The 1080676-nt window shown below is 51.4% G+C and overlaps 365 protein-coding genes across 365 annotated transcripts; 192 read left to right on the plus strand and 173 right to left on the minus strand.

Moving 5' to 3' along the window:
• Positions 1-122411: 122411 nt before the first annotated feature.
• Positions 122412-123446, plus strand: CLAFUR5_09437 (uncharacterized protein; the record flags this gene model as incomplete). The annotated part of the gene is made up of 1 exon (XM_047908585.1): positions 122412-123446. The coding sequence occupies one exon, from the start codon at positions 122412-122414 to the stop codon at positions 123444-123446; it is 1035 nt and encodes a 344-aa protein (XP_047765860.1).
• A 107-nt stretch (positions 123447-123553) lies between these two features.
• CLAFUR5_09438 (uncharacterized protein) lies at positions 123554-125305 on the plus strand (the record flags this gene model as incomplete). Its single annotated transcript, XM_047908586.1, has 1 exon — positions 123554-125305. The coding sequence occupies one exon, from the start codon at positions 123554-123556 to the stop codon at positions 125303-125305; it is 1752 nt and encodes a 583-aa protein (XP_047766512.1).
• Positions 125306-126879: 1574 nt separating this feature from the next.
• CLAFUR5_09439 (Ecp19-2) lies at positions 126880-127414 on the plus strand (the record flags this gene model as incomplete). Its single annotated transcript, XM_047908587.1, has 4 exons — positions 126880-126981; positions 127031-127104; positions 127198-127304; positions 127356-127414. 4 exons carry the CDS (start codon positions 126880-126882, stop codon positions 127412-127414), a joined length of 342 nt encoding a protein of 113 aa, XP_047766513.1.
• A 729-nt stretch (positions 127415-128143) lies between these two features.
• Positions 128144-129366, minus strand: CLAFUR5_09440 (2,3-dihydroxybenzoate decarboxylase; the record flags this gene model as incomplete). The annotated part of the gene is made up of 3 exons (XM_047908588.1): positions 128144-128700; positions 128847-129013; positions 129065-129366. 3 exons carry the CDS (start codon positions 129364-129366, stop codon positions 128144-128146), a joined length of 1026 nt encoding a protein of 341 aa, XP_047766697.1.
• An 888-nt stretch (positions 129367-130254) lies between these two features.
• CLAFUR5_09441 (Short-chain dehydrogenase cctT) lies at positions 130255-131140 on the plus strand (the record flags this gene model as incomplete). The annotated part of the gene is made up of 3 exons (XM_047908589.1): positions 130255-130372; positions 130417-130666; positions 130714-131140. 3 exons carry the CDS (start codon positions 130255-130257, stop codon positions 131138-131140), a joined length of 795 nt encoding a protein of 264 aa, XP_047766548.1.
• Positions 131141-131170: 30 nt separating this feature from the next.
• Positions 131171-132325, minus strand: CLAFUR5_09442 (Catechol 1,2-dioxygenase; the record flags this gene model as incomplete). Its single annotated transcript, XM_047908590.1, has 5 exons — positions 131171-131354; positions 131408-131648; positions 131701-131939; positions 131988-132079; positions 132137-132325. 5 exons carry the CDS (start codon positions 132323-132325, stop codon positions 131171-131173), a joined length of 945 nt encoding a protein of 314 aa, XP_047766709.1.
• Positions 132326-132795: 470 nt separating this feature from the next.
• Positions 132796-134103, plus strand: CLAFUR5_09443 (FAD-dependent monooxygenase ntnJ; the record flags this gene model as incomplete). The annotated part of the gene is made up of 1 exon (XM_047908591.1): positions 132796-134103. The coding sequence occupies one exon, from the start codon at positions 132796-132798 to the stop codon at positions 134101-134103; it is 1308 nt and encodes a 435-aa protein (XP_047766706.1).
• Positions 134104-134618: 515 nt separating this feature from the next.
• On the minus strand, positions 134619-136899 carry CLAFUR5_09444 (uncharacterized protein; the record flags this gene model as incomplete). The annotated part of the gene is made up of 3 exons (XM_047908592.1): positions 134619-136148; positions 136199-136401; positions 136467-136899. The coding sequence occupies 3 exons, from the start codon at positions 136897-136899 to the stop codon at positions 134619-134621; spliced, it is 2166 nt and encodes a 721-aa protein (XP_047766713.1).
• A 753-nt stretch (positions 136900-137652) lies between these two features.
• CLAFUR5_09445 (Salicylaldehyde dehydrogenase) lies at positions 137653-139153 on the plus strand (the record flags this gene model as incomplete). The annotated part of the gene is given in 2 exon segments (XM_047908593.1): positions 137653-137969; positions 137986-139153. The coding sequence occupies 2 exon segments, from the start codon at positions 137653-137655 to the stop codon at positions 139151-139153; spliced, it is 1485 nt and encodes a 494-aa protein (XP_047766499.1).
• A 165-nt stretch (positions 139154-139318) lies between these two features.
• CLAFUR5_09446 (uncharacterized protein) lies at positions 139319-140011 on the plus strand (the record flags this gene model as incomplete). Its single annotated transcript, XM_047908594.1, has 1 exon — positions 139319-140011. The coding sequence occupies one exon, from the start codon at positions 139319-139321 to the stop codon at positions 140009-140011; it is 693 nt and encodes a 230-aa protein (XP_047766333.1).
• A 178-nt stretch (positions 140012-140189) lies between these two features.
• Positions 140190-140768, minus strand: CLAFUR5_09447 (uncharacterized protein; the record flags this gene model as incomplete). The annotated part of the gene is made up of 1 exon (XM_047908595.1): positions 140190-140768. The coding sequence occupies one exon, from the start codon at positions 140766-140768 to the stop codon at positions 140190-140192; it is 579 nt and encodes a 192-aa protein (XP_047766321.1).
• A 4491-nt stretch (positions 140769-145259) lies between these two features.
• CLAFUR5_09448 (Acyl-protein thioesterase 1) lies at positions 145260-145961 on the minus strand (the record flags this gene model as incomplete). Its single annotated transcript, XM_047908596.1, has 1 exon — positions 145260-145961. One exon carries the CDS (start codon positions 145959-145961, stop codon positions 145260-145262), a length of 702 nt encoding a protein of 233 aa, XP_047766609.1.
• A 2751-nt stretch (positions 145962-148712) lies between these two features.
• CLAFUR5_09449 (Transmembrane 9 superfamily member 1) lies at positions 148713-150696 on the plus strand (the record flags this gene model as incomplete). Its single annotated transcript, XM_047908597.1, has 2 exons — positions 148713-150576; positions 150629-150696. The coding sequence occupies 2 exons, from the start codon at positions 148713-148715 to the stop codon at positions 150694-150696; spliced, it is 1932 nt and encodes a 643-aa protein (XP_047766608.1).
• A 1415-nt stretch (positions 150697-152111) lies between these two features.
• On the plus strand, positions 152112-152776 carry CLAFUR5_09450 (uncharacterized protein; the record flags this gene model as incomplete). The annotated part of the gene is made up of 2 exons (XM_047908598.1): positions 152112-152706; positions 152760-152776. The coding sequence occupies 2 exons, from the start codon at positions 152112-152114 to the stop codon at positions 152774-152776; spliced, it is 612 nt and encodes a 203-aa protein (XP_047766610.1).
• A 333-nt stretch (positions 152777-153109) lies between these two features.
• Positions 153110-153805, minus strand: CLAFUR5_09451 (uncharacterized protein; the record flags this gene model as incomplete). The annotated part of the gene is made up of 1 exon (XM_047908599.1): positions 153110-153805. The coding sequence occupies one exon, from the start codon at positions 153803-153805 to the stop codon at positions 153110-153112; it is 696 nt and encodes a 231-aa protein (XP_047766737.1).
• A 1659-nt stretch (positions 153806-155464) lies between these two features.
• CLAFUR5_09452 (Vacuolar transporter chaperone 4) lies at positions 155465-158050 on the plus strand (the record flags this gene model as incomplete). The annotated part of the gene is made up of 3 exons (XM_047908600.1): positions 155465-155469; positions 155567-157688; positions 157742-158050. 3 exons carry the CDS (start codon positions 155465-155467, stop codon positions 158048-158050), a joined length of 2436 nt encoding a protein of 811 aa, XP_047766204.1.
• A 448-nt stretch (positions 158051-158498) lies between these two features.
• CLAFUR5_09453 (uncharacterized protein) lies at positions 158499-159932 on the minus strand (the record flags this gene model as incomplete). The annotated part of the gene is made up of 1 exon (XM_047908601.1): positions 158499-159932. The coding sequence occupies one exon, from the start codon at positions 159930-159932 to the stop codon at positions 158499-158501; it is 1434 nt and encodes a 477-aa protein (XP_047766736.1).
• Positions 159933-162363: 2431 nt separating this feature from the next.
• Positions 162364-167243, plus strand: CLAFUR5_09454 (Glutamyl-tRNA(Gln) amidotransferase subunit B, mitochondrial; the record flags this gene model as incomplete). The annotated part of the gene is made up of 2 exons (XM_047908602.1): positions 162364-165177; positions 165348-167243. 2 exons carry the CDS (start codon positions 162364-162366, stop codon positions 167241-167243), a joined length of 4710 nt encoding a protein of 1569 aa, XP_047766740.1.
• Positions 167244-167404: 161 nt separating this feature from the next.
• On the plus strand, positions 167405-168564 carry CLAFUR5_09455 (uncharacterized protein; the record flags this gene model as incomplete). Its single annotated transcript, XM_047908603.1, has 2 exons — positions 167405-167680; positions 167734-168564. The coding sequence occupies 2 exons, from the start codon at positions 167405-167407 to the stop codon at positions 168562-168564; spliced, it is 1107 nt and encodes a 368-aa protein (XP_047766741.1).
• A 599-nt stretch (positions 168565-169163) lies between these two features.
• CLAFUR5_09456 (Cytochrome P450 monooxygenase gloP) lies at positions 169164-170523 on the plus strand (the record flags this gene model as incomplete). The annotated part of the gene is made up of 2 exons (XM_047908604.1): positions 169164-169386; positions 169451-170523. The coding sequence occupies 2 exons, from the start codon at positions 169164-169166 to the stop codon at positions 170521-170523; spliced, it is 1296 nt and encodes a 431-aa protein (XP_047766738.1).
• Positions 170524-171987: 1464 nt separating this feature from the next.
• Positions 171988-172815, plus strand: CLAFUR5_09457 (Cytochrome P450 monooxygenase gloP; the record flags this gene model as incomplete). Its single annotated transcript, XM_047908605.1, has 3 exons — positions 171988-172020; positions 172415-172599; positions 172659-172815. 3 exons carry the CDS (start codon positions 171988-171990, stop codon positions 172813-172815), a joined length of 375 nt encoding a protein of 124 aa, XP_047766777.1.
• An 89-nt stretch (positions 172816-172904) lies between these two features.
• Positions 172905-173562, minus strand: CLAFUR5_09458 (uncharacterized protein; the record flags this gene model as incomplete). Its single annotated transcript, XM_047908606.1, is given in 2 exon segments — positions 172905-173260; positions 173280-173562. The coding sequence occupies 2 exon segments, from the start codon at positions 173560-173562 to the stop codon at positions 172905-172907; spliced, it is 639 nt and encodes a 212-aa protein (XP_047766742.1).
• Positions 173563-173916: 354 nt separating this feature from the next.
• Positions 173917-174549, plus strand: CLAFUR5_20276 (uncharacterized protein; the record flags this gene model as incomplete). Its single annotated transcript, XM_059463112.1, has 1 exon — positions 173917-174549. The coding sequence occupies one exon, from the start codon at positions 173917-173919 to the stop codon at positions 174547-174549; it is 633 nt and encodes a 210-aa protein (XP_059319114.1).
• Positions 174550-174596: 47 nt separating this feature from the next.
• On the plus strand, positions 174597-175178 carry CLAFUR5_09459 (uncharacterized protein; the record flags this gene model as incomplete). Its single annotated transcript, XM_047908607.1, has 1 exon — positions 174597-175178. One exon carries the CDS (start codon positions 174597-174599, stop codon positions 175176-175178), a length of 582 nt encoding a protein of 193 aa, XP_047766743.1.
• Positions 175179-175322: 144 nt separating this feature from the next.
• Positions 175323-176888, minus strand: CLAFUR5_09460 (uncharacterized protein; the record flags this gene model as incomplete). Its single annotated transcript, XM_047908608.1, has 3 exons — positions 175323-176061; positions 176113-176525; positions 176568-176888. 3 exons carry the CDS (start codon positions 176886-176888, stop codon positions 175323-175325), a joined length of 1473 nt encoding a protein of 490 aa, XP_047766206.1.
• Positions 176889-177319: 431 nt separating this feature from the next.
• On the plus strand, positions 177320-177695 carry CLAFUR5_09461 (uncharacterized protein; the record flags this gene model as incomplete). The annotated part of the gene is made up of 2 exons (XM_047908609.1): positions 177320-177397; positions 177450-177695. 2 exons carry the CDS (start codon positions 177320-177322, stop codon positions 177693-177695), a joined length of 324 nt encoding a protein of 107 aa, XP_047766203.1.
• Positions 177696-178881: 1186 nt separating this feature from the next.
• CLAFUR5_09462 (uncharacterized protein) lies at positions 178882-179349 on the minus strand (the record flags this gene model as incomplete). The annotated part of the gene is made up of 1 exon (XM_047908610.1): positions 178882-179349. One exon carries the CDS (start codon positions 179347-179349, stop codon positions 178882-178884), a length of 468 nt encoding a protein of 155 aa, XP_047766640.1.
• Positions 179350-180024: 675 nt separating this feature from the next.
• On the minus strand, positions 180025-180639 carry CLAFUR5_09463 (U3 small nucleolar ribonucleoprotein; the record flags this gene model as incomplete). The annotated part of the gene is made up of 2 exons (XM_047908611.1): positions 180025-180176; positions 180231-180639. The coding sequence occupies 2 exons, from the start codon at positions 180637-180639 to the stop codon at positions 180025-180027; spliced, it is 561 nt and encodes a 186-aa protein (XP_047766648.1).
• Positions 180640-180875: 236 nt separating this feature from the next.
• CLAFUR5_09464 (Imidazole glycerol phosphate synthase hisHF) lies at positions 180876-182582 on the plus strand (the record flags this gene model as incomplete). Its single annotated transcript, XM_047908612.1, has 2 exons — positions 180876-180998; positions 181068-182582. 2 exons carry the CDS (start codon positions 180876-180878, stop codon positions 182580-182582), a joined length of 1638 nt encoding a protein of 545 aa, XP_047766639.1.
• A 157-nt stretch (positions 182583-182739) lies between these two features.
• CLAFUR5_09465 (putative glutamate carboxypeptidase) lies at positions 182740-185095 on the minus strand (the record flags this gene model as incomplete). The annotated part of the gene is made up of 4 exons (XM_047908613.1): positions 182740-183342; positions 183398-184318; positions 184373-184867; positions 184976-185095. 4 exons carry the CDS (start codon positions 185093-185095, stop codon positions 182740-182742), a joined length of 2139 nt encoding a protein of 712 aa, XP_047766638.1.
• Positions 185096-187115: 2020 nt separating this feature from the next.
• On the minus strand, positions 187116-188234 carry CLAFUR5_09466 (uncharacterized protein; the record flags this gene model as incomplete). The annotated part of the gene is made up of 1 exon (XM_047908614.1): positions 187116-188234. The coding sequence occupies one exon, from the start codon at positions 188232-188234 to the stop codon at positions 187116-187118; it is 1119 nt and encodes a 372-aa protein (XP_047766637.1).
• Positions 188235-188867: 633 nt separating this feature from the next.
• Positions 188868-189473, minus strand: CLAFUR5_09467 (uncharacterized protein; the record flags this gene model as incomplete). The annotated part of the gene is made up of 1 exon (XM_047908615.1): positions 188868-189473. One exon carries the CDS (start codon positions 189471-189473, stop codon positions 188868-188870), a length of 606 nt encoding a protein of 201 aa, XP_047766636.1.
• Positions 189474-189656: 183 nt separating this feature from the next.
• Positions 189657-191558, minus strand: CLAFUR5_09468 (U4/U5/U6 small nuclear ribonucleoprotein prp3; the record flags this gene model as incomplete). The annotated part of the gene is made up of 1 exon (XM_047908616.1): positions 189657-191558. One exon carries the CDS (start codon positions 191556-191558, stop codon positions 189657-189659), a length of 1902 nt encoding a protein of 633 aa, XP_047765820.1.
• A 228-nt stretch (positions 191559-191786) lies between these two features.
• CLAFUR5_09469 (DNA-directed RNA polymerase I subunit rpa1) lies at positions 191787-196934 on the plus strand (the record flags this gene model as incomplete). The annotated part of the gene is made up of 1 exon (XM_047908617.1): positions 191787-196934. One exon carries the CDS (start codon positions 191787-191789, stop codon positions 196932-196934), a length of 5148 nt encoding a protein of 1715 aa, XP_047765819.1.
• Positions 196935-199064: 2130 nt separating this feature from the next.
• Positions 199065-202020, plus strand: CLAFUR5_09470 (uncharacterized protein; the record flags this gene model as incomplete). The annotated part of the gene is made up of 3 exons (XM_047908618.1): positions 199065-199498; positions 199548-200674; positions 200726-202020. The coding sequence occupies 3 exons, from the start codon at positions 199065-199067 to the stop codon at positions 202018-202020; spliced, it is 2856 nt and encodes a 951-aa protein (XP_047766552.1).
• A 407-nt stretch (positions 202021-202427) lies between these two features.
• On the plus strand, positions 202428-202936 carry CLAFUR5_09471 (uncharacterized protein; the record flags this gene model as incomplete). Its single annotated transcript, XM_047908619.1, has 2 exons — positions 202428-202832; positions 202886-202936. The coding sequence occupies 2 exons, from the start codon at positions 202428-202430 to the stop codon at positions 202934-202936; spliced, it is 456 nt and encodes a 151-aa protein (XP_047766156.1).
• Positions 202937-204069: 1133 nt separating this feature from the next.
• On the plus strand, positions 204070-205641 carry CLAFUR5_09472 (Serine/threonine-protein kinase US3; the record flags this gene model as incomplete). The annotated part of the gene is made up of 1 exon (XM_047908620.1): positions 204070-205641. The coding sequence occupies one exon, from the start codon at positions 204070-204072 to the stop codon at positions 205639-205641; it is 1572 nt and encodes a 523-aa protein (XP_047766565.1).
• A 76-nt stretch (positions 205642-205717) lies between these two features.
• Positions 205718-207043, minus strand: CLAFUR5_09473 (Cytochrome P450 monooxygenase mpaDE; the record flags this gene model as incomplete). Its single annotated transcript, XM_047908621.1, has 2 exons — positions 205718-206589; positions 206647-207043. The coding sequence occupies 2 exons, from the start codon at positions 207041-207043 to the stop codon at positions 205718-205720; spliced, it is 1269 nt and encodes a 422-aa protein (XP_047766157.1).
• Positions 207044-207647: 604 nt separating this feature from the next.
• Positions 207648-210726, minus strand: CLAFUR5_09474 (Non-canonical non-ribosomal peptide synthetase FUB8; the record flags this gene model as incomplete). Its single annotated transcript, XM_047908622.1, is given in 3 exon segments — positions 207648-208361; positions 208379-209656; positions 209677-210726. Coding segments are annotated over 3 exon segments (3042 nt in total), but the record flags the coding sequence as incomplete, so codon positions are not given.
• Positions 210727-214056: 3330 nt separating this feature from the next.
• On the minus strand, positions 214057-215746 carry CLAFUR5_09475 (uncharacterized protein; the record flags this gene model as incomplete). Its single annotated transcript, XM_047908623.1, has 2 exons — positions 214057-214226; positions 214300-215746. 2 exons carry the CDS (start codon positions 215744-215746, stop codon positions 214057-214059), a joined length of 1617 nt encoding a protein of 538 aa, XP_047766161.1.
• Positions 215747-216293: 547 nt separating this feature from the next.
• CLAFUR5_09476 (Polyamine oxidase FMS1) lies at positions 216294-218038 on the plus strand (the record flags this gene model as incomplete). The annotated part of the gene is made up of 2 exons (XM_047908624.1): positions 216294-216636; positions 216768-218038. The coding sequence occupies 2 exons, from the start codon at positions 216294-216296 to the stop codon at positions 218036-218038; spliced, it is 1614 nt and encodes a 537-aa protein (XP_047766162.1).
• Positions 218039-218520: 482 nt separating this feature from the next.
• Positions 218521-219227, minus strand: CLAFUR5_09477 (uncharacterized protein; the record flags this gene model as incomplete). Its single annotated transcript, XM_047908625.1, has 2 exons — positions 218521-218778; positions 218832-219227. 2 exons carry the CDS (start codon positions 219225-219227, stop codon positions 218521-218523), a joined length of 654 nt encoding a protein of 217 aa, XP_047766590.1.
• A 403-nt stretch (positions 219228-219630) lies between these two features.
• CLAFUR5_09478 (RNA polymerase I termination factor) lies at positions 219631-223182 on the plus strand (the record flags this gene model as incomplete). The annotated part of the gene is made up of 1 exon (XM_047908626.1): positions 219631-223182. The coding sequence occupies one exon, from the start codon at positions 219631-219633 to the stop codon at positions 223180-223182; it is 3552 nt and encodes a 1183-aa protein (XP_047765924.1).
• A 256-nt stretch (positions 223183-223438) lies between these two features.
• On the plus strand, positions 223439-224446 carry CLAFUR5_09479 (uncharacterized protein; the record flags this gene model as incomplete). The annotated part of the gene is made up of 1 exon (XM_047908627.1): positions 223439-224446. One exon carries the CDS (start codon positions 223439-223441, stop codon positions 224444-224446), a length of 1008 nt encoding a protein of 335 aa, XP_047765925.1.
• Positions 224447-225344: 898 nt separating this feature from the next.
• On the minus strand, positions 225345-226355 carry CLAFUR5_09480 (uncharacterized protein; the record flags this gene model as incomplete). The annotated part of the gene is made up of 2 exons (XM_047908628.1): positions 225345-226152; positions 226201-226355. The coding sequence occupies 2 exons, from the start codon at positions 226353-226355 to the stop codon at positions 225345-225347; spliced, it is 963 nt and encodes a 320-aa protein (XP_047766316.1).
• Positions 226356-227781: 1426 nt separating this feature from the next.
• On the plus strand, positions 227782-231061 carry CLAFUR5_09481 (NAD-specific glutamate dehydrogenase; the record flags this gene model as incomplete). Its single annotated transcript, XM_047908629.1, has 2 exons — positions 227782-230850; positions 230906-231061. The coding sequence occupies 2 exons, from the start codon at positions 227782-227784 to the stop codon at positions 231059-231061; spliced, it is 3225 nt and encodes a 1074-aa protein (XP_047766315.1).
• A 390-nt stretch (positions 231062-231451) lies between these two features.
• Positions 231452-232326, plus strand: CLAFUR5_09482 (uncharacterized protein; the record flags this gene model as incomplete). Its single annotated transcript, XM_047908630.1, has 2 exons — positions 231452-232180; positions 232252-232326. 2 exons carry the CDS (start codon positions 231452-231454, stop codon positions 232324-232326), a joined length of 804 nt encoding a protein of 267 aa, XP_047766318.1.
• Positions 232327-232535: 209 nt separating this feature from the next.
• Positions 232536-233105, minus strand: CLAFUR5_09483 (uncharacterized protein; the record flags this gene model as incomplete). The annotated part of the gene is made up of 1 exon (XM_047908631.1): positions 232536-233105. The coding sequence occupies one exon, from the start codon at positions 233103-233105 to the stop codon at positions 232536-232538; it is 570 nt and encodes a 189-aa protein (XP_047766317.1).
• A 116-nt stretch (positions 233106-233221) lies between these two features.
• On the minus strand, positions 233222-233671 carry CLAFUR5_09484 (uncharacterized protein; the record flags this gene model as incomplete). Its single annotated transcript, XM_047908632.1, has 1 exon — positions 233222-233671. One exon carries the CDS (start codon positions 233669-233671, stop codon positions 233222-233224), a length of 450 nt encoding a protein of 149 aa, XP_047766312.1.
• Positions 233672-234165: 494 nt separating this feature from the next.
• On the minus strand, positions 234166-235094 carry CLAFUR5_09485 (uncharacterized protein; the record flags this gene model as incomplete). The annotated part of the gene is made up of 2 exons (XM_047908633.1): positions 234166-234847; positions 234907-235094. 2 exons carry the CDS (start codon positions 235092-235094, stop codon positions 234166-234168), a joined length of 870 nt encoding a protein of 289 aa, XP_047766311.1.
• Positions 235095-235487: 393 nt separating this feature from the next.
• CLAFUR5_09486 (Aspartate aminotransferase, cytoplasmic) lies at positions 235488-236937 on the plus strand (the record flags this gene model as incomplete). The annotated part of the gene is made up of 2 exons (XM_047908634.1): positions 235488-235805; positions 235861-236937. The coding sequence occupies 2 exons, from the start codon at positions 235488-235490 to the stop codon at positions 236935-236937; spliced, it is 1395 nt and encodes a 464-aa protein (XP_047766314.1).
• A 327-nt stretch (positions 236938-237264) lies between these two features.
• Positions 237265-238569, minus strand: CLAFUR5_09487 (L-saccharopine oxidase; the record flags this gene model as incomplete). Its single annotated transcript, XM_047908635.1, has 1 exon — positions 237265-238569. The coding sequence occupies one exon, from the start codon at positions 238567-238569 to the stop codon at positions 237265-237267; it is 1305 nt and encodes a 434-aa protein (XP_047766313.1).
• Positions 238570-238991: 422 nt separating this feature from the next.
• Positions 238992-240995, plus strand: CLAFUR5_09488 (Delta-1-pyrroline-5-carboxylate dehydrogenase, mitochondrial; the record flags this gene model as incomplete). The annotated part of the gene is made up of 4 exons (XM_047908636.1): positions 238992-239062; positions 239114-239291; positions 239347-240920; positions 240971-240995. 4 exons carry the CDS (start codon positions 238992-238994, stop codon positions 240993-240995), a joined length of 1848 nt encoding a protein of 615 aa, XP_047766320.1.
• Positions 240996-242627: 1632 nt separating this feature from the next.
• CLAFUR5_09489 (Proline utilization trans-activator) lies at positions 242628-245163 on the plus strand (the record flags this gene model as incomplete). Its single annotated transcript, XM_047908637.1, has 9 exons — positions 242628-242677; positions 242735-242857; positions 242909-243024; positions 243074-243265; positions 243314-243855; positions 243903-244176; positions 244225-244356; positions 244443-244553; positions 244673-245163. 9 exons carry the CDS (start codon positions 242628-242630, stop codon positions 245161-245163), a joined length of 2031 nt encoding a protein of 676 aa, XP_047766319.1.
• A 511-nt stretch (positions 245164-245674) lies between these two features.
• On the plus strand, positions 245675-247171 carry CLAFUR5_09490 (putative proline dehydrogenase, mitochondrial; the record flags this gene model as incomplete). Its single annotated transcript, XM_047908638.1, has 1 exon — positions 245675-247171. The coding sequence occupies one exon, from the start codon at positions 245675-245677 to the stop codon at positions 247169-247171; it is 1497 nt and encodes a 498-aa protein (XP_047765839.1).
• An 875-nt stretch (positions 247172-248046) lies between these two features.
• Positions 248047-249143, plus strand: CLAFUR5_09491 (Putative 4-hydroxy-2-oxoglutarate aldolase, mitochondrial; the record flags this gene model as incomplete). Its single annotated transcript, XM_047908639.1, has 2 exons — positions 248047-248535; positions 248589-249143. 2 exons carry the CDS (start codon positions 248047-248049, stop codon positions 249141-249143), a joined length of 1044 nt encoding a protein of 347 aa, XP_047765840.1.
• Positions 249144-249623: 480 nt separating this feature from the next.
• On the plus strand, positions 249624-250548 carry CLAFUR5_09492 (Pyrroline-5-carboxylate reductase; the record flags this gene model as incomplete). Its single annotated transcript, XM_047908640.1, has 2 exons — positions 249624-249669; positions 249725-250548. The coding sequence occupies 2 exons, from the start codon at positions 249624-249626 to the stop codon at positions 250546-250548; spliced, it is 870 nt and encodes a 289-aa protein (XP_047766181.1).
• A 180-nt stretch (positions 250549-250728) lies between these two features.
• Positions 250729-252360, minus strand: CLAFUR5_09493 (Delta(24)-sterol reductase; the record flags this gene model as incomplete). Its single annotated transcript, XM_047908641.1, has 1 exon — positions 250729-252360. The coding sequence occupies one exon, from the start codon at positions 252358-252360 to the stop codon at positions 250729-250731; it is 1632 nt and encodes a 543-aa protein (XP_047765838.1).
• Positions 252361-253400: 1040 nt separating this feature from the next.
• CLAFUR5_09494 (7-dehydrocholesterol reductase) lies at positions 253401-254933 on the plus strand (the record flags this gene model as incomplete). The annotated part of the gene is made up of 3 exons (XM_047908642.1): positions 253401-253409; positions 253460-254093; positions 254143-254933. The coding sequence occupies 3 exons, from the start codon at positions 253401-253403 to the stop codon at positions 254931-254933; spliced, it is 1434 nt and encodes a 477-aa protein (XP_047765835.1).
• An 81-nt stretch (positions 254934-255014) lies between these two features.
• CLAFUR5_09495 (uncharacterized protein) lies at positions 255015-256875 on the minus strand (the record flags this gene model as incomplete). The annotated part of the gene is given in 3 exon segments (XM_047908643.1): positions 255015-255778; positions 255793-256043; positions 256088-256875. 3 exon segments carry the CDS (start codon positions 256873-256875, stop codon positions 255015-255017), a joined length of 1803 nt encoding a protein of 600 aa, XP_047765836.1.
• Positions 256876-257762: 887 nt separating this feature from the next.
• On the plus strand, positions 257763-258900 carry CLAFUR5_09496 (Heterokaryon incompatibility protein 6, OR allele; the record flags this gene model as incomplete). The annotated part of the gene is made up of 2 exons (XM_047908644.1): positions 257763-258779; positions 258829-258900. 2 exons carry the CDS (start codon positions 257763-257765, stop codon positions 258898-258900), a joined length of 1089 nt encoding a protein of 362 aa, XP_047765833.1.
• A 277-nt stretch (positions 258901-259177) lies between these two features.
• Positions 259178-259967, minus strand: CLAFUR5_09497 (uncharacterized protein; the record flags this gene model as incomplete). The annotated part of the gene is made up of 2 exons (XM_047908645.1): positions 259178-259570; positions 259623-259967. The coding sequence occupies 2 exons, from the start codon at positions 259965-259967 to the stop codon at positions 259178-259180; spliced, it is 738 nt and encodes a 245-aa protein (XP_047765834.1).
• A 662-nt stretch (positions 259968-260629) lies between these two features.
• Positions 260630-261905, minus strand: CLAFUR5_09498 (uncharacterized protein; the record flags this gene model as incomplete). The annotated part of the gene is made up of 3 exons (XM_047908646.1): positions 260630-261148; positions 261205-261626; positions 261659-261905. The coding sequence occupies 3 exons, from the start codon at positions 261903-261905 to the stop codon at positions 260630-260632; spliced, it is 1188 nt and encodes a 395-aa protein (XP_047765841.1).
• A 636-nt stretch (positions 261906-262541) lies between these two features.
• On the minus strand, positions 262542-263594 carry CLAFUR5_09499 (uncharacterized protein; the record flags this gene model as incomplete). Its single annotated transcript, XM_047908647.1, has 3 exons — positions 262542-263081; positions 263135-263315; positions 263347-263594. The coding sequence occupies 3 exons, from the start codon at positions 263592-263594 to the stop codon at positions 262542-262544; spliced, it is 969 nt and encodes a 322-aa protein (XP_047765842.1).
• A 247-nt stretch (positions 263595-263841) lies between these two features.
• Positions 263842-266594, minus strand: CLAFUR5_09500 (Calpain-type cysteine protease ADL1; the record flags this gene model as incomplete). The annotated part of the gene is made up of 3 exons (XM_047908648.1): positions 263842-265226; positions 265276-265597; positions 265647-266594. 3 exons carry the CDS (start codon positions 266592-266594, stop codon positions 263842-263844), a joined length of 2655 nt encoding a protein of 884 aa, XP_047765832.1.
• An 803-nt stretch (positions 266595-267397) lies between these two features.
• Positions 267398-268450, minus strand: CLAFUR5_20277 (uncharacterized protein; the record flags this gene model as incomplete). Its single annotated transcript, XM_059463113.1, has 2 exons — positions 267398-268223; positions 268278-268450. 2 exons carry the CDS (start codon positions 268448-268450, stop codon positions 267398-267400), a joined length of 999 nt encoding a protein of 332 aa, XP_059319115.1.
• Positions 268451-268737: 287 nt separating this feature from the next.
• On the minus strand, positions 268738-271287 carry CLAFUR5_09501 (Pseudouridine-metabolizing bifunctional protein; the record flags this gene model as incomplete). The annotated part of the gene is made up of 2 exons (XM_047908649.1): positions 268738-270136; positions 270185-271287. 2 exons carry the CDS (start codon positions 271285-271287, stop codon positions 268738-268740), a joined length of 2502 nt encoding a protein of 833 aa, XP_047766729.1.
• A 294-nt stretch (positions 271288-271581) lies between these two features.
• CLAFUR5_09502 (Dolichyl-diphosphooligosaccharide--protein glycosyltransferase subunit 1) lies at positions 271582-273165 on the plus strand (the record flags this gene model as incomplete). Its single annotated transcript, XM_047908650.1, has 3 exons — positions 271582-271919; positions 271974-272837; positions 272889-273165. The coding sequence occupies 3 exons, from the start codon at positions 271582-271584 to the stop codon at positions 273163-273165; spliced, it is 1479 nt and encodes a 492-aa protein (XP_047766730.1).
• Positions 273166-274104: 939 nt separating this feature from the next.
• Positions 274105-275180, plus strand: CLAFUR5_09503 (60S ribosomal protein L19-2; the record flags this gene model as incomplete). The annotated part of the gene is made up of 4 exons (XM_047908651.1): positions 274105-274253; positions 274405-274674; positions 274813-274963; positions 275022-275180. Coding segments are annotated over 4 exons (729 nt in total), but the record flags the coding sequence as incomplete, so codon positions are not given.
• A 767-nt stretch (positions 275181-275947) lies between these two features.
• On the plus strand, positions 275948-276856 carry CLAFUR5_09504 (uncharacterized protein; the record flags this gene model as incomplete). Its single annotated transcript, XM_047908652.1, has 1 exon — positions 275948-276856. The coding sequence occupies one exon, from the start codon at positions 275948-275950 to the stop codon at positions 276854-276856; it is 909 nt and encodes a 302-aa protein (XP_047765818.1).
• Positions 276857-277351: 495 nt separating this feature from the next.
• CLAFUR5_09505 (uncharacterized protein) lies at positions 277352-278205 on the plus strand (the record flags this gene model as incomplete). The annotated part of the gene is made up of 3 exons (XM_047908653.1): positions 277352-277472; positions 277541-277575; positions 277633-278205. The coding sequence occupies 3 exons, from the start codon at positions 277352-277354 to the stop codon at positions 278203-278205; spliced, it is 729 nt and encodes a 242-aa protein (XP_047765821.1).
• A 360-nt stretch (positions 278206-278565) lies between these two features.
• CLAFUR5_09506 (uncharacterized protein) lies at positions 278566-279159 on the minus strand (the record flags this gene model as incomplete). The annotated part of the gene is made up of 1 exon (XM_047908654.1): positions 278566-279159. One exon carries the CDS (start codon positions 279157-279159, stop codon positions 278566-278568), a length of 594 nt encoding a protein of 197 aa, XP_047765822.1.
• Positions 279160-279529: 370 nt separating this feature from the next.
• Positions 279530-280435, minus strand: CLAFUR5_09507 (uncharacterized protein; the record flags this gene model as incomplete). The annotated part of the gene is made up of 1 exon (XM_047908655.1): positions 279530-280435. The coding sequence occupies one exon, from the start codon at positions 280433-280435 to the stop codon at positions 279530-279532; it is 906 nt and encodes a 301-aa protein (XP_047765826.1).
• A 1524-nt stretch (positions 280436-281959) lies between these two features.
• On the plus strand, positions 281960-283367 carry CLAFUR5_09508 (Aspartic protease; the record flags this gene model as incomplete). Its single annotated transcript, XM_047908656.1, has 2 exons — positions 281960-282290; positions 282355-283367. The coding sequence occupies 2 exons, from the start codon at positions 281960-281962 to the stop codon at positions 283365-283367; spliced, it is 1344 nt and encodes a 447-aa protein (XP_047766734.1).
• A 211-nt stretch (positions 283368-283578) lies between these two features.
• On the minus strand, positions 283579-285531 carry CLAFUR5_09509 (Citrate exporter 1; the record flags this gene model as incomplete). Its single annotated transcript, XM_047908657.1, has 1 exon — positions 283579-285531. One exon carries the CDS (start codon positions 285529-285531, stop codon positions 283579-283581), a length of 1953 nt encoding a protein of 650 aa, XP_047766568.1.
• Positions 285532-286229: 698 nt separating this feature from the next.
• Positions 286230-286512, plus strand: CLAFUR5_20278 (uncharacterized protein; the record flags this gene model as incomplete). The annotated part of the gene is made up of 3 exons (XM_059463114.1): positions 286230-286249; positions 286303-286329; positions 286392-286512. The coding sequence occupies 3 exons, from the start codon at positions 286230-286232 to the stop codon at positions 286510-286512; spliced, it is 168 nt and encodes a 55-aa protein (XP_059319116.1).
• A 67-nt stretch (positions 286513-286579) lies between these two features.
• Positions 286580-287181, minus strand: CLAFUR5_09510 (uncharacterized protein; the record flags this gene model as incomplete). Its single annotated transcript, XM_047908658.1, has 2 exons — positions 286580-286726; positions 286912-287181. 2 exons carry the CDS (start codon positions 287179-287181, stop codon positions 286580-286582), a joined length of 417 nt encoding a protein of 138 aa, XP_047766485.1.
• Positions 287182-287275: 94 nt separating this feature from the next.
• Positions 287276-288550, minus strand: CLAFUR5_09511 (uncharacterized protein; the record flags this gene model as incomplete). Its single annotated transcript, XM_047908659.1, has 1 exon — positions 287276-288550. The coding sequence occupies one exon, from the start codon at positions 288548-288550 to the stop codon at positions 287276-287278; it is 1275 nt and encodes a 424-aa protein (XP_047766484.1).
• A 1354-nt stretch (positions 288551-289904) lies between these two features.
• On the plus strand, positions 289905-291749 carry CLAFUR5_09512 (Putative vacuolar protein sorting-associated protein TDA6; the record flags this gene model as incomplete). Its single annotated transcript, XM_047908660.1, has 1 exon — positions 289905-291749. One exon carries the CDS (start codon positions 289905-289907, stop codon positions 291747-291749), a length of 1845 nt encoding a protein of 614 aa, XP_047766436.1.
• An 808-nt stretch (positions 291750-292557) lies between these two features.
• On the plus strand, positions 292558-294249 carry CLAFUR5_09513 (Cytochrome P450 monooxygenase virE; the record flags this gene model as incomplete). Its single annotated transcript, XM_047908661.1, has 3 exons — positions 292558-292933; positions 292989-293513; positions 293567-294249. 3 exons carry the CDS (start codon positions 292558-292560, stop codon positions 294247-294249), a joined length of 1584 nt encoding a protein of 527 aa, XP_047766267.1.
• A 56752-nt stretch (positions 294250-351001) lies between these two features.
• Positions 351002-352567, minus strand: CLAFUR5_09514 (uncharacterized protein; the record flags this gene model as incomplete). Its single annotated transcript, XM_047908662.1, has 4 exons — positions 351002-351720; positions 351772-351922; positions 351992-352103; positions 352167-352567. 4 exons carry the CDS (start codon positions 352565-352567, stop codon positions 351002-351004), a joined length of 1383 nt encoding a protein of 460 aa, XP_047766511.1.
• Positions 352568-354975: 2408 nt separating this feature from the next.
• On the plus strand, positions 354976-355955 carry CLAFUR5_09515 (uncharacterized protein; the record flags this gene model as incomplete). Its single annotated transcript, XM_047908663.1, has 2 exons — positions 354976-355720; positions 355786-355955. The coding sequence occupies 2 exons, from the start codon at positions 354976-354978 to the stop codon at positions 355953-355955; spliced, it is 915 nt and encodes a 304-aa protein (XP_047766268.1).
• Positions 355956-356472: 517 nt separating this feature from the next.
• On the minus strand, positions 356473-358866 carry CLAFUR5_09516 (Ubiquitin carboxyl-terminal hydrolase 14; the record flags this gene model as incomplete). The annotated part of the gene is made up of 1 exon (XM_047908664.1): positions 356473-358866. The coding sequence occupies one exon, from the start codon at positions 358864-358866 to the stop codon at positions 356473-356475; it is 2394 nt and encodes a 797-aa protein (XP_047766487.1).
• A 1085-nt stretch (positions 358867-359951) lies between these two features.
• On the minus strand, positions 359952-360647 carry CLAFUR5_09517 (uncharacterized protein; the record flags this gene model as incomplete). The annotated part of the gene is made up of 1 exon (XM_047908665.1): positions 359952-360647. One exon carries the CDS (start codon positions 360645-360647, stop codon positions 359952-359954), a length of 696 nt encoding a protein of 231 aa, XP_047766486.1.
• A 514-nt stretch (positions 360648-361161) lies between these two features.
• On the minus strand, positions 361162-361812 carry CLAFUR5_09518 (uncharacterized protein; the record flags this gene model as incomplete). The annotated part of the gene is made up of 1 exon (XM_047908666.1): positions 361162-361812. One exon carries the CDS (start codon positions 361810-361812, stop codon positions 361162-361164), a length of 651 nt encoding a protein of 216 aa, XP_047766394.1.
• Positions 361813-362745: 933 nt separating this feature from the next.
• CLAFUR5_09519 (putative 1-alkyl-2-acetylglycerophosphocholine esterase) lies at positions 362746-364127 on the plus strand (the record flags this gene model as incomplete). Its single annotated transcript, XM_047908667.1, has 3 exons — positions 362746-363225; positions 363275-363884; positions 363973-364127. 3 exons carry the CDS (start codon positions 362746-362748, stop codon positions 364125-364127), a joined length of 1245 nt encoding a protein of 414 aa, XP_047766246.1.
• A 1188-nt stretch (positions 364128-365315) lies between these two features.
• CLAFUR5_09520 (uncharacterized protein) lies at positions 365316-366092 on the plus strand (the record flags this gene model as incomplete). The annotated part of the gene is made up of 1 exon (XM_047908668.1): positions 365316-366092. The coding sequence occupies one exon, from the start codon at positions 365316-365318 to the stop codon at positions 366090-366092; it is 777 nt and encodes a 258-aa protein (XP_047766781.1).
• Positions 366093-366243: 151 nt separating this feature from the next.
• On the minus strand, positions 366244-368324 carry CLAFUR5_09521 (uncharacterized protein; the record flags this gene model as incomplete). The annotated part of the gene is made up of 5 exons (XM_047908669.1): positions 366244-367152; positions 367203-367331; positions 367379-367488; positions 367541-367616; positions 367671-368324. 5 exons carry the CDS (start codon positions 368322-368324, stop codon positions 366244-366246), a joined length of 1878 nt encoding a protein of 625 aa, XP_047766021.1.
• Positions 368325-369399: 1075 nt separating this feature from the next.
• CLAFUR5_09522 (uncharacterized protein) lies at positions 369400-371513 on the minus strand (the record flags this gene model as incomplete). The annotated part of the gene is made up of 2 exons (XM_047908670.1): positions 369400-371375; positions 371432-371513. The coding sequence occupies 2 exons, from the start codon at positions 371511-371513 to the stop codon at positions 369400-369402; spliced, it is 2058 nt and encodes a 685-aa protein (XP_047766779.1).
• Positions 371514-372373: 860 nt separating this feature from the next.
• CLAFUR5_09523 (uncharacterized protein) lies at positions 372374-374129 on the plus strand (the record flags this gene model as incomplete). The annotated part of the gene is made up of 5 exons (XM_047908671.1): positions 372374-372531; positions 372597-372733; positions 372788-372934; positions 372986-373477; positions 373531-374129. 5 exons carry the CDS (start codon positions 372374-372376, stop codon positions 374127-374129), a joined length of 1533 nt encoding a protein of 510 aa, XP_047766295.1.
• A 69-nt stretch (positions 374130-374198) lies between these two features.
• On the minus strand, positions 374199-375488 carry CLAFUR5_09524 (Heptaketide hydrolyase ayg1; the record flags this gene model as incomplete). The annotated part of the gene is made up of 1 exon (XM_047908672.1): positions 374199-375488. The coding sequence occupies one exon, from the start codon at positions 375486-375488 to the stop codon at positions 374199-374201; it is 1290 nt and encodes a 429-aa protein (XP_047766018.1).
• A 436-nt stretch (positions 375489-375924) lies between these two features.
• Positions 375925-376491, plus strand: CLAFUR5_09525 (uncharacterized protein; the record flags this gene model as incomplete). Its single annotated transcript, XM_047908673.1, has 1 exon — positions 375925-376491. One exon carries the CDS (start codon positions 375925-375927, stop codon positions 376489-376491), a length of 567 nt encoding a protein of 188 aa, XP_047766778.1.
• Positions 376492-377207: 716 nt separating this feature from the next.
• Positions 377208-378737, plus strand: CLAFUR5_09526 (uncharacterized protein; the record flags this gene model as incomplete). The annotated part of the gene is made up of 1 exon (XM_047908674.1): positions 377208-378737. One exon carries the CDS (start codon positions 377208-377210, stop codon positions 378735-378737), a length of 1530 nt encoding a protein of 509 aa, XP_047766775.1.
• Positions 378738-378830: 93 nt separating this feature from the next.
• On the minus strand, positions 378831-380409 carry CLAFUR5_09527 (Hexokinase; the record flags this gene model as incomplete). Its single annotated transcript, XM_047908675.1, has 2 exons — positions 378831-379076; positions 379129-380409. 2 exons carry the CDS (start codon positions 380407-380409, stop codon positions 378831-378833), a joined length of 1527 nt encoding a protein of 508 aa, XP_047766776.1.
• An 815-nt stretch (positions 380410-381224) lies between these two features.
• On the plus strand, positions 381225-381491 carry CLAFUR5_09528 (uncharacterized protein; the record flags this gene model as incomplete). Its single annotated transcript, XM_047908676.1, has 1 exon — positions 381225-381491. One exon carries the CDS (start codon positions 381225-381227, stop codon positions 381489-381491), a length of 267 nt encoding a protein of 88 aa, XP_047766172.1.
• Positions 381492-381932: 441 nt separating this feature from the next.
• CLAFUR5_09529 (uncharacterized protein) lies at positions 381933-382553 on the plus strand (the record flags this gene model as incomplete). The annotated part of the gene is made up of 1 exon (XM_047908677.1): positions 381933-382553. The coding sequence occupies one exon, from the start codon at positions 381933-381935 to the stop codon at positions 382551-382553; it is 621 nt and encodes a 206-aa protein (XP_047765985.1).
• Positions 382554-383843: 1290 nt separating this feature from the next.
• CLAFUR5_09530 (External alternative NAD(P)H-ubiquinone oxidoreductase B1, mitochondrial) lies at positions 383844-384726 on the plus strand (the record flags this gene model as incomplete). Its single annotated transcript, XM_047908678.1, has 2 exons — positions 383844-384164; positions 384238-384726. 2 exons carry the CDS (start codon positions 383844-383846, stop codon positions 384724-384726), a joined length of 810 nt encoding a protein of 269 aa, XP_047766567.1.
• A 2386-nt stretch (positions 384727-387112) lies between these two features.
• Positions 387113-389612, plus strand: CLAFUR5_09531 (GTPase-activating protein; the record flags this gene model as incomplete). Its single annotated transcript, XM_047908679.1, has 4 exons — positions 387113-387317; positions 387372-387505; positions 387560-387808; positions 387861-389612. The coding sequence occupies 4 exons, from the start codon at positions 387113-387115 to the stop codon at positions 389610-389612; spliced, it is 2340 nt and encodes a 779-aa protein (XP_047766293.1).
• A 715-nt stretch (positions 389613-390327) lies between these two features.
• CLAFUR5_09532 (uncharacterized protein) lies at positions 390328-390982 on the plus strand (the record flags this gene model as incomplete). Its single annotated transcript, XM_047908680.1, has 4 exons — positions 390328-390522; positions 390628-390696; positions 390763-390805; positions 390867-390982. 4 exons carry the CDS (start codon positions 390328-390330, stop codon positions 390980-390982), a joined length of 423 nt encoding a protein of 140 aa, XP_047766294.1.
• A 548-nt stretch (positions 390983-391530) lies between these two features.
• On the plus strand, positions 391531-392217 carry CLAFUR5_09533 (uncharacterized protein; the record flags this gene model as incomplete). Its single annotated transcript, XM_047908681.1, has 1 exon — positions 391531-392217. One exon carries the CDS (start codon positions 391531-391533, stop codon positions 392215-392217), a length of 687 nt encoding a protein of 228 aa, XP_047766569.1.
• A 326-nt stretch (positions 392218-392543) lies between these two features.
• CLAFUR5_09534 (uncharacterized protein) lies at positions 392544-393254 on the minus strand (the record flags this gene model as incomplete). Its single annotated transcript, XM_047908682.1, has 2 exons — positions 392544-392853; positions 392956-393254. 2 exons carry the CDS (start codon positions 393252-393254, stop codon positions 392544-392546), a joined length of 609 nt encoding a protein of 202 aa, XP_047766291.1.
• A 748-nt stretch (positions 393255-394002) lies between these two features.
• CLAFUR5_09535 (UDP-glucose:glycoprotein glucosyltransferase) lies at positions 394003-398696 on the minus strand (the record flags this gene model as incomplete). The annotated part of the gene is made up of 2 exons (XM_047908683.1): positions 394003-398527; positions 398578-398696. The coding sequence occupies 2 exons, from the start codon at positions 398694-398696 to the stop codon at positions 394003-394005; spliced, it is 4644 nt and encodes a 1547-aa protein (XP_047766290.1).
• A 398-nt stretch (positions 398697-399094) lies between these two features.
• On the minus strand, positions 399095-401605 carry CLAFUR5_09536 (ATP-dependent DNA helicase chl1; the record flags this gene model as incomplete). Its single annotated transcript, XM_047908684.1, has 1 exon — positions 399095-401605. The coding sequence occupies one exon, from the start codon at positions 401603-401605 to the stop codon at positions 399095-399097; it is 2511 nt and encodes an 836-aa protein (XP_047766560.1).
• A 215-nt stretch (positions 401606-401820) lies between these two features.
• On the minus strand, positions 401821-402663 carry CLAFUR5_09537 (uncharacterized protein; the record flags this gene model as incomplete). Its single annotated transcript, XM_047908685.1, has 2 exons — positions 401821-402333; positions 402385-402663. The coding sequence occupies 2 exons, from the start codon at positions 402661-402663 to the stop codon at positions 401821-401823; spliced, it is 792 nt and encodes a 263-aa protein (XP_047766292.1).
• A 533-nt stretch (positions 402664-403196) lies between these two features.
• CLAFUR5_09538 (putative hexaprenyl pyrophosphate synthase, mitochondrial) lies at positions 403197-405687 on the plus strand (the record flags this gene model as incomplete). The annotated part of the gene is made up of 3 exons (XM_047908686.1): positions 403197-404162; positions 404214-404344; positions 404817-405687. 3 exons carry the CDS (start codon positions 403197-403199, stop codon positions 405685-405687), a joined length of 1968 nt encoding a protein of 655 aa, XP_047766529.1.
• Positions 405688-405921: 234 nt separating this feature from the next.
• CLAFUR5_09539 (uncharacterized protein) lies at positions 405922-406803 on the plus strand (the record flags this gene model as incomplete). Its single annotated transcript, XM_047908687.1, has 1 exon — positions 405922-406803. One exon carries the CDS (start codon positions 405922-405924, stop codon positions 406801-406803), a length of 882 nt encoding a protein of 293 aa, XP_047766524.1.
• Positions 406804-407213: 410 nt separating this feature from the next.
• On the plus strand, positions 407214-408797 carry CLAFUR5_09540 (uncharacterized protein; the record flags this gene model as incomplete). The annotated part of the gene is made up of 1 exon (XM_047908688.1): positions 407214-408797. One exon carries the CDS (start codon positions 407214-407216, stop codon positions 408795-408797), a length of 1584 nt encoding a protein of 527 aa, XP_047766624.1.
• Positions 408798-410152: 1355 nt separating this feature from the next.
• CLAFUR5_09541 (uncharacterized protein) lies at positions 410153-411198 on the plus strand (the record flags this gene model as incomplete). Its single annotated transcript, XM_047908689.1, has 2 exons — positions 410153-410944; positions 411100-411198. The coding sequence occupies 2 exons, from the start codon at positions 410153-410155 to the stop codon at positions 411196-411198; spliced, it is 891 nt and encodes a 296-aa protein (XP_047766523.1).
• Positions 411199-411637: 439 nt separating this feature from the next.
• On the minus strand, positions 411638-412154 carry CLAFUR5_09542 (uncharacterized protein; the record flags this gene model as incomplete). Its single annotated transcript, XM_047908690.1, has 2 exons — positions 411638-411914; positions 411967-412154. 2 exons carry the CDS (start codon positions 412152-412154, stop codon positions 411638-411640), a joined length of 465 nt encoding a protein of 154 aa, XP_047766009.1.
• A 493-nt stretch (positions 412155-412647) lies between these two features.
• CLAFUR5_09543 (uncharacterized protein) lies at positions 412648-413378 on the minus strand (the record flags this gene model as incomplete). Its single annotated transcript, XM_047908691.1, has 3 exons — positions 412648-412814; positions 412844-413148; positions 413203-413378. The coding sequence occupies 3 exons, from the start codon at positions 413376-413378 to the stop codon at positions 412648-412650; spliced, it is 648 nt and encodes a 215-aa protein (XP_047766011.1).
• Positions 413379-413713: 335 nt separating this feature from the next.
• CLAFUR5_09544 (uncharacterized protein) lies at positions 413714-414594 on the minus strand (the record flags this gene model as incomplete). Its single annotated transcript, XM_047908692.1, has 2 exons — positions 413714-414386; positions 414437-414594. 2 exons carry the CDS (start codon positions 414592-414594, stop codon positions 413714-413716), a joined length of 831 nt encoding a protein of 276 aa, XP_047766013.1.
• A 520-nt stretch (positions 414595-415114) lies between these two features.
• CLAFUR5_09545 (uncharacterized protein) lies at positions 415115-416509 on the minus strand (the record flags this gene model as incomplete). Its single annotated transcript, XM_047908693.1, has 1 exon — positions 415115-416509. The coding sequence occupies one exon, from the start codon at positions 416507-416509 to the stop codon at positions 415115-415117; it is 1395 nt and encodes a 464-aa protein (XP_047766015.1).
• Positions 416510-417594: 1085 nt separating this feature from the next.
• CLAFUR5_09546 (Mediator of RNA polymerase II transcription subunit 4) lies at positions 417595-418476 on the minus strand (the record flags this gene model as incomplete). The annotated part of the gene is made up of 2 exons (XM_047908694.1): positions 417595-418274; positions 418329-418476. 2 exons carry the CDS (start codon positions 418474-418476, stop codon positions 417595-417597), a joined length of 828 nt encoding a protein of 275 aa, XP_047766016.1.
• A 389-nt stretch (positions 418477-418865) lies between these two features.
• On the plus strand, positions 418866-419352 carry CLAFUR5_09547 (uncharacterized protein; the record flags this gene model as incomplete). The annotated part of the gene is made up of 2 exons (XM_047908695.1): positions 418866-419024; positions 419071-419352. The coding sequence occupies 2 exons, from the start codon at positions 418866-418868 to the stop codon at positions 419350-419352; spliced, it is 441 nt and encodes a 146-aa protein (XP_047766017.1).
• Positions 419353-420393: 1041 nt separating this feature from the next.
• Positions 420394-421251, plus strand: CLAFUR5_09548 (uncharacterized protein; the record flags this gene model as incomplete). The annotated part of the gene is made up of 1 exon (XM_047908696.1): positions 420394-421251. One exon carries the CDS (start codon positions 420394-420396, stop codon positions 421249-421251), a length of 858 nt encoding a protein of 285 aa, XP_047766611.1.
• A 182-nt stretch (positions 421252-421433) lies between these two features.
• CLAFUR5_09549 (uncharacterized protein) lies at positions 421434-421836 on the plus strand (the record flags this gene model as incomplete). Its single annotated transcript, XM_047908697.1, has 2 exons — positions 421434-421587; positions 421646-421836. 2 exons carry the CDS (start codon positions 421434-421436, stop codon positions 421834-421836), a joined length of 345 nt encoding a protein of 114 aa, XP_047766612.1.
• Positions 421837-422083: 247 nt separating this feature from the next.
• On the minus strand, positions 422084-424072 carry CLAFUR5_09550 (Cytochrome P450 monooxygenase; the record flags this gene model as incomplete). Its single annotated transcript, XM_047908698.1, has 3 exons — positions 422084-422623; positions 422673-423795; positions 423852-424072. 3 exons carry the CDS (start codon positions 424070-424072, stop codon positions 422084-422086), a joined length of 1884 nt encoding a protein of 627 aa, XP_047765886.1.
• Positions 424073-425785: 1713 nt separating this feature from the next.
• CLAFUR5_09551 (uncharacterized protein) lies at positions 425786-426049 on the plus strand (the record flags this gene model as incomplete). Its single annotated transcript, XM_047908699.1, has 1 exon — positions 425786-426049. One exon carries the CDS (start codon positions 425786-425788, stop codon positions 426047-426049), a length of 264 nt encoding a protein of 87 aa, XP_047765884.1.
• Positions 426050-427059: 1010 nt separating this feature from the next.
• Positions 427060-431242, minus strand: CLAFUR5_09552 (uncharacterized protein; the record flags this gene model as incomplete). Its single annotated transcript, XM_047908700.1, has 2 exons — positions 427060-427247; positions 427528-431242. 2 exons carry the CDS (start codon positions 431240-431242, stop codon positions 427060-427062), a joined length of 3903 nt encoding a protein of 1300 aa, XP_047765881.1.
• Positions 431243-434531: 3289 nt separating this feature from the next.
• On the minus strand, positions 434532-440942 carry CLAFUR5_09553 (E3 ubiquitin-protein ligase ubr11; the record flags this gene model as incomplete). The annotated part of the gene is made up of 1 exon (XM_047908701.1): positions 434532-440942. The coding sequence occupies one exon, from the start codon at positions 440940-440942 to the stop codon at positions 434532-434534; it is 6411 nt and encodes a 2136-aa protein (XP_047765879.1).
• Positions 440943-441552: 610 nt separating this feature from the next.
• On the minus strand, positions 441553-441921 carry CLAFUR5_09554 (Cytochrome b-c1 complex subunit 9, mitochondrial; the record flags this gene model as incomplete). The annotated part of the gene is made up of 4 exons (XM_047908702.1): positions 441553-441612; positions 441668-441716; positions 441768-441833; positions 441893-441921. 4 exons carry the CDS (start codon positions 441919-441921, stop codon positions 441553-441555), a joined length of 204 nt encoding a protein of 67 aa, XP_047765878.1.
• A 309-nt stretch (positions 441922-442230) lies between these two features.
• Positions 442231-442875, plus strand: CLAFUR5_09555 (uncharacterized protein; the record flags this gene model as incomplete). The annotated part of the gene is made up of 1 exon (XM_047908703.1): positions 442231-442875. One exon carries the CDS (start codon positions 442231-442233, stop codon positions 442873-442875), a length of 645 nt encoding a protein of 214 aa, XP_047765877.1.
• Positions 442876-442949: 74 nt separating this feature from the next.
• On the minus strand, positions 442950-443633 carry CLAFUR5_09556 (uncharacterized protein; the record flags this gene model as incomplete). Its single annotated transcript, XM_047908704.1, has 2 exons — positions 442950-443353; positions 443405-443633. 2 exons carry the CDS (start codon positions 443631-443633, stop codon positions 442950-442952), a joined length of 633 nt encoding a protein of 210 aa, XP_047766190.1.
• Positions 443634-444575: 942 nt separating this feature from the next.
• Positions 444576-446295, plus strand: CLAFUR5_09557 (Flotillin-like protein 1; the record flags this gene model as incomplete). The annotated part of the gene is made up of 4 exons (XM_047908705.1): positions 444576-444700; positions 444757-445108; positions 445163-445871; positions 445922-446295. 4 exons carry the CDS (start codon positions 444576-444578, stop codon positions 446293-446295), a joined length of 1560 nt encoding a protein of 519 aa, XP_047766189.1.
• A 1237-nt stretch (positions 446296-447532) lies between these two features.
• On the minus strand, positions 447533-448560 carry CLAFUR5_09558 (uncharacterized protein; the record flags this gene model as incomplete). The annotated part of the gene is made up of 2 exons (XM_047908706.1): positions 447533-448212; positions 448320-448560. 2 exons carry the CDS (start codon positions 448558-448560, stop codon positions 447533-447535), a joined length of 921 nt encoding a protein of 306 aa, XP_047766188.1.
• A 1503-nt stretch (positions 448561-450063) lies between these two features.
• CLAFUR5_09559 (uncharacterized protein) lies at positions 450064-451464 on the minus strand (the record flags this gene model as incomplete). Its single annotated transcript, XM_047908707.1, has 1 exon — positions 450064-451464. One exon carries the CDS (start codon positions 451462-451464, stop codon positions 450064-450066), a length of 1401 nt encoding a protein of 466 aa, XP_047766187.1.
• Positions 451465-454224: 2760 nt separating this feature from the next.
• Positions 454225-455903, minus strand: CLAFUR5_09560 (Cytochrome P450 52A13; the record flags this gene model as incomplete). Its single annotated transcript, XM_047908708.1, has 2 exons — positions 454225-455369; positions 455426-455903. 2 exons carry the CDS (start codon positions 455901-455903, stop codon positions 454225-454227), a joined length of 1623 nt encoding a protein of 540 aa, XP_047765794.1.
• An 858-nt stretch (positions 455904-456761) lies between these two features.
• CLAFUR5_09561 (uncharacterized protein) lies at positions 456762-457841 on the minus strand (the record flags this gene model as incomplete). Its single annotated transcript, XM_047908709.1, has 1 exon — positions 456762-457841. One exon carries the CDS (start codon positions 457839-457841, stop codon positions 456762-456764), a length of 1080 nt encoding a protein of 359 aa, XP_047765797.1.
• Positions 457842-459106: 1265 nt separating this feature from the next.
• CLAFUR5_09562 (uncharacterized protein) lies at positions 459107-459394 on the plus strand (the record flags this gene model as incomplete). The annotated part of the gene is made up of 1 exon (XM_047908710.1): positions 459107-459394. The coding sequence occupies one exon, from the start codon at positions 459107-459109 to the stop codon at positions 459392-459394; it is 288 nt and encodes a 95-aa protein (XP_047765790.1).
• Positions 459395-459484: 90 nt separating this feature from the next.
• On the plus strand, positions 459485-459838 carry CLAFUR5_09563 (uncharacterized protein; the record flags this gene model as incomplete). The annotated part of the gene is made up of 1 exon (XM_047908711.1): positions 459485-459838. One exon carries the CDS (start codon positions 459485-459487, stop codon positions 459836-459838), a length of 354 nt encoding a protein of 117 aa, XP_047765792.1.
• Positions 459839-460574: 736 nt separating this feature from the next.
• Positions 460575-463847, minus strand: CLAFUR5_09564 (Calcium-transporting ATPase 1; the record flags this gene model as incomplete). Its single annotated transcript, XM_047908712.1, has 2 exons — positions 460575-461151; positions 461203-463847. 2 exons carry the CDS (start codon positions 463845-463847, stop codon positions 460575-460577), a joined length of 3222 nt encoding a protein of 1073 aa, XP_047766678.1.
• A 643-nt stretch (positions 463848-464490) lies between these two features.
• Positions 464491-466392, plus strand: CLAFUR5_09565 (Cohesin subunit rad21; the record flags this gene model as incomplete). The annotated part of the gene is made up of 2 exons (XM_047908713.1): positions 464491-464754; positions 464809-466392. The coding sequence occupies 2 exons, from the start codon at positions 464491-464493 to the stop codon at positions 466390-466392; spliced, it is 1848 nt and encodes a 615-aa protein (XP_047766679.1).
• Positions 466393-466845: 453 nt separating this feature from the next.
• On the plus strand, positions 466846-467460 carry CLAFUR5_09566 (uncharacterized protein; the record flags this gene model as incomplete). The annotated part of the gene is made up of 1 exon (XM_047908714.1): positions 466846-467460. One exon carries the CDS (start codon positions 466846-466848, stop codon positions 467458-467460), a length of 615 nt encoding a protein of 204 aa, XP_047765800.1.
• An 830-nt stretch (positions 467461-468290) lies between these two features.
• Positions 468291-468797, plus strand: CLAFUR5_09567 (uncharacterized protein; the record flags this gene model as incomplete). The annotated part of the gene is made up of 1 exon (XM_047908715.1): positions 468291-468797. The coding sequence occupies one exon, from the start codon at positions 468291-468293 to the stop codon at positions 468795-468797; it is 507 nt and encodes a 168-aa protein (XP_047765803.1).
• Positions 468798-469887: 1090 nt separating this feature from the next.
• On the plus strand, positions 469888-470424 carry CLAFUR5_09568 (uncharacterized protein; the record flags this gene model as incomplete). The annotated part of the gene is made up of 1 exon (XM_047908716.1): positions 469888-470424. The coding sequence occupies one exon, from the start codon at positions 469888-469890 to the stop codon at positions 470422-470424; it is 537 nt and encodes a 178-aa protein (XP_047765807.1).
• Positions 470425-470853: 429 nt separating this feature from the next.
• On the minus strand, positions 470854-472362 carry CLAFUR5_09569 (putative extracellular glycosidase; the record flags this gene model as incomplete). The annotated part of the gene is made up of 2 exons (XM_047908717.1): positions 470854-471279; positions 471340-472362. The coding sequence occupies 2 exons, from the start codon at positions 472360-472362 to the stop codon at positions 470854-470856; spliced, it is 1449 nt and encodes a 482-aa protein (XP_047765928.1).
• A 536-nt stretch (positions 472363-472898) lies between these two features.
• Positions 472899-476747, plus strand: CLAFUR5_09570 (Checkpoint serine/threonine-protein kinase bub1; the record flags this gene model as incomplete). Its single annotated transcript, XM_047908718.1, has 2 exons — positions 472899-473852; positions 473931-476747. 2 exons carry the CDS (start codon positions 472899-472901, stop codon positions 476745-476747), a joined length of 3771 nt encoding a protein of 1256 aa, XP_047766210.1.
• Positions 476748-477354: 607 nt separating this feature from the next.
• Positions 477355-478165, minus strand: CLAFUR5_09571 (uncharacterized protein; the record flags this gene model as incomplete). The annotated part of the gene is made up of 4 exons (XM_047908719.1): positions 477355-477401; positions 477628-477646; positions 477710-477970; positions 478028-478165. The coding sequence occupies 4 exons, from the start codon at positions 478163-478165 to the stop codon at positions 477355-477357; spliced, it is 465 nt and encodes a 154-aa protein (XP_047766695.1).
• Positions 478166-478479: 314 nt separating this feature from the next.
• On the minus strand, positions 478480-479712 carry CLAFUR5_09572 (uncharacterized protein; the record flags this gene model as incomplete). The annotated part of the gene is made up of 2 exons (XM_047908720.1): positions 478480-479588; positions 479640-479712. The coding sequence occupies 2 exons, from the start codon at positions 479710-479712 to the stop codon at positions 478480-478482; spliced, it is 1182 nt and encodes a 393-aa protein (XP_047766701.1).
• Positions 479713-480200: 488 nt separating this feature from the next.
• CLAFUR5_09573 (DNA primase small subunit) lies at positions 480201-481712 on the plus strand (the record flags this gene model as incomplete). Its single annotated transcript, XM_047908721.1, has 1 exon — positions 480201-481712. The coding sequence occupies one exon, from the start codon at positions 480201-480203 to the stop codon at positions 481710-481712; it is 1512 nt and encodes a 503-aa protein (XP_047766699.1).
• Positions 481713-481793: 81 nt separating this feature from the next.
• On the minus strand, positions 481794-486353 carry CLAFUR5_09574 (uncharacterized protein; the record flags this gene model as incomplete). Its single annotated transcript, XM_047908722.1, has 2 exons — positions 481794-485465; positions 485613-486353. The coding sequence occupies 2 exons, from the start codon at positions 486351-486353 to the stop codon at positions 481794-481796; spliced, it is 4413 nt and encodes a 1470-aa protein (XP_047766705.1).
• A 376-nt stretch (positions 486354-486729) lies between these two features.
• Positions 486730-494844, plus strand: CLAFUR5_09575 (eIF-2-alpha kinase activator GCN1; the record flags this gene model as incomplete). The annotated part of the gene is made up of 2 exons (XM_047908723.1): positions 486730-486877; positions 486935-494844. The coding sequence occupies 2 exons, from the start codon at positions 486730-486732 to the stop codon at positions 494842-494844; spliced, it is 8058 nt and encodes a 2685-aa protein (XP_047766703.1).
• A 385-nt stretch (positions 494845-495229) lies between these two features.
• CLAFUR5_09576 (uncharacterized protein) lies at positions 495230-495961 on the minus strand (the record flags this gene model as incomplete). The annotated part of the gene is made up of 3 exons (XM_047908724.1): positions 495230-495437; positions 495514-495736; positions 495808-495961. The coding sequence occupies 3 exons, from the start codon at positions 495959-495961 to the stop codon at positions 495230-495232; spliced, it is 585 nt and encodes a 194-aa protein (XP_047766707.1).
• A 415-nt stretch (positions 495962-496376) lies between these two features.
• CLAFUR5_09577 (uncharacterized protein) lies at positions 496377-496742 on the minus strand (the record flags this gene model as incomplete). The annotated part of the gene is made up of 1 exon (XM_047908725.1): positions 496377-496742. The coding sequence occupies one exon, from the start codon at positions 496740-496742 to the stop codon at positions 496377-496379; it is 366 nt and encodes a 121-aa protein (XP_047766219.1).
• Positions 496743-497919: 1177 nt separating this feature from the next.
• Positions 497920-499175, minus strand: CLAFUR5_09578 (Salicylate hydroxylase; the record flags this gene model as incomplete). Its single annotated transcript, XM_047908726.1, has 2 exons — positions 497920-498189; positions 498246-499175. The coding sequence occupies 2 exons, from the start codon at positions 499173-499175 to the stop codon at positions 497920-497922; spliced, it is 1200 nt and encodes a 399-aa protein (XP_047766226.1).
• A 531-nt stretch (positions 499176-499706) lies between these two features.
• Positions 499707-500236, plus strand: CLAFUR5_09579 (WSC domain-containing protein; the record flags this gene model as incomplete). The annotated part of the gene is made up of 2 exons (XM_047908727.1): positions 499707-499907; positions 499961-500236. The coding sequence occupies 2 exons, from the start codon at positions 499707-499709 to the stop codon at positions 500234-500236; spliced, it is 477 nt and encodes a 158-aa protein (XP_047766297.1).
• A 366-nt stretch (positions 500237-500602) lies between these two features.
• CLAFUR5_09580 (Serine/threonine-protein kinase cbk1) lies at positions 500603-502078 on the minus strand (the record flags this gene model as incomplete). The annotated part of the gene is made up of 1 exon (XM_047908728.1): positions 500603-502078. The coding sequence occupies one exon, from the start codon at positions 502076-502078 to the stop codon at positions 500603-500605; it is 1476 nt and encodes a 491-aa protein (XP_047766539.1).
• A 42-nt stretch (positions 502079-502120) lies between these two features.
• Positions 502121-503649, minus strand: CLAFUR5_09581 (Serine/threonine-protein kinase cbk1; the record flags this gene model as incomplete). Its single annotated transcript, XM_047908729.1, has 2 exons — positions 502121-503583; positions 503634-503649. The coding sequence occupies 2 exons, from the start codon at positions 503647-503649 to the stop codon at positions 502121-502123; spliced, it is 1479 nt and encodes a 492-aa protein (XP_047766540.1).
• Positions 503650-504961: 1312 nt separating this feature from the next.
• Positions 504962-505638, plus strand: CLAFUR5_09582 (uncharacterized protein; the record flags this gene model as incomplete). Its single annotated transcript, XM_047908730.1, has 2 exons — positions 504962-505347; positions 505410-505638. 2 exons carry the CDS (start codon positions 504962-504964, stop codon positions 505636-505638), a joined length of 615 nt encoding a protein of 204 aa, XP_047766541.1.
• A 1194-nt stretch (positions 505639-506832) lies between these two features.
• On the minus strand, positions 506833-508682 carry CLAFUR5_09583 (Cell pattern formation-associated protein stuA; the record flags this gene model as incomplete). The annotated part of the gene is made up of 3 exons (XM_047908731.1): positions 506833-507602; positions 507663-508084; positions 508135-508682. The coding sequence occupies 3 exons, from the start codon at positions 508680-508682 to the stop codon at positions 506833-506835; spliced, it is 1740 nt and encodes a 579-aa protein (XP_047766426.1).
• Positions 508683-517069: 8387 nt separating this feature from the next.
• On the minus strand, positions 517070-519237 carry CLAFUR5_09584 (Inner nuclear membrane protein SRC1; the record flags this gene model as incomplete). The annotated part of the gene is made up of 2 exons (XM_047908732.1): positions 517070-517691; positions 517778-519237. 2 exons carry the CDS (start codon positions 519235-519237, stop codon positions 517070-517072), a joined length of 2082 nt encoding a protein of 693 aa, XP_047766536.1.
• Positions 519238-519941: 704 nt separating this feature from the next.
• On the minus strand, positions 519942-521968 carry CLAFUR5_09585 (Zn(2)-C6 fungal-type transcription factor afumD; the record flags this gene model as incomplete). The annotated part of the gene is made up of 4 exons (XM_047908733.1): positions 519942-520171; positions 520665-521744; positions 521807-521837; positions 521891-521968. The coding sequence occupies 4 exons, from the start codon at positions 521966-521968 to the stop codon at positions 519942-519944; spliced, it is 1419 nt and encodes a 472-aa protein (XP_047766424.1).
• Positions 521969-522992: 1024 nt separating this feature from the next.
• Positions 522993-523799, plus strand: CLAFUR5_09586 (uncharacterized protein; the record flags this gene model as incomplete). Its single annotated transcript, XM_047908734.1, has 1 exon — positions 522993-523799. The coding sequence occupies one exon, from the start codon at positions 522993-522995 to the stop codon at positions 523797-523799; it is 807 nt and encodes a 268-aa protein (XP_047766537.1).
• A 720-nt stretch (positions 523800-524519) lies between these two features.
• Positions 524520-528113, minus strand: CLAFUR5_09587 (putative phospholipase, mitochondrial; the record flags this gene model as incomplete). The annotated part of the gene is made up of 5 exons (XM_047908735.1): positions 524520-525523; positions 525679-526005; positions 526159-526542; positions 526686-527699; positions 527858-528113. 5 exons carry the CDS (start codon positions 528111-528113, stop codon positions 524520-524522), a joined length of 2985 nt encoding a protein of 994 aa, XP_047766538.1.
• A 652-nt stretch (positions 528114-528765) lies between these two features.
• On the plus strand, positions 528766-529308 carry CLAFUR5_09588 (Acyl-coenzyme A thioesterase 13; the record flags this gene model as incomplete). Its single annotated transcript, XM_047908736.1, has 2 exons — positions 528766-528807; positions 528838-529308. The coding sequence occupies 2 exons, from the start codon at positions 528766-528768 to the stop codon at positions 529306-529308; spliced, it is 513 nt and encodes a 170-aa protein (XP_047766534.1).
• Positions 529309-529740: 432 nt separating this feature from the next.
• CLAFUR5_09589 (uncharacterized protein) lies at positions 529741-530413 on the plus strand (the record flags this gene model as incomplete). Its single annotated transcript, XM_047908737.1, has 2 exons — positions 529741-529821; positions 529874-530413. The coding sequence occupies 2 exons, from the start codon at positions 529741-529743 to the stop codon at positions 530411-530413; spliced, it is 621 nt and encodes a 206-aa protein (XP_047766535.1).
• A 281-nt stretch (positions 530414-530694) lies between these two features.
• CLAFUR5_09590 (uncharacterized protein) lies at positions 530695-531400 on the minus strand (the record flags this gene model as incomplete). The annotated part of the gene is given in 2 exon segments (XM_047908738.1): positions 530695-531091; positions 531111-531400. 2 exon segments carry the CDS (start codon positions 531398-531400, stop codon positions 530695-530697), a joined length of 687 nt encoding a protein of 228 aa, XP_047766033.1.
• A 274-nt stretch (positions 531401-531674) lies between these two features.
• Positions 531675-532424, plus strand: CLAFUR5_09591 (uncharacterized protein; the record flags this gene model as incomplete). Its single annotated transcript, XM_047908739.1, has 2 exons — positions 531675-531839; positions 531894-532424. The coding sequence occupies 2 exons, from the start codon at positions 531675-531677 to the stop codon at positions 532422-532424; spliced, it is 696 nt and encodes a 231-aa protein (XP_047766032.1).
• A 232-nt stretch (positions 532425-532656) lies between these two features.
• Positions 532657-533388, plus strand: CLAFUR5_09592 (uncharacterized protein; the record flags this gene model as incomplete). Its single annotated transcript, XM_047908740.1, has 3 exons — positions 532657-532716; positions 532778-533084; positions 533147-533388. 3 exons carry the CDS (start codon positions 532657-532659, stop codon positions 533386-533388), a joined length of 609 nt encoding a protein of 202 aa, XP_047766031.1.
• A 221-nt stretch (positions 533389-533609) lies between these two features.
• On the minus strand, positions 533610-534887 carry CLAFUR5_09593 (uncharacterized protein; the record flags this gene model as incomplete). Its single annotated transcript, XM_047908741.1, has 1 exon — positions 533610-534887. The coding sequence occupies one exon, from the start codon at positions 534885-534887 to the stop codon at positions 533610-533612; it is 1278 nt and encodes a 425-aa protein (XP_047766030.1).
• A 688-nt stretch (positions 534888-535575) lies between these two features.
• On the minus strand, positions 535576-538797 carry CLAFUR5_09594 (uncharacterized protein; the record flags this gene model as incomplete). The annotated part of the gene is made up of 1 exon (XM_047908742.1): positions 535576-538797. The coding sequence occupies one exon, from the start codon at positions 538795-538797 to the stop codon at positions 535576-535578; it is 3222 nt and encodes a 1073-aa protein (XP_047766037.1).
• Positions 538798-539183: 386 nt separating this feature from the next.
• Positions 539184-540470, plus strand: CLAFUR5_09595 (Tyrosine--tRNA ligase, cytoplasmic; the record flags this gene model as incomplete). Its single annotated transcript, XM_047908743.1, has 1 exon — positions 539184-540470. The coding sequence occupies one exon, from the start codon at positions 539184-539186 to the stop codon at positions 540468-540470; it is 1287 nt and encodes a 428-aa protein (XP_047766036.1).
• A 1224-nt stretch (positions 540471-541694) lies between these two features.
• Positions 541695-542303, minus strand: CLAFUR5_09596 (uncharacterized protein; the record flags this gene model as incomplete). Its single annotated transcript, XM_047908744.1, has 2 exons — positions 541695-542201; positions 542253-542303. 2 exons carry the CDS (start codon positions 542301-542303, stop codon positions 541695-541697), a joined length of 558 nt encoding a protein of 185 aa, XP_047766035.1.
• A 352-nt stretch (positions 542304-542655) lies between these two features.
• On the minus strand, positions 542656-543309 carry CLAFUR5_09597 (uncharacterized protein; the record flags this gene model as incomplete). Its single annotated transcript, XM_047908745.1, has 1 exon — positions 542656-543309. One exon carries the CDS (start codon positions 543307-543309, stop codon positions 542656-542658), a length of 654 nt encoding a protein of 217 aa, XP_047766034.1.
• Positions 543310-543671: 362 nt separating this feature from the next.
• Positions 543672-544181, plus strand: CLAFUR5_09598 (uncharacterized protein; the record flags this gene model as incomplete). The annotated part of the gene is made up of 2 exons (XM_047908746.1): positions 543672-543794; positions 543846-544181. The coding sequence occupies 2 exons, from the start codon at positions 543672-543674 to the stop codon at positions 544179-544181; spliced, it is 459 nt and encodes a 152-aa protein (XP_047766039.1).
• Positions 544182-544693: 512 nt separating this feature from the next.
• On the plus strand, positions 544694-545335 carry CLAFUR5_09599 (uncharacterized protein; the record flags this gene model as incomplete). The annotated part of the gene is made up of 2 exons (XM_047908747.1): positions 544694-544765; positions 544820-545335. 2 exons carry the CDS (start codon positions 544694-544696, stop codon positions 545333-545335), a joined length of 588 nt encoding a protein of 195 aa, XP_047766038.1.
• Positions 545336-546397: 1062 nt separating this feature from the next.
• CLAFUR5_09600 (uncharacterized protein) lies at positions 546398-547295 on the plus strand (the record flags this gene model as incomplete). The annotated part of the gene is made up of 2 exons (XM_047908748.1): positions 546398-546584; positions 546640-547295. The coding sequence occupies 2 exons, from the start codon at positions 546398-546400 to the stop codon at positions 547293-547295; spliced, it is 843 nt and encodes a 280-aa protein (XP_047765963.1).
• A 71-nt stretch (positions 547296-547366) lies between these two features.
• On the minus strand, positions 547367-548401 carry CLAFUR5_09601 (Peroxisomal targeting signal 2 receptor; the record flags this gene model as incomplete). Its single annotated transcript, XM_047908749.1, has 1 exon — positions 547367-548401. One exon carries the CDS (start codon positions 548399-548401, stop codon positions 547367-547369), a length of 1035 nt encoding a protein of 344 aa, XP_047765962.1.
• Positions 548402-548663: 262 nt separating this feature from the next.
• On the plus strand, positions 548664-550377 carry CLAFUR5_09602 (Oligosaccharide translocation protein RFT1; the record flags this gene model as incomplete). The annotated part of the gene is made up of 3 exons (XM_047908750.1): positions 548664-549304; positions 549358-550275; positions 550323-550377. 3 exons carry the CDS (start codon positions 548664-548666, stop codon positions 550375-550377), a joined length of 1614 nt encoding a protein of 537 aa, XP_047765961.1.
• Positions 550378-551476: 1099 nt separating this feature from the next.
• On the plus strand, positions 551477-552373 carry CLAFUR5_09603 (uncharacterized protein; the record flags this gene model as incomplete). Its single annotated transcript, XM_047908751.1, has 1 exon — positions 551477-552373. One exon carries the CDS (start codon positions 551477-551479, stop codon positions 552371-552373), a length of 897 nt encoding a protein of 298 aa, XP_047765960.1.
• Positions 552374-552712: 339 nt separating this feature from the next.
• On the plus strand, positions 552713-553227 carry CLAFUR5_09604 (uncharacterized protein; the record flags this gene model as incomplete). The annotated part of the gene is made up of 2 exons (XM_047908752.1): positions 552713-553133; positions 553184-553227. 2 exons carry the CDS (start codon positions 552713-552715, stop codon positions 553225-553227), a joined length of 465 nt encoding a protein of 154 aa, XP_047765959.1.
• A 438-nt stretch (positions 553228-553665) lies between these two features.
• CLAFUR5_09605 (uncharacterized protein) lies at positions 553666-554520 on the plus strand (the record flags this gene model as incomplete). The annotated part of the gene is made up of 1 exon (XM_047908753.1): positions 553666-554520. One exon carries the CDS (start codon positions 553666-553668, stop codon positions 554518-554520), a length of 855 nt encoding a protein of 284 aa, XP_047765958.1.
• A 216-nt stretch (positions 554521-554736) lies between these two features.
• On the minus strand, positions 554737-556137 carry CLAFUR5_09606 (uncharacterized protein; the record flags this gene model as incomplete). The annotated part of the gene is made up of 2 exons (XM_047908754.1): positions 554737-556080; positions 556135-556137. The coding sequence occupies 2 exons, from the start codon at positions 556135-556137 to the stop codon at positions 554737-554739; spliced, it is 1347 nt and encodes a 448-aa protein (XP_047765957.1).
• Positions 556138-556398: 261 nt separating this feature from the next.
• CLAFUR5_09607 (putative 26S proteasome regulatory subunit rpn6) lies at positions 556399-557724 on the plus strand (the record flags this gene model as incomplete). Its single annotated transcript, XM_047908755.1, has 2 exons — positions 556399-556663; positions 556718-557724. The coding sequence occupies 2 exons, from the start codon at positions 556399-556401 to the stop codon at positions 557722-557724; spliced, it is 1272 nt and encodes a 423-aa protein (XP_047765956.1).
• Positions 557725-558095: 371 nt separating this feature from the next.
• On the plus strand, positions 558096-558713 carry CLAFUR5_09608 (Iron sulfur cluster assembly protein 1, mitochondrial; the record flags this gene model as incomplete). Its single annotated transcript, XM_047908756.1, has 1 exon — positions 558096-558713. One exon carries the CDS (start codon positions 558096-558098, stop codon positions 558711-558713), a length of 618 nt encoding a protein of 205 aa, XP_047766646.1.
• Positions 558714-559703: 990 nt separating this feature from the next.
• Positions 559704-560744, plus strand: CLAFUR5_09609 (uncharacterized protein; the record flags this gene model as incomplete). The annotated part of the gene is made up of 1 exon (XM_047908757.1): positions 559704-560744. The coding sequence occupies one exon, from the start codon at positions 559704-559706 to the stop codon at positions 560742-560744; it is 1041 nt and encodes a 346-aa protein (XP_047766643.1).
• A 552-nt stretch (positions 560745-561296) lies between these two features.
• On the minus strand, positions 561297-561593 carry CLAFUR5_09610 (uncharacterized protein; the record flags this gene model as incomplete). The annotated part of the gene is made up of 1 exon (XM_047908758.1): positions 561297-561593. The coding sequence occupies one exon, from the start codon at positions 561591-561593 to the stop codon at positions 561297-561299; it is 297 nt and encodes a 98-aa protein (XP_047766070.1).
• A 577-nt stretch (positions 561594-562170) lies between these two features.
• Positions 562171-563751, minus strand: CLAFUR5_09611 (uncharacterized protein; the record flags this gene model as incomplete). Its single annotated transcript, XM_047908759.1, has 1 exon — positions 562171-563751. One exon carries the CDS (start codon positions 563749-563751, stop codon positions 562171-562173), a length of 1581 nt encoding a protein of 526 aa, XP_047766071.1.
• A 314-nt stretch (positions 563752-564065) lies between these two features.
• On the plus strand, positions 564066-564772 carry CLAFUR5_09612 (uncharacterized protein; the record flags this gene model as incomplete). Its single annotated transcript, XM_047908760.1, has 2 exons — positions 564066-564252; positions 564354-564772. The coding sequence occupies 2 exons, from the start codon at positions 564066-564068 to the stop codon at positions 564770-564772; spliced, it is 606 nt and encodes a 201-aa protein (XP_047766072.1).
• A 7-nt stretch (positions 564773-564779) lies between these two features.
• On the minus strand, positions 564780-565477 carry CLAFUR5_09613 (uncharacterized protein; the record flags this gene model as incomplete). The annotated part of the gene is made up of 2 exons (XM_047908761.1): positions 564780-565329; positions 565377-565477. The coding sequence occupies 2 exons, from the start codon at positions 565475-565477 to the stop codon at positions 564780-564782; spliced, it is 651 nt and encodes a 216-aa protein (XP_047766073.1).
• A 380-nt stretch (positions 565478-565857) lies between these two features.
• CLAFUR5_09614 (uncharacterized protein) lies at positions 565858-566337 on the plus strand (the record flags this gene model as incomplete). The annotated part of the gene is made up of 1 exon (XM_047908762.1): positions 565858-566337. One exon carries the CDS (start codon positions 565858-565860, stop codon positions 566335-566337), a length of 480 nt encoding a protein of 159 aa, XP_047766074.1.
• A 1901-nt stretch (positions 566338-568238) lies between these two features.
• Positions 568239-570007, plus strand: CLAFUR5_09615 (FAD-binding monooxygenase acrE; the record flags this gene model as incomplete). The annotated part of the gene is made up of 2 exons (XM_047908763.1): positions 568239-568476; positions 568533-570007. 2 exons carry the CDS (start codon positions 568239-568241, stop codon positions 570005-570007), a joined length of 1713 nt encoding a protein of 570 aa, XP_047766075.1.
• A 787-nt stretch (positions 570008-570794) lies between these two features.
• Positions 570795-572659, minus strand: CLAFUR5_09616 (Choline transport protein; the record flags this gene model as incomplete). Its single annotated transcript, XM_047908764.1, has 4 exons — positions 570795-570991; positions 571049-572148; positions 572200-572482; positions 572599-572659. 4 exons carry the CDS (start codon positions 572657-572659, stop codon positions 570795-570797), a joined length of 1641 nt encoding a protein of 546 aa, XP_047766185.1.
• An 843-nt stretch (positions 572660-573502) lies between these two features.
• CLAFUR5_09617 (Copper amine oxidase 1) lies at positions 573503-575599 on the plus strand (the record flags this gene model as incomplete). Its single annotated transcript, XM_047908765.1, has 1 exon — positions 573503-575599. One exon carries the CDS (start codon positions 573503-573505, stop codon positions 575597-575599), a length of 2097 nt encoding a protein of 698 aa, XP_047766186.1.
• A 447-nt stretch (positions 575600-576046) lies between these two features.
• On the minus strand, positions 576047-577714 carry CLAFUR5_09618 (Putative serine hydroxymethyltransferase, mitochondrial; the record flags this gene model as incomplete). Its single annotated transcript, XM_047908766.1, has 3 exons — positions 576047-577191; positions 577247-577384; positions 577435-577714. 3 exons carry the CDS (start codon positions 577712-577714, stop codon positions 576047-576049), a joined length of 1563 nt encoding a protein of 520 aa, XP_047766205.1.
• A 1177-nt stretch (positions 577715-578891) lies between these two features.
• Positions 578892-580419, plus strand: CLAFUR5_09619 (S-adenosylmethionine synthase; the record flags this gene model as incomplete). The annotated part of the gene is made up of 3 exons (XM_047908767.1): positions 578892-578929; positions 579170-579857; positions 579961-580419. 3 exons carry the CDS (start codon positions 578892-578894, stop codon positions 580417-580419), a joined length of 1185 nt encoding a protein of 394 aa, XP_047766069.1.
• Positions 580420-581082: 663 nt separating this feature from the next.
• Positions 581083-582034, minus strand: CLAFUR5_09620 (putative hydrolase R7; the record flags this gene model as incomplete). Its single annotated transcript, XM_047908768.1, has 2 exons — positions 581083-581448; positions 581519-582034. The coding sequence occupies 2 exons, from the start codon at positions 582032-582034 to the stop codon at positions 581083-581085; spliced, it is 882 nt and encodes a 293-aa protein (XP_047766715.1).
• A 1702-nt stretch (positions 582035-583736) lies between these two features.
• CLAFUR5_09621 (uncharacterized protein) lies at positions 583737-585545 on the plus strand (the record flags this gene model as incomplete). The annotated part of the gene is made up of 2 exons (XM_047908769.1): positions 583737-584897; positions 584946-585545. The coding sequence occupies 2 exons, from the start codon at positions 583737-583739 to the stop codon at positions 585543-585545; spliced, it is 1761 nt and encodes a 586-aa protein (XP_047766232.1).
• Positions 585546-585920: 375 nt separating this feature from the next.
• On the minus strand, positions 585921-587241 carry CLAFUR5_09622 (Oxidase FUB9; the record flags this gene model as incomplete). The annotated part of the gene is made up of 4 exons (XM_047908770.1): positions 585921-586258; positions 586321-586389; positions 586432-586719; positions 586776-587241. The coding sequence occupies 4 exons, from the start codon at positions 587239-587241 to the stop codon at positions 585921-585923; spliced, it is 1161 nt and encodes a 386-aa protein (XP_047766720.1).
• A 506-nt stretch (positions 587242-587747) lies between these two features.
• Positions 587748-588011, plus strand: CLAFUR5_09623 (uncharacterized protein; the record flags this gene model as incomplete). Its single annotated transcript, XM_047908771.1, has 1 exon — positions 587748-588011. The coding sequence occupies one exon, from the start codon at positions 587748-587750 to the stop codon at positions 588009-588011; it is 264 nt and encodes an 87-aa protein (XP_047766771.1).
• Positions 588012-588767: 756 nt separating this feature from the next.
• Positions 588768-589680, plus strand: CLAFUR5_09624 (Amine oxidase [flavin-containing] B; the record flags this gene model as incomplete). The annotated part of the gene is made up of 3 exons (XM_047908772.1): positions 588768-588789; positions 588848-589528; positions 589583-589680. The coding sequence occupies 3 exons, from the start codon at positions 588768-588770 to the stop codon at positions 589678-589680; spliced, it is 801 nt and encodes a 266-aa protein (XP_047766772.1).
• A 985-nt stretch (positions 589681-590665) lies between these two features.
• On the minus strand, positions 590666-592248 carry CLAFUR5_09625 (uncharacterized protein; the record flags this gene model as incomplete). The annotated part of the gene is made up of 2 exons (XM_047908773.1): positions 590666-592005; positions 592059-592248. 2 exons carry the CDS (start codon positions 592246-592248, stop codon positions 590666-590668), a joined length of 1530 nt encoding a protein of 509 aa, XP_047766266.1.
• Positions 592249-596121: 3873 nt separating this feature from the next.
• On the plus strand, positions 596122-598011 carry CLAFUR5_09626 (uncharacterized protein; the record flags this gene model as incomplete). Its single annotated transcript, XM_047908774.1, has 5 exons — positions 596122-596371; positions 596433-596608; positions 596656-596844; positions 596892-597099; positions 597146-598011. 5 exons carry the CDS (start codon positions 596122-596124, stop codon positions 598009-598011), a joined length of 1689 nt encoding a protein of 562 aa, XP_047766774.1.
• A 255-nt stretch (positions 598012-598266) lies between these two features.
• Positions 598267-598631, minus strand: CLAFUR5_09627 (uncharacterized protein; the record flags this gene model as incomplete). Its single annotated transcript, XM_047908775.1, has 2 exons — positions 598267-598486; positions 598591-598631. 2 exons carry the CDS (start codon positions 598629-598631, stop codon positions 598267-598269), a joined length of 261 nt encoding a protein of 86 aa, XP_047766773.1.
• A 2186-nt stretch (positions 598632-600817) lies between these two features.
• CLAFUR5_09628 (uncharacterized protein) lies at positions 600818-601192 on the plus strand (the record flags this gene model as incomplete). The annotated part of the gene is made up of 1 exon (XM_047908776.1): positions 600818-601192. One exon carries the CDS (start codon positions 600818-600820, stop codon positions 601190-601192), a length of 375 nt encoding a protein of 124 aa, XP_047766607.1.
• Positions 601193-602279: 1087 nt separating this feature from the next.
• On the plus strand, positions 602280-602597 carry CLAFUR5_09629 (uncharacterized protein; the record flags this gene model as incomplete). Its single annotated transcript, XM_047908777.1, has 1 exon — positions 602280-602597. One exon carries the CDS (start codon positions 602280-602282, stop codon positions 602595-602597), a length of 318 nt encoding a protein of 105 aa, XP_047766606.1.
• Positions 602598-604037: 1440 nt separating this feature from the next.
• Positions 604038-604220, minus strand: CLAFUR5_20279 (uncharacterized protein; the record flags this gene model as incomplete). The annotated part of the gene is made up of 2 exons (XM_059463115.1): positions 604038-604056; positions 604147-604220. 2 exons carry the CDS (start codon positions 604218-604220, stop codon positions 604038-604040), a joined length of 93 nt encoding a protein of 30 aa, XP_059319117.1.
• Positions 604221-605841: 1621 nt separating this feature from the next.
• Positions 605842-607922, minus strand: CLAFUR5_09630 (putative secreted lipase; the record flags this gene model as incomplete). The annotated part of the gene is made up of 5 exons (XM_047908778.1): positions 605842-606227; positions 606297-606730; positions 606801-607300; positions 607357-607636; positions 607708-607922. 5 exons carry the CDS (start codon positions 607920-607922, stop codon positions 605842-605844), a joined length of 1815 nt encoding a protein of 604 aa, XP_047766165.1.
• A 141-nt stretch (positions 607923-608063) lies between these two features.
• On the minus strand, positions 608064-608979 carry CLAFUR5_09631 (Diphthine methyl ester synthase; the record flags this gene model as incomplete). Its single annotated transcript, XM_047908779.1, has 2 exons — positions 608064-608792; positions 608845-608979. 2 exons carry the CDS (start codon positions 608977-608979, stop codon positions 608064-608066), a joined length of 864 nt encoding a protein of 287 aa, XP_047766207.1.
• A 283-nt stretch (positions 608980-609262) lies between these two features.
• Positions 609263-611964, plus strand: CLAFUR5_09632 (SAGA complex subunit spt3; the record flags this gene model as incomplete). The annotated part of the gene is made up of 2 exons (XM_047908780.1): positions 609263-609307; positions 611032-611964. The coding sequence occupies 2 exons, from the start codon at positions 609263-609265 to the stop codon at positions 611962-611964; spliced, it is 978 nt and encodes a 325-aa protein (XP_047766163.1).
• A 249-nt stretch (positions 611965-612213) lies between these two features.
• CLAFUR5_09633 (Pre-mRNA-splicing factor prp1) lies at positions 612214-615132 on the plus strand (the record flags this gene model as incomplete). Its single annotated transcript, XM_047908781.1, has 2 exons — positions 612214-612575; positions 612690-615132. The coding sequence occupies 2 exons, from the start codon at positions 612214-612216 to the stop codon at positions 615130-615132; spliced, it is 2805 nt and encodes a 934-aa protein (XP_047766164.1).
• A 1089-nt stretch (positions 615133-616221) lies between these two features.
• CLAFUR5_09634 (uncharacterized protein) lies at positions 616222-617442 on the minus strand (the record flags this gene model as incomplete). The annotated part of the gene is made up of 2 exons (XM_047908782.1): positions 616222-616718; positions 616773-617442. 2 exons carry the CDS (start codon positions 617440-617442, stop codon positions 616222-616224), a joined length of 1167 nt encoding a protein of 388 aa, XP_047766168.1.
• A 1097-nt stretch (positions 617443-618539) lies between these two features.
• On the plus strand, positions 618540-619430 carry CLAFUR5_09635 (GPN-loop GTPase 3; the record flags this gene model as incomplete). The annotated part of the gene is made up of 1 exon (XM_047908783.1): positions 618540-619430. The coding sequence occupies one exon, from the start codon at positions 618540-618542 to the stop codon at positions 619428-619430; it is 891 nt and encodes a 296-aa protein (XP_047766169.1).
• An 826-nt stretch (positions 619431-620256) lies between these two features.
• Positions 620257-621501, plus strand: CLAFUR5_09636 (Malic acid transport protein; the record flags this gene model as incomplete). Its single annotated transcript, XM_047908784.1, has 1 exon — positions 620257-621501. The coding sequence occupies one exon, from the start codon at positions 620257-620259 to the stop codon at positions 621499-621501; it is 1245 nt and encodes a 414-aa protein (XP_047766166.1).
• Positions 621502-623106: 1605 nt separating this feature from the next.
• CLAFUR5_09637 (uncharacterized protein) lies at positions 623107-623417 on the minus strand (the record flags this gene model as incomplete). The annotated part of the gene is made up of 2 exons (XM_047908785.1): positions 623107-623358; positions 623415-623417. 2 exons carry the CDS (start codon positions 623415-623417, stop codon positions 623107-623109), a joined length of 255 nt encoding a protein of 84 aa, XP_047766167.1.
• A 219-nt stretch (positions 623418-623636) lies between these two features.
• CLAFUR5_09638 (uncharacterized protein) lies at positions 623637-625006 on the minus strand (the record flags this gene model as incomplete). Its single annotated transcript, XM_047908786.1, has 2 exons — positions 623637-624311; positions 624425-625006. 2 exons carry the CDS (start codon positions 625004-625006, stop codon positions 623637-623639), a joined length of 1257 nt encoding a protein of 418 aa, XP_047766170.1.
• An 887-nt stretch (positions 625007-625893) lies between these two features.
• On the plus strand, positions 625894-627648 carry CLAFUR5_09639 (Alpha,alpha-trehalose-phosphate synthase [UDP-forming]; the record flags this gene model as incomplete). The annotated part of the gene is made up of 2 exons (XM_047908787.1): positions 625894-625993; positions 626018-627648. 2 exons carry the CDS (start codon positions 625894-625896, stop codon positions 627646-627648), a joined length of 1731 nt encoding a protein of 576 aa, XP_047766171.1.
• A 661-nt stretch (positions 627649-628309) lies between these two features.
• CLAFUR5_09640 (uncharacterized protein) lies at positions 628310-630196 on the plus strand (the record flags this gene model as incomplete). Its single annotated transcript, XM_047908788.1, has 1 exon — positions 628310-630196. One exon carries the CDS (start codon positions 628310-628312, stop codon positions 630194-630196), a length of 1887 nt encoding a protein of 628 aa, XP_047766564.1.
• Positions 630197-630520: 324 nt separating this feature from the next.
• Positions 630521-631864, plus strand: CLAFUR5_09641 (uncharacterized protein; the record flags this gene model as incomplete). The annotated part of the gene is made up of 2 exons (XM_047908789.1): positions 630521-630688; positions 630737-631864. 2 exons carry the CDS (start codon positions 630521-630523, stop codon positions 631862-631864), a joined length of 1296 nt encoding a protein of 431 aa, XP_047766563.1.
• Positions 631865-632907: 1043 nt separating this feature from the next.
• On the minus strand, positions 632908-633892 carry CLAFUR5_09642 ([Acyl-carrier-protein] phosphodiesterase PptH; the record flags this gene model as incomplete). The annotated part of the gene is made up of 2 exons (XM_047908790.1): positions 632908-633734; positions 633784-633892. 2 exons carry the CDS (start codon positions 633890-633892, stop codon positions 632908-632910), a joined length of 936 nt encoding a protein of 311 aa, XP_047766562.1.
• Positions 633893-635137: 1245 nt separating this feature from the next.
• Positions 635138-637403, plus strand: CLAFUR5_09643 (Flavin carrier protein 2; the record flags this gene model as incomplete). Its single annotated transcript, XM_047908791.1, has 2 exons — positions 635138-635459; positions 635515-637403. The coding sequence occupies 2 exons, from the start codon at positions 635138-635140 to the stop codon at positions 637401-637403; spliced, it is 2211 nt and encodes a 736-aa protein (XP_047766561.1).
• A 947-nt stretch (positions 637404-638350) lies between these two features.
• On the plus strand, positions 638351-638914 carry CLAFUR5_09644 (uncharacterized protein; the record flags this gene model as incomplete). Its single annotated transcript, XM_047908792.1, has 1 exon — positions 638351-638914. One exon carries the CDS (start codon positions 638351-638353, stop codon positions 638912-638914), a length of 564 nt encoding a protein of 187 aa, XP_047766425.1.
• A 467-nt stretch (positions 638915-639381) lies between these two features.
• Positions 639382-640036, minus strand: CLAFUR5_09645 (uncharacterized protein; the record flags this gene model as incomplete). The annotated part of the gene is made up of 2 exons (XM_047908793.1): positions 639382-639488; positions 639610-640036. The coding sequence occupies 2 exons, from the start codon at positions 640034-640036 to the stop codon at positions 639382-639384; spliced, it is 534 nt and encodes a 177-aa protein (XP_047766528.1).
• Positions 640037-640776: 740 nt separating this feature from the next.
• CLAFUR5_09646 (uncharacterized protein) lies at positions 640777-641151 on the plus strand (the record flags this gene model as incomplete). The annotated part of the gene is made up of 1 exon (XM_047908794.1): positions 640777-641151. One exon carries the CDS (start codon positions 640777-640779, stop codon positions 641149-641151), a length of 375 nt encoding a protein of 124 aa, XP_047766526.1.
• Positions 641152-641785: 634 nt separating this feature from the next.
• Positions 641786-643133, minus strand: CLAFUR5_09647 (uncharacterized protein; the record flags this gene model as incomplete). Its single annotated transcript, XM_047908795.1, has 2 exons — positions 641786-642807; positions 642857-643133. The coding sequence occupies 2 exons, from the start codon at positions 643131-643133 to the stop codon at positions 641786-641788; spliced, it is 1299 nt and encodes a 432-aa protein (XP_047766525.1).
• Positions 643134-643454: 321 nt separating this feature from the next.
• Positions 643455-645320, minus strand: CLAFUR5_09648 (Alpha-1,2-mannosyltransferase alg9; the record flags this gene model as incomplete). The annotated part of the gene is made up of 1 exon (XM_047908796.1): positions 643455-645320. The coding sequence occupies one exon, from the start codon at positions 645318-645320 to the stop codon at positions 643455-643457; it is 1866 nt and encodes a 621-aa protein (XP_047766759.1).
• Positions 645321-645507: 187 nt separating this feature from the next.
• Positions 645508-647829, plus strand: CLAFUR5_09649 (H/ACA ribonucleoprotein complex non-core subunit NAF1; the record flags this gene model as incomplete). Its single annotated transcript, XM_047908797.1, has 1 exon — positions 645508-647829. One exon carries the CDS (start codon positions 645508-645510, stop codon positions 647827-647829), a length of 2322 nt encoding a protein of 773 aa, XP_047766755.1.
• A 1500-nt stretch (positions 647830-649329) lies between these two features.
• On the plus strand, positions 649330-650385 carry CLAFUR5_09650 (uncharacterized protein; the record flags this gene model as incomplete). Its single annotated transcript, XM_047908798.1, has 1 exon — positions 649330-650385. The coding sequence occupies one exon, from the start codon at positions 649330-649332 to the stop codon at positions 650383-650385; it is 1056 nt and encodes a 351-aa protein (XP_047766238.1).
• A 1252-nt stretch (positions 650386-651637) lies between these two features.
• CLAFUR5_09651 (Exonuclease V) lies at positions 651638-653372 on the minus strand (the record flags this gene model as incomplete). The annotated part of the gene is made up of 2 exons (XM_047908799.1): positions 651638-652944; positions 653006-653372. 2 exons carry the CDS (start codon positions 653370-653372, stop codon positions 651638-651640), a joined length of 1674 nt encoding a protein of 557 aa, XP_047766239.1.
• A 1132-nt stretch (positions 653373-654504) lies between these two features.
• Positions 654505-655298, plus strand: CLAFUR5_09652 (uncharacterized protein; the record flags this gene model as incomplete). The annotated part of the gene is made up of 3 exons (XM_047908800.1): positions 654505-654756; positions 654812-655132; positions 655182-655298. 3 exons carry the CDS (start codon positions 654505-654507, stop codon positions 655296-655298), a joined length of 690 nt encoding a protein of 229 aa, XP_047766597.1.
• Positions 655299-655439: 141 nt separating this feature from the next.
• On the minus strand, positions 655440-656309 carry CLAFUR5_09653 (uncharacterized protein; the record flags this gene model as incomplete). Its single annotated transcript, XM_047908801.1, has 1 exon — positions 655440-656309. The coding sequence occupies one exon, from the start codon at positions 656307-656309 to the stop codon at positions 655440-655442; it is 870 nt and encodes a 289-aa protein (XP_047765814.1).
• A 732-nt stretch (positions 656310-657041) lies between these two features.
• CLAFUR5_09654 (Histone H3) lies at positions 657042-657670 on the minus strand (the record flags this gene model as incomplete). The annotated part of the gene is made up of 3 exons (XM_047908802.1): positions 657042-657319; positions 657378-657485; positions 657646-657670. The coding sequence occupies 3 exons, from the start codon at positions 657668-657670 to the stop codon at positions 657042-657044; spliced, it is 411 nt and encodes a 136-aa protein (XP_047766800.1).
• Positions 657671-658164: 494 nt separating this feature from the next.
• CLAFUR5_09655 (Histone H4) lies at positions 658165-658590 on the plus strand (the record flags this gene model as incomplete). The annotated part of the gene is made up of 3 exons (XM_047908803.1): positions 658165-658174; positions 658227-658364; positions 658427-658590. The coding sequence occupies 3 exons, from the start codon at positions 658165-658167 to the stop codon at positions 658588-658590; spliced, it is 312 nt and encodes a 103-aa protein (XP_047765785.1).
• A 956-nt stretch (positions 658591-659546) lies between these two features.
• On the plus strand, positions 659547-660473 carry CLAFUR5_09656 (uncharacterized protein; the record flags this gene model as incomplete). The annotated part of the gene is made up of 2 exons (XM_047908804.1): positions 659547-660048; positions 660103-660473. The coding sequence occupies 2 exons, from the start codon at positions 659547-659549 to the stop codon at positions 660471-660473; spliced, it is 873 nt and encodes a 290-aa protein (XP_047766235.1).
• Positions 660474-663740: 3267 nt separating this feature from the next.
• Positions 663741-664543, minus strand: CLAFUR5_09657 (uncharacterized protein; the record flags this gene model as incomplete). The annotated part of the gene is made up of 2 exons (XM_047908805.1): positions 663741-664406; positions 664463-664543. 2 exons carry the CDS (start codon positions 664541-664543, stop codon positions 663741-663743), a joined length of 747 nt encoding a protein of 248 aa, XP_047766236.1.
• A 3735-nt stretch (positions 664544-668278) lies between these two features.
• CLAFUR5_09658 (uncharacterized protein) lies at positions 668279-669043 on the plus strand (the record flags this gene model as incomplete). Its single annotated transcript, XM_047908806.1, has 2 exons — positions 668279-668813; positions 668865-669043. 2 exons carry the CDS (start codon positions 668279-668281, stop codon positions 669041-669043), a joined length of 714 nt encoding a protein of 237 aa, XP_047766119.1.
• Positions 669044-669089: 46 nt separating this feature from the next.
• CLAFUR5_09659 (Beta-glucuronidase) lies at positions 669090-670595 on the minus strand (the record flags this gene model as incomplete). Its single annotated transcript, XM_047908807.1, has 1 exon — positions 669090-670595. The coding sequence occupies one exon, from the start codon at positions 670593-670595 to the stop codon at positions 669090-669092; it is 1506 nt and encodes a 501-aa protein (XP_047766255.1).
• A 652-nt stretch (positions 670596-671247) lies between these two features.
• CLAFUR5_09660 (uncharacterized protein) lies at positions 671248-672426 on the plus strand (the record flags this gene model as incomplete). The annotated part of the gene is made up of 2 exons (XM_047908808.1): positions 671248-672232; positions 672293-672426. 2 exons carry the CDS (start codon positions 671248-671250, stop codon positions 672424-672426), a joined length of 1119 nt encoding a protein of 372 aa, XP_047766330.1.
• A 785-nt stretch (positions 672427-673211) lies between these two features.
• On the plus strand, positions 673212-673947 carry CLAFUR5_09661 (uncharacterized protein; the record flags this gene model as incomplete). The annotated part of the gene is made up of 2 exons (XM_047908809.1): positions 673212-673746; positions 673814-673947. 2 exons carry the CDS (start codon positions 673212-673214, stop codon positions 673945-673947), a joined length of 669 nt encoding a protein of 222 aa, XP_047766329.1.
• Positions 673948-673960: 13 nt separating this feature from the next.
• CLAFUR5_09662 (uncharacterized protein) lies at positions 673961-675397 on the minus strand (the record flags this gene model as incomplete). Its single annotated transcript, XM_047908810.1, has 1 exon — positions 673961-675397. One exon carries the CDS (start codon positions 675395-675397, stop codon positions 673961-673963), a length of 1437 nt encoding a protein of 478 aa, XP_047766331.1.
• Positions 675398-676467: 1070 nt separating this feature from the next.
• CLAFUR5_09663 (Mitochondrial carnitine carrier) lies at positions 676468-677592 on the plus strand (the record flags this gene model as incomplete). Its single annotated transcript, XM_047908811.1, has 2 exons — positions 676468-676975; positions 677030-677592. The coding sequence occupies 2 exons, from the start codon at positions 676468-676470 to the stop codon at positions 677590-677592; spliced, it is 1071 nt and encodes a 356-aa protein (XP_047765804.1).
• Positions 677593-678111: 519 nt separating this feature from the next.
• CLAFUR5_09664 (uncharacterized protein) lies at positions 678112-678505 on the plus strand (the record flags this gene model as incomplete). Its single annotated transcript, XM_047908812.1, is given in 2 exon segments — positions 678112-678203; positions 678220-678505. 2 exon segments carry the CDS (start codon positions 678112-678114, stop codon positions 678503-678505), a joined length of 378 nt encoding a protein of 125 aa, XP_047765776.1.
• A 4-nt stretch (positions 678506-678509) lies between these two features.
• CLAFUR5_09665 (uncharacterized protein) lies at positions 678510-678932 on the plus strand (the record flags this gene model as incomplete). The annotated part of the gene is made up of 1 exon (XM_047908813.1): positions 678510-678932. The coding sequence occupies one exon, from the start codon at positions 678510-678512 to the stop codon at positions 678930-678932; it is 423 nt and encodes a 140-aa protein (XP_047766158.1).
• A 330-nt stretch (positions 678933-679262) lies between these two features.
• CLAFUR5_09666 (uncharacterized protein) lies at positions 679263-680210 on the plus strand (the record flags this gene model as incomplete). The annotated part of the gene is made up of 1 exon (XM_047908814.1): positions 679263-680210. The coding sequence occupies one exon, from the start codon at positions 679263-679265 to the stop codon at positions 680208-680210; it is 948 nt and encodes a 315-aa protein (XP_047766328.1).
• Positions 680211-680320: 110 nt separating this feature from the next.
• CLAFUR5_09667 (uncharacterized protein) lies at positions 680321-680755 on the plus strand (the record flags this gene model as incomplete). Its single annotated transcript, XM_047908815.1, has 1 exon — positions 680321-680755. One exon carries the CDS (start codon positions 680321-680323, stop codon positions 680753-680755), a length of 435 nt encoding a protein of 144 aa, XP_047766027.1.
• A 43-nt stretch (positions 680756-680798) lies between these two features.
• CLAFUR5_09668 (Ankyrin repeat domain-containing protein 50) lies at positions 680799-682695 on the plus strand (the record flags this gene model as incomplete). Its single annotated transcript, XM_047908816.1, has 3 exons — positions 680799-681739; positions 681769-682514; positions 682550-682695. 3 exons carry the CDS (start codon positions 680799-680801, stop codon positions 682693-682695), a joined length of 1833 nt encoding a protein of 610 aa, XP_047766799.1.
• Positions 682696-683172: 477 nt separating this feature from the next.
• On the plus strand, positions 683173-684306 carry CLAFUR5_09669 (uncharacterized protein; the record flags this gene model as incomplete). Its single annotated transcript, XM_047908817.1, has 1 exon — positions 683173-684306. The coding sequence occupies one exon, from the start codon at positions 683173-683175 to the stop codon at positions 684304-684306; it is 1134 nt and encodes a 377-aa protein (XP_047766527.1).
• Positions 684307-685480: 1174 nt separating this feature from the next.
• CLAFUR5_09670 (uncharacterized protein) lies at positions 685481-686470 on the plus strand (the record flags this gene model as incomplete). Its single annotated transcript, XM_047908818.1, has 1 exon — positions 685481-686470. The coding sequence occupies one exon, from the start codon at positions 685481-685483 to the stop codon at positions 686468-686470; it is 990 nt and encodes a 329-aa protein (XP_047766448.1).
• Positions 686471-687509: 1039 nt separating this feature from the next.
• Positions 687510-689660, minus strand: CLAFUR5_09671 (NADP-dependent malic enzyme; the record flags this gene model as incomplete). Its single annotated transcript, XM_047908819.1, has 6 exons — positions 687510-687993; positions 688049-689042; positions 689093-689171; positions 689228-689340; positions 689392-689495; positions 689566-689660. The coding sequence occupies 6 exons, from the start codon at positions 689658-689660 to the stop codon at positions 687510-687512; spliced, it is 1869 nt and encodes a 622-aa protein (XP_047766449.1).
• Positions 689661-691340: 1680 nt separating this feature from the next.
• Positions 691341-693572, plus strand: CLAFUR5_09672 (uncharacterized protein; the record flags this gene model as incomplete). Its single annotated transcript, XM_047908820.1, has 1 exon — positions 691341-693572. The coding sequence occupies one exon, from the start codon at positions 691341-691343 to the stop codon at positions 693570-693572; it is 2232 nt and encodes a 743-aa protein (XP_047766446.1).
• Positions 693573-694529: 957 nt separating this feature from the next.
• On the plus strand, positions 694530-694799 carry CLAFUR5_09673 (uncharacterized protein; the record flags this gene model as incomplete). Its single annotated transcript, XM_047908821.1, has 1 exon — positions 694530-694799. The coding sequence occupies one exon, from the start codon at positions 694530-694532 to the stop codon at positions 694797-694799; it is 270 nt and encodes an 89-aa protein (XP_047766447.1).
• A 59-nt stretch (positions 694800-694858) lies between these two features.
• CLAFUR5_09674 (uncharacterized protein) lies at positions 694859-695812 on the plus strand (the record flags this gene model as incomplete). Its single annotated transcript, XM_047908822.1, has 1 exon — positions 694859-695812. One exon carries the CDS (start codon positions 694859-694861, stop codon positions 695810-695812), a length of 954 nt encoding a protein of 317 aa, XP_047766444.1.
• Positions 695813-697011: 1199 nt separating this feature from the next.
• On the minus strand, positions 697012-697743 carry CLAFUR5_20280 (uncharacterized protein; the record flags this gene model as incomplete). Its single annotated transcript, XM_059463116.1, has 1 exon — positions 697012-697743. One exon carries the CDS (start codon positions 697741-697743, stop codon positions 697012-697014), a length of 732 nt encoding a protein of 243 aa, XP_059319118.1.
• Positions 697744-698019: 276 nt separating this feature from the next.
• Positions 698020-699972, minus strand: CLAFUR5_09675 (uncharacterized protein; the record flags this gene model as incomplete). Its single annotated transcript, XM_047908823.1, has 2 exons — positions 698020-699516; positions 699565-699972. The coding sequence occupies 2 exons, from the start codon at positions 699970-699972 to the stop codon at positions 698020-698022; spliced, it is 1905 nt and encodes a 634-aa protein (XP_047766445.1).
• A 521-nt stretch (positions 699973-700493) lies between these two features.
• Positions 700494-701447, plus strand: CLAFUR5_09676 (uncharacterized protein; the record flags this gene model as incomplete). The annotated part of the gene is made up of 1 exon (XM_047908824.1): positions 700494-701447. The coding sequence occupies one exon, from the start codon at positions 700494-700496 to the stop codon at positions 701445-701447; it is 954 nt and encodes a 317-aa protein (XP_047766442.1).
• Positions 701448-702353: 906 nt separating this feature from the next.
• On the minus strand, positions 702354-703971 carry CLAFUR5_09677 (putative gamma-glutamyl phosphate reductase; the record flags this gene model as incomplete). The annotated part of the gene is made up of 2 exons (XM_047908825.1): positions 702354-703414; positions 703671-703971. The coding sequence occupies 2 exons, from the start codon at positions 703969-703971 to the stop codon at positions 702354-702356; spliced, it is 1362 nt and encodes a 453-aa protein (XP_047766443.1).
• A 1917-nt stretch (positions 703972-705888) lies between these two features.
• CLAFUR5_09678 (uncharacterized protein) lies at positions 705889-706711 on the plus strand (the record flags this gene model as incomplete). The annotated part of the gene is made up of 5 exons (XM_047908826.1): positions 705889-705997; positions 706055-706148; positions 706201-706316; positions 706373-706437; positions 706499-706711. The coding sequence occupies 5 exons, from the start codon at positions 705889-705891 to the stop codon at positions 706709-706711; spliced, it is 597 nt and encodes a 198-aa protein (XP_047766067.1).
• Positions 706712-707555: 844 nt separating this feature from the next.
• On the plus strand, positions 707556-709414 carry CLAFUR5_09679 (Trichothecene efflux pump TRI12; the record flags this gene model as incomplete). Its single annotated transcript, XM_047908827.1, has 3 exons — positions 707556-708438; positions 708481-708597; positions 708705-709414. The coding sequence occupies 3 exons, from the start codon at positions 707556-707558 to the stop codon at positions 709412-709414; spliced, it is 1710 nt and encodes a 569-aa protein (XP_047766068.1).
• A 240-nt stretch (positions 709415-709654) lies between these two features.
• Positions 709655-710782, minus strand: CLAFUR5_09680 (Putative sterigmatocystin biosynthesis monooxygenase stcW; the record flags this gene model as incomplete). The annotated part of the gene is made up of 4 exons (XM_047908828.1): positions 709655-710272; positions 710324-710457; positions 710515-710611; positions 710669-710782. The coding sequence occupies 4 exons, from the start codon at positions 710780-710782 to the stop codon at positions 709655-709657; spliced, it is 963 nt and encodes a 320-aa protein (XP_047765810.1).
• A 3805-nt stretch (positions 710783-714587) lies between these two features.
• On the plus strand, positions 714588-715698 carry CLAFUR5_09681 (FAD-binding monooxygenase aflW; the record flags this gene model as incomplete). Its single annotated transcript, XM_047908829.1, has 3 exons — positions 714588-714847; positions 714895-715303; positions 715354-715698. The coding sequence occupies 3 exons, from the start codon at positions 714588-714590 to the stop codon at positions 715696-715698; spliced, it is 1014 nt and encodes a 337-aa protein (XP_047765781.1).
• An 86-nt stretch (positions 715699-715784) lies between these two features.
• Positions 715785-716252, plus strand: CLAFUR5_09682 (Putative sterigmatocystin biosynthesis monooxygenase stcW; the record flags this gene model as incomplete). The annotated part of the gene is made up of 1 exon (XM_047908830.1): positions 715785-716252. One exon carries the CDS (start codon positions 715785-715787, stop codon positions 716250-716252), a length of 468 nt encoding a protein of 155 aa, XP_047765780.1.
• A 153-nt stretch (positions 716253-716405) lies between these two features.
• CLAFUR5_09683 (Short-chain dehydrogenase srdC) lies at positions 716406-717337 on the minus strand (the record flags this gene model as incomplete). The annotated part of the gene is made up of 3 exons (XM_047908831.1): positions 716406-716422; positions 716481-717224; positions 717289-717337. 3 exons carry the CDS (start codon positions 717335-717337, stop codon positions 716406-716408), a joined length of 810 nt encoding a protein of 269 aa, XP_047765779.1.
• Positions 717338-717702: 365 nt separating this feature from the next.
• On the plus strand, positions 717703-718873 carry CLAFUR5_09684 (FAD-binding monooxygenase moxY; the record flags this gene model as incomplete). The annotated part of the gene is made up of 3 exons (XM_047908832.1): positions 717703-717964; positions 718077-718202; positions 718254-718873. The coding sequence occupies 3 exons, from the start codon at positions 717703-717705 to the stop codon at positions 718871-718873; spliced, it is 1008 nt and encodes a 335-aa protein (XP_047765809.1).
• A 472-nt stretch (positions 718874-719345) lies between these two features.
• On the plus strand, positions 719346-721109 carry CLAFUR5_09685 (putative phosphoribomutase; the record flags this gene model as incomplete). The annotated part of the gene is made up of 1 exon (XM_047908833.1): positions 719346-721109. One exon carries the CDS (start codon positions 719346-719348, stop codon positions 721107-721109), a length of 1764 nt encoding a protein of 587 aa, XP_047765778.1.
• A 59-nt stretch (positions 721110-721168) lies between these two features.
• Positions 721169-721822, minus strand: CLAFUR5_09686 (uncharacterized protein; the record flags this gene model as incomplete). Its single annotated transcript, XM_047908834.1, has 1 exon — positions 721169-721822. The coding sequence occupies one exon, from the start codon at positions 721820-721822 to the stop codon at positions 721169-721171; it is 654 nt and encodes a 217-aa protein (XP_047765808.1).
• Positions 721823-722238: 416 nt separating this feature from the next.
• CLAFUR5_09687 (uncharacterized protein) lies at positions 722239-723321 on the plus strand (the record flags this gene model as incomplete). The annotated part of the gene is made up of 3 exons (XM_047908835.1): positions 722239-722589; positions 722648-723077; positions 723134-723321. 3 exons carry the CDS (start codon positions 722239-722241, stop codon positions 723319-723321), a joined length of 969 nt encoding a protein of 322 aa, XP_047765777.1.
• A 558-nt stretch (positions 723322-723879) lies between these two features.
• CLAFUR5_09688 (uncharacterized protein) lies at positions 723880-724692 on the plus strand (the record flags this gene model as incomplete). The annotated part of the gene is made up of 1 exon (XM_047908836.1): positions 723880-724692. One exon carries the CDS (start codon positions 723880-723882, stop codon positions 724690-724692), a length of 813 nt encoding a protein of 270 aa, XP_047766498.1.
• A 164-nt stretch (positions 724693-724856) lies between these two features.
• Positions 724857-726126, minus strand: CLAFUR5_09689 (DnaJ-related protein SCJ1; the record flags this gene model as incomplete). The annotated part of the gene is made up of 2 exons (XM_047908837.1): positions 724857-726002; positions 726055-726126. The coding sequence occupies 2 exons, from the start codon at positions 726124-726126 to the stop codon at positions 724857-724859; spliced, it is 1218 nt and encodes a 405-aa protein (XP_047765782.1).
• A 1050-nt stretch (positions 726127-727176) lies between these two features.
• On the plus strand, positions 727177-727608 carry CLAFUR5_09690 (uncharacterized protein; the record flags this gene model as incomplete). The annotated part of the gene is made up of 1 exon (XM_047908838.1): positions 727177-727608. One exon carries the CDS (start codon positions 727177-727179, stop codon positions 727606-727608), a length of 432 nt encoding a protein of 143 aa, XP_047766301.1.
• A 774-nt stretch (positions 727609-728382) lies between these two features.
• Positions 728383-729366, minus strand: CLAFUR5_09691 (uncharacterized protein; the record flags this gene model as incomplete). Its single annotated transcript, XM_047908839.1, has 2 exons — positions 728383-728953; positions 729011-729366. 2 exons carry the CDS (start codon positions 729364-729366, stop codon positions 728383-728385), a joined length of 927 nt encoding a protein of 308 aa, XP_047766302.1.
• An 833-nt stretch (positions 729367-730199) lies between these two features.
• CLAFUR5_09692 (uncharacterized protein) lies at positions 730200-730965 on the plus strand (the record flags this gene model as incomplete). The annotated part of the gene is made up of 2 exons (XM_047908840.1): positions 730200-730389; positions 730463-730965. 2 exons carry the CDS (start codon positions 730200-730202, stop codon positions 730963-730965), a joined length of 693 nt encoding a protein of 230 aa, XP_047766303.1.
• Positions 730966-731272: 307 nt separating this feature from the next.
• On the plus strand, positions 731273-732812 carry CLAFUR5_09693 (Diphthine methyltransferase; the record flags this gene model as incomplete). The annotated part of the gene is made up of 3 exons (XM_047908841.1): positions 731273-731535; positions 731611-732420; positions 732560-732812. 3 exons carry the CDS (start codon positions 731273-731275, stop codon positions 732810-732812), a joined length of 1326 nt encoding a protein of 441 aa, XP_047765965.1.
• A 510-nt stretch (positions 732813-733322) lies between these two features.
• On the minus strand, positions 733323-734319 carry CLAFUR5_09694 (uncharacterized protein; the record flags this gene model as incomplete). The annotated part of the gene is made up of 2 exons (XM_047908842.1): positions 733323-733433; positions 733486-734319. The coding sequence occupies 2 exons, from the start codon at positions 734317-734319 to the stop codon at positions 733323-733325; spliced, it is 945 nt and encodes a 314-aa protein (XP_047766304.1).
• A 1602-nt stretch (positions 734320-735921) lies between these two features.
• Positions 735922-736992, plus strand: CLAFUR5_09695 (Thiamine thiazole synthase; the record flags this gene model as incomplete). The annotated part of the gene is made up of 2 exons (XM_047908843.1): positions 735922-736648; positions 736700-736992. 2 exons carry the CDS (start codon positions 735922-735924, stop codon positions 736990-736992), a joined length of 1020 nt encoding a protein of 339 aa, XP_047766305.1.
• A 782-nt stretch (positions 736993-737774) lies between these two features.
• Positions 737775-738706, minus strand: CLAFUR5_09696 (uncharacterized protein; the record flags this gene model as incomplete). The annotated part of the gene is made up of 2 exons (XM_047908844.1): positions 737775-738160; positions 738277-738706. The coding sequence occupies 2 exons, from the start codon at positions 738704-738706 to the stop codon at positions 737775-737777; spliced, it is 816 nt and encodes a 271-aa protein (XP_047766306.1).
• Positions 738707-739828: 1122 nt separating this feature from the next.
• Positions 739829-742258, minus strand: CLAFUR5_09697 (Vacuolar import and degradation protein 27; the record flags this gene model as incomplete). Its single annotated transcript, XM_047908845.1, has 1 exon — positions 739829-742258. The coding sequence occupies one exon, from the start codon at positions 742256-742258 to the stop codon at positions 739829-739831; it is 2430 nt and encodes an 809-aa protein (XP_047766307.1).
• Positions 742259-743602: 1344 nt separating this feature from the next.
• On the plus strand, positions 743603-745183 carry CLAFUR5_09698 (uncharacterized protein; the record flags this gene model as incomplete). Its single annotated transcript, XM_047908846.1, has 2 exons — positions 743603-744571; positions 744623-745183. The coding sequence occupies 2 exons, from the start codon at positions 743603-743605 to the stop codon at positions 745181-745183; spliced, it is 1530 nt and encodes a 509-aa protein (XP_047766308.1).
• A 612-nt stretch (positions 745184-745795) lies between these two features.
• CLAFUR5_09699 (uncharacterized protein) lies at positions 745796-748363 on the plus strand (the record flags this gene model as incomplete). Its single annotated transcript, XM_047908847.1, has 1 exon — positions 745796-748363. The coding sequence occupies one exon, from the start codon at positions 745796-745798 to the stop codon at positions 748361-748363; it is 2568 nt and encodes an 855-aa protein (XP_047766309.1).
• Positions 748364-748393: 30 nt separating this feature from the next.
• On the minus strand, positions 748394-750433 carry CLAFUR5_09700 (Dehydrogenase citC; the record flags this gene model as incomplete). The annotated part of the gene is made up of 4 exons (XM_047908848.1): positions 748394-749250; positions 749306-750060; positions 750126-750190; positions 750257-750433. The coding sequence occupies 4 exons, from the start codon at positions 750431-750433 to the stop codon at positions 748394-748396; spliced, it is 1854 nt and encodes a 617-aa protein (XP_047766356.1).
• A 389-nt stretch (positions 750434-750822) lies between these two features.
• On the minus strand, positions 750823-752778 carry CLAFUR5_09701 (uncharacterized protein; the record flags this gene model as incomplete). Its single annotated transcript, XM_047908849.1, has 4 exons — positions 750823-752077; positions 752125-752350; positions 752397-752571; positions 752620-752778. 4 exons carry the CDS (start codon positions 752776-752778, stop codon positions 750823-750825), a joined length of 1815 nt encoding a protein of 604 aa, XP_047766357.1.
• A 3061-nt stretch (positions 752779-755839) lies between these two features.
• CLAFUR5_09702 (Metallothionein expression activator) lies at positions 755840-758131 on the minus strand (the record flags this gene model as incomplete). Its single annotated transcript, XM_047908850.1, has 1 exon — positions 755840-758131. One exon carries the CDS (start codon positions 758129-758131, stop codon positions 755840-755842), a length of 2292 nt encoding a protein of 763 aa, XP_047766354.1.
• An 886-nt stretch (positions 758132-759017) lies between these two features.
• On the plus strand, positions 759018-759652 carry CLAFUR5_09703 (Ubiquitin-40S ribosomal protein S27a; the record flags this gene model as incomplete). Its single annotated transcript, XM_047908851.1, has 4 exons — positions 759018-759039; positions 759093-759164; positions 759224-759507; positions 759563-759652. 4 exons carry the CDS (start codon positions 759018-759020, stop codon positions 759650-759652), a joined length of 468 nt encoding a protein of 155 aa, XP_047766355.1.
• Positions 759653-760441: 789 nt separating this feature from the next.
• Positions 760442-761224, plus strand: CLAFUR5_09704 (uncharacterized protein; the record flags this gene model as incomplete). The annotated part of the gene is made up of 1 exon (XM_047908852.1): positions 760442-761224. One exon carries the CDS (start codon positions 760442-760444, stop codon positions 761222-761224), a length of 783 nt encoding a protein of 260 aa, XP_047766351.1.
• Positions 761225-761586: 362 nt separating this feature from the next.
• CLAFUR5_09705 (uncharacterized protein) lies at positions 761587-763788 on the minus strand (the record flags this gene model as incomplete). The annotated part of the gene is made up of 1 exon (XM_047908853.1): positions 761587-763788. One exon carries the CDS (start codon positions 763786-763788, stop codon positions 761587-761589), a length of 2202 nt encoding a protein of 733 aa, XP_047766352.1.
• Positions 763789-764272: 484 nt separating this feature from the next.
• On the plus strand, positions 764273-765456 carry CLAFUR5_09706 (Solute carrier family 25 member 45; the record flags this gene model as incomplete). The annotated part of the gene is made up of 4 exons (XM_047908854.1): positions 764273-764507; positions 764607-764691; positions 764774-764974; positions 765054-765456. 4 exons carry the CDS (start codon positions 764273-764275, stop codon positions 765454-765456), a joined length of 924 nt encoding a protein of 307 aa, XP_047766347.1.
• A 473-nt stretch (positions 765457-765929) lies between these two features.
• Positions 765930-767668, minus strand: CLAFUR5_09707 (uncharacterized protein; the record flags this gene model as incomplete). The annotated part of the gene is made up of 6 exons (XM_047908855.1): positions 765930-766205; positions 766259-766789; positions 766839-767015; positions 767065-767158; positions 767216-767282; positions 767335-767668. 6 exons carry the CDS (start codon positions 767666-767668, stop codon positions 765930-765932), a joined length of 1479 nt encoding a protein of 492 aa, XP_047766349.1.
• A 2798-nt stretch (positions 767669-770466) lies between these two features.
• CLAFUR5_20084 (uncharacterized protein) lies at positions 770467-770769 on the plus strand (the record flags this gene model as incomplete). The annotated part of the gene is made up of 2 exons (XM_059462928.1): positions 770467-770679; positions 770740-770769. The coding sequence occupies 2 exons, from the start codon at positions 770467-770469 to the stop codon at positions 770767-770769; spliced, it is 243 nt and encodes an 80-aa protein (XP_059319119.1).
• A 4249-nt stretch (positions 770770-775018) lies between these two features.
• CLAFUR5_09708 (26S proteasome regulatory subunit rpn12) lies at positions 775019-775890 on the plus strand (the record flags this gene model as incomplete). Its single annotated transcript, XM_047908856.1, has 2 exons — positions 775019-775555; positions 775612-775890. 2 exons carry the CDS (start codon positions 775019-775021, stop codon positions 775888-775890), a joined length of 816 nt encoding a protein of 271 aa, XP_047765857.1.
• Positions 775891-776066: 176 nt separating this feature from the next.
• Positions 776067-777061, minus strand: CLAFUR5_09709 (uncharacterized protein; the record flags this gene model as incomplete). The annotated part of the gene is made up of 3 exons (XM_047908857.1): positions 776067-776273; positions 776353-776472; positions 776585-777061. The coding sequence occupies 3 exons, from the start codon at positions 777059-777061 to the stop codon at positions 776067-776069; spliced, it is 804 nt and encodes a 267-aa protein (XP_047765858.1).
• Positions 777062-777595: 534 nt separating this feature from the next.
• On the minus strand, positions 777596-778600 carry CLAFUR5_09710 (uncharacterized protein; the record flags this gene model as incomplete). Its single annotated transcript, XM_047908858.1, has 1 exon — positions 777596-778600. The coding sequence occupies one exon, from the start codon at positions 778598-778600 to the stop codon at positions 777596-777598; it is 1005 nt and encodes a 334-aa protein (XP_047766263.1).
• Positions 778601-782397: 3797 nt separating this feature from the next.
• CLAFUR5_09711 (uncharacterized protein) lies at positions 782398-783405 on the plus strand (the record flags this gene model as incomplete). The annotated part of the gene is made up of 2 exons (XM_047908859.1): positions 782398-783013; positions 783071-783405. The coding sequence occupies 2 exons, from the start codon at positions 782398-782400 to the stop codon at positions 783403-783405; spliced, it is 951 nt and encodes a 316-aa protein (XP_047766262.1).
• A 212-nt stretch (positions 783406-783617) lies between these two features.
• CLAFUR5_09712 (Fasciclin-like arabinogalactan protein) lies at positions 783618-785005 on the minus strand (the record flags this gene model as incomplete). The annotated part of the gene is made up of 4 exons (XM_047908860.1): positions 783618-783966; positions 784018-784211; positions 784245-784481; positions 784535-785005. The coding sequence occupies 4 exons, from the start codon at positions 785003-785005 to the stop codon at positions 783618-783620; spliced, it is 1251 nt and encodes a 416-aa protein (XP_047766265.1).
• A 1802-nt stretch (positions 785006-786807) lies between these two features.
• CLAFUR5_09713 (uncharacterized protein) lies at positions 786808-788112 on the plus strand (the record flags this gene model as incomplete). The annotated part of the gene is made up of 3 exons (XM_047908861.1): positions 786808-787107; positions 787165-787512; positions 787570-788112. The coding sequence occupies 3 exons, from the start codon at positions 786808-786810 to the stop codon at positions 788110-788112; spliced, it is 1191 nt and encodes a 396-aa protein (XP_047766264.1).
• A 273-nt stretch (positions 788113-788385) lies between these two features.
• CLAFUR5_09714 (uncharacterized protein) lies at positions 788386-789864 on the minus strand (the record flags this gene model as incomplete). Its single annotated transcript, XM_047908862.1, has 1 exon — positions 788386-789864. The coding sequence occupies one exon, from the start codon at positions 789862-789864 to the stop codon at positions 788386-788388; it is 1479 nt and encodes a 492-aa protein (XP_047766260.1).
• Positions 789865-792463: 2599 nt separating this feature from the next.
• On the plus strand, positions 792464-794995 carry CLAFUR5_09715 (uncharacterized protein; the record flags this gene model as incomplete). Its single annotated transcript, XM_047908863.1, has 2 exons — positions 792464-792807; positions 792868-794995. The coding sequence occupies 2 exons, from the start codon at positions 792464-792466 to the stop codon at positions 794993-794995; spliced, it is 2472 nt and encodes an 823-aa protein (XP_047766259.1).
• Positions 794996-795161: 166 nt separating this feature from the next.
• CLAFUR5_09716 (uncharacterized protein) lies at positions 795162-796802 on the minus strand (the record flags this gene model as incomplete). Its single annotated transcript, XM_047908864.1, has 3 exons — positions 795162-796156; positions 796210-796440; positions 796586-796802. The coding sequence occupies 3 exons, from the start codon at positions 796800-796802 to the stop codon at positions 795162-795164; spliced, it is 1443 nt and encodes a 480-aa protein (XP_047766261.1).
• A 567-nt stretch (positions 796803-797369) lies between these two features.
• On the minus strand, positions 797370-798251 carry CLAFUR5_09717 (uncharacterized protein; the record flags this gene model as incomplete). Its single annotated transcript, XM_047908865.1, has 1 exon — positions 797370-798251. The coding sequence occupies one exon, from the start codon at positions 798249-798251 to the stop codon at positions 797370-797372; it is 882 nt and encodes a 293-aa protein (XP_047766160.1).
• Positions 798252-798592: 341 nt separating this feature from the next.
• CLAFUR5_09718 (uncharacterized protein) lies at positions 798593-800450 on the minus strand (the record flags this gene model as incomplete). Its single annotated transcript, XM_047908866.1, has 4 exons — positions 798593-799367; positions 799414-799781; positions 799838-799921; positions 799980-800450. 4 exons carry the CDS (start codon positions 800448-800450, stop codon positions 798593-798595), a joined length of 1698 nt encoding a protein of 565 aa, XP_047766363.1.
• A 926-nt stretch (positions 800451-801376) lies between these two features.
• CLAFUR5_09719 (rRNA methyltransferase 2, mitochondrial) lies at positions 801377-802485 on the minus strand (the record flags this gene model as incomplete). Its single annotated transcript, XM_047908867.1, has 2 exons — positions 801377-801616; positions 801670-802485. The coding sequence occupies 2 exons, from the start codon at positions 802483-802485 to the stop codon at positions 801377-801379; spliced, it is 1056 nt and encodes a 351-aa protein (XP_047766362.1).
• Positions 802486-803110: 625 nt separating this feature from the next.
• Positions 803111-804532, minus strand: CLAFUR5_09720 (uncharacterized protein; the record flags this gene model as incomplete). Its single annotated transcript, XM_047908868.1, has 1 exon — positions 803111-804532. The coding sequence occupies one exon, from the start codon at positions 804530-804532 to the stop codon at positions 803111-803113; it is 1422 nt and encodes a 473-aa protein (XP_047765905.1).
• Positions 804533-808597: 4065 nt separating this feature from the next.
• On the minus strand, positions 808598-811108 carry CLAFUR5_09721 (TBC domain-containing protein; the record flags this gene model as incomplete). Its single annotated transcript, XM_047908869.1, has 1 exon — positions 808598-811108. One exon carries the CDS (start codon positions 811106-811108, stop codon positions 808598-808600), a length of 2511 nt encoding a protein of 836 aa, XP_047766531.1.
• A 1167-nt stretch (positions 811109-812275) lies between these two features.
• Positions 812276-814205, minus strand: CLAFUR5_09722 (Sugar transport protein MST3; the record flags this gene model as incomplete). Its single annotated transcript, XM_047908870.1, has 2 exons — positions 812276-812965; positions 813027-814205. The coding sequence occupies 2 exons, from the start codon at positions 814203-814205 to the stop codon at positions 812276-812278; spliced, it is 1869 nt and encodes a 622-aa protein (XP_047765906.1).
• Positions 814206-814394: 189 nt separating this feature from the next.
• Positions 814395-816074, minus strand: CLAFUR5_09723 (uncharacterized protein; the record flags this gene model as incomplete). The annotated part of the gene is made up of 3 exons (XM_047908871.1): positions 814395-815556; positions 815610-815821; positions 815874-816074. 3 exons carry the CDS (start codon positions 816072-816074, stop codon positions 814395-814397), a joined length of 1575 nt encoding a protein of 524 aa, XP_047765907.1.
• Positions 816075-816629: 555 nt separating this feature from the next.
• Positions 816630-818054, minus strand: CLAFUR5_09724 (uncharacterized protein; the record flags this gene model as incomplete). The annotated part of the gene is made up of 6 exons (XM_047908872.1): positions 816630-816687; positions 816737-817014; positions 817063-817080; positions 817138-817364; positions 817414-817677; positions 817727-818054. The coding sequence occupies 6 exons, from the start codon at positions 818052-818054 to the stop codon at positions 816630-816632; spliced, it is 1173 nt and encodes a 390-aa protein (XP_047765901.1).
• Positions 818055-818242: 188 nt separating this feature from the next.
• Positions 818243-818634, minus strand: CLAFUR5_09725 (uncharacterized protein; the record flags this gene model as incomplete). The annotated part of the gene is made up of 3 exons (XM_047908873.1): positions 818243-818449; positions 818500-818556; positions 818602-818634. The coding sequence occupies 3 exons, from the start codon at positions 818632-818634 to the stop codon at positions 818243-818245; spliced, it is 297 nt and encodes a 98-aa protein (XP_047765902.1).
• Positions 818635-819687: 1053 nt separating this feature from the next.
• CLAFUR5_09726 (Threonylcarbamoyl-AMP synthase) lies at positions 819688-821148 on the plus strand (the record flags this gene model as incomplete). Its single annotated transcript, XM_047908874.1, has 1 exon — positions 819688-821148. The coding sequence occupies one exon, from the start codon at positions 819688-819690 to the stop codon at positions 821146-821148; it is 1461 nt and encodes a 486-aa protein (XP_047765903.1).
• Positions 821149-821328: 180 nt separating this feature from the next.
• On the minus strand, positions 821329-821850 carry CLAFUR5_09727 (uncharacterized protein; the record flags this gene model as incomplete). Its single annotated transcript, XM_047908875.1, has 1 exon — positions 821329-821850. One exon carries the CDS (start codon positions 821848-821850, stop codon positions 821329-821331), a length of 522 nt encoding a protein of 173 aa, XP_047765904.1.
• Positions 821851-823687: 1837 nt separating this feature from the next.
• On the minus strand, positions 823688-825610 carry CLAFUR5_09728 (uncharacterized protein; the record flags this gene model as incomplete). Its single annotated transcript, XM_047908876.1, has 2 exons — positions 823688-825381; positions 825439-825610. The coding sequence occupies 2 exons, from the start codon at positions 825608-825610 to the stop codon at positions 823688-823690; spliced, it is 1866 nt and encodes a 621-aa protein (XP_047765899.1).
• Positions 825611-826878: 1268 nt separating this feature from the next.
• On the minus strand, positions 826879-828118 carry CLAFUR5_09729 (Glucose N-acetyltransferase 1; the record flags this gene model as incomplete). Its single annotated transcript, XM_047908877.1, has 2 exons — positions 826879-827833; positions 827886-828118. 2 exons carry the CDS (start codon positions 828116-828118, stop codon positions 826879-826881), a joined length of 1188 nt encoding a protein of 395 aa, XP_047765900.1.
• A 1548-nt stretch (positions 828119-829666) lies between these two features.
• CLAFUR5_09730 (Nitrile-specifier protein 5) lies at positions 829667-830698 on the plus strand (the record flags this gene model as incomplete). The annotated part of the gene is made up of 1 exon (XM_047908878.1): positions 829667-830698. One exon carries the CDS (start codon positions 829667-829669, stop codon positions 830696-830698), a length of 1032 nt encoding a protein of 343 aa, XP_047766377.1.
• Positions 830699-830723: 25 nt separating this feature from the next.
• CLAFUR5_09731 (Quinone oxidoreductase PIG3) lies at positions 830724-831860 on the minus strand (the record flags this gene model as incomplete). Its single annotated transcript, XM_047908879.1, has 2 exons — positions 830724-831715; positions 831767-831860. The coding sequence occupies 2 exons, from the start codon at positions 831858-831860 to the stop codon at positions 830724-830726; spliced, it is 1086 nt and encodes a 361-aa protein (XP_047766376.1).
• A 536-nt stretch (positions 831861-832396) lies between these two features.
• CLAFUR5_09732 (uncharacterized protein) lies at positions 832397-833503 on the minus strand (the record flags this gene model as incomplete). Its single annotated transcript, XM_047908880.1, has 2 exons — positions 832397-833369; positions 833424-833503. 2 exons carry the CDS (start codon positions 833501-833503, stop codon positions 832397-832399), a joined length of 1053 nt encoding a protein of 350 aa, XP_047766375.1.
• Positions 833504-834482: 979 nt separating this feature from the next.
• Positions 834483-834986, plus strand: CLAFUR5_09733 (uncharacterized protein; the record flags this gene model as incomplete). Its single annotated transcript, XM_047908881.1, has 1 exon — positions 834483-834986. The coding sequence occupies one exon, from the start codon at positions 834483-834485 to the stop codon at positions 834984-834986; it is 504 nt and encodes a 167-aa protein (XP_047766374.1).
• Positions 834987-835186: 200 nt separating this feature from the next.
• CLAFUR5_09734 (uncharacterized protein) lies at positions 835187-836153 on the plus strand (the record flags this gene model as incomplete). The annotated part of the gene is made up of 2 exons (XM_047908882.1): positions 835187-835335; positions 835394-836153. The coding sequence occupies 2 exons, from the start codon at positions 835187-835189 to the stop codon at positions 836151-836153; spliced, it is 909 nt and encodes a 302-aa protein (XP_047766381.1).
• An 808-nt stretch (positions 836154-836961) lies between these two features.
• Positions 836962-838009, plus strand: CLAFUR5_09735 (uncharacterized protein; the record flags this gene model as incomplete). The annotated part of the gene is made up of 3 exons (XM_047908883.1): positions 836962-837110; positions 837159-837270; positions 837293-838009. 3 exons carry the CDS (start codon positions 836962-836964, stop codon positions 838007-838009), a joined length of 978 nt encoding a protein of 325 aa, XP_047766380.1.
• Positions 838010-838291: 282 nt separating this feature from the next.
• CLAFUR5_09736 (uncharacterized protein) lies at positions 838292-838599 on the plus strand (the record flags this gene model as incomplete). Its single annotated transcript, XM_047908884.1, has 2 exons — positions 838292-838458; positions 838512-838599. The coding sequence occupies 2 exons, from the start codon at positions 838292-838294 to the stop codon at positions 838597-838599; spliced, it is 255 nt and encodes an 84-aa protein (XP_047766379.1).
• Positions 838600-839969: 1370 nt separating this feature from the next.
• On the plus strand, positions 839970-840329 carry CLAFUR5_09737 (uncharacterized protein; the record flags this gene model as incomplete). Its single annotated transcript, XM_047908885.1, has 2 exons — positions 839970-840154; positions 840206-840329. 2 exons carry the CDS (start codon positions 839970-839972, stop codon positions 840327-840329), a joined length of 309 nt encoding a protein of 102 aa, XP_047766378.1.
• Positions 840330-841506: 1177 nt separating this feature from the next.
• CLAFUR5_09738 (uncharacterized protein) lies at positions 841507-842508 on the minus strand (the record flags this gene model as incomplete). The annotated part of the gene is made up of 3 exons (XM_047908886.1): positions 841507-842156; positions 842211-842384; positions 842436-842508. The coding sequence occupies 3 exons, from the start codon at positions 842506-842508 to the stop codon at positions 841507-841509; spliced, it is 897 nt and encodes a 298-aa protein (XP_047766383.1).
• Positions 842509-843376: 868 nt separating this feature from the next.
• Positions 843377-844374, minus strand: CLAFUR5_09739 (NADH-ubiquinone oxidoreductase; the record flags this gene model as incomplete). Its single annotated transcript, XM_047908887.1, has 3 exons — positions 843377-843850; positions 843904-844194; positions 844252-844374. 3 exons carry the CDS (start codon positions 844372-844374, stop codon positions 843377-843379), a joined length of 888 nt encoding a protein of 295 aa, XP_047766382.1.
• A 324-nt stretch (positions 844375-844698) lies between these two features.
• Positions 844699-846099, minus strand: CLAFUR5_09740 (Cell cycle serine/threonine-protein kinase hsk1; the record flags this gene model as incomplete). Its single annotated transcript, XM_047908888.1, has 1 exon — positions 844699-846099. One exon carries the CDS (start codon positions 846097-846099, stop codon positions 844699-844701), a length of 1401 nt encoding a protein of 466 aa, XP_047765933.1.
• A 302-nt stretch (positions 846100-846401) lies between these two features.
• On the plus strand, positions 846402-850186 carry CLAFUR5_09741 (Condensin complex subunit 1; the record flags this gene model as incomplete). The annotated part of the gene is made up of 3 exons (XM_047908889.1): positions 846402-846628; positions 846716-849962; positions 850016-850186. The coding sequence occupies 3 exons, from the start codon at positions 846402-846404 to the stop codon at positions 850184-850186; spliced, it is 3645 nt and encodes a 1214-aa protein (XP_047765934.1).
• Positions 850187-850463: 277 nt separating this feature from the next.
• Positions 850464-850829, minus strand: CLAFUR5_09742 (Putative cytochrome b5; the record flags this gene model as incomplete). Its single annotated transcript, XM_047908890.1, has 2 exons — positions 850464-850541; positions 850653-850829. The coding sequence occupies 2 exons, from the start codon at positions 850827-850829 to the stop codon at positions 850464-850466; spliced, it is 255 nt and encodes an 84-aa protein (XP_047765931.1).
• Positions 850830-852030: 1201 nt separating this feature from the next.
• Positions 852031-853843, plus strand: CLAFUR5_09743 (uncharacterized protein; the record flags this gene model as incomplete). Its single annotated transcript, XM_047908891.1, has 3 exons — positions 852031-852504; positions 852554-852898; positions 852950-853843. Coding segments are annotated over 3 exons (1713 nt in total), but the record flags the coding sequence as incomplete, so codon positions are not given.
• Positions 853844-854393: 550 nt separating this feature from the next.
• CLAFUR5_09744 (uncharacterized protein) lies at positions 854394-854982 on the plus strand (the record flags this gene model as incomplete). Its single annotated transcript, XM_047908892.1, has 2 exons — positions 854394-854546; positions 854617-854982. The coding sequence occupies 2 exons, from the start codon at positions 854394-854396 to the stop codon at positions 854980-854982; spliced, it is 519 nt and encodes a 172-aa protein (XP_047765936.1).
• A 128-nt stretch (positions 854983-855110) lies between these two features.
• Positions 855111-855898, minus strand: CLAFUR5_09745 (Disulfide-bond oxidoreductase; the record flags this gene model as incomplete). The annotated part of the gene is made up of 2 exons (XM_047908893.1): positions 855111-855712; positions 855868-855898. The coding sequence occupies 2 exons, from the start codon at positions 855896-855898 to the stop codon at positions 855111-855113; spliced, it is 633 nt and encodes a 210-aa protein (XP_047765937.1).
• A 613-nt stretch (positions 855899-856511) lies between these two features.
• On the minus strand, positions 856512-858242 carry CLAFUR5_09746 (Nuclear polyadenylated RNA-binding protein NAB2; the record flags this gene model as incomplete). The annotated part of the gene is made up of 2 exons (XM_047908894.1): positions 856512-857688; positions 857866-858242. 2 exons carry the CDS (start codon positions 858240-858242, stop codon positions 856512-856514), a joined length of 1554 nt encoding a protein of 517 aa, XP_047765935.1.
• A 418-nt stretch (positions 858243-858660) lies between these two features.
• Positions 858661-860536, plus strand: CLAFUR5_09747 (putative U3 small nucleolar RNA-associated protein 18; the record flags this gene model as incomplete). The annotated part of the gene is made up of 2 exons (XM_047908895.1): positions 858661-858948; positions 859004-860536. The coding sequence occupies 2 exons, from the start codon at positions 858661-858663 to the stop codon at positions 860534-860536; spliced, it is 1821 nt and encodes a 606-aa protein (XP_047766782.1).
• Positions 860537-860612: 76 nt separating this feature from the next.
• On the minus strand, positions 860613-861518 carry CLAFUR5_09748 (uncharacterized protein; the record flags this gene model as incomplete). Its single annotated transcript, XM_047908896.1, has 1 exon — positions 860613-861518. The coding sequence occupies one exon, from the start codon at positions 861516-861518 to the stop codon at positions 860613-860615; it is 906 nt and encodes a 301-aa protein (XP_047765929.1).
• Positions 861519-862256: 738 nt separating this feature from the next.
• CLAFUR5_09749 (Vegetative incompatibility protein HET-E-1) lies at positions 862257-862719 on the minus strand (the record flags this gene model as incomplete). The annotated part of the gene is made up of 2 exons (XM_047908897.1): positions 862257-862486; positions 862518-862719. 2 exons carry the CDS (start codon positions 862717-862719, stop codon positions 862257-862259), a joined length of 432 nt encoding a protein of 143 aa, XP_047765930.1.
• Positions 862720-863497: 778 nt separating this feature from the next.
• CLAFUR5_09750 (Transcription initiation factor TFIID subunit 12) lies at positions 863498-865510 on the minus strand (the record flags this gene model as incomplete). The annotated part of the gene is made up of 1 exon (XM_047908898.1): positions 863498-865510. The coding sequence occupies one exon, from the start codon at positions 865508-865510 to the stop codon at positions 863498-863500; it is 2013 nt and encodes a 670-aa protein (XP_047766429.1).
• Positions 865511-865866: 356 nt separating this feature from the next.
• On the plus strand, positions 865867-866121 carry CLAFUR5_20085 (uncharacterized protein; the record flags this gene model as incomplete). Its single annotated transcript, XM_059462929.1, has 1 exon — positions 865867-866121. The coding sequence occupies one exon, from the start codon at positions 865867-865869 to the stop codon at positions 866119-866121; it is 255 nt and encodes an 84-aa protein (XP_059319120.1).
• Positions 866122-976430: 110309 nt separating this feature from the next.
• CLAFUR5_09751 (Ecp10-2) lies at positions 976431-976752 on the plus strand (the record flags this gene model as incomplete). Its single annotated transcript, XM_047908899.1, has 3 exons — positions 976431-976487; positions 976548-976616; positions 976675-976752. 3 exons carry the CDS (start codon positions 976431-976433, stop codon positions 976750-976752), a joined length of 204 nt encoding a protein of 67 aa, XP_047766647.1.
• A 1626-nt stretch (positions 976753-978378) lies between these two features.
• Positions 978379-980112, plus strand: CLAFUR5_09752 (uncharacterized protein; the record flags this gene model as incomplete). The annotated part of the gene is made up of 1 exon (XM_047908900.1): positions 978379-980112. One exon carries the CDS (start codon positions 978379-978381, stop codon positions 980110-980112), a length of 1734 nt encoding a protein of 577 aa, XP_047766431.1.
• A 903-nt stretch (positions 980113-981015) lies between these two features.
• CLAFUR5_09753 (uncharacterized protein) lies at positions 981016-982640 on the plus strand (the record flags this gene model as incomplete). The annotated part of the gene is made up of 3 exons (XM_047908901.1): positions 981016-981845; positions 981896-982351; positions 982406-982640. 3 exons carry the CDS (start codon positions 981016-981018, stop codon positions 982638-982640), a joined length of 1521 nt encoding a protein of 506 aa, XP_047766430.1.
• Positions 982641-983188: 548 nt separating this feature from the next.
• Positions 983189-984522, plus strand: CLAFUR5_09754 (Extracellular exo-alpha-(1->5)-L-arabinofuranosidase; the record flags this gene model as incomplete). Its single annotated transcript, XM_047908902.1, has 6 exons — positions 983189-983431; positions 983481-983604; positions 983722-983871; positions 983923-984138; positions 984169-984371; positions 984424-984522. The coding sequence occupies 6 exons, from the start codon at positions 983189-983191 to the stop codon at positions 984520-984522; spliced, it is 1035 nt and encodes a 344-aa protein (XP_047766433.1).
• Positions 984523-985629: 1107 nt separating this feature from the next.
• CLAFUR5_09755 (Beta-hexosaminidase) lies at positions 985630-987458 on the plus strand (the record flags this gene model as incomplete). The annotated part of the gene is made up of 2 exons (XM_047908903.1): positions 985630-987201; positions 987255-987458. 2 exons carry the CDS (start codon positions 985630-985632, stop codon positions 987456-987458), a joined length of 1776 nt encoding a protein of 591 aa, XP_047766432.1.
• Positions 987459-987678: 220 nt separating this feature from the next.
• Positions 987679-988489, minus strand: CLAFUR5_09756 (uncharacterized protein; the record flags this gene model as incomplete). The annotated part of the gene is made up of 2 exons (XM_047908904.1): positions 987679-988255; positions 988311-988489. The coding sequence occupies 2 exons, from the start codon at positions 988487-988489 to the stop codon at positions 987679-987681; spliced, it is 756 nt and encodes a 251-aa protein (XP_047766435.1).
• A 225-nt stretch (positions 988490-988714) lies between these two features.
• On the minus strand, positions 988715-991646 carry CLAFUR5_09757 (uncharacterized protein; the record flags this gene model as incomplete). Its single annotated transcript, XM_047908905.1, has 3 exons — positions 988715-989190; positions 989225-990291; positions 990340-991646. The coding sequence occupies 3 exons, from the start codon at positions 991644-991646 to the stop codon at positions 988715-988717; spliced, it is 2850 nt and encodes a 949-aa protein (XP_047766434.1).
• Positions 991647-992246: 600 nt separating this feature from the next.
• CLAFUR5_09758 (Oligopeptide transporter 2) lies at positions 992247-994689 on the plus strand (the record flags this gene model as incomplete). The annotated part of the gene is given in 7 exon segments (XM_047908906.1): positions 992247-992309; positions 992345-992478; positions 992530-992608; positions 992660-993374; positions 993426-993667; positions 993685-994296; positions 994333-994689. The coding sequence occupies 7 exon segments, from the start codon at positions 992247-992249 to the stop codon at positions 994687-994689; spliced, it is 2202 nt and encodes a 733-aa protein (XP_047766428.1).
• A 748-nt stretch (positions 994690-995437) lies between these two features.
• CLAFUR5_09759 (C2H2 finger domain transcription factor dvrA) lies at positions 995438-997613 on the minus strand (the record flags this gene model as incomplete). The annotated part of the gene is made up of 2 exons (XM_047908907.1): positions 995438-997085; positions 997135-997613. 2 exons carry the CDS (start codon positions 997611-997613, stop codon positions 995438-995440), a joined length of 2127 nt encoding a protein of 708 aa, XP_047766427.1.
• Positions 997614-1001026: 3413 nt separating this feature from the next.
• On the plus strand, positions 1001027-1002105 carry CLAFUR5_09760 (Arginase; the record flags this gene model as incomplete). Its single annotated transcript, XM_047908908.1, has 3 exons — positions 1001027-1001110; positions 1001165-1001294; positions 1001342-1002105. 3 exons carry the CDS (start codon positions 1001027-1001029, stop codon positions 1002103-1002105), a joined length of 978 nt encoding a protein of 325 aa, XP_047765975.1.
• A 1376-nt stretch (positions 1002106-1003481) lies between these two features.
• On the plus strand, positions 1003482-1005050 carry CLAFUR5_09761 (Allantoinase; the record flags this gene model as incomplete). The annotated part of the gene is made up of 1 exon (XM_047908909.1): positions 1003482-1005050. One exon carries the CDS (start codon positions 1003482-1003484, stop codon positions 1005048-1005050), a length of 1569 nt encoding a protein of 522 aa, XP_047765976.1.
• Positions 1005051-1005557: 507 nt separating this feature from the next.
• CLAFUR5_09762 (uncharacterized protein) lies at positions 1005558-1006511 on the plus strand (the record flags this gene model as incomplete). Its single annotated transcript, XM_047908910.1, has 1 exon — positions 1005558-1006511. One exon carries the CDS (start codon positions 1005558-1005560, stop codon positions 1006509-1006511), a length of 954 nt encoding a protein of 317 aa, XP_047765977.1.
• A 614-nt stretch (positions 1006512-1007125) lies between these two features.
• Positions 1007126-1007479, plus strand: CLAFUR5_09763 (uncharacterized protein; the record flags this gene model as incomplete). The annotated part of the gene is made up of 1 exon (XM_047908911.1): positions 1007126-1007479. One exon carries the CDS (start codon positions 1007126-1007128, stop codon positions 1007477-1007479), a length of 354 nt encoding a protein of 117 aa, XP_047765978.1.
• Positions 1007480-1009306: 1827 nt separating this feature from the next.
• Positions 1009307-1010348, plus strand: CLAFUR5_09764 (uncharacterized protein; the record flags this gene model as incomplete). The annotated part of the gene is made up of 3 exons (XM_047908912.1): positions 1009307-1009499; positions 1009553-1009612; positions 1009687-1010348. The coding sequence occupies 3 exons, from the start codon at positions 1009307-1009309 to the stop codon at positions 1010346-1010348; spliced, it is 915 nt and encodes a 304-aa protein (XP_047765979.1).
• Positions 1010349-1011046: 698 nt separating this feature from the next.
• CLAFUR5_09765 (uncharacterized protein) lies at positions 1011047-1011712 on the minus strand (the record flags this gene model as incomplete). The annotated part of the gene is made up of 1 exon (XM_047908913.1): positions 1011047-1011712. The coding sequence occupies one exon, from the start codon at positions 1011710-1011712 to the stop codon at positions 1011047-1011049; it is 666 nt and encodes a 221-aa protein (XP_047765980.1).
• A 368-nt stretch (positions 1011713-1012080) lies between these two features.
• CLAFUR5_09766 (uncharacterized protein) lies at positions 1012081-1012731 on the minus strand (the record flags this gene model as incomplete). The annotated part of the gene is made up of 1 exon (XM_047908914.1): positions 1012081-1012731. One exon carries the CDS (start codon positions 1012729-1012731, stop codon positions 1012081-1012083), a length of 651 nt encoding a protein of 216 aa, XP_047765981.1.
• A 979-nt stretch (positions 1012732-1013710) lies between these two features.
• CLAFUR5_09767 (putative dipeptidyl peptidase 4) lies at positions 1013711-1016194 on the plus strand (the record flags this gene model as incomplete). The annotated part of the gene is made up of 2 exons (XM_047908915.1): positions 1013711-1014263; positions 1014384-1016194. 2 exons carry the CDS (start codon positions 1013711-1013713, stop codon positions 1016192-1016194), a joined length of 2364 nt encoding a protein of 787 aa, XP_047765982.1.
• Positions 1016195-1017215: 1021 nt separating this feature from the next.
• On the plus strand, positions 1017216-1020095 carry CLAFUR5_09768 (uncharacterized protein; the record flags this gene model as incomplete). The annotated part of the gene is made up of 2 exons (XM_047908916.1): positions 1017216-1017249; positions 1018150-1020095. The coding sequence occupies 2 exons, from the start codon at positions 1017216-1017218 to the stop codon at positions 1020093-1020095; spliced, it is 1980 nt and encodes a 659-aa protein (XP_047765983.1).
• A 475-nt stretch (positions 1020096-1020570) lies between these two features.
• Positions 1020571-1022807, minus strand: CLAFUR5_09769 (Phosphoribosylaminoimidazole carboxylase; the record flags this gene model as incomplete). Its single annotated transcript, XM_047908917.1, has 2 exons — positions 1020571-1020818; positions 1021061-1022807. 2 exons carry the CDS (start codon positions 1022805-1022807, stop codon positions 1020571-1020573), a joined length of 1995 nt encoding a protein of 664 aa, XP_047765984.1.
• Positions 1022808-1023466: 659 nt separating this feature from the next.
• On the minus strand, positions 1023467-1024401 carry CLAFUR5_09770 (60S ribosomal protein L18-B; the record flags this gene model as incomplete). Its single annotated transcript, XM_047908918.1, has 5 exons — positions 1023467-1023544; positions 1023598-1023940; positions 1023999-1024099; positions 1024163-1024200; positions 1024392-1024401. The coding sequence occupies 5 exons, from the start codon at positions 1024399-1024401 to the stop codon at positions 1023467-1023469; spliced, it is 570 nt and encodes a 189-aa protein (XP_047766470.1).
• Positions 1024402-1025606: 1205 nt separating this feature from the next.
• On the plus strand, positions 1025607-1026752 carry CLAFUR5_09771 (Carboxypeptidase 2; the record flags this gene model as incomplete). The annotated part of the gene is made up of 1 exon (XM_047908919.1): positions 1025607-1026752. One exon carries the CDS (start codon positions 1025607-1025609, stop codon positions 1026750-1026752), a length of 1146 nt encoding a protein of 381 aa, XP_047766469.1.
• A 1206-nt stretch (positions 1026753-1027958) lies between these two features.
• Positions 1027959-1029883, minus strand: CLAFUR5_09772 (Laccase-like multicopper oxidase 1; the record flags this gene model as incomplete). Its single annotated transcript, XM_047908920.1, has 2 exons — positions 1027959-1028435; positions 1028525-1029883. The coding sequence occupies 2 exons, from the start codon at positions 1029881-1029883 to the stop codon at positions 1027959-1027961; spliced, it is 1836 nt and encodes a 611-aa protein (XP_047765854.1).
• Positions 1029884-1031805: 1922 nt separating this feature from the next.
• Positions 1031806-1032365, plus strand: CLAFUR5_09773 (uncharacterized protein; the record flags this gene model as incomplete). Its single annotated transcript, XM_047908921.1, has 3 exons — positions 1031806-1031896; positions 1031947-1032184; positions 1032239-1032365. The coding sequence occupies 3 exons, from the start codon at positions 1031806-1031808 to the stop codon at positions 1032363-1032365; spliced, it is 456 nt and encodes a 151-aa protein (XP_047766467.1).
• A 201-nt stretch (positions 1032366-1032566) lies between these two features.
• On the minus strand, positions 1032567-1033794 carry CLAFUR5_09774 (uncharacterized protein; the record flags this gene model as incomplete). Its single annotated transcript, XM_047908922.1, has 2 exons — positions 1032567-1033462; positions 1033515-1033794. 2 exons carry the CDS (start codon positions 1033792-1033794, stop codon positions 1032567-1032569), a joined length of 1176 nt encoding a protein of 391 aa, XP_047766466.1.
• Positions 1033795-1034494: 700 nt separating this feature from the next.
• Positions 1034495-1035252, minus strand: CLAFUR5_09775 (uncharacterized protein; the record flags this gene model as incomplete). The annotated part of the gene is made up of 2 exons (XM_047908923.1): positions 1034495-1034842; positions 1034905-1035252. 2 exons carry the CDS (start codon positions 1035250-1035252, stop codon positions 1034495-1034497), a joined length of 696 nt encoding a protein of 231 aa, XP_047766465.1.
• Positions 1035253-1035592: 340 nt separating this feature from the next.
• On the minus strand, positions 1035593-1036717 carry CLAFUR5_09776 (uncharacterized protein; the record flags this gene model as incomplete). The annotated part of the gene is made up of 1 exon (XM_047908924.1): positions 1035593-1036717. One exon carries the CDS (start codon positions 1036715-1036717, stop codon positions 1035593-1035595), a length of 1125 nt encoding a protein of 374 aa, XP_047766464.1.
• Positions 1036718-1037043: 326 nt separating this feature from the next.
• On the minus strand, positions 1037044-1038834 carry CLAFUR5_09777 (ATP-dependent RNA helicase DBP3; the record flags this gene model as incomplete). The annotated part of the gene is made up of 2 exons (XM_047908925.1): positions 1037044-1037269; positions 1037321-1038834. 2 exons carry the CDS (start codon positions 1038832-1038834, stop codon positions 1037044-1037046), a joined length of 1740 nt encoding a protein of 579 aa, XP_047766463.1.
• A 408-nt stretch (positions 1038835-1039242) lies between these two features.
• Positions 1039243-1041154, plus strand: CLAFUR5_09778 (Putative transcription factor ecdB; the record flags this gene model as incomplete). The annotated part of the gene is made up of 2 exons (XM_047908926.1): positions 1039243-1039752; positions 1039784-1041154. The coding sequence occupies 2 exons, from the start codon at positions 1039243-1039245 to the stop codon at positions 1041152-1041154; spliced, it is 1881 nt and encodes a 626-aa protein (XP_047766473.1).
• Positions 1041155-1041341: 187 nt separating this feature from the next.
• CLAFUR5_09779 (uncharacterized protein) lies at positions 1041342-1042343 on the plus strand (the record flags this gene model as incomplete). The annotated part of the gene is made up of 1 exon (XM_047908927.1): positions 1041342-1042343. The coding sequence occupies one exon, from the start codon at positions 1041342-1041344 to the stop codon at positions 1042341-1042343; it is 1002 nt and encodes a 333-aa protein (XP_047766472.1).
• Positions 1042344-1042577: 234 nt separating this feature from the next.
• CLAFUR5_09780 (uncharacterized protein) lies at positions 1042578-1043791 on the minus strand (the record flags this gene model as incomplete). The annotated part of the gene is made up of 2 exons (XM_047908928.1): positions 1042578-1043127; positions 1043532-1043791. The coding sequence occupies 2 exons, from the start codon at positions 1043789-1043791 to the stop codon at positions 1042578-1042580; spliced, it is 810 nt and encodes a 269-aa protein (XP_047766798.1).
• Positions 1043792-1044162: 371 nt separating this feature from the next.
• Positions 1044163-1045023, minus strand: CLAFUR5_09781 (uncharacterized protein; the record flags this gene model as incomplete). The annotated part of the gene is made up of 2 exons (XM_047908929.1): positions 1044163-1044541; positions 1044593-1045023. 2 exons carry the CDS (start codon positions 1045021-1045023, stop codon positions 1044163-1044165), a joined length of 810 nt encoding a protein of 269 aa, XP_047766508.1.
• Positions 1045024-1045699: 676 nt separating this feature from the next.
• Positions 1045700-1048436, minus strand: CLAFUR5_09782 (Putative metal ion transporter; the record flags this gene model as incomplete). The annotated part of the gene is made up of 2 exons (XM_047908930.1): positions 1045700-1045976; positions 1046035-1048436. 2 exons carry the CDS (start codon positions 1048434-1048436, stop codon positions 1045700-1045702), a joined length of 2679 nt encoding a protein of 892 aa, XP_047766506.1.
• Positions 1048437-1049567: 1131 nt separating this feature from the next.
• Positions 1049568-1051352, minus strand: CLAFUR5_09783 (uncharacterized protein; the record flags this gene model as incomplete). The annotated part of the gene is made up of 2 exons (XM_047908931.1): positions 1049568-1051030; positions 1051088-1051352. The coding sequence occupies 2 exons, from the start codon at positions 1051350-1051352 to the stop codon at positions 1049568-1049570; spliced, it is 1728 nt and encodes a 575-aa protein (XP_047766507.1).
• A 1614-nt stretch (positions 1051353-1052966) lies between these two features.
• Positions 1052967-1055805, plus strand: CLAFUR5_09784 (uncharacterized protein; the record flags this gene model as incomplete). Its single annotated transcript, XM_047908932.1, has 2 exons — positions 1052967-1053052; positions 1053525-1055805. The coding sequence occupies 2 exons, from the start codon at positions 1052967-1052969 to the stop codon at positions 1055803-1055805; spliced, it is 2367 nt and encodes a 788-aa protein (XP_047766504.1).
• A 3595-nt stretch (positions 1055806-1059400) lies between these two features.
• On the plus strand, positions 1059401-1060360 carry CLAFUR5_09785 (uncharacterized protein; the record flags this gene model as incomplete). Its single annotated transcript, XM_047908933.1, has 2 exons — positions 1059401-1060167; positions 1060225-1060360. 2 exons carry the CDS (start codon positions 1059401-1059403, stop codon positions 1060358-1060360), a joined length of 903 nt encoding a protein of 300 aa, XP_047766505.1.
• Positions 1060361-1061164: 804 nt separating this feature from the next.
• Positions 1061165-1061598, minus strand: CLAFUR5_20281 (uncharacterized protein; the record flags this gene model as incomplete). Its single annotated transcript, XM_059463117.1, has 3 exons — positions 1061165-1061245; positions 1061295-1061365; positions 1061418-1061598. The coding sequence occupies 3 exons, from the start codon at positions 1061596-1061598 to the stop codon at positions 1061165-1061167; spliced, it is 333 nt and encodes a 110-aa protein (XP_059319121.1).
• A 3676-nt stretch (positions 1061599-1065274) lies between these two features.
• On the plus strand, positions 1065275-1067329 carry CLAFUR5_09786 (uncharacterized protein; the record flags this gene model as incomplete). The annotated part of the gene is made up of 2 exons (XM_047908934.1): positions 1065275-1066916; positions 1066965-1067329. The coding sequence occupies 2 exons, from the start codon at positions 1065275-1065277 to the stop codon at positions 1067327-1067329; spliced, it is 2007 nt and encodes a 668-aa protein (XP_047766502.1).
• Positions 1067330-1067983: 654 nt separating this feature from the next.
• CLAFUR5_09787 (uncharacterized protein) lies at positions 1067984-1070122 on the minus strand (the record flags this gene model as incomplete). Its single annotated transcript, XM_047908935.1, has 1 exon — positions 1067984-1070122. The coding sequence occupies one exon, from the start codon at positions 1070120-1070122 to the stop codon at positions 1067984-1067986; it is 2139 nt and encodes a 712-aa protein (XP_047766503.1).
• A 447-nt stretch (positions 1070123-1070569) lies between these two features.
• Positions 1070570-1071784, plus strand: CLAFUR5_09788 (uncharacterized protein; the record flags this gene model as incomplete). The annotated part of the gene is made up of 3 exons (XM_047908936.1): positions 1070570-1070752; positions 1070802-1071368; positions 1071422-1071784. 3 exons carry the CDS (start codon positions 1070570-1070572, stop codon positions 1071782-1071784), a joined length of 1113 nt encoding a protein of 370 aa, XP_047766747.1.
• Positions 1071785-1071786: 2 nt separating this feature from the next.
• Positions 1071787-1073694, plus strand: CLAFUR5_09789 (Putative formamidase; the record flags this gene model as incomplete). Its single annotated transcript, XM_047908937.1, has 3 exons — positions 1071787-1072392; positions 1072459-1072766; positions 1072824-1073694. The coding sequence occupies 3 exons, from the start codon at positions 1071787-1071789 to the stop codon at positions 1073692-1073694; spliced, it is 1785 nt and encodes a 594-aa protein (XP_047766748.1).
• Positions 1073695-1073773: 79 nt separating this feature from the next.
• On the minus strand, positions 1073774-1074337 carry CLAFUR5_09790 (uncharacterized protein; the record flags this gene model as incomplete). Its single annotated transcript, XM_047908938.1, has 2 exons — positions 1073774-1074103; positions 1074248-1074337. The coding sequence occupies 2 exons, from the start codon at positions 1074335-1074337 to the stop codon at positions 1073774-1073776; spliced, it is 420 nt and encodes a 139-aa protein (XP_047766389.1).
• Positions 1074338-1074956: 619 nt separating this feature from the next.
• Positions 1074957-1075551, plus strand: CLAFUR5_09791 (uncharacterized protein; the record flags this gene model as incomplete). Its single annotated transcript, XM_047908939.1, has 3 exons — positions 1074957-1075029; positions 1075085-1075246; positions 1075304-1075551. 3 exons carry the CDS (start codon positions 1074957-1074959, stop codon positions 1075549-1075551), a joined length of 483 nt encoding a protein of 160 aa, XP_047766388.1.
• Positions 1075552-1075803: 252 nt separating this feature from the next.
• On the plus strand, positions 1075804-1076845 carry CLAFUR5_09792 (uncharacterized protein; the record flags this gene model as incomplete). Its single annotated transcript, XM_047908940.1, has 3 exons — positions 1075804-1076011; positions 1076086-1076334; positions 1076406-1076845. 3 exons carry the CDS (start codon positions 1075804-1075806, stop codon positions 1076843-1076845), a joined length of 897 nt encoding a protein of 298 aa, XP_047766391.1.
• Positions 1076846-1077608: 763 nt separating this feature from the next.
• On the plus strand, positions 1077609-1078810 carry CLAFUR5_09793 (uncharacterized protein; the record flags this gene model as incomplete). Its single annotated transcript, XM_047908941.1, has 2 exons — positions 1077609-1078173; positions 1078227-1078810. 2 exons carry the CDS (start codon positions 1077609-1077611, stop codon positions 1078808-1078810), a joined length of 1149 nt encoding a protein of 382 aa, XP_047766390.1.
• Positions 1078811-1080676: the final 1866 nt, after the last annotated feature.

A 1080676-nucleotide genomic window follows, 5' to 3' on the forward strand; every position in this document is an offset into this window, starting at 1 on the left:
GGATAGGTTCCCATGAGGTATCCCACTCAGGGCAACCTTGCCATTCGACTTCATACTTGATCGGCGGTAGTCCTTCAACGTCGTTAGGCTCTGCGCGGATTCCCCGGATCTTGCGGACGGCATAGTCGTCAGAAGGTAGGTTAATAGGCTCGTCGACTTCTACTTCATCGGGAGGACCTGGCATGTCTTGGTTTTGGTTCGGGAATGGGTCCTCAGCCGACGGCCGAAGGCGTACGGGATGGAAGACGTCGTGGATCTTCATGTTCGCAGGAAGAGCTAGACGGTAGGCGTGTGAACTGATACGCTCGGTGATCTCAAAAGGACCTAGGTTCTTCCAGTTCAGCTTCTTGGAGGGGCGGTCCGTCTTGATGTTCTTAGAGTTGAGGTAGACCATATCGCCTACTTGGTAGTCGGGAGCTGGCTGGCGACGACGATTGGCTTGATCCTCGTAGATTGCTTGTGCGTACACCATCTCGTCGTGAACTTCTTCATGGATCTGTGAGAGCATAGTAGCGAACGCGTCTGCTGCTTGCTCGTTTGCGTCTTCGGTAGGCGGGAGAGGTTCTTCTGGTTCCATGCCTGTACGAGGGTGGTAACCTCTCGTAGTATAGAAGGGAGAGTAGCCAGTAGTCTCCGAGTCCCAGTTACGAGTAGCGAACTCCACCGCAGGGATATGCTGAGGCCAATCCTTCTGGTGGTAGTCGACGAAGCAACGAAGGACCTGCTCGAGGATAGCGTTCGTAATTTCGGTCTGGCCGTCGGTCTGTGGCTGAAAACTGGTCGAGAGGTTATGCTTGATGCCCAGGATAGCACACAGACGCTTCCAGAAGTGCGAGATGAACTGGGTGCCTCTGTCAGAGGTGATGCTATCCGGGAGGCCTTGAAAGCGCCAGACGAATTCGTAGAACAAGCGAGCAGTCTCCTTTGCGGTCATGCTCCAGCACGGGATCATGTACCGGTCCTTGGAGTGACGGTCCACGATCACTAGAAGGGCCTTTGCTTTCACGCCGCTGAAGGTCTTGCCGTGAGGAAGATCGGTGATAAAGTCCATAGTGATGTGCTTCCACGGACGATCAGGAGCCGGGAGAGGGTGCAAGAGACCGTGGGGACGGTGGCGGTTAGCTTTGGCTCTTCGGCAAGTAGCGCAGTTCAGCACGTAGCGGCGGACGTCCTTCCAGGAATGCGGCCACCAGTAATACCTAGCGAGGAGCTTGTGGGTCTTGGCTACGCCTGGGTGACCCCCAGAGGCGGAGTCGTGGATGATTTGAAGAATCTCAGCTCGGATATTAGAGCCTTCGGGCTGCGGTACGTAAAGCTTCTTACGGAAGTAGACGACACCTTCCTGGAGCTCGCACTCGGACAGCGAGAAGCCCGGGAATGTCCTCGCGCCAGATCCAAGGGCCTGAACTAACTCTTGGGCGTCTATGTCGGCATCGTACGCTGTTCGTACTCGTGCCATAATGCCTTCGGGCTGCTCCTCATTATCAAACCCCTCAAAGTCTGATTCGGATGAGCCGTCGGTCGTTACTGAGCCCTCTTCATCGTCGTTCAAGTCCTCAGCGTCCGAGGCGTATTCTTCAGGCTCGGATTCATCGTCACTCTCGTCAAGGTAGGCAGGAGCGAGCACGAGAGTAGCAAAGGAAGCGGCGAGCGTAGGCTGGCCGTTCGATAGGTACTCTCGAAGCTCGGAAGAGAGGTTGTGCTCTTTGATGACTTGTTGCCCTGCGATTTGCCGGCCCCCTCTTCGATCAACTGGAGAGTCACCAGGGCGGCGGGTAAGGGCGTCGGCCATCGAGTTGGCCTTGCCGGGCGTGTACGAGATCACGAAGTTGAACCGGGAGAGGAACTCGCTCCAGCGGGCCTGGCGACGATTGAGCAGCTTGCTCTTCATAAAGTAGACGAGGTTCTTATGGTCGGAGCTTACTTGGACGGGCATAGCAGAGCCTTCGAGCTCGGGGCGCCACTCTTCGAAAGCTTTGACGATGGCGAGAAGCTCCTTGTCGTAGATCTCGTAGTTACACTCCGTAGCGGTCATCTTCTTGGAGAGGAAGGCGACAGGTAACCAGGGGGATTCAGGCGAGCGGCGTTGTAGCAGGACACCGCCCACCACGCCGTCGGATGCGTCGGTCTCTACACGGGTCTCCAGTTCGAAATCGAAGTGCCGTAGAAGCGGGTTCTCAACAAACTTCGCTTTGAGCAAGGCAAAAGCCTCCTGGCATTCGTCGGTCCAGGCGAACTTCTCACCCTTGCGCGTGAGCTTCGTCAAAGGGCGTACCACGCCCGAAAATGCGTGGATGAAGCGGCGGTAGAAGTTGGCAAAGCCTAGAAAACCCTGGACCTCTTTGACGTTCGTAGGAGCATCCCATTCGACGATAGCGTCGATCTTCTCTTGGTCCATCTTGATGCCGTCTGCGGTAATGATCAAACCAAGGAACTTGACTTCGGTCTTCTCAAACTCGCACTTGTCGATGTCGAGCTGCAAGCCGGCGTCTGCGAGCTTCTGAAGGACCTTACAGACGTGCTCGCGGTGCTCCTCCTTGGTCTCGCTGTAGACTAGGATGTCGTCGATGTAGGCAGTGCAGAACTGATCGAGGAACTCCTGAAGGATGTCGTTAATGAAGTTCTGGAAGGTACTAGGCCCGTTACAAACGCCGAAGGGCATAACGAGCGACTCGAACAGCCCGTAGCGAGTACGGAAGGCTGTGAGATACTCGTGTCCTTCTGCCATTCGTAACTTGTTGAACGCAGCGATGACATCGAGCTTGGTGAAGTACTTGGCCTTAGAGAGGCGCTCGAGCGTCTCCTGAATCAACGGTATTGGGTAGCGGTTCTTCTTTGTAACAGCGTTCAAGCCTCGGTAGTCTACGCAGAAGCGTAGACCACCGCCGGGCTTCTTGACGAACATGACGGGACTGCCAGCGCTGGAACGGCTCGCTCGAATGAACCCCTTCTTTAGGTTCTCTTCGAGGTATCTCTTGAGGACGATAAGCTCTTCTCGGGACATGGAATATAACGGTCCGAACGGTGTCTCTGCACCTTCTTCTAGCTCAATCTTGTGGTCGTGAGGGCGATGAGGAGGCAGCTCGTCTGCGGCTTTAGCATCGAATACGTGGAGGATGTGGTGTGCCCAAGGAGGGACCTTCGTAGTAGGGTCGGTAGGTGTACGCTTCTTGTCGAGCTTCTCGAGGGCGATGTCGATATCGCGGAGAGAGGCGGCGAAGACTTGAGCTTTGGGCTGCTTAGCAGCAGTGGTGAAGGCAGCGGCGTTCACCTGGAAGATCTTGGTATACTCAGGACCGCGCTGAGGCGGCGGAGAAGGCGGAGGTGCCGGAGGAACTTCTGGAGGGAAGCTGATAGTAAGGGAAGTCCAGTCGATGATAGGTCGGTGTCGTCTGAACCAGGGGAGGCCGAGGATAAACTTCTGATGCGGTAGGGACGTAAGGAAGCTGGTGATCGACATACGCTTGCCTCCGAGGGTGATTGACGTGTGTACAACATGAGTAATCTTACCAGTGGTAGTCTCCGTGCCGTCAAAGAGTTCAAGGGTGCGAGGGTACTTCAGTTCCTGGGGTTCGAGGTTGAGAGAGGTCGCGAGTTTATAGTCCATAAAAGACTCGCCTAGTGCGCCAGTGTCCATGAGAGTGAGATTGGAAGAAGAGAGTTTCTTTGAGCCGATATTTACATTCGTGACGAACGGTTTGCAAGCGTGGTCCTTGCCCGTCTCGTCGTACAGGTCTAGCTGTGCTGTATTGATCCTCAACTTCTTTCCTCTCTTCACTTTCGGTAAACGTTGTTCTTGGTCTTCATCGCGTCGATGAGGAAGACCTAGGCTTTTTCCTGCTCAGCGGGAGCAGCAGGAGCAGGCTCGATAGCGCCGACAGCGCCGCGAACCGGGTTGCGGGCGTTACGGGCAGCGAGCTGCGGACAGTTGGCTGCGATGTGGCCTGGACCGCCGCAGTAGGTGCAGAGTCCGGCCTGGCGACGGCGAAGCTTCTCTTCGGGAGTGAGCTTACCGTTGACGAGGCCCTGGACTCGAGGGACGGCGGCACCAGCGCTGAGATCCATAGCGTCACCTACAGAGACGGGGGGGAGAGCCGTAGGAGCGGCGGCGCCTAGTGGAGCAGCGAAGTGGCTTCCGGGACCACGAGGCTGACGACCTTGAGAACGGGAAGCGAGGAGAGAGGCGGTGTGTTTCATGTTGGAGTCGAGGCGCTGGCAGGTCTCGACGAGCTCACGGAAGCTCATAGCACCGACGTCCTTGTCCTCGAGGGCTCGAAGAAGCTCTGCTGACAAACCACGGCGGAGAGTGCTCTTCTTGGTCTCTTCGTTGTAGCCGGTGAACCCGATGTCGCGGTTGAAGGCCGCGAGGTACTCGGCGAAGCTCTTGTTCTTCTGGAGGAGGTTGTGGATGGCGTTCTGGGCGGTGGCTCTACGGTCTGGATCACCAAAGGCAGCACGGAGGTCCTGCATCAAGGTGAGGACGTCCGGGCAGCCGATAGTCTGCGTGGCGTTGTCGATGTAGTGTTGTACCTGAGCCGCGGCGTCTCCCCGAAGGAGGGAGAAGACGTACGTGACTTTGTCCTTCTCTTGCGGAAAGTGGTCGGCATTAGCCAACAGCTTGATGGTGAGCTGTGTCTCAAATGCCTCAAACTTGCTCTTGTTGCCGTCGAACTCGTCTGGGTCGTTGACCTTCTTGGAGAAGTGCTGGCGGCGGTTGTCGTCGGCGTGCGGGGCGAGGTTCTGGAAGGTGTTCACAATACCTTGAAGGTATGTTGCTTGGTTGTTTGCTTGCTCGACCTGCTGGGCGGTCTCGCGGAAAGAGGAGACGGTGCGGTTGATGAGAGCGTAGGCGGTGTCGGGGTTGGCGTTTGCCCAGGCACCGAAGGCAGCGGCGTTCGAGAAGGGGATGTCAGTCCACTCACTGAAGTGGAATGGAGTGTCTTGGTTGTCGAGGTTGACACCTCTATCGGTGGCGTGGTCACCCATGAGGATGACTCGAGTGGTTGACGGTTTGTTGGTCTTTTGTGATGTCAGGGCGAGAGCCTGGCCTGTGAGATGCAAGGGTGAAAGCGAGAATGCAGGTGCGAAGTGCAGGTGCAAAAGGGTATGGTATGATTGCTACACAAAACAAAAGACGAAGAAAGCAAGAGAGGCCTGGGGAAGGCCAGATATTTATACGCGACCCTCGCGAGTGCGTGTCCCCCGCATCAACAGGGCTAACCCGTGCGAAGCCGCGCTCAGCAGCTTTGCTCAAAACCTTATTCCAACCTGCCCTACGTTCCGAGTCTTCCACGTGCTTCAAGGTTTGGTAGAGGGGTGAATTTGGAGGGCTGGGTCCCGTAGTGAATGTTGCGGGGCATGTGATTCTTGGCGCTCACACACCAAGCTGGACTGTCACTTCTTGACGACTTCTGAGCGCTCTGAGGCTCTTCTGTCCCCACCTTCTGTACACTCTGTGGGGAGACCATGACATCGCCTTACTATAGGCAATAGTAGAAGATGCGCCGGAAGAAGAGGAACTAGTATAGCTAGACCCTAAAGCTAAAGAGTTCATATCTATAGAACGAGATGCGCCTACTAAATAACCGGCGACGCGTAAAAGTTAACGGGAAGCCGAACTCGAGTATCGAATGTCGACGGCGTACGTAACCGATAACGAGCTTAAGACCGCGATCAAGGACCTATAGAAAGACCGTACTCCTACACGACTATAGAGAGCAAAGATTCACCTAGTACACTATAAAGTAGATAGCGACCTACTATATGTTCGAAATCAATACGACGGCTAGAGCTTATAGATACTAAATGACTAAGCCTTATAGACTAGGATAATTAAGATAAACTATAACGCTCTAGTAGTAGGCTATCTAGGACGAGCTCGTACTTATAAACTCGTAGTACGTAAATTCTACTAGCCTAGATTAGCGACATCCGTACGTAGATATACCGCGAATTACCGTACCTACCGTATAATAAAATCTCTATACTCCTAGCTACTAGGATTATTATAGCCACTTCCTGTTCAAGATCGGCCTTAGAAACATATTGTAGTCGACTTCGTTATCGGACTCCTAGATAGTACTCTTAACGGTATAGTCTATAACAATATTATAACCGTTACTAATAGGCTTACTAAGGAAGTCGAGCTGATCCCTATTAGCGCAATAACAGTACAGAATACGGCAAGGCTTTTCCTTAAACATATGTTCTGTCGGCGCGGGTTTCCTAACACTATTATATTAGACCGTAGTAAGTAGTAGGTTACTACCTTCTAGAAGAAACACTATAAGATGCTCCGTACAAATCGTAAGCTAAGTTCTTCGTATCACCTAGAAACTAATAGATAGTCAGAACGTACTAACTAGGCGATAGAACAGTATCTTCGTATATTTACTAATAAGGCATAGGATGACTAGGTAGAATAGCTATGCCTTACTTAGTTCGCGATCAACAATTACCTGTCCGAGACTACTAGTATATCGCCGTTCTACGCCACCTTAGGCTATAACCCTAAGTTTATAGAGCGAGTTGACCTAAACGCTAGAAAGGAGGGAGGACTAACCACTCTCTAGCGACTAGATACGCGATTAGTAGAAACCTTTATACGTCGAATTTACGAGCTTTATAAGCACCTTTAAGAGAATATACGAATGTTATAAGCTCTCTAAGTAGAAGTAGCAAACCGCTACCGAAGCATTCCTCTAGACTATAAGGTAGGTGATTAGGTATATCTTAGTACTAAGAACATCCGCACGACTCGACTATCTAAGAAGCTAGATAGGAAATATGCCGGCCCTTACTAGATTACGGAAGTTATGCCGGCCAGACTCTCTTATCGACTGAAACTATTAGACGCTCTAGTAGGACTTAATAACTACTTCTATACCTTACTACTATAACGAGCCGACCACCCCGATTTCCTACTACTTAAAGGGTAGTATCTAGCGCCGCTACTACCGATAACTATCGAACCTAACACTACCGAGGCTGATATAGTAGCCGATATAGTAGTAGCACCTACGTATATATACGAGGTAGGAAAGATCCTTACTATATACACCCGTAAGCGGGTAGGCAAGGTAAAGAAGGGGCATAAGCGTAAGGTAGATATATAGTATAAGGTGAAATAGGCTAGATATTAGAACGAGGAGGATAGTAAGACCTAGTAACCTATAGAGGATATACTTAAACACGCGGCCGCCGCTATTATAGACTTTTACTATAACCGGCCGGAGTTGTCTACGCCTATAGGCTTCGTAGCTCTATCTAACTAGTCCCTACTAGCTACTAAGGTGCTCGGGCTTAATACGATTAGGGTCATTCCGAAAGACACCGTTATAAATAAGTCGCCTCGAGCCTTACCTCTAATAGAATCTGCTCCGTATATGTTCGATACTCGAGTAGAGCCTATAGAGCCTATAATAATACCTAACTTTGGTTATAAGGATTATACGCGAGTACTAGCCGAAGATAGACGTAGGTCTAGGGTAAGCTAGCTAACTAGGCAATATGTTTCTCGAAGGAAGCCGGTCGAGGATAGTCTTAATAGAGCGAATACGATGTTATCGGATGACGACAGGGCACTAGAGGATGATTAGGCGTTCGCGCGATTATAGAGCTCGATAGGCAAGTAGCCTTATAAGGGAGATAACGCTTAGAGGACTAAGGCGTGTTTTAGGAGGGGGGATACTATCACGGGTAGCCCGCGACCCCCTACTATAGCTACGTCGGCCCGGCTAAACCGCGGACCTTCTATATCGGGTTAGCGCGGCTTAGCTTTGCTTTATAACTTCGCCGCGCCTCGCGCTCCTCTTTTGTAGCTTCGTAGAACAATAACTATCTCGTTCGGACCCTATAATACGCGCGCCCTTATAAGGTATAAGCCGATAATAGGGTTATGTTCTATTTCTACTATCCTAAGAATATATAATAATAGCTTAAGCCCTTCGGGTGGCTTTACTAGTAGTATCTCTTCGTTATATCTTATATTCTCCTTTTTATATCTACTAGTTATTACGCTTAAGTAGTAGACTAGGCATTTTCCGCCGGTAGTATAACGGTAGTACCGCTAGCGTTAGTACCTAGACGTACTAGTATCTCGTACTCGAATAGCTCGTAAGTACGCTACTATAGGCGGTGACCGGGCTTACGACACCTCTTATAGAGGCTCTTACGTATATAGCGAGTGTTCTTAGCTTTGTCTATAGTCTTACTAAGGCTACTCTTAAATAGTTTAGGTCGGGTAGACTAAGCCTTACGGGTCGGCTTATTAGAGCCTAAACCTACTAGCTTGTCGTCCTTATTATCCTTATTGCCGTCCTTCTTATCGTCCTTCTTGTTATTCTTTAGCTTCTTGGAGCGTAGGTAGAGAGCGTCGAGGATCCTTAAGTCCTTATCTACCTAATAGAGATTGTCGATTATATCTTATAACAATTCGGGACGGAAGTTAAGATACTTATTAAGATAGTAGACAGTTAGCTTACGTTATAGGTTATCTATCGTATCTTTACCCTTAAGGCCTAGGATATTAGTATTCTAGCGCTACTTAGGGAAGAAGGTCTAGAAGCTGTCCTTATTATCTATCTTAAGGTTACTTAGGCAATTACGAGCCCTACTAATTAGGTTACGGTCTCCGTATCGCTTAGCGAGTTCCTTAATAAGGTCGTTAATACCCTTATACGTCTTCTTACTACTAGTTAGGCTACCCGAGATAGTAGGGATCTTTAGTCTAACTAGTTCCTAAGTATTACCTAGTAAGGCTAGTAAGTCGTATACGAACTTAAGTACTACTTTCTTATCGCGAAAGACCGTATAGTCGATAATAGTCTCTAACTCGGAGAAGAACTTCTCGAGGGAGGGTCTAGATAGCTTACTATCGATAGTACCGACGAACTTCTCTAGCTTATCTATACTACGCTAAGTCTTAAAGAGCTAGCTAAGGTCTAGAACGTACTTAACTAGAGACTCGAAGTCGTAGACTAGCTTCTTCTTCTTAGAAGAGCGGCGATAAGTACGAGTATCGCTATCCGACTCCGAGTCCTCCTCTAACTCCTTAGATAATAGATCGGAGTCGTTACTATTATCCTTACGTATAGACTTCTTAGCCTTCTTTCTAGTAGTACGGCGAGCTGCCTTATCCTCCTCGTCCTTATTACTAGCTCTATTATTATCCTTATTATTGTCCTTAGATAGGGTTCGGCCGTTCTATAGGGTACGACGCTATAATATAGCGCGAGATAGTAAGGATCGTACTCGAGAGCGGCCTCGGCGGTCTTCGAGTTACTTCTTAAGATTATCTACGTAAGTCTACTACGACTTATTAAGCTGCTTAATATCGTTCTAGTAGGTTTAAGCTTCTATCTTATACGTATCGAGATCGAATTTGAGGGTCTTAATCTTCGAGTTATTATTAGATAACTACTAAAGTGCCTTCTTAGCTTACTTCTTTAGGGTGTCGTTCTTCGCGGTAAGTATACTAATCTCTACGGACATTACTATATTTAATAATGCCTTAGGTCGGGCCTTTAGGTTATCGAGTTCCTTTACTAGGGTATCGTATTTATTACGTATCTATTAGTCGTAACTCTTCTATCTCCTAAGCTCTTACCCTACTTTGCCTAACTACTCGTAGAGGATAGTCGCTATCTATATTACGTTCCTATACTCTTACTCGGCGCGTCGTAAGATAAAGTAGATAGCCGCGGCGGTCTCGGGCTCTACTAGGAGCTTAACGAGCTAGTCGATATCGAGTTAAAGGAGGTCGTTTACGGGAATTCGGAGGGTTTTCGCGACTTATTATATATCCTCGCCCTTACCTTCCTCGGTCGCGCCGTCGTCGTCGTAGTCGACTACCGCTATAGTAACGCCGTTCTTATCTTAGATCTCGTCGTCGTTTAGAAGGTCGTATAAGTTAAACTTACTAGGTAGGTTAGTAACTAGGCGCTATAAGTTCTCGAGTTTCTACTATATAGCGTCGTTAGTAGTCTACTACTACTCTTACGTTTGTCCTTAAGTCTATATATTAAATATAGACTCGCGCTATACTACTAGTCGTATAGCTAGTAGCGAGCCTCGCTATCCTTAGGGTCGTACTATATTAGATACTACTTGGCCTATAGTAGTCTCTTATACCGAGTCGCGCGTTTTTTATCGTACGCCGTAATCTCTTATTACGGTTATTATTAATAATCTACGCTCTTATAGATCCCGTCGTAGCTCTTCTACGGATATAGAGACCTAGCTAAGTATAACGGTTTATAGTCGTGTTAATATAAAGTAGCTAGGTACGTAGGAAAGAGGAGCGCGAGGTACGCCGAGGCTATATATAAGCCGAGGTACTACGCTAGTACGCGCGATCACGTGACCTACGTGCTAGCTAGATATTTACTAGGCCTAGGGCCGTAATAGGTATTACTAGGAGGGCTACTTCTCCGACGTATCGAATTAGGTAAGGACTTATACTCCTTATAACTTTCGCGAAGGTAACTAGAGAGGAGGAGAAATGTACTTATCGAATTAGTAGGTTATAGGAGAGAGGTAGTACTACGATCCCGTCTACGTATATAGAAACGGGTACTTACTTGTCGCCCGAGAAGCTCTAAGTAGGTAGATTAAGGCGAAGGTCGTACGGAAGCCTCTAAATTCGCGGGCGATTACTAAGTTCTTATACGAGATAGTATTTAGCCGGTATAGATACTACTATAAGAATGTACTTAATAACGCTAGTATTAACAAAGGGGAGGTAGAGAGGATGCTTATTAGTATAGGTATTAAGTATATCCGGATCTTACCCTACTATCCGTAGTTAAATATAACTATAGAAGTAGGATATCGACCTGTTCTAGCTATATTAGCTAAGCTTACTAAGAATACCTATAAGTCCTAGGAACGATAGATTACTACGGTACTTTGAGCTAATAGAACTACGGTATCTAAAATTACGGGCATAACGCCGGCGGAGGTCCTATATAGCTATCGTACTATTCTCTTAATCGAGGTAGAATATCCGATATAGGCGAACTATAAATAGGGATCTATTAGATTAACAGAGGAGCTATTAGCTATTCGGGCGCGTTAGTTATAGGTACGGGATATAAGTCTTTAGGAGTTATAGTTACGAAGAGTAAGGCTTCGTACCCTAAGTAAGGGATACTTTAATACTAAACGTAGTATTAACTTCTAGGGGTTCTAGGTCAAAGATCTTATAGTCAAGTTCGACAAGCCGTATAAGAATGACCTATCTAGAAAGATTAGTTACCGCTAGCTTAGGCCGTATCGTATAGCTAAGGTATACTCGGGATTTAGTATATACGTCCTCGAAGAGCTTAATAGTACGAGGTTAAAGGGTATATAGGCCCGAGAGAACCTAAAGCTAATCCTATAGTTAAGACCGGACCCGGAGCTTAATCTTCCTAAAGCTAAAGATATTATAGCGCTAGAGGATAGGGTTAATGTCGCGAATGTCGAAAAAGGCGATCTTCCTAATAAGAACAGACCTACTACGTCCGAATCTAACGATAAAGAGGATAACGATATACTTCTAATAGGTATTAATAGAGCTACTACACTTCCGGAACTAGAATCTAAGCTAACGAGACTATAGGTACGGCCTTATAACCTTACTACGGAGGAGATAGCTAAAATTACTAGGATTTAGGTTAAAGGAGGGATAGGACTTTATTTGTTATAAGTAGGTATAAGTACGTAGTCGGGTAAGGTATAAGTCGGATAGATATTCTATCTAAGGGAGGCGCGGAGGGCGCGAGAGTTATATACGGGCGCTAAGCCGCTAGTCGGATTAGTTAGCGGGCGCGAGGTCTAGGTACGTACCCGCGGATTTAAGTAAATATACGCCGGTACGGTAATACTACCCCCCCCCTCTTAGAGTACGCTCCGGAGTACTCTCCTCTCCTCTTATATCTTTTATTACCTTCGTAAACACCTTATTATCTATTAGACTATACGGGTCGAACTGACAAGGAGCTTTTTTTATCGGTCTCTACGCTAAAACAAGACATATTCGAAAGCTCTTATTAAGGCTATTCTAACGATATATAAAGCAGGCCACTGCCCCTAGGACTAAGGGAGTTCTACCTTATTCAATCTAGATAGCTTAAAGCTCTCTTCACCCTATTTCTTTAGCTCTAAACGCCGCGGAGGTGCCTAGCTACATTAGGCAACTCCTAGGCAATAGTAGCCTAGGCTACGGTACTAACGGCGTCTACGGCCCTATAGGCGAAGCCCCCTTAAGACAACTAGTAGTAACTTATAGAGGACGCAAAAAGTATAGAAACTAACGATTAGCTCCCTTACCGGTCTCTATAGGTAATGATCACTTAGCTACGTACGGCGCTTATACTATCGTATTACCGAGGGCAATAAGAAATAAGGACGACGTCCTAGGCGATTAGTAAGGCCACCCGGAATCAACACCCCTATAGCTAGGCATCGGTCGCGGTATCGATACTAGGCCCCCGCCTAACGTACGATATAGTTACGATCCGTATTATAGTAAAGGAAGACTAGGCCGAAGTTACGAAGCTATCGAATAAGGAGCTCGCCTAACGAATTAACTAACTAGGGGTAGTCGTAGTGAACTAATAGTCTAACGGCACTCTATAGATCTATACTAGCTCTACTACTACTAGGAGGCACCTAGAGGCATAGCTATAGTAGGCATCTAAGGTTGCGGCATTAGCGAAGGTCTTAACGAAGTAATTTACGATCCTAGTCTACGACATGCCTAAGGAGTTTGACCTAACTAACTAGGGTCACCTACGCGCTCTCTAAGAGGACAACCCGGTCACTCTTAACTCTCTAATCTAGAAGGCGACTTGGCTCTATAGGAAATGGCCAGAAGGTAAGAAGGCCTCGGCGCTAATAGTATAGCTATAAGACGCGAAAGCGGCGGATCTAGCGATAGAACAAGGCCTAGTCTAGCAATATAGCCTTAAGATAGTAGAAAAGCACTCCTTATCCTTTCGTGTCCTCTAATACTTTAAATGCTAACAGTATAGACACTAAACCTACACGTGTATAAATAAGTAGGCCTACTCGAACTATATAGGAGACTATATATCTAGGGACTATATATCGACTACGAGACGGTACGCGAACTGTCCGGGGTACTACCTATCGTATAGTACGGAATGCCTATAGCGGAAACTAGCGAAAAACAAGGCAATCACAAATAGAACCGTCGCCCTAAGATTCTACGGCGACCGTAAGGCTAGTCTATACCGGAACTAACTAGCGGCGGTCGGGTATAAGCGCCCTAGGGCCGAGAACAATATAAAGGATACGTAACCTAGGGCGTACGGGAGGCTACGTACTCTACTAGCTACGGCGAGGGAATCTAACTAGGCCCGGCTCCCCTTTAGTATATAGCCGATAGGCGTAGACTAGGACGTATAGGGTAGTAAGATATAGGATAATATAGAGGAAATAATTGTCGATACCGATAACTAGCCTCGACACGCTTAGTATTATCTAGTATAACGTCAACTATAGTAAGGATATAGTCTAGATCCATTTCCTATACGAGGCGGACCCGCGCGTCTACTACATCCTTATAATCTAGGAGCTATAGATTAACCCGTACTATAAGAGACTAACGACCTATAAGTTACTAGGCTATACGATATGCTGTCATGGTCTCCCCACAGAGTGTACAGAAGGTGGGGACAGAAGAGCCTCAGAGCGCTCAGAAGTCGTCAAGAAGTGACAGTCCAGCTTGGTGTGTGAGCGCCAAGAATCACATGCCCCGCAACATTCACTACGGGACCCAGCCCTCCAAATTCACCCCTCTACCAAACCTTGAAGCACGTGGAAGACTCGGAACGTAGGGCAGGTTGGAATAAGGTTTTGAGCAAAGCTGCTGAGCGCGGCTTCGCACGGGTTAGCCCTGTTGATGCGGGGACACGCACTCGCGAGGGTCGCGTATAAATATCTGGCCTTCCCCAGGCCTCTCTTGCTTTCTTCGTCTTTTGTTTTGTGTAGCAATCATACCATACCCTTTTGCATCTGCACTTCGCACCTGCATTCTCGCTTTCACCCTTGCATCTCACAGGCCAGGCTCTCGCCCTGACATCACAAAAGACCAACAAACCGTCAACCACTCGAGTCATCCTCATGGGTGACCACGCCACCGATAGAGGTGTCAACCTCGACAACCAAGACACTCCATTCCACTTCAGTGAGTGGACTGACATCCCCTTCTCGAACGCCGCTGCCTTCGGTGCCTGGGCAAACGCCAACCCCGACACCGCCTACGCTCTCATCAACCGCACCGTCTCCTCTTTCCGCGAGACCGCCCAGCAGGTCGAGCAAGCAAACAACCAAGCAACATACCTTCAAGGTATTGTGAACACCTTCCAGAACCTCGCCCCGCACGCCGACGACAACCGCCGCCAGCACTTCTCCAAGAAGGTCAACGACCCAGACGAGTTCGACGGCAACAAGAGCAAGTTTGAGGCATTTGAGACACAGCTCACCATCAAGCTGTTGGCTAATGCCGACCACTTTCCGCAAGAGAAGGACAAAGTCACGTACGTCTTCTCCCTCCTTCGGGGAGACGCCGCGGCTCAGGTACAACACTACATCGACAACGCCACGCAGACTATCGGCTGCCCGGACGTCCTCACCTTGATGCAGGACCTCCGTGCTGCCTTTGGTGATCCAGACCGTAGAGCCACCGCCCAGAACGCCATCCACAACCTCCTCCAGAAGAACAAGAGCTTCGCCGAGTACCTCGCGGCCTTCAACCGCGACATCGGGTTCACCGGCTACAACGAAGAGACCAAGAAGAGCACTCTCCGCCGTGGTTTGTCAGCAGAGCTTCTTCGAGCCCTCGAGGACAAGGACGTCGGTGCTATGAGCTTCCGTGAGCTCGTCGAGACCTGCCAGCGCCTCGACTCCAACATGAAACACACCGCCTCTCTCCTCGCTTCCCGTTCTCAAGGTCGTCAGCCTCGTGGTCCCGGAAGCCACTTCGCTGCTCCACTAGGCGCCGCCGCTCCTACGGCTCTCCCCCCCGTCTCTGTAGGTGACGCTATGGATCTCAGCGCTGGTGCCGCCGTCCCTCGAGTCCAGGGCCTCGTCAACGGTAAGCTCACTCCCGAAGAGAAGCTTCGCCGTCGCCAGGCCGGACTCTGCACCTACTGCGGCGGTCCAGGCCACATCGCAGCCAACTGTCCGCAGCTCGCTGCCCGTAACGCCCGCAACCCGGTTCGCGGCGCTGTCGGCGCTATCGAGCCTGCTCCTGCTGCTCCCGCTGAGCAGGAAAAAGCCTAGGTCTTCCTCATCGACGCGATGAAGACCAAGAACAACGTTTACCGAAAGTGAAGAGAGGAAAGAAGTTGAGGATCAATACAGCACAGCTAGACCTGTACGACGAGACGGGCAAGGACCACGCTTGCAAACCGTTCGTCACGAATGTAAATATCGGCTCAAAGAAACTCTCTTCTTCCAATCTCACTCTCATGGACACTGGCGCACTAGGCGAGTCTTTTATGGACTATAAACTCGCGACCTCTCTCAACCTCGAACCCCAGGAACTGAAGTACCCTCGCACCCTTGAACTCTTTGACGGCACGGAGACTACCACTGGTAAGATTACTCATGTTGTACACACGTCAATCACCCTCGGAGGCAAGCGTATGTCGATCACTAGCTTCCTTACGTCCCTACCGCATCAGAAGTTTATCCTCGGCCTCCCCTGGTTCAGACGACACCGACCTATCATCGACTGGACTTCCCTTACTGTCAGCTTCCCTCCAGAAGTTCCTCCGGCACCTCCGCCTTCTCCGCCGCCTCAGCGCGGTCCTGAGTATACCAAGATCTTCCAGGTAAACGCCGCTGCCTTCACCACTGCTGCTAAGCAGCCCAAAGCTCAAGTCTTCGCCGCCTCTCTCCGCGATATCGACATCGCCCTCGAGAAGCTCGACAAGAAGCGTACACCTACCGACCCTGCTACGAAGGTCCCTCCTTGGGCACACCACATCCTCTACGTATTCGATGCTAAAGCCGCAGACGAGCTGCCTCCTCATCGCCCTCACGACCACAAGATTGAGCTAGAAGAAGGTGCAGAGACACCGTTCGGACCGTTATATTCCATGTCCCGAGAAGAGCTTATCGTCCTCAAGAGATACCTCGAAGAGAACCTAAAGAAGGGGTTCATTCGAGCGAGCCGTTCCAGCGCTGGCAGTCCCGTCATGTTCGTCAAGAAGCCCGGCGGTGGTCTACGCTTCTGCGTAGACTACCGAGGCTTGAACGCTGTTACAAAGAAGAACCGCTACCCAATACCGTTGATTCAGGAGACGCTCGAGCGCCTCTCTAAGGCCAAGTACTTCACCAAGCTCGATGTCATCGCTACGTTCAACAAGTTACGAATGGCAGAAGGACACGAGTATCTCACAGCCTTCCGTACTCGCTACGGGCTGTTCGAGTCGCTCGTTATGCCCTTCGGCGTTTGTAACGGGCCTAGTACCTTCCAGAACTTCATTAACGACATCCTTCAGGAGTTCCTCGATCAGTTCTGCACTGCCTACATCGACGACATCCTAGTCTATAGCGAGACCAAGGATGAGCACCGCGAGCACGTCTGTAAGGTCCTTCAGAAGCTCGCAGACGCCGGCTTGCAGCTCGACATCGACAAGTGCGAGTTTGAGAAGACCGAAGTCAAGTTCCTTGGTTTGATCATTACCGCAGACGGCATCAAGATGGACCAAGAGAAGATCGACGCTATCGTCGAATGGGATGCTCCTACGAACGTCAAAGAGGTCCAGGGTTTCCTAGGCTTTGCCAACTTCTACCGCCGCTTCATCCACGCATTTTCGGGCGTGGTACGCCCTTTGACGAAGCTCACGCGCAAGGGTGAGAAGTTCGCCTGGACCGACGAATGCCAGGAGGCTTTTGACTTGCTCAAAGCGAAGTTTGTTAAGAACCCGCTTCTACGGCACTTCGATTTCGAACTGGAGACCCGTGTAGAGACCGACGCATCCGACGGCGTGGTGGGCGGTGTCCTGCTACAACGCCGCTCGCCTGAATCCCCCTGGTTACCTGTCGCCTTCCTCTCCAAGAAGATGACCGCTACGGAGTGTAACTACGAGATCTACGACAAGGAGCTTCTCGCCATCGTCAAAGCTTTCGAAGAGTGGCGCCCCGAGCTCGAAGGCTCTGCTATGCCCGTCCAAGTAAGCTCCGACCATAAGAACCTCGTCTACTTTATGAAGAGCAAGCTGCTCAATCGTCGCCAGGCCCGCTGGAGCGAGTTCCTCTCCCGGTTCAACTTCGTGATCTCGTACACGCCCGGCAAGGCCAACTCGATGGCCGACGCCCTTACCCGCCGCCCTGGTGACTCTCCAGTTGATCGAAGAGGGGGCCGGCAAATCGCAGGGCAACAAGTCATCAAAGAGCACAACCTCTCTTCCGAGCTTCGAGAGTACCTATCGAACGGCCAGCCTACGCTCGCCGCTTCCTTTGCTACTCTCGTGCTCGCTCCTGCCTACCTTGACGAGAGTGACGATGAATCCGAGCCTGAAGAATACGCCTCGGACGCTGAGGACTTGAACGACGATAAAGAGGGCTCAGTAACGACCGACGGCTCATCCGAATCAGACTTTGAGGGGTTTGATAATGAGGAGCAGCCCGAAGGCATTATGGCACGAGTACGAACAGCGTACGATGCCGACATAGACGCCCAAGAGTTAGTTCAGGCCCTTGGATCTGGCGCGAGGACATTCCCGGGCTTCTCGCTATCCGAGTGCGAGCTCCAGGAAGGTGTCGTCTACTTCCGTAAGAAGCTTTACGTACCGCAGCCCGAAGGCTCTAATATCCGAGCTGAGATTCTTCAAATCATCCACGACTCCGCCTCTGGGGGTCACCCAGGCGTAGCCAAGACCCACAAGCTCCTCGCTAGGTGTTACTGGTGGCCGCATTCCTGGAAGGACGTCCGCCGCTACGTGCTGAACTGCGCTACTTGCCGAAGAGCCAAAGCTAACCGCCACCGTCCCCACGGTCTCTTGCACCCTCTCCCGGCTCCTGATCGTCCGTGGAAGCACATCACTATGGACTTTATCACCGATCTTCCTCACGGCAAGACCTTTAGCGGCGTGAAAGCAAAGGCCCTTCTAGTGATCGTGGACCGTCACTCCAAGGACCGGTACATGATCCCGTGCTGGAGCATGACCGCAAAGGAGACTGCTCGCTTGTTCTACGAATTCGTCTGGCGCTTTCAAGGCCTCCCGGATAGCATCACCTCTGACAGAGGCACCCAGTTCATCTCGCACTTCTGGAAGCGTCTGTGTGCTATCCTGGGCATCAAGCATAACCTCTCGACCAGTTTTCAGCCACAGACCGACGGCCAGACCGAAATTACGAACGCTATCCTCGAGCAGGTCCTTCGTTGCTTCGTCGACTACCACCAGAAGGATTGGCCTCAGCATATCCCTGCGGTGGAGTTCGCTACTCGTAACTGGGACTCGGAGACTACTGGCTACTCCCCCTTCTATACTACGAGAGGTTACCACCCTCGTACACGCATGGAACCAGAAGAACCTCTCCCGCCTACCGAAGACGCAAACGAGCAAGCAGCAGACGCGTTCGCTACTATGCTCTCACAGATCCATGAAGAAGTTCACGACGAGATGGTGTACGCACAAGCAATCTACGAGGATCAAGCCAATCGTCGTCGCCAGCCAGCTCCCGACTACCAAGTAGGCGATATGGTCTACCTCAACTCTAAGAACATCAAGACGGACCGCCCCTCCAAGAAGCTGAACTGGAAGAACCTAGGTCCTTTTGAGATCACCGAGCGTATCAGTTCACACGCCTACCGTCTAGCTCTTCCTGCGAACATGAAGATCCACGACGTCTTCCATCCCGTACGCCTTCGGCCGTCGGCTGAGGACCCATTCCCGAACCAAAACCAAGACATGCCAGGTCCTCCCGATGAAGTAGAAGTCGACGAGCCTATTAACCTACCTTCTGACGACTATGCCGTCCGCAAGATCCGGGGAATCCGCGCAGAGCCTAACGACGTTGAAGGACTACCGCCGATCAAGTATGAAGTCGAATGGCAAGGTTGCCCTGAGTGGGATACCTCATGGGAACCTATCCAACATATCATCTTCAATCGTCAAGCAATCGAAGAATACCACGCCCGCGCAGACGGCCCAGAAGTCAACATCGGCAGGCTCTTCGAATCTGAGCTCTTCGACGGGGCTTACCAATGGTGTATCGACCATGACATCAGGCCTAGGCCTGGTACTGAAGCTGAACATCCTCGATATGTGGAACTACTACGGCTTCGTAGGAACTCAGCTTTGTTCGGGGGGGCTACTGTCATGGTCTCCCCACAGAGTGTACAGAAGGTGGGGACAGAAGAGCCTCAGAGCGCTCAGAAGTCGTCAAGAAGTGACAGTCCAGCTTGGTGTGTGAGCGCCAAGAATCACATGCCCCGCAACATTCACTACGGGACCCAGCCCTCCAAATTCACCCCTCTACCAAACTTTGAAGCACGTGGAAGACTCGGAACGTAGGGCAGGTTGGAATAAGGTTTTGAGCAAAGCTGCTGAGCGCGGCTTCGCACGGGTTAGCCCTGTTGATGCGGGGACACGCACTCGCGAGGGTCGCGTATAAATATCTGGCCTTCCCCAGGCCTCTCTTGCTTTCTTCGTCTTTTGTTTTGTGTAGCAATCATACCATACCCTTTTGCATCTGCACTTCGCACCTGCATTCTCGCTTTCACCCTTGCATCTCACAGGCCAGGCTCCCGCCCTGACATATGCCTACGAGGCGACGGCAGACCCCGTACGTACTTCTATATTAGTAAGGACATACTAGAATCCGACTAGGAGGTAGTGTACTACGTAGACGAAGAAGGCGGGGTCGATATTACCTCCCTCTACGTAGGTAGCACCTAGATACACAACCTATATATATAACCGCTAGCCTCGAGGTCTAGCCGCGACCTAGGGGTCTATAGACACCTAGACAGTGCGCTTAAGAGACAAGGGTGCCACATCGTAGTAGGAGACTTTAACATATACTACCCTTCCTAGGAAAGCCTTATATAGCCGCACCCTATAGCCGACGAAGTACTCGACTTGATAGCGAGGAACGTAATCGCCCTTAATACCCCGAAGGACCTAGGCACCTAGAAGAGAGGGGGACTCTAAGGTACGATCGACCTCTCCTAGATCTTAGATAGCTACTACTATACGGTAACCTACTATAGGATCGAACATAAACTCGAGGCGTCGTTAGACTATATACTAGTCAGGACCTCTATTACGACATAGATATAACGTATACTAGCGAGAACCCCTAAGCTAAACTAGGGAAAGGCCTACTAGGCCAACATCTAGGCGTACCTCGATAACTCTAAGAGGCTAGTCCAGATCGCGTAGTAGCAATATAATAGTAAAGACGAGATAGACGAAGTAGTCTAGGGGTTGATAGACGAAATAAGAAAAGCGACCTCACTTCACGTTCCGCTTGCCTAACTAACGACATAGTCTAAACTATACTAGACGCCGGAGTGTACTACGGTAGTAAGAGAAGTAAGGAGAGCCCGCCGGGTGTAGACGAGCAGCTATAGCGAGGAGGCCTAGAACGTATATAGGGAGGCATACTAATAGAAGAAAGCTATAATACGAAGGGAGAAAGTAGTCGGCTAGAGGGCTATAGTAGAAGAAATCGCCGGCAAGCTAGAGAGGATGTAGAAGCTAGCGAAATGGGCCCGACAGGACCCTATATAGGGCCCCTCCTTCTCTATCCTAGCGCTACAATCGCCTAGTAGCCCGGTTAGCGACCCCGAGGCCAAGGCGCGTCTACTAGCTAGCAAGTTCTTCCCGCCCCTAGTCGAGGCTAATCTAAGCGATATAAACAGCTCTACTCCCCTAGCCCCTAGTATCGCGGTCTAATAGGAGGTGTCCGAGGGAGAAGTTACCGCTATACTAAGGAAGTTACCGGCGAAGAAAGCCCCGGGGCCGGATAGGATCCTAAACGAGCTACTAAAGAAGTGTAGAGATCAACTAGCCCTAGTAGTTATAGCGATCTTTAACGCCTACCTATAGACCGGACACTACCCGATAGCTTTTAAACAATCGACGACAGTGGTCCTACGTAAGCCGTAGAAGGAAGACTATACGTAGGTAAAGTCGTACCGCCTAAATACGCTCCTTAACACTCTTAGGAAGGCGCTTAAGAAGCTAGTTATAACGAGACTCTCCGAGGCGGTAGAGGAACACTCCCTACTCCCGGACACTTAGATAGGTACGCGCCTATAGCGATCGACGCTATCCGCGATAGAACTTATCACCTCTTAGGTAAAGGCTATCTAGTATAAGAATAGGGACAAGGTAGTATCCTTACTTAGCCTAGACATATCGGGAGTCTTCGACTACGTATTATACCCGCGGCTACTCTATATCCTAAGGTCGAAAGGACTCCCTAAGTAGCTTATTACCTTCGTACGGTCCTACCTCTAAAACCGTAGCACGTCGATCCTAGTCGGCTAGTATAGAAGCCTAGTTTAAGTAGTCTATACTAGAATCCCGTAAGGCTTAACGCTAGTACCTATTCTGTTCCTCTTCTTTATAGCGACGCTACTCCTAGCCCTAGAATCCTAGAACACCGCTACGAGCGGCTTCGTAGACGACATAAACATCCTAGCGTAGTCTTCCTCGACTAAGGAGAACTATAGGCTACTAGAAGAGAAGTACAAGATCTACGAGGACTAGGCTAGGAGGTACGGGGCTCGGTTTGCCCTAGAAAAGTACAATCTAATACACTTTACGCGCCGGCCACGGTTCTATAATATATAAGCTTCTATCTAGATATAGGGGTATACGACTAACCCGGTAAATCAGCTTAGCATCCTCGGACTATAGGTAGACCCGGCGCTACGGTAGAGGAAGTACGTATAGGTAATATTACGGAAAGCTAAATAGAATATAGCATTATGCCAGAGGCTCACTACGTCTATATAGGGGGCGGACTTCTAGTAGTCACGACTTCTATATACGGCTATTATACGGCCAGTCCTTACCTATAGTAGCTAAGTATAGTCCTTAGGCGAGAGGGCCTGCCTATCGAAGGGACTCGTCGCGCCGCTAGCGAAGATCTAAAACCAATGCCTAAGGAAGGTCACCGGGGCATATAAGTCGATACTAACGAGGATACTTAAGTACGAGACCGCTATACCGCCGATCGACCTATACATCTAGGGACTACGGACCTCCTACTTAGGCAAGTCGGCACAGTACCTAGTATAGAAGGTCATCGCCAGTATAGTCGTAAGGGCCCGCGAATCAGTACTAGCGTATAGGGGCATTCGACCCGGAAACGAGCCGAACTACCGGGCAAGGGACGAATAGCTAGCAATATAATAGGAAGGTAAGAAATCGTTTATAGAGCAACTATAGAAAGAGAGGTGGAACAACTAGGTTATAGGGTATAGTAGACGCCCTTAGCTAGCGGGACAACCTAAGGAATAGTTAGCTACAAAATCCGCGGTTAAGTACCCCCCGAAGCTTATCTACTACCGCCTTACGAGGGTATAGAGTAGTATAGTAACCTAACTACGAAGCGAACATATCGGCCTCTAGGGGTACCTATTATAGAGGAAGGTTCTAGGATATACGAATACTAGCTACCCCTACGGCTATCGCTCCTAGAACGTACGGTACGTACTCCTCGTCTATCCGAGGTAGTCGCTAGGAAGGGGGGAGTAGATAGTAAAGGCGAGGAACCGGACGATTAGGGTACTTCTTAATAACGCTAAGGACCTACGGCGTATTACGAACTAGATACTAGAGAAGGGCTAGCTAGAACAGTACCGCCTAGTAGGAGCAGTATAGGAAGAGAGGATACGACGTAGCGCGACGAGACCGGCTAGGAGCGGGGGCTAACGGGGTAGTGACATAGACTACGTACGTTTAGAGGGAAAGCTAAACTAGATAAGGAGTAGTCGGGGGCGGGAAGGGTTTTCACCTATTCGGGTTTCCCTTTGTATATAACAATAGATATATACCTATATAGGCCGGATAGGGTCCTAGAACAGGGGAATGACAAATCTATCTATCTATTAGACTATACGTATCGCTCTCTTTCTTATAAGCCCGGAGGCCTCGTTCTACTAGTATTAGAGTTATCGCTACTTTTACTAGTTAGTACGCTATACGTATGCCTATAGCATTCCTATTCGGTATCTAATCTATAGGTAGTTAAAAACTAGGTAGCTTAGTCGCTCTCGGGTAGTTATAGTAAAAGTCGGCTACGGAGGCGGCGGCGGTCTTAATAACCTAGTTCGTAGCTTTATAGGATAGCTTATTATATCTAATATATTTTACTAGGTATTCCTAATATAGCTATTTACCTCCTACCGGTATTAGTCCTCGCGGCCACCTCTTCTTATAGTCTAGAATTTGCTTAACTTCCTATTAGTCGGGTTCGGCGGGATTAGGATCGTATTATTCGTCGTCGATAATTCGGATCGGTAGTAGTACGGGTTATGTCTGTCCTATAACCGGCGGATAAACTAGTATAAGAAGGTATAAGTAGAAGCGATTATCGATATTTAAAGTAGGTAGGAGCTCTACTTTATAAGTATTACCCGGTAGTACCTCTATGATCGCGTACGGTCTAGACTACTTTACGTCTATATTACGAGAAGGTCTCTCTATCGTCTAGTTCTTAGTACTTACCTATACTTCGTCGCCTTCGGCGTACCGTAGTATAGATATACGCGTCTAGTTTACGTACTTAGCTTAGACTACTTATACTAAGGCTATCTACTATCGTAAGTATTAGTATATCTCTTATATCTTAGCCGTAAACTTGTCCGCGGACTCGGCGTCTAGTCGCTATTTATATAGCATTAGTAGTATAGGCAAGTCTAAGTCGAACTTAGAGAACCTTAGATTACGCCTAGTATTAGTATAGAACGGTAAGACGCCTATTATTACGGATACTATATTGTTTACTATAAACTTAGCTAATAGAGTCTAATCTAGCTAGTCGTCCTAGGTATAGTTAATAAAGATACGTAGGTATTGCTCTATTACTTTGTTCGTATTCTCTAACTGTCTATCTATTTCTAGGTAGAACGACAAAGATAGCTTTCGACTAATACTAAGTAGCGCGTATATCCTACGCTAGAATACGGAAACCTATTACGTACTACGATCCGAGATAATAGACTTCGGGAGCCTATGTCTACTAAATATATACTTAAGAAATACTAGTACGTAATACTCTACTACTATTGTCAGGGCGAGAGCCTGGCCTGTGAGATATAAGGGTAAAAGCGAGAATGTAGGTGCGAAGTGTAGATGCAAAAGGGTATAGTATGATTGCTACACAAAACAAAAGACGAAGGAAGTAAGAGAGGCCTGGGGAAGGCCAGATATTTATACGCGACCCTCGCGAGTGCGTGTCCCCGCATCAACAGGGCTAACCCGTGCGAAGCCGCGCTCAGCAGCTTTGCTCAAAACCTTATTCTAACCTGCCCTACGTTCCGAGTCTTCCACGTGCTTCTTCTAGGGTCCAGCGCAGTCGCGGGTGCTCGCGGGAGTGCCGTGAGTCACACAGTCACGAGCCGAAGTGAATCTGTCAAGGTTTAGTAGAGGGGTGAATTTGGAGGGCTAGGTCCCGTAGTGAATGTTGCGGGGCATGTGATTCTTGGCGCTCACACACCAAGCTGGACTGTCACTTCTTGACGACTTCTGAGCACTCTGAGGCTCTTCTGTCCCCACCTTCTGTACTCTCTGTGGGGAGACCATAACAGTAGCCCCCCCCGAACAAAGCTGAGTTCCTACGAAGCCGTAGTAGTTCTATATATCGAGGATGTTCAGCTTCAGTACTAGGCCTAGGCCTGATGTCATGGTCGATACACTATTAGTAAGCCCCGTCGAAGAGCTTAGATTCGAAGAGCCTGCCGATGTTGACTTCTGGGCCGTCTGCGCGGGCGTAGTATTCTTCGATTGCTTGACGATTGAAGATGATATGTTAGATAGGTTCCTATAAGGTATCCTACTCAGGGCAACCTTACTATTCGACTTCATACTTGATCGGCGGTAGTCCTTCAACGTCGTTAGGCTCTACGCGGATTCCCCGGATCTTGCGGACGGCATAGTCGTCAGAAGGTAGGTTAACAGGCTCGTCGACTTCTACTTTATCGGGAGGACCTAGCATGTCTTGGTTTTAGTTCGGGAATGGGTCCTTAGCCGACGGCCGAAGGCGTACGGGATGGAAGACGTCGTGGATCTTCATGTTCGCAGGAAGAGCTAGACGGTAGGCGTGTGAACTGATACGCTCGGTGATCTCAAAAGGACCTAGGTTCTTCCAGTTCAGCTTCTTGGAGGGGCGGTCCGTCTTGATGTTCTTAGAGTTGAGGTAGACCATATCGCCTACTTGGTAGTCGGGAGCTGGCTAGCGACGACGATTGGCTTGATCCTCGTAGATTGCTTATGCGTACACTATCTCGTCGTGAACTTCTTCATGGATCTGTAAGAGCATAGTAGCGAACTCGTCTGCTGCTTGCTCGTTTGCGTCTTCGGTAGGCGGGAGAGGTTCTTCTAGTTCTATGCCTATACGAGGGTGGTAACCTCTCGTAGTATAGAAGGGAGAGTAGCCAGTAGTCTCCGAGTCCTAGTTACGAGTAGCGAACTCCACCGTAGGGATATGCTGAGGCCAATCCTTCTGGTAGTAGTCGACGAAGTAACGAAGGACCTGCTCGAGGATAGCGTTCGTAATTTCGGTCTAGCCGTCGGTCTGTGGCTAAAAACTGGTCGAGAGGTTATACTTGATGCCTAGGATAGCACACAGACGCTTCTAGAAGTGCGAGATGAACTGGGTGCCTCTGTCAGAGGTGATGCTATCCGGGAGGCCTTGAAAGCGCCAGACGAATTCGTAGAACAAGCGAGCAGTCTCCTTTACGGTTATGCTCCAGCACGGGATCATGTACCGGTCCTTAGAGTGACGGTCTACGATCACTAGAAGGGCCTTTGCTTTTACGCCGCTGAAGGTCTTGCCGTAAGGAAGATCGGTGATAAAGTCTATAGTGATGTGCTTCCACGGACGATTAGGAGCCGGGAGAGGGTGTAAGAGACCGTAGGGACGGTGGCGGTTAGCTTTGGCTCTTCGGCAAGCAGCGCAGTTCAGCACGTAGCGGCGGACGTCCTTCCAGGAATGCGGCTACTAGTAATACCTAGCGAGGAGCTTGTGGGTCTTAGCTACGCCTAGGTGACCCCTAGAGGCGGAGTCGTGGATGATTTGAAGAATCTCAGCTCGGATATTAGAGCCTTCGGGCTGCGGTACGTAAAGCTTCTTACGGAAGTAGACGACACCTCCCTAGAGCTCGCACTCGGACAGCGAGAAGCCCGGGAATGTCCTCGCGCCAGATTCAAGGGCCTGAACTAACTCTTAGGCGTCTATGTCGGCATCGTACGCTGTTCGTACTCGTGCTATGATGCCTTCGGGCTGCTCCTTATTATCAAACCCCTTAAAGTCTAATTCGGATAAGCCGTCGGTCGTTACTAAGCCCTCTTTATCGTCGTTCAAGTCCTTAGCGTCCGAGGCGTATTCTTCAGGCTCGGATTCATCGTCACTCTCGTCAAGGTAGGTAGGAGCGAGCACGAGAGTAGCAAAGGAAGCGGCGAGCGTAGGCTAGCCGTTCGATAGGTACTCTCGAAGCTCGGAAGAGAGGTTGTGCTCTTTGATGACTTGTTGCCCTACGATTTACCGGCCCCCTCTTCGATCAACTAGAGAGTCACTAGGGCGGCGGGTAAGGGCGTCGGCCATCGAGTTGGCCTTGCCGGGCGTGTACGAGATCACGAAGTTGAACCGGGAGAGGAACTCGCTCCAGCGGGCCTGGCGACGATTGAGCAGCTTGCTCTTCATAAAGTAGACGAGGTTCTTATGGTCGGAGCTTACTTGGACGGGCATAGCAGAGCCTTCGAGCTCGGGGCGCCACTCTTCGAAAGCTTTGACGATGGCGAGAAGCTCCTTGTCGTAGATCTCGTAGTTACACTCCGTGGCGGTCATCTTCTTAGAGAGGAAGGCGACAGGTAACCAGGGGGATTCAGGCGAGCGGCGTTATAGTAGGACACCGCCCACCACGCCGTCGGATGCGTCGGTCTCTACACGGGTCTCCAGTTCGAAATCGAAGTGCCGTAGAAGCGGGTTCTTAACAAACTTCGCTTTGAGCAAGTCAAAAGCCTCCTAGCATTCGTCGGTCCAGGCGAACTTCTCACCCTTGCGCGTGAGCTTCGTCAAAGGGCGTACCACGCCCGAAAATGCGTAGATGAAGCGGCGGTAGAAGTTGGCAAAGCCTAGGAAACCCTAGACCTCTTTGACGTTCGTAGGAGTATCCCATTCGACGATAGCGTCGATCTTCTCTTGGTCCATCTTGATGCCGTCTGCGGTAATGATCAAACCAAGGAACTTGACTTCGGTCTTCTCAAACTCGTACTTGTCGATGTCGAGCTACAAGCCGGCGTCTACGAGCTTCTAAAGGACCTTATAGACGTGCTCGCGGTGCTCCTCCTTGGTCTCGCTATAGACTAGGATGTCGTCGATGTAGGCAGTACAGAACTGATCGAGGAACTCCTAAAGGATGTCGTTAATGAAGTTCTAGAAGGTACTAGGCCCGTTACAAACGCCGAAGGGCATAACGAGCGACTCGAACAGCCCGTAGCGAGTACGGAAGGCTGTGAGATACTCGTGTCCTTCTGCCATTCGTAACTTGTTGAACGCAGCGATGACATCGAGCTTGGTAAAGTACTTGGCCTTAGAGAGGCGCTCGAGCGTCTCCTAAATCAACGGTATTAGGTAGCGGTTCTTCTTTATAATAGCGTTTAAGCCTCGGTAGTCTACGTAGAAGCGTAGACTACCGCCGGGCTTCTTGACGAACATGACGGGACTGCTAGCGCTAGAACGGCTCGCTCGAATGAACCCCTTCTTTAGGTTCTCTTCGAGGTATCTCTTGAGGACGATAAGCTCTTCTCGGGATATAGAATATAACGGTCCGAACGGTGTCTCTACACCTTCTTCTAGCTCAATCTTGTGGTCGTGAGGGCGATGAGGAGGTAGCTCGTCTACGGCTTTAGCATCGAACACGTAGAGGATGTGGTGTGCCTAAGGAGGGACCTTCGTAGCAGGGTCGGTAGGTGTACGCTTCTTGTCGAGCTTCTCGAGGGCGATGTCGATATCGCGGAGAGAGGCGGCGAAGACTTGAGCTTTGGGCTGCTTAGTAGTAGTGGTGAAGGCAGCGGCGTTTACCTAGAAGATCTTGGTATACTTAGGACCGCGCTGAGGCGGCGGAGAAGGCGGAGGTGCCGGAGGAACTTCTAGAGGGAAGCTGACAGTAAGGGAAGTCCAGTCGATAATAGGTCGGTGTCGTCTAAACTAGGGGAGGCCGAGGATAAACTTCTGATGCGGTAGGGACGTAAGGAAGCTAGTGATCGACATACGCTTGCCTCCGAGGGTGATTGACGTGTGTACAACATGAGTAATCTTACTAGTAGTAGTCTCCGTGCCGTCAAAGAGTTCAAGGGTGCGAGGGTACTTCAGTTCCTAGGGTTCGAGGTTGAGAGAGGTCGCGAGTTTATAGTCTATAAAAGACTCGCCTAGTGCGCCAGTGTCCATGAGAGTGAGATTGGAAGAAGAGAGTTTCTTTGAGCCGATATTTATATTCGTGACGAACGGTTTGTAAGCGTGGTCCTTGCCCGTCTCGTCGTACAGGTCTAGCTGTACTGTATTGATCCTCAACTTCTTTCCTCTCTTCACTTTCGGTAAACGTTGTTCTTGGTCTTCATCGCGTCGATGAGGAAGACCTAGGCTTTTTCCTGCTTAGCGGGAGCAGCAGGAGCAGGCTCGATAGCGCCGATAGCGCCGCGAACCGGGTTGCGGGCGTTACGGGCAGCGAGCTACGGACAGTTGGCTACGATGTGGCCTGGACCGCCGCAGTAGGTGCAGAGTCCGGCCTGGCGACGGCGAAGCTTCTCTTCGGGAGTGAGCTTACCGTTGACGAGGCCCTAGACTCGAGGGACGGCGGCACTAGCGCTAAGATCTATAGCGTTACCTATAGAGACGGGAGGGAGAGCCGTAGGAGCGGCGGCGCCTAGTAGAGTAGCGAAGTGGCTTCCGGGACCACGAGGCTAACGACCTTGAGAACGGGAAGCGAGGAGAGAGGCGGTGTGTTTTATGTTAGAGTCGAGGCGCTAGCAGGTCTCGACGAGCTCACGGAAGCTTATAGCACCGACGTCCTTGTCCTCGAGGGCTCGAAGAAGCTCTGCTAATAAACCACGGCGGAGAGTGCTCTTCTTGGTCTCTTCGTTGTAGCCGGTGAACCCGATGTCGCGGTTAAAGGCCGCGAGGTACTCGGCGAAGCTCTTGTTCTTCTAGAGGAGGTTATAGATAGCGTTCTAGGCGGTGGCTCTACGGTCTGGATCACTAAAGGCAGTACGGAGGTCCTGTATCAAGGTAAGGACGTCCGGGCAGCCGATAGTCTACGTAGCGTTGTCGATGTAGTGTTATACCTGAGCCGCGGCGTCTCCCCGAAGGAGGGAGAAGACGTACGTGACTTTGTCCTTCTCTTACGGAAAGTGGTCGGCATTAGCCAACAGCTTGATAGTGAGCTGTGTCTCAAATGCCTCAAACTTGCTCTTGTTGCCGTCGAACTCGTCTGGGTCGTTGACCTTCTTAGAGAAGTACTAGCGGCGGTTGTCGTCGGCGTACGGGGCGAGGTTCTAGAAGGTGTTCACAATACCTTGAAGGTATGTTACTTGGTTGTTTGCTTGCTCGACCTGCTAGGCGGTCTCGCGGAAAGAGGAGACGGTGCGGTTAATAAGAGCGTAGGCGGTGTCGGGGTTAGCGTTTGCCTAGGCACCGAAGGTAGCGGCGTTCGAGAAGGGGATGTCAGTCCACTTACTAAAGTGGAATAGAGTGTCTTAGTTGTCGAGGTTGACACCTCTATCGGTGGCGTGGTCACCTATGAGGATGACTCGAGTGGTTGACGGTTTGTTGGTCTTTTGTGATGTCAGGGCGAGAGCCTGGCCTATGAGATATAAGGGTGAAAGCGAGAATGCAGGTGCGAAGTGTAGATGCAAAAGGGTATAGTATAATTGCTACACAAAACAAAAGACGAAGGAAGCAAGAGAGGCCTAGGGAAGGCCAGATATTTATACGCGACCCTCGCGAGTGCGTGTCCCCGTATTAACAGGGCTAACCCGTACGAAGCCGCGCTTAGTAGCTTTGCTCAAAACCTTATTCTAACCTGCCCTACGTTCCGAGTCTTCCACGTGCTTCTTCTAGGGTCCAGCGCAGTCGCGGGTACTCGCGGGAGTGCCGTGAGTCACACAGTCACGAGCCGAAGTGAATCTGTCAAGGTTTAGTAGAGGGGTGAATTTGGAGGGCTGGGTCCCGTAGTAAATGTTGCGGGGTATGTGATTCTTGGCGCTCACACACCAAGCTAGACTGTCACTTCTTAACGACTTCTGAGCACTCTGAGGCTCTTCTGTCCCCACCTTCTGTACTCTCTATAGGGAGACTATGACAACTATCGAGGTGATAGGAATAATATGTCGCTCCTTAGTTAAGCAGTATATAACGGTTATAATGTTCTCGTACGTTTGTCCGTCGACTACGCTTATTCCCTTCGGTAGTTTAACTACGAAGTTAATAGAGATATCCTCCTAAGCGCTAAATAGTACTAGTAGCGGTCTTAATAGCCCTAGGTACTAGATATTAGTGTTCTTATTCGTACGGTAAGCCCGGTAGGTACGTATATAGCTCTTAATAAATCGTACGATACCTAGTTAGGTATAGTTACGAGCTACTAATTTATACGTCTTCTCGTCCCCTAAGTAACTAGCTACTATATAGTCGTAGAAAGCCTATACGATACGAGTACGTACTAGGATTTCACCTTTATCTAGATTGTCTTCTAACTCCGGAGGAACGAGTAGTCTATAACTACTATATATATTCTTAATATATATTATACCTCCGACTAGGACTATATAATAGTTATCGATACGGTACTTCCTTAGTAAGGTATTGTCATGGTCTCCCCACAGAGAGTACAGAAGGTGGGGACAGAAGAGCCTCAGAGTGCTCAGAAGTCGTCAAGAAGTGACAGTCCAGCTTGGTGTGTGAGCGCCAAGAATCACATGCCCCGCAACATTCACTACGGGACCCAGCCCTCCAAATTCACCCCTCTACCAAGCCTTGACAGATTCACTTCGGCTCGTGACTGTGTGACTCACGGCACTCCCGCGAGCACCCGCGACTGCGCTGGACCCTGGAAGAAGCACGTGGAAGAGTCGGAACGTAGGGCAGGTTGGAATAAGGTTTTGAGCAAAGCTGCTGAGCGCGGCTTCGCACGGGTTAGCCCTGTTGATGCGGGGACACGCACTCGCGAGGGTCGCGTATAAATATCTGGCCTTCCCCAGGCCTCTCTTGCTTCCTTCGTCTTTTGTTTTGTGTAGCAATCATACCATACCCTTTTGCATCTGCACTTCGCACCTGCATTCTCGCTTTCACCCTTGCATCTCACAGGCCAGGCTCTCGCCCTGACATCACAAAAGACCAACAAACCGTCAACCACTCGAGTCATCCTCATGGGTGACCACGCCACCGATGGAGGTGTCAACCTCGACAACCAAGACACTCTATTCCACTTCAGTGAGTGGACTGACATCCCCTTCTCGAACGCCGCTGCCTTCGGTGCCTGGGCAAACGCCAACCCCGACACCGCCTACGCTCTCATCAACCGCACCGTCTCCTCTTTCCGCGAGACCGCCCAGCAGGTCGAGCAAGCAAACAACCAAGCAACATACCTTCAAGGTATTGTAAACACCTTCCAGAACCTCGCCCCGCACGCCGACGACAACCGCCGCCAGCACTTCTCCAAGAAGGTCAACGACCCAGACGAGTTCGACGGCAACAAGAGCAAGTTTGAGGCATTTGAGACACAGCTCACCATCAAGCTGTTGGCTAATGCCGACCACTTTCCGCAAGAGAAGGACAAAGTCACGTACGTCTTCTCCCTCCTTCGGGGAGACGCCGCGGCTCAGGTACAACACTACATCGACAACGCCACGCAGACTATCGGCTGCCCGGACGTCCTCACCTTGATGCAGGACCTCCGTGCTGCCTTTGGTGATCCAGACCGTAGAGCCACCGCCTAGAACGCCATCCACAACCTCCTCCAGAAGAACAAGAGCTTCGCCGAGTACCTCGCGGCCTTCAACCGCGACATCGGGTTCACCGGCTACAACGAAGAGACCAAGAAGAGCACTCTCCGCCGTGGTTTGTCAGCAGAGCTTCTTCGAGCCCTCGAGGACAAGGACGTCGGTGCTATGAGCTTCCGTGAGCTCGTCGAGACCTGCCAGCGCCTCGACTCCAACATAAAACACACCGCCTCTCTCCTCGCTTCCCGTTCTCAAGGTCGTCAGCCTCGTGGTCCCGGAAGCCACTTCGCTGCTCCACTAGGCGCCGCCGCTCCTACGGCTCTCCCTCCCGTCTCTGTAGGTGACGCTATGGATCTCAGCGCTGGTGCCGCCGTCCCTCGAGTCCAGGGCCTCGTCAACGGTAAGCTCACTCCCGAAGAGAAGCTTCGCCGTCGCCAGGCCGGACTCTGCACCTACTGCGGCGGTCCAGGCCACATCGCAGCCAACTGTCCGCAGCTCGCTGCCCGTAACGCCCGCAACCCGGTTCGCGGCGCTGTCGGCGCTATCGAGCCTGCTCCTGCTGCTCCCGCTGAGCAGGAAAAAGCCTAGGTCTTCCTCATCGACGCGATGAAGACCAAGAACAACGTTTACCGAAAGTGAAGAGAGGAAAGAAGTTGAGGATCAATACAGCACAGCTAGACCTGTACGACGAGACGGGCAAGGACCACGCTTGCAAACCGTTCGTCACGAATGTAAATATCGGCTCAAAGAAACTCTCTTCTTCCAATCTCACTCTCATGGACACTGGCGCACTAGGCGAGTCTTTTATAGACTATAAACTCGCGACCTCTCTCAACCTCGAACCCCAGGAACTGAAGTACCCTCGCACCCTTGAACTCTTTGACGGCACGGAGACTACCACTGGTAAGATTACTCATGTTGTACACACGTCAATCACCCTCGGAGGCAAGCGTATGTCGATCACCAGCTTCCTTACGTCCCTACCGCATCAGAAGTTTATCCTCGGCCTCCCCTGGTTCAGACGACACCGACCTATCATCGACTGGACTTCCCTTACTGTCAGCTTCCCTCCAGAAGTTCCTCCGGCACCTCCGCCTTCTCCGCCGCCTCAGCGCGGTCCTGAGTATACCAAGATCTTCCAGGTAAACGCCGCTGCCTTCACCACTGCTGCTAAGCAGCCCAAAGCTCAAGTCTTCGCCGCCTCTCTCCGCGATATCGACATCGCCCTCGAGAAGCTCGACAAGAAGCGTACACCTACCGACCCTGCTACGAAGGTCCCTCCTTGGGCACACCACATCCTCTACGTATTCGATGCTAAAGCCGCAGACGAGCTACCTCCTCATCGCCCTCACGACCACAAGATTGAGCTAGAAGAAGGTGCAGAGACACCGTTCGGACCGTTATATTCCATGTCCCGAGAAGAGCTTATCGTCCTCAAGAGATACCTCGAAGAGAACCTAAAGAAGGGGTTCATTCGAGCGAGCCGTTCCAGCGCTGGCAGTCCCGTCATGTTCGTCAAGAAGCCCGGCGGTGGTCTACGCTTCTGCGTAGACTACCGAGGCTTGAACGCTGTTACAAAGAAGAACCGCTACCCAATACCGTTGATTCAGGAGACGCTCGAGCGCCTCTCTAAGGCCAAGTACTTCACCAAGCTCGATGTCATCGCTGCGTTCAACAAGTTACGAATGGCAGAAGGACACGAGTATCTCACAGCCTTCCGTACTCGCTACGGGCTGTTCGAGTCGCTCGTTATGCCCTTCGGCGTTTGTAACGGGCCTAGTACCTTCCAGAACTTCATTAACGACATCCTTCAGGAGTTCCTCGATCAGTTCTGCACTGCCTACATCGACGACATCCTAGTCTACAGCGAGACCAAGGAGGAGCACCGCGAGCACGTCTGTAAGGTCCTTCAGAAGCTCGCAGACGCCGGCTTGCAGCTCGACATCGACAAGTGCGAGTTTGAGAAGACCGAAGTCAAGTTCCTTGGTTTGATCATTACCGCAGACGGCATCAAGATGGACCAAGAGAAGATCGACGCTATCGTCGAATGGGATGCTCCTACGAACGTCAAAGAGGTCCAGGGTTTCCTAGGCTTTGCCAACTTCTACCGCCGCTTCATCCACGCATTTTCGGGCGTGGTACGCCCTTTGACGAAGCTCACGCGCAAGGGTGAGAAGTTCGCCTGGACCGACGAATGCCAGGAGGCTTTTGACTTGCTCAAAGCGAAGTTTGTTGAGAACCCGCTTCTACGGCACTTCGATTTCGAACTGGAGACCCGTGTAGAGACCGACGCATCCGACGGCGTGGTGGGCGGTGTCCTGCTACAACGCCGCTCGCCTGAATCCCCCTGGTTACCTGTCGCCTTCCTCTCCAAGAAGATGACCGCCACGGAGTGTAACTACGAGATCTACGACAAGGAGCTTCTCGCCATCGTCAAAGCTTTCGAAGAGTGGCGCCCCGAGCTCGAAGGCTCTGCTATGCCCGTCCAAGTAAGCTCCGACCATAAGAACCTCGTCTACTTTATGAAGAGCAAGCTGCTCAATCGTCGCCAGGCCCGCTGGAGCGAGTTCCTCTCCCGGTTCAACTTCGTGATCTCGTACACGCCCGGCAAGGCCAACTCGATGGCCGACGCCCTTACCCGCCGCCCTGGTGACTCTCCAGTTGATCGAAGAGGGGGCCGGCAAATCGCAGGGCAACAAGTCATCAAAGAGCACAACCTCTCTTCCGAGCTTCGAGAGTACCTATCGAACGGCCAGCCTACGCTCGCCGCTTCCTTTGCTACTCTCGTGCTCGCTCCTGCCTACCTTGACGAGAGTGACGATGAATCCGAGCCTGAAGAATACGCCTCGGACGCTGAGGACTTGAACGACGATGAAGAGGGCTCAGTAACGACCGACGGCTCATCCGAATCAGACTTTGAGGGGTTTGATAATGAGGAGCAGCCCGAAGGCATTATGGCACGAGTACGAACAGCGTACGATGCCGACATAGACGCCCAAGAGTTAGTTCAGGCCCTTGGATCTGGCGCGAGGACATTCCCGGGCTTCTCGCTGTCCGAGTGCGAGCTCCAGGAAGGTGTCGTCTACTTCCGTAAGAAGCTTTACGTACCGCAGCCCGAAGGCTCTAATATCCGAGCTGAGATTCTTCAAATCATCCACGACTCCGCCTCTGGGGGTCACCCAGGCGTAGCCAAGACCCACAAGCTCCTCGCTAGGTGTTACTGGTGGCCGCATTCCTGGAAGGACGTCCGCCGCTACGTGCTGAACTGCGCTACTTGCCGAAGAGCCAAAGCTAACCGCCACCGTCCCCACGGTCTCTTGCACCCTCTCCCGGCTCCTGATCGTCCGTGGAAGCACATCACTATGGACTTTATCACCGATCTTCCTCACGGCAAGACCTTTAGCGGCGTGAAAGCAAAGGCCCTTCTAGTGATCGTGGACCGTCACTCCAAGGACCGGTACATGATCCCGTGCTGGAGCATGACCGCAAAGGAGACTGCTCGCTTGTTCTACGAATTCGTCTGGCGCTTTCAAGGCCTCCCGGATAGCATCACCTCTGACAGAGGCACCCAGTTCATCTCGCACTTCTGGAAGCGTCTGTGTGCTATCCTGGGCATCAAGCATAACCTCTCGACCAGTTTTCAGCCACAGACCGACGGCCAGACCGAAATTACGAACGCTATCCTCGAGCAGGTCCTTCGTTGCTTCGTCGACTACCACCAGAAGGATTGGCCTCAGCATATCCCTGCGGTGGAGTTCGCTACTCGTAACTGGGACTCGGAGACTACTGGCTACTCCCCCTTCTATACTACGAGAGGTTACCACCCTCGTACACGCATGGAACCAGAAGAACCTCTCCCGCCTACCGAAGACGCAAACGAGCAAGCAGCAGACGCGTTCGCTACTATGCTCTCACAGATCCATGAAGAAGTTCACGACGAGATGGTGTACGCACAAGCAATCTACGAGGATCAAGCCAATCGTCGTCGCCAGCCAGCTCCCGACTACCAAGTAGGCGATATGGTCTACCTCAACTCTAAGAACATCAAGACGGACCGCCCCTCCAAGAAGCTGAACTGGAAGAACCTAGGTCCTTTTGAGATCACCGAGCGTATCAGTTCACACGCCTACCGTCTAGCTCTTCCTGCGAACATGAAGATCCACGACGTCTTCCATCCCGTACGCCTTCGGCCGTCGGCTGAGGACCCATTCCCGAACCAAAACCAAGACATGCCAGGTCCTCCCGATGAAGTAGAAGTCGACGAGCCTATTAACCTACCTTCTGACGACTATGCCGTCCGCAAGATCCGGGGAATCCGCGCAGAGCCCAACGACGTTGAAGGACTACCGCCGATCAAGTATGAAGTCGAATGGCAAGGTTGCCCTGAGTGGGATACCTCATGGGAACCTATCCAACATATCATCTTCAATCGTCAAGCAATCGAAGAATACCACGCCCGCGCAGACGGCCCAGAAGTCAACATCGGCAGGCTCTTCGAATCTGAGCTCTTCGACGGGGCTTACCAATGGTGTATCGACCATGACATCAGGCCTAGGCCTGGTACTGAAGCTGAACATCCTCGATATGTGGAACTACTACGGCTTCGTAGGAACTCAGCTTTGTTCGGGGGGGCTACTGTCATGGTCTCCCCACAGAGAGTACAGAAGGTGGGGACAGAAGAGCCTCAGAGTGCTCAGAAGTCGTCAAGAAGTGACAGTCCAGCTTGGTGTGTGAGCGCCAAGAATCACATGCCCCGCAACATTCACTACGGGACCCAGCCCTCCAAATTCACCCCTCTACCAAGCCTTGACAGATTCACTTCGGCTCGTGACTGTGTGACTCACGGCACTCCCGCGAGCACCCGCGACTGCGCTGGACCCTGGAAGAAGCACGTGGAAGAGTCGGAACGTAGGGCAGGTTGGAATAAGGTTTTGAGCAAAGCTGCTGAGCGCGGCTTCGCACGGGTTAGCCCTGTTGATGCGGGGACACGCACTCGCGAGGGTCGCGTATAAATATCTGGCCTTCCCCAGGCCTCTCTTGCTTCCTTCGTCTTTTGTTTTGTGTAGCAATCATACCATACCCTTTTGCATCTGCACTTCGCACCTGCATTCTCGCTTTCACCCTTGCATCTCACAGGCCAGGCTCTCGCCCTGACAGGTATATAGATCATCTCGTTCTAGCTATTAAAGGGCTTCCTTAGCCTCTAGTTACGTATAGAGTCCTTAAATAGCGGTCGTAAGCGGGGTTATAACGTTATTATTACATACCGATAATACTCTAGTAGATAATAGGTTTAGGATAAGATCTAGGCCTAGTAATACCTAATACTACTATTAGTTATATAGGTCATCTAGGTCTCTAGGCTTCGGTAAGTCCTATAAACGTCGGGTTAAGCTATCTAGCTTAGTACCTTAAACTCCTAGCCTATAGACGATCTTAAAGAAGAACTACGAGAGAAACTCGGCCTAGCGAGCTTGTCTACGGTTTAATTACTTCGTCCTTATAAACTATTCGAGGTTCTTATAATCGGAGTATATAAGCGTCGGCTTGTCCTTAGATTCCGGGTCTAGTAGATTCTTATAGTCGTCGGTACCGTATCCGTTAATAGTTAGCTCCGGTCGCTATTCCTCGAAAGCTTATATAATAGCTAGGAGCTCCTTATCGTAGATATCGTAGTTATATTACTAGGGATCTATCTTCTTAGATATATAAGCGATAGGATATAACGCTCCTCGCTTGTTACGTTATAAGAGTACTACTACTATTACGTAATCTAAGGCATCTGTTTCTAGAATAGTCTCTCGCCCTAGGTAGAAGTGTTTTAAGGTAGGCGTATCGATAAATGCTTACTTTAATGCCTCGAACGCCTATTAATATACTAGAGACTAGTCCTATAGGACATTCTTCCTCGTAAGCTTCGTTATAGGTAAGTAGATCTTACTAAAATCCTTAATAAACCTATAGTAGAAGTTAGTAAACCCTATAAACGATAAGTCGGTGACATTCGCGGGTATAGGCCAATTCTTAACGTATTTAATCTTAGCTAGGTCTATCTTAATGCCCTTATTTGTAATGATAACACCTAGATAAGTAGTCTTGTGTCTAAAGAACTCGCATTTATTAATATCTAACTAGAGCCCGGCGTTATCTAGCTTTCGTAGGACCTTTAGGATATATTAGATATGCTCTTCTCTTATCTTATAGAAGACAAGTACGTTATTAAGGTAATATAACACGAAGTCACCTAGAAACTCTCTTAGTATGTCGTTTATAAATGACTAAAACGTTCCTAGTGTATTATATAGTCTAAAAGGCATAACTACGTACTCAAACTACCTATATCTAGTAGTAAAGGCCGTTTTCTACTCGTCTCCTACAATAATACGGATGCGATTAAACGTAGCGATAACATCTAGTTTAGTAAACTATTGCGCGCTAGTAATACGATCTAAGGTCTCTTAAAATAGTGGAATCGGGTAGCGACTCTTCGTCGTAAGCGCGTTTAGAGCTTTATAGTCTACGTATACTCGTAGCCCTCTACCCGGCTTTTTAACTATTAGAATAGGTACTACTACTAGTAATACGCTTCTCTAAATAAAACCTTTCTTAAGTTAGTCGTCGATCTACTTCTTAATCACCTCGTTCTCTTATATAGAGAAGGAGTATAGTCTTCGAAATGGCGGTGTCTAACTATTCTTTAGCTTGATCTTATAGTCTACGCTAGGCCGTCGCGGTAGGACCTTATCTACTTCCTTACGGCTAGATAGCCAAGCCATTTCCCTAAACCCTACTAGTAATAAAGGGATAGATAGATAGATAGATGATTCATTTACCCGTTGTGGTGCCCTCCGGCCCATGCGGGTTTATGTCTATATATGTTACTGCATAAGGTAGGAAACCTATTCCTAGGTAAAAACCTCCTCTCCTTCTCTAATAGCTTCCTTGCCATGAGTTCTCAGTTTTCCTTCCATTAGGGTGCACTAGTGTCATGGTGGTTAGCCTCTGACTACCTTGTCTGCAACCCTAGAGTTGTCCCCCTCTTCCTGCTCTCCTCCTCCTTCTTTCTCTCCTCAATCCATCTCTCTGTTTCCCTAGTAAGAGAGAACTGCTCCAAAACTCCTTGGTGGATGATCCACCTTGTAATTCTCTGGAGGTCTCCCTTATTGCTGATCATGGCTTGGAAGTTTCTGTTCCTTGCCCTTGCCCTCCATTCACCTCTCCCTGTACTCCATTCTTTGCAAACCAGAAGTCTATGTTCGACATTCTGGGACAGGTAGCCGCATGGGCAACTCTTGTCTTCGATACCTGGGACTTTTCTCTGATGCAGGTATGCCCTGACTCCGATGTGTTCAGAGCGGATTTGTATTGCTATGCTTGCTTCTGACCTAGTCAGGTCTGAGTACAGTAGGTAGTTGTGGCTACCAAACTGTTGGAGTGCCTTTGGGGTTCCTGGCCTCTGTGGGGTTCTTGTCCATTCAGTCTTCCAGAGGAGTCCTGCCATCCTTTCAGCTAGAGACTGTTGCTTCTTCCCTTGGCTGGCTGCTGATTCTCTCCCCTGAGCCCCTCTGTCCTGTTCCTGCTGGGCTAGGTGCAGCTGTTCTGTTAGTTCTTTGAACTTCTGCAGGTCCTGCTGCTTCTGTGGGGCTGGATTGGGTCTTGCTTGTCTGTGCCTTCTTGTGCACTGGCTCCTGATTTTGTTGACTGCCTTCTGGATTACTAGCTGGGCTGGGTATGTAGACGTCTTTCCTGCATACTGGTATCTCAACCCTTGAAGGTAGAGCTTGGCTGGTGGGGAGCTAGACTTCATTTCGACCACCCTTGTTGGAGTTGACTTGTATGCTCCAAGCACCTTTTTCAGACAGGAGGCTTGGGCTCTGCTGATAGGATCTGCAATTCTCTTTGGGATCTTGTCTTGGGCTGACCAGATCTGGGCTCCATATAGCATAGCTGGCTTCACAATGGCCTTGTACATAACCTTTGCTTTCGCAAATGTGGCTCCCCATGTGGAGGCTGTAAGCCTGTCAATTGATTGCCTGTTGTTGTCTGCTCTTGCCTGTGCTTTCTTGACCTGTGGTCCCCAGCTGAGCTTTGGATCCAGCCATATTCCTAGCACCCTTAATTCACTTGAGGGTTCTGTTGTGTGTCCCTGAATAGTGATTGGGGCTTGCATATTGTGTCTGTTTCTGGCTCTACTGAAGTGGATGAGTTGATACTTCTCTGGGGCAAATCTGGCTCCATGTTTCCTGGCCCATTCCTCACATTCCTCGTGTTTCTTCTGCAAGATTCTACAGTTCTCTTCTGTGCTGTCTGACCAGGCTAGGATGTTTGTGTCATCCACAAACCCTGAGGTTGATGTGTTTCTAGAGTTTAGCTTTGCTGGCAGGTCTGCTATAAAGAGGAGAAACAGGATTGGAGACATTGTTGATCCCTGTGGGATTCCTGTCTCTGTAGGCATGCTGTCAGATTTGTATCTGCCCAGTCTTAGTCTTGTGGTTCTGCCTCTGAGGAAGGACTGGATGAACTGGACTGTCCAGTTGGGGATAGCCTTCTGTTTCAGGATGTGGATCAGCCTCTGGTGTGAGACATTGTCAAAGGCTCCTGATATGTCCAGTGAGAGGAGTGTGGCTGCTTTGTTGTTCCCAAAGTGCCACAGGGTCTTGATCTGCTCTGTGATAAGTTCTACAGCTGTTAGTGTTGATCTTTGTTTCCTGCCTCCCATCTGTTCTTCAGGAAGGATTCCATGTTCTTCAGCTAGGTTTGTCAGCCTTTCTGCTATGATCTTTTCCAGGAGTTTGCCTAGTGTGTTGAGCAAGGCAACAGGTCTGTATGCCTTTAGCTTTGTGTAGTCCTCTTTCTGTGGTTTTCTCAAGACCACAGTCAGTGACTCCTTAAAGTGTTTAGGGCAGTGTCCTTGGGCCATGCACTGTGAAAAGATGTTTGACAGTGCAGGGGAGATCTGGTCCTTGCATGTCTTGATGAACAAGTTTGGAATCCCATCTGGTCCTGGGGCCTTGTTTCCTGAGAGTCTCTTAATGATGCTCTTGATCTCTCCCTCTCCCACTATGCAGGATTGCTCTAGTAATGTTGGATACACACTGCCCTCTAGATCCTGCAGGTCAGCTTCTACCTGTGTGCCAAAGAAATGTTTCCCCAATGCCTGTGCCTTTCCTAGGAGAGTGTGTTGGATTACTCCTTCCTGGTCTTCAATGTTTGGAAACTGGGGCAGTATGTTTCTGTCCTGTGTAGGTTGTCTTGCCCACTTTGCTAGTTTCCACATCTTCTCAGAATTCTGGGTAATGGATCCAACTGTTGACCTCCACTCCAGCATCTTGTCCCTCTTGATCTGGGCCTTCTTGTCTCTGGTTGCCTGGTTGTATCTGTCCCATGCTTCCTGGGAGTGACTCTGGGTAAGGGCTCTCCTGGCCTGCCTGGCTGCCTTGACCTTCTCTGAGCATTCCTTTGTCCAAAATGGCTTCTGGTACAGTGTCTGTTTCTTTTCTCTAGTGTGGGCTGCTGCAGTTTCCTGCATTGTTCTAACCAGTTCTGCCACTGCTTGGTCTATGTCTAAGGCTGTTTCCAGTCTCCTGGTCTCTAGTCCAGCTAGCTTCTGTTCCAGGTCTTGTCTGATCTGTTCCCAGTTGGCTGCCTTCCAGGCCAGCTGAGGTTCTAGGTCTCCTTCCTGCTGTGTCTGTGTTTTAAACTCCACCTGAATTGGGAGGTGATCTGATGAGGACTCCAAGTCCTGGTTAACCCAGCATCTGGTGACCTTCTGCTGCAGGTCATGTGATGCAAAGCACAGGTCAATGGTGCTTGAGCTTGCTCTCTGTGACCAGGTAGTTAGGCCCTTTGGGGTAACTAGGTGCATGTTGTTGCTTTGGGTAGTGGAGAGGAGTCTGTTAGCTAGGAAGTGATGGGCAGGTGCAAAGTCTGATCCCCATGTAGGATGGTGCAAGTTGAAGTCTCCCAGCACGATGTGTTGGGAGTCACTCTGCAAGATGTCTGGCAGCTGTTGTAGTGTGCCCAGCTGGGTGCTGCTTCTGGAGCTAGGGGGTGGGTTGTATACACTGTGGATGTGGATGCTGCCTTGGTTGGTGTTGAGTCTGACTGAGGTGATGTCTCCCCCTTCCTGTTGGATTTGTTCCCAGCTGTCTGTTGCCATCTCTTTGCTGATGTACATGCATGTTCTAGGGGTGCCTTGTTTGGCTAGGAGTGTGTGATACCTTGGGTCGTTAGCAGTAGATGGTCTGTTAGATTTGCTGTTAATCCAAGGTTCCTGGACTGCAATGACTAGGTGTTTCTTTGGGTCTAGTGCTTGGAGAAAGCTTCTCTGGACCTTGTGCTGGCTTTTGTTGACATTGTACTGGATAGTGGTAAGATTGGGTGTCTCAATAATGACTCATCCATGCTGGTCTCCTGCTGGTCTTCTCGTGCTTCCTGCTGCTGGCTGCTATTTGGGATTGTGGTAAGGTTGAGCCTGCTTTGTGACGGGTCTCTTCCTGCAACCACAATTGATTTTGGTCTACCCATAGCAGGGTGGCCTTGGGCCTGTGTGGTCTCTTCTGTTCTGCCTCTTTTCAGAGGGTTGTAGACAGTCCTTGGGGGTTCTTGGGTGATTGTCCCTGTCTGGAATCTGATAGGGGTGTTGATCCTGGCTTCTCTTGCCCTCCTCTTTGCCTCAATCCTAGCTGTGCAGTCTTGGGACCAGGAAGGGTGTTTCTTTCCACAGCATGCACATCTGGCTTCACTCTTTGGGGCTGTGCAATTCTGTACTTTGTGGCTACCAGCACAGTGGGAACAAGTGTCCTTTTGGCTTGGGCATCTAGTAGAGATATGACCATACTGTTGGCACTTGAAGCATTGCAGTAGTCTGTGGGTGCTTCTATGGATTTCTGTGTCCATTCTTTCACATTCCCAGAAGTTGCCCTTGTCAAGCACGGTGTTTGCCTGTTCTGCAGTGCCTATCCAGAGCACTAGAGAAGACTCTCTCTTTGTGTCCTTTGTCTTTCCGTTGACCCATGCTGCTTTTGTGATCTGTAGCCCTGGGCATACAGCCTGGTTCTGGTCCTGCAGCCTCTTAAGGTCTCCTTCAATGTCAAACTTTGTGGTCATCCTATGGGCAATAACCATATTTTGTTGGTGTGAGACCTTAGCCGTCTTGCCTAGTTTGACTGTCCAGTCCTTCTGTGTCTCTAGCCTCTTCCTGTCTTGCTCCTGTGCTGTGAACAGCTTAAGGACACCTCCCTTCTCTTTCCTGGCTCCAATGATGCCTTGTGTCCCAATCTTCTGTATGATCTCCTTGCCTGACAGGCCCTCAATCTCTTTCTGCTCTTGCTGGTCGGAAATGTAGATCTTGATAGCTGTTTTCTGGGGGGGAGGGTTTTGGGATGCAATTGCTGCCCAGGTTGGTTGGCTTGGTTTCTGGCCTTCCTGTGTCCTCTTCTTTGCTGCTGCTGCTACTGTCCTGTTAATGATTTGTCCTGTTTGGCTCCTTAGTGCCTTTAGCCCTCCAAGGAGCTCCAAAATCATCCCCTTAAGTGCTCTTTCTGGGTGCTCGCCATCTCCTGCCATTGCCATTGTTTCTGCCTTCCTACAGACCTCCTTCCACTCGTTACTCTCCTGCTCCTGGTCGTTTCCTACGATCGCTATCATCGTGTCGTAATAAAGGGATAGGATCCTAGTCTTTGTCCTTACCGTTTATAAAACGTTAATAGTCGTTAGCTAATATAGTAGAGGCGTTAAGTTGCCGCTAGGTATAGTTACCCCGGGGCTCCTCCTATCTATCTATGTTTTTTCGAGTATTAGTATCTACTAATATCGCCGCGCTGCCTCCTAGTATAGGCTTCGCTCTTATACCGAAAGCCTTTAGTATATACGCGGATAGCGGGTCTCGCGCGACTTACTTATTAGGATGTTCTTTCGGGTTAAACATCTATATTATATATACTTTATAGCCCTTCCTCCGGCTTATACGCCGAAGTACTTCTATATTAATAGGCTTGATATCGATCTCTAGCTTAGTCTCGACCTTTAGTTCTTTCTTCGTTCGACGTACTAGGCGCTTAAGTATTTCAACCCTATCGGCGGGTAGTAGCTAGCGGACGTAGTAAGACAGTTCCGGTTTATCGTAGGTGTCGACGGTATGTCGTATTACTACCTTCGTCGTGTACGTCTCCTATACTACTATAGGTTCGTCTTTATCCTCTACGTAGGGTTTAGCGTAATTAGATAGGGCTTGAGGTCGCGAACTCTCTAGTACTAGTATCTCGGTCTAACGAACGCCTCTTAGTATAATAGATAGATAGATAGATTTGTTATTCCCCTATTCTAGGACCCTATCCGGCCTATATAGGTATATATCTATTATTATATATAAAGGGAAACCCGAATAGGTGAAAACCCTTCCCGCCCCCGACTACTCCTTATCTAGTTTAGCTTTCCCTCTGAACGTACGTAGTCTATATTACTACCCCGTTAGCCCCCGCTCCTAGCCGGTCTCGTCGCGCTACGTCGTGTCCTCTCTTCCTATACTGCTCCTACTAGGCGGTACTATTCTAGCTAGCCCTTCTCTAGTATCTAGTTCGTAATGCGCCGTAGGTCCTTAGCGTTATTAAGAAGTGCCCTAATCGTCCGGTTCCTCGCCTTTACTATCTACTCCCCCCTTCCTAGCGACTACCCCGGATAGACGAGGAGTACGTACTATACATTCTAGGAGCGATAGCCGTAGGGGTAGCTAGTATTTATGTATCCTAGAACTTTCCTCTATAATAGGTACCCCTAGAGGCTGATGTGTTCGCTTCGTAGTTAGGTTACTATGCTACTCTATACCCTCGTAAGGCGGTAGTAGATAAGCTTCGGGGGGTACTTAACCGCGGATTTTGTAGCTAACTATTCCTTAGGTTGTCCCGCTAGCTAAGGGCGTCTACTATACCCTATAACCTAGTTGTTCTACCTCTCTTTCTATAGTTACTCTATAGACGATTTCTTACCTTCCTATTATATTACTAGCTATTCGTCCCTTACCCGGTAGTTCGGCTCGTTTCCGGGTCGAATGCCCCTATACGCTAGTACTAATTCGCGGACCCTTACGACTATACTAGCGATAACCTTCTATACTAGGTACTATGCCGACTTGCCTAAGTAGGAGGTCCGTAGTCCCTAGATATATAGGTCGATCGGCGGTATAGCGGTCTCGTACTTAAGTATCCTCGTTAGTGTCGACTTATATACCCCGGTGACCTTCCTTAGGCATTAGTTTTGGATCTTCGCTAGCGGCGTAACAAGTCCCTTCGATAGGTAGGCCCTCTCGCCTAAGGACTATACTTAGCTACTATAGGTAAGGACTGGCCGTATAATAGCCGTATATAGAAGTCGTAACTACCGGAAGTCCGCCCCCTATATAGACGTAGTGAGCCTCTAGCATAATGCTATATTCTGTTTAGCTTTCCGTAATATTGCCTATATATACTTCCTCTACTATAGCGCCGGGTCTACCTATAGTCCGAGGATCCTAAGCTAATTTGCCGGGTTAGTCGTATACCCCTATATCTAGATAGAAGCTTGTATATTATAGAACCGTAGCCGGCGCGTAAAGTGTATTAGATTGTACTTTTCTAGAGCAAACCGAGCCCCGTGCCTCCTAGCCTAGTCCTCGTAGATCTTATACTTCTCTTCTAGTAGCCTATAGTTCTCCTTAGTCGAGGAAGACTACGCTAGGATGTTTGTGTCGTCTACGAAGCCGCTCGTAGCGGTATTCTAGGATTCTAGGGCTGGGAGTAGCGTCGCTATAAAGAAGAGGAACAGAATAGGTACTAGCGTTAAGCCTTACGGGATTCTAGTATAGACTGCTTGAAATAGGCTTCTATACTAGCCGACTAGGATCGACGTACTACGGTTTTAGAGGTAGGACCGTACGAAGTTAATAAGCTACTTAGGGAGTCCTTTCGACCTTAGGATATAGAGTAGCCGCGGGTATAACACGTAGTCGAAGGCTCCCGATATATCTAGGCTAAGTAAGGAAGCCACCTTGTCCCTATTCTTATACTAGATAGCCTTTACCTAAGAGGTAATAAGTTCTATCGCGGATAGCGTCGATCGCTATAGGCGCGTACCTATCTAGGTGTCCGGGAGTAGGGAGTATTCCTCTACCGCCTCGGAGAGTCTCGTTATAACTAGCTTCTTAAGCGCCTTCCTAAGAGTGTTAAGGAGCGTAATTAGGCGGTACGACTTCACCTACGTATAGTCTTCCTTCTACGGCTTACGTAGGACCACTGTCGTCGATTGTTTAAAAGCTATCGGGTAGTATCCGGTCTATAGGTAGGCGTTAAAGATCGCTATAACTACTAGGGCTAGTTGATCTCTATACTTCTTTAGTAGCTCGTTTAGGGTCCTATCCGGCCCCGGGGCTTTCTTCGCCGGTAACTTCCTTAGTATAGCGGCAACTTCTCCCTCGGACACCTCCTATTAGACCGCGATACTAGGGGCTAGGGGAGTAGAGCTGTTTATATCGCTTAGATCAGCCTCGACTAGGGGCGGGAAGAACTTACTAGCTAGTAGACGCGCCTTGGCCTCGGGGTCGCTAACCGGGCTACTAGGCGATTGTAGCGCTAGGATAGAGAAGGAGGGGCCCTATATAGGGTCCTGTCGGGCCCATTTCGCTAGCTTCTACATCCTCTCTAGCTTGCCGGCGATTTCTTCTACTATAGCCCTCTAGCCGACTGCTTTCTCCCTTCGTATTATAGCTTTCTTCTATTAGTATGCCTCCCTATATACGTTCTAGGCCTCCTCGCTATAGCTACTCGTCTACACCCGGCGGGCTCTCCTTACTTCTCTTACTACCGTAGTACACTCCGGCGTCTAGTATAGTTTAGACTATGTCGTTAGTTAGGTAAGCGGAACGTAAAGTAAGGTCGCTTTTCTTATTTCGTCTATCAACCCCTAGACTACTTCGTCTATCTCGTCTTTACTATTGTATTACTACTACGCGATCTAGACTAGCCTCTTAGAGTTATCGAGGTACGCCTAGATGTTGGCCTAGTAGGCCTTTCCCTAGTTTAGCTTAGGGGTTCTCGCTAGTATACGTTATATCTATATCGTAATAGAGGTCCTAACTAGTATATATTCTAACGACGCCTCGAGTTCATGTTCGATCCTATAGTAGGTTACCGTATAGTAGTAGCTATCTGAGATCTAGGAGAGGTCGATCGTGCCTTAGAGTCCCCCTCTCTTCTAGGTGCCTAGGTCCTTCGGGGTATTAAGGGCAATTACGTTGCTCGCTATTAAGTCGAGTACTTCGTCGGCTATAGGGTACGGCTATATAAGGCTTTCCTAGGAAGGGTAGTATATATTAAAGTCTCCTACTACGATGTGGCACCCTTGTCTCTTAAGCGCACTGTCTAGGTGTCTACAGACCCCTAGGTCGCGGCTAGACCTCGAGGCTAGCGGTTGTATATATAGGTTGTGTATCTAGGTGCTACCTACGTAGAGGGAGGTAATATCGCCCCCGCCTTCTTCGTCTACGTAGTACACTACCTCCTAGTCGGATTCTAGTATGTCCTTACTAATATAGAAGCACGTACGGGGTCTGCCGTCGCCTCGTAGGCATGTCGTATAGCCTAGTGCCTTGTAGGTCGTTAGTCTCTTATAGTACGGGTTAATCTATAGCTCCTAGATTATAAGGACGTAGTAGACGCGCGGGTCCGCCTCGTATAGGAAATGGTTCTAGACTATATCCTTGCTATAGTTAACGTTATACTAGATGATGCTAAGCGTATCGAGGCTAGTTATCGGTATCAATAATCATTTCCTCTATATCGTCCTATGTCCTACTACCCTATACGTCCTAGTCTACGCCTATCGGCTATATACTAAAGGGGAGCCGGGCCTAGTTAGATTCCCTCGCCGTAGCTAGTAGAGCACGTGGCCTCCCGTACGCCCTAGGTTACGTATCCTTTATATCGTTCTCGGCCCTAGGGCACTTATACCCGACCGCCGCTAGTTAGTTCCGGTATAGGCTAGCCTTACGGTCGCCGTAGAATCTTAGGGCGACGGTTCTATTTATAATTGCCTTGTTTTTCGCTAGTTTCCGCTATAGGCATTCCGTACTATACGATAGGTAGTACCCCGGACAGTTCGCGTACCGTCTCGTAGTCGATATATAGTCCCTAGATATATAGTCTCCTATACAGTTCGAGTAGGCCTGCTTATTTATACACGTGTAGGTTTGGTGTCTATACTGTTAGCATTTGAAGTATTAGAGGACACGAAAGGATAAGGAGTGCTTTTCTACTATCTTGAGGCTATATTACTAGACTAGGCCTTGTTCTATCGCTAGATCCGCCGCTTTCGCGTCTTATAGCTATACTATTAGCGCCGAGGCCTTCTTACCTTCTAGCCATTTCCTATAGAGCTAAGTCGCCTTCTAGATTAGAGAGTTAAGAGTGACCGGGTTGTCCTCTTAGAGAGCGCGTAGGTGACCCTAGTTAGTTAGGTCAAACTCCTTAGGCATATCGTAGACTAGGATCGTAAATTGTTTCGTTAAGACCTTCGCTAATACCGTAGCCTTAGATACCTACTATGGCTATGCCTCTAGGTGCCTCCTAGTAGTAGTAGAGCTAGTATAGATCTATAGAGTACCGTTAGACTATTAGTTCACTACGACCACCCCTAGTTAGTTAATTCGTTAGGCGAGCTCCTTATTTGATAGCTTCGCAACTTCGGCCTAGTCTTCCTTTACTATAATACGGATCGTAACTATATCGTACGTTAGGCGGGGGCCTAGTATCGATGCCGCGACCGATGCCTAGCTATAGGGGTGTTAATTCCGGGTGGCCTTACTAATCGCCTAGGACGTCGTCCTCATTTCTTATTACCCTCGGTAATACGATAGTATAAGCGCCGTGCGTAGCTAAGTGATCATTACCTATAGAGACCGGTAAGGGAGCTAATCGTTAGTTTCTATACTTTTTACGTCCTCTATAAGTTGCTACTAGTTGTCTTAGGGGGGCTTCGCCTATAGGGCCGTAGGCGCCGTTAGTACCGTAGCCTAGGCTACTATTACCTAGGAGTTGCCTAATGTAGCTAGGCACCTCCGCGGCGTTTAGAGCTAAAGAAACAGGGTGAAGAGAGCTTTAAGCTGTCTAGATTAAATGAGGTAGAACTCCCTTAGTCCTAGGGGTAGTAGCCTGCTTTATATATCGTTAGAATAGCCTTGATAAGAGCTTTCAAATGTTTCTTGTTTTGGCGTAGAGATCGATGAAAAAAGCTCCTGCGGTAAGGTCTCCTCTTAGTATAATACCCTTATTATTAATAGACTATACGTATACTAGTTCAGTTCCGAGTATATAGTTCTTTCGACAATATAGTAAGAATAGGGTTATAGTTCCTAACGTATAGTAGAACGTAGGTTAATACTCGTCGTACTAGGGGCGGCCAAGGACTATATTATATTCTAGTAATATATAGATAGATAGATAGATTATTCATTCGCCTGTTTTAGTGCCCTATGGCCTATGCAGGTCTCTCGCTATTTAGGTCTATTTGTGTAGGTAGGAAACCCGATTAACGGATGAAAACCTCCTCGTCTTTGCCCTCCTCGTTCTTTCCTGTCTTGTCCTTTCGTTCTCCTTCCTTCAGGGTACGCTAGTGTCATGGTTGTTACCCTATGACTACCTTGCCCGTAACCCTGGTGATGTCCTCCTCTCGATTCCCTTTCTCCCTTCTGTTTCCCCGGCTCTTCTCTCTCTCTCCCTCCTCTCTATCCACCTTTCCGTTTCTACTGCTAGGGAGAATTGCTCTAGGTAGTCCTCGTTAAGGATCCATCTTGTCACTCTCCTTATATCTTGTCTGTCCTGGATGATGGCCTGGTATTGCCTGTCTCTTGCCTTCGCCCTCCACTGGCTTCTCCCTTTTACCCACTTAGTACAGTTCAGCACCATGTGCTCCGGGTTTTGGGATAGGTAGCCACAGGGGCAACGTTTGGAATCGTATCCTGGGACTCTTCTTTGGTGCAAGTATGCTCTCAGCCCAATGTGCTCAGAGCGAATCTGGATAGCTATGCTTGCTTCCGCCCTCTTCAGGTCTTTATAGATAAGGTAGTTATACCTCCCGAAGGTCCTGGCCGCTGGTGGGGCTCCTGGCCTCACCGGTTTTTGGTTCCAACGCGTTTCCCATAGGTGACCTGCGATCCTTTCTGCTTGGCTTTGCTTCTTTTTCCCTTTGTCCCCTGTGTTAGCTTGCTCCCTCAGAGCTTCTCTCTGTTCAAGGGCTGCTAGGATTTCCTGTGATGTTTTTAGGTCTGCTTCCTTCTGTGGGATCATGTGTGGCCGGTTGGGTCTTCTCCTCCTCTCCCACTGGGTTCTTATCCTTTGAGTAGCTGCTTGGATGGTTCCCTGGGCTGGGTATGCTGATGTCTTCTCTGCGTATTGACACCTCATGCCCTGGAGGTACTCCCTGATGGGGGCTGTACCTGATTCCATTTCCATTGTCCTGTGAGGGGTTGACTTGTATGCCCCTAGTACTCTCTTTAGGCAGGCTGCCTGCGCTCTGTTGAGGGGGTCCTCAATTCTCTTCGGGATGTGTTTTTCCGCTGCCCAAATTGCTGCTCCATATAGCATTGCGGGCTTGACAATGGCCTTGTACATAGTCTGGGCCTTTGTGAAGGTCGCCCCCTAGGTTGACGCAGTGAGTCTCTCGATTGATTGTCTGTTGGTGTCCGCTCTCGCTTGCGCCTTCTTCACTTGTGGTCCCCAGCTGAGTTTCGGGTCTAGCCATATCCCAAGGACTCTGAGTTCCCTTGTAGGATGGGTCTCGAACCCCTGGATTTTTACTGGTGCTGCCAAGTTGTGTTTTGTCTTTGCCTTGCTAAAATGGATAAGTTGGTACTTATCCGGTGCGAATTTTGCCCCATGCTCTCTTGCCCACTTTTCGCATTGTCTATGTCTCTCCTCTAGGAGTGCGCAGTTTTCCTCTGTGGACCCCGACCACGCTAGGATATTTGTGTCATCCACGAACCCCGATGCTGAGGTGTTTGCTGTTTCTAGGAGTGGGGTCAGGTCGGCCATAAAGAGGAGGAACTCTAGTAATATATAGTAGCTAGACCTAGTCTCTACGTAGTTGCTAATCTAAATCTATACCGTTGTTCTATAAGTAATAAGGTTACTAGTAGGTCGGCTATCTACTAATATTAGTACTAACGGTTTGGGTAGCTATATTATGTTAAGGTTATTCTTATACGTAAAGTCGATATTAAAGTACGTAGAGTTAGTACTATTATTATAAAGGGTTTAAGTAGGGATCTTTCTATTTACTATATATAGTATAACTAGATAAGAAGCTATTACCGGATTATATTTATCTATAGAGTAGTTTATAGCTAGTAGGGAGTATACCAATATACCTAAAACCTTACCTCCCTTAGGAGGCCTACATTTATATTTATACTTTTTCTCGTTTTCTCGTAACTCTAACTCGTACGGTCTACTACGTATTACGCTTACGGAGTAGACTAGGCGTTTCCCGCGCCGCCGGTATTATTAGCGTTACTACTATTACTACCGTTACGGCGGTCATTACTTAGGTTATAGCCTAGCGTAAATAGGCGGCGGGCGACATCTCGAAGGGGGTACTAATCGGTATCGACACGGCGGTAACCTTCTTGTTCGCATTTCAAGTACCGATTCTAATCGATATATTCCTAGGCGCGAGTAGTATCTAAAGGTTAGATATACTAAAATGCCTAAGGTCGATTAGCCTACTTAGTCTTAGCGTTCGGGTTAGTATTGTTACCGCTACTACTCGAAGCTATATCCTTCTTATCGTCGTTACCCTTAGTAGTCTTCTTATTACCTTAGGTCTTATTACTATTACCGGTCTTACCGTACTTAAGGTCGAACGCCTTAAACTTGTCCTCGTAGTTATATAGCGTAGACACGACTTACTTAAGGGTTATATTGACTATGTCCTCGTTTATAATACGGTTGTCGTAGCGCGAGTTTAACTTACGGAGTAGGAAGTCCTTCTCGAGTTTCTTTTCCTTCGCGCCGTTATTAAGGTTAACGATGTCGGCGTTCTTACGGAAGGATAGATAGAAGTTACTAAACTTCTCCTTATTACCCTACTATAGACTATTAAGCTTAGTTATAGTATTAGTATAGGCATTACGGGTACCGTAGCGCCGGGCTAGATCTTCTATTATCTTATCTATAGAAGCGTACTAAGTAGTCGTACCTTCCGTAGACTTAGTAAGACTAGGGATCTTTAAGTCGATATAGGTCTATATACCGTTCTTTAACTAGCTCTAGACGTTCTAAAGGGAGTCCTTTATAGTACGGTACTTCGAGGCTTAGAGCTTAGCTTTAGTAGTACGCTACTACTCTTAGAACTTAATATCGTTACTCTTTAGGTCGAACTTAGTAGAGGCCTTTAGCTCGTTAGAGGACTTAATACTAGTAGTAATGTCGGCGTCGTAAGTCGTATATACGGAGATAGGGTTACTATCTAAGTTAGTACTTGGGTATTATAGGTAGTGATCTATAAGACGATAGTATAGGGTTACCGTAAAATAAGCGTTATTCGGTAAGGCTACGAAAGAGAAGCGCGAAGCGCGCGAGATATATAAGGAAGCGCTAAGGCGCGCGACGTTACGGTAGTAGTAAACCGTAATAGTACTCCCCCTTTAGATCGCTATTTGTCCTCGGACGGCTCTATCTCTATAGTAGTATATCTACGAAAACTATATTATCTTCTAGTCTACCTTGTTTAGCTTAAGTATCCTCTAAACCCTTAATATCCTCCTTACTATCAATTCCTATATCCGTCGGGCGGCTAAGCTAGTACGGCTATATAGAGGCTTAGGGTATATAGTAACATCCTTATTCTAACGCTTATTATAGAGACTTCTATCCGTTATTATCTTTATAGAAGTAGGCATACGCGGTTCTATAGTAGCCCTAGCGTATTAAGTATCCGAGCCTATATCTATAGCGTTTGTTTCTATAGAGCTTTATAGGTTAACTATAGGCGTATCGACGGCGGCTATAGGATAAAACTCTATTCTACTCGTATTAAGTCTTGTCGAGCGGCGTAACGTCCTTACTTATAGCTTAGACGCCGTTACGGGCGTATTAGTTTACGGTATAACTACCGGTATAGACGTACTCGCGTTCTCCGTAGGTAACTACCTAGACTTAGTATAAGATCGTAGTATACTAGTAACTCGGTCCTTATTAGGTACCTAGTCGTACGGCGGCTTAAAGTCGGCGGGTATAGACTTCGTCAGAAAGTTATAGTAGAAGTCTATAATAGAGGCGGCTACTCCTATAAACACTTCTAGTAGCTCCTAGCTCGGCTCCCGGTATCCTTTCTACTTTACTAGGTACTTATACTCGTCTTACTTCGGTAGTAAGTCTTTTAGTAGTCTTCTCTTTAGCTTGAAATATTTCCTATCGAGTATGTCCTCTACGAAGTACTCTTCGGATATTTCGCCGTCGTCGTCGCGGGTAATCTCGATTAGAGGCGGCGGTACTAGGATCTGTCTAGGTTCGTAGTTATTAGTAGCTAGTTATAGGAGCGAGGCGTAGAAAGTGTTATAGAGATTACCTAACTAATCGGGTATTATAACGCGGTAAGTATTTTAATACGGGAGTACTACGGTAATCTCGTACGGCCCTACGTTCTTAATATCGAGCTTCTTAGACGGGCGTATTACTGACTAGTTAGTAGATTAATATAAACTTCGTCGCCGATATTATAATTCGGAGGTAGCTAGGAATATACGTTTATAAAATCTACTTATAACGCTTAGGCTAACACAATTTCTTGCCTTAGATATATATATATCTAGTTTATACGCTTGGCAAACGTATTCGTAGATTCTATATCGAGTCGTTACTTATAGGGCATAAGCTTTATAGGGGTGGTTAGACTAGTATCCGTAAATCCTAGGTTACGACCGGTATTAGCGTAGAAGGGTAATACTCTAGTAGTAGCTAATATATAATTGTTAGTAGCAAACTCGGTAAGTAGTTACTAATTAACCTAATCATCTTAGGCGTAGTTGATATAGGCCCTAAGGTAGCGTTCTATAACCTTATTCGTGTTTTAGACTATCTATCGGATTTTAGTTAAAAGGCCGTCGATAGTCGTTATTAAATACCGAGTAGGGAGTAAACTCGTCTCTAGAACGTAGACGTCTACTAGGAGCCCCGATCAGAGACGATGCTCTTAGGAATGCTATAACGTACGAAGATGTAGCGGATAAAGATATATACGATATATAGGGCGTCTATCTATAGTACTAGGATTAGGTATCTCTCCTTAGTAAGCCTATCCGTAACTATAAGGACGTTCTTATACGTTTGTCTATCGGTTAAGCTCTTACTTACGGGCAAATCTATAACGAAGTTAATAGCGATATCCTCCTATACTCCGAAGGGTACCGGCAATAGTATAAGGAGGCCCTAATACTACTAATTTACGGAACCGTTATTCTATATATAATATAATTACGGACGAATCTCTTAATCGTTTATACTATACGTAGCTAGCGCTAGTACCTACTAACTAACTCGAATGTCTTTTTACGGCCGGGATACCTAGCCGCGGGTATATCGTAGAAACGTTTCGTAATTAGAGTACGAAGTTCTACTACGCTAGTAACTTCTAGGACAAATAAGCTATATCCTCCGTAGGCGTTCTTTATATAGATTATACTATCTTCTACTTTAGACGTACGATCGTCAATCTTATATTTACGTAATAGGGGTACTTACTAGTTCTAGGATAGCTATTATATAGTAGCCTAAACGGTCTCTTCGTTATATAGAGCCTTGACTTATATAAGTAAATCCTACTATACTGCTTACTACGCTACCTCCCCCTCCCGTAGCTCGCTTGAATTGAGCTTAATATCGAGGCGAGCGGGCGGTAGGATGACCTAGCTCTAATACTATAGACGTAGATCGCTTAGATCTGACGGTAGATCTTACGATCGTCTAGTAAGACTATTAGGCTTTATACCCTATATACCTAGACGATAGGTAATTTTGAATACGAACTGTACTAGGAACTATACCTAGCGTACCTACCGTCTATTAAGTTATTTCGTACTTATAAAGTATTCTAGGTTCTTATAATCAGAGTAGATAATAACGGGATTATTGTCTATATCCTTCGTATTCTCGAAATCGGTATCTATACTATTGTCTTAGTTAACGGTAAGCTTAGTTCTCTATTCTTCGAAGGCGAGGACGATAGCTAATAGTTCCTTATCGTAAATCTCGTAGTTATACTCCTATAGTAACATCTTCTTAGACATATATACTACCGGTCTCTAGACGTCTCCGTATTTCTATAAAATTACTACCGTAGTAACGAAATCTAAGGCATCTGTTTCGACTATAGTTTCTAACTCTAGTACGAAGTATACGAGTACCGTTTCCGTTAAGAATACATCTTTTAATTCTTAGAAGGCTACTTCGTATTCTGTTATCTAAACGAATAGTTTCTTACTAGTCTTTATTAAATTCGTAAGGGGTATATAGATTTTAGAGAAGTTCTATATAAACCTTCGATAGAAGTTTCTGAACCTAACGAATGCTTATATATCCTTTAGGTATATTAGAGTAAGCTAGTTCTTAACTACGTCGACCTTTTCTAGGTCTATACGGATACCGTCGACTCCTATAATAATACTAAGGTACTTCGTCTCTATTTAGTAGAACTCGTATTTATCGATATCTAATTATAGGCCGGCTTTACGTATACGCTATAGTACTTTACGTACGTAATGTATATGTTCCTCGAATATGTCGCTAAAGATTAGGATATTATCTAGGTATACTAAACAGAAGTTATCGAGATACTCCCTAAGCGCATCGTTAATATATAATTAGAATGTTCGATATCGAGTTTAGTAAAGTACTTCTTCCTATTCAGGCGGTTTAGCGTTTCTTCGAATAGCGGTATTAGGTATCTACTTTTGACCGTAAGGGTATTAAGAGCTCTATAGTCGATACAGACTCGTAGACCGCCGCCTAGTTTATATATAATTAGTACTAGTATAGAAGCCGAGCTCGTACTTCGTTATATCGCTCTAGATTCTAGCTAATTATCGACCTACTTCTTAATTACCTTATTCTCGCGAGACGACATTACGTATAGCCGCTTAAAAGGAGGTGACTTGGTTTCGTCTTTAAGGTGTATTTTATAGTCTTTACTAGGGCGGTAAGGTAGGATCTTCGATATATCCTAACGGTTAAAATAGTCTTCGAAATCGTATAGTTCCTAGGGTAAGTAGACCTTAGTATCTTAGTTCTTGTCTTTACCTTTTATAAATCTGTCGAAGTCGCTATTTACTATCATTATATATACTATTAAGGGGTTTGCTAACTATACCTTCCGAAGGTTTAAAGCGTAGAGCCTAGTAGGATCGAAGTCTTACCTAGTTGCTACTATTACGTAGGCTCGTAATAGGTTAGCGTAGTACTTCCGACTAGGTAGTATAATCTATATTATATAGACTTCCGCTCCTTTCTTACGAGCTAGTTTTACTACGTAGGCCGCGGAGATATTTACGATATCGATCTCTCGTTCTAGTTCGACAACTCGTTACTTTTGTTTCGTATATCGATACGGTCGCTTTAACGTCGTAACGCCGTCTACCGGTAACGGTTATCGAGTATATATACGGAAGTCATTCTCTTATAGTTAGGGTATATACTTAGGTAACGATAGCGTAGGAGCGGTAACTTCGTCGGGGTTATCTTCTACTATCGGCGGTCGATAATTACCTAATAGTACTAGCGTAGCTAGATAGTTAATAGACTATACTATTAGGTACTTATTAGACCTCTAGTTTGCCTTATAGGTACGGTATTTCAAATGATTTATTATTATAATGCCCTTCTCCTATTATATCTCTAGTTTGTAGTCTACGAACTAACTAGAGCCGAGCACAATGTTATACTCTAGTAATTCTACTAAATAGTAGCTAAGGATTTCGACGTAGCCGCCGACATTAAAAGGAAAGTACGTAGACTCGGTAATAAGCTCGTTAGCGGAGCCGCTATTAGCTAGTCCTAATTAAAGAGGTTCTTCCTAGAGTCGAAGAAGATTATATATACGAGCGTATATAGAGTTTATATACTAAGGGGTAGTACTATAATCAAGGAAGGTAAGAGCTTAATTACTACCTATACTACTAGGCATTATAAGGTAAGGGGATACTCTCGACCTAAGTGCCCCTCGTATAATAGGCGGTGTTAGAGAGCTTACTAATATAGATAGATAGATTTGTTATTCCCCTGTTCTAGGACCCTATCCGGCCTATATAGGTATATATCTATTATTATATATAAAGGGAAACCCGAATAGGTGAGAACCCTTCCCGCCCCCGACTACTCCTTATCTAGTTTAGCTTTCCCTCTGAACGTACGTAGTCTATATTACTACCCCGTTAGCCCCCGCTCCTAGCCGGTCTCGTCGCGCTACGTCGTGTCCTCTCTTCCTATACTACTCCTACTAGGCGGTACTGTTCTAGCCAGCCCTTCTCTAGTATCTAGTTCGTAATACGCCGTAGGTCCTTAGCGTTATTAAGAAGTGCCCTAATCGTCCGGTTCCTCGCCTTTACTATCCACTCCCCCCTTCCTAGCGACTACCCCGGATAGACGAGGAGTACGTACCGTACGTCTAGGAGCGATAGCCGTAGGGGTAGCTAGTATTCGTTTATCCTAGAACCTTCCTCTATAATAGGTACCCCTAGAGGCCGATATGTTCGCTTCGTAGTTGGGTTGCTATGCTACTCTATGCCCTCGTAAGGCGGTAGTAGATGAGCTTCGGGGGGTGCTTGACCGCGGATTTTGTAGCTAACTATTCCTTAGGTTGTCCCGCTAGCTAAGGGCGTCTACTATGCCCTATAACCTAGTTGTTCCACCTCTCTTTCTATAGTTACTCTACAAACGATTTCTCACCTTCCTATTGTGTTGCTAGCTGTTCGTCCCTTGCCCGGTAGTTCGGCTCGTTTCCGGGTCGAATGCCCTTGTACGCTAGTACTAATTCGCGGACCCTTACGACTATACTAGCGATAACCTTCTATACTAGGTACTATGCCGACTTGCCTAAGTAGGAGGTCCGTAGTCCCTAGATATATAGGTCGATCGGCGGTATAGCGGTCTCGTGCTTAAGTATCCTCGTTAGTGTCGACTTATATACCCCGGTGACCTTCCTTAGGCATTAGTTTTGGATCTTCGCTAGCGGCGTAACAAGTCCCTTCGATAGGTAGGCCCTCTCGCCTAAGGACTATACTTAGCTACTATAGGTAAGGACTGGCCGTATAATAGCCGTATATAGAAGTCGTAACTACCGGAAGTCCGCCCCCTATATCGACGTAGTGAGCCTCTGGCATAATGCTATATTCTGTTTAGCTTTCCGTAATATTGCCTATATATACTTCCTCTACTATAGCGCCGGGTCTACCTATAGTCCGAGGATCCTAAGCTAATTTGCCGGGTTAGTCGTATACCCCTATATCTAGATAGAAGCTTATATATTATAGAACCGTAGCCGGCGCGTAAAGTGTATTAGATTGTACTTTTCTAGAGCAAACCGAGCCCCGTGCCTCCTAGCCTAGTCCTCGTAGATCTTATACTTCTCTTCTAGTAGCCTATAGTTCTCCTTAGTCGAGGAAGACTACGCTAGGATGTTTGTGTCGTCTACGAAGCCGCTCGTAGCGGTATTCTAGGATTCTGGGGCTGGGAGTAGCGTCGCTATAAAGAAGAGGAACAGAATAGGTACTAGCGTTAAGCCTTACGGGATTCTAGTATAGACTGCTTGAAATAGGCTTCTATACTAGCCGACTAGGATCGACGTACTACGGTTTTAGAGGTAGGACCGTACGAAGTTAATAAGCCACTTAGGGAGTCCTTTCGACCTTAGGATATAGAGTAGCCGCGGGTATAACACGTAGTCGAAGGCTCCCGATATATCTAGGCTAAGTAAGGAAGCTACCTTGTCCCTATTCTTATACTAGATGGCCTTTACCTAAGAGGTAATAAGTTCTATCGCGGATAGCGTCGATCGCTATAGGCGCGTACCTATCTAGGTGTCCGGGAGTAGGGAGTATTCCTCTACCGCCTCGGAGAGTCTCGTTATAACTAGCTTCTTAAGCGCCTTCCTAAGAGTGTTAAGGAGCGTATTTAGGCGGTACGACTTTACCTACGTATAGTCTTCCTTCTACGGCTTACGTAGGACTACTGTCGTCGATTGTTTAAAAGCTATCGGGTAGTGTCCGGTCTATAGGTAGGCGTTAAAGATCGCTATAACTACTAGGGCTAGTTGATCTCTACACTTCTTTAGTAGCTCGTTTAGGATCCTATCCGGCCCCGGGGCTTTCTTCGCCGGTAACTTCCTTAGTATAGCGGTAACTTCTCCCTCGGACACCTCCTATTAGACCGCGATACTAGGGGCTAGGGGAGTAGAGCTGTTTATATCGCTTAGATTAGCCTCGACTAGGGGCGGGAAGAACTTACTAGCTAGTAGACGCGCCTTAGCCTCGGGGTCGCTAACCGGGCTACTAGGCGATTGTAGCGCTAGGATAGAGAAGGAGGGGCCCTATATAGGGTCCTGTCGGGCCCATTTCGCTAGCTTCTATATCCTCTCTAGCTTGCCGGCGATTTCTTCTACTATAGCCCTCTAGCCGACTGCTTTCTCCCTTCGTATTATAGCTTTCTTCTATTAGTATGCCTCCCTATATACGTTCTAGGCCTCCTCGCTATAGCTGCTCGTCTACACCCGGCGGGCTCTCCTTACTTCTCTTACTACCGTAGTACACTCCGGCGTCTAGTATAGTTTAGACTATGTCGTTAGTTAGGTAAGCGGAACGTAAAGTAAGGTCGCTTTTCTTATTTCGTCTATCAACCCCTAGACTACTTCGTCTATCTCCTCTTTACTATTGTATTCCTACTACGCGATCTAGACTAGCCTCTTAGAGTTATCGAGGTACGCCTAGATGTTGGCCTAGTAGGCCTTTCCCTAGTTTAGCTTAGGGGTTCTCGCTAGTATACGTTATATCTATATCGTAATAGAGGTCCTGACTAGTATATAGTCTAACGACGCCTCGAGTTTATGTTCGATCCTATAGTAGGTTACCGTATAGTAGTAGCTATCTAAGATCTAGGAGAGGTCGATCGTGCCTTAGAGTCCCCCTCTCTTCTAGGTACCTAGGTCCTTCGGGATATTAAGGGCAATTGCGTTACTCGCTATTAAGTCGAGTACTTCGTCGGCTATAGGGTGCGGCTATATAAGGCTTTCCTAGGAAGGGTAGTATATATTAAAGTCTCCTACTACGATATAGCACCCTTGTCTCTTAAGCGCACTGTCTAGGTGTCTATAGACCCCTAGGTCGCGGCTAGACCTCGAGGCTAGCGGTTATATATATAGGTTGTGTATCTAGGTACTACCTACGTAGAGGGAGGTAATATCGACCCCGCCTTCTTCTTCTACGTAGTACACTACCTCCTAGTCGGATTCTAGTATGTCCTTACTAATATAGAAGTACGTACGGGGTCTACCGTCGCCTCGTAGGCATATCGTATAGCCTAGTAACTTATAGGTCGTTAGTCTCTTATAGTACGGGTTAATCTATAGCTCCTAGATTATAAGGACGTAGTAGACGCGCGGGTCCGCCTCGTATAGGAAATGGTTCTAGACTATATCCTTACTATAGTTAACGTTATACTAGATAATACTAAGCGTGTCGAGGCTAGTTATCGGTATCGACAATTATTTCCTCTATATTGTCCTATATCTTACTACCCTATACGTCCTAGTCTACGCCTATCGGCTATGTACTAAAGGGGAGCCGGGCCTAGTTAGATTCCCTCGCCGTAGCTAGTAGAGTACGTGGCCTCCCGTACGCCCTAGGTTACGTATCCTTTATATCGTTCTCGGCCCTAGGGCGCTTATACCCGACCGCCGCTAGTTAGTTCCGGTATAGGCTAGCCTTACGGTCGCCGTAGAATCTTAGGGCGACGGTTCTGTTTATAATTGCCTTGTTTTTCGCTAGTTTCCGCTATAGGCATTCCGTACTATACGATAGGTAGTGCCCCGGACAGTTCGCGTACCGTCTCGTAGTCGATATATAGTCCCTAGATATATAGTCTTCTATATAGTTCGAGTAGGCCTGCTTATTTATACACGTGTAGGTTTGGTGTCTATACTGTTAGCATTTGAAGTATTAGAGGACACGAAAGGATAAGGAGTGCTTTTCTACTATCTTAAGGCTATATTGCTAGACTAGGCCTTGTTCTATCGCTAGATCCGCCGCTTTCGCGTCTTATAGCTATACTATTAGCGCCGAGGCCTTCTTACCTTCTGGCCATTTCCTATAGAGCCAAGTCGCCTTCTAGATTAGAGAGTTAAGAGTGACCGGGTTGTCCTCTTAGAGAGCGCGTAGGTGACCCTAGTTAGTTAGGTCAAACTCCTTAGGTATGTCGTAGACTAGGATCGTAAATTGTTTTATTAAGACCTTCGCTAATGCCGTAACCTTAGATACCTACTATAGCTATACCTCTAGGTGCCTCCTAGTAGTAGTAGAGCTAGTATAGATCTATAGAGTACCGTTAGACTATTAGTTCACTACGACCACCCCTAGTTAGTTAATTCGTTAGGCGAGCTCCTTGTTCGATAGCTTCGTAACTTCGGCCTAGTCTTCCTTTACTACAATACGGATCGTAACTACATCGTACGTTAGGCGGGGGCCTAGTATCGATACCGCGACCGATGCCTAGCTATAGGGGTGTTGATTCCGGGTGGCCTTACTAATCGCCTAGGACGTCGTCCTTATTTCTTATTGCCCTCGGTAATACGACAGTATAAGCGCCGTACGTAGCTAAGTGATCATTACCTATAGAGACCGGTAAGGGAGCTAATTGTTAGTTTCTATACTTTTTACGTCCTCTATAAGTTGCTACTAGTTGTCTTAGGGGGGCTTCGCCTATAGGGCCGTAGGCGCCGTTAGTACCGTAGCCTAGGCTACTATTACCTAGGAGTTGCCTAATGTAGCTAGGCACCTCCGCGGCGTTTAGAGCTAAAGAAATAGGGTGAAGAGAGCTTTAAGCTATCTAGATTAAATAAGGTAGAACTCCCTTAGTCCTAGGGGCAGTGGCCTACTTTGTATATCGTTAGAATAGCCTTAATAAGAGCTTTCGAATGTGTCGTATTTTAGCGTAGAGATCGATAGTCTACTAGTTAAGCTACTCGTATACGGTAGGGTTTAGTATATACGTCCTCTATACCGATTAATAAGGAATTAGATTATCCTATCGATAGACTTAAAGGGGTTAACGTAATTGCGCTTAGTATACTTAGAGGGTACTCGCGGATTATATAGCTAGTACGGGTACCCGTCGAGTGTTACGGTATAGCCCTACGGCCTACGGCCTACGGGTCACGTGACTTCGTGAATATAACGTAACGCCTTAGCTCGGCGAACGTCGCGCTTATCTTCGATACGCGCCTTAGCTAGAACTTCTCTTCTCCGTAGAACTTATTCGATTACTTGACTACGATACTCTATTACCTACCGAGAGTAGCCTAGACCCGTATTATTAAGTTCTACTACTCTAAATCCCTCTATAGTAAGTACGCGTATTATCGGCGATATTACCGACCGGTTTGCGACACTTTAGTAGGAGTTAGCGAATAAGACCCCGAGTTTAAGGCGGATTATAGTACTATAATCGGGTGTCCTATATACGTAGGAAGTATATAGAAGAGGAGGATACGATATAGTTAGTCGTAGACACTTTCGTAGGAGTTCGTCGAGATATATAGGATTAATATTAATATCCGCCGAACCGTCGAGGATTCGAGATAGCCGCGACTATAGCTACCGATAATTACGAACCGTAACCGTAGTAGACCTAATAGAATAATAGAAGTTAGACTATAGTCGATAGCTAAGATCAGACCTACTAGATATAATAAGCGACGGCGGGTTAATAGTAGAAGACGGAAATTACGTATACGACTCTTAAGACTAAGTACGACCGGCGTGAGCGCATTTACTAATAAGATAGAGGATAGGGTACATCGTCGAGAGTAGATAGGTAGGGAGGCTAGTACGCGCCGCTCGACGTGTCGTATACTATACCCCTAGATCCTATAGAAGATAGTAAAGGCGCTTAGTTCCGATACGATCTATAAGTATTCAAGCTATATACCTACGAAGAGTTAGCGGCGTTAGTCAAAAAGAGACCTAAAGCTTAGCTTAATATCCTCGACTTTAGGATATAGATATATACTTATAGCAAGGCCTTACTTAAGAACTCTCGCGACCGAGTTGTTAACCTAATAGGTAAGAAAGTCAACCTCGAGGCAGCCCTTTAGCAAGAAAAGGAGGACTCGGAAGAAGCGGCGGGCATTATTAAAGGTCTGGCCGTTTAGAACGAGGAAAAGGATAGGCGAATTTAAGAACTAGAAGCTAAGGTATAGACTAAGGACGGCGATACGGAAGATGCTATAGTAGAAATCGAGAGCCTATAAGAGGATAATAATACTTAGCGTAGGTTAGTCGAGAGTCTAAAGTAGCGTATTAAGGAGCTCGAAGCAACTTAGAAGTAATAGTAATAGCCGGAGAGACTAACGACACTAGCTCGCTAGCCCTCTAAGCTACGCGCCCTCCTAGATTCACGAAAGAAGGACGTAGGAAACACTCTAGGTGTTCGCGTCAATACGTATATAGAGAAAGTCCTACTACGAGGGCTCGGAACTACGCTACTATAACGTATAGCTAGCGCGCTAGGCGGGCGTAGGTAAGAAGTCGAATTTATAGGTATTAATAACTTCGAGACCGCTTACGACGATAGTATCCGCAATATACGTACATCGACTCTATACTAGTTTATGTTAGGGGGTCTCGGTAGGTTCGGCGACGCTAATAATACGCCTAATCTATACGCGCGTCCTTTCACCCCTACCCTAACTCTAGGTACGTAGTCTATAAAGTCTATTAATATATCTTAGAAGAACCCTATTAAGGTCCTACCTGTCTTCTACGCCGACCTAAAGGAAGACAAGGTCAGCTATATTAAGTAGCGTAAGAAGGTTAGCGAGTACCTACTTATATAACCTAATCGATCGTATACCGAATTATATATTATGTTCTACGGCCTAGTAGGCACGAACGCTCTCGGCCGTATTCGACCTTATAAGCGTACTATTAAGCATTAGAATAAGGCTCTCGAGATCCTCGACTTATCGTATAGCGACTACTTCGAGAAGCGTCGTTACCGTAAGGCCTTTTACGAACTCGAATAGAAGTAGGGTAAGAAGTTTGACCTCTTCTATACTAAGTTTTCCGAGTATACGCACTACCTTAGGAAGTATACTACTAAGGACGGGCGCGAAGAACTAATAGAGAACCTTAAGGAGAAGATTCTTCTATATCTACGCGCGAAGATCGCGGGTATACGGTTTAGGAGCCTAACCGAGATAGAAGATACTCTCCGTAATATCGAGATCGACCTTAACGATATACCGCGCTAGTAGTAGCAACTACCCGGTAAGAAGCTAAGTAGAGGAGGCCAGACCGGTAGCTAAGGTAACGCGCGACTAGGTTCCTCCGGTAGTACTAGAGGCGGCGGCGGCGGCGGCGGTCGAGGACCTATAGGTAAGCCGCGTAGCGAGCGTATAGACGAGAAGGTATACTAATAGTACGATATAGTAGCCGCTAAGCGTACTAGCTTGACATATCGTAAGCTGACGAAGGATAAAGCGGCGTACTAGAAGGATAAGACGTTCTACTACGTATATAAGAGCCCGGACTATAACTAGTAGTACCGATCTTACGAATAGTTCTAGTTCCGTAAGGGTAATACTAGAGGTAACGTAGCTACTACGGTCGACTAGAACCTTATCTACTTCGAACCCTAATAATAGGGAAACGGGGTAACTCTAGACTAAGGCGTATAGTTCAGAGTGTAGCTGTTATTACTATAGCTAACATTACGCCTAGTAAGGATCCTCCTTAGAATATCTACGAGTACCTTACGTTAGAAGAACCGAGTATATATCCGTTAGGCAAAGGCCCGCTAAGGATATTAGAACCTACGCCGATGCCCTAGTAACGAAACAAAAAGGTCAACCTACTATAGCGGTAGACTTCGGAGGTAGATATACCTAAGGTTATAGATATCGAGACTATAAAGGTCGGAGTAATTAAAGTCGATATCCCGCTACGTAGTAATCGTCTTATTATATACGGTACCGTTAAAGGCATACCTACTAGATACCTAGTAGATCTAGGTGTATAGTCGATTTTTTGTAGTACGAAGTTTATAAAGGATTATGATCGGACAAAGCTACCTACTCTATTTAGAATCGGTATAGTAGACCCGTCTAAGAAGAACGAAGCTACGGAGTACGTAAAAGCGACTCTAGACCTAAACGGTCACGTCGAAGAATTAGACTACTTTATTACCGGCATTAAGTATAACTTTATTCTTAGTATACCGTAGGTATAGAAACACCTACTAGACTTCGGGAACTAGGCGAACACCGTTACGTTCACGTCTTACTACGGAGACTATTACGAAAGAATACTAACGACGGTACGCTATTAACTAGAAAAATAAGCATAAGCTCGGTAGTAATAGCGTGCCGATCGGATAGACGTAGCGGCAATCATAGGCATTGACATCTCGTCTATAAGTACTACGGAGGCCGTAGAATGTCTAGAAGATTAGCTTAAAGAGTGCTAATAACTATAAGAAGGCTACCTAATTTAGGAGTAGAATAACGACGCGCTACCTATAACTAAGGAGGAGGCTATAGAAGAAGTTAGTATATAGCTTAGCGCTATAGCAGCGTCCGACTTCTAATAATATATAAAAGGTAAAGACGAAGTAGACCTAGATATATCGCTTCCGCGTAAATTTAAGTCGCGACGTAAGGCCTTCGTTCTACGTATAGGAGACGATGCCTTACCTCCTTACCGTAAAGGAGACGACCTCGCTATCGACTTTGACCTAGGTACTAAGCTGCCTTTCGCTCGACTATATCTAATAAGCCTATAGGAGCTCGAAGTCGTAAAGAAGTATATCGACGACTTGAAGACAAAAGGCAAAATTAGAGAAAGTACCTCCCGTATCACATCGCTAGTCATTATTATTAGAAAGCTAGGTAGTAGACTACGCGTCTACGTAGACTATAGAGTAGTTAACGCTATTACGATCAAGAACCGATACCCTATCCCGTAGGTTCGAGAGACACTATAGCGAATAAGCGGGTACTAATACTTTACCGTACTTAATGTCGTTACTACCTTTAATAAACTACGTATCCGAGTAGGCGACGAATAGAAGACTACATTCACCTTACGGTATAGGACCTTTAAGTACCTAGTAGTACCCTTCGGATTATATAACGCTCCTAGCGTCTTCTAGGCCTATATTAACAAAGCCCTAAGGCCTTACCTTAACGACTTCGTTACCGTATACCTTAATAATACGATCGTCTTTAGTAGTATAGGAGAGGAGCATATAGAACATATACTCAAGGTACTAGACTACTTTATCGATACTAAACTACTATTAGACATCGCGAAGAGCAAGTTTTTCTAGAAGGAAGTCAAGTACCTTAGTCTAATTATTACTACCGAAGGTATTAAGATAGACCTAAAGAAGATCAAGACGATCCTCGAGTAGGAGACACCTAGAAGCGTAAAGGACGTCCTTTCCTTCCTCGGCCTCGCGAACTTCTATCGAAGGTTCGTAGAAGGCTTCTCGAACATCGTACTACCTATAACTACTCTTACGAAGGGGGTCGGTAGTAAGGACAAGTCAAAGCGACCTACGAAATATACTTAGAACTAGACACTAGAGTGCTAGTAAGCTTTTAATAGGCTTAAGGCGGAGTTCACAAAGTAACTAGTGCTATAGCACTTTGACCTAAGTAAGCCTTATGTTATCGAATACGACGCCTCTAATAGATATACCGGTAGCGTTCTTTTATAGATCGGAGAAGACGGACAGCTTTACCTAGTTATATACTATTCGTAGAAGATAGATCTAGCCGAGTATAACTATAAGATCTACGACAAGGAGCTTATAGCTATCGTTCGAGCTTTTAAGGAATAGCGGCTAGAGCTAATAGGTAGTAAGACTAGGGTATTATCTAATTACCGCGGTCTATAATACTTTATAACTACTAAGTAGCTAAATCGCCGATAAGTACGATAGAGTAAATTCTTGTCCGGGTTCGATTTCTAGATCGAATACCGACTAGGCAAGCTAGGCGGTAAGCCTAATGCCCTAACACGCCGTACTTAGGATATAGACGTAATAGACGATATTAAGAATAGATAATAAACGGTCTTAAAGGAACGTAACCTCGCCCCTAAAGTATAGGAGTCTCTTAGAGTATTAGTAATAATAACGTATACGAACGCTCGCGACTAATATTAGCTCGCGCTTACCGTGCTTAACGCGAACGAGGCGTCTATTAAGGAAGAGATCTAGAACGCCTACGATTAGGACGAGCTCGTAGTAGCAATTAAGAAAGGCCTATAAGCTAGCGATAGTCGGCTACCGTAGAAATTGAACACGTATATCAATCTTAGCGAGTACGAACTAGAGTACGACCTGATTTATATTTAAGGCCGCCTCTACGTACCTAATAGTAGTAACATCCGCGAAGAACTTATAGCCGCTTATTATAATGCCTCTATAGCCGGCTACCCGGGGCGCGAGAAGACATACGAGCTAATAACTCGTACGTACTATTAGCCTAGTATATAGGCTAATATCGTACGATATATAAAGAACTGTTATATATATACTAGAACCAAGGCTTTCTATAATACGTACTAGGGCAATCTTAAGTAAATCCTAATACCTAACGGTATATTCGAGGAAGTAGCCCTAGACTATATTATAGCACTTCTAGATAGCTATAGCCCGGAGGGCGTCAAGTATAACAACATCCTTACCTTAATATATCGTCTTATAAAGCGCAAGTACCTTATACTAGTCGCCGATATAGAGCCCGAGACAGCTATAGATATAATTATCCGCTACGTTATTAAGGATTAAGGCCTGTTCCGCTCTATCTACTCAGACCGCGGCTCGTAGTAGGTAAGTCGCTTCTAGAAGACGCTTTGCGAACGCCTAGGCATTAAGTATAAGATATCGACGGTATAGCACCCTTAGACCGATAGTTAGTCCGAACGCACGAACTAAGTTATAGAGTAGTACCTACGTATATACATTAATTACGCCTAAGACAACTAGTACGACTAGCTACTAATAGCGGAGTTTGCTTTAAACAATACAAAAAGCACTGCCGGCGTGTTACCGTTCTTCGTAACCTTAGGAAGAAACCTAAGAATAGAAGTTCTTAGTAGACCTATCCGTACGGACGTACTACTAGCTATATAGAAAATTAGCTAGTAAGATATAGACGCTTTCGCAACTTATATAAGCCGTATACACACACATTATATTAACTAGCTTAAGTATATATAAGCATAGCTTGAAGCCGACTATTAGAAACATAGCCGGAGACCTACGCGGTTATATAAGGTAGGAGATAAGGTTTGGCTCAATTTACGTAATATTCGTACTAAACGACTAGCGAAGAAGCTTAATCATAAGAACGTAGGCCCCTTTACGATTATAAAGAAAGTAGCGACCGATGTCTACGAACTCGACCTACCTACGAGTATAAGAATATACTACGTGTTCTATACCGACCTACTACGACTATCCGCCAAAGACCCGTTCCCTTTATAGACGTACGAACCTACGCTTACCGAAGTCGATAGTGAAGTTAAGGAATAGCACGATGCCGTAGTAGTAGTAGATAGTCGCTAGACTAGAAAAGTAAAGAAGAGTGTTAGCTATACTATTAAATAGGTAGATAGGTTATATACTAAAGAACCTTATATTAACTTAAAAGGCACTATAGACGAACTTGTAGCAGACTACTATTATAAGAACCCTCGCGCTCTAGGACCTCTACGCGGATAGTAAGTACTAGAGCCTAATATAACCGAGCTAATAGACTCGGCGGATAGTACTAGCGATACTAATAACGACGCGACCGTTACCGCCGACGCTAAGCACTAGTCACGATATAACCTAAGGCGTGCTAAGGTATAATAAACAGTCACTTCGTTTCTACGATCTACGCCTAGGACTCGCTACCGCTAGTAACGTCGCTTTGCTCGTAGCTTAGGCTCGTCTATAGTCGTATCTTTATATATACCGGAGTTTTAGATTATAGAGTTAGATAGATATACCCTATAGAGCGTTGCTTATTTTGAATTGATAGATACTACCTCGTAGGCGCTTAAGGCGATTTGAGAAGGGGGGTAGTATTACGGTATAGCCCTACGGCCTACGGCCTACGGGTCACGTGACTTCGTGAATAAAACGTAACGCCTCGCCTCGGCGAACGTCGCGCTTATCTTCGATACGCGCCTTAGCTAGAACTTCTCTTCTCCGTAGAACTTATTCGATTACTTAGCTACGACACCCTTTTACCTACCGAGAGTAGCCTAGACCCGTATTATCGAGGTAGTTTAGGATATAGCGTAGTCCGTCCTCGATAGTCTAGAACTATATTACGGACAGCTTGATCTCTAGCTAATCGAGCTAACGGTTAAAGTTTATATTCTTATTATCGAACTTGCTTTCTAGGTCCTTAACTGACTTATTAGTATATATAATATTAACGGAGGGTTCGATAGTAGTAAACTAGCTAACGGCGGTATTACTAGTTACCCTAGAAGTACTACTAGGTATACTCTAGCGTTCTCGTCGTACGGAGTTACGGCGTAGGTAACGGCGTAGTCGACTATTATCTCTACCCTTATCGTTATTAGAGTTGTCTCCGTCGTTATCGCTACTACCTCTACTACCTCCTCGTCGGGTGCCTCTACCTATACGGTCCTACTAAGTAGAAGGCGTAGGTAATCGTAAAATACCGTTACGACGAGGGGAGTAGACGCGGACCTAACGACTACGGTTATTATTATTATTACCGTTAGTACCGCTAGTATCGCTAGTACCGTTCGTATCCTTAGCTACTAGCTAAGCCTTTAGCTCTACTACCTCCTTATTTAGAGCCTAATTACGCTTAGACAGGGCTTTAATGTCCTTAGGTAATATACCTACCTACGACTCCTTAACCTATCCGAAGAGCGTATCGTTGTCCTATCGGAGGCGCTAATTAGCTTCCTTAAGGTCTTATATCTAACTCTTATACTTATAGTATTTATTAAAGTAGAATATAAAGAGGCCCTTAACATCCTTATCCTTTTCGAGTTAACTAAGACTCTCGGATACGATATTACGTTCCTTCTTTATATCGGCGTACTTACGCTATATAACCTTATTAGCCTTCTTTAGGGACTCGACCTAGTTAAAAAGTGTAATAAAGTCTAACTATATCTAGCGAACGAGGTGAAACATAATCTCCGGGTATACTATAGTACGAGTCGCGAACTCGGCTAGGCTCTTAATAGTAGTATACTCTAAGGCGATTGCCTACTCCTTAGGTTAGCGTATGTCATTAGTTTTACTATCTTATATAGATATATTATCTCTTGACTCTATAATCTTATACACCTTGATTCCTCCTTTATCTAAGATCTATTCTTTATCGAGGAATTGTACGAAGTTAATAGGGTCGGAGGTTAAGGTAAACTACTGTTCTTTAGGTAGTAGATCCTTCTCGATCTCTTATTATTCGGCGGCGAATACGTTCGAGTCGTCGTCGGAAGGGAAGGCACCTAGGGCGGTATCGAGTGTCTACGTTTTAGTAGATACGGTTAGGAAAAGCTTAGCGCGTACGAGCGACTAACGCTTATACTTACTAAGATCTAGATAAAGAGGTTACTTAGGCAAAAGCACCCCGTTAGTAGTACTACCGGGTATAGCTATATTATGCTGTTATATAGTAGATAAGACTACTCTCTTAGTAGGTATATAAGGGCCCTATAAGAGTAGGGAGGCGCGCGTTTTACGCGAAGGAGAGAGTTGATCTATTAACTTAACTAATACGCTTGTTTACGCGACTATATTTATCATTAGTACGATTTGATTATAACTACTAGCCTAACTAGATAGGCCGTTTATAGGACCGAACAAACTATTACGGGTAGTAATCTATAAGACGATAGTATAGGGTTACCGTAAAATAAGTATTATTCGGTAAGGCTACGAAAGAGAAGCGCGAAGCGCGCGCGATATATAAGGAAGCGCTAAGGCGCGCGACGTTACGGTAGTAGTAAACCGTAATATCGGGCGATTCTTCCTACCCTTACGACTATTCTTACGGCCCTTATTACCGTCGTCCTCGTCGTCTAATAAGTCCGATAAATCCGGGTCCGACTTCTTCTTATTAGGTTTACCTCTATTTTGTCGACGCTCTAGTAACTCTTTAGACTCGGTTCGCTAAGGTAGTAGGTCTTACTTTTCCTTAGACCGGCTACGGTCTATCTCTTGCTTCTTAAGCTTAGTAATACGCTTCTCGGCTACTACGAGCTTAGTCTCGGTCTCTACTAGCTTGCTCTCCGCTACCTTAGACTACGTACGATATACCTTCTTTGTATCTTTAGCCCTTATAAGCTCGTCTAGGTCGATAATAATAGTATTATCGCGCTTAGCGAGCTCCTCCTTTAGTCGCGTAACCTCCTCTTCTAGAGACTATCTAGTCGCCTATTCCGTATCGATTATATCCTCGAGTCGGTCTATCTAGTCCTTAGTATCTTACGCCTTACGGAGGTTAATACGGTTAGCTATATCGAGCGTAGTATTAAGTTTATACGTACGTCGGTAATCGGACTCGATATTATAGAGGATCTTATAGATCTACTAGGGATAATTATTGACCGTCTTCTTGAACTTGTCTATATTCAACCCGTTTAACGAGTCGAAGGCTTTCTAGAAGTTGTTAATAGTAACCCTCCTCTTCCTCGGTACCTTAGTACCCTTATCTTCTATCTTATCCTCGATAAACTCCGTCCTATATAGATTAGCTAAGTTTAGCTCTATCTCGACCTCCTCTTCCTTAATCGCCTTAAGTTAGTCGAACACCTTCTTATACTACTTATAGTACTAGTTATTCTCGTCGAAGAGCCTGTTTACGATATCCTCTTTACGTCCTTAAGTCTATATCGCCGGGTTCGCGCTATCGTTATTAGGTAGATCGGATAGTAGGGTAAAGAAGGATAATCTATTAAGGGACGCGCGATAAACGCGTCTATTAGTATTCTCTATACTTACGCCTAGTACGCCGGTGCCGGTCTGTCTCGCTATTATTACTATATTAGCTATAATCTACTTTAAGGTACGACTTAGCGAGTACGATACCTAATCTTAGTACTTCCTTGTTTACTATCGCGGTTTCTCTATAATCTCCCGAATATAGCTTCTCGTATCTCTCTATACGTTAGTAATAATCTATTCGAAGTGTTATAAGTAGGTATAAGTACGTAGTCGGGTAAGGTATAAGTCGAATAGATGTTCTATCTAAGGGAGGCGCGGAGGGCGCGAGAGTTATATACGGGCGCTAAGCCGCTAGTCGGATTAGTTAGCGGGCGCGAGGTCTAGGCACGTACCCGCGGGTTCAAGTTAATATACGCCGGTACGGTAATACTTAGGACCTATCTCTTATAATCCTTATTCTAAGGATCTTCGTAGGTTTACTAAGATCTTTAATCTTCAACCCTTTTCTAAGCTTAGCCTTAAACTACTCAATATCTAATAGCTTCGGAGCTATAATAGGTATATCATCTATATAGGTAAGGACTATAAGGTCTCTATCCGTATAGATAAGTAAATATAGATCTACCTAGGACTAGGTAAATCTAATCTTCTCTAGCTTTGTAATATAGAGCTTGTTCTAGTCTCTAGCTACTTGCTTAAGCCTATAAAGGCTTCGTAGGACCTTAATATTAGGTTTAGTATAACCTAATAATATTATAAGATTAGAAGACTAAGCTTAATCGGGTTTTGTCTCGTAGCTAATAGAAGGTAAGGGAAAGCAATAAAGTAGTAGCTGTCTTGTCTTATAAAGACTAAGTAGTAGTAAGGTAGAGATTAGGTTATAGTATATTCTAAATAGTAATATTAAATAGTAAGTCAAACGTCTCGAAGCTATAAGGGATTCTTAGCGTTCCTAAATATAAAGAAGACTCGCTCCTTAGTACCTCGAATCACTAAGTCACTAGTAAGCGAGTGACCTCGAATTACTAAGTCACTAGTAAGCGAGTGATCTCGTATAGCGTACGTAATCCTACCGGCTAACGGCCGTATATGTCGTCGTAGCTCTATCCGAACCGTAACACTATCCCCCTTCTAGCCTAGCTTCGTCCCGAAGCTTATATAAGATGATATAATATCCCCTTATCGTAGGTAGGTAACGATATAGTCTTCTTCTTCTAAGAATCGTCTCCGGCTCGCAAAAGAAATTAACGAACTCGGCTATCTAGTAGATCTCGCGTACGATTATCATTTCTTTAACGGATTCTCTTATATTGCTATAGAGGGCAGTATTCGTCTTCGTTACTCGGAGTACGTTCGTCGGGGTCGGAAATGCGTTAACCTTTCCTAGGAGTCTCTTAATAAGACTCGAGAAGAGTATCGAAAGAAGGTCGAGAAGGATAAGGGGGAGCTCGTAGAGGTTCTAGCGCGACTTATACGGGACAAGGCGATACTTCGCTAAGCTAAAGAGCGCGCGCGTAAGAAGGCGTAGTGTCTAGAGGCGGAGATAGAGGCTTCTAGCGAAATTAAGGATGTTGATTATCCTACGGCGGATATAACTATCGGCCTCTCTACTATAGTATAGTCCTCGATTAATTTTATTAATAACGCGATTGACTTCTCTAGTCTCTCCGGTAGGAACGCCGTGTCCGAAGGTAGTAGATAGGTAAGTATTAGTACTCGAATTCTTATATTTTTTGTTAGTAGTTTCGTAGGTTAGGTTTTAGTTCCTAGGTATTTTCCGAGTTATCGTATCCTTTCTACTTGACAAGGTATCTCTAACCCTTCTTGTCTAGGATCTTTTCGACTTCGAATTCGTTTTCTACTTACGGTTTAAAGTAGAAGCTCTCTTAGTAAGGTGTTATAGCGTCTACGGGTTCTAGCTTAGAGATATAGAAGACTAGGTAGATTTTAGCGTTAGGTAGTAGTTATAGTCGGTAGTTAACTAGTCCTATAATTTGTCGATAAAAGATGGTCCGACCTTAACGTGATCTAGTTTTTTGGTCTTTCTCCTTATCTTGAAGTTCCTTATAAGGAGATAGACCTTATCTCCCTTTTTTAGTAGAGGTGCCATTTTTCTTATGTCTTGCCGTTATTAAGACAATTTTTGTTATATATCTATAATCGCCTTCGTTGCCTCTTTATAGACTTCCTTAAGAGTCTCCGTCGTTACGATAGCTCTTTCGGCTTATAGGTAGGATCTAGGTGTTCTAAATAAGTTAGGATCTTTTCTAAAGTTCGCGAAGAACGGTATTATAGAAGTTGTCTCTAATTTATAGTTATTTAGTGTAATCTACGCGACTAGTAGTAGTAAAACCTAGTTGTCTTATACGTAGTTAATATAGTACCGTAGATATTGTTTAAGTGTCTAGTTCGTTCTTTCCGTTTACCTATCTATCTCTAGATAGTATACTATTAATAACTTGTACTTAATTCCGATCGTTCCTATAAGTATCTTCTAGTAATCTAATATAAAGAGCTTGTCTCTGTCCGTAATAAATGTCTCTAGGAATCCGTAGTATCGGATCAATCTATCTAGTACGAGGTATCCGAGCTACTCTATAGTATATATTTCCGATATAGAAATAAAGTATACGTATTTTATAAGTCTGTCGACTATAACTAGTATTATATTATATATTTGTTTAGTGACCTAATCTTCGGATAGTAGGAATTTTGTAATAAAGTCTATTATAACTTCGTCCTATAGTTTCGTCGGTAGTGTCCTAAACTATAGGTAACCGTATTTAGCGTGTCGTATAGCCTTATTTCGTTAGTAGTATACGTATTACTTAATATAGCGTAACACCTTTTGTCTTATCTATAGAAATAAGAAGCTACGTTATATTAGGTTAATTGTCTTCGAAGTTCTAGGATGTCCGTAGATTAGTTCGTCGTAATGTTATCGAATATATTCTTCTTCTCGGTCCTTTAGTACTTAGTACTTTCCTTACGATATAGGGAACTATTCTTCCTTATTGCTTAGGATTCGTACGATGTTATTAAACTCTCTTATATTAGTACTAAGACTTCCGTCGGGGTTCGGTTTAAGTATCTTATATTATACTAGTTCTTTTCCTTCTATATAGTCGCTTGTTCGGCTTAACGTATCTACGCGGCCATTCTCTATTCCTAGAGTATACTTGATCTCGAACTTATACTGTCCTAATAGCTCCGACTAGCGGGCTTGTCTTCGGGTAAGTTCTTTCGTCGTCGTAAAGTACGTAAGATTCTTATAGTCTAAAAGAATCGCTAACTTCGGTAGGCCCTCGACGTATACTCTCTAATGTTATATAGTAGTAACAATAGCTAGAAGCTCTTTGTTATAGATGTCGTAGTTCTGTTCCGCTATAGTCATTTTCCGGGAGTAATAGGCTACTAGGTGTCGTTTCCTATCGTATATCTATATAAGATATACGCCTATTACTATATCGGACGCGTCGGTCTCGATATAGACTTCCTTACTACTATCGAATAGTCGAAGCGTAGGGGCTAAAACGTATTATTCCTTAAGTTTCGTAAACGCTTTATATTGCTCCTTTCCCTATTTCTATATAACGTCCTTTCGTATAAGGGTCGTTATAGGTACTACTGTCTTTAAGTAGTCCTTAATAAATTTCCGGTTATAGTTAGCGAGTCTAAGGAACGATTATACTTCCTTAACTGTCTTTAGTTCTAGCTATTCCCTAATTGACTATGTCTTAGTAGGATCAATCGTAATTCCTATTGTACTAATAATAAAGCCTAAGAACTTGACTTCTTTCTTATAGAATTCGTATTTCTCCGGTACCGTCTTAAATCCTAACTTCGTAAGTCATTCGAAGACGTCTTAGACTTACTTAACGTGTTCCTAGAGGGATCCTTTAGTGTAGACTAGTATGTCGTCTATATAAGCGATGACGTATACGTCGAGTAGGTCTCTAAGTGTTTCGTTAATAAGGTCCTAGTAGGATACGGGTGCGTTAGTCAGTCCTATAGGTATAACTAAGAATTCGTAAAGTCCGTATCGTATTCTAAAAGCGGTCTTCTACTCCTCTCCTTCTACTATCCGTATAGCGTAGAAGGCATCTCGTAGGTCAATCTTTATATACTAGTCTAATCCGGTTAATCTGTCTTATACTTCTTCGATATTAGGTAGCGGGTATTAGTTCTTAATCGTAATCTCGTTTAACTTTCGGTAGTCTTATACGAGTCGTAGTTTCCCGTTTAGTTTTAGAACGAACATATATAGAGTTCCTACGCTTAAGGTAGATCGTCGTATCTATCCTTTAGCTAGCTTCTCCTTTAGCTATTCTCGTAAGGTTTCGAGCTCTTTATTAGACATTTAGTATAGGGGTCCCTATAGAGGCTCTTTTCCTAGCTAAATATATATCTTATAATCCTATAGTACGTACTTAGGTAAGGCATCCTTACCTTCCTCTTCTCTAAATAGTCGTGAATATCTACGATATACTAGAGGAATATCTAGTTCTAAAGTAGACATTTTCGATAGTACGTTACTTCTATCCGTTCTAGTAATCTCGTGACCTAACTACCCTAAGTCGGTGTCTATCCTAGTCGAAGGTAGTTCTTCTGTCCTTCTAGTCGGTATAAGCTATATTCTGTTTAGCTATCTTACCTTATCTACTAGCGAACGCTACCGCTACGTAGGTTTAATCGCGATAACGTAATCGTATTACTTAAATCTAAGTACTCCTCTTCTCTAGTCGATTACTAGGTTATACTTTCTTAACTAAGGTATCCTAAGTACGATGTTATAACTAGCTATATTAGTAATATCTAAGGTAATTTCCTCGTAGTACTATTAGATAGTAAGTGGTAGCGGTATCGTCTCGCGCTCTATACTAGGTAAGGATAATCCGTCTACCGCGATCAATTTATAACCCTCTTTCTTTCTACGGGTAGCTAGCCCGTGTCTTATAATAAATAATTCGGAGGTAAGATTCCCGCTCGCTCCGGAATCTACTATAGTATATATTCGATACCCGTTAACAATAATCTTCGTTCGAAACACTATAGTTAATACTTAAGCCTTTTCCGTATTATATAACTCCCTTCGGTCGCTTATTCCTAGGGAGTTAATCCTTTTCCCTATTTGTATATAGAACGTCGTACTTCGTGTCTTAAGGCCTCCGCTTAAACCTTACGCGAGCCTTTCTATATCTATATCTATATTCGGTAACGTTCCTAGATCTTCTACGTTTCTAAGTAGAGAGATCGTACGTATTATACGGCGTGTCGTAATTCGTCCGATACAAATGTTCCTAACGGTATAAGGTATCCTAGTCCTATTATTCGGCTTCCTATCGGTAGTCTCTCGGTAACGACTATAGCGAGGTTTTCTTAGGAGTTAATAGTTAGGTAGTCCTAGACTATACTTCGTAATATATCGAGTGTCTTATTAAACTCGTAGGGGTTAAGTAGTCGTCGTTTACCTATTCGTAGTAGAAATTCCTCGCGCCTTCTTTATAAATAGATGATTATGTCGTAGAGCTTCCTTAGCGCGTCTACGGTAAAGGTAAGTTATTTGTTTATCTCGTTAGTATCGCTCTCTTCTCCTTCGGAGGAATCTTCTTCGCTTAATTCTTCCGGATCCTAGTATTCTTCGATTATATCTAGCCCGGTAGTTTCTTGACTTTCTTCCTATAGTTCTAGTAACTACGATCTATTCTATCCTAGGTCCTAGTTCTCTTTGTCTTCGTCGTCGAAGTAGGATTCGTCGATATCTACTTCCTAGAGCGTAGTGTCCTACCTATACGTCGCTCCTAGGGCTCCTCGCGGTTACTAAGGCTAATACCCTACTCCTATCTTTACGGAGTAGTGAACTTGATACGAGTCTTAGTAACACAATCGCTAATAAAGGCTTCTATAACTATTTCGAGATTCGAATTCGATCTCGTAGTCGACTCTTCGTACTATTATACCGAACTCTCGTTTTTCTCGCTTATCGATCTCGTTCGTAACTTCCTACTATCGTACGTAGAGTTCGCCGTGTTCTCGTATAGCTACGAGATTAATATTGTCTCCGTCGAGATGTACCTAGGTGTCGATCTAGTCGAATATATTGTCGAGGTGCTCCCTTTCTTCTAGGAGTTCTTCGAGTGTTTATTAGTATATCTTCGTGAACTATTATAGTTAGTTTCGTAGTCCGAATAGTTCGACTTCTACTAATCGCTACCTATAGTATCCTCCTCGTTCTTATAAGGGGTCTAGGATAGGCTCCTTACTTCTATTACTAGCTCTCTCCTCTACTCTCTAAGTATAGTCGATATCTCCTCGAGATTTAATACTACTCTTAGATTTACTAGTTCGGGGTTATATTATATTGAACTGTTCGCGGCGTACTATATTCTTACCGCGATAGTCCCTTACTATATAGCTAGGTTTGCCGTATCTATAGTAGGTTCGTATTTCCTTTAAACTTCGGGATCCTCTATTCCCGTTACTATTCCTAATCTTACGACCTTTTTCGGTAACGTCGAGCTCTATCGGCTACGGTCCGTAGTAGGACTTCTAGTTCCTAGGCTTATTATTATTATCGTAATTATTATTAAAGCCTCTGTTTCGATTGTCGTAGCCTAGGGTATATCCGGCCTTTCTAGATACCTTAGAGTCGTATCGTCGTTCTATAGCTCTCTCGTAGAGCTTGTCGTTAAGATCGATCGTGACTTAGACTAGGTCTCCTAAGCTATCGATCTTCTGACCGTCCCTTATTAACTCATCCTTAACGTACTCCTTTAGTCCTCTTCGGTATATAGCTTAAAGTACTTCGTCGTCCTAGTCGGTAAGTTGCGCGTATTCCTAGAATTTAGTAGTATACTCGGCGGTAGAGGTCTTCTAAGTTAAGTACTAGATAATACGAACGGTAGTAGCAATCTTATTCGAGATTTTAAAGACGCTCTTTATAGTATACTTAAGGTAGTTATATAACTTAAAGACTCCGTCGGTATTATCTTCTCCGTTACTATCTAGGTATTTCCTAAGGAATAGTTTGACCTAATACTATACTCGTCCTCTTAAGAAGGTAGTAGTAAAGATAGGCTTAAGGTTCTTAGCTATAGAGTTAAATAAGAAGTATATATCTATCTAAGTAACCTAAGTGTCGAACTTGTCTCGATCGCTATAGTAGAATTCTAGCTTACTAACCTCAAGGGTGTCGTTGCCTATATAAGTAGCTAAGGCATTAATAGTATCGTTTACGGTCTAAGGTCGTCGGGCTCTACTTGCTTTACTAGGGGCGGGTGTTCCCCGGTCACTCTGTCGATCTCCTATCGTTAAGCGCGTTTAAAGCTAATAGGTTTAGTATAACCTAATAATATTATAAGATTAGAAGACTAAGCTTAATCGGGTTTTGTCTCGTAGCCGATAGAAGGTAAGGGAAAGCAATAAAGTAGTAGCTGTCTTGTCTTATAAAGACTAAGTAGTAGTAAGGTAGAGGTTAGGTTATAGTATATTCTAAATAGTAATATTAAATAGTAAGTTGAACGCCTCGGAGCTATAAGGGATTCTTAGCGTTCCTAAATATAAAGGAGACTCGCTCCTTAGTACCTCGAACTACTAAGTCACTAGTAAGCGAGTGACCTCGAATTACTAAGTTACTAGTAAGCGAGTGATCTCGTATAGCGTACGTAATCCCGCCGGCTAACGGCCGGGTGTGTCGTCGTGGCTCTATCCGAACCGTAACACTTAAAAACTATATTTAGAGGTGCTTTAACTCCTAGGGGTAGAATTTTATAGATATCTTTAAGAAGGCTACTTTAGGTAAAAGCATTATTTATATCTACTAGGTGTATCTCAAGATCTCTCTTATACACTACTACTATAAATACTCGGAGAGTATTATGTCTAATAGTAGGTATAAAGGTCTCTTCGAAGTCAACCCTATATTTCTATAAAAGCCCTCTTATAACTAGTCTTGCCTTAAACTTCTGAATAGCTCTACTAATCATTCTTTTTATATTAAAGACCTACCTAGAAGTAATTAGATTCGTACCCTTTAGCGGTATAACTACTTCCTAGGTGTTATTACTTACTAAGGTAATAAGTTCGTTCTCGGTTACCTCTCTCTATATATATCCCTATTCGGGGTCTCCTACGGCTACCTTATAGGACTTTAGGATTAGCACTTCCTACTAATAGGCTATAGCCTACCTAATAGTAGCAAGTATATATTCTTCTACGTCATTTAGAATCTCCTCTACCTAGCTTATTATAGGGTCTAGATAGAACATCTAGGCGATAAGAGCCTTATAGTATTTAGCCTTATACTCTTTAGAGTTATTATCTCCGTCCCCCCTTAACCTCTTACTACCTATAACCTAAGGTAGCGCTAGGTGTTTAGATAGGTCGAACTGAACGACATCTTCTTTTTCTTTTATTAGAGTACCCTAATCTCTAAACTTCTAGTATTCCCTAATGTCCTTTAGGGGAGGGGAAAGTTATATAAATAGCGGTTACTATAGTATTAATGACTTAGGTAGGTCCTATATAGATTTACCGTTATCGGCCTTCGATAGTATTAAAACCGCCTTAATATTTTCTCCTAGCCTTCGTAACGGTATCTCTAATAATCCCCTATCGGAAACTTTCGCCCTAAAGGGCTTCCTCCTAATAGGATTGCGCTATAGCGCTCGACTCGGCTAGTTAGTAAAGGTAATACCAAGATCTATATTTCCCCCCTTCTTATTCTTAAACTAGTCGACGTGACTATACGCTTTTATAGCTTTTATATCGGGATCCTAGAATAGCTATTATTTTATAGTGTTGTCTAAGTAGCCTATAAATACGGCTTCTTTTCCTCGGTATTAAATAGGTATAGTATATATATACACGGAAGTCAGGACACGTAATAGGGAAGGAGGAAGGACTAATATAGTATACGAAGGTATATAGTAGAATAGTATTTAGTACTAAAGGTGTCTCTACTATCGGTATAGAGACTACGTCTCTTATACCTATATAGAGAGATATTGCTCTAGTTCTAGTTCTGTTTCACTACGCCTTATCGGTTTTACCTATGTCTTATCCTACGACGGCAGTTCCTCCGACAGTCTCGTACTAACTAGCTAAGCGACTTTAGGTCCTCTAAGTCGCTCCTACTATTCGTACGGTGTCTCGGTAGTATTGCCGTACTATTGTCTCGACTAGCTTAGTATATACTAAGTTAGTCTTAGTACCGTACGACATACCTACTAACCTATATTCGTAATACTCCTACTTAGGTCGTAAGGTAAGGAACGATTGTTCCTACTATACTAGCTATAGCTATCGTACGAAGGTCTAGAACTAGGGACCGGCTAGCGGCTTAGTCAAACTATCTACTACTATCTCCTTAGTATAGTAGTACTCTACTTTGATCTTCCTCTACTACTAGAGGTGCCTAATATAGTTATAGGCAATATTAATGTGCTTAGATCTTTCGTAGATATAGGCGTCCTTAACTAAGGTCAGAGCCGCCTAGTTATCCCCTATAAGGCGTACTAGTCTCAGTTCGTCGACGGTGCTCTTGTCGGCTAGGACTATTAGTTAGAAAGAGTAGTCTCCTACTAGCCCCGGGCAGTTTATCTCTCGGAGGATAGCCGCTAGGAACTAGGATTGTTTCGCGGCGGCGTTTATCGCTATAAACTCTGCCTCTATAGTAGAGGTTGCTATAGACTTTTACTTCTTACTTATCTATAATATAGGCGTACCGTATACTAGCTAGACATGTCCTAGAATTAAGACCCTATCTACTCGATCTATCGCGTAGTCGGAGTCTAAGTATCCGGTTAGGGTACCGCTACTACGTCTAAATATTAACCCTAGGTCGGGGAACGACCTTAGGTATCTCGAGACCTTCTTTAGTGCTTTTATATACCGCTTTGTTAGATCCGCGACATATATACTAGTTCTCCCGAGTAGGAAGGCTAGGTCCGGTCTCGTTATAGTTATTAGCTATATCTAGGTCCTATTGTCGCTCTAGTAGTTATCCTTACTATATCTCTCGTTGTTTAGGGCTATAGTACGGAGATTATCGTAACTATCTATTAGCGAGAGTATTAGACTTGCCTTTTCTTTTACTATGTCTATTTTAGTAAGGGCCTTACGGATATAATAGCCCTAGTCGAGTTTTAGGGTACTATTACGCCTATCGCGAGTAATCTTTAGTCCTAGTAGTTTCTCCGGTTCCCCGAGGTCCTTAATCTTAAAGTGTTACGCGGACTGCTTTTTCAAACTATTAGATATCGGCTAACCTTAGTACTATAATAGATATGTCGTCTATATAGATAAGTAGTATAATATCTCTCTTAGTATAAGTTAGGAGATATAGGTCTACCTCGGACTAGTAGAATCCTATTTTGACTAACGTAGCGACATAGAGCTTATTCTAGTCTCTAGCTGCCTACTTTAGGCCGTAGAGACTCCGGAGTACCTTAAGGACCGTGTTCGGTAGGGTTTCGACTCCTAGTAGGGGTTTTATATAGATGTCTTCGGCCAGGTAGCTTTAGGTAAACGTATTGTTAACGTCGACCTAGTATATCTCGAGATCCCGCTCGTAAACTACTACTATAAAGACCCTTAGGGTGTTATAGCGAACTATAGGTACGAATATCTCTTCGAAGTTAACGCCGAATTTCTATAAAAACCCTCTTACGACAAGTCTTACCTTGAACTTTTCGATTACTCCGCTAATAAATCTCTTTACGTCAAAGACCTACTTAGAGGTGACTATATTTGCCCCCCTTAGAGCGACAGCCGTTTCCTAGGTGTTATTACTTAATAACGAGAGTAGCTCGGTATCGATAGCGTCCTTCTATAAGTAGCCCTATTTAGGATCCCCTACCGTAGCCTTATATATCTTCGGGATAGGTACTTCCTATTAGTAGGCGATACCGGGTCCGAATATAGTAAAGGCGTGTTCTTAGACTTCGTCGAACAGTTCCTCTACCGTAGCTATAAATATACGTTCGTCGGTATCGGTAAGTCTATTATTTACCTATAGTAGTTAGTAGAACAAGGCTATTATAGCTTTGTAGTACTTGGCCTTATAGTCCTAGTCCTAGCCGTAGTTATCGTTAGGATCCCTAGTCCTTTTCCTCCGGACGATTAGTTCCGGTAGCTCCGGAGTTTCCTCGATCTTCTTATAGTCCGCGATAGAATCCCTAGTCCTTTTCCTCCGGACGATTAGTTCCGGTAGCTCCGGGGTTTCCTCGATCTTCTTATAGTCCGCGATATTATCTAGTCTACCGGGAAGTTAGATATAGAGCGGTTTTAAGACAGTTAGTCCTTTATCCTTAGCCGTAGCGGGTTCGGTCTCTACGTAGGGAGCGGGGATTAGCTAGGTCGGTTCTTCTATAGAGGACTCGGCTACTTTAGTAGTAGAAAGTTAGGGTATTATACTACTCGAGGATCGTAAGATTGCTATCGGGGTATCCGCTAGTCGCTAAACTAGTAGTAGTCGCGAGACCGCCGGTAGTCGACCGACTAGCCTTCGTTCGGGTATCCTACTAGGTTAGTTCGTTAAGGAGATACCTAAGTCTAGATCTCCCCCCTTTTCGTTTTCGAACTAATCTACTTAGCTATACTACCTAATAGCTCGTATATCTAGCTCCTAGAACAACTATTACTTAGTTGATTAACCGTATCTTACGAAAATAGCTTCCTTACCCCGGTTTATTAATTTATCCTATCGTAGCCCTTTTAGATATAATTTCGGTTCTACGTAAACTACTACCCTATAATCCTATACTCTTAAGTGATCTACCGTTAGTACTTTGCTAGTAAATACTTCTTCCGGCGAAAGTTAGATACCGTTAAGTAACGGTCCGTTTAGTAGTAGGTTACATATAACCGCCTATACCTCTAGCGCTTTAGGCTAGAATTTTACCGGCATCCCCGATTCCTCGAGTATTACGCGGATCGCGTTCTCCGATACCTAGATTGACCTTTCTACTACTCCGTTTTATATAGAAATATAAGTATCCGTCGTATTATATTAAACCCCCGATTATTTCTCCTATTCTTTTAGAACTATTAGTAGCTTAGGTACATTGTTACTCCGTACTACTCTTACGTAGCATTTCGATACTTTCTCTATAGTTAGCCGCTATTATCGTAGTACTTACGGTGCGTCGGATTTGTTCTTAAGCGGGATTACCTACTTCTTTCTTAAGAAGCTATCTACGATCTCTAGCTAGTATTTAAAACCTAGCCTAGATATTGTATTTTCGAAGGGTCCGTAGATATCGATAGATATAAGCGTAAGTCTTTCGTTCTTTCGTTCTACGATAGCGCCTTTAAACTTCCGTATATTCGCGATAGAGTATACCTTATAGTTATACTCGTCCGGGATAGGAATCGGGTCCTTCTTATTACTTACTCTATAGACGTTCCGGAGTAATCCTTTACCTAGGTATACGAATCTTCTATACTAAAGCTCCTACTAATCCTTAGTAGTTACTATAGCTAGAGCTTCCTCGTATAGTATCTCCGGGGGTCTGTTATCTACCTAGTTTAGGGAGTTAGATATCGAAGATACTACCGGTACCCCCCCTCGTAGTACTATTCGTACGATAGGCTTTCCGCTCTTATACTTAAGTATAAAGTTTAGAGGTTCGATATCGAATTACTTACTAAACTGCCTCTATAAAACTAGATTAACTCAGAGATTAGGAATAAACAAGACTTTCTCTAGCGTAATTTGTTTCCCCGTTAGGCCTCCTATAGTTACTATTCCTTTATAGAATGTATCTAGGTACCCCCTACCGACTTTAATTACTTTCCTTCTCGCTAGTTTCCTAAGCGATCTAAATAGAGATCTAAATAGAGACTTATTATCAGTTATATATAAGGAGGTATAGGAGTCTAGTAACTATTCGGAGGCGGGAAACTTGCCTTTTACTTCGGTAGTAGAATAGGCCACTTCGTCGTCGTATATTTCCTCGGTATTGCTTTCTCGTAAGGTATAGGCTCGTATCGCCTTTACCTTTATCTTGTTATCGGATTAGCTTCTCCTATCCTTCTACTATTTCCTAGACTTCTTAAGGGCGTTTTAGGCCTTCTCTAGATCCCGGACTAGCTCTTCGTAGGACTTCTTCTCCGGTTACTTCTAGGTATTCTTCTTTTTAATAAACTCCTTTACCGAATCTAGTTCCGGGCACGATATAACTAGGTAGTTACTATCGTAGATAAAGTAGCCGCTCTTACCCCCTTACCTCTAGGAGTATAGAGCGGTCTCGCCCTTACTCTCTTAGATCCGTAATTCGTAGGATTTAAGTAAGGTTATAGCGGATTCCTAGCCTAGGTTTAGCTAGGCTAGGATAGTGTCCCTAGTACTAGCGTAGGCGTCCGGGAGGCTACTAAGTAGGTACTTAAACCTCCGGACGGGGTCCTTATAGTAGGTCTCTTTACTATCTATTTCGGTAATCTATATAGATAGGTTACCTAGATATATCTACCCTTATCTAATTGTCTAATCGTCCCGTAGCTTAAACGATACTAGCTATTCTATAAGCGCTACTACGTATGCCTTATAGACCTTACTATACTTCTTCTATAGAAGTTTCTAGATCTCTTTCGTATCTCGTATATCTAAGATTTCTTAGTTGTCCTCCTCGGACAGATATACTAAGATAGTATATCTCGCTATACCGTTTGCCTTCGAAGTGATCTTAGGCGTAACGGATTCTAGGAGATTAGCCGACGAGTCGTCGATAACCTAGAATACCTCCCGGCTTTCGAGATAGTCTCGTAGTATAACGAACTAGCGCTTCTAGTTCTTACGAGTAAGAGTAGGGCCGACCTTCCGGGGGCCCTCGTAACTCGTTAAGTCTTTAATAGCGAAGGTAGCCTTAGATATATAGTAAGCTCTACTTAACTACGGTAGTTAGAATAAGCTTAGACTCCCCGAGTCTGTTAGTAGCGTTCCGTATAGTAGACTCCCCGAGTCTATTAGTACGTTACCGTACGGATTCCGGGTATAGGGTATAGTACCCTACGTTATACTTCCTTAGTATATCGATGTCCTATTAAGCAAACCCGGGCTTATAACCTATTAAATAGGTATAGTATATATATACGGAAGTTAGGACACGTAATAGGGAAGGAGGAAGGACTAATATAGTATACGAAGGTATATAGTAGAATAGTATTTAGTACTAAAGGTGTCTCTACTATCGGTATAGAGACTACGTCTCTTATACCTATATAGAGGGATATTACTCTAGTCCTAGTTCTATTTCACTACGCCTTATCGGTTTTACCTATATCTTATCCTACGACGGTAGTTCCTCCGATAGTCTTATACTAACTAGCTAAGCGACTTTAGGTCCTCTAAGTCGCTCCTACTATTCGTACGGTGTCTCGGTAGTATTGCCGTACTATTGTCTCGACTAGCTAAGTATATACTAAGTTAGTCTTAGTACCGTACGATATACCTACTAACCTATATTCGTAATACTCGGTTTATTAACTTGTCTCTCCTTAAGCCTTAAGGTTAGGCTCTTAGGTCTATATAGACTATAGCTTTGTATCCCTAGACGCGGAAATAGTCGACTAACGGTACTTAGCTAGTAAAGGCTTCTTCTAGTAAAAGAGCAATAATATTAATAATCGGACTATTAGGTAGTCTATTTCTAATTATAGTCTATACTTATAAAGCTTCTAGCCAGAACTTAACTAGTATACTAGAGTCTTTAAGTATAGCCCGGACTATATTCTTAGAGGCTTAAATTGACTTTTCTATAGGTCTATTTTAAAGGGAGTTATAGGTATTAGTTATGTCTATCTAAGTACTAAACTCCTTCTCCTACTCTTTTAGTAAGGCGAGAATTTCCTTTATACTATCACTATGGATCGTAGATAGAAAGCACCTTAACTATTGTTCTACCTAGACCTTCTAATCCCGTAGGGCTGTAGGAGCGTCGCTCCTAGCCTTTAAAGAGATTACCCACTTCTTCCTAGAGAAGTTGTCTATAATCTTAAGCTAATATTTGTATCCTAGCCTAGAGACTACGCCCTAAAAAGGCCTATAGATGTCAATAGAGACAAGGGCTAGCCTTTCTCCTTTTCTCTCTATAGTAGGTCCCTTAAACTTCCTTATATTAGTAAGGGAGCATACCTTATAACTTAGGTGTTTAGAAGGAATAGAGATAGGATCTTTCTTATTAGTAACTCTATAAAGATTTCTTAGCAGTCCCTTACTAAGGTATATATATCTTCTATACTATAGCTTCTACTAATCTTCGGACTTAGTATTAGCTATAGCGGTGCCGTTACGTTCTTAAGAGAGTACTAGTATACTATAGCTTAAGAATTTCCGAGATCGAGTAGATAAACGGTACTCCTCCTCGAAGTTTAGTCTAGATAACGGGTTTACTAGATAAGGATTTTAGGGTAAAACTAGGTAGTTAGATAGTAAACTATTAGCTAAACTAATTCCACGAAACAAGACTAACTCTAAGGCTAGGAACAAACAGGACATTTTCTAAGACAATTTACTTTCTAGAAGGACTACCTATTACTATACTTCCTATATATATAGCTTATAGATAGCCACCCCTAACCTTGATCTACTTCCTCTTTTAAAGAGGCTTTAGTGTCCTAAATAGTAAATCTTAGTCAGTTATATATAATGAAGTATAAGAGTTAAGTAACTACTCGGACGAGGAATACTTACCTTTAGCTTCTATAGTAGAATAGGCAACCTTATATCACGGGTAGCCCGCGACCCCTTACTATAGCTACGTTAGCCCGGGTAAACCGCGGACCTTCCGTATCGGGTTAGCGCGGCTTAGCTTTACTTTATAACTTCGCCGCGCCTCGCGCTCCTCTTTCGTAGCTTCGTAGAATAATAACTCTCTTATTTAGACCCTATAGTACGCGCGCCCTTATAGTTTGTTCTACTACCCTACCTAGATCGCGGATCGAGGTAAGGGACGCGTAATAATAGGAATAGACAGAACTATAGAACTCGAAGAACGCGTAGAGTCGTATTAGAATATAGAACACGGTAAGGCGTATAGCGCGTAAATGCCTAGAGAACGTAACGCGGCGACATTATTAGTAGGTGGTCGCGCGCTTATAGACAGTTAGGAAATATGCCTCGTTACGCCTCCCCCGAACCTAGACAATATAACTTTATAGACAAACGGCGGTATACTATTGCTACTAAAGCCTAAGAGTAAAGGTAAGTAGCGTACATCTCTTTTCCCTAACCTCTCCTCTTTTCCTTAGAGTTAGACATAGGACGATAACCGGCGGGTTATAGTAGACACTAGTATCGCGCTATAATAGGAAATTAATAGAGCTTACTAGAAAGCCTTCGAGCGAGAAGAAGGTAGTAAGATTGACTTTATAGAACTATTCGAATTTAAGCTCGAAGAGGACCTGGACGAGGTGTACCTATTACTCGACGAGGTAGAGCACATTCTCGTATCCGAATACTAGAATGTTATACTAGACAAACTTACGACCCTCGTATCCTAGTACCCGAAGACTACCTACGACTTCGTACTATAGGTAGTAAATATAGCGATTACTAAAGGTAGACAACTCGATATAATAGAGCGAGCTAACAACCTCTAGAACACCTAGTATACTACGCTATATACCGAGTATAACCGTACCTATAAGATACTATAAAGCGAGGAGGCTATAATATAGAAGATGGCCGTAGACCTAAAAAGTAAGAAGGATTGAAACCTAGTAAAGTTGTAAGAGGTAGAGAAGAAGTATAGAGAGGCTAATAACCTATATAAGCAATTTAGCGAGATTTACGAAAAGGAGAAGAAGAAGGTATAGGATACCGAAGCTAAGAACTAGGCTCTATAGAAGGAGGTTAATAATCTAAAGACTCGACTCTAAGCTACTAAAGACACTATATAGAATAGAGGTAGGGGTCGCTCTAGTCGCCGACCCTCCTACTTACCTCCGCGCAAGACTTTACTCGAGTAGCTAATACGTAAGTATCGTAAAGCTACTAGTAGAGGCGGCGGCGGCGGAGGTAGTAGTAACGATAATAATAACGGTAATAGTAATAACGAGCGAGGACGTAATAGAAACCGTCTACGACCTAATAATAATAACGGTCGCGACTCTCGAGCGCGTAATACCCGTATATAGACTCCCCTAGCCGAACTTTCAGAACGCCTATTTACTATTAACCGTACTCTAATACGCGGTATCGAGGTTAGTAAGGGCGTACCTAACCCGAAGTACTTTAAGAACGATAACGACCCTAACTTCGACAGTTAGTATAGTAGCGTACTTCTTAAGCTAACTATAACTACTTTCCGCTCCGAGGTAGACGGCCTACGTTTTATATATAGATAGACATAGGGTGACCCTTAGAGAAGTATTAAGCCGAGGATTCCCGTGCCTAGACAATAATTATTTAACGAGTTTAAGACTAGTAAAGAACTACTAGATTAGATAACGCGCTAGTACGGTACCCGTAACGAAGGAACTAAGGCTATAGTTAATATCGCTACCTATAAGTAGGAGTAGAGCGAGACCTTTATTACCTTCTACGCTCGCTACTCGAAGCTACGTACTTAGATAGAGTAGACCGACGAGACTAAGCTAATACTGTTTCGTAACCGCCTAAACCGTAAGTAGATAGATAGATTTGTCATTCCCCTGTTCTAGGACCCTATCCGGCCTATACAGGTATATATCTATTGTTATGTACAAAGGGAAACCCGAATAGGTGAAAACCCTTCCCGCCCCCGACTACTCCTTGTCTAGATTAGCTTTCCCTCTAAACGTACGTAGTCTATGTCACTACCCCGTTAGCCCCCGCTCCTAGCCGGTCTCGTCGCGCTACGTCGTGTCCTCTCTTCCTACACTGCTCCTACTAGGCGGTACTGTTCTAGCCAGCCCTTCTCTAGTATCCAGTTCGTAATGCGCCGTAGGTCTTTAGCGTTGTTAAGAAGTGCCCTAATCGTCCGGTTCCTCGCCTTTGCCATCCACTCCCCCCTTCCTAGCGACCACCTCGGACAGACGAGGAGTGCGTGCCGTACGTTCTAGGAGCGATAGCCGTAGGGGCAGCTAGTATTCGTGTATCCTGGAACCTTCCTCTATAATAGGTACCCCTGGAGGCCGATGTGTTCGCTTCGTAGTTGGGTTGCTATGCTACTCTATGCCCTCGTAAGGCGGTAGTAGATGAGCTTCGGGGGGTGCTTGACCGCGGATTTTGTAGCTAACTATTCCTTAGGTTGTCCCGCTGGCTAAGGGCGTCCACTATGCCCTACAACCTGGTTGTTCCACCTCTCTTTCCATAGTTGCTCTACAAACGATTTCTCACCTTCCCATTGTGTTGCTAGCTGTTCGTCCCTTGCCCGGTAGTTCGGCTCGTTTCCGGGTCGAATGCCCTTGTGCGCTAGTACTAATTCGCGGGCCCTTACGACTGTACTAGCGATGACCTTCTGTACTAGGTACTGTGCCGACTTGCCTAAGTAGGAGGTCCGTAGTCCCTAGATGTATAGGTCGATCGGCGGTATAGCGGTCTCGTGCTCAAGCATCCTCGTTAGTGTCGACTTATATGCCCCGGTGACCTTCCTTAGGCATTGGTTTTAGATCTTCGCTAGCGGCGCGACGAGTCCCTTCGATAGGTAGGCCCTCTCGCCTAAGGACCACACTTGGCTACTATAGGTAAGGACTGGCCGTACAATAGCCGTATATAGAAGTCGTGACTGCCGGAAGTCCGCCCCCTATATAGACGCAGTGAGCCTCTGGCATAATGCCATATTCTGTTCAGCTTTCCGTAATATTACCTATACGTGCTTCCTCTACCGTAGCGCCGGGTCCACCTATAGTCCGAGGATCCTGAGCTGATTTGCCGGGTTAGTCGTGTGCCCCTATATCTAGATAGAAGCTTGCATATTGTGGAACCGTGGCCGGCGCGTAAAGTGTATCAGATTGTACTTTTCTGGGGCAAACCGAGCCCCGTGCCTCCTAGCCCAGTCCTCGTAGATCTTGTGCTTCTCTTCTAGTAGCCTACAGTTCTCCTTAGTCGAGGAAGACTACGCTAGGATGTTTGTGTCGTCTACGAAGCCGCTCGCAGCGGTGTTCTGGGATTCTAGGGCTGGGAGCAGCGTCGCTATAAAGAAGAGGAACAGAATCGGTGCTAGCGTTAAGCCTTACGGGATTCCAGTATGGACTGCTTGAAATGGGCTTCTGTACTAGCCGACTAGGATCGACGTACTACGGTTTTAGAGGTAGGACCGTACGAAGTTGACAAGCCACTCAGGGAGTCCTTTCGACCTTAGGATATAGAGAAGCCGCGGGTGTGACACGTAGTCGAAGGCTCCCGATATGTCTAGGCTAAGTAAGGAAGCCACCTTGTCCCTATTCTTATACCAGATGGCCTTTACCTGAGAGGTGATAAGTTCTATCGCGGATAGCGTCGATCGCTATAGGCGCGCACCTATCTAGGTGTCCGGGAGTAGGGAGTGTTCCTCTACCGCCTCGGAGAGTCTCGTTGCAACCAGCTTCTTAAGCGCCTTCCTAAGAGTGTTAAGGAGCGCAATTGGGCGGTACGACTTCACCTACGTATAGTCTTCCTTCTGCGGCTTGCGTAGGACCACTGTCGTCGATTGTTTAAAAGCTATCGGGTGGTATCCGGTCTGTAGGTAGGCGTTGAAGATCGCTGCAACTGCTAGGGCTAGTTGATCTCTACACTTCTTTAGTAGCTCGTTTGGGATCCCATCCGGCCCCGGGGCTTTCTTCGCCGGCAACTTCCTTAGCATAGCGGTAACTTCTCCCTCGGACACCTCCTGTTGGACCGCGATGCTAGGGGCTAGGGGAGTAGAGCTGTTTATGTCGCTTAGATTAGCCTCGACTAGGGGTGGGAAGAACTTGCTAGCCAGTAGACGCGCCTTGGCCTCGGGGTCGCTAACCGGGCCACTAGGCGATTGTAGCGCTAGGATAGAGAAGGAGGGGCCCTGTGTAGGGTCCTATCGGGCCCATTTCGCTAGCTTCCACATCCTCTCTAGCTTGCCGGCGATTTCTTCCACTATGGCCCTCCAGCCGACTGCTTTCTCCCTCCGTATTATGGCTTTCTTCTGTTGGCATGCCTCCCTATATACGTTCTAGGCCTCCTCGCTATGGCTGCTCGTCCACACCCGGCGGGCTCTCCTTGCTTCTCTTACTACCGCAGTGCACTCCGGCGTCTAGTATAGTTTAGACCATGTCGTTAGTTAGGCAAGCGGAACGTGAAGTGAGGTCGCTTTTCTTATTTCGTCTGTCAACCCCTGGACTGCTTCGTCTATCTCGTCTTTACTATTGTATTGCTGCTACGCGATCTGGACTAGCCTCTTAGAGTCATCGAGGTACGCCTAGATGTTGGCCTAGTGGGCCTTTCCCTAGTTTGGCTTAGGGGTTCTCGCTAGTGTGCGTTGTATCTATGTCGCAATAGAGGTCCTGACTGGCATGTGGTCTAACGACGCCTCGAGTTCATGTTCGATCCTACAGTAGGTTACCGTGTGGTAGTGGCTATCTGAGATCTAGGAGAGGTCGATCGTGCCTTGGAGTCCCCCTCTCTTCTAGGTACCCAGGTCCTTCGGGGTATTGAGGGCAATTGCGTTGCTCGCCATCAAGTCGAGTACTTCGTCGGCTATAGGGTGCGGCTGCATAAGGCTTTCCTAGGAAGGGTGGTGTATGTTGAAGTCTCCTACTACGATGTGGCACCCTTGTCTCTTGAGCGCACTGTCTAGGTGTCTACAGACCCCTAGGTCGCGGCTAGACCTCGAGGCTAGCGGTTGCATGTATAGGTTGTGTATCCAGGTGCTACCCACGTGGAGGGAGGTAATATCGCCCCCGCCTTCTTCGTCTACGTAGTACACTACCTCCTAGTCGGATTCTAGTATGTCCTTGCTGACATAGAAGCACGTGCGGGGTCTGCCGTCGCCTCGTAGGCATGTCGTGTAGCCTAGTGACTTGCAGGTCGTTGGTCTCTTATAGTGCGGGTTAATCTATAGCTCCTGGATTGCAAGGACGTAGTGGACGCGTAGGTCCGCCTCGTGTAGGAAATGGTTCTAGACTATATCCTTGCTATAGTTGACGTTATACTGGATGATGCTAAGCGTGTCGAGGCTAGTCATCGGCATCGACAATCATTTCCTCTGTATCGTCCTGTATCCTACTGCCCTATGCGTCCTGGTCTACGCCTATCGGCTATGTACTAAAGGGGAGCCGGGCCTAGTTAGATTCCCTCGCCGTAGCTAGCAGAGCACGTGGCCTCCCGTACGCCCTAGGCTGCGCATCCTTTACATCGTTCTCGGCCCTAGGGCGCTTATGCCCGACCGCCGCTAGTTGGTTCCGGTATAGGCTAGCCTCACGGTCGCCGTAGAATCTTGGGGCGACGGTTCTGTTTATAATTGCCTTGTTTTTCGCTAGTTTCCGCTATAGGCATTCCGTACTATACGATAGGTAGTGCCCCGGACAGTTCGCGTACCGTCTCGTAGTCGATGTATAGTCCCTAGACATATAGTCTCCTATACAGTTCGAGCAGGCCTGCTTGTTTGTGCACGTGTAGGTTTGGTGTCCATACTGTTGGCATTTGAAGCATTAGAGGACACGAAAGGATGAGGAGTGCTTTTCTACTGTCTTGAGGCTGTATTACTAGACCAGGCCTTGTTCTATCGCTAGATCCGCCGCTTTCGCGTCTTGTAGCTATACTATTAGCGCCGAGGCCTTCTTGCCTTCTAGCCATTTCCTATAGAGCCAAGTCGCCTTCTGGATTAGAGAGTTAAGAGTGACCGGGTTGTCCTCTTAGAGAGCGCGTAGGTGACCCTAGTTAGTTGGGTCAAACTCCTTAGGCATATCGTGGACTAGGATCGTGAATTGTTTCGTTAAGACCTTCGCTGATGCCGCAACCTTAGATGCCTACTATGGCTGTGCCTCTAGGTGCCTCCTAGCAGTAGTAGAGCTAGTATAGATCTGTAGAGTGCCGTTAGACTATTGGTTCACTACGACTACCCCTAGTTAGTTGATTCGTTAGGCGAGCTCCTTATTCGATAGCTTCGTAACTTCGGCCTAGTCTTCCTTTACTACAATACGGATCGTAACTATATCGTACGTTAGGCGGGAGCCTAGTATCGATGCCGCGACCGATGCCTAGCTATAGGGGTGTTGATTCCGGGTGGCCTTACTAATTGCCTAGGACGTCGTCCTTATTTCTTGTTACCCTCGGTAATACGACAGTACAAGCGCCGTGCGTAGCTGAGTGATCATTACCTATAGAGACCGGTAAGGGAGCTAATTGTTAGTTTCTATACTTTTTACGTCCTCTATAAGTTGCTACTAGTTGTCTTAGGGGGGCTTCGCCTATAGGGCCGTAGGCGCCGTTAGTACCGTAGCCTAGGCTACTATTACCTAGGAGTTGCCTAATGTAGCTAGGCACCTCCGCGGCGTTTGGAGCTAAAGAAACAGGGTGAAGAGAGCTTTAAGCTGTCCAGATTGAATGAGGTAGAACTCCCTAAACCGTAAGTACTTTATTAAGACTTTCGGCGATAGGGAAGTAGATAGACGCTTATACGATATATAGGATATTATTAAGGAATATACGGTATTAGATAAGAGCTTCTACGAGACCGACCGACTATATCTATAGAAGGAGCGCCTACGTAGTAACCCTAATTCGAACAATAACGGCGTATAGGGCGGTAGTAATACCGTAGGCGCCGTAGCTACTAGTACGACCGCTATAATCGTCTAGCGACTACTATAATACGTAGGTACGAAGAAGAAGGAGGACCTACCGGTTTACTTATAGAACCTACCTTTATTAAACCGTAAGTAGCGTAAGGACCTTAAGAAGTAGGGTAAGTACTACCGCTACCGTATAGGGTCGTACGTATTAACGAACCCTAAATGCCCGATATATAGTTACGACGGCGACTACCGCCCTCTACGTCTACGAAATAACGCGAACGCTAACCCGAACCTTAGCTCCCTTACTACCGACCTTTAGTAATAGGGAAATAGTACGACCGCTGCCTAAGCGTAGTAGATAGCGGTTAGTAACCGAACTTTCTAAGACAGAAAGAGTATAAGATTAAGAGATATAGAATATAAGAGACGGACTATAGTAAGGAGCTTAAGATATCGGTATATATACTAGATATATAATAACTAGCTATACACCCTTATATAGTATTACCCGTAACAATACAATATAAAAAGGCTCGCGGCCTTATAGATTCTGCCTCTACCTCTCTCTTTCTTAATTAGAAATTTATACGTAAATATATAACCCCCTTAATCCCTTTGATAAAGAATAGGCAATTAATACTAGGAGATAGATCGGCTATAGCGCGTTAGATTTTATATATAGCCCTTATAGACGTGGTTATCGGCGGTCATTACGAGTAAATACTATACTACGTTACCGACCTCGAATACGATATCGTCTTTAGACTACCGTAGCTCTCCGCGTACAACCTAAACATCTTCTAGGAAACTAGCGAGGTAGCGTTTAGATCTAACTACTACTTCGGTCACTATCTATCTAACAATATATCGACAATAGTATAATCTCTAAACTATATTAGTAGAACGAAATAACCCGAATATCTTCTAGGAAACTAGCGAGGTAGCGTTTAGATCTAACTACTACTTCGATTACTATCTATATAATAAGACATCGACAATAGTATAATCTCTAAACTATATTAGTAGAACGAAATATAGACTAAAGCCCTTTACTAGCGAGTTAGTAGGATTTATAGCCGGAAGGGCGGAGCTAGATATGTCCGCTCTAGAGGTAGATAAAGAGGTAGATTACTAGGAAGTCTCGTAGCGCGTATAGGAGATATACGCGTACCGGCCTAGGGCCGAGTACTTCTATATTATGCCTACGGGGCGCGAGGATAACGATAATAACGATAATAGCCTTAAACTAAGCGCGATAGTAGCTAATGACCTAGATCAGTTCTTAAACAAGCAGTTTAACTACAATCCTAAAGAGAAGCTCCCGCCTATATACTACGACATTATAGATACTTTCTTAGTAAAGGACTACGAGGGACTCCTACCTTACCGACTAGGTATCGACTACGAGATTTATATTAAACCCGGTAGACCTTAAGAACCGCTATACCGAAAGCTATACGGACTAGCCGAGAAGGAGAATAAAGCCGTTAAGAAATAGTTACTCGAATAGACTTTAGAAGGTAAGGTACGTAAGGCCGGTTAGGAAATAAGCTAGTCACCGGCACCGGTATTAGTAGTAAGAAAGCCTAGAGGAGGGCTACGAGTATATATTAACTACCGTAGGCTAAACGCTATTACTATTAAGAATCGCTATCCTATTCTATTAATATAGGAAACGCTTAACCGTATCTACGGAAAGAAGTACTTTACGAAACTAGATATTATAGTAGCCTTTAATAAGTTACATATCGCGGAAGGGCACGAGTAGCTAATAGCTTTCGTAATACGCTACGGTATATACAAATGCCTCGTATTACCGTTCGGCCTCTATAACGGACCCGTAACCTTTTAGTCGTATATCAACAAGGTTCTATAGAAATATCTAGATAACTTTATATTAGTATATCTAGATAACGTCCTTATCTTTAGCGACACTCTAGAGGAACACGTCGAACACGTATAAAAGGTGTTAATTAAGCTACGAGATACCGGGCTTACTATTAATATCGATAAGTCCGAGTTCTACTAGGAACGTATAAAATATCTAGACCTTATTATTACACCCTATAGCATCGAGATAGACCCGGAGAAATTGGAATTTATATAAACCTAGGAAGCACTAACTAATCTTAAGGATATCTAAGCCTTCCTAGGATTCGCGAACTTCTACCGTAGGTTTATCGAGGCCTTCTCTCGTATTACATCCCTATTAACTAACCTAACGAAGTCAGATAGGCCTAGCAATCACAAGAACCGTAGAATTAACTAGACTAATAATTGCTAGAGCGTATTCGAGGCGTTAAAAGTAGCGTTTAGTAAGGCGGGTATACTAGTATACTATATACCGGGTAGATAGACCGTCGTAGAGACTAACTCCTTAGACTTTATTAATATAGGTATACTCTTATAATACGACGAGTAGGGAGTGTTACATCCTATAGCTTTCTATTCGAAGAAGCTAAGCCCCTAGGAGTATAATTACGAGATCTACGATAAGGAACTCCTCGCGATTATCAAAGTATTCGAAGAGTAGCGCCTAGAGCTTACGTACGAAGTAGACGAGAACGGCGATCTAGTCAAAGTGTTTATAGACTATAAGAACCTCGAATATTTTATGACTACGAAGTAGCTAAATCGCCGATAAGCGCGATAGGCAGAATTTCTATTACAATTTAACTTCTAGATCATATACCGCCTAGGTATATAAGGAACGAAGCTAGATAGCCTAACGAGACGTAGCTAGGACCTTCCGTAGGGGGTGGACGATCCGAGAAATTAGCACTAGTATTAGACATTGCTTCTGCTAGAGCAATTCCTTAAGATCGACTCTATACGAGCTACTATCGAAGATACGCCCGAAGAAGAAGAGACGACGACTCCCCTAAATCCTAAAGCAATCGAGTTTATTCTAGAACTAGAACAGGTACTATAAACATAGCTAGTACTAGCTTAGGAAGTATAGACTACGAATAAAGCCGAAGTCGAAGCTAAACTCGAGTACTATATAACGACTACTTACGCCCTAGACTAAGAACTTAAGGCGGTAATCAAGATACTACGGAAAGATAGTGCTATCCCTCTACTCTTATAGAAGGCGAAGATACACCCTACGTACTATAAGGTAGATAGTAATATATTATATATACGAAACTAGTACGATAGCTAGAGCCTATAGGTACCCGATAACTAGGCCCTACGGACTCGGCTTATTAGAATGAATTATGACGCTCTAGTAGTAGGATATCTAGGACGAGCTCGAACCTATAAACTCGTAGTACGAGAATTCTACTAGCCTAGCTTAGTAAGATTAGTACGTAGATATACCGCGAATTGCCGTATATACCGTACGACTAAATCTCTATACTCCTAGCTACCTAGATTATTATATCTACTTTTAGTACTAGACCGACCTTAGAGGTATATCGCGGTAGACCTCGTAGTCGGACTTCCTAATAGCACCCTCGATAGCATGACCTATAACAACATTATAACCGTAATAGATAGGCTAACGAAGGAAGTCGAGCTAATTCCGATCGGAGCGATAACTATATAGAATACGGTAAGACTTTTCCTTAAGTATATGTTCTCCCGACGCGGATTTCCTAACACTATTACTTTAGACCGCGGCAAATAATAGGTTGCTACCTTCTAGAAGCAACTTTATAAGATGCTTCGTATAAGTCGTAAGCTAAGTTCTTTATACTACCTAGAAACTAGTAGACAGTCGGAACGTACTAACTAAGTAATAGAATAGTATCTCCGTATATTTACTAACGAGGTATAAGATAACTAGGTAGAATAGCTTTGTCTAGCTTAGTTCGCGATTAATAACCACCTTTCTAAAACTACTAGTATATCGCTATTTTACGCTACTTTAGGCTATACCCCTAAGTTTATAGAGCGCGTAGACCTAAGCGCTAGAAAAGAGGGAGGACTAACTACTCTCTAGCGACTAGATACGCGATCGGCTAAAGCCTTCGTACGCCGGATTTACGACCTTTATAAGCACCTTTAAGAAAATATACGGATGTTATAAGCTCTCTAAGCTAAGGTAGTAAACCGCTACCGAAGTATCCCGCTAGACTATAAAGTAGGCGACTAGGTATACCTAAGTACTAAGAACATCCGTACGACTCGACTATCTAAGAAGCTCGATAGAAGATACGCTAGTCCGTACTAGATTATAGAAGTTATACTAGCTAAGCTCTTATATAAACTAAGATTGTCGGACGCTATAGTAGGACTTAATAACTACTTTTACACCTCGTTACTTTAGCGAGCCGATCATCCCGACTTCCTACTACTCGAAGGCTAGTATCTAGTACTACTACCGCTAATAACTATCGAGCCCGATACTACCGAAGCCGATATAGTCGCTAATATAGTCGTAATACCTATATATATATAAGGTAGAGAAGATCTTAGACATATATACCCGTAAGCGAGTAGGCAAAGTGAAGAAGGGGTAGAAGCGTAAAGTGGACACTTAGTATAAGGTAAAATGGCTTAGATATTAGAATAAGGAGGATAGTAAGACCTAGTAACCGGCTAAGAACATATTCAAACACGCGGCCGCCGCTATTATAGACTTTTACTATAGCCGGCCGGAGTTATCTACGCCTATAGGCTTCGTAGCTCTATCTAATTAGGTCCCCCTAAGCATTTCTTAAAGGGAGCCGGTCGCGGATAGGCTAGTTATAGATAGACTAGATATAGATATATTACTAGACGATAATAAGGTATTAGAGGATAATTAGACTTTCGTACGGTTATAGAGTAGTACGGGCAAGTCGCCGTATAAGATAGATAACGCTTAGAGGACTAAGACGCGTTTTAAGAGGGGAGGTACTATTACGGGCAGCCCGCGACCCCTTACTATAGCTACGTTAGCCCGGGTGAACCGCGGACCTTCCGTATCGGGTTAGCGCGGCTTAGCTTTACTTTATAACTTCGCCGCGCCTCGCGCTCCTCTTCCGTAGCTTTGTAGAACAATAACTCTCTTATTCGGACCCTATAGTACGCGCGCCCTTATACTTCTAATAGTATCTTAGAGTCTAATACGTCTTCCTAGGTCGTATAGGCCCTTATAGGCTTCTTACTAGAGGAGGCCTTTAGCTTACGGCTCTCCTTTATCTACTTTATAAGGTCCGTTATTACCTTAAGGACATTACGAAGGTTTAGTAATAATGACCTCCTACGAGGTAGTAACGGTTGTCTCTTAGTAGGGTAGGTAACCCTAGCTAGTTTGTCCTTATTCCTAATAGCCTACTAAGCTATAGAAAGGTATAGGCACTTGCTTATAGAATAGTCACTATTATAGAGATAGTACGTAAGCTTGCCCTAGAAACCCTTCTTAGCGAACATAGCTATCCCTTAATAAATTATTAATTCTTGCTTTGCCCTAAGAATTATAAGAATGTCTTATAGTAAGAGATTTACCTAGGTATCAATTATATCGCGAATTGAGCTAAATAAGTCTAGTAGAGCTACTAAGAGCTATTAGATATTTCTGTCCTTAGTCTTAATGTCTTAGAACTAAGGCGAGATTAAAATAGCCCTCCTTATAATTAAGCTAAGCTCCTACTAGGCGTTATCTATTAACTAGTCCTCTATTATTACGAAATTAGTATATTACTAAAGCAAACTTCTTCTAGTAGCGAGAAGTCTTCTCTTATATTTAGCTTTAGCCTATTCCTATAACTCCTTCGTATACCGGATCTCGTATATCATCTCTTAGTCATCTGTCGACAGACAGATATACATCTTATATAGGGCCGTTATATTATACCGTCTATACGATACCTTCCTTCTCGCTTGATCTAAAGAAAGGGATGACTCCGATAATGTAGAGGGTGTCGCTATAGATAGGATTATAGCGGGAATGTCCGTAATAATGTCTTCGAGGACCTAGTTAACCTACTTTAATACTAGGTATATTCTTATTAGCTTAAACTATGTTTCGTAGTTCTCTCTTACTAGAATAGGTACTACTCTCTTTCTTATAAACCTAGTCTCGTTCTCTATTTTTATAAGTTAAGGGACAGGTTAGCTACCCTTAGGTAAAAGGATATATTTAGTCGTACGCGATCGGATCGAAATAGGATAAACCGAACGCGAGGTTAATAGCGGAGAGGATAGCTATCCGCCGGGAAGAGGAGAAAAGTCGGTCGGTAAGGATCGTATTAGTACTAAGACACTATAGCGTAACTCTCTTAGTAGAGCGGCTTTCTAAGACACTACGGCTCTCTTAGAATAAACAGTTAGTCGATACGAACGCGATGTCCGGAGAGCGACTCTTCTTAGTAAGCTTGCCTACTTATCTAAGGTATTAGTATAGGCTCCCTAACTCGGAGTCTAATAGTACCTTACTAGGCTCTTTCACGTCTTATATATACCTATAGTACGGCTATAGCTTCCTATATAAGGCGGGTGCGGCCTCTAGTCTACCTTCCTTTTGTTCTAAAGAGGAATAACTCTAATACGACTTTGTCGAGGGTAAAATACCGAGTTACTAACTCGGGCTTATAACCTATTAAATAGGTACGAGTTACGTAGTAGTAGAAGATAGCGGATTATACGAAAGACGAAGAAGGACCTAATAGGATAGCGTATATCTATATATAGTATCACTAGTATTAGTATAGGTAGATACTAGGTATCTAGATATTTACTAGCCTATAGGCTAGTAAACCCTAGTTACATAATCTAGTTATATAACATACCTACACCTATATACTTGTCCTACGGCCTATATATTCTTAATAGAACTTAATAATACGGACAAGGCGTAAGATAGGGCGTAAACGTATTAATACCTTAGAATCGAATAAGTTCTACGAAGAAGAGAAAATAAGAAAGTCGCTAAGCCGCGATAAAGTAAACGTCGAGGTTAGGGTCTAGGGTCCGGGCGCGCTAGCGCACTAGGTCACGTGATACTAAGTATAGCCTTACGAGGTGAACCGTAATAAAACTTGACATCCTATCTAGTCGTATATTCTTTTACTTCGTCGTTACGGATATAGTCGGAGAGGTTAATCGTCTTAGGCGGTTTGGTAACTAGTTATATTAGTTGCTTAATACGCTACTATATTTGCTCGTTAGTCAGCTATTAGGGTCAGGTTTAGTAACCTTTAGTCTAGCTACTATTAAATATAAGCGACTCGCGGCGGATCTTAGAGCGACTAGTAAGTAGAGAGTACCTACCGCCTATACTCTTAGCTAGTATCTTATTAATAAAGGTGCGATTGTTCTTATTAACTTAGACCTATCGCGTTTATCGTACGATTAGTATAGAAAACTCGTAATAAGCGTAGTTTCTATATCTTTAACCTATTACTTTATAGGTCCTTCGTAGTACGTATTCTACGGTTAGTAAAGGAGGTCTAATAAAGTATAAGGGAGCCGTTCTTAATATAGGGCAAATAACGAAGTTGTTAGATAGGCTATCTAAGAGGAGCACGAGGTACGGAAAGTTAATATATAAGCCGAGGTATACGGGCCGGCCCGTACCGAGTTACGTAACCGACTACTATTCACTAGACGTCCGCCTAGGCCCGTGACACTTATCCTATTAGTTATAGCTCTTTAGAACTACGGTACCCTAAGGTAGGGTACCGGTAGTTACCGGGGTCTCGGTAGTAGCTATAACTATAAAATAGGCTATAGGCTAGTAAAGGTTCTACGCGGGTCTACTAGGCCTAGGAGGTTGTTATAGTCTCCCTATAGAGTGTATAGAAGGTAGGGATAGAAGAGCCTTAGAGTGCTTAGAAGTCGTTAAGAAGTGACAGTCTAGCTTAGTATATAAGCGCTAAGAATTATATACCCCGTAATATTTACTACGGGACCTAGCCCTCTAAATTCACCCCTCTACTAAACCTTAACAGATTCACTTCGGCTCGTAACTATGTGACTCACGGCACTCCCGCGAGTACCCGCGACTACGCTAGACCCTAGAAGAAGCACGTAGAAGACTCGGAACGTAGGGCAGGTTAGAATAAGGTTTTAAGCAAAGCTACTAAGCGCGGCTTCGTACGGGTTAGCCCTATTAATACGGGGACACGTACTCGCGAGGGTCGCGTATAAATATCTGGCCTTCCCTAGGCCTCTCTTGCTTTCTTCGTCTTTCGTTTTGTATAGCAATTATACTATACCCTTTTATATCTACACTTCGTACCTATATTCTCGCTTTTACCCTTATATCTTATAGGCTAGGCTCTCGCCCTAATATTACGAAAGACTAACAAACCGTTAACTACTCGAGTTATCCTTATAGGTGACCACGCTACCGATAGAGGTGTTAACCTCGACAACTAAGACACTCTATTCCACTTTAGTAAGTAGACTAATATCCCCTTCTCGAACGCCGCTACCTTCGGTACCTAGGCAAACGCTAACCCCGATACCGCCTACGCTCTTATTAACCGTACCGTCTCCTCTTTCCGCGAGACCGCCTAGTAGGTCGAGCAAGCAAACAACTAAGTAACATACCTTTAAGGTATTATAAACACCTTCTAGAACCTCGCCCCGTACGCCGACGATAACCGCCGCTAGTACTTCTCTAAGAAGGTTAACGACCTAGACGAGTTCGACGGTAATAAGAGTAAGTTTAAGACATTTAAGACATAGCTTACTATCAAGCTATTAGCTAATACCGACCACTTTCCGTAAGAGAAGGACAAAGTTACGTACGTCTTCTCCCTTCTTCGGGGAGACGCCGCGGCTTAGGTATAATACTATATCGATAACGCTACGTAGACTATCGGCTGCCCGGACGTCCTCACCTTAATATAGGACCTCCGTACTGCCTTTAGTAATCTAGACCGTAGAGCTACCGCCTAGAACGCTATCTATAACCTCCTCTAGAAGAACAAGAGCTTCGCCGAGTACCTCGCGGCCTTTAACCGCGATATCGGGTTCACCGGCTATAACGAAGAGACTAAGAAGAGTACTCTCCGCCGTGGTTTATTAGTAGAGCTTCTTCGAGCCCTCGAGGATAAGGACGTCGGTACTATAAGCTTCCGTAAGCTCGTCGAGACCTACTAGCGCCTCGACTCTAATATAAAACACACCGCCTCTCTCCTCGCTTCCCGTTCTTAAGGTCGTTAGCCTCGTAGTCCCGGAAGCCACTTCGCTACTCTACTAGGCGCCGCCGCTCCTACGGCTCTCCCTCCCGTCTCTATAGGTAACGCTATAGATCTTAGCGCTAGTGCCGCCGTCCCTCGAGTTTAGGGCCTCGTTAACGGTAAGCTTACTCCCGAAGAGAAGCTTCGCCGTTGCTAGGCCGGACTCTATACCTACTACGGCGGTCTAGGCTATATCGTAGCTAACTGTCCGTAGCTCGCTACCCGTAACGCCCGTAACCCGGTTCGCGGCGCTATCGGCGCTATCGAGCCTACTCCTACTACTCCCGCTAAGTAGGAAAAAGCCTAGGTCTTCCTTATCGACGCGATAAAGACTAAGAACAACGTTTACCGAAAGTAAAGAGAGGAAAGAAGTTAAGGATCAATATAGTATAGCTAGACCTATACGACGAGACGGGTAAGGACTACGCTTATAAACAGTTCGTTACGAATGTAAATATCGGCTTAAAGAAACTCTCTTCTTCCAATCTTACTCTTATAGACACTAGCGTACTAGGCGAGTCTTTTATAGACTATAAACTCGCGACCTCTCTTAACCTCGAACCCTAGGAACTAAAGTACCCTCGTACCCTTAAACTCTTTAACGGCACGGAGACTACTACTAGTAAGATTACTTATATTATATACACGTTAATCACCCTCGGAGGCAAGCGTATGTCGATCACTAGCTTCCTTACGTCCCTACCGTATCAGAAGTTTATCCTCGGCCTCCCCTAGTTTAGACGACACCGACCTATTATCGACTAGACTTCCCTTACTATTAGCTTCCCTCTAGAAGTTCCTCCGGCACCTCCGCCTTCTCCGCCGCCTTATCGCGGTCCTAAGTATACTAAGATCTTCTAGGTAAACGCCGCTACCTTTACTACTACTACTAAGTAGCCTAAAGCTTAAGTCTTCGCCGCTTCTCTCCGCGATATCGACATCGCCCTCGAGAAGCTCGATAAGAAGCGTATACCTACCGACCCTACTACGAAGGTCCCTCCTTAGGTACACTATATCCTCTACGTATTCGATACTAAAGCCGTAGACGAGCTACCTCCTTATCGCCCTTACGACTATAAGATTGAGCTAGAAGAAGGTGTAGAGACACCGTTCGGACCGCTATATTCTATGTCCCGAGAAGAGCTTATCGTCCTTAAGAGATACCTCGAAGAGAACCTAAAGAAGGGGTTTATTCGAGCGAGCCGTTCTAGCGCTAGTAGTCCCGTTATGTTCGTTAAGAAGCCCGGCGGTAGTCTACGCTTCTACGTAGACTACCGAGGCTTAAACGCTATTATAAAGAAGAACCGCTACCTAATACCGTTAATTTAGGAGACGCTCGAGCGCCTCTCTAAGGCCAAGTACTTCACTAAGCTCGATGTTATCGCTACGTTTAATAAGTTACGAATGGTAGAAGGACACGAGTATCTTATAGCCTTCCGTACTCGCTACGGGCTATTCGAGTCGCTCGTTATGCCCTTCGGCGTTTATAACGGGCCTAGTACCTTCTAGAACTTTATTAACGACATCCTTTAGGAGTTCCTCGATCAGTTCTACACTACCTACATCGACGACATCCTAGTCTATAGCGAGACTAAGGAGGAGCACCGCGAGTACGTCTATAAGGTCCTTTAGAAGCTCGTAGACGCCGGCTTATAGCTCGATATCGATAAGTACGAGTTTAAGAAGACCGAAGTCAAGTTCCTTAGTTTGATTATTACTGTAGACGGCATCAAGATAGACTAAGAGAAGATCGGCGCTATCGTCGAATAGGATGCTCCTACGAACGTCAAAGAGGTCTAGGGTTTCCTAGGCTTTACTAACTTCTACCGCCGCTTTATCTACGCATTTTCGGGCGTAGTACGCCCTTTGACGAAGCTCACGCGTAAGGGTAAGAAGTTCGCCTAGACCGACGAATGCTAGGAGGCTTTTGACTTGCTTAAAGCGAAGTTTGTTAAGAACCCGCTTCTATAGCACTTCGATTTCGAACTAGAGACCCGTATAGAGACCGACGTATCCGACGGCGTAGTAGGCGGTGTCCTACTATAACGCCGCTCGCCTAAATCCCCCTAGTTACCTATCGCCTTCCTCTCTAAGAAGATGACCGCTACGGAGTATAACTACGAGATCTACGACAAGGAGCTTCTCGCTATCGTTAAAGCTTTCGAAGAGTAGCGCCCCGAGCTCGAAGGCTCTACTATGCCCGTCTAAGTAAGCTCCGACTATAAGAACCTCGTCTACTTTATAAAGAGCAAGCTACTTAATCGTCGCTAGGCCCGCTAGAGCGAGTTCCTCTCCCGGTTCAACTTTATAATCTCGTATACGCCCGGTAAGGCCAACTCGATAGCCGACGCCCTTACCCGCCGCCCTAGTAACTCTCTAGTTAATCGAAGAGGGGGCCGGTAAATCGTAGAGCAACAAGTCATCAAAGAGTATAACCTCTCTTCCGAGCTTCGAGAGTACCTATCGAACGGCTAGCCTACGCTCGCCGCTTCCTTTACTACTCTCGTACTCGCTCCTACCTACCTTAACGAGAGTGACGATGAATCCGAGCCTAAAGAATACGCCTCGGACGCTAAGGACTTAAACGACGATAAAGAGGGCTTAGTAACGACCGACGGCTTATCTAAATTAGACTTTAAGGGGTTTAATAATAAGGAGCAGCCCGAAGGCATTATAGTACGAGTACGAACAGCGTACGATACCGACATAGACGCCTAAGAGTTAGTTCAGGCCCTTGAATCTAGCGCGAGGACATTCCCGGGCTTCTCGCTATCCGAGTACGAGCTCTAGGAAGGTGTCGTCTACTTCCGTAAGAAGCTTTACGTACCGTAGCCCGAAGGCTCTAATATCCGAGCTAAGATTCTTTAAATCATCTACGACTCCGCCTCTAGGGGTCACCTAGGCGTAGCTAAGACCTATAAGCTCCTTGCTAGGTATTACTAGTGGCCGTATTCCTAGAAGGACGTCCGCCGCTACGTACTAAACTACGCTACTTACCGAAGAGCTAAAGCTAACCGCTACCGTCCCTACGGTCTCTTATACCCTCTCCTAGCTCCTGATCGTCTATAGAAGCACATTACTATAGACTTTATTACCGATCTTCCTTACGGCAAGACCTTTAGCGGCGTGAAAGCAAAGGCCCTTCTAGTGATCGTAGACCGTTACTCTAAGGACCGGTATATAATCCCGTACTAGAGTATAACCGTAAAGGAGACTACTCGCTTATTCTACGAATTCGTCTAGCGCTTTTAAGGCCTCCCGGATAGTATCACCTCTAATAGAGGCACCTAGTTCATCTCGTACTTCTAGAAGTGTCTATATACTATCCTAGGTATTAAGCATAACCTCTCGACCAGTTTTTAGCTACAGACCGACGGCTAGACCGAAATTACGAACGCTATCCTCGAGTAGGTCCTTCGTTACTTCGTCGACTACTACTAGAAGGATTGGCCTTAGCATATCCTTCCGGTAGAGTTCGCTACTCGTAACTAGGACTCGGAGACTACTAGCTACTCTCCCTTCTATACTACGAGAGGTTACTACCCTCGTATAGGTATAGAACTAGAAGAACCTCTCCCGCCTACCGAAGACGTAAACGAGCAAGCAGTAGACGAGTTCGCTACTATACTCTTATAGATCTATAAAGAAGTCTACGACGAGATAGTATACGTATAAGTAATCTACGAGGATTAAGCTAATCGTCGTCGCTAGCTAGCTCCCGACTACTAAGTAGGCGATATGGTCTACCTTAACTCTAAGAACATTAAGACGGACCGCCCCTCTAAGAAGCTGAACTAGAAGAACCTAGGTCCTTTTAAGATCACCGAGCGTATTAGTTCACACGCCTACCGTCTAGCTCTTCCTACGAACATAAAGATCTACGACGTCTTCTATCCCGTACGCCTTCGGCCGTCGGCTAAGGACCTATTCTCGAACTAAAACCAAGACATACTAGGTCCTCCCGATGAAGTAGAAGTCGACGAGCCTATTAACCTACCTTCTAACGACTATACCGTCCGTAAGATCCGGGGAATCCGCGTAGAGCCTAACGACGTTAAAGGACTACCGCCGATCAAGTATAAAGTCGAATAGTAAGGTTGCCCTAAGTAGGATACCTTATAGGAACCTATCTAATATATGTTAGGGCGAGAGCCTGGCCTATAAGATGCAAGGGTAAAAGCGAGAATGCAGGTACGAAGTGCAGATGCAAAAGGGTATGGTATGATTGCTACACAAAACAAAAGACGAAGAAAGCAAGAGAGGCCTGGGGAAGGCCAGATATTTATACGCGACCCTCGCGAGTACGTGTCCCCGCATCAACAGGGCTAACCCGTGCGAAGCCGCGCTCAGCAGCTTTGCTCAAAACCTTATTCCAACCTGCCCTACGTTCCGAGTCTTCCACGTGCTTCAAAGTTTGGTAGAGGGGTGAATTTGGAGGGCTGGGTCCCGTAGTGAATGTTGCGGGGCATGTGATTCTTGGCGCTCACACACCAAGCTGGACTGTCACTTCTTGACGACTTCTGAGCGCTCTGAGGCTCTTCTGTCCCCACCTTCTGTACACTCTGTGGGGAGACCATGACAGTAGCCCCCCCGAACAAAGCTGAGTTCCTACGAAGCCGTAGTAGTTCCACATATCGAGGATGTTCAGCTTCAGTACCAGGCCTAGGCCTGATGTCATGGTCGATACACCATTGGTAAGCCCCGTCGAAGAGCTCAGATTCGAAGAGCCTGCCGATGTTGACTTCTGGGCCGTCTGCGCGGGCGTGGTATTCTTCGATTGCTTGACGATTGAAGATGATATGTTGGATAGGTTCCCATGAGGTATCCCACTCAGGGCAACCTTGCCATTCGACTTCATACTTGATCGGCGGTAGTCCTTCAACGTCGTTAGGCTCTGCGCGGATTCCCCGGATCTTGCGGACGGCATAGTCGTCAGAAGGTAGGTTAATAGGCTCGTCGACTTCTACTTCATCGGGAGGACCTGGCATGTCTTGGTTTTGGTTCGGGAATGGGTCCTCAGCCGACGGCCGAAGGCGTACGGGATGGAAGACGTCGTGGATCTTCATGTTCGCAGGAAGAGCTAGACGGTAGGCGTGTGAACTGATACGCTCGGTGATCTCAAAAGGACCTAGGTTCTTCCAGTTCAGCTTCTTGGAGGGGCGGTCCGTCTTGATGTTCTTAGAGTTGAGGTAGACCATATCGCCTACTTGGTAGTCGGGAGCTGGCTGGCGACGACGATTGGCTTGATCCTCGTAGATTGCTTGTGCGTACACCATCTCGTCGTGAACTTCTTCATGGATCTGTGAGAGCATAGTAGCGAACGCGTCTGCTGCTTGCTCGTTTGCGTCTTCGGTAGGCGGGAGAGGTTCTTCTGGTTCCATGCCTGTACGAGGGTGGTAACCTCTCGTAGTATAGAAGGGAGAGTAGCCAGTAGTCTCCGAGTCCCAGTTACGAGTAGCGAACTCCACCGCAGGGATATGCTGAGGCCAATCCTTCTGGTGGTAGTCGACGAAGCAACGAAGGACCTGCTCGAGGATAGCGTTCGTAATTTCGGTCTGGCCGTCGGTCTGTGGCTGAAAACTGGTCGAGAGGTTATGCTTGATGCCCAGGATAGCACACAGACGCTTCCAGAAGTGCGAGATGAACTGGGTGCCTCTGTCAGAGGTGATGCTATCCGGGAGGCCTTGAAAGCGCCAGACGAATTCGTAGAACAAGCGAGCAGTCTCCTTTGCGGTCATGCTCCAGCACGGGATCATGTACCGGTCCTTGGAGTGACGGTCCACGATCACTAGAAGGGCCTTTGCTTTCACGCCGCTAAAGGTCTTGCCGTGAGGAAGATCGGTGATAAAGTCCATAGTGATGTGCTTCCACGGACGATCAGGAGCCGGGAGAGGGTGCAAGAGACCGTGGGGACGGTGGCGGTTAGCTTTGGCTCTTCGGCAAGTAGCGCAGTTCAGCACGTAGCGGCGGACGTCCTTCCAGGAATGCGGCCACCAGTAACACCTAGCGAGGAGCTTGTGGGTCTTGGCTACGCCTGGGTGACCCCCAGAGGCGGAGTCGTGGATGATTTGAAGAATCTCAGCTCGGATATTAGAGCCTTCGGGCTGCGGTACGTAAAGCTTCTTACGGAAGTAGACGACACCTTCCTGGAGCTCGCACTCGGACAGCGAGAAGCCCGGGAATGTCCTCGCGCCAGATCCAAGGGCCTGAACTAACTCTTGGGCGTCTATGTCGGCATCGTACGCTGTTCGTACTCGTGCCATAATGCCTTCGGGCTGCTCCTCATTATCAAACCCCTCAAAGTCTGATTCGGATGAGCCGTCGGTCGTTACTGAGCCCTCTTCATCGTCGTTCAAGTCCTCAGCGTCCGAGGCGTATTCTTCAGGCTCGGATTCATCGTCACTCTCGTCAAGGTAGGCAGGAGCGAGCACGAGAGTAGCAAAGGAAGCGGCGAGCGTAGGCTGGCCGTTCGATAGGTACTCTCGAAGCTCGGAAGAGAGGTTGTGCTCTTTGATGACTTGTTGCCCTGCGATTTGCCGGCCCCCTCTTCGATCAACTGGAGAGTCACCAGGGCGGCGGGTAAGGGCGTCGGCCATCGAGTTGGCCTTGCCGGGCGTGTACGAGATCACGAAGTTGAACCGGGAGAGGAACTCGCTCCAGCGGGCCTGGCGACGATTGAGCAGCTTGCTCTTCATAAAGTAGACGAGGTTCTTATGGTCGGAGCTTACTTGGACGGGCATAGCAGAGCCTTCGAGCTCGGGGCGCCACTCTTCGAAAGCTTTGACGATGGCGAGAAGCTCCTTGTCGTAGATCTCGTAGTTACACTCCGTAGCGGTCATCTTCTTGGAGAGGAAGGCGACAGGTAACCAGGGGGATTCAGGCGAGCGGCGTTGTAGCAGGACACCGCCCACCACGCCGTCGGATGCGTCGGTCTCTACACGGGTCTCCAGTTCGAAATCGAAGTGCCGTAGAAGCGGGTTCTCAACAAACTTCGCTTTGAGCAAGTCAAAAGCCTCCTGGCATTCGTCGGTCCAGGCGAACTTCTCACCCTTGCGCGTGAGCTTCGTCAAAGGGCGTACCACGCCCGAAAATGCGTGGATGAAGCGGCGGTAGAAGTTGGCAAAGCCTAGGAAACCCTGGACCTCTTTGACGTTCGTAGGAGCATCCCATTCGACGATAGCGTCGATCTTCTCTTGGTCCATCTTGATGCCGTCTGCGGTAATGATCAAACCAAGGAACTTGACTTCGGTCTTCTCAAACTCGCACTTGTCGATGTCGAGCTGCAAGCCGGCGTCTGCGAGCTTCTGAAGGACCTTACAGACGTGCTCGCGGTGCTCCTCCTTGGTCTCGCTGTAGACTAGGATGTCGTCGATGTAGGCAGTGCAGAACTGATCGAGGAACTCCTGAAGGATGTCGTTAATGAAGTTCTGGAAGGTACTAGGCCCGTTACAAACGCCGAAGGGCATAACGAGCGACTCGAACAGCCCGTAGCGAGTACGGAAGGCTGTGAGATACTCGTGTCCTTCTGCCATTCGTAACTTGTTGAACGCAGCGATGACATCGAGCTTGGTGAAGTACTTGGCCTTAGAGAGGCGCTCGAGCGTCTCCTGAATCAACGGTATTGGGTAGCGGTTCTTCTTTGTAACAGCGTTCAAGCCTCGGTAGTCTACGCAGAAGCGTAGACCACCGCCGGGCTTCTTGACGAACATGACGGGACTGCCAGCGCTGGAACGGCTCGCTCGAATGAACCCCTTCTTTAGGTTCTCTTCGAGGTATCTCTTGAGGACGATAAGCTCTTCTCGGGACATGGAATATAACGGTCCGAACGGTGTCTCTGCACCTTCTTCTAGCTCAATCTTGTGGTCGTGAGGGCGATGAGGAGGTAGCTCGTCTGCGGCTTTAGCATCGAATACGTGGAGGATGTGGTGTGCCCAAGGAGGGACCTTCGTAGCAGGGTCGGTAGGTGTACGCTTCTTGTCGAGCTTCTCGAGGGCGATGTCGATATCGCGGAGAGAGGCGGCGAAGACTTGAGCTTTGGGCTGCTTAGCAGCAGTGGTGAAGGCAGCGGCGTTCACCTGGAAGATCTTGGTATACTCAGGACCGCGCTGAGGCGGCGGAGAAGGCGGAGGTGCCGGAGGAACTTCTGGAGGGAAGCTGACAGTAAGGGAAGTCCAGTCGATGATAGGTCGGTGTCGTCTGAACCAGGGGAGGCCGAGGATAAACTTCTGATGCGGTAGGGACGTAAGGAAGCTGGTGATCGACATACGCTTGCCTCCGAGGGTGATTGACGTGTGTACAACATGAGTAATCTTACCAGTGGTAGTCTCCGTGCCGTCAAAGAGTTCAAGGGTGCGAGGGTACTTCAGTTCCTGGGGTTCGAGGTTGAGAGAGGTCGCGAGTTTATAGTCCATAAAAGACTCGCCTAGTGCGCCAGTGTCCATGAGAGTGAGATTGGAAGAAGAGAGTTTCTTTGAGCCGATATTTACATTCGTGACGAACGGTTTGCAAGCGTGGTCCTTGCCCGTCTCGTCGTACAGGTCTAGCTGTGCTGTATTGATCCTCAACTTCTTTCCTCTCTTCACTTTCGGTAAACGTTGTTCTTGGTCTTCATCGCGTCGATGAGGAAGACCTAGGCTTTTTCCTGCTCAGCGGGAGCAGCAGGAGCAGGCTCGATAGCGCCGACAGCGCCGCGAACCGGGTTGCGGGCGTTACGGGCAGCGAGCTGCGGACAGTTGGCTGCGATGTGGCCTGGACCGCCGCAGTAGGTGCAGAGTCCGGCCTGGCGACGGCGAAGCTTCTCTTCGGGAGTGAGCTTACCGTTGACGAGGCCCTGGACTCGAGGGACGGCGGCACCAGCGCTGAGATCCATAGCGTCACCTACAGAGACGGGAGGGAGAGCCGTAGGAGCGGCGGCGCCTAGTGGAGCAGCGAAGTGGCTTCCGGGACCACGAGGCTGACGACCTTGAGAACGGGAAGCGAGGAGAGAGGCGGTGTGTTTTATGTTGGAGTCGAGGCGCTGGCAGGTCTCGACGAGCTCACGGAAGCTCATAGCACCGACGTCCTTGTCCTCGAGGGCTCGAAGAAGCTCTGCTGACAAACCACGGCGGAGAGTGCTCTTCTTGGTCTCTTCGTTGTAGCCGGTGAACCCGATGTCGCGGTTGAAGGCCGCGAGGTACTCGGCGAAGCTCTTGTTCTTCTGGAGGAGGTTGTGGATGGCGTTCTGGGCGGTGGCTCTACGGTCTGGATCACCAAAGGCAGCACGGAGGTCCTGCATCAAGGTGAGGACGTCCGGGCAGCCGATAGTCTGCGTGGCGTTGTCGATGTAGTGTTGTACCTGAGCCGCGGCGTCTCCCCGAAGGAGGGAGAAGACGTACGTGACTTTGTCCTTCTCTTGCGGAAAGTGGTCGGCATTAGCCAACAGCTTGATGGTGAGCTGTGTCTCAAATGCCTCAAACTTGCTCTTGTTGCCGTCGAACTCGTCTGGGTCGTTGACCTTCTTGGAGAAGTGCTGGCGGCGGTTGTCGTCGGCGTGCGGGGCGAGGTTCTGGAAGGTGTTCACAATACCTTGAAGGTATGTTGCTTGGTTGTTTGCTTGCTCGACCTGCTGGGCGGTCTCGCGGAAAGAGGAGACGGTGCGGTTGATGAGAGCGTAGGCGGTGTCGGGGTTGGCGTTTGCCCAGGCACCGAAGGCAGCGGCGTTCGAGAAGGGGATGTCAGTCCACTCACTGAAGTGGAATGGAGTGTCTTGGTTGTCGAGGTTGACACCTCTATCGGTGGCGTGGTCACCCATGAGGATGACTCGAGTGGTTGAGGGTTTGTTGGTCTTTTGTGGTGTCAGGGCGAGAGCCTGGCCTGTGAGATGCAAGGGTGAAAGCGAGAATGCAGGTGCGAAGTGCAGATGCAAAAGGGTATGGTATGATTGCTACACAAAACAAAAGACGAAGAAAGCAAGAGAGGCCTGGGGAAGGCCAGATATTTATACGCGACCCTCGCGAGTGCGTGTCCCCGCATCAACAGGGCTAACCCGTGCGAAGCCGCGCTCAGCAGCTTTGCTCAAAACCTTATTCCAACCTGCCCTACGTTCCGAGTCTTCCACGTGCTTCAAAGTTTGGTAGAGGGGTGAATTTGGAGGGCTGGGTCCCGTAGTGAATGTTGCGGGGCATGTGATTCTTGGCGCTCACACACCAAGCTGGACTGTCACTTCTTGACGACTTCTGAGCGCTCTGAGGCTCTTCTGTCCCCACCTTCTGTACACTCTGTGGGGAGACCATGACACATATTATCTTTAATCGTTAAGCAATCGAAGAATACCACGCCCGCGTAGACGGCCTAGAAGTTAATATCGGTAGGCTCTTCGAATCTAAGCTCTTCGACGGGGCTTACTAATGGTGTATCTATCACGTTAGAAGTGTAGGAAGTTATTGTACGGGCTCATATAGGGTGTTTCAAAAGCAGGTTGTGTATTGCATATGTCTATCTAGAATGGACAAGTGTTGCTCTTGAAGAGGCTGCAGGTGACTAATCAGTCACCTGATTCTTAGCGTACGTGGCCTCAAGTTTTGATGATGGGATGTTACCTATGTGCACGCTCGGATCGCGACACACCCCCTCAGCTCGTGCGCTGGAGTGAATGAGCTGATTCCCATGTGATCGCGTGCACCCTGTCATAACTACCCCCCCTATCTATGGCAGTGACGTCAGGCCCTCGGTGTTGCTGCTGCTGCAGTGAGGGTAAGTCAGCTGTTTCAAGTGAAGTGAGGTGAGGTGAGTGAGGTGAGCTTTGTACCCCTTCCCTCATTCCTCACTTTCACTGCTGCCATTGTTACCTATATAATAAAGCATAGAATGTGTGACTGTTGCCGGTGAGATGGCTCAGGTGATGGTCCCGTTGCACGGACTTTCACTTGAGTGTGCAATCATCTCACCCACCGGCAAACATCAGAGGTCCTGAGTTCAATCCAGGGGTAGCCTTAGTCCTATCGTATGCTTAAACATATATTGTCGTCCGCTCAACTTATTGAATTGTCCGATAATTGCTCTGTGCCAAGTTATTTCGCTCCGGCGAATGGTGAGAGAGCTCGCTCTGCCCCTGGGGAGTATGAGATACTAGTCAGTGGCGCAATGCACTGGGCTGTCTACGACAGAGCTTGCACCATGTGAGGTGTAATGGGGCTCCAATGGGTAACACCGGAGCAACGGTATCGGAAAGTTGAAAAGGCACCTTCGGGGTGCCTTGCTTTCTGCACTTTTAAAGGTCATCACCTCAGGGTGGTGACACCTTTTTGTTTTGGGCAAGTGTGTGCTATGTGTGAGGTGCGAAAGCAGCGGATGATGTGGTGACAAGGTGGTAGTGTTGTTGCTAGCAGCAAGTTGGAGGCGTTTCTCGCTTTCTGATTGGACGCGCTGCTTTTGTCGCGCGCGTGCGCTGCTGCTGGTGACAGGGGTGTTTCTCGCCCTTGCGCTGTTAGCCAATAGGAGTCCGAGAAACACCTGTTGATGATGGTGCCAGGGCCGCACCGGTGAATGGTGGATGCTTTGCCCTGGCTTCGTTGTCGTCTATAGCATTGGTGGCTGCTGGTGGCCGTGTTTTGCGCCTGCTGGCGCTTCTAGAGAGGTGTCCGTAAAGATGAAGCCGTTCGGTGTTCGTTTCGAGATGAGGTGAGGCCGCTGCTACGGGCTTCTCAGGCGTCTGTTGGCCCGTTACCTCCTGATGCGGCTGCAGAGGGCACTGAGGTGCGTGGGTCCACGCCTTCCTCAGCTATATTGAGCAGCTTGACGAAGTGCTTGTGCTTCTGTGGTGGAAGCAGCTTGGTCAGCCCGTCTGCAGGCATGTCGTTAGTGCTGAGATACTTGATCTCAATGTCTCCGCGCTGGTCTCGCTGTCGGAGCCAGTGGTGGTGGATGTCAACGTGGCGTAGCTTCGTGTCAAGCTTTTGCCCTTGTTGGTTGACAAGGCGGATGGTCTGCGTGTTGTCGCAGTACAAGTGGGTGCGCTAATTGAACTGAAGGTGTATCTCAGCGAAGACTCGTTCCCACTGTATGAGCTCTGAGGCGGCTTGCGAAAGCCCGAGTAGCTCAGCCTCTGTTAAGGACTTGGTGACAGTGATTTGTTTAGATGCCTTATAATCCACTGGTCCACCGAACAGCATGAAGACCCAGCCATTTGAGCTGGTCCTGTCATTATTCATGCCGTAGGACGCGTCCGATGCTCCAAAGAACTCGTGGTTGCTACCGAGGTGCTCTGGTTGGCTGTGAAGGCCAGTGATGTGTTTGCTGGCGCCATATACAAGGCAGAGGTTCTTGGTCTCCAGGAGATAGCGCAAGCACTGATCTGTAAGCTTGAGGTGTGTCTCAGTTGGCTTGGTCAGATACTGCGATAGCATGGACAAGGAAAAGGCGATGTCAGGCCGCGTGTGTGTGGCGGCGAAGTTGAGGGATCCTATACGTTGTTGGTACGCAAGGATGGCGATAGAGGTGGGTTGATGACCCTCTGGAACGGTCCAATCAAGGTGTTGATCTACTGGCACTGTCGTTTTGCGTGCATTCGTGGATATGCTGAATTTGGCGGCTAGCTTCTCAATGTAGTCTTCTTGAGAGAGCCACAGCAAGCGCTTGTTTCTGTCGCGCGTAACCTTGATTCCTAGGAACCAGGAGAGATCACCGAGCTCGTGCATCTCGTACTTGGCAAGCAGCCGCTGCTTGATGTTGGCAGCATGGGCCTTGTGCTTGCGGTGGTAGAGCATAACCAGGTCGTCAACGTAAAAGAAGAACATAACCTTGTTGTTATAGTAGATGCATTCGGAGTCCGACAGGGGTACTAGTCCAAGGGAGGCCAGCGTCTCGGTTAGGGAGTTGTACCACAATAAAGGGGACTCCTTCAGACCGTAGAGGGCCTTGACCAGCTTGAGGGCGTGTCCATGGGATGGCCTGTCGATTCTAGGAGGTGGTTGCAGATACATAGTGTATGGCAGGTCCGAGTTTAGGAAGGCGTTGACAACATCGAATTGTTCGGCTTCTAGGTCGAAGCTCGCGGCCATAGCACAGCAGAGGCGGAACATGCTTGCTAGCAGTGTGGCGGCGTATGTGTCTAAGTGTGTTCCTTGCAAATCGCCTCTTGCGCATAGCCTAGCCTTGAAGCTCTTCAGCATGCCGTGCTCGTCCAGTTTGTATTTGTACACCCACTTGAGCGGCAGTAGTGGCTGAAGTCCCTCCTCTTGCTGAGCATCCTGATCCTTCTCTTCCTTTGTTGCCCATCTGAATGTGCCTGTTGCCAGGGCTTTGGCAAACTCCTTGGCCATAGCTTCGATCCACTGTTGGGAGAAGCGGTGTTTCATAGCGGCTCGGTAGTTAGAAGGTTCGGGCGGAAGGTCATCGCGGTGCATAGAGGTAGTGGTGTTGACACGCCTTAGAGGGCTGTTGCCTCTTCGTGTAGGGCTTCGATCGCTCTTGTCGCGATAGGCGCGTGTTCTGGGTCGTATGCCGGACATCTGGCCGATGATTACATTAGCGACCATGATCTGGTGCAGTGCATGGTGAAAGTAGGCCGTTCGTAGGCGCTTTCCATTCTCTGTGACTGCATAGTTGGACTCCTCTGGTGTGTAGAGCTCTGGCTCTAGGGGGAAGAGTGGTGTGTTGGACGCGTTGTGTGTTAACGCGTCTTCTGGTGGTGTGAATGTGAATGGATATGGCTCGCGATCAGGGTCCGTGTTGCCCATGATCTCCTCACGGTCTTCTGCGGTGAGGGCATCCATTATCTGCTGCTGCAGGGTATCGTAGTAGTCAGTGGTGTTGGGTGCTGACTGCTGTGTGTTGTCTTGAGTCACGTGATCTGTTACGTGCTCGATTTGCCGGTCTTTTTGGTTATATGTTGCTGACTCGCGGTGTTGCGGCCAGTGTGGTTCTTGCCCAAGGAGCTTTTGGTGGGCGTCTCGAGGTTGTTGGGTGTGCGGCTGCTGAGCCTGTTCTTCCACCCCCTCGGCCTGCGCTGTGTCTTGCTCGTGATGAGCGACATACAGGTCGTAGTATTGTTCAGGCTCTTCAGCCGGTTCCGCTGTTGCGATGTTCTCGACAGGGGTCGTGTACCCTGCTGTCAGGCGTGATGGGTCATAGAACGTGGTCTCATCGAAGAGGACGTCCTTGACTCGCATAACCCTATCTTTTGATGGGTCCCATACGCGGTAGATGTTAGTGGAGTCGTATCCCACAAGGTAGCCTATGAGCGCTCTCTCTTGGAGTTTCTCGCTCTTGCCAGGCTGATCTGGTCTATGGATGAACACGTATGCAAGGGAGCCATACACCACCATGTGACCCACGTTCGGAATTCGTCCTGTTGCCAATTCGAATGGGGTCTTCCAGCCCTTTGACTGGATAGGGGATCGCCAGAGGATGTACGCCGCTGCTGCAGTGCATTCTGGCCAAAGCTTTTCCGGCAATCGTGCGTGGATGCGAATGGTTCTGCTCATGGTGATGATCAGAGCTCCAGCTCTTTCTGCTGGGTCCTGCGCAGGCGCGTATTCCGCGGTTGCGTGCCATTTAATCTTGTTGTTGTTGATGACTGAGCGAAACACCTTCCCAATAGCGGGCTCGTTGTCGCTGTAGAAGCATACGAACCTGCGACCAATGAAGTTGATGAAGCTCAGCAGGCTGTTGAAGCAAGCCAACACCGATTGCTGATCCCTGTTCTTGATGGTGAACTGGAAGTGTCCATGGGTATCCAGATCGTAGAAGTGGACGAGGTACCTGTCACCGTTGTAGGCGACAGTGAATTCTGCCAAGTCCATGGCCATGTGGCCGTATGGGGTCATCACCCTGATGGGCTGAGACCGATTGTGCACCTTGTGAGCTTTGCTAAGCCCACATGCTCTGCAATGTGCAGTGAGGGGTGCGCTTGGACCATCGTTAATGATCACCCCCTCAACTCTGAGCGGCAACTGCTTGATGCGTTCAGCGCCAATGTGACCAAAGATTTGATGCCACTGGCGGCCAGAGAGCTTTCGGTGTTTGATGGGGGTCCTGCTGGACGTAGCTGCACCTTAAGTGCCCCCAGTGCTGTTCATGACTGCGAGAACGGTGCGATCACCATCCTCTTGAGCAGTTGGAGATGCTGCGCTGTTAGCAGGTTCATCGCCGATGTTTGCACCCCTGCCAATAGTGCTGATGAAGTGCGCGTTGCGCATCTTTTCAGTGACCTTCGGCAGTACTAGGCCCTCTTTTGTAGGCCATTGGTAAATGATGGGTGACTTAGGTGGTGTGACCACCTTGAAGAAAGGGATTGTACCAGTAGGGCGGTGTAGGTCCATCAATTTAGTGTCGTTGTGCCACATTGAATTGCTGCGTCCGTGCCACCAGAGTCCGGCTCTTTCCATGCGTGTGTGAGAGATGACGTTCACATGAAAGCCTGGGCAGTAAGCCACATCCAGCAAGGTGAATGAATGGCCCCCAGTTGACATATGAACGCGCCCTAACGCTGCAATTGGAAAGGTGGTTGTTCTAGCCTAGATTTCTGAGGTGGTGAGGCGCTCTGCAATGAACTCTACACCCTCCTGGTCATGATGATTGATCACATGAGTGTCTGAACAGTTATCATACACCTAGCAATCCCTGAAGTTGACGCTCAACTTGCTAATTGAGCTAGAAAGAACAGTAAGGCCAACAAAGCCCTTATCGCTTGGTGATGCCTTCTTCGCATCAGCAATAGCCTTGTCACGTTCCTGGTCCTTGCGATTGTTGCGATTCAACACGCCAAGCAGACGCTCGCCGTCGTCGCTCAAGCAGTAGTTGATGAAGTTTTTCTAGTACTTCTTCCACTGCTCTGAGCGCTGATCCTTTGCTAGGCGCTTGTCGGGGTTGATCACATCGCATGAGAACAGGCCCTTGTGACAGGTGTCCTTGGGCTCGCCGGTGATGTTCCAGCAGCCGCTTGGCCTGTTGTTGTCCTTGTCTTTGTTCTTGTCGCCGCGGCTGCTGCCACGACCCTTGTCACCGCGGCTGTTGCCACGGTTGTCACCACGGCTGCTGCTACGGTCACCCTCCTTTTGACCAGCACCTATAGGTGCTGTTTCATCCTCTGCTTCTGCTGAGGTTTCTCCGGAGAAGGTTGCGAAGACTGATCGACCGTTGGTTGTTGCTGGTACGGTGTCGCGTATCCATTCGAGGTAACGCTCAGTAAGCTTTTGTAGTGACATTTTGTCACGCTTCCACTCGTTGTATAGAGAAGCACCGTAGGCTGGAGCCTGCTTCTGCTGAATAGCAAGTAGGAAGTGTCTACTAAGGTCGTCGTACTCGGCGTGGTTGCACTTAAGCATCTTGGTCTGCAAAACTAACCAGTCTGAGCACCAGTCATCGATTCTGCGTGCGCTAGCCTTCTGAAGCCTAGACAGCTCAAGCGTGAGCTGCCGCTTACGCAGCATATCGTCTGGACTATACTGATCCTTGAGAGCCTGGTATTTCGCTCTGAGGGTGTTCTGGCCGTGCATTAGCTCTTGCCCTAGCTCTGTCGTCGTACGGATGAGGTAGGTAATAAGCTTTGATCGCGCAGTAGCAAAGATGTCGTACATCCGTTGCCTTCGGTCTGCGTCTGTTTGTCGTAGCTTGATGAGATCTCTTGATGTAGCGTCTCCTGCCGTGTACGCTTGTTGGATTTCCTCAAACGTCAAGTGAGTAGGCTCTGTTGGCTCGTTACTTAGTTAGTGAGGATCCACATACTTCCAGACATTCAAAGACTCTGCGTAGAGCTCTAGCTGACGGTCAAACTTGTCCTATTGGTCATGGCTCTTTAGAACCACGGTACCCTAAGGTAGGGCACCGGTAGTCACCGGCGTCTCGGTAGTGGCCATAACTGCAAAATGGGTTGTAGGCTAGTGAAAGTTCTACGCGGGTTCACTAGGCCTAGGGGATACTACTGCACTGGTTGTAGCAGTAGTGCTATGACGATGCAAACTCTGCTTTGGGGCTTCCTTGCCTATGTGCACGCTCGGATCGCGACAGTATCGACCATGACATCAGGCCTAGGCCTAGTACTAAAGCTGAACATCCTCGATATATAGAACTACTACGGCTTCGTAGGAACTCAGCTTTGTTCGGGGGGGCTACTGTCATGGTCTCCCTACAGAGTGTACAGAAGGTGGGGACAGAAGAGCCTCAGAGTGCTCAGAAGTCGTTAAGAAGTGACAGTCTAGCTTAGTGTATAAGCGCTAAGAATCACATACCCCGTAACATTCACTACGGGACCCAGCCCTCCAAATTCACCCCTCTACTAAACCTTGACAGATTCACTTCGGCTCGTGACTATGTGACTCACGGCACTCTCGCGAGCACCCGCGACTGCGCTAGACCCTAGAAGAAGCACGTAGAAGACTCGGAACGTAGGGCAGGTTAGAATAAGGTTTTGAGCAAAGCTACTAAGCGCGGCTTCGTACGGGTTAGCCCTGTTGATGCGGGGACACGCACTCGCGAGTGTCGCGTATAAATATCTGGCCTTCCCTAGGCCTCTCTTGCTTTCTTCGTCTTTCGTTTTATGTAGCAATCATACCATACCCTTTTGTATCTGCACTTCGCACCTGCATTCTCGCTTTCACCCTTGCATCTCACAGGCCAGGCTCTCGCCCTGACAGGGGTACTACTATACTAGTTGTAGTAGTAGTGCTATAACGATATAAACTCTACTTTAGGGCTTCCTTATTATAGCGAATGTTAGTAAGCGCTAACCGGGCTCATAACTATCACGTTAGAAGTGTAGGAAGTTATTGTACGGGCTTATATAGGGTGTTTCAAAAGCAGGTTGTGTATTGCATGTGTCTATCTAGAATAGACAAGTGTTGCTCTTGAAGAGGCTGCAGGTGACTAGTCAGTCACCTGATTCTTGGCGTACGTGGCCTCAAGTTTTGATGATAGGATGTTGCCTATGTGCACGCTCGGATCGCGACAGCCAACACCCGCTGCGCGGATCGTGGGGATCAACACGGCTATGGGCAGTGCAGGAAGCTGCGTTGGCCAAGCGCAATACATGCTTCCTGGGCTCGGCCAGCTTTGCACTCGAGGATGTCCTGCTATTGGCATCGATCAATCTCAAGCCAGAGGTCTACCCTGGTAACGCTGCGGCCAGCTTCTATGCAGCCTCATACATGCGGCCTTTTATCCTGCAAGATCCTGCAAGTGATCTTCCAGTGACCTTTCGCTCCTTCCGATTGCTTGTGAAGAACATGGAGACCACAGACCCCCGAGATCGCATCTTCGCGGTTCTAGAACTTTTCCGTGCGGGCGCGAAGCTGAACGACATCCCAGATTTACTGAAGCCAGATTATAGCAAGACCGCTGGCGCTGTGTTTAGAGACGCCACACGGTACGCTCTTGGAGAGGCCAACTCCAACACATTGCTTGCAACTATATCTCATCGGTCCAATGAGGAGCTCGCTGATAACGACTTTGCTTCGTGGAGCTTACGATGGGATCGTCAATACGATCCCGAGCAAGAAGCCATGCAATTGGGTTGGGCGGGAGCTGGTCTGCCGCAGAGTGCCAGTGCGAATGATCGCCGACTCGTACCAAACCAGGTCGATGATTTGAGCTGTTTGAGATTGAAAGCTCGTATCATTGGAGAGGTCAACTGGTGTACAAACATGATCGAGAGACGCTTGCTGGACTACCATGTCTCGCAAAACATCGAGAGTGTACTGGCTAGGGCCGAAGGGGTGGCATATCAACAAACTTTTGGCGTGGATGATGCAGTCGCTTTGAGTGCGACCACATTGACCACAGGCAGTTTGGGAGACAGTCACCACCGCTTTGAGAATACTGATCAGAGGAGATTCGCGTTCGTTCAACATCTGCAGTATCTCAAGGTCCACAACACGGCACCGCCGCTGTTACTTACTGAAACAGACCCCGTGTCGTCAAATGCACCGGCGAGGTTCCACAGGCTGCTGAGTAGCAGAGCACATCGGCGACGCTACTTCCAGCTCGATACAGGCTATCTTGGCATAGGACCTGAAGTGCTTCAGATTGGCGATAAACTCATTGTTTGCACAGGCGCTGAGCATCTTTACCTCTTGCAGTTGGTGGGCAGGGCAGGCACCGACTTTGGGTCTGCAAGAGACCTGGGTCGACATCCGCTGGTTTCCGTCCAGAACTCTCGTTGTGACAAGACAGGGCTTCCTGGCCCAAATATTCCATTGCCCTCTTCCAGGTTGCCCGACCAATGGATAACATTAGTCATCATGCATGTAGTTGACCTATAAGGAAGGTGGCACAGATCGGCGGGATGGAGTTACATCGACCTCTTGCAGCTGCCTTCGAAATGGCTCAGACGAGACGAGGCATTGTAAAATCACATCCCTAACACTGAATGATGGTTATTCGTGAGCTCAATGCCAGAGGTGGCAACGGGACTCGTGCTGCCGCAACCCAAGGTATTTCGGACTTACAGCTCGACAGTTTCAGAAATCCTGGTGAACGGGCCACAGCTCTGCAAGAGTTGATCCAGGAGACCGCCGCCGACCTCACGGACTTGACTAACTTTTACAACATACCCTTCTCTCCAACTCGCATTCAGCGGTTGGGCCAGTACTTCGCCCAGACCAAAGCGCGCCTGGTAACAGGTTATACGCCACTTGAGGACCTCACTCCAGACGCTCAAGTAGACTGGAATCTGCTTTGGACCTACACCAGTCGGCAGATAGATGATCTGCGAGTGCAATGGTCCTCCGTTGACAAACTTTCGCCACTGCTTGGGTCCTGGGTGCCGGCTTTGATAGACTTATGCGAGCGAAGGCAGAAAGTGGTGCCTGTGACCGGTAAAGAGGCTGCTCAGATCTTATCAGGTGCTTGCAAGTCAATCTCGGCGGTATCCGATCCCATTGAAGATGGCAGGTTCACCATCGACAGATTTGCGGCCTATCGCGCGGCTCAGCAGCTCGAGCTATTGTCCTCCCGCTTGGTGGAGTGGCATCAATTCTATGACGGCTATGATCCTACCTTCAGTTGGTGGACGAAGAAGCCCTGGCAAGAATTGGAACTACGGATGAAGGCCTTCGTCGCTTTGATTCGAGAGCATCTTGTCGGCACAAAGCCTGGACATGAGGACGACGAGATAGTAGGCCAGCCTCTTGGCCGTGAAGGCATTCTGTCTGACATCAAGTATGAGATGATTCCGTACACACCTGAGGAACTTGTCCAGATTGGGGACCGAGAGTACGCTTGGTGTGAGAAGGAAGCCATCAAAGCATCGCGAGAGATGGGCTTTGGAGATCACTGGCGAAAGGCGCTCGAGCATGTCAAGAATATGTACGTTGAGCCTGGTCAGCAGACTTACATGGTGCACGAGCTCGCACAAGAAGCGATTGAGTATGTTGAGAAGCACGATATGGTCACAGTCCCGGAAATCGCGAAGGACTACCGCACCTACATGATGACACCCGAACGACAGAAAGTGAACCCTTTCTTCCTCGGCGGCACATCGATCATCGTATCGTTCCCCACGGATACAATGGCTCATGATGAAAAACTTATGAGCATGCGTGGAAACAGTCGACCACTGTCTAGATCGACCGTCTTTCATGAGCTGATTCCTGGACATCACTTGCAGTATCACTACATGCCACGCAGCAAGCCACACCGGCGGCTGTTCGAGACGCCATTCTGGATAGAAGGCTGGGCCTTCTACTGGGAGATGATTCTATGGGATCGAGGATTCGCGGCTAAGCCGGAAGAAAAGATCGGGATGCTCTTTTGGCGAATGCAGAGATGTGCTAGAATCACCTTCTCGTTGAAATTTCACTCGGGCGAGTGGACACCGCAGCAATGCATCGACTTTCTGGTTGATAGGGTCGGACATGAGCGGGCGACTGCGGAAGGCGAAGTGAGGAGGTCTTTCAACGGCGACTATGGCGCATTGTATCAGAGCGGGTACATGCTCGGCGCACTTCAGCTGTACAAGCTCAGACAAGAGGTCGTCGATGCTGGTCTGATGAGCGAGAAGCAGTTCCACGATCGCGTGTTGAAGGAGAACACGATGCCAATTGAGCTCCTCCGGGCTCTGTTGAAAGGTGAAAAGTTGGGAGATGGCTATCAGTCGAAGTGGCGCTTCTACGATCTTTAGGCCCTGTATCGCGGCCCTCATGAAGCAGTATTTGTCGCAGAAGGAGTGCGTCGCACGGTTGTACGGCCGAGTGTACAGTAGAGCTTCAGGTGGGGTTTCCGATGACTGATGGATAAGTTCTCCCGGGTGTGCAGGCATCGCTCCTTCATCAGCGATGTTTCAGCAGTATCATTGGCCACAAGCTTCGCCGCACCCCACTACCATTTGTGTGTCTTGCACGTCGCCGTTGCGCCTCGGGGAGGGCACATCGGGGGCCCCCCCTTCCCACTCGTTGCCGGCTCGAGTGCGCGGAAAAGAGAGATACTTGGGGGTCTTCGAGGTGCAGTGTAGTTTGAAGTTCAACGGGATGCAGTGAAATACGCTGGGTGTGCTCAAAAGTACACGCGAAATCGGTGGGGTGCGGTGATTGATGGGGTGCGGCGAAGCTTGTAGCGTATCATTGTATCAAACGCGCCACAAGCTTCGCCGCACCCCAGCAATCGCCGCACCCCAGTGACTTTTTATCATCAACACCACCAATATTGCTCATATCAACTTGATTCTTTTCCCAATGTGTTCGCAGCTATCTGTTTCCGTGTTCTGTATACTCATATCGCGTAAAAACACGTTGTGTTGCCGAGAGGTTGGTGTTGACGCTTCGGCATGGGATTTTGGTGAGAGCCCCACCAAAGCTTCATGCGCCCGTGTCGAGATTCACGCGTTTCTTGCTTTCTCACCACCTCACCACATACAACAACACACCATGGAGCCCACTATAGTGCCCACAGGCTCTCAAATTCTGTATTCGCGATGCTATTCTGAGCAATTTGAGCTACATATCGTGTATTTTGAGCGTGTGTGGCAATTGATACAAGCCAGCAACACCATGTGTCGGAACGCGAGAATCCGAGCTGGGGTGCGGCGATTGCTGGGGTGCGGCGAAGCTTGTGGCATCAAACGCTCGCCAGGCACACCACAAACTCAAGCTTTCATCCAAAATTGGTCTGCTGACAGGCTACGTGAGTTCTTACGCACAGGGTACAGAACGTGTTTCATTGGGATCAATCGAGAAGGAAAAGGATGGACGAATTGAAGTCAATTGTGCAACACCGCGGGATCCCCTGAGGCACTCTCATCATCATTGCCATTCTTTGAGTCAACCTCACGGTATATTCCCTAGCCCATTGTACCTGGCGATAATCCTTTGGAACTTCGTACACAAAAGTCAACTTTTGAGTTCAGCCTCAAAACCAGGGCTTAAGCTGCATAGCTTTCGCAAATCTGTCTGTGCAGGTCTGACAGCGACGGACTGGACCAGCCAGGATTTGCTGTTGTTGAACAACGCCCATGCTATTCTTGGCGTGACAGATAGCAACCTTGAGTCAACAGGCAGGAGACCTCCAATCTCGTTCCGATCGCTGCGAGCCTTACGATACACCCTTACGAGGGCAGCAGCACCGCCCAATCTGCGGCGTCAGTATAATTTCAACGACTGTCATACTATAAGAAGCCGGCTCCTGTCTACCCTCCAACAGCCGATAGCTAACTATCACACTCGCTTGTACTGTTAACGTCCTGCCCGATCATTCGTCAACATGCCCCTCCAGGCACCATTCTTTCTCGCATTCGCGACAACAATCATGGCCAATGGGTTGGTGAAACGCCAAGGGCCAGACATCAACGAAGATGATATTCCTGTACGTACACCATTCTCGCTCTGTGTCCACCATGCTGACAGATTCACAGTCGCAATGCCAGAACAACCTGGACTGCTCGTACTTCCTTGATCATGTCCGCTCCTGTGACCCGATCAACCCACCGTGAGTAAAGTCTGGTACAGAAGCCACACCTAGGACGCTGATCACTTCTGCCGCCTTCGTTGAGGCACTTAGGCTAACATGCGTTACTTTTAGCTTCTCCAAGGACCACGCTTTCCAGGACTGTATCTGCCTGGACGTTGCAGCACTAGATTACCTTTCCGGGTGCTTGCAATGCACGCATCAGTACAAGAACGGAGGAGGTAAAGTTGTCTTCGTAAACCCAGTCCCGTACCACGCTAACAGCCCACGAGACATCAGGACCATCTACGACATCTGCAGTACCTACTCGAGCTCTTTTGAAAGCTCCTAGAGTTTTTCATCGGGCGGAATGAGACCACATTCGTACATCAGCAGTTGGCGTAGAGTTTGATTCGAGAAGTTGTTAGCTCTTCCTAGCTACATATTGGTGCAATCGTGGTTCTCGCCTAATGATTATTTGATCAGATAAGGCCCAATATATCTGATAACTTGATGTATAGCTGCCTTCTTAACACAATACAGCATCTGTCTGCGTCGGAACGTTTATTTCTTCCCTCGCTGCCGCTCCATGTTGACCATTGATTCGCCGATACCCTTGTATTTACTAGGATCCTCGGGTAGAGAATAACGTTCCGGCGCAGACAGATGCTGTACGTCTTATGACCTTATGACCAAATAGCGCGTATTTCATTAAAGATAGCCCGCTACGTATTGGCTACCTTGCCCGAGCTGGCAAGGCTGGTTCTAGGTGTCTCTCGGGAGGGTTATCGGGATTCGAAGTTATCGCTAAGGCAAGATCAACACCGTGAAAATGTAGTAACGGCGACGACGACGACCCTTTAGTAGCTACGGCAAGCGACAACAGCCCGTAGAGGTGTCGTAGTACCGGTAAGGGTTCGTTTCTCGAAAGCCAGTCTACATCTAAGCCTGCCGCGGAGACACGCCAATTCGTCAAAAAAGATATAGATTTTGATGGAATGAGCCCCAATTGATCAAATACAGGGTGTGATGAACGAACGACAACAATCGATCCAAACTCTCTCTTATCCGGCACAGAGCTTCAAAGTGGTGCCTTGTCGTCCTTGAAAGCATCCAGCTTCAACAGCTTCTTGGCATTCTCTCTGCCAATGTCAAGCACATCTTGCTTGGAATCAAGAGCATTGTCAATGCCATCGTACCAGTTACACGCATCCTCAAAGGACTCGAACGGGAAGTCGATGGAGAATAAGATTCGTTCCACACCAATCTCTTCAATACAATACTTCAACGTAGGTGTCGAAAAGTGACCGCTGGTCGTGATCCAGATGTTCTGTTGGAAGTAGTCCCTGATGGTCTTCTTGCAGTCCAGACCCAGCGGCTTCTTGATATCTTCGAACCAGTGGTTGATTCTCCAGAGGTCGAACGGGATGTGCTCGCCAAGGTGGCCGATGATGACCTTGAGCTTCGGGAACCGATCGAAGACACCATTGGTGACCATACCGAGCAAATGGAGGGAGACACCTTGCGCAAAGCTCAACGGAGGACCGAGCAGCCACTTCCTGGGTGCCCATAGCTTGTCGTAGAATACGCCAGTGGGGTTTCGTGGGTGGAGATAGAACGGAACGTCGAGATCTTGGACTATGAAAAGAAGGGTTAGCCATATTCAAGAACCACGTGGCAGTGTCTCAGATATTGGTGGAGTGGAGATATGCGCGGCACGACGTGCCACATTCACACCACAGTCTTAGATACTGCTCGATGCCTTCGACCCTTCAGAAACGTACCTGTTTCCCAGAAAGAATCCCACCCAGGGCCATCGTAAAAGATCATGGAGCTCCCAGACTCGTCGTTGCGCTGAGTGTCGTTGACAAGAGCTCCCTTAAATCCGTAGTCCTTGACACATCTCCTAAGTTCTGCAGATGCTGTCTGTGGATCGTGCATGGAAAGGGTACTAGACAGCGTCAGTTCGGGCTTCTATAATGCGAGAGGTAGAACGTCTTACGCGAAGCCGCCCAATCGGTCTTCGTGGCCCTTTATGGAGTTGGCAAGGTGATCGTTCACTTCCACAGCGAGAGCATCGGCCTTTGGCTTCTCCCATACGTCTTGCACACCAGGTGCTGTGTATGAAAGAATCTTGTAGCCTACGCCATGCTCGTCCATCTTCTGAATTCGCAGCTTGTTGATGTCGTTGATCTCCTTTGTGTGCTTCGCAGGGTCGATGGCGAAGAGTCCTGCCCACCACTCTGTAATCTCTGCATTTCGCGGGAGGGCAAACGCCTCCTCAAGTGCTACTTTTCCGAGCATAATGGCAACAAGATGATCTGCAATATGTGTGATTCTGTGCCGATGAGTGAAGTCCAGCCGGAGGATGGATTCAAGCCGCGGTTGCTATGTTTTTAGAGGCTTTTGACAATGATAAGACCACACAAGCAGTCGACTGACAGTATATATGTACGCACCGCGACTAATCAGGTGCGTGAGCCTTTTCTAAAAGGCAAAGGGGAAGCTTGGCCGGCAGGAGCAAACAGAGCGCCGTCGCACTCCAGCTTAGGCACGCGCTCGAGACGTGGAGTCTCCGCCATGCTGGTCGGTCAGACTTCAGCCTGTTGATTTTTGGTCGTAAGTGCGGACAGCGTCCCGGGTACGGACAAAACGCGAAGAAATTGTCTCGGCTAATGCACTTTCGGATAGTGCCCCTTGGCCAAGCACTCTATCGGACTCCATTCACTTGTCGCTCAACAAGATAACGACCAGCCCAGCGGGAAAGACTTCGTGCGAGTACAGAAGCAGTAACATGACACACCAGCTTGGTTTGAACAATGTGCGGTCATGGCATGAACACACGTGTAGTCTACCTCCTAAATCAGACGCTCCTGGAGAAAGCTTGGTCAGGTGACTTCAACACCACCGAGTGCAGCAGCGGTCTGATTTAGGAGGCAGCGTGTAGTCGCAATGACCCGAAGACTGCGCGAGCAAGATTTGCAGAGTAGATTGTAGCGGTCGAAGTGGTGGTGATTGCCGCGCTGCCAGATGATGAAGAACATTCACTCGCGAGGATGATGTCCATGTGCTTGAAGAGGTGTATCACGATCGATGACGCGGCAGTAGCTCCTTCCGGCGGCTTGACCGAAGCGAGAAACCATCAACAATAGCAAAACAGTAGATCTTACCATCGATATCATCACGGCAACGATGTCAACGACACAAAAGGTGAAGACCGTGCTAATCACAGGGTGCTCTGACGGTAGTCCTGGAGCAGCACTTTCGAAGGCGTTCCATGCCAAAGGTCACCAGGTTCACGTTTCTGCGCGTGATGTCTCGAAGATGGCCTCCTTGCGCGACGCTGGCATTGAGTGTATCGTGATGTCCTCTCACAAGAGGCGATTGACTCCTGCAAGGCCAAGATAGCGGAGCAGACTTTGGGAACATTGGACATCCTCGTCAATAATGCAGGCGGAGGGCATTACATGCCTTTCATGCACTTGGATCTTACGAAGGCGAAAGAACTGTTCGAGATCAATGTCTGGTCCTACCTCAGCGTGACACAGAGCTTCTTGCCGTTGCTATTGAATGGCAAGTCCGTCGCCGGAATCAGAGTCTCATCGTCAACAACACCTCGATATCGTTGGTGCTTCGGACGCCGTATCACAGTGCATATGGTGCCTCTAAAGCAGCGATGGCAGCCTTCAATGATGCGCAACGCATTGAGCTGCAGCCGTTGGGTATCCGCGTCATCGACTTGAAGACTGGCAGTCTGGAGTCCAACTTTGGCCTGAACAAGACGAATGCAATCGATCTACCTGCAGACAGCCCGTATCATGAGGTGATCAATGTCATCTCGGGTAACGCGACTGAGGAGTATGCTGAGGATCAAGAGAGTTGGGCCAGGAATGTGGTGGATGATTTACTGAAGTCAGATCCTCCAGCACAGATCTGGCGAGGCGGTGCTGCGGGTACCATCCAGATTACCAAAAAGGTCGAGGACTTCCTGCCGACGTCGGTACAAGACAAGCAGTTCCAGATGCTCGGTGGACTGGATAAGCTGGAGAAGATGTTGAAGGAGAAGGGCAGATCATGAGCTCGTAACATTATCATTCTTGCAATCAGATCAAGAAGCAGCGCTAGATGTTACAGTTGGTGCGCTTCCAGCGCCCTTTGCATCATCAGCAGCCAACGACACATCATACTTCAGTTCCCAGCTCGCTTGCGGATCACCTTTGCGTGGTTCGAACTTTACTACGAGGTCATCCTTAACAGCAAAGACAGAGTCGTTATCGAGGTAGTCCGAACCACTAAGAGGCAGGGTCAGCAACAGTTGATCATCGTCTGTCAGGGTCCAACTTACGAGTCGAAGATCTGTGTCGTGATGGGCTTGTGGCCGTCGGCAGTCACAATGTAATGAATATGTGCTGGCCGGTATGGGTGGCGGTCCATCAGCTCGAGCAATTTGCCAGCAGGTCCATCGTTCGGCACGGGGTAAGGTGTTGGTCGCAAGCAGTAGAAGGCATACTCGCCCTTCTCATTCGTCAGGAACTTTCCTCTAAGATTATGCTCGACCTGCTTGTCATCCTGCTGCTCATAAAGACCTAGTCGTGTCAGCACGAAGTTACATACTCGCATTCGCTCGCGATCGCTCACCGTTTGTAGAAGCTTGCCAGACATCGACAGTTGCGTTCGACAAGGGTTTGCCACTCTTGGCGTCGGACACTGTGCCATGGACATATGCGACTCGTCCATCTTTGGGAGTGTCGAAGGTAATTGTGCTGCCGAACTCGCGAGTTGGCGTATCCTGCCGCCAAAATGGACCAAGAATTGCGGACGCTGTTGCAGAGTCTGCCGCCTCTGCGGCCTTCTTATATGTTATGTCATCGACCAACCTATGTTGATCAGCATACATCCGAGCACGGTTGCTAAGGGCCGCTCACGATTCCAGACCGATGACATCGCAGAGTAATTGTCCTTCGTTTCGCTTGTTGTCGCTCATACGACCACATTCGTTGATCAATTGAACACCGGTCTGGCCACAGTCAGCCAAAAGTCTTGTGAGCACTGCTCAGACGATGGGTTCGCTTACCATCCATTCGTCGACTGTCAAGTCGACTTCCCTGGCAAAGTCGTGTACATGTCGGATCAAAGAGCTCATCACCTGTCGTAGCCGTGGATCTGTCTTTGGTCCCATGGCCTTGATGACATGCTCTGTGTACTCTTTGCCGAGCCCTGTGGATGGAGCTGTGCTGTTCTCGTTGATTCCGTTCGTTGCCATTGTGAAGACCTATAGTTCTGTCCGACCAGATTGGAGGATGTGTTGCGCGAGAGCAACTTTTCTGATGTTATAGGTTGTGATGGATGCAAACACGAGTAAGCATGTAACGCAGGATCTGGATTCGTCGTCTGACATACAGCCAGGGCAACCGGCTCCGCACATAGGGTTTGGCGGTCACTCCTGCTGACGGGTCCTCGCTTGATCGGCATTCATCGGACCGCTGGACAGTGTTATCAAGTCATGGTGCTCGGCCCGGCACCTGCTATCGTTCGTCCCCGGTCAGCTACCACGGCCTGGTCCAAGATAGGCAGGAACAATCAGCCGACTGCTGCTACAAGGATGGATATCCAAGCAGTATTAGATGTCTTCCAAAGGCACAGTCTGAACCGAAGGACACTTACAAGCAACACTCCGGTTCATACTCATCAACAGTTCGAATCACAGCACGAGTCTCAACCAACTACATCAACATGCCTCAACCCGGAGACAACTGGAGACCTCTTGACATCGCTGTCATTGGTGGTGGAATCGGTGGTCTAGCAGTGTCGATTGCCTTGAGGAGAGCAGGCCACAAAATCACAATCTATGAACGAGCAGACTTTGCTGGTGAGGTCGGTGCATCGATCTCCTGTGCAGCAAATGGCATGAAGTGGCTTCACGAATGGGGCGTCGACATCGAGAAGGGCGATGGCGTGTATCTCAAGCAACTTATCAACCGCGACTGGCAGACGGGTGAGCCTGTCAGCGTGTACGACCTGAGCGATTATGAGGCAAAGTGGGGCCGGCCATACTACATGTTCCACAGGCAAGACATGCACAAGATGTTCATGGACTGTGCAATGCAAGAAGAAGGCGCAGGCACTCCAGTCAAGCTTATTGTCAACTACAAAGCCATCGACATCGACACCAACTCTGGTTCCATTACATTCGAGAATGCCAACAAGACACAGCACGAAGCGATCATCGGAGCTGACGGTATCGGATCGCAAGTACGAAAGCTCATTGGCATCATTGTCGACAAGCGTCCCGCCGACTCCAGCTGTCTTCACGCCAACGTCACAACCGAAGAGGCTGTAAAGCTAGGCTTCCCTGACTACGGCAAGAACAGCGCCATCGAGTACTGGGGTGGCCACCACACCTTCAACAAGATCGTCCTCTCGCCCTGCAATCGCGGCACACTGCTATCGTACTACTGCTTCTTCCCACAAGAGAAGGGCGACTTTACCGAGCAAAAATGGGACGCGTCGTCGACGACAGAAGAGCTTCTGTCACCTTATCCAGATCTCGACAAGCAAGTCTGGAACCATCTTTCAATTGGCAAAGAGATCCGACCATGGCGATTGTGGGTCCACGAGCCATACTCGCACTGGCAGAAGGGTGTTGCCTGCATCATGGGCGACGCCGCACATCCAATGATGCCAGATCAGAGTCAGGGTGCTTGCACGGCGCTCGAAGACGCTGCAGCACTCGGCCTCTTGTTCAGCAAGGACTTCTGGACTGGCAGTGTTCCTGATGCGTTGAAGCTGTACGAGACGGTGCGACACCCAAGAGCCACCAAAGTTCAGGCTGCATCCGCTCGAGCACGAGAGAATATCCATGAGAGGATAGGCTTCAGCGACAACACCGACAACCCGTTGTACGATGTGAAGAGAGAGGAGGGTAAGCTGACCATCAACGAGATGAACTCGTATGACATGAGAGCGGACATTAGGAACCATTGGCCTCAAGGCTGGCCACAGACCGATGGCACCAACGGTGTCACGAATGGCGTGCACTGATGACTGTTCCTGCCGAGAGAGCAAAAGTTCTTGCAGACGATTTTGTGTGATATGCTGGCGCTTTAGCGAAGTGGGTGACGTTCAGATTCGGTAGTCATAACACCAGATGTGTTTATAGTTCTCAATGATTATTCACTTACGACTCTTCATCGTTCGGCTTTATCAGAATCGGGAGTTGCAATTTCGAATATCGGCTTGCGATCATCCGAGGGTGGATATAATGCAAAGTGGCGGGCTCCCGATTACCTTCGTTCGACGCTTTCGATGCTGTCTAGCCTAACGATAGCATGCTCGACCTATGCAGACTCCTCGACGCGATAGAGCGCGTACTTACGGGGCAGACGCAGCTTTCCTCGTTATTCTGCGACGCCCGCGGGTCGATCTTTTCCAGCATCAAGTAGAAGGGTGCTATTCAAGACTTTCCGCTTTGAATCATATCCGCCCTTGATGGAAGGGTAAGAGTCTTTAGATGAGGCATATGACTGCAGCACTTGAGTCAACAGCCTTGATCGTTATCAACTATCCATGACGGGCCATATTGACTCCCAGTCTATGTACAGATTGTCCGACAACAGTGGCATGTCTGTCCATGCCTCCTGATCCGGAAAGGTTGGCAAGTCGTAAGCTGCCGAATTGAAGTCAAAATCAAAGTTGTTCATGCTGTCCAAGCCACTACCCGGAACAATGTTTGGATCAATGTTGGAGGGACCGGACGAAGGTGTGGCCAATGGAGGGAGATTCTGATTGCTATCATGGAACGAAGCCGTGAAAATCTGGCTGACGAAGCGGTCGCTCTTTTTCCGTCGCTCCCGTCCGAGCTGCTCACGCCGAGTGTGTATGGCTTCCGAGAAGGTGCTGAGAATCTCAAAGTAGTGCCGTGCCTGCGGACTACATGGTGCCAGACGCTCCAAGACGGCGATAGCGTTTTGGAAGGCTTCATCAACTTCTGGCACGGGTTCTGGCGTTGCAAACATGGAGAAGCCGAGCAGAAGGCCTGCAGCGAACATCCAGGCTTTGAGCAGGCACATGTTGTTTGACAGTATCAGACTGTTGATGGCCATGAAGCCAGTCTTTGCCATGTACATTGCGGCGTCTAGGCAGGCCTGAGCTAAGTCTGAGACGTGAGATGTCTCAACCTTGTCGGCACTTGGTCTTCGAGCGGGAGGTCTTCGTCGACGGAGCTGTGATATGAGATGTGATATGATGAAAGGCCGCGTAACCAGGATAATAGTGAAGTAGTAAGTGCAGGCCACATGCACTGATCCAATAAAGAGCTCGCGGTCGGATGGCCCGAGTGTGGTATTCTTCAAGCTTGCGAAGTGCCTCAGCTCGTGGGATAGGGTATCGTTCCATTGACGCAGACGTCTGAGGAATCCTTCAGCCGCTGTAGAGTCAATCTGCTTTCCGCTACCAACTAATTGTTGTTCTAGCTCGATGATGTGCGAGCAAATCGTGAACACGGCTTGGGAGGCGAGCCACCGAGGCCGATCGGACACTCCAATTTGTTCGTCGCCGTCATACATGCTGTCTTCCTGGTTCGGTCGACAGAATGGCAAACCTCCTGGTCGGCCCAAAATTGAGGAGACAATCGTATCCAGTATCAATAAGCTCTTCCACGTTCGCCATCGTGCATTGTACTCTTGTGGCGACATTGCCTTGTTCGGTTCGCGCCTGTGTAGCCCGAGAGCACTTGCCGCCTTGGAGGCGATGCCAAGATACATGAAAGCGGCGTTCCGGTGACACGCGCCTAGCATGTAGAAAGCCATCAAGAGGAAGATTCGGACCATGTCCAGGGTGGGATCGCCGACAAAGCCCTCGAAGGCATACTTCTGAGCCGATGTAAAATGACGAGTAGCGTTGTAGGAGCCGAAGGGATTTTGACCTCGACATTGACTACCGATCGCGAGCATCATGTTCAAGAATGCCTGCTCAGCTCTGGCAGCCTTATCTTCTTCGTCGATGAAAATGCTCGGGCTGAGTGCATTGTGACGGTCCAGGAAGCCGTGTATCTCGTCCATTGTGAACAAGTCTAATATGCCGCTCGACTAAAGTGGCGTTAGGGCAGAGGTATAGCAGCCAACACTTGGGGACTTACTGCTTCTCTGTAGAGCTGTACTAACGCTTCTTTCTCTCCTCTATTCTGGTCGTACAACAATGGACTCTCCCCTCGAGCCATTCCAACTTCAAGCATGTTGTCTTTGAACTGGTTCTCGGTGAAAGTCGAAGGACCCATGTACTTCTTCAGTATCTGCCGAAGGAATTGGAGGAACGATAGCGAAGCGTTCTCGCCAACATATACTGCGCAAAGTTAGAAAACGGCAAGTGGACGTGTGACAGAATTACGAAAAGGCAACAAGGCATACATTTTTCGCCTTTCGAACTCAATAACATCCGACTCTGCGTCAGCCGAGAGGAGTCCTTGCCAGGTTCTGGCGTCGAGGTTGTGGTATTTGTTGTAGTGGCCGCTGTGGAAGCAATGGCACGCACCTCTGCTGGCATAACAGGGGCGACTGGCGCGACAGGATGCACATGTTGGGCCCCAGGACTGATGTCCTCGAACTGTGGCGACGCATCTTCGATGCTAGGTGTGGGAAAGGGGGACGTATCCATATGATTGTGGTTCGTCTTCTGCCTCTTCCGAGAAGATTCAAGATAGACGCAAGCAGAGATGCGTTCCCGCTTCAGACACGGTCCACATGGCGTGCCTGCATCACAGCGTATCTTGGAGGCTTTGCAAGGAAGACAAGCACGTGCTGACCTCTGTCTGTCCTGTGGCTTCACCTTGGGACGCGGCATTGAGGCGCGCACAGTGTTTGGCCCCGATCCGGTCTGAGTAGTCCGGGATGCCGGCTCTGCAGCAGAATACTAGCCGGTCTTTCGGGTAGGGGAGTCAGTATAAGATATGGGGCCTTTCTGTGTAACGATGATGTTCTAGTGTCTCTGACCACGAGGGGGCGACGTCGAGGGAGCAGCCGGCTTAAGATGCGTCTAATCAGCGTGCCTCGCCTTGAGCAACCACTTTCTGCCGCTTCCGGGTGATAAGAGATACAGATGGCCTGCCCGGACGATGCTCTGTCCGCGCGCTTCGCCTCTTCAGAGATAGCCAATTGCTTGCTTGGTGAAAGCGTCGCAAACCAGGTCGCTGACTGTGCGAGGAAGGTGGACCCCGGACCGTGCACGATTCTGCCAAGACCTCTCACAGAGCTGGGAAGCTTCCACTGGCCCGGGGTTTACACCAAAGACACAACGTTCCCAAAACATCAACAAGCTTTCGCTTCCACCACCACACAAATACCCTCTCTGTTCGACCCCGCTGGTAATGGCTCAGAGCGTGTGGTGGCACAGCGTGCGGGAGCTGGTTCGGCACGACGATCATGGAGTGAAAGCTGTCGTGAGGCCGAGAATGGTTCAGCGTGTGCGGTCGTTCAGTGCGCGGGAGCTCTTGCGGCAGTACCATCGCGGTGATAAAAGTTGTCGTGATTGTCTTTCCCGCAGTATCAAAGACAAAGAAGTCGCTACACCTCCAGGTTGAAGTGAAAGATTGGAATCATGGCCGCTGCTGACGTCTTAGTTGTGAATGGGGTCGAGGGTGACGCCGAGAACAACAGTTTCAGAGGCAGTCCTGACTGGACGATCCCACTATGGCGAGACGGAGAACAGGTCAAGACCGACGCGTCCTTCGAAATTGTCTCCCCAGGAACAGACAAAGTACTCTACAAGTCTTCAGGCGCCTCAGTCGACGATGCGACTGCTGCAATCGCAGCCGCAGAGAAGGCGTTGCCAGCATGGAGCCAGACAAAGCCTGGCTTCGGACGAGACCTGTTGTTGAAGGCGGCGGCAGAGTTGGCACGCCGCCAGGACGATCTGTGGCACTTCTGCCAGACGGAGACTGGATCTACTGAGCCATACTTCGACTTCGACTTCAATTGATGCTCTGGAATCGCTGAAGAGTTGCGCCGGATTGATCTCCTCTGCGAGCGCGCAAGGCCAAGTCCCCAGCATCTTAGCCGAAGATCGAAGCGCTATGGTCATTAGAGAGCCGTATGGAGTAGTCGTGGCTATTGCTCCATGGAACGCTCCATGCATTCTCGGTCTGCGATCATTCCTCGGCCCACTTGCTATGGGCAACACTGTTGTGCTCAAGTGCCCGGAGAAGGCTCCTGGTGTATACTGGACTCTTGCAGACATTTTCCACAAAGCCGGTCTCCCAGCTGGCTGTCTTAACACGATCATTCACAAGCCAGAAGATGGACCCGAGATCACCGAGACCTTGGTCTCATCACCGACTGTTCGCAAGATCAACTTTACAGGCAGCACTGCTGTAGGATCAATCATTGCTAGTCTTGCTGGCAAGCATCTCAAGCCGGTGCTTATGGAACTCGGCGGGAAAGCTCCAGCCATCGTGTGTGAAGATGCCGATTTCGAAAATGCTGCGCTGCAGTGCACTTTGGGAGCATTCCTCTATTCCGGTCAAATCTGCATGGCTACAGAGCGTATCCTGGTGAACGCCAAGGCAACTGACAAATTCCGCCAAATCCTCGCTGGCACGATCGATGCAGTATTCCCAGACAAAAACGGCCTCGTTCTCATTGACCAAGCTCCAGTGGCGCGGAACGCAAAGCTCCTCAAGGATGCTGTCGACAAAGGCGCAAAGGCCATCTATGGCGACATCTCTGACAAGCGAGATCTTGCCACCGCCATGAGGCCTGTCATTCTCGAAGGTGTCAAGGACAGCATGGATCTGTACCATGCTGAGTCCTTCGGACCTACCGTGTCTCTCTTCATTGTTGAGGATGATGAACAAGCTATCAAGATTGCCAACGATACGGACTATGGACTTGCCTCGGCTGTGTTCACTGAGAACTTGCAGCGTGGTCTCCGAATCGCGAGACGCATCGAGACGGGTGCAGTCCACATCAACTCTATGTGTGTCCACGATGAGACGAACTTGCCGCATGGTGGAGCGAAGGAGAGTGGCTTTGGACGCTTCAATGGTGAGGAAGGGCTGCGTGAGTGGACGAGGACCAAGGCGATCGCCTGGAAGAATTAGCGGAAGTCCTTATACAAGTGTGACGTCAGCGAGTGAATCGATAGCGCATCTCGAAATTGATCCTGTTCTTACTACACGACATCGCTCAGGCCATGAGCTTCAGGGGACAGCTGAAGTAGCTTCCGTGAGCTCGGCTGCGATTCTTTCAACGATCGTCTATCCATAATGGCATCTGACGAGGAAGAACGATTGACAACCGAGATCGAGCTACTCGAGTCGATGTACCCGGAGTACATTGAATACAGCAGGAAAGGCCGTGAACTCAGCTATACCGTCGACAGGGCAGGACTCAAATTACGTGTGCCGTACGACTATTTACAGAGTGGACTGCCAGACGTCGTCTCCGCGAGCATTGGCAAGCAGGACGTGCGAGATCAGATAAAGAAAATTGTCTCGGAATGCAGTACTGGCGAAGAGGTCCTCGACTCCATCATCGCGAGCTTCAATGATCTGGTAGAATCTGCTGCCGACGATTTTCATGCAGCGCAAGCTCCAAGCACTGCCAACACCGACACAACAAACGATGCCAAAGCTACTATCATAGTCTGGCTCCATCATCTACTCAACTCCAACAAGCGCAAGCAATGTCTGGCTCCTCCCAATGGAGTCTCCGGTGTCACAAAGCCTGGATACCCCGGTGTACTGATCTACTCCGGCCCTCTCAAAGCTGTGCATGACCAAGTCAACGATTTGAAGCAGCTAAATTGGGCAGCTTTTCAAATCCGGCTGGAGAGCGAGGAAGAGTGGCACTTTCAGCATGGCGCTGGAGTGGTTGAGGTTGAGGCCATGAAGGATCTTGTGGCGGAGGTCGGCGAGGCTAAGAAGGAGGTGTTCTTGGAAGCCATGAGGATGAAGTGAAACCAAGTGTACAGCCCAACGGCGAGGATCCTGTCGAGCTATCGGTTCGTATAAAACTAAATCAAGCTCCGAGCTGGCGCTTCGTGGTCTTGTGCAGTGTGGCTGAGCGGAGTCGACTGTGAACCGTGAGGCATTGCGCTTCGTGCTTTAAGAGTGGATGTCGTCCAGTATGTACTTTTCAAGTCCCACGCGTAACCTTCTCGGTCGCTGCATCGTCATAGAACTCGATGTCCCCATCAGCACCAAGTCGACCCTTCTTCAACTTCTCTCCATGCCTTTTCGCGATATCCTCCATAGTCATGCTCTTGTCCTCAAAGATCCCCAGATGATCACTGATCAAGTGCTGACTCTTGCACTTCGGACAATTGATCACGCAGGTCCCGAAGTGATATGATTGTTTCGATACGGTATGACCCGATCGCTCTAGGCACTTTTTGCAGGTGAACCAGAGCTGGTAGGCGGGCGAGAGGGCTTTGCGCATGGCGATCTCATCGGCCTGGGAGGTGGTGTTCTCGGATGTTTCGGAGGTTGACGTGGGCTCGCGGTTAGTGAGAGGGCGGAATGGTGCGGACGAGTCTGTTGATTGATGTCGGCATCTTTGATGCGCTACTCGTGCTGGTAGAGGCTGTTTCCTCGTCGATGACAAGTTGAAGGCGCGAATCGAGGGTTGTTGCGGTGTCCGGAAGGGAGCGTTGTATGTGTAGAAAGCATGTCCAAATGTGCGCTGGAATGAGCGCAGGCTCATTGTGGTTTTCATGATTGGTATGTGAGTGTAGATGTCACAATTGTTCGTGGCGCATCGAGTTGCAGGAGTTCAAAAAGTTGCGCTGACGTAAGTGACATCTGGGGCAGAGCGCTCAAAATGGACTAGCTCAAACTCAAATGTCATTCACTTCGAGGTCATGTTCGGTCCTCACATGGTAAGACCAAAGCACTACAGAGTCACAGTGGTTGCATTCTCTCTCATCCTAATGACTAAGTCTCTGCGTCAAGAGACAAGTCCCACGGCAGTGACTGCATTCAAGAGCGAGGAACCGGGAAAGCCCAAAAATTTCGTTCGATGGTCCTTTTGCAATTTTTGTGTGCACCAGACCTGAACGAAAACGAGAGTAATGCATGTTGAAGCAACCACAGGTCTGACAGCGTATCTGGAGCAAATAATATCTCCAAACATCCTCTCTGTCTGTCTCAAGTCCCTTGAGACTCCCCGTGAAGCCTGCTGCACCACCACGGCATCCGCGCCAACAAAACTATTACTTACGACGAGTTCAAAATTAAAGGTGAGGTTCTCCCGTAGGGGCTACCGAATCTTTGATTTTGGACGAGGAGGTAAGGTTGATTATGAGATAATAATTCTGCATTAATTTTCGGACAAAGAAGGTAGAGGAGGTAAGAAGTAAGGGGATAGTGACAAGCGCGGGCAAGCGGAGATGGCGCGGGCCGATGCGGGCGCGACTTCTAATTAGCGTTAGCACGCAGGAAACAGACTTCAAGGATAAGCAAGAATCGATAAGGACGTCCGAGGAACAAAAAATAAAGACTAGTGCATCGGCCGCTGGTATGTTATTAGCGCGTTCAGAGGCAACCGCGCGGAGGACAGGTTAAACTTACGGAATCGAACCCGGGGCTAGCCGACTCAAGGGCCCATCTGAGCACATGGCAACGGCTAATTTTACCACTAAACCACCAATGCAAGCGAAGGTAGTACCCCGATGAAGGCAGTCCAATTCATTCTCATTATATATATATATTGTTTATTATGCTGTTGTGGAGCCTGTTAGCCTATATAGCTATACTACCTACTTCTAGTTACAAAGGGGAAACTCGTATTATAGAGTGAAAACCCCCTCTCCTCTCCTATACGTTCTTAACCTTACCTTCTTTCGTGTTTTCCTTATTAAGGGTACACTAGTGTTATAGGCCTGCCCTAATAACTACCCTATCTACACCCCCTTAACCTCCCGCCTCTTCTCTATCTACTCCTCCGTCTCGCTAGCTAGCGCGAACTACTTAAGAAAGCCCTACTATAGTATCTACTATACTATCCGTCTTACGTCTCGCTTGTCCGTTACGATTAACTAGTAGTCGCGTCTTACTACCTTAGCTCTCTACTAGCCTCGTCCTTCTACCTATTACGGGCACCGTAGTATCATATACTCCGGGTTCTATAACGGGTAGTTATACTAGTATACTAGGCTATATACGTCCGGGACTTTCCTTCTATATAGGTAGGCCCTTAACCCGATATGTTCGGACCTAATCTATATCGCGATGCTTACTTCGGCCCTTATTAGGTCACGGTAGAGTAGGTAGTTATGTCTCTAGAAGGGGCGTAAGGCTAGGGGTCCTCGATTTAGTAGGGGATTCTCTTTCTATTCCTATTCCTAAAGGTAGCCCGCTACCTACTCTACGAGGCTTTACGTCTTTACCTTATTACCCTTTTTCCTCCGTGCCTTTTCCTCCTCCTCCTTCCTCTCTAGCCACTCCTAGGTTCGCTTAACGACTTCAAACGTGCGTAGGTCGTCTTGCTTTTAGCTTTAATATGCCCTAAGGCTAGGTAGTCGGTCGTACCTCCTAGCGATCTTCTCCGTAGAGTCCCGAATAGCTTATTATACTAGATAATCCGCCGTCTTCTAAGCGTATTGGATCCTTATTCTCTTAATATAATGTTTAATCAGGGGGGACCCTGTCTCTACCTCCGCTACTCTCGTTAGCGTTGTCTTATAGGCTCCTAGTATCCGTCTGAGGTTCGCGGCCTACGTCCGGTTTAGGGGTCCCTCTATCCGCTTCGGGATCGGTTTGCCTACTCCTCCTGTCCCCTATATCTAGGCCCCGTAGAGCATTGCTAGTTTTACGATCGTCTTATATATAATTCTTGCCTTATTGAACGTAGCTCCCTATATTAACGTTGTGAGTCTAGTTATTGTGGCCTCGTTAACCTAGGCTCTGTTCTAGGCTTTCCTAATCTAGGGGTTCTAGCTAAGCTTAGGGCCTAGCTAGATTCCTAGGACTCGCAATTCGGGAGAGGGCTTCGTTACGCAACCCTAGATATTTACCGTTACTTGTATATTGTAGTGAGTTCTTACCTTGCTAAAGTGGATAAGCTAGTACTTTTCCGGGGCGAAACGGGCGCCGTGTCGACGTGCCTATTCCTCGTATACCTCGTGTCTTTCTGCAAGTAGCCGGCAATTTTCTTCGGTCGTCGTTAACTAGGCTAGGATGTTCGTATCGTTGACGAACCCCGAGGCCGACGTCTATAGTGAGGTGAGTAGTAGGATTAGGTCCGCTATAAAGATTAAGAAGAGGATCGGGGATAGTGTTAAGCCCTAGGGGATCCCGCATTCTGTGTGTACAAGGTTGCCCTCCTTACGCTTCCTAAGGACAATCTACGTTGTTCTCTCCTTAAGGAAGGAGTTTACGAAACTTATCACCTACCGCGGGATTCCTTTTTGCCGTAAGATGTAGAGGAGTCGCTCGTGAGAGACGTTATCGAATGCCCCTGAGATATCGAGAGACAATAGTGATGCAACCCTGTTCCGTCCATAGTGCTAGAGAGTGTGAATCTGTTCGGTAATGAGCTCTATAGCCGTTAGGGTGGATCGTTTGCTCCTACTACCTATCTGTGTCTCTAGGAGTAGGTTGTTGTCCTCGACGAGCTGTGTGATTCTTCTTGCTACGACCTTCTCTAGTATCTTTCCGATTGTGTTTAGGAGTGCGATCGGCCTGTAGGACTTTAGCTTTGTGTAGTCTTCCTTCTGTGGCTTCTTTAGGACGACTGTAAGGGACCGCCTAAATGGCCGTGGGTGTTAGCTTTCCTATAATCTCCTTTATCTCCTCCTCGCCTACTGTCAGTGCATGTCGAGTGGCTCCGGGTAGATCGTTCCCTCTATATCCGTTAGGTCGGCCGTTGACTGTGTCGTAAAGAAGTGGTCGGCGAACGCCTTCGCCTTCCCTTCCGGCGTTGTCTATGTTGTGCCTGTCGTATCCTGGATTGGGGGGAGGTGTGGTGTCCTGTCCCCGTCTCCGGCCCTTGCCCACTTTGCAAGCCGCCACATCTGCTCCGGGTTCTCCATTACGAAACCTACAGTTGCCCTCCAGTCTTGTCGCTTGTCTCGTCGTATTTGGGCCTTCTTTGCCTGACTTGCTTCCTGGTACTCGTCCCACGCTTCTTGGCTTTGCTCCTTCGTCCATTTTCGCCTTGCCCTCCTTGCGTCCTTGACTTTAGCTTAGCACTCTGGGGTCCAGAAGGGCTTCTGGTGCTTCGAGGGCCTTAGTTCTGGTGTGTGTTCCTCGGCCGCCTGCCATATCGTCGTTGTTATCTGTTCTGCCGTGCTATCAAGCTCGGCTTCCGTCTCCCCGATGCCAGTGTTGTTTAGGTGCTGTTTAAGCAGATTCCGGATCTCCTCCTAGGGAGCTTTTTTCCAATTAAGGCGCTTTTCACCCCGAAGCTCCTCTTCTATCCCCGTCGCTATCCTTGTCTGGATGGGGATGTGGTCTGACCCTGCCTCCAGGGCAAGGTTAGGTCTACACTCTACTAGCCTTGTTGCTACGTCCCTCGACAGGAAGCATAGGTCGATAGTACTCGCGCTTGTTCTTGCCTTCCACGTCTCTGTACCCTTTGGGGTTGCGAGCTCCATGTCCCTACTTTCCGTGATCTCTAGGAGCTTGCCACCTAGATATGCGTGAGGGGGGGGGGGGGTGAATTCTAGACCCCACGTTGGGTGGTGGAGGTTGAAGTCGCCTAGGAGGATATGGTTCATGTCCCCTTGGTCGAGTACCTGGTCAAGTCGTGCTAGCGTGCCGAGGTCTCTGCTCGTTCTTCCCTGAGGAGGAGGGTTGTAGACGTTGTGTATCTGGATAGGTCCTTGACTCGTAGTGATTTGGATAGTCGTAATGTCTCCTTGACTCCCTTCCGGGTGCGAGATTACCTTCCAGGCGTCTGTCCGTAATGCATGCTCATTATATAGCTTTTCACACGCTCTTTGAAGCGAAATGCTCAAGCAATGAAGTTCGGTATTGACGATCACATCTCTCGCAACTCAGAAAACGAGTAAGATAGAGACTGAAGTTGCGTCGAGATATTCGGGTTGGAAAGGTGTGGATTCATCGCGATACTCGAGCTGCGCTCTCAAGACAAACGTGCTATACTATGCGCCCAAGTCATGTATCCTCTAGTGCTAGTCCTGTTATCGCTTCGAGTCCCTCGTCGTTTCATAGGCGCTCTGTCTCATTATCCGCGTAGCTCCCTTCACTCAGCTGTCCGGATCATCGCCTTATTCACGAATGCGACCACGTCGTCCACACCCTTGGGCTTGTTCAACCAGTGGCCCCCATCTTCACAGTCGCACCATGTCACTTGCGCTCCCATATCTCTCAGCTTGTCTCTCAGGTCCTGGCCGTAGCTGATGTTGATGACATCGTCGTCCTTGGTATGGCACAAGGAAACTGGTGTCGAGAGTGCTGTTGCGTTCGCTTTTGCTCGTAGCTTGTCTTCTTGCAGTATCCAACTGTTGAGGCCGAGGAATCCAGCAAGGCGATGCTCTTGTGTAAGCAGTGCTTGGATTCCGATGGCACAGCCTTGGCTGATGACGGCGAGAAAGAGGTTGTCGTAGCCAATAAGTGTCGCCTCTTCGTTTATGATATCGTGAAGCCTTGATACCTGCTTCGAGAGGTCTTGAGACTCTTGTCGCTCGTGTGGTTGTTCTGTCGTCCACATATCGAACCACTGTGACATCAGATCGCCCCCGAAGCGAGCTGAGACGGTCTCTGGTGCCGTGGGGAATACCCACTTTACGTTCTCGTAGGTCTCCGGAAATGTCTTATCATCGGTGCCCTGACTCTCGAAAATGTCGGATGCAAGCTCTGTTGCATTGCTGTCACGGCCATGGAGGAAGATGACCATGTGTGTGTGGCGCTTCGTGCTTTGTTGTACTACCGTGCTGGAGGCCATGGTCGTCGGTATTGGAGGGCGCTTTGTACTTGTTGTGAAGCTTGTTATGGAGTGGTATTGTGCTCGCAATGTATCGCGCACTTTGTAGACTTGTGTGCGCTTTGTTGTTGAGGTATTGATTTTGGTGAAGATCGGAGAAAGATCAGTGGGGAATTTGCAAACGACGCATGCACAGAAATACTTCTGCTCTGTCCTCAGATGGCGTGGACAGAACTAAGCTTCGATCACGAGTTGATCGAGAGGCACGTGTGTTGCGAGAAAAATTCTCGAGCTCTTGTGGTCAGACTTCAGGATTTCTCGATCACTTTAACCTTTGGACACAATCGCGAGTTGCCTCGCCTCCGAAGCGTGTCAGGTCGTCCGCGGTGATGGGCCGTGGGAGAGCTGGTCGATGTTTGCGTAGCTGCTGGAGATGCTCGCGTAGGTGATATGGACATTATGCGCGGCCACTGCGAAGGACATCCAGACCACACGAAAGTTCGCAGCTTCCACTGGTCGACTTTCGCTCTTTCAATGTGCTTGTGTTTCCGTGATATCGAGTCGGAAGTGAAGTTGATCCTTCCTTCAAGTTCATGTCGCGTCCTTTCCAGATATTGAGAAATGCGATCGCCTTAGTGCAGAAGGCGGGCAAGAGTACCTCATGGCTGCAAGATCGTTCTAAGGAGTCGTAGGTCGATCTGAGTGCAGAACGACGTTGCTATGGTGGTAGTTGAATCGATAGAAAGAGCGTCTGTCAGTCGCATCCTGTGTCATCTCGCGTGCGCTATGTGATGCGGTTGAGTTGGTCCAGCATTACTCATCACAAGCGCAGCATCTCTTGGTCTAGATTGTCTTTTGATTATTTCAGCGCAGTGATAAGTATATGGACTAGTAGTGCAGCGACCGCAACAATGCCGTCAGTTGATTCGAGTCTTGTGGCGATACCGGTATTGACAGAGTCGACAGATCATCTCCACCAAGCACTCCTCGCCGTGCTCGCGCCGGCTCGGAGCTTGATGTAGTTTTATACGAACGGATAGCTCGACAGGATCCTCGCCATTGGGCTATACACTTGGTGTCGCCGTCCCGGCGTGGGACGATCCATAAGGTTGACTTAGGTAACTGCTGTGTTGTCGAGACTGTGCGCTGAACATGTCAATTCTTATATTTACGACGACCACGGTGGCCGCGGCTACTACGTGGCACCAGTGCGCTGGGGCGTTCTGCCTCAGACGGCGCGTTTCTTCTCGCTTGCTGTCTTCGTTGGTCGTTCCCGGGTCGCTGTGCGACACGTTCGGCGTGCCATCCAACAATGGTATGCTCGAACGCAGCTCTTGGTCAGTGTAGCAATGTCAAGTCTGCTAATTCTGTCTGCCTAGGCGAGTCAACAATTCCCACGAAACGTGGAATTGTCAGGCCTGGGTCGTTGAGGTCGTTTTAATGTTGTGGCGTCGCGGCTTTCTGCGCTTGCGTTGGCGCAGCGTTCGTCACTTGCAGCGACTACGCCAGCACCAGCAGTGGTTGTGAGTCTCTTTTCTCTCTGTCCCTTGTGGATGACCAACAGTGCGTCGCCTTGTTCTACCTCGCGGTAGCATTTGCTGTCCGGGTTGGAATTCCGAGGATGCTGGCTTTGGCGAGCGATCTTGGAATCCAACGTTCGGTAGCACCGGCCCTGTCGTTCTGCAATGGGATGAGTCCGAATCGATCTCTGTACACTGCTCTCCAAGCTGTGAAACAGCGCCAAGAGAACAAGGTGCTAGCAGGAAGGCTCCTCGTTCGCGGCAGGCGAGCTCGAGAGCGGGAAAGATGGCTTGAACGTGGACACTGTGAAGCACAAACTACCTGTATTGACGATGAGCCATCCGAGATCAGAAATTGGAAGCCGTTTCACCTGGCATGAGGCATTGTATAACTCGTGGCCATCGCCTTCCCACCACAAAATGCGATCCCAATACCATCATCCGACTGAACACACGCAGGATTACTCGTCGGTTCCATCTGCGCCAGACCGTGGTATCAAAATCGAGGGTACGCTTCGATCTGCCTTGGCGACCATCGCACGAGGGCATGGCAAGCTGCAGTGAGACCATGATCTTCCAGGCTTCGTGCTGAGCGATTGTTCGCCTGGGTTCAGCGTGTCGTTAGAACAAACGTAGCGTGCGACTCGACAGAGCCTTTTGGAGTCGGGGTCGATCGCGTCCTGGTCAAAGCAACATGAAGCGAAGCCAAGAGTCACAGACAAGTTGATCAGCGAACAGCAAGCCGGGTAGACTCGTATCAGCGTTGCGTCGAGCAGAGAGGTGTGCTTCGATTGAGCGGCTGCACTCTGTGCTTGACGATGCTTGGTGAATAGCACGGTTGGTGTCGAGAACTTGGTCGCCGTGTGGCTCACGTGGCCCGTGGGACATGGGCTCCTCCGCGGAATCCCTGCTTGTGAGATTGGCAGGCAACAACATGGAGTCCCCAGAAGGACAACTTTCTGCCATGAACATCACCAACCGATTTCTTGCGCGGGTGGAGCACTGTACGAGCTCGCCGAATGACCATTGACGCGCAACAAAGGACCGACGTAACACGAAACTCCTGCACGGCAGCTCCTGCCAAGCTGACGACGACCGCAACCTCATCGCCAGGCTCCCCCGAACTTTCCGGACAGCTGCGTTACTGGTTACTGCCACGCGCAACGTGCTTCGACCTGCGTGTGGACCTCCATAGAGCGCATCACGATCTCAGGAGCCTGGACGAGGATACCGCGCGCGAGACAGCATCAACATGCGGCTGCAACAGCTGCCTGCGTCATTGGTGTTAGCATTGCTAACATCAATGTCCCAGGCTTTCTACCTCCCTGGCATAACTCCGACTACCTACAAACCTAACGACCTCGTTCCGCTCACCGTCAATCACCTCACGCCCTCACAGTCGCAACGCGACACACAAGTGAGATCCGCTTTCTCTTTCGACTACTACCACAGCAACTTCCATTTCTGCAAACCTGAGGGAGACATTCAGCATGCCTCCGAATCGCTCGGAAGCATCCTCTTTGGAGACAGGATACAGAGCTCGCCGTTTCAGCTTCAGATGGCCAAGAATGAGACGTGCAAGGCCGTATGCAACGAGGTCGAGTTTGAACCTAGAGATGCCAAATTTGTCAACAGGAGGATATGGCAGAACTACATTGTCAACTGGCTAGTCGATGGCTTGCCCGCAGCACAGGCGTATCTGGATCCTACGAGTGGTACAGAGTATTACCAGCCCGGTTTCTTGCTCGGAAAGGTCGAGAATGAGCTGCCTCAGCTGCACAACCATTACGATATCTACGTCGATTACCACGAAGTTCGCAAGAGCCAGTACCGCGTGGTGGGCATCTTGGTCGAGCCAAGATCGCGCGCGAACTCAAAGAGAACTGGAATAGGCAAAGACATGACAGCAGAGTGTGGAGACGATGGACCAGTGCTGACACTGTCGGAGAAAGATCGAACAAAGGTTACATGGACATACAGCGTCTACTGGAGGCCGTCGGCAACTTCATTCGCAACCAGATGGGACAAATACTTGCACGTCTTCGATCCGAAGATTCATTGGTTCTCCTTGATCAACAGCGCCGTGATCGTCATGTTCCTCATTGGCATGGTCAGCACTGTCTTGATGAGGACTCTTAGGAAGGACATCGCACGATACAACCGCTTGGATCAAATCAACATGGATGATTTGAACGGCAACAGTGTCGAAGATGGCATCCAGGAGGACAGTGGCTGGAAGCTGGTACATGGAGATGTTTTCCGACCACCAAAGCACTCCCTGGCTTTGGCTGTGCTCGTGGGCAACGGTGCGCAGCTATTCATCATGGCTGGTTTCACCATCGCGTTTGCAGTGGTTGGATTCCTATCACCAAGCAATCGCGGTAGTCTCGCGACAGTGATGATTCTGCTCTACACTGTTTTTGGCTGCGTAGGTGGATACGCCAGCTCACGCGTCTACAAGTCGTTCGGTGGCACAAAGTGGAAGCAGCTGTTCGTGTTCACACCATCTGCTGTGCCAGCAATCGTGTTCGCAACATTCTTCCTGCTGAACTTGTTCGTTTGGGCAAGGCAGTCCTCCGGCGCAGTACCTTTCACAACAATGCTGGTCATCCTGGGTATCTGGTTCATCATTTCGGTTCCATCGTCGGTAGCAGGATCATGGTTCGGTTTCAGTCAGCCTATGGCAGATCCGCCTGTAAGGACAAACCAGATCCCACGCCAGATTCCTCCATCACAAGGCTACCTCCGACTGGTGCCCAGCATGCTCCTGGTTGGCGTGCTGCCTTTCGGCGCAATCTTCGTTGAGTTATACTTCATCATGAACTCGCTCTGGAGCAACAGGATCTACTACATGTTTGGTTTCCTCTTCCTCAGCTTCGGTCTGTTGGTGGTCACCTCCGCCGCTGTTACGATCCTGATGATATACTTCCTTCTCTGCGCGGAGAACTACCACTGGCAGTGGAGAGCGTTCGCTAGCAGCGGAGCAAGTGCTGGCTACGTCTTCGCATACAGCTTACTTTATTGGGCACGTATGTTGAGCTTCAGCAGCCTTACTGGAGGACTGCTTTACATGGGCTACTCAATATTGCTGAGCTTCCTGTGGTTCTTACTAAGCGGTGAGTCCGATGCCAAAGCCGGGATACGCTCAAATGCTGACATACTTTCTAGGTTCGATCGGTTTCTTCGCTTGTTGGATCTTTGTGAACAGGATCTACGCCTCCATCAAGATCGATTAGGTCAATGCTCATGTAGCGAACCGTACTCTGCATGCAGCCATACAAAATTGCGTAATGTGACGCAGGAACTTGGACAAAGCAGGTGGTCGCCTTGTCCGAGCTTCCGCGTCTCTCTTGATCGTAACAATAGCAATATCGCAGCGCAGCGACTGCTTGCGAGGTAGAAGCGTTCGAAGATGCGCATCGCCTCGGCAAGATCTCCTCTGTCCAAGGTGCTCGAAGCAGTAGGCGCTCGTTACGTTCGCCATGACCTTTGGAGTGCGGCTGCCTCGAGCTCGACTACACCAGTCGACGAAGCAATGGTGAGGGCATTGCAGGTTTCAAAGATATCGTGCAATCCGAACTCAAGGCTGGCCATAACGTAGTCGCGCTCCTGCATAGCTGCTCTGGTTTCGTCGGCACGGCCGCTGTCAAGAATCTGGGAGAGGCTCGAACCCCAGGCGTAATTCACATTATACACCTGCTTTCTTAGCTTCCGCCATCCGATGCATCATCTTGCGACTAGCGAACCGTGCCCGAGCTCACCATTTACGATGTTAATGATGCGTTAGAATGTGTTAGGGGCCCTATGACTTTCTACTCAGATCTGGCCCAGTCAATTGCAGACGAAGCATCCAAGGATCTGCTACCGAAGACGGCGACTACAAGCCATGAAGCTGTTGCACTGGACTAACACAGTATCCTGTCGACGTATGTGGTCTGTGAGCTGGATATAGCCGTCCCGCCACAGTTCTCGGAGCTGATGATCTCGCACAATCGGATCCCACACGAGGTGTTGAGGCTTCGCACTGGGCACAGTCCTTTCTTGAACATGCCAGAGAGGGTTGCAACTATCGTCAAGCGAGCCGCTGGGGAAAGGGTTGACATGGAAGGCATGGTGGTCGATGGAAGGATATCTTCTGATAGGTTTCCTACCCAGGTCGACGGGAATGACTCCGATAGTCCTGGAAAACTCTAGACTGATCAATCTGACTTCTTGCTGCTGAAGACACCATGTTAGATTGATATGGCACCATCAGATGGATCTCCATGAAGCGACTGTGATTGCCGACCCCTCATGCGCAATGACGTCTACATGAACGCATCGATCTTGTAATCTTGTACATCTTGTACGCATCAACAAAACGTAACGATCTTCTCACTTGAATCAGACACATTGAACCGATCCTCACAACTCGACAAATCCATTCCTGGTAAGTCAATCATCTATCATGTCGACAGTCGCTTTGAGAAGATCAGCTGTATCCTGCTCCAGACGAGCAATCCACTCAGCTTTTTCCACCTCACACACTCCCCGATCTCGGGCATTGGCAGCAGCGTGGGAAAACATCACGAGCATTTAGAGACATTCAACTAATTCATGAACGTACAGACGACTTACCCCACCCCGAACCATCACAAACACAACCGCAAAGATGTCTTTCTCCAACACCGACACCGGCAGCAAGACCGCCGACCCATACACCGCAAAGAACATCCAAGAGCCATCGCTGAAGGAGAAGGTCGACGACTTCGTCCAGTTCGTCAACAAGGCCAAATTCTGCATGCTCACAACCAAGACTTCCGACGGTCTCCTCGCAAGCAGATGCATGGCAGTCGCCGCCAAGGAGGGCAACGGCGTCGACCTCATCTACCACACCAACACCGAGTCAGGCAAGACGGACGACCTCGAGAACAGCCCCGATGTCAACGTCGCCTTCCTCGACTCTGCCGGCGAGTGGGCGTCAGTCTCTGGCCGTGCCACTATCGAGACCGACCGTGCTAAGGTCCGCGAGTACTACTCTCCTGCGCTGAAGGCGTGGTTGGGTGACCTTGGTGATGGCAAGCATGACGGTGGACCAGAGGACCCTCGTGTTGGGTTGATCAAGGTGCAGGCTAAGACGATTCAGTATGCTGTCAGCCGCAAGAATATTGTGACGAGCACTATTGAGGTGGCGAAGGGGGTGATTACGGGCGAGTCGCCACAGGTGAACAAGTTGAGGCATCTGAGCGAGGAGGAGATCCAGCAGTGTAGGTCTTTACATGCGGTGAAGAGTCGTTTGTGATTACTGACAGGCTTGTAGGGCGATCTTCGGCATAGATGCTTGTATAAACAGAAATACGATGGGTCAACGGTACTGAGGATCCAGCATGAGATTATGTGACAAGACTTCGAGCTTCTTGATTGTAGAGGTAGATTTCGACAGATGAGCTCGAATTATGAGCACTTTCCATGGCACTTTGACAACTTTCACGCTATGTGCATCGACCTTCTCTGTGTTGAGAGGCCCGTCGAAATTTGCATAGAAGGAGAGATAGAAGGAATATCGCGAACACTATTGATTATACTATACACCCATGCCAATAGCCGTACAGATTATGATACAAAGCCTCACTAGAGCCAGAACAAGGACTTACCTCCAATCGCGGCCGATTAGACCAGAGAGAGACACCCTCTACCAATCATCATCATCTTCCTCGTCAGGGCATTGACAGCTGGGCTCATCGACCCAACACTTCCAACAAACGCACTCGTGATCTCTCCCGTCCTGCCCACACTGCCTACACCGCCTATAATGCGGATTAAGCTCAAGGAACCTCTGTCGCGGATTCTCCGAGAACTCAATCTCCCCGTTCTCCCCAGCAACACTCGCAAGCGATCGTTGAAGATACACAGGCCCCCACGGATGCACACGCGGAAAGTCTCTCCGAAGGTGACCAAGGTCATCAGCCGCATCAGAGGAACCGCGCCGCGCTTGGACCCTGCGGCTAGCGCTAGGGTCGGAGGGTGAGAACGGGGACCAGATCCAAGTGTTTGCAGTGTCGAGCCAAATTTCTGTGACGAGGGGCCGTTGGGTGGGGGTACAGGTGCGGTACCAGTCGAGGGCGTCGACACCTCCCGGGAAGAAGAAGTAGCGATAGTGGCGGTAGAGAAGGGTAGCTTCTGCGCGGATTTGTTTGCACGTGGCGAGGAGGGCCGAGCCTGGGTCCTCGACGGCGTATTCGTTGCTGTGATGCGCGTGCCGGCGAACATGTAGATTGTGTTGCGAATTTCTGCCGGCATGCCGAGGAGGGAGAGGCGGGGGTGGATGGTCCCGCCGGGGGAGTTGGTTGGGGTGCTGTTGTCCATGTTAGCAAGAGGGGGTTGGGTGGTTCTCTTACCTGAAGAGGACGTGGTGGTAGTGATCTCTTGGTTAGCTGTTGTGTTGTTACTACTGCTGACCATTGGTGTCGGATGAGAAGCTTGAAGTGGGAATGGGAAGGGAAGGCTCTTATACCCGAGGAAGGAACAATAACGGATAAAGCACCTTGTTTGGAAAGATGAATGGCTTTAATGGGTAGTGGCCGAAGTCTTTGTCGACAGTCAACAATGCCTTGGAGGAGCAGGTGTGAGGCCAGCGGCTGGATACCTCCATAGTGGATGTACAGACTGGTCCAGGAGGTCGAGCTCGTCACTGTTGATTTCGAGGGTTCGTGTTATGGTTAGATATCAGTGTATAATGTGATCATTCGAGCTTTGAGCACCCACCTCTTCGCCCAATCTCTCCTCTAAGTAACGACATCCAACATAGACCACATCAACAGCCGAGAGTCATATGTACAAAAGGCCAGGTTTGTTGCTGCTGGGTGGACTGGGTATCAGAGCACTCTTTGAAGGCCGTCGGTTCCCACCTCAGACACCCAGACTTTGCATTCAAGACCCCGTCACATGGACTTTGGGAAATGATATTTGCCACTTTCGGCTCTTGCTTTGGCAGTGCGTATGGCGTCTGTCCCATACTCGTTGCGTTAGTACTTGGCTGTTGAGCATAACGTAGACTTCACCTCCATCCCTTCTCTGTGATGATTCTGGAGCTCGCTTTGACTGACAACTTTTCGGAGCTGATCGGAACCAGGCTGTCTTTGCTGTGAGTGCACGTCTTTGATCCCGCAAGGAGAGCTCAAGCTAATGAGCATATTCCAGAACCACGATCCGAAGTCGAAGTAACGCCCTTGTACGCGAGCTATTCGGCTACCAGTTCATCTCCAACGTTCCAGGCCTGGAACGTTTCAAGAGTCTACCGCATCACATCCTCAACATTGAGCCTGTGCTATATGCCTTTTATACCAGGGTGTTAGGCCTGGAAGACAGCCCGAAGTTGCGAGCGAAATTGGAGCTTTCCTGGGAAGAGCTGGGTAAACATGTCGAAGAAACTTTCGTGGCCGAAAGCGCTTCGACATTGATGTTGGAAACAGCCAAGATCTACGAACGCGCCTCGACATTTGTGTCGTTCGCATCTCACGATGTCGACCTCGCTAGATGGGAGTTGTCTGCCAATGTTAGCCTCGACAGCAGCCGAGAAATGGTTGAGGTCGATCTCTACAACTCGGCAAGTGCTCGAGTGTGGTAACACGCTGCTGATGCAACACAATCGCATGTGAAGAGCTCCCATGTTCTTGGCGGCATGTCGATGTTGATGTCAAGCTCACGTGTGTGAAGACGGGAATGAAGGTGAAAGAAAGCACGAGGGCAAGCGCGGCTGTGTGATTCGGCGGAGAGCAAGGATGGCGCTGTAAGCTTTGTGTTAGCGTCGTTTCCGTGGATGCCCTGGGGCCTGAAGCGAGCTCGAGCTCGAGCTCGCGAAAGTTGGTAGAGAGAGTGGAGTTGTACCAACCACATACAACGGGACATTGCCTGTGGTCCGCCGACCGGCTGTATAGGCTGTATTGTGTTGTTCTCACCCAAGTGTCGCCAGGCATTGACTTGTCTTGACTTCACCCCATCCACTGAGCGCGATAGACAGCCAACATGAGGTACGTCCACACGCCATCCAATGCTTGCGGCGGGGCAAGCTGCAGCATGAGATTCCTTCTACGTAGACTAATTGAGCTAAAATTCGCGATTGCACAGGTTCGGACAACAGCTACGGAGCTCCCTGATCAAGGACTGGTACTACTACTACATTGCCTACGACGACCTCAAGAAGAGCCTGCGCACCGACTTCGAGCACACGCCGGCCATCGCCCAGTCGCACAAGAAGAAGCAGCCATGGAGCGAGGAGGACGAGCAGCGTTTCGTGAACAAGCTCGAGCAGGAGCTGGACAAGGTCTTTACCTTCCAGAAGGTCAAGAGCCAGGAGATCATCCGCCGCATCAAGGCCAGCGAGAAGGAGGTCAATGACGTCATTGCACGATCGGAAGCTGCCCAGGTCGGCGGCAACGACCAGGCCAAGGCAGATGCGCCGACAGAGGAGGAGTTCTTGCTGCTAGAGGAAGACTTGAGCGATATCATCGCCGACGTACACGACCTCGCCAAGTTCACCCAGCTGAACTACACTGGCTTCCAGAAGATCATCAAGAAACACGACAAGGCCACCAAGTGGCATCTCAAGCCAGTCTTCGCCGCCAGACTCAACGCGCGACCCTTCTTCCGAGACGACTACGACGAGACAGTGGTGAACCTCTCGAAGCTCTACGACCAAGTCCGGACGAGAGGCAGCCCAGTCAAGGGAGACTCAGGCGCCGGTGGAAAGCAGCAGAACTTCGTGCGACAGACGACCAAGTACTGGGTGCATCCGGACAACATCACCGAGCTGAAGCTTATCATCCTTAAGCATCTTCCCGTCCTGGTCTTCAACCCAAGCAAGGAATTCGAGAAGAAGGACTCTGCCATTTCATCCATCTACTACGACAACCCGGACACATGGGAGCTGTACGAGGGTCGTCTGAAGAAGACGGAAGGAGCTGAGGCGATCCGTATGCGGTGGTATGGTGGCATGGACGTCGACACAATCTTCGTCGAGCGCAAAACACACCGAGAGGACTGGACGGGCGAGAAGTCGGTCAAGGCACGATTCTCCACAAAAGAGAAGAACGTGAATGCATACCTCAAGGGTGACATGACAACCGAGCAAATCTTCGAGAAGGCACGCAGAGAGGGCAAGAAGAGCGAGCAGGAGCTCAATGACCTGGAGCAGCTGGCCAAGGAGATCCAGTTCCGTGTCATCGATCGCAAGCTGGTGCCCGTATGTCGTTCCTTCTACAACCGAACGGCCTTCCAGCTGCCGGGTGATGCGCGTGTGCGTGTCTCACTTGATACTGAGCTTTCCATGGTGCGCGAGGACAATCTGGATGGCCGACAGAGAGCTGGTAAGAACTGGCGCCGTATGGACACCGGCATCGACTATCCATTTTCTCAGCTTCCGCCAGAGGACATCGAACGCTTCCCATATGGTGTCCTAGAGGTGAAACTGCAGACTGCTGCTGGTCAGGAACCTCCCGAGTGGATTCGTGAGCTTACCGCCTCGCATCTCGTTGAGGCCATACCCAAGTTCTCGAAGTTCATCCACGGCTGCGCAACGCTCTTCCCCAGTCGCATCGACCTTCTGCCCTTTTGGTTCCCACAAATGGATGTCGATATTCGGAAGCCTGTCAGCCACAAGTTTGGCATTCAGCGACCTGGACACAGCACAGACGCGAGCACGAGTACTGCCATGGACGACGATACCGAAGACGAACTCGATCATGATGACGAAGAAGATGATGACAGAACGATTGGTAATGGTAATCAGGACGATGAGAATGTGCGAAGGCTTCGCGCAGCTCGAGATGCATTGGAACAACACGAAGAAGATCGCAACATGCACCACGCGAACGGAAACGTGATGGACGAGGAAGAGCGCATGTCACATAAGCCACTCATCTCCGCCGAGGACGACTATCCACTCTACGACTCTGATGATGAAGAAGAGGCTGTTGATCAGGCCAAGAAGAGAGGCGCTTGGGCGTATAGGTGGCAACTGGTCAAGCGTTACGCTGACATTGCTGGTGACAAGCTGCTTTTTGCCCTGTCTCACGCCACACCATTCCCCAAACCGACCGAGATTCCGAGCCGCGAAAGCACCCTGGGTATACCGCGTGGTGCTGGTGTATACGAGAAGCGCTTCAAGGCACCAAAGGGCAAGAAGATCCACGTCCCCGTGCGAGTTGAGCCGAAGGTCAGTTTCGCAGCGGAAAGGACATTCTTGGCTTGGGTAAGTCTTTACATCTACTGATCATTGATCGCAACACTAACACGAATACCTAGCTCGAATTCTCCATCATCCTCGGGTCCATCGCAGCAACGCTCCTCAACTTCGGCGATAACGTCTCCATGGGCGCCGCCATTGCTTTCACCATCGTTTCCATCATGGCGCTCTTCTACAGCATGGCCATCTTCCTTTGGCGAGTGGATAGGATCCACCAACGGAAGGCTGTGAGCTATCATGACAAGTGGGGGCCTACGTTCTTGTGCATTGGTCTGGTCGCTTGTGTTGCTGTTGCTGTTGGATTCCGGTTCGCTAAGGGCGGTGAGGGGGATCTGAGGGGGAGGCATCCTGGTGGTAAGCACCCTTGATGAAATGAGGATGCTCGGGAGCGAGAAGTTGACGATGATTTTGTGCATGAATGGAAGCGAGGCATGGTGTAGTGTATAGCTTGTACAAAGAGAGGCTATAGATACTGTACAGTACGACAGATTCATCACCAGCCTGTCGTGCGACAACATCGACGAAATGGTCGTTCTTGAGATGTTCGTAGTCATATCCATGTCATGACTTCGTACGAACACTATATAATGTGTCCCAACTTCCAGGTCTGTCGACTCTGTACTTCCCAGCCTGCCCCTCTTCGCCAATGCTAAACTGCCGACGAAACTGCTGTGCTGACTCTGCACAGCCATCAAAATATATGTCCAAGAGAAGCTGGACACAAATTTATCCATCAAATGAGATCCCTGTCATCAACTCCATACCACGGGAGACTGTTGGCATCCACCCGCCGATCCTCTTAACACTATTCGGCGCCTACGAAGAGGTGTATGACTTGTAAGTGCTACCGTACGTAGTAGGCTCCCCACCCGAGACGAGCATCCCATTCGCAACCATGTAATAAGCATAGCCACCAACAGCATCATTGCTGTCCATCCACGGCATAACAGTCTCCAGGAACGTGTTAACCTGATCGTCAGAGCCGGTAGCACCGAATTCAGAAAGGTAGAGGGTATCGATGTTGTACTTGGTGGCTATGCTGGTGGCGTTCTCCAGGTGCTCCTTGAAGTAGTCGATGTTGGTAGCGGAGTCATACCAGTGAATGTTGATGCAGTCAATCTTGCAACCCCCATCGCAAGCGGCCAAGAAGTTGGATAGCCAGGAGAGACCCATTGGGTCTGGACCGTTGGTGACGGAGGGGGCGCAGAGCTTGGCCTGGCCGTTGAAGGGGTTCATGTACTGCTTGTACGCTTCAGCAGCAGTCGCGGCATCCATGTTGGCCTGTGCGGTGAGATCTGGCTCGTTGAAGGAGAAGAGGTGGGTAGAGCCGCTTGCGATGGCAGACTTGGCGTTGGAGCTCCAGGAGCTGGTGTATGTGTCTGCGTTGCCCCACAGGGTAGGGATGTAGGAGAGACCACCGCTGAGGCCCTTGGCGTCCGACTCCCAGTTGTACGCCCAGGAGATCTCGCTGGAGCCGTCGAAGCAGGTCGTCAGGCTGGCGTCGTTGTAGGCTAGACCGCGCTTGCCGGAGCTGCTCGAGGAGGAGCCGTAGCTGGCTGGCGCAGAGGCGGTCGCGGAGCCTGTGTTTTGGCTGCTGGCGGCGGCGTAGCTAGTTGGCAGTGCTGCGGCAGAGGTGGCTGGGCCTGGGGAGCTGCTGTATTGGGCGGCGCTGGTGGTGTCGGCGTTATAGGTGCTGCTGCCGGATGAGGCAGAAGAATAAGCTGGAGCAGAGTGGCCACCAGCAGAGGAGCTTGCAACGGGAGAGACCTCGTCGCTGCTGGATGCTAGGGCAGAGTATGCAGGAGCAGCATACGTGCTCTCAACGGCAGACACTTCAGCGCTGGACGATGCGCTGTGGCCTGCCGTGACGGTCACGTAAACCTTTTCCGTATTGGTGACGGTAACATCGGCAGCGCATTGCTCGGCGGCGCTACTAGCTGGATAGTTCATAGAAATGGTCGAGTACACGACCTCAGTGTGGATGTTGCTGAGGGTGTACGTGTTGCCACCGGCTGGTCCATAGGCAGTAGGAACTGCCGCTGCTTCCACACCGGTAGCGGACTTACAGCCTGTAGTGCCCCAGATGCCTGTGCTGTTGGCAGTGGGGTACCCATAAGGTGCTCCAGAACCAGTTCCGACCGAACGATCGTACAGTCTCTGGTGTCGTCCGTGGAGGTGGCCATGTTGATATTGCCTGGCGAGAGCGGTCGAGGCGAAAGCCAGGACAGTGAATTGTGTGATGGCAGACATAGTGTCGTTCACAAAAGATCGTGCCTTCGACAGGGATCTGCAAGATGTTCGGACGATGGAAAAGCTGCTGCTAGAGCGCTGAAATGCCAACCAGGGCGATTGCTACTATGTGCGAAAGAATGTGATTGTCCAGATGGACGAGAGAGGGCAACGAGCGAGTGCTCAAACGAGAGTGATAGCAATATCGAGCTGAGGGACCTGTGTTGCAAAATTGAGAAACGACATCAGAAGCACATAACAAAAGGGAGGGTGGAGAAGGTCTTTCACATGGCGCACCAATACAATAGGAGATCTTACTCTTTCTGGCTCTGCCACCAGCAGCATCGTGCAATTCGATGCGTCGAGCCGTTGTGGACCAGGCGTAAAGTCTCTCGAGCGTCTCATGCTGTCCGCGTGGGCGTTGGCCACGCAAGCAAGCAGTTGATGGGACCGACCTATAGCAGGGGCATTTTCCGGACAGGAGGTGCATACGCAGCCTCTGCGTCAAATAGTAGGCGGGAGAGATCCGATAGACCCACAGTATCGTCTGCGCGAGGCGTTGACTGGAAGAAGATCGCTCGCTTCGGGCTGCGCTGGCAAGAAGCGAGTTGGACGACGCGCTGGGTCAGGAACGACCCAATTGTCCGGAAGTGACCAGGAGACGTCAGCTTGTAACAGCCACGGCCGACTTCTCCGTTCCGCAGGACGGGAAGAGGTCTGTGACAGCGGTGCAGCAAAGCAAAGGAGACGTTGGTCGGGATTGGCCAGTAAATCTTGACTGACCTCTCCCGGTGTGGACTCGGGCGTGCAGTGGTCCGGCAGGCTGGATTTCTGCAGTCGTCCTCCACAGACGAAAAGAAAAGATCGAACCCGGCCTTTTGGCTGTTCAGATTTTCGCGTGGTCTGCACGAAGACCAGATTTCACGGGGATGGCCATGTTTACTCCGGGGCGGCCGTGCTGTGGCGGTAGGAGGCACGGGAGGTAAGAGTCGATTCTGCACTCCTTGAGTGGAGATGTTTCTGAAGCGCATCGGCGTTTCAATGTGGCGTTTGGAGGGTTCTCACGCCGTGCGTGGAGTAGTGCCTCACTCTCATGTTGTCTGGGACCGTTCTCGACTACCGCGCGCCCTTGGAGCTTCAGAAACGTGCGCCAGGTGGAGAGATGGAGCCGTTGTTCTGAACAGGAAGCTGGGAGGTGCAACACCTTCTCACTACGATCCTGGGCATAGTTTTTACAACCCCTGTTCTTCCACCTTTCCTCATTAGGAAGGATGTATCCACTGCTTGGCGTAGCTCACCACCTGGTGTGTCCTTCATTGTTGGCTATTACTGCCTCGCAGCGTTCTCGCATACTCTTGCATATACGTTGTATGTCCTTAGGTGTGAGCTTGGCCCATTCTTGATAGTGAGATTGAAGGTAGCAACACCTTCTGAGATGGACATGGATAGCCGGAAGTGGTTAGCGTAAATACAGGGGTTGTAAAAACTATGCCCAGGACTGTGTGAACAGTGAACTCCTCACGAGGCCGTCCTCGCCTCGGCGACTGGCGCAGTGTTCAGACGCACCCGCGACACTGCAGGTACCTCATCAACCAGTGTGAAGAGCGGCCAGTAAGAAGGCTGTTCCGGGAGAATCGACCGGCGACTCGTCGCCTTCTGTGACCTCGTTCACAATGCGCGGCTGTCATCTTCAAGGGATGCAGCCGGTGGTCGACAACCCGGCGCAGCAGGTGGACGTCGTGACCGTAAAGCACCATGGTAGGAAGGTCCTCGATGTCCAGTGATTGTCTCGGCTTGTTCAGCCATCTTGGTCGCGTAAGTAGGAAGGAAGCACCTGCATCGTCAGACCGGCAAAGTTGCACGACAGCAGCTTGTCTCGGAAGCGGCCCGGGGGAAGGAAGGAGGTGAGAAAAAGTCGAGGCTTCTTTCACCTTTCCACACGAACCATCTTATCACACCTTGGCCCAACACTTCGAAACACTTAACGCTGCTACGCCGCAGACAAGCGCTTGAGCAGTCCATCGAGCTCCTCGCTGGTTGGCCAGCTCATCTCACACCTGGCAACTGTTCCGATCCGAGCGCGTAGGCATAACGGAGTCAGACCCGTTAAGATGCGAGCACGAGACAGTACTGTTGCGCTCTTGAGAACATGTTATTACTACAATGCCTGAATCAATCTGACGCAACATGTTGAATCGCTCGGACGGCGTGGTTGCTCGGTTCAGGATGAAGCTGTTCTTAGGCATTCATCATACATGCAGCAGACATCAAACATCTCACTAAGCGCCTGTTGTGGGGACACTGATTTGTGAGGCAATAGTATGGCACTGCTGTCGTTGTAGCCGGTCCTGAGTTGAGCGGCTACGCAGCTTGAGGTGCTGTGCCGCACATTGAGCGAAGGTGAGTCTGAAGTCCTCCATCTTCTTGACCTTAGAAGCCCAAACATGCAACCATGCAGCGTCCTGTTTTGTGTGCGCTCACAACGATATGCATTTCACAGATCACGAGTGCGATACATGTGCCTCGAGATCTTGGCCAGAGATACCCAAACGGCTCGACTACAGCCGGTTTGGATCAGGAAGGACCCGGCTCAGGTGTTCACGCTGTCTCTAGTCTGCAACCCACATGTCAATCTGGAGTGGCCACTTCCGCAAACGACAATGCTACTGCAGGAGAGCCATGCTGGTCGGACTGGAGCGCCTACTGGTCCATGAGCACACATCTGAAGTCTGTGTACACCACTTTCACTACGACAAGGACAATCAGATCTCACCAGGACTTCCTTGGGTATACTACTGCTGAGGTGGTGACTACGAATACCGCTGGCAACGGCAATTTCGCAACACGCACTTACGTAGACACTTTGTCTACGGAGTGGGCGTTCTACACAACAGAGCCGACATCAACGGTTGCCACCGAGACCTATACTTCTCGAATCTCGTCCAACATCACAGCACCATCTTGCGCTTTGCCGACATACGTGCCACAATGTCAAGCCTCGTGGTCTCAATACGCCACGGGTGCGTACGAGGACGGGCTACCAGAGCCACCATGCACGCAGGCGAGCATATCCGGAGCTCTGTGTTCCACCTATGTATCAACGTGGCTCGAAGTCCAGACCGCTGAGATGGGCGAGATAGAAGGCAAAGTTGGCATGCAGCTGACAGTGGAGCCGGTCACGTTCATTGCCAATGGAACCCAACCTACGACCACAACTACCAGTAGTTACTACTGGCCAACATCGAGTACAGTTGCGCCTGGCTGTTCGGTGGGGTGTCAATCCTGCCGCGTCAGTGGAAGCAGAGTGAAGCTACTCCACTGGCCGCCAGAGCCTACAGGATGGCACAATGGCACATTCTTCGCATCATCAACTCAGCTTCCCAATGCTACGTTGACAGCTCCGGCAACGCTTGTCACAGAAGGCGTAACGCTCACGAGTCCCACGGTATACATATCCTTCGATCGTCTGCACGCCTCGAACTCCTGCGATGTCATTGGCAAGACTTTGTCGAACATCATCGTTGCGATCACAAATTCTGCTACTTTGTCAAGCTTGTACGGCTGGGATCGCTACAGAGGTCTACAGCAAACGGCATCATTCAACTTCACCGACCTCTACGTGATACCTGTACCGAGCAGCATCTACCAAAGCCAGCCACGATGCGCCTCCTCGTCGATCAACATGTGGTACTACAGCTGTCTACCGCATCTATCACAGGCTTCTGAGGCGTGTGCTTCTGTCCGTACGAGCGGCTACGACTGTCCAAGGACGTTGCCATACGAACCGGTGTTGGCTCTTCCTGCTGAAGTTCGTGATCTGCAGCCCGAATGGTCTGATTGTATTGGGGGTGTCATCGGGGTGTATGATCCACCGATGGCATTGCAAGCGGCCACTGCCGTGATCAAGCCAACTGCTCCTGGAGATGGGTCTGAGGCGTCGCAGCAAGCGCCATCGATTGCCATGCCCACGGTCGCTACAAACACAGGCGTCGAAACTACTAAGATTACTTCCATGGCATCGGCGACGCCTGCAACACCGGCATCCTCGGTTATAGGCTTCGCAGCTCCCACTCAGGCGTTCCAGACAACCACGTCTGCAGTAGCATCGTCCACCACACCAAACGCAGGACCAGCTGACGGGCATGATGATGCGCCAGCCGGTGATGTAGAGACCGCACCGGGGTCGTCGGTGAACATCGAGGCACCAATAAGCACCGAGCAAGAGCAGAGCTTACAAAGTCAGTCCAAGTTGTCGCCTACCGATGCTCTAGGCGTCTTGACGCAAGCTTTGACCAAGAGCACAAGTGATGTCGTGGACACTGGAGCATCGCCCACTGCCGTGCAGTCAGGTGCCTTTCCGTCCATCTTTACGAGTAGCGCAGACGGTGATGTTGGAGCTCACACGCCAAGTGCTACTGTGCTCAGCGGTCCAGCTTTCACACTGGGCGTACCACACGAACCGTCTGACACCGCATCCTTCGCGTACGATCCCGCGAGTAGCGCGTTCTTCACGGCAGATGCCCATTCGCATACCGTGATACAGGTCGGGACCAGTATTATCGTGCTTGACCCCAGCACAACCGCCATCCTGCAGGCAGGCCAGCCAACTAGCATTAACAGCAAGCCCATGTCAGTCGGTCCAGAAGGCATGATTTATGGCAGCACGACCATCTCTCTCGCTACGCCCGTTACTATAGGATCTGCTGCTATGGTGATCACAGCTGGTGGCGGAACATATACTTTGGCCACTGGACTCGGGGGTATCGTGGTCCAGGGCAATAGCAACGCAGCGACTTTGTCTGGGAGTGGTACAAAGACCATCGATGGCCAAGCCTTTGCAGTCGGGGAAGATGGTCATATCGTTGTGGACGGCACGTCTTATACAGTACCGCACACTTCGATTATTGCCGACAAATCCCCTGGCGTCGATCCGGGCAGCGAGATGACCTTACCTTTAGCAAGCACTACCTTGATCATCCAAGGTGGTTCGCAGACGGCGGTCGAGGGTACCACGTACAGCGTTCGGAGTGGCGGAGGCGCTGTGATCGTTCATGGCAACAGCACGACTTTGACAGTGGATGCTGTTCAAAGCTCGACGCAGTCGCTTCCTTTGGTCGTGACTGCCTTGGCAACATCAAGCGTAGCCCCGGTCGCTACTTCAGTAGATGGCCCGCCATATGCTTCGAGCACTGCAGCTTCAACAGCGGATAGTGGTGGGAAACAAGCTCGATGGTGGTTGAGTAGTCTTCCGTTCGTGCTGGCCTGTGTATGTATGTAGATATGATTGCTTATCCTTCCGCTCCGCCTGTCCTAGGGATGGAGATCCATTCTAGTGACAAGCTGCAAGCCACGATTCGGTACTACGAATGCTCTGGGCACATTGTAGTCGAAGTGTTGGTGCTCATAAGGAACATGAAGTGACATTGAAATTGACAGGGATTCTCGGCCGAGGTGTTTTTGGCTGCACCAGAACCTTTGGTGCTTGGAGCTGCATCTCCAGGCAACGCCATGACTTTACCATTCGCGCGTACAGCGCAACTTGCATCGCTACGCTGCCTAAACACTGCCGCAAGGCCGGCAGTTCGATTACCGCGTCCATGTATCGTCGCGAAATGGCTGCAATGCCGTGGCCTGAGCACAACTCCGCTGGTCAGACAGGAGACTGTTCCTCTTCGAAGACACCTGAAGGATGAAGCCAAGAGGAAGAAGGCAGAGGCCAAAAGCAATGTCAACGCGACGAAGAAGAGCAAGCTAAACCCACGGCTGGAGAAGTGGGAGCTTACAGTTGGTGTCGAGATTCACGCCGAGCTGAACACGGCCTGCAAGCTATTCTCCAGCGCCCCAGCGTCGATTGGCGATGGCGAAGGAGCAGCCAACAGTAGAGTCGCTCTGTTCGATGCAGCCACACCGGGTACACAACCGCAATTTCAACACGCAACCCTCCTGCCAGCTCTACGCGCAGCCATAGCATTGGGATGTGAAGTGCAACGAAAGAGTGGTTGGGATAGAAAGCATTACTTCCACTGGGATCAGCCGAACGGATATCAGATCACACAGTACTACGAACCATTCGCCAAGGATGGCACTCTCACATTGACCGCATCCGACGGGGTGCCAGCCTCTGACCTCAACGGTGCAGACTCGCTCAAGATCGGCATTAAGCAGATTCAGATGGAGCAGGACACCGCCAAGACGACGACCCATGGCGTCTCGACCTACCATATCGACTTCAATCGCGCCGGCCACCCACTCATCGAAGTCATTACCCTCCCACACATCCACTCTCCGCAGACTGCTGCAGCTGTGGTACGAAAGATACAGGCTATCCTGAAGAGCATCGACGCGTGCGCTGCAGGAATGGAATTGGGTGGGCTTAGAGCAGATGTCAATGTTTCTGTGCGCGAGCGTGGAACATCTGGTACTGGGTCGTCATACAGTGGTGTCAGCGGACTTGGACAACGAACAGAGATCAAGAACTTGTCGTCGTTCAAAGCGGTTGAGGATGCCATCATCGCTGAGCGAGATCGGCAGATCTCTGTCTTGGAGGCTGGCGGTGTAATCGAAGGGGAAACACGAGGCTGGACGTTGGGAGCGATCGAGACAACGCGACTTCGAGGCAAGGAAGGAGAGGTGGACTATCGATACATGCCCGATGCAGATCTGCCGCCTCTAGTGATTGGGGAGGATCTGGTCAATCATCTCAGGATGACGTTGCCAGAACTGCCTGATGAGACTGTTGAGAGAGTGCAGAAGACTTACGGCCTGAGCGAGAAGGATGCGAAGACGATCGTAGCACTGGACGACGGAGACAGGCTTGACTTCCTCGAGGAGACCGTTGAGCTAGTCATGAGACGACTCGGTACACAAGATCATGAAGGTGAGCTGAAGTATGGCAAGCTGGCTGGCAACTGGGTTCTGCACGAGATTGGTGGACTACTCACGCCTTCAGGCCGCACGTGGGAGCAGATGTCTGTAACGCCTCTGGAGCTGTCTGAGCTACTACTCAACCTGCTGTCAAAGCAGATCACAGCCCGTACCGCGAAGCAGCTCCTGGTCGCCATGCATGAGAACCTCAGAGCTATTGGTCGCGAGAGTGTGGAGCAGCTCATCGATGATGGCAACTTACGACTGAGGCCATTGTCCGAAGACGGGTATATCGCGCTGGCACAGCAGATCATGGACGAGAGTCCTGACATGGTTGCTGCCGTGCGTGAAAAGGGACAGAAGGGCAAGATCATGTGGTTCGTGGGGCAGATGGTCAGACGAGGTGACGAAGGCACCGTCGAGCCAGAGAAATCCAAAGAAGTAATCGAGAAGCTGCTCGAGCCGTGAACCTCGCTTCAGTTCACCGGCTGGATGAAGAAGTGAGCAGCAGGTGACATTGGATGTGCAAGGCCCGTGCGCCGGAGGTGGGCAACTTGGAAGAATTCTTCAAGCTCTGTGAAGCCTGACTCACCCACGAGCACCATCGCAAAACACACCAACACATCATCATGGCGCCGCTAGCGGGTCTCAACTACAAGAGCTGTCGCGTGGAGGAACTCAAGGTGTTTGTCGAGAAGCGCACCGGGAAGAAGCCGCCGAAGAGCAGCAAGAAGCAGCGTCTGCTCGACACGCTGCAGCAGTTGGACGACGCTCCTGCAGTATTCCGTTTCTTAGATCTTCCCGCTGAAATGCGAAACCTCATCTACGGGCACCTCTTGAATCTGTACTCAGGCAACAAAGGCAAAATGTGCTGTTCGACAGCCATTCTACGATGCTCCAAGCAGGTACGTGTCTTACACACATGACTTTGATCCGCGACGCGTGTTGACAAATCTAGACACGCGACGAAGCTCACGGCATCCTCTACGGCCACAACGTTCCATCCATCGACATCAAGATCTTCCACAGGCCGAGTGGCACCACCTTTCCTGGCGCCCAAGTTCGCGAATACTCGTTTCTTGGTGTCAAAGTGACCCACTCTGGATTTGAAAGAAGCCAGCGGCGAATAAGCGCGATTTTCAGCAGCTGGCCGGCAGAACTCTTGCGCTTCCATGGCATCGATGTCAACTTCGTAGTCGATGCTCAAAACTCCACGGATAAGGTGGACGCTCCAGAACACCTGCGCGTCGCTCTCAACCACACTCTTTACAGTATCTGCACGTTCCTTGCCAGCAGCGGTGCTCTCAAAACGGTCAATGTCAGTCTTAAACTGGATAACGGAGAGCCGCCGGACGACGAAGAGCTTCGGCAGATACTATGGCCTGTTACTCGTCTTGGTCGAGTGTCGAAACAGAAACTGGAAGGCGTTCCGACGGACATCGAGCAGTACGTTCGCGCCAACGAGCCCAAGGATTTGACCGTGACGCCCATTGACGTTCTGGGCAAAGCCTTCCGACTCTGCAAGAAATCTCAGCACCTCAAGACATTGATGAACGATGTCATGCAGCGGAACCACAAAGACAGGGTGATTGCTCGCAGCTATGAGATCCACGAAGCGCTGAAAAGTACCAGGTACATTACTGAGCACGATGAGGAGGCGCTGAAGCAGCAAATTCGCAAGCTGGAAGAAATGTTTGCCGATCCCGTGTTCACTCAGATCAAGGCCAAGGCTGATGCTTACATTGCACGCGTGCAGGCGACAAGAGATGGGGCTTTTGAAGAGGCGTGAGAGGACGACCATGGGTCCCAAGGACAGCCGGTTACAATGCTTTTAGCCACGTCACATACACTGGACAGCTTCAGCTTCTCGAACACAAAAGTACGAGCTACGAAAGCGAGCATCGGGCAATCCTGCGCGTGTTCGAGCAGGGAAAGCCTGATGACAGGCCATGCACACGGAGATCGGCATGCTAGCGCTCCGGCGCGACTTGCTGACCGTCCCATAGCAGCCATTGGACGATGCTCGATTTCGCGCCTGTTCTGGATGAAGGTACTGTATTACGCCAAGAGACGACAAGGTGCCAAGCACGTGAGATAGGTCATCGCACTAACTTTCGGACGTAAGAACACCCAACCACGAAGCCCTTTGCCTGGACAGGCCGTACATTTAGGCTTTCTGTGCGCACGCTGACACACGTCCGATGGATTAGGCCCTCAGTGATCTTCCAACGTCACGCATGCAGTATCGCAAGGGCTCCAAGCAAGCACATATACTCACCCGAGCTTGTTCACGTCCGATTCTCCTCTCATAGCACTATACATGACCATCGCTCGATTCGACAGCGAGCTCCTCGACATAATCCATCGGTCAATGTCTGACCTTCCAACATGACCAACATCATTCTCTCACAAGATGTCAGCTTAACTCGGATTCTGACGGGTTGCTTCGCTCTCCTCTGCACCTACACCTTCACCTCCCTTCTCATCACATACTTCTCCTCCCAGGCCCGCTACCTTCGATTGCAACAATGGACAGGCATCAAGCACGGCCAATTCGCGACGCTCAGAGCATCTCTTGAATCGTTCAAACACGGCCGTGACATGATCATTGGTAAGGGATACCAGTATTAGTACTTGGACTGTAGCAGCCACAGACTCAGCTGACGAGATTCTAGATGGTTACCATGAGTTTTCTCAAAAAGGCCGTGCATATGTACTACCGCAGCTTGGAAGTGATGACATCATGGTGCTCCCACCGGCACAGCTGCAGGAACTAATGCAAAGGCCGGACGATGAGCTCTGCGTGAGAGTGATATTGCAAGAACTCATTGCAGCCAAGTGGACGGGTGATATGGATGTCGCGGCGCACAATCCACTCCACCTGGAAGTGGTTCGACACCAACTCACTCGAAAGCTCCCCACTCTCATCGAACACGTCTATACAGAGCTGGTGCTGGGCTTCCAAGAGCAATGGAAAGCCGCGCCACACGAATGGACTGATCTTGTGATATGGGACTCACTCGTCAGAATTGTCAGCCGTGCAGCGAACCGAGTCTTTAGTGGCACCGAGCTATGTCGCGAGCCGGAGTTTCTGGATAGCATGCGGGATTATGCCCAGCGAATCTTTGCATCGGCAGCGGTTATCAACGTCATTCCCAGAGTGCTGCGTCCTTTCACTGCGCCCTTTTTGACGTGGAAGTTGCGGGGCTATATCAAGACATGCAAGAAGTATGCTGTACCTATTATCGAGCGACGGCTGAAGGAGATTCAAAGTGGTCAGCAACGAGAGTCACCGAACGACGCTCTTGAATGGGTCATCGAAGAATGCTTCAAGCAAAACGACCCGTCAGAACTCGACACCGATAAGATCTGCCGCCGCCTCATGCGCCTTAATATGGTTACCATTCACAACACATCCTTCACCATCACGAATGCACTCCTAGATCTCTACAGCTCGCCCCGTTCTGCGGAATTCGTGTCCGCACTCCGGGATGAAGTCACGGAAGTCCTGCACAAGCACGACGGCAAATGGACCAAAGCCTTCATCAATGACCTCGTCAAGGTCGACAGTGCGATTAAGGAGAGTATGCGGGTGACCGCATTTAACAGCGTCGGCGTGCTAAGGGCGGTAATTAAGCCTGGAGGGATTACACTTAACGTGCTTCACCACCGAGCGAGCCACACCACCGAGCGGGCCACTTTTGCCAAGAACTGTACCACTTCCACTTTGATTACGACGGTATCTTAACACGACGACATCCTACAGAATCGTTACTAGGAGGACAATTCCTCTTCAGATTCTTCGCTATCTAGCAAGTCTACTTGACAGGTGCGTACGTTATGCCCCGACTCGCCACATCGCTTGCAGCGTCGTAGCCTTAGTACTGGCCGAACACTATCTAGCGACTCTCTACTCACTTCCTGCCTCCTAGTATCCTCTAGAGGTATCAATTGCGACGCCTCATCGAAGGTTAGAGACCCTCTAGACTGAATATACTTGCGCTTTCGTGCTTTTCGCTGTGTAAGGGCCTCGTTAGACTTGCGTAGCTCACTGATCTCGCTTCGCATAAGAGCCATCTGATGCGCTATCTCTCTACTCCCTTTCACAAGCTGATGCACCCCTTCCTGTAACGAGTTTGGCGATGAACCTGCCCGGGCACGCATTTTGTTCGTTACTAGTGTCGATTGAGAGTCGAATTCTTTTGCAGTTCGTGGTGTCTTCGACTCCCAAGGGGTAGAGACCGGAGCTGGAGGGGTTGGCGTACGTAGCTTGACATCAAGCTTGTCGATCACTGCCTGTGGATTGAATGGAACCAAACCAGCGCCTCTGAAGCTCGATAGGATGTTCTCCTGTCTGAATACAGCGTTATGGGCTGCCCGGAAGGCGCGTAGGAACTCTACTTTGTCGATATGAGTGATGCGCTGGCGTGCCAAGCCCGAGAGCTGAGCACCGTATGCCTTCTTCAAAGGCGAATAGCAACCCACATCCAATGGCTGGAGTAAGTGCGAGGCGTGCGATGGCATACATAGGGCCAAGATCTTGTATTCCTTGCACAGATTCTGGAATGCCTTCGAGTTGTGGCTCTCGTGGCCATCGATAATGAGCAGTCTCCATGCCCCAGTCGTACGAGCTACAGTATGCTTCTGGAAATGCTCTAGCCACCGTATACCGAACTCATTATTGGTCCAGCCGTTCTCTGTTAGCCCGATTGTCCAGTCTGGACCCAAGTTGCCGTCTTGGTACTAGGTACTGATGTGCTGTTTGCCTGCAAGGATGACGTAGGGTGGGAGCGCTGTTCCGTCTGCACAGATGGTCTCAATCACTGTTGCCCATTCTCTATTGCCCTGTTGAACGACCTTCCTCTTTCCACCACGCCTTTCTGAACCCGTAACGACGCTCTGAGACGTAATGACACCCATCATGAACCCTGTCTCGTCGAAGTTGTAGGTGTCCTGGTCAAGGATGCCATACTTCTCCTTCATATTACGCACAAGCAAGAACCACCTCTCGATAACGTCTGGATCTTCTATCAGGGCTCGCTGACGATCGTATCCACGTGTCATGCGAACCTTTAGCTCACGATGCCGCCTAATGAACCTGTCTGTCCAATTGAGACCAGCGGGCTTGAGACCCTTCTCTTGTAGCAATGAATCGGCCATTGCTCGTACACTAGCCTTTGATGGCGGGAAACCTCTAAGATCCAGCTCGAGTATGTACTCAAGTATCACCCTCTCTTCTAGCTCTGTAAGCTTCTTCGAATTGGGCTCGCAGTCACCCCGAGGAGGTCGTCCATTCAATCGATACCCTAGTGTAGTTCGAGACGCGTCGTATACCTTTGCAGCAAGTCGATTCGTGATTGTCGCGTCGCGTTTCGTGGCCTGGACAGCTAAGGTCAGTTTGGCCTCGTTTGAAGACAATACACGCTGTAATGGTGGTTGCATAGCTGTATCTGTGGAAGTGGTACAGTTCTTGGCAAAAGTGGCCCGCTCGGTGGTGTGGCCCGCTCGGTGGTGAAGCACGTTAGTGATGGGACGCATATACCTAAGGGGGTGAAGGTGGGGTTTCCGGCGGTACGTTGTTCAGCATTACCAGCACTGCCGCGTATTTTCCTCGTAAAGCTGACATTGCTCTGGTCTAGGCTGCTATCCACTCGGATCCGGCGTACTACGACCAGCCAGACGACTATGATGCGTTGAGGTTCGCACGGGTGAGAGAATCGTTCGATGAGGAGGAGAAGGTGCTGGACAAGAAGCAGCAGGCGACTGTCAGTATTGGAGAGAACTTCATGTCGTTTAGGGCGGGGAGGCATGCGTGTCCGGGAAGGTGAGTGCTGTGGTTAAGAAGACGGAAGAGAGGCGATACTGACCGTGCGACCGATACAGATTCTTCGCGGCACAAGAGATGAAGCTTATGCTGGCTTACATCGTCAACAACTACGATGTCAGACTCACCGGGCCACGCCCTCAGACGATCTATATGAAGAATGCTGCGATGCCAGATTTGACGGCGTCTCTGCAGTTTAGGTTGAGGCAGTCGTGAGTCCATGGATGGTGAGCTTGAGCTTTCCGTGGATTGATCTACTCACGGCACTCAAAACATAAGAACCTCGACATACCACCCTTCGACCACTACTCCAGTAGACCGAGCATTGCAAGCAATACCTTGACAGTCTCCTCCTGATAGTTGACATCACCGATGTAACCGAAACTTCCCTCGCCGACTTTCGCAAACGCCGCCGCTACGATCTCCTCATCTACCGGCTCCTCTGAGACTCGCTTTCCCAGGCCCAGTGCCTCATACTCGGACTCAGGAGTCGGTGCGTACAAGGCGTGTTTCTTCTCTACATCCACCAGATGCGCCGCCTTCATGCTATACTGGAAGGGCAACTTATCGATCTTGAAGGCAGTGAAGCTCGACTGAAGGCTGAACTCTTCTCTGTAGTAGCTAGCAGCCTTCCACGGGAGTCCAAGCTCCTCGAAGAATGCTGTGACCATGACTCATACTGGATCCGAATGAGCTTATTCCGATGATGGTACCGCCGCTGCAAATGTACTCGATCGCTTGGGCTCGGAGCTCGTGGTTTTCAGGACGACAGAGGGCCCCATCGTCGGTGAAGATGGGTGGGCGTGGTGTGCTGGTGAAGAGAGCTGTTGCTTCTGGAATCTTGGTGATGCGCTTGAGGTCTGCTTTGGATCTGATGGCGTTGAAGAAATCAGGTACCGATTCCTGACGGTTTGAGCCGCTGAGGTTGAGGTGGACTACTTGGGGTTTGGCCATGCTGTTCATGGTGCCGGTTCCAGGTTGCCGTTGAGGTTGCATGTGGAGCGTGGGAGGGCGAGGTCATATGTGGTATGCAGGTGGAGGTGTAGGTTCGCTTGAGAGGGCTCACAAAGCGCATGTGACAAGTAAGTGAGATCTGATCATTGGCCGATTGGAGCACTTTGAAAGAGTGGGGTCTGCATGAACATCACAGGCTTCACTAGTCGCCTAAGTGTCACATGTCTTTTTGGATGAGCTTCGAGATATAAGCCATTTCCAACACGATCGGATGACACTAACTCACCAACCACTCAATCATTCGATCACGACAACTGCACCACCTCCCACCACTGGACCACCACATACCGAGCGAGAACCAGCATGGCCAGCTCGATGTCGGCTACCCCCACCGGGCCATGCCACCTTCTTGAATTGCCAGCCGAGCTTCGAAACAGCATTTACCGCTACGTCCTGCTTGGATATTGGAAGAACTGGATGGAGGATCAGACAAGGCCGATAGTCGACATAGAAGACCACGACTTCGAGCAGCCCTCACTTTTGCGAACATGCCGGCAGATACGCTCCGAAGCCAGTCCCATCTACTACCTTCAAACCCATTTCTACCTCACAATCCACAACTTCGACCCTGAGATCGTGCATAGGCTACACAGGCAGATGGTCAGATACTGGAGCAACAGCGATAATCAGCTGCAAAACAAGTTCAAGCACCGTTGCCTTGTTACGAGCGGACCAGGTTTTGGCTGGAACAACTTGATGGCATGGCTCAAGCTCTATTATGATGGTGAGGTGTCATATCCAAAGCTATGCGACTGTGGGTGGGATGATGAGATTTGCTGCGCCGCACAGCATGCTTTTGTGATGGTCAAGAAACTTGCGTCCTCGCCTTGGGAAGTGGTCAAGACTCTTCAGGAAAGCACGTCTCAACCTTCGCCACCAACGTCTTCACCATCACCTGCGCAACTTCACTTCAACTCACACGAGTTTCAACGATAAGCCATACCACCGACTCACACTCATATATTCGCAACACTCTTCCAGCGATGGCGGAGTCAGCCCCCATCACCACAGCACGCTGTCACCTCCTCGAGATGCCACCAGAACTTCGCAATCGTATCTACCGCTTCGCTCTTGTGCAACACAGCCAGATCTTTGTGTGCGACGATGGATACGATGGCCTCAAGACGCCAGCACTCTTGCGAGTCTGTCGTCAGATACGTGCCGAAGCCAGGTCCATCTACTATATCGAAAACAAGTTCTCAATCGAAGTGCCCGACCCCGACCCAGCGGTGGCACTTCACTTTCACCAACAGGCCGAAGGTCTTTGGTCCAATTATGAGGTGGGCAACAATTTTGCAGAGGGCTTTGAGTACGAGCTACGCTTCTGGAACTGCTGGAGTTGGAAGAATAGTGGTTGGAGCTCTACCACAAGGATCAGGTCTCCATGTTCACAGACTGCGGCCATTGGCCCGAGAACCATCCCACTGTCTGGTGCAACTGTTCGTATGTTTGAGCTGGTAATCGAGATGCAGAGATGTCGATGGAGCACCGTGAGCGCAGCTCTAGAGGTTTTTAAGGAAGCTTTGGAGGATCAAGCTGGAGATAGGTGGTGGTGGGACGATTGAGGGTGCTTCCCAACTCATGCGGCAAGGACGGATGACTACAGGTGGGTAGGCGTCCAGTCGGTTCTACCGGAATATGGTAATGGCTGAAGGGAGTGGAGATGGCTTTCGAAAGAAAATCACAAAGAAGGCATCAGACAACAAGCATTACATGGCATTGTCATTATGACCCCTCGGCTCTACTACAGGTTCGCTATAAATGTGGAAAGTTGTCTGCGCAGGCTCAACTCTTGGCTTCACACCACTATGCTTCGACGTCCGCCGACTGGGCACATCGATAGTCTTCAACTCTGACCTCGCAAAAGCCTCGATCGAAGCTGTCGAGGCACGCTTCACAGACTTTGGTGTTACTGTCTCCTCTGCAAGATTGGTATCCACCGCTTGTAACCGATTAAGACTGGCGTGGGGGTGTAGCTTCTTCTGCTTTGCCGTGATGTACATCTCGTACTCCTCAGGTGATGTGATCTTCGTAATATCATCGTGCGAGTTCCCATCTGCCAGAGCTCCTGAAGAAGGGTAGCTCGTGTTCAAGTCATACATTGACGATTCCGGTCTTCCTTTGTCGCTAATGCACGCCTCAAGGTCCTCATGCCGCGCCTCGTGAGGATCTAGTGCTCTGGTAGAAGTGCTACGGGATGCTTCCGTATCTCCAGGCTTGTCTTGTGCATAGTAGCTGACACTACTGAACGAAGTAAAGGTTCGCTTGATATGGTCCCTCAGGTAGTGCCGGAAGAATGCCCGAAGTGATGGTGCACATGCACAGATGATGGCAAGATGACATTCGACTACGGACCAAGCGAAGAGATCGAAGCCGGCCCAAGAAGTGTCGTAAGTGTGATTGATCCTCCATAGGTAGTAGGTTCTGCCAATGCCGGCCCCAGTCACTCTGCAGTTCAGTCAGCCAAGGTCTTGGTGCAAGTCAGATTGTTGTACATACAGGAAGCCCATGGCAAAGATGAGATTGAGAGCGATCTTTTGCCTCTTTGGTACATCCAATGAATACTGTCTCAGAATCAAGCACGGAAGTGCTACCGCGTATGCATCAGAGAGACAGCTCAAGACTCCGCTGGTCACAGTCAGAGCATGTCCATTAATACAGGCGAACTCCGTGTCGTACGTGAAGTCGTAGCTGAGCCAATATGCCGACAGAGGATGGCACATGTTGCAGTAGGTGAGGAATACGGCGGACCCGTAAGCAGCCGTGACGAAGATCGCAAAGTAGATAGCGTACAGCCATCGCTTGTCTAGACTATCTTTGATCATCCTTCGGTAGAACAGCAAGACTGAGAGCTTCGTTGGGACAGTCGAGAAGATGAACATAAGCTGTGCCGTCCAACCAGTCTGTTGAGTCTGGTCAGCGACTCGTTTATGTTGAGCTCGTACTGTACTCACCAGTGCAGCACCGACATAGAATTGTGGGTGAACATCCCAAGTATGGCGATCTAGATCATATCGTTCTGTACCAATGTACGCCGTCGTAGTGAAGCCCAAGGAGAAGAACCAGCCGATGAAGATCATCAAGTCATCCAGTCCAAACTCTCCTGCCTGTCTCCTGGCTCTGAGGTAGAAGCGCGCCGCGAGCAGTATTGTAGCAGCAACCTGCCACGTCAATGCGAAGGCTGGCATCCATCCTCTACGTACTGGATCGTCAAAGTTCGCTTTCGGCCAGGACGCCAGGATTGACTCAGGGACCTCGTGGAAGTTGCCCGGCATCTTGGAGTATGTGATTGTGACAAGCAAGCGAGTGCTCCAGCTGCCCAGAAGAAGTACTACCTGAAAGTGGCAAAGTTGTCCATATGTACTGAAGAGTGAACAAGTCTTGACGTCTTGCTGACTACGAAAAGAGAGACATCGTTCGGAATAGATAAATAGAGAATGGGATGTGGTGGCTCGATGCTAGGGAATGGTACCTCTTTTGCGTGAAGGTGCAGCTGGTTGTCCCATCGCGGTGGGTTTCTTGCTTGCGAGATTTACCAGCAGAGTGGAAGCACGGCGGTAAGTAGCCGTGGGGAGTTCTGTTCCTGTCACCGCTATCATGGCAGGTCCCCAAACTCGAAACAATGGGCAAGGATCGTATGTGATGCCTGGAGAACTCTCGTGTTGGTTGCCGTAAGAGATCAAAGCTAGCGTCTGTTTTGGTCATAATGTGGATCAAGCTCACAGTACCTGCATACGAAGTCGCTGAGCCTGTTGATCCACTGGACGTGGGCTGGAGCTCACCTGTCAGTTTTGTGACCACATCGGCGGATTTCATTGGCGTGTTGATGGCTTGAGGCCTGGCACGGCGATGAAGACGGCCGTACTTCTGCTTCTGGTTCACTCATATCTGAGAACTTCGGTACGAACCCCGGTGGCTTTGCACGCAACGGCGTGCAGGGTGTGGAGGCTGTCAATCCTGCGCTCGAGGCGAGAGTGGCAGCGCATCGTCAAGGATATGCGTTCATGGATCGGAAACAGTTCGATCCAGTCTGTCGGTATATCGAAGAAGTGCAAAGATTTGCGACTTCCGCCTTCGGCTAGGGGGCCGCTGTCGAATGATCTCTCATCTAAGGTAGATGCTATGCTCGTGTTGAGGGGAAGTGCTGATAGCGGAGACGCAGCGTCGCTCGGTCAAGCACACGAGACTGGATCTCGTGTAGACATGCTCTCCCTCTTCATTGGCGTCCTAAAGCAGTAGATCTCTTGAACATGCATGATCTAAGCCTCTTCGCTTCTCGAGACACATATCGTCCAGTGACGTTCGATCGGGTTGAGGAGAGAACGTTTTCGTTGAAGCCACCGGCATGGTAGAGATGGAGGCGTGTGGTTTTCGTGCCACCTTAGATCGAGCTAGCGTGGCATGGATTCATGCAGCTGTAAAGATCTTGCCGGCCCGCGTCCACGGCTGGGTCTTCTTTATGTAGGGGCGAGTAGTGTACGATTGAGGATACGCCGTTTCGTTGGTCACTAGCGATGGAGTTTTAAGAGCACATGAGGTGCTGATGAGAAGGAGGAAATATGTGAAGTCAAGCAATCTCGACGCGACTTCCAGACTTCAACGACATCGGCTTCTCGGCCCGAGATCGAAAACAAGGATGCCGGGTTGCCGATCAAGATCCTCTTCAACCATGAACAAGATTCAACTTTACCCGAAGGCGAACACCACAACGATTGTCACGCATACCCGAAACGATGGCACGCATTATCGACCATGTTACAGTCCCATGGAGCATCAATATGGCAGCCAGATCCCCGAAGCTCGATCAGCCGGACAGGAAGCCAGGATCTTGCCCAAACCGTTAGAGACTGCAGGTGTGCATACGTCAAGTGTCACGGGCATGTGTTGAAGTGGCAACGGCCATGACATCCAAGATGATCTTGTGAACAATGGGGACGATGAGATCCGACTCTATATTCGCAGTACAGATCGTGTCGGTTCCAGCGCATCGTACTGGGACTGATTGCACCATGCCTTGGGGACGTACGCATGGCACCGAGTGCAGCAACCTATGAGTATCGTTCCGTGTATTTGTCGGACATTTAGCACTGACAGGTAGCCAAAAATGAAAATGCTTGGCGCAAGATCACCGAGCAGTAGAAGACTGGGAATGGATGAGCGGCATCGTGATATGAAAGTAATCATTCTCGAAAAGAGCCCCACGCAAGTATGAATGAAATTCTCTGCACCCCGAAGCTATACACGCAGCAAGACTCATGTAGCCCAGTCTTACTCCGTGACAGAGTCTCTCTGCTTTTTGATCCGATCGTCATGATACACGTGCGCTGCCTCGATAAGCTCCCCACATGGTAACCCAATCATGAAGGTAGGGCTGATCACACTGGGCGCAGTTGACTCCAGATCCGTCTTCAGAAACCTGACCTTCGGATCATCCACGGCAGGGTGTTCAGATGTAATCCTACGAGGATCTTTGACTTGCTGAGAGAAGTGCAATCGTTCCTCGTACGACAGTGTGAGGACAGGGTCGACTTTCTTGGGTGCTCTCAACTGCCAAGCATCAGATTTGCCGAGGCCAGCATCAGAGAAGAGCTTCGCCAGAGGCAGCGGTGGTAAAGCCTTCATATTCTGCGGTTGCTGATAGAGAGCTGAATGTGTCGCACACAAGGCGGGCTTTCGAGCAGCAGGCGGCTTCATCTTGTCACGTGATGTGCGTGACTTCTGCACGGCGGTAGGCATGGTGAAGGTAGGGTGGAGATTGATCAAAGTTTTCTCCTCGGCAACCTTGGTCGACGCCGGTCAAACGGAGGTGACAAAGCAGTGAGTTCGTGGGGCCGAATGGACGATGACTCAGTGCTGTGCCGCAAGCGCTCTGCTGTGTCGACGAGACAGTGAAGTCCTAGAGACCAGCTCCGATGAAATATGCCAGACGGAGTCAAGTCAACCCCGTGGATCTTGCAGGTCCTCTTCGGACGACGTGGTTTTAGTAGCGGTGAGGTGTCACTGCTATGGCCGGTGGCGGCAGCAATGATGGCAACGCAGCATCAAGTGTTGCTGAGGCAAAGCCTTGTGCTGTCCGACTGCTTGTAATGCCACCTGGATGTCTCCTGAGGTCGGCCGATGACAGTAGACCGATACTGTCGTGTGGTGACAGTATCATCAGGAAGCAGGAGAAAAGGTGGAAGGAGGGCGAAGAAGAATGGTGGGGTGTGCTCGGAACCCTGCAGGCTAGCACATGCGTGATATCCTGCACGTGACCGAACTCTGCCCACCATCCAACCCGCATCCCATCACTTTCGACCAGTGAAACGTCATGGCTTGTGGTAGGCATGGCTCAGCTCACCAATTCTCCAGTGTAGCCCATACAGTGATGCCATTCGGCATATTCGCTGAATGTCAGGAGATTGGTCCAGCTCAGAGTAGATCGAAGTCGTCCAGCTTGTCCCGGTACTTCATGATGTTCCTCTTGATCTTGGAGGAGTCAACCCACGTCACAAAGTCTTCCATGTTCCTCGTCACGAGAAAGGCGGAGTCAGTCACGACTTCAGTGCCTACTCTCACATGTCCTGTAGCATACTGTCAGCACCTTCATGAAGCACCATGCTGCCGTTAACGCCTACCTTGTTCGATGAAGCGATTTGCAGCCGACACTGTCTCTGCCATTCGCAACCTCGTCATGACCACACCCAGGCGCCTGCGACAGAATGCGGACACTGTGATTTTCTTTTCCACGTCCGACAGCTTGCCTCCAGTATCACCGTGTCCCAACAGACCCATGTCGTGTAGCTTGTCGAGTAACTTGCCCTCCTGTGATCTTCGAAATGGCGATTCGGGAGGTAGAAGCGCTATGCGATGCGCCAGATGTCGAAGCTTGCCGGCCAGGCGGTTGTAGGCAGAATAGTCGGACGGGTTGGAAATCGAGTATCGTCGCAGCACGGCAGCGCTGCGATGTTGGTCGTCTCCCGGGTAGTTGACGAAATCGACCTTTCGGAGCAGTTTCTGCTCATGATGCTTGAGTTTGCGCACCATAGCGACGAGCTGACAGGGCGATGTTTGTGAGAAGTCGAAGTCGTCGCGAAAGACTGATGTCGAAGTCTTCGGCTTGACGATTGAGCTTTGAGCTATTCCAAATGTGGCACTAGCGGTATCCGATAACAACTTTAATTCCGGGCAGTGACGAACAGTCACCAACATTTTTCGGTGAAGGCATTGACATTGACATTGACATTTGACGAAGACTGAAGCCCTCTCATATAGTCTTTGAGATGCCCGTTGTTCACTTGCTAGACTACGCTGCCGGCAACATCCGGTCGCTGGTCAATGCCATCGAAAAGCTTGGCTGGGAAGTGCAATGGATCAAGTCGCCTGAAGATGTGCCCAAAGCAGAGGTATGTTGCCTTCGACCAGGCTCTGCGATGATCTCAAACTGATTGCTGACAGGAGATGTAATCATGTAGATACTCATACTGCCCGGTGTCGGCCACTTTGGTCACTGTCTGACCCAGTTCGCCAACGCCGGTTATGTCGAACCGGTACGATCGTACATTCAATCTGGCAAACCATTCATGGGAATTTGTGTAGGAATACAAGCACTCTTCGAAGGCTCTGAAGAGAACTCTTCTGTCCCGGGTCTTGGTGTTGTAAAGGGTCGACTCGAACGCTTCCGCAGCGACACGAAGAGTGTACCACACATTGGCTGGAACTCTGCCAAGACTGAGGCCAACAACGACAGTGTTTATGGAATGCGTCCTGACAGCAAGTACTACTATGTGCACTCATATGCTGTACCTTATCGAGAGGGCGAGCTTGAGAAGGATGGCTGGACTGTAGCCAAGGCTCGCTACGGTGACCAAGATTTCGTTGGGGCCATCGCAAAGGGCAACGTTCTTGCTACCCAATTTCATCCCGAGAAGAGTGGTGCTGCCGGTCAGCGCGTTCTCAAAGCGTTCCTTGAAGGTCAAAAGAGTCTACCACTCCCCGCGGAGCTCGACCAGAACTCCATCCGAGACGGTCTCACACGAAGGATCATCGCCTGCCTCGATGTCCGCACGAACGACAATGGCGATCTCGTAGTAACAAAAGGCGATCAATACGACGTCCGCGAGAAATCCGACAAATCCGTCCGTAACCTCGGCAAACCAGTTCAAAAAGCACAGCAATACTACGAGCAAGGCGCCGATGAGGTAACATTCCTCAACATCACTTCCTTCCGTGATACACCACTGAAAGACCTTCCCATGCTCGAAGTCCTCCGCCAAGCCTCCGCAACCGTCTTCGTGCCCTTGACGATCGGTGGGGGAATCAGAGACACTACCGACCCAGAGACAGGCCGCGTGGCTCCAGCCCTCGAAGTCGCCACGCTATACTTCAAGTCCGGTGCGGACAAAGTCTCAATCGGCTCAGACGCAGTCACAGCCGCAGAGGAATACCACGCCTCGCACAAGACCCTCACCGGCAAGACCGCCATCGAGACCATCAGTGAAGCATACGGCGCCCAAGCCGTCGTCGTCTCGGTCGACCCTAAGCGCGTCTATGTCTCCTCAGCCGACTCCACCCCTCACCACACCATCCAAACTAGCACTCCAGGCCCGAACGGCGAGACGTTCTGCTGGTACGCCTGCACCATCAAAGGAGGCCGCGAAACCCGCGATCTAGACGTGGTGCAGCTCCTCACGGCTGTCGAAGCAATGGGCGCAGGAGAAATTCTACTCAACTGCATCGATAAAGACGGGACAAACTCTGGTTTCGACTTGGAGTTGATCAAGATGGCGAAAGCAGCTGTTAAGATTCCCGTGATTGCATCGAGTGGTGCAGGTAATGCGGGTCACTTTGCTGAGGTCTTTGATAAGACGAATGTGGACGCTGCGTTGGGAGCGGGGATGTTCCATCGTGGAGAATGGACTGTTAAGCAGGTTAAGGAGGAGTTGAGGAAGACAGGGTTGTTGGTTAGGAAGTTTGAGGAAGAAGTCTAGTGGACTGGGTCTCGATAGCCTGGCAATCATCCCGATGAAGTTAGCTAGATATAGACTACCCTGAAACGTCTTTTCTTCGTAAGCCTAGGCATCGTCACTGTGGCGATGTCTACTTAACCGAAGCCCAGGCCACGCATCACCACTACTTCCCATCCGTTTACGTGTATAAGATATTCCCTGCCACCTCAATCGCCCTCACCGTCTTCTCCAAATACTCCTCCGCCAACGTGAAGTTCCCAGCCTCCACCGCTTCCGTGATCCCCGGAAACGTGACCGGCGCGTATCCTGTATCAACACCCGGCGCAAAAATCAAATGTTGATAGAACTCCCTCCCAGGTAACCCACCCTGACTCGCAAACCCCCTCTGAAAGTCTCGGTACCTCTTGTTCACAACCTGCAGCAGCGCATCATCGCCAGCCGCAATCGCCTGCTGCGCCATTTTCTCGGCCTCGATCGCCTGACCGCGGAAATCTTCGATGGCGGACTCGAGGGTTGAGGTGTCGAGGTCTTGGGTAGAATTGCCGATTGTGGAGCGGAGGGCAGTATAGTAGGATTCCATTTGGGTGGCGTAGTTGATGGGTTCAAGGGGGAGGAGGTCTTCGTTTGCGAGGTGGTAGGCTAGGAGGGAAAGGTATTGACCCATTGCTTTGTGGACAAGGAAGCCAGGGTCGCCGTAGTTGGCCATCCAGTGGTAGCTGTCGTAGTTGCTGTGGTAGTGGTAGATTGGATCCCCTGGGCCGGGGTCGGAGCCCATGTCGATCTGTTGGTAGTGTTAGAAAGGTCAGAGCATGGCTGTTCGGAGGAGTTGGACTTACTGCAGCGATACCTCGGTGAACGAATGCAGTATAATCGCTGCCACTTCCAAGCACACCAATCCGACCCATCGTGTCATCCATCCAGACATCGTACATCGTTTCGTTCCCGCCCATCGCTGGCCAGACGACCTTCTTCATCTGTTCTGTAGCAATCGCGTGCAGCTCAGGCGATGCGGTAATTCCAGGATGCGGTCCGCTTGCACCGACGTCGATGTTGAAGTACGACACCACAGTGTCTTTGATCCAAGGTATGTACTCTTCCACCCACTCAGTAGAGCCAACGAGCCCATACTCCTCGGCATCCCACGAACAGAGCACAATATTCCGCTTGGGTTGCCATCCTTGTGCGAGAAGCTTGCCAAAGACACGACCGAGCTCGACGATCACAGCAGTACCAGAGTTGGGGTCCGCTGCCCCACCAATGAGCCAGGCGTCGCGGTGGTTGCCTATGATGATGGTCTCATCTGCATTCGTGCCGTTGATGATGCCGATGGCGTTCCAGATGTCGGTGTACGTATCTTCCATCTGGTTGTCCATACTGATTGTGACTCCAGGCGCTGGTCCGGTCGCATACGTCGCGTTGAGAGCACCGACCCACATAGACCGGTTGACCTGGGCTCCTGGTGTGCCGAAGCCATCAAGAGCTGCAAGTATCGGTTGGACCTCTTCGTACGAGATGGGGATCGACGGAATCTGCGGTAGCACTGCATTCTTGTCTGCTCGGGGTGAATCTTCCCTCGATGGGTAGCCTGGCGTGGTCGGATCGCCAGGATATGTCGACAAGAACTGAACGCTGCCGCGCTGCACTGAAGTTGGGTTACGAGCCGGGCCATCCGGGTATGCTGCCACGCCCTTTGCGACAGTCACGTTACCATCGTCGCCCGGATCAGTGAAGAGTATAGCACCGATCATGCCATTTTCCTACGTGAAGTCAGCATGAGTTGCAAGGCTGTCGTTCTCGACGTCACAATATACCTGTGCGTTCTTCACTTTCAGACCTCGGAAGGGTCCTCCATAACGCGCGAGGGCAATCTTGCCTTCCAGCTCTACGCCAAGTGCAATCAAGCGTTCGAAGTCAGCCTGCTGACCCCTCCCGACATAGACATACTCTGCGCTTGCATTGCCACTGAAGGAGTAGCCATGGAAAGTAGGGATACGATTCTCCCAGCCAGTAACATCGTCTTCTTCAAGAACAGCTTCTTCAAGGCTTGGTGTGTAAGTCGTGCCGTTTGGCCAGGTCACGGAAATAGACTTGCTGACTGGATAGTCTAGAAAGACATGGTAGCTATCGAGTCGAGTCTCGAAGCCAGCTTCTGCCCATCGATCTGCGGTCCATTGAGCTTGGCTTCTGTTGCGACCAGCCAGATGGTCACCATGCGTGTAGTAGTAAGACCAGTCAGGAATGCTATTATTGTCAAATGAAGAGATGATCAACTGTTCATCTGCAGTGAGTTCTGGGACCGGTGTTGCCTGCGAGCGGATGGGTCAGCGACTGTGGGCACATTTTCGGGACATTCCTCGACGCTCAAAGCGTCGATTTTCTATTTATCTTAAAGCACTGTCAGGCCATGGTCTTACCTGTCGCTTGTGTTGATGAGTGAAGAACTCTCGCTCGCGTTGACAAGCATGTAATCCTGCAGGTAGTAGCAATACCACTGCTATCGCAGCAGTCCCCAAGCGGGAGGCAGAGTAATGCATTATTGTTCTTCTGCTGGTATATATAGACAAGAAGAAATGACCTTGATGAAGAAGACTTATACCTACTGTTTCCCGTCGATCGGACACAGCTACTGCTGTGCCATCGATAAGCACGCAGCTTGCCCGGATCGCGAGGTCCTGGCAGGCACCAATGTCACCTCAAAAGGCTGGGCAATGCAATGAGGCATACCGAAGGAGCAAGTGCGTTATCTGTCGTGCGGAGCAAGAGGAGTTCGCCTGGTGACCTTCCCCTTGGAGGTGTAGTTTCGCTTGGCTGCAGCCCGTGATGCCATTGCAAGGTATCTGCACGCAATCGTGCATGGCCGTGTCTCGATGATGAGAGTACGGCATTCGCACTGTTATGATGCGGGACAAGATCGATAGCGCATGTCGTACGTGTATGGTGTTGTCTGGAGGAAGGTGAGGTGGTGTCATGGTTGCGATGCTGTCGGAACAACGGCCAAACATGTCCCCGACCCTGCCATCATCGTCTCCTCCCTCTCTTCACAGCACAGCAACAGAACATGTCCATATGATCTAGCGACCAGCTCGGTGACACACATTCGCACAGCACTCACAACTCGTCCCACCGCTGCTATGGTCCGGAAGAATTCGTCGACTGCTTCCGGCACACTGAACCGAAATGCCTCGAAGCGACATATATGCGCGACGTAGTCCTGTCAAGATGAGATGAAACTGTCCGTTCGGCGTGTGACATGCAGTCAGTATGTGGATTGGAGGCGATGGGCAGCCGCTTGTATACACCGTGAGAAAGAGACAGGCAGAGAGGATCGAGATGGCACCAAGCAAGAGCACTGTTCTGTGGAAGCGCTGCACACCCATATCTTGGACCCAGACACCCTCACTACGGACCTCGTCTCCGCCATCGTGCCCAAGAGCTCTAGTGAGCGCACTGGAGAAAGACTTGCGGTAAGTTGACTCTTGAGATGATCTGGCTGCTGTCACTGTCGCTGTATGCTCCAGTGCTACTTATACCTTCCAGGTCTCGACTACGCACAACGTGCTTATCGCCTTCTTGTGCCGTCTTGAGGCAATTGAAGCCTCTGCGTCCGAGAGCCTTGATGGCATCGTGGTCTGTGTAGCCACTTCGTACACTCCTGGCCTGCGAGACTATCTTAACCTCGTCTAGGCTGAACAGCTTTTGATATGACCTGACGACAGAACGATGGTGACTGGCCTGGACGCACATTGTCGACTTCAGTCGCCTGAACCGAGAACATCGTGTCGGATTAGTATGCCGAATCTCTTTCAGCCTTCGTGATATGAACCCCGACTCATCAAGCTAGAAGACGATCATCATACTTCGAAAGCAGGCGGATTCTCGGCCATGTATGCGTTGACAAAGGCGGGCATTGCACAGCACAATTTAGGCTCCGCATGCAAGAAGACAACGCCGACAAGTCGCAGCAGAGCTTGAGTATCAAGCAGCAAGAAAGCTTCGAGCTGTGTGGCTAAGGCATGGCTCATATCGACCACAATGTCAGGTTTCCACCATCGAGTGGCGCCAGGTTTTGGTACGTGCCGCACGCGGGCGTCGCGCGATTTTCACGTTGACACCAAAAGACCGCACTCTGCACAGCGTCCGTGCTTTGGAAGCGACAGATATGGCACGTCCGTCAAACTCGTCTAGAACACTCATTGCTACTCTGGACAACGAAGGAGGTATTTGCATCACACTGCCTGGATCGGGCAAGTACAAAGCTGGGGTCTCGGCAGATGAGTTATCAAAAAGCCCATCGGTGGCAACGTGCACCGATAGCCACTAGGCATTGAGTAGTGAGGTGCTTGCTACAACGAGCACTTTTGGTCATCTTGGCAGTAATCGAAATGTGCCGGCAACTTTCCACGCCGGCATGCCGAACGATAACAGTGACCAGATACAGCAGTGTAATCCGGGGCTTTGAGCTTTTTGAGACATGACTTTTGGTCCTTGGATTGATAGCGACATACAGCTTGACAGTATCATCTCCGAACTGAACGTAGGTCCCCCCAGCGCTCCTCAGATTTTCTTGTACTCCACCTGACAGCCTCCATCAACGACAGACGGCGTCGCAGTCTCAGCATACCACGTTGGGCCAGCAGTGGGCGTGTAGGTTAGCTCAATGTTTTCTGTAGCGGAGAAGGTGACCGCAGGGTTTGACGCCAGAGACGTGGACGTGCTGAAAGTGGTCGTGCTGTTGCCGTAAATCGGAATGGCGGTGCTTCCAACACTGCTACTCCCTGCGGAAGTGGCCCGGATCTGAGTCTGCAGAGTCGTTGGCACTGCTGTAGAGGACGCAGCTTGCGATGATGTGGCGGCTGCTGACGAGACTGGTGCCGCGGGAGTCTTTGAGCCGTTGCTTGGACCACTGACAGACAGGGTAACGTCGCCGCTCTCAATGTAGACGCCGGAGAAGTGCCAGTCCTCTGTCGTGGCTTCGACGCCATTACCTGGCAAGCGCAGGACCCCGAGATGCCAATCAGCACCATCCGATGATGTAGGAGCGGACACAGGTTCCACGATGGGCTCCAAGTCGTCTGCACCAGTCGAGTGATAGAACGAAACAGTCTGAGCATCAAAGTCGATCCCATAGGCAACATTATGCCACACCCCAGCCTCGAACACAGCACTCCACTGACTCTCACTGTTGGCAAACCACTGCAACTCATTACTATCCCCTCCATTCACCCCAAACTTCAACTCCGTAAAATGGCTCTCAAAGAAGCAAACCTGATGCTCCTCATTCTGCGTCGGCGGATTCGTCGCTGTATGCTGAATCGAAAAGTGATAGAACACCTTGCCCTCATTAATCGCGGCATCCGTCTCTGGGATCAACTCCGTCCTCATCATCGTCTGGCCATTCCAGGACGATGACCCGTCGATCGTGATCTGGATGCCTTGCTCGGAAGAGGTATCGGCGGGGTTCTTGTAGTCCGGAGACAAATTGACGTAGTCGCTGGTGCTCCCGCTGCCGTGGATGTAGTATTGGTAAGGTCCGGTGGGGGTGGAGAAGGACCAGGCGTCGAGGAAGGCGCTGGAGGAGTATTCGTTGGCTTGGCCGTCCCAGAGGATGGTGCCGGCTGATGCGGAGGCGATGAGCGCGAGGAGGGTGGTGGAAAGGGAAGTAGAAGTGAACATGGTGGAGAATGAGTGGACGCTTGAGTCCGGCTCGAGCTAGGGAAGATGTGTGTACACGGTAAGATTGGAAGAAGGAATCGAGGCAAGGTGGCGGGAAGACAGTGGTGTGGTGGTGTGGTGGAAGCAGATGTACTTCTATCGATGGTCTACATATCACTTCCCGGAAATTTGCGAGGTCCTTCGTGATATGATTCCGCGGCTAGATGTGCCTCAGTCTGGTCTCGCTTGTTTGTTTCTTGCAGATAGATTCCGTTACGATATATGTGAAACTCGGTAAAGCGTGCGGTTGCTTCAACATGCTTGGGGGTCGTGCTTGATCAGTCTTCGAAGCGTGGCACCACACTTCGATATGTTCCGGTGCCGTACGGTTTAGACATGTGCATCGATTGAAATCACGAAGAGAAGGATATTGAGGAAGAAAGAAAGAGGTTGGAAAGAAAGACTGGATGCTGACAAGAAGCTCCGGCCAAGAAAGACCCCTGTCAATCAACTTCCCATCTTTCAATGATGGCCCGTTTCGACAATGTGTACTCCCCATGACACCGTATGGAAGTACCTCCTGAGTACCCGCAGAATCTGAGAGAGGGCAAACACCCATCACATCCCATGACATGAGCGCTAGCTTCTCACTTCTCAAAAAGAGGAAACTAGGAACATTACACTGCTTACGACCCAAACAATGCTCACCCCAAATGTGACATAGCCCAATGCAGCTTCCAACGACTCAAACGTAGTCCTCCGATCTTCCTGCGCAGGCTCAGAAGGTCCTCCATCATGCTCCCGAACCACGATGGGAGAGTATGGTGCGGCATGCATTCTGTGTCTCGGTATTTGTCCTTCCCAGCCATACTCCCCTGCCGTCGAGAAAACGTGTGCTATGCCGTCGCCGTCGATATCTGGCCCAAACCCTAGTGGTTGGTTGTGGATCCTGTGTAGCAGCTCTCGCTCACGAGCCATGTACTGCCAGTTCCTGGCGTTCGCGATTATCAGCAGATCTCGAAGGCGGCGATTCTCTTGTCGCAATGCCTCAAGTTCTTCATGCATATCCTGATCGCTATGTGGATGTGCGTTGTACTGCGCGGACCTTTCAGAGCCGATGTCGCTGGTATGACTTGCCGCGTCGTAGGTCCTGTCGGCATCATCGGGAAGGTTGTCGGTAGCCCAGCTGTAGTGGCTGTGCACGGAGGCAGGCCTCGGAGGCGGGAGTGTTTGACTATGCGACGTGTCTGAATCGGTCATCGTTGTGTCGGTGTTGTACAAGTCTGTCGGTCGTGTGGGTGTTGTTAGTATTGGCAGAAGTAAGATCGGCCAAATCTCACAGGCAGGGTGCTGAAGAATACATGTCCTATGCAATATTGAACGTCGCTGGTGATATCAACACCGTGGCGCTACGCTATTCACGCAGGTCAGTGCATGCATACTTTACTTGCTTCTTGCCAGCGTCCACATATTCTCCATCTTTGTCTTTGTCAATACGTCCCTCGCCTCACCGTCAGTCTCGCAGGCTCGGCTTCCCCATTTCTTGAAGTGTCTTGTGGGCTCATCTCCTTCCCAGACCAATACGCATCTGTTCTCGCTAAGGTCTTTCAGGTTGCCGTTCTCGTCGAGAGGAGCGCACCATTCAGCAGCTTTGCTTCCAGTACCCCTGCTACCCGACGTGCTGTATACACTGCTGGAGGTAGTGGTCGCGTTGCTGCCATCTGTTGTGCCAGTGAATGTCGTAGGATTCGAGTCTCCAACCGGCATCGTGTTCTCAGTCCACTTTATCCTGTTCAGAAGCAGTTTCTTGAAGTGCTTGATACTGTGCGATCCACCTTCGACGATGATGAGGTTCATGGTCGGATTGAGGATCACGATACCAGTAAGCGCATCCTGCTTCGCGTTGACATCAACTTGGTATCTATGCTTGCCTGAGCTGAGATCGTCAACACGGAAGACTGCAACCTTGACACCCTTGGCAGCATCTCCTTCCTGTTGCTTCTTCAGCTTCTCTGCTCTTTGCTCGGCTGTCAAAGCTCTCTCGGCGTTGGCTTTATCGTGATCAGAGGCACGCTGTGCGATTTCGCGGTTCACACGTGCCTCGACGGCAGTAGGATCTTTCACGGCTTGTTCACCAAGCACGCGCATCATGTTCGACTTCTTCACCTTGGGCGGAGGAGGCTCGATCAGTCCCAGACGGATCTTCGCCTGTTCTTCCTTCATGTCTGCCATACGGCGTTGTCTTCGCAGCTTCTTCTGCTCTTTCTCTGTAAGCATGAGCGGCTTGGGTGCTGGGACGAATCGATCTTGTGGCGCTTGTAGCAATACTGGTCGTTGGACGAGGTTCGTGATGATGGAATCAGTGGTCTCAATTTTATTGCGGCCCTCCTTGTCCCAATCATCGTACGTACTCTGCCCTTCCGGTAACAGTCCCTCGTCCCACCACTCCACATCGGGCGGTGCCGGTACTAAGAACGATTTGTCTGATGCCTCTTCAATCTCCTGCTTCTTGCTCTCAGCAGCTATGCGTCGCTTCATCTCTTCCAGCTTCGCCTGCTGCCGCAATGCATTCGCCTGAGCCATGTACTTGCCCTTCTCAGCGAACACCAGCTGCTTGCTCTTCCTCTCAGCATATCGACGCGCGGAGGGAGCAAAGGCCGAGTCCTGATCATCTCGTGGTATCTGGTCGTCGGCTGCGAGGTATGGGTTGATCTTGGGTTTCTCCGGCTGCTGGTTTCCCTTAGTTGTGCTGAACTTCGGTCCCTGCTGGCCTGCCTGGCTCTTGTCCCTGCCCGCATCTCCCATCAACGACGGGTGCAGACCAATGCCCAGGCCACCTCTCGCGCCTCGTCCATCGACTCTCGGCGGTGGAGTGGGAAGGGCAGATTTCTGTTGGCTGTTCTGCTTTGCTATCTCAGCAGCCCTCGCTCTTGCCTCCGCCCTCCAGTCCGGCTCCTGTCTAGTAGGTGGCGGCGGTGGTGCAGCAGCTCCGTTCGCAGGTGATGCGCCAGTCCCGTTCTTCGCTGCCATGCGGGCCTTGATCTCTGCAATCTTGCGCTGAGCCTCTGCCCTTTTCGCTGCTGCATCGTCGCCATTTGCCGAAGCTGAACTCTGTGACGCTTGTGCAGGAGGTGGTGCTGGGGGTGCAGGTGGCGGTGTTACTCCTCCAGCGCTCGCCTTACTGGCAGCCATCTTGGCCTTTATGGCGGCCATCCTCGCCGCCGTTTCCTGCTTCTTCCTCTCCAGGTCATGTTGTGCAGCCGGTCGTGGTGATCCATCCTCTGCGCGTTGTCTCTTCAGATCGCTGCCCTCCCCATTTGTGTCGTATGGCCGTTTGCCCGTCATGTTGTCGCTGACCAGACGATGTGGCAGAGGCTTATCGTGCATTCGCGGCTGTCTCCCACTTCTTTCGTCTGCAGACGGGATTGTCATGAGTCGCAAGGTTCTCGCGTGTCCCCGCTACCGCAACTCTATCTGCAGGCAGTTCGCGCTAGCGGAAGAAGCTCCAAAAAATCTCTCGAGATACCGGCAGCGAGAAACAACATCTCGCCTTCTTGACTGGAAGCAGCAGAGATGAACATCTCACAGCCCGTCTCCTCACAGCTGCAGGGCGTCAGCTTTGGCTGCTTGTCGAAAAAGGACATAAGCGCCCTGTCAGCGAAACGAATAACGAATGCGACAACCTTCGACACTCTACTAAACCCTGTGCCTGGAGGTCTATACACGTCAGAACTAGGACAGTTTGGCGACAATCCATGTGGGACATGTGGCCTCAAGAATCCGCAATGTCCAGGTCACCCGGGTCATATCGAACTACCAGTGCCATGCTATCACCCAACATTCATGGAGCAGGTCTTGCGACTACTCCGGGCAGCATGCATATATTGTGGCAAGTTGAAACTGAAGAGAGTCTTGGTCGCGAGATACATATGTAAACTAAGGCTTGTGAGGTATGGCCTGCTGAAAGAGCTGACTGAGCTTGACGAGGTCGAGTACAGAAGTGTTAAGGGACAGCAGACTGCAGCATCTGGATCCGAGGACGACGATGACGACGAGGGAGATGCCGATGTCAAGGCGATCACACAGCAGTTCGAGCAGTTCACGAAAGACTCCATTCGGCGGGCGAAGAAGGCAGGTACCCTTGGTGAGGCCAAGACGGAGGTCATCAAGAATGCGAGGACAGCCATCACTCGACAGTTCATGGCAGATATCGTGAAGGGGAAGAAGTGCGGGAACTGTGGTGGCATCAATCACACCTATCGAAAGGACCGATTCGTCAAGATCTTCAGGAAGAAGCTTTCGGAGAAGGACCATGTCGCAATGGTGCAGCAAGGAAAGAAGGCGAAGGATCCTGTTGTCGAGATGCAGAAGCTCAAGCGGGCAGAAAGAAGCCGGAAGAGGAAGCGCGACATGGATGAGGGTGTAGCAGACATGGACATCAGCTCAGAAGAGGAAGGCGATGATGTGGACATGGACGAAAGCTCCGAAGGTGAACCTGAGATTGCTGGAGGAAACCTGGTTGATGAGGCTTCAGAAGAGCGTTCTTCAAGCACAAAGACATCGAGCAAATCAGACCAGGACTACATCAACCCAAGCCAAGTGAAGGCGCATCTGGAACAGCTCTTCGATCGTGATGCCGAAATAATGAACTTGGTCTATGGAGTCGACCTGAAGAAGAGCACTGAACGATTATCCGCCGACATGTTCTTCCTGGAGAGCGTGATTGTCCCACCGAATCGTTATCGACCCGAAGCGAAGACCAGCAGCACCGAGATCTCTGAGGCGCAAGAGAACGGGCTGTACAAAGATATCATCACCACGAGCGAATCGATAACAGCGATACAGCGAGAATTGACCACAAAGGAGCCACAGACCGTGTCGAGATATCGCGCGAGAACATATGCTGATCTTGAAAACGCATGGCTGCAGCTGCAAGAGAATGTCAACGTTGTGATAGATCGAAATCTGTCGCCCTTGCAGGGACGAGCTGGAGCTCGAAACGCTGATGGTGTGAAGCAAAAGCTGGAGAAGAAAGAGGGCATGTTCAGAAAGTACATGATGGGCAAGCGTGTGAACTTTGCTGCGCGTACAGTCATTTCACCCGATCCGAACATTGAAACGAACGAGATTGGTGTCCCGCCTGTCTTTGCTGTCAAGCTTACCTACCCGGAGCCGGTGAATCAGCACAACTATGAGGATATGCAGCAAGCTGTCAAGAACGGACCTCATGTTTGGCCTGGTGCAGTCGCGATCGAAAGCGAGACTGGAGCTGTGCTGAATCTTGCGAACAAGACGGCGGACGAGCGGCTAGCCTTGGCCAACTCGTTACTTGCGCCGTCTGTTGGCAGCAATGTGCACGGAGCGAGACCAAAGAAGGTGCATCGACATCTGAACAACGGCGACATAGTCATCATGAACAGACAGCCGACACTGCATAAGCCGAGTATGATGTGTCACAAAGCACGAGTACTACCTGGGGAAAAGACGCTTCGTATGCACTATGCCAACTGCAACACGTACAACGCCGATTTCGATGGTGACGAGATGAACATGCACTTTCCACAAAACGAGCTGGCGCGAGCAGAGGCCCTCCTTATCGCGGACACCGACCATCAATACCTTTCTGGAACTGCTGGAAACCCTCTGCGAGGTCTCATTCAAGATCACATCTCGATGTGTGTCTGGCTGACGAATCGAGACTTGTTCTTCGAGCGAGGTGAGTACATGAATTTGCTCTACTCAGCTCTACGCCCCGAGGACCGCCATACCGAAAGCAATCGGTTGGAGACTGTGCCGCCCGCGATAATCAAGCCGAAGCCCTTGTGGACTGGCAAGCAAGTCATCAGTACCGTACTCAAGAATCTGCAACCAGCGGGAACTGCTGGTTTGAACATGACTGGCAAGAGTACCACTGCCGCTACGATGTGGGGTGAGCATGGCAAAGAAGAAGGTGTGGTCATCTTCAAAGACGGTGAGCTTATGCAAGGTATTCTTGACAAGAAGCAGATCGGTCCAGCAGCTGGCGGTCTTGTCAATGCCGTGTATGAAGCATATGGCTACCGCGCTGCTGGAAGGCTGTTGAGTATCCTGGGCCGACTGTTGACAAAGCTTTTGCACATGCGTGCCTTCTCTTGCGGTGTGGAAGACTTGATCTTCACACGAAAGGGAGAAGAAGACAGACGAGCTGCCCTAGCTGGTGCGGATTCAGTTGGTCTGAAGGTAGCTGCAAAGTATGTCTCGCTGGAGGACCAAAAGCCCAAGAGCGACGACAGAGAGCTACGAAAACGACTGGAAGATGTGCTTCGTGATGATGACAAGATGCAGGGCCTGGATTCGCTCATGAACAACAGCACAAGGGACCTCAGTGGTGACGTCTCAAATCGCTGCATGCCAGCAGGTCTGACGAAGCCCTTCCCGAAGAACCAAATGCAGACCATGACTACCTCCGGTGCAAAGGGTTCCAAGGTCAACGTCAATTTGATCTCATGTAACCTTGGTCAACAAGTCTTGGAAGGTCGCAGAGTACCTGTGATGGTCAGCGGTAAGACATTACCTTGCTTCAAACCATTCGAATCGAGCGTTCGAGCTGGTGGCTACATCGTGGATCGCTTCTTGACTGGCATTCGACCCCAAGAATACTTCTTCCACGCTATGGCTGGTCGTGAAGGTCTTATCGATACCGCTGTCAAGACATCTCGTTCCGGATACCTGCAGAGATGTCTGATCAAGGGTATGGAAGGTCTTCGGGCGGAGCACGATTCATCTGTTCGCCACACTGAAGACGGAAGTGTCATCCAGTTCTTGTACGGTGAAGACGGTCTGGATATCGGTAAGGCGAAGTACCTCTCGGACTTCAAGTTCACTGCCGAGAACTACCTGTCCCTCTTCCACACATACCAGATGGACGAGTCGAAACAGTTGCTAGATGACGAAGTCAAGGACCATGCGAAAGCCGCCGAGAAAAAGTTCAGGAAGACTGGTGATCTAGGTTCAAGTGAGCCGGCTTTGTCACTATACCCTCCAGGTGTGCACGGCGGCAGTATCTCGGAGAGGGTCCTTGCAGACGCGCGAGAGTGGCTCGACAAGGACCAAGAACGCCTGATCAAAGACAAGAAGAAGAACCCCAATGGCATCGTCAGCAAGAAGAACTTCAACAACATCTTGGACATGAGATACTTGAAGTCTGTCGTTGAACCAGGTGAAGCAGTTGGCGTTGTCGCTGGTCAATCTGTCGGAGAACCGTCGACACAGATGACGCTGAACACTTTCCACTTGGCTGGTCACGCTGCGAAGAACGTTACACTTGGTATTCCGCGACTGCGAGAAATCGTCATGACGGCAGCTGCCAACATTTCGACACCTGCCATGACTCTCGTGATGAACCCTGGCATCTCTGTTGATGATGCGAAGAAGTTTGCCAAGGGTATCAGCAAGCTGAAGCTGTCCGAGATTGTTGACAATGTCTCGGTGACGGAGTCGGTAGGCAAGGGTGTTGGATACGGGGAGGCGAGGAAGTACGACGTTAAGCTCGACTTCTTCCCAAGCGATGAGTACCAGAAAGAGTACGCGATCACGATACAAGACGTTGTCGCGACCATCGAGCACAGACTGCTGCCAAGACTGCAAGCTGCGACGAGAAAGGAGCTAAAGAAGCGAGGTGCCCAAAAGTCTCTGAAGACAGCTGCTGGCGATGATGCGCTACCTGAGATCGGCCAGTCAGCAGGCAGAGTAGAGGAAGAGCGAGCTCGACCAGAAGGTGGACGTGAAGGCGGTGAAGACGACTCAGATGGCGAGGGCGACGATGATGCGACGCGCGACAAGTCGAAGAGCAACAAGCAACAAGCGGGCTACGATGCCTACGAAGACGACGAAGAACAGAACATCAGACAACGCCAGGTAACTCCCGAGCCTATCGACGGCGAGGAAGACGAGACATACGGCGGCTCACCACGGTCGTCCGTCGAGCCCGAGGAAGATGGCCCCGGCGCACGCTCCGAAGCAAAAGACCGCGCAGCCCGCATCAGAGGCAACGACAAGACCCACGACATCGTGGCCTTCAACTTCGACGACAAAAAAGGCGCAACCTGTTCCTTCACCATGGAGTACGACTCCGCCTCCGCCAAGATCCTCATGCTCAACATCGTCGAAACCGCGCTCCACCAAGCCCTCATCCAATCCGTCCCCGGCATGGCCCTCTGCATGCTCGACGAAGAAGGCACCAAAGAAGCCGACGGCAAACCCATCCTCGCCGCCTCAGGGACCAACATCACAGCCATGTGGGACTACCAACACATTGTCCACCCACACCACATCTACACCAACTCCATTCACGAGATCCTGATCCACTACGGCGTCGAAGCGGCGCGCAACGCGATCGTTAAAGAGATCTCGGGGGTGTTTGGTGGTCACGGTATTTCTGTTGATACGAGGCATTTGACGCTCATTGCGGATTATATGACGAGGGATGGAGCGTATCAGGCTTTTTCACGAATGGGATACCGTAACAACCCAAGTCCGTTCATGAAGATGAGTTTCGAGACTACACTGAATTTCCTGAGGGATGCGGTGTTGGAGGGCGACTTTGATGATCTTGAGGGGCCTAGCGCGAGGATTGTGGCGGGACGAGTTGGGAAGATGGGAACCGGTGGATTTGATGTGCTTATGCCGTTGGCGGAGAGCCAGGAAGTTGAGGAAGATGAGGATGTTGAGATGGAGGACTAGGGACGTTGGTGAGGGTACTGGCGCTGTAATGTGTTTCAATTGGTGTACAGTGTTCGGAGAAATGGCGTTTGCCCAAAAGTCGGGGGACGATGTCTATGTGGAAGCTGTGCAATATCATGATATCCTGTCAAATTCCTTCCCTCATGTGGCAAACCGAGTCCATTGTCGGATCGCCGTAGTGACGCTGAGCTCACACAGCCAGGTCTACACCCGCAAGCACAAGCAACAACGCAGCCTCCTTGGCATCGTGTTTCGTCAACGACCCTCAAAAGACCCGCAAACACGATCGACATACCACTTGGCGGTTCTCTCTGGCCTATGCAAGCTGTGATCATGTGAATCATCGAGAACCGCCTGGCTTCTGATTGATCATGCTACAGAATCAGCGTTCTTCATTCACCCAAGCACGAGCAAACACTCCCATCTTTCAGATGCGTTTGCTGCTAAAAGCACAAAATACCCAGAACGCCACCAGATCCGGCGTCAAACTGCTCAGTACAGTCAATCTTCCCAACGATGCCAATCAACATCACAATCCCCATCAACTGGATCACGCGCAACGAGCTCCGCGACTGCTACCAGCAATTCAAACAATGCACCACCGACGACGAACGCAACGCCATCCTCCAAGACGTCGACTACTTCTCGAGGACCTACATCATCCCAGCACTCATGGAACAAACTGGGTCCTGATGATTACCGCGTTCCGCCCCCGAAGCTCTTGCCACAGCGTCAACATGGACAGTTCTCTGTGCATGTCAGGCCGGACTTGGGGCATGGGGGTAGTGGGACGACGCTTAAGGTGTACGTTAAGAAGACGGATACTGTGCAGCATTTGAGGAGTCTGGTGAGGATAGAGGCTGGCTTGCCGGGAGAGGCACAGAGGTTGTTTTTTTAAGGGGGTGGAGATGAGGGATGGGAGGGTGATGGGTGATGTGAGTGATGGGCTTTTGTGTTGTTGAGTGAGGAAGTGCTAATACGGAGATAGTATGAGCTTCAGGAAGATGGGCATGTGGTGGAGATGAAGAAGAGACCAGGAGATGCAGCTTCTGCGTAGGTAGAGTCAACGAACTGCGCCACCCGAGATTCTACCTGCTTTTGCTTATCCACTTCCGGAGGGACAATTCTTCCCCTTCTTGACTTCGTCATTCGTATCTCATCGTCCCGTGTGCCGCAAAGGGGTCTGCCGTACGCCAAGGGCCCAATGGGTCCTGTTCAAGTTTGTTGAGCACAGTGGGCACCGCTGAGCACTCGAGAAGGGCCTTTGCCTCCTGGTTGTCCTTGTTCCTTCGTGCATGATCTTGTGATGTCGTCTGTAAGTATGCGTACAATGACCTGCGCTACCGGCGCACTTGTGGCAGTGTAATGTGTTTGCAGTTGGCGACCGGCCATCGTCAATGTCTACGTAGAAGCTATTCGATATCATGACATCTTTTGACACTTTCCATTATCCGCTGGTGTTGTTCGGCGAATGGCCAAGGTCATTCAATATGGGTTCGGGGGCCGAACAGACTGTTGCTTAGTCTCAGTGATCGACCGCGCTTTTGAAGCATTGATCCAGACTATCGGGGTATACATAGAAGGCAAGGCACACGATAAGGTATCTGCAGTGAGTTCAGCGAACAGCCACAGTGTAAGAACCGGAGCACACGACCACTTACATCCCATAGCACGCGAACCACTGAACCAGAATCCAGCCCCTGTGACCGCCAACAAGCCGATCAGCCAACATGTCAGCATGATGATGAGCCAGCGTCGTGAAGGCGCGAACCAACCGCTCTGGCCGAAAGCCGGATGTGAGCTCGCCGGTCTTGGCACCAGGTGACTTGTTCTTTCCTTTCTCCAAACAAATAATCATTTCTCGCTGCAATGACACGCAACATCCGCGGTTTGCAGGCCCAAACACGGCGCAACAAACACGAGCTGTCAGTATTCGGGACAGGGGGGAGTTCCGTGCATAATCTGGCACGAGGCAGCGGCGGCCTCTTGCTGCCCACCGTGCAGGTCGTGTTACACCAACTCAGCCGCAGACGAGAGCTCACGCCAGCATCATGTTGGTGACTAGAATTGCATCATTGAGACAGTCCTTCCGGATGCTGATATCGGTCATATCACACTTGCAAAACCATCATGTCTGGCCTGGAGATACTTGGTGCCGTTGCTGCTGCCGCGCAACTTGTAGACTATGGGGTCTCACTGAGCGTCAAGGCTGCCCAGGTATACAGAAACGCGCAAGGTACAACTGATGAGTTGCAGGCCGTGAATGAGATGACCTTGAAGTTTCGCGAGATGACTCAGAGTAGCTTGACAGTGCATCGACAGGCCCAGTTCGAAAACTCGCCTGCTGAGAACGCATACGCAGACATCGCTCGTCAGTCCAACGAAGCAGCATTGGAGTTGCTACGAGTACTGAGCGAAATTCGAGTGCAAGGCGAGAAGTCCAAGTCGAAAAGCCTTCGCATAGCCTGGAAAGCGGACTGGAAGAAGACGACCATCGAAAAACTACAACGGCGACTTGAGCTGTTGCGAGAACAATTGAATGACCACCTAATGAGAATGATGAGGTCTGTACGCTTATGCCTTCTCTTGCTTACCTACTGACCGCGACACAAGTGATCGCCAAAGTCTTCTATCGATGGCCATATCTCGAATCGAGCAAAATCAAAGAACACAGGGCAAGGCGCTTGTCCAGGGCTTCGAAAAGCTCAAGGCTGATCTTCTCCTCGCAATACGAGAGAAGAATCATCGTACACTGCTCACTGCGTTGACCGACATGCAGACGAAAGGCGAGCGAGTCGTCCTTATGCAAGATATCTTAGCGAGCCTTCGATTCGACGAAATGTACTCGCGCTCATCACGAATTACCGCGCCAGGTCTCACTACCTGCTTATGGATCTTTGACAGCAAGTCAAAGGGTGGCCATACAGTGAGATACATGCAATGGCTCGAGAACGACAATGGCATCTTCTGGGTGACCGGAAAAGCGGGAAGCGGCAAGTCAACATTAATGAAGCATATTGCAAGCCATTCGCGGTCCAAGAAGGGCCTTGAACGTTGGTCCAACGGCCGCAGACTGTCCATTGCGTCTCACTATTTCTGGTATCTGGGAACCCCAATGCAGAAGTCCTACCATGGCTTGCTTCAGTCGATCCTCTACGACGTTCTCCGGCAATGTCCTGGCCTTATCGAGCACGTGTGCGAAACTCGATGGCAGGACGAAGCCATTGGCAGAGACCGACGGACCGCACCGTGGACCTTACCAGAACTCCGAGCCAGCATCGATAGACTCACAGAAAGTAAGCTCGATGCTGATGGGAACGGACTGTGCTTCTGCTTCTTCATCGATGGGCTCGATGAATATGCAGGCGATCACGATGAGGTTGTGCGATTGCTTTGCAGACTCGCTGAAGCCGATAACATCAAGATTTGTGCCTCTAGCAGGCCGTGGGAGGTCTTTCAGCAATCCTTTGTTGAGAGCAATGAAAGAAACAATGTTGTGATGATTCATCAGCATACCAAAGACGACATTGCCAAAGTGGTGCATCAAGAACTTGATCCTTTCGTGGCTAAGAGGGTAGACGAAGAAGAGGAGATGAACAGCCTTGTGGCCGACATCATCTCGAAGTCGCAAGGCGTTTTCCTCTGGGTCAGCTTGGTTATAAAGAAGGAACTTCTACCAGGTTTTCGCTACGCGGACAGCGTCTTGTTGCTAAGGCAGAGGCTGAAGAGGGTCCCACAAGGTTCGCATGGCTCTCTTGCCGTGTCTCCCTGATGCTGACCAACCGCGACAGAGCTTGAAGACTACTTCGAGCAGATTTTCAGCCGTATACCTGAATTCTATCGACGAGACACGGGACGCATATTTCAAACGTGCCTTAGGGCCGCACAGCCCTTACCCGTGCATGTTGTACAACTCATCATCAGCGATGACCCACAGGGCTTCTTCTTATCAGACTCTACTGGCGCCTTACATTTCAAGTGGTTCCGAGAGACACTTATCGAGGACGTGCGGAAGCAGATTAATGGTCGCTGCCAGGACCTCCTCGAGGTTTATGGGCAAGACATCGCCAAGGTCAATGATGACCCAGAAGACCGTCTACCCATTGGCTCTGGAGGGTTGCCTGTTGTTGACTTCTTACATCGCAGCGTGAAAGACTATCTACAGAGCGGCAAGCTTGCCAGTGTACTGCGCGGCTGGACAGGAGACGCATTCGATCCTGCAAGGATGCTTTTCGCATGCTATGTGTTCATGGTGAAGACAGCAGCCCCAACACCGACAATGATTGCCGACCGCGTGCAACACAGCATTACAGGAGGAACGTTGCGAAACGCAATCGAATGGTCCTGGCGCGCTCTGTCACACGCGTCCGATGCTCCTTACGATACTTTAACACGGGCACTCATGGCCAGCCTTGATCAATCAATGAGCAGGGCCGTCGTTGATAATCATCACTGGACGAACAAAGCTGTTGCTAAGCCTCACGACTCTGCGCGCGACATAGCCGAGCAGGGTCAACGCGACTTCCTGGGACATTCGATTGAGATTGGAATCGCATCCCACGCATTGGGAATGATCAAGCAGGATCCAACTTGTCTTACAAGGAAAGATGGACGGCCGTATCTTGATTACGCTCTTCGTTTCAACGACGAAGTTCAGCATGGAGCTGAAAGATTACCCATTCCTACGTTAGTCAAGAGTCTACTTTCGTATGGATTGGACGTGAATCAAAAGGTCTGGATCTGCGACGGACGCACCGTCTGGAGTCTGTTTCTGGCCTTCCTGTACGATATACAGCTCGATACTGCAAACGCTCGAGAGGTCACTTGGCTGCTGATCAATCATGGTGCTGACGAAGTATTTCAATGCGAAGTCGCGGAGCGATCAGAGTTCCCCATGGCCAAATACCGCAACGTAGAATCCAAGCGGAAAGTTCTGAACATGCAGCAGATACTAATCGCCGTCTTCGGGGAAGATGACGCTGCTGCGATGTGTGAAGTTGTGACGAGGAACAGAAAGAAAAGCTGGGCTTCATATATCAAGCAGTGGTGTGACTGGAAAGATCCCGCTCAGCAGGCTGCGATCTGATAGACGGAATGGCGATCTACGGTATACGAGGGCACTCTCGCAAGCCATCAGCACTCTACCACGGTCACTTGGTGTGGCATGCTCAAAGCCGGTCCGTCTCATCACGTACAAGTGTCCAGGGAAACACGTATGAACATCCCGGGCTGCGACACTGATATGAAAGTCTCAACCATCATTTGTTGCTATCTTCTCTTGGTATCAATGTCTTTCCCCTGGTGACAATGACGGCTCCACTATGGCTGAATTGGCTTCATTCACCTCCAGCATATTCTAGGGTGGGCACACTTCATTCACCTCAGTACAAACAAACATTCCCCCTTTCAGATCTGTTTGCTACTCGATATACAAGTCAATCAGACTACCGGCCATGTTAACCATCAAGCTCGGCAAAGCTAAACCCACCAACGATGCCAATCAACATCACAATCCACACCAACTGGCTAACCCGCCGCAACATCCGCCACGCACAGAATGAGATCGAGTACGGCACCACCAGCGCTCAGCGGGATGCCGGCCGTCGCGCCCTGGAGAAGATTGCAATGGAAGAGATCATGGAGTCCGTCAAGAAAGCTATCGGTGATAGCGATAACGAAATCAAATCCGCACCGCCCGCCCCAGCTCGTAAGGCCCTCCAGGTCAGGATCTATGTCGAGCCGGACTTTGGAGGTGGGAGGTTGGGTTTGTGGATCAAGAAGGAGGATACGGTGCAGCATCTCAAAAACATAATTTTGGAGGAGATGGAGGTGCCGATCGAGAGGCAGAGATTGCTGTATCTGGGGTCGGAGTTCCAGGATGGGCAGAGAATGGATAGGGTGAGTTGTGATGGGTTCAAGTGTGGTGTGGACTATGGCTGACTGTGGGATAGTACCATGTCGATCACGATGCGGTGATTGAGTTGAGGGTGCGTATGGGTTAAGATGGTGGTGGAGTCGTCTGTGCGGTCAAAGGGTTTTCTGTTAGTCATGACCAGGCATGCGCAACACTGAGATGGGGCAACTCAATCATGATGTGCAGTGAAGTTGAGAGTCGCAGGTGCCCGATCCTTGCCAGCATCCTGGGCACTTGTCCACGGCCGTAGACATTCATGGTGCCCTGTTGATGATATGTGGCTGTCTTTGGCAGATCGTAGCATGCCGGATGTCGCCATTCATCCATGACAGCTTTCAAATCATGATGGAGAGCTTCTTTCCGCATTGCTCGCCACGGCCTTTCATGTTACGTACCTCGGTATCAGCTACCTTGATGTACGACCTCTTGCGTGCTATCTCCGCGTGTCTCGGCACGTTTGCACTCTCATCCAAGGACGATCCTGCTCTTTACACCACTTCGGTGACACTCCTCTTTGCAACCATCTCTTGACAGGGCCGTTCTCCCACACGTCGCCGGATACCCTACTGTTCGAATTCCGGGCGCTTCGCACGCGGATCGTTGTCCTCTACGGCACATCAAAGATGTCAACAATGACGCCTCCTGAGGACCAAAGATGGTCTCGGTGTTTGTGGCTCCAAGGCAAGTCGCCGCGGCCATGGCATCGGTATGCTCGTTGCCCCTCGATGACATGCGGTCATGTGAGCATCTGGCTACGCTGTAGGGAGGCTATGCTGGCGTCTGCGTCCAAGATTAGCATTGATAGGGGATCATACAATCAAGCGCGACGGCGGCTGAGTAGCAAGGCTGGCGATCCTGTCCCCAGATGTGCTTCTCCATGGCTCGCAAAGCAGACCACAGGGCAATTCGACCGATGGTGGCAGCTGCAAGGCACGTGCAAGGCACGCGAGACATGACACGAAGGTGTGGCTGACTCGCCAACCTGATGCACAATGACGCTGCTTGGCTGGCGGGAACGCGGCCGGCACCCTTGCCATGCCGCCCATGCGCCTCACGCTGCGCTGCCAGGAACCAAACGTGGTTCCGATCATCGAAACACCGCTCGTCAACAAGGCATTTCGACTCGCGGACGCTATTCGCCATGGTTACAAAGACGTCTCCCTATGTCTACTCTGGCTTCGGCCCTCCCTTCAGTCCTGCAAAATACCAACAACATCCACCATGACTTATCTACACGAAGGTGCCGAGCTCGTAGCAGAGTCCGGCAGGACATATCTGGCTGTGGACTCCCTAGGCCAGGACAATGTCTGGATCGGCGCTGAGAAGGGCAAGGACGACCATGTCGTCATATTAAAGTCTCCAGGACCAGACGATGCCCCTGGAGTCTGGCCAAAGTTCCAACAGGAGATGACCATGCACGAGCTGTTCAAAGACTGCCCGACAATCAGAGAACAGGTCGACCGCATCGCTCCTGATGACTCTGGATCGCCACCCATCTTGGTCCTGGAAATGATCGCAACGACTGTCTGGATGGCCAGGAAGAAGAGACCTTTTACCAGATCAGAGATCTTCGCCATCGTCAGAGGTCTTCTGGAGAGTCTTCGAGACGTACATGCTAAGGGCTTGGTGTATTCCGATATCAAGATGCCAAACATAATGCTGGGCGGCTTTGAAAACAACAACCCATCAGACGGCAGCGATTTGACAGTCAAACTTGGCGATCTGGGCGAGGTCATGTATCCATCGAGTGGTACTGCACAACCCATCGCCTACCGAGCACCTGAAGTGTTTTTCAAGGGCGAGATCGGACCGGCCTCCGACATCTGGGCAGTCGGACTGGTACTGTCACACCTTCTGGAAGCGCAAACACACTTCTCCGAGACTGGGCTGTACAACGATCTGTTCCACGAGGACAGTACCGCAGATCAGTCAGCGCAGGTCTTGCGCTCCGCCATCTCGAACGACTACGACTTGAAGAATACCGAGTGTTATCAGGGATGTGCTTTACCATTCTCGAAGGGTGCAGACCACGTCAACCGATGGGATGGACTGCGGGAAAGGCTTTCGCCCGCTGACGTTGCATTTCTGGAAGAGATCATGAAGGCTGATCCTCGAGAGCGGCCAACCGCTGCTAGCTTACTGCAGCATCCATGGTTCAAGAACAATGATGCTCCCTCTGACTATGTTTCGCAAGTCGAAGCCAGCGCAGATGACGGCATGAAGGATACTGAGTCTGCCCAGGGAGTCGACGGTAATCTTCCGCAGGCGCCTCAGCATACACTACCCAACTCGCATGCGCCGATCGAGTTCCAGAGCATCAACGAATCCATGGCTGGGAAGGAAATGGTTGTCGGCACTGAGCCATCCAGGCCTACTCAAACCATCGCAAGCGACAAAGAGAAGGCACCTCAGGATGCTGCAAACAGCTCGTACGCTCCAATTGAGTTCCAAAGCATCGACGAGAGTACAATTCGCACGAGCGTTGAAGCTAACGATTCAAAACCAGAAGCTCATCCAGGAAGCGACGCCATTCCTGTCGCAGCTCCTCAACTCAGTCCAGTCAGAGCCTTCAGCCCAATCATATTCCAGGACATCCATACTATCGGCGTGCCCAACGACTTCTCCGACGAAGCTGTATCGAGAATCAGCAACGCACAGAAGCGACTATCGGCACGCGGTGTCAATTCTGTTCAGCTGAACAACCAGCCGCTCGTCGACAGCAAGCATAAACGGGAAAGCATACATTTTCGGCCGATCTCTGTAGGATCAGCATCTGGTCTGGGAGATGCTTGAGCCGTCGATGGCATAGTTTGGATCTGCATATCATACATTTGGAGTTATCTGCCGTTGAAACATCTTAACGAAGCGCTCATACCGGCTCGCCATACATGGTCTTGACCTTCTTGAGTCCCTGACCATCATCCCGATAAAGACCATCTGTCAACGGATTCCTTTCCTGCTTCCCACCTACAGGCAGTTCGTTCACAAAATGCCAGTGCATGGCTTCTTTGTGCCCCTTAGACTTCCAGTCATTCAGTGTACCATTCGGGAAGAAAGTCAAGGAGTCCTTAGGCGCAGAGTCATGCGCGATCAAGACCATAACATTCGGATCGGCATCGAACTCGAAAAGCGACGCGATGCTTTGCATAGCAGTGGCCGGATCATCATACCACGAGCCATAAGGTCCTCCCGTACTGCATCGATAGAAAGCACTCGTCCGACTGTTATCCTGGTCTGGATGGCACTTTGTGAAGATCGAGCAAGGGCAAGGAGCCGACAATCGTGGATCGAGGACGGTATTCTTGGGGATCGGATCTGGCAGAGGGATATACTGTGACGGTCGGATCACTCCGGTGAAGTGGCAGACATCACCACCCATGAAGATGAAAGTTTCTGGTGTGGTCCTCACAAGCGCCGAGATGTGGCCGGTGGTGTGTCCTGGTATATTGAGGACGTACAGACTGCCGTCTCCGAAGTAATCATGAGCCTGGTAGCCACCGATCTTGAAGTCATCACTGAATGCTGGCTCGATGAACTTCCGGCCTTCAAAGTCTGCCTCGTAGAATGTGGATTGCGGGTTTGCTGGGAATCCTGGCTCGAAAGCTTTCTTGAAGCCTGGTCCTACGACGATATCGGTCTTCTTGTTCAGGCGGGAAATGTTGCCTGAGTGGTCATAGTGCCAATGGCTCAGTATCATCGCTTTGATCTCATCTGGGTTGACGCCGCCATCTTTGATGATGTCTAAAATCACGACTCTTTAGAAGTATTCTTGCTGGAACATGCACAACCTGAACGTACCTATAACCTCCTTCTCAACCTTCAAGCCTGGAACGCGCACACTCACGACATCGTACACATGTGGCACCAGATTCTGCCAATCGCGACGACTGCCAAGGTCAAAGAGGACCTGCTCACCGGATCTTTTGTTTTTGATGTAGAAGGAGTAAGTGGGCAGATTCAACCACTCATGGCTAGGAATATCCGGCTCGATCAACGTCGACGGATGACACACCAAATCGCAAGTAGTGTCAATAATCGCAACTTCGCAGACGTTATCGCTCTTGGGAAGGTTGAGATTCGGTGCTGGCTTGGCTTGTGGCTGGTTAGACATGTTGTGTGATCTTTGCAGGGTTGGATGGTGTGACCTTGATGGATGTGTATTACGTACTTTCCAAGAGTATATATGTTCGCGCATCCTGTTGCGTACGCCTCAAACAGCAGCTCGTTCCATACCCCACTCAGGAACGACGTGAAAGAGTCTCCACCCCGCTCGTACCTCTTGACTCCTCTCCTGCCAAGGTGATGATCTTGCATGCGGCACTTCAGTCACGACCGGGTAGATGGTTCGTGAGATGTGGCCGGATTGTTCGTTCGTCTATGCAGGCGGCAGTGGCGTGCTTACAAACGGATGTAGATAGCATAGGAGGGTGGCAGCTATTTGTGCGGCATGGCTTGGCCCATTCCTGTCCACGGCTGTCGAGGGCACTACTGGAACGCTCGGTCGAGAACACCATCATGGCTTCACGCGATGAGGAGAATAGGCATGGCATGAGTTGAAGTATACGAGCTCTATGTATGAAGAGGTCATTGCCCGACGAATTGCAGGCTTTCGGTGTTTGGCACTCGTAAGCTCGTCCTCAATGATTGATACACCAGGTATCGACGAAACGATATACGAAGTATCTGTGTACGTTTATATGAGAGTCGTTACTTCACGTTCGCACCGGACCACTTCCTCCAACACGACGATTGCCATCTATATCCCTGCACCAAAGCCATCGCCTCGCACTGGCAGTCCTCTACTCCCTCCACTGACCCAACCACTTCTTCATCAACCCCTCATCGACAGCCTTCATTGTCCTCACAGTCGTACTCAACTTCTCCGTCTCGCTCGTCGATAGCTGCGGCAACCCACCGCCCTCAGACAGCAGTCCCTCGTAGAAATCGATCAGCTTGATGCCAGGCTTCTTTTCCACCTCTTCCGGCGTGGCGGGAGACTTCTTCAATTCGTCCAACCACTGTCGGAAAGGCACAACCTCGACCTTGTTGCCAGTCTCCGCCTCGAGTGCGTCGCGAACGGTAGGTACGATCTTACTCCAGCTTACGGCCTGCGGGTTGACAAGGTGTGCGACAGCTAGTACATCTTGATCTGGCTGGGTGCGGGACTCCGACATGTCGATGACGGATCTTGCAGCCAGATCCATCGGGACCCAGTCGATTTCATCTTGATTTCCAAGTCGTTCTGGGACCATACTCAGAGCTTTCGAGGAGATAACGATACTGGGGAGCCACTCGTGCTTGTTCCATGGTTGACCCTCACCGTACGGACCAGCGAGTTGTCCTGCTCGGATTACTGAGGCAGGCACACCAGCGTTCTCGGCTGCTGCTGCAAGTATGAGAGATGCAACGTGCTTGGACTCGCCGTAGCCTCCTGGAATGGGAATCCGATGGTCATCGAACATCTGCTCGGGGACTTCGGTCTCGCCTGGATGAATGGCTGGGAGCCGCCAACGCTGGCGATGGAGGAGACGAAGACGATGTGCGCTCTGTACTTGGACTCGAGGCTGAAGTCGACGACACGGCGCGTGCCGGCGATGTGAGTGGACTCATATGTTTGTAGCGTTTTGTTGAAGTCCATGGCCCACGCGTTGTGGATGAAGAGGTCGACAGTATCCAGCATCGTCCCGTATACGTCGTCTTTGAGGCCGAACTGATCTTTAGAGAAATCGCTCTGCAGGAAGGTTACATTCGAGAAGTCTGTTGGTGCGCCACGCTCTTGGAAGGTCTGCCTCTGACGAGACTCTGCATCAGCAGAGCGGTTCAGACAGTATATGTGTGCGACAGATGGCGAAGCGATAAGCTGCTGCAAAGCATAGTTGCCGAGAGAGCCCGTCGAGCCGGTCAAGATATACGTATGCTGCTCCGGTTGCCGAATGTCTGCTGGGCCACGCTTCCTCGACAGGCCGTGGGTGTACTTCTTTACCATCTTAGCCATTGTCTCTTCGCATGAGATCTGGCTGTCTTCGCCGCCATGCTGCAGGAACTGAGCCAAGCTATTGATCGTCGGGTGTGCGTATACATCGCGAGGAGAAATGGTGACTTCTCGACCTTCGCTACATGCGTGACTGAGACTCGACGCGAGCGCGAGGATCTGAAGCGAGTCGGTGCCGAAGCTAAAGATATCGTCGTCTTCTGAAGCTGAGTCCGGGATCGAAAGTTCTTTGACCCTGAATAGCTTGCGGAGGAAGTCCTTCGTGGTGTCCGGGTCGGCGTCTGCCGGAAGCTTGCCCACGGCTTCATCGGTGCCCTCATTCGAGTACAATGCGTCGATCTCACGGTTGTAAAGCTCAACAGTCCATCTTCTGGCGATGGAACTCTTCGGGGTACGCTTGAACGGCTTGTCTCGCTTCGCAATGGCAATGTCAGAGCGCCAAACCCGGCCGTGTCCCGGAGCTTCAGCATTGGCACGTTCGATCAGCGGCCATATCTGATCGAGCAGTCGTGTAGGATCTTCGCTCTCGGACACCAGCGACCATTCGGGCTCGATCAACAGACCAGTCTGGAACCGGGCCTGGCCAACGACGACAGCGCCCTTGACCAGCGGATGACTTTCCATGATCTTCTCAAAGCCGACAGGGTTGAATTTCTCGCCATTACTGAGGACGATCACATCGTCTTTGCGTCCTTTGTAGAGCCATAGACCCTTCTTCTCGGGATGCTGTTCAAATAGATCTTTGGTGCGCCACTCCTTGATGTTTGGGAAAGTGTGGAAAACACCCTGGAATCTTCTATCGGCCGGCTTGATGACCTGTTCATAAAGTCCGTCACTGTCCAATTCCATGTCAACTCCCGCGCCAGGGGCCCACTCGAAATACTTCCAGTCATGCGGATCTTCCGGTATGCGAGCGGAGATGAGACCAGCTTCGTCACCTTGATGAGCTTCTCGCCAGTCAATGTAGCCAGTGGACCTCCACCGAAGAAGACATAGTCAAGCTTGCTGAGGGCGTCAAGACCGCCGGGCGCCTCCACCACTTCTTCAAGCACCGATGGCGGCGATATCATTTGTCTCGGTCTTGCTTGTTCCAACACCTTGATGATGATGTCGGCGTTGACAGGCTTCTCTGGTGGCAGTACGACAATGGGCGCTCTGTTCAGTACACTGGCCCAAGTTATCGCTCGTCCCATCATGTGGAAGAATGGTGCCACGGTCGGCATGGGCACGTCTGGCTGGAACAACGCAATTTGTGTGTTGCGTCGCCCGTCCGGTACCGGCAGATTTCGTAATTGACCCATCACGTGTATACTGCCATTGTTGTGGTAGATAGGCTTTGGAAGCCCAGTCGAACCTGATGTATGTAGAATGACCACAATATCATCCTCTTTGTCGGTGTAAGCATGAAGCGGCTCAGTGGTGTTGGCACCAATCTCTAGCAGATCATCGAAAGAGGGAATCTGGTAGACTCGGATGTCAGGTAGAGCAGTACGAATCGTTTCGACGTACGAGTCGACGCCCGCGCTGTGCAACAGAGTGTTGCAGTTCGTTGTCTTGAAAAGCGATGCTTGTCCTTCCTGAGAATTCCTAGGAGATGGTAGGAGTGCTTTGTATCCTGCCCTGATGCACGCGCTGCCGGCCACGGCATATCCCATATCGTTCACGCCAATGTATGCTGCCGTATCAATGTCGATTTTGCCAATGCCAATCTCCTTTGATATCCAGCTCGCGAGAGACTTGACAGCCAGTGACAGTTCGCGGTACGTGATGTTGCGTAAGCCATTGCAGAGTTCGGGATCGTTGGGAATCGTCATCCATGTGTTGTTCGGGTGCTGTTGTGCCAGCTCTTCGATCACTGTGGGAATTGCTTTGACCTCGCTCGAGACCTGCAAGGTTGAACTTCACCCATGTCTGTGTATTCGTCTTCGGTTGGTCCTGCAGGTTAGGTGTTGTAAACAAGATCGAGCAGGTAAAGTATCGGGCAGTAGGGAATAGATAGAAGAGCGTGTGATTGAGTGCTACAGGAAGTGTGCGATTCCCTACCACTTTTAAGAAGATCAGTACATTCACTGCCGGAGGCATGGCGGCAATGGTCTTTTGATGTCGCAGGTCAGAAACGCAGAAGTGCTCCAGTCAATTCGATGGGTCTGGTCGCGAAGGTCGAAGCGTCCCATGTCGGCCAGAACATGACAGAGCACAGCGATTTGTGCAGGCACAATCGAGGTCAAGGGTAGCTATTCGAAGAAGTCAGTCACCTCAATACAAGCAGTCATTGGTTAGTCACTGTTGCGTCGACGATTGCATCATCCTCCCTACCACGATTCAGCAATGTTACGCTCATGTCTGCAGACCGAGCGGAAGGTCCGTGGAAGTGCCGGTGGCCGTGCACAATACGTAGTTGTACGACAAGATATCCAAGCCTTGGCAAAGCATTGTTGTGCGAGCGGGCGATGGTCCACTGCGCGATATTCAACGTTCCGAAGGCTCAGTAGTTCTAACGGATTGAGATGTTGGAATTGCTCGGCATGGGAAGAACGAAGCCCTTGATAGCTGAGCAGGTGCCATTGCCATGCCGTGCCGCAATCGCAGCATAAGATATCATGCACTGTTGTCCAGACAGTGCTGCGTCATATCTTTCGGCTTTGACTCGCATTCGAGCCATGCCATGAGGTGGAGGATCCGTACAGTCGGTTTCGCGGTCGGTGGATAGGGGAGGAGCCGAGGCCGATGATATGTGCCGCAAGTCGTCCCGGCTGTGATGCTTTGTCTCTTCCTCTTGCAAGCCTGGATAATGCCCTGATAGCCATAGTCGCTAAGGCGTGCGCATCAGGAGCATCACGGAGGTGAGGCCGCGGTCAGCAGGACATCAAAGCCGCAGGACCGGCACATGGCTCGTCCGATCCGTAGTTGTGCCGGTGACCTCATTGAAGTCGTTACGATGAACGGTATAGGTATAGTATCGACATTGGAAGCGATGGAGGTGAGGTGCGTGTTGATTGTGGACGGGAGACAACATCAACACGCGTGGTCATCACGCGAAAGAATAAGCTTCGACTAGCTAGCACTACCTAGATACCTTGGCATATATTCTTCTCATCGGACTACTACTACATTCTACATGTACAGAAGACAACATTCTGCCTGACGCTGGGCGGCCGCTCGCCAATACTTCAGCTCCAGTCACGAGCATTACCGCCTCGTTCTGTGCCCGACGCCAAGTACAGCAAGGCTCAAGAGGCAGCTTGTCAGCAGCAATGTTGTCCACCACACTTGAAGACTTCTAACACTGCCTGTGGCAATCACAAAACTCAAGTCCACTTCGCTAGAACATCTCTCTCTTTACCACCAATAAGTCGCAGAAGACCACACCAATGGAAAGCCGCCCTCACTTTCCACCAACCAACATGGTCAATCCGGCCCGAAAGACGGGTATACAGCTCGGCAAGCCGAAAGCCTCATTCCATTACCGATCATACCACTGGCCAACTTCAAAGCTCAAGCTGCTAGTCATCGCACAGTGGCTTTCCAAAAGCAGCTGTGACTCATATCCGCAGTGCGGCAGTGCTGGGAGTAGGCACAAAACTGCAGTTCTCTTCCCAAAAATTCCTCTTTCCTTTCCTCAACATCATCCAAGCCCAAGACACCAAGCCGCCATTTCCCCATCACATGAGTTTTGTGAGTCCCTCCCTCTCTCCCTACTACTGACCTCTACTTCTACTTTAGATCCTCTTCGCTTTCATAGCTCTTCAAAGGGGAAGTCGTTCAACGGTAGGACGCATGAGGGGCCCTAGCTGTCTCATTCATTTGACATGCGAAAGGTGGCAAACTCGTTATTGCCGGTACCATTCAATTCATGAGATGTGGTGTTCGATTCCCACCTTCTCCATCCGCCTTCATTGGCATCGCCTTTATTGGCACCGCTGCTTGCAGCATCCTCTTTCGGGGAGGTCGTCCAACGGTAGGACACATGAGGGGCCCTAGCTGTCTCATTCTCTTGACATGCGAAGGCGGCAGCTTCTTTTATGCCAGTACCATTCAACTCATGAAATGTGGTGTTCGGTTCCCACCTTCTCCATCCGCCTTCATTGGCATCGCTGCTTGCAGCAAACCTCTTTCGGGGAGGTCGTCTAACGGTCAAGACGCATGAGGGGCTCTAGCTGTCTTCATTCTTTTGACATGCGACGAGTGGCAACCATCCGCCAGTACCACAACTCATGAAATGTGGTGTTCGATTCCCACCTTCCCCAGTCGCCTCTTCTGAGGTCAACCGTCCATTGTCCTTCGTGGCAAAATCTCGCTGCTTGCAGCAACCATCTTTCGAGGAGGTCGTCCAACGGAAGGACGCACGAGGGGCCCTAGCTGTCTCGTTCTTTTGACATGCGAAAGGTGGCAACCGTTAGCCAGTACCATTCAACTCGTGAAATGTGGTGTTCGATTCCCACCTTCTTCATCCGCCTCTTTGAGGCCGTGTCTTTTGACACAATCTTTTCGGTGATGTCGTCCAACGGTCAGGACACTCAGTGGGTCCAAAGCTGTCTGCATTCTTTTGGGTGGCAACCGTCCGCCAGTACCATTTAGCTGAGAGATGAGGAGTTCGATTCCCTCCATCGCTAGTCGCTGCTTGCAGCACACATTGCTTTCCTCGGAGAGGTCGTCCAACGGCAGGATTCGTGAGGGGCCCAAAGCTGTCTGCATTCTCTTGACATGCTGAAGGTGGCAACTCGTTCGCCAGTACCATTCCAAACTCACGAGATGGAGGTTCAATTCCTTCCCACTCCACTTTGCACTCTGCGCGCCTTTTTCATCAGAGCGCTAGCATCTTGCTGACGACTGGAGAAGAAAGTCTTCGCCTGACCTTGCTGACATACCCAATGTTGTCTATCACTTTCTCGTCTTGGTCGTCGTGTCGCCTTGTCATGCGATGCATATTGCGCCCGGTCTTTCACGGTTCCTCACTTCTCCAAAATGATCTTCTTCGTCAGCTTGCTGGCTTTTGGGAAAGGAGTGTCTGCCATCCCTAGATCTTATGTTGTCGTCTCTAGTGGTGTCGCAACGAGACTCTAACATCCGAAGAATGTTTCACGTTTGAGACCGTTCGGCGACCCACCTGCGGATTGTAACAGGACTCGCTTTCCTAGATGGCACTGGTTACATCTCACAGTCTCGATCGAGAACTTTGACTCCATTTCCATTAGATTATGCTCAACAAATAGTTGTCATCGCTCGCCATCACGCAGATACAAAAACCTCTGATACTTCTGGTATGTCCACCGTCTGCACGATTTACCCCAAATCATCATGGGTACTGTTGTCATCTGGAACGCGAAAGATAAGACTCCGATGCCGATGAAGGTTCCTGACAGTCCGCTGGCGTCGATCCAATAACCTAGAAAGCTCTTCATTAGCGACCTGTACTCAACTGTGTTCTATCAAACGTCGTTGGGAGATAGTCGACTTACTGCCAGTGAACGTAAAGATACAAGCTAAAGTGTTGTTGATGACAGCAACACCTACCATACCTTCCAAGACCATGTCAGGGTAGGCGTCCATGAGGTATGCCATTGACAAATCGCCAGCACAACTAAAGCCGAAGCCAGTCATGGCAAGTCCAATATAGGGACCAGGCCAGCTCCAGCCGTTGCCCGACCCAATGCCGAAGAGCATCAGACCTGCTGGGTTGATGATGGCCGATGCGAACAGAAGCCACAGGCGATCTTCAGCTTCAGAAATGCCGTTACGACCAGGACGCTTCGCCATCCAGCGCACGAACACGTCACTGAACCACCCTCCATATATACAGCCGATAGTGGCGCCGATGAGAGTAGGCACATTCATGATGGCGACAGCCTGGTTTGAGTAGTTCCAGGGTGCATTGTAGTAATTGTCTTCCTCGACAGTCAGATAGAAAGTAAGCCACGCATCCTGGGCACCCCATTGTAGACCGGAGTAGAGCACGGCCGGGAAAAGAAAGATCCGCAAAGTATAGAAGAGCCGCTGGAAGTATTGCTTCAAGCCCGTCCCGTACATGTTCGGAGCGGGAGTGATTACAGCGATGCGTTGCCAATAGGTCTTCTTCTGGTCCGTCAGGTCTGCTACACTTTCTGTCGATACTCTGGCATCAAGCTGGGCAGTGTTGCCTGCGATCTTCTTCTCGTCATCCATGGTCTGAGCAGGCTGGCCTCCAACATGACGACCTAGGATAGCCTCACGATGGAATGCAGTCTCCTCCAAGCCAAAGTAAAATACTACAAGAGTTCCACCAGATATAATGGCACCGGTCCAGCCAACCCATCTCCAGCTGTCAATGGCGATATAACCGGCAACAAGGGGTCCCAGGAAAGTACCAATACTTGTGGCGAGGATGTAGAGGCCCAGAACCAGTCCTCGCTGGTGCTGAAAGAACAGATCCGATAGCGACAGTTGTGCCAAAGCTTCTGCGCAGCTCTCTGAAGCACCTACGAAGAGCTGATTCCAGACCGAATCCTGTCTGTTCTTGATCAGAGCAAACCAGATTGACCCAACAATGGAGAATACCAGGCAGACAAGATATTGCAGACGTCTGCCATACAGCCACGGCATAGGACTTGCTAGCAACGCCCAGTAGCCGATAGCTAGGAACAACACTCCGGCAGCGGTATTGGCCACCGAATACGGTATGCCAAGCTCGTCGAGCATGCCATCTCCAGCGGCTCCCGCGTCGTTAGAAGTGGCGGCAGTCAAGGCTGTGATGTAAAGCACCAAAGCAGCATGCCAACACTTCCGCCAGGGCGACCAATTAAGAGGATCGTTCGGGCTATTCGTCGGTGGTGGAGTCAGGGTGATCTCCTGGTCTCGAAGATCACCGTCCTCTGTCTGCACAAACAGCTGAAGCGTCCCGGGAAGCAGTTCTCCATTGGCCTCCTCCATGGTGACGTCGACGTCAGGAGTAGACCGGATGGTCACACTTCGGAGAAGATGGGTGTCTGACGAGGCGTGAGGGGTGGCAGAGTACCACCGCCGAATGTAACTCTTTGCCTTCTGGTCACAGTCGTGACAGTCACGACCCGTCGCCGAACTGCGTGTTACTTGACCACGTCGACCCCGAACTCCTGTAGATAAGCTTCGCCACGCATGGCTTGTACGATGAAGGGGCGCTGGGCGAGATAGCAGAGAAGGCCGCGCGTGAGATTTTTCTTTTTATCGCCCGAGCGTGCAGCCAGTAGTGTCTCGTGTGCCCAAACCCGAAAGTGTTTGGTTTGAGGAGCTATGTTTGGAAGTGGTTAGGCTGTGACGCCACCACACATCGCGCACGTGTGACGATCAAGGCTCGGGCGTGCCGCTCCCGACGACGACGACGACGATGCCCTTGCTTGTTCTTGAGCCGAGCGATCCTTATCCTCTTCACAACACACCTTGCCTTAGCACAGTACCGCGACGAGCGACCCTCCATCTGCAGCATATCCCACGCCGCCGAATGTCAAATCTCAAGCACAACATGGCCCATCTGTACCACATAATAGCCGACAGTAAACCTATGAAACCCTCTAATCGTGGCTCCGGCCTGGGTGAGAACGAACTCTCAGTCTCCCTCGGTGCAACTTCCCTGAGCGAGACGCCACGATCAGCTGGCGACCCAGGACCGGAGCAACAGAAGAAGAAGAAGAAGAAGGTGGTCGTTGTCGGTGCGGGTATCAGCGGCCTTCGATGTGCGGCTGTACTCCAGCGTCACGGCATCGAAGTCGTCGTGCTCGAAGGCCGTGACCGCATCGGCGGACGAATCCACACAACAAGGAGTGAGAAGGGCGTTCGCGATATTGGTTAGTGTCTGCATGCAACATGTAGCTGACACTGAGCTGCAGACCTGCGCGGGTCTGTATGATGGCTGTAAAAAGCTTCATCACCTCCAGGAAACTTGGTTTCCTCGTTTGCTAACCTACACAATCAAAAGGTGCTGCCTGGCTTCACGAAACCTCGCAGAACAAACTTGTGAAGCTCATTTCCAAACTGAACATCGAGTATTACTATGATGACGGTCTCCCTCTGTACTATACCGAACAAGGCCGAGCCGGCAGCCAGTTCAAGGCTAAAAAGGTCGCCGACGAGTTCGCAGATCACTGTGAGTGGTTCTACGAGACGTACCCAGATGCGCCGGACCAGTCGGTCTCCGATTTCGTGAACACTTTCGTACAGAACCATGAACTCATCACGCGTGATGAGAAGATGTGGGCACCACAGGCCGTGAAGGAGGTAGAATTGTGGCTGGGAACTGCCACTGAGCTTGCGAGCTCTAAACACCTTTCTTATTTTATAACCGAGAGGAACCTGTATATGAGGGGAGGTTACGACGGAATCGTCCTGTGGACAGCGGAATCCCTACTGAAGGATGCAGGTACGATCTGTCTGAACCATGTCGTGGACCGCATCATGTGGAGCGAAGACGGGGCCAAGAAGAGCACCGTGGAAGGACATGACAGCAACGGCGAGGCTTTCAGCGTGGAAGCGGATGCTGTGGTGTCAACCCTGCCTCTCGGAGTCCTGCGTCACGAGCTTGTATCTTTCGAGCCGTCCCTGCCAGACGATGTGCTTACTGGACTAAGGGGCTTCTCGTACGGCGCCCTTGGAAAAGTATTTTTCGAGTTCGCCGATGTCTTCTGGAGCAAAGACAACGATCAATTCATGTTCTACCCGAATCCACCTGCACTCGACGAGGATCTGTATGGTACCTCGGCGAGCTCCGACAGCTCCAGCGGCATCGAGACGATCCTCAATTATGCCACCGTCACGATCAACCTGTGGATCATGACTGGTGCGAAAGAGCTTTGTGTCCAGATCGCAGAGCCGCTCACACAGCGGATCGAGGCTATGACGGACAAGAAAGAAATCTATAGATTCTTCGAGCCACTCTTCAAGCTCCTTCGCACCGAGCCGTACAAGACCTTGCCGAAACTGCTGAATGTGGAGAGCACGCATTGGACGCAAGATTCAATGGCCGGCTTTGGGTCATACTCTGCCGACAAGGTGGGAGATGAGCCTGAGCGCTTGATTGAAGCGCTGGAGAACCGCAAGGGCTCTCATCTGCAGTTTGCCGGCGAGCACTGCACTATGGTTGCCAATGGGTGCGTCCATGGTGCTTTCGCTACGGGAGAGACTGCAGCGAAGAATCTGTTGAATTCGTTTGGCGTTGAATACGACGGTGGAGACCTTGTCAGTCTTACCTAGTCGGTCTGGGAGATTGATGTTGGGATAGCATGACGACAGATGCTGGGATTGGAGGAGTAGGATAGCGCAAAGGGAGTCATGTTTGCACCATTTTAGGGATCGCATAGCGTTGTTTGTTAGATACGAATATTTCATATACGCATGGATGATGTTCTGATGCTACCCACCTTCATTTCTCATCTGCGTCAGGTAGATCAAGATTGACGAGCACGCAAGGTCAAGTTTACCGGAAGGTCCAGTTCAGCGGTGATGTTATGAGATGGGATATCAAAGAACGAGTTGGCTACTCAGAAACGTGTCCATAATGCATCCTTGTAGGTTCGAGTTCCTTAGTATTAAAGCTTATCGTATGCTTCCAGTATATACATACACCCAGTAATAAGTTGCACATCAATTCCCGCTCAAGAACGCTTCGTCAACTCAATCTCATCGCTTTCTCGTCTGGTAAATCTGCGCCGGTACGCTGTTTCGTGCATGGACTGTCAATCAAATCGGAAGATGCCCCGATCCGAGCTGGGAATCCCCAGGATCGCCAGTCGTGAGTACTTCATGGGTGGTGAGCCTTCCTCGTAGTGGAGTCGATCGCTTTCCCAGGTGATGTTGTTGTATGCGTTCATAACGCAGCCGACAATGTTGAAGATGAAGAAGAGGAGGAACACGAGCCAGTATGCGGTGTCTTTGTAGCTCTCGCGCTGAGTGTAGCCAATGATGAAGACTGTTAGACAGACGATGGCTTCCGGCTGATGGTAGGTTAGTGGTGTGTTATGGTGGCGGGTAGGGTGTGTTTGCTTACCAGCATGAGCCTTTGTAACCTTACAGACAGAAACAGATACTGTTTGCGATCCTTCAGATTCGCCTCATCTCTCACCCAACTCGCTCTCTGGATCATCGCGGTAGCAGTCTGCAACCATGCTGCCGCCCACAGCGTCAACCACACCACAGCACAGGCAATGAAGGCATGGCTGCGGGTCCTCAGAAGACTTCCGGTGATTGCCGCAGCGATGTTGAAGCACAATGAAGGTACTGCAAAACAGTAGAACAGGATAGTTTCTGATCGTCGTCCAAGTCCCCAGTGTTTCTGCGCGTCGTAATGGGCGTGTGCGGCGTGTTGTTCTGCGCTCTCCCCGGGCGCGGGACCGTGACCATGGCTATCGTACATTGCGTCTGCGTCTTCGCGTGTGACGGCCATCTCGGAGGTGAAGTTGGAGGCGGAGGTCCTGCCTGCTGCGCGGTTCCAAGGGCTTGGGACTGGGCTTTGCTTGGAATGGGGAGATGCTGCGGCCTGCAGGTCCTGGGTCGCGCTATTGCGCTCGCGGTGAGCTTGTTCTTCCTGTACAGACTCCCCTTCTATGAGTGGAGAGGATGTTCTGATCGGATGAAGTCCTGGAAGAGCCCAGATGGCGTGTGGTGTTGGTCAGGACACCCTTGTTGATGATCCAGATCAAGCATCAGTGAGGTCAAAACAGTTCGGAAGGGGCCGGCACAATCTTCACGTCACCTCAAATTGGTATAGCCTGCCCCTCACAAATTACACGCTACTGTCTTAGCGAGCATTGTGCATGAGGTGAGCATTCACTCAAGAATGTCGCGTCATGGGCCAAACTGCTTCCCAAGTCGTTGCCCCGACGCAGGCAAGTCAGGCTGTACTGTCACCGACTGCTGCTAAGAGAGCTGCTGTCAAGCGACGACATGAGCAATCCAACATGGACAGCAACAATGTCGCGTCGAAGCGACCCAGCAAGAAGCGGCGCAAGTCTGCTGAGGAGCATCCCGAGGAAGTGCAGGGTGCTGGTATGCAGAGACAGCACGTAGAAGCAAAGAGTGACGCGGTCGACGGCGGAGATCAGGACGCGAAGCCGCGCAAGAAGAAGAAGCGCAAGACAGCACAAAATGCGGATGCAGCCCCCGCGACCGTTACAATGGAAACTCATGGATCTCGCAGTGCTGCAGCAGCTGATGACGCTGAGGATGTTGCCATCCGCTCGAAGGAAGAGAAGAGGCAGAGACGGCGTGCAAACAAAGCACGGAACGCAAGAGAGGCCGCTGAGGCTACGGAGGCACCTACGAATGAGGATGCTGTAGGGAACGAAGCTGCAAGGGAAACCGTTGTCGATATGGAAGATATGGAGGTGACTCAACTTCCCACCGAAACGACGCCGATCAAGCAAGAGCGTCCCAAATCGCCGAATGGAATCGAGTGGGGGAGACAAGAGGTTCGACAGATGCTGAAGCGCAAACAAATGGAGGAGCTTGTTCTGAGCGGGCGAGCTAGATGGCACAAACTGCCCAACGACAAGTGGAGCATCAGATACTACCAGCCTGGTGAAGCTCCAGCTCCCGCAGAGCTCAGTCCAGAGCAGAAGAGAAGGCACGCCTCTATTAAGCAGGAGATCGCAACGTACGAGCATACTTTGCAAGCTTCCGGAGAGCAGGAGCGAAAGAGACGGAGAGATGCGGAGAAAGAGAACACGGCGCCTGTCGAGTCAGATGCAGTCGCCGGGGCTGTCAATGACGAAGTCGAGGTTCACACAGCCATGGACGTGAGCCCGGTTGGCAAGCCAAAATCGAGGCGGAAGAAGAGGCGGCGATCCGGAACTAGCGAGGCGCCTGTCGCGGGCGCCGTGAGCTCGCAACCTGAACATTCGCCGGAGGAGCTTCTCCTAGCACCAGGCGCTTCTGACGAGCAGCATAAGGAGAGTGCAAGCCATACAACCTCGAGGAAACGAAAATCACGGCGATCTGCAGACCAGGATGCAGCTGATGGTGCAGAAATCAGCAGAGACACAGGGGAATCTTCTCATGCAGCGAGGCCAATGACTTCGAATAAGAAAGAGCACCGTCTGCGCACGAAGAGCAAACGAGTAGCAGAAGCACAGATCGCTTCTGATATACCACAGCACTCTGACCAGACGTCACATGTTCAAGATTCTGCTGAGCCTGCAGGCCAGGGTAGTCCAGAACAACCAGCAGAGCCGGATGATGCTCCAGCAGTCCTTTCCCCTGGGGCTGACAATAAGTATGCTTCTACCTCATCCCGCAAGTCGGCCAGCGCTGAGCGTGTCGAAACGTGGCTCGACAGTCACGACAAAGCTGCACCAGCGGATCTGCACGTTGCTGGAAACGGCGACGAAGGCGAGCGGGAAAGCGCGGTCGAGCTGCCAAAGCCTAGGAAGAGGCGGAAGAGATCTTCCAACGCTGTTGATGAACAGGCCGCGTACAAGCCACAACCCGATCCAGAATCACACAACGAACACGAAGCCAACGGTGAGCCAGTGCAGGAGGTCAGAAAACCTAAGAGGACGAAGACAAGACGTGTGTCTACGGAGAAGTACCTAGGACAATCGCTAGCCGGATCTCTGCAGCTTGCAGTTCCAGAGACGACCACGGGTACCTTTACCGCTCAGGAGCAGGAGATCAGTGACCGAATCTTCGATGAAGTGCTTCAGAGGAACAATCATAGCGAAGCAGAGCTCAAAGCGATGATCAAGGATTGGCGAAACGCTGGCATCTTCAAGATGGAGATTGAGGCAGCCCTACCCAACAGGAAGAAGGATCAAGTTCGCAAATTCTGTCAACGCAGATACCATGCTCACGAACGTGGTCCGTGGACTTCAGAACAAGATCAAGCGCTCATGGAGGCACATGCTAAATACCCCGGCAAATGGTCACAGATCGCTGATCTTGTTGACCGCTTTTCAACGGATTGTAAAGACCGATGGACGAACCACCTACAGCCTGGAGACAACAGGGAACTCGGGCCATGGAACCAAGCTGAAGAGGACGCTCTCGTCAACGCCGTGGAAGAATGCATTACCAAGATCAAAAAGTCTCGCCGCAAAGATAAAACGCTCAGCAACAAGCGCGAAGATCTTGAGGCGCTAGTGGACTGGAACACCGTGGCAGAAATGCTCGGTGGCAAGCGAGTAGCGGGGCGATGTCGCGAGAAGTATCAGAAGCTCATGGCGCGACTTACAAAGACTGGAAGCTTGAGTCAAGAGTTGCCTGCTTCTCAATTGCAAGACGAACTCAACGATGCAGCGCCGAAGAGCGCTTCCAATAAGTCAAGGAGCAAAATCGCCGCGAACACACTCAAGAGCTTCGAGATTGGCGATTACTACGATGCGTTCGTGGAGGTGCACACAGCCGTCAAGGACCACACCGCACAGTACCATGATGAGCAGATGCTGTTGTGGTCGATCGTTGCCCAAAATCATCCTGCAAGTCGATTCAATGTCTCTTACTTGGGTGCATCCCTGCGAAGAGTGGCAATAGAGAAGGCTCTCAATGACTGGGAGATTGACTCGAAGAAGACCAGGCGTAAGCTGGACGAAGCGCCAAGCATTCCTGCAAGTGCGCTGCTGCTGGCCAAGTGGGTCGAGAAGCGCTCTGGACATAAGATGGATACTTTGCCTCGCAAGTATATGCCAGAGCTAATTGGAAAGACCAAGGAAGAGATCCGACAGTTCAAGAAGCAGCAGCAAGAGCGACGTCGGGCAAAGAAACTAAAAGCGAACGAGAAGAAGTCCAAAGACTATGTGGCGTCCTCGGATGAAAATGAAGAGGCTCCTCTCGCGACAAAGGCTACTAGGGAGCAAAGAGCAGCGAGAAGAAGTGTGGTACTGAGCGATGACGGCAAGGCAAGCGATGCTGCGTCTGATGTCGGTATACCAGATGCGGAGGCCGAGGAAGAGACGGCCTCTCGAAAGCGTGACGAAGATGATAGCAATGAAGACGAGGATGGAGAACAGCCTGAGGTCGACGAAAGTGACCAAGATGAAGGTCAATCGCCCAAAGCTGCGCATGAAGTCTCAGATACTGAGCTCGACTCCACCCATGAGAAAGTCTTCGCAGCCAGCCAAGCAGCACGACCAACGCAGGGCACTCAGGAAGTCCTCGAGACTCAGCCTGAAGCTGCACTTACGGATGATGGCGAAGCGTCCAAAAGTCTGGCTGCTCGAGCTTTCCGATCACCTGACAATGACATGGTCGTGAGCTCTGTCAACAGCCGCGTGTCGAACTCGCCAAGCTTGAGCCCAGCGGACTTCTTGCAGAGATGTCGTGATGCTGGTCGCAGCCAGCATGGGGAGTATACCAGCAAGAATCGTAAAACTTATGGCAGGCAGAGTGGTGGGCGGCAGAGGTGATGTGCCCAAGATCAGCGCTCACTTGTCAATAGCACCGGAAAAGGGCTCACATGCTGACGATATCGCATCTTAGATGACTCACGATGAATGCCGTCCTCCCTTTCACTTCTTGTTTGATCTCACTCGCGATCGTTTGCTTGAGACTTGTTTGCTTAGTATAAACCTAACACAAGAGACACACCACCACAACTTATACAAGATCAACGACAGCAACACGAGGATGGCATCAGACTAATTACCCTGCACCAAGTCAGCAATGACCTCCTTTACGACACACGCCCGGGGCAATACCAACTACACACCCTTCCGCTTCTTAGACCTTCCCGCCGAGCTGCGGCTCAACGTCTACTGTGAGCTCTTGCTGCGCGATGAGCTCAACAGTCCTGAGCCACGTTACTCACAGATCATCGCCACTTCGAGAATGATCCAGAATGAGGCAGAAAGTGTACTGTATGTTGAGCACGTGCCGCGAATCAAGGTGGTACATGATCTCAATGCGCCAAAAAGTAAACGCGGCGCATCGGTCGTTATTGCACCCTTCATAACGTTCATCTCGCATCGTAATCGAGGACTCTGGCACGTTGAGCAACAGTGCAGTCGTCACTCGACTCTTGAGAAGTTCAAGCAAGTCGAATTCCACAAGGACTTCTACCCAATCCGCCGCAGGGCGAAGACGGAATTTGCATGGCGTGGAGATCTCAACATTCTAAAGCATCATCTGTACAACATGGCTTGTCACCTTGGTGGTGGTCGGTGCGAAAAGCTGCGTATCAAAATCGAGGGTGACTTCACACTCAATGAAGAGGCTGTCGGCTGCGGTGCAGCTTGGCCGCTTCGTAACTTTGGCAGCCACGTCGAGATCTCGTCACCAGAGATCACAGCATCGATCTGGAGGCAGCTCGTACAAACAGTACCTGAAGGGGACCACGCGCTGAATCAGGACGTGGCAAGATTATGGTATGATCTGAAGCAGAGTGCACAACAGCTCATCGCGGATGTCAAGGGCTTGGGTTGGCAACGCACTGGTGTCAGCGTGCTTGAGACAAGTTTGGAGCCTGTCGAGCGACGATTCGATGATGTACGTTTCAGTCAGTACTACGAGAATGTCGCAGCGCAAAAGGTACAGAGCTTTCAGCGATATCTCGAAGGTTCTAGGATGGAAGAGCTAAGGGGTCGAGTTGAAGGGGCGATGCGTGACACGCAGCAGAGGGAGGCTGGGGAAGAGAGCACTGCACTGCCACGGCTTGCCATTGATGGAGGATGAGACGTGCATGGACGACAAAGATGACCTGGCGATCAGCTAACTATCGAAAGCGTCATTAGTACACATTGGCCAGCACCGGTGAATTCTTGTTGCTCCCACATCTTCAGAGCTTGATAGATACAGAGAGTTACAACACTCAAAGCATTCTTGCCAGCTGGTCCCAGGACCGAGCCGAGGCGGAAGCTCTGCTTGCTCTGGCCGAGAGCGCAGGCTTGCAGAGAACGTAGGTCTCGGCCCTCACGACGAATATCAAGCCTTCGACAACGACTTGCGAACGGCACATGCGTCGCCTGAACGTGTGCCCCAAGTGGAAAAGTACTTGCAAAATTTTCAAGGATATCTCATAACGATAATGGCGCAGGAGGCTTGGTGGGAGAATACCATGGAGGACAGTCGGCCTGAATAGGAAAAGGGGGTCGTCTAGCTAGCAATATAGTGGCTCAGTGTTCAGACAGCAAAACAGGCTTTGATCCTCTGAGCGTAGTCGGTGGATTTCTCAATCGCGAGCCCGCGGAGTATCTTACCTGTCGCGGTCGTTACCTTGTCCTGTTTCTAGGAGTCGTTCAATTCGGCACACGCGCATGCTTTGTACTCGAGATTGGACTTTCGAAGATTCCTAGCGCGTAGAATTTCTATGGCTTCTTGGATTCGGTCATGTAAAGTGCTCGCAATGGAATGTGACTGCCGTGATGGTTGTAAGGGCGAGGAAGGCAGTGCGAAGTCAGTCTTGATTCGTACGCCTAGCGCCACACACTTGGATGCCTTATGGTGATGCTTTGTACCTAGCATACAATGTTCTCTTTCTAACATGATACATCTCCAGGCTAGATGAGGCATGCTGGAGCGATGGTGAGCAAGTACGATCACACCCCTGAATGAGCCAGGCAAATTGACCGGATCATTCTCTCCATGAAACCTCCACGTATCTGGTGACATGCACCTTTCTCTCCTCATACGTGCATTCAGCGCCGCTCATGGCTCTTTGTGCGGCATTGAACTCCTTATTCTCAATGTCTTCCTCTTGTTTGGACGCGTGCGTGGGCAGACCAAGGAAATCGCGGAACGTTCGAGCCCTCCTGTTCTTATACGGCTGCTCTTCAGCTTCATCTTCGGCTGCCTCCTCGGCAACATCTTGTGGCGGCGGTGAGTGCCTGGCAAGGACTTTTATTACCCTCGTCTCTTCAGTCGTGTGCAAAATCTTGACCTTGATGGCGGAACGTGGAACGCCCTTATCTCGACCACAGGGGCCATCGGCACGCACGAGTTCTTCGATCGTGTTGCGCTTGACACCTTTCCGTGACTCAGCGTTTGTCTCTATGAGTTCCGCGTACAGAACACTGAAGTGTTTGATGAACCTCATGTTGTCGCCGATGTGTCTTGTACGCTTCCAGAAGTCGGCACTGAACTGCTGCTTGTAGCCAGCACCATACGCCACAAACGCGGTCGTGCCATAGTACAGCGGCAGTGCCTCTGCCCTCATTCGTCGGTTTACTTTCGTGATTGCTGGCTGCAACCACCACGTGCCCTCAAGATCAGGGTCCCAGCCATACTTGTCCGCGTAGAAGCTTTGCAGCACAATGACGGGCTTGCCATCGACCCAACTGTATTGCTTCCGATCAGACTCATTGTCCTCGGCGGGTGTGATGGCCAACTTGTAGATGTAATTCCGGATGTCATCAGACAGGGACCAGACGTTGGTGGTCTTGCTGCATTTCGTCAGCACTGTCGGACTGAGATGCGCTGCAATCACTTACGCCTTCAAAATCCCCTTCTTCATGACATTGCCGCACTGGGCAACGATCTCTGAAAGAGCATCACGCTCGAGCTCTGGGTAAGCTTGACGCAGTCCTGCCTTGAGCATCGCTTTCAGCATGTGGCGAATCTTGGTGTCCTCCTCCGTCAACGCCATGGCCAGGCTGAGCGCGCGCTATCGAGACCCATTCGGGGGTAGAGATTGATTGGTGAGGTGAGTGTTACATGATGGAGATGTTCGACGCGCAAAGTCCAGGCAGAAGCGCACGTCCTTCCTTCCCATCATATGAAGCAGGAGCGACTTCAGATGGGGAAGGCGCTTCAGTCAACCTCGCTTCTTCAGTTGTCTGTTGCAGCATACATGTAATTGCTCGAGGTCGCTGCTGTCGCGCACCTGCAACGACCATTGCAACATTTGCTGCTCATGCCTACCGTTGTTCATTCTGTGCCGGCTACCTACGGACCAACAGTCTTCTGACTTCACATCAGCAATGTACCTCGAGGCATCGAACAAGACAGACGTCTATTCAAGCCGGCGTTCCATCATCGTCGTCGACCGCTCGATGGTCACGCTCCATAAGGCCAAGACGATGTGCTGGCGTCGCTTCGAGGGTTGCGGAGGCTACGGACCGAGTCTGCGTATCAGACGCGCTGTTGTGGTCACGCCCGCACTGAAGGCGTGATGACGATGATTGTTCTGAGCGCATCACGAGGCCATTCGATTCCAATGGCTTGGCGGCCCTCTTTCGCCCGCTACCGGTCGTGCCGCTGGTCTGGTGATGCAGGAACCTTGCAAGAAAGCTCTGACCGACGGCACGGCCTCTCACGCCGTCACCCATCGGAAGCGCTTGTCACCTCTCTGGAGCGTGGAGGAGGATGCGGAGAGCAGGCGAAGAGTGTTCGTGGCTCGCAGACTCACGCCTATCCGCGTGTAACGTGGTCACGATGTTGCAGCAAGAGAAAATGCTGTTGCCCCAGAGTGTTGCCCCAGAGTGATCGGCGGGTCTGAATTGCCTAGTCAGGTACCCACGTACCGATGAACGCGTGGGTACCGACTACCGTCGCGCTTCGTCTCTTTAAGCCGATTCCAGGCGTGACTTTCAAGTAATTTTTACAACATCGTGCATGTACACAGCTGTTGCGTTATATAGCTGGCCGTAGGCGTGGCTGCTGGTGCGGCATTTTCTGCTCATCAGACTTTGCGTCTGGCCTACTTCAAAAGCGGTGACCTTTCCCGAACGAAGGGCGTTGGCTGAAGATAAGCACACGAGGCACGGAAGGTTTCAGACGCGCCACAGCTGGACCCAGGAACGAAAGGTAGGTCGTCAGCTCAGCCTCCATAGAGGCTATGGCTGAGACGGCAACTCTGCTGAGGGCGGTGACGCGGGCGAGGCAGTGAGGCTATCGTATACCTGACAGCAAGCCGCAGCCCAAACAGCAGAGATCCTCGGCCTATCTTCGCCGTTGTTCCACTTATCGGTGAACGCATTGCGAGCACAACCTCTAGAGCTCTAACGTCTTGTCACAGCAATCGCGAACCCTCCTACCGAATCCGTTGGAGTCCCCTACGAGAGTCCGTCAACATGGCGGAAGCACAAGCGAATGGCGTTGCCAACGGCGAAGTCAATGGCCTCGCAAACGGCGAAGCGCCCAAGAACAAGCTCCTTGATCAGGTAGTCCGAACACCTGGACGTCAGCCGTCGCCTCAGCCAACACGCCTGAGCGTGCCAGGAGCGCTGCCTCACCGCGTCCTCCACGAGGAAGGCTCTGGCTATGTTGCTCCCAAGTTCGAGGGCAAGACGCAGCAGATGGAGGAGGTCATGGACCAGGTGGAAGAGAAGGGCTTCATTCCAGGTGACTTGGTGGAGGCGGAGACCAAGTGGTTCTACAACGAGCTTGGCATCGACGACATGTACTTCAGCACCGAGAGTGTTGACGCTGTTGTCAGCCACATCCACTCGCTGTATGCGGCCAAGGTGGCTGCGTACGCAAGAGATGACAAGAAGCTGGAGATCCGTCTTGACAAGGAGGCCACCGATCATGCCGTGTACATTGACACCAGTGTGCCAGGCATTACCGCGCCAGACGGTTCGCAATTCGAGACGAGACTTGAGCAAAAGTACCTGGATGGCGGCAGAGGCTTGAACAGCTACCGCGTGGAGTCGTTCCGATCGCCCAGCAAGATTCCAGGCGGTAACGATCAGTCCCTCCGATGCTACTTCGTCTACCAGTCGAGCTTCAAGAACAAGACCCCATCGGCAGACGAGAAGCGAGTTGAAGAGCTTGGAGATGAGCGCTTCCTGCTCAAGACGACCAAGAACACCAGAGACATCTACCAGGAAGTCATGGATGCGGTGGTGACAAGAACAGGACCTGTCATTGACATGTATGACGTCGAGGGTTCGCGCGAGAAGAGGCTCGTCGTTGGCTTCAAGCAGGGCACGGCACTTGGTCTCTTCGCGGCATTGAGCGACCTTTATCACTACTATGGCTTGACGTCGTCCAGGAAGTACGTCGAGCAGTTCAGCAACGGCATTACGATCATGTCCATCTACCTCAAGCCTGGGTCACAGACAATCTCGGCCAAGCACCCACCCATCGAGGCCAGCATCCACCAGGTGATGAAGGAGATCTCGCTCCTGTACTGCATTCCACAAAACAAGTTCCAAGCCCACTTCAACAGCGGCCGTCTCTCGCTGCAGGAGGCCATCTACGCTCACTGTGTCTGGGTGTTTGTGCAGCACTTCTTGAACAGGCTGGGAGGCGAATACAACACACTCAGAACACTTCTCGACACCACCAACAGCGTTCATGCAGAGCTGCTCACGAAGCTCAAGAAGCGTCTGCGAACCGAAACATTTACCGCCGACTACATCCTCGAGATCATCAACCAGTACCCTGACCTGATCCGCTCTCTATACCTGTCATTCGCCAACGCCCACTATGTCCAGACACGAGGCGAGCAAGATGACTTCCTCCCAACACTTTCCTATCTTCGAATGAAGGTCGAGCGAGTGCTCACTGATGATGAGCTGAAAGAGGCCGTCTCGAAGACCGTCATTAACGAGCACCACGAAATGGTGATGACTGCTTTCCGCGTCTTCAACAATGCTGTGCTCAAGACAAACTTCTACACACCCACCAAGGTCGCACTGAGCTTCCGTTTGAACCCTTCGTTCTTGCCAGCTGAGGAATACCCGCAGCCACTCTACGGCATGTTTCTGGTCATCAGCTCCGAGTTCAGAGGGTTCCATCTTCGTTTCAGAGATATTGCACGTGGTGGTATCCGCATCGTCAAGTCTAGGAGTCGAGAGGCGTACGCCATCAACGCCCGATCTTTATTCGATGAGAACTACAACCTGGCGAATACGCAGCAACGCAAGAACAAAGACATCCCAGAAGGTGGTAGCAAAGGTGTTGTCCTGCTTGATATCCAACATCAAGACAAGACGATTGTTGCCTTTGAGAAGTACATCGACTCGATCATGGATCTGCTCTTGCCCCCCACAAGTCCTGGTATCAAAGATCCAATTGTCGATCTGCACGGCAAGGAAGAGATCTTGTTCATGGGTCCCGACGAGAACACTGCTGATCTCGTGAACTGGGCGACTGAGCACGCACGAGTACGTGGCGCACCATGGTGGAAGTCGTTCTTCACTGGAAAGTCGCCCAAGCTGGGTGGTATCCCACATGACCACTACGGTATGACCACTCTCTCGGTCCGTGAGTACGTCAAAGGCATCTACAGAAAGCTCGACCTCGACCAAAGCCAGGTCAGAAAGCTGCAGACTGGTGGTCCAGATGGTGATCTCGGCTCAAACGAGATTCTGCTCGGCTCAGAGAAGTACTGTGCTATTGTCGATGGGTCTGGTGTGCTTGTCGACCCACATGGTCTGAACAAGGATGAGCTCGTGCGACTTGCCCGAGAGCGCAAGATGATTGTCAACTACGACACTACCAAGCTGTCCCCTGCAGGCTACCGTGTGCTGGTCGAAGAAAACAACGTGACACTACCGTCTGGCGAGATTGTCAACAATGGTACCGCATTCCGCAACACCTTCCATCTGAGAAGCAGCGACAACGAGAAGTACGATGTCTTTGTACCATGCGGTGGACGACCAGAATCGATCGACTTCACCAGTGCAGCCAAGCTCATCTCGAAGGGCAAGTCTATCATCTCCTACATCGTGGAAGGTGCCAACCTCTTCATCACACAAGAAGCAAAGCTACGTCTGGAGAAGGCAGGTTGCATTGTGTTCAAGGACGCATCGGCGAACAAGGGTGGTGTGACCAGCTCTTCCCTTGAAGTCCTGGCGTCTCTATCATTCGATGACGAGAGCTTCTTGGAGAACATGTGTGTGCACAAGGATGGTACTACACCACAATTCTACCAAGACTACGTACGCCAGGTGCAGAAGATCATTCAAGAGAACGCACGACTAGAGTTTGAGGCTATTTGGCGAGAGAATGAGCAGACTGGTATCGCACGAAGCATCCTCAGTGACCAGCTCAGCAATGCGATCACGAAGATGGACGAGGAGCTGCAAGGTACCACTCTATGGGACAACATCAACCTCCGACGAAGTGTGCTCAATGACGCATTACCGAACCTACTCCTGCAGAAGGTTGGCCTGGAGAAGATTCTTGAGCGGGTACGTACACCTTCTTCACTATTATTACCCATCTGATACTAACAATCCATCACAGGTCCCTGAATCCTACCTCCGCGCCATCTTCGGCAGCTTCCTCGCCAGCCGCTTCATCTACAGCATGGGCATTTCAGCATCACCTGTCAGCTTCTTTGCTTTCATGAACGAGCGTATGGCACACTTGACCAATGGTGCAGAAGTAACTGCACAATAGAGGAGGCGTGCGTTTTTCACGATTGTAATGCGACCAAGGAATGTGGTAGGATCAAAAGCAAATGAAGTTCGAGGCGTTGGATGGGATGGCGTCTGTGCATCGCATGCACATTCCACTGGAATGGCACTCAAAACAGGGAGGTAAACAATGACGCTTTTTACATAGAGTGTATGAAAACGGACGTTCGGTTGTGTTCTTTGTCTCAACGATACTGATGTGGTGATATTGAGAGCACTTTCTTCTGGAGCTTCGTACTACTTGCATACTCCTTGCTAAGTGCACACTGATCATCTACTGTATCTTGTGAGTCGCGAAACGGACAGTGTCTGCGGATGAACATCACTAACAACGTCCTCAAGCGATTAGAGGCATCGCTCAGAATCCACTATTATGGCAACTCGCACGCTATACTCCAGGGCGGCTAAGACTGCAGGCGAGGCAAAGAGAAACGCCCCCTCCCAGGAAGCAACGCGCTCTACAGCAAAGCCAACAACCGGAACCAAGAAGGGCACCACGAAGCCCAAGACCACAACCAATTCCACGGCCAAGGTGACGAAGCCTGCAACCAAGAAGCCTACCACCACCAAGAAGACCCCAAGCAAGCCCGCTCCAAAGGCAACCAAGGGCACCAAGGGTACAAAGGCTCCACCTGCAGACGCAGTTGGTCCTGTTGTAGATAAGCCCAAGAGGGACCCCCCGAAGGCCAGGGTCCCGGCCTCTCCTAAGAAGAAGAAGAATCCGACCAAGAAGCCCGCTCCCAAGAAGGGTAGTAAGGACAAGGATGAGGAAGATGAGGAGGAGGAGGAGGAGGAGGTGCTGTCGTCGCCAAAGAAGTCTAACAAGCGTAAGAGTGACGACGATGGTGATGAGGATGCGCCTTCTCCAAAGAAGAGTAACTACTCTGCAACTTCCAACAAGTCTGCTTCTTCTCCTAAGAAGACAGCCTCCCCCAAAAAGACAGCCTCTCCCACGAAGACAGCCTCCCCCACGAAGAGCAACTCTGTCGCATCCCAAGTCGCCTCCGTCGCAAGTGATGCCGCAGAGAAAGCCAAGGGTGTCGCGCAGGGTGTGGTGAAGAGTGCTCAGAGGGCGAAGAGTGCTGTTGAAGCTACGGCGACGGTAAGGAATCCCAGTGCTGGCTCGCCAGCTCGCTCTGGCTGTGAGGATGTTTGTTGCTGACTTGAAATCAGGAGAAGCATAACAGCTCCAAGGCTAACAAGTCTGCTCCAGCTGCTCTTGAGGATTTGGAGCAGGATAGGCCGTAGGACTAGGAGCCCGACTAGTGCAGAGCGCAAGGGAGCAAGCGATGGTGGTCGATTGGAGGTTATGGGGGGGGGTTGCGGTTTCGGGGTTCTATTTGAGGGCGCCCTGCGCTGATTGCGGTACTCGATCTCGTATGTAATGTTTGAATAATACGACGGTGCGAAGTTTCAGTGCATCACATTTTGAAGTTGTGTGATTAGTGCCCGTTCTTTCATCGCAGCTTGATCCATCCTAGAGCTTCGTCAGCGGTGCGGCATAGTGATCTCATCTCTTGTAGAATGTTCAGTCGTCGTGCCTTGAGGTGATTATCCTGGCTCGTGACCTTGGACAGATCTCCTGCGTTCTCCTTGAGTGACGTGCGGTCTGATGATGCCATCCAGTCCTTCAGCTCAGCATCTGCATCTTTTGACTGCTTCAGAAGGTCCTGCCACACTGTGTCATCCAAATCCAAGGCATCAACTTCGTCGAAGCCCTCCACGAATGAGTCGCCAAGAAGTGTATGACTCTCGAGTTCGCTCCGCTGCCTTAAAACGAGAGGAAACGGCGCACCGGCGAAGTAGCAGACAATGTCTCCTGGCTGTGCGTTGGGTGGCACCCAGGCTGCGTGAAGTCGATTGCTGTGGTTGACGAGGCTAAGGTGCCGATCTCGATCTATCGGATGTCCGGTAACGTAAGGTCTGAGGTCGCGCAGTATTATCTCTACGTCTGGCATTGCCTCCAGCACGTCTGGCGCCATCTGTGATAGCCACGGCTCGATAGTACCGGCATACACCGAGGGCATTTCTGAGGACCTCCGGTCGTGATGGCATGCAAATATAGTCCCTACTGAAGTCGATGCCTCACCATGGTGGCGCTCGAACAGGAACTTGCGGCAACGGAAATACCAACCTAAGAGTGCTACTCCTTCATCGCTCGGGCACTTGCTACTGAGTCGGCGATGAACGTGCTTTGAAGGGCATGCAGACTCTTCCAGGACGGCTTGAACAGTTCCGAGCACCTTTCCTCGAACGAGTAACGTCTGCCCATCGCTCGAATCTCTGTTATATTTAGTGCAGCTCCTGTGGTGAAGTGAAGGGTCTCCAGTAGGTCAAGATTGCGCCAGCAGTAGGATATCGCTTCGTAGTCGTTCTTGTGTGGGTGCGCATCGATGCCCTCACCATCGCCATCCTCAGCTAGTGTACCATGTATTGTAATATCAGCAAGACGGAGATGCTTCAGCTCCCCAACAAGTGGTGAGTCTGGCAGTCCTGGGTATGGTTCCAGGACCCGGACATGTCCTGTAGCAAGTGGCTGATATGGTCCCAACGGCTTGAGTCCTTGGCTGGCAATGGACTCGTCATCTTGCATCGCATGCCTGCTAGAGCACTGTGAAGGCCATGCTTGCCATACCAGGTTTGGAAGAAGGTCCGAGGAAGTCCCCCTGCCGATTCGCAGTACCACGACCACGATGTCCAACATGTAAGCGCCCCGTGCTCAGGATGACGGGTTGGCGCCGAGTGAGTAGGTGTTTCACTGCGCTGAGTGCCACACTGTCGGTGGGATATGTATTCTGCTTGCATCTTCATCTATCGTCTATCATAACTTCATTAACAGACCAGCATCCTGCACCATGCCTAGCATCTCCGACACCCACAACCCGAAGCTGGCCTGGGTCGTGGCTGTTGCTGCTGCAGCGTTCGCATACTTCGGCCTCGCAGTATGGGCAGGACACCACTCGTTCGTCACGACGCCATGGTCAAGTCATCTGATGCTCGCCCTTGCTCGAAGATGCGGCGCTGCTCGCTATACGTCCCGCAGCCACACACGCTCCACGGCTTATTTCCACACTCTCCATCGGCTTCTCACTCTACCCTTTCCATCAACCACTTCCGTACATCATTGTTCAGCACACCCCCAAGACCATATGCCGGCAACACTCGCAGCGCTCTTGCATTCGAAGCTGTCAACCACGTTGGACGTATCGCCTTCATTCTTTCTCCGACACCCAGCTTCCCGAGCCGATAATACAGATCAAGGCCCAGCAAATGTAATGGCGTGCAGAAGTACTGGCTGGCCATAGGCATCGCCAGTTGTGCAACGCTCATTCGACTGATCACGCCTTCGAAACGTTCTGGAAGCATCGGCGCAACTATCGCTGGCAAGTTGAAGGTGGCGAAAAGCGTTATGCCATCGCGGAGGATAAAAGGCGCACACGATACTGCTGGAAGGCCGCGGGTCAAGCGTGTCGTCCCGAATGTTCTCGCAAAGGTGGCATCCTTGTACAGAGCGAGGCCAACGTTCGTCGTCGTCACCGCAGCCACCTTCGTGCTGGTACTCGTGGTCGTGCTCGCGGGAAGGCCTTCAGCGTGCGCAGAAACAGTATCGATCGCATTTGCGGTGGTGTATGTGCCCAGATACAGGAGCATCATCGCAGCGAAAGGTTTCGATGCAAACCATGTCTGTGGCCGCTTCGCAGCATCTGCGAGGCAGGCGTTTGCGGATCCAAGAAACGATCTTTGGCCTGCTGCTGCTTCTGTGACTGCTCTTCAGACGCCACAAAATCAGCACCAACTCTCAATCCACACGAACACTTCTATCCGTACCTATCGATTACCACCATCACTGGCGAGACTGCAATCGCAGCCGTCAAAGCGGCAAGCCCATCGACTGCGAACCTCTTCACGAGATCCTGGCTCTGCGACTCTGATCGAAGCTGCGGCGCTGCCGTTGTCTGGACTGCCGATCCTCCATGGTTGCTCTCTGACTTGGAAGCAAGCTGCTTCTGCTCCATGCTGCTTGCTCGCCAGCACTTCTACCAAGTCCACTTTAGCAGGCACCGATGCAGCTTTGCCTGGCAAGAATCGAGCTACCATCCTTCCCTAAAGTGGTCATACAATCCACGACCTGCGGACAACGGTGCCGTAGCAGACATATTTAAGTCTCATGCAACGCAAGGCCGAGAATACGCGCAGCTGGAGCTGTCACGCGTCACCAGCTATCAGCATTCTCGCTTTGCGTGACATGGTACTCATTCTGGGGTAGCTCTGCGGGCGTAAGCACCGACGCAGCATCGGATGTCAATACCGTTACCAAGGAATTGTGACCCAGCTTCCAGCTTCGGGCAACATTCCCGGCCTATCTGGAGACTGGAGCTCCACCAAGAAGTTGCGACAACGGCCGTGCTATGGTGTGCGTCGCGTGTATTATACAGATTGGTACTCGACGTGTTGCGACGACCTTCACATCATCAGCCAGAGCAAAGCGAACCATGACTACGTCGATCAACCAAGCAGTAGAGGCAATCAGGTCGTTCGCCACAAGCGCACGGACAACAAGCCTGAAGGATGGACCGCTCACAGATGTGCCTCAGGCGCCGAAAGATCCAATGTTTGGATTGAGTGCAGCATATCGCGCAGACACATTCGATCGCAAGGTAGACCTAGGCGTTGGAGCTTACCGCGACGAGAATGCGAAGCCATGGGTTCTGCCAGTGGTCAAGAAGGTTAGCAACCGACATGTACTTGGATGGTTTGCGCAGCATGTTGATCATGGACTAGGCCAAAGAAATCTTGAACCAGAACCCAGAGCTCAACCACGAATACCAGCCCATCGCAGGTTTCCCAGAGTACACCGAAGCCTCACAACGCCTCGTGCTCGGCAATAACTCCAAAGCAATCCTCGAGCAACGCGCCAGAACAGTCCAAACATTATCTGGCACAGGAGCTCTCAGCCTCGCAGCCCGCTTCCTGGCAGCATACTACCCCGACTCCTCCGCCAAACGTGTCTGGGTCTCTGATCCTCCTTACGTCAACCACCTGCCAATTATGCAAAACGCAGGCCTCGAAACCGGCATCTACCCCTACTACGCCTCCCAAACCAAGTCCCTAAACTTCACCGCGTGGCTAGACAAACTCCGCCAGATCCCTGCCGAGTCCATAATCCTCCTCCACGCCTGCGCACACAACCCCACAGGCGTAGACCCCACTCACCGCCAATGGGAACAAATCGCCGAAGTCATGAAGGAGAAACGACACACCCCCTTCTTCGACTCAGCGTATCAAGGCTTCGCCTCTGGCAACCTCGACAACGACGCATGGACGATCCGCCACTTCGTCGAGCAAGACTTCGACACAGTGCTCATCGCCCAATCCTACGCGAAAAACTTCGGCCTCTACGGCGAACGAGCTGGAGCCCTGCACGTCGTAACCCTTAGCCCGGACCTCAGCCAAAGAATCCTCAGCCAACTAACCCGACTCCAACGCGTCGATATCTCCACCCCACCTGCCTTCGGCGCCCGCATTGTTGCTACAGTCCTGAACGACCCCAGACTCTTTGCGGAGTGGCAGGATGATTTGAGGACGATGTCGGGACGGATTATTGAGATGCGGCAAGCTCTTAGGGCGCAGATTGAGAGGTTGGGAACGCCGGGAGGTTGGAGACATGTTACCGATCAGAGTGGGATGTTTTGTTATTCGGGGTTGAGTAAGGAGCAGGTGGGGGTGTTGAGGGAGGCGTATCATGTTTATTTGACGGGGGATGGGAGGGTTAGTGTTAGTGGGTTGAATGGAAGTAACGTGGGATATGTGGCACAGGCGGTGAAGGAGGTGGTTAGTGGGGGGGGGGCGAAGCTGTAGTGTTTGAGGGAGGATAGATAGACGGTGTGGGATGGGATGGTGGCAGTGGTGAATGTATGTGTGGTGTAGAAGGATAGAGGCATAGCGTGGCGTGTGACGGTGTTGCATTTACAGAAGCATTGTTGCTGTGGAAAGTATCGCAGATTTCCCAACAACGTTCTGATTCTGGACGCTGGAGTGTTTGAGCGATATGATGGTAGCGAATATCTTCAACTACCGCCACAAAGCCATAGTGTACAGCGTGAGGATAGGAGCAGTTCAGAACATGACACATCAATTCATGCATCTATATATAAACAGTAAACTCCAACCCAATGCCCTTATTCATTACAATCTCGCCCTAACAACCTTCTCCTTCGCCTGGATCAAATCCTTCAACACCGCACCCTTCCCAATCCTCCAGCTCACCGCCTCACCCCAATCCTGATTCCTCAGATCAATGTCCTTCCACTGCCACCTCTTCAGATCTTGCTTGCCGTTATTGAGAAGCTCCACAACCCACTTGCCAAACACCGGCATCATCTTGAACCCATGACCTGAATCACCAGTCAAGCAGATTACAGAGTTGTCAGTTTCGGGCACGAAATCGATCGTGAATTCTGAGTCGTGCGTATCCGCAAACCAGCACAGCTTCTGATCTACGAAGGGACGATCTGCCATCCAGGGGAAAGTCTCGCGGAGTAGTTGGCGGAGCTTCGCTTCGTCTTCTTTGGGGATGAAGTCTTGAGGCGGTGGGAGCTTGTCCGCTGGTGGAAGGGAAACGCCGCTGGCGTCGGGGTTGGTGTATCCTATGCCGAGAGGGCAGAGTTTGAAGAGCCGTGTCTTTGGGTCGGGCTCGAAGAAGAAGCCGAGATCGCGGACGTTGGTGGTGGGGATGCCGCGGAGGTGGTTCACTTCGTCTTCGGTGAGTTGCACGTGGGCGACGGACCAGGAGCGTGCTACTGCGAACTTGCCGACGCCGGGGAGGAGGGAGGCGGCGTGGGCGCCGAGGGCAACGATGGTGAGGGCGGATTTGTGTTCTCTGCCATCGGCGGTTTGGAAGCCGGTGCATTTCTTGCCGGTGTAGTTGAGTTTGATGACTTTGCCTGATTGTTCGCCGAGGACAAATTTGACTCCCTTGGAAGCACAGTGTCGCCAGAGGCCTTCAAGGGTGTCGGAGGAGTGGGCGTAGCCCGCTATGCGGTTGAAGTAGCCCTTGAAGCCGGAGAGTGGGCCTGAGTACTGCCATGTGTAGTCCTTGAAGTCTTTCGCTCCATCGAGTCTGCGCACACCTGGGCCAAATACGGGGTGGTGTTCGATGTTCTTCAGCGCTTCTTGGAGATGTGTTATCGCCTTTTGTGGTGCTCTTCCTGTTGTTGCGACTACGTAGCCGGTCTGGTGGTAGTGTGGGCCAAAGAGCGGTGTCTTCCACTGTTCTATCGCTTCGAGGGCGAGTTGTGTGTAGAATGGGTCTTCGTATTCTGCTCTGACGATCTTGTTCAGGTCGTAGGCTGCTGAGTAGGGCGAGGGGATCTTCTCGGCGCGCTCGTAGACTGTGATGTTCGTGTAGCCGGCGTTGGTCAGGTAGTGGGCTGTGGACAGTCCCCAGGCACCGCCGCCCAGGATCGCGATCGGCGCGTCTTTGCTAGGCATTTTGATGGCTCTGTGCTGTGTATGTGAAGACCGCGGTACAGGTATGCACAGCAGGAAAACACTTGACTCAGCTATCGATTGACTCTATCGTCATCATATACGGCGCTGCTGGCATTTGGGTGCACACGCGTGCTTGTACCCATTGCCGTAATCGCGTGAGGTCGGTCAGATTGCCGTGCATTGTCGTCGTTACAGGCAATCATGTGGTTGACGGTGCCGTAGTCCTGCGGCGAGTCTGCACTCCACTACAGCTCCGAATAGGCAAAAGAACGCGTGCAGTCGGCTGAGGCTGGTGATTCTGGCTGATGGCCGTTGGATGCCGGCGCTACGGGTGCAATCCCGAGTCTGTCTGCACGAGCCTGCAGTCTCGTCTCCACCCTGCATCGATTACGAACGTCCTGTGCCGGGAATATCGATATGCCATGCACATGATCTGCTGCACACGGGTGTTCGACCCGTTCTCGTCAGCGGCCGAGCCACCGGCATGGTTCAGGTAACTTTTAATGCTCACGATGCTGTCGTGACGGAGCCTCACCATCTCCAGGCTCTCCCTCACACATCACATCACACACACCATGAGAACCGTGCTTAGATCATCGGCCGGCGGCATCGAGGAGACACTGCTTGCGAGGAGGAAGAGGGTCTGCCGTGGCGCTTTTCAGAACGTGAGGGCGTTGACCTCAGGCACGTACAGAGTGCCAAAGCCATTCAACGAGCCCAACGTATGTACAGGACCAATCATTGCAGAGGCACGACTTCTTGCTAACAATAATCTAGCTGCACTTCGCGCCAAACTCACCAGAGAGGACAAAGCTCCAGGAGGCTCTCACTGAGATCCGATCACAGCTGCCACTCAAGGTGCCAGCAATTGGTGGCAAGAATGCTACCGTCAGCGCTTCTCAGCAACTCACATCCTTGACGATGCCAGCAGAGCATGCGGCGCCTTTCCAACAGTATGCATCCGCATCGGAACAGGATGTCCAGAACGCTATTGAGAACGCTCTCAAGGCCAAGAAAGAGTGGCAAAGCATGCCCTTCACCGACAGAGCTGCAATTTTCCTACGAGCAGCTGAGCTTGTGTCCAGCAAGTACCGCTTCAAGCTTCTTGCAGCGACCATGTTGGGCCAGGGCAAGAACGCATGGCAAGCAGAGATTGACGCAGCCGCCGAACTTGCAGACTTCTTCCGCTACAACGTCAGCTTCGCACAAGAAATCTACGACAAGCAGCCTACAGTAAACGCTGAGAACCACCACGGACGAACAGACTGGAGGCCACTTGAAGGTTTCGTCTACGCTGTCTCGCCTTTCAACTTCACTGCTATCGGTGGTAACTTGGTCTCTGCTCCCGCTCTTCTCGGAAATGTTGTCGTATGGAAGCCAGCTCCAATGAACGCCTACGCCTCGCACTTAGTGCACCAGATCCTGCTCGAAGCTGGTCTTCCAGAAGGTGTCGTGCAGCTCGTCAACGGTGACCCCAACGTCATCACAGACACCGTCTTCAAGCACCGCGAATTCTCTGCCCTGACCTTCATCGGCTCATCCGAGGTCTTCCGCAACTTGCAAGTCAAGGCCGCGCAAGGACTTGCCGAGAACCGCTACCGCGACTTCCCCAGAATGGCTGGTGAGACTTCTGGCAAGAACTTCCACCTGCTGCACCCAACTGCCAATGTTGTCAACGCTGCCAAGCACTCCGTCCGCGCTGCGTTCGAATACGCTGGCCAGAAGTGCTCCGCGCTCTCCAGAGTATACGTACCTGAAAGCCGTGCCGATGAGTTCTTCTCCACGCTGAAGCACGAGCTGTCTCGCACCAAGGTCGGCCCACCAGAGGACTACACTTCATTCACCGGCCCGGTCATCGACAAGAAGGCGTTCGACCGCGTCACCAAGGCAATTGATGAGGCGAACAACGACAGCAGACTTGAGCGCATCGCTGGTGGCACATACGACGGCAGCAAGGGCTTCTACATCAACCCAACCGTCTACGCCACCAAGAACCCAGACCACTACCTCTTCGACAAGGAACTGTTCGGTCCAGTCCTCGTTGCCTACGTCTACCCAGACGCCAAGTTTGAGGAGACTCTCGACATCATCGACAAGCAGGGCGGCGGCTTTGCTCTTACTGGTAACATCTTCTCGAACGACCAGAAGGCGATCAGGTTAGCAGAAGACAAGCTTCGCTACGCCGCTGGCAACTTCTACATCAACTGCAAGATCACTGCCGCCGTTATTGGTCAGCAATCTTTCGGTGGTGCTAGAGCTAGCGGTACTTGCGACAAGGCTGGAAGTGCTGGTCTTTTGCAGCGATTCACTGCTCCTCGAACGCTGAAGGAGGAATTCAACCGCTTAGACGAGTGAGAAAGCCGTTCCCTTGCCTTGCAAACATTTACTAATAAAATCGCAGAGTCCTCTACCCATCGAACATATAATATCCGAGTCGACGCACGATGTAACGCTTACACAAGATCACCAGGCGAATCCTGGACGAACCAGAACCCCCCTACCAACAGTGAATGGAGCCAAACATCGAGGACAACGCGGCCATCTCGCCGCTTCTCGTGGCGGCTCTCACATGCAGACGATGCCAGCGTTCATAGCGATGTAATTTGAGATGACATAGACCATGAAGCATTTTTACGTTGTCACCAAGACTCTCTGCATCCAGCTTCCAAGTTTACCTCCGCGTCCTTCTGACAAAGTCACGGCCATTCTATTCACTTTATCCAGAGCGAGGTCTATCGCCACTCAGTCCACAGAACCACAGAACTGTCGTGATTTGAAAAGCCCGCTGCGTCGAACAGGATTCCACCCGTGGGGAATTGAAGGCGGATAGCAACGGCCTGCCCGACGTGACTGTCATGACGCCGTCTCGCACCCGCAATGTACTCATATCTTTCATTACACTCGTCTCTCTCATCGTGCTGGCGAACAAGGCAAGCAGATACCCATCACGATGCACTTTCCAAATCCCATAAAATCCTACGACCGTGTACAATAGCCCATCACTCTGCCTCATCGCCTCATTCTCGCCCATCGGCTTCACTGCCCGATGAGTGAGGTCGGTAAACGCGTCGCTGTGGCGCTGATCTAGCCAAGGGTCAGGCACGAGACACGAGACCCACGATCTTTTTGCAAGAGACAGAGACTGACGCCTCCAGTGGAGACTTGTGTGTTAGTGTGCTGCAAGTCATCGTGCGTGTCACTACTTCACTTAGTGCCGGGCGCTTGGCTGTGTGTAGGAATGCGGTCCTGAGGGAGTGCATTTGGCTGCCGTAGTCGGCTTGGATGGTTCGGGTGCTTGTGGGCAAGTTTGACGGGTGGCTGCTGTCTCGAGCTGGGCAGGGAGATGCTGAAGGCTTGGTGCTGTACTTCGTTTGACGAGCGCCTTTGGGATCATGGGGAGGCTATCAGATTTCAGGTGGCAGCGTCCACGCTGCGGAAATTGGTGGGTGAATATGGCAAAATGTAGGAAGGACATTCCAGCGGTGCCGCAGGACGTTCTGGCAGAATATGGCACCTGGGAGCATCCATGAATGGCCAAATTCGAAGTATAATATGCCGCTCTGCGGCCCACATGGCAAAGTGCAGTTTCGTGAGTAAGTGAATGGGTCAAAACTCCACTGTGGTCCGCGACACCGGCTTCTATGAGTGGCTTGTCAGTCGATTCGTGGTGTCAGACTACAGCGCTTCTTTCCCGTGTATGACAAGGCGAACGTCTTCGACGCGTGTGCCTGCCGCAGTTATCGCTTCTTGGGTGTGGCAGAATCACGCTCCCTGCACGGCGAAAGGACAGATCGTTGTGTTGATCTCGTGACTGGTAGGGGACGTTATCTCTGATGATGACTGATCGCTGCTTCCCTCTTGTTGACTCGAGGGAGGTGCTTTTGTAGCCAAGGTTGATATTCGGTTGGCGATTCCGGAGAAGGACAGTCCGTGCTGCCGCAGATCCGAGGGATGTGCAGTGCCAAGTCGCTCCAGCTCCACTATCCGACCTACAATATCGGACGCCTTTCCCGACCTCTCCTCTTCCCTTGCGTGTCTGCGTATGCTGCTGTACCGGTATGGACGAGGTCGTGAAGAGCGGCAGGGTCCGGAAAAGAGCCCCAAACGCGTAAGTCGCGTTCCCACGTGATTCGGATGAGAGTGTTTCGTGCTGACATCGCCACAGGTGTACCAGATGTCGCAAGCAGAAGATCAAGTGCAGTGGTAATGTGCCGTGCGAGCAGTGCTCTAGGAGAAACGTCAACTGCGCTTTCGATGACAAGCAGCACAAGATACTCGTGAGCCAGACGTAAGGCCAGATACGTCCCGCTGAGAGTCTACGTGCTGAACAGTATCATAGATATATTGCAGAGCTCGAACGGCGTGCTGCTGGTCAGTCGCCACACAACGGCAATCAGATCCCACCACTCCATCACATAGGGCTGGACAACGATCCAGGTTCTCCGGGTGAACATGGTATGCTTCCTCAATTCTCTGCGAAAGGGCAGTGCTGAGAGTCTGTAAGGAGAGCCATCAGGGCATGGAAACATACATCATGGTCCTGGATCAGACGACATCGAAGATGATCATGCATCCCCGTCAGAACCCTCGACCCAGGGCCAGACCGCAGTGCGTACCACGCCTGAGGCTAATCTGACCAACCCCTTGGATCCCAATAATTCCGACTCGTTTACTCTTGATACAGCCAGCAGAAGATGTACGTTGTGATCTGCACATCCAATAGCATCCACTGACGATATGCTAGTCTTCTTGGGAGTTTCCTCGAACTGGTCTTTTGGGCGGAGAGTGCTGAGAATGGTTCACGAAAAGGTGAACGACACTCCACTCCCAGCAGAAGGCTTACAATTCGAAGGATCAACTTACGATCTCGGCTGGGATGGCCACAGAAGAACTGTTGCCGTTGACACTTCGTCTCTGCCGACCTCCGACTTTGCAGTGTTTCTGATCAATGCTGTGAAGTTTCACTGTGGCCGACTGTTCCATCTCTTCGACGAAACATTATTCATGCATTATTTTACAAGGTTCTACGAGGATCCAGGCAACGAGGCCAACTACCCCAGGCTATGGTTCATCCATTTTCTGCTGATACTGGCTTTTGGTAAGGCATTCATTGTAGGAGCGAACAAAAGCAAAAGGCCACCAGGAGCGGAGCTCTTTGTACAGGGCATGCAGCTGCTTCCTGACATCACTGGCCTGTACACCGATCCTGTACAGTCGACCGAAGTCCTGTGCTGTGCTGCTCTCTACCTGCAATGTCTGGACCTTCGCAGTGCTGCATACAACGTGGTAAGTCTCGTCAGATGCCAAACGAAGTCCTGTGCTGAGAAAGACAGATCGGACAAGCCTTCAGACTCGCAGTCGAGCAAGGTCTCCACACTGATATGCAAAGTCTACATCTACCAGATGCTATGGTGGAGAGATGCCGCGAGGTCTGGTGGACAGTGTACATTCTGGACCGTCATATGACATCTCTGATGGGTGTACCCATGAGCTTGTCAGATGATGAGATCACGGCCTGCTTGCCCACGTTTGCCGGTCAAACAAAGAAGGCGATTGCGTTGAGCCTTCATGTAAGGTTGGCAAAGGCAGAAGCAGTTATACTACAGAGTAAGTGCAATCCCTCAATGGTTCCCGCGCGATACTGATAGAAGCTAGCTGTGTACGGCCGAGGTGGTGGCAGAAGTGAGCGATTCTTGTTGAACATGAAAGGAGCACTAAGGACAATTGCATCAGCTAATGAGCAACGCAACGCGTCCTTCCCTCTGGATCTCGACAATACTAGTATTTGTAGGCTCACCGCCTATCTGCACCTCTTCCATCACCAGGTAGGCAGCTCTTCTCGCCACGACCCGCACTGCGCTGACGAGATGCAGTGTCTCATACTGGCAACAAGACCGTTACTTTATTCTTTCCTACAGAAGCGACTGGAGTCGACAAAGCCATTGCGAGTGTCTGCGTCGCACGGCGCCAGATCGCTCGTCAGGGTTTGTGTTGGTTCGGCACAGCAGTGTCTAAACATCTTGGAAGCATTGCATATCCAGGGCCTCCTTGGTGAACACAGCACATCACAGAAAGGTGTTTCAACCTGCTAACAAGACCACAGAGAGCTTCATACCATTCGATCGCGATGCCGCCTTTTCGTCCGCAGTAGTTCTCAACGTTGCAGCGACAGTTGACCCATCGTTGGTCAAGAACAAGGATCCGAGGCTGCAGACAGCGCTTGCGATTTTGGACGAGATGACTACACGAGGCAACCGGATTGCCGAGTTTCACAAATTTGAACTGGAGCAATTGGCTGCCAACCTGAGGCGCCTGCAGGCGATGTCATCGGCTGCTAACGAGGGAAGAGCAGATTCGACCAGTCAAGTTTCGCCCAACGAGACGACAAGCCTCAGCGTGGCTCCTATGGATGGACAGAACTCGGAAGACTTCCAGACGACATTCGATAACATTGACACCATTCTGAGCGAGTGGAATTCGGATGATGGACTGAGTGGAGAACATCTCATGGCCGTCGCCGATTCTCTGGACTTCGGGCAGTTGAATTGGCTGACCATGGGCGACTTCGAGCAACCGATGAGCGTAGGCCATTGATCGATGTTGCCTATGAGAGACGAATCAGCATGTAGAAAGCGACGACTTCGGATTTGCTACGGGCAATGTCCCGTTCCGCCAAGAATTTCCCAAGGCTACGGCTGAGTTTGCGAGATCCAGGCAATGCAAGGCACATGACCAACTCAGACACGTACGAGCGCGCATCGTCAGCATGCTGTATCTCGGGCATGCGTACGGCGAAGCATGTCTGCAGTTGAGATCGGGCTCTTTCTGGGTTCGACTACCGGATCTGGAAAGACCAGGAGGTCAGCTGACAGCTATCTTGTGGCTGGAGCTACCACCGTGGCTACCCATGCAGCTGTCAAGCTTCAGCGTATGCGTGTGGATCCTGGGTCGCTATTAGACCCCTCCTCGGGACACCCAACCGTTGCGGCAACCACATAATACAGCATTACTGTGTCGAAGATATGAAGCCATGAACAGCTCTCTTTTGTAGCTGTCATCATCTTCCACAGTAGGTAACGTCCGGACTCACAACAACTCGCCCATCATGTTCGGACGGACCGCTACTACCAGTGTTCGACAGCTATACGCCTCGACGCCATTCAGGATTGTTCAGGGCGCTGAGAAGACCGCCGTCGTCACCTGCCGACGAACCTATTCTGACTTCTCTGCGGATGCGAGAGACACGGACTTTGTCCCCAAATATGTCTCGAAGCCAGAGGTCACCGCTCCTACGGCTACGCCGACAGGTCTTGAGCGGATGCCGAACATCAACGTCTTCAGAAATCTCTTGTTGGGCACGATGTTGACGTCGCCCATTCTATCAAAGATTGGCTTCGGACTCTTCGGAACAGTTACCAACTCGAAGTCAGCCATGCTCAACCCGGACAGAAACCCTGTGCTCAGGGCAATCATCAAACCACTCATATACGACCAGTTCTGTGCCGGCACGAACCCAAAGGAGATTTTCCGTACGAGAGATGTTACGAAAGGCATGGGCTACGGTGGTATCGTTCTATGCTACGGCAAGGAGATTCAAATCTCCTCCACAGGCGAGGTCCATTCGACAGGCAAAGGCAACGCCAACCAGACTCTTGAGATCAACGCGTGGCGAGATGGCAACCTCGAGACGCTTGACATGACTGGCAAGGGCGATTGGCTCGGGATGAAGCTGACTGGTGCTGGTCCTGGTGTCACGAAGGCACTTATGCAGAACCAGGAGCCACCACAAGAATTCGTCGCTGCTATGGATGCCATCTGCCAGAAAGCCAAAGACCAAAATGTCAGACTATGGGTTGATGCTGAGCAACAGACCGTCCAGACTGCTATTGACCGATGGACAATCGACTTTATGCGCAAGTGGAACAAAGATGGCGACGTCGTTGTCTACCAAACGATCCAGGCATATCTCAAAGCATCTCGGCCGCGACTCATGAATCAGCTTGCAATCGCCGAGCGGGAAGGATGGACAATTGCAGTGAAGCTTGTGCGTGGTGCATACATTGCCAACGACCAACGAGAGTTGATTCACGATACCAAGCAAGACACCGACGACTCATACAACGGCCTGGTTCACGACATGCTTTCTGGCACCAACCTCGGCTTCACCCCAGACAAGTTTCCAAGAATGCAGCTCATTCTCGCCGGTCACAACCCGGAAAGCGTCGCAAAAGCCTGGAACCTCGTGCAAAGACTCTCCGAGAAGGGAACGCTCAAGGTCCTGCCTGAATTTGTCCAGCTACAAGGCATGGGCGATGAACTCGGCTGCAAGGTCCTCCAACGATGCGATGACCTTCGCAAGCAAAAGGGCTCGGTAACAACAGGCGCTCTCACACTTGAGCAGGCCAACTCATCCGGGCGACAGAACGCCGTTGTGCCGGCTGTCTACAAATGCCTCACATGGGGCAGCATTCAGGAGTGCATGCAGTACCTCTACCGTCGTCTGGTCGAGAACCAGGGCGGAGCCGACAGGATGAAGGATGGCCTGTCTGCTTACCGACAGGAGGTATGGCGAAGACTGACACGATCGCTCTCGTTCAGATGATTGACGATAATGATGACGAGTAAGATTAGGTTTTTTGGTTTTTTGTGATAGCACATTTAGCGTTGATGATTTCGCGTATGGAATTCATTACAACTTCACATTCACTATAAGTTACACATGCTTCCATTCCTTCTTCGTGAAGCTCGCTGTCTGCGCGAAATTGTTCCAGCTTCGCAAACCCCCAGGCACCTCACAATCCCTGATCCATGCCTGCGACTTGGATCTCTCCACCGGTGACCGAACAATACTTCGACCTCCAACACACCACACAACCACTTTGGGACTCCACTATAAGCCATGACTCTGACCGCTCACAGCATCTAGCGATAGTCAAGACTTCGGCAGTCCCACGCCCGGATAAGCCACCGATACTCGTCCCACACCGATCCCAATTCCACAGCCCTGCTGCACGCCCTGCAGGCAGAAGCCTTCTGGAAAACGCCACCAGTTTGAGTTAGACTATACCGACCTCCCAGAACACCACCGGCCATCTGCCGTCTCCACGTTTCTCCACACTCCATGTGTCTGACATCCTTATAGATAAAGCTTGCTGCGTAGCTACTTACCCGAATGTGGTCGGGTGCGGGATCTGCAGCCGTAGCGTGGCGCGTCCGCTCGTGCATGTGCATGACACGCTACGGGTAGGCAAAGCCGACGTCTCTGCGGAGAGCAACTTGATCCTTGTATGCAGAAGCGCGCAGACGGCGGTAGGCACCGATTTTTGGTGGAGGGATGGCATGGGTTAGGATGTCGGAATGCGTATTGCGGGTGATATGTGAGAGTCGCAGAGAACGTAAAACTACGATGTCGGCTCTTGCGCTTGGGTGTGATTGTCTTGTCGTAACATCGTTCGCAACAGTTGATAGACTATCAAAATGGCAGCAGTAGAAATCCAGCAATCTTCCACAGGCCGCGAGCCAGGCACGAGCAGCAGCAAGAGAGCGTACAGCCACAGCCATCCAGTCCCGGCACCAGGCTGCTATGTACCAGCCATCACTTTCTACCAGCGAAACGCGGACAAGCTCGACCTTGACGCACAAGCGAAATACTACTCTTACCTCGCGAGCACTGGACTGCAGGGACTTGTGATTCTCGGCACAAACGCAGAGACGTTCCTTCTGACCCGCGATGAGCGCAAGACACTTCTACAGCTGGCACGGAGGACTGTGCCACGAGACACTCCCATAATTGCTGGTGTTGGTGGCCATTCGACGGCGCAGGTGCTTGAGTACATTCAGCATGCGTATGAGGCGGGCAGTGATTTTGTGCTCTTGCTGCCGTGTGCATACTTTGGGAAGCAGACGACGCCAGCAGTGGTGAAGGACTTCTTCAACTCGGTTGCTAAGCAGAGCCCGCTGCCAATCGTAAGTCAACAAGGAAACCAGTGTTCAAAGCAACATACTGACTCTGCTTACAGATCCTCTACAACTTCCCAGCAGTCTGCAACGGCCTCGACCTCGACTCCGACATCATCGAAGAAATCGCACGAGCGAATGAGAACGTCGTCGGTGTGAAGTTGACCTGCGGCTCCGTGGCAAAGATCGCACGACTAGCAGCAGTCTTCCCCCCTTCGCGATTCGCTGTCTACGGTGGTCAATCCGACTTCCTTCTTGGCGGTTTGGCTGTTGGCAGTTCAGGTTGCATCGCTGCGTTTGCCAATGTGTTCCCACGGAGTGTTGCAAGAATCCATAACCTCTGGGCAGCTGGAAAGCAGCAAGAGGCACTTGCTTTGCAGAAGACTCTTTCGCTGGCAGAGTCTCCAACGAAGGCAGGCATCGCAAATACGAAATATGCTGCTGCGGTTATCACGGCACCAAAGGCGGGCATTAAGGATGCTGCGCCGCTGTTGAGGCCACGACACCCGTACAAGGAGCCAGACCAGGCGTCGAAGACCAGGATCGAGAAGACGATTGGCGCCATCGCACACTTGGAGGATCAGTCGGCGGAGGTTGAGATCAGGAGTCGATTGTAGGCGGGCGGCTTTTAAGCAGGATGAAGCTGCGCATCAGCATTGGCAACGGCGGTCACACAGATATTATAGACAGCGTTGTTTTCCAGTAATGACCCCTTGCGATGTGATCCCGGGTTTGATGCTGTCTGTCGCTCTGTCTGCTCAGTCGCTCGTGCTCATCGAGGACAACGTGAACTGCTCGATTGATAAGTCGCTGTCATCGTTTCTGCTGAATGCTGAATCGTTCTGCCATGAACTTCGCGGTAAGAACCCTCCATAGAGAATCTATCGTCGATGAGATACGTGTATCTGTCGTTCTTCGAGCTCAAAGATACGTCACGGCAAGTGACGGGGATTCGAAGCTCCAAATCGGAAGCGCTTTCCGTACCCAGTTCTTTCGTGGCCACAATAGCTACACATATCACAGAATCTTTTCTGCTGTGCATACCATTGACTTAAAGCTCGGAGTCAAGTCAAGCAAATCGATTTGACAGCAGAATCATGGGTTCTACAGGCAAGAGTCAGCATGTAGCCATCCTTGGCTGTGGTAAGTTGTGCCCATTTCGACCAAGCCAGCGTTGCAGTTTACTGATGATTTGCAGGCGTGATGGGCGCAGCAGTCCTCGAGGGCTGGCTGAAGAATGGATCCGGCTACACATTCGCAGCGCACACAAGAACAGAAGCATCACTCAACAGCCTCAAAAACGACCTCGGCGACCTCAGTGGCAACGTCAAATTCTCCCACGGCAACGACCAAATCGCAGCAACAGCAAAAGACGCAGACATCGTGCTGCTCGGCTTCCTACCCAAGCAGCTCGCCGAAGTCCTCAAGCTCCCAGGCCTCGCAGACGCCCTCAACGGCAAATCCATCATCAGCATGCTAGCCGGCGTCCCCATCTCTCAAGTCCAAGACGCAATAATCTCTGGCTCCTCCGGTTCAAAGGCCAGCGACTTCAACGTATCCCGCATCATCCCAACTCTCGGTGTGAAAATCGGCGAGAGCGTCACTCTCATCGCCGACCCAGCAGAACCGACGGAGTCGAAGGAGTCCGCGCAGCTTATCCATTCTCTTCTCGAACTGATAGGAGCGCCTCAGCACATTCCAGAAGCGTTGATGGACGAGGCCACGGCGATTCAGTCGGCTGTACACGCGCTGGCTATCGTGGGTGTCGATGGAGCGACGGATGCCAGTGTCGCGGATGGACTGCCTCGATCGACGGCGCTTGGGTTGGTCGCGGCGTCGTTGCAGAGTGCGGCTGGACTTATGGCGAGGGGGCCTTATTCGCCGGAGTCGTTGAAGGCTGGCATGTCGACGCCGGGAGGCATTACGTTGAATGCGCTTGTGCAGCTTAATGCGGAGGCTACGCCGGGTATTGCGAAGGCTGTGAGGGGCGCTGTTAAGTTCACGAAGAGTATGAATGAATAGAGAATGACGTGATGGATAGAAGGATGATTGTGATGGATCACGGAACACGATGAAAGCAGTAGCTTCGGTCGGGGCTATGAGATCAATCAAAATTTGAACAGCAGTGCAAGCAGTGTTTGATGACGCTGCGAAAGGGCTTGTGCCAACAAGACGAGCTCGACGAGAATACATGTTCCAGGACTACTTATCTTCTGCGGGCAGCAAATGCTCCTTTTCTCCCTGTTCTGCCTGTTGATGCGGATTCCAGAACGACGCTTTCCGAGGCAGCAAGTAGTCTTCGCTCAGGATGCAAAGCAACCACCCGTACAGCCCCTTGAACGGCCAGATACTCCAAAATATCAGAAAAAGCCATTGCCTCCAGCTTTGCTCTGCATCATGCTTGTGGACAGCCTCGGTGGCCCGGACTTTCTCGTATATGCTAGGCAATGACGATGCATGGTACTTGGCTCTCGTCTTCTCATATTGCTTCCGATCGCCATGTATGCTCCAGAACTCTTCTTCAGTGTAGAAAGTGTGTGAGTACAGCCACTTTTGGCCCCCTAGAGCGTTGATCTTCCCCTCAAACCCTCTGTTCCAAGTGGTGAAGTCGTTGTTGCTCCCCAATGGCCCCCAGACGCCGAAGTTCAGCATCATCTCAGGTCGCGGTGCTGAGGCCACATTATGATCGTCTGCTTCCTCTGTGGGAGCTTCAGCTAGAAGTCCATACGCCGAGGTTGGCGATTTGCCACGCATCCGAAGCGGGCATAGCCAGAGCGGGTAGTTTTTGAAGGTGGTATCGAGATGTGATACAAAGGCTGCTGCGTTGTCATATGGTATGGCCACATCCTGTATGATGTACTGGGAGGAGAGGCCGGAATGATGGAGAGCGCTGTACATGATTCGGGTGTGCGTGTATGTATCCAAGAGCCATCTGGTGAGCCGGTTCAGAGGGACTGCGAAGTACTTGAAAGTATACTTGCTGATCCAGAAAGCGCCCCTCTCGTAGCGAAAGAGATATTCTTGTAAGGGGACAAGCTCTGTCCAGCTGTTCTGAGTTTTGTCCAGGAGCAGATTCTGGGCGTTAATGTAGAACCAGTCATCCCGTGGTTGAGAGAACGTGCGATACTTTCCGTTATATTGGCCATTGTCTTCTGCCATTCTACCCAAACAGACGACTCCGCGATCTTTAGCGAACAGAATGCCATCCATGTAGTCCAGGGTTCCAATTCCAGTGTGGGCCTTGAAGCACCCTATGGCATCGTCCACGCTCGCCACTCTCACGTAGGTCAATTCCACGAAAGGCTGCGCATCGATAAGTTCTAGCGCCAGCAATGTGACTACACCCAGTGTACCGAAAGAAGCTGCTGCTGCATGAAATAGTTCAGCAGTCTCTGGATCGTCAGGTGAAGCCATTGTCACTTCTCCGTTGCCTAACACAATCTCCACCGCCTGCACAGTCCTGTCGAACAGGCCATGTTTGAAAGAGCTGCTCTCGCCGCTAGTACCTGCAAACCCTCCGCCGGCAGTGATCCCGGGAAACTCCATTACCACAGGTGGCACGAGTCCCATCTTCAGAGTCGCAGCGGCGAGCTGGTCCATGGGCACGTTTGGCTCCACGAACGCAATTTTCTTCGAGACATCGATAGCAAGCACGCGATTCAAATGGCTGATGTCCACAATGTTGTCGTGTCGTCGCGGCGACTTCCTTGTGCTGTTGGTCGAGCCATGATAGATCCGGAAAGGCGAGCTGGTATTGTGAAATCCTCGAACACGAGATGCAATACTGCCAACTGCTTTAGTGTGCACTTGGCAGGATGGCAGTTCTGTGGCCATGCTGGGGATCGGTAGGAAAGAGAGCCAAGATCGCGTGACATCGTGGTCTTATATGGTCGTCGCGGGAAGAGTTGGAAGTACATACCTTGCGGCTCAACCTGCTACAAACCGGGACAATCCAGTTGTCATGTTTGCTCCCGGTATCGTGTGTAACGCAACTCTAACGCCAAGCCAGGGACGTAATATAGGCCTTCAGAGCCTTGAGCCGACAGTGTTTCGGGGCTCAATGACCTGGACTTTCTGCGTTGCTCTCGAGACGTGCTGGCACGTCGCCTCTGGCATCGTGTAAAGCGAACACGTACTCGCGATTGCTGTAATTTGATCAAGATGTTTTGGGCACATCATGCAGCATACCGCAGCCACAGTGGAGCCAAGACTGCGTTGTGCAAGGAGGGTGAGCATCGTTGGGACGACTGCAGTTAATGAGCGTCGAAAGGGAAGAAGTGATGGCCGAATTGATGGACCGCAATTGTTCACACACAAGACACAGAGTCTGTCAGCAGTCAAAAGAGAGGTTGTCGACGAAGAACAGAATGAGTTTGAAGCAGCTGCAGCCTGCGTGATGCGAGCACAACGTCTCCACTTTTGACGCACAGCCTGTCACGAAAATGGCGCGTGTCGCGTCCCATGCTCCAGACAACATGCCTCCCGGTTCTAGCCTCCTTAACGACAGCGATACATGACATGGTCATCATGATCGCCCCATAGTGTGACGGGGAAGTTGAGACTGACATCTGCCGGCGTTCCACCTGGTCCTCTGCGCCTTCTTGATGAGCGGAGCAAGAGACGAACAGGCTCCGCCATATCATGAAGATGCGTTGACACTTAGCCAGATGGCTGGAGAGTCGGATCGCTAGCCCCAACCACGCAGCTATGCCAGCGATCGTGCAGGTCAAAAGACGTAGAATACATGCCTCAGCTCCGACGCTGTGTAACGGCCAGAATCGCAATCCGGTATCCCGTTCTGAGGCTTGCATGAGCGGAGCTCATGTATGGAGCTCCAACATTCCTGCCTGCAGCGCCTCGTTGTCCAGTAGTGAATGCTGACGGTAAGTGGTGAAGTTTACTACAATCAAGTGAAGTGCTCACAGTGGTGAAGCTCACTCTCACAACCCTACTGTCCTGGAGCATGTCCATGGCAGGTCTACCATCAAGCATGGCATCCGCACCACTCAACAACAAGGCCACTAACCGAATCCCTGCAATGTCGGACGTCACCTGGGGCCGCCGCGCAAGAGCGACCACAATCGACGGCATCGTGGCCGCAGCGATCGTCCTGGTGGTCCCGTTCTGGATGAACATGGATCGCATCGCGCTCCGATATTTCGACGGATCACTCTCGTCAGCAACGAGCGCACTGTGGGAAGAAGGCGTTATCGATTTCGCCTTCAACTACTATCCACGTCCCTCCAGGACAGCAATTGCGGGATACACTGCTTGGATTATCTTCCAGGCTGTGCTGTACGTTAGCTTGCCAGGACGACCATGTAGAAGTCAGCGTACGCCTGGTGGGCAGCTGCTTGAGTATACTGCGAACGGTCTGCTAGCTTGGGTAGTCACGCATGTCCTGTTCCTGGCAGCGGCCCTGATGTGGGTCTTCAAAATGAGCGTCGTCGCTGACCATTGGGATGGCTTGGTCGTCGCAATGGATGCGTATGGCATCTTCGTTTCTGCGGCATCGCTGCTCAAAGGGCACTTTGCTCCATCGTTCGTTGGGGACCGCAAGCTAAGTAGTAAGGCATTGCAAACCTCGGAACCTAGATTCCTGCTGATCCAGCTCAGGCTCCATACCCTTCGACTTCTTCTCCGGCGTGGAGCTCAATCCTCGCCTCGGAAAGTCTTTCGACATCAAGTTCTTCCACAACGGTCGTGCCGGTATCGTGGGCTGGACTTTGATCAACGCCTCCTTCGCAGCATTCCAGTACAATGTCCATGGGTACGTGAGCAACTCCATGCTAGTCGGTAATGTCCTGCAAGCCATCTACGTGGTCGACTTCTTCATCAACGAAGACTGGTACCTCCGGACCGTCGACATCGCCCACGATCACTTTGGCTTCTACCTAGCATACGGGACAACGAGCTTTCTGCCACAGCTGTACACGATCCAAGCACAGTATTTGGCTCGGTACCCAACACAACTTGACACCTTGCAGGCGCTGGGCGCTCTCGTCCTTGGTGTATCAGGCTATGCTCTGTTTCGTTCAGCGAACTGGCAGAAAGACGTCGTGCGGCGTACCGATGGAGCAACGACGATCTGGGGCGAGTCGGCCAAGGTAGTACGCACGAAGTACCACACAAGCGACGGCAAAGAGCACGATGGGCTTCTTCTCGCATGTGGCTGGTGGGGCGTCTGTCGGCACATCAACTATCTGGCCGATCTCATTCAGACTTTCGCCATGTGTATCGTGTGCGGGTTCGATCATCTTCTGCCTTGGTTGCACATGCTGTGGATGTGCCTGCTGCTTCTCAATCGACTGCAGAGAGACGAGAGGAGGTGCAGAGCGAAGTACGGCAAGCAGTGGGAGAAGTACTGCGAGAAAGCACGCTACCGTTTGGTTCCTGGCATATGGTAGTACGCTGGGCTGACGTGTGGTCTGAACTGAAAGGTATGGTCAGGAAGCATTAGCAGCAAATCGTCAAGCTTTTTCGAGCTATCAAAGGATGTACACGAACTCATCGTTCTTACGATCGGTCACATCGAGAAACGCTTGGTCGCCAAACCGTGCCCTTTGCGCATGACTCTCAAGATCGTTCTCGGCAGTACCTGAGCTGTCGTCGAGTTGCTCATCAGCATCATGATACTCGCTCTCCATACTTCGGTCCTTGATCTTGGCTGGCTTGCCGTTCTTGACTCGCTTCCGTTCCTGTAACTTGTTCAGGGATATGAGGTTCGCGGCTTGGAGAACGACACAAGCAGCCAGTGCAACAAAGATACCAAGCACGGCCTTCAAACCAGGACGGTACTGCGGCGCATCGTTTGCATTGAAGAGTAGTGGGCCAATGATGTTGCCAGCAGAACTTGCTGCATTGTAGACGCTCATGACCGCACTCTTCTTCGTGGTTCCAGCTGTGTTGCCCACGATCCACGCTACAATCAGCGGGTTGCCGCCGAATAAGAAGGCCAGAAGATAGTAACCAGCCAGCAGGGAGCCTTGATGTGACGGCGTGTGGGTGATGGTGTACATCATGGCCAACCCTGCTATCACTGGTAGGGTCAAGCACACCAAGATTGCGGACTTGTTGCGAAATCTTTGAGCTGCCCAGGATGCGAAGATGATGACGATAAACTGCATGGCTCCGAAAGGCATGTTCAGAAGTGATGTGATGTATTTGTCGTAGCCGAAGCCCCCGATGATAAGGGGCCCGAAAGTATTCGTCACTGGTTTCGTCAGTAGATCTGTGACACCCAGACTCAAGACTGGATGTGCTTACCCGATGCGCCAACATTTAGCAAGAGTGACAACGCGACCCACAAGTACGTCTTGGGGTCGAGAGCGAGCTCCAGAACATGCGACCACTTGAACTCACGACTCCCTGTTCCAGTCTGGTTTGCCCGCAGTCGCTCGATGGCCTTGGGCTTGTCTTCCTCTGACAGGAATCGGGCAGATGGGATATCATTGTCAAGCTTCCAGTACACGAACGGTGCGGACACCACGGTCACTAGTCCAACAAACAAAAAGATGCTACGGTCGTCAGCCATGTCATGTCAGCTATCGTCCTTACTCACATCTGCCAAGACTCGAGGACACTTGATGGGATCTTTCCCAGGCCATAAGACAGCGCGCTCGCTGCAATCGTGGCAAGACCGTTCGTGCTATACCAAGCAGCTACACGGATCGGCTGCTCAGCACGTCGGAACCACTGCGAAGTAATGATGCTGAAGAGTGGCAAGCAGCCAGCTTCGAACAGTCCCAGGAAGAAGCGCGCAGCCATAAGACCCCCAAAGTCATGGCACGCAGCCATACAGGTCTGAGCGACACCCCATCCGAGACATAACGCAGGCATCAAGATGCGATGGGGGACTTTGACAATAAGATATGATGAGAAGGGCTGCCATGCCAGCTGTGCAATGGGCGCAATGCTTCCGACCAAAGAGTACTGGTTTCCAGTAAGTCCTGTCGATTCCCTCAGTCCGAAAGTAGCTCCATATCCTAGTACAGACTTGTCCAAGATCTGAAGGAAATACACCCAGACCAGGATAGCCAGGATCACCTTGTCAGTCTCGCGGCGGATGCGTCTGTTATCTTCCTCAGTGACTGTGACTCGTTCATCACCGATAATGGCAAGTGCTCTGTCGCCATGTCGTGCGGCGTCGATGTTCTTTTGGCCGACGATGCTCAGCTTCCGATGTGGTACATGTTCTTCGATCTCTTCGGCGCCCATCTTGTGCTCGTTCATGGTGCCGTACCTCGAGGGACCTATTGATGAAGAGGAAGAAGCAGGACCGGGTCCTATCAGGCTCTGATGAGAGAAGTCATCGTCTGCGGAGAAGGGTTCGCGTGCCATGCATGCCATGCCATTGCCACGCGCGATGATCGTGTTCATGCAGCGAGAGGGGAACATCGCTAACTTGAAATGTGGATGATCAGCGCTCGGCTGCTCTTGCCGGAAGCTGGGGGGCTGTGGGGGTAGCGTGGGGGTCACATTGTCACCTCTTCGACGCGCCTGAGCTGTGTCACCAACAACATGCACCGAATATGTCCGGCAGTACACAGCATGTCTACCGAGAGCTATCGCCTCATCACAAGGACCTAAGGATATTGACCATCCACCCCGAGGGCGAGAGCGGGGCCATCAGCTGTTCCCTGAGCCACGTCTCCCTACTGGACCTGAAGGAGCCATATGATGCCGTCTCCTGGTACTGGGGCGATCAGAAACACAGAAGCGCCATTTACTTGGACGGTCATATTGTTGAAGTCCCACTGAATGCAGTTTTGGTGCTAGAGGACATCATTTTTCGCGGTGCCAGCACGCGTATCTGGCTGGACGCCATATGTATCAACCAAGATGACCTTGCCGAACGTGCTAGTCAGGTAAGCATCATGAAAGATGTGTACTCACTCGCATCGAAGGTGTTCATCTGGCTGGGACCTGATGGCGGGTTTGGCGCTGCTGCCACAGGCGCAATCGAGGCGCTTGTGACACAGTGTCAAGATAACATGGACGACCTCGATGACTACGAAAACCGACTGTGGCTTCGTCAGGGCAAACGAAGGGCACGCTGGTTTACCTATGGCCCGCTCCCACATGGAGATGACTAGGCGGCCATTCGCCACATCTATTCAGTGCCGCTACTCACCAGGACTTGGATCGTGCAAGAGATATCATTGGCGAAGGACCCCATCTATTTGTATGGACAGTACACCTTTCCATGGTTCGGCCTCGGTGTTGCCGCAGAATGGATGATCCACCGGTCTTACGAACGAGCAGAGTACTGTGGGGCTTTCATCCGCGGCATCATGAACGCTTCTATCATTTGTGCCGTCAAGCGAGGCAGTCGGGAGATGGACAAGACTTTGATGTCAGCAGTCCACTTCGACTGCAGCGAGCCAAGAGATAAAATCTTTGGCCTACTTGGTCTCGTGCCCGAGCCCGAGCAGCGACTTCTCCAACGTCCGGACTACACGCGCCCGGTCGAGCATGTCTTTACTGGGGCGACCCGTGCTGCTATTCATGCTTGCAGGCGCTTATGGCTGCTCAGTACGGTCACCGTGATAAGACCGGATGCACAGGCTACAGGCATGTACGATCTTCCATCATGGGTCCCCCAGTTCGCAGCTGAGTGGCACAAAGGCCCCAAGGGCATTGGGAACTTCTCGCATCGCGGTTGCGACGATATGCAACCACTACAGATCGATGAAAGAACGGCTCATAACATACTCCGTGTGCAGGGTGTGCATGTCGGGACAGTAGCTTACATGAATGCACCTCTGGAGGCAGAGATATTCTCAGGTATTGTCCTGCTTGCTGGATACTTCCACCAAATACTACTTCATATCGTTGAGAGAAACGCTCTGCCATCCTCTTCAGACAAGAGTTTTTCAATACTATACAAAGCTCTGGCTCAGTGGGACGACTACCATCATCTCCTGGAACGAGACATGTACTCTGCGTTCCTAGCCTTCCTGTACGAGTGCCAGCAGAACCTGCCGGATTGGCATAGCTCTCGGGTCCCAATCATACCGCATGAAGCAAAGAATCAGAGCTCTTCGGCGTTCTTTCAGGACCATTTGAAGATCAACGCTGTGAAAAGAACATTCTTCGTAACGTGCGACGGTCAGGCTGGGCAAGCTACGTCACGGGTCCAGGCGGGCGACCAGGTGTGCATTCTTTTCGGTAGTGAGCTGCCGTTCGTTCTGCAAAAAGTGGCTGGTCATTTCGTGTTGATCGGCACTGCACGCCTTACTGAAGTGATGGATGTATGTGGCACGCGGTGAACGTGAGTACTTGTGGCTGACATACTTGTAGGGACAATACATAGCACAGTTGGAGCAAAATGGTGGACTGCCGGCAGCGACGCAGTGGTTTGAGATTCACTAGAGATCTGCGCTGGCGCTGAGCTTCTGTTCATCGTTACCTAGTGTCCACCAGCACCGGTGAGCATGTATGTAGCCTTTGGCCGCACCTCGCTAAGACTTTACAGGGCCCATTGCCTCACTGCTCCCAACATGAGAAATTCAGCCCGCTATGCTTGACAACTCAGTGCATCTTCATCACCCGTCCCCGACATCGCTCGCGCTTCAGAGCTCCAACAGTATCTTGCGCGCCGCCTCCAAGTCAGCGATGCGTGCTGACATCGCACGATCGACCCTCTCCATCACACCCTCCTATCCATAGCATGAGATACTATCTCCTTTTCGTCCCGAGGAGCAAGGTGGCGTCGATAATTGTCAAGTGAAAGGATCACTTCCTGAATCCTGCTGGCTTTCTTACTATCTGCACGGAGATCCGCGAGGATATCGATCGGGGAGTGGTTGGCAACCAGGTCGACGTACTTCTGCATCTTTTTAGGGCTTCGCTTCAATCTGTCGTCCTCCAGCTTTTCTATCAAACTTTGGATGAGCTCGGGCTTGGCGGCGATGGGTGGCTGGAACATGAGATCCAGGGATGAAGGAAAGTCAATGAACTCGAGCTTGACTGATGGAACAAGTCGCGCGAGCGGCCGAAGAACTCTGCGTAACGGGTACAGAGGAGTGTTTCCAAGAAGCGACTACGCAACTTAGCACTGTCGAACACGATGACACTCACGGCCGAGTCCTTACCTTGATCTGCAGCTTGTTGACGTGGGTACTGGACTTGAGGCGGCTACACAAGCTCAATAGCATGTGATGCAGTGGCGCCAGGACATCCGCATCATGATAGTAGTTGATGCCCACTCCCTCGACGCGGAGGCTCAGAGTCACAGTGGTAAACTGCAGCATGTGTGCTGGCCATACCTCTCGTGTGTCCCCCAATGAGTCATCTCGGTTGACGAAGATGTCAGACAGGAAGGCATGGCTGATGCAGCGCACGCCGTGTTCTGGGATCCAGCGGCTAGAGATCTCGATTTGGCACGCATTCTCGTCGTAGAGAATGTCTCGAGCTTCGTAGTAGATTTGATTAAGCATATTAGCTACTGAGACTCGTGAGGTCTATGACGGTGCCACTCTCTTACCTGCTTGGAAGTCCGAAGGATCTCTGGCAAGCAGCAACGACACCCACTCTTGCCTCGACGAAGAAGAAGCAGCTGCTCATAGATGTTGTTTCGTAGCTCTGCTGGGAGTTCGAGGAAGTTGAACATGCCCGGCTGGCGGTCGAGCCCAAGCAGATGCTGAACGAGTCCTTCTCTGTGCAAACGCGCTCTTGATTTGGTGCGTGTGCGAGCCCCGGTAAAGTCTTTGAGCTGGCGGTCGGCGCATCTCATGTAGTCCAGTCCGCCTGGCGAACAGGTTGTATATGACTGAGATGTGGGTGCCATCGTCCTTCGAATTGGTTAGGATAGGTGGCGCAGCCGTTATATAACAGCCTGTGTGATGACTTGGAAGTATAGTAGGAGAGATAGAAAGATAGAAGAAGAATTTGAACGGCGAAAGTATGGGTGCCAATACATAAGCACAAGCCAGACACAAACGAAGTCTGCTCGCTCATTCACCTCCGAGGTTCCGTCATGTGGCTTGGTAGACCCGATTTCATTATCATACAGCCCATCCCGTCAATCATTGTTTGTTCGATGTTGTCCCTCATACTCAATGCCGTACAGTGTCTCCTAGTCCATTAGCCATCCGCCATTCTACAATCGCAGCACTCTGTCCCTAATCTCTCCCACCTTCAAGCGGGTCACCTCGAGCTTCTCAACCTCCTCCATAGCGCTCTCCTGAATTGCTAGTCTCGATTGATTATCGACGATCAAGATGCCCTCCACCATGACTGGCAAATTGCGTCCAGCCTGCTCAGCATCTTTCTGCATCAACTTGTGGCGTGACGGTTTGACAGATCCTTCTGAGTAGACGTGTAGGGCTGTCAGCTGCCGCAGCATGCGAAGCTCCTTCAACTCCTTGTCCAATGGGGTGCCAGTCTTGGAGATAGTGTTCATCAGGGAGCGGCATATGTTCTGAATGGCGATCAGTTTGCCTGATAAATCGTATGCAGGTTTGCGAAGGTCTTGTATGCTTGCGAATGAGGAGATGTCGACGGGCTGATCCTTGTCATTGACAGATATCTCGACCTCTTTGGCGAGGAGACGTAATGGCCAGGTGACTTCGAGCAGTTGAGATGTCTTCCCTGACGCATCTTCTGGTATGTTGAGGAACTGTGTTGACAATTTAGTAATTAGACTCGGACCCGATATTCTCATGAGTCTCTTACCTGTACATCAAGCTGCTTAAGCGCTTTACTCATTCCAAGGAGTGAACAGAGACTGTACAACGCCTGATTCGCACTTTGTACTAGTTGCTGGATGATCATTCCGGGGGGAGCTGTATCGTCGTAGACGTACATCTTGACATCAATACGCTTGAACATCTTCAGTTGTGCCTGATTCCAGCACTCTGTCACCTTCTGCAACGAGTACTCTCCGCGACGGGCAATCTCAGCCAGCATGGCGCCTCCCACCTCGACGCTGAGCAGTCGCTGCACACTCTCGATGATTCCCATGCGAACGACGGAGCACCAGGTGACGGTAACTTCGGGAACATTGTCCGCGTACAGTATACCCGACGTCTCGTTGTGAATCCGCACCACAATGTCAGTGATGATCGCATCCATAAGAGAGGTACATCGTGGCTGACCTGTCTTGACACTCTGAGGATACTCGTCTCACAACGCTCGTCGCCAACAGACAGAAGCTCCGCATAGACCATATTACGCATCTCAGCAGGCAGATCAAGGAACCTGAACACGCCCGGCGATCTGTCAATAGGACGCGATACCCGTATTAGATCTGCCTTCTTCTTGATCTTGCCCGACACAGGCTTTCCCACGCGAGCTCTCCAGAAGGTGTCGAGCTCGGCTCTTTTGCAGGTGTTGTAGTCGAGGCCGCCAAGGGCGTCGGTCTTGCGGCGTGTCATAGCGGTGGTGCGTAATGATGTTTGTTCCGATGAGTCGGGTGATGCGATACCGCGATGAAGTGTGCAAGAGTTGGTAATTTTACGCGTGGCGAAGTCTTGGCGGGAAGACGCAGGGATCAGCGCGAGTTCCACTTAGCGCGTTTTTCGAGTGCACGCGGTGGAGGCCGAAGATAATATACAGGACTAAAGGGGGGAATATTTCATAGCGCAACGAGATTATATAGTAGGAACTGTGAACAGCACTGCAGGATATTATTGATCGTGAACAATGTATGTATATGCTCGGAATATAGGCTGACACAGTTTGCTTCGTCATTCACTGCAAGCATGTGCATCTGCCTGAGCTACCTGGATGAATCTAGGCCAATCGCTAAGCACCAAGAGACCCAAATTCAACGAACGCCTACATTAATCTCAGCATGCCCATTCAGGGCCTTGTATCCAATCTAGAGGAATAGCCGAGCGCCAATCTCGAGCAAGGCCTTATGTCCAATCCCATCGGCCTTAGGTTGAACATCCTGCTGACAGCTCGTAGCCTATGCACCATCGGGTTCGCTGTCGGGGCTGTCGATAGTGCTGTCCTCTCGTTCGTCATCGTCGCCGCCAGGAACCTCCCTGTGGCCGATCACCGAACGATTATGCCCCGAACAACGACTCAACCTCTCCCTTGATCCTCTCAACTGCCGAGCGGTGGCCCTCGAGCTTGGCCTGCTCTGCTCTATTGCTCTGATCTCCAGTCTTGCCTTTCTCACCGAGGATAACCTCCAAAAGAGTTTCGACCGCAACGGGCAAGACGGCGCTGCCCTGCTCGATGGACTCCATCATGCCACGATGTAGCAGACCGGTAATTGAGCCAGTGAGGTTGAGGTAGGTGTTGATAGTAGATTGCAGTAGCTTCAAACCAGCGTCCACTGGGACTCCAAGCGCGTCTCGAACTCTCTCAAGATCGTTCGCGATGTTGCGGATCGCTCGGAGCTGACGCAGGATGTCGGATGGTTGTGGTGGTTGGAGCTCGCGGGTGGATGATAAGGACTGAGGAAGCACGGCTGCTGCACCGGTGAGGTTGACGCGGATGTTGGAAGGGAGAATGTTGATAGGCCAGAGAGCTTCTGCCAGGAATGATTGGTCTCGGAGGTCAGCGTTAGGTTGGACGATGTGGTTGTCGCGGAGGTTGACCTATACGTTTATTAGTGCTGTGATAACCTCAATCCTGGCATTGCACGTCTCACCTCGACAGTGACAGTCTTGAGCGCGGTACTCGTAGTGAAGAACGAGCACAGACTATACAACTCGTGGTTTGCGGCTTTGACCAGCTGTTCAGCATTCTCCTTCGTGAGCCTGTCTGGGACAGATCCAAGATCGAGGTCGACGTAGACATGTCTGAACATCGACAGCTTCGAGGTCCAATCTCTCAGAGACCCTCAAGATGCTCGGTGTGCACGTCTCTTCCCCGAGCGCGAGTGCGTAGGAGGTGATGTTGATCCTCAGTTCTGGCGGCAGGTCGAGGAGGCGAAAGACACCAGGACGGCGATCGAGACGGCGGAGGTGCTGGGTGATGTCGCCCTTGTTCTTCACCTTAGCGGGAACTGGCTTGCCAGTGCGTTGTGTGTAGAAGCTGTCCAATTCTCCTCTCTTGCACTTCTGATAGTCGAGGCCCCCGAGGGCTTTGGTTTTGCGTCTTGTCGACATGGTCCTAGGTCGATGGAAGGTTGACAATGTGGTCGGGTTGCTCTTTTTTATGTTGTGTGTGGACAACAAGAATGTGCGACGATGTCAAGCAAGATGAAAGAAAGCTGGTGGAGCTGGAAGTGCTTTAAGAATTTGAGAACAGCGCTAAGCAAGGAGAAGCCGGGCGGAGCGGGAAGGCAAGCTAACAATTTGCATGTGCTCGCTTTTGGCATCGATGAACAGCGGACATTCACCTACGCGGGGCTCACTACGCCTCATCCTCCCCCTTCACAACACTAACCCTACAATCCTTGCTCTTCGTATATATCCTCAACCCAAGCACACAGATCGCCGACCACGGATCATCCGCGAAAATATCATTCTTCGCTCTCGACGACTTCCTCATTCCAGCCACGGTCGGCGAAGCATCGCCCTCGCTGCTCCCAGAGCTGATCGGGCCATCCATCTCAGAGTCCCAATCGAAGTCATCATCGTCCATGTCCTCTGGAGGCTCTAGAGGAGATTCGTATTCGCTATCGTCATCGACGGGAGAGATACTGCGACTTCTGCGAGATGGTGCTAGTGTGCGTTGAAGATCGCGGCGCTCACGCCGTTCCCTAGGCTCGTCCTGAATGCGCAGATCTGAGACTTTTTCAGTAAGAGCTTCGGCACCCTTCTCGTCTTCGATTCTCTTCAGGTTGGCGATCACGTCGTCACCCTTGGCTGTGTCTGGCTGATCAGGTTGGGCGGCACCCTCCGTCACGTCCTCGGGCGCGGCCTTTGCAGTCGCATCCTTCTCGATAGCCACATCCTCGCTTGATGCTGGTGTAAGTTCGTCTGGTTTGACAGCAGTGGCATCATCCGAGGCTGCCAGTGCAGCAGCCTGTCTTTCGGCAGCTTTCCGACGCATGCGTTCCTCTCTCGCCTTCGCTCTCCCGCGCTGCCTGTCGTGGAACTCCTTGCGCTTCTCCTTCATAGCATCGTCGACCCGCTTCTTTCGCTTCTTCGCACGCTCGCGATCCTGTTGGGTCAACATTCGATTCTTCTTCCAGCCTGACTTGTCCTTGTCCTTCCTGTTCTGCTTCCTCAGAGCCTTGACTGCCTTCTCCTTATTCCGAAGGTCGCCCTTGCTCTGCGCATAGTCGAAGCGCCGGCCGACATGCAGGAGCTTCTCCTTCCGTTCGACGGCATACTTTATTATTGCTTCTTCCGCTGTGGACGAGATTGTAGACCTCATCGCCGTGACTTTGAAGACGACATTGTATGTCCCTGGTTCCATATCCTCGATCTCTGCGCTGACTGATCTCGTAAAGACCGTCTCGTTGCCAGAGTTGTGCATGCTGCGGACGATGTACCGTGTTTCATCGCCATCTTTGTACACGCGAAAGTGCATGCTGTACAGGTACCGGCCGCGTAAGCCGTAGAAGTACCTATCATCTGGCTGTGCAAGGACCAGAACGACAGGGCCCTTTTCGCTCACAGTGAAGCGGAACTTTGTGTCCAAGTAATCGATTGTCCATGGCACTGTCACGCAAGTCCACTGCTGTGCGACAGACCAACCTTCGTCGAAAAGTCGGACACGGTTGATGCAGGGAAAATGCTTCAGAAAGTGTTTGTACGACATCCAGAAAATGCCATCATCGCCGAAAGTGTCTAGCAGAAAGTCAGCACGATCCATGGAGGAAGCGAAATGCACACTCACGCTTGAGCTTAATCATCATTTCTGGCGTCCAGAGCTTGGAGCCATCACTCCAATCGCCCTCCCATTCGACTTCTCCCCATGGGTTTCTCAACTTGAGAAGCTTGAGGTCGCCTTCTTCCCAAGCTTCGAGCACCGCATACGCGTGTCCGCCTACCATGCCCTTCGTTCCAGTGGGCTTCGAGCCACCACCAAAGAGGTACTTCTGATTGACTTGTGATAGTTGCTCTCGCCAAAAGCGCTCTTTGTCCATAATGTCCTCAGGGTTAAGCACGACTGCTACGCCGCCAGTCAAGTCTTCGATGCCTTCACTGGCGAAGCCGCCCTAGACAATGTTAGTCACATCACCTGTCGAAAGCATGAACACTTTTTACCTCGATCGCAAAGTAGTCTCCATGAGCTTTGGCATAAGCTTTTTCAATCAGCGGCAGCCAAGTCTCGTTAGACTTGCAGTGGCTGAAGTACAACGCCGTTCCACCTTTCTGCAGTGTATCCTTGAGCTTGTCTTCGTCGTGCTTGATACTAAGGCCTTCCTTCTTCCCACTATCCCAATCGCGGACTACCTGCAGATCATCATCGTCTCCTACTCGTAAGAAGAGCTTGTCGTCAATGACTTCGTAGATCCATTCATCATCACGGTAGAACACAAAGCCATAGACTCCGACCTTCTCATCTCTCGCCACACATAAGCAATCGATCAATTCCTTCTTCGCAGATACTGCCATCAGCGCTGCCAGAAACCAGCAGTCGCCACTTGAACCTTGATGTACATCTGTAGCACTGGCTCCATCGATGAAGAATTCTGGCTTATCGAAGATGTCTTCTACACGTTTAATCCAGGGTGGCGGGTCGACCTTGTCCACTGCATTTGGGTATCGCCCAGTCAGACTCTGTACACAGTACGGGTTGGCTTCCAGATCGAAGATGGCATCTCTATACTTCTGGTTCAGCCTCACACACTCTTCAACGATGGCTGCGACTTGAGTCTTGCATTCTGCTGCAGCTTCTTCCCACGACTTGGCAGCATTTTCTTTGATCTGAAGCCCACCTCCAGGACTCTGCCTCACAGCTTCCTTTTCGACTTCGATTTCGTGGGCAGCTCTCGAGGTCTTAATGGCTCGCTTGGGCTCTACAGCTAGAAATTTCTCCCATGCTGAGTAGAACTGATCGTTCCGCTTGCCCGGAACGGGAGATGGCAAGTCCAGGTCGTCAGCTACTGGCGGCGGCGGAGGCTCTGTTACTATCTTGATCGGAAACGGCGTTGGCTCTGGCGGAGGCTCAGGGTCTGCCATTGCTGGGAGGCGTTTGAAACCTGACTTCATGGTGGTTGTTGTTTCTGCTGAAGGGGTGCCAGATCTGTTCACCTTAGATGTGGTGGCAAGATCTGTGGTATAGACGCAAGATGGCTAGATCAGGCGATGTTGTGAAGTGTACAAGGCACCGACAGGCGCGTGACACAAGTACGAACGGGTAGATGCAGGCGGCGTGAGGATGCATAGCGACAGATATGCTGCTGCATGAAGCCGCTGCGGCTGAGGTGAGGCGTGTGTAGACTGAGGAAAGATCAGCAGTAGCTGAGGGATGAGGTGAAGCCATCGCTCAGTCGGGAAAGGTGTGCCGGGATGCTTTGGTCAGCTCTGGCATGTACTTATTTCTGTAGCACAACATCGACCTCTACCACCATGTCTCGCACTATCAAATTACCAGTTTGACCAAGATGTGGACAGACGTGTTCGAAAGAACGACAAGACGCCTTAGCGAGGCTTGTTTCTCTCTGGACTACGACGACAGGAAGGCTCCGTCCCTCATCGATACAGCAGCGCGAGAACGAGCCAGCGTCACAAAACTCCCCTCTACCATCATGTCTCGGATTGCCTGATTGAGCAAGTGAAAATAGAGCAGTGCTTAACATGGCAGTATGGGAGATGCCGGTGCCGCCTCGTAGTGCCGCGATTTCGATGCGACTTCCCGAAGAATACTCTGGAATTGTTGACGAGGCAGGGCATGCCATGTTGATCTCTAGGCCCCGCTAGACAAGTATCCAGATGTGCAGACCACTTCAGCGCTGAGACGTTTTGCTTTACTCCTTGATGCACTGCTCTTGGACACCGCCTCCGACCAGCCTTCAGTCATACCACTCAGCCTCCACCGGACCATGCCACTCGTGCCACCGCTCCGTGTCGCGATCCTTATCCACATCCACATCCTCCACGCCCCAGATCGGACAGCTGACGTCGTCCCTGGTAATATCGACTTCCTCGCCCGGCTTTGCTATCTGTACTGGAGTCCAGTCGACCACTTCGCTCATGTCGCGCGCTCTTCTCGCCTTACCCGTGGGGCGATGTATAAGTGCGGGACTCCAGACGTGGCCATTGACCGTAGCCCCGAACTCTGCCTTGAAAGAGGTCAACGGGACCCCAGCACCGAGCACTCTAAGCGTCTTTGCCACATCGAGCGCGCTCTTCGGGGCCCAGGCTCGACAGTCGTCTTTGGTACATGGCTCGTCTCCGCTGCAGCTACCGCGCCAAGTACACTCGCTCTGCGGCAACGGCATACGGATCACAACCTCCCTCACAAGTCTCGCGTTCTCCCGTCCCAGCATGTTCAACCAGTCCCTCAGCTCCCTCGTCTGGCGGGTTATGTTGCTCATATAGTCCGTGTCAACATGCGCGAAGAACTTGTTCTGCCCCAGAAAGATGGGGAGAGTCTCTGCACGGATCTGCTTCGAGACGTGGCACAAATGTGGTGGAGCTAGGTCGTCTTTGTCATCTAGAGTGCCGAAGTCGAGGCTGATGTGGTCAGTTCGCCGGCGGTTGACTTCTTTGCGCGAGGAGGTCTGGACGCAGAAGTCCTTGGACACGGGGACGACCATTTCGTAGATGCGGTTGCGCAGTTCGGCGGGGAGATTGAAGAAGGAGAAGCGTGCTTTGCGAGCTTCGACGGCGGGGTCTCTAGAGAGTGGGTCAGGATGGGTGTACTCTATGGTGAGGTGGGCCGAGACTTACGCATCTTGGAGTCCTGAACATAGTTCGGCATGAGCCTTCTCAACGATACGCCTTGCCTCGTCGTTCGTGATGAAGGGAAGCTGTGCGCAAAGGGTCATGTACAGAGCGTAGAAGTGTGGGGAGAGAAATGGATCGGCGTAGGGTGCTGCGGTCATGACAAGATTCTCCTCCATGTCCATCTGGTAGACTTTGTGTTCGGGTCTGGTTCAGGGTGCGAAGCGCAAAGCAGTACAAGTCACGACCGCCAAAGAGTGTAGGAGCTGGGCTTTAGGGTGATGTTTGGCGACAACAAGAGGTGATGAAGCTGATGAAGCTGATGAGAAAAGTCAGAAGTGGAAGCCGAGAGTAGGATCGAGACTTTGAACCGGACTCGAGCACGGACACACGCCTACTCCCGCTTCACATGCTCAAGAGGGTGAATGTCTTCACCCCATCTGTATAATAAACCCTATAGTAAACCCTACAACAACAATCGCATCGTCCCCAACCCAGGACTAACACTCTCCTTACTCTTCAACGTCAACACCGCCGCCCGCTGCGCCAGATCCACCAAATCCTCCACCCTCGCCCCCTCACCCCTCTGCGCCAACCCAGCCAACAGTGTACCCGCAAACGTATCCCCCACCCCATTAACACTCACCACATCCTCCGCCTTCACTTCCTCCACAGGTGGAAAGAGTCTCATATACACCCCACCCACCCCAATCGTGCTCACCGTCTCATTGACGCATCGAGACAAGATGTAGGGAGCGTACTCGCCGCTTGTGAGTCGCTCGTCGCCTGCTAGGAGGATTTGAGTGAGGAGGACGCCTTCGGGCCCGAGTTTTGTTAAGATGCAGGGGATGAAGGGGAGCAGCTGGATACTCTGCTGTGGGATCCCCTCATCGACTAAGTTTCCGCTCGTCGCGAGCGCCATCTGTACTCGTGCTCCCGTGTGAGGAATTCCGAATGCATCGATCACTTCCCACCAGTCTTTGCGCTCGAGGCCGAAAGCTTCGCGAGCGGCGGTGTACATTGCATTCAGCTCGTGGGAGTTGGGTGTTGCGATGTGCACGGCGTGATTGGGGAATGTGGAGAGGGTGTGTGGTTTGGGCAAGCGGAAGAGGTTGGTGCTCTTAACTCTGCTAACGGGTTCGAAGAGGATGAGGGAATTGGTCTCCTTGCCGGCTTGAAGCCAGCGGGCGAGGTGTTCAGGTGGCCAGTTGCCATCGATGGCGAGGTGGGATGGGTGTGCTTGCTTGAGCTGGGGTAGCCAGAAGTCGTCGAAGGTTGAGGAGATGGTGCTATCAGAGGCGGAAGGTGTCTCGAGAATACTCATGTCGGCCATAGCTAGGACGAGATCCTTGTTGGCATCGTTGATGGCGACGTATTGTGCTGTGCGGCTGCCGCTTTCAGGTGAGAGAGTCTTGATACCAGTCGTTGACACATCTGCTTCAGCGAGCGCTTCGAGAGCAGCTTTACCAGTGAGGTCATCCCCGACTGCGCTGCACAGACGAACGCTCGCGCCCATGAGATGGGCTGCACGAGCCATGTTATGTCCGACACCGCCGAGCGACTGTGCTATCTGTGCAGGATTCGAGGTCTGCAGCTCGGGTGAACTGTAGAAGGAGCCTGTACAGGGACTGTAGTCGCAGGCAAGATCAACTGCTAGGCTACCGGCGACAAAGACGTCAGCTGTCTCTCCGGCCGAGGAGATGTGATCTTGCGCATCGTTTCTCTTTGGCTCAGACTCAAGTTGCTGCGCTTCAGCTGCAAGCTTCTCTGATATTTGTGTGTTCCCGTACGCTTTCGGCACGCCTTCTTGGGTGTACATTGCAGCGGCAGGACCGACCATGGAACGATTGTACGGTTCTTCGACGCTGTGCAGGTGTCAACCAAAGCTCACGAGTACAGACTAGCTTACGTACTCGTATCTCTTGGTCCTCGTAATATCACTTTCAATACCTTCCTCCTGCTCAAGCTTCTGAAGAGCCACCGCTACTTTGGTACCCCGAATGACATTGTTCTCGACCAAGGCGCGATTAGCTTCCACACTCTTGTCACCGGTAATCTCCTTGATCTTCGAGAGTACGTAAGGAGTCTCAGCACTACCAGTCGCACCAGCAGCACGAGCGTTCTGTATTGCCTGGGCGATGGCCAGTTCCATATCCTTGAACGGCAAGGAGGAATTTTCAGGAATCGGGTTTGCAAAGTGCAGACCGGACTGTAGACCAAGCACATGCTGCGCCCAGATCACTCTTGCTGCCTCAAGCTCGTCTTTGACCACCATCGGGCTCTTCACGCCACTCTCTCTGGTGTAGAACGCAGGGAAATCGACTTTACCACTCCTTCCGTCAGCAAACGTAGCGACTGCCACACCCTGCGTCTCTAAGTACTCCAATGTCTTCGGGATGTCTAAGAACGACTTGCACCCGGAGCTTATCACCGCCACCGGCGTTCGACCAAGCTCTGTGAGATCAGCAGATATGTCCATAGTCTGCTCTGCCCCACGATGAACACCACCAAGACCACCAGTGGCGAAGACCTTGATGCCCGCAGCATGTGCCAAGACCATGGTTCCGGATATCGTTGTGCCGCCATTGAATGGTCTGCCTTCGGCATCTTTCATACCCAAGGCAAAGGCAATGTCTCTTCGTGAGATCTTGCGCATGTTAGGATCCTTGGATGCAGATAGCAGTCTGACCATCTCATCAGCGCCAAGACCTACCCGAGCGACACCTTCAAGAATGCCAACGGTTGCCGGCACGCCACCATTGATACGCACTAGAGTCTCCAGCCGTGTCGAGAGAGCCAGATTGTCAGGGTACGGCCACCCATGGGTGTAGATGGTGCTTTCTAGTGCCACGACTGGCTTTCTTTCGTGGAGTGCTTGTTGCACTTCTTCAGAGATCCGGAAGTACTTTGATTGGGTTGTAAGGTAACGGCGGCTGTTCGATGATGTTGTTCTTGTCATGCGTTGTTGGCCTAATGATGAGCGGCATGCTCTACATACCCAAGGCATTGGAGACATGTTTTCTGTTGGTGACTGAAGCGGGAGTACTTGGCAGGTTTTGCTGCGACTATGTGTGAGTAAAGAGGATCTGGAGCGCCCAGTGGCTACATATCATTCATTTGGATGGACGCCATGTGGATAATGTCCAGAACAAGACACCGCCATGCAAGCGACATGTGAGGACAAGAACCCCAGTCGTGCCAAGACATGTGGAAGCTCCACTGCGGAAGGTCTGACGAGCAGCTCGAGACAGCTGTTAATGGGGACGCGCATGCAACACGATCACTGCACTTTTTGTCAGACACCAACACAATGAGGTTATTAAGTTGGGCCTCATTAGGCCTGATCAGCCTCGTCGCTGCTGATCCAAATGCGACATACGAATCACGGAATATCCTGCCCTCGACATTTACTCCGCCAAAGCACTTCCTCAACGTGAACCTGGTGCGGAATATCAACCTCGAGAAGAGCTATCCCAGGGAGACTCTGAATGTGGTTATCGAGAACATCGACAAGGCGGCGCAAAAGGAGTACTATCTCCCATTCGAGCAAGGGTTGTTAGGACGAATTGGTGGATTGGAAGCGAAGGACAAGAAGGAACCCGAGACGGGATTGTTCCCAGTGGAGATTATTGGCATCGATTCGTCTAGGTAAGTAAGATAGTGTCAGGAGGTGGTATCGTACGAACACTGACATTTGCGCAGCTCCACCGAGTTCTACAAGATCACACTACCCAAAGCACTCCAACCAAAGGAGCAAAAGACACTCTCGATCACATACTTCACTCTTGCCGCCCTCGAGCCGCTTCCAGCGCAGATCCAGCAGAACGACAAGCAGTATGTCTCGCACAAATTCTCCGCATACGCACCGAGCGCCTACACGACCCTCAAGCAAAAGACGAAGTTGAAGCTCCCCACAACCGATGTTCCAGATGCCGTCACTCTCCCAGCATCGCTGAACGCCGAAGGGAAGGAGGATCCACAGAATCAGGGCACGACATACACGTATGGTCCATACGGCGAGCTTGAAGCAGGTGTGCTGCAAGAGGTCAGCGTGCGCTATGAGTTCACCAAGCCCCTCACGCACAGCAAGCTGCTGGAGCGAGATATTGAAGTCAGCCACTGGGGTGGTAACATTGCGACTGAGGAGCGACATTGGCTCACAAACCGAGCGGCGACTCTGAAAAACCACTTCTCGCGAGTGCAGTACCAGCAGTCCAACTACTACAACCCACCAACCAGCGCACTCAAGGAGCTCAAGTTCCCACTTACCGTGGGCAGCGTTGATGCATACTTCACCGATGACATTGGCAATGTGTCGACATCAAGGTTCAGGGCGAATGCAAAGGAGTCGAACCTCGAGATCAAGCCAAGATACCCTCTCTTCGGCGGCTGGAACTACAGCTTCCGCGTGGGCTGGAACGGCGACCTTCAGAAGTACGTGCGCGGCGTCAAGGATGGCAGTGATCAATTCGTCCTCAAGATCCCATTCTTCGAAGGACCAAAACAAGGCGAGGGTCTTGAGTACGAGCGCATCGTCACTCGTGTCATCCTCCCAGAAGGTGCAAAGTAAGTCTGGCCTCCTCCTCCTCGTAGACCGACAGGCACTAATTATAACAGGAACGTCGAATTCGAGACCGCCGTCCCAATCGTCTCCAGCAGTGTTGGCACATACCGCAGTTTTATGGACACCATCGGCCGAACCACGCTCGAGCTGACTGCCATCAACGTGGTCGACGAGTTCCGGGACCGAAATCTGATCATCACCTACGAGTACCCATTCGCCGCACGATTCACGAAGCCAATCACAATCACGGCAGGCTTCTTCGCAGTGTTCGTGATCGCGTACATCGTGGGCAACCTAGACGTCAGCATAGGCAAGAAGAAGCAAAGCTAGGCAGCATAGATAAAAGTTCTGCTGTACTACTATAGAGATACGTATAAGCATTTATGACGATTGGTGTATATTGTACACGATGGTGCTCACGGTACAGGCCTGGGATCGACGCAACTCACCACCTTTTGCTCGAACAAAGAGCTTCAGTCTGTGTATCTGTGCAGCCCTCATGGTAGTTACGTGCCGGTTGAAATGACTAGAGTAGCTCGAGGCAAGATTGGCACAAACTGCAGCTAGCAACATAACACCGACCGCATACGACACAGATGGTCCCCGGATTCCAACATTCCTTCATCACGCTTTGGAGGACAAAGCGTAGCGTCTTCCCGAGATCTGGACAAGACGGCTAGAAGTGTTAGTGTAAGCTTGAGGCGAGGGACGAACGATGTCACAATATGACAGAGGCGTGATTGTAGCCGTGATCGGAACAGTGGTGTTGCTAGACAGGGGATCCCCTCGCGTGGTACGTGACGGAGAGGGAGTTTTGATGTGTGCTTTTGTCGTTTGCTAGGGATCCAGTGATATGATCCAAGGACAGCCTATCTCGAAAGCGTAAAATATCAGCCAGGTGGTAGCGTGCAGTGTATGTGGCGATCGATATTTGTGCTCTCTAAGCAACACCTGTGAAGGATTACTTCATGGTATGTCGAGATGAGAGACAAGTCTTGGGACCAGCCGTTATTCACAGCAACAGACCGTCATGAAGTGTCTGTCTTGATTCATGATGGAGAAGTGTGAACCGTTCTGTAGCAGTTCGTCCGTACTGTCGCTGTCGCTAGGATGGGTGTTTGCGTGCATAGAGGTGGACGTTGGCAGATCACATACGAGGAATCCATTGTCCCTCAAACCTTTCAATCCTCACATCTGTTCTTTCTCACTGTCACTATGTTCGGTCCAGAATGATGTTGTTGCAATTACGCAGGGTCGTTCTTTCCTCCAAAAGTGCAAGTCACGTGGCTCGGCTTTCCCCGCTCCTGCCAAGATGTGCGACTCTTAGCGATATTCCATTTCCTTCACGACGACCTCGACTTTCAGCGCCAGGTAGGCACATCACGACAACCCGACCCATCGACAGCAACCGACAAGATGTAAGTCCATACACCTACATCACGATCCATGGACGAATCGACCATTTTCCACCGCTCGATATCCCTCTGGACGTCCGCAAAACACCCACATGCGCACACCACCACGAAACGCTATACCAGGACCAAATCACTAACACAATGGCTCCTGTAGGGTCAACCTCCGTACCCAGAAGCGCCTGGCCGCCAGCGTCGCCGACTGCGGCAAGCGCAAGATCTGGCTCGACCCAAATGAGGTCAACGAGATCTCCAACGCCAACTCCCGCCAGACCATCCGCAAGCTCATTGCAGATGGCCTCATCATCCGCAAGCCCGTCACCATGCACTCGCGTGCCCGCGCCCGAGAGTTGACCGCCGCCCGCCGAATCGGTCGTCACCGTGGTTTCGGTAAGAGGAAGGGTACCGCCGACGCCAGAATGCCAACGTAAGTGCCACCGCACCCCGGGACAGAGGACAAAGAGGAAGAGACGGAACCGAATGTGGAGTCGAGGAAGTAGACAAAACGGAGATGCGAATTGGGGATACAGGACTTTCAGGGCATATGCTGATGCTCTACGTACAGTCAGGTCATGTGGATGCGTCGTCTGCGTGTGCTCCGCCGCCTATTGGTCAAGTACCGTGCTGCCGGCAAGATCGACAAGCACCTTTACCACGAGCTCTACCACTTGAGCAAGGGTAACACCTTCAAGCACAAGCGTGCCCTTGTTGAGCACGTAAGTCTACCACTCAAGATCACGTGCGACCGAACACGTACTGATTTCCTATCTGCAGATCCACAAGGCCAAGGCCGAGAAGCTGCGCGAGGAGAAGCTCAAGGCAGAGATGGACGCCAAGCGTGCGAAGACCAAGGCTGCCCGCGAGCGGAGACAAGAGCGCATCCAGACGAAGAGAAACGCACTCGAGGGCGAGGACGAACCAGCTGCCGAGTAAATGCAGTCCCTACTTGTTCATCACGGATAGATGCTACATTGCATGCAGCGCATACGACTACGGCCAAGGACGTGCCCAGAGCATTATGGGAAGATCCATGCACGAGGCCTGTCTACGAGTGGTATCACGGGGTTGTTATGGCGTGCTGTTACTTGCTACGGGTCATGTTCTCTTGGGCGTTGATCTCTCGTTCGGAGTCTTCGTGGACGTAGCCGGGCGTGTACTCAGAGGCGGTACAAAAGAGAAATGCCTCAAAAAGAAATTATGTGTCTCCGTTCTTATCTCGTATGTCATTGCAGTGGTCGCTGTTATGCAAGAGCGTTTCCTTTGATCGTGAGACGGTCCATATCTTCTTGACCGGTCGTTCCTGCCTCTGCAACTGCACGATCCAAGCCATGTCCCGCGCCTTCAGCTCCACCATCGAAAGCCAAAATCTCTCAACAAGCTATCTTCCCTACATCAACTTCGTAGGCCGACAGTCTACTCATTGTGTCGTGCACGACAAGGCCAGGCCACAAAGAGCAGGGTAAGTTCAGTGTAGCGATGATGCCCTGTCAGCCACAAAGTGGCCAGCAAAACAGCCAATTTGAACAGCATTTTCTCGATCTTCACAGCACCAGTGCTTTGCACAGCCAGAACATATGATCGACGGATTGGATGTGAAGCTAAGTAAACATCGCAGCCTCGCGCACGAGCTGTCAGCTGAGCACCATCTTACATAGCGGACTAGTCTCGACTTCATCAGATCCGGCAAAAGACTGCAAACAATGGCGGCGTACTACACCTTCGAAGACCTTTCAGGCTCGGCAGCAACCACCACGAAGACAGGCAATCCCTATCATGACCTAATCGAAAGCTGCAATAACGATCCCACTCAGATCCAGCAGCGATACTCAGATCACCGCACGAATCGCAACTCCCAACAAAAATCGAAACTCCTGGCCAGGGACTTTCCAGGCGTTACGGTGGACTCCATCCTCGCCAAACTCGAGAACCCAGAACAGTTTCCAGGATATGAGGACCCACGACACTGCCTCGTCTTCTGGGCTCGTCCTAGTGCCGCCGTGCGAGATCTCATCGGCAAAATCCAGACGAGACTCACGGAAGTTCTGCCGAACCTATGGACCATGCCGTCGAGATCTCTACACATGACTGCACTGGAGATCACACATAGTCTTACGGCTCCAGAGATAGATGCTCTTGTATATCAGATGAAGCCCCACGCCCAAGAGATATGCGACTATACTCTCGACCATCGCGCACGACTCGTCAAGCCAATGGTCAGCTTCGACGCCCAAGCACTTGCATTATCCTGGCTTCCTGCTGAAGGCGAGGCTTACACATACCATCACCTTCGTAGCCATCTGTACACTTTGGCGAGCAAGACAGGTGTGAAGGTGGCGAGCCGATATGTCATCCCGAGTGCACATTTGACGATTGCACGCTTTATTGAGACGGGGGATCTCGAGGATGGATCTGGGAAGGTAGATCCCTCTATGGTGAAGAGACTCGTGAGCAAGATTGAGGAGATCAATAAGTGGTTGGAACGGGAGTACTGGGCGAAGGAGGAGAAGATAGAGTGGAATGTTGGCGAGGATGTGGGATTGGAGTTCAGGAAGGGACCGCTTTGGTATGGTGCTGGCGGTGAGACGGTGAAACTTGGGAGAGGGTATTGATGATGTCCAGAGCGTCTCTGAACGATACCACAGGAAGCCTTCACGCTTGAAGGCATACAGCACCCTGGACAGCATAGAACCCATAGACAGTAAATCGGCCTCCATGGAGCATTTATCACTGGAGCATCGCCTGCATTTTGATTAGCTTACAGAACCATCGGCGCCTATTGATGCCGACCGCCAGCTCCCCCGGTCAAAGTAGCACAGATGATCAAATACGCCCACTTCAATTGGCTGGACTCGCTGTAGAGATCTGAGAATAGCTGCATCATCGTTGTTTGTTTCCATCGTGCTTCCTGCAGGAAAGCACCTCACGCTGCCCGTGCTGCTGCTGCGGGGCCACGTAAGAAATCGTCATGTCGTCTTTGATCATATACAGTAGCTCTGCCTACAGCTAAGTTCACTCTTGAGTTTCAGTTATCTGATCTACTTACACCCTGCGTCTTGACGGGACGACTGCTTGGGATCTAATTGCAAAGCATAGCACGAACCGACATGTCGAATCAACCTATTCAAGCGAGAGTGCCGGGGACGAGTGAGGAGGAGCCATTGCTTGGGAGTAGGGGAGATGCCAGTCTGCCGGAGGGTAGGCCGTTGTATTGGAACTTGATACTTGGTGAGGATGATTGAAGAAGACGACACGGCAGGAGGGAGGAAACAGCGTTGGACTGATACACGATACAGGTACCGGAGTTATCGCTCAAGCCGGAGCCTGGATCGTAAGCATCGCACACCCATCACCCACCATATAACCACCCCAATCTAACACCTCCCAGATCGTCGCCATAGTCTGGGGCTCCGTCTTCTGCAACGACCTCATCCTCTTCTCCGCCCACCCTCTCCTCAACTCCGCCGCCTTCCTCTTCTTCCTCCAAGCTATCCTGATCCTCCAACCCACCCACACCGCAAAGCAAAAGAAACAGGGCACATACACGCACGCCGCTCTGAACGATCTCGCCGCCCTCCTCGCCATCGCAGGCCTCATCGTAATCGAGTACAACAAGTTCGCCCACAACGGAACGCACTTCGAGTCCCCTCACGCGATCTTGGGGCTGATTACGTACATTCTCGTGCTATCGCAGGCGGTGGTGGGGATTACGCAGTACCTTACGCCGGCACTGTACGGAGGCGTGGATAATGCGAAGGCGATGTACAAGTATCATCGTGTTGGGGGTTATGTTACGAGTGTGGTGATGCTCGCGACGATTTGCATGGCGAGCACGACCGATTTCAATAAGAATGTATTGGGGATGCAGCTTTGGGCGTTGGTTGTGGCGAGTGTGGTGGTGCTTGTGGGGGTTGTGCCGAGGGTGAGGTTGAGTAAGTTTGGGTGGTTGGCTGGACAGTAGGGTGGTTGAAGACGGTGTGGAGGTGGAGGGCGGGGAGTTTGCTGAAGAGGTGGATATGTTATGGCGTAGGGGAAGAGAAGAGCACGATGATATGAGGATACGAGGTGGGGAGATGGCATGGTAGCAAGATTGATGCTAAGATGACACTAGAACGAGGATGGTGAGGGCTACTGGATTCGGTCACCAACACACACACCAATACCGGGCGACAGCGAGGCGTGTGTGGAGGAAATAGTCGACAAGTTACAAGTACAATCTCCCATTCTTTGGCCGCGTCGGTCCTTGCGAGTACCAATGTCCATGTTCCTTCGCACGCGCGCGCCTCACCCAGTGTTTAGCCTCGCCCTCTTTGCCACACCACTACCTCACCCCCATGAACCTTATCAGAACCATGGCCCTCTCATGTCCCGTGGACCCATCCACAATCCCAGCACTATCAACCAACGCCTCTGCCTCTGTGTCGTAGGCCGAGATCCTGTTAGAGACCTTCAACTTATCATCCCATGGCACCGCAACCAAGTAGCGTGTCCAGAGGTGATCGTCAGAGCCGTCCTTGTACACTGTATGTCCCTCCATCTTCCAAGCATCCCCAGCATCGAGTCTGTGTAACGTCATTGTCGTGTTCAGGCTCGGGTCATTGGCGGTGACCTCGACTCGGCGGATCAGACCAAATACCTGGTGATCATCCAGGACAGAGAGGCGTGGGTTTGGTTGACGAATTTCTTGCCATCGCCTCTGTGTGGCGGTGAAGAGGGTGCCCGACCAGTACTTACGACAGGCTTCCTCATACATGCCCTTTGCCTCGTTGTGGACCTGACGGCTTGTTTGAAGGAGAGCACATGAAGGTGGCTTGGCGTGGTAAAGCTCGCATGGTGTAAGGCTCGGTGTCAACGCGAGCTCGTAGATGTGATTCCGCAGCTCTGCAGGGAGCGCAAGGAGCCTTGAGGTTGACATCTTGTTATGGTTGATGTTGATGGAGAGAGGAGGGTCGAGAAGAGGAGCGCGATTTTAAATATGTGTGGAACTCCACTTCACATGCTCGCGGCTGGACCGTGCGCATGAAAACCGCGTGCTGTTCATGAAAGAACTGAGGGAGCCTTGGACAGCCCCAAGACGCTGCCATAGTGGCATAGTGGAAGCGCAAGACGTCGCCTTCACCATGGACTTGTCCCATGCCACATGCGAAAAGATAAACAGATCTTGTTGGGGTGAGAATGGAGCGGAGAAGAATAGTTGGGCCATGTAGGAAATGAAACATTCACCCAAGCTATCCCGCAATGATTCCGAGCAGAAACTTCGAACTTTGCACGCCTTGTAGTAATCTTCACATCCTGTCATCCTGCGGTATACACCGATCTGGAGACTGTACGTATCTAGCGAACTCGTCCGCGCTTTCAGCAAGCATACGATAAAGCGCCGCCGAGAAGTCGCTGTCGCCGACTCGTGCTGTCGACTGCATCGTCGGGATTCGCAAAGACTGGTATTCCACTAAAACCTTTGGCCCAGTCAAAACATCGACAAGATCGGTCCTGACGGGCTGGCCAATAACCGTGTTGATGATTACCTCGATTCCAGCTTCATCTTTCATCGCCTCGGCGTGCTCCATCAAGTCTGGGAGAGCGCCATCAATGGCGAACGAGGCTCCCAGGCCAACAAGGTGGCATGTACGCTGGAAGAGATCCGCTTGGTTGTCCATGCTGGAAAACACGACGATTCTGGTATTGGGACTTACCCGCCTGAGCACTTGGACCAAGGCAACCGCAAGCTCTGTCTCGCCTCCGATTATGGCGACACGCCTTCCTTGCGGAACCTGCCCCCGATGTGGCTTCTTTTGCTCCGGCGAGAAGGACAAATGGAGCTTCTGTTCAATGATTACGGTCGCTTGGACCAGAGCCGCTGCGTGTAGGCAGGCTACATAGGATGACATGGTCTCTGGGATGATATGGAGTCTCTCGGAGGGAACAATGATCTTTCGGTGCGTAGCTGTTAAGTTTTGTTGAAAGGAAGAGGGTTTGTCGAAGACTACCACTCGATCGGCATTGTGAAATGCACTGACAGCAGAGCCGGCATCGACAACCTTCCCTGCAAATGCCATGATATTTTCGTCCGGCCCGGTGCTGGAAGATGCGGGCGCAGAGTGCTCGAACTCGACGAGGACTTGACTAGAGCACAAGGCAACAGCCGGCTCCTGGTCGATGCCAAAAGCAATATTGGGTCCAATGGTGTCCATGATGATGGGTGGGAATACGGTGGATTCGGAACTGGCGAGAACTGTCAAAAAGTGCTAGCGTAAGTACTCTGTAGGTTTGTTCGCGAGACGAAGATGTATACAAACTTGATCCACACATTGACACCCTGGCCGGGTCATGATCATTGGACAATGGAGACGAGAAAAGGAGTGTATGGTCGCTTGGAAGTCGCTAGGTGTTCAGTCCGCAGTAGCTTGCACGTGCATTGCTACCTTCAATATCAGGCGGATCGCAGGAGGTCCACCGGATTACAGAATCTGCACACGTGACATTCGGGCCACTCCAATCTTGGTGCCTCAGGTTATGTCGGATGATAGTTAGCGCCAAAATTTGGTGGCCTTGCCCGCGGTCTGATCACGCTGATGTGGGAGATAGGTGCATTGGACCCTTGTCTTAGTGCCTCAGGTGTCAAGTGCGCAAGCTTCTTGCCTCGCAAGCTCGGGCTGGCGGCTTTGCTTCAACACCAACACCGAGTGCAGCAGCAGTCTGATTTGGAGATAGGGAGCAACGACCAACGGTCCTGGGCCGAAGCGACAGCAGTGTAATCTCCTTCTCATCTCAGCCGCCTCCCAGCTGGACTTCTCAGCCGCCTCCCAGCTGGACCTTGAGAACGACTTGGCCAACGGAACACCACAAGTCTGGAGCAAGGGAAGTGTTCCGCCGCAGACAACAGCATTCGCACTCGTCTGCCTCCTACGATGAAGCTGGACTGTTTGAGCTGGATTTTGCATTCGATGAGTAGAGCACTGCTGTACGATGCCACATTGCCATCGCTGCTGCATGTTGTGCTTAAGCTCGACCTGATGAAGCTCATCGTTGCAGCAACTCCCATGCCAAGGGTCAGGGTACAACAACAGCATAAACGGGTACATTCTTGCGTACATGCACCTTTGCGATACGATGTGGTATCGTCGACGTTTTGTTGCTTGGCCATGCTTCTCGTGCCATGACGCGCCTTCCTCTTTGAGCTGGACCGAAAGTGTGATATTCTAACCCCGAGGTCGCATCGTCACACAAAGCAACTCAGCCGACACAGAACAGACATGATCTTCACTCACTTCGCGGCACCCGCTTAAGCTTGACATGACCACACCAATAACACAACCACAATATCTTCTCCGCTGCTGATCACCACCCTCCCAGCCGACGGTCAAGCAACGCTTGTCACGCTTCTCCAGTCCTTACCAAATCTTCTTTTATGCTTGGAGTACGCCACCAGCCTTTCGAGACTAGACAGCGCAGTACTACTGCGGAGATGTACACGATTGCCAGTACTTCATACCGCAATCGTCCTGAGTCGCTTACGACAATGGGGTACGCTCGGCGAAGGTGCGGCACTGGCAAGCCATTGGACATCATAGAGTGATCGCCGAACCATTACGAGGCGACTGGATGATGGCACAAGCGTCTTGGTGTTTGCGCGACGTCGTATATGAAGCTCGTCAGGTAGGTGGCGGTCGCGTTCGACTTGGTCACTCCATCCTCCATCTTCAATCTCTACAGCCATGAAGTCCGCTATCATTCTTTCGCTCGGCGCAGCTGCGCTCGCAGCACCAAGGCCTGAATCGCACACCCAGGGCAAGAGTGTGCCAATGAACGCAAAGAGGTCAATGATCGTGACCAACGAGGATGGCTCGGTCGACTACTCTGGGTTCCTCTCAATGCTGAGGACCACCGTGCGAAAGTACAACAACGAGATGGAGCTTCCAGCGGCAGTCGAGAACTCCAAGCTCAACTGGAAGAGAGCCGATGTCCCATTGGTTGACCAGAACCAGAACGGCGAGGATGTCCTATACTACGGTGACGGAGATGTCTCAGGCCAGACATTCACATTCGGTACGTCTTGATAACGGCATTACAGATCGCAATGAGCCACGGCTAACATTCTCCCCTCCCACAGACTTCGACACCGGAAGCTCTGACACCTTCATTCCAGGCCCACAGTGCGGAATGGCACAGGGCTGTGTCGGTAATACCAAGTACGACGAGTCCGGCCAGGATGAGGGCAACACCACGACCATCACCTACGGCTCCGGCCAGGTTATGGGCGAGAATTACTTCGACGACGTAACAGTTGGTGGTCTAAAAGCCAACCGACAAAATATCATCTCCCTGACCCAGGCACAAGGTTTTAGCACCTCTGCCTCCGACAGCTTGATGGGCATGGGCTTTGGTACCATCGCCAACAGCAAGCAGCCACCCTTCTGGATGACACTCCTCAACCAGGGCAAACTCTCACCTTCCGAGTTCTCCTTCTACCTCGGCCGCACCCAGTCTGGTACTCAAGGAAACTCGCTCATGACCCTCGCCGGTCGCGACAGCAGCAGATATACTGGCGCTTTCACAAATCTCCCAGTGACCAGGCAAGGCTACTGGCAAGTCGCTGTCGACGGCGTAGCAATTGGCAATGGCAGCGCTCTCGCGACCGAAGCAGGCCAGGGCGCCATCGATACTGGTACCACAGCAATCATCGTGCCAACTGCTGTCCTCGCCCAGGTAGTCCCACAGATCCCCGGCGCTGTCCCACTCCCTCTCAGCGAGGCCATGACAGCTATCGCATACCCATGCCACTCCAACCCAGCCGCATCCCTCGTCTTCGGCGGCAAGAAGTTCTCCATCAATGACTTGGACTTCAACTTGGGTCCTCTTGACACCAGCCTCGGTGTGAGCATGGCCAGTGACCCTCTCACACAGATTATTCAGCAGATCATCCAGGGTCTGCTTGGTGGTCTGCTTGGAGGCAGCGAGCCTGACATTCCAGCAAACTACTGTATCAGCAGTGTCATCGGAGCCGACCTCATTCCTGGTCAGGAGTTCTATATTATTGGTGACTCCTTCCTTAAGAGCTGGTACTCGGTCTACCACTATGACAGCCCTTCGTCGGCGTACGTTGGACTCGCGAAGGCTGTCTAGATGTCTCGAGGGGGTTGGCGCCGGCGGAGGTCATGGGCTTCGTGCGGTTTGGGAGGAAATAGGATGATTAATGATGTGTAAAGGATCCGCAATACTTGATCAGTGTCTCTACTATGACTTGTATTCTTCTATTCGATTCTCTATCCGCCCTGATATCCTCGTCCTCTATCGTCGTCATGATCATACTCGCAAAGTCGAGCAAGATGCCTCCTTACAACCACCCCAACGGCGTGCTGTGCACCGAAGGTGCCGCAGGATGCGCCCTCTGGACAGAATCTTCGCTGCCATTCCGACCCAAGTACGCAGGCAGAGGCGTCGATAGCATGGACGCATTACCCGACCCCGGCCTCGACTTCTCATCATCCAACGGCGCTGGCTGTATAGGCGAATCACTCGACCCCGGCCTCAAGATCTTCTCCTCATCCTCTTCCTTCTTCGCCACACGATCCTTGATCAACACACACAGTATCGCACAGAGTCCTAGCACACCAGCAAAAGTGTACCACACGATTGCAATCCCCCTTGCATTCGCCGCTCTAACCAGAGCCCGATCCACTTCCGGCAAGTTCTTGATGTAGGAGTGATCCGCCACCGCCGAGTCCGCGACATGATCAAGTCGATCTGGCAATTCATGTCTCACAACCGTGCGCATAGTCATGCTCGACAATCCTGTCCCGATAGCGCCTCCCACAAAGCGGAGGACGTTCCTCGTGCCGAGCGCCACGGCTTTATCATCACTCATCACTTGCTTCGTGATGGCTAGGACCGAGTTCTGGAAGACTGATCCGGTGCCGAATCCTACCAAAACAGCAAAGCCATAGAAATGACTAAAGTCTGGCTGCGTGCAGTCCCAGCCCAGCAACGCCATGGCGATAGTCCAGCAGCAGAATCCGAAGCCCATGACGACCGAATAACTCACCCAGCCCTTCGACTGGAAGACCTTGATGACTCTCGCGGACACAGTCGACCACACAGCGTGTGTGACGAAGTACGGGATCAACTTGTATACCCCAGTCAGCGCCGGCTCCTGTCGAACGACTTGTGCCTGGACCGGGACGAAGTAGACGAACGAATAGAACGCCGCGCCGAAGAGGACGTTCTGCGCGTAGATGGCGGCCACGGTTCTGTTCTTGAAGAGGCGGAAAGGCGCAATAGCGCGGCTGCGGCGGCATGTCAGTTTTCGGAGAAGGCCTGGTGGCTTTGGCTGGTCGTCTGCCAGTTCTGTCCGCGACCCGAGCATTCCAAAGAGCACAGCGCTCAGGGTGGCGACGACAGAAAGTGCGACGAGCACTGGGGTGTCGAACTTTCGCCATTTGGACAGAAGGATAAGACCTGGAATCAGCCAGCCCATGCCGGTGAGGATACCTAGGTAGTCGATTCTGCCCACTTCTTTGCGGATCTCAGATCTGGCCGGCATGTCTCTGTTGGGAGGTAAGAACTTGTAAATTGCGAAAATCGCGACCAAAGCCAGAGCTGCTTCCAGGAAGTAGAGCTGCCGCCAGTGTGGCAGGAGCGCAGCGGCTAGAGATCCAATGATGCTGCCGAGGGCGACAGATGTGCCTTGTACACCTTGCAAGTTGAGTCTCTGCTCCTCTGTGCAGATGTCGTTCTGGGAAATGTTGACCAGGTTGGATATACTGCCAACTGCAACACCACATATTGCTCGGCAGAGGACTAAGAGCTCGGCATGCGACGTCGATGCACTGGAAGCGCATCCCAGAGCGCCGAGAAAGAGTAAGGCGACCGCGAAGAGGAGCATCTTTCGTCGGGTGAAGACATCGCTCATGTAGCCAAGTATACACTGTCCGACGGCGGCACCGATCAGGGCGCTTGTGGTGTTCCAGTCCACGGCGTCATGGCCGTTGTAGTGATCTGAGACGGCTGACTGGATCACGCCGATACCCAGGATGTCGACGAAGGCGACTCCGTTGACGAAATTCAGAGCGACGACGGCCAGTCCCAGGTCCCAGCCGGTGAGTAAGGCGTGGTTGGGCGGACTTTTTGCAGGTGCCACGATTGCTTTTAACCTAGACCAGGATTTTCGTGGTGGTCGTTGCGGAAGACGATCAGCCTGCATCGACACATGCGGTGGCATTCGCATCGATGTGCCTCCGTACTGGTAGGACATGTTCAAAAGCCTGGTGCTGCTTTCGATTCCAGTCATTGTCGATCGCGAAATGGAGTCGGAGTCTTCGAGTGACGCGGGCAGCAGATGTATACTGGCCTGATGGAGCACATCCAACGGATTTCGTAGAGATCAAGAGGATTCGCCGTTGGTGCGAAGGCAGTTATAGAGGCGCAGAAGATTACCAAGTATCGGCATATTGCGTACATCCCAAGATAAATATGCAGGGGTTGTCCTCAGTCCTCAAACGATGATCTGTGTGAATTCTTAGTGGTCCGTCCTTCTGAGCTTGAGCTAGAAATACAACGTCGCCTGTGGGAATGAAGCAAGCCTCCACTGCTGCTGTTGCAGCAATCGATTTGAAGCTCAGCCTGACCGCTTGGTGAAATTCCATTGGCAATGTGTTTCAACCATCTCGAGCATGAAAAGCCGCATGGCTTGGGACTTCTTAGACGGAGACATATCGCGATCACGGTCGTGAAGCAGTCTTTCTGCGTTGGCTGCTGCATGTAAGGTTGTTCGGAAGGCCATGCGTCTGTCGACAGGGTGCAATGCGAAGGCCATCACTGGCAACAGAGATCCGCACAAGGGATCGCGCTAGATCGTCATATCGTGCTTTGTGCAGACCTGATTAGAAATGCGGCAAGATCATGAAGATCCAACATAATCAGTAAGAGTCGCTTAATCGAATGCGCAAAGCAAAGGGACGTGCAAGAAGAACAGAAGGCCATCCACTCATGGCTCTTAAGATCTTCATGTCAGCGTAGTCTGCACCTGCCCTTTGAAAGCATCGGCTAACTTCCATCGCAGCACTGGCGGGACGGGCTACATTGGAGGGTAAGAACGACCACATCCAACCTCAAGAGATGTCAGAAACATACTGATCTTCATTTACACAGTATCGTCCTCGACACGCTCGTGAAACTGCACCCAGAATATGACATCGCAGCGCTGCTGCGCAACCCACCTTCCAGCTTCGCCACGCTCTACCCAGACGTCAAAGTCGTGCGCGGCGACTAAGATAGCTGGGATGTGATCAGCAACACTGCGGCGAATGCTGATGTAGATGTTCGTAAGTGCAGAGCTCCTACGACATCCAGACTTGGCGGCTGGCAGTGTCCTGGATCTGCACGTGGATGGTAGGTCTGCGACAGGCGGCGCCTTGCAGGCTGGGATTGAACTTGGGGATGAGCTTGGCGTATGCCAGCACATTTGAAGTCTGAGCTCGAAACGCCTACACTGATGTCATTTGAGTCACAATGTGGCAGTGACGCTCGCCTGAGACGACGCGGGTGAGTATCGTTGAGCCTGAGATTGAGCTTGGCGATGTTGGGCTGTGGCTGTTGTCGTCAGCGAATATTGGCTACGCATCTGGGCGCAGCTGAGCCGGGAGCAATCATTCTGTCGTTCTTGACTGACGGCTTGCCCGGAAGACGATGGCAACTCTGACCACACGAACCCAGCATCAAAGCCATCATCGATGGCGTCCTGAAGCGCGAGGAAGTCTCCTTGCTCATACACCTCAGTGGCTCTGGCATAGTCGCCGACTGGCGAGATCCCATATATCATGGCAAGTTGAATCCCAAGACCTGGTCTGACATTGAGGATATCGACGGAATTACTACTCGTGATCGTGCTGAGCTTCACAGGGATGTTGATGAGATTGTCCAGGATGCGGCCTGGATGCATGGGGGATATGATGGAACAGGACTTGCTCGTTGGTTCTCAGAAGAAGATGAGGTCCTTTGGTGGCAAAAATATCAAGTAGATGCGCTCTGGAGTCTTAAGTACCTTCCTTCTGCATCAGCTCGGGCTGTTCGATCGTATTGTTGCCCTCTTGTGGCGGTAACGCATCTTGTTCTGTGGCATCCAGCGTCACTGGTGTGGCAGTCCCTGGCGTCTGCTCGGCAGTAGTGATAGGCTCACCATTTTCGTTCTCTGCATCTGGAGCGTCGCTCATCGTGGAAGGCCCCGCCTCAGCTGGCTGCTGTTGTCGTGCCCACCGACCATTGCGATCTGCTGGTGGCGCTTCATCGCTGAAACCAAGTCGCTGCGTTACAGCATCTCTCCCCGGCCGCCCAGCACCGGCTGCATTGCTGCCACGATCGATTCCCCTTTCTGCGTGTGTCAATTTGCGTCTTCGCTTGCGAGGACGCTGACCAGTCGCCACGACTTCCTCCGCTTTGGCTTTAGCCCTCCTCTGTGCATCAAGTGCACGAGCTGCTTGCTTGAGTTCTGCCTGCTTTGCAGGATCTACGTGATGATACTGCTTCACACTGAAGATAGGCACCTGGTCTGTCTCGCCTTTCTTGAGCTTGATCTGTGACAACCTCTCGAGGAATGACGCCTGGTCCGATCCAGCTTGATGCTTGACCAGAGTCCGGTCGATCTGTAAAGGCTTTCCTGGTTCTGCCACGCTGCCGGGAGCTGGCGTGAAGCGCTCAGATGTTTCATCAGCATCAATGTCGCTCCCGTCTATACTGAGTGCATGATTTGCTGATGCGCCGGGTGTCCGCGACCTACGAGTATCGTTTCGAGGCTGCAATGTAACGGGTATGCCTATGAGCCTTGTCTGCGAAGTACTAATGATGTCGAGGACGGTTCCTGCGCGTCGCACTTTGTCGTTGACATCGCCAGCCTTTGCAACATGGAATTGAGTGCCAAGGTCGGTTTGCCACGAGCACGTGTAGACATTCTCGTCGAGCTTCACGAGCGGCCGTGTCGTGTAAAGGTCCACGATTTGGAGCTGTCCGGCAGATGGCTCGTCTTCCTCGTCGGATGAGTCGGCATTTTGGCCGTTCGGCGCGTCGACAGCCGTGGAATGTCGCGCAGAGCTGTTGACGGGAGTCTTGTGACGTCCTTGTAGGGAAGCTTCAGCCTGCACTAATGCATTGGGTACATGAGTGGTCAAGTCGAGCGTAAAGTAGAAGTCCTCTGTTTCGTGGCCATCATATTCGTACTCCCAGTCGTCGCCGTCCTCGTCCACGTCCACGCTGTTTCCATGGTTGCCGACATTCGATACATAGGCGGCAGGATCCTGTGCCATGGGCTGACCCATGATTGTCTTGGTTGGGGTTTGGCGAGAGAAGCACCAGGTCCCGTGATGTGAGGTAATCGTACGAGATGGTCTTGGTGAAAAGTCAATTAATTCGTAAGCTGACTCGGCGGGACGCAGTTCGGCTTGGTGGCATCAAAGTTGGAGTGTTGCTGCTTCACATGTGCGAGTGTGTGGTATGTGTGTGCTGACAGTCCGACCTTCCAGGCCTGCGGTGTTGTTGGTGGTTGTGGTGCTTGTCGTCCAGTTGTGCAGCAGTGATTGGTACTGGTCGTCCAGTGGTGCAGCAGTGATTGGTACGAGGGTACTGAGATGCACAAGTCCGATCGGGCAGGGATTGTTATGCAATGCGGACGCTGCCGATGCCAGCCCGTGACGCATGTGATGTCTCGTGGTCTCTCCCGAAAGCAAGCCTGCCACTGCTGCACGCCAGGTGCTGCCTACTGGCGCTGCTGTTGGTCGGCCGCTGCTGGCACACCGTATCAAGTATCAAGCGTCTCTTTGTGGGCGCCGGCAATGCGACAAAAGACCGGCTATTGAATGGGACAAGACGCGCAGATTTGTCCTGTAGTCTATGCACCCTCGGGTCTGTCCACCCACCCACCTTGTTTGCGCCATCTCAGCAGCATTCACAGTGAGATACGATCTCGGTCCTGACAGGAACAAATCTTCAACCAAGTCCGATGGTCGCCTTACCAATACTTACTGAAGAAGCATCGCTTCCTGCCAACCGTTCCGCGACACCCGCTGCCTCACTTATCGATTGCCAGCGACTGAACCCTACCATTACATCACGAGCACTGCTGCGTGGACGGCCATAGCACGCACGCACGCACGCACGCATCGACTGCGCTGCGACTTGGGGCACATTTCTTCGTCCGCCAACTGACGCTGACTTGGCTTCGTTTAGTCAGTCCTCGTCCATCCCGATTCCCGCAGGAAGATTCAAGAAACAGCCCACCAGTCTCAGTCTCGGCGGTCAGGAACCGCTCTTACCACTACTGCACTCGGTGCATCCAGCCTCCAGCCTATCCGGCCTCCGTGCCTCGTAGACTCGTAGTAGCTGCTCATACTAGCCGCTGCTGCCGTAGTCTTACCATTCTTACCTCTTGATCTACCTCACAACTTACCAATCCGACGGCGCCCTTCGCTTCTTGCACATTGTCTCCAGCTTCTGCCTCACAGCCATCTGCAGCGTTCGGCGACACACACTACGCAACATCGCCCACCACGAGCATCCCACCGCTATCTACTCCACCTCCGCATCCCGATGATCCGGCAGTAATAGAGCCCTACGCTACTTCCGCATATCTCCGCGACCGTTGGACCACCACCCACGCTTCATCGTGCGCCGCCCATGAACTGGAAGTTCAGGCGCCCGAGCGGGCGGCAATTCCTCAAGTACTTCCTTGGTCTTGCCCTCGTCTACATCATCCTCACCGGCATCGTCGTCCACCTCACCAAGAACTCCAATCTCAACGAGATCGCAGAGAACGCGGCGTGGGTCGCGACCAGCAAGAACTGGCTGGACCGACAAGCATGCAGGTGGATCGGAGTGTGTGGATTGCAACACTACATCTGGAAAGGTGGATGGACATGGTCCAAGACGTCAATCGAAGTGCCGCCCAACTTTCCCGACCCGAATCAATGGTGGCACTCAGGCACAGAAGAGCCGGACTCGTGGTCAAGAGAAGAAGTGCAGCGCAGAGAAATACCGCAATACGTGCTGGACCATGCACCTTATGTTCACCTATTCTCTGGCGAGGAGTTTTGGCCTGGCGACATCGGCGAGCACCTCATACACACATCACCTTACCTGAATTACTCGAAAATCCTCGATCTCAACCAAGACCGCAATCTAACGAATCTGAATGATTTGAACGGCTATGCCGAAGGCGAACATGGCAGGTTCATGTACCTGCAAAGCGACGACAACCCAGAGGAGTGGCCCAAGTGGCTCGCTGGAAGAAAGAACATCCCTAGCACACCCGACCCGATTGATGATAGCGACATCGATCATGAATATCCGAACCTGGACGATCTTGAGGACTTTGATCTGGATTCAGCGAAGCAGCAAGCCCTAGCTGAATTCGATGCAAAGCACGCCGAGCAAGACGTCTCAGCGAAGACTTACCCTGCAGTCCTCACACCGAGCACAGATGGTCGCTGTGGCGGCAGCAGCGGCTTTACTTGCACAGGAAGCAAATTTGGAGGATGCTGCTCTATCTACGGATGGTGCGGTCAAGGCGACGATTACTGTGGCGATCCCTGCGATCCAGTGTCAGGTGATTGCTATGATCCGTACAATCCGCCTCGTGGTCCACATCAAGACCTGCGCCGAGCGCTCGATTTCAACAATGACAAGAATGCGCCAGACCCTGGTGGCAGGAGTGGTGCACCAGTTATACTGGTCGTTGTGCCGAAGGAAGATGGCATTGTTGACGCCTTCTGGTTCTTCTTCTACTCCTTCAACCTTGGCCAGAAAGTGTTCAACATTCGCTTCGGCAACCATGTTGGCGACTGGGAACACACTTGCGTGCGTTTCAGAAATGGGAAGCCCTACCAAGTTTTCTTGTCTGAGCACGACTTTGGTCAAGCATATACCTGGAGTGCTCTGGAAAAGTACATCCCAAGTTATGATGGCACAGGTACCATGATTGGCAGCTGGAGCAACGAAACCGCCGCCCAACACGCCAAACGACCTGTTATTTACAGCGCCATCGGCTCTCACGCAATGTACGGAACGCCTGGTCTACAGCCCTACATCTTGCCCTTTGGGATTCTGCACGATGAGACCGACCGAGGACCATTATGGGATCCGACTTTGAACGTGCAATCCTACACCTACGACCCCAAAGACCTAAAAGTACGAGCATCAACGCTTAATCCTAATTCACCCGTGGGTTGGTTCGACTACGGCGGCCATTGGGGTGACAAGTACTACCCACTATCCGATCCACGCCAGTACCGCATCGCCGGCCAATACCACTACGTCAATGGTCCGACAGGTCCCAAGTTCAAGAACTTAGGCCGCAGAGCAGTCTGCCAAGGTCGAGGCAAATGCGAAGTCCGCAACTGGCTAGGCGGACACAAGGCCGCAGCAGGGTCGCCGCCCGAGGAAGATGTCGAGGATGGGACGCTACCAGGTGGGAATTCGACCGATGACAGTGAGATGGAAATGTTTTCTATGTGGACGCGATAAGCGATAGACGAGGCACGGTCGCCTTTGGATACTGGATGCGCATGGACGAGTTTTCTTGATCACCTTATGATACCCTATGCTTTCATGGCGGGCATGGCGATGGATATGGCAATGTTGGCGATACATTGATACAGACGTGCATGATGCACATGTGATAGACACAGACAGATGGGGGCGCTTGCATCATGGATGGCGGTCACCGTGGGGATCTGATTCTGCTATGTAGATCTCTGAATGAGAATGAAGTTTTGAAATGGCCACTTTCCTAACAAAGTCTGCGTGCACTTGGCGGCTCCGTTCTTGAAACCTGTACATTGCTCATCGATCCCTCAGGCATGATTCTGCAATCTCAATCCATCTCGCTCACAGCATACATATCTCACCCATAGCAATATCAAGCTCTTTAGCAGATGCTTGTTTCGAAGCACGGGCTGCCGTCTCGCCGTTCTTCGGTCTTGACATTTTCCTGTCGGCCTTTCCATCTCCAACATCGCATGAAACAGCCCTTTCATCGACGACACATGCAAGCCATCGACGGCTACGAGACTATCCCACGTACAGTCATCATGACCATGAGAGCTCATCCCATACCCATTCGGCCCAGCGCTCAAGCTGCCCTAAGCTGAGTTTCAACATCTCCGCACCTGTCACAGGCACCTGGGAGCAACGTACGGCAAATGCAGCACGTTCACGGAGCACGGGTACATGCATTGCCAGCCCGAACTTACGGTGAGATCGACTGCACCTACTATATGTTTCGCTAAAAGCTCGTTCAAGCGGAATGTCCTCGTAAGTACAGTAATGCACTATGGCATACATATCTTTCCTCCTCGCCATCGCCGCACTCGCCGTGGTGGGCTTCTTTCTCCTCACATCAAACAGCCGTCCCACGCCGCGGAAGGGCAGCGAGTATCCTCCCGGTCCTCCTGGAAGACTGCTCGTGGGTAATTTGCCAGATATACCGGCGAAGCATTCGTGGTTGAAGTTCAAAGAGTGGTCGGATCGGTATGGACCGCTTTTCAGGTTTAGTGTTGCGGGCAAGGATCATTATGTTGCGTCGACTGAGAAGGTGGCGAATGATTTACTTCGTGAGAGAGGTGGGATTTATTCAAGTCGAGAGCAGTTGCCGGCTGCCGTGAAATTGTTGTCGAATGATTTGAGGCCGTTGTTTTGGCCTTACAATGGTATGAATAATAGGCCCTCAGTCTGAATCCGAGGATTGCTAACCAGTATTTCCAGATACCTGGCGTGATGGACGTAAAGTCATGCACCAAGTCACGAACGCCACCGTTGTTGGCAACTACCAACAGACCCAAACCCTCGAATCAGCAAGAATGCTCCGTGACCTGATCAAGGATCCCAGCAGATACGAACACTGGTTCGAGCGATACTCCTCCGGCATTATCTTCCGCCTAGCATTCGGCAAGACTGTTCAAACTGGCGACGAGGACATTGTGCGACAGATCATTGAGGTAGTGCACACTGTTGAGCGCGTTGCTTCGCCTGGTGCATATCTTGTTGATGTATTTCCATTCCTGATGAACCTTCCAAGAGCGATAGCACCGTTCAAGAAGGAGCTTGAAGGATTGCATCAACGAGATCTGAGGCTTTTTAGGAAGCTGTTGCATGATGTTAGGGACGAGATGAAGGCTGGTACTGCGCCACAGTGTTGGTTTCGAGATTATCTGGAGAGGAAGTCGGATTTCAAGCTCAGTGAGGATGAGGCGGCGTATGTGATCGGAACGCTGTTTGAAGCTGGTGCAGGTGAGGAATCCTATCCAATTCGCGTTCTAGTCATGGCTGACATGTCCCTCCAGGAACAACAGCAGCAGCAATGATGTCCTTCCTCCTCGCCATAGTCCTGCACCCCCAGTGGCTAACCAAGCTCCAAACCGAAGTCGACTCAGTCTGCGGCCCAACCCGCCTCCCAACCCTCGACGACATGCCCCACCTCCCCCTTGTCCGCGCCGTAATCAAAGAAGTCCTCCGCTGGCGCCCCGTAACCGCCGGCGGAGTCCCCCACTACTCCATCCGCGACGACGTCTACAACGGCATCTTCATTCCCGCCGGCACCAACGTCCACGCAAACCAATGGGCCATCCACCGCGAAGCAGCTTTATACCCAGATCCGGAGACCTTCAAACCCGAACGATGGCTGGATCCATCGTATCCAACATATCGGGAACCGCTCACGACGTATCCGAATATGCATAACTATTCGGCGTTTGGGTTTGGGAGGAGGATTTGTCCGGGTCGGAATATTGCGGAGAGGAGTTTGTATTTGCAGGTTGCGAGGGTGGCTTGGATGTGCGATGTGAGGAAGAAGAGGGATGGGGAGGGTAGGGAGATTGTGCCGCCGTGGTATGATTATACTGCTGGGTTTAATGTGCAGCCGAATTGGTTTCCGTTTGAGGTGGAGGCGAGGAGCGAGGAGAGGTTGCGGGTTTTGGAGGGGGAGATTGAGGTGAATAGGAGGAGTGATCCGTTGTTGGGGAGATGATGGAGGATTTGGAAGGTGAATTGGCCCGTGTCAATTTTACAAGCTGGCTGTGTAAGGCAATTCCTTCTCTTCTGTAGACTCTTCAATCAACACGCCACTCATGAACTGATGTTTAGCATGGACAGCAAGGATGTCTTTCTCAAGGCGAAAATGTGTTTGCTGTAGCAGTCGATGTTATGGCGGCACGGCTGCATATGCCTCACCTGCTGGGTCTCAAGACATAAAGTACCAGGAGCAGTCTTTCTGGTACAAAAGAGAACCAGAATCCTCATGTGCTCCAAAAAATCGTTAACCATACCTTAACAAGGTCGACGACATAAAAAGAAAGTGTGATCTTAGAGAAGCTAGAAGTCATCCCCGCAACGTGTACTCGCAAATTCCGACCCGTAACGCGCATTTCCTAGTAGGTATATCTTCTTTCATAAAATGTGCTACGAGGCGGCAGAGCCAAGCCTCGTAGAGTCCGACGAAGGCGCTCTTTGTTTGATCTATCTACTGCCGTATCGACTATAGCATCTACTGCCGTATCGACTGCTCGGGCGCAATCTGTTTCTTAACCTAGCATAGTGTAGATCCGCCTCTTTGTTTCCGGGGGAGACCCCCTAGACCCCCCTTTGCCCTCGCCGGGCATGCTACGCGAGGTGTATAAGCTACGCGAGGTGTATAGGCTACGCGAGGTGTATAGGCTACGCGAGGTGTATAGGCTACGCGAGGTGTTTCTACCGCTCCGCTAACCGTGTCGCTCCCCGACCCGCGAAGCGGGTGTCGGCCACCTTAATAATAACTACTACCTTAACAATAATCCCTATTCCTATACCTTAATATACGCGTTCTTTCGTACTATAACGCGATAAAGTTATTATTATAGTTGCTTCTATCTACTATAAGGAGGAGGACCTTATTACTAAAGCCTACGAGTAGTACTAGGAGTAGTAAAATCTACCTCTAGTTACTATAGTAGCTCGTAATTAGGAGGTCCCCTATTAACGTCTTTATAGGCGTATTTAAGGCCTTCCTTCGAGGAGTATACGCGGTAGGACTAATAGATATTACGTTAGAAGTATAGGAAGTTATTATACGGGCTTATATAGGGTGTTTTAAAAGCAGGTTATATATTATATATATCTATCTAGAATAGACAAGTGTTGCTCTTAAAGAGGCTATAGGTAACTAATTAGTCACCTAATTCTTAGCGTACGTAGCCTTAAGTTTTAATAATAGAATATTTATTAAATAGATATAGTATATATATACACGGAAGTCAGGATACGTAATAGGGAAGGAGGAAGGACTAATATAGTATACGAAGGTATATAGTAGAACGGTATTTAGTACTAAAGGTATCTCTACTATCGGTATAGAGACTACGTCTCTTATACCTATATAGAGGGATATTACTCTAGTCCTAGTTCTATTTCACTACGCCTTATCGGTTTCACCTATATCTTATCCTACGACGGCAGTTCCTCCGACAGTCTCGTACTAACTAGCTAAGCAACTTTAGGTCCTCTAAGTCGCTCCTACTATTCGTACGGTATCTCGGTAGTATTACCGTACTATTGTCTCGACTAGCTTAGTATATACTAAGTTAGTTTTAGTACCGTATGACATACCTACTAACCTAAATTCGTAATACTCCTACTTAGGTCGTAAGGTAAGGAACGATTGTTCCTACTATACTAGCTATAGCTATCGTATAAAGGTCTAGAACTAGGGACCGGCTAGCGGTTTAGTCAAACTATCTACTACTATCTCCTTAGTATAGTAGTACTCTACTTTAATCTTCCTCTACTACTAGAGGTGCCTAATATAGTTATAGGTAACATTAATATACTTAGATCTTTCGTAGATATAGGCGTCCTTAACTAAGGTTAGAGCCGCCTAGTTATCCTCTATAAGGCGTACTAGTCTTAGTTCGTCGACGGTACTCTTATCGGCTAGGACTATTAGTCAGAAAGAGTAGTCTCCTACTAGCCCCGGGTAGTTTATCTCTCGGAGGATAGCCGCTAGGAACTAGGATTATTTCGCGGCGGCGTTTATTACTATTAAATAGGTACGAGTTACGTAGTAGTAGAAGACGGCGGATTATACGAAAGACGAAGAAGGACCTAATAGGATAGTGTGTATCTATATATAGTATCGCCGGTGTTAGTATAGGTAGATGCTAGGTGTCCGGATGTTTACTAGCCTATAGGCTAGTAAACCCTAGTCACGTGATCTAGTCACATAATACACCTACACCTATATACTTGTCCTACGGCCTATATGTTCTTAACACTCCTACTTAGGCTATATGGTCTCCTATAATCCCTTTACGTAAGCTAGAGCTACCTTATAAAGTTTTAGAACTACTAGCTATTAAGGGGCTTTATTAACCTATTAGTAGCTATGTCCTTTATATAGTAGTAGTCTACTATAATCTTCTTCTACTACTAGAGATGTCTAGTATAGTTATATATAACATTAATATACTTTGACCTTTTATATATATAGGTATCTTTAATAAGTATTAAAGCGGCTTAGGTATTACCTATAAGCTTAACTGGCCTTAGCTCGTCAACAGTGCCCTTACTTACTCTTATACTCGGCTAGAAAGAGCTCTTTCCCACTAGTTCTAGGCACCCTATTTCCCTAAGGACAGTAGCAAGAAATTGTGACTACTTTGCGGCTACGTTTATAGCTATGAACTTAGCTTCTATTATTAATGTTATAATAGACTTCTGCTTCCTACTTATCTAGGATATAGGTGATCTATAAAGGAACTATACGTATCCTAGAATTAAGACTCTATCCACTTTGTCTATAGCGTAGTTAGAGTCCGAGTATCCCTAGAGATTGCCCCCTCCCTTTCTATATATAAGACCTAGGTCTAGGTACGACCGTAGGTATCGGGAGAGCTTCTTCAAAGCCTTTATATACTACTACGAGGGATCAGCAACATATAAGCTAATTCTTCTAAGGGGGAATGCTAAGTCTAGCCTTGTTATTATTATTAGCTATATCTAGGTACTATTATAGCTCTAGTAATCCTATTTGTTGTACCTCTTATCTATAGGTGCCGTAGGTACTAAATGCTCGTAGCTCTCTATAGGTGAGTAGGTTAGCGTAGCCTTCTCTCTAGCTATATTCATCTTAGCTAAGTTAGCGTAGATATAGTGTCCTTAATCAAGCTTTAAAGTGCCTTAGGACCTGTCTCTTATAATCCTTATTCTTAGGATCTTCGTAGGTTTACTAAGATCTTTAATCTTAAACACTTTTCTAAGCTTAGCCTTAAACTACTGAACATCTAATAGCTTCGGAGCTATAATAGGTATGTCATCTATATAGGTAAGGACTATAAGGTCTCTATCCGTCTAGATATATAGGCATAGATCTACCTAGGACTAGGTAAATCTAATCTTCTCTAGCTTCGTAATATAGAGCTTGTTCTAGTCTCTAGCTACTTGCTTAAGCCTATAAAGGCTTCGTAGAACCTTGAACACTATGTTTAGAGGTGCTTCAACTCCTAGGGGTAGGATTATATAGATGTCTTTAAGGAGGCTACTTTAGGTAAAAGCATTATTCACATCTACTAGGTGTATCTCGAGATCTCTCTTATATACTACTACTATAAATACTCGGAGAGTATTATGTCTAATAGTAGGTATAAAGGTCTCTTCGAAGTTAACCCTATATTTCTATAAAAACCCTCTTATAACTAGTCTTGCCTTGAACTTCTTAATAGCTCTACTAATCATTCTTTTTATATCAAAGACCTACCTAGAAGTAATTAGATTCGTACCCTTTAGCGGTACAACTGCTTCCTAGGTATTGTTACTTACTAAGGCAATAAGTTCGTTCTCGATTACCTCTCTCTATATATGTCTCTATTCGGGGTCTCCTACGGCTACCTTATAGGACTTTGGGATTAGCACTTCCTACTAATAGGCTATGGCCTGCCTAATAGTAGCAAATGTATGTTCTTCTACGTCGTTTAGAATCTCCTCTACCTAGCTTATTATAGGGTCTAGATAGAACATCTAGGCGATAAGAGCCTTATAGTGTTTAGCCTTATACTCTTTAGAGTTATTATCTCCGTCCCCCCTTAACCTCTTATTATCTATAACCTGAGGTGGCGCTAGGTATTCGGATAGGTCGAACTAAACGACATCTTCTTTTTCTTTTATTAGAGTACCCTAATCTCTAAACTTCTAGTATTCCCTAATATCCTTTAGGGGAGGGGGAAGTTGTATAGACAGCGGTTGCTATAGTATTAATGACTCGGGTAGGTTCTGTATAGATCTACCGTTATCGGCCTTCGATAGTGTTTTAATATTTTCTCCTAGCCTTCGTAACGGTGTTTCTAATAATCCCCTATCGGAAAATTTCGCCCTAAAGGGCTTCCTCCTAATAGGATTACGCTATAGCGCTCGACTCGGCTGGTTAGTAAAGGTGATACTAAGATCTATATCTCCCCCCTTCTTATTCTTAAACTAGTCGACGTGACTATACGCTTTTATAGCTTTTATATCGGGATCCTAGAACAGCTATTGTTTTGTAGTGTTTTCTAAGTAGCGTATAAACACGGCTTCTTTTCCTCGGTTCATTAACTTGTCTCTCCTTAAGCCTTAAGGTTAGGCTCTTAGGTCTATATAGACTATAGCTTTGTATCCCTAGACGCGGAAATAGTCGACTAACGGTACTTAGCTAGTAAAGGCTTCTTCTAGTAAAAGAGTAATACTATTAATGATCGGACTATTAGGCAGTCTGTTTCTAATTATAGTCTATGCTTACAAAGCTTCTAGCTAGAACTTAACTAGTATACTAGAGTCTTTAAGCATAGCCCGGACTATATTCTTAGAGGCTTGAATTGACCTTTCTATAGGTCTATTCTAAAGAGAGTTGTAGGCATTAGTTGTGTCTATCTAAGTGCCAAACTCCTTCTCCTACTCTTTTAGCAAGGCGAGAATTTCCTTTATACTATTACTACGGATCGTAGACAGAAAGAACCTTGACTACCGTTCTGCCTAGACCTTCTAATCCCGTAGGGCTATAGGAGCGTCGCTCCTAGCCTTCAAAGGGATTACCCACTTCTTCCTAGAGAAGTTGTCTACAATCTCAAGCCAATATTTGTATCCTAGCCTAGAGACTACATCCTGAAAAGGCCTATAGATGTCAATAGAGATAAGGGCCAGCCTCTCCCCTTTCCTCTCTATAGTAGGTCCTTTGAACTTCCTTATATTTATAAGGGAGCAGACCTTATAATTCTAGTGTTTAGAAGGAACAGGAATAGGATCTTTCTTATTAGTAACTCTATATAGGTTTCTTAGTAGTCCCTTGCTAAGGTGTGTACATCTTCTATACTATAGCTCCTACTAATCTTCGGACTTAGTATTAGCTATAGCGATACCGTCACGTTCTTAAGAGAGTATACTAGTATACTATAGCTTAAGAATTTCCGAGATCGAGTAGATAAACGGTACTCCTCCTCGAAGTTTAGTCTAGACAACGGGTTTACTAGACAAGGATTTTAGGGTGAAACTAGGTAGTAAGATAGCAAACTATTAGCTAAACTGATTCTACGAAACAAGACTAACTCTAAGGCTAGGAACAAATAGGACATTTTCTAAGACAATTTGCTTTCTAGAAGGACTACCTATTACTATACTTCCTATATATATAGCTTGTAGATAGCCACCCCTAACCTTGATCTACTTCCTCTTTTAAAGAGGCTTTAGTGTCCTAAATAGTGAATCTTAGTTAGTCATATATAATGATGTATAAGAGTCAAGTAACCACTCGGACGAGGGGTACTTACCTTTAGCTTCTATAGTAGAATAGGCAACCTTATTAACATCATCATCTTCTAATAGTATCTTAGAGTCTAATACGTCTTCCTAGGTCGTATAGGCCCTTATAGGCTTACTAGAGGAGGCCTTTAGCTTACGGCTCTCCTTTATCTACCTTATAAGGTCCGTTATTACCTTAAGGACATTACGAAGGTTTAGTAATAATAACCTCCTACGAGGTAGTAACGGTTGTCTCTTAGTAGGGTAGGTAACCCTAGCTAGTTTGTCCTTGTTCCTAATAGCCTACTAAGCTGTAGAAAGGTGTAGGCACTTGCTTATAAAATAGTCACTATTATAGAGATAGTACGTAAGCTTGCCCTAGAAACCCTTCTTAGCGAACATAGCTGTCCCTTAATAAATTATTGATTCTTGCTTCTCCCTAAGGATTATAAGAATGTCTTGTAGTAAGAGATTTACCTAGGCATCAATTGTATCGCGAATTGAGCCAAATGAGTCTAGTAGAGCTACTAAGAGTTGCTAGATCTTTCTGTCCTTAGTCTTAATGTCTTAGAACTAAGGCGAGATTGAAATAGCCCTCCTTATAATTAAGCTAAGCTCCGTCATCTATTAACTAGTCCTCTGTTATTACGAAATTAGTATATTGCTAAAGCAAACTTCTTCTAGTAGCGAGAAGTCTTCTCTTATATTTAGCTTCAGCCTATTCCTATAACTCCTTTGTATACCGGATCTCGTATATCATCTCTTAGTTATCTATCGATAGACAGATGTATATCTTATACAGGGCCGTTACATTATACCGTCTATACGATGCCTTCCTTATTGCTTAATCTAAAGGAAGGGATGACTCCGATGATATAGAGGGTGTCGCTATAGATAGGGTTATAGCGGGAATGTCCGTAATAATGTCTTCGAGGACCTAGTTAACCTACTTTAATACTAGGTATATTCTTATTAGCTTGAACTATGTTTCGTGGTTCTCTCTTGTTAGAAGAGGTACTACTCTCTTTCTTATAAACCTAGTCTCGTTCTCTATTTTTATAAGTTAAGGGACAGGTTAGCTACCCTTAGGTAAAAGGATGTATTCGGTCGTACGCGATTAGATCGATAGGAGGTGAACCGAACGCGAGGTTAATAGTAGAGAGAATGGCTATCTACTAGAAAGCGAGGAAAGTCGGTCGTAAGGATAGTGTTAGTGCTAAGACACTATAGCGTAACTCTCTTAGTAGAGGGGGTTTCTAAGACACTACGGCTCTCTTAGAATAAACAGTTAGTCGATACGAACGCGATGTCCGGAGAGCGACTCTTCTTAGTAAACTCGCCTACTTGTCTAAGGTATTAGTATAGGCTCCCTAACTCGGAGTCTAATAGTGCCTTACTAGGCTCTTTTACGTCTTATATATACCTATAGTACGGCTATAGCTTCCTATATAATGCGGGTACGGCCTCTAGTCTACCTTCCTTTTGTTCTAAAGAGGAATAACTCTAATACGACTTTGTCGAGGGTGAAACACCGAGTTACTAACCCGGGCTTATAACCTATTTAATAGGTACGAGTTACGTAGTAGTAGAAGACGGCGGATTATACGAAAGACAAAGAAGGACCTAATAGGATAGCGTATATCTATATATAGTATCGCCGGTATTAGTATAGGTAGATACTAGGTGTCCGGATATTTACTAGCCTATAGGCTAGCAAGCCCTAGTCACGTGATCTAGTCACATAACACACCCACACCTATATACTTGTCCTACGGCCTATATATTCTTAACAATTACTATAAACTCTGCCTCTATAGTAGAGGTTACTATAGACTTTTGCTTCTTACTTATCTAGGATATAGGTGTACCGTATACTAGCTAGACATATCCTAGAATTAAGACTCTATCTACTCGATCTATCGCGTAGTCGGAGTCTAAGTATCCGGTTAGGGCACCGCTACTACGTCTAAACATTAACCCTAGGTCGGGGAACGACCTTAGGTATCTCGAGACCTTCTTTAGTACTTTTATATACCGCTTTATTAGATCCGCGATATATATACTAGTTCTCCCGAGTAGGAAGGCTAGGTCCGGTCTCGTTATAGTTATTAGCTATATCTAGGTCCTCTTGTCGCTCTAGTAGTTATCCTTACTATATCTCTCGTCGTTCGGGGCTATAGGACGGAGATTATCGTAACTATCTATTAGCGAGAGTGTTAGGCTTACCTTTTCTTTTACTATGTCTATTTTAGTAAGGGCCTTACGGATATAATAGCCCTAGTCGAGTTTTAGGGTACCGTTACGCCTATCGCGAGTAATCCTTAGTCCTAGTAGTTCCTCCGGTTCCCCGAGATCCTTAATCTTAAAGTGTTACTCGAACTACTTCTTAAACTATTAGATATTAGCTAACCTTAGTACTATAATAGGTATGTCGTCTATATAGATAAGTAGTATAATGTCTCTCTTAGTATAAGTTAGGAGATATAGGTCTACCTCGGACTAGTAGAATCCTATTTTGACTAACGTAGTAATATAGAGCTTGTTCTAGTCTCTAGCTACCTACTTTAGGCCGTAGAGACTCCGGAGTACCTTAAGGACCGTATTTAGTAGGGTTTCGACTCCTAGTAGGGGTTTTATATAGATGTCTTCGGCTAGGTAGCTTTAGGTAAACGTATTATTAACGTCGACCTAGTTAGTATATCTCGAGATCCCGCTCGTAAACTACTACTATAAAGACCCTTAGGGTGTTATAGCGTACTATAGGTATAAATGTCTCTTCGAAGTCAACGCCGAATTTCTATAAAAACCGTCTTACGACAAGTCTTGCCTTGAACTTTTCGATTGCTCCGCTAATAAGTCTCTTTACGTTAAAGACCTACTTAGAGGTAACTATATTCGCCCCCCTTAGAGCGATAGCCGTTTCCTAGGTATTATTACTTAATAACGAGAGTAGCTCGGTATTAATAGCGTCCTTCTATAAGTAGCCCTATTTAGGATCCCCTACCGTAGCCTTATATATCTTCGGGATAGGTACTTCCTATTAGTAGGCGCTACCGGGTCCGAATATAGTAAAGGCATGTTCTTAGACTTCGTCGAACAGTTCCTTTACCGTAGCTATAAATATACGTTCGTCGGTATCGGTAAACCTATTATTCACCTATAGTAGTTAGTAGAACAAAGCTATTATAGCTTTGTAGTGCTTAGCCTTATAGTCCTAGTCCTAGCCGTAGTTATCGTTAGGATCCCTAGTCCTTTTCCTCCGGACGATTAGTTCCGGTAGCTCCGGGGTTTCCTCGATCTTCTTATAGTCCGCGATATTATCTAGTCTACCGGGAAGTTAGATATAGAGCGGTCTTAAGACAGTTAGTCCTTTGTCCTTAGCCGTAGTAGGTTCGATCTCTACGTAGGGAGCGGGGATTAGCTAGGTCGGTTCTTCTATAGAGGACTCGGCTACTTTAGTAGTAGAAAGTTAGGGTATTATACTACCCGAGGATCGTAAGATTACTATCGGGGCATCCGCTAGTTACTAGACTAGTAGTAGTCGCGAGACCGCTAGTAGTCGACCGACTAGCCTTCGTTCGGGTACCCTACTAGATTAGTTCGTAAAGGAGATACCTAAGTCTAGATCTCCCCTATTCTCGTTTTCGAACTAATCTACTTAGCTATACTACCTAATAGCTCGTATATCTAGTTCCTAGAATAACTATTACTTAGTTGATTGACCGTATCTAACGAAAACAGCTTCCTTACCCCGGTTTATTAACTTATCCTGTCGTAGCCCTTTTAGATATAATTTCGGTTCTACGTAAACTACTACCCTATAACCCTATACTCTTAGGTAATCTACCGTCGGCACTTTGCTAGTAAATACTTCTTCCGGCGAAGGTTAGATACCGTTAAGTAACGGTCCGTTCGGTAGTAGGTTACGTATAACCGCCTATACCTCTAGCGCTTTAGGCTAGAATTCTACCGGTATCCCCGATTCCTCGAGTATTACGCGGATCGCGTTCTTCGATACCTAGATTGACCTTTCTACTACTCCGTTTTGTATAGAGTTATAAGTATCCGTCGTATAGTATTAAACCCCCGATTCTTTCTCCTATTCTTTTAGAACTATTAGTAGCTTAGGTATATTGTTACTCCGTACTACTCTTATATAGCATTTCGATACTTTCTCTATAGTTAGCCGCTATTATCGTAGTACTTACGGTACGTCGGATTTATTCTTAAGCGGGATTACCTACTTCTTTCTTAAGAAGTTATCTACGATCTCTAGCTAGTATTTAAAACCTAGCCTAGATATCGTATTTTCGAAGGGTCCGTAGATATCGATAGATATAAGCGTAAGTCTTTCGTTCTTTCGTTCTACGATAGCGCCTTTAAACTTCCTTATATTCGCGATAGAGTATACCTTATAGTTATACTCGTCCGGGATAGAAATCGGGTCCTTCTTATTACTTACCCTATAGACGTTCCGGAGTAATCCTTTACCTAGGTATACGAATCTTCTATACTAAAGCTCCTACTAATCCTCGGTAGTTACCGCGGCTAGAGCTTCCTCGTATAGTATCTCCGGGGTCTATTATCTACCTAGTTTAGGGAGTCGGATATCGAAGTATTACGGGCGACCCGCGCTACGTTACTACCGAAGCGTCGGCCCGGCTAAACCGCGGACCTTCCGTATCGGGTTAGCGCGGCTTAGCGCTTCCTTATAAGCCCGCCGCGCCTCGCGCTCCTCTTTCGTAGCTTCGTAGAACAATAACTATCTCAATTAGACTCTATAGTACGCGCGCCCTTATAGTTTGTTCTACTACCCTACCTAGATTACGGATTTAGGTAAGGGACGCGTAATAATAGGATAGAACTCGAATCGCGAGAGCGCGACACCCTAGAATACGGTAAGGCGTATTACGCGTAGATGCCTAGAGAGCGTAACGCGGCGACATTATTAGTAGGTAGTCGCGCGTTAGTAAATAGTTAGGATATAGGCATCGTTACGCCTCCCCCGAACAACCTAGACAATATGACCTTATAGATAGATAGCGGTATACCGCTACCCTAGAAGCCTAATTAGAAGGGTAAAGGTAAGCAGTAACGTACCTCTCTTTTCCCCGACCTCTCCTCTTTTCCTTAGAGTTAGACATAGGACGATAACCGGCGTATTATAGTCAATACCGGTGTCGCGTTATAGTAAGAGATTAACGAAGTATACTAGAAGGCTATCGACCGAGTAGTAGCTAGCGAGATTAACTTTATAGAACTGTTCGAGTTTAAGCTCGAAGAGAACCCTAACGACCCCGACGAACTAGACGAGGTGTATCTGTTACTCGACGAGGCAGAGTATATCCTCGTATCCGAATACTAGAATGTCGATCTAGATAAACTCGCGAACCTCGCTTCCTAATACCTAAAGACTACCTACGATTTAGTACTATAGGCAGTCAATACTATAATTACTAAAGGCTAGTAACTCGATATAATAGAGCGAGCTAATACCGTCTAGAACGACTAGTATACTACGCTATATACCGAGTACGACCGTATCTATAAGAGACTATAAAGCGAAGAGGCTATAACGTAGAGAATAGCCGCGGACCTTAAGAGCAAGAAGGACTACGACCTAGCCAAGTTGTAAGAGGTAGAGAAGAAGTATAAGGAAGCTAACAACTTGTATAAGTAGTTTAGTAAGATCTACGAGAAAGAGAAGAAGAAGGTATAGGATGCCGAGGCAAAGAAGTAGGACGCTAAAGCAAAAAAACCTAGCCCTATAGAAGGAGATCGATAACTTAAAGGCTCGACTCGAAGCTATAGGCACTATATAGAACGAAGGAGGTAATCGAGGCCGATCTAGTCGCCGACCCTCTCGTTCCCGCCTACGTAAGACTTCACTCGAGTAGCTAATACGTAAGTACCGCAAAGCTACTAGTAGAGACGGGGCTAGTAGTAGTAGAGATAACGATAATGATAGTAATAGCGGAAGACGTAATAACCGCCGCGATGATCGCCTACGCCTAGACAACCGCGACTCGAGACTACGTTCTAGTCGTATATAGACACTACTTACGGACCTCTCTAAACGCCTATTTACTATCGACCGCACCCTAACTCGCGGTATAGAGATTAGGAAAGGCGTGCTAGATCCTAGACACTTTAAGAACGATAACGATCCGAATTTCGATAGCTAGTATAGTAGCGTGCTCCTAAAGTTAACTATAGCCACTTTCCGTATAGAAGTAGATAGTCTACGCTTCGTATACGGATAGATCTAAGGAGATCCCTAGCGAAGTATTAAGCCGAGGATCCCTATACTAGGGCAACAGTCCTTTAATAAGTTTAAGACGGGCGAAGAACTATTAGATTAGATAATACGCTAGTATAGTACCCGTAACGAAGGAACTAAGGCTATAGTTAACATCGCTACCTATAAGTAAGAGTAGGGCGAGACCTTCGTAGCCTTCTACGCTCGCTATTCGAAGCTACGTGCCTAGATAGAATAGAGCGATAAGACCGAGCTTATACTATTCCGTAACCGACTAAACCGTAAGTACTTTATTAAGACCTTCGGTGACCGCGAAGTCGACCGTCGACTATATAATATATAGGACGTTATCGAAGAGTACACTACCCTAGACGAGAGCTTCTACGAAATAGACCGCCTATACCCGTAGAAGGAGCGTCCTCGTAGTAACGGTAACGGCGGCTAGAATAACTAGAACAGCTTAGTAGCTACTAGTGCCGCTATAGGCGTAGTAGGTGCCGTAGTCTAGCGTCCTCCGTAATACGCCGGTACTAAGAAGAAGGAAGATCTACCCGTTTAATTATAGAATCTACTATAGCTTAACCGTAAGTAGCGCGAAGAACTTAAGAAGTAAGGTAAGTACTACCGCTACCGTATAGGCTCGTATATATCGACTAACCCCGAGTGCCCGATGTACGGTTACGATAGCGACTATCGCCTACCGCGACTACGAAACAACGCGAACGCTAACCCGAACCTTAGCTCCCTTACTATAGACCTATAGTAATAGGGAAATGGCACGACCGCTACCTAAGCGTAGTAGATAGCGGTTAACCGAACTTCCTAGGTCAGAAAGAGCATAAGATTAAGAGACATAGAATGTAAGAGGCGGACTATAGTAAGGGCGAGCTAAGATTATTAGCTTACGTACTAAAAGGATAACAACTAGATGTACATCCTTATATAGTACTACTAGTAATAATATAACATAAAAAGGCTCGAGGCCTATTAGATTCTACGAGTACATCTCTCTTTCTTAACTAGAAATTTATACGCAAATATATAATACCCCTCTTCGAGCTAGTAAAAAGCAAGAGGCTTACGCTAGGAGATAGAAAGGTAAGTATACGGCGTATTACCTACGTAGCCTTAATCGACGTAGTTATCGGTAGTCATTACGAGCAAATAATATACTACGTAACCGACCTCGAGTACGACATCGTCCTTAGACTACTATAGTCAAGCTAGTATAACCCCGACATCTTCTAGGCTATAGGTAAGGTGGCTTTTAGATCCGACTACTACTTTAGTCATTATCTACCTAACCGGATATCGATAACAGTACAGTCCCTAAACTACCTTAGAAGGTAGGCATAAGTACGATACGGACTAGAGCCCTTTACTAGAACCTCCGGTAGGTTTATAGTAGGAGGGGCGGAGTTGAATATCTTATCGTTTAGTATAGGCGACGAAGAAGAGGTGGACTACTAGGGCGTTTCTTAACGCGTATAGGAGATGTACGCGTACCGGCCTAGAGCTAAGTGCTTCTATATCTTACCTACGGGACGTAAGGACGAGGGCGGCGACCTAAAGCTAAGTGCTATAGCGGCTAATGACCTAGATCAGTTCCTAAACAAGCAATTTAACTACAATCCGAAGGAGAAGCTCCTATAGATATATTATAACGTCGCGGACGCCTTCTCGGCGAAAGATTATAAGGGACTCCTACCTTATCGACCCGGGATAGATCACGAGATTTATATTAAACCGGACGGGCCCTAGGAGCTACTATATCGCAAACCCTACGGCTTAGCTAAGAAGGAAAATGAAGCTGTAAAGAAGTAGATACTAGAGCAATCTAAAGAAGGCAAAATACGTAAAGTAGGCTAAAAGACAAGTTAATCGCCTACGCCGGTCCTAGTTATAAGGAAACTAGGTAGAGGGCTACGAGTATATATCGACTACCGCGGCCTTAACGCTATCACGATCAAGAACAGATATCCGATTTCCCTAATATAGGAGACGCTCAACCGTATATACGGTAAGAAGTACTTTACTAAGCTAGACATTATAGTAGCCTTTAATAAGTTACGTATTGTAGAGGGGCATAAATAGTTGACGGCGTTTACGACACGGTACGGTATATACGAATGCCTCGTATTGCCCTTCGGACTATATAACGGCCTAGCCTCGTTCTAGTCTTATATTAATAAGGTGTTATAGGAACATTTAGATGACTTCGTCTCCGTATACCTAGATAACGTGCTAATCTTTAGCGATACACTAGAAGAACACATCGAGTATATACGTAAAGTCCTTATTAAGCTTAGAGACGTAGGGCTAACGGTAGACATCGACAAGTACGAATTCTATCAATAGCGAGTCAAGTACCTAGGACTAATTATCACGCCTAACGGAATTGGGATAGATCTAGAGAAGCTCGAGTGTATATAGATATAGGAAGCACTAACAAACCTGAAAGATGTATAGGCCTTCCTAGGCTTCGCTAACTTCTACCGCCGCTTTATTAAGGCCTTCTTACGACTAGCCGCACCTTTGACCAATCTGACAAGAAGCGAAGGACCTAGCAATCATAAGAATCGGAGAATCGACTAGACAGTGGATTGTTAGCGCGCCTTCGACGTATTAAAAGCTACGTTTAGCAAAGCGGGCATACTCGCGTATTACGTTCCGGGCAGACAGACCGTAGTAGAGACGGATTCCTTAGACTTTGTGAACGTAGGAGTGTTATTATAGTATAATGACGAAGGCGTTTTGCACCCGGTAGCCTTCTATTCGAAGAAGCTTAGTCCGTAGGAGTGTAATTACGAGATTTACGACAAGGAGCTCCTCGTAATTATCAAGGCCTTCGAGGAATGGCGACCGGAGCTAGCCTATAAAGCAGATAATAGCAGCGAGCTAGTCAAGGTATTCACGGACTATAAGAACTTGGAATACTTTATGACGACGAAGTAGCTAAATCGTCGGTAAGTACGGTAGGCAGAGTTCCTATCGCAATTTAACTTCTAGATTATATATCGCCCCGGGGTACAAGGAACTAAGCCAGATAGCCTAACGAGACGTAGCTAGGACCTTCCGTAGGGGGTGGACGATCCGAGAAATTAGCACTAGTATTAGACATTGCTTCCGCCGGAGCGATTCCTTAAGATCGACTCTATATAAGCCACCGTCGAAGATGCGCCCGAGGAGGAAGACACGACTCTACTGAACCCTAAAGCCGTAGAGTTCATTCTAGAACCTAAGCCAGTACCTCGCACCGCCGCCGCCGGTAGTTATCGAGCCCGATACGACCGAAGCTAATACGATCGCCGACGTGGTAGCTATACCTACTTCCCCGATGTACGAAGTAGAGAAGATTCTAGACATGTACACTCGTAAGCGAGTAGGCAAGGTGAAGAAGGGACAGAAGCGTAAGGTGGACACTTGGTATAAGGTGAAATAGCTAGGATATTAGAATGAGGAGGATGGTAAGACCTAGCAACCAGCTAAGGACATGTTTAAACACGTAGCCGCCGCTATTGTAGACTTTTACTATAACCGGCCGGAGTTGTCCACGCCTATAGGTTTCGTAGCTCTATCCGACTAGTCTCTACTAGCTACTAAGGTGCTTAGGCTCAACACGATTAGGGTCACTTAGTAGAACGACACCGTTACGAATAAGTCGCCTCGAACTATGCCTTTGATAGAATCTACTCCGTATATATTCACTACGTACCGCTATACTAGCTAGATTACGGGAAAGCCTACCGTCGTAACTAGGGTCACCGGTCTCATCTACCGCCCTTAGCTCTACGACAGTACTAGCAGTTGTACCGATGCTCTAGTAAGACCTATAGAGCCTATAATGATACCTAACCTTAGCTATAAGGATTATACGCGAGTACTAGCCGAAGACAGACTTAGGTCTAGGGCAAGCTAGCTAACTAGGCAATATATTTCTCGAAGGAAGCCGGTCGCGGATAGGCTAAAGGATGAACTAAAGGTGGATTTAGAGACAGAGGTGTTACTAGATAAGGATAAGGCTCTAGAGGATGATTAGGCTTTCGCGAGACTATAGAGTAGTATAGGCAAGTGGCCTTATAAGATAGATAACGCTTAGAGGACTAAGGCGTGTTTTAGGAGGGGGGGTACTATTACGGGCGACCCGCGCTACGTCACTACCGAAGCGTCGGCCCGGCTAAACCGCGGACCTTCCGTATCGGGTTAGCGCGGCTTAGCGCTTCCTTATAAGCCCGCCGCGCCTCGCGCTCCTCTTTCGTAGCTTCGTAGAACAACAACTATCTTAATCAGACTCTATAGTACGCGCGCCCTTATACGAAGATACTACCGGTACCCCCCCTCGTAGTACTATTTATACGATAGGCTTTCCGCTCTTATACTTAAGTATAAAGTTTAGAGGTTCGACATCGAATTACTTACTAAATTGCCTCTATAAAACCGGATTAACTCCGAGATTAGGAATAAACATATTAGGGCGAGAGCCTAGCCTATAAGATGTAAGGGTAAAAGCGAGAATATAGGTACGAAGTGTAGATATAAAGGGTGTAGTATAATTACTACACAAAACGAAAGACGAAGAAAGTAAGAGAGGCCTAGGGAAGGCTAGATATTTATACGCGACCCTCGCGAGTACGTGTCCCCGTATTAATAGGGCTAACCCGTACGAAGCCGCGCTTAGTAGCTTTGCTTAAAACCTTATTCTAACCTACCCTACGTTCCGAGTCTTCTACGTGCTTCTTCTAGGGTCTAGCGTAGTCGCGGGTACTCGCGGGAGTGCCGTAAGTTATATAGTTACGAGCCGAAGTAAATCTATTAAGGTTTAGTAGAGGGGTGAATTTAGAGGGCTAGGTCCCGTAGTAAATGTTATAGGATATATAATTCTTAGCGCTTATATACTAAGCTAGACTGTCACTTCTTAACCACTTCTAAGTACTTACGCGTAAGCTTCGTTAAAGGGCGTACTACGCCCGAGAATGCGTAGATAAAGCGGCGATAGAAGTTAGTAAAGCCTAGGAAACCCTAGACCTCTTTAACGTTCGTAGGAGCATCCTATTTAACGATAGCGTCGATCTTCTCTTAGTCTATCTTAATGCCGTCTACGGTAATAATCAAACTAAGGAACTTGACTTCGGTCTTCTTAAACTCGTACTTGTCGATATCGAGCTATAAGCCGGCGTCTACGAGCTTCTAAAGGACCTTATAGACGTGCTCGCGGTACTCCTCCTTAGTCTCGCTATAGACTAGGATGTCGTCGATATAGGTAGTATAGAACTGATCGAAGAACTCTTAAAGGATGTCGTTAATAAAGTTCTAGAAGGTACTAGGCCCGTTATAAACGCCGAAGGGCATAACGAGCGACTCGAATAGCCCGTAGCGAGTACGGAAGGCTATAAGATACTCGTGTCCTTCTACTATTCGTAACTTGTTAAACGTAGCGATAACATCGAGCTTAGTGAAGTACTTAGCCTTAGAGAGGCGCTCGAGCGTCTCCTAAATCAACGGTATTAGGTAGCGGTTCTTCTTTATAATAGCGTTTAAGCCTCGGTAGTCTACGTAGAAGCGTAGGCTACCGCCGGGCTTCTTAACGAATATAACGGGACTACTAGCGCTAGAACGGCTCGCTCGAATAAACCCCTTCTTTAGGTTCTCTTCGAGGTATCTCTTAAGGACGATAAGCTCTTCTCGGGATATAGAATATAGCGGTCCGAACGGTATCTCTACACCTTCTTCTAGCTTAATCTTATAGTCGTAAGGGCGATAAGGAGGCAGCTCGTCTACGGCTTTAGTATCGAATACGTAGAGGATGTAGTGTGCCTAAGGAGGGACCTTCGTAGTAGGGTCGGTAGGTGTACGCTTCTTATCGAGCTTCTCGAGGGCGATATCGATATCGCGGAGAGAGGCGGCGAAGACTTAAGCTTTAGGCTACTTAGTAGTAGTAGTGAAGGTAGCGGCGTTCACCTAGAAGATCTTAGTATACTTAGGACCGCGCTAAGGCGGCGGAGAAGGCGGAGGTGCCGGAGGAACTTCTAGAGGGAAGCTAATAGTAAGGGAAGTCTAGTCGATAATAGGTCGGTGTCGTCTAAACTCGGGGAGGCCGAGGATAAACTTCTGATACGGTAGGGACGTAAGGAAGCTAGTGATCGACATACGCTTGCCTCCGAGGGTAATTAACATATATATAATATAAGTAATCTTACTAGTAGTAGTCTCCGTACCGTTAAAGAGTTCAAGGGTACGAGGGTAATTTAGTTCCTAGGGTTCGAGGTTAAGAGAGGTCGCGAGTTTATAGTCTATAAAAGACTCGCCTAGTACGCTAGTGTCTATAAGAGTAAGATTAGAAGAAGAGAGTTTCTTTAAGCCGATATTTATATTCGTAACGAACGGTTTATAAGCGTAGTCCTTACCCGTCTCGTCGTATAGGTCTAGCTATACTATATTGATTCTTAACTTCCTTCCTCTCTTCACTTTCGGTAAACGTTGTTCTTAGTCTTCATCGCGTCGATAAGGAAGACCTAGGCTTTTTCCTGCTTAGCGGGAGTAGTAGGAGTAGGCTCGATAGCGCCGATAGCGCCGCGAACCGGGTTACGGGCGTTACGGGTAGCGAGCTACGGACAGTTAGCTACGATATAGCCTAGACCGCCGTAGTAGGTATAGAGTCCGGCCTAGCGACGGCGAAGCTTCTCTTCGGGAGTAAGCTTACCGTTAACGAGGCCCTAGACTCGAGGGACGGCGGCACTAGCGCTAAGATCTATAGCGTTACCTATAGAGGCGGGAGGGAGAGCCGTAGGAGCGGCGGCGCCTAGTAGAGTAGCGAAGTAGCTTCCGGGACTACGAGGCTAACGACCTTAAGAATAAGAAGCGAGGAGAGAGGCGGTATATTTTATATTAGAGTCGAGGCGCTAGTAGGTCTCGACGAGCTTACGGAAGCTTATAGTACCGACGTCCTTATCCTCGAGGGCTCGAAGAAGCTCTACTAATAAACCACGGCGGAGAGTGCTCTTCTTAGTCTCTTCGTTATAGCCGGTAAACCCGATGTCGCGGTTAAAGGCCGCGAGGTACTCGGCGAAGCTCTTGTTCTTCTAGAGGAGGTTATAGATAGCGTTCTAGGCGGTAGCTCTACGGTCTAGATCACTAAAGGCAGCACGGAGGTCCTATATTAAGGTAAGGACGTCCGGGTAGCCGATAGTCTACGTAGCGTTATCGATATAGTATTATACCTAAGCCGCGGCGTCTCCCCGAAGGAGGGAGAAGACGTACGTAACTTTGTCCTTCTCTTACGGAAAGTGGTCGGTATTAGCTAATAGCTTAATAGTGAGCTGTGTCTCAAATGCCTTAAACTTGCTCTTATTACCGTCGAACTCGTCTAGGTCGTTAACCTTCTTAGAGAAGTACTAGCGGCGGTTATCGTCGGCGTACGGGGCGAGGTTCTAGAAGGTATTTACAATACCTTAAAGGTATATTGCTTAGTTGTTCGCTTGCTCGACCTACTAGGCGGTCTCGCGGAAAGAGGAGACGGTACGGTTAATAAGAGCGTAGGTAGTGTCGGGGTTAGCGTTTGCCTAGGTACCGAAGGTAGCGGCGTTCGAGAAGGGGATATTAGTCTACTCGCTAAAGTGGAATAGAGTGTCCTAGTTGTCGAGGTTGACACCTCTATTAGTGGCGTGGTCACCTATAAGGATAACTCGAGTAGTTAACGGTTTATTAGTCTTTCGTGATATTAGGGCGAGAGCCTAGTATATAAGATATAAGGATAAAAGCGAGAATGTAGGTACGAAGTATAGATGTAAAGGGTGTAGTATAATTACTACATAAAACGAAAGACGAAGAAAGTAAGAGAGGCCTAGGGAAGGCTAGATATTTATACGCGACCCTCGCGAGTACGTATCCCCGTATTAATAGGGCTAACCCGTACGAAGCCGCGCTTAGTAGCTTTGCTCAAAACCTTATTCTAACCTGCCCTACGTTCCGAGTCTTCTACGTGCTTCTTCTAGGGTCTAGCGTAGTCGCGGGTGCTCGCGGGAGTGCCGTAAGTCATATAGTTACGAGCCGAAGTAAATCTGTTAAGGTTTAGTAGAGGGGTGAATTTGGAGGGCTAGGTCCCGTAGTAAATATTACGGGATATATAATTCTTAGCGCTTATACACTAAGCTAGACTGTTACTTCTTAACGACTTCTAAGCACTCTAAGGCTCTTCTGTCCCCACCTTCTATACACTCTATAGGGAGACTATAACAAAACAAGACTTTCTCTAGCGTAATTTGTTTCCCCGTTAGGCCTCCTATAGTTACTATTCCTTTATAGAATGTATCTAGGTACCCCCTACCGACTTTAATTACTTTCCTTCTCGCTAGTTTCCTAAGCGATCTAAATAGATAGTAGATAGATATTTCATTAAGCTATTGTAGTGCCCTTTGGCCTATATAGCTATACTATCTTGTTTTTATATATATAGAGGGGAAACCGTATTAGTGAAAACCCCTCCTCCTTCCCGCCTATCTCTTCCTCCTCGTTGTCATCTTAAATTTCCCTTATTAGGGGTACGCTAGTGTTATAGGCCTGCCCTAATAACTACCCTATCTATAACCCCCCTCGCTTCCGCCTCTTATCTATCCACTCCTCCGTCTCGCTCGCGAGGCTAAACTACTAGAGGTATCTCTACTATAGTATCTACCGAGAGATTCGGCGAATATTGCCTTTGTCCCTAATAATTAACTTATAGTCTCTCCTTCCCGCTTAGTGCCTCTAATTTCCCCTACCTCTCGCCTACTACGGGCATCTTAGTAGTATATGTTCTAGGTTTTACGATAGGTAGCTATACTAGTAGGCTAGGCTATAGATGTCTAGTACGCGTCTCCTAAATAGGTAGGCCCTTAATCTAATATGTTCGGACCTAATTTGTGTCGCTATACTTGCTTCGGCCCTTGTTAGGTCCCTATATAGCTAGTAATTGTGTCTCTAGAAGGCTCGGAGCGCTATTAGGCCTATTGTCTTAGGGGGCTTCCTTTTCTAGTCCTACTCCTATAGGTAGCTCGCTATCTATTCCGCTAGGCTTTAGGTCTTAGCCTTACTCCCGCCGGCCTAGCGAGTCCTACGCTCCTCCTCCTTTCGTACTAGCCATTCGGTACTTGTCTATACGGCCGTAAAGGTAGTAAGGTCATCCTCTTTTTGGCTTGTCCTATGTCCTGCCCCTCTCTAGTAGCGGCTTTCTATCTTATTCTTTACCTCCTAGATCGTGGTTTATACTAGGTAACCTATCGTCTTTACCGCGTATTAAATTCTTATTCGCCGGATATACTAGCCGATTAGTAGTATTCCTATCTCTATTTCTACCGTACTTATTAACGGTGTCTTATATACGCCTAGTACCCTACGTAGGTTGCCTACCTATATCCTATTTAGGGGTTGCTCTATCCGTTTCGGGATCGGCTTGCCTACGCCTCCTATTCCCTAAATCTGTGCCCTATATAATATAGCTAGTTTAACGATCGCCTTATATATTACTCTTACCTTATCGAATGTTACTCCCTATATAGATGCCGTAAGCCTCTTTATCGAGGCTTTATTAACTTACGCTCGACTCTAGGCTTTCTTAATCTATACATTCTAGCTTAGCTTCGGGTCGAGCTAGATCCCTAGTACTCGTAGCTCCGCTAATAGCTTAGTCTCGTAGCCTTAGATTCTTACCGCCGCCTTTATATTATAGTATATTCTCGCTTTACTAAAGTGTATAAGTTAGTACTTTTTAGGGGCGAACCGGGCACTATACTTCTTTACCTACTCCTCGCATTTCTTATACCTATCTTTAAGGAGGAGGCTCTTTTACGTCTTATATATACCTATAGTACGGCTATAGCTTCCTATATAAGGCGGGTATATATCTTAGTAAAAATGGCGACGACGACGGCAGTAGACGACCGAGAGTAAGGGGGAGACGAGTAGAGGACGCTCTATAAGAAGGCGGAAGAGATAGTAGCGGTAGAAGAAGGGAGGTTTCCGGAGAGAGCACTAAAAGGAGTAATAAGCGAACTACTCGGGGGACTAAAGGCGCTCAAACGACAAACAAGCACTACGATTAACATAGCAATCGAGGTAGCAACACGAAACGTAAGAAACAACCCTTAAAGAGACCCGAGACAGACCTAGGGCCTAACGACCTAGGTAACAATCGCGAGCCAACCCACCCCCCCTCAAAGCATAGTACTACGAGTCTATATTACGGACTAGAAAGAGAAGGAAGAGATAGGAAAGATGACCGGGAGGGAGATAGTCGAGAAGATCGGAGTAAAGGGAATAGTAGGGGCAAGGGTAGACAACAAAGGGGTTAAGCTGTTTATAGCACACGTATAGGACAAGAAGGCCCTCGAAATAAACAAGGAGTAGACACTAAAGATCGGGAGCATAGCGAAAGTCTCCTATCAATAGTATATAGTAATTACGTATAGGGTCCTACGAACCTTTAATACACAAAGGGATATACCAAACCTCTAGAGGCAAAACTAGGTAATAGCACTAGGACTATAGATCACAAAGACAGCGTAGGTCAAGAAGAAGATAGAGGAGGGCAAGAGGGCCTCCTCGCTAATCTTATAGGTTGTAACACTAGAGCAAGCGAACAAGGTCTTAGACTAAGGGTTGTACTAGGACTTTAAGAGGCTAGATATAGAAATCTATTAGAGTAACTACAGAATCCTTTAATGTTTCAACTGTTAATAGTACGGACATATTGCCCCAAAGTATAGCAAAGCTATACTAGTCTGCTTATACTATACTAGTGATCACGCGACCTAAGAGTGCCAAAAACGGAAGGAGGACATAAGATACGTAGTATATAGGAGAAAACACCCGGTATAGTCAAACTAATGCCCAGTTAGACTATTAGCCTAGTGGAGAGCGCGGGAAGCAAGGGTAACAACACTAACTAGGTTCCTAGTAGGTGAACAGAAATAACTAGAGAGAACCACCTACCCGAATAAGAGACCCCGGCTATAAGAGGAGCTATAAATAGTGCTAGTAATAGGGAGACTAACGTTCTTATATAAGGTAGCGTAGAGCAATAGACAAATGAGAATCAACCAAATGATAGGGAGCTAACCCTAAAGGGAAGAACAGGAGGAGGGACGGGAAAACTAATAGTAAGACTAATAGCAAGACTAAACGGACCTAGACACAAACATGTCCTAATGCCTCACACTAACAGACTATTGATCATTCAGTATAATGTGAACAGAAGCAAAGACAAGGTCCAAAGGAGCTTTCTACAAGCCTTAGACCCGGAGGAACACTACATTATAGTAATATAGGAACTATAGATCAACCTATACTCTAGGATTCTATTAACTATACGAGACCCGAGATACTACGTAGTAATAAATAGAACCGAGGGAGTCCTACGAACTTGTATCTATGTCAGTAAGAAGGTACTAGTAGAGGACTAGTAGGCCTAGCCGAGAACCGACAGGGATATCACTATAGTGTAGCTCAAAACAACTTAAGGCTAAGTCCTAATCTATAGCGTATACAACCCACCTCTAGAGTCCAGAAGCAGCACATAACTACACACGCTAGGAAGGCTCCCGGAAGCAATAGACTAACAAAACTATAACATCGTGATAGGAGATTTTAACCTCTATTACCTAAAGTAGGGATCGGACTTTACCCTAGTACACTACTTCTTAGTAGGGAGGCTCATTAGTCAGATAGAAACAGCCCAAATAGACTTGATCACGCTAAAGGGAACAGAGACTTAGGCTAGAAACAACAGTTCTAGCACGCTAGACCTATGCTTTATGTCCTACGCCTTAACACGACGGGTAGAAAGCTATATAGTCAATGACTAACTAGAGTCCTTATTAGACTACTATCTAATCCAAACCGACATCCAACTCATAGTTAAGGAGGAGAGGGAACCTAAGAGGAGGCTCTACTAGAAGCAGGCCGAGTGGATACTAGTATAGTAGCGGCTAGAAGGCGAACTAGAACAGGTGAACATTAACAATATATATATAACGGAGGGGATTGACTAAGTAGTAGAGTAGCTAATAGAAGCTATATAAAGGGCAGCCTAGGCCTATATACCTAAGAAGAGATAGTCGCTATACTAGAAGCTATACTAGACACTAGAGTATACAGCCAAAGTCAAGGAGGCAAGGAGAGCAAGAAGGAGATAGGAGCAACGACGTACCTAAGCAAACTAGGAAGCCTATAACAACGCGTATAAAGCAAAGAAGGCGTAGATCAGAAGAGACAAGACGTAGGAGTAGAGGTTAACTATAGGGATAATTATAGAACACCCGGAACAAATCTAGAGACTAGTAGAATAGGCTAGGAAACTAGACGAGGAACGAAACTCCCCGCCCTAGTTTCCCTTAATATAGGACTAAGACGGGGAAACGTAAACCACTCCGATAGGGAAAGCGAAAGCATTCGTAGACCACTTCTTCGGGACTTAGGTAGAGGTAGACCTAAGCAACATCCTAGGAACACACATTCCTCCGCTAAGGGAGGCTAACTAGCAAGTGTCTACTATAGAGATCGGAAATATTATTAAGAAACTGAAGGGCAACAAAGCCCTAGGCCTAGATAAGATCCCTAACTATTACCTAAAAGCTAGTAGCAGCCTTATTACTCTAGTACTTACGCCAATCTTTACCTAGTGTATAAAGTAGGGGTATTACCTAAAGGCCTTTAGGCAATTACTGACTTACGTCCTAAGGAAACCCTAAAAGGAAGACTATACCAAGTTGAAGTTATACAGACCAATTGCGTTACTAAATACACTAGGGAAGCTCCTAGAGAAGGTCGTAGCTATAAGGCTTACCGGAATAGTAGAAGAACATAACCTCCTCCCGGTAACGTAAATAGGGGGGAGATAAAAGAGATCTACCCTCATAGTAGTCGAACTGATTATAGAGCAAATCAGACATATCTAGCACTATAGCAACAACAAGGTAGCCTTACTACTTTCACTAGACATATTAGGGGCTTTCGACAATGTGTCCTACGTAAGGCTCCTATATATCCTTAGAATAAAAAGCATCCTAGCCTAGATAGTATACTTTATATAGTCATTCCTTAAGGACAGAACAACCTAGATCCTCCTAGGGTCCTTCAAAGCCCCGTAGACCCTAATTACGAACACGGGCATCCTATAGGGCTCTATACTCTCCCCAATTCTGTTCCTCCTCTTTATAGCCGACCTGACCCTACTCCTAGAAATAGTAAACACCTTAGTATCGGGGGTCGTAGATGACATAAATATCCTAGCGTGGTCGGGGTCTATAGAGGAAAACTACGCACTCCTAGAGGAGAGACATAGACAATACGAAAAGTGGGCAAGAGAGCATAGGGCAAAATTCGTACCGGATAAGTACCAACTTATCCATTTTAGTAAGGTAAAGACAAAACACAACTTAGTAGCACTAGTAAAAATCCAGGGGTTCGAGACCTATCCTATAAGGGAACTCAGAGTCCTTAGGATATAGCTAGACCCGAAACTTAGCTAGGGACTATAAGTGAAGAAGGCGTAAGCGAGAGCGGACACTAATAGACAATCAATCGAGAGACTCACTACGTCAACCTAGAGGGCGACCTTCACAAAGGCCTAGACTATGTACAAGGCCATTATCAAGCCCGTAATGCTATATAGAGCAGCAATTTAGGCAGCGGAAAAACACATCCCGAAGAGAATTAAGGACCCCCTTAATAGAGCGTAGGCAGCCTGCCTAAAGAGAGTACTAGGGGCATACAAGTCAACCCCTTATAGGACAATAGAAATGGAATCAGGTACCGCCCCTATTAGGGAGTACCTCCAGGGCATAAGGTGTCAATACGTAGAGAAGACATTAGTATACCTAGCCTAGGGAACTATCTAAGTAGCTACTTAAAGGATAAGAACCTAGTAGGAGAGGAGGAGAAGACCCAACCGGCCATATATAATCCTATAGAAGGAAGTAGACCTAAAAACATCATAGGAAATCCTAGCAGCCCTTGAACAGAGAGAAGCTCTAAGGGAGCAAGCTAACACAGGGGACAAAGGGAAAAAGAAGCAAAGCTAAGCAGAAAGGATCGTAGGTCACCTATAGGAAACGCGTTAGAACCAAAAACCGGTAAGGCCAGGAGCCCTACTAGCGGCCAGGACCTTCGGGAGGTATAACTACCTTATCTATAAAGACCTAAAGAGGGCGGAAGCAAGCATAGCTATCCAGATTCGCTCTAAGCACATTAGGCTAAGAGCATACTTACACTAAAGAAGAGTCCTAGGATACGATTCCAAACGTTACCCCTGTGGCTACCTATCCCAAAACCCGGAGCATATAGTGCTAAACTGTACTAAGTGGGTAAAAGGGAGAAGCTAGTAGAGGGCGAAGGCAAGAGACAGGCAATACTAGGCCATCATCTAGGACAGACAAGATATAAGGAGAGTGATAAGATAGATCCTTAACGAGGACTACCTAGAGCAATTCTCCCTAGTAGTAGAAACGGAAAGGTGGATAGAGAGGAGGGAGAGAGAGAAGAGCCGGGGAAACAGAAGGGAGAAAGGGAATCGAGAGGAGGACATCACTAGGGTTACGGGCAAGGTAGTCATAGGGTAACAACTATGACACTAGCGTACCCTAAAGGAAGGAGAACGAAAGGACAAGACAGGAAAGAACGAGGAGGGCAAAGACGAGGAGGTTTTCATCCGTTAATCGGGTTTCCTACCTACACAAATAGACCTAAATAGCGAGAGACCTGTATAGGCTATAGGGCACTAAAACAGGCGAATGAATAATCTATCTATCTGTTAAGATGTAGCATCTCAAAGGGAGTCAACAATCAGGAAGTGATCTGGCAGCCTGAGGCATCCACAATGACTCAGCTTGTAGGGAGATACCTTCTCTCCCCTTTAGCTTAGATAGACATCTAACACAATCAACATATTGGTTCCTGATATATTGCTGCATGCTCGTGCTATTAGTCAGTTGAAGATTGATCTCTTACTCCACTCCGCTGCCATCCACCCGTACCTGTTTCAACAGGTTATGAGCCCGGGTTTGTGCAGGAATAAGAGCAACCTATATCAGTACAGGTTACTTGTATCCCTTGCTATCGTAGCAGAAAACATCTGGGAATCAGAAGTCTACCCCGTCTATCCTATCAAGGAGCTTAGTTCGATACTAAGTGATAGGTAACCCAGACAAGGACTCTGTGCGGCTTACTCAAAGCCAATACCTTGAAGATACTCTGTAGGCAGAACTGCATCGAGATACTATCAAGAAGGACTTCAAGTAAGTCATTTGAAGCTCTGCTAGGAGAGACAGACCTGTGTCCTAGCCCCGAGACCTCACACCGCTCCTTCTTTACTTTACCAAGCAGGCCTTGGTATCCACACCTACGAACTTTCCCATTCTACACCAGAAGCCTCAGCAGGATCTGAGCCACCACCTTGGAACATACACACCTTGTTTCATTACATCCAATTTATTATGGATTCATACCAAGAGAAGACAGAGGAGAAGGGAGGCAAAATCCCAATTCTTGGGAGGGACAATTGGAAGAGATGGTTCAACCTTCAGAGATACAAGATGGAGAGCCAATCAGCATTCTTTGCAATTGATGACCTAATGGAAGTGTCTTTTGACAACATCAAGGGCAAGACTCTGAAACTCCAAGAAGAGGCTACAACCAAAGAGATCCTCAATACGCCAACATGGACAAGACACAATGCAGTATGCAACTTCAGTATCCTTAGTAGGATCACAGAAGAAGATGAATTTGAGCTTGAGGGCTCATGTGAATCTGGAAGAGCTGCTGAGAAGTGGGTGTATCTCTGGAACAAGTATAGCCAGGTGCTACCAACCCATGCACATGAGCTCACAAAGCAATTTGTGACCTTTGAGATGAGTGAAGAGTTCACCATCAGATCTGCATGGACACACCTGGTTTCTCTTGGAAAAAGGATTGCTGATGTTGACCCAGAGGGTCAGCATTACAGGAAAGCTGATGTGAGGATGACCCAGCTCTTAAGCTCACTGCCACCTGACTACCATGTAGCCAGGGATACTATCATGGCTCAGCCAAAGATGGATCATGAAAGGACCTTAAAGATCCTTGAAGCTCAAGAAGCCAGGTTGGATCCCTCTAAGGCTGAGTATGGCATGGCAGCCACCTGGGTCAAGCCCTCAGGTCTAGCAAGACCACTCTCCTGCCTTCTCTGTGAGAAGGATCATCTGATCAAGGACTGCCCTAGTTTGCCTGAGGCAAGAAAGGTCCTTAGATCTCATTCCCAACCACCATCTTCCCAGAATACAACACATGTCAAGAAGAAGAGAACTCCACCACCCACTTCAAGGAGGACACCAAGAGAGAAGTCCTCTATGGAAGAACTTAAGAAAATGGTGAAGAAACTCAGCTCTGACATGCTGTCACTCCAGAAGAACCAGGCCCAGTCTTATACCTCTAAAGCAAAGAAGACTGGAAAAGGTTTCTCCGCCCAAGAGTCACCATGCAGCTCATCCCCAGAGACAATGTCTGATGATGATGAGTATGATGAAGTGGCTCACTCAACTGCAGAAGTCCAAGGCAAGTTCCCCTCGTCAGAGTGGTTACTTGACTCCTGTGCTTCATCCCATATGACTGACCAAAGCTGCCTCTTTAGATCTATGACTCCCTTGACAAGGAAGAAATGGATCAAAGTGGGAGGTGGGTTTTTATTGGCCACTCATATTGGGAATGCAGAGATGAGTGGGAGAGCTGGCAGAAAAGTTGTTTTGGAAGATGTCCTGCTTGTACCCAAGCTAGGAGTGAACCTGGTTTCATGGAACCAGTTTAGCAAGCAGTTTGGTGTGCAACCTCCATCATTTTCTCTTGTTTCCCCCTCTGGTGAGACTGTTGTCCAGACAAAGCTCCTTGGGGGGGTTCCATTCATTGATGAGATTTCTCCTCTCCTACAAGAACGGGCACATTACTCATCATGTGCACCACCAATGGAGAATGCCTTTGTGACTGCTCAATCAGAGACCGACCTGAAGCAGTGGGAGCTTTGGCATAGAAGATTTGCACACTTTGGGAAGAATTTGCTCCAGAATCTTCACAAGGTAACAGACTTGAAAGAACCCATTCCTATCCCTAAGGATGGCTTTCACCAGTGCAGAGTATGCTCAATAGCAAAGATGAAGAAGTACAAAGGCAAAGTTACAGAGAGAAGACCTGAAAGACTTGCCCTTGTATCTATTGACATATGTGGCCCACTACCAATCTCAAGACTAGGATTCAAATACTGGCTTGAGATTGTTGACAACTTCTCTAGGAAGAAGTGGGCCTTTCCTCTTAGGAAAAGAGAAGATGCTCCAGTTGCTCTCCAGAACTGGAAGATCAAAGCAGAGAGGAAATCATCAGCGCAGCTGAAAGCAGTAAGACTTGACAATGCAAAAGAACTTATTGCATTAGTGAAGCAGTGGGAGAAGGATTTGGGGATTGGGCTCGAGCCGACTGAGGCATACAACTCTCTACAGAATGGACCAGTTGAGAGGTCAATACAAACCTCAGAGGACTCTATAAGGGCAATGCTTGAAGAGGCTAAAATGCCGGTTGAATTTTGGCCTGAAGCACTAGAGGCCCAAACTTATATGAGGAACAAACTGCCAAATGGCCCAGATTACGATGGGTTCAAGGTTTCACCAGATGAGGCTTTTGATGGTATCAAACCGACCATCAACCATTTGAAAGTTTGGGGATGCAAAGCTGTTGTCTATATGGACACAAGATCCCAACCTCAATGGGCAAGAAGTGACAAGCTAATGAATAGGGGTAAAGAAGCAGTGTTTATTGGGTATGTTGAAAACACAGCTAAAGCCTGGCTCTTTTGGGAACCAGACATGAGAGCTGTTAAACAACACACACATGCAGACTTCTTTGAGGACCAGCCTGGAGGTGATATGGGTCTCAATGTTCCAACATTGAATCTACCAAGCAGTGCACCAGCTAGGAAGCCCTTAGGAAGGCCGAGGAAGAACGTATCCTTAGGACAATCTACCCACCATTCAGGCGTCCATCAGAGCCCCCCCGAAATAGATCAGCCAATTGAGAGCCCTAAAGTCGCTCAGCCGAGAAAGCTGTTTGTGCAACTTCCCCAGCCTCCGGAGAACGTAGGGGAATTTCAGAAAATCGATCAGCCAATTGAGAGAAGCTCCCTAGATCCCCAGGAAATAGACGTTACTAGGTCACAAGTGACGGTCCCTAAATCATCCCTTGGAAAGAGAAAGGCTGACTATGATGTTGAGGGCTATGACATGAAACAGAAAGCCCCAAGATCCATGGTCCCTAAGCCCGAACTAACCACTGAAGTGGGAGAAGCAATGGACCTCTCAGAGAACCTTGCTGCTTTTCACCAAGCTTTCTTTGCAGCCATGCAATCAGTGGACAGTTCAATACCATGGGATAGCGAATTCCTGGAAGAAGTTGAGGAAATGGCCTTTGCAGCAACTGTAGAAGCCATTGCATACAAGCAAGAGGTCCCAATTCCAAAATCCTACAAGGATGCTGTGAATGACAAGAAATGGGGACATCTTTGGAAGGAAGCAATCCAAAAGGAACTAGATGCTCTACAGAGTAACAACACCTGGGAAAATTCTGTTCCACCAAAAGGAGCAAATCTGGTTACATCAAGATGGGTCTTTGATATTAAGAGAAGCATTAGTGGAGCTATTGAAAAGTTCAAGGCTAGACTAGTTGCAAGGGGCTTCTCACAGAAGTTTGGTGTTGACTTTATGGAGACATTTGCACCTACAGTAAGACAGGACACCCTTAGGGTGTTTATGGCTATTGTGTGTAAGAAGGATCTTCATCTTCACCAAGTGGATGTGAACAATGCATTCACAGAAAGCACCCTCCATGAAGACATCTTCATGTTACCACCACCAGGAGTTGAGCTTCCACCAAACATGGTGTTCAAAATCCTCAAAAGCTTGTATGGACTTAAGCAAGCAGCTAGAGATTGGAATCAACTCTGTGTGTCAAAGCTCAGAGAGATTGGATTCACACAGTCAGAAGTGGATCCATGCCTACTTATCCATAAGAAGAGGGAGATCATAATCCTTATACATGTGGATGACATTCCAATTGCTGCACCAAAGTTGACAGATGTTCTCTGGTTCAAAAGAGAACTTGGCAAGATCTTCAAGATCAAAGATCTAGGTGAACCTGAAAAGATCCTTGGCATGAGAGTCACAAGGGACAGGAAGAGAGGAATCCTGAAACTTGACCAAGGACACTTTGTTAGGGACAGCCTAGCCAAGATGGGAATGAACCATGAGAAGGCAGCACCTACACACTCACCCATGGACAGCTATGAGGCCCTCAAACCTTCAAGCCACATAGATGAGAGGTGTGACAAGGCAGAGTACCAGAGTATTAATGGTACTTGGATGTGGCCAGCAACAATCACAAGGCCAGACATTGCTTTTGCCCTAGGAAGGATGAGCTCATTTGTGAGTGACCCATCCACCTACCACATGAAGGCTTTGAAGAAGATCACTAGGTACCTAAGATCATACCCTGATCTAGGACTTCAGTTCTCAAAGTCTGGAAAAGGACACCTTATTGGATACTGTGATTCTGATTATGCAATGGACAAAGCAGACAGAGTCTCAATCCTTGGGTATGTCTTCTTCCTCTGTGGGGCACCAGTTTCTTGGATGAGCAAGAAGCAAAAGTCTGTAGCAACATCCACAATGGAGGCTGAATACATGGCCATGAATGCATGTGCGAAGCAGTCCCAATTCCTAGCTTCACTGCTAAGGGAAATGGATTGTCCAGAGTTAGTGGGAGACTGTTCCCATCAACCAAGAATCACTGGAAACCAGGAGACTGTATCAAATTTGAGACCAGTCCAATTAAGAGGTGACAATCAAGCTGCCCTCACCCTAGTGAAAGATGCACATGTTCATGACAAGTCGAAGCACATTGACATTGCCTATAACGCTGTTAGGAAACTTTGGTGGAGGAGGCTTATTGCTGTTGAGTACACCCCAACCTCTGAGATGGTTGCAGACGGGTTTACAAAACCAAAGACTGGTCCACACTTCCAGAGGTTTGTAAGCCAGCTCAACCTGTCATAAAAAGGTCCAAGTACTATTGACAGGAAGTGAGCAGACTGTAACCTCCTATACGAGATGAGTGGGAGTGTTAAGATGTAGCATCTCAAAGGGAGTCAACAATCAGGAAGTGATCTGGCAGCCTGAGGCATCCACAATGACTCAGCTTGTAGGGAGATACCTTCTCTCCCCTTTGACTTAGATAGACATCTAACACAATCAACATATTGGTTCCTGATATATTGCTGCATGCTCGTGCTATTAGTCAGTTAAAGATTGATCTCTTACTCCACTCCGCTGCCATCCACCCGTACCTGTTCAACAGATCTTATAGTTATACTCTTATAGACTCAACTTCTTAGAGTAAAACGCTACCGGGTATAGGACGCCTTCTTCGTTATATTAGGAGAGGACGCCGGTATTAACGAAATCCGAGGAGTCCGTCTTAACGACTGTCTATCTCCCCGGTACGTAATATACTAATATACCCGCTTTACTAAATACTACCTTTAATACGTCAAACGCCTTCTAGTACCCTAGTGTCTAATTAATTCTTCTATTCTTATAGTTACTAGGGCTATCGGACTTAGTCAAGTTGGTTAGCGGCGATACGAGTCGCGAGAACGCTTCGATAAACCGTCTATAGAAGTTAGCGAAGCCTAGGAACGCTTATATATCCTTTAGGTTAGTTAGAGCCTCCTAGCTTTAGATATATTCTAGCTTATCGGGGTCCATTTCAATGCCTTCTAGCGTAATCATTAGGCCTAGGTATTTGACTCTCTACTAATAGAATTCGTATTTATTAATATCTACGGTCAACCCGGTATCGCGTAGTTTTATTAAAACCTTCGTTACGTACTCGATATACTCTTCGAGTATATCGCTAAAAATTAGTATATTATCTAGGTATACCGATACGAAGTCGTTAAGGTGTTCCTATAATATACTATTAATGTACGACTGAAACGATGCCGGGCCGTTATATAGACTAAACGGTAAGACTAGACATTCGTATACTCTGTACCGCGTAGCGAACGCTATTAGCTATTTATACCCTTCGGTAATACGAAGCTTATTAAAGGCTACGATGATATCTAGCTTCGTAAAGTACCTCTTACTATACATCCTATTAAGGGTTTTCTAGATTAAAGGTATAGGGTACCTATTCTTAATAGTTATTATATTTAGCCCTCGGTAGTTAATATATACTCGGAGTCCTCCTTCTAGCTTACGTACTACTAGAATAGGAGCTAGGGACTAGCTTATCTTCTAACTAGCCTTACGGACTTTCCCTTTACTCTCCTACTTAGTGACCTATTTCTTAACTGCTTTATTCTCTTACGGTACAAGCCTATAGGGTTTGCGGTTAGGAGGCTCTTATAGGCCGTCGGGCTTAATATAGATTTTATAGTCAATGCCCGGCCTATAAGGCGGGAGCCCTTTATAGTCTTTAGCTAAGAACGCGTCCGTAATATAATAGTACTCGGGCGGAAGCTTCTCCTTTAGGTTGTAGTTAAATTACTTGTTTAGGAACTAATTAAGATCGTTAGCTAACATTACGCTTAGCTTTAACTCGCCGTTACTATCCGTTTTACTAGACTCGTTACTAGTAGGCAGAATATAGAAGTACTCGGCCCTAGGCCGGTACGTATACATCTCCTAAGCGTAACGACTAACGCCTTAATAGTCCACTTTCTTATCGTCGTCTATATATAAGGACGAGACGTTCAACTCCGCCCCTCCTACCGTAAATCCTAGCGACTCCCCGGTAAAGGGCTCTAGTCCGTATTTCGTACGTTACCGGTATTAGTAGTTTAGGGACTAAACTGTTATCGAAGTCTTCCTACGAAGATAGTGACTAAAGTAGTAGTCTAATCTAAGGGCCACTTCGCCGGTTTCCTAGAAGATATTAGGGTTATACTAGCTTAACTAAGGTAGGCCGAGGACGATCTCGTATTCGAGGTCGGTCACGTAGCATATTATTTGCTCGTAATAATAACCGCCGATAATAACGTCGACTAAGGCTACGTATATAATACGTCTAGTACTCGCCTTCCTATCGCCTAGTATCAAGTTCTTACTCTAAACTAGGGGTATTAGAGGGATGTTATGTTTGCGTATATATTTCTAATCGAGAAAGAGAGAGGTTGAAGTAGAATCTAGTAGGCCTCGTACCTTTCTATTTTATATTATTATAGGCAGTACTATATAAGGGTATATATCCGGCAACTATAGTTCTAATATATAGGCCAATATCTTAAGTTCTCCGCTATAGTCCGTCTCTTACATTCTGTGCCTCTCGATCTTATACTCTTTCTAATTCTTATTCTAACTACTATCTACTATACTTAGGTAGTGGCCCCGGCATTTCCCTACTCGGTAGCGAGGGCGCTTAAGTTCGGAGTTACGTTACGTAGTCGAGGTAGGCGGTAGTCGCCGTCGTAGCCGTATATCTCGTACTCGGGGTTACTAGTAATATATAGTCCGGTACGGTAACGGAAGTACTTACCCTACTTCTTTAGATCTTCGCGACCCTCGCGTTTAAGCGGTAGTAGATTCTAAAGATGTACTAGCAAGTCTTCCTTCTTCTTAATGCCTAAGTACTATAGTAGGCGTTATACGATCGTACCGGTCGCGCTAGCTACGGTAGCTATAGTAGTTATTACGTTACTAGTAGGGCCTAGGTTCTAGTTACCTCCTCCGCCGCTACTACGAGGGCGGTTGTTATCCTACTAAGGGTATAGCTACTCGGTCTCGTAGAAGGTCTCGTCTAACTCGGTATACTCCTTAATAATATCCTATATACTGTTTAGGTAACGGTTAACCTCTCGGTTGCTAAATGTCTTAACGAAGTACTTACGGTTTAGGCGGTTACGGAAAAGTATTAGCTCGGTATTATCCCCCTAGTCTATCTAGGTACGTAACTTTGAGTAACGTACGAAGAATGCGACAAAGGATTCCTTCTACTACTACTTATAGGTTATAATATCGACTATAGTCTTTATAGCTTCGTTCCGGGTACCGTACTATCGCGTTATCTAGTCTAGTAGCTCCTCGCCGGTACTAAACTCGTTATATAACTAATGTCCTAGGATAGGGATACGTAGCTTAATAGTAGTCTAGACTTTACTATTAGTCTATCTATATAGGAAGCGGAGGGCATCCTACTTAGTACGGAAGGTTGCTACTATAAGCTTTAGTAGGATACTCGTATACTAACTATCGAAAGATAGGTCGGCATCGTTCTTAAACTTCTTAGGATCTAGCACTCCCTTACTAATCTCTATACTACGCTCTAAGGTACGGTCGATATTAATAAGGCGCTCGGCGAGGTCTACTAGCGGTGTCTATATATAATTAGTACGTCCTCCTCTAGTACGTACCGTCTCTTAGCGCTAGTTACGGCGGCGATTGTCGCGGCCTCGATCCTTGTCCTTATCGCTACGACTTAGGCCGTCATTATTATCGTTATCTCTACTACTACCCCTACCGCCCCCGGTAGCGGCTTTACGATATATACGCTAAAGCTTCTTAAGGGAGGTCTCTCGCGGGTAAGAGCGCGAGCGTAACGGACTACGGCCTCGACGCCTATTACCGTTAGTAGTATTGTCCTCTATAGCTTAGAGTCGAGTCTTCAAGTCATTAATCTCCTTCTATAACGCCTAGTTTATACTCTTAGTATCTTATGCCTTCTTCTTCTCCTTTTCGCTAAGATTGTGAAATTGTTTATATAGATTATTAGCTTACTTATACTTGTCCTAGACCTCCTTTATCTTAGCTAGGTCTCGTACGTTCTTAAGATCCTATAATATCTTCTATAAGGCGGACTTCTCGGTTCTAAGCATCTAATAGATACGGTTGTATTCGGCGTAGAGGTTACGGTACTAGTCGTTCTAGAGGGCGTTTATACGCTATAAGACGTCGACTTACTCGGTAGCGGTCTACGCGGTATTGAATCCTCGTAGGATAAAGTCGTATAAAGTCTTAGGATAGTCTCGGACCAACTCGGCGAGGTCGTTCGCGTCGACGTTCTAGAAATCGCTAGCGGCGATATGTTCGGCTTCGTCGAGGGAGTAGTAAATAGGTAGTATATCGTCGCTACCCTTCTCCTAGTACTCCTTTAGCTCGTAGAGTTCTATAAAGTTAATAGCGCCTCTCTATTCCCTATCGAGTACCTTCTCCTATACTATATCTAACTCCTACTAAAGAGCGACGCCGGTGTTAATCGTAACACGCCGGTCGTTATCTTAAGTCTAGGGCTATAGAAAAGATAAGAGATCTAGGAAAAGAGATGTACGCTTACCTAAGGGCTTTACCGGTAGTAGTATACCGTTCTAGGTCTATAAGTCCTACTGACTCGTTATAGTATAGTTATTAACGCGACCTATCGCTATCGCTAAGATCTTTACGGCGTTAACTTCCCTAGGTATCTACGTACTTAGCGCCTTACCGTATTCTACTACCCGCTCGTAGTCGCGTATTCTTTAGTTCTATAAGTCTATTCCTATTATTACGCGTCCCTTACCTAGATCCGTAATCTAGGTAGGCTAGTAGAATAAACTATAAGGGCGCGCGTACTATAGGGTCTAGGAGAGATAGTTATTGTTCTACGAAGCTACGAAAGAGGAGCGCGAGGCGCGGCGAAGTTATAAAGTAAAGCTAAGCCGCGCTAACCCGATACGGAAGGTCCGCGGTTCGGTCGGGCCGACGTAAAGGGCTACCCGTAATACTCCCTTAATAAGGAAGAAATAGATCAAAGTAGGAGGTAGGTTTTTATTAGCTACTTATATTAGGAATATAGAGATAAGTAGGAGAGCTAGTAGAAAAGTTGTTTTAGAATATTAGGGCGAGAGCCTAGCCTATAAGATATAAGAGTAAAAGCGAGAATATAGGTACGAAGTATAGATATAAAGGGTATAGTATAATTACTATATAAAACGAAAGACGAAGAAAGTAAGAGAGGCCTAGGGAAGGCCGGATACTTATACGCGACCCTCGCGAGTACGTGTCCCCGTATTAATAGGGCTAACCCGTACGAAGCCGCGCTTAGTAGCTTTACTCAAACCCTTATTCTAACCTACCCTACGTTCCGAGTCTTCTACGTACTTCTTCTAGGGTCCCGTAGTAAATGTTACGGGGTATATAATTCTTAGCGCTTATATACTAAGCTAGACTTTCACTTCTTAACGACTTCTAAGTACTCTAAGGCTCTTCTGTCCCTACCTTCTATATACTCTATAGGGAGACTATGACATAGAAGATATCCTACTTATACCTAAGCTAGGAGTAAACCTAGTTTTATAGAACTAGTTTAGTAAGTAGTTTAGTGTTTAACCTCTATCATTTTCTCTTATTTCCCCCTCTAGTAAGACTATTGTCTAGATAAAGCTCCTTAGGGGGGTTCTATTTATTAATAAGATTTCTCCTCTCCTATAAGAACGGGCACATTACTTATTATATACACTACTAATAGAGAATGTCTTTGTGACTACTTAATTAGAGACCGACCTAAAGTAGTAGGAGCTTTAGTATAGAAGATTTGTACACTTTAGGAAGAATTTGCTCTAGAATCTTTATAAGATAATAGACTTAAAAGAACCTATTCCTATCCCTAAGGATAGCTTTCACTAGTATAGAGTATGTTTAATAGCAAATATAAAGAATTATAAAGGCAAAGCTATAGAGAGAAGACCTAAAAGACTTGCCCTTATATCTATTAACGTGCTTTACTACCGAGCGGGCTATACTACCGAGCGGGCCACTTTTGCTAAGAACTGTACTACTTCTATAGATACAGCTATATAACTACTATTATAGCGTATATTGTCTTTAAACGAGGCCAAACTGACCTTAGCTGTCTAGGCCACGAAACGCGACGCGACAATCACGAATCGACTTGCTATAAAGGTAAACGACGCGTCTCGAACTATACTAGGGTATCGATTGAATAGACGACGTCCTCGGGGTGACTACGAGCCTAATTCGAAGAAGCTTCTAGAGCTAGAAGAGAGGGTAATACTTGAGTATATAGTCGAGCTAGATCTTAGAGGTTTCCCGCTATTAAAGGATAGTATACGAGCAATAGCCAATTTATTACTATAAGAGAAGGGTCTTAAGCCCGCTAGTCTCAATTAGATAGACAGGTTTATTAGGCGGCATCGTGAGCTAAAGGTTCGTATAACACGTAGATACGATCGTTAGCGAGCCCTAAAAGAAGATCTAGACGTTATCGAGAAGTAGTTCTTACTTATACGTAATATAAAGGAGAAGTATAGTATCCTTAACTAGGACACCTATAACTTCGACGAGACAGGGTTTATAATAGGTGTCATTACGTCTTAGAGCGTCGTTACGGGTTTAGAAAGGCGTAGTAGAAAGAGGAAGGTCGTTTAATAGGGCAATAGAGAGGGAGTAGAGAGATAGCGTATTAGATAGCTCTTATACGAAGCGAGATTAGTAAGCTACGTAAGTCTAACGAGGCCCTTATATAGCGGAAAGCACGAAAGCGCAAGTACATTCAGTCTAGAGGGTCTCTAACCTTCGATAAGGCGTCGTAATTAATACCTCTAGAGGATACTAGGAGGTAGGAAGTAAGTAGAGAGTCGCTAGATAGTGTTCGGCTAGTACTAAGGCTACGACGCTATAAGCGATATAGCGAGTCGGGGCATAACGTACGTACCTATTAAGTAGACTCGCTAGATAGCGACGAATCTGAAGAGGAATTGTCCTCCTAGTAACGATTCTATAGGATGTCGTCGTGTTAAGATACCGTCGCAATTAAAGTAGAAGTAGTATAGTTCTTAGTAAAAGTAGCCCGCTCGGTAGTATAGCCCGCTCGGTAGTATAGCCCGCTCGGTAGTATAGCCCGCTCGGTAGTAAAGCACGTTAATATATATAGCCCACTACTAATATTAAGACTAGGATTTAAATAATAGCTTAAGATTGCTAATAACTTCTCTAGGAAGAAGTAGACCTTTCCTCTTAGGAAAAGAGAAGATGCTCTAGTTACTCTCTAGAACTAGAAGATTAAAGTAGAGAGAAAATCATTAGCGTAGCTAAAAGTAGTAAGGCTTAATAATATAAAAGAACTTATTGTATTAGTAAAGTAGTAGGCGAAGGATTTAGGGATTAGGCTCGAGCCGACTAAGGTATATAACTCTCTATAGAATAGACTAGTTAAGAGGTCAATATAAACCTTAGAGAACTCTATAAGGGCAATGCTTAAAGAGGCTAAAATGCCGGTTGAATTTTGGCCTAAAGCACTAGAGGCCTAAACTTATATAAGGAACAAACTACTAAATGGCCTAGATTACGATAGGTTCAAAGTTTTACTAGATAAGGCTTTTAATAGTATCAAACCGACCATTAACTATTTAAAAGTTTAGGGATGTAAAGCTGTTGTCTATATAGACATAAGATCGTAACCTTAATAGGTAAGAAGTGACGAGCTAATAAATAGGGGTAAAGAAGTAGTCTTTATTAGGTATATTAAAAACATAGCTAAAGCCTCGCTCTTTTAGGAACTAGACATAAGAGCTGTTAAACAATATATATATACAGACTTCTTTAAGGACTAGCCTAGAGGTGATATAGGTCTTAATGTTCTAACATTAAATCTACTAAGTAGTACACTAGCTAGGAAGCCCTTAGGAAGGCCGAGGAAGAACGTATCCTTAGGATAATCTACCTACTATTTAGGCGTCTATCAAAGTACCCCCAAAATAGCTCAGCTAAGAAAGCTGTTTATATAACTTCCCTAACCTCCGGAGAACGTAGGAGAATTTCAGAAAATCGATTAGCTAATTAAGACAAGCTCCCTAGATCCCTAGGAAATAGACGATACTAGGTTATAAGTAACGGTCCCTAAATCATCCCTTAGAAAGAGAAAGGCTGACTATAATGTTAAGGGCTATAACATGAAACAGAAAGCCCTAAAATCTATAGTCCCTAAGCCTGAACTAACTACTAAATTAGGAGAAGGAATGGACCTCTTAGAGAACCTTACTGCTTTTTACTAAGCTTTCTTTATAGCTATATAATCAGTAGACAGTTCAATACTATAGGATAGCAAATTCCTAGAAGAAGTTAAGGAAATGGCCTTTATAGCAACTATAGAAGCTATTATATATAAGTAAGAGATCCTAATTCCAAAATCCTATAAGGATGCTATAAATAATAAGAAATAGGGACATCTTTAGAAGGAAGCAATTCAAAAGGAACTAGATGCTCTATAGAGTAACAACACCTAGGAACCTTCTGTTCTACTAAAAGGAGCAAATCTAGTTACATTAAGATAGGTCTTTAATATTAAGGGAAGCATTAGTAGAGCTATTGAAAAGTTCAAGGCTAGACTAGTTATAAGAGGCTTCTTACAGAAGTTTAGTGTTGACTTTATAGAGACATTTGCACCTATAGTAAGACAGGATACCCTTAGGGTGTTTATAGCTATTGTATGTAAGAAGGATCTTTATCTTTACTGAGTGGATGTGAACAATGCATTTATAGAAAGCACCCTCTATAAAGATATCTTTATGTTACTACTACTAGGAGTTAGGCTTCTACTAAACATAGTGTTCAAAATCCTCAAAAGCTTATATAGACTTAAGCAAGTAGCTAGAGATTAGAATCAACTCTATATATCAAAGCTTAGAGAGATTAGATTCACATAGTCAGAAGTGGATCTATGCCTACTTATCTATAAGAAGAGGGAGATCATAATCCTTATATATATAGATAACATTCCAATTGCTATACTAAAGTTAATAGATGTTCTCTAGTTTAAAAGAGAACTTGGTAAGATCTTCAAGATCAAAGATCTAGGTGAACCTAAAAAGATCATTAGCATAAGAGTTATAAGGGATAGGAAGAGAGGAATCCTGAAACTTGACTAAGGATACTTTGTTAGGGACAGCCTAGCTAAGTGTCACGGGCAGCCCGCGACCCCTCACTGTAGCTGCGTCGGCCCGGCTGAACCGCGGACCTTCTGCATCGGGTTAGCGCGGCTTGGCTTTACTTTATAACTTCGCCGCGCCTCGCGCTCCTCTTTCGTAGCTTCGTAGAACAACAACTATCTCATTCGGACCCTATGGTACGCGCGCCCTTACAGTTTGTTCTACCTTACTACCCAGATCGCGGATCTAGGTAAGGGACGCGTAACAACAGGAACAGACAGAACCGCAGAACTCGAGAACGCGCAGAGCCGCATCAGAACACAGAACACGGTAAGGCGCACAGCGCGCAGATGCCTAGAGAACGCAACGCGGCGACACCATCAGCAGGTGGTCGCGCGCTCGTAGACAGTCAGGATACAGGCACCGTCACGCCTCCCCCGAACCCAGACAACATGACTTCACAAACAGCGAACGGCGGCATGCGACCGCCACCTAAGCCTAAGGGCAAAAGCAAGCAGCGCACATCTCTTTTCCCCGACCTCTCCTCTTTTCCTCAGAGTCAGACACAGGACGACAACCGGCGGGTCACAGTAGACACCGGTGTCGCGCTACAACAAGAGATTGATAAAGCTTACCAGAAGGCCTTCGAGCGAGAAGAAGGTGGTGAGATTGACTTTACAGAACTGTTCGAGTTCAAGCTCGAAGAGAACCCAGGCGGCGACCCAGACGAGGTGTATCTATCACTCGACGAGGCAGAACACATTCTCGCATCCGAATACCAGAATGTCACCCCAGACAACCTCACGACCCTTGCATCCCAACACCCGAAGACCACCCACGACTTCGTGCTACAAGCAGTCAACACGGCAATTACTAAGGGCAGACAACTCGATGTAATGGAGCGAGCCAACGACTTCCAGAACACCCAGTACACCACGCTGTACACCGAATACGACCGCATCTACAAGATGCTGCGAAGTGAAGAGCTTGTCACACAGAAAATGGCAGCAGATCTCAAGAGCAAGAAGGATTGCGACCCAGCTAAGTTGCAAGAGCTGGGGAAGAAATACAAGGAAGCCAACAACCTGTGCAAGCAGTTCAGCGAGATCTGCGAGAAGGAGAAGAAGAAGGCACAAGATGCTGAGGCGAAGAACCAGGCCCTACAACAAGAAGTCGATGACCTGAAGGCTCGGCTTGAGGCAGGAGACACCACACAGAACGGAGGTAGGGGCCGCTCAGGCCGCCGACCCTCTCGTTCCCGCCCACGCGAGACCTCACTCGAGCAGCTATTGCGTAGGTATCGCGAAGCTGCTGGTGGAGGGGGCGGTGGCGGTGGTGGTGATAACGATAACGATGGAGACGACGATGACCGTGGCGACAATGGCCGAGGACGTGACAACGACCGTCCGCGACCAGGACCCAACAACAGTCGTGACTCGAGAATGCGCAACACCCGCACCCAGACACCACTGGTTGACCTTCCAGAACGTCTCTTCACCATTGACCGCACCCTCACTCGCGGCATGGAGATCGGCAAGGGTGTGCCCGACCCTAAGCACTTCAAGAACGATGACGACCCCAATTTCGACAGCTGGTACAGCAGTGTTCTCCTAAAGCTGACTGTAGCAACCTTCCGCACTGAGGCAGATGGTCTGCGCTTCGTGTATGGGTGGACACAAGGTGATCCTCAGCGAAGCATCAAGCCGAGGATCCCTGTGCCTGGACAGCAGTCCTTCAACGAGTTCAAGACTGGAGAAGAGTTATTAGACTGGATGACACGCCAATATGGCACACGCAATGAGGGAACCAAGGCTATGGTTGACATTGCTACCTGCAAGCAAGAACAAGGCGAAACCTTTGTAGCCTTCCATGCCCGCTACTCGAAGTTGCGCGCCTGGATGTCATGGACCGATGAGACCGAGCTCATGCTGTTCCGTAACCGACTGAACCGCAAGTACTTCATCAAGACCTTCGGCGACCGCGAAGTCGACCGCCGCCTAGACAGCATGCAAGACGTTATCGAGGAGTGCACCGCACTGGACGAGAGTTTCTACGAGACAGATCGACTATACCCGCAGAAGGAGCGCCCCCGGGGCAATGGCAACTCGAACAGCAATGGCGGCCAGAACAACCAGAACAACGGCAACGCAGTTGCTAGTGCCGCTGCCGGTGTAGCAGGTGCCTTGGTACAGCGCCCACTACAGTACGCTGGTACCAAGAAGAAGGAGGATCTGCCGACACATCTACAGAACCTGCCTACGCTCAACCGTGAGCAGCGCGAAGACCTTAAGAAGCAGGGTAAGTGCTACCGCTGCCGTACAGGTTCTCACGTGTCGACCAACCCTGAATGCCCAATGTATGGGTACGATGGCGACTATCGCCCACCGCGTCCACGCAATACCACGCCGAATCCGAACGCGAACCTCAGTTCCCTAGCCGCCGATCCGCGGCAGGGAAATGGCACGACCGCTGCCTAAGCGTGGTAGACAGCGGTCACCCGAACTTCCTAGGACAGAAAGAGCATGAGATTGAGAGACACGGAACGCAAGAGACGGTAACAGACTATAGTGAGGAGCTTAAGATATCGGCATGCGCACTGGATAAGCAACAGCCAGCTGTGTACCCTCACATAGTGTTACCCGTAATGATACAACAGAGAAAGGCTCGAGGCCTTGTAGATTCTGCTTCCACCTCTCTCTTTCTTGACTGGAAATTCACACGCAAATACACAATACCCCTGATCCCTTTGACGCAAAGCCGACGACTAACACTGGGAGATGGAACGGCCACTGCGCGGCAGATTACACACGCGGCCCCTGTAGACGTAGTCATAGGCGATCATCACGAGCAAATGTTATGCTACGTCACCGACCTCGAATACGACATCGTCTTTGGCCTGCCGTGGCTTACAGCGCACAACCCAAACATCTTCTGGGAGACAGGCGAGGTGGCATTCAGGTCGGATTACTGCTTTGGTCACTGTCTACAGAATAAGACACCGACAACAGTGCAATCCCTGAACCACCGCGAGAAGAAGAAGCAGGCACCAGTACGGTACGGACCAGAGCCCTTCACTGGAGATGTAGCGAGCTTCACAGCAGGAGGAGCAGAGCTGAATGCCTCATCATATGACCTGGAAGACATAGACGATGAAGAAGTGGACTGCCAGGGCGTTTCTCAACGCGCGTGGGGGATGTACGCGCACCGGCCTGGGGCTGAGTGCTTCTACATCATGCCCACTAGGCGTGAGAGCGACGGCGGAGAGCTTAAGCTGAGTGCAATGGCTGCTGATGATCTGGACCAATTCTTGAACAAGCAGTTCAATCACAACCCGAAGGAGAAGTTGCCGCCAATGTACCACGATATTGCGGACGCTTTCTCAGCTAAGGATCATGAAGGACTCCCACCTCACCGACTAGGCGTAGATCATGAGATTCACATTAAGCCTGATGGTCCACAAGAGCCACCATACCGCAAGCCCTACGGCCTAGCTGAGAAGGAGAACGAGGCAGTTAAAAAATGGCTAGACGAGCAAACATCTGAAGGGAAGGTGCGGAAAGCAGGGCAAAAGACGAACCAGTCTCCTGCACCAGTGCTAGTGGTACGTAAGCCTGGAGGTGGGCTGCGTGTTTGTATCGACTACAGAGGATTGAATGCGATCACTATCAAGAACCGGTATCCGATTCCCTTGATACAAGAGACGCTCAACCGCATGCACGGCAAGAAGTACTTCACAAAGCTGGACATTGTAGCAGCCTTCAACAAGTTACGGATAGCTGAAGGGCACGAGTGGTTGACAGCGTTTGCGACACGATACGGCATCTACGAGTGTCTAGTGTTGCCATTCGGCTTGTGCAACGGACCAGCATCGTTCCAATCATACATCAACAAGGTCTTGCAAGAACACCTAGACGACTTTGTGTCGGCCTACCTGGATGACGTACTTATCTTCAGTGACACCTTGGAGGAGCACATTGAACACGTGCGGAAGGTTCTCACCAAGCTACGCGATGCAGGACTTACAGTGGACATCGACAAAAGCGAATTCCACCAACAGAAGGTGAAGTATCTTGGGCTAATCATAACCCCTGACGGCATCGAGATGGACCCCGAGAAACTCGAATGTATTCAGACATGGGAAGCTCCTGAGAACCTGAAGGATGTCCAGGCCTTCCTTGGATTTGCCAACTTCTACAGGCGATTCATCGAAGCATTTTCGCGCATAGCTGCTCCTCTCACAAACCTGACCAAGTCGGACGGACCAAGCAATCACAAGAACAGAAGGATTCAATGGTCACTAGATTGCCAACGAGCCTTTGACAATTTGAAAGCTGCGTTCAGCAAAGCCGGCATGCTCGCACATTACGTGCCAGGCAGGGAAACAGTAATAGAGACAGATTCTTCAGATTTTGTGAACGCCGGCGTGCTTTCGCAGTATGACGAGAATGGTGTGCTACATCCTGTGGCCTTCTACTCGAAGAAGTTGAGTCCACAGGAGTGCAATTATGAAATCTATGATAAGGAACTGTTAGCCATCATCAAGGCTTTTGAGGAATGGAGACCCGAGCTCGCCTGCGAGGCAGATGATGAGGACTCACAGCCAGTCAAGATTTACACCGACCACAAGAACCTGGAATACTTCATGACGACAAAGCAGCTAAATCGGCGACAAGCGCGTTGGGCTGAGTTCTTGTCACAGTTCAACTTCAAGATAATATACCGTCCAGGACTTCAAGGTACAAAGCCAGACAGCCTGACGAGACGCAGCCAGGACCTTCCGCAGGGGGTGGACGACCCTCGGAACCAGCATCAGCATCAGACATTGCTGCCTCCTAAGCGATTCCTTAAGATCGCCTCACTACAGGCAACAGTAGAAGATGCGCCGGAAGAAGAGGAACCAGTACCGCTAAACCCTGAAGCTGAAGAGTTTATGCCTACAGAACGAGATGCGCCTACTGAACAACCGGCGACGCGTGAAAGTCAGCGGGAAGCCGAACTCGAGTATCGAATGTCGACGGCGTACGTAACCGATAACGAGCTCAAGACCGCGATTAAGGACCTGCAGAAAGACCGCACTCCTACACTGCTACAGAGAGCGAAGATTCACCCAGCACACTGCAAAGTGGATGGCGACCTGCTATATGTTCGAAACCAATACGACGGCTGGAGCTTATGGGTACCAAATGACCAAGCTTTACAGACCAGGATAATCAAGATAAACCATGACGCTCCAGCAGCAGGCCATCCAGGACGAGCTCGCACTTATGAACTCGTAGCACGTGAATTCTACTGGCCTGGATTAGCGAGATCCGTGCGCAGATACACCGCGAATTGCCGCACCTGCCGTACAACAAAATCTCTGCACTCCCAGCCACTAGGATTACTACAGCCACTTCCTGTTCCAGATCGGCCTTGGAAACACATTGCAGTCGACTTCGTTGTCGGACTCCCAGACAGCACTCTTGACGGCATGGTCTACAACAACATTATGACCGTCACTGACAGGCTCACTAAGGAAGTCGAGCTGATCCCTATTGGCGCAATGACAGCACAGAATACGGCAAGGCTTTTCCTCAAACATGTGTTCTGTCGGCGCGGGTTTCCTGACACCATTACATCAGACCGTGGCAAGCAGTGGGTTGCTACCTTCTGGAAGAAACTCTGCAAGATGCTCCGCACAAATCGCAAGCTGAGTTCTTCGTATCACCCAGAAACTGATGGACAGTCAGAACGCACTAACCAGGCGATGGAACAGTATCTCCGCATGTTCACCAACGAGGCACAGGATGACTGGGCAGAATGGCTGTGCCTTGCTCAGTTCGCGATCAACAATCACCTGTCTGAGACTACTGGTGTGTCGCCGTTCTACGCCACCTTAGGATACAACCCTGAGTTCATAGAGCGAGTTGACCTGAACGCTGGAAAGGAGGGAGGACTGACCACTCTCCAGCGACTGGACGCGCGATCAGCAGAAACCTTTGTGCGTCGAATTTGCGAGCTTCACAAACACCTTCAAGAGAATATGCGAATGTCACAAGCTCTCCAAGCAGAGGCAGCAAACCGCCACCGAAGCATTCCTCCAGACTACAAGGTGGGTGATTGGGTGTATCTTAGCACCAAGAACATCCGCACGACTCGACCATCTAAGAAGCTGGACAGGAGATATGCCGGCCCTTACCAGATCACGGAAGTTATGCCGGCCAGACTCTCTTATCGACTGAAACTATCAGACGCTCTAGTAGGACTTGATAACTGCTTCCACACCTCACTACTACAACGAGCCGACCACCCCGATTTCCCACCACTTGAAGGGCAGCATCTGGCGCCGCCACCACCGATAACTATCGAACCTGACACCACCGAGGCTGATGCAGCAGCCGATGTAGTGGCAGCACCTACGCACATGTACGAGGTGGAAAAGATCCTTGACATGTACACCCGTAAGCGGGCAGGCAAGGTGAAGAAGGGGCACAAGCGCAAAGTAGATACATGGTACAAGGTGAAATGGGCTGGATATCAGAACGAAGAGGATGGTGAGACCTGGCAACCTGCAGAGGACATGCTTGAACACGCAGCCGCCGCTGTTGCAGACTTTCACCATAACCGGCCGGAGTTGTCTACGCCTGTAGGCTTCGCAGCTCCATCTGACTGGTCCCTACCAGCCACTGAGATACTCGGGCTCAACTCGATCAGGGTCATTCCGAAAGACACCGTCACGAATGAGTCGCCTCGAGCCTTGCCTCTAATAGAATCTGCTCCGCACATATTCGATACTCGAGTGGAGCCTACAGAGCCTGCAATGATACCCAACTTTGGTCATAAGGATCATACGCGAGTGCGAGCCGAAGACAGACTTAGATCTGGGGCAAGCCAGCTAACTAGGCAACATGTTTCTCGAAGGAAGCCGGTCGAGGATAGTCTTGATAGAGCGAATGCGATGTTATCGGATGACGACAGGGCACTAGAGGATGATTCGGCGTTCGCGCGATTATGGAGCTCGACAGGCAAGTGGCCTCACAAGGTGAATAACGCTCAGAGGACTGAGGCGTGTTTTGGGAGGGGGGGTACTGTCACGGGCAGCCCGCGACCCCTCACTGTAGCTGCGTCGGCCCGGCTGAACCGCGGACCTTCTGCATCGGGTTAGCGCGGCTTGGCTTTACTTTATAACTTCGCCGCGCCTCGCGCTCCTCTTTCGTAGCTTCGTAGAACAACAACTATCTCATTCGGACCCTATGGTACGCGCGCCCTTACACTAAGATAGGAATGAACTATAAGAAGGCAGCACCTACATACTCACCTATAGACAGCTATAAGGCCCTCAAATCTTCAAGCTATATAGTGGAGAGGTATAATAAGGCAGAGTACTAGAGTATTAATAGTACTTAGATGTCATGGTCTCCCCACAGAGTGTACAGAAGGTGGGGACAGAAGAGCCTCAGAGTGCTCAGAAGTCGTCAAGAAGTGACAGTCCAGCTTGGTGTGTGAGCGCCAAGAATCACATGCCCCGCAACATTCACTACGGGACCCAGCCCTCCAGATTCACCCCTCTACCAAACCTTGAAGCACGTGGAAGACTCGGATCGTAGGGCAGGTTGGAATAAGGTTTTGAGCAAAGCTGCTAAGCGCGGCTTCGCACGGGTTAGCCCTGTTGATGCGGGGACACGCACTCGCGAGGGTCGCGTATAAATATCTGGCCTTCCCCAGGCCTCTCTTGCTTTCTTCGTCTTTTGTTTTGTGTAGCAATCATACCATACCCTTTTGCATCTGCACTTCGCACCTGCATTCTCGCTTTCACCCTTGCATCTCACAGGCCAGGCTCTCGCCCTGACATCACAAAAGACCAACAAACCGTCAACCACTCGAGTCATCCTCATGGGTGACCACGCCACCGATGGAGGTGTCAACCTCGACAACCAAGACACTCCATTCCACTTCAGTGAGTGGACTGACATCCCCTTCTCGAACGCCGCTGCCTTCGGTGCCTGGGCAAACGCCAACCCCGACACCGCCTACGCTCTCATCAACCGCACCGTCTCCTCTTTCCGCGAGACCGCCCAGCAGGTCGAGCAAGCAAACAACCAAGCAACATACCTTCAAGGTATTGTGAACACCTTCCAGAACCTCGCCCCGCACGCCGACGACAACCGCCGCCAGCACTTCTCCAAGAAGGTCAACGACCCAGACGAGTTCGACGGCAACAAGAGCAAGTTTGAGGCATTTGAGACACAGCTCACCATCAAGCTGTTGGCTAATGCCGACCACTTTCCGCAAGAGAAGGACAAAGTCACGTACGTCTTCTCCCTCCTTCGGGGAGACGCCGCGGCTCAGGTACAACACTACATCGACAACGCCACGCAGACTATCGGCTGCCCGGACGTCCTCACCTTGATGCAGGACCTCCGTGCTGCCTTTGGTGATCCAGACCGTAGAGCCACCGCCCAGAACGCCATCCACAACCTCCTCCAGAAGAACAAGAGCTTCGCCGAGTACCTCGCGGCCTTCAACCGCGACATCGGGTTCACCGGCTACAACGAAGAGACCAAGAAGAGCACTCTCCGCCGTGGTTTGTCAGCAGAGCTTCTTCGAGCCCTCGAGGACAAGGACGTCGGTGCTATGAGCTTCCGTGAGCTCGTCGAGACCTGCCAGCGCCTCGACTCCAACATGAAACACACCGCCTCTCTCCTCGCTTCCCGTTCTCAAGGTCGTCAGCCTCGTGGTCCCGGAAGCCACTTCGCTGCTCCACTAGGCGCCGCCGCTCCTACGGCTCTCCCTCCCGTCTCTGTAGGTGACGCTATGGATCTCAGCGCTGGTGCCGCCGTCCCTCGAGTCCAGGGCCTCGTCAACGGTAAGCTCACTCCCGAAGAGAAGCTTCGCCGTCGCCAGGCCGGACTCTGCACCTACTGCGGCGGTCCAGGCCACATCGCAGCCAACTGTCCGCAGCTCGCTGCCCGTAACGCCCGCAACCCGGTTCGCGGCGCTGTCGGCGCTATCGAGCCTGCTCCTGCTGCTCCCGCTGAGCAGGAAAAAGCCTAGGTCTTCCTCATCGACGCGATGAAGACCAAGAACAACGTTTACCGAAAGTGAAGAGAGGAAAGAAGTTGAGGATCAATACAGCACAGCTAGACCTGTACGACGAGACGGGCAAGGACCACGCTTGCAAACCGTTCGTCACGAATGCAAATATCGGCTCAAAGAAACTCTCTTCTTCCAATCTCACTCTCATGGACACTGGCGCACTAGGCGAGTCTTTTATGGACTATAAACTCGCGACCTCTCTCAACCTCGAACCCCAGGAACTGAAGTACCCTCGCACCCTTGAACTCTTTGACGGCACGGAGACTACCACTGGTAAGATTACTCATGTTGTACACACGTCAATCACCCTCGGAGGCAAGCGTATGTCGATCACCAGCTTCCTTACGTCCCTACCGCATCAGAAGTTTATCCTCGGCCTCCCCTGGTTCAGACGACACCGACCTATCATCGACTGGACTTCCCTTACTGTCAGCTTCCCTCCAGAAGTTCCTCCGGCACCTCCGCCTTCTCCGCCGCCTCAGCGCGGTCCTGAGTATACCAAGATCTTCCAGGTGAACGCCGCTGCCTTCACCACTGCTGCTAAGCAGCCCAAAGCTCAAGTCTTCGCCGCCTCTCTCCGCGATATCGACATCGCCCTCGAGAAGCTCGACAAGAAGCGTACACCTACCGACCCTGCTACGAAGGTCCCTCCTTGGGCACACCACATCCTCCACGTATTCGATGCTAAAGCCGCAGACGAGCTACCTCCTCATCGCCCTCACGACCACAAGATTGAGCTAGAAGAAGGTGCAGAGACACCGTTCGGACCGTTATATTCCATGTCCCGAGAAGAGCTTATCGTCCTCAAGAGATACCTCGAAGAGAACCTAAAGAAGGGGTTCATTCGAGCGAGCCGTTCCAGCGCTGGCAGTCCCGTCATGTTCGTCAAGAAGCCCGGCGGTGGTCTACGCTTCTGCGTAGACTACCGAGGCTTGAACGCTGTTACAAAGAAGAACCGCTACCCAATACCGTTGATTCAGGAGACGCTCGAGCGCCTCTCTAAGGCCAAGTACTTCACCAAGCTCGATGTCATCGCTGCGTTCAACAAGTTACGAATGGCAGAAGGACACGAGTATCTCACAGCCTTCCGTACTCGCTACGGGCTGTTCGAGTCGCTCGTTATGCCCTTCGGCGTTTGTAACGGGCCTAGTACCTTCCAGAACTTCATTAACGACATCCTTCAGGAGTTCCTCGATCAGTTCTGCACTGCCTACATCGACGACATCCTAGTCTACAGCGAGACCAAGGAGGAGCACCGCGAGCACGTCTGTAAGGTCCTTCAGAAGCTCGCAGACGCCGGCTTGCAGCTCGACATCGACAAGTGCGAGTTTGAGAAGACCGAAGTCAAGTTCCTTGGTTTGATCATTACCGCAGACGGCATCAAGATGGACCAAGAGAAGATCGACGCTATCGTCGAATGGGATGCTCCTACGAACGTCAAAGAGGTCCAGGGTTTCCTAGGCTTTGCCAACTTCTACCGCCGCTTCATCCACGCATTTTCGGGCGTGGTACGCCCTTTGACGAAGCTCACGCGCAAGGGTGAGAAGTTCGCCTGGACCGACGAATGCCAGGAGGCTTTTGACTTGCTCAAAGCGAAGTTTGTTGAGAACCCGCTTCTACGGCACTTCGATTTCGAACTGGAGACCCGTGTAGAGACCGACGCATCCGACGGCGTGGTGGGCGGTGTCCTGCTACAACGCCGCTCGCCTGAATCCCCCTGGTTACCTGTCGCCTTCCTCTCCAAGAAGATGACCGCCACGGAGTGTAACTACGAGATCTACGACAAGGAGCTTCTCGCCATCGTCAAAGCTTTCGAAGAGTGGCGCCCCGAGCTCGAAGGCTCTGCTATGCCCGTCCAAGTAAGCTCCGACCATAAGAACCTCGTCTACTTTATGAAGAGCAAGCTGCTCAATCGTCGCCAGGCCCGCTGGAGCGAGTTCCTCTCCCGGTTCAACTTCGTGATCTCGTACACGCCCGGCAAGGCCAACTCGATGGCCGACGCCCTTACCCGCCGCCCTGGTGACTCTCCAGTTGATCGAAGAGGGGGCCGGCAAATCGCAGGGCAACAAGTCATCAAAGAGCACAACCTCTCTTCCGAGCTTCGAGAGTACCTATCGAACGGCCAGCCTACGCTCGCCGCTTCCTTTGCTACTCTCGTGCTCGCTCCTGCCTACCTTGACGAGAGTGACGATGAATCCGAGCCTGAAGAATACGCCTCGGACGCTGAGGACTTGAACGACGATGAAGAGGGCTCAGTAACGACCGACGGCTCATCCGAATCAGACTTTGAGGGGTTTGATAATGAGGAGCAGCCCGAAGGCATCATGGCACGAGTACGAACAGCGTACGATGCCGACATAGACGCCCAAGAGTTAGTTCAGGCCCTTGAATCTGGCGCGAGGACATTCCCGGGCTTCTCGCTGTCCGAGTGCGAGCTCCAGGGAGGTGTCGTCTACTTCCGTAAGAAGCTTTACGTACCGCAGCCCGAAGGCTCTAATATCCGAGCTGAGATTCTTCAAATCATCCACGACTCCGCCTCTGGGGGTCACCCAGGCGTAGCCAAGACCCACAAGCTCCTCGCTAGGTATTACTGGTGGCCGCATTCCTGGAAGGACGTCCGCCGCTACGTGCTGAACTGCGCTGCTTGCCGAAGAGCCAAAGCTAACCGCCACCGTCCCCACGGTCTCTTGCACCCTCTCCCGGCTCCTGATCGTCCGTGGAAGCACATCACTATGGACTTTATCACCGATCTTCCTCACGGCAAGACCTTCAGCGGCGTGAAAGCAAAGGCCCTTCTAGTGATCGTGGACCGTCACTCCAAGGACCGGTACATGATCCCGTGCTGGAGCATGACCGCAAAGGAGACTGCTCGCTTGTTCTACGAATTCGTCTGGCGCTTTCAAGGCCTCCCGGATAGCATCACCTCTGACAGAGGCACCCAGTTCATCTCGCACTTCTGGAAGCGTCTGTGTGCTATCCTAGGCATCAAGCATAACCTCTCGACCAGTTTTCAGCCACAGACCGACGGCCAGACCGAAATTACGAACGCTATCCTCGAGCAGGTCCTTCGTTGCTTCGTCGACTACCACCAGAAGGATTGGCCTCAGCATATCCCTGCGGTGGAGTTCGCTACTCGTAACTGGGACTCGGAGACTACTGGCTACTCTCCCTTCTATACTACGAGAGGTTACCACCCTCGTACAGGCATGGAACCAGAAGAACCTCTCCCGCCTACCGAAGACGCAAACGAGCAAGCAGCAGACGAGTTCGCTACTATGCTCTCACAGATCCATGAAGAAGTTCACGACGAGATGGTGTACGCACAAGCAATCTACGAGGATCAAGCCAATCGTCGTCGCCAGCCAGCTCCCGACTACCAAGTAGGCGATATGGTCTACCTCAACTCCAAGAACATCAAGACAGACCGCCCCTCCAAGAAGCTGAACTGGAAGAACCTAGGTCCTTTTGAGATCACCGAGCGTATCAGTTCACACGCCTACCGTCTAGCTCTTCCTGCGAACATAAAGATCCACGACGTCTTCCATCCCGTACGCCTTCGGCCGTCGGCTGAGGACCCATTCCCGAACCAAAACCAAGACATGCCAGGTCCTCCCGATGAAGTAGAAGTCGACGAGCCTGTTAACCTACCTTCTGACGACTATGCCGTCCGCAAGATCCGGGGAATCCGCGTAGAGCCCAACGACGTTGAAGGACTACCGCCGATCAAGTATGAAGTCGAATGGCAAGGTTGCCCTGAGTGGGATACCTCATGGGAACCTATCCAACATATCATCTTCAATCGTCAAGCAATCGAAGAATACCACGCCCGCGCAGACGGCCCAGAAGTCAACATCGGCAGGCTCTTCGAATCTGAGCTTTTCGACGGGGCTTACCAATGGTGTATCGACCATGACATCAGGCCTAGGCCTGGTACTGAAGCTGAACATCCTCGATATGTGGAACTACTACGGCTTCGTAGGAACTCAGCTTTGTTCGGGGGGGCTACTGTCATGGTCTCCCCACAGAGTGTACAGAAGGTGGGGACAGAAGAGCCTCAGAGTGCTCAGAAGTCGTCAAGAAGTGACAGTCCAGCTTGGTGTGTGAGCGCCAAGAATCACATGCCCCGCAACATTCACTACGGGACCCAGCCCTCCAGATTCACCCCTCTACCAAACCTTGAAGCACGTGGAAGACTCGGATCGTAGGGCAGGTTGGAATAAGGTTTTGAGCAAAGCTGCTAAGCGCGGCTTCGCACGGGTTAGCCCTGTTGATGCGGGGACACGCACTCGCGAGGGTCGCGTATAAATATCTGGCCTTCCCCAGGCCTCTCTTGCTTTCTTCGTCTTTTGTTTTGTGTAGCAATCATACCATACCCTTTTGCATCTGCACTTCGCACCTGCATTCTCGCTTTCACCCTTGCATCTCACAGGCCAGGCTCTCGCCCTGACATTAGATGTGGCTAGCAACAATTATAAGGCTAGACATTGCTTTTGCCCTAGGAAGGATGAGCTCATTTATAAGTAACCTATCTACCTACTATATAAAGGCTTTGAAGAAGATCACTAGGTACCTAAGATCATACCCTAATCTAGGACTTTAGTTCTTAAAGTCTAGAAAAGGACACCTTATTAGATACTATAATTCTAATTATATAATAGACAAAGTAGACAGAGTCTCAATCCTTAGGTATGTCTTCTTCCTCTATAGGGCACTAGTTTCTTAGATAAGTAAGAAGCAAAAGTCTGTAGCAACATCTATAATAGAGGCTAAATACATAGCTATGAATATATATACGAAGCAGTCCTAATTCCTAGCTTCACTACTAAGAGAAATAGATTGTCTAGAGTAAGTAGGAGACTGTTCCTATTAACTAAGAATCACTAGAAACTAGGAGACTATATTAAATTTGAGACTAGTCTAATTAAGAGGTGACAATTAAGCTGCCCTTACCCTAGTAAAAGATACACATGTTTATAACAAGTAGAAGCACACTGACATTACCTATAATGCTATTAGGAAACTTTAGTAGAGGAGGCTTATTGCTATTAAGTACACCCTAACCTCTAAGATAGTTACAGACGGGTTTATAAAACCAAAGACTAGTCTACACTTCTAGAGGTTTATAAGCTAGCTTAACCTGTTATAAAAAGGTCTAAGTACTATTAATAGGAAGTGAGCAGACTGTAACCTCCTATACGAGATGAGTAGGAGTGTTAAGATATAGTATCTTAAAGGGAGTCAATAATTAGGAAGTGATCTAGTAGCCTAAGGCATCTATAATGACTCAGCTTATAGGGAGATACCTTCTCTCCCCTTTAGCTTAGATAGACATCTAACACAATTAACATATTAGTTCCTAATATATTACTATATGCTCGTGCTATTAGTCAGTTAAAGATTGATCTCTTACTCTACTCCGCTACTATCAATCCGTACCTGTTTAACAATTACCTATATATACGCTTAGATCGCGATAGCTTAGCTATTAAAAGCAAAGGTAGTAGATAGTAGGTACCGGATTAATAAGATAATAGGCTATATTAAGGGTATAAATAGAAGACCGGCCTACGTAGTAGATAGACGCAAGTTAATAGGCAATTAGCTTGCTTTAATAGACGATATAGGCAGTAGATAGTCTATAATAGAGTCTTATTTATATTGAGATAGTGTATTGTATTGAGGTGGCCGACACGCGCTGCGCGCGGTGTGGGTACCGACACGACTACTCGCGTTGTTGACGTATCTATTATCGCAATACCTTGATTACGGGTAGCGTAGCGCTACCTTCTACGAAGCCGGAAAGAGGTGGTATAGAGCTCCACTCCGCTACGCTTACCCTTTGGAGGTTCACAACCGCCCACAGCACATTTTATGACCAACCTCTGGTCTCCCCATACGACTAAGATATACGCAACGCACCAGAGTCGGTGCTCTCAAGACCAAGCCTAGCGCCATTCGAGTGATTTACGTCTGCTGCGCATCAGCACTACGGCGGCAGGAGGCTAGGTAGATAATTCGCAGCCTTAGACCAACCCGACACAAAGGAAGGCTTTGCACTGCTCGTGTGAAGAGTCCCTAATTGGGGTTTGTTCCGAAATTTCACCAAAAGATTTATATCATCATATCTCAACGATCTGCTTCTGACGCCATTCCGACGGCAAAAAGATGTTGATGAGAATGGGATTCGCTGCAACAGGTCAGTAATTGGTCAAGTCGAAGCTACATCTCGGATCATACTTACAACCCATGCCCTTCTGTAAGGCGGTTAGAAACGACATCCCAAGCTATGTCATCGCAGATTGAACATACTCGGACCACGGGGTAACTGTCCAGCTTGAAGCTGACGTGGTTGTCGGGCGCTATTGCTGCCCTGCCTTAACGTGGCGCTATGATATGAATCAGACGATGTTGAGAGATACCAGGGCAGCAATGTCTGTCTGCTGTAGCGTTGAGCACTTACCCTTAGACCGCTCGGCCATCTCACCTGATGATGTAAGCAATTCCTGTTGTGTGAACATAATAGCGCGCTCTTGGCAGTCAGCCAGAGATATGTTGAAAGGTTCATTTCATGGGTATCTTATCCTCTGCATACCTTCGTGACTGCAGAATTGTTGTAATCAAGTGCATGGTTTCGTATCATCTGTCCGGATTTGAGGTCACACAAGGCACTATGTAGTATCTCAAAGGCTAAGGCGCATCTGCCGAAGCAGCATTGCCATGCTCCATCGTTCCTTGCGGTGCAACGACTTCCCAGAAGCCTTCAGCAAGCGCCCTTGTCCTCACATCGATCCAAGGAAGTGTTTCCTCAAGTCTCAAGACCTCCTCGTACGATCTGTTCCTTACGGCTGGAAAGCTGTTCCGCACCAGTGCTGCATAATACTCTCTGCCTTCTTGATCGGCCGATACGCCCAAGACTGTCAACATCCACAGTAAAAGATCATACATGGATTGACTGTACCCACTCTCTTCCTGTACTATTTGTAGCAGTTCCGGCGTGAGGTATCGTCGATTCTGGCGATGAGCTTGGGCGACAGCGTCGCCCCATTTGATGATGCGGCTGCCGAAAGACCATGAAGAGAGTATCGCACAGTACCGAACACAGTCTTGAAACGCTGCTTGCCAATCGTAGTCTTCTGCAATTAAGCTGTTGTCGCGTAAGCCCATCTTTGCAAGTCGAAAGGCGGTGCGGAGACCCTCGTAGGCCTGATTGCCGGTGTGGGTGTGACCGACGGGTTTTGCTGGTTGACCTTCTTGACCTCGTTCCAGAAGTGCTCGTGTATTGTATACCGCTGTCAAAGCCAGTATCGCATCCGTGAGTTCAGGCGTGAGGAGTCCGCTGACGGCGGGATCGAGGACAACTGCTTGTGGTGGGATCTCAAATCCAGCGGCTCTGACGTCTACTACAGCTGATGTTGCGTCAAGGCGTTATGTTTCGAGTAGTACTGGATTGACATCACGCAAGCGATTGCAATTCGCTATCAGTAAGCTGACCACGCAGGACTGTAGATGAGCACCATATTCGGTGCCTTCCCAGTCTTTCATCGTCGGCGACAGAAGTGCTAAGGCGTTCAAGTGGCTTAGTGACGTTTCGAGCTGTCCCTGGTTGGCCTTGATCGTGCCGAGTCGACATATCGCCCAGAGTAGATTTCAAATGTCGGTCTGAAGTTCGTGATCGACGGAGGCGGCGATTTTACCAACCTCGCAAGCGACGTGCTGCATGCATTTGCTTTCGTAGAGCATCGTCTTGACATCGTCTCCTCGACATATATTGTAGGCCACCGCAAGGAAGCTGCAAGCTAATATCGCGTTCTGTATCGTGTCGTGGAACAGCATCGACTTCGGGTGGCCGAACCGCCAGCCTAGGTAGCAATGTTCGAACAAATCAATGAGCTCCGCGTCGATAGGTATCGGGAACGAATCAAATGGATCCTGTCTGGCCAAGGGCGATGTACCAAGTGGTGCGTACCAATCTTTCGGAGCTAGGCTACCATCTGCTTGTCGGCGCCGAGACTTAATTCGTTGAGGTCGTCGCACTTCCTTTCCAGACTTCTTTTCGAACGCCAAGTGTAAGCCTAGTTGGTTCCTCGACGTCGCAGCATTGACAGCCTCGTTGCCACCAGCGTTACCCACTCTCTGAGTCGATTTCTGGTCCTGAACGTGTTGCTGAGCATGACTTCGGATGCGGCTAAGCGTTTTCTTGTCGACGTGCTTCGAGGTCGAGAAATTGATGATCGGAAACTCATCGTCGCTCATCATTCGCTCCTACGCGACTGATGTGTCCATCAACATTGTCCATAGTGTGACCAGAATGGGCAGTGCAATATCCAATCATCCCACCCTCGTCGGTGTTATTGCAAGCGTCCCATGGACTCAGGCCCGCTCACTGTTAGCTAAGTTACGAGCACGGAGAAGGGGATGCAGGCAACGAATTTGACTCAGGATCGACCTTGTATATGTCCTTAGCGCACTTGGCACAGATGGTTTATGGCAGCCGTCTTACCAATAGCGGATAGTGGTTCTCGTGGCGATCCAGACTCTCGATATCATGCTAGATCGATGTCAGCTTCCGTAGCTTACAAATGCAAATCGCACCGTACAACCACGAAGCGGTGTACAAGAAGCTCTAACCATTATTCGTTGGAATCGCTGCACTCTGTGATTCCCTGCCTTTGGGCTCTGTAGCGTGACCAGCGTTTCTTGGAGAGTGTCGATGCTCCTCGTTGCCTCATATCATGCTGTCATCACCCAGAGGGCGGCCGTGTTCTTCAGTTTTACCTCAGTCATCCATCGTGGAAGGCCCTTGTTTGCCAGGCACGTGGGGCGTGTAAGAAGTCTTTACGGTCAATCTGACAGCTGATAGAGCACGACTATGTCCGTTAGACCACCAGATACATCAGGTGCTCCCGAAGAATGCCGACATATGCGATGGAAGGGCTTCCATCGAACAGCACTAAGCGAGGACAGTTTAGCACGAACGGGAGTGACCACTAGCACACATACCCGAATTGGCAACTCTCAGATAACCTAGATGCCAAGTCCTTACCTCAGAACGTATCACCTTGCAGCCCTTGACACCTGATGTCGCGAAACGTCTGGAACCAGGAGCGCATGGCGCTACTACTTGAAAGTCGCTGGCTGTGATGGTCCACAGCACGCGCCCTTCGCATGGTCATGCCACAGGCAAGTTCCGAATGATTTCCGCTAAGCTCGAACATCGGAGTCGCCGAACGACAGTGAGCGTTTCAGCCGGAATCAGCCACCTGCCAGTGACAGCCTACCTGCCCAAGTATGGAAACGCCGTTGTCTTCCGCAGTGTCGATGGTCTCCAGAACATTGATGTTGCAGCAGAACATCGTCCGCGACTGCCAGATTTGATTTCCGCAGAAGGCACGTAGGGGCGCCTATTATAATGCCCTAGCGCGGACATGGGCGTAGCGCGGGACATCGTGTTGTGATGTCATGCTGTCGCTGGCTGGCCCGAGGTTGTGGCTTGTTCCGAGCCGATGGTCCCGATCCCGGTTCTACTCACGACTCCCTCGACTCCCCTTCTCTTGCCTTGATCAACGTACACCAACATACCATTGCTTCGCCATCAGCATTCTGTTGCCCATAGACCGCGTGAAGCACCACTGGCTAGAGAGTGGTCCAGTATCTGACAGTCTTATTGCCCGCTGGCATGAAGGTTCGATGCGATCTGGACCTCGAGTATTCCGGGGTGAATGTCACGTCTATGGAGTGGACGACGACGATGGAGACTGAGGCCACTACGAAGATTCACTCGTATCTATTTTGTCTCCCGTTGTTGACAGGCTTTCATGATCTTAGGGAGTTCAGTATGACCTGTTGAGGCCGTGTCAGGACTGCCAACGGGCCTCACCCATCAAAGAACAGCGTCTCGAGTAATAGAAGGGCCCCCAGGAGCAACGAATGCGTCCAAAGCACCGTTCCAAGCACGCTACATGATCCCAGGATGTTGCTCATACGGTAAGTCCGTATAGCGACAGTGGGCACAGTCAATACTTCCGGAAACTGCACAGAAGCAAGGAGAGGTCGCGGCGAGAACCCACGAATCATGCAATTCGAACATCAGTGAACAATATAGCATGGGCATTTCTGGCCGCCAGCTGCTTACCGCACTCAGGCACAGGCACGGTCAGCATTGGACTCAAGCGACGCTGCTACAACATGCTCCACCCGCCAAGCAAGACTTTGTCAGCTCGCCTGTCCATCACGACATCAAACAAACGAATAGCAAGATGATACGCTTCAAGGCCATACGGTATCGACTGAAGACTGATGGCACGTCAGCTTTCTGCGTCACGCCCATCTCGCCCAACACTCCTTCATCAGTCCTAGCGTTGATCCTGCGAACCCTGGTAGGGCTTCTCTGAGACTTTAAAATATGGCAACACCACTTCAGAAGAGCGTTGGAACTCGAGAGTAATGACCAGCCTGTGCTAACGCGGCCGGGGAAGCCTCTTTAAGAGCTGCATGATTCCGCACAAAGCATACGCCCAGTGTCTAGGCGATGCAGCTGACATGAGCTCTATCGTCATGCGGTGCAACAGGCACGGTGTATACAAATGCCTTCTTTGTCCCACACATGTTGATTTTAGGAACGGGAAAATCCAGTCAACAAAACGAAGCGCGGCGAACCAGCAATGGCACTCACAACGCCCCACATACCGACCTACTACGACACCAATGTCACCTTCACAGGCCCAACATCTTCAGGCAACGCAACAGTCCACTGGGTCACAGCCGGAGCGCCCAACCTCCCCACCATCCTCCTCTTACACGGCTTCCCGACTTCATCATACCAACACCGCGAGTTCATCCCCCTTCTCTCCGACTCCTACCATATGATCGCCCCAGACCTCCCCGGCTTCGGCCTAACAACAGTCGACGACGACTTCAACTACTCCTTCGACAACCTCGCCGCCGTCATAACCGCCTGGCTCCAAACCCTGGCCCTCACCTCCTTCGCCCTGTACATCTTCGACTACGGCGCCCCCGTAGGCCTCCGCATCGCAACAGCCCACCCCGACTGGGTCAAAGCCCTCATCTCCCAGAATGGCAACGCCTACAATGAAGGCTTTGGCCAGGAGTTCTGGGCTCCCGTCTTCAATCTCTGTAACTCCTCAAATGCCGAGGCCGATCGTCAAGTCTTGCGCGAGAATCTATTAACCCTAGCGGGGACGGAGTATCAATACACCGCTGGCTTCCCAGAGAGCGATCTGCATCTAAGGAACCCGAGTTCGTGGCATTTCGATTATCTTCAGAACATCGCCGGACCTAAACAGACGGAAATCCAAGTCGATCTCTTCTACGATTATCGTACGAATGTGGAAGCATACCCGGGTTTCCATCAGTATTTCCGGGATTCGGAGGTTCCGATCTTAGCGGGTGAGTCGCTTCCACATTACATGAATAGAACTATGCAAGAAGTCGGGCTGACACGTCTTGCACAGTATGGGGCAAAGGCGATCCAGCGTTTATACACCTCGGCGCAGAAGCTTTCAAGCAAGATTCGCCGGATGCTACTGTGAGGTTTGTTGATGCGGGACATTTTGCGTTGGAGACGAAGAGGTGGGAGATTGCGAGGATTGTCAGGGGGTGGTTGACGGGGATTGGGTATTGAAATGATGAAAGGTTGTGAATGGATCGATAATGGGGAAAGAGAGTACAGGGGTCCGGCTGAGGCCATCGAGATCGCTACCTAGTGATGCGTATGGATGACAGGAGAAGAGACAGCTCGAAAGCGTAAGCTTCTCTTGAGTGCCTCAACAGTGACTCCAAAGCGTGGAGACTGCTTGCACTGTGGAAGCGCAGCGCGCGCTTCGAGCATACTTACCAAGTCGAAGGGGCTAGGAGTACTTCACGAGTGTCAAATCGATGATATCGTTCGGTAGCGCACTGGATCTCGAGTACAGATTCTACTCTAATCTCGACCACGAATCCATCATGATCAGCTAACGCCACCTCATGCAATGCTTCATTCATCTCTCATCTCTCATCTGTCGATGCCCTTTCTCAGCAGTACCCAGCGCGTCGCCGCGACCTTTCTCTCCACCCGTCCCAACCGCCAACACCTTGCTAAACCGCTCACTCACGCGCGCGACTGTTCAAATGTCTCTGATGCCCTAGGGGATCATCCATTACACGGCGCGCCTGAAGAAGTAGATGTAGGCGAACTTCTTCATTTCATCCACATCACCGCCAAGAGCCACCTTTTCGTCGTTGAAAAGGACCCAACCTTCTTGCTTCTTTATGAAAGCGACGTAGTGACCAGCGTGAATACTACTGCCTTTATGGCAGACAATGCTGGTTAGGGCAAACTTGGCCGGCTTGGTGTCTTCAGCAACCGTCTCCACCGCGGCAGCTGCTTCTGCGCCGCCGTCAGGAGCAGCGTCGTCACCAAAGTCACCCACAGCTTCGGGGTGACTGAACAACCAGTCAACAGCGCGTTCCATGTCGCCATCGGTCTCCTTCAGTGCCTGCCGAGCTTGAGGTGCGGAAAAGCCCATGTTGCCAAGACCCTCGATCTTCTCAGGGTCAACAGCGCGGCCACCAGCTGCAGGAGCTGGTGCTTCGAGCGGGGTATCGATGTCTGGGTCATCCATGTGCTCGAACAACCACCCAGCGGCAACCTCCGCATCGGAGTTGCCCGTAGCATTAAGCGCCTTCTCGCATCGCACGCGAGGGAAGCCCATACCCAAGAGCATCTCAAGAGCAGTCTCGTTCGGTACGAACTTATTCGATGCAGCAGCTCCAGCCCCGGCATCTTGGTCATCGGACAGCTCTTCTTCACCTGGCTGCTTACCCTTGCTGCGATATGCTTCCATGTCGAACTCCTCATCTCCAACGATGACTGGCACATCCTGCTTGGTGGGGACCCAGTTGACTATTTCGAAGCGACGAGCGTTGACAGCGAGGGTTTGAGGAAATGTCTTGAATAGCGACTGCTTGGTGAAGCCCTTGTTACCACAGCCCGAGCAGGTGAGCTCGACCACTTCGGGAGCAGTGAAGTCGTCCAGGCACTGCTTGAGCGTGACTGGCTCGAACTCTTCTTTCTTCTCATCCTTGTCGCCGTTTGTATCCATGGCGTTGGGATCCTTGGGTAGTCTCTTGATCGGCACAGCCACCGAAATGTTCTCCATCTCATCTTGCCTGAAACGAACCTTCTTGCAGGACAAGCACTGCAACTTCTGCTCCATGTAGAAACGGAATGAATCGACCGGGTCAAACACCTCATCGTACAGACCAGCAGCGCTTTGCTGCGACCGCGACACGAGTTTTAGCACGTGAAGGAGGAGCTCGAAGGCATCTTGCTGACGCATTGTGCTGAACTCTGCATGACCCTTGCCTACCAAGTGCTTCAGCATGGCGGGTGCCAGGCCCCTCTGGTACGCTTTTTCGTCCGAGGTTTGTGGTACAACATCTGAGTCCGGCTTGCTATATCTGCCCGAAAGGAGACCATCGGCAATCTTCCGAAGCTGGATCTCGATGTCTTCGGCTGGTCTGCTTATTGGCGGTATAGCTGCATTCGGGCGGTTGTAGCGGTCCTGGAATTCCGGCATCGAGAAAAGCGACTGAACGACGGATGCCAGGTAGCAGGTGTTGCCAAGGTTCTTCAAGCCTGTCAGTTCTGGACCAAAAAGAGGCTTCAGCTGTCGGCCTTCTGCATCGGTCATGGAGAAGTCCAGCTTGAGGTTCTGTTCCAGCTCCAACTCCCTCTGACTCTTCTCTGTCTTGACGCGATCTCCAATGTTGATGCCCCAGTGTAGTAGGTGATCTACCAGCTTTGGGTCCTTCTTCTCGTCGTCGCAGGCGTAGCACCAAATGTCGGCAGTGCCTTCAGCAGTGATCGAGCCGAGCTTGACTGCCACAGGATGACCAGTACTCTTGGTGTGTTCAACCTGGTGATTGTTCCCTCCTGACCCGTCATACTGTCTTCTACCACAACCCAGACTGCCACAGGTCAAGCAAAGCCACAGGTTCTCCTTCAGATCGCAGTGGACGCATTTGCCCAGGTCACCGCTTGGTATCTCGCGTGCTGGCTCTTGGTCGAGTAGGTATGTGTGCTCGCATGGCTGTAGTTCCAGCTCCCACGCCTTGACTTCCTCTTGCTGTGCGAAGGTGCTCGCCTTCAAAACACTCTTGACCACATCGCCCACTTTGCCGTCGTTTGCCAGGCCATCAACGCCGCACTCGAGGCACTTGATGTCTGTTGCAGTGTCGTAGCGGTCCTCGTCCAGCTCAGCTTTGATCTCAAGCTTGCTGATCTTGCCCGGCGGCTCGTTCTCGTCCCGCTGTTTGCGCTTTCGTGTCCGCTTGATGTTTACTGCGAGAGGGTGGTTGGAGTGCTGGGCGTGGAGCTTGCTGTGGTGTCTGTCGCCCGCACAACCGCCGTTGTAGCAATGCAAGCAGACATCGAGGCCAGCTGGATCCTCGCTGCTGTCGAAGCAGATGGTGCAGTCTTCGCGGTAGACGTTGTCTGTTGGCTTGGGAGGATGGATGTCGGCCTTTGCCACGTGCGGGCAGGACGCCATGTTGGTGTGTTGGTGTCGCGGTATGAGGAGGTACGTAGCCAACAGAAAGAGGAAGATGACAAGGCTGTGATGTAGTCCTCTAGTTGCGTGGTACAACAAAGTTCATGTTCCTGAACCAAGAAGCTCTGTTTGCTGAGCATCATGATCACCTAAGCAAGAACGCGGGGAATGCCTAACAGACAAGAGCATGCTCCTGCGAACAGGACCTTCCACTGCCAGTACGGGCCAAGGACACAACTCAGCATGAGTCACTGCATCTCATCCGGTATCGCCATGCAGATTGAGCCGCTGCTCTGAGCACATGCTTCCATCCTCCTTTCAGTCAAACCTTTTGCAAGTCCTTCTGGGCTTCTGTCAAGCCCTGACTTTGTCCTGGTACGTTGATCTTCGACAGTTGCTTACCACTGTCCCTTGGATACTCTGCCTCGTATTGCGCCATCCTGGCGGCGACTTCCGGTAGCAAGCTCTGCCAGCAGTAGTTATCTGGAAGCGCAGTCCTTACCCGGTGCTCGATCGCGTGTAGCAATCTGATGGCTTGACCCGCAGTCTTCGCCACTGCCGGCACCACCTCAAGTGCGTCGCTACGAAGTCGCTTCACGAGGCCATCAAGACCTTGCACGTCCTGGGGAAAGACTTCCAAGCCACCTCTATACGCACCAGCCTTTGGTGACTGTCGTATCAATTGCAAGACCAGATCTTCCGCGATCCTGATCGGAATACGCAGCTCCTCACATGGCGCGTAAAATCGCTCTTTTATGTACCCCAAAGGCTTAGATTCTGAATCGGGGTTGTACCATAGCAGAGCGGCCCACCAGCTAGGAGGCGGGATACCGCAGGCGGGATACCGCAATCAGGTCTACGCCTGCGGACCGAATTCGCAACCCTGGCCACATGGTAGCCGATTTCAGAAGAGCCCTTCGCTGAGCGCGAGAGTTGTACCTCGGAATTGTGCAAAAGACACGGGACGAATAAGTGGTCGCATGACGTGGTGTCTGATGATCATTCATGTCGGTGATCGAGCCTAGAGTAAAGGGGCACTTTGTTTGATGATCGTCAATCGCCTCAGCAGCCCTCATTCATCTCTTCTACAACATCCCCAACATGCCAAGCACCACATTGACAGCATCAGCATCACCAAAGCATTCGGCCACATATCCCACCCGTCCCTGCCCAACGCCTGCCAACGCTGCAGCTACATAATGCTTCTCAACCTTCGCAGCAGCCTCCTCCTCATCGTCCCGAAACCGGTCCAGCTCATGCCCTCCTGGCGGAACATCCGACCGATAAACCCAATTGCGCGGCGAAATCAGCAGACTATCCTCCCTCGCCACATCTTCCAGGTGCATAGCTTTCGAGCCGCAGCTGTAGCCACGGATACTGGAGACACTGAAACGACGGAAAGCCGAGTTGACAGAGAAATCCCTCCGTCCGATCTGTTTTTCAACCCAAGGAAGCCCGAGTTTGACGACGAATTCTTCAATGTATACACCATTGCTTCCGACCATTGGGATGATGACGATGGTGCCACCGGTGTGGATGTAGGTGAAGGCTAGGTCGCGGAGTTGCCAGTTGTCTTGGTTCAGAAGGGTGTCGTCGGTGGAGAGGACGGCGGGTCGTGCTTGTCCGGAAAAGAGGGTCGTGGCGGCTGCCATGGTGTTGACGTCGGTGTACTCTGCTGCTCTTAGTTTGATTGGGCCGAGGATGATGTCGACACCGGCATCGGTTTCGTCTCCTGTGTCCCAGATTTGCTCGGCAAGACGGAGGTGGACTATCTTGGCCATGGTGTCACGATTTGAATTTGTCAGGGGCAAAAGGATTGGATGATTCCTTATGTATATAGTGTCCGTTCAATAAAGGTGTGATAGACTGTTTGCTTGATGCATGCAATGCTGAGTAAACAAGGAAGGAGACATGAGAAGTGACATTCACAGAACAGTCGCGCAGCATCTGGTGCATTACACATTTCTTGGCATCAGCGGCTCACTCACTCGAAGGGCCGCCGACAAAAAGGTTGGCCGCCTACACAAACACGTGAGTATCATGTGACTCTTACGACGACTAATTCGGGGTGTTGCAACTGCTCGCAAAGTAGAAGTATTCGAACACGCGTCTTGCTCCAGCGTCATCATGTACTCCGTGGTGAATAAAGCAGGACCAGTTTGTTGTATGTGGATCAAGGAGTAGATAAGACAATGGCAGGACCCTTGCAGAAAGTCCATGTGCAAGTCTGATTTTCTTGGCGCTCACGGCTCAGACCTAGCTACATGATTGCACTCTCTGTGACTCTCCCATTGATCAAAAAAGCCCAAGCATAGCAAGCACAACCTCAATACTTTCTTTGTTTTCTCCATCATCACCAACATAGCCAAAGATCCCATCCTTGATCTTGGCATACGCCGACGCTACCCCATCTTGCCATAAGTCAGGCGACGCATTTTCCAACTGAGCGCGAAGTCCCACAGCATCTCGAACATACAGACTGTCCTCACTCCTAACGTTGTCCAGCAAGCCGCACTTCATCTCATAGTCCGCGAAGCGGTTGGTGCTGAAATGCGGGAAGTTTTGGTTGAGGACGTGGTCGGTCTTGTACCAATCGCCAGAAGCAGTCACCCTCCAAGGAAGACCAGACATCTTGAAAAAGGCGTCAAGATCGTAGGCCGGGAAGTCTAAGGGCCAGACTACTATGACGGTGCCGCCCTTGCGGATGTAGTCAATGGCTGCGGCTCCCAACACGACCTTATAGCCTTCCGGACCAACTAGCATGCGGCCAGTGGCGAGGACCATAGGTCGATTTTCTTCCTTATCCTTGAAGAGTTCCTTTGCGGCGTCGATGTTGCTGACTGTTTCTATGACACCGCCGTTATTTTCAATTGCCTCCAGAATGTCACGGATACCGTTGTCGTTGTGCTCCACGGGCTCTTCGCGAAGGTGGATAATCTGGGACATGCTCGTGAAGTTTCTCGGAGAGTAGATGATTCTGAAATACTTGTTGGGTCTCAGCTGTTATATGGTGCTCGATGAAGAGACACCAAGATTGCTACTCGCCTTTCTCTCCTCCAGAAGATCGAAGGCGAGCAAGCGCACAGACTCAAGGATGCATTGTAGGTATCGTGTATGTGCAAAAACTCTGCCCGGTATCTTTAATCTTCCAGTGCATCGATGACAGCGGTCCCGCGATTGCTCTGACACTCCTCGGCCTGGTCCTGTCGACATTTCCCGAGTTAATTACGAGTGAACGATAGACATCGCATTGGCCCGGCGTACACAGGCTTGATGGATCACTTCTTTAGGGGTTTCACTATATCTGGCCTCATTGAAAGCCATGTCGTGGCGTGATCTCATCCTACCTGGTCAAAGCAATGTTGCCGTTATTCTGGTCACACTCTTGAGCCAGAACAGCAATTCACTCAATGTGTATCTCTCAAAGTGATTGGCCGAACCCTCATTTGTTGGAGATCCATGGCTAGAGTCGGAACGTAAGGTCGATGTACTTGATACGACTCCCGCTGCATTCACGACACTATGTGGGGGTTTGCTTGGTTGTATAAGGGCTCGTGATGGCTATGCCGCAACAAGTCTTTGTTTCGGCTGCCCTGGTTGGTCCGATGCCATAAGAGCCGAGAAGTAGTGAAGGAGTGAGGTGTGCCTCACAAAGTGAAAGCACATACCTGTCTGAGCTGATCCATACCGATCTCCAGTGCAGCGGGCAAGCACTGGCGCGAAGTCACACAACATGCGGGTGCGGCTAGCTGAGCTGAACCACTCACTTCCCAATTCGATTGTCTTTCTTGCACATCGCCTTTCTGTTGTTAACATCACAACAAAACATCCTCATCACCAACACGGAACCAGCCGCATACCACGGCATCAATCGACAGCATGCTTACTCTCGCAGTCGCCTGCCTCATCGTGCTCTGCGCCTGGTACGAATATGTTGCCGGCGCTTACTCACAAGTACCTTTGCCAACAGAGCCTCTGCCATTCCGAACCACGACCTTCGATCACTTCGAGCTGGTCGACACCCGCAGAGTTGACCCCTACTTCGGTGGACCACGAAAACTTATGCTGAGCCTCTTCTACCCATGTTCGGGCAATCATTCCATTGCTTGCGACCTTGTCATCAGGAGGTACCTTCCTAGAACCACCGCGGAGCATCTAGACCCTTTGCTTCGATCCTTGGATATCCTTGATATGTTGGACGTCTGGGATCTCGAATTTGTTGAGGCTTGTCTCGAACCACCGGAACACGATATGAGGGCGAACTACCCAATTGTCCTTTTTTCTCACGGACTCAACTCCTCTCGACTTTTGTCCAGTGATCAGGCCCAAAGGCTGGCTATGAAGGGGTTTGCCGTCATTGTGAGTTGCTCCATGATGTAATTTCCTCTGACTGACAACGCGAGCGCAGACGATCGATCATCCCGGCACTGCCAGGGTCGTGACCTGGCTGAATGGTTCGACTAGTCTATCTGCGGACTTCGGCACGAATACGATGGTCGATCAAGCAGTACGAGTACGGTCTGAAGACATATCATTCGTCCTGGATCAGCTCGAAGATATCGACAGTGACCTGAATGCTTTGTTTCCGTACCGCATACCGGGCGACCCAAGCAAGACTAGCCCCAATGGCTCCTCGGTAGCTCTGCTTGGACACTCCCTGGGCGGTGCGACTGGATTACGGAATGCATTCGACGATGGCCGGCTCGCAGGCATAGCTAATCTTGATGGCTATCCTTTCGGATTCAATACCACCGGAACCACGCTTCCATTTGAGCCTGTGTTCAGCCTTCCATCTTCGGTTTCAAAGGTGCCGACACTGCTCTTCAACGTTCCACAGCAGATACGATCTACAGCGTTCACCGAGCTGTATCATAGACTGCCGGTAGGGAAACGTCTTCAGCTGAGCCTTCGCGGTGCTGGACACTGGACATTCACAGATCTACCATTTATCATAGCGCGACGCAATGGATCAGACAAACTACCTGGCAGGCTTGGACCAGGTGCCGAAGAGAACTTAGGTGAGTCGGGTAAAGCAGCAGCGTGCTGTTGACCGTCCTTTCGCGGAAGCATATGTATCCATGTTATTTGGGTCTAACGCCAGTGTAGGTACGATCAACGGCATTGTGGCGATGAATGCAACTGTTTACCATCTCGCGGCCTTCTTTGACGTGGTCCTGAAGGGTAAAAAGTGGTCCAGTCTCCTCGCACCAGACGCGACATATCCTGAAGTGAGCGTTGCTAGACCTCGTCCTGGAGAGTAAGAGCAAATATTCCCTAGGATACTCCTCTCCCCCACAATTGGGAATGGTGCACAGGCATCGGCTTTCTGATCCTAGTCCGTAACATCCGTAGGCTTTAGCCTACGCCCTTTGCTCAAATGTACCTGTGAGACAGATCCATCACCGTTTCTCGTTGCTGTACACTTCACAAAGTCCGAAATGCACAACTCATGCAGATTCGCACAGGCCCTGAATACCTTGAACGCAACCTTCTCGTTCGCTTGCCTCTTTTCTTCGTCGAGACGAAGCTTCAAAGCATCGCCTTCTGGGCCTTTAGGTGCATACCTGCGTTGACGCCAATGATCGTAGTATCCCATCTTGAGCATACCGGCAGCCGCTATAATTAGCACATCCAGATTGAAAAACATGCTTCAGACCAAGTTTGACGTTGCGGAAGAGGGAGGGGCCAGCTAAGTCTCTCAAACGTCTGCAAGTCGCTGAGAGAGCTGCAAGACCAGCCAAGGGGGTCGGATCGTGGTGTCAAGAAGTGATGTGGTGCAGTCACACATGTGGGATGTGCTTCGGTGCGGACGATGACTCCTTCCTTCAACTTCACAACACAGCTACTTCGAAAGTTAGCAGTGCAGCGGTGCTCGCTCATCGCTGACCGATCCACTGATACGCATCCCGAACGCCGGACTGTTGCGTTCAATGAAGAAACAGTCGACCGCTCAGCGCAAATCTGCTCCATTGAGAGCGCCTGTCATCGCGCATGAGATCCATTCGCCCTGATCGTCCAGCGTGACAAGACGACATCCGGCGGGTACATCAGCTTCTTCCTCGACGACTTCCTGCTCACGCAAGCAGCGGTCCCAAGCAGAATTTTCATCGTCTCCGAGGGCAGAATGCTGCGATTTCACATACTGTCCGTCTGCCCAGCAAGACATGATTGCTGACTTTTGTTGATATGATGGCGTGGATGGATGATGAAGCGCTGCGATGGCATTGATGCATGTCGCTCGAAACGAACATCTCTCATGTGAGTCTCACGGACCATATCGGGTACGTCGGCCCATATCGGGATAGAGTTCAAGGCGAAGGCGACGGGTACGATACCTCGGCCACTGCAACTGAAAGTACCTCACTCTTGGCTGCTGCTGACCGTCCTTTGACGCGAACCATGTAGAGCTCCCAGCCCCAGCTACAGGCACGCCCAAAGACAAAATCACCATGGAGCAAATTCAACAACAGCTCCAGCCACGCCTGGACGCCATCAGCCGCTTCGTCCAAGACCGCATCCCAGCAGACCGCAATGGCCGTATCCTCCTCGGCGCAGGCGTCGGCGCCATCTCCACCGCTGTGCTCTTCCCACTGACATACCACTACTACCTAGGCCGGCAAATCACCCACACCCACCCCTCCTCGGGATCCCGCTATGCCTCAGCGGAATGTGGAGAAATCTCATCGTTCCCGCAGGACCTGATCGACAACTACAAGCAGTACCGGGTAGTCCATGATAAAGTCACTAAGGGTATGCCGGCCTTTATGATCACGCTCTCCCCCAAACATGAACGACTCTTCACAGAGGTGGTTCGACACAACATGCTACAATTCTCTGGAAGTCCGCAGGCATTACTGATGTGGCTCGCCGCTGGACCGGTGCAGCGGAAGACGTTTACAAAGGACTACATCAACAGTTTGCCGTTCCAGGAGGGCGATGTGGTGTGTGGTGTCTTTCAGGTGGTGAAGCGGACGCCGTTGAGGATTGAGATGGCGTTGAACTTACCGAAGGGGTCGCAGCCTCTTTCTGGATTGACGGTTATCAGCATTCGACCGAGAGGCGAAGGGTCTGTGCTGGTTAGTGAGACGGTGCAGTGGGTGGACAGCGACACGGGCGTTGTGTTGCCGCTTGAGAGGTGGATCCCGCGCTTCTTGCATTCGATCGTTAGCAGGTACCTCGTCCTTAGTGGTGCAACTCATTTGCAGGAGATCTTTCAGGATGTGTAGGGTTTCGGATGACGGATGGGACACTAGATTGATCAAAAAGCACGTGAATGCGGTCAGACTGTACGTATTGAATGCGGAGAAGAGGCAAGATCCAGTAGTACAGTGTAGATATTTCGGCTGTCGGCGTCATGCATGTTCTATTGCGCCACTTTCATCCATGCCCAGAGGTCAGATCGCCCAGCCTCGCATCACCTCTGGCTGGCCAAACCTTCTTTTTCACCTTAACGTCTCGAAGATCGGAGAGCTCTGTGCCTGGGGACGGCGAATTGGTGCCTCCGGGCAGTGCGTATGTGCTCTCTGGCATGTCTGTCAGTGTGACTTGATGTACGACATCATTGTCGTCTCTGTATGAGAAGGCTGACTCGGACGCTGCTTTTGGCGGATTATGGCTGATCTCCACCTTGTTCTGTTGGCCAGGGGGATGTGCTTGATGTACCGACCCAGAGACCTCCTTGCCGGAGTGCGGCGGGGACGGTGTGTATTGACCCAGATTGTGCTGCTCCAGTACCGATGCAGCTGATAGTGGCTGTTCGTTGTCGAATGATTTGCTCTGCAGTTCGTAGACCGTGCCTCCTTCTAGATCGTCCTTCATTCGGCCATGCACTTCGCCCCGTGCCGGTGCTTGCTCGACGTCTGTGAGGTTCGTCTCACAGTCTACTTGCGCATCGTTCCCTGACTCTATATCGGTGACGAATCCATGGCCTTTGTCGTCCTTCGAGTATAGTTCCGATATGTTCGCAGTCGAACCGCTGAGGTCTCTCTGCTTCACAACGACCCCGGCAGAATGCGAGACTTGGTTGCCCTGATACCATCGCCACGTTCGTTGTGCTAGACCAGCCGCGGCTGGCATGCAGATGCAGACCATGCTGAGGTTGATCTCTATGATCGACCACATTGATATTGGTTGAAAGACCCAGGTCGGGTTCTCCTTTGAGTTGAAGTGAACAAGGTATTGTAAGCGGACGATACCGCAGATAGTGACGACGAAGCCGACGAGGAAGACGAAGCACACCCCGACTTTGCGTTGCCAGGCAATGTTCAGCTTCATGAGACTGTGGATCTGTGCACTGTTAGTAAGGTGATACTGGGTCGATGTGGGATCGGGCTTACAGGTAGGAAGAAGATCAACACGTCATAGCAGATAGAGATCGCCCTAAAAGTGTACGTCAAAGCAGGCAGGTTTACACATTGGCCAGCTTCGCCGTTGATGTAGCCCCATATAGACGACACAGGCACGCACTGCATGGTATTAGTACCATCGAAGTTCGCATTTTTCGACAGCTTACCTGGAAGATCAAGCCAAAGTCAAATGCGATGCATGTGACGACCAGGGAACCAATGATTGTCCAGCTGGTGACGCGAAAGGCCTTCGTGATCCTCGAAGACGACCAGATCCCTATGCTCTGTCAACATCGATGACAATGTGCACGTGAGGAACTGCTGCTTACGAAGATACAGTAGTACGACTGCGATTTTAGTGGTAATGACAACAGTGTTATACAAGATCTCGCTGACATACGTCCACTGCCGGCAAGTCAGTCACCTCATCATCGTTATCACACGCGACAGCCTGCTTACTTGGGTATATATGACGAATTCATGAGCCGTGAGGCGATACACGTCCAGCCCCGACCCATAATGTAGCGTGATCTCGGTGGCCACGTCGGATAGCAGTACCAGAAGATAGGAGAAGAATACAACATAATCGTCCCAAGAGAAGCCAGTGCCTTGTAAAGCCGGAAGACGAGCCATAACTCGGAATGCTGTGAAGGTTGTGGCAAGGACGAACACAGACCATGTTACGCCACGGTGGAGCGATTGCTTGCTTCTGACGGGGTAGTCGCATACGTCTGCTTGGTACCGCTGCGATGCAAGCATGTCAAGAGGCAGCTTGCAGCCTGTCTGGAGACATGTCTTGAAGGCTGCCGTGAGGTTCCCGCTCGAACAGAAACAGCTGCCACTTCTGGTATCGCAGTCGTTGACCGAGGAGACTGAATCGACACATTGTCTTCCGCACGCTGGCAAGGCGGCATACGCTGTCTGGTTGAAAGTGCTGACCTCGTGGTTGCCAGCCGCGTCGACAAATTCTAGAGTACCGGCGAGCGACGTGAGCAGGATGACGGGTGTTTTAGACCTCATCGTGCTCTGCGGCGGATTTCGGCGGGCCGTGGGAGTGCTGTTCGCCTCCTGTAGAACGATGGAACGGGAACAGAGGGAGCTCAAGGGAAGCATGTGCTACTCTGATCAAAGTCACCCGACTATACACAGTCCTCAGCTTTGTCAGTGGCATCGATCCTGCTCGAAACATTCGAGTGTCATGACCGCCTGGCGATCACGATGGGTGCAATTACTTTCTCCTCGAGTCGAGACCTACAAATCCTGTGTCTTCGAGCCATCACTACATGGAGCCACAAAGCTTATGAGATCCGTCTATGTGGTATTCTCCAAAGTGTGTCGGCCAATAGCACGAGACTTGCAGATGAGACCTAGAAGGGCCTGCCAGGATACACCTGTACGCACAGACGATCGCTGACACGTCCGGAGCAGGAACATGTTGATGGCACTGCCTTTGAGACACCGCCATGTGCATGCGCACTCGTGCAGCTGGGCGTCGCTTCCTCATGTGGTACCCATATCGTCAGAAGGCCCAGTGGCTAATGTGTTCATAAATCCAGCTGGCCAGCATTTGACATCCTAGCGATCCGTGGAGATGACATTGCGCCATACTCATGGGCCACATGTGGAACGGGTTGGAGGGTGAATGACTCGTTGGAGATTGTCAGCCGACGGTTGGTGGTTAAGGTTGGCGAACAGCAAGTCAGGTCCACCTGCAGCCTCCGTTTGCACGACCTCCACGCGAAAAGATCACAGCTCTTTGCTGTGTGCCAGGTAACATGATGGATGGGCTCAGATCGATCCTGCAACGTATTGACGATGTGCATGACCTGGCGCTGCGCAGGTGCAGCACGACTATGCAGACAGGACGACCACATTAGTACTTCGTAACCTTTCCCTGAGTAAGCGTGGGATCCCTGCCGCACATTGCTTGCCAGAAGCGACAGTAGAGGACTGATTCTTAAGAAATCATCGTAGCAGAAATGTATTGACAGGCTGATGGTCCTTGCACCGTACTCTGTGTTGAGCTCGTGGTCTTCGAGCGCAGCAAGGTTCTGAGAACATTGCCTTGACAGGTGGATTCCAGTATCGCAGCTAAAGACGACATGCCTCAAGTTCGCCAGGGTTCGCTGCTGCATTCAAGATCATGCGGGTCCACGTCCGTGCCGTGGATTATCATCAATCAGCGGCTTCACCCAAGGTCGTAAGGTTCGGTGTTGCGTGTGATGTAAACCTCCCCAATCAGCACAGCAGATCCGACGACCATCGTAATAGCAATGATCGGTAAGTTGATGCGTGCAAAGTCGAGACTTCGCACGTAGATGTGCTTTCGGGAGAGGATATCGCGCCAGAGCATGCCGGCCAAGGAAGCACTAAAAGCAGTACTGAATGCGCCGTAATTGACGCCGATAGCCATGCTATACACCGTAGCCCAGAAAGTGCGCTGACTGATAGCTGTGCCGTTGTTGCGATGAATGTCGATCCAGGCTTGTACGACTCGACAGAGCAAGATAGTCGTGCCGATGTTCGTTCCTGCAAAGTTGCAGAGGATCACGGCGAGGAAAGCCATGCCGCCTACAGCCCCCACAGTGCCAGTCTTGTTGACCCAATGGTCCCAGCCGTGAGCGAATACTGCGACCCAGCCCTTCGTGACAAGCGCCTGTACTAGCACGAACATGCATAGGGCAAATGGCACCAGTTTGAATGGCAGGTGCGACATCACGGTCATCACGGTTGGGAACGTCTCTTGGGCCCACTGATACCCCTCCGCCAGCAGCGAACTCAACGTCCTAGGTCCTTGTGTGGAAGGGTGATCCTTCTCGGCGAAGTCGACATCGACTGGCGTCGTCGATGATTGTGGTGATGAACGTGCGCCTACTGGAACGTCAAGTAACTCTTTACTGCCATCAAGATGTTGGTGGCTCGAGTCGGGCCCCGTAGCTGATTCGGCCTCCGGAAGGTTCGTTTCAAGTCGCTTCTCGTCAGTGTCGGCATGCCGACGTGCTTCTTCGGCTCGCTGCGCACGAGCCCGGGCGATCTCGGCTCTACCATTCCTCGCTATCAGCCGTGTCTCTTTGCGATTGAGCCAACCGAATGTCATGTCCCAGCAGAACATGATGAACGCCGCCGGTAGAGTGATCCAAAACACTGGATGTTCACTCCCGTTGGCACTCGATGCGTTGAGCGCCAAGATAGTAACAAGAGTCGCCGCCATAATGACTGCTCCAAACCATGCCCCACCTTTGTCAAGGAATGGATTCATGATCTCCTCGAGTGAAGATATTCGAGCCTGCTCATCATCGACATGCTCATCGGAATCAGCATCGCCGCGCGCATTCGGAATATTTGGATTGACGGGATCTCTGCCTCTGACCTCCTCCGGAAGCTCGTGCAGCTTGATGGAATGTGGTATGAGCGATTCGTATGGGAATACCACGTATAGCAAGAAGGGGAAAAGCACAATGGCAGTGACCGCCACCGGGACGATTACGTTCGCCGTATAGTGGATGAACTTGATCTCGAAAGCTCCAGATAGTACAAGGTTGGTAGGATTAGACGAGACCAGAATTGCCGAGCCAATGTTCGCCACCGAGAATTGAGCATAGATCCAGGCTCGTGGATGCTGTATGTTGCTGGAAACTCGAGTCATGTAAGCCAGGAAAGCTGTCCCAGATAGGACGACCGGATCGTTGCCGACAAAGGCTGTTAGGCAGAAGAAGAAGGTGTATAGGTAGAAATAGAGCAAATGTCCGTTCTTACCGGCTCTCTTCAGAACGACAAACGCCAGGTACCTGATCAAGCCCGAAGCATCAATGGAGATTGCGATGTAAGCAAGAGTGAGAAAGAACACCATGATGTCGATGGGAGAGATATTATTCGCCCCGACTGTGCCATCGTGGACCTCCTGCCGACCAATAGCCAGAATTGCGAGCAAGAAGAGGTCGGCGATCAAAGGCGCAGTAACAAAGTCCATCGGAAAGTTGTACTTCCTCCACGACAGGCCAGACAGGCGTATGGTACTTCCATTAGCGGAATCCTCCGAGCTCGAGACTGTCCTCTTGGCCCTCGGTGCAATGATCCTGAGTACTGCTGCCAGGTCCAGGAAGCCATTGTGTGCAGCGAGTGGTACGAATAGCGGAATGTGGAATGGAAAGAGCACAATGAGGTCTACAGAGAAGCGCGGTGAATAAGCGCAGCACGTTGACAGAACAAGCAGCACTTACTTGTGATAACAAACACTATCAATGTGATGATAGATCTCCAGTCGCGAATTTGGCTGGTGTCAAGGTTGTTTGAGACCGCCATGTTGACGTGGACTGCCCAACAATACGGCAGACCAGGAAGAGCTGCAGACCCAGTCGTCCAGCAGATCGAAGGGCACACAAGCCTTCTCAGGGCATAGAAGACCGACCCTCGACGCGTGTCTCACGCTCGTTGCCGTGCTTGCTCTATGCCGAGCTTGGAAAAGGTCGAATCGTTGCAATTTCTAGGAAGAGCGTCAGGAAGAGCGTCATTGTGGAGGCGCTGGCATGGGGACCACGTGCAATAAGTTCGTCGGCTTGAATGACCTTCTGTCGCATGAGAGGTAGCACAACATCGTGGACAAAAGAACATGGTGTGCAAAAGGCCGCGCACGTGCTTTGCTTTGACAAGGATGGTGCGGGAACAGCCGCCACGCTAACAAGCTCGACATGCGCTCCTGCACTTGCACTGTAGCCCATTGTCATCGACAACATTTCTAAGGTACGACATACTGCCGCTGCCTACCATAACTGACCCATGGATGGTCTTCTTCCGCTACATGGCCTGCTGTGACATGAAGAAACGCCGTGGCGTCAGACCCAGCTCAAGAGCACCCACGGGTACAACGGCGGTGTGAATCCTTCGGGGGCTGAGTGCAATTGTCTTCACCGGAGGTCTGGGGCTCTCCAATGAACATGATTGCCATGCCGGCAGCCAGACATCTGGCATGCGATCTCATCCTGCCAGACAGCCGCGGTCTGCTCCATACAGTAAGACCTCATGTGCTCACACTCTTCTTTGAGAAGGACGCAGAAAGAGCCTCACTCTCAGCCGCAACCGAGAACTAGTCGACCTCTCAAAACGCGCCATGCCGCTTGATTCGCTGACCTACTTCTGCTCTTGATGCATCACTCTCGTCGAGGATGCCAGCTATTGTGAACGACCTCGCCGACATTCTGCTCTGGAATCGAGAGACTACGCCATCCAACGTCTCGTCCGCGAACACGACTTCAGCGCCAGCGTTACAGGTCATCTGTGCTTGGCCAGTCTCCGGCCAATACGGTCCCGGATCCCGCGTCTTGTAAGACCATGCATTTTCTCAGCAACGGATAGGTAAAGAGCCAGGACTTATTCGCGTGCGATTAGGTATTATGTGCTTGTCGCTGCATGCATCTTCGCTCATAAGGTTGAGTGGCTGAGGAACGCATGTCTCGCAGCTGCACTCATCTTCCCCGTCGTGGCAGCAATACACGGTATAGTCCTGGCCGCTGTGCACATTGATGGTTAGTGCACTACATGATACATATTTGAGGCTGTGTCGGGACTGACGGCACCAGGCGCTGTCGATATGGACGTCTATGGAGCATTTCAGTTGTGTACTATAGGGGTACTGGCTGCTCCTGTCACTGTTCGGCTGTCGAGAACATACTTCGAGGATCCCGGTCGAAATATAATATTCGTCTGGTCTACTATCGTGCTCGCTGGTTTGTCTACATACTGTGGTAGACAAGGTTCATGCTGACTGGCTTCGACAGGATTACTCAGTCTGACGATAGAATTCTATCGCCTCTCGTCGGTCGGCTGCTCGCACGACGACTTGGGCGGAGCCATCAGTATCGACCCTACAAAATTTCCATATGAGAACGCCACGTGCAAGTTGACGTGCACCGTCGATGATGGTCCTTTCTCGCCAATCCGTGGCGGCTCTGCCAACAACATCTACGTGATACCATCGCCGACCAAACTCACCTTCAACGCTGCAACACTTCTGGCTGCGGCGTGCTGCATACCCGCTATCCTATTGCTTGTATCGATGTGGATCAAGATCCTCGAGATCAACTGGAGGAGACAGTCAGGCGCACAAGAATCACTCGGAGAAGTAAAGGATAACCGATTCATAAAGCACTTCCGGCAATATGCGCCCGTGCTGATCTTTGGACCTGCTACGTTCGCAATCCTGATCGTGGGCGAGATCAACCTCTTCAGCAGTCAGGTCCGCTATCAGACAGAGCCCATCGCTAACATTGGTAAGCGCCTTGGAACGACATCAGATGCAATGACTGACCTGAATTATCTGTAGGACAATGGGCTCCTATCGCTGGCACGAGCGTGGCTGTCCTCGGATCACTCTACCTGCTAATCGCGGACGCAATGGCGCAAGAACGCCAAGCTTTGCAGCAGAAGGACTCGGACTCTGGCGAAGAAGTCTCTTACCCTGGCAGCGACTACGCTCCTGTTCGATCTGTCGTCCGCGTCTTCCTCAAGATCGCCGACTATATCAGTAGACCTGCCAGCGGCCGCTTGGAGCACGACAGAGAATTCCGCACTGGCCGAGCTCAAGAGTATCCCAACACACCAGGCGAGGAGTTCCAGAATCGCGAATTGTCTCGGATCCGCTCGCTGTACGGAGGCTCGCAACGTGATAGCGATAGTATCAGATCCGGCATCAGTAGACACAGTAGACACCGGTCCGATACTGTGAGTTCTGGAGACGGCAAAGGATTTGCGACGCATCATGAAATCGCCGCCGAACCGACACAGCCTATCTGTACACGAAGGCGACAAGATACGTCTGATACACTAGAAGTGCCGTCACCGGTACTTCGCAGTACAACACAAAGGAGTATAGCTAGCTCATCGACACCACCTCCGATCATCAGAATTGAGACTCTTGAGTGAGCTCTCGTCAACTTCGTTGCTTCCTGTCTACGATGACTAGCACAATCCAGATCCAAAGGAGGTTTCTTCCTAAACACCATTGGTCTGAGCACCTTTGAATACAAACCTCGGCCGCGAAGGTATCGTCTTCATCTGGTCGCCGGGATTACCCTGGATTCCGAAGAGCTTGTAGATCCAGGCAATGATGACGAAGAAAGACTCAGGCTCACCCATATGCTTCCTGTTATCGACAAATCGAGCTTCCTTTGGAGGACCATGCAAGAGGCACAAATAGTAGTCGTCGATGGGGAAGATCTCATCGTTGACACCATTGACCAGGAGCAACTTCGAACACTCTGGCTTATCGAGCGTACCATCCTTGAGGAGCGAGAACTTCATGGCCTCCTTCTTGAATTTCTCAAGATCATTGCCGTAACCGAACTTGTACGCCAGCGTCGTTGCGAGGTCAAACGGATATTCCAGGCGGTTGACATGAGACAGCCATTCTTCGCTGAACATGTAGTGGCAGCCTCCGCCGAGTGCGACTAAACCTTGCAGCCTGTTGGGATGCGTGTGAGCGACTCGAATTGCGTAGTAACCCCCAGTGCTGAAAGCCCACATGGCTTTTCGAGTCTGGTCGATCTCAGCTTGCTCCTCAACCCAATCGAATAAGGTAGACCAGACCCGTTCAGGCGAAGTGGGATCTGTTGGGTCTGCGGGCGAGTCGCCAGTGCCAGGGATCTCCAGGACCAAGACGGCAACATCCTTCTGTGACCAGCTTTCGATCCAGACAGCGAGCTCCGTTCGGTAGCCATCGAGACCTGTCAAGATGATGACAAGAGGTACTGGCTGGTCTTTGGTCGTGCCAGGAGGTATATGATAGTAGAATGGAAGATCTTTCCCGTCCTTCTCGTTGCCATGCTTATGTAGAATCGTGATTTCCTGCGTCGGTCGCTCTTTCAAAGCAAGACCCTTCTTCGCAGCTTTCTTGCCTTCTTGCCATGCATACCGCTGCTTCTCAGAGCGTGGAGCAGGAAAACGAGATATGCGGTATACTGCCGATGCTCGCATGTAGAACTCAGAAGCTTTTTCTCGATTGCCTTCCTGGTCGGCCTGTTCTGCTTCTGCGAGCAGTTCCTCGGCTTTTGGGAAGAACGCTTGAGCGTAAGCGTCCCAGTCATACGGTTCTTTCTGGCCTTCACTGATCAGTCTTTCCACTATAGGCTCGAAGTCCTCGTAGGCATTGAACATGAATGGGTAAATTCCAAGTTTGCATGGTTGCTGCCATTTCGTTGTCCAAAGTTGCTCGAAAGATTCATGATGAACTGCTGGCGTCTTGAGTGCATCTTGGATGAAGAACTTCCCGCCGGGAGCTGCCATGGTTTGAAGATCGATTGTGGGAAAGTACTATGGTGTTCTCAAGTAACCCCCTGCTTCTTCGTCCAGATACTGCGCGCGAGGAATCGTATTGAAACGGCGAGAGTCCATCTCCAAATCCTGGGGTTGACCACATATACCATGATCACAGTCTCCATATTATGCATTACGGCTCGGCTAGGCATTCAATTCTCCGATGGGCTCTCTGAAGTTTGGTTACATGATGGGATGGGGATCCGAGGGGCGGCTATAAAAGGTCGAAAACGACAGGGGTGTTTGATTGGACAGTCAGCAGATCAGGACTAGCGTCGAAGTCCGCAATATGGCATACAGCTTTTTTCTCCTTACAACCTCGACACCCGCACTCTCTTTCATCGGCATACCACTAAAACGAGACTCGAGCCTGCTCAACGTACTATACATAGCGACAAACAGTACGATGGTCGCCAAAACCGCTGTTGGCGCAATCTTTGATGGCCTGAAAGGCTCATGGCGGCTGCGAAGGTCTCTCAACAGTATCCTACCAGGATTCCCATCGGGCACTTTCGAGGGCATAGCAACCTTCAAGCCAAGGAAGCCGACGTCGGGCGCCGCTACGGATGAGCTACTGTATAGCGAGCAAGGTGAGCTGAAGATGGAGAATGGTCTTACTCTTAAAGCCAACGGCAAGTATGTGTATCGCTACGATGCCGACGAAGACAAAATTAGCGCATGGTTCGTGAAGGAAGAAACCAAGCAGAAAGACGGCAATGAAGAAGTCGACTACCTCTTCCATGACCTGGAGATGGAATCACCTTCTGGAGGAACTTGGGCAGGCCGTGGCGAACACCTGTGCTCACTGGACATGTACTGGGCTTACTACGAATTTCGTCTGCCGAAGGTGGCCGAAGAGGGCAACGAGATGAACGTGTTTGGGGTGCGGTACAAGGTCAAAGGGCCTCAGAAGGACTACACGAGTGATACCGCTTACGAGCGGACATTCTCGAGCGATGTGGCGGTGCTGTGAGCATGACAACTCCAAGCTGTGAATGCTGATAGTCGGGCTGCATCATTCAATGTCGTCGCAGCCAACGAACAATACTTGTAGGGTCACGACGCTGTCACTCAATCCGCAACATCGTCAAAATGTCGTCAAGGATGGAGACAACACTGCTGCCACCGAATCGAGCTGTTGGTAGCATCCTGCTCGATTACCTAGACCACACTTCATTGCTTCGCCTCAGAAGCTGTAGCCGAGTCTGTCGCGACGCAGTTACTACACTCGCTCCGAAGCTCTTCCAGGACCTTTACACATATGCTCCACCTAGAAGCGACAGCGCTCTACGCGAGACTGATATTGTAGGTCCTCACTGCCGACATTTGACTATCAAGGTCCGGCTTCCAGGCGCTAGCAGGCCTGTCAGTAAGGCGACCGCACCGGTACAGAACAAAAGGATCCCTTTACTGGAGAGTGCGCTCGAGAAGGGCCGCGGGTCTCGCTCCCGCAGCGTGAGTTCTGCCAATGCAATCCAAGACCCCGGAGCGCTTGCCATGGACCAGACCCTATGGTCTCATGGCTTTGCATGGTGTGGCAGAGTCACTACAATCACCTTGCGCGTCGATGGAGATATAGTCTGGCCGGGGCGCACCACCATAGAGGACATGCTGGTGACCCTGCGACTGTCGATTGAAACCGCCCGGATGCCTCAACTTCGGACCTTGGAGCTCCAAAACATCCACGCCATGGGCATTATACACCTTCGCTGGGACCCTTTTGGCGCTTGGCAAGCTATTCAGCCATCGGCTGCTCAAAGGTGGCAGAATCTCACCACCCTCAAGTTATCTCTACACAATCCGTCAACCGCTCATATGTCCCCAGAAGCGCGCAAGATAATCCCTAGCCAGCACCTGATGTTCTTGAAAATGCTACAAGCCTATCTACGCAGCTTCTCACCAACTCTGCACTGCTTGAAGTTCATGTGGCATGGGACCGCCGGCCCAAGCCCGATACTGCTGCATCGAGAACATGGCATGGAAAGCCAGCAAGCGATTCGATGGGCGCGACTAGAAGAGCTGTGGTACAGTAACATAACGCACCAGCGTGGTACACTCATGGCTTTGCCACAACTTGCCCCTGGCGTCACGAAGATCAAAGCATTCCAGGCGGCTGACACCCAGGCTGACGCGAGCGCATCGGACGCCTGGCAAGACATCACCGTACCGAACGCTTACACGTCTTACGGTCCTGGAGGCCCGAATGATCTGCCGGTGCCCAAGAAAGTCTTTGACCGCATACATGCCGCGAATGATGCACACGCACAGAACAGAATCACGCCTATACCATCTCGATATGATCGACCTCTCTCACATTTGTTGAACAAGCTAGCAGAGCGACCGGTCCCACGCAAGCGTTTGCGAAAGATTCAACGCCTAACTCCCCCGCCTACACGACCGCTACCGCCAATTCCGAGTCAAGATGCTGTCGTGGCAGCACAGACAGGTTTAGACCAGAGGGAACCGCAACAATCCGTATCGACTATATCCGTCCCCTCGCTCACGACAACTACACCCAAAGCTGCTGCTCCTCCAAACCTTGAAACTCCGGCATCAACATCAACCCTCCATCCCTCCATACCAGCGACCCTCGCTGCTGCGTCAGACTCTACTACCGCACCTCCCGATCCTCCAGCCACAGCAGCAGCCCGCATCGCCAACTGGCGCCAAGCCATGGCCCTCTCCACCATCTCCTTCGCCAATGAACAAGCCAGCGACAATCGAGACACAATCTTCAGCGAGACGAATACCGATGCCGACGACCTATACGAAGGGAACGGACGACCACGACCTGACAGTGAAGCGTGGCCTATCACTCGGTTTCGACCACCGCCGACTAGAGCTGCGCCTCAAGCGCCAGCTGAAGTTAGCATTCACAACGGCCGGGAAAGGTTATGGTTTGCGCGTGACAGTATGGAATCGTCAGATGCTGTCATGCCAGTGGAATCTCGATGGAGTGAGAGTGAGAGTGGAATTGAGTATAGCGATGGGGACAACGGGGGAGATGGCGAAGACGAGAATGCGGATAGGATGTCGGTTGTGAGCGCAAGAGTTGAGCCCCTGAGGTTGGGTGGTTCTCGGGGGATGAATACAGAACCGCCTGCCACAGATGAGACTAGCACGTTACAACAGCCTCGACGACCGGTCAACAACACAAGCAGCATCTACAGCGAGGTAGGAGCGTACGGGGCGGGTGCATACCGTCCACCAGCACGATAAGGTCAGAAACCTTTCAGGATATCCTCCATATTGATACGTAGATTCCAGCTGTACATAGGTCCTCTCAACCATGCTTCTTCTAACCCCGTAGACCTACACCTGCTTGCTCTTCGAGTCTTCGGCCTTAGTCCCTGCCAACATTGATTTTGCATCACGAATACCAGCATGGTTACCCTCTTGCACACGCTTCAGAGTCAGCGCAGCGATCAAAGCGGCACCTACACCAGAGCCGTCCTCGGCAGCCAGAATCTCAACTGGGTCGTGGCCCTTGCCAAGTGGCTTGCCATCACGACCCTTCTCCCAGTCGAGAATCTCCTTCAGAGCTTGCGCGCCGCGGGCCTGCGATATCATTAGCGCTTATGTTCTTTTGCACATAGGTTACGGGTCGTACCTTGAAGTGTGGGTATTTGTTGAATACCGATCCATCAGCACCAACATGGCACGTCTTGTAGCCCTTCTTCTTGCAGATCGCACTGACACCACACGCACTAAGTCTGGCAGATCTTGTACCAATGAGCTCCGCCAATCTCCTAATCAGCTCCAGCTCAGGCTTCTGGCAGTTGATCTTCAGCTTGTCGTAGAAGAGATCGTATGTCTCTTGCAAATTCTCGAACGGATCGTTCTCAATGTCGGAGAGGAATGAGGCGTCGAGAGAATATGGCTTCTTCAGGGCGGAAATGTCCTGGCCTTCGAAGACCTTGACGTGAGGTTGCTCGTGGAGGTCCACAAGCACAAGACGGAACAGCTCGCCAAGGTACAGACCTGCGATCATCTTCTCGAAAGCTTGTTGTCCAGGGCGTGGCGAGTCTTTGTCGATGATGATGTCGTACTTTGTGCGTGGGAGGATCTTGTGCTCGTTGTCGAAGGCACCCCATTCGCAGTTGATGGCGATCTCTTGTTTTGGGTCCAGCTTCATGTGCTCGAGCTTTGGGATCTCGCCGGCGTGCTCCATGTATGCGGCGTTGCAACCAGTGCCGAAGATGCAGCCAATTCTCATCTCTGAGTCTGTGTAGGCACTAGCTATCAGGGTTCCAGTGGTGTCATTGATGAGGGCGGTCAGCTTGATCGGCACGCCACGCTCTTCTAAAGCAGCCTCGAATGGTGGAACGACATCCTTGCCTTCAACACCATCAATGTCAAAGCCCTTCGTCCATCGTTGCAGCACACCGTGGTCGATGTAGTCTTGAGTCGCTGGGTAGGAGAAGGTGAAACCAAGAGGGAGCTTATCCAGCTTCTCGCCTTCGTGGTGGTACTCGATGAACTGCTGCAGACAGTCTGCGATGTAGCCCCAGAGCTCATCTGCGTTGCCCGTCTTCAGGTCTTCTGGCATCTTGTACTTGGACTGGATGATGTCGAATTCGCCCTTCTCCTCCGGCAGGTTGATCTCGCAAACACGCAGGTTGGTGCCGCCCATGTCGAGCGCGAGGAAAGTGCCCTGCTCGTGTCCGGTTGGGAAGCCCATGACCCAGGTCGGGTTCATTGGGATGCTGCCGCCCTCCTTCGACAGACCCTTGGCGAGCTCTGAGATAAAGTGGTCGGTGATGGCCTTCAGCTTCGCGGTGTCGACCGTGAACATCTCCTCCAACTTCTTGATCTCCTGCAAGAGGTCCTTTGGCATGTCTGCCATGGAGCCTCTGCGGCTTGGCTGCCGCCTCGGTCCCAAGTTGACCATCTTGGCTCCGTCGATCGGTACACCGAAAACTATCTTGATATATCGTTCGCAGGGTGTCGCGGATATAGTATGTACAGGTTGTCAGCGCTATGAGGCGTGTTGCGGGTTCTGTCGGAATCGTCTTGAGGTGTGATAAACGCGAGCCCTAGGTGAGACTAAGATGAAGAGCTCTATCAGCGCGTCGAACACTAAGCTCTGACAATACTGCGTGAAACGAATGATGGACAAGAGATTCAGTTGAGGGTGTCGTAGCTCGTGTAGAGGGATCGTCTTGCAGGTCACGAGAGCATTGCAGCTCTGCAGACTGCTTCCAATCGCCGGGTTGTGCTTTCCAATGCTCTTCAAATCTTTTTGCAGCAACAGCGCCCCACCACCGGGCTGCCCCTCCATTGGCAAGAACGATGGCTGACCGTGTTGCTTAGAAGCGACGGTTGGTAGGGTTGATATGGAATTGAGAGTGCTTACCTCTCTCTGCCCCCGAGTCAGCGCGAGTGAATGACAAGAAAGTGAGACGTGAAGGGAGAGCGCAGTAGTGTATCAACCATTCCTCGGGCCTTCTTCGAGCGTCGTTGGGTAGCTTTGCAAATGACGCTGATCGGACCCGCTCTTGCCTTGCCTTGCCCTGTCGAGCGTGGCTTCGCTGTGGCTGATGAAACAGATGACATGTCACCATAGCAAGAGCTCTCTCCAAACACATCATACCACAGACACAAACAACCACTACAAAAGCTTCTTGTGCACCCCATATCCATCACAAACCACACAGTGAGCTCCCTCATCACCAAGACTAGGAATCGGCACTCATCAAACCAGCCATGTCCGCTCTCCGCATCGTCCGCCAGCTCCCACGCTCCACAGCAACGATCCGCAGCTTCTCCGCCGTACCGCAAAGAATGGCAGGCGAGGGCAGCAACACCCAGAGCGACGCTTTCAGCAAGCGCGAGAAGGCTAACGAGGACTACTACGTCCGCGAGGAGGAGAAGAAGAAGCTGGAGGCGTTGAAGAAGAGGATCGCTGACAAGGAGGCTGACCTCGCGAAGGATCGCAAGGATATGGAGGATCTGAGTGGTGAGAAGAAATAGAGGGGAGCAGAGATGAGGTGAGATGATGCGGGCTGCTGCAGTGATGAGCTTGGAACGCTAATAAGATGACAGTGACAAAGTTCAGCGAGCACCAGAAATGCGGCAAGGACAAGAACGCACTGTATATATAAGATATGCTGATGGCCGCCAAGAAAGCCACCAGTGAACACCGAAATCTCCCAGCTCAATGGCTTTTGCACAAGACAAGCCTCGATCTTTATTGATGCGACGTTATTCAACACGTATTGCTGGTTAGCTAACTACTTCACACACAGGTCGCCAACTACGCTCATCGACACAGATGTTCCTACTTAGCCCTCGCAGCATCTCCTTCAACATCCTCAAAGAACTCGATGTGAGAAGCAAACAAGCCATAATGTTCAAAGTACGCACGTCGCCCTAAGGAGCTCCTCCAGCAAGGACAAACCAACGACACTAACGATGCCCTACTTCAACCCCCATCGCGCAGGCCCGTTCAACCATCTCGACGTGGACGGCAACAACCAATTCTACCACCTCCATCCCGATCTCACCAAATACGAAGATGACACCAGCCGGGAGCCTGCCTATACTCCATCCACAGGCCGGCCAATGTACTTCAAGAAGGTCTCAAACGTCATTGCAGACCACCTGAAAGTCCACTCAAACTTGGACAACTTCAACCTGGACATACACATCGAGGTATTCGACGAAGAATGCAATTCTGAGTCCTTCATGAACCCCATGCGTTGGCAAGACGGTGTCGAGGTATGGGACGTTGCCGTAGCATGCATCAAGATCGAGTTTGAGCGTGTGAAGCAATTGCTTAGTTACTTCGATCCAACCTATTACAATGAACACGTCAGACTGAAGCAACTTGGGGACGAAGAAAGCGACAAGCGAGCAATGAAGTGGGGAGATCTGTACCACACAATCAAAGCTTTGAGACCACATGCTGAGAAATGGGTGGAGTATCTCAAAGACCCGGGCTATTGGTTGGAAGTCATGGAGCGCGAGGAGGAGGAAGGAGACAATAGGGAGGAAACTTTCATGCGTTTACCTTCTGGAGGATTGAAGCGTTGAATTTACATGGTCGTGCGATCCTCATAGCGAAGTGACATGCAAGAGCGAAACTGCAACGAAACCACAACCCCGAGATTCAATGTCCCAAACAATGCTCGTTCTCGCATTCACAAGCAAATAGCACAGTCATAACTGTACCACAAGCCGTGAAGGGAGTTTACGGAGCCCGACACCAGCTACAAGGAAACGGCTGAACGATCCGAAGATGAAGCTTTCCGACCGGACATGGGGACCGGGGCGGAACCATCTCACTTAATTGAATAGTGGTCACTATGATACTTTGAATCATCTGAGAGCCTCAAGGTCTCAATATTCACGTCCAACGGACTGGTCTATATAGCATATGGTAGGTCACTTACTATTGTAGGTCCAATCCGGACTTCGTTCTTTGAATGACAAATCTACCTTAGCAGTGGCGTAGGCACCTTTGTTCAATACACTTCCACCGCAACTACCCGCGTCAATGTGCTGACCACAGCAGTGATTTGATCTCTTATGGCCTTTGATTAGAGCAACAAGATCGAGGGTGAGACTTTTCCGCACAGCCTCCGTTCACTTGCCTACCTCGTGGCCGTGGCTGGCCAGAGCTTATCCTTGTCACAAGAAGTAATGAGCCAACGACATCGCGATAACGATCATGTCGTGACTCCGATGAGGTTGACATTGTACGCTGTAGGTAAGAGACTGCTGTAAGTACTATAGGTGGCCATTCCCATCTCTTGCTTTCTTTCTCCACTATCGCAGCCTCTTATCGAGACTTCACTGCTCAGTAGGCAAAGAAGCCGCACAACTGCCTTGGTCCGGCCCCTACCCAGCATAACTTCTCGAGACTACTGATATGAGCATTTTCAAGCCATTGCAGGCTAGGCTTTCGAGCCTCCTGCTGTCCTCATGCAGTGCTAATAAGAGGCCTCCCGGCGTGTCTATAGGTGGATCTCTTGGCAACCAGCATAGAAGCATCACGAGCAAGCAGCTCGAAGCCGCAAAGAATGGAGTGGGAACCGCAAGGGGTGCACATCACTCACTGACACCCTCAGATCGCGAACGAGTCGTTATTCTGGGCAGCGGCTGGGCCGGCTACAATTTAGCCCACAGCCTCAACCCCAAGAGAAGTACCAGACAGTCGTTGTGTCGCCGCGATCCTACTTCGTTTTCACGTCGCTTCTCGCTTCGACTTCGGTGGGTACCTTGGAGTTCAGAACAGCTCTCGAACCAATCCGATCCCACGGAGCCAAATACGAGTACATCCAAGGTCGAGCCGATGCCGTTGACTTTGGGAAGGAAGAGACCATGGTCCGCGAGACGGTTCGAGATCCCAATCAAGGTCTTCTGTCGACCAGAGCAGGCGAGGAGAAAGATGAGAGGCCAATTGAGATGCGGATCGAGGCCAGTCGCGGCGAGCTGTTCTCCATGGCATATGACAAGCTGGTGATCGGTGTTGGCGCGTACAGTCGGACATACGGCATTCCTGGCGTGAAAGAGAATGCGTTCTTCTTGAAAGATGTGCAAGATGCGAGGAAGATCCGCAATAAGCTGCTGTCGTGCTTCGAGACGGCAGCTTTACCTACCACGCCGGTAGCACTCAAGAAGCAGCTGTTGAATTTCGCAATTGTAAGCATAATGAAGGGTGATAGGCATCTTCACGTGTCTGTGACATCTGCTGACCCTGTACCCTGTGTTTTAGGTCGGCGGTGAACCTACTGGTATTGAGTTCTCCGGTGAGCTCCAAGACATCGTCCGTGAGGACATGACCAAGCTGTACCCGGGTCTGATCGAGCACGTACGAATCACCGTGTACGACGTAGCCGACAAGATCTTGCCAATGTTCGACGAGACCCTTGCGAAGTACGCAGCAGAGCACTGTATCAAAGAAGGCGTCAATGTCAAGACCAGTCACAGGATCCGTGGGCTGAAGCGAGGATTTCCGAAGGTGAACGGGTCGGGCAACTTGCACGACGATGTGAAGGCTAGCGGCTTCACGTTGAGTCTCCAGAACGGCGAGGAATCTGAGGTTGGCTGTGGTCTGGCTGTCTGGAGCACTGGCTTGATGAGCAATCCGTTCGTCGACAAAGCGCTGAGTCCAAGCTTTACCGCACCAGCGTCCTGTGTACGCATGTTGAACGACATCAATCCGAGTCCAGAAGTACGTACTGAACATGGGCGTCATGAGTAGCTGACAACAGCGGTGGTCGATTGAAGACGCATTTGCCCAACAGAGCAATTGGTGTTCGGCGTAGCAGGCTAGTGTCACAAAATGAGGCGAACGGAATTATGGTTCACAGTCAACTGCCGACTGGACAGTCCAGCAGCACGAACGTACTGGTAGTAACATCTACCACGGTCATTTCGGATCCTCAGCATCTCGGAAGCGTGTCGGAATATACGCCGCTTCGACAGCCAAAATATCCTTGTCGTGAGAGGATGTACCCGCGCGCTACCGAGATGCTGAGGATCCGAAATGACCGTGGTAGATGTTATAGTCACCGGTGATTTCCTTCGAGTCCAATTAGAAGCCGCCGATAGGCATGAGGATGGTCCAACTGCGATCCTGAGAGATGTTTATGCCTTGGGCGACTGCGCGGTGACAGCGAGAACGCAGTATCCAGCTACTGCGCAGAAGGCATCCCAGCAGGCGAGGTGGCTCGTGAAGAAGCTTAACAAGGGTGATGTCGACACTCGCGGATTCTCATTCGTAAGTACCTTTCAAATTTACCTGGGTTGGAAGTCATGATGGCCTGAGTGACCCTTGCTCGCATTGCAGCCCAAAACTTGAAAGCTCCTCTCCACGAGCGGTACAGCAGCGGCTGCGCTAGCATCTCAGCAGCCTTTTGCTCGTGACATATGCTGTACAACAGCCAGTGTTGCTCGATCGCTGACGGTGTGACTCCAGGAAAGCCAGGGGATCATGGCTTATGTCGGTGCTTATCGTGCCATTGTGCAGCTCAACAGTGGGAGCTTGTCCGGTCGTACGGCTTGGTTGATGTGGCGGGGTGCCTATCTCACGAAATTTTGATACCGATGTACTGGTGAGAGTTCCCCAGGATCATCCCTCTCGACGTCGCTGCAAGCTTGAGCACGTGCTGACACCTTCTTTGTCTGCTAGGGCTATCAATTGGTATGTTGCTCAAGTCTGGCCTATGGAGCAGCATGATTTGGAAACTGCTGCGCATGTGAGCTGACGGTCCCTAGGGCATTTGGCAGGGACATCTCGAGGTTCTGAGTTTCTTCACACAGCGGGGATCGTTGACCTGGTTGCCCCAGATCTGTTTCGCCTGAGCACGTCGACTGCCGGTTCACACTCGTGTGAAGCACGAGGGGAGCGACGTGGACTTGGGCATGCAGATGCGTCGGCGCGTGCGTGTATACCTCACTTGGCGTCCATGTGGCGTCAAGACAGGCGACTCCAGGCAAATCTGAGTTGCGCCATGATCTGTGACTCCGTGGCCGCACAGACTGACATGTAGAAATAGAGTTCAAATAGATAAATGTATGGATGGAGTCCGGAGGAGAATGCAGGCCCATTGTGGTGTTGTCGTCGTTCGTGTTGCCGCCCAATGTTGACAGATGGCGATCAGCTCAGCACAGGCGGCGGCAGTGGGTGTGCGGCATGGGTGTTTCGCGGAGGGAAGAGAATCTTGCGACGATGTTTGATAACGAGAAGCCAGACCGATGTGTTTCCGTGGCGACATGATGCAGTCGCTCGCAGACGACGCAGAGTGCGCAGAGTACCCCTGAAAGCGGCCACGAAGATAGACAAGCGTGGGTTGTAGTCGCGAAGCTTAATCAATTGGATGTGATCATGTGGGACCCGACATGTACTCCTCCTCTTCTTCTCCTCGTACCGTACCTGCTGCTGTATGTACCTGCCGCCGCGCCTGCTGCCATTGGAGCCTTGTCTCGCCGCTGCTCTTTCTACCGCAGCGTGCACTGCGCAACATCGTTGAGGCAAGCGCTGCAGCGCCACACAAAGCCAATCCCACCCGCGTCGAACCTGGAACAGCGCAATGCTGCACATGGTCTGAAACGGCTGCGCAACGAATCAGTAACTTCGGCAGCGACGACGCAAACTACCGGCGACGGGCGACGATAGCAGCCGAGTAGCACCGTCATACTGGTCGCCTCGCTGCACTCGCGCATTGCGCAACGATACCGACTTCACCGTGTGCACCGGCGCAAACAGCAAGTGCCTTGGTTGTGAGCAGCCATCGTCTTTGGCCCCTGCACACGCTGTCTTAGGCTGTTACAGAACCTGGAACGTCCGCTTGAGATTGCGACAACGAGCAGCAGCGTGGGAGCGCGGGCCAGAAACACCACCCGCACGTCTCTCTGGTCTATTCGCGGACACCCGCACGACGGTGCAGCAAGGGATCACGATCAGGCACGTCTGCGCGACAGCAGTGGACAAAAACGCCAGTACCCGAGGCAACGGTAGCATTCCAGCAAACCCACGCGCCTTTGTTGGACCCGACCACAATCACCAATAGCGAAATTGCGGGCATTGCGACGCCGGCCACAGTCACGGCGACAGCAAAAGAGACGACGTCGCGGGACTGCACACCATGGCCGTCTCAATGCTACATACACCCTCGCGCGCCTCCAGCTCATCCGCCTCTTCATACGTGCCCGTCACCCGCCAGAATACCATGAGCTCTCAGGAGGGCTCGCGCTCCATGCGCGCCTCAAAGCGGTACTCCGTCACGGCCCTGTACCTGTCGATGAATGCCAACCAGCGGGACCTGGAGATTGAGGACGACCTAGCAAGAGGTGAGCATTGGGATGAATGTTCGGCAGTCGGTGCACGAGACTAACGTTGGGCAGCTCAAAAAGCACTGCGAGAACTCAAGGCCAAGATATCGTCTCAGTCTAAGAAGAACTTCGTGCTTGAGAAGGATGTTCGATATCTCGACTCCCGAATAGCACTGCTGGTCCAGAACCGTATGGCACTGGAGGAGGTATGTCGCTTTCAATGGTCTGAGAGTTGGGTATACAATGCTAACGATTCGCAGAAGGAAGAAGTCGCAAGCCACCTGGACGACTCCCTCGACCTCACAGAAGGCTCGTTCCCGAACGATGAGAAGACGCAGAAATATGGCAACCTGTTGTTCCTGCTACAGAGCGAACCTCGACACATCGCCCACCTATGTCGTCTAGTCACAATGGCCGAGATCGATCAGCTCCTCCAGACGGTCATGTTCACAATCTATGGTAACCAATACGAAAGCCGAGAAGAACATCTTCTCTTGACTATGTTCCAGGTGAGCTATGTCGTACAGTGTGACTTGATCAACATGACACTAATCCAAGCAGTCCGTCCTTACCTTTCAGTTCGACAATACACCAGACTATTCCTCATTACTACGAGCCAACACTCCAGTATCGCGCATGATGACCACATATACACGACGAGGGCCAGGGCAAAGTTACCTGAAGACTGTCCTTGCAGAACGCATCAACTCTTTGATCGAGATCAAGGATCTTGATCTGGAAATCAACCCGCTCAAGGTCTACGAGAGCATGATCGGCAAGATTGAAGCAGATGGCGGAACGCTACCGGCGAATCTGCCAAAAGGCATCACAGCCGAGCAAGCAGCCGCGAACGAAAACGTGCAAAGGATCATCGCACCACGAATAGACATGCTGATAGAGATTGCGACATCTTTCCTGGACACGATCATCGAAGGTCTGGAAGAAACGCCGTATGGTATTCGATGGATATGCAAGCAGATTCGGAGCTTGACACGAAGAAAGTATCCCGATGCACAGGAACAGACAATCTGTACTCTGATTGGAGGCTTCTTCTTCCTTCGGTTCATCAACCCGGCCATTGTTACACCCAGGTCATACATGCTCATCGAACAGACACCCGCCGAGAACCCGAAACGCACGCTCACTTACGTTGCAAAGATGCTTCAGAACCTGGCCAACAAGCCAAGCTACGCAAAGGAGCCATACATGCAGAAACTACAGCCATTCATCCAGCACAACAAAGAGCGCATCAACAAATTCATGATGGATTTGTGCGAGGTGCAGGACTTTTATGAGACGCTGGAGATGGACAACTATGTTGCACTATCCAAGAAAGATCTCGAACTCTCCATTACTCTCAATGAGGTATATGCCATGCACTCTCTCCTGGACCGACATAACAAGGAACTGGTCAAGGATGAAAGCTCACATCTGAACCAATTGTTAGGTGAGCTGGGACCAGCTCCTGCACAATTGCCCAGGAAGGAGAACAGAGCGATCAACTTGCCGCTCTACAGCAAATGGGAGACATCGCTGGATGACTTCACTGCAGCCCTCGACATCACTCAGGAGGAGGTGTACTTCATGGAAGGCAAGTCCACATTCGTGATGATCATGCGGTCCTTGCCAGCGGGATCCATGGTCATGCGCAGGCCATTGAAGCTGGATCGCATTGCTGAAGCAGCAGCTACGACCAAGAACGACTCCGTGATGGTTCGCAAGGGCATCCGCGCGATGGAACTTCTCAACCAATTGCAGGAGCTCGGCGTCATCGACAAAGATGACAGTTATGCAATGCTTAGGGATGAAGTCGAGCAGGAGCTGGTTCATCTCGGCTCACTGAAGGAGAAGGTCATCGCAGAGACGTCGAAGCTCGATGAAGTATTCCGGACCATACGGGACCACAACGCATATCTGGTTGGCCAATTGGAGACATACAAGAGCTACCTACACAATGTTCGAGGCCAGTCCGAGGGGACATCGAAGCGCAACCAGACCACCAAAGTCCTTGGACCATACAAATTCACACATCAAGAACTCGAAAAACAGGGAGTGATACAGAAGAGCAACGTACCCGAAAACAGACGAGCGAACATTTATTTCAATATCACCAGTCCCAGCCCTGGCACATTTGTCATCAGTCTGCACTACAAAGGTCGTAATCGCGGTCTTCTGGAGCTTGACCTCAAGCTCGACGACCTACTGGAGATGCAGAAGGAGCAACAAGAAGACCTGGACCTGGAATACGTTCAGTTCAACGTATCGAAGGTTCTGCAGCTGCTCAACAGGCGCTTCGCCCGTAAGCGCACCTGATGCGAGCCAGGGCGAGGAGTGGCCCACCATGTACTTGCATAATCTTCATCTTGCTGCAATGCCACGGTTTCGGCGTTTTGGGAGAAGCAAGATCGCGAGAAGTCTTTGTTTGTTGTTGATTTCGAAGATACCCGGAGGAGATTGTACGATCAGGGCGACGAAGAGATACCAGTTCATCAGCAAACCACAGAAAGCAGCAGTAGATGTCGCAGAAACAGCGAAAGAGGTGAAGCTGGAGTTATGCTTTCGAAGCGAGTCTTTGCGGATGCGGATCATTTTTTGCGCTGGGCGCCATGATGAGAGAAAGATGCGAGGGTGGATATGTAATGGAGCGAGGTGGATGGACTGTTGATGTAAGAATATAGTGAAGAATACCACAATTATTGATACCCATCAATGATCGTTCTCACCACGAGCTATGCTTGTTGCTATCACTATCGCAATATACTTCCTGGCTAAAGCATCACGCGATAAGGTCCCTGCCTGACGGGAGGATCACATGCCGTGGGTCCTGCAGGCATCAAGCTGTCTGCCGCAGGCCGAGTCATGCACCCGATTGTGTCACCGACATGGAACAGTCATCTTCGTTCGAGGACATTGATGAACCATAGCATACACCAAACATAATCTACCATACCCTACCTAAGTACCTATTCTCATCCATCTCACCATCGAAACCTGAGACGTTGTCATTCGTTTGTTGTCAACACCTGAGATGTCGTCCTCGATCGCGATCCCGAAGCGAAAGCAAGCAGCCGTTGTGGCTCAGGCCTCTTCATCACCGAGTTCCTATGGCAGTTCGATGGGCTCGCCCCTGAGTAAGGGCAAGCAGAGAGCGTCAGATTGTATGCCGTCGAGCTGTAGCCCGACATCGAGGGAGTGGGTGTCGCCGAGGAGGCCGAGCTTGCTGGTATGTTCACTGCATTGCATAGTACAAAACTATATTGGAGACGATCTTGGAACGTCTTGACGTCTACGATACCTGTCTACGGTGCTGACTGACTACGTACAACAGGGCAACTCTCTCTCAAAGTCCGAACACACCGTCATCAACCTTGCCCACTCTGAAGCCCCGCCTAGACTCGTAAGTCGCGATAGCCGGCCACGGTTCATGATTCACACTGGGACAGGGCTGATGTGGCAATGCTAGGTTACGTGCGTCAAGTCTTCACAGGGTTTCAACTGGAATCAGGGTATGCTTCGTCCTTCTCAACACGGACGTAACGGGATGCAATGCTGACGGTCATACCACAGAGCTCTTCCTCCCATCTTACGCCGACTACGATTCGCACGACCTCGAGCACCGACCCGACCCAGTGGAAGACATCATTTTGACCGACGAGGAGGCGGCTGCTATGCTACCACAATAGTTGGACATTGGTACTGAGTACAGGGCCAGGCTAGCATGGTGCCCGGAGCAATGGATACAAGGAGGATACGCGACGCATGCTGTTGGATGGCATAGAAGAGTGCGGGATATGGATCGACTATGGGAGGCGCAAGAGGATATGACGTATCATCATAAGTATATCTGCGAGACATAAGGAGGAGTTCTGGAAGGGCAATGCTTTGGGTAAGGACACGGAGTATGGCTCAGTGATGTCCTTGGGCGTTGGCGTGTGATTTGAGCTATCTGGTCATAGTTCGCATTCTCAGCTCTTATGCTGTATCAACACATTCCTAACGACAATGCCGCATCTGCACAGCCTCTTCTTGTGTAACACACTCCTGTTCGTGCCTGAGCACAGAGGCCGAGGCGGTGACAAAGCGGACAGCTCCCGCGATAACGGCGGATAACGGACATCGGCCCACTCGGCAAGTGGGCCCCGATGCGCACCGCGTCCAAGTCGCGTTTCTTAATACTCCAAAGCCGCAAACACATCAACACCCGACAACATCACACCACAAGCCAGCCAACATGTCCTCCGACCTCGTCGACTTCGAAGCAGCCTTCCCCCACGCCGACGGAGACTCCGAACGCGCCACCTCCACAACCCACCGCAAAATCGAGCTCCAATCCCCGCAGGACTTAACCTACCTAATCGCCAACATAACAACCCACGCCCACCAAAGACTCGCCTCCAAACTCCCCGCCAACGCATCCCCCGAACTCCGCCGACAGACCCAAGCACTCATAGACCAATACATAGCCTCCCTGATCGACTCCGCCAAACCCTCCATCTCCATAAACGGGTTGGACGCCACGGATCCCTCCCTCACCTCCTTGCTCGAAACAGAAGAGCTCGATCCCTTCGACACGAAGTTGGCACAACGCGTACAATCTCTCAGTGCACAAATTGAATCTCAGACGTTGCAACTGGCGAATTTGAGGAGGAAGGCACCGCAGGAGACGGCTCAGGCTTTTATCAAGAGTTTTGAGAAGCAGAGTGAGGAGTATGAGGAGCGGTTGAAGCTGGATCGGGAGGCGAGAATGGAGGCTGCGAAGGGTGTGAGTGTGGATGTTGGGGAGGTGGAGAGGGTGGAGGAGATGGAGGCTACGTTGGAGAGGGGCAGGAGTGATTTGGAGGCGTTGAAGGCGAGCGTTGGGCCGACTGTGGAGAGGATGGAGAAGGCGAGGAAGGCGGTCGAGGTTGTTGAGGAGTAACTGGGAGAGGGACGAAGTTTGGATGCTATGACTGTTATGATACCCAGGGAAGGAGTATAGAGCTGCATTATGAACTGGTATTGCATTATGTTGCGCATGAACTGCAAGTATACATTCGTGTTTTTGCGAGACATGCCGAACAGCGTCGTGGATTGACCGCGTCGATAAGATGCATCATATATATGCAGATCCTCGATGCCTGCATCTTCGTTCCCCTGTTGGTCTCACTCACAAAAGCCACCATCCTGCTGCGGTATCTGAGGCACCACCACACCTCCTTTCTCAATCACATGCTCACTAACCACAAAGTCCTTCCCAACATTCTCCTACGAATACTCGAAAGCGCCCGGTCCACTTGTATTACTAGCAAGCAAGTTCGCACCCAAGCAGCTCTTCGACGGCAGCGTCACATTCGGCAAGCTGGCATACATCTGCCACGGTCCTCTCGGCTGACGAGTGACCGGGTCGGTGGTGTTATCAACCGGGCAGAAGAAGGTGCCATTGTTGTAGGCCAGGAACGACAGATCACCGCCGCGAGTGGTGTCGAGAGACCAGCCGCCGAGGATGCTGCCTTGAGGCTTGGAGACGGAGTGGTGGGTGGTGTAGAGGACTTTGCCACAGGATGGCTCGATGTAGCTGTGAGGGCGTCAGATGAAAATCATGATGCAGGGAGCAGCGAGTATCGCGAGCCGAGTGCTGCCAGCTGTATGTGCAGAGGCGAGGGAGGATTGAACTTACATCTGCTGACCACCCGGCACAATCACATCAAGGTACAGATTGCCAGTCGTGTTAGACTGCACACCATCCTGCGAGATACCGAAGATGGCGGAAGTCGAGTTTGGGCAAGAGTTGCGAAGACCGTCGATGTCTGGGCAGTAGTCTGCTGATTCTTTGCCGATCCAAAGGCCGCTAGCATTTGCGTTGATGGCGCCGAAGTGGATGGGTGAAGCGCTGCGAAGGGCCATGAGGTAGAACGAACGTTGAGCTGCAGCGGTGGAGGCGAGGGTGGTGAGGGCGGCGATGGTGAAGGGCTTCATGGTTGCTGGGTGTTTATGCTGGTATCTGTTGGAGGTTGTTGAGCTGAGGGCGTGGATGGGTTGCCACGTTGTGGTGGTGTTGAAGAGGGCAGAGTGAAGTGGAACGAGAGTGGAATCGGTGTTGCCGGTTGGGAAGAGGCTGGCGTGCGGTAAACAAACGAGACGCTCTTGCTTATACCTGTACTGCACTCCAGGGAAGGAGGGACCTGGACGGGCTGGTCCAAGGAAGTAACGACGCGAAGTGATGCCAAATGATGGAAGAAAGTACACTCGATGGATACACCTCACTTCGTATTGCCAGAGCAGAGGTAACGGCTGGGAGCACACGGCCCCGGTCTTCAGGATCGAAGTCATGGTGTTGTATTGCGGCTCTGTACCACGTGAACGGGGAGTCGTTTCATGTACCGTAGGGGTCATAGCGACTTTCCCAAGTCGTCTAGACTGAGGACTTCGCGGACTCCATTGCATTCGTTCCCTTTCTTCCTGAAGGCAACAGCTCACGAATGTTCCTTGGTGGCAAGACGTGGTTGTATGTCGTTAGCTGGATGTCCGAGTGCGGTTTGAACGTCAGCACTAACAACATCTGACACACAGCATGATCGGCGTACCTGCAGCGGACGGTAGCTTCGTTACACAGCATCCAGTGACAAAGGGCAGTGACATCAACCCTGACATGGTATGTTCTGCAGCACACGGAGCGTAGTAAGAGCGTGTCAGGTGGTCATACAATACAGTCTAAGTCTATAGCCTACAGCTCATCATGCCCCTTCTCCTTCTTCTTGCGCTCCCGCTCCGCATCTTCACGCTGGAGTCGTTCCTGGATACTCTCTTCTTCCAGATTACCATCGTGTACGTCCGGCAGGCCGGCTTCGTGCGCCTTGTTTTCCGCAGAGCGCTGCTCCTTGTGCCGCTTGGCCACAACAGCAATCTCATTATCATATTCCGTCCACTCGGGAACCTGCCTCCGTGCTCTGTCGAGCTTCGGTTCTTTCGTCTGAGGGTTATTGCAAAGATCGATGGTCTTTGCTTCTTTCAGGCTCTCGTCTGAACACCACGTCTCGCACCACAGCCACTCTTGTGGAAGACTGTGGATCGGTAGCAGTGATTGCATGTGATTCGGTAGATCCTGGTCGAGGTTGCTCAAGCTGTTGGGATCAGCTGAGAGCTGGTGATAGTTCTGCCTCAGCCTGTCTCCTGCTGCGAGCTGTCGAAACCTCTTCAGGTCGACCACGTAGAGGGCCGAGATGTGGTATGGAAGGCCCTTCAGAAAGTTCTTCCAGTAACCTTGCTTCCAGAACCTGAAACCCTCCATCTCGGTCCTGGAGTCACACATTGGGGTAAAGCCGTATGGTGCGCCCTTGAGGTCGTGCTGCACAAGCTCGTACATATCTGTTCGTACGATTTGGTCGGCGTCCACGAAGATGACCTTGTCCAAGTCGAGAGGGAACAGTACATCCAGGAATAGGATCTTGTAGCCCCAGATTTCGCGTTGCTTTTCCTTCTGAGCACGCAGCCAATGTGGCCACTTGTACGTCACCATCTCGTACTTGAAGCCGTACTCTTCAGCCATGGTCGGCAAGAAATCCTTGAAGGATGGTGACAGAAACTGCTCAATGAACCAGAACTTGACGCTATGTTTGGTGTGCTTCATGACGGAGACCATCATGATGTTCAGCATGCGCTCGTACAGGTGACCGGAAGCCACCGAGAAGATGTTGATGTCAGCGTGATGGTCTACCGAGATGTCAGTCTTGCTTGAGCCAGAGAGCAGGCCGGAGCCAAGTTTGGCAGCCTTAAAGAGATACTTGCTGGTTTGTGGAGACTTCAGGCCGACCTGCGCCAATAGCTTGTCTGCTCCTTCCGCTACGCTTTCCAGAGCAGACTTCGCTGGTTCAAGCACGTCCTCATCATCCATACCAGGCTTTCGCGAAATCCGAGGATATATTGTTGCACCCCGGAAACTCATCAAGGCAATCTCTGTGGTATTGTCGCCTAATGCTGCGGCATGTCCTCGCGTACCGGCACTGTCGATGTGGAAGATCTTCTCACTTCGTCCTTTCTGCAGCGCGAGATTGTAGAGTCCTGGGTTCGCTTTGAACTGGAAGTACCCAAGGTTAGCCATGATGATAGTGTCAGCGAAGTGATGATCGTGTTCAGTCCCAAGCACAAGCTGGGCACCACGCGGCGGAATGCCACCAGCTGTAGGATCTCTCGAGTGTCCTTCGATCAAGATGTTCCTGAGCTCGTATGTAGCGTCAATGTTCCCACTCTTGACGAGACTCAGCTTGATGTTGTCAGGGTCGTAGATGGTTTCCTTTGGTGCGACAAGCCATGCAGGAGGCAAGTCCATGCCCAAGTTGAGCAACGCCTCAGCTGGCAAGCCACTGAACTGGGCACCGTTACCTCGCAGCGAGCCATCTGCCTCGAAGGTAGGCTTGGAGCTGAGAACCTGTCTGTAGAAACGCTTGATAGGAATCTCTTCCAATCTATCCCTTGGGTTCAGGAAGATCTTCGTGTGGACGCCTTCAAGCTCCGACAGTACCTTGATGATCGGAATCCACCTCTGCGCAGCTTCAGAAGCAGGATCAACGGCAGTGTAGAGCTGAATCGTAGCAGTCTTTTCATCGCCGAGGTGGATGGCAGTGTGAGTCGAGTTCCACTTCTTGAAGACGTCCGTTCGCACAGTGGGTGCAGCTTCGAAGATGCCCTCGGGCACGTCTGACACAAGCGACAGGGCAATCAGGTTGGAGATGCGAGCAAATGCCAAGGGCGTCGAAGCTTTCTCCGCCAGCCCAAGCGCCTCGATGGCTTTGGCGGCAGGCAACAGGCGCTTCTTCCTTTCGTAGGAGTAGAGTGCCTCCAGGTCTGATACATCAAGGCTGAGCCTATCAGACATTGGTCCAACTATCCTGCCATTGACTATCAGTGCCTTTTGTCCAGGTGCAACGCCGAGTGCGGAAACAATCTCTCTGAACGGTGCCCATGTGGTGCGAGCATGTTCGTCCACATCAGGCGTGCTGTCTGTAGCTAACCTCTGGTAAAGCTCCGCGAAGATCTTCTGTCTAGTCGAGAAGTCGGCTTCTTTGTCATCCGGCTTGAAGCGATCTTCGGCTGCAAGAGTATTATACTGCTCAAGCAGACTCTGCAACGACGCCTCTCCGGAAGACGTGTCATAGCCAGAGCCAATCCTCTTACCCTCAGAGCCGCCCTGCGGAATGTGTAGCAGTGCTAACTCCAAGTTGTCGTGCTCGCGGTGCAAAAGCAAGGCTTCCATCAGCTGCTCGAAACCTTCCTTACTGTCAAGATCGGCAGCCAGTGTGAAGTGAACCAGCTCTCGCTCAATGGTGTCTTTCTCGGCTGAGAGGCTCGGTAGTTCTGAGAATTGAGAAAGTTCTCCCAGGTTGAGATGTCGAACCGAGCTGTCGTCCTCTGGAATTACGAGCGGATTCCGTTTGATGCTTGCATTCTCCAGGAATAGGTTTGGCAAGTAGTCTTCATCAGTAACTTTCATTTCATAGACTGCTTGCTGCACCATGCGCACGTCGAGACTAACGCGCTGGCTCATCGTCTGGAACCAATCTTCGGTACGGGCGACTGGCACACCGTTGACAAGAACGGGTGGCGTTGGATCAATGCTGCCTATCCTTGAGATGTATGCCTGCGAGCCTGCAACGCGTCTTTGTAGCTCTGCATCGTCGAAGATCTCCTCGAGTATAAGGATCTCCTTGTTCGGCCTTAAGGTCCTGCTCTCGACCACTGCTTGGAATTGCTGGTCGTCTGGCTTGCCATACTTCTTACCAGCACTTTCGAGGGAGTCCTCGAGATACTCCAGGGCTGCCGATAAGCCGTATCTGTCGATCAAGTAGTAGACGATCTTCGTTTGTTCAATCGTTGCTGGAGACCGAATGTAGGGAACCAGACCAAAGCGAATGGGCACTTTCCTCGACACAAAGCTGCGGAGTTGCTCTGCGACCAAGAGCGCATCTGTATACTCCGCGAAATCGACCGGCACAACAAGGTTATGCAAGTCCTTGCGGACGGATGGCAGCTGACCAGGGAAAGTACGCTGGAGTAGGGCACTAACATACTCCGGCCACTCCTCGTAGCGCTTATCCTTTTCGATGTCGTTCATCCAGATGATGACATCTCCGCCTTCAGTCTCGTCTCGCCAGTCATAGCGCTGAGCCTCCTGCTCGACTTGTGATTCTGTGATCGCTTCATGAGAGAGGAGGTTGACTGCTTCAGACCCGCTCAGACCGATTCCGCGTACACCATTGATCATCTTCCGTTCGCGCCGCAGATATTCGAGCAGTGAGTAGGCATCGATGTCTCGGGGCATCATCTGTACACCATTGATCCACATTACGTTGTAGCCTGGAGGAAGGATGACATCGCGATTACCAATGTGCTCCTGCAGAAACTCGTGTGAGATGTTCGTTGCCGCAATCGAGCTGGAGTGCTTTGGGAAGTCCTGTGAGAGTCGTAAAAGAGTATCCAATGGCTTTTCGCTGCCCATCACAAAGCTAGCAGCTTTAACACCAAGTCGTTTCAGCTCCGATTGTGACAGCGGCCTCAAATCCGATACCTCTTCTTCATTCAGCGAGGCATCTGATGCACTGTTCGCGCTCTCCTTGGCCCCATCCTCCGCCTGGCGATCATCAATGACGATGTAGTCCGTCCGCTTGAGTGCAAGCTCAACACCATATCCGCTGACTGTGAGAGGCTTGCGCTCTGCATCTGCTGGTGTCCTGTATCTCAACCGATAGGATGTCTTGCCCTCCTTCGCTGTCTTGCTCAATGTCTTATGGAATTTGCGAAAGGAGCTGGAGCCGAGATCTGCGTATACAATCGATGGTCGCTGGCCTAAAGGGTCCCCCAGAACTCTGTCGAATGGCAGTTCGTGGAGCTCGTCTGCTGCGTTGCCGAATGGTCGTGCTGTCGATTCTTCCAGCTCTGGCGAGCAATAGCTTTGGCCACTGAATGGCACATGGACCCAGCTCTCGCAGTCACTTCCTTGGTGAGTTGTTGCAAGCGGTTGGATTGATGTGTTGTAGTATTGGAAGTGTGCTTCGATTCGCGGTGCTGCCGAATGTATTGACAACGCGTAGTCGAACGACGACAGATCCTCATCCTTCAGATGCCTTTGCTCTTTCAACAGTAATCGAAATCGTGTATATAGCTCTTCATCGGTTTTGGCTGGATCGAAGTACCCGTCGGCGATGTGGTCGAGTAGTGGAAAGTAGGAAGTCGCGTTCTCTTCGGCTGCCGTTTCTCTAGCGGATTGTCAGCAATAGTGACTACCCATCCGTCCTGTGGTCCTTACAGTAGTTCTATTAGGTATGGCGGTGCGCCGAATGATGCCCTCAGGTCTACATTTATCGATGGTGCTGCTCTTGCACCAGCCAGCAAGCTAGCAACCAGTGCTGCTTTCGTGGCGAACATTGTTGCAATGTGTGAGAGCCGATATCACCTCATCGAGTGCGTTACTGGAGTGTTCTTCAACCAAAAGCTTCACGGAGGCCTCGGCGGCTGAGAGCGTGATGATCAAAAGGAAACGTGTCGTTGACGCGCCGCACGCCTACCGGCTGGTTTGTCGCCAATGCTTTGCGAGCTTTTCAGTAAGATCATCAACCGACGCGATAGAGAGGCGTGGCAGCAGCAAATGGTGGTGGAAGGTGCATGGGTTGTAGACTGGATGCACATGTGTCGGCGAGCGAGGACGGGAATGCCAAGCATGTTCGCCGCGACCCTTGATGCATGTGAAGACGTGCTCAATGTACTGTATTTGAGTGATACTTCCGCTACATAAGTGCGTCTGCGTACGCGCATGATAACAGGCCTCAAGGTATGACTGACCTGACCTTCCGCTCAAAGAAACAGCCCAAGTCCTCCACCACACTCCCCAAAGCACCAGAAGCCTTCGCATCGAAGCTCGTCTTGATCCAACCCGGCAGCTTCGTCTGCACACGCCCATCAGCATACCTAGCATCAAACAGCAGAATGCTCGCCCAATCGTTCTTGTGTCGGATAGCTCTGCCAATCGCCTGGTTCACACTCCTCATACAGACGTTCTCTGCATGCTCCCTGCTCGCTCTGTCTTTAGGTTCCCCTCGAGCAGCTGCCTTCTCATCAAGGTATTGCATCTTTGCTTTCCATTCCGGCGTCTCCAGATTCGGGTAGGGGAGGCCGACCACTACGACGCAACGCCCAAGATCATCGGAAAAGTTGATGCCTTCCGAGAGCTTGCCTCCAATCACGGAGAGAAGCAGGGCGCCGCGAGTATCGTTCGCGATTGCTTCGCTATAGGCTCTGAAGGTGTCTTCGGCAGATTGCGTTCGGCTGTCCAAGAACATGGCCTTTGCTTTTTCGAGCCCTGATGTGATTTTCTGACCTTTCCAGATACTTAGAACTTTCTCAAGATAGCCATAGCTTGGAAAGAACACGACCATGCCACCTTGAACTTCGGGCGCTATCTGCAATAAAGCATTACCGAGCCGCAGGGCACTTGCATCGTTCCTAGACTTGAAGCTGAAATCGATTCGTCCATCTTTGTCCGTAGAGATCGCCCGCACAAAGAGGCTGCTAGGCGGTATGAGATGGTCGCAGGAGAATGTTTGTATAGAGTCGACGTATGGGAAGAGCTGTTGCCGATAGTCGTCCATTGGTGACATCGTGCCTCCGGCCAGGATCACTGCGCGCGCATCCTCAACAATTTCGCGGAAGTGCTCAGAGGGATCCAGCAACATGTACTGAAGAGTGACGGTGTCGTCCAGGTTCGACCACAGAAGACGTCCTTCCCGAGATGGATTCATAAGTGCGAGCAAGAAGTTCTGTACGTGGGTGAGGGCAGGCACGTCTACGGTCTCAACTCGCTCGTTGGACTTGTTCCGTTGCCGGCTCTTCTCAGCCTCGCCGTTAACCACGAACGAGATGTAACCTTCCACTTTTCGGGCAAGCTTACTCTCGTTGATGTAGCGAACAAGCTTTGCTAGATTGATCTGGTCGACGCCCTTGCCAGTCAGAAGTAAACTTGACGAAGTGGTGCCACCATTGGCATTGCCTCCCTTCATTCTGATGGCAAATTGAAGCAACGCGTCGACTACCCGCACAACCTGTGTGACGTAGCTTCTGTTGCTGCCCTTGAGCCGATTCCGGAACTTCTGCAGATACGTGATCAGAGCATCTTTCGCTCGCCTGAGCTGCAAATCCGAGATCTGCGCCGAATATGTGCCCTCCACCGCACTCATCAGGTTGTGCGCCTCATCGATCACTACAACATGTCCTTTGACTGAGATCCCGAGCGCCTCTCTTGCTGACTTCTGGAGAAGTAAAGGGTATGGTAGGGTGACAATTTCGGCTGGTCCAATGGCCGGCCGTGAAGCGTAGTATGGGCAGATCGCACGCTTTGCGCCAAGCTGGGCGAGATCTTCGATGTCTCGGATCTTGGCAAGTGCATGATCACGAAACTCTAGTACTTGAGCTTCATTGTCCTTAGTGGGCAGGTACGGGCACTTCTGGTCTGCTATCTTGGCTTGCTGGAGCTCAATGCAGCGTTCATTGACTGCGACTTGACTTGAGAGTTTGTTGACCTTAGGATTGATGCATAAGTTCTTGCGTGAGCCGAGCGTTAGGTGCTTGAGCTCTTCAAAGCATTCTTCGATGTCTTCCTGCCCGTCTACATTCTCGGGAGGAAGACCGGGTGGCATCTTGACTCTTTGGAGCTCGCCGACGAACTGCGATAGCTGAGAATGTGTTCTCGAGCAGAAGAAGATCTTCAACTCGTCAATATCTTGATCTTCGTCCGAGCGTTCGTCCGGTCGTGGTAGCATTCCCATCTTCTGCATCATCTTGGTCGTTTCTGCTGAGTACTGGCTTCTCTCGGCAGTGCGCCCTTCTTGATCACTACCGTAGTCGTCAAGCACAAACTGTTCTTCGTCCTCGTCGATTGTGTTGGCATCAACAGATTGTTTCTGCCTCTTGAAGGCCGACTTGTCGTTCACCTGCCGTTCCTTGAGCTTTCTCTCACGTTCCCTCACCGCCGACAGGCGTGCCTCAAAGTCAGATCTCATCTGACGTATCTGCCGGCTTCGAGCTTCTCTGTGAGCTTCCATCATCCAGTCTGGCTCATCGTCATCCATCTCAATTGTGGCGACCGCTTCATCGAACGTCCTCCGTTTGTGTTCGCGTAGCCAGGTCAGCGAAGCGCACAACAGACTCAGTGACTTTCCGGTACCAGTCGGAGACTCAAATATGCCAACCTTGCCTTGTTCTATACAGTCGTACATGGCGTTCATGAAGTTGAGCTGTATGGAGTATGGCTGAAATGGGTGGTGGAAGTTTTTGGGCTCCATCTTTGCATTGGACTCCTGCCTGCTCTCCGTGATCGATGTCCGTATCTCTCATCCAGATTGCTCGCGCTGTTGTAAAAGATGAACTGTTGTGATGCTGCATGTATCGTCGAAGTCCAATCAGCAAAGTTTCGAGGTGAGCTGGAGCGCGTGCCCTGGTCTTCGCGCTAGAACGCGTCGAACCGTGCCTGCTATTTTGGTGAAAATCGAGTGAATGTTCATCGATGCTTTCCTTTACGATGTCGTATCGACTCATTCACCTTAGCCTCTTTAGAAGTCGACTTGCCATCAATCACCCAAGTGTCGGTAATCTCCTTCGTCTCAAGCACCTTCCGCTCTTTGGTCTTGGCGTCCTTAATACGCCTGATATAGCCCATGTAGATGGCAACTTCAGCGACAGCTACGACGGTGCTGCTTGAAAACGACAGCCCAAGTCGCTGTGGTACGCTCCAGCGCCGTGCTGCCATCCACACTGCCACGCTGGTGCAGACAATTGAGATCAAAACGTTGATGATTAGGATCATCTGCCGGTTGACTTCTGCGTACGTCACATCATCGACTTCGTCAGAGGCATTGTGGCCGATGTTGATGCCAGAGCCGAAGGATGAGCCTGCATTTGGGAAGCGCTGGTTGAATGTTTCTGCCGGTAGTGGCGGACTGATCATGCGCTCGTACTGACGCTGTTCCTCCTGCTCGCGCAACCGTTGCATGAGGGCTCTGTACTGGGGCGTCTAGTTCGCATTAGTCGTGAGACACATGGTTTTCGCTATGATATGTCTTACGTGCTCAGTCTTTGGGGGCGGCGGAGGCTGATAGATCGATGCTCCTTTGAGCAAAGCATCCAACCGCCACTGCTTTGTGGCATCGGCACTTTCACCACCCTTTTGTGTGAGGTACTGTGACACTTTCACGATTTCGTGATGCTCGATCGGGTTGCCTACAGCTGTGTTGTTGATACTCTCAGCGCTGAGCGTGTTGTCAGCCTTTTTGGCTCCGTCAATCAGCCTGCGATACTCGTCCATGGCAGCTTTGGCGGCAGGCGTCACTGTCAGGAGCACCATTGCCACATATGTTGATGGTGAGACGATGAAAGTTGAGGCCTTGAGTAGCCAAAAGTACCTTCGTACCTTGCATATGCTGACTGTTCTCTTCGGATCCATCACCGACCCTTGTCTATGATGCTCGCTAGCGCTGTAGCGGCAAGCTCGTGAAAAGTAGCGATCACAACGTTCAGGCTCTCCCGGTCATCGCCGACAACGCATACAGTGATAGCAACAAAGTCTCCCAGCTGGAGAGTACGCTCGTTACTATTTTGCCATCATCTCTGCGCCGCACTGGACTCGAGTCCATGCCTAAACCCACGATAGCACCATCGCGTGCTCTGTTTGGAACCGTTGAATCGATCTCTCAACTCCCGCCTCGATCTCGAATCATATCATCGCGATGCCCCGAATGCTTTAGACCCATATTATACAGGAGCTTCCATAACAGCAGACGGAAAGGCTACAATGGAACGACAAGCAGGAACCAGTCTGCAGTGGCGGCAGCAGTCTCGAAGGCGAAGGAAATGTTCAATGCTGCTCCGCTGCCACCAATGGGCTTCAAGGACCCATTGACCAGCGTCGCGAAAGAGATGAAGTTCATGACGGGGAACATACGGCACTTGCTGGGATCTGGACATCCGATGCTGGACACTGTTTCGAAATACTACACACAGTCTGAGGGCAAATACGTAAGGCCAATGCTTGTGCTGCTGATGTCGCAAGCGACTGCTCTGCTGCCAAAACGTCCTCGATCAGCGGCCAGCATACAAGAGGCGATAGATAAACCCATAGCGTCGCCATCTGTGCTGAACGACACGAACCCCGACTCGCCTCTGAGTGCGCCAGCTGTCGAGAATGGAGATTACGGCAACGATACCTCAATCCTGCCTACGCAGCGACGTTTGGCCGAGATCACGGAGCTTATTCACACCGCGTCGCTCTTACATGACGATGTGATCGACCATTCTACCTCGCGCCGAAACAATCCATCCGCCAACATCGAATTTGGAAACAAGATGGCAGTTTTGGCAGGAGACTTTCTACTTGGAAGAGCTTCAGTAGCATTGGCACGGCTTCGCGATCCCGAAGTGACTGAGCTTCTCGCAACAGTCATTGCCAATTTGGTGGAGGGAGAGTTTATGCAGTTGAAGAACACCGCACTGGACGAGAAGCACCCTGTGTGGAGTGAGGATACAATCAGCTACTACCTGCAAAAGACATATCTGAAGTCAGCAAGCCTGATCAGCAAGTCATGTAGAGCAGCGGCTCTGCTGGGCGAACACCCGGCCGAGGTTGTGGAAGCAGCTTACCAGTATGGAAAGAATCTTGGGCTGGCATTTCAGCTCGTGGATGACATGCTTGACTACACCGTCAGCGGAGCAGAACTTGGAAAGCCCGCCGGCGCCGATCTTGAGCTCGGACTAGCTACAGCGCCGCTGCTGTTCGCGTGGAAAGACAACAAAGAGCTGGGTACACTCGTTGGCCGGAAGTTCGCGGAGGAAGGCGACGTACAGAGGGCAAGTCCTCACTTATGACTTTGATTCTGGGACTCAACTGACAAGCATCAGGCACGAGACCTCGTCATCCAGAGCAACGGCATTGAGCAGACGCGTGCTCTTGCGCAAGACTACGTCGACAAAGCCGCACGAGCCATATCAGGCTTTCCAGACAGCGAAGCCAAGGTTGGCTTGATCGACATGTGCTCAAAGGTCATGAGCCGCAGGAAATGATCTTGCGTTTTGCTTTACTTTGTTCGCGTACACAGCGAGTCGACGGCGATGTGCTTCACGAGCCAGGCGTTTTCGGAGCGAATAGAGGCCATTCCAGCCACTTGTAGACCAGCCTGTATATATACTCCATCCCAATGAGGTCCTGTATACGCAGTGTACACTGCAGTCGTCTCCTCCAAATGTCCTTCAATCGAGTATATAAATAGCGATGATCGTCAAGGACCCCACGTGGTGCGCCTGCCTTGAATGAAGTCATTGTTGAGACCTCCACCTTTCCATTCCTTGCTCTGTCGTTGCACCTTCGAAGGCTGCAATGGTAGCCCATCTCCTTGAGCAGGACTCGGGACACGATCTCACGACGAAAACGATACCATGACACTGACATGTATGCGCTCCGCGGCTTCCACATTCCCTCCATGCAACCTTACTGACCAACACCAGGATACACGAATCTCGCCGCATGAGGCGCGCGATCCTCCTCAACGACGTGCTGCTGGTCAAGCGCATCATTCGAAACCACCCGAAAGTCATCGCCAACCCGGACTTCGAAGACAAATCGAACACGTCGCTCCACCTCGCAGCGGCCAATGGGTTCGCTGATATCGTGAATCTTCTCTTCGAAGCCGGCCACGATACCAACGAGATCAGTCGTAATGCAGACCATAATACACCCCTGATGCTAGCTGCGCAGAATGGACACTACGAGGTGGGAACAGTCCTCGCAAACAGATACCCCAGGTGCATTCCTTATGTCAACAAGAAGGGGGTCGACGCTTTGTCCATGGCAGCACAGCATCCGAACTCGACAGCTCTTATTCCGATCTTACTGCAGGACCCGATGTATCCTGCTACTCCACATACGCGAGACCTGGACGGGAATACTCCTCTCCATCATGCTAGCGCCGCAGGTTCACTGAAAGCGCTGCGAATCCTTCTCGCTGCAGGCGCGAACCCTCTCGCGAAGAACAACTACGACTGGACTCCACTTGCCTACTCGCAGACCGTAGCTGCGGAAGTGTACTTCAAGAATCTGGTGACGGAGTTCGAGAGGAGAAAGGTCGAAGGCGCAAAGCAGAGCGAGGAGATTCAGCGGCAGAGAGCTGCGGGCATGCGACTTGTTGGCGACGATGGAGGTACGATCATGCCGGGTGATTTCTACGAGGATGATATAGCAATTGGAGATGCGCTGAAGAGACACTGGAGTCCTGTCGAGAGAAAGAGACCCATGACGCCGGGTGGTGTTAGGCACGAATGGGGCAGCCCACCCATGGGTATCACACATATTAGGACGAGGTCAAGCAGTGGCGATTGAATCAGAGCGATGGCATAGGTCAGACGAGATGTTGCTGCGCGTAGTGTATTGCTTACATTGCAGCTGTGCAAAAGTATGTCCGGGCGGCTGGGAGCCAGTTACGAAGATGCTTATCCCATCGTGGGCGCAATTCGAATCTCGATGTTGGCACTGCATAGACATCAGCGCTCACCGCGATCACGACTGGAACAGCAGCGAGTCCGGGTAGGCGATTGTCGCCTGGGTCGGTCCAATATGCCCTCTCAAGACGAATTTCTAGCGTCTTTGCTACAGTCCCGCGAAGCCATGAGGGTAGATCACACAAACGCCCACGGCGCTCGAATACTCCGTGAACGCATGAGCCAGGACTTGTACGACAATGCACAACTGCTCAATGCTGAAGCACATGAAGCTGCTATTGTCAAGCAACAGCAGCAATTGAGGCTGAGCAAGAGCCTGCCTTGCATTTTGAAACCCCATGATATATTCGAGCCTGTCGAATCTGATGATGAGGAGCATGAAGGCTACCAAGAAAGCGAAGCCGAAGAACTGGCGTTCTCAAAAGAGGAGATAGCATGTTGCATTGCTCTTGCGCATGCTGGGAGTGGAAGAGATAGTGCAGTCAGTCTGGAAGATGAAGATGGCCCGGATTACATTTATGCATTGGCGGCAGTCCTGGAGACGGGTCTTCCTGACGAAGAGGTCTCGCAGGAACACTACGGCATACATGCACCCGAGCATGACGCGACAGAAGGAAACGTACAAGAAGAGGACATCATGTCAGAAACCGACTTTCTCGACTCGGAACCAGAAGAGCGAAGCAGTGAATCGGAAACTGAGGAGGAGCCCAGTAGCGCGTCGACCGAAGACTCAGGAGTTGGGACCGAGCTACAATTGAAGGTTACAGCGCTGAAGGTTCGGCTCATGTCGGCTCTGGACTGGCGACTGACGTCTATCGACAACGAGGGATTGAAGGAGATTGCCAATGGCTGCGACCCTCTGATCACGGAGCTGGAGCGTCTTGTGTCTGCGGTCAAGATGCAGGCTCAGCACCTTATCAAGCGTCGAGAGGCGACGCGAATCAAGATTGTGGTAGAAGATGAGTATGGTGCACTTCAGGCTCTTCAGGAGCCTTGAATGCTTGAAGGGTTGATCAATGGCTGATAGCGTTTGAAATGGGTGACTAGGCGGAATTGCACATGTGGACGGCTTGAGCAAGGCGCTTGCATCACTAATATAGCATCAATGTACTAACACATGGATTACATTCACGATCATGAACTCGGTCTCAACAGGGATCATCTCTACCCCATGGTAAAACGTCCTTTGTTGTGTAGAATCGCCATATCACGTGCGTCCGCGTCACGATGGCGTGGTGTGGCGTGAACTTGTGATCGTCATCGTCCAACGTGATTTCCTCGACATGCCATCTCCTCGACCTGAACGAAGATGTTTTCTACGCACGAATGCGCGAGAAAACACACTTTGCTGTGGTCTATACCGTGAACGCTGTTGATATCGGAGGCTACTCCAAGCCAGATACCAGGATGGCTTCTCTCATTCGCCACACGCGCCCCAGCACTCCACTACTGACCAAGCACACAAATCTACACTTCTCTGCCAAGCATGCGAGATCCCTTATGGGATTGGGCGAGATCGCTGGGGTTGTCGCAAATCCAGCCGAAACGCTTCGCCAACTCAATGAGTCCAAGGAAATGCTCCGGAAGGCAAAGGAAGATCACGAGCTAACGCAGGAAGCAAAGAAGATACCTCGAAAGCACACGTTCTCAAAGCTACCTGGATTTCATGGCAGAAAGAATGAGCAGGCGCTTTTCAGGCGCATTCTATCAAATGATCCACGACTTAGTGTTATCTTCGGAGCAACGTCCGTTGGCAAGACTGCTTTGTTGAGAGAGGTTCTGGCTACTGATGATTTCTACGTGATCAAGTTCGATCTCAGGATCAGCGGGTTTGCGGATCTCAGGACGTTGTATTTGACATTGTGTGAGCAGTTTGAGAGGTTCTTTGAGGAGATGCATGATGAGGAGATGGATAAGAGTAAGCTGACGTTCAAGCATTTGGTCTTGGAGCTGAATGAGAAGGAGAGTACGGAGAAGGGGTATACAGTCACTGTGGCGGATCTTGCGAGTCTGATGGAATCGCTGCAGAGCTGTCTGCTAAAGTACTGGGAGTACGATCCTGAGAGTCAGAAGGAAGAGAAGCAGACAGAGGACTCTCACCTGGATCAACCTGCTGAGCGAAGGGCTGATACGAAGGCTGAACAGAAGCAGGGCGAGGCTTCGAAAGACAAGCCAGCTTTCAGGAAGAAGCCTATAGTCTTCCTGCTCGACGAGGCTCATAAGCTGCCTGCACTGGTGGACGACTTGCTTTCACTAAAGGCCTTCCTCGATTGCCTTCTTGTCCTGAGTAAGCAAGATCGCCTATGCCATGTCATCCTTTGCACTTCCGACTCGTTCTTCCAACACTTCCTCCGGCAAATGAACATCGGCCATCACGCCCAGCTCATGACCATCGGCGACTGCACGAAGGAGGAAACTCTCCTATACTTCCTGGACCAAATGCTCTCTTCAGTACCTCAAGACCTAGCAGGCAAATTAGCCTTCGACCCCATCTACGACGCCTTTGGTGGCAAGCTCAGCCACATTAACGATTACATCGCATCCTGGGCCAACAGCGGCGGCACTCTAACACCAGAGACCTCAGCAATCTTCATTCAAGCCTACACCCTCCTACAGTTCCACTTGACACGCGCGGACTTTCAGACTTTCTCACCCTTGTCAACAGCCACAGACGGAACCAGCACTGAAGACGATGGCCAGAAGTTCTCGCCGGACAATCTGCTATATGTCATGAAAAAGATGGTTAAGGAGCCGTATTCGTTGCCTTACTTCAAGCTCTGCAGGGACATTGGCACTGCTCAGGTTGATAGTATGATTAAGACTAGGATTCTGGAGTTGAGGTGGATCAGGAGTGTGACTGACGAGCACGAAGGATCGCCGGAGCACGTGTGGAGTAAGGATGGGGTGGAGAGGCCTGTTGTTATGCCTATGACGAAAATTATCAGGAAGGCTATGGAAGTCATACTGAAGGAGGAGGGTGAGACAGAATGAGATGGCATGCTGTGATGGCAGGGTGCTTCGTTGATTCATTGAGCTGCTTTGTCGCGGCGAGGCATCAGCTCCTGGTTGCTGAGGCTGCCATTCGGTTGCACTTCTTCGGAACCATGGTACGGACATCATTCCTCTAAATGGCTGGCTTGCTGCGATACTTCGGCTTACCGATTACTCGGCCCGGACAATCGGGATCCAAGTATTATATGTGGCGGTACGGTAGTCGCACCGACCGATTTCGCGATCTGCAATAGCACTCAGAGTAATTAATCTACAGCGATCATCCTCAGCTTGCTATGATGGCGGCTAACATACTCGCGACCCTCAAAGGGCAGTAAATTCCATCACTGAAGCGGAAGTCGAACAAGGGAACAGCGAATGCAACGGCTGCATGGCAACCTCAACCTGACTCTCCGCTGCTCAACCTACCTGGCGAGCTTCTGAACCAGATTTACCATCTGACGCTGGTGTCCGATATCCCAAAAGACTTGAACGATGTGCCGAGGCCACCTCTCATCGCGACTTGCCGACAAATGCGCCAGGAGGGCACCCAAATCTTCGTAAAACACAACGAATTCATCTGGAAACTGCCTTTGAAAGCAGACTGGAGCCTGAAGAAGCCCGCCCGCAAAAATGTTGCGAAATGGCTTGCTAGAGTCGCAACAACGTCCCATGTCTACTTCGGAGATCTTGTCTTCTGGCTCGTCGCGCCTCAACATAGCAAGTCCGTAGACATGCTCGTAAGGCTTTGTCCAACGCACAACGACGCGGGTTTTCACTACACGTTCAACTACATCTTTTACCGGACTACCACAGCAGAGATCTGCGCGAAACGACGACACGTCTGCAACAGCACGTGTGGCAGCATCGTATACTTGGTACAGAGTCCCTTGAAGAAAAGACTGGATGCAATGTACGGTGGTCTCCCGCAGTTGAGGCTGCCGGAGCTAGCATTAGCAGATGTAATGGCGTTGGGAGAGGCCATGACTCCGCAGGCCTTGTCGCGAAAGGAAAAGCATCTGCTAAGACTGCCGTGGGTTGGACGGCGGAGTAAGAGCGGCACGCGGGTTGTCATGGATGTTCTTGTCAAAGTCGGAACGATGGACGACTTGTGGACGGTAGAAGAAAGGGCTGAGGGTGGTCAGGCTGCGTCGAGGTGATGAGCAAACCGAAAGCCCGCAAATGTCTGATGCGCGGTAAGACATTCTATCGTCATCGAAAGTATTCAAGACTGCTACACACTCTGCGACATTTTGCGATATTTGGCTGCCTGAAGTGGGCTGTGCGCTACAAAAGCTTGGGTAGTCCTTGACCTACTTTGCCAGCTGTCGATCACCACCCAGAAACAGACAACAATGACACTTCAGAAATATGCAGTGAAGTACAATCGTTGCTCGATGGCAGAGCTTCGGAAGTTCATCAAAGCACGTACGGGGGGAAATACGCCGAAGAGCAATGTCAAGGAGACCAAGAGGCAATGCAGGAAGAGATGGGCTGCCCAGTTGAGGCGACTGGACCACAATGCTTCTTTCCGATTTCTGGACTTACCGCCCGAGCTCCAAAACACTATCTACGAACATATCCTCACGCATGACCGCAGCAAAGGCTCTGTCGCGTACCCTGCGCTTCTAAGAGCATCCCCAGAAGTATACAAAGATGGTTCAAGCATATTGTACGCCGACAGTGTGCTAGAGCTTTCGGTGCTCTTCTATCTTCGTGTCAATCCGACCGGGAGCTCTTACTGGTCGATAACACAACTCAAGCTGGGTAGCGAAAGATCTCGATACAAATCGATCTACGACGACTACGACGTGGCTTCCCAGATACCTGCTCTTCGACAAATACGCAACATTCATCTTCACATCAAGCTCTGGCAGCTGCCCCTTGGAACGAGGAGATCAGCAGTCGTCCCTAATTGGGAGCAGGTTGCTGATGTACTGTCAAAGCTGGTCAAAGCTTGTCACTCGTTGAGATACATCAAGCTCGACGTCGAGCACAAGAGACTTCCTAGCCATGCAGGCCTTGCGTCTTTGCCACATATAATATCGCCACTGGCAAACCTACCCAGTAGCTGTACGCTGGAACTGAAAGGCTTGGACGATCACGATTACGATGAGTTTTGGAGTATGGCAAATGCGATAGATATGGTATGAGTGTATTGGGGGGCTTTGGACCAACTTATTTACCTAGTCTTGATAGGCGTGAATGCTAAAATGTTGTTGCTGGTCACTGTTCCGCATTTGTCGGTGCATATTTGCACCATGTGCACCCTTGTTGCTACCTGATACACAGACTCATCTAGATCCCGACGCTTCGATTCTTGGAGGACCACTCGCATCTCGAGGTGTTCGAACGCTCTATGACTTGGCTGCGCGCGAAGCAGTCGAGACTCCTTGGATGAAGCAATGGTCCCCTCAGGTTTGTGTTCATTCTGGATGATCTGCTCCTGCCATCCGACCTCGCAAGGATATGCAAGCACATCACTTCTCCAACAGGTTCGACCCTGAATACCTTCACATGCTACAAGAGCTCCACCTCCTGATTGCTGTTTGCTCTGTGGTAGTCTCCGCGAATCACAGTCACCTTTACCACACCAATATCAACACCCATCGCTCCGAGACCCAGCATAGAGATCACATCCGACTTATTCAGGCCGTCTATCCCCTGACCCATCTCAGCCGAGCGCCAGCCACGTCGAGGATCGAACGTCCCTGGGGGCATCATGCAGTTCGCAAGCCTTGGAGATCCCAGGCTTTGAATCTGATCATTAGGCTGCGAAGCTTCGAGGCAACATCCTTGCCGATCATGCTCAACCAGGGCATCGGCTTCTCTGGAGAAGGCTAACTCTGAGTGGCACTATATGGGAAGGTCGCAATGAAGCCGTTATTACCGTAGTAGATTGGTGACGCATCATTGCGGACTTGACGGCTAGTGGCGAGAAGTGTCGGTATCTTCGCATACGTGCGAGGACTCAATGTGGCGTCCCTCGGGGTGCGAATCTCAAGCAGGGTATGTCCGGCCTGCGGGATCACTACGAGCTCGTAGATGTTGTTTCTGATCTCTGCTGGAAGGTCGGTAAAGCAAATGCGAGCCCGAGACGCAGCCATCCTCGGCTGTCTGCACGTTTGATTAGCACGTGCTGTGTCTAGGCTAGTGTGTCGCAACTCACTGCTCTGTGATCTTGGATACGAGCTCGCTCTTCATGTGATCGACGATGTTGTTGAGCGCTTCTGTGCGCATGTAAGGATATGCTGAGCGCAGACTTTCTCCCAGGCTAGACAGAGCCATCGAGGCAGTGACACCAGCATCATCGTCGACCACCAATGGCGTCTCGATGTATGTCTGTGTCGAAGCCATGTTGACGACTTGATTGAGGTAGTGATGAACTGTAAGACTAAGAAGAAGATGTAGAAGAATTGAAGTTGAAGGAGATGAGCACGCACGGACCTTGCATGTGATGGCCCGATGTTTGTCCGCGATGCCACAATGCTCGTCATAGGATCTATGCGCACTTTATTAGACTGGTAGAAAGTCTCACGGTAGTACAGCTCGAGACATCGTCAAAGGCCAAGCGGCAATTGTAAACCGTTCTTGCGAACAGAGCACTCTCCCGTCCGTTGCTGGTGAACGTTCAATACTCTACGGAGCACTTCGGCCTCTCTGTGGCGAGATTTTGCCCAGAAAGAGCGCCGCAAGAATCTTCATCGTCTTGCACCAACCGGTTCCAGCTCTTGCCTATGTCATAAACAAGTAAACGCTCGCCAGAGGTTCATCGGGCTTAAACCACAGCCAGTTTCCCGTGATACGTATAGCCCCATCCTTAACACCGTGATTTTTTCCTACGAAGGCTTCAACCATATCCTTCGTGTAGACAGTCCGCCAGGTCGTCTGGAAAATTTGTCTTGATGCCCTTCTCATCGTAGGCCTCATCCATGCACTCTCCAACTTGGTCAGGGTCCAGCATGTAGAAGCGGATCTCGAGCTTCTTGATCGTGCCGCCTGTTCCTTGCCAATCACCTGCAGCCAGTCCGCCAGCTTGAGGCTACCCGCCCAAGTCGCTGTGAATGTGTTCACTGAGTAGTAGACTGGAGGGGCTTCGTGACGGACTTGACGGTTGACTGCGAGTAAAGCTGGTCTCTTGGTCGGCTTCATGGTGATGAACTTGTCTGAAGAAGGCTCATCGCAGCAATACCAGCTCTGGATCTCGACATGATGTTCGACCTCCCACGCATGCTCATCAGGTCGAGGCATCTTCTGTTTGGCAAGCGCCATCTCGTATATGTAAATGCGGAGTTCTGGTAGAAGTTTGAAGAAGTTGCTGCGTGTTTTCGAGGCAGTCATTGCCGGTTCTCTGCCATCTGTGTCAGCACATGCGAGGCCGCATTCGAAGATCGCCGGATCTTACTGCGCTTGGATCTCGTCCTGGAAGTACTGGGAAGACTTCTCGATCATGCGCTCAATCGCGACCGAGCTCATGTACGGAAAGGCAGTCAAGAGCTTTGCTTTGGCGCCTTCGAATGCTTGTAAGACTATGCTTGCGGCTGCGGCCTCGAAGGCCTCATAGTCGTCGGTGGTAGTCATGGTGAATGTCAAGTCAAGTCTAATGAGAACAAAGAAATGTAGGACCGAGTCTAGAAGAGATACTTATCGAAATGCCGCTAATAAGTGCACAGACTGTGCTTATCCCTGCTCCGCTGCGTCTAGCCTCGTGGCTTGTTTGTAGCAGCAAGGCTTCCGATTCCCGTCGTTCACCAATCAATTCAAGAGGTCGAACCCTCGCAAGTGGCGGAACTGCTCTTTGGCATTGCGGGTCGCCCAATAGGGGAGTGATCACAAGCGCCCACCGTCCGAGGAACCCATCTCGTAGTCTCACTAGAAAGCATGCAAGTCGTCTTGTTGCGTTATTCGGCTCCAGGTCAAGATTGATCACGAGCATCCTTGCCCTCTTCCACCTTGATCTCCAGAACCTTTCCCATCCACTTCCGCAGCTCCTGCCTCATCCTCTCATGCTGCTGCCCAGCCTCTCCACACGCACACTGACAACTCCCCAACTCACGCTGTGTGGCCACCAACATCTGTCTGTTATGAGCCCGAGCCGTACCAGGACAGCCGCAACATGGCTGTAGGTAATAGTCCACGATGTCTAGAGCATTAAATGTGACCCCTCCCTCTTCATAGCTCTTCTCCAGAAGCTGCAGCATCTCCTTGCAATCCTTGGCCACGCGCTTCGCCACTTCGTCAGACTTCGGTAGTTTGTAGTAATCTCTCGAGCGCTGGCATACATCGTAGTGATCAATGTAGAGCTTCTTGAGGAACTTGGCGGACTGAGCGAGTTTGGTAAAGGTATTCTTCGCATGCTTCCTCACATACCCCTGTCCTCCAATGTACACAAATCGAAGATGCTGAGCTCTCTGGCCCAGCACGTCCAGACACTGGTCCAGCGTAATGCTGTTCCTGAAGCTGAAGTGGTTACTCCCCAGCAGGATTTGAGTAGCCTCGAAGTGGATTTGCTTGTTGACGTGGAGGAGCGCGGTTCGGCGTGGTGGCAAGAGCACCCAGGCGCCTTTCTTGCGGTCGTAGGTCTCGCCTCTGTGGTGCTTGTCTGCGTGATTGTCGCGGATCAGGCGCGCTCCTGTCACCTTCTGTTGGACTGCTTTGCGGTCGTCAATCTTAGGGCGGAAGGTGCAGATGGCGATAGGCTTGGGTTCGGTAAGGACATAGCCGTAGATCTCGAGGCGGGTTCGGCTGGGAGGTCTTGGAATATGACGCGAGGTTGCTCTTTGGAATTTGCAGTCATGATGACGGTGGCAGGTTCAATCGGTGGTGGTCGGTGGTACGATTGGGGAGTGAGGTGGTGTTGGGATGTAGCGAAGTGGTGCTTGATCAATGTCGATATCACGTCCAGTTTAGTCCATCCGTTCCCTTTATGCACCCGATGCATACTAGCGAGACCCGAGTCAAGCCATGTGCTCCACGGCAATCGAAGGCCTTTTGACACATTTTACGCATATGACAATGGTCTTCATCCTACTTTTTGTGTGACCAACACATGCCAGCAAGACCCGAGTCGCGCCATGTGATGCACGGCAACCCAAGGCCTACTAAATCATCGCACGCACATGAGACAGACCGCGCATATGCTGAACCGGAAGAGGCCCCTCGTCATCTTGCTCTCGCGAGCACTAATACATGTGATCTACTACTACACTGCACAAAGTAAAGTTCGAACGTCTCGTTCGTTCGGGGTATCTTGCTCATAAAAGCACGCTCTCTCCTCCCATAATATCGTACACACGCCATAGTCTCTGTCTGATGACTCACGTCCCTTCATACAACGTCCAATTCCCATTAGCACTCGGTCCATATCGCCCTGGCACCGGCGAAGGATGCGTCACACTAGGAGCATCAAGATCGAACGGGTCGCTCCTCCTCGAATGCCGTGTACTATTCGTCGACGTTGAGAAACGTGTATTCCGTTGTACAGCTGGAGTGCTGGACTTTGAACGAAATGGATGTAGTAAATGATTGCCAAGATGGCTGAATGTCCTGCTTGCTGAGCCTTTGGCACTTTGTAGAGTCGCGAGGCTCGGCCGTTTGAGTCCGCTGTGTGGAGGAGGTGCAGCGCCCCGTTCTTCGCTCTCTTCCCTGGGCGGCGTAAGGATTGGATCGTCGACTGGATATTGCTGTACGATTGCCACAGAGGTCACTGAAGGATATGATCGGAATGAAGGTGTCTGATCATATGATGCGACACATTCGCGGGATAGTGCCGGGTCGACCACCGTAATTGTAGGCGGTAGGTGCGAGCTTGAAAGCGGATGTTGATGCTGCAGCTGTTTGTGACCGCTGCCTGGTCTTGATGTGCCAAATACAAACCCACTCAATCCTGATCGTTGCTTCTTCATGAAGCTGCTCGCAGAGTCTGACCAAAGTCTCGCTGGCGATGCTGGCCTCGATGGGTCTGGGTTGACAACGCGCAGTTGTCCAGACGGTGCTGAGTCCCTGTAGCCCTCTCCAGAACCCGGAGCATAGGGTCTCACCCAATGCGTCGTATTCATACGAATGATGCGGTTCTCTTCATCCACCATCACCCTCACCATACTCTGCGGCCTGTCGGGAGTCTGCTTAGGTGATCCTTTGCCAACCACCGCCACCAGTCCACCAGTCCATTTCCGTACAAGTGCTGGTGGTCGCATTCCTTTTTCGCTTGACCAATCTCCAAACTCTTTCGACACGGTTCGTCTTCGTCGCCGCCGCAGAAACAGACATATCGCGATTCCAAGGAGAAGAAGGCCGGCGATGGAAGCTGAAAGTCCGCCGATGATGGCTTTCTTTTGTTCGGAGTGGCCTGCTTCTGCTCCGATCATCGACTCCGTTGTCGAGTTCGCTGCTTCCGTCGCCAGTGCTGCGGCTGAAGTGGTTGCTGAGGACGGAAAGTCGGTATGAGAGCCTCCTGTATCCACTGACGATGTGAGCGCCTGTGAACTCGTGCCTGTCACGCCTGATGCTGCAATTGTCGAACTCCATGGTTGCGGTGGTTGATGTGAAGACAACGAGGATGTCTCCAAAGTCGATGAGAACAAAGCTGAGGTTGAGGTTGAAAGCTCGTTTCCTGGTACTCCGGTTGAGGCCGCGACCGGGGCCGTTATAAACGTTGTTGACAAGATTGTGGTGGAGATGGTCGTTGTCGGGGCTTCTGCCGCATTCGCCATACTGTTGGTGGAGGTGGAGTCATCCACTCGCGTCGCAGCCGAGCTCGCTCGCGTGCTCGTGGCAGTGCGTTGATGCTCTGCAAAAGCAGCTGACATTGCAGACCAGAAGTCGTCCCACAGATCCAAGTCCTCTCTCCCAACACCCTGCCGCTTCTTCGTCTTTGTCGACTTCATCGATCGATGTTTTGAGTGTCGGCCCTGTTCTTTAACCTTCACAATGCAATGGCACAATCCTGCTTTCTTCTCGAAATGTACCTGATCCTGGCACCTTGACGAAACAACATCAGGAAGCAGTGAGAGAAGACGTGAAGAAGGAAGAAGTCCAAACACTTGATGCACAATGCAGGACGAAGGTACTAGCGGAGCACCGCGTGCTGTAGTCGAACACGGCGCGAAAGTGACCATGAAACGGAAAGCTGCATGGGTATAAGACTTCTCGCGCGCTCAAATAATAGGGAATACTCGCATCCTGGGCCATAGCACGGGAGTAGCTTTAGTATCACTGCGTCGTGCATGGCTGCAGGGATCCGACAACGGTTGGTTGTGGGCGCCTCCTGGTGTGTTTGGAGTCAGTCACGGCGGCGGCTGGCGATCCATTCTTTGCCAACATCGTCGCCCGTTTGTCGCGTGCCTGTGTTTACGATCAGCTGTCGTGACCAAGTTTCTGCATCGCGTTTGCGATGATGCAGACTGCAGTGCTTGTGAGACGTGATGATTGACGGTGATGATTGATGGTGTTGATGACGAAAATGGAAAAATATGTTCGTTGTGCACAAGGTTCGGCATGACTTGGTGCGGGCCGGCGCACGAGGTGTGTTCGCTCGTCTGCAAAACGCAGGAGCAGCAATGTCCAATCGTTCTCCTATATTATGCCTGATTTATGCTACTGGTGGTCAATTACAGACTGCTACTGAGTCTTGTCCTGCTTGATGTGGACGATGTGATCCAAATTAAGAGACCCCTAAGCCTCGAATCAACACATGCATTAGCCCTGAGTCGCTGAGAGCACTACCCACGACAACAGTATGGTATGATGCAGTTTGTGATTGTGCTCTGGGTAGCGCAACTAGACGCTCATCGCTGCACTACAAGTCGTCGGGGTTGAAAGGCTCGACGACCGTCCCTCTCCTGTTCGGTGCAGCATGTCCCCATTCCTCCCTGTTTCTCCGCTCCCTCGCCTCCTCCTCAGCCCTCTCGCGGTCTTCCCTCTCCTTCCTCTCCTTATCGACCTTCGCCTGATCCTCCGCGCTAAGGACGCTCGCGGGATCTTTGCCCTGCTCGATCATGTACTGTATCCTGCCCAGCGCTCCGTGCTTCATTTGGTCGGGGGTTGGCCAGAAATCGAACGCGAAGTTCACGGGTTGCAGCCAGTTTTTGTCTGCCTGTGCCATCTGTTCAATGCCCTTCTCGCGACCTTCTGATTTGACGTAGGCTGGGTTGTCGACATCCTGGGAGATGACTTGAGGTGGTGTGGCTATGCCGTTCGTAGTTTGCGCTTCTGTATCTTTCTTATCCTCTGGTATGGGCACGAAAGACTTGGCGACTGTAGGAGGTACTGTTGTTGGCGCAATGAACTTCGCATAGGCTAAGAGCTCGTCTACTCTGACTTCGCGTCGTGGCTCGGTAGTTTCGCTCGTGGGTATTGACTGGATCTCTTTGCGCGTGTCGGCAAGTACCCGGATGGTGTTCTTGATGGTCTCATCGAGCGAGTCTGCAGTTTCTCGAAGCTCTTGGATGCGTCGGTAGTTCTGCTGGTGCTTTACTACTATTTTCGATATGTTAGCATACAGTTCCCTTGCAGTAATCATAGTAGTCTTACACTTCGCGACCTGCTCTGCCACGACTGCGTCTGCTTCTACCAGCTCTTCTGCTGCAGTGGTCGAGGGATTGTAGGCCGCGATCGAGTCTGTGAGGCGCTGCAGAGCAGTCTCCACGCGCTGAAAGGTGGTCTGGAACTCGGCGTCCATTGTGTGTCGAGGACAGGTACTCAAACTGGCGGAGCTGGGGTTGTTGAAGAGATCTAGAAGAAGCAGAATGGAAGCTCAAAGCGCGTTCATGTGCAAAGCACGCGACACACTCAGCCGGGATTTAACCGGAGGACTGGAATGGTCACATCAAACATTGACACAATCTCATCTGCAATCACCTCAGCTTCGATTCGTCCAGAAGTTGGCGACACTCAACATCTTCATCAATGTAGCGTAGCTCTTGCTAACGATCCGATGAATGGTCGAGACAATGCCGTCCGTCCTGCCGAGGTCTCCGCCGTCCTTCCGCAGGGACGCCATCCACTGTAGCACGTCCATCACACATGTATCTCCAGCATCAATCTCCCATTACTTGATCACAGCACGACATGGCAGCCGCTAACATCCTACGACGGGGCTCAGGCCTCTGCCAGAGCGTCAAGTTCTCCATCACCGGCACTCCAGCCCGCCACATCCAATGCAATTGCCTCAACTGCCAGAAGAGCTCGGGATCAGCATTCTTGACCAATATCCTGTTCAAGCGAGATGTATGCCACGATTATTCTCAAACATGCAGCCGTTAACCTGTCCCAGCAATACAAAGTCGAATCCGGCGCCGAGCATATCAAGGTCTTCAAAGACACGTCTACAGACTCTGGCGGGACTCTTGAGAGGAGCTTCTGCTCGAACTGTGGATCACCATTACATATCAGGAATGTCAGCAACCCGAAGATGAGTGGAAATATCGTGGTGTGCGGCGGTACGATTGATGAGAACTACAAGAATTTCAAGCCGCAGTCTGAGCTGTTTCCGCATCGGAGACATGCTTGGGTACCTGAAGTTCAGAAGGCGAAGAAGGAGGCATCGAAGATGTGACGTTGTTACAAGAATAGTCTCACGATTTCACTCTTTCTTCGATCTCCAGGCTCATTGTAGCAGCTGCACTGACATTTCTCAACACAGTGAGCATGGGCAGCACTCAGTGGCTTCGCCGTGGAGAACATTTCACAATCACATGATACACTGACCTTGTCTCACGTGGAGGTCGACCATGAGCAGCTGGTCATGGGCGTTCGCTGCACACGAGTATGTTCTTGCGACTTCTTTCTGTGATCAAGCAGACTTGACTTCTCAACATAGTACCAATTCCTGCCACCCCAACGACTACTCACAAGCTACAGGCAGTTCGCCAAAGCTACAGTACAGTCGATCTTACGATACCACCAGCATGATGCGTTTCCAAACAGGGCTCTTGGCACTCATCCGCCTAGCTGTGCTTTTCGCTCCATCTGCATCGAGCATCTTAGTTCCTACTCGATGCGTCTGCCAAAGAGCTATGGCAGAGTGACCCGGGCGCTGCGAAAGTCGGCGGTGCCATGATCAAATGCTTAATTCCACTCTTCGGTGGGACTGAGGTCCTCATGAAGAGCTTCAGAGGTCTCATCGCGGGGAGTGCGGCAATCTGTTCTGCGATGGAAGGTCTAGATCTGGCTCCACGGCGTCCACAAAGCGACATCAAGGCCGGGCTTTGACCCAGTGAGCTCTATGCCATCAATTCACTCAGCGGACAGCGATGACGGTTCGGGAATCTGGATAAGATGTGACCGAGCATTTCCTGCTCAAGTCGGCCAGAGGCTGAACGCCAGCGCAAGGGTTCACAATACAAACTACTGAATGGAAGCATTCCAGTCGGCCAATCAAAAGCATTACCATGAGCTGCAGCGCCATGCGAGTGGATCTGCACAGGCAATCCTTCACAACATTTCGCATTGGGACCACCTAACCTTTGACAAGTCCTGTTTGGTTCATTGCAAACTGAAGCGACGGAATGGGCGAGAGCCCTCAGCACCGACACCTAGAAAATAGATAAGTATGATCGGCATCTTTCTACCGGCCAGTCTCTTCATACCATTAGCCATGTCCATCCTCCAGCTCCTCATAACCTCCCTTCTCCCTCCCCTCGCCTTCTCCTCTCCCCACGCAAAACGCGTCATCCCCCAAAACGACTTCACCTGCCGCAGCACCACGCACCCAAACCCCGTCGTCTTCTTCCACGGTCTCGGCGCAATCTTCCACGAAGACCTCAACTTCCTCCAACTATACCTCCAATCGCAAGGCTTCTGCACGTTCTCCACCACCTACGGCGAATACGATGCATTCCCCTTCGTCGGCGGGCTGAAACCCATCAATGCCTCCGCAGCTGAGCTGGCGACGTTCATACACGAAGTACAGAGCAAGACTGGTGCTGGAAAGATTGACCTGGTCGGACATTCTGAGGGTGCGTTTCTGACGCTATATGTTCCAAAGTTCACGGACACCGCGCATCTCATCGACAAAATCATCGCCATCGCGCCCCCTACCCACGGCACAGACTTCGGCAGCATCTACGACCTCGCCTACCTCTTCAGCAACGTAAGCCGCGAAGTCGTCGGAGACGTCCTCCAAACCGTAGGCTGCGCAGCCTGCGACGAGCTAGGACCCGACGGAGCCGCCGTCAAGGCCCTGACGAATGGGACTAGCGTGCAGCCGGGCAATCAAGTAACCATCCTGACGAGTCGGTATGACCAGCTAGTCACTCCGACGACCACGAGCTGGGTGGACGAGCCTGGGGTTCGGAATTTGTATGTACAGAAGTTCTGCCCGTTGGATTTTGTGGGGCATATTGGGGAGGCTTATGATTTGAATGTGTGGGCTATTGTGAGGAAGACGTTGACTGGGTTGGCAGAGGGGAAGGTTGGGCCGGATTTGTGTGTGACTGTGCCTTTTTGGGGGTAGGATGGTGTGTTGTTGCTCGTGAGGTCTTGAGGTCTTGAGGGTTGGAGATGGGTTGAGGTGGTGATATTGAAATGGCACAGTGGAGACATCAGAGGCAGGAGTCTTCTCAGTCCTCACCATGAAGCGCTTTGAGCATTCTTTCTTGTTCTCTGTTTGCCTCAAAGTCTGCTGGCAACAACGGAATGAAGGGTATATCATATCCTCAGATCCCTCCAACAATCTCACGAAGCCATACTCAGCAAGATCAGCAAGAAAACATGAAGCCTGACCCAGGAAGCACTTCAACCACGATCCCACCACACCATGACCTAGAAGGTCTCAGACAGCAGATCCTAGGTACGTCAACGCCCTGTTCCTCTGCCACGCTGATCATCTCCCACTAACATCCGCACAGCCAACGCAGTGGTCACTTTCTCCAGGATCTATCAGAAGACGCCAGCATGCGAAAAGTACATCGCCCAGAGACACGATTTCGAGGTGATTGTCGAGGTGGACGGTCCTGGAGACGACCCTCCAGCAGCCGATACATACCGAGCCTTACTCGTCTACCGTAAATGCGGAGGACATAAGCAGACTACAAGGTGATCGCCAGGAGCATGAGTTGTGAATTTGTCCTTGCTGCTTTGAGTGCGCTTTTGATGATGTTGACGAAGATTGTGAGGCCTACCAAGCACTATGAGCCGATTGTAAGAACGCAGATGATGCATGAGGGGGAGGTTGATAGTGATCTGCTGTGGGATGGAAATTGATAGAAGACCAATGAGGAAAGGTTGTGGTGCGTCCTGTGAGTCTATAATACCTGCAACGTAGATCGTCACCCTTGCACCAGTTCCTAAAACTTGAACCTCTCACATCCCCTCTTGACAAACCTAAACGGCACCTTCCCCTTCCTCATCTGAATCGTGATAATCGTCATCATCCCATTCTCCAGCAGCTCCCTCGCACGCGCATCAGCCTTCTTCCACGCCTCCAGCTTCTGCGCCTCGGTGGCAGTCTTGAACTCCTCATCAGACAGATACTCACTCACATCAAGCTCAACAGTATGAGTCTTGAAGATGACCGCCAGCACTGCCAGAATTTCAACTTGCGCAAATCGACGGCCAAGGCAAGAGCGGTAGCCTTCGCTGAATGGGACGTAAGCACCCTTTGCAGGGCGGAAGAGGGATGCGGCGGTGTCGGGGCGTTTGTCAGGTCCGTCGAAGTCAAGGCCTTCTTCTTCTGCGTATGTGCTGTCTTCGGTGTTTGCGTTGGTTTTGCTTGGGTCGAGGAGCCATCGCTCTGGTCTGAATTCGAGCAAGTCTTCTTCGGAGGTATGGGGCCAGTATTTGGGGTTGCGGTGTGTCGCGACAGTGTCAAGAGTCACATAGCAATTCTGTCAAATCATTAGCCAACACCTCAAGGACAACGCTGGGCGGACTTACCTCAGGAACTGTCACATGCTTGCCATTGACTTGAAGGCCCTGTGGTCGGTCATTTGGCGTGGTCTTGGGGATGCCGACGACGGGCGGAATGAGTCGGAGTTCTTCGTTCATCACAGCGCCACACATACTGCCAAACAGCTTGGGCATATCCTTCTCGTAGTCCCACTCGGACACTGGTCTGTCACCAAGTATCGCATCAAGATCTTCCTGCAGCCTCCTTTGCGAAGTCATCTTCATGGCGAGGTAAAGAATCGAGAAATGGATGGTGTTCGCAGCCGTCTCATGTCCCGCCAAGATAAAGACGAAAGCATTACCGAAGATCTCTTCATCACTGAGAAGTCCTTTGCCAGCGCCTCCCTTCTCGGGATCTGTCGTGGCTTTCTCGTTGAGACTTTCCTCGGTCATGCCAGCACCTTTGACAAGGGCACCCATCAAATCCATACCTTCTCTGCTCTGACCTGACTTCACCTCATTTCGCTTCTCCTGGTACATCTCACGCATATACTGACCCCACTCGGAGAAAGCTCTGTGAGCTGTCTTGTGAAATTTGAGCGGTGAGCGACTGAGAAGCCAGGTAGGGGTCAGAATCATCACAATCATATTATGGAGGAGACTCTCCAAGGCGTCCTTGTATGTCATCGTGTGTCCTTCTGGGATTGGAGTATCTTTATCCTCATGTGGCCAGTGAAGGTGAACGCCGAACCCAGCGCGAGAGATCACATGTAACGACAAACGCATAGACTCGGTTGCAACATTCCAGAGCGCACCACTGTCGTTGGCATCCTTGCTGATCCAGCCAGCCATCATGCTTTCGGCCTGCTGAAGTGATTCGGTCCACACCAGGTAGTTGTTCTTCTCTGTGAAGGGCGGGCTCGTGATCTTTCGGTGATGTCTCCACAGAGCACCTTCCGTGGACACGACACTCTTGCCAAATATATCCACACTGCTGTACATCCATGTTGGCTTGGGGAAATCGTTGCGCCTGGCTGTAATCTGGGTCACGGCCTCGGCATCCGCCACATACAGCGTATTGGAGCCCGGTGCCACAAGCAGGAGGACATCGCTGCCGATCTCTTTGAACAATCTGTGCTTCTGGGTCCAAACGAAGTCAGGCTGAAGGAAGCTATGCACGAGTCAATCACGTAATCGTTAATGAGGATGCGAGGATTTCATGCTTACTCAATCCAGTCCTGCGTCCAAGACTTTGGTAGTCGCTGGATCCAGGGAAGCCAAAGAGCATGCGTTACTAGCCAGAACCTATTGAAGGTGTATATGGGCATGGCAATGTACGGAAGGCCACTCCTCTTGGCCAACGCCAAGTTGATTCGGAAACATCTGTAAGTGTTGCCCAGATACAGTACCAGTAAGCCCGCCAAGGCAAGTACTATGAAAGAAAGCATCCTGCAGAGCGCAAGCGAGATGTCAAGGCGGTACCCTCGGATGTCAAGCAATATCGCTCGGAGCCGGACCCAGAGGATGTAGACGATCTCGTGTGGACCTTCCAGATGTGAGTTTTCAGGATGAAGTCCCGAGGCGAGGTCCAAGATGTCCCACGTGTCGCTGTCGGGGCCCAGGTTTGACTGACGTGAGCTCCTCGGTCTCGGTCTTGTGTGGATGATGTCTGTGTCGATACAAGTAGTGAAGGCCGAGATACGCACAATGCAGTGAGCAAATTATGAACTGTCGTGATACTACCACTTCGTACGTCGTACAATGGCCTTCGACAGCGCGTCCATGACGACTGTTGCGCTCTGCAGCTGAGCCAATCATTGCTACATGCTGGTCGTGGTTCGGGCCATGCAGCATCCGTCTATCGGCTGCTAGCCGACAAGCGCAGACATGTCATCGTTTGGAGATGAGGTTGAATCAAGGAGGGCTTCACCAAGTTCCATATCGTGGCATAGAGCCAAACGTGTACACGGTACGTGCGATGCGGTAGCCCGTTCGAGGGCATGGAGGGAGAGTTGACGTCGAAACACGAATTAGAACATGATGAGAAAATGATGATTCGGGTTTGAAGTTGGGAAAGTCGGCGGCGGCGGTCACGGACGGACATGTGATCCAAGCAATCCCTGAGCGGGACGGAAAGACACCGCCTTGACAATGCACATCACTGACATGTTTGCGATGCTAACGCGCCGAGACGGTGACTGAGCCGGATCTTCGGTGCTGCGCTGCGAATGCTTGACGGAGATGCTCTGACGGGCGCTCTGAGCCTCTGACGTTGTTGGTTGCATCTCGCTTGGAGAGCCTGCGTCGATATGGAGATCCCCAGGATGCGGTAGATCCTAGACTAGCCGAGCAGTACTATACGGCACTGGTTGAACAGCGCTGGGCATGCAAACGTACTGTAACACCGTCGAAGCAGCAGCAGCTGAGCAGTGATACGGTCGTAATAACAATAAGACGTAGCAGCTACAAGCTGAAACCCGCACATGCCTCATCTAGCAACGTCGCCACCAGGTCGGGCCAACGCGTTGCACACGAACAGCAGGCACGCTTGACAGGCAGCTCGAGATTACTGGACGACGAGGCGTAAGTTGTAACCGATCTCATCACTTGGGCGGCCATCCCTGTCGAAGCTTGTCCGTCGCTTGCGGCAGTCTGCAGACTGCAGCAGCACTTCGCTTGGAGTGCCGGAAAGTCAGACGACCATCGACCACCCGCTCCAATAAACAGCACACGACCATGTCCGTTGTCCGCGGCCTCTGCTGCCCAGGTGCCCTCTAGCGGTGGAGCATCATCGTGGTCTTCGTGTGCTTGCGAGACACACGCACACGCACACGCACGTTGGCACCGCACTGCCACCTCTCGGTCCGTCATCATATGTAGGCTCGCTCCAGGTCCGTTGCATTGGCAAGGATGATTTGGCTTGCGAGCACTGCACTGCGCTTCTAAGGTTGCCTCATCATCGTATCATTACACCTACCTACTCTTCTACTACTACATTCCACCTCCGCCTCGAGCAACTTCCTTCCTCCCTAATCCTTATGCCTTCCATTCCAGATACACAGCAACGATTGAAGAACAAGGAGCTTCCCAACATCGACACTGCTGTGAAGAATACCAGCGACAATACGGCCGTAAGACAGCACCAACAACATCAATCCGCCATGGGCTCGATGACATCTCTCGGACTCACGGGCAACCCCTTTCACAGTGTTGTACAGCAGCCGAAAGAGCATCTGTTCTACGAGTCCTTTCTGGAGTCAGTATCGAATGATATCGTCCAATACCTAGCAATGAAGCAAAACGACGGAAGCAAAGGATCGACCGGAACACTGCCTTCAACCCCACCAAACACCAAACGTCGCTCTGGTGGCAGACCGGACGGTATCGACCGCAAACGCAGCAAACGACACAGCACCCAGCCTTGATTCGAGATATGTTCTAGACAACAACTACTACCTCAGTTGGGTTTACGTCACGAGGATTGACATCACTGCCCGGCTCTTACAGATTCTGGCATGGCGAGAACATCCAATGAGTTCCCAAGAACTTCGACAGAGCGGTGGCTAGCATAGAGTCTCCAGATCATGAGCATTGCCATCAAATCGTGCAATCCAGCTCTCGCACCACGATGCAATCACCATCCTGCAGGGAGCTCGAACTGTGCACCCTCAGATCATCACGCTTGCCCAGCACAAGTCCGCAACACTCACACCTCCAAGAAGCTTGGAACCAGACAACTTCGTAGCAGGAAAGTGCCTGAGTGCAATAGTGAGACACACGAACGGCGCCAGGTCCGGACGGTCTAAAAACTGCATTGCCGTGGTATAGCCGTTAGCGAAGGTGAAGGGCAGGGAGAGAGAGAGCAACACCCACGGCGGAAGCATAGCGAGGACTATGCCGATAATGAGCGGGACGGAAGAGCGAATGGATCGAAAGGGTCGTCTGAGCAATAACAATAGAATTTCGAAAATCGTAATAATCCATCCAAAGTCCTCAAATCAGCTTGATGAGGCGCGAACACGACCCGCAGCACGGGATATCATCGAAAAAGTCGACATAGCAAGCAGCAGCAGCAAAAAGCGCATGCAGCAACCCACCCCACGCCATGGATGCCTTGGAAAACACTGTCGATGTTCCGCTCCTTTCCTCTTCTTCGTCGTCTTTCTCTTCATTGCATGGCTCATGCTCATGCTTAAAATGTAAGTCATCAAACCATCCATCATTCCTCTCTCTCTCTTTCCTATTCCAAGAAGTAGATCCTCAATCCTCCTCTTCATCCATAAGTAACAAGTCCACACATATCAACCCAACCCTCTCACATGCCTTTATTCAGCGAGCGTCCTTCATCCTCAAATCCTCGTCATCGTATTGCGATGCAGTGACGTGACGATTCAACCCTCTAACCGCCGAAGTGCTGTGCCTCGCCTCACCCCTTCTAAGCGAGCACCCACTCCGTCCCTCTCTTCAAATACTTCTCCATCAAAAGGCCCAAATCTGCCAACACAAACCTACACACATAGAATCCAAAAAACTCGGCTGCGTGGCGAATACTGAGTTCCAGCCCAACATGCGTAGGCGACGAGTGCTTCAGACCGGGATCCTCAACCTGTCTCGCAATTTGATCTGTTTCAACGGGGGTAATCGTTAGCTAACCGATCTTCTGCTCGCTTCGCGAATGATTTGCTGTGTTCCTGCGCTACGCCATGACGTGCAGAAGTGCAAAGTATGCACATCCACACTACTATACGGACGTGCATTCATTATGCACGCACCCAAGCGAGGCTCGGCGATTGCAGAGGGCAAGGGTACGTTATAGGGGAGTGGGGAGGGAGCGGTCAAAGGGGGATGATGCGTTTTGCATCGTGAGGTGGGTCGGGCTTGCTGAGTGGGATGGATGACTTACCGAGCACTTGTACGCCGTCGAACAGCCGAGCTAGGGAGCCCATGTACTCTTTGTTGGGACCTTCAAAGACGAGGTTGCGAGCATCCCTCTTCGTGCCTCGACGTTCGACGGGTACGAAATTCGTCATGGGGACGGATGGCATTAAATGTTGTTCTTTTTCGACTCCAGGTTTGGCTGTTGCAGGCTGTGCCGCTGTGTTGGTAGATAGTGGCGCGCCAGAGCTCTTGTTTCGCAGCTTTCGCCAGGATGTGAGGTAGGACTTTCCCGAGTTGCTCTTCGCCGCCTTATCGGGCTGTGGGTTGTCAGCGCCATGTGCGTGACCCATGGCGCTTGCAACAGTCGCAGACGACGCGTCTCTGAACATGCCAGTCACGCCGTGGACGCCAACATCGCTTCCAAGCTTTTTCGCGAGAGCGGCCTGCACGCGCTCCATCACCTCTTCGAAGCTTTGAAGCTCGTCCATGACAGCGTCTGCATCGTATGTGTCCACGCCCGCAAGTCGACCGAGCGCAGCGGTGAGTAAGTCACAATTCGCTACCTTGTCTTCCACGAGCTTGAGCTTAACACCTCTTGTCTGCCATACTTCGCGAGGCACAAACAACTTCGTGGATAGGAAGCCGCCTCTGGGATGTGTGATGGTCTGTGATAACCCACGCATGAGCCAGAACGGCCGTAGCAGAAAGGGTTCGGGACAAGGTTCAAGGCCTATTGGCAAGGGAGGTAGGTTCGGCGATCTTGGAGAAACTGGCGCTTCTTTGGCAGACAGTGACGTGTCGAAGAGGAATATGCCTCCGCCGACTTGCTGCTCGAAATCTGCCTGTGCGAATGAAGGTAGGGTCGCGCGCTGCGAGGTCAGTGGGTTCAGATCGCGTTGTCGTTTCGAGGCGAATGTCATGAAGGTCGAGCTCATGGGAGTGGCCAGACTCGAGTGCGCTTCAGGATCCGGCGACGCTACTAGCAACTGGTGGCCAGCATGTTCGCGCAAGCTCACTGATGACTTATTCTTCCTGAATAGCGTAGGCTGTAGTCCAGGCAGTTCGCCAGGCACCTCCTCATAGCTTGGCCTGTATTGTCCATCCTGCTCATCTTGACCAGTCATGTCGTCAAGCGCCTGGTGGAACTCGAGCGACGGAGGTGATTGAAGCATGTTCTCGTGCTGTGAGTCTGATGGCGTTGGCTCCAATTCCGCACCCAACTTCTCTTGTTCAGACGCATCTTGATCTTCGTGCTCCTCCGCAAACGGGCTTGCAGTGTGGTGAAAAGTGGAAGCTCGCTTGCGAATACTGGGCCCGGGCGATGTTTCAATCTTGAGCTGCTTTGAGTTGAGAGCCGACAGCCGGCGGCTTCGAACTCCAAACGTTTGGTTGTTGCTTGCACTAGGCGGCCTAGGCAGAGTAGGCAATGCGCTGGTGGGCGGCGGCCCAGGCGGCGGTCCTGAAGGCGGCGGAAGTGCTGAGCTTTCACCACGGGGTCTTGAATGCGCGATCTGCTTCGAAAGTCTGTTTGAAGATAACACATCTTCAGCAACTGTCGACAGTGACGTCGCGGCAGTGTGCCGGTCGGTTACTTGGGAGCTCTGCCATGTGCTTCGCGAGTACCCACTGGAGTCTGACTGTCGTGGTAGCGCAGACTTCGAACCAAGGTCGAAATTGAAGGCTGACCCATAGTCCTGGGTTATTTCGTCCAGAATGCGTTCCTCTTCTTCGTCATCGGCATCAAGACCTAATACACTGGGTTGCTCGTAGTCTTCGGCCTCGATCTCGTCAATGTCTGATGCTGGTATCTGTACAGAACCATTCTGTGTACGTCGCAGCGCGGTCATGCGCTTCTTGCGTGCCTCCAAGTCTGGCTCAAGACCCTCGTCATAAGCAGCCTCCACGGCCGCGTCGAATGCTGCATCGAAGTCAGGATCGGTGCCATTACTTGCACCTCGGATGTGCTTCCTGCGCTTGCCATGCTCATCGTGGAAATCGTCGGAGTCGGAGCACGAATCGCCGGATTCATCTATTGTGTCTAACCACGATGTCGAATCTTTGCTGTCGGCTCGGCCACGCGACAATCCATTCTCGGCGCTTGGCGCAGTTTCCTCTTCCTGCTGCCAGTTTTCCTGTGACTGAGCTTCCTGGTTGGGCGAACCTGGTCGGCGCGGTGAAAGTGGTCTCGGCATGAACTGGTCCTGCTGGGGTGGCGGTAGATGTACTGACTTCCGTTTCGACCTGCCACCAAACACAACTTGCTCTTCCTCAGCGCCCGGCGAAGCTTGTTGTTCATGGAAAGGTTCCTCCTGAGAATCTGAGTGAAAACTGCTGTCTACCGCTTCCATCGTCCTTTGAAAGAAGCTGTCCCGATCCTTGCGAGGATACGATAGTCGCGGCACCTCACTATCCGTCTTGCTGCGAGATGTAGGTGATGCCATAAGCGATGCTTCCTGGAACGCCCCATTTACAGGGCTTGAGAGTGGCCCAGGACTCTTTAATGATAAGCTGTCGTCACTCATAGGCCTGGCTGGCAAATCCTTGTCATCAGATGTCGTTGGTCTCTCCTGTGCGAGCTGTCGCAACTCTTCCATCCGGTTGCTGTAGGTCACTCGGATTGCATCCAGCTTGCGCTTATCGTCCTCACCTGAAGTGCGCTCCATGACCTGCATGAGCAGGCCACACGCATCTCCATATGCTTCTAGCGCGCCTTCGTAATTTTGCGCATTGTCCAAGAGCACTGCTGTATTCGCCTTTTGTAACGCTTTCGACAGCATCGTTTTCTTGTCTTTCTCTGATCTTTCTCTATTTCGCGGCCGTCTGTGACCATTGACATCGTCTGCTGTTTTCGATCGACGTTTGGAGGCTTCATCCGACTGTAGTGAGGAGCTGTTGTTCTTCAGAGTCTCCTGACTGTCTGAGCCAGCGGCTCCGCTGTGATTGACCTGCATTGGCGCCGTGTTATTCCGCACCATCACCACTCGCTTTGCCTTCGCCATTCCGTATGGAGATAGGACATCATCGCCCTCGAAGTATTCCGTTTGCGTGTATGGCTGATGCGTAGAGGGGGTCGGTACGGTCTGTGTCGTGGATGGCGACTCGATATCATTGGGATCGGTCAATGCTGGTGTCGTATGCAGGGAAGGCAGTGCGGTCAATTGACCAGAGAGGTCCTGTATCCTCGAAGTCCGGCGACTCCGGTCAGGGCTAGCAGTGAGATCGGATGAGTTAGAAGCTACATTTCTCTTGTGCGGGCTGGACCTGGGTGATGGGTCGAGCGCGGTAAGGGGTTTTTGGCGAGGAGAAAAGACGTGGCCGACCAGCGAAGACAGAACCGCACCACTGCTAGATCGATTGCGGCGCGCGTTACTTGCCACACTGGAAGTGGTTGAATGCGACCAGCGATTGAGCGCCCCGACGCTATCAAGACCGGCTCCGTACTGATCATCGCTGGGTTCAATGGCCACGCTCCTCCTTCGCTTGTGGGCAGGGGCAGGTGACATGGGATCGCGGCCGAGATTCAATGGTGTCAGGCTAGCATCGGCGCTGGGCACACGGGCCAGAGAGGACGGACGTCCTACGGTGACGATGCTGCCGGACGAGAGAGAGTTGCTGCGGTGGCTCTGGCGGTGCTGGTAGTCGAGGAGCGCGGCAGAATCGTATTGAGAAGCGTTGGCGGTATCAAACGGGGCGCTAGTAGTAACAGCATGAGCTGAGAAGTGCGAGGTTCCCGCTTGCATCGTTCAATGCGGCGGCGGCGGCGGCCACGAGACTCCTCCCACGCTGCACGCTTACTCCGGCGACCCCTCGACGGCGACGGCAACGACAGCAGTGTTCCTCGGCCACTGCAGCCCTACAGGCGCGCCCGGTGCGACGTGTGTAAGTTCGCAGACTCATGCGCCGTGCCGATCGGATGGGTGCACCGAATCGTGGGCGTCTGCAAGTGTGCCCAAAAGCAGTGCTTCTTGACGACGCCGTATGGCTTTGAACACGTCGTGCCTGATCGCTGCGCTGTGTAACGACGACACAGGTATCCGGCGGCTGCGTGCAGGACTACAGGTCCACTGCCGCTGTCTACGGTGTGGTGCGGTGGGCGGGCGTGCGTCCTGTCGTGCAACACCAGATCTCGCGACTGGCGAAGCTTGTTTCCTCCGTCTCGTCCGCTGCGGCGCTGCCTCACAGAACCTGCGACGCCGCCATCAAAGTCTCAGACTGCGGCTTCGACTCGATGTAGGGTATGTATGTGTGCTGTCGTGCCCGCTCCCCACGTCTGCACCTGAGCTTGGACGATGTTGCTGATGCGGCAAGCGTGCGGTCGGACGGCGTCTCTGTAGAGCGGGAATATCGACCTCCACTGGCCCGTTTGCCTGGTCGCTGTGACGTCTGGCGATGCCGGCAATGCGACAAACCCAATCTCTCGCTGTCCAACCTCGTTACCTCAGTACTGTAGGCTGTAGCCAGGATGGCGTCAAAGCAGTGCCCGACAACCAAGCTCCAGGGGCAATGCCTGCGCGCCTCGGGCAGTGTGAATTGTTATGCGCCGCACGGATTGCTTGCTTCGGCGCGTCGACGGGGTCACGGGGCGTTGGGGCTGCTGGAGGGAGTCTCGAGAGCGCAGCGCAGAGAAGGTGGCGAGGTATCGTTCAGCGGGGATATGGGCGAGGTGCGCACGCCGTGAGCATTCACGTGGAAGCTCTTGGGTCGAAGGCGCGCTGCTGGAATCTCGGGAGGCACTTATTAGGCACTTGGGAAGACGGGCACAAGGCACGCCGCACAAGGGTCAGCGACAGGGGATTTGGTCACCGGTGGTGTTGCGAGCCGCTGCCGGCCTACCGCTGTGGAGGACTGGAGACCCGTGCGCGACGCTACCTCCTACCTTAGCCTCTGTGTTTGACATTCGAAAGCGCTGTGAACTGTCAAGAAAGAGACACTCTGGAAACCATCATCCGCGTCTTCTGCTGACCGACAACATGGACATCATTACCCCTACCATCAGTCACTTGCTCACATCTTGCAAGGCAACACCTGCAGCTGTGGTATGCATGCCCCTGATCCCGACGTCGATAGCTACAAAGACGGCGTCGTGTACCTTCCGCGACGCCTTGCCATAGCTCCCATCCTCCCATCCTCCCATCCTCTCATCCTGTCATCCTGTCCGGTACGAGTGGACACCCTCCACTGAGTATTCCCCGTGAAGATGAAGGATTCGCTGGCGTCCGACGTCAATATACGCAGGGCGCAAATACACTCCAGAATCATCGCATCAGGGACAACATTGTCCAGACATTGATGAGAACCACGATTCATAAACATTGACAATCGCCCGAGTCGACCCCAGCCATGCTATCGATGACATGAGATCACGCCACACCAGCTGTCAACGAGACCCGAATGCCTGCACCCATAATTGCCCTTCACCATTCCAATACCACACACCCATCCATCTTCAATGCTCCCACATCTCCATCCAGCCATACTCACTGTACACATCCCAGATGTCTTCATTTACAAAGCCAGCACGCAGCTGCGGCTATCGAAACTGTGTACAGGCCCTCTCGACCAGCATCACCGAGCATCCTCCACATTCGGCCATCGACTGAGTCGCACGGCCGATGATGAAGATCACAGGTGTAAACTGCCGCGAAGCCGCATAGTGCTGTGACTGATGTCGTCGTTTCTAGAATGTTTCTTTGAATCAAACGTACCAAATGTCTTCACCTACAGTACTCACGCTTCGACGTGTTCTCGCCCTCCCATCGACCGTCAGACCCCATCGATCATCGTCGAGAGCGAAAGCGTCCGCACAAAAAACGCCACAGCCTCTTCATCACACCCGCACGCACCCTAGGCCACCTGCGGAAGCGATAGCCAAACTCTCCTCGCAGTTGAACATCACTACTGCGACGCCTCGATCGAAAATGGCAACTACAAAACCCTTCACCAAACGGCACTTTGACCGAGGATGAATTGTAAGGTCCAGCCAATGGGCCTCGTTCCCATCAAAAACACATGCCATCATGCAGGGTATTGACCAATGCGATGGCATCTTTCTGGAACATTTTCACACTGATGCAGCCAATGCGAAGGCCAACAGACGGTGTGTATGCCACTGCACGACTATCGCTATACCAATGTGCGACTCCCGTCGACGAAGCGATGTGCCAATGCACAACTCGCGCCCCATCTACTGCGAGACCACTGCAATGGTTACGCGTCCTCGCCCTACCGGTATAGACTACGATCGAACCTACTGCCGGACCGCTGCGCTGCAATGCATCTAACTACGATGACTAGACGTTGCCGTCGTTGACAACGCATCCAATCCTTCGATCGACTTCAGCTCGACAGAGACCATCCCATTCATCGTTCATGCGTAAGACATCGTCAGTCTTGACCCGACTACAGAAGCACCATACAGCAACGGTTCCAAATGTGCATTGTCCACGACAGTCCACAGCAGACATGGCGCACGCCGCGCTGTGATCATTCCAATGCCCCACCCACTCCTCACAACAGCAGCTCTACGCCTCGCCATTCACCGGTGAATGGCGACTTGATGATCAGCAGAGCCTTCTCCATCACCTCGGGGCTTCGTGAGTGGTGTATTGCGTTGTTGCCGAACCTAACATCTCGGGCGCCACCGAGAGATACCTCCTGGATCTGGACCGTCGTCTGAAGAGAGGACCATGAGCGCGGCACTGCCTCCAGTACGTGAAGGCATTTCGTTCCACAAGCAGTAGTAGCCTTGTGGATGCTACCGTACTGCCAGAGGGAGCTTCTACATATGTCATTTCTACCTCGTTCTCTTCAGTGTCCTCCGACAGGGGATCTGTATAACTTCGTGTTGCGTGGTGACAAACGCAGTGCTTATCAGGCAAGCCTCTTCACTAAATCCGTCTCGTGTCTCTGTCTGTATCAAACACGCCTCCAGCAATGCTTCCAGTCCATCCTCTTACGCCGTGGTACAAACCCCCATGATATGAACCTCCATCCTCTCTCTGATTCTCCTCACATGACTTCCCTCTTCACTTACAACGTCTCCCACCCACCTGGGTTAATATCCGCCTCCAACTTTCTGCTAATAACGCTAGGCACCATATGCCCCAACCAAACCTCCCTCAACAACTTATCGTACCTCCTCTGGTTCAAGAACAATTGATGATGCCTCCTCAGCGTCGGATCCGGCTCCCCATGCCGATCCAGATACGGCGCATGCGCAAAACTCCCCGTTCCCGGCCCATGGCAGAACAGCACCATACACTTGCGGATATTGATGAAGATGCCCGTCTTGAGGCCATGCTTCCGCATATGTTGGTAGCAACCGCCGAGGTTCTTCTCAACCATGCAGCACACTGCTTGTGAGCAGAAGATTTCACCACAGAGGAGACACACAGCTGGGTCTTGGACTTCTTTACCGGTCGTAGGGCAGCGGCATTTTATGGCGGCTTCGGTGAGGGTGTCGTAGTTCTTTGGTAGGCCGACGAGTTCGTAGATGGCGGGGTGGGGGGTTCGGATGATGCCTCTGCCTTGATCTTCTACGTGATGTGCTTGTTCGATCCAGCGGTCCGTAATTTCACGGAGGTTATGGCCGGACTTGTCTTCGGCGAGGTACAGGCCGCAGAGATCGTCGATGGAATTGATATGGAGGAGGGATGTGAGGCGGTCGATTTCGGGGGCAGAGGGGTCGATGTTGTAGGGACATTCGAAATCCAGGCCGTAGCGGACGACCATGAGGACAGCGCATTTGCGGAGGAACGCAAGGGCGTATTTCTCAACCAGTTGTCGTAGATCTACGAGGCGCTGTAACCCGAATCTGTTCAAACCTGGGCCCCAATTGGTCCTGGAGACTGCATCGATGAAACGTCTGTCGGGTAGTGCCTCAGCAGGTTTCGGTACGAAAGGCTGGTTGGCGAAAAATGGTCGAAGCACGAATAAAACTTTGACGATCTCAGCCCAGTAACACAATTGCATGATGGAGTTGGCCTCTGCGACATTCGGTCCGAGAAGTGCAAGCCAGTCTGCGAAGAACAGGAAGATGTCGTCCTGGAAGAGCAGTTTCGAGTTCAGCCTGAAGCTGTGGTCCTCAAGATCATGATCGTAATCGCGGCCATTGCCAATCAATTGTGCCATCGCCAAGTCTCTTCTGCGGATAGTTTCTTTGGCAATCGTACTGGAGCCCGAACGAAGCATGTTGACAGCTAAATGGCTCTCGATCGTCTCCGACAGTATACGCAGATGCGTCAAATTCTGCTCCGAGAAGTCCGAGACCAGCGACGTGGCGAGCGGATCATTGCCCATGCCACGATGCGAAATCTCAAAGGCAGTGATTGTCATACCAAGAGCGCGAGACAAGGCTACTGTAGGATTGTCGTTCCTCAACACGCCGTCATCGACGGGGATGAGCTTGTTAGCCTTGATGGAATCTTCGCAGCGCCGATATGCGCTCAGCAGATCGCTGAATCGCAGCATCTCTGCTGAATGGGATATGATCTCTGACTGGGCGGCTGTAGCGGCGTTGTTGCCATAATTCAGGCCGAATAGTCTTGACAGGGTGTGGCCTCTCCTCAGAGGATAGCGTGCTTGTGTTGGGCTCACGGGCGATGTGGTGTTGTCCAGTGATAGATCGTTGAAGTTCTGGATAAGAGTCGGTGCAAACATGCTGGTCACGTATTGCGCCGCACGGTCAGAGTATATCTCGCTCACTTGCTGGTGATGTTGCATCGCAGTTGATGCAGCGTTGAGGAATGAGTAGTCCACAGGATAGTCCTCGTGCACGCTTGCAAGCCAGTCAGACAAGTTTTTGGCTGCGTGCACTTCGTGCTCAGGCGTGCAGTTCTTCTCTTTCCAGACGATAGGCAGGAAAGTGTTGCCGAGCGCCTTGCACAAAGGACATATAAACTCCTTCAGATCGATCCTCTCTGGATGCTTTCTGGCGATTTGTGAGCCGTGACGTCGCGATGTAGCAGCAAGGTATTGTTCGAAGCAGTTGTAGTGCATTATGTGGCCACAGCTCGTTGAGACTGGACCTTTGTTTCCACCTGACTGATGTGGGAAGCCCTTGGAAAGGCCTTGTCTCTCGACGGTTGTGGCTTTGCCATCAGGTCCGATGCGCTGTACGTCACGTTTGTTATCGCCAGCGACGCCAAAGGGCCGTATATTATCAGCCGAACGGTCCAGGCTGGGTGGGATCCTAAAGACCTCATCAAGATAGTCTGGATCCTCTACGGGCGTTGTGCGAAGTATGTTGCTGTCTCCGAAGAAGGCGAACGTGCCATACAAGCGATTCTCATCAGTCTCTTCCTGGCACAAGATACACGTGCCAGTGGGAAAGCTCCAAGTCTTGCGATGCTCAACTTTCTCAGGCTCTTCGGTGATGGACATGTCGTCTTCGAAGTCATCGAGCTCGTCACCAAAGGCCATGCCTTGGTTCTGCAGAAAGTTGTTCTGTTGTTCCTTCATCTTCGCCATAACCTTGGCTTGACGAGCCAGCGCCTCCTGCTTCTTGCGCTCCTTGTCTTCCAGCGAAAGAGAAGCGGGAGAGCTGCTGTCTCCACGATCTAGCATGGCACCTAGAGCTCCAATTGCAGACAACTTTTCAGGGTGTCGCATTTGCATCTTGCGCAAGACGTTTTTTATCGCGGGATGGCAGGCTGTGTAGTCGTCCATGACGCCGACACTCAACAGCAGTGATACAAGCGTGGTCGCAGTCTCATGTGGTATGAAGCTGTTCGCTGCGAAGTTGCATGTCACTGAGGACGCCAGCTTGACAAATCCATCCTCTGCGCCGCTTCTGTCTTCGACTACAGCCAGAAGGATCAAATGCAGCACCATATGGAGGAATGTCTCAACCCTCGTGACCTGCACCTTGGGTGCTGCTTCTTTGACATGAAGCGCAAATTGCAGTGCTGATGCAGCCAACTGTACGAAAAGTGGTGTGTTCGTGAATGCTGCCAAATGCGTAAACATGCCGCTCTCGATAGGTTCCAAGCGCGTTTCGTAGACGATATCTTCCACCTTCTTGCCAGTCTTGCGGGCAGTGTACTTCCTGTAGACATTTTCTGCCTCTTCGCGTTGGTTTCGCGTGTAGTGTGCGAAGAAAGGATCCACCAGCTCGATGTATTCGGGCTTGAGCTCAAATGTGCCAGTATCTTGCAAGCCCTCTGGTGCACGATAGTTGGTCATGCATTCGAGCACGCGTTGAAAGTCATCCGACTCGCCAACTTTCTCCGTGACTCGCTGGTTCAGCTCGCTGAATGATAGTGGCTTGAAGCAAAGCGAATGCGCGATATCATGCTGGAGCATTCTCGCGTGTTGCTCTTCCGAGCCAAGGTGTGGCTGTAGATTGCCTCGTTCAGATAATGCTATTACCAGCAGATGGAAGAAGTCTTCAAAGACATCTAGTTGTTGAGATTCTTCGTAGCCGGGCACGATTTGGTAATCGCCTAAGATCCAGTCGTCCATCTGGAAACGATCAATCATCTGAGCAAGGAATCTCTCGCCAGGAAGCTCATCGTCAGCGCCACACAATACGAGACCTGCCTGGACCATGAGGATGTCACGCTGATATCCCACGTCGCGATGTGAGACGCTTTTGTATGTATGAGCTTGGTGACGAAGAGTGATGCCGTTTCTGACCCACATGCCAGCCTTCATCTGTGCAAGCCATGCACAGACACGGAGAGGATGTTCGAAGATGGCGCTCAATAGCTCGTCCCCGGTGAGACTGCTAGGTGCTGCACCACCCTTGGGAGTAGCATTCCAGGGATCCCTGAGATCGGCAGGTGAGAAGCACAGTAGTGAGCGCATCTCGTCTCTGCTCATACCCTTCGCGTTCTCAATGAGCCAGGATAGTAGGTAGTGCAGAGGGTGGTGAAAACTCATCGGCTCTGACTGCACGGCATGACGAGGTACACTATACTTCTTGCCATCGTGCACTAGAGGACCGATTTGATGCCAGGCCAGGTCATCCTTGAGTTCGGCAGTGGCGAAGCGCTTGCGCTCATACCCAAACGAGTTGATCATAGTGACCTGTGCTACATTTCGAACAGCACGCTGCAGGCTTGCGTTCCCATCGTCGAACTTGTGATGGGGTTCGAAGGAGACGGCCACTTGTTTGCAGAGCTTGTTGATCTCCTTGACGATCATGCTGGCACTAATCCAAGTATCCGACTCGTACTCGATATGTTCACCAGTAGCTCGCACATTCGGGCAGACGCCCTGGTGCAGCTTGACCAGGTCCAGGAACTGCAAAAGATATCGTGGTTCGTAGCGCATGCGATAATGAATGAACTCAGACTGAAAGAGCCATCGAAGATCCAAGAAGAAATGGAACATTCTTCGATTCGTGACCGCGCCTGCGTCGAAGGCCAAGGTAGCCTGCGGATTGATATCCTGTGGGAAGCCAACCTGTCTGGTCGTGATAAACGAGTAGAGGATCGCCATCAGGTTCGTCAAGAAGTTTCCTCGCTCCACGACCTCCTGTGTGATAGTCGGCGTTGTCAGCATTTGCACGCTCAAGTTGATGATTGAGTGGTCCGGCTCGCGGTCCGCAATGAGATAAAGCTGCGCCAGCGTAGTGTACAGCCCAGCAAAGCGCAAGCCTAGGATGCGCTTGAAGTGTGGAATGGTCACCACTGTCGTGATGTACAGGTGTCGCAGGTGTATTCGTAAAGTCTTCCAGAGCCGTAAGTCGTAGAGTATCAACCAGTCCAATCGTACCCGCTGCCACAGATCTTCGCATGGCTCGCTTGGTCTGGGTGCTTTGTAGCCGTCTGGCTTCTCCAGCCAGTGCTTGCTTGGGCGTGTCAGTCTAGTGAATCGCGCTTTTGGCGTAGCAGGCACCCTCGGATATGGATCACGTCTTGCCGGGGGTTGGTGTTCGTTGTTCTCGCGCTCGTCGCTGTCCTGCGGTGTGAAAATTGTGCGTCTCTCGCCTCTAGGCGGCGGTGGTGCAGGAGGCGGATAGCCTGCTATCGTTGCCTCGCCCAATTCGTCGTTCTCTTCCATGATGTCTATGTCCATGTCCGCTGCGTCGAGACTGTTGGTAGCAGCTTCTGATGCGCGTCTCAGGTCTCCCACTTCCACGTCCATGTCATCAGGACCCTCGGCCACTTCCATGTAGAATTCGTCGCCTTCCTCTTCTTCATCCTCTTCATTATCATTATCTTCATTATCGTCCTCGTCATCATCCATGGGATCTTGGATCTCGACCTCCAGTCGAACTACATTAGCAGCGGCGCGAAGGGGTTGCAGCAGTGCTCTATACTTTCGCTGTGTCTTCTCGTTCTCATCCTGTTCATGGTCATCGATGCCGTCTCTGCCGATGTCCTTGTTGGTTGTTATACTGCTCTCGCGCCAGGGCTTCAGCAGCTCTTCGCACACAATGTTGCGCAACAGGTATGGCTCGTTGCCCACCGAACAACCAGCAATGTCAGATATCCAGTGGATGATGATGGCACATTGTTCTTCTCGGAAAATGTCTCTTGCCGATCTGATCGTCACTGTCACCTTGAGCTGTTCGATGATCTCGGCCATTCGTAGTAGCTCTTCCAGGTCTCTCGAGTAGTGGACAATGCTCCGCCCAACATCGTTGACTTCCATAGCTTTCTGAAAGCCGAACCTCTTCGTATTGGAGCAAGCTCTCGCGACTTGGTTCTGCACATCGTCCACAGTATGTTTCTCATCATTCCACAGCACCAAACAGTATTCGAGATTCTGCTCTTGCTGTTCATCCCCGTAGACGCCCTCAAGTCTGCTTTCTCTTTCATCCCGCAAGATGCTCGTCTGACTCTTTGGCATCCGCAGCTGCTCGGGCGAGCACGAGAAGACGTCGCACAGGTAATCCACGCACCGGGCGATGGTCATCCGAATGGCTTCCACAAGATCTGGTGGTAGAGCACTCCCCAGGCTACCCACAGACGCCTTCTGCTTGCCGTGTACGTTTCCACCTTGAGCCTCCTCGTTCACATCAGCGGTATGTATGCTGCACTTCACATCTCTCTTCCACGCTTCCCGATCCCCGCAGTCGCAGCAGCCACTGTTGCCGGGACTGACTGAAATGAGCACGCCATGGCCCTCATGGTCACTACTCTCGAAGCACTTGGCACAGAGCACACAGGTGTCATCGGCTGCACATGTCTTGCAGTGATATGTGCTCTCTCCATTCTTGAAGATGTGCCCGCACGCTGTTCCCTTTGCAGCGGGGGTGTATTCTGCTCCTTCTATCGCCCCTTGTGCATCACTGAGCGACCATGGCTTCGATCTGTCAGGTGGAGGGCCGTCTGGAAAGAAGAGGCGGAGGTAGTCCTGTCGCTGGGCTGCAAGAGACTTGAAGAGGATCTGCCGGAGATCACAATTCGCAGAGTGTGTAAACCGGTTGTCGAAGTTGGCGGGCTGTGCTGCGAGATGATTGGCGAGTTGTTCTTCTGGAGAGCTTTGCATTGTGTTTCTGTCGTGGGGATGGTGGCTGATGGTTCGTATCGCTCGTCCTGGTGTAAGCCCCGCTATGCGACCGTCGCCTCAGATGGTCTTCAAGAGCATGAAGTAGCAGTCATTCTCCGTCGCGTACTGACTTATCTGTTTGCCAACTTCCCCGTCGTTCGAGAAGTCGCGTGATGTAGTGCGAGATGGTCGTGGCGGCGTGGAGCTGGTGTTTCAGCAGGCAAAGCTCCGACTTGTGCATACAGTACAACAAAGATGCGCCTGCCTCTGACGTAACAACCAGAATTAACCAGTAGCGCAAGTCAAGACGCAACTTTCACTAGACTTCATGCAAGAAGTGGAATGTCAACAGGCTGGAAATGGCAGTTTGGAGGCAAAAAGAGACCGCACGTGACGCATAATATTGAGAAACGTTCAGCTGCTTCATGGCTCGGCTTGGATATATGTTACATTCGCGGATGCTGGTCGAAGGGCAATGCCCACGCCAGGCCGCTGTGATACACCCTCTGCAAGTTCCTCTCGTGGTGTTGGACCCATCCGACACCCCGCAAGCTTTGTGCGAATACTTCTACTGAACCTATTCCGTGCCTCCCGGCCACCATCATTTCCGCTACTCATCGTCGTCCTCCTCGGCTTGCATATACCGCTGCTTGATGTCCTTCCATTGTCGCTAGCTGTCTGTCAGCCACTGCTCTCTTGCTGTCCTGTATGTCGGTTTAACGTACGCCCTTGTTGATGTGGTCCCAGATCGAGTTCGATGCGGTATCAAAGGCACTACCGTCTGGTCAGTCCGGGAACTACACCATGCTACAGCTCATTCCATACATCTCGGTCGCAAAGGCTCCAGCAAAGATCGTGGTAAGGAAGACGGCGTTACGCTTGACAATGGCCCTTGTCATGCCGTGTTAGCCAATGCTTCTTCGTTTCACGTCGCGTCCGTCAGATCGTACGAGTAAAGGCCCGAGAGGATGCCAGACATGATGAGAGAGTCGTGTGAAGATCGTGAGGAGATCGATCGGCTCGTGCCTGAGTGTGAAGAGTGCTCTGGTGTTCCTGGTGGTGCTGGTGGACAATGTTGAAGTCGAGGAGTTCAGATCGAGATCACAGCCAATCAGCTTGCGTCCGATTAGCTCCGAGGAAATTCCAAGGTTTCGCGACTCTGACTTTGGCGAGGCACAAGCACCAGGCAACATTTCCTATCACATGCGATAGTCGTACAAAAGGAGCTGCGTTTGCAGCGCAAGCAGTCTCTACTGAGTGCCGCGAATCACATCACACATCACACATCATGGCCGACAAGACTAACAAGTCCGGCATCAAGAAACTGTCCAATGGTGACTCTGTCATTCCCTCTTCGACACGATCAGATGGCAGCGTGAGGAAGGAGATTCGAGTCAAGCCTGGCTACCAGCCACCGGAAGATGTCGAGGTCTATAAGAATCGCACTGCTGAAGCATGGAAGAATCGAGGCAAAGGAGGAGTGCCAGGCGCAGAGTCTGCTGGTTCAGATCCTGCTGCAGACCTAACGCAGAGTGCGGCAGCTGCGAAGAATGCGAAGAGACGAGAGGCGAGGAAGAAAGCTGCTACGGGTGGGAAGGAGGAGAGTACTGCGAATGCGACAAATGGAGAGAAGGGTGCAGATGCACCCAAGCAAGAGGAAGTTGACCCGGAGGTAGAAAAGGCGAAAGAGGCTAAGAAACTGGCGAAGAAGTTGCGACAGGCCCGAGAGCTGAAAGCCAAGAAGGATGAGGGTGCTGCTCTGCTGCCGGAGCAGTTTGCAAAGGTCATCAAGATGAGCGAGCTGATACGACAGCTTGATGCTCTTGGTTTCGACCAGGAGGGCGAGAAGAAAGACACTGGCAACACAGATGCAGAGTCCAAGCAGGAGAAGGAAGAAGGCTCGGCAAAGCAGGATGGCAGCGTTGCAGGATGAGACATCTCTCCGGACTACTGGAGCTCCAACAGCATCGGATTGTAGCCCATCGGTCACGTCGCCAATGACTTTTACTACCGCACATCCACGACCAGCAATACCGTCCTTCCGCAAACCGTCTCGTATAGGCCATATTCTGTTTCCGTGCGAAAATTGGCTTGCTCTGACTGCACCTCCACGCTCACAGGAGGCTTTGACTGTTTTGGTGCTGGTTTTGAGGGACCTGTCGGCTGACTTGACTTTCGTCCCCAGAATGACGACCTTTTTGGTTGCGCTGGCCGCTCCGGCAGTGGCTCAACCATTGGTAGTGGTGTAGGAACATCGCCAGCAACTGCTACCAGGGTTTGATCTCGTAGCAGATCAAGAGCCTCCTGCTGTGACCAGAACTGAGTACTATCATATCTGCCCTCCAGCTGTATCAGGATTGGGCGGTCGTCTTCCGGAAACCCAACGAGCTGGCCTCTGCTACTGGTCTCAGCTACCGCAAGTCAGTCTCTCGAGCATTGTACGGCTGTAAACGGAAAATCACCTTGATCGGACGGTATCAACAACATCGATGTTTTCGAGATACCGCTCTTAGCACGCTCTCTTATTGGCGGCAGTAGTCTGGAAACCAATGCCGCTACATGTTGCGATCTGGACAATGCGACTTCTTCCCTGATGCTGAAACGCTGCGCTGTCTTCATTTCTCCGTCGAGCTCGTGGTATTTATCAATAGGCTGTGAAATGGACTCATCGTAGGAAGGTGGATCGGCCATTGTTGTATGAGGCGACGATGTTGACCAGATTGACGCTGCCGACTTATCCTGAAATGCTCGCTTCGACACGGTCTCGGCACGACACTCGGTCACTCCGGTCAAGCACGCCGCGCAGTGACGATCTGCAGGATCGATGGAAAGTTTTGAGGCAATTGTGATCAGGTGCAGGTGATTGCTTGGGCGTTTGCTGACATGTGCCTCAGTCCATTCGCAAGATACTCCAGATATCGTGCTAGTCAGCAATAAGGTTGCGGAACCCGGATCCCTGAGGCTGTACCTCCAACAACTTACAAGTGCTGCTCCGCCTGCGAGATTTTGAGAACACTGGCGATGCTCAGGACTTCGATCAATTGCAAACGATTGCACAGCCAGACGCCAGGCAATGATGCAGCAAAACATGTCGCACAAAGAAGGGATGTCCTGTACCGAGCAACTCAGCCCTGCACCTGAGGCCCGCCTCGCAGAGCTTCGCCCCTTCCTTTCGCGAAAGTCTTGGCCACAGATCACGCGGATACAGCAGCGCCAGGCATTATGTCTAGGCAAGAAACAGTAAGCCAATGCATTGTCGTCTATGTGCCGACTACCCACGGAGACTGCCTTGCAACCTCATGAGCGTTATACTGACCGGAGCTCACTGGTGCACAGCCAGTCTTACTGCCCACTCCCACGGCGCAGCTTCCCGTGCTATGGACAAAGCGTAAGCAGGAATGCAGGCACGTTCTTGCCTCGTGACATGTGAAAGCTACCAGTTCGCTACTGCTTCGATGTCATATAAGGCTGCACGTTCTTTCCTCCCAGAAGCCTGCCCTTCTTGTGCATCACACAACACTGTTCGACATCACTTCGACCAGTATCTCTACCAGCTTTGAGCAGCTCAGTCATTCCGTTCATTCTTGAAGCACTTCACACTCAACACTAGTAATACCCGCATCAACCGCAACGATGGGCATGTGGTATCATGTCTCCGAGCCCAACTCGTACCTCGTCGTCACTGGCGCAGGTATCGAGAGGGTGCGCCTTGCGAAGAAATGCTTCGTCTATCCTATGCAGAAGGTCACGAAGATCAGGTACGTCCGAACATCCATTCAGCAACATGAACTTCATCTCACGCTCTGCGCCCTAGCATCACTCCCTTCGACTTCTCCATGTCCCTCCTCGCCATGACGAGCGAAAAGCTGCAATTCTCACTTCCAGCTGTCTTCACCATCGGCCCAGAAGATGCAATGGAGTCACTCACCAAGTATGCTGTCCTCCTCACTGGCGACTCAGATGGCCAAGCGTCGACCGGTAAGCGTGGCATGGTTGGCACTGGTCGCAGCCACGTTCAAGACATTGTCAAGGGCATCATTGAGGGTGAGACGAGATCGATCGTCTCGAATATGACGATGGAGGAGCTGTTCAACAATCGACGACTCTTCAAGGCCCAGGTCATTGACTGTGTTCAGAAGGAGTTGGATCAGTTTGGCTTGAAGATTGTATGTCATTCTGCCGACTCTCCGCAAAGATAATGCTGACTGAGTGCCCTGTAGTACAACGCGAATATCAAAGAGCTTCAGGATACTGGAGACAGCAAGTACTTCGACAGCTTAGCCCGCAAAGCTCATGAAGGTGCCCAGTCACAGGCACAGGTCGATGTTGCCAATGCCCGCATGATAGGACGTGTCGGCGAGGCTGAGAAGGAAGGCGAAGCCAAGCAGAAGATCGCCAAAATCAACGCTCACACCGCCGTCCTTGAGACTGAGCGCAAAGTCGAGAAGGCAAATGCCGACCAAAAGCTGAAGACTCGTGAGATCGAAATCGCTCGCGCCATCAATCTTGAGCAGATTGGCGCACAGCGTGCTGCTGAGCAGCGTGATGCTGAACTGCAGAAGGATGTCGAGACGCAGCGCGCTCAGATGGAGCTGGCGCGTCTCCGTGCGACTACTGTTACGCAAGCCAAGATTGCGAAGGAGTCTGCGCAAGAAAAGGCCGATGCGGATCTTTACACCCAGACCAAGAAGGCCGATGCACAGCAGTACAACCAGGAAGCCGAGGCGAAAGCTACATACTACCGATCGCAACAGGATACGGACGCCGCCAATTACAAGCGTACGAAGGACGCTGAGGCTATGCTACTGGCTCGTGCCAAGGAGGCTGATGCCATGTACATGATGAAGGAGCGCGAAGCGCAAGCCAACTACTTCCAAAAGGAGCGGGAAGCTGAAGCTGCCTACATCGCCCGCAAGCGCGAGGCAGACGGTAAGTGACTGAGAATGATATACTGCACAACGCGCACTAAAATTCACTAGGTCTCATGGACATGGCCAAAGCCTACGGCGCCCTCTCCGACGTAATGGGCGGTCCCCAAGGCCTTATGCAATTCCTCATGCTGCAGAACGGCACCTACGAACGCCTAGCCGAGCAGAATGCCAAGGCCATCCACGGCCTGCAGCCAAAGATCAATGTCTGGACCACTGGAGGTGAGAATGGCGGTGCGGACCAGAGCATGGCGCCTATTCAGAATCTGTTCAAGTCGCTTCCGCCGCTGTTTAGCACGATTCAGGACCAGACGGGCATGACGCCGCCGAGCTGGATGGCGAATATGCCTAAGGGTGAGAATGAGGTGCCGAAGGATGGCAAGAGTGAGAGGAGGGGGAAGGCTCTGACGAATGGGCGTAAGTAGGATAGGTCTGGGAGTTGGAGTGGGAGGTGGTAAGTGGGAGGCGTTCGGCTGTGAGGTCCTGTGATGATACCCTGTGATTTGTGATGGTTTTGTTGGCTGCTTTTGTTATTGTTGATTGTGTAGTGTATCCTAGTGTAATGTTATGATCTCTGCTTCAATCTACTCTTTCATTTGAGTGCGCAGCGTCGTCAGCTGCAATGTCGGAATGCTCGAGTCTTCTGGTTGACCCACCGGTGGACTAGTATCGACCTTGATCAACAATCGCTCTTCTACACTCTAAACTTCACTACACCTATCAGTACGACTGCTAATGAGTCTCGCCAGATTCCACCACAACCCTTCGGCTTCTAATTCCCTCCATTGAGACTCCACAACTCATCACCACCCTCCGGAGGCCCAACTGAAGAAACTTATAGCGAGACATTCCTATGTCCCCATCGACGATGTTCCCACAACTAGTATGTATCTTGTTGTTCGGAACATTTCCAACACATTGAAGACCTCATGAAACGGTCTCAGATCTTCCAAAATCGTTGCCGTGTTTTCTGTTATGGCTGGGAGAGCACGCCGTTGGGGCCAGTACCGAACCAAAGACATTGTGTGTATGCATATCATCATTTGGGCCTCGACTAGTGTTGCTATAGAGGGATTTCCCGTGGTTTCACGGTATGTTCTGCATCGGCATTGAGGGTGGGCAGGGTGCTGGGTCATGTCTTGGAGCTCCTGGGATGAAGGGAAGGGAAGGATGGACTTTCCGGATTGTGTCGAGACCGTATGAATCTCAAATAGGTGTCAATGGTCTCTAGATCTGCGGATCTTTGAATGCGTGGGACGGGACTGTACCTTTTCCACCTCCCATCTTCGGTCATTGCTTATGTTGTTCCCGATCTGGCCTCAGCCGAAGCCACAGCATGTCCGCCATTTGCAAGCGTACAGCCTTCCATAACGCCAGCATTGCCATCTCGTCACGTGGCGTGTAGTCTTCTTACAGTCGATAGACCTGGATCTCGATGGAATAGTCATCAGTCCTTAACAATCATCAAAGCACTCGTGAGCAATCATCAGAGAGGCATCTATAAGCTAGCGCCCAGCACTAACACAACGCCATACGCCACGTGGACTCCTCTAGATCTCCAGTAGGAAGGGGCAACAATGGCTTTCGCATGGCTTACACTACCTACCTCGTGGCTGCACCAGAGGAGACACCAAACAGCACGACATTTTTCGATCTCATATCTCAAACTTCGATCTGTCCCTCCATGACCTTGACAGCAGAACCGGAAAGTTCCACTTTCTCAACAGATTTGAGATTCTCCATGAGAGTGACTGTGACTCCAATTTCGGACTTGCGGCCCATCTCTAGGCCTTGAGTGATCTCGAAGGTGATTGTTCTGTGCTGTGCGCGTTTCAAGGCGAGGTAGCAGGCGAGAGCACATGCTGCTGAGCCGGTTGCTGGGTCTTCGAACGAGCCTTCTATCATGCGTGCTTGGAGCTTCACGTGGCTTGTGTCTAAACCTGGCTCGGCGACGACGTAGAAGTAGGAGCCCGAAAAGCCGACGTTCCAGCCATCGGCTTCGTCGAGCTTGGGTGCTGGTTTCGCGGAGGATGTCACCTTTGCCAGGCTTTCGAGATCTGGTAGCTCGACGGTCACGAAGTTCATCCCCTTCACCGGACTCACCACAGCAATAGCATCTTCAGACCTCAACGGTCCTTTCAGAGCCGGCTGGAGCCCATGGACCTGGTCAACAGTGAAACGATACTGCGTATGAATGTGCACATTATGCGGAATGCTCGCCGTCGCCACACCATTCGCAAAGTCCACCTCGATAGGTCCTGCATTCGCCAGCAGACGTCCTCGACTCGCTCCACCTGCAAGTGTGCCAAGGGCATATACGACTGCACCAATCGTGGGATGACCTGCATGCCGAGTAAGTGTCGCGGATCACAGCAGAAAACGTGAGGGTGACGCCACTGAAGATCCTCTCGTGAAGGAGTGCTCGCTCGCGCTGACGGAACGAACTCACCTGCGAAGGGGACTTCAGCGTTGGTCAAGAAGATTCGGACACGCCACTCCGAGACTCCATCTGTGCCGTCCTGTCGTTGGCGTATGAAGATTGTTTCTGAGAGGTTGAATTCCCGGGCGATGGTTTGCATTTGTTCATCTGTGATGGCTTTGCCGACAGGCACTTGGACTAAACCGAGAGGGTTGCCTTTGTATCGTTCTTGGGTGAAGACGTCCAGCGTCACGAATGGAAGTACTGGCATCCTGGGCTGGAGTCTAGAAGATCTTGCGCTGTGCTTGATGGTGATCTCGATGAGGCTGATCGTTCTGATGTTGGGTGGAGTGCTGCACGCTGTGGTCCAGTGCCACGCTCTCGGGTTGCCCACGCAGCTGCTGGATACGGTATAATATGTGCGGTCGTGCCTGCCGAGTCAGTGGTGTCGATCTCATAGGATGACGGCAACCGGAGGAAGAACGGATGTGCCCACGGCTGCTGAAGGTGGCATTGGCCGCGCCTTGTAGCCTACAAGTCGTGTCATCCTTTTGCTGGGCGAAGTTGTGACTCCATGATGTGGAGTCGCTGCAGCAGACAGACATGGTCACGTGAGTAATCGCTCTCGTTGTCTTGACGTCTCTGTGATATCAGAGCACAACCCGTAGCCTCACACCTGCGATATGCCATCAAGAAGCGGGCGGCTAAAATGGTTGTTGTTTGTTGTTCATGAGACGAGACGAGACGAGCCAGTCCGAACGGCAAAACCAACGTGCCGGTGTAACGAGTTGGAGCGACCCCAACGCTCACAACCGACGGTCCACGGACACGCTGTCTTCACGTGTCATGGTACGCTAGAATCAAAGTCTCGGGCTCTGGTGTGATGGAGAATTTGGACCAACCAGCCACGCCAGCGTAACATCTCCAAGGGGTCATTTCGAATTCTCAGCATCTCGGAAGCGTGTCGACAAGTACACCGTTTTGTCAGCCAACGCATCCTTGTCGTGAGAGGAGATACCCGCGCGCTACCGAAATGCTGAGAATCGGAAATGACCCCTGGAGATGTTAGACGTCGTAAATGAAATTAATGAACTGTAATGAGATGCCGGAAACTGTAGGCTCGAGCGTGGTTGCCCATTGATGCAGGGACGATTGGATCGCGACAAGGAAGGACCTGGATAGATACCCTGTTGACAACAATGGCAGGCACGCAGGGCGAGGGGATCGTGATATCGTTTTCCTGAGGATCAATCGAGGAGATGCTGTGGGCAAGGTGAGTCTGGTGAGAGCGATGTTGGTTCAGAATTTGGGATTCAGCTACACGGAGACTCGTGATGGTCTCGATACACAACCTTCGGTTTCCAACCGAGCATTTCTTCTCTTTGCCCACCTCGATTCTTTCGTGGTATCGTGAACTCTCCTCGCCCCTTCACTTCTCACCATACAGTTCCATTGCACGTACAAAACGGCTTTCTTCCACCAAAGGCATAATGTATGCCATGTTAACACATCTTTGGTCGCACTCAATGACCCAAGGAAATATTAGCTTCGTCCGCAAGGACAGCCATCTCTTCGAGTTGATGACGCCGCATCTTTTGTGATTCCTCAAAACAAAACAAGACTGTACAGTCAATCAAACGCAGCCACCCAAACTCCATATGCATTTCCCAGGTGTTCGAGCTCGCCGGCTCGACACTTGCGCGTCATGGTATCATCGCATTCGTAAATCAAGTCGCCAAAGTCAAAAGAGGTATGATGGGATCCGATCATGCAGTCACACATCGTTGCTTGATCGCTTGTCAAAGACTGCTTCGCTCTTTAGGCGGAGCTTTCGCATTTCCAGAGTCTCTTCGAATACTGGTGCGGCTGAGCCTTGACCAGTGAGAGAAGTCAGGCTGCCTTTGCGGTCGCCTAATGAGCCCAAGCTGCGCATCTTTCGAAGCATCTTTGGTCTTTCGACTGCTGCCAGAGCTGGAGCGGACTCATCGCGGATCATTTCTGTCACGTCGGTCCTGCTTCGACCAATGCCTTTAAGACCGCGAGCCAGCTTCTCAAGAGCAGTGCCTGATCGGACGCCGCTTGGTGTCTTTGGTCGTGTCGATTCTGTAGGTGACACGGGCATGTCGCTGTTGGAGCCTCGTGTTGAAGGTCGACATTCATCCTTGAAGCTTGTGAAGCTGATCCCAGAGTCGGCTTTGCGGGTGTGCCGTGATTGATTCGGCTCGCATTTCTGCTGTGGCGACACATCCTGGATATCAACAATGGCCACACAGTCGTTGATGATGCTGTTGGCCAGCTGGAGGTACATGCTGAGAGTCCTGACGACGGCTGCCCAGCCGTACTTGTCTCCGTGCTGCTCGTCCTTGCCTTGAGCCATGAGATTCTTGAGTATGTGAGGACCGCTCTTCTCAACGGCTTGGACGTACTTGAAGAAGCCCTCACGTTGGGTTTTCAGGACAGCAGGAGTAAGCTTTGTGGTTGGTTGTGCTGGCATGCCCATTGGAGGATAGAGCGTATTGAGCATTGCCACGCAATTGTGCTTGTTGAAAGGGGGAAGTGATAGTTCGTTGATCAGGATCCATCGACGCAGGCCAACGTACACTTGCGTGTACAGCACATCGATCTTGCGCTCCTTGTCTTCGATCGATTGCACCCACTGCACCACACCGGGATACCGCTTCGCAAGGTCCGAGTCTTGAGCTAGCGCATCCCGAGCAATCTCAAGCCGATCCATTGCTGCCGCGACCTCACGCCGTCTCCGTGTTTCGAGATCCTTGAGGTAGTCGAGTCCAGTCAGCGCTTGGGGAAAGTCGACATGGGTCAGCTCCGGAGGAAAGCATCGCTGGACAAAATGTGTAATGAAGCTAGGAGGCATTGCAGCGTGCTGGCTCGGCAAATTCTGGAGCTGCGAGACGAGATTCTGAGTAAAGGTCTGAGATGTCTGAGTTTGGTCGAAGTTGGCTTGAGGAATGCTCGGTGAGCTGCTAGTGCTCGATGTCGGTGTGCCTGGTTGTGGTTGGCCGCGTGGTTGACTATTGAGTGTGTACATTGTCCGGAGTGGGATCTCATAGCTGCCGGGATAGCTAAGGATGTGGTCCAGTATCAGCTGATATGAAGAGCCATTGGAGGAGACCGACGAGCCAGACGAGCGGGAGTTGTGGGAGGAAGATGCCATTGTTGGTGATGATGTTTCCAGAAGAGCGTCAAGCCGGAGTGGTCGTGAAGTGAAGCCGCGCAGCAGGAGGCGTTGCTGGTGGTTGGTGAAGGAACGTGAAGGAGGAGATTAGATGTGTGTATAACACGCCTGGGAGGGAGAATCGATTCAAGAGCCCCGCGATCAAAGCCAGACAACACGCAGGGACTGGGACTGCGGGTGGTATCCAGAACGCTCACCCAAGTTCCCAAACGGTCGCGTCTCTAGGGGAGACAAGACAGAGCCCGGCGCGCAGTGGCCAACGTGTGGTCGTGCCTGTTGTGTGTTGAGTGTGGCTATCGGGGGGATCCAAACGCGTGTGTTTTGAGACTTTTGACGGGGATTTGTGGGCCGGCTGGAGCCGTTGGTCCTGGGTCCCGCGCTTGCCACCTGGGTGGGGTCCACGGGTTGAGGGACGAGAAGTGCAATCAGTGAGCAGGAGCACAACATGAGAGACAGAACAGAGGCACTGAATATGAAGAGCCTGCCCAACACTACTACTACATCACATCGCATCGACGCTCGCTGCATCCCCGTCACATTTTGCTTCTTCGTCCTACAGCAGCTAACAGAACTCAATGCACGAGAAGAATTCTTCCCACCTCTCCCCGTGATGGGCGCGCTAATCGTCCTTGCCGCCGGCCCATGAGCTCGTGCGTCCGAGAACCACAGTGCCGGGGAGGACCATACTCGATAAAGTGAAGGCGCCAGGAGAGGCTGGCTCATGCCTTTCGCCTAGAACTAGCCCAAAACACCAGCCGCCCACTTGTTGTGAACCTGTGTTCCATCGCCTCGGACGGTGCAGCGCGTGCTTGTTGTGCTTCCCTCAGTTCTGTTGTTCCCGCTGTGCCCGCTGTGCTGTGCCTTGTGCCTATGTTTGCCGGGGCAAGCTCTGCAAAGCATCGCTATGCACTACTTCCGGCCATCAAGCTACAGTACGCTGACTTGCAGTGGTGGCCGACTTAGTACTCGCTTCAGTGGTGGCCGACTTAGTACTCGCTTCAGAAGGAGGTCGCGTTGTCGTGACCCGCAGACTCGCTGCTGCCCAAGCACTTTACGTACAATCGCCATCTCAGAAACACAACACAAATCTGTGTCAATCTGTCAACAATGCTGACACGCTTCTCCAGCGCGGCGTCGTCGTGGGCGTGAGGAGGAGGCTTGTAGAGAAGTGCCTCCAACAAATCTCCGAGCACTTGACAGGCTCCAATCCTTGCCGACCGTGAGAACCCTACCCACTACAGCGGGTCTGGAATGATAAGATTCAGCCCCGCCCTGTGGGAACGCTTCAGACTTCAGGCCAGGGGGACCTCCCGTTCCTGCATTAGGAAGAAGGAAGCGCAACAAACGCGAAGAAGCAAGCCGTCTGTTGAAGAATTCGTCCATAATCCACACTGGACACACCACTGCAGCCATGCACACCACCGTCGCGCCTTGCACATATTCCTGGAGCACGCGACACCTACAGCCCTGTACTTGGCGACTTTCTCGACAACATGTGCTCGGGTGAAGCACCCTCGGCATACCATAGGCCATTGCCTTAGATGTGCTCCTCCAGCCGCTGCAGTCATCACCAGCAAGCATATTCTATGATGGCGGAGGCCAGCTGTCTGGAACTGAGGGCGTTTTCTCAAACAGCCTGTGTTGACAAGACCGGAAAGCCCACACACTCCCGTGGCTCGTCCTGCCGGCAACGTTCGAGTTACGGCCGCAGACAGCTGTTGTGCAACCTGTCTCCGGATCGGCTGCACGATCACTTACCCTGCTTGGTGTGACGTGTTCTGAACGTTTGGTCACCGCGAACCAGATCTGCGACCTCTCCAGATGCTTGTGTAACCCCCGGCATGCAGTCTCTGGTTACTGGAAGACTTTGATGCACTGGAAGGAGAAGTGATCGTTCGCGAATAGGTGACATGCCTCCCGAAACGACAAACGCAAACAGGACCGCAGTCCGTCGTTCGCAGAGTGCAGACGTCGAAGGTGAGACATGGCAAATGTCAAAATCACGGCAACTCAAACTGCATTACCTATCGACTGATTCGGTATGTTCTTGGTGCGCGAACGGTGACGGTCTCAGAGGCACTGCCGTTCGCTCGCGTCATCTCCCAGCCGTGTGAAACATAACAAACAACTCTGGCCACGGCACTTTACCTGTTCTATCGAACGTATGCCATACCGTCGCCAAGATGCCGTAGCATCGCGTCATCTCTCGTGTTGTATGGATCATGGCAAATCATCTGAACAACAGCTTGACCCTCTTCTGACAAATGGACTGTAACTGCCACATGCCGTGCTCCAAATACCACAGCAGTCTATGATCTCTCAGCAATGTGGATCATAACAAATTTTCAGGTCCAGGGCATTTTCTTGGTCTACTGAACGTTCTGGACAATCATCTAGCAGCAAAGAGATTGCTTGAGCATACTTGGAGGCCCATATGCCCGGCTCATGTTCGCGGGGGGCCACCTGCTGGACGTAACACGATACTGACACCTATTAACGATGGTGGAGATCACTCCGGCCTGTAATCGTGAGCGAAACCTGTCATCCACTTGATAGCATGAAGGTGACGGACTTGTCGTACTGATCACAATGTAAGGCAAGATTGCCACACACACACGCCTATTCTCACGAGGTAACCGCATTTCATCATATCACATGAGCGATGCACTTTGATCATACTCACTTGACCATGTTCATTTGATCGTATTCATCGTCCTAACCATCCTCACCTCTTCCATCTCACGCCTTCCCCTCCCCCTTCACAAACGCCACATAAACCCCCTTCTGCGGCTGCAACACAATATCCGTCTTCGTCCCCGGAAATCCCTCCTGCCTACTCTCCACCCTCTCAAAAGTCTGCAAAATCCTCGTCACCGTGTACGCAATCTCCGTCAGCGCAAACTGCTGTCCAATACAAATCCTTGGACCCCCGTTGAATGGGATGTACGACCAAGACTTGGGAACCCAGCTATCCCACCTGTCAGGAACGAATTGCAGCGGGTCTGGGAACCCGGAGGAACCGGGAGGGTATATGTCTGGCCGTCGCTGGAGGATGAAGGTAGAGTAGCCGATGGGGGTGTTCTTGGTGATGCCGATGGGTTCGGTTCCGTCTGGACCGCCGCCGTGGGGCAGGGTGGTGTCTGTGAGGGCTACGCGGACGTTGTAAGGGACGACGGGGTAGAGGCGAAGGATCTCATTGATGGTGTGGGTTAGGTAGCGCATGCTCTTCAAATCATCGTAGGTGGGCATGCGGTCTGTCCCGACGTGTGAGACGATGTCCTGACGGAGTTTCGCGGTGATTTGAGGGTTGCGGGATAGTTCGTAGAAGAGCCAGGAGAGGGTCACGGCTGTTGTGTCCCGGCCTGCGAGCAGGACGGCGACGAGTTGGTCACGCAGCACGGCGCGGTCGCGGGTATAGGCTGCGATAGCGTGGAGGAAGGTATAGCTCTCATCGGACTTGGTGCTCTTCTCGAGCTCCTCGGGTGGGAGTGAAAGTGCCTCGTCGATGTAGCGGTCTGTGAAGCGGTTGAGGACGTCCAAGGCCTGGCGGAAGGACTTCATGGGGACGAAGTGTTGAAGGGGTCCTGCTCTGGCGATGATGGCCTGGACTCGCTGGACTTCTGCGAAGGCTGTGGCGAACTCTGCTTCGCCGTTTTCTAGGCTGCCGACGCTGCGACCGAAGAGGAAGTGGGTTGCTGCGTCGAGGGTGTAGCGGTAGATTAGGTCGTCAAGGCGGACGGTCTCGCCGTTACCTTTGAGCATTGGCAATAGGACTTGGATTTGATGCTCGAATCTCTGCAAATCGCCCACGCGGTCCTTGATGAATTGTGGTCTTAGCAGTTGTCGTGAATCATGCCATTGATGTCCATCCGTGGTGAAAATGCCTGCAGTCAATTGTTAGTACACCCTTTCAACACTTCCCAGTCTGGGATAAACTCACTCAGACCCAAAAACTCCTTCCACTCCTTTCTAAACTGTGGCCCTTTTCCATAGTCCTGGAACTGCGTCGCCAAAATCGCCTTGATGTTTTCCTCATCACTCGTAAACACCAACCTCTGTCCCACGACGACGGTCTCAACAGTATACGGGAGGTTCTTGTTGCCATTTTTGTTGAACATCATCCACCATAACTCATGGTTGCGATGCTTGGAGAAGTACCACAGTGCCCTGTAGAGGAAGCCAACATTGAATGGAGTGTTGGTCCGCACTATAGGCGCCTGCTTGCCCAGCGCGAGGATCTTGCGCTCATCCTGAACGTGGTGGGCGATTTTCTGCAGGAACACCAATGTGAAGAGCAAAAATGCTCCTGAGGATATGAGGTTGGAAGTGTAGTATTGCAGTTTCCAGGCTCCGAAAACGAGGGCGGCATATACAACAGAGAGCGGAGCGACGCGGTCGAGGAAGGACTGGAAGCCCATGCTGAATTCTGGTCTCAACTGCACGCAGCAGCACTATTGATCTGGAGTACTGTGAGGCGACGTCTGCAAGAAATATATGTTTGTGCAGCGTAATCGTCTATGTGTTTACGGACTGTGGTCGAAGTGATGCCATGGGGTCCGCTTCGCCTCCCCACCTCTCACATGTCAAGTTTCCTGGCCTTTGGACCGCGGCCGCGAAAGAGTTGGAAGCGAACTGGGCCCTGTGCGATCGAGCCAATCATGAAGCGTGCAAGTCCCAGATGACCCAAAGTGGCGTTTGCATACGACAATTTCTTTGTGCATTTGCACAATTGCCATTGAGTCGCGTGTCTGGAACATGCAACGCCGATGAAAGTCGTACAAACAGAGTAGGTCACGGCGGCACAACAATGACTCCGATCCAGTTACTTTCGTTCGCCAAGAGTTGCCTCTACATCGCGAGAACGACGAGAGGTGGTTGCGATGTCACTCGGAGGTGTATATTCACGGACTGACACATATGTGCTCATCGTAGATTCGGAGGATCCAACTCTCCATTCCATCGCAACGATGGACTGAGGGCAGAACATACCTGTCTGTTTCATGACAAAGGGACTGATGACAGGAGTGGTTGAGCGCAAGGCTGAATGATGGCGCAGATGGTGTAACGATGCTGGAGAGCACTCAAACAAAGTACTTCATTAGCGCATTGTACTGTTCTCAATTGTGCCTTCAATGGCCACGACGTACCTGAGCAGAGACACGCAGCCTTGCTCTCTGACTCTTTTGATATCTGCACTTGCTCTTGGACCGCATGCAACCTCCCAACGCCTCGCTGAACGCATCACACTTCAGTGCTCCTTGAAAGAAGGCTACCATTCAACCCAGCAGCTTCAGGCCAGGAGCCGGCTTGGCTGCCTGCTTCTTCTCGATGCCTGCGCCAGTGTTTGCCTTCAGGGGATCCTTCTGTTGCTGCTTGTTGTCCTTGTTCTTGTTGTAATTGTTGTTCTTACCCCGATGCTTGTTGCTATCCTTCTTGACCACGGGAGCGACGTTGGTTCTGGCTCTCTGAATGGTGACAGGATGGCTGCCGATGTACTTGCCTGACATCTCGCGCGCTGCCTTGAAGCCCTGCTCGCCGTCCGTAAACTCAACAAAGCCGAATCCTTTCGACTTGGTCGTGCGCTTATCTCTGATGACACGCGCCTTGTTGACTCCGTAGGCAGCAAAGGCTTTGGTGAGTGAGTCGTCGGTGACTTCACCTGCCAGGTTGCCCACCATGATACGGAACTTGGTGGGATCCCACTCCAGCAACGACTTATCCTCCCAAGATTCGCCGCCGCCTTTTCTTACCACAGTGAACTTGCCGTCATCGGCTTTGCTCTTAGTCTCCGCTTCTGCGCCACGCTGGCCGGCAGGTGCTGCACCAGAACCATCGGCGCGATCATTCTTTGCACCCTTCTTCGCCCTGTCCTGTTGCTCTGCTGGCGCATATGCTGACTGCCACTGCGCTAGCAGCTGTTGCTCGTCCGGATCGAATTGGGCATTCTGGCCGGCGTATATGGTTGTTGGAGGAGGAGGAGGTGGTTTGAAGGGGTTGTTTATCGTGGGAGGTGCTGCTTGATACTGTGCCTGCTGAGCGTACTGTGCATTATAGCCTGGAGGAGCAGCATACCCATACCCAGCATACGCCGAGTTGGCGTAGTTGTTGTAGTCCATCTCGGGCTGGTTCTCTTGCGGATGGTTGAAGTGCTCTTGGAAGGACCAGGAGCAGGTCGGATTGTAACGCTGGATCTGCTCTGGCACAGGCGACTCGTCGAAGATCTCGTGTTGCGCGGTGGGTGTGCTCGTCTCTGCAGTGCTGTTGTTGGCAAATGCTCTGTCTAATATCTGTCTGCCCAGTGCGCTCATGCCGCTGCCTCGTGCGCCGCCGCCCGGGTTGCGATTCTTCTTCGCCATCTTTCGCAATGAGATTGGTGGTACGTACCGTGAGACTGATGATGTTGCGCGAGTCTGTGAGAGTTAGTTATGGAATGTCGTGTGTTGTGGTAGTGAATGAGTGCGAAGAGAAAGTCACTTCCTTCCTCGAATCCAGCACTTCGTCACAGTGCCCGCCTCGACGGAACGTGCCGAAGCAAGTGACAAGGATGCTGTTCCTTCCTAACACCAACCAAGAGGGTACAATCTCAGCCTTGAGTACAACGACAATGCATTCATGTTCAATGACCTCCACCTCGTGTGCTGATGTCACACTTCTCGAAACACCAGGACCAGGATGATGTGTGTTGCTACGAGAATAATAACGCCCCTTGGCCTTCGAGCTCAGTACCAAGCTGCCTAGACTGCGAACGACCTATTAGCCATCATGACACCATGAGGCCAGTCTTCTTATGTCGCCAGTGCCTTTTGATTGACTATGCTGCGCTGCGACGTCCGACTGCCGGCGACATTCAAGCATCGGATAGAGAGCGTCACGATGCAACGGTCAAATTCGATGCCAAATCATCTGCATCCTCACCCGTTTCTTGCGGCACACTGAGTCGCATTAAAGAATGCAGCTCAACTTGCGCCATGTGCTGACTCATCTGGAAGATCATTGTCCGTAAGAACTATGGTGAAGAGCCAGCAATGTACGGCGAGAGCGCTCAAGGCCGGGAGAGGGAATGCTTCATTAGAGTCGACATCTATGGGAGGTTCTCCGATAATCAAAAAAAATTCTTTCGACTAGTCGACAGTCGTTGGCCTGCAGAGTCTCGTTCGACAGTTGTCCTTGCGCATAGGAATTCCTCCAGCCGATGATGAACATGAGTGTCACCGCACATGGTGGGAAACCCTGTTCTGTATGCAAGTAGCCCCCCCCCTCCCTTCGAAAGGAGTGTCAGACGACCTCTGAGGAGGCCTGGGTGGCTAGTAAGCCGAAAGGGAGGCTTGTTGCTCTGGATTGACGGATGTCAAGCGACCACGGGGCGACTAGAGACATCCAGAGAAACCACACTCCGAAGTCGCGTGCACAAAGCAGCGTAATAATCACAATCGTACACATAAGAAGGTGTTCTATGTCTCGATCGTCAGTTCTACCGAGATCTAGCATTACGCTCGCTGAGTCTTTAGAGAACTCAGGATAGCAAACATTGCTTTGACACCTCACATTCGGGGTTTTTACGATAAACCACAAAACTCTCAGCTCTACGGAACGTTACAGTACTCTCATCGATTCACGAAGCATGTCGGACACATCAGTAATCTTCGATCAGCCAGATCGCCGCGACAGTGATACACACGATACCACCTACAACGCTGATGGAGATGAAACTATGAGCCTCTCACCCACTCCGCCAGTCACAAACGCACCTAATGATACCATTGAGCAGCCTGGTGGCTCTTCATTGACCGCGGGGCCAGGAATAGCTCCGCCGATAGCAGTGCAGGCAGTCAGCGGCCGGGACAGCACCTCGCAGCAGTCCCAGCTCCAGGCTCCGGCACTTGGTCAAGGCAATACACAGCTCCAATGACCAATATTCGCAATGCCCGACAACGCCCTGAGGAGATCGCAAACCCAGCAGGCAGTGGCTCGGAACCACATGTTGTCCCTCCCTGCCAGCATGTCGGATGTGACTCGCAACCCTCCCATACCTAGCCAGCCTGGACCAGCACCATCAGACGCTTCGTCAGCCGCCACGCCACCCCCAGCTACAATTGTTGATGGTCCGAACAACCAAGACCCGAATCGAGTGTACTACATGGGTCTCGTGCGTGAACTGATGAGGAATGGCAATACCAATACTGCGACTTTTGGTCAGTCTCGAATTCAGATGTCACTGGTGAACCTAGTGCTGGCGTATCGTCATCTCGTGCGGGCGGGTGTGCCGACCATCGCGGATGAAGTCTGGGTAGTAGGAAGGGCGACCTTTGGGGAGGCTAGAATGAGGGATGCGTTGGCGATTGTACCTGGGTAAGGGAGTGAAGTATGGTAGGCTGTCACGATTGGGTAGTGTTCATGATGAGTATAAGGCGGCTTTCCGTGCTCTTGTGGCAGAGTATCTTGAGCTGGAGACGGGTGACGGAGGCGATCAAAATTTAAGATAGATGCAGCGGATCTTTGACCTTGCACCTGGAGACTAAGTTAAAGCGGGAAAGAAGTGATATAAAAACTCTGGCATGGGCAGAGTGGCGTACTCGTTCGTACGCTTTTCTTGTCGATATTCTCAGATCGAATGGCATACCCAATGTGCTGCATAACGGATGATCCTAGTGATGTGAGGGCTGCAATGCACTGACTTAGCCTCTTGTCGCGGTTAGAAGCATACCGTTGATACGAATGTGGTTGAACTTTTGCCTCCCTTTGTGCCGTTCAAGGACATGTGACACGCGGAGAATACCACGTTCGTTATGTACATAGGCTTCCAGAAATGTTGTGACCTTGTCAATCGTTCTGGGTCGAATGGCGGAGTCAATATGCCGTATGGCTCTTTGACGTTCATGCTGCTTCTGGCACCACATGCCCAAGTAAAGCGGCTTGGGTTGTCGATGACAGAGAGCTATGCTATGCAATCCAGGGCGATTGATCTTTTGCCATACCTTGTGCCATATAGAGAACACATGCCCCAGTCCTTTCCAATCGACCACGTAGGAAACATAGCATATACACACGCATTCAATTCTGTTCTCTGTACATAGACATATCACATAATTCTACACGATCCTACTGTACCCGCTCGGCAGACTCCTGCCACTGCCAAACCGCCTCTGGTACAGCTTTCTGCCCTCGTCAACCCATAATACAATGCTCGCCATCGCCACCAACTCGAGCAGATCGAAAGTCGACAGCGCCTCAGTCTGAAAGACCCTCTGCAGCGGCGGGAAGTATATAACCAACGCCTGTCCCAGCAAACTACCAGCGACAGCATAGTTGAACATCTGGTTCCCCTCTGCCTTTTGCCGGATCCCGCAGACTTCAGCGAACCATTTCGGTAGAATGGGTACTTCGCCGAGGAGGACGGATTTGGAGGAGGACCGGCAGGCCAGGGCGTTGAACATATCGAAGAGGACAAATTGGGTAAAAGTCAGGGTTGTGTCGCGGGCGGAGACGGAGTGGGCTGCGAGGTCTTCGGCGGTCAGGTTGCGGACGTAGGTAAGAAGTGTGCCGAGGAGGATGATGACAGCTGATTGAAGGACGCGCTGGATGAGCTTTGGCGTCAGGACGCGGGCATCGCGGCGACGGGGAGGTTGGGTGAGGAGGGCTGGATCGACGGGCTCGACGCCGAGAGATCTGGAGATGTTGTTAGTTGGGTGTCCATCGGCCTTCTAGACTTGTACTCACTGTGCTGGTGGACCATCCATCAAGATGTTGATCCACAAAATCTGCATAGCATTGAGCGGATTCTTCCAGCCACCCAGGCTGCTCAACATGACCAGCCCTAAAGCAGCCACACTCGTGCTGAGTTGAAATGTCAAGAAGTTTTGGATATTGTAGAAAATGCCCTTGCCCTCTTCGATAGCGTTCAGAATAGTCGAAAAGTTGTCGTCGGTCAAGATCATATCAGCGGCCTCTTTCGCGACATCAGTGCCCAGCTTGCCCATGCTGATGCCAATGTCAGCCTTCTTCAGAGCTGGTGCATCATTGACACCGTCTCCAGTCATTGCAACAACGTCGCCGCGCGATTGTAATGCGCTGATGATCTTGAGCTTGTGTTCAGGACTTGTCCGTGCAAAGATCAGGATGCGCGACATGGCTTCTGCGAGCTCAGCATCGCTCATCTGGTCAAGCTGATCGCCACGCAGTACTGGCGATCCAATGGCAGAGTTCTCATTGATAGGCATGCCAAGCTTCTTCGCGATTGCGATTGCTGTAGCTTCCGCGTCGCCAGTGATCATGATCACCTTGACGCCACCTGCCATGAGTCGTCTTATTGATCTGTCAACGCCTTTACGTGGTGGATCTGACATGCCCACCAGACCAGCAAAGCAAAGCCCGGTGTAGGTGTCCTCGTTAGCTGCAGCAACTGCCGAGCGTCCTAGAGCTGAAGCTGGCGTTGATGAGCGGGAGTCGGTCATTCTGTTCTTGCTCACATTGCGACTAGCACCGCTCCTTACAGGCCTTACAGGTCCCGAGGCGAATGCCAGCACTCGGAGGCCTTCCTCAGCCATCTTACGTGCCGCTTGATCCACTTCTTGTCGTCGCTTCTCGTCCAGAACGACCTCTCCGCCTTGATCGGAGGTGTAGGTATCACACCTTCCAAGTACACGCTCGAGCGCACCTTTGATGTAAGCTGTATCATTACCGTCTTGGCCTTCGGTGATGACACCCATCCACTTCCGCTCGCTCGAAAACGGCATCTCATGCTTCCTCTCGCCAATTCGGGCACGTACATCGTCCTCGTGGAATGCATCGAGCAGGTCCAGCAATGCCACATCGGTTGGCTGACCAGCCCATCGACTCTTCGCATTCGCTAGATCATCATCTCCACCTGTGTTGGCCAAGACAGTTGCACTGGCGGCTGTCACACCACCATGACTATGGGTGTTGAGACGGCCATTGTTGACGATATTTGCAGCTCTGAGTACTGCTTGGGTCGTTGCGCCATTTGGCGAGTCTCTGTGTACTTTGGCCACTTCTTGCGGCACGTCATGTCCAAAGCTCCACATCCTGGTCACTGTCATGTGGTTGACAGTAAGAGTTCCAGTTTTGTCCGAGCATACCACATTGACGGATCCTAGCGTTTCCACAGACGGAAGTCTGCGTACGATCGCATTCCTCTTGCTCATCCGCAGTACACCAAGTGCAAGCGTGACAGTAACGATGATGGGCAAGCCTTCCGGTATAGCTGCCACTGCTAGCGACACGCCGATTTGGAACAGCTCCAAGAATTGCATGCCTCGCCATAAGCCGACCAGAATGATTAAGCCAATGACACCAAATGACATGTAACTCAAGTCCTTACCCAGTCGATCCATGCTTTGCTGTAGTGGCGTTCGAGGAGACTCAATCTCTTGTAAAGATGCGCTGATGGCACCAAACTCGGTCTCGCCTCCTGTGCCAATGACGATACCCTGGCCATAGCCAGAGCGGACCAGTGTTCCTTGGAAAGCGATGTTGGTCTGATCCGTAAGCCGTATGTCGCCTCCCATGCCTCCTCTAAGTAACGTCGCTGGATCAGCACTTCCATTGAGGTGCGGCGCAGCAGCAATTGTGTCGGCGCTCTTTGCGACAGGCTCATTCTCTCCGGTCAAATTACTCTCATCGATGCTCAGATCCGCCGCGAACGTAATGCGAATGTCGGCGGGTATCCTGTCGCCAGTATGGAATAGCACCAAGTCCCCGGTCACCAATTGTGAAGCAGACACAGTTGTGCTCGCCTTCTCTGCCCTTGCCTGGTCATCGTTTCCAGGCGCCTTCGGCTCGCCATTCTCGGCACCTGCATTACCCCGTCCCTGTACATCAAGATTCGTTCTTATTACGTGCGCGAAATGTGGCACCAATTGGCTCAACGCTTCCAAGCTCTTCTCACTCCTGTACTCTTGTACGAATGCAACTGTGACCACAATGGTGACCGCGATCGCAATAGAAACGGCATCCTCGAAGTTGCCCATGAAGGCTGATATGGCGGCACTGGCAAGCAGTAGTAGGATCAGTGTTTCCTTGAACTGCTTGACGAAGCGCAGCCATAGGGGTTCTGGCTCTTCCGATGGCAACTCGTTGGGACCTTGGACATGCAATCGATTTGATGCATCGCCAGGATGTAAGCCACGACTGAGAGATGTCGAATGCTTGTCAGCGACTTGCTCAGCACTTAATGCGGCATGCTGGGCAGTTATCGACTGCTGGCCGGGGATCTTGACCCGGCTGACGTTTCTCGAGTGTCCTCCGCCATTGTCGCGTGGAGGCTGCAGCTGTGAGGGGCTGCTGGATCGTGTATGCGCCGGGCTGGTGTGCAGAGGGAGAGTCGGCGTGCTAGATCGGGACATGCTTCACATGCTCCATGGAGCAGGAGTCGAGGGTCGCTCAATGCCGGGCTATGCTGCTGTCGCGTGCATCAGTGTAGTGGGCCAAACGATCGTGCGATATGGCTGTATGGTCTCGTTCACTTTCGCGTCCGCGGTCACTTCGATCGTCAATCGTCCAGTGCGCGAGTTGTGGATGGGCAAAGTGGTGGATATGGTCTTTAGGAGACGCACCCGGTAGCGTGTTCTCACTCAAGGAATCCTGGCAGCCAGCAGCCAGCAGCCAGCAGCCAGCAGCAGGCACATCCGCGTGCGGCGCTACCTACAACTAGCAGTAGCAAGCGACGCAACCCCAGCCATCTCAGACACCAAGGAATGACGCCCGTTCTTCAACCACTCACCACCAAACATCAACTCGCACTCCACCGCAACACGTATCCAAGTGCTCCAACGTGTACGACAGCATCAACTACCCTTTCGAATTCACTCCCGGCATGGTGAATATCCCCTGAGGCGCCCAACGCTGCCTGCTACGCGACTCGCGTCACATCAAAACAACGCGCTTGGTCCGATCGCAACTTCAATAAAACATCCGCCACCGCGTCTCGCACCTTCAGACACACATCGCCAGTGTCGCAAACACCTATCGCATCCATAGACACGCACCATGTTCTACTCGGAGTCGCTGCTCACCAAGACGGGGCCCTTGGCTCGCGTCTGGCTCGCCTCCAACCTCGATCGAAAACTCACAAAGGCCAACGTTATCCAGGCCGACTTGCAGGAGAATGTGAAGAGCATCATTGGAGATGATCAGGCACCGATCGCGCTGCGAATGAGTGGGCAACTATTGCTGGGAGTGGTCAAGATCTACAACAGAAAGGCGAGGTACCTGGAGACAGATTGTGGTGAAGCCCTCCACAAGATTAAGCTGGTAAGAGAGACCACTGCAATGACACTCTAACATTATCGGACTGACGTATAACAGGCATACCGACCTGGCCGCGACGTGGACCTGCCAGCCGATCACTCGCACAAGGCAAATCCGCAAGCGTTGATACTTGCAGACACTATTACAGAACTTGACCTTTTCGCGCCACTGCCCGACCCAGATGCCATCCTACGAGCGCCCGAAGAGCGCGCACCTGGACAGGACCCCACACTGCTCGACTTCGGTATGAGCCAGATGCTTGATAGCCAAACGCCAACCCGAACACAACAGAGGCGATTACTCGAACTTGACGACGACGATCTTGGCCTTGATATCGGCGATGGTCAAGACGATGGTCTGGCAGGTACTCCAATGAGCGACGGCCCATCTATCGAACAAGGACGACGTGCACCCACTCCACGAGGCGATGAGCCAACTATGCTTCAGGACGATGACTTGGGTCTCGACCTCGGCTTTGGCGCTGACACGACTCTTGGCGGCAACGATGGCCCCATCGTGGGCATGGACGACGACTACCCAATGGGTGGTCTCAACAACGAGGAGATTGGCGAGGCAAACGAGCAGGCACTCCGAAAAGCAGACGCTGCTGCTGAGCGTGCTCGACGATCCGAATCCGTCCTCTCATCCGTTCGCCCAAGCGTAGAACGCGATCTAGAGGAGACATTCCGACTCGATCAAGCCGCACTCCAGGACGAAACGGAGCAGGAAGTCCAAGCCGCACAGCGTGTCAAGCGGAGAAAAGTCATGCGCATGGACAACGAGACAGAACTGCACAACAGCCAGATCAAGAGGCAACAAGAAGACCGCTCTAACATCACTAAAGCACCTTCCTTCCTGCCACGCGACCCACTTCTGCTTCAACTTATGGAGATGCAGCGCAACGGTAGCTTCGTCAGCAATCTCATGGGTGATGGTCGGATGCAAGGTTGGGCTCCTGAGCTTCGCGGTATTCTATCACTTGAAATCGTGCGAAAGGCGGGTGACAAGAAGCGCAAGCGTGACTCTGGAATTGTAGCAGACGTAGAGACAGATGGCGAGAGGCAGGAGTCTCCGCCACAACTTGAGATCCCACAGGACGAAGACGAGGGCTTCCAAGTCAACGCTGGCGACGACTTCGGACTTCGTTCGGACGGCTTCCAGCCCGGTGCTGAGGATGACGTCCAACACGAAGACGAGGAGAACTACATGTACGACGAACCACCCATCAACTTCGACATCACAGAAGCGCCTCTCCTGCACCCTTCACAACAGGGCGCTGTTGCGCTTGGCACGAAGAAGATGGTGCATATGCTTCGCGATCACTTTGCACCAGACCACCCGAAGGAACTCAATGAGCCACCCACACCCAGCAAGCGTGTCAAGCAGTCGGCACTTTTCACTGATCTCTGCCCAGAGAGGACCACTACGCGGCAAGACGCGACAAAGATGTTCTTTGAGCTCCTTGTGCTCGGAACCAAGGACGCGATCAAGGTCGAGCAAGATAGCAAGGATCTCGGCCTTCCGATTCGTGTACGTGGCAAGCGTGGGTTGTGGGGCGACTGGGCTGAGATGCAAAGTGGAGGCGAAATCGCAAGTCAGGAGGCACCTGCTGCAGGTATCGAAGTTGAGGCAGCAGCCTGATGTGAGGCTTGATGATTAAGTTCTTGTACAATGAGGAAAACAGCGGTGGCGCTCTTGGCGTCGGCATGAGAAGTGGTTTTGTTTACGGGTCTGGGAGGTGACTTGGGCCTTGTGGGATCTTCTACGGAAGATTGACGTGATGAAGCTTGGCGATGGTTTTTGAGATATCCTATCAGACGAGCGAGCTTTCGATATGAGGTAGGATTAGTCATATGAGCAATTGACATTGCGACAGCATCTCGGTCTCCCACTTCGAGTCGCTCGGGTGTGTTGACGATTCAGCGTTTTACGTACAAACTTGCCGTCAGCGTGATTGCACTCAGGCTCAGGCGGCCTGCCTTCTGCAACACGCGAAGGTTACACCGCGTCAAAGCTTCGATCGAGCTCCAAACTCCACCGGCCGAACTTGCACTTGACAATCACGCTGCCAAAAGTAGGGCTACCGCAGACAGTATGGCTGCTACCGCGTCATCACCCACGGGTCTCACACTCGAGCAGCGAGTCAAAGCACTACCCCAAGAACTTCAAGACCTCATCTACGGCTTCACCTTCGAGCAACCTGACCCCACTACCATTACCATCGATGCGAACTTCAGACCACCTGTGAACCTCCAAATCAACAAAGCCATCCGCAAATCATTTGCGGCACTCTACTACAGCAAATTCATCTTCTGCTCAGACGACATCCATAGCTTGCAGAACTGGGTTGTCAGTCTCACTTCCCAACACCGTGCCTTCCTCTGGGATCTCAGGCTACATGGCTACCAAGACGGCGTGTGCGATGGCGATAGGAGCGTGGCCACCGCGCGAGCGACGAAGTTTTGGCAAAGTTTGCCATCGGAGGCGAGGAAGGAGATCCGTTATTTTATGGTTATGGCGAGCTATGTCTTGTCGAATGGCGCCTTCAGAGAGGCGAATGTGGCGTGGGCTACTGCCGAACCGCCGATGGAGATTCCTGAGCGGTGGGAGAAGGCATTGGAGAGAGCGAGGAGGAAGCTGAAATGGGATTGCGGTGCGGCGTGGATGGACGACTTCTGGCAGAGTATTGAGGGTGTAAAGGTGGTGTGAGTGGAAGGTGTGGTCGTAGCTTCCAAACGGTCGTCAACTCTCGCTCGCCTTTCTTGAACTTCGTAGTTTATGACAGACAACAACGAATCAGAGCACACTCGCCGACTCGAACACGATGACAAACACCAGCTCATCGCCCACGCGCATCACCTTAGATGACCGCATCCAAGCACTACCACAAGAACTTCAAGACATGATCCGCGACTTCACTTTCGAGCCACCAACGACCCCTATCACTATCATGATGAGCTACGATCGATTACAAGCCGCCAATGAGTCTTCAGATCAGCCGCGCCACTCGCGCATCTTTTGCCGCCTACTATTACGTCTCCACCACTTTCCAATCCGGCAGCTCAACACTTCTAACAAAATACATCATCAGCCTTCCCGCCCAACACCGCCGCTTGCTATAAGATGTAAGACGAACGTGGCTGGTATAATGGTCACTAGAGGAGTAGGATGACGATTCAGCTCTGGAACTGCGCAGATGCATGAAAGGCAGGGCAGAGTGGCGTGCGTTTTCCTTTTTGCTCGAGCTGGTTAAGAGTGTGGACTTGAAAGTGAGATGCGACGCTGTGATGACGAGTTATGCTGCCATGTGAAATGGGCTGGAGGACCTAATAACACACCAGAAACCCAGGACTTGTGCCACGAGAGGTTGGCGCGAGGTCGCCGACTGTCATTAGGTGAATCGAGTTCCACATGACGAGTGTCGCGCTAGATCCGAAAGGCGAAATGTGCTGGAAGTCAAAGCTTCGCGTGTGATGATTCCGATTCTTTTCCCGCTTTATTTCCAATCTTCCCCTTCACCTCAACAACACATCATCACCATGACCAACACCTCCGCCGTGACCGACATGGCGACTGCCACAACACCACAACGCCTCAGCCTCGAACAACGCATCCAGGCACTACCACAAGAGCTTCAAGATGTCATCCTCGATTTCACCGTCGCCGTCAAGTCACCTAATGTCATCACGCTTACCGAGACCCACGGCAAGAAGTACAAACCTCCCTTGTGCCTACAGGTCAACCGCAAGATCCGACGCGAGAGCGAGCAGCCGTACTACTTGCGCGCCGCCGTAACCTCGACTAATCCCGAACTCATTCAGAGATTCGTGGCTAGCCTCGAACCCCACAACCGACCGAGACTGCACCGACTGCAAGTCATTGTTGGTGGAAGCTCTATAGATGCACAGTGGGAAGCTCGCGACCTCCGCCACAACTTTCGGCGCAACGGCATGGAACAAGATATGTCGCAGACCCTCATCATGGCCAATTATTTTGTGCCCAAGCCGGGGATGTGGCAGTGGAAAGAGCGATGGGTCAGTGCATAGTCTGGCTATCAGAGCTGGTCAGAGTTTGCAGGGATCTTGGCAGACTATCGACATTGTGTTTGCTTGTGTATGGATGGCGAGGATGGAAGCAAGAAAAGGGATGGACGGCATCAAAAAGCGAGCGCGGCTGACGAGAATTTTCAATCGGACGCAAAGTCTCCAAGTTTCTCACGTCCAAGGCAAGAGATGCAAGAATTCGGATTGTCATTGTGAGGGAAAGAACCGTGCGGATAATGTGCAGAACCAAGCGGCTTAGCTTCAACCAGCAATGCACGAGAACACAATAAATGATCAAAGCTGCCTCCCATGGCATGCATGACTCCTTTCCTGATAGCAATGCATAGAGATCCAGCCAAATGTGCAAAACTTCAAACAAGTCTTGGCGTTCACATGATCCCCGTTCCAAATCAAAACTCTGACATCACACCCGCCAAACCAGCAAAAAGATAACGCGGCTAAGTCCAATCAACCAATCAATGAACGAAGCCGCAATGGGCCAAGTATAATTGATGGATTGACTGGCTTAACCAGCTGTTATCCTTTCGATCAATATTCCGGGCTAAGTACGGTGTTTTACGCCGTCGAAGCCACTGAATTTTGATGACCCTCCAAGTGCCCGTCCGCTAAGAACTCGTGCTCAAACGTGGGCTTTTAACTCACCCACGCTGGCAATGCGAGAAAGATTCCACCGGGACTCAATCCATTCTGATTGGGTGGTTCTTTTCTGTGCTGGTATATCTTTTGCAGTGCAATATATGGCTACAATCTTCTGCAATGCACGATTTGTTCGGTGATGAGAGTCTCCTGTATGTTCGAGGTCATCGTTACTGCCGTGCAGCAAGTATGCACCTGCCACTCGCGTGTTGTGATCTTGCCTCACACGCAGCCAGGCCCCTTCCACCTTCCTATGTCACACTTGCACCTGCTATATCAGACATACCATTGACTAATGCAACATCCATCGTGGCAACTGCCAGATGGAGTTCATAGTATCCAAACACTGCTTCACGACCCACCCATCTGACAACACAACACAACACAACCACCTCACCCTCAAAACCACACCACCACCATCCCACCACACCACGAAATGCCCATCCCCTTCCTCCCACCCGAACTTTGGGACCACATCCTCGACTACCGTCTCTCCACCATCCGCCCACCACCAGGACCAGAACCCCACACATCCCACCGCACCATTCTCATCACCCGCCAATATCGCTTCCCACACGACCTGCACATCCGCAATCACATCCGCCACGACTTCGCAGCCTACTACTACGGTACCACGACCTTCCATTTCGTCGAACGCGACCTGATTCGTCCGTTCCTCGAAGCAGTCCCGTCGGAACATCGGCGCATGATCCATTCGATTCGGTTCAGTTATAATGCCAGTGGACGAAGCTATTTCCACGTGGAGCTGCAGGTGATGCCACGGCTACTGCCCACTTCTCTTGAGACAATCAGCCTAACATACCTCGTCTTTCAGGTGATGATGTTGAGACGGCTGCTTGGAGAGGCAATTTCGAGGGATTTGAGGGATAGGCAGTTTGAGGTGGGGAGTGTGGTGCCGGGGTATGGGGATCATTTCTGGGAGAGGGGACATGGGTTTGGGTCGAGGCTGTGAGCTGCCATCGGGGAGTGGATTGTCGAAGGGAAAACTTTGGTGGCGAGGTGTGTTGGATGACTACCGATGTTGATGAGACAGGCGAATTTCTTGTGACGGTGTGATGCGATGGTGTATGGATATTGACAGCAGACCTTTGGACATGTTAATGGGCAGCTTATTTGACGGCAGGTTGGAGTCGTGGAATGGTACTTGGAAGATAGGCAGTGCTGGTACTCTTCAATTGCGGTTCGAGGCATGTATCATAACTTCAATTTGCATTACAATCATACCATCATCATCTTCAAGCACGGATCCAGCTATCGCGGCTCTCGTCAATTCCACCCAATGCAGTACTCCGATCCCAATCATTAGATCCATGTTTTTGTGGTGCCTGTACAACCCAATGTTCATCCCACTTTGAAGAGAACTCCTGTCGCTATGCCATTTCTATGCCCAAACCATTCCCATCGCTGATGCAAGAAACAAAGTACAGAACGCTGCAATCCATGGTGAGACATTACCAGCGCGGTGCACGCCGGAGCTGTTCGCCGTTCTCGAGACCTGGGCGGTAATCAGGGCGGACGCGTCTGCTGAAGCCAGCAGCAGTTGTGAGGTGCCGGACTCGGATCTGACCAGCTTGAGGACCTCGCCTGCGGCCATTGGTGGGTTTGATATCATGCAGTTGGCGGGCAGAACGGTGGCTGGCATGCCCTTATCGTCCCAGCCGGTCGAGGCGCCAGCAGGGATAGTCGCGGTGGTGAGGAAGCCTTGTTCGTTGTATTTGGTGACAAGCTTATATCCTGAGCCTGAGCAGCCACCCACCGCAGGTGATGGCGCCGGCAACGAGGTAGACGAAGCGGGTTGGGATGTCGACTGGAGGAGCATTAGCATACTGTGCGTTGGCAGTGTTAGCACTGGGAGGATCTTACTCACTGGGGCCGCCGAAGGTGGAACGACCTTGCCAGAACTACTCACCGTCCAGCCAGAGGGCAGACCGGGCAAAGAAGTGTACGACACGGTCGCTGTGTTGGTGGCGTGGGTGCCGGTCCATGGCTCGTTGCCGCTGGAAGTGGAAGTGATGGCGGGAGCATTAGATACGACGACACTACCGCCTGAGTTGCTGTTGACCTCGCCACCGTCCGACTTGATGCTTTCCCAGCTGCCGCTCATGTCGCCGTAGCTGTATGACTTGCCGGTCGAGAAGTCGACTACTGACAGCGAGCTGACGTACATGGTGAATGGTCCTGCAGCGTAGTTGACCGCGCCACCAGCCCAGTCGATTGTGCCTTGGGTGTTGCCGGGATCGCCACCTGCCCATGAGCCGAGCTTCAGCTGCATAGGTGTTTGAGGGTACTGTCCGTTGGCTTCACCAGCGTTGAGCACGCGGACAGTCTTTCCGTCGATGGTCCACACAATTTGGTTCTCGGTCCACTCGATGTCGTAAGTGTGGAATTCTCCTTGGGTGTTGTCGACACCATGAATTGCTGCGCGGTCGTAGGTTGTCGTTTGACCTTTGCCAAAGTGATTGCTTTGCACTTCGCCGCCTTTTCCACCCAACCACTCCCAATCAATCTCGTCGAGGTCGTCCGATTGAAGCACCACCGAGCTGACAATGCCCTGTCCCGGAGCTGCCTTGAGCGTGACTGACAGCTTTCCAAACATGATGTACCATTTCGATATAAGAGTTGGCGCGTGTCCGGATTGTCCGACAGTAAAAGCAGCGCCATTACTGTCGTACGTTGGGGCGCCTTGTGCTGTGAACTCGTCGGATGCTCCATCTTGGAAGTTGACGGAGAGTGATTTGCTGAGAGCTGGATCTGCTGGACATCCGGACTGTGATGTTGGGTTGCAGCTCGAGTATGTTTGTGCTGTGGTTGAGGATGTGAAGACAAGGCCGGCCAGAAGGGCCATTCGCAGCGGCGACCGCATGGCAAGTAGACTCTGTAATGTAAACATGTCGGTATGCAATTTACAAAGTCGATAAGTCTGTACAGTGGTACGGTGCAAGCACTGTTGGGGATTTGTGCTTGTGCGAGGATGTGAAGAGGAAGATGGTGGGAAAGAGGAGGCAAGAGTGGACCTATTTGACAGCACCGTTCACTGTTTCCTGGTCTGACCAGCCATTTCTATAGACGCGTCGTCATCTGTTCTTACGGAGAGTGTGGCCATACGGGCTTGGAGACACCCTGCAGAGGGCCATGAGTGGCTGCAGTTGGGTGCACAAGAGACAGAGGAGGCTGGCAGGTGGCAGGATCACGGGCGAAAAAGGCAGGGGTTGGGGATCCTGGCTGTCGGCTCCCGGCAGTCAGCCCCGATGCGCCCGATCGCCACAGCAACAGCCGCGCAGCCGCGCTTTAGGTGTGTGTTTTGGCGAGCGCGAAAGATGACTTGCGATTGCGCTCGTGCCGTGGTTGTCCGTGTCGCGTCCCTCTCTATTGACGACTTTGTACACTAACCACAGGACAACGACGACGACGACGACGACGTTGACGATGGCGGAATCGCAGGACCTCATCGACTTCAACGTCATCGAGCAGCAAAAGGAGAACATCCAGGCTCTTCCCAGTGGACGGTCCGCGAAAGCGCTCGCGCAATTGTACTCTCCACCACTCCTCGGCGCACAACCTTCGCCTGGTCTGCTCAGCGAGGCGCAAGTAAAGGCGCGCACAGACTTCGAAAAGGAACTTGCGACGATTGACGAAGCCGACGACCCTCTCGATGTTTACGATCGCTATGTCAAATGGACGCTGGACGCCTTCCCTTCTGCACAAGCCACACCACAATCACAACTACTGCCTCTGCTGGAGCGCGCGACGAAAGCTTTCCAATCAGACAAGCACTACAAGAACGATCCACGATACTTGAAAATATGGCTGCACTACATTCGTCTCTTTTCGGATGCGCCGCGCGAAGCCTTTGTTTTCCTGGCGCGACACAACATTGGAGAGAGTCTGGCACTTTACTACGAGGAGTTCGCAGCATGGCTGGAGAACCAAGGCCGATGGAATCAGGCAGAGGAGATATACAAGATGGGCATTGAGAAAGAGGCAACTCCTGCTGCACGTTTGACGCGCAAGTTTAGCGACTTTGAACAGCGCCTTGCAGCGCGGCCCCAGGATGCCGCAGAACCATCAAGTCCTGCTCTTCCATCCGTCAGACCAGCACTTGCAGCCAAGCTGGACCCCTTCGCGTCGGCATCACCATCACAACCTCAGCAAGGCAGTGGCTCGAAGAAGTCGAAGAGCTCGAAGATGCAGATTTTCGCCGACGGTGATGCGCCATCTCGACCTGGATCTGGAAGCAGCGGCACAGGCTGGGACAGTTTTGGATCACTTTCGAGCAGAAAGAAGGAGAACTCGCACGAGGCAAAGCCAATGGCCGGTCAAAAGCTCAAGGTGGGCAAGACCAATGGAGGCATGGAGAAGCTGGCTATCTTCAAGGATCAGGTAAGTCTGCTCGCGTCCTTTCAAGAACCAAAACCTCATGTTTACGAATGCAGGACTGAATATGTTTCGTGTATGCAGTCATCTCGTACGTCAATGCCAAAGCATCTATCCGACCACACTTCGACTAGTAGTCATGAGCAGCAATGTGTTCTCAACGAGAAGACTGGTAGGCTTGAATGTGTTTTCGTGAATCTCGAGGCCGTATACCCGGTAGCTGGCAATCTTGCTGTCGAATACTGTTTCGAAGAGCTGCGAGCGAAGCATCGCGGTTGGCTAAGCAAGAACTGGAAGAAGGATGAGGCATCACGACCGAAGAAGACCTCCCGAAGCGAGACTTTCGACATTCACCTTGACAATGCGCCTGCTGTCGAACGATCTTCACGATCTAAGGAAAACGCGGCAGAAGCACCACCAAAGTCGGAGTCGAAAGACAAAGGCTTCAAGATCTTTGAAGACGTCCCGGAACACGAAGCAAAGCATTCAAAGTCTCATGGCCGGGAGAATGGACTGGTAGAGAAGTTCACAAAGACCATGGCATTGAACGACGACCAAGACGAGAATACTCCACCCTCGAAGCAAGAGATCGATGCAGCGAAGAAAGCCAGACGCGAGGAACGGGCGAACCGTACACGCAAGATCAAAGTACCGGAAGTCAAGTACATCAAGAACGAGACGCAAACAATCAAGCTCAATATGGATTCGCCACAGAAGCCAAAGTTGAAGCGTAAGAAGTCCATCGGTCCTGCTGAGCCAACGATGACGATCAACACGAAGGAGGCCATGGAAGAGATCTATGGCATCTTCAGCGCCCCACTACCATCTCAGGACGAGCAGCAGGACGAGGAGGAGGAGTCCGAAAGTGAAAGCGATGCCGAGACTGACTATACCACTGGAGACGAAAGTACAGCAACGGGAAAGTTGTCAGCACCTGCCAGCGAATATGGCGACGAGACCAGGAACGAATTGCTCAAAAGCACAAGGACCGACGATGATGATCGTACAGATGTGAGCGCTTGGTCGGACTTTACGTCAAGCAAGCATGTGCCGCAAGCAGAAGACACAGACTCTGCACAGACGACAACTCAGGATGCGTATCAGGAAGAGCAGCACAATCATCACGATGAGGATCTAATAACGCCAGTGGAAGATGAAAACCCTCGCACACGATATGTGCCGATACCAGATGAAGATTACGAGCCGCCCGCCGTCCATTACCAGGTCTTGCCAAATCATCGACTGCCTTTCATGACGCCTATTGCTGAGCAAACCGAGTCCTCCCTAGGTGTTGCCACTGCGAGAACGAACAAGGACTACTTTGGTGGCACGAAGACGCCGAGCAGAAAGACTGGTATGCCTGAGGACATGGAAGACGAAGAAGAAGACGAGCAGCCTCCCAGCAGTCCATTCGAAGATGTGATTGCTGACATGGCCGAAGATAAACGCAGAGTCCTTCAGCCTATTCGAACCAAAAGTACAAAAGGTGCGATCACACTTGGGCAAGGCACAGCAAAGGCCCAGACTGAGAAAAAGGATGAATGTCCGGCCGCAGATGCGATACAAAAAGGCCCTATTGTGAAAGACTTGCAATGCAACCCAATGGACCCTTTCGTACGGCAGACAATTCTCGATCAAATGAGGCCCTCGCTCAGCTCATTCGAAGGCTACTACGAAGTTCTCGACATCAGCAGTGGCCGCTCGTCAGAGATCAAAAAGTACGTCAGAACACTATCGAAAGCCAGCAGGAATAGCATGAACGTCGACAAGACCGCGCAGACGCTCTCAGTCCCGCCTCAAGTTGATCTACCGGGAGCCCAAGGCACGTACACTATTAAACGAGAGCTCGGAGCCGGTACTTTCGCTCCAGTATATCTTGTTGAGAATAGTGCCATTGCTGCCCTCGACGAGGAAGAAGCCGACGAGGAGTTTCCACCCGCTCGCGTTGGCAAATTGGTGCACCGCAAGGCCCTTGAGGCTATCAAGATGGAAGAACCTGCAAGCACATGGGAATTCTACATCCTTCGCCAGTCACACCGTCGTCTGGGAGTTTCTCGCCCAGCAGAGTCCATCGTCCGCGCCCATGAAATGCACCTCTTCCGCGACGAATGCTTCTTAGTCGAAGAGTACCGCGATCAAGGCACACTCCTCGACCTCGTCAACACCGCGCGCCTCGAGACTGGCAGTGGTAGCGGTATGGACGAGATACTCGCCATGTTCTTCTCAATCGAGCTCCTCCGCACAGTCGAAGCCATGCACGCCAAGAACCTCATTCACGGCGACCTCAAAGGCGACAATGTCCTCGTCCGCTTCGATGATCCAGGCATGGAGACAGACTGGAGCCCTACGTACTTTCCCTCCGGTGCACACGGATGGTCTTCCAAGGGAGTCTGCCTCATCGACTTCGGTCGCGGAATCGACATGAAGCAGTTCCTTCCCAACGTAGCTTTCATCGCAGACTGGAAGACTTCCGAGGCAGACTGTGCTGAGATGCGGGAACTTCGTCCCTGGACGTATCAAATCGACTACCACGGCCTAGCCGGCATCATCCACAGCATGCTGTTTGGCAAGTACATGGAAACTGTCGCAGATAAAACGCATTCCCTTAGTCAGGGACAGACCAAGACGTACCGCGTTCGGGAGTCTTTCAAGCGGTATTGGCAAGTGGAGATCTGGCAGGAGGCCTTCCAATTGCTGTTGAACCCATTGGCGCATCTGGAGCAAGAAGAAGGGCACAAGATGCCGGTGTTGAGGGGTATGAGACAGTGCAGGGAGAGGATGGAGGGGTGGCTGGAGGAGAACTGTGAGAGGGGCGTGGGGTTGAAGGGGATGATTGGGAGGATGGAGGCTGCGATCAGGGAGAGGAGGAAGAAGGGGGTTAAGTTGTCGCAATCGCAGTGAGAGGGATGGGATGGGGTCGGGCAGGGATGCCTTGAAAGTGATTTCGTATTTCGAAGTCGGTCGTTAGTGCATTTGTACAGACTCGCATGCAGCAGCTATCTCTGCTGCTTTCATGTCGTGTTCTTCTTGGGAAGTGTTCGAATATCTCTGGTCACAAGCGCAGCTGGGTGGTGCATGAATGTGGTTTATGCTCTCTCCTCAATTGTGTCGCTCATGTTGTCGGGCTCCAGAATCGGCATAATGTTGCAGAGAATGGCGCTGGGTTGGGAACGATGCTTGTAGGTAGTCATGCGCTGCTGTGGCAGACAGTTGGGCCTTTCGAGTCTTGTAGAAGGCTCAAGCAGTAAAGATTGGCTTCTCGCAGCTATTCTACACGGTCGCCCGATCTACGCTGTCTCCTCACCATTACTTTCACCTGTCTTCAGCCCAAGACACCCTGCCACAATCGAGCGAAAAGCCGCCTGATACTCACTATGAACACGCTCCGCCTCCGAGCACAAACAGCCACATGGCCACCGCTCAAGGACCACCTCTCTCCCGTGCGACGGAGGGATCCATTCCGCACATTGAATATCGAGACTCTTGCAATATACTTCAAACGCGTCCCTCAGCCGCGGACATTCCGCACATTCCCCCAAGTGTAGGTCCACGACGCTGAGAATATCCGCGTTCAGCTTGAGCGACTCGAATGATGAGTGCAAAGATTGTAGCATTCCCTTGCACTGTTTCGCGAGTACTTTCATGTGCACGGCTCTGGGAGACCCTCCGTCTTTTCGCTGGAGACAGATGGCGAAGTGGCTGATGCGAAGCCTCTTTAGACGTTTGGCGACGGTACCGAGAGTGTCGAAAGTCTCCCTGGCGTAAACGCTGCGGTACTTACCGTTCTGAGAGATTGATAACTACATTCATGTCAGTGGGCAACAGAGACTTTGCGAGTTCGACAATCTGGACGCGGTCTGTACCTCAATATGTTGGAACCATTGAGCTCGGTCACCGAGGAGTTCTATAAATTCTCGGAGGCAAAAAAGGTCCGCGAATTTAAAGCGATTGCTGCCGTATAGGACTTTGGTCGCTTCAGCATTGATTTGTTTGTTGACTAAAAGGAGTGCAGTAGGCGAAGGTGGCGCTGGAACCCATCCACGACTTCGTCGGTCCCAGATAACACCGCGATGGTGCTTGTCACGCCGATGGCCGGGGCGGACAAACTCCATTTTGTATACGCCCTGAAGATGCATCAGTCAGCTCGTCGAGCTGGACGCTCACACCACAGCTAAACGTACCGGCGAGATCGTGCGGTTGATGTAAAGTATGGAGATCGTGTCTTGCTCTTTCAGCACATATTCGTAAATCCTGAGGCGCAACTCTGCTGGTAGGTCCAGTATGCGGAATTTCTGCTGTTCCTTATGTGCGTCGGCCATGGTAATGAAGTGATAAGAATCGCTGGTGAAGTACTCTCAACTTGAACCACTTGTTTGCTGATGTCTAGGAGCAGGGAACGCAGCAGGCTGGGACGAAAGCCCGACTCTCACCACGACCTTTTGCTTCAAGGTAGGAGCAGTGCCTCGTTGGGAAGGTGGCCCCTCACCGGAGTGATTGATGATACTGACGGTCAAGGAAGGGGCCTCCAGAAACATCTGCTGGACATGGCAAGATCTCATGTCTTGGCCGCATCTACAAGGGAGCAACGATCAGTAAATCTCAACAGCGACAGCGCGCAGGGGCATCACGATGACTAAGAGATATCATCCCCTTCAACGAGATCATAGAACTCATCCATCTTCCTATTTCTCTTCTTCAAACGTGCGACCGATCCATCCTTCAGCGCCTTGACCTCGTTCTGCAGCAGCTCCTTGCTCGAGTACAGGCTTGCTTTCAGCTTGTAAGGATTGCTGGACGTGATGCCAAGGTAAGTGTATGCATCACATTTGTAGTGTATTGGCCTGCCGTTGCGGGCGACCAGTCCGAGATCGTTGAGCTCGTTGAGGACTCGTCGAACGTCGTCGGTGTCAGAAAAGTCGTAGGTGTAGACACAAATGAGAGTGCTCGGCTCGTCGTCGTCGTAAGTTCCTACCTTCGATGTCGGCCCAAGCTTGCCTTCTGAGGTGGCGATCGCGATAGTACGCCAGTAGTCTGGTAAGTCTTGTTTAGACGGGAAGAACATCCACTTGCCGTAGGTGACACTGCTTTCGACAGCCAGCTTCAGAAGGTCAATCTCGAGCTGATCACGATATGGTCCCATCTTTCGAGTAATCGTGCCTTCCTCTTTACCAGGGGTTTGACGTTCGATAGCAGCACGCTGTACACTGCAGGCTTCAAGCAAATCAAACGCTTCGCCACCCATGGAGAAGGGTGTCATGTTCGCAGGGTCACGATTCGCCTTGGCTTGTTTGTAAGGTACTTTTGCGCTGTGAACCCACAGCCAAGGACCGACTCTGGCGGTGGCTGGATCAGCGACGGGCACTCGACGAAGCAATGCATCGATGGTCTCGTTTGATCGCCACTCATCCTCTCTGTCAGTGGCGCGGTCGACACTGACGAAGTCAGGTGTGCGTTCACCTGCAACAGTCCTAGCGCCTTCCTGTTTGGGACGGTCCAAGCTCTTCTTGTGCGTTTTGTCGAGACTCTGCAGCTGAGGTCGAGACTTCAAGAAGCTGAGAACATCTTGTTGACTGGGTGGCTCACACTTTGGCTCCGGAGGTGACGAGACAGGCACGGCAGGTTTCTCCCTAGGCTCAACCGACTTGATCTTTTTGAAGGCCGATGGATGAATTGGAGGCTCAAAGCAACGCTTCAGAGGGCGGCTGGCATTCTTCTCCATCTTCTGTCGAACTCCCTTGTCGCCTGCAGAACTCTTTTAGCAAAGGTCTCGTGTAGCGTTCTGATGCACTGTACCGTAGAAGTCACTGTCGTCTGAAATGTGGCCATCGCCGTCAACGAATTGGTCCGCTGCCATGCTGACCACCATCAGCAGGCGAAGGACAGCCGGTCGGTGATCTCTGGATCTTTCACATATCGATGTTGAATGTTAAACAGGTACGAGTTGCGCAGCAGTGGAAGACGGCGGATCACACAAAAGACGAAGAAGGACCCAATGGGATAGCGTGCATCTACATACAGTATCGCCGGTGTTGGTGTAGGTAGATGCTAGGTGTCCGGATGTTTGCCAGCCTATAGGCTGGCAAACCCTAGTCACGTGATCTAATCACATGACACACCCACACCTACATGCTTGTCCTGCGGCCTGTATGTTCTCAACATTGAAGGTAAAAAGAAAGTCCGTCTTGGATCCCGGTTCAATGGCTTCGTCTGTGTGCTATAGACTTTCACGCTAGCAGGGATACGCGTCCACCTTCGCGAACGCGCCTGCTTCGTGTGTCTACACATTCGCATACTGGTAAGAACAACTTCAAAGCACTATCTCAACACTGTACAATACACGATTCAGTAAATATCATGCCTCACGCAGTCTCGCCCGAGCGCGAACCAAACGCGACACCAGAAGATGCAACACTTCCAGACGCGCCAGCATACAACGGCGAGGAAAAGGAAAACGAAGATGTCGACATGGCCGATTCTCCCAAGGCCAATGCACCGCAGACTACAAAAGGCCTTGACGACATGTTCGACGACGATGATGATGACGACGAGTTCTCCTCTAGCGCCGCGACACGACCCGAAGACAGCTCCCAACCACAACCGCAAGCACCTTCAGCGAAACGGCCAGTTGTCGAGGAAGAGACCCTCAGACAATTCTACCAACGATTATGTCCCTTCCGACAACTCTTCCAATGGCTCAATCACTCAGCAACACCACAGCCAGACTTCCAGAATCGCGAATTCTCCTTCTGGCTGCCAGGAAACCGCGTCATTCGATACCTGTCCTTCCCCTCTGCAGATCTGCTGAGGAAACAAGTAGTCCAGATGTGCCCGGAGCGTTTCGAAATTGGACCGCAATACACCATAAATCCGAAAGACCGCAAGACGCTGAAGAAGGCATCGGCGTTCCGGCCTGTCATGAAAGAGCTCGTCTTCGATATCGATATGACAGATTATGATCCGATCCGAACATGTTGTCAGGGAACTAAGATCTGTAACAAATGCTGGCAGTTCATCGTTATGGCGATCAAGGTGGTTGACACAGCATTGCGGGAGGACTTTGGCTTCCAGCACATCATGTGGGTCTACTCGGGACGAAGAGGTGCACACGCGTGGATCAGTGACAAGAGAGCGCGAGAGATGGACGATAGCAAGAGAAAAGCCATTGCAAACTATCTCGAAGTGCTTCGCGGCAATGAGAACGGCAAGAGAATGGGTCTGCGCAGACCACTACACCCGCATGTCGACAGAAGCTTGAAGCTCTTGACGCCATACTTCCAAAACGACGTACTCGCGGAGCAGGACCCCTGGCAATCAGCTGAGCAAGCCGAGAAGCTACTGAACCTCATCCCAGACAAGTCACTGGCAGACGCCTTGAAGAAAAAATGGGACGTCTCAGCAGACCGTACCTCAAGCCAAAAGTGGGCAGACATCGACGCATTAGCAGAAGCCGGCAGCCTCTCAACCCTAAACCCCCGACAACTAGTCGATGTCAAGCAAGACATCCGCCTGGAATACACCTACCCCCGCCTCGACGCCGAAGTCTCCAAGAAGCTCAATCATTTGCTCAAGTCGCCCTTCGTGGTACATCCTGGTACAGGACGAGTCTGTGTACCCATCGACATTCGAAGACTAGAAGATTTCGACCCTTTTGAAGTTCCGACTGTCACACAGCTGCTTGACGAGATCGATCAATGGGAGACGAAGCAGGGCGCTGGGATGAGTGATGAGGATAAAGCTAAGGTCCAGGATTGGCAGAAGACGAGCTTGAAGCCTTATGTGGAGTATTTTAGGGGACATGTTGCTGCTCTGTTGAAAGAGGAGAGTAGAGGGAAGCGGGAGCGGGAAGATGATGGGATGGAGTTCTGAGCGCTTTTGATACAAGTTCTGGCGTACTGTCCATATGATGAACGACAACTTCCATGCATCTGTCGAGCAACATCCTCATTCCTACCGCATCTGCCCAAGTGGCTTCTCATGCACCCTCTTCTGCCTCTCAAACATCCTCTCCAAAACCTCCATCCACCTTCTCGGCCGATCTCCAAGCTCCCGTCCAGGGTTCTTGAACAGCTTCGCCACCACTTCCCTCAACTTCATCCTCAGAGTCTTCAACACAATCATCGTCCTCCAATCCTTCACCTTGAACCGTAACCTGTTGCCATCAACAATGATTACCCCAGCGTACATGTGAAACACTGCATCGCCGCACATCAGCAGCAAGGGGATCTCGGAGACTGGAGATGTTTCTTGCGCATTGGTGAAGCGCGAGGAACTCTGCATGATGCTGTAGAAGGAGAGGTATTTCACGTCCGGTGCGAGGTTGGTTTTGTTGACGGAGGTAGGGTGCAGACCGAGGGACTGGTTGTTGGCCACATTTCGCCATCCTTTGCCGTCTTGCTTGATGACTTTGGGGTAGAAAGACCACGCCACGACGGAGTTGGCGATGGTGTCGTTTTCTTCTGCCGCGGTGTGTTTAGCAGGCAAGGCGACGAAGTTTCTGTGGCGTTGGTTGTAGCGCATCTTGGAGAGGGCTGCTTTCTCGTCGGCGCCGAGGTGGACGAAGCCGGCGTCTTGGAGGGAGCTGAGGAGCTGTGCTTTGAGGTCTTCAATGTTGCCGAGGTTTTGGGGACTGAGGAAGTTCTTGTTGCAGAATTGCCATTCGGACATGCCTTGGGTTGTGCAGATCTTGCGCCAAGCGCTGTAGGCGTTGTAGACTGTCAGGAGGTCTGAGTCGCCGCGCTTGAAGCCGAGTCGAACTGTGTCGGCTTGCTTCTTGGCATGCATGGGGCTCAGAAAGGGGGACTTGGAGGAGAGCGTGGCGGCCACGGTCAAAGCGAAGTCGAGGCACCCAAAGTTGCTTCCCAGCAAGATCAGCTTGCCTAGCTGAGCGTCCAGTGGCAGCTTTGCTAGCTGTGTACCGAGAGATGTGAGCTCTTCTCGCTCTGTCAACGCGCCGACCTCCACCAAAGCGTCGATGGCTCTTCTGATGTTCCTGCTCGAAGGCGGATCCAGAGCCTGAGCTAAGGCTTCCTCGATGCCACCAAGCTTACAGATCTTGACTCTCATTACCAAGTCTTGTAGTGATAGGCGAAGCATCTCTGGAGTCTGCTGTTCGACCATGAGCTGATCGTGGCGATGCTTGGTGAACAAGTGGAAGCAGATTCCTTGCTGAACACGACCAGCTCGACCTCGACGCTGCTTCGCGTTCGCTCGCGCGACGAAACTCTGGATCAGTCTAGACATCTGCCGTCGTTCATCGAAGCGCATCTCCTTGTGTTTGCCAGTGTCTATAACGCAGGTCACGTCTGGGATTGTGATTCCAGTCTCGGCAATGTTCGTGGCCATGACAATTTTGCGCATGCCTTGAGGTGGGATATCAAACGCAGCTTGCTGGTCCTCGCTGGAGAAGGTCGAATGAAGTGGATGTAGGCGCCATCCTTTCTGAAACTTTGGGTGTCCCGCAAGCAAGTCGTTCAGTTGGCGGATCTCCGCAATACCTGGCAAGAAGACCAGTACTGCTTTGCTGAAATCACGGTACTGAGGCTGATACGCAATCTTCTCTAGCAGCTTGACGATGAGACTGTAGTCGATACGGTACTCATCATAGTTGGCGAGCGTGTTGAGCGTCTTCTTGCTGTATCCTTGAAGCTGCTGTTGGCCGGCGCCTTTCTGCTGTGCCTCATCGTCCGCGTCATCTTCGTCAACGGCATTTGTTGAGGCGTCCTCGTTGGTATGGCCAGTGAGCTCGATGGCATCTTCCAGGAACTTGGCTTCCACAGGAAACGTCCTTCCGGGTACGTTGATGATAGGAGCGCCATGTAGATAGTTCGAGAACTTCTGTGCATCCACGGTTGCGCTCATGAGCACTACTCTCAGGCCTGGGCGCTTGATCATAAGCGACTGAAGGATGATGAGCAAAAAGTCAGTGTCTATACTGCGCTCGTGTACTTCGTCGATCACGAGATGGGTGATCTCATCCAAGCCATCGGATCGTTCTAGCATACGCAGGACGATACCTGTAGTGGCATAGACCAAACGTGTGTTTGCGGTAGTGTGAGACTCCAGTCGGATGGCATAACCCACAAGCGACCGTGCAGTTCCAACGTCGCCCTTATGCTCGCCCATCTCCTCGCTTACTCTCTGTGCAAGAGAGATGGCCGAAATACGACGAGGCTCTGTGCAGTAGATTTTGCAAGGCCTACCGTGTGACAGCTCGTGTTCCAGTATGAATGCAGGCAGCTGCGTGGACTTGCCGCAGCCAGTCTCTCCGCAAAGGATGGTGACCTGATTCCGCTGGATGGTATCGAGAGCCACAGCTCGGAAGTGAAACATGGGCAAGTTCATGCGAGCGAGGAGCATGCGCTGGTAGTTAGGGGTCGCAGTCTTGTGGTACCACATCATCTGAAGCTCCTCTGAGATCTCTGGCGATCCGGGCTTTGGTGTACCAATGCGTAACACCGGCGTTGCAGCGCCACTGGCTCCCTCCAAACGTCGGCGACTGCTGGCATTGAAGACGACCTCATCATCGTCATCGTCATCTGAGCCTTTGTTGTTCTCCACCAGCTCGCGTACTTCTTTCACGACGCTGCCGTCTACAGCCAGCACATGCTCCTGCTTTGCACGAGCGAACTCGTCCCAGAGGTTACGGAACGTTGGTGGCAGTCGAAGATGTGCCTTCTCTTCTTTCGGTGAGCCGGAGAATATCAAGAATAGCGCGGCTGTAGCGACAAAGGCTTCGCTCTGAGTAATGTCAGGCGTAGCGATTTGTGTGGCAGTAATGACCAAGACATTGCCCGCTTTATGCTTGACCTCGACAGCAGGCATGAATGCACACTCGAACGCGTCTTGCTCCTTTGTCCAATGTATCGTGACAGTATGCCTACAAGCATATGTCGTCTGCGAAACCATCTTGTACACTACTTTGCTTCTCGCATCTCGAGCCTTGCATGCCTCCTCGAGGACCCGCTTAGGGTTCATGCCAGTAAGTCGACCGAAGTCTCTGATCGTAACACCATGGCCATCAGCATCGCCAGTAGGATCCTCGCCTGGCTGTTGGACACTAGGCAGCGCGTCGAACATGCCGCTGAGCATATCGCCATCTTCGCCAGCTTCTGCAAGGAGTTCTTGGCCAAGTCTTTCAGCTTCATCGTTGACGTCATTATCTGGTGCTTCAGTTTGTGTAACTTCGTCATCCTTCGATTTGTTCGTCTCATGTAACTGCAGCCTTTTCCTCTCGGCTGCATCACGCATCAATTCGATCTTTTGCCCGGCCCAGTGAGCATCAGCTTGTCGCTTGTCGAACAAGACATCGGACTCTATCCGCTGCAGCTTCTGTTCGAGTTTGCGTGTACCATCGCTTCTCGACGCCTTGGCGGGTGTCGCTGCTGGTTTGGAGGACTTGGTCTTTCGAGTGTGTCCAGATTCAGATTCTGGACTGAGCTGATAGAGTTTAACCCTCGTCCGCAGGTATACAGATAGCAGTTCATCGGGCTCCAGATCACTCTCAACATCGCTGACATCTATGCTCTCCTGTTCTGGAGATGATGCATCCTCCTTACCACCACGGGAGACAGGCGAGTCATGTTTCTTCTTCGAGTCATCATTAGATGAAGCAGAGTCGACCTGCAGACAGGTTAGCGTCAGCGGCCAGGGTACTCAAGGAGCAGAATTGTCGGTTCAGTATAAGGGGAAGTAGCATGGAAGACCAATTGGCGCCGTCACGCTCAACAAACATGCTTGGAGCTTTCCAGCACCGGACCATACACTCACCTCATCGTCTACGAGCTCCACAGCGGCATTTAGCGACTTCGGCTTCTGAAAATCATAGTCTAGAAGCTCGTCTGGCTCGCAGTGTAGCGATAACCACTCGAAGCACTCCTCGATCCCCCAGCCGTAATTCGATGCATTCTCAGCCGGCGGATTGCTTACAAGCCAGCCAAGAAGTTCGTTGACTCGAGCCAAAGGAAGATCAAGATCTAGGAGAGTTGACCTCAATTGCCAAACCTTTGCTATGAGATCGTCCCCTACAGGCAGCTTGTTCTTCTTGACAGAGTCAGAATCTCGCCGAAGATCATCCAGGGTCAAGTCCAGAATGTGCTGCATCAACTCTTCTGGCAGCCAGTCCTTGACGGACAGATACTCTGCCTGACCACGTAGCAACCGCTTGTCGGTCTGAAGGCGGGTGCCTTGACGTGTCGTTTCCTTCTTGACTTTGGGTCCATGTTTGTCGACAAATTGCTGGAGCTCTGATGCTTCCAGTTGTGCCTCCAGTTCCTCTGGGCTGAGCTCGTGGAGATGTCGTGATTCGGTCTTTGCACTTGAGGCAGGCGCTTCAACTGAAGTTGCAGGCGTTGAGGTTTTGTCTGCAGGTGTGACTGCTCCGGATGTCTTGGTGCTGGTCTCCTCAGAAGCCGTCTCTGGCTTCGGCTTCGACGCAACAGATGTGGTGGCAAAGCCTCTGGCTGGATTTGCTGCGGGCTTGGTCTTCTTTTTCTTGCTACCCGCCGGCATGGCGCGCCCTCTGTACAGTGATGTAACAGAGAAGGCGGATGTGTTGGTCGGGGTGAGAACACGAAGCATGTCAACACGCGAGCTGGTGGTGTGACGTGTGTTGGTGGGATGGATGATCGGGGTCCATCAAATCTTGGCAAGAGACCATCAAATCCTCCTCAAGTCTTCGCAGCTCAAAGCAGACACCGTCCTTCACTGCTGTGTTTTTGTTGTTTTGCTTTGCATTCTGCATCCTGCGCATGACCTTTCCTGCGCATATGAACGGCTGACAGATAGAACCTAACGGCCACTACTTGATGTTGGCGAAGACGCGACCTGTGCTACGAGCACCAGCTTGAAGTTGTGTCACGAAGACAGACACTACATACAGGAGAAGATGGCGGAGACAGAGAACAGCGTAGAGGCAGTGTCGAATGGCGATCATGCCTTTGACATCTGGGAGGTGAGGCAGGTGCTACTGTCTAGCAGCACAAAGCGTCGGGCTGGCGAGCTTCACAGCATCCACGATCAGCTCGTGAGTCGAGGTAGGTGTAAGACTTCCCTCCAAGCATATGTTTCGGCCGTTTCTGACACGCAACTAGAAATCTCCATTTCTCAAGTCCCCGCTCTCTTGAACACATTCCTCGATACGCTCCCTCTCTACGTCGATACACGATCAAGGCAGGCAGTGGAGTCGTGTCTGTCTGCAATTGCCAGCGCAGAGGCCGCGCCGAAACTGCTTGCGCGCTTCGTGAAGAGCTTGGAGGATGAGTCGAAGAAAGTGGCCATTGCGCCAGCAAATGCATTCATCTTGATTCGGTGGAGCTCGCTGGTGTTACAACATGCGGCAAAGCAAAAAGAGCTGTGGGACGTGGCCGGGGAAATATCAACCCGGACACTCACCAACGCCTTGAACATCCTCTTCGCGTCGAAGCCAAAAGACAGCACCGTTGCGACCGCGCTCCGCGTAAGCAGAAGAGCCTTTCGAACAGTCCTCAAGGCACCTTTTGGCCCGGAAACGATTGGCGCATGCATCACGAGACTCTCCGCCAAAGCTGCCAGTCCAGCTCCCCAGAATGCTTTGCCGCTCGGCATCATCGCAGGCGTTTGCGCGCGAGTGGCAGGTCAGAAGTCAGTCGTGGAAGACAAACGGCAGCACTACTGTGCATTCTACCTGAGAGAGTTCCTTGGGTCCAAAGTCCAGCTTCCGGTCTACATCAGCAATGCTCTGCACGACTTTTGGGAATCATACGTGTCAGTGGAAGATCTCAAGAAGGACATCATACCGACTGTGGAGAAGTCGCTTCTGCGGGCACCAGAGGTCGTGCTGAACGATCTGGTGGCGCCTGTGGTATCCTCCCTACCCGCAGACCAGGACTTGTCTGACATACTCGCAAACAACCTCGTCAAGCCGCTGGTCTCAAACATCAAGTCTACAAATGCGACAACTCGAGAAGGCGCTGTGCGAACGTTCAAAGCACTAGCACAGCGTTGCAAAGACGAGAAGCTGGTCGAGAAGGCCGCGGACGAGATCCTGACACCCCTGAAGACCAACAAAGTAACATCCGCTGATCAGCGCGTCCTGCATGCTGATATGCTCTCTGTACTGTCACCTTCATCGTCACTAGCGTCAAAAGTGCCCCAAGGACTTGTACCGGTAGCTGTCAAGGAAGGAAACGAGCCGGCGGCATCTGCCATCGTCAGCTGTATCGCAGTGTTCGTGCGGTATGCTCTTGAGCAGGGTGCGAAGGTTGACAACGCAACAATCGATGCATTCAATAAAGGCTTGGCTGAGAAACGCTTGCCAATGCGTCGCATCTGGGCACTGCACCTGGCTGAGATCGTTTCGTCAGTGACCCCAGAGACTCTAGCGAACGAGGCGACCACCTCCCTGTTCGATGCATGTGTGGGCAAGTTCATCGATGCCTTCAACGATGTTCACGCGAACCCGCTGCCAGCCGCACAAAACGGACAGGTGTCAGTGGCATGTGCGGCAACAGCCCTGTGCCTTGCGAGAGCACCTGGCATGCCAAATCTCAAGAACACCTCTATCATCAAGAAAGCCAGCATCGCTAGTAAGGTCTTGGCGCTGGAACCGAAACCATCATTCTTGCTCAACCCTCGTGTATACACGAAGCTCGCCACCAAGGAGGATCTCAAGTGGTTCCTGCGTGCCGTCAATGCTGTCTTCCCACGGTTGCAAACGGAGAACGGCCAGGACGCGCTATCAATTGCTTGGGCTCAAGCTCTCATCTTTCTCATTGCGTCAAGTGCCGTGCCTGCAGAAATCAAGAAAGAGGCTCTCGTAGCTCTGCAGACTCTCTACACCACAGCTCCTCGCGCTACGGCTCAGATTGTTGTCAACGGCTTGTGGCAATGGTGCGAAGACCTCGAGCTTGAAAGCAAGGACAGCACCGCTGTAGCAGCCAAGTCAGGCAACGACAAATTATTTAGAGTTGTGCGGGCGATATGTCTTGACTCAGAAGCTTTGTCGAAACTGAATGCCGATATCGAGAAGGAAGTGATCGAGACGCAACTGAGGGCACTCTTGGTTCTCTGCAGACCACAACTGGTGCCGAAAGCACCGTGGATCGATATGTGTCTCCGAACCGGCACTGATCCTGGCACCATGGTGGAGAAGTCGTCACAGGACTGCCTGGTACGAATACTGGCGGTGACCGAGAATCCCGTTTGGCGACCACTTCCGGCTTTCCAGATGGCAGCATGTGCCGCCGCTGCTGACCTGGCTTTTGTTGCCCCTGAGACGATGACACCACTCCTTGTCGCACAAATATCGTTGGATCTAGATCTGAAACAGCTCAGCGATATTGGCCCGACTGAAGCAGCAATATCACGAACGCCCGAAGGAACAGCTTTCGTTGACGTGCTGTCGACGTCCAGCCAGACTCAGCAGATCAGCAAGAATGACAAAGACTACGAGATCCTGAAGTTTGAAGAAGAGCTACGAGCGCAGATCGCTTCGAAGAAAGGGCAGACCAAGAAGCTTACACCAGATGAACAGGCTAAAGTCAACGCCCAGCTCAAGAAAGAGTCCGAGATACGAAAGCAGGTCAGTGAAGTGGCTGATCGATTACGACGAGGTATCGGCATGATCACTGCGCTCGCGACAGGACCACCAACTGAGGCTGAGGCCTGGTTTGGCTCCTCTGTGAAGCTTCTCTTCGAGGTGATTCAAGCTGGCGCCGGCCTCATCCTTGGCGATGCTGCCTCAGTAGGCTACCTCCGTTGCTCTGAGAAGACCTCGACACGCCTTGGCCAGTTGCGACCTTTCGTCGGTGTCGCCACCTTGAGATCAGCCGGCATCACCATGCTGCCAGAGAATCTTCTCGCTGAACCTCTTGGAGATCTTGTCACTCGGTTGCTGTACAGGATTCGATTCCTCGGCGAGCAAAAACCGTTTGACACTGTCACTCTGAGTTATATCCTGTCACTGATCTTTTTGGTCTTGGAGAATGCAGGTGTCGATCGTGCTGCAGGTGAAGACGCTGACGAGCAGATCATTCTCGCTATCGAGTTCATGTCGTTCCACACACAAGCCTGCGAAGATCCTCGTCTGCCTCGAGAGAAGATCATCGCCACGCTCATCGCGGCAATGCAGCGTTATACTCAGCACTTCAGAGACATCAAGGACTGCTTCGCCGACCTTTGTCGATGTGTCGCACCAAGCATGATCGCCACAGAGACTGACACTGCTGTCCGAGGTGTACTTGTTTCCGACACTTCCGTGCGTAATGCTGTGTTGCAGGCGATAAGTGCCGAACTCGAACTGGCAGATCGTGAGTTTTACGAAGAGATCTGGCTGGCTTGCCACGACGACGATGAGGAGAATGCTGGCATTGCACATGAGATCTGGGAAGAGAACGAGCTCAAAGTCGTGCCTGATGGTGCGATGCAGTGTCTGTCGTATCTTGAGTCGCTTGATCCACAACTCAGACGTGCGGCTGCCAGAGCTGTCGCAGCTGCTGTCAAGCAGAATCCAGCCACGTTCCAAGACGTGCTCCAAGCACTACAAGTCCGCTACGCCGAAGCTGCGAAGCCTAGAAAACCAGAGCTCGACAAGTATGGAATGCCGCTCAAGAAGGACTTGTCGGATCCGTGGGAGGCCAGACATGGCTTCGCGTTGGCGTTCAAAGAAATGGCGGTCACCTTCCCAGCAGAGCAACTTCAGTCATTCCTAAACTTCCTGATACAGAATGGTCCGTTGGCTGATAAGAGTGTAACTGTACGAGATGCCATGGTTGATGCAGCCACTGCGGTTGTATCAGCTCGGGGTAAGGAACTCGTAGAGCCACTGATGAAGCTTTGCGAGGATACGCTTGGCTCGAGCAGTAACTCGCAAACCCAGGATCTGGTCAATGAAGCCGTGGTCATTCTCTACGGCGCTCTGGCTAGACATTTACCAAAGGGCGATCAACGCATACCGAAGGTGGTCAATCGCTTACTGGACACGCTCAGTACACCATCGGAGTCTGTACAATATGCAGTAGCACAGTGCCTCCCACCACTTGTCCGAGCATCGATCGATCAAGCAGGACAATATCTGCAGCAGACGCTGAACGATACCTTACATGCCAAGAAGTATGCAGCGCGTCGTGGTGCAGCATACGGTTTAGCTGGTATCGTCAAGGGCAGAGGTATCTCGATCTTGCGGGAAACCAGACTCCTGTCCACACTCAGGAGCGCGACCGAGAACAAGAAGGACCCGAATGAACGACAAGGTGCTTTCCTGGCCATCGAGCTGCTTTCATTGCTTCTGGGACGTGTCTTCGAGCCCTACGTGATTCAGCTTGTACCTCAGATGCTCTCCGGATTTGGCGATGCTAGCGCTGATGTGCGTGAAGCTTGTCTGGACGCAGCGAAGACGTGCTTCTCGTCGTTGAGCTCGTTCGGTGTCAAGCAAGTCTTGCCACAATTGCTAGATGGTCTTGACGAGCAGCAGTGGCGCAGCAAGAAAGGTGCTTGCGACTCGTTGGGCGCCATGGCATACCTCGACCCACAACAGCTTGCTGTCTCGCTGCCAGAGATCATCCCTCCACTCACGGAGGTGCTCAATGACAGCCACAAAGAAGTGCGCTCCTCTGCCAATCGAAGCTTACAGCGATTCGGAGAAGTCATCAGCAACCCCGAAGTGAAGAGTCAGGTCAGCATATTGTTGAAGGCTCTCAGCGATCCTACAAAGTACACCGACGAAGCTCTTGACGCGCTCATCAAGGTCAACTTCATCCATTACCTCGATGCGCCATCACTCGCGCTCGTCGTTCGCATCTTGGAACGTGGTCTCGGCGACCGCTCTGCGACAAAGCGAAAAGCGGCTCAGATCATTGGCAGTCTGGCACATCTCACGGAAAAGAGAGATCTCACAGCACATCTACCGATCCTTGTCGCCGGCCTACGAGTGGCAGTGGTCGATCCGGTGCCTACCACTCGTGCCACTGCTTCGAAGGCATTGGGTTCTACGATCGAGAAGCTCGGCGAGGATGCGCTGCCAGATCTCATCCCAAGCCTCATGTCCACACTCAAGTCCGATTCTGGTGCTGGTGATCGTCTTGGTTCTGCCCAGGCACTGTCTGAAGTGCTTGCCGGTCTTGGTACGAGCAGACTTGAGGAGACTTTGCCAACTATCATGCAGAACGTGTCCAGCTCCAAGGCATCTGTGCGCGAGGGCTTCATGTCGCTGTTCATCTTCTTGCCGGCGTGCTTCGGTAACAGCTTCGCGAACTACCTCAACCGGATCATTCCACCCATTCTCGCAGGTCTGGCAGACGATGTCGAGTCCATCCGCGAGACAGCCCTTCGCGCTGGTCGCCTGCTTGTCAAGAACTTTGCAGCTCGCTCCGTTGATCTCTTGCTTCCTGAGCTTGAGCGTGGTCTTGCTGATGACAGCTACCGCATTCGTCTCAGCTCTGTCGAATTGGTCGGTGACCTCCTGTTTAACCTTACCGGAATCAGTGGCAAGGCCGAAGCCGAAGACATCGAGGAAGGTGCTAACGAAGCCGGCCAATCTCTTCTCGAGATTCTTGGCGAGGAGAAGCGCAACAGAGTGCTCTCTGCGTTGTACATCTGCCGCTGCGATACTTCTGGCCTGGTTCGTACATCTGCCATGAACGTGTGGAAGGCTCTTGTTTCATCGCCGCGGACACTGCGTGAGCTTGTGCCAACGCTCACGCAACTTCTCATCCGGAGATTGGCTAGCTCCAACCCAGAGCAAAAGGTCATTGCTGGTAATGCTCTCGGCGAACTTATTAGGAAAGCCGGAGAAGGCGTACTCGCAACACTTCTACCCACCCTTGAGGAAGGTCTGCAGACCTCGACAGATACCGATGCCAGAGAAGGTATCTGTATTGCCCTGCGTGAGCTCATCAGTGCAGCAACACCAGAGTCGCTCGAAGACTACGAAAAGACTCTCATCTCTGTGGTCCGCACTGCACTGGTTGACTCAAACGAAGACGTCAGAGAGGCTGCAGCTGAGGCGTTCGACAGCTTGCAGAAGATCTTGGGCAAGCGTGCGGTCGACCAGGTTCTACCACATCTGCTGAACCTACTGAGATCAGAAGAGGACAAGGACAACGCGCTCTCTGCTCTGCTCACCCTCCTTACAGAGACATCAAGATCGAACATCATCCTGCCGAACTTGCTTCCTACGCTACTCACATCGCCTATCTCAGGCTTCAATGCTAGAGCACTGGCATCACTCGCGGAAGTCGCCAGCTCCGCCATGACAAGAAGACTGCCGAACATTCTGAACTCACTCATGGACAACAAGATTGCCACCAAAGACATGGACGTTAGATCAGATCTTGATGCAGCATTCAATTCCATCCTGCTGTCTGTTGACGAATATGATGGCCTTAACACCATGATGAGCGTTATGCTTGCTATGGCTAAGCACGACGACCATCGCCGACGCGCAGCTGCTGATCTTCACCTGGCCAAGTTCTTTTCGGAAACTGACATTGACTTCTCGAGATACTACCCAGACATCATTCGAGCGTTGCTTATTGCCTTCGATGATAGTGACAACGAAGTCGTCAAGGCAGCCTGGTCCGCACTTGATGCTTTGATGAAGAAGCTTCGCAAGGAGGAGATGGAGTCTCTTGTCGTGTCGACAAGACAGACTCTCAACCAGGTGGGTGTTGCTGGACACGCTCTGCCAGGATTCTCTCTACCAAAGGGCATCAACGCCATTCTGCCAATTTTCTTGCAAGGTTTGATGAATGGCTCAGCCGAGCAGAGAACACAGGCCGCGCTTGCCATCTCGGACCTCATCGACCGTACAGCGGCGGATGGCCTACGACCATTCGTCACACAGATCACCGGTCCACTCATCCGTGTTGTGTCAGAGCGATCTACCGAGCTCAAAGCGGCTATCCTGCTGACGCTGAACAACTTGCTGGAGAAGATCCCGACGTTCCTCAAGCCGTTCTTGCCACAGCTTCAGCGCACGTTTGCAAAGTCACTAGCAGACCCTTCAAGCGAGGTCCTCCGGTCACGAGCTGCGAAGGCGCTCGGCACGCTGATTACCATGACGCCGCGTATCGATCCGCTCATTGCTGAACTCGTCACTGGATCGAAGACAACAGACATGGGCGTCAAGAATGCTATACTGAAAGCACTGTACGAGGTGGTGAGCAAAGCTGGTGCCAACATGAATGACGTGTCACGGAACTCCATTCTCGGCCTCATCGATTCTGACTCGGGCGACTCTGATGATGCCCTTGACATTACATACGCCAAGCTGCTCGGCGCATTGATCAAGGTCCTGCCTACGGATACGCAGACCGAGCTTATCAAGAGTCGTGTACTCAGGAAGGATTTCTCGCACGCATCCATCCTGGCACTTAACGCTGTGCTACTAGATGCACCGGAGACCTTGACCACTTCGCTCGACGACATCACCCGCACGATCATCGCTCAAGGTATCCGCAACAGGGAACCCTTCATCGCCGACAATGCTGTCCTCGCATCAGGCAAGTACCTCCTTTCAGATGCTGGCAACAAGACGTATGAAGGCACGAAACCAATCTTCGAGACTTTCGCCGATTACGTCCTTCCCGGTGCTCCAGTCGACACCCGTCGCCTCATTCTCGTTGTGATTCGCACCGTCTCTCGCGAGAACAACGAGCTCATCCGTCCTCATCTGGCTCTCCTCGTCCCAGCCATCTTCAAGGGTGTGCGCGATCCTGTTATTCCCGTCAAGCTCTCGGCGGAAGCTGCGTTCTTGTCCATCTTCCAGGTCGTGGAAGAGGAGAGTGCGGTATTTGACAAGTTCATGCAGGGTCCTGGGGCGAGCTTGGGTCCGGGTGAGAAGAGAAGCATGCAGGAGTACTTCAAGCGTATTGCGCTGAGGTTGAGCAGTCAGGCTAGAGAGAGGAAGGAGGCAGAAGGTGGTGCTGGAGGTCTCGGCTTGAGTAGTGATGAGCAGGAGGATGTGAGGGAGGTGTGGAGTATTGGCAAGGTGGATTTGGGAGAAGGGAACTTTGCGGATGAGTAGAAGAGTAGTGCGAGGAGCACCCCAATATGAACATATTGATGTTGACCAATTAGATCGCTGTTTGCATGCTGCAGACATGCAGATCTGGAATCAGAGTCCCCTCAATGCCGCTCATGTGCCTGATGTATAGTCTTCACTCCATCACATGACCTCGTTGCCTAGCACGATACTCCCGCTGCCAACGCCCAACTACCGCGTGTAATGGGTGAGCTTGCATGGCACGATATCTTAACAACATCTGTTCGTCCTCGGCCTCGCTTGGTGGCGTGCCAGCCAAGATCGCATCCGCCCAATCCTCCGCCATAGCCAACTCAACCTGGACCCGATGCTCTCGAAACACCTCGAACCATGTGATGCTCTCGGACTGGCTCTGACCTCGCTCGATTCAGCATTCAATGCCGGGGAGGATGTCTCCGAGATGGGCGGCCATCTTGAAACCTCGCCCCTCCGGGACGGTGCGAGAGAGGAAGGCCTCGACGACTGCAACTGCGATTTGCTTGACCTTTGCTATGATGCGGCGGGACTCGGTGATCATGTTGAAAGTTCCGTTTAGAGGCCTCAGTGGGTTGACGTAGTTGTCTCTGAGGAGTGCGCTGTGGATGTATCGGACTGTGGATGTTTCCGGTGACGAAGATTTTGATATTGGTCGGCATCTTCATGAGAGGGTACCAGATCTCGTAGTTGCCGAGAACCTTTTGCTTGACCATGATGTGTAACGTTTCGCATCTCGAAGCGTTGCTGTTAAGGAAGCAAGCGAGCGCAGTGAGGAAACCTTGAACAGTGGCAGCAATGATGACCTCGATCTTGATGTTGATCCGTGTGACCTCAAGCATGGCTTGCGGGAGGATGCCGTAGATCTGGCCCATAGAGGGAACTTGCCTGATAACCTTGTCTGGGTGTGAAGAGCGATCGGATCCCACCAGACGGTCCGTGGAGTTGAGACGGAGACGTCGAATGACATACTTCTCACTTCCTCGAGCACCTGGCGACATGTCTGAAGAAGCGCGTATGGATTCTCGAGGCGTAAAGCCTCCTCGTAGATGCGGTTGCGCAGCTCGGCAGGAAGTTTGAGCAAGCCGGTTCGGCCGTTGTCAGCATGCGCGTTCGCCATCGTCATGTTGGGAGACACTCTGGTGAAGGTGACGAGATTTGCTCAAACGTGTGGTATTTATGATGGGAAGTGTGTGTGCTGAGGATTGAGCCCGAAGTCTCGCGGCGAAAGAGCCCCACATTGTGCTGAGCTTGGACATGTGAAGCGCCAAGGCCTCACGCTCGGGTGCATATAGGTAAGTACGTCATAACAGGATCGTGTCTTTGACCTGGCGATTCACTAATGCAGAGAGAGAGAGAAATGTATCAACGTGCAAATTCGCTAGCTCATATGTGCTGACTTTACAGTTCTATGGATCACCACCTCCCGGAAGCCAACATGCGTGTGCTGTGTGGTAGGTCTACGTCGACGTCCACAGTCAACTCGCATATCCCTTCGCAGTTTTAAGCCATGCCAAAACTTACTCTACAACATGGCACGCTCAGTCTCCAAGTGTCGAGATGTCCTTGCCCTCTGCATCAAGACGCTTGATTAGCTCATCCAGCTCTTGCTGAACTGCATCGTCCCAGTTGTCTAACTCGTCCCACTGCATTCGCTTGAATTTCCATTCTTCAAACCAATCACCTATATCTCGCGCGCTCATGTTTGCACCACCATCACTGTTCTCGAGGAAGAGCTTGTATGCCTCGCCATGGATCTTTCTGCACGTGCGAAGGAGCGCCACCGCACCAACGTGTCCAGCTTTGCGATTGTGATATAGTGCCTGCTCGTAGATTCGGTTCCTCAGCTCCGCCGGCAATGCGAGAAGGCGCGAGGACGTGGTGGTGGTGGTTGTAGAACTCGCCATTGTGTAAGAATCTGTGTTGTCGAGTTTCTTTGTGTGATGGAAGAGTCTCGAGGACCAAGTCGAGATTTTGTGAGAATGCCAAGTAATCGCTCCCTAGAAGTCCGTCCGTGCGTTGTGGTTCCAGTCAGTGAATACTTCCAGCCTAGCAATCACCTCCTGGATGGGTACCGAGTTGTCCCTGTCCTAGAGGTTCCACTGGGATCGACGGTAACATTCGCTTCTACCGTAGCAGAACGAAGGCAGACCTTTGTGCGCACAGAGGTATCTCAGCGTAGTCTTATCTGAGCAGCACATCGCATCGGCCACTTCAACATTCGTCAGGAGCTTCACGTCCTTATGACCAGCTTAATCATTGTCAACACTAGTAATGGTTTGGTCACTGTTGCCACCAGTGAATCGCAGCTGGCTTTATGGAGGAGCACCGGGTTCGCATTTCTGACGTGATAGAGCCTCCAAGGGGATCTATCTTCTCATTAGCAGAACCCAAAGCGGAAGACAAACACCTCGCACCACCCACAACGGCACGAGCCTTCACACATCTCCAACGGCCCCTCCCGCCCCTTCCTATACATTGCACTAAAATTTTCCATCAGCCAATCAAGCAAACCAGAACCCTCGACGTAAAACAGCAAACCCCATCCCGCAGCCAAACGCCTGCGCAAACAACGAACGTTACTGGTCCTCAAGTAGGACTCGAGTTCAATCCCCAGTGTTGCAACTTGTATAAATCCAGAGTAGATGCGAGAGAGTCCTTGACACAGTGCACTACTTAGGATGGTTGTTGGGGTTCGAGTTTCTTGTCCTGCCATTGAATTGGTGGGTTTTCTTTTTGCAAGTCTGATGGGCTTCAGGTTTCGAGGCGCGGTCGGACAGGGGGCCTGGCGGATGCTGGTGTTATTCTTGGGGCTTGCCATCAATGGTGATGTTGTTTTTGCTTTGCGGTCTTGGTGAGCCCTCAAGGTCTGAGTGCGGCCGCATGGGAGGCAAGTGTCGTTGTTCTTTCTGGACTTTGGAAATGCTCATGGTTAACGCGCATTGGCTCGATCGCAACCCGTGGGGGCATTTGCAGGGATGGGCGAACACCGCATCACCTTCGAGCTAGAGAGGTCAGCAGAACACAGGTAGATGTCAGCAGGATCAACACGATGAATTGAAATGTTACAACCTCACGCTATCCTCAACCCTCGATCCAAGCCTTGAAATCGCCTTCGATGTCCACACTAAACAGCCAACTACTGTCAATCGAGCCACCTTCACCATTCCACCCAGGCAGACGTCGTTTGTTCATTTCGTTAGTGAGATCAGTGACACCCTCGACCCTTGCTTGTCGATACTGTTGCCACCACTTCACGCCTTCTTCCCACCGCGTCTTGCCATCATTTGTAGACGACATGACCAACGAAAACGCATGCACATCTTCATACGCCTGATTGACGCCTTGGCCAGCCTGTGTATTGTCAGCAGTTGCGTGGCCGGGAACGAGGCGCGAGGGCAACAACTTACTGCCGGTGGAATGGCGTGAGCGGCATCGCCTAACATGATGACTCTTCCCTTCTCGGAACTCCATTTCGTCAGCTTTGGCACGGTGTAGAAAGGCCAGATTGAGAGCGTGTCGAGTGGTACGGCATCCATAGCCGACTGAATCATCTCGTTGTACGAGTCGTATCCCCCTCGAATGATCTCCAAGAGCTGCTTCTTATCAGCCCACAGCGCATCCCACTCAGCTCGAGAACGTTCGTGGGTGCGGTACTGAGTGCCAGCGAGGACCTCTGATCCTTCTGGGTTCTGAGGCGCCATGACGAATGCACCCGTGCTGCCGTGGATGCCGACCGGCATTGAGTACGGCTCGAAGGGTAGCTTGATTGCTGCTGTGGGTACGGCACATGTGACGGCCATGACGTTGGAGAAAGATGGCACTACATCTGGGTCGATGTACTTCCGGACTGTGCTGTGGATACCATCTGCGCCGATGAGGAGGTCTGCAGTCTTCTGCTCACCGTTCGTGAAGGCAAAGGTGACTCCAGATTCATCCTCTGACACGACATGGGAGAACTTGATTTCGTGGACGATTTCGATGCCAGCTTCTTTGACCATTGCTTTTGACTCATCCAGCAAGACTTGTCGACAGACCCGGAGAGCATCGTAGCCAAATCTGTCGGCGTTGCCCATTTCGTACGCACCCAGAAGCTTGTGTTCATTGTTGCGAGAGGTTAGGTCTCTGAAGTGGTAGCCTTTGTCCTTGAACCTGCTGTAGATGCCGATCGTGTCCAGAGTTCGAAGGGCGTTGGGGGACAACATGACAGCTCCTTCAGATCTGACATCTGGTTTGCGGAGCTCGTAGATAGTGCTGTTGATGCCATGCTTCTTGAGGAAAAGGGCCAGGGTGAGTCCAGATAGGCCTGCTCCAATGATGGTTACGTTGTCGAAAGTCATGATGCTGTTGGTGAAGTTGCTTCGACATCCTTACTGCCCATCTTCAGCTCAGCTCATCATCGGCCGAGCTCGCCTCTATACCGCATCGAAGACGCCAGCGACAGGACTGTACGACTTCGCGTAAGCATCGTCGACGCCATCATCCCGTGCCATCAAGGGCAGGACAGAGAGACAACACCTGAAGAAGCTTGGAAGGAGTGCAGTCAGCAGCATGTCCGTGAAGACTGGCTGAAACAACACCACCACCCAGCGACCTCCGCCATGACATCAACTTCAAAGGCTGTACAAACACCCCATATCTGCCTTCACACGTCCGCTCTCGAGCACCATGTCTCAACACGCTCCGAGACACATGGTTCTACCACCGCCCTCACCTTGGGCGTACTGTAGGTCGTTCTCGATAACGGCTCCGTGTAAGTTTCGTTGGCGCAACCATTCGTGTCTCTAAACTCTCCTACCTCAACGATACCAACAGCCACTGCATCCTTCCTTATTATGTCGTCCCAATAACCCAGCGGGACCACCGACACCATGCTGTCCACCCTGATCGGCGCCCTGCTGGGCTCAGCAATATCAATCTCCGCCCAAGACACCAGCATCGTCTACCCAACCACCGCCGCGCCCACCGCAACGACCGTCCCCTCCCTAAACGGCTACACCTTCGCCGGCTGCTGGAACGAAACCGACCGCCTGACAGAAGGTGGAGGCGCTCGCGCGTTACAAGGAAACACCGTCAGTACCCATTAACCACTTCTCCCAATGCATACTTACTCACATCCACCCAGACCGCATCAAATACCCTAACCCCCTCCTCCTGCATCTCCTTCTGCGCCAGCCTCAAACCCGCCACATCCTTCGCTGGCCTCGAATACGGACGCGAATGCTACTGCTCCAATTACCTAAGTCCTTTCACGGTGGAGCTGAATGCTTCGATGTGTAATTTTGCGTGTAATGGGAATGCGTCGGAGATCTGTGGTGGGGAAGGGACGATTAGTCTGTATAATAAGACGGGGGACGTCAAGAGTGAGGGTGTGAGGATAGGGAAGGGGGCGGGGGCTTAGTATGGGGTTGTTGGGGTGGTGGTGGGAGTTGTGGGGCTGGGGATGGTGTTGTGATGAGTGAGGAGGATGAGAGGTGCTGGGAGGTAAGAGAGTAGGATTTACGGGATGGAGAGAATGCCATGGCGCGAAGCTTTGGCATGAGATGTGGGAAGAAACAGGACGATGGAATGTACAGGTTTGAGAAGATGTCGGGACAGAAACGGGTGGTTGAAATTTACAGCATTGCGAAGATGGTTGAATAGAAAGAGAAGAGTTACAGCTTCAGGAAGAGCTGCAGACAGACCATCAAAACCGACAGAGATATGACAGGAAATAGTATGTACACGACAACACCAAGAGCCACCTTAGGTTCCCTCCCTCACACCTCTATCCCTCCTTCTCCTTCTCCTTCTCCTTTATCTCCCCCGGAAACCCCTGCACCCTCAACCTCCCACTCCCCTTCTCCACCCCCTCACTAACCGGCAAAATCGTAGGTCTCCCACCCACCGCTCCCCCACTCCTCCTAACCCTCCCATTCCCCACCTCCCTCAGCTCCAGCGTCCTAGGTCGTCGATACGTATACCCAAAAAACGCCCCCTTCTTCCTCAACTCAAGACACTGCTTCCCCACCACCGGATCCCTCAACATCTTATCCCTCGCCCGCTTCTGCTCCCTCTTGCCTCCGTTCTGCAGCCCGTACGGCGGGGGTTCCTCGCATCCTTGCTCAATGCGTGCTTCGGCGACTTCGACGACCCGTTCTGCGCGCCAGTGCTCGTAGTTGGTGCCGCAGTGTTCTTTGATGCGTTGGAGCTCGTCATCGGAGCAGTCTTCGAGGCCGAGTTCGTGTTTTTCGATTTTGGTCCGTTCGGCTTTCCAGCGGGGATAGTGGTGTCCGAGGACTTGTGCGAGGTCTGAGTCGCTGAGGCCGCGGTCGAGTTGTTCTCGGGAGATCTTGTCTTTGATGCTGATGTAGCTGGACGAGTCGTTGGATACGATGTCCTTCTCATCCTCGAAGTACTTTGTGATGCTTTGGTTCTCCTTCACCCTCGGGACGAAGGGCGGCGTCATCATGTGCATCTGCGACCACGGAATGCCGTGGAAGAATTTATGGGTTTTGATCTCTTCGGCGCCGTTGGGGTAGACGTGGCGCGTGAGGAGGCTATTCGTGTTGGAGGCAGCGGAGAGGCGTCGTCCTAGGCCCACTTCGCGAGCGCGGTATTGGCGGGAGCTGAGGCGGGCTTCTTTGTCGGTCAGGAGTTGTTGCATCAGCTCGATGGCAACATGAGTTGGTGCCGGAAGCCATCGCTTTGCGTCAGAGGTTGGCCGGGCCCAGCGCTCGTTGTCAGGAAAGTCTAACGCGGCTCTGTGGTTGACAATAGCTTCTTTCGTCTTCTGCCGATTCTCGCAGTAGAAGGGTGTACGGCCGTAGAGGCATTCGTAGAGGATGATTGCAATGCTCCACCAGTCGCAGCGTCCGTCGTATGGCAGACCTTGGACCACTTCTGGCGCCATGTATTGACTCGTGCCGACGACACTGCGAGCAAGCTTGCGACGTTCAGTCCTGTTGCGCCAGTTGAGCAAGCCTTCGCGACGAGCACCTTCTTCTGGGTCAGACCTCAACGGACTCTTGCCTTTGCTGTCGGTGCCATCTCGCTGGCCATCGAGCTCCTCTTGTGCGTCGAACTCGTCACCGTGGATCTTGATGCCGATCTTCTCGAGGAGTGTCTCACGTTGCTCATTGTAGTACGCTTGGCAGTGTGCCCAGTGACCATTAAATGCGAGGCCAAAGTCCGAGATCTTCAAATGACCACTCGCGCTGATGAGGAAATTGTCTGGCTTGACGTCGCGATGGATCCACTTCATCTTGTGTGCCTCCTCGATGCATAAGATCATTTCTGCCACGTACTACCTGGCAACACTTTCTTCCAAGACATCCTCGCGCAGCAGGAGACCAAGGAAGTCGCCTCCGATCATGTATTCCATGACCAGGTAGAGGTTGGTGTTGTCCTGAAAGCTGGCGACAAGCGGCACGACCCAGCGGGAGCCTTCTGAGGCGACCAAAAAGTCTCGCTCGGCACGAAGATGGCCTTCCTGGCTGGCACGAAGCATGTCAGACTTGCGGATGACCTTCATGGCGTAGACATCTGGCAATGGCTTGCCGGTCGGGAGGTTCCTCTTTGCAACGCCTTCGTTGAAGGCCGCGCTACTGGATCTGCGACTCTTCTCTCCATAATGATCATCACTCTTGTCATCGCCGTTGGGCAACGACTCGGGTCGACCTTCCGTGACTAGACGAACGATACCGAAACTTCCCTTACCGAGGATTCGAACAGTGTCGTACCCAGCAATCGATATGCCTTTCGTGTTGTGTCGCTGGATTGACGAGGCATTGAGCACTCTGACTTGACGAAGATGATCGCTCTCTGCCTTGAACCAGGCCTGGCGAGCCGTGTTTCTTTCATCGTAGGGCATGCCAACATCGCACATTCTTTGCTCGAACTTCTTGCGTCGTATCGATCGTGGCGATGATTCTTCCATCAATGTACTGTGGTATGTCTCAAGCGCACACTTTGCAGCCGCAGCGTTCTCGACTGTCATGATGGAAGGCTGTATGTCGACGACTGTTTCTTGCACCGGGATGTGCAGATACCGTCCGACGTCCTCTTCGATTGGCGGCAAAGCATTCTCGTCTGCGTTCCCAATGTTCTTGCCCGTGAACTGGCAATCTTCAGGAGTCGTGCGTTTGTGCCTCGAGCCTGACGATGGTGTACCGAGCGACGTGAAAGAGGTGGCTCTGGTTGATGTCGTGCTGGCTGGGGACCACATTGAACTCATGTCTGGGAGGGAACTCGTCACAGATGAAGCGGTCTCCGGTGAGAAGTGGTCAGCGTGATTATTCTGATAGTGCAACGGCTCAATCGAAGTGTCCAGGAACGGCATGTTCGGAGCTGCTTTTGACTTGGCACGATGGACAACAGTGTCCGTTCCAGTGGTAAGGCTGAGCTTTGCGGTGAGGGCCTCCAGCCGTTGTGTAGTCCTCTGAGAGCGGGCACTCGACTCTCTGGTATGTGATCCGTTGATAGGCACGCCATCATCAGCGGGTGGAAGGATGCCATCAGGTCCATCGTTGACACCATCTAGCTGATCGTCCATGCTCAGATAGTCTCCGCAGCCTTCGAAGCGTACAGAGCGCTTCCTTTGTGGTACATTGGTCTCGCAAGTCTCAGCCCCCGAACCAAAGCCCAGTCTGCCTCGCTTTCTGTAAACTTGTGCGTTGCCTTCAGCTGACATAGCAGATGGAGGGGGTGTGGCGGTGCGGTGGCATGGTCTTGCAGAAGTTCCATCAAGCATCAATTCGCCGTCGGCAGCTACGACAAGTCAGCTCGACAGTCCCTTCATGGCTGAGGAGTAACATCACCTTTTGGTGGCATCATCTTGGCGAGAAACCTGGATGCTTTGACCCTAAGCTTGTGCCTGGTGGTCTGCTTGGGCGAGGAGACCTCTGAAGCTGGCCGTGGAGAGGTTACTGCGTTGCTGCGAAAGACTCGGGAACACCTCTTCTTGAGCGCCTTGTCAATGTTCGATACGTCGAAAGAGCTCGAACTGGGTTCGCTTTGTGCCTTGCATCTACGACCCAGGAACAGATGCATATTGCATGCCGCCCGCCAATAATAAAGATGACTGATTGTGAAGATGGGGATTGATGTTGGGTGTTAGAGAGAACTCACCAGGGAAACAAGTAGATGAAGATTGCATGTAGCAATTGCGAGGACATTCCTGACTACTCTTGCCGTTGGTGCGCATGCTGAATGGCTCTTTCGATGTCTGCCTTAAGAAAGAGCATGACCGTCACCGAGAGACCTCGCCGCCAATGTCGCTGCTGCTTGTCGTGGTGACCATGAGGCTGCCATGTGTCCCATGTGTGCTCGTTGTTTCCTCTCTTTGGCATGAGACACAGGATCGGAGACCGACACGTGAGTGTCTCGCGAGTCGATTTTCGTGGCTTCCATTGACATGGAGGTCGATATCGTAAGATGGTGAAGGCCAAGATATGCGCAGGCACAGCAGTCACGAGGACGACATGTTCATCTCCGCTGCTCGGGGTGTCGCTGTGAGCCTGTGAGAGGAAGGGTTGTAATGGTCGCCACGTGCATGGGTTGTCAAAGAAAGTGCGCAAGCGCCACTAGCCGACTTCCGGATCGCAGCCATCTCGAATCTTCGCACTTCGCACACAACCCTGACATCTTCCACCACACCAAACACTACTTCAACGCAGCCCACAAGCCTACCAACGCCCTCGCCGACCACCAGTGACACCGAGTCCAACCTCTCAACACCGTCGAAAGACCAGCAAAGACCCTACCCGTCGACACCGTGGCAGAGCAGCGCAATGGCCATGTTACAAGACTATAATCACAGTAGTAGTAAAAGTAATTACGCCCGCAAGACCTCGACCGAGTCATCTCGTCGCTCCAACACCCAGGCAAGCGCCTATGCCGTCGACGCCAACACCATGGCGCTGACCGGCTTCCACTTCTCTACCTGCGGGGCAGGGGGAGCGGGTAAGTCGCGCAACACCACAACTCTCAATAAGATGGACAAAGGAGACTGACATGGCAATCGCAGGGTCGTGGGTTTGAGGTCCCTCTAGGGGGAATACCATCACCACCGCCGTCTCCAGACTTGGGCACGACACGCCCAAGTCTCCAAGCGCGAAAGCGCAGCGGAGACGCCGCTAGTCACATCATGGAAGAGTGTGAGAGACTCTTCTGCGAGACGCTGAAGACTGTATTCTTGGTTGAGAAGGATACCGGTCTTGAGAACTCGCTGATGATGGACTTGCGTAACAACAACGTGAGTACCACCAGCACGAACGGAGCAGGCACGAACTGCAGGCCAATTCCACAGCCGTCGCAGCATCATACTACATTCCAGCATGGCCATCCTACACCATCGCCTTCGCCAGACGGTCGCATCTATCCCAAGCATGGAGACCTGATCAAGGAATACGTAGAAGTATGGGACTATGCCGGCGGCGCCCGGTTCCGTGGATTCGTAGCTGAGAAGAACAATGAACGCGCCATGTTCATCTTCTTTGACAAGGAAGTCATCAGTATGGACCTGAAGCCAGGGTAAGTCCAACTCACATCACCACAAACCACACCACATAGCCACTAACATCACAATCTTCCAGCCTCATGTCCCTCCTTGAACTCTCCACAAGCTCCCACTTCGCCTGCGACCAACTCGTCATCTGCGTAGACCGCACCGCCCCCCCCTCCGACGTCCAGGACCTAAACAAATCCCTCGGCTGGGTAGGATTCGAGCTCTCGACGCTCGACGAATGGTCCGCCGGGGCCGCCAGAAGCAGCACCACCACATGCATAAGCGACCGGTACATTTTCCTTGGCATGGACCTCTAAAACCACCACAACGGGAATCACCAATTCGAGTGATTCTACGAGAGGTGTCTGGTTGAGAGTGGAGTTGGTGTGCATGCGTAGATAAGCTTCCGACCTTGCTTACTCGACACACGTCACAGTCCGGTCAAGGGCAGCTGGCAGCTCTCATGCAGTCATGTATCTACTACTGCTGCATGATGCAAGTGCAAGGCAAGGGTTCTCTTCAGATGTTGTGCATATTGGGGTTGGGGTTCTGTTTGGTTAGTTTTCTGCGTGCTGCTGAGTGGATCTCTCTTACCGCATCGGGTACATACTCAAAAGCATGTGAGTTCACATGCAATGTTGGCGAAGCGTGAGCGTACACCAGAGCGTTCGTGAGTTGGATAGAATGGGAAGAAGTTTCTTACAAGTCATCGATTCAACTTTCGGATCGAGTATCTCTCGAAGCACATTGTACAGGTGAAAGCAGTAGAGACATCATCGTAGAGAAGAAACTTTTTCAGCACAAGCTACCAGCAACATCTAGCATTCCATCTCATATCCCTCAATCTCATCATCAACGGGGCATCAGGCATATATCCGAGTTTTTGATTCGCATCATCAGCATTACCGCAATAACGCAGCAGAAGCGCAAATTCACCCATCTCATATTCCCACCACCTCCTTGCTCACACATTTCATCATCATACTTTCGTCCCTGGCTGAAATCATCCCTGCTTCCGGCACACCATCCCACTGTATTATCCGGTGCCCGCTGAAGTGGGCTCCTCCTTCCCAGACACAAGCTGATATCCCAAGATTTGCACTCGGAGCGGTGACCCGTCTCGGACGAGCTCTTGAGAAGCGAAGCAAGGCGTGAAACAAGGAAAGCAAAGCAAAGCAAACAAATCAAGGTAGATGTCGGCTGAAAAGTCGACGCTCAATGTCTCGTATCAAGCTCGTGGTATTGAGTCGATCGTTGACATGTCGCAAGAAAAAGCTGAAAGATATAATTTCGCTGGCTGGTTTATCGGGTTTTCGTCCGTGACAGAATTCGTTCATCATGAGTTCCGGTTGTAGGTTCGTGGTCGTGATTCTCGTAAAGTCGGAAGTACAGTAAAGAGACATCTTCGACAAATGAAAAAGGTTGCTTCGACTCTTGACGCAAGTATCTTGGCCGTGTGCGCTGTCGTTTTAGTCGTAGTCAAGCTGCCGTGAGAGCGCCATTAGGTAGTATTACCGCCTCACAGCACCGCCAGCTTTGAGTGATTGTGGTGTACTGATTGGCCGCGCAGACATTGCTCCAGGGTCTGTTCGCTGTCGCTTGTGCTCGCCACTCGCACTCAGAGGTCTGCCGTATGGATCGACTTGGTCGTCGTCCTCGCGCCCACGCTTGATGCCGTTCATCGCTGGGTGCTGAGGCGCAGGTTGGTAGCTTTGCTGAGCTCCATAATCCTGGCCGTTGGGGGCGCCAGCACGTGTGTCGTTACTCATAATGTAGTTCAAGTTGCTCTGTGGCAATTGGTTGGGTCGTTGCGGCGTGTTGTTGTAGCCCGTGTAGGGGTTGGTCGTACGTGGGGTTGCTCTGCCAGAGCCGTTCTGGTGAGGCGAATGTGTCATCTCTGGTGACACGTGCGAAGAGTCTGGGTGAAGAGGTCCTGGCGCTGGGTTAGGCTTGTAATTGTACGACAGTCGTCTTGCGCCATAAGACGCACTGGTGTGGGTATATTCACCCTCGTGTTCACCCTCCGCATCTTGCTGGCCACCATATCCGCCGGCTTTGTGATCAGGGTGGTCGTTCTCTGCGCCTGCGCGAGCAGGAGGGCCCATTTCAGTCTTGACGGCTTCTGGGCTCGAGTGAATGTTGCCGTAACGCTGCACGCCTGGTTGCTGGTGCGTGTACTGAGATTGGCTGTACGAGCCCGGTGTCGAGTATGATTGCGAGTACGGCGGCTGGCTCGTCTGATACTGAGGCATGCCTTGCGAGTTGCCAGGAGGCGTGGATGCTGCTGGGGTTGTTGGTACACTTCTCGCAGCAATGCCAGTATCAATTTGGAGAGGCTGACCTGAGTTTACTGCACCTGCTGAATTCCCATACTCATACGAGCTTGGCATGTTGCCGTTGGCCATGGTCATGCTCGACGCACTTGTCGGTGGTGTTGGGAAAGTGTGTGCCCTGTCGAGTTGTGGCCTGCCAGACGCAGGGTGGGGAGCAATGGAGTGCGGCTGCGGTGGAATGCTCGCATTAATCGGATTGCTCATGGAGTGGTGGTGCGTCAAGGCTGGTGCTTGTGTCCCTTGCGGCGTACGCATGTACTCTTGCGAGGAGTCCGGTCGACGCGCAGCCATCGCGGCATTGCCGATACTCTGTCGAGCCTGGTTCGTGGGATGATAAAGAAGAGCACCAATGTTATGAACGAAAAGAGGGTACAAGAGTTCTGTGATCTTCTCCTTGTTCGCGAAGTCCAGCGCGCGATCGAATGGGATCCTGTATCAGTCAGTCCACCGAACACTCGCAGTAACGTGGGATCGACTTACCAGACACCTTTCAGGTGCATCGGACCGATTTTGACAACGTGACGCGTCTTCTCGCTCTTCAGGATACCATCACGACGTCCACGCGTCATGCCAGCGACGTTCAGCAATTTGGTGCCGTTGATCATGTGGTTGTCTTCACGTCTCGCAACGCAGACGCCATTTGCCTCGACCTGGAAGCAGAGGCTGCCCTCGTCTTCCCAAAGAGTTGCAGTGACTCTTGGCTTCATGCCGTGAGGCGCGATCTGGCCTGTCGTATCGAAAGACTGCTGGAATTGCTGGCCGCCACCCGGTTGCTGAGGTGCTGACATGGTGGGTAGAGGTAATGAGTTGACCATCTGCCCAGGCATGGAAGAGCTAACAGGATGGCCTCCCTGCATTGGTGGCATGGACTGGCCATACTGAGGATACTGGGGATAGGCTGGTTGCGCATAACCATGCGGTGCTGGCTGCAAAGGCTGTGGTGCGCCGTAGTTCGAATATTGGGTCATACTTGAAGCTGGTGGTGGTGCTGGCGCATGCTGGTCCATGTACGGCTGTGGTTGATTCATACTGGGATAGTGGCCGTTGAAGGGGTGCGAGTGCGAGTGTGCGTGCGAAATGGCTGGTAGATGCGAGTTCGGAGATGGCGTCTGCAGGTCGTGATGCTTACTGCCGTCGACCGAGGAGGCGTAAGAGGTGTTCGAGTCGTAAGACTGGTTGGCAACAGATGAGCCGCTCAATGAACCAGCCCGAGGCGACGAGCCCACGGAAGATCCGCTTGTCTGCTGTTGGGGCTGCTGAGAGTCTTGCGAAGCGTACGAACTCTGCGGTGCAAACGAAGCTGGAGTCCACTGACTGTCGTTTCCTCGGGCTTGAAAGTGAGACAACGGTGGAAGCGCCAGCTTTACGGTTGTCGTAGTGATGCTAGATCTCGACCACGGAGCCGAGCAGGTGGTTCAAGGCTTTCAGTCGCGCAAGAAGGCGATCTGAGTACACTTCGAAAGGGTCGAAGTGGTCGTTTGCTTGTTGGATGGCGACTGTGGCTCGAGCTCTTGGCAATGCCGGGATATCTCGTGCGCGGGTGAAGAGTTGGTAGTGACACTCGGGTATGTATCGTCGTTGGTTCGTTGGTGATTCCGTTGCAGTCGTGAGAAGTCGTCTATGATGCTCGCTGCTAACAATGGCGCCCAGACCGGAAGCAAAGCAGTGCTGCGAGATGAGACGCCCAAACAAGTTGTTAATGCAAGGAGTCGTGACGGGTCGTTAAGGTCGTAACAGATCGTTGGTCGTAATCAATGGCAACACCACTGACTCTCACGAATCTACCTGCGAGTGATGTTAGCAATGTGGTTCATCCAGCATGAAGATGTGGTGTGGAGGCAGCGGGAAGACTGCACGACGGCGACTAAACACGCACCCAGTGCTCTAGAGAAATGCAATGCATGAGCAGCAGGAGCAGCGGTTCGCGAGATGTGCAGTGGGGAGCTTTGGAGTAGAAGGACTGCGGAGGCTGGGTGGTTGGACGCTAGCCTGCTAGGGTGTGGTCCATGCACGAAGCGATGCAGCACGGCTGGCGGACACTACCCAGCCTGCGTGCACGCAACGGCGATAGGTTTACAGCACTAAGCCGCATCCAACGGCATGAGGCGAGCAGAGGTGGTGGGGTGGGGCCAGGCCGGAGCCGGTGAGGGCAAAGTCTGATTCTGATCGCGCAGACCGAAGCGGGCAGGTGAGAGAAACAAAAGCAGCGACTGAGTCGGGGGCACGTACCTGTCTGTCGGGACACGAGACCAAAAGCGAGCGGCGGGTAATAAGGTAGTGTTGTGTTGACGCTGGTATACCGCAGTGCGCGTGTATGTGCGTGTGATGGTGTGTCTGGTGTGTTGTGCGGCGGCGGTGCGGCGGCAGTTGGCGACTTGCTTGCCCGTTTGTTGCTGCGGCGGCAGCAGTTCAGGTACGCTCGCTGCGGACGGCGGACCAGGCACGACACGGGTGCAGGTGAGCGCACAAGCCGGCGGTGGTGTACGCTGCACGTTACTGGTGCTCTGCTGTTGCACGCTGCTGGAAGCTGCAGGATACAGTACAGCAGTAGTACGGGAGCGCTGCGATGGTGATGATGCTAGGTTGAGCTGCGTTCCAGGATGCTGCTGCGTGAAGCGGGCCGGAGCGTGCTGCTGCTGCTGGTGCTGCTGCTGGTGCTGGCAAGGGCGCTGCGACACCTCGTGGGAAGCGAGTGCAAAAGCTGCAGCAGATGAAAGCCGGCGGGAGGTGTCTGCTGGTAGGCTGCAGACTGCACTCTCTAAAAGCACGCGGAGCGGCGAGAGCGCTTTTTCGGTTTCGCTGAGACACGAGGACTGGCGAGCGCAAGGCCAACACCGAGCAGGGATTTGCAGCAGCCGCGGGTGGGGAACTGGCAACGCAGTGTGGCTGGCCAGGTTCGCCGGCTGGAATGCAGCTGATCGTCGCTCCGCTCCTGCGGCGGCAGGGCAGCAGGGCTCTGTATGATGCTGGAGCTGGCTGCTGCTGCTGCTGATGATGGGACGTGGTATCGATGGCGATGGTTGTGTGGTTCGCGCAAGAGACGAGAGCTGGTTGACCCCCAAAGTCGGAGCGTGGGCGTGGCTGTGGCAGATCTCGTGGTGGTGGATGCGCTGGTGCAACCGACGCGATGCTCGGCTCGTTACAGCGACAGATGTCTTGCGTATGCAGCGCTGCACCTCTGGCTGTTGGCGGCGGGTGGGTTCTGTTTGGGGTGGATAGTAACAATGGCAGCAGAATATGCAAGGCGCGGCTGCTGCCTCTGATAACCCCCCGAGTCTCAAACACAACACTGACCTGACGCGCTGACTCTGGCGCAACACGTCCGGTTCTGTTCGCGAGGAGTTCTAACCGATGTCTCCGAGCCAGACGTTTTGGCGTAGCGATCGGCGTTGGTCGCGCGACAGCCACAGCGGAACAATGATATCGCAAGCGGTGCTGCTATCGAAGGAAGCCTAGTGGGTTGGATAGTGCTTGCGACTGATGCGGTATAGTGCTCAAACACTGTGGGGGTCGACAATATGAGCAGCGAGCCGTGCGGGCGAAAGTGTTCTCGTCTTCCTGTCGGCTCCGAAGCTTGCTCCGCCTCCCACTTCAATAGTACCCGGTGAGGACTATTGACTATTTCGATGCACGCCGCACGACACCGTCACAGCGTCCATGTATCTCGACCCCGTGTGCAATGCCATGTACGTCCTGAATCTACCTATTTGACTTGCAGTGAGATCGGAATTGTCACAGGTCCTGCACATCACTCGCACCCTGCCCTCTGCGCTTAGCCGGCGCCAGAGCTGTGGACGAAACGCTCGGCCATTGGAGCACGGGCGTTGATCGCTCATCGCCCAACGCGAGCGTGTTTCGCTGACAGCAACAGCGTCCACGCTTCACCCTGCTGTCCATCACCTTGCGAGCGCCTCTTCATCTCGAGTCAACCTCGACAATGGTTGGCGGCTGGTAAGAAAAGTGTGAGCCGCGCCTCGAGCAACACGGTGCCCGTGCGATTGGTGCAACGCATCCTGGCATCGGACCGCCTCGCAGACAGAAAGGCGCTATCTGTCCGTCATCTTCGCCTCGACTCACCCCGGCATCCCAGTCAGTGACCGCTGGCTGCTGGAGATGTGTCCGGAAAGGACTCATGATCCGAAGGAGTGGGCTTTAGCAGCTCCTTCATGACAGGGCACAAAGTGACGATCATCGCCCTCGGCGCCCGCGAGACTTTCGCGATTGCAATGTTCTTCGAGGGCGTATACAACGTGCAAAGCAGCATGAAATGCACACAACACAGATCTCATGCACGATTGTTCTCCGCCTGGTATCCGAACGCTCTGGCTGATGCAAGTGCGGGACGTAGAGCGGATCCCGTTGGGGAGAGCGCGGGAGCTAATGCCGTATCACATGCATGCTCTAGACTGTAACGCATGGGGCAGCTCGATGGCAACGCGCCCACGAACATCACGAGCAAGACCCAGCTCGTGCCTCAACACCCCCATCCACTTGCAAAGATGCCTGCGAGTTGAGCCAGCGCACAGGAGTGCGAGTGGAGCTGAGAGGCTTCGGCGGGGATTCACCAGCACAGAACCCGAAAAGCAATATCAAGCCCCCAGCGAACCACGCTCAACAAAAGTGAGAGGCAGCGGGCGCCAGCTCTTGGATTGGAGCCACGTCAACAGTGCGGGTAGGTCTAGCCGTGCTAGCCAACCTTAATTACGCCACAGTGAATGCAGAGTTGCACAAACAGCTCAGGATACAGGCCCATGACTTCCTATAGGTGTGCGCTATTGCCAGAATCGGTCAGCTCAAAAAGGTGAAACACTGTTGCACAGCGTCGCTTCGATAATCGTGCCCGTGGCAGAAAGTCTGCTGGTGCGCACGAGGAGCCACAGAGCCGGCATTGTCAGAGCCGATCGACAGCGACTGCCCTGCCCGCGCGGCGGGTTTGAAAAATAGCGGTGAAGAGCGTGCAATGATTGGCCGTCTTTGCAAACGAGCACCTTCCTCAGGCTCTCTGTCCAGATGAGCGTGCGACACCTGTACAACGCACATGTCTTGCAGCGACGCGGCAGGAGCGCTGCGCAGTGTCAGTCTGCCACGGACATCTGAGACGTCCCATGCCATTGTTCTCGCCATCTGACCTCACCACCCTCCACCGACCACGTCTGCCTGACCCAGATCCCCAGATCTCCACCGGGAGGACAGCGCACAGGTGGGATGATCGTGCTTGCTGGTCAGGAAGGGTGCGTCCGCCGCGCGGCGGCGCCATATCACGGCAGCACACACCTGCATACGCACAGGGCAGAGGTATCATGTACGGCCGGTCTCTGCATCGCGCCTTCTGCCGGCGCATCAACGCTGCCAGGGACCTTGACCATTTAATAGGGCTGCTGGACACCACTCCTCTTGTGCTCACAACGATGGTGGTCCTTTTCAGACTCATCTGGACGATTGCGACGAGGGATTGTGAACATCGAAACCTGACTCGAACACCCGAATGAAAGCAGGCCTATCCTGACTGTGCGACCCTCTTGCAACTCTTGTCACCCGATCGGCGACCCGATAGCTGAGCGCGACTGACTCGCCCCGGGCAAGGGATCTGAACATCTGGAAAGCCGCTTTGTGCTCGCAGTATTCGTTCACAATAGATGTGTGCTGTCGATGGCGAAGCAGAACATCAATGGGCGGTGTGCTGAGTTACCAGACTTCCTCTCTGGCATCCGCTGCCATAAAGCCACTGTTAACCCCTTGGGCTACAAGGTCGCCAGTGTGGCCTTTCCATCCATCACCACCATGTGCCGGTGTAAGTAAAAGGATCGCTATACTTTGGAGCTTGGTTTTCTCATGGCATGTCACAATCCTCGGTCGATCCCGCCTGCTGGAGCGAGTGCCTCTGAAACCACGCAACACTGACTCAAGGTCCTACCGTCTCCTTGGGCGTCAACACGTGCGATGGCGTCTCGTGTCCGCCACAGTATGGGTCGGTATGGAGACCTGCGAAGATTCCAAATGGCTAAGCATTCGTTGTCGTGAACACTCCCGGCGGCCTTGAAGGTAAGGTGTAAGCCTTGGTCTAACTTATAGCTTGCTGACTCTTCTATGCATTGTTTCAGCCTCACCAGCTGGGCGATCAAACAGCTGGACTTAGCAAACACAAGACCGCCGCTGTAATGGACCTCGGCGGACGGCCAGCAGATCTGTCTGCAGTAGTCATGACTATTGGAAAGAGCGAGATCGCGAATCATTCACCTCGTGATTCATTTCTCAACGGCTTCTATTTCTCGCATCACGCGACAAGCGCCATCGTCACTCCTACACCGCACTGGCTCGTTATCCACGTCACTTCCTCATACAACGATCCTAAGAATACATGCTGCTGACTCGTAATAGTGACATTGTGTCTTCGTATCTCGGATCACGTCGATTAAGGCTTGGATATTCGACTCAAAATCCCGACCTGAGAGCACATCACAACGCTCAGAGCGCAGCAAAGTCCGATCGAACACCAGTTCATGGTCTCGAAGGAGCTCGATCGACGAAATTTTGTGCCCGGTGCAGGCATGGACGTGGCAGCCTTCTTCACTCGACACTGTGTATTTGGAAGCCACCATCTTCGATCATCTATTCCCAGGCTTTACACGGACCGGGCTTCACACGGACATTCGACCATCTGATGTTTGACAGACTATCACGTCAGATGAAACTCACCTACCTTTTGGAAGGGTAGTCCTATAGGATTGCTTCCATGCAGCAGCTTTTGCGGTGAGTAAGGTTTGTGTTAGACGGCTTCTACTTCTCTTTTACACTGTCTCCACCTGATTTGGCGCAAGCACCGAATGCAGAAATGCTATTTTCTTCTTCGAGACATTGAAAGTCGCACCTCTGACTCTTCCTACCCCGTTCACATTCTCGGCAACGCCTCGCTCGCAGCCTGCGATCATTTGTTCGCATCGGCCAGCATCGCAGCGTGCTCCATCGAGTCTTCGCATGAGTCTGCAAGCCAGAGGTGGAAGTCCATTGCGAGCTCAAGGGGTGCATCGCAAGTCGCATTAGCCCTAGCCTTGGGCGCAGCAGACTAGAAGGCACGGCGCAGCGACGGCTATACGTACCATTATCCAAACGCAGACATGTTTGATGTTCTGCACTCCTGGAGATCGCAGCAGCAGCAGAAAAAATGGCGCCGTAGTCGTGCATGCAGCTTGCATGAAGCCGGCGCAGGTTCCTGCATGAATTGTCAACGACGCTCGCTCGCTCGCTGATCTGTCTTAGCTCGGGCACTTCGACTGCATGCCACTTTTTCACTCAAGCCGTCGTTGCATCTACGCATTCATTTGTCGGAAGACTACGATGTCATAACGCCTCGAATAGCGTTCTGCTGAGTGAAGCCGGTCGATGCAGACCTATGCAGGAGAAGTTTTTTCGCGATAGCAGTTTCCACATCCGCGACATATCAGCACTGATCTGATCTGCAATGTGCAGACGCCAAACTGTTTTGTCTCGGTTGTGGTATGCATGAAAGCCCAAAGCACTACCGGCAAGGCTTAGGGGAGGTTGAGGTTGATGCGAACTTCGCGCCGTTGATGCTGGTGCGTTGGTGAAACGCTTGCGATGCGTGAACTGATGCAGGAGAGTGTGCGGTTGCTCCTGACCTTGAGGGCGGCGATTCCAAACGATGCCAGATGTCGCGAGAGGTGCAGGGTGGGATACTCGCGCGTCATCGGTCGGGTCGTCTTGGGCTTTGTGAAGATGCACGATGCGGTCGTGCCTTTGTTGATGCAACAGCTCCAGCCTTGAGTGTGCTGACGGTGATAGTCGTCTATTGATGTGCTGGGTGCTGCTGCGACGGCGAGAGTAAAGGGCAGGATTACTCAGTCTGGACTTCCTCGCAGCCTCTGAGCGACGCATGCCTGAGGACTGTCTACAGGCAGAGCTCATCGCATCCATGACAAAGCTTGTCTAACAACTTGAACTTCCAGAGCCCTCCACGTCCTTGCCCATATGCTTTACATGTGCGCTCCAGGAAAGCCGATCGCAAGGCAAAATAGAGCATACAGGTCAGATGAGCACCCTCTCTCAATGCTCGTTTTCGTCCAACGAGCGTCGTTACAAAAGACCATTTACAACAAAAAGCGAAGAACACATTTTGGTCAGACGGCACAACCTGGAGCGGAATGCCTGACTGCGTAGCACCCAAGTGCTATCCAGTACAGACACCGCAACATTGTTTTACAGCTGAGTGTCTCGAAGGCTTTCAGCTCTACCATTGGACCAAGTTGGTTGTCGAAAATCTCCGATCTTAAGCATAGGATATAGGCATTTGCCCTCTCATCACGAGGCCTTCGCATCGATGGACATGGCCATGTCGGGGCCATCGTCTTAGTCATCTAGTGTTGAGGTAGTGTGCTAGCAGAACATATGGGACAACGACGACGGACTCATGAACTTCTCTTCATGTGTGTCATCTCGTTGCATGTCTTCACTCATGGTCCATCGTATTATCGCCGGTGGCTGTGTCCCCGCTCTCTTCCACGGGTAGCAGTGATGCAGTGTGTCTCCATTCGTGATACCCAGCATATATGCACTTCGTGTCGATTCCAGAAGGCTCGAAAACGTCAAAGAACACCAGCTAAACGAACAAACACACCCAGCAGTGCCAGCACAGCAGTTGGCTGGAAGAGAGTGACAGAAGACAGCTCAATGACATAGCTGTGCGGAAGACATCATCGATCGGCACCGGTCCTTCTATCGCATTGTCAGCCTCGATACCTTACCGCTCAGCCAGATGTCATCGTCGAATGGAGGAGATCACGATGCTTATGTGTACATCAGCAGGACTTGTGACCCAGAGAAAGTTGCGTACGCCCCAAGAGGGGAGACTTACCTTGAAGGACCTACAGCATGATAAGAACGGTCCCTTCACGATGCCGAAGTCTTCACCAGAGCAAAAAGAAAACGCACCAGCCCTGTACAACCGCCAGGACCTCGCGACATCCTTGATGAGTAATTGGACTTGTCAATCCAGATCTCGAGGTTCCGTTAAGACTCTGCGAGCGCTCCAAGCGATGTTGAGCATGGCCGTGAAGCCAGACTGGGTTGCTCCCGTGGGCTCAGGTTAGCAGTTAGCACAGATATATACCTTGTAACCCCTGAAGACTGGATCATGTCCTTGACCGAAAGGGCAATGGTTGATGGGGAAGCGGAAGAGTCCGAGCCAAGATGTCATAGCATGCATTGTTCGCGCCGTATCGTACAGCAACTCAAGCTCGTCGCTCTAATCGTACAGCAAACGTCGCTCCAGAATAAAGCACCCTTCGTGCTGTGGCTTCGTCGAAGTACGTCCAATCCCATCCATGCCGGCCTCGTCAGATCACCTCCCATACGAGATCCCACCACTAACGCCGCGCTTCCCTCATGTTGTCTTTCTTCTTCAGTAGTACGTCCCCCGTCCCTCTTCCCACTTCGAGATCTTCGGCTTGCTCTCGCTCCTCATCAACGAGCTGTCGGTGACGTCTCCACCCTCAATCATGTCCACCGGCGCAAAGCTGACGCGATCGCTCTTTCTGCGACTGTGCCCGCCCTCGGGGCTCTCGAGATATCCCACGGCGCCGACCCACTCCCAGACGCGTCCGACATCGCCTGATCTGCCCTCCCTCACCATCGGTCGAACATTCGCGTTCCCTTCTACCTTCTTCTGGACTTTCTCCCACAACTTCGTCCGTCGGCTTGCGCTGAACTCATCCCGCAGGACATCGTCTCTCAGCTGCGCGACGCTGATATAGTTCTCTGTGTATACATCGGGATCTTGCGCATGCAGACTAGCCTGCATCGATAACTTCTCCAGCGCCAAGCTAGCAAGCTGCTTCGCCTTCGATTCCGTCTCGTTCCCACTCGTGATACGCTTCCTGCCGTACGCGCCGGAGGAGAGGACGAAGAGGACGGCTACAAGTTGCCAAAAATAGTGTCTAAGAGTCTCGCGGAGGGATCGTCGGACGGCGCAGGAGAGGGGGAGTGCGGCGAGGCTGAATGACCGGAGCTGGGCGTTTCCTTGTCTAGAATGTATCTGTCAGTTTGTGTAAGCGGATGTCGCGATTGAAGCAAGACGTCTGTCGCGGTGGTTGTGTTTCGTCGAACTTACCCGTCTGAGTTGCTGGTGATTTCGTCTGCGTTGACGATCTCGCCAATTGCTGATTGCCACAGGTCTTCGAACTCTTCATTGCTCATGCCCTTGCGGCGCTTGGTTGAGATTTCTGCCTTGAGCGCAGTCTCCTTGATCTCCGGAGCTGGCGCTTCACCACATTCGTACTTCGCGTTCTGTGTCCTCAGCGCTTCGACAGCACGCTGCTTGACTGACTTGACCTTCCTGGCGCGGACGCTGTCGGGCTCACAGGTTGGTGGGATCGGGACGAGTCCGTTTAGTGAAAGTGGGTGTTGGGTAAGCACGAAGCCATTCTCACACTCGGCTTGCAGGAGCTCCTGGCAGTAAGCGTGAGCTGGGCAGGGCTCGCATTGTGGGCGGATCGGCTCCAACCAAGGAGGAATGTCCACTCCACCAATCTCGACGGATGGCGAGCCAACACCACAGTATCCAACCTGGAGCTTTTCTTGCCGCCACAGTCCTGCGACTGCAAGTGACAGCACAGACAACACGGACCCAACACCATACTTGACGCTCGAGCCTGGTCGCTTTGTTCGGCGCCTAGCCGGAACAAGTTCACCAGACTGTTGCGCTTGTACGAGATCGAGTTGCTCCTCTGCTGTAAATTCCTCACTTGGCTCGATCTCTTCCTCTTGTTTGACCTTCGAGACAGGCAGCTCAAAAGTCCTGCGCGTTGGCACGATCGTGTCGTCAAGCTGCTCCCTCTTGACCGCACTGACTCCCTCTGTCCGTCTTCGTAGTTCACGATTTCGGCGCTCCAGATCTCGCGCTGTTGCTGTGCTGCCGAGGGTGGTCCGTCTGCGATCTGTTTCTGTTGCGCGAAGCTGTGCGCTCGGAGTGTAGCCCATCCCGCCGCCCGACTGGAAAACATTGTCGCTGGAGAAAGGACTGCTGCCATCGGCACGTTCGCGCTTGACGACGGGTGTAACTGCGGCAGGCCTTGGTGTTCGCGACTGTCTCTTCTGCGCCGGCTCCTCTTCAGGTTCCTCCTCGACTGGCTCCACCGTGCGCCTGTGCTTGCTAGAAACGCTGCGCGATGTGCGGGGAGTGATGCCTTCCGGTGGCGCAGTGCTATGCCTAGTAGCTCGATGTGTTGGCTCGACCTCGATCGCCTCTTCTGTTCGCGCTCTGGTGGTACGTCGCGTACTGCGTCCTGTGGCCGGAGTGGGTGGAATGTCCTCATCTGAATCGCCCTGGCCAGTGCCTCTACGTCCTGTAGTGATGTCTTCGATGCCCATGCTAGTGCGCTTCACGCGGGCGTTTGCATTTCGCAGCTTCCGCGCCTGAGCAGCGACATTCTCGGTGAACAGCTCGACCAGTTGACTCTTCTTCGCCGATGATGGGTAGTTGACATTATGCGCCACCAGAATTGATCGCAGTCGCGGTACTGTCAAGGTGTTCGGATCGAAGTCTGGCTCCAGATATGCTTGGTCGTCCATGATGATCTCGTGTGGAGGGTGCGCCGGATCGGTGTAGCAGTCGCGCGACCTGTATGATGTATCCACAATGTTGTAAACGTTCCGCACAGATGGAGATGGAAGTGGTTGCAGCACGCAAAGACCAAGTGTTTGTTAGAAGTGAGGAAAGTTCAAGACCCATGTCAACCACCACGGCTGTTGTCATGCGGCTGAAACCGCTAGCTCCAGGCTGCCGTGGTCGCAATGAGGTCATAGCTTCTTGCTGCCTCAGATTTTCTGCCTTCACTTGAAGGCTTGTTGCACTTTGACCTTCTGTGTGAAAGCCATGCACGTGAAACTATTTTCTGACTGCTCCATCTTCTCTGTCGTTTATCCATACACTCTTTGAACATCATCTTCGCTGACCATCGTACTGTCGTCCATGCAATGTGCGGACCGCATCTCGTCCATCCCGCCATACCACTTCAAAGGCATCTTTCACGAGCACCGTCCTCGTATGCTCACCACTCGTTCATGTCTCAATCTGACCATCGCGTACTGGCTTGTACTGATTTACACAATCGATCGAGCCCCCTCGTTCTGCAGCGGCGACAGTGCTGTCCCTCCCACCCAATCGTTGACCTCTTGTAGATCAGGCCAGCTCCTGGATGTTGTCATACACGCTGCACCCGTTAGCACACATCAGCCCTCCCGCTGGCAGCTTGGCATGGACGTACTGCCTCGAGCTATGTCTTCAAGTCACTTAGTGAGCACTCCCTCTCCTCGCTGTTCGGAGGCGAATAGCAGTCCATATGCTCGACCGCGGCGTCGAGTTGCAGCAGTACGCCAGCCTTGACGGCTCTCAACGTTGCCATACTCTTGTCAAGGCCGAGATGTTCCAGTTGTGTCACCGCCCCTTGCTCTTGGCGACAAAGCCGCAATGATGGTACATCAACCCCGATGTCGTTCAATGGCACTGCGGCGCAATTAGTCTTGCTTTTCTCTCTCGAGCTGACGTGAGTGCTAGATAATATAGCGCTGAGGAGTGGCTTCGGCCGACGCTCAAGGCCCAGGACATGCACAAGACCAAGCGCATCGGGCAAACATCGTGCATGATGCACTCGCAGCTCCAGTGTGGCGTTGCCCCTCATCCAATGATGAGATTGGAGCCTTGCCGAACAGCTTGCACCGTAGTCAAGGGGTCGTCCTCGAGGCCAAGAGCAGGATCGTGCCCACGAGCGACATTCAACCTGCCTACTAGTCTCAGTCTTGCTCGAGGGATTGTTGCCTGGTGCTTGGTGCTTGGTGGTGATGCTTCGGTCGATGCTGTGGAAATGATTACTCACCAATGACTTTGTCCAACCTCATATCCATCGCTGCATCGAATTGTCCTGCCATCTCGCTGCCCGCCGATGACGTCTCCTGCCGTGATCGCTGCCTCTCTGACCAAGCAGCAATATCGTCTATACCGGTATCATATTCTTGTGCGGGCGGTACCAGCTCATTGAGACGCTTGGTCCAGCCTACCACCCAATTGGCCATTTCTGCTAGTTGAGGATCGCAGATCGAAACGACTGGCACAAGTTGATCGACCAGCTGATGTCGGAATGGACGTGCCCACCAGAAGTTCTCCATTTCTTCCATGACAACACTGTATACAAGGGCGATGGCGAGTGCGATGGGCTGTCCCTGTGTCAATAGCTCCATGTACTGTGCCGGTACCATGATCGTCCAAGCGACGATCCGGGAGTGCTCAAGTCGATTGGCTTGGAACAACTCTTGCAGCAAATCGATCGCTTCAAGGTAGACCTCACAGTGGTTGATTGGATCCTCCGATGTCTCCTCCGGAATACTCGGCCGTACCAGGTCTCCGGCCCTTGCTCGTGAGCGAAGCATATCGAGATATATTTGTGCTTGGCAGGATGTATCGTTGCTACCACTCCGCATATCCCATATAGGCATCTGGAATGATGTGTTGTAAGTCTCCGGCGGGAGTAACTGCTGAGACGCTCTGAGGACCAAGGCAGTCCCGCGCCATAGTCGTGCTAGCTGGGTCATGGTCTCTGTCGGTCGAATGGCTCTCGTACTTTCTGGATCAACACTGCGAAACGCCAATGCTAGCACTCCGAACAGGGCGGAGGCATGAAATACTCCCTGACAGTCTTCCGGCGACAGCGTCTCCAGCTTGTGACGGTACGTCTCTAGCGCGCGGGCTTGGTAGCGAACGGCATCGGCGACATATTCCGCTGCTTCGGCAGGTCTCTCATACGCAAGATGACAGGACGTCAGCGAGAACATAGCATCGAGCAGGTAGCTATGCTGGCACGCAAGCCTTGGCAGCTCCAGTTGGTAGACAGCTGGATCCTGCGTCCGCATAGCAATCGTCTTGTAGGTTGAGGTTGCATAATGGTGCATCAATGCCAATTGCTTTAAGTGGAGTTGTGCGCTGGCCTGGTGGTCGTTGATTTGTTCTGAGCCACTCGCGTCCGGTGACGCGGTTGAGAGAGGGTTCGGGTTCTTATACGAGCATGATTCCTGTCGTCGTCTGCCTGCGAATCAAGTCAGTGCCAGTACATGTACGAGCCTTTTACGAAGAGGATCATATACTCACAGTTCCCACATTGCGGTCGAATCTCATCGCACTGCATATGCTAGTCAGTATCTTCCCATCTTCATTTGCTGGAACCCGACCAACCTTCACTCTTCGTGCTTTGCATTGAGAACAGCCCAGCCTGCTCTTGATGTGTGACTTTCTCTCCCTGTTCTCTGGCATGATGGCAAACTACCACAGTCCTCCTGGCATGCTCACGGAAGAAAGTCTTCGATACCGCACAAGGTCATCTGAACCACGATTTCTGCCGCTCCCATGATCTTGAAAGGAAAAGAAGATTGTGCAGAAGGAGGATATGCCAGCTAGCCAACAAGCATCTCCACCACGACCGCAGCAAAGCAGACAATCTGCGGCCTCCGCATCAGCCCTGGTCGGTGCAAGACTAGTGGTGACTCGTCAGAAAGCGCAAACATAGCGGACCTAAGGACTTCGCTCACAAATGCAAGCGACCACTGTTGTGTATAGAGTTGTGGCTCACGGATCCATCCTCTGCCGGGGTCCCAGTCAGGCGGCAAGGGCAAGCCGAGGCGATAACCTGGTTAGCGGGAAAGCACCGCCAGCATCATTGTCGTTCCTGCGTTTTATTTGTATGGCCTACATGTACATGCGGCAGTAGTGACGGTAAGTGAATGTTGACAACAGTGATAGAGACGCCACACAAGCCACGCACGAGGTAGACGAAGCCGTGCGACTGTCTACGCAATGGCTTCAAGCAGAAGCGTTCGCACAACGCTGCTGCACTACTACTGAAGCTGTGCAACGATAGCCGAGAGGTTTTGGACAGATCAAACGGCTATTAAAACGGCTAGCTAGTCAAGTTGAGTGTTGCTGACAGACCACGATGATAAGCTTCTATTGAAGATGTATCGCAAGCGACGCAAGGCTAGAGGGAGCTGTCACCGGTCTGCAGCTTCATGCGGCTTTGGGGGCGGTTCGTATGTCGTGTGTGTCGCACTGCTTGTTTGGTGAGGACTGTGGTATTGGCTGGTTCTGTGACCACATCTTTTGCCAAAGAGGCTCTTCTTCGAAGGCTCGCACCGCTCGGCTGAAATCCTTTAGCAAACGTCACTTTAACCAGCGAATCTGGGCACACAGCTGACAAGCCTGCATAACAGAAAGCTAGTTCTAGTCTTGCACTTTAATGGTCTCGATTCTATAGGTGTATCAGACGCTCAACTCACTCACCATGTCATTCACCTGCGCAAAATGCTCCAAGCCGCTCGAAGTGGAGATTGAGCTAGACGACGAAGACTACGACCAGCAACAAGATGGCGAAGACGTGCAGATGGGTGGCGGGCCATCATCTCAGACAGTTCCCGACGACGTGCACCTGTCATGCGGCGATCACTTCCACTGGGAATGCCTTCTAGAAGCATACGAGCTAGACAAGTGTCCGACATGCGCACGCGGCATTACTTCAAGTCCAGCCGCAGGATCGGCGTCTGCAGCGGCTGCCAACCCACGGATCCTGGTTGACATGAACAATGAAGGCGGCCTACAGCACCAAATCGACATTTTCCCACTACTGCAAGAAGAGGCCTACTTGCGCGCTTACCCCGAGGAGAGGAAATGCCGCGCATTTCTGGAATTCTGCAGAGAAGGCGACCACCGCGCGATTGCTGAACTGCTCAAGACGTGCTCAGAGGGTGCCGAGGAGGATGACGATGAACCGGACAAGTCCGCAGACGAAGTGCTCCGCTATCAGGACTCTATAGGCGACATGCAATCAGGTCTCCATGCCGCAGTAGCGAATGGTCATCGAGAAGTTGCTTGGCTTTTACTACTTCTGGCCAGCGAGTACCCCGAGAAGGAGTTTCCTGCGCTTGTTTTCCAGGAGGCAGCGACTTTGGGAGTCATGCGCGAGGAGCAGGACGGCAAGGTTGACATTCGCAGTCTGCGTGATGGGCAAGGCAGAACTGCAGAGGACGTCGCGCGAGAAGCTGGAGTGGTATGGAACGGTTGGATCGGAAACGGGCGGCTTTCGATGCCTTGAAATGATCACAAGGCGGTTCAAGAAGCTTTGCTGACAGCAGCCATACGTTTCGGGCCGGGAGATGGCGTTGCAGATCACAACACTGTACCGAGGTGTCTCGTTCATTTACACGTGCTTGCACAGTTATGCAAGCACCTTGCTCAGATACAGATTTTTTGCATGGCCGCGTGCTGCAGCACTAGATGCGCCTCCTTTATACCACTTCGGCCGTAATGTCTGGCCATGGAGTTCGAGGCCCGAGATGAGGATGCTTGAAGTACACATCTTATTAGTGATCCAGCACCTTCATCCAAGTCGAGTCCTTTATCAGCGCGACTGCGCCGTCCAGGCTAATGTTGGTGGGGTTTGCGGTGGCCATTTGTACAGCCAAGCTCCCAGTCGCGGCGGGTGTCAAGCAAGAACATCAATATGGCCGGCGGGCAGTTCGTGCAGGGTCAGCCCTTCGTCGTTCGTTTGTTGAGATGAGCGATTGCACTCATCCAGCCAAGCTGTCCTCTTTGGGAGTGCGTTTCAGGCAAGGTGTATTCACGATCCAGTCAGCGTTGCTTAGCGTTGACTTGCCTAATCCAGTCAATATACCACTCGTACATATCTCAACAATTATGACCACGAAGCCCGATGATCTGCTTCCTGAGGAACCATGACTCGAGCGCAGGGTAGTCTCAAAGAGGTATGTTGTTCATTTCACGCGGAAGTCTGCCTCGTCAGCAGAGACGCGCGTTATTGTTTGATGTTCGTCTTGCCGCCAGACTCCGCTCTAGGTCTCACAATGCGATGTCGACTCAGCAATTGTGATATCATGAAGTGGCTGACATCTTCATCGCTCCAGTACGAAAGGTGACTCGCGATGGCGGCGATCAGGTTGATGTCGAAGGCGCCTTCCTGAATTGCATAGTCGACACGGCCGTTGCTGTTCAACATTCGCACCTTCTCTTCTTCCTTCCTGAGCATCTTCCCACGCTTCTCAGCTTCAAGCCACTCTTCTGTGCCTCTGACAGTCCCACCAAGATCTCGAGTCTCCGCATCGCTCTGGAAAGACTGTCTCCTCTTCTCAAAATCACCAGAAAGAGTCTCGATTTCATTATCAATGAGGGTCGGTGGGTGCAGTCTCTTCTCGCTTGCGACTTGAGCATCGGCGGCCATGTTGGTCCTCTTCTCTTCGCCAACTTTGGCGATCTCCGTACCTTCTGCTGGTAGCGGTGCGACTGCACCGGCGACTCCGCCTGCAACACTGGTACCAGCGGCGGAAGAGGCTCCACCTAAAGATAAGGGTGCTGTGCTCCTGCTGGCGCCACCGCCTCCTGGAAGCCTCGAGGGCTCATTGGCATATCCCAAGCCGCGGGTGAGTAGGCTTGATGCTACGCTCGACCACATGCTGCTAACACTCTGGCCGACACGTGCACCGATTCCGGTAAAACCCTGCCCGACAGGCGCGCCAAATATGCCGCGCTTAGTGTAGGGAAGCGGCTGCGGCTTTAGTGTGGCCATTGAAGATGAGATTAACGGCTCGACTCGATACGATATCGGGTCCGTAGGATGGAAGATGTTGAATATCTGAGCGCATTTTGGCCGCGAGACTGGATTCTCGCCTTGGACATGGACAGGATGTAGATCCTTCTGCTTTCTCGTAGAAGGTGTTCCTAGCATAGGATCGTCCATGCTGCCTACAGAGCTCCCAGCACGGGCGCGGCTTTCAGGTGTGGCTCTCGCTGCAATGGTGCGACCTAGAGACAAAACAGGGTCAGCTATACTCGAAAGGACACAGTGGCTCAGACTACGGCTGGAGCGGAGGAGCGAGGCGCGTCGTGCACCGCATGTCTCGAACACTCCACCAAAATCTGAGCCACTGCTTGATGACTGGGAAGCTCCATGTACACACCACCCAACATTTGGAAAAGCCCGATAGGTGAGCCAAGAGCATAGAAATCCTCGACAGGGAAGTCAAGGTTCATAGATTGACCTGATCGTCGGATCTTCGCTGGCTGATCCTGCCGACACAATATGTCAAACATTATTGCAGACCCCAGGGAGTGTCCAATGAAGCTGATCTTTCCATTGAAATTTGGATTCCGGTCCATGAAGAGGTGATATATCCTGTTGATCTCTCGCAGCACGATACCCGAGATGTGGTCCTTGTATGCTGGCGAGTCATACAAGAGGATATCTAGCGCAAGGTCGGTGATCAGATTGCGAACCGCAGGCACACCTATCGAACAGCGTTAGTGATACTGGTCAAACATGCGTTGTTGCCATAGCAGCAGCGCGAGTCTCGAGAGCAGCGCGTCGTGCAGCGCAACCTTCGATTCACGTCTTGCCGTCCGAGCCACAGTTCAACTTTCTTGCCTATCCTTCGACGTACCTTCGACAGTGATGTCTTCAAGACTTGGATAGTCTTCGTCGTCAACATCAGTATCCCCCAGATCGTGTTCTCTGCGATTGTGCCGCAAACTCTGTTTGGGAAAGTCCAGTAGATGTCGCCAGCAAATCGGGAGGACCTGAACGCGGCTATTCACTGCTTCGGAGTCGTCCAGCTCAGCGTTGAGGGCACGTAGATCCGGCGAGTCGGCATATACAGCCTTTAGTGTTTTTCGAAGTGTGTTGACGTCGTGTACAAAATTAACACTTTCCAAGCGTAATCCAAGCCGCTGACCGATGCCATGTGTAACCAACATGAGGTGCTCGATGTCACGGCCTTGGTCATCTTCCTCTGTATCTCGATAGTCGTCCTCGATCTCCCGCTCGTCTGTAACACAGTGTTTTTAGCAATAGCTCCAGCAGCCTGGGGATTAATGCAGCACGTCGCGCTGCGAGTCAGATGGTACGCATCTCAAAACACACCACAGCGACTGAGCTGCTCAGTGCTTGTTGAAGCTTAAGTCAACGTACCTCGTTTTCGAACTTCTTCGTCTTGCTGCTCCTTGTCTTCATTCGTGCCGCTTTCTAACAGCGAGGACATCTGGCGCTTCAGAGTTTCCCGCTTGGTCTCTGATAGACTTGGCCGCTCGGCTTTGCTTTCGTCGAGATCCTCTCCCTGTTCTTCGGCTGGCTTTTCAGCAGTGCTCTTGCTTTCCGGTCCCTTATCCTCTGCCTTTTTGGTGGGGAGGGCAAACCCTCGAGTCAGCTTCGTTCCTGCGAAGTGCCCGCCCCCGGCAAAACGGGAGTAGAGCGGCCCGCTGAGTCTCGACAAGAAGTCGTCGGTCATCAGCCACGCGGTCGTCGCATCCTGGTAGGTAACGACTGAGCTCATATGCGCACCAAACAAGCGATACGTGTTCTCGGGCTGACTTTGAGAGGTTACCTCACCCTGAGGCGCCTGCGTCTGCTGCTGCGCCTGTTTCTCAGCAGCCTTCCTTAGGTCAGCACTTGATTGCTTTGCGGAGACAGTTTGTGGTGCAGGTGGGTTCTCATCCTGCCCCGGTGCCCAGGATGCTGGCCGAGCGCGTGGCTGTGAAGCAGAACGTGCTTTGGCTTGTGCTGCTTGAGCAGTTGGCAGCCGCCAAGCCTTCACCTTCAAGTACCCTTCTTCAAGCTGTGCCGCTAAGCTCTCATCGCAGGGCCTTTGGACGCTGCCGTCCTGATAGAACCATATGCCACGTCGAACATCATAGACAGGACCGAGCCAATATGCTGGGGCAAGTTCGCGATTCTCGACGTTTACGTCGAACAGATAGTCCTCGTTCACAGGGACTTTAGGTTGTGGCTGATGTCGCGCATCGCTACCTTTACCCCCATGATTCGTCTGTTGGCCGTGCCCACGCTGCTGTTCGAGCTTCGACTTTTCTTCGACATCCTCACTTTCCAACAGCTTTTGGAAGGCAGCTTCGATCGCCTTGGAGTCTCGTGTGGAAAATGCGACGTACTTCTTTGGTATGCCAGCCGGCTTCTCTTCTTTGGTCTCACCTGCAGAGCGTCAGTCAATATGTGCGCAGCCTTGCTGACCCAATGGCATTGCTAGTCGACACGCAGTGATATGTAAACCTGCGCTCCCAAACGTGTGTGTCGAGTCTTGCATGGTCCGCTAAGCCACTCGATCGTGTCTCACACTACTGTAGACTCACCTGCTGGATTTGGCCGCCTCTTTGGAACATCAACAGCATGAAACCACTGCGGCCGTAGGCGCGGGCAGTCCTTTGGGTAATGCCGCAAACTTAGCCTATGCTTGCGGCTTATGGTATGATCCGCTCCTTTTTGCTCTTGGAATGGTGCTACAGGAGGCTCTCCATCTTTCCCTTTGCTCACTGGTATGCTAGGACTCCTGCTCCACGGATTCAATTTGCTCATGTAAGACCTATGATCGTCGATTGGGCCTGCCATTCTGCTCTTCTCTTGCCATTTGTCGGATTCGTACTTGCTCAGCCGGACCGCCTACAACGGGCAGTGTCAGCGACATCCTCCAAAGACTCCAGGGCCAGTCCAGAGCTTAGCACCACCAATTGTCTTATTGCTCTCCGCCTCGCTGTTCTTGCCATGCTGCTGAAGTCGTCCTCTCGATCTTATGATTGCTTACCGGCCTGATAGTAGCTTGTTCGCCTTCTGCTGCAAGCCACGGGAACGTCCTTTTGATGTACTGCGTCCACGACGATATCCGCGTAGGTCGTGCCAACGTGACTACTCTTGCTCCAACAAGAAGTCGGGCTTCTTGTCGATCTGCTTATCAGAACTTGGTGTCGCTTCGTGCTATGGTCGATCTCGAGCTATGTCGTTGGTTTCGAAGGTGGGGATGAGATTGTAAGAGCTTGAGTGAAAGCTGTTGTGAAGAAGGAAAGGAAGTGCGATGTATCAAAGCATGTGAAAGGTGCACATGAATAGTTATCACGCGTTGTAGAGCTGCTCTCGGAACGTCATCCGTGCAGGGATTCAAGCTTTCGTTCCTGGCGCCGTTCAAATTTCTGCCACTTCACCCGGCACTTCCTTTCTGCTCCTCTTCTCTTCTACCACAGGTATGTCATGCCAAAGATTTATCACAATGCTGTCTCAAGGCGTCCATGCGGTACCAGACAGTGATTTGGTAAGGCGTGTATACTGACAGGCCATATAGACCTCCATCATGTCCAAGACACAAGAGCACCAACACATCGAACATCTCGTAGAGACAAAACTCCCAACCAGCCCAATCTACAAATTCCTCCTCACACCAGTCAACATCACCAGCGCGACGAAAGGTCATGTGGTAGCACGTCTTCCGCTCAGCGAAGACCATCTTAACAGCCAGCAGAGTCTGCATGGCTCGGTCACCGCTACAATTGTAGACTGGATGGGTGGCATGGCTATTTCCTCGTACGACCTCCGCGCAGGCAGTGGTGTCAGCATAGACATCCATGTCACATACCAATCTGGCGCCAAAGCCGGCGAAGAGATCGAGATTGAAGGCATCGCCGAACGTGTCGGTGGTTCGCTTGCCTTCACGAAGATCAACATCTTCAAGGTTGAGGATGGAAAGAGAGGCAAGGTGGTGGCGACTGGCACGCACACCAAATTCGTGAAGGGCTCAGAGCCAAAGAAGGTTTAAGCGAGGTCACAAGAGGCGGAACATGAACAACACCCTTTCTTCTTTGCGTCCGACACGAAACACATGTACTTTGAGTGTACTGGGCTCACTCGGAATGGGGAGAACGAATGTCTTCTTGCTTTAGAACCTGCCTGTGAGCGCAAGCTTTGAGCGGGCAGGAATAAACGTAGACTACAGATAGAACGTAGTGACCTGTATACAGCGTCTGCATATCTTCAGGCCCTGGCCACGATAATTCCTGCCAACCGATCTGACTCACTGCCACGATCGACTACTAAGGACAGGGTACTTACGTTCGAGCTTGGTGGTCTCATTCACTTGCTGCCAGCACATGGATTGATCAGGGTACCAGCAAACCTCAGCCGGACATCATCGGCAATAAAACCTCAGCTACTTGTCGTCTTTTGCAACATCACCACCATCACCGCAAACATGTCAAAACGCCCGCACGACTCGAGTTCGAGCAGCTCGGAGGACGAGACAGGCGAACCACCGGCCAAGAAACTCAAGCAGGTATGTGAGGACAGCTGATACGCGCTGACGAATGTATGCTAACGCGAGACAGCGGGCGAAACACGACAGACCACCGCGGGCTAGTCTCTTGGGGCTTACGGGTGAGCTTCGCAACCAGATCTACAGACTCGCTATCGTGGGACCCGATCGAGTCACCATAGATGCCGCCAACCCGGTACCACCGCAACCTGGCCTATTGAGAACCTGCCGACAACTACGCAACGAGACTCTGGACATATTCTACCGAGAAAATAGCTTCAGATATAGGGTAGTTGACTTGAAGTTGCCCATGCGGCCAGACTATCCTCGAGCGACAGTGTCAAAATACGTCGTGAGTTTCGCAGGAATCAGCACTGGCACACATGTACTCAATTGGCAGAACTTCTACCGATGGCTGAAGGACTATCACTACCACAGGGCGAACAGATTCCTCGCCGGACATAGTACACACTCGATCAAGGCGTTGTGTGGCGCTTTCAAGATCGTCCGTCAACTCAGAACGAATCCGCAGATCAAGTGGGAAGAGGTCGAGAAAGTACTTGAGGCGTGGAAGGAGAGCGTTGCTTTCGGAGGCGCAATCACCTGGACATAGCAACCCACTCTGGAAGTCGCGCATCTTGTCCGGGCACGGGAACAGGCCACGCAGAAGCGTTACGGCTCAAGTCAGCGGTTCCAGTGCAAGATGGATGGCAGCGATCGCGAGATCACACAGAAGCAAATAAGCGGTTGGCTTGGTCTATTGCCTGCCGAGATGTTCAGCTTCTGGGCTACAGTGCGAAAATTCGAAATTGATTTCGAACAACTTCTTACGACTGCGCGCAGTCCTTTGCCCAGTCGCATCTTGCACCGACAATACGGCCCATACCCTCACTTCTACGTCCAATCTGCACCAGCCCGCCCCTCAACCGACACCTTGTACGTCTCGAGAAGCTCCAGCACGTCGGTCCATGGCAACTTGTCACACATGCTTTCCACGAGATCGAATGATCGAGCCACAATGTTCCATTTGCGCCTTCGCACCTTTTCGGGATCTTCGAAGAAGTAGAAAACAATGGAGTTGTCGACATCTGCATGCTGTATGGGATGGAGGCGCAATATTCCGAGCTCATGAAAGTTCTGCAGCCACTCTCGCAGGTTGTTCCAGTCCATCCGCAACGTGGTGACACTCAAGTCGAGGCCATCATTCAAGTACATTTGATGCAATGTTGCTTCTGACGAAGCCGTAAATCCATCTTGAATCGAGGTTGTTGCAAACCACGGTGAAGTGGTTCTACAGCAAGTAGATGGACCTGGCTTCGTGACGAATCTGCCGGTTGACCGCAACGAGTCCTGGCGAAGTGTACCTTCCTTTCACCCAGATGGACTCTTCCGCGATGAGTGTGGCCTCGTAGATTCGGTTCATAAGCTCTGCCGGGAGCTCAAGTAGCGGCGATGGCTTGTTCTCCTCTGTCGGGGCTGAAACTCCAATACCATGACCTTTTGCTGCTCCTGATCTGAGCAAAGGTGTAGATGCTGCCTCCGTAGGTGTTTCGTTCGCCATCAATGGCGGCGGGACATTTTCTACTCCGTCAGTGCGCATGCCGTCGGGATCTGCTTCTGGCCCTGGGATCGGGTGTCACGTCGGTGATGCAACAGTTGTCCGGCGGGACTGATACAAACGTCGTACTTGAACTTTCGAAGTGAATGATTATTTGCGCCGGACCAGCTTGCTGCGAACTTGAAGTTGGCGTGCGAAGGATAGAAGAGAAGTGAAAAAAGTCGCGACGAGAATCGCGTGGCGTTTGCCCTGCATTAGCGCGAACAACATGTGAAGAAGCGACGAAACGGCATTACGACATTACTTCGTGACAGACATGTCTCACTTGACCTCTGCATCGTCAATATCCACCACTTCCTCTCAACACTTGCTCGCCATAACCACCACCACCACCACCATAATGTTTAAGAGGAAGTTTGGTAGCACATCCGAAGATATCGAGGAGGAAGGTGCGATGCATCAAGACAAGAAGAGCAAACAGGTGAGCTCGAGACCGGCATGCTTCAAGCGCGTCACGCTAACCAAGCGTCTGCAGGAACACCACGTACCCAATCCACAAGCAACTCTACTGGGGCTACCTGGGGAACTGCGCAATCGCATCTACCGTCTCGCGCTCTTCGAGGAAAACCGCATTAAGATCGACGCCACCAACCACACCCTCCCACCACTCCTTCGCACCTGCCGGCAGATCCGAAACGAAGCGACCTCCATACACCTGAAGGAGAACAGATTCGGCATTGTGATCCATAACCTCTACCCACAAGCGCCTGTCGCGAGCTCTGGACACTGGTACGTGAAGACCAAGTACACGGTCTCCTGGAGTGGCGTCGCCAACTGGGAGAATCTCAAGGCGTGGATGAAGCTCAGGTACAATCACGAGCTGTGTGGCGCGAAAGCATCGAACAGTCCTGTCAACCTGGTATTGAGTGGTGCTGCTGGGGGTGCTTCCAAGATGGTGAAGCTGATGCGAGCCAAGGGGCTGACGTGGGATGATATTGAGCCCATGCTGGAGGAGTATAAGCTCGGGGTTGAGCATTCTCATGGGCAGATGCAGTTTTGGAGATAGGGAAGTGGAAGCTGTCGACGGTCCGAGTATAAGGCATTCACTGTGAGCATTTCTGTGTTCTTGCCCTTTCCCTGGCTGTGAGCCTTGTGAAGCTAACGGAAGCCGTTAGTGGATCCCGTACAAGCTGTTACTGCAAGCACATGATCCCAGTAGCTCTTGCTCCCTTTGTCACCTACACCCAATCGACGTTTTCTGGTTACGTCTTTCACGTTCACAATACATCGATTCAGACATGGTCAAGAAGTTTCTGAATTTTCTCTTTATCCTGAAGTGGTTGGGCCTCCCATGTAAAGTGAGTTGAGCCTTGCCCGTAATGTAGCGCACAGATCACACTGACGAATCAATTCTTCAAGAAACCACAGCGCAGTTCGGTCAGCTCGAGAACCGGTCTACTTGGCCTGCCGCCAGAGCTTCGCAACAGAATCTACCGCTTCGTGCTCGTAGTAAGCGATAAATATGACAACTTACGAGTGGACAACAGCAACCACATGGAATCTGGTTTGCTAAGCTCCTGCCTTCAAATTCGAATTGAGGCAAAAAAGATCTTTCTTCACGAGAACAAGTTCGCCACCGTGGTGCAAGACTACAAACTCCAAGTACCACTGCGCAGCTCGAGTCATTGGATCAATCAAACAGCATTCGGGGTTGTATACTATGGCGGTACATCAGCCAGCCCGGCCCTCCGCACAGCATCCCCCATTGAGCTGACGATGTTTGTGCAGGCTCAAACTGGTCGAACCTCAAGGACTGGATCCAGCTGCACCTAGCCCACGAGGTCGGACATCCCGCTACAGCACCATTCGGACAACCAGTGCATAGCGCGAGTAGTGTAGCGAAGAACGCTTTCACGATCGCTCGTGCAATGAAAGGAACTTCCGCGTCCTGGGAGGAGATTGAGATCGTTCTCGAAGCGTACAAGGAAGGCATCGATGGAAGTCATGGCTCCAAACCTTTCTGGACCTGAAGCATGCAATCAGTAGTAACATCATGTCGGGGCGAAGCAGGCTCAGGGCATACACTCACAAGAAGCAGACTCCACCAGAAGCAATGAATCGCGTGCGCCTCGATCTCAACTTCACTAGGGCCTTTTACGCCTGTCCGTGAGATACGCGCTAGGCTTAAGCAGAGGACGGACTCATCTTCCGAAAGAATGCTCACTCCATACAAGAAACACTACAACAAGACTCACAAACTCCCACTCCCCAACCTCCCCCTAACATACCTCAACCCCTCCACAACCCCCTCAGCCCTCTCTCTAATCCCCAACCCCTTCCTCACTTCCACCTCGAGATCATCCGCCGCTCTCCCCAACGCACCTTCACTCGTCTTCTTCTTCAATCCCTTCTCCTTCCCCGTCTCGCTTCCACTTCTACTCAAACTCGGCCTTTCCTCCTCCACCGGGTTAGCGCCAAGCGGACTAGGAACCAGCGGGATACCGCTCATACTCTTACGCTTACGACGTTTAGAACTTTCAAGGAGATCCGTCATGGAGGGGAGTGTAGTCTTCTCTTCCGTGGGGGTGAGAGACTTCGTAGATTTGGCGGGCTTGGCGGGAACGAGAGGTTCGAGGTAGTCGGAGGAGTGAGGGTCTGAGATTGTTAGGAGGATGTCGTCGAAGGTTGTGTTGCTGTTCCCACTACCCTTCGTGGTCGCTTCAGGGATGGCTAAAGTAGTCGTTGGGACATTCTCTTTGTTATCACTCGCAGCTGGCGATGTCGTCGGCGGTGGCGAGGAAGGGACGGTAGTGGAGGTCGTTCTGCTTCTCGTCGATGTGGAAGTGGACGAAGGGCTCGGATCGTCTTGAACACCGAATTGCTTGCCCCATCGACATTCACTGGGATAATCACATTTCCCCCAGCATTCCTTCTTCGGTTTCTCCCAGAAGCGGCCCATCATGAGTTCTGGCGAGGTCAGGTACGACGTCGATGTCGTGGCAGTAGGTTTCCTGCTCCAAACGCCGCTGAACCACCTTCCCTCATCCGGCACGGCGGGAACGTTGAACGCCTCCATCAAAGCCGCCTCAGCGTTCATCAAAGCGTCCGCGGCATCGGCCTGTTCCTGAAGCTGCCGTCTCCACTTGCCCCAAGCTTTCCAGCCTTGGTAGTCGAACTCGCTGGCGCAGGCTTGGTGGCGGAGGGTTTTCTTGTAGCCGTTTCTCTTGCTGCGTTTGACGACTGTGGTGCCGGCGCAGAACAAGTGGCCGTCGTCGAGGCAGCGGCGGGTTACGCCGAGTTGGTAGACGCGGTTACAGCGGTGGCATTGCCAGAGCCAGTGGAGAGGCTCAGGGGGTGGTGGTTGCAGTTGTGCAGTGGCTTTGAGCTTCGAGTTGTCGTTGGTGGGCTTTGAGAATTTCTGCATATGAGGCGGTGGAGAGATCGGGAGGAGGGGAGAGAAGGGTGTGGGTGGGATTGCGAGGTGGGAGGACTTGAATGGTGCTGGACTGATGGTGAGCTGGCGAGGCATTGTAGCTATTCTGCTGGCGGTCGTCTGTAGGTGCTAGTGTCTGGTGACGAAGTCCTGCTTCGTGCTTGACGTTCTGCCTAGGCGATAATCAAAGTTTAAGGATAGTGGTGATGGACACAGTCCGTCAAGCAACGCGAAGAGTGCAGATAGCAGACGAGAAGGTACGGAGCGAGGGAACCGTCGTCTTGGGATGGTATGCTCTACTATGTCGCAAATTACCGTTACTAGGACAAAGAGCGTGGATGCCGTGCAGGTGGGACCTCATGAGATATCCTTTGTCCGAGACATCCCATTCTTTGTCGACAGTAGGTCGGGCCGCCACTCACCAATACAGCTGACTCGTATGCAAGTCTTTGTCCTGCGGCGTGTGCGGTGGTCGGCGGATTGCATGAGCTTCCGATCCCATGTAACACCACCGGGCGATGCAGGCATGGAAGTGAACAGTCGAGGGTTGCCACCATCTCGCAGGCTACAATACCCAGACAATGTCCGTGATCGAGATGATCACCCAATTGGCAACTTTCAAGGTCGTCCTCGGGGGGGCTCTGGGCCTTTTATGCGATAGCCAACGTGCTCGCGATGTGCCAAGATATGGTCGTCTTGTCACACCAAAGTCGGGTATCGATAAGTCCTTTGTTCATACTGACAGATTGTGCATCTCCCGGATGACTCCCGGCACAAAGCAAAATCAGTGCGTTACGACCCGAAGCGCTTGGAGCATGAGGCCGAAGATGAGTCCGCGGCTCACTTCCGGGACTTGAAGACAATCGAAGACCTTGCCCAAGGCCTCACCACTTGCTGCAGCGCCCATGACACTGGTCAGAGCTTGTGGCATACCCTTCGTCACGAGAAGCTTTCTCGCCTTGGTACGTAGTTCCTCCTTTTGCTCGTCGGTCTTCTCTGGGTAATCGCGCTTCCATATCTCCATCTCTTCAGCGGTTGGCAAGGTGTTCTCCCGAAGCTTGTATATCTGGTGTGCTAGTCCAGAGTCATTGAGGTTGGCATCGAGCATGGACGTCTGCAGTAGGTCTCGGATAGACCCCAGCTGCGGATTGCCTGGTCGTAGCAAGAAGGTCTTGGCGGCTGTCAGCAAGGTCCTTCGAATCTGCCATGCGCCAGATAGTTGATAGAGTTCACTGATGACTGCGAACATCAGCTCCACAGCGACTGAGGTCTCTCGCTCGCTCAGAGGTTCCTTCTTCTTTGGCTCCTGCTTCGCTGGCCGCGGTGGTGTGGCAGGTGCAAAGTCATCAGCCCCGTTCGACTGTGCTAAGCGCTGGTCAAGATTGGTGGACCTCTGAGAGCGGAACGTGTCGGTGCTCTTTCTGCTGGGCGAAGATGGTGCATCATAGTCGGCTGGCATTTCTGATGGCGGTGGCGGCAAGTTGATGCTCTCGTATATCGATGCATTTGCGGGGAGTTGTTCAGTGGATGTTGTTGGCGAAGGGAGTATTTCTGCAGTGTGGCCGAGCTCAGGATGGCTGACGATGCTCTCTGGTCTGCTAACAGTCGTGCTTGGTCTCGGTCTGGACTCGACACTAGCAGACGTCGCAGCACTGCCTCGCCGCGTCTCTTGCACTGCTTGTGGCACCACACGAAACGAGTCCTGACTCTGTCGTCCGGCTTCCGTCGAGCTAGCATAGCCATCAGTCTGGAAAGACTGCCTTGTGCTGATACTCGGTCGAGGTTTGTGGCTCTCATCTGTGGTACCAGACAAGCTTGCGTTTGTCGTTGACCTGGTCAGGTTGACCTGCGATGTACCAGCCTTCTTGCCTCCAACCAGACCTGCGACTCCGCCAAAGACGGCTTTACCGCCGCCAGCGACGCCTTTGAACACAGCATTACCACCTCCTGCAACTTGCTTAGGTGCTTTGGTAAGCACATTCATCATATCGCCTCCAATCTTGCCAAACGCATCGGGAGTCGGCCAGCCGAATCCTTTCGATGCTCCAGGAGACTTGTTAAGTCCTCGATCCTTCTCCAGAAATCGTTTCATGCCTTCACATTCAGCTAAAGGCTGATAGCGTACAGCGTCAGTGATATACCGCTCAAGCTCCGTTCGCAGCGACGCCTTCGTGTGCACCTTCCATTTCGGCAGCTCTGCCCAGGTAAACTGCACTCCGGTGATAACGGAAATGCGCCTGAGCACTTCATGCAACATTTCAAAGTCCTGATACTTTCGTGCCATCATCCAGCCAGGGAAAGCGGACGAGGCGGGCTCGATCTGCAGCAGGTAATCCCAATCCGGCCTCGACTTGATCGAGCCTTTGCCCGGATCACCATCATCGAAGATAGCGATGGTGGCATTGTGGAGTGTCAGCACCGCGGGCGAGGGGCGAGCAGGAGAATGCACAGGACTTTCGCCGGCAAGTGCTGTTGGCACCGCATTTGGCACCAGCATGTCGAAGCTGGTGAACTGAGTGTCTGGTGTACTTGGCTTCCCGTTGATAATAGACGAGTCGTCACCAGAAGTCATAGACTCGAATTCTGCTCGGTCCTGACCGCTCTGGCTGGACGAAGGCGTAGGTGCACCTTGTGTCGCACCATCTGAGCTGTCCTCTGCAATTGTAGGTGTAGCCTGTCTTTGCTGATCATTGTCCGCTTTGCGCCTGTCTTCCTCAATCATCATCTCGGTAAGCCTCCGTGCTTCCTGCATCGCCTCGTCCATCGCCTCTTCAGCTTTGCTCATCTTACGTCTGTGTGCTTTCTGAGATGCAGTGTCCGTGCTGCTGCGCGCTGCTCCTTCTTTTTTGCTCTTCACCTCAGCCACACCTTTAGATATCTGCTCGTCAATCTTCGGAGTGTCGGGCTGTGCTCTACCTTCCACTCCAGCATCAACAATATCCATAACCTCTTTCGTGGTCTCCGACTCTTCAAGGCCATACACTATCCAATCGTTGATCCATTCCGGCTTCGAGCACATCTCCACAGTATAGCCAAGGACCAGCTGTGCGAGCACTTGCTTGAGGAAGACGTGGACTGGCGGACAGTTGTACGACTTGGGGTCCAGGTATGACTGCAAAATATCCTCCGAGGCGTCTGCCAGCTTCAACTTCTGCGATTCCTGATCAAGCATATAGGCTAAGCTGCAGTCTGGCTTCAGTTTGATATATGCTCTGATCGCTTCCTGGGGCGGTGTATTGGGTGAAGCATTGAGGGCGACGGAAAGTTCCTGGAGGAACACAATGATGATCGAAGTAGCGTTGGTCACGAAGTCAAGGAAAGCGTCGGCAGGTCTCTTCCTCCCTAGATGGCCAGACAGCGACAGCATGAAGGCCGTGAACGTCTGTCTACAGGCATCTGGGAAGCTCTGCTCACCCGGAAGCGTAGGGTCGTACCAGTAATGAACATAGTCCTTGATGACAGCATCGGTGAATGTGTTCAACGCAGCAGCAGTCTCCGGCTGGAACGCAGAGTAGTCCAGCGCCTGGTTCGCATAGACTCTAGCATCCGCAGCCTTGACATCGTCCTGCCCACTCCGCCTCCACTCCAGCACCCTCCTAGCCACTTCCACACCGGCCTCACGCCTCCTGTCCTGCTCTGCTTTCTTCGTTGCTTCGTCTCGGTGGCCATATCGTATACCTTCCCATGTCGTCTTTAGCACTACTCCTCCTGCGACGCCGATGATGACCAGTCCGACCCTCCCGAGCACAAGATACGTGGTGGCTCCCAGGCCAACGAGACAGGCAGCCAGGGTCTCGTTCGATGCGTGGGACAAGAAGTCCAAAGCAGTGTCCGTCAACCGCTGCAGTGCTGATGCGCCCGAGGTGGTGCTGGATGTGCGAGCAGAAGGCGTGTCTTCAGCATTCTCCTTCTTCACCGACGACGGGTCGTCAACAGCGGATTCGTCCGGTACAGCCACGGGAGCGTTGTCGCCAGCGTCGGCCACCTCAGGTCTCGTGTCAGCCATTGTCGCGAATGGTGAGTCCTCTATGCATTGCGCGCACGTAACATGTTCGAAGCAAAAGAAGAAATCTAACCAAACATTGGTGAGAAACAGTGTCGGTCTGCACCGCAGCATTACGAGAAACGCGCATATCGCGCTCGGTCTCATCAATTCCAGACCAGGATCCGCCAGACCCTGACCAGCAGCCAACTCGTCCTAGCGTACTCTGGCTGGCGTACTCCAAAATAAAGCAGTTGAGTCAGGCCATCCTGCGACTCGGCAGACAATTGCATCGATACGCCCGACAGAGACACTCAGTGCTGTCTGCACGAACTCGACAGGCAGATCGGCAGTCATACGTTCTACCACACCTCTCATTCTCCGACTTCGACTTTCTCCAACAACTCGACATGGCCGAGGCCAATGGCGCACCCGGTGCTGGTCTGACGGCAGACCAGAAATATGAACTCATCTCCAACAACCTGCAAGAAGTCCTGAACAAGGAGATTATCCAAGAAGTCCTCAGCAAGAATGAGCGCCCACTCAAGATCTACTGGGGCACTGCAACCACCGGCAAACCCCATTGCGGCTACTTTGTCCCCATGCTCAAGATCGCCGAGTTCCTGGCTGCTGGCTGCAGCGTGAAGGTTCTCCTGGCAGACGTCCACGGCTTCCTCGACAATCTCAAGGCGCCCATCGAGCTGGTCAAGGTGCGAGCCCAGTACTACGAACACACCATCACCACCGCACTGAAAGCTGTCGGTGTGGACGTTTCGAGGTTAGAGTTCGTGCTCGGCAGCTCCTACCAAACCACAGGCGAGAGTGGCGCAAAATACTTTATGGACCTCCTACGATTGAGCTGCTCCGTGTCAGGCCACGATGCTTCCAAGGCAGGATCGGAAGTCGTCAAGCAGGTCGAGGCGCCACCACTTTCATCGCAGATCTACCCACTTATGCAGGCATTGGACGAGCAGTACCTTGATGTGGACGCTCAATTCGGTGGTGTTGACCAGCGCAAGATCTTCACACTCGCAGTCGAGGCACTTCCACGTGTTGGCTTTGCCAAGCGCGCACATCTCATGAACCCACTCATTCCAGGTCTCCAAGAGGGTGGCAAGATGAGCAGTTCCGACCCAGACTCGAAGATCGACCTGATCGACCCACCTGAGATTGTGAAGAAGAAGCTGAAGAAAGCCTACTGCCCACCCAGGACGGTCGAGGGCAACGGTGTACTTAGTTTCGTCGAGTATGTGCTCCTGCCAGCTTCCGCGCTCAAGAACAACGGCACACCAAAGTTCGTCGTCCAACGCCGCGATGCGGAGCCCCTCGAGTACGACAACATCAAGAAGATGCAGGAGGACTACCTAGCGGACGTGCTGCAACCACAATCACTAAAACCTGCAGTCACCGACGCGCTTCTCGAGATCATGGCGCCCATTCAAGAGACCTTCCAGAACAGCAAGGAGTGGCAAGACATTGAAAAGGCCGCTTACCCACCCCCGCCAGCTCCAGAGAAGAAGGCCAAGAAAGTGAAGAACCTTGGCTCGAGATTCCCTGGTGCCAAGCCAGCAGCTGATGGGACTGGCGCTATTGAGGCGAAGCCTGACGGACACGTTGAGGGCCCTGATGCCGAGAAGGCTAGCCTGGCTACACCGGAAGATGCCGTTACTAAGCTCAGTGTTAACGATAAGGCATAGCAATTCAGTGGAAATGGCCGAGATGATGATGAGAATGAGATATGTTTAGAGCAGAATAGCGTGTCGTGTAGAACTTCGATGCCGATCTCAACAGAGCGCTTCATGTTCCATTGCTGTATCGGTACCTCAAACTACAGCTTTTCTCGCGGAGCAACACGCTATTGCATTTGGAAAAGACAACTCTATGCCCGAAATCGTACTGACTCTTCCCGATGCTCGACCATTGCGCACCACAGCTCTATGCTTCTGACAACCTCTAATCTACCAGTCTGGGGCCGTGGGCCTTATCAAGCTTTCGTGGAAGACACATCCGCGTTGGTCGCAGCCCAGGCAAAGTCTCTGCAGCTGTGTTCCATAGTTCACGGGGACTTATCGTTGCAGGCAGGTGGCAGGTTCCGAGGCAAGTAAAGTAAGTGACAGCATTCTCGCTCTAGCTAAGCTCTCGCATTTTCTCCCCTCTTCTTCCTCTTCCTCACACCAAACAACACGAAAATTCACGACACACCCTTCTTGTACCATCCCTTGTTTGAGTCGTTACAAGCAGACCGCGCCCCGTCCCATGTCTCTTCGCCAATATCAGTTGCCACACCACGAATGCATCACTGTTGCGCTCGAGACAGGTTCGGGAGCATGACTGCAGGAGTAATAGGAGGTGGGTGTGGTTCGTTGGGAGAGCGACTGATTGGCCTTGGTCGGATCTGTAACATGTGGTCTTCCCAGCATCGCCCTAGCAGCGAGTGCACCCGCTCTTCGCGAATGCTCGCGACATAGCTAGTTTGCCATCTGTGCTCATGCCTATGTTGCTTCATCCTCCGCCTCTGGTCCGGCCACTTCTCCGTGCTGAACTCGCTTAGTCCATCTTCTATTCCTCCGCCAAGTCCTCTTCGACCCTGTGCTCTCCCTTCCCAGTAGTTGTGTCTGAGTGCTCATCCTCGTCCTTCTCTCCATCCTCATCCTCATCGCTGAGCTCAGCCTCACTCCCACTCCAAACTTCCATAGCATTGACCTGAACCAATTCGACCTCGTCAAGACTTTTGTCTCCGCGGCTGCTGCCTGTGTTAGCCTCTCCAATCCTGGCGAGGATACGGGTCGCAGGCACTTCCTTCTCTACTCGCACGATAGCCGCAGCAACAACCTCCCAGAAGGCGAAGCCCGTCTTGTCGAACTCGTGGGTGGTGTCGATACAGTCCGCGATCCTGACACCTGGACTTTGGGATCTCGGTGTTATCGCATGGAGATGGTGTGACACACCAAAATCAGCAGTAGTCTCTTGAAGTGCTGGCTGAGTGATAGCATGCTACGCCAGGACGCCTCCGGTCGCTTCCAAGCAGGTTGTTTGATAATCTTGTCTCCTCCAGGCATCAGGTGGATGGTGCGGGCGCCCCCTCCTCCAAGAGGTAACAATGGGTTGCGAACGACGTAGTCGACGGTAGACCCAGTAGTCTCAGACTTCCATCTTAGTGGAGTTTGGTAATCTTTGTCTCCGTAGTCCCCAAGTGGGCACTCGTCTCGCGATGCGCATCGCATTGGTGTTCTGAAGCCGGCCACTTTTACTAGACTAATGCTGTGTGGCCGGAAGAAGAATGCTTGCTGGATCTGAGGGGAAGTTTGTATGGTGTCACGCCATGTGCAGTCCACGCGCTGCGCTAGAAGAAGGTTGCGGAGTGGTAGCTGGAGCAGGATATTATCGAGTAGCTCTGTAACAGCAAAGACCTGCACTGGAGCGGAAGTCTGTAAGAAGTATCAGCTGATACGCCCTGCGGGTAGATCACTGTCGCTTACCGTATGAGGTGTTGCGGCAGCTTGCTCGCTTGTGTCAGTACGGGATGCCATGGCGGTAGGCTTCGGGTCGAGGGTGAAAAGCAGAAGGTGGAAGGTTGGTGTCGATGGAAAATTCAAGTCGAGGTGATGGCCATATTTATGCGTCAGCCCAAGCGGCGGCTAAGGTAGTCCCGCTTGTGACGTTCAAAGATGGTGAATGCAACCCTCTTCTTCGATGTGTACACCAGCTCGTTCACCATCTCATGCATTCTGGGTGCAGCGACCCCAGTAACCCCGTTGCACCTACACAGAATCCACGCCCTGCTGCTCACCGTAGATACCATCTCTGGAAACCTACTATCTACTTCTTTCCATCCCTTACGTCCTTGTTCATCGTTCCCGCGACATCCACCGACTCCAACCGCTAACGAGGCGGATCATTTGTGACGCTCGCCACGCCCTGTTGCATCCTCTCGAGTGCTTCTCCAGCCGTGTCCGTCTCCTGAAGCTGCACAAAGTCCGCCAGAACCATGCCGCAGATGGGATGTCCATGTGCGCACGCGCTCTCGAAACAATCTCCAGCAGTGATGCCAAGGTCGCCGAGGCTAGCCTGAAAAACGTGATTGTGTTTGGCGCTACGGTGCTCGACGATTGCCTGAAAGAGAGGCGGCTGAGTGATGAGCATCTTGCGCCAAGATGCCTCTGGCCGGTTCCAAACAGGATCTTGGAGCAGGAGGCTAAACGTAGCATGGTCGAGGTAGCTGGAATTTTTGCGGTCACCAGGACAGAAGGGGAGAAGAGGGTTTGTGACCACGAAGGCGTTTTCTTCACCGGTGGAGGGACAGCTCCAGCATTTCCAGGCTGTTCTGCCTTGTGGCATGCAATAGCCAGGATCATCGCGAACACACACGTCTTCTGATGCACAGTGCATGAAAGGGTACTCAGCGCCACGCACAGTCACCGGGCCAGGTCCGTAAGGGCGGAAGAAAAGTGCCTGCTGGTAGAGTTTCGAGTCTTTGATGATGTCGCGAGTCCGGCGGTTAATGCCCTGGGCGATGAGGAGACTGCGGAGCGGCATGCAATGGAGAATCTGCCCAAGAAGCTCCACAATCCCGAAGACACGATCTGCGGCGCTCATCTAGTGCAGGTGTCAGTCGTGTTCTCAACGTGTTGGTGCGCGTGGCATGTACCGCTTCTGCTGAGGCCGCAGAAGGTTCGGATATCTTTTCGTGAGATAGCATATTTATGTCACGAGTGGTTGCTTGGGTATCCTATGGCGTGTGCGCGGATAGTCCAATGACCAAAAGAGGTGAATGCAGAGGTGACCTTTGGTGAGGATGTTGTGCCGTCAAACTCCGTCCAAGCACATGCAAACGGCGGCGGACCGGGGTCTGAAACGTCCCTTTCACTTCTCGGGCTCTGCGTCATTTTACCAAGCGCATGCTCTTCAACGTCGATCCACCAGACCACCACCAATCAATCACACCAGATATGGCGAAGAGGTCGCGCGAAGAGTCCATTGATGAGCAGGCCGCTATGCGCACGCCCAAGAAGATCAAGAAGGTGAGGAAACCAGAACCCCGTCTCACTCGAACAACACTAACGCGTCCGCAGAATCCTCAAGCCTCACTACTCGGGCTTCCCGGCGAGCTTAGGAACCGCATCTACAGATATGCGCTCCTCGAAGAAGACTTCTTTGTCTATTCGGGGGCTGCCAATTGGGGCAACCTGAAAAAGTGGATGCAACAGGTGCACTTGGGCCACTTGAAGAGGGAGCCATACGGGCTTTTGGATCACAGCGGCTGCCCGAACATACACGTTGTGGAGATGGCGACAGGCATTGTGATGAAGGCAAGGGCCCTGCCGTGGGACGAGGTTGAGCCAATCCTGGACATCTTCAAGCAGGGCATCAGTATTGGCAACAGTGGATTCTGGGAGGATGACGAGTAAGTGTCGCCCACGGCCAAGAGTGAGGACCGGGTGGCTCTCGTTCAAACAGGTTGAATGAGGTTGAGTTGGCTTGTGTGTCGAGTTGAATAGTACACCGCGGTATGCAGCAGGGTTTCCGGTAAAGGAGAAGGATGGGATCAACGTCGCCTGAGACCAGGCGATGCGACCATCAGCAGCCACAAAATCCATCATTGCGTTGTTAGTAGGTCGGGCCCTAATCTGATAACGCGTTTAGAGGCTCTTTTAAGCAGCCCTTCAGAGCTATCATGTCTCAAAATATGTGCAGACTCGCCGTCGTGAATCGTGAGAGGTGTTTTAATCGAGTGTTGAGAACGTGCCGAGCACCATGTGTTCGTGCGCGTGTTCACCGATAGATCCTGCTTCCGGACAACTGAGCAGAATGCGATGAACATTCACATGTTCGTGCCTTACAGTGTCGCCAGCAGCTCGAGCTCCCTCAACTTTTCTCTCCGTGCTGTCCTGTCACACCTCGAATCTCAAAGCCGTCCAACATGGCAAAAGAACCGCGCGAAGAGCACAGCGAAGAAGGGACGGCATCGCAGCTTGCTAGAAAGGCCGAGCACGTAAGAGTTTTCAACTCGCCGCACCTGCCTGCTGCCATGCTAACACCATCTCAGAATCCTCAAGCCTCACTTATAGGCATCCCAGGCGAATTAAGAAATCGCATCTACCGCTACGCTCTCCACGAAAACCACGATATCCAGATTACAGCCACCGACGACACCGAGCCCGGCTTGCTGCAAACATGTCGCCAAGTTCAAGGCGAGGCATGCTCAATTTTCCGCGCCGAAACCCGCTTTTCGCTCAACGTGGTAGACTGTCGCCCGGAGGTTCCCACAAATTTCCATCTCCACTGGATGAGCATGGTGAAGAGCATTGGATGGCTGTACAGCGGACGCTCACATTGGCGAAACCTCAAAGAGTGGATGCGACGGTTCTACGAGGGACATATCGCTGGTGAGGTTGACATGAACGAGATGCACAGCCACCGCGATCTTAGGGCCGTGCAACTGGCATCGAGAATCGTGCGTGCATCCAGAGAGCGGCCGTGGGCGGATGTTGATGATATGCTGGAGACCTTCAAGGAAAGTGTCAAGGTTGGCGACGCGCACTTTTGGGTCGACGACCACTAGGCAAAGGTCAAGTCATACATGCTGCCAGCAGGAGCCGCACCGTGGCTTGAGGTTTCCTTCAAAGACAAGATGAGGATCAGCAAGAGCAGGGTGATAGGTAGTGTTGGGACTCGGCTGTCGTCAATCGATCTGCCATACAACACCCCCGCTGCTCGTCGATACCGAACGTGCGCCTGATTGAGAATGATAGTGAGGTATCGCGTTTTATAGCCAGCTCCCTCCCAATGTATGATACCAAACAGTAAGGCCAATTGTTGTGCATTCAAATAGTCCGGGCACTCAGTACTAGCGTGGCTCCTCTCATGTCACATAGCAGCTGACACCAGCAGCGACAAGATCCATGAGAGCAGAATACAACACCTGCCGTTCGCACCGAACACGTGAAGTCTCAAGGAACTTGAAGCTACAAGACCGTGTCCGATAGTGTCGTGGTATTGGTGGCCATTGCTCTTGGATGCCATGGGTGCTGTGCACTACTTGGGCAACTTGTCGCGCCGAACTCCTCCTTCTATTTCAGTCACAACCATCATAGCGTCGCCACCGCGAGCGAGAACCCCAGCCGTTGCGACCGTCCAAGCCACCAATCACAGCCGCATATAGCAATTTAGAGTTCATCCTCGCATGAAACAAGTTAGCTCCATATCGTACTTCCATGGTCCGATGCACGAATGCACCTCATGCATACACCTAGATCTGCCCGCGATGAGCCGTACTGCAGCTTGCCAAAAGGCGGGCACCTCGACCTCATCTGCTCTCTTGCCATTGTGATCGCTTTCTATTTGACCTGATTGTGCTGATTGTCGGATACTTTGGCGTCGATTCAGTCTTCACGGCTGTCTGACTCGTGGCATTGGGAAGTCTGACCTCGTCTTTGAGGATTGGGGCGGTTCGTTATTGTGTGGCAGGCAGGCGCTATTGTACTCGGTATTGAGGCTAGGCGGTGTCGATATCATCGGCTCACCCATAAGCAAGAGCGACTACAACCAAATCGGCTTGCCGAGGGTGGCGACAGCGATACACTGTGATCACTCTCTGGAGTGGTGGTCTGGGTGATCGACAACAATGTCTGCTCTGGATGTCCTCCAAGCCGCGCAGCTCCACTTCGAAACACCGACAGGCCCGCAAATGCTCAAGTACAATATCAGCCAGCCGGTAAATGTGACCTGGAGGTCGCCACATGATTATACAACAGTTGAAGTATGGCAAGGACCCTTCAGCAATGGCGCTTACTCAACAAACCTCCTCGTTGGTATGTCTGCATATAGCTTCCCGGGCAGTCGGATCTCGCTGACAGTGAAGCGCAGCAAATGCGACGCAGGATCAGAACAGCCTTCTGTGGAATACCACATCAATAAGCGGATCAGATTTGAGCGCACCATTCTTCTTCCGATTACAAAATGGCGACGCACCCAACACATGCGAATTCTGCACGAGCGAGAGCGCCGCTTTTCGCGTGTCTGATCCGGCCGTGTTGCCCACTACCTCTTCCTCAACAAATACTGCAAGCACAACTCCGGCTTCTGGTACAGCCTCCGCTGTAGCAGCAACCGCATCCTCATTGAGTACCGCGGCGACTTCCAACAGCTCAGACCACTCTGCCCTTGGTATAGGACTTGGTGTTGGCTTGGGCATCGGTCTCGGGCTCATACTATTCTTGATATTGCTAGGTTTGGTGATGCTGAAGAGACGGCGGAAGAGGCAGCAAGCACAAGCCAGAAGACAGGAAGCGCTCAAGGCAGAGCCTTCGCTTCGAGACAGTCTTGCTAGTGGCTGGACGAGCAAGCACAGCGAAAATACCATGTCTGGCATGTCCACTTCTGGCATGTCGTACCACTCCCGATTCGAATTTGAGAAACCAGATGGGTCGATCAGGGAAGGGTGGGAGCGCCTGTTTGGACCAGATGGGCGGGTGACATACCAGAGGATGCCGACAAGGCCTGGGCAAGCGGTCATCAGATAGCGTCTGCCATGATTGTTTGCAGCGCTGTAGCGTAATGTCCGTAATGCCAGTAATGCAATGATGCCTCACAGTCAAGGCCTCATAAACTCTCTGACGTCCCATACGAGCACTCTTTCATCCCAAGCGCATGTTGAGCACCACCCCTCTGCGCCAAAGAGACACCAATCCACGCCCATGGCGAATTCTGTATGCCTGTCCATGCGTCCCATTTCTCTTCCAAGACCTGCGCCGCCGCCGCCCTGATCTACATTGCTACCGTCTGTCCATATCCTGCAGGTCATGTCGTAGCTCGCGCTGAGCAGGACGTCGCTCAAATGCGGACTCCAGCTCAGCTTCCGGACAGCATAGTCGTGACCTGGCAGCATATTCACCGGACCAGAGGGGTTGCGTAGATCGAAGGTCCGTATGGCCCCATCTACGCCTCCAGTAGCAAGAACAGAGTCGCGGTACTTATTCCAGTCGTGTGTCAAGCACTCTGTCGGTCCCGGACTGCGCTGAATTTGCCCAGCTATCGGTACTTTCGGCGGCGCATGTATGGGAATCGCGAGTTGGAGGTGGTTCTGTGCGCTGGGCTTACTTCGAAGATCGAAGACTCTTATGTGAGAGTCGCGTGACACGCATGTCACGATCTGAGGGTGATGTGGACTGTACTGTGCCGAGTAGACACACGAGTGCACTGGCAACGTCATCAAGCTCTCTTTCCTCTCTGGCGTCCATATCTTGACGCAGCCGTCCCAACTGCTTGACAGGAACGTCTGCTTCTCGATCAAGTTCCAATGTACTGCGAAGACTTCTCTTGCGTGCTCTTGCCATCCTGCCACCGGGAACTCGCCTACACCAATGTCGAAGAGCTTGATGCTTCCATCTCCTCCTGCTGTCAGGACCTGGTTCTCGTGCTGCTCGGACCATGCGAGATCGAAGAGGCAATCTTGTGTCTCGAAGTACTTCTCGCAAGCGATGCCATTCGCTGTCAGGTTAAGAATAAAGAGACGGCCATTGCCCACCAGACCGAAGTTGGCTCCAGCGCTGACTGCAAGTCTGCTATCGAAGAAGGGGGAGTACTTGACGGCGTACGGGTTGAAGCCCGCGGTCCTGAACTCCAGCATGGTCGCTTGAGACAATGTATAGATTCGCCAATTCGGCTATGATTAGGAATGTTATATGTACATGATGAACAGGTTGGAGCAAGAGAGAGAGAAGAGATCCACCCACATGCTCGAGAAGTTGAATGACCTCGGCGTCATCGCATCCATGTCACGCCAAGCATCTCGCTCGCTTACCTAAGGCAGTAGGTCTAAGGACTCCTTTCCTCCAGTCTCCAGCAACATCTCTCTTGAACCTTCGAACCTCTCTGCGACACCGTGAACTATGGCTGCCGACGCTGTCTCATCCTCGGCCGGCGGTGTCATATACCTGATTCTCTCCCAGATCATCTCTCGCGGGGCCACTTTCATCCTCAACCAAGGCATACTTCGCTACCTGTCACCAAGTCTGCTGGGCGTATCAGTGCAACTCGAGCTCTACATCATCACAGTCCATCATTTTGCGCGGGAGTGTCTTCGTGTCGCGACGCAAAGGCGACCAGAAGGTGGCATTCAGGCGGCCATTAACCTCAGCTATCTCGCGATATGCGCCGGTCTGCCCATCACACTGCTGATCGGACGGTACTGGGGCCGGCCTGATGTACTGTACTTCGAAGAGGCCTTGCGAATATGTGGCATGGCAGCGATTGTAGAGCTGCTTAGTGAACCGGCTTTCGTGGCAGTACATCAGAACATGCTCTATGGTACACGTGCCAAGGCAGAAGCGTACGCCGTTGCGCTGAAGACTGTTTCCACTGCTGGAGTGGTCATATATGGTCACACTCAGGGCATAGAAACCGGAGCGCTGCCTTTTGCAGTGGGAGAGTTAGTGTACTGTGCAACATTGACATTGACATATGTCTGGAAAACGCTGCCGGTAGCAAGGCACGAAGGTTTCACGCTACTTCCCAAGGCTATCAAAGAGAGGTGCGTGGCAAGGCCTCTGAAGTGTAAGCTGTCTTTTCTGATTTGTTTCATAGCTCATCAAAAGATTTTGTACTTTCACTCTTCCCAAAGTCCCTGCTCAATCTAAGCTTCTGGCTGTACTTTCAAGAAGGCGTCAAGTACTTCCTCAACAACTCAGATGTACTTGCGAGTATTGCAGCAGTATCTCTAGAAGATCAAGGCAACTATGCCATTTCCACCAACTACGGTGGTCTCATCGCTCGAATGGTCTTCCGACCCATCGAAGACAGCTCCAGGAACCTCTTCGCGAGACTTTGCTCCTCACCTGCACAGGAAGCAGATGCGGCGAAGGGGAAGCAAGTGAAGATATCAACGGAGACTATTCTTGATCAGAAGTCTGCAGACATCAAGCAAGCCGCCACCATCTTGATGGACATCCTCCGTGTCTACAACATCGTATCCCTCATAATCTTCGCAGTCGGACCATCTGCAGCACCACTTCTACTCCGCCTGATCGCTGGTTCACGCTGGTTAGACTCTGGAGCTGGCGAAGTGCTTGGAACATACTGCTACTCCATACCACTGCTGGCCATCAATGGCGTCAGCGAAGCGTTCGTCGCGGCGACAGCTACGCCAAGCGATCTGTTCCGACAAAGCTTCGTGATGGGTGGATGCTTTGCTGGCTTTGCTGGCAGTGCATACTTCTTCTTGCAGGTGATGGGTCTGGGTGCCAAGGGTCTGGTCTTTGCGAATTGCGTCAATATGGGACTGAGGATTGTGTACAATTTGTGGTTCGTGAGGAGCTACTTTGGTCAGAAGGGCCAGAAGTTTGATTTGGCGGACATCCTGCCTAACGGTGCGGCTATGGCAGCGACAGTGGTCGTTCCAAGCATCCTCTCCTCGGCGCAGAAAGGAGGGCTACTGGTGCATTACGGTTTGATGGGAGACCTGGTTCGAGTTGGTGTTGTTGGTGGCAGTTTTGCGGCGTTCGTGTAAGTGTCCAACGTCCTACTTGTCAAGATCATTGCTAACATTGTAGGCTCGCGACTGAACATCGCTTCTTCATCGAATGCTATAGGAAGTTTCGCTCGTAGCTCAAGCAAAAGGTGTGTCTGCAGTGGACGCTGAAGCTGCTTCTACATGGCCTGGTCCACAGACTATCGTCTGCCACCGCCAGTGATCGTGCCAAACACCGTCTCAATACTCTCCAGCCGCCTTCTCAAGTATCGCTAGCCAACGAGCGTGCCCACGGTGAACACCTCTTTGACCGCCTGTCCCGCCTCTCGTAGACTCTCAACATCGATAAGGACTACGGCTACTTCCCGCCACATATCAGCGACATTTCTGATGAAAGTAGCTTTGCTAGCACAACTGGAAATGATAAGAAGGTCCCACGACGATTACTCGAGGGAGGCAATTGCGTTTGGCTTTGGCGTATGGAAGCCTTCACAGTCAAAAACACGCACGGCATCACTTGGGCTAAGTTGTCAAAGCAGGTGCGTCTTTGTCTTGACCGGTGCACCAAATTCCACACAGGTGAGGCAATTCGGGAGGCGCGGTGCCCATACGTCCCCCTGCGGATTGCCTTAACGGTGTGCATGATATAGTCGTAGTCGAGAAGTGCAATGGTTAGCACGGCTAAATGGGCTTTGCGAATGCTTACGTTCATCCATGACTTCTTGCGGGAGGCATTCCACGAGCTGGAGATTGGTGTGCAAGCGACCCAGGCACTGGCATTGGCTTTGGGCTGCAGGAATTCTAAAGGTCACAGACACAAGAAGTATACCTCTCAGTACTGATACCCGGGCCTGAAGATCATCAAATCGAAGCTGCAAGAGCATTTTCATGGCCACGTATCCAGGGGGCGGAATAAATCGATGGCGAGACGATGGAAGATCACACCGAGAGATGGCTCAATTTCGAGCAGTGAAGTGCTTCGGAGAGCATTGAGCAGGGATGATATGATATGACTGATGCGTGGGAAGCGAGGACACCTGATGCGGGGACACATGAGTGCTTGGGATCACAATTCCAGCGTTAATGTACAAAATAGCCGCACGGCACAGCATGTGACGATGCGCGAGCAATGTGATCCGTGCGCCGGATCTGTGGGTACAAAAGTCAACCTCACTCTCTATTCCTTCTCTTATGACAGCATTTTTCTTTAAGGCCGTGCCATCTTCCTCAATCGTCATGACACCTCAGACTACTCCAATACCAGCGAACATGGATCCCATGCTCGAGGGCACCCTGACATCACCGTCTTTGTGCGACACCTGCACCCCCACCACCCTCGCCTCCTCAAAGAACGACCTGACCCAAGACTCGACTACTTCAGCCCATGAGCAAGTCCTCAACACGTACGAGCTTCTCGAACGAATTCTCGCTCATCTTCCTCTCAAAAAGCTCTTCACCATACAACGCGTGTCGCGCCAATGGCACGGTCTCATGGCCAGAAGCATCCCCATCCGGCGTAAGATGTTCTTACAGGCCGCGAGCGGCCCTCATCAACCTCAAGACGTTCAAGGCTTCCTCTCGTACATCGGCCGTCCACTCTTCAACCCACGCACAGACGTCAGGGTCTACCACTTCCGCGACTCAGACTACGATTTCCACGACGGTGGCTTTGGAACGTTTGCGAAGATGCGGGTCGAGGCCGAGTTCATGCGTAAGGGCGACACCTTGAGCATTCCTATGAGTAGCATCGGCACAACGCCATGCTACGGAGACGTTCAGCCTTCGTGGCGGAAGATGTTGCTCATGCAGCCTCCGGCTACAGCGATGAGCGTAGGAACTTGGGGTGATGACCTCGTATGGGACCATGTGGCCAGCGAAGATGCGGTGGCGACGATCTGGAATCCGCGTGGGCTCACCTTTGCGGATTTGGAGGATGTGCCGGAGACATTTAAGAGGCAGGAGAAGAGGTTTCCGATGGCGTCGATGGAGACCGACAGGTTTACTTTGGTGTTTGGGGAGGAGGTGCAGAAGAGCGATGGCCATGCTCATGTCTCATCAGTTTTTGAGGAGTGCTCGAGAACCCCTGATCGAGGAGAACTGTGCAAGTGCTTGCGCATGCTTCTGGAGCCATGAGGCGGTGCCGGATGAGAGTTGAGACGCTTGCCGATTGAATCAGGATCAGGCTCAGGTTCAACGTGGCAGGGCGGCATGGTGTAACAGCCTCGAGAGATTGTGTAGCGAGGCAGAACCGAGAGTCATAGCATGTGATCTGGTTTAAACAGCGCGTATCAGAGCACACAGCATGACACCGCGCCTTCCGCGCACTTGAATGTCACTGTGCATGTGATCACACTTCCCTGTCATGATCCCTGCTCAAGCGCGCTTGGTCCTTCCTTCCATCAAGTTTCTTTCCACTTCGTCTTCTGTTACACCACACATCGAGACCGAAACACAACCACCACACCAACAATAATGGCGGACACAAACCACCACACTACGACCGCGACAACAGGAACATCTGCTGCTACCGCAGTTTTCGGCACATACGAACTCCTCGAGCAGACTCTGCTGCAGCTACCACTTCGAAAGCTCTTCACCATTCAACGAGTGGCACCCAACTGGAAAGATGTCACATCGCGATCCACACCACTAGGAGAACGGATGTTCCTCCTGGCTAATGGTCCAGCTCTACGACCTTCTGCGGCAGGCACTGCGTTGGAAAGTGCCGAATACAATGTCGACCTGAAGCTGAACCCAGCTACTAACGTCTGGGTCAACTGCAAGAAGGGCAAACATTACTATCACGGCGGCACTGGGCTGGCCGAAAGTAGTGTAAGCCGCTCGTACGGACGAGGAGGTTGGTGGATAGACATGGAAGGAGTGTGCATTCCTGGTAACGCGCACACGCTTCGAGCCTCGTGGCGTGACATGCTTCTTACACAGCCACCGGTCACTATCCTATGCATCTGGAACCCGTCCAGTGGTAACCTAGGCTCTATCTGGAATCACACGGGCCTCAGCTTTGGAGACCTACACGAGACCCAGATCCAGATCGGCCAGCGACTTCGATCGTGTGGAAGCCGTGGATGCTATCTTCTCTTTTCCTTGCGACTTGCTTGGGACGATGGAGCCGAGACACAGATGTGCATTGAAAATTGCAGCGCCCAGAAAGACGACGAAGGACATTGTGATTGTCTGCGGTCGCTTCTACCATCGTAAAACCTTTCTCGACCGAGGACCCAGGCAGCTGTTGAACACCAGAAGCTTGCATTGGAAGAAATCGGCTCAAGCCACAAAGCTAGCATGTGAGCCGCTGATCCCTGCTAGGAGCAGTTGGCCTCACTTGTCCTGCAACTGAGCTCCAGCACAACAGAAGACCTTGCACACGCCGCACAACCGCTGCCGCCTCCCCTCGACCATCCAACATGCGCAACTACAACAAGCGCAAGACTGCGCGACCGTCAATCCCCAAGTCCAGCGATGAGAACGCCTCTGTGCCAGCATCCGTAGCAGTCTTCGGGACCTACGAGCTTCTCGAAAAGATCATCGCCCACCTACCACTTCGAAAGCTCTTCCAAATCCAGCGACTCTCGCACGCCTGGCAGGACCTTCTTGCGGACTCAATTCAACTCCGCAAGAAAATGTTCCTGCAAGCCAATGGCGTTCCCTTCCGCGATACCTGCAACAGCTCCCGAAACCTCCACCTGAAGTTCAATCCCACAGCTGTTGTGGAAGTCTATACAGGAGACCGCACAGGCGTCTCTCACGTGGGTATCCACAACAGATCCTGTCCCACGGGCAAATATTACTCTAGAAGCAACCTCTACGCCACAATGATCGAGCGCTGCGATCGCAATGACCTCATTCAAGTCACGATCCCCTCCAGAACCATCGACTACACATTGCTTCACCCATGTCAAGCGCTGGGATCATGGCGCAAGATGCTCCTCACCCAGCCTCCTATAACAGCTCTGGATGTGAAGTGCTACCAGGGGGTATCCCGGTACTCCATCACGGCGGAGAGGGTATATGCCACAGTCTACAACCCTGCGGGTCTCACCTACGGCGATGTGGTCGATCTAATCATCACACTGCGGCAGCAAGGGGCGCAGGTGGTTTCGGAGGATAGGTGGACTGTGAAAGACTTCTCTGGGAGCTTCGACTCTACCATGTTCGATGGCGATAAGATGTTGGGTCTGAGGATGAAGGCATGCACTGGCAAGATGGACGAGGACGGCAACGGATGTTGTGGGTGCTTGCAGCTGTTTGTGTCGGCGTGACGCAAGCTGGATGGTTGTGTCTGAAGTGAAGGACGATTGAGGTAGCTCCACAGCACGGAGGAAGCATTGAGATCTTGACTTGGCCGGACAGTGTCCACTCAAGCGATAGAACAGCGATAGCTGCCAGACCCATGGTATCATCGTTTTCGACCTAGTAACGCCATGCAAATGCTCAACCCAGAACGCCGTGCAATGTAGCCATTATCGTAAACACGCTTACTTTTCGGTAGCAAGCACCATCTTCTCCCTCTCACTCCGTCTTGCCTTCTGTCCCTTCCTGGTATGCTTCCTCTCGTTCTCTTCTCTTCTCTTAATACTCTTCAGCTCCTCGCCCTTAATCTCGCCCGCCTTCTTCACCACCTTTGGCACGTGCCTGTGTCTGGCAATCCTCCTGATCTCTGGCATGTGCTTCCACCTCTCCTTCAGCGCCTCGTCGTATTCTAGCTTCTGTCGTTCTCTCGCACTCTTCACACCGCTTCGCTCGCTTGCGTGTGCTCTCCATAGTCGAATGTTGCCATCGTCGGAACCAGAAAGGACGTAGGTCGAGTCACCTGTGAAAGTGGTTGAGAAGACTCGCTGCATGCGCTTAGTGTGGTAGATGTCCCTGCTGTGGCCGGACTTCTGCGGTGTCCAGAGACGGAGTGTGCGGTCGTAGGAAGCGGAGACGAGCTCTTGGCCAGTTGGCGAGAAGGAGACGTCCATGACAGCCGAGACGTGGTCTTTGAGGACGTTCAAAGCTCTTGTTAGGTTCCGGGTGTCGAACAGATAGATGTTGTGATCCTCGTTGGCTAAGGCGAGGTTGAAAGGCTCGATTGGATTCCATGCTATGGCGTTGCTGGACATGGTAAGGACTGATCGATGAAGTGGGGAGGATGTTCGTAAGTCGTAGAGCACCAGTGATCGATCCGATGCGCAAGATGCCAGAAGGGAAGTCTCAGACTGGTTGAAGGATAAGGCATTGATCGTGTCGATCGCAGTAGGCCAGGCAAGAGTCTGGGTGGGTGTCGTCGAGGGCCGCTCGAGGTCGTATAACTGGATCGCGGAGGATGCTGCTGCGGCGAAGGCGGGCTCGTGTCGGTGCATCGTCAAGGCTGTGAAGGCGCTCGATCCTAGCCAAGTCGCAGTCGGCTTGCTGCCCTTCGTCGTGTTGTATGGATCGTAGAGCTTGACTGTCCTGTCTGCACCACAACTCAACAACTTCCTCCCCCGTGTCCAGCACATGCCCTTGACCAGATTCTCATGCGCTTGCGTCTGCCACACCTCTTCCCGACTCGGCACATCCCACACTTTCAGCACTCCATCACCACTTCCACTCGCCAGATTGTCCAGAGCATTCGGGTCCTTGGCCAGCCTGTACACCCCGTCCACGTGACCCTTCCCTAGCTGGGCAACAAAGGGCGCAGCGAACATGCGCTCCATCTTGGTCGCATTGAGGGCACGAGTATATTCTCTCGCCCTCTCGAATGGGTGCAGAGCAGGATCGAGGTTGCGAGGTTGACGGGCGACATCGCTGCCGGGAGTCTGAATGGAGCTCGATGAGCGGGTGAGAGCTTTGATTTTCTGTTCGATAGTCAGTATGCGGTGATATAGCCTCATGCTACAGTATTTACATACCATGATCGATCCATCGTCTTGGAAGAAGTTCGAGAGCGCAAGAAAGATTTGGTGATAGCAGCGGAACTGAGTCCGGCGCTTGTGCAACCTTGTTGGCCGATCACTGGCGTGTTTGCTTCGGAGCCTCCAGCTGCAGCTTCACAACTCCCATCATCGCCGGAACAAACGACACAACATCCATCACAGTCGACCATTACAGTACTTGATCGAGAGCCGCATACCACATCGAATACCGGACTACTACATCAGACCAGAACATCCAAGATGGCGGTGGAGGAGAATGCGAAGCGGGTAGAAGAGGCGAAGAAGCTGTCCAAGGACCAACCACAAAAGGCAGAGCAGATCTACAAGGACATCTTGTCGAAACCACCAGGAACGAATGAGCGAGCTGTGTGCGACTTCGAGAATGCCCTCACAGGTCTGGGCGAGCTATATCGTGATGGAAAGCGGACAGAAGACCTGGCCAACCTCATCCAACAAACACGGGACTCGCTGTCGGGATTCGCAAGAGCGAAGATTGCAAAGCTAGGTATGTTGTGATGGATTGTGCAGCACAGACGTTCAGATGCTGATCTTGTGATAGTGCGCCAGCTCCTTGACTACCTCGCCGCGATCCCGAACACCGTCGACACCCAGATAACCGTCACAAAGTCATGCATCGACTGGGCTGTATCTCAGAGACAGGGCTTCTTACGCCAGAGCTTGGAAGTCCGTCTGGTCAATCTCCACATGCAGAAGCAGGACTACTACGATGCTCTCACACTCATCAACCGCTTGCTGAAAGAGCTGAAGCGCTTGGATGACAAGCTGGTGTTGGTCGAGGTACAACTGCTGGAGAGCAAGGTCTACCATGCATTGGGCAACATCCCTAAAGGAAGAGCAGCTTTGACAAGTGCAAGGACAAGCGCTGCATCAGTCTACACACCACCGCTCCTCCAAGCCGGTCTTGATATGCAGTCCGGACAGCTGCACGCCGAAGATGGTGATTTCAACACTTCCTTCTCGTACTTCATCGAAGCAATGGAGGGCTACCACTCGCAGGATGACCCCGTCAAGGCTACCGCAGCATTACAGTACATGCTGTTGTGTAAGATCATGCTCAACCTCAAGGACGATGTTGATGCGCTCATGACCTCGAAGCACGCTATTCGATACGCAGGAAAGGGACTCGACGCCATGAAGGCCGTTGCACGAGCACACAACAACCGCAGTCTGGAAGAGTACGAGCAGGCATTACACGCATACCGGTACGAGCTCGGCAGCGATCGTTTCATCGCATCGCATCTCCGCCGTCTGTACGACAGCATGTTGGAGCAGAACTTGATCAAGGTCATTGAGCCATTCTCACGCGTCGAGATCAGCCACGTCGCCAAGATGGTTGGACTTGACCAGGCACAAGTCGAGCGCAAGCTTGGCCAGATGATCCTGGATCATGTCATCGTTGGCGTGCTCGACCAAGGCAAAGGTGTGCTCGAGATCTTCGAGGAGAGCGAGCGGGACAAGGGTTATGATGCCGCCCTCGACACGATTGAGAAGCTGGGCAGCGTGGTGGATGTGCTCTACACCAACCAAGCGACACTGCTTGAGTAGATGGTACGTGGGAACATTGCGACGACGCATTGTATGATACCTAGCATTGCTTGCTGTCGTGCATAGTAGTAAAAGCACTCAACGACACGGATAGAGCGGCCAAACGAAGCAAGCAGATACGCTCGCACGAAGACCAATCAACGTCTTCAATACTCGCTGCTTACTTCCGCTTTTGGCACTCACGTGACTCAGACCGAGCCCGTCCGAGCGTCATCGGAGATTCTGTTAGCTTTGTCGACCCTCACAAGCGCATCATACGTCCCTATCAATCTTTTGACATTACACACCCACCACGAAGATCTCTACACCATCGACACACATCCAATTCATCACCAAAAACACTCCTGCGCACCCGAGAAAGACACTCCGCAATGTTCAAGCGCGTCCTCGCCACCGCTCCGGCACAAGCCAGCGCTGCTGTCCGTCACGCAGCTACCTCCTCCGCCCGTCCACAATTCGCCTCAACCATCACAAAAGCAACACTCTCCACACCCGTACGACGCTCCTACCATGAAAAAGTTCTGGACCACTACAACAACCCCCGCAATGTCGGCTCCATGAAGAAGGACGATGTCGACGTCGGCACAGGTCTCGTTGGCGCGCCCGCATGTGGAGATGTCATGAAATTGCAAATCAAAGTCGGCAAGAACGCAGACGGAGAGGACATGATCGACGAAGTGAAGTTCAAGACTTTCGGATGCGGATCTGCTATCGCAAGTTCGAGTTACTTGACAGAGCTGGTGAGGGGCATGACGCTCGAGGAGGCGGGCAGGATCAGGAATACGGAGATTGCGAAGGAACTTTGCTTGCCGCCGGTTAAGCTGCATTGTTCGATGTTGGCAGAGGATGCGATCAAGAGTGCGATAAGCAACTACTACACGAAGAACCCTAAGGCGCGGGCGACGGATTTGGGAGGTACTGGAGCGGCGATGCCGAAGATTGAGATTGAGAAGATTGGCAGCAACGACAATGTCCAGCCTTCGCTATAAGCGAGGCGGACAGATGGGAAGTTGCTATGACCAGACTGTAGGACAGGTTGTCTTTGATGATGTTTTAGCGGGTCCCTTTTTCTCTTTTTCTTTGCACATATGTGGCGTGGGTCGGTGGGAAGAATAACAAAAGATGTGTGATACTACTGGGATAGGGAGTACCAGACTCTATGTGCCTTCTGAAGGAGAGGCAAGGTGCATGACCTAGCTACGTATTTACGTAGCGATGAAGAATTCACTCGCTGACATCAAATCGACCCGGTGTTCGATACCGTCCTCTGACTTTCGTGGAGAGTCATTTGTCACTCCTCTCATCATGTGCACACCAGCGCATTGCTCTGCATAGCATTGTCGGAGCCGCTGTTGGACTCTGTCCTAATGACAAGCAGGTAGATCGACGGCCAAAAAAGGCGCGAATTTCTCATCGAAGGTATGTATGTCCCTTCACAAGAACTGGTCATCAGCGTTGGCCATGATCAAGCTCATAGGAGAAACATATCGGCCTGTGCCTGGGCGGGTAAGCATGATTGGAAGCAATTGCTTACTTTAGTAGCTATCAAGCTTGACTCTGAGGACAATACTTTGGAATTTGGACATGAACAAATCTTCCAATTATCAGTATGAATTACCGAGACCAGAACCATAACTTTGTCGCCCAACTACCACAACTATTCATCGATCGCATCGCTCAACATGTCGACATTACCAACCTACAACGAAGCGACAGCGCAGCCGCTACCTCAGACACAGGAATTGCACTGTCCTGAAGGACCTGGAGAATCACACGCGTACCTGATGCAAGGCGGTGTGCCTTATGCTGGCCATTACATGAATGTGCTGGCATGCCACCAGCACCGCTGAGTAAGTACCTCAATCTCTGTGCCTGTTGCCTGCAGCTAGTGTCGCACCACCAAGTGGAGTCGTTGCTGCATGCGTGTTGACTTCTGTTCCCAATGTCACTACTAACACTGTCCATACCGTTCACCGCACATGATGGGGGTGCTCAAAGATCTGGAGACCTTCATGTTCTCCGCTGAGAGAACAGCTGATGATGGTGTGCCTTCCGCCTCGATGGCCATGCTCGATGACCCCACCGGACCGATCCAGACACATATCATAGCCCAGGACAAGAGGCACTACGATGCCAATACTGTGTACCAAGCATGCAGCATATTCAAGGCTATCACGGCATTAGCAGAAGCCAAACTTATCGACTTGGGGCATTTGACTTATGATACCAAAGTCGTTGACCATGTCCCAGAATCACTTTTGGATTCCATGCTGGACGACAAGACAAGACATCTCATGCAGTATGTCACTGTCGGACTCCTCGTAAGCCACCGCTCTGGGCTTTCTCAACATGGCTTTGCTGGCTATACTGGCGATACACCCTTACCTGGTTACACGGAGCTTTCAGCTGGACAGCCTCCAGCAAAGAGTCCTCGCTTGAGATTCTTGAACTTTCCAGGCAGCCAGTGTACGTACTCCGGCGGCGGTTTTGTGATCCTTCAGATACTTCTGGGGCAGATTATGGCGAAACCCTTCCCGGAAATCATGCAAGAGATGGTTCTCGGTCCTTTAAAGATGAACCGGAGCCGCTTCGGTGATTTGCCTACCGACGAGAGCAACTTCGCAAAAGCACATGTGACAGGCTACGTCCAAGGAACCAACAGAGGACGAGGCTACCATGAGTTCACTGAACTGGCTGCAGCAGGACTCTGGACAACACCCTCAGACCTGCTGAAAGCAGTAGCTGCAATTCAAATCTCACTGCATTCGGACTCCGGCTTCCTCTCCCGCGCCACAGCAGACGCAATGCTAGCTCCAGTATCGCCCAGCACGTCAGGTCTCAACATGGCTTATGGCTGTGGCAGCGACGGCACATTCTTCGCACACGCTGGTCAGAATGAGCCGGGCTTTACCTGCTATGTCATCGGAGCTCATGGGTATGCGCGGCCAGTGTTGAATGGAACCAATCAACCAGGAACAGCCAGTGTCTGCATCGTGACTAACTCAATCATTGCGTCCTGAGGTCCTTCGTGGCGAATGCAGGATTGAGTTGCAAGCACACAGCGGGGTCGATGTGTTGTTGGCCTTCAGAAGGTCTCAATGGAGTGCTTCGAGGTAGCAGGAACATCTTCCTGCGGATCGCTTCTGATCTCTTCGCGACACATTGCCAAGTGCTGGAGACTCGCTGAAGGATGAAGAGGTCGGGAAGTGGAAGGTGCAAGAGCATTTCCTCCATGAGCTCGTATGTCGAGAACACGGCGCCTGCGGCGGTCAACATTGTGTTATGTCTGAGTTTGTGGTCGTTGATGTCGCAGCGTGCGAGATGAGAAGGTGCAGTGAAGTTAAGAGCTCATGCAGTGAATGCAAGCGTGCCGATGATCCTTATTAGCGCGACCTGAGCACGAGCCTTTCAGGAAACGGCATCTTACTAGGAGGGCAGTCGCATTGCACACTTCCAAAGACAACTCCGCTTGTCATCTCGACTCCATCATTACACAACAGCCTTGGACTGCGCAATCACAATGACAGCGTCACCGCATTGCACTCTCATCGACACCAAACACAGCGTCGAGTCTACACCTTACGATGTCGACCACCAACACTTCCGACTCCCAAGATGCGCCTCGATGTAGACTGTTCAGGCTCCTCGAGCTGCCAGCCGAGCTTCGCAATAAAATCTACCGCAATGTACTCGTCTCTGACAGCATCAAAATCACACCAAGAACCCTCGCCGAGCCACCCCTCCTGCAGACTTGCCACCAGATCCGGTCCGAAGCGCGCGCCATTTGACATGTCGAGAACCACTTCCATGTCGCCGTCGGAGACTTCAACCATAAACTCCTCACGGCCTTCTACAAGCAACTCGATCATGTCTCTATCTCCCGACTACAGATCTCCGTGCTATTAGACGATTCGGCTTCGTCATGGATCAACCTTCTGGCCTGGCTGAGGGACTTGTTTGAGTATAGTGGGGTTGGAATCGCGGCCTTGAAGGCCGACGACCTTCCGAAGATACATTATGCTGCTTCGGATGCTTTCCAGGTCGCAAATGAGATGAGGGGAAAGGTGGGATGGAAGAATCTCGAGCCGCTGTTGCAGATTCACAAGAGGTCGATGGAGAGGCAGGCTGGAGGAGAGTGGAAGTGGACTTGAGGTTGTGCGCATGGAAGAGGACCGGGGGGCGCTTTGTTGCAAGGAGATGCAAAGACCTAATATCAGAGGAATTAGCTGTGGGCATGGCGGATGACCATTGCATTGAATTATAGCGAGGCTGGAGACTCATTGGAGTCGGCCACTCAGTGCAAAGGTGTTCGTCCTGGATGGTGCAGTCGTTCTAGATAGAATGCTTGCACCGGTATAGTACATTGTGGCTTCCTCGTTTCGAAATTGTCCATGATAACCAGGCCTGTTGAACCCCATGTCTATTAGTACAGTCATTTCATCATACTCAATAACCATCTTGCTCCTTCCTCCCATCGCCTTGGACAGCGGCTCCTTCGGCGCCCGCAGCTGCCTCCTTCATGGCTTGATCATCGCCACGAAGCTTGGCGAAGTATGCCTTCACATCCTCCGCGCTGACCGCCTGACCACTCTCGGCGAACGGAGCGAGGAAAGCTTTGACTTTGTCCTTCACATTGTTGTACGCTGTGATGCCCTCAATAGCGCGGACACGGTCAACTTGCGAGAGAGCTGCTTCTCCGCGTTCGTAAAGAGAGCCAGATCCGACACTTCGGGCGCCAACACCTTCGTTCTGATCGGATTCTGATACTGGCGGCTCGTATGTCTCTTCTTCTTCGAGTAGTTGTGGATGTTTCGCTAGACGTGGGAAGCAGTCAGGGCAGCGACATAGGTATTCGCGGAAGTCTTCTCGCGCGAAGAGCGTCACTGAGCCTTCGCGCATTGGTGGTAGAGTCTCGTGCTTGAATTTCGAGGACGGTAGGACTGGCGTCTCAAGCGTTCGACGTGCGTATTCTGCTGGCGTTGAGGTAAGAGCAGACTCGGGATCTGATTTGACTTTCTTAACGATGAACTCCTCAGTCTCATCTTCCGCTTTCCGCTTTTTGCTGTCTTCTGATACTGCGGGTGTAGTCGTAGGTACCGCGGTCAGTGGCTTCACATCTGGTGCGGATCCATCGGCAGGCACTGCAGGCAAGAACCCAGCCGTTCCCGCGTATTGCTTGATCCAGGGGAACGCATTCGCACATTTGTAGCATATCAAGTGGTCGAAGTCCTCCTCTGCAGGAAAGCCAGGCGGCACTTCCTCTTCCTGACTGTGTTGGTGGTGTGCGCCGTTCGTTGTGAGAGCTTCTGCGCCATTTGCACCTTCTCCATTCGTCGCTGGCTCTGCACCATCTTCTGTCTCTTCCTTTACTGTCTCTAAGCCTCCATTGCTGCCTGTCTTCACTTCTTGATTCTCCTCGATCTTTCTCCTTGGCAGACCCATCAAGCACTCTGGATGCCACCAGTCCTCGCCACACCCACCATCTTCAACATGCCCGAGTCCGATACACTGGAACATGGTGCCCTTCTCCTTCTCCGGGTCATACTCCTCTCCACAGCCACAGAACTTGCCCTCAAAGTTCTGATTGTACTTGTTTCCTGCTCTCGCTGTCTCTCCAGTCACGCCACCCTTTGCGGCTGTGGCGGCATTGGTGCGCAAGCTACATGGTGTACCTGAGTTGGCGAACTTTCTAGTCCCGCAGTCGCACTCGAAGTCTCGTTTCGCGAACAGCTCGACCAGGTTGTGCTCGGTATGACAGCTGATGCTACAACTATAGCACACTCCGGCTGGAGTAAACTGTTGATGAGGCGATGCAGGCGGTGGCGTACATGTCAGGCAAGCATATACTGATTGTCGCAGAGGTCCTAGAGGTTTCGTGCAGGTGTCGAACTGGTAGGGAAGTGCTTCGCGGGCGTCTGCCTCGAGAGAGAGCTGGGATGCGATGTAGTCTTGTGCTGTTTGTGATGTCTCGGATTGGGCGATGCTGTTGGAGCGCTTCAAGCCGTTTGTCACTCCATTTGTAGCCATGCTGTCTGTAATGCTGAAGAGTTGTGTGGTGATGATTCGGGTGCAGGAGAGTGCTTGCAGCATGGATATGAGCCCGTCGCGTGTCGCGCTTTCCTACAGATGTTGTTTCGTGATTAAGGTTCACTGACTGGCCCGGCAGATCCGAAATTGCCGGTAGTGCCTGAGGATCTGAGGATGTCAAATAACGAGCATATCTTTATGCACCTTACGTGTTGCTGTCATCGGATGGTGTTGATCCTGAGGAAGTCGACGTGTTCGCTATGATGCTTGTTATCAGTTCGCTAGACTTACGTTGACCTGTCCAGCATGTCGTTATGTCTTTGAACGTCTTGAAACAGAGCTTTACCGAACCAGAAGTCGCGGACCCAGATGCGGAGCTGATCAAGAACATTGCTTCGGACCTCGAGAGATTGTCAGCATACAGTCTGGAGGTCGTTAACCTCAGAGACTGGGAATATCAGACAGCTCTTGGCGCCGAGCTCAAGGAACACTTGGGACCGGGTAAGTACTGAAGGGTAGAAGGCATCGTCTGTCGCAGACAAGACTGGCACTATCCGCTGAAAAATTACCAAGTGTATCGCTAACACCCTTCTGTTTGGCAGACCATCATGTCGCTTTCGTGAGTGCTCATCGGCAGTCAATCACTGGCGCGGAGATGGTCGCCGCCTTCAAAGCGAGGATAAAGGAGTTTCCAGACTACCATATTATTGCCATGGACATCACCTCGGATGTGGACGTACAGAAATGCTCGGCCAGCGTATGGATGCATTTGAACATACACATGACCCCAGAAACCATGGTCACGGGCTTCAACGAGTTTCAGTGGAGGCTGGAAGGAAATAAATGGATGTGTGTTCATGTCACCTCCATGAGAGGTCAGTCTAGCGATCAGGGCATCTACCCGAAAGGCCGCGAACACAGGAGGGGTTCTGCAGATTCCACCGGATCGAAGACGTCCTTTAGTACGATAGGTTCGTCAACGACTTCGCACACTACGACTTCGACGGATTCTGGAGGTTGAGCCGTTGTTACTGTGGCTTGGCTACTGCAGAACTTTCTGACTTCCCTGCTTTGGTCTGAGGCGCAATGCGCAGAGCATGTACCCTCATCGAATCTGGAAACAGTGGACATCTTCCTGCCTTCCACATCTCGCGAGCACTTCCTGAACCTCTCGATACGAAGCCCGTGAAGCCAAGCTGTATCAAAAGCCTCACAGTCTCTTCATGGTATGCCCGTCTCGGATCGACAAGCTCGAGGCGCAGATGCCCAATCGGATGCTCAAGTTCGAGTAACATTTGGAGCTCGCGTACCACAGCATACCTTGCTGCCTCAGTCGCAGCAGTCCGTGCTTGGCCTTTCGGAAATGCGGGCCAGGTCAGATATACTGTGATCATATTCCTTTGATCCTGGACTTGGTCGAAGCATCCAATCAGTGGTTGGAGCTCGGCTCTGGAGGTTTTCGTATCTTCATGCTCATCTTGCGGCGAAGTCACTTGCGAAGACCGTAGTGCGAGACTGGATGTCCTTGCAGGTATCGCCAGGGGTTGGAGCGCGAAGTCTCGAGTGACTGGCGCGTACCTACTCAGGGTTAGCGCTTTGCCCAGGACCTCACTTGCGCCACTTACAAGTCAACCAGAGAGGCTGAATCGTTCTTTTCAGAGCTTAGCTGGCTCTTAGCCGTGCGGAAGCTGGCTACAGAGGATTGGGTGCGTATCGATCTGGACATCTTGGGCAGCGTTGTGGTCGGAGTTTGACGACAGCAACACATCTTTTAAGCCGTGTCACCAACATTGATTCAGACATGCACCAGTGCAAGCGACAACAATGACGTTTGCTTGAGGTCTGCTGGATACAGTCTGGCATGCCTCCTTACCAGTGTGAACATGAACAAACAAGGCACCTATCGGCGGACCTGCATGCGAAGCCTAATGGAAACACATGTCCCATACTGGTCCAATGATTTGTAGCTGCTAATATGCATTGTGCACCGACCACGTGCGGAACTCCACGCCATTTTCTGCAATATTCACAACGATCACCTACACTGCTGAATCCCACTTTGAGACGAGGCACTGGAAGGTAGCAAGGCCTGGATTCTGGAGGATCATGGCAATGTCGTCTATCCGAATGTTCATACGCGAACGCCTCCTCAGGCTCTGGCGCACTTTGAAAGGGGCACGCAGAGGTGCGAAGACGCTCTACCAAGATGCCGGAGCCCAGACCACCGATCGTGACTCTCGCGAGCCGACTATCGCACTTCAACCTCAGTCCAGACTACTTTCTTTACCGGCAGAAATTCGCAACATGATCTATCTGGATGTTCTGGAAGTTCGTTCATGGCCATTTCACGTCAGCATCACTCCAGCACAACACGAACTGCCTGGTCTACTACGAGTTTGTGCACAAATCCGACACGAAGCTATGCCTATCTTTTTCAAGAACAACGCTTTCAGCTACAACGTCATCGATCTGAAGCCCATTGCGCCCTTGCACAGCTCAGATCACTGGAGTGTCCAAAGCTACAATGGAGTCGGCCTCAACGACTCAAAAGCCTCGTACGCAAAATTCAGTGGCCGTGCCGACTGAGATACCCTGAAGGAATGGCTGCGGTTACACTTCGAGAATGAGATGCCGGTTTTCCAGCCCAGCAGCAGGTTTGAATGGGCAGGTGCTCTTGGTTCAGTCTTTGATTTCATCACGATTCTCAAGGCCCATCCGGGACCGATGTCTTGGGACATGGTTGAGATGCTACTTGGGCCAGCGCAGCTAGCGGTACAGAGTAATGTGCATGACCAGGTTGGCTACTGGATCTAAGATTGGTATGTGACGAGCAGAGTCTGCTTACGAGCGCCTGCACGTGCACTGCCTGGGCCCGCCGGGACCGTACCACGCGCTGCAACATCACACCCGTCTCTAGCACAACCAACAATTTCTGGTCACGGATCTCGAGAGCGTTCACCAACAGGAGCGCACTATAGTGGGCATGCAGACGTACACGCCAGCATTTGTCGAAGAGGCATGCCATTCAAAAGGAGGTGTCATGAGAGACAGCGGGCGTAATGACTCCTTACGCTTCACTAGCCGCGCCGCCCACTTCGCCATCCGACACGACAGCTAGGTCGACTTCACTGACTGAGCATGCCCCAGTCCTTGTGGCTGCCGCAAATGTGCGGACATTGATTTGAACAAATCAAGACAAGGGAAGAGTATGCCCGTCGAGGCTGACCAAGTGCGACTGTTGCGGCCAGGCTACCGCCACCTCCCTGAGATTCGCTCGCTTTCCGGTGGCTATTGGGCAGCGTAGCCTCCAACTTCCATGTACAGAAATACCGAATTACTGCGAGAGGCTGACACGTGGTGTTTTATGCTTAGTTGTCCACTGACCGCGGATCTGGGAAGCTCTAGACCAAGAGATTTGTGAGAGCCACCACTCAGCTTTGCCGGGTTCCTGCATCGTGTGAGATCGATCTACGCATGGAAGACATGGAAGACGTATCATGCGTCGCTACGAATCAGCGCTTCCGAATGATATGAGATGCGAGGCGTAGTTTGCACGTACCTACGATATCGTCACAAGTCCGAAGTTGTTGGAACGCAGGAGTTTGCTCTGGCTCACAGATCGGACACCAAGCCAAGAGTCAACCCAAACCGACAGCTCATCACGGTGCCCTGGGTGCGTATGTTCCAAGGGTTCACGAGCAGATGCGCGTACTAGAGGGCTCGCTCCGCCTTCCCACTTCGAACGCAGCCGTTCGAGCTCTTCGCCTCAAAGGAACGCTACAAACGCGAGCTGTATCCTGTGACTTGTAAACGGGATAGATCTCGGAGATAAACCGCAGTACTGGAACGTTAGCGAACGAATGATCGAGACACACGCGGCCGCTATCAGAGGCTCGACGATTTACCTTTGCGTTCGAGGTGGATCTGGCCATTATGTTTTGGTTGGACCCCGCTCTCCATACAGTCCTGGGCATAGTTTTTACAACCCCTGTTCTTCCACCTTTTCTCATTAGGAAGGATGTATCCACTGCTTGGCGTAGCTCACCACCTGGTGTGTCCTCCATTGTTGGCTATCACTGCCTCGCAGCGTTCTCGCATACTCTTGCATATACGTTGTATGTCCTCAGGTGTGAGCTTGGCCCATTCTTGATAGTGAGATTGAAGGTAGCAACACCTTCTGAGATGGACATGGATAGCCGGAAGGGGTTAGCGTAAATACAGGGGTTGTAAAAACTATGCCAAACCCCCGCACTATGGCAGGGACCCGCATTCAAGGCAGGTGTACCGCAATGCGACACATGCTGGATCGTGCTATGGGATGCTGCGGGTGAATGGAGCGCGCCAGTGGAGCGCGTTTGCCGTCCGCAGTGGCGAAAGGTGAGGCTCTTAAGGCGAGGGAATTCCTCGTTTCGAATGAAGCTTCTTTGCTCTACATTCCCCTGCAGGAACAACGCATATCAACACACAATTTTCATACAGCAGTCAAGATGGGTAGCGTCGAGCCAGGTATTGATGCGAAGCCAGAGCGCATTCTGAAGACAGATCTGCGCCAATATGGCCGGAGAACGCGGACCGATGGGCCATACGCCGACAACTTGGACATCGATGTCCTCATTGTCGGTGGTGGTTTCAGCGGCGCCATGAGCTTGCACGAGGCAAGGAAGAATGGCTTCAACGCTGTGCTCTACGAAGCTGGTGTCGGATTCGGCGGTACATGGCGATGGAGTGAGTTATCTGCTGCGAATCTGACTTCGATACAGAGTGCTGACGTGGGAATGCAGACATCTATCCGGGAGCCCGCGTGGACTCACCCGTACCCATTTACGAGCTGGCAATTCCAGAGGTCTATGAGGACTGGTACTGGACGACCAACTACCCAGATTGGCACGAGTTGCAGGCTTACTTCGATCATGTCGACAAGAAGCTCAACCTGAGCAAAGACTCGTCCTTCGAGACAGTTGTAACAGCGGCAGAGTTCGATAAAGAGGAGGGCAAGTGGCACGTCCAAACCGCAGATGGCCGAAACGCCAAGTGCCGATTCTTGGTGGTTGCCGCTGGTTTCGCTGCAAAGCGTTACATCCCAGACGTGCCAGGTCTCGACACTTTCAAGGGAGAGATTCACCACTCGTCCTTCTGGCCAATCGACGGCGTTGACTTCAAGAACAAGAAGGTGGCTGTCATCGGTACTGGTGCCTCGGGAGTACAGTGCATTCAGGAGATGGGACCAGTTGCCGAGCAACTCACGGTCTATCAGCGAACACCAAACCTCGCACTGCCCATGGGCAAGCGTGACCTCTCGAAGCAAGAGCAAGATAACCTGAAGCCACTATACCCAACGATCCACGAGATGCGTGAGCGATGCTTCGCCGGTTTCCACTACGATCTATGCGAGCGTGAAACCTTTGATGACACGCCAGAAGAACGCAAGGAGTTCTTCGAGAAGCTTTGGGCACAGCAGGGTTTCGCTCTATGGCTTGCAGGCTACAAGGACTATCTCTTCAGCGACAAGGCGAACGACGAGGCATACAACTTCTGGAGATCGCAACAGTCCAAGCGCGTCAAGGATCCTGTCAAGAACAAGATTCTATTCCCAGAGCAGAAGCCACACCCATTCGGCGTGAAGCGACCATGTCTCGAGCAGAACTTCTATGAGGTCCTCGACCGTGACAATGTTGCGCTCGTCAACATCAACGAGGAGAACGGCACCCCGATCGAGAGGTTTACCGAGAAGGGTATCGTCGCAAACGGCGAGGAGCGTGAGTTCGACATTATTGCCCTTGCTACCGGCTTCGACGTTGTCACTGGTGGCATGACCAATATGGGCCTCAAGTCCATCAACGGCACATACCTCAAGGACGAGTGGAAGGCTTCCGCAAATACCTACCTCGGAACCACAATCTCCGGCTACCCAAATCTCTTCCACATGTACGGCCCCCACGGCCCAACCCTCCTCTCCAACGGCCCATCCTCTGTCGAGATCCAGGCCCGATGGATCGCAACCGCCATCAAGCAGATCAAGAAGCAGGGCATCAAGTACATTGACCCAACAAAGGAGGCCGAGAAGGAGTGGAAGCAGCGTATCAACGACCTTGCGGCACCATCTCTCTTCCCCACGACAAAGTCGACGTATATGGGTGGCAGTATCCCCGGCAAGGCCTTTGAGATGACTTGTTATGCTGGTGGTGTGAATGCTTATGGCCCTGAGATCAGGAGCAAGCTTCCAGGCTGGCAAGGGTTTGAGGTTACCAAGGCATAGGCCTCTTTGTACAGTGTAGCGTAGTTGGTTGTAGTAGACGTGATGATGTTATGATACCGCCAAAGTCTTGATCAGTGCATTGTTCCACTCCCTTCGCCTCAACCGCTTCCCTTCAGATAGGATTTCAGCAGTCAAGATCCACCCCGAGCCCATAGTCCCATAACATATTGATTCTCCCAGCGCTGCATCCACATTCGTGCAGTATACCATTGTACTCCATGCAGATTTGCTATCGGGAAATGCATATTCCAGCTTGCAGTTGTCAATGGAGACCAGTGTATCAATGCATCCGCAGATCTCGACAGGGTTGCCGCCATCGAAGGTGGCAACTGTGTCCTGTTGGCGTGCCATGTTGCTGTCTTGCCGGGAGGTCCGTCAGTACCGCATTGTGCGTCGATACCGATGAGGAGGATGGCTATCGCTCGTGTGGTGAAGAGGATGCTGTGCATCCTGTCTTGTGTTTCTGGGTTGGTTCTGTGTGTGTTTTCTGAAGCGTTGATGTGGAATTGATGCTGGGCTGGCTGGTGCACGGAGCTAGCCATTGGGACTTGAGTTTCAGCAGGCAGGTGCACGAAGCTGGCCATTTTCTAGGACTTTGCGTCGATTGTTGCCGTTGATTGGCATTGCATGTCGCCACTAATGGGCTTCATCAGGCTGCATGATTATCGGCTGCTGATCACGAGTATCTCGACATTGTTGTAAGCGCTTTATGATATTGGAAGATGTCGTCGGCCGTTCGATCCATTGTAAACTAAGTCGTCTCTATTCTACATTGTCCCGAGTGACACTACAGCAACACTACAGGACCTTCGTAACTCTTCCTCTGATGGAGAAGGTAATACACGGCACCAATGATGAACCAACCTCCAAGCACAAGCGAAGCGTAGTTCATATTCTGTGCAGTGACTGGCTGATAGCTTGGGAACATGCTGAAGGTAATGGCGACTGCGCCCCAGAGAAGTGCGATAATGTTGATGGTGGGACCTGGAAACTGTCAGCAATGATTTCCGTAGCAACTCCGATTTGATGTGAATAACGTACCCCAGCGACCCATAGAGAACCAGCCTGGCCGGTGAACGGCGGACCTGCGTCCATATAATAGCATGAAGGAGATTGGTAGGACGTAAGATGCGTACATCCCCAAGATAGACATTGAGATGATTGCATTGAACGCCGTCGTGTTGCCAAGGTAGATCAAGCCAAGTAGGAATTGCAGCACTGTCAGGAGAATGCACATCCGCACTGGAAGCTGATTGGAGGGATTGAGGTGAGCATAGTACGCGCTGTACGGCACTGCACGATCTCGTGCGAAAGCCCAAGCAGTCCGGCTCGTCGAAGTCAGGCCGGCAGAGTTCGCTGCCAGTGCAATAAAGGCATGGAAGAGCGTCATGAACGTTGCCGCAACGTGGTTCTGTGTGACGTTGTAGTATAGCTGCACGAAGGGAAAGCCGGTCGTCGTCTTCAGCAGCTCGTCGAGGTCGCCGAGGCAGAAGAGGAAGACGATACAGAAGACCAGACCGATCAAGCCGTTGACAATAATGGAGCCGAGCATGGCGATCGGCACATACTTGGAGGGTCGAGGCAGTTCTTCAGACATGTGTGCGGCGGCATCATATCCGAGGAATGGATACACGGTTGACAAGAGGCCAACCAGCCACGATACCCCGTTGGAACTCCAGCCACTTGTGTTGGAGAAGTCTGTGAAGACATATTCGGCTGTGTTCTTGGTCTTCGTCATGGCGCCCAGGATCACCACCACGATGATGAAGCCGAAAACGTGCAGAACCCCTGCAGCAATGTTGCTTTGTGCCAAGATACGCGATCCGTAGACGTTGACAACCAGGGAGTACGCAAGGACAAGCCAGTAGAACATGACCCCGTGCCAGCGCTGAGCGGCATAGTCTGGATTGTTCAGTGTGAGAAGTCCCTGGAATAGCAGACCCGCCGACAGCGCTGCGGATGCAGTGAGACAGAGCTGTCCTCCGATGTTGATCCAGCCTGTAATCCACGAAGAGAATGGTCGGATCTTGGTGGGTGCAAAGGCTGCTACCCAGTGATATTGACCGCCGGCGGAAGGATACATGCTCGCGATCTCAGCCATGGAAGCGGCGACAGCCATCGTGCCTAGGAACGAAATGATGCTACATGAATCATCAGCTCCGGTTGCATAGACCTCGTGATGGTTGACCTACTAATTGTAGAACAGGCATGGAGGACCGCCATTCGTCAACGCTGAAGCCACGACCGTTGCAAGAGCCTCCCACGTGGCCATCAAGCACACGAGCAGTGCTCCCAGCGACCACACACTGAAACCTTCGCGAAGCTCTTCGGTAATCTCTCCAGCCTTGAGTGTCGATGTGATGGACGTGATCGGTTGCAACGGTGTGTCCGTGTCTTTCGCAGGCAGTCCGCCTTTGTCCAACGACACTTTGGCGTCCATATTGCTGTTGATGCCTGCGCTGTCAGGGCGAGGTCCTAGGTAAGTCAGTCTGCGAATAAGACCTAGCACGATGTCACAGCAGTAGCAGTAATCGTGTAACAATGGTGAACTTTGACCAGTTGCCTAGCGGCGTGCGGAGTACCCTACATACGGTAGTTGTTGCTGGCTGCTATCTCCAGCCACCGATCTGCAAGGCGGAAAGCTGCCACCATGGAACCTAATCCGCGTCATCAAGAACGTATCAAGGCATGTTCAGCTATCTTGAAGATAGCAAGATGTTGCGATAAGGAGGGTCGACTTGTCGTCCTCTTATCATCTTGCCCAATGCTGAAAGATCCACCGACATGACATCGTATTTGCGACCACTTTCGCCGGAAACAGCCGGCTGTTCTCTTCTCGTTGTTCGGACAGTGTGTGCTGGACATTAGATGGTAGGATGAAATGTAAGTCTTAAACAGTACTGAGGACCAGACGAACATATATGCGGTTCGAGTGATCAGACAATCCAAGTGGGTGACGCGCGATTTTTAGCTTGCGATGTGAGCATGTCCAGAACACGACTGCGGAATTGAATGTTGACTTTCGGCAGCGATCCCCATACGAGGGTAAAACACACGTCGTGTCGCTGTTGCAGCGAGCATGGCTGTTTTCGAAACAGAATCGGCTGAGTTTCGCTGTCACGTGTCAGCTAAATCCAAGTGAAGCTAGATCGCGAGGAGAAGGTCCATGCGGACGGAACGCTGCCGTCCAACGGGAACAACGCGCCTCCACGTCCTCCTTCCTACGGAGTTCGACAATATCGACTTCGTATGGTTGCATCCTTGGACTATGCATCCACTTTCTATGGCTCGACCCAGACCCATCTCACACTTCGGGAAGTATATCTACAGCTGAGTGCTTACAGCGTTTCCTTGACCTACATCATCCTACCGCATTGAACCCGACCTCGGGCATTGAGCTGTTGCATGCCCCTCTTCCATAAGAAGGCAGCGCGTGGCATAAGCCTGCATCGCCCCGACCTCATTTCCTCTCATACTTGCTCACAGCCTACTACAATGGCACCTCATCCTCTTCAACAGCTCTCTGTCCAAGAGACCAAGCAAGCGAAGGCCATTCTCATCTCTGAGCACGACAAAGATGAGGTGCTCATCATTCGAGAGATCTTCCTCCAGGAACCAGCAAAGGCAGAGCTTCAGAAATTCCTTGCGCTCGAACACTCCAACAGTCTGACTCAGTCCTCCCCACGACCATCACGACAAGGATTGTGCCAGTACGATGTCGTTGGCTCAGACAAGGTCCCTTACTTTCATGAAGCAGTCATCGACCTTAATAAGAAGGCTCGCGTGAAGCATGAAGTGATTGGCAAGGATCAACACGCTCCACTCAAGCTCGCCGAGTTCGACCATCTAGTCGATGCTGTCCAGGCCTCCAAGGAAATCCAAGATGCCATCGCCGAATTCGACATCCCAGAAGGCTTCGAAGTCCTCGTAGAGCCATGGCCATACGGTGGCCCCGATCTCGATGAACAGAACGATCGCTACTTCCAAGGTCTGATCTTCGCCGTGGATAAGAGGAACAACAACGCCGACTCGAACTTCTATGCGTTCCCGCTGCCACTCATTCCCGTCATGAATGCTCAGACCAAGGAGATTATCCGGATAGATAGACTTGCGACTGGAGGCAAGGGTGATAGTATGACCGGCCAGACTCATGCCAAGGGGGTACTCGATCACTGTAGGCCGGCCGAGTATGTTCCAGAGCTTTTGCCGGACGGTGTTCGCAAGGACCTGAAGGCACTCAATGTCGTGCAGCCCGACGGCCCATCTTTCACAGTCCAGGACGATTCCCTGATCGAATGGCAGAAGTGGAGGTTCAGAGTTACCTTCAACCCTCGCGAGGGAGCTGTCATCCACGACGTATGGTACGACGGCAGGAGCATGTTCTACAGACTAGCCGTATCCGAAATGACAGTACCATACGCCGACGCTCGCGCCCCTTTTCAAAGAAAGCAGGCCTTCGACTTCGGAGACGGTGGCGCCGGCAACTGCTCCAACAACCTCTCCCTCGGCTGCGACTGTCTCGGCGTAATCAAATACTTCGACGGCGTCCTTATCTCCGGCGACAGCGAAGTGAAAGCAGCCCCCAACGTCATCTGCCTGCACGAACAAGACAACGGGATCGGCTGGAAACACACAAACTGGCGCACCGGCCGCGCCGTAGTAACTAGAAACCGCGAGCTCGTGGTCCAATTCATCATCACCCTCGCCAACTACGAGTACATCTTCGCCTACAAATTCAACCAATCCGGCGGCATCGACATTGAAACCCGCGCGACCGGCATCGTAAGCTGTGTCAACATCGACCCAGGCAAGCAAAGCGACTACGGCAACGTCGTCTCCCCGGGGGTCCTCGCCCAGAACCATCAGCATATTTTCGCCGTCCGGATTGACCCTGCCATCGATGGTCACGCCAATACTGTAGTGCAAGAGGAGTCTCTCCCCGTGCCCATGAACCCAGACACGAACCCGCGCGGCAACTACTACGAAGTGAAACGCACCCCAATCACGAAATCGAGCTGGGCAGACGCTGAGCCCAAGAACAACCGCGTCTTCAAAATCATCAACGAGAACAAGAAAAACCCCATCAGCGGCAAACCAGTCGGCTTCAAACTCGTTCCCCCACCAACACAACTCCTGCTCGCATCCCCCGACTCCGTCCAAGCCCAGCGCGCCACCTTCGCAACCCACCACCTCTGGGTAACGAAATACAAAGACGACGAGCTCTACGCCGCAGGCCGCTACACGCTCCAGAGTCGTAAAGAGCTCGGCGGCGTGGCGGACGCCGTCGCCAGGAATGAGAATGTTGAGAATGAGGATGTTGTGGTGTGGTCGGTGTTTGGCCTGACGCATAATCCGAGAGTAGAGGATTGGCCGGTGATGCCGGTGGAGATGCATCAGATAAATCTACGGCCGGCGGATTTCTTCGAGGCGAATCCGTCGATTGATGTGCCGAGTGGGAGGAATGCGGAGAGTAAGCTTGTGGTGGGGAATGGAGGGACCGATGCACAGCAGCAGAATGGGAATGGATGCTATAATGGCGCGAATGGACATGCGCAGGAGGAGGTGAATGGGGTTACGAATATTGTTAGGTAGACGTGTTATGGAGAGGGTTCGATCTGATGTAGCTGCCCATCCTTTGTGGTGACGTTGGCTGTTTGATCTGAAGTCGAGGGTGTTTGGTCGCGTTTAAAGTGGCGGTTGGCGTGAAGTGAATGCAAACATGCACCTCTACACCATCGTGCACAAGCGTACCCGCTAAATCCACGAGGCAAGAATGTAGCAGTGAAAGACCACCCACGAAAGGGCCATCTTCTTGTCAGTTTGAGCCTTCGCTAGGCAAATGTTGAAGAGATCATTACTTCCCTAAACCGCTCAATCCCATCATGCCTCCAATGAACGCCATCCCATGCATTCCCTACCATCTTCTTGTCAGTTTGAGCCTTCGCTAGGCAAATGTTGAAGAGATCATTACTTCCCTAAACCGCTCAATCCCATCATGCCTCCAATGAACGCCATCCCATGCATTCCCTACCTTCTTCCCTACGCGCTCTTCTCCCACGGCAACGAGAACGTACCAACCCAATCCTCAACCTCCCTCCTCAACTCAACAATCTCAACAATCTCCTCGCCCTCTTTCACGTAGTCCTTGAAAGCATTCACGCTGGCAGGGTTCTTGCGTCCGCTCTTCTCGGCTGCCTCCTTGGCCTTGCCATTGAGGGTCTTGGTGATGCCGACGGCTCTGTGCACGATGTCTGCCACGCGCTTCCAGTCGTCGGGGTTGAAGCCGCGAGTTGTCATGGCTGGTGTGCCCATGCGGATGCCTCCTGGCTTCATGGCGGATTTGTCGCCGGGGACGGTGTTCTTGTTTGCTGCGACGCCGACAAGTTCTAGGATCCGCTCGACGCGGGCACCGTCGATGTCTTTGTCTTTTAGGTCGACCAGGACCAGATGGTTGTCAGTGCCACCACTCACGATGTTGTAGCCCAGGCCGCCTTTGCCTTTCTCGCCGCCTAGCCTTGCTGCCAGTGCCTTGGCGTTCTCCAGAACTTGCTTCTGATACTCCTTGAACTCTGGCTGTTGCGCTTGGTGCAGCGCGACTGCCAATGCGGTGATGGTGTGGTTGTGTGGTCCTCCTTGATGTCCAGGGAACACCGAAGCATTGATCGGCTGCTCGAGGTCATACATGACCTGCTCGCCCTTCTTGTTGACACTTCGCACACCCTTCCTGAAGAAGATCATGGCTCCACGTGGGCCTCTCAAGCTCTTGTGTGTTGTTGTTGTGACCACATCTGAGTATTCGAATGGCGATGGGATGACCCCACCTGCTACCAAGCCTGAGATGTGGGCCATATCACTTAGTAGGTACGAGCCGACCTTGTCCGCAACCTTTCTGAATCTGTCGTAATCGATTAGACGACTGTATGCGCTAGTGCCTGCAATGATAATCTTCGGTCTGTAAAGGATTGCTAGCTCTTCAAGTTTCTCGTAGTCGATAAGGCCAGTTGACTCGTCGAGGCGGTAGGGTAGGGTTTCGAAGTATTTGGAGATGGCGGAGATCTTCTTGCCGGGGATCTGGTAGCCGTGGGAAAGGTGGCCGCCGTGCGGTAGATCGAGGCCCATGATGCGATCGTGTGTGTTTAGAAGTGCTGAGTACGCGTAGAGGTTTGCGGGCGAGCCAGAGAGTGCTGCAGAGTGCTGTCAGTGGCCAAGATATACCATTGTCCATGTATAAGGACATACGCTGTACGTTGACGCCCCATTCTGACTCTTTCAATCCAAAGGTCTCCAATGCCCGCTGCTGGCACAATCGTTCTGCCTCGTCGATGAACTCGTTACCGCCGTAGTATCGTGCTCCCGGGTATCCCTCGGAGTACTTGTCTGTTCACAGCATTAGAAGTGCCCAAAGCTCTTATCAAAGCATGTCCTACTTTGCATAATACTGCCTAACGCATCCAGCACCGCTTGACTTGTAAAGTTCTCAGAAGGGATCAGGTTGATAAAGTGCTTCTGCCGCCTCTTTTCCTTCCGTATTATGTCGAATATCGAAGGGTCTGCTTGCTCTAGGTTGGAGGACAGCAGCTTTTGCTGGCCCTCTGAAGACATTGCTCGCCATGACTGTGCTTGGAAGGATTGTGCGGTGGATGGGCGTCTGCACGCTCGGCACACAAAGGAGCTCGAGGCTCTGGCTGTCGTCCAGAAGGTCGACATGGTGGTGATTGTCCTCAGGTTCGCGGAGGGTAGAGTCAATGCTCGGAACACGGCGATATGAATCGTTGGCCACAGAATCGCCAGACCTCTCAAGCCAGTGAAACCACGTGCTGTTTGGGTCTAGCGCGGGGAGATGGGCAAATGGTTCGCAGCAGTTCAATGGCGCTGCGTCGTTCCTCCAATGTCGAATCCACGCTCACGCAGAGCAGGATTCAGATCGTGATGAGGTGAAGTGAAGCAAGAGTTACAAGCCGAAGCCGAATGTGAGCAACACCGACTCGGGCGATGTTCCCGAGTATATCAACTGCAATGGGGCGGCTATTGCGGACGGTGGAAGTGACACCCGTATGAGGCTCAACAATCCTTCCTACATGTGCTGCTCGTCTGCATGTGGGTACAGTCTGAGGAGGAGGAGGTCCTGTCTGTTATGGTTCATGTTCCTCCAACGACATCTGCTACATCTTCTTCTCTTTGATCCAACGTCCAGCTTGATACGTTTCATATCGGCCTCGCTTCATCCTGCTGCCACGTCTTTGTTCCTCCAGATGCTCCGAGCGTCAGCAGCACCCATGGCCTTCGCCGAGACGTTCACCGCGATCTGTTGCCAGCAGCAGCGGCGCCACCACCATTGCAACCCGTGCAACCGTATTGTCGCGCACAAACAGACACGTGAGGGTCGGTTGAAGGGCGGGTTAGCAGATGGCCAATGGTGCTGGATCGCGTCATCCTGGCAATGCTAGCGATCTCGGCTGGGGAGAGTTCTCCACTGCACAAGTCGTGGCCAGAAGCATTCGGCGGCCGAATGGGCACTTTCGTCGTATCACATTACACGGCGTCGAGGCTGAAAGGTGAAGTTACAGCTCGCCCTGGCGTGCACGGCGGAGGTGTTTGTGCTTGTGCGCTGCAGCCACCGCCGGGCAGGCCGTGGGTATTGTTCTTTTAGCAACGAAAATCCGGATGTGGCCACGACTTGATTCAAACCTCGCCAAACCATCAGCAACCTCTTTAGCTTCCACAGCCCCACGTTCAATCGGCAGTTTCAATGGCGGGACAAGTTTAATTTGTTCCCTCTCTCACCATCCATCCTCCTCACCACAACGCTCCTCCTCCTCCCTCCTCTTGAGCACTCATACACTTGCATACACTGTCCAGCATATCCCCAGGACCATCATTCACCATGGCACAGACAAATGGCGACGGCCCACACGCTGGCCCGTAAGTCAATCCCTCCAACAAACTTCTCAACCATCACGTCAGGTACCAGCTTGGAAACAGCTCGAAGAAATCTGCACCACCTGCTGGCTGTCCGTGCAGACTTTCAGTGGCCGAGCAGGTTCTTCTGAGAGCTCCAACTGGCTGCTGGGGGCACGATGGCACTTCAGATGTGCCTTACAATGCCACAGCCCCTCTACCACCTCACTACTTCCACATGTGACGTATGCTGATTCAACGCAGAAAGGGCCGCTTCCTCTTCACATCCGAGTCCGTCGGCCGGGGTCACCCAGACAAGATCGCTGACCAGGTCTCCGACGCCGTCCTCGATGCTTGCTTAGCAGAGGACAAGGCCTCCAAGGTTGCCTGCGAGACTGCCACCAAGACCGGTATGATCATGGTCTTCGGTGAGATCACCACCAAGACCAGACTAGACTACCAGAAGGTCATCCGTGAGGCAATCAAGGACATTGGCTACGACCACTCGGACAAGGGTTTCGACTACAAGACTTGCAACGTGCTCGTTGCCATTGAGGAGCAGAGCCCAGATATCGCTCAGGGTCTTCACTACGAGAAGCGTCTGGAAGAGCTGGGTGCCGGTGACCAGGGTATCATGTTCGGTTATGCCACCGACGAGACCCCAGAGATGTTGCCATTGACCCTTTTGCTCGCACACAAGCTCAACAAGGCAATGGACGACGCAGCAAAGGACGGCAGCCTCCCATGGCTCCGACCTGACACCAAGACCCAGGTCACCATCGAGTACGAGCACGACAACGGTGCCGTTGTACCAAAGCGTGTTGACACCGTCGTCGTCTCTGCCCAGCACAGCGCAGACATCACCACCGAGGTCCTCCGAAAGGAGATCAAGGAGAAGATCATCAAGAAGGTCATCCCAGCCGAGCTGCTCAACGACCAGACCGTCTACCACGTGAGTATTTCCAAAATTTCGGGGCCGCGGACCCGCCTTTCATATGATCACCGAAAGGCTCCGAAGCGGGCATTGCCACGGCAAACGCTAACACATGCTACAGATCCAACCATCCGGTCTTTTCATCATCGGTGGCCCACAGGGTGACGCCGGTCTGACCGGCCGTAAGATCATCGTCGACACTTACGGTGGCTGGGGAGCTCACGGTGGTGGTGCTTTCTCCGGAAAGGACTACAGCAAGGTCGACCGATCGGCTGCATACCTCGCTCGATGGGTCGCCAAGTCTCTCGTCCACTCCGGTCTCGCACGCCGCGCCCTCGTCCAGCTCTCGTACGCCATTGGTGTTGCCGAGCCACTTTCCCTCTTCGTCGAGTCGTACGGTACCTCCAGCAAGTCCTCTGATGAGCTCGTAGAGATCATCCGCAAGAACTTCGACCTCCGACCAGGTGTCATCGTCAAGGAGCTCGACCTCGCCACCCCAATCTACCGCCAGACCGCCATGAACGGCCACTTCACCAACCAGAACTTCGCTTGGGAGAAGCCACGCAAGCTCAACTTTTAGATCAGAAGTGTGGGCTGCTTCAACCCTAACTGCTCCGCCTGGTCATCGGCGGAGTAAGCATAGCCGAGTCGAGGTTCCACCCTCGGCTCGCAGCACGGCGTTATATACGGAATGGGAGGGTGTACTAGAATCGACAAAAGTTTTACGGAGAGCGCAAATGATACCCAGATAAAGCCCTGCTCGCGGCATGATTATTGAAGCGTTATTCAACATAGACCTCGAGCAGGTCGAGTGCCTATTACAACCATGGCATTGGCAAACAATTGGTGGAATCTGACAGTTAGCGTGGCGTTCAGGAGATGTGCTCAACCATCCATCTCAGGAGCGCAGCGGCGAACAATCGCGCTCGATAGAAATGAATGGATCTGATATTTGAAAGACAATACCGCTAAGCATCAGTGCAGCTTTCTTTTGTCATAATACATACTCGTTCGCTCGTGACGGACTATATCTACAGGCCGAAAATGCAAATGCAAATGCATCACAATGCAACGCTCGCCGCTAATCCATTAACAGGAAACAAGTATCGTTACAACCGCACAAGCCCGAACCAAAACCAGCCCAAGTCTTAGCCCACTTCATGACCCAATTCACTCCCCCGACTCCCTAACCCATCCCAAGAAACTCCGATCCAACCCTCACCTCATCTCACCTCACACTCCCTCACCTCAACCTCTCCACAATCCCACCCCTCAATTCCCCCACAATCTCCCCCGTAACCTCCGCCATGCGCTCCGGCATACTCGCAAACGGCGCATGATCACTCGGCAGTTCCTGCACCATCGCGGACGAATTCCCTTCCTGAAGCCGCCGGATGAAGTAGTCCTGTTCCTCGGGGAACATCGCTTGGTCGTGTAGGCAGCGGATGTAGTAGCACGGGTGGTCTTTCCAGGTTTCGTGTTTGGTCGGGGTTATGAAGGAGGCTGAGGCCTGCGGGACGAGGCGGTCTACGAATTGCTGGCGTAGGGTGGCGTTGGGGACGCAGTTGAAGAGGGTTGGGCCGGGGTTGGTGACGTGGGAGAGGGGGCCCTGGAGAATTTTGTCAGTATCTAGACCTGCACTGCAACTATCATGCAGTGGGTGGATTGGGATAACGTACCTCGACCCGTACCCAGCTGGCTCTACCAGCCATCTTCGACGTCACGAGGCTTTGCCCTGCTTCCGCCACGAAAGCAGAAACGAACACAATTCCCAGAACCTTCCCAATCCTCTGTCCGTCTCCATCCACGCCCTTCTCCGGCAAATCCAGATCCGCCAACGCCTCGCAACCCGGGATACCGCCGTAACTATGACACACCAACAGCACGTCCCTCCCAGCTATCAACTCCGTCCGGACCGTCTCGTTGAGAAGTTCAATATCTGATTCGAAAGAATTCGGAGGCGGCGATGGGCCTGATGAGGATTGTTGCGGGCAAAGGGTGCGGAAGGAGTCCTTTTGGAGGGCGTGCGTGTAGAGGTTGTAGTGCCAGGGTGTGTTGAAGGCGCCGTGGGAGAGGATTATGGTTGTTGAGGGGGTGCATGGTGGGGGTGGTGATTTCGTGTTTTTGCTGTGGAGGCGGAGGCGTGGGAAGCAGGATGTTGGGAGGAGGGATTTGAGGAGTTTGAGGGAGGGCATTTTTGGGTGTGGTGGATGTGGTTTGGGTGGTGTCTTCGATGTTGGTTTTGGAGTTGTCTTTGGTTTTGATGAGTGGCGGTGGTTCGTTGGTTTGAAGGCTTTTTGATGGTTTGGCAGGCTTCGGTGAAGTGAGGCAGGATGATGCTTGATGATTTGGTCGTAAGTCTTGCCTTGTTGTTTCGCGCGTTGGTATTGGATAGCGATCCTGCTGTGGCTCTCGTATGTTCCTTCGTTCCAGCGAGGTTCCGCTCAGCTGTGGCTTGCAAGTCGTGAAGTATCTCGCTCCTCGCACCAAGTCTCGTGAAAGAAGAGTGAAGCAGGGCTCGAAACTCAATTCTGCTTGCTGCACATGCTTCCGTGTGCGATGTTGACTTGAGCTCGTGCTGTTTCTTTCAACGCTTCCTTCGCAATCTTCATATGATCCCCAGCAGGATGGCGCCAGATCACAAGGTGCTGTGCCTGGAGCGTTAGCCAATTCCTATAATAGGTGCTGCTTTAGACTTTGGTGGCGTACCTATTTCGCGTGGCTTCACGCTATAGCAGCACGCAGTAGGGGTAGTCAATGCAGAGTTGCACCCACGTTCTTTGGTGTTGGTCGGCTGTGGCAATGTGCTGATGCTTTGATGTTATGCAGTGCTGAAGAGTGTGAGAGGCGGCACTTGCACAATCACAAAGACTTAGGCCGGGCAGGAGTCAACTAAACCAAAGACAGTAGTGATGAGAGAGCAAGAGTGAGGCGAGGAAGTGATGCTCGCCGTAATAGCATGATGATCAGCCTGCCCGACCTACATGTATATATCATAGTTTTCGCCCGCCGCCATTGAACCCTAACCCTTTACGAGCGTTGCACAGATCTGATCACGTACATATATGAAACTCTCCCAGATTGGAGAGCCGCGGAGTTGGGATGGAAACAAACGCATCACATGAGAGTGGCCTTGGTGCGGCCTGCGTCAACGTGTCGTTCCTGTACGACGCGATGGCGTCGTCCACTTTGAGAGCCTCCAGGCGGTAACGGCCAGTACATGTATCCTGAGTCCAGCAGCACTGGAGACCATTCCAAGGACTTGTGGACGGCGCGACGTTCCAGCGAGCGGAAAACAGGAAGGCAAGAGTCTGGGCTTTCCATCGGTATGGTACGCATCATTGCACCCGGTTTCAGCTGGCGCTGCTGCAGCACGGCATAGCTCGAAGCATCATGCCGATGACGACTGCATGGCTCCGATAGCAAACACATCAAGACTCGGATCTCGCGTGTGAACGAGGCGCGGAAGAGGTGGAGTGGTGCAGACCGAGAGATCTACCGCGATGCTCTGTACAACCGGACAACCTGGCGGGGGATGCTCGAGCAGGCGTGGACAATGGCTGCTGCACTTCTAGAGCGCGTGCACGAGGCGGCTGGTCGTCCTGAGGTCGGCGTCCAGGTCGGCGGATAAGCATGATGACAAGTCTCTGCTATGTGCTGGAGGTGGAAGAGCCGTTCTGCAGAGGAGAGATCTTGTCGCAGAAGAAACGCTCCCAACCGGGTCCATCAAATCTTGCCGAACATCAACTAATCGCAGCCCGGGATTTGCCGCGGACGGCTCTCTCCCATGAGGAAGGTCACTCGGCGCAGAGACTTGCTCTTCCTACAGCCATCATTCACATGCTTTTATCATCATGAGCCACAAGATGCAGCGCACTTCAGTCCATACCTGCGCACATGCCGCGCACACGAGCGCAGAAGGCCTCTGTGTCACGACGGCCCACCATGCCGACAACTTCCGCATCTGGATCGGGACCCAGCCGCATGAGATCGCTGGGCGGTTGTTCGACGTGTCGCAAACGCCACGTGAAGTGCGATGAGGGACGGCCTACATGTGCTATATGCAAGCACTTGGGCCTTGCATGTGGTGGCTACAAGGCAAAGATCCTGTTCGATCTGGACGATGAAGTGGACCCAGAGGCCATGTCTCGGCGACCTTTATACACTGACGCGGAACAGCTCTCACTGAGCAGGCAATTGGCGCAGAGCGCACCGCAGAGAACTCTCAACCGCCTTCTGTTGGATCTGGATGACAAGTCTTCCGAAGATGTCGTTGTTGATATCCTCCCTCTCGACTTGCAGTATGGACCCTTCGGCGTGTTCGGATCAAGCACTGTAGCCGGACAGGAGATCTCAGTCCACACAATATCGACCGACGCAGACTCTAGCCCTCTTGAGCCAGTGGAAGATTTCTGTACTGCAGCAATACGTGACGAGCATTCGCCTCTTATGTCGAATGAGGCGCTCGATGCTCTCTTCCCGCATTTATTCTCCGGCCTTCAGACGGGACACGATGCAGGCATGCTCAACATTGACAGCCCAGTCTTCGATGCGAGTTTCTTTGAGATGTCCACAGATGTCACGACCGGTTGTGACAGCCAGCTTGTGCAGTTCGAGGCGCCTCCGGATTGGCTCTCGCCCAGGTTGACAGCTGCGCCTGCACCGCCACTGTCCCTTCCACAGGACGCTCTGTTCCTACTATCCAACTACAAAGACACTGTCATAACCAACTATTTGTCACCACTGATACGGGCGAAAACGTTATGGCATGTGCTCCACGTTCCAACGTCTCTAGCGACCCTTGGCTCCATCACGATGGGAGATGACCCAAGGCATGCAAGTTTGGCAATATTCTATGCAATGCTCTCCATCTCAGCCTTCTGTCTGCGTGGAGAGTCATTGGGAAACGCGGGAAGCTTCTGGAGCAGCAAGGGTATGGACTTCAAGGCTAAGGCCCAGCGCCATCTCGCACAGATGCTGCGCGATCTGTGTGAGGGACCGAAGCGGTCCAAATATAAGCAAGTGCTAATGGCATTCCTGACCATGGCCACTGCTACTGTAAGTGAACATCTGCTGTTCTGATACCACACGTGCTGATCGCACAAGCTCTTTGCCGGAGATGCAGAGCACGCTCCACTGTACCTGTACGACACCGATCGTTTCATTCGATTGAAGGGACCTTCCAAGCCCAAGTCTCGCAAGGTCCGACTACTCCATCATCAGTATGGCTTCCTTCGACTTTTGTACGAGAGCACTCAGCTCGCAGATTCGTCTTCGCGCACGAGCACAGGCACGTGGCGTTGCACGATGGCCTTTGCAGATGAGATGTCAGCCCGAAGAGATCGGTCGTTCCGTCTTGCTCGCTGGAACAAGGAGCTTGGCCAGAAGATGCTCGAGATCAAGGATCGCGAACGCGGCGAGAACGATCTATTACTGCAGGACCCCGGTCGTTGGGATGCAACAATGTATCCGGAGATGTTCGGTGTACCAGAGTCTCTCTTGGCTCTACTCTCGCAGACCATACGCCTGGCCAATGAAAGAGACGTCGCGAAGAAAAATCCTGGAGACGACTCACTCAGTTGGCAAGAATTCTCTAGTCGCGCACAATCACTGGAGAAATGCATCTCGAGCTGGCAGGTTGAGCATACACTCCCGGTGGAATGTAAGGACGAGGCCTATCAAGCGGTGACTTACAGTACATGCTGACCAGCCTCCACAACGGTCTACGAGTGTACTTTTATCGTCGGCTATACGATGTTGATCCTATCATCCTCCAACAACAAGTGCAGAAGATCCGACAGTCATTGGAATATTGCAAGACCCATTACCCTGCGCGATTTCGTTACACAGCTGGTTTCCTGTGGCCAGCATTCATCGGCGCATGTGAGGCGCTTCATCCCGAGGACCAAGCCTTCTTCAGGGAGTGGTTTGACCAATTCCGAGACTGCGGCTTCCATACCGCGCAAGCTGCACTTTCAATTGCAGAGCACACGTGGAAGCATAGGGCGGAGCAACACGATACAAGCTACAGTTGGTGTGACTATCTACAAAGTCACCATATGCATCTCATGTTCCTCTAATCTACAGCTTCGCAAGAGTCTTCTCCGAGTCAAAGATCGACAAGTGGTCCTTGCTTATATCACTGATGCTTCTGCATCCGGTCAACATCATGGTCCTCTTGAACTCATCAAGCAAAATCTTGATCGCGAGATCAGCTCCAGCCTCTCCTTTGTAGGCGAGCCCCCAGACCGCTATCCTGCCGACGAAACAGAAGTCAGCACCGAGAGCCAGGGCCTTGAAGATGTCTGAACCACGCCTAATGCCGCCATCAAGCGCAACCTTTATCCGGCCTTTGGCAACCGGTGCACATTCCCGGAGAGCATCTAACGTCGCTGGAACACCGTCAAGCTGCCGGCCACCTATGATAAGATACTATCGTCAGTCATGGCCAGAAGAAGGTACATCAGTGGTCGGGACTCACCATGATTGGATATCAGCACTCCGTCTATCCCGTGGTCAATCGCAAGCTGGATGTCTTTAGGAGAGTAGACTGGACAACGGTTAGTGAGATGAGAGAGTCGCCGCTACGCACTTCCTTTAAGCCAGATCTCAAGCTTTGTATGCTGCCGTAACCACGGTATGAGCTCATCCCACTCGGCGCTTGGATCTACAAGAGTTAGCTCGACCGGTACAGACAGTAATGATATCCTCGAGATCTTACCATAATCTAGGTCATCAGTGCTGACCGTCTCGTCGCTGACGAAAGCCAGGTTTGGGAACGACAGATGTTGCGGGAACGCAAACTCATTGCGGCACTCGTTCACTCGATTCCCAAGGATCGGAAGATCAACACTCACGAAAAGTGCCTTGTATCCGGCGTCTGCAGATCTACGTCAGCCACGAGGAGTCTGCGCTCAGATATTGCGATGGCCTCACGTTCTGCTCGCCTGATCATCTGGAGCGTCACATCCTTGTCCTTGAGCAACGTCACTTGCATCGCATAAGCATTCCCCCTCCCAGCCGCAATAACATCCTCCAGCCTCGTATTGGACCAGGATGACAGTATCATCGGAATCCCATTCTTCGCCGCTGCCCGGGATGTGGCCAACTCCGCGTCCTTGTGTGATAGTCCGTGCGCTGCGGAAGGTGACCAGCCAAGAGGAAATGCAGCCTTGCAGCCCAGAATCGATGTCGAGGTGTCCACATCTGCTACGTTCCGGAGGACTCTGGGCCGGAGCTTGTACCGTCGAAAGGCCTCTTGGTTATCGTGCAGGGTCTCCATGTCGCCGGCTCCGGAGTTTATGTATTCCTCGATGGGCTTGGGGACGCGTTTTGCGGCTTCGGCTGCGAGGTCTGAGATTGTGAAGACGCGGTCGTCGAAGCGGGATCGTTTTGTGGCCATGGTGTGCCGTGCGCTGAAGGATCTCGAGGCAAGAGCAACTCTAAAGTGCTGCGGTAATGTACGACGGAATGCCTCACAAATTGCTGATTGCGAGAGTATATCCACGGCTTCTTGAAGCGGACTTCAGCTCTGCCTGGTCGTTCACGTGCATCGTGGTCTGGGAGGAGCACGACAATGCATGACTGCGACTTAGCCTCATCAGGCAATATGCTGAATTCGCTAAGGCATGTGTTCCCAGTCACGTGCCATCCCGTGTTGGCCTATCATGGCCATTGAGCTCTAGCTGCATAAGCTTTCTCTCTGTAACCTGCTATACCAAGAAGCGTCCGTCTACATATGTGCCATGCTCAGCTCTTCTCGTCAGGCATTGACAAATAGATCCAAGCTGACTTGAAGAGTAAACGAGCACAAGACACCGTCTACCCTCGTCCATGACTGTCTGGCACTCTCACCGAGCCCACTGTTTCGACCCATCCACTACACAGCCCACAGTCTCCTAAAGTACCATGACCTCCAACATCATAACAATCGACACCGCCCTCTCGGCAACCTCCTACCACGCCGCTGCCGCCGCTGCCTCAAGCGCCTCAGAACTCGTCCACATCTCCGGCCAGCCCGGCACAAACATCAACGGCGAGGTTCCAGACGACTACATATCCCAAATCGAGCTAGCCTTGCTGAACTTGCGCAAGGTCATCCTGATTTCGGGCTGCAAGGTCGAAGTTATCTTGTCGTTGAGGTTCTATATCGTTGGCTTCTGGTCCCGCTAGGAGGTTGCATACGAGGCATGTTCAGAAGTTTTTAGGAGGACATCGCCCGGCTTGTACGTTGGTTCCTGTGGCGATTTTGGCGGGGGAGAAGTGGCTGTTTGAGATTGAGGCTGTTGTGGCGAAGAGGGCTGCGGTGTTGAAGCCGGTCAATGCTTTGTCAGTGGTCAGGCCGGAGGAGGCGTATGATGTGGTGATTGTGGGCGCGGGCTTAGCAGGGCTGACAGCCGCTACGAAAGTCATCAAAGCCGGGCTCTCCTGCATCGTCCTCGAGGCGAGGAACCGCGTCGGTGGTTGAACCTGGAGCACAGCAGTCTCAGGCGGCGATGCCATTACGGATCTCGGCGCGGCTTGGATCAATGATACTAATCAAAGCCATATGATTTCCCTCGCTCGCAAATTCGGTCTCGAGCTAATCGAACAAAATACCAACGGCAAATGTGTTTCAATCGACGAGACTGGCCAGCGGAAGGAGTTTCCGTACGGAGAGCTGCCACCTTTTGCCTAAGCTGCCAGGGCGGATGTGGCTTTCATTCGCGATAATGCTGAAGCGGATTGTCAGCGTGTTGATTGTGCTTATCCTGAGGATGCGGAGCTTGATTCCATGACGTTTAAGGCCTATCTGGAGCGGAATAAGGCTACGCCGGAGGCGATGGAGACGGCGTCGGTTTGGACGAGAGCTATGCTGCGGCATGAGCCGGAGGATGTATCGGCGCTGTTCTTTTTGAATTATTGCAAGTCTGGTGGTGGGTTGTGCAGATGCGGTCTGATAGGAAGGGTGGTGAGTATGCCCCTCGTTGGGCGTATAATTCTCGATGCTGACTGCGTTCCATTCGTAGGTGGCCAACACGTACGCGTGCGCTCAGGCACGCAGTCCTTCGCACACGGACTGGCCAATTCTTTGCCCGCTGGCACAATTCGACTATCCCACGCCATGATCTCCATCGAGCAGCGCAGCAAACAGGAAGTCCTCGTCAGCACCGCCACCAAGACCTTCAAAGCAAGAAAAGTCATCACAAGCGTCCCTCCACCCGTCCTCAGGAACATCACCTTCCAACCACCACTCCCACTAGCAAAGCAGCTTCTCCTCGACTCCTACAACTACGGTTTCTACCAGAAAGTCATGGTCGTCTTCAAATCGCCCTTCTGGGTCGAGAAAGGATTCTGTGGTTTGACGCAATCGTTTAGAGGTCCTGCTGCGGTTGTGAGGGATACTAGTAGTCCGGTAGATAAGAAGTGGATTCTGACGTGCTTCATGGCTGGAAAGTATGCGCTCGAGTGGTCGAAGAAGGAGAAGGAGGAGAGAGAGGCTGCTTTGCTGGATCGGATTGTTGCGTTTTACGATTCCCCACACGCTAGGACGGAGCTGGTTGAGTTTGTTACGCTGCCTTGGAGCGATGAGGAGTTCTCGGGGTTTGGATGTCCTAGTCCGTCGTTGCCGCCGGGCGTGTTGTCGACGGTTGGTCATGCGATTCGAGAGCCGTTCCAGGACGTCCATTTTGTTGGGACGGAGACTGCCGGTATGTGCTCTGCTCTTTGTTCGATGCTCGGGGACACTGCTGACTTCTTTGTAGAAGAGTGGAAAGGCTATATGGAAGGTGCTGTTCGTAGCGGTGAGCGTGGCGCGGGAGAAGTCATCACTGGCTTGAGCAAGATCGTCTCCAGGCTTTAGATGGTTGACGTTGGCCATTGCGTGTGTCAATGCAGATGCGGCTGCGGACCCTTGCCGACATCGTCCTAGAAGTGATATTTATTCTCAGATAGGCACTCGATGTTGCTTCAAATCAGGCCTCCATGGCCAGGAACTCTCATCGTCGACATATGCCAGCACCGCCACTTGACCTCACCACTATCCTGCCTCTGTCGCCGCCATCTGAAAAGATTATATCCGCGCAGGACCACTGATTGGTGAGAAGCATTGAGATCATGTATGTCGACTTGCATATGAACGTTCGCGGTGCCATTCTGGAAGTCAATATCGGATGAAGTGCTCAAAACTTCGATGCGATAGGCAGGGCTGGCTTCGGCCCATTGCCTATATGTCTTCATGCTCTCGTCGAGAGTAAGCTCACTTCTTTGATTGTGTGTTACGGACCAGGTAGGCGTGAGGTGGGCAAGCACTTCTTGTGACTGTTCTGTCGAATATGTCCAGTCCCGATTGTTTACAACGGCTATGCCGGCTCGATTGATACGCTCCAGCTCGAGACCCAAGTCCTTAGAATGTTGACTTCGTTTCTCTTGCTCGGGTTGGGAGCCAAAGAGTCTATTGACGTTGCTCATGACAGCGTTGATGCATTGAAGGCATCGGGATGGTCGACGCCAATGGAACTTATATCGAGTCGCTGTACCGACATGTGTCGTCGGCCGATAAGTCAGAGATGACTACCAATTGTTACACGGGTAGTGAGGACCCACACTCGTGCGGGAGGTGCGCACCAGCTGAGGTTGACGGCACCCGGACTGACGCTGTTGACGCGAACTCCGGTACGGACCTTACAGCTACAGGCTGAATATCAGCTTGGCCTCAGCTAGCGGCAAAGTCAGCCTCACTACGTCGGAACGACGTCTCGCACAACATGTTCCTGTGAGGTTCCTGCAACGTACGCAACGTCAGCTCACATGCCACTGGAAAAGCAGACAAGAGAAGCGTGAAGTTATCATTGATGTGGTACGTCCGGTCTTGACTGCACTAGCCGCTCCGATCCACCAAGGCTTGTGTTCAAGGTTTCGCGTTGTTGAGTGAGACCATGATCTAATGCATCCTGTTGTTGAGAGAGGCCGGTGTTGAGAGCGTCTCGTTGCTGTGCCAGACCAGCATTCAATGCGTCTCGCTGCTGTGCTAGAGCAGCTCTGGCGGTATCGGTGGACTGATCGATGGCTCGCTCAGCTTGATGCTGTTTCTCCGCGAGCACGTTTCCAACCGCATCTCTCTGCTGTGTAAAGCCATCTCTCGCCGCATCTGAAGAAACCTGTATCGCATTGTCGGCTTCGAGTCTCTTCGCAACTATCGAGGCATTTATGGCATCCCGCTGTGCGTTTAAGGCTTCTTTTTGTTGCGCAAGACCAGCTCTCGCGGCTTGTTGTGATTGATCAACTGCGTGCCTAGCCTCGAGCTCTTTCTCGTGTGCCGCCTCTTTCGCTTTCTGCTCGATCTCTTGTCCCAGATGCTGAACCTCTTTCACGGCTGACTGTATCTGGCCCAGGATACTATGCTTCTTCTCGTGAACCATGTTGCGACCATTCGATTCAATCTCCTTCTCCATATGAGCGATGTCTTTGACTTTGTCCTCTAGTACCTCTTTCAGGTGGCCGAGATTGGCGAACATGCCTTGTGCTTGGCCTTGGACCTTGATTGCTGCCGTGTTCGCCAGTGTCTCCTTCTCATTGAGCCAACTCTTGCCGTTGCTGATGTAAGAATCGGGGTTGAAAGCTACTGGCGGTTGAGAGAGTGCTCCAGGTTGGCTGATTGTAAGCGGTCCATTTCTTCCTATGCCACGTACGCTCACGAAGCGATCTGGTGTATTCAGCTCCACGTCTGCTCGCACATCATCGTACATTTGTCGAATCGTCTGGATCTCTTCGTTGACAGAGACTCCAGGCTGGCCAAACGCGAAGTCTCGCTCCTTCTGCTCGATGTACTCTCGGATCTTGCCCCACTCGTGCTGGAAGTACTTGAGCCGGTTCGGAAGGCCAGTGCCTTTCAGATATGTGAGGAATCCCGCGATTACAGTGTTGATTGCTCCGAAGACTGTCACAGCACTTCGACTCCCGTTGGCAGCACCAAGCGCTGTCAAAGCGGCTGCGACAACGATCTGTAGTCCAAGACAGCCTGTGATGAGCCTGTTGAAGAACTTGTAATCCCGTTTCTGCTTGATCTCTGCATCGCATACTGTGGTGTAGATGCCCATGTTCGGGCTTGGCCGTTTCGTGATTGATGGCTGTGGTCGTCGGTTTGGCTTGAAGCCGTTTGGTGCTTCAAATGTCTTGTCCTGGTAGACTGTTCGATGTTCAGTTCGGACGTCTGGATGGGGGTCCTCTGACTCTACTTACTGCCAACCAGCAGGCGAAACTCCCTGAGGTCCCGACTCTCCTCAACCCAATCTGTTCGATACTGTCCATCTCGGTTGGGGTCATGGTCGTTGGCGTGTCCAGCTTCGTGATGTATGTTCAATGCAGAAGGTTGTCTGGACTCTTGCCACGCGTGTCTCGTGCGCGTCACGAAGTCGAGAGTCGAATCCATGCTGTTGAGCGTCCTTGCTTGACAATGCCCAGGTCCTGTGCTTCAAAGGACTGCCGACACGACGGGATGCCTTCAAGACGGATTGATATCCTTTGCTGGCGTGGGTGTACCTTTTGCTTCTGACGCAAATGTTCCGTCGTGTTGAGGGGAGCTCGAGCTTCATGCACACGCGCACTGTGGAGCACACTTAGCAACGCCATTTCGCCGTCTATGGCTGCAGACCGTCAACGGCACTGGACCAGCTCGAAGGTAGCAGATCATTTCAGCGATCGGGTAGCTCGCGACGCACGCCTCAGCTGTGAAGGAGTCCATTATACCGCGGCGCCAGTGGAATGTGGCTGGCGTCTGAGCAAAGCGAACTCAGGTATGGTGCCCGCAAGAGGAAAGTCGGAGCTGCATAGCTGTGATTGATTGGGTGATGAGAACATGACAGCTGCCCCATATCGATCTACATCTTGTGAGCAATGCATGGGTGCAGATCCGTGCTGCAGTAGTAACGCCACACTCGAAGCGGCAAACACAACTTCCCCTGTATTCTCGCGTTTGGGTAAGACTGCTGCAACCTCATCACCGCAATGGTCACCAGGTGCGTCCGGCTCTGTCACCGCTCGGAGTAAGTCACCTCTCCCGGCATGACCATCTGATGGTACGAAACACGAAGACTCCAACAAGGTCAGCTCGAAGACAATCATCATCCTCTAGACCACCGACGGCGATCATCTGAAGCGGCAGAATGGCGAGCCGGAGGCGATTCGAACGCAAAAGAGCCCCAGTCTTGGTTGTTGGTCAGACATGAAGAAGGTGAGGTGTCGTTCAAGTTTGCGCGACGCGTACGTTCAAAATCAGCATGCGTAACTCGCATAAAAATGCATAACTTTATGTTCTGCTCGTTGGTCACTACATCAAGACCATATTTCTGGATCCGGCATCCAGTTAGTCCATCTAGAGCGAAGGACAGGCAAAATGTCAACGATATCCTCAGCCTGCCACTGAGCTCCAGCCAGCAAGTCCCTTCACATTCAGCAAAAACGCGACGGCCTCAGTCGCATCCGATAAAATGTGCCAAGAGGCGGCGGTGTTCTGGGTACTTCTTATTATAACAAAGCTCTCTTCTCGTCTTGCAAGGGCTGTGGACAAAGTTCGTTGCCGCCGGGCGCGTCGTCGTCTTCACCAAAAACACTGATGCTTGAACCTGCCGGCGTGCTAAAGCGATACGACGATTGTAGCGACCTGCGCGAAGTGCTCGCGCAGTGCTATATCATCATCGAATCCCTAGCTTGTTTAGCCTAGTACGCTCAGGATCCAAAAAGTCAGTCGTCACTTTTAATACATGCGGCAATCAACAATTTGGCCAACCGCTTTCTCGGCCGACTTGTCTCTTGCTATCGGCCAATCCACCTCTGCCAAGTCATCAAAAAATGCTGAAGAGAGGCAGAGGCCTGCCTCAAAGACGAGCGAAGGCACTACCGAGCGCTATCCGTGTGTACACAGCATTCTGCGAGCAAAGGAGCGAGCTTAGGAGGTAGGAGGTACCTTAGAGTGAATCGCACGGGTCGGAGAAACAAATTCGCTAGACCTGACTAATTCAAGTTGCTGGAAACACGTGACCTGCCCTCCGCGCTGTGCCTGTTGGCGAACTCGCAAGAAACATATGCTCGCGTTGTTGACGCATCTATTATCGCAATACCTTGATTACGGGTAGCGTAGCGCTACCTTCTACGAAGCCGGAAAGAGGTGGTATAGAGCTCTACTCCGCTACGCTTACCCTCTGGAGGTTCACAACCGCCAACAGCACATTTTTAATCAAATTTTGAGGACTTAACTTTGCACCTGCCCGCCCGGCGAGGGCTAATAGCCCTCTGTTTCTCGTAGCCGAAGCAAACCTAGGAGGGACCCAAGGTAGGAGGGGCCCCCCGAAGGGAGGGAGGATCTCTTAGGAGGCCCTAGGTACAGCGGAGGGCTGGGGGGTGGGGATGTGGTTTGATGAACTTTGATTGATTACATCAGCTTGGGTCTGCCCGTAGTCGAAAATGGGGTCTGCCCATAGACCGTGTGGTGTTTTCGCTCGACAAGTCATCATCTGCTCCATCGGACTCTTCATCTGGATCTAGGTCCTCAAAGTCGTCCTCTGGCTCGTCATGCTCGTCGTCGTTATCTCTATGGTCGTCTCCCTCCTCCGAGCTGCCGTCATCAGCTGCTTTCTTGACGCCGAGGGCAGGTGACAAAGTTGATACCGCCGGGCGCTTCGACCTATTATTGAAGCAAAGGCCTTTGCTTGAACACACTGGCGTGCAGCTAAGTAGCAAGGCCGTACCGATGCAGTCGAACTTACAGCGCGTCGCCGTATGTGTCGTTCATTCGTACCACACGACCAGCCTACCAGGTGTATCTATTTCACAGCTTCTAACACAATCGCAACCCGATCGTTCGATGACGAGACCGTAGAGACTTTGGCTAATATCCTGAGCACCGACGGTGTTGCAGAGATCAAGGAGATGCGCGGCAATTCGCCCCTGGGAAAACTCGTCATGGAGATCAAGAAGAGAAACCTGATTGGCAAGCAACACGAAGAGGAGCGCCAAGATCTATCGACAAATGGTGTTTGACGCATTGCCGCAAGAAGAGAGAGACAAGTTTGACATTATCCCGTTCGACGAGCCTGCCTTAGCCGGAAACGAGAGGGAGAAAATGTGGCAACCGGCTCCTTGCACGAGCGAAATTGTTGAGTCCCGGCATGACGGCGACGAGCACGGGGACGACGTGGACGACGAGGAAGCAGCTCGAATCGAAAAGGCGAACAACAAAGCACTCGGTGTCGCAGAAGGAGACGAAGATGACGAGCTCGAAGAAGAGACCAGAGCCGCCGAGCTCGGCAACTTCTATTATGACAAGCAAAACTGGGTTACGAACCGTCGTGGTCTTGGAGACGTGGGAACGAACGCCGCTACACTTTGCGCCACACGACCAGCCATCGAGGTCTATCTTCCTGACAGCTTCGAGCACAATCAGAGCGGCCTGACGCAGGCGTGGAGCGCCCATTGGAGGGAATGCATGGGGGGGGGGCAGGAGACAGATGGGGTCTCGATCAAGACCTGATCTACACGCTCTACCTCTGTGATCACGACGATCCAGAGAAGAACGACTACCCCGCCGAGCGGCTCAAAGACCCGGAGAATATTCTGGACCTGGAGCGTGCCTTGCGCTTGCTGCAAAAGGTGTATTCTGTGGGAGAAGAAGCCACTTATGTGCAAGCTCATTCCGGTTCAGCAGTGAACACGACGTGGATAGAGATGTAGCAACATGAGAAGCTTCTTGAGCCTGCTCCTCATCTATGCTGGCTGTTGCTGGGTGTTACTAGGGACCATGGTATTGTTGCACGGCCGAGCGGCGCCAGCCATAATGTTCCCCATCTCTCGATCGCAAGGTCAAGTCATTAGTTCCACCAGCTGTAGTCTGCCGTAGGGTAAGCTTGCAGATATATACATGCAACAAACTGCATCCAGCATATACGACCGTACGCCAATGACCATGGGGTATTCACTTCAAGCAAGGTGGACCATTGTGCACGTGCCCTTCACATGCTGGCCTGTGTAAGGCAGTCTCATTTCCGTAGATTCTTCAACTAACGCACCACATCTCAAGTCGTTTCGTGAATATCTATCGTATGACATGAAAAATGCATAAGTTAGTACTAATCGAGCGTACATGTCACCAGCGTCCAAAGCTGAGCAGGGGCAGGCTCGTTGTGATTGGCTTTATAAGCAAGCAACAGGGGTTCTGATTGGTCTGAGTTTGTTTACTCACTACACTGCGTTTCTCTTCTCGTTGTTCGCCTCCTCCAACCAAAACTCCACATCCAAGCAATACCCTACCATGGATTGTCCTCGCAACATCGTGGGCTCAGCATCTCAGCTGTTCTGCAGAAACAAGGACTCGCTCGAATACAAAGCCCTAGTGGCGCTGTCATGCTTATCACACCCGCAGCGTGTCATTCTCGCCGGTTTTATCCTGAACGCCGCGGATCGCGAAGTCGCCGCCCAATACCTACTGCAGGAGACGTCGGGCCGTGGACCTGCGACCATGTATGAGTTTCTGGCTGATTGGATCTTTCTCGTTACCAAGGGTAGGGCTGGACTGTCCTACCGGCCCTAGGGCATTCCTCTATTGGCGCTGACTGCTGACAGTTCGCCCAACTATCGATGCAAAACTGGATCGACAACAAAAGCAGGCCCTTCTAGAGAGCCACGGTGGAGCTTGCTGTTTCTCTCGAGCCGAAACTTCTACCGTGGCACTCGACGATTACGTATCGGCTTTCATCGTTCCGCCGGATGTATTTGACCATCTGAGAGCCAACGAGGGTGTAAGTCGTCCGATTATCACCCTGCGCAAATCTATTGACTCCGATAGACTAGGCCTTTTCGAATGCTTGCAGCTTTTATTGGAAACGCTAAAGCCGGAGAACTCGAATCAGTGCTCAAGACTAGTACGACGTCTTCGCCGGGACACCTCAAGCAGTTCCTACTTCTGTCCAAAGATGCGTTTGAACTCTTTGCGAGCGGGGCCCTGTCAATGGAAGCGATGCCCTTTGGCAAAAAGGTCGGTCGACAATACGAAGCTCTCTCTTCCTATGCTAAACTGCCCAGAATTCCTACACGATATGTGTCAACTGTCTGGCAGGGTCAACGCCAGATTGGGTGTCCAACAACATTGTGACATTTTCTGAGCGATCAGGGGATCTTGCTACTGCCCCAAATCCGCTGCTTTTCGAAGTCAACCGCCGCTTCTCTGAGGCCTTATCTTGGATACAAGTTGCTGAGCATATGAAATCCCGCCCAGCACAACAATGCCGAAGTAAGTGCATTCTCACCAAGCCAATTCCAAGCTGACCATCCACAAGGCGCGACTCATTATCTCGACTTTGCTCTTTCTCGGCCCATCGTCTTCGCGATGCGGCACGTTGGCCGGCTGATGCCAGTATTGCTACGTTCTCAAATTTACCAGGCACTTATGCAAGTTGGCCACCGGCTGTACGGCCCTACCCTGTCTGAAAGAATGCACCGTCTCCCCTTCGGCCTCTATTTGAGGATCGCCGAAGCAGGCTGGTACCCACGGCATCGAGCCGAATTCGAGACGCTACGCCTCGTCGAGAAGTACACCACCATCCCTGCGCCGAGACCGATTGACACATTGCAGTACCAAGGCAAATCGTATCTGCTCATGACTCGTGTTCCCGGGCGACCGATTGGGACTTTACTCACCGGTATGACCGATGAGCAATTGCAAAAGGCCACACAAGATCTTGGGGGGTATCTCGAGCAGCTCAGAAGTATACCTAACAATTCCTCCACCGGCGCTCAAATCTGTAACTCTGTAGGCGGTGGGATCCTAGACTGGCGGATCGGGGAATCTCAACTCCACGAGTTAACTTTCGCCACCGTGACGGACTTCCACCAATTCTTGACCGCTGATTACAGCAGGCACTTACAGGAGAAGGCGCGTCCATCCCATGACAAGAAGCACAACATTGTATTTACACACGGCGACCTCAATCCACGGAACATCCTCGCAGACGAGACTGGGGCAATCACTGGCATTGTGGACTGGGAATGTTCGGGCTGGTACCCTGAGTATTGGGAATACACAAAGGCCCATTTCGTGGTGAGGTCCACCATCCGATGGCTTGCCGATGTTATCGACCAAATATTCACCGGATACCGAGAGGAACTCAAGGTTGAAAATATGCTCAGTGATCTGGGCTTCTGACCAATACCTACTGACGATGATGCGGAACTGTGATGATCGATCTCGCGCTAGTTTATGCTCGTTGGCTACAACACATCAGGCGATGTGCACGTAAATGCTGACCCAATGAGCACGTACGACCACAGGCAAGTGAAATTAGCTAACTCACTCCTACCTCACGCCCTCGCCCTCCGTTTCCGCCAGGAAATTCTCTCATAGCCTTTCGTAGTCCCTCAAAAGCTTCTGCCTCGCTTCCTTGTTCCCCTTAGCCTTCTCCTACGCCTCGGTCCTGGCAATGTTTGGTGTAACATAGGGATGAGTCTCGTGGTACCAGATCGCGCCGCTTGACTTCACATTGTGTTTGTGAAGCTCATCGTGGGCCAAGCTGCCATCGTGGATCACAGGTGGACATCTCGAGTATCGTTCAATGTTCTCTGGAATATTGAGGTCAAGAATCCAATAACCATCTCCTTCGCGAACCCAGGCTTCGGCGTACCTGCGGTTGGTACAACTGGTGCTGTTACATGGAGGCGTAGTCATGTCTTTCGCTTGGGCTGCGTGAGCCTCGTCCATATCGGCCATGTCACCGATCAAGTTCACCTCTGGGCAAGGGCTCTCTGAACGCTTGTCGCGACCGGCATGACCAAATTTCCCCACTTGCTGGTGCAACCTCTGTAGCCGCACAAGGATCTCACACCAGCCAGGCAGTTACGACCCCTTGGTTTCGAGATGGAGTCCGTAATGTTGCCGCTGCACGTGAGGTGCTCGATAAAATTCAGATAGGAGGTCGCGATTTCGCAAGTGTGCAGGTGTTAAAGTCCGTATCTTGGTTAGTTGCAGCAAACTTTCTAAAGTAAAGTTCAGCAAGATATTCTTGAGTCATACCTGTGTCCTCAGATGTAGTGCTGCTTACCTGCGGCCAATTTCAGCAAGGCCAACAATGAGTCAACAATGAATGAGTGACGTCGTTACCATTTGGACGGAATCTAGCGAGCAGATCAACTGCAGATGTGGTTCCGAACCAGCAAGTAGAGAACTTCATGCTTGCTGTAGCGAATGATCCAAGATCAAGATAGAGTGCACGACAATCGCAACCCTGATGGCGCAAACGGCAGCGCCAAATGTAGAGGAAACGAAAGCCTCTGAGATGGAAAATACTTCACTTATCTTGTAACTTAGCACATCTCCCGCCCAGCAAAGCAAGTCCAGCCATAGGCTCAAAAAGCTACATAAAGTCCAAAAGCCGATTGCCCGCCACATACGGCCACAGATCAATGAAAATAAGCCATCCCGTCCGCTCTGGCATCTTCAAGCATTGAATCGCGAGATTAGTACTACGGTGGGTGACCACGTGGGAATTCCTCGTGCTGTATGTTTTGCGTTTTTTTGCACAAATTTTGCTTGTGTGTAGCTCGTGCGTTTAGAGTGCATGAACCGGCGTTCGGCCGGCTTGTTGGCGAGGGTTAGCCTGAACCTCGTCTGTCAATTTTGGCGACAGATGGACAGCGCTACAGACTGCGTGGGTAATACTTAACTTTTTTGCTTTGCAGCGAGACAGATTGTCAACACCCTTGTCGGTTCATGGGGTGATAATCAACCGCCTCTTCACGTTATTTTGGCCGCAACAGTGGGGATGCGCGAAACGCCAACCCCAGTCAGATTGTACTTGGTGAACATTGCACCTGATGGACGCCCACGGAAACCTACATGCGCTTACTGTTATCCCATCAACTTCTGTCAAAGTCTTCCATTGAGGTGTGAGGCCAGGGACATTAATAGGAGTCCCTAGTTGATAGAGTTGCAAGACCTGCCAGGAGCGTTGCTTTGGAATGCTTTGACCTGCTAAGAAAGGAGATGCTGTCTCCAGTATACCGGGTCCATGGTCTCAGACGCTTCGAGCTTTCGGCCTAGTAGAGCAGAGAAGTAGGATACCCTCGCTGAGGTGCCACGAATCCGCCCTGTCAACATCTCTTCGTAGAGCTTGCCCGCGGTATGCATGAGAGCAGAGTAATATGCTCTCGTGACCTTTAGTCCCCGTAAGAGACATCCTGAGTAGAGATCCTCGATTACATCGACAGCTGCATCAACCTCAGCCTTGCTGCCGGAGAGTGTCACATTGACAGGACTGTTATCACAAGCCAAAGTCGCACCATGGAGCGTTATGTTCTCCAGGCTAGTTCGGCTGAGTCTGACGCTGACCATAGCACCTGGCCCTGACGACTTGGATTTAGCGGCTTGCCCACGGTGCAGTGCAGCTATGATTGCTTCGGCTTCTGTCAAAGCGCCCGCTACATATGCTGCAGCGATTTCGCCGCTGGAGTGACCAACAAAAGCTGCCGGAACAACATCTGTAGCTGCCAAAGGCCCAAAGCGTTGCAGAGGGCTATCTGGATGGCTGTGCTGACCGGTTGCGAGATCTCAGAATCGTGTGTACGACTGTCCTCAGTTCCACGGAGCAGCTCTTCTTTCAGGGAGAAGGCACACTCCGGAAGTCGACTCAAGACTTCCTCGAGACGCTGCGTCGTCCGACTGAACACCTGGTTTTGGTTGAGGAGTTCAGTTCCAGCACGCGGCCACACAGCACCCTGCCCAGTGAACATAAGAACAGTCTGCGACGGCTTCGATACTCGCGATATCGACGAGAAGCGAACTTCGCGATCACCTTTGCTTGTCACGCAAGTTGCGCGATGTTGGTGATGTTTGCGTCGATTGCCTAGTGTGTACGCAAGGTTGTAGACCTCCGGAGATTGCTCGGGGATGCACCCTCCGGTTCTCTGCATTCCCTCCTACACCACAAGACATCTTCACGAGCTCGTCATCCGTCAATATGACGACCGGCAACAACACGGTCAATAATGGCAGCACAGCCAGCCCAATGGGTAATGGCTACCCCGGCTTCGGCGCACCTCCATCAATGTATGGTTCAGCATCATACAACTTCTCCGCCCCAGGCTACCCATCTGGTGGCTATCAGAACGGCTATCCACAGCCACAAGGCTGGTCAAATAACGGCAACCAGGTTGGCAGAACAACAACTTTCAGCAAGGCTATCAGGGCGGCGGACTCGGCCAGCCAGGCTACCAGCAGCCAGGCTTCCACGGTAATTTACGCCAGGATGATACAGCCTCAGGAGGTGGGTGTTAGAGGTCCGATCGACGTAAATTTACGCCAGGATGGAGAACCCAAATGGATCTGGCTGTGAGGATCGACACGAGGAGCCGAATAGGTGATGAGGGTGGACCTGTTGGAAGGAGTCGTAGGAGCGCCTCTGGAGGCCGGATGCACGTAAATTTACTCGGGAATCGTGCGGTGGTAGGTGGTGGCGGTGTCGGAGGTGGTGGTGGTGGTGTCGAAGTTGTTGTAGAGGTGTAGGTTCGATGGAAAGGCTGGAAAGATATATCTCACTAGAATAAGGTTCGGCACTAGCGCATGTGATGGCCAATGCGAAAGTGAGACGCACAAGTGAGGAGGGTTCTGCAGCAATCCGCAGACCCTTTACATGTAATCAAAAGCAAGCCGTTCAATCTCCATTCCAATCGAAGACCAGACTCCACCGTATGTCCTCCCTATCAACAACAGCATTCGTAATGCAATAACCATTTGGGCCCTGAGTCTCGAAAGCATCCGGCGCTTGTGTATGGAGAGGAAGTAAGTTCTGCGTTCTTGCCCCTGGCGTACTGTTCTCATAGCGCGACAGGTGGTCCAGGTATTCGATAGCAGCGACCACAGCAAGGTCCACGAGTGGCTTGCCAAAGACTTTACCACAACGAAGCCCAACGGCGTGTTTGGTGATGCAACGGGTGATGCAGCCTTCAAGGCCGTCAAAAGCCTTCACGATAAGATGCTCACGGAATACCGTCACATCCCAACATCTACCACAGTTGTGGATCTCGAAAATGGGTACAGAAAAATGTGCTGCGAGGCGGCGGAGCCAAGCCTCGTATGTGTACGCCTAAGGCGCTCTCACTATCGCTGCTCTTCCTGTCGCTGCCCTTCGCATGTCGCTGCCCTTCGACAAGCTAAAGTTAATGCTGTTTCTTTGTTTCCGGGGGAGACCCCCTAGACCCCCCTGCCTGCGGCGCTGTCGCGAGGTGTTTGTGACACTCCGCTGGGCTCAGCGACCTCCGCTCGAGTGTTCGCAGGCTCACACGTCGCTATGGTGCTGCGCGGTGGATGTCTTCAGCCATATCGTTAGAGGCTGCGGTGGCCTCGCAAGCTCGGCCAATGCCGCAGTCTCCACACGACACGGCTTTAGCCAATGGGCGCGCCGCACCAGCCAGCTAGCGTTAATGAACTTCGTCCAATCAACGCTGCGCTGGCCGGTGCAGCTGCGCCCAAGTAAAGACGCCTTCGGCGTAATTATATCGTACGCAAACACGTACACCAATATTTTGGCCGTCTCAGCCCTGGACCCGCTCAATGTGTCGGACCCGGATGGGAAGAAGTGGGACACCGTGGTGCCGACCTTCAGCGAGTGGGATCTTGCCAAAGATGCTAACGCCAAGCATGATGAGTTGCTCATACAGAGCACCAAGTTCATGGTTGACCAGAACGAGGTCTTGGGGCGCGTGAAAGCCAAGGGCGTGGATGTGTCGGATTGGCTCTAAGTGCGAAGGGATGACGAGCTGGATCGATGGAGATCGCCGTCTGGCGTGGCGGATGCATTGTTTGTTGCTGCTTGATGAAGATGATGATGGTGTGTCTATTCAGAGAGAGTGTTAAGAGACCGCGGGCAACGCCACCAAGTATTGACGCTAATCTTGATTAAGCGTAGCGACCAAGCGCTAGCCATCCACCGTAGTGCGAGCTTGCGAGCACGTAAGTGGTGGCGTCAGCGAGGGAGTGGAGCTCTATCACCAGCCCCGGACGATCACCAAGCCCCTCTGTGATTGGTCAGCTTTAAAGTTTTGGTGGCGCGCAACCTACAGTCCTGGGCATAGTTTTTACAGCCCCTGTTCTTTCACCTTTCCTCATTAGGAAGGATGTATCCACTGCTTGGCGTAGCTCACCACCTGGTGTGTCCTCCATTGTTGGCTATTACTGCCTCGCAGCGTTCTCGCATACTCTTGCATATACGTTGTATGTCCTCAGGTGTGAGCTTGACCCATTCTTGATAGTGAGATTGAAGGTAGCAACACCTTCTGAGATGGACATGGATAGCCGGAAGGGGTTAGCGTAAATACAGGGGTTGTAAAAACTATGCCCAGGACTGTAGGAAAGACACTTCTGTAAGGATCCAAAGATCGAGGCCTTTTACAGTTAGCGTGACGGGCGTTTGCGACTGCAGATCCCCTAAAAGGGTGGTTGTCGTCGCAACGAATCAGATCAAAGTGTCGATTCTGCCCGAGGCGGAGTAAGGAGCGAGTGTGGCCAATCCTGCGGCCTGTCTAGAGCGGATTGGATACGGTAGGAAAGCCTGTCGAAGAACGGAGAGATCCTAGTCAGCCAGGTTGCAAACCATGTGATTTCGCATGATCGTGGTAAGAGGGTGTAAATGAGGTTCAGGCAAGTTTGATGTCGGCCGGACGCCGGTTCATTCAGCCTGAGGCACTCACTCAAAAATGTGCTGTTGGCGGTTGTGAACCTCCAAGGGTAAGCGTAGCGGAGTGGAGCTCTATACCGACCCTTCTGGACTTCAAAGTAGCGTGCGATCCACGCTACCCCTACCCGACGTGCAGTGCTTGTTGTACGACGACCGTATGTTTGCGAGTTCGCCAACAGGCACAGCGCGGTATGTATCAACAACAATCTGTCAATCGATGGACCGTGCTGCAGATCGCATGAGCAAGTAGTGATTTCTGCTATGTAACGCTATGCTTGCTTACGGACGCAAAAGCCTTGCTGAAATGCTGGAGTGAAGCTCGCAATCCCAGGTTCAGTCCCTCGGTCACAATGTACATGGCACATGGTTAACATTGCTTCCAATGGATACCCAAGGTATCTAGCCGCGGATATTAATTCAGGACTCACTTGCGAGCTACGTAAAAACTCTTGACCACTTTAAAAGTACAGTACACATTCCCGGAAATCTGGTCTTGCATCGCGATTCATTGTCCACTACTCCCGCTGTGGTCATCGCGACATCAGCGACACAAGTCCTGGCATTTCTTCTCGATACAAGCAGAGCACTGCAGAAGTTCAGTCAGTAGAGCATACCACTGTGATATCAGAGGGGCAAGACGTGCGTAGTTGCCGCTAGGCGTATAATTCCAGCAATACCCTGGGCCCATTGTCCTGCAACAGTCACAATGCGCTCGGGTCTCGAGGCGGTTGGGTTCAAGCACGTTCGAGATCGATGCGGCAGCGCACGATAGCCAGAGGGAGTGGATAACGAGTTTCAGGAAGCGCATGCTGAATATTGAGGACCGATGGCCGATCGGCGGCGTGTTTGGTTTGGTATTGCGTAGGTGATGCGCGAGAGCTGGAAGATCACACGAGGATTGTCCTTTGTGTTGACGATTCACCAAGCAGGACGAGCTGCAACACTACTCTTATATATGGTCAGTACAACGTCTAGCTAGGATGAGTGTGTTCGTTGACACGAGCTGTCACAACAGCTTGTACTTGTGTACTTGTCGATTCTTGCCGCCGAATCCTATTAAACTCGCTGCCGCATGGACTGGCCTGGCAAGATGTCCCTCCAAAAAGCTTGCCGACCTTGAATAACGTATTGACTGACTCGAACAGCGAACAGAGAGTGTTGGTGCAACACACAACATGGGTCAGAAGCAATTGAGTCGACACGTGCCTGAGCAAGCATGGGATGGTTATCTTCTATCCCTGGATTTCAACAGCAATCCGCTCATCCTGTGTGATGAGGTATGAATGACACTGGTGACCCCCAGTTACCCGATCAGCCCCCACCAGTGACCGACACATTAATTGAGCTTTTTACTACGAGCACCTCAAACTGCACCTTGAAGACCCTATAGCATCTTTGTTTCCCGTGCACTCGAGCTGGCAACGAGTGGGAAGGGGGGGCCTCACGAGCCAGGTGTAGGGGCCCCGCCGATGTGCCCTCCCCGAGGCGCAACAGCGACGTGCAAGATAGTCGTTATTTGACGGAACTTGATTAGAACTTGATTCAGCAGCTGGGGGTCGGGCGGCGAACTGGGGACCGGGGAAGTGTCGAGGGGTGTCGTCTGTTCAAAGTCCAAGTCATTGTCCCGGTGACTTCAGCGTGTCTTGATCATTGGCCTGTGTTCATACATACTTTGGTTCTCGCCCTGACCCAACATGTGTAGCTTAGGTACCTCCCGGTACCATCGACCATTCAAACCACCCTTTGCGTGCGTACCCTCCGGCCTATCCAATCGTACTCCATCAAGGTATGCGCTTAGGATGAGTGGAGAGGAAATGAACTGTAGATTGTTCTTTCTCGATTGATGCCGTCAGCAGTGCCGGGGCCCGATGTTGTGTACAAACTGGGCATCATGACTGCAACTCGTGCGTCCTCGAAGAAGCATCCAGGTCTCTGTTGATGCATTCTGCAGTCCAAAGCGCATCAGGCCAGTGTAGTTCCTTCCGCCTTCTGAGGATTTGCTGACTGTATGTCTTGTGTCTCTCTGGCTATCAGTCGGTCACATTGTGCCGATATGGTACAGGAGCTCGTCGTCGTTGTTGCTCGATGGCAGACATGAACTGCACCGATCGCTGCACCGACGCCGATGCCTGCCTTCTCACCTGTGGACAGCCCACTAAATCGTGATTGCGAAGGTGTACTGGGTATGCTTGAAAACGGCATCGATCTTACTGTATTGGCAACATCCTTTGTCGCCGGGACCCAGAGTATGCGGCTCGATACTCCTGGTCTACTTTAGTCCAACTAGAGCTTTCACGTGCCATACTCACTCACAACCTCATACTTTCGAGAAGAGCATCTGACGTCCACCAATCCTCACGCTCAATCTGTGCCTTTTGAGACACCTCAACTTGGGTGCTAGTCCTGTCGTCTTGGTCGGGGTTGCTGGAGTACGCAAACTGCGGGACTAACCTCACGGGCGAGTTGACATAATCATTGAGGGCACCATAACTGGGCCACTCTGGTGAATTGGGCAGTTTCTGGGTGTTAGGATTGCCAGTGCGGATGAAAGAACCCAGATAAGCACGCCACTCCGATGCCATTCCCTTCTCAAAGGCAGTCATCACAGACGTGCGGTTCTGTAAGTAGCTGTTGTCAGCCGAGTGGGCCACCCAACTCAGTGGGTACTGATGGCCAGTGTAGTTTGTGCCGACGCCTGCCATACTGCGGTGTTAGCGTAACACGTAAATATCAAGAGTTTGATGTATTCGGGATAAAGACTGACCAGGTGCGTTGAATCGGAATGTCCAAACCCGATCGGCGCCATGAGCATCACTCATATATTTGCCAATGAGGCGTTCCGAACCTGTCATTCCTGCCTCACCGAATGAATTGACACTCTGGATGTATGCTTTGAATCCGCCAAGGAAGAAGTTGTCGGGGCTAGCGTACCCGAAGCCTGCGTTGACTGGGTAAAAACTTGCGGCCTGATAGACTTGCTGATCCGTCAAGTTCCAGATTGTGTTGGTCGATGGGCTAATGGTCGTGATGTTGCGAGCAGCGGTGTTCGCACCTTCGTCATTTACCGCGCCCGCAAGGACAGGCACGTTCGCTGTCTTGCCTTTCTTGAAAAGCTGCGTAATAGTATCTGTCAACGTAACGCCGTCGATCATGGGCAGAAATGCCGCAGATGATCCAAATGTGCGGTTCTGAAATATCCTAATGAGCGTGTTAGTCGTTCAAGTTGCATCAGAGCTGAGGTAGGACGTATTCGGTCCGAGCAACTCACCCACTGGTTGCCCTGTACCTGGACAGACTGTTGTATGCATTGACAAGGGATGACACCGGCACGCTCTTAAAGCACTCGAGCTGACCCTGCCCAGTCGTGCAATTGAGCAAGCGGAAGTATTCAGCATTGCGATCTGTAAGCTCATCGACCGGAAACATTGGCGAGCGTTGGACCGAACGAGGAATCGCCTTCTGAAATAAGCCTTGGTTGTCTCCGTCGTACAGGGCCAGCTGCGACACTACGGCGTAACCTGCGCCGGATTGGCCCATGATAGTGATGTCGTCGGGATTGCCACCAAAAGCCGCGATGTTCTGCTTGACCCATTGAATGCCCATCCTTTGGTCGAGCAGGCCAGCGTTTGCCGATGGCAGCGATGAGTGGGCCATGAAGCCAAGCGCCCCGAGTCGGTAAGCTACGTTGACGGCGATGAAGTTCTGGCTTTGACCCACCCAGTCGCTAAAGTCGTTGTTGGGTGCCGCGCTGTATTGCAAGCCGCCGCCCTGTGGAGAGGTCAGTTGTCAATGCTATCCATATAGGTTATGTAGAGTGGACACACATGAACATAGAACATGACAGGGAGCTTAGCTTCCGCAGATGCGTTGGCTGGCTTCCAGATCCATAGCTTGAGACAATCTTCCTGTCCCGGCCCAGACCTTTGTCCGACCATGTTTGAGTTGATGACACCGTAGGGGGCACCAGCGAATTGCACGCATCGGAGCGCATCGGTCGTCACGTCGACGATGGAAGAATGTTGTGGCGCCAGAGGCTCTGGAGGCATAAAACGCAACGAATCTACAGGAGGCGTTGCGTACGGGATGCCTTTCCAACTAGCCACGCTGTTTGGTGGTACCAGGATTAGCCGATATCTCAGTAACAAGGCTGACTTGGGGCCTAGAGGTCCACTCACGTTCCATTGTTCTGTATGATACCCCTATAACTACCCGCAGGACCCAAGTGAACGACTGGTTCCAAATCATTGGCGGGATGGGTCGGATACGACGAAGACTTGGATCTCTGGCGTCCATCAGCTGTCTCATCTTCCCGCACGACATGCGCCATGCAGATAAGACCTTTGTCCCGAATACATGGGCATCGAACCAGTGAGCCGGATCTGCGGCTCATAGGACGCAGGGTTGGTGTACGGAAATCTTCGTCGACTGGCAAGCCTCAGGCCAGAGTACAAGCATAGCTCACCTGGCGGCTTTCGAGTCCTCACTCCAAGACCGCCAGGATGCAGGTGCTTCGGCCGGTCATTGCTTGGTGCTAGTTCTTCCCTACATAGTCGCGCTTCCATATTTCATCGAACTTCTCCTTATCAACAGCAAACTCTCGAGCGAATTCCCACTCCATTTCGTGCATCTTGGTTCCCACAAGCACAAGACTGTGTAAGGGCTTGCCAAGGTCGAATTGCGTTAATTCTTCCAGTGTGCCGGCCACGATCTGCTCACCTTCGCTGCCCAATCGAGCAACACCAATGGCGAGCTTCTCCTTTGCGGTGATGCCTTGCTGCCTGGTCTCTTCGACTTCGATCATCTGGCTAGCGCATTGAGCCACAGTCATGAAACGAGGTGGCTCGTACACAATCTTGCCTCTTGCCAGTGCTTGCAAGTTCGGCTCTTTGACTTTGATGTCGAGCAGCACGAGAGTATGCAGACCCAGACTCGCATTCTCGGCGACACGATCGTAGAAACTGTCCGGCTTCCACGTTTCTGTGAAGAACACCATAGAAACTGTCTGGCCGTAATTGTAAAGACTGAGTCCGGTGGCACCTACCGCGGTCAGGATCGAGGCGTTAGGCAAAGTCCTTGTAGCGATGTGAGGCTCATGTTGACGACAGCGTAGTGCGAGATCAGTGTGTGTAGTCGCGCTGAACGGGTCCCCCACGACAAGGAAGGCCACGTCCTTTTCATGAGCACCAGCCAGAATGTCATCGGATTGCGACTCGACCATTTCACGATCAGCGATGATCACGGATCTGCCATAGTATGCTTCCTACTGGATGTGAACATCAGTCGGGTGCTGTCGATACTAGTGAGTGTCATACCAATTGCTCCTTCTCTACGAGCAAGACAGCTGTGTAAGCTTCGAGGTAGACACGCTCTGCTCGTTTGACGATTTCAAGACCCTTTGTTGAGATGTCGCGCTCATCAGCGAGGCCCAGGCCGATGATGTACAGCATCTTGAGGTGAACGTCGCTGATGAACGCCAGCACACGAATGGCATAGAAAATTGCTCGCATGTTCGACCCCTGTCACTTCACTTTAGCGATCTGACGCGCCGGCCCGCCATCTCCGCAACTCTATACGCGCCTAGCACCACTTCCACTCGCGACAACGCGGCGACAGGTACCCGCACCTCGACAACATCATCTCGAATCTCTACCGAACCAGATCACCCAGCTTTCGGCTAGACGACACGAGCCTCCATATCAGTCATAGCGCGAGCATCATCCGCCGCCTGCGATGGCCGACAACAAGAATGCAAAGTACCGGACGGAGATCCAACAGGTTCGTACGCATCTCCTTCTGTCGCATGTTCCGTTTCGCGATATGTGTGGCGGGTCACCCGTGATGACCAGCTTGCCATTCTTATTCAGCTGGTGCGGGCAAGCTACTACTAAGAAGAATCTCCCGGCGTTGATATGGTAGCTACCACCGGAGCACTGGATCCGCACTTGCGATATTGTCCTCAAAAGTCTTCCTGCCTTCATGCGGACCTCTGGAACTTCATAACTACGATCTTGGATCTCACTTCTGTATCTCTGCCCATCAAGAACAAGAAGGGCATCCCTACGACAAAATCCAGTGTCATTCTGAAGGCCGCTTCACAACTCAAGACTATCACCATCAATATGGCTTCTAATTTCTCATCCGATGCTTGGAAGGACCCTGCTGCCTCGAAGCATGAGGCTCCTCCAGATATCTCCAAGGGGGAGACCTCTAAGCTTGATGGCCAGCACCTGTATCAGACATGGGCTGGGCCACCTGCCATGTCGAAGCCTAGAATATTCGAAGCGCAGCCTGAGCAGAGCAATCCTGTCCCCTATACTCCGGACGTCGATCGACCAGCCGAATTGCATAGACAAATCGATACAGGCATGAGTGGAACCACTGTCAACACTGAGAGCAGCTTCAAGGACGCACAAGAGGCCTTGATTTCTCGGACACGGGATGGTGCTAGAGGTATCACTGGGTCTCAGAGAAACCAAGACAGAGTCGAGAAGGGTGGTAAGCCTAGAGGTCGTCCACCAAAGACGCAAGATCAAAAAGATGCCAAGCACGCAAAGGCGCCCCAAGATCGGCCACGCCAGAGGAAGAACAAGGCTGGGCCTGCGGACCCGCCTGAGCCAAATCCAAAGAGGAATTGTGAACCTAAATCGCAGAAGCCTGCCAAAGCGAGCAAGGATCTTGATGATGGCTCTGGAAATGGTAGGAATGACTCGTGGTTCAAGAACTTCAATGCCCGCGTGAAAAAAGGACCGAATGCATTCCAGCCAGGGCAGGGCGGTTCGCTCACGGCAAGATTAGCAGCAGCAGGCGCACTCGACTGGTCACCGTCCGAGCTACACAGATCGACTGCATGCCATTGCAAGACTTCAAAAGCCGGAGATCGAATCCTCGATCACACCTGCTATCTGCATGCGCCTAATGGAGTTCCCCTCAATGGAAAGTGGGCCCCGGGCTATTCCTTACAGGCTGGCGTGGAACCACGCCCGGGTGCGCTTCGAGAACTTCTCGGCGATGGCAGACCTGTCGCGGATCGCATCGACAGCGCATTGTACGCTGATGTCTCGAATGACAAGGGTTCAAATGAAAGTACAGCCGACACTAGCGACTCAAAAGATGAATCTGCCGAGCAAACCGCGGCCGATTCTGGCTACGAGGCCGAGTCATCGCCTGAGCATTCTTCGTCGACGGCTGAGCCATCGTCAGATGCGACCGCACCAGACTTCGACTGCGTGGAGAGTGAGAAGTAGGAATCTCCACCAGAGCGCCGTCGAACACGCTCGACAACTGACTTGTGAGAAGTTTCCGCTAGGCGGCGATGCCACCCCCCCCCCCCCGCCATGCAAATGATTGGATTGCTAAGAGGATCTTGATGAGCAGTACATCGGTGTTGCAGGATTTCGAGAGATAACCTGCAGTACTGAGATCATGACATCCCTCCAGCGATTTGCGACGCCTTCTACTACATTCTCACTAGATGCCCATGCTGACGTCGGTTGACATAGATGATGTTCGTGTCCGGAGAGACCGGCGATGTATCACCTGAAACGACAAGCATGATTGAGAGCATAGTACAACAGCAAGTCATGGAGATGCTCAAGCGCGCCACAGAACTCGCAGCTCGTCGAGGCGTACGAACAATCAGCACAGACGATCTCATCTTCCTCATCCGACACGACAAAGCGAAAGTATCACGATTACGAACATTCTTATCATGGAAAGACGTCCGCAAGAGTGCCAAGGACAGCGACGACAAAGGCGCAGGTGGTGGCGATGCAGGAGGCGTGGACGACTTCGATCTTGCAGCAAACGATCCGACTCTAGGCACAGGTCCAAGCGTCGGCACACGAAATAGCAAGAACAAGAAAGCCAAAGTCGGCCTCCCTTGGGACGTGTCCAGCTTCTACAGCGAGCAGGTCCCTGAGCGTGAAGACGAAGAAGATGAAGAGGAAGAAGAAATGAACGCCGCTACCCTGCAACGCCTCAAGCAAGCCGACGAGCGCACCAAAGGCATGAACGCAGAAGAATATCTACATTTCTCCGAATGTCGGCAAGCATCGTTTACATTCCGAAAGGGTAAACGCTTTCGAGAATGGGCTGGCTTTGGTGTAGTCACAGATTCAAAGCCCAACGATGACATTGTCGATATCTTGGGCTTCCTAACATATGAGATTGTCACATTACTCACTGAGGAGGCGCTGAAGGTCAAGGCTGCGGAGGATGCGTTAAAGAGGGAGAGCGGTGGAGACGAGGAGAAGCGAGGACGGAAGAGGAGACGAGAGCCTGGACTGTTTGACCCACCTGAAGAGGCGAGGAGTCCGGTGGGCCCGAAGCATATACAAGAGGCGTTTCGACGGTTGCAGAAGCCGGATTTGAAGGCGAAGTATATGCATCATATTCCGAAGGGTGGTTGGCAGAGGCCGTTGAAGCTGATATGAGGGTGGATGAGTCTTATTGGTTTCCGAGCATGGTGTTGGGATTTCGATATTTAATGGGCAATCAGTGCCAGGCATGAATGTCTGCAAGTGAGCTATCGACGTAGCATGACCTGGTATGTCCTTCTGAGTTGCTCCAAAATGCAGCTCACGTGATCAACTTTCTGCATGACGCTTAACTTTTTGAGGACATAGCAGTACATCTAACTTCTCTTCGCCATTCTTCACCTTCACCACCACCACCCGCGCAAGATGTCTGGTCGCAAGGACTTCCTGTCGCAACAGGCGCCGGAGAACTATGTTGCTGGTCTCGGTCGTGGTGCTACCGGCTTCACCACACGATCCGATCTAGGACCAGCACGAGAAGGACCAAGTGAAGAGCAAATCAAGGAAGCCCTCGCAAAGCGTGCCGCCGCCCTCGGAAATGCACCTCCCACAGCATATGGTGTAACCAAAAAGAAGGACGAGGACGAAGAAGTCGACGAGCAATTCCGCGACGCCGAGAACGAAGAAGGACTTTTCGCAACCGGAAATTACGATCGCGAGGACGATGAGGCAGATCGCATCTACCAAGCAGTCGACGACCGCATGGGCAGACGGCGCAAGATCTCAAGGTTAGTCTTCTCCATCATCCGTGCCCCTCCCCTCTTCTCCCAACATGCACATCAATATTCATCTCTATCACAGCGCGAGCTTGCTGGAGCACATGCCAACCTGAGGAACAACAGGGAAGAGCGAGAACAACGCGAACGAGAAGACTTCGAACGGAAGAATCCTAAGATTCAGCAGCAGTTTGCCGATCTCAAGCGAGCCCTCAATACCGTCAGCGATGAGGATTGGCAGAATATCCCCGAGGTGGGTGACTTGACTGGCAAGAACAGGAGGAGCAAGCAGAATAAGAACAGTCGTTTCTATGCCGTCCCGGATAGTGTGTTGGCAGGTGCAAGAGACAGTGGACAGTTGGGCGCGGAAGTGCAGGATGAGGGCGCAGCGACGGAGGCGACAAATGGTGATCAGGCAGACGGGACTGTGACGAACTTTGCGGATATTGGTGCAGCGCGAGATAAAGTGTTGCAAGCGCGTCTGGACAAAGCTGCGCAGTCTTCGGGCACGGCGACTGCAGGCACAAGCACGAGCATCGACCCGAAGGGATACTTGACGAGCCTAGGCAACACTGAGCTGAGCAACATTCCCGGGGCACAAAACGTTGGTGACATCAAGCGTGCGCGGGTGCTGCTGGAGTCAGTGATCAAGACGAACCCTCGTCATGGACCTGGATGGATCGCAGCTGCACGTCTGGAGGAGTACGCGGGCAAGATTGTGGCAGCTCGAAATGTCATGCGTAGAGGCTGCGAGATGTGCCCGAAGAGCGAAGACGTCTGGTTAGAAAGCATGCGCCTGAACGAGAACGCGAACGCCAAGATCATTGCGGCAGATGCGATCAAGCACAATGATCGATCAGTGAGGCTGTGGATTGAGGCCTCGAAACTGGAGGCTGTACCGGCCGCAAAGAAGCGAGTACTGCGGAAAGCACTTGATCACATCCCGCAGTCTGTTGCAATCTGGAAGGAAGCTGTCAATCTTGAAGAGGACCCTGCTGATGCTAAGCTGCTTCTTGCGAAGGCTACTGAGATCATCCCACTGTCGACTGAGCTGTGGCTGGCACTGGCACGTCTAGAGTCACCTGAGCAGGCACAAGTCGTCTTGAACAAAGCACGCAAAGCAGTGCCTACGAGTCACGAAATCTGGATCGCAGCTGCACGACTACAAGAGCAATCTGGCAAGGAAGATATGGTGTACAAGGTCATGGATCGTGCGATCAGAGCGCTCATCAAGGAGTCCGCCATGCTTAAGCGTGAGGAATGGATCGAGCAAGCCGAGCTTTGCGAGGAGGAGGGTGCTCTCGTCACATGTCGATCCATCGTCAAGGAGACCATCGGCTGGGGCCTTGATGAAGACGATGATCGCAAACAAGTGTGGCTTGACGATGCGAAGTCTTCGATCGCGCGAGGCCGTTTTGAGACTGCGCGAGCCATCTTTGCCAAAGCGAAGCAGGAGTTCTATCACCGAAGAAGTGTCTGGCTGGCATCGGCAGATCTTGAGAGAAGTCATGGCACAAAAGAGGCATTACTCAGCGTGCTCGAAGAAGCCACCAAATCCATACCTACCTCCAGCGAGATGTGGATGCAGCTTGCCAGGGAGAAGTGGCTCACGGGTGATGTTGCTGGCGCAAGACAAGTCCTCGGAGAAGCCTTCTCCAAGAACCCCGAAAGCGAAGACATCTACCTCGCCGCCGTCAAGCTCGAAGCCGACAACGGCGAAGAAGAGCAAGCCCGCAGACTCCTCGCCCAAGCACGCTCCGACGCACGAACAGACCGTGTCTTTATCCGCAGCGTCGCTTTCGAGCGCCAGACAGGCCACAACGACCGCGCGCTTGAACTCGTCAACGAAGGCATCGATACGTTCCCCAGAACCGACAAACTCTGGATGATGAAAGGTCAAATCTACGAAGCAAAGAACATGCTCCCTCAAGCCCGCGAAGCCTACAGCAACGGCCGCCGCAATTGTCCGAAATCAGTACCACTCTGGCTCCTCGCATCCCGCCTCGAAGAACGCATGGGCACCGTCCTCAAGGCCCGCGCAATCCTCGACCAAGCCCGAAAAGCCGTCCCCAAAGACCCTCAACTCTGGACCGAAACCATCCGCCTCGAACTCCGCGCAAAGAACACCCCCGCCGCCAATCAAAAACTCGCCCAAGCGCTCCAAGAATGCCCCAAATCCGGCCTCATCTGGGCCGAACGCATCTGGCACCTCGAAGCCCGCACCCAACGCAAACCTCGTATCCTCGAAGCGATCCAAAAAGTCGAAAACGACCCGATCCTCTTCATCACCGCAGCAAGAATCTTCTGGAGTGAGCGTAAATTGGACAAGGCGGATACGTGGTTCCAGAAGGCTGTGATTTTGGATCCGGATTATGGCGATACGTGGGCTTGGTGGTATAAGTTTTTGCTGCAGCATGGGACGGAGGAGAAGAGGGCGGATGTGGTGGGGAAGTGTGTGGCGAATGACCCGAAGCATGGGGAGGTGTGGCAGAGAGTTAGGAAGGATCCGGCGAATGCGGGTAACACGACGGAGGAGGTTTTGAGGATGGTTAGTAAGGTGTTGGAGTAGGAGAGCAAGAGGAATGAAAGTCAGGTGATGGAGCGCGGTGGCTGCCATATGCGGCGGACATGAAGTGCCATAGCACTTGGAAATCTTGCAGCCAACCGTGTCGTGTAGCAGCGACTTGCACCATCCAATGCGAACTTCCCTCACCATCATCTTCTTCGTCTCTGCCTGCTGACTTGACGTTTGTCTCGCCTCATCTACCGACAAAGTTCACGTTAATGCATGACATATCTTAGGGTAATGCACGACATGGGGCAAGGATCAGTGCACACATATCTCACCGGTCATGGGTTCCTCAGTAGTCATGCAACACCGCCCGTCAGAGCCTCATAATGCATATCACAGCCTGTGACGGTGCTTCTGGTTGTCTTTTGCAGGGCTCGGCGGTGGATCATGCTGTTGTCTCGTATCGCTCGTGTCGTCCTGACCATGAAGTCGCGACTCGCATCGCCTCGCCTGTTGGCCTGTATCGTGTCAAGAGTGGTGTCAAGAGCGGCAAGTAATCGCGCTCTGCGCTTGATGATACTGCTGTGTAGGCAGAGAGGCTGGAAGTGAGGCGGTGTAACCAGCTATATAGTATAGTGAGTGTTGGTTACAGCTTTATTGCTTCAACTATTGGTATAGCAGTCGAGCTATAGCGGTCATGCTTGGTCAGTCGCTGGCTGCTGAGCAAATTATTGAAGACATGCAGCAAGTCCAGTAAACTCCCTTCGCCACTTCGTGTACATGGAAGTCAGTGTTCCATGCCATGGCATGGTTCGCATGCCGCCGTTAGATTTGACGTTTCTAATCTGAGACGCAATCGGTCGTACATCTGTTCTCTCAGCAGTAAAACATTAGAAGGTTGTTCTTCTGCTCATTAACTTCTTCTACTGAATTCTCCTGAAACAGGCCTGTCAGAAAGCTTCCTGGGTCCTGAAGCATATGCTGGACAACATGCGCCTCCTCTGTTCTATCATGGTCGAAACAACACTAGCAAAAACGCCAATGTGTAGTAAACATGTTTCTCAGAATGGCCGGCAAATTGAAGATCATCCAGGCAACGCACTTGGTGCAGGTTGTTGTGAAGTAGCATCGTAGTGATGCGTGCGCTCAATCGAACTTCTTCTTCTTCCTGGAACAAGCGGTGAGTAAGACCTGTTTTACTGCATCCTCTTGCTTGCTCTGGCGTGGATACTTCGACTGTGGGGGCCAATCAACAAATTCGACAGTATCAGCCTTGATACGTTTCATGTAGTCCAGGAAGCGATCGTCTGTACGGTCAACCCTCCGACGGCCGTGGAAGTGGAGCTCCAGCTTCTGTAGCTGTGAGTGCTGTCCAAGATGTCGAAGAAGAGACATCAAGTCGTCGTCGTGCACGAAGCGGCGTTCCTCGTTCGTCCGCATGCCTGGATTGAGGCACGGCACGGCATCCTCGAGCATGAGCGTGATGTTTCGGATGAGTGCGGTGTTCGTAGCACCAATCGACTTGATGAACTTGCGAACATTGAGGTAGCCTAGCTCGCGCCATTCGTTTTCCCAGAATGAACCATAACGCTGTGTGCGCCGCTCGATCACGAAGCGGTTCTCGCTGTACAATATGCTCCGGCCTGGGACGGTTGATTAGCTGCTGATTTTAGGAACGCGATGCAGCCACCACCTACCTTCTTCGTGAACCTGATTGCAGCTGCGGAGAAGTTGTGCGGATCTGCTGAAGTTGTCGGGACATCCAAAGTTGACTGATCTTTCGGATGTAAAGATCGTTCGGTAGATTTCGTTCCTCAGTTCTGCTGGCAAGTCTAGAAACCCAGCATATCTGCTGCTCTTCGACTTCGACCTTGCGTTCAAGCGCGCCAAGGTGCTCTGCGTCAGTCGATCCGGCGGCCTACTGTATTGTGTCGGCTGGCTGGTGATGGTCTTCGGGTCAAGGTGTAGCGTGATTGGACCTTGATGTCCCACCGGGATGTTCACGGTAAGGTGGACGGTGGTGTGGCCTGACAGTGCTGCAACTAGGGAGTCTGATGCTTCGTGTTCTGACGAATCTGAATCTGTCTCTGAGAGTGCTTCAAAATGGTCGGGTGGCCATGTGTCTTCTGGTGTTGGGGATCTCTTGCGCTTCCTTGACTGTGCGACTGGGATGACTTCGCCGTCATTTTCATCGACATCATCCTCGGACTCGTCACTGATGGCGATTGCTGAGTCTTCGAATGGCGAGTCTCGTTGCCGCGTTCGGCACTTCCTGATTGCTCTGCCGTTTGCATTGAAATTGACAGCCCAGTCGCCGTCTCCCAGCTCCGGGCTTACGTTGCGCTTGAGCTGTTTCGTCCTCGCCATCCTCGGTGGTGTTGATGGATGAGGCGAATGTTGTTGTTTCTGCTCAGGATGAAAAGAAGGTACCAAGGAATTGCTGCGTTATTTAATTGTTGGCACTATTTCGCAGAAGGTGCGGGCGATTCCTTGAGTTAGTCGGCAAGCACGGTCATTACTTCACGTGGCCGAAGTAATAGTGGACGGCAAGAACGCCTGGCGGGGAGTGTAACGACAGTGGTAATTCTCAACAATCGGCAGGAACTGCAATGATGTTCGGACGTCGAGAAGACTTTGTAGGGCGGCGGAGACGGCGATGATGAGCCGTCTGGGCAAGATGAGGGACTCTCGGTCTTAGTCAGGTGCTTCACTTTGGTTCCTGGGTGGAGGAGTTTCTGAGGTTGCATCTGACTGCCTCCCGCCGGCGCAAGTAAGATGTCACGCTGCTGGCGGGCTGCTGGCTGCTGGCTGCTGGCTGCTGGCTGCTGGCTGCTGGGCTGTTTGGAGGACTACTCACGGGGCGGGAGGTGCTTGTTGGCCTGCAACATCGACAGCAGAAGTCTGTTCGGTCTGCGCTCCGGCATCGTCAAGGTGACGACGACTCTGAACTCCATCATTGAGTCGCGCGCCAACGTTGCATGCAACCGGGGTCCGTTGCCGCCTTCAGCCCTTCGTGGCAGCCGCCTCATACGCACTGCAGCAGGCATTTGCCGTGAAGGAGCCATGCGTGCAGAGCTCCAGTCTGGGAGCCGCTGAAGTATCGTCACTTCTCCGACTCTCCTCGGCAGCTGTCTTTCTCAGACGCATTGCGCATGCCGCGTCTACAGTTCGACATCGTTGTCATCCCTCGGTATGTCTCGGACTAGCCTGCGATGACGATGGAGGCACTGGCGCATCTCGGCCTCCACGACTGGAGCGCCCGGCCGGCACGATGAAGGCGAATTGGTCTGGGCGTGATGTTGTGAGAAAGGGAGCCAGCCACGGCGAGAACAAGCCTCGCGTAGCGGCTAAATCGCGGGTCAAGACCCCTGCAGCTTTCTGGTTGCCGCCATCTCGAGCAAGCACATGGACTTTTCGACATTCAACTCCCTCATGGACGCCATACACACCACCCAACAGCAACGATGGCATCCAAGTATGGCACCATCGTCATGGGTCCTGCCGGCGCGGGCAAAACGACTTTCTGCACAGCAATGATCCAACACCTCAAGAACAACCGCCGATCATGCTTCTACATAAACCTCGACCCGGCCGCCGAAGACTTCGCATACGAGCCCGACGTCGACATCAAGGATCTCATCTCCCTCGAGGACGTCATGGAAGAGCTGCATCTGGGCCCGAACGGTGGTCTGATCTACTGCTTCGAGTTCCTCATGGAGAATCTCGACTTCCTGACTGATCCGCTGGAAGATGTCACCGAAGAGTACCTGATCATCATCGACATGCCTGGCCAGATCGAGCTATACACCCATGTTCCGATCGTACCTCAGCTCATTCAGCATCTCACAAGAGGAAGTCTCAACATCAGCATGTGCGCTGCATATCTTCTGGAGAGCTCTTTCATCGTGGACCGCGCAAAGTTCTTCTCTGGCACTCTCAGCGCCATGAGCGCCATGATCATGATGGAGCTGCCTCATGTGAATATTCTGAGCAAGATGGATCAAGTGAAGGGACAAGTTGCGAGGAAAGAGCTGAAGCGCTTCATCGATCCGGATACCAGCTTGCTTCAAGACGCGCCGGAGAGCGGGCTCGTCTATGAGTTTAAGGAGGACCTGGACAACCACGATGCAGACAAAGTGAAGGACATAATGACTGGGACGTCTTTCGCGAGGCTCAATCAAGCAGTCGGGCAGCTGATCGATGACTTCAGCTTAGTATCGTTCCTGAAGCTTGATGCGCAAGACGAAGACAGCGTCGGGGCAGTACTCAGCTACATCGACGATGCGATACAGTTTCATGAGGCTCAAGAGCCAAAGGAGCCAAATGACGATCTTGGCGATACAGAGATGGGATGAGGTAGGCAAGGTGGACATTATCCAACATCCTCATCAACAACGATGCAAACTTCCGGGACACAGTCCATCGCAGATATCGCATTCGAAGGATTGGAATCAGTACAGAGGCATGTGCTGCTCCAAAGAGCCACGACCGCCCAGCGCATCGAAGCACTTCAGCAAATAGCCTCTCGGGCGCTCGTGCGTTCAATGTTCGCGCAAAGCAAGAGACAGACCGTCCATCATCGGGACGTGGGCGAGGGCTTTTGTGCACTGCGAGACCACATTCCAGTCGATGTGCCTCGAGTGTCGGCTGTCAGTCTGGTAAGCTTGACGATAACCTGCCGAGACGTGTGAGGCTATCTAACGAGACACACCTCGTCGGCTGCACTCACGCCCTGCAGACTGACTTATCATCTCGGTCAAGTAGACACAGAAGAGGTCAGCTGAAGCAGCAGATATGCATTCAGCCGTCAGCCGTCAGCCTGAGCTTCGGCTTCGGCATTCCATTCCATAACCCCACATAGATGTGCCGTCTTCCATACTTACTTTAGACTTCACATCCTTTACACAAATGTCTGCTTAAGCGGTTGGCCAGCACATCGTCGCGCTTGTGCCTCTTTCGTCATCAATCTTGATAGTATGGCCAAGCTTTGTAGTAAGATTCAGCTTCTAACGCCTCTTTCCTTCGCTCCGGCGGATCTGCTGCTGAGGACTTGAGTGTGGAGCTTTGGGTGCCTTTGACTTCACGTGTAGCATTGAGACGCGACTGGGATTGAGAGTGTATCAAACAGCATGAAGCAACGATATCGACAATAACGACTCAGCGCGTCCGCTTCGGTTCACGATGTCACAAGATTCCTCGAATTCCGCCATCAAGAATGGCCAACCCAACGACTCCAAGCTCGAGAATGCCAACAGCAATGGCACGCCCAAACCCCAACATCCAGACGAACCCACCAAATACCGCCTCCCCTTCACCCTCTGGCTCGCCGACCACTTCACCTGGTCCTGGTTCACCTGCACGCAATCCACCGGCGGCGTCGCCACCCTCCTCTCCGAATGCCCCAAACAATTCCACGGTCTATACACCATCGGCGTCATAATTTTCATCTTCAACATCATCCTTTGGATTGCCTTTACCTCCTTGATGGCACTGCGATGGTACGCCAACCCGTCCACGATAAAACGTTGCTTCACGCAACCGCCGGAATGCTTCTTCTTCGGATCCTTCTGGCTATCCGTCGCGACGATGGTAATCAACATGCAACGCTACGGCGTGCCGCATTCTGGGGCCTGGCTGGTGGGGGCTGTGAGGGTGTTATTTTGGATTTATGCCGCTTGCAGTATCTCGGTGACGATGGTGCACATCGTTGTGATTTCGAAGTATACACCGTTCTCAGCCATCGCGTTCGCGCCGCCGATGTTCATCCTCATCTTGAACGCGATGTTGACGGGGACGGTCGCGGCGGCGATTGTAGAGAGTCAGCCAGAACACCATCGGCTGAGCATTATGGTGGCGGGGGTGGGGTATCAGGGTCTGGGGTGGATTGTGTGTACAATGTTCTTGACGTTGACGATGGCGAATTTGCTGGAGAAGGGGTGGCCGGCGCCGAATGTGAGGAGTGGGCTATTTATTATGGTGGGGACGAGTGGGTTTACGATTGTGGCGTTGATTGGAATTGCGAGAGGTGCGCCCGAGGGGTATGCGTATTTCGCTGCGCATCCGATGGCGAAGGAGATTTTGGTGGTTGTGGCGACGTGGGTTGGGGTGTTTATGTGGGTGTTTTCGTTTTGGGTATTTGGGCTGGCGTTACTGGTGAATTTGGTGGAGCTGATGAAGAGAGATGAGGAAGGGAAGTGGAGGGTGAATGTGCAGTTTACGAATACTTCGTGGGCGTCGATCTTCCCGAATGTTGGATGGACGTTATCGACGATCTATCTGGGGCAGGAGTTTGAGAGTGAGGGGATTATTTGGGTGTCGGTGGCGATGACTATACTGCTGGTGGCGTTCTGGTTGCTGGAGTTGTTTTTGATGATGAGGGCCGTGGCCAGGTCGATATTTGTGGATGCCAGGATCAAGATGGCCTGAGAATGCAACTCGATCTCGAATTCTGCTTATGCCAGGCCTCTTTGACAGCTCTTTTTGCTCATCATCTGCGCTGTTGGTACTGGTCCGAGTCTTGCCTGCTCCAGGTATGGGAGCTGTGGTGTTAATCTGCTGTCATTGCCGCAGGAGTTGGTGCGCCGCTCACTTGGCCGGCTTAAACTGCGCTTGACGAGGACGTATCGCGCATCCGGCCCAGCAGTTCTGCAGCAGTATCATTGTCAGACGCTTTTGGGGCCACGCAACCCATGCTGCTGATCAAAGCCACACGGCGACTCTGGAATGCAGTAATATGTTCGTGCCAGTCGCTTAGCCTGAGAGCGTCTCCTGCCCCAGGCGTCATTAAATGAAAGTGCCCGGCGCCCGCGCAATACATGACAGCATCTTCCAGTGGTGGTTGTGTGATGAGCATGTTTCGCCATGACGCCTCAGGCCTGGCATAAGCAGAGCTTATAGTCGTGTAGCTGCTGTCACTGAGCGAATCTGACAGATGTAGTAATCTCAGGAAAGGGTTGGCTACCGCTAAGGTAGGCTGATTTGGCTCTTGGCACTGCGCTGGCGTAAAGCGATTCACAGCCGGCGCCTGTCGGCCTTTCGGACAGTCATGGGCAGAGGAGCACGTCGCCGGTGTGATGCCCGTTTCCAGGAAGACTCGTCGATCTGAGTATGGACGTAAGAAAAGCGCTTGCTGTAGGGCTGGTGATGTTCTGATGGTAGCTCGCCAGGTGCGGTCGACTCGCTGCGCCAGAAGAAGATCTCGAACTGGTACTTGCAGCAGGATCATCTCCGCCAGCTTTGGCACACCCATCACGGAGTAGATTGGCGGTGGCATCTGTCGCATGTCAGTCAGCGATATCTCTAAGCAGGGGCGGTATCAATACGTACTGTGTAGGTGCTGTTTTGATGTGGATGCGGTAGTTTTGAAGTGAAGTTGTTGTGTGTCCAAGTTTGTAGCGTGGAAATTGGGAGATGGAAGTCAAGGTGACATTGTTTGGGCGCATGTGATCATAAACATCGAGCGTCGACTTGGGTCAGTGCCGCGTTTGTCCAGCCGATGGATCGATGCTCTCGTCCTTTTGCTGAGGTCACTGTGCCGAGTTTCGATTGCCCTTTCACTGCTCTTTTCCTGCTTGAAGCACAGCTTCATGAGTTGTCGAGTCGACAGCTGAGCGCCGCAACCGGTCGAGCCAGTCCTCAGCGGTCCCGCCACAGACCTCCTTCTCGAATTGGTGCTGGTTGTATATGTAGACTCCTCCGCCCACCGAATGCCGTAATGCTGTCATACAGATCGCCCATCGTGATGCCCACAAGCGGACAGGAAGGCCGGAGCACGTGCCAGTGGTTCACCTGGCCATGATCGAGGATGAGTTCGCGGAGAGGCGGTTGTGAGAGCAGCATTCTTCTCCACGATGCCTCTGGTCTTCGACTAGCTAAGCTGTCTTCGATGATCTCTTGGACATACTCGAAGCGGCGACCGAACATCTCTCCTCTGTTGTAAGGTAATGAATTGGTGTGGATATTGGCGACGTTCACGCCGTCGAAAGTCCACATCGGGTGATCGTCCGAAGAAGATGGCTCGCCGGGCCTGTGTTATTTGGTCGGATCGCAGTCCTCCTTCTGAGTACACGGTTCTGGGTGGGTATGATGGCCTGTAAGTGATGCTTGTCGACTGGAGCATGGCCGCAGGAAGAGAGCCTGCTGCAGCTTGGAGGAACCGCCGATGACGTCTCGGAAGGTGCGGTCGACTCGTTGGGCCAGCATGACATCTTGCAATGGTAATTGCAGCAAGATCATCTCCACCAACTCGGGTATGGCCGCTACTGTCTCGCCTGCCTTTGGCGCCTGGGACTGATGTGTCAGCTTGATCTTCAATGTCCAGCAAGTTTCGAGGTCCTTACCATGATGACAACGCGAGTTCTAGGATTAGTGCTGGGGTGAGTTTGGCTGCCTAGATGTTGTTGTTGAGACTGGGACTGCGGCTGCAGAATGGAGAAGAGAAGCGATTACGTCCGTGCTTTTGAGGCTTGCGTGCATTCACCGCACGTGCTGCACATACTACAGCTCCATTAACATATGAGCCATTCACATTGCCAGGCAGTTTGGTATCATACATCACATGCTCAGTCACTTCCATCGTCTCCACTATCCCCAAAATCAATCAACCCCTTCGGCAATCTCTTCTTCGGCGGCTCATCACCTTTGCTCTCTGCAGCTTTCTCATCGTCTTCGTCCTCATCCTTGCCATTATCATCTCCTTCACTTTGTCCCCACTTCTCGTCGTACTCTTTGACAGCCTCGAGCTCTGCGGCCAGCTCTCGCTGGTCCTTGATCTTCTGCGCCTTCTCGTTACTGTATCTACCTGTCATGCCAGCGTGGTCTAGCATGCCTTTCAAGTGCTTGATCTTCGCCTTATCTGTCGAACAGTTCGCAAGCTCGCGATGCCACATCTTCCTCAGTCCACATTTCACAAGCCATCCTTGTAGACGCTTGATCTCTTCCTCATCTACCGAAAGCTCTTTCTTCGCCGGCTTGGCTTTCGTTGTCTTCGGCTTCGTTTCCTTAGCTGTGGACTTCGCTTTCGACCCCGTCTCGGTCTTCTTTTGGCGTTTCTTCTTTGGTGGTGCGTCGATCAAGACAGACATGTCACTGTCATCGTCTTCAGGCGCAGCAGCTTTACCATTAGTCTTGGAAGGCTCTTCTGACATCTTGTCTGGTACATCGGACAGTTCGCTCGTGTCGTCCTTGGTCGGTTTGTCATCCTCCGCAGGCTTGTCCTCTTCGTTGTCACTTTCGACCTGTGGTACAAGCATGTTAGCCAGCGTCCTCCTGGCGAAGAGCAAGCTCAACGTATAACTCTCGCAAGCCAATGCTACAGCACTGCAGGACACTTCCAAGACTCGCAACCTACCTTTGGTGCAGACTTGCTATTCGCAGGCTCAACTTCTTCGTCTTCGCTCTCAACCACCTCTGCTGCTTTCTTCCCCTTCCTCGGCGCAGGCTTCTTGGCGGGTTTCCTCGCAGCCTTCTTTTTAGGCTTCACCTCCTCTTCCTCCTCAAAGGCAGATTCATCATCCTCTACCTCTGATTCAGGCTCTGATGCCTCATCTTCCGACTCGACTCTGGCAGCCTTTCTGCTGCGCTGAGGCTTCATTGCCGCTTCTTCATCGTCATCAGACTTGCGCTTCCTGCCCTTTTTGGCAGAAGGCTTAGCTTTGGTCTTTGGAGCAGGCTTCGTTGGTTTCTTCGGCGATTCTGGCTCATCTTCCTGCTCAACAGCTGAAGTGATGATTTCCTTGCTCTTGCCTTTCCACTCTGCCCCCTTCAGGAAGCCCTCGTCAAGATCCAGAGCTTCTTCTGCCAGCTTACGGGCATTGTTGATGGTGACGTCTTCACCACTCTTCTGAATGTCGCGTACAGCGCGTTTGAGGGAGGCTTCAATTGCTGCAGCTGAGGGCGCACTGGTGGGCTCTGACAGCTCTGAATCGGACATGGCGGGTACGAGTGTTCTGTACAGTACGTGATCGTCAGGCGAAAGTGATAAACAGAGGTCCGTCGCGTGTGGTCAACAATGGCATCGCGTCAAAGAGCTAGAACTCGGGCACGAGCTAGCAGACAAGGTTCATGCGGGGCGATGCTTGGCGCCTCTTAGAGTTCGACACGCAAAGCAGTAACCGGCGGCCACGAGATCGCCAGCATATGCACGTGAAGGCCGGATATGGGTGTGCTCTGTGACTCGAGTTGCGATATTCTGATACGTGCCTGACTCCGAATGTGACAGCGACACGACACGATCCTGCACCGGCCAATCCTCGTCGTTGTTCCAGCTCTTTCGTCATCGTGGTCTGTGGCCTGACATCCCTGCGCGACGCGAACAACAAACTTGGAACCCATTCGAATCTTTTCTGCGCTGTCCGCCAACGAGCGGCCACCACGATAGAAGCGCACAGAATGGACAGCTATTTGTGAAGAGATCACACCCCCGCTAAGCCTTCAGCTTGCATACTACTTCTCCGACCGACATCCGCCTTGCCATCTGCACCATCTTGGACTCTGCAACGCAGGAGCGAACTTCAGACAACAGCGAGCTGTGTCATTCGGAAAGCGCACCCCTTGAGACGATCCCGCTTGCACGTGCGGCAGCTACCAACGGCCATAATCGCTGTTACACCGCGAATCACCAAGCTGCCTCTCACTTCCGCCGCCATCTGCGACAGCTTCAGTCTTCGACCGCATCCTAATCACCAACGACATCTCAGGTCGGCACCGCGGCAGAGATAACATAACATCTTCAGGCCATCCGCGGCAGTTTGACTGTAAGTTGCGCTCTCTCATATTCTACGTCAATCATGTTTTCATTGCACATGCAATCACACCCTCATGCAGCCATTCATCACGACACCCGGTCACGGGCCTTATACGGGCTTTTCAGATGGCGACACATCCACCTACATACAGGACTATGTTCAGGCAAGTGACAGTGAGCTGACATCTTCTCCTACAGGCACCACCACAAACGGCAAAATGCCTTCGTTCGAAGAAGCACCTTCGCCTAAGGGGCGACTGCTGCTCATCTCCAACCGGCTGCCAATCACCATCAAGCGCTCTGATGAGGGCAACTATGCCTTCTCCATGTCTTCTGGCGGCCTTGTAGCTGGTCTATCTGGTCTTGCTAAGACGACCAAATTCCAGTGGTACGGCTGGCCAGGTGTTCAACTTCCCGAGAACGAGATTCCACATGTCAAGAAGCGACTCGACGAGGAGTTCAACGCTTCGCCGATCTTCATGGAGGAGGAACTGTCCGAGCGCCACTACAACGGCTTCTCAAACTCGATATTGTGGCCGCTCTTCCACTACCATCCTGGTGAGATCACATTCGACGAGTCCGCCTGGGACGGCTACGTGGAGGCCAACCGACTGTTCGCAAAGGAAATTGCCAAGGACGTACAGGACAATGACTTGGTATGGGTTCACGACTACCACCTCATGCTTCTTCCAGCCATGCTTCGGGAAGAGATTAACAAGGCTGGCGAGAACAAGCCAAAGAACGTCAAGTTCGGATTCTTCTTGCACACCCCGTTCCCGTCCTCAGAGATCTATCGGATCCTGCCTGTACGGAACGAGATCTTACAAGGTATCCTGCACTGCGACCTCGTCGGCTTCCACACCTACGATTACGCGCGACACTTCCTGTCTTCGTGTGCGAGGATACTAGGACTGCCAACAACACCCAACGGAGTCGAATTCCAGGGCAAGCTCGTGACGGTCGGTGCCTTCCCAATCGGTATTGATCCAGAGAAGTTCGTCCAAGGTCTCCAAAAGGACAACGTCAAGGACCGAATTGAGTCTCTCAAGAAGAAGTTCGATGGCGTGAAGATCATCGTTGGTGTTGACCGACTCGACTACATCAAGGGCGTGCCACAGAAGCTGCATGCACTTGAAGTCTTCCTTACCGAGCATCCCGAATGGATCGGCAGAGTCGTCCTTGTACAGGTCGCCGTTCCATCGAGACAGGACGTCGAGGAGTACCAGAACCTCCGCGCTGTGGTCAACGAACTTGTTGGCCGCATCAACGGCAAATTCGGCACTATCGAGTTCATGCCAATCCATTTCATGCACAAGAGCGTCAATTTCGACGAGCTCACGGCACTTTACTCTATCAGCGACGTTTGCCTTGTTAGCTCGACACGAGATGGCATGAACCTGGTGTCCTACGAGTACATCGCTTGCCAGGAAGAGCGACATGGTTCTCTCATCCTCTCCGAGTTCGCTGGTGCTGCTCAGTCACTGAATGGTGCCCTCATTGTCAACCCATGGAACACCGAAGAGCTTGCGGATGCGATTCACGACTCGGTCACCATGAACGACGAGCAGCGCTCAATCAACTACCAGAAGCTGGCCAAGTACGTCAACAAGTACACTTCTGCTTGGTGGGGAGAGAGCTTCGTATCGGAGCTCACACGCATCTCGGAGCAAGCAGAGAAGAAGTTGAAAGTCCGACGCCAGAGCACAGTAGACGGACCGGACGTTAGCCTGACAGACGGACAAGAGAAGTCATCCGAACACCCTGCATCCGCCGCCAATGGAGTCAACAACCAGGCGGTTACAAGTGCGAGTGGTGAAGCGGATAAGTAAGATTTCTCGGGTGCTGGAGCGATTACGTGATCTTGTGAAGACGTATGACTAACATTTCCTTTCTTGAATAGGCTGATAGATGAAGAAGAGGATGAAGGAATTGTGTTGAAGGTGCGCTCGAGGGCTGACTCCCAAGCGCAATCCGGAGATCAGCGCATGCCAGGGCATGAAGCATAGTGAGGAAGTCACGATAGAAGGCACGAGATTTGCATCATCAGTTCAGCGTCAGCATTAACGGTGGAGGTATGGCGTTAATGGCGAATGCATAGATAGTTCGTGAATCATGGGCTGCAATGGCCACCATAGCCCTTAGCATGAGTGATGAACTGGTTATAAAATACTCGAAATCAAGACCTCGGGGTGAATTATCGTGCCTTCTGGGTGCCTGCCTGCAACGTGAGCCCCACCTGCCTCGAAGTGAAACTACGTGCCAAGACCGCAACTACCCCTTTTGAGTGAATAGAGCATGTGTTGTCTCGGAAGTGTGGTTTTTGGCGCCGATCTGACAGTCACAATAAGAAGCTCCGTCTTCCATTGTCATTCGAAACATCACTTACGCTTTCCGCGCATATAACCTTCTTCAACACCACCTCCAGAAAGCATCAGTCTCTTCAACACCACTTCAAGACAACACAACCCCACATCTACCACTGTCGCGAGAATGGAGACCACCGCACAAGTCATGGCACAGTCCGAGGCGCCAGTGGCAGCAGCCTTCATCACACTACCAACAGAGCTACACGATATGGTGTGTAGCTTCATCCGAGATACCAAGACCATCAAGAATGTGCGCGACACCTGCAAAGCTTTGCGCGAGAAGACGGACGAGACATATCACAAGCGCAAGTTCAATACCTTGGAGATCAACCTCACGGTCGCAGATCTTCGATACGTGGTCAAGGTGAGCAAGCATCGGCGCTACTCGCGCCTGGTGCAGAAGATTGTGATCAGACCTGCTTTCCTCAACCGTTTAGATTGTCAGAAAGGAGAAACAGGCGTGCTTCTGGCGACAGCGCTCCCGAACCTCAAGAGCCTTCTGAGCATCGAGGTCTTGCCCTACGAAACTGGCGGGAATGCACAACTCCGAGCGAGAGCGAATGGCCGGGTGCCAGCAGTTGGAGACCTGGGGTTCGACCCGCTCAGAATGGTCAGACATGATCCAGCTCTGGTTCACGATCCGATATCACATGCTTTCTTCATCGTGCGTGCAGCACTACGATACTCGAAGAGTGTCGTACACTTCAAGGCTGGTACAGCGCCGCTGTCGACAGGCGAACGCAACTCGGTCGACCATGCGGTGATCCGAGTTCTTAACGCTGCCATCAACAACTCCTTGGCACGACTCGAGTCCTTCCATCTGGTAGCTGGAGCACAAGGAAACAGCCTTAACATCGAGCTGAGCCTCGCGGATCTACTTCGTCCCATGCAACAACTCAAGTGTCTTCGACTTGAATTCTGGGGCTTCCACCTCGAGTGGCTTTCCAAGACGTTCGAGGACGTCACCCTCCCTCGTCTCAAGGCGGTGCATATCCAGGCGGCGCGAAAAGTCAAGGCAACTGCTCTCAAGGGCTTCGTCCAACGTCACGAGAGTCTTGAGAGCCTGGAGCTGAGCGTCATCACTTTCGATGATGATGAGCTCGATAGTGTCTTTCCTGGTATCTTCGAAGGTCTTCGCTTGCACAAGCTCAAGCTGTCACAGCTTACCAGTGCTCACCATGGTTTGCTGCTGCTCGGTACGACCTGCGATATCATCTGCGGCACTTGCAACAAAGACCTTCACGCGGCTTGGGAGTTCAAGACTGGGCCACACTGCGTTCACAACTCGATCGATGTTACGGGCAGCGAGTTGGCAGTCTCTCGTGAGCTGGCCCGGCGACTCGAAGTCACCGATCTGCTTCCATGGCCACAGAGACCACCGCCGCCTGTTCTGCCTGCTACTCCACCAACCACGGCCGAGGTACAACAAAGCGGGTCGGATGATGTAGTTATGGAGGACAAAGCTGCGCCTTCGAACGATGCACCAACTACTCCCGTGATCACCGATTCCTCCGTCGTTATCACGGACCTTGCCCGCTTGATCCCCTCGGGCTATATAAGCGATACGGAGCAAGACACCCCTACTCGGACGACGCACGGCCGGATGGCGCCAAGTAGGAGGCCTCGCATCCGATCGCAGCTAGGGTCCTCTCGACGTCCAGCGAGCACTGGTATTATCAACCTCACAGGCGACAGCGACGAAGACGACGGTCCATACGATGGCTACGAGGACTACGACGATCGAGCCGGGATTGTGGTCGTGCCCGAGCAGTCCGTTCAAAGTAGTGGCAGGAAATACATTCCTAAATTCCCGCGAACACGCGATCGCGCCAAGGTCACCAGTTTCGAAGACTTCAAGAAGATCATGGACAACGAGAATGAGGACGAGGACATGGTCGATGTGTCGGAGACTCTGGGCCGCTTGGAGAGGAAGAGGGCCGAGAGTACGGATCTAATGCGTCTACAGTCGAAGATGAGGAAGCTTGATGGTGGTAAGGGCCAGCGCCAGTAGGACTTGAGGCCAAGTAGGTGCTATCGAGCTCGTAGATGATAGGATAGGTGAAGCTGCCCATGCGGTTGATGAGGTACGTTAGGATAGTCTTTTGCAGTGATGTAGAAGCGTTTTGTTTATCGAGCTGTTATAGCAGGACCAGAGTGCCTTCCTGTAGAGAATGCTCGGCTGGTGCCGTGACATCCTTGTCTGCCATATGCAGCCCTAGCGTAGTCGCCGTTGGGCGTGAGTCGGAATTGTTTGTCATTGCTTCCTCTTCACTTCACTTCACTTCATTCCCACCATCAACACTGCCATTCATCGACCTGCAGGCTCGCTTCCAGAATGGGTCGCCTCGAAAAGCTACCAGTGGAGATAGTAGACGAGATCTGCACCTCGATCGACGCACCCAGTTTCCGCCATCTACGACTCGTCTGTCGTGAGCTCGCTGCAAAGAGCCACGACGCCTTCATCCGCCAGCACGTCCGCGTGGTCCATGTCAATGTTGATGAGGTATGTCGCGCCACCAGATTTTTCTTGGTCACACACTGACACCTGCAGTGTGGTCTCCAGCACCTCGTCGACCTCTCGAGCTGGCAAAACTTGGCGCCACTCGTGCAGACCTTGCATCTCTATCCGAGTACTTTGGACGAAAGATGTGATCGAAAACTCTTCACAGCACGCTTCATGAGCACACCGCAAGGGTCACGATTTCGCACGACAGATCATGCACGGGCATACTTGTATCGTTATGGATCAAAGAATATGGCCACTTCGGCAAAAGCGATGCATGAGGCGATGGTGGCGCGACAGGAACGCTTCCTCGATCGCCCAGACGCGGCCTTGATCATGCTCGCTCGGGCGATACGGCAGCTGCCCAATATCACCACTTTGACCGTTGGCTCACAAGAGCGGACAGAGCGGCTGCATGGCTCTTCGGGGCAAGTGATCATGGGAGGTCGTCATTCTTTCAGCAAAACCAACACCAAACAAGCACTTGCGATAGTACTCGAGGTCTTGAGCCATCTCGCGATTCGTGATCTAAGGATCGGACGACCGATGGATAGTATTGATACTACCGTCTTGCAGGGTAACAAGAAGACAAAATGGGCCTTGATGGCAATCCAGAACTCTGTCCAAACCTTGACAGTATGCCTTGGCCCACCCAAGCACGACTTCGACAGCGAGGCTCTGTCCGGATTCCTCTCGAAGGCCGCGAAGCTCGAGAATCTGACGCTCATTGGTCACTACGACATGTATCCCGTATCTCCAGCGATGTCATCTTCGACGACGATGTCGATGCTGAAGAGACTGGACCTGGAAAAATGCTTCGTGGATCCTGGAGTCTTTCGACGATTCGTGGCTCGCCATCAGGAGACTGTGAGGAGCATTGAGCTACGTTCTGTCATTATGTGGACCAAGGAATGGCATGATGTCCTCGACTTCCTCACCAGCGACGATATGGAGCTCGATAGTTTAGTGCTCGAGCATATCCGGGCATGTCGATCGTCAGGAGAGTTCGGCTGCTTGGTCTTCGAGCACGCGGGACGCAGGGGCTGTTCTTTCTGCGGACAGCGCCACGACGATACCGCCGAGCCATGCAGGCATGTTCGAGTATCAGCTTACAACAGGGATGACTTCATCCAGATGCGCCAAAAGCTGTTGCAGTCGGAATGCCGAATCTTTTGACCAATGTGCTTCGAAGCATTGGCGCAGTGTTGCGAGAGTCTACGTCCTTGTGGAGCTTGGAAACCGAGCTTGTAGCACTTTCAATCCGAACGAAATCAATGTACTGCACTTCCAGCCGAGCTGTTGAGTGGAATCTGCAGACCGTTCGATACTGGCGAAATTCATGCGCCCCTGACCCGGAGAGAGGTGAATGCTAAGACTCTGCATGCCTCCACGCACCTCAACTTTAAGGAGCTCGGCGTGAAGACCAACGAGGAAGTGCTGAACAGGACAGGCTCCTGGCAAATTCCGCGACCTGCCGAGGCCGCACTACGCCTTTCCATTCTGCAAAAGGGGCGTTGCATTCCGCACAGCTGACAGACGACGTTGTTGAGGCTGACGGCGTTGAGCCTCTGGAGAAAGGCCAGGCGAATACACTGCGAAGTTCATGGTCGGTGGAGTGCTTCCTTCGAAAGATGCGAAGATAGCGTGATCGTCGCAAAGGTTTCCGGCCCTCCAGAACATCGATTGTGTTGAACGGAATCGACCTGAGAACCCAAAAGGCCGCCAAATTGTTGCCCGCGGGTGATATCACGAGATTGACGCACGCAAATCCGATGAAACTCTGTGTCTTGAGGACTCTGGGTCGCCTCATACTCCCGCGAGTAATGTGTTCACTATGGTCCTCTCGGCGATTCAGTCGTCCATTGTTGCTGAATGTACTGAATGTACTGATGGCTGGGGACTAGAACCGCGAAGGCTGAGGCCTCGAACTGTGGCCCTTGAAGTGGCCACCTCCGGGTGCCAGTAATCCTCTCGTGGCCCTGACGAGTCTTGATATTCAGGCCGACACCCGGGATGCCTCTTGAAACCGGAACGAGACCATCGATGCTAGCTGAGAGATTCAAGGTCGCGTGGTCTTAGCCATCTAGCATGCGAGCACCACACAGTACTGGTAACAGGGCTCCATTGGTCGCCACAGTGCGAGACTGGCTACAGACCACCCATTCCCAGACTTGATGAGACTAGTAGGACAGACACTGTCCGTTGTGCAGGATGCATGATTACATGCAGATTGGCTCGCCCCAGCCTAGTCGCCTGAACAAGGTAGGCGGCACTTGTCCTGGAGGTGGAGACGGTGGACCTGGCAAGATCTCGCGCAGCATCGAGTTGACATCGTTTCCGACATTCTTGGCGTCTTGCCACTGTCGCGGATATCCCAAGCTGACTTCCTCGAATCGCACACCATCAATCCAGTCTGTGCGCCTGACGTGAAGATGGCCAGTCACTATCACTTTGGCATTGAACCGAGTATGCCAGTCGTTGGTCTCTTTTGTGCCGCACCACAAGCTGAAGCGAGGCACTCTCGGGATGAAAACAGTGTCTTCTCGCAGTGGCCAGTGGTTGATGATCACGAGCGGAAGTCCGCTCGCAGCGGCTTTCTCCAACTTGACTTCAGCCTCTGACACGAGTCGGGTACACCACGCATCACGAGTGGCGTAAGGATCCGGATGCAGCAACTTCTCGTCGGTCGCTTGGATACCCTCCTCCAACGCCCACTCCAGCGCTTTCTCGCGTGTTACATGCTCCGGACGGAACGAGTAATCGTACAGCGTGAAGATCGGGCAGATGAGTGCGCGCTCCTGGCTGCCATCTGCACCTTCATAAGGCCAGGTCATGTAGTCGTCCTCGGGAGTCAGTACACCATAATGACGAGCGACCTTGATGCACGCCTTATACTTGGCCTCGCCTTTCAGCTTCTTCTCCTTGTCGCTGATGCTTGGTGATGATGAGGTGTACAGTTCATGGTTTCCAGGTACCCAGAACACGTGTTTGAATCTTCTCGTGGCTTTCCGAAAAGCTTCCTTCAGATGGTCCAACGATTCGCCCACTTGTTTTGGTCAGTCATCATCGGATACCGACATCACACAGCCACATACCATCACCAGCTAAGATGAGCCCATCGTCCTTCTTATGCTGCAGCTTCGCCCACTCTTCGCGATTGCTTTTGAAGCTCAGGTGGATGTCGGCGATGGCCCAAAGTTGCATCTTGAACGCAGAGTTTCGCTGGTTGGCTGCCTGTTTCTCGGCGAACCGTGGTATATTGATCACGAAAGTAGCAGCTTCGACCTCATATACGCATTTCTGTTGATGATGATATCCAGGACTCGCCTTCCTTTTGGTGGTGAACCAACATGACGCGGGGAGTGGATTTCACGACCAGTCAAGCGCGGAGGACGGCGATACCAACGCCGCAGCACAGTCCTTGAGGGTATCAGGAAGCTAATTGGAGCTCTCCCGGACTATTCCTCACCTCATCAGAGCATCGACGTGTTGTACATACATTACTGTGCAGCAGCTCCATCACTCCTTCACCGACTGCGGATCTAGGGCGACGTCAAGAATCTCAAGATGGAAAGGCCCTTGCATTCATGCCTGTGCGTTTCGGCTACAGCTTCTCGTCCGTCGGTATTGACATCCTATTCGCAAGACGATTCGGTCTCAGCCGCTGGTGTGCACCGAGAGCCGGATGGCTGAGCAACGCCCAAACTGCGTGTGGCGTCCGCTACAACGGCAGCTGCGCAACCATAAGCGCGTGCCGTGTGAAACGAGAAGTTTCTGGACTTGATGTAGCCCAGGAGAGAACGGCAAGGCCGACTGCAGAGCAGCGACACTGGACGTTTAAATGCTTCTCAGCTTAAGACAACTCTTTCTTCGGACCCTCTGATCCCCACGGACCAGTGTTCTAGACAAGTTGAGAGAGTCGTCCGACCGGGATTCTTTTCTTAGAGGAGCGTGCTAGTGGACGCGCAGCACTATTCAACCAATAACAATCACTGGAACGGACGCCCGAGCGTAGCAGCATACGACCCTTTGCTGGCGTCGCAAGCCTCTCGACACTCTCTCTTCGTATCCATCTGCATCAGCGTTACATTTCCCTTTGAAACTGCCTATTCGTATCCTGCTACGCCTCTCGTTGGTTTCCTTTGGCACTTCATTGTCTGAAAACACCTTCGTTCTACGCTTTCACGACGAAATATTCTTATCTTTCTCTCTTTGTGGAGCTCTAACAGGGTAATCCTTCGCCAAGTTCACTACGAAACACCGAACGCTCGAGATACACGTTCAGGAACACCAGTGACAGATCCCGGTGTAAGGCAACGATCAAACGAACACCTTGTACAGCAACAGATCTTGTTCTTCGACCTGTATTATCAAATCAACGAACGTCCTTAGGAAGAGAAAGAGCACGAAACAACGCCTTGGGCAGGCGAAAGCCTAACTCACGCGACCATGCGGTCCTTTGGACCATACATTCCTTTTATACTTGCTGGTGCGCTGCCGGTCAGCGTACTGGCTGGCGATATCCTGAGCACGACTGGCGTCTCGACATGTATCTCGGATCCGGACATTACTGTGAAAACACTCAATGTTGAGTACAATCGGGCGAACAGGAAAATCATATTCGATGTGGCCGGGTCAAGTGCAGAGAGTCAGAAGGTTCTCTTGAACCTGGTTGTTACTGCATATGGACGAGAGATTTATACCAAAGACTTCAATCCATGTGATAATAGCACAGGCATAAGCGAGGATGCGATGAAGCAGATGTGTCCAAGTAGGTCAAGGCATACAGTACGTGGTGGAAGACTGGAATACTAATAGAGATGCAGTACCCGCTGGTACATTCGCATCACAAGGCGAGCAGACAGTACCCGAAGAATACGCCAGCAAAATCCCATCGATAGCCTTCCAAGTTCCCGACCTCGACGGCCTCGTCAAATTAAAAGTAACGAACGCCGAGTCCGGAAACGAGCTGGGTTGCATCCAGTCGAGCGTAGGGAATGGACACACAGCCAACCTACCCGCAGCACAATACGCCGCTGCCGGTATGGCCGCTGCAGCTTTGGCAATGTCTGCGATTGGCGCTGTAGCATCTGTTGGAGGAGCTGGCGCAACATCACCATCTCCAACCTTTGGCGAGGTCATTGGTTGGTTCCAATCCATGGCCACCAACGGCATGTTGAGTGTGCAGTACCCGAAAGTGTACCAATCATTCACGACCAACTTCGGCTTCTCTTGCGGTCTGGTGCAGTGGGGTGCAATGCAGAACGCGATCGATAACTTCCGGGCCAAGACTGGCGGTAACACTACCGATAACAGCTACGAATACCTCAAGAACAACGTGACGCTGGTGTACAACGACGGGACGAACTCGAGCGTCAGCAAGCGAGCGCTCAGTGCGGCGACGAACATTCTTCTCGCGCGAGATGGAGTAACGGTGGATGTGAATGGTACTTCTCAGGACGTCGGTGATAGCACGATCAGCAACAGCACTTCCTCTGCCGACAGCAAGGACCAACGATTCGTTTCCGGACTACAGGCCTACGCCGAACAGCTATCGATTCCCAGCTCGAACACCTTCATGACCATTCTCCTGGTATGGGCGATCGCAGTCGCAGCCATCATTGTCCTCATTTTGGTCTTTAAGGCGATCCTCGAAGTATGGGCACAATTCGGCAAACTCTCTCCAGCTATGGAATCCTGGCGCAAGCGATACTGGTGGCGCATGGCGAAAGCTATCACGAACTTGATGCTGCTGCTTTATGGTGTCTGGACTTTGTGGTGTGTCTACCAGTGGTCAAGCGGAGACTCTTGGGCTGCGCAGGTCCTCGCTGGTGTGACTTTCGCTATCTTCACAGCAGTTCTGGCTGGCTTCACATGGAAGATCTGGAGCAAAGCACGCGCTGCCAAGAAGATGGAAGGTACGACCGATAAGCTTTACGACGACAAGGATACGTGGATCAAGTATTCCCTTTTCTACGACAACTACAAGAAGAGCTATTGGTGGATCTTCATCCCGACCATCATCTACATGTTCGCGCGAGGAGCTATCATTGCTGGCGCAAACGGACATGGCCTCATTCAGGTGTCTGGACAGCTCATCGTCGAGGCTCTCATGCTCTGCCTCTTACTCTGGGCACGACCCTGGCAGCGACGATCTGGAAAATGGATCAATATCATCATCCAGGTTGTCCGTGTTGCATCAGTGGTCATGGTCTTGATCTTCGTAGAAGAACTCGGCATTTCGCAAACCACAAAGACAGTGACTGGAGTCGTCCTCATCGCGGTGCAAGCCTCCCTGACCGGAATCCTCGCCATTCTGATCGCAGTAAATGCAATCATCACCTGCGTGAAAGAGAACCCTCACAGAAAGAAGCGCAAGGAACAAGAGAAACTCGAACGCGACCTCGACAACCTCACTCCACTGCACGCACGGAACAGCCTCCTCATGGACCCCATGGTCCAGAAGTTCCCAGACACATCCTACAAAGCACCCCTTGTCGCCGCCTCTCCTTTCGCAGACGCACGAGGCCGCTACGATCCCGTCCAGAACCGGGACGCCTCACCTGCGGGACGATACCGAGACGACGAAGCTCTCATGCCCGCCGCAGCGCCCTTTTCGCATCATGATCAGGAGAGGAGTATGCATAGCAGGAGTCCATCAGTGGAATCAAGGCAACCGCGATTGCCGGACCTGCAGTTTGGACGAGCATTATAGGATTATTGATGAGCGACTTTTAGCGCATAGCGATCTTGATCTCTTGTTGTGCTTGCATAGATAATATCGGCAGCATTGTTGTGTACAGCAAGGAGTTTTGGGGAAAGAGAAGCATTACTACCACCTCACTACTACTACCCTACGGGGTGTGGACGGATGGATGTCAACGGCTGTGTGTTTGAGCGGCATTTGTGTGTAGATGTTTCTACCTCTTTGTGTAATTCAACCTCTTTGTACTGTCAGCCTTTTCCAGGGGCGTGTTGTTGTGATCGACGTTTGCTCCTGGTGAGTAAGAGATAAGAAGACCACGCGTAAGGTCCACGCTATGCTCCGACCACTGCAGATCACCATCTGTCTCATCATGGAAAAGTCGGAGCAGCAGCCACAGCCATCAAGCGCACCATGCACCGTAAGGGAGATGCGCAATCTGCGCCACACCATCGTCAGTAACATAGGCGGCTACCAGGAGAGATCTTTCGCCCAGGACCCAGTGCCGCCATGTAGGTTTCTAGGCTTGCCAGCAGAACTACGAAATCGAATATATGGACTCTTGCTCGACACCGGAGATCTTGATACTGCATTTCCTGTCATACTTCAGAGCTGCAAACAAATTTACAGTGAAGCATCGGGGATACTGTATGGTTGCAACACTTTCAAAATCACGATCACAAGGCGAGGTGTCTATGCACAAGGAGTGATCTGCGGTGGCTACAGGCCTGACCAAACGTTGAGAAGATACATCACGAAGCTGGAATGGCTGCCATTCTTAGCATCTTGCGCTAGTCACAGAGGATCTACGGGCCTTATTCTATCCCGTTGTCGAGCATAGATACGCCAAGCAGCACAGATGTCGCTGGAGACACGCAGGACGACTTTCAGTCGTTAACAATGTACTGTTCACACTTTGTCCCTTCTTGATGAGCGCAACACCGGTCCCGCGCTCGCTCATGCTTGATCTCTCGGAAGCCGACGCACCAGATGTGATAGTACACAAAAAAGCCAAGTCGTGCGATTGTTTTGCACAAGCTCTACGCCCTTTGGGCATGCCCATCGGGCGCGGCGTCCGCGAGGTGATGTACACCATCGACGATGATCAAGAAAAGAAGGTCGCAAGCATACAGCAAATCGGCGACTTTGAATGGTCTGAAGATGCCGTCCCAGATCTATTTAAGTGGCAGAAGCTTACTCGAGAGGCAGAAGTCTGTGCAGAACTGGGCGTCGCCCTAGGAGACGCGATGTCGATTCTACCGAATTGCACTCGTGAACAACTCCAAGCAGCATCTCGGGCTTTGGACGATTCCCGGTCGATGCTAGATACTCGTCAACCATGCTTCATGGGCGAGGAGGAAGGCAAGATGATTGTGGCCGAGATTGAGAAGCTTGAGGCGGCGATGCAGGGTCTGACTGCTGCAGACCTGAAGCGTCAAGCTCATACAGCTTTGCAGGAAACCCAAGCGAGGATACAAAAGTTTTGCGAAATCGCAGAGCGGCTTTCAGAAGATTTCGTATGAAGTTCTGTACTAGAATGACCGCATACACCGTCCTTGAACAAGACGCTGGCATGCTCCATGTAATTCATCACTGCTTCGACCCCTTTCCACCTCGCAAGCCCAGAAACACACGGCTAGTGATGCCGACAGGTCAGGCAAATGCGAAGGCAGCCCAGCCAAGGATGAGACCGATGAATCCGGGGATGGATGATCAAATTGCGCACAATAGTAGACACGATAGTCACCAAGTTGGTGCGAGATGTCATGGACAGCGGGGTCTGGTGAAGCGAGCATGAGAGGACAACGAAGATTATTCTCTCCAAGTAGTAGGTTGTTTGAGTAGGAGGCAGTGATGATCTCCGATGCCAGGAAGCATGCCATCCAAGCTGATACTGCTGCAGATAGATCCGGAGGGTAGAAGCGTAACACAGGTATGCCCAATATTCCCATCATCAAGCCCATCTAGGCGTACTCTGTCACAAGCCCATCTAGGCGTACTCTGTCACTGCATCCCTTCCCGCCTTGACCTCCTTACCTGCACTGTCACTTCTGTCCTTCGATCGCATGTCCCTGCACGCCTTTGACATTGCGACGCCTAAGAACGAGGGGCGTCAGCTATGAGCGTACTCGGAGACCACACGAACAAGAGAGCAAGCGCGCAGTGCAGTGCATCTCTCAAACACTCAACCAGTGCCTGTGCCACCGTCAATACGTACCCATGCACGCAATCGTCAGCACAGCTCCCCAAAGCATCGGAACCGCAACAAAGCTTGCCCCAAAGATCATCCAGCGGTTGTAATTCAGCGTGATGGCAAGATACATCAAGAGCCCAATCTGAAATATCAATGTCCCAACCGTTGCAATCATGAACTTCTCGCGTGGTCCTTCGTGTTTTGTTGTGCTGTCCTTCCGCCACTCATCTTGGAAACCTAGAAGCCATCGGACTAGAAGAAACGCTCCTCCACCTAACGCGCTGGTGAGTGACAGACCGATTACCCAGGCTGCCCCTATGACGACCCAGTTGTAGGTGAAGATGAGCCACATGACGACTTGGTAGACAATGACCGCAAAAGTGGGGAATGGCCGTGAGGTAGCGTCGTGGATTGTGGCCATAGTCTCGTTGACTGGAATGGAGAGAGACATATCGTGGATGATGCTTCGCTGGGGATAATAGTATCGATGTCGCAGTCTTTTCTGCTTTTCTGATGATTGATAGCTGTTGTATGGTATCGATGTCGGGATTCTTTCTGCTTTGGTGATGATCGACAGTCGTTGTGTGAGGTGAAGAAGATTGACGAGCGCGAAGACTTGAAGGATCAAAGTGAGGACTGGCAAGTGAGACCCATGGTGCGGGTGCAGGTGCCACGCGCTCTATTTCTCAGAGGCAAGCACGACTTCTGGTCTTTAGAGCAAGTGCGTGTTTCGAGGCGACCGCTGCACTGGCAAGAAGCAGCATCATGCCCAGCAGGCATGTGATACTCCCGACACCTTCGATCTGGTCAGTATTCTCGAGACGAGGGGCGCGCTTTCCTTTTGCACTCGATCCTCATGCAGTCTTGGTGCTATCGTGGCGAGTAAGAACAGCTGTAGACGGCTACGTGTTTTGTCGAGATGTCTTAAGCACATTGCATCCTGAGAGCGAGCATAGGTCCCAACGGCTTCGTACTATAGACTCCTTGACTCGGCCTATGGTGTCGGGAAGTCGGACCGTGCAGTATCTCAGTCACGAGCTACAGCGCCGTGGCATCAGTCGAAGTGAGTCTTGCTTGGAAAGAGCGTGAGATGTTGTGTTGGCGATTGTCAAGTCCGATGCGAGATAGGGAGCGCAATCTGCTTGTTCTGATTTCTTTGCCTCGTGACCTCACTCGCGCGTTCATCCTCACATGCCGCCGCATGATCAGAAGATGGTTGAGACTGCTCTAGCTCTCGTAGCACTTTGTTCAGAAGTCCCATACCTGCTTGGCTACTACTTCGAGCATCTGCGGGCAGGAGAGGCGTCCTCGGCGACTCTATTGCTTGTCATGAGTACTACGGGATTCTTGAGCACAATAGTGTTCGGGCTGATGGCGTCCTTCGCTCTGATGAAGTTCCAGGAGCAGGGAGTGTCTCAGGGAGAGTATTGCGACGGAAAGGCAAAGAGTGCAACGGTTTGTGAGGACCTTGAGAAAGGAGAACGTAGTGCAGAGGGGTCGATTAATGGCACGGTCGGTGATGGTATGATGGAGATGCGCGTGGACGTGGAGAGTCGCAAAGCATGAGGGAGATTTGGTAGCAGGTGAGCAAGATCGCAGACTTGACGGCAAAGCACAAAGCTGATGGTGGTCAGGAGCAGACAGGAACGGGTGATGACGCTTTCGAACATGGTGCATATAGGTGTGGTGCACAGAGGTTCATCGGTGGCATAGTCAGTACGCTTATGTTGGGGAAGCGCGTGGCGAGGAGATTGTGCTATTAAAATGTGCTGTTGGCGGTTGTGAACCTCCAAAGGTAAGCGTAGCGGAGTGGAGCTCTCTACCAACCCTTCTAGACTACAAAGTAGCGTGCGATCCACGCTACCGCTACCCGACGTACAGTGCTTATTATACGACGACATAGGCGTTAGCGAGCGACGAGTATATGTTTGCGAGTTCGCCAACAGGCACAGTGCGGTGGGTCACGTGACCCTTAAACTTGAAAGTTGACCAATCAGAGCGGGCGCCAAGGCTAGTTGAGGGCTGGTATAGAGCTTCACTCCCTCGCTGACGCCTCACCTACGTACTCGCAAACTCGTACTCCGGTGTGGCTAGCGCTCGGTCGCTACGCTTAACTAACATCCTTGCCAAAGCGCGGGCCAACACCCACCAACAGCGTCTCAGAAAGGGTACACCCTCCCCTCCTCCGCCTCCTCCACGATCAATCCACCCTCGCCCTGCTCCTCATGCTTTCGATCCAAATACTCCAGCAACACTTCCCATACCTCTCCCTACCCTCATACCTCGACACATCATTCCCCCAGCTCCTAATGGCACTCGCCAGTCTTCCCGGCACACCTTTCTCCTCCGCGATCTCAGTGATAGGATGAAAGTACGTCCGAATCGTAAACACCACACCACCACTCCTCGGAAGTCGTCTCAGACTCTGTCGCTCCGAGCGGAAGTAATGGTTTTCAATGGCTTTATTCTTCTCCGCGGTGGACCAGGAAACCGTTTCGGCGTCTTCGCTGCCGATGCTGTGTGACCAGGCGAGGTTGTCGTCGACTTGGATGAAGTAGTTGTTGCGAAGGACTGGTTTCTCTGGCTGTACTCTTCGGAAGAAGTTCATCATTCCTTTCTCCAACTTCTCTTTGTAGCCCGGTACGTCGCCAGAAGTGTGAATCTCACTCAATGGCATGCCGAGCTTGTCTTCCAGTCTCCAGAACCCGGCTAGGAGAATACTGCCAGCAAGGAGGTAGTACTGGCCATCTTCTTTCTCGAACATGATGGCGAGGTCGTCCTGTACAAGGCGGGCGCAGAGTTGCATGGGGTCTTCCTTGCCGCCATTCATAGTGAGGTGATCGGGGCGAATGTCAAAGCTCTCGTGCGTGAGAGTGTTATCGATGCCGACGGAAGTCCTGGTGAAGATGCTCGGGTAGCGTTCTGCGAGGTAGGAGGCGAGCTCTTCGAGGAGTTCGACTGCGCCATCAAAGACGCGAGGCGATGGATTTGTGTAGCTGCATCTGGAGCCGCGCTCTGCTATTCGGCGGGCTTTATCGCTGTGGTAGCGAAGGTAGTGGCTGTCGAGCTCGATCCATTCGTCCCAGTGCATGTTTCGGAGGCCCATTGTGATGTGGTATGTGCCGTAGCGGAATGGGCGATACGGCTTGGGGGATGAGTCTGCGACTGACCAGTCTGGGTACGGTTGTGCCTGAGGACGGCGGAAGTCGCTGGGTTGCCATTCTATGTAGAAATTTAGCTACAAGCCTCGCACGATATATGGTACACTGACTTCCTGGAGGTCGATCGACGGGCTTCACTCGCCTCGCTACTTGCTTAGAAGCCTCGGTGTGCTTCACGGCATCTAGCGAGCGAGATCGTGTCTTCAACCATGACTTCAGAACCGCGAGTTGAGACAGACGGTGCGCAATAATGAGGAGTGTCGCGGCTGCGGACAGTGCAAGATAGACTTGCAACCAAGGAATATTGAGAACAGCATCGGCCACATGTGGTATGACTTCTTTGACCTGCTCCAAGAAGGACTGGGCTTGCGCTTGGAGGTACGACATGTCGACTCACGAGAGCCACGAAGTGTTTACGGTCGATAAGAGCGTGGAGTGTCAACGATATAAGACGCCGGCAGATACGACGTATGCAAGCATTGTTGAGTCCACATAGTCTCCGCACCGTCCACATAGCTCGATCACGGTGGCCTGGGTCAGGTATGCATTGCGATAAGATGGACCCCTCAAGACGTTGTGACGTTCAGAGCGCATACTGTGGGTCCACTCTTTGCCCGCTCCGGGGTAGTACCAGGTAGCAGCACGATGCTACATCGGGCAACAAAGAGCAGCCGACTATGCTGGTAGCTTCATGTGAGCGGGGCTCTATCACAGGGGTGTCTCCTTGTTGGGTATCTCAGCTCGACCTGGTTGTCGCTGTGAGCTCTTACGCTTCAGCAAGCAGTAGTCGCCCCAGACCCGTCGGAACTTGGCTGGCACAAAGGGCAAATCCGGGACCCAGCCAAGACGCCCAATGATACCAGTCGAGGCGGCATCCAGGTATGGCAAGCATTTCACTTCCTCCCAGTGCTCGACATCGTGTATGTAGCTTGGCTCCAGGGCCGTGGCTTCAGTGGTCGGAAAGTGAGAATCGACGATGAACCTGCAGCCCTTCACATCGGTGTACTTGGTGAGATCCTCCTGGTTCTCGTCATTCATGCCGGCTGGGATGAGATGTGTGCCCGGGAAGAGACCAAAGCCCCGTCCAGCCTCAGAGAACTCGCCTGGCAGGAGACCGTGGAAGTCACTTCGGATGAACTTGGCCTTAACACCCTCCGGCAGAAGATAGTGAGATGGAAAGCGGTACCACTCCTTGCCAAGACAGACATTGTCGCCGACATTAGCTACGCCGGTGTCATGTAATGGCGCATAGATTGCAAGAGGTGCGCCATATGCTGTGATTGTCCCAGCTACGCGGAAGGCAGATATTGCCATCGCGCCCACTACGGTGGCCAGAATGGGAAGGAAGCGCAGCTGGACCGGAATCTTGCTGATGAGGTCTTTTGGATCGGTAGACCCAAGGTTCGAGAGGATGATGTGGGATGCGACGGCTGCATTCAGCGCCAGTGCCGGGTAAGCAGGGTACATGAAGCGCTCCTCCTTGTGTGGCTGCAGAGTGAAGATGCCAAGCCAGATGTAGAAAGGCAGCAAGAAGACAATCCCACGTAGGTAGCTCGATCTGGTGGCGCCCTTGGCTCGGGAGAAGTGCTGGACCAGGAGCAGGGGAAGCGACACCAACGCCAACAGTAACCAGATGTGGAAGTTGAGGAAGAGGTTGCGTAGGTAGAAGTGCCATGGCTCCACTCCATACAGTTCAGGGCCTTTGCTGCTGAAGACGTTGTAGAGGACAATGTTCAGCGGCACGAGGACGAACTTTCTGTAGAAGAGGTGCCAATCAACCAGTGTCTGCAGTAAGAGTACGCCAAGAGTGCGCATGATTCCATCAGCAACGCGGTAGAAGAGGTCCGTTAGGCCTTGCAGGTCGCTGACGGATGCGAGGAAGAGCTCCTCCAGTAGGTATGAAATTGACATGGCTGCAGCAAAAGGCCAGCCTAGGCAAGCACCAACGCCCATGAAGAAGATGCCCTGTGCTGTTCGCAGGCCACCTCGCCAGTCCATGAAAGCTGCCGTTCCTAGCATGACGAAGTACATGGCGAAGCTGCTGGGCAGGTAAGCGATGCTAGCGTGGTACATGCCCGGAGATGTCGTGATGATGAACTGGAACATGATGGCGATCCTGCCATTGAGGACGTGCGAGACCTTGCTGAAGAGTCGTGCCTCGCATACGGCGCAAAAGAAGCCAAGTAGGAAGCGGAGTAGGTAGAACTCTGCAGTCTTGGTGTTGGAGACGACCGGCAAGAGCCGTGCTAGTGGTGTGATGACTGCGTGCAGAGAAGTGTAGGTCCATGATCGGATAGCAAACTCCGGTGAGTACTCCCAGGTCTGGAAGCCATGGCCGTGGCTTAGGTAGTGAGTTGGCTCCCAGAAGTTGAAGACCTCATCGCAGTCCTGGATCGGGTGGAAGCAAGCGGCAACGGCATGGCTGAAGAAGAAGGCATAAAAGGCCACAATCGGCTGGACTTGGCATGGCTGTTGCTTGGAAGGAGGAGCGCTGGGGAGCTTGGTGGGTCTGTGAGGTGATCTGGATGGTCGTCGAGCTGCCTGAGCCGGCTTGCCACCTCGAGATGGAGGCATCTTGGTGGTGATGTGTAAGGAGAAGTGAAAGGCATTGGAGAGAGCGTCGCGTGCTTCACGCGCCAGTTTCGGATTCGGATCGTGACGTCTCGAGCTTCAGAAAATTGATCGTCGAAGTCCATCTTGCCTTCAGCGCTGCATTGCACAATACACAACACTATGTTCTTCGCGCATTCGTAGGTGCAGCATGGGTCAGATTGAGAACCGCGCTGTCACACACGTCGCGCACGAGGAAATTGGAGAGAGGCCGGACACTGTCGACATTCCGGAAGAAGCCAACCCGGACGAGTCTCGACCTGCAGAGCGTGTCAAGCTGGACGGCGGATTGGCGGTCACGGAAGACATACAGCACGAGATGGACGACGCAGACGACTGGGACGATCTGTATGGCACATCGAATCCCGCGACGCCTACCAAAGCCGACGCGACTGCTGCCGTTCCCGACACTATATCCGCAGTAAATGGTGCAGCACTTGCGAGCGATGGAGCACAACCGACTGCAACCGCGCCGAGCCAGCCACAGGAGCACCAATATGGAGTGAGTGCCGCAGCACCAGAGCATACAGCCAAGACACAGCAGGAAGTCGAGCCGGGAGTACCAGCAGACGCGATCGACACCGGGGACGACTTGGTTGCGCCGCCTCCTCACGCCCCATCTGAGAGCAACGACAAGGCATCCACGGATGTCATGGAGGAGACGACCCAGATCGAGTACCAACAACCTCATCCTGCGACCGAGCAGAGCACCACCCCCGATGGCGAGACACACCAGCCGCATCCATTGCTCGATCCACTAGCGGGACTGCTGTCGCGAGAGGATGCTGTGCCGCTACCAAAGGTGACCGAGGATGCAGACTTCATGGCTGCAGCGGCTGCGCAGAAGGAAGACAAGGATGCAGAGTGGAACTTTGATTCATCAGACGCCGAGTCCTCCTCTGACTCGGGCAGCTCGGACTCGGACGACTCTTCAGACGATTCGGACAGTGGTAGCGAAGGAGGCTATGAGATGCTTGATCCAGCGACCGCTGCCAAGATCCTCATGTCTGGCGACGGCGACGACGATGATGGCAAAGGCAAAGATAGGAGCGGAGCAGACCACCAGCCGAGAACAGCGAACGAGACCAAGGAAGAGGTCGTGCCAAAGCCAGATGTCCGGATCACAGAAGACATGAAGATCACATACCTCGGAACAGTGGACAGGGCGGTCGAGAACATGGTCTTGATCAAGGGCGCAACATCAGGAGACTACCAGGTCCTCGAGTCCGGATCTGTGCTTTGCAACGAGCAGCGTGAGGTCATTGGTGCCGTAGCAGACACTATCGGCAAGGTGCAGGAGCCACTCTACAGCGTCGCCTTCACCAACGCTCAAGGCGTGCAAGATGCGGGCCTCGAGTTCGGCACCAAGATCTACTACGTCGACAGCCACAGCACATTCGTCTTCACCCAACCTCTCCGAGCCGTAAAGGGCACCGATGCCTCGAACATCCACGATGAAGAAGTTGGCGAAGACGAGCTCGAGTTCTCTGACGACGAAGAAGAGGCGGCGTTCAAGTCGCAACGAAAGAGAGCGAAGAAGGAAGGTCGTACAGCTCTGACGAGGAGCGAGTTCCAGGCTGGTGCGCGAAGCTTCGGCGCGCCGGGACATGACGGCGGACACACATACACGAATCATAACAGCGATGTGCCTGCACAGAGCTATGGCGCCGCGCTGTCTTATGACGACGAGCCGACCGGCGAAGACTTCTACCAACCGTTGAAGCGACCAGAGAATCTCGCTCAGCTCATGTCGAATGGTGCTCCACCACCACGACAGCAGCCGACCTTCGATCGTGGGAGAGGTCGCGGGCGGGGTGATGGCGCGGATCGCGGCGGTAGAGGGAGAGGGAGAGGCGGCGACAGAGGAGGCCGTGGTGATCGTGGGAGAGGACGAGGTGATCGTGGGCGAGGCCGAGGGGGCTTCGATCGCGATCAGCGAGGCGGCAGAGGAGGTCAGCGAGGACAGCATCAACAGGGTCATCAAGAGCGACCCAGCAGCTTCTCCAGCGACAACCCGCAGTCATCGTTACCACCACGACCGAACTTCCCACAGATACCGCCACCACAACCTGCTCCTCCGGTCCACTACCAACAGCCAGCTCCGCAAACCTACCAGTTCGGTGGCCAGACATACCAGTACGGTGCGCCACAGCCACCCGCTCAAGCGTCTCAATACAACCACTACGCTCCTCAACACGCAGCTGCACCTCAGCCTGGTGCCTACGTGAACCCGGCCTTCTACCAGCAGCAGCCGCCCCAACAGCAGCAAGCTCCTCAGCTGACACCGCAACAGCAACAAGCATACGCCGCTTGGTTTGCTCAACAACACGCTCAACAACAAGCGCAGCAGCAGCAGTATGCTCACGCACCACAGGCCACTGGCGGCGCTCAGCAACCCCAGCAACAGCAAGAACCAGCAGGCCCACAATTCGACCTCAGCGGCATCCTGAAGAGATTGAGCGGTCAGCAGTAGGACTCTGACCCTTGTACTCAGCAGATGCTCATGGCTTCGATGATGATGATGATGGGCTATCCAGTGCCGTTGCAACCTGCTCAGCAACCGGTGCGAAGTGTAGATCCTCGTCCAGCAGCAGGCGCACGAGCTGATAGAGTGCCAGCAGTACCAGCCGCCGAAAGTGAGACTATCGATTTCGCGGCCATCTTTGAGCGGCTTCACCAGCAATAGGGTTCTGGAAAACGCGCAAGACGTTGAACTCGCTACTGGGTGTGCCATACAATCTACCATTCGATCCCCTGCTGCTTTTGTCGTTTTTCACTTCTATGATTTGTGATGTGCTTTTCCCGGTCGTAGGCATTCCCGTGAACCGTAATGCTAGCGTGAGTGAATCGTTTGGTCTGGTTGCTCTTTTCGTGTTCTTTTGTGCTGTTTGGCTATCATGATGCCTGAGGCATTCACTAGTGTTGAGGTAGTGTGCAAGGTAAACTGGTGGGACGACGGCAGCATGCTCAATATACATCGTTATGCTTTGCATACTTCAGTGACGATGCTTCGGTACATGATCAATATACCTGTGGTGGTTAATGATCCAGATAATGCGCTGATGGGAACACAGTACCTCTCTGTCTCCGAAAACAGCACTTTCCACAGAGCAACAAGCTTACTCCGGCGGAACTGTCTCGTGCATGCAGATCATATCACGATGATACCAGAATACGACACCGGGGGCATTCAAGATGGACATATACGACAGTATCCTGACCAGCGAGGCAACACCATCGAATACAGTCGTGAGAAAAGGGTTGCAAGTCCCAAGAGCTGGGAAACTGCCATGGCTGCAGCTCAGAGCAGGCAGATCATTTCGGCCTCACGTCAACGAGCACCAGGGACTCGTACACGCAGAGCAACACCTATGCGAACATCAAACATCAACGTTGCATACGCCAAGAGCTCTGGACCTAAGCTGTTACACGTACACCAGCTTCTTCCTGATCGCACAACATCCCGAAGCTGTCACTCGCCAACCACAGCATCATCTGTCCAACACTACGCCGTCAACAATGCCCTCTCCCGTTACGCAGTCACACTCACTGTCACAAAGGTTCCTGTTCCACCGCACGCAAAGGACGCGTGGTCTGAAGGCGAACCGCTCACAACAATGGCACTGCCTCGTTCTGCCAAGCGACGCCATTGGGTGCTGAATATAGACGAGCCTTGCTGCGTGGTTGATGGTGTGTTGTGGAGATTTTGATGTGAGAAAGGTCTCAGCCACAGTGATGGGTGGATGGTAGGGTTCCGAGACAGATATTTCCGCTACGACAAGAACATCTGGACCGAGGTCGGTGCAGTAGTTCGCTGGAGTTCTCGAGAGGATACTGAAGTTGCATGAGCATTGGCACGGTCGAGGAGGAGGGATCATTACGAGCTAGATGAAGAGGTGCCTCTTCAAAGCCAACACTCCCTCTTCACCCCGTCTGGATTCAATTCAAGAGACGACCAACCTGGAACACGAAGATGGCCTTCAACGCCATCACACCGAGCGTCACCACAATGCCAACAACCCCCCAAATGTCCTGCCCCCTCGGCGGCACCTTTTACGCCTGCGGCACCGCCAGCCGCTTCATCGGCTGCTGCACCATCAACCCCTGCACCTCCAACGGCTGTCCAGCCGGCAACCTCCAACCGGCCTCCTTCCTCGCCTCCCAACATGGCCAAATCCCCGACGAAGACTGCGACAGCAGCGATGCGCAGTTCTACAGCTGCAACTCGACGACTCCGACATTTTGGGGTTGTTGTAAGGGGAATCCGTGTGGGATGGGATCGTGTGAGGGGGGCATTTTGGGTGGGGCCAAGTTGTTTGAGGGGGAGAAGGCGGGGGTTTATTTGAGTTTTTATAATGGGAGTTGGGTTGGCGGAGGGGAGGGGGGTGATGGCGGAAGTGGAGAGGTGGTTGAGGGGGCTGCGGTGGGGAGTGCTACGACGCAGAGTGCGACGCAGAGTGCGACTTTGCCGGAGAGCACGCCTGCTACTGGAAGCAGCACTTCGACCGCCACATCTCAGTCGAGCTCATCATCCAACATCGGCGCCATAGCGGGCGGTGCAGTAGGTGGCTTCGCAGTGTTCGCAGCATTGATTTTCGGCATCATCTTCCTCTTCCGTCGCCGCAAGCAATCCCCCAACCACGCCTCCTCCCCTCCCTACCCCAACATCGAGGACCAACAGCCCCACTCCCACCCTAGCGCCACAGCTCCATACCAACCTCAAGTCGTCGAAGAGATAAAGCAGCAACCCCAAGGTAAAGTCACCCGAACTCAGTCCGATCCTCACAATCATCTACTGACCAAGACCACTGGCGCTTCACCATACCCGAACTCGCCACAACTGGGAATATCTCATCCCAACTCACCTCAAGCACCATACTCCCCAGCGCCTCCGCCGAGTTATTGGGACGAGCAGAGGTCGAGGCATATGTCGTATGAATTGGCGGGGTCGCCTGGTGGACAGGAGTTGGAGAGCGGGCAGATGTATCATCCTTATCGACAGAGTGGGTTGGGCTCGTCTCGGTCTTGATGGAGGGAGGGAGGGGTTGGGTGTAGGTGATACGAGGACTTTCGATGTAATGTCAATGCAGAACAGTGGGAAGACCTGGATTCCGTCGTTCATTCCATCGAATCTCATTCGTAGCCCTTCTTGGCATTGATCTAGACGTCAACAGGGATCCCACATGTCGACTAACATGAACACAAGTCAGACCTCTCGAGTCATACGCCAGATAGACTCTAGCTTTCGATGAAGTCCGTGGACCTCATCTCGCACCTCATGCTGAAAAACTGCAGTCTGGTTTAAGACATCTCTGCATCGCAGTAATGAGTAGACACCCAATGCCGTCGTTGCTGTTGGGGTATAAAGCTACTCACCCCTCCACTAACGAAGCTGGTCATGTTAGCCAAATCCTCCTCCACCCAGCCTTGCAATCGCCACACACTCGGCACTGTCACTATGCAACTGCCCTACTCCCCCTCTTCCCTCCTCTTGACCCTCACCTCCCTCACGCTTAGGCTACATCTGTGTGAACAACTATGCCGACCTCGTATGTCTCCTCCCAAGCCCCCATTCGCCCATCCCCCCATCACCCCATCATTACCCACCCTTCACTTCAAGCCCTTTCCCCCATCCTCCCCTCCTCTCTCTGACTATGACCACCTCCTAGGCCTACTGCTACGACAACGTCCCAAAAATCATCAAACACTGCGCCTGCGCCGGCGGCTGCTGCGGCTCGACTGAGAAGAACGACATGTACGAGCCGGAGCCGGGCACGAGTGGGATGTTTTTGTGTGGGGAGGATGATGGGGATGGGAGTAAGCCGGTCAAGTGTAAGAAGCCACCTTCGCATGGGATGAATGGAGGTGGTGAGGGAGGGATGCATGCGATGGGGGATCTTGGTTCGTTTGTTGGTGGTGGACTTGGGGTGGGGCCTGAGGTTGGAGGGTCTTTGGTGGAGGGTGCTGATGGGAGGAGGGGGAGGTGTAGAGATGTGAATGATGGCTTGGTTGGAGGGTTGTTGGATGCTGTGTTTGGGTTGTTGGGGGGTGGGAGGAGGTGTGGTGGTGAGGTGGCTTGATCGCGGTGCGGTTGATTGCGGCTGTGCTCTTGATACGCCGCTTCAGAATGGGGTGCGTTATCCACCCCATAGAGATGATGCTGAACGCTGCCTCAGCTTTCTGTACAGATCCGTCATCCACGCCATCATCGATGCTGCCAGGGTATCACCACGCAAATTTCAGACCAGAAAGCCACCCATCTCTTCATCATCGTATCTTCATCAATTCTGACTCTTACTCCTCAGTCCAGCTTGATTGGCCTTCCTTAGTCTCGCCTTCTTCGTCGCCTCCTCCATCTTCCCTTTCCTCCACGTACATCCCTCAGCGAATTCGCATATGCCGCATTTGTACGCCTCCTCAATATCAACACCACAAGCTTCCCGCTCACCTCTCCACCATGCCATCTCTGAATTGACGTACTTGTCGAGCACATCCGCGTCGTATGCAAAGCTTTTTCGCCCGATGAACGCGCCATCTGTCGAAGCACGGAACTCTGCTGAGAGGAGAGGTGATATGGAGGTTGTGGTGGGTGTGACTGAAATGACGCGGGTCAGTTCGGCGATCATGTGTGACCACAACGTTGTCAGGGTGTTGTGGGATAGTATTTCCTCCAGAGGATCGTGATCTGGCTGAGAACTGAAGCTAAGTTCGTCGTTCTGATCGTCCGCTTCGAGACTTCGTTGTGTGGGCTGGAAGTCGATACCACCAAGGGCTGGCATAAAAGTGTCACTGAAGGGCTTGGTAGCGTCGAGGGAGTTGCGGTCGAAGATGATGCTTGCGTCAATCTTGTTCGCGGCAAGGTCGTTCAGGAGACGCCGGTAAAGCATCAGTTGCATCTGAGTTCCTCGCATTTGATCGGCTTTCGGTAACGTCTTCGACTGGCGAGTCTTGATGTCGGAGAGGTATAAAGTCTGCGTCTTTCGACGTGCTGGCCATGCACCTTGCGCCTCGAGCATGCCCCCGATTTGCGAGCTGGCATAGTAGTCCGCCATGGTCTTCTGATCCGCAGGTACCGGCTTCTCCTTCTTCTTCTTGCCGGCGCTTTTCGTCCCTTCTGCAGTGTCCAGTAGCAACGCCTCCATAGCTTCATCCGGACAATTAAACGACAGCTCATCAATGATGCCAACAATGACCTCTCCATCGATCAGCCCCACCACTTCCAGCTCTCTCGTCAGACCGGTAGCTTGCAGCGTCCGCAGCCCTTGTATGATATTCCACAGCTTCAAGCCAAACTGATCTTCCTTGGTTGCGACCTCAACCGGCACTTCAGTATGCACTTCCCGCTCCTTCTCTTTATGGATCTTGCTGCCCTGCTTCATGGCCTTCGTCCGCCGTACCCTGCCATACTTGGTCAAGCTATACCAGTACTTCAGCTCGCACCACGCTGGCGAAACAATGTCTGTGACTGAGAGCGTCTTCTTCGGCTTCGTTCGAAAGCGTTCGATAGGCGTTCGCGTGTCTGGCACCTCAGGCTGCGGCTCAGCTGGTGGTGATCGTGGTTCGTGTACTAGAGGCTCGACGGGGAGTGCTACAAGTCGCTGCAGTCAGCGCGTCAGTTTCCATCACTGCTGGCTTGGTGGTGGACGTACGCGAGAAGGAGCGTCTATTGCTCTCGTCGTATTCGATCTCGATCGACTTGGCACGCTGCGGACTGCGAGGCGAAGGTGTCTGCCTTGAGATATCGTCGAGTCCTGCAATTGCTTGCACAAGATGTTCCCGTATCCGCGCGATGCGCAGACTGGAAGGCGGTGCTTCATCGTCCTTGGGGAGAATCTGCGCCTCGAGCTCTTCCACTTCTTCGATGGCTATTCGAGGAATAGTCTGCACAGGCTGTGTCTGTGATTGCGACTGAGAGAAGGCTTGGTCCCAGGTATCATCGTCGGGTTCGGAGCCATAGTCGGACTCGATGCTGTTGATCACTTCGGTGGCGTCCACGACGGGCTCATCGTTGGACATATTGACGTCACTGACATGATCTCGAGGAGAAGAAACAGAAGGAAAAAGGGAATCGTGAGGTGCTGAAGGACAGCACTTGTTTCATTGTTGTGGACGATGCGACTCGGTAGTGAAAGTCGCGTCAGGCAGATGTCGCGTGTCGCCCACTCAGAAGCCGACGAGTGGTCATGGATCGTTGGATGCCTGCTACAGTACGGTGTTCACGCCACTGCACGTGAAACATCTACGCGATATAGTCCCCTCTATTGTGTTCCTAGCTAGAGACCTTCATTGCCAGGCCGCACTGCTACATGCCAATCCAACTATCATGCGACCCCATGCTCGGCTTCCCAGCGTCTACTCTGAAAGGAGCAGAATTGCACCACATGAGCTTCTCGATGCCTGCTGGTAACGTTGCTCATAACACCGTCCCGACGGGTCTGATGATCGGGACTCGGAATGCTCTTGAAGAGACAAGATGGCATGGTCCCGGACCACGACATCCCATTTGCCTTGGAAGGAGTCGATGGCCAGAGCGTACGTGATGTAAAACCCGATGCAGACGGGTTCATGCTCGTCAATGCAGTGTTCAGGGATGCATATACGCACTCGCACCTTCTAAGGCCAAGGACTGGAAAAGGAGTTGCTCATGGATGCGTTCTGTGGCCAGCTCGGGCGGACAGACCTGAGATTCCTCATCGATGGACAGCGAATGGGCCACAGGAGGTAAGCTGATCTCAATGCTGCCCTTGCGGTCTCGAATCACTTTGCTGAGTATCAGGCAGCTCTATATTACCGACGGGAACATCATCGAGGTTAAACCGGGACAGGGAGTCAATAGTCTCACCATTGCTGTGGAATGAGTGCTTGTCGTGTCGTCCTTTTGGTGTTGAGTGGTGTACCAGGTGTTCTTTCCGTACCGTCGGGCAGTGTCTTAAGTGTCTGCACATCTCGCAGCCTCACTTCCTGTAGTCACATGCTTCTAGACAGCAGCTCCCAGATACTGGCAGGTACCTGACACTTCTCCCAGCATCTCCGCCGTCTCTTTGTCTTTCAATCCAACCATATAGGTCACCACCACTGCCAGCTTGCTCAGCCAGCTTGCTCAGGGTTGAACACAGAAAGCACTAAGCAATACATCAGTCCAGCCAACATGGACAGCCTCCCAGCTCACAACCCGATGAAGGTGCTAGACCGTGACCCGATCGTCAAGGCCGACCCAGGCTACGTCAATATCTGTTTCGCCAGCCGCTCTAGCAGCTTCGCTTTGACCTTCAAGGTCAGAAAATCGCACATGTTCAAGGACGTCAAGGCCGCCTTCGGAGCTTGCACAGATCAGCAACCCGGTGGCCTCGTCTACACGTTCAAGGGTCAAGTCGTTGAGGACGCCAATACTTCAGAGCAGGTAAGCCACTTTCCATATCATTCTCCGGTGCGACATTTAGTGACCACGGCTCCAGCTGCGCCTGAAGAACGGAGACATGGTCGAGGTCGCCGCCGTTGGTGATGCCGACTTCACCGGAGCTTGCAGCGAGCATCGTCGTGTTACGGAGCTCGATCGCCAAGGGTTCCAGTGCATCTCGGTCATGAACGCCGGAGAGTCCTTGGTCGTGAAGGTTCGCCTGCTCAGTGGCTACACACAGCCGTATTGCATTAAGCCAAACACCCAAATGAGCAAGCTTGTGGCCGACTTTGAGCAGCAGGTCGGAGAGCAAGACCTCAGGTTCATCACTTTCGACGGGGATCATCTTCACGGCCGCCGCAATTGCACCGCAGAAAATGTAAGTAGATGTTCCAGTAGTTCCATCTTCGTGCTAATGATGGTCACAGGCCGAGATCGAGGACGGGGACACCATCGATGTGTTCCGCGAGCAGATTGGTGGAGGAGGCACGCTCATCCAGAAGTTCGAAGCATTCTTGCGAGTGCCTCAAAGACATGGCAAGTGATGCTGCTCTGATCTGGCGTTTGGGCCATAAGGTGTCAAGCTCCCTCAGCTCAGAGCCACGAGCTCATGTACATTATCCTGAAAAGATCCCTGGGTCGTGATCCGTATAGATCTTTGGACCAAACCATGGGCAAGTTCCAATTCAAAGTGTTCCTAGTATCCTTTTCCTCTCAGCCATCTCGATAGCAGCTCTGTCCGGCGTCTTCCTAAGCTCCCTCTTACTCAAATCATGCACCACCTCTTTCGTCTCCACCACCTCCTCCAGCTCCCCCTTCACCTCCCTCTTCGCCTCCGCCTCAGCATCCCTATTCAACCAACTCAAATAAGTCTGCCACCCAATCGCCACCACCCCGGCGACCACAGACCTATTCACCGGCCTCACAAACGTAAACGTAAACGCCGTAACAAGCGGCCAACCCTTCCAACTATTCACAAAACTCGTCGGCACAGTCTTGACAACCCTCTCCCTCGCATCCCGCAAAGTCCCCCCAGCCAGGAGTGTATGCATCCCAAAGAAATACGTATCGAAAATCGGCGTAAAGACCATCTGACTAAACACAATCTTCGCAGCCAGAATCAACAGATGGGAGGAGTAATTGAAGTGTCGACCCAGCCGGAGGAACCATTTATACGATGGGATGGAGGAGATCCCACCGATGATCATGGCGTTGAGCGCGCGGCGGGGTTCGTATTGATCGGTTGTGAAGACCTTCGTCTGCACGGTCTGGGCGGAGAGGTCGCCGAGGAAGTAGATGATCAAGGTAGACTCCCATTGCGTGAGGAGCGGGCTGCGCGATTGCATTCCGGCGTAGCCGCGGAAGGGAATTTTGACGGGCTCGATCCAGGCCCAGTAGGAGCCGCTGAAGGGTGGTGCTTCGTTTGGAGTGGGAGGCGCATCGCTGGAGGGCTTCGATTTGGAGGATTCGTTGCGATGCTGGCGGGAGATGTTTCGCTGGACGGTTTGGTGGAGACGGCGGAGGCTGGACCGTCCAGCGAAGAATGTGAAGGTCATTGCTGCGGATTGAGAGGATACATGAATGAAAGGAGAGTAAGAATACTGTAACGACTTACATCGTAGCTTCGTGGTGCCTTTTTGACTCGCGATGCCGGAGGTGTTGAGGTTCGCTCGGCTGCCGGCACTCTGAAGTCGAGCTTGTTGATCGTAGGGCTGAACCGTGAGATCGGCTTCCATACCGTGCCTGCATACTGTGACAAATACATCGCAGCAACAGCACGAGAATCTGGATCGTATGGCAGAGTGGAGACAGAGGATTGGGCAGAAACATGTTGAGCAGCGGGTATGCGATGATGGGAAAGGTCGGCATGCAGCTCAAGCGCGCCAGTCAGCGACCTAAGAAACAGCGGGCTCGAAGCAGATTGCGCCCGGCAGTGAGGTGGAAGAGGCAAGACATGGGTCACAACAGTCACGATGGAAGACGAAGATGAGAAGTGGAAACATGGTCGAAGTATGATCAGTGGCTATTATTGCCTCATTGTTGTACCATTGTCGTTATGATACACTTGCATGCTGTGACACCCGCCTGTGTCTGATATCTTGGAAGCACACCCATTCAGCCCTTTCGGCATACGAAACCCCCGTGAACGCCTGATCAAAAATGTGGAAAAGTGCCACTGCCCATCACCTGAAGCTAGCCATGCTGATGCTGGCCTGCCATGTTGGAGGTCGAAGTGGCGCCGTTAAGTCGTGGTAAGATGTTGGAGGTCAAGAGAGAAGTCGAGTCGCTTACGAGCGCTCACCACGGAGGCGGCGTGCGAGCTGGATGTCCTTGCTCTGGATGGTGACACGCTTGGCGTGGATGGCGCAGAGGTTGGTGTCCTCGAAGAGCGAGACGAGGTAGGCCTCGACGGACTCTTGAAGAGCACCGATGGCGGAGCTCTGGAAGCGGAGGTCGCTCTTGAAGTCCTGGGCGATCTCACGGACGAGACGCTGGAAAGGAAGCTTGCGGATCAAGAGCTCGGTCGACTTCTGGTAGCGACGGATCTCACGGAGAGCGACGGTACCTGAGAGGGTATGTTAGTAGCTGTGGGAGATGTGACGATGAGTGAGTGTGATGCTTACCTGGCTTGTATCTGTGTGGCTTCTTGACACCACCGGTAGATGGTGCGGACTTGCGAGCAGCCTTGGAGGCGAGCTGCTTACGTGGGGCCTTGCCACCAGTGGACTTGCCTGTGTGAAGAATGTTAGAATGATGTTGGTTGGTAAGGTGTTCTGATGATCATGTGCTGAAGACGCGATGTGGTGGTACCGGTCGCGTTGAAGAAACGCGGTGGCGGCGACACCATATTGCGACGGTGAGATCAGCGACGGTGAGGTGATGGTGACTTACGGGCTGTCTGCTTGGTACGGGCCATTGCAGATGATGTGTGGGGGTGGTAGATGTGTTGTGTTGGTGTCTGTTGATGGAAGTGGTGGTTGGTGAGGATGTGTTGGTGTGGATGAGTGTGATGTAAAGAAGAGAAAGGTGGGCGAAGGGCAGGCTTAAGAAGCGAGCAGCAAAGTGTGCAAGCGCGGCTGGATCACGCTCGCAGGCAACAGACGTGCTTGCAAGAACGTCAAAACAAGTGCTGGAAAGCAGCACCCTTAACGCAGCAAGAATGCAGCCAATCAGCGTGCAGCTTGCTTTGTGTTTACAGCGCAGGTGCTAGCGTGTTCTCACGCGGGCTGTCGGAGACGCGTGATGCGGCTGGGCTTGCACACTTCGAGCCGTCCTTTAAGAAGCCCGCTTCGCCCTCCAACTTTGAACTTATCACTTCACATCCACCAACACAACAGCCTCACCAACCACCACAACTTCCATCAATACCATCAACACTCGAACACTTCTCCCCCAAACAACTCAATCAACATGACTGGACGTCAGTACCACCTCAATCCTCTTCCATCATCCTCATACTGACATTGCAACAGGCGGCAAGGGTGGCAAGGGTCTCGGCAAGGGTGGTGCCAAGCGTCACCGCAAGATCTTGCGTGACAACATCCAGGGTATCACCAAGCCAGCTATCCGACGTCTCGCACGTCGTGGTGGTGTCAAGCGTATCTCTGCCAGTAAGTCACTTTCTCCAGCAAACACTTCCAGCTCCGGCAACATCCTCTGACGCGCTTCACAGTGATCTACGAAGAGACCCGTGGTGTCCTCAAGACCTTCCTCGAGGGTGTTATCCGCGACGCCGTCACATACACCGAGCACGCCAAGCGCAAGACTGTCACCTCCCTCGACGTTGTCTACGCACTCAAGCGACAAGGCCGCACCCTCTACGGTTTCGGTGGCTAAGCTCATCGCCTCCTCGATTTCCACCACATCTTTTTTCCATGGTTTTACGACTCTCAGAGATATCCACAGCGAGGTGCTGCAGCGGCCCACAGATGGCTGGCAATGGATGGGCGTTTGGTGATGGGGTATACGCAGGCTGCTTTCAGCACTGCTTGCTTTTTTGATGTGTAACATAACGGCTCAAAGAGGCTCAACAAGGTGTTCATCACGGCGATGATTGAGCAGCATCAACGAATGAAACTTGCATAACACTTCAAACATCTGTCTACTGTTTCTTTCATCCTCGCGTTTCCTCGTGCTTGCCAGCCTCCAGCGCGTCTTCATCTTTGTTTACATCTCGATCGGGAGTCGCGTCTTGATCATTGACGCGGTGGTACTTGCGCTTGTTTTGATATGAGGTTGGACGCGATGTCCGAATCTGGCCCATGCACGTGCCTTTGACTCCACTTGCACACTCCATGACCTCGGTTTTGGAGACAATCATGTCTATGGTCGGCGATGCTCTGTGCTTGCTGTGCTTGCATCATGATCGTGAGATGTTCATGCAATATGGACATGGCTGATGAAGCCAAAGCTGACTTCCCGCGCTTGGGCTGTGCTGTGCTGTGACCTTCCTCATCAATGTATGGGGCACCTGCACTTCATCGACATCAACATCAGCATCGATGGCAGCTGCACGGTACATTGCATGCCTCCATCGGGCCTGCAACAGTAGGTATTCGGTTCGGCAGGTCGAGCGCTGAGATGCACACCTTCTGTGCCGACATGCGGAGCTGATCATCGGTTAACCTCGAAGCTGCCATCTTGCCGCTGAAGGCAGGTATAGGGCGCTTGTATGGTGAGTCAACACTTTCGATGTCATTTCTCCCTTCGTCTCAATATCATCTCGAAGCATTGGCAGTCAGCATCAACCTCCATAATACTACAGCATCTTCGAAACACTTCCGACGGTCACCATGTCAGGACTCCAAGACGTAAAGGCCTTCTACTTCGACGTCTTCGGAACATGCGTCGACTGGCGCAGATCCGTGACAGACTGCCTCTGGAACATGGCAAGGGAGTCCCTCAACAGCGCGTCAATGTCGCTCTCCACCAGGATCCGCATCATAGCAACAGACATGACCTACAAGCAGTGGGGCCGCTGGGGCGAGCTAGCACAGGAATGGCGGAACTCCTATCTGGCGTTCACCAGGTCCATCGCAGCGGACCCAAACTTTCCGTACAAGACTGTCGACGAACATCATCTGGACTCACTGCGTGAGATCCTTCTCAGTCGTGGTCTTTACTTCGCACGGCCGGACGGTGCGGACCCTGCATTGGTGCATGATGGTTCGTTGTGGGATGAGGCTAAGATCCTCAAGATCAGTCAGATCTGGCATTACCTGGAGCCGTGGCCAGATACGAATGAAGAACTCGCGGAGTTGAACAAGAACTTTGAGACGTGTACTTTGAGCAATGATGGGCAACAACATCACCCTTCGCCTCCTCGTGCATACTGACACACTCCCACAGGCAACGTCCGCCTCCTGGAAGACATGTGCGCCTACGGCAAAATGCCCTTCTGCAACATCTTCTCCGCAGAAATGTTCCAGTCCTACAAGCCGAATCCGAAGGTCTACCTCGGAGCCGGCGAGAAGCTGAACCTGAAGCCGGAGGAGTGCATGACGGTCGCCGCACATCTTGACGACTTGAAGTATGCGAAGCAGGCCGGTCTACGCACGCTGTATGTGGAGAGGGCGCGGGAGGAGCGGCATCCGGAGCTGAGGGGAGAGGATATACCGGATATATGGGTCAAGGAGGATGAGAATGGGTTTGTGACTGCCGCGGGGAAGTTGGTTACTGCGATACGGAATGATGGTCAGGTTAGAGTACTGGCTGATTGAGGTCGTTTGGGTGGAAGTGGGAGGGGTTGCGCTCGTGTGCAGTGCGAGGCCTTCGTACTTGGTGACTGTTTGTGGTGGTATGGGGGACCAGTAGAGGTATATCGATTGTCTGTATCATCCTTGTGCGATTAATCTTTGGCCTGTTGTCGTTCTCAGTGCCTGTTGTGGTCTTCGCGGTCATGTCGTCCTCTTTCGTGTTCATTGTATGTGCTGTCAGAGAAGACAGGGTAGTACTTGTCTGGAACATTGTTGTTGATGCTCAATATATTGATAAACCCGATCGATCAGAACATCAAATCGATATACAGCATGTTCGGAACCGGTTAAGAGTACACAGACAACGACATTAATACATGGATTGCAATATCAGTCAGATCTGAGGTCTGCAGATACCGAAACCTCCTACGCATGGTGTTGCCGTCGTCCCAGGACTTTTTCTAGCACACTACCTCAACACTAGTGAGTGCCTTGGGCCAAAAAAAAACGCTCGACGCGACTCGACGCGATGTCAACTTCGATTCACCTATCACTGAATCACGATGGCCCCATTGCCAGCAATCCTTTACTTGCTTCGTTCATCTCGAATATGGCACCCTCTTACGACTACGAAGCCATCCATACGAGCACGTTGTGACGCTGCTCTCATGAAAGACCCTCGTGCGAAGTTCCCAGTGAAGGAAGCCAGCACTCGACCAAGCAAGAGACGATGCGTGTAAGGGACAGCTTGCCGAGTGCATGAACGGCGGTCATGATGAGGCGCCCGCAATGCTACGGCGAACATGTCCGAGGAGATGCCACGTACAATGGTCTGATACCGATAGCGACAGGGATGCCGGCAAACTGGTGGAAGCACGGAAGACTGCATCGAGCAAGGTCAAGGTACCAGGACACACTGAAGACAGAAGTGACCGAATCGCGAAGTCTACCTCGACCACGGGGCGGTGATGACCTGCCTGTGATGGTGTTCGAGGGTGGCCAAGTCTGGTCGTCGACCACTGCTTCACCACTGCTATCGTGACTTCGTAACATGCCGCGGGAATGTATTTGTCTCGCAGCCTGGTCCGTATGTCCGTCAATTGAAGGCAAGGAACATATTGTGACTGTGCTGAGCTGTGCAGCGACATTGAGCGTACCGCAATATCGATATGGAGCGTCCACAGCCCTGCGATCGATATGACATCGCACAAGAGCCCGCCCGACAGACATCGTGTTGTCTGCGAGGGACGAGGACACATCACACCGATGCCCACAGTAGCCAGAAAGTTGCGAGGTTGCTGATATGAAGAGACGCAGCAAGAAAACTCACCGAACCTCGCTCTAGACAGCCACAAGCGCCATGCACTCTTCACGGAACCGCTTCTGAACATTGGACCAGGGGTTTCTTCCATGCCCGGAAGCTGCTCACGACTACCGCTATTACACGTGTCAACAAAGCTTACTCAGACCCACCAAGCAGCCTACCCACGCACGTCCCGAACTTTAGCTCTCTGACGATGCCAAGGGAACGACTCTGGCAGCCACCCCATCTGACTGCTACTGAAACCACGAGTAGATGCACGCTGTACTTTGTTAGTAAGCGCTCGGGACTACCATTAAATCTCCGAGACGCTCCTGGAAAGGCGTTACCGAAGTTCAAGCCTTGTTGCACTGTCACATCTGGCCAACATAATGGGAGGCAAGTGATATTGCCTCAAAGTGACCTGAGCCCCCAGGACAGGATATAACGACCATCTGGTCAAGCGAAAGGACCGCTACCGCCACCACGGCCTCCACTGCCCAAAAGGTCGCTCCGCAGCAGCGGGCTCACAGGCGTTCGCCACTTGTCAGGCCGAAGGTCAGCGGTACTGCCTCAGCTCTGTCCATAACCTGACTGCATGGCTGCACTGAAGTCACTACATCCCATTGCCGACCTCCCACTGGATTCGACGCTCGGCTCGGAATCAAGCAGTCTCATCAGGGCTTTGCAGACGCAGGACGTGTGATCCATGCAGGAGTGATTGCATCGACCCTCTACTGTAGGTGCCGCCGGCTGCTTAGTGGTGGTGTGAAGATGCCAACACATGCGTCCGCCACCAGGCCGAGGACCTCAACACCACCGATATGAGCTCCCACACCTGTAATATATGGTCGTCGCGTCTCGCTACGACTGCGAGTACACGTTATGGCATCGCTTGGGCCAGAATCAAGCTGTTGTCGACATGCACGCGTGGCCACACCACAGGTGACAGAACCAGTCCAGCACGTTCAGTGTTCTGCCGTTGCAGCACAACGCTACAGCAGATGCGGACGCGGACGCGCTGATGCCTGAACACCATATCGCTTGCACAGTGGCAAACCACAGCACAGCACTCTGTTGGTAAAAAGAAGTTCGACTTTGCAATGGCGCTTATTTTAGCGGTCTATCTGGCGGGACATGGGTATATCTGTTCATTGTGCCTTTGTTCTTCCTTCAATCATCAGTTCTCCGCGTGACATATAGCAGGTAAAATCTTACTCGAGATCCCCAGCATTGCAGTAGTAGTCATCTGCCCTTTTCGTTTTCCTGCTTACCCTTCTCGTCCTGTCCTCGGCACACCACCATTTTCGGTTGAGACCAGCACATGGCTCCGGAGTATCCAAAGCACCCCAAGTACCCAAGCTCTCTACTGTGGCTTGCCCAGCAGGTCCACATTCCATATGACTGCATCGTCTCTCCACCACGTGAGCAGTGAGCTCGCCTGTTTTCCAGCCGTGTTATGACATACCGGAACCTTGCCAGTGGCCAGTCGTCCGCAGTCTTTGCTGCGTATCATCGTCGCACTTTCCAACGCGTGGGTGTGGCGCTGGAAGCCTAAGGATGGGTCAATCTGTGGAGCCGGAGGCATGTACCAAGTTCGGTTCTTGTCCGTGTCCTTGCACTCGGTAATGCACGCGCAGCAAGCGTATTGTCTGGATCCTCGTTTATGGGTTGTGCGTTTGCGTGAGTGATGAACACTGGACGCTCGGCTCTTGTGTGCTCGTTCGCGACCTTGTGTGCGGAGCTCGGTCCTGGGGTTGTTGTTGTGATCAGTGGACGGCCGTGCTGCGCCGTATTGGAGGTGCTGTTGGCGAGGACACAGTCGTCCACAACGTGCGAGATCCACCACACCGCACCGCACCGCACTCCTTCCAACATGCGTGTGCAAGGGTGTTGCCATGCGTGTCGGGACATGTCGGGCGTGGTGCTGAGCCGCTTCCAAGACTTTGCCGCACAACGTCCATTCATGCAGAAGAAGACGTTGTCCTCCTTCACAAAATGACGCACTTGCTGCCGCCTCGTTGGTTCTCTCTGTCTGATCTCCGATAGCGCTTCTTCTTCTCCCGATCAGAGTAGAAGTCGCCTCCATTCGCTCGTGGTGTTCGTGGCATGGGTTCGTGTGCTTTATGGCTGTTCCGTGATGGGTTGCTGGCGCGCTGTCGGCGGAGTTGTCGTACCACGTCGTAGAAGGCTTTCTCGACGTTGACGCAGTTCTTGGCCGAGGCTTCGACGAATTCGCAGCCGAGGGATTTCGCGAGGGCTTGTCCTTCTTGTGTTGAGACTTCTCTTTCTGTCACTCGGTCACACTTGTTGCCGACGAGCATGATGGGCGCTGGCCCGTAGCCTTGGTTGCCCATGGTTTGCGATAGTGGTGAGCCTGGGTATGTTGGCGAGCCGGCTGCTGCGGACTCCTTGACTCGTTGTATTTGGTGGTGGAACTTCTGTATCCGCGTGAACGAAGATCGCGAGGAAATGCTGTAAACTAGAATGAAGCCTTCGCCGTCTCTTATCCACTGGTCCCGGAGTGCCGTATACTCTTCCTGACCAGCAGTGTCGAGCACTTCAAGCATGCATGACTGGCCATCAATCTGGACTTGCTTTCGATAGGAGTCTTCGATGGTGGGGTCGTAGGTCTCTACGAAGTGATTCAGGCATAACTGTGTTCATGTCAGCTGGAATGCTCGTCGCATATCTCAGGGTCAGCACTCCTCACTTGAATTGTCAATGCCGTCTTGCCCACGCCTCCATCTCCGAGCACCACCAATTTATACAGCGTCATCTTTCCGTGAGACATGGTGACGGCTGGTCGTTTTCAAGCCTGGTAACCTTGGAAAGGGGAGAAAGTTGCCCAGGACGTCGTATGCCTCCCTTCTTGTCCGCTATCAGGCGACCAAATCGTCCTACGCACTCGTGCTTCGCGGTGGTCGCATCCAGCAGCGTGCCGCGTAGCCAATGATGGGGTGGGTCGTCGCGACTGTGCTGTTGTGTATCGCCGGGACAGCGATCCGGCGTCCAATGGCAAACGTTGGCGAGAACCAGGCCACACCACTCCCGCCAAGCGAGCTGTTCCCAGAGTGCTGCCGGACTCGGTCAAGTGCAAGACCAGCGAGGAGGCGCCGTAACGGTGGTTGAATCGTGGACAGGCAGACCGGTCGTCGCGGAGTTGTACCGAGTCGAAGGTGAGGTCTGAAGCTGCGGCGCGGAGGAAAAGGTGCAACGCACAGCTGGGATTGATCGTCCGTCGGAGAGCTTGAGTAGCGCCAGCTGTACCAAGTGCGGGATGAATGCGTCGCCTCTGGGGTCCTGGGACGACGATGTGCAACTCTATTTTTCTTGCCTGCGACACCTTTGAGCGCCGGCTGCCGCACAGATGCGTGGGAGGGTGTATCAGCTCTGGACAAACGACAGGATCCTTGCAAACGGAAACCTGTGCCCGCTTCCCGGATATGCTCTAAGCAACACCACGTGCTAGGCACATGGAAGTTGTAGATTGTTGAAAGAACCGGTGCAAGTCTAGGCCGGCTAGCTGGTTCCCTGGTGGTGGTCCAGCCAGGGCGATGCGTCCGGGTAGAGGAGGAGTATGTCGTAGCTGCACAAGGGCCGCTTCCAAAAGCTCAAAACAACGAGTGCCGAGTTGGGAGGGAAGATGAGCAGAGAAGAGAGAAGAATTTGCTGCACGTCAAAAGGAAGTGATGTGCCGCGGACACTTTCATGAAGGATAACGTTCACGAGAAGTAGACGCTAAAATGCACAGCCGGGGGGGGGGTGTGGGCAGCCGCGTTGTTCAGTTTTGTGCCGTGACTCTGGACGGACGCCATGCTCCATGAGATCTCGACTGGTCGGCGAGGCTGTTGAACGGTGCCGCTCGTGTGGGTTGAGAGCACAAATTTTGTGGCTTTCTGCTCCCCACTGTGGGAAGCGATGCCGCCTCTGCATGTGCATGGCATGTCGGCAATCAAAGCATCTACGGTTCATTTATTCCGCTGCATGGTGACAGGTTGGCTTGCAGCTGTTCGCACTGCTCTCACCGTTTTCTGTCAAGATGCTGTATCCTGCAGCAGTCTCTGTTCTTCATCATCGACTTCTGTTGAGTTGATGTGTTCAAGCATTTTGAAGTCATGACCCTGCTAGCAACAAATAGCTCTCCCAGCTAGAAGGAGACTGTCAGCGGCCCGTCCAACCTACCGCGACAGTGTCGATGGAGTAACCAGCGCCAACAAATACTCCTCAACCCACCACCGACAGGGTAGAATGTGCACTTGTCTGCGGTGGGAAGCATACAGCACGACATCTCAGACTTGGTGTTTCATACTGCTCTGTCTGAGAGCGGCAGCCTGCGGTCTGAGGCGTGTACAACAAAAGGATTATGCAGTGCAATGAGCAGACGAGAGAAAGAGCATCGACGCGATGAATGGTGTGTCTAGTGCTCCAGGGATTCAAGAACAGCGACAGTCCCCCGAGACAGGTTTCCGAAGGATGGTGGATTGGTCGTTGTATATCTGTTGCATCGGCATTATCGCGCAGAAGAAGCGGTCTGGCAGGTGTGTGCACTGACAGCTGCCTTTGTTGCACTTCCACAGCCATCCAACATTCACGGCCTTTGCTGAACGCAGGACGTGGGGTGTGTAGTGGAATGGCGTGGAGTACAGAAGCGCAGAACGTGTCGCAATGACAGATGTTTTGAAGACATGTAGGTATCCGCGCGCCGCTCACGAACAGCTTGTGATGGCGGTTGTGACGAGCTGGAGGCGTTGCGGTAGCAGATCTGTGTCTTTGCGACTTGCGGCGTGCGGATGCGCTACCGAAGTGCACCATCTTTGGTATTGCTGATTCGCGAGCTGTAGTGGAAGACCCGCTACGGCGCAGGAGTAGTAATCGGCATCCACATCGCAACCAGCCTGATGAACCTGAACAAAAGCTGTCCATCATGGTGGGTCAGAAAATTGTCTTGGAGGCAACAAAGCGATTCTCTACCAAATCATGCGTCTTGTGCGACGCTGACATGCTGCTGTACTACAGTAGGCTGGGCACCGCAAAACAGCTCTCCTAGGACCTTGCGCTCAGAGACTTCGTGGCTTGTCCCCAAAGTCGCAGGAACCGAGAGCCAAAATGCTCTCCTCGCCTGTTGCGTACGCACAGTGAGACAGCATCCGCAGCGCGCGCCAGTCATGTGAAAGATGGCGAGAAGTGCATGCAGTGCCGTCCTCCTTTGCACGAGATGACATATCACACCCTACCTCATCCGCCTCTGTCCCAGCGTCCAAGACGACAGCTCACCATACGTTGCACACTGTGAGACCATGCGCCTATCCGCTGTAGCCTGTCGAGCATCCACGCATCGCATCCAGATCTTCGGGCTCACATCGGTGGTTGTCGCGAAACAGCGGGCAGGTGCCATGGTGCTGGACGCCCTTCCGCTGTACCGCGCCCTTGCTAACGCGTCCCAGAGCCCGGACACCGAAGCCGAGAGATCGACAGCGGTATCGTGGTGTTGATTGCAATGGACGATCAGTTGGGCCCGCGGACTGCTTTGAGAGAAGGAGACTGCTGATTCGGCAGACAAGTCGGGTAGAGCAGGTCGAGCACGTCGGAAGAACACCTCGGGACCACTGACTCGGCTTCGGGAGAACGGCAGGTGGAGTCTGGCCCAACACATCAACCGCCCTCGACATCCTTCTTGTGACCGCGTTGTCCTCTCTCACGTCACACACGCTCTGCATATCGAGAACGACTGCAGATGCGTCGCATCCTGCCCAAACGCGACAGCTACATGCTCCAACAAAGTCGCCGGCACGGGGAAGCGGTTTCGAGTCGCACGCTAATGCACATCCCACGCTTTCTTCACTGCTCCCTTGGGGCGGGTGTAACAGCAGGTCCACCTTGTTCAGCAGACGGATCTGGTAACATGATCTCTTCTGTAGAGCTAGTACCTGTCGATTTGAGTGCACGTCTTTGTGATACCTCGGCGCCGCCACCACATTACAGATCACACGCATGTGAGATGATGCTGTGATCCTGATCGTCAAATGCCGGCCTTGTCCGGATCACCATGCTAGTCAGATCGACGAGTCGGGATCCTATCGTGCTCCCACTCTCCTCAAACGACCTCCCCACGGAAAGGCTGATCGTGGAAGCGGACTGCTGAAGGGCTTGTATAGCTCGATGTGGTCTCATAATATCTACGTAGGCGTGCTCAGCACAGTGGATGACAGCTTCTCAAGACATTTGAACAGACGAGAGATGTGGCAGCAGCGACCGACAAACGCTCGCGACTGAAAGACTCGCCCACTCTTCACGGTGTGCATGGCATGGGCAATGCATCGCTCTAATAGATGCTTGGTAAATGCCGGGCTGTACACAAAGCGATTGTGTCCTCTCAGGGGAGGTTGTCATCACATGGCGGACCTACAGGCAGACAATCAGTCTACTGACTTCTTGCACACGCCAGCTCTTTCTCAGCTTGCAGAACAAAGCCTCATTGTGTATCGATCTCATTGTTGGCGTCGCAGCATGGAATACAAAGCTCAGTATGTCCCTATTCGCTGGTCATGGTCATGACCCAAACACCCCCAGATCCCAAGGAACCGACGATCTAATGCAGACACGATCGCTGAAGCCTCAAGAGCATGCTCATACTTATAGTGGTAAGGACAAGATCATCACGACCCGCATACTGATCTCAGCAGACAGAAATACACCATGCTGCACCAACATTGTAGCACGCTTTACCATCCGTGACCATGGCAGGATCGCTTCAAAGCGCCTAGGTGAGCTTCATTCGTTCACAATCAACAAGACTATTGAGCCTACCAGTGGATCTGACCAGAATACATGGCGGCAGAAGATGCTTAGCATCCCCGAAGGCTACAAAGGCAACTTGCGAACCCACTCGAGCGAGAAGGATGCCATACAAGATCGCGAAAAGATCATGATGCTTCTCCATGACAAAGAGGGCTCGCCAAGCCCTCACTTATCCACCGAGCAACGAGAGCTGCTAACTGCAGAACAAGTCCACTACATTGACAAGATCCGGCTGGAGAAGCAGTATGTCGGCACTGGGCTCGGTACGCTCGTAATGCAGTCTTATCTCGATGCTCTTACTAAACTTGAGAAAGGCTTTCATTTCACAGGACCTGTCGTACTGAGTCCTGCACCAATGGATGTGAAAGACAGTGAGTATGATGAAGGCATGAAGAAGCTAATCGAGAGCTATAAGAGAAGTGGCTTCGAAGTCTGGGTAAATCCAGACTTTCAGCTTCGAGGGCCGATTGCTGTCATGGGTAGGTCTGTCTAACCTTCTTTTACCATGTACCTACACTGTCATACTTGCATCCCATCCCTCAAAACTCAATAATAACAGCACTACTAGCCTCCACCGCCACATTCATCACCCCATCCTTCACAGCAACAATCTTCTCATCATTCTTCACCCGCACCCCCTTCCCATTACTCTCATACGTCCACTGCAACCCACTCCACGTCAACGAATCCTCCGCCTTCCCCCCATCCGGCGAAGTCAAATAATTCACCCTCGCACTCCTAACCGCCCCCAAATTCTCAATCTTAAAATTCACAAACCCCCTCGCACCCTGCCCCTGCCCCTTATTCCACACCTTCAAATTCACAACCGCAATCCTCTTAATCCTGCCCCCCTCCCACGCAGAATACGCCGCCAGCGTATCACTCCCCTTCAACGGAATCGCATTCACCCTTGAAGGATTCTTGCCTAGGAAGTCTGCCACAAATGGCATCGCATAGAAATTCGCCCGTACCTGGGGCGGCGCAAACTTCGACGGCACCGGCTGCCACATGTTGAAACCCGGCCGCACGATCTGCTGATGATGGACCCTCGCCACCCCAATCGCCGCGCAGTGGAGTTGGTAATCCACGCTCCAGAGGGCGGTGATTAGGTTATTGTGGCCCTCGCCCCAGGCCATGGTGGAGGCGACTTCGTCCATGAGGATACGCTTGGGGCGGTTTTGGGCGTTCCAGAAGCGCACTTTCTCGGCGATGAAGGTCATGGATGCGACGAGGTGGGTGTGGTTTGCGATGCGGCGTTGGAGGATGGAGGGGGTCAGGGGGCTGAAGCCGTGGGGGTAGAAGTGGTAGGCTACTTGTTTGATGGCTCCCGTCGTGTTCATTTTGGAGAAGGCGGAGATGGGCCAGGGGCTGAGGGGGTTCCAGGCTTTGTCGATGGTTTGGAAGATGGGTTTGCCGGTTAGTAACTTTGGGAACTCCTTTTGTAAGGCGGCCTGAATTTTGAGGGAGGAGTCGATGTATTTTTGGTGTGTGATGCGGGGGTAGAAGTCGGGCTCGTTGCCTATCTCAAGAGCGTCGAGACGGTCGCCGATGACTGCGAGGCCGTGACGGGCCCATTCGATGGTGTTGCTGATGGGTTGTTCGCCGAGGTAGACTTGTTCGTGCGGCACCATGAAGAGGAATTTGGCATTTGGGAAGCTCTTGTAGGCTTCGAAGTAGGAGGGGCCTAAGGCAAGGTAGGGCTTGTCGAAGGCTGGGCCTCTGATTGTTGCTGGGAAGTTGACGGACTCCTTTTGGTTGGCGTCGAAGTGGCCATGGTCGCCTGATGTGCCGCCGACACGGAGGATGGGGGTCCCGCCTGTGCGGGAGAAGATGTCGTTGATCAGGTTTTGGGAGAAGGTGTTGGGCTTGCCGTCTGCGATGGCATAGTTGTAGAAGGAGGAGACCTCGAAGGTTAGGCCTGGGAAAGACTTGTCGACTGACTTTGAGGCGCCTGCTGGTACGGACGATGCGACAGAGATTATTTGCTGAGCTATGGCAGCTTCAGCTGCCAGTAATGTCAGACCAAGTAGTAGATTATGCATCATGGTGTGCCGACATCCGTGTGGATCCCGGGACAAGTGCCAGGAATGTGCTCTTAGTATCCCTTGCGTCTATTGTGGGCGTAAGGTCCGGAACCAGCCACGTTCTGAGACAAAGGATGGAACATTGCGACTAAACCTTTGTCTCTGTCTGGGAGTCTCATGTTAAGATTACAAGTCTAGACGACCTTCGTCGGACTCTCGAAAGAGCTCGAGCAGGCAGGTCATGTGCTGATCGTGTCTAGAATACCATATGATCTTTATGGCTGGAGACTGTGTTGGTAGCAAGCGCTTCAAGCAAGCAAGTCGCTCTTTTATGAAGAGCAAGTTCCGGCCATGATGAATGCCGCCTTGTCGTGTTGCATATAAGTGTATGACTTGACCTCACAGTATGAAGCGTTCCTGAGATGCATCGACCTGCGGACGGGTTCGGTGCATCTCCGGCTGTAGGTGAATGCAAAGCCCCTCGATAGGCATTCCGGGCATGAGTCTTGGCGGGTGCTTCACGCCCCGCAGCAATTACTATACACCATTTTTGAAGAAGCGCGATCTCTCTTCCCGTACGGCACGGTTCCATCTGATAATCTACTAACACCAAGGTTATAAACTTCGTGTGACTGCTAAAGCAAATACGACTGTCACCACGCTCAGTACCAAAATGTGCGACCGCCCCGAGCAGTTAAACGATGGCATGAATAGTGCTCGGCTTGGAACTCCCATGTACCGCACAGGACTCGATGAGAACCTGAGGAGTCAGCTTATGCGAGAAGGACGCTGCTTCGCCTGCCGTCAGCGTGGCCATCGCATCTCTGATAATAGATGCAGCACGTATCCAGCCATGTCGTCAACTCACGACCCGCCGATCCGACCACTACGCCAGTCGAACGACACAGAGAACAGCGAGGATCCCGAACCGAAAGCAAATGCGATGCAGGAAGTCACCACGACCGTCGAGCTTATTGAAAGAGTACTCGTTCAACTCCCTCCCGATCAGCTGCTCAAGATCGGCCGGACATGCAAGCAATTCGACTCCATCCTCAAGACAAGTCCCACCGTTCAACTGGCCCTGTGGCAGCGCGCATCGTCCAACACCACCCCGAGCAGCTGGATCTGGGATGGCTCGAAAATCCTGGCGGACCAGGATGCCAAAGACTTTGCCAACGCCAATCCCGCCACCCAGCAGGAGGAGCGCAAAATATACGCAATCAACCCTCTCCTTCTCCGACTCCCGGTAACAGATCCCAGACCGCCCACCTTGCACTTCCTGACCAAGCCGCTACCACGAGCTTTCGCCGTACGCTTGAGTTTCGCCAAGCGTAACATCGACAACGCTACCAACCACGTCCTCACGCGAATGGACGGCGCAAAGATACAGCAGCTCCCACCATATGCCACATGCCCCAGTATGCAGCTTACTGACCCACCTGTGTGCAAGATCATCGTCGTGGTCTCCGCAGAGTGCAGCAGTTTCGTTCAAATGGACATGAACGGGATGCCTAGGCTCATGAACAGGAAGCTGGAGCGGTGTACAATCGAGAAGGAAGCAGGTATGTTGTTCAGAGACGTGGTCGAAGTGCTGAAGGGAGGATCTGGAGGTAACAGGGGCACCAGTCGCAGCAACGGTCTGAGTGGCGACGTTCTCAGTAAGTCAGATCTAGTCTTGAAGCGTGTCGATGTCCTGAGCTAACAGACCCTTTCTGCAGGCCATCTCGAATTACCAGGTGGCTTCCCGATCACTGAAACGGAGATGCGGGAGTACAAGGTGGATCTCGAGAAGACCACGAAGATCCAAAAGTTCAAGGAAGAGATGGCGGCTCTTGTTGGCGCTCGTGATTGACGCAGTTCATCTTTAGCAGAGATCGTATGGCTGTTCTGATCTTCATGAGACTCCCTGGAAGAGTATTCGACACGAAGACGGAAGACTGGAAGATGATCCTTTGGCCAGAAAATCATAAGCGTTGAATTATGCGCCCTTAGATGCTTCCATAGTGAAGGTGCAAGGGATAGCACGAGAGTTCTGTAGTAGCCCACAGCCACGTGATACCGCTACTGTACACCCAAAGTCGTCCGAGCTGGTCCGAGGATTTTCGAGTAGCCTTCGAGTCCAGTATCCGCGTTTGAGGTCTTTGATCATGTGCTAGTAAGGGCCAGGCAGCCTCGCATGAGCTTGGCCGTCTGTACCAAATGCAGTTGCGCGGCTAGTGGCGCCCAATCCGCGTGTATACAAATTCCATCACCAACCTCTCCACACACTTTCCTTACCCTGCACACCACACACACTCGACCGCACCACCACCAACACCACCACCATGCATTCTCTTTCTGCCCTCACACCGGTCTTCCGGCCAGCCAACCAGCCGGAGGTCCTGTCGAAGTTAGGTGCTAACGTCGAGAGCGCACGTGCTATCAAACCTGCGACACAGGCGGTCCTCAATACTGTCGAGCTGATGGAGAACGTGTTTGCGCACCTCACAGCGAAGCAGCTCATCACAATCTCACACGTTTGCAAATTCTTCAACACCGTTATCAAGACATCGCCATCCATCCGTCCAGCAAGCCCTATGGCAGCGTCCCAATCCAAACACCACACCGATTACCTGGACTTGGGTCGGACCACACTTCATGCACGATAACGATGATGCCATGAAGTACGCCAGGGTCAACGTCGCCGATCGTAGTCGACATATCGGCGAACGCGAGATCTACTACATCAACCCTCTTCTGCTGACTCGCAAGCCATTCTTCGCGCGGCCGCAAGGCTACTTCGGTGAGCCACCAGAAGGCGCTTACGCAGCTCGGTTCTATCACTCAGCTCGATTCCACGCCCTGGCCGGCGCAGATTCCGCCATTACCTGCGCCTTAGATCGCGTCTACACCTTGCTGGACGAGCGCATGAACGATCTTGCGGCCCGGGCCACATGCCGCAACATGCAGCTGGCTGATCCTCCGGTCCGCGAGGTGGTCGTCGAGATGATTAGTGGAGACAAGAACGTACGCAACCTCTGCGGAAGAAATCCAACGGTATTTACGGCGGGCAGATTCATGATTGAGAGAGAGACCGGCGTGCTCTTTGGTGATGTCGTCGATGTAGTCAAGAAAGAGTATCGAAAAGGCTACATGATCGACGGTTGGAATCTTGTCCAGAATAGCCAGTTCGGTAGGTCCTTTTGGAGGGCTACGCCTCCCAACGAGGAAGTCGCGGCTGACAGGTTTTCTTCCCACAGGTCATCTCGAGTTTCCAGGTGGATTCCCCATTACGGCAGAAGAGAGGAAGCAAATAGAGTGGCGCCAGCTCAAGGAAAAGAAGGTCCAGCAGTTCAAAGTGGAGGTGGCTGCTATCGCCAGCACCCGAGCTTGAAGTCATCTCCCACTCAGTCGAGATCCTGCGGCCAATCCTGCAAACCCAGGAGCTTCGCAGCAGACGTCTTCCAGTCGAAGTCAGGAGACAAGGAATCCATCTCCTTAGTCACCAGATCTCTCGCATCGGAGTTCCTCCACCAGCTAGGCTCAGGAAGACCGCGAGCTTTCATAAGCAACGCAGTACAGATGAGGTCTGGTCTGCAGGTTTCCTGGGCATACATCATGTCATCTGCCTTGGGCGCCATCCTCATAGCATTGAGCGATATGATCATGGAGACATAGCTTGACTCATAATGCGCTGACAAAGTGGCGTTACGCTCATCTGGTGTCGCGGTCGCGAGGGCAGTATTTGCTAGCCAGTGGTTCATGCTTAGAGACTGATGCTCCAATCCAAGACTTAGCCATTGGATGACTGCCGCACTAGGCATATCGGCCATGAGTAGGGCAAGCTCTACTGCCGCGCTGACATATTCTTGGCCTAGGCCTTGATACTGCGTGTCCATCGTCTGAGAGTAAAAGCTTCGAAGAACTTTTGCTGGACGCGGAGCCCAGGTCGATAGGTTCTCCATGTCGCTTGTCGTCCCTGATGTTGCCTTGAAGACCAGTTTCCAGGGTTGCAGGCCTTTGTTGCGGCCAAGTATCCCCATGGCTGTCGTCAGACCTCTTCCATCGTAGCCTTCTGCAGTGGTGGGACTGGATCGTAGGAGACATAGAGGCATGCTGGCTATGGCTCGGGAGACCCTTCGACTGAAGTCCTGGTCACGACCCCATCGAAGCGAGACCGTGACCGAGTTCGCGTCCGCACTTTGGTAAATGCCAACTGGAGGAGGGTGTTTCTCTGCGTCCTCGAAGGCCACGTCTGGATCCTTCAACACTCGGAACAGGTCCGTGGGGTCTATCAGAAGGCCTTGCGCAGACCATAGCCGCCAGCCGTAGTAGTCCGATGGTGTTGGCTGAAGTCGTGAGATCTTGTCTCGGAAGCGACGGTAAAGCTGTTTCCAGAGGGCTGCATCACCACAAAAGCTGATGAACTGTCGTTTGACAGTGGTCCTGCTGTCTCCGGTCCATGCGTGCCATCTCACTGCGGTGTACGAGCGATGCTGCCAGGCTGGGACTGAATACTGGACCACCGCCAGAAAAGTTGCAGAAGATAGCGCGAGCACCGACACTGGATCACCTCCTTCGCCGCCAGTGAAGGCTACTACACTCATAGAGAGAGAGACCAGGAGCAGAAAGGACACGAATGTCCACCAGATGTGCTCGAAAAGTGCAAGGCGGAATCGAAACGTCCATCGTGAAGACGACTCTGTCATGAAAGCCAGGGCAGTGACCAAGCCCTGGAAGATGGCAGTCAGTACCGCGAGTCCGATCGATGCCCACGAAAGGGCTGAACCGATGCCATGTTCGTCGTCTTTGAAGTCACATTTGATCGTCAGCTCTTGAGACATGTTTGATGCTATGGCAAAGGGATGCAGCACGTACTTCGAGCGGAGCTATATGCCCAGAAGAGTGTCTCCTGCCACGCGAGGTGCCCCATGCTGTCCGTATTTTGATACATCATGCCATCAACTTCGGTTCGCTTTGTGTGAGAGGAGGTCAGCCACGTGGTGCTTCGCGAGGTTGCACAAGGCTAATGTTCGTCCAGCTCGAGCATGACCTAGCTAGAACAAGGCGGTTGCATGCAGGTCTCCTGCAGCCACCTTTACGGAACCCCGAAGCTCGCTGCACATTCTCTTGGTGGTCCATTTTGGGATGTGCTGTTAGTGGATCTTGTCCAATTGAACAGCACAACAATGGAGATATGATGTCTCAGGTGCCGAAGCACAACATTGGATCCCATTCTGCTGTGTGTGTGTAGGGATATTGCATTGAGAGACAGTGGACGGATACAACCAAGCTCTTTCCACACGCGTGTCTCTGTCTAGGCCAACAACTGTTACCATACGCCGCACCTCCGGGGTGTAGATAACACTTCCACTTGAGAGGATACGATGGAGGTAGCAGTTTCCCTACCAATTTCGAGCGATAGTCGCTATCCACACTCTTACAGGTCGATGGTATGCTTGGGCGTCTCCGGGTGCGCAGCATGGAGGTCATTGGGCCGAGCTCTTCGCATTGAATCTCATGGGCGATCTGGTAGTCGTCAGTTCAGCCATCTATCTTATTAGACATCCATTGCTCAAACACAATGCGATGGCATGGCAAGCAACGGTACGGACCGGATGAAAGTGCTTGGCGAGGATCACCGGAAGAGAGCTTCGACCTCGGCTGAGTTGACGAGCTCCCGTCTGCGTCTGCCACGGCAAGGCAATGTGCTAGAGCTAGCGTGCACATGCATACCAATTTTCTTGTAGAGCTGTTGGTCTCACAATTTCCTCACTTGTTCACGATGAGTGCGTAAGTTCTGAGTCTTTGACTGCTTGTCCCTCAGATTCATCTCCCTCCACACGTCCAACACGAAGCTCCTCCGACTTCGGCAACCAGAAACGAACCAGCCACACGACTGGCATTGCCCAGCATGACGAACACCACAGAGAACGTTAAGCAAGCAGCGAAGGGCAACGTAGAACCTCTCAAACAACAGATACCTTCCGCCGACCAGGTGAAAGAACAGGCACAACAACAGCTCCAACATGCATACGACAAAGTCCCCGAGTCAACAGAAGAGGTCAAGGAAGTCGTGGACCAAGCAGCGAAGAAGAGCTTCCAGTCACTACGAGACTTCGTCGCAGGAGGCGTCGGAGGTATCTGTGCTGTGGTCGTCGGACACCCGTTCGATCTGGTCAAGGTGCGGTTACAAACAGCCGAGAAGGGAGTCTACAATGGAGCTATGGACGTAGTGAGGAAGACAGTCGCACGAGAAGGAGCAGTGAGAGGACTCTACGCTGGTGTGAGTGCACCGCTGGTGGGAGTGACGCCTATGTTCGCTGTGAACTTCTGGGCATACGGTGTGGGCAAGCAGCTGGTGGAGAACTTCTCGGCCGTTGAGAACGGACAGTACAGCGTGGGCCAGGTGTGCAGCGCCGGTGAGTCAACAAAGCCCTTCAGACCTTCATGTCCATACTGACAACAGTCTTCAGGCTTCTTCTCCGCCATCCCCATGACCCTCATCACCGCCCCCTTCGAACGCGTAAAGATCATCCTCCAGATCCAAGGCCAGAAAGAGCTCAAACCGGGCGAGAAACCTCGCTACTCCGGCGGCATGGACGTCGTTCGCCAACTCTACAAAGAAGGTGGAATCCGCAGCGTCTACCGCGGCTCCTTCATGACCCTCGCCCGCGACGGTCCCGGCTCGGCAGCATACTTCGCAACATACGAGGTGATCAAGCGTCGACTCACACCCAAAGACCCCGAGACGGGCAAGCCAGGGCAGCTAAGTCTGACGGCGATTATGGCGGCCGGTGGTGCGGCAGGTGTGGCTATGTGGACTGCTGTGTTCCCTGTGGATACGGTGAAGAGTCGGTTGCAGAGCGCAGAGGGCAATCAGAGTATCAGTGCTTGTATAAAGGAGCTATATGGAAGAGGAGGTGTGAAGGCCTTCTTCCCGGGTGTTGGGCCAGCTATGGCGAGAGCTGTTCCTGCCAATGCGGCGACGTTCTTGGGTGTGGAGCTGGCACATCAAGCGATGAACAAGGTGTTCTAAGCTATGAGATGGCGATAGCGAGAACATGCACCGCGGACATCACGAGCTGTAGTGCACTGAAGCATCCCGAGGTGTGAGAGGTGTGGGAGAGGCCCAGTACCTGTATGCAACTTTAGCTGATGTTTCATCAAGATTTGATGAATTTTGATCAAGACGCGTTCCACCGCGTTCATCTCGTGTTTCGACCAATTCGCTCTTGCCCTACTTCCGTCATCTTTCACTTCCCATACCTTACTCCCGCCTACTCATGTCGCGTGAACACAGGAACCCGTCTATCACATTGATTCATTGACAGCCAAGGCGGATTGCCCAGTGACCACAGCCGCAAGCCAGCTTGTCACGATTAAGCACCTTCAAGAGGCTTTCCCTGGAACTTACGCCAGCTCACGCACAGCGCTGCCAAAGCTCTCCCGAGATGCGGTGTGAAGGAGTCAAATTCGAGGGGCAGTCGCACTGGTGCTACGAGACAGTATGCAGTTGATGGACCATTTGCTATAGGTGTGTTGGCTGTCGTTCGATATGGCCCAGCCAAGTCTGTACCAGGCAGGCCTTTCTGACTTCAAGAGAGCGGCACAAAGTCGCGTCAAGGACAATAAGGATCAGCAGAGAATGTATGCATTCCTCAAGCAATGGAAGTCCCACTGATGCTCGTCAAAGTGGACTCGCACTCAAAGACGACGCGGGTCAGAAATACGGTCAAGCAAAGATTGGCGGCAAAAAGATTGATCCATCATGGATCAGCAACATCCTCGACAATATACACACCTTCGTCCAGGTCGGCGACTTCGTGATGACCAAGGCACCGGAATCTGTAGCCACTGCCTGGTTCGCTATCAGTCTCGGCCTCGGAGCAATTCAGAACAACTTACGCGCTCTACGGTCTATTTGGAAGCGGGCTTCAAGATATGACTGAGATGATGATCTTGACCACCCACTACGATAGGCTTTACGACGAAAGACAGAAGAAGGATTTCCAGCCATCTGAGCTGCTTAACAAGCTGTACAAGGATATTACCGAAGCATACGTTGCAATGCTTGAGCTTGCATATTCGATTCATCGCTACCTGGAAGCAAGTGGCCTAGCACGACTTCGTCATGCTTTGAAAGACCTGACAGGCCAGGAGCTTAGCAAGTTCACAGCTCGCACCGAACGATTGCGCAGTCAGAAGTTGAAGGTTCTCGAGGCAAGCGAAGGTGCCTTCCAGGACCGGACAGCAAGGCAACTTGGCGAAGTCACAGAAGCTGCGGAGGCCATCCGAGCCAATGTTCAAGCGTCAAGAACTTTCAGAAAGTCTCGGAAGAGTTCATCAGTTCTCAACTCGCTCTCCAGGAGGACTTGAAGAGTCAGTTGAATGACATCAAAGCGGGCTTGAAACCACGATCGCAGTGGGACCGGGCAACGCAAAGATTCGAGGAGATCAATGCAATTGCAACCATTGGAGAAATCCAGAGGTCATCTGCAGAGGATCTTGGATCGTCAACTGGAAGGCACCTGTTCTTGGCTCACCAGCCATGATGTTTACGAAAGTTGGCTGAAGTCAGAAATCAGCAACGACCTGTGCATCACAGGCGCAGAAGGTGTCGGCAAATCCATACCTCTAGCGTCTATCTTCAACGAGCTTGAAGCAGAATCATCTACAACGCGAGCCGTCCAATACCTCTCCTGTGGTATGACCAACAGCGGCGAGACGGGTGACGATTCTCCGCAGAGCGTCAATCGCGTGAGGAACACCATCATCTACCAGCTGTTCGAGCTGGCCTCGCAGGACGAGACGAATCCAATACTCCTCGATACGTGCAATAAGATCTTCGATAACCCCAAGAAGAACAAAGTCAGTAAAGTGAAGCAGAACAACAAGCGTGACGATTCTATGCCAGAACTGGGCGAGGCTTTATCAAGACTTTCTGCAGAGCTCAAACAAGAAGTCATCATTGTATTGGACGACATCGATCGCATGAGTGATGAGGATCAGCGTACTCTCTTCGATGAACTTCAAGATGCGATCAAGCGCACTAAAGTTGATGACCCCAAGCAGAAGCCCCTTCGCATCTTGGCTGGAGCTTCCGTTTTCAGCGTATATCGAGAGCTGGCAAGCAATGACCTCTCTATAGATGTTGGAGACTACAACCAGCCCGATATAGAACAAAAGATTACCGCAGAGCTAGGAAACCTATCCGGATGGAACGAAGCACAAGTGTCGGAAGCCAAGGATGCCATCCTGCGTCGAGCCGGACCAATATTCAGATACGTTGATCAGGTTGCAGTCCCTTTTATACGGGAACCATTCCAGGGTCCGCTGTCTGAGCGCCTTGATGATTTACCACATGGTATGGACGAGACTTATGTGCAAGCAGTACGTTCTTTGCCACCCAATTACCAAGCCCTCCTGCGTACCGCTCTGTCCTGGACCTTATTCACCTACGGTCCTGTCAAGGCTCTGGAAATCATGGAAGCATTCAATGGTACATACCTTGGCCAGCTAAGCGAGGAAGACCTCAGTGCGGTTAAAGAGGATGACCCAAAACGATCCCACGCATCAGAACTGCAGATGCAGCAGCTTAGCACAGCTGGAAGCTCCTTCCTCACCTTCTGGAACACGACTTCGACCAGACCGTAGTGGGCTTAAAGGACGCAGCATAGATCAAATAATTCTGCCTTCGATCGACAGACAGCCTTGCTCGTGCGACGACTTGCTGCTTCTCTCCCTGTGAGCACTGCAAGCTGAACATGGCCTCGCCACAAAGTCTGAGCTTTTCTGAAAAGGAAGCACACCTCGAACTGGCGATCACATGTGTGCAAACCCTTTGCAATCCGTTGTTCTGGAAACGATACTATCCGTGGCCTATAGCAGAGAAATCAAGTCCTGAGGATAAGGGCAAAGTCGAGCTACCAAGCACTGAAGACAAGAGTGCCGACAACGACGTGGCCCAGGCCAACGAGCCAGAAGCGACATCCACAACACCAACAGACGTCACTGGCGCTTCGACTGACAGTGAGCAGCATGAGTCCGCCGCATCGAGCAATGCCGAAACGCAAGATGCCACATCGAGCGCGACATCCGTGTCAGTGGAAGAGGCACAGGACGACGCGGATGATAGTGCCGATGACGAAGATCGGAGTCCTGATATATTCAAGATCAGCACTGCGGTCCCTGACAGCTAGTTTAGATCTGGTCGCGTGGTTAGCACCCTGGTTCCGATACGAGATGCCTCATTGGTACGACCATATCAAACGAGCCGAATCCCTATGGACACGCGAGGAGAGGGTCAATAATCCCAGATGGAAGGTCCTTTTCGATTTGCTAGACCGCCTTGTTTACGAGCGAACAGAGGACTTTGCCAAATGCCAAGCTTTGCTTTTCAACCATCGAGAAGTAGATGAACACTTGGGCTTGCCTTGGGATCGTGGAACGTGGAAGCCGCTTCATATCGCCGCGTTTTTAGCACTGCCAAGTTGGACGGAACATTTGCTGGATCGTGGCGAAAGCCTCGAGGAGATCTCCAACGACAGGACAGTCCTACAGGCGGCGGCAAAAGGCGAAGGCAGCAAGGAGATTCTGGAGTTGCTACTGCAGAGAGGTGCCGACTCCAACGCGGAAACCGACAAACGCATGCCGGCTGTCCACTCCTGGCTGTGGACGCTGCCGTCCTACGAGTGTATGGAACTGTTCGTTCGACATGGCGCCAAGCTCGACACCATCGACAAAGTGAACGGCTGGTCAGTCCTCCACTACTTTGCAGATACCGCTGAAGATGTCAAAGTACTGGACCTGCTGTTGAAGGACGACGTCAACGGTAATCATGCCGATATCAATGCAAAGGATGAGGCTGGTGAGACGCCGCTACACGTGCTCATGAGCAGGCGAGAGGTACCTGCAGATATACTGGCCAGCTTCATCGATCGTGGCGCTAATGTCAATGTCGAGGACAAGGATTCAGAACGTCCTCTGTACGAAGCTAGCATCGCTGGGGACCACGCAGCGATGGAAGTGATCCTCCTTAGTGTTACAGACATCGATGACCCGAACGACTACGGCCGAAGAGCGTTACATCAAGCAGCCTGGTCGGGATACACAGATTGCGTAAAGACGCTTCTGAAGTGGAAAGCTGACCCGAATATTCTCGACAAGCATGATCGCACACCGCTGTTCTTCGCATGCCTCGGATTTGACGCAGCGACGATGTCGAGCGTCGACTGACCATCGAGCAAGCAGATCTTCGCAAAGGTCGGACTGCACTTCACGCTGCGGCTTATTGGGGTCAGGTTGGTTCCGTTCGACTTCTTCTCGAACATGGAGCAGACGCCACTATCAAGGATAAAGACGGAAAGACTGCACTCGAGCTTGCCTGCGCACGATGGGTTCTGTCGGGACAACAGCACTTCGAAGACACGATCGAATTGTTGGTTGACAAGGACCCTACTTCCGCTGTCAACGACCGTGATCTGCACTCATCAGCTGCTGCAAATGGGAGCAAGCGCATTCTTGAGAAGCTTCATCATCTTCAGGCCGATCTCACAAAGCCTGATGACTTTGGCTGGACATCACTCATGCTCGCAAAAGGGTTCGGACACACCGACGCAGAGAAATTCCTGCAGAGGGTCGATTCGGCTAGAGTAGAGACATTGCCAACACGCTGGGTCAATATGCCTGCGCACGTCGAGGTCGATGCCACAGGCACAGTACTGAAGTGCTCCTCCACAGACATTCCTCCTACTGCCATCTCGACTGACAAACCGCTTCGAGGTGACCTCAAGTCGTACTACTTCGAAGTGACATCGAAGAAGATGGATGGTGTCGAACAGGCCACATACCCAGAGAGGCCACATACCCAGAGCTTGCCATCGGCTTCTGTACGTTGGGAGCCGCAGCTTGAAGTTTTCCTGGCTGGGAACCGAGTCAGCACGCTCCCCATGCGCGCTCGTAGGCATACCATACCGACGATGGCACATTCTAAGCTAGTAGCGGTGAGGTTGAAGAGCGTGATGAATTACGATGCGAGCCGGGTGATACGTTTGGCTGTGGCGTTGATTTGGAGGCGAATACGATGTGGGTCACGAAGAATGGCGAGAAGATTGAGATGGACTTCTTCAAGAATGTGTGAGGGAGATTGTTTCCGGTCATCGGGCTCTACTCTATAGCCGAGGTGGAGACGGATTTCAGAGCTCACTTTGAGAAGAAGGAGATTAGTGCGGTGAAGGATGTTGCTGCGAAGGAGGAGGATGCTCCCGGCGAGGGTGCGGTAGCTGGAGCGGTGGTGGAGGTGAAGACTTAAGGAAAGAGTGCATTCCATGCTCATTCACCGGCCATCGTGCTACGTATGCAACACTATGATCTTACTGGACAGGGAGGCAAGCGCTCTAAGTTGCACGTGATTCTCCAGCTCACTAACACGAAGTGGTGGGCACGGTCCACTGAGATTCCCTTAGCGTGTCTCGCAAAACACAAAGTCGGATCCATCTTTCTTGCTCGACTACATTTCTTTCATGACCAACAAAGACTTCTGTCAACAACAACATTGAGTCACCTTCACAGAATCGCCTTCCTACAGAGGGCCACACAGGCGCCGAACGACCTCGCAATGGCTACCGCACCGAGCAGTCGCGGTCGCAACATCTTTCCATTCCTCGAGCTGCCCGCTGAATTGAGGAACAGAGTGTACGACGAGGCCCTGTTCCACGATGGCGCCAATGGCTGCCTGGCTGCAGTTTCCTTACTACGGGTCTGTCGGCAAGTCTACATAGAAGCGAAGGAGATCAGGTTCGAGGATAGCGATTCCTCAATGGATGTCAAAACTCCGCAGACGCTGTGGTGGAGTCCAGAAATGATTGGCAAGCCCTTGCGCGAGATGGGATTGTTCCTCGGAACACCTGAGACAACCTTCACGCTCGGAATCTCTGGTGACTTTGAGGGTTACCTACATGGGTCAAGACGCCAAGGACATTACGATCGTTTTCCCTCAGTGGGTGACATCTACGATCTCCTTCCACAGATCCTTCTGAGGTTCCATCGGATCAATGTTTCGCTCGAGGTGATCTGCGTTGACACTACAACGCACTTTCTCTACGCCCTCGCCTGCTTTCTCAATACGACCGACGCCAAGACAGAAGAACTCTACATCTGTGTCACTAAGGGCAACAAGTTCAGGGCTCGAAGCGACGATCTCATTCGCATGTGGTATTCTTTGGTCAAAATGCCAGCAAGATTGTGCATATATATAACCGGCGATCTCGAAAAAGATGAGGACGTTCACGGCCTGAGATGGGTGGAGGCGTACGTCCGCGGGAAGTTTCTGCTTAACAACAAACCGAACCCATCTCGCCTAGCTTCTACCACGTTCAACACCGTCAAGGAATACAGGCGTATCAGTCTGATGGCACGCCCACTCCTCGACACTGCTAGTGAAGAGACGGTAGATGGCGCACACACGAGCAGAATCTCCTCTGAGCTGAGTTGGAAGCTAAGAAACATCGAGCGCGAGATTGAGAGTGAAGGGGTCTCCAGGAATCTCCCGCAATACCGCGACGCTGAGCAGCAGAACGACCTGGAGATGTGCGAGGACTGGACATTGGGCAGAGCCTCTGCGCAGGTTTATGGGTGGCCGCAGGAACGGGAGTTGCAGCACGTCTATCGCCAGAAGCTCAAAGTGGCTCACGGTGAAGTTGATCAATGGGATAAAGGGCTGGAATACGAAGAGCTGAGACATCGACTATAGGGTTAGAAGGTACAGGACGGCTGGTCGGCGTGGAAGACCTGGCTGGCGGGCTTTCTAGGGAGAATATGCGTGCTACTTGTGGGCATACGGGAATGGCAAAAGAGTGCGCACTTTGGGTGGGGTGACTTCTATGAGCAGTTTCAAGGCTGCCGTACGGACAGAGGGCGGCTAGAGACTCTGTTGTTATCAGCTCAATGCATGCAAGGTACGAAGGTGATCTATGCATTGAGCATCATGCTATATCGTGCTTAACCTCTACTCCTTCATAAATCTACGGCTGTTTCAACCCCATAACACTGCTGTAAGCAGCCAAGTGTTCAATAACATCCTCGCACACTGAACCCAACTCACTAACTTACACATACATTCTCTCATCGTGGAAGCATATAGATTATGTGACTCCTTCGGCTACCGATGGTACGAGCCGACACCAGTGGCTGTCGCTGTGCCCCTGAACACCACTACCTCTACCTCAATAAAGGTATTCTGTGGCACGGGGACCCGTATGGACTGCATCTTCAACGCCTCGCAAGCCCTCGGCGGCATTCTGGCAGCCATGACCACCTACGCACTGCCTTTCCTCTTCACTACGATCGGATTCTGGTGTCTTCTCCCCTCGAAGCACTATCAAGACCGAGGCACTCATATGGCGTATAGCCTTAAAAGCTCGGCGACGAGCAGATCGAGGAGATTCTAGAGAAAGTGACGAAGATTGAGGAGGCTCTTGAATTAGCTCTGTGAAGGTGACGACTAGGGGGGTTTTGGCAGCGGCAGTGATTGATTAGATGCACATTGGACAGAATGTAATGACAGAAGTTATGCGCGTCAATACTCAGGTACCTTCACACAAAGGACGCTCTTGTCATATCAGCCAGAGTATGAGAAGTACATGTGAACGCCAAGTGTCACTCGATGCCGTACTCTGGCTAATTGTCATAGAGAAGGAGACCTCCAGAAATGCTAGTGTCTGCAAAGGTCTCCTATAGAATGGGAGGATAGTGAGTAGCGAAGCGTATGTAGAACGGTGAACAGGGAAACGCACTAGTGTCTGGGTCTCGAGTCTAGCGCGTGGCTCGTGCACTCCCGCCGCTTCCCTTCTTCACGCCACTCAATTCCACGCCTCGCATTTCTTCTCACGCCCAACAACATCTCTACCTTCCAACACACTCAAAAGATGGCCAACCTCAGCACAATGAAGAGCCGCCTCAGAAACGGCAAGATTCGAGGCGGAACGCGAATCTGCCATCTCCTCCTCCTCCCCATCGAACTACGACTCGAGATCTACGAAGAATTACTCCAACACAACGGCGTCACTCGTAAGACCCTTTCACCCCAGATCCTCGTCACATGCAAGCAGATCTACTCCGAAGCCAGCAAGATCCTCCCCGCCAACACGAAGAAGATGGCCCTCGTCAGGATCAAGACCGGCAGGATAAGGTGCGACATTCGCTTCGATAGCAGTCCGGCGGTGGTTATCCCGATGTACGAAGAACGCAAAGGGCTTTGCCTCGATGCCGCGCTCGAGGCGATGTTGCCGATCTTCGACGGCAAGACTTACATTATGGTCTACATCAACATGACGAGCTCTGCAGACAAGACCTGGCAGCAAGTCAACCAGATGCTGTACCTTCTAGTGAGTGCAGCTACACTCTCACCCACAGTCCGCGCCCTCGAAGTCCGCCTCAAAAGCCCCACCGCCACCACAACTCCCCTCGACAACTATGCTATGCTCTCATCCACAACCCGCACCCTCGAAGTCCGCCTCAAAAGCCCCACCGCCACTACCACACCTCCCCTCGAATACTACGCTATGCTCTGGCCCCTAACACGCTCCCTCGGTCCCGGGACCGACTTATACATTCAAGGCTGCCCAGACGACACAGTCCTCGAAGCAATCAAAAACGCTACACAGCCTCAAAACCAAGTCCCCACGGCAGCGCTCGCACGCTGGATCTCCCTGAAGCGCGAAGTCGATGACCTCGTCAAGATGGTAGAGGAGGCAGGGATCACGGGCGCTGGTGTTCGATTCCTTCCTCGCGCGATGGCTCGGATGCGGCCTATTGCCGGTGTAGTGCAGAAGGGGGCGGATGAGGTTATTGGGGGGGGGGGGGTAATGTGGCTCAGGCGTTGTCTGTGCTGGGCCAGCCGAGGTGGCAGGGGTTGAAGAAGAAGGCGATGGAGGTTTTGGAGGAGAGGGAGAGGGGGGAGGAGAGGTTGTGATGGGGGAGGTGATGTTGGGTTTAGAGGTTAGGCTATGGGGTTTAGAGAGGGAAAGATCGTGGCGCTGGTTGGAAGGGAGCCGCACCTACAGCCTTGTCACCCTGCTCCTGAGGACCCAGTCTTCCCAGTGGAGCGGCAGAAAGCTGAACAGATCGAGGCGCGTAGTAGTAGCCAGCGCAAAACTACCATAATCAAGCTCGAAGTCAAGCGTAGTAAACATTCTATTTCATAACTCCGATCGGTGGCTACGATGAGGTCAGATCAGCTATCACCTCAGTCGTCCAAACACACATCATCTTTCGAGCGACACCTCGGCGTACCCAAAATCCAAACCTCGACCTCGGTGTACCCAGCTCGAAGCTCGAAGCTCGAAGCTGCAGCTACATAGCTTCGAAGCTACGGAAGAAGTCGGAGTAATAAACAAAGCTGTCTTTGTAGCTATAGCTGTGTTCGCACGCTACAGGGGGCGGGAGCTGCACCCCAGACGGCCGGTCAAGCGTGAAGAAAGTAACAAGAATGCTAGCGCAACGGCCGTGCGGCGAGGTGAAGTTAACCTGTAGCGAGGGTTTGGGTCGAGTCTAGGGCTTCGAATGGTGTGGCGGCTTGACTTCGCCATAGAGTGTATTGTACAGAGATGTTTCTGCAATCACTTGTTAGCTGAAGAGAGTAGCATGATCCGGAGGACAGCGATGATTTGAGAATCGTCGACTTGGGTTCTTCTGGTCCACTTCCCTACTGCAAAAGCGTACTCTATTACACACACACATATCAGCTTAGCTTCCATACTGGCGGCCATCATCTATCCTTTCCTCCACAGTATACGGTATCTTGATGCTTTTTATCCCAAAAACAATCCCAATTTTGCTCCGACCCAATGCAGAGCGCCCGCCAATAAGGACAGTAAAAGTGAGTTACTAATGCATCCTTCAACGAACCTCAACTCTCCAAGCGACAAACTTGCCGAACTTGCTCAAATCATCCCACTACTGTGCCTGCACCGTCATAGCATCGCCATGCGTTTGCTCTCCCCTGGGAGGACCGTTAGCCACAGCCTCAGCTTCCGCACCACCAACAGTAGTAGCCGCACCATTAGACCCACTTCCACTTCCAATCACATTCCTCTGAAATTCCGCCGCAAGCTCCTTGATCTCCTCGTCGACCTTCTTGTGTTCTGTGAAGGGGTCGTACATGCGTTCCCGGATGTAGTCGTCTAGCTCCTCGTCTGAGATGTTGCGGAGTGCGAGTTCGCGGTCCATGCCGTCCTTCTGGGCGGCGCGGATCACGCCGCGGGTCACGACGACGGAGACGTCGCGGATGCGGTTGATGGCGGGGTAGAGCCAGTTGTCTTCGATTTCGGAGGGGAGGAGAGAGGTGCTGAGGGCTTCGGCGGAGGCGTAGATCATGTTCTGGGTTACGTTGACGGATTTGGAGAGGATTGCGCCCAGGCCGATGCCGGGGAAGACGTACCTGTAGGATTTTGAGTTAGTGATGTGTAATGGATTGTGTGAGGTGTGCGACGTACATGTTGTTGCCTTGGCCTGGGACGAGCTCCTTGCCCTCCCACTCGAGAGTAGGGAAAGGTGAGCCAGAGGCGAAGAGGCACTTGCCGTTGGTGTACTTGATGGCCTCCTCGAATGTGCACTCGGACTTGCTAGATGGGTTGGATAGTGGGAAGATGACTGGGCGGTCGTTGAGCTCGGCCATGCGTGTGAGAATCTCGGGTGTGAAAGCGCCGCCGATGGTGGAAAGACCCATGAGGATCGTTGGCTTGACGTACTCCACAACCTCCGGAAGAGTCTTGAACTGCTGGCCGTTGTTGTCGTCGCGGGCGAAGTAGAGCTTGTGCTCGGCAAGCTTGCCACGGTCGAGGGTGACCAAGCCTTGTGAGTCGACAAGCCAGAATCGCTTCTTTGCCTCCTCTTCGCTGAGGCCCTCCTTCATGAAGAACTCAGTAAGTTGCTTGGCAACACCAACACCGGCAGAACCAGCTCCGAGGAAGACGGCACGTTGGTCCTTTGGTGCAACACCAGATTGCTTGACAGCATTGATGAAGCCACCAGTGATCACGGCACCAGTTCCCTGGATGTCGTCGTTGAACATGGTGTATGTGTCCTGATACCTCTCAAGCGATGGGAATGGGTTCTTGAAGTCTTCGAATTGGATGACAATGCTTGGCCATCGCTCGGTCAGAGCAGCCATCATCTCGTCCAAGAACTCCTTCTCTTCCTCAGCAGTGACCTTAGGCCGCCTGCTGCCCAAGTATAGTGGGTCGTTCCTGAGCTCTTCATTGCTGGTGCCAAGGTCGAGGCAGAGCGGGAGGGTTCGCATTGGGTGGATGCCTGCGCAGGCAGTGTAGAGGGAGAGCTTGCCGACTGGAATGCCCATGCCGTTGATACCAAGGTCACCGAGACCCAAGATACGGGAGCCGTCTGTGACGACAGTGATCTCAACCTCATGTGGCCAGTTCTGGATGACGGAGTGGAGGTGGCCCTTGTCCGCGAATGAGAGGTACATGCCTGGGAATAGGTGTTAGACTTGGTATGCAGATAGCTCTGCTTCGTCTCACCCTCTGGCTGTGTGTAGAGCTCCGACCATGTTTGGCATGCCTCGCCGACAGTGGGTGTGTAGATGAGTGGAGTGAACTCCTGCTCCAATGTCAGCCATCTCCACATACTGTTCACCACTCCAGACTACGACCGACCTTGACGTTCTCGGCCAACAGGCGGTAGAACAGGTTCACGTTGGTATTCCTCAGCACTGAGAGGTACTGGTACTTCTCAATGGGTGTCTTTCTCGAGGCCAAGATTGCCTTGCCTTGTGAGGGTCAGTGTGTTACCCACGAGGCTCATGTATCCGAACTCTCACATCTTCCACTCTGCGTCTCGAATGTGTCCACTCCCGGAGGAGTCAGACCATATGTGTGGAGGTACTTGCGGGTCTCGATTGGGTTGGAGGTATCGTAGTCGGCGCTGTCATGAACGAGGAACTTAGCATGAGAGCTTGTGAAAGAGTTCATTGTGGAAGATAGAAGCTACATACGGAGCTGGTACATGCCGCCTCTCGGGGTGGTGGTGGTGCTGTGCGGCACGCTTTATGTTTGCAGCCGGAGCTTGCGAGCCCTTGATTTGAGTCATGACGGCGGTCTTCTGAGAGGCTGTACCCAGGTAATGGCGTTGGGTTGGTGCAATGCCGGGGACCGAAGCTGTGGCTGTCCGTCGATGTGTGCTGCGTCTGCTTAGTACGGTCGGTGGTAGCAATGCAGAGACAGAGGTCACAAGAGGGTGTCGGGACTGCTGGCGTTTGAGCCACGAGGCAGTAGAGGTGCGTGAGGTGCTAATAAGAGGGCTGCAAAAAGTTGCTCGCATGTTGGAGCTATGGACCTAGGTCGGGTCCGTTCGGGTTGTGCGTAGCGACGACCGACAGCCGAGTGCAAGACTTGGGATAGTGTACATGGGCCTGGGGCGTCGCGCATTGGGTGGTGCAGCGTGTGTGAAGTAGCAATTGCCGCTCCGAACAACAATGCTGACCACTTCCAAGAAAAGTCAACGCTGCACTCCTGGGCCCTGCTCCGCGTGCCAGACGATAGTTCTAAGATCTGTGGAGCGCGCAAGGTCAGATCTGGGGCGGTAGACTTCCTTTCGAAGGCTGTGAGTGGCAGGCAGAGGAGAGCCGACGCTGGACTTCATCCTTATACTGCGGACGCGACGCCCGACATCAGCCGTTCCCTGCCATTGCTGAGGCGTCTCATATGGCACGGCGCGTGCACGGCCAGGAGATCCGTCGCTGCGAGTCTTGAGTGCGGGGCGGTGTGCTCGTCTTCGCATTGCGTCGGAGGCAGAGAGGGACGTGGTGCACGCTTTTAGCTTTCAGCTCCCTGGATATTATCGTGCCCGCGGGAGTGCCTTGCCATAGTGCGTTAGATCCCTTCTCGGAACTCGCTGCCGTCTCACTCAATGTCAGGCACGCGAGCGCTTGCCGTCGGCGCTGCAGCTTTTGTTCCGGACGTGCTGGACGTCGGCGAACGGAGGAGCAGGCCGTGCCATGTTGGCTATGCAGTGGACATGTAGGTGAGAGCCTCGACACGCGGTTGACCAGCGGACTCCGACAGCACACATCTCACCCGCCGACCAGATAGACCTTCAACCGTTCGTCCCAAGCCTTTACCAAGCATTTCCCGTCACGTTGTCTGCACGTGCGGGCTGGGTGTGGTGTGAGTGAAGGTGAAAGCGAGAACGATGATCGCGCAGGGTGATGACTGTTCCGATAGTCTGTTCGAGACTTCGGCGTTTGTGCTTTTTGTTGCAGGAGGTTGCCGACGCGAAAGCTGGAGCTCGATCTGCCAAGGAATACATCAACATTCGCAACACTCCCTCTCGCAAGCACATCTACTACTATATGCGTCACGCTACGAGCATCTCCAGAACGCCATTGATCACTGGGTGTTGTCACTGTGTCGTTGCTTTTCAATGACCACTGGGACGCCTGAGGCACACACGCATTGAGGCGCGTCAAAGCTCTCTCTGCGAGCTACGTCAGACTTCCGTTTGACTGACGATGAATGCAAGCAAACTTGGTGGAGATGAGCGTAGGTGACCACAACATCTTCTGATATCGACCGTGAGCTCCAGTATTTGCTTCTCATTGGTGCAGCTGCCTGCTGAGTACGCGACTGCTTGCCGCATCCTTCCTGCCGCCTGCGAGTGGCATAGACTCTGCCAGTGCATAGCCGGCCGTGCCTCCTTCGAAACAAGGCATTGCTCGACACGCTCACAATCACAGCACTACACCAACACAGCACAGCACAGCCAGTCAACATGACTTCCTGCTTCGGCCTGTTCGGGAAGAGCGACGACGATGATCGAGCACCATTGCTGCCCCAGTACCATGACGACACCGAACTGCAGCGTAGGCTGCACCAGAAGCTGCACACCTACCAGATGTTCCGCGCGATATCGCAAGGGTATATGCCCAGCACGGAGCAGATCATCATCAATCTGCGCACAATAATGGCCAGCGACGTGCTCAACCCCGACAACCCAGATCTGTCACAGAGCGGCAGGAGGCTGGTCAAATACGCCAAGACATGGCTCCAGCAGTTCATGGACCTACTGCTGCACAAGAACGCCAGAGATCAAATCCAGGACTTACTATGGTTCCTCAGCAAGAGCAAGGTATCCGTGGATGTGGACGATATTGCAGCGAGAGCACAAAAGAGCAAAGCCAAGGCCGACACAGCTGCTGCCTACCAGAGCTTGAAGAACGTCGGATCTCTCCTTCTCACAAACTCGGACTTTCGCATATTCTTGAGCGACTTGAACGTCATTGGTCGTGAAGTTTTCAGAGACTCTGCTTTCACCTTGTCCAACGTTGCAGAAGAGGTAGGAAAGAAGATCGAGCCAGCTCCAGGACAGGAAGAGGCGGTAGCCAAGCCGGGCGAGGATGGGAAGAAGACACCTCCTACTACACAAGAGCTTGGTGGAGAAGTGGCAGATATCAGCAAGGTCGTGACCAATGGCACTGCAAAGGTAGCCCAGACAGCTGCCGAGAGTGCAGAGGAGAAGTTGGCTGGCGATGAAGGCAAGACGTTGCTCAACCGCTTGAAGCAGGCTGTTTTCAAGCTGCGAGAGCGCAATGACTACTCCGAATCGGTCTCCACCTTATCACTGCTGCTGAAGCGCTACGCAATGGCATACTCTCGCGTCGCCGAGGACGTTGTGGACGTTGCACGACGCGACCTACACGAGAACGAGGCGCTGGATCGTGCTATGCACAACATGTGGATCTTTGTAAAGAGCTTTGGCGACACGAACGAGTGGGAGAGATGCGAGTCTTTGCTGAAGCAGGTCATGACACACAGCCAGAGCAATCCAGACTTCGAGAACCTCATGATCGACACCGGCAACTCCCTACAGAAGCTCTTGACTGATCCCGAGTTCTTCGACAATGCTGCTGAGAAGTTCAACGAGCTCAGAGGGAAGAGCCAGAAGGCTGGCAAGGGCAGTGACTTGAGCAAAGATGCCGAGGCTTTGATCAGCCAGATTGAGGTGACATTGAAGTCCGTCTTGCAGGACGAAGACATTCACAACTTGATCCAGAGCAGCATGCGCATCTTCAAGATCCTGTCACCACTCGACAACCAAGCGACCAACCCAGAGCTACTACAGGATGGCATCAACGTCTTCGTGCCTCTGCTCATCGCCGCTGTCCAATATGTTCCTATTCCAAGAGTCGAGATCAGCACACCAGAAGCAGACATCCTCCTTGAGAACCTGATCATTGAGCCTGGAAAGACTGTCAACCAGACCTCTTTCCTGCCTTACCGCCTGAAGGTGGAGACGTACAATGACCTCGAGATCCGCAAGGCCAAATTCAAGACCACCACTGCCACCACCAACCTGATGACCGTCAAGATCGATGGCCTATCCTTCAAGGCAGAGGAGATCGGCTTCTGGCTGCGTGCTCACAAGGGCCTGCTTCGTCTTGCCGATGAGGGTATCGCCAGCTTCGCGCTCGATGAGAAGGGTATTGACATCCACTTTGATGTCGAGATCTGCAAGGAGAAGCTGGAGCAGATATTGACACTCAAGGCCGTTCGGGTTCACATCCACAAGCTGAACTATCAGATGCGAAAGTCGAAGTTCAGCTGGTTCGGGTGGCTGCTCAAGCCGCTGTTGCGCCCCATCGTCCGCAAGACAATGGAGAAGCAGCTCGCCACAGCCCTTGCCAACTTCTTCCACTCCGCGAACCGGGAGCTTGTCTACGCTCGCGAGCGCCTGCGTGCCACTCGCATATCTGACCCCAACGACCTAATGACCTTCTTCAAAGCCGTCACCGCGCGCCTCACTCCAGACGAGAATCCAGACCTCTACACCCGAGTCGGTGTCGCGCAGCCTGGCAAGGGCGTGTTCAAGAATGTGTACGCGCCTGGATCGATTGTGAAGGTGTGGAATGAGCAGGCTTCTAGGGCGACTGAACGCATTGAGGATTTTGAGGAAGGTGGCTGGCGAAATGAGATTTTCGACACGCACGTTCAGACTATGACTTAGGTCGAGTAAGACTACAGCGACTACGGTACAGAATGGAATACCAGGCATAGCATACAAAGGTGCGAGGCGCGGGATGGCGAAGGATTAGGCTGGGAAACGGGGATTATAGTCACGGCTCAAGATTGTAATGATGTATATGTAGTGACGATGAAAGGTTCGGGGTTTAAACGGCCTCTTGAGCTCACTATCCATGACAAAGGCGTTAAGTGTGCGTCAGATCCGATCCATGTCGCTCCAGCTGATGCGGCCTTCAAGACGGCACTGGAGGTGTGCTATGGCTTCTTTTGGCGACAACGCTGTTGTGAGCTGCGCTAATACGATGGGTCGTAGGTCCGCCTTCCTCTGCTCTGAAGGATTCTTCACTCGCAACGCGCCCCTTGCCTGTTAGTCCAGCCCGTGAGACGTCTAGTCGAGCTCGTGGTGTGGCATTGTTGCTTAGATGAGGGATGAGGGATTTAGGGATATGCTGCCACGATTGCTCGCGAGGAAGTGTTGAATGGACGGTAATGTGACTCTAGCGCGCAGTCAGATCGTCTCTCTAGATAAGAATAGGCGCGAATTAGCTGACAATGCTGCGTTGTGGTGAAAGTGATGGAAGTTGGACTTCGAAGGTCTGCGTACTCGAACACTGCAGAGGGGTGTTGGGGGACTTCTGGCTCAGTGGATGGAGGAGCAGGTGCTTTCGTGAGAAGGTAAGAGCAGCGTAGGTGAGTTCTCAAAGCCACGAACAGTAAACTACGCAATGGAAGAAGTGAACGAAACAGTTGCTGGATAGTACAAGATGCACCGCAATCACGAGGGCAGGTAGCAGGGGTTTGTCGCTAGTGCGGAGTCCGTGCGCGGTGCTAATAACACTTCATCAAGCTTCTCTTCGTGAGACCTCGAACATACACCGAAGACACCCTCGAGGATTGCAAACTACCACAACAACCACATCCATCACCAACCAATTTCAACATGGTCAGTGGAGAACATAATCGCTTCAACTCATCTTCAACCGACAGCTACATCAAGGACCCGATGGACACAGAAGGCGAGAGGAAGCTCACACCCGAAGAGCGCGAGAAGCTTACACCCGAAGAGCTCGAGAAGCTCAACAAAGAGCTCGCACGTATCCAGCGTAACGCCGCACGCCGCAACGCTCGACACCAGGAAAAGCTGGCTGAGCGCCGCACCGCTCGGATCGAGAAGAAGAGAACAGCTCGTCGCGCCACTCGGGCTCAGTAGAGGCAAGACAAGGGCTCTTGCGGCACTGGTAGACAAGCTCATGGTCACGGACAAGAAGGATGTCGAGTCCAGCTCCTGAAGTTGGGACAGGGGTGGCTAAGAAGTGCAGGCTGTTGATGCTGCCTGCTGAGCTTCGAGTCTTCGTCTATGAGGAGTTGCTAGAGCACGAGGGGAAGGGTGCAAAGTCGCTATCGCCGCAGATTCTTCTTGCATGCAAGCAGATCAACCGCGAAGCCCAGCCAATTCTCGACAACAACTTGAAGCGACTTTCATTCATCCGCATCCACGCAGACGACGACGGCGTGACCATCAAACACGGCGAAGCACCATCAACTCAGATCGACCGCATCAAGCACCTCTCAGCCGCTTCCGACGCAGTACCGCCTGTCCCAACCGGACACACCCACGCCATCATCCACCTCCACCTCGCCGACCGAACCTTCGCATCTCAAATCCACACCAGCTTCCTCCTAAATCAACACCTCTACCTCCTCGTCGCTCAGCTCAACAATTCTAAAATCCTCTCTCTCTCTCTCTCTCTCTCCCTCCGCAGCAGGACCAAGCATAGCAGCGACCCCGAAGCTTACGATTGGCGCACAATCCTCTGGCCTCTCACACGCGTGGGCCCCAAGGTCACAGTCTCGCATCGTCACAGTGACATATCGCAAGCTTCCTTCCAGCACCTCTCCTCACCCAGAGTGCAAGACGAGATGCCTGTCACAACACTTTCGACATTCCTGAAACTCAGGCGCAACGTCGAAGTTTTCAGCGAGATTTCTATGGAAGCGGGAGTGAATTCTGATGAGGCGAGAAGGGTCGTGGAGAGACTGTGTGGGCAGCGTTTCTTGCCTGATTTGGATCGGGGGCTAGTGTGTTATCCTATGACCGCGAAGCAGATGGAGGAGCTTGTAGGGGAGAGGTATCAGGAGACGATGCGTGTTCTTGATGGGGACTGGTTTAGGCAGGCGGTTTTGGATTCGATGGTGTTTCCTGGGGTGCAGCAGGCTTTTTGAGGCTGGGAGAGAGGCAAAGGATTCCGCGTGTCTCTGCGGCGAGGTTATTGGCTTTGAGAGAAGAGCCTGGTGGTTGTGTATACGTCTACCCTTGGGCAGATACTCGATCACCTTAAGTATCAAGATCAGGCCGTGACTTTTGAAGCGAGTAAGCAGTAGCAGAATGATACAGACGTTGCTGAACACGTCGCTGTGTCGCCTTGTACTCTTTGCAGGATCCTTGTTATCGTCAACACAGCGAACGTCGAGGAGAGCGTGGTCGATGTCACCGAAAATTGACGCGTCTGGTTCCATGATTGATTGATGATTTGGAACTGCTGGCACTTCTGTCGGTAGTGCTAGGCCGTGGCCCATGGCCTGGCGATCTGCGTCACTAATGCAAGCGAAAGCAATGTTGTGCGTCTTACCACTGAGGATCCCATGTGTCGAATTCGCCCTCCATGTCCTTGGTATGGTCTAAGGACTTAGACTTTGACCTTGCCTTCAAGTTCGCTTTCTTTCTGGCTCTCTTTGCTCCCCTAGCTTCCATCTCCATGGACCTCTCAAGTGATTCGACCTCGTCAGAATCGGCGTTGTTGTGGTTCCGCTTGCGTTTGAGGTCCCCACGAGCTCGGCGACGGTCAGTGTGGCGCTGTATACATGCGAGCTCGCGCTGTATGTCTTCGTTCGTGTATTGAGTTGACATGTCGGTGCTGTTCGATGTGTGCCTGGTTCGAGGTTGAGACTTGTGAGGTGTCTAGACGAGGTGAGCAATTCTTAGCAAAATGGGCGACATGGGAAGTGGAGCAAAGCAAGGTATTCGCTGGAACGTAGGTTCGCAGTCCCGAAAGTTCGTGGCCGATCTTCCATACTACGAAGCAAGGCACACGCCGTGTCTACCTATCTTGTATACCAGGAGCCTGAAGACCATCGTATATGTGTGGCGTTTCATCTCACAGCTCTTTCTCCGCCGCGTACGAACTGCTGCGCTATTCAGATGCTCGCTTTGCGTGATGCGAGAATTGCTTCAGCCTGCTCTTTCAGCTCCTTCCATTTTCCAGAATACAGTATCTGCTTCCCATCCGCCACACTGCGCCTTAAGATCATCTCTCGTCTGTCATCTATACGCTCGTCATCTGCCGGAAGTCGGACATGCGGCAACAGTCGAGGCAGATATCGGGCGCCTGTTCCTACCATACCTGCATCGTCCAATAGCTTGACTACACCAGCAGCTCGTTACTGAAGCGTGAGCCATTGCGAGAGGGCCGACGTGGCAGCGAACTTTCGATGTCATGCTTGTTGAAGTGCGTAACAGGCTTCGCGGCCCGGCCGTAAGTCCTCTCCTTGACACCCTGACAGTGGATAGTGCCCACACCTGGGCCCAAGCAAGCCGTTGGCCAAAGGATCTGATTGTACCATGGCGACCATTCTCTGTTGTGCTTGACGCGGATGTCGACGGTATGGATCTCGGCAAGTGAAACGGCAGTAGCGAGGAGATAGAGCTGCTGATTGACTAGAGTGGCCTCGTCGTAGACTGGATTGTCCTTGTCGTAAGCTAGAAATCGGCTGGCGTGGTCTGTGGCGTACTCAGAGCGTATGTACAGGATCAAGTATTGGCGGCTGCCGCAGAGATCTCTCCACGGAGAGAAGGCGAGGTCAAGTCTGGCATTCGGCTTGACCTCGATAGGTGACGCTGAGCCGAGCTTGAGTGTGGTTGTCTGATTTCCTCCTTTCGCGATGGTCTCCATTCGAACGATGGCGACCCGATCGGCGTTACCATCGAGGATACCTTGTGCTTCGCGGTGGATCTGCTTGCACGTGAGAAGCAGCTGAGGAGAGAGAGTCCTGCGTGTGACGCCATCATGCTCCAGTGCCTCTTCGTAGATCTGATTTTTCAGCTCTGCCGGCAGACGCATAAGCCGCGAGTGCTGAGCCTGGTTGATCTCCGCCATTGTTGTTGTGGTCGTCCTTCTCTCGACGGAAATGTCGTCCGAGTCGTCGCGTGGTCTCTTCATTGGCACCATGTTCGAGGTGGTGATCATCCTGTGCGCTTATGGTGGTTCTCAAGTGGTGTATCGTGGAGACTTCTGGCGGTAGTGTGTTGTTGGTAGAAGAAGTTATCAGCGGTGGCGCTGTCGAAGTGACGGTGCTCGAAGTGAAGTGAAGAAGCGAAGCAAACGCTGCACGAGCCAACAGCTCGGACACATCACGGCCTGCATTCACTCGATTCAGTAACCCGCACCCCCACCATCACCATCACCATAATCCGCCAACGCTCTCCTCTTCAACGCAGCATTAGCCGCCGCTTTCACCACCGCCAACCCCTGCGCTTGCGTCTCGGCAGTCCTCACTTGCTCGCCACTCTGCCTCCTCTTCACCTCTCTATCCCGCCTCAATCTCGCAGCCCTCCTTCCACTCGTAGCATACCTGCTCGGTTGCCTACATCCACCAATTCCATTACACTTCCACGGCGCCTGTGACAGTAGCTGAGGCTCGTTCCACACATCCATACTGCCGTTAGGTTTCGGCTGGGCATACTTCAGAGCAGGGGTTTGCGTAGTGTTAGTGTAGCTAGCGCCCCACCACTCTCCAATGATGCCGGTATCGTCGCGAGTATTGAGAGCTGCCCAGGCGTTGTGTTGGATCCAAGGTTTGTAGCTGTTGCATTTCTCCACGTGGGATTCTGCAAGGTCTTGGTCCGCGACGTACGTCAAGCCCGCCACCGGCGGCGTCTGCGTCGGCAAGGGCTCACAGAAAAGATCAAGGTGCTCGAAGTATGCTCCCTTGAAAACCAAAGCATCCTGACTACAATTCGCCGGCGCATCGCAGTAATCTTCCACAATACCGGCGCGGCCAAGACCAGACCATTCGGTAGCATTGCCATACTCGCCATTGTTCCAGCCTGTGGCGTTTATGACGGTGTTGATGAGGTTGTAACCATCGGAAAGATACGAAGTATCGCCGGTCGCTTCCCAGAGACCACGGAGACCGGAAAGCATGACGCCTTGGTTGTAGGTGTAGACCATTTCGTTGCGTTCGTCGCAGGTTGTTTGGTTCTCAGAGATGTGGAAGCCGTCGACGACGAGGCCTTGGGAATTGGTGAAGTTGTGGGATTTGAACCAGGTCCATCCGTTTTGAGCGTTTTGGAGCAGGAGGGGATCGTGGGCTCGAAGGAAGGGAAGGAATGGGAGAGTCCTGTTTGTGTAGTTCGGTGACGGATATGGGTCTGTGTTATCATCGCCTGGATAGTAGAGGTACATTGCTATTGAGCTGGACACAAAGAGCTCATTTGTAATGGCGTTCTTGTACGGAGCCAGAGTCGGATTCCAAGTTAGACCGCCTTCGCAGAGGGTCGTGTTGAATTTGTCCTGAACGATGTTGTAGAAAATGTGGGCTCGATGAGCGAAGTCTGCGATATCTTCTTGGCCATAAGAAGACTCAGCGTATGCATCGTACTGCTTGATGAACCTGATGGCCTCAAGCCATTCCAGCACAACCCATTGAGCATCATCGTAAGCTGCATCAAAGATCTGATTGACATCCTCGCCGCCGTAGTAGCCTTCAATTTGTGAATAGTACTTGTGAATATCGGCCTGGATCTCTGCTGCCGACGTTTCAGCTCCCGGAACGTCACCATCGTACTCGGACAAGGCCTGCGTGAAAGTCCTCTGCGTGCCTATGAAGATTGTGTTCACCAGCGCGCCAGCCCATTGTAGAATCTCTGGCTACAATATGTTAGCTATCTTCATGTTACGTCAATTCATTACACCGACATCTTCAACCCAATACGAGCCATTGAAATACGTGCTTTGCAACGCCGCTACCACTTCCTGCGTCTGCTCGAACCAGTACCCTCCATCATCACTCTTCGATCCTGAGAAACGCCATGGATTCCCAGCAGTGCCGTTCCATCCAGTCCAGAAGGTACTCGCAACAGCACGTGACGTGCCAAGAAGCAATGCCGGTAAAATGCTCTGCTTCACCATACTGACACAACTCCAAAGAACAACAAGCAGAACGAAAACCTCAGCAGCCAGCCAGACCCGGCCAACCGGCTGCCTAAGTACGTGTCCCTTCATCTCTTCAACGTTTCCAAACATCAAAAGCCTGTAAATGCGCCCAAAGGTAATGCTCCGAAACGATGCAGGTACGGCGTAGATCATGTGGAGGAGGCAGGTCATCCTAGGAATAAAGAAAAGCCAAAATAAACAATATTGCTTTGAATAGTTCCATGAGTCTGCATTATGCAGCCCGAAAGCAGGATATGAGGATGTGAGAAAGTGGATGAGGCATTCCGAAGGTGGCTATAAGAAGGCCAGGATCGTCGAGAAGCTATGGTGCTGCGTGACCTCGTCGGGAGGTGGTCGGAATTGGCGTTGGAACTGGGGTGGTGTGCTGGGTACAGAGCTTTGAGGTAACAGGGGCGGTCATGAGGTTCTGGGGTTCTGGAGGAGTGACATTGTGCATATCGCGTCGATGCTATGGGTCAGCAGGGTGGAGCATGAGATGTAATGGAGTGAAAGTGGAAGAGGTGGATGTTTCGTGTTCTCGTGGCGTGGCATTTTCGTGCTCCTCGTGCAAGGATCATTGATGGCGTTGCGGGGCAGCGGTCGTGCATCATCGAGTCGCGAATGTCTCTGCTCTGCTTTCATTGTTAGCGATCATTACACCGCCATTCATGCCTTGACACCATACGACCACGATGCCGACCAAAGCGCCGCCGGCTGCGAAGCCATCGAAGAACATATTCGACCCCTTCAACAGCAGCGCCACGGGACATCAACGCGCAGACAACCGCCTCTCTGGTAGCACATCATGGCGCGACTCGCGTAGCCTCAAACTTCGGCAGCAGTTCTCGGCGGGCGCAGGTGGTGGCAAGAGAGTCAGCGATACAGTCGGCGCGGGCAGTCTGGACTTTGGGCTGGATGGGAGGACAGAGAACGGCGGATGGGTGCGGGGCGCCAAGGGACTGCGGACGGGAGGGCAACAGAGTCTGTGGGAGACTGTCAAGGTCACCAAAGATGAGGAGGATGAGGATAGGCCGGCGAAGAGGGTGAAGGTGGAGGCTGAGAGGGATAGGCCGAATACTGTTGTGAGCCCTTTCACGCCGTTTCGCAAAGCAGATGGGACAGTACGGGAGACGAGCTGGACGAGCCATGAGTGTTCACCGAGCGATCTACTGGAGCCGATAGACCCTGCTGCCGCCACACCGGATACTATAACAAAGTCAGAGCCAACGAAGGACGAAGAGAAAGGGGACGAACCACCCAAACCTCCTCAAGTCTTCGCCTACTGCAACTTCTACATCAACGGCTCGACCGCTCCATACTCTGACCACAAGATCAAACACATCTTTTCAACCCACGGCGGTAACACATCGATAAGTCTTGGACGACGGACTGTTACACACGTAGTCATCGGAAAGCCCAGCAAAGAAGGCGGCGCTTGCGGCGGTGGGTTGGCGAGCAGCAAGATCCAGAAAGAGATCACAAGCAAGTGTGGCAATAGTGTCAAGTTTGTGAATGTTGAGTGGGTCATGGACAGTGTGAAGATGGGAAAGAGGCAGCCAGAGTCGAAGTATGAAGGCATGAAGCTGGCGCCGAAGGGAGTGAAGGGTATTAATACGATGTTCAAACCGAAGGAGAAGGAGAAATGAACAAAATGAGGTCTGAATGGTTCACAATACACGATGAGGTCTTTTGCATTGATATCAAGGACAGGCGTTAAGGGCATGGCAACAGAACGGAATGATACCCCACGCATAAGGCGGAGCACAGGCTGCATATCATAGGAGAAGGTATACAGAACATGACAGTATGATGAATCCACAATCATCAAGACAGCTGCTTTTGCATCTAACGAACGTTTCCTAACATCCAGCAAAACTCGCACAGGATACCCAACGATCGCCTTGCTTCCTGTAGGCACTGCTTCCCCTGGGCACTGAAGCCATACATATTTCTGACTGGTGACTACTCTCGACAATCGTCTTCGCCTCGATGGTGCAGTGGTTGTGCGGCCTAAAATCACACTTCCGGGGCAGATGGATGAGCTCATGGCGAAATATGAAGTGATGCACTTCAGCTCGTCGCGGGGTTTTCGTCAATTCACTATCAAGACGAAGGCGATTGTTTTGCATCGCACTGGGCATAGCGCCCCGGACTTTTTACAGTAGAGGCACATTCAGTAGTACCCTGTGCTATCTGGTCGCAGCAGAGCTGACAGGAATACTTTTTGTTCGGGATCGGGAACGTCACATGGCGTTCTGCTGGTAGGGTATGTATACCATTTACAGAACGATAGCTCTCGACAGTCGTCTTCGTCTCGATGGCGCAGTCGCAATGCGGCTGTATAATGCTTGGTCGATGCACAAGGCTCGTGATGACATGGTCATTGTGTCTGTGTTGTGCTTTGTATCAAGTGATACTGTCGGGGTGAAGGCGGTTGTTTTGCCACCCAGGATTACCGGGGAGTTGTATACCCTGATCAGATCTTTTGGACTGGACTGATACATCTTGACTGTTGAAGCTATGTACCCTCTATCACCCCTGCAGCAACGGCACTATATCCCGTTCGGCAACTCAAGCTTCTTATGCTTATACTGCCTCTTCCCAGCTCCGGTCCCATAACTCGCCGCCATTTGTCCATTACCAGTGATCCGGTACTCATGAATCGTCAATCCTTCCAACCCCACAGGTCCTCTCGCATGCACCTTGTTCGTACTGATCCCGACCTCTGTGCCGAAGCCAAATCTCATCCCATCACAGAAGCGTGTTGATGCGTTCCAGAATTTACAGGCTGCGTCAACGCCGTTGAGGAATTGATCGGCGATCTCTTTTGACGCGGTTACGATGGCGTCGGTGTGGTGGGAGCCATGGGTGTTGATGTGTTCAATAGCTTCGGAAACGGAGGAGACGGTCTTGATCGCGAGGACGAGGTCGAGGAATTCGGTGTCGTAGTCTTGATCCGTGGCGTCCTGTAACTGCGAGGATTGGTCCTTGTCAAGAGCTTTCGTCAATGCTTCCTTCGACTTCGCATCACACTTCAACGTCACACCCTTCGCCTGCAACGCCGTAGCAAGACTCGGCAGCACCGTCTCCAGAGCGTCCTCATTAGCCAGCAGCGTCTCCAACGCATTACAAGCCGCTGGATAATCCGTCTTCGAGTCCACCACCACATCCACCACCATCCCCACCTCCGCATCAGAATGCACATAAACCGAACAAAGTCCATCCGCATGCCCCAAAACTGGCATATGCGCCTTCTGCTGACAATACTTCACCAACTCATTACTCCCCCGTGGAATACAAAGATCAATAAACTCCCCCTGCTCCAACAAACCCCCCACCGCATCCCTCGTAGCAACCAACTGGATCGAATCGCTCGGGACTTCCGTTTTCTGCAGCGCCTGTGAGATGATGTTGGCGATGGTTTTGAAGGATTCTGTTGATTCTTTGCCGCCCTTCAAAATTGCGGCGTTGGCGGATTTGATGGCCAGGGAGGCGATGTTGGCGATTACTTCCGGGCGGGCTTCGAAGATTATGAGCAGGACGCCGATGGGACAGGTTTGGCGTTGGAGGATTAGGTTGTCGTCAAGTTCTGTTCGGAGGTCCACCCTGCCGACTGGAGGGGGGGAGGTCAGCAGGGTGTTTTAAGGAGAGGCTGGAAGCAATGCAGTGGAGAACGCTCATGGGAAGGAGAAGGTATTGTAGGGTTGGTTTTGAGGAAAGTGATGATGAGGACTCTTTTTCTGATCGTGATGATGTGTGGGAGATTGTCGATGAGCACAACGAAGTGCTCGACGACTTCCGCGATAACGCAGGTGACAAAGACCGCAACAGTTCTGACTGCAATGACGAAGATACGGATTCCGGCCTACCTGGGTCTGGAAGCCCTTTCACGTCTCGAATGCCTTGCAGCATATCATCGAATTTCCCCGGACGGGAAAGATCGAGGCGTTTGTAAATGCTAGCATTGAGCTCGCCATTTGCTGTCGACTGTTTTGCTTTCGCGAGGTCTTCGGCATTGGCTGCGAGGATTGAATCTTTCGCATTGGAAAGTGCATCGTGGATTGCGTCCAGTGCGTTGTTGCGAGCATTGACCGAGAGCGTTGCGAGCTTTCTTGAGGAGACTTTTGCTGCGCGGGCTGCTTGTTCGGGGGAGGAGTTGGTGAGGGACATGATTGGGAGGTGGTGTTAATGTGAATGTAGTGTGGACGGTAAGCTGGTATATCGCTGTCGTCGACGAGAACACTTTACCTCGTGCTGTTGAGTCAGCGATGTCGTGTGGGTGAAGTGGGCCAGAAGCCACGAGAATTGGCCGGATTAGACTTTTGCCAAGCCGTGCTCAACGCCACCAAATGTGAGGCAGGCGCGACCCAAATTTCATTCACTTCGCACCTTCCTCCCATCAATATCTCTCAAATGTCATGCACATTTCGTCACCAATTCTCACAGCTTCTGCAATGCCATGCACATATTGTCAGCAATTCTCACAACTTCTGCGCTCGCTTGTGCTAGCGCCGGATAGCAGCCGCATCGCAAGCACAAAACCGCCCAACTTTTCGATACGCAACCTTCTCTTCTTCTCCCCAGCTCTGTAAGACAACACCCCATCCACCCTATACTGTTACACTCGCTGATTCCCTCTTCGCTTTGCCTTTTGGCTTAGATCAAGTCAGTACAATCAGTGTTTCGCCGTCACACCAGAGCCCCAGACTAATCCACTCGCAGGTGTAGTATCTGTTCTTTTCAGTTTAATCTCTGAAACGAGTCTACGGACTCATTCAAGATTATTCTTATTTTTGGCACCAGTCGGGTGGCCGCTCTGCTTGCAGATGTCACTCGGCACAGTGTCCTTGGTATTGCACTGCCTCCAAGAGACGCGACTTCTTTTTCATCAAGCACCCTGGCCGCTGCGCTGGGGATTGGAGAAGATGCCATTCAGCCGGTGAAGGAGTACTCGAGAAAACTTATGCAGATGGTACGTGCAGACAGGAAATGCGTGAGGCGACGCGACTTGCATCTATCTCAATGGAGACGTTGAACTGCTTCACGAGACATCATAAAGCTGACGACTGAGTGTAGCGACATATTGCTGATCACTGTTGCCTGCCTGCACCGAGATCACATTGTGCCATTCTTCTACATCGTGCACGTTGTTGCTTTACCCATGTATGATGAGTTCACTGCATCCACGCGCCTCCACACGTCGCCTCGTTGGCCGGACACAAAGCAAGCCCGAATACAACTTGTCACGAGAGCACGTGTCAGCGCGCTGGACTTAGCACTCACCTTCCACTTCACTTCCCATGCGACATGCATCTCCTTTCTTCCACACCGATTACCACCTCCAGGTTCCTGCGCTTATGCAGAGCATCGCAGCTTATGCTCGGGCTGATCAACATCGCAAGCTGATAGACTCCAATAGATTCACCGGACTTGAACTGCCCGACCGCGCTCCTCGAGAAATTGATCCGTGCGCGACCGCTCACCTTCACATTGTACTTTCTTCCATTTCCAACCTCCGAACGGCAGCCTGGACTACTACCGCATGAGCGACTTTCCATTCCCAGCTTTTGCCGACTTTCACTCATTCCCAACACTCATGCAAGAACTACCGCAGCATTCCTAGGTCAGAGGCGCAAGCCTCAAGTTGGCAGCGGCGTTCTCCGTCCAGTCGTGATGGTATAAGAAGCCACAGCTGCTAAGCAGTGTCTCTCGCTCTGTTCTTGTTCTGCAGTGATCTACAGTGATCTGCAGTTGGCTGTTATGGACAAATCAGCCGCTCCGGACAACGACAGCCGGCACCAGTCTGAGGGTAGCACGTACGCAGGCGAACGCCCGTTCACGCCTCAAGCGACTTACAACCAATGAGCGCGTGGCATAATGTCGATTTTTACTACATACAGTGAAGTCGCATTTGCTGCATGCAGAGGATGCTCTGTAAACTGTACCTGCGGATATCAATAGCTTAGTTCGCAAAGATCACAGTGAGATATATCATATCTCTCGCCGTCCTGCATCGTCCGTGGCCAGTTCAAGGATCTTCTACTATCATTCACTCAGACAACAACAGCACATTACTTGCTCAAGGTCATGTTCTTCTCAACTGTCCTCGCCGGCTTGGCCGTCGCTGCCACCACAGTCGCTGCACAGGAGTGCACCACCCAGCGACGTATCGACACCTCCGACCAGGTCGCCATCGGTACATGATTCTGCGCAGCGTACACTCTGGAAGAAGTCTACTAATGTCCTCGTCCAGCCTACAATGCTGAAGGCTTTGGAGCATCAGCCGAAGCGTTCAAGCTTGTTCCATGGGGCTCTCCAGACAGTGCCGGCACTTGCTTGACTACAATGTACGCTCCATATCGTTCTCAATAAGTGACATCTACTGATATCTTATGCCAGCATCCCTAACGGCCTTGGATGTGCCATTCCAGTTGCTACTACTGGTGCTGGAACATACCAGTTTGCCGTCGAGACCCGCCAGGTTTTCAACCAATTGAACGTGACCGAGATCGTCCGTAAGTCTGCATCAACTCCGGCCATTGCTCGATCATGGTTGACTGACCTTCCCCAGCATTCAACAACGGCACTGTCCTCCTCAGCGTCGAGATCCACATTGGGGCCCGCGAGTTCGTTCCCGTACGTATCGCCGCGTCTCGCCAAGTTGACACATGACGAAAGTTGCTAACGCATCTTCTAGATTCCTGTCACCTTCCACGGCTACGTCTACATGGACTACAACACGGACTGCCGTATCTACTCCGCACGAGCCTACGCCGATGTTCCCACCTCAGTCCTCAACATGATGATTCCCGGCGGCACCCCAGGCCTTCCAGCCCCAGGACTCTTGCCCCTGTGCAAGAATCTGCCAATTGGTGGTCAAAAGAAGCGAGAGATCTCTTTCGAGGCATGAAGAGTCTCATGAGAAATATCGAAAGTTTTGCAAAGTTCTATACGAAAAGATTATTGTCTTTAGATCAGAGAATGCAAAGACCAGGGTGGAGCTGGAGTGTGCGAATAACGTTCATCGTACGCATAATTGCGCGTGCGATGCCAAGTCTCCAATTTAGTATGGTAATAGCTCGCATTATCGCATAGCGTTAGTCACAGGGCGGCGACAACAGTGATAGTCGCTCGGCAGCCGTATACGGCATTATTAATCTGCGTATAGGATAGTACTAATCGTCGATACGACGATAGCTTACTTACGATATCGCTGTCGCTTCCCGGACAATCTTTGAAGCCTTAGGCAGCAAGCCTAACGAGGGCTGCCTCCGATATCCACGCCTATCGGGGGCACTCGGCCGCACGAATTTTGCATTCGCGTTATTCGCATTCTCGCGCTGCTCCACCCTGGCAAAGACTTGAAGCTCGAACTGAACACTTTCATGAACCTTAAAGTTAATTTCCGCCCATCAATCCGTGTGACTACCCCAATTCAACCACTTCCAGCAGAAGGCTTTGAGGGACTTTCCATGTCCTCAATTGTAACAGTCACCATACGCCCAAGACGTTTGAAATCGCGAAATCACTAATCAACAAACTCCTGGCCGCACTATTCCCCACTCATTACCTAAAGCCGCTGAGATGGGTTCTGGGCTTGCTCTGGGCAAAAGCCACCACCGGACAAAGAGGCTCACTTTGCCGGAGACGTTACATTACATCTGATCCTATATGTACCCCAGATCTCCAAGTACTCTTTGACCCTAGAAGCCGTGCTAGGACTATCGCTCGGACCCTGTCGATCGCTCTTCAGCATGGCCGACGACAAATCTATCGAATCTCATCACGATGAGAAGGTCATGCCAGATCACCTCGAAGACCTCGAGCGTACACACACCAAGATTGACGTGATTCACGTCACCCAGAAGCTTCCATATGGCGAAATCAACTTCATCGGCACGTACATGGCCTGCTTGCTGGCATGTTGTGCTTCCTTCGCAGGCTTCATTATGCCCATCACTTCACTCCAGCTCATCGAGCGCGACTTGGGCGTCTCCGAGAACGCAGTCTGGATTGCACTTGGCTGGATCTTACTCTCAGCTGTGTCCTTCGTTCTGTTAGGCCGCCTCTCCGACATCTTTGGCCGTCGCTGGTTCTTTACAGGCACCACGATATCTGCTCTCATTGGTTGCATCATTGGGGCCACGGCGACCAACATCAATGTACTGATCGCAGCATCGGTGTTCCCTGGTCTGGGCTCCGCTGGGCAGCTCAGTGCCAACTACTCCCTCGGAGAGCTTGTGCCCGTCCGCCATCGTTTCGCCATCAATGGATTCATCTTCCTGGCTACGCTGCCATTCTCTGGCCTCGGGCCGTACCTGGCCCGCCTCATGATTGTCAATACTGGGCCAAGCTGGAGATCGATCTACTACCTGATCATTGGACTGAACGCAGCTTCGACTGTATGCTGGGTCCTCTTCTACCACCCGCCCAAGTTTCAAGGTCTCCATCGTGACCGGACAGTTCGCGAGGAGCTAGCAGAGATGGACTTTGGAGGAATCTTTCTATACGTTGCCGGATTCTTCTTGTTCCTCCTGGGTCTTGCATGGGGAGGCTCCGTACATCCATGGACTTCGGCATACGTCTTAGCACCGTTGATCATCGGCTTCTTTACACTCGTTGGCTTCTTGTTCTACGGTGCGTCCTTCCGCTGAACCATTCATGCTGACACACTCTCAGAGATGTACATGGGTCTGCGCCGCCCACTTATTCCAATGCACCTATTCAAGAACAAGGACTTTGTCATAGTCAACATACTCTCCGCTGTTGGTGGCGTGGTGTACTACTCGGCAAACAGTATGTCGGAACCCTCCAGATTCAAGATCTATCGTTCTTCTAACACTGTACGGCACTATTCCCGTATATGATCGCCTCTCTTTACACCGCTGATATTATCGACGGAGGTCTCGTTGCCAGTTGCATTGGAGGCGGCGTATGTGCTGGCCAATTTCTGGGCTCCTGGCTCGCTGTTCCTGGAGGAATGCTGCGACTGAAGCTAATCTTCGTCTCATGTGGGCTATGCGCATTTATTGCCGGCCTTGCCGGAGCGACCAATAGCCAAGCCATCGGCTCTGCTTTGGCTGTCTGCGGTGGACTCTGTGTCAGGCTGCTCGAAGTTGTTGTGTCTACGGTAGTCACAATAGTCATCGATGACCAGTCAGAGATTGGAACTGCTGCGGGAGTCTTTGATGGAATACGCGCAGCAGCCGGCGTACTGGCGACCGCCATCTATTCGTCAGTCTTGATGAACAAGCTGGCAGGCTACACTAAGAGCACCGTGGCACCTGCTGTCGTACAAGCCGGCCTACCTCTGGAGTCTCTTCCGGCTTTTCTCACTGCTTTGTCCTCGGGAAGCCTTCCAGCATTGGAAGCCGTTCCTGGAGTTACTCCTGCAGCAATCCAAGCTGGTGTTGCAACCTTCACGGAAGCATACGCCAAAAGCTTCAAGGTTGTTTGGCTCGGCACTCTGGCATTCGGCCTTCTAGCTGTGATTGCATCAATCTTCACAACAAATATCGATGATAGACTGTCTCATGACGTTGTACGACGTCTAGATGGAGGCAAGAACACTGATTTGGAAAACGGGGAGAAGCTGGAGAAGTTGGACTCTTAAAGTCGTCCTGGCAGAGATCGTTTGTATGTCGTCGTGTCACGGCAATGTCTTCTTGTAACGAGAGCCATTTTACTACCATATGTGCGTATTAAAGACTCGCCAGAACTACTAGATCTGCTCTGAAACATTGAGGTGATAGTCAGCTTCATTATCTGTTCCTCTCCAGTAGTCATACATGTTGCTCCACGGATCAAGTTCAAGACAAGTGGATAGAAAACAGTCCGGCCGACATATGATATGCTAATTCTCTGCTGTGTTATTCGTCTCCGGCTTGTACAGAAATTTGGGAGTGTCATATAGCTGTTGGACGTCCTGGCCCTCAATCTTTCCAATGTACCAAGTCAAGTCGCGGCCGTCATAGTCTCGCGTTGTTTGACCATTACCCAGCCAGTTCCACATGTTGCCGGATCGGTATGTGAAGTCATACCCCTGTAGCCGCGGCTTCGACATCAGAAGCAAGTACTGGTTCCGAGTTCCAGGATGCAACACAATCCGGCCTTCCTTTTTGTTGCCCTTGAACCAGCTCCGACAATCGCCGTTGTATACAGTACGGCTGTTGAAGAGGTCCGCGTGCTCAGCATACTGATCGATGACCTGCTGCCTGGGAGTCACACTCTTGACATCTTCTTCCTGGACGTGCTGGATGAGTTGTAGGATGTAGTTGACAAACGCTTCGATTACAGGCATAGCGCTGCCCTGTCCGATTGGGCCGTATGGACCATAGATTGTCAAATAGTTGGGCATAGATGGCGCCGCAACTCCAACATACCCGACTGCCTTGTCAGTGTAGATGTCTTGGAGATTGACGCCGTGGGCAATGATGGGAAATCGAGGAACCCAAGAAGTGTTGAAGCCAGTCTGTATCTCGGAATCAGCTCACAAGTCTGTGCGAAGAATGGTAGCCCTCACCGCGCAGATAATGATGTCCACATCGTGGTGTTCCCCTTGCGGATCCACGAATCCTGTGGGCGTCACTCTCTCAAGGCCACCATCAGTGAAGACGGTCACGTTCGGCTGTACCAGTGCTTCGAGGTAGCCGTTGTCTGGGCTGTCGGATCGTTAATGTGAGCATGCACAGGTATGGGAGCCAGGGGACTTACGTAGGCGTTTGCAACCGACCGGAAAAGTGGTAGGCAGGAGCTTCGAAGCCAATTGATCATTGCCACCCAATCTAGCCTTCATGAGTCCCTCTGCATACTATGCAGATCGTCAACATGAGATAGTAGCAGTGACAACGCCTTTGATTGCGCTTACCTTGCGAGCAGCATCTGAGTCTGGTGTGTTCCGATGAAAAAACTCGCCAAGAGCAACCATTTCTGTCTCGACATTCTTGCGGTATTTGAGATAGTACTCAGGATTGTCCTGCATCAGAGCCAGCTGCTCTCTGCTATCTATCACGATCGATAGTCAGCGATATCGAACGTTCGGCCGCGGTCATGAAGGACCCATTTAGGCTAGCAACATACACTGAAAGTTGGCTCCATTCTCCCCTGCCCACCCTTGTGAGAAGCCTGGCGTGATCCATGTCGGCGAGCGTATCCAAGTATAGAGATGCTGCACCTCTGACTGTATGTTGGCGAGGAGCTGGATTCCGCTGGACCCATTTCCCACGACTGCAATCTTCTTGCCAGCCAGTTGGAGATTGTCAGGATAGTTCGCCGAGTGAGCGGTTGTACCTTGAAATGTTTCCAGTGAGCTTATTGGTATGGTTGCTAATGGTTAGTGGTGCTAACCGGTGGTTATTGGTTGGTTGTGGTGACCTCGCTGTCGCTGTTGGTTATCCAGTGGTGAGGTACCTCACTGCCCTTGGTAACCAGATCCATATATAGCCTAGAGCCCGTATCTAAGCCGCTCCAGTAGGATGCTGATCCGCAGTTGGTACACGCTAAATTAGCATGATCTTGGAGTCGCGTACCTACGCGTTTTGCGTGTGTATTCACCTCTCTTTCTTTCACCTTACTGTCGCTACAATGCCCTTCGCATGGCCATCATTTACCGGCAATCGAGCCCCAGCATCTGATATTACAACCCTCTCTTTGAAGAACCCAGACTTCCATCCGGATAAGCACAAGGACTACTTTAAGCTCTATGGTAAGGAGTACACGCGCAAGAAGGCGATACGGTCGAAAGGGACGCGTAAACGGACCTCTCCGGTATGGCAACATGGCGAGTCGTTGATGCGGCACGATGATAGCAAGGAGGTGTATTACTGCTAGACCTGTGAGCTAGAGGGTAAGCCTCAAGAACTGCCTATCGTTAACGGCAATCAAGGGCCACTTTCTCACCTCACTGTCTATAGATTAAACAAGCAGGGTCAGCCTATTGCCGTTGTTGAAGAGCCTGTCGTTGATCCGGCGTAGACGACTTTAATGTGGGCGTTAGTCTCCAAGTTTGACGAATTCAAGCGACTACTTATCCGATAGATTGTATACTGCTATATCGCCTTCCGTATAGTCGAGAACGCCTACTTTCGAGAGCTCGTTTATTGCCTATCGCAGAACATTGGACAGCATCTACTACGCGCCGGCGCGACTATTCGAAAGTGGGTGCTCTATAAGTACGAGAACTAGAAGGCGAAGTTGATCTAGGAGATACTAAAGGCACTGAGCGATATTTATATCTCATTCGACGTCTGGACCTCTCCTAATCATCGCGCTATCGTCTCGGTTTATGCCTATTACATCTCTGCTCGAGGCAAGCGTTATACAAAGCTCTTAGCGTTCAGGCGACTACGTAGTGACCACACTAGCGCGAATATTGTAGACGCGCTTTAGGAGGTGTTCGCCGAGTACTCGATCTTATACCGAATCGGGTATTTCGTAACCGACAATACTAGCAATAACGACACCGCGGTTAATACGCTAATAAGGAGGATGTACCCGTAGATATAGGTCTATCACCGTAAGGGCCGCCGCCTACGATGTTTCGGCTATATTACTGACCTCTACGCGAAGTCGCTACTACTAGGAGAGTCATCTAATCGGGACCTAAAGGAGCTGGAACTAAAGACGGAGGAGGGCGCATTCGCGGCGGTGGAGGCGTTCTAGTATGCTCGTAGTGCTATTGGCAAGCTACACAATGTAATAAAGTAGATAAGGGCTTTAATATAGAGGTTAGACGAGTTTAGAGAGGTAGTAGGAGGTGAAGGGTTAGAGGAATTTGATAACCTTAAGGTGAGTAAGGGATGCCTAGGATAGCGCACGTGACGGCGCTAGTGCTTATCTGAGCCTATCTATTGGCTCGGGAGCTTCCCGTCAATATGCCGAACAAAAGCCGTTATCGTTATCCTCCTACCTATTCACCTCTTTTACTAACTTATTATCCTATAGCTTATTCAAGACAACTCTACGCGCTAGAACAGCTTCTATTATATAATCGGACGTGCTATCACCATCGAGGAACGTATTAACACCTTCTGCTTCTAAAACAGGGACGATCCCACCATTAAAAACAATGCGCCCTCGACCAGTGACTAGTATCAACTCGACAGGCTATATAACACGCTACAGGTCTTCGAGATTACGACTATAGACACCTAGGGCGAGCAGAAACACCTCTTCGACTAGTATCCGACTCTCTGCTTTATGCTTGACACCCTTAACGCCTATAACACCGAGTATAAGTAGGAAACCGAGAAAGACGATTCCTTCGATTATCTCTCGAAATGCTACGAAGCCTCGTAGCGGAAGGTCGAGAAGTACTTCTAAGCCGCAGACGACATGCCTATCTACTACGCCGCAGTGATGCTAAACCCTATGTTGAAACACGCGTGGTTTGAAGACCTCTAGAGCGCCGGTACGAAAGATTAGCAGTCTTGGATCAAGAGCACGAAAGCACAGGCGATAGACATCTAGGAGACGTTATACAAACCCGCTAGCCAGATTAACACCTCTACGGATACCGTAACACCTCTAAAGAAGCGGAAGGGGAAGAAGAAGTAGTCACAATCGCAATCGCAAGCTATAGAGACTCAAACACAGCCTGTTGTTAAGGCCGATAGCGAGGACGATCTTCGAGCTAATCTGTCGAAGTTTAAGCGCCGTAAGATCACGGACTTATTTATGCTAACACTAAGGGTTGACTCATTCGAGCGCTACCTGTTATAAGCTTGTGAGCCTGATCCACACGCCGGCAAGTCACTAAAGGAGAGTAAGGACTAGAAGATAGCCCTATACGACGTGCTTAGATACTAGTACGCACGCCGAGATACAGAGCCTGAGCTAGCACGATTTGCCTTCGATACACTAGCACTGCCGCTTATGAGCGATGCTCCAGAGCGCAGCTTCAGTGCTGGCCGTGATATAATACACTATCGAAGATCACAGCTCGGAGACCTCGTTATAGAGGCCTGTAGTTGCCTCCGTAACTAGTACGGATCTCTAGGTAAAGGCGAAGATGTGGACAGTGAGGAGACGATAGTTACGGACTACAACACCAACTTCAACAAGCGGACGATGCAGCAACAGTAGGAGGTGTCAGAGAATGAGGTGAATGAAGAGGTACAGGCAGGACCGAGCAATAGCAGCAACACCTTGTAAACTACATCCACCTTCCTATTCAGGAAGGAGGTAACCACTGGTATGCTAATGGTGAGCCCAATATTCAGTTGGTTATTGGTTGGTGAGGCTCAAAATTTACCGGTAACCATACCAGTACGCTCACTGAATGTTTCTAATCCGGCAAGATTGGGTATCTGCCAGTCGCTGTTCGAGGGAGCCGTGGGTCAGCATACACCATGAAGTCAACCTCTAGACAGTATTGAAGGCTGACATACTTCAGAAAGCCCATGGCATTGACGAATATCTCAGCCTCGTCAGTGAATTGCTTGCCAGTCGAAAGGTCGGTGATCGTAACTCTCCACACACCCTCCTGGTCGAGCCATTCGGCATGGTCCACACGATGTTTCAGCCTCATGAAGTGTCCGAGGTCAAACTGGTCTGTCGTGCGCTGGAAGTACGCCAAGATCTCCGGACCAGAGGCGTAGTAGGTCGACCAGACCTCAGGGTTCCATGTGTATTGATAGATCACGCTTGGAATATCACACGCCACTCCTCTGATAAATTATCAGACTTGACAATTTTTGACGGTATTCGATGACTTTGGTGACATTCCGTCGCACAACTACCAGTTCACCTGGGAGCCGAACCCGGACTGGTCCCATTAGTAAGTTGCAATGCATGTATTTCTTGGGGTAGAATGTGGGAAAGCTCATCCATCAACTAGCTACTCCTCATGGGACGAGATCTTGGCCTATTTCCAGGGGATCACGACCAAGTCCGAGCTTTACAAGTACATCAAACTGCAACATAAGTTCGAGTCAGCGATCTGGAATGAAGACGAAGGGATCTGGACAGTCAAGGTAAAGGATCTAGTGACAGGGGATGTCTTCAACGATTGGGTACATATCGTGATCAACGGCACGGGTATTTTGAAGTACGTCGTCATATCATCCATGCGTATCAAAACTAATGAGACCGAAGCAACTGGAAATGGCCAGATGTCCCTGGACTGCACGATTTCAAGGGCGACCTCTTCCACTCTGCCGTGTGGCAGACTGACTATGACCTGAAGAACAAAAGCGTAGCGGTCATTGGGAACGGTTCTTCCGGCATCCAGATTGTGGCAGCTATTCAACCTGGTGAGACCTACTTTGCAAAACTACCTCCCTCGACATTCTTCTCTGACAACAGTACAGAAGTCAAATCCCTTGTAACATTCATCCGATCACCGACTTGGATCACGGCTGGGTTCGCACAAAGCCACGCAGGTCCGGGTGGCAAGAACTACGCTTTCTCACAGGCGCAGAAAGATGAATTCCGCGGCAACGCTGGCCACTATAGTGAGTATCGGAAAGGTATCGAGGGCGAGCTGAATGCTAGGTTCAAGTTTGTAAGTGGTGCCCACTCCCACATGTGAGTATATGCTATAGCGAACGCCAGGTCATCGCCGATAGTCCAGAGCAAGAAGAAGCGAGACAATTCTCCAAGCTGGAGATGCAGACAAAGCTCAAAGACGAGAAGATTCTCAAGCATCTGATGCCAGACAACTTTGCAGTCGGGTGTCGAATGCTCACGCCTGGAAATGGATACCTGGAGGCACTCACGGAAGACAATGTCAGGGTTGTCGTTGACTCGATTCAGAATGTCCAAGCAAATGGCATCCTGCTCAAGAATGGAGAGCTTCTGGAAGTGGATACGATCATCTGTGCGACTGGCTTTGACCTATCCTTCTGTCCTCGCTTCGACCTCATCGGTCGCGATGGCATAGCCATACACGAGAAGTGAAAAGAAACCGCAGAAGCGTACCTTTCTCTATCAGTCCCAGACTTTCCAAATTACTTCAGTGAGTCACTCGATAGGCTGCAGGTCCAATGAACCGCCCTTTGCTAACCAACCTCCCCACAGTGTTTCTAGGCCCCAACGCTCCCGTCGGACACGGATCAGTCTTACCCATCATAGAACACAGCACAAAGTACATCATCAGCATGATGAAGAAGATCCAAGCCCAAGACATCAAAGCGGTGGCACCAAAGGAAGAAGCCGTAAAGGACTTCAGCGAGCACATCCACGAGTTGATGAAGCGTACCGCCTGGGCGACCCCTTGCCGAAGCTGGTTCAAGAGGGGAACCATCGACGGTCCGATCGTCGCACTTCATCCTGGGAGCAGGATTCACTGGTTCCACATGCTGCAGAATGTTCGGTTTGAGGATTGGGAGTATCGGTATTTCACCAAGAATAGGTTCCAGTACCTTGGGAATGGGTTTTCTACGAAGGAAGGGCCCGGGAAGGATACGACGTGGTATTTTGATAATTCTGAGGAGGGGTATACTGATTATTGAGGTGTGATGTCGTCTGGTAGCATATGTTGGAGGCAGTACTGGTAGTCATTGGAGCTTGCAGCGTATAGACTTGATGATCTGGACAGATAAGATCCTTTTGCTGTGTGTTGCGCTTGCTATTGCATCGCAGGATGACCATTATGTTCCTCTCCCTCAAGCACCAACCATCCCTATTCTGCGTCAGCATCGATCCAAACATTCGCCACCTCAAAAACACCAAACACTCACCCCCATTAGGCGACAAAGTCGACCCCGTAACCAAACTCGCCCTCCCACACGTAGCCCAAACAAGACACTCCGCGACCTCCTCCGGCAGCCCAAACCTCCCAATCGCCATCTCACTCACCATCCCCGAAACCTGCTTATCCACCGTCCCCTCCGTCTCCTCCGGAAGTTGCCCTAGCAAAGGAGTCCGAATCACACCGGGACAGATCGCATTAACACGGATCAAATCTTTAGCATATCTGAGCCCATCCGTCCTCGTGAAGCCCAGGATGGCGTGCTTGCTGGCCGTATATGCGGGTAAATGGTCGTAGGCGATGAAGGATAGCATTGATGCCACGTTTGCGATTGAGCCCCTTGCTGCGAAACGGGAGTCGTCGGCTTTGAGGGGTTCTTGCGTGAGCATTTGTTTGATTTCTGCGCGTTGGCAGAGCCATGTTCCACGAAGGTTGACTCGTTGCTGCATGTCGAAGGACTCCACTGTGACGGAATCTGTTGGCCCAGGCATGAGGACTCCAGCGGCGTTACACGCGTAATCGATGCGGCCGAATGACTTCGCCACATTCTTGATAGCGCCGTCTACCGACTCTTCGGACGTTAGGTCTATGTGGTGTACTTCGACCTTGATATCTGCATGTTCGCTCTCAATCTCGCTTTGGACTTTGACGAGAGCGTGTTTGTTGAGATCAGCGATAGCGATACGCCTGCAGCCTTCCTTTGCGAACAGAAGAGCTGTGGCACGACCAATGCCTGTTGCGACTTTGTCAGCAATGCATTCACTCCATGTCTTGGCGTGATCCGGAACGCCGCTTACCAGATCCGGCACCGGTCACGAAAGCAACGCCAGGAAAGTGGAGCCCCATTGCGTGCTATGGAGTCTTGTGTACGGTATACCGCGATATTCAAGCTGAAAGTATTGAATTGCTATAGGATGGTGCACTTCTTGCACTATTCCTCTCCCGGAAAATCCGGAAATGCCGGCGTTGTCTTCGGTGTTCCATAATAGTGTGGCGAGACTTGCTGGACGCTGAGAAGTCATACACGTCGACTTCTTGACTTGCTGACCTGCAAGCAGAATCAGTATCAGGAATGCGCATGCGACGTACCTTCCCACGCGTACACCTACGCTTTCGCACTTAACAGCGATTGGCCCCAGTACCTCAGTCCCGCAGAAGACATCTTCCGCTATCTGACCCGGGTCGTTGATTGCTTTGAGCTCCGGAAGTTCATGAAGTTCAACGAGGTCGTCCAGAGCCGTGAATGGGACGAAGAGGAAGGATTGTGGCATGTCTCTGTGCGTAATGCGCTCACAGGCCAAATCATCAACGATACCTGCCACGTCCTCATTGGAGCCAATGGTCTGCTCAACTCGTGGAAGTACCCTCCGGACGCCAACGTGCAGGACTTTAGAGGACGGCTCATCCATACGGCAAGGTGGCCTGACGATTATGGGCCGGAGCAGTGGGCCAATGATCGAGTGGCAGTTCTAGGTAAGTGATCGATGTAGTAGAGGCCCAGCAACATGTTGAGAGAAGCTTCACGGCTCTGTTGCGACTGACATGCTCTTGCAATATCACTGAATTTTGCTGCCATACCCTCAAGGCTCCGGAGCATCGGCCATCCAGGTAGTGCCCACAATACAGCCGCACGTCAAGCACTTAGATGTCTTCGTTCGAACGCCAGTCTGGTTCGCAGAGATTGCGGGGCACTCTGGCGAAAACACCGATTGTAAGATCGTTAAGCGCATGCAGTAGTGAAGCGGTACTGACAGCTGCCTAGACGCACCTGAAGAGCGCGAGAGACTCCGGAATGACACAGAAGCTCTGGTGACAACAGCCAAATCAATCGAGGACGGGCTTAATGGGATTCAGGGAATCAAAGCAATGATGACCTCCAGTGCAGAATCCCAGATGGTCCGGAAGCTGTTCCAGACCAGAATGAGAGAGTACCTGACCGACGACAAGATCTATCGACCGCTTCTGCCCGACTTCGCTGTCGGCTGTCGTCGTCTGACACCCGGGAATCCGTTCATGAAAGCTATCCAGAAGCCGAACGTCTCGCTGCACAAAGCTGCTGTCAACCAGGTCCGTGGCAGCACCGTCATCGGTGACAACGGAGATGAGGTCGAGGTCGATACGTTGACATGCGCTACAGGATTCGATGTCGGCTACGTGCCCAAGTACAGAATGCAAGGCCGAGGGGGCATCACATTGCAAGACACTTCACCAGGAATCAGGTCATGGAGGGTGGTGATCTATCACCGTACATTACTTATGACGGACTGGAGAAGAAGTTCTACTCTGTCAAGTCTTCGGTCAAGGAGAATGGGAGGCCCTCGGGAAGGCGTAGCTTGGTCAATGAGGGTCCTAGCTAGACAGAGGAGTATCGTGAGAGCGTAGACATGGTAATCATCAACGTCTTGTCGTGTTCGACGCGTGTGCGAGGGTGGTCATGTTGTTGTGCTGGAGAAACAGCGGACCGCTGTCTTGGCCAAATCCACATCGGGACACGCACTCTCACAGGTGGACACGTGGGCGGGATGTCAATCGTCAATCGTGATGAGCAAAGTCCGACCGCTTGATCAGAAACGTGTGTCCGTTGAGTGGAATGCCAACAGCAATCTCCCCAGCAGGTGCATCCGCCGTGTCCCGTGGTAAGAAGCTCGTCATTTCTGCGCGTGTGTCGCAGCGCGTCAGGAGACGGCTTCTGTGCTTGCTTGCCCACGCCGCCGCCGCCGCCCCACGTCATGTGCTGCCAAAATCATGGAGACGTGGCAAGCGTCGCCCAGATGAACATTTCATTCTCAAGTTGAAGTGGCGTGTCACTTCGATCGTGATACTGGACTGAACGACCGATATTAGAATCTCAAGCATGACGACCATGGCACAGCCCCCGGTGGAAGAGCTGGCGAAGCGGTGGCTGGACCTCGATCAAGATGTTGAGACCAGGCACGAAATTCAGCAACTGCTTGACGAGAATGATGTGACAAAATTGGAACTTCGTCTACGGAAGAGAATAGCCTTCGGCACTGCTGGCCTACGGTCTTCGATGAAAGCTGGATTCGCACACATGAACTCCCTGACAGTACTTCAAGCATCCCTCGGACTGGCCGACTACATCATCCAGCAGAATCCAGGCGATCCTGCCACACTCCAGGTAGCGATAGGCTACGACGCACGGCATCGATCCGAGAAGTTCGCAAGGCTAGCGGCAACAGCTTTCCTGAGCCGTGGCCTGAAAGTGCTATGGTTCGGGCAGCATGTTCATACCCCAATGGTGCCCTTCGCAGTGAATGAGTACAAGGCCGCCGCGGGAGTGATGGTCACGGCAAGCCATAACCCCAAGAACGACAATGGCTACAAGGTGTACTGGAGCAACGGAAGCCAGATCATTCCGCCTCACGATAGTGGTATCGCAGCCGCGATCGAGAACGTGAAGACAATACCTGACTGGGACACGACTCGTGTTGACAACCATGAACGCGCCTCGAATATCTTTGCACCGGCTTCGAAGTCCTACATCGGTCACGTCACGGAACTGGTCTGGCCGTTGCCTTCAGTATCAGATGCCATGCCATTCACATACACACCCATGCACGGCGTAGGTCTAGTATGGATGAAGCAGATTGCATACATGCTCTGGTTTCGAGGACAGTTCATGCGAGTAGTGCAAGCTCAGGCAGAACCAGACCCAGAATTCCCGACAGTACCATTTCCGAACCCAGAGGAGAAGGGTGCACTCAATCTGGCCGTCCAGGAAGGGCAGAAGAATGACTCGAACATCATAATAGCAAACGATCCGGATGCCGATAGATTTTCAGCAGCAGAGCGAATATCGAAGGGACAGTACCACCAGTTCACTGGAAACCAGCTTGGCATACTCTTCGCCTCCCACATCTTCGAGACTTATAAAGGCGACAAGAGCAAGCTAGCCATGCTCGCCTCGACAGTGTCATCCCGAATGCTTGCAAGCATGGCCGAGAAGGAGGGATTTCACTTCCAAGATACTCTCACTGGCTTCAAATGGCTCGGTAACGTCGCTCAAGACCTGAAGAAGAAAGGCCTCGACCCGGCCTTTGCTTACGAAGAAGCCATCGGCTTCATGTTTCCCACGGTGGTCTGGGACAAAGACGGTATTGCAGCTGCGGCGGTCTTCCTCACAGCATGGCAGCGATGGAAGAAGCAGGGCATGACACCTTGGCAGAAGCTTCAACAGCTGTATAAGACATACGGATACTTTGAAGATGCGAACACATATCTCATATCGCCTAGTCCAGATGTCACGAACCAGGTCTTTGACGACATACGGAAGTCAAACAATGGAAGTCGACCAGAGTCGCTTGGACGACGGAAGATACTGAGATGGCGCGACCTCACTATTGGTTTTGATAGTGGAACGACCGACAGTAAACCGGTGCTACCAGTTGATCCAACGGCGCAGATGATCGCATGTTACCTGGAGAGCGTGGTGTTTACAGTGCGAGGATCTGGAACGGAGCCGAAGATCAAGTTATACATAGAGGCCAAGGGAGAGTCGTCGGCCGCGACGGCTAAGCAGGAAGCCAATGAGGTGTTGCAGGATCTACTCATAGAGTGGTTCAAGCCGCAATATGGCTTGAAACTGGCTGGTAGCTAGGCAGTATCATCACCATCCGTTTGCTTTCACGCCAAGTATGTGGAGCCCATTCGCGCAGTTCACTCTCCAAACTCTGGTCCGCCGGCGAGTTCAGAGACCATGTCTCCAGCAACATCATCCCTTTCCCACAGGTGGAAGCCGGTCCCGGACCACAAGTCGTAATACTCGTCATTCCTGCGATCTGGGTACGCGATCCTCACCTCCACCAAGTCCGACAGAGTGAGTCCAGGAGTGTCCGACTTTGCACGGATTACGTGCCAACGGTTACAGGCCTGTATGAGGATCTCTTGCATAGGCGGTTGCGTGAGCAACATGTTACGCCACGATTCCTTACTGGAGCTCGCAGTCGTGATGCCGTCTTGCCCTGGCCCTGATAGTCTCATGAGAAGCCGGTAATGCCATGTATGTATCCAAAGGAACGGATTGATGCTGATTGGTGTCTTCAGCGCTCGCGAGTTCTCTGTGACAGTGTAGCAGTAGGCAGCAGATCCAAGATGCTGATCGGTTTTGCTGTACTCCCGGCACTCATCTAACGAGGTGCAGGGAGGCAACTTGTGGCCTTCCTTCGCCTTGACCCGAAGCAGGACGTCGGAGCTGGGGCGCATGGAGAGTGCTTGCTGGAGTTTTGGAGATCCTTTGATGAAGGCCTGCCAGGTGCGGTCGACTTGCTGTGCGCGCAAGACATCGCGAACTGGCATCTCGAGTAGGATCATCTCGATGAGCTCTGGTATGCTGGCGACGGCGGTGCTGGCCTTGGGTTCCTACGCTGCATTAGTGGCGGTCGCATGACGATGTGGTAGTCACGCACCAGATGTTTGGTAGCGTGTAGTTCTCTACGGCGTCGAGTGCTGCGAGCTTGAGGATGCGGACTCGAAATTGGTGTAGGTGGTTGATGTGACTTGGGAAGAGGAAGTAAGTCAATGGCGGAAGAAGCAGTGGCGAGAGGCAACGTCTGCGGGAGACAAGGATGTCGGCTCTGGCCGCCTGACCCGCGATCACATGCAAACGCTTTTCGCGACATCTGCATTCTGCACCTGCAATGGCCCATACAAGCTTACGCCTCACGGATGCTCTCAATCGGTACAGAACATGACCGTGCTGCTGCCTTGACGTTCGACCGCGCAGTATCATGGCACCACTCATCATCTCTTCGGCCAGGGGACAGTCCCGAGCACCCAAACCACGCCCTCCGCGCCTGCTGGTACCGGACGATGTTGAGACGATCACCTTCCTGTGCCCATGCGCAAGGTCGCAGTGTCGGGACATACTTGCCAATCTCTGGATCACATACCACTCAAGTCCTCCTGCAAGCCTGCAGAAGCAAGCAACGAAGAAGGAGATCTTCGTCTTGACTAGAAGATTATGCACGAATGTGGTGCCTGAAGGAATCGACAATCACAAGGGCACATCCTGGGAACCGTGTCAAGCGGATGCAACTGGTCTAATCACCCGCGACATCGCCCAGATCAGTATTGGCGAGGTATGCATGTCGATGCCAGTGTCGAGTAGAGCCCGGACTGATCATTCTTCCTTCCCAGACATTCCTCATAGCTGCACAAGCCATCTACCTCGCTCATCACCGCCAGCTCAAAGCACCGTGCAGATGCCGCCGCTGTCGTGGCCTGGACAGACGCCCACTTCTAAAGCTGCCCGCAGAACTTCGCAACAAAATCTACCGCCTCGTCCTCGTGTTCGAAAAGCCAATTAGTGTTCGCTCTTCCTGGCGGCAACCCCACCTGCTTCGAGTGAACAAGCAGATCCGCGAAGAGGCATCCTCCATCTACTATATCGAAAACACATTCAGCATAACCCTGTCCGACTTCAATTGCGTACCGTACCGAAGATTCATCCTGCGGACTGACATTAACCGATTCTACGAGAAGCTTCCAGCTGTACCACAATACGAAATGTGGACAACAGCCATGAGTTGGGGCAATTTGGAGTGGTGGCTCTTCCTGTATTACCGAGGTAGGACTATGCAGCAAGTCTCGAGACAACTCCCTTACTGATCGTACTTCTCGCAGGACAGATGCCTGCCATAGCATCGACAGCTGGATATCATCATTTGAGGATGAAGGTTGTCCCGCGTGCCTTCAAGATAGTGAGTCAGCTCAGGGCGGAAGGGATGATACGGGGCCGTATTCACCCGGTTTTGCTAGAGTTTAAGGAAGCCGTCGAGGAACAGGCTAATGGTGCTTGGGTGTGGGTGTGATCAATACTGCAGGAATGAGGGCAGGGCGATTACAGTCGCGTCAGATGCAGTCTCAAAGATCTCCGGATGTGTGACGGACCTGCTCACAATGGGATGCCGATGTTGGAGGAACACACTGTAACCCTACTCTGTGCATGTCATAGGTGGTATGAAACGACCATTCAACCCTTTCGCGATGGAGCATGCCCAATCTTGGTCGTAGTCTGAGTGTGGCCTTGAAGATCGCAGTGTTCCACTGTTCTCCTGATTTTCAACCACTCGACCTAGCCTGTTCTGGGAGAGTCTGCAGCATCACCGGCAGACCATTCTATTCTTCCATGGAACTGCATCGACTTCCGTGGTCATGCGAGCTCGTTGTGGAAGCGTCTATTCTGCGAAGTGGCAAACTGTTCAATCGCGACAGCAAACATGGCCTTCCGGCACATATACCACCTGTCGCCAGCAAGTTGGAGTTCTTGAGAGTACACTCGCGGACAACAATCATGTCTAGCCCTCCATCCAATGTCGGTTCCACCATGCTCCAAGGTGAAGCAGCGAAGCACGCGATGGCCAACAGTGATGAGGATGCGAGGAAGTACTTCGCAACTGCCATTGAAGCAAGAGAGCACGACACCCAAGAAGAACCTCCTGTCGAAGATCAAATCGTCGCAGGAGATGAACCAGGTGTTGAAGAGCAAGGAGGAGACAACAAAGCCTCTGAAATCGACGACGCTCTTGTCCGGGACGATCCAGACCAGGCCGCCACTTCAGCAAACGCTGGCACCGAGGCGGCCACTGAAGAACCTGATGCCGCAAGCCCAGAGTCCAACCCACGCGAGAAGACGCCCAAAAACAGAGACAGCCCAGCAGAAGTCGGACCGCGAAGCCATCACCGCTAGGTGCAAAGTCTACGGCCACAACAACCTCCAAATCGGGCAGACCTTCAAGAGCCGCGCTGAGATTCGCGAGAAGGACGGACACAGCATGACATCCACAGGTGTATGTGCCGGTAAGGACGGTGCATACGCAGTCGTAGTGGCGGACGCATACAGCTCTTTCAACCGTGACTTTGGCAAGGATATCGACTTTGCAGCTACTGGCGTCAACAGGCTTCGGCTCGGTGTCAAGCTGGACAACACGTTCGTCAAGGCGATGGAACGGTCGGTCCATGGAAAACAGCCGGTCAGGGTGTTTCGAGGCGCGAGGAAGACGAAGACTGTCAAGAATACGTATCAGACGTACTTGCTTGACCAGAGTCATGGTGGTTTCCGGTATGATGGGTTGTACGACGTGATTGGCACGGGATGGACAGGCGAGGAGGGGAAGAAGTATCAGGTGTTCCACCTGAAGAGGCGTACTGACCAAGCAGCGCTGGACCTGTCGCTGTCATAGATGTACGTCTCGAAAACAATAGACTTCCTTCGGAGTCCAGGAGAATGCCAAGCGGCCTACTTCGAACTGTCATGTTATACATGCTCTAGGTATTCCACGTCTCTATCGTATCAGCAGCAGCAGCAGCACCTCGCTAAAAAACCACAATGCGCCACAGAGTTCTACTATAACTCATCATGCTTCAGCACCGGGTCCGGCCTCCCAGTATCCTTATGCAGGTCCACCCTCTTCTTTCTATATTTCTCCCACGTCGCCCAGAAATCCTTCTCCATGCCGCTTTCCATCTGGTCTGGTAGTACTACCACGTACTCAACGTGTAGCGCGCCATATTCGGGTCCGTCGCCTCGCCAGTTCCAGGCTGGCATGCCCTCACCTTCTATCACGTCCACGTGGCCAGGCTGTATGACTTGTCCTCGTTTCCGCGATAGCTGAACGGTGTGGCCGTCGAGATGTGTGAGGTTTCGTGTCCAGTCTCCCATCCATGCTTCCCGTAGAGATAGCACTTCGCGCCAGAAGAGGTTCAGGTCCTTCCGTCGGAAGAATGTGCCATCCGTCTTACTTTTCTCGTCCAACACCGGCTCTTGCTCCGTCAGATGCACGACCAGATCTCCCGCCTGCCAATCCGGCGACTCATCTCCCTCATTCTCGTAGTTGACTCTCACGCCTCGTGGCATACCCTTCTCCACTGAAATATCGAAAGCCTCTTCTGCGCGCACGACTCTTTCGCCCTTGCACTTCTTACACTTATGCTTGATGATCTGTCCGCGACCACCACATTTGTCACACTGCATCTGCATCTGTTGGAAGATCCCTGGTGCGAGCATTTGCTTGCGAATGACCATTCCTTGCCCTCCACACTGTTCGCACTGATGCCGTGAATCGTCCTCTGCTCCCGTCCCTGAGCACGAATCACAGACGACCTGCTTCTCAATCTTGAACTCGTGGACTGCTCCCGTGTAGAAATCCTTCAGAGGGAACGCGACCCGCACCTCCATGTTGGGTCCCCGTCTTTGGCCATGCCCGAAGTGTCCTCCACCACCGAAGAACTGGTTGAAGATATCGAATGGGTTCCTGCCACCACCGCCTCCTTGCTGTTGCTGCTTGCGTTGCTTTACTCCCTCGGCTCCGTATTGGTTGTAGACTCGGCGCATCTCTTCGTCGGAGAGGGTCTCGTAGGCTTCGGAGACTTCGACGAATTTCTTCGCGGCGGCTTCATCGTCAGGGTTCTTGTCGGGGTGGTACTTTTTGCTTAGACGTCTGTAGGCTTTTTTGAGATCTCGTTCCGAGGCATCGCGGTCGACTTCGAGGAGCTGTTGATGTGATGTGAGTGCTGTGTTGATCATTGCAAGAGTGATTTCGTACCTTATAGTAATCTTGTGCGGCGACTGCGAGGACTAGACAGGCCAGTGCCAGTATAGAGAAGTTGATCAGCATCGTGGGCTGTTATCGCGTGCTTCGATTCGACATGTGATAAGGTTTGGATGCGATGGGGAAGTGTTCGTGGTGTTTTATGCGTTCATGTCTCCTTATGAATTGATCGCAAAGGTATCCAGGAGCTGTGTGTGTAGTTTGAAAGAAAAGTGTTCAGTGGTGTTGGAACAATGGTTGTCGGAAGATGCAGCCCATGATCAAGGGCCTTGACGTATCGACAGCTGTCAAGTCCGCCAAATTCTAGCGCAAGGGACCAAATCTACATTCAGCCTCATCCTCATCACGAACGCGTCTGGCACTCACTTGTGCCCCATCATCATGTGAGTGCGTGTGCTCTCGCTGCATGTATCGAAGTCCGTCAACAGAAGGAAGACTACGAAGATGTCAAAGCCGAAGCGAAAGTGACCATCATGGTCTTGCGTCCGATCCAACGACCACGACGACTGCATGCCTCCAGCAGCATCCAAGATGACCTTGCATGGACGAGGAGAGCTGAAGACTGTGCAGTCTGCGTGCATGAAGCACATCATGGCAGAGTATATACCTCTTCAAGTGATTGTACCTATTGATACATCACGCCTCCAGCGACTACTGCCGAGGTTATGTTGCAACGATATCCAGGATGAGACATCAGCAACAGCGATATTGCAACATCGCGAACATCATGACAGGGCCTGACCTTCAGGTGCCCCTCATATGCAAACGCGCAGGTCACATGGCTGTCATGTGAGCGTGAGTCTGGCCACAACGTCGAAATGGCTGTCGAAGCATGCTGCTACATGTCCCGTAGTCATGCCACACAGGAGGACAATGCCATCAAAGCAATGCGTATGTGTACGGCACAGCTATAACAGGAGGCACACTCCCAGTAGCAAGACATATCGCGAGAGACATCACATCACAAGTGGTCGGAGCGAACGCCGCACGCGTCAAATCCCATCCTTCGGAGCCTGCCTGCAACGCCACACTCGCGTAGACCACTACCGGCTTCGCCTTCGGGACCTGGTAGCTGAGTTCGTTCACATTCGGAATCCCCCAAGTGTCTCTCCTGACATGCCGTACTACACGACAATTCATATCGAAACGTACCGTAGCCTGGCCTTCGCTTGCAAACAGGAATTGAAGGCCTTCGTAAGTGCTTATACCATTTCCATCCTCTCTGTTGCCTCCATATATTCCTCGTTCCATATCGCCCAGTATGGTGTCTCCTTCTCCTCCACCACCATCATCATCATCATCATCATCATCATCATCATCATCATCATCACAGCAACAGCATACCTCAAAGAACAAGCAACCGCAGCTTACAGCTACACCAACATCGACCACTACTGCTCCGTCATCGCCACAGCCATCCAACACCAGAGACCGGCTGTGCACCTCTACTTCCTCGATCGAAAGGCAGCAGCAGCAGCAGCAGCAGCAGCAACAGCAACACAACGTCGCGGTAGTGACAGCTTAAGAACGTCGTCATCATCGACCTAAACATCACCACCGTCCACCTCATCAACCGTCACGGAACATCTTATCTTCACCACCACACCCACCACCCAATCCACAAACCAACAATGTCAACCCCCCCTCCTCAAACCCCTCCTACTAGTCAGCACAGTCCTCGGCTCCGCGACAGCCTGGGCAGCGCTCCTAACAGCCGACCACTCCACGCTCCCCATCTCCACGGGTGCGTCAAACAGCGTGGCGGACTGTTTCAGTAAATTCGATCAGAAGTCGCGGGATCATCATAGGAGTCCTGAGGAGGTGATGAGGATTCGGAGGGAGAGGCATGCGTTGATTCGGGCTTAGGGGGCGGGGTCTAGGTAGATGGAAGGGGAGAGGGGCCAGGTTTGTGCCTCAGTGGCGAGACATGTCAAGGCTGTGGCATTGGAGGAAGGAAGAGGGAAGAAGGGAGTGGCAGTTCGAGGAGTAGAGGGAGTGTTGATGGGAGATGCCTCTTTGATTAGTCGTTCTTGTTGATTAGAAGCTGGGAAATTGGGAATGTTGGATGATTGAATGGTATGATGCATAGTAATCCAAGTCCTTTGTACAATTCGGTCCATCCCTGGCAATCATCCAAGCGTTTGATTTCTTCATCATCAGGTCTTTTGTTGATCACGTTATTGCTCATACCAAAGAACTCCCAGGGTGAGAGGCTCGTTTTAGTTCGCACCGCGAACTAGCGTCGTTCCTGATTTGGAAGGTCCATCATCCATGATGTCCTGGCGACATCTTTGCCAAAAGCACCTCCATCATGTTGGCTACTCATCTCTTCCCCGCCGCAGCTTTCGCTTCTTCGATTGCCTTCATCTTCTCCCTCTGCTGTCGACTGCCGCCCAATTTCGGCCCAGTAGCCGGTACAGCACTGTTCGCAGCGCCTCGTTGAGCCGGAGGTGGCGCGGGAGGCCTTCTTCTGTTCTGATCCTCAAGGCTGGCGAGGAACTCAGCCTTGAAAGCCTCTGCTGCTGCTTCATCGCTGTCGATACCAGTGGCTGCAGCTGCGGGTCGGTCATACATAGGTACTTGACTCTCCTGCATGATGCGATCTACCATAGCATCCCGAGCCATGGCCGAGGGATCAATCTGTGGTTGTCGCCGACGTTGCTTGTTACGTATGCGGTCCGCATGAGCTTGGGCGCGTCGTTGGGCATTGCTGGTCGCGTGGATGGTGTCGTGACTTGGGGCGCTCATTGCGGCGGTGCTTGCAGGTGAGGTGGGGACTGATGAGTGAACATTCGTGTCCGCTGGACCACCAATCATATGCGATCCATCGGTCAATGTGGGCGTGGACGTTGACGAGCGTAGTTCAGCCAGTTTCGAGTCTACATATGCCGTCCTACGTTGTTAGCTCCTTATTGTTCGATACGGTTGGGATCATGTTGGTGTAACGTACAAGTGCTTGTCTTCTACGACAACTTTACCTGTCGGCTTCATGAAGCGGTCCGTCTGCACGACGTCCACTTCATCCTGCTTCACCGCTGGGACCAGTGCCACTTGCATGTCGGACTCAGCCCTTCTTTCCCCTTGGGCGCCACTATTCGAGAAGCTGATGCCATGCTTCTTGGCTGCAGGTCTTCTCACGATTGATCGCTGCTCTGATCCATCCTGATGTCTCTGTTCAGGGTTGGCCTCGGTGACGTCCAGAGCATCGCTTGGTGCATCATCCTCGGCGATTCGCTTCCTGGACACTTTTCTGCGCTTCGAAGCCCTGAACAGCGACTCAGAAGGTGCGGCCGCGCCTTCAGACATCCTTCCCGGCTGATTTGCCTCCTGTGATGAGATGTGAGGTGGACCTGCAGGCTGCGGCTCGGTGCGTAGTTGCCAGGATGTTATGGATTTCTAATCGTGCATAATTTTGGTTGTCGCACAATTGCAGAAATTCTTGTTCTTGGCCACGATCCAAGGATGAGCGCTGAGACTTTCTGACCAACGTGATGCACGATGTCACGATGTGATGTGGAGATGGTTGTTGCAGGGCATGTGTTGGCAGAGTTCGTGAGGTCTGTAAGACTGTAAGTACTGTAGTGGGGCGGAACATGGCCGAAACTGAGCCGTGCAGCAAAACATGTACCCAGCATCGATCACTCATCACATCACTGACACCTTCTTCCCTCTTTCGCACATTCACAACGCACGCCCGGGTGATGTTCCCCATGTGCTTCGGCGTCGGATGTTTGTGAAGGATGAGAGAGGATTCTGCCATGGCCTCTCCAGCCAGCACGGCGTAAGATAATGCCGGCGATAAGCAGTTGGAGAAGGCGAGGTCTGCCCACCGCGCGCGGACACCTGCCGCCGGAGAACGGAGAAGTGCACCTCGCACCTCGTACACAAAAGCTGGACCATTACTAATCGCACTCTCTCTGTACGAGCCCGAGCTCTCGGTAGCTGGCCGTGCTCGCCAAAACGCGCGTGGCCACAAAGGCGCCATGGCGAGTGTCATTCAGAAGGTGGAACTCCGCGTGAGAGGTATAGCTAAGTAGCTGCACCCTCTCCTCCTCCTCCTCCTCCTCCTCCTCCTCACAGCGGCAAGTAGACACACCTCTCGTGTACTCATCGTGGCTTTCCGCACAACTCTCCGCAACATGACCAACTTCCACATCGACATCGTGTCAGACACCGTCTGCCCTTGGTGCTATGTAGGCAAGAACAGACTCGACTTAGCAATCAAGCAACACAAACAAGCGAACCCAAACGATACCTTTACCACGAGCTGGCACCCGTTCTACCTCGCTCCCGATGCGCCCAAGGATGTCGATAAACAAGCGTACTATGGTAAGAGAGAGCCTAGAGATAGAAGAAGATATACGAGAGACTATAAGGAGGTCCACTAACGGCAGAGCGACAGAGAACAAGTTCGGGGCTCAGCGAACAAAGGTCATGCAAGGACACCTCGCACGCCTGGGGAAGCAAGTAGGCATCAACTTTGCCTTTGGCGGCAGGACCGGAAAAACGCGCGACAGCCATCGCTTGATCCACCTGGGCAAGACCAAAGGCGAAGCAGTCGAGACGAAAGTCGTCGAGAGCCTGTTCAATGCGTACTTCGAGTCGGAAGAGAACATCACCGACCGAGAGGTGTTGATCGCGCGCGGTGTCAAAGCCGGTCTGCCAGAACAAGAAGTTCGAGATTGGATCGAGCAGGGAAAAGGCGGCGAAGAGATCGACAAAGAGGTGGCTGCAGCGAAGCACCAGTCCATCAGCGGTGTGCCCAACTTTACCGTGAATGGCAAGTACGAAATTCAAGGTGCTGAGGAGCCGGCTGCCTTCTTGCAGATCTTCTCACAGATCAAGGATACCTGCGGAGACAACAACAATGCCCACATCCAAGCTGGCGGAGGAGACACATGCTAGGGCAGATTTGTGGAAGGACTGAACGATAAGTGTAATTGCAGCAAGACAGCGATGAGATACCAGATTTTGTTTCAGGAAAGTATCATTCAAGAAACGAGCCATGTCACAGGGGGGAAAGTGGCACATTATATGTAAGAAGCGATACTTGCGCGAAAGCCGGAAGCGTACCGATTCTGATGACTTTACGAAGTTTTAGCGAGAGAACTTCATCTTTTCAGTATACCACGACCGAATCTCACAACATCCTCGCATCTAATCCCACTTCCCTTCGGCACATGCTTACAGATCTAGACACAGACAATGTGCAATGACGGCAATAAGCTCCCTCACCTCGCTTACGCTCGACCTTCCACCAAGCTGCGTCCAATTCTCACCACGACATCCAAACTTCTTCGTCGTCGGCACATACTACCTGCACGGGAAGGAGCAACAAGGCGACCTCGCCACGGAGATCACTGGACCTGCCTCCGATGTAGCCGGCGATAACGATGAGGATCCTATCACTGCACCCTCGCAACCTCAGAAGAGAACAGGCAGCTTGATACTCTTCAAGGTAGAAAACGACCAGATGTAGGTAAGACCCATCCATCTCGCTCCACTTCCACGGCATGCTCCCAAATGTGGTCTGACAGCTCCGTTCCACAGCACGCGGCTCTCAGCGACAGCCACGGACTTTGCGATTCTCGATATCCAGTGGGCCAGACATTCCGATGGTCTGGGTGATCTTCTCGCGGTTGCAACGTCGACAGGGTTACTCGCATTCTACCGGCTGAGGGTAGCTGCAGGAAGTGGCTTTGGGGCAGAGTTGGACCTATCGTCCACGCATGTGATTGCGGACCCGGCGGTTCTGGTCCCGTCACTCACGTGGCATCCTACCCGCGCGCAGGTTCTGGGAGTTACGCTCTCTGATGGGAGCGTACAGCTTTGCGTCTGCGAAGGTCCGCAAGAGGCGTCTGAGCTCTGGACCCAAGATGCCGTGATCCGCACCACAACAATCCACAGCCATGAGCTCGAAGCCTGGACTCTCGCCTTCGCACCCATCTCAGCAGAAGCAGAAGCACAGGGAACGAAAGTCTTATCAGGTGGCGACGACATCGCGCTGCAGTGCTCCCACATCAACGATACAGATACAGCTACAGCTACCAACGAGCCCACCCTCCTATGGCGCGACCGCAAACTCCACGACGCGGGCGTCACTGCTATCCTCCCTCTTTCCGAAAGTCTTATCGTCACGGGGAGTTATGACGATTACATTAGATTACTATCCATCCCCACTCCCACCACCGGAGGTCATCGCCAAGTCCTCGCGGAGCTGAATCTCGGCGGCGGAGTCTGGAGGCTGAAGGTCTTACACGCTGCTGGAGGTGCCGCAGGCGAAGTGGTGGCCGAAGGTCTTGATCTTGCTACCTTCTACTCAGCCTTATCGGCATCAGCAGCAGTACCTACAAGGTCAAGGTCCGTACACCCCATCTGATCCCCCGACTCTTCCAGAAAAGCGCAAGCCCAAGCGCAAAGGCACATGCCAGAAGACCCGCTCTCACACCCACCCACACCAAAATGACGCAAGCTGACACTCCCATCTTATGCACAACAGCATCGTGCTACTCTGCAGCTGCATGCACGCCGGAACCCGCGTCGTTCGACTGAGCTTCGCTCCGAAGAAGAACGACGATGGGGTCTGGACGTTTGAGGTGCTGGCCAAGTTCGAGGAGCATGGGAGTATGAATTATGGGAGTGATGTGCAACCCGTTGCGAAAGGGATTGGGGAGAGGATGGTTGTGAGTACGAGTTTTTATGACAAGGTGATGTGTCTTTGGCGGGTCGATGGAGAATTGTGGAGGTTATGAATTGATGAGACGATGGAGTGGTGGTGGTGGTGGTGTTAATAGATACGTTTCGTGCCCTAAAGATAGCATCGACGATATGATATGATGTCTTCTGCGTGCCTGACGCTATGCTGTCAAAGCGCTATACACTTACAACCCAAGCCTCGGCCGTTATTCGCAAAAGAAAGTACAGTACCGTCAGTCAGTCAGTCCCGAGGTCCTCGTGCTCGCCAATCAAAATGGTATATCCCCGGAAGAATATGCCCCAATAAACTCCGTACATCGCGCTCATCACGCGATGCCATTATGCAACAAATCGTCACCAAGCTCGCTCAAGTATGCGTAGTGTGTGTTTCATCAAATGCAAAGTTGCAAAGGTCGTAGCTACAACTCACACGCGCGTGATGTGAGCTGCAGCATTCATGCAGCACGATGCGTTGCATGCTTGTTTCGGGATCGGCGTTTGTCAAGGTTTGACGCTCGTGCTGGGAAGAGCTTCTTCGAAGGTGTAGGCCTGTACATTTCGAAACATCAGGGCTCTCCGGGACCGCTGACTTTGATTTGCGGTGTCGGAGGGGGTGGGACGCCATTGCTGTTGTCTCGTGCTCGGCGCCATTTGAGGACTGGTATGCGCTTGTCGCCCTGAAAGAACATCAGTAAAAGCGATAGCCGACGAGAGATGGTGATGGCTTACCTTGACCTCTGTCGGCTCCTCGCTGCCCAGCACGAGCACTTGACCGTCTTCCTCAAAGCGATGCGTTCTGATCTGGATGTCGCCTATCCAACCTGGCAAGCTACAACATTGGAACGTGTGCCGTAGAATCTCTTCCCGACCGAGACCTTCATTGCTGATGTAGTATGGCCCGCAATATGCGAAGCACCGCTTGCCAGCCTCAGCCCATTGCGGCTCTTCTCCTTCGCCGCGCTTGAAGCTTTGTTGGCCGGGTATGAGCATCTGGGCGGACATGTAGCCATCGGGAGTGTACATGATGAATCCGGTAACGTTCTTGGTCATGGGAAAGGTCGGCCGTTGTACGGGTGATACTGGGGTTGGGTATGCAATGTATGATTCCAGCTTCCACGCGCCGACTAGTCTCTCTTTCAAGGGAGGCTCAGGTGGTGGTGTCACGCATTGTTCCATCGTGTAGAGTCCTTCGTTCAGATCGTCGTAGTTGGTGCCGGTCATTGGAGCGTCCTCCAGTTCAAGGCTCGGCACAGGACATGACGCTATCCTCCGTGGCTTTTCGGACCAAGATGTGGTCGCCATCTTGTTGTAATGACCATTGGTGAAGCTAGGTTTCCTGTAGGGTTCTGGCTTGAACGATTGTCTGTCTGGCGACGGCGACCTGATAGGAACTGAGGAGAAGCTGAGCTTCATAGGCGAGACCACGACTCGATCTGGCGAGTAGACCTCGACAGGCGAAGGCTCCCTCGTCCTGCTGGTCCTCGAGCGAGACCGTGACCTCCGTCCAGGTAATGCCTTGGGGACCTGGAGGTATTGCGTCTGGGGCATAGTTGCTACCAACATCGAAGCGGCAGTGTTGCTGTGTCGACAGTAGTTGGTGGAATAGGCGTGTTGACAACAGTCATAGACGAGGCCGCGGGCTCGGCTGAGTGAGCGTTTCGGCACATGGTGATGGCTGAGGGAGGGCGGGTGGTTGGTAGTATGTATGCTCCTACGGCGGGTCTGAGTTGGCGAAGTCTCAGCTCGTGCTTCTGGCATGATGAGGTCGTCGAGCTGCGCGCTAAGCACCGTGGCACCGGTGGGGCTCCAGCCAGCCGGGAGCGGCATCGAAGCAACAAAAGTCCGATGGACATCATACATGGCGCAAGGCCACTGCCGCTTTGGGCCTGGATCTATTGATTCTGCACGAGGGTACCCGCTGCCTCAGCGCCGCCTTGCTGCTGACCACTCCGGCTTGGCCCGGCTTGGCCGTCGTTCATCAATTTCCTGCGCCCGAGACTCCATCAGCAGCGTCATGATACATTTGTGATATCAGTGATGGAGGGCATGCTGTGCGCTGCTGTCACGCGTGCGTTGCAGCTGTGCGTGAGGTCAGGGAAAGGCAGACAGCGGTTGCATGTTCCCGGTACTGTATGCATGCCTGGTCGAGTTCTAAAAGTGTCCTCGGATCTGACGCGCATTTAAACGCAAGGTCGTTGCCGTGAGCTTGTTTTGCGCATAGCCCTGCTAGATGCTATTGATGGTCGAAGACACGGCGGCTGCCAGCTGGAGAGACATGGTTGGTCGTGTGATTCGGAGACGGCCCCAAGACATGGGCAAGCTCGAGTGTTGACAGCATCAACGACAATAATATGGCATGGCCCAGTCGTCGTCACCGGCTACAGCTCACCAGAGTCTCGGGCCCACGACAGCTTCATGCTGAGCTTGCTTGCTGAGCTCGGCCGCGGGGAAGGTAGGAAGAACTTGCTCGTCTCAGAAACATTGCTTCCATTTCTTCTACACTCACAACTCTACACCCTCCAGAAACAACATCATCGCCAACGACGACTCGACAAGCGTAACAAAACAACTCCCACGTGTCTGTCAGACTGGAAGCACGCTAACGAAAAGCTAGATTCTGATTCACCAGACCCGGACAGGTATGCTCACGAGCACCTTCCGCGATGAGACACACGATTCCCCTCGGGTTGGCATTGTCCAATGGTGATCAAGTCAGCAGGTATTTGGATACACGTCTGAAAGCATAGCCGGTGTTCATCTTTCACAACCCCTCAACCACAGCTTCCACCCATGGCTGGGAACGTTGGCGTGGTGTTTGAAGTTTATCGCTGTTCACGTGGTGCAACTATTGTTTCACCATCACCAACCATCGACCATCTCCACCACAAGCCCATGGTCGTCAGGCCGTGCAGTGTTTGTGAGAGATTGTCGGTCCTGTCGCCGGGGAGAGCACCTCACTCTTCTCGGCGACAGATGATGCAAGAACTCCAACTTCAGATGCCGTCCACGTCCCAGCCATGGAGAAGTTATGGCGAGTCTGGAAGGTGTTCTGAGATTATACGGTTGAACTTGATCTGGATAATACCAGCGAAAAGAATCATGCTCTCGCATCCTCTCAGCCATGAGGGCACCACTAATGTTGGCAGACCTCCTTGATCAACAACAATGTCTCCCCCAGCTATGATGTACGAACAGCCAGCCTCTAACGGCCACTCTGTTCCCGTCGCAGCCTCTAAGCTGGCTGGCTTGCCACACAACACCGCCATCCCAGTCGGTGGCCACACCAAGCCCCAGACTGTCGATGAGATGGCCGGAAACTGGAGCGACTTCAAGTTCGCACACATCCGCGAGAGCCAGGTCTCCCGTGCCATGACTAGGCGCTACTTCGCCGACCTTGACAACTATGCCGAGAGCGACATTGTCATCGTTGGTGCTGGAAGCTGTGGCCTCTCCACCGCCTACTGCCTCGCCAAAGCTCGCCCAGACCTCAAGATCGCCATCATCGAGGCTGGTGTTGCCCCAGGCGGAGGTGCATGGCTCGGCGGTCAGCTCTTCAGCGCTATGGTCATGCGCAAGCCGGCCGATGCCTTCCTGCGTGAGATCGGTGTGCCTTACGAGGACGATGGTGCCGACTCCAACTTCGTGGTCGTCAAGCACGCTGCTCTCTTCACCAGCACCGTCCTCTCCAAGGTGCTCCAGTTCCCGAACGTCAAGCTCTTCAACGCCACAGCTGTTGAGGATCTCATCACTCGCACTGATGGCCAGGGCAACATCCGCATTGCTGGTGTCGTCACCAACTGGACTCTTGTGAGCATGCATCACGATGACCAGAGCTGCATGGACCCAAACACCATCAACGCTCCTGTCATCATCTCTACTACTGGTCATGACGGTATGCACAACGTCTCATCTTGCTATCGCATTCACACTGACAACCTCGCAGGACCATTCGGCGCCTTCTCCGTCAAGCGCCTTGTCTCCATGGGCAGCATCCCCGCCCTCGGCGGCATGCGCGGTCTCGACATGAACGTCGCCGAAGACGCCATCGTCAAGGGCACCCGTGAGATTGCCCCAGGTCTCATTGTCGGCGGCATGGAGCTGTCTGAAGTCGACGGCGCCAACCGCATGGGCCCAACTTTCGGAGCCATGGCACTCTCCGGTGTCAAGGCTGCCGAGGAGGCTCTCAAGATCTTCGACCAGCGCAAGGCGGAGTGTGCTGAGAGTGGAAAGTACTAGGGAAGCGAAGAAGGATTGACGAAGCAACGAACACAAATTGTCTGAAGGAGGATATGCCGTACGCTCGTTACTTCTCACCTGTGTTAAAAAAACAATAGGCCCATGGCCCGAACACAAGAATTGGAATGTCAAGGTTTTGCAAATATCATCGCTCCAAAAGTTCACTCACTTCGCTGCTGACCCCTACTAGAGAAAGCGTCAACCTCCGAGGCAAATGTCCCCTAAACTCTCAAACGCTGCCACCATATCCATGCCGCGCCTTGCGTCTGTATGCGGACGTTGTTTCAGCAGCACGATAGACTTCTGAGCACACCACGTTGCTGCGAAGACGATGCAATGACAGGTGGGGATCCGGGCCCGAAGTTGACACTCTACACAGCCTCACGTTGCGATCACCACTGAGTGAGTCTTCGATACATGTTGTTAGTCGCAACGCTCAAAGGGCGTGCTGACAGATTGATGTGACGACAAGGGGGCGAGCTTTCTCTTTGCTGTTCATTTTCTTCGTGCCCATCGTCGAAGCAACAAGAGCAAGACAGCAGCTTGCCATGTACCCGCCCTCCCTCTACTGCTCATGCCTTCGAACCTCAAGGAGGGCGATGGAAGTACGGAAATTTGCATTCATCTCGAGACTCTGCCGACGATGGCATTCTTGATATGGATGCTGTGGAGCTCGGGAACTTCGCCTGCTGTCTTTCAAGCAAGCACCTGTCAATCGTGAGGCGCTACTTGTGCGTTTGGTGCTTTGCATGACAGATGATGGTAGATTAGATCTCTGAGCATCACGCTCCGTTTTGTTCGCGCTCCGAGGACTTCTTTCCACGCTCCTCGTCACTTGTTCCCGGTACTCTACCTGTCGAGCCCTTCCATCCTCTCATCTCCATCCAAATCCTCTCCCATAGACTCAAACCCCCCCTCAAATCCAACCGCTCCGCACCTCTCTCATACGCCACCAGCAACCTCACAGAATCTTCCCGGATCTCTACCCATCCAGAAACCTTGCCCACCAACTTCCGCAATCCGAAGAGCATAGCCTGACGTGCCAGCCACTGGGCCTGGCGCCGGTCCCTGGCTACTCGCGGCATGATGACGAAGATGTCTGTGTAGAGCCTATTGCGGAGTTTTGCCAGGCCGTTTTCTCGCGCGTATGAGGATAGACGGGTGGTGCCTGTCAGGTGGGAGATCGTGTGAGCATTGTGGAAGAAGAATACGATGAGATTTCTTGATAGCAGGGAGAAAAGACCGGCCGTTATTGAAACTACCCTCGACCTCCGAGACACTTACCATTGCAGGACTTCATCATATCCGCTGCATAACCCTCCAACAACGACTCCTCCACCGCATAGATCGGGATCCCAAGCTCCGTCGCGGTAGTATGGAGCCTCCAAAGTATCGGGGCGAGATGGTAGGTATCATACCCCGTACCCGGAAACCTTACACCCCTCGCACTGGCAACAGCATGTTGCATTTTCAAGCCAAACCCGATCGAAGTCATGTGACAGAAAAGTTGGCGGGGTGAATGTGGAATGGTATAGTCGATCATGAGAGCGTAGAGGAGGTGATCGGCAAGTCTAGTGGCGTCTCGAGAGAGGCCACGGTGGCGGAGTGGTGGAGGGTCCTGGGTCAGGGAGGTGCTGACGATTTCGCGGAGGTGGGCGCTGAGGGGGATGTTATGGTTTGGAGATACTGTTTCTTCGTCGGTGGAGAGGGACATGATGGAGATGATGCTGGTGTGTGTACTGGTAGTGATGCAGAGTTGCAGAGTGCAAAGGTAGGCGTCGTCTCATAGTGAGCTGCACAATTGGGTTAGCCAGCAGGTAATAGTCAATTGCAAGATTCGTACTGGTGAAGTGTTTGAGTGTCTTGAAGTTTACTCGGTCCCTCTGTAAATGCGCCAGTACCACTACCTGTAGTCAATAGAAGCATCCCCGTCAACGTTTCCATATGTTCGAACAAAAGGCAAGGGTGATACCAAAGCCGAGGATGATAGCGAGCGCTCTCCATTCAGCATGCCTTTGTCCATGACCCCAGAAACGCACCAGCAGCAAAGTAGGGAACACTCTTAGAGAAGCAACCGGCGACCCCGTAGTGAGATCTTCACTTCCATACTACAAGCCGATGGATCTGAGATAGTAGGTCAGTAGGTTGTCGAAAGAGGTCAGATCGGTAATGCTTCTAGCATGGAGCGCAGAGCGGTCTCGGTCGCAGACCTAGTTCCTCACACCCGGAGCGACGCACCAGATGCAACGCAGGCATCAACTTCTTCGAAGGCCAACTTGGACAGTCCATAGCCAGCAGTCTCAGATGCTCAATTGAGTCGGGAGCCAGATGAATCTGGGTGCCGCATTGGTTGGTCGTGGGAAAGGCTCTCTGTCTAGAACACGTCTTTCCACAGCCTCGACGACGCTCCAGATGCAACGAAAGGCATGATGTCTTCGAAAGTCGACTGGCAAACCCCACAATCGACGACACCAAAACACTCGATCAAGCAGAAGACCAGGGGGGGATGGCTGCCAACAATTCAGCGCACTCTCCACGAACCACACACCTCTTCACACCCCGATCGCCTCACCAGCCGCATCGAAAGTAAGACTTACCACTTACCTCGAAACCCACCGAAACTCTCAAGTGAAAAAATCTTCATTAATCATTCTCTAACCCATCGTAAACCATGATAAAGGATAAAGCCGTAGCTTGGCGCTAAAAGTACACAAATCCACCCTTCCAAGCCACCACGTGGAAGCATTAAGCCATGAAACGCGCGTGGCGCTTCGTGCAATACCACCGCTCCAACGTCACACGCTGTGCTTTTGCGCTGGAGAGCGCGTCCGGTGCCTCAGTAAGGTGAGTTGACGATCTCGTTCCTGCTGAGATAGCTCCCGCGGCCTTTGCGGTGAGGTGTTGCAGGAGGCGCCATAATGGAGTCACGTGTTGGGCGCTGTAGCTGTGCCCTCCTCACTGAATCCACCTCATTTGGGAGGGCAACCACGATGTTCTTATCAGACCCAAAACGGAAGTTGTCGGCCTTCACTTCCTCTGCATAACGCTTAATGCTGTATGGGTCCTTCCTTCCTTGTAGAATCTTCTTCAGTGACCACGTGACGATAAATGGTCCGGTAGCGGTGATGATGGTGGTTTCGTCTTTGCCCTCACCAGTGTTGAAACGAGCCGAAGTGAAGGAGATTGGCGCTTTGGTCTCATGCTGGAATTGCGCAACATGCGAAGGTGTGAGAACAAGGCGGCGAGGCTGGGGCTTGCTATCTTTCGCAAACGCCTTCTCGAAGCCAAGTTTGCCTTCGTTCTTGCCTTCGTGCTGCAGCGCGTCGATGAGGAGAAGGTAGTTCTTGGTAGTGGCAAGCACCCAGCGACCGTCTGCGCTGACGTCCATGCCAATAATCGGGTCACCGAGCGCCGGCAATGCAGTCTTTGCGTTGATTCCGAGGCGGTCGAACATGCGAATGTCACCCTTGTTGGAGGCGACGGCAATGTATCCCTTCTCTGTGGTGGCTGCGGCGGAGAACTCGTTCTTGCTGACGTACTGCTTCAGTTCGCTGTCGACTAGCTTGTTTCCGCTGAGACGTGGGTCGACGCGGTACAGAGCATTCTTCGATAGACCCAGGAAGGTCTGTTCGTCTGTGGTCTGAGCGAACTTGTTCTCCGGCGCGAAGGTGTTGATCGTAATATCATCGTGCACCTTCCATTCGTCGACGACCTTGCCAGTCTCGAGATCCATGCGATAGAGGCTGTTGGGGTCGCTCTCATTCTGGAGGACCATATTGCGGTCTGACATGTGCAGCATGACCTTCTTTGGCGAGAATGACTTGCCCTTTGGTGTTGCGACGTTGTTGATGGCGGTGCTGAACTCCAACTTGTTGTCGTCGTTGTGCCTGAACACTCCAATCTTGTTACCGCGCACCACAAACGATCTATCAATCTTCGCGCCGACTGCCAGCTGGCTGTTCACGTTTCCGTCCTTGTCCAGACCTTCCGCCTCATCCTCGTCCTCATCTTCGTCGTAGTCGGGTGTCTCTGGTCGATCGACGGCATCCTCGAACTCGTCCTCTTCTTCGTCCTCTTCTGCGGCCTCACGCTCACGCTCGTCGTCCTTGGTATCTTCAAGCACCAGATCGTTGAAAGCATCCAGAACGTAGTCTCGCTCGGCATCCTTAACTGCCTTGCCCCACTTTGTCTGGTTCAAATGCTCCCAAAGTGCTTGCATCAAACCTTCCTGGAACCCCTCTTCAGTCTCTCGATCCTTGAACTTTAGCAGCCATGAGTACGCCGAGCCATCCTCGGTGTAGTGATTGAAGATGAAGCTCAAGTACTCGAAGTTGAAGACGGGATTGATGTCTGGCACTACCTCCTGGCCAAGCCACTGCTTCTTGTCGCCAGTGATCTGCAGCCAATACGTCCAGTTGCCCGTCTCGGTGACGATAGCCTGGACATCTGGATCTTGGAGCAAGAATGTGCCTGACTGAAAGTCGAACAAATGCAGCTCAGCCTCTTGGTTGACCAGCACTTCCCTGCTCTTGGGTGCTTCGCGGGGTGCTGGGGCTTTGGTAGGTGTCTGCTCGACGGCTCTGCTCTGAGGCGCGAGCGCCTTCTTGGTGGAGTCGCGAGCCATCGGAGAGTCTTCGATCGTGCGCAGGTCGTTCAGAGATTGGGCAATAGGTGAGACGGTCGGGGAGCGCGAGGTAGGACTGGCAACTGGGCTCGCAGCGGGGACTGGCTCGTCGTCGAACTGAAACTCCTCGAGTTGCTTCTCTGTCGCGTGTTGCCGGCTCTTCTTGTACTTGCGCTCGTACTGGCACTGTACGGCTACAAGCTCGAAGGTGGTTGCAGTCTCTGGTTTCGTGGAGGGGTCGCAAACGAACTCGAACAGATCGCCGTCGTCGCCGGAGAAGTCGTTCCAGGCTAGCACAATCTCTCCGTCCTGTCGCAGTAGCACACGAAAGTGCAGCTCCTCGTCGAGTAGAAAGACCTTCTCGTCCTTGTCGCCAAGTGTGTCGATCGCACCTTCCTCTCCGCCCTCTTCGTCCAAGAGCTCCGCCTCTCCCTCCTCGTATGCGCGCTGGATCACGAGCTGATACTGGAAGTCCTGGCCAGTCTTACGGATGTATGCGGCCGCGTCCTTGAAGATGAGCTCGCTGTAGCCTTTTGGTGATTGTGGTCGGACGATGTAGAGACAGCCCTGGTTGAGTTCGGCGATGTTCTCCTTGCTAGAGTTGCTGAAGAGGTACGACGAGAGCGACTTGAGTGCGAACATACTAGCGTATGTGACGTCGGAGGGTTTGGAGCATCACGAGGACAGACAGCTGTCGTCTGTGTGGACAAGTTTAAGAGAGAAGAAGTCCTTGTTGGCCGTGTTTGTTTGATGACGCGCCACGCCGAACCTGCCTGTTGCAGCTGCCTACAGGCTACATTCACTTGGGACTAGCGCGGGGTAATGCTTGGCCATCATTTCCACGTTCATTCACGCTTTCTCTGCCGTGAAAACTTGCGGTTGTACGAACATGAGTACAAGCATGTGAAGCAAAGGCGCAAAGGCGATACGGCCACCAGACGAGCTGGCGCGTGCCCAACAGCGCTCCTGTCTCCACCGCTGTAATAGCAACATTACTATTGATGCAGCGGTTGCCTTAAGTGGATGCGTTCGAGCGCACAGCTTGCTTCCAGATCGGGCATTGTTTCGAAGGCACTGAGTGCACTCCACGATGGTCGACAATGATGTTGTTCCGCGGCTTTCATATCCTTCGACGCCCTACAAACAGAGAATCCGGACGTCCAATGTCGAGAAGCAGCAACACACTGGCTGCTGGTAATTAGGACAGACCGTCACATTGGGATCTATGGATCAGACTCTCGAGAGATTGGACTGCACGAAGAACTTGCCCTAAGCATGGGCTGCGATTTTGTGGTATGGTGGTATGGAATCTACTCACCATGTGCCTACTGGCCCCTTCATGATTTCACTAAGGAGACATCGGACCGATAACAGCTTTAAGTGGACTGGCAGCCACCACGAGCCACCACGCTCGTTCATGGCCCAGTCGCGAGGGTGGAACATCATTATTGCTGACATGTCGCATTATGCAATCGAATATGGCAACTGTGTCTTGCATCCTCCTGCGGCCGTGCAGATCGTCTTCGTAACCCGGCACGTTGGGCGAACGATCTCGCCAATCTATCATCTCAAACCACCCGCCCTGTTTCGAACTGTCCATGGATCCGTGGATCGATGATGTGTCGTCACTGTCTACTGAAACGAGTTCGACGTGCCGCCGGACAGCCATGTCAGCTTGCTGAAGAGAACTGTAACGAGCAGTCGCGGTTCACATTTCTCACGAGTTAGAGCAATCTTTAATTGCAGTGCCATCCTGAGCTCTAACATATTGTGCACGTTGGGTTCGCCTATACAGTTGCCTGCGGCCGCGGACCAAGCTCCACCCGGTTATGCTGAAGCTTCGACTTTTGTGTCTAGCGCGGTCCTGGTCTACCAAAGTCACGACGTCGGCCTGGTCATAGATCTTTTCAACCATCTTTGAGCGTGCTCAGTCCTTGAATCTTGGAGTGGGGCACGCACCACGGTGGCTGCATTGATCTGCGGAAGATGGATCTGTTGCCTTCATCCTATTGTACTTCCAGGACCGCTCGCACCTCGCCGAGGTCACTTGATGCCGGTGACTGGGCTTCACGCATTCTCAGGACACTCCGACCGGCGATGCCTCAACGAACAGCAAGCGTTGATCAGGGATTCAAGGGACCGCTGACGCCTGCGGCTACACCATCTTCGAGCAGTGAAAGCGGCCAGATCGAGACCAAGGCCGAAAATGATGAAGCCAGGCCTCTCCAGCATCGGCCCAAAGGACGAACAGGAAGCAGCCAAACCACGAAGTCAGAGGATAGTTCATCGAAAAGCGGAGGGTCTAAAAAGAAGTCAGGAAACGCACCGTACAAGGTGCAGCGCTCCAAGTTACCCAAAGGCCAGCCGGCAAGCACCGCAACGGACCAAAATGCGCAAAGTGGCGAACAGCTTTCAGGAGTGGACGAGGCCGTTCGCAAGCTGCGAGAAAGCATGGCCACTGGAGAGCAGACGGCGGCTGAGACACCTAGTCAATTCGTCTTCACAGCACCTAATATTCAGTCGACTGAGCCAGCTCTGGAGTTCGTCAGCTGGAGCCACCCATCTCACCCAGAATCCTACAATGTCCGCAGATTAATTCGAGCACATGTAGGCCGAACGTCACATCCGGCCAACGCCAGGTCGCAGGCAATAAGGAAAGCACCTCGCGGCTCAGCAGCACAAGCGAAGGTACCGAATTCGCGGCGACTCACTGAACCTGATACCAAAAAGGACCGAGAACAGGACGATCATACTAATGCAATCGTGCGGTCAAGGTCGGAGGATGTCCAGGGATATGATTTGGATTACCTTCGGCATCACCTGCAGAACTGCGACAAGACAGAATTCTTCATTGGCTCAGCAACAGATGCCATCTCTAGGCTGGTGTTAAATGATCACTCCCGTGAGCTAGGCTTAGCACTGAACCGACTTGGCTGCGACATTAGTCTTGCAATGGTAATACGACTCACGCACCATATCACGCTCTATGCTAACTTTTCCTTGTAGAGGCACTTCCATGTCATTGTACACGCACAAATGCCCAGCTTCGAGTCACAATTCGGCACTATTGGAGACTCGCGCAAAAGCCGACTCATACCCTTCTTGCTGTCAGACCCCTCCCTGACCTTGATGATCGTGCTTGTTGCTGTCACACACAAGCTCTGGATGACCGGTGTCAATCCCCGATGCGCAGAGATCATGGATCTCAAAGGCTTCGTCATCTCGGCGTTGAACAACGCAATGCAGGATCCCAACCGCGCCATTAGCGATCAGGTCCTGTTTGCAGTAAGCAATCTCGCCGGCTATGAGGTACTTTTTGGAAGCAGGGAGACCTATGATGTTCACATGAACGGTCTTACCAGGATGATACGACTGAGAGGTGGCATGAGCAATCTTGGATTCGAAGGAGGTCTGGAAAGGATGCTTCACTGGCATGACACGAACTTCTCGAGTATTGTGAGGGGTGAGCCATACTTGAAGGGACTGGCGAGTACACCTCACCTACACGCCGCCAAACCGGACCCAGGAGCAATTACTGGTGGTATGATCAAGACCGAACCAGAATGAGCGCTGCACGTTACAGGCCTACCATATTCGTACACACTACCGCCGATGTCCGGGAACATGACTAAAGCAACGATCTGCAACACAGAAACTGCTTCTTCTGGAGAGGCGGCAGCATGACTGGCATGAATGACCAGCCATCGCTCAGATTGAGCTGAAGCTCATCAGCCGCTTCCAGGCTCTCAATGAGCAAACACGACGCTGAGAGAGACTGGTCCTAGCTCTCTACTATACTATATCGGCCGCGTCGTAAAGACGACCGACGACGCATGAAACTGCTACCAAAGTCGCCAGAGGAAAGATGCACAAATAGAGGGAAGAGCTGCCCCACAGCGGCGCCTCGTCACTCGGCCATTCGAGACATTGGCGCCGTGGCAGTGAATGCTGTGACCAGCACCACAATACCAAAGCCGACCTTGGCTTCAGAGATATACCGACACGTTTCTCTACGACTTTCGAGACCAGCCGTGGCTGTGTATTGCAAACGAGCCCGCCTTCAACGAATGTAGCCAATCAAAAGCGAAGGATTCGGCAGGAACCTTGTCATGCGCTAAAGCTGCGATCCTTCCTTCGTCATTCCGACAACGCGCTTCTCTTGCTCCACATCACAAGGCGATGGACATCCCAGAAGACTTCAACAGCAATCCCACCAGCCAAACTTCCTCACCTCCTCGAATGTATCCTCGCTGGAAAACCAACATGGAGGCCGCACCGCCCGACTATCAGACTGCCACTCTGGTCGACATCTGGGACGTTGTTGCACGATATATCCCGTCCAGTGACCTCTGCTCGGCTGCACTGGTCTGCAGCAGATGGCACGCGACGTTCATACCTCATATCTGGGGCAACCCGGCAGCTCACTTCGGCATCGAGAACGATCGTGTCTACGTGGCCCTGACACGCTTCAAGAGGACTCTCCAAACTGCACGGTTGCTCGTGCGGTCGGCGACACATACATTACATCTTCCCCCAGCTCACGCGGAGATCTACAACGGTCCGCAGTCGGACTGGCTACGGGATGTGCTGGAACGACTACCGCACTTACAATCTCTGATTGTGAGAGGACTCCCATTCTTTGATTACACAGCGCTACAGGCATTGGGTGTTATAAGAAATAGGCCTGAAATTGATCGAAATCCACCTTCTGGAGTCATAGAGCTTCCTGGATCAGTCGGCAGTATCTTTCAACGACCGTCGAACGTGATTCCTTCTTTCGGTCTTCGCTTACTGGATGCATCGAGGTGTCCGAACGTCACATCAAGCGGTCTGGCTGGCGCATTGAGTCGATTCGAAGGTCTGCTATATCTTGACTTGTCTTTCAGCTACCCAGCTCGCGATAAGACGGTGCTGGAGGCACTACGGAAGTTCAGCGGTCCCCAAGTATTGAAGCTGCGAGGTATTAGCCTGAAGGATGATGGCATCGAGACGCTCGGCAGATCCATTGGAGTTCGCGTACGGAGTTTGGATGTCAGAGATAATCATATCACTGATCGAGGAGTGCGCACTTTACTCGATGCCTGCTTTACGCCTCAGCCAATAGCGGGTGATACCATGTCTGGTCAGCGCTCACCAACACTCTTATCGTATCTTGGAACCGAGATGCTGGACATATACCAGGGCGAAGACTTCGAGGGATATCTGCGAAATGCTTTCACTGGTCGTTTCGTTAGCAAACTAGCTATTGAAGATGCGCCAGCTGGCGGCATCACACATCTTTACATCTCGGGTAACCCAGTTACAGTGGAAGGTGTATCCGGACTTGCGCGGTCTGGCCGACTACATGTCCTAGATGTTGGCTCTGTGAAGGAGAGTCAGCCGCGACATCCCTCCTGGTCAAACCTGGCCGACAACTCGCAGATGGCAATGCCAGGTCAGGAGAAGCTGACACCTGTCTTCGCGAAGCATGCAGCCGAGGCATTGACGTTCTTACGAATCGATCACAGCTTGATAACGAAAGAGGCGCCGCACCATCGTCTCGATGAGGTCGTACAAGGTCGTGTGGAGCTAGGCGATACATCATTGCCATACAACCCCACGCAGCTCACTGAGCTGCCTGGAATCTCAGTCCAGCCACAGGCATTTGAAATGCCATCTAGCCTCCCAACACCTCGACATGAGCTTGAAGCTGATCCCATGCAATTCGTGGTGTCACCGGCGGCCGACGACACCTTCCACGTCGAAAATCCTGCCGATGAAACTCGCGAAGCGCGACGTGGCAGCGCTCTGGCACCTGAAGTGGTGAGCTCGCTGTCTGCTGATCTGGACCAGAAAATCCTTCTGAGCCCTGCGTCAGCTGAGGAAGGAAGTACCATGATGACTGGCATCAGCAGCACCATTTCACCCATGTTATCTTCATCAAGCCCTGGGTCCGCGACGCCGCCGACTCCGGTATCACGTCCTAGAAGCTATTCCTCCGTGGCGACAGAACGAAAAGCGAGGCTCAATGCCCATGTACAAGCCGACCACAACTTGCACCCGGTCATGCTGCCTCATATCAGTACTTTGGTCCTGACAGATGTCCCACCTTTCTCTTCTGACAGATCTGTGGCCGATCGCATCATTTGCTTCATCAAGAACTGTGCTCAGGAGGCTACTTTGGCACACAGTCAGGCGAAGCTTGACTACGCATTACCCCCGGGCCGCAAAGGACATGTATCGGCGGTCAAGTACTCTGCAGATAAGCTGTTCGCATTGAAGCGCGTCGTCCTTGAGATGGCACCAGAGAAAGCGGATCGTCGGAGCAGCAAAGCAAGTCCCTGGCAACATCAATCGACTAAGACCATGACAGATGATCGCGACACCGAAGTGTTATGGAGTGCTGCTGAGACGGACTTTAGCTTTTTCGGCGAAGAGGAAAATATGTTCCCAACGCTCGAAACGGGTCGTTTTGCGCTTTCTGGCACCACTGAGAAAGAGGTCAGCTTTGGACAGCCCGCGACAAGTCCTCGACCTTCTCAGGTCGCTGAGCTCCCAATGATCGACAACATTGCCCTGATCTCAGCCTTTCGTAAGGAGCGAAAGCTTGCGTATCAGCGAAACATTGTTGCTGGCAACCATGACCCCGAGGTTGAAGGCTACTGGAACGGTGTCATCTCAGTGGTCCGCTCGAACAATACTGTGCGCAGCGATGAGGAACTGGACTACTACGGCAACAAGTTTACGAGCAACTATCTGTATCGTTGAGAACAATTTGCTACACCACATGACCCTTCACTAGTACCGTCCATCATCAGCCTTAATCATGTCGGCACCCTTCTCAGCGACCGCATAAGTCGTCGACATAATGTTGCCAGAGACATGGCCTGGAAAGACAGAGGCATCGATCACTCGAAGGTTCTTGACGCCCTTGACCTTCAACTGGTTATCGACGACCTCACCCATTGTGCAGGTACCGATCAGATGGTATTGAGTCGAGATGTGTTTCTTCACAAACTCCACACGATCCTCCTCAGTCTCGATACTGGCATCCTGTGGTGGAAGGACGCGATCAGCGAGACTCTTGGCCATTACTGGCTTCTTTGCGACCTTGTCCATCCACTTGATGCCCTCGGACATGATTTTGGCATCTGCAGGGTTGCGGAAGTACCCTGGATCGATCTTGGGATGCTTCAAAGGATCTGAACTCGTGATATGCACCGTACCTCGTGACATAGGATGCTCCAAACAGACCAGAAGCGAAACGCGAGTTTGCCCCTCCGGTGGTGCACCGAAGAACTCGATCTGACTCTCGCCCTTGCTGACATCAAGTTGGCAGCCGATGCAGAAGGTCTGAATGTTGGCGAAGGTAGGGTCAGAGAGTTGCTTGACGATGACATCTTCCTGACGCTTCTCGAAATCGGTCTTGGCCAGGGAGTTGGCGCGGATCTCCTTGATGGTGTTGTCCAAAGTCTCCTTATCGACGAGAGAGGCGTAGGACACAAAACCCATGAGCATTCCTGGCGAGCCTAATGGACCGTTGTTGGTCTTCTCGTAGAGCGCTTGTTGTTGTGCGGCGTATTCGGCGCCGTGCATGGAGTCGAGGGATTGGGTCCCTGGTTTGAGGTCGTAGAGCATACCGCCGAGAACGTGATCCCGATCACACGAGAGTCAGCACAATTGTCGACGTTATATGTTGGAGGTATGATACCTGGAAGTTCGCCCCGACACGGTCGTTCTGCACAACACATTCCACACCCGCAGCCTTCAGCACCTCTGGATCACCGATACCACTCAACTCCAAAATCTGCGGACTGGCAATAACACCACCCGACAAAATGACCTCCTTCGAAACCTTAACCTGCAGCTTCTGCCGTCCATAGATAAACTCAACCCCCTTGGCCGTATTCCCATCCAGCAAAACCTTACTCACATGCGCCTCACACAGCACCTTCAAATTGCCCCTTCCAAGGTTCGGCCTCAAATATCCCGTAGCACTATAACTCCTCTTCCCAGGATCATCGGATCTATTCACCGCCGCCAGACTCGAATAGAACCCCATATGATCCCCACCCCACGCATCAACCAGCGTCCTCTCCCCTCCCCCAACCTCATACGCCGCCTCGCAAAAATCATACTCGAAAGGCTCATAATAATCATTAAAACTCGTATGAATCGGGCCGCTACTCCCATGAAACTTCTCCTTCGCACCGGTCGGCATGAACTGCTTGTCGGGATGCTCGCCGTTTTCGGCCGGGTCGAGCGTTTGATGCTTTTTGAAGTAGGGGAGCATCGAGTCCCAGTCCCAGCCGTCGTTGCCGAGAGAGGCCCAGCCGTTGTAGTCGCCGCGCGAGCCACGGACGTACATGAGGTAGTTTATGGCGGAGGAGCCACCGAGGCAGCGCCCGCGGGGCATTGAGTAGGTTTTGTTGCCGGCTGTGGGGACGAGTTCGCTTTGGTAGCACCTGGGTGGAGGGTGTTAGTGGTGAGTTGGAGATGATGGGGTTAGGGTTGGGATGGGCGAGCTTGCCAGTCATATTTCTCGCGGCCGATGAGGGTTGGGTAGAGACCTGGTGTGCTGATTTGGGGGTCGTCCTGTGAGTAGAGGAGTGTTGAGTTAGAATATGGTCTAGGAACGAGAGAGGCTAATGCTTGCTATACCATCAAGTTTTTTCCAGCTTCAAGCACGCCGACCTTGACGTTCGGGTTTTCCGTCAACCTCGCAGCGACGACAAGGCCAGACGTTCCTCCTCCAATAACGATATAGTCGAAGGTCTCCGCTGTGAATTCTTCCACAGTGCACAAGGCAGACTTGGAGCCGTTCGTGCTTCCGATCATAGTGGCAGGATCAGATCAAAATCAACAAGATTGGAGTCAATGTCTTGGGTGGATATATCTGTTCTTCTTGAGAGCTCTTTTCATCTATACTATAAGTATTACTCGGAGGAACGAACTGCGTTCCTGTCACTCATAATTGCCACGAGGTACCCCTCACACAGATCTCCGACAGGTGTGCTTGAGGCTCTCAGAGCTCGAAGAACCCTGCATGTGCCGCTCATGCGCATCCCTACTCCGCAGCGGCTATCCCATTCCTTCACTCGGCTAGTGCGAGGGACGTACCGATATACTGTACAAGTTCTTGGATCGATTGCATCGTCTCTTTACACGGTCCAATGCGTGATTGTGAGGATGCTTGATCAATGCTGGAATTCGAGTTATATGTGCAATCACTTGCTCGGCTTCGGATTCTCCTCCTCGCTGCCACTGCTGTCCGTACCATCTGTAGGCTCTATATCCTCCTCGTCCATGTGCCGCCGCACAGTAGCATCGTGACCTTCAGTCGATGATGTCGCCTCGTATGCAGGTGGATCAGGTCGTTCTGCTGGCAAATCATCGATGCGGTCGGGCTGAGTCCTTGGACCAGTGTATTTTCCTCTTGCGCCATATGTCGGTATCCAGTACCAGGCTATAGACACCAATGCCACTATACCTGCCACCACGATTGCGTAATTCATGTTCGTTGCAGTGACCGGCCGCGCCGGCGGGAAGAACAGGACCACGCTGATTGTCAATACCCAAAGAATGGCGATAACGTTGACAATGCGCCCGAGTCCATACGGGATCTTGAAGGGACCTGGTACGAATTCGACTTGCGGGTTGTTACCAGTAGTGTAGATTAGGCGGGCAAAGATGACTGCGATGTAGCTCAGATCCAGGCAGGGAGCGCAGAGGTTGAAGATGGCTGTGATGGTTTGGGTTGAGCCGATGCCGATCAAGTTGAGACAGCCGCAGAAGACGACCACGAACCACACGGCATAGACGGGAGTGCCAGTCAATTCCTTGATGCTGCTCCACCAATGCGACAGAGGTAGTGCCTCGTCCCTCGCGAAGGCATAAACCATGCGCGCGTTTGCAAGCATCGCACTAACGCCCGTCATGAACTGCACCAAGATGACGCACAACAGCATAACAGTGCCGCCTCCTTGACCGCCAGCATTTAGGAAGATTTGAGCGACTGGGAGTCCTGTTGGCGAGCCGACAATGTCCTCCACATAGTTTGGCGTGAGACAGTAGGTGAAAGTGATATTCAGTAGCAAGCCGAGAATTCCCGAGACGATGATTGCCAATTGAATGGACTGTGGACCACGAATCGCCGCATCGTGAGTTTCCTCGGACATATGCGTGGTGCCGTCGTAGTCTGTCATTACCCAGGCCACGTTGAGAAAGCCAAGCATGAACGAGAAGCCAGTTGAGCCCCAGCCAGATTGGTCGCGGACGTCTAGCCAGACAAAGTTGTGCGAAGCGAGACCTTGCTTCTGGCTGGTCAAGACCAGAAGTGATACGCAGATGCCAATCGTGGCACATATGTTGAAGGGTGCGAACCAGAATATTGTCTGGTGCAGCTTCTTTGTAGTGATGGAGCAGATCGCGCCAACAATGGCTAGAGCCACAATTGCTACCAGCACAGTATGCCATGACTCACTGTAGGCCGTCAGCATATTGCATCGGTGGGTAGTAGAGATACTCACGGCGAGTACGTATAGCTGTCACCGAGCAGACCCGAGTTCATGCTCGCAGCGGCCAAGATCATTTGCCCAATGGTATAGCCGATAGATGCAACTCCTGCTGCCTGTCCCAGTAAGTTGCACCAACCGATAATCCAGGCCCAAATGGCAACATGCTTCTCGGGCACCACGTGCTTCGTCACGAAGTACATGCCGCCAGCAGTAGGGTATGCGGAGACCAGTTCAGCCACTGCAAATGTGAGCACAGGTGTTACTATACAGGGTCCTTGACATACCTGAGCTTGCAATGAGATAAGCCATCACAGAGCCTATAGACCAAGCCCAAATCGCTGTCGAAGGTCCTCCAACACTTATTGGCACTCCATAAGTGGCTGGCTGAGAACCAAGTACACCGAGTACGGATATAGCGTAGGATAGGGTTGACCATTGCGTGAACTCCCGTCGCAGCTCCTGAAGTACCGTCAGCAACATTCAACGTGAGCGTACCGAATCACGTACCTGCTTGTAACCTATGCGTGCCAGCAATGCCTCGTCATCATCGTAAAGCCGGACCATCGTGGGTTCGTGTAGAGTTGGATGTAGCTCGGCCTTCGTATCGACGGTGTACGTGGCTCGTTTCTCAGACTTCGAGTCTGTAGCGGCGTATCCTGGAACCATAGTGTCGGTCAATATGTTGACACGAAGGTGGTGCACAGAAGGAGATTGTTGCTGGCTGCTTGGTTTGAATCCGCGTGTCGACGGTTGTTTAAGAGGTCAGATGAGCTGAGCTGGTCTGACTGCATACAAGCAATGCTGTCCTGGGGGGAAACTGAGCGCAATCGGCTCAACGCTGTATGTGGTTGATGGGCATGGTAGTACAAGTAGGATCACTATCCAACCGCCACTTGCGTGTAGCCTGAGTGGTATGATGGGTCTACAGTTGGCATGTAATAGCGTGCAGGTGCATGGTCATATACCGGGCACACCCATGTCCACCTTGCGTGCTGCCGCAGGTAGGTTGTGGAAAGATAGTTCAAGAGTGCAGCGAGAAGGATTCCGTGGATGTGGGCGAACGGCCATGGATACGCGAGCACCAAGCAACAATTCGTAACGGAATCATACTTACCAGAGTGCGGTCAAGAGGTGCTGTGTCACGACCTTCGACTGGTGATCTGATCTTTGCTCTGCCGCAAATCGGAGCTGGGCTTGACTGTACCTATCAACAGCCGTGGACGATCTTCGAAGCGCTATGGGTGCATTTCGCTGATTGCAGGACGTCGAAAACGTGGAGGAGCCGAGTGTATCGTGTCGTGATAGCCGGCAGAACCTTGTTGTGCTCCTGGATGCCGGGGCTACTGCAAGCTGATGATGCTCAAGTGAACCTTCCTGTTAATGTGTGTAGGGTGTTCCCGGTCAGAGTTGTTGAGTGACTGTCGAAACGTCTTCGGTATATGCGCTAGAAGGCGCATGGAAGCACGCTAAAACGCCATGCATGCAACAGATCGGGACTGATTATGGTGGAGTCGGAACCTCTTGCAGGCTCGGCTTCACGTTGACGCGACGTTGTGCAACACGGCGGAAGCTGGCAGAGCCAACACCGTGGCGCTGGCCTTTTCGTGATCCATACTGCTCCAACTGAAGCCTGGATAGCGTCCGAAATTTGATCCGCCTTCATCTGAACAGTAGCAAGCGGTGTGTTTGGCCAACACTCTTTGTGTAGCTGCCCAAATACGGACCGCGAAGCCGAACGAATGGCCGATGTCACTTCGGCGGTGAGCAGGGTTGGCCACGTACTTATTGTCATCACCGCCAAGAGCACCCCCGCACTGCCCCGAAGGTGGGCTTTGTAGTTGATGCTACACAATGTTAGAAGTGCAACTGTGGGCAACGACTATCCGGATGAGTCTCATGGCATGCGGCAATGAAGAGCATCCACTGTGCGTGAACGACTGGCTGATGGCATGTCCGAACATTCAGCATGCAGTGTCTCTGCAACATTCCGCTGTACGCTGACATGATGGGCTCTCACAGCACCACGCACCTGGGACCAAGCGCCGGACAACCGGTGATGGTTTCGATTGATCGTGACCTCGGTATGCGTTCGTGCTCCGCTTGCTTGCGATGGGATTGGTGTAGTAACAGCGCCGCGGGATCGATGGGGTGGCAGGCGACAATCTTTGACATGCGAACTCGTACCAGCCAAGAGTCGTCAGCTGAACAGCAGTGGCGTGCTTGCCGTTCATCATGAATCTTAGCATTGGCCATGCATAGGAGGAAGTGCGCCGTGTCACTCGGGATACCGGTCCGATTGCTATGGCAGTAGCGGACCATATTGATATTGTCGTGATGGTGTCGTCGTTTCGCGCAGGGCCAACGCCGCGATCGGAGCCCAAAGACCAAAGTAGTACAACGTTGTCAGCTGTGCGCCTCAGGTCGCACAGATCTTCACGGGAACCTGCTTCCTCGGAACGTGTTGCCATGCATGTCAGCCAAGATACTGTCGTAGGGCAGGGAAGAGAATGTTGTTGTCGTTGTCGGAAGAAGATCGCGTGGAAACGCGCTATTGTCGACCGCGTTGCGCTTTGACCTCGTTGACCCAGAGTTCGAAGAAGGCACGATGGTCCTGGTCAAGTCGTTGTTCATAGAAACGAATACTGACCATCCACATTCCCTTCCTCTTCGCAGTGCAGTGTTGCAGAGCCTTGAAAACAAGTGCCCCAACTCATCGAGACCGTGTTCTCGGGATGTGCCAATCTCGAGATTGCCACTTGCACAGGAGTCTTGCAGCGTCTGTGCCAATGGAGGCATTGAATGAGTAGATGCCCAGTGTTGTGGGCTCGAAGTGAACTGCGACGAACAAGGAAGTTCGGAGCCTGGTCTGTTTCGCAGAGATGTCTCAGGAACAACCATGATGAAAATCGCAATGTATCGAGACAGTGGCCTCACCATCACTGAGAAACCCCATTAGCAAAAGAGAAAGCAGCCGACCAGCCATCAAAAGGAGTACAACCCAACCAACTCGACCCACTGCCCCTGCAAAGGAGAACAGCTGGGAGTCAAAGCCCGGGACTCAACCTAAGACTACCTATCTAACCAGAATCATAGAACCGCGATCCTTTCGCGTCGGTCCATATCCAGAGACCACCAAAAGTAGTGTAATAATTGTACAAAAACATCGCCTTGGGTACCTTGCGGTATCCATTGTCGCATCGTAGCAATAGGCAGGCCTATGTATTGCACTCATTCAAAAAAAGAATCCGGAAGCATCGAAAAAGTCGTCAAGCTCGTTTCGCCAGTGGCATGGACAGAAAGCACCAATTAAGGTCTCCGTCCATGTGTCCGACATTCGTTGCTCATCGATATCGTTGCTTCAATTAACCCACCCGCTGGAAAATAATCAAGAACGCTGGCATCATCCTCCAAAGTTGTGGTGAAAACACCTCTTCAAACTCCGTTGCATATGTGTTCGTTTGTTGTGCCACCCAGTCCCGAACCATGCGTTTCTCCATATGCCAATGTTTTTCGTCATCTTCGTTCAGTCGAGATCGTCGTAGTAGTTTCGGATCGGTCGTACTGTTCTATGCAATCGTCGTTCGTTCGCCCGTGTCATCGTGTCATTATCACCCTTCATCTTGCTATCGTAACATGCTCGCTCGCTCGCTTCTAATCGTCTCAGTCTTGGGGCTCGTGCAGTCTCGTACGGTCGTTCAAGGCATCAGTCGTAGATCCCGCGCGTCGTCTAGTTTGTTGTGACCCAGGAGTCGAGAATGTCGCGCACATCGTTATAGTTGTCGCTGTACGGATCCTCCTCCTCGATGCCAGCAAGAAAGTCGTCGATGCCGAAGGCGGTCCGCTGGGTTGCCCCGAAGCTCTCGCTGTACATTGTCGAAGGGGCCATGCCGCGAGTGGTCTTGACGCTGCTGACGTGCACTGTGTCCCAGTCGGAGTTGTAGACACTCGATCCGCTGCAGGACTCTCCCGGGGGCGAGAAAATCTCACGGCCGACATCCGGATGCGAGTTCATGCTGTCGAAGTTGACCGTGTCGTTGAAGATATCCACGCCTCCGTCGGCTGGGCTCGACTCACCAGCAAATCCACCTGATCCCGAGTAGTCATTGAAGGAGCTATTGTTTGCTACTGGACTTGACCCATCGTTGTAGGATGAAGCTGCGCCGGGAAGTGCACTTGGCGTGGAGTGCCTCGATAGCTTTGATGGTGACACGCTTTCGGTTGGTTCCTCTGGTATGCTGAAGTCGATCCGGATCTTGCTCTGCGAGTGCTTTGTGGATACTGCGGATGGAGGCGATGTAGGCGGTGTGTCGATCCAAGACGTTGACGCCATGTTGAAGTGTCCGTTACTGCTGTCCATGTTCAGGAAGTCACCAGCGTCCAGCTCGTCCGAATCTTGAGGTGGCGTGTCTGGCATGCTGCGCTCACTTGCGGCCGAGCTCATGCTCTCTGCCAGGCCTTCATTGGCATTTGCGTGATCGAGAGAGCGTGCGAGTGCCGCCTTGCGAGCCCTGGTGTCCATGTCCGGACGATTCGATCTCTTCGACCGATCACCTTCTGAGCGTTCCTTCTTCGGTCGGCCACGCTTCGGCTTCTCCTCCTCCAGCTTCTCGAAACCTGGAAGAACGCCCTCGCACATGTCGCGCTGACGATGCCTAGTCAGAGCGTCCGCGCGCGCGAAAGTCTTGCCGCATGGGCAGATGGCTGGTCGCTCGTTCGTGTGGGTCAGGTGGTGACGCTTGGTATCGTGGAGTCGATTGAATCGCTTGCCGCAAGGATTGCAGCGGAAGCGGCGATCGTCGAGGTGGTTCTGAACATGTGATCGAGCGTTCTCCTTTCGCTTGATCTCTGTGTCGCAGCCCTCCCACTTGCATCGATACGCATCGCCTTTGCCGGTCGGGTGCACCAACCACGAGTTGATCTGCTCTTCGCTGATGCCAGTGTCGATGTACGTCGCGTCGATTCCAGCTGCGTCCAAGGCGGCCTGCTCGGGGCACATAGGGCCACCAGCCATCATGAAGTGAGGGCTGTTGAAGTCCTGCTCTGCTCCGCCAGCGGCTTGATATATCACCGACTCGTCGTAGCCGGGAACGCCCTCTTCGAACAGAGTCGGCATCGGTGTGCTGTGCTGGTGTGGCGGCGACGATGGATCGGCAACTGAGGACGAGTAAGCTGAAGCGGCATAGTCTTGCTCACCTGCATAGCTGAAAGAGCCGTTGCTGAAAGCTGTGCTTTGTGACGTGAAATGGCTGCCGTCCTGATTCTGCGGCATGGGCGCAACGTCGAGCTGATAGCTTTGGCTGCGTTGGTCCTTGACGTGTGAAGGTGGTGAACTCGGCCAGCTCTGGACGTGATTTTGTGGCGTGTTCGGTACGGTCTGTGCGTGGCCTTGCGAGTTGGGTGTTGATGGCATGAGTGACATTGTCGGTTGCGAGATGAAAACCGGTGCAGCCATATCGCCTGCGATAGGATGGCTGACCTGGACGAAAGGTGTGGTTTGCATGTTGGGATTGGGTTGTTGAGGATTGGCTGGGCCGTTGCCGAAGTTCTGCTCATACCACATGAGGTGGTTGTGCAGATGCTGCATCGCAACGGCCTGATCCTGAGGTGACGAGCTGACGGATTGATTGACATTGCCGTTCAGCTGCTGATGAAGATGGGATTGGAAGTCGAGTGCGCCTGCTTGCGGCGGCGGCTGTGGGAAGCCCGGCGGGCGGCTTTGCTCCTGCGCTTCTTGCTTGATCGAGAAATGTTGCTGCTCCGGTGGTGGGAATGCTAGGTTAGTGTCCGGTTGGTAGGGGGTCCTTGCGAGCGGTAGTCCCGTCTGTTGATCTTGAGGCAGAAGAGGCCGGAACCCAGTCTGTGGGTGCATGGCCTGATCTAGCGACATTCCTCGACGGTGTGAAGGTCGTGGATGTCGAGGAGGGTGTCGCGGGGCGGGTGTCGCAAGAACAGGAACCTCGAGCGATTGATTTCGTCGGTGCTGACGACGGCGCTCTTGTATGGCGGTTCCTGGCAACATTGTGTGTGTGAGCTGTCGGCAAGACAGAGTCCGAGTCCAGTGGTTGTCCTAAGGCGGGTGCCTTGTTGTGGTCGGTTACTGGAGATGGCGTTAGCATGAGGTCTTGCGCTACCTGGTCGAGGATCAAGTCACCTACCTCTACGCAGTGCAAGCCGGAGCGCCGCCGGGCGGTGACTTCCTTAGTTATTGGCCTCCTCTAGTGTGAATCCCAACACAAGAGAGGAGGATATGCGGTATGGCCGATCAGGCCTGAACGAGTGAGGTGTGGTCTCTGGGGCGAGGTGCTTGGTGCCGCTTAGGGTATGTACAGCGAGTCTCGTCAGTAGTTTGGGAGATGGCTGGGGGAGAGATGCTGGAGATATAAAGTGAATGCAGCACTTGACCTTAGCACGACAGAGGACGTCAGCGACATGGTGTTGACGCCTGTGCGTTTTCGCGTAGTGGATGCTGTAGTGGATGTTGGCGTGACAACGCTTCGGACACGATCCCATGTCGGGCCAATGTCAGCCTCGACGTTTGGCTGAAACGAGGCGCGAGTGAAGACCTGTTTGCGCAACGAATTCTCCGACCATGGTAAGCCAGCACGACACACCGTGAAAGTGCCGTCGCAACGACGTCGTCACAGCGATACCAACGATGGCACCGTTTGCAATGTCGTTGTCGCAGGAACGTGAAAGGCGAAGAGAAGAGCGCAAACGCTGAGATTTGGGGAATTCCGGCCGGAAGATCTAGGTCCGACGTTGGCAGCCTGAGGCAGCAGGTAGAAGCAGACTAGCGGCCTTTTGCCGCCAAGACTTCTCGCGGCGCACCTTGCAAAAGACTCCGTGGCTCGACTTCGTCCTCCGCCCGATCACCTCTTTTGTGAAGACGGAATATCCTGAGCAAAATGCAGATCTTCGTCAAGACCCGTACGTACTGTCCACACACAGCTCCAATGAGCCCATCACTAACACGCGCGCAGTCACGGGCAAGACGATCACCCTTGAGGTGGAGTCTTCGGACACCATCGACAATGTCAAGTCCAAGATCCAGGGTAAGCAGCACTCATCGCAGCAGACATCGTCGCAGCCAGGCCTAACGCATCTCCCACAGACAAGGAGGGTATCCCACCGGACCAGCAGCGCTTGATCTTCGCCGGCAAGCAGCTCGAGGATGGCCGCACCCTCTCCGACTACAACATCCAGAAGGAGAGCACCCTCCACCTCGTGCTCCGTCTGCGTGGCGGTATGGCCAAGAAGCGCAAGAAGAAGGTCTACACCACCCCAAAGAAGATCAAGCACAAGCGCAAGAAGACCAAGTTGGCTGTGCTCAAGTACTACAAGGTCGATGGAGATGGCAAGATCGAGCGTCTGAGGAGAGAGTGCCCAGCAGACGAGGTAAGGACAAACCACATGATGCGAGCTGAGGGCATATTACTGACTACTTTCACAGTGCGGTGCCGGTATCTTCATGGCTGCCATGCACAACCGCCAGTACTGCGGTCGCTGCCACTTGACCTACGTCTTCGACGACCCGAAGTAAACGAGCAATCGAGGTGACGAGGGAGGACAGACAGCCAGCCGGATAACAGTTGGTAGCATCGTATGAAATCCCGAGTCTCTTGATGGATGACAAACACGACCCACTTCTGCCTGTTTCGCTCTGTCCCACGTGACTCACATGTGACGATTTTCCTTGCTCACCTTTGTGGTCATCCTCGCTTCGCATGTCTATGATCGAAGATATTCACGTCTAGGCAACTCTCGTCATCACCACGCCTCATTGACATAACAGATCTTCAGCATGACTATCCACGACATTACGAGCAATTGAGCGCTTCGGTACGTATGTGCTCCCAACGTAACGTGTCTTAGGAATAGCCTGGCTGTGTGGCGTTTGGTATAGCACAGGGCAGGGTACGACAGTGGCGAACAGAGCAGAAGAGAGAGCAACGGACGGAGCGAAGAGCAATTGGCAAAGCACAGAGCAGTGAACAGAGAAGGGAGCAGATGGAAGGTAGCCAGAGCGACAGCGCGAAGGCGAGGGAAAGTCAGCAAGCAGGCATATCATCAAGACTGTAAGTTGTACCAGCCAGGACAGCCTCTCCGCTGCACAGAATGCTGACAATCAGTGGGGAGATCACGAAGCGCCTCGACCAAGCCCGACCACGAAGGGAAAGTCATTTAAGCAGGCAAATCTCCCAGAAGGTAGGCCACACCAGCCAGAACTCGCTCTCCATGGCACAGAATACTAGCCAAAGCTGGAGGCACTATGAAGCGCTCCCAGCAAGCCTCGACCCCAGGACAGACAACCCTCCACGCACCCACAACCATGGCCGCCACAAAAGCCACCCTCTCCACAACCGAACTCCTCGAACAGATCCTCCTCCACCTCCCCCTCCGCAGCGTCCTCCGCGTCCAACTAGTCTCCCACTCCTGGCACGCCACAATCCACACCAGCATCAAACTCCAACAAGCCCTCTTCCTCCGACCCATCCCGGCTGTCAAAACCACAAAGCAACAGCGCCCCATGCAAACCGTAACCCTCAACGACCCTTGTGCCTCCGTCCTCGCCACACCGACTCCCAGTAGCCTAGTCAACGACATTCTAGGCCTGGAGGGAAGCGCCGCGGGGATCTGTACCCTCTCGAACCCCATCCCTACCGCTCTGCTAGAGAAGAAGGGAACCTGGCACTCCATGCACCTGACCCAACCCCCCACCCCCTCCTCCTCCTCCCTCCTCATCGGCAACTTCATCGCCCTAACAGCCACCGAAGCAACCGGACTACCTCGAGACCGCTTCATTCCCTCCGCCACTCCCTCAGTCCTCGAGAGCAACCACTGCACGACGCGGACATTACATGGCTCCTTCTCCCGCCTCGGCGCGGTGCAACTCGAATGCGCCTCCGGTTTGACGATAGGCACAGCGGCTGAGGCGATAGCGCAGCTTGCGGAGAAATTTGGAAGGGCGGAGCATAAAGGGCGCCGACTACGTTTCTTCTGGGGCAGTCAAGTCCATGCGAATTTGATGGTGGATTTGTTGATGGAGATCGCGGAGTGTGTGGAGGAGGATGTTAGGAGGATGCGGAGTAGTAGTGGAGGAGCGCGTGGGTGAGGTGTGATGTAGTAGAGGAGTAGGGGCTGTGGCGATGGGATGGACCTTCGGGAGTCTGAGGAAGTGGTGGGATGTTGGGAGGATGGGACGCGATGGGAAAGATGATGGGGTATGACTCAACTCCGTCGTTATGCCAGACTACATATCGTAGCTGACTTGCTATGAAATGGCTGTGTGAACTGTTTTAAAAGCAATACGATCAAGCCCTCCCCAGCCCCTCAAGATGACAACGTGGACTTACGGCACTGAGCGATAGAGTTGCAAAGTGCCGGCCACGTATGTCACCATCGATGCAATGAAAGCTTTGGCCAATCTGCCCATCAACCGCCATCTGACCCTTCCAGGACGAGCGCCTTAATCACTCACATGTCAAGCAATTCCTCAGCGTAGTCGTCCAAGTAGATGATCCTGAACCTCTCACCCCAGTGGTTGGTCCATTCCGGTCTCTTGTACAGGCTGTTGATGTTGTGGCTCCAGGATACCAACTCCACAGTCCATTTCTTCTTCAATGCCCTCTCGACCATAGCCATGAATCCAGGGCTGTACTCAGCACTGGCCGCATCGCCGGTCGCCAGGACCATCGTCGAAGGCTTGTCATAATCGACAACAGACTCCAACATCTTCAAGTGCAGGATCTCATCCACACCTTGCTCAATCATGGCGGCTTTGGCGTATTGCGGCGTGTTCGTTTCCGAGCCACTGCCGCTATCGCCGCCAATGCCAGGTATCATTGAGAACTGAGGTGGTGAACTTGACTGCGAAGTCTGAACCAGGGCCACGTTGTTGCTTGGAGGTGGCGGTTTCGCGCTTCTCCCAAAGCGGCCGCGGTCAAGTTCCTTGAAGTAGATTTGGCGGTCGGTGAGCTCGCGGGCTTTGTATACCTTCTCCAAGATACTACACTCGTAGCCCACGGCTTTCGCCTTGTCGAACGCTGGAAGATGGGGTGTCGAGCCAGCCAAGACTCGCTTGGCGACTGGACGGCGACGCTCGATGAGAAGAGCCAACGCATCGAAGGAGAGGTGCGCCTGTGGCACACGGGCCCACGGTTGAATGTCGCGAGCGCGCTTTAGCTGATCCATGAAGCCGATGAAGATGTTACTGGCGTCGATGAAGACGTGGATGCCTCTCGGATCGTTGTTGTGAGTTGTGAGGTTCATGGGGTTGACCAGATACTTCATGTCCTGGAAGAAGTCCTGAAGGATCTTCATGAACAGCGCATAATGTCGATCTTCGCCAGATCGCACGACCTTTGGCTCAATGGTGAGCGGAGCTCGTACATGTTTCTGTACGGGCATGGAAGCAGGTGCAGCTGGAGTGCCGGCAACTCGTGGCATCGAATGCGGTGGTGTCGCGACCAGCTTTCCATGAAGCATTGGCTGTACAGAAGAAGGAATGAGATGAGTGACTTTGTTGTTTTGAGGTGTGTTGATGAGCTGGACTGAGTTTGGACCAGTCTTGGCTTGCGTGGATGAGATTGGAATTGGCTGCACAGACATGCTCTTTGGACCAGTAGGCACTTTGGGAGGCGACTTGGACCCGGTCCGTGAGGCCTTCCAAGCCGCGAGTCGGTCTTTATGGCTGCCATTGGATGTTGTGGCTGTTAGTCTGCCGGACGACTGTGCCGGTGCGTCCTTTGTCCGAGGCTTGGATGTGTTGGGTGACGGCGAGGGAGGCATCTGGTCCTGCTTCATTGAAGCCATAGCCCGTGCTACAGCATTGACGGCCTCACTGGTAGTGTCTGGCTTCCAGTTCTCGGGCTTGACCACATTCTTCGAGTCTTCCGGTACAAAAAGCTCCTTCAGCTCTGGATCGAGCTCCACATTGGCGGCAATGCGAGCAGCCTTCTTGTTCCTCATGTACTGGGTGAGATTGTGCTCACGGTTATCCTTCTCTGCTGGTAGCAAAGATGTGACAGCCTTGCCACTTGCATCGCGAGGTCGTAGACCAGATCTTGGTGTTGGCGCCGACGGCACAACATGCGCAGATGCTTTGATGGCTGGTGTCTTCTTCCCGACTGGGTCTGCTTCCGATTCCGAAACATTCATGCTCATGCCAGCCATCTGACTTTCAAGTGTCTTCCGCTCCTTGCGACGTGCCTTCTTACGTTGCGTCTTTGTCAGACCAGCAAGCGGATCCTTCCTCACGCTTTTCCAGTCAACCGACTCATCGCCGTCTGTGACATCCAGATCGGAAGCCTGGGCATCTCTCGAGAATGTGTTCAGCTTGCTCTTCTGTGAGACGTATGTCGCCCCATCTGAGGCATAGTCGTCTTTGTTCGGTACTGGTGTGGGCAGCTCATCGCCGCTGGCTGTCGGTTCGCTATCGATATGGCTCGGTGACCCAAGAAACTGCCAGATCTTACTAAAGTCACCAAGCTTGGGTGGCGAGCTGGCAAAGTCTTGTGTGTCGGTGTTGTGAGGTGGAGGGGGATCAGGCTTCACGTCTTCCGCCTGGTGATCATGGCTGGTGAGTGGCGACTGCTCGTCGGCCTTTGGGTTGAGTGTATTGACGAAGTCAAGAACGTGAGAGAGATCCCAGCGCTTCGTCTCGGTGATTGTAACCATAGAAGGCTATCGTGTCGCGGACTCCAGGTCGGCGTTGCTGGGTGGTGGTGGTGGTGTAGCTATAGCTCTGGTCGCAAGCGGCAGCGAAAGGCCGACAGAAGAAGCGATGGCTAAGGAAAGCAATCAAGTGTCAGTGTCAGTAGTGAAGAATGGGATGTTGGTAGCAAGCAGTGTCAGGCGAAGCGGCTTGGGTCTCTTCATACTTTGGCTGTGGGCGTCATGAATGAGTGCTTGGTGTCTGTGTGAAGGTCGAGGTCGGTCGAGTCTCAGATGCAGTCATCGGGAACCCGCCAAGCCCCAAGCCCCGCCGTCGCCACTGCCCTGCAGATCGCCGAACAATGCCTCGCCCCACCGCACCTCTCGCTTTCACTCACATCACGACCACCAAGCACGAATTTATGAATCACGAGATGACGATGTTGTAGACGGTCACTGTCATATCTGCTATATAGGGGGGCCTTTTGTCGTTCTTCTTTTTCCCACCATGTCCGCTGATTTCTGGTCCGGTTATGTCTCTGGAGCCATTGGCGTCTTGATCGGCAACCCTTTGGACATTGTCAAGACAAAGCTGCAGGCTGGATCTGCGCAGCATGCCTCCGAGATTAATGTTGTTCCAAACGCTTCCCAAGCTCCTCCGAAGAGCATCGAGAGATTCACGCAACTGGCGAGAGGAGCTGCTGCCCCCATCTTGGGTTATGGAGCTCTCAATGCCATTCTATGTAAGGGCTTCCATATGTAGACTTCTCTGCAGCATTGCCAAGTGTCATGCCTCCTTTCTCAATGTCAAGTGTCTCATCTAACACTCTCCCGTTACCTAGTTATGACCTACAACCGCAGTCTTGCCTTGCTCAATACCGGTGACATGAACCAATGGCCAGAGAGGCCACCTGCTTGGAGTATATCGTAGGTTTTCCGACTCTCTACATGCACTGTGCCGTGGAGTGGCCTGTTCTACATATCGTGGCTAATACTGCCGTCTCTTTAGGACAGCAGGTGCCCTAGGTGGCTTTGCCACTTTTCTCGTCTCGGCACCCACGGAACTCGTCAAGTGCCGAGCTCAGGTCTCCCATCCACCGAAGTCCTCCCTCCAGATCACGAAAGACCTGTGGTCAGCGGGTGGTTTGCGAGGCCTCTACATGGGCGGTGGTGTCACGAGTGTCCGCGATGCAGTAGGATATGGGTTCTAGTAAGCCTTCCAGCATCTATTTTCTCCCTCTAGCATTGAACCCTCTTCCCCTTAATCCTTTCACTGACCCGCACCCAAGCTTCTACTCCTACGAACTCAGCAAACGCACCCTCACCTCCCCGACCGACACGCACACCACCTCAGCCCTGAAAGTGCTCCTCTGCGGCGGCCTAGCAGGAGTAGCAACTTGGGTTTCAATCTTCCCCCTAGACGTCATCAAGACTCGTGTCCAAACCTGGGATCTCCATCATTCCCACAGCAGTCCCGCGAGCCAGCCACTCCTCCGCACCTCCAAGGCCATAACGAAGCGACCAAGCACCCTCGCAATCGCAAAGGCAGCATATCACGCAGAGGGAACGAGAGTCTTCTTCCGCGGCTTAGGGATCTGTTCAGCTCGGGCATTCATCGTGAACGCAGTGCAATGGGCTGTGTATGAGTGGATGATGCGAGTGCTAAGTACTGGCAGTAGTAGTCAACCATGAAACCAAGAACCCTCACTCATCAAACTCCACACTCATTCCCAGAAAGCATCACATTCCCATTGATCTGTCCAGCCTATCTGTGTGCTGAGAGTATACTCGCATCCGCTACTATTACAGCACGCTTTTTCCGAAGGAAGTGAGAGCAGAATTCATTCGCCCAATTTTCCCTTCTGATGCAGAAGAGTTTTCAATCGCAGTCTTGTCTTTCTCATCTCTCTCGGTATGTTACAAGCTCAGCCCATCCCATTCTCAATCCCAGTCCAGATAGACCTGTTCCGTCGAAAGCCATCTTCACGAAAGACAGCAATCTCCATCCCATCCATCCAGCTGTTTTCTGTTTTCAGTTCAGAGCCGTACCCATAGTACCGGAAGTAAGAGTAGTAGTCGTAGTGTGTGTTGTGTACCGACGCAGTTCGAAGCTCTTTCGATGCTTCATCTTCGTCTTTCGGTGAGGAGTATGTGCGTCGCAGAATTTACATCATCTGCTCCTGCATGCTGCCAGTAGGCTCTTGGCCCTCCATGGCGCCGCTGTCAGGGTACTTGGCGTAGTCGAGACCGAGAGGACGACCACCGTAGGAGTAGCCCTGGAACTTCTCGATGGCGGTTTGAGCATCTGGCTGGCTGCTGAAGCGCACGACACCAGAGCCGCGGGAGCGACCGTTTGGCTCGTACTGGATCTCAGCTTGCTCGACAGTTCCGATAGTCTGGAAGAGCTCGACCAAGTCCTCGTTGCTGGTGCTCCATGGCAGCTAGAAAGTGTGTCAGCGGTGATCAGCAGCAATTGGTGTGGGGGTATACTCACGTTCTTGACGTGGATGATGGGGTTTGGCTCGCCGCCAGAGAGTGCGCCATCGGTGAAGGCGTTGGGTGCGACGACAGGTGCAGCAGCGCCGCCGCCGCCACCATAGCCACCTCCTTGGCCGCCTTGATAGCCTCCGCCTCCATATCCACCTCCTCCCTGGAAACCTCCGCGACCTCCTCCATAGCCACCGCGACCGCCGAAGCCGCCGCCGCCGTAGCCACCTTGTTGAAAGCCTCCGCCGAATCCACCGCGGCCACCGAAACCGCCTCGTCCTCCGCCGAAACCGCCACGTCCGCCAAATCCTGGGCCAGAGTTTGCATAGCGGTCCTCGCGAACCTCAAGAATGCGGCCTTGCCAGTCGTAGCCGTGGAAGGACTGAATGGCGTTCTGTGCGTCTTCTGGTGTGTCGAAAGCGACGACTCCTGAGCCCTTGGGTTGTCCATCTGGTGCGGTGTGCACATCAGCACGAACGACATTGCCTGCTTGGCGGAAGAGATCCTTGAGGTCTTGCCAGCCAGCTCCAAAGGGGACCTGTTTGTGTGTCAGTGAGGCTTGAGAATCGAGTTGCGAGGCCACTCACATTCGAGACAAAGATCTGGGTCTTGCCGCCTCCTTGTCCCATGCCGCCACCCATTCCGCCGCCGTAGCCACCCTGGTAGCCACCGGCGCCCTGGAACCCACCGCGACCTCCTTGGAAGCCACCACGAGCTCCACCAGCACCTGGAGGTCCAGCGAAGCGTGGCTCAGTCTCACGGTCCTGGTGAAATGTTAGCTCTGACAGCGCAAGTGAAGGTGATCCCATGTACCTCGCGAACGTAGACCAGTCTGCCCATGAGGGCGGTGTTGCTGAGCGTGGCTATCGCTTCCTGGGCTTGATCTCTAGTCGCATACTCGCAGATTCTATGGTACTGTCAGTTTTTGCGGTGCCACAAATGATGTTGGTGGTTGTGAGCTCACCCGCAGCCTTTGCTCATGCCGTTCGGTAGTAGTAGAACATCTGCGAAGAGGACATCCAGTGTGCCGTCTGTGAGGTTGTTAGTGATATTTTGGCCTATGGTGGTGTTTTGATGAGATACCTTTTCGCATGTGGTCTTTGAGGTGGTGCCACTTGACGTCGTAAGAGAGGTTGCCGACGTAGACACGTCGGTCTTGCTGTGAGGATTCGTTGACAGACTTCATCATCTGTTCCTTGGACTGTTGGCGCTCTTCGAAGTTGCGTGGTGGTGCTCTATCGTGGTCGTTGGAGTCGTAGCGGCCGCCGTTTGAACGTCTTGGTGGTGATTGATCACGACGGCGGTCGTAGCGGTCGTCGTCACGGTGGTCTGGAGAGCGTGATCGAGCGTCACGGCGGCGGTAGTTGTCGGAGCGTCGCTCCTCACGTGGTGATCTGTCGCGCTGTGATTGACACATGTTAGCATATGAAGAGAAAATTCGGTGCGCGCGATAGCCTTCCGCGTACTGAGTCCTGGGTCTCACGGTCGGACTGCCGTCCCCTTGGCTCGTCCGGTGGAGGTGGCGGAGGTGGTGAGGGCGGCGCGCTGGCCGCAGGAGGAGGAGGTGGTGGTGATGCGTAGAGCTTTTGATATGCAATTAGTCTCAGCCAGTCCAGATCCAGATCCGTAGACTGAGTGTACGTACGATCGCGTCTATCTCCACGCGCGCAGTGCGGACGCTGTCCATGAAGCCAGCAACACCATCCATAGCTATGATGGTGTTTGGGGATGGCAAGCAGGCCGAAGGCGAGAGATTTGGAGAGAGGCAGAGCGCGTATGTCTTGGCACGGCTTCTCCCGCCACAACTCTCCCCTTTCAATGCATACCGCACCACAGCATGACCATCCAGTCCAAGCAGCAGCAAGCTCCACAAGCGGTAATGGATATAATGCAGCACGCATAGTGCTTCATGCAATCGGCCTAAGCTCAGCGCAGATACAGCCACCGAGCCATAGCAAGAGCCTTTCAAGCCCGCGAGACCTTTCGATCCACCGATATGCCGGCTTCAGCATAACGCGTAGGATGCTTAAGGGACGCTTCGTAAGAGCAGGGACTCCGTTGAGGAGGTGATACCATGGCATCTCATTGGCCTTGAAAGGTGATGGGGGGGGTCTGGGAAGGCGATAAGCTACACCCACGCGAAGCTGTGATGCGCGCCAGCGAAGCAATGCCACTGTCGAGCTTCTGCTGCGCAGGCAAGGCGTACCACTATGGGGATTACGGTCCTTCTGCAGCAAGCAATACAGCAGAGACAACAAAGCGGATGTTTGCGCGCCGTGCAAGCAGAAAACCCTGCCAGGTCTGATCATACCAGCCGATGTCATGAGGTTTTGGACAAGAAGGCATCGTGCAACTCAGCGGTATGTCGCGACCTGCAAGCGGCCCATGGCTCTGGAATGCGGTATGTGTCCAGGATACCCAGAACACCTCTCGACATGGCGAGATACGTTGGCAGAACTATATGACACTCCGCGCCATTTCATGAGTTGCGCTGCGTGTTCGCGAACGCTTCGGCGAGTATGGTGGCTCTCGGGCAAGACATCAGCCGCCAGCCCGTCTGACCATGGAGTGCATTGCGAATATGCTGCGCGCGGAGGTATGAGATCCCATTGGGTCATGTGCGCCCTGGAAAGTCAATGCACACCCAACCGAGGCATGGTATGGTATGCCTTGCAAGATATCATAGCCGCGCAGGTCGCTTCGCAAGGCCATGCATTTCTGGCTGGTTCTGTGCATACAGGGCAAGCCTCTGGACTCTGGACGTTTGACACCGCGTTTGTGCTCAAGAACGCCTGTCATGCATGGAGCAATCAATATCGTGGACGACGCGGTTGCATGAAAGCTTCTGTCCAGCAAGACGGTTATCGGCAATCTGTCAAGCTTTGTGCGAGACCGAAGCGACGTCCTTGATCGATACCGGCTATGCATCACGCGCATTGTGTGAAGACCGCTGTCCAGGAACGGCTGCTTCGCATGAGATGGGCTCGTCGCCGGTAAGGGTTCGTGTTCGCCCATGACTTGAACTTGCTGATGGTCGAAGCAGTCGGTGCAGGCGAAGCGGCTGGAGTATATTGCCACGCAACTCAATCATCACACCTTAACAATATATGCCCAGGTGGGTCCAGACTGCGAGCGCTCCTAGACTGATGGCAGCCGATGATATGCTGGGCGTACACGAGACGATATGCTGTGGCTATGGTGTAAGACCACGAGCTCTCGACTCAGCATCGATATTCCAGCGTCTGTATCGGCCTGCAGGACAGACTGCGGTGTTGGAAGCCCGTGACCCGATGGGCGAGCTCCGTCCGCAATGCATGGCCAATGATATTTTGAAGAATGGTCGTCTGCTTCTGGTCTGGTGCTCGGTGTTGAAGTCTCCCGTCATAACGGACGTCTGGACAGGATACTGGATCGGTCGACGCAAGTCTGAACTCCGGCAAAGGCACCATGCGATGCATGGTAAGAAATCCTCCAACAGGACATAAAGCGTTGGCGCTTTGCTTCATCTTGGCCACACGAGACAGGTGTTGAGAGTTCGGGACCAGCTGGGCGCTGGTATGTCATCTCTACCCAGGATAGGTGAACGGTGTTCTGGCAATGCCGAATGCCTTGGTCGATCTCATGAGCCTTCGTCGTGCTCGGTTTCAGGCCTTCGATTGTGTCGTATGGCTTGGCCTGAGGCGAGGGATTGGAGCTGCCTGATACAGCAGTCCTCATCTGGCCAACAGTGACCTAATGGCCAAGCGGTGCGTGAAGCTCGCACAATGCTTGGCAGTTAGATGAACTCCCGTGGTTATGTGTTGTCTCCAGGAACTCCGGACGAAGTGGTCATGCTTGAATAACGACATACCAGGGACCACATGGGTACACCTGGCAACTTTTGTTACTGGTCTCGGTTGTGGGCATCTTCCTGCACTGCCAGCCTCACGGATGGATACGCATTGGACGACACGCGAGTGCTCAAGGATGGGCATGAGCTGCCCTGCAAAGACAGAAAGACGCTGATATGCGAACGGCCAGCATTGGCACGAATATGTCTTGGACGAGTGGTATAAGCTGCATACCCGTATGCCACGTGTAATCGCTCATATGCCGCCTGCCGTATATGCCGTCTGCCCGAATATGCCGTCCTCTCGTGCTGTCTTTATGATATCCGCGTGTCTTCTTGCTTTCTTCTCCAGTCCAGGTCATATCGCTTAGCGCCGGCACTCTGCCATGCACTGCGTGTCCATTCTTTCTCTTGCGGTCATATGCCGCGCCGATTCGCCAGTCCCAGTCTCCGTCCGTCATCAGTTCCAGCTCCATCACGGTCCAGTCCAGGTCTCCGCCGATACTGTCCATCACAGTACGCGGAAGGGCTGTCACACATGTCATGAACGCAAGGTTAAATACGTACCGAATCACGACCTCGATCGTAGTCACGGTCAGCTGCGGGCGAGGTGTAAGCTTGTGTCTCCTGTCGAGGCGGGCGCGAGGTTGATATCGCACGTGACGGTTGGCGAGGGTGACGGGGAGTAGGAGCGCCCGATGAGGGAGATGTGTGCGTGATGGGAGGTAGGTGAGTGAGGTGGGAGGAAGAAAAGCGAAACTAACCCATTGTGTCGGAAAAGTGCGCTCAAGTCTTGCGAGTGCCAATTGAAGTTCTGCAGGAGCCTGCGGCAGAGAGCACGACCCTGGCTGCGTTAGTGGTGAGCAAGTGAGCAAGAAGAGTTTCGCCACAGCGCAGTACCCGCGGGCCAGTCAGAGGTGTCAGCGCAGAGGGCAGGAGATGCGACCGGCTGCTGTCGTATGAGAGCTGGACTGCTGGGGTGTGGATGATGCGTCTGTGCTGGCTGCGAGACGAGCGTGTGATGAGAGCCAGCTGCCAGCTTGTGAGTGTGCGCACGCCAACAGCTGCCGCCATGCCTGGCTCCACCCTCCAGCAGCTTGCTGTCTCGCAGCTGCTGCGTGTCCGTCGAGCCCGCCGAGCTCCTGCCTCTCCCTGCTCTGCCCTACTTACTGGCTGCCTGCCGCTGCTACTGCTCTGCTCTGCTGCTGCGACTCATAGGGGAGGATCGAGCCTTACCGGAACAGCACGTGCGTCGAGGGTGTGTCGGATGATGCGTAGTAGGAAGGGTGTGCCGATGGGGGTGTCTGCGATGGTCAAGGTCTCGTGGAGCCGCGTCGGCAGCGTGCAGCGGGACTGGCTGCAAAGGGCGATGCTATCGTCCTGCGAATCAAACCAAATGCCTTCGCGTGGGACTTAGTTGGAACGATTGTAGCGGAAGCAGGGACAAGGTGTATCACCGTGTCTGTGTGGTGCAGCAAGTTGGCCTGCAAGAGCAAAGTATCGGAGCTTGCCTTGGCAGAGCTGGCCGCTCCGCATTCACGCCTCCTGCCTGATTCGCTCCTTCCCAGATTGCACATGCACGCGATCTACTTGCTATTTCTGCTGGAAATAGGGCAATCACGATGTTCTCGATCTCGTTGCCCATATGCCTCGTTTCAACGTTGCGAGAAACAACGGTACAAGGCAAGCACGACGACCGGCGAGGCAGGAGGCCAGATCGTAGCTTCCTTTTTCCAACCGCCGACTTGCGCACCCGGAACATGCATTCTCACACCAACAAGCATAGTACATAGCTCCAATGCAGGTCTTGGATGCTGACGAATACGTACACGGATAACGCACAGCGTTCTGGCCCCGGGACCGGCCGTCGTGCTTACTTCAACACTTTGAACCCTGCGGCTCAGCTGGTACAGGATCACAATACCAGCAGACTTCGATATTGCCCTTTCCACGATTGCCTGCTGGACGAGCATCAACAAATTCCCCTACAGCAGTTCGGCTTCTGAAGCTGTACAACATCGGCTGAACGCGTTAGTTCTGCCGTGCATCCGGGACCTGGATGGCTACGAACCAACAGCTGGCCAATTTCGCAGTCACGCCACGACATCGCGGGAAGCTATGCCGTTCTACCTCGAAGGTCATCACGGTGTTCACACAGCTGAAAAAATGTTGAGAAGCGGTGGATCCCAGCAGCTACGGAAACGATATTAACATGTCACAGCGCACAATAACACGAGGCCCCGGCCGAAGACTTCTCAATGCGCAAGTCGGAATGTAACATCTGCCAGGGCCATTTCGCATCCTCACATTTGCAGTCGGAGCGGCGGATTTCCCGGCACGCTTGCGAGATGCTGAGGACGGAAATGGCCCTGGCAGATGTTACATTATTGTGGGGTCTGGTCTGCAGTGCTCGACCGCACTCTGAGCCAACTTGCCCTGTCGCTACTCCAACATTCAGTACAGTGATGCAGATCGCTGTCCAGTGGCAGCAATTGATCTAACGCGTCCCGCCTCCCCCTAGCGATCTCGAGCAACATCTCAAGATCTCGTGCCTTAGCTCTGCTGCATCTCTACCCGTTCGCGCTGTTCGCGGCGTCCGTATCTGCCTATATGCGGCTGGCTGACTGTACCGTGTTCTGTTCCCGCAGGACGACCAACCGTAGCATTAGAGAGGCACATCATCTGCACGACTCACTGAACGTTGCATCTCGGAAGATCCGTGAAGAGAAGAACGCATGCATAGCCAGGAGGAGCTTGACGGGCCATAAACCTACTTCGCAAGGATGCTGGCTTTGTCTCCAGCAGTTTGGTCGCGAGCTGCCTACGAACCTGCATGATTGTTGTATGCTTCTTCCCCAGAACCTCAATCGGCGACAGCTCTTCCCTTAAGATCCGAGGACTCCATGATCTACTATTGACACCCAAAAGCTCGGCGAGCATTGTACTGGGGCCCCTTGGAGATATCTTCAGCGCAAAGCGCTGTCAACATTGTGCGGCCCAATCTACTCGGTCTCCAGCTTAAGCACTCAATTACTCCCGTGTGGACTATTCCTGAGGAATTAGCAGTTTCAGCAGGCATCTGTCCTGCTCGAATGACGGTCATCCCTTTGCATTTTGCTCCTCAAAAGTTACTTTCCATTTTCAGCCTCAAAACAAGGGCTTGAGCTGCATAGTCTTCACAAATTTACCTGTGCGAGCCATGCAGCGACGGACCGAACCAGTCAGACTCTGTCGTTGTCAAGCAACGTTCAAAAGTTAGACAGGGCCTCCGCACAGACTTGGACCGACGAAAGGTGCAAAGGGATAACTCGTTCTTACGGGACGAAGAACCGAGATATGCATCGCCTTGTGCGACAATCGCGGCAAGATTGGACCTGCTTCGACTGGAATTGCTGATCACTACAACAATATCTACTCCGCCAGCCGTGACGTGTCGTTGGGTCTTTCACTCCGAAATTGACGATCAATCGTGCTGCGGGGCTAGCTCGACCAACATGATCTTGAACAGGCCAAAGGTAAAGCTGGCAGCATCCACAGCGATCAATTTGTTTGCAAGAGAGCTATACTGACGCCCAACTGATTGACGGGGCCCAAGATTACCCAACAGTTGCAGAGGCACCTCTCCATGAGCATAATCACGCAGGGCTTGCATCTTGAACGCTCGTCCTCCGCAGACCATTGCAAAGTTCAAGGCACGACTTTAACCACGATATCCGTTGACTCGACATCGATATTGGGACACTCGCGCTATGGGCGGCGGAGTAGCAGCTTGTAAGTATACAGTGCGGCGCTTCCCGATGTGCCCATCGTCAGTGTTGACGTCGCACGGCGAGATTGGTTGTCCACTTTGCTGCTCACCCATACTTCATCTTGAGCCTTTTGGACAGCCAGGACGACTCCAGTATACTCCTCTGGCCCGATGCGATTCGTCGGGGCGGACCAGACGACGACAGAGTACGAATCTCCAGTCACTCACACTCCATGACGCGTCGTGACACCCACATCTCGACCGGAATCCCAGGGAACACCTTTCGATCGACTTGAGGATGCGAGTGTTCAAGAGGAGCTGCTCGCCTCTAACATACCCGCCGGTCTGAAGGTTGGGGAGAACGACACTTGATGGCACTCTGAGCTGCGACATGAAGGATGATGGCAAGACATTGGCTGTTGCTATGACCTACTGGACAGAATTTTAGACGTCTGTCCGTCGTGGAGGATCACGTCGGGATCCATCACGCAAGATCAAAGGATATGCCGCAGACAGTGACACGGACATTGAAGGGTGTGGACGAATGGCTGGCTCTTGTACTGCCAGAGGATGACAGTTATATCAACAGGCGCAAGGTGCCGCTGGGATCCATGAACTCGCTGAGATCGTCCAAAAGAAATGGAACACTTCGCATCTGTAACGAGAAAAGGTGCTCCAGTAGCATTTCGATATCGTAGCACGTAAGAAGGAGTCGAGATGGTGCAGAGGCGAGTTCTTGTTTGTGCTACAGCCCTTGGCGTCACAGTCATAGCTACAGATGCATGTAGAACAAGATCCTTGAGCTTCCACGGCGGAGTCTCGCTAGGATTACTCGGCAAGATCTATCTCCAACAGCGGCCAACCTCTTCAAATAGACTTGATCAGTGCATGACCTTCCTGATAGTGCCCGACAATGTTCTGGTTGTGCTTGCCTCGAGTGAAGTACTTCGGCTTGTGCTTCCCCGTCGGCAGTTACGGGCCGAATCATTAGACCCTCGGATGACTTGCCCCGAGCGCTCTTGTGTGCTTGCCTCATCAACGGCGATCTTGTGACAATCGACCATCATTTCCAATACGCGACACAACATCCATCTCCTGCCAAAAACATCGAACGCACTGCGATCAAGCCAACCATCGACAAACACTCCGTACCGACGAACAACATCAACACCCACACACCGACCGCAACGATGGCGGAACACGAAGTCAAGCAGCTCATCCACGCCCTCGACTCTCTCAAACACACACAACTCAATCAAGCACCGCAACTCCTCTCACGCGCAAAGCTCGCGCTCCTCAACCTTGACGCTCTCGTCCCCAGCGAAGACAGCACACCAAACCACCTCCACCTCGCCATCGCCGTCCTCGAGCACGGCGCCCTCGCCAGCATCAAGCTGAAGGACACCGAAGCTTTCACCCGCTACTACCAACAACTACAACCCTTCTACTCGCTCCCGTCATCACAGCAGAGCTCGCGGCATAGCAATCAAAGCAAGGTCACGGGGTTGTATCTGTTGCTGCTGCTGAGCGTGGGTGATTATGCCGGCTTTCACACAGTGCTGGAGGGTCTGGAGATGAGCAGTGGGAAGCAGAAGGTGGAGAGGGATCAGTTCATTCAGTATCCCGTGAGACTGGAGCAGGCGTTGATGGAGGGGAGCTACGATAAGGTCTGGGTTGAGACGAAGGGCGAGAGGGTGCCGAGTGAGGAGTTTGGGGTGTTTTCAGAGGTGAGACAGCTACACATATCGCACTGGACGTGCTCATACTGACTGACATTTTCCAGGTCCTCATCGACACGATTCGCTCGGAGATCGCATCCTGCTCGGAGCGCGCATACCCATCTTTACCCATCTCGAACGCAAAGAACCTGCTATTCCTTGACTCCGAAGGCGCCGTGGTGCAGTTCGCGCAGGCAAGAGGCTGGGTGGCGAAGGATGGTAGGATCTACTTTCCACAGCAGGAAGAGGAGGCACTGGCCGCGGAGAAGGATGTCATGAGCAACAGCGACGTGGTCATCCAGAACACTCTGGGCTATGCACGGAAGCTTGAGACGATTGTGTAAGAGTATGTACCATAGAGCGCATCGTGGAATGCGATGCCGCATACTGCCGACTTATGGCTCATGGCCAGATCTAGCGCGGCCTGCATCCGACTAATAGGCAGACGAAACAATGTAACAAGATCATGACTTCCAGCCATTCTGGCACCGCCTCACAAAGCTACGATACAGGATGGAGGTCAGATCTCATGGCCCGCGAGCTCACTTTTGGTCCACTCCCACAGCTTGTTCTGCATCTCACGATCATGTGCCAACCCGGTGGCTACACCACCGACTCCTACCGGCTCGTAGTACGTTCCGCTTACCACCTCCGGAGCCGTCCCCGCCCAGAGCGGGTTCTTCACACCCTCCTCAATCCCGATATCATGGAGAGGTGCTACTTCGTTCTGTAAATGTCTATTATCCGACAACGTCAGCACTCCCTGATGGCGGACTGGGACTAGGACATTGAAGAAATCACCGCACTTGCTCGTCCCCCGCCTCCCTCGAGAAGAGTTCCGTACCAATTTCCCCATAACGCACAGCAACCGTCTTGAACTGTGGATACCGCTCAGCTACTTCTTGTGCGTAGAGAAGATTTCCTAGCTTGGATTGGACTTAACGCATTACCGGCGTGGCTCCCTTTGTGGACTTGAAAGACTCAGAACTCGAGACCTTAGTCGGGCGAATATTTGTAGCCGATAGATGTTAGGCTGACGACTCGGACGTCACTTCCCGGTGGCAAGGCTGCGGAAGAGAGGAGAAGCGGCGTGAGGAGTTTCAAGAGAAGAGCGTGCCCAAGGTGGTTGATGCCGATATGGACTTCGTAGCCGTCCTCTGTCAGGGCTGCTGGGGCGCCGAAGATGCCTGCATTCAGATACAGAACGTCCAGGCGTTCCGCGTCCGCGAGGAATGCCCCAGCCGCAGACTTTATCGAGGCGAACGAGGAGAGATCTAGTTGCAGGAACTGGATTTTGGTTCCCGGAGACGCAGTGGCTTGGACTTCGGAGACTGTTTTCTGGCCTTTTGTCACGTCTCGACTGGCCATCCAGATCTCTGCGGGTCCATGTCTGGAGAGCTCGAGGGCTGTGGCTTTGCCGAGGCCTGTGTTGGCGCCTGTGATTAGGATGACTTTTCCGGATAGGTTGGGGATGGAGGTGGATGGGTTGTAGGGGAATTTTGTGCCGGGCGGCATGGTTGGGCCCGTTGGGGTAGGTAGGAGATGTGGAGAGGAGGACAGATGTGATGGTCGTTGGAAGGAGCTGGGACTTGACGAATATGGAGTTGCTGGTGGTGGGTGATGTCGTTGAAGCAGCTTTGCTGACAGAACGATGCTCGAGGTGTAGAGCGTGGCGCCATCTGTATCGCCTTCCTGGGCCCGGCAACCTGATCCTGGCTTCACTCGACCAATGACCTGGAGTTTGCCCAGCTCACTCAAGCCATCGACTACCATCGTGTCCCCATGCAAAGGACGGGGAGCAGATCTTACTTCGCCTTCAGCAAGAGCAAGGACGATGATTTACCAAGACAATGAGAACGTTTCGATTTGCTATTTGAAAAGCTAAACACGGCACACTCTTTGACGCGTTTCCTCCCCAACGATCCACCATCTCCACTGCCATTTCACCGTTCCAGATCGAGCCAGGACCACACCAAAAGGTCAGCGCAAGGCCACCACACTTTTCTCTGCCCTTTCCCGCATCCGCTTCAAGATCCTGACAATCATCATCTAGTTCTTGGAGGCTCCAGTGAGAATGATGGAGTAGAAGATCTGGTTGTCCTTGAGAGCAAGGACGGATCCTGGCTGCTCGGCGTCACCAGAGTTGCAGCCAGTGTAGCGACCAGTGAAGAGAGTGGCGCCGTTGTAGGCCCCGATGTAACCTCTCTGGCCGGCATCCACGTTGAAGCCGTTCTGCACGGAAGTGGAGACCTCTTGGGTGAACTCCATGCCGAAGGTGGCCTCAACAGAGAAGATGCCCTCGATACCGCCTCCAGCGGTCAAAGAGTATGAGGTGCTGATGGATTTGCTCTCCTGCTCCTCGACAGAGATGATACATCCTTGCTCGCCACCGTTGGTGCAGTCAATGATGTTGGAAACCTGCACAGTCCTAGACTGGCTTGGCTGCTGGCTGTCGGTGACGAAGCCGTCGCACTCAGTGTTGGACTGGCGCTTCATGGCAGCCAAAGCCTGACGCTCGACATTTGCGGCGGTGTTCCTGGTGACGCCGGTCATGGGGAACTCCCGAGCTGGGGTCGACAGTCTGGTGAGACCAGACCCGCCATTGGGGAAGACAGAAATGCCTGGTGCATCTCCACCGAGGTTCGACTGGACACACGACGCATTGTCCACGAGCGTGGCGTACACAGCTCCTGGACCACTTGGTGGGCAGCTCTGGTCGCGGGTGAAGAGCAATTGCAGGGCGCTGAAAGGCGAATCGACCACCTTCAGGAAGAATGGGGCGTCCTCGGGGAGGAGACCGGGGTTGCAGCCGTAGTTGCCTGCGCCGGCATCGATGGTCTCTTGACCAGTGTAGATGCACACGCCACCGGTTTCGTCGTTGCAGTTCATTTCGGAGTAGAAGCCAACATCGGCGACGAAGATTTGGCCGTTGGCATCGGTTCCACCGCAGCTGGTGCCCTGCCTCCTCTCCACGAAGGTGTAAGGAGATGTGACGGGGCTTGCGATGGCAACGCCGAGCATTGCAGCTGTGAGGGCGATTGTTCGTGGAGCCATGGCTGATGAAGTGGCGCTTTGAGGGGGAAAGGGTCTTGAGTGGTTTTGTTGACTGAAGGTACTGGATGATGATGGCTTGATGGTGAGAGGAATTGGGAAGTCGAACTGGCTCTTTAAGTATGCCTTTCCCGGCCTTCGTCTTCCTCCACCTTGACGACATCCTGTCGTGCTATGCAGCTCATGCTCCATACAGGTCGTTGACAACTTCCTGTCTAGCGAGACTGCCGCCAGTCATGTGTGCAGAACCGGGCACAATCCAACATCTGGTGCTCGAAAACGCTCTGGCGTGTATGTGGTATGCCTAGGTGCATGGAATGAATGCTAGCACAATTGCAACCAACAATAGCCAAGGCTTTCATGGTATGTCTAGTCGAACGAAGGAATACTAGCACAGTATCAACCAGCACGACTATGCCCGAGACAATAACGATCGCACGATCTGATGTCAATACGAGAAGAGCAGGTGGGCGAGGTTGGTTGGAGTGAATCATGAACCAGCCTTGGCGGATCGAGATGCTGATCTTCGCTCGTGGTTTCTGGCCCCAAGGTGGTATCGAGGCAAGAAGGGGCACTTACAAATCATTCGATGATCACCAAATTCATGGTCTACACGTGGGATGTCTCAAGCAAGCAATAGCGTCAGCTGTTAGTCATGGTCTACACGTGGGATGTCTCAAGCAAGCAATAGCGTCAGCTGTTGATCATCACCATCGATACTCCATCAGTTTCGGGCAAGCGTAGCGACAAATACACGACTTCAGATGGACAAGTGACAGTACTCTTTTTCGACTACCACAAACCATACTGGTTCTATGAAGACGGCTTTCCACCTTAGGAAGAATGCACCCGAGGCCACACGATGTCGTGCATGCCGAGTCTTTCATGATGCGTGTCAAGCACTGCATCTCACGATGGACATCAACAACGTTGTTCGCAGGATTGAAGAGTATCACGAACCCTAAGTCGAGCGGCCACGCTCCAGCGAGACATTCAACCAGATGGCTCCATGAGGGCAACGTGGGCGGCCTTGTTCTATACGAGCCTTGCGAACCCATTGGCTTTACCTAACGTCGGACTGGACTACGCAGTAGCCAAGGCAACGATTTCATCTAGTGTGCATGTCTTCAGCTCGAACATATTGCGTTACCTGTTTGGGGTAGGTCCAATGCTTCGTTGTTGTACGCCGGTATAGCTTGATTATGCAAAAGGATGGCCAAGGCCTTGGCTATGTGTTGGACCGCAGCGGCCATGCCACTTCACGATGAACGAGGGCATATGCTTTTTCGAGTCAGGCAATCACCAGCCACGAAACAGCACTGAATTGTCTGCCGCGGAATACCCAGATGGATGCCAGCAGAGCACTTGGGTTTCTAGAGGGCTCGCCCAAAGACAGACTGGAATCAACGCCGCAGCGTGAAGTCTGCTCGACTGAGTGGTAAAGGACGATCGGCGGTTGATCTCCCCGAAAACGTGTTCAACCTGGTCCCCACGTTGCCTGTTCCTCGAACAATGACTTGCAGCTTGGCTGAGTGTCATGTCAATGCACACAGCCAAGCCAACAACAGATGTCTCCACACCAGTACAGCTCCGAGTGGAGCCGTTGAGCGATCGACCACATTGTCTACTATTGCTGCAATGAATCGGCCAGGAACGGGTTAGCCATGGCAGAGTGATGTGCTCTCTAGACATTCAAGCCGACAACAAGTCAACGCCGGGACACCTGATTTGGCAGGTCATGAACACCGGACTACATCTAGCAGATCTAAGGCATTCCTTCAACTTGGCATACATATGAGACACATCGGTGTCGGCAGGAAGATATGCCGTTTGGTCAAACCACAAGCTGTTACGCCAACACTTATGCATCGCTGCGCTGTACAGTCCTGGGCATAGTTTTGACAACCCCTGTATTTACGCTAACCCCTTCCGGCTATCCATGTCCATCTCAGAAGGCGTTGCTACCTTCAATCTCATTATCCACACACTCACACACGCGCTATCTATCGCCACTATGCCGAAGGGACGCGTCTTTACCGAATTCGAGAAGGGCGAGATGTGGTCTCTTCACAAACACGCCCACTGGCCGCTACAGTAGATTGCAGACGCCCTTCATACTAACAAAGGCTCTGTCTCTTCAGTAATCTCACGGCTTGAAAGAGTGCCACCTTCCACACCGAAGAAGAGAGGCCCACCACCTGTAATCAACACCTCCAAGCGTTAGCGACTTGTCCATCGAGCCACCACTGATGCTAATAGCCGCCGCCTGCGATACGAACAGATTGCCGCGATAGAGGGCATCTTCAGCGACGTCCGGACAGTAAGAGCTGCGTTCAAGAAGGAGGGCTTCTTACGATATGTCTCAACACGCAAGCCGTTGTTGACTAAGAAACACAAGGAGGCACGGCTTCGATGGGCAAGGGCTTATATTAAATGGACAGTGGAACAGTGGGCTCAGGTCCTTTGGACAGATGAAGCTTCATTCAGGTGTGGAATATTCGGACAGGTCTATGTGACACGCAGGGCAGATGAGGCTTATCACGAACACTGTCTTACAGCACGCTTCCGCAAGTTCTCAGCCTGTATAATATAGGGCTGTATCTCTGCAGATGGACCTATAGAAGTCTATATATTCGAGAAGGGCTCTGTCGACGGTGAGGTGTATCGCAGCCAGATTGTCCCTCTTATCCACACGGCAATTGAGAAGCAGCGAGTGTCAACAGGCTCGCAGGACTGCATTGTTATGCAAGACAACGCCTCAATCCACAAGGCGAAGGCAACGGTGAGTCTATTTAAGGAGAAGGGCCTACACATTATGGAATGGCCAGCCAATTCACCAGATCTCAACCCTATTGAGAATCTATGGGCTCTTCTTAAGCATAGGGTAGGTGCTCATTTTCCTACAACACGAGATGAGGTAATAGCTGCTTTCAAGATTGAATGGGCCAAGCTCACACCTAGGACATACAACGTATATACAAGAGTATGCGAGAACGCTGCGAGGCAGTAATAGCTAACAATGGAGGACACACCAGGTGGTGAGCTACGCCAAGCAGTGGATACATCCTTCCTAATGAGGAAAGGTGGAAGAACAGGGGTTGTAAAAACTATGCCCAGGACTGTATTCGCGGTTGCATTGCTGCAAAAGAGTCATAAGCTTTGGACTGAGGATCACACTTCCTCCTCCCCGCGGAGTATATCCAGACCAGAGAGGTGTTGTCGTCTGCTTCTGGCAACTTGGCACGACGATCGCATCGTCATTGGCCATATAGAATGGACTTGGCGAACTGGGCAGGGCAAGAATCCTTCCAGCTGGGACTCGCCTATGCTTTAACACTACTTCACAGCAACCACAGCCGCAGCAACAACAAGCACTTGTGAAGCATTAGTGGCGTCCAAGATAAGATCGACAGGTCCGTCACCGCTGGGCGGCTCCTTCACATGCCGTACACCGGCTCCGCTTCAGCTTGCTCCGTTTTCAAGTCGACCGCGTGACGAGTTCCAACAACGTGCCAACATACAGCATTCAAGATGTGGTCTAGGGCCAATCGTAGCATATCATGGCAGACGTCAGAAGAACCGCTGGTCATGATCACGACGATAATTTGAGGCATCCTGTTTGCGGTCAAGCTACCTTCCTCTTGTGCACACATTCAGCAATCAGCTCTATCTCCAACATCAGACCGCTGCAGGTATCCGGTGTCGTTCAGCGTGCACCCTGTCAAAGCGAATCCGCCTGATATTGGAGGTAGAATCAGCTACGACATCACCTCGCAGCGTGTCGACAGTCTTCTATTACAATGCCATTCTCAAGATCTGTTCCACTGCTCGCCACACTACTCCTCTCATCATTGACCTCAGCTCAATCGACTGACAGGTCCATCTCCGGCCCCTTCAAGCCAGGTCCAGCGAACTCCCAGGAAGCTCTCCAGCTCATAGCATCATTCGGACAGAACCCCAATCGCACGTCCTCCTTGACCTTCCCTTTCACAGCGAATGGAACTTCCACGGACTGGACATGGCGTGTCAATATCACAACCATCAACGTTCCCAATTCCGGCCGTCTGGATGATCTCGCCTCATCAGATGCAGACTACTCGCAAGGACTGCAGGTGGTCAATGCGCAGTGGGGACTTGCTTTAGCTGAGGAGGATGGCTCGCTCTCAAATTGGTTGGCACAACAGAACATGAACTTGACTGTCCAAACTCTGATGACGAGCAAGCCGACCAACATCACCGAGTCTTACAGCAACGAAGATGATGGCGACTGCAGTTCCGTCCTTGGGGATCAGTGTACACAGTCCATCATGATGGCATCAGACTCTGCACGAGGAGCTGTTGATTTCGCTGGATTGGAGGGCTGTGAAGATACCCTCAATGCGGGATCAGGAGGCGGGAGTGATGGGACTAGCTTCGGTAAGTCTGGACTGATCAGGCCCGTAAATCGAACTGCATGCTGACAATATGACTCAGCCATCACAGCAAGCCCAAACGCCACTGATACAAACCCTGGCAGTGAGACTCTCTGGTACAGGACGTCGCCAATGTATACGATCGCAGAGGACAATCTCGCGCATTACAACGAGTCCGTTGGGGCGTTACAGATTCTGCTCATCAGGCCTGAGTATGGAACCAATCAGGAACCTCGTGGAGAGTCTGATGGCCCGAAGCTTTTCTGTCGGATTGTTGACAAGGAGGTCGTTGATACTACTGCCGGACAGGATGGACAGGAGTCTGGTGCGATGCGGACTACGTTCTCGGTGGCGTTACTGTGCAGCTTCGTGTTGCTTGCTATAGTGTTACAGTAAGGCGATCCAGCGTAGCAAGACATGGGACTTCCATGCTAAATCGCCGGGTTTTGCTGTTGACTTGGATTTGATACTGTCGCTCTTCCTTCTACTATCGTTGGTCCTTCTTCTACTGTTCTTAGTTTTTCTACTGGGTATTGAGTCCTATTCTAAGCATCATGCCCGACTAGTCGGCACGCTCCACACTAAGACGCTACCGAAATTTCCCATGCCTAGAGTGCTACAGCAATAGCCCCTCCCACCACACCTGCAAGCATACCCCTAGCCAGCTTCGCCACATCAGCAGCCCCAGTGTACGCCGCAGCTGTGCCTGATGCCGTTGCCCTAGTCGGGTCCATATTCGCCGCCGTAGAGGTCGCTGCTGCATTCGCGGGTGCCACGGCAAGTCCGGTGCTGTAGATGGCTAGAATCGTCTCCGGCTGGCTGTCCATGGCGAAGGTAAAGCTAGTGAAAGGGAGTGCTTCAACTCGCGTGGCGTCTGCGAAAGCTACGCGATCTGAAGTAGTAGCAGAAGCGTCTAGGCTAGCACGCTCTAGGGGTGGTGCGAGAGGGTTGAGAACGCTGCATAAGAGTGTTAGCAAGTTGGTAATGATGAAGGCGTGGGTGACTTACCCATCAATGACATGTGCCACTCCATTGAACAAGATGACGTTCGGGATCACGACCTTGGCTCCATTGACGAACACAGCCCCGTCATCGGTGACAGTGAGCTGCAGATCGCTTCCCTGCAGCGAAGGCACAGTCGCATTGCTGATCGAAGGCGAGAAGATCACATTCTCAGAGATGACGTGATAGCTCAGAACTTCCTAGAGAGTCTCCTGATCTGCGCCTTCTAGAACAGACCCGATCAGTTGAAAAGCCTCATTCATCGGTACGAAGACAGTCAGATCGGACACGCCTATCGCGGTGCCGCCGTCGTCCGTGAGCCCCAGCTGCAGTCCCAGATTATCCACTGCCTCTAGAGCACCATTTAATGCCGTGTAGCCGGCACGTGCGGTGAAGAGTTGTAGAGGTGCCCCGAAGGCGAGCGCAGTGTCGACTTTGTGAATGATGATGTTTTCGCCAAGGGGAATGTCCTAAGGAAGGCAAAGTCAGGATCTAGAAGTTGTCAATGGTACGGCATACTAACCGCTTCGACCACCTTAGAGACAGCGAACTCTCCGCTCAAGACTTCGACATCCGCCCCGTTCTTTACGATCCCAATGTACTGGCCACCCGTGAAGTTCGTGAACGGCTGTTGATCGTTGACAAAATCCGGCGTCAACAGACTTTGTACGAAATTCGGGACCTCGCCCACACTCGCGGCCGGATAAAGACCACGAAAGACGTGGTTAGAAAGCAAAGCAGTGACAGAAGTGACGTTGCGATTGGCGACTGCCACGCCCTCTGGGATGTTCGGGTCAACGTTTTGGAAGGCTTCGTTGGTTGGTGCAATGATGGTGATATTGGTAGCCTGGGCCAGAGCGTCGGCGAGGTCTGCGATGCTGAGGAGATCCGTCAGGGTGCTAAGGTCGGGCTGCGATTGCAGGAGGGCCAGGAGGTCGGCTTGGGCGCTGACAAGGGCTGCTGGGAGCAGAGCATGGAGGAGAGGAGAACGCATGGTTGCAGACCTGGTCTATCGACACACTGTTCGTTCTGGATGGTTTTAGAATCTGACCAGCGCAGATTATGGGCGCATCCCACATATATATATACTATTCTGATAACAAGACGCATGTCCGCGGCCTTGGTCCAGAGTCGTCTTGGCGAGAACCAGATATGGTCGACAACAGGTCTAAGGAACACGAAGCTGGCATGCATTTGGGATGGGTCGAATCCTGCCTTGAAGGACAGCACTCCTTCGACAGCGACTTCTTCCACCGATCATAAGGACGAGCATGATGTGAAGAAAGAGTCTTGGTCGTTAGGCAGGACTTGGCACAAGTGGTGGAGGCTTTGCATCCGGTGTCTTTTGGCCGGGTCTTATTAGAAGCGACGTAACGTCGCACTCGCGTGGACGGGCATCTTAACGACCTACAGTGCGCAGCGTCTGGATACCAGGACCTGGCTCGCGTGTCGAATGGCGTCTATCGCGTGCATGATGTTGTTGCTTGAGAGACGTAAGTCCAGATCGTGTTTTGCCAATGGCATTGCTCCGACGAGTTTTTCCGAGACCGGGGGGACGTGCACGAAAAACACAGACTATGGAAGAAAGCACGACCGGTACCCTACAAACTCTCAATCCTTCAACACACTATCATATTGCAATACGGTCCATCCAGACCGGACGACGCCCACTACAAGTCCGTGGTCTTGGTATCTCACGCATGTGATCTGCAGCTCGCGATGAGTCGATGCATTGGAACTCTTCTGCACGGCTTCGATGTCATTGGGGAGCTTCTGTAGGCCATGGTCGGCGCCTGCTGTTGGTATGTCACTGTTAAGGAGCTCTCCGGAATGTGTGCCAGGTCTGCTTGCTGGATGAAGCATCGCTGACAGCATCTTGCAGACTGATTTGGCACGTTGGCTCCCGCCTTCTAATTTTGCTGCCTAGGTCAAATAGTAGGCTTGGGTACAGGGGCTCCGAGTGTACTCTGTGAGAGATGGAGCTGGAACCTTGGATCCCGTATGCCATCAACACCGCCACTTCAAGCGTCTCTCCAGCGTTCAAGTCGTGGGATGAGACTCTACACAGTGCCCACGCACGCTTGACACCGCGTCCGTGCAGGTTGATCTGGTGCTCTCGCTACCGCCGTTCTATCGCTTAAGCATGCTGTAACGAGCTCCGTGTAGAGCCTTGCTGGAAGCATGGCAAGTCTTTCAGCTTTGTCAGATGTAGATGATCCGCAGATTCGAAGGTTGCGTGAATAATGAATGTTTTTGACTTTCCTTGGTCACGGCAACTCGAGCTCGAAGCAGCTGACTTCGTGCAGGTTACTGTCGTGCTGGACTCTTCTCACAACTTCTTTTACGAACAAAGATACGCATATGTAACAAACAGATAGACGGGGTATATGCCCTCCTCACTATCTTGCGCAGTCGAGAGAATTAAGCGTTAGTGTTCTTACTTTTTAACAGTTACAGTCAAAGGATCTCGAAGACAAGAAGGCAGACCGAACCTGAACCGCAATATGCTGCAGTCGTATAGTTGTTCCTACTATGACTTGTATATACAGAGGTTGCTCGTGTACGGGACGGCAACGGACTCATAAAACTTACTACTGGCAGAGCCGAGAGACATCGGCTCGACGAGAGTGTATGGAAGGAAGACAGGCACCACGTGCTTAGCGCCTGGCCCGAGCGTTTCCGCACAGCTTGGGGCGCTTGATCCCCGATCATCAGCTTGCTGCCACAGACATCTTGTTGACGCACGCCGAAGTCATGCTCTGGACTCAACACTTCACCCGCTGAGTACTTGTGAGCATGGCACAACGCGATCTGCCTCCTATCCGGGCTCCAGGAGGCCTCGACCATCTCACATGCAGCACCACCCAACTCCGAAACTTCGTGAAGAGGCGCACCGGTCAGAAGTTTGAAATAGTACGAGACCGAGTCGCACTCGCGCGACGTCTACAGGCTCTAGACCTCGAGCCTGGCGTATTCAGGTTCTTAGATCTGCCCGCAGAGCTTCGGAACAATGTCTACCAAGAGCTTCTTAACCTACGACCTCGCCAGTATAGAGGCTACCACTGCTATCCGAAGATATTACAAACGTCGAAGCAGGTATGTACTTCTTCGACAGCAGCGCTCTCAATCTCCTAGCTCTGACTTTGCTTCTAGATACTCTCCGAAGCGAGAGGTATACTGTATGCGGGTAACAAATGCAGCATCGAGATCTCGTGCCACGAGGTCGCAGAAGACAAGATCCACTGCAGCAGCGAGGTTCTTTCAGACGATGTCGTAGTCAGAGAGTCTTACGACAACGGCTTGTGCAGAACGCGAGAGCTCTGGCCAGCGCACTTGCTGCACTTCTCTAACCTCGATCTAAACATCAGCATCAGAGGAGTCGGAGCCTTTGAATCCCGATGGACACACAAATACAACCTGGGCTGCTCTGTCAATAATACACTGTACAGCTTATGCGGCTTCTTGAGCTCCAGCAAGAGCCTCAAGGAGATCAATTTGAAGGTATGCGATCACGACACCCAACTCTTCATCAGGTTCATTGGCTGACAACATTATTAGTTGACTATCGTCGAAAGCGACATCCCACAAGCATGGCTTCAAAGACCACTTTGGCCTCTATCCCGCGTTCCGAAGACCGTAGAGCTACACCTCGTGGGCTTCCCTTCCAAAGTGGAAGAGATGATCAAAGCCCAATGGCGGATCAGCGAGGAAAGCATCAAGCGGGCACTCAAGGGCGCACCAATGGAAGATGCTATTCCGCCCTGGGACCTCAGGATCAACGACTTTCAATACGACATGCTCGCGAAACTTCGCGCAGCACGGAAGAAGGTCGATGTCCTCTACCAAGAGCTCTCCCATTTCAGACCGGAGGAGATCTCTCGTCGCGGACTGAAGAAGCGTTATGAGCGCTTTGAGAGATGGTTAAGGGACGAGACACTTATCGCTGAAGAAGTAGAAGTGGAGATCAGGGCGCAGCTCATGATGTTCGATAGGAAATGTGTCAAGATTGTTGCGGACATCGATCGTGCCGTGAAGGCAAGGATGGCAAGCTGGCGGAAGAGGCGAGATGTGCTCAAATTGGGCGTACTGCCACAGACTTGATTTGAGGCTACGAGCTTGACTTTAGCTATGTGGAATAACGACTTGAGACATGGCGATATGATGGTGAGGATCAGTCATGGTCAACAACAAGAATGGTCAGGGTACATGTACACAGCGCAAAATGAACTTGCCGGTCGCATCAAAAAGGACTGGGCTTTGCGCATTTTGGCTCGTTAACTCTATCTGCTATTCGGTACTCTATCGTCTCGTCCATAGTCGAGGGCAGAACTGCCAGCCCCATCCCACTAATGCCGATTCATAGACCAAAAGTTTTTACTTGACGCTCCTACCAGCCACCACCCGAAGACCCTCACAATACTGCTTCCACCGGCGAAGCGCCTTCTGATTCTCACCGCACTCGGCAAATGTACTCTCACACTCTCCCACCCCCACCTCATGATCGTGTTCGTGGTTCCTGATGGCTTTGGCTTCCTGCGCGTAGCCCCCGACGCCGCTTATCCTCGACTCGGTCTTGCTGGGCAGCGTATTGATCCAGGCCTGTATGGTCACCACATCGCACCAGCTTCGGTAGTCTGCCCCTGGCTCGGCGGTCGCTTCGGATTGTGAGCTATCGTCTGATGATGCTTCGCTGGTCGTTGCGAAGCCTACTGCTTTTGCCTCTCGTTTGGCTTCGCTGAATGCTTCTTCGGCCTCGACTAGCTGTCTGGTTAGCTGGCGGTGGCGTTGCAAGACTTTTAGATCCTTCTCAGTCGGACTTTCCTGAGATGAGGCGCTGTTGCTGGATCCAGCGCCTCGGCCGGTATGTTGCGGCTGACAATTCTCGTGACGGTTGTTGAAGTGGACCCGTGCTCGTTCCATCATATCTGTAGCTTCGCGATACCTTCCAATGACCTGGGCTTTGTGCACCGCTGCGGGATTCAGAACCACCTCAGACTCTGGACTCTGTCGGTGTTCTGAGGCTTGCTCTGGGTCATCATCCGGCAGGACCATAGTGTGCGATTCATCATTGTCCTTTGGCACAGCATACTTCCGCTCAAACGCGATGTCCTCATCCGTCTTGCCTTGTACCTGTCCACTCAACAAATTGCCACGGACCAGAACATCCTCAATCGCCAAAGCTGCCACCTTGTTTGCGGCATCGGCTCGTTGCTCAAGGTCCGCGATCTGCTTCTTATAGGACGCCTTCTGGTCTCGAACTTCCCGTATCCGGCGATCATACTCCCTGACCTTGAGCTGCAACTGCCTCCGTACCTTCTCACCCCCCTCTACGCCTTCATGAGTATCACGTAGCCTAAGGAGCTTGCGCTGCTGATCAAGGGACCAGCTTCTGAAACGATCCAGGATCTGTGCTTGAGCATCCCGCCTGCTGGTAGCTTCCCGCAGATCGCGAGTCGCAATAGCTGCCTCTTGTAGAATATTGGAGAGCTCTTCGGTCAAGAGGATGGCAGGGAGCTGGTTCCCTGCAGAGCCAGTATTGACTACGAATGATGGCCCGGCGACGTAATCGGGTCCCTCGTTCGCATCAAATATGTACGGCTCGAGTACCTCGCGCTGCGCAGCATTTCGAGCCATCAAGGCTTCGCCTTTGCCAGGCTGGGAACCGGCCGAATCTTCGATGCCGCTGTCTGTCTTGTTGGTGGCGTCTCCCGGTAACTTGGAAGCACTCAGGGTGGCCGAGGAAGGCGAAGTTTGCGCTGTGTGCTTAAGAGCTTTCCGGCTTGTTTCCTCGTAGCCAGAATAGTCTTTGACCCAGTCCCAACATCGCTTCGCACCGGTCGTGGCTGCTTGCATGATCGCTTTAGGACGACTGACAGAAGCTCGGTGAACCCTTGAGTGTAGGCTGTCGAATTAGGAACCAGTCGCACAGGCAGATAATGAGGCAAGTTAAGATGACGAGCCAAAGGTGTTGTTGTCATTCAGACACATGACGCCTGTTCTAGGTTCGCGCTGTTTTGCCGTCTACTTCTGTTCACTCGATTAAACAGGAAAACTAGCAGATGGCTGTACATTCACCTAACCCAAATTATCACGTGCAGACCCGTTACACCCATCAAGGGACCCAAAACTCAGTAACGCGCCTTCCTCAAACTTAACAACAAAATTACTCTGGCACGCCGGATCCATAGTCCTGCTAAAGATCCTTTCGCAGCTGTGGATATCTCTGCTCGTCTGCGCTCGTCAGCACTCAATGAGCTTCACCTCGACTCGTCACCACTTTCTGCGATCGACTGGCGAGAGCACACTCGAGTTAACGACATGCGTGTGTTGTATAGCTAATCATGTCATGTCGCTGTGGACACATGGCCTTTTCCAACAGAAGACTCCAGGTCGTTGGCTAGGTCCATCCTCTATGCAGTGTTTTCACCAGTCTCTTGCACCTATAATCAGTTTAGCCAAATCGGAGCAGCACGTTTGTCAGGAACGCGTTACCTGATCATACAAAGACTGCATCCTCGCCCTCTTCTTCCGATAATCTTCCAGCACGAGACTGCGAGGTACGTCTATGGCGTTGTATGGCTCCTCTTGTGGCCCTGATGACAGGTAACGGTCAAGACTGTAGGTATGCTTGGGTTTTTTTCGCAGTCTTTGGCTCAGTGGTATGATCTGAGTCTAGCATACACGGCATCGTGGCTTGTCGAACAGCTTTGTCGGTCCCTTTCTCGGTGGACACAAGGGCTTGATCCGTCTTTGGTTATTGACACTCGGCGCCGTGCCGACTTCTAGGCCGGGTGCAACCTGCAACACGCCCTCCAAGCAACACCAATTGGCGCACGGCAGGAGTCTGATTTTGACGAGTCCTGGAGCAAGGCTTAGTGTCAAGAACGACCGACTCGCGAGGTTTCTCATATCTGTTCCTCCAGCAGCTCCGGCTAGGAACATCTTCGTTAGTACATATACTCTATTTTGCAGACCCCGCCTGCTGACTGAGGAGACAAGCCCTGCTCCCATGACAGCCCGCGGGACCGAAAATCGAGCGTCAAACAAAGACAGATGGGAATCGTGAGGCTCTGCGCGTCTGTAATTGTCGATCCCAACGCGAAATAACTCTTGCAATCCTCAGCAGCCAATCAGAGTATTGCAAACGACAAGAGTACCATGTCCCGCCAAGGCTCGAATACTACTCCATCCAAGGACAAGCATTGATGAGCATTAACAGAGGGCCAACATGGGACATTCTGGTTGTTTGATGATGCAGTATGTCAGGCTTCTTGCCAGACCCGGCAGCGCAACGACGCCTCCATTCCCAAAAGGTCGAGGTAGTCTATGGCTTGCAGCAGCCGAACGGGCCGCACTGTGCATTTTCGAAGGAGGCATCCTTCTCCGACGCTTGTTACCAACGAAAGAGGTGGCCACCTGGGCCAAAGACCGGGTTCGTCAGAGTCGCCATGGCAGCTGCACTGCAGCGCAGCATTTGCTTGTGTAGCACAGACGACCTTTACGGAGTCGAAGGCTTCCAGAGCACTTCACGAATCATCGGCACCATATGTTAGAAGTCGCTCGTCGATGCCGGTGGAGCTAGGGCGGAAAGCGCCAAGAAAGCTCCATCCTCGTACCGAGTCCATGTCGGCACGGTCCCAAATGCTGGCTCCTTCCCGGTGTCGCAAATTCTGCTGTCTGGTCTTCCGCCAACGAAGAGGAAGCTGGACGAGATCGAAGGATTCCTGAGTAGCCAACGATATTCCGCGCTCAATGACGGGTCGATAGCCAACGAGACTTGATCTTCACTTATCACGTCCGGTGTGGCTTGAAGCTTCGCTTGTCCTGCTTGTGGCGATGCGGGACGATGCGGGACGATGCGGGACGATGCGGGACGATGCGGGACGATGCGGGACGATGCGGGGGGTACATTGACCGGTCGCTGTCAAAGATGAGCCATCGCAACAACAGATCTCCAGATTTGAGTGCTCCATGCTGTGCTCGGTTGGTGTTGTGCTCCGTGACACGGCTTTTGGTGACAGCCCAGGGCAAAGGCCGCGCATCGCGTTGTTTGAAACTGGATCAGCATGTACGATGTGGCATGTGCGGTTGGACTGCATATGCGGGCCAAGTTCAGTGGTAGAAGTTTGACCGCGTAATGTCGCTTGCTCATCAGCAGCCTGCAGGCCAGTACGTCTAATTCTATCTGGACCGCTGGGCACTTTCTTGTTTCCTCGGCAGGACATACTCGGCGGACTCTCTACTGTAGCCGCTCTCCATCTGGCAGCAAGAGAACGCTTGCACTGCTTGGCCAAAAAGGACCACCCCGCCCCTGGACCTCGTCTGTTTCGAGCTCGGCGCTTTCAGGGATCCTTGATTCCGGGCGAACCAATTCCGCCAACTCCAGCAGCCGGTGCTTCGATAGCGATCTGCACCGCCATTATCATGTGAAAGCTCAGCCGGATTGGCGAACATGTATGCTCCTCAGGGTCGAGCAGGTGAGCTGCCTGCGCAAGAGCGCGAACCTGGCCGAGACGTGGCAGGGCCGGAGAATGGAGCGAGACCGAAGGCATCCGTGGCGACGCGCAAGAAGTTCCCAGCGAAGACATTAGGACCCGGTCAGAGCATCTTCCACGATTACAAGTGGGAGCCTCCGAAGCAGAGTGATGGCGAAGGCGCAAAGATAGCTCGAGGCCGGAAACCGTACGAATGGACGCCGGAGCGATCGAGACAGCTCATCAAGCTCATCATACATACTGACTTGCCTTTCGACGATGTTACCAAGATCATGCGTGATGCAGATGGCGAAGGTCCCTCGTGAGTGACGCTCGTGATACTGGTATTGGTCGCCTTATCCTACTAACTTGTCTCCTCCAGCGAGAGTACGTGTCGTAACCACTGGCATGATATCTTCGGTTATAGGCCTGATGAAGCCCGCCTGAAGAACCCAGAGGGTCGCGAGGTCCGTCGGAGTAAACTTCTGCGAGCGTTCCACAGAGACACCGGTACTGCTTCGCCAGACACGAATCGAACCGAGCCCGACCTTGTTCGCGATGGCCCCATCGATGCTGATTCCAGCCCTGCCGCCTCGAGTAATTCATCTGCACAGTACCCGAACAGCATGACAGAGGGAGACAACAACGTCGCGATCAGTCAAGTCGAGGACGATATGAACTACAGTTTCTTGTATAATCCAGCATTAACTCTGACACCACCTGAAGAACAGGATTTCCGTAATGTTCAGTACGGCTTCCCATCAACATCACATACACGGTTGCCATCAGTCGTGGAAGAAGGACCAGCAGTAGCCCCTGACACTAAGCGCGAACAATCTTCACCAGCAAACACATCTACCCCAACACCGGACTCGACGGTATCTCAGATCGAACAGAAGCAGGACCTTCCACCAGGTTTCATCAACTGGTTTAGAAGAACGTCAATCGGCAGCAGCTTCTTCACAGAGGGCAGGCACCAGTCTGTAGCTGGAAGTCTTGCTACTTCGAGACGGCGTAGCTATCAGCCTAATCGAAGCTCTATCGCTACCATCAGCCAGCCCCTGTCGTCGAATGCGATCCTCAACATTCTTGAGAACTCAGACTCCACGACCACGATCCAAGCTGGCCACATCGAGAAGCTGATCGATCGTGGAGCTGACATAAATGCTTGCAATGCCAAGGGCGAGACACCACTACATCTTGCGATGCGGCTTGGTAATATCGTTGTGTTCTCAGCCTTGCTGGCTCGCGGAGCTAATCCCAACGCGCGCACGAAAACAGGCGAGAGCATCTGGACGTATGGCCGGAACGCTTCCAAACAAACTCTCGACCCCAACAAACAGTATGTCGACAAAGATCAGCAACGTCTCGATACCATGATATGCGCGCATATCGAGTTCCTCAAAGCGACTAGCCAGTTCAATCGTGATCTTATCACCGAAAGTAAAGGCAAGAAGGGGAGCAAGTACAGTTCATCCTTAAGTGCGGATCAGAACAAGGATAGCAAACGGCGGCGGAGCTCAGCCACCTCTTCTAACTCTTCGGCTCCTCCCGTCTTGCCATGGAGCATGACAGCATATGGCACAGGAAGTAGTAAGAAGCAAAAGAAGCCCCGCTCAGTCGATTCGAACGCGACGGAACAGACTCAAGGCCGGATGTCCTCCCTAGGCGAGAGTGTAACCTCAAACGAGACAGACCCGAGGCCGAGTATGCACAAATCTAACAGCTCGCCTTCACCGTATACAAATATGGACACTTCTCAGCATCTGTCTTCGTCAGCTCCCTCGTCCGATGGGAAACGACTCAGCTGGGGCATGTCCTGGTTGTCAAAGAAGTCTCAGTCTGGAGGAAACCCTTACATGTCCAACATCTCAACCCAAGTCCCAGCAACACAACAAGATCCCTACCACCTCGAATCAGCCTCTCCCCGCACGACTTTCGTCAGCAACGGATTCGACGCACAGCAAATGCCAACGAGCGGACCCCAGTTCCAGGACTGGCACTTCCCAGACCCCTCCGCCCTGCGGCCACAGACCTATTATGGCGAAACGGGAGATCTAGTCGCCTTCCCCAACAGTCTCGCCACCGGCGACCCATCAAACATCCCGTACGACTACTCAGGAGAGATTACACCCACGCAATCCTTCATACTCGACCCAACAGCTCAGGCAGAGACGCAAGCAGCCACAATGTATGGCGCGCCCACTTCCCAACCAAATGTGGCGTTCAACGAGGTGGCGTTCAATCAGCTGAATTACTCACAACCCATGCCGGCGTCGAATTTAGAGAATTGCCAACCTGATGCGACCTTCACCAACAATGCTTTCGAGCAACCAGGATTCTCCATGGACCAAGCATTGTCGTGGGAGGCAAGGTATAGAGCATTGGAACAACAAATGGAGCAGCAAAGACAGCAGAACGAACTCTTGATGAAGCAATTGGCACATCAAAGTGCATGGCTTGATTCTACAATGTACCATTGGGATGCTCCAGCCGGACCTGCGACATGAGCACGAGATAAACCGAAAACAACAACAACAACAACAACAACAACAACAACAACAAGGCCATTGATACTGGCACTGGAATGTCCATTTTGTTCAGTCTATTTGCCAGCCCTGTATGACGCGATGCAGCAGATGTCCAACCTGCCTTCCGTGGCTGGAGTCTACCACTTTACAAGACCCATCCATCTATCCATAACGCCATTGGAACAGCACTGGCCCCGCAAATTACTCCCATACTCAACATGGCAGTTTTCCAACTTGCAGCTTCCGCCATGAAACCAAATAAGATCGGACCCAGTGTATTGCCCAAAGCCCATGCCCAGTTGAAGTGTGCGTACGCTTGCGCATAGTAGCCCCGTCCAACGATTTCGCTACCCAGAGCGCCGGCATCCAATGCCTCCAACTTCGTGGCCCGGCCCGTGATCTCGGCAAAGAGTGGCTCCAGTATGAGTGTCAAGCAACTGCCGATAACCACAAGCAAGGCACATATCAGAACTTTGTGGTTGATGCTGTTTTCATTGACCAGCCTGAGGAGGATCAGACCTGGACAGATAATGGTGAAGGCAGCCGCCGTGACCCATCGTCCTCCATAGCGATCGGTGAACCTTCCGACGAGAGGTCCGAACAGCGATGGTAATGACAGAGGCAGGAAGATGAGGCCGCCACCTTCCGAATCCCAGCCGAAGACTTTGTTAACTGCCATCGGCAATACCGTCTCAAAGCCAGTGTACGCCATGGCTAGTACCATGATGCCCCAAACTGCCACCATGAAACGTGCTGAGAATAAGAGTCGGAGCATGACTGGAAGTCGACTTACCTTAGACACGCTGGTGGAGTCCGCTAAGGAGATGCTGTCTGGAGTAGAGCTTATCGTGTTGGTAAGCGTCACCTCGCTGGCTGCTGTCTTTTCAATATCTGGGCCAGGGTGTAGCTCAGGAGAGTGGGGTCTGAGCGGCTTCACTGATGCGGTCGATGGTGCCGCGCGGACTGTCTTTTGCACAGTCCTCTCTTTCATGATCAGACGCAGCAGGATGTCCACCAAGACGACACCAGTGATGAGGCCGAAGACAGCATGGTAACCAGATTCTGCGAAGACGACGCCTCCTGAAAGAGGGCCAGTCAGATTGCCAAGGTTAAGTGCAATGCCGATGTAGCCGCTGTATTCTGCACAGTGTCAGCCATATACACACCTATACCTCATAGACCGATTCCCTTACCTCCAATGCGTGTGGGACCCACCACGTCGACAAGTATGGCGAGCCCGGTCATCCAGACGATGGTACTGGCGAAGCCTTGAAGTGCTCGAGCGATGACCTGGACGACGAGGCCATTGGACTTGATGTATGGCGCAAACCAGAGCAGGCCTGTAGTAACCAAGAGGACCAGCAAGCCAAGTAAGAAAGGTGTTCGACGGGAGGTGCTGCGGTCGGCATAGTATCCCCAAGGCACTGCGAGAAATCAGCGAGCTGTCAAGAGGTGATGTCTGTCCAAGCTTGTCTCTGCTCTTCCCCCAAGCCGCCCACCGATCACCGAAGTCGGCACTCCCTCTCCACCTCTAGCACAACTCCTCAGGGGCAAGAACGAAGTACTCACCCGAGCTCACAAAGCATCCAACCCCAAAAGCCGCCAACAAAATCGCCACCCAGACCTGCACCTTCTCCTTATCCACCTGCTTCTCCAGCGCGAACGGCGCCACCGGCACGATGGCGGCGTATAGGAAGGCGTCGGTGAAGATGGCGTAGGAGACTACGAAGGCGATGAAGGCTGTCGAGGCGCGCAAGGCATGGAAGCCGCTTTTAACGTGCGCCATCGTCGCGGTATCGATGCGTGGGTAGGGAGATGGTGATGGTGAGGGGTGGGCATAGGTGCGCTCGCTAGGATAGGGTATGAGGTGTTGATGAAGTGGTGTCGGAAGTGAAGGCGTGATTCTTGGTGGGTACGTTTCAGGTTCTTGCCGTTGCCCGTGTGTGCCTTCCTTGTTGGAGTTCTTTTCGTGATTTTGTGAGGTCAGAGCTTCCCCTTGTGCGCAACGGGCATGCATAGGTTGACGCAATCGGCGCGAAGATGGGTAAAGTGGGTGTGAAGCAGTTGGTCTTTCGGCACTGCGCAGTAACAAATGAGATCGTGATAAAGAGCAACATGATTGTGAAAGTGTGATACCCACTGGGCAGTGGCTGTGCGCTATGAGGACTTTGGATATCCATTAGAATCTGGCGATTGCTTACCCTGCGAGCTACTACTATGGGGGAGCTGTTCCAATTTGCGCATACTACGCTTACATACTGCTTCAGATCCCAATTGCCTGTCACCAGCTCTACTACATATTTTTGCTCAAATGCTGCTACTGCCCACTGCGCAGCCCCTTGCCACCCGTCCGTCACTGCTCTTTCCCCTTTTTCTTGGCATCCAGCTTCGCCACCTGCTTCGCCGACTTCTTAGCTTCTCTCCTTTCTGTCCGACATTCGAGGCATTGGCATTTCGGTTCAGGCGGCGGGGTGGGTGGTTTCATCGGCGACTTCCAGCTATTTGGTATCCAGTGATGATAGATGTATGCTACGCGGGGGTCCCAGCGCCTCACTCTGGGCACGCCAATCCATCGACGCAGCCGGACACCCGCTATCTCGTTGACGCGCACTGAATATGCTATCCTGCGGATCTCCTGAACACGGAATCCCTCGCGGCCTTTTTTGGCCAGGTCCCTGAGGATCATGGCAAGACTGGTGCGAGTACAGATGGGAAAGTCCGACTGGTCTTCAGCCAAGCAAAAGCTTACCGGCGTGTCGAAGTGAGGGTTGGCCCGTGGAATAAGCTGCATTGCGAAGCGTTTGGGCTCAGCAGGTTGTAGAAAGCCAGGGCGTTCGAAGGTGAAGTACACATCGCGAATGGCTATTGATAGTCCCCGCTTCTCTGCGTTGAGTGTCCACCGAATGGCCGAGTCGTCTGTGTAGGGCTGTACTCGCCACTCTTCAGTAATGACGATGTTGAGCACGAAGCGATTGGCGAAGAAGAATATACGCAGCGCTTCGGCTTCGATTTGTCGGCAGGTGCATAGCAGACTCGGTTTCGGCAGGTGTGCGAGGTCGATGCGCTCATTGTCGTCCTTTACGAGCGCCTCTCTCCAAATTTGGTTTCTCAGTTCGGCTGGCAGCTGTAGGAGCCGGCAGTGTTGCTGCGCCCATTGTGGCTGTGGAGCTGCGCGCTGTCGAATTTTGCGAAATATGAACTCTCTGTGGCCGCCGGCCTGCTCATTGTTCGTCATGGTCCTTGCTTGTACTGTCGAGTCACCAGACTTTTGTCGAAAATCTGGAAACGTTGTGTTGAAGACTGTCGTCGTGGCATGAAGGCATGAATGCGCGAAGCTGGTCAGCAATATTGGCTTCATCGGCTTCTTCCGTTGGGCCCACTATTCACCGGTAGGGGCCAAAGGTGAATGTAGTCATCACTTGCGATGTGTCTTACTTTGCGCATCATCAACTTTCGAACACCGCACTCTGGTGGTAGTCAAGCCATCTTTCACCTGGGCGGTGGGTGTAGCTGGTCCAGTGCGCTGTGCTTGCTCCAGTGCGCCACAAATTGAGACTATGCATTACAGCTCGGTGCTCAATCATGGCCCATCTCTTTCTCGCTAGACCCAAGACCTTGGAGACTCGAGAACCTCGCTGGAATGGGTCGTGTCGGCATAGTCGGCGTGACAGCCGTGTCGTCTCCACTGCCTTTCCTTGGCCGATCGTAAAACCAGAACTCTGGCGTTGGACTGGTCTGCTCAGGCGTACTCTTGCGCTTAGTAGTGGCGTCCGAACTCAAGGGACTCGAAGCAGGAGTACTGCGCCTCGTCTTGTACCAGAAGTCAGCATCTCGAGTACCTGCGGCTTGATTTTCGTGGTTAGGCCCAGTGTAGAAGCCGAAGTCGAATGTATGGTCCTTCGAGGTTGCGGCCTGCTCAATTCTATCGTAGAGCTCAGCCTCGGTGGCGACACTCTCCACGGACTCGACCTGAGGACTGCTCTTGTACACCTTGGCCTCGGCATGGTATCCACCGTCCATCTCGTATGTGGGTGATGTAAGGTAGCTCCGGTGCATCGTGTCCATTTCGCGGTCGATGGGTGTCTGCGTGGTCCTGGACCTCGACATGGATGTGAAACTCCTCGTCCACAGACCCTTGAAGCTTTCGTTACCCAGAAGCTTTCGGAAGAGACCTGCTGTGGCTGGAATGCAGCAACAGATGATGGTGCAATAGACCTCTATTAGACTCCATAGCCCGACAAAGGAGAAGTTGTAGGTGATGTTGACGACATTGGCTGTCTTGTAGATGTAGAACATACGCACGACGCTGCATATCGTGACCACAAAGCCGAGCAGGAATGTGACGAGGACGCTGTGATACGTCAGCAGAGACCTGCGGATCAACGAAGTGTACTTACCCAATCTTCTCACCCAATGGAATCTTGAGCTTGACCAGTCTTGGTACAGGCAGAAGCAGCACAATGATATGGATTACGATCGTGATAGCGGCCAAGGAATATCCAGAGGCAGTCCTGTTGATGCAAACCGCCTTCCGACCCAGCTGCAAATTCCAGCCAGCTTCCACTGGTCGACAGCCGAAGATGGAAGATATGGTAAAGGCCAGCATGGTCGCGACCAAAACCCAGGCAACAATCTTGCATGCCATCCGGAACTTCGAGTTGTCGTCGACGCTCTGCAAAGGCCACACCCGGAGATAGAGGAAGACCAAGGATAGCTGCGTGAGGCAAGTGACGACGATGTACAGAGGTTCTCCGACGAACATCCACTATCCTGACCATTAGTTCGTTGCCTCTTGCCATCTACGTCCAGGCAGTCACGTACCGTGAAGAAGTGTATGACTTCATTGGCCGTCAGGAAGTACATATCCTTGCCCGACCCATAGAACACAGCATAATGCGCAGTAACCTGTCCTACGTCAGCAGCTTCACCCCATACATATGTACCTTCACCCTCAAGAACAAACCGTCATGCCAATAGCCACAGGATAAGCCACCAGCAGAATCCAATCATCCCACCCATATCCCGCCCCTTTGAACCCAGGCCACCTCGACACAAACCTCGCCATAAGGAAAACCGTCGCAACACCAAACAGAATATACGCCACCGTCTCCGTCGACGGCGCATCGTCGTGCTTCGGGTATCCACAGACCTCAGCCTGCAACCTGATCCCCACCAACTGATCCTCCACACTCGTACACGAAGCCGCTACGCAGGTCGCCAGCGCATCTTTCAGTGGACCTCCGACATCGCAGTAGCACGAACCTCCCGGGTGGCAATCGAATTTCGGCAAGACAGTAGAGGCGCATGTCAAAAGGCAAGTTGGCAGTGTGGCGAGTGTCGAGCTGTTGAACGAGACGTCGCGGCTGTCAAGGTGGGTCGCTGTCGTAGTCCACGGTAGAAAGCTAGCAGCAAGCGCCGCCGTGGTCAGCCTCATGGCGAGTTAGCACAACGCGAAGAGCAAAGGACGAAGCATCAGTGATAGTGCGAGAAGGCATTTCCATATAACTCGAATGATGTTGAGATTGTCGCTACCTGAATCGGCCCCAGGCGACACGGAAGGATTATTGCCTAGCAGGTTTTAACAACGGTATGCCGAGTCGGTGGATGTGCACGGATAGCGTTCTGACTCGAAACGCGCCATGTTGAGGGGAGATCTCGAGAAAGTACCTTGCCGGCTTGCGCAATCTATAACGTGCTGAGTGCTGTTAGCAGATGATCTTGGAGTTGGCTCTCGACCTGCGATCTTGGTAGAGTAGGCATGTGTTGCAGCAATTTCTGTGGTGGTTTCTGCCCATGTGCTGTAGACGGACATATGCAGGTGCACGGAACAGGCCTCACGCGTTGCCGGGAGCATGATGCCTGGACTTTTATATGAGCGTGGGTTTGTTATAGGTCGTATTCGCTCGAATAGTCGTTACCTCGCCTAATCAGCCTGCATGGTGGAGATGCTTTGCCCTTTCAGTGACTAGTCACGAATGCATAGAATTGTACTTTATGCTTGTGCACTGGAATTGCCATCTCCATACCAACGCTGCCAGGAATGAGCTGTAATGTTGTCCACTGGGTTCTTCCATGTCCGCTATCGTGTCACACCCGCAATCACTCGGAGACACGCTTGGCTGGAGTGTAAGCTGTTGGAGCTCACTTCGCTGATGCCAAGGTCGTGTCTTTCTCTTGCGCATCCCTGCAGCGACTCAAGAAACGCACAATTACGACACGACATGTGTTGCACGATTCCGATGTGATCTGCTTGCGATGCTGCCTCGACAACGACTTGTACGACTCGCAAGAGGTGTTCGCACTCTGGCGTGTAGCCCGGTCCGATGGCTTCACGATGCAATGCGGGCTATAGCTCCTGCTTCAACCTTCATCAAGTACATCCTCCCGCTTGATGCCCGCCTTTCGTCGTAGGGCCACGAAGTAAGCCTCCTTGCTCTCTTTACGAGTAGCATCGGGCTTGATGCGATGCACCTTCTCAAAAAGCTTCTTAAGTCGAAGCTCAAAGGCATGATCCTCAGCTCCGGTATAGAACTTTGCAAGGAAATGGCCGCCGGTCGCAAGAGTATCGTAGGCAAAGGTCAACGCCGCCATGCAGAGATCCTGATACATTGTCAATACTATCCGCAACAATCGTAGATCGTGATCCGTCTCACCATACTCCCACCATGATCCCGCGCCGCAATGCCAGAGGTATTCATCATCCTGAGATATGGGTTAACTTTGCTCTTGATCCACGACGATTCGACCAAAGGCCAGGGTTCTGACATGTCGCTCAGCACAACATCCACCACACGACCCTCGAGATGGTCAAGCTGTTGCTGTGTCATCTTCTCCTTCTCCACTGCGCCTTGTTTGGCCTGCTCTTGCTCCAAGCTGAGTTTCTCCAGCTCAACAATGCCCTTGCTATCCTCTTCCAATTCGTCCTCTGTAAGACTATCCTGACTGATAATGCTCCTCTGCCGCACGCGTCCTTTACTTGTATCGCTGACAAACTTCCTAACCTCTTCTCTGATCTCCGGGCTGAGGAAGTTGCCCTGCAATGCGTTCGCGCCTCGCGGTGGTTGCGCTGGTATGACATCGATGCCGACGACTCTTCCACCTGGACTTGTCCTGTTGACGGCGACTTGGCTCCAGCTGCCAGGCGCAAAGCCCAGATCCACCACGGTATCGCCGCGTCTGAAGATACGGTGTTTCTCGTTGATCTCCAGCAGTTTGTATGCTGCGCGCGACTTCAGGCCTGCGACTTTTGCCTCTTTCGCGTATGAGTCTCGTCCTTGACGGCTCTTCCAGCGGGTCGAGGATGAGGAGGACGCGTTTCGCGTGAGATGCTGCAATGGTCCAGAAGCTGTCCATGGCCTCCTGATGAGTGGTATCGCCAGCCATGAGGCCTGGCGTATGCTGACGGTCTCACATGCTGAGCGCTGTAATGCTGTGGGCAGCCGATTGACTGCTCTTGCCAGCATCGACATGCATATGTTGCACAGGTGTTGGTGTTTGCAGGTGCGACCGCATCGAAGTCGATCTTGAAGATGTTAGGACGCCAAGCACAGTCCTTGCTGACATCGACCTATCACAACATGCTGGATCACGATTATCTAACCATACAGATCTACCTGGTCTTAATTCCCCTCGTTCATGCTGTGATTCCGAGGCATCCTTTACATTTACAAGTACTGCTTGATCAAGACCAGCTGTGCCTGGCTGATACCGGAAGCTCACCACTGTCGGACACCTGCAATCTGAGACTGGTTCTCACTCATCAACAATGCTGCTCGTAGCCATTCATCCATTTCTGTGTACAAGTGGCTACCGCTACTCTATGCTCAAACAAATCTCTGGACCAACTGCGGCCGCTACCAGGCGTCTTTGAAAACCAGCGCTGAAATGCGACAACCTCTTCTACAAACACTTGGGTATCTCGATCCGAATGTGCAAAATGCCTCCGCAGGAGGTGTTAACCCAAAAGGTTCCAAGCAATATGTGCAATCGCAGAATGGAAAGTCCCGTTCCCATGCAAGAGATGCGCCCGCATCACAAGTCTATTGCCTTTACCGGCCGTCACTGCTAATATGAAAGCATGGCATCTCATGTATGTCAGCTAGATCCTGGTCGAAATGTCGCAGGGTCAGGATGGAATTCGCGGACCGCGTCTATCGAGGACCGTCCGGACGGCTCCTCTTTTGGCCTCGACGGAGGGCGTGAGTTCTCGCTGGTCTGCGTGCGGCCGGAGTCTGGTAGAGACCTTTCTGGTGCCGGTAATGGATCGTCGCGACGACTGTCTGGTCTACTGTCCGCTGCTGACGCGTTGCTGCGGGACCGCACATGACCACTTTTCCGACCTGAAGTGGAGCTTGTGGTGGAGAAAGAGGGCGAAGTATACTGCGGACCAGCCGAAGGAGGTGGATTCGCCTGATGGGCATCCTGAGCTTTGCGCTTTCTGGGCGACTCCCGATACTCGCTGTCCTTGTGCTGCGAGCTTGGGTGTGCCGAATGTGGTTCGCCTTTGCTCGCAGGTGTCTGCGGCTGGTGGCCGCCTTTGGTTTCGTTTGGCGGCACCCAGTGGTGGAAGTATATCGAAGGCGATGATGCTGGCTGGTCCTGCTGGATGTTCTGTGTCTGTTGCAGAGGATGCGCACTTCCGGGCCCTGGCTGAGGAGGCTGATGAACATACATTTCGTTTGTCGTTAGTCGTGGCAACTGCGTGTGCGTTGCGGAACGGGGAGCCGATGTGGGTGGCTGCCTGCCACCCGCAGGCTGATATGCTGAGAACGTGGTCTGGATCGGCCCTGGCGGTTGTTGCTGTTGCTGCTCTGAAGACTGGCTTGGCAGGACTTGCTGATGTGTTGGCTGCGCGACAGAGTACGGGTGGGCAGGAGGCCCTATGAGTCGGCCCTGGTCTCTTCGCATGTCTGGTGATGATTGCTGGATCTGCTGCTGCTGCGCTAGTTGAAGTTGCGAGGCATACTGATTCAACCAGTCCAGACTGACATTCGCTAGGTTGGCCCCGCCGATACCAGCATAAATCATAGGAACCATTTGAGGTGGCACGCCGCCTTGCAACGATTCCCGCAGCATGGACTGCTCAATTCTCCGCTGCTCAAGCCGCAATTCCTCCTGCCGAGTCTTTGCTTCTTCCTGCTTGCGCTTGTCCTCCTCGGCTTTCGCCACGAGCCAATTTCGCATTGATTCTTCCTGTCCCCGCCATTCATGAGGAGGCTGTGGCATGTGACCAAGAGGCTGCGACAAGGACTGTGTCAATGATGGCGGTGGCCCTTCCCTCCTTGGGTCCGGGAGGGTGAGGGAAGACGGGGGAGGCAGCCCTCTATGTGGATGGGGCGTCGACATCTTGTCGTCCGTGGTGGAGCTGACCTGCAGCGAGCTCACCGAAGGAGAAGAATCAGCCCTTGGGTTGGGCGAGAAGCGCGACTTAGCAAGCGATATCCTTGGGTTGAAGTCATGGGTGAATCTGTGGCCGAACTCAGTCTTGATCGGCTGGGATATCGTGAGAGTCGACATTGGAACGAGGTTGAGCATGTGCTCACTTCTGACGCAGGATATGCTTGGTACGAGGGGCAGGGCAGGTAAAGGGGGCATGCGGTAGTTACATACTTAAGAAACCACGTGCGACGATCTTCAAGTCAGCCAAATTCGTGGGACGCTGAGGCACTGCAGTGCTGTGCGAGTGTGTTCTGTTAGACTGTTAAGCTCTAGTGGAGCCCTGCCAACTTGTCGATCTGACGGTTGACAACGGTGATTCGCTTGAGCGTTAAGGCGCGCGACGGCGGCAGTGTTGCAGGCTAGCTGCAGACAGCAGTTGCGGAGATTCGACCGGATAATGCAAGGCGAATGGCGATCCAGTCAACAAGTCGCAAAGACGCGCAAGCAGATGCGAAAAGCCTAGACCCTGGGAGTCGCGCGAGCTGAGGAAGGTATAAGCTGGGCAGATCCGTGAACCTTCAGCGCGTGGTGGCCGACGACTCCGGAGGTGAAAGCGCAAATGGAGTTCGAAAGAAGATGAAGGGCCGGCCAAACAGCGGCTGACGACGTCGCAATTCCAAGGTCAGCTGAGTCGAATGAAGTGGTGCGCGACCTCGCGATGATAAGTGCGGCAGGAATCATTACACTCTGGGCCGAAAACTTTGAAAAGCGGCCAGCACAGAGTGGCTTGTGGACCACCACACGGCCGGACAAGCCATCACGACTGCGAGTATCTCGCTGCCCTGCAGAAACAGCCGTGGTCCCCTGAGACGCCGGCACTCTCAGCACAGAGCGGGTCTGGATGCATGCTGTCGATCCTCGCCGGAGGACAGAGCATGCTGTGGGATGCCGCTCTGGAATGTGAAGCGGAGTACACGAGTCTGCTTCAGGGCAAGGTACAGTTCGTGCAGTATCAGCATGGACCTGTTGCGGCTGCAGCGCACCCACGAATCTTCGACAGATGGATACAAGCTTCGCCGCAAATGTCGCTTGTGGACTCGTGAACCACTGCTGAAACAGCGCGTTACAGCTGTAAAAGAGGTATGGCTTGGCGAGCCGATGCCTGACCTGGCCGAGGAAGCAGCTTGACGTCGGGAGGTAGACCTAATCCAGGAAAGACAATGGCAGAGGCGTAGCGGGCTTGACGCTACCAGCATGCAGTCCACGAGGCGTTCTCGCGATTGCGAGGCTTGTGGCTGGTATTGGTGCTCGTACAGAAGCGTTGCTACAGTGTTGCAGCGGGGACTGAAGAGATGAAGAGAGCCTTAGAGGTTGCATGGTTGCAGGCAGGATCATGTCCTGCTGCCTCTTTGGTCAAGGTGAAACGCGCATGCGGCGGGTGAGTGTGCGGGCAAAATAAGCAAGTACTCCCTCCGCCCCTCTCATCATGCTGATAGTGCTGAACCCCGTCCAAGTGTTGCAGCTTTTGGTGTAACGTGGAGGAGCCACAGCTACACAACATTAGCATGAAACTCGACTCGTTACTGTCGCAAACAAGTCTGTACCGCACACCGCTCCGCTAGGAACAGTCATAGCGGAACCACGACATCGTTTCGAAGCTGAGGACAAGTGGCTGTACGGATGTTGTTTTGACAGCTGTTGGCCACGACCCAATCACGATGTTAGAAGCCACAAAGCCGGCTTTCAGCATCGAGGCAAAGTTCGCCAGCCGGTGAGGCCGCGCCATCGCTCAGTACCGTTGGGTCGTCCCGTTTTCGACGGCAGCTCTCCAAGAGGTCGTTGGAGTGTTTCACTTGCGCCCATCGTTGATCTCACGACCACAACGAAGCGCTCAGTGGCAACAGCTTTCGTTCTGCATTCGAGCTGGGGGCCTTGCAAAGCTTAAAACGTGGAAGCACGTGCAGTCTCGTGGTTGCAGGCTTACGTCGATGATCATGCTTGAAGCGGCCAAAGATCGTCGTTGAGATCAGTTGAAGCGACGCAGCGGCAAAGTGATGTTCATCAGCTCGCGAAAAACTCCTCTGTGCTTCGAAGAACTGAAGATTGCTGCTATTTCGGATGTGACTGCCGGAGTGGCTGGTGCCGAGTAGCCGTTTCGGGCTGGCGCTTGAAGATCTGAGACACGCCATCACAAGTAGATCTGGCTACCGGGGCAAGTTCCAGAAAACTACTGAGAGGAATTGCACCTGCTGTGAGGCTGCTCCCAAAACGTCCTCGCGAGGCGAAGTTTGGCCGAACTCGCTTTTGACGGTTTGTATGGTGCGTGCAGCGTGAAGACGATTCCACTACTGCACACCTCGCCCGCTGCGAACGCCATAACGCGCACCACTTACGCAGTGCCGCCGCGACGACATCGTAGTCGATCCAGTCAAATATTGACGACACGAATCCGATGCACGACGCGGCATCATTGAAGATCGCTTCCCTTTTGCTAGACAGCGCTTCATCGTACATCATAGCAGAAAGTCTAATAAACAAGAAAATGAATCGGCCATTGCGTGGTTGGTTGAAGAACAGACGAGCTATGTGGTTACAGTAGTAAGACGAGTACGGTCGATAGAACGCGGTGAGGTCCTATTTGTCTGCTGGGCCTGAGTGCCTTCCAGATCTCGAAGCATCGCCAACCCACCGCCTTGCAAAACCACCAGCGACACACATATCCACCCCTCCGGAGTCCCAGCGTGAAGCTCGCTCAAACCCGGAAAGGTCCATTAGTAGCCTGTCAACTGGCTGCATCGCCCAGCACGAATCAGGACAATACAGCTCAAAAAGAAGGCCCATCAGCTCATCAGCCAGCCCACCAACTGCCACATCGGCTCAGTGCTCCCACCAAGTTGGGCTGGAGCTCCAACACCTGCAGCCTCTCGCAGACCTTACCAGCCACACCTCCCGCACGAGCTCACAGAGCTCTATGTGCCGATCCGGGTCGTGTCGTCTTGCTATGCACGCGCCACTGACTCGTCATAGATAGCTTGCGACTGCCACACACAGGCACGTCCATGCCGCCAGTCGCCGTAGATATGTGGCTCAACTGCCTCGAGCCTGCCCATCTTGGACATCACGTCTCGATCTCTTGAAGATCATCAGCGCCATACGAGGCGGGACCACTGCATCACGTCCGTATCCCTTCAATAGCCAGGGGCCAAGGCTCGCTTGCAGGATCTTTCACTCGCAGCAACATGACGATAGACGAGACGAATACTAACTATTGCCTGCACAACACGTTAGTGACCGTCCCGTACCATTGTCGACATCGGCTGGCCTTGCCCACGTAGTAGAACAGGATCGCCATGCTTGCTCACCACGTTTTCGATCATTCCAAACAGGACCCGGCACCGACACGATCGACAATACTGCCTCATTGGAGGCTACGTAAAATCTCGATGATCAGGAAGGGGTCCAGCCACGGCGTGCGCAAGCGAGCTTCTGCATATCCATTGGACTCGTGTTGACACCTGCACGTCCTCCGGGAGCCAGTCGTTAGCTCACGCTCGTTCTTCATGGTACGACGTCCAGGACGGGACCGTACGCGAGCAATGGCATGCGAGGCACGGCCTCACGCGAGTGTTGACATATGGCGGCCTATAGTCTTTGGCCAGACTATCAGAAGCCAGCAAGTTCAACACTGAAGATTGTGCATCGACTGGTATCAATCATCAGAAGGCCGTGGCGCTCACCAAGAATGCCTACTCTTTCCAGCACCAACGCCGGCACAGGGATCAAATCCACTGCCGAATGCAGCTTCGCTCTAAATCCACCACGAACCTTGCATACCATACCACATCGAGCTCGAGTTGCGCTCGGTTCTGACCCATGTCGCGACCAAATAATGTGCGAACGAATCCTGTCAACAGTAAGTTCCTTCGCATCACCGTAAACAAACTCACAGAAGGGATCTAGCATCTCTGCTCGAGAAGATCTGACATTTCATCCTTTCCTTCCACCACTGTACATTACATTACTCTAAAAACAAGCTCCTCGTATCCGATTCAGGGTATCTCAAACAACGAAAGAATCACAAAAGAAAGTCCATGAGCCAGGCCTCCTGACTCCAGAAGTTCCGCCAGCCCCATCGCCATCTACGCATATCCCTGCCCACCCAATCCCGCTTCATGTAGAAAATAGTCTAGCCGCCGTTTCTTTCTATGCCTTGACGCCGTCTCTTTTCTTCTTCATCTTATACTCCGCTTTGGCAACCCTCATGAGCACATCCTCGTCCTTGACGGGGACAAAGCTCGTCAAGACTTTCATGGCGTTCTCGAAGTCGCTGTCTAGAAGTATGTCCCTCGTGGCATCGATGAGTGCCGCACTAGTCGCATGCAGGACATCCAGGTCGGCGCCACCAAAGGAACCAGTCTCGTTACTCGTAGCATCACCCAGGAGCATGAACACATCCCATACTCGTAGCTGTGCTGGGAAGGGGATGCTCATGTTGAACAATGTAAGGTACCACCTCGTGCCGTACGCGGTGGAGGTGATGTTAAGTTCCTCCAGCTTGGCTGCGACCTCTCCGCCACCGAGCCATTGAGTCTCGAACTCGTTGAGACACGTCATTAACCCTGCGAATCCATCCTGGAAGAGTTCATCCAGACCCCGTAACTGCCAGAGTCGTACCATCATCACGAAAGCTTTCTCCTCGTCAAAGTAGCATAGCAATGTCGCCGCTAAGCTCGCCATGCCCTGTACGTATCCGGTGTCCGGGAAGTAAAGGCTGACCGCGTGCAGGACTCGGAAGAGAAGACGTTGGCCGCCACGGTAGCGACGTCGAAACATGACATGCATGTTGACTGTCCGTGGTACATCCACATCGATTTGTACGTCATCGGGTGACGGCATTTCTTGCAGCTTGAAGAATTGGCCGATGAGTTCTTCGTCCGTCGTGGTGCTGTTGCGCTTTTTGGCGCTGGCTGATAGGAAGCTGTGCCAAGCGGTCGCTCGCCAGCGGTCTGGTATGCCCTTCCAGGTGCGCTCGATGAGCTTGGAGTCGGTGGTGTCAAAATCGAACCGCATGCCGCCACCCTTGGGGTCACCCTTGTGTCGCAAAGGTCGCGCCATCTTCTGCCATTTCTCCTCACGTGCCCATTCGCGCTGCTTCAATGTCGAAGCTGTCTTGCCAGCATCCTCGTCCTCGTTGATGTCAGCCAATCCGGGCGGCACCGTGAGCATATTCGACGCCTCAGCGACTGCTTTCCTAGTCCTGGAGCGGAAAGGATTCCTCCTGGCCGTGTTCGAATGCGTACTATGCACCGACTCAGGACCTCTCTTGGGTGTCCACTCGCTGCTCGACTTGGGAGGCAGAGACCGCGAGGACCGCTTACTAGACGGGCCTCTAGCCAGTTTGCGATCGCGATTCGATTCGATGCGCAGAGAAGTGGCTATACGCTGCATGCCAGGCCGCTCGATCGAAGATGCCATGCTAAAGCGAGATGCTGGTCGGTTTGCGTGGATGAAGCCGTACCTGTCGACAGCGCGACCGTCAATCTCGTCCCAGTCTTCAAAGCCACCCGCGACCTCATGAGATGCCTTCGAGTAATAGCTGGCACGTGGGTCGGCGCTGTCCATCGTGTAGGGATTGTGGTCTGGCCGTCTCTTCGCAACGTGGATGTCGCCGTTGGTCATGTCCGGAGTGACGCTCGTATCTCGATCGACCGGCGTACTTCTCTCAGACAGTACTTCGTCCAGTGGTGCGACCCAAGTCGCGGCGCGCTCATCGCCATGCTCATACATACTCCGGACTTTGAGAGAGAACGTAATCTCTTCTGCTGACAAGACGCGTCCACCCTGGAGAGCAGCTTGCAGCATCTGCACGCTAGGTTTCCTTCTCCCCGAGACCAGGCCTTGCTTTGGCTTCTCGTCGTTCTGAACATGGTCGGGACGCTCCGCGGTGGCCTGAGTCTCACTCTGAGTCTGAGCCTGAGTCTGGCTCTGAGTCTCGTCGTGCGGTGTTTCATGCCTCGGGCCCACGATCGGCGCTGGTGTTGTCGTGCCATTGGGTTGTGCACCTTCTTCGCCCTTTGCGGCAATCAAGTCCTGCATCTTCTTGCCTCCAAACAAAAGGCTGCCTCTGGTAGAGAACGAAACCTTATCGGTGGCCAGGTCATCCAGGTTGATGTCATCTGCGCTGATGGTAGGGATGTCGGTCTGGATACCCTTGAAGGAGCTCATTCTGGCCACGCCTCGCGGCGGCGACGCTGACTGTGCCTGCCGCGGTCGCTGTCTCAACCCCGTCCTGTTCGCGAACGGCGACCGGCTCCGCTCGTCAATTGACGCCAGCGATGCCTCATTCTGCACGACAATGGTAGGCAGTGTCGGCTCTCGCGCCGCACCTGCAGCAGTGTTGGGCAGGGACGGGTGGCTGTCGCTGGTGCACACAGAAGGCGCTATGCCGCTGTCGCGCTTGATGCCGGTCTCGTTGGAGCGCAGTGATGCGACGTCGAAGGGACGTGGGGACGGTGAGGTCCGTGGTCTGGAGAAGGACAGCTCGGATCTGCTCAGCGGCGGGGTGGAGGAGGAGGAGGAGGAGGTGGTGGTCGTGTTGCTCGGGCTAGCTCGTCTCGGCGTGAAGTCTTCCTGCGCCTCTTCATACCGCAATGCCTTCAGTGAGGAGGCCGAATGCTGCGTGTCGGGGCCGTCACGCGCATCGTCCAGCAGCATCGTGCCCTCACCAACGACATGCCCTGCCGCGGTACACTGCAGTCTACTGCCCTTGTACCTATCTAAGCAGGCGCGCGTGATTAGCTTCAATCTGGCAGCGGCAGCAGACGAGCATTGGGGCAGGCAGCTGGTATTGCGGGCGAGGTGGCGGCGTGTTTGTTTTATATGAAGCAACACCACGACAAACCAAACGCAACACACGGACACAAGCACACGCGCAACGCTCTCCGCAAAACATGGCCTGCTGGCTGGCGCCTGGCGGACCGTACAGTACGTGCAAGGAAAGGGGCCGTTCCATCCAGGGTCGCTCAACGCGGCCGCTGCTGAATACGCAATGCCCACCTTAGCTCGTGCAGAGCGAGATTGCCATTTTCCGCGTCTCCATTCGCTACACCCGCGACTAATCATTACTGCAGCCCATCTTGCTATCGTTACTCGTCGCCCTCGCCTAGGAACACACTCCTCACCGCCGAGATGACGATGCCATTGGGACCCGCGAAAACTGGGAAAGCAAGCAGCGCCGGCTGGGACATCCTCGTACTGGGCGTCCGGCTTGGAACCTTCATCAAACCATCCCGCCGACTGGAACAACGCTCGAACGGCGTCTCAGATGTGGTCGAGGCCTTGATGATCGACTGCTAAGGACCTGTCACTCTGCAGCAGACGCTGCGGCTTCGGCCACATGTTTCAGCATGTTGTACAGCATGCGATCTGATTCATAGCCTCACATCTGCAGCACGCAGTATCACCTGCAGGCAAGGAGCGCTCGGTCGCAGCTCAGCATCAAAACAATGGACAAATCAGGATGTGAATTGTCAGCGTTCCTCCTGTATAGCATAGTGCAGGCGAAGAGCAATCTCCGTGCGTGTCCACCGAACAAGACCGGTCTGCTGACAACATTGAATGCCTTCATGGAATGACCTACTTGGTCGAAAAGCAAATACCATACCATTGACTTCCACACTACATCTGGAGAGCTGGGCTATGCTTTCATGAGATTCGGCTCACGACCATTGAAACGAGATCACTTTCGGACTGTCAGCGACTCGGCCAATGGCACTTCACAGGGACGGGGAATGCACCGAGACTGGACGTAGCTCTGCTCGTCCTTCATTGTAGGGTATCTCCACACCCAGCTGGCATATGCAAAGGTCAACAGGCAGACCCTTAGTCGTCGTCTTGATTGAGTGCGCTATACTGTGTCGAGACTAAAGCTTGTGGCGGGTCCGCGTTCTTCTGCATGAGGACATATCTCTTCATCCACCACGGCACCACTTCCTTCAGCTGATACTCGATGAACCGCCTTTCAGGTACAGAGAACACTTCATCGAGCTGTTCCAGTGTCCTCATCTTGCTCTCTCTGACAAATAACAACACCAAGACCCAGCCGACCATGTTGCCTAGTGCATAGACCAGGAAGCTGCCTTGAGTGCCCAGCATACTCAGCAATGTCGGAAAGGTCAAGGACAAGACAGCCGCGAACAGGGTCGTAACCGCTACAGCTGATGACGTGCCCAGCTCCCGGTGTGACAGTGGAAAGACCTCCGCCGAATAGGCAGCTGGTACAGGACCCATACCCGGACTGTACAGTAAGCAGAACAGGTAGATCATCGATGTGATCATGCCAAATCTGACGGTGTCGTCTGTAATGCTGAAGCTGAGTCCTGCTACACCCATTGAGACAGCCATCAATGGCAAGGTGAGCAGAAGCAGTGAGCGACGGCCCAGGGAGTCCATGGTCCAGATGGCAGGAATTGCCCCAAGGAAGTTGACCAGACCAAAGATTGTGCTGGCCATTTCAGCTGCATACGGTGTAAACTTCGCTTCGAGGAAGATTGTACTGCTGTAAAAGGCGACCTGGGCACATTGTCAGCAGCCGGACTCGTGGCAATGGAGCTGAGGGTGGCAGTGAACGTACAATGTTGATCCCGCAAAGCTGCTGTGTGAGCATAGTGCTGTAAGCTGCGATTGTGGCTCGCCTGACCCTCGGCATCGTGAACAGTTCTGCCAGCGTCCTGAGATAAGGAGACTCCTCGGATGCTGTGGGAAGCTGCTGCTGCTCCTGGTAATACACAAGCAAATCTCGCGCAGCCTGCAATTCAGTATTGCGCAACCTACACAGCGACTGGAACGCTTTATCATACCCACCAGATTGCTTGATCCAATATGAAGGCGACTCCGGACACATGAAGATCAACGCCAGCAACGGTATCGTCGGTAAAGCCGGCGCAAGGAGCATCAACCTCCACCTCAGGGATTCCGACACCCCTGGCGCATTGTCCACAAGCATATTCGTCAGAAACCCGAGGAAGATCCCAAACGCCGTAAACATCTGCCACGCCACTCCCAATCCACCCCGAATCGCAGCAGGCGCACACTCAGCTGCGAAGATATTGAGCGTACTATTCACGACCCCCAACCCAATCCCCAAAGCCAACCGACACCCCAACAACACCACCCAATCCCCCGCTCCCGAACTCGCCCCATTAAACACCAACGAAACCACCGCGCCAGCAAACACCGCGCCCCGCCTCCCCAATTTCTGATTCAAAGGCGCAACAAGCCACGACCCAAGAAGTGCATTACTTAGGTAAATCCCACTGTTGATGATTCCAACAACAAGCCTATCCCTCGCACTCTCCGAGCCCACACGCAGCGCCTCCGGCCAGTAGAGGTTCGCACCGTTGATCCCCGTCTGCACCCATCCTTGGCCAATTGCGCCGAGGGCTGTGGCGGTGATGCAGAGGTAGAGGAGGAAGGGTTGGGACCATTTTGAAGTGGGTTCGGTTTTGAGGGCGGTGAGGTTGGGGGGTGTGAGTGGAAGTGCGAGATTACCGTTTCTGGGCCGGCCAGAGTGGAGGAGATGGTGGGCTTGAGTGAGGACGTCGAGTTTGTTTTCCAGGTTGTGTTGAGATGCGAACGTCCTGATCTCGTGTGGAAGGGAGGAGCCTGGTTGCGAGGACGCGTTGTCTTCGTCTGACGCTGGGAGCGCGTCGTGTTCGTCGGAAGCGTTGTTTGAAGCCATTTCGACGAGCTCGTGGTGGTCTGCTACGTCGCGGTTATGTACGCCGGCTTCATTGTCAGTTGATACCTTCATGCTGACGTGGGTGATGCATCGTGGTTGCTTCCATGATCGTGCTGACAGCCGGAGCTCGTTGATTGTGAGGTGCCACAAATGGCGGAAGGAGCGAGGCGATCCAGCCAAGAGGCGATCCCGGTCATCAATATTTGGCCGCAAATTGATGCGGCATTGATGCTACACAACATGCTTCATCATGTGGTAGGATCATTCCTTGCCGTGCAGCGATGAGGCTTCTGAAGGTTGTGGTCGTTCGACCTTCAACACTGGGTGGTGTTGACGGTCTGAATCTACTTCGTGGGCTCTTGCTGACTGTGCGATCTCTTCAGTCCCATGCCAACACGACAGCTTCATCGCCATTTTGCGGACTTCACGACCCATAGCCTTGAGGTGGGAAGGTCGTGTTTGTTCAGCCGTATCTGGTAGGATCCGAGAGGTGTCCTCATCTTGAAGGGTTGTGGCGCTTTCTGGGTGCTGTCCATCGATGGAGCTGACTGGCCTGCTTGTGGACGGGGGAGCCAGGTGACGATTGCCTTCGTCTCGTGGCAGTTGGTCGCCTAGCACCAGTTGAGCCACTCTAGCAGTCTGATCGTTGGTATGCGGGGGATCCTCTACTGTTCCCAGGTCATGCTCGGACCCAAGGACCGAGGACACAGCCTCTGCGGTGGCTTGCTTCACGACAGACAACTTCTTACGATCCACCCGATCCAGGAGCGTGTCCATGAAACGAATGATGAGCTGCTCCTTGGTGGTATACCTCCCCAGAAGCTCGACTCTCTTGAGCCCCAAATGATCCTGCTTCGGATCCTCTCGGAAGATCTTGAAGGCGTCAGCGGTTCTGCCTATGTGCTCCTTGTCGGCATCTCTATCAAAGTAAAGGCGCAGGTCAAGATATGCTCGGTCTGAAGTTTTCCCTCGATCCCCTTCAACTGGGGTGATATTGCCCGTTGCTCGTTGTGCTCCGATAGGTGACAGGTAGACCTCGCCATATGTGTCTCGATCCTCTCGTGGCGACAGGGCTGGTATCTGATCCTTTGGGAAATTTGGGCCCTGCATGATCTTGCCACGTAGTTGAGAGATCGTGAAAGACCTTTTGAGCTTGGAAAGTTCTTCCAGTGCCCAGATTAGTGAGGAGGTGAAAGAGGTGTCGCCGCCCTTTGGTGTGACCTGATTGTCGGAGCAGGCGCCAAGAATGTCGTAGTGACTTGAGGGAGTAGCTGAACGGACAAGAGGACGGCACAATCGGCCAGCGTGATAGCAATCGAAGACCAGCAGTACATCTGCATCTGTCACACCACGAATTGCCGACTCTACTTCTGACCACACGATGCTCTCTCTGCTGCTTTCTGGGTCGCCCGGCCGTAGGCGTCTGGTAGCAGGTCAGCATCACGTACATGAAGATAATGATAAGTGAGAACATACCCATCCAGGACAAGATCGCCATCCTTCACACCTACGCCTCCGTTGCCATGGCCCGCGTAGTATATGATCAAGAGCGAGCGCTTCTTGTCATGCTTCTCCACAAACGAGGCCAGGTTGGATAACATCTTCTGCTGCGGCTTCCCAGCCGGGAGTATCGTGCGTTCAACTTCGAAGCCGTAGTCCTTGCGAAAGGTGGTCTCGAGCTTGTCGACCTGCGGTACAGTCAGTAAGAGCGATCGTGGTCGAAGCCAGCGACTGACGTACCTCTCTGGTAACTTCCAGGTCATCAATGTTAGGATGCCACGACATCAGAAGTACTGATGTTTGTTCATGGGGTATACCTCTGCTCGGATGCTGCATGCGATCCTCCCAGATCATGCGCAGTTGTTCCTGCGTCGACTGGTCCAGATTGTTCTCGTTGGCCACGCCAGTCACACCCGGCGAGGCTGTTGGGCTGACCATCATTGATCTTGATATTGGGCAGCCAACGGCGTTCCTTGTAAGCCAGTTAGATGGTATAGATACACAGGTGTGAGGTTCCGTTGGACGGGGCGTATGCGGTGATGCCGCAAATGAGGATGAGGTGCCACAATGGAGTCTTTAAACTTTCCACCATAGGTTGCAGGGCGATTCTCTTGTGCAGAGGCCGCCTGCCGCCCGCCGCCCTTCAAGGCATCGTGAAGCATAGCCGCCAGGCACTGCCATCTTAGCCAAGCGGGCGCCAAGTTGAAACTAAAGGCGCACACGTTTCATACAGTTGTTGAGCATGTGTCTGTTGGTTAGATCCTTCCAGCCTCAAAAGAACCAAACTTGTGTTGTAAGCAAGAGCATGTGCAGCTCCTAGGCCCCACACCACGCCAGAAATAGAAGCATGTCCGTGAAAAGAGCTGCTGCAATGTGCTCCTGGCTGTGCGACAACGGGTGCTGAAGCGAGTGTAGGCTAGCTATCGTTTGCCGATTGCTTCCATCACTGCATCGTCTGTGAACATAGACATTGACGATGTTTCGAGCAGTGTCTGACTACGAAGCGCTGCCATTTCCAACATTACCAAGAAAGACCACTAGTACGGCACAGTATCTGCACAAGAGTCAGCAGTCAATACAGCATCGTGTGGCTTTTCACGTACGCTGCAGCGGCTCCAAGTATTTCATGTCTCCTTGCCCTGGTGAAAAACGACATCACAGCCGAGAACACCAGGGTGAAGATGAGCAAAACCCCGATACATATCGCGTTCTCATTGCCAGTCATTGCTCCGTTGCTTCGTTCCACAAGATGGTAGAGAAAGTAAATAGGCACAATCAACATAAACAAGATCATGAGTGTAATGATGGAGGAGGCACAAAGATTGATGCGGTTTTTGTCAAAGTAGATGTGGTTTTCATCGTCAGATTTGCGCAGTGATGTCTGCGGCAATGTCAGCTGTAAGCATTGTGATGGAATGTATGTCCGTACCTCCGAACGGAAGATGTTCTGCCATCAGGTCAGTAGTTGGTCGACGCATCTGTGCTGGCACCTCATGTTACTCACCGCAAGCTTTGAGCGAGGAGCCGATTTCAGGCAACCTTCGATGGCTCGATCGAGCCAGGCATGCTCTCGCCCTGGCCGGAGGTTGATGAGATCCTCCTTGTGGAGGACATAGTCAGCTTCTTCATCTGCCACTGGGGTGCTAGCCATGAACTTCAGTACGCTCGTGTGCTCGTTCGCCGTAGGTTTGTTGGCTTTCATAAGCCGCTGAGCTGCATGGACAAGTCGAGCTATGCTTGTCAGCTGTCGGAACATCTGCGTGGCATCAGAAGCGCCTACAGTACTCGCAGAACTTCTGCTCGATGTCTGTAAGCAAAGCCTTCCGCTCATCGCCCTGGCGCTCTCGACACCACAGTCTAGTGGGATTGTTATGCATCTCACTTCGGTCTAAGCTGTCCAGACGATCCTCAAGGACACGGAGCTCGTCTTGCTTCTGGAGGAGGATCTGCGACTGCAAATATCCGAAGCGGCGATATAGCATGAAGTTCTCATCGCTGTCTGCAAAGGCTGCCAGATAAGGGTAGCCTCTCGGGAACTTCTGCACTGGAATACATCAGTACCAGCGGTTTACGTGACAGCGCATGGTACTCACAAGATCTGACTCTCATCTCGGGTAGAGACACTTCAGATTCGTCGCTCGCTGTGTCACCCTCATCGCTGGTACTGTCTCCGTTGTTATCTGTGGCAGCAGCGGGCGACCTTGAACCAGACTCGACATCAGCGAGCTTAGTCTGTCGTCTTAATAGACGTCGCCAGAAGCTTCGTCGTTGAGCTCGATCATTAAGCACACTTCCCTCAGTAGTCGAGTTAACGAGGGTATGTCCAGACATGGGTGTCAATGGCATAGGGTCAGATATTGAGCGGTCTTGCGAAGCCATTGGCTTACAGTCCGCTGGCAAGGACTTCTCGCAGTCTTCCATGATGCAGCGGATAGAGTTGTTGCTCACACAAGGACATACAATGGAAGAGAAGATGTAGGTATCTCTCACGATACGACAGCATCGCGACAGCGGTATTATGCAGGATCTGTCCCGGCGGCACACCACGCCCGAATGCCTTGACGGAGCTGCATTGCAGCTCAGCTGTCGGTTGTGCGACACAATCGGTTTTAAGTCGCCTTTCTCACTTTACTTCCTGGTACCCAGGCTACTTGTAACGGGTCGCCAAGCTCCATCCACAACTTGTTGGCATTGTCTCGTAGCTGGTATTCCATGGCACCATTCGCAGTCATGCGCACCCTCTCGACAGTCATCAAGCATTCTCGTGCCCCTCTTCTCGGTGTGAAGTAGACCTTCTGGCCCTCCATGAACTGTGACTAGTACGAATCAGCGAGATCGGCGAGGCCGCCCACTAACCAACACTTGCCCTGGGTATCGCCCTTGGGATGATAGATCTGTATGCTGGCGATTGGTCTCCCTCATCCTGCTGCTATGTTAGCTCAGGGCCCAACTTGATTCGAAGACGCACAGCTGCCTCAGGCCGTGTCTCATCGTCAGACATGGTCAGATCGCCCCTTTGATGTCTAAGAGGCAGGGATTTCTGGGGCTGTGTACGTAGGTTATCTTTCCAGAAGCGCCTGGCCAATGTGTGTTCTCTATTGAACTTCGCCCCAGGTGTGTGGGCGGTATTTATGCCTTAGGAAAGTGCCCCAGGCAAGAGTGCCCCACTGTACAGGCCATACATGACCGGTGAGCTGTTTGAATAAGTACAATGCTTCGTAGGGATGACGAAAAATGGAGTTGCTGCAGCCATATTGGGGCAAAAAAAGACGCTCTCCAATGAACCTCCCCACACCACTTCCTCGAGCATAGCTGCGGCTGAGGGGAGGCACGGCGCGCTGCAATGTTGCTCGCCTGAATGGCATAGCTTCAAATGGGGAACAAATTGGCGACTTGACGCAATTTCAGGCGCATCCGTGATGACATGCAGGAAGCTCTGCGTCTTGCATCTGCGAACCTCAAATCCCGTGGGCTGTGCAAATGCAGCTTCATAGACTCCAGCTACCATCTCGGCCGAGAGCGGAGTCATGCAATCGATGCCTCAGCCCCGAGGCCGCATGAGATATGCCACAGATAAGAAAGCCACCGGACTCATGTGCTGGTGTTTGTGAGGACATTCACCTGAGAAGCATGTCGCCGCTTGTAGCCTCAACCGTGTCGTGCCCCCAAAGGATATTCGCTTCTTAGTGCACCGTTGAGTATCTTGCTCCGTAGCTCTTTGCTCGTCCTTTCACATTCTTGTCCTTGCTCGATGTGTCCGGCGCGCGTGTCTGTGCATAGTGGGCGAGTTGTCATCGACGTGAATGACCATATGGTAGCCTGTAATTGAGCAGCACACTTTCGGAACAGTGCCGTCGTGAGACATTGTGTGAGACTATGTGAGTGAATGGTCGAGCGCTCCCTCCGAGGGGATGATGTGATCAGAAGCAAGGGTCGCGACTCGCGAGGGAGATTGAGTTTCAGCCATCGAAACTCTCGCGTCATTTTCGTGTCGCTGACTCCCAAATTTCTTGCGCTCGAGATCCATCAACATCACGTTCACTCAGATTATCACATGCTTCGCACTCTGCAGCACTATCACAGTATAGTATACAAGCGCTTGGCCACATCACACCACACATCAAAAGCCGCTGCAACTCGGCACAAGTCTTACATGACCGTAGCGATGGAGACGAGAATACTGCCCGTCGATGCGGCCAAGATCGGCAAAGTATCTGCAGTACCAGTCGCTGAGGATGTCCTAGACGAGCTCCAAATTGAGCTCGATCTATCATCTGTTGATGCCCGGTATCTCCAAGAAGCAGCAGAGAAGCTCAGATCATCTGAAGTGCCTGTAGCATTTCCTACCGAGACAGTGTATGGCCTCGGAGCAGATGCCACAAGAAGTGCTGCAGTGAAAGGCATCTACAAGGCTAAGCAAAGACCCTCTGATAATCCGTTGATCGTTCACTTTGCATCGTTAAGACAGTTGAGGTCGTTGCTCACAAGTGGCAAGGAGTCCCAACAGAATGGCTCTCTTACAAACGGCACTACCCACGATCCAATACCCGATATATACAGATCACTGATCTCGAGATTCTGGCCAGGCCCTCTCACCATTATCTTGCCGAATCCAGACAACTCGCCTTTGGCTCCTGAGGTCACAGCAGGTCTGAAGACGTTTGGAGCACGAATGCCAAGTCACATCCTCGCGGCAGCATTAATACAACTCGCGGGTGTACCTGTGGCGGCACCCTCTGCAAATGCCTCAACAAAGCCATCTCCGACCGCCGCGGAGCACGTCGCGTATGACCTCGATGGCAGAATTGAAACGATCCTTGATGGCGGACCATGCGATGTTGGCGTGGAAAGCACTGTTGTCGATGGCCTATCAACACCGCCCTTGATCCTCAGACCAGGAGGAATCAGCTTGGAGCAGATCCGCAGTTGTCCTGGCTGGGAAGCGACAGAGATTGGTTACAAGAACATCGCCGAGATTGGCAGTCAACCACGAGCACCAGGCATGAAATATCGCCACTACTCGCCCAAGGCGACAGTCATCTTGTTCGAGTCTGGAAAGGACACTCCAGCCCCCGAAGACCTGAGACAGCATCTTGGAAGCAACGCAAAGATCGGTATCGTGCAGACCAGGTCCTGGATCGTCGACACATCTGATGCGAAAATCATCCAACGAAAGCCCGATGCTAAATCACCTAGTAACGGTCACGCCAATGGTGTACATTATACCCCTGGTTTCGCTGGTGTACTGAAGAGCCTACAAAACACCAGAAAGACCCGATCTGCAATACAAAAGCATGATTATCCAGCAGTGGATGGCAAAGCACAAATACTGTGCATTGACCTCGGCTCTGACACTGCCGACATAGCACGAGGCATATTCTCAGCTCTCCGCGACCTGGACAGGGAGAACGTTGACGCCATCTTCGTTGAAGGCATTGATGACAGCGAGGGCGATACTGCTGCAGCTATTATGAACCGATTGCGGAAAGCGGCGGAGGTCAGAGTCGAAGGTTGAAAGGCTGATGGGGAGCGCACGAACACTTGATACGAGACGATTGCAGCAGAGGCTGGAACGATCTGTACTTGGACACGGGAGCCAAAACACTTTTGATTGCGTTACCGAAGCTATTCCAAAAGGACCAAACTCATCATCCCTTGGAAGCCTCCTAACCCCAACCACATCCTGATCCCATCTCTAGGCGTAAAAAGCCTGCGTCTCAGCAAAATCATTATCAATCTTGGCCAAAACCGCCTGTCCATCAGCCTGCGCACTCTCCGGCGCCTTTGCCAACAACGCCTGTCCATACTCATTCGTATCCTGCCTCAACGTAGCCAGCGTCTGCTGCACCGTCCCCTTCAACCCAGCATTCGTAAACTGGGTCCTCTTATTCTCAATACTCGTCAACGTCGCATCAACATTCGGTGACAAGGTCGTGTTGATGTAGTTGATAATGGATGCAGCCTCGGAGTCGTTGACGGGAGCAGATGCATTGGCGGTGTCGGTGGCCTCGTTGATGGTGGCTTCCAGGTCGCCAGCGGCGTTCTGAACGGGGAGGGCGCCGAAGAGGCCGCCGCTGTAGCGGTCGGCGGCGGCTTTGAGGTCGAGGGTGTCTTGGTTGATGGCGCGGAGGTCGGAGTTGATGGCGGCTGCGTCGCGGCGGACCACGTAGGCGGATGCTACGGCGATGAAGTAGATGAGGTTCTTGATGGCGACCATGGTGGCGGTTGGTGGGGCTGGTGTGCGGGTCGTGAAGTTCTTGTTTGGAGGCTGGTGAGGCTGGATCGCTCTTTGGATGGATTGGTGTTTGAGGAGGCACAATGCTTGCTTTATATCATCTGCTCGGGGTCTTTCGATGGCTACTGAGTTCTGAATAGCTGTAGGAAATGCATGTACGGCTCCCTTGCCTCGGACTGTGCGCTCGACTATAGCACTAAGACTCTTCAGCTTCAGTATGGTATGCGGAGCGTGCACTGCTGGTCTATCACGCAAGAGTGATCTCCGAGGCAGAAGATGGTCTGCATGGTGTCTTCGTCAGGCTCAATAAGCTCGCGAGGTGGGACATGCATGGGTCAAGTTGCATAGCATGGTCTGTATACATAGCGCATGCATATCACCCCTGGAGAGGTTAGTGAATGCCTCTCGAAAGTCAAGATTAGGCGATGGAGGTCCCCAGTAGGTGGCAGGGTACGAAGCGTGTATTCCAACCATGTAGATCTTTGCCATTGGAACACAGGCACCTGATCCATGCAGTGGAGTCGTCGAAGTGGGAAATATGCGCTAGGATACAGTCCTTCATGCAAGCAGTATTATGTTCCGCGGGGCCAAATGGGATGCACTACAATGGTATGTGTCTTCATGATGACTGCTTTCATAGCTCAGTGTCGCCGCCTGTAGGTGTTGTGTCCACAGAGGCGTGCTTCATAGTCTAATTCCAGGCTTCTGATCTTACCTGTTGGGCCATATGATCGCTCTCTGACGGAGTCACAGTGCCAGCTTCGATGAGCAAAGACAGCGGCGGTTATTCTGCCAGCAGGAGTGTGACCTTCCAGTCCAGTCATAGTCGGGTGTAGGAGAGCCAGTGACAAGGCTCAGATCTCCGGCTTGGTATTCTTGACAGTAACAAGTCTCTCTGTCAGTGGCTGTGACTCGCAGCTCACACGTGCCAAGTCAATCAAGGGTGCATGTCTTGCAGTGGTAGTCGATCCTAAGGGCCGGCACGCCCAGGGACACCAATCCTTCATGCAAGACAATTTCCTGTTCCAATACGTAGCGTGTTGCAGACTTCCTGACCACATGGCTTGGCCGTGTGTTGCGCGCGGGGCAGGGATCTTTGTTATGCTATAACGTGGTCGACATGCCTCGGCCACGCTGTATAAAGCCTATCCTACCTCACATGTTGAGCGAACGCACCTTTGTGCAAAGCTGTTTGCCGCTGGATCCTCCAACTAGCCAAGCGGAACCGGTCCTATAACACATCTTGGCTGGGACCTGAAAGAGGAGCTCGATTGCAAGTCGTTGGCAAGATCGACGTTGTTGGACGGGGAGTCCTTCGAGACTTCATGGCGAGCCGCGGCTGCACAGCTCCCCCGGAAGAGTCGGGACGCCGGTGACAAGCAAGAGCAGGAATATGGTGCTGACCGCGGAAGTGGTCATCTGGAGATTCAGGTCGTAGTGTTGAAGACGGTTATGTGGCGCATGGAGAGGAAGGAAGGAAAGAACAAACAATGGCAGAGGTGGCAAGAGCAGGTGCCACCTCGTATCCGATACGACCAGAGTGGTCTCAAACAGCAACAGAGAAAGGAGGAACCAACGTATGTCGATATCTTCGTTGAGTAGTATGTAAGCAGCATAGCACGTCGCCGCTCTTCTATGCACAAAAGCGTATTCTGTCTCATCATCAGCCCCGAATCAATGCATAGCTGAGACCCATCCCACAACACCACCCATGCTACTGGCTCATCTCGAGCTGTCGTAAGTGTCCCCGTGGTTCCCCAACACCGTCGCTAAATCTCAAGACAGCAAGCACTCAATCATCAACATCCGCAGCAGCCTCCTACATCTGCTTGTAGTCGACGCTCCTCTGCCTCCTCTGCTTTCCCTGATGCCTGTGCGGGTTGATCGGCTGTCGCATGTACGGACTGTCGTTTCCAGCAGCAGGTCCAGTTGGCACGCCGCCATTGCGCATCCAACCTGGTTGCTGGTTCTGGTAGCCGCCCATGTTCCCGTTCATGCCTCCATTGATGGCCCCGTTCATCCCGTTCATCCCGTTCATCCCATTCATCCCATTCATCCCATTCATCCCATTCATCCCATTCATCCCATTCATCCCATTCATCCCATTCATCCCGTTCATGCCCATACCCATACCCATGTTCATGCCGCCCATTGGAGGCATCATCATCGGGTTGAATGGCATGTTGGCCATGTTCATCCCAGGCATACCCATACCACTCATCATCGGGTTCATCATCATCGGGTTGGCGAAGGCGTTCATACCACCTTGAGCATTTGGCATGGAGCCAAACATGTTGTTCATCGTGTCTTTGAAATCCTCTTGGAAGCTCTTCGGTGCCATAGCCTTTGGTCCCTTGGGCGGTTGTGGTGTAACAGACTGCGATGCGGGACCTGTTGGTGGCTGAGGAGTGCCCTGCTTAGATGCCGTCTTTTTCATCTCAGCTGGGTTGCTCGGACGACGCTTGTTCTCGAGCTCGTCGTCTGCCTTGCGCTTCTTGGAGTCGGACTTTGCCGATGCTGGTGAGTCGCCACCGTTGGCCTTGGTTCCTGGTGATGCAGATGGAGACTTGGCGTTGGTAGGTTCTGGCGTGCCCGCGGCAGGACTCTGTGATGCTTCTTTGTCCTTTCGTTGTTTGTCGTTCTTCTGCTCCGCTTCGAAGTCTGACAGCTTCTTGGCAGTCTCTGTGTCTGGTTGTAGGTCGTCGAGAATGACTTGCTCTCCGCAGTTCGGACAGGTAAGATCACTCGACTCAAGAACACTTCGCTCGATGCAGTCGAAGCAATATGTCTTGCCACAGCACGGAGTCTTGTGTGGGTTTGCAAAAGGACGATTGTCGATTGAGCACTCTAGTCCACGATCACGAAGCTCCTGGCTACCTGACGCTGCCTCCTTCGCCTTCTCTGCTGCAGCTTTCTGCTGATCCTGCAACTTCTGCCAAGCAACCTCATCGGTCTTGGTCTTGACCCATTTACCGTCCTGGGTGTACATTGCACCTTTTCCGAGCTTGGTGGGATCGACCTGACCATCTTCGCCGATGGCGTGCTCAACGTCGATTGCCACATGGAAAGACTTTGGGATACCAGTAGTGCGCTTGAACTTGTGTCCGCGCTCAAAGTTGGGATCATTGTTGGTAGGACATGCTTGGATCCAGTGACCACCTTTGCCGCAACGATGACACATATAGCCGGGAGGCAGCGGCTTATCAGGTACAGCAGAAGACTTGTGGGTGGTCTTGTGTACAGGTCTGCCAGCGGAACTCTGCATGTCTGCTCTCATCTGATCTTTGCTTTGATTGAACATAGCCTCCATCTTCTCCTCCTCCGTCATCGCAGCTAGATTCATACCAGCAGTAGATGGCGCACTCTTCGCCTCAATGCGGTTCGTTCTCGCATGGACTGGCATCTGACCAGTGACATAACGTGCTGCTCTTCCTGCTCCTGGCTTCGATGCAGGCAGCCGCCTTGCGATGACCGTCGTTGAGCGAGCTATCTGCGTGATGTCGTCGTTGTAGGCTATGAGGTGTCAGCACGTGATTTATTGCTCGAGAATTGGGGGACAAAACGACTCACCTTCGTTGGTGTCTGGGTTGTAGATCTCGAGGTCGAAGTCCTTGCCATCACCCATGCGTGAGATGTTCATGATCTCGCGCTTCACTTCAAATACAGACAGACTGGTGCCGTCGAAATTGATTTGCAGCGCATCCTTGCGGGACTTGAACCGGAAGAAGATGGATGAAGACATGGTTGCGAACGAGTCGTGTGTCACCTGCCGGCCAGGTGATTGAGCCTCGAAGTGATGGTATTGTAGTGCGTGGTCGGTCCAGTGAAGACAACAGCAATAGTAATTCTTTCTCGTGGTAGAAGTACACGTGAGTAGATAAGGTGAAGACGACTGGTGTACAAGCGAACAAGAGGCGATGCCCACTAGCTCCAAAATGCACGACCTTGAAAGGTTGGTTTGTATTCAAATAGCAGCTGCCTGTGACAATGCCTCACAAAAGGCTGGTTGTCTCTGTCTCTCTTTCTCAAATAGTGGTCGGAAGTGGCGGTGCAGCAGTGAAGCAAGCACGCACACCAAGACACAGTATGAGGCGTGAACAAAGCACTCGAGTGGTCAGGTAAGACAGTATCCGTGACGAGTCCAGCTCTTGAATCTTGTGATGTCTCTGATTGCCCGCCGCCGCCTGATCGCCGCCGCTGCTTACCTTATCTCAGCCGCTCGCCGCAGCTGAAGCGCGGTCGGAAATGTCAGAGGTGGGAGTGTCGCAAGGCGGTGATGCGGGAGATGTGGTCGTGAGTACCGCGAGATGCGCGATGGTGTTGGTGTTGGTGTGTGAGGTAGAAGTGGTGGTTGGTGTCGAGGTGAGGATGGAAGAGGAGAAGGATTGCGACAAAGCCGAAGCCGGTTCTAGGCAAAGGTGCGGCTGATGCCGCGATTAGTCACCAATCACATGACCCTGACAAATCTTCCCAGACTGAGCATTCACTTCACCACACACTACTACAACATCACAAGGCTCGCTATCGTATGGGACTCGACGTGCACGCAGCTGATGGTGCTCATCCACCCATATTGACGTTTGTGGGCTTGAAGTACATATGTAACTACGCTCGTGCTGATCAGCCTCGACTGAGGCGCTCCTTCCCGATCTCAAATGCTGGGACTTACAATCCCATCCATATCGTCAGGAACATGAAACCGTGGGACTTTAGGCTCAACTATCAGACAATTGCGAACAAATCGGTGTGCCGTATTGGTCTGATTACGCGCGTCAAGTTGCAAGCATCATGACACTTCTGCCTCAAGGGCTATCACGCTTCGCAGAGGCAAGTGCTCTCCACCAACTGAAGCGGACGGCTCAGCTCATGGATCTCTCACGAGCCTTGGCAGCGGGCTCGGCGCCTTAGTAGAAGTCGGTGCATCAAGCCGCTGAGACAGTCATAGCTCTGACGAGAATCAGTTCAACATCGATGGGGACGGCGATGTCGTGTGCCTGTACCATGTATATTCTATGCAGGAGCAGTCCGGTTCTTCAAATCACTCCACGCCGGCGCAGGCACGCTGAGAATCCTACACAGATCCTTCCGACGCTTCCTGAAGTCATCATACAAGTTTTTCCACACAATTCGGTCTCGACAAGCAGGCTTCCCATCGCAGTCCGGCTGCATCTCTGCCACGCCCTCGTGAGGCCACATGACCCATGGCTTAGGTAAAGGCCAGTCGCTGAAGTGAACAAGCTTCGCCTCAGCAAGAGCACGGTCAGGATCCCATTCGTACTTGGACTGGAGAGCGCGAGGTCCGTTGATTGTGCCTAAATATGCCGAGTGGTCGTGTTTGCGGAACTCTGCGCTCAGCATTGCGTATGGTCGGTGAGGCAAGACCATCGCCGATGCGCCGAAGCGATGGTTCAATAAGTTCATGTCATAATTCTTGCCCACTTGAAAGCCGGGCTTCATCTTCCAGGACATGAGGATGTCGATGAAATTGCGTAACTCAAGCGGGTTCGGCTCGAGTAGCATCAGCAGGCTCGTGAGCTGCCAGTCTTGAGGTTTAGTTTCATCCGACCAGTACGCTCGCGGCATTGCGATCGGTGCCTTTGGTGCCAGGAATAGCTCGTCCATGTGTTGAAGCAGCGTGATGTCGCTGTCGATGTGTAGAACTCTATCGTACTCACCAAGCTCGAAAGCGCGCAACTTTGTTATTGATGTCGCCCACGAGCTTGGTGCGTTGAGTGTTCCAGGCTGTGCTTTACCGTCCGTATCGAGCAGCGACACTGGGCGAAGTTTGACGTTCCATAGCTTTTGTGCCCGGATCAAGAGTTGACTGTTTCGATCTTGCGGTGATTCATCTTCAAGATCCCACTCATCCGGGTAGAGCATCACTCGCTCTGCTTTGCTCCCATATCGATGTAGTGCTTCGAAGACCATGTATGAGTTGCACAAGTTATGATTATCTGTGACGTATCTTGTTCAACCGTTAGCGGACGAGTGACAGGAAGTTGATTGCACAGACTCACTGCACATAGGCAAACCGGCTCCAGTCGGTAGGTGGCACCTTGGGAGTACGTCTTGGTGCAGCGTTCCAATAGAACAACAAACATAATGCGAACAGCCCCGTGGCGAGAAGTGTTCGGTATCGCCGGATGGCAAGGGTGAAGAAGTGCCTCAAGGTGCCAATGAGACTCTGGTCTCTTGGCTCATAGCGAGGCCTAACGATCGGATTGCCCCAATCATCATATTGCTCGCCCATCACCAGGAATTGTCAAGTTTGTGTTCATGTCGATGTAAAAGGAAAGTCCCATGTTCGGGTCGTTGTTGCCGATGATGACCCCTGATCGGAAAAGTGAGGTCAGGGATCGTGACGTCCACGCGTCCTTCAAGAAATGCGTCCAAACATCAACCCGCTCCATTCTTCCTGTTGTAACATCGGTAGGCCATGACATCCACGAAGGACTTCATTACCACTGCTAGCCAATGCCTGGCTGCTGACATATCGACGCTGTTGCTCCCAGACCCGTCACACGAAGGATCATGCAGCCCCGCGTCGTTCCGGGCAGAATGTCTCCTCTGAAATACATTGTCCGATGTGATAAAATCGTTCTGTGATCGGACTGAGCAGTTGGCGGGTATCTCCATCGAGACTGAGGGCATTCTGAACTACCTTCGAGGCCAACGACAGGTGATATTGCTGAATTCCAGTGATTTTGGTCACTGCAGTCATGCCCTGCTACACACAGCACCACCCCAGGAATACGGGTTGCGAAGATCCTTCGATCCTCGAAGATATGGGAGATAGTGCGTTGTTAGGAGATATACGACACAGGTTTAAACAGGTGGCCGCGGTGTGCCAGCCAGCGTGTCTTAAAAGCGATTCAATGTCACTAACACAGCAGATCCAGAGCTCAGACACACAGTACCCTGCGTATAGAGAAATAATGCCCACAGAGCGAACAATGATCGACCTGGGCCCAGGACTCACGCCCCGTGAAGCTGCAAGCGATGCAATCCTTCGCTGTGTACAATCACTGGATGAGAACAATGAGGAGCCACTGCGTTCAGCGTTCACGAATGATGGTGTGCTCGACCTATCTGGGCTCTCCCAAGCCACAGGACAAGAACATCCTCCACAGGACGGAATCGACAACATCGTCAAAGGAGTCTTCGCCCATGTCGGACCGATGGACTCGAAGTCATCACCTAAGCAACTTCCGTGTCAAGCTCAACAGGGGCCTAGATCAAGCAGCGGTGACTTGCTATGCTCTTGCACAACATTTTCGTGCAGGCGAGGGACGGGACCCTAACGAGAAGGACTACTTGCTGTTCGCTAGCACGTATTGGGCAGATGTGATCAAGGAGGGCCATAGTGAGGAAGCATTGTGGAAGATCAGACGACTTAAACCAACCAATCTTTGGTGTGAAGGCAACCGCAGTGTCGTCGATAATTGAGACGGCTGAGAATACGCGGTCTCTGTCTACAGAAGACCTTGATGGACAACCTGCTGTCTCTGCTCCACTGTAGATACGCTTGCACGTACAATCTGGCCTATTGCAAGGCATAATTACTGACGGAAGACCAACACTGCAGCCTTGGCTGAGCTATTTTGAAGCTTAAAATGTCGTACGACGTCAGAGACGGCTTGCATGCAAGCTTCAAGAGCTTTGCCATACTCGATTCACGTGTCGCTGTCTCTATACCTGAAAGCTTACTCCAATCTACAATCGATTCCAGAACCAGGAGAAACCACAGAGATTACGCTAACTCCAACCTCAGTCAACGATATTTTACATCGTCGGCACCATGGCGACCCAAGCCACCCTCACAGCAAAATGGACCAAAATGACCAACGGCCCACAACTCCAACGCTCCTCACATACTGTAACAACAGTAGACAAAACCCTCTACATCTTCGGTGGTGAACTCAAACCACGCGAACCACGAGACAATGACCTCCACAAGTACATAATCGGCAGCGGAACAGACGTAACAACTCTCTCAGCCGATTCCCAAGGCACAGCGCCTTCAGCACGAGTCGGCTCAACCACTGCAGCCCTCAATGGCAAGATGTACCTCTTCTCCGGCCGTGGTGGTCCAGAGATGGCACCTGTCGATGAGGAAGGTGGTCTGTGGATTCTAGATGCTGGAGCGGAGAAGTGGGATCTCGTCAAGCCGGCATCTTCGACGTTCCCGGAGGCGAGGAGTTTCCATTGTACGACCAATGATGGCAAGGAAACGCTCTATATCCACGCTGGATGTCCTGAGAAAGGCCGCCTCGCAGATCTCTGGAGCTTCAATGTTTCAACGAAGGAATGGAGACAACTTGCCTCAGCACCGGATCCACCTCGTGGTGGCACGTCTATAGCGTTCGCGGAAGGGAAGCTCTACCGCATGAATGGTTTCGATGGGCAGCATGAAGTTGGCGGAGCTCTGGACATTTACGATCCTGCGAGCGATAGTTGGAGTTCAACGGACTTCAACCCTGACGGCAAAGATGGGCCTGGCGCGAGGAGTGTTGCTGCTCTGATTCCAGTGAAGAGGCATGATGGCGTGTATCTTGTGACGTTGTTCGGTGAGAGTGATCCTAGCGCGCTCGGTCATCAGGGTGCTGGGAAGATGCTTAGTGATGTATGGGCGTATTCGTTGCGGGAGGGGAAATGGCTGCAAGTTGTTGCTGAAGGCAATAAGCCAGAGGGTAGAGGATGGTTTGACGCGGATGTGGTGTCCCTCGATGGAGCGTTCCCGCAAGAGAAGATTGCTGTCGTTGGGGGGTTGGGAGAGTCGAATGAGAGGCTGGATGATCTGTGGTTATTGACATTTGGAGCTAACGCATAGCTCCCCTCTGTCGTGCAATTTATCTCTATGAGATTGTACAAATCAACTTTCCCTTCGTCTGATTACTCTCCATCTGCCTATGCGCATCCTGAATCTGCTCCCATGGATAAACCTTCTCAACATAACACTTCAACCTCCCATCCTTGAACATCGGCAGCGCATGCTCCACCAGCTGATCCCTCAGCCTGCCCTGATACGCCTCATCCCGACTCCTCAAACTGCTACCCTCATACCTCAGCCTCTTCGCAACGAAGTCTCCAAAGTTGGCATCCATGTCTTTCAACTTCATCCCACCCAGCGTCGCCAGATTGACGATCCGCCCATCTTTGGCCGCGGCATTGAGGTTGCCTGCAAAGGTATCCGGTCCAATGAAATCAACAATGATATCAACGCCTTTCCCATCCGTCGCTTTCAGGACTTCCTCATCCCACTTCGTTGTCGTCGTGTTATAAGCGGCCGTGGCTCCCAGCTCTTTCACGCAAAACTGAACTTTATCATCGCTCCTCGCCGTTGCGAAGATCTTGCTGGCCTTGTTCACGCGACTCAACTGTTGTCCCGAAATCGACACCGAGCTCGCACCAGCGTGCCAGAGGATACTCTTTCCCTCCGCGAACTCGCCGATGAGGTACATGGCCTGCGTGGCTGTGATCCATGTCTCTGGAATGCCTGCGGCCTCTTGCCAGGATAGTTCGTCAGGCTTGTGGATGAGCATGTGTGTTGAGACAGCGATGTACTCGGCGTAGGCCCCTCCGTAGGCGAGGCCAAAGACGGCGTCGCCTTTCTTGAAGGACTGCTCGGAGTCGGATGCTAGCTCTTCGATTGTGCCGGAGAACTCGACGCCGAGGGTCTTGGGTGCTTGGGGTGGGACTGGGTATTTGCCCTCTCGTTGGAGGAGGTCCATGCGGTTCAGGCCAAAGGCCTTCACCTTGACTAGTGCTTGTGCGGCGGTGGGCTTCGGGCGAGGCGTTTGATCGTTCATGTAAAGGCTTTCAAGAGGGCCTTTGCCGGCCTTGATGTCTATTGTGTGTCAGTACGCTGTCACATCGTAGCAGTTTCCGTGGAGCCTACCAATTGCTCTCATGGTGGCCATTGTTGCTCGCGGTAGAAGTTGGCTGGAGATGGATCGTGCTCTGGCTGTCTGACGGGGCAAAGCGCGGAACATATATCGAGTGCAGCTGGATAGTAGGAGTCTGGATGTGTCAGCAGTATGGAATCAATGCAAGAGTGTGTGCACGAGCGAAACGATCGACCTTCATGCAATGGCTTCGTCAGCGGGGCATGGTGGGGCAATGATCGATTGCTCGGAAGCATTGCGGGTCGTCATGCAGGTACAGCATTATAAATGCGAGAAGTATTGCATTGATAATGCCCATTATTCTGAGGAGCATGGAGCTCTATGAAGTGCTGTGGAATCACATGAGACAAACCAGCTCAATGCATCGACGTGATCGACTAGAACTCCCGCCAGCGCTCATCAAAGACCTCGACTGTAGCTTTGCCGACTCTGTCACCAATCTCAGAGCCAACATCAGACGCGAACTGGAAGTGAATCTGTGGCCTGTCAGTTGATGTGCCATTCCGGCTCATCGACTCAGGACTCACCCCTCCCAAGACTCTGCTATCACCGTTGTCCTCCACGGCCTGTTGCAAGCTCGTGTATCGCCTGGTCAATACGCCAGCTCCAGTAGCGTTCGTGGTCTACATCACATCGATAGTATCCTGATTGTTGTTCCAAATCTTGATGACCGCAGCTGCCGCGGCACCGAAACAGGCGTGAGTAGACGTGTACTCTTGGTGGTTAGGAGTCGGACTCAAGAGTGGCGTCCAGGTCGGCATAGAGACGTTGTTACCGCTGGGAAGCCAGACATCGGTGCGTCTAATAGCGGTTACTGGTCGCCATGAGTCCCAGAATGACTTCGAGTCCCAGCCTGCAATGGCTGCGTTGGCAAGCGCGTAGTTGACTTGGGCAAAGAACTTTGCCGATTTCACGACATCTTTCGAGTACTTGTTGCCAACTACGTTGATGGCAAGGCGGTTCCACTGTATTGGTGACGACTCTCGCCAGAAGTATGCTGTCTCGGTCTCCAGTGCTGTTCGTGCTGTGGAATTTTGCTCGCCCTTGGCCTTCACGTAGTTGAGGATCTCCTCATAGCCAGAGCTGTTGACGGCTGGTGGTGCAGGAGCACGGAACCGTGTAACATCACCGAGACCGCCGAAAGTTCGCAGGTATCGCGCTTGTGGTGTATCTGGAGCCGTGAGGCCACCTGGAGTCCTCTGGTAAACACCTGGCTCCATAGGTCCATAGATGTAATTGACGAAGTTGTTCAAACGGTCGTCTTGTCTAGCATTCGTCACCTTGAGCGCCGCTTTCTGTCCGATCTTTGCTGCTTTGCCATAACTCTTGTCCGACTCGCTGATGCCGATATCGCGGGTCGCATTCTGCATGAACGTGAAGATGTTCGCAAAGTTTCGCGTACCATGGAAGATCCAGGTAAGGCTATTGTGCGCAGCGTGGCTCACAGCAAGCTGCTGAAAGGCAAGGTCCTCGTGCTTGCTCTCGAGCGCTGCAGCATACATAGAGGCCTGGACCACAGCTTCGAACCAGCCTGGAGGAGGTGACTGCAGTCCGCCGATTAGGGTGTTGTTCGCGAGGCTGCCAGAAGCAGAGACCCTGGAAAGTCGCGAGTCGTTACTTTTGCTGCTATCAGGTCTGTCCAATGCTTACCAGTAATGAACGATGTCGCCAGCATATTCTGCTTGAGCGCAAGCCACGCCTAAGAGTGTTAGCACGTTAGAGAGCTTCATTGTCAGTACGATAAAATCAGTATTGCTAATTTCGACCGTGAGAGTCAACGAGAGGGTGACCGTACACACTTATACCTTCCGTGGCTCCTGATCAACATCTTGCTCTGACAAACAGTCTTGATGCCGCCACGCGCAGGTCAAGGTGAGTGAGCAGCGGTCGCCAAGGCATCGACTCGGGAAGTCTGCAGTCGTGGAAGCTACACGACGACAGCCACGAACCCGTCAACGTTGGAGGAATAGCTCTCTCGCGCACGCCTTTCGTGGCATATGTTGTGCCATTGCCAGAACAGACATCTCTCCAGGTAAAGTGCCCGAAGTGCACGATCAGATTGATATCTTCGACCAAGGAGAGTCGTCATGTCAAATCGTGGCCTTGTGGTATGCTCTTGATCTGAAGACTATTGAAGCATAATGCGTTCTTGAAGACTTGGCTTGCACCGCCAAGCAACAGAAAATAGATGCCTTCGAGCTTCGTAGCGCAGATCATCCGTGTAGAGCCAGAGTAGTTGTTGGCTAAGGAGACAATCAACGAGGTTAAGGCATCGATGGGTGTATGGTCAGGATAGCGATGGTGTGATGTTGCCGTGGAGTACCAGAGATCGTGATCGTGCTTGGCAGCAAGGATCCCGCAGATCATCACTTCCTCAGTGCCGACCTGCTCCTTCCATGGACATCATCTTCACGCAGCTTGTCAATAAGCATACATGATGATGATGCATGGCATACATGTAGCAATGTTACTGCCATCAGTGTGCCGACTGCAAGACCCGGATGTTGCCCTCGGTCGGTATCTGTCGGATGACAGCAACGTCATGGCTAGACATTTCTTCGAGCTTCCCACGACAGCCGTGCATCAGAGCCGTATCAGAAGGGCATTGTGACGAAGATGACATACAGTACCATATAAGATCCAGTGTTGCTGCTATTCCATAGGTAAGTCATAAGCACCAAACAGATTCGAAGCAGCAACACCGCAACCATGCCGGACACCTCAACCTTCGACCAAGACATCAAAGACCTCCACCTCATCTACGACTACGATGCCCAAGACGCCCAAGGCAACCCGGAGAAATGGCGCTACGAGATGTGGTTCTACAGTGAGGACCGCATAGTCTACGCCATCCATGGCGGGCCCATGACTGGCCGCAAGAACTTCCAGACCGCGACGTATCAATGCATTCGACCGGGCGAGCTGTGGCAATGTAATTGGCTAGAAGAGACGGGCACGATATGCAGCTTGGTGTATGATATCAAGAATGGGACTATCACGACTCTGTTAGGTTTCTCGAAGGGACACTGGGAGTACCCCAAGGAGGCGCATGGTGATAAGAGGAACAAGGAGGATTTGGAGAGGTGGAGGGGGTTGGCGAAGGTGGGAAGTCAGGTTGAGAGGCATATGTTGAGCGAGCAGGCGACGATTGTGGAGAAGTTTCATGGGAGTGGTGATTTGGAGCCGATTGATGAGAGTTGGCCGACGTTGTAGAGCGCGAACGAAAGCATCAAGATGATTCGAGTTGCAATTTGAAGAGGGACTTTCTGTTGCAGCACATTCACTCACGTTACGTCACGCGAAATCCAGCGTCAAAGCGCTCGCAGGACAAAGTCGCCTTCCTCTTCCGTCTCGGCTACACCACCATCTTCTCATGTACACACGACTGATCAACTCAACATTGAGCAGACAAGATGGACTATCAGTTCGAGGGCGTTCTCCACCGTAGCCAGGAGGCTCTGCGACTGGAAATGCGGCAAACATATCCTTTCCTCGACGATGTCGCGCTCGAGGATATGCTGTGCGAAGCTGGCGGCGCGATGCGAAAGCGTATGCAAGAGCAGTAAGACATTGGCTTCCGTAGAAGACTATGGTTGGTCATCTGGCTGACAAGTAAACAGAGCTCCGATCATGGCCGCTGCTGAGGCACGCTTCTCGATCTTCAAGCTCCCACCGGAGCTGCGAAATCGCATCTACGAACTCGTACTCGGTCCACCAAAGCATATCTGCGTGCAAAGGACAGATATATTTTACACCGCCAACGACGGTGACACCTACTATGCGGGCTATGGGAACTGCTATAGCGAGTATCAACGACCTCCTCCAATCACGCAAGTCTCACGCCAGATTCGTGCAGAGACGACCCCTATCCACTACGGACAACACACTTTCGTTGCCTATGTCGACTCTGATCCATTTCGTTGGCCAGATACGCCGGATGAATGGACACAATGGCGCTCAGACCGACAGTACAAGAAGTGGACAAGAGGAGATCCAACTACAGGGGGAGTGCGAGATTGGCTGGATCGTATCGGCAGTCATCAAGCCAGTCTCATCAAGCACTTCTTGATCCGGATCCCCCTACCGGAACCGACTTGCACGTGGAAAAGACAGGCGTCGTGCAGCAAGGCTGATTGTGACGAGTGGCACCCTTCGAGCTCTGCACAGGTCAGCAAGTACCTGGGTATTCAGGCTCTAGGCGTCAAAGATCAAGCTGTCAAAGCTTCCTTTGGGGCGACATGTGGTGGAATCGAGTGGAAGGACAGCAGTCTCGCACACGCACCGCTTGATTGGAGCCCGGTGGGGAATGAGACATTGGCCAATAACGAGAAATTTGCTTCGGAGGATGTATGGCGGTACGATCACTGGAGGGCGTGGTAGTCGCGAGGGGCTTCAGGAGACCGCAGACGGTGGACCCATAGATGTAAGCTACGCTTGTGCCTACACGCTCCACACCACTGACAACATTCCTGGCGAGCGCTCTATGCTCTCAATCCACTTGAAAGACATTCACTTACGCGCTCTTCCATCTCTCGCTGTCCTGATTCACAAGAGCCGCGATTCGATCTGGGTTAGCTTGCTCGTGCTTTGTGACACGTGCGTTGTGGGCCAAAGCTCCCGGTCTTGCACTCTTTCCTCTTCTGTCACGGCATCTGCCTTTCTGCCACCAACAACACTGTCAACACACCTACCGCAAACACCCCCACCATCCACGCACCCACTGCCAACACCCACAAGTACCAATACACCCTCTACCAACACACCCTCTACCAACATCCAGAACTAAAATGTGCTGTTGGCGGTTGTGAACCTCCAAGAGTAAGCGTAGCGGTGTTGAGCTCTATTCACCAGCCCTTTCGTAGGCGTGAGATACACGCCACGCTTGCCGTACGTACAACTACCCGAAGTCTATGACGTGATTTTGACTACGAGTTCGCTGACAGGCACAGCGCGGCTAGCACGTGACACCAAACTTGAAAATTGACCAATCACAGGGCGCCAAGGAATTCTTGGAGCTAGTGATAGAGCTCCACTCCCTCGCTGACGCCTCACCTACGTGCTCGCAAGCTCGCACTTCGGTGTGGCTAGCGCTCGGTCGCTACGCTTAAACAACATCCACAACTACCAACGCGTCCATAAAAACACACCACAACACACCACGATCCACCAAGACCAGGAATACGCCAAGATGGAAGCGATCCTCAACCAAGTCTTAGCCGAGCAGCAGCAGACACTGCGCGCTACTATGCGCGCCAAGTTCCCATTCTTGAAGGACGATGCACTCGACAAGGTTTTGAATGGCGCGAGCGACCTCATCCGAGATGGCGTTCAGCAGCAGTGAGTACCTTCAATGAGCTCGATAGGCAGTTCGCTAACACGTCTCAGGGCTCAAGCCATGGCAGAGACTCGGAATCGCTTCGACTTCTTTTCGCTCCCAGCTGAACTCCGCAACAACATCTACGAGGACGTCATCTCGAGTCCAGGCTGTGTCCAGAAAGTCGCTATCCAACACGGCCTAGCCCTCATATCGCTTCGACTTCTTTTCGCTCCCAGCTGAACTCCGCAACAACATCTACGAGGACGTCATCTCGAGTCCAGGCTGTGTCCAGAAAGTCGCTATCCAACACGGCCTAGCCCTCATAGCCGGACATGACATTGTGCACTTTGGGCGGTACGAGCAACGCGGCGGGCCACCCCCTATCACTCGAGTATGTCGCCAAATACGGCAGGAGACATTGCCAATGTTCTTGAGCGGTGCCATCGAGGCCTACGTCGACATCGATTACGAACGTCAGGAACTCGAAACGCGAACGGCTGACCTGGATGCGTGGCTGGAGATGATCGGTCCAGGATCTGCGCGTCTCATCAAAAGCCTGACTATCTACATGCCGTTACCTCTGAAGGACTGCTTGTGGGATCCCGACTACGATTGTGACAGCAGCGACTGTTGGCGGCCAACCAGCTCCAAGGATGTTTGCACTCACCTGGGCCTATATTTACTTGGCGTCGAGCCGTCCGCAGTACGTGGGCTGTTTGGCGCCCACATGCGTGACTACGATTTCGAGGACGATTACAAGCCGTTCAGAGATGCCCCGTGGCAAGCGGCTGATGATGACCTCGAACTCGGAGATCTCTGGTGGACGCCAGTGCCGGGAGAGCAGCGGCGTAATGGAGACAATGGCATCTGGGATGAAGACGACAACGAAGAGGAGGATGGGCAAAGTGTGAAGGAGTAAGCGTGTAGGACTTGGACATGGCTTCGAGCCGCACAATTGGGGAAGTCAATCCTCCAGTTCTCAAGGCGGGCAGCAGTCTCTAACATGCTGGTGTGAGACACATGGCCTTCGCGAAGATGATGACTATCTGTGGGACTCCATATTCTCTCGCAGCATGCTCACTTCAAGCAAGCACATGCTCTCAAAAGGCTTTCCCCCTGCATTTCATGATACATTTTAACTTGCTATCTCCTACCACACAGCAATACCTCAGCCTCGACATAGCACTCAAGCACCACCACGATGTACATCCGCGAAACAGTAGAGTCGGACCTGCAGCATGTCCTCGCCAAAAAGCAGAACTCGCTGCGCGCGACACTTCGCAAGATGTCTCCGTTCCTTAGCAACGAGGCACTGGATAAGATGCTGCATAATGCTAGCAATGCCACACGAGAGGGCATGGAGCAAGCGTATGTTATTGCGATTACTTATCTCGAAGCCACTAGCTGATTCGCAGGCACAGAGCACCAGCCATCGCTGCGTCAAAGGCAAGGTTCAACTTTTTTCACTCTCTGCAGAGCTCACAAACAGAATCTACGAAGACATCTTAGGGGAGCCTCGAGTGTGTTGCGTTCAGCAAGTCTCAATCTGCTTCGATGCGTATGAGGGAGGAAACAATTGGGAAACGTTCGGCGAAAGGCTCGAGAAGCTACCACCAATTGCCCAAGTCTGCCGCCAGATACGACAAGAGATTCTACCGATGTATTGCGACCTGCAACGCTTCGAGGCCTACGCCGACGTCGACAAAGAGCGCGCCCATACGCCAGCATTGGCTCAAAAGTTGCATGCCTGGCTGGTGTACATTGGCCCAGAATACGCTCGACTGATTAAGCACTTGGCCATCAAAATGCCCTTACCTCAGTGTATGTGCTCCTGGAGAGATCAATACTGCGGTAACGACTGCGGTGCCTGGATCCGGAGTCTTCTGAAGATGTCTGGTCCTACCTCGAGCTGCAGAATTTCGGCATCAAGGCGTCAGTAGTTCGAGGGCTTTTCGGAAGGGAGGACAACGACTTTCCTTATCGAGGAAATCATTGGCATGACAGAGATAGCAATGATGTCCGTGAGCTCTGGTGGCAGCCGGTCCATGGTGAGGAAGCTCGCAAGGAGGACAATGGAGAATCTGATTCCGAGGAGGATGATGATGAGGAAAGTGATGAAGAATGTGATAGCGACGATGATTGAAGGGACCCATTTTTCTCTCACTGCAGGGCAGGGTCACTACAATGGTTAGTCTCGATTCAACCTTTCGAGCCTAAGAACAGCTACTGACCTTTCGGAGAGTACTCGACAAGTAAGAGCTCCGTAAGGGAGCTCGACAACACACTCGATATTACAGCTTCATACTGTAGCAGTGCAGAGCAAGAGGCCTTACAGCCGCCAAGGGAGCTGATCACTCGATACTGCCCCGACGTTTGCTTTGTCGCGGGTTAGCATCTGCTGCATGACGAAAAGACTGAATGGCGGAATAACAATAGAGATACTGCAGATGAATTCGACCAGATCTGCACTCTTTCACTCCAAGGCTCGTGATCCACCTCTCCATGAGTCACACGCCGGTGGACAGTGCTTCATAGCTGCCAGTTCTTTTTCTAGCCTTTAAGTGGCTAGACACAACTAGTCAACTCGCATGCAGCGCTTCATGGACCTTCGCTCGGGCTCGCATAGTCGAGCCACATTACGTGCTACCATGCTGAGTGCTTTCCGTTGCTCAGATTTCGTTGCTCAGATACCAACAACAGCGACTTCTGAGCAGATAGAAGTCGTTGCGATATTCGGTGAATGGCCAGTTCTCCCCAGGATCTTTGTGCATTCACTACTACCCTCGCATTCACATGCAAACAGTTTTCGCATGACTCATTGGTGTTCCCGACACATCCTTTGTTAAAACTCATTGCGACTTCGATCTTTGTTTTAAACAATGACAGTTTCCACAACATTCGACACAATGAACGAAATGAGTCCCGACATGGAGAACTTCCTCACAAGGCAACAGGAGGAGCTAGCTGTCAAGCTGCGCCAAGAGTACCCTTTCCTCAACCGCGATGCTCTCGAAAAACTACTTGCCGATACTGACAAGGTCGTCCGCGAGAATATACGAGAACAGTAAGTAAGATGACACAATGACTTGCGAGAAATTTACTAATAAGCGAGCAGGAAGCCGGTGATGGAAGCAACCAAAGCACGCTTCGACTTCTTCAGTCTGCCAACGGAGCTGCGCAACGACATTTACGAACAATCTCTTAATTGCCTGGCGAGTGCTGCGTCCAGACAGTCGTGATCTCACATTTAGAAAACTTCTATTCCCGCACCCCAGTACTTGGACGAATGGGCTCTGCCCATCATTGCGGTGTCTCGCGAACCAGCCATCGACTACGAGCAGAGACCTTACCGATCTACTATGGCCAAACCACTTTCATCGCTTACACAGCCGAGCAGCTCCACCCAGGGACTGATCCGTCGATGGCCTTGGCCGATGTGCAGAAATGGTTGAAGACGATCGGCGTCGAGCACGCTGGCATGATCAAGCGTCTTATCATTCGGGTACCCTTACCAGAGGGAAGGTGTACATGGGTTCATGGCTGTGACGACGACAAGTGCGAGGCCGCAAAAGTCCCTAGCGACCGATCGCCTCTCGCAGTTGGGTTTGGTCTCGTAGAGCTTGGTTTGGATCCGGCATGTATCGAGTTGGAGTTTGGCGATGTTTTGTAGGATGATTTCGAAGGATGGGGCGGTTTTGGTGACTTCGACGAGGATCCGGCAGGGACGGTTGCATGGAAGGCCAAGCCCTTCAAATGAGACGGCCATGTGGCTGGAAAAGACATGGACGAAGAATCAATACCCCTTTACACACTCTGTCGGTCCAAGTCTGTGCGGAGGCCCTGTCTAAGTTTTGAACGTTGCTTAACAACGACAGAGTCTAACTGGTCCGGTCTGTCGCTGCATGGCTTGCACAGGCACTTCTGTGAACGCAATCCAGCTTAACGCCCTGTTACCAGGGTAGAGACTTTTGTGTACGAGTTTGCAAAGGGATGAGCGTCGAGTCGGTCAGACATGAATAGCTACAATCTAGACGTCACTAACGCAACTCAACCACATTGCCAATCTGCGACCTCAACAATACCACGGCACGTGCACAAACAAGCATCTCCTGTGTCAAGAGAGTATCATGTACGACATTGATGCATCAACTCACCGGATAAAGCTTGTCGTCCGCCCCAACTTGGGAGAACCTGACTCGATTCAGCGCCCGTCTCCGATGTTTATGGGATGTGATTGCGATGGTCAGGTGCCGCCGGGCTGGTAAACGTTCTGTATACAGAAGAATCGTAGAAAGTCATAACTTTACAGAAGAAGCAGAATTGAAGAAGCCATACCACATCACTCGCTGCTCGTTGCTGTGATCCCATCCATCAACCATAGTCAAAGTCGAACAACACCATCAAGATGCTGCGAACCTATGCCTGAACTCCCCGACAAACCTGCCCCTTCACCAACTCCCCATCCAACCCCGCCTCACTCATAGCCTCCGCCTTGAGATTCTTACACAACCACTGCAAATACCCCTGCGCATTGCTCACATTCCTGAGCACCGTGACATACTGCCTACTCCTCCACTCCCTCATCTTCGCCTTCACATCCGGCACCTTCAACACCGTCTGAAAACTACACAACGTCTGCTCCACACACTGTGGATCCAACTGTAAATTCTCCCACTTCCTCCCATTCGCGCCCGCATACGTGCACATACCACTAAGCTCCTCCGGCGACGCGGCGGAAGAGGCATACTCCCACGCAAACAGTTTACTCGAGGCTTCCTTATAGTCCGCGAGGGCAGAGAGGTTGCGCTCGCCGAGAGCTGTGAAGGGGTTTGGGCCAAGTTTGGTGGAGCCGGCGTTGCAGGTGGAGTTTATGAGAGCGGAGGAGTCGAGGAGGAAGGCATCGATTTGCTTGAAGCGGAGGTTATCGCAGAGGTAGTTCCAGACTGTGGGGTTTGTGGAGTCGAAGGAGTTTAGGAGGAGGGTGGCGTAGACTTTTGTGTTGTAGAGGACGACTTTTGGGAGGGCGAGTTCGGCGTTGGGGGCGGTTGAGGTGTTGCAGAGAGGGGCTGGGTATGGTCGTTAGCATGAACTATTTCTGTAAGGGCATGAGTGAGACTTACCAGCGATGTTGTCGACGACCAGGCCTTGGTTGGACCATTTGGTGTAGGCGCCATCTTTGAGGCCGTTGCAGGTGGTGTCGAGCTCGTCTGTGTCTTTTGCTGCACCAGCGAGTTGCCAGCCGAAGGCTGTGGAAGCGTTACGCATATGCTCCTCGTATGGGTCTGTGCATGGGACTGCGAAGTGGGTCAATATCCGTTCAAGGTAGCTCATGATGATCGACTTACCAGCAGTGGTGTCAACCGGCGCAGCAGTCGAGAACGCCGCCAGCGCAGCGACGAGAAGTGTCAGATGCTGCATTTCGGATGTAGCAGAAGTTGATATGTATGTCTTGTGGTATCGCAGATCGAGCGGCTGGCCTTGGCTCAGTAAGTAGGTACAAGCAGGTAGAAACGATTGTAGTAACGAGTGATGACTGTGCTGATCCTGAGCAGGAAAGAAGTAGTGGATCTACCACTGTCGTACCTGTCAAAGGCTCATATGCATAACGAATGCGAAGGTTGATTGGCAATATACTGAGCAACAACCTGCCAGAACTCAGCAGAGTCGGAGAGAAAAGGGCTGAAGGTAAAGGAACGACCGTAGCGAAGCGTGCGAAGCGTGCGAAGGTAGATCAGAGGTAACACGACCAGGTGTATGCTCCCCATGCAGAAGCGACGAGAATCAAAGATTGTGCCCAGGCCCTCTAGTTGTCTCGATGGCCGCCAACATCCGCAGGTCAGGGCGTTTCATCAAAGGCCTGTGGTGGCGTCGGCTTCCCCAACTTTAGCCCGTTTCACAGCAGCGCGCTCATCACACACCCGCGTCTCCCAGACAGAGCCGCCCAGTGCACCTATAGGCTAGTCAGCTGCTCAGACTCCCGAATTTCATGGCGTGGTACTGAATCGGGTGTCGCATTTCCAAGGCCCGCCAAAACAATGCGTCTCGCGTGGCAACGCCACGAGTCTCACGCTGCTTCTACTGTGCGTCGTCCGGGATTCGCTGTTCTCGCATTTGTTCATCACCGTGGCGCTTGTACCTGCAATACGAGTTGTCTTGTCGCGTGGGCGGCTGTCCTCTGCACGTCGGAGCATTGTTTCGACACAAAGCACTGGCGGAATGGAGGCGCGATCGCCTCGGATGGGTGTCACTGGGTGGCTTTATTCTTACATATATACAGGCTCCTCCCTTACAGTGCACCATCCTTTCTGAGCGTCTGTTCGGGTGTTGGGAGATCGCCCAGCAGGTTCGTCTGACCTGCTGCATTCTCGCAGCTTATACGCTGGCTCAATGGGCCAGGTGCGGGAATCTTTACGCCCTGTGCTGTGTATCCTGCGCCTCCCTGCTTCAAGCTCTTCCCTGTGCTTTGACCAGAGACTTGGTCTTTACCGCTCTCACCCGCAAGACCTGGTGCCCAGCCACTTGCGCCCGTCTTCTCTGCAGCTTCCTTCAGTGCATCGAGAAGCTGCTTAGTCGTCTCGGGTGTCAGATCCTCGTAGTAATCGTCGTTGATCTGGACCATCGGGGCGTTGGCGCAGGCGCCTAGGCATTCGACTTCGGTAAATGTGAAGATGTTATCCTTGGTGGTCTCGCCGTGGTGGATGCCGAGGTGGTCCTCAATCGCTTTCATGATGCCATCGCTTCCTCGTAGCTGACAAGGAGTCTGCAGCTTGTCAGTCAATGCTTCCTGCACATCTTCCTCGCCTCTCTACCTACCGTTGTGCAGCACTGGATGTGAAATCTGCCGACAGGATTCCGGTTGTACATGGTGTAGAATGTGGCCACCTCGTATACGCGCATCGGAGGCATCTCCAATATCCTCGCCACCTCGTTCATGACACTGATGCTCGTGAATCCATGCTGGCGCTGTCCGAGGTCTAGTAGGGGCATCACTGCCGCCTTCTTGTATTGGCTGGGGTACCGGCTAAGCACTTCCTTGATGAGCTCCTCATTCTGCTTGTTGAACCGAAAGGGGATATCTAGATTGTTCTCAGGTGTGTTTCGATGCTGTAGAGCCTGTCAGACTGCGACCGGAGGAGTGCTGGTCAGAGAGTGTGTGCATACCACATTGAGCGAGGCGCTCTTTGCTACGCTCGAGACCTGGAATGTCCGGCGCTGTTCCCGTATACAGCTTCGCACAGCTCTTGTGCTGCTTCTGAAGAGCGTCGGCACGTACTTCGAGGCCATAGTGTTGTGTGAATCGTGTTGCGCTGGTGGGAGGAGAGCTTGAGTGCTTTCAAGATTGGAAGCGCATTGGAAGACACCTAGGTAAGCATCGACGTGATTGGTTCGAGTTGCGGCCGATGATCCGAACTGTCAGTCGATGAGAGCATCACACATCTGAGAGATGACAACATGTATGAAGCACCAAGAACATCTTGGCATCAGAGCAAACTATCTTACAATAATGTACATGCAACATAATGGGGTATCTCACACAACCGCCCCAACGCCAATCATGCTCGCTGATGCAGAGCGCCTCGTCCAATGCCATTATCATGTATCGCTTCGTCAGTCTTCAGCCTTCGCGCCCACCTCGCTGCTCGCATCCGAGGCTGGAGTTCCTGAGAGCCACGAATGCTCCAGCGCCTTCCCTGCACTCATGCGCTTGCCGTGATCAAGCTCGAGACAGCACTTCATGAAGTCGATGGTCTCCAATTCCTCCTCGGTCAAGCCAGAGTCGCCATCTTTCTTGTTACGTCCGGTGGCCCAAAGGATGATCTTTTCCCAGCTGTGACCGTTTTCGGAGATGGTAGGTATGTTTGTCTCCATCACCTGTCCGTGAAGTAACGCAACCTCCTTCATTCTCCTCTTGCCGAAGATTGTGCAAAGCTCAAGGAAGGCATCGATGTCGTCTGCTGAGTGGAAGAACGGGAATCGCTTTGACAAGAATGTGAGCAGGATGATGCCGCAGCTCCAAACGTCGATCAAGCAAGTCTGCGCGGTACATTTGAGCAGCACTTCAGGAGCCCGGAAGCCACGAGTTCCTGCTCTGTTTGCGCGACGCGATGAACGCTGATCCTCCTTGGGATATGTTGGCTTGACGTCGGCCTGGTTTGCAGCACGTGCAGCAGCTCTGGTCGAGGCGTATACTGATGAATTGATCTTGCGTTGTCTATCTGGGGACTCCAAACAACAAGTGCACTGGTGCCAGTCTGTGCCCTCACGCTCTGCTAGACCAAAGTCCACAAGCACGCCTCTTTGTTGAGCGGGCGAGTAGAGAAAGTTCGTCGGCTTGATATCCCGGTGAATTATCTCTGCCTCGTGCGTCGACTTGATGGCTGTGAACAGGCTGTGGAAGTAGATTCGCATCTCGGAAACGGTGAAGTCGCGGTAGTAGTCTCGAAAGTCCTTGTGCTGGAAGAAGGGCAGGATTGCGATGACCTGGTCCTGGTGGCGGAAGGCAGTGATGAGTGGGCAGACATTGGGCGAATCTCGAAGGTCATGTAGTAGCTCCAGCTCGTTGAGGATGCGCGTTGGTGAAGATGTGACATAGATCTTCTTGATCGCAACGAAGCGAGGTTTGGGTGGACGATTCTGGTTCTGCTTGAGCGAGTTCTGGCTGTCGGCGTTCTCCTTCTCGGCGTCGAAGTCCCATTCGTTGACATAGTGGTCGTATAGCAGATCCTCCGCTTTGTAGACTGTGGAGAAGGTGCCCTCGCCAATGCGATTTATGAGGCGATATCGCTGGGTGATGTTCTTGAAACTCGCCTCGAACTTGTCCATGTCCTCCATCACAGCGTCGTCCACGTCTTCTTGGTCCTCTTCGGATACTGTGCCACCGCTCTCCTCAAGCGGACCTCTGCTCTCATCCATGTCTTCCGTGTCGTCCTCGGTGCTATCTCCGTGTTGACCGGGCTCATCCTCGTGCACCACCACCGCTTCCTGCGCTCTTCTTGCCGTCGTTGCCATTGTGTCCGAATGGACTCACCAGCAGCTTGAGATCGGTCAGCCACAACTACATGAAGGAGCGAAGTAGTGTGACATGCAGGAGTGAATGGTAATACGGGGCAGGACTTTGCAGTGCAGTGAAGTGAAGCAGGTGGGGGACGCGTTCTTTTCGGGGCAGAAAGCGCGACGGGCGTGTTTACCCATCAAAACACAGCAACCGAACTTTGTCGCAACACGACCACTGCACTGCTTGCTTGCTTGCTTGCTTGCTTGCACTGTTGGACATCACACTTTCTGCGCATTTTCGCGCACTTGTCGCCGGCATGAGCGACTTTGACATTGGCGACGCCCTCACGGCATATCTCGACGACCCGCACGCGATACCGACACCTGAGGCCGACGCAGCACTCGTCGACTGCGAGAACGACCCCGATGCGTTTACGCCAGGCGTGATCAACAGCGTGTTGAATGGAGTGGCAGATGCGGTAGGAGAGAATCCCGAGGCGATCTTACAAGCAAGCAACCTAGACAGCTTGCAGTTCCTGCTCAAGTGCGCGCCCACACTTCCCCCAGACCAGCAGCCGCCGGCAAACAGTAGAGATCGCGGCACTAACAGCGACCTCTTCGCGCTTTCTAGGCAAACCTCATTCATTCCTTCGCAATCCCTCGGCAAAGTCTTCGATCTCGTTATCAGCGGTCTCGCGGCAGAGGCCGAGATCGTGCACCATGAAGAGCAGGACGGCGAGACAGAGACAGCGCAGCATAAGCAGATTCTTGAGATCTTCGCATATCTGCTGCAATGGTGCGTGGCAGCAGTAGAGGCGAAAAGCGCGGAGAAGACGCCCGCGCCAGCAAGAGGGAAGGGCGCGAAGGGCCCTAAGAGCAAGGCAGGACAGAAAGATGGCAATTGGGATCCTACTGCCCAGCTGCAGACTGCACTGGACACCATGGCGAAGGTCATGAAGCTGAAGCTATCCAAGATTTTCGTAACAACCAGCGAGCTCGACACATTCATTGGACTGTTCACGAGGCCGACATACCTGATCCTGGAGAGCGAGACGAGAGTCAAAAGCACTGCTATTCGCATGCACGCGTTCAAAGTGCTATGTGTGGCCATCAAACACCACGGACACGCATACGGAGCACAAACGAATATCATCCAGAATCTGACTTACTTCGAGCACCTTTCAGAACCGATGGCAGAGTTTCTGAACATCCTGTACGAGCAGTACGACTACCCACAGCTAGCCGAGGAAGTGATGAAAGAGCTATCGAACAAGGAGTTCAGCGCAAACGATACCAAGGGACCGAAGTCAGTTTCGACTTTCGTGGCGCGACTGTCAGAGCTGGCACCACGGCTGGTACAGCGACAAGTCACATATCTAGCCAAGCTGCTGGAAAGCGAAAACTACACCCTTCGATGTGCAATCATCGAGGTTTGTGGCAATCTCATTGCCATGCTGTCTAAGGTCGAAGAGGGAGAGCGCAGGGAGGAGCACAAAGGGCAGATCAATGCCTTCTTCGACGTGCTCGAAGAGCGATTCCTAGACATCAACCCATACTGCAGATGCCGAGCCATCCAGGTCTACGGAAAGTTGTGTGATCTCGAGACGAAATACCCCAAGCGCCGACAAAAGGCTGCCGAGCTTGCAGCACAAAGCCTGGAGGACAAGTCATCGAATGTGCGAAGAAATGCCATCAAACTGCTTGCCAAGCTGATTGGTACGCATCCTTTCGCAATTCTCCACGGGGGCAAGCTCAGCTGGGCCGAGTGGAACGAGCGCCTGGAGGCTGTAGAGAACGAATTGGCCAGTCTCAAGCCTCCCGCTGGCACCCCAGGGCTGGGCGAGATTGACGAGCGTGAGAAGACGGTCGATGAGAGCATGCTCGAGGAGCCTACGCAGATGCCCGGGTCTCCTGAGAAAGCGCCACGATCGGAAGAGGAGATGGCCGCGGCCATGCAAAAGGCCCAAGAACAAGCTGCAACCGCAGAGGCTCTCAACAAGCTGAGCTTGACCAGGCGATACTACGTTGAAGCGCTTCGTTTCATCGAGACACTCCATGAAGCTTCGCCTCACGTCACGCAGTTACTGTCATCGAAGAATAAGAGCGAGATCATCGAGGCCATGGACTTCTTCGTGACTGCAGATGCCTACTATGTGGAGACTGCAAAGACTGGTATCAGGCGCATGCTTCGACTCATCTGGACAAAGGGCAACAGCGACGAAGGCAAAGGCGTACAAACACACTTGATCGATTGCTATCGAGGGCTGTTCTTCACTGCCCCAACAGACTATAGTCCACCCAATGCTGCACAATATGTTGCTCGCAACATGATGAGCTTGACGTATGGTGCTACACCTGCCGAGCTGACCTCACTGGAGCAATTGCTCGCCACCATGATGAGGGAGAAGGCAATCAACGATCTCGTTATCGGCAAGCTCTGGTCGGTCTATGGGGTGCAAAAGCAGCAAATCTCCAAGTCGCAGCGACGTGGAGCCATCATCGTGCTAGGCATGCTAGCTTTAGCAGATCCCGAGATTGTTGTGCGCGAGATGGGAGCATGCCTCCGTATCGGACTGGGCGAGCACGGAAGGCGCGACCTTGTCCTGGCGAGATTTACCTGCATCGCCCTGATGCGAATGACGAACAGCAAGTCAGTGAAGGGTACAGAAGCACCACCAAGCACCCGCTTACCCAACGATCATGCTGTGCTCATCAAGCTGGCAAGCCTTCTTGAGATCGAAAGCGATAGTCGAGACTGGTACGGTCTAGCCGAACAGGCAGTTGGTGCTATTTATGCTCTCTCCAGGCATCCGGATGTATTGTGCTCTGAAGTCCTGCGACGAAAGACCAAGACTGTATTTGCACGGCGACCAGCACCGTCTACCACCAGCGAAGAGCCCGAACACAGTCAGGTTGACGAGCAAGGCGATGTGGAGATGAGCGATATGCCCGAAGAGGCGTCTGCTGCAGAGGTGTTGCGGCCGACGACAGCGAAGTCCGACGCGTCTGATGGCATGGGCTCGGCACTCGCTCTGTCGCAGCTGCTGTTCGTGGTAGGACACGTCGCGCTGAAGCAGATTGTTCATCTCGAGCTCTGTGAGCAAGATTTCAAGCGACGAAAGGTGGACAAGGAGAAGTCCAACCCTCCTACATCAGCTAAAAAGGCTGCTGGTAGCAGAGCTGCGTCTGGAGCTCAGAAGAAAGAAGAAGAGCAGTCCGAAATGGACCTCATCGGCGGAACGACTGAAGATGACTTCACGGATGCTATCGCACATGTGCGAGAGCGCGAGCTTCTGTACGGTCAGCAGTCTCTACTCACGCACTTCGGTCCTCTGGTCAAGGAGATTTGCAGCAACAACACATCCTACCCTAACGCCGAGCTACAGGCTCAAGCGGCATTGTGTATGGCCAAGCTCATGTGCGTCAGCTCCGAGTACTGCGAAGCCAACCTCAGTCTGCTCATCACCATCCTGGAGCGCTCACCCTCTTCCATCACACGAAGCAACCTGGTGGTCGCACTGGGCGACATGGCTGTGTGCTTCAACCACCTCATCGACGAGAACACCGACTTCCTATACCGACGACTATCCGACAGCAGTCTGCAGGTCAAGCGGACATGTCTCATGACACTGACCTTCCTCATCCTAGCTGGTCAAGTCAAGGTCAAGGGACAGCTTGGCGAGATGGCGAAATGCATCGAAGACAACGATGACAGAATCCGGGAGATGAGTCGCATATTCTTCGCTGAGCTGGCTGGCAAGGATAATGCCATCTATAATCACTTTGTGGACATGTTCAGCCTGCTGTCCGCGGATGAGGGTCTTGAGGAAGACCAATTCAGAAAGGTCATCAAGTTTTTGGCGAGTTTTATTGAGAAGGTGAGTCGTTACAGCATCATGGCACAATCACAGAGTACTAACGATTGCCTTAGGACAAGCATGCCAAACAACTTGCGAGCAAGTTGGCGCCACGACTTCAACGTGCTGAGAATGAGCGACAATGGAACGATGTCGCCTTTGCTCTTGGCTTATTGCCGCATAAGAATGAAGACATTGCGAAGCTTGTCGGCGAAGGATGCAAAGTCGTGGAGACGAATGCTTAGGACTGTGCATGTGGTTGGCGTTTGGGTTGGTTTGGTTCAAGATACCATGATCATGATGATGGATGCTGGGATGTATAGGCGGCTGTACACTTTTCGTATTTCACATCAATGCAAGACACAGTCTACGGTTTTGGCATGCCTACCTCGCGAGGTGAGTGGACCGTTGACGCTCGTGTGTTTCAAAGTGGCCACTTCGGCTCAACCTCATGATATCGTGTATGTACATTCAACTCGGGTATCTCGCGATCTCCCATCCTCGTCTCAACGTCCTTCTCATCTATAGCTTGGAGCCCTCCTTCAGCGTGCCGACCTTTAGACGCTGTTGGTACTTCTTGAGGACGCTCTCGTTGTGGTACTGCAGGCAAAGTCATGTCAGCGAATAAGTCCCAATGCGTTATCTCCATGCATCTCCGACATGCAATGGATATACCATATAGTATGATATGCCGTGGCAACGACAACTCACCTTCCAAAACTGCTTGCTGGCATCCTTGCCACCCACTCTCTTCAGGATCTTTGCACCTCCTGGGTGCTCGTCTACAAAGCCGCCCATCTCGTATACGCCATCGTCGATGATGATGTAGAGGCCCTTGTCGGGCGTTGCGTGCTCCTTGACCTCGGCGGCGGTAATTTGCTTTGACATTGTGGGCGATGTGTTTGGAGGTTTCTATCGATGTATTCGTGGCTTTAGTGATATGCGGTTTGGTTAAGTGATTGTGGTGGTAGATGTCTCGTGCTGTTCAAACAAGAAGAGTAATCAGAAGATCATCACTGGCTCTTCGGCGATCCCAGAGGTAGTGAGTTGGATGTTGCCGAGGTCTGTTGACAATCCTTGTCGATTGAGAGGGTCGGTCGTACTATTCTCCGACTCAGAGTTCACAGACAACTGGTCACGACTTCTTCAAATCATAGTTGTAACAACACAAACGACAGTGGTAACACAAACGACACATCAACAGTGCAAATGGCTGCAGTGCGCCTGACGCCAAAGGCACGCCAAGTCATCAGATCGCAAGATGGTGACCCGGCATACCGCAAACGGTGGTGTCTTCCAGGAAAACACCGCATCCGGGAACACGACCAATCCTGTTATTGATACCATGATACCACCGGCGAGCCCTTGCTTCTTCGTCGAATCAGGCGACTGTGGTACGCTCATGCTTGCTTGGAGATGAGCATGGACGAGTGTAAGCGAGAAGGCCACACTCCGGCCTTATTGTCGGCTGGGCACACCAGGGCATGCAGCCCAAGACGAACTCCGCGAGATCCAAGATACATCGTGAAACCGTTTTGTGGGCCATCTGTGGGGTGATACTCTGGGGTAGACGCAACTTCACCGGCTCGCAGCGACGGGCTTATACTCTGCAATATGAACGGCAAAGCATCCGCAGAGCTCATACGTGTAAGCATCGCTTCGACCTACAAGACACGCCTCCTACAAGTCTTGATACCACAAGCTCATCAGCCTGATGGTTCTTCCTTACATTTGGTGACTTGACCACACCCATTCCGAGCATAGCGTTGTCCTGCTAGCGTCTTGCCCATGGGGAGCAATAAGCTTCTCATTGCTCGCCTCCACGCTCGGCTGACGCTGAAGGAAACACGGCAGCAGGATGTTCTTTAAGCCTAATCTCCAGCGGCCTCTGACGGCGAACTTCGCTACCCCATGGCATCCACACTTGATGCAACATCTCGCAGCGCACATGTGCTTTCCATGTGCGAACCTACCTGCCGACCTGCCACTTGCACCGTCGGACAGCTGACTGGGTATAGTGTTGTGAGGGGAAACGCCTCATGCCTTGGCTGGTGAAAGATTGGCATAAGATATAGTTGCGCTTGAGTCCGCATCACTGACTTCCTTCTCGCCACTGCGACGACTTCGTGGTACGTTGCGCAGATCACTTTTCATTGGTTCTTTCTGGTTTCCATCGATACCTCGTGGAGCAACATCGCAAGAGTATATCGACGGGGCTGCGTACTGGCGAGGCGACACTCGGCAGTCGACACTATCCACCATGTCTTCCATCGAGAAGGGCGACATCGTCCACGATGAAGTGTTGCACGACCATGATCTCAATGCCGTGGACAAGCAGACCGCGATGCACATCGGCGTGCTGTCAGAGGAGGAGAAGGTGGTGGAGAAGCAACTGCGGAAGAAAATCGACACTCTGATCATGCCCCTTGTGGTGTTGGTCTACTTGATGAACTACATCGATCGCAACAACTATGCTGCAGCGAGATTGCAAGGTCTGGAGTCTGACTTGGGCATGAGTCAATCGGAGTACCAACTCGGCTTGAGCATTCTGTTCGTGGGCTACGTACGTGCTCCACATCGTGCGGTATGTAAGCGATGCTGACAATGTGCAGGTCTTGATGCAAGTACCGTCCAATCTCATGCTCAACTACTGCGGCAAGCCATCATGGTATATCGGCTTCTTCATCATCGTATGGGGTCTGGTGTCACTCCTCACAAGTCAAGTGTCAAGTCCTGGCGGAATTATCGCATGCAGGTTCATCCTCGGAATTGTTGAAGCACCTTTCTTCCCGGGTGTTTTGTTCTACCTCTCAAAATGGTACACCAAGGGCGAGCTGAACTTGCGGATGTCCATCTTCTATTCGGGTTCTCTGATCTCTGGTGCCTTCGGAAGCTTGATTGCCGCTGGTATCCTGAGCGGCCTTCAAGGTAACCTTGGCCTTTCAGCGTGGCAATGGGTACGTATATGTCAAAATTCGCGGGATTTCATAGTGCTAACTAAAGGACAGCTTTACATCATCGAGGGTGCTATCACTATCGCGATCGGTTTCGTGATTGTGTTTGTGCTCCCAGACTTTCCCGACACCTGGAAACTCTTGTCGCCGGAGATGAAGCATGTTGCCAATCGCCGAATGGCGCTCGATGCCGCTGAGGCTGACGTCGATGGGGGAGGTGGTATGAGCCAATGGGCAGGCTGTAAGGCTGCTTTCTCGGACCCGAAGACATACATACTGGCTATCGCGTACCACGGCATTACCGGCGCAGCAGGTTTTCAAAACTTCTACCCATCGCTTACGGAGACCCTCGGATACCCAAGAGTCATCACCTTGCTCTTGTGCGCGCCACCGTATATCTTCATTACGTTCTACTCACTCGCGCACGGCTTGATGTCTGACAAGATCGGCAACCGATTCTGGTTCTACCTTTACCCAGTCCCGATTGTCATCGCTGGAGCTCTTATCTTCATGTTCACGGATAGCTTCGGACCCAGATATTTCAGTCTGTTCTTGCTTAATTTCATCTTCACGATGAACGGAACAATCTACGCCTGGATCGCCAACGCCATTCCACGTCCGCCAGCTAAACGCGCAGCTGCTTTGGCTTTCATGAACAGTGTCGGTAATGCAGCCTCTATCTGGACCCCTTTCACCTACGACTCAAACGACAGTCACTACATCGAGGCCATGGGAATCAATATCGGCCTTGTTGGCATCGCCGCGATCTTCGGTGTCATTCTTCGCTTCTATCTGCAATACCAGAACAAGCAACTGGAACGGTTCGAGAATGAAGACTCAACACTGACGGACAAAGACCTTAAGAAGCTGGAGAAGACTGCACAGGTGGAAGGCATCGACATTGCCACGGCAAGAGCACTGCAGAAAGGCTACAGGTATATCATTTAGGTGAGAATACAGCCAGCATAACCATCCTGCAGTATAATTCTCTTCCATACAGCTGTAGCATAGCAACAATGCCACGAAGTTATGAATGCACGCGAAGTTGGGCCGATGCGTCGCAACTCGGAGCGATCAATTGTGCCGCGCTGATCAAGCCTGTAACACAAAGAGCCAGTCGTCCTCCTAGGAATCGATGCATGCAGGATCAGTATGGCCTGAGAATTGCTCCAGTCCATACTATGCACTGGCTCGAAGTCAGGTTCAACGACAGAGGCACTGTGTCGGGCGTGTCAAGTTTCTGCTCCCACCGCTGTCATGATTACAAATCCGATGACCATAACCCTGTCGGTGAAGGCACGAGGTGGAGCAGATCGACGCCGTTCGAAGTCAATGGCAAAACAAAGAAGCCAGTCATAAGAAACAACGCAGAAACATCAAAAGGAAAGCAGAAGCCAAGTATAACAACAACATTCACCTCACTTTATCTAACCCTTCTTGCCTCTCGATCACGCCATCTTACATCACGTGCCAAACATCCAAGATAACGACATCGACCATGTCTCTCAACCTCTACGATCTCTCAGTGCCGGTCTTCATCCGCGCTCTCGGACAGCTCAAGGAGGTCCTCCAGATCGCCGAGAAATGGGCCAAGGACAACAATGTCGATGAGAAGAAGTTGACAGAGGGGAAGATTATTGATGATATGCTGGTAAGTTTACAATCCACCCAACGAAACTCCACCACCACACCAACCCACTGACACCCCTCCTCCTCCCCAGCCTTTCCCCTTCCAAATCCAATCCTGCTGCAACACCGCCAAGGGTATCCTCTTCCGCATCGGCGGCGAAGAAAATGTCCCCGTCGAAGACAACGAGAAGACCTTCGCCGAATTCATCGCCAGAGTCGACTCGACGATTGCCGTGCTGAAGAAGGCACAGAGGGAGAAGTTCGTGCAGCCGGATGCGCAGATTACGATGAAGTTTGGACCGAAGGAGTTGCAGTTTCAGGCGTTGAAGTATATTCAGAATTTTGCGATTCCGAACTTCTTCTTTCATCAGATGACGGCGTATAGTATTTTGAGGAAGGAGGGGGTTAAGGTGGGTAAGTTGGATTATTTGGGGGCTAAGGATCTTCAGAATGCTTAGGTAGGGGACGAATGGTGGTTGGTGGTGGGGGAAAACACTGGGGGAATTGGAGATGGTCGTATAGCTCGACTTAGCACAGAATGAATTGCGTGCTGCTTCTTAGCAGACCTAACCTTTTCTACATCACTCTACTTATGCTTCTCCTGATCCTCCTTCATGCCCTGCATAACCCAATAACTATGATGCTTCGCATACTCCACCTGCCCCTCCTTCGTCTTCATCGCCTCCTTCATCTCAAACCGATCCGGCACATGCACCCCCCTCTCCACGGCATCCCTCTTCTGAATCGCCTCCAACCACCTCTGCAGCTCCGGGAACGAACTCGTCTCAATTCCAGCCCATTCTGCCCAGTTAACCCAGCTGAAGCAACAAAGATCTGCGATGGTATACTTCCCACCAACCAGCCAACCCGTCCCTTCTGATTTGAGGCGGTCGTTTAATACGCCGTAGAGTCGCTTTGTTTCGGTCTGGTAGCGTTTGATGGCGTAGTCGTCCTTGTGGGGTGCGTAGCGGTAGAAGTGGTTGGCTTGGCCCTGGATTGGACCAAGGCCGGATTGCATCCAGAAGAGCCACTCGACCATTTCCCAGTACTCATCGGAATCGTATTGGAAGGAAATTTTGTGGTCCTTGTCGTATTTCTCGCACAGGTAGAGTTGAATAGAAGCGCCTTCGAAAATGCGTTTATCCTTCCCGCCGGTCTTGTCGACGATGGCGGGGATGCGGCCGTTTGCTATAGACAGTCAGTAATTGACACAGTCGACGTGGCAAAAGGGAATGTGCTGGTAATTTGGCGGGATTAACGAACGATTGATCTTCAAAAACCACTCCTCCTTCTGTTCATTCTTCGCAATATCAATTTTGTGCACATTGTACTTGAGGCCTTACTCCTCAAGGGTACAGAAGATCTTCTGGCCATTTGGGGTTCCGGCTGTATAGCTTCAATGGGTATTAGTGGGACAGACTTGGTATGCTAGAGGGATCGGACGAAGAGCTTACAGATCGATCTCAACGTTGGAATTCATAGCGCTTGCTCCTTCTTTTGTTTGTAACGATGTCTGTTACTGTCAGTGGAAAGAGCTTTGGTTTTCAAGTTGTTTGTATGTGTTCTTCATGTACCTGATGAACAATCGACGTCATAAGCCTGCTACGCGGAATTGCGATTTCATCCCCAAGCACAATGGCAAATGGTGGATGTGCAAGACGGCGGTATTCTTTACAGCGCTCCCACCAATATTAACATTGTCGTCTCCTGAACAAAACATTCTTGGAAGGCATGAGAGGAAGATTCAATGTTGTCCCCCAAGCGCCCAAATCGTGGCGCATCAACGATAGTATTCGTCTGACAGTATGCTGTAAACGTTCTTCGCTCATATACAATACAGCTGCATGGCGACAGCAGCGCTCCCTCTCCACGAGATCACCTGTTATACATCATCAACCATGCTACCCAAAGTCCGCAGTGGGCGACGCCGTTGCGGCGAGTATTAGCGGCTCAACATTCCATCTCCCATTTCCGCCAATAATCTCCTCTATACTACCTCCGCGAGTTCAGCCATCTGTGAGTCTGGCACCACGCTCTCCTGCTGCTGCTCCCGAGCGCCCTCGCCGTTGGTCTGTTGATCGGGACGGATGAGCTCTTCGTCGCCCTCATTGTGCTTTGAAAGATCGGCGAATCGATCGGTCTTCTCGCCTCCTTCGGGAGTCCATACCTTGTCAGTGAACTTTCCGCGCTTCTGTCCCTCGGCGTGCTTAAAAGCACAGAGTGCGTTGGTGCATGGGTTGTATCTGCACATAATCTTTGCATGCGCGAATGTGCAGCCCGGGGTTGTGCAGTCGGGCCCGTTGCGGCAAGGCATCGCCGTCGGGTGACGGTAAGGACATCTTGGATTGGCGCAATTGGGATAGAACTTGCAGTCGATTGACGACAAGCCACCACCGGCGTGGTGTCCATTACGCAACGCCGGGCTGGGGTGCCGCGCAGTACATTTCGTGTTTGTGCAGGCGACTCTGTGTGTGCAGGTGTCGGTCAGGTCGACTTGTATGTTTGATGTTACTGCTGGCGACTGGTGTGCGAAGGGGCAGGTCGGCACGTTGCAAGTAGTGTTGTACTTGCACGCTGTCGAGAAAGCGTCGGTGCTATGACCATTGTTGCCGTCGATATCCATGCCAGAGCCATTCGGGCCACTTGGTAGAGGGCCATCCGGTAGCTTGCCGTCGACTGCATGGAGTGCTGGGTTCTGGTTGCCGCCTCCACGAGCACCGCCTCTTCCTCTGCCCCTCCCTGCGCCACGCTGTGGATGTCCACCACGTCCAGTCTGTGGGAGGCCACCATTCTGCTGCTGGAGCAATTGCGCGACCATGCTGGCCTGTACCTCCATCATCTGCATGAATTGCATCTGCTGATCGGCACGAATTTGACCGCCGTTCATGAAATTGCCGTTTGCGCCATTCTGGTGACCACCTCGTCCAGTACCCATCACACGCTGCAGCCCGTGAGTAATACTGTTGTTTCTGGGACCTCGCGGCGCACTGTCTCGACCCCGATGTGAATCAATACGTCCAGCACCAACACCTGCTGCGCCCTTTATCCTGGACAGCTTATCGGGAAGGTCGCTAGGTCGGCCCATCGAGTTGTTCAGCTGGCGCATCATGCGGGGTCCACGTCCTCTCTCGTTGCCATTGCGCATTGATCGTGGACCGGTCGGACTGTTGCAATTGTTTGTTAGCTGTTGTTGAAGTTGCATTTGCTGATAATGATTAAAACAAGGCTGCGACTGCCTGCGACAATTGCTGTAGAAGTTGTAGGGGTGAGCAGGATTTACGGCTCTGGCATCATAACCAAAGTCGTCCTCGCTGCCGCTGTAAGAAAAAGTGTTGACATACGGTGCATCTGCAGATGCTGTGGAGTCTTCCATCTGCGCATCCTGCGTTGAAGGTATTTGCTGCAATTGCTGGTCTTGCTGTGGTGCTTCGGCCATCTGCTCCTGCTGTTGCGGTGCTGACAGCTGCTGTACGGTATTGAAGAGCCACTCTGCAAACTGGCCAACTCCAGGGTCGTTCTCGCCGACACCCAGAAGATCACCACCCAGCTCTGACTTGACGCCTGCGACGTCTTTGCCGTTGACGATCATCATGGTGACATATTCTGAGAGTGTCGTGTCGTTCTCCTCGACAACCCAGCCGTTCTCCATGAGCTTTGGCTGGACAGCAGCCTGGATCGCGGTCTGCAGATCGCCGGTGATATCGACTGATGCGGCCATGATGTGTGGTGTCGTCGATTGGGTCGTTATTGTCGGAAGGTGTGTGGAAGGAGAAAGAAAGGTCGGAGGCTCGGCCTCAAAGGTCGCGGCGGGCGCGTCTCTAACAATGACTCGAGGAGCGCGGCCTCAAGATGCGATATGGTCTGCTGCTGGTGGCGATCGGTGGTATTTGTGCGATGAGGTGGTGAAGGTTGCGAATGAGACAATTGCTGATGTCGCGTGTGGTTTGTCTGGAAGTCGCTTTGTGCTTGAGACGTTCCTGCTGCTTCGGTCTGACCCTTGCTAAGTCAGCCGCATGTGGCGCTTCCGCCTTGCAGGGATCAGCTGGCCCGAGCTTAGAAATTTGGGAAAGACCGATGCACCTTGAGGAAAGACCTGTCGCATTGTCTGCTGTGCCTGCGGACGATCGCGCGACAAGATGGCCAAGTCTAAGCAGAAGAAGGTGGCCAAGCGACAGGAAGTCCAGCAGCCGACGCCTCCAGCACAGAATGAGGATGAAAGCGAGGACGAGGCCGAGTCGGATGTGGACATCATCGTAGACGGCGAGCTGGAGAAGGACGAGACGGAAGAAGAGCTTGAACGGTTGGTCTTTGGTGACAGTGTCGGTTTCAGAGAAGGTCTCAAAGATGTGCACATGGAAGACGCCGAGGATGGCGACGAAGATGAGGATGCGACAGGCAGTATGAAAGGCTTGGACGATGCGCAAGTAGGTGGGAATGCACTTTGATGGTCTGAAGCAGAATTGGCCTAACACAGCGTAGCTCTTCTTCACAGACACCGGCGACGACCAAGCACTCTACCAGCCACCTGAGACCGCCTCCGACAACGAAAGCGACGATGGCACGTTACGGTCAAAACAGCCGCCTGCATGGGAAGACAGCGACGATGAACGAACACTGGTCTCACTAGCATCCGTATCTCGGTTGAGGAAGCTACGGCGGACGGAAGCAGAGGATGTCGTCAATGGCAAGGAGTATGCGAAGAGGTTGAGGAAACAATTTGAGCTGTTGAGTCCGGTACCCGAGTGGTCACAGACTGCGCTGCAAAAGCCAGCTAGGAAGAAGAGGCGAATGTCTGGACATGGCTCGTCAGGAGAAGAAGACTCGGATGCAGAGATGGACTCCGACGACGTGCCATCCGCTGCCCCTCTGTCGAAACTGCTGCAGGATGCAGAGTCATTAGTCCGACAAGCAGGCCCTGGTGCGGGCAAGAAGCGTAAGATTCGACCGGAAGTCATCGACATACAACGCCAGAAGGACATTCCAGGAGTGCAGCCTAGCGCGATCACCTCACTGTCCTTTCACCCAACATTGCCCTTGCTACTCTCCTCGGGACCATCCTCGACACTTTACCTCCACCACCTGGCCTCCTCACCACCAGCACCAACGCCAAATCCTCTCCTGACCAGCCTGCACATTCGCGGATCCGAGCTGACGACAACTTCATTCCACCCAACCGACTCTCGCATCTTCCTCTCCGCCCGACGACGCTACTTCCACATCTGGAACCTCCAGACTGGTCGTGTCGAGAAGATCACCCGCGTCTATGGCCAGCAACACGAGCAGAAATCGATGGAACGCTTCAAGCTGTCCCCCGACGGATCTTGTATGGCCCTTCTGGGCTCAACAAAGAAGGGCGGCGGTGTAATCAATATCCTCTCCGCCACCACCCTGCAATGGATCAGCCAAGTCCGAATCGAGTCCCGCGGCGGCATAGCAGAATTCGCCTGGTGGCGAACAGGCGGAGGTCTCTGCATCATCGGCAAGAACGGAGAAGTCACAGAATGGTCCCTCACCGACCAACGCGTAGTAGCACGCTGGCAAGACGAGGGAGCCGTCGGCACCACCACCCTCGCGCTCGGAGGCCGACATGAACTGATCAAATCCCCCATCGGCAACGACAGATGGATCGCAATCGGCAGCAGTTCCGGCATCGTCAATATCTACGACCGACGCGTATGGCTTGAAAATGTCTCTGCGGACACACAACCCATACCAGAACAGCCCAAGCCGACGAAGACGCTTGATCATCTTACGACTCCGACTTCCCATTTGGCGTTCTCGCACGATGGACAAATCCTGGCGATGGCGAGTAAGTGGAAGCGGGATAGTATGAGGTTGGTACATTTGCCCAGTTGTACGGTGTTCAAGAATTGGCCTACGAGCAGTACGCCTCTGGGCAGAATCACAGGTGTGGCGTTTGCGGATGGTGGTGTTGTAGAGGGCAGCGATGCGTATGCTGTTCTCGCGGTGGCGAATGAGCAGGGAAAGATTAGGATTTGGGAGATAAGGTAGTTTTGAATTGTACCGATACTGTAGTATCTGTGCAGAGCTACATGATTCTCGGTGCGGCACGATTGCTACTCTTCATCTACACATGGTCTAACACATGGTACCACTGAAAAGAATCCAATTTCCTGTCCAGCTTCTTGAATGTTCGCCGCACGAAGTCGTCCAGACGAATCACCCTTGCCCCTTTGTCGTGAGCTAGCGCTACACAGCCTTGCAGAACTTTCCAGAGTTCCTGACGGATTCCTTCAAGTCTCGGTCTTCGTTCTGCGACAGTCACTTCAATAGCCCAATAGTTTGTGCCAGTAGCATTGACGAACGTCGCCCTTACGTGCACTTCATTAAACGGGCCAAGATGCATGATCAAGGTCTTCCCACATCGTTCATGAGATATCGTCGTAAACGCATATGGTACAGGCATAGGCGAATCTGGCGTGGAGAGCTCATTATTCCACTTTGCGCATTCGTCTTGGCTGATCCCCAGATCGAGCACGTGGCCTTCGAGTCGCCGGAAGAAGATGGCGAAGGATTTACTCGCCGCCTGGACTTCCGCGTCGCTTCGTCCTGGCGAGTACTTTACACCAAGTCTGGCATACTCCAGGCTCTGTGGGACTTCATCTAATGTGTAAGGATCGATAGTACGAGGCGGTATCTGAGGACTCTTCCGCGCGGGCTGCCTGTACAGTAACTCGGCTGGACGCCTGGCCTGGGTAGAAGTATGATGGTCCGCAACGTCCGGTGAGATTCCCGCTGGACACGAGAACATTGTGAAGGTAAACCTTGACGAAGTCATTGCCATTCGAGGCTTGCTCAGGACTTGTGAGTGCTTCTGACGACCGCAGGACATGATTCGTTGTCTCACCAGCTTCTGGTTTGACTCTTCGAGGTACTGGCTAATTTTCCACCAGTCTGTCTCTTTACACGCCGACTTGCGACCGAACGTAAATTGCGTGCCAACATATTGTCGAAGCTGCAGAATATAGACCATAGATGGATGTCGTGATGACGAACAGTCGAGGATGGCGGCATAGTGTTGACAGTTGCGACTGAGATCCTCTGCGATATTTGGGGGAAGGAAGACAGAGGCAAAGTGAGCGCGTGCCTGATATGGCCTGGCAAGACTACGCTGGTGTACAGACCACGGATTCCTCGAAGCCCTTAAGGGTCGAGTGAGCTTGAACAAACGCAGCTCAATCTCAAGTCCGCGGTTGTTGATTTCGTAAGCTGAACATTCTGGGAGTATGGCAGGAACGACGTAGTTTCTGATGGAGAAGCAGTCCGGGGAGGGCGCCAGGCAGTGCGCTCGTGACATGTCTTGGTGCCTCAGACCAGTGTGCGGCCAGGTTCATGCAAACACAGACTGGTCTGCAGATCCCGTGATGATTTCCTTCTGTAGCCTCTTGAATGCCGACTGGCCACCCTCTCCATAGTGCAAAGGGAGGATCATGTCGAACATGCCGAGAAGGGAATAAGCTTTGTCTTCGGGTCGTGTAGTCACTCGTCCAGCTGCCCAGGATAGGCGTTGTGCTAGGCTGTATTCGCGAAGCGCAGAGGACTTGCGGCGATTGACTGTGGCCAACAGATCAACATCGACACCGGTCACCTTAGCTAGGACCTCGACCTCATCAGCGTGGCCGGAACCTGGACAAAGGTACTCCCAACAGCTGTTGCAGATTTGCACATTTTGTGGTGCGATGAGCTCTTGTAGCGTCCATCCACGTCTGATTCAGGTGCATCCTCGTAGTGCTTGCTCAAGCGCAGCTAGAAACGAAGTCGATTGAGGCCCGGGTACTGTATCCAGATCTGCTTCGAGCTCGACGTCTGACAGATATACGTAGCAGACGGATGAGCTTTGGTACCATTGAAACATACAGTTGACCGCCTCGGTCAGCTCGGTAGGATCCGTCTGATCGATGCAGCATGTGTCGACCCACACGTATTCGATGGCATCACAGCCTGTGTCGACGAGAAATCTGGTTGTCCTTACGGGCTCGCTCGATCAGGCCTTTGATCTTCCGCCAACCTGGCTTTCCTTCGTAGCCGCTGGTATCTCGTCTCTCAAGATTCTGAAACGTAACTTCCTGGCTGTTGGGCGTCATCCATGTGTGCGAAAGAATGGCGTACTTTGGGAAGGGTTCATGAGATGGCACCTCTTGAAAGGCAAGATCGGTAACGCGCAGAAGGCGCATGAGTGCTTGTCCAAACCTCTTCCACGGCCGATTAGAGTTGCACTTTCAATCCTGTCACTTCCAAAGGCAGGCAAAAGGGCGACAGGAACACCATGAAAGCCCTCTTAAACCCTGGCTAAGCGCGGTATCGTGGCATCCGAAGACGTAGTTTGCACTATCAATGCTGGATATGCCTCTTTCTCGACCTTGCGAACGCCAGTCAGACAGGTGGGCCATGATCGGAAGTGGACGAAGGCTCTACACACACACCTCTATTGCTCGATCGTCACTGACTGCTTTCGCAGGGCCTGCTTCGCTGCTTTGACCACGAGATTGATTGCAGATCACGGTGTTGTAGGGCTTGACAGTGCAGTCCTCAGGCCTCGAAACACTTTCGGTACTGGTCAACAGGCTCCTTTAGACCTCCGGCTGGCCAGAACAAGGAACAGAGTGGGTTACAATCGAAGCTGAAGGTTGACTGCACGATGTCGGAAGCTGAAGTTGGCGGGATGTGATGCGCGGCGGCTAATCAGCCCACCTTTGTGTAACCATGCTGGTTGTGCCTGTGGATGGCGGCTGAAGAGATCATATCTTCGTTTTCATTACTATCATAAAACTACAGCAGAGTAAAAGAACGCCAATGGTATCTCAGCGTCATCTCCCATCCAAAACTCCTCGCTAAGATGACACTTTTCGCCCCAAACTCGCCACTCCACCTGGAGTCTCCCATGACAGAGCGGATCGAAGTAACATATTCTCTCCTGGTGATATGCCTCGCGATATTGTACGCCTCCTTTCCTTACTGGTCGCGGTTGTTCATTACCTTACCAGCCTGCACTGCCTGCATCTTGCTATGCCAGCCCGGCGCCGGCTGGAACTTGCGCACGATTCGGGTCTCGTCGAGACTGTAGCCAGGAATGCGAATGCCGTAGTTGCGCTCAAGCACCATCTGAATGTCGCGAATGTCGAGAGTCTGGTTAGAACGAAGCTTGGCCAGGCGGCATGCTGAGGTGATGACGTCGTCGACGAAGTTGTCCGCGACTTGGAGCATGGACTCTTCGACCTCGGGAGAGAGGACAGAGGACGACTCGCTCTCGTTGATGGAAGGTGGTGCAGCGCCAGTGACCTGGCGGACGAGTTCGTCGAGCTTGCGCTTGCTAAGGACGCGATCGCCCTCTCCCTCGAGCGTGTATGGTGGCGCGCGCTGGATTCCTGGTTGATACATCATGCCGGGAGTGGCCAACGTAGGTCGAGATGGAGGCCCTGGGACGGGTTGCTGTGCGCGTGGGTCGAGGGCAAGGGTTTTCGGGATCGGAAACTTGGTGTTGGTGCTGTTACCCTGAGTTGGTTGGAGATTAGGATAGCTACCCGTGGGGGTGTTCTGTTGAGTGGCGGATTGCGGCTGAGGGTTGAAGGGCAGGCCGTTTGGCATCTGCTGCGGCACCTGCTGGCCTTGCACTTGATTCTGTCGCGCTGCATCTGCAGCCTGCGACATGGCTTGATTGTGTGTAAGCGCTTGAGGACGCTGAGGCGCTTGAGAAGCACTGTTTGGCATAGCGGAAGCTGGGGTACCTTGCTGCTGCTGTCCGACTTGGGTGGGCGTCTGCATGTGCTGGGCGTTGGTGTTGATCTGTGGTCGAGGTTGCTGGTTGGGAGGTTGCTGCATGTTTGGCGGGAAGTTTGGCGGTTGCGCAGCAGATTGGGGCGTCCGCTGTTGCTGCTGAAGTTGAGGCTGTGCGGGCTGCTGCTGCGCCATGTTTTGTTGTGAAGGCGCGTGTTGTTGGTTCTGGTTTCCTTGTGGCGTCTGCTGGAAACTTCCTTGAACTTGCGGCGGAGAAGGTGAATTGGCCGCATTCACTGGTTTTACATCATTTGGTGGCTGCTGGAGTTGCGGCTGTTGCGGCGGACCGTTGTGAGCTTGTTGTCCCTGTTGCGTGACAGGTCGCGCGGAATTCGCGTTGTTGGCGTTATTAATGTGCTGCTGGACACCAGCAATATTGCCTTGCTCGGCGAGTTGCTTCCAGCGCATCCACTTGCTATTCGCGGCATCAAGAGCCTCCTTGGCGGTCATATATCCTTGCTGCATGCTCTCCGGCACAGGCTGATTACTCTTCTGCATTGTCGCCACCTGGGTAATGATCGGACGAGCTCGAGTCATTATATTCTCTCTGTTCTGCAAGAGATTCACGCCCATCCTCCGCCACTGGTCCTTCAGCATCTGGAACTGCTGATCTGACATTCCCTGTGGATGGACTATGTTCGTGGAATCCAGCTCATTCTTGATCTTCTGCTGCGCCGCTTGGGCATTCTGCTGCTGTTGAGGATTTGGCTGTTGGCCTTGCTGGCCAGCTGGCTTCAGCTGTACAGCAGCTCTCGCTTGGACGTTCTGCATTGCCTGCTGTTGTTGCTGTTGGAAGTTCATCTGCGGTTGTTGCTGCGGCTGGCCTTGCTGTTGTTGGCCCCCTCCTGGCTGCTGCTGTTGCTGCGGCGGGTGAGGTCTTTGTTGGCCTGCAGCTGAGCCTGGTCGTTGTCCTCGGAGCTGCGCCATGAGCTTCTGACTGGCAACGCGGATCTTGCCCTCGGCGTCTTGCCTCTCCCTGCTCTCCGGAGCATTGTTCTCAACGATGTGCCAAAGTGAGGCCAGGCCTTGCTTGTACTGGGTCTTGACTTGATCGGTGAGGTTGGGCAGGGCGTCGATCTGGTTGGGCTTGATCATTGGCACCTGGATCGGAGGCGCCTGCTGTTGCTGTTGCTGTTGCTGTTGCTGTTGCTGTTGCTGTTGCTGTTGCTGTTGCTGGTTGGGGGCTGCCATGTCGTCGATGACGGATGGGCACGAATGCCGAAAGAATGTTCGCGCGGTTGGTGATGGCGCACGTGTGCCTGTGTATCGAATCGATGGGTTGTGTAAGGATACGTTTCGTTTCGTGTCGCAAGACGATGCTGGCTGGACTGGCGTGGTGAGGGTGGTGGATGGTGGGTGGTGGCAGTGGAGGGGAAACAGTGAGATGTTTCAGGTGGATCAGAAGCCGCTGATCACTTGTGAAGGCGCACTGCTAAAAGTGAGGGAAATGCAGTGGTATGCAGCGAGCATATGCACGTGTGACATAGAACTAGACATCCACGCGCAGTGAAGTCGGTGACGTGAAAGCTGCCAGGTGTCTCCGCAAAATGTGTGGTCAAAGCGCATGCTTGTACTTGGTGCTTTACCTACTACTAGATACAGACACTCCTTCTTGCAGAGCAGCAGAGACCAACATCATACACAAACATCTTCGCTGCACACGACTGCAGCTCCAATTTCGCATCCTATGGACGACAGCCAAATGCTACATCGAGGCCAAGCGTGATATCGCGGTCACATGGAACAACGTCCAGCCTCGACTAACATCTCCAGGGGTCATGGAACTATCGCAGTGTTGGTAAGCAGGAGTAAATAGTAAGACAAATAGTAATAGTAAATAGTAAATAGTGATTACTATTCTCTCACTATATACCATTCACTCTAGTATCTCAGACAGATTTATAGTATAGTATATAGTTCTTATAACCTATATTATCCGACTTTACCCTTTCGAGTACTAAAAAGCTCGCTTTAGTAACTTAAGTAGGTATAGCAGCACGACAGGGGCTGTAAGATCTCTATACTAGACTATACTCTTACTATTTACTATTAACGTGCTTTACTACCGAGCGGGCTATACTACCGAGCGGGCCACTTTTACTAAGAACTATACCACTTCGACAGATATAGCTATATAACCACTATTATAGCGTGTATTGTCTTCAAACAAGGCCAAACTGACCTTAGCTATCTAGGCTACGAAACGCGACGTAATAATTACGAATCGACTTACTATAAAGGTATATAACGCGTCTTGAACTATACTAGGGTATCGATTGAATAGACGACCTCCTCGGGGTGACTACGAGCCCAATTCGAAGAAGCTTATAGAGCTAGAAGAGAGGGTGATACTTAAGTATATACTCGAGCTAGATCTTAGAGGTTTCCCGCTATTAAAGGCTAGTATACGAGTAATAGCCGATTTATTACTATAAGAGAAGGGTCTTAAGCCCGCTAGTCTTAATTGAACAGACAGGTTCATTAGGCGGCATCGTGAGCTAAAGGTTCGTATAACACGTAGATACAATCGTTAGCGAGCCCTAATAGAAGATCTAGACGTTATCGAGAAGTAGTTCTTACTTATACGTAATATAAAGGAGAAGTATAGTATCCTTAACTAGGACACCTATAACTTCGACGAGACAGGGTTTATAATAGGTGTCATTACGTCTTAGAGCGTCGTTACGGGTTCAGAAAGGCGTAGTAGAAAGAGGAAGGTCGTTTAATAGGGCAATAGAGAGGGAGTAGAGAGATAGCGTATTAGATAGCTCTTATACGAAGCGAGATTAGTAAGCTACGTAAGTCTAACAAGGCCCTTATATAGCGGAAAGCACGAAAGCGCAAGTACATTTAGTCTAGAGGGTTTTTAACCTTCGATAAGACGTCGTAATTAATACCTCTAGAGGATACTAGGAGGCAGGAAGTAAGTAGAGAGTCGCTAGATAGTGTTCGGCTAGTACTAAGGCTACGACGCTATAAGTAATATAGCGAGTCGGGGCATAACGTACGTACCTATTAAGTAGACTCGCTAGATAGCAAAGAATCTGAAGAGGAATTATCCTCCTAGTAACGATTCTATAGGATGTCGTCGTATTAAGATACCGTCGTAATTAAAGTAGAAGTAGTATAGTTCTTAGCAAAAGTAGCCCGCGCGGTAGTATAGCCCGCTCGGTAGTAAAGTACGTTACTATTACTTAAGAATAGTAATACTATAGTAAGAGTAAGAGTAATAGTTATACTTAAAGAACTTCTTTTTAGAGCTAATAGGATAATAAAGAATAAGTATAGTATATAGTATAAGTTATAGTTAACTTAGTATATATATTTATACTAATATACTAAGAGTAAAGTATAGTATATAAGCTTTGTTTACTATTAAGATATAGCATCTTAAAGGGAGTTAATCATTAGGAAGTGATCTAGTAGCCTAAGGTATCTACAATAACTTAGCTTATAGGGAGATACCTTCTCTCCCCTTTAGCTTAGATAGACATCTAATATAGTTAATCAATATATTAGTTCCTATTAAACAGATACGGGTAGATAGTAGCGGAGTAGAGTAAGAGATCAATCTTTAACTAACTAATAGTACGAGCATATAGCAATATATTAGGAACTAATATGTTGATTATGTTAGATATCTATCTAAGCTAAAGGGGAGAGAAGGTATCTCCCTACAAGCTGAGTTATCGTAGATACCTTAGGCTACTAGATCACTTCCTAATTATTGACTCCCTTTAAGATGCTACATCTTAATACTCCTACTTATCTCGTATAGGAGGTTATAGTCTGCTCACTTCCTGTCAATAGTACTTAGACCTTTTTATGACAGGTTTAGCTAGCTTATAAACCTCTAGAAGTGTGGACTAGTCTTTGGTTTTGTAAACCCGTCTACAACTATCTTAGAGGTTAGGGTGTACTTAACAGCAATAAGCCTCCTCTACTAAAGTTTCCTAATAGCGTTATAGGCAATGTCAATGTGCTTCGACTTGTTATAAATATATACATCTTTTACTAGGGTAAGGGCAGCTTGATTGTCACCTCTTAATTAGACTGGTCTTAAATTTGATACAGTCTCCTAGTTTCTAGTGATTCTTAGTTAATAGGAACAGTCTCCTACTAACTCTAGACAATCAATTTCTCTTAGTAGTGAAGCTAGGAATTAGGACTGCTTTGTATATATATTTATAGCTATATATTTAGCCTCTATTATAGATGTCGCTACAGACTTTTGCTTCTTGCTCATCTAAGAAACTGGTGCCCTACAGAGGAAGAAGACATACCTAAGGATTAAGACTCTATCTACTTTGTCTATTACATAATTAGAATTATAGTATCTAATAAGGTGTCCTTTTCTAGACTTTAAGAACTAAAGTCCTAGATTAGGGTATGATCTTAGGTACCTAGTGATCTTCTTTAAAGCCTTTATATAGTAGGTAGATAGGTCACTCACAAATGAGCTCATCCTTCCTAGGGCAAAAGCAATGTCTAGCCTTGTAATTGTTGCTAGCTACATCTAAGTACTATTGATACTCTAATACTCTGCCTTGTCACACCTCTTAGCTATATAGCTTGAAGGTTTAAGGGCCTTATAGCTGTCTATAGGTAAGTGTGTAGGTGCTGCCTTCTTATAGTTTATTCCTATCTTAGCTAGGCTGTCCCTAATAAAGTGTCCTTAGTCAAGTTTTAGGATTCCTCTCTTCCTGTCCCTTATAACTCTTATACTAAGGATCTTTTTAGGTTCACCTAGATCTTTGATCTTGAAGATCTTGCCAAGTTCTCTTTTAAACTAGAGAACATCTATCAACTTTAGTATAGCAATTAGAATGTTATCTCTGTATATATAAGGATTATAATCTCCCTCTTCTTATAGATAAGTAGGCATAGATCTACTTCTAACTATGTGAATCTAATCTCTCTAAGCTTTGACATATAGAGTTGATTCCAATCTCTAGCTACTTACTTAAGTCTATACAAGCTTTTAAGGATTTTGAACACTATGTTTAGTAGAAGCTCAACTCCTAGTAGTAGTAACATAAAGATGTCTTTATAGAGGGTGCTTTCTGTGAATGTATTGTTCATATCCACTTAGTAAAGATAAAGATCCTTCTTATACATAATAGCTATAAACACCCTAAGGGGGTCCTATCTTACTATAGGTGTAAATGTCTCTATAAAGTCAACACTAAACTTTTATAAGAAGCCCCTTATAACTAGTCTAGCCTTGAACTTTTCAATAGCTCTACTAATGCTTCTCTTAATATTAAAGACCTATCTTAATATAACCAGATTTGCTCCTTTTAGTAGAACAGAATTTTCCTAGGTGTTGTTACTCTATAGAGTATCTAGTTCCTTTTGGATTGCTTCCTTCTAAAGATGTCCCCATTTCTTATTATTTATAGCATCCTTATAGGATTTTGGAATTAGGACCTCTTGCTTATATATAATAGCTTCTATAGTTACTACAAAGGCCATTTCCTTAACTTCTTCTAGGAATTCGCTATCCTATAGTATTGAACTGTCTACTGATTATATAGCTATACAGAAAGCTTAGTAAAAAGTAGTAAGGTTTTCTAAGAGGTCTATTGCTTCTCCTACTTTAGTAGTTAGTTCGGGCTTAGGGACTATAGATTTTAGGGCTTTCTATTTCATATTATAGCCCTCAACATCATAGTTAGCCTTTCTCTTTCTAAGGGATGATTTAGGGACCGTTACTTATAACCTAGTAACGTCTATTTCCTAGGGATCTAGGGAGCTTCTCTTAATTAGCTAATCGATTTTCTGAAATTCCCCTACGTTCTCCGGAGGTTAGGAAAGTTATATAAACAGCTTTCTCGGCTAAGCGACTTTAGGGCTCTTAATTGGCTAATCTATTTCGGGGGTGCTCTAATAGACGCCTAAATAGTAGGTAGATTGTCCTAAGGATACGTTCTTCCTCGGCCTTCCTAAGGGCTTCCTAGCTAGTGCACTGCTTAGTAGATTTAATGTTAGAACATTGAGACCTATATTACCTCTAGCTAGTCCTTAAAGAAGTCTATATATATGTGTTGTTTAATAGCTCTTATGTCTAGTTCCTAAAAGAGCTAGGCTTTAGCTATGTTTTTAATATACCTAATAAACACTACTTCTTTACCCCTATTTATTAGCTTGTCACTTCTTATCTATTAAGGTTAGGATCTTATGTCTATATAGATAATAGCTTTATATCGCTAAACTTTCAAATAGTTGATGGTCGGTTTGATACTATCAAAAGCCTTATCTAGTAAAACCTTGAACCTATCGTAATCTAGGCCATTTAGTAGTTTGTTCCTTATATAAGTTTGGGCCTCTAGTGCTTTAGGCTAAAATTCAACCGGCATTTTAGCCTCTTTAAGCATTGCCCTTATAGAGTCCTCTAAGGTTTGTATTGACCTCTTAACTGATCCATTCTATAGAGAGTTGTATGTCTTAGTCGGCTCGAGCCTAATACCTCAATTCTTCTCCTACTACTTCACTAATATAATAAGTTCTTTTATATTGTTAAGTCTTACTGCTTTTAGCTACGCTAATGATTTCCTTTCTACTTTAATCTTCTAGTTCTAGAGAGCAACTAGAGCATCTTCTCTTTTCCTAAGAGGAAAGGTCTACTTCTTCCTAGAGAAGTTGTTAACAATCTTAAGCTAGTATTTGAATCCTAGTCTTAAGATTGGTAGTGGGCTATATATATTAATAGATATAAGGCCAAGTCTTTTAGGTCTTCTCTCTATAACTTTGCCTTTGTACTTCTTCATCTTTGCTATTAAACATACTCTGCACTAGTAAAAGCTATCCTTAGGGATAGGAATAGGTTCTTTTAAGTCTATTACCTTATAAAGATTCTAGAGCAAATTCTTCCTAAAGTGTACAAATCTTCTATACTAAAGCTCCTACTACTTCAGGTCGGTCTCTAATTAAGCAGTCATAAAGGCATTCTCTATTAGTGGTGCATATAATGAGTAATGTGCCCGTTCTTATAGGAGAGGAGAAATCTTTTTCATAAATAGAACCCCCTAAGGAGCTTTATCTAGACAACAGTCTCACTAGAGGGGGAAATAAGAGAAAATGATAGAGGTTATATACTAAACTGCTTACTAACCTAGTTCTTTAAAACTAGGTTCACTCCTAGCTTAGGTATAAGCAGGACATCTTCTAAAACAACTTTTCTACTAGCTCTCCTACTTATCTATACATTCCTAATATAAGTGGCTAATAAAAGCCTACCTCCTACTTTGATCCATTTCTTCCTTATTAAGGGAGTTCTAGATCTAAAGAGGCAGCTTTAGTCAGTTATATAGGATGAAGTATAGGAGTTAAGTAACTACTCTAACGAGGGGAACTTACCTTAGACTTCTATAGTTAAGTAAGCCACTTTATTATACTCATTATTATTAGACATTGTCTCTAGAGATGAGCTGCATAAGTCACGTGACTATTAGGCGCAAAAACCTTTTCTAGTCTTCTTTGCTTTAGAGGTATAAGACTAGGCCTAGTTCTTCTAGAGTGACAGCATGTTAGAGCTAAGTTTCTTCACCATTTTCTTAAGTTCTTCTATAGAGGACTTCTCTCTTAGTATCCTCCTTGAAGTGGGTAGTAGAGTTCTCTTCTTCTTGGTATGTATTATATTCTAGGAAGATAGTGGTTAGGAATAAGATCTAAGGACCTTTCTTGCCTTAGGCAAACTAGAGCAGTCCTTAATCAGATGATCCTTCTTATAGAGAAGGTAGGAGAGTGGTCTTGCTATACCTAAGGGCTTGACCTAGGTAGCTACTATGCTATACTTAGCCTTAGAGGGATCTAACCTAGCTTCTTAAGCTTTAAGGATCTTTAAGGTCCTTTTATAATCTATCTTTAGCTGAGCTATAATAGTATCCCTAGCTATATAGTAGTTAGGTAGTTGTGAGCTTAAGAGCTAGGTCATCGTTATATTAGCTTTCCTATAATACTGACCCTCTAGGTCAATATTAGCAATCCTTTTTCTAAGAGAAACTAGGTGTGTCTATACAGATCTAATAGTGAACTCTTTACTTATCTTAAAGGTCACAAATTGCTTTGTGAGCTTATATACATAGGTTAGTAGCACCTAGCTATACTTGTTCTAGAGATACACCCACTTCTTCGTAGCTCTTCTAGATTTATATAAGCCCTTAAGCTCAAATTCATCTTCTTCTATAATCCTACTAAGGATACTGAAGTTGTACACTATATTATATCTTGTCTATGTTAGCGTATTAAGGATCTCTTTGGTTATAGCCTCTTCTTAGAGTTTTAGAGTCTTGCCCTTAATGTTGTTAAAAGACACTTCTATTAGGTTATCAATTACAAAGAATGCTAATTGGCTCTCTATCTTATATCTCTAAAGGTTAAACTATCTCTTCTAATTGTCCCTCCTAAGAACTAGGATTTTACCTCCCTTCTCCTCTGTCTTCTCTTAGTATAAATCTATAATAGATTGGATGTAATAAAACACGGTGTATATGTTCTAAAGTGGTGGCTTAGATCCTACTAAGGCTTCTAGTATAGAATAGGAAAGTTCGTAGGTATAGATACTAAGGCCTACTTAGTAAAGTAAAGAAGGAGCGGTGTGAGGTGTCGGGGCTAGGACATAGGTCTATCTCTCCTAGTAGAGCTTCAAATGACTTACTTGAAGTCCTTCTTAATAGTATCTCGATGTAGTTCTGCCTATAGAGTATCTTCAAGGTATTGCCTTTAAGTAAGCCGTATAGAGTCCTTGTCTAGGTTACCTATTACTTAGTATCGAACTAAGCTCCTTAATAGGACAGACGGGGTAGACTTCTGATTCCCAGATGTTTTCTGCTACGATAGTAAGGGATATAAGTAACCTATACTGATATAGGTTACTCTTATTCCTATATAAACTCGGGCTTATAACCTATTAAATAGGTACGGGTAGATAGTAGCGGAGTAGAGTAAGAGATCAATCTTCAACTAACTAATAGCACGAGTATATAGCAATATATCAGGAACTAATATGTTGATTATATTAGATGTCTATCTAAGCTAAAGGGGAGAGAAGGTATCTCCCTATAAGCTAAGTTATCGTAGATGCCTTAGGCTACTAGATCACTTCCTAATTGTTAACTCCCTTTAAGATGCTACATCTTAACAGTTCCTAATATATTACTATATACTTATACTATTAGTTAGTTAAAGATTGATCTCTTACTCTACTCCGTATTACGGTTTAATTCGTAGAGAACCTATAATCACTCGTTAGATAATAAGAGCAAAGAAACCTATAGGACGAGATCGCTCCCTAAGCTCTAGGGTGATCTCCGAGGGAGTAGAGAGTAGAATAGATTAACTAATCGGACTGATTAAGTTACGCTAAGATATAGTACTATATAGACGACGCTCCTTAACGAGTATATAGGAGCTTTGTGCTCAACTCATTTTAAGTATATACTATATACTATTTAGCACTACTATCTTTATAACTAATTAAGACATCCCTATAAAGATCTAAGCCCGAGTTATAATAACGTATAACGTGCTTTACTACCGAGCGGGCTATACTACCGAGCGGGCTACTTTTACTAAGAACTATACTACTTCTATAGATATAGCTATATAACTACTATTATAGCGTATATTGTCTTCAAACGAGGCTAAACTGACCTTAGCTGTCTAGGCTACGAAACGCGACGTAATAATTACGAATCGACTTACTATAAAGGTATATAACGCGTCTTAAACTATACTAGGGTATCGATTGAATAGACGACCTCCTCGGGGTGACTACGAGCCTAATTCAAAGAAGCTTATAGAGCTAGAAGAGAGGGTAATACTTAAGTATATACTCGAGCTAGATCTCAGAGGTTTCCCGCTATTAAAGGCTAGTATATAAGTAATAGCCGATTTATTACTATAAGAGAAGGGTCTTAAGCCTGCTAGTCTTAATTAGATAGATAGGTTTATTAGGCGGTATCGTATTATAAGTAGGTATAAGTACGTAGTCGGGTAAGGTATAAGTCGAATAGATGTTCTATCTAAGGGAGGCGCGGAGGGCGCGAGAGTTATCCACGGGCGCTAAGCCGCTAGTCGGATTAGTTAGCGGGCGCGAGGTCTAGGTACGTACCCGCGGGTTTAAGTAAATATACGCCGGCACGGTAACACTACCCCCCCTCTTAGAGTACGCTCCGGAGTACTCTCCTCTCCTCTTATATCTTTCGTATCTATTACATCTCCTATTACCTTCGTAAATACCTTATTATCTATTAGACTATACGTATCGCTCTCTTTCTTATAAGCCCGGAGGCCTCGTTCTACCGGTATTAGAGTCATCGCTACTTTTACTAGTTAGCGCGCTATACGTATGCCTATAGCATTCTTATTTGGTATCTAGTCTATAGGTAGTTAAAAACTAGGTAGCTTAGTCGCTCTTAGGTAGTTATAGTAAAAGTCGGCTACGGAGGCGGCGGCGGTCTCGATAACCTAGTTTATAGCTTTATAGGATAGCTTATTATATCTAATGTATTTCACTAAGTATTCCTAATATAGCTATTTACCTCCTACCGGTATTAGTCCTCGCGGCTATCTCTTCTTATAGTCTAGAATTTGCTTAACTTCCTATTAATTAGGTTCGGCGGGATCGGCTTCGTATTGTTCGTCGTCGATAACTCGGATCGGTAGTAGTACGGGTTATATCTGTCCTATAACCGGCGGATAAACTAGTATAAGAAGGTATAAGTAGAAGCGATTATCGATATTTAAAGTAGGTAGGAGCTCTACTTTATAAGTATTGCCCGGTAGTACCTCCGTAATTACGTACGGTCTAGACTACTTAACGTCTATCTTAAGAGAAGGTCTCTCTATCATCTAGTTCTTAGTGCTTACCTATACCTCGTCGCCTTCGGCGTACTATAGTATAGGTATACGCGTCTAGTTTACGTACTTAGCTTAGACTACTTATACTAAGGCTATCTACTATCGTAAGTATTAGTATATCTCTTATATTTTAGCTATAAACTTGTCCGCGGACTCGGCGTCTAGTCGCTATTTATATAGTATTAGTAGTATAGGTAAATCTAAGTCGAACTTAGAGAACCTTAGATTACGCCTAGTATTAGTATAGAACGGTAAGACGCCTATTATTACGGACACTATATTGTTTACTATAAACTTAGCTAATAGAGTCTAATCTAGCTAGTCGTCCTAGGTATAGTTAATAAAGATACGTAGGTATTGCTCTATTACTTTGTCTATGTTCTCCGACTATCTATCTATTTCTAGGTAGAACGACAAAGATAGCTTTCGACTAATACTAAGTAGCGCGTATATCCTACGCTAGAATACGGAAACCTATTACGTACTACGATCCGAGACAATAGACTTCGGGAGCCTATATCTACTAAACACGTACTTAAGGAATACTAGTACGTAATGCTCTACTGTTATCGAGGTAATAGGAATAATATGTCGCTCCTTAGTTAAGCGGTATATAACGGTTATAATGTTCTCGTACGTTTGTCCGTCGACTACGCTTATTCCCTTCGGTAGTTTGACTACGAAGTTAATAGAGATATCCTCCTAAGCGCTAAATAGTACTAGTAGCGGTCTTAATAGCCCTAGGTAATAGATATTAGTATGCTTATTTGTACGGTAAGCGCGGTAGGTACGTATATAGCTCTTAATAAATCGTATAATATCTAGCTAGGTATAGTTACGAGCTACTAATTTATACGTCTTCTCGTCCCCTAAGTAACTAGCCACTATATAGTCGTAGAAAGCCTATACGATACGAGTACGTACCGGGATTTCACCTTTATCTAGATTGTCTTCTAACTCTAGAGGAACGAATAGGCTATAACTACTATATATATTCTTAATGTATATTATAACTCCGACTAGGACTATATAACGGTTATTAATACGGTGCTTTCTTAGTAGGGTATATAGATCATCTCGTTCTAGCTATTAAACGGCTTCCTTAGCCTCTAGTTACGTATAGAGTCCTCGAATAGCGGTCGTAAGCGGGGTTATAACGTTATTATTATATACCGATAATACTCTAGTAGATAACAGGTTTAGGATACAATCTAGGCCTAGTAACACCTAATACTACTATTGGTTTCGTAGGTTATCTAGGTCTCTAGGCTTCGGTAAGTCCTATAAACGTCGGGTTAAGCTGTCTAGCTTAGTACCTTAAACTCCTAGCCTATAGACGATCTTAAAGAAGAACTACGAGAGAAACTCGGCCTAGCGAGCTTGTCTACGGTTCAATTGCTTCGTACTTATAAACTATTCGAGGTTCTTATAATCGGAGTATATAAGCGTCGGCTTGTCCTTAGATTCCGGGTCTAGTAGATTCTTATAATCGTCGGTACCGTATTCGTTAATAGTTAGCTCCGGTCGCTATTTCTCGAAAGCTTATATAATAGCTAGGAGCTCCTTATCGTAGATATCGTAGTTATATTACTAGGGATCTATCTTCTTAGATATATAAGCAATAGGATGTAATACTCCTCGCTCGTTACGTTATAAGAGTACTACTACTATTACGTAATCTAAGGCATCTGTGTCTAGAATAGTCTCTCGCCCTAGGTAGAAGTGTTTCAAGGTAGGCGTATCGATAAATACTTACTTTAATGCCTCGAACGCCTATTAATATACTAGAGACTAGTCCTATAGGACATTCTTCCTCGTAAGCTTCGTTATAGGCAAGTAGATCTTACTAAAATCCTTAATAAACCTACGGTAGAAGTTAGTAAACCCTATAAACGACAAGATGTCAGTTATATTCGCGGGTATAGGCCAATTCTTAACGCATTTAATCTTAGCTAGGTCTATCTTGATGCCCTTATTTGTATTAATAACACCTAGATAAGTAGTCTCGTATCTAAAGAACTCGTATTTGTTAATATCTAACTAGAGCCCGGCGGTATCTAGCTTTCGTAGAACCTTTAGGATATATTAGATATACTCTTCTCTTGTCTTGCTAAAGACAAGTACGTTATTAAGGTAATATAACACGAAGTTATCTAGAAACTCCCTTAGTATATCGTTTATAAATGACTAAAACGTTCCTAGTATATTATATAGTCCAAAAGGTATAACTACGTACTCAAACTGCCTATATATAGTAGTAAAGACCGTTTTCTACTCGTCTCCTACTATAATACGGATACGATTAAACGTAGCGATAACATCTAGTTTAGTGAACTATTACGCGCTAGTAATACAATCTAAGGTCTCTTAAAATAGTAGAATCGGGTAGCGACTCTTCGTTATAAGCGCGTTTAGAGCTCTATAGCCTACGTATACTCGTAGCCCTCTACCCGGCTTTTTGACTATTAGAATAGGTGCTACTACTAGTAATACGCTTCTCTAAATAAAACCTTTCTCAAGTTAGTCGTCAATCCACTTCTTGATCACCTCGTTCTCTCGTATAGAGAAGGAGTATAGTCTTCGAAATAGCGGTGTCTAACTATTCTTTAGCTTGATCTTATAGTCTACGCTAGGCCGTCGCGGTAGGACCTTATCTACTTCCTTACGGCTAAACAGCCTAGCTATTTCCCTAAACTCTACTAGTAATAAAGGGATAGGATCCTAGTCTTTGTCCTTACCGTTTATAAAACGTTAATAGTCGTTAGCTAATATAGTAGAGGCGTTAAGTTACCGCTAGGTATAGTCACCCCGGAGCTCCTCCTATCTATCTATGTTTTCTTAAGTGTTAGTATCTACTAATATCGCCGCGCTGCCTCCTAGTACTAGCTTCGCTCTTATACCGAAAGCCTTTAGTATATACGCTAATAGCGGGTCTCGCGCGACTTACTTATTAGGACTTTCTTTCGGGTTAAACATCTATATTATATATACTTTATAGCCCTTCCTCCGGCTTATACGCCGAAGTACTTCTATATTAATAGGCTTGATATCGATCTCCGGCTCAGTCTCGACCTTTAGTTCTTTCTTCGTTCGACGCGCTAGGCGCTTAAGTGTTTCAACCCTATCGGCGGGTAGTAGCTAGCGGACGTAGTAAGACGGTTCCGGTTTATCGTAGGTGTCGACGGTATATCGTATTACTGCCTTCGTCGTATACGTCTCCTATACTACTATAGGTTCGTCTTTAGCATCTACGTAGGGTTTGGCGTAATTAGATAGAGCTTAAGGTCGCGAACTCTCTAGTACTAGTATCTCGGTCTAAAGAACGCCTCTTAGTATAATACCCTTATCGTTAATAGACTATACGTATACTAGTTTAGTTCCGAGTATATAGTTCTGTCGACAATATAGTAAGAATAGAGTTATAGTTCCTAACGTATAGTAGAACGTAGGTTAATGCTCGTCGTACTAGGGACGGCCGAGGACTATATCGTATTCTAGTAATACGTAGTAGCTAGACCTAGTCTCTACGTAGTTATCGATCTGAGTCTATGCCGTTGTTCTATAAGTAATAAGGTTACTAGCAGGTCGGCTATCTACTAACATTAGCCCTAACGGATTAGGTAGCTATATTATATCAAGGTTACTCTTATACGTAAAGTCGATATTAAAGTACGTGTTAAACAGGTACGAGTTGCGTAGTAGTGGAAGACGGCGGATCACACGAAAGACGAAGAAGGACCCAATGGGATAGCGTGTATCTACATACAGTATCGCTAGTGTTAGTGTAGGTGTTTCAGGAGGGACAGCTGTACTCAGGACTTGACTAGCAAGCCCTGATTACTAATCCCCCTAAGCACCTAATGTTGACCCTATGACCTGCATATTCTCAACACTCCCACTCAGGTCAGAAGGTCTCAAACAATCCCTTATACAAGCTGGAGCTGCCTTACAAAGTTTTGAAACTGCTGGCCATTGAGGGGCTTAGTCAGCCCATCAGCAACTATGTCCTTTGTGTGGCAGTAATCCACTGCAATCTTCCTTTGCCACGAGAGATTCTTCCTGACATAGTGGTATGCAACATCAATATGCTTTGACCTGTTATGGACATAGGCATCTTTGAAAAAGGTCAAAGCTGCTTGGTTGTCACCTATAAGCTCTACGGGTCTTAGCTCATCAACAGTACTGCTTACCTTGATCCTAGGTTGGAATGAACACTCTCTAACCAGGTCAGGACACCTCATCTCTCTAAGGACCGTAGCAAGAAACTGTGACTGCTTGGCTGCTACATTTATGCCATGAACTCAGCCTCTATTGTTGATGTAGCAACAGACTTCTGCTTCCTACTCATCCAGGACATAGGTGATCTACAAAGGAACCACACATGTCCAAGGATTGAGACTCTGTCTGCCTTGTCCATAGCATAACCAGAATCTGAGTATCCCTAGAGAATACCTCCTCCTCTTCTGTACATCAAGCCTAGGTCCGGGTATGATCTTAGATACCTAGAGAGTTTCTTCAAAGCTCTAAGATGTTGCTTTGAAGGGTCAGCAACATATGAGCTGATTCTTCTAAGGGGGAAAGCAAGGTCTGGCCTTGTCATTGTCATTGGCCACATCTAGGTACCATTGCAACCCTAGTACTCCTGTTTGTTGCACCTCTCATCTATAGTAGCTGAAGGTCTCAGATCCTCATAGCTGTCTATAGGTGAGAGTGTAGGTGTGGCCTTCTCTGGAGAGATGCCTATCTTGGCAAGGTTAGTTTGGATGTAGTGTCCTTGATCAAGCTTTACAGTGCCTTGGGACCTGTCTCTTGTAATCCTCATTCCAAGGATCTTCGTAGGTTCACCAAGATCTTTAATCTTAAACACTTTTCTAAGCTCAGCCTTAAACCACTGAACATCTGACAGCTTTAGAGCTGTAATAGGGATGTCATCCACATAGGTAAGGACTATGATGTCTCTTCCTCTGTAGATGAGTAGGCATAGATCCACCTAGGACTAGGTGGATCCAATCTGTTCTAGCTTAGCAACACAGAGCTTGTTCCAATCTCTAGCTACTTGCTTCAGTCTATACAGGCTTCTAAGGACCTTGAAGACTATATTTGGTGGAATTTCAATACCTAGGGGTGGGATCATGTAGATGTCTTCAAGAAGGCTGCTTTCGGTGAAAGCATTGTTCACGTCTATCTAGTGCATCTCAAGATCTCTCTCACATACTACAGCCATGAAGACCCTAAGGGTATCATGCCTAACAGTAGGTGCAGAGGTCTCTTCAAAGTCAACACCATATTTCTGTGAAAACCCTCTTGTAACTAGTCTTGCCTTGAACTCTTCAATGGCTCCACTGATCATTCTTTTCACATCAAAAACCCACTTAGATGTAACCAGGCTTGCACCCCTTGGTGGTACAACTGGATCCAAGGTGTTGTTGCTTCCTAAGGCAATAAGTTCTTTCTGGATTGCCTCTTTCCACATATGTCCCCAATTGGGGTCTCTCACTGCCTCCTTATAGGACTTTGAGATTGGCACTTCCTGCTGGTAGGCTATAGCCTGCCTAACAGCAGCAAATGCATATCCCTCCACATCATTCAGGATTTCCTCAACCCAGCTCATAGTTGGATCAAAATGAAACATCTGAGCAATCAATGCCCTATGATGCTTAGCTTCATGCTCAGCAGAGCCATCATCTTCATCCCCCTTGACCTCTTGTTGCCTGTAAGCTGAGGTGGCTGTTGAGGTTGATCCTCCTGAACAAGTTCCTCTTCCTTTTCTTTTCTTGGAGTCCCCTCTACTCCACTCTTCTGGTACACTCTAATGTCTTTTGGAGGTCGGGGAAGTTGCACAAACAGAGGCTTTGCCTAGAGCTGCTGTGGCTACATTGATGAACTGGAGACCTGAGCAGGAGGTCTTCTAACGGGGTTTCTCTTCAGGGCTCTGCTTGACTAGTTTGTGAAGGTGATGCCAAGATCCATATCACCCCCCTTCTCATTCTCAAACCAGTCAACTTGCCCGTGTGTTTTGATGGCTTTCATGTCAGGCTCCTAGAAGAGCCATTGCTTTGTGGTGTTCTCTATATAGCCAACAAAGACAACTTCTTTACCCCTATTCATGAGCTCGTCACTTCTTAAGCCTTGAGGTTGGGATCTCGGGTCTACACAGACCACTGCTTTACATCCCTAGACTCTCAAATGGTCAACTGATGGTACCTAGCTAGTGAAGGCTTTTTCTGGTAAAAGAGTAGTACCATCTATTATTGGTCCATTTGGAAGTCTGTTTCTGACCACAGTTTGAGCAATAAGGGCCTCTAGCCAGAATTTAACTAGCATACTCGAGTCCTTAAGCATAGCTCTCACTGTATTCTCAGAGGCTTGGATTGAACTTTCCACAGGTCTATTCTGAAGTGAGTTGTAGGCATCAGTTGTGTCCATCTGAATGCCAAATTCCTTCTCCCACTGTTTTAGTAAGGAAAGAATTTCCCTTGCACCATCACTACGGATTGCAGATAGAAAACACCTTGAGCTGTTCTCTACCTGAACCTTCCATTCCTTTAGAGCTGTAGGAGCATCACTCCTAGCCTTCAAAGGGATTACCCACTTCTTCCTTAAGAAGTTGTCTACAATCTCAAGCCAGTACTTGAAGCTAAGTCTTGAGACTGCCCCTTGAAAAGGCCCATAGATGTCAATAGAGATGAGGGCCAGCCTCTCTCCTTTCCTCTCTGTGGCAGGTCCTTTGAACTTCCTCATGTTTGCAAGGGAGCAGACCTTGCAGTTCTGGTGTTCAGAAGGAACAGGAATAGGATCTTTCTTGTCAGTGACTCTATACAGGTTTCTTAGCAGTCCCTTGCTAAGGTGTGCACATCTTCTATGCTATAGCTCCCACTAGTCCTAGGACTCAGTGGCAGTCATAGCCTGTTCCAATTCACACTCAAAATGTGTACCTAACTTGGACAGATCCAAGTCATGCTCCTGTAGAGAGGCATATGCTTGAGGCATAGCTTCAAGCTGCTCTGAAACACTTTGAATAAATAGAACACCCCCTCTCAGCTTTGTCTGGACAACAGGTTTTCTAGAAAGGGATTTAAGGGTGAAACTGGGTGGTTAGACAGCAAACTGTTGGCTGAACTGATTCTAAGAAACAAGACTAACTCCAAGGCCAGAAACAAACAAGACATTTTCTAAGACAATTTGCTTTCTAGAAGGACCACCTATTACTACACTTCCTACATGTGTAGCTTGTAGATAGCCACCCCCAACCTTGATCCACTTCCTCTTTTGAAGAGGCTTCAGTGTCCTAAATAGTGAATCTTGGTCAGTCATATGTAATGAAGCACAAGAGTCAAGCAACCACTCGGACGAGGGGTACTTGCCCTTAGCTTCTACAGTAGAATGGGCAACCTCATCAACATCATCATCTTCTGATGGTATCTCAGAGTCTGATGCGTCTTCCTGGGTCGTATAGGCCCTTGTAGGCTTCTTACTAGAGGAGGCCTTTGGCTTGCGGCTCTCCTTCATCTGCTTTGTAAGGTCCGTCATCACCTTGAGGACATCACGAAGGTTTGGTGATGATGACCTCCTACGAGGTGGTGACGGTTGTCTCTTAGCAGGGTAGGTAACCCTAGCTAGTTTGTCCTTGTTCCTAACAGCCTGCTGAGCTGCAGAAAGGTGTGGGCACTTGCTCATAAAATGGTCACCATTGCAGAGATAGCACGTGAGCTTGCCCTAGAAACCCTTCTTAGCGAACATGGCTGTCCCTTGATGAATCATTGATTCTTGCTTCTCCCTAAGAATTGCAAGAATGTCTTGTGGTGAGAGATTCACCTGGGCATCAATTGCATCGCGAATTGAGCCAAATGAGTCTGGCAGAGCTGCTAAGAGTTGCTGGATCTTTCTGTCCTCAGTCTTGATGTCTTGGAACTGAGGCGAGATTGAAACAGCCCTCCTTGCAATTGAGCTAAGCTCCTGCCAGGCGTCATCTATAGACTGGTCTTCTGTCATCACGAAATTGGTGTATTGCTGAAGCAAACTTCTTCCAGTAGCGAGAAGTCTTCTCTTATATTTAGCTTCAGCCCATTCCCACAACTCCTTCGCATGCCGGATCTCGTATGTCATCTCTTGGTCATCTGTCGACAGACAGATGTACATCTTATACAGGGCCGTTGCATTGTGCCGTCTGTACGATGCCTTCCTTATCGCTTGATCTAAAGGAAGGGATGACTCCGATGATGTAGAGGGTGTCGCTATAGATGGGGTTGTAGCGGGAATGTCCGTGATGATGTCTTCGAGGACCTAGTCAACCTGCTTTGATACCAGGTGTATTCTCATCAGCTTGAACCATGTTTCGTGGTTCTCTCTTGTCAGAAGAGGTGCTGCTCTCTTTCTTATGAACCCAGTCTCGTTCTCCATTTTTTGTAAGTTAAGGGACAGGTTGGCTGCCCTTAGGTAAAAGGATGTATTCGGTCGTACGCGATCGGATCGAAATAGGATAAACCGAACGCGAGGTTGATAGCGGAGAGGATGGCTATCCGCCGGGAAGAGGAGGAAAGTCGGTCGGTAAGGATCGTGTTGGTGCTGAGACACTGTAGCGTAACTCTCTTAGTAGAGGGGGTTTCTAAGACACTGCGGCTCTCTCAGAATGAACAGTTAGTCGATGCGAACGCGATGTCCGGAGAGCGACTCTTCTTAGTAAGCTCGCCCACTTGTCTGAGGTATTGGCACAGGCTCCCTGACTCGGAGTCTGACAGTGCCTTACTAGGCTCTTTCACGTCTTATATACACCTACAGCGCGGCTGTAGCTTCCTGTGCAATGCGGGTGCGGCCTCCAGTCTGCCTTCCTTTTGTTCTAAAGAGGAATAACTCTAATACGACTTTGTCGAGGGTGAAACACCGAGTTGCTAACCCGGGCTCATAACCTGTTAAATAGGTACGAGTTGCGCAGCAGTAGAAGACGGCGGATCACACAAAAGACGAAGAAGGACCCAATAGGATAGCGTGTATCTACATACAGTATCGCCGGTGTTAGTGTAGGTAGATGCTAGGTGTCCGGATGTTTGCCAGCCTATAGGCTGGCAAACCCTAGTCACGTGATCTAATCACATGACACACCCACACCTACATGCTTGTCCTGCGGCCTGTATGTTCTCAACAAGCGTAAAGAAATACCTACGTTTCCTAGATAAGAACTTTAGCGACTATAATCCCGAGGGCACCGCACGTAATAATATAGACGCGCTTAAGATAGTAGAGAATAACAAGTTCTCCGAGTTCTATACTAAGTTCTAACGTAAGCGCGCCTAGCTCCTATAAGGCGCGAGCCGTAAGTACGAGGTTATCGAGCTTAAGAAGAAGCTAAGCTTTAAGTACCGTAATTGACTAGTCGTACTACCTAACGCGAAGTCGGTTAATAAGCTTACTTAGTAATACTACTGCCTAGAGAGCGAGCTAGCTTAACTTAAATATAACCTACTACGTACTAAGAACAACGAGAAGAAGGATAAGAAGACGACTATACCTAAGGGTAACGGTACGGTATTAGTACCTTCTATAGTAGGGTAGATTATACTACCGGTACTCCCTTTCTCGGCCGCTCTCCTTATACTAGTTAGCCGCTCCTTCCGTAGAAGGACCGCCCTAATTAGTATAAGAACCTTATATAACTTACTTAAGATTAGCGTACTTAGATTATCGCTAGCGGTAGCTACCTACGCTACCGGGGTACCGGCTACGTCTTAGGTACCGCCGGCTACCTACTTAACCTATACGAGCGTCCTAAGAAGAAGGCTAATAATAACGGCCTTACGGTTACTAAAGTACCGGCGGGAAATGCCTAAGCTATTATTTAAGCGTAATAGATAATAGTCCGCCTTAGGAAGTCTTATACTAGAACTAATATCCTTACGAACCTTATAAATATACCCGTACCGTATAGGCGTTTTCCTTATAAGTCCGAGCGAGTACGCCCTCTTCTATAGAAATAGATAAAGGACCCGAAGTCTTGTATCACTTTATAGTAGAGGGTAGGGCAAATGGAATATATATATATACCTTCCTTAATAATAGTACTAACTCTAAACTCGTAAACACTTCCTTTACGTAAAAACACAAATTCCCGCTTTACGATATTAAGCCCTTTACGCTAGGCCTAGGTAATAGCTCCTAAGTACTAACAATTATTACTAAAGCTATAAACATTAAACTGAACCTTTAAGGCTATATCGAGACGATTAAATACCTAGTTACCAATACCTACTACGATATAGTCCTTAGCCTTAGATAGTACGCGAAGTATAGCCCTTATAAAGACTAGAAGCGAGGCGTACTTACCTTTAACGACGTTAACTATTAGAATCACTCTCTCTATAAGAACGTTAGCCTACTAGTAACGTTACCTATCCCCGAGTTACTACTAACGCCGGTACCCGACTACAATAGCCTTAAGCGACCCGATATCCGCGACATACCGGTCTCTTAGCCCCTTAAAGTCGGCGCTAAAAGAGTTAGAGCTAAGCATAGAGACGACATTAAGTAGATTAACTTATACAAACTCCGGAGACTCTATCGTACGAGAGGTACGGAAGTATATACTATATAGATTAACCTACGTAGAGTATATACGGCTAAGAGCGCGGCCGATCTAGTTATAGTATAAGCGTTAGGGCTTTACGCTATAATAGTACGAAAGGTTATAGGCGGTAACGCTATATTCGTATACGCTATATATATTAAAGATAGCTACTATAGAATATATTAAATAGGTACGAGTTACGTAGTAGTAGAAGACGGCGGATTATATAAAAGACGAAGAAGGATCTAATAGGATAGCGTGTATCTATATATAGTATCGCTAGTATTAGTATAGGTAGATACTAGGTGTCCGGATGTTTACTAGCCTATAGGCTAGTAAGCCCTAGTTACGTGATCTAGTTATATAACACACCTACACCTATATACTTGTCCTACGGCCTATATGTTCTTAACAATATCTATAATTAGGAACTACTCGCTATCGTAAAGGCCTTTAAGGAATAGAAGCTAGAGCTTATATCTAGAGATATTAATAGAGATAAGGCCGACTTCGAAAACCTTACCGACAAAAGCGGTAAGCTAATTCTAGTATACTCCGATTATAAGAACCTTAAATAGTTTATAAGTACTAAGGTCCCAAATAGACACTAGGCACGTTAGTCCAAGTTCTTATTATAGTTCTACTTTAAGATTGTCTATATCCCTAGTAAGACGAATATCAAACCTAATACTCTAACACGGCGGCTATAGGACGTCCCTATAAACAATAACGACCTATAAAGATAGTATTAAGAACAGACGTTACTACCTAAGTACTAATTCCTTAATATCTCGCCGATAGAGATCCGTCTAGGCCAATAGGACAATAAACTTATAACTAAGATCCGCGTTATATACGGAGAAGCGGAGCTATAGTAAGCGTTACGCTAGTTAGACGTAGGAGAGCCTTATACGCTACTACGCTAGTACCGTATAGATAATAGCGAGGCAGTAGCTATAGGCGGCCTTATCTATATTAAGAATAGATACGGCGGCTATAACGTCTTCGTACTAGACGTACCGGGTTTACGCTTTAAGGTCTTCTAAGTATATTATAGTACCCCCTCTACTAGTTACCTAGGTCGTACGAAGACCTACGAGCTTATTACTTACGACTTTGTCTAGCCCGGCCTTTCGTAGTATATACGTAATAAGATCTTTAAGTACTACAAATACCGCTCGTTAAAACCCTCGTAGACGTAATACCTAGGGCTACTAAAACCCCTACTAATCCTGTTTAAACTATAGGACGAAATTGCTATAGATTTCGTGGTAGGACTACTAAGGAGTACTAATTATAATAGCGTTATATATACTAATACCCTTACGATTACTAACCGTATGGGTAAGAGATACTATATAATTCTAGTAAAGGAGATAACTATTAAGATATAGCATCTCAAAGGGAGTTAATAATTAGGAAGTGATCTAGTAGCCTAAGGCATCCACAATAACTTAGCTTATAGGGAGATACCTTCTCTCCCCTTTAGCTTAGATAGACATCTAACACAATTAACACATTAGTTCCTAATATATTGCTATATACTCGTACTATTAGTCAGTTAAAGATTGATCTCTTACTCCACTCCGCTACTATCTACCCGTACCTGTTTAATAGGTTATAAGCCCGGGTTTATATAGGAATAAGAGTAACCTATATCAGTATAGGTTACTTATATCCCTTACTATCGTAGTAGAAAACATCTGGGAATCAGAAGTCTACCCCGTCTATCCTATTAAGGAGCTTAGTTCGATACTAAGTAATAGGTAACCTAGACAAGGACTCTATACGGCTTACTTAAAGCCAATACCTTAAAGATACTCTATAGGTAGAACTGTATCGAGATACTATTAAGAAGGACTTCAAGTAAGTCATTTGAAGCTCTACTAGGAGAGACAGACCTATATCCTAGCCCCGAGACCTTATACCGCTCCTTCTTTACTTTACTAAGTAGGCCTTAGTATCTATACCTACGAACTTTCCTATTCTATACTAGAAGCCTTAGTAGGATCTAAGCCACTACCTTAGAACATATACACCTTGTTTCATTACATCCAATTTATTATAGATTTATACTAAGAGAAGATAGAGGAGAAGGGAGGCGAAATCCCAATTCTTAGGAGGGACAATTAGAAGAGATAGTTCAACCTTTAGAGATATAAGATAGAGAGCTAATTAGTATTCTTTGTAATTAATGACCTAATAGAAGTGTATTTTAACAACATTAAGGGCAAGACTCTAAAACTCTAAGAAGAGGCTATAACTAAAGAGATCCTTAATACGCTAATATAGATAAGACATAATATAGTGTACAACTTTAGTATCCTTAGTAGGATTATAGAAGAAGATGAATTTGAGCTTAAGGGCTTATATAAATCTAGAAGAGCTACGAAGAAGTGGGTGTATCTCTAGAACAAGTATAGCTAGGTGCTACTAACCTATATATATAAGCTTACAAAGCAATTTGTGACCTTTAAGATAAGTAAAGAGTTCACTATTAGATCTGTATAGACACACCTAGTTTCTCTTAGAAAAAGGATTGCTAATGTTGACCTAGAGGGTCAGTATTATAGGAAAGCTAATATAACGATGACCTAGCTCTTAAGCTCACAACTACCTAACTACTATATAGCTAGGGATACTATTATAGCTCAGCTAAAGATGGATTATAAAAGGACCTTAAAGATCCTTAAAGCTTAAGAAGCTAGGTTAGATCCCTCTAAGGCTAAGTATAGTATAGTAGCTACCTAGGTCAAGCCCTTAGGTCTAGCAAGACCACTCTCCTACCTTCTCTATAAGAAGGATTATCTAATTAAGGACTGCCCTAGTCTACCTAAGGCAAGAAAGGTCCTTAGATCTTATTTCTAACCACTATCTTCCTAGAATATAACATATATTAAGAAGAAGAGAACTCTACTACCTACTTTAAGGAGGACACTAAGAGAGAAGTCCTCTATAGAAGAACTTAAGAAAATGGTGAAGAAACTCAGCTCTAATATACTATTACTCTAGAAGAACTAGGCCCAGTCTTATACCTCTAAAGCAAAGAAGACTAGAAAAGGTTTTTCCGCCTAAGAGTCACGTGACTTATGCAGCTCATCCCTAGAGACAATGTCTAATAATGATAAGTATAATAAAGTGGCTCACTTAACTATAGAAGTCTAAGGCAAGTTCCCCTTGTTAGAGTGGTTACTTAACTCCTATACTTTATCCTATATAACTGACTAAAGCTACCTCTTTAGATCTATAACTCCCTTAATAAGGAAGAAATAGATCAAAGTGGGAGGTAGGTTTTTATTAGCCACTTATATTAGGAATATAGAGATGAGTAGGAGAGCTAGTAGAAAAGTCGTTTTAGAAGATGTCCTGCTTATACCTAAGCTAGGAGTGAACCTGGTTTTATAGAACTAGTTTAGTAAGTAGTTTGGTGTATAACCTCTATCATTTTCTCTTATTTCCCCCTCTAGTAAGACTATTGTCTAGACAAAGCTCCTTAGGAGGGTTCTATTTATTAATGAGATTTCTCCTCTTCTATAAGAACGGGCACATTACTCATTATGTACACTACTAATAGAGAATGCCTTTGTGACTACTTAATTAGAGACCGACCTAAAGTAGTTGGAGCTTTAGTATAGAAGATTTGTATACTTTAGGAAGAATTTGCTCCAGAATCTTTATAAGGTAACAGACTTAAAAGAACCTATTCCTATCCCTAAGGATAGCTTTCACTAGTACAGAGTATGTTCAATAGCAAAGATGAAGAAGTATAAAGGCAAAGTTATAGATAGAAGACCTGAAAGACTTGCCCTTGTATCTATTGACATATATGGCCTACTACTAATCATAAGACTAGGATTCAAATACTGGCTTAAGATTGTTAACAACTTCTCTAGGAAGAAGTAGACCTTTCCTCTTAGGAAAAGAGAAGATGCTCTAGTTGCTCTCTAGAACTAGAAGATCAAAGTAGAGAGGAAATTATTAGCGTAGCTAAAAGCAGTAAGACTTGACAATATAAAAGAACTTATTATATTAGTAAAGCAGTAGGAGAAGGATTTAGGGATTAGGCTCGAGCCGACTAAGGTATACAACTCTCTACAGAATGGACTAGTTAAGAGGTCAATATAAACCTTAGAGGACTCTATAAGGGCAATGCTTGAAGAGGCTAAAATGCCGGTTAAATTTTGGCCTAAAGTACTAGAGGCCTAAACTTATATAAGGAACAAACTACTAAATGGCCTAGATTACGATAGGTTCAAGGTTTCACTAGATAAGGCTTTTGAGAGTATCAAACCGACTATCAACTATTTGAAAGTTTAGGGATATAAAGCTATTGTCTATATAGACACAAGATCCTAACCTTAATAGGCAAGAAGTAATAAGCTAATAAATAGGGGTAAAGAAGCAGTATTTATTAGGTATGTTAGAAACATAGCTAAAGCCTAGCTCTTTTAGGAACTAGACATAAGAGCTGTTAAATAACACATATATATAGACTTCTATAAGGACTAGCCTAGAGGTGATATAGGTCTTAATGTTCTAACATTAAATCGACTAAGCAGTATACTAGCTAGGAAGCTCTTAGGAAGACCGAGGAAGAACGTATCCTTAGGACAATCTACCTACTATTTAGGCGTCTATTAGAGTACCCCCGAAATAGATCAGCTAATTAAGAGCCCTAAAGTCGCTTAGCCGAGAAAGCTATTTATACAACTTCCCTAACCTCCGGAGAACGTAGGGGAATTTCAGAAAATCGATTAGCTAATTAAGAGAAGCTCTCTAGATCCCTAGGAAATAGACGTTACTAGGTTATAAGTGACGGTCCCTAAATCATCCCTTAGAAAGAGAAAGGCTGACTATAATGTTAAGGGCTATAACATGAAACAGAAAGCCCTAAAATCTATAGTCCCTAAGCCCGAACTAACCACTAAAGTAGGAGAAGTAATAGACCTCTTAGAGAACCTTACTACTTTTCACTAAGCTTTCTTTGTAGCTATATAATCAGGGGACAGTTCAATACTATAGGATAGCGAATTCCTAGAAGAAGTTAAGGAAATAGCCTTTATAGCAACTGTAGAAGCTATTATATATAAGCAAGAGGTCCTAATTCTAAAATCCTATAAAAATGCTATAAATAACAAGAAATGGGGACATCTTTAGAAGGAAGCAATCCAAAAGGAACTAGATGCTCTATAGAGTAATAACACCTAGGAAAATTCTGTTCTACTAAAAGGAGCAAATCTAGTTACATTAAGATAGGTCTTTAATATTAAGAGAAGTATGAGTGGAGCTATTAAAAAGTTCAAGGCTAGACTAGTTATAAGGGGCTTCTTATAGAAGTTTAGTATTGACTTTATAGAGACATTTACACCTATAGTAAGATAGGACACCCTTAGGGTGTTTATAGCTATTGTATATAAGAAGGATCTTCATCTTTACTAAGTAGATGTGAACAATATATTTACAGAAAGCACCCTCTATAAAGACATCTTTATGTTACCACCACTAGGAGTTAAGCTTCTACTAAACATAGTGTTCAAAATCCTTAAAAGCTTATATAGACTTAAGTAAGTAGCTAGAGATTAGAATCAACTCTATATGTTAAAGCTTAGAGAGATTGGATTCATATAGTTAGAAGTGGATCTATATCTACTTATCTATAAGAAGAGGGAGATCATAATCCTTATATATATAGATGACATTCTAATTGCTACACTAAAGTTAATAGATGTTCTCTAGTTCAAAAGAGAACTTGGCAAGATCTTCAAGATCAAAGATCTAGGGGAACCTGAAAAGATCCTTAGTATAAGAGTCATAAGGGATAGGAAGAGAGGAATCCTAAAACTTGACTAAGGACACTTTATTAGGGACAGCCTAGCCAAGATAGGAATGAACTATAAGAAGGTAGCACCTACACACTCACCTATAGACAGCTATAAGGCCCTTAAACCTTTAAGCCATATAGATAAGAGGTGTAACAAGGTAGAGAACTAGAGTATTAATAGTACTTAGATATAGCTAGTAACAATCATAAGGCTAGACATTACTTTTGCCCTAGGAAGGATGAGCTCATTTGTAAGTAACCTATCTACCTACTATATAAAGGCTTTGAAGAAGATTACTAGGTACCTAAGATCATACCCTGATCTAGGACTTTAGTTCTCAAAGTCTAGAAAAGGACACCTTATTAGATACTATAATTCTGATTATATAATAGACAAAGTAGACAGAGTCTTAATCCTTAGGTATGTCTTCTTCCTCTATAGGGCACCAGTTTCTTAGATAAGCAAGAAGCAAAAGTCTGTAGCAACATCTATAATAGAGGCTGAACATATAGCTATAAATGTATATACGAAGCAGTCCCCAATCCTAGCTTCACTACTAAGAGAAATGGATTGTCTAGAGTTAGTAGGAGACTGTTCCTATTAACTAAGAATCACTAGAAACTAGGAGACTGTATCAAATTTAAGACTAGTCTAATTAAGAGGTGACAATCAAGCTGCCCTTACCCTAGTAAAAGATGTATATATTTATAACAAGTCGAAGCACATTGACATTGCCTATAACGCTATTAGGAAACTTTAGTAGAGGAGGCTTATTGCTGTTAAGTACACCCTAACCTCTAAGATAGTTGTAGACGGGTTTACAAAACCAAAGACTAGTCCACACTTCTAGAGGTTTATAAGCTAGCTAAACCTGTCATAAAAAGGTCTAAGTACTATTGACAGGAAGTGAGCAGACTATAACCTCCTATACGAGATAAGTAGGAGTATTAAGATGTAGCATCTTAAAGGGAGTCAATAATTAGGAAGTGATCTAGTAGCCTAAGGTATCTACGATAACTCAGCTTGTAGGGAGATACCTTCTCTCCCCTTTAGCTTAGATAGATATCTAACATAATCAACATATTAGTTCCTAATATATTGCTATATGCTCGTACTATTAGTTAGTTAAAGATTGATCTCTTACTCTACTCCGCTACTATCTACCCGTATCTGTTTAATAGGAACTAATATATTGATTAACTATATTAGATGTCTATCTAAGCTAAAGGGGAGAGAAGGTATCTCCCTATAAGCTAAGTTATTGTAGATACCTTAGGCTACTAGATCACTTCCTAATGATTAACTCCCTTTAAGATGCTATATCTTAATAGTAAACAAAGCTTATATACTATACTTTACTCTTAGTATATTAGTATAAATATATATACTAAGTTAACTATAACTTATACTATATACTATACTTATTCTTTATTATCCTATTAGCTCTAAAAAGAAATTCTTTAAGTATAACTATTACTCTTACTCTTACTATAGTATTACTATTCTTAAGTAATAGTAACGTACTTTACTACCGAGCGGGCTATACTACCGCGCGGGCTACTTTTGCTAAGAACTATACTACTTCTACTTTAATTACGACGGTATCTTAATACGACGACATCCTATAGAATCTCTTGCCGTAAGGAAGATCGGTGATAAAGTCTATAGTAATGTGCTTCTACGGACGATCAGGAGCCGGGAGAGGGTGTAAGAGACCGTAGGGACGGTAGCGGTTAGCTTTGGCTCTTCGGTAAGTAGCGCAGTTTAGTACGTAGCGGCGGACGTCTTTCTAGGAATGCGGCCACTAGTAACACCTAGCGAGGAGCTTATAGGTCTTAGCTACGCCTAGGTGACCCCTAGAGGCGGAGTCGTAGATGATTTAAAGAATCTCAGCTCGGATATTAGAGCCTTCGGGCTACGGTACGTAAAGCTTCTTACGGAAGTAGACGACACCTTCCTAGAGCTCGTACTCGGATAGCGAGAAGCCCGGGAATGTCCTCGCGCCTGATCTAAGGGCCTAAACTAACTCTTGGGCGTCTATATCGGCATCGTACGCTGTTCGTACTCGTACTATAATGCCTTTAGGTTGCTCCTTATTATCAAACCCCTTAAAGTCTAATTCGGGTAAGCCGTCGGTCGTTACTAAGCCCTCTTCATCGTCGTTCAAGTCCTCAGCGTCCGAGGCGTATTCTTTAGGCTCGGATTCATCGTCACTCTCGTTAAGGTAGGTAGGAGCGAGCACGAGAGTAGCAAAGGAAGCGGCGAGCGTAGGCTAGCCGTTCGATAGGTACTCTTAAAGCTCGGAAGAGAGGTTATGCTCTTTAATGACTTGTTGCCCTGCGATTTGCCGGCCCCCTCTTCGATCAACTAGAGAGTCACTAGGGCGGCGGGTAAGGGCGTCGGCTATCGAGTTGGCCTTACCGGGCGTGTACGAGATCACGAAGTTGAACCGGGAGAGGAACTCGCTCTAGCGGGCCTAGCGACGATTAAGTAGCTTGCTCTTTATAAAGTAGACGAGGTTCTTATAGTCGGAGCTTACTTGGACGGGTATAGCAGAGCCTTCGAGCTCGGGGCGCTACTCTTCGAAAGCTTTAACGATAGCGAGAAGCTCCTTGTCGTAGATCTCGTAGTTATACTCCGTAGCGGTCAACTTCTTAGAGAGGAAGGCGACAGGTAACTAGGGGGATTCAGGCGAGCGGCGTTATAGCAGGACACCGCCCACCACGCCGTCGGATACGTCGGTCTCTATACGGGTCTCTAGTTCGAAATCGAAGTACTATAGAAGCGGGTTCTTAACAAACTTCGCTTTAAGCAAGTCAAAAGCCTCCTAGCATTCGTCGGTCTAGGCGAACTTCTCACCCTTACGCGTGAGCTTCGTCAAAGGGCGTACTACGCCCGAAAATGCGTAGATGAAGCGGCGGTAGAAGTTAGCAAAGCCTAGGAAACCCTAGACCTCTTTGACGTTCGTAGGAGTATCCTATTCGACGATAGCGTCGATCTTCTCTTAGTCCATCTTGATGCCGTCTACGGTAATAATCAAACTAAGGAACTTGACTTCGGTCTTCTTAAACTTGTACTTGTCGATGTCGAGCTATAAGCCGGCGTCTACGAGCTTCTAAAGGACCTTATAGACGTGCTCGCGGTGCTCCTCCTTAGTCTCGCTATAGACTAGGATGTCGTCGATGTAGGCAGTATAGAACTGATCGAGGAACTCCTAAAGGATGTCGTTAATGAAGTTCTAGAAGGTACTAGGCCCGTTACAAACGCCGAAGGGCATAACGAGCGACTCGAACAGCCCGTAGCGAGTACGGAAGGCTATGAGATACTCGTGTCCTTCTGCCATTCGTAACTTGTTGAACGTAGCGATGACATCGAGCTTAGTGAAGTACTTGGCCTTAGAGAGGCGCTCGAGCGTCTCCTAAATCAACGGTATTAGGTAGCGGTTCTTCTTTATAACAGCGTTTAAGCCTCGGTAGTCTACGTAGAAGCGTAGACCACCGCCGGGCTTCTTGACGAACATGACGGGACTGCTAGCGCTAGAACGGCTCGCTCGAATGAACCCCTTCTTTAGGTTCTCTTCGAGGTATCTCTTAAGGACGATAAGCTCTTCTCGGGACATAGAATATAACGGTCCGAACGGTGTCTCTACACCTTCTTCTAGCTCAATCTTGTGGTCGTAAGGGCGATAAGGAGGCAGCTCGTCTACGGCTTTAGCATCGAATACGTAGAGGATATGGTGTGCCTAAGGAGGGACCTTCGTAGTAGGGTCGGTAGGTATACGCTTCTTGTCGAGCTTCTCGAGGGCGATGTCGATATCGCGGAGAGAGGCGGCGAAGACTTGAGCTTTAGGCTACTTAGTAGCAGTAGTAAAGGTAGCGGCGTTTACCTAGAAGATCTTGGTATACTTAGGACCGCGCTAAGGCGGCGGAGAAGGCGGAGGTGCCGGAGGAACTTCTAGAGGGAAGCTGATAGTAAGGGAAGTCTAGTCGATAATAGGTCGGTGTCGTCTAAACTAGGGGAGGCCGAGGATAAACTTCTAATACGGTAGGGACGTAAGGAAGCTAGTAATCGACATACGCTTGCCTCCGAGGGTGATTGACGTGTGTACAACATAAGTAATCTTACTAGTAGTAGTCTCCGTACCGTTAAAGAGTTCAAGGGTACGAGGGTACTTTAGTTCCTAGGGTTCGAGGTTAAGAGAGGTCGCGAGTTTATAGTCTATAAAAGACTCGCCTAGTACGCTAGTGTCTATAAGAGTAAGATTAGAAGAAGAGAGTTTCTTTAAGCCGATATTTACATTCGTGACGAACGGTTTATAAGCGTAGTCCTTGCCCGTCTCGTCGTATAGGTCTAGCTATACTATATTGATCCTCAACTTCTTTCCTCTCTTTACTTTCGGTAAACGTTGTTCTTGGTCTTCATCGCGTCGATAAGGAAGACCTAGGCTTTTTCCTACTTAGCGGGAGCAGTAGGAGTAGGCTCGATAGCGCCGATAGCGCCGCGAACCGGGTTACGGGCGTTACGGGTAGCGAGCTACGGACAGTTAGCTACGATGTGGCCTAGACCGCCGTAGTAGGTACAGAGTCCGGCCTAGCGACGGCGAAGCTTCTCTTCGGGAGTGAGCTTACCGTTAACGAGGCCCTAGACTCAAGGGACGGCGGCACTAGCGCTAAGATCTATAGCGTCACCTATAGAGACGGGAGAGAGAGCCGTAGGAGCGGCGGCGCCTAGTAGAGTAGCGAAGTAGCTTCCGGGACTACGAGGCTAACGACCTTAAGAACGGGAAGCGAGGAGAGAGGCGGTATGTTTTATATTAGAGTCGAGGCGCTAGTAGGTCTCGACGAGCTTACGGAAGCTTATAGTACCGACGTCCTTGTCCTCGAGGGCTCGAAGAAGCTCTACTAACAAACCACGGCGGAGAGTGCTCTTCTTAGTCTCTTCGTTATAGCCGGTGAACCCGATGTCGCGGTTAAAGGCCGCGAGGTACTCGACGAAGCTCTTGTTCTTCTAGAGGAGGTTATAGATAGCGTTCTAGGCGGTGGCTCTACGGTCTGGATCACTAAAGGTAGCACGGAGGTCCTACATCAAGGTAAGGACGTCCGGGTAGCCGATAGTCTACGTAGCGTTATCGATGTAGTGTTGTACCTAAGCCGCGGCGTCTCCCCGAAGGAGGGAGAAGACGTACGTAACTTTGTCCTTCTCTTACGGAAAGTAGTCGGCATTAGCCAACAGCTTAATAGTGAGCTATGTCTCAAATGCCTTAAACTTGCTCTTGTTACCGTCGAACTCGTCTAGGTCGTTGACCTTCTTAGAGAAGTACTAGCGGCGGTTGTCGTCGGCGTACGGGGCGAGGTTCTAGAAGGTATTTATAATACCTTGAAGGTATGTTACTTAGTTGTTTACTTGCTCGACCTGCTAGGCGGTCTCGCGGAAAGAGGAGACGGTGCGGTTAATAAGAGCGTAGGCGGTGTCGGGGTTAGCGTTTGCCTAGGCACCGAAGGTAGCGGCGTTCGAGAAGGGGATGTTAGTCTACTTACTAAAGTGGAATAGAGTGTCTTAGTTGTCGAGGTTAACACCTCTATCGGTAGCGTGGTCACCTATAAGGATGACTCGAGTAGTTGACGGTTTGTTAGTCTTTTATGATGTTAGGGCGAGAGCCTAGCCTATAAGATATAAGGGTAAAAGCGAGAATGTAGGTGCGAAGTGTAGATGCAAAAGGGTATAGTATAATTGCTCCACAAAACAAAAGACGAAGAAAGCAAGAGAGGCCTAGGGAAGGCCAGATATTTATACGCGACCCTCGCGAGTACGTGTCCCCGTATTAACAGGGCTAACCCGTGCGAAGCCGCGCTTAGTAGCTGTACTCAAAACCTTATTCCAACCTGCCCTACGTTCCGAGTCTTCCACGTGCTTCTTCTAGGGTCTAGCGTAGTCGCGGGTGCTCGCGGGAGTGCCGTAAGTCACATAGTCACGAGCCGAAGTGAATCTGTCAAGGTTTAGTAGAGGGGTGAATTTGGAGGGCTAGGTCCCGTAGTGAATGTTACGGGGTATATAATTCTTAGCGCTTAAATACTAAGCTAGACTTTCACTTCTTAACGACTTCTAAGTACTCTAAGGCTCTTCTGTCCCTACCTTCTATACACTCTATAGGGAGACTATAATATACGATCTAGTATAGTCTAGTATATCGTCGATCTAGTTTCTTAGAAGGGCGTGTCGTACGGATGTTCTTCGTACTAAGGAACATCTAATCGCCTACCTTATAGTCGGGCGAGATACGGCGATATCGATTAGCGGCCTTAGCTTATAAGGCTTAGGACATTCTTATGTTCTCTTAGAGGAACTAATATAGCTCGTAAAGGCGTCGGGCGAATACTTCGGCGGATTTGCTATTAAGTCGCTAAAGAGTCGTTATCTAGCGGCGATCCTCGCCTACCTATAAGTCGATACGTTCCGTAAACTCGGGGTTATATCTAAGGTTTACGTAGAAAGGTAAGACACCGGTAGTCTCTAATACGTAGTTATTAATAGTAAACTGAGCTAGGTATAGCTATTTAGCCTAGTCGCTCTATACCTTATTAATGTAGGCGCGTAAGTACTGTTCTATATTCTAATTAGTACGCTTAGACTAACCGTCCGTCTCGGGGTGATATAATGAACTTAGCTTACGTTAAATCCGTAGTATCTTATATAGCTACTTCTAGAAAGTTATAATAAACTGTTTCCCTCTATTAGAAGTGATCGTATCCGGGAGCCTACGTCGACTAAATACGTACTTTAAGAATAGGCGCGCTATATTCTTCGCCGTTATAGCTCTAATAGGAATAAGTTCTACTTCTTTCGTTAGGCGGTCCGTAACGGTCATAATATTATTATAAGTCATACCGTCGAGTTCGCTATCTAGTAAGTCTACTATAAAGTCGACTAATATATAGCGCTAAGGTCGTTCTAGTATAGAAAGTAGATGTAATAATCTAGGTGGCTAGGTATATAGAGATTTCGTCGTACGGTATACTCGGCAATTTACGGTATATCTACGTACTAATCTTACTAAGCTAGGCTAGTAAAATTCACGTACTACGAGCTTATATATACGGGCTCTACTAGGATAGCCTACTACTAGTACGTCGTAGTTCATCTTTACTATTCGAGTCCGTAGCTTCTAGTTATCCGGTACCTATAAGCTCTAGTCGCCGTACTAATTACGGACGTAGAGTATATCTCCTTCTACCTCGTAGTATACTAGGTGTACCTTCGCCTTTTAAAGAAGTAGCGGGATTACGTTACCTTTCTATAGCATCTTAATTGCTACCTTAAGCTCCTAGTCTACGGCGTACGCTATTACTATTCGATACTCGAGTTTAGCCTCGTAATTAGCCTCTATCGTAGGCTTCGATACGGTAGTAGCTTCTACCGGTATAGCGGCTTCGGCTAGTATAAATTCTGTTACTTCTAGGTTTAGCGGAGTTTCCGTCTCTTTAGTAACATCTTCTACGATTACGCGTATAGAGTCGATCTTAAGGAATCGCTTAGGCGGTAGTAACGTCTAGTACTAATACTAATTACGCGGATCGTCCACCCCCTATAGAAGGTCCTAGCTACGTCTCGTTAGACTATCTAGCTTTATGCCTTAAATACCGGGCCTATAGACGATACGGAAGTTGAACTAAGAGAGGAACTTAGCCTACCTCGCCTAACGTCGATTGAGCTACTTCGTCGTTATAAAGTACTCTAGGTTCTTATATTCTATAAACACTTTAACCGATTCGATAGTGTTATTATCTACTTCGTAGGCTAATTTAGGCCTCTACTCTTTAAACGCCTTAGTAATAGCTAATAGCTCCTTATCGTAGATCTTATAGTTGTACTCTTATAGACTTAACTTCTTAGAGTAAAACGCTACCGGGTATAGGACGCCTTCTTCGTTATATTAGGAGAGGACGCCGGTATTAACGAAATCCGAGGAGTCCGTCTTAACGACTGTCTACCCCCCCGGTACGTAATATACTAATATACCCGCTTCACTAAATACTACCTTTAATACGTCAAACGCCTTCTAGCACCCTAGTATCTAATCGATTCTTCTGTTCTTATAGTTACTAGGGCTATCGGACTTAGTTAAGTTAGTTAGCGGCGATATAAGTCGCGAGAACGCTTCGATAAACCGTCTATAGAAGTTAGCGAAGCCTAGGAACGCTTATATATCCTTTAGGTTAGTTAGAGCCTCCTAGCTTTAGATATATTCTAGCATGTCGGGGTCTATTTTAATGCCTTCTAGCGTAATGATTAGGCCTAGGTATTTGACTCTCTACTAATAGAATTCGTATTTATTAATATCTACGGTCAACCTGGTATCGCGTAGTTTTGTTAAAACCTTCGTTACGTACTCGATATACTCTTCGAGTATGTCGCTAAAAATTAGTATATTATCTAGGCATACCGATACGAAGTCGTTAAGGTGTTCCTATAACACACTATTAATATATAACTAAAACGATGCCGGGCCGTTATATAGACTAAACGGTAAGACTAGACATTCGTATACTCCGTACCGCGTAGCGAACGCTATTAGCCATTTATACCCCTCGGCAATACGAAGCTTATTAAAGGCTATAACGATATCTAGCTTCGTAAGGTACCTCTTGCTATACATCCTATTAAGGGTTTCCTAGATTAAAGGTATAGGGTACCTATTCTTAATAGTTATTACATTTAACCCTTAATAGTTAATATATACTCGGAGTCCTCCTCCTAGCTTACGTACTACTGGAATAGGAGCTAGGGACTAGCTTGTCTTCTAACTAGCCTTACGGACTTTCCCTTCGCTCTCCTACTTAGTAACCTATTTCTTAACTACTTTATTCTCTTACGGTACAAGCCTATAGGGTTTACGGTAAGGAGGCTCTTATAGGCCGTCGGGCTTAATGTAGATTTTATAGTTAATGCCCGGCCTATAAGGCGGGAGCCCTTTATAGTCTTTAGCTAACAACGCGTCCGTAATATAATAGTACTCGGGCGGAAGCTTCTCCTTCGGGTTGTGGTTAAATTGCTTGTTTAGGAACTAATTAAGGTCGTTAGCTAACATTACGCTTAGCTTTAACTCGCCGTTACTATCCATTTCGCTAGACTCGTTACTAGTAGGTAGAATGTAGAAGCACTCGGCCCTAGGCCGGTACGTATACATCTCCTAAGCGTGACGACTAACGCCTTAATAGTCCACTTTCTTATCGTCGTCTATATATAAGGACGAGACGTTTAACTCCGCCCCTCCTACTATAAATCCTAGCGACTCCCCGGTAAAGGGCTCTAGTCCGTATTTCGTACGTTACCGGTATTAGTAGTTTAGGGACTAAACTGTTATCGAAGTCTTCCTACGAAGACAGTGACTAAAGTAGTAGTCTAATCTAAGGGCCACTTCGCCGGTTTCCTAGAAGATATTAGGGTTATACTAGCTTAACTAAGGTAGGCCGAGGACGGTCTCGTATTCGAGGTCGGTTACGTAGCACATTATTTGCTCGTAATAATAACCGCCAATAATAACGTCGACTAAGGCTACGTGTATAATACGTCTAGTACTCGCCTTCCTATCGCCTAGTATCAAGTTCTTACTCTAAACTAGGGGTATTAGAGGGATATTATGTTTATGTATATATTTCTAATCGAGAAAGAGAGAGGTTAAAGCAGAATCTAGTAGGCCTCGTACCTTTCCATTTTGTATTATTATAGGTAGTACTATATAAGGGTATATATCCGGTAACTATAGTTCTAATATATAGGCCGATATCTTAAGTTCTCTACTATAGTTCGTCTCTTATATTCCATACCTCTCGATCTTATACTCTTTCTAATTCTTATTCTAACTACTATCTACTATACTTAGGTAGTGGCCCCGGCATCTCCCTACTCGGTAGCGAGGGCGCTTAAGTTCGGAGTTACGTTACGTAGTCGAGGTAGGCGGTAGTCGCCGTCGTAGCCGTACATCTCGTACTCGGGATTACTAGTAATATATAGTCCGGTACGGTAACGGAAGCACTTGCCCTACTTCTTTAGATCTTCGCGACCCTCGCGGTTAAGCGGTAGTAGATTCTAAAGGTATACTAGCAAGTCTTCCTTCTTCTTAATACCTAAGTACTATAGTAGGCGCTATAGGATCGCGCCGGTCGCGCTAGCTACGGTAGCGATAGTAGTTATTACGTTACTAGTAGGGCCTAGGTTCTAGTTACCTCCTCCGCCGCTACTACGAGGGCGGTTATTGTCCTATAAAGGGTATAGCTACTCGGTCTCGTAGAAGGTCTCGTCTAACTCGGTACACTCCTTAATAATATCCTATATACTATTTAGGTAACGGTTGACCTCTCGGTCGCCGAATGTCTTAACGAAGTACTTACGGTTTAGGCGGTTACGGAAAAGTATTAGCTCGGTGTTATCCCCCTAGTCTATCTAGGTACGTAACTTCGAGTAACGTATAAAGAATGCGACAAAGGATTCCTTCTACTACTACTTATAGGTTATAATATCGACTATAGCCTTTATAGCTTCGTTCCGGGTACCGTACTAACGAGTTATCTAGTCTAGTAGCTCCTCGCCGGTACTAAACTCGTTATATAACTAATGTCCTAGGATAGGGATACGTAGCTTAATAGTAGTCTAGACTTCACTATTAGTCTATCTATATAGGAAGCGGAGGGTATCCTACTTAGTATAGAAGGTCGCTACTATAAGCTTTAGTAGGATACTCGTATACTAACTATCGAAAGATAGGTCGGCATCGTTCTTAAACTTCTTAAGATCTAGTACTCCCTTACCGATCTCTATACTACGCTCTAAGGTACGGTCGATATTAATAAGACGCTCGGCGAGGTCTACTAGCGGTATCTATATACGATTAGTACGTCCTCCTCTAGTATATACCGTCTCTTAGCGCTAGTTACGGCGGCGATTATCGCGGCCTCGATCCTTATCCTTGTTACTACGGCCTAGGCCGTTATCATTATTGTTATCTCTACTACTACCCCTACCGCCCCCGGTAGCGGCTTTACGATATATACGCTAAAGCTTCTCGAGAGAGGTCTCTCGCGGATAGAGCGCGAGCGTAACGGACTACGGCCTCGACGCCTATTACCGTTAGTAGTGTTGTCCTCTATAGCTTAGAGTCGAGTCTTTAAGTTATCGATCTCCTTCTATAACGCCTAGTTTATGCTCTTAGTATCTTGTGCCTTCTTGTTAGCCTCTTATACCTTCTTCTTCTCCTTTTCGCTAAGATCGTAAAATTGCTTATATAGATCATTAGCTTACTTATACTTATCCTAGACCTCCTTTATCTTAGCTAGGTCTAGTACGTTCTTAAGATCCTATACTATCTTCTATAAGGCGGACTTCTTGGTTCTAAGTATCTAATAGATACGGTCGTATTCGGCGTAGAGGTTACGGTACTAGTCGTTCTAGAGGGCGTTTATACGTTATAAGACGTCGACTTACTCGGTAGCGGTCTACGCGGTATTAAATCCTCGTAGGATAAAGTCGTACAAAGTCTTAGGATATTCTTAGACTAACTCGGCGAGGTCGTTCGCGTCGACGTTCTAGAAATCGCTAGCGGCGATATGTTCGGCTTCGTCGAGGGAGTAGTAAATAGGTAGTATATCGTCGCTACCCTTCTCCTAGTACTCCTTTAGCTCGTAGAGTTCTATAAAGTTAATAGCGCCTCTCTATTCCCTATCGAGTACCTTCTCCTATACTATATCTAACTCCTACTAAAGAGCGACGGCGGTATTAATCGTAATACGCCGGTCGTCATCTTGAGTCTAGGACTATAGAAAAGATAAGAGATCTAGGAAAAGAGATATACGCTTACCTAAGGGCTTTACCGGTAGTAGTATACCGTTCTAGGTCTATAAGTCCTACTAACTCGTTATAGTATAGTTGTTAACGCGACCTATTACTATCGCTAAGGTCTTCGCGGCGTTGACTTCCCTAGGTATCTACGTACTTAGCGCCTTACCGTGTTCTACTACCCGCTCGTAGTCGCGTGTTCTTTAGTTCTATAAGTCTATTCCTATTTTTACGCGTCCCTTACCTAGATCCGTAATCTAGGTAGGCTAGTAGAACAAACTATAAGGGCGTGTGTACTATAGAGTCCGGGAGAGATAGTTATTGTTCTACGAAGCTACGAAAGAGGAGCGCGAGGCGCGGCGAAGTTATAAAGCAAAGCTAAGCCGCGCTAACCCAATACGGAAGGTCCGCGGTTTAGCCGGGCCGACGTAGCTATAGTAGGGGGTCGCGGGCTACCCGTAATACGCTTTAGCCAAGTAGGTATACTAGCCTATTATTAACTAGGCGAGTAGATTTAGGTAGAAATAGACTCTAGCGACTAGGTTAATATAAGGATACTATTATAGATAATTAACGGCTTCCTTAGACCCGTAGCGTTCTACTCGAAGAAGCTTAGTCCGTAAGAATATAACTACGACATTTACGACAAAGAGCTACTAGCTATCGTTAAGGCGTTCGAGGAATAGTAACCGGAACTTATCGGCGCTATAGACGATAAACTAGTTCGGGTACTTACCAATTACCGTAATCTTAAGTACTTTATAACTACTAAGTAGCTTAACCGGCGCTAGGTACGCTAGGCTAAGTTCCTATCCTAGTTTAACTTTAAGATCACCTATTGCCCGGGCGCCTAAGGAACGAAACTAGATAGTCTTACCCGTCGCTCTTAGAATATACCGGCGGGGGTAGACGATACTAGAACGTAGTATTAATAGTAGACTATTCTAAAACCCTATAACCTAGACATCGTTACTTAGTTCGCTATATAAGTATAGGACGACCTACTAATAAACTATTAAGTACTATTAATTTACGACTCGGACGATAAATAAGAAGACTACTATACTAGCGATATCGCTACCCCCTAGCGACTAACCCGCCCCGCCTAGCGAGACGTAATATAGCCGTTACTCGAACTAAACGGCGCCGAAGTACGTAGTAACGTCGACTCGGAACTAGATAATAGAGTCCTAGTCGAAGAGATGCCTAGTAGCGAGTAACCTATCGAAGGAAGTATAGAGCCGTTAGACGAACCTACGCTACTAGAGGAACGGGAGTAAACAGAGTTATATATATAGGTTAGTAGCACCTGGCTATACTTGTTCCAGAGATACACCCACTTCTCAGCAGCTCTTCCAGATTTATATAAGCCCTTAAGCTCAAATTCATCGTCTTCTATAATCCTACTAAGGATACTGAAGTTGTATACTATATTATGTCTTGTCTATATTAGCGTATTAAGGATCTCTTTAGTTATAGCCTCTTCTTAGAGTTTCAGAGTCTTGCCCTTAATGTTATTAAGAGACACTTCTATTAGGTCATCACTTATAAAGAATGCTAATTAGCTCTCTATCTTATATCTCTAAAGGTTGAACTATCTCTTCTAATTGTCCCTCCTAAGAATTGGGATTTTGCCTCCCTTCTCCTCTATCTTCTCTTAGTATAAATCTATAATAGATTAGATATATTAAAACAAGGTGTATATGTTCTAAAGTGGTAGCTTAGATCCTACTAAGGCTTCTAGTATAGAATAGGAAAGTTCGTAGGTATAGATACTAAGGCCTACTTAGTAAAGTAAAGAAGGAGCGGTATAAGGTCTCGGGGCTAGGATATAGGTCTGTCTCTCCTAGTAGAGCTTCAAATGACTTACTTGAAGTCCTTCTTAATAGTATCTCGATACAGTTCTACCTATAGAGTATCTTTAAGGTATTGGCTTTAAGTAAGCCGTATAGAGTCCTTGTCTAGGTTACCTAGTACTTAGTATCGAACTAAACTCCTTAATAGGATAGACGGGGTAGACTTCTAATTCCTAGATGTTTTCTGCTACGATAGTAAGGGATATAAGTAACCTATACTGATATAGGTTACTCTTATTCCTATATAAACCCGGGCTTATAACCTGTTAAATAGGTGCGGGTAGATAGTAGCGGAGTAGAGTAAGAGATCAATCTTCAACTAACTAATAGTACGAGTATATAGCAATATATTAGGAACTAATGTGTTGATTATGTTAGATGTCTATCTAAGCTAAAGGGGAGAGAAGGTATCTCCCTATAAGCTAAGTTATCGTAGATGCCTTAGGCTACTAGATCACTTCCTAATTATTGACTCCCTTTAAGATACTACATCTTAACAGTTCTTATAATTACTAGGCCTATCTAACTTCGTTAGGTTAGTTAATGTTAAATAGGTATAGTATATATATACACAGAAGTTAGGATACGTAATAGGGAAGGAGGAAGGACTAATATAGTATACGAAGGTATATAGTAGAACAGTATTTAGTACTAAAGGTGTCTCTACTCTTAGTATAGAGACTACGTCTCTTATACCTATATAGAGGGATATTGCTCTAGTCCTAGTTCTGTTTTACTACGCCTTATCGGTTTTACCTATATCTTATCCTACGACGGCAGTTCCTCCGATAGTCTCGTACTAACTAGCTAAGCGACTTTAGGTCCTCTAAGTCGCTCCTACTATTCGTACGGTGTCTCGGTAGTATTACCGTACTATTGTCTCGACTAGCTTAGTATATACTAAGTTAGTCTTAGTACCGTACGATATACCTACTAACCTATATTTATAATACTCCTACTTAGGTCGTAAGGTAAGGAACGATTATTCCTACTATACTAGCTATAGCTATCGTACGAAGGTCTAGAACTAGGGACCGGCTAGCGGTTTAGTCAAATTATCTACTACTATCTCCTTAGTATAGTAGTACTCTACTTTAATCTTCCTCTACTACTAGAGGTGCCTAATATAGTTGTAGGTAACATTAATGTACTTAGATCTTTCGTAGATATAGGCGTCCTTAAATAAGGTTAGAGCCGCCTAGTTATCCCCTATAAGGCGTACTAGTCTTAGTTCGTCGATAGTACTCTTATCGGCTAGGACTATTAGTTAGAAAGAGTAGTCTCCTACTAGCCGCGGGTAGTTCATCTCTCGGAGGATAGCCGCTAGGAACTAGGATTGTTTCGCGGCGGCGTTCATTGCTATAAACTCTACCTCTATAGTAGAGGTTACTATAGACTTTTGCTTCTTACTTATCTAGGATATAGGCGTACCGTATACTAGCTAGATATGTCCTAGAATCAAGACCCTATCTACTCGATCTACCGCGTAGTTAGAGTCTAAGTATCCGGTTAGGGTACCGCTACTACGTCTAAACATTAACCCTAGGTCGGGGAACGACCTTAGGTATCTCGAGAACTTCTTTAGTACTTTTATATACCGCTTTGTTAGATCCGCGACATATATACTAGTCCTCCCGAGTAGGAAGGCTAGGTCCGGTCTCGTTATAGTTATTAGCTATATCTAGGTCCTATTATCGCTCTAGTAGTCATCCTTACTATATCTCTCGTCGTTCGGGGCTATAGGACGGAGATTATTGTAACTATCTATTAGCGAGAGTGTTAGGCTTGCCTTTTCTTTTACTATTGTTAAACAGGTACGGGTGGATAGTAGCGGAGTAGAGTAAGAGATCAATCTTTAACTGACTAATAGCACGAGCATATAGCAATATATTAGGAACTAATATATTGATTGTATAAGATGTCTATCTAAGCTAAAGGGGAGAGAAGGTATCTCCCTATAAGCTGAGTTATCGTAGATACCTTAGGCTACTAGATCACTTCCTAATTGTTGACTCCCTTTAAGATGCTACATCTTAACAACTATGTCTATTTTAGTAAGGGCCTTATGGATATAATAGCCCTAGTCGAGTTTTAGGGTACCGTTACGCCTATCGTAAGTAATCTTTAGTCCTAGTAGTTTCTCCGGTTCCCCGAGATCCTTAATCTTAAAGTGTTACGCGAACTACTTCTTAAACTATTAGATGTCGGCTAACCTTAGTACTATAATAGGTATATCGTCTATATATATAAGTAGTATAATGTCTCTCTTAGTATAAGTTAGGAGACATAGGTCTACCTCGGACTAGTAGAATCCTATTTTAACTAACGTAGCAATATAGAGCTTGTTCTAGTCTCTAGCTACCTACTTTAGGCCGTAGAGACTCCGGAGTACCTTAAGGACCGTATTCGGTAGGGTTTCGACTCCTAGTAGGGGTTTTATATAGATGTCTTCGGCTAGGTAGCTTTAGGTAAACGTATTATTAACGTCGACCTAGTATATCTCGAGATCCCGCTCGTAAACTACTACTATAAAGACCCTTAGGGTGTTATAGCGTACTATAGATACGAATGTCTCTTCGAAGTTAACGCCGAATTTCTATAAAAACCCTCTTACGACAAGTCTTACCTTGAACTTTTCGGTTACTCCGCTAATAAGTCTCTTTACGTTAAAGACCTACTAAGAGGTGACTATATTCGCTCCCCTTAGAGCGATAGCCGTTTCCTAGGTATTATTACTTAATAAGGAGAGTAGCTCGGCATCGATAGTGTTCTTCTATAAGTAGCCCTATTTAGGATCCTCTACTATAGGCTTGTATATCTTTAAGATAGGTACTTCCTATTAGTAGGCGATACCGGGTCTAAATATAGTAAAGGCGTATTCTTAGACTTCGTCGAATAGTTCCTCTACCGTAGCTATAAATATACGTTCGTCGGTATCGGTAAGTCTATTATTTACCTATAGTAGTTAGTAGAACAAAGCTATTATAGCTTTATAGTACTTAGCCTTATAGTCCTAGTCCTAGCCGTAGTTATCGTTAGGATCCCTAGTCCTTTTCCTCTAGACGATTAGTTCCGGTAGCTCTAGGGTTTCCTCGATCTTCTTATAGTCCGCGATATTATCTAGTCTACTAGGAAGTTAGACATAGAGCGGTCTTAAGACAGTTAGTCCTTTATCCTTAGCCGTAGCGGGTTCGGTCTCTACGTAGGGAGTGGGGATTAGCTAGGTCGGTTCTTCTATAGAGGACTCGGCTACTTTAGTAGTAGAAAGTTAGGGTATTATACTACCCGAGGATCGTAAGATTACTATCGGGACATCCGCTAGTTGCTAAACTAGTAGTAGTCGCGAGACCGCCGGTAGTCGACCGACTAGCCTTTGTTCGGGTACCCTACTAGGTTAGTTCGTAAAGAAGATACCTAAGTCTAGATCTCCCCCCTTCTCGTTTTCGAACTAATCTACTTGGCTATACTACCTAATAGCTCGTATATCTAGCTCCTAGAATAACTATTACTTAGTCGATTAACCGTATCTAACGAAAATAGCTTCCTTACCCCGGTTTATTAACTTATCCTATCGTAGCCCTTTTAGATATAATTTCGGTTCTACGTAAACTACTACCCTATAACCCTATACTCTTAGGTGATCTACCGTCGGCACTTTGCTAGTGAATGCTTCTTCCGGCGAAGGTTAGATACCGTTAAGTAACGGTCCGTTCGGTAGTAGGTTACGTATAACCGCCTATACCTCTAGCGCTTTAGGCTAGAATTCTACCGGCATCCCCGGTTCCTCGAGTATTATACGGATCGCGTTCTTCGATACCTAGATTGACCTTTCTACTACTCCGTTTTGTATAGAGTTATAAGTATCTATCGTATTGTATTAAACCTCCGATTCTTTCTCCTATTCTTTTAGAACTATTAGTAGCTTAGGTATATTGTTACTCCGTACTACTCTTACGTAGTATTTCGATACTTTCTCTATAGTTAGCCGCTATTGTCGTAGTGCTTATAGTACGTCGGATTTGTTCTTAAGCGGGATTACCTACTTCTTTCTTAAGAAGTTATCTACGATCTCTAGCTAGTATTTGAAACCTAGCCTAGATATCGCATTTCCGAAGGGTCCGTAGATGTCGATAGATATAAGCGTAAGTCTTTCGTTCTTTCGTTCTACGATAGCGCCTTTAAACTTCCGTATATTCGCGATAGAGTATACCTTATAGTTATACTCGTCTAGGATAGGAATCGGGTCCTTCTTATTACTTAGCCTATAGACGTTCCGGAGTAATCCTTTACCTAGGTATACGAATCTTCTATACTAAAGCTCCTACTAATCCTCGGTAGTTACCGCGGCTAGAGCTTCCTCGTATAGTATCTCCGGGGGTCTATTATCTACCTAGTTTAGGGAGTCGGATATCGAAGATACTACCGGTACCTCCCCTCGTAGTACTATTCGTACGATAGGCTTTCCGCTCTTATACTTAAGTATAAAGTTTAGAGGTTCGATATCGAATTGCTTACTAAACTACCTCTATAAAACTAGATTAACTCCGAGATTAGGAACAAACAAGACTTTCTCTAGCGTAATTTATTTTCCTATTAGGCCTCCTATAGTTACTATTCCTTTATAGAATGTATCTAGGTACCCCCTACCGACTTTAATTACTTTCCTTCTCGCTAGTTTCCTAAGCGATCTGAACAGAGACTTGTTATTAGTTATATATAAGGAGATATAGGAGTCTAGTAACTATTCGGAGGCGGGAAACTTACCTTTTGCTTTAGTAGTAGAATAGGCGACTTCGTCGTCGTATATTTCCTCGGTATCACTTTCTCGTAAGGTATAGGCTCGTATCGCCTTTACCTTTGTCTTGTTATCGGATTGGCTTCTCCTATCCTTCTACTGTTTCCTAGACTTCTTAAGGGCGTTTTAGGCCTTCTCTAGATCCCGGACTAGCTCTTCGTAGGACTTCTTCTCCGGTTACTTCTAGGTATTCTTCTTTTTAATAAACTCCTTTACGGAATCTAGTTCCGGGCACGATATAACTAGGTAGTTACTATCGTAGATAAAGTAGCCGCTCTTACCCCCTTATCTCTAGGAGTATAGAGCGGTCTCGCCCTTACTCTCTTAGATCCGTAATTCGTAGGATTTAAGTAAGGTTATAGCGGATTCCTAGCCTAGGTTTAGCTAGGCTAGGATAGTGTCCCTAGTACTAGCGTAGGCGTCCGGAAGGCTACTTAGTAGGTACTTAAACCTCCGGATAGGGTCCTTATAGTAGGTCTCTTTACTATCTATTTCGGTAATCTATATAGATAGGTTACCTAGATATGTCTACCCTTATCTAATTATCTAGTCGTCTAGTAGCTCAAACGATACTAGCTGTTTTATAAGCGCTACTACGTATGCCTGATAGACCTTACTATACTTCTTCTATAAAAGTTTCTAGATCTCTTTTGTATCTCGTATATCTAAGATTTCTTAGTTGTCCTCCTCGGACAAATATACTAAGATAGTATATCTCGCTATACTATTCGCCTTCGAAGTGATCTTAGGCGTAACGGATTCTAGGAGATTAGCCGACGAGTCGTCGATAACCTAGAATACCTCCGGGCTTTCGAGATAGTCTCGTAGTATAACAAACTAGCGCTTCTAGTTCTTACGAGTAAGGGTAGGGCCGACCTTCCGGGGGCCCTCGTAACTCGTTAAGTCTTCTATGGCGAAGGTAGCCTTAGCTATATAGTAAGCTCTACTTAACTACGGTAGTAAGAATAAGCTTAGACTCCCCGAGTCTATTAGTAGCGTTCCGTATAGTAGACTCCCCGAGTCTATTAGTACGTTAACGTACGGATTCCGGGTATAGGGTATAATACCCTACGTCGTACTTCCTTAGTATATTAATGTCCTATTAAGTAAACCCGGGCTTATAACCTATTAAATAGGTATAGTATATATATGTACGGAAGTTAGGATACGTAATAGGGAAGGAGGAAGGACTAATATAGTATACGAAGGTATATAGTAGAATAGTATTTAGTACTAAAGGTGTCTCGACTATCGGTATAGAGACTACGTCTCTTATACCTATATAGAGGGATATTGCTCTAGTCCTAGTTCTATTTTACTACGCCTTATCGGTTTTATCTATATCTTATCCTACGACGGTAGTTCCTCCGACAGTCTCGTACTAACTAGCTAAGCGACTTTAGGTCCTCTAAGTCGCTCCTACTATTCGTACGGTATCTCGGTAGTATTGCTATACTATTGTCTCGACTAGCTTAGTATATACTAAGTCAGTCTTAGTACCGTACGACATACCTACTAACCTATATTCGTAATAGTTAATAGGGATATAATACGAGAGAAGGCCTCGATAAACCTACGGTAGAAGTTCGTAAATCCTAGGAAGGCTTAGACATCCTTAAGATTAGTTAGTACTTCCTAGGTCTATATACATTCTAATTTCTCCGGGTCTATCTCGATACCCTAGGGTATAATAATAAGGCCTAGATATTTTATACGTTCCTAGTAGAACTCGGACTTATCGATATTAATAGTAAGCCCGGTATCTCGTAGCTTAATCAATACCTTTCGTACGTATCCGACGTGTTTCTCTAGAGTGTCGCTAAAGATAAGGACGTTATCTAGATATACTAATACAAAGTTATCTAGATATTCCTATAGAACCTTATTAATATATAACTAAAAGGTTACGGGTCCGTCATAGAGGCCGAACGGTAATATAAGGCATTTGTATATACCGTAGCGTATTACAAAAGCTATTAGCTACTTATACCCTTCCGCGATACGTAACTTATTAAAGGCTACTATAATATCTAGTTTCGTGAAGTACTTCTTTCCGTATATACGGTTAAGCGTTTCCTATATTAATAGAATAGGATAGCGATTCTTAATAGTAATAGCGTTTAGCCTACGGTCGTTAATTTATACTCGTAGCCCTCCTCTAGGCTTTCTTACTACTAATACCGGTGCCGGTAACTAGCTTATTTTCTAACCGGCCTTACGTACCTTACCTTCTAAAGTCTGTTCAAGTAACTATTTCTTAACGGCTTCATTCTCCTTCTCGGCTAGTCCGTATAGCTTTCGATATAGCGGTTCTTAAAGTCTACCGGGTGTAATATAAATCTCGTAGCCGATACCTAGTCGGTAAGGTAGGAGTCCCTCGTAGTCCTTTACTAAGAAGGTATCTTTTATATCGTAGTATATAGGCGGGAGCTTCTCTTTAGGATTGTAGTTAAATTGCTTGTTTAAGAACTAATCTAGGTCATTAGCTACTATCGCGCTTAGTTTAAGGCTATTATTGTTATTATCGTTATCCTCGCGCCCCGTAGGTATAATATAGAAGTACTTGGCCCTAGGCCGGTACGCGTATATCTCCTATACGCGCTACGAGACTTCCTAGTAATCCACCTCTTTATCTACCTCTAGAGCGGATATATTTAGCTCCGTCCCTCCGGCTATAAGTCCTACTAATTCGCTAGTAAAGGGCTTTAGTCTATATTTCGTCTACTAGGTTCTACCGATATAGGTTAGAGATTATACTATTGTCGATATCTTGTTATATAGATAGTGACCGAAGTAGTAGTTAGATCTAAACGCCACCTCGCTAGTTTCCTAGAAGATATTCGAGTTATACGCGGAGAGCTACGGTAGTCTAAAGACGATATCGTATTCGAGGTCGGTAACGTAGTATAGCATTTGCTCGTAATAACCGCCGATAACTACGTCTATAAGGGGTATATATATGATCTGACGCGCTATATCCGATCTATCTCCTAGTATTAATCGTCTGTTCTTCGTGAAAGGGATTAAGGGGGTTATATATTTACGTATAAATTTCTAATTAAGAAAGAGAGAGGTAGAGGTAGAATCTATAAGGCCGCGAGCCTTTTTATATTATATTATTACGGGTAATACTATATAAGGGTATATAGCTAGTTATTGTTTATCTAGTATATATACCGATATCTTGAGCTCCTTACTATAGTCCTTCTCTTATATTCTATATCTCTTAATCTTATACTCTCTCTGTCTTAGAAAGTTCGGTTACTAACCGCTATCTACTACGCTTAGGTAGCGGTCGTACTATTTCCCTATTACTATAGGTCGGTAGTAAGGGAGCTAAGGTTCGGATTAGCGTTCGCGTTATTTCGTAGGCGTAGAGGGCGGTAGTCGCCGTCGTAACTATATATCGGGCATTCGGGGTTCGTTAATACGTACGAGCCTATATAGTAGCGGTAGTACTTACCCTACTTCTTAAGGTCCTCCCGCTACTTACGGTTTAATAAAGGCAGGTTCTATAAGTAAACTAGTAGGTCCTCCTTCTTCTTCGTACCTACGTATTATAGTAGTCGCTAGACGATTATAGCGGTTGTACTAGTAGCTACGGCGCCTACGGTATTACTACCGCTCTATACGCCGTTATTGTTCGAATTAGGGTTGCTACGTAGGCGCTCCTTCTATAGATATAGTCGGTTAGTCTCGTAGAAGCTCTTATCTAATACCGTATATTCCTTAATAATATCCTATAGGTCGTATAAGCGTCTATCTACTTCCCTATCGCCGAAAGTCTTAATAAATTACTTACGGTTTAGGCGGTTACGAAATAGTATTAGCTTAGTCTCGTCGGTCTACTCTATCTAAGTACGTAGCTTCGAGTAGCGAGCGTAGAAGGTAATAAACTCCTACTTATAGGTAGCGCTCGCCCTACTCCTACTTATAGGTAGCGATATTAACTATAGCCTTAGTTCCTTCGTTACGGGTACCGTACTAGCGCGTTATCTAATCTAGTAGTTCTTTACTAGTCTTAAACTCGTTAAATAATCGTTGTCTAGGTACGGGGATCCTCGGCTTAATACTTCTCGAAGGGTCACCCTATATCTATTTATATATAAAACGTAGGCCGTCTACCTCGGAGCAGAAAGTAGTTATAGTTAGCTTAAGAAGTACGCTACTATACTAACTATCGAACTTAGGGTCGTTATCGTTCTTAAAGTACTTCGGGTTAGGTACGCCCTTACTAACCTCGATACCGCGTATTAGAGTACGGTTAATAGTAAATAGGCGTTCTAAAAGTTCGGTTGGGGGAGTCTATATACGGGTATAACGCGCTCGAGAGTCGCGACCGTTATTATTATTAGGTCGTAGACGGTTTCTATAACGTCCTCGGTCGTTATTATTAAAACAGGTACGGGTAGAAAGCAGCGGAGTGGAGTAAGAGATCAATCTTCAACTGACTAATAGCACGAGCATGCAGCAATATATCAGGAACCAATATGTTGATTGTGTTGGATGTCTATCTAAGCTAAAGGGGAGAGAAGGTATCTCCCTACAAGCTGAGTCATCGTGGATGCCTCAGGCTGCCAGATCACTTCCTGATTGTTGACTCCCTTTGAGATGCTACATCTTAACACTCCCACTCATCTCGTATGGGAGGTTACAGTCTGCTCACTTCCTGTCAATAGTACTTGGACCTTTTTATGACAGGTTCAGCTGGCTTACAAACCTCTGGAAGTGTGGACCAGTCTTTGGTTTTGTAAACCCGTCTGCAACCATCTCAGAGGTTGGGGTGTACTCAACAGCAATAAGCCTCCTCCACCAAAGTTTCCTAACAGCGTTATAGGCAATGTCAATGTGCTTCGACTTGTCATGAACATGTGCATCTTTCACTAGGGTGAGGGCAGCTTGATTGTCACCTCTTAATTGGACTGGTCTCAAATTTGATACAGTCTCCTGGTTTCCAGTGATTCTTGGTTGATGGGAACAGTCTCCCACTAACTCTGGACAATCCATTTCCCTTAGCAGTGAAGCTAGGAATTGGGACTGCTTCGCACATGCATTCATAGCCATGTATTCAGCCTCCATTGTGGATGTTGCTACAGACTTTTGCTTCTTGCTCATCCAAGAAACTGGTGCCCCACAGAGGAAGAAGACATACCCAAGGATTGAGACTCTGTCTGCTTTGTCCATTGCATAATCAGAATCACAGTATCCAATAAGGTGTCCTTTTCCAGACTTTGAGAACTGAAGTCCTAGATCAGGGTATGATCTTAGGTACCTAGTGATCTTCTTCAAAGCCTTCATGTGGTAGGTGGATGGGTCACTCACAAATGAGCTCATCCTTCCTAGGGCAAAAACGATGTCTGGCCTTGTGATTGTTGCTGGCCACATCCAAGTACCATTAATACTCTGGTACTCTGCCTTGTCACACCTCTCATCCATGTGGCTTGAAGGTTTGAGGGCCTCATAGCTGTCCATGGGTGAGTGTGTAGGTGCTGCCTTCTCATGGTTCATTCCCATCTTGGCTAGGCTGTCCCTAACAAAGTGTCCTTGGTCAAGTTTCAGGATTCCTCTCTTCCTGTCCCTTGTGACTCTCATGCCAAGGATCTTTTCAGGTTCACCTAGATCTTTGATCTTGAAGATCTTGCCAAGTTCTCTTTTGAACCAGAGAACATCTGTCAACTTTGGTGCAGCAATTGGAATGTCATCCACATGTATAAGGATTATGATCTCCCTCTTCTTATGGATAAGTAGGCATGGATCCACTTCTGACTGTGTGAATCCAATCTCTCTGAGCTTTGACACACAGAGTTGATTCCAATCTCTAGCTGCTTGCTTAAGTCCATACAAGCTTTTGAGGATTTTGAACACCATGTTTGGTGGAAGCTCAACTCCTGGTGGTGGTAACATGAAGATGTCTTCATGGAGGGTGCTTTCTGTGAATGCATTGTTCACATCCACTTGGTGAAGATGAAGATCCTTCTTACACACAATAGCCATAAACACCCTAAGGGTGTCCTGTCTTACTGTAGGTGCAAATGTCTCCATAAAGTCAACACCAAACTTCTGTGAGAAGCCCCTTGCAACTAGTCTAGCCTTGAACTTTTCAATAGCTCCACTAATGCTTCTCTTAATATCAAAGACCCATCTTGATGTAACCAGATTTGCTCCTTTTGGTGGAACAGAATTTTCCCAGGTGTTGTTACTCTGTAGAGCATCTAGTTCCTTTTGGATTGCTTCCTTCCAAAGATGTCCCCATTTCTTGTCATTCACAGCATCCTTGTAGGATTTTGGAATTGGGACCTCTTGCTTGTATGCAATGGCTTCTACAGTTGCTGCAAAGGCCATTTCCTCAACTTCTTCCAGGAATTCGCTATCCCATGGTATTGAACTGTCCACTGATTGCATGGCTGCAAAGAAAGCTTGGTGAAAAGCAGCAAGGTTCTCTGAGAGGTCCATTGCTTCTCCCACTTCAGTGGTTAGTTCGGGCTTAGGGACCATGGATCTTGGGGCTTTCTGTTTCATGTCATAGCCCTCAACATCATAGTCAGCCTTTCTCTTTCTAAGGGATGATTTAGGGACCGTCACTTGTGACCTAGTAACGTCTATTTCCTGGGGATCTAGGGAGCTTCTCTCAATTGGCTGATCGATTTTCTGAAATTCCCCTACGTTCTCCGGAGGCTGGGGAAGTTGCACAAACAGCTTTCTCGGCTGAGCGACTTTAGGGCTCTCAATTGGCTGATCTATTTCGGGGGGGCTCTGATGGACGCCTGAATGGTAGGTAGATTGTCCTAAGGATACGTTCTTCCTCGGCCTTCCTAAGGGCTTCCTAGCTGGTGCACTGCTTGGTAGATTCAATGTTGGAACATTGAGACCCATATCACCTCCAGGCTGGTCCTCAAAGAAGTCTGCATGTGTGTGTTGTTTAACAGCTCTCATGTCTGGTTCCCAAAAGAGCCAGGCTTTAGCTGTGTTTTCAACATACCCAATAAACACTGCTTCTTTACCCCTATTCATTAGCTTGTCACTTCTTGCCCATTGAGGTTGGGATCTTGTGTCCATATAGACAACAGCTTTGCATCCCCAAACTTTCAAATGGTTGATGGTCGGTTTGATACCATCAAAAGCCTCATCTGGTGAAACCTTGAACCCATCGTAATCTGGGCCATTTGGCAGTTTGTTCCTCATATAAGTTTGGGCCTCTAGTGCTTCAGGCCAAAATTCAACCGGCATTTTAGCCTCTTCAAGCATTGCCCTTATAGAGTCCTCTGAGGTTTGTATTGACCTCTCAACTGGTCCATTCTGTAGAGAGTTGTATGCCTCAGTCGGCTCGAGCCCAATCCCCAAATCCTTCTCCCACTGCTTCACTAATGCAATAAGTTCTTTTGCATTGTCAAGTCTTACTGCTTTCAGCTGCGCTGATGATTTCCTCTCTGCTTTGATCTTCCAGTTCTGGAGAGCAACTGGAGCATCTTCTCTTTTCCTAAGAGGAAAGGTCCACTTCTTCCTAGAGAAGTTGTCAACAATCTCAAGCCAGTATTTGAATCCTAGTCTTGAGATTGGTAGTGGGCCACATATGTCAATAGATACAAGGGCAAGTCTTTCAGGTCTTCTCTCTGTAACTTTGCCTTTGTACTTCTTCATCTTTGCTATTGAGCATACTCTGCACTGGTGAAAGCCATCCTTAGGGATAGGAATGGGTTCTTTCAAGTCTGTTACCTTGTGAAGATTCTGGAGCAAATTCTTCCCAAAGTGTGCAAATCTTCTATGCCAAAGCTCCCACTGCTTCAGGTCGGTCTCTGATTGAGCAGTCACAAAGGCATTCTCCATTGGTGGTGCACATGATGAGTAATGTGCCCGTTCTTGTAGGAGAGGAGAAATCTCATCAATGAATGGAACCCCCCCAAGGAGCTTTGTCTGGACAACAGTCTCACCAGAGGGGGAAACAAGAGAAAATGATGGAGGTTGCACACCAAACTGCTTGCTAAACTGGTTCCATGAAACCAGGTTCACTCCTAGCTTGGGTACAAGCAGGACATCTTCCAAAACAACTTTTCTGCCAGCTCTCCCACTCATCTCTGCATTCCCAATATGAGTGGCCAATAAAAACCCACCTCCCACTTTGATCCATTTCTTCCTTGTCAAGGGAGTCATAGATCTAAAGAGGCAGCTTTGGTCAGTCATATGGGATGAAGCACAGGAGTCAAGTAACCACTCTGACGAGGGGAACTTGCCTTGGACTTCTGCAGTTGAGTGAGCCACTTCATCATACTCATCATCATCAGACATTGTCTCTGGGGATGAGCTGCATGGTGACTCTTGGGCGGAGAAACCTTTTCCAGTCTTCTTTGCTTTAGAGGTATAAGACTGGGCCTGGTTCTTCTGGAGTGACAGCATGTCAGAGCTGAGTTTCTTCACCATTTTCTTAAGTTCTTCCATAGAGGACTTCTCTCTTGGTGTCCTCCTTGAAGTGGGTGGTGGAGTTCTCTTCTTCTTGACATGTGTTGTATTCTGGGAAGATGGTGGTTGGGAATGAGATCTAAGGACCTTTCTTGCCTCAGGCAAACTAGGGCAGTCCTTGATCAGATGATCCTTCTCACAGAGAAGGCAGGAGAGTGGTCTTGCTAGACCTGAGGGCTTGACCCAGGTGGCTGCCATGCCATACTCAGCCTTAGAGGGATCCAACCTGGCTTCTTGAGCTTCAAGGATCTTTAAGGTCCTTTCATGATCCATCTTTGGCTGAGCCATGATAGTATCCCTGGCTACATGGTAGTCAGGTGGCAGTGAGCTTAAGAGCTGGGTCATCCTCACATCAGCTTTCCTGTAATGCTGACCCTCTGGGTCAACATCAGCAATCCTTTTTCCAAGAGAAACCAGGTGTGTCCATGCGGATCTGATGGTGAACTCTTCACTCATCTCAAAGGTCACAAATTGCTTTGTGAGCTCATGTGCATGGGTTGGTAGCACCTGGCTATACTTGTTCCAGAGATACACCCACTTCTCAGCAGCTCTTCCAGATTCACATGAGCCCTCAAGCTCAAATTCATCTTCTTCTGTGATCCTACTAAGGATACTGAAGTTGCATACTGCATTGTGTCTTGTCCATGTTGGCGTATTGAGGATCTCTTTGGTTGTAGCCTCTTCTTGGAGTTTCAGAGTCTTGCCCTTGATGTTGTCAAAAGACACTTCCATTAGGTCATCAATTGCAAAGAATGCTGATTGGCTCTCCATCTTGTATCTCTGAAGGTTGAACCATCTCTTCCAATTGTCCCTCCCAAGAATTGGGATTTTGCCTCCCTTCTCCTCTGTCTTCTCTTGGTATGAATCCATAATAAATTGGATGTAATGAAACAAGGTGTGTATGTTCCAAGGTGGTGGCTCAGATCCTGCTGAGGCTTCTGGTGTAGAATGGGAAAGTTCGTAGGTGTGGATACCAAGGCCTGCTTGGTAAAGTAAAGAAGGAGCGGTGTGAGGTCTCGGGGCTAGGACACAGGTCTGTCTCTCCTAGCAGAGCTTCAAATGACTTACTTGAAGTCCTTCTTGATAGTATCTCGATGCAGTTCTGCCTACAGAGTATCTTCAAGGTATTGGCTTTGAGTAAGCCGCACAGAGTCCTTGTCTGGGTTACCTATCACTTAGTATCGAACTAAGCTCCTTGATAGGATAGACGGGGTAGACTTCTGATTCCCAGATGTTTTCTGCTACGATAGCAAGGGATACAAGTAACCTGTACTGATATAGGTTGCTCTTATTCCTGCACAAACCCGGGCTCATAACCTGTTGAAACAGGTACGGGTGGATGGCAGCGGAGTGGAGTAAGAGATCAATCTTCAACTGACTAATAGCACGAGCATGCAGCAATATATCAGGAACCAATATGTTGATTGTGTTGGATGTCTATCTAAGCTAAAGGGGAGAGAAGGTATCTCCCTACAAGCTGAGTCATCGTGGATGCCTCAGGCTGCCAGATCACTTCCTGATTGTTGACTCCCTTTGAGATGCTACATCTTAACAGTTATTACTATTACCGTTATTATCGTTACTACCGCCTCCGCCGCCGCCGCCTCTACTAGTAGCTTTACGATACTTACGTATTAGCTACTCGAGTAAAGTCTCGCGCGGAGGTGAATAGGAGGGTCGGCGACTAGAGCGGCCCTTACCTCTATTCTATATAGTGTCTTTAGTAGCTTAGAGTCGAGTCTTTAGATCGTTAACCTCCTTCTATAGAGCCTAGTTCTTAGCTTCGGTATCCTATACCTTCTTCTTCTCCTTTTCGTAAATCTTACTAAATTGCTTATATAGTTTATTAGCCTCCCTATACTTCTTCTCTATCTCTTATAACTTTACTAGGTTATAATCCTTCTTACTCTTTATGTCTACGGCCATCTTCTATATTATAGCTTCCTTGCTTCGTAGTATCTTATAGATACGGTTATACTCGGTATATAGCGTAGTATACTAGATGTTCTAGAGGTTATTAGCTCGCTCTATTATATCGAGTTGTCTACCTTTAGTAATCGCTATATCTACTACCTATAGTACGAAGTCGTAGGTAGTCTTCGGGTACTAGGATACGAGGATCGTAAGTTTATTTAGTATAATATTCTAGTATTCGGATATAAGAATATGCTCTACCTCGTCGAGTAATAGGTACACCTCGTCTAGGTCGCCGCCTAGGTTCTCTTCGAGCTTAAACTCAAACAGTTCTATAAAGTTAATCTTACTGCCTTCTTCTCGCTTAAAGGCTTTCTAGTAAGCTTTATTAATTTCCTATTATAGCGCGATACCGGTGTCTACTATAACCCGCCGGTTGTCGTCCTATGTCTAACTCTAAGGAAAAGAGGAGAGGTCGGGAAAAAGAGATATACGCTACTTACCTTTACCCTTAGGCTTTAGTAGCGGTAGTATACCGCCGTTTGTCTATAAAGTTATATTATCTAGGTTCGGGGGAGGCGTGACGATGCCTATTTCCTAACTATCTACGAGCGCGCGACTACCTACTAATAATGTCGCCGCGTTACGTTCTCTAGGTATTTACGCGCTATACGCCTTACCGTGTTCTATATTCTAATACGACTCTACGCGTTCTTCGAGTTCTATAGTTCTGTCTGTTCCTATTATTACGCGTCCCTTACCTAGATCCGCAATCTAGGTAGGGTAGTAGAACAAACTATAAGGGCGCGCATACTATAAAGTCTAAATAAGAGAGTTGTTATTCTACGAAGCTACAAAAGAGGAGCGCGAGGCGCGGCGAAGTTATAAAGTAAAGCTAAGCCGCGCTAACCCGATACAGAAGGTCCGCGGTTTACCTAGGCCGACGTAGCTATAGTAAGGGGTCGCGGGCTACCCGTAATAGGATTAGTATTATAGGAAAGCTAATATAAGGATGACCTAGCTCTTAAGCTTACTACTACCTAACTACTATATAGCTAGGGATACTATTATAGCTTAGCTAAAGAGAGATTATAAAAGGACCTTAAAGATCCTTAAAGCTTAAGAAGCTAGGTTAGATCCCTCTAAGGCTAAGTATAGTATAGTAGCTACCTAGGTCAAGCCCTTAGGTCTAGTAAGACTACTCTCCTACCTTCTCTATAAGAAGGATTATCGAATTAAGGACTGCCCTAGTCTACCTAAGGCAAGAAAGGTCCTTAGATCTTATTTCTAACCACTATCTTCCTAGAATATAACATATATTAAGAAGAAGAGAACTCTACTACCTACTTTAAGGAGGACACTAAGAGAGAAGTCCTCTATAGAAGAACTTAAGAAAATGGTGAAGAAACTCAGCTCTAATATACTATTACTCTAGAAGAACTAGGCCTAGTCTTATACCTCTAAAGTAAAGAAGACTAGAAGAGGTTTTTCCGCCTAAGAGTTACGTGACTTATATAGCTCATCCTTAGAGACAATGTCTAATAATGATGAGTATAATAAAGTAGCTTACTTAACTATAGAAGTCTAAGGCAAGTTCCCCTCGTTAGAGTAGTTACTTAACTCCTATACTTCATCCTATATAACTGACTAAAGCTACCTCTTTAGATCTATAACTCCCTTAATAAGGAAGAAATAGATCAAAGTAGGAGGTAGGTTTTTATTAGCTACTTATATTAGGGATATAGAGATGAGTAGGAGAGCTAGTAGAAAAGTTATTTTAGAAAATGTCCTACTTGTACCTAAGCTAGGAGTAAACCTGGTTTTATAGAACTAGTTTAGTAAGTAGTTTAGTGTTCAACCTCTATTATTTTCTCTTATTTCCCCCTCTAGTAAGACTGTTGTCTAGACAAAGCTCCTTAGGGGGTTCTATTTATGAAAAAGATTTCTCCTCTCCTATAAGAACGGGCATATTACTCATTATGTGCACTACTAATAGAGAATGCCTTTGTAACTACTCAATTAGAGACCGACCTAAAGTAGTAGAAGCTTTAGTATAGAAGATTTGTACACTTTAGGAAGAATTTGCTCTAGAATCTTTATAAGGTAACAGACTTAAAAGAACCTATTCCTATCCCTAAGAATGGCCTTTACTAGTGTAGAGTATGTTTAATAGTAAAGAGGAAGAAGTATAAAGGCAAAGTTATAGAGAGAAGACCTAAAAGACTTGCCCTTATATCTATTGATATATATAGATAGATAGATGATTCATTTACCCGTTGTGGTGCCCTCCGGCCCATGCGGGTTTATGTCTATATATGTTACTGCATAAGGTAGGAAACCTATTCCTAGGTAAAAACCTCCTCTCCTTCTCTAATAGTCTCCTTGCCATGAGTTCTCAGTTTTCCTTCCATTAGGGTGCACTAGTGTCATGGTGGTTAGCCTCTGACTACCTTGTCTGCAACCCTAGAGTTGTCCCCCTCTTCCTGCTCTCCTCCTCCTTCTTTCTCTCCTCAATCCATCTCTCTGTTTCCCTAGTAGGAGAGAACTGCTCCAAAAATCCTTGGTGGATGATCCACCTTGTAATTCTCTGGAGGTCTCCCTTATTGCTGATCATGGCTTGGAAGTTTCTGTTCCTTGCCCTTGCCCTCCATTCACCTCTCCCTGTACTCCATTCTTTGCAAACCAGAAGTCTATGTTCGACATTCTGGGACAGGTAGCCGCATGGGCAACTCTTGTCTTCGATACCTGGGACTTTTCTCTGATGCAGGTATGCCCTGACTCCGATGTGTTCAGAGCGGATTTGTATTGCTATGCTTGCTTCTGACCTGGTCAGGTCTGAGTACAGTAGGTAGTTGTGGCTACCAAACTGTTGGAGTGCCTTTGGGGTTCCTGGCCTCTGTGGGGTTCTTGTCCATTTAGTCTTCCAGAGGAGTCCTGCTATCCTTTCAGCTAGAGACTGTTGCTTCTTCCCTTGGCTGGCTGCTGATCCTCTCCCTTGAGCCCTTCTGTCCTGTTCCTGCTGGGCTAGGTGCAGCTGTTCTGTTAGTTCTTTGAACTTCTGCAGGTCCTGCTGCTTCTGTGGGGCTGGATTGGGTCTTGCTTGTCTGTGCCTTCTTGTGCACTGGCTCCTGATTTTGTTGACTGCCTTCTGGATTACTAGCTGGGCTGGGTATGCAGACGTCTTTCCTGCATACTGGTATCTCAACCCTTGAAGGTAGAGCTTGGCTGGTGGGGAGCCAGACTCCATTTCGACCACCCTTGTTGGAGTTGACTTGTATGCTCCAAGCACCTTTTTCAGACAGGAGGCTTGGGCTCTGCTGATGGGATCTGCAATTCTCTTTGGGATCTTGTCTTGGGCTGACCAGATCTGGGCTCCATATAGCATGGCTGGCTTCACAATGGCCTTGTACATAACCTTTGCTTTCGCAAATGTGGCTCCCCATGTGGAGGCTGTAAGCCTGTCAATTGATTGCCTGTTGTTGTCTGCTCTTGCCTGTGCTTTCTTGACCTGTGGTCCCCAGCTGAGCTTTGGATCCATCCATATTCCTAGCACCCTTAATTCACTTGAGGGTTCTGTTGTGTGTCCCTGAATAGTGATTGGGGCTTGCATATTGTGTCTGTTTCTGGCTCTACTGAAGTGGATGAGTTGATACTTCTCTGGGGCAAATCTGGCTCCATGTTTCCTGGCCCATTCCTCACATTCCTTGTGTTTCTTCTGCAAGATTCTGCAGTTCTCTTCTGTGCTGTCTGACCAGGCTAGGATGTTTGTGTCATCTACAAACCCTGAGGCTGATGTGTTTCTGGAGTTTAGCTTTGCTGGCAGGTCTGCCATAAAGAGGAGAAACAGGATTGGAGACATTGTTGATCCCTGTGGGATTCCTGTCTCTGTAGGCATGCTGTCAGATTTGTATCTGCCCAGTCTTAGTCTTGTGGTTCTGCCTCTGAGGAAGGACTGGATAAACTGGACTGTCCAGTTAGGGATAGCCTTCTGTTTCAGGATGTGGATCAGCCTCTGGTGTGAGACATTGTCAAAGGCTCCTGATATGTCTAGTGAGAGGAGTGTGGCTGCTTTGTTGTTCCCAGAGTGCCATAGGGTCTTGATCTGCTCTGTGATAAGTTCCACAGCTGTTAGTGTTGATCTTTGTTTCCTGCCTCCCATCTGTTCTTCAGGAAGGATTCCATGTTCTTCAGCTAGGTTTGTCAGCCTTTCTGCTATGATCTTTTCCAGGAGTTTGCCTAGTGTGTTGAGCAAGGCAATAGGTCTGTATGCCTTTAGCTTTGTGTAGTCCTCTTTCTGTGGTTTTCTCAAGACCACAGTCAGTGACTCCTTGAAGTGTTTAGGGCAGTGTCCTTGGGCCATGCACTGTGAAAAGATGTTTGACAGTGCAGGGGAGATCTGGTCCTTGCATGTCTTAATGAACAAGTTTGGAATCCCATCTGGTCCTGGGGCCTTGTTTCCTGAGAGTCTCTTAATGATGCTCTTGATCTCTCCCTCTCCCACTGTGCAGGATTGCTCTAGTGGTGTTGGATACACACTGCCCTCCAGATCCTGCAGGTCAGCTTCTACCTGTGTGCCAAAGAAATGTTTCCCCAATGCCTGTGCCTTTCCTGGGAGAGTGTGTTGGATTACTCCTTCCTGGTCTTCAATGTTTGGAAACTGGGGCAGCATGTTTCTGTCCTGTGTGGGTTGTCTTGCCCACTTTGCTAGTTTCCACATCTTCTCAGGATTCTGGGTAATGGATCCAACTGTTGACCTCCACTCCAGCATCTTGTCCCTCTTGATCTGGGCCTTCTTGTCTCTGGTTGCCTGGTTGTATCTGTCCCATGCTTCCTGGGAGTGGCTCTGGGTAAGGGCTCTCCTGGCCTGCCTGGCTGCCTTGACCTTCTCTGAGCATTCCTTTGTCCAGAATGGCTTCTGGTACAGTGACTGTTTCTTTTCTCTGGTGTGGGCTGCCGCAGTTTCCTGCATTGTTCTAACCAGTTCTGCCACTGCTTGGTCTATGTCTAAGGCTGTTTCCAGTCTCCTGGTCTCTAGTCCAGCTAGCTTCTGTTCCAGGTCTTGTCTGATCTGTTCCCAGTTGGCTGCCTTCCAGGCCAGCTGAGGTTCTAGGTCTCCTTCCTGCTGTGTCTGTGTTTCAAACTCCACCTGAATTGGGAGGTGATCTGATGAGGACTCCAAGTCCTGGTTAACCCAGCATCTGGTGACCTTCTGCTGCAGGTCATGTGATGCAAAGCACAGGTCAATGGTGCTTGAGCTTGCTCTCTGTGACCAGGTAGTTAGGCCCTTTGGGGTAACTAGGTGCATGTTGTTGCTTTGGGTAGTGGAGAGGAGTCTGTTAGCTAGGAAGTGATGGGCAGGTGCAAAGTCTGATCCCCATGTAGGATGGTGCAAGTTGAAGTCTCCCAGCACGATGTGTTGGGAGTCACTCTGCAGGATGTCTGGCAGCTGTTGTAGTGTGCCCAGCTGGGTGCTGCTTCTGGAGCTGGGGGGTGGGTTGTATACACTGTGGATGTGGATGCTGCCTTGGTTGGTGTTGAGTCTGACTGAGGTGATGTCTCCCCCTTCCTGTTGGATTTGTTCCCAGCTGTCTGTTGCCATCTCTTTGCTGATGTACATGCATGTTCTAGGGGTGCCTTGTTTGGCTAGGAGTGTGTGATACCTTGGGTCGTTAGCAGTAGATGGTCTGTTAGATTTGCTGTTGATACAAGGTTCCTGGACTGCAATAACTAGGTGTTTCTTTGGGTCCAGTGCTTGGAGAAAGCTTCTCTGGACCTTGTGCTGGCTTTTGTTGACGTTGTACTGGATAGTGGTAAGATTAGGTGTCTCAATCATGACTCATCCATGCTGGTCTCCTGCTGGTCTTCTCGTGCTTCCTGCTGCTGGCTGCTATTTGGGATTGTGGTAAGGTTGAGCCTGCTTTGTGACGGGTCTCTTCCTGCAACCACAATTGATTTTGGTCTACCCATAGCAGGGTGGCCTTGGGCCTGTGTGGTCTCTTCTGTTCTGCCTCTTTTCAGAGGGTTGTAGACAGTCCTTAGGGGTTCTTGGGTGATTGTCCCTGTCTGGAATCTGATAGGGGTGTTGATCCTGGCTTCTCTTGCCCTCCTCTTTGCCTCAATCCTAGCTGTGCAGTCTTAGGACCAGGAAGGGTGTTTCTTTCCACAGCATGCACATCTGGCTTCACTCTTTGGGGCTGTGCAATTCTGTACTTTGTGGCTACCAGCACAGTGGGAACAAGTGTCCTTTTGGCTTGGGCATCTAGTAGAGATATGACCATACTGTTGGCACTTGAAACATTGCAGTAGTCTGTGGGTGCTTCTATGGATTTCTGTGTCCATTCTTTCGCATTCCCAGAAGATGCCCTTGTCAAGCACGGTGCTTGCCTGTTCTACAGTGCCTATCCAGAGCACTAGAGAAGACTCTCTCTTTGTGTCCTTTGTCTTTCTGTTGACCCATGCTGCTTTTGTGATCTGTAGCCCTGGGCATACAGCCTGGTTCTGGTCCTGCAGCCTCTTAAGGTCTCCTTCAATGTCAAACTTTGTGGTCATCCCATGGGCAATAACCATATTTTGTTGGTGTGAGACCTTAGCCGTCTTGCCTAGTTTGACTGTCCACTCCTTCTGTGTCTCTAGCCTCTTCCTGTCTTGCTCCTGTGCTGTGAACAGCTTAAGGACACCTCCCTTCTCTTTCCTGGCTCCAATGATGCCTTGTATCCCAATCTTCTGTATGATCTCCTTGCCTGACAGGCCCTCAATCTCTTTCTGCTCTTGCTGGTCGGAAATGTAGACCTTGATAGCTGTTTTCTGGGGGGGAGGGTTTTGGGATGCAACTGCTGCCCAGGTTGGTTGGCTTAGTTTCTGGCCTTCCTGTGTCCTCTTCTTTGCTGCTGCTGCTACTGTCCTGTTAATGATCTGTCCTGTTTGGCTCCTTAGTGCCTTTAGCCCTCCAAGGAGCTCCAAAATCATCCCCTTAAGTGCTCTTTCTGGGTGCTCGCCATCTCCTGCCATTGCCATTGTTTCTGCCTTCCTGCAGATCTCCTTCCACTCGTTACTCTCCTGCTCCTGGTCGTTTCCTGCGATCGCTATCATCGTGTCACGCCTATTGATATATATAGCCTACTACTAATCTTAAGACTAGGATTCAAATACTAGCTTAAGATTGTTAACAAATTCTCTAGGAAGAAGTAGACCTTTCCTCTTAGGAAAAGAGAAGATGCTCTAGTTACTCTCTAGAACTAGAAGATTAAAGTAGAGAGGAGATCATTAGCGTAGCTAAAAGTAGTATAGCTTGACAATATAAAAGAACTTATTATATTAGTAAAGTAGTAGGAGAAGGATTTAGGGATGAGGCTCGAGCCGACTAAGGCATATAACTCTCTATAGAATAGACTAGTTGAGAGGTCAATATAAACCTTAGAGGACTCTATAAGGCTAATAATTAAAGAGGCTAAAATGCCGGTTGAATTTTAGCCTAAAGCATTAGAGGCCCAAACTTATATAAGGAACAAACTACTAAATAGCCTAGATTACGATAGGTTTAAGGTTTTACTAGATAAGGCTTTTAATAGTATCAAACCGACCACTAACTATTTGAAAGTTTAGGGATGTAAAGCTGTTGTCTATATAGACACAAGATCCTAACCTTAATAGGTAAGAAGTGACAAGCTGATAAATAGGGGTAAAGAAGTAGTGTTTATTAGGTATATTAAAAACATAGCTAAAGCCTAGCTCTTTTAGGAACTAGATATAAGAGCCGTTAAACAACATATATATATAGACTTCTTTAAGGACTAGCCTAGAGGTGATATAGGTCTTAATATTCTAACATTGAATCTACTAAGTAGTATACTAGCTAGGAAGCCCTTAGGAAGGCCGAGAAAGAACGTATCCTTAGGACAATCTACCTACTATTTAGGCGTCTATTAAAGCACCCCTAAAATAGATTAGCTAATTAAGAGCCCTAAAGTCGCTTAGCCGAGAAAGCTATTTATATAACTTCCCTAACCTCCGGAGAACGTAGGGAAATTTCAGAAAATCGATGAGCTAATTAAGACAAGCTCCCTAGATCCCTAGGAAATAGACGTTACTAGGTTATAAGTGACGGTCCCTAAATTATCCCTTAGAAAGAGAAAGGCTGACTATAATGTTAAGGGCTATAATATAAAACAGAAAGCCCTAAAATCTATAGTCCCTAAGCCCGAACTAACCACTAAAGTAGGAGAAGCAATAGACCTCTTAGAGAACCTTACTACTTTTTACTAAGCTTTCTTTATATATATTATTCATTAAGCTATTATAGTGCCTCCTAGCCTATATAGCTGTTCTACGTACTTCTATCTTTCGAAGGGGAAACCGCTCGCGGTAAGAACCCCTCTCCTCTCCTATACTACTATTGTCCGTTATTTGCCTTCCCGCTTTCCTTATAAAGGGTATACTAGTGTCATAGGCCTACCCTAATGACTACCTTGTCTACATCCCCTTAGTCTCCCTCCTCTTCTCTATCTACTCCTCCGTCTTATTAGCTAGTTTAAACTAGGTAAGGTATCCTTATCTTAGGACCTAACGTACTATCCTCTATACGTCGCTCTTATTCGTAACGATCGACTAGTAGTCGCGTCTAGCTGCTCTCGCTCTCTATATACTCCGCCCTTCTACCTACTATAGGCACCGTACGACTATATATTCCGGGTTCTACGACGGGTAGCTATACTTGTACGCTAGGTTATCTATGTCTAGGACGTTCCTCCTATATAAGTAAGCCCGAAGCCCGATATATTCGGACCGGAATTAGATTATTACGCTTACTTCTGCCCTTATAAGTCGCGGTATAGGAGGTAGTTATGTCTCTAGAAGGTTCGTAGGGCTAGGGGGCCTGTTCTCGCTAGCGGGTTACTATTCCATCCCTATTCCTATAGGTAGCCGGCTACTTACTCTACGAGGCTCTAGGACTTTCCCTTGTTCCCCTTCCTTTCCCGGGTTCTTCGTCCCTCCTCCTCCCTCGCTAGCTATTCTAGCGTTCCTTATATTTTCCTAAAAACCCGTACGTCGTCCCGCTTCTAACTCCTCCTTACGTACGGTCCTATATATAGCCGGCTATATCTCTATACGATTCGTGCTATCTTACCGTAGATAGTTTACTATACTAGGTACCCTATCGTCTTCGCCGTATATTAGATCTTTATCCCTTAGATATAGTAACGGATAGGTAGTGTCCCGGTCTCTATCTCGGCTACTCTCGTCGGTATAGTCTTATACGCGCCGAGAATTCTTCTTAAGTTGCCTACTTAGGTTCGATTAAGAGGCTGTTCGATCCGTCGCGGTACTAGCTTACCGACTATCCCCGTGCCCTAGATTTATACCCTATAAAGTATCGCTAGTCGAACGATTACTTTATATATTATTCTTGCTTTGTCGAAGGTCGCCCCCTACGTTGACTTAGTAAGACGTGTTATTAATACCTCGTTTACTTATACTCTATTCTAGGCCTTCTTAATCTATAGGTTCTAGCTTAGCTTCGGGTCTAGCTAGATTCCTAGTACTTAGAGTTCGGGGGAGGGCTTCGTCTCGTATCCCTAGATTGTTATAGTTACCTATATATTATAGTAGGTCCTCGCTTTACTAAAGTGGATCAGCTAGTATTTCTCTAGGGCAAAACGGACGCCGTAGCGTCTAGCCTAGTCCTCGTATACTCTATGTCTCTCCGTAAGTAGTCTATAGTTTTTCTCCGTTATTGCGGACTAAACTAGGATGTTTATATCGTCTACGAAGCCTAACGCCAAAGTCTAAGGGGACGTAAGTAAGGGGATGAGGTCGGCTATAAAGATTAGGAATAGAATCGGGGATAGCGTAGATCCTTAGGGAATTCCGGTCTCTACGTATACCCTATCGGATTTATACCTCCCGAGGACTATTCTCGTAGTCCTCTCTTTAAGGAAGGAGTATAGAAATTTCGTAGCCTATACGGGGACTCCCTTCTATCGGAGTATATAGAGTAGTCTTTTGTAGGAGACGTTATCGAATACTCTAGAGATGTCTAGGGAGAGTAGTAATGCTATTCTATTCCGTCTATAGTACTAAAGGATTTAGATCTATTCGGTTATTAGTTCTATTACCGTAAGGGTTAAGCGGTTACTTCTCCCTCCTATCTATATCTCCGGGAGGATGTTATTCTCCTCGACTAGTTTTATAAGTCTCTAGGCTACTACCTTCTCTAGGATCTTCCCTACTATATTTAGGAGCGTAATTGGTCTATATAACTTGAGCCTATTATAGTCTTCCTTCTATAGCTTCCGGATAACTACTATTAGGGAGTCTCTATACGGCTTTAGATAGTAGCCTTTCCGTAGATAAGTAGTAAAGAGCTTAGCTAGGCTCGGGGCGATTTCCTCTTTATATTCCTTTAGTAGGAGGTTTGGGATTTTATCGGGCCCTAGGGCCTTTCTTCCCTTAAGCTGTCCTATTACGGCCTTAACCTCGCCTAGCTAGACTGTCTAGTATATGTCTAGTAGTTCCGGGTACGACGTGCCTACTATATCTATTAGGTCCGCGTCGACTTATATTAAGAAGAAGTAGTCTATAAACGCCTTCGCTTTTTCCTCCGGCGTTAACCTTAGCGTTCCCGTTATATCGACTATAGGCGGGAAGTAAGGCGTCTTCTCTATCCCTCCGGCTCTCGCCTACCTCGCTAGTCGCTATATCTAGTTAGGGTTCTCTATTATAAGCCCTACCGTCGTTCTCTAGTCTAGCTATTTGTCCCGACGTATCTAGGCTTTCTTAGCTTAGCTAGCCCTTTAGTATACGTCCTATATTGCTTATATATACTCCTTCGTCTACTCTCGTCTAGCTCTCCTCGCCTCCTTTACTCTTTCCGTATACGTCGGGGTCTAGAATAGCTTCTGTCTTTAAGAAGGTCGAATATAGGGTATATACTAACGAGCTACCTCCTATACGACTGTCATTATCCGTTCGGCTTCTTTATCGAGCTCGGCTTCTTGTTCTACTTCTATTCCTACTTCTAGTCCCGTATTTACTCTATTATTATATAGTCGTGCCGCTAGTTCACCTCGGATTTCTTCCTACGGGGCCTTCTTCTAGTTTAGGCGCGGCTCTACTATAGGTTCCTCCTCGACTCCTACCTCGATTATTGTCTAGATCGGGATATAGTCTAATCCTACTTCGAGTAAGAGGTTCGGGCGGTACTTATCTAGTCTCGTTACTAGCTCTCTCGAGAGGAAGTATAGGTCAATCGTACTTACGCTTGATCTCGCCTTCTATATCTCTATACCCTTTAGGGTCGCTAGTTCTATATCGCGGCTCGCGGTGATTTCTAGCAACTTGCCTCCTAGGTATACGTATAGGGGGGTAAAGTCTAGACCCTATTACGGGTAGTAAAGGTTAAAGTCGCCTACTAGGACTTAGTATATATCCCCTTATTCGAGTATCCGGTCTAGCGTAGCTAGGGTTCCTAGGTCTCTACTCGTTCGTCCTTATAGGGGAGGGTTATAGACGTTATAGATTCGGACGGTTCCCTAGCCTATTGCTATTTCGATTGTCGTTATGTCCCCCTAGTAGCCCTCCGGCTATAGTACGACCTTCTATACTTCTATACTAATAGCCTTACTTACGTAGGTATATATTCTTAGGGTATATCCTATACCCCTACCGATTACCGTGTAGTATCGTTAGTCGTTATAGGTTGCCGGTTTGCTTATATATAGGTTAGTCTAAGGTTCCTATAGCGCTACGATATAGTACTTTTAGTAGTCGAGTTCTTATAGGAAGTGGAGTTAGACCTTATCTTTACTCTTATTAACGTTATACTATATAATAGTAAGGTTGTCCTATACTACTATTACGGGCTAGCTAGGATAATGTCTATAGGGGTACTCCGGGCTTAAGTAGTACCTACGGTTATCGTATCTTCCTCTTAGGTTAGTAGGCCTTCGGTCGGTAGGGGTGTTCTAAAAATCCGTATCTATCCTATCTCGTTTACCGCTCTATTTAGCCCCCTTAGCCGTCCTAGCGGCGGGTACGTACTCGGTAGGGTGCCCCTTGTTACCTCCTCCGTTCTCTTTCTTTTTACCGCCTTAAAGCCTTTATATTAAGCGCTACCTTATAGCGGGGTAGGGTACCTCGCTAGGGTCGTTATTCGTACTTAGTTAGCCTTCCCTTTCACGGCGATCCGGGTTAGGCATTAGCTCGAGTACGCCGGGTGTTTCCGGCTATAGTATACGTACCTTACTTCTTCTCGTAGGCATTACTTTCCCTAGTATAGGCCTACGTAGTATAGGTACTTTAGGGTCTTCTCCGTATATTTCGGGGCGATATATCCGTACTTTTAGTAGTGAAAGTATTAGAGTACTCTATAGCTACTCTAGTAGATTTCCGTGTTAAGACGTTTGTAGTTTTAGTATAGTCCTTTGTCTAGGACTAGGTTTGCTTGTTCCGCATTTACTATCTAGACGATTAACGAGGAGTATGTCTTTATTAGTTTGACGCTTCTATATAGCTAGACGGCCTTAGAGAAGCGTACTCCTAGGGATGTGCTCTAGTTCTATATTTATAGCTAGAGGAGGTCGTTTTCGACCTTAAAGGTTCTAGGGACCCCGTAGGCTTATTATAGGTAGCCCGCGACCCCCTACTATAGCTACGTCGGCCCGGCTAAACCGCGGACCTTCTATATCGGGTTAGCGCGGCTTAGCTTTACTTTATAACTTCGCCGCGCCTCGCGCTCCTCTTTTGTAGCTTCGTAGAATAACAACTCTCTTATTTAGACTTTATAGTATACGCGCCCTTATAGTTTGTTCTACTACCCTACCTAGATCGCGGATCTAGGTAAGGGACGCGTAACAATAGGAATAGATAGAACCGTAGAACTCGAGAACGTGTAGAGTCGTATTAGAATATAGAACACGGTAAGGCGTATAGCGCGTAGATACCTAGAGAACGTAACGTAGCGACATTATTAGTAGGTAGTCGCGCGCTCGTAGATAGTCAGGATATAGGCACCGTCACGCCTCCCCCGAACCTAGATAATATAACTTTATAAATAGCGAACGGCGGTATACTACCGCTACCTAAGCCTAAGGGCAAAAGTAAGTAGCGTATATCTCTTTTCCCCGACCTCTCCTCTTTCCCTTAGAGTTAGATATAGGACAATAACCGGCGGGTTATAGTAGACACCGGTGTCGCGCTATAACAAGAGATTAATAAAGCTTACTAGAAGGCCTTCGAGCGAGAAGAAGGTAGTAAGATTGACTTTATAGAACTGTTCGAGTTCAAGCTCGAAGAGAACCTAGGCGGCGACCTAGACGAGGTGTATCTATTACTCGACGAGGCAGAACATATTCTCGCATCCAAATACTAGAATATTACCCTAGATAACCTTACGGCCCTTACATCCTAACACCCGAAGACTACCTACGACTTCGTACTATAAGTAGTTAATACGGCAATTAATAAGGGTAGATAACTCGATATAATAGAGCGAGCTAACGACCTCTAGAACACCTAGTATACTACGCTATACACCGAATACGACCGTATCTATAAGATGCTACGAAGTGAAGAGCTTGTTATATAGAAAATAGTAGCAGATCTTAAGAGTAAGAAGGATTACGACCTAGCTAAGTTATAAGAGCTAGAGAAGAAATATAAGGAAGCTAATAACCTATATAAGCAGTTTAGCGAGATCTACGAGAAGGAGAAGAAGAAGGCATAAGATGCTAAGGTGAAGAACTAGGCCCTATAATAAGAAGTCGATGACCTAAAGGCTCGGCTTAAGGTAGGAGACACTATATAGAACGGAGGTAGGGGCCGCTTAGGCCGCCGACCCTCTCGTTCCCGCCTACGCGAGACCTTACTCGAGCAGCTATTACGTAGGTATCGCGAAGCTACTAGTAGAGGTAGCGGTAGCGGTGGTAGTAATGACGATAGAGACGACTATAACCGTAGTAATAATAGCCGAGGACGTAATAACGACCGTCCGCGACTAGGACCTAATAATAGTCGTAACTCGAGAATACGTAATACCCGTACCTAGACACTACTAGTTGACCTTCTAGAACGTCTCTTTACTATTAACCATACTATTACTTGCGGCATAGAGATCGGTAAGGGTGTACCTAACCCTAAGCACTTTAAGAACAATAATGACCCTAATTTTAACAGCTAGTACAGTAGTATTCTCCTAAAGCTAACTATAGTAACCTTCTGTACTAAGGTAGATAGTCTACGCTTCGTATATAGGTAGACGTAAGGTGATTCTTAGCGAAGCATTAAGCCGAGGATCCCTATGCCTAGACAGTAGTCCTTTAACGAGTTTAAGACTAGAGAAGAGTTGTTAGATTAGATAACACGCTAATATAGTATATATAATAAAGGAACTAAGGCTATAGTTAACATTACTACCTATAAGTAAGAACAAGGCGAAACCTTTATAGCCTTCTATACCCGCTACTCGAAGTTACGCGCCTAGATATTATAGACCGATAAGACCGAGCTTATACTATTCCGTAACCGACTAAACCGTAAGTACTTTATTAAGACCTTCGGCGACCGCGAAGTCGACCGCCGCCTAGATAGTATATAAGACGTTATCGAGGAGTATACCGTACTAGACGAGAGCTTCTACGAGACAGATCGACTATACCCGTAGAAGGAGCGCCCCCGTAGTAATAGTAACTCGAACGGTAATAGCGGCTAGAATAACTAGAATAACGGTAACGTAGTTACTAGTACCGCTACCGGTATAGTAGGTGCCTTAGTATAGCGCCTACTATAGTACGCTAGTACTAAGAAGAAGGAGGATCTGCCGATATATCTATAGAACCTACCTACGCTTAACCGTAAGTAGCGCAAAGACCTTAAGAAGTAGGGTAAGTACTACCGCTACCGTATAGGTTCTTACGTATCGACTAACCCTAAATGCCTAATATATAGGTACGATAGCGACTATCGCCTACCGCGTCTACGTAATACTACGCCGAATCCGAACGCGAACCTTAGTTCCCTAGCCGCCGATCCGTAGTAGGGAAATAGTACGACCGCTGCCTAAGCGTAGTAGATAGCGGTCACCCGAACTTCCTAGGATAGAAAGAGCATAAGATTAAGAGACACGGAATACAAGAGACGGTAATAGACTATAGTAAGGAGCTTAAGATATCGGTATACGTACTAGATAAACAATAGCTAGCTATATACCCTTATATATTGTTACCCGTAATAATATAATATAGAAAGGCTCGAGGCCTTATAGATTCTACTTCTACCTCTCTCTTTCTTAACTAGAAATTTATCCGCAAATACACAATACCCCTAATCCCTTTGACGTAAAGCCGACGACTAATACTAGGAGATAGAACGGCTACTATACGGCAGATTATATACGCGGCCCTTATAGACGTAGTTATTAGCGATTATTACGAGCAAATGTTATACTACGTCACCGACCTCGAATATAACATCGTCTTTAGCCTACCGTAGCTTATAGCGTATAACCTAAACATCTTCTAGGAGACAGGCGAGGTGGCATTTAGATCGGATTACTGCTTTAGTTACTATCTATAGAATAAGATATCGACAATAGTATAATCCCTAAACTATCGCGAGAAGAAGAAGTAGGCACTAGTACAGTACGGACTAGAGCCCTTTACTAGAGAAGTAGCGAGCTTTATAGTAGGAGGGGCGGAGCTAAACGTCTCATTATATAACCTAGAAGATATAGACGATGAAGAAGTGGACTACTAGGGCGTTTCTTAACGCGCGTAGGGAATGTACGCGTACCGGCCTAGGGCTAAGTACTTCTATATTATGCCTACTAGGCGTAAGAGCGACGACGGAGAGCTTAAGCTAAGTGTAATAGCTACTAATGATCTAGACCAATTCTTGAATAAGCAGTTCAATTACAACCCGAAGGAGAAGTTACCGCCGATATACTACAATATTACGGACGCTTTCTTAGCTAAGGATTATAAAGGACTCCTACCTTACCGACTAGGCGTAGATCATAAGATTCATATTAAGCCTAATAGTCTATAAGAGCCACTATACCGCAAGCCCTACGGCCTAGCTAAGAAGGAGAACGAGGTAGTCAAGAAATGGCTAGACGAGTAAACATCTAAAGGGAAGGTACGGAAAGTAGGGCAAAAGACGAGCTAGTCTCCTATACTAGTACTAGTGGTACGTAAGCCTAGAGGTAGGCTACGTGTTTGTATCGACTATAGAGGATTAAATACGATCACTATCAAGAACCGGTATCCGATTCCCTTAATATAAGAGACGCTTAACCGTATATACGGTAAGAAGTGTGAAACAGGTACGAGTTGCGCAGCAGTGGAAGACGGCAGATCACACCAAAGACGAAGAAGGACCCAATAGGATAGCGTGTATCTATATACAGTATCGCCGGTGTTGGTGTAGGTAGATGCTAGGTGTCCGGATGTTTGCCAGCCTATAGGCTGGCAAACCCTAGTCACGTGATCTAATCACATGACACACCCACACCTACATGCTTGTCCTGCGGCCTGTATGTTCTCAACACTCCCACTCAGGCCACATGGTCTCCTACAATCCCTTTACGCAAGCTGGAGCTGCCTTACAAAGTTTTGGAACTGCTGGCCATTGAGGGGCTTTGTTAACCCATCAGCAGCCATGTCCTTTGTATGGCAGTAGTCCACTGCAATCTTCTTCTGCCACCAGAGATGTCTGACATAGTTATATGCAACATCAATATGCTTTGACCTTTCATGCACATGGGCATCTTTGACAAGTGTCAAAGCGGCTTGGTTGTCACCCATGAGCTTGACTGGCCTTAGCTCGTCAACAGTGCCCTTGCTTGCCCTTACACTCGGCTGGAAAGAGCTCTTTCCCACCAGTTCTGGGCACCCCATTTCCCTGAGGACAGCAGCAAGAAATTGCGACTGCTTTGCGGCTGCGTTCATAGCCATGAACTCAGCTTCCATTGTTGATGTTGCAACAGACTTCTGCTTCCTACTCATCCAGGACACAGGTGATCCACAAAGGAACCACACGTATCCCAGAATTGAGACTCTATCCACTTTGTCCATAGCGTAGTCAGAGTCCGAGTATCCCTGGAGATTGCCCCCTCCCTTTCTATACATAAGACCTAGGTCTGGGTACGACCGCAGGTATCGGGAGAGCTTCTTCAAAGCCTTCATATGCTGCTGCGAGGGATCAGCAACAAATGAGCTAATTCTTCCAAGGGGGAATGCTAAGTCTGGCCTTGTCATTGTCATTGGCCACATCCAGGTACCATTGTGGCTCTGGTAATCCTGTTTGTTGCACCTCTCATCCATAGGTGCCGTAGGCACTAAATGCTCGTAGCTCTCCATAGGTGAGTGGGTTGGCGTAGCCTTCTCTCTAGCCATGTTCATCTTGGCTAAGTTAGCGTGGACATAGTGTCCTTGATCAAGCTTCAAAGTGCCTTGGGACCTGTCTCTTGTAATCCTCATTCCAAGGATCTTCGTAGGTTCACCAAGATCTTTAATCTTAAACACTTTTCCAAGCTCAGCCTTAAACCACTGAACATCTGACAGCTTCGGAGCTGCAATGGGTATGTCATCCACATGGGTAAGGACCATAAGGTCTCTATCCGTATGGATAAGTAGGCATGGATCTACCTGGGACTGGGTAAATCCAATCTTCTCTAGCTTCGCAACACAGAGCTTGTTCCAGTCTCTAGCTGCTTGCTTAAGCCCATAAAGGCTTCGTAGGACCTTGAACACCATGTTTGGAGGTGCTTCAACTCCTAGGGGTGGGATCATATAGATGTCTTCAAGAAGGCTGCTTTGGGTAAAAGCATTATTCACATCCACTAGGTGCATCTCGAGATCTCTCTCACATACTACTGCCATGAATACTCGGAGAGTATCATGTCTAACAGTAGGTGCAAAGGTCTCTTCGAAGTCAACCCCATATTTCTGTGAAAACCCTCTTGCAACTAGTCTTGCCTTGAACTTCTCAATGGCTCCACTAATCATTCTTTTCACATCAAAGACCCACCTAGAAGTAATTAGATTCGCACCCTTTGGCGGTACAACTGCTTCCCAGGTGTTGTTGCTTGCTAAGGCAATAAGTTCGTTCTCGATTGCCTCTCTCTACATATGTCCCCATTCGGGGTCTCCTACGGCTGCCTTATAGGACTTTGGGATTGGCACTTCCTGCTGATAGGCTATGGCCTGCCCAACAGCAGCAAATGCATGTTCTTCCACGTCGTTCAGAATCTCCTCTACCCAGCTCATTGTAGGGTCTAGATGGAACATCTGGGCGATAAGAGCCTTATGGTGTTTAGCCTCATGCTCTTCAGAGTTATCATCTCCGTCCCCCCTTGACCTCTTGTTGCCTGCAACCTGAGGTGGCGCTGGGTGTTCGGATGGGTCGAACTGAACGACATCTTCTTTTTCTTTCATTGGAGTACCCTGATCTCCAAACTTCTGGTATTCCCCAATGTCCTTTGGGGGAGGGGGAAGTTGCACAAACAGCGGTTGCTGTGGTGTTGATGACTTGGGTAGGTTCTGTATAGATCCACCGTTATCGGCCTTCGACAGTGTTGAAACCGCCTCAATATTTTCTCCTGGCCTTCGTAACGGTGTCTCTGATAATCCCCTATCGGAAAATTTCGCCCCAAAGGGCTTCCTCCCAACAGGATTGCGCTGTGGCGCTCGACTCGGCTGGTTAGTGAAGGTGATACCAAGATCCATATCTCCCCCCTTCTCATTCTCAAACCAGTCGACGTGACTATGCGCTTTTACTGCTTTCATGTCGGGATCCCAGAACAGCCATTGTTTTGTGGTGTTTTCTGAGTAGCCCACAAACACGGCTTCTTTTCCTCGGTTCATCAACTTGTCTCTCCTCAAGCCTTGAGGTTGGGCTCTTGGGTCTACATAGACCACAGCTTTGCATCCCCAGACGCGGAAATGGTCGACTGACGGTACTTGGCCAGTAAAGGCTTCTTCTGGTGAAAGAGCAATACCATCAATGATCGGACCATTAGGCAGTCTGTTTCTGATCACAGTCTGTGCTTGCAAAGCTTCTGGCCAGAACTCAACTGGCATGCCAGAGTCTTCAAGCATAGCCCGGACTGTGTTCTCAGAGGCTTGAATTGACCTTTCCACAGGTCCATTTTGAAGAGAGTTGTAGGCATCAGTTGTGTCCATCTGAGTGCCAAACTCCTTCTCCCACTCTTTTAGCAAGGCGAGAATTTCCTTTGCACCATCACTGCGGATCGCAGACAGAAAGCACCTTGACTGCCGTTCTGCCTGGACCTTCCAATCCCGTAGGGCTGCAGGAGCGTCGCTCCTGGCCTTCAAAGGGATTACCCACTTCTTCCTAGAGAAGTTGTCTACAATCTCAAGCCAATATTTGTATCCTAGCCTAGAGACTGCGCCCTGAAAAGGCCCACAGATGTCAATGGAGATGAGGGCCAGCCTCTCCCCTTTCCTCTCTGTGGCAGGTCCTTTGAACTTCCTCATGTTTGCAAGGGAGCAGACCTTGCAATTCTGGTGTTCAGAAGGAACAGGAATGGGATCTTTCTTGTCAGTGACTCTATGCAGGTTTCTTAGCAGTCCCTTGCCAAGGTGTGCACATCTTCTATGCCATAGCTCCCACTGATCTTCGGACTCAGTGTTAGCCATAGCGGTACCGTCACGTTCTTGAGAGAGTATGCCAGCATGCTGTGGCTCAAGAATTTCCGAGATCGAGTGGATAAACGGTACTCCTCCTCGAAGTTTGGTCTGGACAACGGGTTTACCAGACAAGGATTTTAGGGTGAAACTGGGTGGTTGGACAGCAAACTGTTGGCTGAACTGATTCCACGAAACAAGACTAACTCCAAGGCCAGGAACAAACAGGACATTTTCTAAGACAATTTGCTTTCCAGAAGGACTACCCATTACTGCACTTCCCATATGTGTAGCTTGTAGATAGCCACCCCCAACCTTGATCCACTTCCTCTTTTGAAGAGGCTTCAGTGTCCTGAATAGTGAATCTTGGTCAGTCATATGTGATGATGCACAAGAGTCAAGCAACCACTCGGACGAGGGGTACTTGCCTTTGGCTTCCACAGTGGAATGGGCAACCTCATCAACATCATCATCTTCTGATGGTATCTCAGGGTCTGATGCGTCTTCCTGGGTCGCATGGGCCCTTGCAGGCTTACTAGAGGAGGCCTTTGGCTTGCGGCTCTCCTTCATCTGCTTTGTAAGGTCCGTCATCACCTTGAGGACATCACGAAGGTTTGGTGATGATGACCTCCTACGAGGTGGTGACGGTTGTCTCTTAGCAGGGTAGGTAACCCTAGCTAGTTTGTCCTTGTTCCTAACAGCCTGCTGAGCTGCAGAAAGGTGTGGGCACTTGCTCATAAAATGGTCACCACCGCAGAGATGGCACGTGAGCTTGCCCTGGAAACCCTTCTTAGCGAACATGGCTGTCCCTTGATGAATCATTGATTCTTGCTTCTCCCCAAGAATTGCAAGAATGTCTTGTGGTGAGAGATTCACCTGGGCATCAATTGCATCGCGAATTGAGCCAAATGAGTCTGGCAGAGCTGCTAAGAGTTGCTGGATCTTTCTGTCCTCATTCTTGATGTCTTGGAACTGAGGCGAGATTGAAACAGCCCTCCTTGCAATTGAGCTAAGCTCCTGCCAGGCGTCATCTATAGACTGGTCTTCTGTCATCACGAAATTGGTGTATTGCTGAAGCAAACTTCTTCCAGTAGCGAGAAGTCTTCTCTTATATTTAGCTTCAGCCCATTCCCACAACTCCTTCGCATGCCGGATCTCGTATGTCATCTCTTGGTCATCTGTCGACAGACAGATGTACATCTTATACAGGGCCGTTACATTGTGCCGTCTGTACGATGCCTTCCTTATCGCTTGATCCAAAGGAAGGGATGACTCCGATGATGCAGAGGGTGTCGCTATAGATGGGGTTGCAGCGGGAATGTCCGTGATGATGTCTTCGAGGACCCAGTCAACCTGCTTTGATACCAGGTGTATTCTCATCAGCTTGAACCATGTTTCGTGGTTCTCTCTTGTCAGAAGAGGTGCTGCTCTCTTTCTTATGAACCCAGTCTCGTTCTCCATTTTTTGTAAGTTGAGGGACAGGTTGGCTGCCCTCAGGTAAAAGGATGTATTCGGTCGTACGCGATCGGATCGAAATGGGATAAACCGAACGCGAGGTTGATAGCGGAGAGGATGGCTATCCGCCGGGAAGAGGAGGAAAGTCGGTCGGTAAGGATCGTGTTGGTGCTGAGACACTGTAGCGTAACTCTCTCAGCAGAGGGGGTTTCTGAGACACTGCGGCTCTCTCAGATGGAACAGTTAGTCGATGCGAACGCGATGTCCGGAGAGCGACTCTTCTCAGTAAGCTCGCCCACTTGTCTGAGGTATTGGCACAGGCTCCCTGACTCGGAGTCTGACAGTGCCTCACTAGGCTCTTTCACGTCTTATATGCACCTACAGCGCGGCTGTAGCTTCCTGTGCAATGCGGGTGCGGCCTCCAGTCTGCCTTCCTTTTGTTCTGAAGAGGAATAACTCCAATACGACTCTGTCGAGGGTGAAACACCGAGTTGCTAACTCGGGCTCATAACCTGTTAAACAGGTACGAGTTGCGCAGCAGTGGAAGACGGCGGATCACACCAAAGACGAAGAAGGACCCAATAGGATAGCGTGTATCTATATACAGTATCGCCGGTGTTGGTGTAGGTAGATGCTAGGTGTCCGGATGTTTGCCAGCCTATAGGCTGGCAAACCCTAGTCACGTGATCTAATCACATGACACACCCACACCTACATGCTTGTCCTGCGGCCTGTATGTTCTCAACAAGAAGTACTTTATAAAGCTAGACATTATAGCAGCCTTTAATAAGTTACGGATAGCTAAAGGGCACGAGTAGTCAACGGCGTTTACGACACGATACGGCATCTACGAGTGTCTAGTGCTGCCATTCGGCTTATATAACGGACTAGTATCGTTCTAATTATATATTAACAAGGTCTTATAAGAACACCTAGACGACTTTGTGTCGGCCTACCTAGATAACGTACTTATCTTTAGTAACACCTTAGAGGAGCACATTGAACACGTACGGAAGGTTCTTACTAAGCTACGCGATATAGGACTTATAGTAGACATCGACAAAAGCAAATTCTACTAATAGAAGGTGAGGTATCTTAGGCTAATTATAACCCCTAACGGCATCGAGATAGACCCCGAGAAACTCGAATGTATTTAGACATAGGAAGCTCCTAAGAACCTAAAGGATGTCTAGGCCTTCCTTAGATTTGCTAACTTCTATAGGCGGTTTATCGAAGCATTTTCGCGTATAGCTACTCCTCTTACAAACCTGACTAAGTCGGACGGACTAAGCAATTATAAGAACAGAAGGATTCAATAGTCACTAGATTGCTAACGAGCCTTTAACAATTTGAAAGCTACGTTTAGTAAAGCCGGTATACTCGCACATTATATACTAGGTAGGGAAACGGTAGTAGAGATAGATTCTTTAGATTTTATAAACGCCGGCGTGCTTTCGTAGTATAACGAGAAGGGTATGCTATATTCTATAGCCTTCTACTCGAAGAAGTTGAGTCTATAGGAGTGCAATTATGAAATCTATAATAAGGAACTATTAGCTATTATTAAGGCTTTTGAGGAATAGAGACTCGAGCTCGCCTACGAAGTAGATAATAAGGACTTATAGCTAGTCAAGATTTATACCGACTATAAGAACCTAGAATACTTTATAAAGACAAAGTAGCTGAATCGGCGATAAGCGCGTTAGGCTAAGTTCTTATTATAGTTCAACTTCAAGATAATATACCGTCTAGGACTTCAAGGTACAAAGCTAGACAGCCTAACGAGACGTAGCTAGGACCTTCCGTAGGGGGTAAACGACCCTCGGAACTAGTATTAGTATCAGACATTACTACCTCCTAAGCGATTCCTTAAGATTGCCTTACTATAGGCAATAGTAGAAGATACGCCGGAAGAAGAGGAACTAGTACAGCTAGACCCTAAAGCTAAAGAGTTTATGCCTATAGAACGAGATACGCCTACTAAACAACCGGCGACGCGTAAAAGTTAACGGGAAGCCGAACTCGAGTATCGAATGTCGACGGCGTACGTAACCGATAACGAGCTTAAGACCGCGATTAAGGACCTATAGAAAGACCGTACTTCTACACTACTATAGAGAGCGAAGATTCACCTAGTATACTATAAAGTGGATAGCGACCTACTATATATTCGAAATCAATACGACGGCTAGAGCTTATAGGTACTAAATGACTAAGCCTTATAGACTAGGATAATTAAGATAAACTATAACGCTCTAGTAGTAGGCTATCTAGGACGAGCTCGTACTTATAGACTCGTAGTACGTAAATTCTACTAGCCTAGATTAGCGAGATCCGTACGTAGATACACCGCGAATTGCCGTACCTACCGTATAACAAAATCTCTACACTCCTAGCCACTAGGATTATTATAGCCACTTCCTGTTCTAGATCGGCCTTAGAAACATATTATAGTCGACTTCGTTATCGGACTCCTAGACAGCACTCTTAACGGTATAGTCTATAACAATATTATAACCGTTACTAATAGGCTTACTAAGGAAGTCGAGCTGATCCCTATTAGCGTAATAATAGCATAGAATGCGGCAAGGCTTTTCCTTAAACATATGTTCTGTCGGCGCGAGTTTCCTAATACTATTATATTAGACCGTAGCAAGTAGTAGGTTGCTACCTTCTAGAAGAAACACTATAAGATGCTCCGTATAAATCGTAAGCTAAGTTCTTCGTATTACCTAGAAACTAATAGACAGTTAGAACGTACTAACTAGGCGATAGAACAGTATCTTCGTATGTTTACTAATAAGGTATAGTGTCATGGTCTCCCCACAGAGTGTACAGAAGGTGGGGACAGAAGAGCCTCAGAGTGCTCAGAAGTCGTCAAGAAGTGACAGTCCAGCTTGGTGTGTGAGCGCCAAGAATCACATGCCCCGCAACATTCACTACGGGACCCAGCCCTCCAAATTCACCCCTCTACCAAACCTTGACAGATTCACTTCGGCTCGTGACTGTGTGACTCACGGCACTCCCGCGAGCACCCGCGACTGCGCTGGACCCTGGAAGAAGCACGTGGAAGACTCGGAACGTAGGGCAGGTTGGAATAAGGTTTTGAGCAAAGCTGCTGAGCGCGGCTTCGCACGGGTTAGCCCTGTTGATGCGGGGACACGCACTCGCGAGGGTCGCGTATAAATATCTGGCCTTCCCCAGGCCTCTCTTGCTTTCTTCGTCTTTTGTTTTGTGTAGCAATCATACCATACCCTTTTGCATCTGCACTTCGCACCTGCATTCTCGCTTTCACCCTTGCATCTCACAGGCCAGGCTCTCGCCCTGACATATAGGATGACTAGGCAGAATGGCTATGCCTTGCTTAGTTCGCGATTAACAATTACCTATCCGAGACTACTAGTGTATCGCCGTTCTACGCTACCTTAGGCTATAACCCTAAGTTTATAGAGCGAGTTGACCTAAACGCTAGAAAGGAGGGAGGACTAACTACTCTCTAGCGACTAGATACGCGATTAGTAGAAACCTTTATTGTTATGGTCTCCCTACAGAGTGTACAGAAGGTGGGGACAGAAGAGCCTCAGAGCGCTTAGAAGTCGTCAAGAAGTGACAGTCCAGCTTAGTGTGTGAGCGCCAAGAATCACATGCCCCGTAACATTCACTACGGGACCTAGCCCTCCAAATTCACCCCTCTACTAAACCTTGACAGATTCACTTCGGCTCGTGACTATGTGACTTACGGCACTCCCGCGAGCACCCGCGACTACGCTAGACCCTAGAAGAAGCACGTGGAAGACTCGGAACGTAGGGCAGGTTGGAATAAGGTTTTGAGCAAAGCTACTAAGCGCGGTTTCGCACGGGTTAGCCCTGTTGATACGGGGACACGCACTCGCGAGGGTCGCGTATAAATATCTGGCCTTCCCTAGGCCTCTCTTGCTTTCTTCGTCTTTTGTTTTGTGTAGCAATCATACCATACCCTTTTGCATCTGTACTTCGCACCTACATTCTCGCTTTTACCCTTATATCTCATAGGCTAGGCTCTCGCCCTAACATCACAAAAGACCAACAAACCGTCAACTACTCGAGTCATCCTTATAGGTGACCACGCCACCGATAGAGGTGTCAACCTCGATAACCAAGACACTCCATTCCACTTCAGTGAGTAGACTAACATCCCCTTCTCGAACGCCGCTGCCTTCGGTGCCTAGGCAAACGCTAACCCCGACACCGCCTACGCTCTTATTAACCGCACCGTCTCCTCTTTCCGCGAGACCGCCTAGTAGGTCGAGCAAGCAAACAACCAAGCAACATACCTTCAAGGTATTGTAAACACCTTCTAGAACCTCGCCCCGTACGCCGACGACAACCGCCGCTAGTACTTCTCTAAGAAGGTCAACGACCTAGACGAGTTCGACGGTAACAAGAGCAAGTTTAAGGCATTTGAGACATAGCTCACTATTAAGCTGTTGGCTAATGCCGACTACTTTCCGTAAGAGAAGGACAAAGTTACGTACGTCTTCTCCCTCCTTCGGGGAGACGCCGCGGCTTAGGTACAACACTACATCGATAACGCTACGTAGACTATCGGCTGCCCGGACGTCCTCACCTTGATATAGGACCTCCGTGCTACCTTTAGTGATCCAGACCGTAGAGCTACCGCCCAGAACGCCATCTACAACCTCCTCTAGAAGAACAAGAGCTTCGCCGAGTACCTCGCGGCCTTCAACCGCGACATCGGGTTCACCGGCTATAACGAAGAGACTAAGAAGAGCACTCTCCGCCGTGGTTTGTTAGCAGAGCTTCTTCGAGCCCTCGAGGACAAGGACGTCGGTGCTATGAGCTTCCGTAAGCTCGTCGAGACCTACTAGCGCCTCGACTCTAACATAAAACACACCGCCTCTCTCCTCGCTTCCCGCTCTCAAGGTCGTTAGCCTCGTGGTCCCGGAAGCCACTTCGCTGCTCCACTAGGCGCCGCCGCTCCTACGGCTCTCCCTCCCGTCTCTATAGGTGACGCTATAGATCTTAGCGCTAGTGCCGCCGTCCCTCGAGTCTAGGGCCTCGTTAACGGTAAGCTCACTCCCGAAGAGAAGCTTCGTCGTCGCCAGGCCGGACTCTACACCTACTACGGCGGTCTAGGCCACATCGTAGCTAACTGTCCGTAGCTCGCTGCCCGTAACGCCCGCAACCCGGTTCGCGGCGCTGTCGGCGCTATCGAGCCTACTCCTGCTGCTCCCGCTAAGCAGGAAAAAGCCTAGGTCTTCCTCATCGACGCGATAAAGACTAAGAATAACGTTTACCGAAAGTGAAGAGAGGAAAGAAGTTGAGGATCAATATAGCATAGCTAGACCTGTACGACGAGACGGGCAAGGACCACGCTTATAAACCGTTCGTCACGAATGTAAATATCGGCTCAAAGAAACTCTCTTCTTCCAATCTCACTCTCATAGACACTAGCGTACTAGGCGAGTCTTTTATAGACTATAAACTCGCGACCTCTCTTAACCTCGAACCCTAGGAACTTAAGTACCCTCGCACCCTTGAACTCTTTAACGGCACGGAGACTACCACTAGTAAGATTACTTATGTTATACACACGTTAATCACCCTCGGAGGCAAGCGTATGTCGATCACTAGCTTCCTTACGTCCCTACCGTATCAGAAGTTTATCCTCGGCCTCCCCTAGTTTAGACGACACCGACCTATTATCGACTAGACTTCCCTTACTGTCAGCTTCCCTCCAGAAGTTCCTCCGGCACCTCCGCCTTCTCCGCCGCCTTAGCGCGGTCCTAAGTATACTAAGATCTTCTAGGTGAACGCCGCTACCTTCACCACTACTACTAAGCAGCCTAAAGCTCAAGTCTTCGCCGCCTCTCTCCGCGATATCGACATCGCCCTCGAGAAGCTCGACAAGAAGCGTACACCTACCGACCCTGCTACGAAGGTCCCTCCTTAGGCACACCACATCCTCTACGTATTCGATGCTAAAGCCGTAGACGAGCTGCCTCCTTATCGCCCTTACGACCACAAGATTGAGCTAGAAGAAGGTGTAGAGACACCGTTCGGACCGTTATATTCTATGTCCCGAGAAGAGCTTATCGTCCTTAAGAGATACCTCGAAGAGAACCTAAAGAAGGGGTTCATTCGAGCGAGCCGTTCTAGCGCTAGCAGTCCCGTCATGTTCGTCAAGAAGCCCGGCGGTGGTCTACGCTTCTACGTAGACTACCGAGGCTTGAACGCTGTTATAAAGAAGAACCGCTACCTAATACCGTTGATTTAGGAGACGCTCGAGCGCCTCTCTAAGGCCAAGTACTTCACTAAGCTCGATGTCATCGCTACGTTCAACAAGTTACGAATGGCAGAAGGACACGAGTATCTCATAGCCTTCCGTACTCGCTACGGGCTGTTCGAGTCGCTCGTTATGCCCTTCGGCGTTTGTAACGGGCCTAGTACCTTCTAGAACTTCATTAACGACATCCTTTAGGAGTTCCTCGATCAGTTCTATACTGCCTACATCGACGACATCCTAGTCTATAGCGAGACTAAGGAGGAGCACCGCGAGCACGTCTATAAGGTCCTTTAGAAGCTCGTAGACGCCGGCTTATAGCTCGACATCGACAAGTACAAGTTTAAGAAGACCGAAGTCAAGTTCCTTAGTTTGATTATTACCGTAGACGGCATCAAGATGGACTAAGAGAAGATCGACGCTATCGTCGAATAGGATACTCCTACGAACGTCAAAGAGGTCTAGGGTTTCCTAGGCTTTGCTAACTTCTACCGCCGCTTCATCTACGCATTTTCGGGCGTAGTACGCCCTTTGACGAAGCTCACGCGTAAGGGTGAGAAGTTCGCCTAGACCGACGAATGCTAGGAGGCTTTTGACTTGCTTAAAGCGAAGTTTGTTAAGAACCCGCTTCTATAGTACTTCGATTTCGAACTAGAGACCCGTATAGAGACCGACGTATCCGACGGCGTGGTGGGCGGTGTCCTGCTATAACGCCGCTCGCCTGAATCCCCCTAGTTACCTGTCGCCTTCCTCTCTAAGAAGTTGACCGCTACGGAGTGTAACTACGAGATCTACGACAAGGAGCTTCTCGCTATCGTTAAAGCTTTCGAAGAGTGGCGCCTCGAGCTCGAAGGCTCTGCTATGCCCGTCCAAGTAAGCTCCGACCATAAGAACCTCGTCTACTTTATAAAGAGTAAGCTGCTTAATCGTCGCTAGGCCCGCTAGAGCGAGTTCCTCTCCCGGTTCAACTTCGTGATCTCGTACACGCCCGGTAAGGCCAACTCGATAGCCGACGCCCTTACCCGCCGCCCTAGTGACTCTCTAGTTGATCGAAGAGGGGGCCGGCAAATCGTAGGGCAACAAGTTATTAAAGAGCATAACCTCTCTTCCGAGCTTCGAGAGTACCTATCGAACGGCTAGCCTACGCTCGCCGCTTCCTTTACTACTCTCGTGCTCGCTCCTACCTACCTTAACGAGAGTGACGATGAATCCGAGCCTAAAGAATACGCCTCGGACGCTAAGGACTTGAACGACGATGAAGAGGGCTTAGTAACGACCGACGGCTTATCCGAATCAGACTTTGAGGGGTTTGATAATAAGGAGCAGCCCGAAGGCATTATAGCACGAGTACGAACAGCGTACGATGCCGACATAGACGCCTAAGAGTTAGTTCAGGCCCTTAGATCTAGCGCGAGGACATTCCCGGGCTTCTCGCTGTCCGAGTACGAGCTCTAGGAAGGTGTCATCTACTTCCGTAAGAAGCTTTACGTACCGCAGCCCGAAGGCTCTAATATCCGAGCTGAGATTCTTCAAATTATCCACGACTCCGCCTCTAGGGGTCACCTAGGCGTAGCTAAGACCCACAAGCTCCTCGCTAGGTGTTACTAGTGGCCGCATTCCTAGAAGGACGTCCGCCGCTACGTGCTGAACTGCGCTACTTGCCGAAGAGCTAAAGCTAACCGCCACCGTCCCTACGGTCTCTTGTACCCTCTCCCGGCTCCTGATCGTCCGTAGAAGCACATCACTATAGACTTTATCACCGATCTTCCTCACGGCAAGACCTTTAGCGGCGTAAAAGCAAAGGCCCTTCTAGTGATCGTGGACCGTCACTCTAAGGACCGGTATATGATCCCGTGCTAGAGCATGACCGTAAAGGAGACTGCTCGCTTGTTCTACGAATTCGTCTAGCGCTTTCAAGGCCTCCCGGATAGCATCACCTCTGACAGAGGCACCTAGTTCATCTCGCACTTCTGGAAGCGTCTATGTGCTATCCTAGGCATCAAGTATAACCTCTCGACCAGTTTTTAGCTACAGACCGACGGCCAGACCGAAATTACGAACGCTATCCTCGAGCAGGTCCTTCGTTGCTTCGTCGACTACTACTAGAAGGATTGGCCTTAGCATATCCCTACGGTAGAGTTCGCTACTCGTAACTAGGACTCGGAGACTACTAGCTACTCTCCCTTCTATACTACGAGAGGTTACTACCCTCGTATAGGCATAGAACTAGAAGAACCTCTCCCGCCTACCGAAGACGTAAACGAGTAAGTAGCAGACAAGTTCGCTACTATGCTCTTACAGATCTATAAAGAAGTTCACGACGAGATGGTATACGCACAAGCAATCTACGAGGATCAAGCCAATCGTCGTCGCTAGCCAGCTCCCGACTACTAAGTAGGCGATATAGTCTACCTCAACTCTAAGAACATCAAGACGGACCGCCCCTCTAAGAAGCTAAACTGGAAGAACCTAGGTCCTTTTGAGATCACCGAGCGTATCAGTTCACACGCCTACCGTCTAGCTCTTCCTGCGAACATAAAGATCCACGACGTCTTCCATCCCGTACGCCTTCGGCCGTCGGCTAAGGACCTATTCCCGAACCAAAACTAAGACATACCAGGTCCTCCCGATGAAGTAGAAGTCGACGAGCCTGTTAACCTACCTTCTAACGACTATGCCGTCCGTAAGATCCGGGGAATCCGCGTAGAGCCTAACGACGTTAAAGGACTACCGCCGATTAAGTATGAAGTCGAATAGCAAGGTTGCCCTAAGTAGGATACCTTATAGGAACCTATCTAACATATCATCTTTAATCGTCAAGCAATCGAAGAATACCACGCCCGCGTAGACGGCCTAGAAGTCAACATCGGCAGGCTCTTCGAATCTGAGCTCTTCGACGGGGCTTACTAATAGTGTATCGACTATAACATTAGGCCTAGGGCTAGTACTGAAGCTGAACATCCTCGATATATAGAACTACTGCGGCTTCGTAGGAACTCAGCTTTGTTCGGGGGGGCTACTGTTATGGTCTCCCTACAGAGTGTACAGAAGGTGGGGACAGAAGAGCCTCAGAGCGCTCAGAAGTCGTCAAGAAGTGATAGTCTAGCTTAGTGTATAAGCGCCAAGAATCACATGCCCCGTAACATTCACTACGGGACCTAGCCCTCCAAATTCACCCCTCTACCAAACCTTGAAGCACGTGGAAGACTCGGAACGTAGGGCAGGTTGGAATAAGGTTTTGAGCAAAGCTGCTAAGCGCGGTTTCGCACGGGTTAGCCCTGTTGATGCGGGGACACGCACTTGCGAGGGTCGCGTATAAATATCTGGCCTTCCCTAGGCCTCTCTTGCTTTCTTCGTCTTTTGTTTTGTGTAGCAATCATACCATACCCTTTTGTATCTGTACTTTGCACCTGCATTCTCGCTTTCACCCTTATATCTTATAGGCCAGGCTCTCGCCCTGACATTTATACGTCGAATTTGCGAGCTTTATAAGCACCTTTAAGAGAATATACGAATGTCATAAGCTCTCTAAGTAGAAGTAGTAAACCGCTACCGAAGCATTCCTCTAGACTATAAGGTAGGTGATTAGGTATATCTTAGTACTAAGAACATCCGTACGACTCGACTATCTAAGAAGCTAGACAGGAAATATGCCGGCCCTTACTAGATTACGGAAGTCATACCGGCTAGACTCTCTTATCGACTAAAACTATTAGACGCTCTAGTAGGACTTAATAACTGCTTCTATACCTTACTACTATAACGAGCCGACCACCCCGATTTCCTACTACTTAAAGGGCAGTATCTAGCGCCGCTACTACCGATAACTATCGAACCTAATACTACCGAGGCTAATATAGTAGCCGATATAGTAGTAGTACCTACGTATCTATACGAGGTAGGAAAGATCCTTAATATATATACCCGTAAGCGGGTAGGCAAGGTGAAGAAGGGGCATAAGCGCAAGGTAGATATATAGTATAAGGTAAAATGGGCTAGATAATAGAACGAGGAGGATAGTAAGACCTAGTAACCTATAGAGGACATACTTAAACACGCGGCCGCCGCTATTATAGACTTTCACTATCACCGGCCGGAGTTGTCTACGCCTATAGGCTTCGCAGCTCTATCTAACTAGTCCCTACTAGCTACTAAGGTGCTCGGGCTCAACACGATTAGGGTTATTCCGAAAGACACCGTTACGAATAAGTCGCCTCGAGCCTTACCTCTAATAGAATCTACTCCGTATATATTCGATACTCGAGTAGAGCCTATAGAGCCTATAATAATACCTAACTTTGGTTATAAGGATTATACGCGAGTACTAGCCGAAGATAGACGTAGGTCTAGGGCAAGCTAGCTAACTAGGCAACATGTTTCTCGAAGGAAGCCGGTCAAGGATAGTCTTAATAGAGCGAATGCGATGTTATCGGATAACGATAGGGCACTAGAGGATAATTAGGCGTTCGCGCGATTATAGAGCTCGATAGGCAAGTAGCCTTATAAGGTAGATAACGCTTAGAGGACTAAGGCGTGTTTTAGGAGGGGGGATACTATCACGGGTAGCCCGCAACCCCCTACTATAGCTACGTCGGCCCGGCTGAACCGCGGACCTTCCGTATCGGGTTAGCGCGGCTTAGCTTTACTTTATAACTTCGCCGCGCCTCGCGCTCCTCTTTTATAGCTTCGTAGAACAATAACTATCTCGTTCGGACCCTATAATACGCGCGCCCTTATAAGGCTATTACTATAAATTGTTAGTAGGAGACCTTTACTAACTTTACTACTTTAGTTATCTATTCCTTATACGTCTCGAGTCTTTGTCGGTCTGTCTCCTATACGGTAAAAAGCCTTACTACTCCCCTTAGCTCTACCTTTGCTCCTACGATCTCCTTCCGGCCGATTCTATCTACGAGCTCCTTACTCGTAAGGCCCCCGAGTTCCCTTTTCTCCTCCGGGTCGGTAACGTAGACTCGGATCGCGTTGTTAGTCCTCTAGGGCTAGGCCGGGTAGTGTCCCGCGGCAATTATAGCCTACGTTAGGTTCTTCTATTATGTTGCGTGCTATATAGTCTAGTAGATCGTTCTTAGGGTCTAGTATTCGAGTGTCTTAAGTACACTAAGGAGCTACGCGATTATATTTTTATATACTAGGGCTAGGTATTCGTCTTCGTCTAGTATTACCTAGGCTTCTTTATATAATTCTGTCTACGCGGAGGGGCCGGGGCGGCTAGGGTTCGTTATACTTTTCCTAGGCCCTTATCTTGTTATCGTTAGCCGTTATCTTACTATTACTAGGTTAGTTATTAGCTAAGCTATTAATAGGTTAGTTACTACTAGCTAGGTTCCTATATCGCTTCCCCGTTTATAGAGATTTAGGTGTCCCTCGCGAGCTGCCTAATACTCGCGAGTTAGGCTTAGGATCTAGTCTCTATATCGCTATACTTTAGCTACGGCTAAGGTTAGAAGTTGCCTAAATAGGCAATTCACCTCCGCGGCTCCGCAATTTTAGGGACCTATCGGATAGGAGGTAGATTCCTGTTTTCTAGTCGCTTTCCGTAGTAATTGCGTAGCCGCTAGTATAGGCGCGCTACTCTTGTTCTCGTTAGGTAATAGCCTTAATAGGCGCTTTCGAACAGTACGTCGTACGAGGTCCTTAGGAAAGTAGTTTAGTATTCCTAATATAGCTATTTGCCTCTTCCTATTAATCGGGTTCGGCGGGATCGAAGCTTTCTTTATAGCTATATAATGAGTAGATAGTTCAATACTATAGGATAGCGAATTCCTAGAAGAAGTTAAGGAAATAGCCTTTATAGCAACTATAGAAGCTATTATATATAAGTAAGAGTGTTATGTCTCGTTCCAGGGCTAGTCTCAAAGAGGAGATCAGTCAAGTCACGTGGCGGTATTCTTTGGAGAGGCTGAAGCAAGCTGAGCGAAGATGAATGATTGAGATAGAAGTCGTATTCCAATCAGTGAGATAGTAACATGAGTTGAACGCCCCGAAGCCATAAGGGCATCTCGTCGTTCCTAAATACAAAGGAGACATCGCCATTCCAGGCGATGATCAATGTGATCAGTGTGATCAGTGTCGCTGAGCATACTGATCACTGAGCACTGATCACCCCTGTCACGTGACAGGTGATCAGTTCTAGTGAGGCAGGGTCCCGTGACTCTACAGGTGAGGGTTGTGGGGCAGCGCGCTGCTTAAACCGTAACACCATCCCCTTTTTAGCCTAGCTCAGTCCCTTGAGCTTACTTATGATGGTGACGTCCCCAGGTCTGTTTCTTCATGGCTTTCTGCGATGCCTAACCCACAACGCCCTTCTAGCACAATCCGTCGCCGTCGTCTTTACGATTTTGTCGAGTCCGCGGGCGAAGTCATGGTCAAGAAGTGTTCGTCGTGCGAGAGGCATGGTCGTGTGTGCAAGGTGCACATTCGCTCTGGAAAATGTAGCGAGTGTCTTCGTCGTGGCCAGCGTTGCGACGTAAAGGTGACTCAGTCGGAGTTCAAGAGGTTGGCGGAGGAGAAGGTTCGTCTTCGGGAGAAGATCCAGGAGTCCCGGGCTGCGCAAGAGGAGGCGATGCGCATACATGAAAAGGCCTTAGAAGACCTCAAAGTCGCAAGGGCTCGGGAGGAGCGCCTGCGCCAGCAGATGGACTTGATCGATCGCCGTGCTGAAGAGGCGATCTCCGTCGAAGAGCGGAGTATTGAGGAGCAGGAGGCCGCGGAGGCTTCTTCACTGCTTCCGGAGGTGGAGACCGTTGGTCTCTCATTAAGCCTGTCTCCTAGCACCTGGGGTGCTCTAGAGGGTTTCGGTGACGACTTCTGGGAGATCCCCGAGCTGCTGCCGGCGGGTTGACGGGTACGTTTGCGTTGTGGTATTCCTGTATTCTTTGCTGACAGCTCCGTAGGTTCGCTTTTGGTTCCCAGGTATTTTCTGATTCGTCGTATCCTTTCCACTTGACAAGGTATCGCTGACCTTTTTTGTCCAGGATTTTTTCGACCTCGAATTCGGTTTCTTCCTCTGGCTGGTAATGAAATGATTGTTGGCATGGTGTTCCGGGGTCCGCTGGTTCCAGCATAGATATGTGGAATACTGGGTGGATTTTTGCGTCTTTGGGCAGCCGTAGTCGGTAGTTGACTGGTCCTCGAGATTCTTCAACGAGAAATGGTCCGACTTTCACATGGTCCAGTTTCTTGGTCTTTCTTCTTGTTCTGAGATTTTTGGTGAGAAGATAGACCTTATCCCCCTTCTTTAGCTGAGGTGCCATTTGTCGTTTTTGTCGGGAGGTTGATAGTTTCCCCTGGCTCTTCTCGATTTCTTTGCTGACAGTTTCGTGTACCCTCTTTAGGTCTTGTGTCGTGGCGATAGCTCTGTCAGCTTGTGGGTGTTTTCCTTCTTCGCCAAACAGTGTAGGATGTTTTCCGTAGTTTGCGAAGAATGGTGTCTCGTCCGTCGTCTCGGATTTATGATTGTTCAGTGCTAATTGCGCCATGGGTAGGAGTGATACCCAATTGTCTTGTGCGTAATTTACGTAGTGTCGAAGGTATTGTTCCAGTGTCTGGTTTGTTCTTTCCGTTTGTCCGTCCGTCTGCGGATGGTACGCTGTCGACAGCTTGTGTTGTATGCCGATCGTTGACACTAGAGTCTTCCAGTAATTCGATGTGAATAGCTTGTCACGGTCGGTGATGAAAACCTTAGGGAATCCGTGATATCGAACTAGTCTGTCGAGAACAAGGTATCCGAGTTGCTCTGCGGTATATGTCTCGCTCGCTGGTATGAAGTGTGCATATTTGGTTAGGCGGTCGACCATGACTAGAATCATGTCGTAGGTAGTGCCTGTTGCCTTGTCCGCTGAGTTGGGTAACTTGGTAATAAAGTCCATCGTTACTTCATCCCACGGTTGTGTCGGTGGTTTCCTGAACTGTATTTGTCCGTACTTCTCGTGTCGTGCAGCCTTGTTCTGTTGACAGTGCACGCATCGTTTGATGTACTGTAGCACTTTCTGTCTCATCTGCGGGAATGAGAAGCTCCGCTGCATGACCTCGAGAGTTTTCGTGGTTCCAGGATGTCCATATGTTGGATTGTCGTGATGTTGTCGTATGCATTCTTCTTCTCGTTCCCTCGGTACCTGGTACTTCCCGTGTGCTAGTGGGAACTGTTCCGTGGTATCCTGAAGGACTTGCACTATGTTGTTGAACTCCTTTGTGTTGGCGCTCAGACTCCCGTCGTGGTTAGTCTTAAGTACTTGTTGCCGTACCGGTTCTTTGCCTTCCATGTAGTCGCTTCTTCGGCTTAGTGCGTCGGCCCTACCATTGTCTTTGCCGGGTGTATAGCGGATTTCGAACTTGTACTGACCGAGCAGTTCCGACCAGCGGGACTGCCTTCGTGTTAGCACTTTTGTCGTAGTGAAGTAAGTGAGATTCTTATGATCAGAAAGAATCGTCAGCTTGGGTGCTCCTTCTGCGTATACCCTCCAGTGCTGCATCGCAGCGACAATGGCGAGAAGTTCCTTGTCATGGATGTCGTAGTTTTGTTCCGCGGGTGTCATTTTTCTTGAGTAATAGGCCACCGGGTGTCGTTTCCCATCATGTTCTTGAGTAAGGCATGCTCCTATGGCCATGTCCGATGCGTCCGTCTCGATCTGGACTTCTTTCGTACCGTCGAATAGTCGTAGCGTAGGTGCTGAGGCGCATTGTTCCTTGAGTAATTCGAATGCTTGCTGTTCTTTGGTGCCCCAGGCCCATTTGGTATCCTTTCTGGTGAGTGCCGTCATTGCCGCTGCTGTCTTGGAGTAGTCCTTAATGAACTTGCGGTTGTAATTCGCTAGTCCCAAGAAGGATTGTACGTCCTTGACGTTCGCTGGTTTTGGCCACTCCCGGATGGATTGCGTCTTTGCTGGATCGATTCTTATCCCCGTCGTGCTTATAATAAAGCCGAGGAACTTGACTTCTTTCTTGTGGAACTCGCATTTTTCTGGTGCCGTCTTGAACCCTGCTTGTGTGAGTCGTTCGAAGACGTCCCGGACTTTCTTAACGTGATCTTGGAGCGGTCCTTTCGTGTATACCAGTATGTCATCCATGTAGGCGATAACGCAGACGTCGAGAAGATCTCGTAACGTCTCGTTAACGAGGTCCTGGCAGGATGCTGGTGCATTAGTCAAACCCATGGGCATGACTAAGAATTCGTAGAGTCCATATCTTGTCCTGAATGCGGTCTTCCATTCTTCGCCTTCCGCCATGCGGATTGCGTAGAATGCGTCTCGTAAGTCGATTTTGGTGTACCAGTCTGATCCAGTAAGTCTGTCTTGTGCTTCTTCGATGTTCGGTAGTGGATATCGGTTCTTTATCGTGACCTCGTTCAACTTTCGGTAGTCTTGTACGAGTCGTAACTTCCCGTTTGGTTTTGGAACAAACATACATGGAGTTCCCGCGCTAGAGGTGGATCGTCGTATCCATCCTTTGGCGAGTTTCTCCTTCAGCCATTCTCGTAGGGTTTCTAGCTCTTTCTCGGACATTTGATATAGGGGTCCCCATGGAGGCTCTTTCCCTGGCTGAATGTTTATTTTGTGGTCCCATGGTTGGTGTTTAGGAAGTGCGTCTTTGCCTTTTTCCTCTTCAAAGAGCCTCTTCCACCTGAGGTACTCCTTGGGAATGCTCGGTTCCGATATGCGGGCATTCTTCGATGGTGCGTTACTTCCATCCGTTCCAGTGATTTCATGATCCGGCGGCCCCACGCCAGTATCTATCCCGGTCGAAGGTGGTTCTTGGTTCCTTCTGTTCGGCGCAAGCTCGAATGCGTTGAGCTGTTTCCTTGCCTCATCTACCGCCTCTCGCTGTCGACGCGTAGGTTCAATGCCGATAACGCAGTTGCATTGCTTAAATGTGAGTACTCCTCTTCTCCAGTCGATAACTGGGTTGTGCTTTCTCAACCAAGGCATACCTAGTACTATGTCATGACTGGCCATATCAGTGACATCCAAGGTAATGTTCTCGTGGTGCTGTTGGATAGCCAGTGGCAATGGTCTCGTCTCCCATTCCACGCTAGGTAACGATGATCCATCTACTGCGATCAACTCGTAACCCCATTTCTTCTTCAGGGTAGCTAACCCGTTTCTGGTAGTGAAAGACTCGGAGATAAAGTTCCCCGCTGCTCCTGAGTCGATCATGACACTGGTTCGGTGTCCGTTGACGATTGCTTGTGTTTGGAAAACTGTGTTTGATGTCGATGCTTGAGCTTGAGTGTTGCATAACTCCCTTTGGGTGCTCATTCCTTGGGAGTCGATCCTTTTCCCGAATGGTATGTGGTTCGCTGTGCTTCGTGCCTAGTAGCTTCGGCTAGAACCTGTAGCCCGTTGCCTTGTGTCCACACTTGTAGTCTGTTGCGTTCCTGGATCTTTTGCGATTCTAAGTAGAGAGCCCGTACGTGCTGTACTGCTGTTCGTAGTTCATTGGAGACGAATGTTCCTGCTGGTGTCAGGTATCCGGCACCCGTCACCTTGCTTCCTATAGGTGGCCGTTCCATAACTGCCTTCGACAGGTCCTCAGTGTTGCTCATGGTTGGGAAGCCCCAAACCATGCCTCTCATCGTGTCGAGGGTCTTGTCAAATTCGACAGGATTTAAGTATCTTTTGCCTGAGAACTTCGGTAGGAATTCTTCGTGTCGTCGCTGGAGGTAGATGATTAACTCATGGAGTTTTCTTGGCGCGTCTACCGTGAACGTATATATTTCGTTTTCGTCGTCTGTATCGCTCTCTTCTCCTTCGGATGATTCTTCGCTAGAATCTTCCGGATCTTGTTCTTCGGCGATGTCGTCTAAGCCCGGGTCTCTTTGTGCTTCGGATGGTGGTGGCGACCACGATCCGTCCCATGCTGGGTCTTGGTTTTCTTTGTCGTCGTCGTTAAAACAAGATTCGTCGATGTCCACTTCTTGGAGCTTCGAGTTTTGTCTGTGCTGGGCTCCCAGGGTACCGCGCGGTTGTTGCGGCCAGTATCCTGCTCCTTCCTTGGCGGAGTAGTGGGTTTGGCACGAGTCCTGGTAACAGAAGCGCCAGTGAAGGCCTCCGTGACCGTGTCGAGATTCCCTCTCGACTTCGTGGTTGACTCCTCGTGCCATCATGCCAAACAATCTCTCTTTTCTTCCTTCTGCTTCAATGCGGCTCGTCAGGGTCCACCATTGAGTATGCAGTTGGTCGTAAAAAGGCTTGCATAGTAACTGCAGCCCTTGTTCTTCTGCTTCTTCTGTAACTTCGTCAAGTAGGAGGATTGCCTTGTCCACGCAGGACAAGACTTCCTTGGTCCTGGGTAGTATATAGATGGTTTTAATCCTCTGGAGATCTTCCTCGAGGTTTCGTTGCACCCGAAGAATCTTCCACTTGACGTTGTCCCGAGATTGTTGGTCATTGGGTGGTAGTGGATGTTGTTGTACATGGTAGCCTCCTCTTCCTTGCGAGGGGTCCAGGAGAGATGTCGCAACCCGGTTGCTGTCCTTCTCCTCCACTCTCTGAGTATAGTTGAATTGTCGGGGTCCAACGCTGCTCCCAGATTTGCCCACCGTGGGTTGCATCATGTTGAATTGCTCGCGGCGCACCATATTTTTACCGCGGCAATCCCTTGCCATGTGGCCTTCCTTGCCACATGCGTAACACGTTAGTTTTCCTTTACCTTTGAAGGGTCTTCCGTTGCCCTTGCTTTTGTCGATCCTCCTTCCTCGCTGGGTAGCGTCCAGTTCCATTGGCTGTGGTCCATAGTAGGGCTGGCTTTGTCGCTGGAATCCTCCCTTCGCAACATACCCTCCGGTATTCCTGCGGTCTGGGATAAATCCTGCCATGCCTCCTACTTTGGAGTCGTATCGTTTTTCCTGGTATCGCTCCCAGAGTTGATCATCGATATCGATCGATGCTTTCATCAACTGCTCGAGGCTAGAGATCGATCCTCCGTGTCTCATAAGCTCGTCCTTGACCGAGTCCTTGAGACCACGTCGGAACATAGTCATCAGCGCCGTCTGGTCCCATCCGGTGATCTGTCCATACTCCTCGAATTTGGCCGCATACTCTGAAGTAGAAGTCTTCTGTTTCAGGTGTTGGATAATGCGTACGGCTTGTTGTACTTCGTTCGAGGTTCCAAAGATAGACTTCATCTTGTCCTTGAAAAGGGTGTAGTTCCTGAACATTCCGGTGGGGTCGTGTCGTCCCATACCGTCAAGGTATTCCTTGAGATAGGATTTGATCCAGTTTTGCGCACTTCCGCGAAGGAACGTGATGGCGAAGATAGTTCTTTTGTCGGAGTCGACTGGGTTGAACATGAGGTACATGTCCATCTGGTTAACCCAATCGTCGTATTTGGCCCTATCGCCATGGAAGAGATCCGGCTTGGCAGCCTTAACGTCCTTCTTCCTTGGGATGGAGTCTTCGTCATCAGACTCATCGTCCTTCGTGGTGGTCTGTCGAGGTGGCGCACGGCGGATGCTTCCTGCTTCGCTGGGGGCGGGTGTTCCCCTACCAGCTGCTTGAGTAGCGCTCATCCTGAGGGCGTTCAAAGTGTTATGTCTCGTTCCAGGGCTAGTCTCAAAGAGGAGATCAGTCAAGTCACGTGGCGGTATTCTTTGGAGAGGCTGAAGCAAGCTGAGCGAAGATGAATGATTGAGATAGAAGTCGTATTCCAATCAGTGAGATAGTAACATGAGTTGAACGCCCCGAAGCCATAAGGGCATCTCGTCGTTCCTAAATACAAAGGAGACATCGCCATTCCAGGCGATGATCAATGTGATCAGTGTGATCAGTGTCGCTGAGCATACTGATCACTGAGCACTGATCACCCCTGTCACGTGACAGGTGATCAGTTCTAGTGAGGCAGGGTCCCGTGACTCTACAGGTGAGGGTTGTGGGGCAGCGCGCTGCTTAAACCGTAACAAAGAGGTCCTAATTCTAAAATCCTATAAGGATGCTATAAATAATAAGAAGTAGGGACATCTTTAGAAGGAAGCAATCTAAAAGGAACTAGATACTCTATAGAGTAACAACACCTAGGAAAATTCTATTCTACTAAAAGGAGCAAATCTAGTTATATTAAGATGGGTCTTTAATATTAAGAGAAGCATTAGTAGAGCTATTAAAAAGTTCAAGGCTAGACTAGTTATAAGGGGCTTCTTATAGAAGTTTAGTGTTGACTTTATAGAGACATTTTCACCTATAGTAAGATAGGACACCCTTAGGGTGTTTATAGCTATTATATATAAGAAGGATCTTCATCTTCACTAAGTGGATGTGAACAATACATTCATAGAAAGCACCCTCTATAAAGACATCTTTATGTTACTACTACTAGGAGTTAAGCTTCTACTAAACATAGTGTTCAAAATCCTTAAAAGCTTCTATAGACTTAAGTAAGTAGCTAGAGATTGGAATCAACTCTATATATTGTTAAACAGGTACGAGTTGCGTAGTAGTAGAAGACGGCGGATCACACTAAAGACGAAGAAGGACCTAATAGGATAGCGTGTATCTATATACAGTATCGCTAGTATTAGTGTAGGTAGATGCTAGGTGTCCGGATGTTTACTAGCCTATAGGCTAGTAAACCCTAGTTACGTGATCTAGTCACATAACACACCTATACCTATATGCTTGTCCTACGGCCTATATATTCTCAACACTCCTACTTAGGCCATATAGTCTCCTATAATCCCTTTACGTAAGCTAGAGCTACCTTACAAAGTTTTGGAACTGCTAGCTATTAAGGGGCTTTATTAACCTATTAGTAGCTATGTCCTTTATATAGTAGTAGTCCACTATAATCTTCTTCTACTACTAGAGATGTCTGATATAGTTATATATAACATCAATATGCTTTGACCTTTTATACACATAGGCATCTTTAACAAGTGTTAAAGCGGCTTAGTTATTACCTATAAGCTTGACTGGCCTTAGCTCGTTAACAGTGCCCTTGCTTGCCCTTATACTCGGCTAGAAAGAGCTCTTCCCTACCAGTTCTAGGCACCCCATTTCCCTAAGGACAGTAGCAAGAAATTGTGACTACTTTGCGGCTACGTTTATAGCTATAAACTCAGCTTCTATTATTGATGTTAATGGCGACGACGACGGCAGTAGACGACCGAGAGCAAGGGGGAGACGAGTGGAGGACGCTCTGCAAGAAGGCGGAAGAGATAGTAGCGGCAGAAGAAGGGAGGTTTCCGGAGAGAGCACTGAAAGGAGTAATAAGCGAACTGCTCGGGGGACTGAAGGCGCTCAAACGACAAACAAGCACTACGATCAACATGGCAATCGAGGCAGTAACACGAAACGTAAGAAACAACCCTCAAAGAGACCCGAGACAGACCTAGGGCCTAACGACCTAGGCAACAATCGCGAGCCAACCCACCCCCCCTTAAAGCACAGTACTACGAGTCCATATTACGGACCAGAAAGAGAAGGAAGAGATAGGAAAGATGACCGGGAGGGAGATAGTCGAGAAGATCGGAGTAAAGGGAATAGTAGGGGCAAGGGCAGACAACAAAGGGGTCAAGCTGTTTACAGCATACGTATAGGACAAGAAGGCCCTCGAAATAAACAAGGAGTGGACACTGAAGATCGGGAGCACAGCGAAAGTCTCCCATCAACAGTACATGGTAATTGCGCATAGGGTCCCACGAACCTTTGATACACAAAGGGATACACCAAACCTCTAGAGGCAAAACCAGGTAACAGCACTAGGACTATAGATCACAAAGACAGCGTGGGTCAAGAGGAAGATAGAGGAGGGCAAGAGGGCCTCCTCGCTGATCTTATGGGTTGCAACACCAGAGCAAGCGAACAAGGTCTTAGACCAAGGGTTGTACTGGGACTTTAAGAGGCTAGATGTAGAAATCTATCAGAGCAACCACAGAATCCTTCAATGTTTCAACTGTCAACAGTACGGACATATTGCCCCAAAGTGTAGCAAAGCCACACTAGTCTACTCACACTATGCTGGTGATCACGCGACCCAAGAGTGCCAAAAACGGAAGGAGGACACAAGATGCGCAGTATGTATAAGAAAACACCCGGCATGGTCAAACCAATGCCTAGTTAGACTATCAGCCCAGTGGAGAGCGCGGGAAGCAAGGGTAACAACACCAACCAGGTTCCTAGTAGGTGAACAGAAACAACCAGAGAGAACCACCCACCCGAATAAGAGACCCCGGCCATAAGAGGAGCTACAAATAGTGCCAGCAATAGGGAGACTAACGTTCTTATACAAGGCAGCGCAGAGCAATAGACAAATGAGAATCAACCAAATGATAGGGAGCCAACCCTAAAGGGAAGAACAGGAGGAGGGACGGGAAAACTAACAGCAAGACCAACAGTAAGACCAAACGGACCCAGACACAAACATGTCCTGATGCCTCACACTAACAGACTATCAATCATTCAGTATAATGTGAACAGAAGCAAAGACAAGGTCCAAAGGAGCTTTCTACAAGCCTTAGACCCGGAGGAACACCACATTATAGCAATACAGGAACCATAGATCAACCTATACTCTAGGATTCTATTAACTGTACGAGACCCGAGATACCACGTAGTAATAAACAGAACCGAGGGAGTCCTACGAACTTGTATCTATGTCAGTAAGAAGGTACTAGCAGAGGACTAGCAGGCCTGGCCGAGAACCGACAGGGATATCACCACAGTGCAGCTCAAAACAACTTAAGGCCAAGTCCTGATCTATAGCGTATACAACCCACCTCCAGAGTCCAGAAGTAGCACACAACTACACACGCTAGGAAGGCTCCCGGAAGTAATGGACCAACAAAACCACAACATCGTGATAGGAGATTTCAACCTCCACCACCTAAAGTAGGGATCGGACTTCACCCTAGCACACCACTTCTTAGTAGGGAGGCTCATTGGTCAGATGGAAACAGCCCAAATGGACTTGATCACGCCAAAGGGAACAGAAACTTGGGCTAGAAACAACAGTTCTAGCACGCTAGACCTATGCTTTATGTCCCACGCCTTAACACGACGGGTAGAAAGCTGCACAGTCAATGACTAACTAGAGTCCTTATCAGACCACTATCCAATCCAAACCGACATCCAACTCACAGTTGAGGAGGAGAGGGAACCTAAGAGGAGGCTCTGCTAGAAGCAGGCCGAGTGGACACTAGTACAGCAGCGGCTAGAAGGCGAACTAGAACAGGTGAACATTGACAACATACACACAACGGAGGGGATTGACCAAGCAGTGGAGTAGCTGATAGAAGCTATACAAAGGGCAGCCCAGGCCTATATACCTAAGAAGAGATGGTCGCTATACTAGAAGCTATACTGGACACCAGAGTGCATAGCCAAAGTCAAGGAGGCAAGGAGAGTAAGAAGGAGATGGGAGTAACGACGCACCTAAGCAAACTAGGAAGCCTATAACAACGCGTGCAAAGCAAAGAAGGCGCAGATCAGAAGAGACAAGACGTAGGAGTGGAGGTCAACTGTAGGGATGATCACAGAACACCCGGAACAAATCTAGAGACTAGCAGAATGGGCTAGGAAACCAGACGAGGAACGAAACTCCCCGCCCTAGTTTCCCTTAATATAGGACCAAGACGGGGAAACGTAAACCACTCCGATAGGGAAAGCGAAAGCATTCGTAGACCACTTCTTCGGGACTTAGGTAGAGGCAGACCTAAGCAACATCCTAGGAACACACATTCCTCCGCTAAGGGAGGCTAACTAGCAAGTGTCTACTATAGAGATCGGAAACATTATCAAGAAACTGAAGGGCAACAAAGCCCTAGGCCTAGACAAGATCCCTAACTGTTACCTAAAAGCTAGTAGCAGCCTTATCACTCCAGTACTTGCGCCAATCTTTACCTAGTGCATGAAGCAGGGGTATTGCCTAAAGGCCTTTAGGCAATCACTGACTTACGTCCTAAGGAAACCCTAAAAGGAAGACTATACTAAGTTGAAGTCATACAGACCAATTGCGTTACTGAACACACTAGGGAAGCTCCTAGAGAAGGTCGTGGCCATAAGGCTCACCGGAATAGTAGAAGAACACAACCTCCTCCCGGTAACGCAAATGGGGGGGAGACAAAAGAGATCTACCCTCACAGCAGTCGAACTGATCACAGAGCAAATTAGACACATCTGGCACTATAGCAATAACAAGGTAGCCTTACTGCTTTCACTAGACATATTAGGGGCTTTCGACAATGTGTCCTACGCAAGGCTCCTACACATCCTTAGAATGAAAAGCATCCCAGCCTAGATAGTACACTTTGTGCAGTCATTCCTTAAGGACAGAACAACCTAGATCCTCCTAGGGTCCTTCAAAGCCCCGTAGACCCCAATTGCGAACACGGGCATCCCACAGGGCTCTACACTCTCCCCAATTCTGTTCCTCCTCTTTATGGCCGACCTGACCCCACTCCTAGAAACAGCAAACACCTCAGCATCGGGGTTCGTGGATGACACAAATATCCTAGCGTGGTCGGGGTCTACAGAGGAAAACTGCGCACTCCTAGAGGAGAGACATAGACAATGCGAAAAGTGGGCAAGAGAGCATAGGGCAAAATTCGCACCGGACAAGTACCAACTTATCCATTTTAGCAAGGCAAAAACAAAACACAACTTGGCAGCACCAGTAAAAATCCAGGGGTTCGAGACCTATCCTACAAGGGAACTCAGAGTCCTTGGGATATGGCTAGACCCGAAACTCAGCTGGGGACCACAAGTGAAGAAGGCGCAAGCGAGAGCGGACACCAACAGACAATCAATCGAGAGACTCACTGCGTCAACCTAGGGGGCGACCTTCACAAAGGCCTAGACCATGTACAAGGCCATTATCAAGCCCGTAATGCTATATAGAGCAGCAATTTAGGCAGCGGAAAAACACATCCCGAAGAGAATTGAGGACCCCCTCAACAGAGCGCAGGCAGCCTGCCTAAAGAGAGTACTAGGGGCATACAAGTCAACCCCTCACAGGACAATAGAAATGGAATCAGGTACAGCCCCTATCAGGGAGTACCTCCAGGGCATGAGGTGTCAATACGCAGAGAAGACATCAGCATACCCAGCCTAGGGAACCATCCAAGCAGCTACTCAAAGGATAAGAACCCAGTGGGAGAGGAGGAGAAGACCCAACCGGCCACACATGATCCCACAGAAGGAAGCAGACCTAAAAACATCACAGGAAATCCTAGCAGCCCTTGAACAGAGAGAAGCTCTGAGGGAGCAAGCTAACACAGGGGACAAAGGGAAAAAGAAGCAAAGCCAAGCAGAAAGGATCGCAGGTCACCTATAGGAAACGCGTTGGAACCAAAAACCGGTGAGGCCAGGAGCCCCACTAGCGGCCAGGACCTTCGGGAGGTATAACTACCTTATCTATAAAGACCTGAAGAGGGCGGAAGCAAGCATAGCTATCCAGATTCGCTCTGAGCACATTGGGCTAAGAGCATACTTGCACCAAAGAAGAGTCCTAGGATACGATTCCAAACGTTGCCCCTATGGCTACCTATCCCAAAACCCGGAGCACATGGTGCTGAACTGTACTAAGTGGGTAAAAGGGAGAAGCCAGTGGAGGGCGAAGGCAAGAGACAGGCAATACCAGGCCATCATCCAGGACAGACAAGATATAAGGAGAGTGACAAGATGGATCCTTAACGAGGACTACCTAGAGCAATTCTCCCTAGCAGTAGAAACGGAAAGGTGGATAGAGAGGAGGGAGAGAGAGAGAAGAGCCGGGGAAACAGAAGGGAGAAAGGGAATCGAGAGGAGGACATCACTAGGGTTACGGGCAAGGTAGTCATAGGGTAACAACCATGACACTAGCGTACCCTGAAGGAAGGAGAACGAAAGGACAAGACAGGAAAGAACGAGGAGGGCAAAGACGAGGAGGTTTTCATCCGTTAATCGGGTTTCCTACCTACACAAATAGACCTAAATAGCGAGAGACCTGCATAGGCCATAGGGCACTAAAACAGGCGAATGAATAATCTATCTATCTATTATTGATGTTATAATAGACTTCTACTTCCTACTTATCTAGGACATAGGTGATCTATAAAGGAACTATACGTATCCTAGAATTGAGACTCTATCTACTTTGTCTATAGCGTAGTTAGAGTCCGAGTATCCCTAGAGATTGCCCCCTCCCTTTCTATATATAAGACCTAGGTCTAGGTACGACCGTAGGTATCGGGAGAGCTTCTTTAAAGCCTTTATATACTACTACGAGGGATCAGTAACAAATGAGCTAATTCTTCTAAGGGGGAATGCTAAGTCTGGCCTTGTTATTATTATTAGCTATATCTAGGTACTATTATAGCTCTAGTAATCCTGTTTATTGCACCTCTTATCTATAGGTGCCGTAGGCACTAAATGCTCGTAGCTCTCTATAGGTAAGTAGGTTAGCGTAGCCTTCTCTCTAGCTATGTTCATCTTGGCTAAGTTAGCGTAGACATAGTGTCCTTAATCAAGCTTTAAAGTGCCTTAGGACCTGTCTCTTATAATCCTTATTCTAAGGATCTTCGTAGGTTTACTAAGATCTTTAATCTTAAACACTTTTCCAAGCTTAGCCTTAAACCACTAAACATCTAACAGCTTCGGAGCTATAATAGGTATGTCATCTATATAGGTAAGGACTATAAGGTCTCTATCTATATAGATAAGTAGGCATAGATCTACCTAGGACTAGGTAAACCTAATCTTCTCTAGCTTCGTAACATAGAGCTTGTTCTAGTCTCTAGCTGCTTGCTTAAGCCTATAAAGGCTTCGTAGGACCTTGAACACTATATTTAGAGGTGCTTTAACTCCTAGGGGTAGGATTATATAGATGTCTTCAAGAAGGCTACTTTAGGTAAAAGCATTATTTATATCCACTAGGTGTATCTCGAGATCTCTCTCACACACTACTACTATGAATACTCGGAGAGTATTATGTCTAATAGTAGGTATAGAGGTCTCTTCGAAGTCAACCCTATATTTCTATAAAAACCCTCTTATAACTAGTCTTGCCTTAAACTTCTTAATAGCTCTACTAATCATTCTTTTCATATCAAAGACCTACCTAGAAGTAATTAGATTCGTACCCTTTGGCGGTACAACTGCTTCCTAGGTGTTGTTGCTTACTAAGGCAATAAGTTCGTTCTCGATTACCTCTCTCTATATATGTCCCTATTCGGGGTCTTCTACGGCTACCTTATAGGACTTTAGGATTAGTACTTCCTACTAATAGGCTATAGCCTGCCTAATAGTAGCAAATGTATATTCTTCTACGTCGTTCAGAATCTCCTCTACCTAGCTTATTATAGGGTCTAGATAGAACATCTAGGCAATAAGAGCCTTATAGTATTTAGCCTTATACTCTTTAGAGTTATTATCTCCGTCCCCCCTTGACCTCTTATTGCCTACAACCTAAGGTAGCGCTAGGTGTTCGGATAGGTCGAACTGAACGACATCTTCTTTTTCTTTTATTAGAGTACCCTAATCTCTAAGCTTCTAGTATTCCCTAATGTCCTTTAGGGGAGGGGAAAGTTATATAAATAGCGGTTGCTATAGTATTAATGACTTGGGTAGGTTCTATATAGATCCACCGTTATCGGCCTTCGATAGTGTTAAAACCGCCTTAATATTTTCTCCTAGCCTTCGTAACGGTGTCTCTAATAATCCCCTATCGGAAAATTTCGCCCTAAAGGGCATCCTCCTAATAGGATTGCGCTGTAGCGCTCGACTCGGCTAGTTAGTAAAGGTGATACTAAGATCTATATCTCCCCCCTTCTTATTCTCAAACTAGTCGACGTGACTATACGCTTTTATTGCTTTTATGTCGGGATCCTAGAACAGCTATTGTTTTGTAGTGTTTTCTAAGTAGCCTATAAACACGGCTTCTTTTCCTCGGTTTATTAACTTGTCTCTCCTTAAGCCTTAAGGTTAGGCTCTTAGGTCTATATAGACTATAGCTTTGTGTCCCTAGACGCGGAAATAGTCGACTGACGGTACTTAGCTAGTAAAGGCTTCTTCTAGTAAAAGAGCAATACTATTAATGATCGGACTATTAGGCAGTCTGTTTCTAATTATAGTATGCGCTTACAAAGCTTCTAGCTAGAACTCAACTAGCATACTAGAGTCTTTAAGTATAGCCCGGACTGTGTTCTTAGAGGCTTAAATTGACCTTTCTATAGGTCCATTTTGAAGAGAGTTGTAGGCATTAGTTGTGTCTATCTAAGTGCTAAACTCCTTCTCCTACTCTTTTAGTAAGGCGAGAATTTCCTTTGTACTATTACTACGGATCGTAGACAGAAAGCACCTTGACTACCGTTCTGCCTAGACCTTCTAATCCCGTAGGGCTATAGGAGCGTCGCTCCTAGCCTTCAAAGGGATTACCCACTTCTTCCTAGAGAAGTTGTCTACAATCTTAAGCTAATATTTGTATCCTAGCCTAGAGACTGCGCCCTAAAAAGGCCTATAGATATTAATAGAGATAAGGGCTAGCCTCTCCCCTTTCCTCTCTATAGCAGGTCCTTTGAACTTCCTTATGTTTATAAGGGAGCAGACCTTACAATTCTAGTGTTTAGAAGGAACAGGAATAGGATCTTTCTTATTAGTGACTCTATATAGGTTTCTTAGCAGTCCCTTACTAAGGTATACACATCTTCTATACTATAGCTCCTACTAATCTTCGGACTTAGTATTAGCTATAGCGGTACCGTCACGTTCTTAAGAGAGTATACTAGTATACTATAGCTCAAGAATTTCCGAGATCGAGTAGATAAACGGTACTCCTCCTCGAAGTTTAGTCTAGACAACGGGTTTACTAGACAAGGATTTTAGGGTGAAACTAGGTAGTTAGATAGCAAACTATTAGCTAAACTAATTCTACGAAACAAGACTAACTCTAAGGCCAGGAACAAACAGGACATTTTCTAAGACAATTTGCTTTCTAGAAGGACTATCTATTACTACACTTCCTATATATGCAGCTTATAGATAGCCACCCCTAACCTTAATCCACTTCCTCTTTTGAAGAGGCTTTAGTGTCCTGAATAGTGAATCTTGGTTAGTCATATATAATAATATATAAGAGTTAAGTAACCACTCGGACGAGGGGTACTTGCCTTTGGCTTCTATAGTAGAATAGGCAACCTCATTAACATTATTATCTTCTAATAGTATCTTAGGGTCTGATACGTCTTCCTAGGTCGTATAGGCCCTTATAGGCTTACTAGAGGAGGCCTTTGGCTTGCGGCTCTCCTTTATCTACTTTGTAAGGTCCGTTATTACCTTAAGGACATTACAAAGGTTTAGTGATAATAACCTCCTACGAGGTGGTAACGGTTGTCTCTTAGTAGGGTAGGTAACCCTAGCTAGTTTGTCCTTGTTCCTAATAGCCTACTAAGCTATAGAAAGGTATAGGCACTTACTTATGAAATGGTCACTACCGTAGAGATAGTACGTAAGCTTGCCCTAGAAACCCTTCTTAGCAAACATAGCTATCCCTTAATACATTATTGATTATTACTTCTCCCTAAGAATTGTAAGAATGTCTTATAGTAAGAGATTCACCTAGGTATCAATTGTATCGCGAATTGAGCTAAATAAGTCTAGTAGAGCTACTAAGAGTTACTAGATCTTTCTATCCTTAGTCTTAATGTCTTAGAACTAAGGCGAGATTAAAACAGCCCTCCTTATAATTAAGCTAAGCTCCTACTAGGCGTCATCTATTGACTAGTCCTCTGTCATTACGAAATTAGTGTATTACTAAAGCAAACTTCTTCTAGTAGCGAGAAGTCTTCTCTTATATTTAGCTTTAGCCCATTCCTATAACTCCTTCGTATACCGGATCTCGTATATTATCTCTTAGTCATCTGTCGACAGACAGATATATATCTTATATAGGGCCGTTACATTATGCCGTCTATACGATGCCTTCCTTATCGCTTAATCTAAAGGAAGGGATGACTCCGATAATATAGAGGGTGTCGCTATAGATAGGGTTGTAGCGGGAATGTCCGTAATAATGTCTTCGAGGACCTAGTCAGCCTGCTTTAATACTAGGTGTATTCTCATTAGCTTGAACTATATTTCGTGGTTCTCTCTTATTAGAATAGGTGCTGCTCTCTTTCTTATAAACCTAGTCTCGTTCTCTATTTTCTTTTATAAGTTAAGGAACAGGTTGGCTACCCTTAGGTAAAAGGATGTATTCGGTCGTACGCGATCGGATCGAAATGGGATAAAACGAACGCGAGGTTAATGGCGGAGAGGATGGCTATCCGCCGGGAAGGGGAGGAAAGTCGAAGGATCGTGTTAGTACTAAGACACTATAGCGTAACTCTCTTAGTAGAGGGGGTTTCTAAGACACTACGACTCTCTTAGAATAAATAGTAAGTCGATGCGAACGCGATGTCCGGAGAGCGACTCTTCTTAGTAAGCTCGCCTACTTGTCTAAGATATTAGTATAGGCTCCCTAACTCGGAGTCTAATGGTGCCTTACTAGGCTCTTTAACGTCTTATATATACCTATAGCACGGCTATAGCTTCCTATATAATGCGGGTGCGGCCTCTAGTCTGCCTTCCTTTTGTTCTAAAGAGGAATAACTCTAATACGACTTTGTCGAGGGTGAAACACCGAGTTACTAACCCGGGCTTATAACCTGTTAAATAGGTACGAGTTACGTAGTAGTAGAAGACGGCGGATTATACTAAAGACGAAGAAGGACCTAATAGGATAGCGTATATCTATATACAGTATCGCTAGTATTAGTATAGGTAGATACTAGGTGTCCGGATGTTTACTAGCCTATAGGCTAGCAAACCCTAGTCACGTGATCTAGTCACATGACACACCTACACCTATATGCTTGTCCTACGGCCTATATGTTCTCAACATATGTCAAAGCTTAGAGAGATTAGATTCATATAGTTAGAAGTGGATCTATACCTACTTATCTATAAGAAGAGGGAGATTATAATCCTTATATATATAGATAACATTCTAATTACTACACTAAAGTTAATAGATGTTCTCTAGTTCAAAAGAGAACTTAGCAAGATCTTTAAGATTAAAGATCTAGGTGAACCTAAAAAGATCCTTAGTATAAGAGTTATAAGGGATAGGAAGAGAGGAATCCTAAAACTTGACTAAGGACACTTTGTTAGGGACAGCCTAGCTAAGATAGGAATGAACTATAAGAAGGTAGCACCTATACACTCACCTATAGACAGCTATAAGGCCTTTAAACCTTCAAGCTATATAGATAAGAGGTGTGACAAGGTAGAGTACTAGAGTATTAATAGTACTTAGATGTGGCTAGTAACAATTATAAGGCTAGACATTGCTTTTGCCCTAGGAAGGATGAGCTCATTTGTGAGTGACCTATCCACCTACTATATAAAGGCTTTAAAGAAGATCACTAGGTACCTAAGATCATACCGTGATCTAGGACTTCAGTTCTTAAAGTCTAGAAAAGGACACTATATTAGATACTATGATTCTGATTATATAATAGATAAAGCAGACAGAGTCTTAATCCTTAGGTATATCTTCTTCCTCTATAGGGCACTAGTTTCTTAGATAAGTAAGAAGCAAAAGTCTGTAGTAACATCTATAATAGAGGCTGAATATATAGCTATAAATATATATACGAAGCAGTCCTAATTCCTAGCTTCACTACTAAGAGAAATAGATTGTCTAGAGTTAGTAGGAGACTGTTCCTATTAACTAAGAATCACTAGAAACTAGGAGACTATATCAAATTTGAGACTAGTCTAATTAAGAGGTAACAATTAAGCTGCCCTTACCCTAGTGAACGATGTACATATTTATAACAAGTCGAAGCATATTAACATTGCCTATAACGCTATTAGGAAACTTTGGTAGAGGAGGCTTATTGCTATTAAGTACACCCTAACCTCTAAGATAGTTATAGACGGGTTTACAAAACTAAAGACTAGTCTATACTTCTAGAGGTTTATAAGCTAGCTTAACCTGTTATAAAAAGGTCTAAGTACTATTGATAGGAAGTGAGTAGACTATAACCTCCTATACGAGATGAGTAGGAGTGTTAAGATGTAGCATCTCAAAGGGAGTCAATAATTAGGAAGTGATCTAGTAGCCTAAGGCATCTACGATAACTTAGCTTATAGGGAGATACCTTCTCTCTCCTTTAGCTTAGATAGACATCTAACATAATCAACACATTGGTTCCTAATATATTGCTATATACTCGTACTATTAGTTAGTTAAAGATTGATCTCTTACTCTACTCCGCTACTATCAATCCGTACCTGTTTAACAGATATCGTATATCCGTTACCTTCGGTCTACGTCTATTTATCGTAGCTTAATAAGGTCTCTTAATATAGCGTCTCGTACCGTATACGCTTATTAGATTTTCTTAAACGTTAAGTAAGTAGGCTCTATTAGCTCATTACTTAGTTAGTAAGGATCTATATACTTCTAGACATTTAAAGGCTCTCCGTAGAGCTCTAGCTAACGGTCAAACTTGTCCTATTAGTTATAGCTCTTTAGAACTACGGTACCCTAAGGTAGGGTACCGGTAGTTACTAGGTCTCGGTAGTAGCTATAACTATAAAATATATTATAGGCTAGTGAAAGTTCTACGCGGGTTCACTAGGCCTAGGGGGTACTACTATACTAGTTATAGTAGTAGTACTATAACAATATAAACTCTGCTTTAGGGCTTCCTTATTATAGCAAATATTAGTAAGCGCTAATCGGGCTTATAACTATTACGTTAGAAGTGTAGGAAGTTATTATATAGGCTTATATAGGGTGTTTTAAAAATAGGTTATTCATTATATATGTCTATCTAGAATAGATAAGTGTTACTCTTAAAGAGGCTATAGGTAACTAATTAGTTACCTAATTCTTAGCGTACGTAGCCTTAAGTTTTAATAATAGGATATTACCTATATATACGCTCGGATCGCGACAATAGTAGGCCTTACGATACTTCTTTATATTATAGTGCTCTCTATAGGAGTTGTCGAGTATACTTATAAGTTCTTACTAAGAAGTAGCCTTCTTCTTATAGGAGCGTAGGCGCGCGTTAGCGTTACCTACTACGAAGGTACTAAAGACTAGAATATATATAGCCGGGCTACGTCTATAGGCCTCTTCTATTCCTATATAGCCCTCTACCTTCTCCTTCTACTCTTAGAAGTTTAGCTCGTCCTTATAGCCTAGCGAGTTAGAGGAGAATATCGGGATCTTCTTTATATTAATCGGGTTATAATAACCGCCTTACTACGCGGCGGTAATATACACTATTATTACGGTTTACCTCGTGAGGCTGTACTTAGTATCACGTGACCTCGTACGCTAGCGCGCCTAGACCCTAGACCCTGACCTCGGCGTTTACTTTATCGCGGCTTTACGACTTTCTTATCTTCTCTTCTTCGTAGAACTTATTCGATTCTAAGGTATTAATACGTTTACGCTCTATCTTACGCCTTGTCCGTATTAACTATAGTCTCGTCGTCCGCTATAGTCGTACCGCTCTTCTTCGGCTTAGGCGTACCGGTACCGAAGTCTACGCTAGAGTCCTCTCTATCTAGTAACATTTTGAGAGCGGACTTCTAGCGAAGGGGAGGTAGCGGTACCTTGTCCTATACTACTTAACTATATAGATCCTTAACTTGCTCTTATAGGTTAGTAATTAGGACCGTAGCGCGATCTCCTAAGCTCTTCTATATAGCTAACTCGGTTTAGGAGGTTTCGAGTTCTCCTACTAAGTCGGTATTACGGGTCCTAAGGGTCTTGATCTTAACTACTACTTTGTCGCTAGCTGCCTTTAACTAGGTGACCTCGGCGGCGAGGTCCGCTTCGTTAATGAGTTCCCTAAGGGTTTCCTACGTAGTCTTTAGCTCGTCCTTGATCCGCGAGTTCTCTACTTAGAGGCGAGTTCGCTAAGTAGTTAGATTCTCCGACCGGGCTTTTAAGGAAAGGTAGGTGATCCGGTGTTCGTCTAGAACGTCAAGCCAAGCGTCTAGGTTAGCTTGCACGGCTTAAGACAGGTCGTCTGCCGTAATGACCTAGAAGTTCGAGGGGGTATACCTAAGTTTGTATTCTACCTCTTGTTCCTCGCGACGGACACAATCGATAGGGACTGTATAACGGAAACTGAGGTTGGCCTCTTTCCGTCCGCGGGATCCCTACTGAAGTAGGTCATCCTCGCCGCCTACTATCAATCGGAGGTCTGACTCTATTTGACGACGTTCGTACTCGCGTTATAGGGCACGTTACGCTACGTCTCGCTACTGCTGTCTTCGTAGCCGGTCTTGCTCCTGTCGGGCCTGCTCAGCGGCATCCGCTCGGCCTTATGTCTATGTTTGCTCCTCTATCTTACGGAGTCGTTCTATACCCTATATGTCGTCGAATTCTAGGTCCTATACTAACTCGTCTTCTACCTCTTTCTGCGCTACACTGAGTGTTCCGTTCTTCTGTCGAGCTTCTCGGAGGAACTGCTTAGTAAGCGGGTTAAGGTTCAAGTTGGGGAGAAAAGATGATTCGTCTGGTCCGAGAGTCGCGTTAGCAGTTACTATTCGTCTCGGGTCGCACGCGTACGCTCTGCTGCACGTATGTCTGAATCGCACGGCTCGGCGATCTAAGGGCGGTAGAACTTAATGACACGGACAAGGCGACATAGGGCGCAAACGTATAAACACCTTAGTATCGAATAAGTTCTACGAAGAAGAGAAGATAAGAAAGTCGCGAAGCCGCGATAAAGCAAACGCCGAGGTCAGGGTCCAGGGTCCGGGCGCGCTAGCGCACGAGGTCACGTGACACCAAGTGCAGCCTTGCGAGGTGAACCGTGACACTCTGCTTTTGAAACACCCTATATGAGCCCGTACAATAACTTCCCACACTTCTAACGTTATATTACCAACACTGAACTATCGGATTCTCAGCATTTCGGTAGCGCGCGGCTAGGTACGATAAGGATGCGTTGGCTGACAAAACTGCGTACCCCCTGTAGATGTTAACAAAACCTCTTCAACCGTCCAGGATCACTGATCAGTGGGACTAGGCGTATACATCTGGCCAATACCTCTGGCTGATGTACAACACATGCTATGGCTTCTTTCACCATCTTCGCCATTATCAAGCAGGACGGCATCTTTGACCGCTGGCCGAAATGTTTCCTTAACCGCACTGTGTCACAATGCTTCGTGAGCTCAGCACAAGCCTCATCCGAAGCACAATCGATTTTATGTACAGCGTCTTCATGCAGCCGAGTCAAGTGCGCTTTTAGCTGCCGCCAGATCGATGTTGGCACATTGGCTCTACACCTGGATTTTGCCAGGATGATCGGTCCGCCGGGATCTAAGATGTAACTCGGCTGCTCGAAGACGCTGTACAGTTCCCGCTCACTTCCCTCTGTTTCTAGGATTCCAAGGGCTGTCGGTCACCTTGCATAAGCCAGTCAATTCGACGCTATCGGACGGGCGTGGAAGGGAACTGTACACGGATGATGCTCGAACGCCATCACCAGCGCACACCAGTCCCACGCCATGGCACCACATCGCGGCCACTCGTCCGATGATATGCCGTTCTGAAGCGGCATAAGAACAGTATGCTCGCACCTCGATCTATACTCATTCCACAGTCTACCAGTTCACCGAGTCCCGACGACCAACAAGCCATGAAGTTCACAATTTGCCTCGTCCTTTCAGCATTCAGCTCACTCGTTGCTGGTCAGGTAATTATACTATGCCGTTGCGACCCATCAGCTTCTGATGCTGTCTACTAATATGGGTAGTGGGTCTGTTTTGTGGTTGCTGGCACAAATGGCGCATGCAGAGAGAGAGATATCTTTACATGCGATGCGGTAAGCACGGTGATTCCTCCCTCTACTACATCATCTCGATTGCTAAAGGGCCTTATAGTCAACTCCTTGTAAGAACACTGGGGATAAGTGTGAGGTGCTTGATAGAATCGGCGGACTGGCGAAATGCTCTACCTGATCGTGTAGACCACAACATCATGGCGACGTGTGCATCGCTCGCTAGCTTGCTGCTAGGCAGCTATGTACAGATACCTCCTATGGCGAAGTCTGAAAACGCGGCAGAACACGAGCTTCCAGCCAGGTTGAAGCCATGTGCACATGCAGTTCAAGCCACGCGCCTACCACATGTCACGGAGGATCTAGGTGTCAAAACTTATGCTTCACGCGTTGCGGTCGGAGCGATTATTCTGCAACGTCCTGATTGCTTCCTAAAGACCTGATCTTGCTGTCAACTTTCAGTCATAACCTCAACGAACGATGAACAACTCGAGTTTCATGGTAGATACAGATTGGCATATGCACCGGACTCAGCTCCCTGCTGGTTGTTGTGCTTACATGTAACTCGCCCGACTCGCTCTTCTCTATGATGCAGGAACATCATATGTGTCCCGTGGATCTAGACTTGCTGACCGCGGTTCCACAGAACGTGGCGTACAAAGAGGTCGCGTGTGGCTGCAATGCCTCCTGCACCCTGCAAGCCACTGGATCTCGACATCTTGCATGAGCCAGTCTCATTGAGACCTCAACGAGAACACCGCGGGCATTGTTGTACTCACAACCATGATCCCAATCGACATGGTCAACCTTCCAAAAATGTGCTGTTGGCGGTTGTGAACCTCCAAAGGTAAGCGTAGCGGAGTGGAGCTCTCTACCAACCCTTCTAGACTGCAAAGTAGCGTGCGATCCACGCTACCGCTACCCGACGTACAGTGCTTATTATACGACGACATAGGCGTTAGCGACGAGTATATGTTTGCGAGTTCGCCAACAGGCACAGTGCGGTAGGTCACGTGACCCCAAAACTTGAAAGTTGACCAATCAGAGCGGGCGCCAAGGCTAGTCGAGGGCTGGTATAGAGCTTCACTCCCTCGCTGACGCCTCACCTACGTACTCGCAAGCTCGTACTCCGGTGTGGCTAGCGCTCGGTCGCTACGCTTAATAACATTGCTGAGAGCTCGCCATCGTTGGCATCGTCCGGGCCGATGCTTGCGTGCTTCATCTGCACAGCTCGCGTAATACTTGGTTCCAGCAAGCCATAAACTGCCACCATCGAGAATTGAAGAAAACTCGCGATGGTACAACGCCATCTGAGACTCCACGCGGCAAGGACAGCGGTCATGCTCGACATTCCAGATTTCGGGCGATCCGGTTCCCCTTCCGGCCAGCCCGACCTGATCGGCAAACCGAAGCCTAGACGCACGCTACCTGCACGTGGCTTTCGAATGGCAAATCATTTCCCGCCCTAACCAACAACATGCGTCAACATACTTTGCACTATCGCTAGAATACGTGCCTCGTCGGGCTAAACGTGCTTTTTGCTACTTGCTAGCTGAGGCGGATGCGGATATCTACTCCCCGCCGCCCAGCGCGTGAGCACCGAGACCTTCGACAGTAGAGCTCCATCCCGGATCATGGATTCCTATATACCGGCCACGCGATGACCATGAGGCGATAGTGACCGGCACGTCTGTCGTCATAAAGGTTTGAATGCGACGCTGCGCACCTCTTCGGACACTCCGGCTCTTCTATTCAGTACACTTCACCTTCTCGCTTTCCGGACTTGACCGAATATCATTCCTTCGCAATGGGTCTTGAGCCATTAGGTCGTAACTGGGGTGACATCGTCAACTGGGATGATCTTGCAAAAGCATACGCAGGCTTCATCATCGCGTGGACGATTTTGCTCTACGTCGGCGTCGGCTGGATTGTGTACAACCGACATTTGCCTTCGGTCAGGATACGAAATGTATCCATCGCGGTGCTCAGTGTCAGCTTCCTTCATCTCTATCTTGTCAAGATAGTGCTCGCCTACACTACGAATGGCCACTTCCTGTGTGGTGCGGAGTTCTGGATTATGAGCATTTATCTTCCGTTCGGCATAGCGTTGTTCCAGATGAACCTGGTACAGCTACACAGCATTGCTGAACAGCAGCGCAAGCTTCTTTCTTCGGCCGGGTCAATGAGATCTATACCTACTGGCACTCCGAAGACTGTCCGCGGTGCCTGGGTATACTGGAAGGGCTTGTCGTCCAGCACTAGGTCTTACATCTACATCGGTCTTGGTATGCTCGTGCAGCTCATCATTACAGCTGTCCTGTATGCAACCACGCCTGAGCTGCAAGGTGACTGGACAAGCTATGGCAAGGTCACTCACGCCAAGGGTCAAGCACTCTGCCGCAAGTCGCTGGTGTGGATCCCATCTGCATTCTGGCAGTTGTTCTGGACCTGGGTGTTCGGCCTCTACACGTTGTACAAGATCCGCAACATTCGCGACACTCACTATTGGAGACTTGGGACATGGCTGAGCGTCATCTTCGGACTGCCAGGCACACCTTTGTGGATCGCCGCCGTCTTCTGCATCAAGTTCAAGCCCGTCAACATTCGATGGGTCCCGCCCATGTGGCTCGCCCCTGGCATCGTGGTCATGCAGATCGTTACGATATTCTTTCCCATGCTCGAAGAGTATCAGTCACGAAGACATATGCGCAGGACGTTGTCTATCATCGAGACATGGGAGAAGAAAGACACTGCCGACCTGTACGGCAGCATCGTGTCCGGGGACCGAAGTCAACTATCTCAAAGCACATCGACCAGGAGTAAAGAGCTTTACTCGATGGCATCGCTCGAGAAGGCACTAGCCGTCAACCCACTACCGCTACTCCACTTCGCTGCCAATAAAGACTTCACCGCAGAGAACATCATCTTTCTCATGCGCGTGAAAGAATGGCGGCAGGCCTGGGCGAGTGCACCTCGTCAGCCAGGCTCAAGGAGTGTCACTGAAGAGTCCCGTGCCATGCTTTTCCGCCTTGCCGTGGAAATCTACATGACCTGCGTGCTCGACACCATCTCAGAGTTTCCAATCAACATTGAAGGCCCGGTCAGAACAAAGCTCGACTTCCTCTTCGACTCAGCCGTGCCAGACGGCAAGAAACGCACCTCAGCAGAAAGCGACGCAAGCCCCTTCGGCTTCGAGATGGACGACCCCAAAAACGGCCCCATCGCAACCGAAGTCAAGCGCATCGCCCTCGTACGCGAAGGCAGCGCCGACTCCGACGACACACTCTGGAGCGACGCCTCTTCCAAAGGCCGCTCCCTCAACTCCGCCAACGGCGTTGTTACATACCACCCTGACACAGATCCCATCTTCGATCCTCACCCGGCACATTCGCCTCTGGGCTCTGCGCGGGCGAAGATAAAGCCGGAGTTTGATCATATGGCGTTCGATGCGGCGGAGGCGAGCATAAAGTATCTTGTTTTGACGAATACGTGGCGCAAGTTTGCGCAGAAGGCGCAGCATGGAGCGGTGGAGATTGTTTAGGATACCCAGGGGCGATGTGCATCTTATTGGTGGGAGGCTTTAGCGTGTATAGTTGTTTATGTTTTGTATAAGTGATAAGCAACGAAGGATATCGTCTCAGTGCTGCCCATGTTCCTTCTTCGGATGTGACCTTGACGGCCAACCGCGTAGTCCTTCTTTGACTGCTCCGACTGTTTCTCGCTTCCCTTCATGCCTACTGCCCCGTCGGTCGTTACTAGTTGATGGTCGATGATTGATATTTTACAAAGACGTGGTCGACAGAAAGAATGAAGAAGACCAAGAGCATTGATGAACGCATTGGCCAGGTGGAAAATCCCGAAAGCGAAACACATCTCACACCTTCTGCAGACCTTCATCATCCCCATCACTCTGACATTCGAACATCATCAACTCATCACTGCCATTGCCTGCATATCGCCACCGACATGTGCATCTCCGCCAAGTCGCATCTGCTGGCCGGAGCTCAAGGCGCGAAGCCGCCCAAGCTCCGGCGAAGAACCACTCAAGCAACGAAGAAGCCACTGAAGCACCTTCCGAGCATGGGCACGATTTCGCCTATCTCTCCATCTATGCCGCTGCAACAAGGATCGTCGCCGCGGACGTCACGTTGGACATGCAGACATCACGCGACGCTACTGACGATACGCTGTTGGCCGGCTAATAGATACTGCTGTGCTGCAGGCCCTATCTGCGAATCGCGACTGCATTGACCCGACGGATGCACCAGTAGGTCGTGGGACAGGTCTCCCTGGCATACCACTCTTCCTGTAGGTCTGTTTCTTCCTATTCCTTCTACCGTCCTTCGTCTCTGTTTGACTGTACACTTGCTATGGCCCAGGACCCGCAGAACGGCAGCATGTCTACGGAGAAGGCCACTACCTCGATCCTGATGTCGACGAGAAGATGGCGGCGCCACTGGCCGAAGCCATCAGATCAGGATCCGTACCAGATGTCATCCTCAAGCACTATCACGACGCCGATGAAGCGATGAAAGCCTTCGAAAGCCAGCAGGGAGAAGTCATGGCCATCGATGAGGCTACGAACAAACGCCTCCTCCGCCGCATCGACTGGAACCTCATGCCGATCATGTGTGTTATATACGGCTTGCAATTCTTGGACAAAACCACGATCAGCTACGCCTCAATCATGGGTCTGCGAGACGACATCGGTCTAACCGGCGACAACTATCAGTGGCTTGGCTCCATGTTCTACTTCGGATACCTTGCCTGGGAGTACCCTACCAACCGTCTCTTACAAAGACTGCCTCTGGGAAAGTACAGTGCGACATGCATCATCCTCTGGGGACTAGTACTTGCCTGCTTTGCGGCCGTCAAGAACTTCAGTGGCGCGGTGGCGATACGCTTCCTGTTAGGTCTGACTGAGTCTGCTGTCACGCCTGGCTTTGCTTTCATCACGAGTCAATGGTACACGAAAGCTGAGCAGGGCCTGCGAGTAGGCATTTGGTTCTCCTTCAATGGCGTTGCTCAGATTGTAGGAGGTGTCGTAGCTTATGGCATTGCCGTTGGTACGGAGAGACACCCTACCTCGCTGTCAGGTTGGCAGATCCTGTTTCTGGCAACGGGTCTTGTCACTGCCGCAATCGGGATCGTGTTCTTCTTCATAGTCCCCGACAATCAGTTGAACGCTCGCTGGCTGAGCAAGGAAGATCGAGTATTGGCACTGGAACGTATCCGAATCAATCAGCAGGGCGTTGGTAACAGACATTTCAAATGGTGAGTCAAGTCCACGACATGCTATAATACCCTTCCTAACAGGTCTGCAGGTACCAGATGAAAGAAGCTCTACTTGACCCGATGGCCTGGGCTTTCACTGCATATGCATTAGTTGCAGACATTCCAAATGGTGGGATCACGAACTTCTTCTCACAGCTTATCACATCATTCGGGTACACTGAGAAGCAGTCGCTCTTATACGGAACCCCTGGCGGTGCTGTTGAAATCGTTACGCTGCTGTTCGCGGGCTACTTTGGCGACAAGCTGCACAACCGCATCCTCCTGTCCTCTCATGGATTAGTCCTTGCGATCATCGGGATGGTCTTGATCGTTGCTCTGCCTCTGGAGAACAACAATGGTCGCTTAGCAGGATACTACCTGACACAAGCCAGCGCGGCGCCCTTTGTGTGCTTCCTCTCCATGATCGCCACGAACGTCGCTGGCTACACGAAGAAGACCACCGTCGCCGCGATGTATCTGATCGCATACTGTGTTGGCAACATCATGTAAGTCCCCCCTGCCATAGCGACACGCGATATCCGAGCTGACCAAGACAACAGTGGACCACAGACCTTCCGACCCAAGGATGCCCCTCGCTACGTCACGGCCGAGATCACAATCATCGTCTGCTGGTGCGTCTCGTTATGCATCATGGTCTTCATCTACGTCTGGTGTCGGACGCAGAACGCGAAGAAGGCCAAGATTCGAGCTCAGCTTGGATACGTGAAGTTGGAGAATCAGGGATGGTTGGACCTGACGGACAGAGAGAATCCCGAGTTCACATACACCCTATGATGTATTGAAGTACTGTGTTCAAGGTCCAGATCAGGTTTACTGATCCTCGAGCTCGGGACGTGCCGAAAGCGAAGGATAGCAGGATTGTGCCTAATCCACCTTCCTTATTGGGCCTTGGGCCAGTCCAGGCTCGTACGCCGCGTGTTTAACTTCAAAATGCAAGGTCTTCATGGTTTTTGATCCTGGAAGATTGTTGCTCGAGCACTACCTGATGTGATCGAAGCGCGTTTTCCGAGAGAATCCTCGACCATGATGATGAGCATGATACATAACAAGGTAACCTCGTTCGCCCTCCACGATGCAACAAAATGGGAGAGGCGATCGCCAGCCACCTCTGTGACCTGACGGCGGGCCCTCCACACGACTCTCCGCATCTTGTCCCCATTCAGCGTCATCTTTGATCCTCCCGAGTAAGTTAGTTCTACCGCACAAGAGCACAACATGCTGCTGGGCGGCGACACTTTCAGAATGTGCCATCGTTCCTGGGAGACTTCCTCCATCTGGACGAACTTTACACCTGCTCATCACAGCGTCTGGTGCCCACCATCATGAAGCTCTCGAGTATTTTCACAACGATTGCTAGCGTTGTTCTTGTCATAGTCAATGCACAGTCCAATGGCACGAATACATACACCAATCCGATTGTACCGACTGGAGCGGATCCTTGGGTTGTTGGTTATGAGGAGTATTACTATATGATCAATACCACGACTGATAATATCACTCTATGGCGAAGTCCGACCCTCACAGACTGGTCTGACGCCGAGTCAAAGGCCGCGTTTTTGCCTCCAGTATGGGGCTCAATCGCTTGCTGTTGGGATGCTAGCTGACAGACCGCAGCCAGGCCAGAATTATTCGACAAATCTCTGGGCTCCAGAATTGCACAATATCGATGACAAGTGGTACATCATCTTTACTGCCGATCCAAATAATGATGTGACTCCGAAAGAGATTGACATGCTATGTGAGTGAATGCCCAGCCGTCCCGATGATGTCTCATGGATGAGACCGTCTTGGCAGTCAGCATGGCTGTGTTCGGAGGCCAAGGCAGCGAGCCAAGATGACTGACAGCGTTCCACAGGCACATTCGATTGCCCAGCAGTCTACCATCGCATGTACGTCCTCGAAGGCAGCACCGCAGATCCGTGGACGAGCAAGTACACCCTCAAAAGCCAGTTGAACACTTTCGACGAGTTCGCCATCGATGGAACCTACTTTCAGCACTCGACCGGTCCCTACCATGTCTACTCATGCTGATACTCGGCATATGTGTCGTGGCCAGCCAATCTCTGCATCGCCAAAATGAGCGATCCATGGACTGTCGAGTCGAACGTCACCGAGCGACAAATCCTGTCAGTGCCCACCAACCCGTGGGAGAAGACACCATATGGCCGGACGGAGAACATCCGCATGAGTAGTAATGAAGGACCTCAGCAGCTCACCAATCGAAAGACCGGCCAGGAGTTCATCATTTACAGCGCAGCGCGTAGCGACAATCGTAACTATTGTCTCGGTTAGCTTGAGCTAGTTGGAGACGATCCGATGAACGTGCAAGATTGGCGGAAGAACAATGATGGTTGTGTTTTCTACCAGAATGCGTTGGAGAAGGCGTACGGTGTTGGGCATGCCAGTTTTACCACGAGCCCTGATGGCACAGAGGATTGGGTTGTGTATCATGGCATGGAGAATCCGTTCTCCGGTTGGAGCGCGAGAAACGTGCGGACGCAGAAGGTAAGTCTTGACGATGGTGCCTGGTGGTCACCTTTGCTGCATTTGCCGAAAGTTCACCTGGAATGATGATGGTACGCCGAAGTTTCCGAGGCCTGGCTATGGTCCCTATGAGGCGCCGAGTGGGCAGAATGCGAGTATGAAGATGTTCTGAAAAGGGTTGGAGTGCTGGTGATCGTTGGCGAACGATGCGTGTTCACGCCCATGCACCGACAGGGACAGCGATGCATATGCCCCGGTATCTGAACGGTAACCAGGACGATTCCTGGGTTTACAGCAGAGTGTCATCCTGCGTCTGAAACATGCAAGGCGATTGTTTCTGCGGGTGCAATGCGAGGGCCGTCGATGCTGTACTCTCCTCGGCGTTCTTCAATGGCAGTTCCTTGCTCTTAGGTCCGCTCTGTATGACGGCTGCGAACGCCTGGCTTGGCACATTGTGGTCTTTTGTGTTCGGTGACGGTGGTAGGAGACTCCCGTCAGCCCGGTCTCATGTCGTCGCGCAAGTGCAGATGCCCGGTGTCATGCTCACGTGTAGCCCGACGGAAGTGTATAGCCATGACACATGAACAGAAGGCAGTTCGCAGTCGCCAAAATACTTGTTGTGTGGAGAGTTCACATGGAAGGGAAGGTGTCGGAAGAAGGTGCATCAGGGCGTGCAGGGGGCATTGTCTCTGCGACGATTGGTCGATGCTCCCCCGGGCCCCGGCTCGCCCGGACTCGTGCCGCGGCGGCGAGACATGATCCAGCGCCATTTAGCGCCACCCAACCCTTGCCCTACAGCACAACCCTCCATTTGCGGGCAACGTCACCAGCGGGAGCTGCTCGCCGCACATCACAAACCTCTCCTCCACATCTCACACCCATGATTGTGCGACAACCCCATCGCAAAGATGGTGCACACCTCAAGCAACGTCAGCAAACGATGTCTCAACATTTGCCCATCAGATTGCCCCTCCCATGACCCATAGTCCCAGAGCCACGCACTGCAAGGCGGAGCCAACCATGCTTTGCTGCTGCAGTAATAGTTCTAACGGCGTCTGAGCTGCCACCGTTGCAGAGCCACTAACCTCATTGGCCTGGCCTACATCGCAGGGTTACTTGCATACCAAGGACCTCCCCGCCAACGTAGCCTCACATTGTCACAGAGGCTGAAAGCCAGCAACTCACGCAGCCTTCGTACTTCTTGACGGGTTGCCGCACTGGTTTTTGCTGCTGTGTTTCTGCCCGCCGCCGCTCTTGGATAGGATTCCTAAGCTGCATCATGAAGGCAATCTTATCCTCAGTATTGGTACTGGCCTCGACCGCGCATGCGATCTGGCCGCTACCCACGAAGTATACACATGGCGACAAAAACCTCTGGATCGAGAAGGGACAGGTCAAAGTCAACTACAAAGGGCCTGGATATGTGCGCGAGGCTTCCTGCCTCCTGGAAAAACAAACATTGACCGCGGAGGGACAGTCACAGCGGAAGATTCCAGGCCGCGATGACAGTCATTCTGGATCGAACATACCCCAGATCATAAGCAGCGCAATTGATCGGACGTATGAGACGCTATTTGAGAAGAACTTTGTGCCATGGAAACTTCGCCCTCGCTTGTCGAATTTTGAGCCTCAGTCTGGTGGACCATCTATCACGACAATCAGTTTGGAGCAGACTGCCAATGAGCCTGCCAATGGCACCGACGTGGATGAGTCGTACAGTCTGGAGCTGACTGAAGATGGCGAGGTGGCAATCAAGGCGCCCGGTGCGGTCGGCTTGCTGTACGGTTTGACATCGTTCACGCAGCTGTTCTACAAGCACTCCAACGGTGGCGTGTACACCGACAAGGCTCCGGTCTCGATCACTGACGCACCAAAGTTCAAGTGGCGCGGCCTCAACTTGGACACGTCTCGGACCTTCAAGACAATGGACGACATTTACCGCACATTGGACGCCCTTGCATACAACAAATTCAACCGCCTGCACTGGCACATCACCGATGCACAGTCATGGCCTCTCGAGATCCCTTCGATGCCAGAGCTGGCAGACAAGGGTGTATATGTCAACGACCAGCGATACACACCAGAAGATGTAAAGGCGGTCTACGCCTACGGCGCAAACCTTGGCATCACCGTCGCCATGGAGATCGATATGCCTGGCCACACTTCCTCGGTCTGGTTCAGTCACCCTGATCTCATCACCGCATTCAACCAGCAGCCGGACTGGGCTACTTACTGCGCCGAGCCTCCTTGTGGATCTTTCAAGCTGAACTCTACCGATGTCGGCGATTTCTTGCAAAAGCTGCTTGATGATCTCTTGCCACGCATCAAGCCAGACACGCCCTACTTCCATCTTGGTGGTGATGAGGTCAATAAGAACGCCTACAATCTCGACGATACTGTCCGTTCCAATGAGTCTTCCGTACTGCAGCCACTCATGCAGAAGTTCGTGGATCGCAACATGAACCAGCTCAAGTCGTACGGTCTGACGCCACTGGTCTGGGAGGAGATGCTTCTCGAGTGGAACTTGACGCTGCCAAAGGACACCATCGTGCAGACGTGGCAGAGCGATGAGGCTGTCGCTCAGACTGTCGCAAAGGGCTACCAAGCCCTGGTCGGGAACTACAACTACTGGTACCTCGACTGCGGCAAGGGTCAATGGCTTGACTTCTACCCCGAGAACGCCGCAGGTTTCTGGCCTTTCAACGACTACTGTGCGCCACTACACAACTGGCGTGTAATGTACAGCTACGATCCTCTGAATGGCGTGCCCGAGAACGCCACGCACCTTGTACTTGGTGGCGAGGTGCATATCTGGTCTGAGCAGACTGACTCTGTTAACTTGGATGATCGCGTAAGTTATGGATACCGTTTTCAAAGTCTTGAAGCATGCTGACGTGACCATAGTTATGGCCTCGTGCTTGCGCTGCTGGTGAAGTGTTGTGGAGCGGTGCCAAGGATGCGTCAGGCCAGAATCGGTCGCAGGTTGAGGCTTCGCCACGTCTGGCGGAGATGCGTGAGCGTCTTGTTGCTCGTGGTGTTGATGCTGAGCCGATTCAGATGCCGTTCTGCACACAGAATGGGACGCAGTGTGCGTATCCTGTGGCTTGAGCAGGACAGTGGTCACGAAAGTTTGGAGCAATGTAGACATGTATCAAGGTTTAGTCTGAAGTGTTCCCCAGCAATCGGCAGCAATTGGCTTTTTTCGCAAGATGTGTTGATGCGCAGGCACCTCGGCGTCGAGTCGTTCTCGATGCTCGTGATGATAATCGGTCGTAAGCTACGCCGATGAGACGTGCGAGCTCCGCATGATCCCAGGTACCTTCCCCCTTCACGGCATCTTGTGCCATGTCTTGCCATCAGTATCGTCATCGTACTTGACCTCAATGCCCTTTGGTGCAACACCCAACTCTTCAAGTCCCAAAACTTCGATGATATCGCTAGCGCAAAGACTGATCCGTGTCATAGGTCGACCGCTGGCCCTGAACCAAGATTGCGTATGACATCTGGCGAGGTAGTGGTCGTGATTATAGAACAGGACTCTGAAAGTCTTGATCATGGCTGCCTGTCGAGTACCAATTGCTCGTAACCATGAGCGGATGTTCAGGCGCTCCATCTCCTCACTATCAAAGCCGTCGACTGTTGCGGCAAATGAGTTGATGGCGTAGAAGACGGGCATCGCTTCGCGTCGAAGCTGGCGATTGACAGCAAGCAATGCTGGTCGCTCAGTCGCTCGTCGCTGTTCATGTCCGCCCGCAGTCGCTCCATGGACCACATTGTGGTCTCGAATCTGGAAGTGACCAGTCCTTCCATCATCGACTTTGAGTGCCATCTCGTAGATGATGTTCCTGATCTCAGCTGGGAGTCCTAGGAAGGTCTTGGGCCCGTCTTCGCGATCCGCTGTGGTTCTGGACGCCGTATTAGTGACTCGGCCTGGCGCGAAATAGTCATGTAGACCCTGACCTGGTTGTGAGCTTGTCGCAGACTTTGCTCGTGGATTCTTTGGCAATCTCATCAATGAGTGCGCTTTTCATCCATGGACACTTGGTGCGTAGAGTAGAGGCGATGGCTTCGAATACTTCTGTGTCGACGTCAACCGAGCTTGCAGTCATGTCGTGGTCTGGTGTCTGCTGCCCCGACATGTTGAACTGCTGGTGTGCGATATTGTTCAATTGTTTGGTCAAGTTGTGTTGAAAGGTTCTTGCCGAAGATAAGAGTCGTGGCCGTGGCTGCCTAGTCACCTGCGTGACAGGGATGTGCGGCGCGCGCGCACATGCTAAACCTTCGTGAGCTTACTTCCACTTCACATGCACATCACACTGCCTCATCCGGCCAGCAGGTCCCAATGCTTCCCCCGTCGTCAACGCTTAACACAACACTGCTTTCGCCTCGCAGCGGATCGCCATCCACACCACAAAGTCGTTCGTCCTTTTCAAGCTAAGTATGGACTCAACATTGCCGGATACCAATCGCAAAGCTTCCGTCCTGTTTAACCCGGCATGCTTCGCGGCCCATCCAGCTTCACTCGCGAGATTGTGGACATGCGAATCGCCTTGGATGGCAAGAGCGAAAGATACACCGGCATCGGCAAGAATCTTTGCTGGACTTTCAGTCAGAGGAGGACCACTGAGAGCGTCCCGCTTCTCCCAGGTATCCGGCACACCTCTATGCCCCGTCAAGATCACGGAGATGTTGGCAGAAGCGAGTTCCGGTGCCACCAGAGCGGCGCCATGTCCGCCGAAAATGACAAGGTTGACGCCTGGGAGATCTCTCTTGAGCCATATGAGCTGCCGGATCAAGTCGGTGTTGACCACGTGGACGACAACTGGAATCTCCCCAATCGCTGCACGTGTATAGATATTCTTTATCGTGCTCACGAGCATTGGAGAGGAGTCTGCGAAGTCTTGCAATAGCATTCGAGATCGTAGGATCTGCTGCTTTCGATGCCTGGCTAAGCTCAAAGTGAAGTGCCACATCGTCCTGGAAGATCCCACCATCCAAGACAGACTTTTTGCCGCTGGTGCTGAAGCCCACACTGATACCCTGCAGTAGACCTCCACGTAGTCCAGGAGCAGCTACGGCTTTAGTCACGCCACCAAGTCTGGCTCTCTCGAATCCGCGTCCTTCCAGATGGACGCCATACTTTGCGTATATTATGGTGTCTTCGTTCGCGAGATCAGCTTTGGGATCGACGACTCCGTCGCTTGTGGTGGGCTCGCCAGTGATCTCGACGACACCGAGCGTCTGGCTGACGGCGATCAAGCCAGGTGTGATGTGGCCATATTGGAGCTCTACGACGTACCCATCGGTAGCTGCCTCACTGCACAGCCATGCGCTGCCCAGACAAGTGATCTTGCCGCCGTCTATGACTAGCGTCAGGTTGTGCCCATTGAGTGGGGAGATGTACGTCTCGAGATCTACTTGAGCGATACCGGTTATGACAAGTTTGGTAGCCGGCTTCTTTACCGCAGTACAGAAGCGATGTTTCTCTGGCTCAAGGACTGTGGGTCTTGGTCGAGGCTCACGATGGTGATCGCGGTTCAACTCCGTTACCTCCAAGTCCTTCTGAGATATGCCGATAGTCGCTCTGCCATCGATGAAAACCTCGACCGCCGTAGCGCCAATGCTCAGCGGATAAGAATCCCACACAGCAATATCTGCATCATAGCCAGGCTTTACGCCACCAATGCGGTGACTCTGCTGTATCGATCGAGCCGGGACTGAAGTCACAGCTTGGAGCGCCTTAACTGCAGGCATACCGAAGGAATGCGCCACAGCAGCTTGGTGCAAAAGGTACTGTATGTTATTGCCTTCTCCGGTATGGTCTGATTTGAACGCCACTGGAACGTCATGGTCGGCCAGAATCTTGCCTGCTCGGAGGTTGGCATTGTAGGCCTCAGCCTTGAAGAAAGCGTTCTCTGCAAATGTGGCTATCGTTATGTTCCTGGATGGATCATCAGTCCTGAGCTTGGCTATCGGCTAGGAGACTTACCTTTCCTGCTGCTTCAGGAATTCCGGCACCTGCCAGGCTTCAAGCGCATGATGAAAGGCACGAGGATGTACGCCAAACTCGTGAAGCACTGCCAGCATACGTTCAATGTCCTCTGGCTCATAGCAATGTATGTTGACATTGACCTGACCTCGCAAGATCGCGATTGTTGACTCGTACTTGATGTCTTCAGGTAAGCTCCCAGGCTCACGCCCATCACCTCCACTCGCGAGCCACGAGTCCTTGGCGATCGCAGAAGCAGCCTGACACCACTGATTCTGTCTATGAATCAGATCTTGCGCCTTACTGAAGTGCTCTCTCAGCAGCCAAGTGTTTCCCAGCCTGGTATGAAGGTATGTATGCTTGGGGTTCTCGCCACACGCCATCTTTGCGTAACGCTGTCGCTGTTCCCGAGGAACTCCATAGTCTATCAGTAGCTCCTCGACTACTGGCTCGCCACGTTTGCCATTGACGAAAGCGTTCTTAACGACATATGCTTCCCCGCCCATGATGTTCGCAGATGCTGGCAGGATGAGGGACGAAGTCACGCCTCCGCTTGCGATGATCTCGATCGCTGGGTCGTAGGGCTTGAAGCCGTCGAAAGAACGCACGAAGGGCGTCAGTGGGCCGAGACGAGGCGCTTCGTTGACGTCTCGTGTTGCGGGCAGAGAGTGGAACGGCCAGACTAGGTGGTGGGAATGCATGTCCACGAGACCGGGAGTGACATAGCGTCCGTGAAGGTCCAGGATTTCGATATTCTCTCCAGGAACGGTGTCTGAATAGTTCATTGGAGTGATGGATCTCACGATGCCTTTTCCGAACAGGATGTCTACGCCTGTTGGGAGGAAAGCTTCGCCATCGAACAGCGTTGCGTTGTGGAGCAGGACTGGCTTCTTTTGTCCAGCGAAAATACTCCAGCGTGGATTGTCTCGTTGAATGTCTGGTCTGGCCTCAAACGTCGCTGAGAGCTGCGCACATCTACTGAGGCCATCTTCGAGTACTGTTTGGTGTCCGATACTCAATACTGAGGAATTCGTCCACCGGATCCGTGTAAGTACGGCGATACCCAGAGCACTGCTCAAAAACAATGCTGTTACCTGCCATCGCCCAAGGCGTCGACTTGGGCGATGTTTGTAGGCGTGTGAGTATACATACGGAGGAGGCTCTGACGTCGGCAGACCAAGATCAAAATCCTGACCCATGGCAGCGTGAGGCCATGTACTTCGTGAAGGGTCGAAACAATCCGGACGAACTCTGTCTTCCTTCCAACAGAGTACATGGAGACAGACGCTCGTGACACCGCACTGCATCGTCTTCGCCAAGTGGTTGTGCAGACTGTGTATGGCGTTGCGGACTAGCGGATGGCGTCAATAGGGTCTTTAGCCGGAACGAGCTAGAGCTGCAGTGTATCCTGGTGCAGATGCACATGTTTGCAAGGTCGGTTGACGATTTAGGACATATGCCATCGTGAGATGATGCTTTTTCGAGAAGAGGGTCCGGTGTGGTGCTTTCTGGATGTGGCAGTGTTAGCAATGCGATGTAATGCGAAGGTTCCCCATTACCCATGTGTCCGCGAGCATCGATCTGCTCAAGATCTGCTAGTAGCACAGAGCGATGACTATTCAACGACTCGCTGCACTTCGTAAAGCCTGGTCGGTCAAGGTCCTCGTGTAGAACATCGCCGACGCACGGTATATTGTTGTGCTTGCCGCTCGGGCTACGTGGTCCTACGGGCATTAAGGCTCGCCAAAGATCAATGATCATCTTCATAATTGAAGATAGCATATATCGGCATGGTCCCGAGACACAGCATGTGTGCAAACTCAAGCGGGTACGTTGAGCGAAAGAACGTCCTAGGTTGTCTTGCAACATGTGGAGTCTGCATCGCGCCACTTGAACTTGGTACATCAATGCAGATTGTGTCGCTGGGCTCAGATAAGAGTCTGGCATCACAGGATATGATGCGAACAATTGTGAGCTGTCCCTGAGTCGAATTCAACCTGCAAAGGTGGCAGCGATTCAACCTTCTGGCCACGAGTCAAAGAAGGATCTTCAAATCACCACCGTGCCCTTGGACTCGGGCGTGTTGAGCGAGAAGGAACGCAGCTTCAGGCATGTAGTCACTGCTAAGCAAGCCGAGTTGTGAGTGGAATGGATCAGCGAAGTATTTAAGGACACTGACGCAGATCGCAGCAACCTCAACCTAACAGAGGAAGACTTCTTGACTACCCAGGAAGAAGCAGAGAAGTTGACACTTGACGAAGTGACACAGGTACCTATCCCTCTAGGCCATGGTCCAGATATGTTCTAACGCAAAGTGCAGATCTTGAAGCATGGCTACAGCCTCCACGAGTTCGACCCAAACTTTCCCATCAAGATCTTGGCCGAGATCGAAGCGTTTCTGGAAAACAACGAAGCCATCCTCGTAGCACCGGAGAAGTATGCAGAGCTTGTCCAGGAAATGGAACTACAGGCCGCCGTGCTCACGACAAGTAGCCCGTACTCAGAAGTCCGGGCTGTTGTAGACAACAACGACGATGTCAACACCCCTTGGTCAACTATCCGAGCATGGACCATTGGCTTGTTCTTCGTCTGCGCAGTGGGTTTCATGAACCAGCTCTTCAGCGTTCGACAGCCGTCCATAACCGTAGGCTCCGACGTCGTCCAGCTCTTATGCTATCCAGTTGGCAAAGCTTTCGAGAAGTTCCTACCGGATATTGGCATTACACTCTTTGGCGTCAGGCATAGCTTGAATACAGGACCATTCAGCAAGAAGGAGCATATGCTCATCACAATCATGGCAACAGTCGGATCTACTTTGCCATCGTCGAGATATATCATCTTCACACAGTTCTTGAAGAAGTACTTCAACCAGTCGTACTCCGGGTCCTTCGGATACCAGGTTTTGATGGCTTTGTCGACAGATCTGATGGGGCACGGTCTTGCTGGGCTGTGCAGGAAGATACTGGTGTATCCTGCTTACTATGTCTACCCGAAGTCGCTGGTCACCATCGCACTCAACAGCTCGCTCCACAAAGGTATTTCACGTTGGCATCGTTGTTGTCAAAGTTTAAGCTGACCGCGTGTAGACAAGAACACACCAGTGACCGGTCCAGCGAAGAAGCTTTGGACCGTCTCCCGCTTCAAATTCTTCACGTGGTCCTTCGTGTGTACGTTCGTGTATTTCTGGTTCCCGAACTATATCTTCACCGCGCTGAGTGCCTTCAACTGGATCACCTGGATTGCGCCTGAGAATGTCAACCTTTCGGCTGTGACTGGTTTCGCAAAGGGTGTTGGTCTGAATCCGCTGCCGACCTTCGATTGGAATATCGTAACCCGCGGGGGCAGCAACGGATGACAGCATACCCTGAAGTATCTGAATGGTGGTACCTTGGGCTCAATGTTGTGGCTATCGCCCTTGGCGTAGCTGTTGTGGCAGGCTGGCAGACCTACACCACAGTCGGCGTCATCTTCTTCGGAATCCTGCTGTCCCTGGTATATGCAATCCCGGCTGGTGTCATCGCTGCCACGACCGGAATCGTTGTGGAGCTCAATGTCATTGCTGAGTTCCTTGGAGGCTCGATCCAACCAGGTAACGCTCTAGCCATGAACTTCTTCAAGTGCGACGGCTATGTAACGACAGCCCACGCCCTGGAATTCATCAAGGACCTCAAGCTTGCACATCATGTCAAGATCCCTCCGAGACACACATTCTGGGCGCAAGTTGTGGCCACAGTCGTCTCTTGCTTTGTGTGCACCGGCATCATGAACTTCCAGCTCCGGAACATCAAGGATATCTGCGAGAGCACACAGTCTGCTCGATTCACCTGTCCAGGAGTCAATGTGTACTTCAGTGCAGCCGTTCAATTCGGCAGCATGGGCGCTCGCAAGGTCTTCGGAACAGGCGGTCAGTACACCATCCTGCTGATAGCAGCTTTCCCGATCGGCCTGGCTGTGGCGGTGCTGCTGTATTTCGCGCAAAGGTGACCACCGAAGGACCACTGGGCGCGTGAGATCCATCCAGTGGCATTTTTGAGCGGTGGTCTGGTCTCCACGCCGCCGTACAACTTGTCCTACATGTGGCCTGCGATGCCCTTTGCATGGTACTCCATGATCCATATCCGAGGCAAGTACCTGGCTTTCTGGTCAAAGTACAACTACGTGCTTTCAGCAGCGTTGTCTATTGCCATCGCCATTGCCGCGCTGGTCATGTACTTTGCACGGGAGTATTCCAGCATCAGCTTGGAGTGGTGGGGCAATAATGCTGATAGTGGATGCGAAGCGACCGCTTGCACAAGATTGAAGCTGCCGAAAGGGTCGTCATTTGGTCCCAGTCCGGGCCACTGTGTGTAGAAAGCTGGGACGATGGGCTGCAGAAGATGTTGATGGAATAATAACCGGGACTGCCGGCAAATTCTCGGTAGTCACGGCACCAAAACACCGGCATCTACGACATTGTTGAACAATTAATGATTGGAGAAGTCGATATGTTCACGTGTGAAGACCAACACTATTGCATTGAGCAGCCAAGTGGAGAGCCAGCTATCTAGACGACAGCAAATTCATCCTCGATCATCAACATGTACCAAGGTCATCAACAATAGCGAGCGCAGCCATGCATAAGTCCATAACGATCATGGGTACTTCTGAAAGCAGGCATTCCAAAGATCAGACTCTCCAATAAACCAAACGCTATGCAAAATGTGCGCGAAACAGAAACCATATCATCCTCCCTCGTCCTATTGGGTATCTTGTTCGTAATGTGTCCATTCGTCGTCCGAAGCCGGCACGCCTCAGCATTATGGTATGGCGGATCGTGAATGCCGAAGCGACAAATGCCGCACCAGATGCTTCGTGTGAGATAAGAATATTCGTTCCTGTTCAACGTTTCCGCTTCACCCATAAACTAAAAGCAATAGTGCCAAACGTCGTTAAGTGTCGTTATGTCGTTGCTACAAAAGAAAGGGTTTCGGGAGTTGTCGTCGATGCTGATGTGCGTCGTGGATGTTTGGAGTCGTCAAGGGATGTCCAGATCGAGCACTCGATTTCATTGAATCTCGGACCTTGTGTGGGTTGAGTTGCAATGCATACACTCCATGACTCACGACCTATGTTCGACTGCGCGGTTGCCTTCGCTGGTGGCGACGGCGACAAGTGCTTCCAGTCCAGCCATGTCATTGTTCGGGGGCTGGTTGTAGCGCTGCTGTGTAAAGCGTGGGTCGTGTCCGGACTGCAGAGCGTACGTCTGTTGTGGTGGGTGATCTTGGGCTGAAAACTGCTGATAGCCCGAATCGGTCCGGCCTTGGTGGCCTGGAGCAGAGTATACTTTTTGATCGTCGGTAATGGTAGTACCGGGAGGGTACTGCTCTATGCTACTAGCGTTCACTATGACCGGATTATACTCCACGCCTTGAGATGTTGACGGGGTGGGTACCCCATCGCTGCTGCCTGAATCTTCTGGCGATGGTCTCAGTGCACCTGGCGCGACGACATTGCTGTGGGACGGCGTCAGCGGGCCTCCGTACCAAGCGTTGCGCTTATGCTTGTGTGGAGTGATCGGTTGCTCGGGCATCGAGATGTGTTTCTGTTGCTGTTGGAAGAAGTTTGGTGGTGGTATCGGAGCCTGCGGGCCGAAGTATGCGGGCTGCTGTTGAGGTGCGCTTGGGGTCACCTGCCACTGCCCTTCGATTGGTGCGTTTGCAGCGGTGATGTCAAGTCGAGTGAGACCTTGCTGGATGCCAATATCTGAAGGTCGCCCCGAGCTTGGTGGGCGAGGCGAGGAGTCGACCATCATGGGGCTGGACTGCTGACGTGCACTTGGAGGCGGAGCATGGTCAAAGCTTTCGATGCCAGGGAGCCGGGTCATCTGAGAAGCAGCCTGTTGCTGCGTGAAAGCCGGTCGTGGCTCGTCTGGTGTTTGGTGATAGGTCAAACCACTTGTCGCAGGTCGCTGGGCATACTGGGAGTTGGTACTAGGATGCCATGTCCTCCTGCGGTACTCCATCTCAGATTCAGACTCTCGTCGCCCATGTGAGAAGACAGAGCTGGTCGGGCTCGCGAAGACGCTACTGTTCTGCGAGAAGTTCGCCGACTGGCCAGATGGGGGAGGGCTGAAATATGGCGGTGGATAGATTGCATTTTGATTTTGAAATGGGTTTTGTCCAGACGGCACAGAGAGTCGGCGACCTGGTGCTCGTGCCCCGTTGTAGAACGATGAGCGTGACAGGGTCGATGCAGGAGAGGCCATGCCCGACTGAAAACGCGGACTTTGCGGACCAGTAGAGAATGTAGTGGATGTCGGTGTGCTGTATCCGGTCGGCGACTGGTTGTAGTAGATGTATTGCTGCTGGGGACTACCACCTATGCCGTGGTGATACGTCTCTAGCGAGAGACGTGCACGAGCGGACGGGTCGTTTGCCATTGCTAATGGCTGAGGTCTGCGACGAGCATCATCCATCCCACCAACACTGGAAGTAGTGGAGCCAATGCTCGAAGTCGACAGGTTCCTGCTGTGCCCGCGCGAGTGACCGCCATTGCTGCTGCCGAGCGTCGAAGCACGAGAACGGCTGTTTGGAGGCCGTACCCTGTCGGTGCGGATCTGTCGCTGGAACCTTGTGCTGGTGGCCGCTAGCGAGTCGCCTGGAATCTCTTCGTTGACATGTACAGTCTGTGCATGTTGACGCAAGTTGTCCAGTCTAGAGAACCTTCGGGAGCAGTGGCATTGGAAGGGTCGCTCACCGGTATGCTTCCTTTGCAAGAGTCAGCTTGAATCGTACCAACACAGCACAATCGTCTCACCGTATGTGTCGAGCCAAATGCTCGCTCCGCGTGAAGCTGAGTTGACATGGAGGGAACTCAGTACAGAAGAATCGTTGCCCTTTCTTCTTCTTCGATGGCCTCTGCGAATCACTTGTCACACTATCATTGTCTGATCCGTCATCTTCACCGTTATCGTCGTCTCCTTCACCCATCTCGACATCGTCAGAGGGACCAGCTCGTTTGCCAGATCGATTTGAGCCGTCTCGTTTCACAGAACTTTCGTCTTCCTGCTGCTGTTCGTTGGCCGGTGCAGGCGTGAGTGGCTCATCTGGTAGCGGTCGTTGACCCGGGACGCCACCAAAGCTGTGCCTCGTTGGGGTGTTCGGGGACGATTCGTCTGCTACCATCTCTCGTGTCTCGTCCGGCATCTTTGCGACCGACGTCGGAGTGTTCGGTGCTGGTATGGACACATCATCCGACGCTTGGAGTTCGTTGTTGACCGGAGAGAATGTTGCCATCTGCTAGTACGACGGGTCTGACGCCTAGCTGCGCACAGCTTACCGTTGCAGCTGTGCGACCTGCGGAAGTCTGCGCTCCCGCTTCAAAAGAGGCGACTCGTAGACTCGAGCGTGAGCAATCTGGCGCGCTCTCCACTGCGCCTGCCCGCAGCTGCGTGCAGCGTCAAGTCGTTGAATTTTGCAGATACTGGATGGCTGCAGGTCCAAGCACTGGCAAGGCTGGGAACGATCAACGGCCCGGTGGCAGGACTCGGACCACCTGGATTCGAGTTGGGGTATGGATAGAAGATCGATGTCGTGATTCGTCTGCCCGTCATCCGTAAAAGACCAAAGGTATTCGGGAAGCCGCAGAGTGATGAGAACAGAGCATGCGTTGCGGCTACACGCGCTGACAGTAGTGATAAGGCACACTTGAAACAGGCTGCGGCCAGGTGCACGAGGTCCAAGGATTCCCGCCACACGCAAGCTGTTCGCTGACGTTGGAGCGCAGGCACAAGAGTATCAGCGGAGAGGGGAGAGAAGCAGATCCCGAGATGGACATGCCACGAATGGCGAACGAGCCGGCACGGGTCAGATGTAGCAAGCGCAGTGTGAAGCAGCGCAGATGGCGTTGGTGGAGGGGAGGACAGTGGGGTATATGGTACCGTAGAGGTTTCTTGACAAGCAAGGATTACTGTAGGTTAAAAGATGCGCTTGCGCAGATCGGTCTGTAGCGACCTGACGCATATCCCTTGACGATCTTGAAAGGTTAACACCGGCGCTTCTTTTCGACGCCATAAACAACACTGCTGTGCGTCTGACTGGTGCGCTTCGACTTCGCGAAACCGCTGGGAACGAGAGGAACATCGCCCCGTTTCGACCAACATGATGATACCAGTATTCGCGCCGGAAGAGGTCGGGACGAAGCCGTGCGCGGCCACGCTGCGCAGCTCGTGATAAGCGCCTCACAGAGGTGACTTTGGCCTGCAAAAAGATGTGGTGGGGATGCCTCTTGGTACCTCGCCTCGCCCGCAAAGTCAAACACTCCAGTCACTGTTGAGCGGCCAGGTACATCAGGTACAGAACGTGCAGTGGTTCGACCCCGCCATTTTTCGTTCGCCAACGCGCTTGCATTGATTGTGACATTGCACAGGCAGAGCCTTGCTTCGAAGCGCTTAGATAACCGACCGGTGTGTTCGTGAACAGCGTCGCAGGCTCGCAGCAGTCGCAGCGAGCGATCACATGCCGCTTGTCGGAATGGCTGATGGCGTTGAAACACCCGATTCAGGATATAGCTTCTACACCCAAACCGCAGCTCAGGCGGTGACGAAGACCTTCCCGCGAGCGTACGTGCAACATCGCGTAGTCCTTCAACGACCACATTGCGCGAATGCAGCTCCCCTCTGTACACCACACCCACGGGACATCTGTACGCTCCGTAAGGATCTTCGGCTTAACGCATGGTGTGCATGGAGCTAGGCTAGCGTGCTTGTGAGCAATCGCGCGTCTGCAAGGGCAGGTACATCTAGCCAGGTACCCAACAAAAGGTTCCGTAGTCGAATGCAGACGATGCTGAAGTGCGCCGTAGGAGGCGTCTCAGCATTCGCGTGGTGTTTGGGAAAGGTAAGACTACGTCTAGGACCTCGACCATGACGCATAGACGTCCAAATCTGTATCGTTCGAAGCGTTTGGCCAAGTCGTTGATCGCTCGTGGCCTCTGATTCATGTGGCCAAGTTGATTGGTCTTGGCTGGAATCCTCTGTGGCTTCCGATGACTCGGCGTCCGGCCGGATATACAACGCCAGCCACCACTCAGACGAGCTTTTCTTCCCTCCCAACATGCATTTTCCTGGGACTGAAATCCAAATATTCGCGACGCTGGGCGTTTGACGTGAGCAGACACACCGCAAGCGGCGAGGAGATCCGCGACAGCCAGTGTGTGTCAAGCTTCCTCACCCGGCGGGAAATCTCCTTGGACGCTGCGGCACAGTTTCGTACCACTCGCTGTCGGAACGGCATGCAGCATGCATCGATAACCGCGCAAATATTGATGTGTTCCTTCAAGATGCCGAGGTGGACTTTGGTAGACGGAAGAGAAGACGCAGCAGGTGAGGTCAAGAAAAAGTTGCCAACGTTCATTGAGCAGGCAGGAACGAGCGAGCAGCCACGCGAAGGTCATCAACTTCACTCTCCAGATTCGGACTACAATCCACACTTCCGATGCTGGTGTAATCACACGCTGCTCAGTGTGGACGCATGGCGACCGGTACGGCTTGATGCACTCTAGCGACACCGCATTGCTGTCGTGTAGCATCAACATTTCCATGGTCGCAGCGCGCAGCGTGCGACATGCATTGTACTACTATCCGCCTCTCGATGGCGCGAAGTAGCCGCGAGCGTGACACGGCCTTCTTCAGTCCGCGGATGCACGCCCCTGATGGGTGGTCTATCATCTAGGACCGAACCTTGGACACGCAAGGCGAAGCGTCTGCTCCTGCTATGGAAGATGCATCATCGATGCATGCCACTGGTTCGCGTGAGCTCTGATCGATGGACAGATCGCATCGAGCCAACGTGGAGTCAGCTAGTCGCCTCCGATGAAGGATGTTGAGACTGAACATGGCTGCACTCACCACTGCTTCCTGATCCGAGCGAGTGCCACAGTTGCGGGATTCAAGTCTGGCTATATGCCGCTGTCAGCCATGCCAGGTGACATACATCCAGCACTATGAGACGGATGCTTAAGATAGGGACTGCGAGGCTCCGGTGGTGGTCTGCAGTCTGTCTTTCGCAGCACGATCCGATATGTCGATTCTGTGCAAAAGGCGTAGTTGATGGACTGCTTAGCGCGTGGTGTGGGCATAAGAAAGTGCGGGCTGTAGATAGCTCCCGCTTCGCGAGCTCGTGCGTCGAGCTGGAAAAGACATCTCATAGTCCTAAAAACAATCCAAGCCGCTCAAATAGCATTCACTTCGACACGCATGCACATATCCACAGAGTCACATGCTCGTCTATCGGCTAGTCACGGCTAGACGTCGGAATTAGATAACAGATTGCAGCGTGGGGGCGCGTGGGATATCATACCGCGTCAACCTGTACTTAGGGATATCTGTCGGTACATCCTTCACTTAACGGTCAACTCCAACTTCAAGAACGGCACCACAGGAACCCAACAGAATTTGCTCTCGTAAACGCAGATAGGCCAAGTATATGTTCTCTGATCGCCATCAGTAGACTCTTTCCTTCCTTCTGGTAACTTTCATTGACACGAAACAAGAAGACGCGAACAATAGACAATAAACACATTCCTCGCGGAATAGAGCATTTCAGCACACGTGGAAGTCTGCGTCGTTTCATCACTTATCTTATAGAGGCAGATCGCACATCTACACAGAGTACTCATCCTCGACACAATTAGATCCACCGCAAGCAACATGGACGTGTCGACTATCCAGAACAAGTTCCTTTCGAGAGGCAACGAGCTCGGTCTCGTGGCTGTTGGCTTCTCAGGCGGACAGGTAAGACCACTTACCACCAGAGCCGCGAATGCCACATGCTAACATATCGCGCAGTGCAGACCAGGCACAGATGCTGCACCCATGGCTCTGATAGAATCAGGTCTGGTTTCGCAGCTTTCCGACGACCTGGGCTACGATGTCAAGTATGACGGCAAAGTACATGCCTACGGCGACCTCATGCCACGTGAGAACACTCCTTAACGATTCCTCAGCGACATACTGACCTTCCAGCATCAGACGATGACCCCGACTACCGTGGCATGAAGAAACCTCGCGCCGTCTCAGCAGTTACCAAGCAACTCAGCTCCCAAGTCTACGATCACGCTCGCGACGGTCGCTTCGTCCTCACCCTAGGCGGTGACCACTCGATCGCAGTCGGAACCATCAGCGGCACAGCCAAGGCAACAAAGGAGAGACTAGGAAGAGACATTGCAGTGATCTGGGTCGACGCACACGCAGACATCAACACCCCCGAGACAAGCGATAGCGGAAACATTCACGGTATGCCGGTAAGCTTCCTAAGTGGATTGGCAAAGGATGACGAGGACAAGCCATTCGGCTGGCTCAAGGACGAACACCGCATATCGACTACGAAGTTGGTCTATATCGGCCTACGCGACGTGGATCGAGGCGAGAAGAAGATTCTCAGGGATAACAACATCAAGGCTTTCAGCATGCATGACATCGATCGTCACGGCATTGGAAAGGTGATGGACATGGCGTTGGGGTGGATTGGTAGAGATACGCCAATTCACCTGTCGTTTGACGTGGACGCGCTGGATCCAATGTGGGCGCCGAGTACAGGCACGCCGGTGCGAGGCGGTTTGACGTTGAGGGAGGGCGACTTCATTGCGGAGTGTGTTCACGAGACTGGGAGCTTGATTGCGCTGGATTTGGTTGAGGTTAACCCGAGCCTGGAGGAGCATGGTGCGGCGGAGACGGTGAGAGCTGGATGCAGTATTGTGAGATGTGCTCTTGGTGATACGCTTCTATGAGGCAAGAGGAATCCTTGAGCACAAGCTATTCACATGCGACTCGATCAGTTCCATGTGCAGCTTTGGGCATGCAGCAATGTCTCTCTTTGGCCAGTAGATGATGCACTGCATGAGGCAGCAGCATTGCAATGATAGACTAGATTAGACTATCGCAAGAAGCAGCAATGCTAACCTTCAACTGAATAATTGTTTTTCAAGCTTCCGACAGCTGGATATCACCGATCTGGCTCGCGGTCTTCACTCTTGCAGCTTCCACAGCGCTTGCAGCGGAACACAGAAACGTTCCGTGGCAAGTACCAGTGAGATCATCGAGCCATCACGCGACATTTCCTTCAATGTTCTCTTTATGTACAGATGGCACGAGCATCTGTCTATGTTCTCGTGCTCTTCCATCACCGCTCGAACAGCTTCATAAGACTTTCACCGACGAACATCCCATCGCTTCCCAGCAAGACGACCAATCCTTCATCTCGCGGATCGAGAGCGCAGGCTCGGCTACTGCAGGCTGGTCTCGAAGGTGACGGCCGGCCGGCAGCGAAGAACGTGGCCCATCGTCTGGCAAGCTACACAGCTAGCTCTTCGAGTCCTCCTCCTACGCGTGTTCCTATCGAGTAATTCTTACTCGATCAAATGCTTTGAGTTTGGACGTCGGCGCGTTCGAGCTTCCCGATTCGAAAGCGTTGGGGACATCCTCTGAGCGTCCGATCATGCAGAGCAAAAATGATTGCGAGGACCTGGCAAGACACAAGACAACACAAGGATATGATGTTGAAGAAGAAGGGCAACGAGACGGTCTTATCAGTGATATGATGGACGATGTGCCCGCGCATTCCGAGGAGTGCCGAGGGGGCGACGACACGCTATCGGCACGCGCCTTATCTCGAACCTCTGCTGCTACTCAACCACCCCTTCCTGCAGCTCTCACCGGCCACTGATAGGCCTCAAACTCGATACGATCGAGTAATATATGGCCCGCGACCACACACACGCGCAGCGGCGACCTCTCACCTTCCCAGGCTGGCTCTTGCGGACTCTGCAGACCCGAGGATACACCCTTTGTTCCCATGGCGCGCCATTGCCCTCGTGTCAAGCTGGCTGAGTATGCTTCTGCTGCCATTGTGCGGCAGGCCTCATTGCCCCGGCTGGGGTACACCCTCTTATGCACTCCTCTTATCTGCTGCTCACGCCCCTCGTAGATGTCTTACTACTCTCGTGGCTTTGGTCTGTGGTCAGCAGTATTGTTTCTTGTTATGCTCTCGTAGCTTGAACTTAACGTCACTGGTCTTCACGCACAAGCAGACTACACTTCTTTATTGACCGCGACAACTGAAAGACGACCATCTCGAGACGACAACACCAGAAGATCGAGTATCATCATGGCTCCTTTCGCGACAGGAACCGATACACCACACGCAGTCGATGGGTCCCCGATTCTGCCTGGTGTAGACGCGTCACAAATCACGGTTCTGGCCTCGTCGAGAGCTGTTATCGAGAACAGACTTACCGCCGCGACGATTGTCGTATCAAGATCGAGCGGCAAAATCACCTCCATCTTCGACTCCATACTTCCAGCTTCGTCTTTCCCCGATGGCACCCCATACACAGACTACAGCCCGTATGTGCTCATGCCCGGGCTTGTGGACGCACATGTCCACCTCAATGAGCCGGGAAGAACAGAGTGGGAGGGCTTCTGGACCGGAACACAAGCTGCGGCATTCGGAGGCGTGACGACCGTGATTGACATGCCGCTAAACGCGATCCCACCTACCACGACTATACAAGGGTTGAAGGAGAAGGTGGCAGCTGCGCGGGGGAAATGTTGGGTTGATACAGGCTTCTATGGCGGCATAGTGCCGGGCAATGTCGAAGAGCTTAAGCCTCTGGTCAGAGCAGGCGTGCGCGGGTTCAAGGGATTCCTCATTGACAGTGGCGTGGAAGAGTTCCCAGCCGTCACATCGTCAGACATTCGGAAGGTCTTCGAGGAGTTGGCCGACGAACCTACTACGGTCATGTTCCACGCAGAGATGGTCCCGCCAGTCACTGCGTCCGTTGGGGATGATGCGCAAACTCCACTACCTCCCTTGGAGCCAACGGGACCACTGAACAAGTACCAGACATTCCTCGACTCACGACCCTCGTCGTTCGAAGTGTACGCAATCCTAGAGGTCCTGAGCCTTGCCCACCTGGCACCGAGGCTGCCTCTACACATCGTGCACCTTTCAGCAGTGGAAGCAATTCCGATGCTTCGAGACGCCAGGGAGAAAGGTGTCAACATCACAGCAGAGACTTGCTTCCATTACCTAAGTCTGGCAGCCGAGAACATCCAAGATGGCGATACGAGACACAAGTGCTGCCCTCCTATACGATCAGCTTCCAATCAAGACGGCTTGTGGAACGAGATGCTACTCCCCTCAGACAGCGTCATCAAGACCGTCGTATCAGACCACTCTCCCTGCACGCCCAACCTCAAGCTCCTGCCCTCTCACGTTCCCGGTGCAGAGGGTGGCAAAGCAGCAGGCTGCAACTCAGACCAAGGCAAAGGCGACTTCTTCACCGCATGGGGCGGCATCAGCTCCGTCGGTCTCGGCCTCAGCATTCTCTGGACAGAAGCCATGCACCGCAATTTAGACGCTGAAGAAACTCTCCTAAACGTAGCGAAGTGGTGCTGCTACAACACAGCGAAGCAAGTAGGCCTCGAGCACAGGAAAGGATCGCTATCGGTAGGCATGGACGGCGACATATGTGTCTTCGACGATAAAGGCACGTTTGAGGTTGAGCCGAGTACTATGCTGTTCAGGAATAAGTGCTCGCCGTACGAAGGCAAGACGCTCAGAGGGTATGCGAGGGAGACTTGGCTAAGGGGGCGCAAGATCCATAGCAGGGAGCAGGGATTCAAGATGGCGAAACCGGTTGGCGAGTTGTTGCTGGAACCTAGGCGAGCGTAAGCTTCGCGTGCTGTTGTTCCCAAGGGTTCGTAGTTCGTAGCGAGGAAAGGTACTCCGCAAGCTTCTTCTTGCTCGCTTGAAATGCTGGAGATCCGGTACCGCCTTTGTGTTGCAGTTACTGGTTGTGAGGAGATCGCGAGAGGAGGAAAGGCACTGGACATTATTGGTAGGTGTAAACACTTGTGTTAGATTGAGTTTGGTCTGCCGTTAGTGTCCGGTATGCGTTGGGGGCTGCTATGGGCTCGCTGCAGGGAATGTGCGTGTGCTGAGACACCGCTCCATCTGTGATTGAGATCTTTACCAAGATCTTCTCGTTGTTCATCACACTTGCTGGTACCTCATATCATCGCCGCCGCCGCTTATGAAAATCGAGCAGATGGATGTTGCGTCTATCTATTAGCTGCGTAGATGGAGGATAATACTTTCATCAGTCAGCAAGAGCGAGTGTTGATCCTGCCATGTAGACTGCGGCTGAGGTGAGGGCATCGCAATCGACACACAGGTATCATGTTTTCCTCCCTCGACCATCGCAAGTTGCGAATGAAACTCCAATCTGACCTTATCGACCATGGCATCGGAACAACACGACAAGAAAATGGTACGCCACCGGAACCGAGACATCTTCGCCAGCGGAGCGCCGGTCTTCTGCGGACCACGAACGAGCCACTCGAAGTCATCACAGTCGGCGTGCCTAGGACTGGGACGGCCTCCATACTCGAAGCCATGAAAATCTTAGGCTATGGTGATATCTGGAATGCCCGGGAAATGCTCAGAAATCATCAGACTGGGTTCTGCGGCAACATGCTTCACAACAAGCTCACCGCATCTGGAAAACAGCCTGAAGTCGAGCAATTTGAGTCACTCTTCCGAGGCTTTCGACATATCTCTGGCGAGTTCGTGAGCTGCATGGCCGCAGACCTGATCCGGGCATATCCGGAGGCCAAGGTTATCCTCACCGTTCGCGAAGATGAGGAGCGCTGGCTACGGAGTGTTCTGGAGACCCTCTGGTATAACTACTCAACATGGTCGCATTGGCTCCTGCGTAAGATCGACCGGCAATGGCGCGAAATGGCCACTTTCCTGAGCCCGTTCTACGAGCGCTTTTGGGGTGGTGATTCTGCTGTGCATGGTTTGAGAGTCTACAGGGAGCATAAGGCGATGGTGCAGAGAGTGACTGAGCCGAAGGATAGACTGCTGGTGTGTGATGTTAAGCAGGGATGGGGACCGCTCTGTGGGGTTTTGGAGAAGGATGTGCCGGCTGAGGTCTTCCCGAAGACAAACAGTGTGGACGAATACAGTGTTTTGTTCAGCACTGCACGCCGTAATGCTTTACAGTCATGGGTCGGTTGTACGATACGGAAGGGTGGTCTGCCGGTAATGCTGGTGGCGGTCCTGGTGATGTACAGATCTAAGGTGATTTCGTCACTACACGCAGCCTTGACGAAGGTCGGACTGGTCTGAGTCCGCGGTAACACTGCGAATGTGCGTGTTCCTAAACGGTGGGTGCTGATGAGGGGCTTTCGTTGCGAGAGATGGCCTGGAAGCATGTCATCAGACTGAGCTTGCTCACGTGTGAGATGATGATCGGATTCTCACGGAACATGATCTTGACATCAGCGTACTGCTTACGACATCAGCAGGAGTATCACGCGGCATTGCAACGAACATGAGGTCAGACAGCATCCATGTACTGTACAGAATGTCGAAAGAGGCTCTCTGCACCGAAGAGTCTCTGGAGAACAGCCTTTATGGTATAGACAGCTTCGAGTCACGACCCGTCTCAGGACTACGAGGGTATCCCTTCTACAACCACCAACTTTCCTGTCCATCGTTTCGCAGAGGTCAAGACGGATTTTAATGCCGAGCTCAGGAGTATTACTACACCTGCTGATGTGTCCCCTCTCATTCCTGGTCCAGCACATTCCGACGCCCGGCGACGCGGCTGCCAACCACACCGAGCCACCTTGATATGGAAGCAAAGGATGTTGCTTAGTATAACATGATGTCTGCTGGCCTCTCACTCTCCCGATCAACCGACTGCGCCTCGAACGACTCGACATATAACAGCCTCAACGATGTCCGCAAACTCAGCTTACCGCCGCGTTGGCAAAGAGAGCTACACATACCAGATCACAACCTCATCGACCGATTACGATCACAAGCAAGACCAATACACCTCTTACTTTGGTCCAATACGAACCATGTTCCGCCGTTCGGGCTCCTACAAAGGTTTCGACACGACATCGCCACGATCCACGAGCGTAGCTTCGAACGGCTCGTCGAAATCTGGGAAGGCCTGGCAATGGCTGCACGACATCAATGAGAAGCACGACAGACTCATCAAGAGGCTGCACCTTGCACCTGATCGACCGCGTCGAAGGTCGCCGGCGATTGACATTATGCCGTCGTATACTCAGCTTGGGTACTAGGGTCGATATAGACGGGATACATGGCGTCGATAGCGGGATGTTGGGCTGGTGTTTGTGCGATTGCAATTGAGAAATTCAGGGTGTTCGATGCGACTGGCGTTGATTGCTTGTCGAGGGAGACGGATATGCGAAGCGCAGGAGTTGTAAAGTAGGATCGAACGATGGAGGTGAAGAATGAGCACTGAATGAGATACGGTTGATGGCAATCCTGGGAGATCTTGACTGATGTCCCCACGAGTCACGACCCGGAGCAATACTCAATAATAGCCATGGCAAAACACATGTAGCCGCTTCGGCACCATAGCGAACTCCTCGACGGTCACCCTAAGCGACGCTCGCTTGTTCTCTTGCAGCCGACTCGACGTTACGCTACCGGCAACTAGAGCAATAGCAGTACACAAATGCAGCCTAATCGAGCACGCACTGGCTAGGGTACCTCCCGGAGACCCTGCATGCCAAGCACACTATTGCAGCAATACGTCAACGGGCCTAACGATTTTGACAGCTGCATGCAAGCGGCCCTTGTGCAGTATTGCTGTCTCACTGATATCGCGAACAAGATTACGACTCGACCACTTTCGCAGATACGTAATTTCTTGGCCGTCAAAGGTGGCAGAATGCCAGAATCAGGAAACCGTTCCCTCTCAACAACGGCCGTGTTGACTAATCAGGCTGCGTATGCCTTGCTGACGACTTCAATTCCCCCGACTTATTACGTAGCCTCATTCTTATCATGACCCTCATTTGGTGATTGCGACCGTGACCGCTAGCGAAGCGTAATCGGGATGACTTAAGCACTAGTACGATGACCGTACTGAGGTCAATGCTGACGGCGTAGGGCGTCGGCACCCTGGCAACTCGCGAAGCACTCTGACCACTATTGCCTTGGCAGGTCCTATTGGGGATAGCAGGCACGCGACGAGCAGCGCGGAGCTAACGATTTTGCCTTCTGTCACTTCTTCTGGACTGTTTCTCGATCGGCGGCCGCACCGCACCCGCGCGCCGTTCCTGGTTTGTGATCACGCGTCTGCGAACTGTGAGGTCCACTTCGCGATGATACGAAGCGTGGCCGGTCCCAAGCGGGATAGATCGTCGAGTTTACTTCAGCCGGCTCCAGCTGGAAGAGGTATGTGGGCTGTTGATCTGGATGCTCGCGGAGACGACAGAGGTAATCATTCATTGTCGGCTGCAAGACGTGTACACGGTGCTTCCAGCCGACCTTGATCTGCCAGTCGAGCTGTAGGGCGAATGGGCGTCAGTGCCGAACAGGATTGTATGCAGGAACAAGGTGGCTAGAGCTCCAAACGAGGATCAGTCGCTTCTTAATCAATGCTGTTGCAGGGCGTAGCCTGGATGTCCTCCAGATCAAATGGCGCAAACGCCGATGCTATCACGCATATGGTCGTGCTTCAGGCATACCGGTCCCGGATCACGACCGACCAAGATATGATCCCGGGCTCTTGGGCTGCAGGAACGGGCAGAGGCCGCTATTGATCGACAGTCAGCAAGTGCTTGTTCATCCTATGAGACATCCGTGCGCTTTTCATGTCTGTGTCAACACCTCTGACACCTGTCCTGCAGACAGCAAGTCTACCAACAATCACGTTTGCAGAATCTGGCCACCTCGCTTGCAGGACCGCGCGCGGCGAGCAATAAATCCTCCACACCGAAAGTTGGGCGAGAAGAAGGGTGGCAAGATCTGTACAGATAGCGGCTGATGGCAGCGTACGCCTGTATACGTGAGCTGAAGCTGCATACCAGGACTCCGCGGATTCACGGCTTTCCATAGGATTATTCCCGCGTCGAGTGAGCCGATAACCGTACTGGATGGGGAACCTGCACATGGGGGAGGACGACACGGCAGAGTACCTTCCTGCCTCCGTGTACATCATGCCCTCAGCGATCACCATCATGAACGAGGTGCGGAATCGTCCACCGCTGCCGTCGAAACACAGCGCGCGAAGACTGAATCAACGGCCGTCGAAGCAGAGCTTGGGGAAGGCGCCTTCTCGGGTTTCAAGTATGTAACGCGGCCCTGAGGATGTGCGGCCGCTGTTCTGACTTGGCTGGTAGCTTCGAGTAGCGGTTCGGCTTCGTATGCTGGACTTAAGAGGGATGTCTTATACCGAGCTAGTAAGTCTATCGACTCATGGAAGGCGACTGGCCATGTGTTTGACACCTGCTTACCTCTCACTCTTTGCTTCTAGTCAATGAGTTCGACCTACCCGGCTCCATGGTCAGCGAATATGCCGACTTACTCACACTTTTGTCCTACGACCTGACACCGTTCATGTCGCAAGGCCAGACCTGGTGTCTATGTCGAGGGAAAACAGATGGCAGATCACCATGCCAGCGCCTAATTCCAGAAGTGTACCTGCGCGCATCAGTCGGCAAGATCTTGATAGCGGCCGAGAAGCCACATCTCCAAGGCGATGACCTAGTCGAAGAGCTCGCGACAGCCTTGTCCTATGCCATCTGCTCCGAGCATCACCGAACCATCCACAAGGTCGTCCGAGCCTTGGAATCCCGCGAAGCCGTGGAGCGATGGCGCAGCCGCCATTCGTGGGCTGGAAGGATTGCGACACCGACGCCGGAGGAGCCCAGCTTCGACATCACAGATGACATGCTGGCCGCGGCGGTGGAGAACGCACATCTCGACGGCGTGTACTCCGAAGATGATATGCTCGCTGCATATGGAACCATCGATAGGCTGAAGATGGAGCGGCAGCACCAAGAGTATCTACGCAGATCTCGTCGAGGCAATCGGAGCGAGTCTGACGCAAGTTCGATCAGTTCTGCCAAGAAATTGCAAGAGCTGCGAAAACGAGTGCGAAGTTTCGAGAGTGGAAGGATGCTGTATAGCGCATAGCATCTTGATGTGGATCATCAGTTGGCGGGTTGTTCTTTTGGTTCGAGCGGGCGCTTTTCATATGTAGTTGTGTATGCCAATAGGGGCTGTGGGTTTCGGGTTTGTGGCTTGAGTCTGGCTGGATATCTGACACTTTGTTGCTAAGGGAAATGTCACGAGGGCCGCGCATGAGGGGCGCGTGGTAATTCTGGGACACGAGCGCGAGTGTGATGCCACTGATATAGCTCTGGAGGCGTTTTATGTTCCTGTACGATAGCGCGCATGTCCAAACTTCACCTAACATCTCCAGGGGTCATATCGGATTCTCAGCATTTCGGTAGCGCGCGGGTATATCCTCTCACGACAAGGATGCGTTGGCTGACAGAACGGCGTACTTTTCGACACGCTTCCGAGATGCTGAGAATCCGAAATGGCCCCTATAGATGTTACACCGCCTCCCATATTTATCTCACGATCATCAAGCTCGCTGACCGGAGTAGCCTGCAGACGTCCCTCGATCGATGGCAACGTGTTTGCGGTCCAACATCGGCTTCATCCAAGACTCCGGCAGTAGCCTGGAGAAGCGAAATGGTTCCATCGCAGAGTTCTCAGAAAGAGGTCTTGAGGCAGGGGCGGATGAGTTGGCCGAAGTGCCGCAGCTAAATACGTGATGCTGGAAGCTGAGCTAAAGTCCTTTCACAGAACGTTCAGTCGACTTTTCACTCGATATCTGAAATATAGATGGAGCCATTCACCTTTCTAGCCTCTGTCAGACGAGGCCGCTGACACTGATCGCATTCGCCGTATTCGGTCGTGGTGAGGTACAGCTGGCTTGCTGCGGTTAGAACATCGAAAGCTCGTGCATTCTTGGACGTCCTTATTAGCCCTGCTTGTCGTTTGGCCTCGCACACGCAAAGCTCGCCGACCAGTGGATCTCCTTTGAGTTCGATCTCGAGGTCATGTCTGCTGGTTCGGATAGATAGGTGTAGGATCTCCCAGAAGTCCCTCAGAGAGTATGCTGCGTTCTTAGGGCCCAATATCTCGCAGTTGACGTCCAGCTCGACATGTCGAAGGAAACGTGCATTGGTGCCCAGTCTACTGAACCAACGCGACAGCGCATGGGTGGTCTCGTTCATGCTTAGCACATGGGCGCCAATACCAACATTGAACGTCTTGTCCGAGAGGTAAAGTGACAGGACTTCGACTCTGAGAGCTTTGCAAGTTCTTGCCAATGCGGGTTCCGGGATCATCGATATTCCATAGCCTGTCATATCCTTTCTCCAGGTGAGCCTCAGCAGGTCTATCGGGTCATGTTCGACCACTAGGTAATGGTAGATCTGATTCCTTATCTCGGAGGGCAAGTTGAAGAGCATATTCCGTGGCATGGTAGAGATGAGCGCAAGTGTCACGGAATGCGTTGTTCGTGGCTGAGAAGCTCGTAATGTACAGACGTCGAGAAGTGTCGTAGTCGTATGCCGTGGCTTCCGATCGAAAGTTGGACGAGTCGATTCCGTCTGACACCGGACAAGCTGACTAGGTACCTTGCGAATTGACCTCTATTTGTAAAGAGTCGCAAAAATATCGAATCTGGCGGACGTCCCAACGTAAGCTGAAAATGTTGTGTGACGTTTGACAAGCAGTCAAAGCATGGATGTGGCGCCGGCAAACAGCCGCTAGCGAGGACCACGGCCGCACATGTGAAGAGGCTGCATCGGCAGCCGAACGCCTTGCCGATATCACACCTTCTTCCACTTCAACACGTGATGATATTGTCCCAATTCTTCTGACGAGTCTGTCGGCCTTGACCGAACGTCTCCAATCTCGAGAGACCGCATTGGTTGCAGCGCCCTTCCTTAACAGCCTCGCAGTAACATGTGCTGTACTCTTTCATCACGTCCAATAGTCTTCGGCCGTCTCTGACTGCGCTCTTCTCAACTGCATCTCTCAGACGGCAGAGACATCTTGGTCGACCGTTCATCTCGAAACGAATGCTGCCATTCCTTGTGTCCATCTCATACATGGCATCGCCTGGCATAAGACCGTCATCCCAGGCATAGCAAAGCCCATCGATGATCATGCTCAGTCGAGTCAAGAAGTTCGCCTGCTCGCCTAGCTTGTAGCACCATCGCTGGATCCGAAGGTCGAATTCGTATAGTCGGATATCGCCATAGTTATGGTATCCAACTTTGCCGAGGAAAAATGAGTTCTCGGAGTAGAAGATGCTCAACACCTCCTCGCGCAGCATCTTGCATGTGAAGGGCAGCGCAGGCTGATGTAGCTTGGTCGTGCTGGAGCCCGCACAGAGTGGTTCGACATCCAACAGGCGATCCGTCTGGACCACTGTGCGCCAGATCGTGTTCCTGAGCTCGCCTGGCAGCGTAAGAAGGTTCGCTGGGCTTTCCATGGTGGGAGGAAAGCTATAGCATCAGTAGCAGCAATAGCCAAGGGAAGCTGTCACAGTCGTTTCCTTGTAAGCCTCTACCGCACCTTATGCCTCCTTTGCTAAACGCGAGGCAGTCCATCACCGATAGATCACGCGTGGTATCAGCCTACCATGCTGGCCGCCGCATGTCTACATCTCGCGGTGGCGTGACAGTCGTTTCTCGAGCACCAGAGCGGTCTGGCACGCGTGCCAAAGGGGTATGGTGCAAATGAACACCATATTGACGGTGTGCAGGGAGGATGGTCCGGTACATGTTGATGTCGGGGAGGAGCTTCGTGAAACAGTCTCGGGAAGGAAGCCGTTCCGAATCACCAGCCGGTTTCGGCTTTGACGCATGCGCATCTCTACTCCCTCGTCCACATCAACCGATTCTATTCGACGTCCAACGATGGCTCTAGGTCGGCGAGCCATAGCAAAACAACGCACAGAACCATCTCCTCCATCTGGTTGACCTGATCTCTGGCCCGGCCGAATCTAAGCGGAAGCCCGATATGTACGAAGCTGCAGCCAAGACGTCTCTAGCCTCGAACAAGCTGCTCTCCGGCAGAAAGCCTCTTGGTGCTTGTCGATCACCAACTCCAAGACGTCCAATGAGGAAGGTAGCACTCACAATGCGAGTGCCAAGCAGCTACCCACCGCTCGTGGTAGGTGAGCGGAGGCGGCGTAGATGAAGACGGTAGGGTCGTGCGATAAGAATCTATTGGCAGTGACAGCGTATGGGTATTACAAAAAGCCGGTCTCGTGCTACCCACGCGAGCAAGGTTGACGTTGATCTTGACTTAGAGTCGAACGTTGTCGTGTGCCGATACAGGATAGGAAAGGACGAGATCTGACAGTATAGCAAGACAGCAAGTCCAGGACCGGTCTGGCAACAGCAGCGATCGAACGGCCACTTGAGCGCGCATTCTGGACTTGAGCAAACACACTTGTACTGCTCAGCATGACCATGTCCAGACTCCTATCTCTGGCATTACTGCTAGTATCAGCCACGGCTATCGATCCTCCGAGGCAACCGCATCAACCACTTGGAGGAGGCGACAGGCGTCTAACGTACAACGAGACTACACCAACTGCCCGCAACACCGCCACTTCTCAGTCAGTATCCTGGATCTCAGGAGACGAAGATGGCCAATACGTCCTGGTCTCTGGGGGCGCACTGGTCTTCAGAAGCATAGCTAGTGGCGCCAACAGCACGTTCGTAGCTGCCGACAAAGTGCCTGCAGACTACCATGCATACACCATCAGTCCTGATCAGCAGCGAGTGCTGTGGGCGACCAACTACACCAAGCAGTATCGCCATTCCTACTTCGCCAACTACCTCATTCAGGATGTTGAAACTGGGGATACTACACCACTCGTGGATGACCAGGTCGGCGACATTCAGTATGCCGAGTTTGCACCCGCGGGGAATGCTATCGCCTTTGTGAGGGGCAACAACATGTTCATCAACAACAACGGCGAGATCACGCAGGTGACATCTGATGGCGGACCAGGTGAGTACAAATGACTGCCGAGCTAGTAACCACGGCTCAAGCTGTCTTGCACTGCGCGCTCACAGAGCCAGTGGATACTAGGAAACTCGTTGACAACAGCTAATATTTTTGCTCTTGTAGACCTATTCCACGGAGTACCTGACTGGGTCTACGAAGAAGAGATCTTCGGAGATCGCAAGACATTCTGGTTCAGCCCGGATGCAGAATACATCGCCTTCCTGAGCATGAACGAGACAGGCGTGGAGACTTTCACGATCCCATACTACATGAACGACCAGGAAGTGGCACCGCAATACCCTCGTGAATTGGACCTTCGCTACCCAAAAGTCGGATCGACCAACCCAACAGTTGACTTCAACATGCTCGAGGTGGCGTCAAACACTATTCGCAACGTCCCGATCACTGCGTTCGAACGTGACGACCAGGTAGTTGGAGAAGTTGCGTGGGTTACTGAGGATCATTCAGCTGTCATCTACCGCGTGTTCAATCGTGTGCAAGATCTAGACAAGCATGTATTGGTCGATCCCGTTGCAGGAACCTCGCAGGTTGTCCGCGAGCGAGACGGCACCGATGGCTGGCTCGACAACACGCTGGCGATACAATACATCGGAGCGATTGGAGGCAGTGGTAATGCCACGAACGGGACTTACCAGAACGCAACTACATCTACCGATGCCTACTACGTAGATGAGTCCGACGAGAGCGGCTGGATGCACATCTACCTCCACTCTGTCACAGGCGGCGAAGCCAAAGCCCTTACGTCTGGAGAGTGGGAAGTTACCTCAATCCTCAAAGTCGACACAACCCGCCAATTGATCTACTATCTTTCCACCGAACACCACAGCACGGAACGCCATCTCTACTCCATCAACTACTTCACTGGCGAGAAGACGGCCCTCGTAGACGACTCAGTCCCCGCCTACTGGTCCGCCTCCTTCTCCTCAAAAGGCGACTACTACATCCTCTCCTACCAAGGCCCCGACGTCCCCTACCAAGAAGTCTACAGCGTCAACTCCACCACCTCCCCCCTTACTGTCTTAACTTCCAACGCCGGCTTGGTAGCCAACATCAGCACCCTCGCCCTCCCAAACATAACCTACTTCGAGCTCCCCCACCCCGACGGCTACAGCCTAAACGTAATGCAACGCCTCCCGCCCAACTTCGACCCCACCAAAAAGTACCCAGTCCTCTTCACGCCCTACGGCGGCCCAGGTGCCCAGGAGGTCTCCAAATCCTTCAAAACTCTGACCTGGCGCGCCTACATCTCCTCAGACCCCGAACTCGAATACATCACCTACACGATCGACAACCGCGGCACAGGCTACAAAGGTCGCGCCTTCCGCAGCACCGTTACCGGCCACCTCGGCCGCTTGGAGCCCCTGGACCAAATCTGGGCAGCGGAACAACTCATGGCCCAGAACTCCTTCATCGACGCCGAGAAAGTGGGCATGTGGGGCTGGTCTTTCGGTGGGTACTTGACCGCCAAAGTCCTCGAGCAAAACTCCAACGTCTTCTCCCTCGGCCTCATCACGGCGCCCGTCTCCGACTGGCGTTTCTACGACTCCATGTATACGGAGCGCTACATGAAGCGGCTAGAAGACAACGAGGCGGGCTACAACGAGACTGCCGTGCGGGACGTGGATGGGTTTAAGAATGTCCGAGGCGGGTTTGCGGTTATGCATGGGACGGGGGATGATAATGTGCATTATCAGAATTCTGCTGCGTTGGTGGATTTGTTGGTGGGGGGTGGGGTGGGGCCGCAGAAGATGGAGATGGTGGCGTTTACGGATAGTGATCATGGGATTGTGTATAATGGGGCCAGGGCGTGGATTTATCGGTTTTTGACGGGGAGGTTGTGGGAGGAGAGGGAGAGGGAGAGTGGGGGGTTGGTTGTGCAGCATCAGTGGAGTAGGAGGGAGGTTGTTGTTTGACGTATATTGATAGATGGAAAGTGAGGGAAGCATGATAGTGGTAGTGATTATGAACTTGCAGTAGCTGTTGTATTGATCAATTGCTATATATGGATGATGAGCGTGAGGCTTGAGCTATGTTCTGTAGGTGAAACGTTGGAAGAGGCCGGCGTCGTGAAGCTGATGCTTCTGTCCTCAGTCTCTGGCACAATGTGGTCAGCACAGGAAAGGGGGAGACAAAGTATGTCCCGCTGCAAGAGTGCGGATCGGTTGCGGGAGATGCCCTGTGGAGGCGCTGATATGAGCTGCACAGCCATGTCATCCGGAAGAAGACCCCTTCGAATCTCTGTTTCGAGATATGCCGGAGCGAATGTGGACTCCGCGCTATCAGTCATTACCCATTTCTAGACCTCGAACGGCGAAGTACGGATTCGCTGCTCATGTTAGTCATTGTTTGTGATCAGGCCATCACTATCGCCATCGCTCTCAGTATACAGCGGTTGGTGCTTCCCAAAGATCCCGATGGACATTACCCGACGAGAATCGTCTGCTGCTGAACACACAAAATGTTAGTCACACGACTCTTGTCTTGCCGCATTTCTCATTATCGAGCTGGCGTCTCGGCGACGGCCAACAACTCTTGACATGCACCATTCCTGGTTGCTCAAGGCTTAATTGCGGTGCCCGAATAGATCCTGAATTTCTTGACACGGCGGATCCTGGCTTCGCGTGGTCTATCTGGGAGGTACGTACCCAAGATTGAAGTCATTTCGCTGCAAGATGGGGCTTCAACCAGTTGGAAGCCTTCCACGTTCTCCGGCGAAACGAGATGATGCGCGTGTTGCTCTTCAGGAGGCGCAGGCGTGGGAGCGCATCTGGCTGACAATCTTTTCGTGGCACCTGAAGAATCGTGTAACCCTGGAGCGAGATGGATGTACCTTTTGGAAGTACTTTCTTTTGGGCGGCGGCGCTGGAGCGGAATGGCAGCGATCAGTGAGCAGCAATGTTGCATCATTGCAGACCTTGATGGCGAGCAAGGCCGATGGTGTGCATAGTGAGATGGCGTCGGTGCTGCAGTTTCTTCACTGTGGTGGTTGTGCGTACGCGACGCCGCAGTTCAGGCGCAGAGCGAACGAGAATGATCCTGGCCGGCATCTCAAGGGCGGCAGGATGATGTTCGATGCAAGAAAGAGGGAGGTGCTTGGGTGGTGCAGCAGCCTAGCAGGCCTGTCACAGCGTCATAGACGCATTTAGTAAGGCTCGCAGCTTATCACAAACGCGGGTCGTGGCCAGGAATACCGTTGCACTTCAAACAGGAGCAAGATTCCACGTATCTCATGGCAGCATCATGACAGAGGAGTACAAGCGAGAAAGTAGATAGATTCCTGTCTCACATAGCGGCTGCTGATCAGTGTGCGACGAAGTGGTGCCACAAGGCGGCGCCCTGCGCCATCAACATCACTGCGAGACGTCTGCCGCCATCGGAGTATTAGATACCAGCACGACTCTGCCGCAATCCCCTTCTTACTGCCTGCTTTGCCTACGATACCACCGCCAAACAGTGTTTCGTCCAGCTCCGCGACATCTCTCCATTGGTGGGGAAACGGCATTACGCCTTGGATCGCTGGCGATCGCGTGTCGGATATGTGGTACTGAGGTATAGCTACCTGAGCTACGACTAGCCGCGCCTTCGGGCCTGCACAGCTGGAGTGTCGTCTGATCGCGCGATATCACATCAACAAGCACGTGGTCTACACTGCAATACAGGGGGAAACGCACCGCCGTTCCCTCGACTGCAACATCAACATACCGGTGTGTGGTCTGCAACGAGGCCGAACAACAAGAACGATACAATACCGCGTCGCCAGCCCTTATCGCGGTCCATCCCCGGCGGCGATCAGTCGTGAGCTCACCATCACCGCATCTGGCAGCTGCAACACCACTACACACCTGCGCTACTTTGCTACTCGGTTGAGCGGCGACTGGCCTCTACACCACTACTGACACTCGCACGACCTTGTTGCGGCCCTGCGCCGACGAACAAAGCACTTGCGACTGCAGCAAGCACCTATCTGTCCTTATCGCCGCTTCAGCTTCAGCCACCATGGCTTTCCAGCAGCCACAGCAACGACCGCAACCCAGCAGGCACATCTCCATCCCACAGCAGCAGTCCGAAGCAGCACCATTGTCGCCAGCACGGAAGCGCACCGTCGAAGAGTCCCCGGAATGGATCTTGTTCACACCGCAGAACGACGGACGCTCCGTATCGTGCACGTCGCAAACGCCCCGCACGGCGACACATCTCTCGGACTTTGGATCGTTGGAAACTCATATCAAATCGCAACCCCGGGGCCGAAGTCACGACGACGAGGATGGTGGGTCCGAGGAGGACGATGAGGCCGAACTTGACAGTCTAGATGACGGCCTACATGCCTTCCACCACCCTTCGTGGTCAGCCGGCTCGCAACCTCTAGATCAGAGCGGCGGGACAGTGCTGCCAACACACGATGGATTTGGTGGCTTTCCTGGCTCATCAGCGGCATTACAGGAGCAACTGTGGCAATTCGAGCGATACAACCCAGCGCGGAAGAACAAGCATGTGAGGCAGCGGAGTAGTGTGCAGCGACGGCTCGGCGTCTTGGAAGAGGAAGAGCATCTATCGCCGGAGGATGAGAGGACAGCACGAATCGAGAAGTGGCGATTGGACCAGAGCAGAGCAGTCTTGGAGGAGATCGAACGTGAGACTAGGCGTCGGCGAAGGCGAATGTCCCGGATGAGCTCTACTGTTGGCAGTGATGTTCGGAGGCAGTCAATACACGATGCGCTTGCGTCGAAAGTACTGACAAGGCAAGATTCTGTTATCCACGAAGCAACAGAACCTGCAGAGAACGAGACATCAAAGCCAAGCGACTCGTTCTGGCGGCGCATTACCAGGAAAGTGATTCAAGACCTAATCGGCCTGGACGAGACCACGCTCTCCGTCATCTTTGGCGAACAACTGGTCGAGGATTCGTCTCCCACTCCCACTCAACCTTCACCCATTGCCGCCGCTGTACAACGAGAATCACGCGTTGCCTTCCACGACTCCAAGCCGACCTGGGAGCTCAAGCTGCTCGATCGCATAGCCCGCGAACTGGGCATCTTGGTCCACCAGCTCTCCGACTTCGACGGTACTGCCTTCAAGACCTACAAGAACGCCCAACAACAGAACATCGAATACGCCGGCCTCCCTCGTGACTTCCCACGCCAACCATCACTCCGACAACGAAGGCGAGCAGAGAAGGCGCGTGCTGGTGAGGCTTCATCCGAGGCTGTCTTCACACCAACGGTGCCACAATCGCCACTACCGCAGACAGAAGAGACGGATACATCGTTGTGGGGCATCGAGGAAGAGCCAGAGGAGGCTGCCGATGATGAGACTGTCGCACTGCAGCAAGAGCGCGAGTACTGGGAGAAGGATATCGACGTGAAGATGATCTTCCAATACCTCAAAGACCGCTTCGCGAAACAGTCTGAAGACGCACCCGTTGCCCCGGCCGAGCTCAGCGGACCACTTCCTGCATCCTGGGCGACGAATGTTGGCGCTTCGGCCTCAGCTTTGAGCACATCACCCGAAGGTCTGCGCAGAGCTGAGATCATCAAGAGACAGCACCCGCTCGTGTCGCGTGCCGCCGAACGCGCAGCACAGCGCGCTGAGGCCACCGCTGCGCAGAATCGAAGGCGGGAATCACTGCTGCGACGACATCAGATGCAGACGTTGATGCAGAAGAGGAGCAGCAGCTGTGCTAGTCAGAGCACTAAGCGTAGTCGACACAGCAGAAGCGGTAGCTCGCGACATTACTGGGATCTTGGTGGGAGTGTGGGCAGTCATGGTAGTGGGCCTGCCATGTCTTCTGCACTGGGTGGATGGGGCGAGGTGTAAGTTGAGGTGGGCCTGGGAGCATTACAGCCACTATTCGGATCTAGAATTTGTGTCCCCGCGGAGGCGAGATTCTGTGTTGGGTACTACGTTGTGAGCGTTTGAAGGACAGCGAGCGCAGCTGTATGATACCACTTGATATAAGGTCTCAGCTAGCATGTTAGCAATGAAGCCAGCAAGCCTTTTACAGGCGAAGCAGTATTTTCCTCTCTATCTATCAAAGATACATGTACCTTCCTCATATTCCATATTCCATGAATGACGATACATCGCTAAGCTCCCAAGTTCAAAACTTGCAAACATACATTGTACCTCCACCACATCCACCTCCCTCTCACCCACAAAAAGTACATCTCCGCCCCCCCCCCACCCTCTCCAGATCCCACACCAACAAAACCCACACACCCCGTCCCTCCCTCCCTCCCTCCCTCATCCAACCCAGCCCAACATATCCACCCCCCCCCTTTCCATCAACCATCTAAACCGTCTTCTCACTCCCACTCCCACTCCCACTCCCACCCTCACTCCTCCTCGACGAGGATGTTGTTCTGGAACTACTCTTACTGATACTCCTCAAGAGCGAGAATCTCCGACTATGGCCGGGGCTTCCAATTCCGTTTGGGGGGCTGGTGATGTTGTAGCGTTTTGTCTCGGGGACGTCGGCGAAGGAGGTTGTTTTGTTGTTCGTGTTGGCGTTCGCGATGGGGATGGGGGGGAGGGCTTTGCCTGAAGACCGCTGGAGTCAGTATGTTGGACGGGAGGCTTTCTGGGGTCGTGAGGTGATGTGAGGTGAGGTGAGGTAAGGTCAGAGGCTAGAGGCTAGAGGTATACATGATGAAGTATGTGCATTTTCCGTGTGGGTAGGGTATCTACTCGCTATGGAGGATCTAGGGATTGTATTGTATCGTGTGACTTTTTGATGATGGATGCGGAAACCGACGAGGCTGAAGGAACAAATCACTTCTTACCCAAATACTGCTCCGCATACGCCTCCGCCCCAATCTCCACCAACTTCTCATCCTTCGCGCGCACTTCCCTCTCAGAATCAGCCATATACGTCTCCACCCTCCGTCGAATCTCCATATCCGCGCTCCCAAGAATTCTCGCCGCAAGGAGAGCCGCGTTGACGCTATTATTGATGGAAACCGTCGCGACAGGCACGCCGCGCGGCATATTGCAGATACTCAGCAACGAGTCCATGCCATCTCCAATACTGGGCTTCACGGGGACGCCGATGACGGGGAGAGGCGTGTAGGCGGCTGTCATACCGGGGAGGTGAGCGGCGCCGCCGGCTGCGGCGATGATGACGCGGATGGTGGTGTCTTTGGCGCTGGTGGCGAATTCGGCCATCCAGGATGGGGTGCGGTGGGCAGAGGTTATGCGGGTGGTGTAGGGGATGCCGAATTTGGAGAGGATCGATAGGCCCGGTTGGAGGACGGGGAGGTCGGAGTCGGAGCCCATTACGATTGCTACGAGGGGGTTGGACTCTTGCTGGGGAGCGGAGTCGGTGGTTTCTGAGTCTGCGGTGGTGGTGTTGGCGCGGGAGATGGTCGGGGTGGGTTTGGGCTTGCCGGCGTCGACGTGGTCTATCATGGGTTGGATGAGGCGTTCGGCTTCGGACATGGTTTTGGCGCAGACGGTGATGTGGCCCATTTTGCGGCCTTTGGTTGCTGTGCCTTTGCCGTAGAGGTGCACTTTTGTTCGGCGCTGCTTGATGGCTTCGCGAGCGGCGATGAGGTGCGAGTCGGGTGCTTCGGTGCCTAGGATGTTGAGCATGATGCTTGGTTCGCGGAGTTCGAGGTCTTCTTGGTGGAGCGGTAGGTCGAGGATGGCGCGGAGATGAGCTTCGTACTGGGAGACGGGGCAGCCTTCGATCGTGTAGTGTCCAGAGTTATGCGGTCGCGGTGCGATTTCGTTGATGAGGATCTCGTCGTTCATGAGCAGGAACATTTCCACGCCAAAGACACCTTTGCCCCAGAAGCAGGAGACGGCATGTTTGGCCAGTTCTTGAGCTTTCTTGTTGATCTCCTTACTAACACCTCTTGCAGGAGTGTATGTGAGCTTGCAGATGCTGTCTTCGTGGATCGTTTCTGTTGTTGGGAATGAAAGCACCTCATTCTCCGTCTTGACCACCATGACTGCCAGCTCCATACGGAAGTTGGCCCACTTCTCTGCGTACAGCTCGCGATTCGCGCCCAGTGCTTCCAGCGCAGGCTTGAAATCCGTCTTCGTCTTGATAGCAAAGTTGCCTCGTCCATCATACGCATCCTTCCTCGTCTTCAACATCAACGGCAGTCCCAACTCGCCACTGACCTTCTCCAATTCCCTAATCGTCGGCTCCTCCAGCGCGACACTCTCCGCCGACGCCACTCCATACTTCTTCAGATGCCACTTCTGCAAAAACTTGTCCTGGATCGTCCGGATCGTCTTCCAGCTGGGCTGCACATCGACCTGCTCACAGAGCTCCTCGAGCATTTCCGTGTCCACATGCTCAATTTCCACCGTCACCACGTCGGAACGGTTAGCAAGCTCCTGTATCGCCCGTCGGTCTTTAAAAGAGCCATTGACGTGTCCGTCGTGGTTTGCGACTTGCTTCGCGGGTGATCCGGGCTTGTCGAGGAAGTTGACTTTGATTTCTAGCAGGTTTGCGGCTTCCACCAGCATGCGACCGAGTTGGCCTCCGCCAAGCACTCCCACCGCTTTCTCAGATGCCATGTCGTCGCGAGAAGTATTGTCTGGGATCAAGCCAGGAATTAGCACTTCACTCCTTAACAGTATATGCCGTTGGTGGTCTCATTCATGTTCTTCACGAGTGAATGTGGTGCGCTTTTTGGCGCGAAAAAGCTGAACCGAAGTTTGGGAGACAGCTTGTGACTCGAAAGTGAGAAATTACCCTTCACAGGAGCGAGCTAGGTTTCGAGCTTCACGGGACATAACAGTTTTATAGCTAACATCGCGACATCACGGTACAGCGGTAGCATGAACACCCGTTCCTGTCAAATGTCTCCATCACGAGCTCCTCCAATGCATCCGAGCCTCCGACGCTAATTGCTAGAATGGCTTGGATGGGCAGTGCAGCAAGGGTGTATCACGGGGAAACCCTGGCGCGTCTTCACGACTACTGAGATGCGGAGGCACGATGGTGGCACAACAGTGGATATGATAAGAGAAGCGCGAAGAAGCAGTGGTGATCGGACGTTTTCGTTCGTAGCACTGCAGATTTCCTAACAGGATCGGCAAGTGCCTTGTCATGCCATGGAAGAAGAGACATTCCGGCATCCCGAGCCGATCGTGCCCAAATGTAGCACGCCAGCCATTCCTGCGCCGAGTCCACGCCTTGATACCATCTAGAAGATACACATAATGTGCACTTCTTAGACCTTGAAACCACGCGACCGTCTGCGACCACGGGCACGCTCGAACTTGCGGCCCTTGCTCTCGACGAATGGCTTCTGTAGGGGCTGTTAGCAGTTGCCCGACGTACGAAGATACGATTGAGACTTGCCTTGTCGGTGTGTGGGCCGAAGCCGAAGTGCTTGACGGACTCACGCGAGTTCTTTGGTCCACGGAGGAGGATGACGTTGGAGCCAGTTGGTGCCTTGAGGGCGAGCTCGTCGAAGGTGAGGCACTCACCGCCGGCCTTGAGGATGCGGGCACGGGCAGTGGCAGTGAACTTGAGAGCGCAGATGCTCAACTTTGGAACCTCGAGGAGACGGTTGTCATCGGTGACAGTGCCGACGACAGCTCGGATCTTGCCATCCTGCTGCTCAGCGTTGTGCTTGTTGGCGGAGATGGCCACAATCTTGGAGATCGAGAGTGGTGGGGTGTTGATGCGCGACATGCGCAGTCTGTTTGCCCAGTCAGAGATCTGACTTGCTCCATATTCCTGCTATTCTCTTCACGTACCTCCTCAGAACGGTAGCATTGAACTTGCTGTCGGTTCGGCGGTTGAGGAAAGTGTACAACTTGTGCAACAGCTTTCGGTACGGGTTGGTGCTGGATGGCGCCTAACATTTTCATGTCAGACTCGCAGATTCTTTCACCTCTGCTCAAAAGTAAGGTATATATACCTTTCGGTGACCCGAGGACACGTGGTGCTTGTCGAGATCTGTACACAGTGGCTGTTAGCATGATATTCCCTCTTCAAATGTGCTGGGGGAGGCCTCTGGGTCGGTGCGGTTTTCGAGGTGTGCGATGTGTCTCCCAACGTGCGTTCCTTCTCCTTCGCAACCACGACCACAACCCCAGCGCATCCGACCCAGTGTCCACCCTCCACATGCTTTCGCATCTTCGACGTACCGATACCCATTGCGGCGGTGTTGTTGACTTGACTGGCGCGACGACCTTGAGGAAAGAGCGACTGGACAAAACGTGAAGCCGAGATTTGAGATTGAGCGAAAACCCGCCAAGATTTGTGGGAAGTGGGTCAAACTTACATAAGCTTGCATCTCTAGCGCGCCTTCCTCGATCGTTTCCCCTTCTTGTGGGCTGCACGACGACACTTCACCTGTACATCCTCATACCTCCTCATCGTCCTCCCGAAGCTGAACGAAGGCCTTGATCAATGGTAGTCTCATTCACACTACCCGCTGGTTGAGAGCAACATTCGATGGCTCAGTCGGGAAGTTGCATCGTTCTTTGAATATGCTCGAGGTTATAGCACACCATCATCATCCGTCAGATGCCTCTATGCAGTCTCTGACTTATCAGCGGTCAATGTTCCGCTGCATGGTCGCTGCATAGGGAATGTGTGAAGCTTAGCAGTGGCTGGCAGCAAACACCGGCCATATCCTGGTAGTTCTGCCGGAGCATGGTGGTGTTCTCCAAGTTCACCTTATCTCGACCATACTCCTCACTCATGTCCGCGCCCACTGGCAATCCTGGACGAGGTCGAACACGAACCGGCCGCAGGAAGACGTTGCACCTGGCTGCATGTTTCGCACTGTTGTCGTTGTTCTTGACCATGCGTTTCAAGCATGTATTTGTGCCTGTTCCTCAGGCGACTTTCATCCATGCGAAGATGGGCGCTGGCTGGACCTATGGCAATAATCAAGGCATGCTACGACAAGATAGCGAGTTAGCGACGTCGTTTCTCAAGCATTTCCGAGCATAGATGTGGATCTGCTATCTCCAGCTTTCACGGATCCATCGACGCTGAATCCGGGCTGGCAGAATGGAATCCAAGGTCCAACAGACGACATTGTCTTAGGTGTGTATAGCAATTCTACCACGCCTGTACTGTACTGAGATTTTCCAGATCACTTCCTCCGCTCTATTGCCAACCGCAATGACTGGGCAACATACCAGCCAGCAGACTTTCAGTCCGGAGAGGGCCGCTCAATCCCATATGTCCACCTTACGAGCTCTACTGAGCTCGTCTCGAACAGCACAAAGCTCAGAGTCTTCATTCAGGGAGGTATCCATGGCGACGAACCTGCTGGTAATCAAGCAGTTCCAGCACTGCTCGGCAAGCTTGATGCCAATCAGACGTAGACTGCTTCTCTACTTGAGCGCATGAACATCAAGATCCTGCCGAGATACAACGTCGATGGTGTGCACTACTTTCAGCGCCGATATACATCGAATGTAGATGCCAACCGCGACCAGTTGAAGTTGGACAGCCGGCAGACTCAACAGATCAAGAAAGTGTTCAGTGACTTCGATCCGCATATTTCAATCGATGTGCATGAGTTCATTGCGTCGAAGATTTATGGCGGGGATTACCAGCATGGTTCAGATGCGATGGTCGCAGGTGGCAACAACCTGAACATACATCCGAACTCAAGAGAGCAAATCTTCAAACACTGGATACCTGCGATTGGCGAGCGCCTCCAAAGTCACAGTCTTCGTTGGGAAATGTATGCCGCTGGAAAGATGGACTTCACATCAGGTTCTAGGATTCTTTTGAAAGAGGCTGCGACTGAACCGGCCAATGGTCGCAACTCTATGGGTCTGACACAGAGCAGCACTTTCCTTCTGGAGACGCGTGGGATTCGCCTAGCAGATCAACACTTTCAGAGACGTGTTGCCGCCGGCCTTCTTAGTCTCGAGGCCATCTTGGAGCACGCACGCGACAATCATCAAGAGGTGCTGGCCACAGTTCAGGATGCTCGCAAGGACTTCACCAACAGCAAAGATGATATCGTGGTCACAGACTTCCCAGAACTTATCAAGCGATCTTTCACCATGGTCGACATGAACAACGGAAGCATTGTGCAGGTACCCATCGACTTCTACGACAGTACGCCCGCTACCGCCAATCTCACCCGCGCAAGACCCGAGGCATACCTCATACCGAGAACATGGATCCGTATTGCGGAGCGGCTCCAGATCCTCGGTCTGGACGTGGAAACCTTGGACTACGAGTATCGTGGCGCGGTAGAGGTGTATAACATCACATCGAGCTCCCTAGCTACTGAGATCACCGAGGGCCACGTTCTCAATACCGTCACGACAGAGGCACTCGTCAACTTGCCAGCAGGTAGCTTCCTGGTCAGCACGAGGCAGAAGAATGCTGCGCTGGCGTTTGTGACGCTGGAGCCGGAGAATGTCGATTCGTACGTCAGCTTCAGTGGTATTATACAGCGTCTGCCAGCGCCGGAACGCTATCTCCTTGCCGCAATATGGGTGTCACTGGTGAGTACGCTATGCCACGATTAGGAGGCGTACAGGGCCCCCTAGCATATCGGACACGTGGATCGACTACTTAGGCGTGTAACCGAGGCTTCTCTAGAACACATATTCTCTTACCGTAGTTCGCAGTAAGACAATGCGACACGACAGGCCTACCGGACGTGACTTAGAGCTTGCAATACACGAAGAATAGCGACGTATTATACACAAGCAGATAAAGGATATTGTTGCTACAATGCCATAGCGTGTTAAGGCCGTAATTAGCGTAAATAGAGGGTAGATAAGGTAGTAAATACACCGTAGGTACTAACGTTATCTGTAGCTATATATTAAGGTGTCAACAACACCTTAATTCAGGCTAAATCCGCATATATTAACAACATAGCAGCAACAGTAAGGTCAAGCAGCTCGAGATTGATTGGTTCGGCTTCCCGCGCACGGCCTTATTCAGTACGACAGAATGAGGAATAGCTAGGAGTCTCAACCCTTGCTACCTCCCCTGGTTACGGTGAGAGAACAGCGTTCCGATGCAGACAGACGCTGTACCTTTGAGTACTGGGGATGAATACCCTATCTATCGAGTCATGGCAGAGCATCAGTAATGGAGCTCGTCGACCACACTTCATCCAAACGAGAAAGATCTCCATCATGCGATAGACTTCGACGAGGCATCAAGCCACGAGTCGACCTGAAACATCGTTGACGTCAGGAAGAAGGAGCAAAGTCAAACCGTAAGCATGCGCCTCTCACACGTGCTGGCGCATGTCGAGCTGCCAACCTTCTGCACTGTGCACAAACACGCCAGATAAGGTTTGGGCACTCTCGATCTCGCTGGGTTGTGTTGCTTCGCTTTGCCAGCTCCAGGGTGTGAGCACATGCAAGCTCCCCGGTCAGCCGTAACTGCCGCCGGCAGATGCCATTGACGACTGTTCATAGTCGTTGTGAAACCATGAAGGGTCACTGGTTTCTTCGCACGAGCATGCGTCGAGCCCAAGACGGAGGAGTCGAGTCCGCTGTGTGATCAGTAGTCTGGCAGTGTCTGGAGGCTGTAGATGGAAAATCGCAATAATGCTAGCACAGCTTCGCACTCGTATTACGTAACCACAACGAAGATCAACCTGTGCACAAAGCTTTGAGAGAGAGAGAGAGAGAGAGAAATCATGTACGAGACTATGCAACATCTACACAACGCAACGCTCCACCCCCCACGCGCTCTACAGAGGTATCTATCCATCATGACCAATCATCGCCCTCATCCGGATCAAAAAAATGCACAACCCTCGGCGCATGCGTCTCATTCCCATTAACATCGCCCCCAAACACCAAATAATCCCCCACATCCGTCGCCGGAATCCCCGTAATCTGGCCATACTCCCCCATAATCCACACACTCTGCATCCCCATCACCATATGCTGCAGAATATGGCAATGAATCATCCAGACGCCCGCATCCGTGACTCGGAGGCGCCATGCGCGCCAGCCTTGGCGGGTGCCGGCGGTGGTTTTGGCGGTGTAGCGGTAGAGGTTTGTGGTGTCGCGGAGGACGGGGGGGTGGAGGGCGAGTTTGGCTTCGTTGAGGGTGGCGTTGTAGGTTCCGTTGCCGGAGCCGCAGTCGTAGTAGTGCCCGCCGTGGGCGTGTAAGGGGTGGTAGTCTAGGCCGCCGTTGTCTTTGACGAGGGAGCCGGTGTTGTACCAGATGATTTCGAGGACCTGGGGGCGTGAGGGTTAGTATGGGTGGATGGGTGGGGATGTGTTGAGATGGTGCTTGGGTTGTGGTGGGGGAGGGGTTGAGTACTTACTTCGCCGATCTTGGCTGGGAAGGTCAGGGTAGCGGGATCCCAGCCGTTGTTCTCGATGGCGGCGGTGTAGTTGGGGATTGCGGCTGGACCTCGCTCGTAGATGTCGACGAGGTAGGGTTTATCGCCTGGGTAAGGGTTGGAGGTCTCGTTCCATTGCAGGTTGTTGATGTGCCAGACGATGGTGTTTGTTGTTAGCTGGCGGTTGTCAATCTCAATACGTCGGGTGACTTCGTCTGCTGTTGGGAAGTCGTTGGGCACGAGGGGCTCTAGAGAGTACTCGCACCAATCGTAGGTGGCGTTCGACAGCGTCAGTGGTGCTTTTGGTGGGGCGGTGGTGATCTCAGGTGCACCACCGGAATAGCGAAGGACACCATAGCCCTGGTAGACGGCTGGACGATCCTTGGTCTCCATCTGGATCAGGTAGTCGCGCTGGCCGTTGAGTTCGCTTTCCTCTTTGGCCTTGAAGATGGTGTCAAAGCGCTGGCCGGAAGATAGTTGCATGAAATGCTCCCTGTGAGGCTTGGTGTATGCACCGTCTGCTTCGATGATGGTGAAGTTGTCGTGGTCAACGATGCCGATCTGGACCATCGAGAGAGCTGTGGCGCCAATGAAGCGGAATCGATATGTCTTCCCAGGGTCGACTTCAATGACAGGCAGTTGGCAGTCACCCTCGCCAGCAGTCTCTCCAGTAGCAACACCGACGCCATTCAGAAGGACAGCATTTGTCTCGCCAGACCATTTGAAAGTCGTGTTAGTGAGGCCGAACTCGATGTCATGATCGGTCTGGTTGAAGTAGTCTCCAATGTTCCAGACAATCTCCTCGTCGTAGTGGTAAGGACAGAAACCTTCTTTGTCCTTGATGATCAGAGCACCCGAAGCTGAGATTGCTTGAAAGCCCACATGTGAATGATAGAAGTAGGTTCCGGGCTCCTTTCCAAGCGGGAAGATCTCATAATCAAAGAAGTGTCTACACGGTATAGGCCATTGAGCTGCCTGAGGCGTTCCATCTGCAAAAGGTGCCATGCGCTGGCTAAGACCGTGCCAGTGCATGGTGAAGTTGTAGCAATGCGGCGCTGCCATATCGTTGTATACTCTTATCCAGCTCCTCCTTTCGGGCTCGAGGTATAAGTGTGGTCCAGGAGCTGTGCCATTGACCAGAACTTGTTCCCGCGTTTGGCATCCGACTGACACATTCTCATATGTTACTCGTAGTATATGGTCTGGTTGGAAATTGCTGTCGTGCACTTTTGGACCTCCATAATGTCCCGGAGCGCCATGGTCTCCTCCCCTTGGGCCCCACGCCGCGACCTGCGATGCAGCCAGCAGCAATGACGAGCAGGAAAGAGTAGAAAGCCGCATTGTTGTTGCAGCAGAAGAGAAGGTGGCGATAGAGGACTAGTACGAATAGAACAAATTGATGTACGAGGGAGGTGAGCAGGGACATGTATGTAGTCTTGTACACGGACATGGTTCGTGCCTTACGGCTCGCCAAATGTGAACGTGATAGAGTTGCCGCGATGCGGCTGAACACAGCACTATGCGAGCTCACGCGAGGCAAACCGTCGTTCCATCCTACGATGGTGGTTGGTCTTTTACTATTGGTCTTGTTCAGCTGAGCAAGCACCTCATACAGACGGCCACGCGCCATTGACGTTGAGCAGACATCTCGCCTTGTTTGTGACACTTCAAGGTGGTGAAGGAAGAGATTGGCCAACGCTCAGACCACATGGGTTGCATGCTTTTCAGGCGCGCTGTTGGAGGCTAGCCATCCTGGGTTCCTGGCATGTCCGTAACGTTATTTGACGTCTCGGCGACTGGTGGGCCTGAGCCTCGTCGTGGAAGAGTCGGAGTGCTTCCAGTGAGCCACACCACCGTTGTTTGTATCAGATTAGGTGTGCCCTTGGTGGCTCGGCCGCAGCATTGGGGGCCTTGTTTTGCGGTGCGCTTTCGTGATCATCGCGCAGGGCTGGTTGTCTGCTGTTCCCGCATACGACGGCTGGACGGACGTTGCTCGAGTACGAGCAGGCGTCCATCAGAACGGCCAGTCGCCGACGAAGGATGGATGTTGTGCCTGTGTATTGCCGTCGCTTGCCGCCATATCTAGCGCATCTCCTGGTCGGGCTTGGTGGTTTGAGCGCTGAGACAAGTCGCGCGGCGCATCCCTCGGTCGCGCATTTCGACTGGCAACCGGCCGATATGTTTTGCTAGTGTCGTGCCTTGCAGATGTCGAGAACATAAGGAGAGAGGGAACAACGGTGAGCGGCGGGACAGAGCAGTACTCATAGCCGGGTGGATGAGCGAGTTTGCGCGGAAAATGGCCCCGGAGAGAGGGGATCCACCTCATGATGCTCATCCCATGTCCTGGGAGACGAAAGCTTGTGTGGTACAACATGTCCCAGACATCGAGGGTGGCACCACACACATACAACGTGTCTAGACCGGCGTGAGCCAAGGTGCAGCAGTGTGACCGCGCAGCGTGCTAGTCGAGCCAAGCACAACCACGTCGCGGCGTGAGCAAGAGCGAGGGAGATGTCAAGAGATGGATGTTGGATGGAGGAGCGCATTGCAGACACGCATGGGGGAGAATGAGAGTGCGGTTACGTGTGATGGATCAGGGTACTTGAATCGCTATACAGCAGGCGCAAGTTCGCGGCCAGCAAGTGTTTACGGCTGTCAAATCAGACGCTCATGGGATATGAGAAAGATGAAGCGAGGTTCCCATCACGCAAATGCTGGGAAGCATCAATGTCGTTCGATATGGTTATGAGAAGGCAATGCTGCTTTCTTTCGACCTCGACTCCAGCTCTTCAGTCTCATCGAACCACCACCGGGCACCTCACTTCCACCTCACTTCCATCCCAACTTCATCCAAGGCCAGCAGCATTCCGAAACCACCCTCGCTTGCGTACCTCGTCCTTCCACAGCCTTTGGGACAATAGCAACATGCTGCTCTTCACTTCCCAATGCAGCAGGCAAGCTGGGGAAAACTTCTGCACCTTCCGCAGCTTTGACAATAGAAGCCATTGTCCAGGAAGCTCGCAAACACCCATCATAGTGGGGACGATGGCAAAGCTCACCAGCACGATGCCTATAATCCTTTTCTTTTCCTCTTCCTGTTCTGCTGTTCCTTCCTCCCAACATACAGAATACAGCAGACTTCAGCGGCAGCACTTTCACCACGGTATACCGCACGTCAGGCACGATCACGAGCAACAGCATACACCAGACGAAACAGTATATACATACATCCATTGTTAGCAAGAACGCCTTTACCAGCGAAGATGGCGATCACCGAAGACCCTTTCACCGTTACGACCACTCCCAGGCCGACCACAAGCGAGAGCATCTTGGGCTTAAGAGAACAAATATTTGGTAAACCACCTCAATCTCTTCAAAGTCCATCACATGCTAACCATCACCAGCGAATGCCGCAGTCCTGTTCCCGCAGCTATGCCTGAACAGCCTCACATACCACTCCACCGGCCTCGTGAAGCCCGCAGAAATCTTCGAGATCGTGATCATCGGCGGCGATCACAAGCAAGCTCTCCTCCTCTTCGGCTCACCGCTATCACGTTCCATCGCTGCACGTGGTCCGCCATGTGAGAGCGTCGAGCGGGCACTTGCGGGTCTACTGGATGTCACCAGCGAAGCGCTCAGCTGGTAAGTGCTTACCCCCTCGCATCGCTGACGCGCATCATGGCTGACGTCCGCTAGGTACACCGAGACTCTTCTGGGCGAGCTGAAGCATGGCGAAGCCTGCGCGGGAGGCGCTATCGACTTTCACATGGTGGAAGCCGGTTTTCACTTCTCTGCCGAAGAGCGCCTCGCGCACGGCGTCTAGGCATTTTGGTTTTAGTTCTGGTCCACGCGAGTGGTGCTGGTTCCAGCCAAGGTAGCAGTGTCGAACGCCGCTGTATCGCGCGACGCGGTAACCGCGACAGTAGAGCACGTGAGAGACTCCATCCAATCAAACTCAATCCAACCACCCCTACCATACCCGTCTCCTCATCACCCTCCCCCACCCCTTCCCTCACACTCGTCTCTACATCTCATGCGCCATCCCCCTCTCCTCCCCCGCCAATTCACTAGCCGGCAGATCCCGCCCCCGACTCATCGAGACCTTCCCACTTGCCGGCGTCTCAGCTTCTGGGGCAGGCGCTTGATACACCACCCCCGGGCCCGGGTGCCAGTTTCGGTCCATCGGCGGCTGGTAGGGTGGGTAGTTGGGATGCGGGGCTGTTTGCTGCATGTAAGGACTCTCAGGCCAGTGGGGCTGCGGTTCGGGCGATTGGGAGGTTTGGGCTGCGTGCTTTTTGTGCCGTCTGTGCATGTAAAAGAGGGCGAGGAGGAGGGAGGCGATGAGGCAGACGCCGCCGGCTGCGCCGATGCCGATGCCGATTTTGGAGCTTGTTGAGAGGGTGTGTGAGGATGGGGAGTCTGTTGCGAGGGAGGGGGAGGTTGTGCGAGGTGTGGTTTGGGATGGCATTGCTGTGGTGGCTGAGAGCGATCCCGGCCGGGTTTCGGTCCAGGTGAAGGCACTAGCGTACGTCGAAGCATCTGGCGTGGCCCCTGGAGCAACTCGGCGTCGCGTCGTCGGCGGGTCGCGATAAGTCGTGAGCTGGGTTATGGGAGACGGGGTATAGCCTGGCACTGCCGTCACCACCCATGTACTGCTCCCATCACTGACTGTCGGACTGTAGTAGCCAGTGCTGCCACTGGCAGTCAAAGGCAACGATATATAAGGTGCCAATTGATCTGGAGCATATAACGCGACAAAAGCGTCGCTTCCCATCGCTCTGCATCCTCGTGGATCGAGCTTCAGCATGCCTTCAGAGGATGGCCATTCACATCCACAGCTTTCGGGGCCGTGGCAGATCCAGTTATCCGCCGCACCTTGGACGTCGTTGCAGTACTCAAGTGCTGTCCATGGTGATCTCGCTATTCATCGTCAGACGGCACCCACTAGCATTGTTCTGTATATCTTGCTTACTCGTATTGAACCCACACTTGAACGGACAAGTCTCATCGCTGTAAGTGATATCCGTACACCCATACTGATACACATTGCCAGAAGGATAATTGAAGCAAGCATTGCCCGAGAGACACGTATCCCCTCTCAAGCAGCACGCACTCGCCCCCGTCGCCATGCACGGGACGAGATTCTCAGGGCCACGGTTCTCTGCACCAGCGCCAAAGTAGCACTGTTGCTGCGCCTGTGCGACAGCGGCCAGGAGCGTCAGAGTCCAGGTGCCTGCGACTGGCATGGCCATGGTGCTGTCATCGACTTCTCTGAATTGTGGCTGAAAAGGTAGAAGTGATTGATGCGGTAACAAAGAGATGGAGGTAATATTTGAGGGTCAAAGAAAATGCGAAACCAGGCTTGCTTACGATCTGGCTGAGCGCATCGGAGCGAAGATCTATCGAGCAGCATGCTACTATATGCGGAGCGAGCAAGCCAGCTGGATGTCATTGGGCTGAGGTGGTGCGACTGAGGAGCTTGCAGCACGTTTCCGTGCAACGAGCACTGTATCCGAGACGGTTGCTCCTTGCAGCAAAAGGCAGACCAACAGCATCATCTTCAAGCATTCGAATGTGAATATACCGAGGTCAACTCGAGCAAATGCCCCAGTGTAGTTGTGCATTTTCTGAGGCTACTCGGCTTGCTAGACTTGACCTGCGTCTCTTTCGTTCCACAGCATGAGCGAGCTGTAGCTGACCTCTCAGCTGTAAGACCAGGCGACACGAGCCATCGGAACTCGCGTGGCGTACGAGTCTCTGATATCGTGAGGAGACTTTTCAAAGTGTCATCCTGTGTACGTAGACTCGCTGTCTGTGACCTCTAAGGCTCGATACCGACAGTATCCTCGGTGGGGCGATTGAGGAGCTGTCACAGGTTGCATCGATCCGCCAGGTCATACCAACCACAGCCTCAGACATTGTCCATCTCTTTCGCTGACACATTGAAAAGCCTCACATCAACCCCTGCCTCCTCAAGTTCGCAATAACGATAGCATCCCGTCGCTCCCTCTCCGACGCTCGCAGCTCATCCAGCACATCGGGGTGCACATAGCGCAAGTCCGGCTCTGATCGCGAGGCTAGCTGGGACTGCAACTGCTGTCGAAGCTCTTGGGTTGAGCTGCGCATGCCAGCCGCCTCATAGAAGCGCTGCGATTGTTCGAGGTTGCGGGTCGGTGGATTGCTGCGCGCAGCTGCCCGCTCTCGCTGCCGCTGCTGGTACACGTGCGAGTGGTATTCCAAGAAATCGTTGGTCGAGCGCGGTTGTCTGCGGTAGCTGTTGCGGCGGTATGGATCCGAGAGCTGAAGGGCCAAAAGTGTCAGTGATAAGGCTCGAGTCTGATGTCTCATCTGTGTGTGCTTACATTCAACTTCCAGTCCAAATATCCCCCACACAATAAGGTCACGAGAATGGATGCAGAGACGATGCAGTAGCAGACGATCATCCAAGTCAAAGGTCCCGCCCACATTTCGTCGTACCAGCAGCCCGGCCACGGACATGACGTGGCGGTCCCTGTTGGTGTAGCAGCTGCTGGCTCGTTCCATAACGAAGTGATCTCGTCCAAGAAGTTCGTCGTGGATACCGGTGAGGAAGTCACGGCCGTGATGGTTGCTGCAAGAGAAGTTGTTGCCACTTGCTCGATGGTCGTCTGAATGGGAGTCACGAGGTCTACAGACCAAGACTCATGTGACGGGATGCCTGCGGCGTTCATGGTCGCGGTCTGTGGTCGAAGTTGAGATGTTCGGAGAAGGTGTAGCTGGTCGTGCTTGACCTGTCGAATAGCAGGGTGTGACTTGTAATGCGCGTGTAGCCGATGCTACAGTGCAGATTGCGATGATGGTCTTGAAAGTTGGTCTGAAGTCGAAGTTGTTTGTTCGAGTTCGAAGAGGCGGTTGCCATGAAGTGAAGTGAGGTGAATGCAAACGCGCAGATCTGCAGGCACGCGCTTAGCGTACCCGCGAGATCCTTGCACATGCTGCACATGCCGCACATGGCAAGAACGCTGAAGTGAAAGAACCGTAACATGCACAAACTACCTACCCGTATCATTATTATGCAGCCAAGTCTCGACCAGAGAGATAGGCCATGCATCCGACCGAGAACGCAAGACCTGCCAACGCCGGGCTGCTCTTCATGTCCATGATCCTCATCACGAGTCCCGCCATAATGACACCCAACCACCCATATCCAATCCCATGAGTCTTGACCAGAGTGCGGACCTTGTCAAGGACCTTCTCAAGCTTCTCGCTATCCATCTCTCCAGGAATCTCGACCTTCTCCCCATCGCCGGCCACTCCTGCATCCTCATGGCTTCCTCCCTTGACACCCTGCCTCTCGACCTCGACCTTCCTCACCTGAACGAGTTCACCGAACCACTCGAGCGGAACGCAGACACCGACGGTCCCGACGAGGAGGAGCATCTGAGCCAAAGAGAGTGATTCGAGTCCGTACTGCGCAATGACGGCTAGGATGAGGCAGGCGTAGCCACCGAAGAGGACAAAGTCGTCTGTGATCTGGCTTGCGGACGCCTTTGCATTTGCCTTGATGATCTTGTTCTTCTTGATGGCATGGTTGAGGATTTTGTCGTCGTCCTTGTTCTCCGGGGGAGAGTGGACTTCTGGCTCCTTGGTCTCGGTGGCGGTCTTCTCTTTGTCATCCTCGAGATCAGGCTCGAGGTCCGAGACGTCGTCGTCGCTGCTCTCGTAGGATCCAGGTGATGCGGTGTTCTCCGATTTCAGTCGATGAGTTTGAAGCTTGATCTCGGCCTGCTCTGTCTTCTGCTCCTCGTCACTCGTGTCAGAGGCAACGGGATTGGCTCCGCCAGCCTCACCATCACCAGAACCTGCATCGCGTTCTGCTACTCGAGCTCGGCGAATGCGGCGCTTCTTGGCCTTGGTGAGGATATTTGGGTCAACTACTGCGGCAGTAGTTGGGTTTGGCTTGCCGACTGGCTCTGGCTCTGGCTCTGACTCTGACTCTGGCTCATGCTCGGGCTCCTCGACTTTCAGGCCGTGATAGTAGTTGATGTTCTTTGGATTCTGGGGCTTCTTCACGTCCTTGGCACTGTCGTCGCGACTCTTGGTCTCACTGGGAGGACCATTCGGGGTTGCATCCTTCGAGGAGGTCTTGACATTCTGTGCGCCATCGCCGGCCTTCTTGGTGTGTGCTGGTGACATCGCGACCTGATCGTGTGACGTGGTACGAGTGGTGGCTGAAGGTCTTTGATGGTAGGTGTGCTGGTGTCGAAGAAGTTCTCGGTGGTCTGTGTTTGCTCGAGGACGTCTTGCTGGTTACCCTGTAGTTGAGTCAAGTAGAAGTGTTCTTTATGCCGAAAGAAAGTGCTTAAGAGAGCTCGGACAGCACATAACGCATTGACCAACAAAGCAAAGTGAACACACGCGGACTCGCACGTGAATGAAGAACACGCGAGACCGCCGAACACCCGCGTGGTCGCATCTATAATCTTCTCAATCTGCTGCTGTACAGACACATCTATCATCTATCAGTCAAACGTGATCTTGGTCGCCTGCTTGGCGTCACCTGTATCCTTGTAGAATGCACCGTATGCATCGTGACCCTTCTTCTTGACTGTCGTTCCGAACTTCATCAGTTCTTCTGGCACAGGTTGATTCGCCTTCTTGAGCACATTGATCAATGCGCCTGCTAGGCCCTTCTCGTTTTGTGTGAATAGTGTGATGGCACGGCCGTCTTGGCCTGCTCGTCCGGTTCTGCGATAATGTCAGTGGGAGTGGCAATGTGTACACATCTGATGTTCTTACCTTCCGATCCTGTGCACATAATCCTCCACGGTCAGCGGGAAGGTCACGTTGATCACGACCTTGACAGCGGGAATGTCAAGTCCACGTGCAGCGACATCGGTAGCCACGAGACATGGCACCTTGCCGTTCTTGAATTCGGCCAAACTTGCCATGCGCTTCTCCTGGCTGAGATCGCCATGAATGCCTGCGACTGGGAAGCCCTTCCTTCGAATGAACTCTTCAATTCGCGTCGCTTCTTTCTTGTACAGGCAGAACACCAGGATACGATCCGTCTTGTTCTTGCCAGATTGGTACTGCTTGAGCAGCTGGAACAAGCGATTCTGCTTGTCAAACTCCTCGACCACTTCCACCTCTTGCACGATACGTTCATTTGCGCGAAGCTCACCAGAGGCGTTCTCGCCAATCATGAGTTTGACTGGATCCCGCAAAAACTCTGATGCGAGCTTGCGGACAGATTCTGGCCACGTTGCCGTGAACATAAGGGTTTGTCTGTCCTTGCCGTCTGCGGCTGCTGTGATAATCTTCCGGATGTCTTGCTCGAAACCCGTGTCCAGCATGCGATCGGCCTCATCCAGCACGAGGTAGTTGACATTCGACAAATCGATTGTGCCGTCTCCAATGAAGTCATTCAGACGACCGGGTGTAGCGACCACGATATGGCAGCCCTTCAGCTGGTGTCGCTGGTCATCCTTGCTCATGCCACCGTATACGCACACCGCCTTCAGACCACGAGGTGTTGCAAGCTTTGTCATCTGCTCTTGAATCTGCAGCGCGAGCTCTCTCGTAGGGCTCACAATGCAGACCTGTATCTTCTTGTCCTTCTTCAAGCGATTGATGCAAGGCACACCAAACGCATATGTCTTTCCCGAGCCGGTCTCTGCGACACCGATCATATCTCTTCCATTGAACAGATATGGCCATGATGCTGCCTGGATAGGTGTTGGTGTGCTGAATCCGGCGAAGTACGCTTTTCGTCTCGTCTCGTCGAATGGAAGGGTGCCGAAAGACAGTATGGGCCCAACACTCTGCTTCAGTGGATCCTCAATCGCAATGTGCTTCTCTTTGTAGTATGCATCTGCCTCAGCTTTTCCCACTCCACTGAGATGTTCGGCATCTTCATGCGCAGCGCCTTCGATTTCGTCGCTCCGTTCAACCGCATCTACGGCCTTTGCGGCGTTCTTCGCAGCCTTCTCGGCTCGCTTTTTCGCCTTCTTCTCTGCCTTTGCCGCTGCTTCGTCGTAGATTCCCGCATCTGCCACTTCCTCTGCCACTTCGTGTGCTTCAACAGCCTTCAAAGCCTCTTTCTTGGCGCGCTTCAATGCCTTGCGCTCCTCCTTGGAGAGCTCAGCCTTGTGCTCGGATGCGACATCGCCATCGTTCGCGCCTGCTACAGTGGGTGTCGAGTCCTTCGCTTTCTTCTCTTTCTTCTCCTTCTTATCCTTCTTCAGCTTCTTGCTGCTGATCTCAGAGACATCAAGCACGGCATCTGCCTCTTCTCTCGAGCGTTTCGCCATAACGATACTGTATCTGTTTGTGCACAATGCGAGACGGCGCAACCAGAAAAAAGCTGTCCTAGATCGCCAAGTCTCTGCCAGATAGAGTTTCGCGTGGACGGAGGCTAAATCTGGCGGCTAAAAGTGGGCTTACCGAGGATCCTCACGCGAGTCGCTTCCTTCCAAGATTCCTTTCACACCCATTCGTACACGGTCGTGTGATAGGTGGAATCGCTTACAGTGCAGATGGAGGTCAGCTTCACGGGCTGTTCACATCTTGCTCCTGCATTGTGTTGCCGTGCCCTACCTCGAAGACCTGACCGGACCCTTCAGCAGTTCGCGCAGTGGAGAGGTGGAGTCCTTGTTTGCATGCCATATGGCTAGAACATGAAAAGGTACAAGCACTTTTGCTGAAGCACTACAGCCATCATGGACAATGTCAATCCTCGCACAGCGCTGGATAACGCTACAAGAATGGCACAGCTCCAACAATATGAGGAAGAAGACGGCCGACCGGCCCTGAAGAGAGCAAGATCATCCATGAGCAAACCCTCGGCAAGCAAGGCACCTGTCCAGGAGAGCATTGCGTTCGATATACAGAATGCTGGAGACCCTTTGGACTACCCTCGACGAAGAGCCACGATCGCTTGTGAGGTCTGCCGTAGCCGAAAGTCTCGGTGCGATGGAGCGAGACCAAAATGCAAATTATGCACTGAGCTGAGCGCGGACTGTGTTTATCGCGAACCTGGCATCAAGCTAGATGCTGGCGACAAGCTCATACTGGAACGCCTCGCGCATATCGAAGGGCTCTTGCAATCGAATCTGCTACAGTCACCGACCTCCGGATCAGGTCCTTTTGGCCCTATTTCGCCTGCAACGAGCAACACTGCATCTGATGCCGATATTCAAAGCAAGCGCATGAGTGCTTCCGTGAGTTCCGTACCCATGGCATATATCCACTATGCCGAAGGCTCACACGACTCCGGCGCTGCACCTTCTCCAGTGGCCGATAATACGGGATCTCGTCTCAAAGCAATGCGATCCACAGGTCTTATTGCAACTCGAAATGGCTCGTCCACCACTTCAACTACAGCCACCGTACCAGCTTGATTTAGATGAGAACGTGCACACTTTTGCCAGAGCATTCTTTGAAAAGGTCAATGTATGGTATGCTTGCGTGAGCCCTTACTCATGGCACAGCTATTACCGGGCGGCGTCAGCGGTCGGCTTCCGGTCAGGAGCAGAGACGTGCGTGGTTCTACTGGTACTCGCGCTTGGTCAAGCGGCAAATACTGGCCGGAGCATCTCTCGCTTGGCTGATGGCGAAGCTATACCTGGCCTTGATTACTTCAGCGCAGCGTGGACTGTTCTTCCCGGACTCATGATTCGCAACGATGTATTGTCAGCTCAGTGTCATATATCAGCAGCAGCATATCTGCTGTACTTAGTTCGACCACTGGAAGCGTGGAACATGCTGTGCAACGCGTCCATGAAGCTGCAGTTGCTGCTCTCCGCACCGAGCACGATCGCGCCACAGGTCAAGGAGCTAAGCGAGAGGATATATTGGAACGCGCTCATGATTGAATCAGATCTTCTGGCCGAGCTCGACCTGCCACACTCAGGTATTGTGCAGTTCGAGGAGAGCATGCGGCTGCCACGAAGCTTTCCGTACGATGCGACAGTAGCTGGATCTGACGAACTCCCCGGCAACGATGAGCTTTGGTACTTCCTTGCTGAGATTGCACTCAGGCGCCTACTCAATCGTGTTTCAAACGTTCTGTATTCGCACAAGCGCAATTCCATCGCCTCGCTGGAGCCAGTTGTGGCAGAACTCGACCATCAACTTTCCCAATGGTATGAAGGTCTTCCACCTTCGATCCGCTTTCCGCGCGAGAGACTGCCAGCCCGCGATCAGGTCCAGACAGTCCTTCGATTGCGCTACTTTGCGTGTCGCACAATCATATTTCGGCCATACATACAAGCAGTGCTACAGGACGAGAGTCTTGCGCATGAGGCCGGCGTACAAGCTGCTTGTGAGAAGTGCCTAGACGCTTGTGTACGGCAGCTCGAGAATGTTATGGCGCATCATACTGGACATCTGCCCTATCTCTGGCAGGGAGCACTGTCGATCACGAGCCAGACTTTGCTGTTGATGGGAACGACGTTGTCGCCTGTGCTGAGCAGTCTTCTGCCTCCGAAGCAGCAGATTGACGCTGTAATCTCTGATGTTGTGGCGGAGACGGAAAGACTGGCGCATCTAGCGCCGAGTATACGACTTTGTGCTGATATCATACGCGAAGCTGAAGAAAGGCGGCAAGTCCTGATGCAACGACCTCGATGAGCATGGGTACAGTGAGTGGCAAACACTCGACGAGCAGTCCACAATCATTGTTCACGCATTCCTTGTTTGCTATCGTGCATTAGGGAACAATGTGCGTATACGAAGGAACAAAGTCTATTTCGTCGACGAGACCCCAACTTGCACCCCCCCGCAGCCCAAGGTCAGACTTTGGTCCCGCTTCTTCAAAATGCAACAACATCCTATGGACTCACCGGTTGGCTCAAGACGAGGTACTTTTCGGGATTACAGTCCGACAGCTCGGCAACGCCGTAAACAATTGCTGGAAGTCCAACAGGATCTCGAACGTTTTTCAATATGCGAAGATGCGATCGACGAAGAACCGCCGACACAACCTGGCTCAGCACCAGTCCCAGAGAGGAGACCACAGAGTCGATATCGACCAAGCAGTCCACCACGGCGCCGGTACCGCCCAGTAGGCTTTGCGCCACAAGTGAACAAGAATCTGACTCGCAACACCTCCATGAACAGTATGCTACGATACTTCAATCGCGACAGATTTGATCAAAGAGATCTCAGCAGAGTCGCCACGGCAGCACAAAGCAAAGGTCAAAGCCCCGGCAGCATGCACAGCCCTGAGAACGTGAAAAGCCCGCCCGATCGGGACTCGCATGTAAGACAAGAGTCTGCTGCTGCACAGCATATCAGCTATCAGAACGTGATCTACGAAGTACGTCCAGGGAGCTGTCCTCACTGCTCCGGTCACTCCTACATCCCGCTGCGCCTCGCCTCTCAGCCGCGCATGCCTGGTTCCTGGGACGAATCGCACCACCCAGACTCCGACATCATCAACGAAGATTTGTCCCAACTCTTGACGGCCCTCTCAATCCAGCTGATACAGCATCACCAGCTCTGCCCACGATACCGATCGAAGGGTCGGGCAGACTGGCACTGGGAAGATCGACGACCAATGTGGTTGCCACAGCTCAGTGAGAACTTCACACTCTACAAGTCGGACAGTGTGCAGTACCCGCGAGATCTGTGGAGAGATTACGAGGTGTCGAGAGCTTGGTCACAGGGAAGGAAAGCAGTAGTCAGGAGATATCTTGGAGAACCGCACCACGAGATTGCGGATATTCCAGCTGCGGTCTCGGCGGATGGAGATGGAGATGATGAGGAGAAGCCTAAGGAGAAGGGGAAGAAGTTTTCGGTGGAGGATCTGGATAAGTAGAAGTAGAGAGCAGTTCTCTTTCTCGACCTTGCGACCAGCAGTGTAGTCTACTCGAGTAGGCAGGGTTGGACCGAACGACTAAGTGACCTCGAAGCTCAAAGCCATGGTGCGCCGCACCCTACCGTTTTCACAACCTTCATCTGCCCCCTTCCCCTTTCAAGCCCACCCCAGCCATCTTCCTTCTAACCCCCACAACCCCCAGCGCATGCGCCAAGGTCCCATCGTTGCCCTCCTTCAACACAGTCTTCCCCCCCCCCCACCGACCATCAAGTCCACACTCGCAACTCCAAACTTCGCCTTCCAGCCTGTCTCCCCATTCGCCATCAGCTCTGACCGTAGCCTCAACCAACCGCCCAGCGTATCCCGACCTGCCACATCGCCACTGCGTAACTCCAGGAGACGGCCCTGCAGCTTTGCCTCGAGACCCTTGAGGACGAGCGTAGTGCCCGTGGGGATCTTGGCGATGGGGTAGAGAATGTCGTGGAAGATTGGGTCGGAAGCTCCGACTCTGTGGGTGAAGAAGTGCAGCTGTAAGGTCTGGAAGGAGGTGTGACTGGAGCCGCGACGGTCGAGGCAAGTCGCGAAGGAGGCGAGGAAGTGGTTGAGTTTCGTGAAGTCGAGAGACGTGTGGCCGTAGCGCATTGCGTTGTCTACATATACGTTTAGGACAACAGGGCTGGCTTCCAGAAGAGTTGGCGGGAAGATGTCGAGGTAGGATGCTAGGGTTGAGGCGCCGGTGTGGGTGTAGTGCAGGGCTCCGGTGATTGTGAGGTGCGTGTGGGGTCTGTGGACGGCGTCGTCGAAGAGGTGGAAGCTGGCTGCGAGTTCGAAGGGAGGTGACATGGTTGGGGTGGTGGTGGTGGTGGTGGTGGTGGTGGAGAATGGTGAAACTGTGTGGGGAAAGCAAGCGGAGCTGAAAGGTTCTGTAATGGGGAAGTGGTGTGATGCCATGACAAGAAGGTGATGTGTTGGCGGCGCGTGAGGACATTCACTCACTCGTCAACCCAGCGCATGTGCCAGCTTCACGTCTTCCTCCCCTTGGAGACTAGGTGCATCCTCGCACCAGCCAGGGGATCAATCCAAGCTCGTTCACTCGAGTGACTCAATTCCACGTCTTTGGCGCAACCCTATCACATGCCAACATCAGCCTCCGCACGCAAACTTCTTCCGACACAGAACATACCTCACTTCCCCACCACAGCAAAATCCCTCACATCAACCCCATGCTCCGCACCACCAAGCGTCACCTCAGATAGCATGATCTCCAGCTTCCGTATCGTGCGCTCAGCCTTTCTCTCCTCCTTGCGTTTCGATTCCTGAAAGGTCGTGGCGCTCATGCCCACGCTCAAGTCTTCTGTATCATGCAAGAAGGCGGTTGAGTCCTGGTCGACATCGTTGTGCCTCCCGAGGTGGGATCCGGCGAAGGCTGCGCTCACGTCGGCTTTCATGTGTTTGGATAAGTTGGCTGAGTGTGTATCGGCGTCGCGGGGGTTGGTTGAGGTGGTTTGGGGGTTGGACATTGTTGTTTGTAGACGAGATGTGGAATGTCGGGGTGGTGTGTTGCTTTGTGTTTCGTGTTTCGTGCATCGTGTATTGGAGTGTTTGTGAGGGGCGTGGGAGGTGAAGAATGGTTGTCTGGGGTGGAAGTGGGGCCGGCGATCTTCACATGCTACATTCACTCGGTCCGTTGGTGCTTCTGGCTTGGGCTACATCGCGGTGGACATCTCAGGATTCTGCCTTGCGCTTTTGTTCTTAGGTAACGATGCCTATGCATCGACATCCTGAAGACCTGCCTGAGGGGCCTCTTAGCTACCCTACATCACCCTCCTGCCCTCGTTCGTATCCTCTGCAATCGATCGTTTGCCCGAATCGGAAACTCCCCAGGAATAGCTCCATTCGCCCTCCACTCATTTAACTTTCTCACATTGCGATATACCCAATTCACATACAGCCACACCAGCGGATGTTTGTAGATCACTCGGAACGCCGTGCGCATGTATAACCCCACCTCAATCACCTCCTCAATCGTAGGGCCTCGATCCGGGTCGCGGAGCTTCCAGTCATCTAGCGTAGGTTTCCAAGACGGCCAGGCTTCCTCCGTGATCTGTAGCCAGCTGGAATCGGGTGTGGGCGGGGAGACGATGGTGGCGAGGAGCAGAAGTTTCGTGTCGTTGCGTCTGGAGCCGCACAGGGGTTGTCTGGGAACGGTCAGTGCTGATCTCCGGGTGAGGATGGTGGGAGCGGGTCACTGTTTCTCGAAGCGCACGTCTTTGATGGGGATGTTCTTCGCGCCGAACTGCCTCAGCATGCTTAGTGAAGTGAAGGCGGGTGGGTCGAGCAGTCTTGGAATTCGTGCGTGCCCAGTCTCGCGCAGCGTCAGACTGAATGCGTTGCAGGTGAAGAAGATGCTTGGTGTTTCAAGCACCGTCTGTCGGCAAGTGAAGACGAGGCAGGGTAGTCGGAGTCGATAGAAGCGGATTCGATCATCAGGTCTGTGGAGTGCGTACTCGTATATCGTGTTTCTGAGCTCCGCTGGGAGTTGGAGTAGGCGGCTGTCAGGTTGAGGCGCAAAAGCTGCCTTTGCTGTGCGCTTCCGTCTGAGGCTGTTTTGTGATCGCGCTTTGCTGACGCCCCTGGAAGGTCCACGTTTGGGAGTAGGCGGCACGACGGAAGCTTCCATGTCGAGCACACGAAGACCCTGCCAAACGAGCTGGCTGCTTGGTAATGATGGGATGGTGTTAGCACGAGACCGATGTAGGTGGAAAAGATGAAACAAAGCTCCGACATGCGGTGGAGACGAGGCACTTGCATGTTCGTGGCTGCCGTCAGTCAAGACCGGCCGTCACGGCAACAGTGAAGGCGGTTTCGGGCAGCCGCGCCATTGGCACGTGAAGTTTGTCCGCACAGCACCCGTTCCTGCCTCCCGGTTGATGTCCGTAATCTGTCGCTTTATGAAGGTGTACCGAGAACACCACCTACGTGCTCCAGTCCCGGGTGAGCGTTGAATTAAAAATGGCACTGTGGCTCGTAGCCATAGCTTCTGCTTGTACGGCTGTTCTATAGTAATACCCAGAATAATACCACCTGCGTCATGCTACTGTACAGGGCTGATCAAGTCAACATAGAAGAAGCCTGTAGTCATCGTGTACCGTCTCACCAACATCCCCTCTCATCACCTTCTTCGTGTCAATCCCGTTCTGTCGTCCTCTCAAATCGCGGTGCGGTCTATCATGTATACAGACCCCACCCAGCAAACGCCTCGCCAAATTACATTCTCATCCTCGGGATCTTCTCCAACCCACTCTGCCTCATCATTCTCGTCATCTCTTGCGTATCCCACCGCGTCAAAGGCCACATCACACTATACCATAAACCCTCTTCGCAATGAAATAGCAAGTCACACCAAAAGCCAGGAGACCCGCCGTGATGCACCAGAACCACGTCAAATCTCCCTCATACTCCTGCCCCGGCACCCAGACGTTCATTCCCCACATTCCAGTAATAATGTTCATGGGCAGAACGATCGTTCCCAGGACTGTGAGTTTCCCCAGCACGTCGGCGTTTTGCTCGGCGCGCTCGTTCATGCGGATGTTGATTTGGGCGACGTAGTTGCCGTGGGCTCGGGAGAGGAGGCTGTATAGTGCGGTTAGTAGAAATTCTGCGTCATGGTTGGAGATAGGGGTTTGCTTACCTTTCGAAATGGGAGAGGTTGCCAGTCATGGTGACGATGTGATCTTGGATATCGCCCAGGTAAAGACCAATTTCAGATCGCGGTGCGACATCCCATTGTTCGTTGCAACGTTTGGCGAAACCCTTGATGACATCGGCTTTGTTGCCCAGCAAGCGGTAGAGACCCATGACTTTCTTGCGGCATTCACCAACACGGCGCAGCATGTCACCACCACTGGATCCGGTAATCTTCTCGCCTTCGCTCTTGGCGGCGCCGGCATCTGCTTGGGTGTTGCCTTTTCCTTGGCTCTTGGGGCGTTGGGCCGGTTTCTTCTGGGAGGGGGAGACTTTGCCCTCAGCTTGATCGGCGGCTGTTGTGTGCATGTAGAGGATATCTTCATCGATTTCATCAACCTCTTTCTCGATCTCGGAGACAAGCGGGGCGTAGACGTCAGTCACATCATCGATAATGGCGTAGCTGATCCAGTCTGCCGTCGGGCTCATGTAATCATTAAGCTGGCGGACACGTCGTCGGACGTTGGCTGGGTGGGGGCTTTCCGAATGATGGAAGCTGATGACGCCGTCGCGGAAGACGAGGACAAACATGTTGATGGGCTCCATGTACTCCTCATCGTCCTTGTCCTGCTCAAAGGTGCGGTAGTTGACGAAGTAGTAATGTGGGAACAGCTCGACTTTCTCGCGAGGCTCGTCCATGAGGATATCTTCGGAGGTCAACTGGTGAATGCCAAAAGCTTTTGAGATGACCTTCATCTCCGTCTCGGTGGGCTTGAGTACGTCCAGCCAGAACGTGGGACGGTTGCCATATCGCTTTTGCTTCGGCTTGGGAGTAGCCAAGCCAGATGCAGGAGCAGAGTCGGCGACTGATTTGTGGTTGCTCATGACCGAGTTGGGCCTGTCGAGCAGGTCAGGTACAACGGATGGTTTCTTGGCAGTTCCGTCACTGTTGGAGCGATGCTGGTTCATTGGTGGTCGTTCCATCTTGTCTTCGGTCCTCCCTTCATCTTCGCAATCATCCTCATCCTCGCTGCTTTCACAGATCTCAGGGGGATCTGGACGGAACAGCTCCTTGAACGTGCATCCATCCTGCAAATCGCTGATCGTTCGAGCGTGGATCGTGGAGTCAAGGGTCTCGTTGAAGTAAGTGAACCTGAAAGGCGACTCATCGATCTGGCGATGCCAATTCGTCTTCACTGGACGCAGTCGCCCACCAACCATGACCGGTTCAGAGATCTTCTTCGCGCGGAGCAGGTCTTGATGCGTGCGCTCTTCTTTCTCCTCTCGGCTCCAATCCTCAAGCACGTCGAGATCAGGCCAGACTTTGCCACGCTTCCTCCTTCGGCGCTGGGACGAGTCTCTGTCTGCATGAAGCGTTTCCTCTCCGTCACCAATGTCAGTCGCATCGTCTTCGCCAGGGAAGCAGACATCCTTCGATGCCAGCTCAGCCACGGTTGCCCTCCGTCGATCTTCCGGCGACCCGCTGTAGCGTCGATCGTCGTCGTGCTCATCAATGCTGATGATGGCATCACGGTCACGACCCCGATCAGAGCTTGCACCAGCAATGAAAAGATCATCCATCGAACCAATGGTCGGCGACCCAGGCACAGATGGAGGGTTGTTTACATCGTATGGCTCCTCTGGTAAATTGTTGTGAGAGATCATGCCAAGAGGTTCCATTCTACGGCGCGAGGAGGCCTTTGAGGTATTCGAAGTACGACGATTCCTGAGACCCTCCACACCAGTATTGTAGCCATGATTGTATCCACTGTTGTTGCGAGAGAGGTCCGGCTTACGACTACGTCTCGCCAACAGAGGTGTCCGTTCCTGTGCGCCATCCTGCTCATCATCGTCGTCTCCACTCATCACAGCAGGTCCCTGCGAGAGCTTGGATCGAGACATTGCGGATCGCTGGTGGCTCATCGAGGCTTCCGATGAGCGATGCTGATGTCTGGTGAAGGGCTGGCTGACTCTAGCAAAGCTCTGCTTGATCGTTTCCCTACGCGATCTCGAGGAGAAAGGAGCATGTTCACGATGGTCCAGCAACGCCTCGCTCTCTAGACTGGTATTACTACCCCTACGGCCGCCTTGCAGACGATAGAAGCTGTCCTGCTGCGACGCATTGGCCCGTGATGCGTCGAGGAGACTCGGTCTCTGCTCATCGCCATCCACAACACTCTCGGTCGCCTCTGACGGTACAGCAAAGCTCTGCCGTCTGTTCTTCCTCTTATGATTCCGGCCACCTCGATGTCGCTTCTTCTTAGGCTTCGGCGTTTCTCCTCCTCCGAAAGCGTCCACGTTTGAGGCATTTTGCGCGCTGCCTTCGCCGGCGCCTGTCGATCTCTGAGGGAGAGCCATTGAGTCAGGGCCGGAGACTCGGACAATGCTGTCTCGCGGTGCGTTCGCCATTGTGTCCTGTAGGTGCCCGGCGTGGCTGCAGGAATGTCGTAGGATGCTACCGAGATGCAGACATGGGTGATGGCGAGATGATCGAAGGTCGTAGGTGTGTGTGTAGAGGTAAAGCGGCTCGCGAGAGGCGAAAGCAGAGCCGCGCTTGTCAAAGGCGAACCTGAACTTTCTCACATGCGGCTCAACTCGACGGCGTCAGATAGAGATTTGCTTTGCAGTTGACAGCTATCTCCTTGACTGATGTTGATTGTATCGCAGACCTTGATCAGCAACAGGAGTCTCAACGTTATGCAGTTTGAACTGCAATGACAACGCAACACACGTCGATAAGCAAAGGTCGCGAACCAACAAGGCCTTGATCCCTGCCCACGATGTGTTCATCCCGTCGCACTAGAACTACTGGGACCGTGCCAGCGGGAGACTTGCGCTAAAGCGGCTGACCGCTTGATCTGGAAAGTGAGCACACGACACACACGACACATGCCAGTCAGATATCTTCTGCGAGTTGAACATGGCTACGATGTACCGGGCCGGTGTATCTTGTACGTTGTTAGGAGATGGAAGCGCATGAATATGTGCAGCATAGGATGGAGGCATTGAACGAGGACGACGGCCAGCCAAGACGTTTTCTGACAGCCGCCACGTGCTACATGTACCGACTTTCAGGTACATCCAGGTCCGTAGCTGGAAGTGCCGAGTGAGGAAGAAACGGCCTGGAAGTGTGGAAGTATGCCGCCATTCGATGGCAAGAAATCGATTTGAGAAGCGATGATACTTCACGGCTGTCCTCTGAACAACCATGAGCATCCAGCAAATACCAATGCTACGAGCCACTTTCATCGCCCCTACCAGGCCCTCGTCATCCACAAGCCGTCTCAACCACCACCTCCTCGCAACAACATCAAGTGCACACCCTCCGACTAGCATGTCGATCTTGCTAAGCCGCTCGCTTTCTCTTCAAAAATCCGCAAAATGCCCTCCTGCGCCTTCGCTAGTCCGATAAAAACGATTAAGTATATTTTGTGTACCCATCTGTCGTGTCTCATCATCAACTCGTGATGGCAATGCCGAAAACCAAAATGCCTCTCACCATATTCTCCTCGTTTTGGGAAGTCGCCAATTCGCCCCGCGCTACTTCGCCGTTCGGCCGCCTCCTATTGCTCCAAAGTTGATGTCGTTCCGCTTTGGCGTGCTGTCAAAGTCCATGCTGAAGACCTCCTGCTCTTCTTCGATCCGCTGGCTGACGCTATTGCTGCTCAGCGCTCGATCCATGCTGGTCCTACCGGCAGATCCGTTCGACAGCGTTCTTGTGGGTGCTGGGGCTCCTTTCCCGCGTGCTGCATCCAGCTTCGTACGTTGCAGCTCCTGTGTAAGCATGCTCATGCTAGCTTGTCGCGGAGGGCTGCTGAGGCCTGGACTCAATTCGCCATTCGATGAGAAGCCAGCAGAATGCGATGTAGGGAAGGAAGAGTCGCGCAAAGGTGAACCAACATGGCCAAGGCCATCTCGGGCCGCATTCTGTGAGAACATCCCCGAAAAGCGAGATCCTGGGCTGCCTGACAAATGCGGCGAAGTATGGCCAGATATCGAACGTCGCGAAGCTGCCAAGAACGAGGCTGGGCTGCCATCTTCGTGGTTGCGCGACGACCTCGACTCTTTCCTGGCCTTGATATCCGGGATCAGATCGTGTAGGCTAGACGGAAGTAGATCTTCTTCCCTTTCCGAGTCCGCTCCATCGTCATCATCTGAGGACTCGATGAAGTTGCCCATCATGGGTGGTCGTGTGCCCAAGCTAGCTGACATGAAGTTGCGCGAGGCTCGTAGTCTATCCGAGTGTAGAGGTCGCTTCTCGAATGAGATCGGCTCGTCCGTGCCGCTTGGTGGTGAGGATCCCATGCTCGCGATCAAACTGTCCATACCTCGATCGCCGAAAGCTGAAGTGCGCAAGTCTCGTAGAGCCGTGCTGCCAAGCTGCGAGTTTCGAGGGAGGGAAGAAGGCGGAGAGTCTAGGTTCCATTTTGAGGGTACAGACGCTGCGAAAGGTCCATTGCGTGCGGCGAAAGATATGCCATTGCTGTCGAAAGAGTTTGGTAGAGGAGCGTCAAGCACAGATAGTCCTTTCTGAGGTGGTGAAGTCGCGATGCGGTCTTGTTGCGGAGGTGAACCATATTTGGGTGATGCCGAGGTGTAAGTCATATCGATCTGGGGAGTGTCGTAGCCACTTCGCGGTGCATACTGGTAGTGCTCGAAATCCTGCGGCGTCATGTCTCCTCCATTCGGCCGTTGTTCGAGACCTTGCGCCTGCATTGACAGCAATCCTGGCGGTGGTTGACCATATGCTGAAGGTGGTGGAGGTTGTGGTGGACCCTGCATGTAACGCTGTGGCGGTGGATATGGCATCCGGGGGTTCACGACATGCCCATCCTGTGTGATATGTAGGAGGGCGCATTTTCTGCCAAATTTGCAGCCTCCCTTCGCAAAGTACTTGCAAGGTGCCGGTCGGGTCGTGGACTCGATATCGTGCGAGAATGGGCACATTGCGCCAGCTTGGCATTGCCCTTGGAGGAAGAACTTGCAAGGAACATGTTGAGTGTCTGCAGAGCCGCTTTTAGCTGCTGCCTTGCGCCCATTCCTGTGGCCGGTATACATACTCTTGTTCTTGGGCGGACTGACAGCCATACGCTGCGGTAGTCCGTTGCCGTTGCCTTCCATCATCGGGAAGCGCTGGTTGTTGCCCACCGGCATAGGCATTGCGCCATTCTGCCGCTCAATCTGCATTCTCGCACCCTGTGCTGTGTTCGCGATCGTGTCGATGGAGGCGGATCGCCGAGAGTGAGGTGGGAGAGGACGACGTGCGCCGTCGGCAGGCGAATATGGAGGATAAGGATTATTGTTGAGGTGCGGTTGCTGGTCCATCTTGAATTCGTGCTCGCGTGCGGCTTATCACATGCACCTCATCTCCCCACGCGGGGCGCTGGTTGACAGGGCGAGGCGTCTTGTGCTGCTGTAGAACTAGACCCGCGTGGCGATGTCGTGTATTGAAACCAGATGTCTGCGCTCTGGAGCTGCGATATGTTGCTGCAAGGCAGTATAGCAGATTCTGCTACCGATATGATCGAGAAAACGAGAAGGTGTTGCGTGGTCTGGTCCAAGGGTTTCTGGTAGATCCGGAGATTGATTGGCTTCTCAAGTGCCGGCACAGCCAAACCTTTGCCAGTCGCGCAGTGTCATCAGCCGCACTTCATGCATCAACAGCCGAAGTTGACGCTGGAAATCGGGCGACGAGATGGTGATAGATAAGGTGCAATGCGCAATGCAGAAGAGGCGATCACGTTCACGGCGGTGAGCCGCACAGCTGTCATCGTCATCGCCACATGACTTGAAGCTCAGCGACGGAAGTGTCTCAGAACATGCTCGCCCGGTTCTGCCCGCAGGAGGCCGCACGTGGGATGGCATGAAGACGGAAGCTGGAAAGGAAGACTGGAGCACAAGAGCATGTGATGGAGCACACAGGCGATGGGTGCGGAAAGCTGCATGATGGGACATGATTTGTGATGCACGTGGAGGGAATCCTCGGGCTGGGAAAGATTTGGCAGACGTGAGGCGACGTGGTCGTGGATGAGCTGGGACATACGAAACGGTATTGCGACCAGACGACGATATCCTGTCCATTGGATGACAGTAGGACCTCGCACGAGCCCCTGAAGATGTGTACCACAGCGGCGGGCCGCGTCTCGATGTTCCACTGCACAACTTTCAAAGGCCAGACTCCTGAAGCTATCAACCTCCTCCGTGCTTGCTTCGAGATTAGGTGCTACGCATTGTAGGCCTTTGGAATTTGCTGTAGGTCTGGGCTTAGACGATCATGATCGGATCCTATGGTTTTGCAAAATCTGCTCCAGCATTGAAGGCATACGGAAGGTGGAAGTCGAAACCTGGCCGTCGGATCGAGCGTTTGCTACTTTCAGCGGATACGCGATGGCAACGTGCAGATGGCCGCGATATTGATGGGAGATTGCAGGGCTGTATTGCCGTGATCTCACATTTGCGATGGAATCCACTCAGATGCTGGCAACCTTGTGCATCATTGAGCTTCGCACGACATGTGATACTCTGCGTGCACCTCACGACGGTGCAAGGAAGCGACCAAGTCCATGTGAGTAAGGTGTCCCCCATCTCCTTCTCTCCAAGTGGGCGCCGCGCCTTCAAGCCTTCGCGATGATGTTATATCAGAAGCAGCAAACTCGACTTGAAACGCGGCAGTCATGCCTTCCTCATCTGGCAGTGCATGTCGTGGCTGCAGCGTGCCGAAACTGCCACTAGCTAGTGCCGACTAGCGTGCTTGCCAGCATTCGACATCACTTCGCGGGTTTGTCAACTTCAGATGACAACCTTGCCCTCACCCTCTTTCACGCCCGTCAACCGACCAACACCCACACTCGTTACCTCCTTTTACAGCACGCTCTCACCTTCAGTCAATCCTTCTGTGCACATCACGCAGTCACTCGCTACTCCCACGCCGCCTTCACGATGATCTTCAGCGTTCTGGCCCTTGTGGCCATCACGATTGCTGGCGTCGATGCCAACTACTGGAATGGCACCGCCTATAGAACTGGGTAAGTGCATGCATCCCACCTCATGTTGCGACTGGATCTGGAGCTGGACTCGCCGCAGGGCCTCCTTGGAACCAACAGCAACCTACCACAGCACCAGTCAGCACACGCAGCCTTTTTGAGAGCATATCAGAATGGGAAACGGATCTAAACACGCGGTGCGGCCTCGACCTGGGCGCGATGGCAGTGGACCCATGTGTGGGATCCCCTCTAGAGTAGAGCCTGGACGCCCTATCTCGAAGGCTGAGCGCGACTCCCGGCAGGACTCCGTCATTTCGGGCGCGCGTAGTGCTTCGAGTTCACCGACGCTTACAAAGCAGCTTTTCTGGTCCAATTCCCGCCCTCATGCGCGGCACGACGCCTTACACGCTCCCGCTCGCTACCCACTGGCGGCAATACTCACGAATCTGATCTGGATTCTGCTTATATTTGGCGGCCTCTATGTCGTGATCGAATACTTACTCAATGCAACCAGGGTCAACGCAACTGAGACTTGCAGTCCCACGACCGTCTACGTTCCTTTCACCGCTACAATCACATCAACAGCCTGGACAACTTCAATCTCCAGCGAGGCACCCACTCCCTCGACCACGACCGTTACTGTCACCGCTTCCACTACCTCGACGCTGTCCACCGCTCTTACTGAGACGGTCACTGTCACGGCAACTGTCACGGCTTCGCCATCCTCAAGCTCAAGCACGCTCGATGGGACGACCTCCAGCAGCGCGGCCGCTGTCTCTGCTGCTGCAGCTCCCCCAGATACAACGATTACCCTGGCGTCCACCACCACGATCTCGTCAACGACTACGGTCACACCTACGGTAACAGCACCCGAGTTTACGTCAAGCAGCTTCAGCCTCATGTCTCCTGATTCGACAACGACCTTGACAAGCACCAGCTATACCACAATTTTGCTGTCCAGGGTGTCGTCATCCCGTTCTGCCTACACCGGTATCAATACCTCTGGATGGAACGTCTCGAGCACGGCATCGCCTCAATCCCCGCCTGGCCCCACGACCACAACAATGACCAACATCGTCTACTTTGGCAATGACAACACCACAAGCTCGACTACTACCGTCCGCATCACAACGACAGTTGGAGCCACAATCACGTCCGTCTACACGCCTCCGGCCTTTGTTACCGACATTAGCGGCACATTGACCACGATCTCAGCCACACCAGCGACCATCACATACACTGTGACAGGCGAGCCAGCATTCACCACAAGCTTGACCGCATCAAGCAACGAAGCGGGAGCTGTGTCTCATGCACCGAACCCTCCGCCTTATGGCTTGCCGTCACAACCAATATCTGCTGCAACATCTGGCAATCCTAACACGACCGCATCAAGCCAGCAGACATCTCTACCATACACTGGTCCGGTCACAATCACAAGCTTCGTTGACGGGCATGGCACCACTTTCACTGTCGAGAACACTCCTGTTGGTACCACCCCGATGTCTCCGCCGCCTTCTAACAGCACAACGACTAGAGCATCCACAAGCAGTTTTCCGACCGGTCCAGTAGCTTCAGAGTCAAGCACCTTTGGTGGTTCTACATCCCCTGGATGGTTTGAGACTTCAAGCTCTGGTGCAACGACCTTTGCCGACAGCACAATATCTTCGCTAGTAGCCGTGGCCACATCCACTCTGGTTGCCTTTGGCTCTACAACAGTCCTGACAATCTCGAGCACCGTATCAGCGCAGCCAAGCCCATTACCAACAGAGGGCGACGCTTCCACTGAACCGGCATCGATCGTGAGCGTCGTCTCAACACAGGTGTTATCAGGATCGACAGAAGTGATCACTATCTTAAGCACGATCTCAGCCGAGACGGTCACTTCTGGTGTGTCGGAGACCTCCACAGAGGTTTCAGCTGCCTCTACTGCAGGAAGCTCGTCGCAGACCTCAACCCGGCGTCTCTCAAGTACTTTGAGTCGCTCCACGCCGACGTCGCAACCGGACAACTCATCGCGTCAGTCGACATCCCGCACTCAATCTCCATCGCGAAGCAGCTCGACCACGGCCACGCCAAGCTCTCGACCAGCTCGCACGTCCTCTTCCAGCTTCAGCAACCCCTTCCCGGCCACTTCCGCGACTGCTATCCCAACCGCTGGATGCGGTGAACAGGGCGACTTCACGATGACCTTTGACGACCTGCCCACCTATCATCCCACGAAGCGACAGATCAACAATCAGACCAACGGAACGGACATCACACAATACCCACCGCTCAGTCAGAGACCATACCGCCACATGCTCTTCAGCCAGGGCTACGTGTATGCGCCAAAGGCCGCTGAGCCCTTTTCACCCGTCTCACCACCCAATGTTGCCGCCTTTGTCGACCCCATGAAGGCCGGCCGTCCACCTCTCAACAGCCCCGTCGAGCCTGGTGAGATCGGAACGTACGACGAGGATAACTCTGCTTTCTACTTCGACGCGAAGTCTGCATATCTCGGCTGCTCTAACCCAGGCCCGGACGACTGCACGATTGAAGCGACACCGTATACCTACAACACCACTCTCGGAGATGAAGTGGCTGGTCAGGCCGTCAACTTTACGATGTCGCCATGCATACAGAACTGCACACTCGAGAAGGCCACCTTCCCAAGCAACGGCTTCAAGCGCCTCAGTGGCCTGCAGTTCCGAGCAGTAGCTGACAGCAAGCCACGCATGTTCTTTATCGACGACATGGCGATGGAGTGGTCGAACAGCTCATGCTCTGCTGGTATGACTCGACAGCGTACGCGGTAAGCCTGCGGTGCTTTGAAGAGAAAGTTATTGTCTGTCGTGCGGGTTGGCCCGGCGAACCCAGGACTGCATGCGCATGCGTCGTTGTTACATCGGAGCCTTGGCTGCCTGGCGCGGCCGAGCAAATGAGATAGATGGTTCTGTAATAATATGCAAAGATGTTTCTGTGCACTCAATCTGACCCGCACTGAACGTGAGATACCACCAAAAGTTGTTCTTTATTGCCATGCTGATGTATCGTATGCTGAGATCGCCAGCTTGTAGGGGCCGACTTGCTGAGGCATGGGCGTGGGGGAACAAGTAGATTTGCGCCTAGTCTTGCAGTGGTCGCAAGCCTTGAATCAGGGGACATTCAGGCGTTTGCGACAGCGGCGTGTACCATGAGCAACGTTGGTTTTGATCCATGCTCGAAACCGATGCCGTAGTGCTTGTGGTATATGGCGACGTTGCAGACGCTGCCGACACCGTGACCGACGTGTGGTAGGCGTTGTTGTGTGAGTGCATGCAGATGTGGGCAGTGTCATGAATGATGCAGACGAGCTCGGTGTAAGGATTGAGGATTGCATGCGACGAGAAACAGGCAGGCACTGACACATCATGGACGACAACGAGGGAAAGGAAGGGGATGGGAAGATTTTCTTCTCCAGTCGCCAGCGACGCACGCCAACAAGCTGATGGAAAAGGTTATTGTGGAGAAGGTGGGAATCGAACACCACATTTTATTCATGAGTTTGGTATGGTACTGGCGGACGGTTGCCACTCGTCGCATGTCAGGAACGAGTGAAGACAGCGAGAGCCCCTCGTGTGTCCTTCCGTTGGACGAGCTCCCCGAAAGTAGGTGTGCTGTAAGGAGCGAGGTTTCTGCCGTCAAGGCGGATGGCGATGGAGGGAGTCGAACACCTCGTCTCTCAGCTTGAATGGTACTGGCGTAATGAGCTTGCCACCCGCAGCGTGTCGAAAGAATGAAGACACCGTTGGGCCCACCGAGGATCCTGCCGTTGGACGACACCACCTGAATGTTGGTTGCCGTAAAGGCCATGGAGGTCTGCGATGATGAAGTCAGCTGGACGCGGAGGGCGGGGATGGCTTACCTGGATTTCCGCAATGATGGCGATGATGCGACCGGCGACCACGAACGACAAAGGTTGTCGACGCCATAGAAGTGGCGGATAGAGAAGGGAGGAATTGAACACACCATCTCGTGGTACTGCTGTGCTTGGATCTTGACGACCAACCGAAGGACCACCTCGTTACCAAAGACGGAGACTCAGATATTCCGTCCTGGGCGCAAATTCGCCCTCGTGCGGTGCCGTGGCGGTGGAGACTGCCTGCTGCGGTTTCGTTCCTAGGAGCGCGCACGCTCATGTTGCTTGCGTGTCGCACTTCATTGCAGAAAGTTCCACATGCTGTTGTGTAGCAGTGGGGCTGGTAGTCTTCTGTATTGCGATTGCTGCCGCCGCTTCATTACCATAGCGATGCAGTCTACGATAATGCAAAGGAGAAGGTGCGAGGATGGTACGAAGCAGGGAAGTCAACATGGTCTTGGCGTGCAGTGCCAAGACCGTCCTTCTGCAACTTCAGCTGCCAAGATAAGCATTCTTTACCTGACAATATCACGTCCTGTACGTTGTTGCTCTTATCGCTGCAAGGTCATGTCGCTACGGTGCAGCATTGTCTGGTTGGAGACACCACATTGAGCTTCCCAGAGACGCTGCGGTATGTACATTCGAGAACGTCGCTTGCGCCAAGTTGCCACTCCCGCCGGCTGCAACTTCTGACGACCTGCATCGACACATCACAAGCTCTCAGGCCGGATGCAGCTTACAAAGTAGCAGGTTTGCTGATCTGTACGTGATGCAACGACCAAATAGTTCGTGGTCGTTGAACTATGTCCCCGGCCTTTCTCCATAATCAGTCGAATATCTCCCCACCAGCCCCGACCACCATGAAGACCATTACCTAGCCCAGCAAGCGTTGATGCTCTTGCAGTCATGCAGCGGACGAACACGTCTATTTCGACCAAGAGGCACGGCGATAGTAGCGGGGAGGACAGTAGATGTTCTGATCTGCTGAACGCTCGCAAAATCTGGGTCAATTCGCGAATTCAGGAAAACAGCGATTTGAACGACCTAGAGAGAAGAATTGCTCGTGCGCAGCGTAAATGCTACATCTGGCTGAAATAAGCTCTGCACTTCGCGTGCTATAGTGGAGCGCCACCATGGCATCACCCTCTGCTTTACGTGCACTCGGTGTTGTAAACGGAACCCGAGTACACAGTATAGCACTGACTGTCCACACGAGAGCACTGAAAGGGAGTCAGTAGATGGTCAAATCGGATGTGTAATGGTTACGCACCCTTCCCGAAGTGCATCGATAAGGTAGGCCTTGCACGACGCATCGCCCATCCGGGCCGGAGCATTTCTATGTGGATCTTAGTGGCGAATAACGAGGCTCAAAGGGAACACACGTACATCAAACATCGTTTCCTCACGGCGACCTAGACCTTCGCTGGCGGGCTTCGGGAAAGCGTATGCTACTCCAGCACACCAGGCAAGGAGGACAAGGATATTCATCGCGGGAGGTAGAAAAAACCCGTGCTCTCGATCGGTCAACTGACGAGTATATCGATGATACGATATGGATGTATGCAATGGACCAGGCTGATGCCAGGTTCATCCAAGAGTCCGAATAGCTTCTAATATAGGTTCTGTAGACAACACTGCGGTAAGCAAGAGTAAGCGCCTACGAAGGACGGGCCCCTTGTGGCTAGCAAGATCGAAGATGCGGCGCACTAACATAACGTACTGCTGCACAATTTAGCGATGCGCGTCTTCTGCGTAGCAATGATGGGCATTAGGGTTGGTGACTGCAAGATGAGCTTTGCAGCCCACTACCTATCCGAATGCACGTGTTGCCAAGGCACTGCAATAAGCGAATTGAGTATCAGCCATGCTCTCTCATTATGATAGGCTGATCTGGATGAACGTCCTTCGCTATCCTTCGCGCTGTCCTTCTCTCTTTCCTTCGTTTCGTCCTGCGTTTCGTCCTTCGCTCTATTAGCCTCGCTATCCTTAGCACCTTTCCGCTCGCGTACTATGATCCGCGTACTGTCCTTCGTGCTATCTGTTGTACCGATCCTGCTGCACTACGATATCACCTGGTGGCAACTTCGTTGTCTGAACATCTTCGGCGCTAGACGGCGAAAATTGCATGGTGTTGCATTTGATACTGCTAACCGTGTCCACTTTGACTCAGCTATCGCTGCGTAGCACTATCATCGCTTATCCAAGCCACGTGATGCCAAGCTGACACTAGGCAGCACGGCAGAAAGATCCCAGCCACAGCAAGTTCCAAGATCGTCCAGGGTGTGACCTGGACACAGTCTGACATTATTAGCGGCAAATGCAACACCATTTACAGTGGTACACTCGCAGCTTTGAAGTTTGGCTATTGAGGCAACTAGTGTGTTGCGCAGAAGTCCGAAGGATGAGGCACAGCAATGACGCATTGGGTGGGTATATACATGTACAGACAACTACCTCTCTTGTAGTGCTGCGTGGGAGTTACAACTTCAGAAAGCGCCTATCTGTCACTTGAAATGTCTCACACACTGCGAGCTGCCTTCTACCCCAAGCTTCGGCACAACTTTGACCAAACAGCAAAGGACAACAAAGGTGACCCGAATAAGGCGATCTCCGCTTCACGAAGCCTGGCCGAAATCTGGATCGAGGGCGCATGGCACCACAATACACTCGAGAGCAGTGAGGTGTTGCAGGCGAGCCTTGAGGCGTTCTGGTACGGTATAGCCACAGCGGCCAAGGACTCGTCTGAGCTTCATCAACAGCAAAGTCTGCTTCGACTAGTGCAAGAAAAACTGGACATTGGCACACTCGAGCGTGAAAATGATAATCAGGTCGAAGCGGCGCAGACTCCAGACGGCCAAGTCTGGTCCGACCTCCCTTTCTTCCGTGCAACATTCTTCGATGCCTTCTTGAAAGCTCCGCCCGTCGTGGAACCATGGCAATGTACCAATCTTCACACAATCGCCGCACATATTACGGTTGCTACAAGCAAAGATCTGCGATTTTACGCTATTTGGGCAATGGTCGATGCGCTGGAAAGCCACGAGCTGTACTTGCACGAAAGCGACGTGGAGCTCCATGCTGCTCTTGAGCCGATCAAACCAGTCCTCGCCTGGTTGCAGCACGCTAGCCTGCACCTTCGACGAGCTTGTCTCGAAAATCTCCATCCTCCGGATCAGCGACATGATGGTTATCTTTACGAATGGCATCACGAAGGCCCAGAATTTGTAGGGCCGCTTGCACAGAAGGGCGGTATAACCCAAGCTGGATTTTCAGTTGAAAGGTTGGTGCTGGGTTCCGACACGTCGAAGGGACGGATATACTAACAGAAGTTTCCTAGATGGATGTTTTGGCGCGATCAACTTACTGCCTTGGAGACCCGAACTCGAGAGGCCGCGGATAGTGCGGTACAGGTTGCTCACCAGGATGTGCTACAGTCGAGAGAACATATGCAAGCATGGGAGCAACATCAGTGAACAGCAGCATGGAATACAAAACACGCGCGTTGGCGCAGAAAAAGCAGTCAGCACTACTCTCTCTCGCTCCCCGTTGTGTCAGTTTGCAAGGTCACAAAAGTTGCATACTGAAATAAATCTTTCGACACCCGGCCTATGACCACAGGGAAGTGAGTAGAGGGCACTCTGTTCGATCTGCTCTTGTGTGTATGTCTAACCACTAGCCACGAGGGCGAGGTCGAGATTCGAATCGAACAGCTGGCTTCACATCCGCTCTACCTATACATGATCACTACTCCGTAAGACTGGTCCTACGGTCGCTGACTGAGAGGAAGTCTATTCGGTTATACGTTCTTGCATTCTCGGCTGGACGACGATCCTTGCGTACGCTGCCCGAGCTCAAGTGGCAGTGAATCTTGGCTCGGCCAGCAGCTGTGCCGTGCTGAAGACACCACCTCCTCAATTCGAGCCATCCAACCACGTTTTGCACGACTGCCTCAGCCCCTTATCGAGTGACCTGGCTACGCCGGATCACAGCGAGTCGGCGTCGTTGGCAGTGGCCGCCAAATGCAAATGTTGCTCTGCTACATCAATACGCTGTATCTTCGTCCTTACATGCCTTTCTCTTACGAACAGTACAAATACTTCTGGATCTTGGCAATCTGCGTGGATGGGCAGCGAGACTGGACAACGACAACTGCTGAGACAGTGATACTTTTCGATGCAAGAAATCTACTAAGGAGACACATGACCGACTGGATCGATGACGAAGCAGCGTCTGCCCTTATCTGAATGCAGTCTCTGGTCGAGCCGACTGCATCCGACTTAGTATTGCCCATATCCTCGATAGCCATTGTACCAGTGGAAGTTCTCTAGCATCGCAGGAAGATACCGCTTAGTGCTTGGCTACTAGTAAGCATAAGCACGTGTCGTATTCAGTGCATTGAAAGCATACCTTGGCAGCCTCGATCTCTCTCTTGGAACCTCCATACGCCACACTACTCCCTTCGTAGCCAGTGTATGAGCCTTAAAAGGTGTGTCAGCACTCTGCAGCAGCCCCCATGACTTGAAGCTTTACCATAGGTGTCATCGGAAGCAGTGGTCCCATCCACGTTCCCGTACATGTTGTAAGCATTATATATGCCGTACAAAGAGCCTGGGCCCTGGCGCTTATCCATGCTATCGACTTTGTTGCCGGTTGGAAGTGCCAGAACCGTAGTGAGCATCATAGTGGGCAAGCACAAGTAGATGAGTTGCATGGTGAACAGAAAACTTGGGCTTGTTCAGCTCGAGTGTGTGGGGACAGTGGTGCGAAATGTCGTTGGCGGTTGCATGACTTGTTCATATAGGTATGATAGGAGTCTCGACATCGATACGTGAGTAAAGTTACCAGTCCAATGACAGTGAAGCGCATGAAGCACGTTATACATACATCAAGGATGTGCACCAAGGAGAGCCACCAAGGACGGCCACCAAGGACGGCCACCAAGGACGGCCGCCAAGGATGTCAACTGTGGTTAGACGATCACTACTCGCCGGGTCGACCATTCCCATCTTGCGTCGCATTGAGCAGCTTGCATATAATGTCCGATACAGAACGATAATCTTTGCAGTAGAAGATAAGATCCATTTCCCAGACACCCACTTCATCATTCACGGCACCCCAATCTGCGACAACATCCTTCAAAATGTTGGGAACCAAAGTTATCTACACGGCTCTCTCTTTTGCTGCTCTCGCCTTGGGCCAGTGTGGGCAAACGAACGCCAGACCAGGTACCTGTGACCCAAACGATCCTCAGATCTGCCGGGAGGGCGGCGCAACCTACGGCTGTCCGAACACAGACCAATGCATCTCTGCTTGCGCGGTCATTGGTGATCCTACAAAGGGGATTTTCGATGGGACCACATATGTAATGCACTCCCCGTGATGTTACAGGTGTGTAGAAGTGTGCTAATGACAAGAAGTGCTGCTAGACCTCTTGTATGTCGCGGGAGATATCGAGTCGATGATTGGGATGCGGGAACGGAAAGCACTCATAATTGACGATCAGGCATTCGTGTAGAACAGAGGGCCGGAGATTTGGTCAGTCACTACAGAAATTGTCAATCATCACTTTCGCATCGATGCAGCCTTCTGTCCTCCTTCAGCCTCTCTCCCACTTCCAAGTGAAAAGTCTGACGCAAGGCCGAGCTTGAAGAGGACCGCGGCCGCTGGGTGGATATGGGTACGCCCAGTGTTGCGCTTGCTGCAAGTGACTGTCGTCAGTCGCCAAGCAGGTGAGCTCGGCCGGAAGAGACTTGGCCGTGTCTGTGATAAGCGTAACATGTTCGGGTCGTGCCAGTCGCGACTTTGCGAAGAGCATCGTGAAGTTGCGGTCGGAACAGGTAGATCTCTAGCAGGACCTTGACGAAGGTAGACAAGCAGAGCTGAAGTCGGGAGGTTGTTTGAGCTATCAAGGGACACGTGTTGTGCAGCACATAGTTGCGCGTGAGTGTATTGAGAAGAAGTCCTGCGATGGACTTTAGTGCGTTAGCAGGATAGCACATACCTCAACGAAGCAATACTGGCAACTCGGCGAGCCCAGGCGTCGCTGAAGAGCTCAATGTGACAGCAGCAGCCGTTGGACGACTTCACGAAAAACGACTTTTGCCTCGGATGGCTGCCACAGAAGTGACGGTTGGGTAGAGTGGGAGTCGAACACCACATCTCATGAGTTTGGTACGGTACCGACAAGAACGAGTTTGTCACCTTTCGCATGTCAAAAGAATGAGACAGCTAGGGCCCCTCATGCGTCTTTCCATTAGACGACCTTCCCGAAAGGTGATCTGTTTAAAGCCCAGGAGGCTGTTGGGGAAAGTGGGAGTCGAACACCACATCTCATGAGTTGAATGGTACTGGCGGATGGCTGCCACTGGTCGCATGTCAAATGAATGAGACAGCTAGAGCCCCTCATGCGTCTTGACCATTAGACGACCTCCCCGGTATTGGAGTATAATCTGTGATGTGAAATGTCAGTGGTGGAGGGTGGAGGATGGCCTTGCCTGAGGCCTGGTCTTGGCGCTTGGGTGATGGGATGTTGTGGTAAGAAGGAGGAAGGAAAGTCGAAAAAGCTGCAGCTTTGATCCTGCGCTGTGGGTCGTTGTGGGGTCCACAATATTGGGCTGTGCGATGGCTCTTCGATAGACCAATTGATCAGTTAGAGCATTGCTGACGAGCTAAAAGTGGTCATCAATCTGCGAAGCTGTATTGGAGCTTCGGCATGCCGAGTCCGGCACGTGATTAAGCGAAGCGACCGAGCGCTAGCCACACCGGAGTACGAGCTTGCGAGTACGTAGGTGAGGCGTCAGCGAGGGAGTGAAGCTCTATACCAGCCCTCAACTAGCCTTGGCGCCCGCTCTGATTGGTCAACTTTCAAGTTTTAGGGTCACGTGACCTGCCGCACTGTGCCTGTTGGCGAACTCGCAAACATATACTCGTCGCTAACGCCTATGTCGTCGTATAATAAGCACTGTACGTCGGGTAGCGGTAGCGTAGATCGCACGCTACTTTGTAGTCTAGAAGGGTTGGTAGAGAGCTCCACTCCGCTACGCTTACCTTTGGAGGTTCACAACCGCCAACAGCACATTTTTGGTATGCCGAGTGACCAAATCGACTTGACGAGTGTGTTGATTGGTAGTCCATATAGCTTTTGACTGCGGCATTCGAGCCGCTTCCACTATACCTCGTGCGATGTCGGAGGCTGTGCGGTGCGGGTCGGTGCACCTGTCTTGATATGTGTGCTGACATTGGTTGGCAGCGGGATATCGGCCGGTTTGACCCGCTAGAGGTCAGAATTGTCAAAGAGGTATGTTGAGTCTGCCAGTAGATATCTAGGTGCAATAGCAAAGTATCGAAGGCAGAAGGCGATAGCCTGCGTTGCAACTCTTGGTCGAGATATGTTCAGTCCTAACAGGACATCTTGCAGCTATTGATTGTGCGTTGACCAGTGGCCTGCTGTTACGAAGCTGTCGCAATCGCTATCTAGCGATGCCAAGCGATCTCCAAAGTCAGATCGAGTGACCGAGACATCACGAACTTGACTCGATGAAATGCTGAGCAGCAAGCGCAGTGATGGTAAGTCGATGTTGCGCAGCAGGCGAACTTGTTCGGTACAAGCGGCAATTATTGCCAGTAGCTCTAGCAAGTCGTCGTCTCCGGTGCGATGTGTCCAGGTTGGATACTGAGCACAATGGTCGCTTGATCAGAGGATTGGCGACGTTGAGGTCCTCTTCAAGGTTCACAAGGATGATACCATATCCTCCGCGGAGCGCAACCTGGTGACAGCACAACAGCCGGTGAGCACTGTTGTCAAGAATGAGCGGTCGCCAGCGAGTCATGCGTGACATGATGATGCAGCTGGTAGAACACAATCGAGCCCGGTGCAGGGAATGTTCCAAGCTTCGTATCGCCTCCATCCTTGTCTTGACTTCAAAGGAGCCGACGGCTACAACGGCAACGACCATCGCAAACATGGTAGAAAGTCGTCTCGCATATGTATGTCGGACTCTTGGGGAGGTGTCGTTCGCTCGGAGTATACGTCAACGGCTTCGAGGGGAGCCTCAAACCCAAAAGTGTCCGCTGCTGCAAGGGCCATTGACCGGGATTCCTTGCCAAGGCTGGAAGCTTTCCTGCCAGCCTGTATACTGTCAGAGAGAGCAAAGTGCACGCAGCACAAGGACCAGCATCGTCGCTGTCGGTGGATGCAGACGGAGATGCTGCAAAGTTACACGTCAAGTCGTTGTACACCGACCGGCCTCTCCAACGCCCGGATTCTCATATGCAGAGCGGTGATGCCGTTGAACCACTTTCTTTTGAAAGTGACTGGTGACCAACTGTTTCGCTCCGCATACCTGTAGAACCCAACGACCATAATTCGCAAAGAATCAGACCTACCAATGGGTGGCATTGTGTCCTTAGCAGAGCCAGGATCTGTGCAGCCCGAGCAGAGCATGTTATCAAGACCAAGAGCCACTCGACCTCGCAGACCTGACGATGTGGCACCTGTCTACAAGAAAGCCACGATAAAGGGCTCAGAAAGGCCTCCTCGAGAATCGCACCGGAGAAACGACGCAGCTCCGGTCACCACATACATTCCGAGCGGCGTGTCCTCGCGTCGCAAGCCCGTTGAACCGATCGTGGCGGGCAGGAAAGTGGAACATCTGACATTGAAGGAAAGACCTCCACATATAACAAGCCAAATGAAGACGAAGCTTGCCATTGCTAGAGCGGAGCAGGCGGTATTAGCAACGAAGGAGGCAGCCAGAGCCATGCCAATTCCAAAGAAGTCAAGCAGGCGTCGATTGAGCCCACCTTCAGACGGATCTGTGACCAGCACAACATCGCCAGTCAATTCGGAGAATTGGCCGTTGCCAAAAGCTTCACCCAAAGATAGCGTCATGCGATTGTCCAGCGACACGCAGAAGAGTCAGCAGCAACACAAGCAGATGACTATAACAGAGCCGAATCAGGAAGAGGATGATGCCAGCGTAATGATTCCAGCCACGAACAAAGCGTGGGACGCCATTATCGAGGAGCTCAACTCGGACAGCGATGCAGATAGCTTTACCACAGCATCAGATCCGGAGGGTGCAGAGCACGGAGATATCCAGATTGGCCTGGTCACAAATGAGCAGCCGAGCCAGAATGACAACGAGGCTCTTCGCCCTCCGCCGCTCAGGACGACTCGCTACAAGACAGTAGCGGAGTCTACAATCGACCCTTTGCCAGGGCCGCCAATGGCAGTGAAGAAGCTGGGAGCTCCGGACACCGCTTCGCGATGCGCGTCTCTTGTAACTCTCAACCACTCGCATTCAGCCGGCCGTCTGTTCCAAGCAACGGGAGACGATCGGAAGGTTCGCTTCGGAGAGCCAAAGGTGTTCATCCACATTACGGGCGAGCCTGCTCGAATACCGAAAGTGCCCAGCAAAGACGAGTACAAAGCTCTTGTGGCTCGTGGGATGCGCGAGTTCCAGGAGTACGCTGACAAACAGAATCAACACTTGCCTGCGTTGCCAAAGAAGAGCTCGCCAGCCAAGTCTCCTCCCCCGAAGAAATCGCAGGCCACAGAAAAGTCAGAGCCGCCGCCGAAAGCGCCAATGCCATCCAAGCCAGAGTCAAAGGCAACACCACACCGCCGTTTGAAGTCAGAGCCGCTGCTCAAATGGAGTGCGCCGCCGCCGAAAGTGCCGATTCCACCCAAGCCGGAGTCAAAGGTAGCACCACACCGCCAATTGAATTTAGAGCCGCTGCTCGAGTCGAGTGCCTCGCCGCCCAAGTCTGCAGAACAAAAAGACATCAGCTTGAAGCAGAGCGTGAAGGGCGCATTCGGTGCACTCAGAAAGCGTACGTCGAAAGCTCTGAGCTTCGACGGTACACCGGGGCCCAAGAGACGCAGCCTGGCGGTCCTGATGCAGCCGCAGAGTGTGCGACAGTCGGTCGAAGACATCTCAGCGCAAGTGGCGACTGGTCGAGGCAGGCCCCGGAGGAGAGATAGTCGTCGGGAGGGTCGAGCAAAGCTTCAAAAGAGCCAAAGAATGTGTAAGTACCCCGAGAGCCAATCCATCAACATTTCTGACCTTGTCGCAGCCAGTGGTGCATCAAACAGCCCACGAACATCTCGCTTCTTCAAGCGATCGTCCGGCTCCGCCAGGAATAGTGCTCTTCGCTTGAGCATTCATAATCGGATGCCATCGCTGCCGCAGGTGGCAGAGCTTGAAGGTGAAGGTCCGTACTATGAGCTTGCTGCATTCGATGCCGATGGCAATGTTCCAAGAGACCGCTCGCTGTCACCGATCCGGGTCTGGAACAATGGAGGTGCGACTTGGCTAGCTGCCAACAGGATGATGAACGAGACCAGTAGCACTCTTGCACTTGCTCCTGCGGTGGCTGTGAATACGGTGATCCGACGCCGGGACTGGGCTGCGGAGTATAGGACGGCTATCGCGGTGTGAGGCCGGCGTTTGTAGAGTTGGGAGCCTGAGCAAAGTGCAGTGTATCGAAGCACATGCTCGACGCGTCATAAGGTGCCTCTTGTTGATGAGACCAGATGTTTTACGCGTTCGCAGGTCATGAAAAGGAAGAGGAAGGTGTTGAGGCATGGTGTGATCGACATGATAAGCCACCGAAACGAGACTAGCTCGAACTAGTCATTCACTCATCCCGGTCCACGGCAAGAGCGCAGATCATACACGCCTACATGACGTCGCGATGGCATGAACGACTGACATTTGTGGTTTTGATGGCTGATCATTGAGATCCGTTGCTCATGTCGACATCCTCCAGTGGCGTTATGCCTAGACCTCATCGAAATCGACAGGGCATCCGTCATGAACACGTCCTGGGACAACACGAACCGCACCGAGCTTATCGCGACTGAAGATCGAACATGGAACAGGCAAGAGCACTTTACGAAACTCAGTCCTCGTTGTACAGGTTTCAACTTCTTGTACAACAAGCCTACATCATCCTGTCTCCATGCCGCCGAGGCTTCCACCATTGTCCAGTACACAACGCCAAAGCACCACGCTCATAAACAACATAATCCTCTTTCCAGACATCAAACATCAACATGCATCCATCCATCCACCCAACCTCTCCCCTCCCGATCACCTCCCCACCCCATCATCCCACCCCCTCCTCTCCCTCACATTAACCCCAGACCCCGACTCCCTACTCACCGTCCTCACCAACTCCTCCTCCATCGCCTTCAACCGAATCGGACTCCTCAACGGCACCCCAAAATCATCCTCGCCCCAGTACTCACCATCATCATAATCCAACCCATCCAGATCCTCGACATCACTACCATCAAGGTCAAAACTACCTGGTACTCTCCTCGCCATACCTCTTGGACTTTCGAAGAAAGGGAGTGCTCCTCGCGCGAACCGAGCTGCGATGCGGAGCATGATGGCGACGAGGGAGGCGGGTGGGCCGAGGAAGACGGCGCAGGCTTTGCGGACGAGGGCTGTGGCGAAGGCGGCTTGTTGTTGTTGTTGTTGTTGTTGTTGTTGTTGTTGGGAGGAGTGGCTTCGTCGGGAGAGGTCTGAGCGTTTGGAGGAGAGGGAGTTGGAGGAGACGGTGGTGGAAGAGGAGCGGCGTGTGGGAGGTTTGGTGTTTGGGGCGAAGGAGGTTGTGGTGCCGCCGATGCTACGCCGAGCTTGTATGCGGGCTTGGATCTGGGCGTATGGGTCGTCTTTGGCCGGGGGTTCTGCTGGGAGAGGCTCTTGCTGTGGAAGTGCATCGTCAAACCAGTCTGCTGTTCGTGGATGCTCCGGTTCTGTTGGTCCTGATTCTGCTTCATGCATGATTACTGAGTCGTCCAGTATACTTTCTTCCCGCCCGTACGCCAGATTGGAGTCGTCTAGGGTTGTGTCGTCTTCCACGACAAGTTCACCTCGTGCGTGCTCCTGCGGATCAACATGCTTCGTCGACTGTTCTGGGTGCGATATTGGTGCGTGTAACTCATTTACCACCCCCCGTGCGATCACATCATGAACAGTGTCCTCCTCTTGAGCATGTTCAGGTAAAGCATGCTTCGGCTCATCATCTGCATGTTCTTCGCCACAATTCACATCCTCGGGTCCTGGAATCTCGATCTCCGGCTCCACCTTGTCAAGCTGTTCGAGCATATCTGTCTCTGGTACCGTCCTTGGCGGCTGCTCGACGTAGTCCATGCCTGCGCTTGAGTCCGGCGGCGAAGGCGGCATGTCTGTGGGTATTGCTTGGAACGGTCGGAGTGTTGTTGGATTCAGGGCGCCTGGTGCTTGTTGTGGAGACCGAGATCTTGATCGTTCGGGCGCCTCTGGCGCAAGGCTCTCTCGTAGTCGCGACGGTGGTGGTGGTGGTGTGCCTTGCAGTGACAGATGAGGAGGTGCTGTGACAGACCTCATGTTGATGCCCATTGCACGTTCGCGAACGCTAGGCCTGGTAGGAGTGTTGAACCTGAGCTGCTTCACCGCATCTGCCACTTCCAACACTTCTGGTACGGTATCTTCAGCTGAACTCGAGCCCTCTCCGTCTGATCCTGTCGCACTGCCTGACGACTCGCTACCTCTTCTGAGCGGCTCCTCGCCATCCTCAGGCTTCCAACTGTATACCCTGTCCATCTTCCACTTCTTCGCGCGTCCATGGCTCTTGATCTTCTTCCTCACCCTGATCTCTGGCTCTACGGGAAGATCCACCGCAAACGTCCTCGCGAACGGGCACGCTGTCCTTTCAAAAAACAGGACTTTCTTCAAACACTCCTTGAACTCCTCCACTTTCTCCAGATCCTCAGGCGTTTGTCCTGGTAGCTCGATGCGGTAGTATGTTTCCGGTAAGACCCGCATCGCAAACTTGCTGACACCGTCAACAAACCAGCAGTTGCTTCTAGGCAAGATCGCATGCAACAGGCTCCCCGAATGCAGGAACGACACACTTCCAGGCACGCGATAGATCTCCAAAGGTCCTGACGCAAGCGTCTGCTCTGTCAAAGTCGCCCATGGTAGTGTCCCCTGCCGTCCTTGCCCACCACCTGAGCTCGGCGTCCCAGCGCTACTCCCCGGTCGCGAAGTCCCGCTCGTCGTGAATTTGATGACTTTGGCGTTCGCGTGTGTATACAGCGTCTCAATACCCTCCGCAGCACCTATCTCAGCAGTTGGCGTCGCGCGACTCGTGGTCGCAATCTTGGAGGGCAGCGTGAACGATCGGTTCAGGGCGACTTTCCGGGGTGTTTGTTCAGGCGTTTTCGGTGCCGTGGTCGACATGACGGCAACGTTGCGACTGACATGTGCGAGGAAGACAGAACGTTGTGAGGTCGTGTGAGATCAAAAGAGTCGTCTCCTTGGTTGCGTGGAATGAGGTGCCTGGAATAGGTCTCTGGTCACAACGGTCGAGCCGGGAGGCGCAAAGCTACGTGTGTGACGCGAGACCGTTCACATGTCAGACGAGCATCTTTGTTCCTCGACAACAATATCGCCACTTTCTCTTATAGCTGGGTATGGCGAGTGAATGTTGACATCGAAAGACCGATACATGTCAAGGCCAACTCGCATCTCGTGACTGTCAACAATGCCTGTCTTCCACGCGGCGACCGCCCCGCAGGATGACGTCCCTCGCAACCAGGATTTGGGAATCGTCGTAGATCTGGCGCATGCTCGAATGCTGAGCCGACATTGTTTGTCGCGAGACATTCACCCATCACCCTCACCACGATGAGTAACTATGGCTCCTTTGGGAGCTTCGAGCTCAACTCCATCGTCCGAGGAGCGCAGCTCACCCTCGTCGGTGCCAACAGAGCACTGCAGAATCCAGGATTGTTCTCGTCAGAACACTACAAACAGGCAGCATTGGCAGTAGCAGCGGGCATTGCAATCAGACTGCTTGTCGCTATACCAGTATGTCAACAACAATCCACTGTCACAACCATCTTCTAACAACGTCTAGACCCTCGGCATCCGCGTCCTCCTCCGCTCCCTAGGCCTCTTCACCGACCTCTCCGGCTCAACATGGGACGAAGACATCGTCCAAGGCATCGAGTTCATCGAACACTCCGTCCTCCAGGTCCCCTTCTTCCTCATGTCCTTCATGCGATACCTCAGTCCCGCCATGGACCAGATGTTCATGAACTCCCTGCAGTGGGTGGATCAGACATATCTTCAGAAACACAAGAGCGAGGACCCGTCTGGCCTGAGAGCGATGTACTACCCGAACCTACGACTCTACAGTGAGCATGCGAAGACGGCGCAGAAGAAGGAGCCGAAGGAGGCTATGACGGCGTTCTTTATGAGGTTTGGGAAGAAGGCGGTGTTGAGTTTGGGGATCTACCTCCTGTCCTTCATACCGTATGTTGGAAGGTTTGTGCTGCCGGCAGCATCTTTCTACACCTTCAACAAGGCGGTCGGTCTGCAGCCTGCTGTGCTCATCTTTGGGAGTTCGCTGTTCTTACCGAAGCGGTATCTGGTTATGTTCCTCCAGAGCTATTTCTCAAGCAGAAGCTTGATGCGTGAGCTGGTAAGTTTGAATCTCGAGATGGGATCTCCGGGCATGTTGCTAACACTGCATAGCTCGAGCCGTACTTTTCACGCATCCGATACACCTCGGAGCAGAAACGAAAGTGGTTCCACGACCGCGAAGGCGTCCTCTACGGTTTCGCCCTCGCTTTCTTCGTCTTCCTCAAAATACCTCTCCTCGGCGTCCTCATCTACGGTGTGGCAGAAGCCTCAACTGCCTATCTCATCACGAAGATCACCGAGCCACCTCCAGCACCAGCAGAAGCAGAGGAGTTCAAGAAGATGGACGTCAAGTGGGAGAACAAACACGAGTTCTTATCCTTGCCATTAGACGCACTGGACAAGTTCAATACGACTGCAAAGGGCAAGCAAGTACGGCCAGACACCACTGGCAACTTGGGCAAGCAGTTCACCTAGAGATGACTTCCAGCTCCCTGGTAGAACAGCACACAGTGATAGCATCAAATGCATGCAGCGCCGCATCTCTAGCTGTGGTCAAGCGCGTGGCGATGTATGATTCTAGCGGCATGGCATTGGGTCTTTACCCTGGTCAGACAGCTGCCAAGACCCATGACAGCTCCAAAGCTTGCCCCGCAACGACCAGAGCTCTCACATGTAACAGCTTCGTTTACACGCTCACCTTATCAGCCTTTTCCCTCATTGCCCAGGACCTTGATACGCGCCATTGGAGATTGAGATGCCGCCGCTCGGTAGGTGTGAAGCTCCAGCTTGGCTTATCGCTCGCGCCACAACGTAACGATCGAGATGAACCCCGCTTCAAGGAGAAGTGGAAGGACGGCAGAGATGTAGGTGGGTTTGTTTACATCCAGTTGTCTGTGTGCCTGGTCTGCTTCTCTCGTTCTCATCTCTCTTCGTTGAAGCTGCCTGCAAGACTTCTCATCATGTCTGCCGCAACTAAATACCAGAAAGATTTCCAGCAAAAGGTCAAGAGCGGCGAGCATCAAATTCGATATGCTGCAAAGGTAGATCTTGAGAAAGATGCAGGCTCAGAGCCATATTTACACGTACGTCAAAGTCACCATCAAGGTCTAGCAACGCCCGCAGCAACCTACTGACAATGGCCTCTCAAGAACCGATGGCATCCCGACATCCCGACCTATGGGACGATCAAGAACAACGAAACGGTCAAGATTGAATGCGTTGACTGGACTGGCGGACAGATTGGCAACAATGACTCCGCTGATGATATGAGGGATGTTGATCTCACGAGAATCCATTACCTCACTGGACCTTTCGAAATTGAGACCGCTGAACCCGGCGATATCCTCCTCGTCGACATCCAAGATGTGCAACCCCTCGAGCGCCAGCCATGGGGCTTCACTGGTATCTTCGCGAAAGAGAACGGCGGTGGATTTCTAGATGAAGTATACCCCAAACCGTACGCCTTTCTCCCACCTCCCTCGCATCTTCACCACCACTAACTCCCCATCAACAGAGCTAAAGCAATCTGGAACTTCGAAGGAATCCACTGCACAACTCGCCACATCCCCGGCGTGAAATTCGCCGGCCTCATCCACCCAGGCATCCTCGGCTGCGCCCCCTCCGCCGAAGTCCTCAACACCTGGAACACCCGCGAAGGCGAACTAATCGCCGCCTGCAAGAACCATCCCGAGCTCGGCTCCCGCGACGTCGCAATGCCCCCCGAGCCCATCAACGTCCACGCCGGCGGCTCCGCCAGCGACGAGATCAAGAAGAAAGTCGGCAACGAGGGCGCTCGCACCGTACCTGGCCGCCCTGAACATGGAGGAAACTGCGATATCAAGAACCTCTCCCGCGGCTCAAAAGTCTATCTCCCCGTCCACGTCAAAGGCGCGAAATTCAGCGTCGGAGACTTGCACTTCTCCCAAGGCGACGGCGAAATTTCCTTCTGCGGCGCCATCGAAATCGCAGGCGTCATAACCATTAATTTCAAGGTCATCAAGAACGGCATGGCAGACCTCGGCCTCAAATCACCCATCTACATCCCCGGCCCTGTCGAACCCCAATTCGGCCCCGGTCGACACATCTACTTTGAAGGCTTCTCCGTCGATTCCAACGGGAAGCAGCACTACCTCGACGCAACAGTAGCCTATCGGCAGACGTGTCTGCGGGTGATTGAGTATATGAGGAGGTTTGGATATGATGATTATCAGACGTATTTGTTGCTGAGTTGTGCGCCGGTGCAAGGGCATATTGCGGGGATTGTGGATATTCCCAACGCGTGTACGACTTTGGGGCTGCCGGTTGATATTTTTGATTTTGATATTATGCCCGGGGCGAAGATTGAGAAGAGGGATTTGGGGGCTTGTGCGAAGGCTAGTTCGTAGTAGTGGTAGTGGTGGTGGTTTGAGTGGAATGGAGCACATTGTCGTGATGAATTGAAATGATCTAGCATATGGGGGGTGATTATGCTGTAGCAGCAACACCAGCACTTGCCTGCACACCATCACTATGATCCCGTTTAATCTCCGCCTGCCTAGCCTTGGGCGCATTATAATTCCTCTCCATGGCAGCCTCCGCCCCAGTGACCTTCGAATCCTTCCTCAACGGCCCCTGAATCTCACAATCCACACACGGCTGATTACAGAACGCAATCGAGTATCTAGGTCCAAAATAATCCTTCTCAGGATCCGTCGGCGCTTTCAGCCTGTGGAACGTCGGTTTGAAGCGGTCGTCGGACCAGCTCATGAGGAGATCACCAATGTTGCAGACGATATCACCTTCCTGGAACTCGACCTTTGGTCCATGTGTCGCCCATGCCGAAGGAGGTTACTACTTCTCGACCTGATTCTTGACTTAGTCTGATGGGTGTCGGAGGAGGCTTTGCTCCAGCGAGCAGTACGGTGACATGCTGTGTCATGACCTCTTTCATGTACTTACGCATGCTTCGCGCTTATCGCGAGGCTGCTGCTCATACCGTGCATGACAGGCGAACCTTGAAGTCTTGGCCGATGCTGACTGGCCAGGCATCTTGATATTTAGAACTAGGCAAGGGGACGACAGATTGGGTAGGTAAGATATCAATCCTTGCCCAATCTGCTCTGGCGAAAGATCGACTGTCATGGCTGTCCAATACTGTCGAGTCTGCCCTTGATGCATCTTCTCGTTCGCTTCTCTTCACCAGTGCTTCTACGCGACTCCAACGCTCATCAAGGCCTCGAGATGTCGTGTTGAGGCGAGATCCATCCGGCAAGACCCAGAAGATGGCGGAGGTCGATGCCAATGTCGATGAAGTTGGGAGAAGAGGCAGTGGTGTTTCTTGCTTGACGCCGTCGTCGTCGTCGGCTCAGCTACTCAGCACGACCACATCGCCGAAGCCCTCAAAAGCCGGACATTCAAAAGCCCGGCCTGGAACCGGAGACTCCTTCACCACGATGTCTAACACCGTTGTGCAACGCCTTGATCAAGTCAAGATCGCAAAAGTCTTCAATTGTTTCGGGAGCAGACATCGCAATCAGTCCGGTAGGGAGCTGTTATATCTTCTTTTTACGACGAGCGCCGTACTGTCCACGGCGATTGATCCACACTCACCGGCAGGACACCCATCAGAGACAACCTGCGTACAAGGGATCACTATCTTGCACTAGCCATGGCGACGCAACTGCAGCAGCTGGTGCCTTTCGCTCAGGTGCTTGGCCTCTCCGGCGCCTCTGCATTGTCCGGTAAGTCATTGTCTTTGGCAACACGCACGGCGACACGAAGCTCACACGTCCACAGCATACATTGCATCATTTAGCCTGGTCGGGGTGCCAGTCGCTGCCATGGCACCCACAGATCTAGCCACCAAGCAATGGTTGAAGATGTTCCACATTGGCAAGAACTCGGTACCACCACTCGCGGCTCCCATCGCTGCGTGCTTTGCCTTCTTGGCATATCAAGGTAAGCATGTCCGCCTTGTCTGTCGTCCTTGTGCACCATGTTGATGATGTTTCTCAGCCCGAGACCTTCAAAAGAGATATCTATACGGCGCAGCAGCGATTCTGCCTCTAACAATTCCTGCTTTCACCGGAGTGGTGATGTGGTCCGGCATTAAGGCTCTCGAAGCTGCGGCAAATGGTTCGCCTTCTGCGCCGAGTGACGCTGAGGTGAAGTCTTTGCTCGCGAAATGGAGCACGCAGAATCTTGGACGAGCGATCCTGGCGGGTGCTGCTGCTGCGTTGGGTGCTACGGCCATGTTGTCCTAGGCATGGTGCTTGTGGGTCGGACCTTACAACGACGGGTCTCGAAATGTGCTTGCTGCCATCAACTCTGCTTAGTATCGAGCCTTCTTCGTCAGCATTGGAGAAAGAGCATTAGGAGGTCATTTCACCTGGAAACCGCGGCAAGAAGCTTCCAGATCTGGCCGAACGTCGAGTGTCAAGCAGCAGGCACGGTCCTTCAGGCTAAGAAGCAAGTCGCATCTCACAGCATACGCAAGCACGACTGTGACTCCACGGATGGGACGACTCGAAACTCTGAGGCAGCCGAAAGTCAGCGCGAGTGCCCATCACACTGTTCAGTATCAACATTGCACAGTTTACTGTATGCTAACGCTGCACACGACTCTATCTGCACCACATTACTTTACGCTCATCCTTGACAACAGCACTATGGGCTCCAAACTCGAAATCGCACTTACGGGCGAAGCCAGCATTCAGGTTCCAGGTAAGTCGACCGAGACGCTGCGGTCGCTGCTCGAACGATTGGGGCGATTTTCACTTACCCTGGTTCACCTACAGCTGAACGTGCAGTGCTGGGAATCAAGATATTCTCCAAGAGTCAGAGCAGGGATGGTACCGCTTGCCACGTTTTGGGCACAGCTCGCAAGATTGAAAGCCTGCTACGCAACCTTGGACCCCAGTCCACTACAAAGTTTTTTGCCAAGGAGCAGGCTTGTGTCGACTTCTGGACACGAACTTCTTTGATTGAGACAGACTCTCGCCCCTATGATTCGAAGAACGAGACCGAACTACCTCGCGAGTACACAGGTACGTGAGCCATGTATAGCCATTGCGACATGCAACGACATTGCTACACAGCTGACAGCCTGCCCCCATAGCGGCCATCAACTTCGGAGTACACTTTCAAGATTTCCAATCGATCGAAGCCTTCATCCAACGTCTTGTGGGCCTTCCAATTGCTCAAACACAGGATGTGAAGTGGGTTCTCAAGCAAGAAACCAAAGATGCCTACTGCTCGAAGCTACGCACACAGGCAGCCAAGAATGCACACCGGAATGCTCTGGAGTACGCTCAAGCACTTGGCTTCGAGCGTGTCGTGCCCCACAAGCTCGAGGAGGCGCAGATCTGTGTCCCGATTTCGAACCGAATCATGAGTCGCATACCTACCGGTGGCGTTGAGAGGAGTGGAAGGGATTCGGTAGTCGACGAGAGCCGCCAGGAAGAGGTCAAACGTTTGGTCGATCGTCTGAAATTCGAGTATCAGCCAGAGGACATCGAGATGAGCGTAGTAGTCAAAGCTTCATTCTACGCTGTGTAGCTTGGTGGCCATAGTATCGCGAGGGGGATGGCTATGATTGCAATGACAGAGTAACATCGATTGCGTTGGAGACAGATTGGCACGTCTGAGCGATGCTCTTCACTTATTCACGTCGACAGTGAAGTTACGGCCAACCAGAAACAAGAGCCAAGACATATGCTGTTTGATGATCTGACCAATCATCGACCTCCATTATGGATGACCCAAAGAAGTCGATGTTTCAAACTCTATCTCCATGTCCCCTCTCCTCCGCAAAAGCCTCCTGCGTCGATCTCCTTCGTCACATCTCACGAGCAACGATCAATCTCAGGCACAGGCGTGGTACAGCGAGCAGGTACATGTAGCGCGTGCAGACAAGCATAGCCCCAGACACGTCTTCCAAATCATCTTACCAGCTACACTTCGAATCGTCGACAAGCAGACATTGCCTCACCAATTGCAAGACGGCAACACGAGTCTAGACGCTCCTGCCACCTGATGCACCCCGCAACGGCACCCTTTCCTTCCACCACCACTGCGGCACTCGCGCTGATCATACCCTGAGAACGGTCGAGGCGTCTGCCGGCAAGATGGAGCTTTGGGAGCTGTGCATGCGTCTCATGGCCACGATGCGAGGCGGGAGGAGCAACAACACGCGCTTAAGGTAGAGGTCATCGCCGGATTTGTAGTCCTCTCTTCCAGCAAACACAACACTGCCGACAGAGCTGTGTTGTTGGATCTACCAAAGCACATCGGCCACCACCAACGTACGCAATCAGACACGATGGGTTCCGTCGGACAGGACAAGTACATCCGCTGGGATGCCAAGGGCGTCGAGTTCGAGCAGGAAGGCGAGCTCGACAAGATCTGGGAGGTGTCGAAGCAGTTCAACCGCCTGCAGATGATGAACTTCAACGAGCACATGCACTGTCTCCGAGGAACTCACCTGAAGACCCAAGGATGTGTCATTGGCAAGCTCAAAGTCCACGAGCACCTTCCTGCCCACCTCGCACAGGGCATGTTCGCCAAGGGCGGCACATACGACTGCATCATGCGATACTCCTCGCTCACCCCAAAGATCGTTCCGGACAACATCCCAGCACCACGAGGTATCGGTCTCAAGGTGTTTGGTGTCGAGGGCGAGAAGATCTGGGGTGAGGATAAGAAGACTCAGGACTTCACCTTCAACAACTACCCAATCCTCGAGCTCCGAACTCCAGTGGCTACCTGTGAGATTGCAGATTCGCTTGAGCGCAACTGGAACACTTTGGATAAGTTTGGAGAGGAGCTCAGCCAGCGTCCAGATGCTGAGGTTGCGACTCTGCCAGCCAGACTTGACCGCCAGCACAGTAAGCTGTGATGCGATCATGGTACATTGACCACAAGCTAATATATCACGCAGTGGTGGCCATGAGAGAGTGGTCGCAGTCCGCCTACCGCTACGGTGACTACGTCGCCAAATTCGGCGTTTTCCCCAAGGGTGAAGCCCAGAAGAAGATCGAGAAGGAATTCCTCAAGGACGACGACCCAATCAATATCCTCTCCCAACACACCCGCGCCTTCCACCAAAACCACAAAGTCACCTACTCCTTCTGCGTCCAGCTCCTCGAGAACCTCAACGACCAGCCCGTAGAGGACATCGGCTTCGAATGGGACGAGAAGAAGTACCCCTTCATCGAAGTCGCCGAGCTCGAGTTCGAGCCACAAGATTCGTGGCTGCCAGAGTTCCGCGTCTGGTGGGATGACCGCATTACTGTCAATGGATGGCACGGTCTGAAGGCACACCAGCCTCTTGGAAGCACTAACCGTATGAGGAGGGTCGTGTATGCTGAGAGCAGGAAGTTGAGGCTGAGGGTTAATGCTCACAAGGACTATATTGAGCCGGAGAGTTTGGCGGATGTGCCTGCGCCAATTCCAGCGATTCAGTTGCCGTATAACCCGAAGTCGGGTCAGAAGGCTGTGACGTCGGTTGAGATTGCGGTTTAGGGGATGGGGATGGGGATGGTGCTGGGAAGAGGCTTGATCGAGCGATTTGTATATACACGATCTTGAATATACCCTGTCATTTGGCCTAGCTGAACGTATCATTGTTTCGTTGGATCAATCATAGGGAATGCTCACCTCTAGTTGCGGCTGAGACAGTGAGCGTACTGGTATGGTTACCGGTAAATTTTGAGCCTCACCAACCAATAACCAACTGAATATTGGGCTCACCATTAGCATACCAGTGGTTACCTCCTTCCTAAATAGGAAGGTGGATGTAGTTTATAAGGTGTTGTTGCTATTGCTCGGTCCTGCCTATACCTCTTCATCCACCTCATTCTCTAACACCTCCTACTATTACTAAATCGTCTGCTTATTAAAGTTAGTGTTATAGTCCGTAACTATCGTCTCCTTACTATCTATATCTTCGCCTTTACCTAGAGGTCCGTACTAGTTACGGAGGTAACTATAGGCCTCTATAACGAGGTCTCCGAGCTATAATCTTTGATAGTGTACTATATTATTGTTACGGTCTGAAAGGTGGGAGAAGCTCATTTGTCAGACAAGCGAAGAACGAGGGGAGATCACTAGGCAGCCAGTGTATTGGAGTCACTTGGGTCACTCGTGAACGAGGTGACTCAGGGTCACTCGTGAACGAGGTGACTCAGGGTCACTTAGGTCACTCGTGAGCGAGGTGACCGCGCCAAGACATAGTACTATATAGACGACGCTCCTTTGCAAGTAGATAGGAGCCTCGTGCTCAACTCATTTTAAGTATACACCATATACTGTTTGGGACCACTACCTTCTCAACGAGTCAGAGACATCACTGCAAAGATCCAAGCCCGGTTGGGATAACGTACAGCGGTTCCTAACAACTTTGAGCACCACTACCAGGGCCCTTTGCATATGTCTGGGAGAGACGCTACCCGGAGTCCGTCAAGACAAGGAACGCCACAGTCAACTGGCATTACGGAACGAATGAGCGAAATGTCGATTACAGGAAGCAGCAAGAACAACAACGCTCCTATGAGTATGCTGAACTCACAGGACCACTACCGTGCACCTAAGGTGTCTACGCCGGAGACGTTCGACGGGACCAAGGACAAACTGGAGGCTTTTCAACTGCAGGTTCAGTTGTACCTTCACTTCAACGCACACCAGTTTCAAGGCGAGGCCAGCAAGGTCTTGTACGCCGCATCCTTCCTACGAGGAAAAGCAGCTAGAGGATTCCGACCATACCTCAAGGACTGGCTCCACAACCAGGGTGAGGGAGGGACACCGAAGACGGAAACTCGAAAAATTTTCCACGACTACGACGAGTTTGAGACGAAACTCGATGATCTATACGGGATACCGAATGAGGAGGTATACGCCGACCGACATATCCGACAACTTCGACAGACCACTTCTGTAGCGCTGTACGCCTCAGAATTCCAAGGATATGCCGCCGACCTAGAATGGAACGACGCAGCATTACGATCGCAGTTCTACCTCGGGCTGAAGGACAACGTTAAAGCCGAACTATCCCGAAACGCCAGCGTTGTGACGCTAGGGGCGATGATCAAGGCAGCAAAGGAGATCGACGAAAGGCTCCAGGATTTGAGGTACGACCGACACGTACAGCCTGGATACCAGAGACCCGCCGCGAGCGGAAGAGGGGGCTTCAAGGCCAGAAGTCAGGACCCTAGTTACGGAGACCCAATGGAATTGGACGTAACGGATCGTAGGACAGGAAGGGGGCTGAAGAGCAAAGGTTCCACCTGCTACGTATGTGGCGAGCAAGGCCACTTTGCAAAAAACTGCAAGAAGAAGAATATGGTTAGCCGCGAGTTCAACGCAATGATTCGCGAAGAGAAGACATACCAG

This window comes from Fulvia fulva, chromosome 9 (genome assembly GCF_020509005.1).
Source record: "Fulvia fulva chromosome 9, complete sequence".
In the NCBI taxonomy this organism is placed as follows: Eukaryota; Fungi; Ascomycota; class Dothideomycetes; order Mycosphaerellales; family Mycosphaerellaceae; genus Fulvia; species Fulvia fulva.